The following is a 1,136,150-nucleotide window of genomic DNA, read 5'->3' as shown; positions in this document are numbered from 1 at the left end:
AGGAAGACGTGTGTGTGTCGCTCTTCCTCTCATACTAGAACTCTGGCAAATGGCGTTTCCGTGCACTGGTCTGGTTCGCCAGAAGCGGCTTAGTCATGCTGGCCACATGACCCGGAAGCTGTACGCTGGCTCCCTCGGCCAGTAAAGCAAGATGAGCGCCGCAACCCCAGAGTCGGCCACGACTGGACCTAATGGTCAGGGCTCCCTTTACCTTTATAGTGACGGCCATCAACTTAAATGAGTTTTAGGGGGGATAGGCAAATTCCTGGAGGATGAACCTACCACTGGTCACTAGCCATGATAGCTACAATGATCTTCAGCATTGAAAGTAGCATGTCCCTGAGTACCAGTAGCAGGAATCACAAGCAGGGAGAGGGCTGTTGCAATTGGGTCCTGCTTCAGGCCACTGTAAAAACACGATGCTGGACGAGATGGACCTTAGGTCTGATGCAGCAAACCTCTTCCCATGCCTAGGATGGTGAAAACCAGCTTGGGGGGGCAGCAAAGGAGAGCTGTAGTGGCTTGGGGCTGATGAGGGGTCATAGCACAACGACTTCTGGAGTTGGCAAGGGGGGGGCCCTCACAAGGGTATAGTGCCCTGAAGGGAATGAAAGAAGTCTCTGCCACAAGGAGCTTGCAAGTGGAAGTTTAAAAACGGGGAGAAAAGGCACCTTTTATTTTATATACAGTGGACACTCGGGTTGCAAACGTGATCCATGCGGGATGCATGTTTGCAACCCGCAGTGGTGTGTCTGCGCACGCGTGGGTTGCAATTCAGTGCTTCTGCGCATGTGCAAAGCGTGATTTAGCGCTTCTGTACACGCGCAACCGCCGAAACCCAAAAGTAACCTGTTCCGCTACTTCCAGGTTTCGGCGGACCATAACCTGAAAAAATGTAACCTAAAGAATCTGTAACCTGAGGTATGACTGTATCTATGATGATGATGATGATGATGAGAAGCGCCCTGAGAACTCTGGATGAAGGGCGGTATACAAATTGAGCTGCAAGGATGCCGCCTGCTCAAGGTTGGAAAGACGACAAGGTCCCTACCAGAGTGGACTGGCAGGCTAAACTATTGGATTATGCAGAGATGGCAAAAATGACTGGGAAAATCAGAAACCAGGAGGTTTAACAAAGAATGGGAGAAATTTATACTATATTTGACAGACCACTGTAAACACTTAAATAACTCTTGTAATGTTGCATAGACTTTGGATACAACGGAGGACTGAAAACTACGAGGATTTATAGTACAGTGGTACCTTGGGTAAAGTACTTAATTCGTTCCGGAGGTCCGTACTTAACCTGAAACTGTTCTTAACCTGAAGCACCACTTTAGCTAATGGGGCCTCCTGCTGCCACCGTGCCGCCGGAGCATGATTTCTGTTCTCATCCTGAAGCAAAGTTCTTAACCTGAAGCACTATTTCTGGGTTAGAGGAGTATGTAACCTGAAGCGTATGTAACCTGAGGTACCACTGTACGCAGTTGAAAAAGTTAACTGAAGAGCCCATGGAGGGAAGGGGGACAAGTCTTGAGATTCGGAAGAATCTTGTGTAATTTTTATTATTTGTGATTTTGAATATGAATGAATTTGTAAAATCAAATAAAAATCATTTCCCCAAAAAAGAAGGGTGGTACACAAATTGGACAAATAAAATAAATAAAAATAAATGTTCTAAGAACAAGAGGCTGGGTGGGGGAAAGGGAAGGCAGGTGGCTCTGGAGACTTGCCAGCAGCTCCTTGATTTTCTTCTCATCCGCCACTTCCCTCTGCTGCATTAGAGAAACCAGGCGCTCCTGCAGTTCAACCTGAAGGAGAGATCAGAAGCATCCGTGTTGCTGGCGCATTTTCTCACTGGAGCTTCTGGCTCCACTCTCACACTGGCTCCCACATGCAACTCATTCACAACCGCCAAGACCACATAACACCAGTCTTGAAAGACCTACATTGGCTCTCAGTATGTTTCCGAGCACAATTCAAAGTGCTGGTGCTGACCTTTAAAGCCCTAAATGGCCTCAGTCCAGTATACCTGAAGGCAGCTGTCTACCAGCTCCACCTGGTACGCAGGCTGAGACCCTACCTGCCTGCAGACTGTCTCACCAGAGTGGTGCATGCTCTAGTTATCTCCCGCTTGGACTACGGCAATGCGCTCTACGTGGCACTATCTTTGAAGATGACCCGGAAACTACAACTAATCCAGAATGCAGCAGCTAGACTGGTGACTGGGGGTGGCCGCTGAGACCACATAACACTGGTCTTGGAAGACCTACATTGGCTCCCAGTATGTTTCCGAGCACAATTCAAAGTGTTGGTGCTGACCTTTAAAGCCCTAAACGGCCTCGGTCTAATATACCTGAAGGAGTGTCTCCTCCCCCATCGTTCTGCCTGGACACTGAGGTCCAGCTCTGAGGGCCTTCTGGCAATTCCCTCACTGCAAGAAGCCAAGTTACAGGGAACCAGGCAGAGGCCCTTCTCGGTAGTGGCACCTGCCCTGTGGAACGCCCTCCCACCAGATGTCAAAGAGAAAAACAACTACCAGACTTTTAGAAGACATCTGAAGGCAGCCCTGTTTAGGGAAGCTTTTAATGTTTAATAGACTGTTGTATTTTAATATTCTGTTGGAAGCCACCCAGAGGGGCTGGGGAAACCCATCCAGATGGGCGGGGTATAAATAATAAATTATTATTATTTTATTATTATTATCCACTGAGGCCACATTCACAAGTCCTAGTGGGATTTAGCCACTGGTTCCACCCATTCTCAGAGAAAAGGGAGCCAGGCGAACATCATAGTTCCCTTCCCAGTCAGTAAAGCAACAGAGAGAAGGCTGCAATTTGGAGCGCGGGGCGGGGCGGGGTGGGGGGTGTTGAAGGATGCTGTCGCCAGATATTTCCATCCACTTGTATTCTTGTGTGGCTTTATGTTATTACTGTGTCTGTTTCTCATCCTGATATTTTTGCAACCCTGCTTGGAGGCCATTTGGCAAGACTGCTACGTACAAATAAGCAATAACATAACATACAAATCCCAGGTTCTGCTCACACACAACTTGGGGGCGGCAGCAGAGGGAATCTTCACTGTGTCTTTTGTGAAAATTAATCTGTGGGTTATGATGACCAGGAATGAGAACGAGGTTAAAAGCTGGGAAGAAGTTCAAAAACTTTGAGAAACCCTAGATTACAGGGAAGAACTGCTGCACCCAGAGTGAAACCGTCAGCTCAGTTTGAGAGCAGGCTGCCCCACTTACACAAGGAGGATGGGGGACCACTGGTGCTGTTGGACCCCAGTTCCCCTTAGCCAGCACAGCCAGTGGCAAGGGATGATGGGAGTTGTAGTTCAGCAACATCAAAAGGGCTCTAGAACAGGGTTTCCCAAGCTAGGCTCTCCAGCTGGTTTTGGACCACAACTCCCATCATCCCTAGCTAGCAGGACCACTGGTTCAGGGATGATGGGAAATGTAGTCCAAAACCAGCTGGAAACACAAGTTTGGGGTCGCGTTTTTTGGGGGTCCTTTCCTGACCCCTCCCTTCAGTCCTGGCTGCGTGCCCATCAATCTCTCGCTCCCCATCGATGTCTTTCCCCCAAAGTCCCCCGGGAGATCAACCCACTCTGGTGGTCCGGCCAGGATCCCGGCTGCAGCGGCGGCCATGGCTGCTGGCTCGGACGGCACACCAAAGCGCTCCGGGCAAAAGAGCGACTGGGCTCCGCCTGGCAGCTGCTCCCGCGGCGCTCCACGTCGAGGCAGAGCGGAGAAGGAGGGAAGCAGCCCGACGAGAAGCAGGTTAGAAGGCGGCGCCACGATACCTGGGTCCCCCTCGCCAGCTGCCGGCCGAGCAGCGCGACGCCTCCCGGGTCGCGGCGCCGACGTCGCATCCTTTGGCGAGGGAAACAGGAAGAGGCTGGCCGGAGCCACAGCTGGGAAGGGTGTCACCGGCAGAAGGCTGCAGGGATGGCGGAGGGGCGGGCTGCTAAAAAAAGCAAGCAAACACCGCAGTCAGGGAGGGGTAGGATTCTGCCTGCTGGGCGAAGTGGCGAGCGCTGCAGCCGCGCTGTACGAGGTGTTCCTCGGAAGGGCATGTTCATACCTAGAAGCTGAACAAGCTGTAGCTTAGGGCCCCACTCTCTTGGGGGTCCCCCCCCAAAAAAAATGTAAGGATAAAAAACGGGATGTACATTTCCAAAATACAAGATGAAAAACAAATAAAATAAAACGTACATACAGCAACAGTGTTTTGTGTTGTGTAGGCTCCTATGATGTAAGTCATGGCCCCCGCCTGCTAGCCGGCTCCCTAAAATATCACTGGTTTGCTCATTTCTATATACAGTCATAGGTAAAGGTAAAGGGACCCCTGAACATTAGGTCCAGTCGTGGCCGACTCTGGGGTTGCAGTGCTCATCTCGCTCTATAGGCTGAGGGAGCTGGCGTACAGCTTCCGGGCCTTGTGGACAGCATGACTAAGCTACTTCTGGCAAACCAGAGCAGTGCACAGAAACACCATTTACCTTCCCACCGGAGCAGTACCTATTTATCTACTTGCACTTTGATGTGCTTTCGAACTGCAAGGTTGGCAGGAGCAGGGACCGAGCAACGGGAGCTCACCCCGTCGCGGGGATTCGAACCGCCAACCTTCTGATCAGCAAGTCCTAGGCTCTGTGGTTTAACCCACAGCATCACCCGCGTCCATATACAGTCATACCTCGGGATAAATACGCTTCAGGTTGAGCACTTTCGGGTTGCGCTCCGCGGTGACCCGGAAGTAACGGAGTGCGTTACTTCTGGGTTTCGCCGCTCATGCATGCACAGACGGTCAAAAATGACATCACACGCATGCACGGAAGTGGCAAAACGTGACCCGCACACACGCAGACATGCTGTCGCTTCTTACATTCTGTTCAGGATGTGAACGGGGCTCCGGAAAGGATCCCGTTCGCATTGTTACAGGAAAGTCCGAGGGCTCTCTCTTGGACAAATGAAGACACCGACCAGAGCAATTCAGAGCAAAACAGCAGCCAGTAGGCTCGGTCTTTATTTAAGAAAAGACTGTCGCGACAGGACTCCCACCGCCCACGAAGTGAAGCAAGATGGAAGCCCCGAACAAAGGAAGACCCTAACTTTTATTAGTTGCTAATCCCCAAAGCTACACCCCCAGAATTACATCATATTTACATCATGATTACATTAAAATTAGGAGGAGTCGAGGAGGGGCTTCACTGGTAATCTGAGTGCCCTGACACCTGGCCGGAGTCTCCTCTCCCCTCCCCACATGAGTCATTTTAAAGACAAAAGAGAAGGGCGAAGTTTCCTGCCCCCTGAGGGGAATCCGGTCAGAGTCCTTTGTGAAAGTCCGTGCGGAATACACTAAAAGATGCAAGTTATTGTGTCACTGATAGCCTTCTGTCTGAGCCCATCACGATGGTAATCAAGGTTGTCACGTCCGCCGCAGAGTACGTGACCGCTCGGTCGAAGGATTATGGTTGCCATGTGTCAGGTTACCCCCCTTTGATAGTCCTTGTAATATGTAGTCAAATAAAAGTGGTCCGATGAAAATCCGATGTACGGCTGATTTTTGGTGAATTTATAAAGAGTATGGTCCTTGAAGTTCAAAGTACTTTCACTTTTCGGAAGCAACTTGCTACATTTTGATTAGATCAGTCACGGTCAATTGAACTCGGAAACATTGTATTGAGAGCTGTCAAAAGGAGAGGGAACAGACGCTTGCGGCTTGCAGTACCAGCGTGGCCGCCGCAAGGGGCGCTGTTTGATAATGGTGATTGGCTGAGGCTGCCGCTGTTTGACCTAAAGTTCAGGCGCCCGGTCTACTCACAGTAAAAATAGAGCGAAGCGGAGCGCTATGGCGAAAGACTGTCAGTCGAGCGCTTCCTTATCTACGGAAGGCTTTTAAGAGATGACCCTCTAAAGGGGCATCTCTAGGGTCAGGGAGGGGAGATGCGTGTATGTGTGTGGTGCTTGTGCAGTACACGTGTAAATGAGGGGGGGGGTGTGATTTCCGGCGACAGTTCCCCCCTTCGGAGATAAGATTGCGAAGGTAGGAAAACCGCGCAATCCTTCTCTCCGTACAATCAATAAAAGTCTGACATGTCATACCTAGAATCCAGATTTTGGAAGTTCTTCAGGGGTCCCATTTCGATGGGAGTCGCCTGGGTTCCTGGTACTGGCAGTCTGTGGGCAGTAGCTGATAGTGGGCGAAGAGTCGGAAGGCAAGAGCCGCAGGTCTGACAGCACATCGGGAAGCAGTGGATTGCGCAGCAGAAGACAGCAATGCAGATGGTCACAGTGATGAGGATCAGGAGTCCGTTCCCTAGGAGTTGTTTTATCCAACCTGACCCAGGCAGCCAGCTCCACAGCTGAGTATCTGACAGTCCTTCATGTTGGATGTCTTTAAGCTCATCCGTTAGTTTATGGATGTTGTTAAGGTGTCCAGTGATATTAAGGGTTTGATCGGACACGTGTGTGCAGCACTCGGTTCCGACGAGGGCACAAACGCCTCCGGTCGAGGCAAGAACGTAGTCCAAAGCAAGGCAGTTCTGTATCGCGGTCTGCCTGACTTCCGTCAATTCTGTCAGGATAGATTGAGTAGCCGCATTGGACTCTTCCATGAAAGTTAGTAGGATGTCCGTTAATTTAAGGATATCGACGTGATTGGAGCCGGCTCCATACGCAGGAAAGAGAGCCTGGCCATAAGTTTCACTATTGGCTGCTACGTCGGAGAGTTGCGATAAGTCCTTTGCCCTCTTATTGCGTCTTCTCCCGGGGGGTAGGTTTTGTGTGACCCGGACCCCAGGTAGGATGAGGCCAAGGTAACAAGTGCCGCGGGAGTGGGGACTGGCCCATACATAGCCGCGGTGGCCACAAACCCAGAACAGCCCTTGTAAACACGAGTCTATGCGGCCAGTGAGGAAAGCACGGAAGAAACATTGGGAGACCGGGGAAGGGCTCCAGGGGTCAGGTAAGCTCATTACGCGTTTCCATGCAGACATTAAACTGGGGTGGATAGAGGGGTTGTTCTGGTGCCATAGGGTAATCCTTCCGTTTAAAGTAATGTCAATGGTGTACTTACAAGTACTATCGCCGATAACTTTGTCATTCCCGCTGAACTTCCGGCAAAGGTCACCTGTTGTGGGCCCAGTTAGATAGATGTATTGGTAAGTCAAGTTCACGGCAGTCAGGTTCCAGGATTGTACGTCAGCGGAGAGATGTTGTTGCAGGGTGAGGGGTACTCCAAGAAATGGTATGCCGCTGTGGAGGTGTGCAGGAGCATTGGCACAAATCCAACACTCATTGGTTGTCGTCTGTTTAGCAATTTGAGAGATCAGTTTCACATAGGTGTTGGAATGCCAAGTGGACAAAAAGTCATTATTGTTGGGGTTTTCGGATATTGACAGTTCCCCCCTTTGTCGAGGTGCGGTACCGGCGGGGTGAAGGGGGTCTTGGCGGAGCAGGTATGTGAGGTTTGTGGCGAGACCCCCACATCTTTGGGGTCCAGTAGTGTCCCATTCTGCTGGAGGTGTAACGGAGTGATGCCAGCCTTCAAGGTACGCTTTCCCGTCCCAACCGGAAGCGAATCCGATGTCCCAGACGCAGCAGTACCTTCGGAGGCAAACTCCTTGCAGGATGGTTTGGCGTGGGGTGGTATCCACTCTTTGACAGTAAAACCCATGAATTAGGCGGTCTGTGGGGTGATTCCGGTCAGTATAAACTGATTCAGTACCACCGTTGTCTAGAAGTGTCCAGTTCAGAGTTTGTTTGGGTGTACCATCAGAAAAGAGTACGTAAGAACCATTGAGGCAGCGGGCTCGGTTCCAAGGGCCATCTCTGGTGAGGATGAGTTTGCCCAGTGGCATGTAAGAGGGGGAGCGAATAAAAAGTTCCCAGGTTTGGTGAACAGCGAGGGTCGGTAATATGGCATGTCGAAGGAGAACGCGGGTTTCGGGTAGGCAGAACTCAAAATCCCCCAGGCGGTCTGGTGTCCCTCTTTTCACCATGTCAACAATTCCGAAGTCCAGATATTTGTATTCCATTTGTAATCCTGGGCAGGAGCCGTGTGTGGTTATGGGGTGTTGGGAGAGAGTAGAAGTAAGAGAAAGGACGAGCAGAGTGGGTATGGTATTTGCCATTGCGAATAGAGGGTGTCGTTAGGCTGTGGAGCTGTCAAACGGAGCTGTCAGACTGCAGAGCTGTCAAATGCGGAGCTGTCAAATGGAGCTGTCAAACTGCAGAGCTGTCAAATGCGGAGCTGTCAAATGGAGCTGTCAAACTGCAGAGCTGTCAAATGCGGACGTCTGTTCTACGGAGTTTGAGGCGAATAGGGGGTCGGTTGTTCCGGTCGGCTGATGTGATTAGTTCGGAGGTCCAATGGGCTGATGTGTCAGGTCCGGTCTGTTGGGCCCGGTTCGTACCCCGATCTGGTCCGGTCTGTTGGGCTCGATTCGTGCCCCGATCTGGTCCGGTCTGTTGGGCTCGATTCGTGCCCCGATCTGGTCCGGTCTGTTGGGCTCGATTCGTGCCCCGATCTGGTCCGGTCTGTTGGTCCTCCTCGGTGCCGGTGTCGTCGTCTGTTGGGCGGGCTGGTGTGTCGTAGGGCGAGTCGTCTGCTGTGGGTTCGGGTGGTGATGCGGGTTTGCAGCGGGTGTGGTGCAACCAGGCTGTTTTTTCTGCTACCTTAACAGAAGTTGGAGTGGTTAAAAGTACCTGGTAGGGGCCCTCCCAATTGGGCTGCAAGGGTACCTTATGGTAAGTCTTCACTAGTATCCAATCCCCTGGTTGATACGAGTGAATGTTTTCATCAAGGGGAATATTTTGGCTGGAGGCAGCGTATCGGTGTAAAAGAGTGAGTTGTTTCTGGAGTTGTATTACATAGCTAGTTAACTCTGTCTCTCCAACCTCTAGTTCTGATGTTGGAAATTGGGTATTATATACTGGGGATGGTCTTCCAAATAGTAATTCATAGGGAGATAATTTGAGGTTTCCACGAGGGCATGCTCTTAAATTGTGGAGGACTAGTGGAATGGCATTAACCCATTTGATACCAGAGTCTTTACAAAGTTTTCCTAGCTGAGATTTAAGCTGTTGGTTCATTCTTTCTACTTGCCCGGAGGAGGGCGGATGGTATGGAGTATGTAGCTTCCATTTAATTCCGAGGGCGTTTGCAACCTGTTGGATTATTTCTGATGTGAAGTGGGAACCCCTGTCGCTGTCTATGTGTCGGGGAACTCCGAAGCGGGGTATGATTTCTTGTAATAGGATCTTTGCAACAATGTGGGCAGTAGCTCTGCGAGTAGGGAAGCACTCTACCCACCCAGTCAACTGGTCGATAATTACAAGAGCATGTTTGTTGCCGAGACAAGGGGGTAAGTCTATGAAATCTACCTGAAGACTTTCAAATGGGACAAAAGCCCATGGTCTTGCCCCTGGTGGATCTGGCAGTATGTTTCGGATTAAAGCTCTGGCAAGTATGGCAATTCTTTACGGCAGCTTTAGCGGCGAGAGCAAGCCCTGGGGCGTACCAACAGCGTTGTATGGTGTCTATAAGTTTGTCTCTGCCCCAGTGGGTACGTTGGTGCAGGATTCTCAAGTGTTTGGGTACCCATAGTCTGGGCATTATGAGTCTTTTATCCGGGAAATACCAAACGTCATTTTCCAAGTGGGCTCCTTGTTCTATCCATCCTTTAATCTCCTCTGGGGTCGCAGTTTTGTACATTTCTGCGAAATCCACGTCTGATAAGACTTGTGGTCCTTGGAACTCATTGTCTGCCGGGGGGGGCTGAAGGGCTGCCTCCTGGGCTGCGCTGTCAGCCCGTTGGTTCCCTCTAGAGACTGGGTCCCTGCCTTTCGTATGTGCTTTGCAATGTACCACTGCAATAGCTGCCGGAAGGTGTATTGAGTTCATGAGGCGCTGTACTAGGGAGGCGTGTGCAATTTGCGTTCCTGCTGTAGTCAAAAAACCTCTCTGTAACCAGATTTGCCCGGTAGCATGCACCAACCCGAAACAATATTTCGAATCGGTGTAGATAGTGATCCTTCGTCCTGCTCCTAATTCACAAGCTCTGATCAGGGCGATAAGTTCTGCCGCTTGTGCACTATATTTTGCATTGATCGGTCGTGCCTCCAGGGTCTCACTATCGGTGACTATGGCATATCCACTTTTCCGTACCCCTCCTATAACCTTGGAGCTCCCGTCAGTATACATGATGAGATCTGGTTCAGGTAAAGGGAGGTAATCAAGATCCTCTCGTGGTTTCTCTACATGGCGGACTATTTGAGAGCAGTCGTGATGTGGGGTGCCATCGTCAGGGAGGGGCAGAAGGGTTGCGGGGTTGAGCGAATTTACTCTTTTTATGGTGACGTTTGAAGGACTGAGAAGGATGGCCTCGTATCTGTTTAATCGTTGTATCGTAAAACGTTGGCATCCTTGTAGGCTAAGGAGAGTAGCAACAGCATGGGGGACGTTGACAGTTAGGTCGTGTCCCAGGACAGTTTCTTGTGCCTTCTCTAGGAGCAGGGCTGCGGCTGCCACGGCTCTAAGGCATCCTACATTTCCTAGTACAGTGGTGTCTAGTTGAAGGCTGTAATAAGCGACAGGCCTATTCTTCCCTTGGAAGGGTTGTGTTAGGACGCCTGAAGCTACTCCCTTATTCTCATGCACAAATAGAGAAAAAGGTAGTCTATAATCTGGGAGTCCGAGTGCAGGGGAGGACCGCAGTTCTTTCTTAATAGATTCGAAGGCTTCAAGTGCCTCTGCTGACCACTGCAGCTGGTCTGGGGCATTGTCGTGTGTCATTGCTGTAAGGGGGCGGGTGAATTCCCCGTAGCGCGGAATCCATGCTCGGCAGAATCCACTCATTCCGATGAAACCCCGGAGTTGCCTTTTAGTTTTTGGTAGGGGTAATTTGGTTATTGCCTCAATTCTGTCTGTGGTCAGCGCACGGGTGCCCTCTCCTAGCATGTGGCCAAGATATTTCACCTCTTTCTTACAATATTGTATCTTTTTCGGGGATACCTTGTGTCCCTTCTGTGCTAGTAGGTTTAGGAGAGTTATAGTGTCCTTTTTGCAGGATTCTAGATCCTTACCACAGAGTAAAATGTCATCAACGTAGAGTCTCAGGGCTGAGCCTCCTGGCAGAGTCACGTCTGATAGATCTTGGTGTAATATAGATGAGAAAATTGCTGGAGACTCTACATATCCTTGGGGCAGTCGAGTCCAGGTTAACTGCCCTGTTTGCCAGGTGAAAGCAAAGAGGAATTGGCTTTCTGGGTCTACGGGGATGCTGAAGAAGGCAGAACATAGATCTATGACAGAGTAGACCACAGTTCCTTCTGGGATGGTGCTTAGGAGGTGGTGTGGGTTGGCGACTACCGCGTGTCGGGGTATAACAAAAGAATTGACGAGCCTGAGATCCTGGACGAGGCGCCATTTGACGGGATTTGTATTGGGCTTTTTGACGGGAAGTAGAGGGGTGTTGCAGGGAGAGGCGCATGGGACTAAAACTCCCATCCTCAGGAATTCATCGATCATCGGGGCCAGTCCGTCTATTGCGTCTGGAGGAAGGGGGTATTGCTTAGTACATGGGAAGGGTAGATCCTTTCTGTAGTTAATCTTGACTGGCACCGCGGACTTTAAGAGTCCGACAGAGGTTGATTCGGTTCCCCATAAGGAGGGGGAGACACCTTCTAACAATTCGGGCGGAAGATCAATTGTGGTGGTATGGGCTTCCTGTAGGACTCCTTGGAAATTGAAGATGGATTCATTTGGCATATGTAAGAAAATGCCTTCTTGGCCACATTGTATGGTGGCGTTTAATTTACAGAGCAGATCCCTCCCCAAGAGATTGACGGGGCTAGATGTCAATAAGAAGGTATGTTTAACAGATAGCGGTCCGACAGAAACTTTTGCAGGTCTGGAGAGAGGGCAGTTCCGAGGGATTCCATCCAGTCCCATTACGGTTATGGTTTCTTCCCCGGGGGTTAAATGGCTATTGGTGAGGGTGGAGTAAGTGGCACCCGTGTCCAAAAGGCAATCGTAGGACTGTCCGTCGATTTGCATTGTGCAGATTGGGTCGGAAGAGGATAGTTGTAGAACGGGACAAAGAAAAGAGAAAGAGGCGGGATCTGCATCTAATTGTCAATGTTCTTGGTATTCCTCCATCACCATTTCATGAGTTGGGTTCGTGGGACGGTTACCGTGTTTGAAGGGATTTGTGACGTCGTGAGGTGGGTTCCGAGGCCGTGGCTGTGAGGGTGCTGAGTAGGGTTGTGTTTGCGCTTGGGGTCGGTTTGGTTCGTGTGGAGAGGAAGGCTCCCTAGGTCTGGGATAGGTGGTTTCCCTGTACTCTGACCTGTATGGCTTCGGATTTCTAAACTCTGCCCTCCTGGCTCCTATCAGAAGAGGACAGTATCTTTTTATGTGCCCTACTTCATCACAGTGGAAGCAGACACGGTCGTCAGGTAAATCTGATTTTCCTAGCTTAAATTTCTCTTTGGGTGTAGGGATCCCGGCTGCATAGGCTAACACCCGGGGAGAGTCGGATTTTAGATCCTTCTTCTTCCGTTCATCTCTTGAGTTGAATACAGACTTCGCGATGGAAAGGATTTCGTTTATGGTTTTTCCATCATACCCAAGATGAGAGTTTAATGCCTTTCGGATGTCGGCATTGGCCTGATCCTTGAAGAATCCTTTGACTATTACCTCATGCTGTGGGCTTTCTGGATCTATTCCACCCCAGGTCTTAATAGCAGAAACTAGTCTTGAGTAATAGTCGGAGGGATGTTCATCAGGTCCTTGAAGGACGGCTTGGACTTTGGTCCAATTTACGGTTCGCTGTCCCGCAGCTTTAATACCATCTAGGATGGCCTTCTTAAAAATTTTTAGACCCCATATGCCATTGTCTGTGTTATAGTCCCAGTCAGGATCATTAATTAACGTCTGAGCGGTCAGTGGGGACATCGAGGCGGGACGATTTGGTTGGTAGTCTTCTCGGGTTAAAGCTTCCCCCGCCTTTGCTAGTATTTCTCTCTTTTCTGCCTCATTGAATAGGGCCCCAAGCAACATATGCACATCTGCCCAGGTAGGGTTGTGAGTGGAGAAAATGGTGGCCACCTGGCGGTGGCATTTGTCAGGGTCGTCACGTAGGGAGGGCATCTTGTCGGACCAATTCATTAAGTCCGAAGTAAGGAAGGGCTGATGAGTAAATACCATGCGGGGTGGGTCTCCTACTCTGGCCGGGGGTATAGGTAATGCTCGCAGAGGGAAGGCACCTTCTATTTCTCCGATTTGCAAATTATCCCTGTTTCTAGTTCTACTGGAGACGGGTCCCTCTCTTCCTTCGTTTAGAAGTTGCCCATTGAGTAAGGGTCCAAGATCCAAGCTTACTTGGTCTCCTTCTAGGTTTGATGTGCTTGAAGAAGGGTGGGGCGGCGATGTATTGGATATACTTTGGGAAAGGGCAGCAGTGGTGGCGGGCTGGTTTGCTACACCTTCTCTCAGTCCTGCGCCTCCCCCACTAGCTCCTGTTCTGTCCCCTGCCCCGGGTCCTGGCGGTCGGGGGGCTCGTGGTTCCGGGTAGTAGAAAGGAACAAGGGTCCTATCCAATTGCTCCTCCTGGGCTCTAATCTCATCATATGGGGGAGGTCCGGTTGGTTTTAGAACAGGCATTTGATGGGCAACTTGAGCTTGCAGCCGTTGAAACACTACGCGGGCTTCTATGAAAATGTTTAAATAGTATAGTTGTTGGGGCCTCTCGTCAGCTAGATAGGATTTAAGAGCTTGTATCTTTACGAGATTAAAAGAGCCGTGGGGTGGCCACCTGGAGGTTGGTTCTAGGTGGTGGGTAAAAGCGACCCAGAAGATGTTGCAAAGGTCCTTTAGCTTGGACTTTGAGAGTCCCTTCCTTCCCCTCAATCCTTTCCAGTTTTGGAGGACGAATTGAAGAGGGGTATCAGAGTCCTCCCTGGAGTGGAAAGGCTCCGCGGAAGCCTTGTCACTGGGAGGAGTCCGGTCTGAATGCTTGGTAGCCTGAGCTCCCATCTCTCCTTCTTATTTATCTATTTCTGTTAACAGAGTTCGTTAAAGACAGTGGGGTTGAACACACACACACAAGGAGGACGGACAATGGGGGAAAAGAAAGAGAAAAACGGAAGAGAAGATTCCTTCAGTAACCAAAGTATCCTGAACCAACACAAATTTCTCTCATTCATAAATCACGAACTAATCCCTGAAGATCTCAAACTTGAACGGAAAACCTAAACCACGGGTCTTTCTGCCCGGAAAACCTAAACCACGGGTCTCTCTGCCCGGAAAACCTAAACCACGGGTCTCTCTGCCCGGAAAACCTAAACCACGGGTCTCTCTGCCCGGAAAACCTAAACCACGGGTCTCTCTGCCCGGAAAACCTAAACCACGGGTCTCTCTGCCCGGAAAACCTAAACCACAGCACTGTTTACAAGACTAACCCTAGTGTGGGGCCCCAATTGTGAACCTCCCCTCTACCCTCCACAACAGCCTCCTGCCTAGCCTTTGGATTAAGTTCGGATTCCTTACTGAACGCCTGCGCAGTGCAGTGCCAGATCAGGACCCGAGAAAACAAAGTTTTGAAAGGAAGCAAATGACCTTGCGTTCTCACGTACACGGGTCATCCCTAACAAAGGTCGCCGTGCAGGAGGGGCGGCTTCATTTGCATAAATAGGGACAGTAAGAAAGGGTTCGTACGGACGCCTCTAGACGACTCCGAGAGAGGACGTCAGGGAAACAATAAGTACCACGTTTTTTCCCGGCCACGCTCCGAGGGGAAAAACGGGGGAGAAAAGGATAGAGAGATTCGTAGGGGACGCCTCTGGCCGACTCCGAAAGAGGGCATCAGAAAACAATAAGCACCACGTTTTCCCTGGCCACGCTCCGAAAGGGAAAACGGAGAGAGAAAGAGAAAGAGAGATTCAAGATTTAGGTGTGACGTTGGAAATAAAGAGAAAGATTTGGCTGTTGTGGAGATGTTACCTTCCACCCTCCTCCCAATGTATCTTATTCAGAACCATACTCACGTCCGTTGATGTCCCTCGCAGATCCCGGGATCCTTTTCCTTGGCCGGCTTTACCTCGCCTTTGCTCTCTCTGGTTGGGCTTCTGGTGACGGTTGATTACCGCCCACAAAGAGGATGCAGGGAGAGGAAAAAGGATCCCCAGGCAAATGTTGCCCAGTGGCGCCCGATCCCCTCTATCTCCCCTCTCACCTTTGCAGGAGAACCAAGTGTCCCTGAGCACGGTCGCCAAAACTGTTACAGGAAAGTCCGAGGGCTCTCTCTTGGACAAATGAAGACACCGACCAGAGCAATTCAGAGCAAAACAGCAGCCAGTAGGCTCGGTCTTTATTTAAGAAAAGACTGTCGCGACAGGACTCCCACCGCCCACGAAGTGAAGCAAGATGGAAGCCCCGAACAAAGGAAGACCCTAACTTTTATTAGTTGCTAATCCCCAAAGCTACACCCCCAGAATTACATCATATTTACATCATGATTACATTAAAATTAGGAGGAGTCGAGGAGGGGCTTCACAGGTAATCTGAGTGCCCTGACACCTGGCCGGAGTCTCCTCTCCCCTCCCCACATGAGTCATTTTAAAGACAAAAGAGAAGGGCGAAGTTTCCTGCCCCCTGAGGGGAATCCGGTCAGAGTCCTTTGTGAAAGTCCGTGCGGAATACACTAAAAGATGCAAGTTATTGTGTCACTGATAGCCTTCTGTCTGAGCCCATCACGATGGTAATCAAGGTTGTCACGTCTGCCGCAGAGTACGTGACCGCTCGGTCGAAGGATTATGGTTGCCATGTGTCAGGTTACCCCCCTTTGATAGTCCTTGTAATATGTAGTCAAATAAAAGTGGTCCGATGAAAATCCGATGTACGGCTGATTTTTGGTGAATTTATAAAGAGTATGGTCCTTGAAGTTCAAAGTACTTTCACTTTTCGGAAGCAACTTGCTACATTTTGATTAGATCAGTCACGGTCAATTGAACTCGGAAACATTGTATTGAGAGCTGTCAAAAGGAGAGGGAACAGACGCTTGCGGCTTGCAGTACCAGCGTGGCCGCCGCAAGGGGCGCTGTTTGATAATGGTGATTGGCTGAGGCTGCCGCTGTTTGACCTAAAGTTCAGGCGCCCGGTCTACTCACAGTAAAAATAGAGCGAAGCGGAGCGCTATGGCGAAAGACTGTCAGTCGAGCGCTTCCTTATCTATGGAAGGCTTTTAAGAGATGACCCTCTAAAGGGGCATCTCTAGGGTCAGGGAGGGGAGATGCGTGTATGTGTGTGGTGCTTGTGCAGTACACGTGTAAATGAGGGGGGGGGTGTGATTTCCGGCGACAGCATCCCGAGGTACCACTGTATAGGGTGCCTACATTCTGCATGGACTGGGTGCATGGCAATATGTGCAAAAGGCTTTAGATACCAATCAGGTCCATAAATTACCATATAGCATATATTCAACACAAAAAATAGCGACAATTTGTTGTTGACAAAGGGCAGCTGGACATATAAAGGGCCCCATTACCTTCAGTAGCTCAGGGCTTCATCAAACCTAAATCTGGCCCTGTTCACACCCACCAGCAACCACAAAAAACTATCGCTAGTCTAGGCTGTATCAACAGAAGCCTAGTGTCCAGAATGAGGAAAGTGATAGTACTATTCTGTCTTGGTCAGAGCAGCCCTGGAATACGGAGCCCTCCAATTCTGGGCTCCACAATTTAAGAAGGATGTCAACAAGCTGGAGTGTGCCCAGAAGAGGGCAACAGATAAGATCAAGGGTCTGGAAACCAAGCCTTGTGTCGAACGGTTAAAGGAGCTGCGTATGTTTAGCTTGGAAAAGAGACTGAAAGGAGATACGATAGCCATCTTCAGATTTCTAAAGGGCTGTCACGTGGACGATGGAGCAAGCTTGTTTTCTGCTGCTCTGGAGGCTAGGACCCAAACCAAATGGGGGTAAGGGGGCAGCTGCCCCCCTCCAAATTAAGTAAATCAATACAAAAGCTGAGGTTCTGCGCCCACTAACATAAAGCCTGCCCTCCCCCATAAATTGCATGGGGTTTCTTTAGTTGAGATTCCTGCAATGCCATATGACCCGCAGGGTCCCTTCGAACTCTGCAATTCTATTCTGTGTCATTTCCTACGCCGGAACTGAAGGCAAGTGAACTGAGTTGAGTGGTTTCACTTTCTTTTGCCACCAGGGGTCCCTGGTTACAAATGATTCTATGAACTAGCAGGTCCACCCACCCTCTTTTTTTGAGATCAGGTTTTACCGTTCAAATGAAGCACAGGTAAATGCACCTGTATGGCTAATGCTCCAAAGTAGCTGCTGCTGCATTTATTTGTGGAAGTGCAATGTCCGAGTCCACATGTAAGATGACTGTTGTTTGAGGAGAATATTTTTATACTCTGCTCCAATAAGGCCTCGCAATAGAGCGGACTTCTCATGTTGTCCACTGTAATGTTAAATATGTAAGTCCACCACCACCACCATGGGAAACCTTAAGTTACAGGAAGCATGTTTTTATATTAATGGTGAAGGCATTATATAGGCACACATCATATAAGCACCTTAGATTATACTTTGGAGTGGTCCATTCAACATGAGCAGGATGTCCTGGTTCAGAATGCGGTCCATTTACTTGCTCATTTCCCCCTCTATATTTTATGTTTAAATTGTGATGGAACCAGGCCTTTTTTTCTTAGAAAAAGAGGTGTTGTTGAACTTTTTTTTTAGGGGTGGCAACCAGCCAAAGTTATAAGCTTGCCATCAGACGAATCCATTTTACAGCGTTCTCAAAATGTATGTGGTTCCGCATGTTCTTGCTTTTGGTTACACCAATAACAATAGACTCCATCTTTAAAGAAAACAACTATTAAGAGGTCTGCCTTCCCTTACTTTAATTATAGTCAGGGTTATTGTTCGGACCACTTCCCCATGCCCTTAGTCTCGTAATATCAGATACTCCAGTATCCGACTGCTAGTATTTCTCCCGGTTATACCTGGTTAACATACAAGCTGTGGTTAATGATGGAGTACCGTTTCCCTCTCTTCCGGTAAGCGTAGATCTTTTTACATAGTTGAATTTTCTCCTCTCCTAGCTAGTGACTTTCCACTTTGTAGTCCAGCAGGGCCCAGAAGGAGTGGCTGCCATTTTTTGATATCATCACTGTCACCCTAGGGCCACCTGAGGTGCTGCAGGTTCCCTCCCAGAAACCGTCTTCGCTAAGAGTCAGTCGGCGAGAATTTCCGCATTCGACAGACACCTCATCTACGCCAGGCAGTTTGAGCTTAAATGTCACATCGCGGTTGGCCGGCAAGACGCCGGCAACTGGGGCCACCAGCTCAAAGGAATCCTCCCAGTTGGTATAACTCTGTGGGAAAACCGGCCACAACACACTCTTGTTTGGGCAGGAGAGGAGGTAGCTGAGGGCGCAGTGACTGTTCCCCGGATCGGATGCTTTCTTTGCCCAGATGTGAAGAGCAAAAGTCCCTGCGTGAGGGAGCTGTATCTTCAACTCAACATGGGCATCTTGGCGAGTGGTCCAGATGTGCCGCCTCCGCAAGTCCTCCGACGTGCTGCTGGCATCAGAGTCCAGGGTGGCAAAGAGATCCAGGTCTCTACTTCGAGTGAAGGTGACAACGCAGCGTCCGTCATCAGTGTGGACAATCGGACTGGCGGGCAAGGCTCCCAGGATCCCCTTCTCCTCCGATTGCCAGCTGGGCCCCACAGGCTGGATGAGCGGTTTGGGCAAGCAAAAGTTTTTGTCCACAGATGGGCACACCAGGGAGTATTCCACCACGTGGCTGTAGTTCTCCTCCATGCTCCTGGAAGGTTTGGCGAAGATGTCCAAGCTATGAGTTCCCACCTCCTGAGGATACACTTCCAGGGTCATCCCGTTCCTCTGCAGGGTCATGAAGCAGTGTTCGTTTGCCCCGTTGAGCTTGCAGAGGAAGAGGGTTGGAGAGCGACTCTCAATGAAAACAGTTGCCTTGCCGTTTTCTGTGAAAGAAAAGCAAAGATTTTTTGATGTTGACATGTTTTTGTATGCAACAGGAATTCAGTAAAAAAATTGTAAGGAGCAAAAAATAATGGCTTTTCTGTACTTGTTAATGTTTTTATTTTAAATCCCCATGATTGGATTTCCCCCTATGGATTTTCTGCCACCTTGCTGTGAGAAATAGGGTTACACCCATATATAAGATTGAAATTAAAGGTAATTTATTGGCCGAGGGAGCCGGCGTACAGCTTCCGGGTCATGTAGCCAGCATGACTAAGCCGCTTCTGGTGAACCAGAGCAGCATACGGAAACGGCATTTACCTTCCTGCCAGAGCGGTACCTATTTATCTACTTGAATTTTGACATGCTTTTGAACTGCTAGGTTGGCAGGAGCAGGGACTGAGCAACAGGAGCTCGCCCCGTCGCGGGATTCGAACCGCCGACCTTCTGATCGGCAAGTCCTAGGCTCTGTGGTTTAACCCACAGCGCCACCCTTGTCCCATGCATTGAAATTAATGATTGGTAGATGGGAAACAGGCAGTCTGTTCTTTCCTCACTGACTCGTCCTTGAACAACCACCTGTAGGTTGTTTCTCCCCTCAGGCTTTACTTCATCTTGATTGTTAGTTTTAATTAACCTCACAACTCCACAAAGGCCACAGAATGGCCTTGTTTGCCAGGAGTAATAATCAGTGATAATCAAAATAGAGCAAGGACAATCCAGCTGCCTCACAATCATCTGTACCTAACAATTCCGAGAAAGATAACAGATTTCCTGAGCCTCCTTCACACCTTGGAAGACCCACTGAATTCTGGGTCTGCTAGATTAGGGGTGAGGAACCTGTGTGGCCCTCTTGCTGTTGTGGGACTCCCAACTAGCACGACCAATTGTCAGGGATGATGGGGGTTGTAGTCTAGCAACCTCAGGTTCCCATCCCTGCTTTACAGCGCAGTAGCATCTTAAAAGGACATGAGACTCATTGTCAGTGTAAGTGTGACAGCCAAAAGCGACAAGACAGATACTTCTGATTGGCTTTACCTGTTTCGATGATTGACGTTGCCGTGGATGTGCCTGTCAGTCCCACTGAATAAAAGGCAGACTTATACCACACATTACGTTCAAACTGCTGCAGCGATAATGTCTGTTTCAGAAGCTGCCAGCTGTGGTCTTCTGGGAAGTGATCGTTAATAAACAGAGCAGGATGTGTAAGGAAGTAAAACTCATTGTACCTGCAGAAGGAGAAGGCAGAATTGTGCAGTCTTTCATGAACTCTCAGCACCAGGGTCAAACAGAGAAAGCTATCTAGAAATGAGCGTGGAATCCTTCTAGGCCTTGTTCAGATGTCAAGTGAAACCATAGCTTAGCATGTTGGGAATGAAACATAGCAAGCCTCCTTCCCCCACAGCCACACATGTGAACAGTTTAGGAAACCAGATCCTTGATTAGATTAACCACAGCCTGTTTTCTCACCCACATCTGTGCTTAATGACAACAATGCTTTGTTTGACAAGCGCGTCCATAGTTAACACTAGCCACAGTTTAGGAACTGGGTGACCCACTCATCCAGCCTTCCCCAGTCTGATTCCCTCCAGGTTTGGCTGAACTCTATGACCCATCAACCACTGCCAATGTGGCCCAATGTCAGGGACCATGCTGAGGAGGGCTGCACTGAGAGGAATGGAGGCAGCCTCCCCCGCCCCTTGCTCCTGCTCAGGATCCTGAATCTTCCCAGGAGCAGTGGAGCAGTATAGATTTGGAACAGTGGTTTGCAGAGGGACATAGTTCAGAAGACCGAAGTTGGGAAGAACTGGGTGGTGAACAGCTAGGAGGAGGAGAATCGGGAGAGAGTGAACAGACTCCATTTCGCTGGAAAGTGTCCATCCACTCAGCCCAAGGTCAAGGAGAGCAGATAAGGTGGCAGCACGGAAAACACAGTGGTTGCGAGACCAGGTTGCAAGATGCAGAAGTGAAGTGGGTGACTAGGGAGGAAGTGGGTGGAACCCTTAACTGGGAGCACCTTCGTTCCTAGAAATGGATTCTTTGTTCTCTGGCTACAATCATTAAAAATCTGGTGAGAGACTCCTTTCGCTTTGTTTTGCTTATCTGCTGCCAAAGAGTGGGAGGGTGGGAGGAAGCTGAGTCCCTGAAGCCTGAGACCCAATAGTTAGTGATGATGGGAGTGGTAGTCTAAAACCACTGGAGGGCACCTGGTAGAGAAAGGCTGCTGTGTTGCAATGACCCAAACTCCAGGATCCCCAAATCCTACACATGTAGGATAAGCATAATACTCTAGAACAGCCTTCCTTAACCTGTGGGTCCCCAGATGTTGTTGAACTACAACTCCCATCACCCATAGCTAGCAAGGCCAGAGCTCAGGGATGATGGGAGTTGTAGTCCCACAACATCTGGGGACCCACTGGTTGAGAGGTTGAGAACTGCTGCTCTAGAACCTATTATTGTCCCACCACTACCACAACACTCCATGCTGATGCCCTGTGGCTATCAAATCACCCATTCTGACTTTTGGTCCAAGCGAACCAAACAAAAATCTGAAAACAAAGGAAGTTCACTATACCCTCGTTGTATCCCACACTCTGACTGGGCTTTCTGTCACCTAACAACATACCTGAAAGTGAACTTGCTACAAGAGTCATCCACACAACCGCTGCCCCACGTGTTGTCTAAAAGATGCCATCTTCCCTCAAGATATACAGCGTTCCAGACATGATTAGTCTTCCCCTCAAATACTTTTCCTGGTTTGTATTGGAACCCTTTGGCAAAGCCGGACAACTGCTTGCATTGTATACCTGCAAGACTGAGGGGGAAAGAAAGGGATTCAAGAACACCATTGTGAACAAGGCACTGTGGTTGCAATCAATGCTTTTTTCATTATTATTAGAATGGGCATCCTTCATTTTGTTCTGTTTTCAGGGAGAAGCCAAACCACATCTGGCATTTTAGGCTTTTCCCTATATTGTCCTATCTTGCCCCTTAAGGATGTGCAATTTGGGATTTTGATGGAGGAAACAGAAGTATGCTAAATGCCATCTGTGGACTACTACTTTATTCTGAAGAAATGCCAGGCTGCCTCATTTAACTGCATATTACAGGTTTGGGGAATCTTTGGTCCTCCAGATGTTGCTGAACTACAACTCCCATCATTCCTGGTGGTTGGCCAAGCTTGCTAAGGCTGATGGGAGATGTGGCTGAACAACATCTGGAAGGCCCAAAATCCCCCACTCCTGCATGACAGTTTTGTATGTTGCACTATTACAAAAATTGTTGTTAGGAGCCAATTGTTTTTGGGGGACAGGAGGTGGGCAGGTGTGGAGGACTCCCTGGTCCTGAATGGGGTAACTGTGCCCCTGAAGGACCAGGTGTGCAGCCTGGGAGTCATTCTGGACTCACAGCTGTCCATGGAGGCACAGGTCAATTCTATGTCCAGGGCAGCTGTTTATCAGCTCCATCTGGTACGCAGGCTGAGACTCTACCTGCCCGCAGACTGTCTTGCCAGTGCAGTGCATGCTCTAGTTATCTCCCGCTTGGACTACTGCAATGCCCTCTACCTTTGAATGTGACCCGGAAGCTACAAATAATCCAGAATGCAGGAACTAGACTGGTGACTGGGAGCGGCCGCTGAGACCACATAACACCGGTTTTGAAAGTCCTACACTGGCTCCCAGTACGTTTCCGAGCACAATTCAAAGTGTTGGTGCTAACCTTTAAAGCCCTAAACGGCCTTGGTCCAGTATACCTGAAGGAGCGTGTCCACCCCCATTGTTCTACCTGGACACTGAGGTCCAGTGCCGAGGGCCTTTTGGCGGTTCCCTCACTGCGAGAAGCCAAGTTACAGGGAAACAGGCAGATGGCCTTCTTGGTAGTGGCACCCACCCTCTGGAACAACCTCCCATCCGATGTCAAAGAGAACAACAACTACCAGACTTTTAGAAGACATCTGAAGGCAGCCCTGTTCAGGGAAGCTTTTAATGTTTAATAGACTATTGTATTTTAATATTCTGTTGGAAGCTGCCCAGAGTGGCTGGGGAAACCCAGCCAGAGGGGCGGGGTATAAATATTGATGGGCAGGGTATTATTATTGTTATTATTATTAATCGGACAGCCTGAGAATCTTAGCTTGCATGCTGAAGAGAGAGAGAGACTGGAATCTAGTACAAGCTTTCAAGGCAGCACAGAAGGGCTTTAAAAGGTACAAGAAGTGTTTGTTGAAGGAAGCATGGTGGTGAGGGGCCAAGCAGGATTTCCAGTGACTGTAGCGGGACCCAAGTTTGTCTCCATAATGATGTGTTGAAAGCCGCCTGTATAGAGCAGGTATGGCTCTCCAGCTCTCTGGGGCCCAATAGGAATTACCTGCACATTTCTTCAAAGAGGCCAGCATATCCCCCACAAGCACTTTTTCCCGACTGAAGAGCATCAGTTGCCTCAGAAGGCACCTTGTTATGGTATCCTTCCACATCGTATTCTGGAGGAATAAAGACATTTATGGACAGTCACCTCAAAGTCTGCAATGCACAACCAATAAAGGACTGCAGCAACCTCACCTACACCAGAAACTTTTAGCAGAAGATACGAGTAACTAATCAGTTCAATTAGGGGTATCTGCGGGTGGTGCTGTGGGTTAAACCACAGAGCCTAAGGCTTGCCGATCAGAAGGTCGGCGGTTCAAATCCCTGTGATGGGGTGAGCTCCCGTTGCTCCATCCCAGCTCCTGCCAACCTAGCAGTTCGAAAGCACATCAAAGTGCAAGTAGTTAAATAGGTACCGCTCTGGCGGGAAGGTCAACGGCATTTCTGTGCACTGCTCTGGTTCGTCAGAAGCGGCTTAGTCATCCTGGCCACATGACCTGGAAGCTGTACGCCGGCTCCCTCGGCCAATACAGTGGTACCTCGGGTTACACATGCTTCAGGTTACATACGCTTCAGGTTACAGACTCTGCTAACCCAGAAATATTACCTCGGGTTAAGAACTTTGCTTCAGGATGAGAACAGAAATCGTGCTCCCGCGGCACAGTGGCAGCAGGGGGGCCCATTAGCTAAAGTGGTGCTTCAGGTTAAGAACAGTTTCAGAATAAGAACAGACCTCCGAAACGAATTAAGTACTTAACCTGAGGTACCACTGTAAAGCGAGTTGAGCGCTGCAACCCCAGAGTCGGCCACGACTGGACCTAATGGCCAATAGTAAAATAACCTTTACTTTTTCGTTCACAAAACAACAGTTAATCACCTTCAAAGGCTCTGCTTTAATCCAATGCTATATAAAGGAGCTTTCCTATAACACCACTAGAAGAGTTGTTCTGTTGTCTGGAGGGATCGCCTACCTATATGATGGCACGTCCATATCCAAATGGCTCGAACTTTCTCCAGGTCACTGTGGGCTTTTTGAAGCAAGACATTCACCAGTTTTTTCACGTTGTTCTTGACATTCACCTGTTTCAGGAAAGGTAAATACTGTAGAAGATAACATGGAGGAGCAGTACCCAGTTCCTTTCTGCTGTCTAAAGAAAATTTAGGGTGCCTGCCATCCTAAAGGTAAAGGTAAAGGTACCCCTGCCCGTACGGGCCAGTCTTGACAGACTCTGGGGTTGTGCGCCCATCTCACTTAAGAGGCCAGGGGCCAGCGCTGTCCGGAGACACTTCCGGGTCACGTGGCCAGCGTGACAAAGCTGCATCTGGCGAGCCAGAGCCGCACACGGAAACGCCGTTTACCTTCCCGCTGGTAAGCGGTCCCTATTTATCTACTTGCACCCGGAGGTGCTTTCGAACTGCTAGGTTGGCAGGCGCTGGGACCGAGCAGCGGGAGCGCACCCCGCCGCAGGGATTCGAACCGCCGACCTTTCGATCGGCAAGTCCTAGGCGCTGAGGCTTTAACCCACAGCGCCACCTGCGGCCCTGCCTGCCATCCTACATGCACTAAAAAGAGTCTTGCTGAGCTCAATGGAGCTTCTGCATAGAACTGCTCAGGAATACACAGTTAGCTGAGTAAGTGTATGCATCCTAGTTGATCAATCTATCAAATTTTATCCCCAAGTGAAATTGTTCTGAAGGATGAAGCATGCTTAACCTTTCTTTTCTCTTTACACAGGCATGCTATTTCCACAATCTTCAGCTGTGATCCAAATCCCCTTTGTTTCAGGCTTGGGGTGGATTTTAAAGCATAATGTTTCCCACTGTGAACTTCCATGTGGACAGAAGGAGTTGCCTCCTATAAGGAGAGGACACTTGAAGGTACTGTCATAGAACCATAGAAATGTAGAGTTGGAATGGATCCTTGGGGTCCAATTCCAAATCCACATTAAAAAACAAAACTCTCAGCATCCTAAAATATTCTTTACAGGACTATTATTCTGTGTGGGTTATATTGCTGTAAGAGACAGTATACCGTTGATGCATGGTCATCCAGTTCCTTAAACTGCATCAAGTCCATTGGTATTGACTTCAGGCTGGATTTATCCCATGGGTAATCTAGGAACAAACATGGAAAAGTCATTCTAGAACCAGCGCAAGTCCAGCAGAAAAAGGCAAGAGGAGAAATGGAAGAGGACCTACAATGGGACTGAAATGGCCAAACTGCAGCAAATTAAAACGGCCACAGATATCAGGCATTTTCTACTCCCCAAGTAAAACCCAGGGTGGAGGTACTGCACCTACACATTTACCAATGTTTCTCTACTTACATGACCATAGAGAAAGAGAACCAGTGGGACAGCGCTGGAGCAGATTTTGATCTGCTGTCACACAAGACAATTTCAGTTGATTCTATTTCTTGGACCATAGTTGACAAATATTGTGAAGGGAATAGCAAGCTTTGCACTGTGGCGATCACACAGGGTCCCCGGACGTTTCACCGTCTATTGATACCTGTGCCACCCAGTGGCGTAGCGTGGGTTGTCAGCACCCGGGGCAAGGCAAGTAATTTGCGCCCCCTAACCCCTGGGGACGCAGGTGGCGCTGTGGGTTAAAGCCTCAGCGACTAGGACTTGCCGATCGAAAGGTCGGCGGTTCGAATCCCTGCGGTGGGGTGCGCTCCCGCTGCTCGGTCCCAGCGCCTGCCAACCTAGCAGTTCGAAAGCACCTCCGGGTGCAAGTAGATAAATAGGGACCGCTTACCAGCGGGAAGGTAAACGGCGTTTCCGTGTGCGGCTCTGGCTCGCCAGAGCAGCGATGTCACGCTGGCCACGTGACCCGGAAGTGTCTCCAGACAGCGCTGGCCCCTGGCCTCTTGAGTGAGATGGGCGCACAACCCCAGAGTCTGTCAAGACTGGCCCGCACGGGCAGGGGTACCTTTACCTTTACCTTTAACCCCTGGATTTTAGCACTCGAGTGCGAGCGCGCCCCCCCATGTTGCGGCCGCCCCCCTGCACCACACGCTACGCCACTGGGGCTGGGGGCGAGCGAAGGAGCCAAGGACCCCCCCTTAAGGCTCAGCAGGAATTTATTAAATTTAATATTTGCGGAGCCCCCGCGGGCCGAGGCAGCCGAAGCCCCCTCCCCTCGGGCGCCTCCCCGCCCCCTCCTCTCCTTGGGCTGTAGGTGGAGCCCGTGCTGCGAGGCGCTCCAGATCCGGGCTTGGCGAGCGCCTCTCCTCCCCCCGGCCTGGTCCGGGGGCTTCCAGCCGCGCTCTGTCCTTGCCCGACCCCCCCCCCCCGCGGCTGAGACTTGCGCTGAGAGCCAGAGCCAGCGGCACCCCCTTCCGCCGGGAGACCCTCGCCCGCCCGCCGGCTTCCTCTCGGAGGGTTTTGGGGAGAGCAGGGCGCGGCGAGGCCCCTCGGAGCTCTCCTCCCTCCCAGTCGGCAGAAGCAGCCGCCGCCTGCGGCGGGTGCGAAGGCTGCCCGTGCCCGGCCAGGCGTTGGTGGCGGCGTCAGCGCTGCTGCAGCGGCTGCTCCTCCTGCGAGCAGTGAGTGGAGCGCAGCCGCGGCGGCGGGGGGGGGGCGCACGCGCGCTAGGGCGCAAGGCTGGCGGTGGCGGCGGGGAGCCCGGCGGAGGAAGGAACTTGTCCCTTCCCTCTGGACTCGCGCCCCCCCAGATGTTGCGCCCGGTGCGGCCGGCACCCCTGGCACCCCCCACGCTACGCCACTGGTGCCACCACCTTATTTCTCGCTGCCACCACCCAGGCCCTACCTGGTACAATACTGAGTCCAGTCAGAGTTAAATTGGAACATAAACTTTTGTTTATTTATTGCAGTTTAACAAGCGTGTGGTTTCGTAAATGGTATCGGTCAATTACAATCATGGGGTGCCTATCCAGACCTATAACTTCCGCTACCTGCTCTCACTCATTAAACCACCTCTCAGATATTTAATTGTCTTCCTAGCTCCTAACTGTTCCTGACTCAGCTTATTTCTCTACCCTAACTCAACCTACCCACAGACTCTATCCCAATTCACTCCCACTCCAACCAACCACCCAACTCCCAACGAACTCCCCTTTCGCACCTCGCAGAGCTGGTTTTATAGTCCCTCTGACTCCACCCCCCTGGGTTCTGATTGGGTAACTTGTTTAACTATTTCACCTCCAGCACTCTCATATGTTAACGTCGCATGCACCTCCCACTGGAACAGTTGGTACCTCCTTAGGGAAGTCCTCTTTACACTGTAACCTCTGGTTTTGCACATGGGCTGGTTCAGATGATGGACAAGTGTACCGGCTGACCCACCCACACGCCACACTCTCTCTCTCTTTCTTTCTTTCTTTCTTTCTTTCTTTCTTTCTTTCTTTCTTTCTTTCTACATACCCCGCCCATCTCATTCCATTTACAGAAGCTAAACACAGGTGATGGGACACCACACCTGAGGAGAGCAGGCTGTGGGATATTACATCACTGTAGCAGTCAAGTACGACATTTCCTGTCTGCCCAGAGTGGACACACAGGGGGATGTTACTCCAGGCAGAAGAACTTCCTGTCATACTTGTCTGGAGCATCCTCCCCCTGCATGTGACCAGGTAGATGGGCTTGACCCTGGCAGACCCTTTAAATGGGCTAGTCATGCAGCCATCTTCTGTTGACTCTCTTGTTGCTCTCTTTTTGCCATTTCTTCCCTTGATGCTGTTCTCTTGATGTATTTTGCTGTCTGCTGGCTCTCAGCCAGCCGCACATGGGCTCAGTCCCCATAAAGGATGAACTCACATGCTCTTCTGTAACTACAAGCTAAAGCCTGCCTTAGGATCATACTGTGAACTGAATGTAAGTAAACTTCTTATCATTACTTTTAAAGAAGTCAGTTGTGTCCTTATTGTTTTAAGAGGGAATAAAAGGCAATTCACCAGGAACAACCCGATCTGGACAAGCCAGACTGGATTGCTTAACTCAAGAGATTCGAACAAATCTACCAACTAGCTTCCTGCAATATACAGGGGAATGTACTCTGCGACCAGCTCACTAGTGTGAGGAAGGATAATATTTACCGTACTTTTCCTTGTATAAGACTATGTTTTTTTCTTTAAAAATCATGCTAAAAATTGGGGGCCATCTTACACTTGGGTAGTGCATAGGGTGGATGTTTGATTGGTTGCTGTTGCAGCTGCCAACGGCTATTGTGCGTGTTATTGGTTGCTGCATCAATAGGTGGTGTTGATTGGCCGATGCTCTGGCAGTCAGGCGGGCAATTGGCAGCTTCTGCCGGCAATGGGACAGATGGGAGGCGGATTTTGCAATGCGATTTTTGGCAACCCCCCCCCCCCAATAAAAGCTCAACAACTCTGTGCCATCTCCCCCCCCCCATTTTCTTAAATTAGAGTCCCCCAAAATAGGGGGCGTCTAATACATGGGGACGCGGGTGGCGCTGTGGGTTAAACCACAGAGCCTAGGACTTGCCGATCAGAAGGTCGGCGGTTTGAATCCCCGCGATGGGGTGAGCTCCCATTGCTCGGTCCCTGCTCCTGCCCTCCTAGCAGTTCGAAAGCATGTCAAGTGCAAGTAGATAAATAGGTACCGCTCTGGCGGGAAGGTAGACAGCATTTCTGTGCGCTGCTCTGGTTCACCAGAAGTGGCTTAGTCATGCTGGCCACATGACCCGGAAGCTATACGCCGGCTCCCTCGGCCAATAAAGTGAGATGAGCGCCGCAACCCCAGAGTCGGTCACGACTGGACCTAATGATCAGGCATCCCTTTACCTTTAATACATGGGGGCTTCTTATAGACAGAAAAGTACGGTAATCAATATATCCTCTCATACTATCGACAACATTCCCACACAGGCCAATGCAGAAGGTGCAAAGCAGGCTGCGTAGCGTGCAGAGATCTGCCCTCTGATCCGTCACTGCCTGCCCCCCCCCCTTCTCCTGATGAGCATCCGGTGCCAGACATGCCCCCCTCCCACTCTGCCTAAATATAGGGCCAGTCCTGGAGGCGAGGGTGCAGTGCAGCTAATATTTACCATGCAAGCCTTGTTCCCAGAATATCTCATGACGTGTATGGTGGGTGCGCACATGGGTACATGCTTTCTCTACTATGATACACAGGAGGCGTGGGGATGTTTGGCACTCCAGATGTTGCTGAACTACAACTCCCATCATCCTTTGCCACCGGGCATACTTGCAGGGCCGGATGGGAGTTGTCATCCAACAACATCTGGAGGGCCAAAGGTTCCCTATGGTTGATATACAGGTCTGTAGTCATATATAACAAATAATTTGCATTTACCATACAGATCTTGTCTCTGAGACAGCGTTGATCCTTGTTCTCCGTCATCCTGATAACCTATGAAATTGGTATTGTTGGGGTGAGACAATACAGTCATACCTCACGTTACGTTTGCTTCATGTTACGTTCTTTCAGATTACGTCCCGCAGCAACCCAGAAGTACCAGAAAGGGTTACTTCCGGCTTTCGCCGCTCACACATGTGCAGAAGCGCTAAACCATGCTTTGCGCATGCGCACAAGCGCCAAATTGCACTGCGCACCTGCGCAGATACGGCACCTCAGGTTGCGCTCTTTTCATGTTGCGAACGGGCCTCTGGAACGGATCCTGTTTGCAACCAGAGGCAGTGGCGTAGCGTGGGGGGTGCAGGGGGGGCCGGCTGCACCGGGCGCAACATCTGGGGGTTAGGGTTAGAGGGGCGCAAATCCACGGGTTAGGGGGCGCAAATCCACGGGTTAGGGGGTGCAAATTACTTGCCTTGCCCCGGATGCTGACAACCCACGCTACGCCACTGACCAGAGGTACCACTCTATCGTTATGATTTGGGGGGAGCTAGATCCCCCAAAATGTGCTATGCTTTATTAAAAGCTAGAATTAATCCAGGTTTGATTAAACTTTGCCAAACATGGAACCCACCTGGATTTAGTTAGGCTAGTAAGCCAAACCACCTCTGTGTAGAGATTGCTGGATGAGCCATTAGCAGGGGACAAAGGCCAGCGATGGCCCAACTAGGAAACCATTATAGGGCAAGAGTACCAGGCCAGGGGGATTGAGTGCTAGTGGGCAGAGGCAGAGGCAAGGTTTAGGGTTACAGCTTTGAATGACGTAGGCTGGGAGGAGGTTCACAGAGAGAAGCAGAAGGAGGGGCAGAAGTCCAAGTGAGCTGGGGACGACAGGCTGAAACAAAGAGAGGCAGAGGATGGATTTTTGCTGTCCTTTAATCCAATCTTGATAGGATGAGAATGCTCCATAATCCCTCCATCTAGGTGCAAGTTGTATATAGGTGCAAATAAACCATATATCATAAAGACACCATTTATCATAAAGTTCCCAAAGGGAACACAGACTGCAACCCCTAAAATAGTGCACCACTCATGGAGATTGGAGTGGCAGGTGTCAATATGTACATTAAAAACATATATTGCAACTCCCATCATCTCTGGCCATGGGCCATGCTTGCTGAGGCTACTGGAAACTCAACAACTAAACTGAAAGCACCGCTTTCTCTCATTCTGGTGCTGGTCTTTAGGATAGCTGGTCTTCTTTTCTTTTTTTAAAAAATATTTTTTTATTAAGATTTACTTGGTTTACAAAAGTACGTGCGTTGCCGCTTTTTTCAGGTTGTAAATTCTTTTCTACAAATCAGTTACATTTGATATGAGACATTAGTGTTGTATTCAGTACAGTGGTGCCTCGCAAGATGAAATTAATCCGTTCCACGAGTCTCTTCGTCTTGCGTTTTTTTCGTCTTGCGAAGCACGGCTATTAGCGGCTTAGCGGCTTTAAGAAAAAGGAAACAAACTCGCAAGAACTCGCAAGACATTTTGTCTTGCGAAGCAAGCCCATAGGGAAATTCGTCTTGTGGAACGACTCAAAAAACGGAAAACTCTTTCGTCTTGCGCGTTTTTCGTCTTGCGAGGCATTTGTCTTGCGAAGTACCACTGTATAAGGTCGGGGAAGAAGTGGGGGCAGAGGAGGGGTGGTGTGATGAAGATTGTCAGTCTTTTATGGCTACTTTAATAATAATAATAATAATAATAATAATAATAATAATAATAATAATAAATAATAATAATTATACCCTGCCCATCTGGCTGGGTTTCCCCAGCCACTCTGGGCAGCTCTCAACAGAATATTAAAACACGGTAAAACATCAAACATTAAAAACTTCCCTAAACTTTAGATATAAAAAGAGAAATTGGGGCAATTGAGGTGAAGCAACAGACTGAGCATCATCATGTCATAGACTGATCCTCCATCCCTGAACAGTGGTACTGAAAGAGCATATTACAATATAATTGTTCTATTATTGAAGGACATGCTTAAATGTTACATTGCAAATGGGCCCCTCAGAATGTCTAGCCTGGGCAGATAGAGATAAAGAACAAGGATTTATTGTCACACCAGGATGAGGGAGGTTGCAGGAAGGAGGGAGAGAAGACCAAGACCTTATATGGTAATATAGGAACTTATTATAAGTTCTGGGAACTTATTCCCAGAAATCAGGTGACTTACAAGAAATCAGGTGACTTACAAGAGATCAGGTGGCATTCTATTTTGCAAATCTATATAATGGGGCGCACCCTGACTACTGTGTACAGGTTGCGTACTGATCACCCTGTGCCTTTGTTCTGCATATGCACTTCAAATAAAAATCTTGTTAATAACCTGCAAGAGCGTTTTGCCGCTTTGTGTGAATCTGTGCTTCAGGGACCCAAATAGCAGATATGTGTGGTCCTTCAGTACCTCGGGTTACAGGCGCTTCAGGTTACAGACTCCGCTAACCCAGAAATAGTACCTCGGGTTAAGAACTTTGCTTCAGGATGAGAACAGAAATCACGCGGAGGCAGCGGGAGGCCCCATTAGCTAAAGTGGTACCTCAGGTTAAGAATGGTTTCAGGTTAAGAACAGACCTCCGGAACGAATTAAGTTACCACTGTACTGAATTCTGTCTTTAGGGCTGTAGCTCAGTGGCAGAGCATCTGTTTTGAAAACAGAAAGTTCCTGGTTCAGTCCCCAAGATCTCTGGGGAGGACTGAGAATGCCTCCCACCTGAAACCCTGGACAGCTGTTGCCAGCCAGTGTCAACAGCACTGAGTTAGATGAATCAATGACCTGATCCAGTACAGTGGTACCTCGGGTTACAGACGCTTCAGGTTACAGACGCTTCAGGTTACAGACTCCGCTAACCCAGAAATAGTGCTTCAGGTTAAGAACTTTACCGCAGGATGAGAACAGAAATTGCACGGCTGTGGCAGCGGGAGGCCCCATTAGCTAAAGTGGTACCTCAGGTTAAGAATGGTTTCAGGTTAAGAACGGACCTCCAGAACAAATTAAATTCTTAACCCGAGGTACCACTGTATAAGGCAGCCTCCTATGTTGTTCTCGTTTGCCCACAACTCTTTAGTCCAAAATTGCGCCTTGGGCTCATCTACAACCACTGTGCCTATCCCGAATGTATGGCCATACGGAGGAGGCCTTTCTGTCAGGAGAGTGTGCAGGAGCCGGACTCTGTGACCAGTAGGGCTTCGCAGGACTGGGGCCTTCCTAAGTTCGTTCTGGAGAGGCAAGGCGTGGCCACACAGGTGAGCACGCCTCTTGGTAACTCACTGCACCTGGTGGCAAGAACCAGGAAGGGATATAAGGTCAGCATTTCCCTTTTGTTCTTTGCCACAGCAACACGTTTCCTGCCTTGCTGTGTGTGGCTTCTGGCTTCTTGATCCTCGGACCCTTGACTTCATCGCTCCTTGCTTCCTGACCCTCAGACCCCTGACTTTTGGACTCTCATTTCTGCTCCCACCCTGCCACTGGTCCCGACGTCCTCAGCCGGTACTTCGATCTCCTCTAGACCGAACCGTGACACTTACCTTCATTGTCCTGCCTCGTCCGGTGGGGAAATATCTGGAGTCCTGCAGCGCCAGGAACATACACACACAGAGAACGAGTTACTGAAGAATCCATAGGAACACAACGTCATAGGACTAGGGAGTGGGGGTAGCCTGGATGTCATATTCGGGTCATCTCCACGACTGTGGTTTTATATCTTTAAGGTGACGTTCTAAAGAAAGGGAGGCGGCTAGCAAGTCTCTTGGTCAAGCTCATGGCTGTGAAGCATTTCTGAGCATGTCTAAAAAGCACAGGTGACTACTTGCTGCAGATGCTCAGGGGACCAGCCTTCCCTCCCCCTCCCCTGGCTGGAGGTGATGTCATCAGTGAGTGTAAGAGAACAATAGACTTGGGCCAGTCTCATCTGGAGCGGGCAAAACACAGAGGCTGGACTTCCCCTCTAGGACAGTTCCAAAGCTGTAGCTTTGGGGATCCCCCTAGAAACCCAATGGGAGAACAAGACCTGTGGGAGTGTTAATGAGGTGAGCTCTTCCATCTTATACTCAATCTACATATATGTAACTAAAACCATGGGGCAGTTTCTCAGACAGGTCATGTTCCTTCTGGGGTAGTCCATCCACCTTTGGTCCCCACCCTGCACTCAGCTCTCACCTGTGGCCCCCAACATCTGCTTAAAAACTTTCAAGGAAGGAGAGTCCACCACCTTCTGAGTCTGTTCCACTGTTGAACAGCTCTTAGTGACAGAAGTTCTTCCTGATGTTTGGTTGAAATCTCCTTTATTGTAACTTGAAGCCATTGGTTTGTGTCCTACCCTCCAGAGCAGGAGAGAATGTTTGCTTCATCCTCCATGTGACATCCCTTTAGATTTTTGTCAGTCTCCTCTTTTCCAGGCTAAACATAAAGGTAAAGGTAAAGGGACCCCTGACCATTAGGTCCAGTCGTGACCGACTCTGGGGTTGCGGCGCTCATCTCGCTTTATTGGCCGAGGGAGCCGGTGTACAGCTTCCGGGTCATGTGGCCAACATGGCTAAGCCACTTCTGGCGAACCAGAGCAGTGCACGGAAATGCCATTTACCTTCCCGCCAGAGCGGTACCTATTTATCTACTTGCACTTTGACATGCTTTTGAACTGCTAGGTTGGCAGGAGCAGGGACCGAGAAACGGGCACTCACCCCATCGCGGGGATTCGAACCGCCAACCTTCTGATCAGCAAGTCCTAGGCTCTGTGGTTTAACCCACAGTGCCACCTGCGTCCCTAGGCTAAACATACCCAGCTCCAATGAGGCTTGGTTTCCCAGACCCTTGATCACCTTGGTCACCCTTCTCTGCACACATTCCAGAGTGTCAATATCCTTCTTAAATTGTGGCACCCAGAACTGGACTGAGAACTCCACGTGGGACTATTACTTCCATTGATCTAGGCACTATACTTCTTTTGAACAGAATTAGGGTTTTTGTGGGGGTTTTTGTCACTGCATCACACTGTTGACTCATGTTAAGCTTGTGGTCTACTAAGACTCCTAGATCCTTTTCACATGGCAATCCAAGTTTCCCCTATCTTATATTTGTGCATCTGACTCTTCCTGCCTAAGTGTAGACCCTTACATTTGTCCCTACTAAAATTCACCTTGTTATTTTGGGCCCAGGTCTCCAATCTGTTAAGGTCTTCTTGAATCCTCATTCTGTCTTCTGCGGCATTGACTACCCATCCCAGTTTGGTGTCATCTGCAGATCTGATAAGTACCCCCTCAATAAAAGCTGCCGTTAATAAATGTGCTGCTATTTCCTTCCCATCAAGTAAGGCTAGAACTTGTTAATGTGGCCAAACTTTATTTATTATTTATTTAGAACATTTGAAGAAGAGTTTGGATTTGATATCCCGCTTTGTCACTACCTGAAGGAGTCTCCAAGCGGCTAACATTCTCCTTTCCCTTCCTCCCCCGCAACAAACACTCTGTGAGGTGAGTGGGGCTGAGAGACTTCAGAGAAGTGTGACTAGCCCAAGGTCACCCAGCAGCTGCATGTGGAGGAGCGGGGAAGTGAACCCGGTTCACCAGATTACGAGTCCACCGCTCTTAACCACTACACTACACTGGCACACATTTCTTTCTTATTTATGGTATTTATTTATACCCTGGCCTTCTTCCCTGACTGGATTCAAGCTACTTGTACCCTGCTCTTCAATAATAATAAAAAGACTCCCAGAACAGATTACATACAATCAAAACAAGACAGTCACTACACACAGGCTTACAATCTTTTTTAAAAAATAAAAAAACCCAAGGGAAAATGGACAGTGAGGGAATATAAAAATCAAAACTTTGGTGCCAATTTGTAAATAGTTGTTCCCATAATGACCATTGAAATGTAGGTGGGTTCCACGAGGCAAGACACAGTGATAACAGCAAGAAACTTTATTGAACTACATAACTGGGAAACGGGCAAAGCAACCGCTTATATACATTCCTGAAAGCCTGGGCCACTCCCATTCCTGTGATTGGCAGTTTAAACTTCCAAGCTGCGAATCACAACTCAGAGTTCCAGGGCCAATGGCAGAGGCCCAAATCCTGAAATGTTCTGTGATTGGACATCATGTATCAAATCAGAACACAGGCGCTCAGAATCCTTAGCTCAGGGAAACACAGACCACTGAATACATTACAACCATCTGCCACAGTTCAGGGGTAGGAGGTTCCTTGAAACTTGAAACTTCCAGTGAAGCTGATGAAATGAGCCCTGCTTCCTGTCTCCCCCACTGAGGCAGCCCCAAAACGACAGTTGAAGGAGGAGGCAGCCTTGTGAAGCTTCCCTGCCAAATCAGAGTCGATGGAGCGATCTGTGGTTCACAACTCTCCCACTGAGTCTGTCTCCTAGCTAGTGACTTTCCACTTTGTACTCCAACAGGGACCAGAAGGTATTACTGCCACCTTTTGCCATTCTCACTGTCACTGTGGAGCCACCTGAGGTGCTGCAGGTTCCCTCCCAGAAACCGTCTTCACTCAGCCTCAGTGGGCGAGACTTTCCACATTCGACAGACACCTCGTCTGCACCAGGCAGCTTGAGTTTGAACGTTACATCACGGTTGGCCGGCAGGACCCCGGCGAGAGGTGCCACCAGCTCAAAGGCATCCTCCCAGTTCGTGTAGCTTTGTGGGAAAACCGGCCACGTCACCTTCTTATTTGGGCAGGAGATGAGGTAGCTGAGGGCGCAGTGACTGCTGCCCGGGTCAGATGCTTTCTTTGCCCAGATGTGAAGAGCAAAGGCCCCTGCGTGAGGGAGATGTACCTTCAACTCAACCTTAGGGCCCCAGCGAGTCGTCCAGATGTGACACCTTCGTACGTCCTCTGGCGTGTTGCTGGTATCCGAGTCCAGGGTGGCAAAGAAGTCCAGGTCACTCGTCCGAGTGAAAGTGACAACACAGCGGCCGTCGTCGGTGTGTATGATGGGGCTTTCGGGCAAAGCCTCCAGGATCCCCTTTTCCTCTGATAACCAGCTGGGCCCCACAGGATAGATGAGCACTTTGGGCAAGCGGAAGTTCTTGTCCACAGATCGGCACACCAGGGAGTAGTTTAGAACATGGCTGTAGTCCTCCTCCTTGCTCTTGGAAGGTTTGGCAAAGATGTCCAAGCTATGAGTTCCCACCTCCTGAGGATACACTTCCAGGGTCATCCCGTTCCTCTGCAGGGTCATGAAGCACTGCTCTTTTGCCCCGTTGAGGTCGCAAAGGAAGAAGGTCGGAGATCGACTCTCAATGGAAACAGTTGCCTTGCCGTTTTCTGTGAAAGAAAAGTGAAAGGTTTCGAATTGTTGTTAATACTTGTTTAAAAGAGAAATGCTCACAAGGGCTGCAGGGGAGAGGAGGGGAAAGTTCTGTTGTGCAAGTGAGAGTTTGGTTTATGTTTATTTATTCTGTCATTCAGTAGGTCCTAGCAGAGTTTTATAATAATAATAATAATATTAATAATTTTTATTCATACCCCGCCCTCTCCAGCCAAGGCCAGGCTCAGGGCGGTTAACAAGCAATAATAAAAACAAGTTGAATGAATACAACTTAAAAACAAGATTAAAATACAACATTAACATATTGAAACATTAAAATATTAAAATGCAGCCTCATCACAGGAGGAGAAAGAAAAAAGAAAGAGGGGGAGGGAATCAAATTGGCTCCAAGCCAAAGGCCAGGCGGAACAACTCTGTCTTACAGGCCCTGCGGAAAGAAATCAGATCCTGCAGGGCCCTGGTCTCATGAGGCAGAGCGTTCCACCAGGCCGGAGCCAGAGTTGAAAAGGCCCTGGCTCTGGTTGAAGCCAATCTAACTTCCTTAGGGCCGGGGACCACTAGGGTGTTGCTATTTATGGACCTTGAGGCTCTCCGTGGGGCATACCGGGAGAGGCGGTCCCGTAGGTACGAGGGTCCTAGGCTCTGCTGAAATATATATCAATATGTAATGCATGGGGATTGTCCAGACAGACCAGACACAATCCAGCTGCCTCACAATTGTTGCGTGAGGAACCTACGTGGCCCTCCAGCTGTTGTGAGACTCCAGCTCCCATCGGCCCCTGTTAGCATGACCAATCGTCAGGGATGATGGGAGTTGTAGTCCAGCGACCTCTGGAGGTTCTCCGACCCACAGGTTCCCTCATCTCTGCTTCATAATAATGCAGTAGCGACTCATGTCATGGGGCACTTCGCCTTTGAAAAAACATGAGACGGATTGTCAGCGTAACTGTCAAAAACAACAAGACGGATGCTTCTGATTGGCTTTACCTGTTTCGATGACTGACGTTGCCGTGGATGTGCCTATCAGTCCCACTGAATAAAACGCAGGCTTATACCACACATCGTGTTCAAACTGCTGCAGTGATAATGTCCGTTTCAGGAGCTGCCAGCTGTGGTCTTCTGGGAAGTGATCGTTAATAAACAGAGCCGGATGGGTAAGGAAGTAAAACTCATTGTACCTGCAGAAGGAGAAGACAGAATTGTGCAGCATTTCATAAAATTGCCTCAGTCATCACCAGAGTCAAACTGGGAAGGTTACCTAAAGCTTAGTGTGGAATAATATCGGCCCAGTTTGTATGTATAGCCAGGATTTAGATCACGGGGGCAGAACTGAGCTATCTGCGATGCAAGTGGTCAGCTAGTTAAGTATTTTGATTTATTTACTTGATGGGGGGTGCAGCTGCTCCCCCTGCCTCCCCTCCCTTGGCTATGCCCATGGCGCAGTTCCGATGTCAGGTTTAGCATGTCAAAAATGAGCCAAAGCCAGCCTCACATTCACACACTGCTGTGAAGAAACTAGATCCTGGTTCAGATAAATCAGTTTGCCTCACCCAAATCCATGCTTAATATTAACAGCGGTTTGTTTGACAAGCCATGGCTTATCCAGTTAGTTTGTTTAAACCAGCTTTCGTTAACATTGGGCACAGCTGAAGCTTTGCACACTGTGCTAAACCAGCCTTCTCCAATCTGATTCCTTCCAGATGTTGCTGAACTCTACGTCCCATCAACCCCAGCTAGCATGAAGGATGATGGGAATTGTGGTCCAAAACAGCTGGAGGGCACTGGGTTGACGGAGGCTGTTATGTTGCAACAACCTAGCTTCCATTATCCCCAGGATAAGCATAATACTCTAGAACCACTCAAGGAGATAGATAAATGAATGGTTGGTGGAGTTTCCATAATTTTCCCCATCACCATCGGCTTGGTTCTCATTGCAAATGGTCAGCCCTGTGGCCATCAAATCGCAAACAGACAAAATAAAAAGCCTTCTAAAAGCAGCAGAAGTAAACTATACCTTCACTGAGTCCCACACTGTCTTCCGGCTTTCTTTTGCCTAACAGCATACCTGAAAGTGAAGCTCTTCTTGCCATCATCCACGCAGCCACTTCCCCACGTACTGTCCAAAAGGTGCCAGCTTCCATCCAGATGGACAGCATTCCAAGCATGATTACTCACTCCCTCAAAGACTTTTCCTGGTTTGTACCCAGCCCCTTTGGCATATCCTGACAACGTCTTGCACTGTATCCCTGCAATACTGAGGAGGAAGAAAGGTACTCAGGAATGCCATTTCACTGCTCTTTTGGGCTGGAATTGTCATGCATAATTTTTGTTCTGTTTTCAGGGAGAAGCCAAACAACATTATTTCAAGCCTAATGCATTTCAGATTGCATTTCATGCATTGACATAGAAGCTGTCGTCAGAAGCAAAATCTGGCAGCCTGAGAATCTCAGCTTACATTCTGAAGACAGACAGACAGGGAAATTTAGCTTAAGCTTTTAAGGTAGCACAGAGGGGCTATAAAACATGCAGGCAGTGATTGGTGAAGGATTCTTGTTAGGGAGGGTGTGAAGTGTAGGCGGGTTCCCACGAGGCAAGACACAATGATAACAGCAAGAACCTTTATTGAATTAACAGAACTGGACAACAGGAGCAAAGCAACTGCTTATGTACATTTATGAAGGCCTTGGCCACTCCCACTCCCAACGTGATTGGCTGTCTAAACTTCCAAGCTGTAAATCATAAGTCAGAGTTTAAATGCCAATGTAAAAAGGTAAAGGACCCGTGACAGTTAAGTCCTGTCGCGAACAACTCTGGGGTTGTGGCGCTCATCTTGCTTTACTGGCCGAGGGAGCCGACGTTTGTCTGCAGACAGTTTTTCCGGGTCACGTGGCCAGCATGACTAAGCCGCTCCTGGCAAAACCAGAGCAGCGCACAGAAACACCCTTTACCTTCCTGCTGGAGTGGTACCTATTTATCTACTTGCACTTTGATGTGCTTTCAAACTGCTAGGTTGGCAGGAGCCAGGACCGAGCAATGGGAGCTCAGGGATTCGAACCGCTGACCTTCCGGTTGGCAAGCCCTAGGCTCATTGGTTTAGAAAACGGGGCCACCCGCGTCCCATAGCAGAGGCCCAAATCCTGAAATGTTCTGTGATTGGATATCATGTATCGAATCAGAACACAGGGGTCAGAATCCTTAGTCCAGACTCAAGCTCAGGCAAATACTGAGCACTGAATACAGCAGACCTGTGTTTTGGTCCTTCTTTCCATAATGGTGCATTAGAATATAAAATGCAAACTAAGAGAATATGGGCTGAATACCACTGAAAACAAATTAATCATGAATTGATTTCAATGGACCTCCCTCAATTACAATGCAAGCCTATATATCAAAATTTGCTTCAGGAGCATTCATAGTTTGGTGCTGGGGTCGGGAACCCGTGGCTCACCATACCTCCCATCATCCTTGCCTTGTCAAGTAACAACTCTTTGTCATGGAGGCTGGGGCCAATAGGAATTACCTGCACATTTCTTCAAAGAGTCCAGAATATCCAGCGCAAATGCCTTTTCCTGATCGAAGGACATCAGCTGCCTCACAAGACACCTTGTCAAGGTTATGGTAGCCTTCCACATCGTATTCTGGAGAAAAAAAGACATTTGTGAAATACCACCCCAAAGCATGAAATGCACAGTGAATAAGGGACTGCAACAGTTTCACTTGGAATGCAAACTTTGAGCAGAAGATCAGAGTGATTGATCAATTAAATGAAAATATTGTTACATGGGACATGGGTGGCGCTGTGGTTTAAACCACTGAGCCTCTTGGGCTTGCCGATTGGAACGTCGGCGGTTCAAATCCCCATAACGGGGAGAGCTCCCATCGCTCTGTCCCAACTCCTGCCAACCTAGCAGTTCGAAAGCATGCCAGTGCAAGTAGATAAATAGGTACTGCTGCGGCAGGAAGGTAAATAGTCTTTCCATGCACTCTGGTTTCCGTCACAGTGTTCCGTTGCACCAGAAGTGGTTTAGTCCTGCTGGCCACATGACCTGGAAAGCTGTCTGTGGACAAACGCTGGCTCCCTCAGCCTGAAAGTGAGATGAGCACCACAACCCCATAGTCGCCTTTGACTGGACTTAACTGTCCAGGGGTCCTTTACCTTTACCTGTTTACCTATTGTTACATGCCACCCCACCTTTAAGGCACATTCAAGGCACATTCTTTCCCTCAAATAATTCTGGACACTGTAGAATAGGCCTCACAGTTACAATTCCCAGCAACACTCAACACACCACAGTGCCGAGACTTCTTTGAGGAAAAGAATGTGCTCAGCAGTCAGTTCTAAAGAAAAGCAACAACCAGCAGCACAAAGACTTCCAGCTCCTCTCACAGCATGCCAGCATGACCAGTGCTCAGGAATGATGGGAGTTGTAGTCTAACATTATGGCCACAGGTTCCTCACCCTGTTTCATAGTTTTCTCCCTCCTGTGGGGCATCCACGCATCTATCAGCTGCAAGGCAGGCAGCACTTCCAAAGGAGAAGAGGAGGTTAAGGGGTGATATGATAGCCATGTTCAAATATATAAAAGGATGTCACAGAGGAGGGAGAAAGGTTGTTTTCTGCTGCTCCAGAGAAGCGGACACGGAGCAATGGTTCCAAACTACAAGAAAGAAGATTCCACCTAAACATTAGGAAGAACTTCCTGACGGTAAGAGCTGTTCGACAGTGGAATTTGCTGCCAAGGAGTGTGGTGGAGTCTCCTTCTTTGGAGGTCTTTAAGCAGAGGCTTGACAACCATATGTCAGGAGTGCTCTAATGGTGTTTCCTGCTTGGCAGGGGGTTGGACTCGATGCCCCTTGTGGTCTCTTCCAACTCTATGATTCTATGATTCTATGAAAATCTCACCCCAGTATGGATGGAGATGCAGGGCTAGGGGAAAGCTTTACCTGTGGAATGCCTGTCCGTTGTGATGTTGTCAGAAGCAAAGGGGCACAAGCACACAAAAAGTTGTCACCGCCACCTACCTATGTGGCGGCAAATCCACACCCAAATGGCTCGGACTTTCTCCAGGTCACTGTGGGCTTTTTGGAGCAAGGCACTCACCAGGTTTGCCACGCTATTCCTGACGTTTACCTGTTTCACAAAAGGGAATAGATTCAGTAGCTTTTGATATGGGAAAGGGGTACCCAGTTCCATTTTTCTATCTAAGGCAACCACCTGTTTAAATAAAGCCTCGGGTGCAATCCTACATGCACTGACAAGGGTGTCAGTCTTTTTTCGTTTCTTTTTTTACCTTTCCAGGTCATCCTATTTAATTTGCGCTTTCCAAAATGATAAACAAACTGAAACAGAGCAATCTTTCAAAATCTGCCCTGCTCTGGATGTTGCAGTACAGCTCTCCAGATAGGAATGTCTGCAAAAACGTATGTACATGTAATAAATATGCATGAAGTCAAGGTAATATGTGCATAAGAACACATTGTATTAGGGGAAAGGCTTTGCAAAATTCAGTGCATTAGGAGGAATTTGCATTAGAATGCTGATGAATTTTCCGAGCGGGTGTTGGTCTTTTTGAACTCAGTGGAGCTTACTTCTGAGTAAAACTGCACAGAACTGCACATTAAAAATTGTTCTGAACAGAGAAGAAGAAGAAGAAGAAGAAGAAGAAGAAGAAGAAGAAGAAGAAGAAGAGTAGTTTGGATTTGATATCCCGCCTTTCACTCCCTTTAAGGAGTCTCCAAGCGGCTAACATTCTCCTTTCCCTTCCTCCCCCACAACAAACACTCTGGGAGGTGAGTGAGGCTGAGAGACTTCAAAGAAGTGTGACTGGCCCAAGGTCACCCAGCAGCTGCATGTGGAGGAGCGGGGAATCGAACCCGGTTCCCCAGATTACGAGACTACCGCTCTTAACCACTACACCACACTGGCACACATAATCTTTTCCAGGGCACACGGGCATCCCATTCCCACAATCTTTCACTGAAATTCAAATCCCCTTTGTGCCGTGCAATCGGTGGTGGTCTTGGATTTGGCAGAAGTGCTGACTTCTACTGGTGGAGAGAGATGCCAGTCTCCATTCACCAGTACAGAGCAACCTGTTCCACCTGTGGGTGGGCGAAACCACAGCCAGCAGGGCATTCTGAGAGCCAGGGCCGTCTTACAGCCACTAGGGGTGCGGGGCACCCGGGCGCCGGGCTCTCAGGGGCACCAGGCCGAGAGTCAGGGGCCTAAGAGTTGAGTCCAGGGAAGAGCCCACCCATTGGTCAGAGCGCCTTGGTGGGCTCTTCTGCTGCGGGGGGCTCTGCACCACGAGTTTGGGGGCAACCGAGCCAGTGAGATGCTGAGGCAGCTGGCCGGCCGGCTCTGCCCTCCTGTGCTCCTGGGACTGGGCAACCAGGGGGGGCACCAGGCAGATCTTCGCACCCCGGCACCGCATATAGACAGCCCTGCTGAGAGCAGGGAGGGTGAGGGGCTGAGGCAACCCAGGATCCAGTGCAGGCCCTACTATTGTCACCGGGCAAAAGTGTGAAATCTGGGGCGGATTGCTGTGCCACCACCACCAATACATATTGATTGTACACCAGTTTAATTGTTATGAGTTCCATCAGAGATTCTTCACGTCGGTACTGATAATTGCTTGTTAGCGATTGCTAGCCAGAGTTCTCTGAGGAGAGGGAATGGCTGCTAAACTGTGGTTGTTGACTCTAATCTTATTTGACTTTTCATTTATCTCTTGAATTTTAAAAGCAAAGGAGAAGCCAAGGTAATGCCATCCCCAAATAGCTAAGTATGAAACATTTAAAGCACATCTCTCTGCCTCAAAAAAGAATCCAAGGAACAGTGGTTTGTTACGGGTTCTGGGGATTGCAGCTCTGTGGGGTTATGATAGTCTCCAGGATACTTTGGTGTATTTATATAGTGCATATAAAAGGTAAAACGTAAGGGACCCTTGGACGGTTATGTCCAGTCAAAGGTGACTATGGGATTGCAGCGCTCATCTCGCTTTCAGGCCGAGGGAGCCGGCGTTTGTTCACAGACAGCTTTCCGGGTCATGTGGTCAGCAGGACTAAACCACTTCTAGCACAACGGGACGCCATGACAGAAACCAGAGCGCACGGAAATGCCGTTTGCCTTCCCACCCCAGCGGTACCTGTTTATCTACTTGCACTGGTATGCTTTCGAACTGCTAGGTCGGCACGAGCTGGGACAGAGCAACGGGAGCTCACCCTGTTGCAGGGATTTGAACCACCGACCTTCCGATGGGTAAGCCCAAAAGGCTCAGTGGTTTAGACCACAGTGCCACATCTCCATAGTCACTTTTGACTAGACTTAACCATCCAGGGGTCCTTTACCTATGGTGCGTATGCAGTCTACATAAATTGGCGCTCTGTTGTGTCTGTCCATCATGTGGAAAACAGGAGCTGGGTCTTGCAACTCATGATATTTCCCACTGGGAACGGAGGGCTTCCTCCTATCAGGAGAGCACACTTGAAGGCACTCTCAAATTCCAAATCCACATGGAAAAGGATCTCTGCATCCCAGCAAATTCCATACTGGACTATTATTCCACCCTGTAAAAGAGATTGCATACCTTTGATGCATAGGCATCCAGTTCCTTAAACTGTGTCAAGTCGACTGGTATTGTTTTCAGACTGGATTTATCCCACGGGTAATCTAGGAACAAACATGGAAAAGCTCTACCTCTGTTTCAAATCAGAACCAGCTCCTCAAATGAAATCCAGTAACAAGGTGTTGAGGGGATTCACCTATCCTGTTACCATTATTGCTCTGATTAAACATCCATGGAGAAAGGGGAACACCCCAACAGTGCTGGACCAGATAGGATGTTGATCGGTTCTTGCGAAACATTTTTAGAGCATGGCTTTTGTTGGGCCAAAGAAGATAAATCTTGTGATAGGAGTGGCATGGTGCGCACCTCACACTGGAACAGTTGTCACCTCCTCAAAGAATCTCCCTTCACAGCAAAACCTCTGTCTTTTAACCCTAGCAGGTAGCATAACAGTGACACAAACAGGACTGCATGAAGTAATGGACAAAATGTACCCACCCACCCACATGCCACATATAATAGAAACGCCATTCCGCTTGCCGGAACCAAACACTGGTGATGAGACAGAATGCTACCTGAGGAGAGCAGGCTAACTTAGAGGATGCAGGGCAGGCTTCATCAGCATGTACAGAGATGCCCAATGACATCTCACTCATTCTTCCCATTCCCAAGCATCTGATGCCTGAGGCGGCACCTTGCTCTGTCTAATGGTAGGGTCGGCCTTGGTGGCCAAGGTACAGTGTGGTTAATATTTCCCATGCAAACCTTGTTCCTAGAAGACCTTGAGTGGTTGTGGATGGACTCAGCTAAGATATATAAGAAGTGTGGGGGAAATTTGGCCCTCCAGAAGCTGCTGAACTACAACTACCATCATTCCATGGCCACTGGACACCCTTTTTGGGGCTGATGGGAATTGTAGTCTAACAACACCTGGCGAGCTAAAGACTCCCCACACCAAATACAGTGGTACCTCGGGTTATGAACAGTCCTGCTTATGAATGCTTCTGGTTATGAACTCCACAAACCCGGAAGTAGGTGTTCCAGGTTGCAAATTTTGCCCCGGGATACGAACAATATCTGCTTCCATGGCCGCAGGAGGCCTATGTAGGGAATGCGCGCCTCGGGTTAAAAACGCTTTGGGTTAAGAACGGACTTCCGGAACGAATTACGTTCGTAACCTGAGGAATCACTGTATACAGGATCCAGGCCAGCAGGCAAATATAACAAACAACTTATAAAAGGCAAAAGATTTATGCGATCTGAAGAGGAAATTCTTACAGGAAATTCTTAGACGTTCAAACTGGAACGTGTCCAGAGGAGGGCAACCAAAATGGTCAAAGGCCTGAAAACGATGCCTTATGAAGAACGGCTAAGGGAGCTGGGCATGTTTAGCCTGGAGAAGAGGAGGTTAAGGGGTGATATGATAGCCATGTTCAAATATATAAAAGGATGTCACATAGAGGAGGAAGAAAGGTTGTTTTCTGCTGCTCCAGAGAAGCGGACACGGCGCAATGGTTCCAAACAACAAGAAAGAAGATTCCACCTAAAAATTAGGAAGAACTTCCTGACAGTAAGAGCTGTTCGACAGTGGAATTTGCTGCCAAGGAGTGTGGTGGAGTCTCCTTCTTTGGAGGTCTTTAAGCAGAGGCTTGACAACCATATGTCAGGAGTGCTCTGATGGTGTTTCCTGCTTGGCAGGGGGTTGGACTCAATGGCCCTTGTGGTCTCTTCCAACTCTATGATTCTATGATTCTATGAATTAGAAATCAGGAAGAGGAGGTGTTTAATAAAGAATGGGGAAGGTTTATAATTTATTTGAAAAACTATTGTAAACAATTACGGTACATATATTGGTAGGATTCAGAGAAAACTTGTGTAAAAATTCGAACTATGGATTGAGAAAGGATTTATAAAAATAGAGTTATGAAAGAGATAAGAGGGGAAAATCATTGCATTAAGATCCACAAGGGGGGTGGGAGGGAAGTCAAAATGGATGATATGTTTATGTATTTAATTCATTTGTTTATGTAAACTAGAAAATGCAAAAATAAAATTTATATATATAAATAAAAACAACTTATATTTACCATACAGAACTTGTCCCTTAGACGGCCTTGATCCCTTTTCTCCATCATCCTGAAACCCTGCAAAATGGTTATTGATGGGATGAGACAATATGTACATTAAAACGTATTTTGCAACATTCATCATTCCTGGCTATTAGTCATGCTGGCCGGGAAACAATGGGAGCCCAACAACATGCATATAGCCACAGATACCACAATATATTGCTCTTAGGTAAAGGTAAAGGGACCCCTGACCATTAGGTCCACTCATGGCTGACTCTGAGGTTGCAGCACTCATCTCGCTTTACTGGCCGAGGGAGCCGGTGTACAGCTTCCGGGTCATGTGGCCAGCATGACAAAGCCACTTCTGAAGAACCAGAGCAGCACACAGAAATGCCGTTTACCTTCCCGCCGGAGAGGTACCTATTTATCTACTTGCACTTGACGTGCTTTCGAACTGTTAGGTTGGCAGGAGCAGGGACCGAGCAACGGGAGCTCACCCCGTCGCGGGGATTCAAACCGCCGACCTTCTGATTGGCCAGTCCTAGGTTCTGTTGTTTAACCCACAGCGCCAACCGTTGTCAGTGTAATTTTCATAGCTGCCCATAAAGCAGGGGTCAGCAAGGTTTATCTTGCCTGGGCCGAATCGGTCTGCCAAGATCCCTTCGTGGGCTGTATATCGCGCATATGTGAGAGCGTACGCCTGTGATTTTCAGCGTCTTTGCATGCGCAGACACAATTTCCAGCATCTGCGTCTGCACAGACATGATTTCCGGCGACACGGAAGCGAGGCCCCGCACCACGCTGTGTCGGGTTAGCGCAGTGCACAAGCGGGCAACTCATTTCGGGGGCGGCTTGTGGGCCAGTCAAACGACCTCCGCAGGCTGCTTCCGGCCCATGGGCCTTAGGTTGCTGACCCCTGCCTTAAAGCAATGATGCAGAAGCTGCTGCCCCCTAGAGGCTGCTAGGTTACTAACTCCCACCAAACCCAGCCAAAATGGGGGAAGGCAGTCTTCCAGTTTGGATGCTCATGAGTTCTAGTGTTAAGGGAGATGGAGGGAAAACACAGCCACCTTTCTTCAAAGGGGACTCGCTCCACCCCTTTGATTCAGTACAATCACTGCTCCGAATTCTGCCTTTAGGGAGAGGGCCATAGCTCGCTGCTGGAGCATCTGCTTTGCAAGCAGAAAGTCCCTGGTTCAAACTCAAACATCTCCTGGAAGGGCTATGAATGTCTCCCACCTGAAGAGCCGGGAGGCTGTTTGCTGGTCACTATCAACAATACCTGGTCTAGATGAACCAATGATCTGACTGAGGGCTCATTTGCATTTCCACTTGTCCCATGGCTGTAAAGCATGGGTCTGAGCGGTCTCCCACTTTTCCATTGCTTTTGAGGCACGGCTCTGAGCAGTTTTCTGTTTGCCCTATCACTTTCCCCAGGAAAACCTGCTCTTTAGTGCTGAATCGAAGCAAACATCAATCTGTAGAAAAGCCTGTTGATGTTTGCTCCAATTCAGTGGTAAAAAATGGGTTTCCCAGGGAAAGTGGCAGGGGCAAACAGAAGTGTGAACAACCCTCGATATAAAATAGCTGCTATTATTATTATTATTATTATTTATTTTATTTTATTTTGACAAAGAAATAATCATAAATAAATAATAAAATTGTGCACCCCACCACCAAGACCATTCCATTGTAACTATCCAACCTCCCAAAATTTCATCACCTCTTGTGATGGTTTGACCCATTTCCGTTTTAACAGTCCAAATTCTACAAACACCTTCCATATTTCCTCATAATCATTTCTCCTGCATATTCCCCGTCTTACCTTAATGGCACATGTTAATTTATCATTAATAGCTATATCCCACACCTCTTTATACCATTCTTCCATTTTATATTCTGCTTGCCCCTTCCATCTCCTAGCTACCATAATTCGTGCAGCTGTCAATAAATATGTAAGCAAGTCCTTCATAGCCTGTGAACCTTCTACCCCATGGTAAACTAATAATAATGCTACCTCTGGACTTTTGGTCAGCTTTAACCCAGTGGTTTCTGTTATCTCCTTAAACACCCTTTGCCAGAAACATTGTCCATATTTACACCCCCACCACATGTGAACCTAAGTCCCATTTGGAGCCTTTACCTTCATTGTCCTTCCCTGTCCACTCAGGAAATACCTGGATTCCTGCAACACCAGGAGCACACATGCACACAAAGAATTAGTTACAAAAAAATAAATAAATCCATAGGAACACAAGGTGGAATAATACATTATAGGATTGGGGGTTATTTTGCAATTTAATCTCTATTAATTTTTCAATATTAAGTCCCTTCACTACACAGAGAACAACAAAAACAGATCCCATCAAATACAAAGAAAATGTTACATATAAAATAAAATTCTCCCATATGTTGAGACTTCCATCGTCCTTAGTATGGGTCCTTCATTTCCTTGTTGACTGCATATTTCTATACTCTTTAACTTAACACAAATTATCCATGATCTTTGTAGCATATGACATTGCAGAAGTTAATCAAAGCATGTCGAAGATTTCGTATGAGAACAATGTTCTTTTAAATATAATCTGAATAAGTCTTTGTTAAACTGTTGGTTTGTCTGGTTCCTAGTTTTTCCTGTCATCTTTCCCAATTCTACATATTCAAGTACTTTCACCTGCCCTCCATTTTAGTTGGTATTTTATCTGCCTTCCACCATTTAGCTATTAAGATTATTGCAGCGGCGGTTGCATACATGAATACGTTTCTCAGCTCTTTAGGAATATGGGGGGGGGTATTTTGGATGTCCATCTTTGGGTCCTCTGCCTGCCTGTGGTTTTATATCTTTAAAATGAGATTCTAAGGACAGGGAGGCTGCGATAAAGTCTCTTGGTTAAGCTCATAGCTCTAGCCAAAGATGTTTAGCATTCCTGTGCATGTCTAAAAAGTACAGGTCGCTTCTTGCTTCCAGAAGGTTACAGAATATGTAGCACTTACGAATATGTCATCCTCAGTGTTCTTTGATCTGCCACACTCACTACAGCATCCTTTAATTCACATTAAAGCAGCTCAGGTCGGAGGAAGCTGAAACATTTTCCATAAATAATAATAATAATAATCTGTTTTCTTATGCATTGTAACATAGAAACGGACCTACCTTTTCTGAAGGAAAACTTCTTTTTGCTCCGTGATGTGCTGTGTCTAGGATGAATTTCCACAGTGATTTGATCTGGAGAAAAGGAAACAACGAGAACTTGCAAACAGAGATATCAAGTCAACTACAGTAAAAACACGCAAAAGTGGCAGGAAAAATGAAATGTCCCTCTTGCTGCTTATAAGTGTGTGGGGGGGAAACCTGCTTTGTACGGGATGAAATGGTTTGCTCTTTCTTATGGGTTTTAAAATAATCGAATATTCATTTTTAAGAGGTAGCATGTTAAATCCTCTGGGTTTGGAATGAGGAAGCCCTTGCACAGGCTCCATATCACATATCAAAGGTAACATAAGCAAAGTAAATCCAGATCGCAGAAAAAGTAGCCCTGAAGAAGCAACAGTCAGGAAATGACGGTGCCAGAGAATACTGAAAAATCAGAAGCTGAAATATTCAATGCACACCCTTTAAAAAGGTGTCATGTACTGAGTTGAATAGGATCCAAAATGCAGCAGTCTGATTGGTCCTAGAACAATAGGGTCCAAAATGCAACAGTCCGATTGGTCCTAGAATGATAGGATTCAGAATGCAGCAGTGTGATTGGTCCTAGAACAATGCAGCAGTATGATTGGTCTGCAGGAGCCACCCAATCCAGCTCCAGATGGAAGTGAATCCACAACCTGATTGGCCTACAGGAGAATTTCGGAATTAGCCAATCATGTGTAGCTCATTGTGTAAATAATGTGTAAACTTTGGGGAAAAATTCATTCCTCCTCACCACTATGAGCTGAATAAAGAGCATGAAATCCACTCTCGACTCTGAGTATATTTCAAAAAGATTTGTTGTTGTTGTTACTACAATTGGGCTTTTCTTTCAAACCAAGCTCCTTAGCAAGATTTCCTCAGCAAGATCACTCTTACAGCCATTGCAGTTAATGTTATCAACATTCACCGGCTCACATACTTTGTTTAGGCTCATAGGTAACACCCGGCAGGTGATCCTCATTGTGCGTTTCAGCTGCCTGGCCTGTTTAAAGAACAAAGAGAGCATCTCAGAGACTGAAAAAAAATTTTTTTTTTTAAAGCATATGTTGCATAATTTATATTATAAAATTTACACACAGTTTCATTACCGCATTTACGCAAATCTAATGCACCATCAAATCTAATGCGCACCCTAATTTTCACAACAAAGTTTGGCCAAAAAACGGTGTACATTACATTTGAGTAAATACGATATAAATAAATAAAACCATTCAAAGTGGCGTATACCTGAAAAGGAACCCACAAGGGATCTCATCAAATGCTCTGAGCCTAAAGCAGATCCAAATATTCAGGAAATCTGAAAGTTAAGTGCGGCCCCGGGGTTAATAGGGCTGGATTTGCAGACTGAAATCTGCATACCTAGCTGTCAACTTTTCCCTTTTCTTGCGAGGAATCCTATTTGGAATAAGGGAATTTCCCTTAAAAAAAAGGGAAACGTTGACAGCTATGGTGGAAGATGCTCCTTCAGGTTTACTGAACACACGTAGTTGCTTCTACTTGAATCCTTAATGGTGCTCTAAGCGAGGCCTCCCCATAAGATCTCAATAAGTGAGAGGGGGCCCCTTATTTATTTATTTATTTATTTAGTACATGCATGTGCCAAATGCACATCTTTCATTCCTCCCGGAACTCAAGGCACCATACACAGGGAATTCCCAGGAAGTCTCCCATCCAGGCCTGACTGGACCCAAACCTGCTTGGCTTCAGCAAAGGTGGCTGCGTCATTCGTCTTCCCACCCTGCCCTGGCATCTGAGGGAAAGGCTCTCTGTAGAGAAACCCAGGTCATCAGACATGCAGAGCTACAACATGCACAATTTGCCCCAAAAGAAGGCTTTACAGTTGATGGTTAAACAGCAAACCACTCTCACCTGTGATTCTGGGATTCTCGCTTATTTCTTGACCCGTTCCTTCTTCGGCTCGAGCTGTTGGAAATATGACCTGCCATGATCAGTACCATACCTGAAGCATGCAACCAAGCCCATGTCCATATGTTAGCTCAGAGTACCTCACCAGCCGCAGCACTAAAGTCTGCGGAGGTTATTTTGGGGGAGATCATTTCATATGTTTATCCCACTAAGTCCAGGACGGGGAACCTGCAGCCCTCCAGATGTTGCACTGCAAATCCTATAATCTCTGACCATGCTAGCCAGAACTGATGAATACTGGACGCCCAACAACACCTGGAGGGTCACAGGTTCCTCACCCCTGCTCTTTGCTTCCCAAAAATTGTCTGCAAACACCCCCACTGGACATGGAAGAGGAGTGGCCTAGGGAGACTGCACGACCTTCTATTATTTTTAACTCCCAACAGTGCATACTGGACACTTCCTGGTCACGGTGTGAGCCCAATCATAGTCCATATACTTCTTTCACTACTTCCCACTTCCTCCGAGGGAAATTGAGAAAACCATATGCAAGTCAGCCTGCCCACTGCTTATAGTTTAGTTGGTGGTACCTCGGGTTACATACGCTTCATGTTACAGCCTCCGCTAACCCAGGATTCTTACCTCGGGTTAAGAACTTTGATTCAGGATGAGAACAGAAATTGTGCTCCGGCGGCGCAGCAGCAGCGGGAGGCCCAGTTAGCTAAAGTGGTGCTTCAGGTTAAGAACAGTTTCAGGTTAAGAACAGACCTCCAGAACGAATTAAGTACTTAACCCGAGGTACCACTGTATATTCCTGCAGATCCTGCCATCTTCCATTTTATGGACATGGTAAAGGTAAAGGACCCCTGGACAGTTAAGTCCAGTCAAAGGTGACTATCGGGCTGGAGCGCTCATCTCGCTTCAGGCTGAGGGAGCCGGCGTTTGTCCACAGACAGCTTTCTGGGTCATGTGGCCAGCAGGACTAAACTGCTTCTGGCGCAACAAGAGACCATGATGGAAGCCAGAGAGCACGGAAACGCTGTTTACCTTCCCGCCACAGTGGTACCTATTTATCTACTTGCACTGACTGCTAGGTTGGCAGGAGCTGGAACAGAGCAACGGGAACTCACCCCGTCGCGGGGATTCGAACCGCCAACCTTTCAATCGGCAAGCCCAAGAGGCTTTGTGGTTTAGACCACAGCGCCACCCGCAACCCTGGTTGTGGACATGACCAAGGCAGCATAGACGTTGCTGAGACAGGAGTGCAAACAAGCTGGGAACGTGGGTTTGGGAGAGCACAACTTTCTTGGTGACTCTCCTGCCATGGGATGCCCAAAATCTTCCTGACGCAGTGCACGAGGAGAAAAACTCTCCAGCAAGATCTAGGCCATTACACATGCACAGACATAACAAGGAACTAACTGGGGGCATCACGGGGCAAAACTGGCCAACTAAATTGACCCATTTCTCTCACCAGCTAATCTGCGCTGTCTGTTTGATTGCTGCACCGCCCCTTCTTCTACTTGATCTGTTGGAAAAATACAAAATTCATCATTACTGCTCTGGCTTGTATTGTGCCTGTCTTTCTCACATGTGTGCGGGGAGGGGGGGAGGGGAAAAGGGAAGCTTTTGTTGGGGAAATTGTTAGAATTCCTGCTCCATGATTGCAGCCATGGGATTGTTGTCTATCACATGACGGTGTATGTTTTGACTCCACAAAGTGGGAAGTGACGGAGACAGGATGTTTGTGTTACTGTGTTCCGTGAAGTGGGACTGTTGTCCTTTGTTCTTTTTCTCTTTGCTGTCTGATGCTAGAGAGAGGGGGAGCCATGTTGCAGTGCTCCGTGTGTGTTTATATGTAAATAAAGTAGATTAGCCAAAAAGCCGAGTTGCTGAGGTCTGTTACGCAACTGCGCAAACTCTGCAGATTCCTAAGTGTGCCAGTGTCGGTTGGCATCGGTCGCTGTGATGTTCGGGCTGAAGAAAGCTTTTGAAGCTCCCGAACGATCGACCAGGAGGGAGAGAACATGCCAGTCGGGCATGTGTCTCTGCCAAGGTCCTACTCGAGTGTAGGCTGAACTCCTGACAGAAATGACACCTGAATTTGGGAATAACTTATGACTGAATCCCAAAAGGTGGCATGCCCCTAGGGATCCATCCTCTCTGCCACCTCCACCACCGGTGGAGAAGCTGTAGCGGCAGCAGCTTCTGGAAAGTTCTAGCGAGATCTCGCTGGAACCTGCTGCTGCTTTGCAGCTGCTGCCATACAACCCAGGTAAGGGAGGCTTTGGTGAGGGTCTTCAGCTGCAGGGCAGTGGGACCAGATAGGCTGAGATCACTCCCTCACTCTTCAGAGATAATTGAGTAAAAACTGGTTCACACAGAGTCTGAGACCTCAGAGGTGTGTGTTCAACTTTTACATCCAGCTCCAATATTCCACCCATTCAGCTGCAACCATTAGATAGTACCTTTTACAGTGGTACCTCAGTTTTCGAACGTCTCTGTTGACGAACATTTCAGTTTACAAATGCTGTAAACCCAGAGGTAAATGCTTCGGTTTTTTAACATGCCTCGGAAGTCGAACACGCCACGCGGCTTCCACTGGGTGCAAGATCTGGAGGTCTAGCTGTTGACTGTTGAGTTTTCAGTTTTCAAACATTTCAGAACTCAAACGGTCTTCTTGAATGGATTACGTTCAAAAACCAAGGTTGTTGTTTAGTCGTTTAGTCGCGTCCGACTCTTCGTGATCCCATGGTCCAGAGCACGCCAGGCACTCCTGTCTTCCACTGCCTCCCGCAGTTTGGTCAAACTACCTGTTGGTAGCTTCGAGAACACTGTCCAACCATCTCGTCCTCTGTCGTCCCCTTCTCCTCATGTCCTCCATCTTTCCCAGCATCAGGGTCTTTTCCAGGGAGTCTTCTCTTCTCATGAGGTGGCCAAAGTACTGGAGTCTCAACTTCAGGATCTGTCCTTCCAGTGAGCACTCAGGGCTGATTTCCTTCAGAATGGATAGGTTTGATCTTCTTGCAGTCCATGGGACTCTCAAAAGTCTCCTCCAGCACCATAATTCCAAAGCATAATTCAAAAGCATAATTCAAAACCGAGGTACCACTGTACAACTTAGACCGCAGGCTGTTACCCATGTTAGTCTATGAACATCTTACATCAAATTTGGTTAACAATCAGTGAATAGAAATGAAGGCCCAAGGATGCAAGTGGTTCTCCCAGCAGCAGTGTTTACACTGATCCAAAGTACGACAAGAAATAAACGGAATAGGATTTTGATATTCACTCACCAAGGGAGTCAGGCTGCCCTTTATCCTCTTCACTCATTGCAAAGCCTACAGAAATATCATTATTACAAAAAGAAACATTGAAAACATGTCTGATGATCATTAGCTCTCTTCTTCAGGTCTTCCTTCTTCTTCTGTCCTAATTCCCTCCCAGAGGAGGGTTGGAAATGATGTTATCTGGATTGGAGTGAGTGAAAGGCAGCAATTCCAGAACAAAGGACTGGCTTTGGATTCTTGGCTATTCTTGCATAATTTGGCAGCGGTTTTACGAGGAGTGATTCTGAGGCAAAAAGTGTGTTGCAAGTCTGGAAACCAACACACAACCTAAGCACAAATTATATAAATATATAGACATATAGACAGACATTTAAGCCTATAACAAATACCGTATTTTTCACTCTATAAGACGCACCAAACCACAAGATGCACCTAGTTTTTGGAGGAGGAAAACAAGAAAAAAAATATTCTGAATCTCAGAAGACAGAACAGTAAAAGGATCGCTGTGCAGTGAAAGCAGCAATCCCTCTTGCTGTTCCGGCTTCTGGGATAGCTGCACAGCCTGCATTCGCTCCATAAGACGCACACACATTTCCCCTTACTTTTTAGGAGGGAAAAAGTGAGTCTTATAGAGCAAAAAATACGGTATATATTATCTTGCTAAATGATAAGGTTGTAAGAACATCGTCAATCTGTTTTCATCGGCTGTTTTCCAAAGCAGAGACAGGGTGAGGTTGCTCTGAGCAAACAATTTGGGAATTTTAGTTCTCTGGTGATGGGCAGGAGGGAAGGAAAAGGAATTGGGGAAAGGCAGGTGGAGCAGGCTGGGAATAAAGGGAGTATTTGGAGGAATACAGAATACATAGAGAAATATATATGCACACCACTATTCGTAAAAATTATCAGAGTGTTTACAACAATTACATGTAAATCCATACAATGAAGACCATAGAAAATGTTAAAACCAGTCACCAGCTATTATGCATTTTACTCACAGGTGAGCAGGCTCATAGAACTAAAGGTGCAATTCTTGAATTAAATCTTCATTTCCTCTTGGCTGCCCTTTAGACAGCAACTTCCTCAGAGCAGGAACTGTTTTGTTGTGCAACTCTACACGTTCAGAAGTACCGTATTTTTTGCTCTATAAGACGCACCAGACCACAATACGCACCTAGTTTTTGGAGGAGGAAAACAGGAAAAAAAAATTCTGAATCTTAGAAGCCAGAACAGCAAGAGGGATCGCTGCGCAGTGAAAGCAGCAATCCCTCTTGCTGTTCTGGCTTCTGTGATAGCTGCGCAGCCTGCATTCGCTCCATAAGATGCACACACATTTCCCCTTACTTTTTAGGAGGGGAAAAGTGAGTCTTATAGAGCAAAAAATATGGTAATTCTCACTGAGTTCACTGAGTAAGATGTGTAAGACTTTCTCCCATGCACGTGGGTTATTAACGCTCAAGTTACACTTCCTACTTACACAAGTAGCAGAGATAGAAGGGCAGCAGTGGGAAGCAGAAGATTGCCAGCAGTATCTGCTGAGTGCGAGATAAACCATCATGAAAGGCCATTTTCCCCTTGGATGTTCAGCTGAAAGAAATAGCAGTGAAATCTATTTCTTTATCAAAATATTTACAAATTGACAGTTGACATCCTGGCACTGCATACCTGATGATATTAGACTGGCGGAATACAGATGGAATACAGACTGACAGATAGACATGGTTGTTCTCTTCAAATGACATCTGAAGGGCTGCCATGCAGATTTCATGCCAAAATTATGTAATGAGTGGAAATGGCAGGGAAACAGTTTTCGGCTAAGCATCAGGAGAAGTGTCCTAATGGTAATACAGTGGTACTTTGGTTCTCAAACGCCAAAAACCTGGAAGTAAGTGTTCCGGTTTTCAAACATTTTTTGGAAGCCAAACGTCCGATGCAGTTGTCGGCTATTGTTTCAGGGGCACCTGCACCAATCAGAAGCTGCGCCTTAGTTTTCGAACATTTTGAAAGTCAAACGGATTTCCGGAACGGATTAAGTTTTTGCTATTTATTTTGTGTTTTTGAGGCTTTTTTGGTTAATTTGTTTTTGTGACAGTTTGGAACACAGTTCAGCTACTGATTGATTGATTGATTGATTGTGTGACTGTGGAAATGGATAAAAAGCCCCCCATCCAAACAATGACTATCATCAGTGCAGGTAAGAAAAATAATTAAATTAATTTTTTATCATCTACAATACCGTCTTATTTATTGTATAGTACAGTACATTGATTATTGCTTTCATTTTATGGATCAGTGGTCTCGTTAGATAGTAACATTCATGTTAAATTGCTGTCTTAGGGGTTGTTTTTAAAAGTCCGGAACAGATTAATCCATTTTGCATTACTTTCTATGGGAAAGCATGCCTTGGTTTTGGAACGCTTTGGTTTTGGAACGGACTTCCAGAACGGATTAAGTTTGAGAACTAAGGTACCACTGTAGCTGTTTGACAGTGGAACAGATGGACTTGGGAAGCTAAGCAGAAACTGAATCACAATTTGCCAGGGATGCTGTAGTTACATTCTGCCTTCCAGATCTTGCATTGAGCTGGTTTATAAGTATGCCTGGTACTCAGAGGTATTGCCCCATGCAGCTAAGGGGCCCTATGCCTGGTTTCCCCCATTTCGCCTCAGCCTGCTTGTTATGTATTCAGTGGTCAGTGCTTTCCTGAGCTTGAGTCTGGACTAAGGATTCTGAGCTCCTCTGTTCTGATTCAATACATGTTGTCCAATCACAGAACATTTCAGGATTTGGGCCTCTGCCATTGGCCCCTGAAGTCTAGAGTCACGATTCGCAGTTTGGAAATGTAGACAGCCAATCACGTTGGGAATGGGAGTGGCACAAGCCTTCAGAAATGTATATAAGTAGTTGCTTTGCCTCTGTTTCCCAGTTATGTAGTTCAAAAAAGGTTCTTTCTGTTATCACTGTGTCTTGCCTTGTGGGAACCCACCTACACTTCACTGCTGGCCGGGGCTCACATGCAAACACAATGTCCTGCAGGCTGATCATTATCACAACAGATAGCACACAGAACCTTTTCCCTAGCGTGTGCAAGCTTTCTCCCTGCGGGGAGACTGGGTCACTTTGGGGATCCCCTCCCTAGGCAAAGCAGATATGACTCGCGATTCCCACCCTGTCTGGTCTGCAGCTGTCCAGCCTCAAGCCAAAAAGGCTCCTCTGATTCTGCTGTGTTCCCTAGGAAAGGCAGACCTGCACTGAGTGAGCCCTGTCAGGCAGCAAGATTGGCACCCGGAACACATGGGGGAGGGGATGAGCCTGATAAGAGAGTTTCCCTATCACATCAGGAGACACACAGAACCAAAACCAAAACATTGTTTATTTTTCTTACAAAGGTAAGGTAAGGTAAAGCGACCCCTGACCATTAGGTCCAGTCGTGGCCGACTCTGCGGTTGAGGCGTTCATCTCGCTCTATAGGCTGAGGGAGCTGGCATTTGTCCGCAGACAGCTTCCGGGTCATGTGGCCAGCATGACTAAGCTGCTTCTGGTGAACCAGAGCAGCGCACGGAAACGCCGTTTACCTTCCCGCCGGAGCGGTACCTATTTATCTACTTGCACTTTGACGTGCTTTCGAACTGCTAGGTCGGCAGGAGCAGGGACCGAGCAACGGGAGCTCACCCCGTTGCGGGGATTCGAACCGCCATCTGATCGGCAAGCCCAAGAGGCTCAATGGTTTAGACCATAGCGCCACCCGCGTCCCCCCATAATAATGCAGTACCTTATAAAGGTACTGCATTATTATTATTATTAAATTTGTGTACCGCCATTCATCCATAGATCTCAGGCCAGTTCACAACATAAAAATACAATACAAAAAAACACAAGATACATAATAAAAACAAGAACAAAAAACCCCCCACAAACCAATAACACCCCCTCCCACAAACACTTTTAAAAGGGGTATAAGGTGTTAATCAGTCAAAGGCCTTGTTGAAGAGGAGTGTTTTTGCCTGGTGCCTAAAGGTGTATGATGAAGGTGCCAGCCAAGCATTCCACAATCAGGGAGCCACTGCAGATAAGGCCCAGTCTTGTGTTGCCACCTTTTGGCCCTCTCATGGCACACAAAGAAGGGCCTCTGATGTTTATTTCAGGATCCAGGTAGGTTCACATGGCGAGAGATCCTTCACATCTTTGCTTTAGGAAAGAGGAACAAGGAGACTCCCCTCAGCTCAGTTCTAGCAACTGGAACAATAATTCTTGATTATTGTGGTTATAGGTTTAAAAAAAAGGCCACTGTCCTGAAAATGCAGTGGAGCCTATCGTAGCTTTGCAAATCAACCCACAAGTGAGGTGGGAGGGAACTTTGATCTTTCAAATTTCAGTGGTGCCTCTGTGCAAGGTCAAAATCCAGCAGCTCCCTGCCTCACCTTCAGCTCTGCTCAATGTGCTACATCATAGTTGCGAAACCCTGCAGTGTCCCCCTTGGCTTGATGCCCAGTGTGGCAGAACTGGCTGCACTGCCCTAGATCTGCCTCTGCCAGAAGTTACTAGTCCTCAACATTTCACTTGCTCACACTGACCTCCTTTAGGTACCCATGTCCTTGTTTTATACCTATCTACCTATCTGTCTATATCTATCTATCTATTCAGTGCTTTTTTTATTTAAAAATGTTTAGGGGTACTCTCATTTCCCTACTTATATTGAAATACTGCCCCTCAATGAGGCCAAACTTAGATTCACAAAATGTTTAGGGGTATGCATCCCCCTCTGTCCCCCAAGAAAAAAAGCTCTCTCTCTCTCTCTCATCTATCTATACAGGTGAAACTCAAAAAAATTAGAATACCGTGGAATCACAATTATAACAAATAAAGGCTTGACATATCTGACTTTGCATGTCATGAGTCTATCTCATATATTAGTTTCACCTTTTAAGTTGAATTACTGAAATAAAGGAACTTTTCCACAATATTCTAATTTTTTTGAGTTTCACCTGTATCTATCTATCTGTCTGTCTGTCTGTCTGTCTGTCTGTCTAGCTATCTGTATTTCTTTCAGTAGAAGCGGAAAGTACTGTAACAGGAAAAAAGATAACCTATGTGATATATTAATTCAGCTTTTAAATCCATTGTATTTTCAGACACAGTCAGGTTTATTAAGGTGAATGAATAGGGCCTGCCAAAAGGGCCCGAGAGCATAAACTCACCGCTGCCCTTACCTGCTTTTCTTGCCATTCCCATCTATCCCTCACTGTTCATTTGTATAAAACTGGAGAGAAACACTCTGGAGAATTCACTGAACTGTTATTCTGTGACCTGAAAAGTTCCCTCCAGGGGCTGGGCCTGGAATGAGCTTCTGCTTGCTAACTCTCCTAGGATTCCGGTCTGCCAGGCTTACCAGTTCCTGCTAAATAGACACTCCATGGACCAGTCCGTTGCTTCATTTCACAAACCCTGGTTTTGTAAGAGGCCCAAACAAATCAAGACGCTCTGGTTACCTTTTTAGCATAGATGCTCAGCAGGGACGTCCAGGTAATGATTCTTCTCCCTTGGAGAAAAAGTTACTCCTGCAGGAAAGCCTGTTTGTTTCTCGGTGCACCTTGGAGAAACAGGTAAGTTGTTTCATTTCCTTGTTGGAGAAAGGCTGAACTTTGTCTCTCTCTAACAATGCAAATGCAAGCAATCATCTTATTTATAGAGGTTGCTTAGGGAAAAGACATTTATACAGCCAAGGTGTGTCACCATCACGACGGCATAGCAGTGTGAATTTGGAGAGTAACGGGGAACTCTGTATTTGTGTAATCAAGGAATAAAGTCCCAAAGGGGAGGCATGAGGGAGGAACATGGCTTGAACTCAGTCAGGAGGATAGATCACCCAGATGTGGCCTGTGTATTGTCCTACGCAGTGCTTTTTTTCTGGGGGCCCTCGAGGGGCATACACATAACCCTAAACATATTGTGAATCTATGTTTGGCCTCATTGAGAGACAGTATTTCATCATGCGTCAGAAAATGAGAGTACCCCTAAATTTTTTTTTTAAAAAAAGCACAGGCCCTACCCATGCACGATCTTTCTGTATTGTTGCCCCATAATTTTTCACAGCTTAGGACAGTGGTTCCCAGAGTGGGCACAGGCTGTGGGATTAACCAGAGGGTGCTAGGAGGTAAGAGAACAGCAGGGGCACTGGGGGTATCAGAATTTGAAAAGCTGGTATCACTTGATCAGGTTCATCGATTTTACTGAATTAATTGAACTAAATAGTTTTAACTGGATTTGGAATAAATGTGCAATTGATTGTTGCTGTTTTGAATTTTATTGTGTTGTTATCTTCCTTAGTCGGTCATGCAAACCACTATTCTGAATACCGTCGTACCTCTGCTTCTGAACGTCTTGGGAGTCGAACGTTCTTTTGGAAGCCAAACGTCCAATGGCTTCCACGGCTTCTGATTGGCTGCAGGAGCTTCCTGAGGCCAGTCAGAAGCTGCGCTTTGGTTTATGAATGTTTCAGAAGTCAAATGGACTTCTGGAATGGACTCCATTCGACTTCCAAGGTACGACTGTACAGTGGAACCTCGGTTGTCGAACATACAGTGGCGTAGCGTGGGTTGTCAGCACCCGGGACAAGGCAAGTAATTTGCACCCCCTAACCCGTGGATTTGCGCCCCCTAACCCTAACCCCCAGATATTGCGCCCGGTGTGGCCGGCCCCCTCTGCACCCCCCACGCTACGCCACTGCGAACATAATCCATTCCGGAAGACGGTTCGACTGCCGAAACGTTTGATAACCGAGGATCAATTGCCGGTCGGCAAATTCTTTTTTAAAAATGGACTTCCGTTTGACTTCCGAGGCACGTTCAAAAATGGAAGCAATTGCTTCCGGGTTGTCGGCGTTCACATTCTGAATTGTTCGGCTTCTGAAATATTCAACAACCGACGTTCCACTGTAATGCTTTTTATAGAGTGGGACTGTAGGAGGCACTGGGGGTGAGTCTATGGAACCAAGCAGGCAGCAGCCTCTGGAAGTTTGGGAACCACAGGCTTAGAAGTCCAGAGTATGGGACAGACAATCCTTGTTTCGCGTAAGGGTTTAGTTCCGGACCTCTGTGCAGGTGGGCGGACCACATGTGTTATGTATTCAGATTGGCTGCAGTTCTCACTCTGGGCCACCAGTATGCAAATGAAGGACTGAGAGTTGCTTTCACTGATTAGTTGGAATTCGGTACTGTTACAAGTTCTTGATCATTATATAAGGCAGCTTCACTGTTGTTCAGAGAGACTTAGAGCAGTGCTAACTGCTGTAATAAAGAGCTGTTGCTTAAAAGATCTGTGTCTGTCGCCCTTCTTTCCCACAATACATGTAAGCCTTTTTCACTCCTTTTTGTGATGTTTTAGGGCTATTTCTGGGTTTGGTGCCCTGCATGTGAGCAACGTGAGGAACAAAATCAGATGAGCTTACGACAATAAAACTCATGAGAGTTTAGCATATTATGCTTGTCACAAATACAAACACACACTCAGCAAATGAAAAGAAAAAGGCTTATGTTTTAACTTTATTCTCTTCTTTGAGGTTCTTAGAAATGTGTTGAGATGCTACTTGAAATGTGTTTTACATGCAGTGTTTCTTTTGATCAATATAACACCACAATGTGCAACTTACCTAGCATAAATGTGTTGTCATGTGTGTCATTTAAACCTCTTTTTAGGACTGCCATAATTAGTTCCCTGACTTTACTTCACTAGATTGCCAAAAACACAAGTTGGCCCTCGTGCGTCTGCTTTATTTGGGTTGCCAACTTACTAAAACTATGTTTAAAAAATACAGTATACATTTAAATGTGACATTCTCGCTTTTGGCTTGAGAAACTTTTGAAAAGCATCACTCACGATTACAATTAGATGGTATAGCAATAACTGCAGAAATAAGTTTCTTGCACAACAGCAATTATTATTTGCTGAAGTAATAGTTTTGTAAACTTTAGCATATAGATCCACCAACTTCATACAAGGAGAACAATGATTGTACACACTATGATTTGTCGATGCAGGGGGAAAAGAAAATACATAGCCGACTTAAAAATAAAAATCTATCATAAAGGATAACCCAGGCTTCCTCAACCTCGGCCCTCCAGATGTTTTGAAACTACAATTCCCAGCATCCTTGACCACTGGTCCCACTCTCTAGGGATCATGGGAGTTGTAGGCCAAAAACATCTGGAGGGCCGAGGTTGAGGAAGCCTGGGATAACCAGAGAGTGAGTTCAGCATTCTTTCTGCTACTAACACAAATTGAGTAATCATGAATCAATACATTAGAGAGAAGTGATTATTTTTGAAGGACATCAAATTACATACAGTGGTACTTCAGGTTACATACACTTCAGGTTACAGACTCAGCTAACCCAGTTAACAGGTTACAGACTCAGCTAACCCAGTGCTTCAGGTTAAGAACTTTGCTTCAGGATGAGAACAGAAATCGTGCTCCAGAGGCGCGGCAGCAGCAGGAAGTCCCATTAGCTAAAGTGGTGCTTCAGGTTAAGAACAGTTTCAGGTTAAGAACGGACCTCCGGAATGAATGAAGTACTTAACCCGAGGTACCACTTTACTAGGTATATTATATTCCATTTCTGCTTCAGCAGCTGCCACTCATCCTCATCAGGGAAGTGATTCTTCCTAAACAGAGCAGGACTGGTGAAGAAGTAAAACTCATTGTAACTGCAAAAGGAGAAGGTGGAATAGTGCCGTATTTCAAAACATTTCCTAAATCAGCATCAGGGTCAAAAAGGCAAAGCTATCTAAGGATGAAGCTGGAATAATTCTAGGGCCAGTCAAGCCAAATCATAGTTTAGCATGCTGAGAATGAGCCGTAGCAAGCGTCAGCTTCACACACACCCCACCGTTGTTCATCAATCAGTCATTTATTGTGTTTGACTAAAAGCCCTTACATGGGATGCGGGTGGCACTGTGGGTTAAACCACAGAGCCTAGGACTTGCCAATCAGAAGGTCGGCAGTTCGAATCTCTACGATGGGGTGAGCTCCCATTGCTCGGTCCCTGCTCCTGCCAACCTAGCAGTTTGAAAGCACACCAGTGCGAGTAGATAAATAGGTACCACTGCGGCAGGAAGGTAAACAGCATTTCTGTGCACTCTGGTTTCCATCACGGTGTCCCAATGTGCCAGAAGTGGTTTAGTCCTGCTGGCCACATGATCTGGAAAGCTGTCTGTGGACAAATGTTGGCTCCCTCGGCCTGAAAGCGAGATGAGTGCCGCAACCCCATAGTTGCCTTTGACTGGACTTAACCATCCGGGGTCCTTTACCTTTTTTTTTTTAACACATCTGTAGCCTAGGATAAGCATTATACAGTGGTACCTCCGGATGTGAACAGGATCCGTTCCGGAGCCCTGTTCGCATCCAGAAGCGAATGCAACCCGTTTCCATGCATGTGCGTGACGTCATTTTGAGCATCTGCGCAAGCGGTGAAACCCGGAAGAAACGCGCTCTGTTCCTTCCGGGTCACCGCGGAGCGCAACCCGAAAATATTCATCCCAAAGCTACTTCAACCCGAGGTATTGAGGCATCTGATCAAGGCCTGTATTTTAAAAATAAGCTTAAAAGATGTTTTAATGCCAGGCAGAAGACCAGCTGGGTTTGGAATATGTTTATCTTCCTGGACAAGGGCCCCCTGATTTATAGCAGGAGCCAAAATTCTCAAAGTTTTAAAAAGGGAATTACAGGCTGAAAGCAAAGGTTACTAGGTTACTGACCCTACAGAATACAATCAAGCTGCAAAAGCACTCATTGTTTAACAAAATATAATACCATGTGTCTTCCATTAGAGACCTGAGCCACAGGTTAAACGGCAAGAGCTAATGGGAAAAGCAGTTGGCCAGGAAAAGGGGGTTTGCTTTTGGGAAAATGTTTTTACTAAGTTCCCTTTTACTTAGAAAAGGCCTTTGCTTCTAAAATCTATATATGTTATGTATGAAATATATTGGCTTAAATGTAATTATGCAAAGGATTTAGAAAGTAAGAAATGTTAGATTCTTATGTTAGATTCTTATTTCATAGAATAGAATCATATAGTTGGAAGAGACCACAAGGGCCATCGAGTCCAACCCCCTGCCAAGCAGGGAACACCATCAGAGCACTCCTGACATATGGTTGTCAGGCCTCTGCTTAAAGACCTCCAAAGAAGGAGATCTTTCATTGATGATATGTGAGAATGTGAACCCAAGATCTCTGACATCTGTTTAAGACAAAAATTCAAAACCATTAACCATCTGTTTTGGAGGGCAAGGAGGGCAAGAGGTGAGCTGGTAATTAAGGTTCCTTGTTGAGGCAAATGTAAGATATATGACTACTTATTTGCCATTTATAGATAGAAGGAAATATAGCTCTTTGTCTCCCATAAAAGGTAATAGGAAATGGGTATATCTTTTATGATTGGTTCTAGCAAACAGCCAATAGGAATTTCAACCAGGCTGATTGGACAGAGGCAGCCAAAGGAGGAGCAAGGGGGCTGGGCTGAGGAAATATAAGTGCTGACCATCAGGGCTGGAGTGGGCAGAGCTTTGGTAATCATATACCACTGTGTCTCTCATTTATTTGTCTGACAAATAAATTATTATTTTAATTTCTCTATTGCTGCATTGAATATTTCATTCCAGCTAAGCGTTAACCACAAGCAGGGTGCTACATTATGACTGTACTCCAGAACCATTCAAAAAGATAAATAGATCGTTGGTGTTTACTTTATTTTGCTGCCCCCAAGACACTCTGATGCCAATGGCTTAATTCTTATTATCATCAGTCCCCTGGCCATCGAATAAAACATTCTAAAACATGATCGATGAAAAAACCAACCTGTGAAGGCAAGGAAAGCAAACTATACTTGTGTCCCACACTCTTGGCTGGGCCTTCTGTTGTCTAACAACATACCTGAAGGTGAACTTGCTATAGGAGTCATCCACATAACCGCTTGCCCATGTGCAGTCTAGAAGATGCCAGTTTCCATCAAGATATACAGCATTCCAGGCATGGCGGCTCTTCCCTTTAAAGTCGTCATTTCTGCAGCGGCCTACCAAATATTTGCATTGTATCCCTGCAACTCTGAGGGATAAAGAAAGACACTCAGGAACCCCATAGTTGTCATAGTTTGAAAGCGTAATGCCGGTGGTCAACAAAAGAGGTTTGAAGACTCTCTCAAGGCAAATCTAAAAAAAAATGTAGTATAAACACCGACAACTGGGGAACACTGGCCTGCGAGCGCTCCAATTGGAGAACAGCCTTTACCAAAGGTGTCATGGACTTTGAAGATACTCGAACTCAGGACGCAAGGGAGAAATGTGCTAGGAGGAAGGCACGCTTGGCAAATCCACACTGTGATCAACTCCCGCCCGGGAACCAATGTCCCCACTGTGGAAGGACATGTGGATCCAGAACTCCACAGTCACTTATGGTCTCATTGTTAAAACTGTGTTTATGGAAGACAATCTTACTCAGTTACAAGCGATCGCCGAAGAAGAAGAAAAAGAAGAAGAAGTCAAGGGATTGTGGTTGCTTTCACTACTTTTTTTGACTGAAATTATTAGTTTTAGTATTTATTAGTATTATTAGCATTAGTATTATTATCCCACTAAGTCATATGTGGAAGATACCCATTAAAATCAAGATTGTCATTCTCCATTGAATTTAATGAATCTACTCCAACTTGATACAACTGTACATATGCATTTTTACTTCAACAGCATTCACAGTATAAAATAGCGGGGATGGGGACCTATGGTTCTCTAGATCAGGCGTCCTCAAGTCTCGACCCTCCAGATGTTTTTGGCCTACAACTCCCATGATCCCTAGCTAGCAGGACCAGTGGTCAGGGATGATGGGAATTGTAGTCTCAAAACATCTGGAGGGCTGAGTTTGAGGAAGCCTACTCTAAGATCTCCCATCATCCTTGCCAAGTAAAAGCTGCTTCCCATGACGGCTGGGGTAATAGGATTTACCTGCACATTTCTTCAAAGAGTCGAGCATATCCACTACAAATAGCCTTTCCTGACTGAAGGACATCAGCTGGCTTATAAAACGCCTTATCTCTGTTATGGTAGCCTTCCACATCATATTCTGGAGAAATAAAGACAGTTGTGAAATGTCGCCTTTGAGTCTGCAATGCTCAGTGAATGAGGGGCTGCAACAGCCTCACACAAAAGGCTACAGTGGTACCTCAGGTTACATACGCTTCAGGTTACGTACGCTTCAGGTTACACACTCCGCTAACCCAGAAATGGTGCTTCAGGTTAAGAACTTTGCTTCAGGATAAGAACAGAAATTGGGCTCTGGTGGCGTGGCGGCAGCAGGAGGCCCCATTAGCTAAAGTGGTGCTTCAGGTTAAGAACAGTTTCAGGTTAAGAACGGACCTCCGGAACGAATTAAGTACTTAACCCGAGGTACCACTGTATTCCATTCCACACATCTGCTTGTCCTATCCCATACCTAGGAAGCATGGATCCGAATGGTTTTCTGTTTCCCCCGCCATTTTCCCTGGGAAAGCCCACGCTTTAACACTGAATCAGAGCAAACATCAATCCGCAGAAAACCCAATGGGTGTTTGTTCTGATTCAGCAGCAAAAATTGGGTTTTCCTGTGGGAAAGCAGCAGGACAAGTGAAAGTCTGGATGCATCTTCCTTGGTTGGCCATCAAAGCCCAGTGTGTTACTGGATATCTGCTAGAGATCTGGATTCATGGGGGCAGGACTGTGATCAGTGCTGGATTTATGTATAAGCTAAACAAGCTACAGTGGTACCTCAGGATAAGAACTTAATTCATTCTGGAGGTCTGTTCTTAACCTGAAACTGTTCTTAAGCTCCTGCTGCTGCCGCAGCGCCACCGGTGGCAGACGATTTCTGTTCTCATCCTGAAGCAAAGTTCTTAACCTGATGTACTATTTCTGGGTTAGCGGAGTCTGTAACTTGAAGCGTCTGTAACCTGAGGTACCACTGTATAGCTTAGCACCCCACTCTCTTGGGGGGCCCAAAAAAATTAAAGGAAAAACACAATTGGATGTATATTTCCAAATTATAAGATAAAAAGCAAATAAAATAAAACCTACATACAGTCACAGTGTTTTGTGTTGTGTAGGCTCCTATGATGTAAGTCATGGGCCCCGCCAGCTAGCCTGCTCCCTAAAATATCACTGGTTTGTTCATTTCTATATATAGGGTGCCTACATTCTGCTATTTATAATTATTAGATTATAAGTCTTTGTAAATTGTGTTTCTAAAGGAACTTTTGTTATTGCCAAATGCCAATGTGTTTGCATTATTAAGTTTGTTATGAATAAAAATCATTTTAAGTTAGAGCTGAATTGTATTTCAGTTCAACAATTACTTTGATAAATTACATATTTTGTTATGTGCAAATGGCTTTAGATACCTATTAGGTCCATAAATTGCCATATAGCATATATTCAACACAAAAAGCAGCAACAATTTGTTGTTGACAAAGGACAGCTGGACATATAAAGGGCCCCATTACCTTCAGTAGCTTAGGGCCTCATCAAACCTAAATCTGGCCCTGACTGTGATATAGGCTGATCTTTAAATTCTGGGAGCTGTTTAGAGACAGGGGGACCCCAACATGCAAAAGGTGGCACCCCCACCTACCAATATGATGGCAAATCCACATCCAAATTGCTCGCACTTTCTCCAGGTCACTGTGGGCTTTTTGGAGCAAGACACTCACCAGGTTTTCCACGCTATCCTTGACATTCACCTGTTTCACAAAAGGAAAATAGATTCAGGAGCTGTTGACATGAATAAGGAGTACCCAGTTCCTTTTTTCTGTCTAAGCCTGACACTTATTTAAAGAAAATGTGGGGTGCATTTTTACAGGCACTTACAAGAGGCTCAGTCTTGCTGAACTCAGTGGGGCTACTCAGTGAGTAAAACTGCACAGCTGGTCAATTAAATGTACCGTATGTGTTTTAGCTGATTGATCAATTAATTTCTTAAATTTGACAAAAACGTGCCCCTGGGTAAAAAGTATTCTGAAAGATGCTTAAGCTTTCCTTTTTCTTGGGTACACAGGTGTACACCTGAAAACAGGTGCTCTGTTGTGTTAGAACATGTGCAAGACAGGAGCACGTTCTTTCGTGACTCACAATGTTCCCCATTGCCTCCTATCAGGAGAGCACACTTGAAGGTACAGTGGAACCTTGGTTCTCGAATGGCTCAGTTGACGAACAAATCGGAACCCAAATGCCGCAAACCCAGAAGCTAAATGCTTTGGTTTGCAAACTTTCTGTGGAAGCCGAATGTCCGATGTGGCTGTCGGCTATTGTTTCTGGGGCGCCTGCACCAATTGGAAGCCGCGCCTTGGTTTTTGAACGTTTCGGAAGTCGAATGGACTTCCGGAATGGATTACGTTCAAGAACCAACGTACCACTGTACTATCAAATTCCAAATCCACATAAAAAAACCCTCAGCATTCTAGCAGATTCCTTAGGTAAAGGTAAAGGGACCCCTGACCATTACGTCCACTCATGGCCGACTCTGGGGTTGCAGCGCTCATCTCGCTTTATTGGCTGAGGAAGCCGGCGTACAGCTTCTGGGTCATGTGGCCAGCATGACTAAGCCGCTTCTGGCAAATCAGAGCAGCACACGGAAATGCCGTTTACCTTCCCACCGGAGTGGTACCTATTTATCTACTTGCACTTTGACGTGCTTTTGAACTGCTAGGTTGGCAGGAGCTGGGACCGAGCAACGGAAGCTCACCCCGTTGCGGGGATTTGAACCGCCGACCTTCTGGTCGGCAAGTCCTAGGCTCTGTGGTTTAACCCACAGCGCCACCCGTGTCCCTTTACCACCCGCGTCCCTTTAAGCAGATTCCTTAGGTAAAGGTAAAGGGACCCCTGACCATTAGGTCCACTTTGACGTGCTTTTGAACTGCTAGGTTGGCAGGAGCAGGGACTGAGCAATGGGAGCTCGCCCCGTCGCAGGGATTTGAACCGGCGACCTTCTGATTGGCAAGTCCTAGGCTCTGTGGTTTAGCCCACAGCGCCACCTGCATCCCTAAGCAGATTCCTTACAGGACTATAATTCCACACTGTATATATCACAATAAGAGACAGCATACCTTCAATGCATGGGCATCCAGTTCCTTAAACTGCATCAAGTCCATCTCTACCGATTTCCCATCAGATTGTTTCTGGGACAGAGTTGATCCTTATTCTCCTTTCATCTTGAAAGGCTACAAAATGGTTATTCTTGGGATGAGACAATATGTACATTCAAACATATATTGCAACGCCCACCATCCCTGACCCTTAGCCATGCTGGCAGAGACTGATGGGACGACAACACCATCTGTATGGCCACAGATTGCCCATCCCTGATATTTTATTTTTATGTCAGTGTGACTGCCATAGCTGCCCTTATAGCAGTGGTGGGGAACCTGGGGCCCTCCAGAGGTTGCTGGACTCCTATCAGGCCCAGCAAACTTGGCAAAGGGAGGATGGGAGTTGCAGTCCAATAACCTCTGGAGGGTGACAGATTCCCCTTCCTCATTTTAGTGAATGGTGGGAATTGCAATTTGTCAGGGGTGCTCAGATGCCTCTGTTGGAGATTCCGAGCCGCCTTCAAAGAACTACAGTGGTACCTCGGGTTACATACGCTTCAGGTTACTTATGCTTCAGGTTACAGACTCTGCTAACCCAGAAATAGTGCTTCAAGTTAAGAACTTTGCTTCAGGATGAGAACAGAAATCGTGCTCTGGCGGCGCGGCGGCAGCAGGAGGCTCCATTAGCTAAAGTGGTGCTTCAGGTTAAGAACAGTTTCAGGTTAAGTACGGACCTCCGGAACGAATGAAGTACTTAACCCGAGGTACCACTGTACAGTCTTACCTTGGGAGCCGAACACCTTGGCACTCGTCCATTTTGGCTCCCGAACGCCGCAAATGTGGAAGTGAGTGTTCTGGTTTGCGAACATTCTTTGGAAGCTGAACATCCAACGTGGCTTCTGCAGCTTCCGATTGGCTGCAGAAGCTTCCTGCAGCCAATTGGAAGCCACATCTTGGTTTCCGGACGTTTTGGAAGTCGAACAGACTTCCGGAAAGGATTCCAAGGTACGACTGTACTAAGCAATTCCTTTCTGACACAAATGACTAACCCACTTGAGTCTGTAAAGCAGGCAGGAGAGAAGGACTGGCAGGTTGGAATATTCAAGCAGGGGGCTGAAATTTCCTCCTCCTAGTTAGCACTTACAGTAGTACCTCGGGTTAAGAACTTAATTCGTCCTGGAGGTCTGTTCTTTACCTGAAACTGTTCTTAACTTGAAGCACCACTTTAGCTAATGGGGGCCTCCTGCTGCCGCTGCACCGCCGGAGCACGATTTCTGTTCTCATCCTGAAGCAAAGTTCTTAACCCAAGGTAATATTTCTGGGTTAGCAGAGTCTGTAACCTTTGCTGTTTTAAAAGAGTGACCTTAACACGCATCAATCAGATAGCAACTCTGGCTTTGATGTTCAAGCTACCAGCAAATGTTAGAGACCAACAATAGCTTTTTCCCCCCTGTGGGAATTTCTTTCCAATGTAGGGATTTAAGGAAGAGTGTCACATGATCAGAGAGGTGGAAGTACTGACATCTATCCCACTCTTTGCATTTGGTTCCTGGTTGGAAACCACAGTTGGGCCATTGGCCTGATCCTGCTGGCTCTTTTTATGTTCTTATGTTAGAGGTATGCTGCCTTTGTGCATGGCTGTTCCACTTACCTCTCATGTTCAAGCCATAATAAACGAGTGAGTGCCTGAGCATGTGCAGAGTGCCACCCTCCCTCAGTGGTGAAATAAATAATCACTGCTTTTACTTGGAGCCCTGATAGCCAGCGCCCCCAGCAGTTCTGGTATGTTTCATGCACACAATAGAGCACCCTTGATGGATCAAGACCGATGACACAATGCCACGTTCCATAGAAGTTGCTTCAACTTTCGTGCATGCAATTTCTGGTTTCGGTGGAGACCTTGGCATCATGATAAGAGTAAAAGGAACAGCACTTACGGCTCCAAAACAAAAGTGAAAGCAGAACAAGTTTGGGCAAAACAGCACGGCAGTGTGCCAAAGTTCCCTGGAGTCCCAATTGCACATTTCCTCCCCTGCCAGGTAGATTCCAGCAATTCATAGTCTATGTTTTATGTGGAACTGCCCACATGAACAGTATAATTAATGGAAAGGTCCAACTCCTGTTCCCATTGCTGATTGATATAAGAGATGTGCTCAGTTTTTTTAAGGGAATCCTTCTTTTTGCAGGGAATGGGGTATTGTATTTTTTGGTATTATTTTCTAAATAATAATAATAATAATAATAATAATAATTTATTACTTATACCCCGCCCATCTGGCTGGGTTTCCCCAGCCACTCTGGGAGGCTTCCAACAAAATATTAAAAATACAATAAAACATCAAACATTAAAAACTTCCCTAAACAGGGCTGCCTTCAGATGTCTTCTAAAAGTCTGGTAGTTGTTGTTCTCTTTTGACATCTGGTGGGAGGGCGTTCCACAGGGTGGGGGCCACTACCAAGAAGGCTTCTAAAAGTATAAGTTATATATCATTCATAATTCCACTTCATATCATTTTCATATAATTTAATAGTGATACTATGTTTTCAATACAGTGGTACCTTGGTTCTCGAACTTAATCCGTTCCGGGAGTCCGTTCGCCTCCCAAAACCATTCAAAAAGAGGGACTTCCGGTCGGCGCCAGCGTTTAATGGCGGTCCTAGCCTCGAGCTCCGAGGCAGGACGGCTCCGTAAGTTCGGGTCTTACCCGCTACGGCAAGCGGGGGACCCCTAAAATCACAGGCGCTGAAGCCTGTGAACAAGGAGATTCGGTGGGCACCTTTGCGCCCCCCGGTACTGTGAAAGAGCCTTTTTAAAGGCTCCGGAGCGGCATCGGGAGTGAGCGCGGTGCTGAGGATCGCTACCCAGCTTACGGAGTGAAGCCGCGTCGCCATTGACGGAGAGCGTCGATTCCTTCCTGAAATTAACAATTGGCAACAACACCCGTGAGTAAGAACCGGGAACTTTAAAGGAATGGGATTTTGAATTGATGAAGATTTGACCGAAAACGGGGAAGGCAAAAATTAAGGAAGTCAGCCCCCCCGAAACTGCATGATTATTGGAGCAATGAAAGACTGAGCTGCATTTGAAAGAAAAATCTTTTTGAACTTAGCGTAACCTGTCATTGAAAAGGCTCCCCCCCTCTACAGAGCAGGAGAAGGGGGGGGGAAATGAACTAAATCTAACCTGCTAAAAGGAAAAAGTTAATGAAAGGGAAACCCCCCATCGCCGACACCTCTGGCCAGACTGCCGGAGCAGCGAGCGCCTAGACAACGAACTGTCAAATGAACTGTCAAACTCTGGTTATAAAGTAAGATCTATTGGAAACATAATAACGGGACTTTAGTGGAGGAAAATTTTAACATCTTAAGTGGCTACTAAGTAAGGTTATTGGATGGACTATTGTTTTTGGGACTTTGATACTTTCTATTCTCTTTTGCTACCTATGCATGGATACAATCTCTCCCTCTAGAGGATTACAGTTGCACTACGGTAGATTCAGTGGGATTTTCCACTTGTAACTTTCCTGTGTGAATGACCTTGAGTTATGAGCACTCCACTGGATGAAATTTCAACAAGAAGCAAAACAAAGCAGGCGCAAAGGCAAACGCAAAAAAGAGGCTCTATATCAGGAGCAGCAGCTGTGCAGGAGAAAGTAACAACAGCATCAATGGATTCAATGACACAGGCTCTGCTCAGAATAAACCAATCTTTAGAAGTACTTACTAAACAGTCTGCAGACCTTACCAAGCAGTCTACGGAGAACTCTAAGAAATTGACTGAACTGACTACAAAATTAGACCTGAACACAACGACAATTTCATCTCACACTGACTCTATAAATCGCTTAATTCAAGAAAATACGGAAACAAGGAAAATAGCCGAGAGCGCCAGGAGCACCGCCGAGGAAACCAAGGGAAAATTTGTGCCCATTGCAAAGAAAGTTTATGAACATGATGCAGCTCTGGCATCTATGGAATTAGAGAGGAAAAGCAAGAATTTGAAATTGAGACTGGTACCAGAGGAGGAAGAGGACAACCTTGTGGAATTTCTCACAGATAAATTTCAAGATTTCTGGAATGATGAGCTACAAGAAGAAGAGGATGAATTTGTGATAACTACAGCCTTCAGGATTGGGAGAAAGCAAGGCAAGAAACCTAGAGACTGCTTAATCTCTCTGAGATCAAAGGAAGAAAGAGACAAAATACTGAACCTGCATTTCCAGAAGGCCTTGGTCATTAAAAATTCCCAAATACAGATCTTCAAGGACATCCCTAAGTACTTTTTGGAAGTGAGAACTCAATTTAAAACTCTAGTAGACTTACTTAAACAGAACAAAATACCATTCAGGTGGGAGTTTCCACAGGGGCTGTCCTTTAACTTCAAAGGGAAGAAAATTAAAATAAAAACTAACCAGGACAAAGACCAATTTCTGGAAAGAAACTTTGAGGACCTTCAAAAGGGAACGGCGAGTGAAAGGGAAATTCCAGACATTGCAAACTTATCTTTTGGACTCAATCCAGCACCGACTGATGAGGAGCAAGAACTTGGTGCAGTTGGTGGTAAAGTAAACTAGTAATAAAAATGTCTCTGCAACTCCTGAGCTGGAATTGTAATGGTTTGAACCACCCCCGAAAAAGGGCCCAAGTGTTTCATATATTAAAGAAAGAGCAATTAGACATAATATGTTTACAAGAAACCCACATTGCCAGGATACACAGGAAACTTTTGACAAATAAGAGACTAGGACTGGAATTTATTTCCTCAGACAAGGTTAAGAAAAGAGGGGTGGTGATTTATGTTAAAGAAAAATTGGAACCGAAAATGCTCTTTAAGGATGACCAAGGAAGATACCTGGCAGTAGAAATTCAAACTCAAGGAGAAAAAATTTTGATTGTAGGAGTTTATGCACCCAACGAGGGGAAGGCCGAATTTTTCAAGACGTTGCATGAGACTTTGATGGATTTTTTGGATTTAAAAATTATAATGATTGGCGATATGAACGGCGTGGTCTCCACAAATATGGATAAGGCCCAAAGACAAGTAATATCTAAAGATGGGAGACTACCAAAGACTTTATTTGAACTGACTGACACCATGGACTTGATTGATATTTGGAGAACAAGGAACCCTCTGGAAAGGGAGGGGACCTTCTTCTCTGAAGCAAAAATGACATGGACTAGAATCGACCAAATATGGATTACCAGTAACCTGGCACCAAGAGTTTAAAAAACAGAAATCTGCCCAAAAACCTGCTCTGATCATAATGCAGTAAAGATGGAAATGAAACTAACAACAGCTGGAACCTTCAGATGGAGAATGAATGACACCCTATTTAAAGATGACGCAATATACAAAAAGGCCCAAAAGACACTGAAAGACTACTTCGAGATTAATCTGGGAACAGATGTTGAAAAAAGAATAATTTGGGACGCAAGTAAAGCCGTGATGCGCGGCTTCCTAATTCAGCAGAACTCTATAAAGAGGAAAAAACAAAATGAGAAGAAGGAAAAAATTTGGAATCTAATGAAAGAAGGTGAGAAGAAACTTAGATCTAAACCTAAGTCCCAGGAGATTCTAAGAGAAATAAAGTTGTATCAGACACAATATATGGAACTGATGAACCAAGAAATAGAATGGAAAATAAAACAAATGAGGCAAAAAACCTTTGAATCAGCAGATAAATGTGGGAAATTGCTGTCATGGCAACTGAAAAAGAGACAAAAATTGAACACTGTAACATCTCTCGAAGTGGATGGGAAACTTATAAATAAACCAAATGAGATTAGTAACTGTTTTCAAAGTTTCTTTAAGAAACTATATGCACAAGGGCCAAAAAATGAACAAGAAATAGAAGAATTTATAAATAAATATGGACTGTCAAAGATCTCAGAAAAAAATAAGAGAATTCTGAATGAGAAAATTACTGACCAAGAACTAGAAGGTGCCATTCAGGATATGCAACTGGGAAAGTCACCAGGACCAGATGGGCTGACTGCGAGATACTATAAAGCACTGAAAGAATGGTTAATACAACCGTTGAAAGAAGTTTGTAACCAAATCCTGGAGGGGAAGAAGGCGCCAGAATCGTGGAAGGAGGCATTCATCTCACTTATACCGAAGACAGAAACTGAAAAACATCAAGTTAAGAACTACCGCCCTATATCACTTCTGAATGTGGATTATAAAATCTTTGCAAACATTTTAGCAAAAAGATTTTAAAAAGTTTTGTTAGAGGAGATTCATAAAGACCAAACAGGCTTTCTCCCAGGAAGACATATGTCAGATAACGTGAGGAACATTATAGACATTTTGGAGCTGTTGGAGACTGACATAAATAGAAAAGCTGTTTTGATTTTTGTGGATGCAGAGAAAGCCTTTGACAATATTTGTTGGAGTTTTATGAAAAAGAATCTTCAAGGGATGGGGGTAGGCCAAAGGTTTGAAAACGGTATAGGTGCAATTTATACAGAACAAAAAGCTAAGTTAATTGTGAATGGTGTGGTTATGGATGAGATTCCTATAGAAAAAGGGACACGACAGGGCTGCCCAATATCCCCTCTACTGTTTATATCGGTCCTGGAAGTTTTTCTAAATATGATCAGAAGGGACCAGCTGGTTAAAGGAATACAGGTTGGAGCTAGACAGTACAAATTAAGAGCATTCGCAGATGACTTAGTTTTGACATTGCAACAGCCAGAAGATAGTACAAAAAGGGTTTTAGAACTAATTGAAATATTTGGTCGAGTGGCAGGTTTTAAGTTAAACAAACAAAAGACAAAAGTGCTGGAAAAAAATCTAACTGAGGGGGAAAAAGAAAATTTTCAAAAGGAAACTGGCTTGGAAATAACAAAAAAAGTGAAGTATCTGGGGGTGAATTTAACATCTAAAAATGTGAATTTATTTAAAGACAACTATGAGAAATGTTGGTTGGAAGTGAAGAAGGATCTTGACATATGGTCTAGGTTAAGACTTTCCTTGTTAGGCCGAATTGCTGTTATTAAGATGAATGTACTGCCAAGATTGTTGTTTCTATTCCAGGTTTTGCAAATTTTGGACAAGATGGATTGCTTCAAGAGGTGGCAGAAAGAGATATCTAAATTTATCTGGCAGGGCAAAAAACCCAGAATAAAATTTAAGATTTTGACTGATGCAAAGGATAGAGGGGGCTTTGCTCTGCCAGATTTAAGACTCTATTATGAAGCAGCAGCGTTTTGCTGGCTGAAACAATGGCTACTTCTTGAGAACACAGACATCTTGGATTTAGAGGGGTATGATAACGATTTTGGCTGGCATGCATATTTATGGTATGACAAGGTAAAGACCCATAGAAAGTTTAAAAACCACATTGTCAGAAAAGCACTGTACAATGTATGGATTCGGTATAAAGAATTGCTGGAACCTAAAACCCCCAGGTGGTTGTCACCAATGGAAGCTAAGGCGTTAAAAAAACTCAATATGGAATCAGATTGGCCAAAATATAGTGAAATCATAGAATATGATGGTGAAAAATTGAAACTACAAAGTTTTGAGAAACTAAAACCTAAAGTTCGGGATTGGTTACACTATTACCAGATTAATGAAACCTTTAAGCAGGACAGAAAGTTAGGATTTCAGAAGGAGAGGTCAAAGTTAGAAACAGAATTGTTAGAACCCAATACTAAAAATCTATCTAGAATGTACAATTTGCTGCTGAAGTGGAATACACAGGATGAAATGGTTAAATCAGCTATGATCAAATGGGCACAAGACATCGGTCATGATATCATGTTTGCTGACTGGGAACAGTTATGGACCACAGGTATTAAATTTACGGCATGTAGTGCCTTAAAAGAAAATATAATGAAAATGATCTATAGGTGGTACATGACCCCAGTCAAGCTAGCAAAGATATATCATCTGCCCAACAACAACTGTTGGAAATGTAATGAATGCGAAGGAACATTTTATCATCTTTGGTGGACCTGTCCTAGGATTAAGGCATACTGGGAAATGATCTATAATGAAATTAAGAAAATCCTTAAGTGGACTTTTGTAAAGAAACCAGAGGCCTTTCTCCTGGGTATGGTCGGCCAAACAATTCCAAAAAGAGATAGAACATTTTTTATGTATGCAACTACAGCAGCAAGAATACTCTTGGCGAAGTATTGGAAGACCAAAGAACTACCTACTCTGGAAGAATGGCAGACCAAGGTGATTGAATTCATGGGATTGGCAGAAATGACCGGCAGGATTCGTGATCAGAGGAGAGAGACGGTGGAGGAGGACTGGAAAAAATTTAAAACTTATCTTGAAAATTGTTGTAAAATTTCGCAATGATAGATGCCAGGGGATAGGATATAGAGAATTACAGCTGTTAAAAATTAACTTTTAAGAAAAGCTCTTAAAGGACCTTAATTATAAAAAATTGGACAAAGAATTGCTAAAAAACTTTTTAAAATAAGGATGCAGTGAAGGGGAGGTCTGGGGAAGTCGTTTTGTGTTTTTATGTGTTGTGTTCTGTTTATGTTTCTTATGTTGTAAAATTAATAAAAATTATTTGGAAGAAAAAAAACCCAAAACCATTCAAAAACCAAGGCGCAGCTTCCGATTGGCTGCAGGAGCTTCCTGCACTCAAGCGGAAGTCGCATCAGACATTCAACTTCCGAAAAACATTCGCAAACTGGAACATTCACTTCCAGGTTTGCGGCGTTTGGGAGCCAATTTGTTTGGGAGCTAAGCCATTTGACTACCAAGGTACAATTGTAACTCTGACTGAATTTGGTGGGGTTTACTCTCAGGCAAGTGGGTTTAGAATTGCAGCTTAAAGCAGTTTTGGAGGCTGGCTGTGTCCACACTATGAACTTAGGACTTGCCTGCACCAGAGCAGAATTTGCAGTCTAGAGTAGGTTTGCATCACCCTGTCTCCCCATGAATATATGGGCCTTCAGATGAGATATATTACCCACCCCATTGTTCTCTTTTGCCCTTTAAATTCAGGGTTTTTCAAACCTCAGAAATCCAAAATGGGCATGATCGAGAAACTCTTTGCACATAGTACAAGAAAAATATATTAGGGCTGAGCCTCAGAATAAATTTCCCCCATCATATTTGGGAGACAGATAAAACTATAACAAAAGGTTATTATTTATTTTTCTTACAGAGGAACAGCACAATTCTATGTGTCTTTGCTTTAGGAAAGACCTCTAGGAATTTCTGGTTACAAATCAGAACTTAGCCACCATCCTGAAAATACTGAAGGGCCTACCGTAGCTTTGCAAATAAGCCCACAAGTTACTAGCCCTCAACATTTCACTTATTCGCCGTGACCTCATTAAGTAGAGAAGTGTACTGTCATTTTGTGACAGAAGTTTCCTCCAAGGCAACTGTCCTAGAATGCCATTCTGCAAAACTTGCCAATCACCATTTAGTAGATATCTCATTCGCAAAGTCAGTTGTTTCATTTCACAAATGCTGTTTTTGTAAGAGACGCAAACAAATCGGGATGCTCTGCTTACCTTTTGGCGTTGATGCTCAGTAAGGACGTCCAGGTGATGATTGTTCAGCTTCGAAGATTGGGTATTGCTGCTCTGCTTCTCTCGAGGGAAATGATTTCTTAAGCTATTACATTATTTTTAGAGGGTGGAGGAAATGCTTGTGCTTTCGATTTAGAGAATGAGGGGGAATTCCGGGTTTCCAGGAATTCAAGCAAAGAATGAAAAGAGAGATTTGTGGGTTGAGTATGACCTAATCTCAGTCCAGACAGATCAACCCAGTGGCGTAGAGTGGGGGGTGCAGGGGGGGCCGGCCGCACCGGGCGCAACATCTGGGGATTAGGTTTAGGGGGCGCAAATCCACGGGTTAGGGGGCACAAATTACTTGCCTTGCCCCGGGTGCGGACAACCCACACTACGCCACTGGATCAACCATATGTTTACAAGACCCCTTAGCCCTGGTACCCCATCTCCCTGAATTGCTGCTCCAGACCTTTTCATTGCTTAGAAATGTTGTTGTTGTTGTTTAGTCGTTTAGTCGTGTCTGACTCTTTGTGACCCAATGGACCAGAGCACGCCAGGCACTCCTGTCTTCCACTGCCTCCCGCAGTTTGGTCAGACTCATGTTGGTAGCTTTGAGAACACTGTCCAACCATCTCGTCCTCTGTCATCCCCTTCTCCTTGTGTCCTCCATCTTTCCCAACATCAGGGTCTTTTCCAGGGAGTCTTCTCTTCTCATGAGGTGGCCAAAGTATTGGCCACTAGCTTCAGGATCTGTCCTTCCAGTGAGCACTCAGGGCTCATTTTCTTCAGAATGGAGAGGTTTGATCTTCTTGCAGTCCATGGGACTCTCAAGAGTCTCCTCCAGCACCATAATTCAAAAGCATCAATTCTTTGGCTTAGAAATGTAGGACACAGTATTGGATTGTCGGAGGGGTTGGACTGCTATTGGATCGGTTAGTATAGGCTTAGCAGAGTGAGCAGGGCAGGCAGCCCCTAGTATACAAGCAGTGCCGTATTTCCATATAAGCTAAACAAGCTATCGATTAGGGCCCCACTCTCTTGGGCCCCCCCTCAAAATATTTAAATAAAAAAAACCTGGATGTACATTTCCAAAATATAAGATAAAAAACCAATAAAATAAAACCTACATCCAGCAACAGTGTTTTGTGTTGTGTAGGGACACGGGTGGTGTTGTGGTCTAAACCACAGAGCCTAGGGCTTGCTGATCAGAAGGTCGGCAGTTCGAATCCCCACGATGGGGTGAGCTCCCGTTGCTCGGTCCCTGTTCCTGCCAACCTATCAGTTTGAAAGCACGTCAAAGTGCAAGTAGATAAATAGGTACCGCTCCAGCAGGAAGGTAAAAGGCGTTTCCGTGCGCTGCTCTGGTTCGATTTACCCAGAGGCATCTGGTTGGTGGGCCACCATAGAAAAAACAATGCTAGCCCTGACAGGTTTTTGCTCTCTGACCCAGTCCGATTCTGGATGTAGGCGAAGAGACAGATGTGGGGCAATGGAAGACCGGAAAGGAAAAAAATTTAACTGTACAGTGGTACCTCGGGTTACATATGCTTCAGGTTACACACTCCACTAAGCCAGAAATAGTGCTTCAGGTTAAGAACTTTGCTTCAGGATAAGAACAGAAATCGTGCTCCGGCAGCAGCAGGAGGCCCCATTAGCTAAAGTAGTGCTTCAGGTTAAGAACAGTTTCAGGTTAAGAACGGACCTCTGGAACAAATTAAGTACTTAACCTGAGGTACCACTGTAAAGAGAAACAGAAGTTTAGGCAGTGCTGCATTATAAATGTAATAAAGGACATATTTACATTTTATTACAGTGGTACCTTGGGTTACAGACGCTTCAGGTTACAGACTTCGCTAACCCAGAAATAGTACCTCGGGCTATGAACTTTGCTTCAGGATGAGAACAGAAATTGCGCAGCGGCAGCAGGAGGCCCCATTAGCTAAAGTGGTGCTTCAGGTTAAGAACAGTTTCAGGTTAAGAACGGACATTCGGAACGAATTAAGTACTTAACCCGAGAGACGTGGTGAACATGTCTCCCGTACACTTTTCGTATGTGCACCAAAAATGGCGAGTTTGCATACATCCTCCTCCTTGGGGTTTATTTCCAAACTGTTTTGACTTCAAGGTTCAGCCCTGGAATGTGTAAACACAGGAACTGCCTTGCTGCATCAGACTAGCTCAGCGTTTTCTATCCAACAGTCCCTAGTGGTCTGCCTCTCAACTTTTGTGAGCAGAGGCTCAGAGGTCTGGCACCTATCCCACACTTTTGTGCCTGGTGTTTAAAGGTACCATGCGTGGAGCTTCCACTTAGCTCTCATGTTCCATTCATAGTAAACAAGCAAGTGCCTGAGCATGTGCAGAGTGCCACCCTCCATCAGCCGTGAAATATATATAATACGTTTAATCTGGTCCCTGCCAGGCCCACTTAGCTATCCTGTCCAAGCAGACACAGTATGTCTCATAAACACAGTAGAACAGCCTTGATGGATCAAGATAGATGACGGAAAGCGACATCTGCTTCTCTTTCGCAGAAGCTGCTTCGCCCTTCCTGCACATATTTAGATAAGGGAGACTTTGGCACTATGATAAGAGCGATGGGAAAAGTACCCAGGAGGACAAAACAAAAATGAAAGCAAAACATGTTTTGGCAAAACAGCATTGGAATGTGCAGAAGTTCAGATGTCAAAGTTTTTCTCCTCCTCTTCCAGATAGATTATAGGGTAATTGCATGAAAAAGTCAACCGACAGACTCATTTTTCATACATAGTTAACATGTTCTATATATTTTTAAAAATCTAATATCTCAAAGTTTCATTATCTGGCTACAGCTTTTCAAAATGGCATTTTACACTCGAGTAAAACAATCAGGACTGTGACGCGGGAAATGACTTGGAATTGCTCTATCCTTCCCTGCCGCCCCCCCCCCCCAATTCAGCTAAAGCCCTCCCCAAGTAAACAGAGAATAGTTTAATGACCTTTAACTGTATTCATAGTTCAGCTTTCTCATTTGGTGAGCTGACAAAGGGAATATTCTGTTAGGAACAAAATCAGATGAGCTTAGAACAATGAAACTTACGTTAACTATGTGTAACTATTAGTAGTTACATACTTTTTTTTAGGTTACTCAACCTTGGTATGGTTTAGAAAAGGGCAGAATTTATATTTCTCTGCTAGGCCTCCAAGGGACGCGAGTGGCGCTGTGGGTTAAGCCACAGAGCCTAGGTTCGAATCCCCACAACGGGGTGAGCTCCCGTTGCTCGGTCCCTGCTCCTGCCAACCTAGCAGTTCGAAAGTACGTCAAAGTGCAAGTAGATAAATAGGTACCGCTCCGGCGGGAAGGTAAACGGCATTTCCGTGCGCTGCTCTGGTTCGCCAGAAGTGCCTTAGTCCTGCTGGCCACATGACCTGGAGCTCACCACGTCGTGGGGATTCAAACCACCAGCCTTCTGTTTGGCAAGTCCTAGGCTCTGTGGTTTAACCCACAGCACCAAGCCCCACCCTCAAAGGTAAAGGGACCCCTGACCATTAGGTCTGGTTGTGACCGACTCTGGGGTTGCGGCGCTCACCCCGCTTTATTGGCCGAGGGAGCCGGTGTACAGCTTCCGGGTCATGTGGCCGGCATGACTAAGCCGCTTCTGGCGAACCAGAGCAGCACACGGAAACGCCGTTTACCTTCCTGCCAGAGCGGTACCTATTTATCTACTTGCACTTTGACGTGCTTTCGAACTGCTAGGTTGGCAGGAGCCCTTACCTACACCCAAATGGAGGGTGGATGGCTATGGCTTGTCCAAAACAGCCTCACAGACCGAACGGGAAACCCTGGGGTGGGTCCCTGATGTAGAGATACAAAAATTCACCTCTGAAGGTTGCCAGGATTTTGTAAAATCCTGTGATATGTTACTTATCAATTTGGATGGTTCTGTTTGAATTTGGACCGTTTCCTTGTGGGGTCTTTGGCAGGAGGCAGGTGAAGGCCAACTTAGGTTTGTAGGTAGATGAGGTTTCTGGGAAGTATCAGAGCTTCTGAGAATTTGTCTCATGTATTAACTGCCAGCTGCCTGGGGATTTACAGTTCCTTATCTTGAGGTTTGTACCAGAGGCTCAAGGACACCTGCCCATTGCTAATTAGGAACATCTTGCAGCTGGGCCTGCCATGGCTTCTTGTCCGCTAATTAGTTTTGGAAGATCCCAGTTTTCTTGCTTTCACAATGGTGGGAGAATGGACTTGGGCTCTCCTGGTGCAGAAGGGGTATATCACAAGTTTTATCCTATAGGTTGTTTTACCCTTTCTCTCCTGCTTCTGGTGCTGCCTGCTTTTCAGAACTGAATTGTTAAACCAAACACTTGAGGGTTGCGAGAAATAGTGCACTAACCTTCTTTTTTAAAAAATAATTTTTTTTATTAGATTTTCCACAATTGTAGCAAATATCACATAACAGAATAACAAACAAAAACAAAGACAAAAAGGTACATCAAAGAAGAAAACAATAAATGAATAAACAATAAAAACAAACTTAATTCTTTAAAAATCCAACCTTATATACATATTAATTGACTTCCTCTAGTCCCTCCCTTCTGAGTTTCCTTGTATCTGGATGTAACAGCTTTCCAATATCATTATTAGACAAAAATATTTCTAATTATAATCTAACTTATTCACTTTTCTTACCGTTCTAATAGTGCACTAACCTTAGCTAGTTTGAAACTTTATTATCTTCTCTGTATATTTGTGCTGTGAGTCAAACGTTCCTGAAATTCTGATTTGACTTATCTTTTAGAAATACACCTTTGCATTGGAGTTGCAGGATCTTCAGTGCAGCACTTTAACCATCTTAAACAAAATGTGCTACTATAAACAATGGCACGATAGTTCAGTCTGTAGAGTATGAGACTCTTAACCTGAGGGTTGTGGGTTTGAGCCCCATGTTCGGCAAAAGATTCCTGCAGTACAGGGGGTTTGATTAGTTGATCCTTCTGGTCCCCTCCAACTCTAGAGTTGTATGATTCTTGAAAAAATGTTTTTTCATATGCGGTGGACTTGTAAAAGGGTAAAAGAGTATTGGGAGATGATTTATAATGAATTGAAAAAAATGTTTAAAAGTACTTGTCAGGGGCTCAGGAGCAGAGGCACAGGGGAGAGAGGAAATGGAGAGCGAAGGGGAAGAATCGGAGGGCAGCGTAGGGGAGTATGACAGTGGCCCGAGAGATTCCATGAGCTTCTCCAGCGAATCAGAAGATTCCCAGAAGGGGGCGCCGATGGCCAGGGCAAGGGGGGTCCCAGGGGGGACGCACCAGAAGCAAGGGGCCAGCGGGGACTCCCAAAGCAGCAGCGAGAGATCAGGGCCAGCTCCCCCACCGGAGCGTAGTGGGGGGGAAGAGTCCCATGCATCAGGGCCAGCGTCTCCTCCAGCAGGGAGAGAAGATGAGTCAGGGCTGAACACGCCTCTGTTGGAGAGTGAGGGAACGGAGGGGAGGTCAGGCCCAGCTAGCCCCCCCCGAAGGGGGAAGCAGTGACAGGAGCAGTGTAACGGTCAGGAGGAAGGTTGCCGGCTGGGCGCGGGCGCCAAGTTCAAATGTACAGGCGCGCGGCACAGCAGAAAACCTGGATTGGGAACCAGGTCCTAAAGCCCGCCGGAGGCAGGGGAAAGACTCAGGGGACTCAGCGTCAGAAGAGTCCAGAAAGGGCAAGACCCAGCGGACAGGCAGACCCAGAGGAGGAAAGAGCAGAGGAAGAGGTGGAGCAGGGCTAGAGTCTTAAACTGGTGCCTGGGGGGAGGAGATTCAGACGGAGCTTCGGCGGTCTAGAGTTCAAGACGTAGAGCTGCGCACCGCGGCTTTGAAATCGGAACTGAACTTCAATAAATACTTTTGTATATAACAAGAATTGGCGTTGGTCCTTTGTGAGCTGGGACCTAGGGCAGCTCTGACAGTACTTTTCCGAAAAAAACACAACCCAGAGTCCTTTTTGTTGGGGGTAATTCAGATGGAAATTCCCAGGTGTCATAAAAGGTTATTTATGTATGCCACCACTGTGGCCTGTGTTTTGTTAGCCCCAAAATGGAAAATGAGCGAGGTCCTAACTAAAGAAGATGGAATATGCGCAGCTTGTGGACCTGACACAGAGAATAAGAGAACAAGAAGATCATACGTTTAAAGAAGATTGGAAAATATTTATGGGGGGAAATTGTGTACACTTGAAAACGTTGAGATAAATTCAGCAGTGTAAATAATTTTTGATGGATGTAATAATGGAATACTGAATGGTTTGGTTTATATAAAATATGCAGGGATTTATGTTATGCAAAATGAACCATGGAAAGAGAAGAAGGGAGGTTTTTGACATTTTAAGGTTGCTTAAATGAACGTTCTAAACTGTAAAACAGAAAATCCAATTAAAAAAATTATATACAGTATAGAGTTGTACTGTATGATACTTATTCTAAATCCAGTGCTTTAAACTACTTGGGCTACTAAGGCTACCAGATAGTTCTCCCCCTCCCTCTTATACCAAGGTGGGGGATGTTCAGGAGAGAAACAAAGTGCTGAGATATGTCTTGATCACGGAAAGACCCTGGAAGCTACATTCCTGTTGTTCCATAAATCAGCAGGTGATAGCAGTCTACATTTCAGTGCAGGATGGGACCTGAGGACTCCGCTATCATGACATGGGTCTTTTGCCTTACTGTAGGGAACAGCACACAACACTTCTGAAATGTGCCTATGAAAATAACAGTGATATAGCAAGGTCTCTCGCCATTAAAACATTTCTTAACCATCACAGCACGGGTGGCGCTGTGGGTTAAACCACAGAGCCTAGGGGTTGCTGATCAGAAGGTTGGTGGTTCGAATCCCCGTGACGCAGTGATCTCCCATTGCTCAGTCCCTGCTCCTGCTCACCTAGTAGTTTGAAAGCACATCAAAGTGCAAGTAGAACGTAAATGGCGTTTCCATGCGCTGCTCTGGTTCGCCAGAAGTACCTTAGTCATGTTGGTTTCTGCTTCCTTCACTGAGCAGCGAAGTGCTTGTCACAAGACAATGTTTACATTCCGCAGTCAAGTGCTGTTGGGTTCTCTCACGGGAAAGGAGACTGGATGTGACGTACACTGGTTTCCTGTTTTTCACTGTTCTTTGCAGTTCAGTGTGATTCTCTCCGTGCTTTAGAGGAGAGAGGATGCCTTTCTCTGCTCCGGCAGAGGGAAAATGTTTTTCTGTAAATTACCAGCTTTGAAGTGTAAATAAAGTAATATAGAGCATGTTGGCACGTACTTTTCATCATTCCGCTGTGCACTGGACACTGCTTATATCCAACATTTGGTTATGGGCCCAGAAAAACGCAGTGTTTTGAGAATGGACTCCAGAAGTCGGGCTCCTGGCAAAGGAACAAAGGAGCAAAGAATTGGAGTGCCGGCAAAGGATCGGAATGCAGAGGGCCGGATCGGACGATATCTCTGCGCGTCAAGATGATTGATGAGGTATGTGCTACAGCTCCGGGCAGCCTGCCAGCTTCTAATTAATGGCTTTATGGCTGGACTTTGAACTTTTATAGCCGGTTTTGCCGTGGCACAGGCAAAAGGCTAGAAAGATAAATTTTTCCTATGCTGGGGGAAATCGAAAGTAAAGCAGCTGCAGCAGTGTCGCAGCATGAATTTAAGACAGCAGAGAGAACTTTCACTTTTGAACTTGCCTTTGGAATGCGGTTTGAAGCAGCTGCAGATAAGCAAAGCAGTTAAGCAGAAAGGCACAGGTTCATAGGCAGAGGCTGTTTTTGAATTTGCTTTTGGATTGAAGCAGCTGTACACAGACGCAGCATGTATAAAGCAGCCTGATTTAAAGCAGCAAAGATGACGCTAAAGGCTAATGCCAAAGTCATGATGGCCCTTCAGGATGCTTGTGGGATTCCTAAGCTCAATAGGAAGAACTATGCGGACTGGTTCTCTATGCAGAGGCTATTCTGCGGAAAGAGGGTCTGTTTAAAGTTATTACAGAGACCCCCCCAGCTCCAGTTACAGATGAATGGAAAGCTATGGATTCCAAAGCAAGGGGAACTCTTACGTTGATAGTATCCCCAGAAGAGCTCTGTCTGTTGCGTGATAAGACCTCAGCCAGAGAAATTTGGGACGCTTTGAGAGAGGCTCACTTGAGGACAGAAGCTGGGTCCACAATGTTTTACTTTAACAAGCTGCATAATATGGCTCTTGCTGAAGGTGGAGATGTGCGTATACATCTGATGGAGATGCAGAATCTGAGACATGAGCTGCAACAGAGAGGACTCAACTTTCCAGAGGAAGTGTATTCCTTTATGATACTACAATCTTTGGGTTCAGGTTGGGAGTCTGTTGCGACTCAGATTGCTGTACAGCCAACTGCTCAGCTAACAGTGGACTATGTTACTGCCGTGATATTGAATGAAGCGGATCGCCGGGGTGCTAGCTGCATCAACAAGGGGGAGACTTCACAGACGTCATCCCATAGTGCAGTGGAACCACCAGATGGCGCCAAAGCTTTGAAGGCAGTGAAATGCTACTCGTGTGGACGTCTAGGCCATATGAAGAGGGAATGCAGATATCCCAGGGCCAAGACAGAGCAGCGCAGCGAAAGCTCATCGCGTGGAAAAGGCCGAGGCAAAGGCAAAGGTCCGGTGTCCAGGACAACGCAGCACAAGGCAATGGTCTCACGCTTCACTCCAAAGGTTGCAGAGGTCCAGGAGACGTCTAGATCTTTCTTCGTTGTTGATTCAGCGGCGACCCACCACATGTGCAACGATAAGCGACTGTTCGTGTCTTTTACACCGCAGGAAGGTGCGATTCACCAGGCGGATGACCACACAATTCCCAGTAAAGGCTACGGAACTGTTGTTCTTCACAGTTTGGACTTATCGATACAGGATGTGCTTTATGTGCCAGATGCCAAGCATAATCTGCTCAGCGTTGGACAGCTGAATGAGCGGAAAATTGACGTTTCCTTTAAGAACAAAAGGTGCATCATCACAAAGAAAAATGATTATGTATTGCATGCTGAATATGTTGATCGTTTGTATGTTTTGTATTTTGATGATGTTGTGCAGGATGACACTTGTTGCATTGCAGGTTCTAACAAAAGTTTGCATGCAGAATGTATTCACGATTTTCATCGAAAATTTGGTCATTTGCATTTTGAGGCAGTATCTAAAATGCCTGCCTTGGTTGAAGGTATGACTATTAAACCCTGCAGGTACCACATGAAGTGCAAGGCATGCGCAGCAAACAAGGTAAAAATGGCTGCGAAAGGTAAGGTGTCTAGTAGGCAAGCTACAGAACCATACCAGGTTGTTCATGCTGATTTGGTTGGACCACTAGCGCCCTCTTTGGGTGGAAACAGGTACTTCATGGTTCTCATTGATGCATTTTCCAGGTATATTTATGTGTACAATCTCAAGCAGAAATCAGAGGCTTTTCCAAGGTTCAAGGAATTCTGTGCTTGGTTGGGAAATGTGCATGGAAAGAAGGTAAAGACTCTTTTCAGTGATCGCGGGGGAGAATTCACTTCTCAGCAGTTTGAAGCTTTTCTGACTGAGAAAGGAATTCAACACGATTTGTCTAGTCCTCGCTCGCCATGGCAGAATGGACTTGCGGAACGAGCAAATCAGACATTGCTTCAAGGGTTAAAAACCTTGCTGCATGATGCCAATCTTCCAGAGAGTTATTGGGCCGAAGCTCTCTCATGTTTCACTTACAGTTATAATCGCAGGTTATCTTCAGCGATTGGTTGTACCCCCTATGAGAAGATGTTTGGCAAGAAGCCATACATCAAACACATGAAAATTTTTGGTTCTGACATGTGGGTTCACTCACCACAAAGCTCCAAGTTAGACAAGCGTGGATTGCATGGTATCTTTCTAGGTTATCAGAAAGGGTCTTACAGAATAATGATGACTGACTCTAAGACAATTAAGCTCACAAGAAGTGTTGAGTACAATGCCAAGTGGGGGGAGAATGTGGGAATTTTCCAATGTTATCCTGATGACAGTGATGAGACTGAGGATAGTCAAAAGCAACCACAACAACCCACACCCACTGATGAAGGTTCTGATTCTGAGTCTGAAACTGAATCGGGTGATTCAGAGGATTTCAAGAGTGCGAAAGCCTCTATGCGACCCTCTGAAAGCTCTGATCAAGAATTAGAGGAACCATTGTTCACAATAGGTCACTTTTCTCCTAAGAAGGAAGAGGAGAGTATTGAGGACTTAAGGCTAATTCGTAGGTCACAGAGAGCGACAAAAGGCAGACCTCCAAAGAGATTTGCTGATGAGTTTGCCAAGATAGCAGTAACAGCTGTTAAAAGCTCCAAGAAGGTGTTTGAACCTTCAAGTTTCCAAGAAATCCAGGATTTGGATTCAAAGGAAGCTGAGCCATGGTTAAATGCCATGAAGGCTGAGCTTGATTCCTTGGAAAGGAACAAAACATGGGACCTTGTTCCAGTAGTTCCAGGAATGAAACTGCTTGGAAGCAAATGGGTCTTCAAAGCGAAGACAGATCAAAATGGCAAGATAGTCAGACACAAAGCCAGATTGGTAGCCAGAGGTTTTGCACAGGTACCAGGTGAAGACTATCACGAGACCTACTCACCCACCGTGAGGTATGAGAGCATTAGGCTTATGCTCAAGCTAGCTGCAGAGGAGAATCTACACATTAGTCACCATGATGTGAATACAGCTTTTCTGTACGGATCTCTAGGTGAATCACTTTATATGCTTCCACCTGATGGCGTACAGGTAAAACAAGGATTTGTTTGTGCTCTGAAGAAGTCCCTTTATGGTCTCAAACAAAGTGCACGGTGTTGGCACACAAAACTCACTGAAGTATTGTTTTCTCTAGGTTTTAAGCAAGGGAAAGCTGATCCATGTGTATTTGTCAAAGAGGAGGGGCAAAAGAAACTGTATTGTTTGTTTTATGTTGATGATCTTTTATTCTTTTGGGAAGATGTCACAATGTACAATAACGCCCTAGCTCAACTGAAAGAGCACTTTGACATGAAAGATCTTGGTGAGGTAAACAACTACCTATCTCTGGAAATAGAGAGAGATCAAGATGGTAACATTCTAATACACCAGTCACGTAAAATTGCTGATGTGTTAAGCAAACTAAACCTGATGGATGCTAACCCTGTAGACACACCGATGACAACAGGTTATCAGGTAGATGACACTGGAGAAGCATTTTCTGACACTACACTGTACAGAAGTGTGCTAGGCAAGCTAAACTTCATTGCCAGATGTTCAAGACCTGACATTGCTGTTAGCTGTAATTTGCTAAGCAGACAAGTCAACAATCCTACTGTTAAGGATTGGAAAGCTCTGAAACGCATAGCGCGGTATTTGAAAGGCACTATGCATTACAGACTGAGATTTAACAATCAGAAGTCTGGTGGTCTTGAGATATTTGCAGATGCAAGTTTTGGAAGTGACACTACAGACAGGAAAAGTACGTCTGGAGTTTGCTATAAGTACAATCAGGGTCTATTTGATTGGTCATGCAAGAAGCAAACAACAGTTAGCTTAAGTACTTGTGAAGCTGAACTGAATGCACTGTCTTATTCACTTAAGGATTGTGAATGGTTGTTACAATTGTGCAAAGACATAAAAATTCCTGTCAAATGTCCAATCCAGGTTTACCAGGACAACAAAGCATGTTTGGCTTTGCTGAATTCTGAAGGTTGTAAGCAAAGCACGAAGCACTTGCAATTAAAGTTGCAACATGCTAGGGAATGTATTCAAAAGGGACTCGTAACTGTGTCCTATATGCCAGGTAATGAAATTCCTGCTGATGTATTGTCCAAGATTGTATCAAGGGATCAACACTGTACCTATGTGCAGAAGTTGGGTTTGTACTGATATTGTACGAACACGCTGCCCAGTGATGTTCACAGAAAGGGGGAGGATGTTGGTTTCTGCTTCCTTCACTGAGCAGCGAAGTGCTTGTCACAAGACAATGTTTACATTCCGCAGTCAAGTGCTGTTGGGTTTTCTCACGGGAAAGGAGACTGGATGTGATGTACACTGGTTTCCTGTTTTTCACTGTTCTTTGCAGTTCAGTGTGATTCTCTCCGTGCTTTAGAGGAGAGAGGATGCCTTTCTCTGCTCCGGCAGAGGGAAAATGTTTTTCTGTAAATTACCAGCTTTGAAGTGTAAATAAAGTAATATAGAGCATGTTGGCACGTACTTTTCATCATTCCGCTGTGCACTGGACACTGCTTATATCCAACAAGTCATGCTGTCGATATGAACCCGGAAGCTGTACGCCGGCTCCCTCGGCCAATAAAGCGAGATGAGCACCGCAACCCCAGAGTCGGCCGCAACTGGACCTAACGGTCAGGGGTCCCTTTACCTTTTAACCATCACGAATAATACTGCTTTCTGTCAAAGTTGACACCTTTCATGAAAACTGATAAGTTACCTGTTGTAGGGAATCATTTCTCCTCTTTTCTTAATCCAACTTACACTTTTAAGCCACTTACTTAAGCAAACTTAGACAAATTCTTTTCAAAGAATAACAAGGGTTGAGATGAGGGCTGGATGTTACCTGGTTTTCAAAATCGTGATAGATCACCAGCAATGTACCAATATATTACCATGTCTGAAATCAGGATGGAGCTATGTAGAGACACTAGCTGCCTTCACGGTTTTTCACGCATGGTGATTTTTGCATAGAGCACACGCACATACCGTACTTTAAGGCTGGGCAATGTTTTGGGGCTGGGGAAATAAGTTTGAAGTCCACATTGTGGAAACAGTGTCATAATATTAATCATGGTGATACATCACAATGTGTGTGCGTGCTGTGGGAAAAACCGTGATGTGGGGAAAACCGTAAAGCCAGTCATCGCTTCTCTCATGGTTCCTTCTGTCCCTGTTGCTCTGTGCTATAAAATAACAGTTGTAACAACATGTTAAAGCTAAGTAAAAATGTATCGGTTTTGGACCCTGAAATATACTCAGAGTCGAGAGTGGATTTCATGCCCTTTATTCAGCTCATAGTGGTGAGGAGGAATGGAAGTTCCCCCAGAATGTCTGCTTTATATACATTATTTACACAATGGGCCCCACGTGATTGGCTAATTCCGGGATTCACCTGTAGGCCAATGAGGTTGCGGATTCACTTCCCCTGGAGCTGGATTGGGTGGCTCCTGTGGACCAATCAAACTGCTGCATTCTGGACCCTATTGTTCTAGGACCAATCAGACTGCTGCCTTTTGGATCCCATTCAACTCAGTACATAACAGACCCCTAAGTAGCAGCAGTTTCCAGAACATTACCCCCTTCACAAATAACCCCTAGATATGCCTCTGCGCGTAAGATGTGATCATGCTGTAGGTACAGTCGTACCTCGGAAGTCGAACAGAATCCGTTCTGGAACTCCGTTCATCTTCCAAAATGTTTGGGAACCAAGGCATGGCTTCCGATTGGCTGCAGGAAGCTCCTGCAGCCAATCGGAAACTGTGTAAGTCGCGTTGGATGTTTGGGTTCCAAAGAAAGTTCGCAAACTGGAACAGTCACTTCCAGGTTTGGAAGCCAAAATGTTTGACTTGCAAGGCGTTCGGGATCCAAGTTACGACTGTAATTTTGTTAGATTGCCACATATAAAACAACTGAATTGAGCAAGAGGAACAAAACACAAGGACACATTTGCCGGAGAACAGTGAAACTTTATTGCATTTACAAACACACTGGGAAATAAATGGCAAGCCCCAAAAGTCTGCACCAATTTATGGATTGTACTCTTTTTATTTACTGTTTGCTATATATAAAAAAATCTGCTACTACTTTAAGTGAATGGATAGGACCACATTAGGGTGTCTCAAGAATATGGTGGCTAAAATGCTAATGATTTGTGTTGCTGTACTTGTAAAGGATATAAGTTCTGAAAGTCTGGGAAATTGAATGTTTTTTTGGGGGGGTGTATTTTAACACATTTTTATATGAACAAGTTTATGCCTAAACATTAATTGTACCCTTTCATTCTCTGCTTTTCAAAATCAATCTAGGGTTTCCCACTTTGCTCATTTTTTGATATGGCCTTTAAAAGGAAATCCTGGAACATCTCCCCAATTTCTTTGTTATACTGTAAATTTGTAAATAGATACTGCAATCAGTTTTAGCATATACTTCAGAGCTCATTGAAACAAGTATCATGTCATATGTATTATATATATATATTCATTTTTTAGAACTTTGTGTCAAGCTAAAAACCCTATGCATCAAAACCGTGGTCAGTTTAGCAGTGATGGCAGAGACAAGTGACTATCCTTGAAGGATATCAAATAAAACGGTAGGCGGATTACATTCAAGCTGCTGGAAGTGCAGATGTCTGCTTCAGAAGCTGCCATTTGGGATCCTCTGGGAAATTCTAATAATCAGAACAGGATGGTTGAGGACGTAAACCACATAGTACCTGAAAAAGAAAGGTCAATGGTGCAGTATTTAGCAACACTATCTAAATCAGCAGGGTCGTGGGTGGCGCTGTGGGTTAAACCACAGAGCCTAGGACTTGCCGATCAGAAGGTTGGCGGTTCGAATCCCCACAACAGGGTGAGCTCCCATTGCTCGGTCCCTGCTCCTGCCAACCTAGCAGTTTGAAAGCACACAGCGCAAGTAGATAAATAGGTACCGCTCCAGCAGGAAGGTAAACGGCGTTTCCGTGCACTGCTCTGATTTGCCAGAAGCGGCTTAGTCATGCTGGCCACATGACCTGGAAGCTGTACGCCAGCTCTCTCAGCCAATAAAGCAAGATGAGCGCCGCAACCCCAGAGTCGGTCATGACTGAACCTAATGGTCAGGGGTCCCTTTACCTTTACCTATCTAAATCAGCAACAGGGGCAAACCAAGGTATCTAAGGTTGAGCATGGAATACTTACAGACCCAGTTCAGATGTCAAGTGAAACCATGGTTTAGCAATCTGGGAATGAGCCCAAGCAAGCCTTGAGCTCACACATTCCCCACCTCCTCCCTCTACACAAGCGGTGAAGAGTTTGGAAACTACATCCTGGTTAGGCTTAACCACAGCTCGTTGCCTCACCCAAATCTGATGAACTATGCTTACTGTTAACCGTGGTTGATTGGTCTGATAAGCCATCTTTAAACCATGGCTCATCCAGCTAGCTTATTGAAACTCTTAATCTCAGGGTCATGGGTTTGAGCCTCACACGGGGCAAAAATAATAATCCTGCATTGCTGGGGGTTAGGCTAAATGAAACTTGTGGTCCCTTCCAACTCTATAATAACTCTATAACTTCATAATATTAACCACTGTTGAGAGTCTGGGGTGGTGTGTTAAACCAGCCTTTGCCAATCTGATTTCCTCCAGATGTTGCTGAATTCTTATGTCCCATCAACCACATGATAGTGAGGGTTGATGGAAGATGATGATGATGATGATGATAATAATAATAATAATAATAATAATAATAATAATTTACTACTTATACCCTGCACATCCAGCCAGGTCTCCTCAGCCATTCTGGGCGGCTTCCAACAGGAGATTAAAAATACATTAAAACATCAGTCATTAAAAAAACTTCCCTAAACAGGGCTGCCTTCAGATGTCTTTTAAATGTCAGATAGTTGTTTATTCCCTTGACGTCTGATGGGAGGGCATTCCACAGGGCGGGCGCCACTACCGAGAAGGCCCTCTGTCTGGTTCCCTGTAACTTTGCTTCTCGCAGTGAGGGAACCGCCAGAAGGCCCTCGGCACTGGACCTCAGTGTCCGGGCAGAACAATGGGGGTGGAGATGCTCCTTCAGGTATACTGGACCAAGGCCATTTAGGCGGCTTTAAAGGTCAGTACCAACACTTTGAATTGTGCTCGGAAACGTACTGGGAGCCAACGTAGGTCTTTCAAGACCAGAGTTATGTGGTCTTGGCAGCCACTCCCAGTCACCAGTCTAGCTGGATAAGTTGTAGTTGTAGTAACAGCTTGTGCTCTGTGTCATTTCCCCTTTGAAATACATGAGGCTGATTGTGAATGTAACTGTGATAATCAAAGGGAACAAGGCAGATGCTTCTAATTGACTTTACCCATTTTCAGTGGTTGGTATTCTTATGACTGCGACGGTCAGTCCTTCTGTATTTAAGTCAGGATCCTGCTGATCTTCAAATTCCTCCAGTGTCACCATTGGTTTCAGAAGCTGCCACTTGGGGTCATCAGGGAAGTGCTTCTCAATAAACAGAGCGGGGTGGGTGAGGAAGTAAAACTCATCGTAACTGCAAAAGGAGAAGGTGCAATAATGCAGTATTTCATAATAATGCCTAAATCAGCACCAGGGCCAGACAGGCAAACAGAGTGGTGATCCAGAGCAGCTGGTGGGCACCTGTTTGAGGAAGCTGCTGGGTTGCAACAATGCAGCCTCCAGAATCCCCAGATTTTACACATGTAGCCCAGAATAAGCATCACACTCCAGAACTGTTCAAAGAGGATAGATAGATGGTATCTATCCCTGCCATCAGGACACTCCATGCCCATGGCTGATGATGATGATGATGATGATAATTAGTTATACCCCGCCCATCTGGCCCGGCCTCCACAGCCACTCTGCGTGGCTTCCAACAGAACATTAAAAACAGAATAAAACTTCAAACATTAAAAACTTCCCTAAACAGGGCTGCCTTCAGATGTCTTCTAAAAGTCAGATAGTTGTATTTCCTTGACATCTGATGGAAGGGCGTTCCACAGGACGGGTGCCACTACCAAGAAGGCCCTCTGCCTGGTTCCCTGTAACCTCACTTCTCACAGTGAGGGAACTGCCAGAAGGCCCTCAGAGCTGGACCTCAGGCTGAAGGATGGGGGTGAAGACACTCCTTCAGGTATACTGGGCTGAGGCTATTTAGGGCTTTAGAGGTCAGCACCAACACTTTGAATTGTGCTTGAAAATGTACTGGGAGCCAATGTAGGTCTTTCAGGACCGGTGTTATATGGTCTTGGCAGCCGCTCCCAGTCACCAGTCTAGCTGCCTCATTCTTAAATCACTTGCTTACATTAATCAGCCCCACGGCCATCAAATCGCAAACTCTGACAAGTGGTCGAAGCAAAACAAAACCACCTGAAAGCAAATGAAGTTAACTGTGAGAGCCAGTGTGGTGTAGTGGTTAAGAGAGGTGGACTTGTAATCTGGGGAACCGGGTTTGCTTCCCCGCTCCTCCACATGCAGCTGCTGGGTGACCTTGGGCCAGTCACACTTCTCTGAAGTCTCTCAGCCCCACTCACCCCACAGAGTGTTTGTTATGGGGAAAGACGGGAAAGGAGATGGTTTGCTGCTTTGAGACTCCTTAGGGTAGTGATAAAGCGGAATATCAAATCCAAACTCCTCTTCTTCTGCTATACCCTCAGTATGTCCCACGTTCTGCCTGGTCTTTCTACTGCCCAACAACGTACCTGAAAGTGAACTCACTGAAAGCAGCATCCACAGTGCCACTTCCCCAGGTGCAGTCTAGGAGATGCCACCTTCCACCAATGCGGACAGCATTCCAGGCATGGTTGCTCTTCCCTGTTACGCTGGAGCTGCCTCTCACATACTCGCACTGTATCCCTGCAATACTGAGAGGGGAAGGAAGGTATTCAGGAACACCATTGGTATCAGGAGGACAAGTGATTGCTTTCACTGCTTTGATAGGCTGGAGTGGCCGTCCTTCATTTTGCTAGATCGGAGAAAACAGCAGTCAGGTTCTCCACAGGTTGTCATTTGCTCCAATTTGGCAGGAAAACACAAGTTTTCCTGGGATGAAACAACAACAGCAACATTTGGACATGGACCTATAAAGCACAGAGCCAAGGTAAGTGTGGATGAGGAACTAAGTCACACAGGGAAGAGACCCATTAAATTCAAGTACCGTATTTTTTGCTCTATAGGACTCACTTTTTCCCTCCTAAAAAGTAAGGGGAAATGTGTGTGCGTCTTATGGAGCAAATGCAGGCTGTGCAGCTATCACAGAAGCCAGAACAGCAAGAGGGATTGCTGCTTTCACTGTGCAGTGATCCCTCTTGCTGTTCTGGCTTCTGAGATTCAGATTTTTTTCCCCCCCTCCTCCAAAAACTAGGTGCGTCTTATGGTCTGGTGCGTCTTATAGAACGAAAAATACGGTAATTTTTTAAGTCTACTGATTCCAATGGATCTACTCAATTCAATGCAACCGTATATATGCAATTTTGCTTCAGGATCATTCACAGGGCGGGCATTCCTCCACTTACGTGGTAGGTCATGTTCCGGAACCCCATGCACATAATCAAAAATTGTGTAAGTAGGGTAAAGGTAAAGGTCCCCTGAAAGTTAAGTCCAGTCACAGACGACTCTGGGGTTGCGGTGCTCATCTCACACTTTACAGGCCAAGGGAGCCGGCATTTGTCCGCAGATAGTTTTCTGGGTCATGTGGCCAGCATGACTAAGCTGCTTCTGGTGCAACGGAACACTGAAACCAGAGCAGCGCACAGAAACGACGTTTACCTTCCCAATGCAGCTGTACCTATTTATCTACTTGCACTTTTTGGCATGCTTTTGAACTGCTAGGTTGGCAGGAGCAGGGACTGAGCAACGGGAGCTCGCCCCATCGCAGGGATTCGAACCACCGACCTTCTGATTGGCAAGCCCAAAAGGCTCAGTGGTTTAGACCACAGCGCCACCCACGTCCCTGTATAAGTAGGGAGCACACACTAAAAAAAGCTCATTATTTCCTGCTCTCCAGCTCTCTCTCCACACAACATTCTTTTCAACAAAGTTGAAGCTCTGGGGCTGGCTGCTGCTGCCACGCTGTGACATGTGTCAGCTACTAGGTGGGAGGCTGAGCAACCTAAACAAAGCCCCACTGTGCCTCCGTTCTCTTTGGGGCTTTCTCCGCTCCCACTGAAGTCCTCTTTGGGTTCTGGGGAGGGTCTCCTCATGACCCATGAGGACTCTCCAGCTCTCTCCTGCCATTTCCTGCTTAGAATCTATTGATTTACTTATTTCTTGGAGTTGTCACGTGCGAGTTGATCACACCTATGTGTGGAGATAGCTGCCTAGGGCAAGGGGTGGAGAACCTGTGGCTCTCCAGCTCTCCTATCGCTACAGCCAAGTAACAACCACTTGCCATGGTGGCTGGAGCCAATACAGTGGTACCTCAGGTTAAGTACTTAATTCGTCCCGGAGGTCCGTTCTTAACCTGAAACTGTTCTTAACCTGAAGCACCACTTTAGCTAATGGGGCCTCCTGCTGCCGCTGTGCTGCCAGAGCCCAATTTCTGTTCTTATCCTGAAGCTAAGTTCTTAACCTGAAGCACTATTTATGGGCTAGCGGAGTGTGTAACCTAAAACATATGTAACCTGAAGCATATGTAACCCGAAGTACCACTGTAGATGTTACCTGCACATTGCTTGAAAGAGTCGAGCATATCCACCGCAAATAGCCTTTCCTGAGTTAAGGATATCAGCTGGCTTAAAACAGAGCTTGTCCAAGTTATAGCAGCCTTCCACATCATATTCTGTAGAAATAAAGACAATGAGCACCCATTCTGATTTGCTTGGGGGGTGGCAACACTTTCCAGCATGTTTCTCAATCTCTTTCCTTGTTGACAAAATCTGATGGGGTAGGGTGGGGTGGCTTGTCTTGCAAGAGCTCCAAATGAACTTTTAATTGCACAACATGAATTTGCCTGTATGTGATTGAATCACACCTCAAAAGAGAAGGTATGGAAGCACTCGTAAATCTGTCAGAGAGGTGCTTTGTGTAGATCCAGGGTCTTTTTGCCAAATAAAAATGCACACTGGTGCAAGGGTTAGGAGTCTGGAGACAGGGGCCTGAACGAGAACCTCCTCTCCCCCTACCCCGTGCTGTGACCTTTATTTTATTTTGACAAAGTAATAAGAATACATAAATAAGAATAAAAATGTGCACCCCACATCTGAGACCATTCCGTTGTAACTATCCAACCTTCCAAAATTTCAACACCTCTTGCGATGGTTTGACCCCTTTCCGTTTTAACAGGACAACTTCTGCAAACACCTTCCATATCTCCTCAAAATCATTTCTCCTGCATATTCCCCGTCTTACCTTAATGGCACATGTTCATTTATCATTAATAGCTTTATCCCACACCTCTTTATACCATTTTCTCATTTTATATTCTGCTGTCCCCTTCCACTTCCTAGCTACCATAATTCATGCAGCTTTCAATATATTTGTGAGCAAGTCCTTCACAGCCTGTGGACCTTCCACCCCATCGTAAATTGATGATAATGCTACCTCGGGACTTTAAGTGACCTTTAACCCAGTGATTTCTGTTATCAATGAGCACCTCCTGATCCCTTCTGAGTTTCATGGCTGAACAGAGATCCCCAAAAAGCTCTGCGAGAGCCAAACACCAAATCACTGACCCACACAATCCAGAATCCTTTGTGCAAATGGAATTGACATGACTGGCTATGAAATGGTGAAAAGGCCCAAGTCACCTGCAAATAAGCCATGTTCAGAGTAGACCCACTGAATTTAATGTCCGTGACTTACTTACATCCATTGATTTCAGCCAGTCTACTCTGAATATAACTTGGTTTGATATGACCTTATGTGTCCATCTTCCTTGGCTGGCAATCACTGGACTGGGTGTCTGCTAAAGAACTCTGCTACAGAGCTGGATTCATGGGCGCAGGGCAGTGACAAAGGCTGGTCTTTTAATACCGGAAGTTGTCAAAGGCAAGGGGACTCAAGTATGCAGGAAGTTGGCAGTCCCACCTACCTATATGATAGCAGATCCAAATCCAAATGGCTCGCACTTTCTCCAGGTCACTGTGGGCTTTTTTGAGCAAGACTCTCACCTGGCTTTTCACACTATTCCTGAAATCCACCTGTTTCACAGAAGGTAAATGGAAGCAGTTAATATGGAGGAGGGGGTACTGGACCATTAGGTCCAGTCGTGGCCGACTCTGGGGTTGCGGCACTCATCTCGCTTTATTGGCCGAGGGAGCCGGTGTACAGCTTCTGGGTCATGTGGCCAGCATGACTAAGCCGCTTCTGGCGAACCAGAGCAGTGCACGGAAACACCGTTTACCTTCCCGCCAGAGCAGTACCTATTTATCTACTTGCACCTGACATGCTTTTGAACTGCTAGGTTGGCAGGAGCAGGGACCCAGCAACGGGAGCTCACCCCGTCATGGGGATTCGAACTGCCAACCTTCTGATCAGCAAGCCCTAGGCTCTGTGGTTTAACCCACAGCACCACCCGCGTCCCTATGGATGTATATGCATGCATTTAATTCCCACACACAGAGAGAGAAAGAGAATCCTGTAGGTTGTTAAGGGTTCTAGGATTTGTAGCTCTGTGAGGGGAAAACTACAGCTCCCATAGTTCTTTTGGGGAGTTGGTGTTCTTTAAGTGCATGGTGTGTGCAGCCCGTGTGAATAGGTGCTCCACTGTGTTGGTTTTCTGAAAAACAGGAGCAGGGTCTTGTGACTCATGATGTTCCCAGTTCGGACCTTCCATCTGAACAGAAGTAATTGCCTCCTATCAGGAAAGGACACTCGAAAGCACTCTCAAATTCCAAAAGCACATAAAAACCTCAGCATCCTAGCAAATTCCTCGCTGCCTATATCGCAATAAGAGACAGCATACCTTCTGTGCATAGGCATCCAGTTCCTTAAACTTTGCCAAGTCTATTTGTATTGATTTCTCATTGGATTTATCCCATGGATAATCTGGGAACAAAAATGGAAAAGTCATTCTAGAAACAGTGGGGAAAGGAGAGCAAAGGATGATCTATAAGGTTATTTAAAGGGTTGGAATACAGGGAACCAACAGGGAATAGAGATAGGGAGCCTTTTCTGTTTCTCCTCAAGTGAAATTCAGCAGCAGGAGTAGAGGCGCTTCAGCTGTGACCAACGTTGCTCTACTTAAAAGGTAGGATTTTGATCTGATCTTGCAAGACCATTTTGAGCACAGTACACAAGGCGTATGGCACGGTTTGCACTTCCCACGGGAACAGCTGGTACCTCCTTAGAGAAGCCCTCTTCACACCAAACATCTGACTTTGGTCAGAATACCTGGCATCCCTTAACCCCTGGCTTCAAATTTCGCTGCATCCATCTGCAATATGCATTCAACAGAACGTCAACTGCAAGCTCATTTCAGGAACTATAATAGTAGCATAACAATAACACAAACAGGGCTGCTTGAGATGAGGGAGAAAATGTACCCACCCACCCACATGCCACATACTGAAGCCCCGTTCCACTTACAGAAACCCGAACACAGGTGATGGGACAGATTTTCTCCAGCACACCTGAGTAGAACAGGCTTACTTTGAGGGTGAAGGGAAGACTGCGTAGCATGCAACGATCTGTTCTCTGACACCTCACAGATCCCTGCCCCCCCTGGAGCATCTGAGCCACCTCACTTGGCCTAACGGTAGCTCCAGCCTTAGAGGGGGGGGGGAATATAGTGCAGCCTTTTCCCCCAGCCAGAACTCACTGGAACTGAGTTATGCCACCTCTCAGGGTAGGTGCCATTGTAAAAAAACAAGGTAAGCGTTCGTGGTGAGTTCTGGCACCTCTTTGTCTAGAGAAATAACACTTTGGCCCCTCATGAGAAGAGAAGACTCCCTGGAAAAGACCCTGATGCTGGGAAAGATGGAGGGCACAAGGAGAAGGGGACGACAGAGGACAAGATGGTTGGACAGTGTTCTCGAAGCTACCAGCATGAATTTGACCACACTGTGGGAGGCAGTGGAAGACAGGAGTGCCTGGCATGCTCTGGTCCATGGGGTCATGAAGAGTCGGACACGACTAAACAACAATAACAACAAGATTCGCATCACTGCTAAGTACTAAAAGAAGTACTATAAATATATACAGCAGGTGTAGGGGACCTTTGGCCCTCCAGATGCTGGGGAACTACAACTCCCATAATCCCCGGCCACGCTTCCTGGGACTAATAGATGTTGTAATCCAACAACATCTGGAGGGCCAAAGGTTCCCTGCAGCTGACACAGAGGATCTAGATCAATAGCCATACATAAGCATAAGAAAGAACATCTCTTTACCATACAGATCTTCTTCCCGAGGCAGCATTGATGCTTGTGCTCCTCCCATCTTGAAAGCCTACAAAATGTTTGTGTTGGGATGAGACGAGATGTGCATTAAAGCATATATTGCAACTCCCATTGTCCCTGAGCACCGGCCATGCTGGCTGGGACTGGTGGGAAACAGCTCTGCTCCGCCCCAGAGAACCCATCCCCAATCTGTTGCCCTTATGTCAGCCTGACTTTCATAGCTGCCCTTAAATGTAACAACAGAACCTGTGGCTTCTCAGAGGCAGCGAGATCCACAATATGAGGGATGCGGGTGGTGCTGTGGGTTACACCACAGAGCCTAGGACTTGCTGATCAGAAGGTCGGCAGTTCAAATCCCTGCGATGGGGTGAGCTCCCGTTGTTCGGTCCCTGCTCCTGCCAACCTAGCAGTTCAAAAACACGTCAAAATGCAAGTAGATAAATAGGTACCACGCCGGTGAAAAGGTCAACGGTGTTTCCGTGCGCTGCTCTGGTTCGCCAGAAGCGGCTTAGTCATGCTGGCCACATGACCCAGAAGCTGTACGCCGACTCCCTTGGCCAATAAAGTGAGATGAGCGCCGCAACTCCAGAGTCGGCCACGACTGGACGTAATGGTCAGGGGTCCCTTTACCTTTACCTTTTAACGGAGCCAATGGTGTCGGGTGATGGGAGATGCAGGCCAGCAACTCCTGGGGGGCCTCAGGTTCCCCATCCTTTCTTGGTGAATCATGGGAATTGTGGTTTGGCATCTTGTCTCCTTCAAAGAATTACTAAGTGATTCAATGACTAAACCATCAGCAACCAACTTATATATACAGTGGTACCTCATGTTAAGTATGTAACCTGAAGCATATGTAACCTGAAGTACCACTGTAAAGTTAAAGGTAAAGTACCCCTGGATGGTTAAGTCCAGTCAAAGGTGACTCTGGGATTGAGGAGCTCATCTCAATTTCAGGCTGAGGGAGACAGCTTTCCAGGTCATGTGGCCAGCAGGACTAAACCGCTTCTGGTGCAACGGAACACTGTGATGGAAGCCAGAGCGCACGGAAATGCTGTTTACCTCCCCACTGCAGGGGTACCTGTTTATCTACTTGCACTGGAGTGCTTTTGAACTGCTAGGCTGGCAGGAGCTAGGACAGAGCAACGAGAGCTCACCCCGTCGCGGGGATTCAAACCACCGACCTTCCAATCGGCAAGCCCAAGAGGCTCAGTGGTTTAGACCACAGCGCCACCCGCGTCCATATATATACATATGCAGAAGAACTACTGACACCACTCTAAATCCACTTAATGGAATCGCAACAGTTTTACTATGGAGAACAGCCCCCCCCCCCTCGAAGGTTGAGACTGCCTTCTAAGGGTGCAATCCTAACTATGTCTATTTAGAAATAAGTCCCATTGAATTCAGTTTGGCTTACTCCCAGGCAAGTGGGGTTAGGGTTGCAGCCTAAAATAGCTTTCTCTGCTTTCCCTGATGGCAGCCTAAAGTGGCATCCACACGAGATCCCCCCCCCCCATCCCAGTGTTGTCCTGGACCTCCGCCCTTTAAATACTGGCTTTTTCAATCCATGGGAAGTCCAAAATGGACATAATGGAAAAGCTCCTTTGTGCTTGGCACAGGGCTGAGTGCCAGAGCAAAGAGCAAGGAGGGCACAAGAACAAAATCCCCAAATTTTACTTGGGACAATAATCAACAAAATATTCTTTCTTTTCTTTTTCTTTTTAAAAATTGCTTATTAAAGGGCAACACAATCACACACGTCTTTTCTTTTGGAGAGACCTCGGGGGCTACAAAAGCACCTCACAGCTCAGTTGAGCAACCAAGAGAATTCTTGCCTATTGTGTTAAAAGCCACTGTAACTTAGCAAACTTAGCAACTTACTTAGCAAATAAGCCCGCAATTTACTAGTCCACAACATTTCCACTTGCAGCCTCACACTGACCTCATGAAACGGAGGAGCGTGCTAAATTGTTACTCTGACCTGCAAAGTTCATGGAATGAGATCTTGCCTGCAAACTCTCCTAGAATTCCAGCCTGCAAGACTTCACCAGTTACTCATGAGACAGTTCCTTTACCTCTTTCTAAGAAACGCAATCAAATTAAGATTCTTTGGTTACCTTTTTTGGTGCAGGTGCTCAGCGGAGACGTCCAGGAGATTATTTTCTTCTGCTTTGGAGAATAAGTTCTGCTGCCGCAGAGACTAATTCTCGCGAGGCTCTCCTGCTTTGAGCCAGGAATGAAATGCCCAGCTGGAGGGGTGAGGGAAGAGCGTGGCTTGATCTGGGTTTATCAACCCATTGCTTGGAGACCTTGGCATTAGGATAAGAAGAGCTGGAGGAGCATCCATGAAGTCAAAACAAAAGGGAGAGCATAACATGTTTTAGCAAAGCAGCGCTGGAGTGCGTCAAAGTTCCCTGCGTGGGGAAGCGCAGATACAGATTTCCCCATTGCTCATTCCCTCTCCCCTTCTGTGGTTTCCAGCAACTGGTATTCAGAAGCATTTCTGCCTCCAGCTGCTAGTAGCCATTGATAGCCCTCTCCTCCAAGGACCTGTCTAATGCTCTTTTAAAGCCATCAAGGTTTCGAGGCCTTCACTGTCTCTTGTGGGAACAAGCTCCATAGTTTAACTATGTGCTCCATGAAAAAGTACTATCTTCTGTCTTCCTTGAACCTAGTGGGGCGGGAGCAGTGCCGGATTTACATATAAACTAAACAAGCTATAGGGACGCGGGTGGCACTGTGGGTTAAACCACAGAGCCTAGGACTTGCCGATCACAAGGTTGGCAGTTCGAATCCCCGCTATGGCTCCCGTTGCTGGGTCCCTGCTCCTGCCACCTAGCAGCTTGAAAGCACATCAAAGTGCAAGTAGATAAATAGGCACCACTCCGGCGGGAAGCTAAACGGCGTTTCCGCGCACTGCTCTGGTTCACCAGAAGCAGCTTAGTCATGCTGGCCACATGACCTGGAAGCTGTACGCCAGCTCCCTCAGCCAATAAAGTGAGATGAGCGCCGCAACCCCAGAGTTGTCCACGACTGGACCTAATGTTCAGGGGTCCCTTTACCTTTAAACAAGCTATAGCTTAGGGCCCCACTCTCTTAGGGCCCCCCCCAAAAAGGGGGGAACTGGATGTACATTTCCAAACTATAAGATAAAAAAACAAAAAAACCCTACATACAGCAACAGTGTTTTGTGTTGTGTAGGCTCCTATGATGTAAGTCATGGGCCCCGCCTGCTAGCCTGCTCCCTAAAATATCACTGGTTTGCTCATTCGACAGGGCTGCCCTTATCAAAATCCCTTTCACTACCAACAAAGAGACATCAGGCTTAAAAGTGAGGAGGGAAAGAGGACTATAAAGCCTAATATCACTTCAGTCTTGGACCTAGCTGTCAACTTTTCCCCTTTTTTAAGGGAAATTCCCTTATTCCGAATAGGATTCCTAGCAAGAAAAGGGAAAAGTTGACAGCTATGGTCTTGGAGAGTCTCCCCTGTTTATTTAGGACTGCGGTGAGATCAGGCTTAACAGGAAGGAGGGGAAGACTTTGGGAGCCCCCACCTCTCTCTTTAAGAACTCAGCAAGCTTGGGCTTCACAGGGAAGGAAAAAAACTTCTCCCTTTTTTTTTAGTGCTCAGAAGGATCGTCCCCTCTTCTGAAGGGATGGGCAATTTTACTTAGTACTGAGTTTCGGCTCGCCAAAGAGCTCTCTGCCAGGAGTGCCATGGCTCAGCCCAACTGAACGGGATGTTCTGTGTTGATATGAAGGGGGTGCTATCCTGCTTAGCAATGGGTCTCTGGTTTCTGCATTTCTTGAGAGGATCCTGACAACTAGGCCCGTGCTTTGAGGGCTGTGCAAAGCAGCTTTGGAAAGCCATGTCCTATCAGTCACGCCTCACCCCTTACCTGCATGTGAGAATGGCCTCGTGGACCAAATGGGGGAAGACTTGGGGAGGGGGCGAGATGTGCTCAGAGGTCAGACATTCCCCACCCCAAAATTTCACCTCAGGAACTGATGGACTCCTACTTTGCCTCACAATACAATGGTACCTCAGGTTAAGTACTTAATTTGTTCCGGAGGTCCGTACTTAACCTGAAACTGTTCTTAACCTGAAGCACCATGTTAGCTAATGGGGCCTCCTGCTGCTGCCGTGCCACCGGAGCACAATTTCTGTTCTCATTCTGAAGCAAAGTTCTTAACCCGAGGTAATATTTCTGGTTAGCGGAGTCTGTAACCTGAAGCGTATGTAACCCGAGGTACCACGGTAGTTTTGAAATGTGCCGGGTTTTCGACGTCCGGGAGATGAAACGTTCCAAAACGGAGGCGTTCGGGAGCTGAGGTTTGACTGTAATATATTGGCGTCCGCATGAAATCCTCCCATCCCATTGTTGTCCTGTGTCTTTACCCCTTCAAATGCAGGGTTTTTCCATCCTTTGGAAGTCCAAAAGGGGCATAATCTTTGTCCTTAGGACATGACTGAGTGCAACAGTAGGAGGAAGTGCAGGGGCTGAGCCCCAGAACAAATTCCCCCCCATCATTGATTCTTGTTTCTTTTCTTATCAAAGCAAAATCCTACATGTCTTTGCTTTTCGAAAGATCTCCAAGGGAACAAGGGGATCCCTCAGCTCAGTTCCAGCAAGCGGGACGGTTCTTGAGTTTTGTGGTTACAAATCAATAGTCAGCCAGTCTCCTGAAAATGCCATGGGGCCTGTTACGTATTCAGTGGTCTGTATTTGCCTGAGCTTGAGTCTGGACTAAGGAATCTGAGCTCCTGTGTTCTGATTTGATACATGATATCCAATCACAGAACATTTCAGGATTTGGGCTTCTGCCATTGGCCCTTAAACTCTGAGTCATGATTCGCAGCTTGGAAGTTTAGACAGCCAATCACGTTGGGAGTGGGAGTGGCCCAGGCCTTCAGAAATGTCTATAAGCAGTTGCTTTGACCCTGTTGTCCAGTTCTGTTAGTTCAGTAAAGGTTCTTGCTGCTATCGCTGTGTCTTGCCTCACAGGAACCCACCTACACTCCAGGGCCCACTGTTGCTTTGCAAATAACCCTACAAGTTATTAGCCCTCAACAATTCACTTGCTCACCCTGACCTCATTAAGCAGAGAAGTACACTGAATGGTTATTCTGTGACCTCTTCCTGCAAGGTTCTCTCCAAGAAAGAGCTTCTACCAGCTAACTTTCCTAGGATCCCAGCCCACAAAGCTCTCCCGTTATCAGTAACCAGAAGGATCCTGGACCCAGTCACTGCTTTATTTCTCACTGTTTTTTATAAGCGACCCAAATGAGTCAGCATATTTTCTGTACCCCAAGTGGATTTCATGACACCAGGATAACCAAGCAGACAAAAAATAAAAGTTCAAATCTTTATTTCCTAACCAAATGTTACACAACTTAGGATTCTTTCTTCCTTGCGAAGAGAAACCCTGAAAAAAAGGGGGAATGGAAAGGGGCAGGGGTGTACACACACAAAAGAACTGAGCTACGGATCCTTACAATATAACAAGTAAAAATTGGGAAAGGTGATGCCCTAGAGAAGGATTTCTGCTGTTTAAGTCTTCCCTGGATTGCTTCACACTGCAATCCTTCTCCAAATTGGTCTTCTCCAAATTGGTCTTCTCTTCCCATGGTCCTTCTCTTTCAAATTGCCTTCTCTTCCCCAAATTCCTTCTCCAAAAATGGGCCTTAATACGACACATGGAATGAAAAATAAAGCTCTATCACACAGGATCTTTTTTAAAAAATATGATGATGTTGATGATGATGATGCTTTCTTAACTGTAGTTACATCCGTACATCAAAGACATTTTATAGTCTGTAAGTCAAACTCATCAAAATGAAAATTCCAACAAAGAAGCATACATCTTCATAAATTTGACTTCCCGTCCTTCTCAACATCTTTTCACTCTAATAAACCTATTACCTAAATTTATCAGCAAAATCATAATAAAGTCTTAATATGAACCTATGTGTATATATATATATATCTATTTTAACCCATTTAAGCTTTATTTACAGAGCTTATTCAAAGGCTGCTACAGAATTCGGATTGCAACACTTATTTTTTAAGTAACTCTTAGAGGTTCCCAGTTACAAATGAACTCCTGTTTTTGCTTATCTTTAATCTTTTCCAAGAGATTCTCTATCACACAGGATCTTAGAACGTTGTCCCGAAACAAAGTTTGTCCTCAATACTGTCCTCTTCACATATATGGGGACATCCACCACCTGCACAGCCTCAAAGTTTCCACATATTCAAGTAGCAAAAGTCCACATCAGCGGTGAATGTGAATTGCCGAAAGCCATCTTGATTGCTTCTTAGACCTCTCTAAGCAACATACAAACACGTACACTAATGTAATTATTCTGTTCTAGTTGGCAAGCTGCTGCGAAGGTCATTTTGGTTTGACATCAAGGTTACTAATAAAGAAATAGAGATGACATATATAGAGAGCAGTGGCGTAGTGTGGGGGTGCAGGGGGGGCCGGCCGCACCGGGCGCAACATCTGGGGGTTAGGGTTAGGGGGTGCAAATCCACAGGTTAGGGGGCGCAAATCCACGGGTTAGGGGGCGCAAATTACTTGCCGTGCCCCGGGTGCTGACAACCCACGCTACGCCACTGATAGAGAGAGAGAGAGAGAGAGAGCGCAATTACCGTATGTTTTGCTCTATAAGACTCACTTTTTCCCTCCTAAAAAGTAAGGGGAAATGTGTGTGCTTCTTATGGAGCGAATGCAGGCTGCGCAGCTATCCCAGAAGCCAGAACAGCAAGAGGGATTGCTGCTTTCACTGCGCAGCGATCCCTCTTGCTGTTCTGGCTTCTGAGATTCAGAATATTTTTTTTCTTGTTTTCCTCCTCCAAAAACTAGGTGCGTCTTGTGGTCTGGTGCGTCTTATAGAGTGAAAAATACGGTATATAAATTTGTGTGTGTGTGTGTGTGTGTGTGTGTGTGTGTGTGTGTGTGATAAGCGCAATTGTCTCTAAAAACATTAACTTGCCAAATATGCAGATTTCCCTCAGTGCTTCTGCTTTGTATGGATATTGGCTTATGCGACACAGTCCTTCCCTTTTGAAAAACAAGAGACTGATTGCCAATGCAACTGTGTTCTGGATAGATGCTTCTAATCAATTTTACATGTATCAGTGAGTGATGTTTCAGTGGATCTTCCAGTCAGTCAGTCCTACAGAATAAAACTCAGGTATATTTTAGCTGTCACATCCGTCCAGATTCAGCCTTAACGTCTGTTTCAGAAGCTGCCACCTGGGGTCATCTGGGAAGTGATCCTCAATAAACAGAGCAGGATGGGTAAGGAAGTAAAACTCACTGTATCTGCAAAAGAAGACCGTGGAATCATGCAGTCTTTCATAACATTTCTGAAATCAGAACCAGGGTGAAGCAGGCAAAGCGGTAGAAGAATGAGTGTGGAATATTTACATGCCCAATTCAGATTTCAAGTAGAACTATAATTTAACATAAGGGATGCGGGTGGCACTGTGATCTAAACCGCTGAGCCTCTTGGGCTTGCCAATCAGAAGGTCGGCTGTTCGAATCCCCGCGACGGGGTAAGCTCCCATTGCTCGGTCCCTGCTCCTGCCAACCTAGCAGTTCAAAAGCATGCCAAAAAGTGCAAGTAGATAAAAAGGTACCGCTGCAGTGGGAAGGTAAACGGCGTTTCCATGCGCTGCTCTGGTTCACCAGAAGCGGCTTAGTCATGCTGGCCACATGACCCGGAAGCTGTACACCGGCTCCCTCGGCCAATAAAGCGAGATGAGCGCCGCAACCCCAGATTCGGTCACGACTGGACGTAATGGTCAGGGGTCCCTTTACCTTTACCTATAATTTAGCATGTTGAGAATGAGCCGTAGCGGGCCTCAGGCTCACCCTCTTCCCACCCCCCTCCATCCCTGCCCACCTGCAAAGGGTTTGGAAACGACCTCCTGGTTTAGATTAACCAAAGTTTGTTGTCTCACCCAAATCCGACAAACAGCACTTTATGTTAACTATGGTTTGACAAGCCATCTTCAAACTATCGTTTAGCTAGCTAGCTTGTTTAAACAAACCATGGCTAACATTAGCCACAGTTAAAGGTCTGTATGACCCTTCCTTGATCTAATTCCCTCTAGACCAGCCTTTCTCAACCTGTGGGTCCCCAGATGTTGTTGAACTACAACTCCCATCACCCCTAGCTAGCAAGGTCAGAGCTCAGGGATGATGGGAGTTGCAGTCCAACAACATCTGGGGACCCACAGGTTGAGAACCGCTGCTCTAGATGTTGCCAAACTCTAAATCCCATCAAACCCAGCTAGGGGCAGTGGGAGTTGTAGTCCAACACAGCACTAGGTTGACAAACAACAACCCAGCTTCCAGGATCACCAGGGTAAATGTAACACTCTAGAACCACTCAAGAGGATAAATGGATGGTTGGAGGAGTTTACATAATCTCCCTGCCACCGTGACACACCATGCCAATGGCTTAATTCTAGATGCATATAATAATTCATAATAATTCTAACTGGAATATAATAGTCAGCCCTGTGGCTGTCAAATCACCAACTCTGAGATGTAGTCTAAGGGGGGTGGGGAAAGTTCTCTAGAAGCAACGGAATTGAGCTATGCCTTCGTTGTGTCCCACACTGGTGAGAGCCAGTGTGCTGTAGTGGTTAAGAGCGATAGACTTATAATCTGGTGAACCGGGTTCGCGTCTCTGCTCCTCCACATGCAGCTGCTGGGTGACCTTGGGCTAGTCACACTTCTTTGAAGTCTCTCAGCCCCAATCACCTCACAGAGTGTTTGTTGTGGGGGAGGAAGGGAAAGGAGAATGGTAGCCGCTTGGAGACTCCTTAAGGGGAGTGATAAAGCGGGATATCAAATCCAAACTCTTCTTCTTCTTCTTTCTGCCTAACAACATACCTGAAAGTGAAGTTGCCCTTGTCATCCACGCAGCCACTTCCCCACGTAGTGTCCAAAAGGTGCCACCTTCCATCAAGATGAACAGTGCTCCAGACATGACTGTTATATTCCTCAATGACCTGTTCTGCTTCGTATCCATACCCTATGCAGTAGCCTGACAACGTCTTGCACTGTATCCCTGCAATACTGAGAAGGGAAGAAAGGTATTCAGGAACACCATTGTGATCAAGGGACTGCGGCTGCTTTCGCTGATTTTCTTTTTGAACAAGATCCTCCTTCATTGTGCTGTTTTCAGAAGCCAAACAACAGCCTTCCCAGCTCATTGCATTTCACACTTGTGCTTGTCCTGTCCAGTCTGCCTCATTAGGGGTGTGCATTGTGGGATTTTGATGGAGAAAATAGACACCTTTTGAGTGACACCTGGGACCACTACTTTACTTTTCAGAAAAGCCATGGCTCAGTAGTGCTAACAGACCCAACTGTGACCACAGCCAGCCGTGTTGGTCTGCCATAGTCGAAACAAAACAAAACAAATTAAATTAAATAAAAAAATAAAAAAACGCATTCCAGTAGCACCTTAGAGACCAACTACCATATTATTTGCTCTATAAGACACACCAGATCACAAGACGCACCTAGTTTTTGGAGGAGGAAAACAAGAAAAAAAATATTGTGAATCTCAGAAGCCAGAACAGCAAGAGGGATCGCTGCGCAGTGAAAGCAGCAATCCCTCTTGCTGTTCTGGCTTCTGGGATAGCTGCGCAGCCTGCATTCGCTCCATAAGACGCACACACATTTCCCCTTACTTTTAGGAGGGAAAAAGTGAGTCTTAAAGAGCAAAAAATATGGTAAGTTAGTTATTGGTATGAATTTTTGTGTGGTATCTGAAGAAGTGTGCATGCACACGAAAGCTCATACCAATAGCTAACTTAGTTGGTCTCTAAGGTGCTACTGGGGGGAATTTCTTTATTTTTTAATTTAATTTTATTTATTTTGTTTTGTTTCATATTACAGATGTAGGAAATCTTTGACCATACAGATGTTGCTGAAGTATAGCTCCTGTCATTTCTGGCCATTGGCTAAGCTTGCTTGGCCTGATGGGAGTTGCAGCTGAGCAACATCTGGAGGGGCAAAGGTTCCGCATGCCTGCTATATAAGCATGGCGGTCCTTTCTTTGCACCTGGTCGAGTTATCCCATTCAGGACCAGGGTGTCCACCACACCTGCCCGCCCCCTCTCCCAAAGAAACAGTCCATTGATTTCAGTGGATCTGCTCAAAGCTTAATTCAACACAACCCTATATATGCAAATTTGCTTCAGGAACATTCAAACCATTGAGGAGGGTTGGGGAACCTGTGGCGCCCATCATCCCTGCCACGAAACCACTGCTTGACCCGATAACTGGGGCTGAAAGAAGTCACCTGCACATTTCTTCAAAGAGTCCACAATATCCTGTACAAATTCCTTTCCCTGACTGCAGGACATCTGCTGCCTCTGAAGTCCTCTTGGCTTCGTCATAGAAGGCTTCCATATCATATTCTAGAGAAATAAACACATTTATGAAATATCACCCCAAAGCATGAAATGCATAGTGAACAAGGGTCTGCAAGAGTCACGTGTGGGTTACAAACATTCAGAAGATGCGAGTGAGCAAGCAATTCAATGAACATATATCTTTTTTCCAAAAGTTTATTGTGTGACAAGGGACGCAGGTGGCGCTGTGGGTTAAAGCCTCAGCGCCTAGGACTTGCCGATCGAAAGGTCGGCGGTTCGAATCCCTGCGGCGGGGTGCGCTCCCGCTGCTCGGTCCCAGCGCCTGCCAACCTAGCAGTTCGAAAGTACCTCCAGGTGCAAGTAGATAAATAGGGACCGCTTACCAGCGGGAAGGTAAACGGCGTTTCCGTGTGCGGCTCTGGCTCGCCAGAGCAGCGATGTCACGCTGGCCACGTGACCCGGAAGTGTCTCCGGACAGCGCTGGCCCCTGGCCTCTTAAGTGAGATGGGCGCACAACCCCAGAGTCTGGCAAGACTGGCCCGTACGGGCAGGGGTACCTTTACCTTTACCTATTGTGTGACAAATCACCTATATGATGGCAAATCCACACCCAAATGGCTCGGACTTTCTCCAGGTCACTGTGGGCTTTTTGGAGCAAGACGCTCACCAGGTTTTCCACGCTATCCTTGACATTCACCTGTTTCACAAAAGGTAAATAGATTTGGTAGCAGTTAGAATGGGTCAGCGTCGGGATGCAGTGGTGGACTAGATGGAGGACAATAAACTGTGTTTGAATCCTGGGGCAATGGAGTATTTTGGTGGGTGGTTCTCATGTTCTAGAAATTGACAGGTTTCCTGTTCTGGATGTGGTTGCACTCCCCCTGAAGGAGCCAGGTAATAGTTGGGGGTACTCCTGGGTTATTCATCATCATCATCATCATCATCATCATCATAAATTTATACGCTGTCTATCTGGCTGGGTTTCCCCAGCCATTCTGGGTGGCTCCCAACAGAATATGAATAATAATAATTAAAAAATAAAACATCAAACATTAAAACAAGGTTGCCTTCAATTGTCTTCTAAAAGTCAGAGAGTTGCTTATTTCCTTGACATCTGATGGGAGGGCGTTCCACAGGGCAGGCGCCACCACCGAGAAGGCCCTCTGCCTGGTTCCCTGGTTTTTAATGACTTGTGTTTTAATGTATTTTTAATCTTTTGTTGGAAGCCGCCCAGAGTGGCTGGGGAAACCCAGTCAGATGGGCGGAATATACATAATAAATTTATTATTATTATTATTATTATTATTATTATTATTATTATTAGTCTTCAGCCTATGTGAACAGTCCCTTTGTTGTGTTAATCATGATGCTTCCCATTGTGACCTTCAGCGTGGACATAAGAAGCTTCCTCTTCTCAGGAGAGCACACTTGAAGGTACTCTTAGAATCCAAATCCACGTTTAAAAAAACCCCTGATAGGCAGGATATTACTCCACTTGTAAATATATCACAATAAGAGACAGCATACCTTCTGTGCATAGGCATCGAGTTCCTCAAACTGCGCCAAGTCTATTTCTATCGATTTCTCATTGCATTCATCCCAAGGATAATCTAGGAAGAAACATGGAAGACGTGGATTTTGATCTGTTCTCAGACCTATCTACAGGATTCATTCACCAGGACGTTAACTGTAGGTTCATTTCGGGAACTATAATGGTGACACAAACAGGGCTGCTTGAGGTGATGGATAAAATGTACCCACCCACATGCCACATACAGAAACCCCATTCCACTTGCAAAAACCAAACGGTGGTGATGGGACAAAATCCTTCACCATACCTGAGAGCAGGCTAACCTAGTGGACGTAGGGCAAACATAATATGGAGGGATGTGTCTTCTCTTCCCTCCACCCACCCAGGAATATCTGAAGCTCGAAATTGCCCTCTCACTGCCTAATGTTAGGGCTGGCCTTGGCGTTAAATGTATGGTGTATCTAATTTTTACCATGCAAGCCTTGTTCCCAGAACATCTCAAGAGGTGTGGACGGGCTCTCATGAAAACTGCTTTCTCTGCTACTATGATATACAACTTCCATTATTCCTCGCGACTGACCATGCTTGCTGAGGCTGTTGGCAGTTGTAGTCCAACAACATCTGGAGGGCCAAACATTCCCCACAACTAAAATATAGCCATATATAGCCATAACAAAGGGACGCAGGTGGCGCTGTGGGTTAAACCTTGCTGATCAGAAGGTCGCGGTTCGAATCCCCGGCTCCCGTTGCTCAGTCCCTGCTCCTGCCAACCTAGCAGTTTGAAAGCACATCAAAATGCAAGTAGATAAATAGGTACCGCTCCGGCGGGAAGGTAAACGGCATTTCCGTGCGCTGCTCTGGTTCGCCAGAAACGGCTTAGTCATGCTGGCCACATGACCCGGAAGCTGTACGCCGGCTCCCTCGGCCAATAAAGCAAGATGAGCGCCACAACCCCAGAGTCGGCCATGACTGGACCTAATGGTCAGGGCTCCTTTATAGCCATAACAAATAAGTTATATTTACCGTACAGATCTTTTTTCTCAAGCGCCATTGATCTTCCTCCTTCTCCTGGAAAGCCTACAAAATCGCTACTGTTGGGATGAGACAAGATGCACATGAAAGCATATATCACAATTTCCATCATCCCACAGAGTCGTCATCCTGGCAGTGGAGCTGTGCATGCCCAGGTGAGACAGAGCACTGGTTTGGGAGACAGCTGATGCTTCATTGAGTTGCAAGCGCTTTCTGGGACATTGTACAGTGGTACCTCAGGTTACATACGCTTCAGGTTACATACGCTTCAGGTTACAGACTCCGCTAACCCAGAAATAGTGCTTCAGGTTAAGAACTTTGCTTCAGGATGAGAACAGAAATCGTGCTCCGGCGGCACGGTGGCAGCGGAAGGCCCCATTAGCTAAAGTGGTGCTTCAAGTTAAGAACAGTTTCAGGTTAAGAACGGACCTCCGGAGCCAATTAAGTACTTAACCTGAGGTACCACTGTATTATAAAGGCTGGCCAGGTTAAACTTGCACGAATGTTAGCTTGGGTTTTCTGCGGATTGACGTTTGCTCTGAATTAGCACCAACAAGCGGGTTTTTAAGGGAATGTTCTGGGGCAAAAAAAGAGTGCTCACAGAGCTATAAAGTACAGACCATACCTGGAAGGAGCAGAGGAAATGGAAGTGTGAATAATAATAATAATAATAATAATAATAATAATAATAATAATATCTTTATTGTCATTGCCCTCTCTCGGGGACAACGAAATTACTTGGCTGCTCCATCCACCCAGGTAGGGCACTCCACACAAAATCAAAACAACTATAGAAACACTAATTAAAACAATACAGTATAATACAGCAAGGAAGATTAGATGATAAGCCCTCGATGTTACACTGACAATCACAGAGTTGCTGATCTCACCTCCTTCCTCCTTCCCTTCCTCCTCCATGATGTGATACATAATGGGAGCACACTTTGTTTGAGTTGCAGGACCAAACATATGCTTATCGCACCTCCACCTTAGCCAGACAGATCTAGAATCTTTCCTATCACACATGTATTTTCAATAATAAATATTAGGTCTCTTATTTTCCTGGCTGTAGCCAGGGTCAAGTGCTTTCCTCCAAAAGGGATTCTGCTTCCGTTCAGCTTCTGCCAACATTCAGCTCCAAATGCTAAGAATAGGGAGATTTCTTTACCCAGTCAACCTGCAAGCTTGGTGTTTCAGCCAGGTATCTCCTCACCCTGCCCCCCCCCCCCGAGCATATCCATTTTTATTATAGTGGTACCTCAGGTTAAGTACTTAATTCATTCTGGAGGTCCGTTCTTAACCTGAAATTGTTCTTAACCTGAAGCACCACTTTAGCTAATGGGGCCTCCTGCTGCCGCCGCGCGATATCTGTCCTCATCCTGAAGCAAAGTTCTTAACCCGAGGTACTATTTCTGGGTTAGCGGAGTCTGTAACCTGAAGCGTCTGTAACCTGAAGCATCTGTAACCCGAGGTACCACTGTAATTGGGTTTATAAAGTTTATATACCACTTGACATTTACAAAAAGCCATTTAGAAAAAGGAATGAATACAGTGGTACCTTGGTTCTCAAACTTAATCCGTTACGGAAGTCTGTTCCAAAACCAAAGTGTTCCAAAACCAAGGCTTGCTTTCCCATAGAAAGTAATGCAAAATGGATTAATCCGTTCCAGACTTTTAAAAACAACCCCTAAAACAGCAATTTAACATGAATTTTACTATCTAACGAGACCATCGATCCATAAAATGAAAGCAATAAACAATGTACTGCAGTCACACAGTCAATCCATCAGTAGCTGAACTGGGTTCCGCACAGTCACAAAAACAAAAACAAAAAAGCCCCCAAAACAAAAACGTAAAATAAATAGCAAAAACAGACAGACCTAAGCGTAACACTCAAAACGGAATTGTGGCACTCAAAATGGAGCTCGTTCAGCTTCTGAAGAAAGTTTGCAAACCGGAACACTTACTTCCAGGTTTGCAGTGTTTGGGTTCCAAGTTGTTTGAGTACTAAGGTGTTTGAGAACCAAGGTACCACTGTACTTCTTTTTAAACAAAACAACACCCAAGCACCTATGTGAATTCCTATTGGCCGCAAGATGGCAATGGAAGATGGTCTGAAACCTTACGGCACGTTCCCTAGGAGTGGAAACACAAAAAAGGATGTTGCGGAGGGCAAGGCAATTGCCTGAGCATCATGTAGTCGTTTGAGCTTCAGCCACTTCACTGAATTCTGCCTTTAGGGAAAGGTTTGCAGCTTAGTGGCAGAGCAGAAGATCCCTTGTTCAGTCCCAAACAGAGAGGACAGTTATAACAGGAGGAAATCAAAAGGTGAAAAACACAACTATAAAATAGGCATGTAGAACGAGTAGTTGCACATGAGTTAAAATAACAAAGTACAAGTAAAGAGTCTCGATTTTATCAGATCATCAGGTATTAGTTCCAGATCTACTAGGCTTCTGTCTTGAAAATGATGGTTTTGCTAGTCTATGTCATGAAGAAATGCCAAATCGCCTTCGAATTTAATTCTGTGTAAGGTGCCTTACACATGAAGGGACGCGGGTGGCGCTGTGGGTAAAACCTCAGCGCCTAGGACTTGCCGATCGCATGGTCGGCGGTTCAAATCCCCGCGGCGGGGTGCGCTCCCGTCACTCGGTCCCAGCGCCTGCCAACGTAGCAGTTCAAAAGCATGTCAAAGTGCAAGTAGATAAATAGGGACCGCTTACCAGCGGGAAGGTAAACGGCGTTCCGTGTGCTGCGCTGGCTCGCCAGATGCAGCTTGTCACGCTGGCCACGTGACCCGGAAGTCTCTGCGGACAGCGCTGGCTCCCGGCCTATAGAGTGAGATGAGCGCCCAACCCTAGAGTCTGGCAAGACTGGCCCGTGCGGGCAGGGGTACCTTTACCTTTTAAGGTGCCTTAGAGGGATGCAGGTGGCGCTGTGGGTTAAACCACAGAGCCTAGGACTTGCCGATCAGAAGGTCGGCGGTTCAAATCCCCACGACAGGGTGAGCTCCCGTTGCTCGGTCTCCGCTCCTGCCAATCTAGCAGTTCAAAAGCACATCAAGTGCAAATAGATAAATAAGTACCGCTCCGGTGGGAAGGTAGACGGCATTTCTGTGCGCTGCTCTGGTTCGCCAGAAGCAGCTTAGTCATGCTGGCCACATGACCAGGAAGCTGTATGCTGGCTCCCTCGGCCAATAAAGCGAGATGAGTGCTGGAACCCCAGAGTAAGTCACGACTGGACCTAATGGTCAGGGGTCCCTTTACCTTTTAAGGTGCCTTACTTTCAAATATTTTATTTTGTATTAATTTCCGTGAATTCCATTTTCTAGATAACATGTATAAGTTCTACACCTTACACTCAAATATAATTTAATGATCATATTAAGTTTTGTACGTTAATAAGACAAGGGATTTGTTTTCTTTACAGTCGGAAGTCTGCTTTTTTATTTAACTCTGTAAGCGTCAACACCTTTTCCACTGGGTTGTTTACCCTGCAGGGACTGTGCCTTCAATCAGCTCCTGCCTAGAATCCCATCAAATTTCACTAGTTACTAGTAATTAGACAGTTCCCAACCCCAGTGAGTTGTTGAGTTTCCCAAACCCTCTTTCAAAGAAACGCAAGCAAATTAAGATGCCTTGGTTACCTTTTTAATGTAGAAGACGTCCGAGTGATTATTTTTCTTCTTTGGAGGAAAACGTATTGCTGCAGGACGAACAATTAAGCGCTTTCATCCAGGAACCAAGTGCCAAAGTGAGGGTGAAGGTGAGGGCAGAGCATGGTTTGATCTGAAGCTGCCAACACCACTCCCCTCCTTGAGACCTTGGCAATTAGGACAGAGGAGTAGCACGGATGGCACCTGTGAAGTGAAAACAAACAGAAATCATTAGATGTTTTTAGCTGGAGTGTGTCCAAGCTCCCAGCGTGGGGGAACAAAGATAGGGCAGGTGTCTCTGTTGCTCATTTCCTCTCCTCCATAAGAACAGCATCTTGTTCTCACAGTGGCCCGTGGGATAGCAGCAACTGCAAGCAGGATCCGTGCACAAGAGCCCTCTCTCCTCCTGTGATCCTCAGCAGCCGGTATTCAGAAGCCTTGCTGCCTCCTTGGCTTATAGCCACGGATATCTCTCTTCTCCATGAATTTGCCTAATCCTCTATTAAAGGTAAAGGGACCCCTGACCGTTAGGTCCAGTCGTGGCCGACTCTGGGGTTGCAGCGCTGATCTCGCTTTATTGGCCAAGTGAGCCTGCATGCAGCTTCCGGGTCATGTGGCCAGCAGGACTAAGGCACTTCTGGCGAACCAGAGCAGCGCACGGAAACGCCGTTTACCTTCCCGCCAGAGTGGTACCTATTTATCTACTTGCACTTTGACATGCTTTTGAACTGCTAGGTTGGCAGGAGCAGGGACCGAACAACGGGAGCTCACCCCGTCGCAGGGATTCGAACCGCCGACCTTCTGATCAGCAAGTCCCGGGCTCTGTGGTTTAACCCACAGGGCTACCCACGTCCCCAAACCCTCTATTAATACCATCCAAATTGGAGGCCATCACAATATGTTAGGTTAAGTTAGGTTATGAACAAACTCAGATGAGCTTCCAGGGGTCAGCAAACTTTTTCAGCAGGGGGCCAGTCCACTGTCCCTTGGAACTTATGGGGGGCCGGACTATATTTTGAACAAAAAAATGGAACAAATTTCTATGCCCCACAAATAATCCAGAGGACACATTCTACTCATGTAAAAGCACGCTGATTCCCGGACCGTCTGTGGGCCAGATTTAGAGGGCGATTGGGCCGGATCTGGCCCCCGGCCTTAGTTTGCCTGCCCATGGCTTAGGCCAATAACACTTATGATAGTTATGAGCTGATATATTTAGTAATTAGATACCTTATACAGTGGTACCTCGGGTTACCACTGTATAAGGTATCCAGTTACTAAATATAATTCGTTATATTAATTCGTTCTGGAGGTCCGTTCTTAACCTGAAACTGTTCTTAACCTGAGGTACCACTTTAGCTAATAGGGCTAATGGGGCCTCCTGTGCCGCCACCACCCAATTTCTGTTCTCATCCTGAAGCAAAGTTCTTAACCCGAGGCACTATTTCTGGGTTAGCAGAGTCTGTAACCTGAAGCGTCTGTAACCCAAGGTACCACTGTAAGCTTAATTAATCACAGCAGGGATGGGGGATCTTTTTGGTTCTATGTTCTAGATCCTTATCAGCATCTGTCTGTGGGTCAAAATCCCTTTCATTTCCATAAGGTAAAAGGTAAAGGACCCCTGGATGGTCCAGTAAAAGGCAACTATGGGGTTGCAGCGCTCATCTCACTTTCAGGCCAAGGGAGCCAACGTTTGTCCACAGACAGCTTTATGGGTTATGTGGCCAGCAGAACTAAACCACTATTGGTGCAATGGAACACCGTGACGGAAACCAGAGTGCACAGAAAAGCCGTTTACCTTCCCGCCACAGCGGTACCTATTTATCTACTTGCACTGGCGTGCTTTCGAGCTGCTGGGTTGGCAGGAGCTGGGACCGAGCAACGGGAGCTCACCAAATCGCAGGGATTCGAACTGCCGACCTTTTGATCGGCAAGCCCAAGAGGCTCAGTGGTTTACACCACAGCACCACCCGCGTTCCTTAAGACCTAAAAGGGAAGAGGGGAATGGACTATAAGGACCAGTTTTAGCATTTCAATTAGATCAGGCATAACAGGAGCGGGGAAGAAGCCTTTGGGAGTCTCCACCTCTCTCTTTAAGAGCACAGCAAGAATGAGCTTCAAGTGGAAGAGTAGCGACTTCTCTCTCCTTCCTTTTTAAGGGCTCAGTTCAGGAGTGCCTGTGAGCTCCCTGCAGGGAGCCAGGCATGCCCAATCTCTCTGCTGAACCAGCACTAAGAAGGATCTTCCCCTCTCCTAATGAGGGGTGTGGGCACAATCTTGCTTAGTGCTGAGTTTTGGCACACCAGAGAGCTCTCTGCCAGGAGCGCCATGGCTCAGCCGAACACACTAGGCTTGTTTGCCCCTTAGATATGAAGGGGGAGCAATCCTGCTTTGCAATGGGTCCCTGCTTTCTGCATTGCTTCAGAGGCCCCTAACAACCAGCAGGCTGTCAGATGTTTTGGGAGCTGCACAAAGCAGCTTTGGAAAGCCCCATCCTCTCAGTCAAGCCCCACCCACACCTGCAGGACAGCAGATGTAGAGGGGGTTGGCAGTGGTGTAGCGTGGGGGGTGCAGGGGGGCCAGCCGCACCAGGCGCAACATCTGGGGGTTAGAGTTAGGGGGTGCAAATCCACGGGTTAGGGGGTGCAAATCCATGGGTTAGGGGGCACAAATTACTTGCCTTGCCCCGGGTGCTGACAACCCACGCTACACCACTGGGGGTTGGCCATGGTTTCCCAAGAATGGTCTCATGGGCCAAAAGTGGGGGCAAGATTTGCCCAGGGGTCGGATGTTCCCCATCCCTGCTCTAAAGATACAAAATGTGACCTTAGGAGCTGAAGGTTTCTTGCCTTGCCGCAGGAAACAGGCACCCAATACTGCTGAAATGCGCCTTTGTAAACAACCGTGTTCTATCAAGGCCTCTCCACATGAGTTTGCCATTCAAGCAAAATTCAAAAACCTTCATGTGTATCTTTATTTAACAAAATGAACCTTCTTTGGGAAAATTAAAGCACTTTTATCTCTTAAAAGAATTTTTTTTTTATCTTGCTCAATTTCCTTTCGGGGGAAAAGCTCCTGAAGGTATGAAAGAGCAAAAAAATAATTATTTTTTTCAAAGGTAAGAAAATTAGCCAAATACAGAAGCCGTTTAAAAAATGTGAGGAGGGGTGGATATGCCCTGCTGACTCCTTCTTCTTCATCATCATCATCATTTATTATTTATACCCCGCCCACCTGGCTGGGTTTCCCCAGCCACTCTAGACGGCTCCCAAAGGAATATTAAAAACACAATAAAACATCAAAAATTAAAAACTTCCTTAAACAGGGCTGCCTTCAGGTGTCTTCTAAATGTCAGGTAGTTGTTTATTTCCTTGACATCTGGTGGGACGGCGTTCTACAGGGCGGGCGCCACTACCGAGAGGGCCCTCTGCCTGGTTCCCTGTAACTTCTCGTAGTGAGGGAACCACCAGAAGGCCGTCGGAGCTGGACCTCAGTGTCCGGGCTGAAGGATGGGGGTGGAGACACTCCATCAGTTATACTGTGCTGAGGCTATTTAGGGCTTTAAAGATCAGCACCAACACTTTGAATTGTGCTCGGAAACGTACCGGGAGCCAATGTAGTGCCTGGAAAATGACATGTTTTCTTCATGCAACAGAAAGCAGTTTGGGAGTGGGTCCGGTGCAGAAAATTTCACCCTCGTACTAAAAGGCTCATAATAACTTCAGGAAAACATACTGCTACGAAATGTGTGTCTGGACCTGTACGCAAGTCGATCATGCACACATATATCTATGCATACTCCCAAGAGTTTTAGGATCTTTTACTGGAGTTCAACACGTGTCTGTTATGAATTCATGCTTAATGTTATGTCTCAATAAGTTCACACACGGGAGGAAGAAAGAAAAATTGGTTTATTGCAATGAAATGAAAATGAAAGGATTATATTTTCAGACAGCAAGATTTACAAGTATAAGAGGGCAGCAAATCAGACAGTACAAACACACCTTGATTTTAAAGAGTAATAATAATAATAATAATAATGATAATAATAATAATAATAATAATAATAATAATAATAATAATAATAAATTTTAAAGAGTAAAAAGATCTCCATCAAAAGCTTAGAATGTTTCTTCTTTCACCTATTCGTTGACCTATGATCCAGCGAAGTGCAGGGCTTTCCTTCAAGAGCATCAGAAATTTACATGAGGATTTCCAACATACAGTCATACCTCAGGTTACAGGCGCTTCAGGTTGTGTTTTTTCGGTTGCGGACCGCCGAAACCCAGAAGTACCAGAACGGGTTACTTCTGGGTGTCGGCGGTCGCACATGCGCAGAAGTGCCAAATCGCGCTTTGCGCATGCGCAGAAGTGCTAAATCGCAACCCGTGCATGCGCAGAGGCGGGTTGCGAGTGATGCGGGTTGCGGACGTGCATCTCGCACAGATCACGTCCGCAACCCAAGCGTCCACTGTACTTAATTTTGCGCCTTTCTTTTGGAAATAAATGCAACTGCTGCACACATCATTATCTGTTTGAGAAGCAGCCACTTGGGGTCATCCGGGAGGTGATTCTCAACAAACAGAACAGGATGTGTAAGGAAGTAGTAGTCGTTGCATCTGCAAAAAGGACAAGGAGCAGCGTTAGAATGCTTACAGGCACAGTTGGCTAGTGAAACCGCAGTTTAGAAGGCTGAGAATGAACCAACGTGAGCCCCAGGCTCCCATTTTCCCCCACCTCCTTCCTCTCTCGGCTATGAAAGGTTTGGAAACTAGCTCCTGCTTTCAAGCACCTACAACTTCTCTTCTCGCCCACATCGGATGGACTGACAAATTCAAACCATAGTGTATCAAGCTAGCTTGTTTAAAAAAAGCCATAGTCAACATTAGCCACAGTTTAGGCTTTGGGGGAGACTCTAAACTAGCCTTCTGATTCCTTCCAGATGATACTGAACTCTGTATCCCATCAATCCCAGATAGCATGTCCAATGGTCAGGGGTGATGGCAGGGCCAGATTTAGGTTTGATAAGGCCCTAAGCTACTGAAGGTAATGGGGCCCTTTATATGTCCAGCTGTATATAGAAATGAGCAAACCAGTGGTATTTTAGGGAGCAGGCTAGCAGGCGGGGCCCGTTACTTAGATCATGGGCACCCACACAACACAAAACAAAACACTGTTGCTGTATGTAGGTTTTATTTTATTTGTTTTTTATCTTTTATCTTGGAAGTGTACGTCCAGTTTTTGTTTCCTTTACATTTTTGGGAGGCACCCAAGAGAGCGGGGCCCTAAACTATAGCTTGTTTAGCTCATATATAAATCCGGCACTGGGTGATGGGAGTTGAAAAAAGCTGCAGGGCACCAGATTGAAGACGTCTGCTGTGTTGCAATGAATGACCCACCTCCAGAACCCCCAAATCTTGCACGCATAGCCCAACATACTCAAATGAACCATTTGAGAGGATAGAGAGTGGTGGAGTTTCCTTGTTTCCCCCGCCACTGTGACGTTCCATGCCAATAGCTTACCGTATTGTTCGCTCTATAAGACACACTTTTTTCCTCCTAAAAAGTAAGGGGAAATGTGTATGCGTCTTATGGGGCGAATGCAGGCTGCGCAGCTGTCGCTGAAGCCAGCAAAGCAATAGGGAGAGCTGCACAGCGCCTCTTGCTGTGCTGCCTACCCAGCGAAGCGGGAGGAGGGACGGAAGGGAGCCCTTACGGAGCCCCTTCCGTCCCTCATTCTGCTTCGCTGGGAAGCCAGCAGACCAAGAGGCACTGCGCAGCTCTTCCTCTTGCTCTGCTGGGTTCAGCAGAGCAGCGCCTCTTCAGCGAAGCGGGAGGAGGAAAGGAAGGGTGTGCTGGTCCCGGGGGCTAACCAAGAGGTGAGGTCCGAGTCCAGTCCGAGGTCGATGGTGCGGTATGGAGGCTGTCAATCAAAGCTGTAGCTGGGTCCAAGGCGGGGAGTTGGGTGGGGTCAGGAACTCTGACAGAAGAGCAGGACAGGGTGCAGACAGGAACAGGCTACCAACAACGTTGCTCCCGCAACCTGGGACTGGGGCTGACTGGCTTTTATCTGCCCCGAGGCATAGGGCAGCCCCAGTCCACAGGTGACTCGCCTTTCCTGGCCCGGAGGCGAGCACTCCTCCTGCAGGAACTTAGCTCCCTCCGCCTCTCTGCCCTGAGCCTCTGCAGCTCAGGAGAGGCTGGAGGGTTACCGGATCCAGAGGCAACCTCAGCTTCCTCTGACGGGGCTGAGAATGGAGCACCTGAGGGCAATGGGTCCTCCATCACCTCAGGAGCCAGAGCAGACTCAGCTGGTGCCTGCACCTGAGGATCCAGCATAGGTGAGGACCCTTCGGGCTCAAGCCCCAGCCCCAGCTCAGCTGGTTCTGGAGGCGGGGACTCCTGTGCAGGCTGGGATTCCTCAGGTTCAGCCTCTGAGCCCGAATCCCAGGCCATCACAAAGGGGCTCCGTAAGGGCTCCCTTCCTTTCCTCCTCCTGCTTCGCTGAAGAGTGTCGCTTCGTCTTGCCTGCCTCCTCCGATCCTCCCAGCAGGGACAATGCTGCTAGGCAGCCAGCAGATCCAGCTTCCCCAAAGGGGTGGATGGACCAGCTGATCCTTAGCCTAATCCTCCCTCCTCCTTCCTCTTCAACAACATTTGATTCAGAATATTTTTTTTCTTGTTTTCCTCCTCTAAAAACTAGGTGCGTCTTACGGTTGGGTGTGTCTTATAGAGCGAAAAATACAGTAATTCCTATTCCACCAGCTTATAATGGTCGGCCCTTTGGCCATCCAATCACAAACCCCAAGAAGTGGACCAAGCCAAACAGAAAACCCAGGAAAACAAAGGAAGTCAACCAGGTTACATTGGTACCTCTGGTTAAGTACTTAATTTGTTCCGGAGGTCCGTTCTGAACCTGAAACTGTTCTTAACCTGAAGCACCACTTTAGCTAATGGGGCCTACCGCTGCCGCCGGAGCACAATTTCTGTTCTCATCCTGAAGCAAAGTTCTTAACCTGAAGCACTATTTCTGGGTTAGCAGAGTTTGCAACCTGAAGCGTATGTAACCCGAGGTACCACTGTACATCATGGTGCCCCACACTATGATTGGCTTTCTATTTCCCCGCAACGTACCTGCCGAGCATCCCGCATCTTCCCCATGTGCAGTCCACAAGATGCCATTTTCCATCAAGATAAACAGCATTCCAGGCGTGCCTCTTCATGTTCCTTGTTCTGCCGACCAAATACCTACACCGTATCCCTGCAAGACTGAGGGGGAAAGAAAGGTATTCAGGAACACCCTTGTTGCCAAGGGGACTGGCTCCTTTCATTGCTTTTATTTTGTTTTGTTGGACTGGAATGGCCATCCTTCATTTTGTTCCACAACAGAGATAAGGAGAGTGGGATTTTTATGGAGAAAACAGAAGTTCCGCACGAGACCACTACAGTGGTACCTCGGGTTAAGTACTTAATTCGTTCCGGAGGTCCGTACTTAACCTGAAACTGTTCTTAACCTGAAGCACCACTTTAGCTAATGGGGCCTCCTGATGCCGCTGCGCCGCCGGAGCACAATTTCTCTTCTCATCCTGAAGCTGAGTCTGTAACCTGAAGCATATGTAACCCGAGGTACCACTGTATATGCCTTCTTCTAGTCCGGGAATATGCAGTTGTCCCATGTGGTAGGGTTGTTGAGCTTTGGGGAGGGGGGGTAAAGTTGTTCTGCTTTTCTGGGAAAATCTCCAAATAATCAACACTTCCAATATGGGCTGCCATGCAATCAGGTTTCCCCAGACATTTTAAACCAACTTCCCAAAAATTCACCCGGACGCCATTTCTGATGGATGAATGTTGGCAATATCTGGGAAATTCCAAACATATGGAAGCCTACCATACAGCGATCAAGCCTGCAATCTTGGCGTTATCAACACAATGCTGTAACCAACTGAGCTATCAAGTGATACCGTATTTTTTGCTCTATAAGACTCACTTTTTCCCTCCTAAAAAGTAAGGGGAAATGTGTGTGCGTCTTATGGAGCGAATGCAGGCTGCGCAGCTATCCCAGAAGCCAGAACAGCAAGAGGTATTGCTGTTTTCACTGCGCAGCGATCCCTCTTGCTGTTCTGGCTTCTGAGATTCAGAATATATTTTTTCTTGTTTTCCTCCTCCAAAAACTAGGTGCATCTTGTGGTCTGGTGCGTCTTATAGAGCGAAAAATACGGTATATCAAAGTTTGCTTCAGGAGCATTCATAGTTTGGTGCTGGGGTGGGGAACCTGTGGCTCTGCAGATCTCCCATCGTCCCTGCCAAATAACAGCTGTTTGCCATGATGGCTGAGGCCGAAAGAGTTACCTGCACATCTTTGCAAAGAGTAGAGAATATCCAGAACAAATAGTTTTTCCTGACCGAAGGACATCGGCTGGCTTTAAAGCCAGCTTCTCTCTGTCACGGCAGCCTTCCTCATCATATTCTGGAGAAATAAAGACATTTGTGAAATGTCACCCCAAAGTTTGCAACGCACAATGAAAAAGGGGCTGCAACAGTCACAATTGGTGTGGCAGGGACACCAGGTTTTCAAAAACAGCTGAAGCAACGTAGTCCAGGCGGGGAGTTATTGAAAAGCTATTGCATTGTGTCTTCATCTATCTGCACGCAATACCTTTAAAGCACATCTGAAGCACATTCTTTCCCTCAAAGCATTCTGGGCACTATAGTTTACCCCTCACAGAGTTACAATTCCCAGCAAACCACAGTGCCCATCATTCTTTTGAGGGGAAAGAATGTGCTTTGAATGTGCTTTAAAGGCATGGTGTATACAAGCCTAACTGCAGATTATCCAAATAAAAGAAGAAGCAGCCACCAACACACAGCTTTGCTGCTTGTGTTGTAGAGCGCTGACTTTTATCTACAGTTAGGTAAAGGATGGGGACTTGTGGGCAGTTGTCCGAGGCAAAAGAACGCTAGAATGCAAAAAGCGGCACCTCCACCTACCAATATGATGGCAAATCCACACCCAAAAGGCTCGGACTTTCTCCAGGTCACTGTGGGCTTTTTGGAGCAAGACACTCACCAGGTTTCCCACAGTATCCTTGACATCCACCTGTTTCACAAAAGGGAAATAGATTTGGTAGCAGTTAATATGGAGGAGCGGTACCCAGTTCCTTCCTTCTACCTAAGGCTGCCACTTGTTTAAAGAAAATTTAGGGTGCAATTGTACAGGCACTTACAAGACGCTCGGTGCTATTGAATTCACTGGAGCTTCCTTCTGAGTCAAAATGTGCAGGATTGCACAGACGATTAAGTGTATGTGTTTGAGCTGAACAATCAATCAATCAGTTATTAAATTTGCCAAAAACTTACTCCTCGGTAAAAATAGTTCTGAAGGGAGAAGCATGATTAACCTTTCAATTTTCCAGTGTGCATACAGTGTCCACAAATTTCAGCTGTGATCCAAATCCCCTTTGTGATGTCTGGGTTGTGCATGTGTTGGATTAGCCCTGTGTATCTGAAGAAGTGTGCATGCACACGAAAGCTCATACCAAGAACTAACTTAGTTGGTCTTTAAGGTGCTACTGGAAGGAATTTTTTTTGTTTGGATTAGCCCTGTCAGCTTCCGCTGGTGGAGGGGTGCGCAACTCCCCATTCTACCTGTGGGTGGGCAATGGCATACATGGGGGGGGGGCATTTGTGGGGCAAGGAGGGTGAGAGGCTGAGGCAGACCTGGCTCAGAGCCGGATTCAGGTTTGATGAGGCCCTAAGCTACTGAAGGTAATGGGGCCCTTTATATGTCCAGCTGTCCTTTGTCAACAACAAATTGTCACTGTTTTTTGTGTTGAATATATGCTATAGGGTCATTTATGGACCTAATGGGTATCTAAAGCCATTTGCACATGTTGTCATGCAACCAGTCCATGCAGAATGTAGGTACAGTGGTACCTCGGGTTAAGTACTTAATTTGTTCCAGAGGTCCGTTCTTAACCTGAAGCACCACTTTAGCTAATGGGGCCTCCTGCTGCTGCCGCGCCGCCAGAGCACGATTTCTGTTCTCATCCTGAAGCAAAGTTCTTAACCCGAGGTACTATTTCTGGGTTAGCGGAGTCTGTAACCTGAAGTGTATGTAACCTGAAGCGTCTGTAACCCAAGGTACCACTGTACCCTATATATAGAAATGAGCAAACCAGTGATATTTGAGGAAGCGGGCTAGCAGTTGGGGCCCATTATTTGCATCATAGGAGCCTACACAACACAAAACACTGTTGCTGAATGTAGGATTTATTTTGTTTTTTTATCTTATACTTTGGAAATGTATATCCAGGTGTGTGTTTTTTTCCTTTTAATTTTTTTGGTAGCCCCTAAGAGAGTGGGGCCCTAAGCTATAGCTTGTTTAGCTTATATGTAAATCCAGCACTGCCCTGGCTACTGCTCTTGGAACCTGGCAGGATTGGGGAATCAGCACTGAGTCACAACAACGGTTGTTGATTCTCACCTGACTTTTGAGTCTTTTTTCAGCCAGAACTCACAGGAATTCAGCTCCAGCACTTCTCAAGTGGGTGCCATCAGTGGCGTAGCGTGGGGGGTGCAGGGGGGCTGGGCGCACCGGGCGCAACATCTGGGGGGGCGCACTCACAGCTCTCTGCCTCTACCTGGCTCACTCACTCTCTCTCACTGCAGTGCCCCGGGTGGTGACAACCCATGCTACGCCACTGGGTGCCATTGTCATTTTAAGAGAACAAGGAAGGTGCTCGTGGTAAATTCTGGCACCTCTTTTTCTAGAAAAATAGCACTGGTTATCACCTTAATGTTAAAAGAAAAGCAGCTGCCAAAGCAATGTTATTGCCAAATATCTAAGTACAGTGGTATCTTGGGTTAAGTACTTAATTCGTTCCGGAGGTCTGTTCTTAACCTGAAACTGTTCTTAACCTGAAGCACCATTTTAGCTAATGGGGCCTCCCGCTGCTGCTGCACTGCCAGAGCATGATTTCCGTTCTCATTCTGAGGTAAATTTCTTAACTTGATGTACTATTTCTGGGTTAGTGGAGTCTGTAACCTGAAGCGTATGAAACCTGAGCTACCACTGTATAACTGCGTACTCCACACCATATTGTACTATTAATGCACAAGCCCCACCCTCAAATAATCCTGTGAACCATAGTTAAGGGGTGCTGCGAATCTTAGCTCTATGAGGGATAAACAACAGTTGTGGTATTCGGGGGGGAGGGCAGTATTTGGAGCCTTCGTGAAGAGACACTTTTTATATTAACCATGCAGAAAATGGGAGCACCGTATTGTGACTTACGAAGTTTGTTATTCGACGTGGACAAAATAAGTTGCCTTCTATCAGGAGTGTCTACCTGAAAGTACTCTCAAATTCCAAATGCCCATTGAAAACCTGAGCATCCTAGCAGATTATTTGCTGGACTCTTATTCTACACTGAACATATCACAATAAAAGAAAGCAAACCTTCTGTGCGTAGGCATCCAGTTCCTTAAACTCTGCAAAGTCTATCGGCATTGATTTCTTATCACGTTCAACCCATGGACAAAGTATGAACAAACATGAAATATTCAGTCGAGAAAGTCCTACAAGTCCAGCAGAAAAAGGGAAGAAGTGAGAGAAGGAGACAGTGAGACAGTGCTGGAGCAAACAGGATTTTGATCTAACAAGAGTCCAATCGTACCTTGGAACCCAAACGCCTTGCGAGTCGAACATTTTGGCTCCTGAACACCACAAACCCAGAAGTGAGTGTTCTGGTTTGTGAATGTTCTTTGGAACCCGGACGTCTGAGGCGACTTCTGTGACTTCCGATTGGCTGCAGGACCTTCCTGCAGCCAATCGGAAGCCGGGCCTTTGTTTCCGAACGTTTTGGAAGTCGAACGGACTTCCGGAACGGATTCCGTTCAACTTCCAAGGTACCGCTTTACTCCTGGACACATGTAGACAGAACTTGCGGCATGGTTTTCGCATCCTCCTGCAATAGTTGCTACCTCTTTAGGGAAGCTCCACCCCAGCACCCCCCTCCAATATCCATTCATCTGAACATAAACTGTAGGCTTATTTTCAGAATGATAATGGCAACGTAACAAGTGATGGAAACTGGGCTAATAGGTGGGGGGGGGAACTGTCCCCATTCCCCTAACACCGGTGATAGGACAGAGTCCTGCAGCACACCAGAGGACAGCAGGCTAACTTTGATATACAGCAAGTTTGTGGGGTCTTTGGGCCTCCAGATGCTACTGAACCACAAGTCCCATAATCCTTTGCCCCTGGCTTTGCTTGCTGGTGCTGATGGGAATTGCCGCCCAACAATATCTGGAGGGCCCAAAGTTCCCTACATTTGAAATACAGGCCAATGGCCACATATAACCATAACAAAGGAGATTCTGACTAAACATCAGGAATAACACTCTGATGGCAATATCTGTTCAGCAGTGGAACGGACTCCCTCAGAAAGTCCTCCTTCCTCAGAGGTTTTTAAGCAGAGTTGGATGGTCCTCTGTCGTGGATGGTTTAGTTGAGATTCCTGCCGTTGCAGGGGGTTGGACTAGATGACCCTCAGGTCCCCTTCCAATTCTACAATTCTGTGGTTCTGCAAAAGAACTGATATTTACGATTCAGATTTTCTGGAGGCTGCGTTGATCCTTGTTCTTCTCCCATCTTGGAAACCTACAGAATGGGGATGAGATAATAGATGTACATTAAAGCATATATTAACAGGGACGCGGGTGGCGCTGTGGGTTAAACCACAGAGCCTAGGGCTTGCCCATCAGAAGGTCGGCGGTTCGAATCCCCGCGACGGGGTGAGCTCCCGTTGCTCGGTCCCTGCTCCTGCCAACCTAGCAGTTCGAAAGCACACCAGTGCAAGTAGATAAATAGGTACCACTCCGGCAGGAAGGTAAATGGCGTTTCTGTGCACTGCTCTGATTCGCCAGAAGCGGCTTAGTCATGCTGGCCACATGACCCGGAAGCTGTACGCCGGCTCCCTCGGCCAATAAAGCGAGATGAGCGCCGCAACCCCAGAGTCGGCCACAACTGGACCTAATGGTCAGGGGTCCCTTTACCTTACTAAAGCATATATTGGCCATGCTGACTGGGACTCACGGCGGAACAATCTCTGTATAGCTACACATTCCCCATCCCCAATATGTTGCTCTTACACCAGTGTAACATTCATAACTGCCCTTAATTTCTTTATTTTATTTATTTCATAAGACTTTTAACTGATGCTTCAGGGAAACCTTGCAGCTCAGTTGGTTAGAGCGTCGTGCTGATGGCACCAAGGTCACAGGTCCGATCCACATACGCGACAGCTGCATATTCTTGCACTGTAGAGGGTTGGACTCTGCAGTTCTATGATTCTATACATGGGCTCACATCCAGCATCCACATTCACTGAGGGGGAAACAGCGCCTCTTGAAGCACATCCCATGTATGTATCTGCGATATAGTTAGGAAAGCTGTTTGCCTGTCTGTCTGTGTGTTCTCTATGCATTCAGATGCATTCAGCCACTGTCTGGTGCAGGGTGGATAAAATTCAATGATATTTAAAAAAAATTAAATTGGGTTTTTTATTTAAATCGGATTTTTAAAATAAAATGCTTTTGGAGGAAAAATCTTTCTAAAGATAGTTTTCTATTTAAATTACATTACAGTGGTACCTTGGGTTAAGAACTTAATTCGTTCTGGAGGTCCGTTCTTTACCTGAAACTATTCTTAACCTGAGGTATCACTTTAGCTAATGGCGCCTCCTGCTGCCGCCACGATGCAACTGCACAATTTCTGTTCCCCTCCTGAAGCAAAGTTCTTAGCCCGAGGGACTATTTCTGGGTTAGCGGAGTCTGTAACCTGAAGCGTCTGTAACCCGAGGTACCACTGCATAGTCCAAAGGCTATTCATCAGGAAATAGGGATTTATTTTAAGATTTTCATGTGTGCTAAAACTCAGTCTAAGTTTTTTCTTTTTAATCGTTTAACCACATCTGTTAACAAACATAGATACATATGCTATAATGTTATTGTTTTAGTTAAATTGTTTAAATTCTTATTAAAGAAATGATTTTTTTCTCCTTCCAATAAAGTACAGCAGAAAAGTTATCCAAATATAAACAATAATTTCATAATTACCTGTCTTTGTATTTCTAATAGTACAGTAGTACCTCAGGTTAAGTACTTAATTTGTTCTGGAGGTCGGTTCTTAACCTGAAACTGTTCTTAACCTGAAGCACCACTTTAGCTAATGGGGCCTCCTGCTGCCGCCGCGCCACCAGAGCACAATTTCTATTCTTATCTTGAAGCAAAGTTCTTAACCTGAAGCACTATTTCTGGGTTAGCGGAGTCTGTAACCTGAAGCGTATATAACCTGAAGCATATGTAACCCGAGGTACCACTGTATAACCAAATCACTAATTTTTGATATAACTGTAAAAACTACTCTGGAAATTTATTACTCCAAAAATGAAACCTTCATCTGGTTGTAAATGTTAAGATTATACCAGCAAGAATGAGTCTTTCTATATATTAAAAAAATGATTTAAATCATCATCATCAATCATTATCATCATCAATCTTTATTATGGTCCAGAGACCCAACAAATCATTACAAAGCAATACACAATTCATACAGCCTACCTCCAGGCTAAACAAGCATTTTGTTTAGAATATAGGGATCTTTTGTTCTTGCAACCACCGATAAAAACTTTGCCACTGCTAATGTTCTAGCATTTGTCCGTTCTTCCAGTAGGAACCTGACATAGTGAGCCTCTGGTTTTAAATCAAGTCTTACTGACTAGTGATTTAAATCATGATTTAAATCAAATCCACCCTGGTCTGGTGTCTACTGTAGCTTAGCAAAAAAAAAAAAAAAGCCTGCAAGTTACTAGCCCTCAACATTTCACTTGCTCACGCTGACCTCATGAAATAGAGAGGTGTGCTAAATTGTTGCTCTGTGTTACCTCCAGGGATGGTTCTTGGAACGAGCTCCTGCCTGCTGACTATCTTAGAATTCCAGCCCGCAAAACTTAGCAGTTCCCAATCATAAGACAGTTCCTGGACCCAGCTGGTTCTTTCTTTTCCCAAACCCTCTTTCTAAGAAACAGGAACGAATGAAAGATGCTCTGCTTACCTCTTCGTAGTAGATGCTCAGCGGAGACGTCCAGGTGATTGTTTTTCAACTCCGGAGAAAAAGCACCAACGCAGCAGGACGAACAGTTCAGTGCTTCCAGCTGGGAATGAAGAGCGAAAGTGAAGAGAGGAGGGAGGAGCGTGGCTTGATCTCAGCTTACCATCACCACCAACCCCTCCTTGAGACCTTGGCCTTGGAGGATAAGCGTTCGCAGCAAATGCACCCATGAAGTCCAAACAGAAGGTGTTTGAGCAGAGCAGCGCTGGAGTGCGGCCAAGTTCCCTGCGGGGGGGAACCACAGATACAGCAAGTGTCTCCATCCTGGCTCAAAGCCCCCCAAAGCCCTCTCCTCCCTGAATATGTCTCATCCTCTTTTAAAGTCATCCAAATTGGTGGCTCCTGTGGGAGCAAGTTCCATAGTAAACTGTACGCTGCATAAATAAGAATTTTCTTTTATGTGTCCCAAATCTTCCAACAGAATCTTCTGTTAACTTTGAATCCTTCTTCCAGCTTTGATGGTGTTCACAAGTTGTTGTGTTATGAGAGGGGCAGAAAAGCTTTCCTCAATCCGCTTTTCTGCATTGCCAGGCATAATATTATAAGCTTCTCCCAGATCGATTGTTGTCGTTCATAGACTCCACTCACGTGTCCTTGTTTTCTTTTTACATAAGGGGGTGGGGGGTATGCAGGGCCGGATTTAGGTTTGATGAGGCCCTAAAGCTACTGAAGGAAATGGGGCCCTTTATATGTCCAGCTGTCCTTTGTCAACAACAAATTGCCGCTGTTTTTTGTGTTGAATAAATGCTATACAGTGGTACCTCGGGTTACATACGCTTCAGGTTACATACGCTTCAGGTTACACACTCCGCTAACCCAGAAATAGTGTTTCAGGTTATGAACTTTGCTTCAGGATAAGAACAGAAATCGGGCTCCGGCGGTGTGGCAGCAGCAGGAGGCCCCATTAGTTAAAGTGGTGCTTCAGGTTAAGAACAGATTCAGGTTAAGAACGGACCTCCAGAACAAATTAAGTACTTAACCTGAGGTACCACTGTATGGTAATTTATGAACCTAATAGGTATCTAAAGCCATCTGCACATAACAAATAGGAGCCTACACAACACAAAACACTGTTGCTGTCTGCTGGTTTTATTTCATTTGTTTTTTATCTTATATTTTGGAAATGTACATCCAGCTTTTTTTCCTTTAAATTTTTTTGGGGGGCCCCAAACTCTAGTTTGTTTAGCTTTGTTGTAAACAAAATCTGCCCTTCTTCCCTTATGGGGTATCCAAGAACCCATATAGAGTCCTTACGTGGGTTCCCTATCTGAGAATATTGAGAAACAAAGCAGCTAGTAAGCCTAATCTTTATTGATCTCTTCCAGCAGGGTACTCCCCTCACACACAGGAAAGGAGGAGGACCCCAAACAAAGGTGTGCCTGCCCGCTGGAGCGGTACCTATTTATCTACTTGCACTTTGACGTGCTTTCAAGCTGCTAGGTTGGCAGGAGCAACGGGAGCTCACCCTGTCGCAGGGATTTGAACCGCCAACCTTCTGATCGGCAAGTCCTAGGCTCTGTGGTTTAACCCACAGCGCCACTTGCATCCTATATACAGTGGTACCTCGGGTTAAGTACTTCATTCGTTCCGGAGGTCCGTTCTTAACCTGAAACTGTTCTTAACCTGAAGCACCACTTTAGCTAATGGGGCCTCCTGCTGCCACTGCACCACCGGAGCACGATTTCTGTTCTCATCCTAAAGCAAAGTTCTTAACCCGAGGTACTATTTCTGGGTTAGTGGAGTCTGTAACCTGAAGCGTATGTAACCTGAAGCGTCTGTAACCCGAGGTACCACTGTATATGTGTAAATAAACTATGGTTACCGGACGTCCCCGTTTCCCGGGGACGGTCCCGAGATTTACAAATCTGTCCCCGGACAAAATCCGTCCCCGGAATGTCCCCGGATTTCATTTAATGTCCCCGGATTTATATTTTAAGTGTTGTAGATTTATTAGTAGGGAATGAATGTTGCGTGATTGGTTCAACGGCACAAGACGCATCATATGGGGACTTCCGGTGAGGCGAAATGGCGGGGCACGGCAGCAGGCAGCTCCTGAAGCCAGCCAGAGCCAACTGCGCTACCAGGCTGGCTGCAGGGTGCTGAGACTGTCGCTGCCACTGCCAAGGGGGAACCGGGGACGCCCAGCGCGTCAACTGGGGGAACTGCTGACTCCCGTCCATGACCCAAATTGAGCCGGGAGCGAGAGCGCCTGGCCACCCAGCTGACTGCCACGTGGCGCTCTAGGGCCAGGAAGAACCCCGGAGCCGATGCAGGGAGAAGAAGGAGAGGAGAAGGAGAAGGAAGAGAGAGAAAGAGGAAGGAGAAAAAAGAGGGGAGCCCCGACCTTGTTGCACCGCTGCCACCGCCACTGACGAAGAGAGGTAGGAGTGCACTGGGAGGGCAAGGACACGTGGCCGAGCCCAGGCCTGACCCGAGGCTACTCCACGGTGGCTAGTGCTCCAAGAGAGCAGGCCAGGGCCCAGAGGAAGGCTGTGCGACAGAGGAGACCACAGAAGAGAAGACATTACTTCTTCTTTTCTTTTTAATAATTTTTTAATTCTTTGAAAAAAATCTGGTAACCTTAAAATAAACCATGAATCATTAAGGCACCGCACTCTTCACTGTCCCTCATTCCAAGGAAACCCAAACCCTGGATAAGCACCTGGAACCCCTGGAATTCTGTGCCGCTCAGAGATTGGGGTGCCGTGCAACAGTACTTTGGGGGACACCATGACTGTTTAAAGTGGTATAAAGGTAAAGGTAAAGGGACCCCTGACCATTAGGTCCAGTCGTGGCCGACTCTGGGGTTGCGGTGCTCGTCTCGCTTTATTGGACGAGGGAGCTGGCGTACAGCTTCCGGTTCATGTGGCCAGCATGACTAAGCCGCTTCTGGCGAACCAGAGCAGCGCACAGAAACGCCGTTTACCTTCCCACTGGAGTGGTACCTATTTATCTACTTGCACTTTGACGTGCTTTCGAACTGCTAGGTTGGCAGGAGCAGGGACTGAGCAACGGGAGCTCACCCCGTCGCGGGGATTCGAACCGCTGACCTTCTGATCAGGAAGTCCTAGGCTCTGTGGTTTAACCCACAGCGCCACCCGCGTCCCTAAAGTGGTATAACACTGCTTTAAATGTATAGTCCAGGTGGGGCCCAGCTTTTACTCAGAGCAGATCCGTTGAAATGAATGAGCATGGCTAAATAGGGTCTTACCGATTTCAACAGGTCTACTCTGAGTAAAACTTAGTTGACTACTACAGATTATCTCCAGATATTATGGGTTGGAGCCAAGACTCCACTCTTGAGCTTGTTCTTGTGGTCACCTTCATTCTTATTCATGGATGTGTGGTTAACCTGTTGTACTGAGTCTGCAAAAGAGCCTTACTGAAGAAGTTAACGAAGCCCGTTTAGCAAACATGTATGGAAACTTGTTAATCGGTTCAGCGTTCAAGTCATTAGGTTAATTAAACAAAACAGGATAATTGGGAAAGGGGGCTGTAGCTATGAATATTGGGGGTGGAAAACGGCGTAAAACTCGATGGCAGAACAAATGATGCCGTGCTTTAAAATTAGAGGGTGTTCTACTAGGGTGTCAGAAATTACAGGGTGCCCCTTCTGGGAACTGTGATGGCAATTAAGGCATCTTCTGAGAATCTGTACTAGAGGACAGAAAACAATCCCAAGGTTGCAGCATTTCGTGGAAGATAATAGCGAGCCATCTGCTGGCATCACGAACATCACAAGGACGGCCTTGTCAGCTTCTCTTCCCTGTAACTCCATGATCCTGTCCTTCTCTCACAATATCCTGCCTTTCTTTAGCTAGCATGAATGAAGGCAATGCAAATGGGCTGTAAAATGTTGGGAGGTCCACAGAATTTCCAGGTTTTGATGGCACATGTACCCACAACACAGCAGCGGGGAAAGCTATTTATTTAGAGGCCACAATTGATGGTGCGTCAGCCATAACTGGGTGGTCCTGAAAGGACCAAAGGGAAGTAACCCCTTTGGTTTTCTCCTGTTATGAGAATTATAAGGTCTAAGATATAAAATAAACGTACCAAGCAAACACATACATAAATACATAAACCGCATGTCTGAAACAGTATAGTCATACCTCAGATTGAAGTTGCTTCAGTTTGAGCGCTTTCGGGTTGCACTCCGTGGCGACCCGGAAGTAACGGAACACGTTACAGTGGTACCTTGGGTTACATACGCTTCAGGTTACAGACTCCGCTAACCCAGAAATAGTGCTTCAGGTTAAGAACTTTGCTTCAGGATGAGAAGAGAAATTGTGTTCCGGCGGCACGGCAGCAGCAGGAGGCCCCATTAGCTAAAGTGGTGCTTCAGGTTAAGAACAGTTTCAGGTTAAGAACGGACCTCCGGAACGAATTAAGTACTTAACCCGAGGTACCACTGTACTTCCGGGTTTCGCCGCTCATGCATGCACAGACGGTCAAAATGACATCATGCACATGCGCAGAAGTGGCGAATCGCGACCCGCGCACATGCAGACGTGAGTTGCGTTTACTTCAGGATGCGAACGGGCTCCGAAACGGATCCAGTTCATATCCAGAGGTACCACTGTACAGGAAAAAGTCCTGAAACCATTTTGTCTCTCCCAAATGACCTCAAATATTTCTCTGTAAGGTTTAAGGAAATGGGGAGCATCCCCATTGTCTCTTTGCTTACAAATCCTGTCTTTGGGGGAAATTTAAGATATGAATAGGGTGAGCCTGTGATCTGTGACCTGGATTCAGAAACTGAGTAGTTATCATAACAAAAGAGTGGCCAGGATGCCCAGGTAATCCAGTCAGGTAACCTGGCATATAAAAACAACGCACTCAGATTTCTGTTGTAGTCCGCCTCTTCTCTGATGTATGTATGATGTATGGAGGGGTGGTCTTGGGCTACAGGGCAGGCAGTTCAAAAGTCTATATAAGGGCATGCACACATGGTTCGGGGTCCCTCCTGCCCCCAGCGTGTGGTTTGTGAGCACCCTGTTGCAACAGTTAAGAAAGATCAGGCTTACTAGCTGTTTTGCTTCTCAATATTCTCTGGTTGGCCTCTGTTCTTTTCTCCTGCCAATAGAGAACCTACAAAAGGATTCTATATGGGCTCTTGGGTACCCCATAAGGGAAAAGGCCAGGAAGAAGGCACTTCTCGTGGGTTGTAGACAGATTTGCTCCTAGGTGATAGACAGCGGTGAAAGAGAGAGAAAGAAAAAAATGAATCTCTCTTCCAAGTGAGAGTTGGAATGCTGAAGAGAGCCTAAACGCAATTCACGAGCACGTGTCCAGAATGATTGGTGGGTATTTTGTGACTGTGCTATTTTGTATTGCCTTGAGTGATTTCTTGTATCTGTTGTACTTTTGTTGTACAGTGGTACCTCGGTTTACGAACTTAATCCATTCCAGAAGTCCGTTCTTAAACCGAAACCATTCTTAAACCAAGGCGCACTTTCCCTAATGAGGCCTCCCGTTGCCGGTGCCCTTCCACCGTTCAGATTCCGTTCTTAGACTGAGGTAAAGTTTGCAAACCGGGACACTACTTACAGTTTTGCGGAGTTCGTAAACCAAATCATTCTTGAACAAGACTGTTCTTAAACCGAGGTACCACTGTACAGTCAAACCTCAGTTCCCAAACGCCTCCATTTTGGAATGTTTCGGCTCCCGAATGCTGAAAACCCAGAAGTGTTCCAATTTCTGAACATTTTTTGGAAGCCGAACATCCGACATGGCTTCCGCTTGAGTGCATTAAGCTCCTGCAGCCAATTGGAAGCCGAGCCTCGGTTGTTGAACATTTCAGAAGCTGAACGGGCTTCTGGAATGGATTACGTTTGACAACCAAGGTTTGACTGTATACTTCTTTTCTGTTGGTATGCTCTTCACCGCTTCAGGGGACTTTGGACCTAAAAGCAATATATAAATAAACCCAAACCGCAATATGGTTATCATCTGAACAAACTCAGGCGACAGACGCTGCCTTTTTTTTCTTAATCTGCTTATCCTGAATTTTTTATTCTGCAGGGATGGGGACTATGCAGGCCTGCAGTTGTGGTTAGGTTCCAAATCCCCAGCCATAAGAGGACCATAAGATTCCCATTTCTGCTGTGTGCCAAAATCCTTCATTCAGCCAATAATGCTACCGATCTCACGAGTTACGCATGCTTTTGCGGAAAGAACAATCTCCACTGAATTCAGCCTTTACCCACATCTTCATTTCTGAGTTCACAGATTCCATTCAATGAGGAAAATTTTGAGTGACTCTACCTGACCCTAATCACATTCCTGCCCCTGTTTTATTATTATTATAATAACTGGATCAAAGGCATACATTTATTTTACTAGGGCAGGTTCTCTCGGAATATGCACACTTTCCTGTTACACAGAATTCTTCGGCACTGAGAGCAACGGGTAAAGGTTGTTCACCCATGGTTAATTTGGGGGGGTAATTAGTGTCCACGCTTAAGCCTGCTGGGAAGCGCTGCCATTCTTACATGAAGTCGCGTTTGCGGATACCCCAAGAACCATCTGTACATGCTCAGAGGCACCTATTTTCCCTTCGCAACTTGCCAGACTCAACACTGGCATAGAAAGGTAAGTTGGAGAACTTTGAGACATGGGCTAGATTAAGGCCCAGATGCCACATCTGCTTGGCCTGCTGAATAATAATATTTATTCATTCATTCATTCATTCCCCACCCACCTGGCTGGGTTGCCCCAGCCACTCTGGGCAGCTTCCAGCAAAATATTAAAATACAATAATTCATCAAATATTAAAAGCTTCCCTAAACAGGGCTGCCTTCAGATGTCTTCTATAAGTCAGATAGTTGGATCCCAGGTTGAAATCCCAATGGCATCTTCAGGTAGAGATGGAACAAACCTTGGAGGGCCACTGCCAGTCAATGTAAAAATAAAATAAAGATAAAAACTTCGTATAAGACAATCATTGGTCTATGCTGGTGGAAAGAGTTGTCTGTGATGCTGTCGGGTGGGGACAAATGGTTTTTCCCAACTGTGTGACCACTAGAGGTCTCTGGTTACTGATGATGGAAGGGAAAGGGGGGGAGACCACTCTCTATGTCCCCCGCCTCTCTCTCTTCTTTTCCCTTGACCAGGATATCCAGAATTGAACTTCCTGAGTCAAGAAGTCCCCCACCTTTCTATGTCCGCTTCAAGAAGTGACTTTTGCTGGAGAGATCCCGAAGTGGGTGTGAGGAGGGAAGTTGCAAAACTAGGGTTTCTCTCAAATGTGCTCTGAACTGCGTAGGAAAGGCTGTAAGGGATCTGGGGCTAAGCAAGCGAATGAATATCAGGGCTCTTCTCTTCTATCATACAGCTGTTTGCCCTGCCTGCTGAAATGGTCCTGGGGCTCAGAGTCTCCCTGTTTGCCGTTGCAGGTTGGGGAACAGCAGCAGAAGAAGAAGTGGCTGAGATAGCAAATGATAAAGGGGAATAAGGAGGTAAGAAGAGCAACGCTGGATCAGGCCAGTGGCTTGTCTAATCCAGCATCCTGCTCTCCCAGTGGCCAACCAGATTCCGGAGGGGATGCTGCAAGCAGGACCTGAAGGCAAGGGAACTCTCTCCTGGTGTAGCGATAAAACCACTAGCGCATTTGCAACGCTAAGCAGGGTCTGGTATGGTTTCAAACACGATGGGGGACCGCGTGTTGAGATTTCTGCATTGCCAGGGGTTAGACTGGATGACACTCAGGGTCCTTTCCAACTTCCAATTCCTGCGATATGCAGCCACCGGAATTCAGAGCTATGCTTTCGGATTAATGTAACCATTGGTAGTCTTCTCCTCCATGAGTCCTCAAGGGAAGCGACAGGAAAGGAAGCTCTCTTTAAAAAAAAAACTTACTTAGGAAGGAGAGACTGTCCCTGCTGAACCTTAGGCTAAACCCCTTATGCCTTGCAAGCCCTGTATTATGGCGGGAAAAGGGGGGGTGATTGCAGGGCCTAGTAGCAGATAGAAACAGATAGTGAGAGGCGAACGCAACTGTGATCTGTCACATCCGCCAGAGGCTTCCCTCCTGGCTGGCTTGGCAAGGAGTGGTGCCGAGGCTCCCAACAGCATCCTCTAGCTTTCCCCACCCTCAGACTGACGAGGTGCGGCGCTGGGGCTCCCAGGTATGTAACCTGAAGCATATGTAACCTGAGGTAAAGGTAAAAGGTAAAGGTACCCCTGCCCGTACGGGCCAGTCTTGACAGACTCTGGGGTTGTGCGCCCATCTCACTCAAGAGGCCAGGGGCCAGCGCTGTCCGGAGACACTTCCGGGTCACGTGGCCAGCATGACATCGCTGCTCTGGCGAGCCAGAGCCGCACACGGAAACGCCGTTTACCTTCCCGCTGGTAAGCGGTCCCTATTTATCTACTTGCACCCGGAGGTGCTTTCGAACTGCTAGGTTGGCAGGCGCTGGGACCGAGCAGCGGGAGCGCACCCCGCCGCAGGGATTCGAACCGCCGACCTTTCAATCGGCAAGTCCTAGGCGCTGAGGCTTTAACCCACAGCGCCACCTGCGTCTCTGAGGTACCACTGTACAAAAGAAAACCTGTCTAGTGTTTGGGTGGGGAAAATAAATAACTTGGACCTTAGAGCTGAGTGTGTGTACCCACATGCATGTTTTCTATTATCATTCTTTGCAGAAGGATCCATGTACAGTGGTACCTCGAGTTACAGAGGCTTCAGGTTACAGAAGCTTCAGGTTACAGACTCCGCTAACCCAGAAATAGTTCCTCAGGTTAAGAACTTTACCTCAGGATGAGAACAGAAATTGCGCGGCGCCGCCACAGCAGCAGCAGGAGGCCTCATTAGCTAAAGTGGTGTCTCAGGTTAAGAACAGTTTCAGGTTAAGAAAGGACCTCTGGAACAAATTAAGTTCTTAACCCGAGGTACCACCGTATTTCTCTCCAGTTCCAAGTGCTGTAGCCACATCCATTTCCAGCAACATTCTGGCCACAGAAAGCAAAAAGCCACGAAATCTCGCTTCTGAAGGATGTGAGCGAGAAGTGGGCTAGTATAGGCAGCTTGTTCACTCCTCCCTTTGCGTGAGCAGGTCAGCAAATCAGAAATGGATTTCTCTGTTACATCGAAACCCAGAGTTCTGGTTTCTTACTCCCAAGTGAGCCAGGATTCATAAGCCGATGGCAAAGTCCGGTCTAAATCTGGCTGATGATCCCTAAGACTGTAAGTGTGTTATATCAGGCCAGGGGCCCATCTGGCCTGCCTTTGGGAAGTGTGTAAACAGGACTTGAGAGCAACATCCCTCTTCCCTCCTGCCATTTCTAGCACCTGGTATTCAGAACAATAGTGAACGTAGACATCAGAATTCAGATTTGGATGCCAGGTGAAGTTAGGTATCCCTTGTTTGTTCACCTGTTTGCTCAAAGGGAGAAGGAAACAGGCCGCGTACACCAGCATCCACATTGTGGTTTATTAATGTCAAGGTTTATGGCTTTCCATTACATTAAAATGAAGCTCCTTTCCCCTATGTAAAGCAAGAATCAGCAAGAATTGCCCTGGGCGAAGGTGCTGGGTTTCTCTGTTATTCAGGACGATACAACTGGGGGCATCTTGCGCTTCCTTTGGGGGACTGTGAAACACTACCATTATCCCATCCTTGTTCCTGTAGTGTCACCCCTCTATTCAGGAGGAGTAGAAATTATTGCTGATATCAGTCTTAATTTGATGTTTTCTGGGAACATCATGGCATCTCATTCCTCCGGGATTTGCTTTGTTGATACCCGCATAAGTCAGGCTTATTGCTCAAACAGCAACTATACCACTATAGATGGTAAGTGCAGGAAAGTCCTGGGCGCAAGAGGTTCTGCGTTCCGTTCAAACACCAAACCATGTCCCTGGAGAAATTGGAGCCTAGGACTTGCCGATCAGAAGGTCGGTGGTTCAAATCCCCACGACGGGGTGAGCTCCCGTTGCTCGGTCCCTGCTCCTGCCAACCTAGCAGTTTAAAAGCACACCAGTGCAAGTAGATAAATAGGTACCGCTCCAGCAGGAATGTAAACAGCGTTTCCGTGCGCTGCTCTGGTTCGCCAGAAGCGGCTTAGTCACGCTGGCCACATGACCCGGAAGCTGTACGCCGGCTCCCCCGGCCAATAAAGTGAGATGAGCACCGCAACCCCAGAGTCGGTCACAACTGGACCTAATGGTCAGAGGTCCCTTTACCGCCTGGAGCCAGTGCTTGGTGGCAGAGCTAGGCAGATGCTCCTGCCCACCTGTCAAAGCTGACCATGGGGCAGGGAGTCTACTAGGACGTTCCCCAGAGAAAACACTGAGCACTTAGCAGCAATGAACTCTCCACTCACTAGCTGGTGAGGGTTCAGTTCTGCTCTCTGAAGAGGAGTGCTTTGCTAGTGTTTTCTCTGCAAAAACATGCTGGCCGAGCAGCACCCAGCAAGATTTAACTCTGTCCCACGCTCGTCAGCTAACATTCCTCAGAAACATCAGCAGATTGACCAGTGGGTTTGGTTTGGGGGAAATAGCCTCATGAACCATATTTGACCCCATCTTGGCCCATGGGCCACAGTTCCCTCACCCCTGTTCTGTATGGTTTAATACAGATGTTTTGGACTCCAGCAGGTTGGTGGGAGGCACTGAATATACTCCAGCAAGCTTCATCTCTTGTAGCATAATGACGTCCCTAAGGAGTTCCATGTGGGACACGGGTGGCGCTGTGGTCTAAACCACAGAGCCTAGGGCTTGCCAATCAGAAGGTCGGCGGTTCGAATCCCCGCAACAGGGTGAGCTCCCGTTGCTCAGTCCCTGCTCCTGCCAACCTAGCAGTTCGAAGGCACGTCAAAGTGCAAGTAGATAAATAGGTACTGCTCCAGTGGGAAGGTAAACGGCGTTTCCGTGCGCTGCTCTGGTTCGCCAGAAGCAGCTTAGTCATGCTGGCCACATGACACGGAAGCTGTACGCTGGCTCCTCTGGCCAGTAAAGCGAGATGAGCGCCGCAACCCCCGAGTCCTCTGCGACTGGACCTAACGGTCAGGGGTCCGTTCACCTTTTAAGTAGTTCCATAAACATTAGAGACACCCAGGAAGTACTCACCGTACTTACTGTAAATAAATATTATTCTGCAAAACACAGATTTGAGCACCCTATCCGGTGTGCTGCATCTTTCCATTTTTGGAGACTCTTCACTTCTTGTTCGTTTTAATTTGAAAAAGAAAGAAGATGTATGTAGCCCCTTTTAAATGGTGTTTAACTGGACACTTACCAAGGGTTACTCAACGAGACAAGCAGTAATGAATTCTACACTTTGTGTGTAGGTGAGAGCATTCTGGTAACCAGAGATTGTACCATGTATATGGGCGACAAGGTGATTATGAAAGCCAGTGTGGGGTAATGGTTAGTGTGTCGGACTAGGACCTGGGAGACTGGGGTTCAAATCCCCACTCTGCCATGAAGCTCTCAGGGTGACCTTGGACCAGTCACTGCCTCTCAGCCTAACCTACCTTACAGGGTTGTTGTGAGGATACAGTGGGGAGAAGAACTATGTCCACCGCCTTGAGCTCCTTAGCAGAAAGGTGGAATAGAAATGCAATGAACAATGACATGGATATGACCCTGCTGGTGGCAGAGGGAACCAAAGGACAACTTACGTTTCCGAGGCCCTTTCAATGTGCTCCAATGGAGAACTGGCCAGTGGCCAGGCAAATCCTACCCTAAAAACAGTAATGGCATTATAGATAGGGTTGGAAGCCAGAAACACTCCAGCGGTGGTCTCTGCTTTTGGTTTGCACTCTTTAAAAAATAATGATGATGATGCAAGTTTGTGCTCCAATAATGGAGGTAAAAATAAATAAGGAAATGTCGGATCCCAACGGGACAACAGATATTCAGATCACAATCATCTGTGGGTTTTTTTGTCAGTCTGATGTTTGCTCAGGAAATCTTAATAAAGCAGTTCTCGCTTGGGAAGGTGTGCAGCCTGAACCTTTCAGAGGGAGAATCTATCGGCCAAGCTCGTCCCTAATCCAGGAGAATTTCCATACTCATGAAACTTTGCACAAGGAAAGGTTTTTTTTATAACCTATTTCCTACCCCCTCGCCCACTCCCCGTCAGCTCACCTTATTGCTGTGGGGCATCCCTGTTGCTATAGCTGAGGAACACGGTGCTATTTCCACAATAACAAATGCTCTGCAAAGACCGGATTAGAAGGAACAAACTTTCCTCAGCAGTTTGATGGTGGCACAAAACTGAAACTATTATCCACTTTCGGTTCCACTCCAAAGTGTTCCCCCCACATGCAGCCATTTCTTCTCAATCCCTTTTGTTCCTGCGCAAGTGGTAGGTGGGGAGGGGGCTTTTTCAACCTGAGGGTAGCATTCCCCAACGGGCCATCTCCCCAGAGGCAGGAGCAGAGACAAGAGTGGGTGGGGAAGTAAACACATTTCAGCCGTGCAAACAGCAGTTTCCTACACATACACACCCCAATACATCTCTCCCTGCCCCCTCTATCCACATAAGAGCGGAACAGGGCCAAGCCTACAGTAGGCAGACGGAGGCAGCTGCCTCAGGCAGCAGCAGATATTGGAAGGCAAGAGCACCAGCTCTGGCATGTGACGCACCCTGTGTCTGCCCCACCTGCAAGACAGCCCTCAGACTGAGGCGCTTGGTTATCCCCAAGACTGGTGAGTGAGGGACTTCCCCTGCGGGCGAAGACAAGGCTCTGGCAGATTGAGCAGATGAGACCAAGAGTGGGTGCCACAGTCAAGAAGGCGGTTTCTGCACATGCTGTAAAGCGGCCTTTCTCAACCTGTGGGTCCCCAGATGTTGTTGAACTACAACTCCCATCACCCCTAGCTAGCAAGGCCAGAGCTCAGGGATGATGGGAGTTGTAGTCCAACAACATCTGGGGACCCACAGGTTGAGAACCGCTGCAAAGGGAAGTGAGGAGCACATGGGGCTCGTCAACCCAAGAAGGTAGCCCTTCTAGGGGAAGGAAAACTCTTGATCCTAAACCTCCGCTGCCTTGTGGGACATCTTCAGAAGAAGAAAAGGCTAAGGAGTAAACCCTGAACAAATCCAGAGAGACTGGATGGCGCCTTCCTTCCGGCAACTCCTGCAGCCAAGGGCAGAGGAAGGGGGGTGCGGTGGGGGCGGGCCACCCTGGGTGTCACCACTGAGGGGGGTGACAAAATGCCGGGCGGCACTCACCGTAGGGTCTTCAGCGTGCCTGAGCCACACGTCTCTCTGGGGAGTGACGCAGTGACTTGGGCGCCTGGAGGCTCTGCGCTGCCCCAAATGGTCCACCTGCCACCTCTTCCTCAGTTGTAGGGAGACTGAGCGGAAGGAGGCAGGCAGACTCCTCGGAGGCCCCACAGAACGTGCTGCCGTGGCTGGCCCCACCCCCTCGGGCGGCTGGCCCCGCCCCAGGGCATAGGACACACCCTCCACCCCAGTCCCCCAATTGGCTTGTTCCACTGCTGCCTGCGGCCAAGCTGTTTCCCAACATATTCCTCTGCTTTCCTTTGGAGAACATCAGCGGGGCCAAGAGACTGAGAATCTTGTTATCTGGGCAGCCCAGGACCTCCAGACACACTGCTCAGGCTTGCGGCTCCGGGCAGCCACTTTGGTGCTGCTAAGACAGCTGTTTGACTTCACATACACACACACACCTCGGAGGTGCACTCGATTGCTTCTCGAGACAGATGGATGCCAGCAACTCAAAGTCACTTAAGCATTAAAGCAGCAACGTTAACGCACACTTTGCGCAGAGTAAGTCGCATTGAGCTCTATTGGGGTGGGGGGGAAAGACATGCGTAAGAGGGCACTGTAAGTGAATCGCTTTGCAGAAATTCTTCATCTACTTCCTACACTCTTAATAAGCTCATCAACAAGACGCTTCTTGTTCAGAACTGTAACGCTGGTTATAAATACGAAAACCACATGCGTCGTGACTTGTTTATTACATTGCAATAATATTGCTATTAACTGAGTTTTTTATATTTAAAAAAACCTATAACCTGCACATCTTAGATGATATTAAATAAAAGAGGGTACTTTAAAGGAAGGACCCGATAGCAGGTGGTCCTTTGCGGAAGGGAAGTAGGAAAGAAAAGCCCTTATGAACGAGCTCCAATCACATCCACCAAATTACTCAAGGCAGACTTCTGAGTTGGGAGAGCTGGGGGTTCAAGTTCGCTCTCAGTTCTGCTGTGGAATGTCAGGGATCTGCTTGGGCGGCCAGGGTGGATCTGGTGATCTGCCACTGCAGGAGCAAGTGAAGGCGATAACAAAAAACAGGGAAGTGTTTGGTGCTGCAAAGTCACAGTTGGGGTGCAGCCGGGCCAGAGATCCCACCCAAAAAATCTTGTCCGCCAAACGACACGCCGGCGTGGTTAAGAGTCACCGTCAGTACATTTGGTTAGGGTAAGGCCACAGGGGCATGAAAGAGACGGGGTTCTCTCCGGCGTGAATCCGCTGGTGCCTCTTGTGATGTGAGCTGCGGCTGAAGCTTTTCCCGCAGTCGGAGCAGGTATAGGGCTTCTCGCCCGTGTGGATGCGGTTGTGCTGCGTGAGAGTGGACTTGTCGGTGAAGCTCTTCCCGCAGTCGGAGCAGGTGTAGGGCTTCTCGCCCGTGTGGATCCGCTTGTGGCGGATCAGGTTGGAGCTGACGTTGAAGCACTTCCCGCAGTGGTTGCACTCAAAGGGCTTCTCCCCGGTGTGGATGCGCATGTGCTTGACCAGGTCCGAGGTCTGGTTGAAGCTCTGCCAGCACTCCGCGCACGTGTGGGGGATTTCGAAGGGGGAGTTCTGCTTCTTCGAGGCCCTGGCCTTCTTGGCTTTGCCCGGAGGCGAGGCCTTGTCGGTGGGGGAGCTCTCCGGGTGGCTACATTTGCCCGGCTGCTTGCCCGGCGGGCTCTTCAGGTGGCGCTTGTGGTGGGAGCTGCGGCTGAAGGTCTTCCCGCAGTCGATGCACTGGTAGGGCTTCTCGCCGGTGTGCGTCCGGACATGCTGGACCAAAGTCGACTTGTCGGTGAAGCTCTTCCCGCACTCGGAGCACAGGTAGGGCTTCTCGCCCGTGTGGATCCTCTGGTGGCGGCTCAGGTTGGAGCTCACGCTGAACATCTTCCCGCACTCCAGGCACCTGAAGGGCTTCTCCCCCGTGTGGATCCTCTGGTGGTTGAGCAGGTCCGAGCTCTGCGCAAAGGTTTGCCCGCACTCGGTGCAGATGTTGGGGTTCTCTCCAGAGCAGGTCCTCTGCGGGGCAGCGAGGCCTTTGCGCTTCCTCGCCTTCTTATCAGGGGGGCCAGCCCCCTTCCCCTCCAACAGGAGGCGGCTATGCTCCTGGTCATCCGACGCCCGACGACCCTTCGGCCGCTTATTCTGACCTGAGGTCTGAGGCGTTTTCCCTTTTGATCTTTTGGGAGGCATCTCACTTAGGTTTCACTGGAACAGTCCCCCTAGAGTCCCTCTTGTAGTCCCATCACCTGTTCAGATAAACAGAGAGCGAGAGAGAGAGCTGTTCACATGTTGCCTATGGCTCGCATCAGGGATGGAGCTTTAGGGATGCTTTTAATGTTTAACAGACCACTGTATTTTAATACTTTGTTGGAAGCCACTCAGAGTGGCTGGGGAAACCCAGCCAGATGGGCGAGGTATAAATAATAAAATTATTATTATTATTATTATTATTATTATTATTATTATTATTGTGGTACCTCTGGTTACAGAAGCTTCAGGTTACATGCACTTCAGGTTACAGACTCCGCTAACCCAGAAATAGTACCTCGGGTTAAGAACTTTGCTTCAGGATGAGAACAGAAATCGTGCTCCAGTGGCGTGGCAGCAGCTGGAGGCCCCATTAGCTAAAGTGGTGCTTCAGGTTAAGAACAGTTTCAGGTTAAGAACGGACCTCCGGAGCGAATTAAGTACTTAACCAGAGGTACCACTGTATTATTATTATTATTATTATTATTATTATTATTATTATTAAGAACCTACTCCCCTCTAGATGTTCTGGGACCCCATCTCCCGTCAGCCAGCAGTTATCAATGGTGTTAGGGATGATGGGAGCTATAGGAACAGTACTACCTAAAATGTATAGAAACTTATTCACGTATGCTATTACAGCGGCAAGAATGTTACTCGCCCCAAAATGGAAAGAAGCAGAAGTCCCAGCAAAAGGAAGAATGGATACGGAAACTTATGCAATAGGCAGAAATGGTGAAACTTAACGGAAGAATAAGAAATCAAGATAACAATTTTATTCTTTTTTTGGTTTTGCAAAAGAATGGAAATGATTTATTGAAATATTTACAGATAAATTGTAAACAGATAAAAACATTGACAGGATTGTTGTAATAACCTGCCGTTTCATAAGAGTATATATTTAAGGAAGATGAATAAATGGGTGAATTAAGTTAACTTGGATAGACAGAAAATATTAAAAACAAATTTAGGGAACCGCAGAAATAGGGGGAAGGAAGTGAAGTTTTGAAATGTCAAAATGATGGTTAAATTAGTGAAATGCATAAAATTAGTGAAATGTATAAAATTAGTGAAATGTATAAACTTGAAAAGTATAAAGAAAGAAATGAAGGGGGGAAAGGAATGATGAGAGTTGAGGTCCCATAGCATTGAGCGGGCCACAATGTTCTCCATCTCAATCTCACATCTGCACCTTAAAACTGTCTTTTTCTCAGGCCCATTTCTTCAGCAAAGCCTTTCCCACTTTGACCTTACTGGACATTTATAGTAAGGTTACCCCTTTTATTTAAAAGAGCACACACACAAAATCCAGCCCCTGCGCATTCTGCAGTTGCATGTCAGGCAGGAATCCAATGGGCACCATTTTCTGCCACATAGTAGGAAACTATCTTATTCCATCGGTCCATTCTAGCTGCGTATTGTCTACTCTGACTGGCAGGTGGCTCTCCAGAGTCTCCCAGTCTTTCCCAGCCCTACCTGAAGACTGAAGCTGGGGCCATCTGCATGCAAGTATATGCTCTGAGCTATGGCCCTAGCCAGGGGACGCGGGTGGCGCTGTGGGTAAAAGCCTCAGCGCCTAGGGCTTGCCGATCGAAAGGTCGGCGGTTCGAATCCCCGCGGCGGGGTGCACTCCCGCTGCTCGGTCCCAGCGCCTGCCAACCTAGCAGTTCGAAAGCACCCCCGGGTGCAAGTAGATAAATAGGGACCGCTTACTGGCGGGAAGGTAAACGGCATTTCCGTGTGCTGCGCTGGCTCGCCAGATGCAGCTTTGTCACGCTGGCCACGTGACCCGGAAGTGTCTCCGGACAACGCTGGCCCCCGGCCTCTTGAGTGAGATGGGTGCACCAACCCCAGAGTCTGTCAAGACTGGCCCGTACGGGCAGGGGTACCTTTACCTTTACCTTTATGGCCCTAGCCACTGGCATTCATCTGCTTTGACATCTGCCCATCACAGGAACTGTGAAAGACAGAGGGGTTTTGGAAGGGACTAATAATAATAATTATAATTATAATATTTTATTTATATCCCACCCTCCCCAGCCAAAGCCGGGCTCAGAGCAGCTAACAACAGTAAAAGAATACAACATTCTAAAATCAGTTCATTATAAAATCAGTTCAAATCAAATTGATGGCAACCATTGGGCTAGAGTTATATGAGGATTACAGAAGGAGGGGGTCAGACTGTGCCTTGGCCAAAGGCCTGGTGGAACAACTCTGTCTTGCAGGCCCTGTGGAAAGATGTCAAGTCCCGCAGGGCCCCAGTCTCTTGTGGCAGAGCGTTCCACCAGATTGGAGCCACAGCCAAAAAAGCCCTGGCTCTGGTTGAGGCCAGCCTAAATAAAACTGGTGGCAGCTGTACTCCGCGATCAACCAACTCTTTCCCCTCCTTCGACCCTGACCCCAAGCCATCTGGTCCAAGCCAATGCCACTGCCAGGGCTGCCACTTCTGTGCAGGGTACCCAAGCCGGAAAAGGCTCCTGCCCCTTTAACAGCCCCGCAGAAGGGATAATTCCACCAGATGCTGCAGCTGCTCCCGCGTGCGGGGTGGGGAGAGAGCTGCACCTGACGGAATTCTGCCTTCCGTGCAACTCTTAAAGGCGCAGCGACCCTCTCAGGGCCTGAACTTGACGCTGCGCCTGGGGACAGAGCAGAGAGGTGCCCTTTCCCTCTGCATTCAGCACACTGTCGTGAATGAGACGCAGCCCAGACGGGGAGAGAGAAGCCGCGCTTACTCTGACAGCCTCCGCGAAGGGAGAGAGGGACTTGAACCGGTCGAAAGGGACAAGGCGTGGCTTTCGCTTTTCCGCGATGCCTTTCCCTTTCTCCCGTCCTGCTGTGGGCGGGCCCCTTTCGCCGGCGCCGTCAGCGGATCGGTGCCTGGAGCTCGTGGGAGGAAACCTCCGGGCGAGAGCCCTGCAGAGGCGGCAATCCTCCAGGCATCGATCCCGCAAGGGGCTGGGGTGGAAGAAGGCAGGCGATCGGGGCGGAGCCTTGCTCCTTGGCCCGGGCATCCAGGAGCGCAGCAGCGCCTCGGCGCAGCGCAGGTGCGGTGGCGGCGGCGAGATCAAGGCTTCTCCTCTCCCTCCTCTCCAGCGCGCACGGTCGCTTCCATCCGAGGCGGAGGCGCAGCCGTCGATGGGCTGCGCTGCTCGGGTTTGGGGGGCGCCGTGTGGCAGAGGAGTGGTGACAGGAAGCAGCATAATCGCCTAACCTGGGAAGCCCCACCTCAAAAGCGAGAGTGGAGAAAGCAAGGAAGGAGAGCGGGACGGCGGGCGCCTGCAATAGCGAGAGCCATCTGGTGGCCGCAGCCGTGGATACCTCGCCCCATTCATTCAGCTGCTGCGGGCGCGTCGCGACGTCTGAAGCGCCTCCTCAAGAACCCTGGGAACTGTAGTACTGGGAATTGTAGGGTTTTTTTGCGGGGAGATTGGATTTGAACGTATGGCGTGTGTATGCAGCCGCAGATGCTTCCAAACAGTGCCTGCGCACAGCCCAGTTTCTTACCCCCAAGAAGGTGGTGGTGGTTGTTTAGTCGTGTCCGACTCTTCGTGACCCCATGGGCCAGAGCACGCCAGGCACTCCTGTCTTCCACTGCCTCCCACAGTTTGGTCAAACTCATGCTGGTAGCTTTGAGAACACTGTCCAGCCATCTCGTCCTCTGTCGTCCCCTTCTCCTTGTCCCCTCCATCTTTCCCAACATCAGGGTCTTTTCCAGGGAGTCTTCTCTTCTCATGAGGTGGCCAAAGTATTGGAGCCTCAGCTTCAGGATCTGTCCTTCCAGTGAGCACTCAGGGCTGATTTCCTTCAGAATGGAGAGGTTTGATCTTCTTGCAGTCCATGGGACTCTCAAGAGTCTCCTCCAGCACCATAATTCAAAAGCATCAATTCTTCGGCGAACAGCCTTCTTTATGGTCCAGCTCTCACTTCCATACATCACTACGGGGAAAACCATAGCACCCCCAAGAAGGTAGAGTGGTGCAATCCATACCTGAGTGTCTCCCTCTCTTGAAGAGGCAGTCCTGTTGCACGTATCTTCAGCGCTTTCAGACCCACCAAACATGCATTCGGGGACCCCTTCCTTTAATCTTTTGGCGTATGTTCTGCATGCTGGATAGTGCTGCTGTTGCAAACCAGCTTGGGTAAGACCACTGCCACCCACTAGCAGGTCCCAACCCACCAGCTGAAGACTACATGATGGTAGGACTGCTGAGCTAGGTCCCCTTCCCTACGGAAATGCTGCTTGCACCCTGACCTAACCGCAAGTATTTGTTTGGTGGTGGATTACCCAGATTCTCTCGCTCAGGAATTCGTGGCTGCCTTGAGAGGTGCTCCTTGTTCCAGCTAAGGGCATACAACCACCTCCCCCACCTCCACTGTGTGTGGCTTTGATCAAGGGCCTACACTGACCCAGGAAGAAACTACTGAGGAAATAGATAGCTTGGTGCTGATAACACCAAGGTTGCTGGTTTGATCCCCATCTGGGATGGCTGCATTGCATTGGGTTGGACCAGATCAGCAAACATTTTCAGCAGGGGGCCAGTCCACTGTCCCTCAGACCTTGTGGAGGGGCGGACTATATTGGGGGGGGGGATGAACAAATTCCTATGCCCCACAAATAACCCAGCGGTGCATTTTAAATAAAAACACGATTTCTACTCATGTAAAAACACCAGGCAGGCCCCACAAATAACCCAGAGATGCATTTTAAATAAAAGGACACATTCTACTCATGTAAAAACACATTGTTTCCTGGACGTCCGCGGGCCGGATTTAGAAGGCGTTTGGTCCGGATCCGGCCCCCGGGTCTTAGTTTGCCTACCCATGGACCAGATGATCCTGCCCTTCCAACTCTACAATTCTATGATTTCGTGAAGGAAGCAGCTGCAGCAGCTTCTTCTGTCCCAGGAAGCTCAAATCTTTGAGAAGATATTAAGGGGAGAGTGAGAGAGCAAAGCCCTCCCTCAGTGATAGCCAAGGCCCTCTGGTGGCAAAGAAGGAATTATTCTCTCCCCTGCCTTTTTTGCGACCACCTCCCCCAAAGTAAATTCCACCTTGGGGGGAAAACAACAGAAGCAGAATCTCAGCTGAGCTCTGGATGGAGCCAGGAAATGCTGGGGATCTGTGGCAGAGGCTAGAAGTTACAGCAGCTTAACAGGCCCAAAGCAAGAGGCCCGAATGAGGCCTGGTTTACAACACACAACGTCAAGCACGGCCTCTCTGTGTGTTTTAAGGCACCTCTTCTGGGATCCACATGCTTCGTATCACATTTAAACAGGGTCACTGGTTTTCTGTTTGGACAGTAGTATCATGCAGGGGCCTAAATGCTGAGAATACACTATGCTGGAGGTGCAGCCATATGCGCCGATGAGAACGCAAGGAAGACGGGTTTTTTATTTCATTTGTTTATTTTAAAAAACCATGCCGGAGTTTGCACTGAAAACAGCCCTGAGCTGTGAACTGTAAGCAGCTGCGCTGTTATACAAACTCAGGCTGTTATACAAACTCAGGCTGCATACATGCCGTACTTTTAAAGCATGTCACCGCACCCCAAAAATATTCATGGGGACTATGGTTTGTTAAAGGTCCTGGGAATTATAGCTCTGTGAGGCGTGAACTACCGCTACCAGGTTTTGTGGGGTGGCTGTGTGCTTTAAATAAATGAGGTGTGTACACACAACCACTGTCTGGCTCAAAATAAATACCATCCATCTCATTTTTGTTTCCTTCAGAGGCACTTAGACTCCATCCTCAGACTCTCTCCTCTAGCCCTGTTTACTTTCCTGGCCCTCCTAAGATTAGCAGAGGTAACATTAACAGACTAAGTGGGTGTTTGTGTGTTCCACAGAAGCCCTGGATTGGCCACTGTGAAATAAAGGATTCTGGCTGAGGTGAACCTTTGGCCTGATCCAGCAATGATTTCCTTTAAGTCCTTAAGATATTCTTACTGGACCAAAACTTTAATAAGGAATGGGGGAAATTTATAGTTTACCTTAAAAACCACTGTAAACAGTTAAAATCGTTAGTGGGGTTGGAATAACACTTGTAGTGTAGCAATGAACTTTGGACATAATGAAGATATAAAAAGGTTATATTATTATAAAAGATGCAGAAGGAAAGGAATAACAGTAAGACCCCACAAAGGGGAAAAGGGAAGTCCAGGAGATTATTTGGAATCTTGCTTTTATATACAGTATATTATGTTGTTATGTGAATGTAAATTCTAATCTGGAAAAGCAATTTGTTTATAAAAATAAAATAATATATTCTGATAAAATGGGGGGCCTTAAATCCTTGCGTTGATAGGACATGTTAGCTAGATACCACCCAAACGTAGCAACTTTGTCACTCCATTAGAAATGTGCGTGATTTGGAAATCATCTCAAAACATGCGAAAAATCCCATACGTCACAGTTCTTAGATAAGCTATAGTTTTGTTGACACACTTTAGCTCTGTAGGGAACATTGCTGGACTTTAACCCCCCCATCACCACTGACCATTGGCTGTGCTGGATTTGAAGTCCCAACATCTGGAGGGCCACAAGTTACCCCACCCCACCCCTGGGCTCTACAGTACGTGGCCAAACCTGACAGATTCTGGCTCACCTAACTCAGGCAGCTGGAGTGCCAGACCTCTTTGCTCAAGACTGAAACAGCAACCCTTGGGAAAGCTTGCAAAACTTACTATGACCCACACAGCCTGCCAGCCAGCTCCCCAAGCACACGGCAGGCCACACTACACAGCTGGTGACATGCGAGACACAAGCTGCTCCCATCTGCCTTGGAGGAACAGGAGCTTGTTCCAGCCAAACACTAGCCACCTCTTGTCAAGGGTTGCATGCACAAAGGCCGTTTGCTATTGCAGGGGACCCAGGATTAAATTTTTTACTGCATGAGCCACACAACACACAGGAAGGAGCATTTGTTCAGATGCAGACGTGTGCACAAACCATTATGTCTTTGAGATGTCGGTCCTTCTGACAACAGAGGCATTGAGTGCTGGAGCCTATCTTGTTAAGGATCTTGTCAGGAAAGGGATTGGTATACCTGAAGGAGCGTCTCCACCCCCATCGTTCAGTCTAGACACTGAGGTCCAGCTCTGAGGGCCTTCTGGCGGTTCCCTCACTGCGAGAAATGAGGTGACAGGGAACCAGGCAGAGGGCCTTCTCAGTAGTGGCACCCACTCTGTGGAAAGCCCTCCCATCAGATGTCAAGGAAATAAACAACTATCTGACTTTTAGGAGATATCTGAAGGCAGCCCTGTTTAGGGAAGTTTTTAATGTTAGATGTTTTATTATGCTTTTAATATTCTGCTGGGAGCCACCCAGAGTGGCTAGGGAAACCCAGCCAGCCTGGCGGGGTATAAATAATAAATTATTATTATTATTATTATTATTATTATTATTATTCAGGCTATGTACACATAACTCTCTTATTTCCATTTAGCTTCTATTATCATGGATGGCACCCTCACGGACAAAGGCAAACAATTAAGAAATGCTCCTGCAAAAAGTTATTCAGGTGTGCTTCTACTTTATATTGTTCAGTGTACGCTTCATTTATAGGAGAAGCCTCGCCTCACATCTTGTATGAAAACATAACCCCAAACGCTCCGGCAAAAGTATCCCATCTCATCATCACGGTGGAAAGAGATGCCTTGGAAGAACTGTTGGCTTGCAAATGTGGAGGTGTTGCTATACTACAGGTGTATGGAACCTCTGGCCCTTCAGATGCAGCTGAATGACAAGCGCCATCAGCCTCAGCAAGCGTGGGATGATGGGAGTTGTAGTCCAGCAACATCTGGAGGGCCACAGGTTCCCCACACCAGGTGTAACAGATGAGGCCACCAGAACAGCCTGTTTTCTTGCTTCGTCCTGCTGCTATAGCCATCAGGGCTTCCACCATGCCCCAAAGCGGACAGGGAAAGGGAGCAAACAGAAGGACCTAGTAAGAAAGGAGGCATGGAGGCCAATCTCCCGCTGCAGCAAAATTAAATGTAAAGCTTTAAAAAAAAAACACAGACCTCCAGGGAGAAGACAAGTGATACCTACATACTCAGACGAGAAGTGGGATTTCACGTTCTTCTTTAAAAGGAAAGTTGATACTTCCTATTTCAAACAATGTTTAAAATAAATGGAGAAGTGAACCATTAACAACACAACTGACCAAGGGATTCACACACACACAAATGATAAAACGGGTACAAAAAGGCAGATTGCACAATAGCAAACCTTAGTTTGTTTATTTTTTAATGAAAATTTCATTCACCAGGGAAATGCTTAGATACTATGTCGATTAAGTTATTAGAACTCTCCACTCACTTCCAACAGCGAGGCTTGCTTTAAAATCGTTACACCACATCACCTATTTTTTTTAAAAAAGGGGGGGAGTGAATTACATATACACATTGCTGTGCTCTAAATAAAATGCTGTAACAGGGTGGGTGGAGGGTGAAATTTCACACACACACACACACCCCTAATTCAGAGCACCAGATCCTCCACAAAGCATACTTGTGAGATCCTGTCTGAGCAACATCCCAATTCATTAAGGGGGAGATTCTTGGTATGCTGAGCTGTGCCTATCATCAAAAAATGGGGAAATCCTTGCATTTAGAAACAGGGCAGAGGGTGCTCTGTCTATTGGTAGATATACTCTTGATGAAAGTGGGCAGGAACACAGGCACAGAATAGCAATGAAACATAATGGGAGCCTGGGCAACCTATATTTCGTCCATATTCATCACTAAAAGCTTTGAAAGACCAGGTCTGCACTTTGTGGGAATCTAATCCACAGTCCTCACTTGGCTGAACATAAAAGCATAAAACAGGTTTCTTCACCCTCGGCCCTCCAGCTGTTTTTGGCCTACAACTCCCATGATCCCTTGCTAGCAGGACCAGTGGTCAGGGATGATGGGAACTGTAGTCTCAAAACATCTGGAGGGCTGAGGTTGAGGAAGCCTGGCATAAAGGATTGCCTTGCTGGTTCAGACGGAAAAGCTCACCTAATCCAACACTCCTCTGCCATCATGCCCTCCCAGAGGCCCCCATTGAGTTCATTATCATAGAATTGTAGAGTTGGAAGGGACACCAAGGGTCATCTAGTCCAACCCCCCCTGCGATGCAGGGATCACAACTATAGCATCCAATAGCTATGGCCATCCTTCTGCTTGTTTGGTGCTCCAAGGTCTACAGGACCTCAGTATATGGAAGTTAGTGGCTAATAGCCCTTGACAGAACTATCTTCCATTAATTTATCTAAACCCCTTAAAAAACAGAAAGCCATCTACACTTTAGTGGCCATGATCAGCCTGAAGGAGTGACTGAATCAGGACTCTTGTACAGTTACTGTAACTTGCAAATGAACTTTTGGGTGAATGCAAGATCAAAACCTTGATAGGATTACTGTGGCCCGATTCTGAAATGTGTCGTGTACTAACACAACTCTGCAGGGATTATTTTCGAGAAATACTTTCAATAGGGGAGTTGTGCAATGGCTGGTTATAACCATACACCCAGGAAAACTGGTAGACAGTATTGTTAAAAAAACTGCCAAGAATATAGGACAAGTCTTGCTGAAGCACAACCAGCATGGCTTCTACAAGGGTTACCTGACGGACTTACATGAATTCTTTTATGGAGTCAACAAGCATATGCATAGGAGCGATCTAGTTGACATTTTGCTTTAAAAAAGTTTTTGACAAAGTACAGTGGTACCTCTAGTTACCAACTTAATTTGTTCTGGAGGTCCATTCTTAACCTGAAACTGTTCTTAACTAGAGGAGTGCTTTCGCTAATGGGGGCCTCTTGCTGCCGCTGCGCCACCAGCACACGATTTCTGTTCTCATCCTGGGGCAAAATTCTCAACTTGAGGTAACTCTTCCAGGTTAGCGGAGTTTGTAACCTGAAGCGCTTGTAACCTGAGGCGTTTGTAACTCGAGGTACCACTGAACATCACAAAAGACTCCTGGCGCCAAGTAAGCATAGCAGACTTGGGAAAGAGGATGATGACCCCCTGGTGAGATCAGTAACAGGTTGGAAAACAGGAAGCAGAGAATTGGAATAAATGCGAGTTCTCCCAGTGAAGGATGTATGTTTCCGAGCACAATTAAAAGTGTTGTGCTGACCTTTAAAGCCCTAAATGGGACGTGTATACCTGAAGGAGCGTGTCCACCCCCATCGTTGTGCCCAGACGCTGAGGTCCAGCGCCGAGGGCCTTCTGGTGGTTCCCACACTGCATGAAGCAAAGCTACAGGGAACCAGGCAGAGGGCCTTCTCGGTAGTGGTGCCTGCCCTGTGGAACATCCTCCCATCGGATGTCAAACAGATAAATGACTGACTGACTTTTAGAAGACATCTGAAGGCAGCCCTGCACAGGGAAGGTTTATTTAAATTGTGTTATCGATATTTTGTTGGGAGCCACCCAGAGTGGCTGGGGCAACACAGTCAGATGAGTGGCCTATAAAGAATTTTAAAAACATTACGTAGAAAGTCTCTCAAGGATTGGTATTGGGACCTGTGCTTTTTAACTTGTTGATAATTTAGTTAGGAATGTGGTAGCCAAGCCGGCTGATAGTATCAGATTCATGGTGAAGAGCTTTGAAAAGATCTCTCCAAGCTGACAACAAAATGACAAATGCAATTTGATGTAAACAGGTGATATACACTGGGGCAACAAGTCTAAATTAAACATAAATCCTCATAGAGTCTGAACTGCCAGTGACTGACCAAGAGTGAGACTTTGGGGTCGTAGCGGAAAGTTCAATGATGTCAATCCAGTGTGTGACAGCTGTGAAAAACATGAATTCCATGCTAGGGATCATTGCAAAAAAAAGAAAAGAAAATTGCCAATATGGTGATATGACTACAGTGGTACCTCTAGTTGCAGACTTAATGTGTTTTGGGTGCCATTCACACCCTGAAAAGTCCGCAACAAGAATGCGTCTTCTGCGCATGTGCCTGGCGCAATTGAGCACGAAGCACACAGATTGCTTCTGCGCATGCGTGGGCGACGAACCCAGAAGTAAACACTTCCGGGTTTGCCGTGTTCGTAAGCTGAAAGTCCGTAAGAAGAGCGGAACGAGGTATGACTGTACTCAACTGCACTTAGAATACTGTGTACAATTCTGGGCACCTCGGCTCAAAAAGGATTTTGTAGTGTTGGAAAAGGCTCAGAAAACGGAAGCCCAAATGATCAAGAGGATGGAGGAAAACTTAACAAAACCTAAGCCTGTTTCAGAGACGAGTAAGAGGAGCCACGAGAGAAGTTTGTAAAATGATGCACGGTGCAGATAAAGTGGATGGAGTTTCTCCTTCTCTCGTGATGCCAGAACTCACGGACATTAAATGAAGCTGATATTGGCAGATTCGGGACAGATGGAAAACACAGCACAGAGTTAACTAATGGACAAATTCATTGCTAAGGCTGCTAGTCACTGGCTCCTACCTTTTTCTCCCTGCTCTGTCAGAGGCAGTATGCTGGGAATCCCAAGTGGTGAAGAGTTATTACGCTCAGGCTCTGATTCTCATAGGCTTCTCATAGACGTCTGGGTTGGCCAGTCTGAGAACAGGATGCTGGACTAGAGAAGCCATTGGTCTGATTCAGCAGGGCTCTTCTTAGAATGGACATACACACACACACCCCGCAAAAAAAAACCCTCTACAAATAATAGTGGGAATTTTCTAAACGCCTCTATATTAACCAAGAGCTTGCCTTCTGGGATACAAAAACTCATACAGCAGAAACAAATAATGGATTCAGACAGAATGCAGCACTTACGGGTGATTGAGAAATGCTGACTTGTTTTTGTTTTTCCCTGTATTTTGGGGACACATCGACAACTGTCCCTTCTCCATCTCATTCAGGATGGCAAAAAAAAGCACCAATTGTACAAAGTGTTTAATTAACCTGTAGAATCAACTGCTACAATAGGTCAAAGGTTAGGTTTCCTATCAGACACTCGATTAAATAACAAACATTTTCACCTACAGTAAGGATAAAAGCTAACCACAAAAATTACTTGGATATAGCAAACAGTCTTCTATGGACAGCTAATTCCAAACTTTCCCCCTTGTGTTACTTTTACAGTTTCGCATCAGGCTACCTCTGTTAGATCTAGATTTGACAGCCCCACTTTCTCTTTAAAGCGCAGGGCGGATCGCGACATTTGCCTTTCTTCTCGATAGTTAGCCGTCGCAACTACCAGGTTGAAGGAGAGTCCCTAAATTCTCAACTTTTGTGTGTTTCGTTTTCCTTTCCTTTTAAAACAGAGGAGGAGCAGAGGCACAGAGCTGGCGACTCTGCCCACTTGGTCCATGGATGAGCTGGGATTCAAATAATTTCTTCTCCCACCTGGGTAGGGGGAGCGGGGGACCACTGGCTGGATCAGAACAGGCGGGAACACCGTTCGGGACATGACAAAATGGGAACATACAGGGAAACCAATGGGGTGACCACTGCAGCCGTCCTGGACCCCTCCATCTCTGTCCGTCGGGCTGCGATACACTAAAACCAAACAGGACCTGGAATCCGTCAACAAACCTGATTTGAGATTTCTCAGGGCTTGAATAAGGATTATAGGCGGCTAGCTCTCTAAGGAAGCAAGACGGCCTTCCCTTTCATTCGGTGTTGCGTTCATACCTTTCAGTGGTCCACTAATTCGAGCACGTTGCGCTACTTTCAGTCCTCTCCTTGCTTAATTTGGTTTTTCAACTTGTGTGTGCATGTGCATGTGTACCTATATAATATATATAAATATAATATATACATACACATGCAAAAAAACCACACACAGATAAACACACCACCTCCACCTTTTACAGCCCACTGTGTGAGCCTCCGATGGTGTCTGCTGCCTTAGTAGCAGGCCACAACAAACCGCTTAGTCTCTTAAAGTGCCACAGCACAAATTTGTCTTCCTATAATGTGGCTCTTCTGCCGCCAGATGTCCATTTGTCGCAGCCACACTGTGGAGAATGAGCAGCAAAGGGCAGGGGAAAACCCCCGAGGCCTGGAAAATGTGCCTTGTTACAGAGGCCTCAAGAGAACTTCAAACCTATTCAAGCTTACCAAAGAGTCAACTGTAAAATGGATCCTCTGTAGAAAGCTATGCGATTCCTACCAACTTTTGGGCCCTCCTGACTCAGTGGACAAAAATACAGTGTGATCCAGTGGCTGGGAAAGTGAAGCCCTGAAGCAAAAGGCTACTGAGGTTAATTTGCGACCAGCATTACCTTCCTAAGGGCAGATTCTCCATCACTCAAAGAGTCTTTGCATAGAGACTAGGAGTCTTCTCTTCAAAAGGACCTGCGGCCTGGTTTGTGTAGGTAGTTAGAAGAGCCGCAAAAACGAAAGTTTTCGGCCCAGTGAGCCAAAGCAACAAAACCACCTGAAGGTTCGCTCACAGTTACTGGATATCAATAAATAGTCCTTCAGTGCCTTTAATAAAACTAAAACACAGACTTTGCCAACGTGCTGGCCCTCCAGATGTTTTCGGACAGCTTCCACGCGAGTCGCTCAAAACATCTTGAAGGCACCTTAGCAAGAGCTGCAGGACCGTCACATACAATATTCCTGTTTGTTGATACTGAACGTTGACGACCCAGTGCATTTTCTGACAGCCCGACAGAACAGCCGCTAGTTACTGACAGCCACATAAATCTGCCTGCTCTTCAACGGTTTATATCCCCAAAGCGGGGATGTTTTCAGAAAAGCACAAAATTTCTCTGGGATTATCGACGTTCGCAATGGAGCCAACCAGATTTTGAGCGTTCATTGTAGCCTATAACCACATACGGGTCTTACAGAAGATCCTATAGACTAAGGCATTGATATCCAGTAGCTGCCATGAGCGGCAAACCTTGCGATGGCGTTTGAAGCCAGACTGGCGCAATCTTTTAAGACGGCTCCTGCGCTCGTTCTTCGAACGACAACAAAAACCCACTAGTTCAGCTTCCCGAGGCACAGAGTTCCCTATCTACCCGCTCCAGCTGCGAGAGCGACCCTGTTAAAAGAGCGGGATGGGGTAGGCGAACAAGGGGTTCTCTCTGTTGTGGATCTTCTCGTGTCTCTTGTGGTGGGAGCTGTGGCTGAAGCACTTGCCGCAGAAGCGGCAGGCGTAGGGCTTCTCGCCGGTGTGGATGCGGTGGTGCTGCACCAGGGTGGACTTGTCGGTGAAGCAATTCCCGCACTCGGAGCACACGTAGGGCTTCTCCCCCGTGTGGATCCGCTGGTGCCGGAAGAGGTTGGAGCTGACGTTGAAGCTCTTCTCGCAGATGTTGCACTTGTAGGGCTTCTCCCCGGTGTGGATGCGCATGTGCTTGATGAGGTCGGCGTTGTGGTTGAAGCTGCGCAGGCACTCCGTGCAGGTGTTCAGCACCTCCGGCTTCTGCTTCGCCTTGGGCTTCTCGCCGGCCGAGTCCGCGCCGTCCGCCTGAAGGGCGCAAGGCTCCTGCTGCTGCTCCTCGGCCGAGTCCCGCAAGTGCTTTTTCTTGTGGGAGCTGCGGCTGTAGCTCTTGCCGCAGTCGATGCACTCGTAGGGCTTCTCGCCCGTGTGGATCCTCTGGTGCTGCGTCAGGTTGGACTTGTCGTTGAACCGCTTGCCGCAGTCGAGGCAGATGTAGGGCTTCTCCCCCGTGTGGATCCTCTGGTGCCGGTTCAGGCTGGAGCGCACGGCGAAGCTCTTTCCACATTCGGAGCACTTGTGGGGCTTGTCGTCGGGCTGGACCGGCCAGGGATCGATCAGGCTCGAGTTCTGGATGAAGACCTTCCCGCACTCGATGCAAATGTCGGGGATCTCCTCCGTCTGGGTCCCCCGGTGCACCAGGAAGACCTTGCGTTTCTTGATGGTATGGACCGGCTTCACTGGCCACGTCATCGAAGGGATTTTCTTCTCCCGCACTTCCGTTCCACAAGCTTGGCTGCGCCCGGGGCTTAAACTCAGCATCTTAAGGAGCTTACGCTTCGTCACCAGCTGCGACCGCGCCTCCTCAGGGCTGAAGTTCTCCTCCATGTGGCTCATAGCGTCGCTTCCTCTCACCTAGCAGAAAACCAAACGTGTTGCTCTTTTAAGGACGGGAGGCAACGCTCACAGCAGCAAAGCATCAACCCTGTTAATCCCACCTCCAGTAATCCAAATGTAAACCCAGAGCAGGTGGTTCCAATATACATTATATGTATCATTTGCATTAAGGCTTGTTTCCTCCATCATTTCTTAAAATATGGCATAATCAAAGAGTAATGCAGGAACTAACTCTCAACTGCAGGTGGGCAAAAACCTACTTTGGCCAATTGCTAGTGACTTCACGGGGGGAGGCAGATCAGGAATTTAGCGAAGGAGATAAACTATAGGACCCCAAAACGGGTTCTGAAGATCATCGTATGCCAACTCCTGGTGTACAGCTACAGGACAATTGCACAGAAGTATAGAAAAGCTGCAGGTTGTGACACTGGCTTCGCTGTTCCCTTCCTTTGGAATTCTGAATTCCTTTAAAGCAAATTTCTAGTACTTAGGGCCAGGAAGGAGAGTCACACTAAATTGGAACCCTCCCCAAGTCATTTGTGCCATTGAAAAGGCTCAGAAAACTCCTGGAAGTGGCACACGAATCGGGGTGCTGTGCAAACCAAAACCATTGCATGCCAGCATCACTCGGCACTTCTGACCCAACTGCCTAGCCTAGTGGGATTACTCCATACAGTGGAGTTGACTGCAATGGCACAAAGGACTCAGGGCGCATTTCGGTGTTGCACGCTCTGCCTTGCAGATCTCTGAAGAGAGAGGGGGAAGACAGCCAGCGGAAGCAGCAGACCCTGGAGGCAGCTTGGGGAAAGAGGCAGGACACAGCTCCCAGGCTGCCAGCTTCTGAATTGGGCTTTAAGCTAAACGCCACCCTTCCAGAGCCAGCCTTATTCGTGACATTTAGATTTTGGAATCTTGGGTGGCCCTTAATAGGAGAAAAGGCTTAGCCTGCCCTTAGCTCCACAGAGCGATCTTCCACTACCAACCATCATTTGCATTATTCCTCAACCTTTTCCCAAAGCAGTTAATGTCTCAGTAATCCCAAACACAGGAGAGAGAGAGAGAGGATGCGTTACTCGGGGCCCCTCCATATGCTGCCATCTGTTATCGGGGAAGAGACACCTCAGCACAAAATAAACGCAAACAGCATCATTGTTTGTGAAAGTTGAAGCCATTTATAAACACACACACACACACTGCCCCTCGCACGTGCATGTCATCTTCCAAACTCAAACGGCAGGCAATTCCACCGTTTGCCTGTATTTTGCGCGCGGCTGAGCAGGGACCAGGGTGACCCAAGGGCCACACGACGAGCAATGCGTGGCGAAAGCGCACTCTGCACATGCTCAGGCCTACTCTTGCCCTTCGACTCCCCGCTGCCACCGCCACCCCACAGATTAGCCGCCCCCACCCCATGCGATTTCGAGCTGCAGCTCACCGTCCGTGCGCCGGTAGCCAGGCCGGAGGCGGCTGCAGGAGAGCGGGCAGTGGGGGGCTGGTTTCCAGCCCAGCGGTCCGGATCAACCCCTCTGTCCGGCCCGCAGCTGCTGCCGCCCGAGGAGGCGCGAGGCGAGAAGCAGACCCGAGCGATCCGGGGGGGCCCCCTGTACACACCACGTCGCCCTGCTTTAATTTCTGGGGTGGGGTGGCGGGTTTTACTCATCCCTACCTTGCGATCAAGGAAGCCAGAGCTCATGCTGGCGGCGGCGGTGGGGGATCGGCAAAGGTGGCGGCGACGGCGGCGGGACCCCCCACCCCCAAACCCCCTGCCCCACCTCGGCCAGAAACGGAGAGGGCGCCTTTTGTGCGGCCAATTCAATGGGCTCCCGGGCTCGGGGCGCGATGGCTGAGAGGTCTGCTCCAGATCCTGCCCGCGCCGGGTGCGCCTCGCCTCTCCCCGCTTCGCCTAAGGCGCCTGCAGGAGCATCGCGGACGGAGGGGTGCCACCCGCGCGCCCCGCCAGGAGCGGCTGCAGCCGAGCGCGGGCTCCGCGTCCACAATGGAAGAGGCGGAGAGGAGGAGGCGCGGGAGCGAGCAGGAGCAGGAGGAGGCCGCTTCCAGCAACAGCAGCAGCAGCAGCACCGCCAGCAGCTACCTCTGACCCAGGAAACTCAATGCTGGAAGGCTGACCCGACCAGACAAAGAAAGGAGCCTGGCGCCGGCGATGCCAGAGCCCCCTAGTGGGCGCAGCCTTGGCAGCGATGGTCCGTGGCGCCTTGGTTTGCTTCTCCTCCGAGGGGACTGTTGCGCCACGCTCATTTTTTCCCTGGCTCTGCGCTCCCTGCAGACATTGTCCCGCAGTAGCTGCTGGGGCGCGAGTGCCCGGCTGCTTTTTGGAAAGGTGAATGCAAGCCTTTCTTTGCGCTCAGCTGCCATCGCGTGGCTTGAGGAAGAAGGCCAAGGGCTGGCTGGGATGTGAGCATCCTGAAATGCCGGCGTCTGGATCAGGCCAGTGGTCCATCTATAGTCCGGAACCCTGGCCTCACAAAGCAGATGCCAGCAGGAAGCCAAGGAGCTGAACGTGAGCTCAAGAGCCCGGGGGTCCCTCAGGGTGCAGCAGGACTCCGGCGCCTCCCACACAACTATTAAGGGTGCCTTCTTTTTCAGCTAGTCTCCTTAGCACCAAAGATCTCCTTGCATTCCTCCTCTCCTACTTCCCACCTTCCGTTCAAGACGCCAGAGACCTTCAGCTCTGGCTGCTTTCATCACTCCTGATGCTATCCGCTCACACATGATAGAAGCTTATAAGATGACATGCGTGGCGTGGGGAAAGTGGAGAGAGAAATGTTTCTCTCCCTCTCTCATCACACTGGATCTCTTGAACATCCAGTGGCAGGATAGCTCAGCTAGTTAGTGCGTGGTGCTGATAATTCCCAGATTGCAGGTTCGATCCCAGTAAGGGACAGCTGGGGGCTGGACTAAGATGATCCTCAGGGTCCCTTCCAAGTTCTACAAGTCTGCAATGTCTATGGCTGGAAGATAAAATAAAGTCCTTCTTCACACAGTGCATAGTTAAACTGCGGAACTCATTGCCACAGGAGGCGGCAAGGGCCTCCAATTTGGATGGCTCCAAAAGAGGATTAGAAAAATTAACAGGAAAAGTGGACTATCAGTGGTCCATACTCTGCCTCAAAGGTCAGAGGCAGCAATGGTTCTGAATACCAGTTGCTGGAAAACCACAAGAAGGGAAAGTGCTCTTGAGCTAAGAACCTGTTTGATGGTTCCCCACAGGCATCTGGGGAACCACTGTGAAAACCTGATGCTGGACTAGATGGGCCACTGGGTTCTTATACATTTTTGGCACCTGCCACTCAAATGACAAATTAGCAAGAGGTTGGTTGATTCTCTCCACAGGTCAACTTCTCTTATCCCAGGTGATTAAGAAAGCCCAACAGAGACTCCATCTCCTCAGAGTATTGCAAAAGAACGATGTCAATCAACATTTGATGATCTCCTTCTATTGGTCCACAATAGAAAGTGTCCTTTCATACTGCATCACGGTGTGGTACACTGGTTTGACATCTACTGATAGGAAGTGCCTACAGAGGGTGGTGAATACAGCACAAGATATTATGGGCTGTCCTGTGAATCCGCTGGATGACATTGTGGAAGAACATTGCCTCAGGAGAGTGAGGAAAATTCTCAGGGATGATTCACACCCTGGCCGTCACTTTCTTGATCTCCTGCCCTCAGGCAGAAGATATAGAAGCATGATTAGTCGCACCAACAGGGTAAAGAACAGCTTCTATCCTTGGTCTGTTAGGCTGCTGAATGAAAAGATAACAACAGGGCAACTGACTTTCGGATTTGGTGTGTGTGTGTCAGTAAACGAGGGGAATTAAGACTAAGAGAGCTGAGTGGGGGATGCTCGTGTAATCTCACTGTATACAAGTTGTACAAGTGACAATAAAGTATTTCAGTTTCAATTCAGACTTTATGTTACTTGCAGAAACGTGTACCAGCAGATGTATGGATGGTGGATACTTGTGACAGGGCCTTTTCAGTAGTGGCACACTCAAAATCTAAACAGCATCTCAATAAAGGTGTGATTGGTTGCTTTGTCAGTGAACAGTGTGCATTTTAGTCTTTTTAAGGACTTTGCCATTTATTTATTTTCCTTTTGTATAGCTGCCAGGTGCCTTGAATACAACAGATCTGGGTTGGGGAACCTGGTAGTCCTCGAATATGGCCCAGTAGTCAGGGATGATGGGAGGTAGAGTCCAGCAACTTTCAGAGGCCACAGATTCTCCTACCCTGGTGAAGAAAGTGGGGAATGAATGAATGCCACATTGGGAGGTTTTGAATGGAAGAGCAATATTGGAACAGGCCAATTGTCCACTAAAAATTGCCTTCCCTCAGGGCCCCTTTTATTCCTCAAGAGGATTCCAAAAACAAAGGAGTGTTTACTGAATCTGTTTACTGCAAGTTTACTGTCCCAATGGGCTGCAGCTTCCACTGTAGGTTTTGAATTCTTCACAGGCCGAGAATTTCACAAGACATGTAGTTGCTGGTACCTTTTAGATGAGGCTTGTTTTGAAAATCAAACTCATAATGGCTCCCCCCCCCCACACACACACATACAAAATCATGCTCTCTCATTCCCCTGTGGGGAGAAAAGCAGCTGGATGTGGTTTTGAGTGTAAAACCCTTAAGAGCAAATTACAATTTCTAGGTTTATCCAGAAGCTTTCTGCTTTCCCCGGACCAGGCAAAATCCACTCTTGTTTGTTAGATTAAGGAAAGTTTGTCCCCCACTCTGTCCCAAGCAAGCCATGTTAGATACTTGGAGAATTTAACTATCCCCATAGTTTTCCCCTCACAAAACTACAAATCCCAGCCTTCTTAAACTATCGTTCCCAGGAACCTTTGGAGGCAAGAATGTGTATAGGGAGGAATTCAATAATAATAATAATAATAATAATAATAATAATAATAATAATTTATTACTTCTACCCCACCCATCTGGCTGGGTTTTCCAGCCACTCTGGGTGGCTTCCAACAAAAGATTTAAAATACGTTAAAACATCAGTCATTGAAAACTTCCCTAAACATTCTGATTTTCTTTTCGCCTGCACATTTCTGCTTGTCTGACAGGGGCACTCTTCATCTTGCATATAGGTCTAATGGTTATCCTGACCCCCCCAGAGCATATTTGGGGGAGGTGCAGAGATGCATGGGGGGAAGCCCCACTGTCTAATCGTGTGCCCTTGCATTGGCTTCAACTGGCACACCAAGCTAGCTGAATCCAGGCCATGGTGTGCATGCCAGCCTAGGCCTCATGACTTTGTCAACATCGTTATTCAGTCACTTCCTTCAGCAAAAACAAAAAAAAAAAAATCCTTTCAGTAGCACCTTAAAGACCAACTAAGGCTTTCGTGTGCATGCACACTTCTTCAGATACACTGAAACAGAAGTCACCAGACCCTTCTATATAGTGAGAAGGTGGGGAGGGGTATTACTCAGAAGGGTGGTGGGAATGGATGATTGGCAGATAGCTGTGATGAGCCTGTTGACGACTCTTAACGACTGCAATAGGTCTTACAGGAAAAAGCAAGGGGTGAGAAGGTGAAAAATGGCTTTGTCATGTATAATGAGATAAGAATCCAATGTCTTTGTTCAGACCAGGTCTCTCCATGGTTTTAAGTTTGGTAATAAGTTGCAATTCAGCAGCTTCTCTTTCCAGTCTATTTCTGAAATTCCTTTGTAATAGAACAGCTACTTTGAGATCTTGTATAGAATGTCCTGGGAGATTGAAGTGTTCTCCTACTGGTTTCTCTGTCTTGTGATTCCTGATGTGCTACTGGAAGGAATTTTTTTTGTTTTGACTATGGCAGACCAACACGGCTACCTATCTGTTCCTTCAGCAACTGCAACTGGGATTTCCTGGCACCCTGCCTCCTATCAGAAAGTAGCAATACACACAGTGTGTATTGCCAATGTGGTGTAGTGGTTAAGAGCAGAAGACTTGTAATCTGGTGAACCAGGTTCGCGTCTCCGCTCCTCCACATGCAGCTGCTGGGTGACCTTGGGCCAGTCACACTTCTCTGAAGTCTCTCAGCCCCACTCACCTCACAGAGTGTTTGTTGTGGAGGAGGAAGGGAAAGGAGAATGTTAGCTGCTTGGAGACTCCTTCAGGTAGTGATAAAGCGGGATATCAAATCCAAACAACAACAACAACAACAACTTTGCCTTTCTATTGTCCCCTCCCCTCAAGTGGTTCCACTCTTGTCCTCTGGCAACACAACAAGGCACAAGTCTTCTCCATCTTCTGCATATAGCACCCCCTTCAGATATTTAAAGACAACTATCAGGTATCCCCTCAATCTCCTCCAAGCTGCACATCCGCAGCTCTTTCGACCCTTTGTCATAGAACTTGGTCTCCAGACCTCTCTCCTAATTCTGGTCAACCTCTTCTGGACCACACTCTCGCTTGTCAATATCCAGAGTGAAAGATGAATGGAGTTCAACAAGTCGCAAAAAGTATGACAAGGACATTCTCCAAGGATCAAAAGATTGTTTATTTTTTAAAAAATACCTATTCGATTTATGATGAAACCTAAAGCTCCTCACCATAGTTTCTTGGAAATCTGAGCTAGATTGGAAAATAAACCAACTCCATGTATTTTATAGTTCTTGGAGGTTTTTTTTAAGTTTCCACCTTCTAATAAATAAGCATACTCATGGAGAAAACAGCTCAGAGGAAATTTGTCCGACGCATAGTGTTGGTTACCGAAAGTAAGGGGCCATTTGCACTATACATTTAAAGCATCGGCATACCATTTGCAGCAGTCATGGTTTCCTCTAAAGTTCCTGGGAGTGCTAGTTTGTTCAGGGTGCTGAGACCCCCCCATCCCCCTCACAGCGCTACAATTCCCAGAGGTTTATGGGCCAATCTCCCTTCCTAGGGAGCGTTGGGAACTGCAGCTCTGTGAAGGGAATGGGGGGGGGTCTCCTTTTTAAAAAACAGTTTCATACTTCCTTCATAATTTTAAAGAAATTATTTCATTGTGTCAAACGGCTGATTCATAGCAGTCTCTGAATCTAAAACGTACAGCTAAATTTTAAAACGCCAAAGGGCGGCGGGGGGGGTGTTGGTCTTGTCGTTGATTTTCTGACAGCTGGTCTAAAACCCAATATGCATCAGGCCATTTTTTATTTTTATTTTTTATGCTGCATGGAGAATGCCAACTGCTTGGTTGCTACATATGGGCACAAGGCATGAACCCAAAAAACGTCAAAGGTAATTTATTGGAAATTTTACGCCACAGAAGGGTCTCTTCTTATAGAAATTCCTATATGAATGCCTGAGTATAACATTCCTTCCAGTAGCACCTTAAAGACCAACTAAGTTAGTTCTTGGTATGAGCTTTCGTGTGCATGCACACTTCTTCAGATATCTGAAGAAGTGTGCATGCACACGAAAGCTCATACCAAGAACTAACTTAGTTGGTCTTTAAGGTGCTACTGGAAGGATTTTTTTTTGTTTTGACTATGGCAGACCAACACGGCTACCTATCTGTAACTGAGTATAACATATAAGCACCGGCTAATTGTGGAGGAATGAGAAATGGTTAAAAAAAACCATTGATGGCCTGGTGGAAAAAAAACCAAAAAAATACATGCCTGCCATAGAGTTTACCACGAGCGGCAACTCCAGAGGCAAAACAACAGAACTGTAGTTTCCCACACAAAAATGGTCAAGCCTCCCTCCACAGCGCCACCTTGTGGTCTCTGTGAGTATACCACTAACACCACCCACTGTTCGTTCACAGCCCTCGTACTTGATGGCAGTGTTTGCACCCAAGTGTCTATACTCCAGTACATTAAAACACAAGGTGGAATACAAGTCTTAAGAAACAAAGATTTGTAGACAGGGCAGTAGAATAGTTTAAAAAAAAAAAAAAAAACAATTCTTCAAGTTTAAAGCCTACAGACAACATTACTTTCTGGCCACTTGTCCTTTGGGGATGCTGAATTGCAAAGCACGGCTGCAGATGGAGCGTAGGGGATCTGCTTGCAAGAACCCTCCTTGCTGCAATACTTCCAGCAAGGATAAGGAAGATGTGGCTCCCCCAGATGTTGCTGGCCTCACCTCCCATCACCCCTGACACTTGGCCTTGTTGGCTGGGGCTGATGGGAGTCTGAGCCCAACAATATTGGGTGTCCCATCCATGACTCCTGCAGCTTCAGTCAGCCTAAAACAGGGGAAGTAATCCACCGTGCATTCTTCCCATTTTCACTTTTCATCAAGGCTCACTGTTTCCAGCCTCAGTTCAAAGTGCTGGTTTTGACCTCTAAAGCTCATGTCCCCTATATCTAAAGGACCTCCTTTCCTATATGAACCTGCCCAGACCCTGAGATCACAATCTGAGGTTATTCTGCACATCATTTCCAAGGGACGTCCAGAGGGTGGCGATGAGGGAACAGGCCCTCTCAGTGCCAACCTTGCCATCGTTTCAGCAGCAGGTAAGAGGATTTTTGTTTTCCCAGAAATTTGGGCCAAGCCGATGATATCATGATGCCCTATTTGTTAAATCTGCTTCTAATTACATTTATCATGTGATTTTATCGCGGCACTTTTTACTAGGTTGTAAATCACTTTACAGTGATAAAGGGACGTGGGTGGCGCAGTGGGTTAAACCACAGAGCCTAAGACTTGCCGATCGGAAGGTCGGCAGTTCGAATCCCTGCGATGGGGTGAGCTCCTGTTGCTCAGTCCCAGCTCCGGCCAACCTAGCAGTTCGAAAACACAAAGTGCAAGTAGATAGATAGGTACCGCTCCAGCATGAAGGTAAACGGTGTTTCCATGTGCTGCTCTGGTTCGCCAGAAGCAGCTTAGTCATGCTGGCCACATGACCCGGAAGCTGTCTGCGGACAAACACTGTCTCCCTCGGCCAATGAAGCGAGATGAGTGCCGCAACCCCAGAGTCGGTCACGACTGGACCTAACGGTCAGGGGTCCCTTTACCTTTACCTTAAATCACTTTGGGACTTTTTGTAAGAGGGCCACAATACGTAAAATTTAATAAACCTAACACTAAACCAAGTGGCAATGTAAAAACTGAGACCACCGCTAACTACTGATTGTCTGCAAAGAATCTCAGAGGCCCAACACCAGAAACTTAATCAGCAGCACAAGGGAAGCTAAATCTATTAATGAACATCCTCTGCTTGTTGTTTTTATGCACATTGTGTTAATTGCATGCAAATTAAATATGCAGAGAGACAAAGTTCCTCCAGCCCTATTATTCCCTGCTGGCATGTTCACTGGAGCCGGAAAAACTGTCCAACTACGCTTTTGAAGAAAGGGGGTGGCGAAATAACTGAGGTATGGTGCATATTTGTGGAAAGGACACTAATGGGAACCAGGAGACAAGATACTACTGACCCGTACACTGTAGCGCTCTATTCTGTGGAGAGCAAAAGGGTCAGCTTCACCACACCTGATAGCCTTTGAATGACAAACATTTATAAAATATGACTTACAGAAAGGTAATACAGAGCACACAATGTCCTGATATAACTAATCATATTCTCCAAAGAGAATATGATTTCCTTTTCAGGGAAGCTTTCCAGATTACGGTTTCAGTCCTCCTCATCAGGTGAGAAAGTCTTGGACTGGTGGGCCCTTACTTTGAAAACTACACAAAGTGGCAAGAAAAAACGGGTGGAGCCATTTCAAAGTCTGAAAAGCAGAATTGCAATCTCTGTGTCATTCTAAGAAGAGCTGTTCTTTTTAATGTATATAGCAGGGAGCTTTTGAGCTTAGCCAAAAGCAGCAAAGGCTTCAGGAGATGCTCACCGTAAGAGCTCTGTTTTTTAAGTGAGGCTGTTTCACCGCCAGAACCGGTTCTGGAGGAAAACGTCAAGAGAATCAGTGCCGAGAGTTGATCTATGTCCGGCAAACTCACGCCAAACAGACTGGACCACTTCAGAATGCAGGTGGTGGGGGTTTGTCACACTTTTGCATACCCTCCCACATTCCTTTGAAACCCTTCCATTTGCAGAAAACTAGCACATCAGAGGAAAAGGTTGCCGCTGATACTCTTTGGCTACTGGCCAAAATGCCCAGGCTCCACCTCCACTCTCAGAGAGGCATTGTGCCTCTGAATAATAGCTGCTGCTGGGGAACCCAGGTTGGGAGAGTGGCTGTTAATCTCAAGTCCTGTTTGCTCACAGTCATCTGGCGGACCGCAGTGAGAACAGGACACTGGACTAGATGGGCCATTGGCCTGATCCAGCAACCTCGCCTTGTGTTCCTAATGTGCTTTTTTAAATAATAAAAAATGAACAAGGCGTTTGATCAATGTGGAGGTCTTTAAAATACGAAACCCTACTCCCACCTGCATTCTGGAGCAGAGCCATCAAGAAAAATCACTGCCATGTGCTTTTGCCATTTAGCCCAGATATGTCCCCTTTGGGATGGAAGGCAGTGGTACCTCAGGTTAAGAACTTAATTCGTTCTGGAGGTCCGTTCTTAACCTGAAACTGTTCTTAACCTGAAGAACCACTTTAGCTAATGGGGCCTCCCGCTGCTGCTGCGCCGCCGGAGCACAATTTCTGTTCTCATCCTGAAGCAAAGTTCTTAACCCGAGATACTATTTCTGGGTTAACGGAGTCTGTAACCTGAAGTGTCTGTAACCCGAGGTACCACTGTATTTAGATCTCAAGACGCAGAATTGATCCGAAAATCACCAACTGATGTGCTGGTAAGCTGGCAATTGGTGAGATGTCTAGCGGGCTCCCCTCCCCTTCCGTCCCATTCCCACCCCACCAGGCTTTTTCGCCCGCTAGCTTCCAAAGGGGCTTGTGTGCTTCTGAAAAAGACTCTCCAGCAGGGAACCCCCTTTCCCCCCCTAAGACAGAGCTTTCCAAACTTTCAACGTCGGCGACACGCTTTCCAGACGGGCATCATTTCGTGACATGGCAATTCAGTCCCACTAGCAAACCGGAAGTTAAACGGAGCTGATTTCCATCCCCGGGAGGAGCGTTCACAGCGACACGCCTGGACACCATGGCTGACACACTGAATGTGCCGCGACACGCAGTTTGGAACGCTCTGCCCTCCAGCAACCTGCTAGCTCAGCGGGGCCGAGTAGGCCAGTATGGGGTAGTCCGCCTTGTGGATCTTCTCGTGTCTCTTGTGGTGGGAGCTGTGGCTGAAGCTCTTGCCGCAAAACCGGCAAGCGTACGGTTTCTCCCCGGTGTGGATCCTCTGGTGCTGGACCAAGGTCGACTTGTCGGTGAACCTCTTCCCGCAGCTGGAGCACACATAGGGCTTCTCGCCCGTGTGGATCCGCTGGTGCCGGAAGAGGTTGGAGCTGACGCTGAAGCTCTTCTCGCAGACGCTGCACTGGTAGGGCTTCTCGCCCGTGTGGATGCGCATGTGCTTGATGAGGTCGGCGTTCTGGCTGAAGCTCTGCCAGCACTCGGTGCACGTGTTCAGCACCTCCACCTTCCTCCTGGGCTTGGGCTTGGCGCTGGCTGCGCAGGCCCCGTCCGCCTGGGCGGCAGCGCCCCCCTTGCCCAGCTTCTTCCCCGGCGGGTGGCGCAAGTGGTGCTTTTTGTGGGAGCTGCGGCTGAAGCTCTTGCCGCAGTCGATGCACTTGTAGGGCTTCTCGCCCGTGTGGATGCGCTGGTGCTGTGTCAGGTTGGACTTGTCATTGAACCGCTTGCCGCACTCGCCGCACTTGTAGGGCTTCTCGCCCGTGTGGATCCTCTGGTGCCGGTTAAGGCTGGAGCTCACCCCGAAGCTTTTCCCGCAGTCGGGGCATTTGTAGGGCTTCTCGTCGGAGTGCGTGCGCCGGTGGTTGACCAGGCTCGAGTTCTGGCTGAAGGTCTTCCCGCACTCGATGCAGATGTTGGGCTTCTCCTCCGCCGGAGCGCCCTGCTGGCACACCACAAAGTCCTTGCGTTTGCGGATGCCTTGGACGGCTTTCGCGGCGGGGCGGGCACGAGGCATCGCCTCTTCCCCTACTCTAGTCTTGCTGTTGCTCTCGCGGGGCTGGCTGCACTCGGGATTGGGGGTCAGCATCTTGCAGGGCTTTCAGAGGAACGGGCTTTGCAAAATGCCTTCCATGGCACTGTATCCTCCTCTGCGCGACTCCCTGTACCTGCAGAAGCATCATAAGAAAAGATCAGTCAGAGTCACTTACGTTGAATGCTCATGTTATGCATATTTACACAAATTTGGAGACCTTCTCTACTTGTGCCCAGATCGGTATGGGAGCTGCTCCACCAAGATGTGGGAAGAGTCAAATCAGGTGGGTTTTCCCTAAACGGCCTCGGTCCTGTATACCTGAAGGAGCGTCTCCACCCCCATCGTTCAGCCCGGACACTGAGGTCCAGCTCTGAGGGCCTTCTGGTGGTTCCCTCATTGCAAGAAGGGAGGTTACATGGAACCAGGCAGAGGGCCTTCTCTGTAGTGGCACCCGCCCTGTGGAACGCTCTCCCTTCAGATGTGAAGGAAATAAGCAGCTATCTTATCTTTAAAAGACATCTGAAGGCAGCTCTGTTTAGAGAAGTTTTTAATATTTAATGCTGTATTGTTTTTAACACTTGATTGGAAGCTGCCCAGAGTGGCTGGGGAAACTCTGCCAGATGGGCGGGGTATAAAGAAATTATTATTAATAATAATAATAATAATAATAATAATAATAATAATAAATTATATACTGCCCTTCGCTTGAAAGATCTCAGGATAGTTCACAAGATAAAAATACAGGGTAAAAGCATAAAATAAAAACAAAACAGTAAAAAAAATTACATCATTCATTCATTTTTAAAAAACACATTTAAAAGGCTGTAGAATATGAATCAGCCAAAGGCCTGGTTGAAGAGGAATGTTTCCGCCAGGTACCTAAATATCTGTAATGAAGGCACCTGCCGAACCTCCCCGGGGAGAGCATTCCACAAAGTCGCTACAAAAAAGGCTTGTGTGTTGCCACCATCCAGACCTCATGTGGAGGAGGCACATAAAGAAGTTCTTCCGATGATGATCACAGAGTCCATAGCACCCCAAGGACATATTGCCCACACTGTGATGCATCTGTAACATTGAGGACCAAGTATGGTTGCGTACACACTATACCTTTAAATTACAAATGACATTTCCCCTGCCAATGAATTCTGGGCACTGTAGTTTGTTAAGGGTCACTGAGCATCGTAACTCTGCGAGGGGTAAACTACCTCACCCAGAATTCACTGAGGGAAAGAATATTCCTTACAGGTAGCATATGTGTGTGTGTGTGTGTGTGTGTGTGTGTGTGTGTGCACAGCTTCATTTCCAAGTAAAAAACACATGTTTTTAGCTTATTGTTAATTTCAATTATATTTTTAATGTTTTAAATTGTTTGTTTCTAACTGTTTCGTACTGGCAATTTTATCGTTTTGTTCTTTCTGCAAACCACGCTGAAGTTTTATTACATTCAAGTGGCAGAAAAATAAATGCTCCGATAATAAAACTAAACATACTTAGACTCGCAGCATGAAATGCATACACGAGTTCATTCATAGGAAGCCAGATGAATGACTTTTCTATTCCAGTTATTCTAAGCCAGAATACAGTAACTACTGCACCCTAGTCCTATTCCAGGAGTTATGCTCACAAATAAGTCAACAACTCAAGGAAGGTGCAGGAGTTACCCTGAGTAGCCATAGTTCTGACACTTTGCATGCTGATTAACCCCTCTCTCCCCAGCATCCATGCACACAGCACAACATCTGCAGGGCTTTGACACATGCAGATGTTTGCATACTGCGAATACCAGAAGGTGGAACGTTTTGATGTGCACAGCATCCATGGTAAGGGGGCTATTCTGTACCTAAGTAAAGGTAAAGGGACCCCTGACCATTAGGTCCAGTCGTGGCCGACTCTGGGGTTGCGGCGCTCATCTCGCTTTACTGGCCGAGGGAGCCAGCGTACAGCTTCCGGGTCATGTGGCCAGCATGACTAAGCAGCTTCTGGCAAACCAGAGCAGCGCACAGAAACGCCGTTTACCTTCCTGCCAGAGCGGTACCTATTTATCTACTTGCATTGGCATGCTTTCAAACTGCTAGGTGGGCAGGAGCTGGGACCGAGTAACGGGAGCTCACCCCGTTGCGGGGATTCGAACTGCCGACCTTCTGATCGGCAAGTCCTAGGCTCTCTGATTTAACCCACAGCGCCACCCGCGTCCCTTCATTCTGTACCTACCCGTGAGTATAATTCCTGAACACGGCTCCAGATTCCTTTGCCAATTTTTCTGTCCTTCCTTTCATCCGGTAACAATCCCAGGGTGAGTTGTGTAGAAAACCACCAAACAATACAATTCACGAAACAATGAGAGCAGGCGGAAATATCGGAACTGACACAAACGCGCCACTCAGGATTCCAAAACCGCCTTGAAAGAAGCCTGCAGGCAGTATCACAACTTAAGAATTCAGCTTATTGTTTCAGTAAGCTCCCTTACTGAACATGGGTAAAGTGGGAATGTTTTCAGGTTGGGACCACAATGCAAAGTCAGCCCAAATGTACCTGAGAGGGGCAGGCCTTCAATAAATGGAGGGGGGCACTCCTCCAGGGAAGACCACCTGAGGCATCTCCTCCCATAATGGGACTAGAAGATCACCCCTGAAGAGGGCGTGAAGAGGCAGGCTGGTATAGGAAGAGTTGTTTCTTCAAGTACTAGGATACCGACTAAACATCAGAAATAACTTTCTGACGCGACAGTGAAGCGGTCTCCCTCCCTCTCCTTCCTTGGAGGATTTTAAGCAGAGGTTGGATAGCCATCGGTCGTGGATGCTTTAGCTGAGTTTCCTGGATGGCAAGGGGTTGCAATAGATGACCGTCGGGGTCCCTTCCAACTCCACAATTCTATGAAACCATCTGGACAGCATATGTCCCAAGGGGCCACTAGGCTTATCTGCGCCACATTTGCCAAGCCTGTGCAGACAAGCAGAGAATCGCGCTCAAGCACGCTGATCTGGCCGTCGAGTCTCTTCTTTTTAACAGACGGCATGCACAAAAGCGCACTGCGATGTTGAAAGCAAGCGTTACCTGGGCGCGAGGCCCTCGGACAGAGACTTGACTTCGGAGAGGACTCCGCTTTCCAAGCTAGCCGCCCCCCTCGCTGCATCGACTCCGGCGTTTGTCCCCCTTCCTTCTCCCCCCCCCACCCGCTAACACCCCTTTTTAACCCACCCGAGCACCCACTGCCGTGGCCACTAACCTGCCAGTGGGCGATTCTCTCTCCTTGGGTGCCCAAGTCAAAGGGGGTCCGGAGTGGCAACAAACCGCGTCGCCTTCGGGGGTCACACGCGCGGGCGCCCCCTCGGAGGGAGGCTCCCCGGCTTGCCTCCACCGCACGGGTGGGGGGTCACCCCCCAGCGCCCACCAGGCGCGGCTCTGGGGGTCCCCGGGTGGCTTCTCCGGAGCGCGGCGTGCGCAAAAGGCACCTTCCCTCTCCAAAAGGCGCACCGACTTCTCCGGGCTCGCAATGGAGGAAGCAGCTGCAGACCCTGACCTAGGAAGCGCAACCCAGGCCTGAGCCGACGAGGAGAGCCGAGCAGCAGCCGCAAGAGCCCTCTGGCGGCCGCAGAGCAAGCAGCCACCTCCGCTCGTCTGTGCGTCCCCGTCGGGCCGCCACCGCCTCCGCTTCCTCCACCGCCTCCACTCCGCCCGTTCCCGGTTTAATTTCTAAAATTAGAAGCCTGGAGCTCGGGCTTTCTTAATCCCAGAGAAGAGGGCGCCTAAGGCATGCGGGGGCGGGAATGGCGCTCTTGGCATGCTCAAGGGAAACGTTTTGCAGACCCTCCAAGTGTCCCTGTTTTCCAGGGACAGTCCCGGATTTACAGAAGCCATCCTGCTTTCTGATTTGATTCTGGAACGTCCCACTTTTCCTCTGGGCGTCCCTATTTTCATCGGAGAAATGTTGGAGGGTACGGGCTCCTGGCTGGAGGAAAAAGCAGGAGCTGTCACTCAGCCCAGAATCTCATGAGAGTCTGGCCTTCAAAGAAAATGACAGAAAATTCTCTTCCCATGACATACCTTCACAGTCTCCCAATTCACGTCTTCCACTATGCTCTTGTGTACTCTGTCCTCACCATGCTGGAGAAATGGAGGATATCCTGTCCCTTTGTCCTTTCTCACTTTTGACAAAACATTTTTTTTAAATCTTTGTTCAATAATAATAATAATAATAATAATAATAATAATTTATTTGTACCCCGCCCATCTGACTGGGTTTCCCCAGCCCCTCTGGGCGGCTTCCAACAAAGATTAAAAATACATCAAAATGTCACACATTAAAAATTTCCCTGAACAGGGCTGCCTTCAGATGTTTTCTAAATTTCTACTAATTTATAGTAGTAAATGTTGGTATCAGAACTGAAAACATAAATGTTTTGAAATCCCCGCTTTCAAGCGCTTGTGCCTGAGAATACAACCCTATTCTGGAAAACAAAACAGTGCTTTACAAAACAAAAGACAGATCACAAAAAATGTAGCTGAGAAATTCTGCAGCCTTTGAAGTGGCAAGTTGCTGGTGGGGGGGGGGCAGCAAAAACAAAAAGTAGAAGAATTTGGAATAACCAGATTTCCAAATTTTTTTCCTTCACCTCTGCTGAGGCTTCTCTTAAAATGCTGAGCTAAAGCGAAATAAGGTGGCATCAATAGAATCTAATCCCCTCTTAAAGGCAGCCAGAAGGGCAAAGGGGACTTGCATTGCTCCAAATATAACCTCATCCACCCACTGCAGCCATCTCTGGCTCAATTTGGACTGTTGTGTTTTTAGCAAGAAGAGCACATATGAGAGCACTCCTGCCTCTGCTCACCCAACTGAAAACGCAGCATGCAAATCAGTCGCACACAAATTTTACCCAGTACTGGGAGAGCAAGGAAAAACAGAAAAATGGAGGCAAATAACGAGGCCACAAATGAATGAATGTTATCTTGAGGTTTAATGTTACAGGGGTGGGGGGTGGGGGGGTGGGAGAAGAGTATAGTGGTACCTTGGGTTACAGATGCTTCAGGTTACATACACTTCAGGTTACAGACTCCGCTAAACCAGAAATAGTACCTCAGGTTAAGAACTTTACCTCAGGATGAGAACAGAAATCGTGCTCTGGCGGCGCGGCAGCAGCAGCAGGAGGCCCCATTAGCTAAAGTGGTACCTCAGGTTAAGAACTGTTTCAGGTTAAGAACGGACCTCCAGAACAAATTAAGTTCTTAACCACTGTAGTGGTACCTCAGGTTAAGTACTTAATTCGTTCCGGAGGTCCGTTCTTAAGCTGAAACTGTTCTTAACCTGAAGCACCACTTTAGCTAATGGGGCATCCTGCTGCTGCTGCGCCGCTGCTGCACGATTTCTGATCTCATCCTGAAGCAAAGTTCTTAACCCGAGGTAATATTTCTGGGTTAGCGGAGTCTATAAACTGAAGCGTATGTAACCTGAGGTACCACTGTATTCTTGATGAACTTCATCTAGAAAGAAACTGACTGTCTCCCCCTTGGAATAATAAAGATCAGAATCGAAGGGTGATAGATTGGAAGTGACCCCCCAAGTCATCTAGTCCAACCCCCTGCAGAGTCCTCCCCCTATAGTCTTTTGGTTGTTACAATATGTCTGTTCTTTTGGCCCACACAGTGCAGAGATTCATTGACCGGGGGGGTGAATGAAGGAACCTGCCCAGCGCCCCCCAACTCGTGCCGTTCTCGTGCTCCAATGCTGCTGGTCCTCCCCCTCGGACCCACAGTCCCGCCCCTCCCTCTCCCTGAGCCTGGAACTTGCACTTCCTTCTAGCTTGTGGGTGCTGCTTTTGTTAGGCATGGACGTAGCCAATCGATCAAAATCAATACAAATTTTGAGGTTCTGCTCCCCCCCAAAAGCCTGCCCCCTGGCTACACCGAGAGGCATAGGAAGGGAGGGGGTCCACCTCGGGTGTCATCCCTGAGGGGGGGTGACAAAATGGCACACTGCGGGGGGGGCACTTACTGTGGGGCCTGGCCTGAAGTGTGTCCGAGCCACGTCTCTCCTGGGATGGCAGTGTGGGGCTTGCGTCTGCCAGGCGGACTCCGTGGGTGGCTTGCCGTGGCAGATCGCCCTGCCCCTGTGGGCGGATTGCCGCTCTGGGTACCAGAGCAGGTAGCTACGCCACTGCCTACGCCCATGCTGGTAGGGTTGCCGTATGTCCTGTTTTTCTAAGACATGGCGTATCAATCATAAAAAGTACAGATACAGTAGGATGAAGGGCAAAGAGCATCTAGCCTAGCTGAGCCCTTCAATATGGAGGTTTGCATGGATTTCTGGCCAGGCCAGAAGCATCAAGATCACTTGCAGAAATTTCCCTAGGAAAATTAGCACCGCTTGTACCACTGAGATGCCCTCCGATGTAGTCTTCTCCATTGATGGGAAAGACGCAGAGGTCAAACAAATGGCACGCAGCAGGGTCACGCTGAACAGATATGGGATGGTTATGCCCTCTCACAGCCTGGAGGGATTTGCTGGGACCAACGAAATACGACCTACAGCCTGGGATGGAGGGAATCCATCAGAATTATGGGGTCAGTGAGCTATGAGGCACAATTCAAGGTGCTAGTACTAGTGGAGAAAACTCTGAAGGGTTTTGGACTCAAGTACTTGAAATAGTACGCTCGAACTCAGGATGAAAGGGAGAAATGTGTTAAGAGGAAGGCACGTTTGGCAAACCCTCACCGTGATCAACTCCCGCCCGGAATCCTAAGTCCTGTGTAGAAGCATGCGTGGATCCAGAATTCGCCACCAGTCACTTTATGGACTCACTGTCAAGACTGTGTTCATGGAAGACAATCTTACTCAGCTACAAGTGATCACCAAAGAAGAGGACCTGAAATAGTGTCTCCTCTAATATCAACCATCTCAGACCCTCGATATCCGTGATGGCCAAACTTGGCCCTCCAGCTGTTTTGGGACTACAACTCCCACCATCCCTGGCTAACAGGACCAGTGGTCAGGGATGATGGGAATTGTAACCCCAAAACAGCTAGAGGGCCAAGTTTGGCCATGCCTGCTCTAAATGGTAGGGGGAGGCCCTGTTGGTGGTCCTGCCCAGTTTGCACTGATCCATGATGGAGACCTCTCTCTGAAATTCACTGGATGAAGACATCCACGGTATCACCAAGTTTTTTCTTTTTCAGGCAGCCTGCGGACCTGGATGTGAAGCCTGCAGCTTTGGTTCTCCTGCGCTTGGTCATCTTCACAGAGACTTTAGAGAGCTGGGGCTTCGCTTGATATGAAGGGCCATAGCTCAGCGTCAGTCAGGGTCAACGGTAATGAAGTAGATGGGCCAGTGGTCTCAATGAGTATAACACAACTTCCTATGTTCTTACGTTATCAGAGAAGCCAACCAGACTTGTGCAAGCTCACTCACTTCCAACAAACAGTTAAGGACCTTAATAAGGTAAAGGTAAAGGAACCCCTGACCATTAGGTCCAGTCATGACCGACTCTGGGGTTGCGGCGCTCATCTCGCTTTATTGGCCGAGGGAGCCGGCGTACAGCTTCCGGGTCATGTGGCCAGCAGGACTAAGCCGCTTCTGGCGAACCAGAACAGTGCATGGAAATGCCGTTTACCTTCCCGCCGGAGTGGTACCTATTTATCTACTTGCACTGGTGTGCTTTCGAACTGCTAGGTTGGCAGGAGCTGGGACCGAGGAACGGAAGCTCACCCCGTCACGGGGATTTGAACTGCCGACCTTCTGATCGGCAAGCCCTAGGCTCTGTGGTTTAACCCACAGCGCCACCTGCGTCCCTTAATAGATCCTCTCTTTTTATGTTTTGCCCCTTCATTAAATATCTCTTTATTCTGCTGCTCAATATAAATACTCTGCACAGTCTCTGAAGCAGAATGATGAAAGCCATAGTCCATTAATATCTGGAGGACTTCTGCCTTATCTTCTGATCACCCACCACAGGAACCAAAGGACACAAGTAAAGAAACTCAGCGGACATTAACCAAAAAAAGCGCCATTTATTTTGTTTGAACGAAATGTACAAAGGTGCTCAAATTAATGTTTCCCACAACATCAGCCTGGAAATCCATCCTAGTGCCAAGCATCCAATGAGAGTGAATGCTTTTCTTGCCATGTAGTCGCATCAAATCTGCTACTTTTTACCAGATTTCTTAATTCCACCTCCAGCTGCAAAAGGAAATACATTACTATCAGGCTTAGGAAAGAGAGTTAACATGTGGTATTAGAAGCAAAATCCAGAAGTCCATCTCTCATCCTGGACTTACTAAGGGCCACATTGGATAAATTGCTTTTCTCCTCATCCAGTGCATATACATAGAAATAAATTGTCATAAGGCAGTCTAAACTCTGAAAAATCAGGTAGCTGTCCAGTATGCATGAACTCCCAGAAGAGATTCTAGGAGCTCTGCAAGGCACTTGTCTCATTTACATTTAAATGAAGCCCTATCTATCTAACCAGGACTTGCCAACTACCATATTTTTCGCCCTATAGGACGCACCGTCCCTTAAGGCACACCTAGTTTTTTTGGGGGAAATAAAGGGGGGGAAATTATTTTCCCCCAGGCGCGGGGCTGGGGCGGGGGAGGCCCGCCCGAGCTTCTCCCGACCCCAGCCCCCAAACAGGCAGCTCTCTGCAAGCCGTGGGAGCCCAGTGCTGGCTCCCGCTGATTGCGGAGAGGTCCGCGAAGCCTGGAGAGCGAGAGGGGTCAGTGTGCACCGACCCCTCTCGCTCTCCAGGCTTCACCGAAAGCCTGTATTCGCCCCATAGGACGCACACACATTTCCCCTTCATTTTTGGAGGGGAAAAAGTGCGTCCTATAGGGCGAAAAATACGGTACTCTTCATGTCTTGGAACCAGAAGGCTAGACCTCGAGAGGTCCGGAGGGGGCAACCTGAGAACGGGGCCTTCTCTGCAGTGGCTCCCCATCTGTGGAATGCTCTCCCAGGGTTTTCCCTTTTTAACCAGGCCGTTGGTTGATTTGATTGACATCCTGTGCCCTTTTAAAATGTGGATTTGGGGGGGGGGTGTAATAAAATTAAATAGGAAACAGGCAAGTGTAAGCACAAGTTTCTAAAAGCAGTGAACAACATACCATGTTAGATCTGTTAGGCTTGGCACATTAGCCCTACTTCCCTAACCTTGAGCTCCTCCCAGTGTCTATGTCTGCCCAGCAGTCATATCGCTCAAGGTAATTCTTCATTTGCATACAGTTTTAGAGAAAACCACTTACTAAGTGGGCCCTTGCCAGCTGCTTTTGCCTTCAACTCTTCAAGTTTCTTCTGCTCTTCCTTCTGTTTTTGCTTGAACGCTTTGTCTTCCTGTTGGGACATTTGTAAGTAACAGCGTGAAACAGCAACGAACTGGAATTATAAATCCACAATGACAACCGAACGATGTCAAAATGAACTCGGACTTCTTTCCTTCCGAAAGGGAAGGGCACTGCTTTCAAAAAGCAGCTGTCGGCACAAAACACACAGTAGTCTAGCCGGCTCATTCTGGAGTGACCACGGATAACGCTATTAGGGATTGGAAGAGCAGTTATGTGGAGCCCACAATACTCATAGTAAGATGCTGCCTCACCAACCATCTCCTCTCCCCGTATTCCTAAACCACAGTTTCTCCACAGTACCACCACCCTTCCTTCACTCTGCACCCCCTTACACGTTTCTCACCTCATCCATTTCCTTTGCTTGCTTCTTGGGCTGTTTCAAAGGTTTCTTCTTGCCACCTGCGGGAGAAGGGAGAGAGAGAGAGGTGATAAGAGACAGACTCCGGGCAATGGCAGGCAATTAGGAGAGAGTCTTGTGGCGTCTTAAGAAATCAACCCGTTTCATAACCTATGCCATGCGCCCACTGTTCTTTGCTTGAGGTGAGAGGGGCCCTGGGGTTTTGAATATTAGGATTTTGGATATTGCAGGTGCCATTGTGGGGTCTCAGGAAAAGCCAGAGGCCTGTTCTTGTCCTGTTTTGTTGGTTAGCCTAACTGATGCCATTTTGCTTCTGTAAAAAACTGCCTGCTTTAGAATTTAGGAGGGTGAACCACAAATATGTCAAGACCTGATAACGTTGCTAAGTGATTTTCAGGAAAATCTCCCTCTGCCAGGCAACTCTCCCCTTCAAGATCTCCAGGCAGGGTGTCCTGTTTCGATCAGTGCAAGGAACCTCAAAGGGGAAAAGGGAGGGGCATGCCTATAAAAAGTATGAACAAAGGCTGTTTGGGGCGGCTTCACAATCACACTGCTGTGTTTTGTTGTTGTTGTTTAGTCGCTTAGTCGTGTCCGACTCTTCTTGACCCCATGGACCAGAACACGCCAGGCACTCCTGTCTTCCACTGCCTCCCGCAGTTTGGTCAAACTCATGCTGGTAGCTTCGAGAACACTATCCAACCATCTCGTCCTCTGTCGTCCCCTTCTCCTTGTGCCCTCCATCTTTCCCAACATCAGGGTCTTTTCCAGGGAGTCTTCTCTTCTCATGAAGTGGCCAAAGTATTGGAGCCTCAGCTTCAGGATCTGTCCTTCCAGTGAGCACTCAGGGCTGATTTCCCTAAGAATGGATAGGTTTGATCTTCTTGCAGCCCATGGGACTCTCAAGAGTCTCCTCCAGCACCATAATTCAAAAGCATCAATTCTTCGGCGATCAGCCTTCTTTATGGTCCAGCTCTCACTTCCATACATCACCACTGGGAAAATCATGGATTTAACTATACGGACCTTCCGCTCTGTTTTACGCTGCTGAATAAACGAGTGATGGTGGGAAATCTCCTCTGTCTATGGCATTTATTGGCTTTTCAGTGACCAAGGCAGCTTGGGCCCGATTAGCGGACCCCAACACCATCCCCTTGCCGTGTGGGTCCCTCTGCTCCCAGGAGATGTGGCTGCTGTTATTTAAGGCCGGGTTGCTGAAGAAGGCGCGCAGCTGGCAGTGGGACCCGAAGCCGCGGTCCCCCCCAGCGAGACCTTTTCCCCGCTTAGCCCCACAACCTAGGAGGCGCCCCCTCCCACCGCCTTCCCACCAGCAAATCTCTGCCAACTGCCGCCCGCAGCCTTCCCGCCATCACTGCCCCTTCACCGAGATTCATTACCGTCCCGTCCCGACATGATGATTCCTCCTCGCTTGCTGGCTCGCTTCTCCCCGATCCTCCGCTCGCTCCGACACCCGAAGGCCCTGACGCCGGGGAGGAAAGGAAAAGGAGCAGCACCAATCCGTCGCAGGTATGACGTAGAGAATCACTTCCGCCCGGCCCGGAAACACCACTTCTGCCATAGAAGCGGAAAGGTCTAGAGAGACCATGGAGATAGACGGGGAAAGGGCTAGAGCGACGCCCAGAATGCTAGCGAGACCATAGAGATATAAGGGGAAAGGGTTAGAGCGACGTGTAGAAGGATATAGTGAGAGACCATAGAGATAGAAGGGGAAAGGGCTAGAGCGACGCCTAAAAAAATAATACGGTCCGTTCGGAGAGTTGAGCGTGAATAACTGGTTCAGTTTGAAAGATGGAATTCCCCACAGAGAACACCTCTAGAAGGTTTCGGCCTCCCACAAGATCCAGTCGCCTGCTTTCCATACCTTTACCTCTCACCATAGAGATATCAAGGGGATAGAGTGGCACTGCTCTGCGTCCTGGAATCACGGCCTATGACGACTTCCGGTTACCCGTTTTTCACGATGCGTGTCACTCTATATTTTTCCTATCTCTACAGACGCGGATCTTCTACGTCTATTTCCAGCGACCCCCATACATTACATCCGCCCGGACTTTGTCATGGTGTTCTAGCTTCTCTTTGCCCGGCATTTGCAAGTCCTATGGTAGACTGTGAGCTGGAGTTGGAAGAAGAAGAGGGAAAGAAAGAGAGAGGTGCGGGGAGTTGGGGAGCGGGAGGAAAACCCTGCTCTGCTGCTGTTGCCATACAGCAAAAGTGGGGCGAGAATGGGGGGAGGGGAGAGGAGGGGAGCAGCGCCCCCAGGGAAAAGGCGGGGCAGGAGCAGAGCCCTGAACTGCTGGGGGTGCCGAGTGGGCTGGGAATCCGACCAGCACCCAAAAGTGGGAACACGGACGGCCACTTTTTAAAATGCTTTCATTAAATTTCAGTTACAGGTAGGTAGCCATGTTGGTCTGCCGTAGTTGAAACAAAATAAAATAAATAAAATAAAATAAATCCTTCCAGTAGCACCTTAGAGACCAACTAAGTTAGTTATTGGTTTGAGCTTTCGTGTGCTCATGAGTGAAGAAGAAGAGGAGGAGTTTGGATTTGATATCCCGCCTTTCACTCCCTTTAAGGAGTCTCAAAGCGGCTAACAGAGTGAATCTGAAGAAGTGTGCATGCTCATGAAAGCTCATACCAATAACTAACTAGGAGACTAACTGTCTCTAAGGTGCTACTGGAAGGAATTTTTTAATTTGTATTGTTTTGTTTCGATTAAATTTCAGGTTTCCAATGTGGCCTACAGCAGTTGTTGTTCTTGACAATGGAGTGCACCTCCAGGGTGAAGTCAAACCGCTGACTTAGCAGCACCAAAGTGACTTCCCTGGGGTACAACCTTGGGCAGTGTGTCTGGAGGTCCTGAGCTGCCCAGACGAGAAGACCACTTGGCCCTACTGATGTGGTCCAAAGGAAAGCAGGGCAATATGTTGCGCAACAGCTTGGCTGCAGGAGTTGCCGGTAGGGCAGGGCCATGTCAGGTTTTCAGCGTCGCAATCTGGTGATACATCGCAACGTTGAAAGGGAGGAACAAGCTGCCGCGTCTCTGGAGCACAAGGTGTCAGAGACAAGGCAGCTTGTTCTTGCCACAGACTCAGTTTGCAGGGCTCCCTCCGCCTTCACAGGCAGGGGATGGGATCACCTCTTTCTCCAAAAGTGTGAGCAGCTCCTTTAAACTGCTGCCCTGAGGGCCACGCGGTTGCCCGTACCTTACCGGAGCAGTTTAATGAACCCCCCACAACCAAACTGAACATATACATAAGATCTAAAACAAAGGTACAAAAAATTAATATCAATACCAGCAACAAACCCCTCACCCAACAAAAACCTCTAAACTATACCCCGTCCAATTTATTCAGCATTATTTGGCATTATTAACGAGGAATTGAAGTTTAAAACTTTAGGGCAGGGATGGGGAACCTAGTGCCCTAGAGCTATTGCTGGACTACAATCTGCTCATTCCTGATCATTGGCCCGGATGGCTGGGACTGATATGTGTTGGGAGTCCAGTAAACATCTGGAAAAGGGGAGTTTCCCCATCCTTTGTTTAGGTGATCATTTGGACAATTGCAAAAGAAAAAATTATGATGCAAGACTGTTTTTGCTTTGGTACTTTCAAAGCATGCTGTGGATCCATGTAATTCTCTGTGTTCAAGGAAAACATTTGCTGATCCTGGAAGTGAAAGTGGCAATTAAATATTGCAAAGTCAGTTTAAATACTTACCCAAATGAGCATTCTGCATAGAAGGGACATTGTTTTAAGAGGTTTGTTTATGGCTCCGAGTGATTGTTTTTCTCCTTCTTCTTTGCACCTGTATCCTTGCAGATATTTCCCACCATGACTGGAATCTATGGTCAGTTTTGATGACGTGTCATATGGTGTCTGTTGCTACCCATGAGCCAACAACATGCAACATCACAATTTGATAGCTCTGAGGAATCACAAAATGCGCCTACATATAGTGAGAGCCTACTGCTCTCCAGCTTCCAAGAGGCCTGAAGCCAACACAGCTGTGGAAGTGGCTACAAATGTTCTTCATCGCTTATCAGAAGCTGGGAAAGTTTTGGGAAGAAACACCATTCAGAGAATCTCTGCAACCTCCCAGAGCTGGTGGGACAAGTACGAAGAATTTGTCGGACTTAATGAAGTCCGAGAGGCCCAGGGAAACGTGACGGAGGTAATGACAACATCGTTGGTACATATTGGATAAAATGTATCTGAAGGTCTGCTTGCTGCTGTACAGACTTGCCTGCTTATTTAGATTTAGCAAGTTCTCTGAACTACATCTGGCTGGGACTAAGGAGAGGCCCCTCTCAGCACCTGTCCACCCTGCTTTTGCGTTCCTTTTCTAGAATAGTCATCTCGCTACCTGCTTAATGGCCTTTTGCCTTCCTTTTTAAGGCTTCTGGTTAAATTTTTAAATACTTCTGGAAGCTATTTCAGTTGTTTTATTGCAGGCATAGGCAAACTCGGCCCTCCAGATGTTTTGGGACTACAACTCCCATCATTCCTGACCACTGGTCCTGTTAGCTAGAGATGATGGGAGTTGTAGTCCCAAAACATCTGGAGGGCTGAGTTTGCCTATGCCTGTTTTATTGGGTGCCTTTTGATTCCAGTGTTAACCCTGTGCTCTTGTTTTTTCCCCTAGCTTTTTATAAACTGCATTTTTACTCTTATTCTGTTGTTTTGATTCAGGAATGGGGAGCCCATAGTCCTTGCAGATGTTGTGGGACTACAGCTCCCATTGACTCCAGCCAGCATGACCAGTGCTCAAGGATGATGGGAGTTGTAGTCCAGCAATATCTGAGAGGTTTACCCATCCCTGATTTCTTTGATTGTTGTTAGTTGACTTAAAGTATTTAGTGAGTACCTCTTTTTATTGCTGTTTAAGCCTACCGCTCTTAATCTGTCTAGTGTTAATTGATCTGATGGATTGTTAGCAGACTTTCTGAGGAAAGATGAGAAGATAATGTTTTTTGTGAGGTTTTTTGGAAATTATTTTTTATTGATTTTACAAATGTAGAATTAAAACACGCCAAATACATATTCATATATGCAGATTACTCTGAATCTCACGACTTTGCCCCACCCCCTCCCTGGGTCTTATTATCAACATTAAGAACTGCATATTATTCCATAATCTATATTTTGTATCAATCCATATTATCCATGGTATTTGTTACATTACAAGTGGGATGGCGCTGTGGGTTAAAGCCTCAGCACCTAGGACTTGCCGATCGAAAGGTCGGCGGTTCGAATCCCTGCGGCGGGGTGCGCTCCCGCTGCTCGGTCCCAGCGCCTGCCAACCTAGCAGTTCGAAAGCACCTCCGGGTGCAAGTAGATAAATAGGGACCGCTTACCAGCGGGAAGGTAAACGGCGTTTCCGTGTGCGGCTCTGGCTCGCCAGAGCAGCGATGTCACGCTGGCCACGTGACCCGGAAGTGTCTCCGGACAGCGCTGGCCCCTGGCCTCTTGAGTGAGATAGGCGCACAACCCCAGAGTCTGTCAAGACTGGCCCGTACGGGCAGGGGTACCTTTACCTTTACCTTTAATGTTTTCATCTGCTTGCAGGGGTCTCCTAAAATAGATTATAAATTTTCCCATTCTTTTTAAAAGTTTTTGTCCTCTTGGTTCCTGAGCTTTCCAATCAGCTTTGTCATTTTGGCATAGTCCATCAGCTTAGCTAGCCATTCCTTCCCGGTAGGGACTATGTCTTCTTTCCATGTCTGGGCTAATATAGCAGGGTGGATTTGGTTTAAATCAAATCAATTTAAATCACTAGTCTGTAAGACTTGATTTAAATCACTAGTCAGTAAGGCTTGATTTAAATCCTTTTTTTACAGAAAGGTTCAACCTTGCTGGCACCCTCTTAATATTTACAACCAGAGGAAGGTTTCATTTTTGGAATAATAAATTTCCAGAGCAGTTTTTTACAGTTACATCAAAAATGACTGATTTGGTTATCAGAAATACATAGGCAGATAATTATGAAATTATTGTTTATATGTGGACAACTTTTCTGCTGCACTTTATTGGAAGGAGAAAAATAATCATTTCCTTAATAACAATTTAAGCAATTTATTTAACTAAAACAATTACATTATAGCATATGTATCCATGTTTGTTAACTGATGTGGTTAAACAATTTAAAAAAACCACCTTAGACTGGGTTTTAGCACACATGAAAAACTTTAAACAAATCCTTATTTCCTGATGAATAGCCTTTGGACTATAATGTCACAAATAGAAAACTATCTTTACAAAGATTTTTCCTCCAAAAGCATTTTATTTTAAAAATATGATTTAAATTTTTAAAAGTCCATTTTTTAGTTTTTCAAAAAAAATATTGATTTTTATCCATGCTGGCTAATAGCACCCGAGCGACTGTTTTCCCATACATAACAAGTCTTTTCCTAATAATGTTTTAAATAAATAAATTTTATAGCAGTGCAGTACATACAAAAAGGGCATCAGGACAAGAAGATAAACCCAGAGGTGGGGAGCTGTACAAAACATAAAATATAAAATCAATTTGAAAAAGACTACTATAAGGGCACCAACAACTAATCCTAGTTGGACAGCAAAAAAAGAAAAGAAAAAGTCCAAAGGGCACAAGGAAGAGGAAAAGGGCCAAATAAATTGAGTAATCAGATTTGGCTGGAATGAGGCAGTCCATTGTATGAGTGTATAAATTAAAAAAAAACACAAAAAACTGCCACCATGTGGCCAGAAAAAAACTGTGTTTCATCAGAGACCTCAGAGACTTTAAATCAGTGGTTCTCAACCTGTGGGTCCCCAGATGTTGTTGGACTACAACTCCCATCATCCCTGAGCTCTGGCCTTGCTAGCTAGGGGTGATGGGAGTTGTAGTCCAACAACATCTGGGGACCCACAGGTTGAGAAAGGCTGCTTTAAATAAACACATTTTAATTAAATAAGAAAGCATGTTCTTCTTTTACCTATCGACTCCCCTCCTTTCTGTCTTTTACTTTGGCACAGAGTGGATAACGATTGTTTAATGCAAGCACTCCAGCTTCAGTGAGTTAGGCTGCCAAACTTGTAGATGGCAAGCTTATCTTTCCCTCGCCCACCCATCCTATTCTAGGCCGAAAAAAGGTTCATGGTCGCTCGTGGGATTGTACGAGAATCTCGGGAAACCTGGGAGGCCCAGCAGCTCAAACTGAAGGAAATCCGGGACCGTTTAGACAGAGTCTCGCGTGACGACATTCAGTATCTGGAACTGGCAACTCTGGAGCACAAATTACTGCAGGTAAGAGTGTCTCAGAGTCCGGGAGTGGAGTGAAAGGGTTGGGATTCCGCTTGCTCGCTTCATTTATTTATCGAAGGTACTTTTTGCCCTTCCTTTTGGAACCGCCTCAACGCAACTTGAAAATGTAAAAGCACTAAAGGTTGCTAAAACAGCAGGTGCAACGATGCTGATGGTTATTGAACTACTTTTTTGTTTTTTTTTTCAATAAGGGGCCAAAACCGTTTTCTGATGGTACTGTTTTTTGAAAGGCCTGCCAAGAGTTTGGGTGATCAGCAAATCACCATAGGCATATTAAAACTCTGCATGCAGAATGGCAGGAATCTAACAATAGGATTTTAGAAATAGGTTCCGGTGGCGTTATTTTCTTTTTATCTGTTCATTTGCAAGGAAGCGTGTTTCAGCTGAACACAGGGCATTCTGCTTTTCTGCAGATAGATTTGTTAGTTGTACATCTCCACATTCAGAAGAAGGAGAGAAGAGTTTGGATTTGATATCCCGCTTTATCCCTACTCTAAGGAGTCTCCAAGTGGCTAACATTCTCCTTTCCCTTCCTCCCCCAAAACAAACAGTCTGTGTGGTGAGTGGGGCTGAGAGACTTCAGAGAAGTGTGACTGGCCCAAGGTCACCCAGCAGCTGCATGTGGAGGAACGGAGACGCGAACCCGGTTCTCCAGATTACGAGTCTACCACTCTTAACCACTACACCACACTGCATTCCTTATCACCACATTCAAAAGGATTGGCACCATCGATCATGTGGTGCCCATCCCCCAAAAAAGTCTTAACTACTCTGGGCAATCTTCCCCCATTTTCTTAATTTTGAGCACCCCAAAATAGGGGTTGTCTTATACACAGGGCGTGTTATACATGGAAAAATACAGTCCTTTATTTCTGCATTCCAAAATCTTATTCATCTCAATTGCACTCCAGTCAAAATAACAATCCCTTATATAACAACTGCAATGTTAACGGCATCCATTTGTATTAACACATTAAATGATTTATAAACCTATAGGCCTATCGCTATTCCTTACTTCTAATCTGAGGTGGTACAATTAACAAGACAAGTGAGTCCCCTACAGCAAGAGATGGTGCTGTGGACCCCCTGGGTGCCTTCTGTGGACCCTCAGGGTGTCCCCGGACCCCTAATTGGGAACCACTGATCTAATCCAAACCCCTGCAATGCACAAATCCTGCCCACAGCTGTCCCTGGGTGGCCTTGAACCACCAACCTTCTGGTTAACAGCCAGATGCACTGTCCATTAGCGCCACTGGGGCATGGATGAGACAACAGCAAACTTCCCTTCAGTTTTGTAATCCTAGGACTGGTGTGGAGTAGGGAAGCAAGTTCCCTCAGCTGCTCCTTGCTTGGCCAGCGGATGGCGCCACAGTGGCCTTCCCCTTGCTGTGTTGTTTTTTCATGGGAGGCCGAGGATGCCACACTCTGTGGCCCTAATTTCCCTGGCCAGTGGTTGGGGCCAAAGCATGCTTTTCTTTTAATTCAGCTCTGCAGCCCCAGGACAGTGAGCCCCTTTGGTTTGCAGGATATGGAATATTTTGGCAAGGATTGGCATGATTGTTTATCACATTGTTATATATGTAGCACCAGCTGTCTGCTTTACAAAGTAGAAGAGGACATCCTTTCTGGTCAAAGAATGGCTTTGATCACCAGGAGAGCAAAAGCGTTAACCGTGCAGATCCTAGGCAGCCAATTTGGCCCATTGGAGGACAAAACCTGAGCGCTTCCTTAGAGGAGAAGCTGTGAATGTTAAGAGTGCGGAGGCTCTCTCAAGCTATTTAATGCAGAAACTAGACTGGGATAACTATGTAAACCATTTTGTAGGGATTCTGAAAGCCTATTGAGGCTCGCTGGTGTTTCATTTCCCATTCCCCTGACTACATTGTGCAAGAGCAGAAATTATGATACAATACGATAATCTTTATTGTCATTGTCCCATACAGAACAACAAAATTGAAAAAATCTACATCAGACATTCAAAAACCAACAAGCCTACTATCCAGCCTGGTTAGCCCCCTTAAAACCTAATACCTCATAATTAAATACAATATACTCCCATAGAGACTACCTTACACTGCATTTAAAACCAAAATTACATTTGGATAGAAATTGGTGAAATGGCAATCCTGAAAACCCCAGCATTCAGTTTCCAGTATGTTTCTAATCTTGAAACCAAGGGTGGGGAACCTGAGGCCAAGCAGTGGACTCGTAATCTGGGGAACCGGGTTCGCTTCCCCGCTCCTCCACATGCAGCTGCTGGGTGACCTTGGGCCAGTCACACTTCTCTGAAGTCTCTCAGCCCCACTCACCTCACAGAGTGTTTGTTGTGGGGGAGGAAGGGAAAGGAGATTGTGAGCCGCTTTGAGACTCCTTAGGGTAGTGACAAAGCGGGATATCACGTCCAAACTCCTCTTCTTCTTCAAGGGGCTAAAAGTGACCCTCCATATCTCTCCATCTGACCCAGGGGTCTCCCCGGACCCTCCCCTTCACCAGCCCTCCTTGAATGTTTTTTGCCCTGTCCTTGAACTCTGCTACTGCTTTTTTCTTGCCTGGATGGGCAGCAGATAGAGGAATGGGCAAATGTGTGAAAAAACGAGCCTCTTGTACAAAGGTAACATTTTTTTGGTCTCTGACTCCACCCACCATTCTTCTTTAAAACTTGCATTATGTCAAGCACTTTCCAGTCCTGGAGGAAGCTGGTTTTAGGGACTAGCTGCACGTTTTCCCCCTCAGGCAATGGGCCATTTCACACGTTTCTGTTAAGAGTTCTTGAGTGTATGCCATCACATGCAGCAGGCTGTTATTTTTTACCTTGCCGATTTGCCCTAGTACAGTGGTACCTCAGGTTACAGACGCTTCAGATTACAGACGCTTCAGGTTACAGACTTCCCAAACCCAGAAATATTACCTCGGGTTAAGAACTTTGCTTCAGGATGAGAACAGAAATCGTGCGGCGGCAGCAGCGGGAGGCCCCTTTAGCTAAAGTGGTACCTCAGGTTAAGGACAGTTTCAGGTTAAGAACAGACCTCCAGAACGAATTAAGTTCTTAACCCGAGGTACCACTGTACTTCATGTCTTCTCACTTCCATTTGACTTAGTCACTTAGGCTGGGCTAGTGGGATTAGGCTTCAGGGGGCGAGTATCTTTCTAGCATATTGCACAGCGACTACTGAAGGAAACGATTAAGCTTCTTCCTTTAGTACAGGCATGGGGAAACTTTTTGCAGTCCTCCAGGCAGACTCTAGCTCCCTTTAGACCCAGCCAGCCTGGCCATTGGTCAAGGATGATGGGACTTGCAGTCCAGCAACACCGGCAGGGTCCCTCATCCCAGCTCCAGCAAACCTGTTGTCATCTAATGATCTGCCTGTTTCCTTGGCTGGTTTCCTGCTTCGGATGTATTTAAAATGATTTGTTATTGGCTTGTCTTAAAATGCTAAAAATGCGGGTTCCCCCTCTCCCCTGATTCCTGTGTCCTGCCTTCCTGCCAGCTTGCCAGCCTTCGACAACAAAACTCTTCTTTTTTTGGAAGAAACGTTTTCAGTGGGCCTGACATTCCTTCCCTTCCCAGAGTCTGTTTGTTTTAGCTCTGCTGATGTGCAGGCAGAGGGGTAGTTTGAACAAGATCTTTTCATCCCTTCGTGCCCTGCAGCAAGGCGAAAAGAATGCAATACTGTTAAAAAATTCCCTTTCTTCTTTTTGTGCTCACATAATTCCAGAATGAGCCTCTCTTTACATCATAGTTGACGGCTGGCCAGGACTTGCTACACAGGTTCGGTTACATAACCCTTTTCACTATAAATACACACATGCCATAATAATGATTAGGAAATTTAATCTCTCCCTTCTGAAAGAGGATAAGCGGCCTGTCTCTTTCTGAAATAAAGCTCTGCTGGATCAGACTAAGGGCTCCGTTGACACCAGAATCCTGTTTCTTGCCATGTCCAGCTGGGTACCTCTGGGACAAGTAAGACATGAAGGCACCAGAATTCTCCCAGTTTTACCTCTGTCGGCCCAGCGATTGGTGTGTGAAGAGGTGTGTTGCTGATAGATGTGGCAATTCCGCTTGGCCATCCTGGTGAACCCTAACCACCACGAATTGGTCATCGTTCTGAGCTGCGATCCTCAGTAGGTGTTGAGTTCCTTTGCAGACTGGTCACAGTAAACACATTGAAATTAACGGACCTAACTTAGCCATCAAGCAATGACAAACCTAGACAGCATCTTAAAAAGCAGAGACATCACCTTGCCAACAAAGGTCCGCATAGTAAAAGCTATGGTTTTCCCAGTAGTGATGTATGGAACTGAAAGCTGGACCATAAAGAAGGCTGATCGCCGAAGAATTGATGCTTTTGAATGATGGTGTTGGAGGAGACTCTTGAGAGTCCCATGGACTGCAAGAAGATCAAACCTCTCCATTCTGAAGGAAATCAGCCCTGAGTGCTCACTGGAAGGACAGATCGTGAAGCTGAGGCTCCAATACTTTGGCCACCTCATGAGAAGAGAAGACTCCCTGGAAAAGACCCTGATGTTGGGAAAGATGGAGGGCACAAGGAGAAGGGGACGACAGAGGACGAGATGGTTGGATAGTCTTCTCGAAGCTACCAGCATGAGTTTGACCAAACTGCGGGAGGCAGTGGAAGACAGGAGTGCCTGGCGTGCTCTGGTCCATGGGGTCATGAAGAGTCGGACACAACTAAACAACAACAACTTAGTCATGTTAATGAATTCCATTGTGGGTCTCCTCTGAATGCCGCCCAGTGTGACTTAACTTCTAGGGAGGAATGGCCTGCCAAGTCAGAACCCTTGGTCCATCTAAGCTCAGCCCTGTGTCCACTGACTAGCAGTGGCCCTGCAGGATTTTGGGCAAATGTCTCTTCTAGCCCTGTCTGGGAATACTCGAGTTTGAACCTGTGGCCTTTAAAGCATATCCAGTAACACTTAACACTTAACCCCTCTGTAATAAACGTGAACTGGATCTCACAGTTCAAGCTGCCTGTAAACCCATTGTTCATTACCACATCATGTGGCCATGAGTTCCGCAAGCTGGTTCAGAAGAAGTGTTTCTGGAATGTGAAAGGAAAAACATTCCCCCAGGAGCAGCTTTTCTCCTTATTGTTTGCAGCATTCACCTCCTTGGCCATGTGGCTTTCATAGCCTGAGCCAGCGAGCCACCAGGCTATACGGGTTTCGGTAAATGGTTCCCTCGTGTCCTGATGTTGCCAGGGAAAACTACAGAGGAAACTGCAAGAGGGCATGGACCAGTGGTCCGCCCAGGACTGCAGCCTGCTTTGCTTCTGTGTCGTTTATGTTTGTGGTGGAGCTGTTCCAACCTCTCCTTCGCTTCCATCTGTGTGTTGAGGGTGTTCTTTAAAAAGCCCAGGGCTGTGCTGTGCTCCCTGGGGAAAAGAGTGGTCATGAGAAAAGAGGGGAGAGCTGGGATAGTCTAGTTGACATTTCTTTCTAGTCAAGCAGATGCGAGTTCCTCCCCAGCTGCGCAGATCTATTTTTTGCAGGCATTAGTCCTAAATGCAGGGTCTGAAAGTACCAACATGAAGCTGGTTTGTGAAACAGTTATCGCTATAACGGGCTAAACTCGGGGGGGGGGGGAAGGATGCACCCATTGTTTGGTAATAATTTATAGCAGAAAAACAAGGTTCCTGGGACCTTTCTCTTGGTCATTCTTATGTGTGACCAAGGCATGGGGCTACAGGGTGGGGGCTGTGCAGGTAGGGGCAGGTTTCATCAGCGGCGTAGCGTGGGTTGTCAGCACCCAGGGCAAGGCAAGTAATTTGCGCCCCCTAACCCGGGGCAAGGCAAGTAATTTGCGCCCCCTAACCCCTAACCTGCCGCCGCTGCCAGCTTCTTCTTGCTGCTGCCTGGGCTGGGGTATTTACAGTAAGGTAGCCACGGCGGCGGCGGCGGGTCCGTGTCAGGTGATCTGAGGCGAGTTGCCGCTGGCGCTGCCGCCCAAACGACGCCGCTTGCCCGGAGGAGGAGGAGGGCAGAGAGACGAGGAAAATGCAACATGGCCCAGCAGCTGCAGCGGCGGCGGGGCTGTGAGGAGGGGCTGCCTGGCGCGCCCTCCGCGGCCAGCGCTGAGAGCCGCTGCCTGCCGGACGCCTTCAGCCCGGACGCGCGCACAGCTCGTCGGTTCCGCGAGACATGGGGCTCTGCTACAGCCTGCGCCCGAGGCTCTTCGGCGACTCCGGAGGCGGTGAGCGCCCCTCCCCAGATGTTGCGCCCGGTGCGGCCGGGCCCCCCTGCACCCCCCACGCTATGCCACTGGGTTTCATTGTTAGTGGCTGCCATTGGGACCTAGTAAGAGGGAGGCCCTATCCCCACTCTTCCAGGTACTGTTACAAGGATTCCCTCAAATCTAGGCAGGTCCTTCCTCTGCCCTGCCATTACCTCTTCCTTTCATAATAACCACTTATAACACACCGCAGTTTTAGGGTATTTTTCTCAGCTCCGTGCCCTCCCTCCTTCCCTGCCTGAGCTTGCCCTCCGTGTCTTCCTCAGGTTGGGGACAGTCTGTGTTCTTTCCCCATAATCGTTGAGATTATTGTCAGGTAGGGGGGACCCGGTTTGAGAACTAAAGACGAAGCTCTCCGAAATCAACAGCACAATGCACAGTTCTATTTAAAGACTTGGACAACTTCGTAATTTCCAAGGCTGCCTTGTACGCTAGTATCACAAGTCAGAAGAGGCCTTTGGCAGGCTGGAAGAAGCGTGGCTGCAATGAGGAGAAAGGCATTCAGGGATGACATTGTGCCTTCCCATCACAGCCAGGGGTGTGTGTGTGAGAGAGAGAGAGAGAGACCGAGAGAGAGAGGGACGGAGAGCGACAGAAAGAGACAGAGCAAGGAAAAAACACCTTTGCCACGTCACTGCCATTGTCTCCTGGCCACCCACCCACCACCACATGCTTCTCTATAGCAAAAATATCCACACCCCTGGTCTAAAAAAGGGGGAAGGGAGTATAATTTATCTGGGGATTAGTTTCCTGTTTTTAATCCCACATTCTTTTTTATTTTATTTTTATTTACAGTAGTACCTCTAGTTAAGAACTTAATTCGTTCTGGAAGGTCTGTTCTTAACCTGAAACTGTTCTTAACCTGAAGCACCACTTTAACTAATGGGGCCTCCTGCTGCCACCGCGCCGCTGGAGCATGATTTCTGTTCTTATCCTGAAACAAAGTTCTTAACCTGAAGCACTATTTCTGGGTTAGCAGAGTCTGTAACCTGAAGCGTATGTAACGTGAAGTGTATGTAACCCGAGGTACCACTGTATTAAAGATTCTCCTCATTTACAAAAGCACACGCATCGTCTCTTTCACTTTCTTCAGGATGTGTTTTCTACAGATCAGTTACATTTGTCGTGAGACATTGGTGTTATATGCAGTATAGGGTTGGGGGGGAAAGAGGGGGGAGGGGAGAGAAGGGGTGGGGTGGTAAAGCTTATGTTCTTTTACTTAGTGTATGTGTGGGGTCTTTGTGTCTGCGTCACTTGGGTAGGTTTTCATTCTGTTTGCTTGTTTTTTTTCCCTTGGTGGTGAGAGAGGTGGGGCAGCCTAGGGTGATTGTCTTTGGTTGGCCACAGTGGGATTTGTTTGTGCTTGGGGTTGTTGGGTTAAGTTAGCCATATTGAATCGTATGCTGTTGGTGGGTGTCAGGAGCTCGGCCTACACATGAGTAGGACCCTGGTAGAAACACATGCCCAACTGGCATATTCTCTCCCTTCTGGTCGCTTGGGAGTTTCAAAAGCTTTCTTCTGCCCGAACATCACAGCAACTGATGCCAACCGACACCGGCACACATAGGGATCCGCAGAGTTTGCACAGTTGGGTAACAGACCTCAGCAACTCAGCATTTTGGGAAACCCAGCCAGATGGGCTGGGTATAAATAATAATAAATTATTATTTTGGCTGATCTGCTTTATTTACATATAAACATACACGGAGCCCCGCAACATGGCGCTCGCTCTCTCTCTCTCTCTCTCTCTCTCTCTCTCTCTCTAGCATCAGACAGCAAAGAGAAAAAACAAAGTACAATAGTCCCACTTCACGGAACACAGTAACACAAACATCCTGTCTCTGCACTTCCCACTCTGTAGAGTCAAAACATATACATATGTGATAGACAAAAATCCCATGACTGCAATCATGGAGCAGGAATTCTAACATCGGGTTCATGTTGTTGTCATGTTGGGCTGTGTATGTGGTAAAGGGGAGCCATACTGGAGGTAAAGCTGTCATCTTCTATTTCTCCCTATGTCAGTTTCAATCTATTGGTTAGCTTTTCTAGTAAGGCAGTTTCCCATACCGCTTGAAACCCGTGTTGCATGTTTATTCCTGACAGGTCCCTCCAGTGTCTGGCTATGATATTTCTGGCCGCTGAGAGTAGGTGGGTTATGAGCTCTTTATAGCGTGAATGGGCATTGTTATCTTGGAAGATGTTCAGTAGGGCCAGTTCTGGGGTGACCTCTAGTCCCCATTTAGTTATTTTGCTTATTTCTTGTACGACTGTTGTCCAGAAGAGTTGGGTTTTGGGGCATTCTCACCACATGTGGAGGTATGTGCCTGTGGAGGTGCACCCTTTCCAGCATTTTGGTGAGGTTTCCGGGCGCATCAGCGCCAGTTTCCATGGTGTTAGATACCATCTGTAAGTGAGTTTCAGGGGGAGTTCTGAGAGCCAGTGTGGTGTAGTGGTTAAGAGTAGTAGACTCGTAATCTGGTGAACCGGGTTTGCGTCTCCGCTCCTCCACATGCAGCTGCTGGGTGACCTTGGGCCAGTCACACTTCTCTGAAGTCTCTCAGCCCCACTCACCTCACAGAGTGTTTGTTGTGGGGGAGGAAGGGAAAGGAGAATGTTAGCCGCTTTGAGACTCCTTCGGGTAATGATAAAGCGGGATATTAAAACCAAACTCTTCTTCTTCTTCTCTTCTTTCTGCTGATATGGATTTAAAGGAAGGTTTAGACCACATTCTAGTCCATTGGGTGGGGTTAATTTCGTAGCCTGTGTCGTCCTCCGATTGTTTATTGATTGTGTCAGGTGGGTTTGTGGGGCTTTGGAGCAGTGTTTTGTATATTGTGAATCCCACATTCTTTTGATAACGGAATACTTGTTTAGTTTTTCCGTTTGCTTATTTCTTCATTTTGGAGCTTCACCCTGTTTTCGCTAACATCGCGCAGTCTAGCTTAGCCTTATCTTGAGAACATTCCCTTCGAGAATGAAACGGGTGGTGCTGAGCCATATTAATGCTTGTGCAAACAGAGCTTGTGGACTTGAGGATAAAGAGGCAGGGTACAAATGGTGCATTTTATATTGCTCCTGCCTGGGATGGCAAAGATGTCATATTCCCTTGTAATCCTCCAGTATTCACTAGAGGAGGATCTTGCTAGGCCCTTTTCTGCCAGAGATAAAAAAAGACCTAAGCCAGCTATTTCCTGAACATACACATGCGGTGGACCTCCTGTAGCCACAGCTTTGACAGCAGTCTTGATTGGGAGAAATTGACAGGCGAAACAGTTCCTGACATGAAACCAAGAACACTGTGGCGTTCTTGCACACATCAAGCTCTTGTTAAAGGCACAGAAGCAAGGAGTGGTGAAAAGCTGGCAACCTCAGCATCATCCTGGGGCAGGTTATGCCACATACGGTCTTCCTTTATTTATATATTTTGACAAAGTAATAATCATAAATGAATAAGAATAAAAACCTGCACCCCACCACCGAGGCCATTCCACTGTAACTATCCAACCTCCCAAAATTTCAACACCTCTTGCGATGGTTTGGCCCCTTTCCGTTTTAACAGTACAACTTCTGCAAACACCTTCCATATCTCCTCAAAATCATTTATCCTGCATATTCCCTGTCTTACCTCAATGGCACGTGTTAATTTATCATTAAGAGCTGTACCCCACACTTCTTTATGCCATTCTTACATTTTATATTTTGCTTGCCCCTTCCACTTCCTAGCTATAATAATTTGTCAATAAATTTATGAGCGAGTCCTTCACAGCCTGCGAACCTTCCACCCCATCGTAAATTGATAATAATGCTACCTCTGGACTTTCGGCCAGCTTTAACCCAGTGATTTCTGTTATCTCCTTAAACACCCTTTGCAAAAAAAAATAATTCTACATATTTACACCCCCACCACATGAACATAATTCCTTGTTTCCTGGCATGCCCTCCAACATAACACCGAATATTCCTTGCTTATTTGGTTTAATCTGACTGGTGTTAAATACCATCTCCAAATCAATTTATAATTATTTTATTTTATTCTTATAGACAACATTTTCCACGTACGTTTCTCCCATATTTTCCCCTAGCCTTGACTATCTATTTGCCCTGTTGCCCTGTTGTCTCCTTTTCCCACACTTCTTTAAATTGATCTAGAAAAAGATTAAATGTAAGGTATTGGTTGTGTTTAGAATAGATTTATGAAGCATTTAGAAAACTTACTGATTACAATATTTGTGTGAGATTGTATGGGAAAAATACGGAATAACAGATACAGTCTTGCTTAAAATGTATATAGGAAGTGCAGTGTAAGTGATGGAAGTCAACCAATGAAATTTTATTATTGAGATATTTGTAGAATAAATTTGAAAGAAATTCTTCCAACTTTCCTTCTTTTTCTTCTCTTTAGTTTTTCTTTTTCTTCCTTTTTTCTCATTTGTTCTTTTTATATATGTGTGTGCTTATCTGAAATATATATGTATGTATTTGCAATATTTTGCTTATATTTTGTAATAATTATGTTAAATAAATTAAATTTTAAAAAGTAAATAAATAAATTGATCTTCTTGATCCTCCGTTTCTAGTAATATTTCATAAATTTCACTGGTTTCCCCCCGCATATCGGTCTTCCGAGGTGGTTCCGGCATCTAACATGCTGTTCTTTTAACAAGGCCTGTGTGTTTTCCTTGCAGGAAGAGAAAAGGTACCGGAGCACGTACCAAACTGCGGAGGAGTCTGAGCGGGAAGCCTTCTCCCTCTTCTCTGCCGCCGTGAGGGAAAGCCACGAGAAAGAGCGGACGAGAGCAGAGAAAACCAAGAACTGGTCTATCATCGGCTCAGTGCTGGGGGCCATTATTGGGGTCCTGGGCTCTACCTACGTCAACCGAGTTAGGCTGCAGGAGCTGAAAGCCTTAGTTTTTGAGGCACAAAAGGGACCTATCAATCTCCAGGAAGCGATCAGGGAGCAGGCCTCCGCCTACAACTCCCAGCAGAGGGATCTGAGTGACCTCGTTGCCAACCTGAAGGACATCCTACAAGCGGTGGCCGTGACCTCGCAGGAAGCGACGGGGGATTCCTCGGCCAAAAGCACTCCTCTGAAAACAGACCCTCTCTTAGTTTCCGTCAGGGAGCAGCTGAGCTACTCCAAACAGATGAGCTCCTTCCTCGAGAGTTTGCAGCGGCAGCTTAGCAGCCTGGAAAAAAGTTTAGGGCAAATGGCCGCCGAGGTCCAGAACGTGAAAAGGGGACCTCAGCCCACACCTGGGAGGGAAGCACTGCTTGGGCCTTCGACGGAGGGGAGCAGCCAGACCTTTGAGGCGGAAGACGTGGTTCTGGAACTGTGCAACACGGAAAGGAGACTGGAAGCGCAAATGAAGAGGAACTCCATCTACAGCACGGCCTTCACATGTACTGTCTTTGCTATCACATTCCCCATGCTCTACGTCCTGCTCAAGGGGAATTAGCCCGCAGCCCAGCGAAGAATAATTTGTTGGAGTAATAAAGAGTCATTCCCCTTCAGTCTTGACGGTTTCTTCTTGATAATGTGTGGTTGTTTTTGAAGGCAATTTCCCGAAATTGTACCTCAGACTAGAGCTGCGTGCAAATGTATTGTGGTAAAGCGTACAATCTGTGCCTCTTTCTTGTGTTCTTTTCTGGACTGCTTATGAAGTTTGTAAGTTCCTTTTTGTGGGGAGACAGATGCAGGGTAAAACAGGTTCCATATTGTGTTATCCTAACGGGATAAGCCTTTTTAACGGCTGCTAGCAAAACCTTACTTGACGTACTTTTAAAGAACAAATTAGCAAGGATGCGGGTTTTGCAATTTCCCAGAATATGCCTTGCAGTATCTTCTGAAATCCTAACGTGGGTATCTTCTAAAATGAAATGTGCCAGCTGGTTAGTCGGATGTTTTGGGTTTTGCTAGGTGTATGATGCCTCTTTTCTTTCTAATCTTCTCTGCAGGCATCTTCTGTTACCTGCCCACACATGCTTCTTAGCTGTGCCAGCTGTGCCATAAAATACTTTTGCATACCAACCCAATCTCCAAGCGGTGCAAGATTCCAGTTGCAAGCATTTACCCAGGGTTCATGTTTCCTCTTGGAAGTGAGGGACAGCGGAAACTGTGGTGTCTTTATGATATATGGTTTATTTACACACATATAGACGGCCTGAGCCTATGATGGAGAGGTTCACAGCATTAACACCCCAAAAGGGTCTTGATTATCCCATAGCCGCAGCCCTGGGTTCAAACAAAAATCAAACACTGCCCTGACTCATTCTCTCTCCAGCTTGCTGCTGTAATTCTAGGTCACAACGCTGCAACTCTCAACTCAAGCTTTGTCCTTCTTTCTCTGAGTTGAGGGAGGTATTACAACCTTTGGAGCTCCTGCACCTTTCAAAAAAGAAGTTTCTTCCTCCCGTCCCTTCACAGCAGGCACACAATCAGGATTCTCCAGGTGCACCTTTTCCTGACATGGGAATGCAAGAGATGAAGAAAACCGCACCTGTGGGATTTATTATCACACACCTTTTGAAACCGGAGAGTCATTTGCAATCTTGCAGAAAGCCCCTTTTCCACTGTTCTCTTAATGGCCCATACTTTTTCCCTTTGGTGATCACTCATAGCCGAGTAAGATTGTCTTCCGTTAACACGGTTTTAGCAGTGACTCCATAAGTGACTGTAGAGGCCAATTCTGGATCCGCACTTCCTTCCACAGTGGGGAAATAGGTTTCCAGGCAGGAGAGAGAGTTTGCCAAGCATGCCCTCCTCTTAGCTTGTTTCTCCTTTTCATCCTGAGTTTGAGCATCTTCAAATCCCATGACACCTTTGGTAAAGGCCGTCCTCCAATTGGAGCGCTCGCAGGCCAGTGTTTCCCAGTTGCCTGTGTTTATACTACATTTTTTAAAATTTGCCTTGAGGGAGTCTTTGAAACGCTTTTGTTGACCACCGGCATTACGCTTACCATTTTTAAGTTTGGAAAAGAGTACAGTGGTACCTCTGGTTACGAACTTAATTCATTCCGGAGGTCCATTCTTAACCTGAAACCGTTCTTAACCTGAGGTACCACTTTAGCTAATGGGGCCTCCTGCTGCCGCCATGCGATTTCTGTTCTCATCATGAGGTAAAGTTCTTAACCCGAGGTACTACTTCCGGGTTAGTGGAGTCTGCAACCCGAAGTGTTTGTAATCCGAGGTGTTTGTAACCCGAGGTACCAATGTAGAGTGGTACATTGGTTCTCAAACGGCTTAGTTGTCAAACAAATCAGCTCCCGAACGCCGCAAAACTGGAAGTGAGTGTTCAGGTTTGCGAACATTTTTCGGAAGCCGAATGTCTAACACTGCTTCCGATTGAGTGCAGGAAGCTCCTGCAGCCAATCAGAAGCTGCACCTTGGTTTTTGAATAATTTTGGGAGTCGAACAGACTCCCGGATCAGATTAAGTTCAAGAACCAAGGTACCACTGTACTTGCTTTGGAAGACGAAATGGCCCATTACCCAGGTGATCACCTCAACACAGGAATCTAGCCTGGCTTATATTTTAACACTGGTTGGATCCTGGGATTAGAAGGATCCAGCATACAGCTTACATCCCCCCACCCAAACTCATAACAATGCTATTCTGAAGAGTCATCCTGCTGCTGCCTGGGATAAAGATTTTCAGAGGGCGTTAACAAGTACACTCGTGCTAGGCTGTAGTCCTGCCCTAGACACTGCTGTGGGGTTGGGCAACGTTCAGCCCTACAGCTATGAGCCCTTAAACCCCAGGGACTTTCATTAGGCAGCTCAGCCATTTTCTCCCGCGATGAGCAGAGGGCGGCCTAACACCCTGCTTCCCTTCCACCACCGCAAACAGCAGCAGAAACTTGGGATTTCCCCCCCTTATAGCAGAGACAAAGGGAGACGGGGTTGCTCAGACCATTATCAGCTCTCGCAGCTAACCGATTTTTCTTGTGGGTCAACAGACCTTCGCAGTGGGTGTGCTAAGCTCCTCCTGTGTCTTTTCCAGGAAGCTGGGTTGAGTCATTGAGGTGCAGAGAGGGCAGGACGGAGAGAATGAAAGGGCCGTTTGGCTGGGTCAGAATGAGCAACTGAGATTCAGAATGGAGGCAAGGGGAGCTTGCGCTGTTGGTACCCCGAGATGTGCTAGGATTGAAAGCCCCTTCGCCCATGTCCTGTCTCAGACACAAGTCACCTGACCTCCCCTAGCTTTTGTCAAACTCAGCTGCTACAGTTCATGGTTGACCAAGGCTTGGCTCTCTGTGTATATGTATTTGTTGTTGTTTAGTCGTTTAGTCGTGTCTGACTCTTCGTGACCCCATGGACCAGAGCACGCCAGGCATTCCTGTCTTCCACTGCCTCCTGCAGTTTGGTCAAACCCATGCTGGTAGCTTCGAGAACACTGTCCAACCATCTCGTCCTCTGTCGTCCCCTTCTCCTTGTGCCCTCCATCTTTCCCAACATCAGGGTCTTTTCCAGGGAGTCTTCTCTTCTCTTCTATTGGAGCCTCAGCTTCAGGATCTGTCCTTCCAATGAGCACTCAGGGCTGATTTCCCTAAGAATGGAGAGGTTTGATCTTCTTGCAGTCCATGGGACTCTCAAAAGTCTCCTCCAGCACCATAATTCAAAAGCATCAATTCTTCAGCGATCAGCCTTCTTTATGGTCCAGCTCTCACTTCCAGTGTATATGTATGGCTGTGTGCTAAAAGGTTAAACATCTGCACCTGATCTCTGCTAACTTTTGCCTATTTCCTCTCAATGATGATGATGATGATGATGATGATGATAATAATTTATTATTTATACCCCGCCCATCTGGCTGAGTTTCCCCAGCCACTCTGGGCGGCTCCCAATTGTGTGTTAAAAAAATACAGCATTAAATATTAAAAACTTCCCTAAACAGGGCTGCCTTCAGAGGTCTTTTAAAAATAGGATAGCTGCTTATTTCCTTCACATCTGAAGGGAGGGCGTTCCACAGAGCCGGCGCCACTACCGAGAAGGCCCTCTGCCTGGTTCCCTGTAACCTCACTTCTCACAATGAGGGAACCGCCAGAAGGCCCTTGGCGCTGGATCTCAATAGTCAATAATTGTGCCTGTATTGTTCATTCCTCGGGCTTATATGCCATCCTTCTTCAAGCCCTTGATCCCTTCAGCTGCCATTATGCTGTTCAGCTCTTTTACCCTTCATGACGGGTTGCATGGATGGCTTTATTCCCCCACCCCTTTTATTTTCAAAACCATTTTGTAGGCTAGGCTAGGCGGAGGGGCCTGGGACCAGCTCTAGCACAGTGAGGCCAGTCCATACACATTTGCAGGGGGAGCCTGTGCTGCCAGACCTCCATCCCTGCCTTGCACCCCCTCCCCCAATTTATTTTTCACTTCACATGGCACGACCTTTCCTGTGGTCCAGGGGGAGTTGTGCTTGTCTGCACCTGCCATACCCCTTGCAGGACTCTGTCTGGCTGCATGCAAGTTCAGTGGTACCTTGGTTCTCAAATGCCTTGGTACTCAAACAACTTGGAACCCAAACACTGCAAACCCGGAAGTAAGTGTTCCAGTTTGCAAACTCTTTTCGGAAGCCGAACGTGCTCCCTTTTGAGTGCCATGCTTCCGTTTTGAGTGTTACGCTGAGGTCTGTCTGTTTTTGCTATTTATTTTGCGTTTTTGTTTTTGCAGCTTTTTCGTTTTGTTCTTGTGACTGTGCGGAACCCAGTTCAGCTACTGATGGATTGATTGTGTGACTGCAGTACATTGTTTATTGCTTTCATTTTATGAATCAGTGGTCTCATTAGATAGTAAAATTCATGTTAAATTGCTGTTTTGGGGGTTGTTTTTAAAAGCCTGGAACGGATTAATCCGTTTTGCATTACTTTCTATGGGGAAAAGCATGCCTTGGTTTTGGAAGGCTTTGGTTTTGGAACGGACTTCCAGAACAGATTAAGTTTGAGAACCAAGTGCTTTATAACAACTACAGTTTTCATTTCTGCAACACTGCAAAATTAATCTATTGCAGTTTAATTGCTTTTTAACTATTATAGTTTACACGTTTTTAGCTTTATCCATTTTACCTGTACAGTATTGCTTATATGTGTAAGCCTGGGGAAGAGGTGGGATAATAATAGTTAATAGTAATAATTAGGTGTTTTGAGAGGCAATTCCAAGGGGAAAAGGGCAGCCTCTTTGCCTCATGGTGGAGCCAGTCCTACATAGGAGTCTCTATAATGCTCCACAGCAGCAGAAAAAGCTTCGGCTATGTTCTCTCCTGAAAGGCCATCCTCCCTCTTCTCCTATGATCCAAAGTAAGCAGGATTTCATTCATTCATTCATTCATTCATTCATTCATTCATTCATTCATTCTGCCGCTGCAATAGACAAGAAGGCAAGGTGACTGGACAGACCAAGGGGAGGAATGGGGCAAGAGCCACAGCAGAAGGTACAACAGTTAAGGATCCCCTGTGGCACTTTAAAAGGCTTTAACACATTTATTGCGGGTGGTGCTGTGGGTTAAACCACAAACCCTAGGACTTGCTGATCAGACGGTCGATGGTTCGAATCCCCGCAATGGGGTGAACTCTCGTTGCTAGGTCCCTGCTCCTGCCAACCTAGCAATTCGAAAGCACGCCAGTGCGAGTAGATAAATAGGTACTTCTCTGGCGGGAAGGAAAACGGCGTTTCCATGCACTGCTCTAGTTCGCCAGAAGCGGCTTAGTCATGCTGGCCACATGACCTGGAAGCTGTACGCCGGCTCCCTCGGCCAAGAAAGCAAGATGAGCGCCGCAACCCCAGGGTCGTTCACGACTGGACCTAATGGTCAGGGGTCCCTTTACCTTTAAGCTTCCATGAATTCAAGTCGACTTTGTCAGATGCATGAAGTGAAATCTTAGTTGGCAAGCATATAAAGGAGAAAACTGCAAGGTGGGAGTTGAATGGCAATGAGATGCAGAACGTTACAGTTGGTGTTCACTGAGGGGAGAGCAGGAGCTCAGTGGCACAACATTTGCCTTCCGCACAGAAGGTCAATCCCCGGTGTCCCCAGGTAGGGCTGAGAAATACTCTCTGCCACAATCCCTACGGAGCTGCTGCCAGTTAGTGTGGGCGATACCAATCTAGATGGAGGAATGTGCCTCACTCAGCTTCCTGTGTTCCTAATCTGGGCTTAAATGTACTTATTTACATCTACCCTTCCTCCCAAAGGAGCGCAGAACTGCAAAGAATAATCCCATTTAAAAGACACACACACACACACACAATGTTAAAAGCATTTTAAAACAGCCAAGTATTCTTACAGGTAATCAGTTCATGGTTGCCAGGATCAGTGGCTTGCATCCAGCGTGCCGCCAAGTTAAACACGCTTAGTGGGATACTTGAAATTTTCCGCGCCAGCTGCAGACCGTTGCTTCACAAGACAGTGCATTAAGCAGGTTGCTGGTAACTCTCAAAGAATTGTGGAATTGGAAGGGACACCAAAGGTCATCTATTCCTACCCCCTGCAATGCAGGAACCACACCTAAAGAAATCCCCAACAGTTGGCCATCAAACTTCTGTTTAAAAACCTCCAATGAAGGTTATTTTAAATGCATTGATTGTGCAAGGAGTTTCTGCTAGCGTAGCTGTTGCATCAGATTCCTCTCAGTTGCCCAGCATTAAATCTCAACCACCCATTAACTCAAGAGCCCTTGTGCTAGGCAGACAGAGAACGCAGCATGCAACCCAGTATATTTCGTGTCTTAAAATTCCTACCGAATGATTTGAGGAAATCATAGGCCTCACACCAAGTCAAGCCACTAGTCTAGCTAGCTTATTATTGTCTACACCAGCGGTTTTCAACCTGTGGCTCCCCAGGCATAGCTGTCAACCGTCCCTTATTTGGCGGGAAACTCCCTTATCCCAGCGCCGTGTCCCACTGCTGTCCCTTATCGATGATGTTCCTTAAATTTCCCAGGTTTCATGCTCGCCTGGCTCGGGAGGGAAGCGGTGGCTCGGGGTCCTTTGCCGCACGAGAGAGCGCGCGCACGAGCTGCTGCGTCTCCATCTCTCCCTTTCCCCCCTCAGGGGCGCATCGTGAGGAGATGAGTGGCGGCGGGCGGGCAGGCAGCCCCTCTCTTGTGAGACTTCCGTCGCGCTGCCAGGGGAAGCCGGAGGCGGCAGTGGCAGTGGCTGAGGAGGCAGCCTGAGGGAGGAGGAAGAGGAGGGGATGGGGAGGGACGCAGAAGGGCGGCGCTTCAGCGGCCACGGCGGCGCCACAACTGCCTCATGCCGGGCTTGCGGGCAGCGTGGGCGAGAGTCTCTCTCCCTCTCTCTCGGGCAGGGAAGGGCCGCTGGAACTCCTCGCGCCAGGACGACGGCAGCCCCGACGTGCTGCTTAGCATACGCTCCAACCAGTGCAGCATCTTAATGTAGTGATTTCCCCCTCTGCATCCCTTTCATAACTCTATTTTTATAAATCATTTGTCCATCCATAGTTCAAATTTTTACTACAAGTTTTCTGTCAATCCTACCAATGTATGTAACTCTTGACAATAGCTTTTCAACTAAATTATAAACTATCCCCATTCTTTTTTAAAGATGTCCTCTTCCTGGTTTCTAATTCTGCCTGTAAGCTGTGCCATCTCGACGTCTTTCATCAGTTTTGTCTGTCACTCTTCTTTGGTCGGAGTTGTAGACCCTTAGGATCATCTAGTCCAACCCCCTGCAAAACACAGTCAGTCGCAGCAAAAGCAGCATGGCTCCATCAGTGGCGGATTTCTGTATAAGTTAAGCAAAATCCCTTATTTTGGCTGCTGATCTCTTATTTTCAAGGCTGCTGGTCCCTTATTTTCAAATCTGTAAGTTGATAGCTATGGTTCCCAGAAGTTGTTGGACTACAACTCCCATCATCCCTGAGCTCTGGCCTTGTTGGCTAGGGGTGATGGGAGTTGTAGTTCAACATCTGGGGACCCACAGGTTGAGAAAGGCTGGTCTACATACTGACCAGCAGGAGACTTCCTCCCGCCCCCAGCCCTACTGGGAGGACGCCAAGGATTGAACCTGCGACCTTCTGCATGCAAAGCGGGTGCCCTGCCTCTGAGCTACAGCTCTTCTATATACTCCGTCCCAGGGAGGGTGTTCCATAAACGGGGAAGCTACCAAGAAGACCCTGTCACTGGCCAGCGCTTCAAGCTTGAACATAAACGAAGGGATAGCCCAGTCGGTAGAGCACGAGACTCTTAAACTCAGGGTTGTGGGTTCACGATCCACGCTGGGCAAAAGATTCCTGCATTGCAGGGGGCGAACTAGATGATCCTTGGGATCTCTCCCGACTCTACGATGCTATGAAATAAATGAGGGAGAGGGATCCTGCTGGAGTGCTCACAGGCAAAAAATGAAAAATCATATTAACACTCAGGGAACAATATTGGTATAACAGCTTATTTGTGGACCACTTTTTGGAGCTAGGCCTTGAACTGAATGTTCAGGGTGCTTCTTGTCTCACCTGACCCAGTAGCCTGGGGTAGCCCTGGGTGGCTGAGGTGGTTGTATTATTGCCTATTGTGGAGCTGGGAGCCATTCAGGAGGAACAGTTACTGATAGCACTGGCATCCCGGCATCGGTAAACTAATGTGCAGCGTAATAAAAATATCGATTACATTGTTTACTCTTAATAAATCTTTATTACGTGTAGTGCAATAACAATATTTTTAATCTCAGTTTAATTTTAAATTGTTGGCACTGAACTGCTTAGCACAGGACTCTGTGAGGACAGATTGATGCCACCCTGAGCGTTCATATACAGTGGTACCTCGGGTTAAGTACTTAATTCGTTCTGGAGGTCTCTTCTTAACCTGAAACTGTTCTTAACCTGAAGCACCACTTTAGCTAATGGGGCCTCCTGCTGCTGCTGCAGTGCCACTGGAAAACGATTTCTGTTCTCATCCTGAAGCAAAGTTCTTAGCCTGAAGCCCTATTTCTGGGTTAGCAGAGTCTGTAACCTGAAGTGTGTGTAACCTGAAGCGTATGTAACCTGAGGTACCACTGTATATCAAACTGACTTTTGCTTCTGTGCTCACGTTTAATTTCTTTTCTTTTCAGGGTTGATACTGGTTTTTTTCTATCTCCTGCAGCTTGAACCACAATCCGACAGGCAGACATTCACAAAGCGATGCTTTCCACCAGCCTTGCATTGACATGCCAGGAAAAGCTGCTCCTGGTGAATTTTCAGCCTGCCATTTACCTTCATCTCTTTCTTTTTTTAAATCCCTTGACCAGTTTGCTGTTCCCTTTTAATTATTCTATTTTTTTGGTCACCCACAAACCTTTCAAACTATCTCTCCAAAGGTTGTTTTCGGGAAACCCCTCGGTCATAACCACGGAGAAACTCGGTTGACAAAGAACCTATTTAGAAACCCAAGGCCGCTGTTACAAAGCAGGCAGGCCCACAAAAGTTTTTTAAGGGTTTGGCTTTACTAGCGCTCTGTATGCCAATTTCCTGAACGCTTCCTAGAAAGAAATTTTGACATCCCCCTCAAGGGCTCTAATTATTAATTTAATGGTGGCTTTCTTTCGACGCTTGCGACACTTTGGTCTCGGAGGAAGCTGGAAACAATCCCCTGTAAAACTCGGCCGGAATTGTGGGGGTTTATTTATAATCTCTTTTTGGGGGGTTACTGAGCTGTTTCTTTTAGGCTAGCAAAGGTCATAATTGCCTTGTGACTGAGACCGGCGTTGGCCAAGCCCAAAGAATGCTCTGCTTGTTAGCGCTCGGCTCTGCAATCGGGTCGCACTCTGGCCTCATTCTGGCCTTCCAGCAGAAACCAAAGGCCCGAAAAGAATCCCCCATCGAGCTGTGGGAGAGGGCTGTGGACTCGCCTCTTATTCAGCACAGCAGCGGCTTTGCGAGGGAAAAAGAAACTATAGAAACAATGAAAGCCCTCTCTAGTTCCCAGGTGCCTGTAATGAGGGAACTGACTAATTTCCATGTTTAATTTGGGAGAAGGCAATCTGGGGGAGGTTTTTGTGGCTGCTGGAAGGCTGCCTGGAAGATATTCAGCCGTCCTTCTCTTTACCCCCTGATAGAAACCAATCTTCCCGGGGCTCGCCAAGAGTTCCCGCTACCAGACCACATTCATCTTGCGAACCAGCAGGGGGAAGAACTCTCCAGCACAAAAAAACAAGTTCTGAAATGAGGGTACTAATTCCCCTTCCCCCAGCCTCAATATGAGTGGTTCTGCAATTCTAATACAGTGGTACCTTGGGTTACATACGCTTCAGGTTACATACGCTTCAGGTTACAGACTCCGCTAACCCAGAAATATTACCTCGGGTTAAGAACTTTGCTTCAGGTTGAGAACAGAAATCAACTTCTGGTGGTGTTTTTTTAGGTCTTTCGGTGCTTTTAGCAACCCTACCATGTCAGGAAAAGCTGCACCTGGTGAACCATGCTTGTGGGGGGACGACCCACCCAGGTTGTTATTTGCTCACAGACACACATGGACAGCTTTTAATTTATATTTCTTATTACATGCCAGAGCAGTGTACAACATTGAGAACACACTATACAGAGCACAGTAATAAAAACATAATAAAAAGCACAATAACACAACAACAGTGGGAGGTACACCATGGCTATTGTAGCAAGTAGCCAGTAGTGATATATGGAAGTGAGAGCTGGACGGACAATCAAGAAGGCTGATCGCCGAAGAATTGATGCTTTTGAATTATGGTGCTGGAGGAGACTCTTGAGAGTCCCATGGACTGCAAGAAGATCAGACCTATCCATTCTGAAGGAAATCCGCCCTGAGTGCTCACTGGAAGGACAGATCCTGAAGCTGAGGCTCCAATACTTTGGCCACCTCATGAGAAGAGAAGACTCCCTGGAAAAGACCCTGATGTTGGGAAAGATGGAGGGCACAAGGAGAAGGGGACGAGAGAGGACAAGATGGTTGGACAGTGTTCTTGAAGCTACCAGCATGAGTTTGACCAAACTGTGGGAGGCAGTGGAAGAGAGGAGTGCCTGGCGTGCTCTGGTCCATGGGGTCACGAAGAGTCGGACACGACTAAACGACTAAACAATTATTACATTTGCATTCCACCTTTCCTTCATGAGCGCAAGGTGGCACCCCACAGAGGCAGTTTTAGGGGGACTGGATGCTGCGCCGAGGGGGGCGCCACAACGATGCTGCAAAACAGTGGGAGAGGTGGGGCTGCCGGATTTTAGCGACGCCCAGAAATGTGAGAGGCCGGTGTTGGCCGCTGCTCCCCCACACCTCCATTTTGCCCTCACAACGGCCATGTGAGGTAGGCTCAGGCCTAGTGGGAGCGACAGGCACCAGACCACCCAGGGAGATTGAAGGGCCGAGTGCGGATCTGAAGCCGGTCTGAACATGACACCGGTCTGAACATGACGCCGTACCGAACCCCTTTTGGCGGTTCTTCCAAACGTGCAAGCAACACCCCATGGCCCGTCCTCCATTTTCGGCCTCTCTCTTCTCCACTCCTTTCCCCACTTGGGCTCCTTTTCTCAGCCTCTCGTGGCCGTCTCCTGAGTTAAGCTGTATTCTGAGCCCGGGCCTGGCAGGCCGTGAATGGCATGCAGTGTTTGGGAATGAATGCCCCGAGCTGTGACAGACAGGCACTCGCTCTCAGTGGAAGCCCTGTCTTTACGCTGCTCCAAAGACACAGAACATACAAACACAGTTCTCCACTCCAGACTGAGATCGGGACAGGAAGAAAAGACTACTTTTTTCCAACCTTTCCTTTTTAATGTTCTCTCTCTCCCTCCCTTTCCCTGCCCCTCCCTTCCCCGTCCTTTAAATGAAGCTTGCAAGAAAACTCTGTACCCAGCTGAATGGGCTGCAGGCAAGGATTGGCTCCGGAGGAGAGGTACAAAGGGGATTAGTGTTTAAAAGTCATGAATGGATCGTAGCAAGGCAAAAGTGTGTTTTTGGCTCCCGTCTCCTAGTTACCAGTTTGGGATTTGGGTGGGAGAAGGAAGGGGAAGGGGGAAAAAATAAATAAAAACCCTGGTTGAGTTTTAGAGCGTCTGGGGAGCAGAGAAAATGTTTGCGTGACCGGCGGGCAGGCCCAAAGGCCTTTGCTGTGAGATCAGTATGTATAACTTGGAACCCTTTGGGCTTATGAGAGTATGGAAAGCAAGCGAAGAAAAAGGGCTTGCCTTTCTCCTGCCTTGTTTCGCTGGCATCCCGGGTCGGACACTTCTGAATTAGCAGCCACTCTGACACACACCATGCAAACATGAGATGCGGCTGTGTCTAGGCTACACACACAAAATACATTTGAAGCAAACCTCTGCCCCAATCCCACCTCCACAAGAATACTAGGAACCGTAGCTACAATTCCCAGCACCCAGACTACAGTTCCCAGGATTCTCGAGGGGTGGGAATGTGTAGTAAATTTATGGTGTGTATGGGGCAGCCATTCTGCAAATTCCTGTTCCGCCCTCATATTTTCAAGGAGGACAGTCTTAGGCCTGAAGTTTTCAAACCTTCAGGGAACCCTTTTCACACACATTTACTGCTAGTGGCCCCAGGAATCTTCTCAGCCACAAAAATGATGCACCAAGGTTACAGGGACCTGCAGGTGTTACTACAACTCCCATCATCTCTGAGCACGTTGGCTGATGGGAATTGTAGTCCAACAATGTCTAGAGAGCCAAAGGGGCCCCACCCCACAAGTTAGGTCATTTTAGACTGTTGACAATGCCTTGCCCCATTTTATATAACAACACGCATTACTTCTCTTACCTCAAAATGTGGGGTAAGCCAGCCCTACTTATTGTTATGAGGTGTGGAAACCTGGACTTCTGTACCAAAGTCATGCCTTCACACCACCACTGAGCAGCTGCCAGCTGGCAGACATCACTCCACCCGAATCTCCCTCAAAATCTTCCTGGGAAGAGGGATTGGCTGTTAAACCACTCTGGGAATTATAGTTCCCTTGGCACCCTTAACAAACTACTGTTCCCAAGATTCTTGGGTTGGGGAGCCATGACTGTTCATGGCGCTTCAAGAGTATTATATGGATGTGGTCGGAGTCTGCAAACTGCAGCTTTAGGCAATTGTGTCCCAAAGGACTGAGAAGCATATCCTCAGGTTCCTGAGCACCCACCAAAGGACACCACTTCTTTCCTGCCTGGATGGAATCGGCTGCTGTGATGGTGGTAGTGATTCGATTGCAAAGAGGGATCATGGTACTTTCTATGCCCTCATTGCACTGCCTATGAACACAGTGTTAAGCATCCCGTTTCTTTAAGATAGGAGCTTTGGCGCATAAAGGGGCTGAGAGAAGAATGGAACTCCACGAAATGGGATGTTTTTGCTCTCTAAAATGCCAGCAATGTGTGTGGGAACAAGTTCCTGGCTCGAGACATTTTATTTTATCCTCACAATGCCCTCAGCATGCCACCAACATTCCTGTGTGTGAGCAGGGCATGGTCAGTCACATCAGACTGTGAGGAAGAAGCCAGACAGCATTACGTTCCCACATTACGTTTGGCTTGGTCCACAGAAGAAGGAGAGGAAGTAGATTTGCCTAGCCTTACAAGAAAGGAGATGACAACTGAACATCAGGAATAACTTTCTGAGGGTAAGGACTGTTGAACAGTGGTAGAAACACCCTCTGGAGGTGGTGGACTTTCCTTCCTTGGGGGTTTTTAAGCAGAGGTTGGATGGCCATCTGTCATGGATGCTTTAGTTGAGATTCCTGCATTGCAGGGGGTTGGACTCGATTGTGGTCCCTTCCAACTCTACAATTCTTTGAAATGTCAATATTTGAGGAAAATATTGCAGTGAAATGCTGGTGGATTTTCGTGAGGACTTTAAAAAAAAGTTATAAATCGATGTGAAAATGTGGAGAACTAAATTTTGGAAGAATTAAAAAAGTGGGGGGAGGAGCACACATTTTTGCAAACCATGGTTTCTAAGGTGCCAAGGCTACATTGTGCACCAGCCCTTATTAAAATGATTTCTTTATTTACCCTTTTGTTTCTACCCGTATGAAGCATATGGCAGTGGGCATGGTACAAATGTCTCTCTCACGCACCTTGATGCAAGACTTCTGAGTTTTGTTACACCGCAGTTACCTGTAATGCCTGAACCAGGAAACTGTGGCTTAAGTTCTTAACTACAAACTCAGGTCGCAAACCAGGATCAAACTGATTGCTGCCCCAAGAGCATGATTATGTCACAGAGGAATATTTATGGATTCTTAAAGACTATAATATGACAAAAGGTAAAGGTAAAGGGACCCCTGACCATTAGGTCCAGTCGTGGCCAACTCTGGGGTTGCGGCGCTCATCTTGCTTTATTGGCCGAGAGAGCTGGCGTACAGCTTCTGGGTCATGTGGCCAGCATGACTAAGCCGCTTCTGGCAAACCAGAGCAGTGCACGGAAACGCCGTTTACCTTCCCACCAGAGCAGTACCTATTTATCTACTTGCACTTTGACGTGCTTTTGAACTGCTAGGTGGCAGGAGCCAGCATGTAGCCAGCATGACTAAGCCGCTTCTGGCGAACCAGAGCAGCGCAAAGAAACGCCGTTTACCTTCCTGCTGAAGTGGTACCTATTTATCTACTTGCACTTTGACGTGCTTTTGAACTGCTAGGTTGGCAGGAGCAGGGACCAAGCAATGGGAACTCACCCCATCGTGGGGATTTGAACCGCCAACCTTCTGATTGGCAAGTCCTAGGCTCTGTGGTTTAATATGACAAAGGGGCCAGTTAAAACAAGGCAAATTCAAACTGGAAATAGGAGCCCATTGTTTATTAAAGAGGACGAACTAGGACAGTCTGCCAGGAGAGTGATGGATTTTCCAAAGCCTTGCGGCCTTGGAATCAAGGTTGGACATTTTAGCCAAACACAATGTAATGGGCTTGATAGAGTAAGGAGGAAATAGCAAATGTCTCACATAAGACAGAAGGTCAGGCTCAAAGTTCTTAATGTTGTTTCATTTCCAAAGCGGTATGAAGTAGGGTAAGAATCATATCTTTTATTGGATAGATAGCGGTCGCAGCAGGCACGCAGCTGAGTCCTCTAGGGCTGGTTTCTAGGTAACTCCCATCTACTAAGCTATTAACAAAGAAGCAGCTAATCCTGAAAGCACATCATTTCAAATAAAAAGATCAGGGGGCCAGATCAGATGAGGCGCAACTGACGCAGTTAGCTCCAATGGCAGCTTTTCTCCTCAATGCAAATAGAAGGAGCAAGTGGGTGGGAGACACGGGGGCAGGGAAAGGTTTCAAGTCCCCTTACGTGTCATGCCAGTAGGGGTTTGTTATTCCCTCTTGGCTCCAGGGAACGCTGGGAACTGTCAAGGTAGAGCCAGGATTTAGACAGCGGCACTTAAATCCGGACCTGGACACAATCTCCAATGAAGGTGAATGAAGCAATATGTGCCGTTCTGCAGTGATGTAGAGGAGCAGGGGCAGGCCGTGCTTGATCACATGTCACAGAAGGGATGGCAATGTATATCTCCTGGGATGCTACTGGCCTATCCTCTGCATCCTGTTTTTATCTATCGATTTGATCCCCATATGGGACAGCTGCATATTCCTTCATTGGGTATTCTCATACCCTACAACATTCCTCTGATGAAAATAGGGATGTCCTATTCTAAAAACAACATTTATATCTTGCCCATCTGACTTGGTTGCTCCAGCAACTCTGGGTGGCTTCCAACATAGACAAAAACATAATAAAACATTAAAACACTTCCTTCTACAGGGCTGCCTTCAGATGTCTTCTAAGGGTTGTATAGTTACATATCTCCTTGGCTCGGAGGGTCACATAACTCCATACCCTCCAACATTTCTCCGATGAAAATAGGGGCATCCTAAGGAAATGAGGGACGCGGGTGGCACTGTGGTTTAAACCACAGAGCCTCGGGCTTGCTGATCGGAAGGTCAGCGGTTCGAATCCCCACAACGGGGTGAGCTCCCGTTGCTCGGTCCCTGCTCCTGCCACCTAGCAGTTCAAAAGCACGTCAAAGTGCAAGTAGATGAATAGGTACCACTCCAGCGGGAAGGTAAACAGCGTTTCCTTGCGCTGCTCTGGTTCGCCAGAAGCAGCTTAGTACACCGGCTCCCTCGGCCAATAAAGCGAGATGAGCGCCGCAACCCCAGAGTCATCCGCGACTGGACTTAACGTTCAGGGGTCCCTTTACCTTTACCTTTATGGAAATGAGGGACATTCCAGGATCAAATCAGAAACCGTGAAGACTTTCTCTAAGTCCGGAACTGTCCCTGGAAAACAGGGGCACTTGGAGGGTCTGTAATCTTCCCCAATTGAAGTGCCTTTCAGATTTTTTTAGACTACAACTCCTCTCAGCCCCACTTAGCATGGGATGGGGATGATGGGAGTTGTAGTCCACCAGTGCCTGGAGGCCATCAGATTGGGGGAGGCTGGGTTACGGCTCAGAGCAGATAATTCTTAGCACTCCCCAAATTTGTTGGACGCCACAAAAGCTAAACTTGAGTTCTTGTAGTGTAGATGCTAGAACATACCTTTCCTTGATAGTGTGGTAAACCGGGAAGAAATAAGGAAACCAATTAGGCTGTGGCAAAGCAATAACATCAATATCCTAGAGAGGCCAGGAGGGGATCCTGAATGGGGTATGGACTGGTATGGTTGTTATGCTGTGGACTGGCTGATAAGATAGGACAGTTACCATGGATACTCTCAGCTGGGACCAGGAAGGGACATGCCTTGCTACTGCGTCCCTGTGTGACAGCAGCTTGCAAATATGCTCATATAAGACATAAGTGCCGGAATCATTTGTCGTAATCCCTATGTCTTTGTATGATTTGTCATCTTAATAAAAAAACAAAAACGTGTTTGCTTTATGATTATTGCTAGCTTTATGGATACTGTGATGTATTGTACTTGGAATTTTCTTCTTAAGTTGCTGAGATGGTTTATGTATTTCTGTGTTTTGATGCAAACTGTTTGAGATCTACTGACATAAATGCCTTGGGCTGCATGCGGACTGTTAGTATTTTGTGGGAGTGATACAGGCATATACCAGAATTTAGGTTTGTGCCTTTGGTGTGCATTTAAGTGATTTGTCGCCCCCAACACAACAAATAATAGAATCATAGAGTTGGAAGGGACCCCAAGGGTCATCTAGTCCAACCCCCTGCAATGCAGGAATCTCAACTTAATCAACTTAAAAAAAACCAAACCACAACACACTGATTTTTTAATGGTTTGCAAAGTGTTGGGGAAATGCTTTGAAAAGTTTAGGTTGAACAAATGATTAACAGACGTGTAAGCAAATCAGGATGAAGGCTCATTGTCAGCTAGCTATCCTCTAAACCAGGCATGGCCAAACTTGGCCCTCCAGATGTTTTGGGACTACAACTCCCATCATCAGGACCAGTGGTCAGGGATGATGGGAATTGTAGTCTCAAAACATTTGGAGGGCCAAGTTTGGCCATGCCTGCTCTAAACAGATCAGAACAAATCCTCAATAAAGGTTGAATAAACTAGCTGTCCAGAGAAATCCCCCATGATGGCAAATGTGTGCCTGTGCGTGCAGCAGCCAGGCCCTGTGACCAATAGGACTTTGCAGGACTGGGGCCTTCCTAAGTTTGTTCTGAAGAGGCAAGGCGCGGCCTCACAGGTGAGGCCGATTGGTAACTCACACAGCACCTGGTGGCAAGAGCCGGGAAGGGATTTAAGGTCAGCATTTCCCTTCAGCTCTTTGCCACAGCAACACGTTTCCTGCCTTGCTGCGTTTGGCTTCTTGCTTCCTGACCCTCGAACCCTTGGCTTCTTGACTCCCAGCTCTCTGACCCTCGTACTCTTGGCTCCTGACTCCTGGCTTCTGGACCCCTGTTCCTGCTCCCACCCCGCCATCTTGCCCCCGGTCCTGACGTCCCCTGCTGGGACTTTGATCGCCCATGAACCGGACCGTGACATGGGGCCACGTGTGGCTGAGATTTCTTTTGTGTAAAAAAAAATAATCCTTGCCCATGGAAAATTAGAATGTCTGGGACATGCCTAGGCATGCCTTGTTCCTGACAGGATAGTTTTCTGTGTACAGGGAATTCTCTTTTGAGGAGCGCTCAGTCAGCTGTCCTCCCACCCTCCATCGGAAGTGAAATAGATGGGAAATAGAATCTCCACCAGGTGGGCTACCTGCAAGAATTAGGCCAAGAATGTCTTTGGAACCAATGACAGGTACACCTACATCTAACTCTGCCACTCTGGAAGAAGGACTACCAACATTTTATTTCAAAGATATTTCCTTTCAGATTGAACCAGGAAGTAGAATTTTTGAGTTAGGGTGGAATATGGAATAATCTGGCAGGGAGTGGGGGGGTACCACAACAGAGGCCAAGTCAGGTTGAAGGTGGAAGAATTTGTTGCATTATGGGTAATAAAAAAGGTGTTTACTGGCTTTTCAGACCCCAATACAATATCAGCTCTGGGATTTTATGGGGCTATGGACAGGGCCTACTTACAGTAGGGTAGCTACTTTTGTTGTTGTTGTTGTTGTTTAGTCATTTAGTCGTGTCCGACTCTTCGTGACCCCATGGACCAGAGAACGCCAGGCACCTCTGTCCTCCACTGCCTCCCGCAGTTTGGTCAAACTCATGCTGGTAACCTCGAGAACACTATCCAACCATCTTGTCCTCTGCTGTCCCCTTCTCCTTGTGCCCTCCATCTTTCCCAACATCAGGGTCTTTTCCAGGGAGTCTTCTCTTCTCATGAGGTGGCCAAAGTATTGGAGCCTCAGCTTCAGGATCTGTCCTTCCAGTGAGCACTCAGGGCTGATTTCCTTCAGAATGGAGAGGTTTGATCTTCTTGCAGTCCATGGGACTCTCAAGAGTCTCCTCCAGCACCATAATTCAAAAGCATCAATTCTTCGGCGATCAGCCTTCTTTATGGTCCAGCTCTCACTTCCATACATCACTACTGGGAAAACCATAGCTTTAACTATACGAACCTTTGTTGGCAAGGTGATGTCTCTATTTCTCAAGATGCTGTCTAGGCCTGTCATTGCCCTTCTCCCAAGAAGCAGGCGTCTTTTAATTTCGTGGCTGCTGTCACCATCTGCAGTGATCATTGAGCCCAAGAAAGTAAAATCTCTCACTACCTCCATTTCTTCCCCTTCTATTTGCCAGGAGGTGATGGGACCAGTGGCCATGATCTTCGTTTTTTTGATGTTGAGCTTCAGACCATATTTTGCGCTCTCCTCTTTCACCCTCATTAAAAGGTTCCTCCTCACTTTCTGCCATCAAGGTTGTGTCATCTGCATATCTGAGGTTGTTGATATTTCTTCCGGCAATCTTAATTCCGGCTAGGGATTCATCCAGCCCAGCCTTTCGCATGATGAATTCTGCATATAAGTTAAATAAGCAGGGAGACAAAATACAGCCTTGTCGTACTCCTTTCCCAATTTTGAACCAATCAGTTGTTCCATATCCAGTTCTAACTGTAGCTTCTTGTCCCACATAGAGATTTCTCAGGAGACAGATGAGGTGATCTGGCACTCCCATTTCTTTAAGAACTTGCCATAGTTTGCCGTGGTCGACACAGTCAAAGGCTTTTGCATAGTCAATGAAGCAGAAGTAGATGTCTTTCTGGAACTCTCTAGCTTTCTCCATAATCCAGCGCATGTTTGCAATTTGGTCTCTGGTTCCTCTGCCTCTTCTAAATCCAGCTTGCACTTCTGGGAGTTCTCGGTCCACATACTGTTTGAGCCTTCCTTGTAGAATTTTAAGCATAACCTTGCTAGCGTGTGAAATGAGTGCAATTGTGCGGTAGTTGGAGCATTCTTTGGCACTGCCCTTCTTTGGGATTGGGATGTAGACTGATCTTCTCCAATCTTCTGGCCACTGCTGAGTTTTCCAAACTTGCTGGCATATTGAGTGTAGCACCTTAACAGCATCATCTTTTAAAATTTTAAATAGTTCAGCTGGAATACCATCACTTCCACTGGCCTTGTTATTTGCAGTGCTTTCTAAGGCCCATTTGACTTCACTTTCCAGGATGTCTGGCTCAAGGTCAGCAACCACACTACCTGGGGTATACGAGACATCCATTTCTTTCTGGTATAATTCCTCTGTGTATTCTTGCCACCTCTTCTTGATGTCTTCTGCTTCTGTTAGGTCCTTTCCACTTTTGTCCTTTATTATGGAAATCTTTGTACGAAATGTTCCTTTCATATCTCCAATTTTCTTGAACAGATCTCTGGTTCTTCCCATTCTATTGCTTTCCTCTATTTCTTTGCATTGCTCGTTTAAGAAGGTCTTCTTGTCTCTCCTTGCTATTCTTTGGAAATCTGCATTCAATTTCCTGTATCTTTCACCATCTCCCTCGCATTTTGCTTGCCTTCTCTCCCCCGCTATTTGTAAGGCCTCATTGGACAGCCACTTTGCTTTCTTGCATTTCCTTTTCATTGGGATGGTTTTCGTTGCTGCCTCCTGTATAATGTTCGAGCCTCCATCCATAGTTCTTCAGGCATTCTGTCCACCAAATCTAAATCCTTAAACCTGTTCCTCACTTCCACTGTGTATTCATAAGGGATTTGACTTAGATTGTATCTTACCGGCCCAGTGGTTTTTCCTACTTTCTTCATTTTAAGCTTGAATTTTGCTATAAGAAGCTGATGATCTGAGCCACAGTCAGCTCCAGGTCTTGTTTTTGCTGACTGTATAGAGCTTCTCCATCTTTGGCTGCAGAGAATATAATCAATCTGATTTCGATGCTGCCCATCTGGTGATGTCCATGTGTAGAGTCGTCTCTTGTGTTGTTGGAAAAGCGTGTTTGTGATGACCAGCTTGTTCTCTTGACAGAACTCTATTAGCCTTTGCCCTGCTTCGTTTTGATCTCCAAGGCCAAACTTGCCAGTTGTTCCTTTTATCTCTTGACTCCCTACTTTAGCATTCCAATCCCCTATAATGAGAAGAACATCCTTCTTTGGTGTCACTTCTATAAGGTCTTGTAAGTCTTCATAGAATTGGTCAATTTCAGTTTCTTCAGCACAAGTAGTTGGTGCATAAACTTGGATTACTGTGATGTTAAAAGGTCTGCCTTGGATTCGTATCGAGATCATTCTATCATTTTTGAGATTGCATCCCAGTACAGCTTTCGCCACTCTTTTGTTGACTATGAGGGCCACTCCATTTCTTTTACGGGTTTCTTGTCCACAGTAGTAGATATGATGGTCATCCGAACTGAATTCACCCATTCCCGTCCATTTTAGTTCACTGATGCCCAGGATGTCAATATTTATTCTTGCCATCTCACTTTTGACCACCTCCAACTTACCCAGGTTCATGGTTCTTACATTCCAGGTTCCTATGCAATATTTTTCTTTACAGCATTGGACTTTCCTTTCGCTTCCAGGCATATCCGCAACTGAGCGTCCTTTCGGCTTTGGCCCAGCCGCTTCATCAGCTCTGGATCTACTTGTACTTGCCCTCCGCTCTTCCCCAGTAGCATGTTGGACGCCTTCCGACCTGAGGGGCTCATCTTCCAGCGTCATATCTTTTATATGCCTGTTGTCTTTGTCCATGGAGTTTTCTTGGCAGGGATACTGGAGTGGCTTGCCGGTTCCTCCTCCAGGTGGATCACGTTTGGTCAAAACTCTCCACTATGACCTGTTCATCTTGGGTGCCCTGCTCGGCATAGTTCATAGCTTCTCTGAGTTCTTCAAGCCCCTTCGCCACGGCAAGGCAGTGATCCATGAAGGGGAGGGTAGCTACTTACACATTGCCAAAAGTAAGAAAATGCTTGACTGGAAAAGAGGGCATACTGAATATTTGCATAATGCTTGCATGTGCTGGTTTATATGCACATATTTACTGTCACCCTAGTATAGGAAGCTGTGACCAGGTGGCTTGTACAGTGGTGCCCCGCAAGACGAATGCCTCGCAAGACGAAAAACCCGCTAGACGAAAGGGTTTTCAGTTTTTCGATGCGCTTCGCAAGACGAATTTCTCTATGGGCTTGCTTTGCAAGACGAAAACGTCTTGCGAGTCTTGCAATTTTTTTCGCTTCCCCCCCTTTTTCTAAGCCGCTAAGCCACTAATAGCCTTTTAGCCGCTAAGCCTTTAATAGCCGCTAAACCGCTAATAGCGCTAATCCGCTAATCCGCTAATAGGGTTGCTTCGCAAGACGAAAAAACCGCTAGATGAAGAGACTCGCGGAACGGATTATTTTCGTCTTGCGAGGCACCACTATATGTGCTACCTCAGTGCGCTGGGCCCAGATGTTCCCTGTTGATGGACAGCCTCAAGGCCCTCCCTCCTTTAAAACCAAACTTGGCCCAGAGAGGCCTTCACAGAGAGAGGACTCCTTCAAACACAGGACCGTCCTTTTTGAAAGATGATGTGTGGCTATCCAATCTTCGATCTTGGGCACTCTCTGGAAGTGCAGGGCGGTGGTTAGAGTGTCGGACAAGGACCTGGAAAACCAGGGTTCGAATCCCCCACCCAGCCACAAAGCTGGGTGACCTTGGGCCAGTCACTGCCTCTCAGACTGACAGGGTTTGCTGTGTTTGGATAAAATGTGCTGGGGGGGACGGGGACAGCTACATACGCCACTATGAGCTCCATGGAAGAGAGATGGGGATAGAAATGTAATAAATAAAAGCGAAAATGGCAGAATTTATTGGGGTGTTGGGCCCTTTGCCAGTCTTGAAGCCCTGACCTCTCTCCACTACTGTCAGGAAAAAAGTTGTGCCCTGACCGCTTGGCGGCCCTGACTTGGAACTGTAATCTGATTTCTGACTCTCCTGCAACGTTTGTCCCCCCCCCCCCCCGCCTTCAGTTCTAGGCCTGCATTTGCCAAGGCTGGGGGAGCTGCCTTTGATCTCCATACTCTGAGAGGAGCCAACATTGCACTTTGACCAGGGGATGGAAGGGAGCCCCAAGTGCAGGCTTTGAACAGGCGTGGAGGTGGAGGAGCTGAGATCGAGCAGAGGAGGCTGGGTACCAGTGCACCTGAAATATACTCAGAGTCAAGAGTCGATTTTGTGCTCTTTATTCAGCTCATAGTGGTGAGGAGGAATGGAAGTTCCCTCAGAATGTCTGCTTTATATACATTATTTACACAATGGGCCCCATGTGATTGGCTAATTCCGGGATTCACCTGTGGGCCAATCATGTTGCGGATTCACTTCCACCTGGAGCTGGATTGGGTGGCTCCTGTGGACCAACCAGACTGCTGCATTCTGGATCCTATTGTTCTAGGGCCAATCAGACTGCTGCATTCTGAATCCTATTGTTCTAGGGCCAATCAGACTGCTGCATTCTGGATCCTATTGTTCTAGGGCCAATCAGACTGCTGCATTCTGGATCCTATTGTTCTAGGGCCAATCAGACTGGGCATTCTGAATCCTATTGTTCTAGGGCCAATCAGACTGCTGCATTCTGAATCCTATTGTTCTAAGGCCAATCAGACTGCTGCATTCTGAATCCTATTGTTCTAGGGCCAATCAGACTGCTGCATTCTGAATCCTATTCAACTCAGTACATAACAGCACCCCCCTCTAAGTTGCATGGTAACAGCTGCTGCTTGCATGCAACAGCCTCACAGGTTGGAGGAGAATGTCTGTGGGATAGTCGTAGGGATGCAAAGGAGGGAGGAGAAGAGGGGTTGTTTCCTGACTGAAAAGATTCTACATAAGAAGTGTCAAAATGCATATACAAGGACTGCAGGGGCTGCTGGCCTTTCCTACCAGAAAGCCAGTGGGGTCTTCTTGGCATGCAGAGGGTGACCATTCCCCTTTTTGTGTGTAATGCCTTCTGGCCACAGCCGTCGGCAGAAACGTTTGCATTGCACACTGGAAGCTGGTACCACTGCGATTCCATATTGGTGGCTTGGTTTGGAGGGATTCTGTGTACTGCTGCCAGTGGCTGCCGATTGCCTAAATCCTTGCAATCTCCTTCAGGTACAAGAAGGGAAGAACTGGCACGTTTTGGTGGCTGTTTGGTTCAGACTAATGTGAGGGTGTGCAAGGCACAGATACTGGCAGAAGGCAGCCTCTCCGGCTTGTGTGTGTTTCTGTCCCCATCCCAGAAAGTCCTTTGTACATTTGTCAGCACGAAACGGGGACGCTTGGATTATACAACTGTAATTATTCACTGCAAGGCTGACACTAAGCAGTATCACAGGACTAAAACCGCATTTCCCAGCTATACGGAAAACACATATCTGCTGTGCATGATAGGAAAACCGATCATTTATTTATTTGTTTAGAAAACTTACAAACTCTTCTGATAAAAATAAATACACTTACAGGTGGTGTGCAGATAAAATTATATGTAAGACATGGCTAAAATCATCAAGCAATTAAAAGCAGAGGCATGGTAAAAGGTAAAGGGACCCCTGACTGTGAAGTCCAGTCGTGGACAACTCTGGGGTTGCAGCGCTCATCTCGCTTTACTGGCCGAGGGAGCTGGAGTTTGTCCGCAGACAGCTTCCAGGTCATGTGGCCAGCATGACTAAGCTCTTCTGGCGAACCAGAGCAGCGCACGGAAATGCTGTTTACCTTCCCGCAGGAGCGGTACCTATTTATCTACTTGCACTTTGTGTTGGCTATTTGCAGACTAGTTGCACTGCAGAAAGCTTGCTGGGGAGACCACATATTACAAGAAAGGCAAAATGACTTTAGCTAGGTTTCAATAACAAAAACTCCTTTTACATTAATTATAATATATCAATAAGCATAACCCAACCACCAGGGTACTGAGAGCTAGGTGCTGCTCTTTATATACTATACCCAACAGCTTAATTAACATAACTTAACAGCACCTGCTATACTGCTTCTCAGCTGTAAAACTAGGTCACATTATTTGCTCTGGACCTTAAAGAAATACATATCTTGTGGAACAATAATGAACCTTCAAATTTAAAGAGTCCATTCAACACTTTGAACCACCAACCTTCTGATCAGCAAGCCCTAGGCTTTGTGGTTTAGACCACAGCGCCACCCGCATCCTCTCTAGAGTGGGTTATCAGTCCACCACCATTGCAGTCCTTCTAACACCTACGGTAAGTGAAAATGTTTTTGTTCATACAGTGCAGAGACTATTGCTGTCTGAATCTTAGGAATCATAGGAACAATATGAGTGGGTCTGCCCACATTCATTGACATTCATAACACTCTGTGCTATGTCCTTTTTTGGTGTTAGTCATTATTATTATTATTATTATTATTATTATTATTATTATTATTATTTATTCCAGGACGGCTTTGGTCCAAATCTGGCCCCGTGTCTTAAATCGATGAACAACGCAAAAATACATGTTCTAGGCAGGGCCAGTTTCAATTTCAGGGTTGCTTTTGGACTGTGTTGGGGAGGGAAAATAAAGATAAGCGCAATAAAAACTTAGCAGGGCCTATTCTTAGCAATCAGGCGCAGCCTGTTTTCTGTCTTGGGAGCTGCCAGGCCTCCTCTGGAGATAGCGCATTCATATCTCTGACAGAATCAAGTATGTCATATGCAGGGCAAGCCATTTAGATTCTGGCGCCAACTTCCCATGTCTAAGTAGATTTTGTTTCAACAGTCATTAATGTGTTCTGTTTTGGGGGTTTTTAACTCATAAAAATGCAAAATCATCTGTAATCATAAGCCAGGGCTAGTTTAAAAAGCAAATAAAGCTTGCGATAATAGAATACGTATACCTACTTTGGGCCAATCCAGACAGATGGTTTTTTCTTTGGGGGTGGGGTGTATTCTGCAACATGTCCCTGATGCAATGACAGTGCATTTTGTGGTGGGTTTATAGGGGGATGTCCACACATCAATCTGCTTTATTAGTTGTTCTGTGATGAAACCGCCAATGTTACTACATTATCACTGTCTGAAAATGCACTCTTGCACCTTAGTGCAACAAAAGTGGGAGTCACACCGTACCCCGAAACCTTTGTGGAATGAAAAGTTAAAGGATTTTGGGAGGAAGCTGTGGGACACGCACTGATTTGAAATGAACCAGTGTTTCTTTTCTTATTTATAATAATTTTTATTAATTTTAACATATAAATTGTAATATATACCACAAATCATCCTCATTTATACAGTCTTTTTGGACTTCCCTCAGCACCTCTGCTGATCCACCGTTTTAACCACATCTTATGCATTTCTTAAATTCTTATAACTTTTAATTATCATAACTAATCCTCCTCCCCTTTATCCATTTTTGCAATAATTCCAATAATGCTCCTCACAAAACTTCTTGCAAGCCTACAAACGTAGTCTGATCATCACAAATACTTTTCAAATAATCTGTAAATTTACTCCAATCTTCTGTGAATTTCTGGTCCCGCCAGTTTCGAATCCTTCCTGTTAGTTTACCCAGTTCTGCATAGTCCATTAATTTCATCCTCCATTCTTCTTTCGTCGGTAATTCTTCTTGCTTCTATTTTTGGGCCAATAACATTCTTGCTGCCGTTGTTGCATATAAAAACAGCTTACATTCCTTTCTATTTATATCATTTCCTACAATGCCCAATAAGAATGCTTCTGGTTTCTTTATAAATGTATATTTCAACATTTTTTCCATCTCATTATATATCATCTCCCAGAAGCTTTTCATGAACTAGTGTTTCTATCCCGAAAACTTTTGCCGGTGCAAACTCCTGAAAACAGGATCAATTCTCCATAGGCATTGGCGTAATGTACTCACGTGAAAATGGGTGTTCAGTATAAAATTGGCCAAAGGAAAGGCAAAACCTTTGACTTTTTGCTACCTGGGGCGCACACAGGGAATACATTAAGGACATATACGAGGGTCTTCCTTATGTTCCTCCTCCTTCACACCGCATTGGATAAAAAGGTAAAGGTAAAGGTACCCCTGCCCGTACGGGCCAGTCTTGACAGACTCTGGGGTTGTGCGCCCATCTCACTCAAGAGGCCAGGGGCCAGCGCAGTCCGGAGACACTTCCGGGTCACGTGGCCAGCGTGACATCGCTGCTCTGGCGAGCCAGAGCCGCACACGGAAACGCCGTTTACCTTCCCGCTGGTAAGCGGTCCCTATTTATCTACTTGCACCCGGAGGTGCTTTCGAACTGCTAGGTTGGCAGGCGCTGGGACCGAGCAGCGGGAGCGCACCCCGCCGCGGGGATTCGAACCGCCGACCTTTCGATCGGCAAGTCCTAGGCGCTGAGGCTTTAACCCACAGCGCCACCTGCGTCCCACCACATTGGATACAATCCTTTAACTCTGAGCCTCAAATTCTCTCTCTTTTGTATGGCTCCTTCACATGTGGTAGGTGGGGAAGATATTCTAACATAAGCTTCCCCAGAGCGCCTGCTTTCCCCATCATTCTTTAACTTTACAGACAACACTGCTCCCAGACCGTTGCATCCCAGTCTTGTCACCCTATCTCCATTTAAAAAAAATATATTATTAAAGATTTCTTGGTTTACAAAGGTATGCGCAATGTCTCTTTTTTTCAAGTTACATTTTCTATAGGTCAGTTTCATTTGTTGAGACATTAGGGTTACATTAGGAAGAAAAGGGGGGAAGAGATGGAGGGGGTCGGGTGGCGAAGTTTCTATTTTACTTAATGTACGTGTGGGGTTATGTGTCAGGGTCGTTTGTGCTATTCGCTTGTGTTCCTTTGGTGGTGAGAGAAGTTGGGGTTGGCCTAGGGTGTGGTTGCTTGTTTGTGGTTCGCTGTGGTGAACTTTGTTTTCATGTGTGAGTGAGTGGGTGGGTGTTTTTTGACACAGGATAGCCATATTGATTCGTATGCCGTTGGTGGATTCTTGTCATTGTCTTGTTGGGCTGTGTATGTGATAAAGGGGAGCCATACCACGCTTAAGGTGTCTTCTTCTATTTGCAGTGGCATAGCGTGGGGGGTGCAGGGGGGCCGGCCGCACCGGGCGCAACATCTGGGGGTTAGGGGCGCAAATCCACGGGTTAGGGGGCACAAATCCACGGGTTAGGGGGCGCAAATTACTTGCCTTGCCCTGGGTGCTGACAACCCACGCTATGCCACTGTCTATTTGTCCCCTGTCAGTTTCAGTTTATTGGTTAATTTTTCTAGTACACTCATACCTCGGGTTGAATGTGCTTCAGGTTGAGCACTTTTGGGTTGCGCTCCGCGGCAACCCAGAAGTAACAGAGCGTGTTACTTCCGGGTTTCGCCGCTCGCGCATGCACAGATGCTCAAAATGACGTCACACGCATGTGCGGAAGCGGCAAAACGTGACCCGCGCACGCACAGACACGCTGTCCCGTCTTACGTTCCATTCAGGATGCAAACTGGGCTCCGGAACGGATCCCATTCGCATCCCGAAGTATCACTGTACAGTGTACCTCGGGTTACAGACGATTCAGGTTAAAGACACTTCAGGTTACGGACTCCGCTAACCCAGAAATAGTACCTCGGGTTAAGAACTTTGCTTCAGGATGAGAACAGAAATTGCGCAGCAGCAGCGCGGCGGCAGCAGGAGGCCCCATTCGCTAAAGTGGTACCTCAGGTTAAGAACAGTTTCAGGTTAAGAACGGACCTCCGGTCAGAATTAAGTTCTTAACCCGAGGTCCCACTGTAGGGCTGTTTCCCATACTATTTGGTACCATTGGTCCATGCTTACTCCTGACAGGTCTCTCCAGTGTCTGGTTATGATGTTTCTGGCTGCTGAAAGTAGGTGTGTTATGAGTTATTTGTAATGTGACAGTGGGCATTATTGTCTTGGAAGATGTTTAGTAGGGCCAATTCTGGGGTGATTTCTAATACTTGCTGCCTTATCTCCTTTTTAGCACTGATTTGTACCTGAAATAACATCAACACTGGCCAATATTTATTTATTTTTAAAATCCAAACAGCCCTCCCACGGCAGCTGAACCCAGCCTTGCATTTTGGGAGGGATGGAGGCGAGAACAGATTGCCATTCAAAATCATCTACCTACCTAAGCAGCACTTTCTGAAACGAAACACAAACCAAAATAGGAGCCAGCCTTCAAAATTTGCACATCTCAAAATGTTGCAATTCATTTCTGCAGCCAATCCATGTGTACAAAAACGCACAACTAGGATAAATTGCACATACAAATGAATACGTCAGCAAAAATAACATTAAAAATGTGTCGTATCAGGGGGTGTTATGTATGGAAGTGAGAGCTGGACCATATAGAAAGCTGATCGCCAAAGAATTGATGCTTTTGAATTATGGTGTTGGAGGAGACTCTTGAGAGTCCCATGGACTACAAGAAGATCGAACCTATCCATTATTAAGTGCTCACTGGAAGGACAGATCCTGAAGCTGAGGCTCCAGTACTTTGGCCACCTCATGAGAAGAGAAGACTCCCTGGAATAGACCCTGATGTTGGGAAAGATGGAGGGCACAAGGAGAAGGGGATGACAGAGGACGAGATGGTTGGACAGTGTTCTTGAAGCTACCAGCATGAGTTTGACCAAACTGCAGGAGGCAGTGGAAGACAGGAGTGCCTGGCGTGCTCTGGTCCATGGGGTCACGAAGAGTCGGACACGACTAAACAACTAAACAACAACATCAGGGGGTGTTGCAAAAACATGTCTGTTAAGCAGAATGGCTTACAAGTATGGGCATTTGGGAAAAATTCACTGAATATTTTTTCCTGAGGGCTGAAGCAAAAAAATAGCAAGCCACTTCACCTCTGCTCTTCACATGGAAACCAAACAGGCTGTTAGAAGAGGTGCGAAACCACCCCCTTTTGCTCCGGCCATAGATATGCAGTGAGCTGCTTCTGGAGGAGGGCCGAAGCTCTCCATCCTTCCTCTGTCGGCCCCCAGCAGGATAGTAAAAATATTTTGCAAGCCTAGTGACGTAACTTCAGCCTCCAAATGCCATCCCCCAACAAAGGATGTTTCGGAGAGATGCTTAGATTTAGGCTTTTGGAAGGAGTGTGACATGCCCTAAGCTGTTCCCTGCCCAGAAATGTTTGTCACTTGCACTAAACTTTGGAATCACAAATAAATAGATCAATAGGAATGACCATTGTCTGTCTATGTAATGGAGTATCGGTGGAAACATATACAGTACAGTGGTTCCTCAGGTTATGAACTTAATTCGTTCCGGAGGTCCGTTCTTAACCTGAAACTGTTCTTAACCTGAGGTACCACTTTAGCTAATGGGGCCTCCCACTGCCACCGCCACTCGATTTCTGTTCTCATCCTGAAGCAAAGTTCTTAACCTGAGGTACTATTTTTGGGTTAGCAGAGTCTGTAACCTGAAGCGTCTGTAACCTGAAGCATCTGTAACCTGAGGTACCACTGTATATACTGTGTCTGTGTCATAGTTGTCAACTTACAGATTTGAAAATAAGGGACCAGCAGCCTCGAAAATAAGGGACCAGCAGCCAAAATTAGGGATTTTGCTATTGTAAAGAGTTACATACATTGGTAGGATTGACAGATGCTGTCAATCCGGCATGAGGCGGTTGCGGTGGCGCCCTTCTGCGTCCCTCCCCATCCCCTCCTCTTCCTCCTCCCTCAGGCCACCTCCTCAGTCACCGCTACCGCCTCCGGGCTCGTGGGTGGCGTGGGCGAGAGTCTCTCTCCCTCCCCCCCGGGCAAGGAAGGGCCGACGGAACTCCTTGCGCCAGGACGATGGTGCCAGCGCGCACTCTCTTTTGTGGCGGAGGACCCCAAGCCGCTGCTTCCCTCCCAAGCCGGATGAGCATGAAACCCCGGAAATTTAAGGGACATCATCAATAAGGGACAGCAGCGGGACACGGCGCTGGGATAAGGGAGTTTCCCGCCAAATAAGGGACGGTTGACAGCTATGGTCTGTGTGTGTTTGTGTGTGTGTGTGTGTGTGTGTGTGTGTGTGTGTAATAAAGCATGCTCATTCTACTTCTTTCACAGATCATTCCTGCAAAATAATATGCAGCTTGAAGCGATTCACCAGCTCACCTGTCATTTGTGGGGATGAGGGCACAGCAGCGTAGGAAGCTACTTTCTTTTTGTTTTTTTATTTGATTTTACAACTCCATTCACATTCATAATCACAAATAATAAAAACAACACAAGATTCTTTCGAATCTCCAGACTTCCCGCCTCCCCTCTGTGGGTTCTTTTTTTAAAATCTGCATATTATAAGTTCATCTAATTTACAGTCCCCCATTATATACAAAGTCTGTGCATCATTGCAAGAGTTATTTAAAACCTGCCAAATTGCTCAAGTGTTTACAGTGGTCTTTCAAATATAATATAAATTTGTCCCAATCTTTATTGAAGTTCCGATCCTCCTGGTTTCTGATCTTCCCGGTTAGTCTTGCCATCTCTGCGTAATCCAATAGTTTCATCTGCCAGTCCACCCTGCTAAGGATCTTCTCATTTTTGCAATTCTAGGCAAGAAGCATCCTTGCAGCTGTTGTAGCATATGTAAACAGTATTTTCAGTTTCTTCAGAAACTCTGCACCTACAATTCCTAACAAAAAGACTTTTTAACAGAAGTTATTTTACACATTTTTTTCAATTCATTGTATATCATTTCCCAGAATTCCATAGGAAGCTACCTTGGTCCATCCAGCTCAGTATTAATCTACAGTGGTACCTTGGTTCCCAATCTTATTCCGTTCCGGAAGTCTGTTCCAAAACCAAAGCGTTCCAAAACCAAAGCACGCTTTCCCAAAGAAAGTAATGCAAAATGGATTAATCCATTCCAGACTTTTAAAAACAGCAATTTAACATGGATTTTACTATCTAACGAGACTAATGATCCATAAAATGAAAGCAATAATCAATGTACTGTACTATAAAATAAATAAGACAGTATGGTAGATGATAAAAATAAAAATAAAAAATTTCTTACATGCACTGATAATAGTCATTGTTTGGATGGGAGGTTTTTATCCATTTCTGCAGTCATGCAATCAATCAATCAATCAATCAATCAATCAATCAATCAGTAGTTGAACTGGGTTCCACACAGTCACAAAAACAAGTCACAAAAATGAAGTCACAAGCCACAGTCACAAAAAGAATGTCACAAGCCACAGTCACAGTAAAAAAAAGAAAAAGCCACACGCACACACACACAAAACGCAAAAAATTAGCAAAAACAAAAGCTCCAAATATCACCTTTGTGTTCCATGGGTGCTCGGGACTCAACAGCCAACAAACTCAACAGGAAGCCTCTGATTTGCAGCGTGGGATTCAATTCACAAACAGAACGCACTCAGCAGGAAGCGGAACAGGTTCAGCTTCCAAGGCAAAGTTCACAAACCAGAACACCTACTTCGACGTTTGCAGCGTTCTATTTCCAAGTTGTTCATAAATTAAGCTGTTCTAAAAACCAAGTACCACTGCACTCTGATTGACAGCAGCATTTCCAGACAGGGGTCTCTCCCCTCTCTACCTGGGGATGCTGGTTATTGAACCTGCGACTTTCCGCGGGCAAAGCAGATCCCCTTTGCCCTTCCCAGGACATAGTGTTCTCCTCTTCTTTTAATGCACTTTCACCACCCGGATGTTAATAATTGAAATGCCAGGGCTTTCCAAATGCAACTGAATGATTGATGCATCTGGCGGGGTAAATCTTCTCTACTTTTCCAGTCTGTTCCCCAACTGGCCCACCATATGGTAGATAGTAGAAGGCAACGCTTTTTGCTTCTTCTTTTTTTAAACGAAAAGAGGGAGAAGATTGCCCTGCCTTGGATCTTGCAGTCAAAAGCCACATGTTTTATGCAGGGAGGGAGGCTGCTGTTCAAGGACTATTCTCTGGGCTGTGATGTTCCTCCTCGCATTCGGAATGAGCACATCCTGTCATTTTAAAGGCGTGATTTACCAGTGCGAAGTCATGGCAAGGGCACTCCTCCTGAGGCTGTTTGAACAGGTGCTCCTGCTGTCTACTAGCGCAACCAGAGATTCGCTTGAAATGCGGGAAGCCGAAGGATGCTTAGCTCACAGTGGAGGGGAGCCGAGATATAGCGCTTAGAGCAACTTTGCCTTGCCAGGAGGACCAGAGGGCCAGACTGCAGAAGCCTTCTGGGCAAAGACTTCCATGGTCTGCAATCCATGCATTATCTAGCACAGGGGTCAGCAAACTTTTTCAGCAGGGGGCCAGTCCATTGTCCCTCAGACCTTGTGGGGGGCCAGACTATATTTTGAAGGGAGGGATGAATGAATTTCTATGCCCCACAAATAACCCAGAGATGCATTTTAAATGAAAGCACACTCTAACATGTAAAACTCCTGCCAACCTAGCAGCTCGAAAGCACGTCAAAGTGCAAGTAGTTAAATAGGTACCGCTCCGGTGGGAATATAAACGGCATTTCCGTACGCTGCTCTGGTTCGCCAGAAGCGGCTTAATCATGCTGGTAACATGACCCGGAAGCTGTACGCCGGCTCCCTTGGCCAATAAGGCGAGATGAGCGCCGCAACCCCAGAGTCGTCTGCGACTGGACCTAATGGTCAGGGGTCCCTTTACCTTTACCTTTAACATGTAAAAACACCAGGCAGGCCCCACAAATAACCCAGAGATGCATTTTAAGTAAAAGGACACATTCTACTCATGTAAAAACATGCTGATTCCCACACCGTCTGTGGGCCGGATTTAGAAGACGATTGGGCCGGATCCAGCCCCCGGGCCTTAGTTTACCTACCCATGATCTAGCAGTTTCTTAACATCAAGAAACTGAGCTGAAAGTGGGTGGGTATTTCACGAATGCTTTTTGCTGCATCGAGAAGCACGCCTCCTTTCAAAGATAGTTTTGCTCATCCTTTTAACAGGTTGCTTCTGTTAACTGAGCATTCACAAAGCAAGCAGGGAGTTTAGACCCCTGCTGTTTATTATTTGTTTGTGGGGAAGTTACATGACATTGTGTCAAGCAAGCGTCATCCCACACTTTCCAGGGCGTTTTCCAAGTCCAATTAGGGGGACAGGCAGGTGAGGATGCAGGGAAGTGAATTTGTTGCACATAAGTTCCAAATCGAGTTTGATAATGCAGCCTGAATTTGGTGGTACATGATTAAATTCTGCCTGAAAATATCAGCAGTCTGAAATGCCCACGGATAGGAATCCTTTTTGTTAAGTTGTGGGTGAACATATCAGACGACACAGCGATTCTTCAAACTGCTCTTGTTTATTGACAGGCCAGAACAGAACTGAACTGAAGGGTTCAGCCAGCCTACTCATATAGAGCTCCACTACAACGCAACAGTAACCATTTTCTGTAACTATCCAATCACTGAACATCACTTTCCATCCCTTATTTGCATATGTGGACCTGAGTGAAAACTATCTACAGTATCCCCCTGCTGGCCAGGGTGAGAACTTCAGTACATAACACTTTTGATGTCATGGGATTACAACTTCCACCATTCCCTCTTGGCATTAGGCAGGTGCCCTCACTACACTTTTCTAGATACCTGCTGAAAACTTTTCAGTTTTTGGCAGCAAGAATATTATTGGCACAAAAATTGAAGCAAGAAGAATTACTGACGAAAGAAGAATGGAGGATGAAATTGATGGACTATACAGAACTTGATAAATTAACTGGAAAGATTTGAAACCTCAGAGATTCTTAGAAGACTGGAGTAGATATACTAACTATCTGGAAAGTAATTGTACTGAACAGATTACACTAGTAGGACTGCAAGAAGTTTTGTAAGGAGGATTATTCGAAATATTGCAAGGAAGACTGTGAGGAGAATTGTTAGTTAACGACAATTAAGTGTAATAGTAAAATTAAGAAATGCAGATAAAGAACAAAAAATCATCAGAGGTGATGATGGAAATCTAAAACATTGTATAAGATGAAAAGTTATGTTATATGCCTGTTGGAAATGATATGTTTAAAAAAACCAATAAAAATATATAAAAGAAAAAAAGAAAACTTTTCAGTTTTCAGGCGGGCCTATCCAGACACAAAAACTGGTGGTTTCTATTTTTCCGAATTCGTTTTAAACATTTTGTTGTGCTTGAATTGCTTTTCTGTATTTTTTAATGTTTTCAACGTGTTTTTATATTATTTTTATTTGCCTTTTCTAATCACAGAAGTGTTTGCCACCCTGGGCACCCTTGAGAGGAAGGGTGGGATATACATTTAAAATAAATCTAATAAATAAATACTTGACCATTGGCCATGGTGGCTGCAGTTGCTGGAGTCTAGCATCTGCAGGGCCACAGGTCCTCAATCTCTGTTTTGAAGTATCTATGTAAGGGCAGATGTTGGGGAAGAGGGGACAGTAATTTGCCCCTTTTGCCAAGACAAATGGGCTAATATTATCTTCCCAACGACTCTCAATACCTTGAACAAACTAGTTCCCAGGATCCTTTTGGGGGGAAAGCCACAATTGTTTAAAGTGGTATACAGTAATAGTGTTATAAACATATGAAGAGATGTGGCCATTGACAAGTGTGGCTTGAGAAATTCCACTTTGGATTTAAACCATGCCAATATTTTCTCTTCTGTATGGGCTATCTCATGCTATGTGAGAAGAAGAAGAGGAGTTTGGATTTGATATCCCGCTTTATCACTACCCGAAGGAGTCTCCAAGCGGCTAACAATCTCCTTTTCCCTTCCTCCCCCACAACAAACACTCTGTGAGGTGAGTGGGGCTGAGAGACTTCAGAGAAGTGTGACTGGCCCAAGGTCACGCAGCAGCTGCATGTGGAGGAGCGGAGACGCGAACCCGGTTCACCAGATTACGAGACTACCGCTCTTAATCACTACACCACACTGGCATGAATGGGGCATGGCAGGAGGGGCATAGCACCCTATCAAACAAAATGCTCATCGAAAATAAAAAATATGGGGCTGAGGTATTTTGAGTCTTTGATATCTGCAGTCAAAACTTCAAATGTGAAAATCTGAGGGCAAATTTCCCTCAGATTCAAAACAACAACAACAACACCCATTGATTTCAGCATCAACCAGATGTGGAAGAGCTGTTTGTGACGGCAGACCTGTACCCTGTTACTTGGGAGTAAATCCTCTTGAACTCAGTGGGACTTATTCTGAGCCGACCTATTTAAGGTTGCACCGTAACAATGTAATTCTGTATAGCAGGGTTTTGGGGCCTCCTGGTGCTGCTGCATCAAAATCCCCATTATCTCTGACCATTGGCCATGCTGACTGGGGCTGACTCCCCACCATAGCTGTCAACGTTTTCCTTTTTTTAAGGGAAATTCCCTTATTCCAAATAGGATTCCTCGCAAGAAAGGGGGAAAGTTGACAGCTATGCTCCCCACCTCCACTGCGCACACTTAGACCTGGGAGTAAGTCCCATTAGACACAGACTAGAATTGCACTTCACGTGCGGTTAGCTCAAAGTGGGAATTTAATTAAAAAGCTGGCCACCTGCTGGGATCATACATGATTCCATTTCCTTTTCCTCAAACATGTGAAGAGAATTAGGTTAATAAAGCGATTGACATAGCAATGACTAATACGATTAAAGGTACTAGAATAATTCTTCTGTGGCGGCTGCAGGCCGGTCAGTAAATTAACTCGTTAGAGTTCCTCTTTCCCCCATTTCCAGGACGGGTATCTGTGTTGCAGCAAAGGCGACACAGAGACCTTTAATGACTAACAAGTTATTACGGGGCATCAGCTTTTGCAGTCTAAAGTCAGACCATCAGATGTAATCCTTAGTTGCATATCCATTTAATAGGATATAAAAGGGAGCCCACAGTTCTTCCTTCATGACAGACAATTTCCTCCTTGATCCGTTTTTATTAGATTCCTGGTTTTGCCTTTCAGGGGGCATATTGATATTTCACAGTGTTTCATTTTTAAACTCAGCAGAGTAGGCATCATCAATCCTATATCTCTCTCTATTGTCCCTGAATCTTGAATTACGACCATAATAACCTCGATTTATTTTATTTTTATGGTAGATTTATTTGTGGTCAACCAGTGAACCCCCCCCCGGGTCTGCCCTGCCTTTAGCTCTTATTCTGGTTTGTAAAAGATACTAATTATTAATATTAATATCAATACTGTACAGTGGTACCTCGGGTTAAGAACTTAATTCTTCTTTTTTAAAAAAAAAATTATTCAAAATTAAAACAAAACATATTATCCAGAAACATATCATCCTTATTTCCCCCCCCATTTTTCCTCCCTCCCCCCACCCTCCCACACAAAAGCCACCCACTCCCACCCCCCGGCTTCCCTCAGTTTCAGTTTTTGATTTCTCTAAGAATGCTGTTTTCTGCATGTTACACAGTTGTACAGATCCTCAAATTATTTAGCTGATTATCATCAATAGAAAAGTTTGTGAATGTTTATTCAAAGCCAGCCAAGGAGTCCAGTTCGCTTTGTTGCGTCTTCAAATACTTTGTAAAGGGTTTCCATTCATCTTTAAAGTCACAGTTATCCTTGTCCCGTAGCTTATATGTCAATTTTGCCAGTTCTGCATAGTCCATCAATTTTTCTTGCCATGATTCTTTAGTTGGGATTTCTTCAGTCTTCCATCCTTGTGCTATTAGAACTCTTGCGGCTGTTGTCGCATACGTGAAAATGTTTTTCAGCTTTTTGGCAGATCTTTCCCTACAATCCCTAAGAAAAATGCTTCAGGTTTTAAAACAAATGTTAAATGAAACATTTTCTTCAATTCATTGTATATCATTTCCCAATTTTGAAAAATTACATTACAATCCCACTTAATTCTTAAACTGAGGTACCACTTTAGCTAATGGGGCCTCCAAGGCTGCCGCACAATTTCTGTTCTCATCCTGAAGCAAAGTTCTTAACCCGAGGTACTATTTCTGGGTTAGCGGAGTCTGTAACCTGAAGCGTCTGTAACCTGAAGCGTCTGTAACCCGAGGTACCACTGTATTTCCTTGGAACAGGACTGCTGAAATGTGACTTACCTCTGAGTAGGCTTCCACAGGCTTGGCAGCAAAAGTCTTTTGCAAAGCCGTTTTAACGCTGTGCGACACGTTCTTTAAAGAAAAGTTCAGTGTGGTGTGTGACCTTGGATGGCACAGATGGTTAATAAATTGTTATGTACCGGAGTCTAGCGCTGAAGTTCTGGACCTGTCAGAATTTGACAGATTGCCTCCCCCTCCTGCCCGCACCCGCCTGCTTTCCCTTCTCCCTTTGGGAAACGCTTGCCCCTGCACTGACATCTATCCTTGATTAATAGGAGAGCATCAAAATGTGAGGAAAAGATACTCTTTCAAAGAGGACAGTTCGAGAGGGTGTGCTTTTTTATGCTAAGGAGGAAATCTGTTAATTACCTTGATCAATGCTTAACATGACAGCAATAATAATAAACTATTAACTGGATTGCTGTACATGGGGCCGGCTTGAAAAACTCTCCAGAAAACTCACTTGCTACCCCAAAAGGAGAAAAAGCTGCCACCAGAATTTTGACTGGGGCTGGAAGAATGAAACATTATCACTACGCATAGTAGTACTACTGGTTACACTACCCTGCATTGTGGGGTTACGACTAGATGTCCCTTAGGATCCCTTCCAACAATTAAATTACAATATTAAAAACTGTGTTCTTGGCTTAGGGGTAGAATTAGAATAGGTGATAGTAAATATTAAGGATTAAAATATTAATAAAGGAGAGGAGGTTAGTAATTGAAAGGAGTCAATATTGTTAGAAATATGAATTTGGAGAACTTTTATATAGGTGATATAGTGAAATTCAGTTAGAGGGGATTCGAGGAAGTCGGTTATCAATGTAATGAGAATTAGGTATTTGAAGAATCCATTTTCCTTTGTGTTTAATTTATTGTAGTGTAATGTGCTTTTCTTTGTGTGTTTTGTTATGTCATTTTTGTGATAAATGTGGAAAATTAATAATCAAAACTAAAAACTGTGTTCTTATACATTTGTATTAAAACACTGTATTCTTATCTAATGCTGTATTTATTAACCTCTTAGCTCACTAACAGTACCAGCGAAATAATGAAAACGTCATAAAACCATAAACCATGTCAGTGGCTGACATATAGGATTTGCATGGGCTACCAGTTTGTTTGCAGGACCAAAATTTAAGCCAGTGTGGTGCATTTGTTTGGGTGTCAGGCTAGGAGGAGGGAGCCCTGAGTTCAAATCCCCACCTCCCGCAAATTCATTTAGGCCAGTCACCGTCTCTTAACCTGATCTACCTCCCACAAGGTTGTGAGAATAAGGGGGAGAGAAGTGAGAAGAAGTGAGGAGATTCACGTGTGGTGCCTTGTGGTCCTTGGAGGAAGGGTGGAATAAATAAGGAGCAAATACATAAATGAAAATAAGGTCCTGGGCCTGCTCTGAGTCTCTCCACTGGCTGAAATTCTTCACATGGCTAGGCAGGGCCTTTTGAATGGTGGCACCTCCAAGGAGGCTCCACCACTGTTGGGGTTTTTTTTTTATCACTTGGTCAAAACATGGCAGCTTTTGCTAGTAGGTAGTTACTGTCCTTTTATTTTTAGGCTCCTGTCATAATTAGTTAGTTTCAGCTAAGGAGGTTGAGTTTGCAGACACTTATTCCCCATTGTTAACTTTATTTCTTCTAACAAAGAGTTTCCATTTTGTTTCTTTCCAGCTCTGTGTTCTGCTGGCATCTCTGGGTTTTGCTGTTGTTATTTGTAAGCAGAGATAGATTCAAAAAAGAAAAGCATAAATAAGGAAGGGCTGCTCTGCCCTTTTTGTGGGAAAACGCAGAGTCTGCCTCAGCTCTCTTTAGGGTCCAGAGGTTGTGTGGCTGCTTTGAATTCCAACTGAGCAGACCGCACTTTGTGCTTAGTGACTGGCTGGCTGATTGACAGTGATAGATTGACTGCTCTTTCTCTCTCCCCATCCCCACCAGATCCTCCTTTGGCCTCCCTCACTGTGGAAGCTGAAGTGGAGCTATTAATGTGTACATAGATCAAGATTTGCCAACCGCAGGGAGACAGCGATGCTCTCCCTGGCATAGCTGTTAACTTTCCAGGTCAGCCTTTTTTCCTCCCTCGCTTGCTCCTGAGAATCTTCCCTCCTTGCAAAAATAAAAAATCGGTGTGGTGGCAGCAACGGGGAAGAGATGAAGGAAAGGTTGGATCTCTCCGGGCTTGCATGACTACCAGCCAGCTTAATTGCTTTTGTGTGCGCGCGAAATAAAAACTCCTTCCTCAAATGGCATGTAAAAGGTCGCCTTTGTCTCTGCCTTAAAAATTGATACCTGCCTAACCCTGGTTTCTAAAGCATGCTTGGCTCCCACGAATGTTTTCTAGCATGGCAGGAATGCTTTGAAACACCTGGAGGAAAGTTTGCCCGCGACCAAGGGGCGTGTGGGAAGGGCAGGTATGTGCTGGGGCTGCTGCTGCAGAGAGAAACTTTCAGAATTTTTATAAGCAAAGCTCTTTTCCCTTCTCCCCCTTTCCTGCAGAGGATCCTTCCGTCACATCCCAGTCTGCCTCCTGCTCCCGCCCTCCCATTGAGAGAATAGATTGCTGCCAACACGGTTGGGGAAAGAGGCAATCATGCAGTTGTCTCGCGCAGCCGTGCAGAAAACTAGGCTGTCTATTTCTCAGGCAAAGGAGCAGATGGGCAGCTGGCAATGCAGAACTTTTCCCTCACCTCGGACAGGACTTGCCCAGTTCACTGTGGAGGAAAAAGGGGATGCAACGAATCTCCATCATTTCTTGGTTTGGGAAGCAAGATGATCAAAGAGCCAGTGTGGTGGTGTGGTTAAGAGCGGTAGACTCGTAATCTGGTGAACTGGGTTCGCGTCTCCGCTCCTCCACATGCAGCTGCTGGGTGACCTTGGGCTAGTCACACTTTGAAGTCTCTCAGCACCACTCACCTCACAGAGTGTTTGTTATGGGGGAGGAAGGGAAAGGAGATTGTTAGCCGCTTTGAGACTCCTTCAGGTAGTGATAAAGTGGGATATCAAATCCAAACTCCTCTTCTTCATATCTGCCGCTCTGAATGAGCGCCCCAAAAACAGTGGCAGGTTTTTTGAAAAGTTACCATAGAACTGGCTAAAGGAACCCAACAACCTGAAGTAGCACTGGGGCCTTGCACAAGATTGTGCACACTGCACAACAGCAAACCAGCCAGTGTTTTGAATCGGGAACAAATAATGTTATGAAGGGGTGTGTGTGTCATTCTGGATAAAACTCTGGGTCCTCTTCCAGACCTGCGGCCCTGTATCTGTGAAGGTAGAATGTAACAGGGGAAACTCTCCCAGTCAGTTCCTTTGTCAAGGCTTTGGCTGGCTAGTAAGCACCACGATTTAGCATATCCAAAGAAGTTGCTCTATGCCATAGAAGCAAGCAGGGTTGGCCTTGCCCCGCTCCCATGTATGAAGGAGAACAATAGCCAGAATTGGGTGTATTGGCTGGAAACTGGAGGTGGAAAGCTAGAAACTGCATGTCTTGCTCTGTGCCGCTCTTTGGGGTTCCACTGGAAACCTAATGGAGAGGCAAGATCTGTTGGGGTGTTAATGCCACGAGTCCCTCCACCCTACGCTCGGGTTGTAAGGTAAAGGTAAAGGGACCCCTGATCATTAGGTCCAGTCGTGGCCGACTCTGGGGTAGCGACGCTCATCTCGTTTTACTGGCTGAGGGAGCTGGCGTACAGCTTCCAGGTCATGTGGCCAGCATAACTAAGCCGCTTCTGGCAAACCAGAGCAACGCACAGAAATGCTGTTTGCCTTCCCGCCAGAGTGGTACCTATTGATCCACTTGCACTTTGACATGCAGCAGCTGGGACAGAGCAACGGGGGCTCACCCCGTTGCGGGGATTCGAACCGCCGACCTTCTGATCGGCAAGTCCTAGGCTCTGTGGTTTAACCCACAGCGCCACCTGCGTCCCTATGCTCAGGTTGTAAATATGTACAAATAAAACCATATATATCCTAAAGACACCACAATCTTTGCTGGCCTTCATTCCAAGGAAACCAAACCTGGATAATCGCAGAAATTCTGGGAGCCTTTTGCTGCTCTGAGATTGGGGTGGGGCATTGCAATATCATCCCGCCCTTTAGGCTGGTTAGCGTTTGAAATGGGGAAAAAGGATTAGTAACCGCCAACCTCCTGTGCGGAAGCAAACAAGTCCGGAGTTTAAAATGGGAAGCCATGTGCATTTAGGGCTCCTCCAGACATTTGTTTCATTGTGCATTTACGATGGAATCGGGGCAATTACACATAATCATGTCTTCAATACAGTTTGCATTTGCAAAAGTTACGGGGCAGTCAAACTGCTTCATTTCCAAAATTACATAATAGAGGGGTTGCTGAATCAGGCCAGTGGCCTATCTAGTCCAGCAACCTGTTGTCCCAGTGGCCAACCACAAGCCAATCAAATTTTCTGTTTATTTATTTATTCTTGTTGCACTTTTGGCATCCTATGCTGCAAGAGTGTCCCTCTGGATGGCAATAATACAGTGGTACCTCGGGTTACATACGCTTCAGGTTACATACGCTTCAGGTTACAGACTCCGCTAACCCAGAAATAGTACCTTGGGTTAAGAACGTTACTTCAGGATGAGAACAGAAATCGTGCTCTGGCGGCGCGGCAGCAGCGGGAGGTCCCATTAGCTAAAGTGGTGCTTCAGGTTAAGAACAGTTTCAGGTTAAGAACGGACCTCCGGAACGAATTAAGTACTTAACCCGAGGTACCACTGTATAGCAGCACTGGGGAAGCATCTCAGAACAACTAATACAATGGTGTGATGTGTGGATGGGCGTGTATAAATAGACCACCAATGCGCTATTACTGTGCCAACCATGTGGTGAAGAACACAGCTGGTTTTTTTAAAAAAAAAGATGTTGGGAAAGGGGCATAAAGCTCTCCCCTCGCCACCCCCAGAACACAATGGATGTGTAACAGATACCTGTGGTTTCTCCATTTCAGGAGCAAAAAACGAAAACAAAAAACACCTTTGCAGCTGTGAATAAATAGCAAGAGATTTTCGGATCCTGGTCTAGGGTGTTGTGCAGTCAGCACAGCACCAACCCAGCTTGTGTTCTGACTAAGGAACAAAGTTCAGGAATATCACATATTAATGCAGTTAAGTTGCTCCTTTTCCCACCCCTTGGACACAGAGATAAGATGTTTGTCCTTTTTAAGGGAATGGGGAAGTCATGAGCACTAACAGTAGAATCCGAAATGGTCTGCTGTATGAAAAAGCATGCATTGCAGTCAATCGAGGGCAAGCAAGATGGCATGGCAACTCAAAACCCGGCAGGACGGGAAGTTGCCCAGTCAAATAACAACCTTCACATCTCTACTTCCACTCCTCCTCCTAACCTCCTGTTCTGAGAAAAGTGGCAGGTTCTGAAGTGGTTTTTAAGCAGTATGCTTAAGGTAATCAGAAGTTTGGTACTCGGCAGAGCACAATGTACAATGTGAAAGATTAACGTTAGTATAAGAAAGATAAGATTGTCCTTTGTTGGGGCTGCGGGGGCCAAACAAGACTCGATGCCGCCCTTGCAATTAGCAATGGTACGAAAGGCCTTTTTCAGAGTACATTGCAGGAGTAGGGACGAGTTGACTTGGATCATGGCCATTTTCCTTACATTGATCCAGAGGCCAGCGGCTGTGATGGCCTGGGATTCGGACTCGGATGCTGAACCTGAGGGATCCCAGCCTGCACTAGATTCCCCGCCTCCAGAACCAGCTGAGCTGGGGCATGAGCCCGAAGGGTCCTCACCTGTGCTGGATCCTCAGGTGGATCCTCAAGTGCAGATATCAGCTGAGTCTGCTCTGGCTCCTGAGGTTTGACTCCTGAGGTTTGGATATTTTACATGCAGAAGGCTGGAAATATATACCATCCCCTATAATGGACGAATGGTTGCTGAAATTACTATTTAATTAGAGAAAAATTGTTGATCTTTATTAATGATGGGAAAATCCTTATGAACTTTTTGCATGAAAAAGGTATCTAGATTTGAAGACTGGAGAAAATGCTGGTTTATAGAATGTAGAATTGTTGGGTGTTCCCTTGGAACGAATGTTTTGAATATTTTTTAATATATCGCTGACATAAGAAGAATTGGAAGCCCTTCCTTTTTCTCTCTCCTTTACCCTCTTTTTCTTTTCCTCTTTCCTTAATTTTTGTTTGCATTCTGACTCCTTTTTTTATCTTTTTGTATTATAAAATAAATTTTGTGGTTGATATTAATCTTTGCATTACAGTGGTACCTCGGGTTAAGAACTTAATTCGTTCCGGAGGTCTGCTCTTAACCTGAAACTGTTATTAACCTGAAGCACCACTTTAGATAATGGGGCCTCCTGCTGGGGCGCAATTTCTGTTCTCATCCTGAATCAAAGTTCTTAACCTGAAGCACTATTTCTGGGTTAGCGGAGTCTGTAACCTGAAGCGTATGTAACCTGAGGTACCACTGTATCTTCTTTTAAGCTTTAATAAAATCTATTTTTAAAAAACTCCATTTCAAACTTAGGGATAAGGGATGGTTGCGCAAGAAAGTGATGTAGGTGTCTGATGAGTACAGTAGTTCTTCAGATTACAGCTGTGGGTGGCTCCACATTTGAACACATGTTGAGGCCATGTGCCAGTTCATACACTCATCCATCTCCCAGGACTTTAGCATGGCAGAATGGGCCCCTGACACCCCTGCAATACACACACACACAGAGACTTTTTGTGGAAAATGTTAGCTGTGTACTTCCCACAGGAAAGCTCACGGTACATTTTCTTTTAATGCCGCCTTGACATATTAAACCACGCATTGCCGATTTGCTAGCCCACTCTTCCCTTTTCATCTTTCCTTTTATGGAAAATGACAACACCTGTCAACATAATGGTATGGATTTCGGTGGGGGGGGGGGCGGTAGCAAAAAATATAATAATATAAAGAGTCCTGCAGCACCTTAAAAGACTAGCCCATTTATTATGGCCTAAACTTTCGTGGACTCAAAGCCCACTTCATCAGATGCATTAAGTGAAATCTTAATTGGCAAGCGTATGAAGGAGAAAATTGTAAAATGCGGGGTGGATGGCAACGAGATGCAAATAACTGCAGCCAGGGATCATTAGAGCATTATGCTAAATGGGCACACCTTTTACAATAGCAAATTGGTGATAATTTACTCAGCGTTGCTGAGATGATTGTGGTTAATAAGTCTACATATCTTTTTATTCATATGCAACATTATGCATTTTTAAAGGTGCTCAGTTTCTCCTCAGCACCTAGCATAGGAGACTGGGCCGGCCACTGCTATGTACTTAACCTAGTATGAATTCAAGGGCTGAGGGGAGTGTGGCACACAGGGGGCAGTTTTTGGGTGCAGACATCCAGGTCCCCAGAATGCAGCTGGACTGCCTTAAAGGTAAAGGTAAAGGTACCCCTGCCCGTACGGGCCAGTCTTGACAGACTCTGGGGTTGTGCGCCCATCTCACTTAAGAGGCCAGGGGCCAGCGCTGTCCGGAGACACTTCCGGGTCACGTGGCCAGCGTGACATTGCTGCTCTGGCGAGCCAGAGCCGCACACGGAAACGCCGTTTACCTTCCCGCTGGTAAGCGGTCCCTATTTATCTACTTGCACCCGGAGGTGCTTTCGAACTGCTAGGTTGGCAGGCGCTGGGACCGAGCAGCGGGAGCGCACCCGGCCGCAGGGATTCGAACCGCCGACCTCTCGATCGGCAAGTCCTAGGCGCTGAGGCTTTAACCCACAGCGCCACCTGCGTCCCTGGACTGCCTTACCACATTTCAAAGCCTGTTTAATAATACACAGGCACACACGTAACTTGCAACTTATGCACATTTAACATTTTCACCTTTTATGTACCTGGCAATTATTATTTTTTAAAGGGGGCAGAAAGGAGCTGGCCATCGGGGGGGGGGGAGACTTTGGTAATCCCACCAACCATTGAACCCAATGTGTTTTGACTATATGCCATGTTGGTGCTTTCCTCAGAACTTAACCCTGTGTAAATTGAGTGGCCTGGGCGTCCAGTTAAGTCTGCATTATTTGCATCCGGCACTTGGGGGGGGCACCTGCCCTGATCCTATCCATTGAACGAGGGCCTCATCTTGGGTGTTGAAGGGCATCTTCCTAAACTTGTTGTTTAGGAGCCAGTGTGGTGTAGTGGTTAAGAGCGGCAGTCTCGTAATCTGGTGAACCGGGTTCGCGTCTCCGCTCCTCCACATGCAGCTGCTGGGTGACCTTGGGCCAGTCACACTTCTGTGAAGTCTCTCAGCCCCACTCACCTCACAGAGTGTTTGTTGTGGGGGAGGAAGGGAAAGGAGGTTGTTAGCCGCTTTGAGACTCCTGAAGGGGAGTGAAAGGCGGGATATCAAATCCAAACTCTTCTTCTTCTTCTTCTTCTTGTTTAGTCGTTTAGTCGTGTCCGACTCTTTGTGACCCCATGGACCAGAGCATGCCAGGCACTCCTGTCTTCCACTGCCTCCCGCAGTTTGGTCAAACTCATGCTGGTAGCTTCGAGAACACTGTCCAACCATCTCGTCCTCTGTCATCCCCTTCTCCTTGTGCCCTCCATCTTTCCCAGCATCAGGGTCTTTTCCAGGGAGTCTTCTCTTCTCATGAGGTGGCCAAAGTATTGGAGTCGCAGCTTCAGGATCTGTCCGTCCAGTGAGCACTCAGGGCTGATTTCCTTCAGAATGGAGAGGTTTGATCTTCTTGCAGTCCATGGGACTCTCAAGAGTCTCCTCCAGCACCAGAATTCAAAAGCATCTATTCTTTGGCGATCAGCCTTCTTTATGGTCCAGCTCTCACTTCCATACATCACTACTGGGAAAACCATAGCTTTAACTATACGGACCTTTGTTGGCAAGGTGATGGCTCTTCGCCACGGCAAGGCAGTGATCCATGAAGGGGCCTCTTAAACTCACCTACGAACAAAACTCCTAAGCCTGGCTTGGCTGGAGAGCGGGGCGAACCCATGCGCTCCTGTCTTACCCTTTCTATGGCCCGGGGATTACTAAAGTCCCAGGCAGCGCGGTGGTCTCCTGGGTCCGCCTTATGTTGCCAAAGGGATCTCCCCACTTGGGTTCAGCGCTGTGTACCATTCCAGGCGGAGTTGTGGGGGTTAGAGAGAAGGAGCAGCTCTGGGGGCTTGGCTTGGCTTTTGTCCGCCCTTCATTCACTCACTCTCTCTCCTCTTTTTTTCTTTGCAGTAGCCGCTCGCTCTCAGCAGGGGCTCCCTCGCCTTGCCTCCTTGTTTGCTTAGCGGCGGGCCGGCCGCAGAACTACTTTTGCGCACACAGCAGCAGCAGCAGCCGCGTCGCCCTCCCGGGTTTTTGTGCGCGTGTGAGTGTGCGCGCCGCGCTCTCTTGCAAGGAAACTCGACGGATCGATTGGGGCGCCCCGGTCCCTGGAGGAACCGTGCCTTTTCCGCGCAGCCAAGGAAGAGGAGGGATAGGCGTGGGGGCTTGTTGACACAGGCACGATCCCGGGAGTTGGAATTCCCCCCACATACACACACCACACACACCCAGCGCGAAGGTGACGGGGGACCCTGGCGGCTGCAGCTGGTGCGTAAGAGTGCTGTGCGCGGAAGAGGCTCTGCTACTTAACTGCTTTCACGTCCCTTATTATTGTCCTGGAGCAAGAAGGGAGAAGACGCCTTGATCCAGCACCCCTGCTCTCTTCCGCCTCCTCCCCGGTGCAGTTTCGCCGGAGATGGCATTTTGGGTGAGTTGCTCGCTTGTTTTTTTCCCCACCCACCCCCGGCTAAATTTGCGTTCTCTTTTGTTTGCACGCTCCCTCCAAGACCTGGTGGCTTATGCCCGGGCTGGGAGCAGCAGCAGCAAAAAAGAAAAGAAAAGAAGGGAAAGTGGGCTTTTTGTGGTATGTGTGCTTAATATTTTTTGCATTGAGAATGGTGGAAAGGGGGATCGCGCAGAACCCTCCCCCCCGTCTCTCCCCCCCCCCCCGTTCTCATTTTCTGCACCTCGTCTTCCCAAGTTTTCCCCTCCGGCGCCCATTCATTCCCCCTACCCTCCCTTCCCTTCCCTTTCCCGGCGCAATCGAGGCGGCGCACGCGGCTTTTGAATGGAACTTTTCCACGCCGCGCAAAAGGGCATCGGGTTTGGGCGGCTTCTTTGGCCGGGTCCCTTGGAACTTATTTAGGAGGCCTCCGATCTGGTTTGGGGGGTGGGATGGGAGGCCGGCATCGCCTCCCTCGCCGGGCACTGAGGAGCGCTTGTATACACATCTGTGTGTGTCTGTGTGTGAGTTGGCCGGCCGCTGCGTCCTCGGGAGAGCGAGGTGTGTTTACAAGGAGAGCCTCCGGCCTTCCAGAATGACCCTTTTATTCTTGCCTGCCCGCTTGCCTGCCTCCCCCATTTCGCTTGCAGCCCCACCCCGGCAGCCTAGCAAGAGGGGTGTGTGTGTGTGGGAATAAGGGCGCATTTCTGCCACTTTTAAGCCTTGCCAAGGGAAGATGGGTTTGGCTGGACTTTTCCCTCCAAAGAGACCAGCAGTGTTCCTTGGGAATCTCTCGGTTTCAGCCATCATAGCCCTCTAGAGTGGCCCCCATCTCCCTGTCCCATTTGTCTGGAGGAGGAGGAAGGGGGGGGGGAAGGAGAGCCATCCAGCAGTGGCAGCAGCAGAGACCCTTCCCCTCCGAGCACTGGAGGGCTGGACTTGGTCCCACCCCCCTCTGCCTCCTTTGTTCAGATGGAGGTGCTTGTTTGTCCCACTGGGAGCTCAGGAAGAAACATGAAACCTGCTTACCAGAAGGAGGGAGAAGTGGGGTGGATGTGGGGAGAGCCCCATGCTCCTCTCTGAAACCTGCCTATATTATGGGAAGTTGGGGGGCGCGCAATGGGGAGGGGGAACAGAATAGCTGATGTACTTTTTTGCCCATGTGCATGCTTAGGGGGAGAGGTTGAAGGACTTTAGGGAGGGAAAGTCCCGTTGAAGGGGAGACTGACGATATCCCTGCAAAGGTTCCAGCGATTTTTGCTCTGTGTTTGGAACAGGGAGTGTCCCTGCCTGTGTACATTATTACACACATCCTTCTTGTGATCTGTTAAGCAACAATATTCACGGAGATGTTCAGTACAAGTAAAGAAGATCTCAGTTTGCACTCTCACCTCCCAACTTTTAGGCTAAGCGTGCCCAGATTTGATGGTGTGCAAGAACTTTGTCTGCAGTTGGCGGTTTCTGAGTAAAAAAACCCCAACAACCACTTGCTTAAAATCACTTAATTGTTGGGTTTAGTTCCCCATTTGACCATCCTTTTGTGCTCACCCCAATCAAAGAGGCGAATGGGATGATTCACCCTCTCTCCCCCTCTGTGCATGTTAATGAGGTAGTAAAAAATTTATGTACAGTTTCCTGGGCAAACGGTAGTTATTACATGGCAATTAATTCAGAATCAAGCCTGTGTGTGCTTTGTGAGCATGTTAGAAGTTGTTCATTTAAGACAGATTCATTTATTAACAGAGTTTATAATTCACACAGAGGATCTCCCCTTCTGGATATTTTTTTTTGGGGGAGTGTCAGGATTGTGGCTTGGGTTAAACCCCTGACTCCTGCAGGCTGTGGTCCCAGGCTGGATCAGGTCCCCCCAGAGGCAGATATTTATGGCTAAAAATAGGGAAGGACACTTGCAGTGCCAAGCTGAGTGTTAGCATCATGTGTAGTTTGGTCCATGCAAAGCTCAAGCCATAAGGTCACAAGACAAGCCCTGTTGATTCAGGCCAGTGTGGCCCATCTAGTCCAGCATCGTGTTTTCACAGTGGCCAGCCAGATGCCTGTGGAAAACCTCCAAGCAGGACATTAGCACAGCAGCACTGCTCACCTGTGATTCCCAACAACTGGAATTCTGCATCATGCAGCCTCTGACAGAGCATAGCCTTTGTGTTCATTCATCAGATGTCAGAATAACAAAGTGACTTTATTTTTAAGTTTGTTGTTGTAGTGTTTGTTCTCTTTTGTTTATTTGTGATGTTTGTTACGCTTGCAGAAAACCCAATAAAAATATTATTTTTAAAAAAGATAAGATAGTGGTAAAAGCAGGCAGGGTCCTACTTTCCCCTGACCCCGGTTGGGTCGGAACTGAGACTGCAAGCGCCACTTAACCTGGGAGTAAACCCCACTGGAACATAGGAAGCTGCCTTCTGCTGAGTCAGTCCAGTGGCCAGTTTAGCTCAGTGTTGTCACTACACAAATGGCAGTAGCTCCCCAGCATTTTGGACGCTGGACAGTCCCACTCTGGGGATTGAACCTGCGAGTTCCTGGAGGCCGAACCTGGGACTTTCTGCTGACAGGGCAGAAGCTCTGCTACTCAGCAACAGCCCTTCCTCCCATCTGAATCCAGCAGAACTTCTGGGCTAGACGCGGTTGGGATTTCCCTGTAAAGGACATTAGTGCACCCAGTGGGGATGTAATCTGTCAATACGACATTTCGTTTGGGAACGTTTTCCTTTCAGTTTGGAATAACTGGGCTTGTTTTCAGGGTGGGGGGTTAAGAAAACCAAGTATCCCCTTGCTGGGAGAGTTAGTGAGAACAGCTAGTGGCATTTTGCCTTTCCCACAGGCCCTCTAGCTACTGAATACAGTGGTACCTCAGGTTACATACGCTTCAGGTTACATACGCTTCAGGTTACAGACTCTGCTAACCCAGAAATAGTGCCTCAGGTTAAGAACTTTGCTTCAGGATGAGAACAGAAATCGTGCTCTGGCAGCGCAGCGGCAGGCCCCATTAGCTAAAGTGGTACCTCAGGTTAAAAACAGTTTCAGGTTAAGAACGGACCTCTGGAACAAATTAAGTACGTAACCAGAGGTACCACTGTAGTACAGAAAACCTGAGATGTGAGACCCTCCCCCTTTTTTAAAAAAAACACCAATTCTTCCCCCAAAGGACCAGTCCTCCTCCTGTAGCAATGTAGACTTGGGAATCTACCCTGACAATAAATATTACTAGCTGTGGACTCATAGTACAAAATAATTGCGTTTCTTTGGAAAAGTTGCCAAACTTTGCTGTGGCTGACCCTGAGAGAGGGAATTCGTGCTTTGGGAAGGACAGCGTTATTAGCCCCAGCCTGCGCTGTGGGTGGGTTGCCAGAAGATTTCCTTTGCAAGTGTGTCAGATGCAAATCAAAAGAGAGGAGGAGGAGCCTCAAGACTCTCTTCACTAACAGCTGTGGCAGACGGCTACTTTCATCACCTTGGGCTGCCTGCAGAGGAGCAAATGTTGCACATTGTGGTGTGACTGTTTGCCAGCAGATGTCACCCCCTGCGCTGGAGAGAAATGGGAAGAGTCCCTGAAGATTTGGGGAGGAGGGGGGGAGGCCCTGGCTCCCTCTCCTCCAGGCAGAGACTGGGCTTGGTGCTTTGTTAAGCCACTGCCTTTTCTTTTAGGCCAAATCCTATTGTCGCCCCATCGTCTGTTGCGGGCCTTGGGGGCATCTGCGCCCCAAGCCACTTAGCTGCATTTCCAATCAAGCTGACAATGCTGCTGGGTCAAAAGTCCAGAAATAATGGACCACTTCCATGGGACGCTGTGCCGGGTTGACTTGGGGGAGAGGAAGGGACATTCCTTTAAATGAAGGACATCTGGCAACTCTGCTGCTGGCTGCCGGCTCTTTGATTTACTGGGGTCAAGTGGGTGGTGCCGAGATCTCGTTTCATTTGTTCAGCAGAGGCTAAGTCACCGGGTGCGTGGGTGTGAGAAGAAGAGAGCCCCAATATAACCATGTGTACAAATGAATGCTTTGGAAGACTATATTTGGTGCTGTGGTCTCCCAGCGTATGTTTGCAGTCGCAGAGGGTTGCCATGTTAGTCTCTTGCAGCAAGGAACAAGACCAGGTTTTTCTAAGCAAGAGCCTTCATAATCTGATGTGCAGCATGGACATTGAAGGTTATGGATGCCCCATGCCTCCATCTGTCCAGCTTCTCAACAGTCCTTCACTGTGACTCTGTGGTCTAAACCACTGAGCCTCTTGGGCTTTCTGATCGGTGGAAGTCGGCGGTTCGAATCCCTGCAACGGGCTGAGCTCCTGTTGCTCTATCCCAGTTCCTGCCAACCAAGCAGTTCGAAAGCACACCAGTGCAAGTAGATAAATAGGTACCGTTATGGCGGGAAGGTAAACAGTGTTTCCGTGCACTGAGGCCTTCTCGGTAGTGGCGCCCACGTTGTGGAACGCCCTCCCATCAGATGTCAAGGAAATAAACAACTGTCTGACTTTTAGAAGACATCTGAAGGCAGCCCTGTTTAGGGAGGTTTTTAATGTTTGGTGTTTTATTGTGCTTTTAATTCTGTTTGGAGCCACCCAGAGTGGCTGGGAAAACCCAGCCAGATGGGCGGGGTATAAATAGTAAATTATTATTATTATTATCCATCACGGTGTCCCGTTGCACTAGAAGCAGTTTAGTCATGCTGGCCACATGACCAGAAAGCTATCTGTGGACAAACGCCGCCTCCCTCAGCCTGAAAAGCGAGATGAGCGCCTTTGACTGGACTTAACCATCCGGGGTCCTTTTACCTTTTACTCTGTAGTGTGATCAGGGAACACCCAATTGTTGGCTTATGCATGCTTGTGATTTATTCATTTATTTAAACAATTTATACGCCACTTTAACTACAGTAGCAGTTTACAAAGACACAATACAAAAATAAAATAAAACAATCCGTTAAAACGCTTGCTGGAATAGTAATAATAATAATAATAATAATAATAATAATAATAGCCACTGGAAGTTCAGTAGGGAGGGAACCTGTCTGACCTTAGCTGGAAAGAGTTCCGTAAAGTGGGGCCCACAATACTGAGAGCACGACTCCGGTGCATCCAAGCAATGGGGGACCGTTAACAGTGTTACTCCCTTGAAGACCTCAGTGATCAGGGCAGGGATATAAAGGATCAGGCAGTCCTTGAGGTATCCCTGGCCCAAATTGTTAAGAGCCTTGTAAATTGACCCAGGAACCTTGAACCTGGCCCAGTAACGTATGGGCAGCCAGTGCAAAACTTTTGAGCACATGATGGTTCAGCATCCGTTTGAAGATTTCCAGCAAGGGAGAACACTTTCCCCTCTATTGGTTCCACTGTCAACCTGTTCTTACTGACAGGCTGAGAGGGGGACTGTGCATGTTGCTGGACTACAATTCTCATCATGCCTGACCATTGGCCATGCTGACTGGGTCTGATGGGAGTTGGAGTCCAGCGACAACAGGAGGGTCATGAGCTGTGGGGTATACAATGCATCCATAGTAGAGAGGTAGAGAGAAGAATTGTTTCCAAAGTTGAGGTTAAAAAGGTGAAAGCCGGAAGACACATGCATGATGAGCCCGCATGGGTGGTTTACTAGCGCATGAATCCACAAAGGTTTAAAGGTAAAGGGACCCCTGACTAATAGGTCCAGTCATGGCTGAGACTGGGGTTGTGGCGCTCATCTCTCTTTATTGTCCGAGGGAGCCGGTGTACAGCTTCCGGGTCATGTGGCCAGCATGACTAAGCTGCTTCTGGAGAACCAGAGCAGCGCATGGAAACGCCGTTTACCTTCCCGCCAGGGTGGTACCTATTTATCTACTTGCACTTTGACGTGCTTTCGAACTGCTAGGTTGGCAGGAGCAGGGACTGAGCAACGGGAGCTCACCCCATCACGGGGATTCGAACCGCTGACCTGATTAGCAAGTCCTAGGCTCTGTGGTTTAACCCACCAGCGCCACCCACAAAGGTTTATTCCTCCGTAAATTTGTTCCTCTTTAAGGTGCTGCAGGGGTCTTAGTTTAAACGTTTTGGGATACTTGGAGAAAAAGGGTAGCTGAGAGACTGGAGGTATTGGTGCGTGCATTCAAGGCCGACATCTCTGGTTGTCATCCTAAAAAGAAAATTATATAACATCTTTTTTTAAAAAAAGCATGGACATTAAAGATTCATGGCACTTCTGGAGCCCTGGCACTGGAAACAGCAAAGCCTTGCTTTTGCCGGAGAACTTTCACCTTCTGCAGGAAACCCAGGCCAGTTTCCCTTTGCATCATTGGGTGGCCTTGAATGCGTTTGATGCAGGCTGTAGGCTACCCAAACACACGGCAGGTACTTGCAGCAGCTATCTGTATTGTTAAAAGTTCTGCGTTGCTTTCAAGGTGTACAAATGGCCTTGCAGAAAAGTAAAGCACATGGCAAGTTTGTGTGGGAAGTTTGCAGTGGTTCTCAAAGGGTGTGGCAAGTGTCGCGGAAAGATTCATGGACAATTAAAGAAACATTTAAATATGCCAGTGCATTGTAAATAGAGTACAGCATAGTATAGTATCAAAATAATTTTTTGGGGGGAGGGATATACAACCAGAAACAGTATCCAAGCCTCTCTTCAAGAATATTGGCTATTCTGCTATGGTTCTCGACAACATATTGTTGTGAACAAAGATCAGAAAAGAGAAAGGCTTCTTTGTGTGAGAAGATGAGAGTTTGTCTCAAATTAGGCCTCACATAAATGAGATTACCCGGCAAGAGCAAACGCACACCTCTCATGGAGTTTGTATACGTGCTTCATATTTAAGAGACTCGTTTATAATTATATTTTGGGAATGATTCATGTTCTCATGTAGCTGTGTTGTTTTATACTTTTCTAGGAGTCCCATGATAATAATACAAAGTACCGGTAGTTGTGTTCTGTGTTGTAAATCAAGCACGGCTAGGAGTTGCTTCTTTGTGTTTTCCAATGTATTTCTTATCAATAACTAATTCAGCGAGCAAAGTTTTGTTCTGAAAGTGTGGCCCAGAGGAAAAATGGTTTGAGAACCACTGGTCTAAATAGAGGGGAAAGCTGAAAGTTCAGAAACACCATTGAGGAAGTTAGACCTCGACGGTGGGTTGAGGCAAATGTGATGGGGCACCCACTTGTATTTTGCTTACCTGTGTGCCTTGTTCACTCATCATAAAGCAGGCAGTGAGGTGGGGGTGTTTATTTATTTATTGTCTGAAATGGATGAGGCGAGGAAAAGCCCCCCTCAGCCCATGAATGGGCCATTTTGGCCATGAATAATTCATGGGAGGTTGATGCAGGTGGCGCTGTGGGTTAAACCACAGAACCTAGGACTTGCCAATCAGAAGTTCGGTGGTTCGAATCCCCGCGACGGGGTGAGCTCCCGTTGCTCGGTCCCAGCTCCTGCCAACCTAGCAGTTCGAAAGCACGTCAAAGTGCAAGTAGATAAATAGGTACTGCTCCGGCGGAAAGGTAAACGGTGTTTCCGTGCGCTGCTCTGGTTCGCCAGAAGCAGCTTAGTCATGCTAACCACATGACCCGGAAGCTGTCTGCAGACAAACGCCGGCTCCCTCGGCCTATAGAGCGAGATGAGCGCACAACCCCAGAGTCGTCTGCGACTGGACCTAAAGTTAGGGGTACCTTTAACTTTATCTTTAATTCATGGGAGCATTAAAATAGTTAGGGTGTGCTCCCAACTGATGCTGTGGGATAGCTCAGGCAGTAGAGCATGAGACTCTTAATCTCAGGGTTGTGAGTTCGAGCCCCGTGTTGGGGAACAGGTTCCTGCATTGCAGGGGGTTGGACTAGATGACCCTCGTGGTCCCTTCCACTTCTATGAAAAGTCCACAATACTGTGATATCTTGGGGAGGAGCTTCACATACTTTGCCTGTGGAAGACGAGTGTCTGAGACCCTAGAGGGCCACTGCCAATCAGTGTGGACAAAAACAACCTAGACGGACCAAGCATCTGACACTGACAGGTTCCTATGTTCATTCTGGTGCTTTTTAGGAAAGACTGACAATGGGACCTCTGTTCATCTCCCACCTGAAACTCACAAGATGATCTCATTATGGCCGAAATAGCTCTCTGACAGCCAGCAGTATTTCTGATTGAATGCCATTGGTATGACATTCAAATATGCCAACAATCCTCACACTGAGGGTGAAGGATTTCCAGTGGCAAGCAAGGAAGTACCTGCACATGCAGAGATTAAGGCTTGCTTAAGTTTCTGATAGGGACGCGGGTGGCGGGTGTCTAAACCACTGAGCCTCTTGGGCTTGCTGATCAGAAGGTTGGCGGTTCGAATCCCCGCGACTGGGTGAACTCCCGTTGTTCAGTCCCAGCTCCTGCCCATCTAGCAGTTCGAAAGCACTTCAAAGTGCAAGTAGATAAATAGGTACCGCTCTGGCGGGAAGGTAAACGGCGTTTCCTTGCACTGCTCTGGTTCGCCAGAAGCGGCTTAGTCATGCTGGCCACATGACTGTACGCCAGCTCCCTCGGCCAGTAAAACGAGATGAGCGCCGCAACTCCAGCATTGTCCGCGACTGGACCGAACAGTCAGGGGTCCCTTTACCTTTACCTAAGTTTCTGATGTGCCCGAATCACAGGACAGGGAAAGGAATCACAGAAGGCAGCAGATGGAAAGCACCTGCTAGTCTGCAGTAGCCAGAGACGTGATGGGAGGCGTTCTGTTGCACAGTTTGTAATATCCTTGCTAAATTCATCACTCTTATCCCGTAGCTATCATCCTTTATCTCCTTAAGCCTCTGCTCTGGCTCCCTCTCATTTTTCTACATCAGCCACAAGCTTCTGGCACAAGTGACAAAATGAATCACAGTAAGGTGTTTGTGGGAGCTGCTAGTTCCAGGTGACGGAAGTGTGTCAAAGAAGCCAAATACTTTATATTTGATCTCCAGTACAGATAATGCATGCAGAAGATCTGGGAATGTTTCCTCTTTCTCAGCTCCCGAATGCTCGCAAGGGGTCTCCCTGATGAAGGTGTGTTATCTGCATTTGCAGCAATTTCTTGTTGCCAGCGTGGACTTGATCAGTAAAATTAGTTTCTGTGTTTTGCGAGAAATCTGTATTAAGTTGTAATGCGCTGCTGCACAAACGTACGTGCGTTCTCTCTCTCCATCTGCAAATTAGCCAAACAGGTTAATAATTTACCAGTCCCCCTCTTCCTTCCCTCTACATCTGTTGTAGTTTTGTAAAATCTCATTTGGGAAACAGCTTTGTTAAAGATCGCCCTCCCCTTTTCCCCATAGCACACTGTTAATCTCCTGGGAGAATGTGCTGGCATGGAAATCTTTGCAGGGTCCTTTCTACTGCTCATTTTGGCTCTGACCAGAGTCCCCCCTTCTTTCACTCTCTTAGTTCTCTAACAATGCCCGGGGTGGCATATTCTGGAGCCAGACTAGGAGAAAGATGGAGCACAGAAAGTCCAGGTTGGAAAGATGGATGGAAGGTTTAGTTGGCCCCTGTGTGGGGGCAGGTAGGAACTAGACTGAAAAGGCAAATGAAGAAGGCATAAAGGTTATTTGTTATCTTAGGAAGATACCTTATACCTAGTCCAACTTGTTGGCATCTGTCTGTCTCAGAAGACAATGAATGAGTGTGCCTTTGATCGGGAAGTCAAACCATTGAAGGGTTACAGCGCATTCTGCGGTTGTAGAGACTGATATGGGAGAGACATACAGTGGTATCTTGGGTTACAAACACCTTGGGTTACAACCTCCGCTAACCCAGAAATAGTACCTCGGGTAAAGAACTTTGCTTCAGGATTAGAACAGAAATTGCATGGCGGTGGCAGTGGGAGGCCCCATTAGCGAAAGTGGTACCTCAGGTTAAGAACGGTTTCAGGTTAAGAATGGACCTCCGGAACAAATTAAGTTCGTTACCAGAGGTACCACTGTATTGTCCCTCACAAATCTTCACATTTCCCCAACTTCCTTTTGTCAAGGAATAACAATAAGACTTTAACGGTGGTTTAAGTTTGTAATGTTAAGTCTGCATTGAACAACAATGAGCATATGATGTTTCCTTTGGGCCTTTCAGAGTAGTACTCCTATCCGGGAGCCTTGGGGGTGGCTTACCTTTGGTCCAGGGTCATCTTTACCATAGGAGCCAGGGGTGCGGGGCACCCGGGTCCCGGGCTCTCTGGGGCGTCCGGCTGAGAGTCCGGGGCCCGAGAGTTGGAGTCTGGGGAAGAGCCCGCCTGTTGGTTGGAGCGCTTTTCTGCTGTGGTCGGCTCTGCGCCACGAGTTCGGGGGCAAGCTAGCCAGCAAGGTGATGAGGCGGCCGGCTGGCTCCACCCTCCTGCGTGCCTGGGCTCGACGCCTTGGGCTGGTTTGTTGCGTTAGGCTCCTTATGTTTCCTGTTTTCTTTTCCTGAGCTGAGATAAGCATGGTGTCAGCTCCCTAAAAAAAGGTCGACAACTCTGGGGAACCTTTCCTTTAAAAAGCTAAGCAACTTTGGGGTTCCCCCCCCTAAAAATGTCAACAACTCTGGGCAATCTGCGGGGGGGGGCCGCCGGGCAGATTTTTGCACCCCGGCGCCGCATATGCTTAAGACTGCCCTACTTTGGTCTTCTATGATGTTGGACTACAAGTCCATAACCCCCCGCTATTGACCATTGTTCATCAGCCCTGCTCCTTAACTAGAGATGGTGTTTCATGTGACACTGTTAGTGTAACCAAAAGCGGTAATTTCCAATTTACTGTGATATATTTTATTAAGGAAGTTTCAGACAAAGCAGTCACAGTGTCAGGGCTGGTCCAAGACATTTTGCTGCTTGAGGTAGAGGAGCAAATGGTCTCCCTCATCATAGTGCCCTCCCCTTTCCTCTCTTGTCATGGTGCCTAGTGCCAACGGCCCATCAAGTTGTTTCCCCCCCTTTTTGTGGCACAGTCCCACAAGTGCCTCTCCACCTCTTTACGACAATAATAAATTGGTGCCTCTTTTAATGACAGCCCAATTTCTCCCCCTGAGGCATCCGCCTCAGTTTGCATAATGATAGGGCTGGCCCTATACCCGGACAACTGTTCTCTCCTCTCCTCGACTCTGACACCTTCCTGTTCCTGCTTTTACTATGGCAGATTTTAGAGCTCAATACATACTGTTACAAATGGCTTCCCCTGGGGCTCTGGTTCCTATCGAGTTAGCAAAGTCAAATACCTCTCATCAACGATTTTCATGAGTATGCACTACAAAAAAGCTATGTTTTCTTCAACTTGGAGTTGATGTAGCCTTTAAAAAGGACCTTATTTGACACGTATACTATATGGTGTTTTGGGGTAGAGTTATTTTATTTGTTTTATTGTGTTGTATTGCATTTTTTAATATATAGATATAATTCACCCTGGTACCTTATGGTCAAGGGTGAGTAACAAATATGATGATGATCCCACAGCGCACACTTGGTAACAAGACGCAGATTTACAGACTCTCCTTTCCTCGATGGGCTTGTGTACTTAGAATTCTGTGACTTGAAAAGTTCAAGGTGTCTTTCATGCCAGAGCTGAAAGATGAGACAATTAAAAGAATAAAACACAAACTCAAGGTCAGATAAAACGTGCATTCATATTCCAATTTTAAATGTCTTGTGGAGGGGAAAGCTCTCATAGATTTTTCAGCTAGCCTAGCTAAAGCAAAGTACTTATACAGCACAACCCTGTGAATGTTTACTCAAAAGTAATTCCCACCTCTTGTTTGGCATCTGGGTAAGGGCCAGCTGAACCTCATGGGCACCAAAAGTGGTCCACCCAGAAACCTCAGTAATTTGGGTATTATGATCCCAGGTCATTTAGAGCTTTATCAGTGAGACCTGCAGCCAAATGCAGCATGGAGTTCCCTTGTTTAAGCCAGCCATGCCCTTTTGGAGGACACTCCATTCCATTCCCCCACTTTCGCCCCTATCCTTTCGCGAAGCCTGGAGTTCCTCAGGCGTGCTAATTCCTTCCTCTTGTGCCATTATCCATACAGCAGGTCAATAAGCTCTTTGAATTGTGACTAGAAAACAAACTGGAAGCCAGTCAAGAACTTTTAACACTGTTGAAAAATGTTCAGAATGGCAGGACCCAGTTAACAACCTGGCTGCTGTTCTGAAGCAGTTGTAGTTTCCAAGTAGTCTTCAAAGAGGCTCAAGTGATTCTCAAGTGTTTTCTTGTAAACCTGCCCATTTCCTCAGGCTCTGGTGGGTGAATATATATTTTGAAAGACGTAAAACCAGCACCTTAAAATGCAATAAAACAGATTTTAAAATGCAGTGCTAAAAGCTGCCCTCGACACCAAAGGGCAGCCCGTCGAAGTGCCTTAAGTTGCTTCTGCGAAAGGCTTGGGCCTTGGAAAGACTCCTGAGGAAGATCCCTCATACTTGTTGCAATGGGCCATCAAACCCAGCACTCTGCCTCTGATAGCAACCAGCCTGAAACCCCCCGTAGTTTCCTCTCAGCATCTGGTGCTCCAGGGATGAGGAACCTGTGGTCCTCCAAATGTTGTTGGACTACAACGCCCATCATCCTTGACCATTGGCCATAGTGGCTGGGGTTGATGGGAGCTCTGGTCCAATAAAAGCACAAATAAATACAGTGGAGCCTCGTTTTCGAGTGTCTCGGAAGCCAAACGTTTCGGTTTTCGAACGCCGCAAACCTGGAAGTTTTGCTTCCGTTTTCAAACGCGCTTCAGAAGTCGAACGGCTTCCGTTGTGTGTTTTTCAATTTTTCCAATTGAACTTGCAGCCAGCCCTTTGCGCCTTGGTTTTTGAACGTTTCGGAAGTCGAACAGTCTTCCTGAATGGATTACGTTTGAGAACCGAGGTACCACTGTAGTTAAAACAGAATCAGCGAAGCAATAACCCCCTCTGCCACAAACACATTTAAAAAGCTGTAGAATATTAATCAGCCAAAGGCCTGGTAGCAGAGGAACGGGGTTTTTTTGCCTGGTGCCTAAAGATATGTAAGGAAGGCGTCAGACGAACCTCCCTGTTCACACTTAAACTAAGAGACCTTGGTAGTACTGTCTTCCCTAAGGCCACATTCACAGCAAACATTTAAAGTGCTGTGATACCACTTTAAGCAATCATGGCTTTTCCCAGAGAATTATGGGAAGTGTAGTTTATTTAGGGTGCTGATTGTTGATAGGAAGGCTCTTATTCCCCTGGCAGAACTACAATTCCCAGAGTTCCCTGTGAAGAGGAATTGAGGGTTCAGTCACTCTGGGAATTGTAGCTCTGTGAGGGGTCTCCTTGCAACTCCAAGCACCCTTAACAAACAGCAGCTGAACTGAAGCCACGACTTTTTAAAAGCAGCTTCAAATGTATGGCATGAGTGTGGCCTTAATCCAAACTGTTGTTGTGGAGCATGCTTGTGTGCCAGCATTTCATTTTCCTTTAAAGCCAAATAGGAACACTTATCAGGACACGGGTGGCGCTATGGGTTAAGCCACAGAGCCTAGGACTTGCCAATCAGAAGGTCGGCGGTTCGAATCCACGCGACGGGGTGAGCTCCCGTTGCTCGGTCCCTGCTCCTGCCAACCTAGCAGTTTGAAAGCACGTCAAAGTGCAAGTAGATAAATAGGTACCACTCTGGTGGGAAGGTAAATGGTGTTTCCGTGGGCTGCTCTGGTTTTTCCAGAAGTGGCTTAGTCATGCTGGCCACATGACCCGGAAGCTGTACGCCGGCTCCCTCGGCCAATAAAGCAAGATGAGTGCCGCAACCCCAGAGTTGGTCACGACTGGCCCTAATGGTCAGGGATCCGTTTACCTTTATCGCTTCTGTGCCCCATGCTCAAATAGCAGGCAGAAATTCTGCTCGTGAGGAGGGAAAGAGGACACAGAACATAGTTTTCCCACCTGCCAGGAGCAGCGGCTCGTCATCTGATTCCGGCAATTGGAGGCATTTACAGCCACGGCCTAGTCGCTTTGGCACATGCACCCATGTTAATGTGAGAGGAGAGGTTGCTGGGGCGGAAAGCAAAATAACGCAGGATGCATCATGCGGGAGATTGGTGCCTTGGGGGCCTGGAGGAGAAAAGCTGAAGCAGGATAATGGTTTGAGGGTACTGATGCTGCTACCTTGTTAAAGCTGAGCAAGTTTTAGCTCGACCTGGATGGGAGATGGCAGCGGAGAGCCCCAGGTAAGCTTCTGTGAGCTTACTGAAGTGCCGTAAAATGTAAGTGTAACCAAGTAGATAAAAAAAAACAACAACCTTATTTCTGAGATTCTGAAATTGGGCAATCAGTCTCTAATCAGCCGTAGTTATCTGCTGCTGCTAGTAGTAGTAGTGCAATTTCGTAACCACTAGTAGATGGTGAATTTGGCCTTTTTAAAAAACATTCATGCCATATATTACCCACCCTTCCTCCAAGGAGTTTGTGGTAGCATGCAAAGTTCTTCCCTGCCTTGTTTGGCCTCACGGTAACCCTGCAATATAGGCTATGTCTAGTTAGCTTGATAGCTGAGCAGGGTTTTTGAACCCTAGGCATCTTGTATAAGCCCTGGCCAGGGGTAGGCAGCCTAAGGCCCGGGGGCTGGATGCGGCCCAATTGCCTTCTCAATCCGGCCGGCAGACGGTCCGGGAATCAGCGTGTTTTTACATGAGTAGAATGTGTCCTTTTATTTAAAATTCATCTCTGAATTATTTGTGGGGTGTGCTTGGTGTTTTTACATGAGTAGGATATGTGCTTTTATTTAAAATGCATCTCTGGGTTATTTGTGGGGCATAGGAATTCATTCATTCCCCCCCCCCATATAGTCCAGCCAACCACATGGTCTGAGGGATGATGGACCGGCCTACAGCTGAAAAAGGTTACTGACCCCTGCTCTAGACTGTAAGCTGTGCTTAGCCTCAGTTGGCTGTGTTTGGTCGTCATCTGCATGAGGGCAGGATTGTGATGGGAACAAACCTATGTGAGCCTTTGACTGGTGACTCCCCTCTCCACTGCAAAGGGAACATTGGAAGCCTTTCTATCCTTTTCACATAAATCACCGCTCACGGTGCTGTCCGAACCCTACGCTATGGTTAATCTGAAGTGTGCTTTGTTGGACGTGAGCCAGCTTCAAATTGGGTTACAGTGGTACCTCGGGTTAAGAACTTAATTCGTTCTGGAGGTCCGTTCTTAACCTGAAACCGTTCTTAACCTGAGGTACCACTTTAGCTAATGGGGCCTCCTGTCGCCGCTGCTGCATGATTTCTATTCTCATCCTGAAGCAAAGTTCTTAACCCGAGGTACTATTTCTGGGTTAGCGGAGTCTGTAACCTGAAGCGTCTGTAACCCGAGGTACCACTGTACAGTCATACCTCATGTTATGTCCACTTCGTGTTACGTTCTTTCAGGTTACGTCCCGCGGCGACCCGGAAGTACTGGAAAGGGTTACTTCCGGGTTTCACCGCTCGCGCATGCGCAGACGTGCAAAATGACTTCACACGCATGCGTAGAAGCGGCGAATCGCAACCCACGTGTGCGCAGACACACCACTGCGGGTTGCGTTCCTTTCATGTTGTGATCGGGCCTCCATAACGGATCCCTTTCGCAACCAGAGGTACCACTGTATAAAGATTGCTCGATTCAACCAACTCCAGTTAAGATTAATCGTGGTTTGGGCTATTGGCAACCGTTTGTCTCAAGAGACAATGGAGTTAGTCTCTGGAGGTGAAGTTGGACCTCTGTGTTAGCAGCACCGAAGTGACCAACCTGGGGCCAGATGACAAGACACCCACACCTCTCTCGGCCTCGCTGATGTGGTCCAAGCAGAGCAGTATCATAGAATCATAGAATCATAGAGTTGGAAGAGACCACAAGGGCCATTGAGTCCAACCCCCTGCCAAGCAGGAAACACCATCAGAGCACTCCTGACATATGGTTGTCAAGCCTCTGCTTAAAAACCTCCAAAGAAGGAGTCTCCACCACACTCCTTGGCAGCAAATTCCAGCTCTTACTGTCAGGAAGTTCTTCCTAATGTTTAGGTGGAATCTTCTTTGTTGTAGTTTGGATCCATTGCTCCGTGTCCGCTTCTCTGGAGCAGCAGAAAGCAACCTTTCTCCCTCCTCTATGTGACATCCTTTTATATATTTGAACATGGCTATCATATCACCCCTTAACCTCCTCTTCTCCAGGCTAAACATGCCCAGCTCCCTTAGCCGTTCCTCATAAGGCATCGTTTCCAGGCCTTTGCCCATTTTGGTTGCCCTCCTCTGGACACGTTCCAGTTTGTCAGTGTCCTTCTTGAACTGTGGTGCCCAGAACTGGACACAGTACTCCAGGTGAGGTCTGACCAGAGCAGAATACAGTGGCACTATTACTTCCCTTGATCTAGATGCTATACTCCTATTGATGCAGCCCAGAATTGCATTGGCTTTTTTAGCTGCCGCGTCACACTGTTGGCTCATGTCAAGTTTGTGGTCATATGTTTGACACCAGCTTAGCTGCGGGAGTTGCTCATCCAACCGTCGTACGGAGAACCACTCCAGATTCATGTAGGCTTTACTCCTTAGCCTTTTCTCCTCCCAAATATATCCCTCATGGCATCATAGGATAAGAGTTTTCCTTTTTCTAGATGGGCTACCTTCCCAGGTTGGCAAGCCCCACCTGCCCCTTACTTCCCTCTGCAGCATGCGCAGAAAATGCCTTCTTGAGCGTTCGACCCACTTTTGGTCCCGTCCGCTTAATCCCCCGGTGCCTGTCTTTGCATACAGGGGAAGTCCATTCATTGAGGGTTTGAGACCCATATTGGCTACCCTCACCGGTTGAAGCTATTACTGGGGCGCGGCCACTGTCGCATGCTGACAGCTTCTATGAGCCACAGGTGAGAGCTGAGGGGCAAGGTGTGGACAAAAGGTGAGCAAACTACCCCAGAAGGAGCACAATGTGTCTCCCACCGGAGGTACGAAACGGGCTTAGTGAAGCGCTTGGCAAAAGAAAAGGTTATGTATGAAAAAGAAGCAAAACGGCAAGAAGAGAAGATTTGAGAAAATGAAAGCTGAAGGTTCTGAAAATTATGCAATTAAAAAACAGATTGAGATCTTGCAAGAATTTCGAATGATGATTCCTGATTGCCAACGCAGATTAGAAGCTGCACGTGCAGATCTTGCCCAGCTATTAGAAAATGGAAAAGAGTTGGAAGAAGCTGAAGAATATAAAGAAGCACGTTTGGTACTTGAGTCAATAAAGTTAGAAGCCGAGATAGAGTAGTGAAAAATCAATGTACGCTTTGGGTTCAGTGTTACATTTTACTAATGTTTGACCACTTCTGTATTTTTTAAAGTAGTGTTAGGAATGATGATGTGCTCGATAATGAGCTCTCGGATTTGAGTGCTCTGTAGACTGATAGCTGTGGTACCTTGGGTTACATACGCTTCAGGTTACATACACTTCAGGTTACAGACTCTGCTAACCTGGAAATAATGCCTCGGGTTAAGAACTTTGCTTCAAGATGAGAACAGAAATCGCGCCATGGTGGTGGTGCGGTGACAGCCGAAGGCCCCATTAGCTAAAGTGGTGCTTCAGGTTAAGAATGGACCTCTGGAACGAATTAAGTACGTAACCAGAGGTACCACTGTACTAGCCTTTTGCGCTCTTTCACTCTTGTCTGATGTTCCTAACCCTTCTTTTAGACTTTCTTAGCTTCTTTTGGATTCTTATGGACTTTTTTATATATACTCTGTTTTAACTCCCTTTAGTTTTTAAAAGCAAAGCAAAGCAAAGCGTGGTTTTTGTTTTTGTTTAGATTTTAAATGGTTTTAAACGATTGTACCCCTCCCTCCTTATGCTGGTCTATGACCGTAATAAAGATTTGTTGTTGACGTGCTCAAATGATCTCTCCCCTAGCACCCCTAATTACAGTGGTACCTCGGGTTAAGTACTTAATTTGTTCCTGAGGTCAGTTCTTAACCTGAAACTGTATTTAACCTGAAGCACCACTTTAGCTAATGGGGCCTCCTGCTGCTGCCGCGCCGACGGAGCACGATTTCTGTTCTCATCCTGAAGCAAAGTTCTTAACCCGAGGTACTGTTTCTGGGTTAGCGGAGTCTGTAACCTGAAGCGTCTGTAACCTGAAGCGTATGTAACCCGAGGTACCACTGTAACTAAACTGTAGTTATCGAAAATGGTAGTGAAAGCTTCTGAACTCACGGCCATGCAGGGCGAGGAGAATGGGGATTGTGTGAGCCTGAAACATGCACAGGCTCATTCCCACTAAAATAACCCAAGAGTGGGGAACTTCAGACCTGCATCCCAGCCTAGGCCTCTCTTATCAGACTCTCCATAGGCCACACCCCTGCATCATGCCCTCCTTTTGTACTTTTTCCTGGGTCGGGACATGTCCTTGAATGATGAGAACACCCTTTTGCTTGCTTGCTTGGATGGATGGAAATGTGTGCATGTAGAAACCTCTGACTTTGGTGTGGCTGGAATGTAGCCTCCTGCGAGGTAAAATTCGCACCCATCCCTCTTTCCGCTTATGCCTATGGCCCTACCCATCACTACATCCAGACCCCAGAAGGTCCCCCAGGAAAAAGGTTCCCCAAACCGTGCAAGAAGAAAAAAACATGTTTTATTGTTCTAGTTACAGGTAGGTAGCCGTGTCATTCTGCCGTAGTCGAAACAAAATAAAAAAATTCCAGTAGCACCTTAGAGACCAACTAAGTGAGTTACTGGTATGAGCTTTCATGTGCATGCACACTTCTTCAGATATGTTTTATTGTGACGTCCAGAGGCGGCCCGAAGCTGTAATGTCTCACATCAGAAATGGCATTTCCTTTGGCTTCTTAAGGGCCCTTCACCATGCAAGGCGTTTCCATCCTTAAAACCGTCCCTGCATTGTTTCAGCTCCTGACGCCTCTTGATTTCTAACCAGAGCAGCCGGCGCCTTGTCAGCTTGGGCTGTCAGGTGGGGTTTCGCTTGAGTGCGACTTCAGAGGTATACACCGGGCACTTCCGAGGCTGGAAGGAAGCCTTAATGCATAAAATGGGCTGAATGGAAACACCTGCCTCACCCACTGATTGTAGAGATATGTTAGCAGCAAGGTCTGCTGCTGCTGCATTTAGTGTAAAAAACTAAGGGCAGGAGGGATACCTGTGACAACAGATGGTCTTCCAAGGGCCACCTGGCCAGTTCAGAGCTGCTGTCGCTATCTTATGGCCCAAGGCGATGTACAGAGTATAATAAAAAAAATAGCTAAAGAACAATCAAAAACATAAAAAGTGGCAGAAAGTGAATTTAAGAACAAAGCAAAATGACCACCCATGGAAAGCTTATGTGACCAATCCTCATTTGTGACTGATTGCGAATGCCAGATCATTTTGGGTATATACATATGCCCTGTGTTTGTGATTCTTAAAGCTCCTGTAACTATTCTTTCTAATCCCTCCTCCTTTCTTGGCTTTGCCTTTAATGTGTGCCTGTACTTGTCCAATCCTCCCTCTCTCCCTCTCTGTCGTCTTAATGCAAAATTTTGATGTTAAGAAACGCAGGGTGCAGAATTTCAAACAGCCCTCAGCCCTCAAGTTTACAGCTGCAAATCCGACTGGTGAAGTGAGCCTCCTTTGCTGGCCCATCACCCATTTCCAGATTGCTGAGGCTTTTTCGTTTTTATAATATTTAAAAATACCTTCATTGTCACTAGCACGGGATTGCTTTATTTTTAAAAAACATGCTCCTTTACGTAGCTGTCTTTTTAAATAGAAAGTTAGGAAAAGAAAAATAAGGTGCTTTGGGGGGTGGTGGTTGTTGTGTTGTTTTTTTAAAATGATGGTGGTGGTGGTTTTAAAGCATTACTTGGGCCACTGCTGAGTCGGGTTTGGTGGCGTTGCTGGTTTTAATTTAGTTCTGGGTTGTTGTTTCTTTAACGAACGAAAGGCTCCCCGGGGATGCAAAGATCCCCTCGCGATATAAGCACAATGTGCTGTTAAACATATTCTTGTTGTAACTGCAGCCATGCCAGGCTGTGGGCCTGGGACAGGTGGGGCCTGGGTAATTAAATGTCACGGCACCCCAAGGAACCTTCTTACACAGTCCTGTCTCCCGCCTTTCTCAAAAGTTTTACGTAAACAGGGCACAACCCTGCTATTAGTGGGGCTTGTTCTGAGTTGTTCCTGAGGGATGGGTAAGGTGCTCTCTTTTGCACAGGTTTGGGGACAGGGGGCGGCTTCTGGGGAAAGATGCTGACTGGAGCCAAAATGGAGTGGTATTATTATTATTATTATTATTATTCCACTTGCCGGAAGAAGGGATCTGATCTCCCTGGTGGGGAAAGATGGGGAGGGTGCCGTTTTAAGCGCAGCTGGCCCTGGGTGGGAGTTTGGCTTGCGTTCCCTGCAGTTTTCTCCCTCTCAGGCCTGGGTGCCAGGGAGTGACAGTTTACAGGCAGGCAGCCAAGCCCTGAATGGAGGAATGTGTGAGGCCTTCAGCTTTCACATGCTTTTATCAAGAGCGCAAAGAATAGCCTGGACTCAAGCTGCACCGCTCAGGTCAGAAGGAGAGAGGAATGTTCATGTTAACCCACGAAGTACCGGCCAGGAAGTGGCCAGCCAGGCCCTTGGGAACTGTGTGGGGGGCACCTTGGGCCTAAGGAGTTTGCCAGTGAGGGGCATGCATCTCTGGCGTGGCGTTCTGCATTACAGTGGCATTACAGTAATGAAGTTCAGGGCCCCATGACCACCACAGTGCTATAATACCTATTGAACAGTCATGGATTCTTCATCCCCCGCCTCCCCCAAAGAATCCTAGGAAATGTAGTTTTTTTTCTCAAGGGAGCTGAGAGCAGTTAAGAGAGCTCTATTCCCTCCTGCTCCTGCCAACCTAGCAGTTTGAAAGCACATCAAAGTGCAAGTAGATAAATAGGTACCGTTCCAGCGGGAAGGTAAACGGCGTTTCTGTGCGCTGCTCTGGTTCGCCAGAAGCGGCTTAGTCATGCTGGCACATGACCCGGAAGCTGTACGCCCGCTCCCTGGGCCAATAAAGCGAGATGAGCGCCACAACTCCAGAGTCAGCCACGGCTGGACCTAATGGCCAGAGGTCCCTTTACCTTTATTCCCTTCAGAGCTGCTCAGATGGGTTCTTGCTGCCCTCCTCTCCATCCCCCCCGCCCCCCTTGTTGCATGGTGAACCATGTTTTGTAACACTTCCCGCAAGTGTTTTTATTTTCTGCATGGCTGTTTGCTCCCCTTAAGTGCAAGGCAAAGGTTTTTTATAAGACAGATCATTGCAAACCTGCAGTCCATTAGAGTAGCTTGTGGCCTGTTTTTACAAAGATCCACAAGACCACCCAAAGATGCTTGCTTCCCAGCAAAAGGAAACTGCTCGTGTCACCCGGATTTCCTAGAGAAGGTGCAAGTTCTCCAGCACAAACAAAGCTTTGCTGCCTCTTCTGCCAGGGCTTTGACTTGCCACATATCTCCAGCAGTGCTATGAATCTTTAATATCCATGCATATATATTTTTTGGTAAAATATGTTATATAATTTTCTTTTTAGGACAAGAAACAGAGATGTTGGCCAGCCTCAAACGCACACAGCATTACCTCCGGTCTCTCAGTTATCCTTCTCTTTTTCAAATATCCTAAAATGTTTTAACTAAGACCCATGTGGCACCTTAAAGAGGAAGAAAGTTGTGGTGGAAGGAACTTTTGAGGTTTGAGGCCACAACTCATATATTTTTAATGTATGTGCAGCACTTACCAAGTTTTAGGCGTTTGTGTCAGTGTTAAATAACAGCAGCAGCATAGGAACTTTCAGAGCATTCATGTGCCAATTAATTCTGCTCCCCCGGCCATAAATTTACCCCTAACATGCAAAAATGAGAAAGGCAATTTTGCCCTCTTTTATATCCAAGCCCCTTCCTCAGTTTGACCCGAACCCTAGGATTTTTGAATGTTTACTGCAGCACAAACAAAACAGACATGGCAACAGCATGCACAATATCCCATGGAGAAAAATGTTACGTTGTGTGTGTGGATAAGATGATAGGCATCAGAAAATAACAGGTGCAAGTCAGGCGATGTGGAAAGGGGAAAAAACGACAGAATGGTGGAGAATCGATTGGGAGCATGGGATGACATGAGCACAATATATATCCCTTCTTCCAGGGAGCTCATATCCAGTTTTCCCCACCAACAGCAACCCTGTGAAGAGAGACAGTGACTGGCCCAGAACTCTATCCCTTTTATCGCAGACGCACAGTTCAAACAGTAAGAAGATCACCAAATTCCAGCTGCACATTAGAACCTGATTTGAAGCTCTCGTGAAACAAACCCCTTCTTCCCTGAAAAGAATTGACTTTGGGGGATAAGGTGGGTTGGGGGAAAAATGCATTGAAAAGTGTGGGTTGACGCTTGATGGCAAGGGGTATTAAACCCACAAACAAAAAAGGATGAATGCTCATTATATAAGCATCATCATCTAATCTCTTTGCAAAAATAAATCGGGACAAATATTTGTTGAACAGGTCATCTGGACATGGCTAACTAGCATTTCCCTGCTAGTGCCCTGCCATCTCACGTACAGGAGTGCTCATTCCTCAAAGAGTTGTTGTTTTTAAAAAAAGTCAAGCTGGTTATGTATTTTTGTTGGTGTTTAGTTGTGTCCGACTCTTCGTGACCCCATGGGCCAGAGCACGCCAGGCACTCCTGTCTTCCACTGCCTCCCACAGTTTGGTCAAACTCATGCTTGTAGCTTCGAGAACACTGTCCCACCATCTCGTCCTCTCTCGTCCCCTTCTCCTTGTGCCCTCCATCTTTCCCAACATCAGGGTCTTTTCCAGGGAGTCTTCTCTTCTCATGAGGTGGCCAAAGTACTGGAGCCTCAGCTTCACGATCTGTCCTTCCAGTGAGCACTCAGGGCTGATTTCCTTCAGAATGGAGAGGTTTGATCTTCTTGCAGTCCATGGGACTCTCAAGAGTCTCCTCCAGCACCAGAATTCAAAAGCATCAATTCTTCGGCGATCGGCCTTCTTTATGGTCCAGCTCTCACTTGCATACATCACTACTGGGAAAACCATAGCTTGAACTATATGGACCTTTTACAGATAGGTAGCTGTGTTGGGTTAGGGACGCAGGTGGCGCTGTGGGTTAAAGCCTCAGCGCCTAGGACTTGCCGATCGAAAGGTCGGCGGTTCGAATCCCTGCGGCGGGGTGCGCTCCCGCTGCTCGGTCCCAGCGCCTGCCAACCTAGCAGTTCGAAAGTACCTCCAGGTGCAAGTAGATAAATAGGGACCGCTTACCAGCGGGAAGGTAAACGGCGTTTCCGTGTGTGGCTCTGGCTCGCCAGATGCAGCTTGTCACGCTGGCCACGTGACCCGGAAGTGTCTCCGGACAGCGCTGGCCCCTGGCCTCTTAAGTGAGATGGGCGCACAACCCCTGTTCTTCAGATACCTGTTATCTGAAGAAGTGTGCATGCACACGAAAGCTCATACCAAGAACTAACTTAGTTGGTCTTTAAGGTGCTACTGGAAGGAATTTTTTTTATATGGACCTTTGTCGGCAAGGTGATGGCTCTGCTTTTTAAGATGCTGTCTAGGTTTGTCATCGCTTTTCAGGTTATGTATTACCTCAGTGTTATCTCCCTGACACTTTCCCTTCCATTCGTACAACTGGGTAAATTGAGAGAGAACAAAGTGCCTGGTGTGCTGGATCAGGCCAGTGGCCTACCTAGTCCAGCATCCTGTTCTCACAGTGGCTGACCAGTTTCCTGTGGGAAATGTACAAGCAGGGCCTGAGCACAAGAGCTCTCACTCTTCCCGCAACTGTGGAGGCAGAGCATATAAACATTATGCGTGTGTGCATGTGTTTGAATGTTGTGTGGTCTGCACGCATAGTACAGTGGTACCTCTGGTTAGTTAAGAACTTACTGTAATTTGTTCTGGAGGTCCGTTCTTAACTTGAAACTGTTCTTAACCTGAGGTACCACTTTAGCTAATCGGGCCTCCCGCTGCTGCTGCTGCTGCGCGATTTATGTTCTCATCCTGAAGTAAAGTTCTTAATCTGAGGCACTATTTCTGGGTTAGCTGAGTCTGTAACCTGAAGCGTCTGTAGCCCGAGGTACCACTGTACCTGCTTGTGCATGTGTGTTTGTGGGTGAGAGGGCACAGTTTACTTTGGCCACAACAACCTATGTCTGCTTGCCTGCCTGCCTGGATGCAACCCTTCAGCCATAAATGTTGGCCACCTCCGCCCTGCAGGCACAACTACCACCAACAGGAATCTGGTTGGCCGCTGTGTGAAGAGAATGCTGGACTAGATGGGTCTTTGGCCTCATTCTGCAGAGCTCTCCTTATGTTCTTAAAACGTTTGTCATGCTTGTGCCAGGGGAAAACTGCCCTCTTTGCCTGGACATTTTTATGTTATTACAAATCCCATCGGTGCTGCAAATGGAGAACCCAAGTTGCGGCTCGCTGGATATTTTTTAAGGCATGCTTTGTTTTGACCTCCTTTCTGTTGATTTGGTTTTATGGTGGCCTGGTATTATTATGAACTGCCTTTGGATCATGTGACAGAGGGCAGGCTAGAGCATCTCTTACGAATGAATAAAACAAAAATAGCTAGTAGTAGTGGTTGATACACTTAACCTTCCCCAAGAATTTATCTCCTTTTAAACCTGTCCGAGGCAGAGACTGCCAACACATCTTTGTGGAAGTGTATTCCGTAAATCAATGAAATGGGTGTGGCGCTACATTCAGAAGAGGCAACAGGAGGCATTTCCTCACATATTGGCCCTATCTACACTATATTTTTAAAGCAGGATCATACCACTTTAAACAGGCATGGCTTCCCCTACCCCACCTCGATAAGGTTTTTAATGTTTGATGCTTTATTGTGTTTTTATATTTTGCTGGAAGCCGCCCAGTGTGACTGGGACAATAATAATCATCATCACCACTCTTCCCAACAACACTCTGCACCCTTCACAAACCACAGGAGTCTCCGGGGGAAAGCCTTACAGTCTTCAAATAAAAACATCTTGGAGATCCCAGGCCACAGGGAGGTTAGACTGGCCTCAACCACAGCCAGAGCCTTTTCGGCCATGGCCCCGATCTGGTGGAACTCTCTGTCACAAGAGACTAGGGCCCTGCGGGACTTGACATTTTTCCGTAGGGCCTGCAAGACAGAGCTGTTCCACCAGGCCTTTGGCCAAGGCACAGTCTGACCCCCTCCTTTGGTAATCCTCACAGAACTCTAGCCCAATGGTTGCAATTAATTTGATTTTGAATTGATTTTAGAATGCATTTCAATCAATTGATTGTGATTTTATGTAAATTGTGTTACTTTTATAGTTGTTAGCTGCTCTGAGCCTGGCTTCGGCTGGGGAGGGTGGGATATAAATAAAAATTTATTATTATTATTATTATTATTAGTAGTAGTAGTAGTAGTAAAATACTGCTTTAAACATATCGTGTAGAGAGATGCAATGTTTGAAGACATGTCTGTTCCTAATCGTATGGCCAAACCCAGTGAATGGCTCTGATCTCTTAATATTATGATCAGCTGTTTCTGGTTGTGCTCTATTCTAGCCAATGCTTGGTTAGTGTATACATTTGTGTGTGTGTGTGTGTGTGTGTGTGTGTGTAAGGAGCGGAGTCATTCCCACAAATCCCCAAATTTGCAGGCAGGGTGGGCAGCAGTGCCCAGTGCTGCAGCCTCTTCAGCTTTGCTCACTGGACTGGGAGAAATTTGAGCTAATGGACACTGGGCAGAGCTTGTTAGCCAAGGTTGGTTTGCATCATTGTTCATTCAGCTGCCTCCTTCATTGAGGTGTTTTGTGAGAAGGCCCTTTGTCTCTCTGGAGGAGGGGTGTGGGGGGGGGGTATAAGCTGCAGAAGAACTTCCTACCCGGAGGCAGGCAGGCGGAGAGCAGGCTTAGATGCCAGGGTGTGAAATGCCTGCCTGGGCCTATTGGAACGCAACTCCTTCTCCGCTGGAAATAACTTGCCCATGTTGTCAGTTGGGAAGCTGGCATTTTGCGCTAATTGCTCATATCACAGATGGTTTCGAGGGCTCGTCGGCCACCTGCCAGGGAGTCGGCATTGTAAGAGGAACGGTTTTGCGAGCTAGATCTGCAAGTCACATTCTTCTGGGCATAAAAAGAAGAGGGGGAAATTCAGGTAACGGATCCTCTCCTGGCTGTTGTCTGATTTTCTTTTTTCTTTTTTGCAAAGGTGCCGAGAACACCACTTTAATTCAATCCAAAGATACTTGCAGCCTTTCTGTGCTACAGAAGAGCACGGGTTTTAATACCGTTTCCCTCTGCCAGAAGCTCCTGGGAGAACTGTTGGGAGATCCCGAACAGAATTCTCAGCACCCTTAACAAATGCCTTTTATTTTATTTTATTAACACTTTGAAATCAGGCCTTTCGGCTTGGCCCTTCATTCAAGTATGCTGGCAATCCAGGTCAGCTTTCCAAATGCTGAGCTTGCTAGATCAAAGCTGTGTGTGTGTGTGTGTGTGTGTTCCCTGCAGCTCAGTTCCCCGGAAGCTAATTTAAACAAGCTTTTGCAAAACTTGGCTTTTGAACCATGAATTTCCTTGGAAACTTATCTGAGGAGGAGGAGGAAGAAGGATTCCACAATTCGAAGGTTATTAATGGTTGATAAGTTTCGTTGAAAAGCAAGTTGCTTGGTGATTTATTTAGTTATTTCATAACATTTATACGTAGCTTGATCGTAGAAAAAAACCCTCAAGGCGGTTTACGAAAAAGATTGTGATTATGATAAAATTGCTTGCTGCTGCTGATACTTTCTCCAAAATTTGTAACTGCAATGTGGCTATCTGGAAGAGTTTTGCTTGCAGCTGCTGCTGCTGCTAAACTATTTTATTCCCCTTTCCACCTCCCTAACCTCTCCCGGCTTCCCCTACCCCATGCCAATTCTGAGCCCAACACAGATAGCAATGCAGAAGACTGTTGTGTGTATTCTAGAGTGCTCTCTCAGTTCCTGCCAGGTGGTTTAATAGGCCTGGCCACAGTGGCCTTCATGAACGCACCACGCATCCCAGAACATGCCCCCAGAATCCTTTGCAACGTGCTGGAGTCAGTGTGGTTGATGCTTCATCAGACAAAATGGTGTGAAAAGCTTTCCCTGACCTGGAAAACTGCGAACCTTGATGGTTGATCAGCCTTATCACAAATAAGAGTTGAAGAATTAACATGCTTGCTCCACCGCACCCCTTCAACCAGTTGTGTGTCTCAATTCTCCCTTGGGCACTGTGAGGAAACACCTGTCTGTTGTGGGACCCTAGCATGAAGTGGGGTGGGGCAGTGTGAGCCCCAACCTGGGTGAAACTCCCTCTTCAAGGGTATCTAGAGAGGCTCAGGAGAAAAGTGGCTGAGTGGGTCGGACTGGAAACCCCATCCCAGGCTGCCACAGCTTTCTGGGAGATTAACTCGCAGGCAGAGACGTTACTCACCAATCAGGAATGCAGCTCTCTTTTTCCTTAATGAGAACAAAACATTTTTATTCCTGTTCATTAAAAGGAAGCGAGGGCTACTGTCAGTCACCATGCCAACAGAATCTCCCACCCCCTCTGCCCCCAGGGGGTGATGGGTGTCTTCTGTCTCCATCCTTGTTTGGAAAGGTGAAGCAGACAAGCCAAAACTTGACAAACTGGCAAGGGAGGGCGGTTTCCATGCAGCGATTGTCTAGCTCTTGCATAGGCCAGCTAGGCTCACACAGTGTTACAGTGCGGCCTCCAAGCGTCCCTGCAAAGGACTTGCTCCTGGCCGGCGCTGGGATTGGTGTAAGATCACCAGCATCCTCTTCTGCTATGAGCTTTGAGCCTAAGAATTGCCTTTGCTGGGTGACATGAATGCAAGAAGAGCTCTGCTGGATCAGGTCAAAGGTCCATCTGGCCAGCATCCTGTTTCCTTCAGTGGCCAGGCAGATGTTTCTGGGAAGCTGATGGGAAGCAAAGCACAGGAACATAGGAAACTTATTCTGAGTCAGACCAACTGGTCAGTCCAACTCAGTATTATGGACACTGGCTGGCAGTGGCTCTCTGGGGTTCCAACCAAGGGACATTCATAGTCCTACCTGGGACCTTTCATCTGCAAAGCAGGGGCTGTACCACATGCTGCCAAGCCATCCAGATTTAAGCGGGACATCCCAGAATTACAGAAGTCATCCCGGCTTCTGGTTGCATCCCAGAACGTCCTGTTTTTTGGGTCTGGCACTCTGGCGTGTTGTCAGCAGAGCATCCCAATTTGGATCACCTGGATTTTGTAGGGTATGCTGTTGATGAGCTGTTGTTGTTTAGTCGTTTAGTCGTGTCTGACTCTTCGTGACCCCATGGACCAGAGCATGCCAGGCACTCCTGTCTTCCACTGCCTCCCGCAGTTTGGTCAAACTCATGCTGGTAGCTTCAAGAACACTGTCCAACCATCTCGTCCTCTGTCGTCCCCTTCTCCTTGTGCCATCTTTCCCAACATCAGGGTCTTTTCCAGGGAGTCTTCTCTTCTCATGAGGTGGCCAAAGTATTGGAGCCTCAGCTGCACCCCTATAAATACAAACGCAGCATGTCCCCTGCTGTTGGTCCCTATTATGTGCTGCTCAGAGGCATATTGTCCCTGAACTTGGAGGACCTATTGGCAATGATGAAAAAATTGAATTACTTTTTGCAGCTGTGTATTTAACAACAGGGAAACCAAGGCAACCAGGAATTCAAGGTAGTTGAGTGGGTGGTAGTGGGGGGACCAGAAAGCCTATCCTCCTCCTCCTCTATGCCAGCCACAGAGCCCATAATGACCAGCAGAACTTGTGGAGGAGGGGTGGATCACTCTTTCTCTCCTGGGTGGAATTTTCTTTATCTCCCCTGCCCCTTTCCTCTTTTACAAGTCTGCTAAGGGGCTAGCAGCCTGTATTCTTACTTTGGCTGCTACTCTTAACATGGAAATGCAGGCTAGTAAATGTCTTTGCAGGCTAGTAACTTGGGTGAACTTATTTACAAGCCACCAGCAGGCCTGTTCTGCATTACTTTGTCTGGCACATTCTAAAGCTATCTGAGTCATCGCCATAACCTGCGGCCATAAATTTTATAAGTTAGTTATATGTTGTGCTCTTCTTCTGTTTTACGGTTAATATTCATGTTCTGGGATCACAATGTTGCTCTGATGTAAGGTGTATGCATGTGTGCGCATGCATGGGGTCCTTGGTTGGCCATTCATTAATTCATTATCGCATCACCCTACTATTTGTTCCTAGCATCCAGCAATTATTAGTGCACTTCCATTAATAATTTGCAGTAGAGGACTGTGGAGTGGCGTTGTGGCGTTCACCTGACCTCTAGTTGCCTGTGTCACTGCTGTGTAACAAAACAGAGAGGGAAAGGGGTGGGGTTGGTGGAATGCAAATGCGCCAAAGGGAACATTAGATTGGTTCTGCTGGTGTGTTTGCACTGTGCCAACCTCCCATTTTCTGCCCTGGCTGCAGTGATGCAGGCAAAGGGAGGTCAGTTCAGTGCCACTGCCCCATCTGGCCATCCACTACTGTTCATTTGATTGATGATTGAGAGGTCCATCTTCTGTGAATATGGTTGATCGCTCCTGAAAGCTTATGTTCCTGTTTTGGAGTCAATATTATGCTGCAGTACTGCATTGACGGAAGGTGTGTGGTCCTTCATTTATTTATTACAGTCTCCCCCCCCCCCACCTTTCCAAGGAACTCAGGTTGTGATGAGTGTTGCCACCGCCCCATCATGCCCCAAGCACACATATGGAAAGAACAAGTTCCTACATTTAGGCTCAACGTTTTTAATTTTTTTTATCAAATTCTAAATTATATTACAAGTCAAAACTACAAAAGATAAATAATCTCTCAAAGGACCTGTTGATCGCATTTTGCCATTGTACTGTTGAGAGTGTATTAACTTATGGTCTGTGTGTGTGGTTTGGGAGCTGCACGGTCAGGGGAAAAACAATGTTATCCAGGGTTGTAAAGACTGCGGAGAGAATAATTGGGTGCACTCTTCCCACCTTGGATCAAATCTATACTTCCAGGTGTCATAAGAAAGCTGCAGAGATAGTGCAGGATAGTACACACCCTGGAACTGATCTCTTTCAGCTCCTGCCTTCTGGAAGAAGGTACAGGGTTATAAAGACTAGGACTAGCCGCCTGAGAAACAGTTTCTATCCAAATGCAATTTTGGTTTTAAACGCAGTGTAAGGTAGTCTCTGTGGGTGTATATTGTATTTAATTATGGGGTATCAGAGTTTTTAGGGGGTTAACTAGGCTGGGATAGCAGGCTTGTTGGTTTTTGAATGTATGATGTAGATTTTTTCAATTTTGTTGTTCTGTATGGGACAATGGCAATAAAGATTATCGTATAAAAAAACCAAAGCGGAAGAGAGTGCAGAATGAATTCAGGAAGAAGACAATATTGCATCATAAACAAGCATCTTCTGATGAGACATAGAGGACAAAAGAATTATTGTAAAGGGAAGGATCAGTCTGGTATTAGATCCAGCTCCAGCTGACCATTTTTTTTCTGTTTTGGCAGGGAGCGAGGCGGCTTTCTATTGACACCAGTTGTTGTCATGTGTTGAATAAAAGGATACCAATCAATAATAAAGCTGTCCGTGCTTCTCTGTCCCTGAGCTTTTTTAACACAGCTAGGCAACTGTTCAGAGAGTACAGTGGTCCAAACTCTTAAAGTCCCATGCATCTAAAGAAATATATAGGCCCAAGGTTACTTACATTTGCTTGGCTTGGGATGAAACATTCTCGTTGTGTTTTCTTTACAGCTTGAGGTGCACTGACTGAGAAGAGAAATGAAGCCCAGGCAGTCCAGATGGTAAGTAAAAGGGGTCACGATTCCATGCTGTGCTACTGAGGAGCAAGCCGTGGACCAGAGGCCAGGGAGGGCGAGACTCTGGATGATGCTCTTGGCCCAGAATGAGAATTGCCCCATTTGTAGACAATCAGAGTGAGTGTTGGGCAGGAGTGGCTTGTTCCGTTTGGTCTCCTGAGGTGAAATGAGAAGGTACCATCATCCACTGAAGCCTCACTTAGTGGAAGCCACTGAAGCCGCTTCTCTTCTTCACTTTTTGGGAGGTGGGGCACAGAGGCACCCCTGGGTTTCGGCTTCCTGAGGCGGCTTCCTCAGTCTGCCTCATGGGCGGGTTGGCCCTGGTGTGGGGCAATGTATAGTTTTGATCTATGGGCTACTTTTAAAACGAGGCTGCATTTTAAATTGCATTTTAACCTGTACAGTGGTACCTCAGGTTAAGTACTTAAGTCATTCCTGAGGTCCGTACTTAACCTGAAACTGTTCTTAACCTGAAACACCACTTTAGCTAATGGGGCCTCCTGCTGCCGCTGTGCCCCTGGAACACGATTTCTGTTCTCATCCTGAAGCAAAGTTCTTAACCTGAGGTATTATTTCTGGGTTAGCGGAGTCTGTAACCTGAAGCGTATGTAACCTGAGGTACCACTGTATTTTAAATTGTTTTTTTTTAAAAAAAATATTATGTTTTTAGTGTAATTTTAATGGTGTTAGCTGCCCTGAGCCTGGCTCTGGCCGGGGAGGGCGGGGTATAAATAAAATTTATTATTATTATTATTATTATTATTATTATTATTATTATTTGGGGTGGCAGGAGCAGCCATGACTGCATCATGCAAGCTCAGAATTTTTTACATCGCTGGAGTGCAACCTAGCAAACCTAGATACGTGTGGTTTTTGCTTTCTTCGTAGGATGGGGGTTTATGCACATTGTATACTGACCAGTAGGAGATTTAAGTTTACCAACCAACCCTCCCACCCCCTGTTTTCTTTCTTAAAGGTTGCCTGAACCCCAGGTATCTCATTCATTTCTGGCTGCATCTCTAAGCTGTTTACCAGCAGACTTTCAACTGCTGCCATTGCATCGATTGTGGACTCCTGCCAGAACTTGCCTATAGGACTCAGGTAAGTTTGCTCTGAGATGTATAACGTGCATGCAGCCCACTGTGCAAAGGAGAGCAAAAATGGCATGGCCGCATGTCGAGTTTTTGCAGGGGAAGAAAGTTTCTGCCATTTTAGAGAACAAATCACCACCCTCTCGTAATTCTTGGTGACTAATCGGGCACCCACGCTCCTCGTTGTACCTTGACTGTAGAGATCCTGGTCTTCAAAGCCTAACTGGGTGTTTCTGGTTGAACTCTACTGTCCCCTTGATGGCGACATCATCCGTATTGGAACTCTGTTTGTGACATGGTTGTGCTGCTGTTGGGTAGCAAAAGAAAAGGAATTCTGGTGGCTGCCTCCTGGTCGTGCTGTAAACCATGGTTTGGATGACTGAGAATGAACTCCATGCCTGCACCCCCTGCTTTCTTGTTTCGATCAAACCATAGTTTGCTGTTGTGTTTGACTGTTGTAAACTTTGCTTTGATCAAACCATGGTAGTTTGAGCTAAACAGGAAGTAATACATGAAGCTGTGCATGTGAGGGAGGGAGAAGGGTAATGATAATTGTTCCTGATTCTTTTAAACTATGGTGTGGAGGATCATTTGAATACCACCATTCTGTACAAGTACTGTTAAAAAGAGAAGCTGCACATAGCCTGACCGCCGTAGTTCATGTGGGGGTAACCTCAAAACTTTATTACTGCATTTCACACTATGTACCGTATTTTTTGCTCTATAAGATTCACCCGACCATAAGACGCACCTGGTTTTTAGAGGAGGAAAACATGAAACAAGAAAGCAACGCAAAGCCTCTTGAGCGAAGAGGGAAGAGAGCTCCCGCTGCGCTCAAGAGGCTTTGCGTGGCTATCCCTAAAGCCAGGAGAGCAAGAGGGATCGCCGCACACCGATTCCTCTTGCTCTTCTGGCTTCAGCGATAGCTGCGCAGCCTGCATTCACTCCATAAGACGCACACATATTTCCCCTTACTTTTTAGGAGGGGAAAAGTGCGTCTTATAGAGCGAAAAATACGGTAGGTGTGGCCTTGGGCCTGTTTTGGAAGCTCCAGCTGGTGCACAGTGCTATAGCCAGACTGCTGATGGGGGCATCTGGTCGACAATATGTGACACCATTGTTAAAAGGTCTGCACTGGCTACCCTTCTAGTACTGTAGTCTGTTAAGGGTTGTTAGGAGATATTCTCAGAGTGATTTAACCAGGCACCCCCAAACACTGCCCTCCAGATGTTTTGGGACTACAATTCCCAACATCCCTGATCTCTGGTCCTGTTAGCTAGGGATGATGAGAGCTGTAGTCAAAACATCTGGAGGGCTGAGTTTGGGGATGCCTGCATTTAACCATCATCCCCTCCTCCCAGGGAACTCTGGGAACTGCATCACTGCAAGGCAGGCACCCCCAAACTCTGCCCTCCATATGTTTTGGGACTACAACTCCCATCATCCCTAGCTAACAGGATCAGTGGTCGGGGATGATGGGAACTGTAGTCCCAAAATATCTGAAGGGCGAAGTTTGGGGATGCCTGCTGCAAGGGGAATAAGGCTCTCCTAACAACTCTCAGCACCTTTAGCAGACTTCAGCTCCCAGAATTCCTTGGGGGACACCATGACGCTTTGAAGTGGCATCACCGTGCTTAAAACGTAGGATATGAACACGGACCAAGATAAACAAAAGAGCAATTTAAGAAACAGGCAAGAACACGGAGCGGAAGCAACTGCTGACCAGCAGCCTCTTCCTACTTCCTTAAGAAGAGCTGATTGGCAGCTGCGCAGGATGCAGCTGGCCCTTAATAGCCGTGACTCGTACCCCACAGCAGGCTGCCACTTTTGTTGGAAGTGTCATTCTGGAGTCCTCAGTTGGGCAGCCTGAATAAGGGCAGAGCTCAGCCGCCCCAAGGCTATGGTCCAAGGATACCTGAGGCAGGAACCTGGATGGAGAGCCACCTGGGAGCTTCCTGTGGGCTGCTGAGAGTGCCAGTGTGGGAGAAAGGCAGGAAGTAAGTGCTTAGGGAGGCTGAAATTAATTGCCTCTATGTGAGCTATTCATTTCTTAACCTGCTTGGTTCTGATGTCGGCTATGCTATGTTTTGTATTGTTATTATAAGCTTCCTTGAATGCATTTTATGCAAGAAAGCTGCAAGTGCAATAAATGAAATAAAGGCAATTACCAGAGGTTAAAACAGGGGTTCCTAAAGTGGTCCATGGACCAGAAGTGGTCCATGAGCTTCATTCACGTGGTCTGTGGCATCCCTGCCCTTGGTGGTTTTTAATAGTATTTTTTTTTCTTCTTCTTTTCTTTACCTTGGGTTTTATTGTATCTCAGATCTGTGGAATGCAAATTGTAAGGCAATATGAAAAATTAAAAAGCAATACAAATGCAATTGCAAATCATACAGCATCTAGCACAGTGAATTAAGGTTGCTGCAACAGGAGGAAAAATCGTTAAGTGGTCTACCAAGATTAAAGCTTCTGGACCACACAACACTTACCTGGGACAAAGACCCGCTAAGCATAACAGGAACTTACTTCTGAGTAAACATGTATAGGCTTGCACTCTTTAAGTCCCACTAAAGCCAGTGGAGCTTAGTTCTTAGTACACATGCTTTAAATTGTGCTGGGTGTGAACCGTAATAGTTAAAGGTAAAGGGACCCCTGACCATTAGGTCCAGTTGTGACCGACTCTGGGGTTGCGGCGCTTATCTCCCTTTATTGGCCGAGGGAGCCGGCATACAGCTTCCAGGTCATGTGGCCAGCATGACTAAGCTGCTTCTGGCGAACCAGAGCAGCGCACGGAAACGCCGTTTACCTTCCCGCCGGAGCGGTACCTATTTATCTACTTGCACTTTGATGTGCTTTCGAACTGCTAGGTTGGCAGGAGAAGGGACCGAGCAATGGGAGCTCACCCCGTCGCAGGGATTCGAACTGGCAACCTTCTGATCGGCAAGTCCTAGGCTCTGTGGTTTAACCCACAGCGCCACCCACTTCCCTGTGAACCCTAATAGGTGATAGTAATTGCTTTGAATGCTGATTTAGTCTACTCCTTTTGCCTTGTGTTTCGCTCTTTTTGAATATCACAAATTTATTGTCATTCAACTTTAATTTGGTGCCGCTACTGATATATATGGTATTTTACTGATATATATGGTATTTGCGAGCCACATTGAACCTCATCCTGGGAAAAAGGCAGGATGCAAATACATTAAGTGATAATAATTAAAAGTAATTTGTGCTGTTAGTTTTTAGGCAGCAATGGGAGAGGGACATACCTAAGGCCCACACGTGTCAAGTGAAGTGAAGTGCATGACTTTGTCTCCTTAGTCCTTAGGACAAGATTAGGAGGCCCAGGTTCAAAACAGGAGAGGGCTGCTGCACCTTTTTTTGTTGCATGGAAATGGAAGTTTTGGCTTGTCATACATTAAATGCCGGGACCCAGCTATTAAAGGTGCAGGAGCACCTGTTGCCATGTGTCCACCTTAGTCAGGCCGCCTCCAGCTATTACCCTCTGCTATGACTGGGCTCTTGGTCAGACAGTTGAGCTTAGATAAAAGAGAGGCCTGGAAACTATGATGAAAAGCTTCTGAGTGGGTGTCTGTATAAAGGGGAAGTAGAAGCATCAAGACTGTTTAGTCTGCAGTGCAGAAGAGGATGAGATGAGGTAGCAGTGTTGCTTTAATTTTTTTTCTGTTGTCTGACTATTCACACTTTTGCAGGATACAGGATGTGTCCCTGTATCTTTTACAGATCAGCTGCAGGTTCAGGGGATGGAGGTGATAATTTTTGAGCATACTTCTGCTAGGGTTTAAGCCTCACCTTCCCCAGTCTTCTGTTCACCTCTAGCTACTTGCTTTAGGGGTGAATAGAAGGTAGATCAGTATCTTAAGTACATTGGCAAGGATTTCTTACGCCCATTTGTTCAACAGTAGCAGGAACAAAAGAGCCCCCCTAAATAAACTGGTGATTGGGGGTGGGAAAACGGGTGTGCTTTTGTTTTTGTGGAAGGACTGTGAGTGCAGTTGGGGTTTTGGTACTTGAAACAATTCCTCGGGCTCAGAATTCCTTAATTCTACCGTGTTGTCTTTGGCACCAGTTGGTGGATCTTGGCATTCTGGTAGAAAACAACAACAAAGTAGATCCCACAAGAAGTTCGCCATCTCTCGTTTCACAGGATGAAAGAGAGCCTTCCAGCAAACTCATTGCAGAACCGTGCCTTAAGTTCCACCTTTATTCAGATGGGTATTCCAGAGCACAGAGGCAAGAAAGGAATTGGAATTTGTGGGCTTTTCCAGGCAATGGTTTCCTATGGTTGTTTGGTTGTTTTGGCAGCATCTGAAACTACTACTTCTTCTTTGGTCATCACTTGTAGCCGAATAAGATTGTCTTCCATAAACACAGTTTTAACAATGAGTTGCATCATCATCATTTATTTATTTATTTATTTATTTATTTATTTATTTATACCCCGCCCATCTGGCTGGGTTTCCCCAGCTACTCTGGACGGCTTCCAACAGAATATTAAAATACAATAGTCTATTAAACATTAAAAGCTTCCCTGAACAGGGCTGCCTTCAGATGTCTTCTAAAAGTCTGCTGGTTGTTTTTCTCTTTGACATCTGGTGGGAGGGCGTTCCACAGGGTGGGTGCTACTACCGAGAAGGCCCTCTGCCTGGTTCCCTGTAACTTGGCTTCTTGCAGCGAGGGAACCGCCAGAAGGCCCTCGGCACTGGACCTCAGCATCCGGGCAAAACGATGGGGGTGGAGACGCTCCTTCAGGTATACTGGGCCGAGGCCATAAGTGACTGTGGAGGCCAATTCTGGATCCACACGTCCTTCCACAGTGGGGACATAGGTTTCCTGGTGGATCTCATTGAGGGTTTGCCACTTGTGCCTTCCTCTTAGCACGTTTCTCCCTTTTGTCCTGAGTTCGAGCCTCTTCAAATCCCATGACACATTTGGTAAAGGCTGTTCTCCAATTGGAGCACTCACAGGCCAGCGTTTCCCAGTTGTCGGTGTTTATGCTACAAGCACCTGTACTCCTGCCCTCAACTCCAGCATTCCCCAACTCCAGTTTTTAGAACCATGAATGAACTTAACTATTGTTAACACCAGAGAATGGCATCCGTAGTGATGGTGAACGATTTCTGTAATGTGATTTATACAAGTGTTGTGGAGGTCTGTCTCCACTCTTTGGAGTCTGAATACTAGGTGCTGGGATTCACAGGTGGGCAGAGTGCTGTTGTGCTCATGTCCAGCATTGCAGGTTTTCTGGCTGGGTCAGCGTTAGGAACCTAGGAAGCTGCCTTTCTACTGAGCCTGATCATTACTCCATCCAGCTGAGTATTGCGTATGCAAAACCGGTAGCGTCTCTCCAGGATTTTAGGCAGAGGTTTCTCCCAGTCGTATCTGGAATGGAACCCAGGACCTTCTGAGTGCAAAACAGATGCTCAACCATTGAGCTACATCCTTTCCCCGGTGCCATGTTGCCATGTCTGCTCTGAACCACACGAGTGGAAGGGGAAGCACAGGGCAAAAATGTCAGGCCTCTTGCAGCTCCTCTTCAAGCCAAAAATGTTCAGAGCGAAAACAGAAGAAGAAGAAGGACTGTCCCAGGTTGGGTGGGCTAATTAGTACATCAAAAGCTCAGAGACCAAAAGGAAAACACCCCAGTAAAAAGCAGTTTGATGAGAGGGTTAGAAGAAAAAAACACTTAGCCGTTTGCATTTGTTGCAGGACTATAACCCTGCTAAATTAGGCAGTTCTTCATTTCGGTTTGTTGTTCTTTTTCCTTTTCTTTTGCCCTGCCCTGTCAGAGCTCCACACAGCTCTTGTTTTAGCACAGAATTCAGGGCAGAGGTGGTGGTGGCAGAATTGCAGCAAACTGTCATTATATCCCCCAAGCACGTGTGGTTGCAAAACGTGGGGTGGCAGAGAGTTCAAGTCCAGATGAAGGGACCTTTGTGGTTGGAGGAGTTGGCTGCGCAAAAAATAAACATAAGAAGAGGCCTGCTGGATCAGACCAAAGGCTCATCTAGCCCAGTGAACCAACTTGATGCCTATGGGAAGCCAGCCAGCCAGCAGGGCCTAAATTCAGCAGCACTCTCCACGTTCTCAATTCCTAGCAACTAGCCTGCTGCCTCCGACACAGGAGGGGTAGCAAAGCCACCGTGGCTTGCAGCCATTGAGAGCCTTATCCTCCATGAATTTGTCTAGTTCCAGCTTTGTAGCTGTCTTTTGGAAGAGAGTTCCATAGTTTAAGGCACTGTGTGCCAAAGTAATGACATTGTTGTTTGTTGTGCGGGGGTGGGGGGCTGATCCACTCCCCTCAAGCCACTTTTTTTTTATTTTTATTTTTTTATAATATTTTTATTGAGTTTAAGAAATACAGAAAAAAGAATAAAGGATAGATATAAGAAAGTATAAAAAGAGAATAACAAATTTCCATGTTCTTTTTTCATCAAATCTAAAGGACTTCCCCGCAACCTCCAAACCCTGCATTCTCTGTACTATAAAACATCAGCAATTTGTTAACTTATTTCAAAGCTTATTGTATCTTGCATTTTATCGTGTTCCCTAATTTCAAATATACTATAACTCAATTTTTGTACGTTTTATATTTAAACACAATAAAGTTGTTTCATTATTTTACCTCTAAATTCTTGTGTCTTAATTTCCATTTCATTAACTTACATTTGCTGAAGCTAAAATTTCCTAAAAGGTGCATTTTTTTTTTTAACATTCATACAGCTTATAGTATTTTTTCAAATAGTCCTTAAACTTTATCCAGTCCTCCTCGATTGTTTCTTCTCCCAAGTCTCGGATTCTGCCAGTCATTTCGGCCAATTCCATGTAGTCCATCAACTGCGATTGCCATTCCTCCAGTGTGGGTAGATCTTGTGTCTTCCAATGCCTTGCAATCAAGATCCTGGCTGCCGTGGTAGCATACATAAAAAAGATTCTATCTTTCTTAAGTACTCTCTGGTCTACAATGCCCAAAAGAAAGGCCTCCGGTTTCTTAGGTAAGGTAAATCTAAGTACCTTTTTTAGTTCATTATGGATCATCTCCCAAAAGGCCTTCACTTTCGGGCAAGTCCACCAGAGGTGAAAAAATGTCCCTTCCGCCTCTCTACATTTCCAACATTTATTGTCAGACAGGTGGTATATCTTAGCTAGTTTGACTGGGGTCATGTACCACCGGTATACCATTTTCATAATGTTTTCCTTCAAGGCACTACATGCCGTAAATTTCATTCCGGTGTTCCATAACCTTTCCCAGTCTGCAAACATAATGTTGTGCCCCACATCCTGCGCCCATTTTATCATGGCGGATTTGACTATCTCATCCTGTGTATTCCACTTAAGCAGCAAGTTATACATTCTCGAAAGTAGTTTATTTTTTGGCTCTAACAATTCTGTCTCTAGTTTCGATTTTTCCACCTGGAATCCAACCTTTTTATCTATTTTAAAGACCTCCTGGATTTGGGCATAGTGCAACCAATCTCGCACCTTGGTTTTCAGTTTTTCCAAGCTCAGCAACCTCCAATTGTCTCCAATTTTCTCAATTATTTCCCAATATTTAGGCCAGTGGGCCTCCATGTTAAGTCTCTTACGTGCCTTGGCCTCCACCGGTGAGAGCCACCTCGGAGTCTTACTCTCCAATAAGTCTTTATATTTTGTCCAGACCATCAAAATTGCTCTTCTGACAATATGGTTTTTGAACAATTTGTGCACTTTAACCTTGTCATACCACAGATATGCATGCCACCCAAACGCATTATCAAACCCTTCCAGATCTAGGACATCAGTGTTCTCCAGCAAAATCCAATCTTTCAACCAGCAGAAGGCTGCAGCTTCATAATATAACCTCAAGTCTGGCAGGGCAAATCCCCCTCTTTCTTTCGCATCAGTTAATATCTTAAACTTTATTCGGGGCTTTTTGCCCTGCCAAACAAACTTAGAGATATCCTTCTGCCACTTTCCAAAACATTCCACCTTGTCCACGATCTGTAGGGCCTGAAACAAGAATAACATTTTCGGCAATACATTCATCTTTACAGCAGCTATTCGGCCTAACAAGGAAAGTTTTAATCTTGACCATATTTCCAAATCTCTTTTAATTTCTGACCAACATTTCTCATAGTTGTCTTTAAACAAATTCAAATTTTTGGAGGTCAAGTGCACCCCTAGGTATTTTACTTTTTTAACCACATTTAGTTCTGTTTCTTTAGAGAACTCATCTGTTTCTGTAACTGTCAAATTTTTTGCTAAAACTTTAGTTTTTTGCTTATTTAACTTAAATCCCGCCACCCGACCAAAGTCAGAAATTAATTCTAACACTCTTTTAGTGCTAGAGACTGGTTCCTGTAATGTTAATACCAGGTCATCTGCAAATGCTTTCAATTTATATTGTTTCACTCCGACATCAATTCCCTGAACCAACCGGTCCTTTCTAATCATGTTTAGCAACACCTCCAGAACTGAAATAAACAATAGGGGGGATAGGGGGCACCCCTGGCGTGTCCCTTTTTCAATTTTAAACTCCTCTGTCACCACATTGTTTACAATCAATTTCGCTTTTTGTTCTGAGTAGATTGCTTCTATACCATTTTCAAACCCCCGCCCCACTCCCATCCCTTCCAAATTTTTCTTCATAAACATCCAAGAAATATTATCAAAGGCCTTCTCTGCATCAATAAAAATTAAGACCGCTCTAGTGTTAAGATTTGTTTGTAGAAGCTCCAAAATATCAATAATGTTTCTTGTATTGTCAAACAAATGCCTACCAGGGAGAAAGCCAGCCTGGTCCTTATGGATCACTTCATTTAATACTTTTTTAAATCTATTTGCCAGGATATCCGCAAAAAAATTGTAATCCACATTTAGGAGTGAGATGGGGCGGTAGTTCTTAAGCTGAGTCTTTTCAGTTCCTAGTTTAGGTATCAATGTGATGAAAGCTTCTTTCCACGTTTCCGGTGCCTTCCTCCCCTCCATGATCTGGTTACAAACCTCCATCAAAGGTTGTATCAAATAATCCTTTAAAACCTTGTAGTATTTGGAGGTTAGTCCATCAGGGCCTGGAGATTTGCCCAATTGGAGATTCTGAATGGCACTTTCAATTTCTTGCTGTGTGATGTTACAATTCAGGATTGATCTCATTTCCTGGGATATTTTTTGTAATCCATTAGTTTTAAGAAATTGATCCACCTCGGAAGCTTTTTGCGGCCCTTGTGAATAAAGTTCTTTGAAATATCTCTGGAAACACTTTCTAATTTCCTCAGGTTTCTGAACCATTCTCCCTTCAATCTCTAGATTTGTAACTGTATTAAGTTTTTGTCTCTTTTTCAACTGCCATGCTAGCAGTTTCCCACACTTATTCGCCGATTCAAAGGATCTTTGTTTCATTTGTTTAATTTTCCATTCCACCTCTTGATTTATCAAATTCGAGTATTGCGCCTGGAAAAATTTCACTTCTCTTAGCACATCCTTCGACTTAGGCCTAGATCTTAATTTTTTCTCTCCTTCTCTTATTTTCTCCAATATCTTCTCCTTCTTTTCATTCCAGAGTCTTTTCTTAATCGTGTTTTGTTGTATTAGAAACCCTCTCATGACTGCTTTACTTGCGTCCCAGATTATTCTTTTATCCACAGTGGTATTCAAATTTATCTCAAAATAGTCCTTTAAAGTTTTTTGGGCCTTCTTCACAATCTCCTGGTCTCTTAATATAGTGTCATTCATTTTCCATCTAAAGGATCCGGTTGTATTTAGTCTCAATTCCACTTTCAAAGCGTTATGGTCGGAGCAAGTTTTTGGGCAGATTTCCACTTTTCTAGTCTTAGGTACCAGTCCCCTAGTTGTCCATATTTGGTCGATTCGTGTCCATGTCAGATGAGCTTCAGAAAAGAAAGTTCCTTCTTTCCCTAGAGGGTTCTTAACCCTCCATATGTCAATTAAGTCCATATTGTCAGTCATTTCAAAAAAAGTTTTAGGTAGTCTGCCATCCTTCGATATGTTGACACTTTGTGACTTATCCATGTTTACAGACACAACCCCATTCATATCACCCAACATAATGATGTTATTGTAGTCCAAGTAATCCAGCATAGTCTCATGCAGCTTCCTGAAAAATTCCGATTTTCCCTCATTTGGAGCGTATATTCCTAATATCAAAAATTTTTCTCCTTGTGTCTGTATTTCAATCGCCAGAATTCGGCCATGTTCATCTTTAAATAAGAATTTCGGTGACAGGCTCTCCTTTGCATATATCACCACTCCTCTTTTCTTAACTTTATCTGAAGAAATAAATTCTTGGCCTAGTCTTTTATTAATTAGCACTTTTCTGTGGAGCCTTGTCACATGTGTTTCTTGTAGGCAAATAACGTCCAATTGTTCCTTTTTCAAGATGTGAAAAACTTTTCTTCTTTTCTCCGGGGAGTTTCCGCCATTTATATTCCAGCTAAGAAGCTGCAGAGACATCCTGGTTCAGTTGGCGGGTCCTACAATGGGGTATCTAAGTTTCCCTCCGATCCCGGAGGTGGTAATGTTGGTCCAGATCCAGGCGGTGTAGGCTTTGGAGATGGTCCCGGTGGTGGTGGAGGCCAAGAAGCTGCAGCTCCTTTTTGCAGGTCCTCCTCGTGGTCGTATAGGAACTTCTGCTGGTCTTCAGGTGATTTAATTTTTATTTTCCTTCCTTTGTAAGTAAATGATAGTCCTTGTGGAAACTCCCACCTATAGGGAATTCCGTTGTGTCTCAACAATTTAGTCAAGTCTATATAGGCAGTCCTAAGTTCCAAGAGATATTTGGGTATATCTCTGTAAATTTCAGCCTTTTTGTCTTCTATCTCCAAATATTTCTTGAAATGTAGGCCTAATATCTTATCCCTCTCTTCTCTTGATCTCAGAATAACTAAGCAGTCTCTGGACTTGTCTTTCTTTACAGATTTTCCCAGTCTAAAGGCTGTCACAATTTTAAAGTCCTTTTCTTCCTCAATTCCCCAGAATTTGGAGAACAAAAGTGTCAGAAATCCCTCTAGGTTGTCTTTCTCCAGTTCCGGGATAGCCCTTATCCTGAGATTATTTTCTTTACTTTTCAATTCAACCAATGACAGGTAGGCTTGTTGTTCCCCTACCTGTCTTTTCAGAGGCCTTACTTCCCCTTTAATCTCATCAACCTTTATATTCGCCTGTTCTGCTTTTTGATTGGCTTCCACAGCTAATTTGTAGTTTTCTGCCGTAGCTCCTTGCAGTTTCTCAATTGCCTGGGTATGCTGCGAAACCTGTTCAGTTAATTTGCCAATAGAGGATGTGGCTTGGTCAATTTTTGATGTTTGATTATCCACTTTTTGATTTAAAACTGCCAGTTGTTCCAAAATTTGTTTCAAAACTGTTTCAGATCCTCCAGTTGCCATATCTTCTGCAGCAGGCTGTACAAATTCCACCTCCTGTGCTGTCAGCACAGTTGGGACGGATGATCTGTGATGATGAGTTAAAGTTATTTGCATGAGTTGCCCAGATTTTTTCTCTTTTTCTTTATCTTTGGCTTTAGCTGCTCTTGTTCTCCCTGAGCCGCTCATTCCACACCTGCCTCTGTTCAAGGTCAAATGATCTTTTGTCCCATGAGAAAGACAAGTCCAAAGTATAAACAATTAAACCACAAAGAATTTCAATAAAGTTCAATTCCCAGGCCACTATACTTCCACAGTCCTCTAGGGGGAGTATTTCGAAGTTTCAAAGAAGGAAGGAACTATTTTCCGCCATTGAAGTTCCTATATTCCCCATGTTAAATTTTTGTAGTTCCAAAACACAAAAGGGAGGTTTCCAAAGCTTCCAGTCTCTTAGAATCCAGCCACAAGGTGTCAAGAGAGGTCCCAGCAACAATGTTAAACATTAATGTCTCAGTCTATGCAACAGTTTAAATCTCTGCTACAATGTCGTCAATTTGACAGCAGTTTGACAGTTCTCTTCTATACACTGGCAGCCCGATGACGGGGTTACCCCTTTTAACTCCGTTTAGCTCAAAAATAGGGGGACAGTTCCAGAGGGCAAAAGTCCATAAATTTCACAATTCTTTCCCTTTTATCCTCGAAATGCAAAGTCTATCAATGCACTCTTTCTTCCACTTTTACAATCCCTTTTAAGCACTTCAGCTCGCTTCAGAGCCCTTGCTTTGATCTAATTAGCAGAGTCGGGAGGCGGACTTCCTGTTACTCGCCTCCCGTTTTCAGCCGAATTTCACCAATTTAGATTAAGAATTTAAACCCCTTACTCACGGGTATGTTGCTCCAATTTCCGATATTTTCAAGAAGAAAGGTCAGCGCTCATCAGCAGCAGCAGCGCGGCTTTGCTTCCACGAAAAGAGCGATGAACTCACAGCGCCGCTCCCCCTTTCACGTTCCGGAGCCTCTTACGAGGCTCCTTCTCCGCTTCTGGGGGGGCTCAAGGCGCCCGCCGAGTCCCACGGCCGCAGGCTCGCTCTGCCTGCGGTTTTTCTTGATGGGTCTCCGCTTTGCCGCAGCGGACGACCCTTTTTCGCGGAGCCCCTCTTCACAGCGCGAAGAGGACCGCCATTGCTGTTTCGCGCCGCCTCCGGAAGTCCGCCACTTTTTTTTTTTAAAGCTACCTTGAAACCTTGGCTCTGGACCAGGCACCCCCAAACTTAGCCCACCAGCTGTTTTGGGACTACAACTCCCATCATCCCTAGCTAACAGGATCATTGTAGTCCCAAAACAGCAGGAGGGCCAAGTGTGGGGATGCCTGCTCTGGACTCTGGGGAAGGAGGAGGGTGTGAGCACAAGGCTAACCTAAACTATGGCTTAGCGTAATGTCTGAATACGAGGGATGCGGGTGGCGCTGTGGGTTAAACCACAGAGCCTAGGACTTGCTGATCAGAAGGTTGGCGGTTTGAATCCCCGCAATTTAGTGAGCTCCCGTTGCTCGGTCCCTGCTCCTGCCATCCTAGCAGTTCGAAAGCACGTCAAAGTGCAAGTAGATAAATAGGTACCACTCCAGTGGGAAGGTAAATGGCATTTCCATTCACTGCTCTGGTTCGCCAGAAGCGGCTTAGTCATACTGGCCACATGACCCGGAAGCTGTACGTAAAGCGAGATGAGTGCCGCAACCCCAGAGTCGTCTGCGACTGGACCTAATGGTCAGGGGTCCCTTTACCTTTAGTGTCTGAACACAGGCTGTGCTTTGGGGATAAAGGAGGGCGATTAAGTATGTATGCTGCTCCGAGTTCCTTGGAGGATGAGAGAAAGGTGTGTGTTTATTATATGTGATTGATATTATATGCCACCTGTTCTCCAATGCAACCTTTTGCTTGACAATTCCTGGGCCTGAGATGTAGGCCTTTGATTTTTATACTGTACAGCCTTGGCTCATAATGCCAGCCTTCCTTCCCCTCTCTGATTTCCTTCCTTGCATAAAAGTTTCCAGTCCAAGCACCAGCAGGTGGACTGCAGGGATTGGCCAAGAAAAAGGTACATGGCCACGGGTTCAATTAAGTTCCACTTCTCCAATTTCTCCTACCCGCACCGCCCGAAATATTGTTTCCCCCCGCTTGAAGCTGAACTTTGTACGTTGGCAGGGGATTTGCCCCAGAGACAAGCAGATGCTCTGTGCTTTCTAGCCTAAATCCTTTAAGACTGGTAGAATTCAAATCCATTAAAAGTTGGGTTTTTTTTAATGCACTAGAAAGGCTTCTCTGAAGCCTGCTGAGTATAAGCTTTTGTGTGGCACCAGGCCAGAAATTCAGCCTGCTTCTCCATGTTATTGAGGTCAGGCCTTCTTTTATTTTTTATTTTATGATCCCTGTCCACAGTCTTTACCATCTCCCTCCTCAGTTTCAAGCCATTCATGAATCCAGCTAGTGTATTTACCACACAGCCCTTCAAATATCTAATTAAAATGTTGAATACTACTGGACGGCTGCCAGCTCCAGCCAGAGCCTCCTCCCAGTATGTCACTAGACAATTGATCACTGTCGTTTTCCTGTCAATTTATATCCCTCTCGCATAACAGCACTGTCTGGCCGGGAGCTTTCTGTGGTTTCATTATGGCTGTTATTGTGTGCTCGTTATAGCTGAGGATCCAGAGGTCTTGAGCGGCTGCCACTGAGATGGGCACCGCGAATCCTGCCCTGTCACCATTGGCACCTAGGTCTTCAGACTCTTGATATACATCCATTTCTCTCCCTTGTGATGGAGGGCTGTGGAGAAACATATAGAAATGCCTGACAAAAAGTACTGATTGGTGGTGTGTTTCTACAGACCAGAAAGAGAATACGGGAAAGGTTATTAGCTGCCTTATCCTAAGTCAGGCTGTTGGCTCATCTAGGCCTCTGCTGTCCAAAGTTTCCCAACTGTATCAGTGGCGCCGTTTGTCTGTGACACATGCCACTCAAATAGACATTCGCATTGTTCTCAGTTGGCTCCCAGGACAAAAGGTAAATGAAGGATAGGCCTATTATTGTTAAAATTTGTGTACTACCCTTCATCTGTAGATCTCAAGGTGGTTCACAAAATAAAAAAATGAAATAAAAGAAACACAAAATACATAATAAAAACAAAAACAGGAACAAACCAACAAACCCTCCTTCCATCCGTTCCCATTTCCCCAGACTTTGGGGTTTTATTTATGTTGCCTTTATATCCTAAGGCACACAAGATGACATATGTCAGTGATGGCCAAACTTGGCCCTCCAGCTGTTCTGAGACTAAAACTCCCATCATCCCTAGCTAACAGGACCGGTGGTCAGGGATGATGGGAGTCGTAGTCCCAAACATCTGGAGGACCAGAGTTTGCCTATGGCTGACCCAAATCTTACAGACAGCTCCTCTTTCTGGGCTCAGAGCCCAGCACCCCAAGCCCACAGATAAGGACAACATCAAAGAAAGCCAATTAGCTTAATATCAAAGCAAGTGACTATAAATATATATGAGCTCACTGCTGCAATAACTGCCCATTAATTGGGGGTTATCTTGACTACCAAGATGGCGTTTGCAGATTGCACATTGTAGTCCCAAAACAGCTGGAGGGCCAAGTTTGGCCATCACTGATGTATGTGGTTCTCCCCACCTCTTTCTATCCTCCCAACAACCCTTTGAGGTAGCTTAGGCTAAGTGTTGGGTGGGGGCGGTGGGTGAGGTTGGCCTAAATTTACCCAGTGAGCTTCATGGCTGAGTGGGGATTTTATACCCTGGTCTCTTAACTGTTACACTAAACTGGCTCATATGCTAGCCTGGCTAGATTCTGAGCAGTGATGATGCTTGGGGACTTCTCTCACCCTTGTCAACTGTAGAAGAAGAGTTTGGATTTGATATGCCGCTTTATCACTACCCTAAGGAGTCTCAAACGGCTAGCAATCTCCTTTCCCTTCCTCCCCCGCAACAAACACTCTGTGAGGTGAGTGGGGCTGAGAGACTTCAGAGAAGTGTGACTGGCCCAAGGTCACCCAGCAGCTGCATGTGGAGGAGCGGGGAAGCGAACCCGGTTCACCAGATTACAAGTCCACCGCTCTTAACCACTACACCAACTGCAGGCTGTATTCGGGAATCGCAAGGTGTTCCTCAGGATGATGCAACTGGTCATATACTGGCAGTGAGTGACTGAGTGTGGCGGGGAAAAGAGGGATTAGCATTGCATGTGGCCTGCCCACTCTTGAGGGGCAGTGAGCGTGGCCAGTGTAGTAGCTTAATTTTTCAAGGCATGCTTCAACATCTGTCATGGTGCATAATCTGCCCCAACATTCATAGTGGGAATAATTTGGGAATCCCTGGCCAACTCATCAATTTGCAGCAGCCGTCCAAGGCCTCAGTTTTTGTACTTCAGTGGACACTGTTCCATCACCCACCTGGCCTCAGTTCCTTCTCACTCGATAAATCTGTCCTGGATGCTTTAGCTGAGATTTCTGCATTTCAGGGGGTTGGACTAGATGACCATGATTCTAAATGCTGACCCCATCATCATCTTCTTAGACTAAACAAAAGCAGCAGATTGTGCAGCTTTCTGGACATCACTGTTTCAGATCTTAAGCATGGTTTGTTTGTTGTTTATTTAATTTATATACAACCTTTCTCCCAAATGTGTCTGGTGTGGCAAACACACAAGCGATAAAATGTCTAAAAGCAATTCCAGAACAGATGCTGACTGTGAAAGATTTCTGCTTTTTAAAAGGCTGGTAGAAAGAGGAAAATTTTCAGACAACAAAGGTGGAGCTTGCCTAGTATTTAACTGAGGTGAGGATCCCATGGACCACCTGATAAGATGGTGTTTTCAGGAGGCCCTCTCCTACAGAGCACAGTGATTGATTTGGTATACAGTCGTACCTCGGAAGTCGAACAGAATCCGTTCCAGAAGTCCGTCCGACTTCCAAAATGTTCGGAAACCAATGCGCGGCTTCTGATTGTCTGCAGGATGGTCCTGCAGCCAATAGGAAGCCATGTTGGACATTCAGGTTCCAAAAAAGTTCCCAAAATGGAACATTCACTTCCGGGTTTGCGGTGTTTGGGAAACAAAACATTAGACTCGCAAGGCGTTCGGGATCCAAGGTACTACTGTATACTGACTAAACAGAAAGAACAGCTTGTTGTGGGGAAGTCTGTGTTAAAATCCTTCACCCGACCATAGTTTTTTCCTTGGCCTGGCTATTTTGCTTCTTAAATATAGGGGCTTCCTCTGTCATGTGATCTCTCCCCCCCCCACCATCTGGTAGGTACAGTTCAGCAGCAGCTCTCTACCTTGAGACCTGCTGTTGGCGTAGTTTGGGCTTTAAGCGTCGCTGGGTCATGAATCGCACTCTTAATGAAAAAATAGACTCTTCTCTATATTTAGCCACTGAACGGGGCTTGGCTGTTTTTCTTTTTGGAAAGTATCTTGTAAAAACTTGGCTGCTTCTGAGTAGCCTGAGGTGTGTGTGGGGGGGAGGTGGGGGGGGGGAAATAATTTAAAGCTTTGTCTGTTATGAAAGCTGTTTAAACAATAGCTAAATTACACACACATCTCGGGAGCAGCTTACTTGAAGCTGCTTCGCTATGAACTAGTCGCCCACATCATGGAGCCCAATCCTGCTGTGTTTTGTTTATTTTCAGTGCTTATCCCGAGAGTGGGGGGTGGGATACAGGAGCACCGGCTGTTTCAGAGACCACCAAGCAGGTGGTAGCTTGAGTGCCATACCTGAGCAATTGGAGAAACTGGACAGATTGGGGAGAAAAAAGAATTCCTTTTTTTCCTAGGATAATTCCTTACACCAGACATCTTTCACCTTTGTCCATCCAGGCCAGTATTGTCTACTCTGACTGGCAACAGATCTACATCATGTCAGGCAGAGGTCCTTCCCATTACCTTCCCAGGCTATTTTAACTGGATTGAACCAGGGATCTTCTGAACACAAGAGCATGTGGCACTGCCACTGAGCTATGCTTCTTTCCCCATGACATGCATGTTTGGGTCACAGTTAAGGACTCGCCTTCCCAGTTCCCAGCTTCCCCTTACCCATCCCATTGTCAAGCTGGAATGGAGGAATCTCCAGAGCTCGAACCACAGGGACTTCACCACTTGAGGCCAAGACTTTAAAAGAGTCATGACTTCCTCCAGAGAATGCTGGGGGCTGTAGTTTGTTGAGGGAGCCGAAAGAAGTGACAGTTTCCTGGGAAGAGGGACTGATGGTTAAACCATCCTGGGAACAGTTGCTTTGTGAGGGGAATAGAAGTCTGGACAACTCTCAGCACCCATGACAAACTACAGCTCCCATGATTCTTTGGGGGAAGCTATGATAGTGCTTTAAATTGTGTTGTGTATGTGGCCATAGTCTCGTGAGCTACTGTCCACAGTATTGTCTCAATCCTATTAGAGGAGCATAAAGGAACAGAAGGGCTGTGCCATGTCAGCAGCTTCTGGATCGGCTAGGCCTGGTGTGTCTTCCAGGAATCTGGTCCTTCAGCCTTTGCCTACTCCACAGAGTATTTCCTGCAGTGCCGCACCTCAAGCCGCTGAGCTGGAGAACAGCCCCAGAGGCCCATAGCCCCGGCCTGCTCCTAATTTAGCATGCCACTATAGATGGTTTCACAATCACGTTGGTGATGCATGGTGCAGGTAAATCAGGACCTAGGAGACAGGCAGTGGTAGCAGGACTGTTTCTGGATGGGAGATGGATACCAACCGTAGGCCCTTTTCTGCTGCACCTTCTCAGGAGGCAAAAAAACTGGAGGAGGCTGTGGAGCAGGACTAGTGAGGGGGCTTTGTGGGTAGGGTAGGTGGTCAAGAGGGCTAGACAGAGAGGCCCTGAGGACCCATATTTGGCCTCTTGGTATGAAGTTGCACATCGTTGTTGGCTGTCTTGACACAGGAAAGCCAGATCATCTCCAAGAGGGGTCTGTCCAGCATCTGCTTGAGAGACCCTCCAGTAAGGGTGTGCCCACCATCCTGCTAGGTGATTTGGTTCCATTGTCAAATTGCTCTTACCGACAATCAATGGCACTCGTGATAAATGATATATAGCTCATAGTTTGTGATAGAATTATGGGCCTGGCTGCAGAATTTCGGCTTCCTTCATGTAGGCGAGCGATGGATCGCCTTGGATTATCATAGCTCCCACACCCCTCAGCACATCACTTGGCTTGGAGCAGCCGTCTGTTTCACCCGGTGAAACCAACACAATTGATTCCAAGTTCCTGTAAAAACATGTACATATACATAGCAGAGCAAGTATCAACGCAGTAAAAAAGCTTTTCTCCCCTCCAGGTAATTTTCGTTGTGTATAATCGGGTTATTTAACCACACAGAGGTCTTTCTCAGGACTGGTTATTAAGATGCTTAAAAATCCCTGCAAATATTTTAAAAACCCGTATGGGGGATCATGGTATCCAAATGACATACAAATCCAAAAAGTGTCTTTTTATAAAAATAAAGCCGCCCCTGCAATATTCCTCTATGTGATTCTTTTATTATCTCCTAGTTAAAACCAAACTGGAGCATCTGCAGTGCCATACCTCTGTTGCTTGCTTCTGCCTTTTCTATAATTAGCGATTATAATAAATATTTGCTCCGCTGAGCATTAAAAAGGTATGCGCTGCTCCGACATCTCTCAGACGTATAATGGGTAGGCACCAAACTGGCAGGAAGCACTTTATTTGCCTGCTATTAATACTCTTCAGGATTATAAATGGGAAATAGTTACTCATCTCACGAGTTGTTTTCCAAGTGGGTGAAATCTGCCATTTAAATAGATAGCTGCACATTTGGGCATTAGGAGCAGAGCAAGCAGCAGCTGGGGCCCGTCAGATGGATGGGAGTGTGCGAAGAGAGCGGTGCGTCTTCCGCCCCTGACAATGTTTTATTTGCAGTCCCTGTTAGTTATTTAATGTAAACATGCACAGTACGGCAAGATGCAGAAATGCAGAACAATCATAAAACAACAAGTAAGAGCAGGTAGTTGAAAAGCCAGCAGCCAAATGAAAATCGGCAGTCGCCTCACCCTGCCTAACGTTAGAGCCGGCCCTGAAGTCATGCCATGGCTAGGAATGGCTCAGTCTCCTTTGGCTATTCCATGCTCTGTGGAAGCACTGGATAAAACACACCCACAACCTCTCCAACACTTTCAGCCTCAGGAATGGAGACAGTTTTATAAATCCTTAAAAAAAATATCTGTTTAGCGGTTCTCCTGAAACAGGTTTGTTGGCTGCACACTAGAGAAAGCAGCATTTATTAGTGGCTGGGCAACCCCGGCTTTTGTTTACAAAACTCCATTGGGATTATTAACTAATAATGCGAAATCTAGCCTGGAAGCAGAAGGCATTATCCTCCATCACTTGACGCATCCAGGAGGGAGCGAGGAATTGTTATTGAGGTGGATAATAAAAGAGGATTGAAATCAATCTCTTGAGTGCCGATATGAGATTAAAATTTGCCACTGGGTGGGTGGAGAATTCAAAGATGTGCGATCTCGCTTACTTTTTGCCTTTGGAGGAGCTCAAAGGCCATACTCACAGCAGAGGAGGGCGGTTCAGTACCAATCAACGTGCATTTCATTAAAAAACCCAAAAAACTCCTAAAAAGTCACAGGTTTCTTTTGCAGTTCCCATGGAACAGGAGACAGAGGCTTCTCTTGCAGAAGCAATTAATCCTGTATTGCCTTCTGCTGCGCTCCAGATTAAATACGCTGGACCTGGGAGTGTTATTTCAACAGCGAGGAGTGGGAAATTTCCTTGGGGAGGTATATTAAACAATATATACAGCACTGTGACACCTTCCTGATGGAGAATCAAGAAACTACTGGAAACCCTGATTTGTGTTTTTCTAAAAAGGGGATCTCTGTGAGTAGGTAGGAGAGGAGAGGCTCGGGAGCGACGTGCCATGGCTGTACTAGTATACCGTATTTTAGCCAATTCCAACAAAACCTGCAGATGCATATGCAAATTATCCTTCTCCCTTCTGCTAAGGATTATGATGCTGGGATTACTCAAAGCAGTGCTAGGATGTTACGCAGAGCATCAGTGCAGAGCAGGCAGGGTTTTTTGTGTTGTTGTTTTTTTTGCTGCTACAGAAAGCAGGAAGGAAGGAATGTCGCGCGTATATCCTATTTTTCAGAAGCAGTTGGGGCAGAGGGAAGCAGGGAGGTCCTAGCCAAGGATGTGCAACTCGGTGTGCTTAAAAGGTTTGCCAGGAAAAGCTGGATTTTCTGATCTGTTCAAATGACACAATTTATTTCTTTGCTTTGTTTACTAGGGTTTATAGCTGCATGAGCGATGTTGCGCTTGTGCAGCGGGAGTGCCACTTCTTCTCCCTGTGCAACCCCAAATTCTGCTCCGGGGGGTGGTGGTCCCTCTTGTTGTTCTGGCTTTGGTCCCCAAACCTCTGTGTGATGCTGCTGGAGGGAAGAGGAGAGGGAAATTCTGTTGCACAAGCACAATGGCAGCCTTAGAGACGGCCACTTTTTACACAGCCATGCAGGGCGATGGGATGCTGCTTCCTGGCCCCCATAGAAAAGAGCCTAGTAGACTGGGGGTGGAGAGGAAGTTGACTTCCTGGGCTTGAGGCTCATGGGGAGACATTGTAGGGAGAGGGCAAGCTAGGGATGCCAGTAGAAGGCTGACTGGGACAAGGTAGACTGTGTGTTTTGCAAGCAGAACCTCCCGATTCAACAGTTGGAAGTCATAAAAAACATGATAGGGATGCATTTGAATTTGCAATTAGGTATAACAGGGACAATACAGATATAGCAACAGTTTAAAAAATATAAATTAAAACTTAAAGGTAAAGGTACCCCTGCCCATACCGGCCAGTCTTGACAGACTCTAGGGTTGTGCGCTCATCTCACTCTAGAGGCCAGGAGCCAGCGCTGTCCGCAGACACTTCCGGGTCCCGTGGCCAGCGTGATAAAGCTGCTCCGGCGAACCGGCACTAGAGTAGCACACGGAAACGCCGTTTACCTTCCCGCTATAAAGCGGTACCTATTTATCTACTTGCATTTAGGGGTGCTTTTGAACTGCTAGGTGGGCAGGAGCTGGGACCGAAAGACTGGAGCTCATCCCGCCGCGGGGATTCGAACCTCCGACCGTGCGATCGGCAAGTCCTAGGCGCTGAGGTTTTACCCACAGCGCCACCCGCGTCCCTAAAACTTAGTCACTAGCATATAACCTAAAATTACCATTTAATACCGTAATCATTATGATAGCACAGCTTGTTCCCTAAGTTTTATGGCAATTGCACAGTACCCTTAACATGATCTCAAGGGACGCGGGTGGCGCTGTGGGTTAAACCACAGAGCCTAGGACTTCCCGATCAGAAGGTCGGCAGTTCGAATCCCTGCGACGGGGTGAGCTCCCGTTGCTCGGTCCCTGCTCCTGTCAACCTAGCAGTTCAAAAGCATGTCAAAGTGCAAGTAGATAAATAGGTACCACTCTGGCGGGAAGGTAAATAGCGTTTCCGTGCGCTGCTCTGGTTCGCCAGAAGCGGCTTAGTCATGCTGGCCACATGACCCGGAAGCTGTACGCCAGCTCCCTCAGCCAATAAAGCGAGATGAGCTCCGCAACCCCAGAGTCTGTCATGACTGGACCTAATGGTGAGGGGTCCCTTTACCTTTACCTTTAACATGATCTCAGGATCCTTGTCCTCTACCAGGGATTTTAGACACTGAAGTTCGGATTCATTTGGAGATTTTTGCATAGGAGGGGTAATAAATACTGAGCGTATATCCCCGTAAAAACGGCAGCGTAACAAGGCATGAGAGACGGTTTCTTCCTCCCATCAAGCCGCAGGGGCAGACTCATTACCTTCAAATCTGCCCTGCAATAAGGCAGACGGCAGCACGTTGAATCTAGCGAAGGTAAATGATCGAATTCAACAGTTGGCATTTCCAGGTAGAAGAAGAGCGGTGCCAGTAGTCTCTGCAGAGCTTGGCAGGCCTATAGGCTGACTTGCCACAAGGCAACCTCGGATGTTAATTTCTAGTGCGTGAGAGAAGCCTCATAGACAGTCCACACTTAGGAGCAGTTGGAAATTTTTGCACTCTGCAAAAATGCAAAGCATGAAAGAGAATGTCTCAATACCGGGTGCTGGGAATCACAGGGGAGGAGAGCAGACCCTCAAACTGTCCCTATTTTTTAGGGTCAGTCCCAGTTTCTGATTTGATCCCTGAATGTCCCGCTTTTCCTTAGGACATCCTTATTTTCATTAGATAAATGTTGGAGGGTATGGAGTTATGGGTATGGAGTTATGTGGCCCCCGAGCCTAAGAGATAAGTAACTATGCAACCTTTAGAAGACATTCAAAGGCGGCCCTGTATAGGGAAGTGTTTTAATGTTTTATTAACTATATATTTATATATATATATATATATATATATATATATATATATATGAGATGAAAGCTGTCCAGAGTGGCTGGGGCAGGATATAAATAACACAATTGTTATTATGGAATAGGATGTCCCTGTTTTCATCAGAGAAATGTTGGAGGGTACGGTGCGAGTGCTGCTGTTGCAACCCATCTTGGAGCAGATCGTGACCCAGTCGAGGGCCAGCCCGACCTGCCAACTGAAGATCAGTGGTTTTAAGCCACCCAGATCCCCAAGCTTAGTTTTTAAAACCCTTATGCTTGTCATTGTGCTCCTAATAATCTGTGGGACGTGCCTGGAGAATGCAAGCTAAATGCCTCCCCACTACTTCCCCCTGCATTCTTATGGTACTTCCTGATACCTGATCTTAATCTCCTCGGCTGTAAATTGAACTTGATGCTTCTTGTAAGCAGTGGAGCGTTAACAACATGGCGCTACATCACCCAAAGGCAGGCGTGGGAAGGTGTCGTCTAGGCGTATCAACGTGCCCGGCTTAGTTTGTCATAGGAGCTGCGGTGTTGAGTTCTTGCCCAATACCAGACCAGTCCAGCTGTGCAGATAATAAGCCGCAAGCGGGAGAAGCAACTGTCTATGAATGAAGCAAAAGAGTTCACCAAAATATAGTATAGATATAGGCAAACTTGGCCCTACAGATGTTTTGGGACTACAACTCCCATCATCCCTAGCTAACAGGACCAGTGGTCAGGGATGATGGGAGTTGTAGTCCCAAAACATCTGGAGGGCTGAGTTTGCCTATGCCTGATACAGAAGTTCCCATGTACAGAAAACTGATGACAATGTGCCTTTCATGGGTTTTCCATCCAAATACTAAGGATTGTACCATGGGGTACCCAGACTCTGGTTTCCGGATCAACAGGAGTCCATGAACTTCATTCAGGCGGTCTGCAGCTGGTCTGTGGATTTGTGGCTGAAGAGAGGAGATAGCACATAACGTTGCATTAAATGTTCATATTAACTTCCAATTGTATTTTATTGATTTTTATTTCTTACGTTGCATTATCATTTGAATTAGGCAGCAAATGTTCTGCTCACCTGCCATGCAGTTGCACTAAACCCACTAAAGCTGCAGTCCTATACTGTATGCACTTACTTGGGAGTAAATCCCATTGAACAGTGGGCCTTCTTGCATGTAGGACTGCATTGTAAGTGTCACATAACAAGGGAGTTTTATTGGAGGGATTTCCCCTTAAAGATGACCTAAAGGCCTTTTAAATAGCAAAGCACATGGTAACACGTTCCTGGACTATATACCATCTCAGATGACAGGTGGATGGGAGAGTTAAATGCTGCAATGCTTTCCTGTAAAGATAAATAATAATAATACTTGAGCCACACACAAAACTTGTCTATTGTGGTGAAAGCCAGGAACCTCCTTCTAAGATCTAGTTTTCTGAACATAGCACAGAAATCATATCGCCCTCACCTGAAGTATCAAGTGGTCTGGTCTAGAAAAAGTACCGTATTTTTCGCTCTGTAAGACGCACCAGATCACAAGGCGCACCTAGTTTTTGGAGGAGGAAAACAAGAAAAAAATATTCTGAATCTCAGAAGCCAGAACAACAAGAGGGATCACTGCGCAGCGAAAGCAGCGATCCCTCTTGCTGTTCTGGCTTCTGGGATAGCTGCGCAGCCTGCATTCGCTCCATAAGACGCACACACATTTCCCCTTACTTTTTAGGAGGGAAAAGGTGAGTCTTACAGAGCAAAAAATACGGTATTTCCACATGATCCACGGTTTTTTAGACCCATCAGATGGTCTCATTCACTTTAAGCGCAGCTATTGTCTTTTTGTCCAGTGTCTTTTGCTGTGATAGATTCTGCAGAGCTCGTGGAAAAAAATCCAGCTTCCTGTGGGAATGAGCGCTGGCGTTTGTGACCTTTGGGGCTGTATGTCCCCCCCCTCCCCAATCCTCTTTTCTCCATTTTCCTTCCTGGTCTTTGTCTGTTTGTCTTCTCATCTTGTATTTCCTTCTTGGCAACCATTTGTACCACATGTCATTCCTTCGATTTTGTTCTGTTTTGCCCTCTGCCAAAGCAAAACATTTCAGGATCTTCTTCCATTCTGCCAAACGCTGGTGGTAGCTTTTATTTCCCTTTTGTCTTCTGTCGGTTGTGTAAACATTTGCAAACTGGTTCTTTTCAGCCTTCAGGGGCATCCCTAACTGCTGCGAAATTATAAAAGGCGATTGCTTTTTTTAAAGGTATGGCACGCTGCTCCCACTCCCCATGTCCCTGGGCTTGTTTAATGCTACTTTGAAATAATTGCTAATAATTAACCCTATTGTAATATTGTGATCCACGTTTATGGGTGCTGGTGGAGTCAAGGGTTTGAGAAAAACAAGAGTGTAAAAAAAAAAGATGGGTTGGGGAAGCTGTGCTTGCCATTACTGCCTTTAACATTTGTTACCAAAACTTTTGAAGATGAATCTAAACTGAATGATTAGATTGTAAATTACCTTCAAAACCTCAGGGACAGATGTCAAACATTTGTCCAGAGCTGGTGTGTGTGTGTGTGTGTGGGTGGGTGTGTGTGTGGGTGTGTGTGTGGGTGTGTGTATACAATGGTACCTCAGGTTAAGTACTTAATTCATTCCGGAGGTCCGTTCTTAACCTGAAACTGTTCTTAACCTGAAGCACCACTTTAGCTAATGGGGCCTCCTGAAGCACTATTTCTTAACCTGAAGCACTATTTCTGGGTTAATGGAGTCTGTAACCTGAAGCGTATGTAACCCGAGGTACCACTGTGTACACACACACACACACACACACACACACACACACACACACTTTAATTTTAGTTTCTGCACTTTATGCACAAATGTACATAACAAAACCCAGGCAGGTATTTCTCTCAAATGAAAAGTAGTCTCCAGAGGTTGCTATTTTGAGCGAAGGAGTGCTCTGTGTGTTGCTGGGGAGGGGCTGGGAAGAGCGCCTGGTAGCCATCTTAAAAGTAAAAATCACCCCCAATCTGTTCCTCTACCCAGGTTCCAGATGTGTGTGTTTTAAAAGGGCAATTATGCAGCTGGAATCCTGGCACGGGGAGTGACTGCTTTTCATTAAAACAACAACAGGGTTCCATTTTAAGCATTTCATGTAACGTGTAATTTCCCCTTCCGTTTGTACAGTCAACTTAACATTGGAAGAGGCAGCTGGATCAGGCCAGTTGCCCGGAACACCCTATTCTCACTGTGGCCAACTAGGTGCCCAGTAGAAGAAGAAGAAGAAGAAGAGTTTGGATTTGATATCCCACCTTTCACTCCCTTTAAGGAGTCTCAAAGCGGCTAACAATCTCCTTTCCCTTCCTCCCCCACAACAAACACTCTGTGAGGTGAGTGGGGCTGAGAGACTTCAAAGAAGTGTGACTGACCCAAGGTCACCCAGCAGCTGCATGTGGAGGAGCGGAGACACAAACCCGGTTTCCCAGATTATGTGACTACTGCTCTTAACCACTCCACCACACTGGCTCTCAGTAGAGGCCCCAAAGCAGGACCTGGGTGCAAGAGCTCTTGTGGTTTCCAGCAACTGGTGTTCAGAAACATTACTGCCTCTGTCTGGAGGCAGAACCGGATTTGTTACCCCAGGATTGTTAATCCTCGGATTATAATCCCAGTCTATATGACATTTGAAGGCAGGGTGGGGAGTCAGGGAAAGGTGGGTGGGTGGCCACTCTTGGCCCTCCAGGGAGTCCCATGTGGTCCACAAGGCTATTCCCCCAAACTATGCCCACCCTGTCAATCAGCTGGTGTGATTGACAGGTGGGGTTCAGTTCTGCACTGGTGTGCCTTCCAAAGCAGCAGGATGTAACCACACCTGCTCAACAGGTAATGAGCGGAGCATTCAATCCAGCTGGATGATGCTACGCCATCAGGGGCAGATTTTGGTAATCTTCCGTAATATTGCGCCAGAATTGAGCGACCCCAAATGGATCTTCTCAATTATCGATTTCCTCCTTATTTTGCCCCCCTTGGCTCAGCATCCTGTGCTGGGAAAATCTCCCACGTCACCTTAAATTCTTTGCCGACGCCAGCATGTTCCCTGCAAGAAAGGTATTGGCAAAGCAGACGCCTCCATGCAGGTTTATTTTGACAGGTAGGTGGGGTCCCACTCACCTGTCAGACACCTTAGGTCAAAGTTGACCAGTGAGCAGGAGATAAGAATCTGACCCACTGTGCCAAAAGGACTCCTGGCCCCATCTCAAGGTGTTGAACGGCTGTCTTGCACCATTCAAAGGCCGCTCTAGTCTTCTGCAGGTATGTAAGTTCCCATGTATGAAGCAGAGCTGGGATTGCACTAGCCTTTCTGTCACTGCCTCCTCCTAGTGCTTCTGCCCATGCGCCTACCAGACACTCACCGTATCCTATGCTCCAACAGGGGCACACATGCAGTCTGGATAATTGTTCTCTTGTCTCTGAACAAATGGGGGCCTATAAGTGATAAGATCAATGCATACAGGCTACTCTTCAGACATGAGACATGCACAGTACTCCATGCTCTGCTAACATCCAGATTGGATTATTGCAATTATCACACCAGGCTCCCCACACCTGGTTTAGAGCGTAGTTTGTCCTAAGAAGGAAGGAAATTGAGTCAGCGGTGTCTGCTTTTGCTCTAGATGTTGTTGAGTCTCGCCTGGATCACATCCATTTGAGATTAACATCCGTGAACATGTATGGATGTTAAGAGACTGAAATGGGGGGGGGGGCATTAACTGATCCCAGTCACATTAAAAAATGGCGTCAAATGACCAGAACCAGGCTTCAGGTGTTACAGCAAGATTTTTTTGGCAGCCTTGGCTTTCAGGTCGTGTTGCGATACTTCTAAGCCTTCATTGACGGCTATAACCATTGTAGCAGATGGTCAGGAATTCAGTATGGCTTCCATACACTTCTGAATGAGGGTGGGTCTATCCAACAGCTTTTTAGTCACAGCAGCTACATGAAACTGCCATATTCAGTGTACCTCTGAATTTGGTTGATGAGGAACAGCAGAAAGAGAGGAGAGATGCCACCATGCTGTGCTTCAGGCTTCCCCTAAGGACTTAAGAATCAGGCCAGTGGCCCATCTAGTCCAGCACCCTGTTCTTTCAAAGGCTGACCTGTGTGAAACCCGCAAGCAGGACCTGGGTGCATGAAGACTCTGCCTGGAATTTATAAGCTCTGACCTTGGAGGCAGAACATAGCCATTGTGGCCAATAGCCTTTCCGGAGGGCTTCCCAGGGGCGTCTGATTGGCTGCTGCTGTGGGAAGCAAGATGCTGTGGGACTCCACATGGGCTTGATCCAGCAGGGCTTAACATTCTTAAGTTAACCCTATTAATGCCTCTTACATGCGCCCAATTTTAATCACTCTCTTCTAGGTCCGCAGAAAAACTTCTGATAGTTTATTTGTGTGTTTGTGCGGACATCATTTATTCCCTGCCCTGTAGTGACTTGGAGGGCAGGTGTGTTAGGGGGTCCGTAACCCTTGCCCCAAGCCCCACAAAAGACCTAGTTGTACTAAATGCACCTCGATCTCTCTCTCTTTCCCATCCCTTAGAAGCCTGAAAAAGGGAGAGGAGAGTGGGAAGGGATGATCTCCGCAGCCCAATGCAGAGTTGCTTGGGAATGCAAGAGAAGCAAGTGTCTCCAGCGGCTTTGGGGGGGGGGGGGGAGGAGGGAGGGAATTCTGAGTGCCCATTATTCCCCAGGAACAAAAGCCCCTCTGTCTGTGCCACCTAAACAGCAGCCAGAGCTGGTGTGATGTGAATCGGCGTATGTGAGCTTCGAGGGCAGCGTGCCAAAGGAGCATCAGTGAGCGCGAGTGTCCCGGCCGTCTTGCTTACTTACCTAAAATAAGCATGGAGAGCTGGACTTTGGAGCTTAACAAAATGCTGGCTGTTAGAATCACAAGAGCCATTGTGCTCAATTGCCCTGGCACGAAGGTTACGCACACGGGCGCCTGTATGTGTACGGACCCCTGTGTTCCAGGTAGAGCAAACGCTGGACAGGGGACCGTCAACCCTCAAGGAAATCTGAGAGACATGGGCAGAAAGGTACCACGGGGATAACATGCAACAGGCTTTACATCCCAGAGAAAGACGATCTGCTCTCCAGACCCATCTTCCAGAGTTTTGGCCCGTTTGGCATAGAATTCCTAAACACTCTTTTAAGAATCTGTGAATGGCATTATCAGACTGAACTAACGTCATACGGTGTGCAGGATCCTGTCTTCCAACTGGCCAGGATCAAAAGGACGGTGGAACTGTTTCTGTGACAGCAGGGAGACTTTGAGAAAACTTTGTCTGAAGGACAGCCCTTTGGGCTTCTGCTCAAACTGCAGATCAACTCTTCCACCAAATAGAGCTCCAGCAGCTCTTGTTGCTTTTGCCATAGCTGTGGCAGTTTTTGGACGGCAGAAATGGCAGCCTAACAGGTCACTTACTGCTATTTCACAATATAGAATAGGAAGGGATACCAAGGGTCATTTAATTCAACCCTCTGCAATGCAGGAATCTCAGCTAAAGCGTCCATGACATACTGCAATTTATACATTTTGCTTCTTCGTCTGATCTGATACAGGGGACATGGAGAAGGTGCAAAACAGCTGCCCCGGAATGATTTTTAGGATGCTTAAGATTCTCGTCCCTTCGCTGGGGAATTAAATCAAAACAAAAGCGACACTGATTTCGAAGTGATATTGGCAGAGATCTCAAAAGACTTGAGTAGTAACATCCCTGTCAATAATTTCCCCCGCCCCATTTTCAACCACTGTCAAGAAACTGCGTTGAAAAGCTTCCGAATTGGAAGCTTTAACTTTTCTCCCCCTCCACAAGGTCAAGCAAAACTGCAGCAGCAACAAAGGGAGACTTTGGCCCAGAGGACAGCCTGTTCCTTCCCTCCAGCAGGCCCTGAAAGTCGTGGCCAGTCACACTTGGATAACACTTGTCCTGCCAGGGAATTGGAGTGTGGTGGTGCAAAAAGCACTCCCAGCGTTGGGATTTCACTGGGGAAAGTATCGCCTGGGGCTCTGCTCTCACCACCAAGGCAACTTTGACCTTTCACGCCTCCATGGGCAGTCTCCATAACAACGGATTAAGAACTGGGAGGATCTGTGGTTTTGTCAATAAGACCCGGGTGGTTTTGCACCCCTCCACCGGCCTAGCGCTGTTGTCTGCTGGGCTCTGATTTTTTTGATTTTGCAGAGTTGCACCCACAAACTTCCCTCCTTTCTGAGAATCGCCTTCTGCTCGTTGTTACAACTGCTTCTTCCATTGTATTTGCACTTCTTGGCTCTGCTGCTGCACCTTGCTTAGAGATGATCCTTTGACACGTAACATAAGACCCTGATTATAAGAGATAATTCTTCTCTAGCCCTATGGAATCCGCTTCCAGGTTGTAAACACCCTTTCAGCACCCTTGAGGTATGTACATAGTAGATGCATCTGTAAACAGCTGTTGCCATGCAGTTTATTTTTCTGATGAGATGAATCTGGTGCCCTCCCGTTTTTTCACTGGTTCTGCAGATTTATTTATTTTTATTTTTACTGGAGGGTTGGCTGTTTGCAGTGCTGATTGGTTGATGGCTGGCTGTCTACAGTACTAAGTGGCTGGTGGCTGTGAGCCTTCCTTCCTGGAGCAGTTCACGTTTTTACAGAGGAATTCTGAAAAAGCATCAGTTGCAACACGAACACTCGTGCATTTATCCTTTAATTCAGGCACAGGCACACTCAGCCCTCCAGATATTTTGGGACTACAACTCCCATCACCCCTAGCTAACAGGACCAGTGGTCAGGGATGATAGGAGTTGTAGTCCCAAAACATCTGGAGGGCTGAGTTTGCCTATGCCTGCTTTAATTCAACACCTTAAAAAACAACAACACCCTTTTTTGTGAAACTGCTCTGGAGAAGGGGGTTTAGTGACTAGATGACCCTTATGGTCCCTTCCAACTCTCTACAATTCTATGATTCTAGGCCCACAACTATTGGTGAGTTCACACTGTGTACATTGTGCAACCCAGTTGCCAGCTGATCAGTTCTGGGCAAGGAAGTCCTGCTCCAAGTACCATAGAACCAGCTTCCTTCAATCTCAGTACTGAAGGAGGATAATTATGTCCATCATAAACATTGTGAATGTATTTCCACAGTGCGGGGGATAGGGGCGGCCTCATATTACAGAGTAGACCACACCGCTTGCCTGCCTGAGATCCCATCTTCAGTCCCCAGTATCTTCATTCTAATAGATATTGGGTAGCAGAGCTGGATGAAACTTTGGAGAACTACAACCAGAGGAGGTAATACAGTGGTACCTTGGTTCTCAAACATAATCCGTTCCAGAAGACCGTTCGACTTCTGAAACATTTGAAAACCAAGATGTGAAGGGCTGGCTGTAAGTTCAGTTGGAAAAATTGAAAGACACGCAGCGGAAGCTGTTTGAATTCCAAGGCACGTTTGAAAATGGAAGCAATTACTTCCAGGTTTTTGGGGTTCAGAAACCAAAACTTTCGGCTTCCGAGATGCACGAAAACTGAGGTACCACTGTATTGGGCTAAGCCGGGGTGTCTGTGTGTGTTCCTTTTCAGTCCGCAGATCACATTTTCTTCTGGACAACCTTCCGACAGCCACTTTGCCGAGGTGGGCAGGGCCAGGGGCAAAACTAGGCAGAGGAACATATGTAAATTTTAGCTTTTGTAGAGTAGGCTATTTTCTACACACCTGCTCCTCCACCCACTCTACCCTGTAGTCAGGTTAACAAGGGCCATTCATTAGAATTCAAGGATGCATTCTTCCAGCCAGACCAGAACACCTGGGGCACAAATCAGCACCGGTGAGGGGTGTGGGCTGAGGAAAGTTCCCAAGGCCAGTCATCTAATCCAGGGGTCACTTTTTCAGCAGGGGGCTGGTCCACTGTCCCTCAGACCTTGGGGGGGGGGGTGCGGACTATATTTTGAAAAAAATAATGAACGAATTCCTATGCCCCACAAATAACCCAGAGATGCATTTTAAATAAAAGCACGCATTCTACTCATGTGAAACACCAGGCAGGCCCCACAAATTACCCAGAGATGCATTTTAAATAAACGTACACATTCTACTCATGTAAAAACACATTGTTTCCTGGACTGTCTGTGGACCAGATTTAGAAGGCGATTGGGCCGGACGCAGCCCTTAGTTTGCCTACCCATGATCTAATCCAGGCTTGTCCAAAGTCCATTTCAGGGGCCTAATCTGGACCGGTTGGTTTAATCTGGCCCCTGTGGCAGTTTACTTCCTGGGGTAAAATCCTCCAAAACCCTCAACACCTTCATTCCTAAAAAAATGGGGGTAAAATCATAAAAAAGCTCAACAACTTAAATCCTAAAAAAAAGTTAACAACTTTGGTCGGCCCTCACGGCCCTTCATTTCATCAAATCTGGCCCTCTTTGAAAAAAGTTTGGACACCTTCTAATCCAACCTCCTTCAATGCAGGAATCTTTTGCCCAATGTGAGGCTTGAACCCACAACCCTGAGATTAAAAGTCTCATGCTCTACCAGCGGAGCTATCCCAACAATCAGAGAAAGTCCTGAATGGCTTCAGTCAGACCTTGGGGGCTCTGTGTTCACAGGGGGGCTTCCTATAAACAGAAGCAGTTCGCTGGATGAAGCCAGTGAGCTAACTTCCTGGTAGGTGGGTTGCTGTTGTTTTCCAGAGAGGGCAGGGCAGAGCAAGGAGGTCAGTTCAGTGCAAACGCACCAGCAGAGGAGCGTTTGCACCACACCAACCTCCCTGCTATCTTGCCCCTCCCAGCACATTACTGTAACGCACCTGCCAGTTGACTGCTATGAGAAGCAGGATTCTGAATTAGATGAACCTTTAATTTGATACAGCAGGACTTTTTTACATACTTATGAAAAGGTATAGGCAATGTGTAATGCAATTTCTTAAACTGGAGAGGGAATTATCAGATCATTTGAATGTTTCAGATACGAGGAGCTCTTTTCCCTTCTACATTGCCAGCCGAAGCAAATGGAGAATTATGCAAATACATGCAACTTGCATTATTCAGCTTTTTTAAATGAAGAATTTGGATTTCCTTGATGTAGGCTGAGGATTTTCTTTTGCACAAAGCTTTTGCGGGGAAAGTGACATTTGCCCACCAACTCTAATTTCAGCAGAAGATATGCTAACGAGGTTAATAACATACAAATTTGTTTCAGCTCTTGTTTCTAAGACTCAGTCCTGGTTTAATACTGGACATGCATAGATGAAGAGTTGGGAATCACTGGAAGAAGTAAGCTGATCTTAGCTTTTGTGGAGGGAAATATGACTGATTTGGTTTGACAATTATTCTCTCCCACTTAATCTGTTGATTATGTTGCTCAGATATCTGCGGACGTGGTTCGATTACGAACATGATGATATTTTTTTGGAATTTAAATAGCTGCAGCAAAAAACATCAATTGTGTTGGAACCGTATGGTCATAATCCTCCAGCATTGAAAAAAATGGGTTTTGGGAACACGGAGTTTAGTTTTAATGGCGAAACTGACTGAATAAGGCCACATGAGAGCTTTTATTCATTACATCCATATCCTGCCTTTCCTCTAAGGATCTCAAGACAGATTACACGATCACCCATTTCCCCAATCCGCCTACCTTTATTAGGAGATGGCAGATAGTCATATACAGAAATTTCCTGATCGTCTTTGTTTGCTTACAAGAATGCAGAATATAATTTAGATATATGTGAGACCTTTCCAGTGCTATAACCTCTTTATACTATGTGAAATTTATTTATAATGAAGAGTAGGGGAAAGAGTTGATAACGGCTAGTGTTTTTGAGATGAATTAACTGCACTTTCTCTGTGTCTCTCCCTCAACCTTATCTCTCTTGTAGAATGAGTATGATGCCTCTGGGGGCACTCCTTCTTCCTGCTCTGTGTTTCCTGGGTGCAGTAATTCCGCCGGGACTCCAGTATGCCACCTTTTCGCACAACGCCACCAAATTCCTCCATCTGATCATGGATCCCAACTCTGGGACTCTCTACCTGGGGGCTACAAACTTCCTCTTCCAGCTGACGTCGGGCCTGGCCCTGGAGGAAGCCGTCTCTACTGGTCCCTCTTTGGACAGCAAGGATTGCCTGCCGCCTGTCACCAGGCAGGAATGCCCCCAAGCGCAGGAGACGGATAACTACAACAAGCTCTTGCTGGTCAACTCGCCCAAGGAGGAGCTCATCGTTTGCGGCAGCGTGTGGCAGGGCATCTGCGAGAAGAGGAGACTCGGCTTCATCGACCGAGTCCTCTTTCAGCCCCAGACGCCGGGGGACACCCAGTACGTGGCAGCCAACGACCCCAACATCTCCACTGTGGGGCTGATCGGATACGCCAAAGACAACATGCCGCTGCTCTTTGTGGGCCGGGGGTACACCAGCCGGGGGGTCGGGGGCAGCATCCCCCCCATTACCACTCGCAATCTCGGGACCCACCCTGGGCAAGACCCACACTCCATCTTCTCCTACGAGGAAACGGCCAAGCTGGCCGTGGGCCGCCTCTCGGAATACAACCACCACTTTGTCAAGTCGTTCACGCACGGCTCCAGCGTCTACTTCCTGTTCTACCGGCGGGACCTCAAGTCACACTCGCGTGAGTACCGCACCTACATTTCCCGCATCTGCCTGGACGACGCGCATTATTACTCCTACGTGGAGCTGCCCTTGCTCTGCCGGAGTAAAGGGAAGACGTACAGCCACCTCCAGGCCGCCTACGTCTCCCAGCCGGGCGGAGAAGGCGGCATCGGCGGCGCAGCCCGGGGAGACGTGCTTTTTGTTGCCTTTTCCGCCTGGCAGGCTTCTTCCGGGAAGCTGAGCGAGGAATCTGCGCTCTGCATTTACACGATGGACGAGGTGGACCGCCTTGCCACGCGGACCAGGGACCTTTGCTACACCAAGGATGGGAAATCGGAGGAAGGTGTCGAGGTAGCTTATATAGAGTATGACGTCAGCTCCAACTGTGTCCAGCTGTCGGCGGTAAGTGGGGTGTGCGTGTCCTGCGACGTGCATGTGGGAACCCACAGCTTGAAGAGGGCAAGATGGCATTCATTGTAAAGGGACGCGGGTGGCGTTGTGGTCTAAACCAGTGCTCCCCAACCTTTTTATCGCCGCAGACCAGTAAATGTTTGATAATTTTTCCGTGGCCCGCTTGTTTTGAGCTGAGTTCCCCCCTCCGTGCACTTACCTTACGGCAGCTTCTCTTCAGTCCCCGCGTCTCCGACCTCGAGTCCTCAGTCCTCCCGTGGGGCCTCCTCCTCGGCGAATGGCGTGAGTTTTGCCTTTCGGCCAATCAAGAAGCAGGAGGACCCACTCCCTGATTGGCCAGGAGGAGCATCAGTGTAACAATAGCAAATTTTCATACGCTATTGTCACACAATGGGCGGGCTTGAGAGGGCGCAATGCTCTGTGCCTCGGCCGCCCGCCACAGTGAAATGATTTGAAGTTACTCGGGCAGCCCGGTGCCGATTGATCCACGGACCGGCACCGGGCCGCGGCCCAGGGGTTGGGGAACACTGCTCTAAACCACTGAGTCTCTTGGGCTTGCCGATCAGAAGGTCAGCGATTTGAATCCCCGCGATGGGGTGAGCACCCATCGCTCTGTCCCAGCTCCTGCCAACCTAGCAGTTCGAAAGCATGCCAGTGTGAGTAGATAAATAGGTACCACTGTGGCAGGAAGGTAAACGTTTAGTCCTGCTGGCCACATGACCCGGAAAGCTGTCTGTGGACAAACGGCGGAAAGCAAGATGAGCGGCACAGCCCAGAGTCGCCTTTGACTGGATTTAATCGTCCAGCGCTCCTTTACTTTTTTTTTTAACCTATAGGCAGAAGGAACTCAACTTTGCAAGTTCCACAGATCAGGGGTAGGTAGAAGATGGGTGGGTGCCTTTCCTGGTTGATTTCTGCACAGTTTTAACTATTTCAGCACCAGTTTCTGAACCCCAGTTGTTAAAAAAAAACTTTGCTTTCCTCAGTGAAATTCCCTCTGTGGGTGGTGGTGGATGGGTATGTACTAGGAATGGACCTCTTTGTGGAAAGAGTACAGAAGGCATTCAACGTGGTGTTAGGCTGATGGTTTTGTCGGGATAGGCAGTTCTGATGGAATGATTCCCCCATCTCCTTCCCCCTGCATGCTGTTCTGGGGGTTCTCAAGCACTGGCAGGAAACTCCATTGTGCAGGTGGAAGTTCTTGTGCAGGGCTCACCCTATGGGTTGTAGCCAAGTGAGTTCTGCTCAAGAGTAGACCCATTGAAGTTAATGAAACCTAAGTTTGTCATGTCTGTTAACTTCAGTGGGCCTACTCTACCGTTGACTACAAGCCTCTGTTTGATGGATCTTGGGGTTCTAGTAAAAACAAAAAAAACAAACTCCAAAGTAGATCTTGCAAGCCTGCCATCGACCACTTTCCAAGAAAGTAAAAAATTGTTAAATCATCGGCCACGTACGGAGGAAAGGTTGCCGATTAACCTTTTCAGTTGACTCATGTCGATATTAGCCTCACTTCAACACCTCTTTGCATTTCGGAGAAATATGATGAAGTATAAAAGGAGTAATACTTGAAATGCATATAACAATTAAGTGTGTTATATAATGAGCACTGTAGGCATCAAAATCTCTGCAGGAGCTGTTGTCTTTTGTACTCCGGCATTGAATTTCAAATTACACCTGGTTGTTTAGAGTTCTATAAACGATGATTTATAATTCAGAAATAATAACTTCGGGGCAAGTCTTTTGAATATATGTTTGTACTGTTTGTCTCTTAGAAAAAAGATGTAGAAGTTGGAGAGGGAGTGGTCAGGGAGGCAGATTTAATCGCCCATAACTAAAACAACTCTTCTTGCTTGCAATTATTGTGGTCAGCCTTAAACCTAGTCACCTTAAACGTATATTACAGTGGAATGCCTAAGTGCCATTTCCCCCCCAGTTGTTGTTGGTGGATATTTTCATCCCTACACAGCTTTATATTTTAAAGAAAAAACTTTCAAAGCCGTTTACAGAACATTAAAACATCAAATAAAATAATCCAGAACAAAAATTCAAGCTTTAAGGAAAATATTTCAGACCCTTTTCTAAGTGACATTTTGCTTTCCCCATATATCTTTCCCTACTTAATTTATATAGCAGACCCATAGCAGAAGTACTCTAGGAAGCCAGTATGGTGTAGCAGTCAGAGTGTCGGACTCGGACCTGGGAGAGCCGGGTTCAAATCCCCATTCAGTCAGCCCCCACTGGGTGAACTTGGGCCAGTCACAGCCTCTGAACCTTACCTACTGGGTCATTGTAGCGATTAACTGGAGGAGGAAGGTGAACCATTCACTCTGCTTACCTGCTTAAGAAAGCTGGAGAGCCCAGCCAGATAACAACAACAACAACAACAACAATTTATTTATACCCTGCCCATCTGGCTGGGTTTCCCCAGCCACTCTGGGCGGCTCCCAACAGAATATTAAAAACACAATAAAACATCAAGCACTAAAAGCTTCCCCAAACAGGGCTGCCTTCAGGTATCTTCTAAAAGTCAGTTGTTTATTCCCTTGACATCTGATGGGAGGGCATTCCACAGGGCGGGTGCCACTACCGAGAAGGCCCTCTGCCTGGTTTCCTGTAACTTGGCTTCTCGCAGTGAGGTAACCACCAGAAGGCCCTCGGCACTGGACCTCGGTGTCCGGGCAGAACGATGGAGATGGAGACATCAGTTGCCAACCTTGCACCCAGAGATCTTCATGCAGTCGCAATTGGAACTGCGCCAGTCACAACAAATGGGAAATTTCTAACACCGCCTGTGTTGAGGGAGCTTATACCCATATTCAGCGAAATGTGTGAACTAGCCTAGTTCCATGGAGAGTGAGGGAGCACCTTCCCTTTGGGAAAAGGGCATTTCTTCTTCTTTTCTTCTTTTCTCGTAGCCAAGTAAGATTGTTTTCCATAAACACGGTTTTAACAGTGAGTCCGTAAGTGACTGTGGAGGCCAGTTCTGGATCCATACGTCCTTCCACAGTGGGGACATTGGTTTCCTGGCGGGAGTTGATCATGATGTGGATTTGCCAAGCGTGCCTTTCTCTTGCGTCCTGAGTTCGAGTGTCTTCAAAGCCCATGACATCTGTTCTCCAACTGGAGTGCTCCCAGGCCAATGTTTCCCAATTGTTGGCGTTTACACTACATTTTAAAAAAGATTTGCCTTGAGATAGTCTTTAAACCTCTTTTGTTGACCACCAGCATTACGATTTCCATATTTAAGTTTGGAATAGAGTACAGTGGTGCCTCAGGTTACAGACACTTCAGGTCACAGACGCTTCAGGTTACAGACTCCGCTAACCCAGAAATAGTACCTCGGGTTAAGAACTTTGCTCCAGGATGAGAACAGAAATCTCACAGCAGCGGCATGGCGGCAGCAGGAGGCCCCATTAGCTAAAGTGATGCTTCAGGTTAAGAACAGTTTCAGGTTAAGAACGGACCTCCAGAACAAATTAACCTGAGGTACCACTGTACCATAGTTGCTTTGGAAAACCATAGGACTGCTTAGAAGTTTGTCTTATAATACTTGTCCCCTGGGGTTGTCAATAGATGGGGCCTGTGGGTGGGGTGGGGCTGGGGACACAGGAGCCTGGTGCTGTGTCTGTTTCAGCGCAACACCCACCCTCATGACTCCTCTGGCACATTAAAAACTTAACCAGTCTATTTGTGGCTCTTACTCTTTAAGGGGACACAAGCCTCTCTTTGTTGTTGTGGACCTGCTCTTGTGACTCAGACAGCAGCTTTGGAATGCAGGGTTGCCAGCCAACACCTGGTGAAAGGGACAGAGATACGGGCAAGGAGATAAGCCCAGTCACCTGCTAATTGCTTCAGATCAAAGAGGCGTTAAAAGCCCGGCTCCAGGGGCCAATTTGAAAGCTGGCAAGCCTTAGATCCCTTGTTTTCAAGAGCCTTGTAATCTCTTTCCGCTGCCCAGAGGCATTGATAGGCACCCTTGTCAAAGGAAGGAAGTAAAAAAATACTTAGAGAGATAGCATGCCTGTTGACCTTGGACATTGCTGTAAGGACCCCCCCTCCCCCCCCCAAAAAAACCCCAGGGAAGTTTTAATTTGCATAGGAAGATTGGTAACAAGAACTACAAAATCTTGGGCCAGCTCTGTCTGGAGGGCAACTGGAGAGAGAAGGCCTCTGTCTGTACTTTGTGGTTTCCATTGCAAAGGCGGCACAGAATGTATTTTTATGGGAGTCTTGTAGATCATCTACTGGGGGGAAATAAAACGGGAAGTTTGTCCTGAATGGCAGCCCTGTAAAAGTGAGGAGCTTTTCAGCATGGCTTGTTTTCTCAGGGTTTGGGGGGGGTGTTAATAAGCTTTTTCTAGGAAGCTGCCTTATTATTTAGGAGGTTTGGTATACGGCAGCTTCCTTTGAATCGGACCCCAAAAGAAAGAGAATGCAGAACTGCAATACAGTGGTACCTCAGGTTACATACGCTTCAGGTTACAGACTCCGCTAACTCAGAAATAGTACCTCGGGTTAAGAACTTTGCTTCAGGATGAGAACAGAAGGTACCACTGTACTGAGGTACCACTGTATGCTTGTGACAGTCTAGTAGCCTTATTCAGGACCAGTGGCAGCTTCCAAACCATCTTCACAATGAACGTAAACACAGAAGAGGAGCCTCCTGCTCCATTGAGTGCAGCCTCCCATCCTCAGAGCAGCCAACCAGATGTCTGTGGGCAGCCTGCAAAAACGGCCAGGGAACAGCAGGGCTTTCCGCTCCCGAGGTTTCCAGAAACTGGTATTCAGAACCATTATGGCCTCTGACAGTGGAGATAGAACAGATCCATGAGGGTTAGTAGCCACTGATACAGCCTGATCCTCCAAGGATTTTTGTCTAATCCTTTAATGCCGTCCAAGTTGGTGGCCACCCCTGCTCCTTGTGGGAGTGGATTCCACAATTTAAATATACACCGTGCGAAGAAGTACAGTGATACCTCAGGTTACATACGCTTCAGGTTACAGACTCCGCTAACCCAGAAATAGTACCTCGGGTTAAGAACTTTGCTCCTTGTGGGAGTGGATTCCACAATTTAAATATACACTGTGCGAAGAAGTACAGTGGTACCTTGGGTTACATACACTTCAGGTTACAGACTCCGCTAACCCAAAAATAGTACCTCGGGTTAAGAACTTTGCTTCAGGATGAGAACAGAAATCATGTTCCGGGGGCGCGGCAGCAGCAGGAGGCCCCATTAGCTAAAGTGGTGCTTCAGGTTAAGAACGGACCTCCAGAACGAATTAAGTTCTTAACCTGAGGTACCACTGTACTTTCATTTGAATCTTCCAGCATGTAACACATGGGTAGACAAACTAAGGCCCGGGAGCCGCATCCAGCCCAGTCGCCTTCTAAATCTGGCCCACGGGTGGTCTGGGAATCAGTGTGTTTTTACATGAGTAGAATGTGTCCTTTTATTTAAAATGCACCTGGGTTATTTGTGGGGCATAGGAATTCATTCATTTCCCCTCCAAAAATATAGTTCGGGGCCCCCACAAGGTCTGAGGGACAGTGAACCAGCCCCCTGCTGAAAAAGTTTGCTGACCTCTGAATGTTGACACATAATGCATTACTCTGCTTTCCTTTGGTCCACATCACCAAGGTGCATCCATATGTACTCCTGGGAGAAGCCTAGCATGTTTTGTTTTTTTCCTGCTTGACACTGCTACATTTAAAAATGTGGTATAAACACCAACAATTGGGAAACACTGGCCTGCGAGCACTCCAGTTGGAGAACAGCCTTTACCAAAGGTGTCGTGGGCTTTGAAGACACTCGAACTCAGGACGCAAGGGAGAAATGTGCCTAGAGGAAGGCACGCTTGGCAAATCCACACTGTGATCAACTCCCACCCAGAAACCAATGTCCCCACTGTGGAAGGACGTGTGGATCCAGAATTGGCCTCCACAGTCACTTACAGACTCATTGATAAAAAGAAGAAGAGGAGGAGGAGGAGGAGAAGCGCTTTATATGTGCTTTTAACACTGTGATACCAGATGGCGCTGTGGAGTCCCGTCTTTCGCCAACATGATTTCCTGTTACGAAGTTCAACAACGTGTTTTCCTGAAATGCCTTTTTGATGTGTCTAGATCCAGCCTATAGCATTTTCATGATCTGAGTGCTACAAAATAGAGAGCCGTTGCCATCAGGGCAGTGCTGTGGGAAGTCAGGAGCCCCTATTCAGCAGAATGAGAATCAGCCGGCCTGCCACCACCAAAACACTGCAGGGTACGGTCACTCCATTTTGAAGTACAGTGGTACCTCGGGTTACATACACTTCAGGTTACATACGCTTCAGGTTACAGACTCCGCTAACCCAGAAATAGTGCTTCAGGTTAAGAACTTTGCTTCAGGATGAGAACAGAAATCGTGCTCCAGCGGCGTGGCAGCAGCAGGAGGCCCCACTAGCTAAAGTGGTGCTTCAGGTTAAGAACAGTTTCAGGTTAAGTACGGACCTCTGGAACAAATTAAGTACTTAACCCGAGGTACCACTGTAAGTGGGCAGGGGCGCCGACTTATAAAAAATATTGGGGGGGCCCATACCGGGGTCCTGCCCCGGGAAGTTTTCTAAATTTTAGATGAAAATTAGTGAGTTTTAAAGTTTTTTAAAAGTATTTTAGAGTCATATGATCAACATTAGAATCCCGAAAACTCGACTCTCTATAACTCCACACTCCGGGAAACTCGACAAGCCTGAAACACTTTTTGGCTTTGAAAAAAGAAACAAAACATAAACACGCACGGTATTTTCGTAAAAAGCTAATTTAATTTACAGTAACAATTATGCTTATAGACTATTACAGAGCAGTGAATATATAGCTCTGAAAAGACTGAAATGATATTTAAATAAATCCTAAACTATCATTAAAAGAATAAAACATAAAATTTTGCTGTCGCACAGTAATAGCACTTTGATTAATAAGTGAAATAGCTAATTTAAGCTTACTTTGAATAAGGCTGAGGGTTCATTAAATAAAAATAATATCTCAAAGTTAATGCTTTAATACAGTTAATAAAGTTAATACAGTATGCCTAATACTGTATGTAAATACTGTAATACTGTATGTAAATAACGGGCTTTAATTGGGTCTTACACCCTAAAAATATTTAAGTATTTGAAAATAACTAATACAGTACTATAGTAATATAGAAATACAGTACTAAACTAGTACTAATATTTCAAAACTGAAAATTTAACATTCTGTATGTATTTAATTCTCTATTTTATAAAGATTTTTAATATCTGACAGTGAGTTTGGAGTAGCCCAATGCAAAAATCCTGAGGATCCATATGGATCCATGCTTTGTAACCACGTTTTTGCACCACTGTGACCCTAGGCAACAGTGGGTGCGTGATTTTTTTGGTGCAAGATGTAGCCATGGACATGCTATGTGATCTGATGGTGAATTTGGGGTGACCCAATGCAAAAATCCTGAGGATCCATGTGGATCCGTGCTTTGTAACCACGTTTTTGCACCATTGTGGCCCCAGGCCACACAGTGGGTGCGTGATTTTTTTGGTGCAGGCTGTAGCCATGGACATGCTATGTTATCTGATGGTGAATTTGGGGTGACCCAGTGCAAAGATCCTGTGGATCCATGCTTTGTAACCACGTTTTTGCACCATTGCAGCCCCAGGCAACAGTGGGTGCGTGATTTTTTTGGTACAGACTGTAGCCATGGACATGTAATGTGATCTGATGGTGAATTTGGGGTGACCCAATGCAAAAATCCTGAGGATCCATGTGGATCCGTGCTTTGTCACCACGTTTTAAATGGGGAGGGAAGGAAAAACACAGAAGGGACAAGAAGCACAAGAGGGGTGTGCGGAGAAGCAGCTGGCTAAGAATGCAGGGGAGGAGTTTAACGGGGTGGGGGGGGGGAGGAAAGGAAGGCAAAAGTCCCCCCCCCCAAGCCAGCCCTCTCTCTCTCTCTCCCACCTGCATGCACGGAGAGGAGGAGGTGGTGGGCTGGAGCCTGCACGCAGTGTGACTAGGAAAGAATTAGAAGGAAGGACTCGATCCTTTCCTTAACCCTCTGCTTGCCAGGAGGGCAGGGGATTCCCTGCTCTTTGTTGAGTTTGAGCAAACGCAGCAACAGAAGCGGGTGGGCAGTAAGACCCTGAGGCAGAATGCAGGAAAGCAGCAGCTTCTGCCTTCCCTCCGCCCGCCCGCCCGATCTTATTTTTGCCTGATTTTTGCCTATTTTTGCCCCTGCGCTCCGGCGAGTCAGCTCCAGGGACCACACATTCGCTCAATAACACGCACAGACATTTCCCCTTACTTTTTAGGAGAAAAAATCTGCGTGTTATAGAGCGAAGTTTACGGTAATAATTTTCTTACATTATTGGGGGGGCTGAGCCCCCCCAAACGAATTTTTGAGGGGGCTCGGGCCCCCTCAGGCCCCATGGAGTCGGCGCCTATGTAAGTGGGGACATAGGAACGTGCTTTATATGGACTCAGATCATTGGTCCATCTCGCTCAGAGGCTGTCAAGGGTTTTGGCAAGGAATCTCCCCCAGCCCTACCAGGGATTGAACCTGTGACCTTCTGTATCCAAAGCAGATGCTCTTCCACTGAGCTAGGGCCCTTGCAGGCCAAGTAATGCACGTTATGCCCATAAGACAATAAAAGTCTAAAAGGAGCCCCCACGGCCAGTTCCTGAGGCAACAAGGATGTGTTCCTTCTCCACCATCACCCTTACTAACGTTTCCATGACTTTCAGTGCCCTCAGAAGAATCACATAAAACAGGTACCTTTTGAAGAACATGGAATGTTCCTGAAAGTCCCGATTTGTCCTATGCAACCTGTTGGCTGGGATCTTCTTCAGCTTTTTAATTTTACTCGTTTTCCTGGCCCCACAGACAAATTCAAAGCCGGTTTGTAGTAGCAACACAGTTGGTCCCATTGAAAGCATATTCAGACCTCCAAGTTGCCTACGTGAACTGTCATTTCCCAGTTCCTTCCTCTCAAACTGGAAAAAAAAGAGACAAACCAGCAGATAATCCAAACACCCCTTTTTCGTAGCTTTCCCTTCTGTGTGACCCTTGGACCTTCCTTAGCAGAAGCACAAACTCCTCATTTTTTTTTTGCAAACAGCTTAAATGTGCAACATGCCTGACTGGGAGGAGGGGTGATGGGTGAATGCCATTATAAATGGAATTTAATATCAAAATAAATAGCCGAACAAGGAGGGGAAGAAGGCCTCTGGGAATGGAGGGCAAACCATGAATCTCCAGAGTTTTCTGGCTCTGCGTTCGGTGGCTTCAGCTGCATAGTTTAGAACACAAAAGTGGCATGTGTGGAACACAGACCTTGTTTAATGGCGTGTTTATCCTGTGGCGTGTGAACGTCAACCTTGGCCATTCAGCCCTGGGAAGGGGCTTACCATTAAAAAGCTCGTATTGGGCTGTGCATGTTTTGTTGTGCCAGTTCCCAAATCACTCCGTTCAGCTTACAAAATGAAATGCCTGTCGGTTTCCCCCATATATACACACATACCTCTCCGGAGGCAGTTTGAGCTTGGCTGGTTTCTCACAGTTCTGCTTGCATTCTTCCGAGGCATATAATGCTAATTCTGTGCTCGCTTTGCAAGCGAGCCTCTCCTCCCGCACAGGTTAGCTCTGGAAACCAGCTCCCCAGCGAATTCCGCAAGCTCGCTTTTGAGTCTATTTTTGACATGCGGGGAGGGCCAGGAAATCCAGACACTAGACAGAAAGTTCAGCTCTGTCCCTTCCACTGGAAATCGTTTGGCTTGGCTCACTGTGGAGGGTTGTGGTGTGAGGTTCTGCAAACAGGAGAGAGAGAGAGAGAGAGAGAGAGAGAGAGAGAGAGAGTAATTTGGGCGACAGGGAATCCTTAATGATGCCTGTACGATACTTTCTTTTTTTAAAAAAAGCATGCATAGCTTTAAAAATCTTTCTGGAACCTGGAAACGGCTGCCATTGCTTGTCCTCACTTCTCCCACAGTGGTGGGGGCACCTGGGGCAGCACCCCTTGGATTCTGCTGCCTATGGAAGCTTCCTCAGTCTGCCTCATGGATGGGTCGGCCCGGCCCTGGATATGTGTTTCGGGGGTGGAGAAAAGTTTAACCCTGACCTCCCTGCAGTGCTTTCTGCCGAAATGTTGTCTCTGCAGCTGTTATTTGCCCCTCCCCCCCAATTCTCTGTGTTTGCAGCAAACAGCACCTCCAGGAGGGAGAGCTTAAAAGGAATAATTTGCATGGCAATTTCCCCAAGCACTAAGTGAAGTGAAACACACACATCAAAAGTCACACCTGCCTGAATGTTGCAATCCAGTTCTCCAACCAGTGTTTGCATAAAAATGCATACTTTAATGAAGTGTGCATAAAAATGAAGATTGGTTTAAGGTTTTTTTAATTATCGTATTAAGGAAAAAATTGGCTTGCCAAAATGTGTTATGCTGCATATAAAATTGTGTTCTTTAGGAGAAATTTGCACCCAAACGCTGATGAAGTTTCGTGAGGATTCTTTTTAGAAAACTTGGTTTTTTAGTGGGGGGCGGCAAATTGCTGTAAAATGTGGAGGAGTGAATTTAGGATTGGAAAGAGAAGTCGATTGAGAGGGTCCAAATTGACAGATGTGCTCGTTCTTAATCTGGAGGTCCACAGCTTGAAAACTGGTCTCTCTTATGTGCAAATGGTTGGCAATGTCCGGTTCTAAAGGTGGCTGAATTGGAGAAGAGCAGAGCAACGGTTGGGTTGGAAGGAGCTGCAAAACACTTTCCTGGATAGTATTGTTAGCATTAAAGGGTATATCAGTACAGTGTAAAGTTCTTGGGGGGGGGGACTGCAGCTCAGTGACTCGTAGTTTTGCAAGCAGAAGGTTGCAGGTTCAATTCCTGGCATCTCCCCCCCACCACCCTTTTTAAAAGATTTTCTTAGCAAGTGATGTGATAGATCTCTGCCTGAGATCCCCAGAGAACTGCCGCCAGTCATAATTGACAATGCTCAGCTAGTTGCCAAAGAGCCCCATCTGGTCTTAGGAAGCTTCCTATTAACCTTAGTGCTTGAAGCCCAGAGGTAGAATATCTGTCAGAGCAGGACATAATGTTGGGCACAAACTGTACTTCTGACATCATGTTGTTGGGTTCCTTGTGGTACAAGCTGGCTTCTCGTCAGAAGAATTAACTTCTGCCAGGTTGCAGGAGGAAACCTAATGCAGCAGCAACAAACTGAGTCCCCTTGTTGCCTGGCGACCGAGGAACAAAAACCTGAACTGGAAAGATCACTCTTTCTTTTTCTTTGCAATACAGTCATACCTCGGGTTGAAGTAGCTTCGGGTTGAGCGTAGTAACGGAGCGCATTACTTCCGGGTTTCGCCACATGCGCAGACGCTCAAAATGACGTCATGCGCGGAAGCGGTGAATCGTGACCTGCAGATGCGGGTTGCGTTCGCTTCAGGATGCGAATGGGGCTCCGGAATGGATCCTGTTCGCATCCAGAGGTACCACTGTATCTGCTTCAGTCTATTGATGTTGAAGAAGAAGAAGAGGAGGAGGAGGAGTTTGGACTTGATATCCAGCTTCATCACTGCGCATGCGCATGCGAGACCGCCGAAACCCGGAAGTAACCCGTTCCAGTACTTCCGAGTTTTGTCGGTCCGTAACCCAAAAAAAACGCAACTTGAAGCGTCTGTAACCCGAGGTATGACTCTACTCACCTGGGCTGAATCTGAAAGGACAAATCTACACCTGAGTTACTGTGCACCAGGAATTGTACTAGGCTGCTTTTGTTATTGCTTTTGTTAAACCATTGGGATTCTACTGCTTGCAAATCTAGTGCAAATCTCTCTCTCTCTCTCTCTCTCTCTCTCTCTCTCTCTCCAATTTTCTGTTTTACAATTTAAAATACTCATTTTGCATCCTTAAAATATCAATGACTTCCCTTCTTCTCTTTCCATGGTTCATTTTACATATCATAAATCTCTGCATATTTTACAAAAACTATGCCATTTCATCCTTCAAAACTTGTTCACAGTGTTTAATTTATCTTAATGCTGCCAGCGTTTTCAGCAGTACACAATTATTTCCCATACATATTAAATCAACGTTTTCCAATCTTCTCTAAACGTAGGTTCTTCTTATTCTCTTATTCTATATGTTAAGTCTGCAAGTTGTGTATAAGGTAAAGGTAAAGGGACACCTAGGGACGCGGGTGGCGCTGTGGGTAAAACCTCAGTGCCTAAGACTTGCCGATCGTATGGTTGGCGGTTCGAATCCCTGCGGCGGGGTGAGCTCCCGTCGTTCGGTCCCAGTTCCTGCCCACCTAGCAGTTCGAAAGCACCCCTAAGTGCAAGTAGATAAATAGGTACCGCTTTATAGTGGGAAGGTAAATGGCGTTTCCGTGCGCTGCGCTGGTGCTGGCTCGCCAGAGCAGCTTCGTCATGCTAGCCACGTGACCCGGAAGTGTCTTTGGACAGCGCTGGCTCCCGGCCTCTTAAGCGAGATGAGCACGCAACCCCAGAGTTGGTCACGACTGGCCCATACGGGCAGGGGTACCTTTACCTTTACCTTAAAAGGACCCCTGACCATTAGGTCCAGTCGTGGCCGACTCCGGGGTTGCGGCGCTCATCTCGCTTTACTGGCCGAGGGAGCTGGCGTACAGCTCCCTGTGGCCAGCATGACTAAGCCGCTTCTGGCGAACCAGAGCAGCGCACGGAAACGCCATTTACCTTTCCGATGAAGTAGTACCTATTTATCTACTTGCACTTTGACATGCTTTCGAACTGCTAGGTTGGCAGGAGCAGGGACCGAGCAACAGGAGCTCACCCCATCACGGGGATTCGAACCACCGACCTTCTGATCGTCAAGTCCTAGGCTCTGTGGTTTAACCCACAGCCCCACCTGCGTCCCTTGCAAGTTGTGCATATTCTAGTGCAAATCTTCAGTTGATCTACCAGTAGATCCCAGCAGACCCTCTGCTGTTCCCAAGTTCTGCTGTTCCAACACTTTACGTATTTGTGGTTTATATCAGATTATTGCAACCAACTTCCCAAATGTTGGCTGGCTTGGAATAGCTTTATTCTCATCTTCTTCTTTCTCTCCCTCTTCCCAAAAAAGGATACTTTGGATGCCTACCCTTGTGGATCAGACCACACCCCCAGTCCAATGGCCAGCCGTGTGCCGCTTGAAGCAGAGCCCATCTTGGAAAAGCCGGACGCCCGTCTGACCGCCGTGGCCGTCAGCATTGAAGATGGGCACACTGTCATCTTCCTGGGAGACAGCAAAGGCTGCCTGCACAAGGTAGGAGCGAGCTGGGCCTGGCCTGGGAAGGAGGGGTGGCGCCTCATGGGGCCGTCACTAATGCTGGGTGTCCCATTATTATTAAGCGCAGTTGTGTGGTGTGCTTGAAACAAGCAAGGCAAGGTTTACATCGCATATCTTGTCTCAACAAAGATTGATCCGCAGATCAGGAAAAGTGTTTATTAAGTAATGTGTGCATGCCGGTACAGGCAGGGCTATGAATGCTCAGATGCTCTGCAGATTGGATCGGGGCGGAGGGGAGATGAATTTTGCAACCTCTGCAAATTGTGGAAAGCGCACCAGTATGTGGGAATATTATTTGGTTCTTTTATATAGTTGATTGGATGGGTCCTAGCAGGAGGGATGCAGACTCAGGTTTTATATAGGGATGCAAGTGTTGCTGTGGTCTAAACCACTGAGCCTCTTGGGCTTGCTGATTCGGAAGGTCGGCTGTTTGAAACCCCGCGACGGAGTGAGCTTCCATTGCTCTGTCCCAGCTCCTGCCAACCTAGCAGTTTGAAAGCACACCAGTGCAAGTAGATAAATAGGTACCACTGTGGCAGGAAGGTAATCCCCATATTAACAGATTTCAGTCCTTAATTTGAAGGCTTTGGTGTCCTCTTTTTTGTGGGGTGGGACACCTAGCCCTGCCTTTTTCTTTAGCCTTTAGGTGTTTATTGTTGTTTCCCAAAGTTTTTAATTTAAGCTGCTTTGAGTTGTAAGAAAAGCAACTGAGAAATAAAGCAAACCATCACCGTCACTCCTGACCTCTGGCTGCCTGGGGCTGATGCGTGTCCTGGCTTGCCCTTCTCTTAAACCAGGGGTCAGCAAACTTTTTCAGCAGGGGGCCGGTCCACTGTCCCTCAGACCTTGTGGGGGACCGGACTATATTTGGGGGGGGGGACAGTGTCCCTCAGGTTATCTCGCTGGGTGGGATGGGAATGACCAAATTCCTATGCCTCACAAATAACCCAGAGATGCATTTTAAATAAAATAAAAGCACACGTTCTACTCATGTAAAAACACCAGGCACACCCCACAAATAACCAGAGATTCATTTGAAATAAAAGGACACTTTCTACTCATGTAAAAACACACTGATTCCCTGACTGTCCGTGGGCCGGATTTAGAAGGCGATTGGGCCAGATCCGGCCCCCGGGCCTTAGTTTGCCTACCCATGTCTTAAATCAACACTCTACCAGTCTCTTCCCCTTTTCCCACTTAGCCTGACCTATCAACCCAATGGGCATTTGGGAGCTGTCCTTCAAAAAAGGCAATGTTCGGTGCTCACAACGTTTCCATGCCAACTGTTGGGCCTCAGTGCCACCTAGTGGCCTTCTTCCAGAGTCAGCGCAGGTGGCAGCTGTCCCCACAATGTGCCCCAGCTCATTGCTGCCTTTTGCACTTTTGCTGGGTGGTGGCTCCTTGTCTTGGTTTTGTGGCAGTTGCCACAACCAGGAGCTGCTAACTTTCCAGGCAATGTTCCTTTAAAAAAAAAAAAAAATATTTATTACTTTTCCAATATTTTAAACACTACAAAAACAAACAAAACAAAACAACAACAAAATTAATACAGTACAATACAATACAAAAACACTACATAACACTAACACATTAAACTGACAAAACAAAACAAAGACAGTTTAAAACACATCAAACAATTTCAATATCTTATCTTTCATTCACTTGTTTCAACGACCTCCTCACGCCTCCCTTTTTGTATTCCACTTCTGTTAATTGTTTCAGTAATTCCTTTCCATCTTCCTCTGTTTTCTGTCCTATAATTATCTTAACATATTCTAACCTTATTTTTTCCTTTAATACACTAATAATCTATTTGTACTTAATTCCTTATAACATTTCTACTAAAGCCATATAACGTCATTCCAACATTTTTCTAACATTCATTAATTTTACAGTATTTCTGTAAATGAGGATGTGAGGGTGATATGGCTGCGACATCTGTCACCCCATTGATCGCCAGGGTTGATTCGGCTGATCTGGCTGGCTAAGCAGGTGTCCCCTTCCTCCCTCACTGCTCCATGTGCGTCCCTCCCGAAGCTGCGCGCTCGGTGGAAGAGGACGACCATCCCAGATAGAAGGAGTGTACCGTTCTTCGGCCAAGGGTATACGATAGCTGCGCTCCCCGGCTAGAACCTCCAAACAAGCTCAGGCAATGTTCCTTCCAGTGTGTGACTGAGCGAGATAACCTTAGGGACACTGTCCCCTCTTACTTCCCAACCAACCAGCAACTTCCCTGGGTTTTTCAGTTTGCATTGCCATCATATTTTGGAGACAGTTGCCCAACTCCATTGTGGAACACTCAGCCTTATTCATTTAATGCAGGGCTTCCCATAATTGGGCATCTAGCTGTTTTTGGACTACACTGGTTCTGCTATCTAGGGGTGATTGAAGTTGTAGCCCAAAGGCAGCTGGAGACCCAAGTTTGGGAAACCCTGATTTAATGCGAACGCCAGCAAGGCAATCTCTTCCCTTTTCCCTTCTCTCCTCTGATGCAATGGCCTGATACTTTAGAAGCACCCCTGTTTTCATTCCCTTTCTTTGCAAGCTGTGCACTCTCGTCTTCTGCTTGAATATGCTTTTAGAGCATTGTTGTTGTTTAGTCGTTTAGTCATGTCCGACTCTTCGTGAACCCCTGGACCAGAGCACGCCAGGCACTTCTGTCTTCCACTGCCTCCTGCAGTTTGGTCAAACTCATGCTGGTAGCTTCGAGAACACTATCCAACCATCTCGTCCTCTGTCGTCCCCTTCTCCTTGTGCCCTCCATCTTTCCCAACATCACTCTTTTCCAGGGAGTGTCTCTTCCTAATGCTTTAGAGCATTAGGAGGAGGCAAACAGTGGTCATTTCCCTCCATGCAAGATGTCAAGCTTTCTCTCTCCCTCATCCCAATACTTCATGGAGAAAATACTGTGCTTTGGGAACTTGTGGTCTTTGCTTAGAAGTAAAAATGGCGTTTGGTCCTTGGTTTGGCTTGCAATGCAGAAAGGCCTTAAGAGACAGCAAAGGCACTCAGTTTGCCTGGTTTATTCTGGACACATTAAATGAAGGTTTCTGCTCACTGAGCGCGATGAATAGATTTACCTATTACCTCAGGTTACAGACGCTTCAGGTTACAGACTCCGCTAGCCCAGAAAAAGTGCTTCAGGTTAAGAACTTTGCTTCAGGATGAGAACAGAAATCGTGCTCCGGCGGCAGCGGGAGGCCCCATTAGCTAAAGTGGTTCTTCAGGTTAAGAACAGACCTCCAGAATGAATTAAGTTCTTAACCAGAGGTACCACTGTACTACTGAAAGAGTCTTAGGCTGGCAACAATGGCGTTCTGCTCTCCCTCCCCTTGAATTTGATACCTTTCCCCATTTTCATTTGCCGCCTTGCAGGTGTACTTGGGACCAATGGGAGACGCCAACCTGTACGCTTCTCTAGTGATCCAGCCGAACAGTGCCGTGAGTGGAGACCTCCTCTTCGACCTGCCCAAGAAGCACCTGTATGTCATGACTCAGTCTATGGTGAGAGCAAGTGAAAGTCCCTGCTGTGTATGGCTGCTGTCGGCCATTTTGGACAAGGCACAGAACACCTGGGGGTGGGATTTTGTTTGTCGATTTTCTCTTCCTGAGCCAAGAGGCGGACACATATACTTTTAAAATCCTCTAATTTTTCTGATGCTGAGAATGCCCTGCGGGAAAGGCGCTGCTGTAATAATAATAATAATAATAATAATAATAATAAATTATTTGTATCCCACCCATCTGGCTGGGTTTCCCCAGCCACTCTGGGCGGCATCCAACAATGATTAATAATACATTAAAATGTCACACATTAAAACCTTCCCTGAACAGGGCTGCCTTCAGATGTCTTCTAAATGTCAGGTAGTTGTTTATCTCTTTGACATCTGATGGGAGGGCGTTCAACAGGGTGGGCGCCACTACCGAGAAGGCCCTCTGCCTGGTTCCCTGTAGCTTTGCTTCTCACAATGAGGGAACAGCAGGCCCTCGGCGCTGGACCTTGGCACTGGACCTCAGCATCTGGGCAGAACAATGGGGGTGGAGACTGGTTAGTCTGCTTGCCTCCTTCCACTCTGCCTGCCCTACAGCTGTGGGGGAGACTGCATGCAATCTGTTTTTTCTGCGCGGTGTCTTCGCACAGCTCCATTTTTGCGCAGGCTGCACAATGTTACACAGGAGGAGCACAAGGCGCAATGTTCCGCTGGTGTTAAAGGCACGGGGGGGGGGGGTATTCAGTCGCCGCGTTCCTCCTGTGTAACATTGCGCTGCCCACACACAAAGGCCCGCATGGCAAAAACGGACTGCCTACAGCCTCCCTCCCAGCTGTAGGGCGGGCAGAGTGGGAGGAGGCAAGCAGAATACGGAGACCATGTGGGAAAGGCGAAAAGTGCTAAAAGAAATTTTTTAAAAAGCTCCACTGCTTCCCCCCACCCAAAAAAGCGCAACTCTGCCCCCCCCCCCAAAGCTCAGCGATTGCCGGTGAGGGAACAGCTCATAGGTAGCCTATTAGATGCCCGCGGCTGTTGGCCTCTATGCAATCCCCCCCCCCCAAAAAAATTCAACAAGTCAGTGCAATTTCCCCCCATTTTCAATGTACCTCGGGTTGAATGTGCTTTGGGTTGAGCGTGTTTGAGTTGCGCTCCACGGCAAGTGCGTTACTTCCGGGTTTCGCCGCTTGCGCATGCGCAGACGTTCAAAATGATGGCATGCGCGGAAGTGGCAAAACGCGACCCGCGCATGCACAGACATGCCGTTGTGGCTTATGTTGCGTTCAGGATGCGAACTGGGCTCCAGAATGGATCCCGTTCGCATCTCGAGGTACCACTATATTATTCCTCCAACAAATGTATTCTTTCACCTGGAAACCTGATAATATAAACAAACAAACAAACAAATCAGTCAATCAATCAATCTCCAAACGGATTCCTTGAGAGGCTGGGTAAAAAATCGGATGGTCAAAAAAAGCATCCTGCCAAAATAATACAATCATGTAGAACAACCCTGGAATTGCTGAGATCCTCATGATACGGTAGTGGTTCTTGTTGGGCTTTCAAGCACGTTGATGGATTTCTCCCCCTTCGTCCCGCAGAGAATAATTGGGGAGAGCCTTCTGACACTCTTAGAATGTTGTGACCTCCTTTGAACTCGCAGCGCAGAGGAGGATGAAAATCCATATCTATTTATAGATAACAAAAGCTCCGGCAGTCATGCTAATATCCCAGAGGGATCATGAACATCTAAAGGCCCTTGAGTAATGGAAGAGAAAGGCCTTCATTCATTCATTAACAGTTGTAAGATGGTTATGAGGCTTGAGAAGGGGACCTGGTTCCTAAGCGTGCTATCATTTAATTTATTTTACCTTGTTTGAGCCCTACCCTATTGTACCCTGAGGGTGCAAGGTCAGTAGCAATACTTAAGCCCAATCAGGCCCATAAGATGGGTGTGTTTTTATTTATTATTTTATTATTTATAAATTAATTGGATTTATATATACCGTCCTTCATCATACAATCTCAGGGTGACTCACAGAGCGGGGTGTAGGCCAGCCTTTCCCAACCTGCTGAGCATAGATGTCAACTTACAGATTTGAAAATAAGGGACCAGCAGCCTCGGAAATAAGGGATCAGCAGCCAAAATAAGGGATTTTGCTATTGTAAAGAGTTACATACATTGGTTGGTAGGATTGACAGATGCTGTCAATCCGGCATGAGGCGGTTCTGGCGGCACCCTTCTGCGTCCCTCCCCATCCCCTCCTCTTCCTCCTCCCTCAGGCTGCCTCCTCAGCCACCGCTACCGCCTCTGGGCTCGCAGGCGGCGTGGGCGAGAGTCTCTCTCCCTCCCCCCCCCGTCTCGGGCAGGGAAGGGCCGATGGAACTCCTTGCGCCAGGACGACGGCGCTAGCGTGTGCACTCTCTCACAGCAGAGGACCCCAATCCGCTGCTTCCCTCCCGAGCCGGGTGAGCATGAAACCCGGGAAATTTAAGGGACATCATCAATAAGGGACAGCAGCGGGACATGGCGCTGGGATAAGGGAGTTTCCCGCCAGCTATGCTGCTATGCTGCTGAGTGCTCTCCAGATGTTTTGGACTACAAATCCCATCAGTACCAGGTTGGAGGAGGCCGGCGTAAGCAGCGACATTCCAAACGTTGCATCCTGCAGCGCAGGGATAGGCGACGTGGTGCCCTCAGGGTGTTGTCCGACTATGACTCCCATCAGCCCCAGCCAGCGTGGGATGATAGGAGTTGTAGTCCGGCAACACCTAGAAGGCACCTCATTTGCGAGCAGGTGAGCGCCACCAAATCAAAGCATCTCAGTTCCTTTCCTTCGTGTGCGTTTAACTCAACCGCATCTTTCCAATCGTAAAAGTGGTTTGGACAAATAAGAAGGGCTTCCTGACAAAAAGCAGACAGCGCAGCAGGGAGAAGAAAAACCCAGCAGATGGGAAGTGTCCGTTAAGACAAAGAGGCTGGGCTGGCTGCTCTGCAACCCAGGCTATCTTAAGCATCTCCCCCAGCCGGGTGTCATTTATCACTGTCTTATTCTTTATGCGCCTTCCACCAGGTTCCCGCTCACGTGACCGTGCCCTGTCCAAGTCGATTGGGAATTTCAAACCTTGAGAGGCTCCCTTGGCCGTTCCAAGCCAGAGCTGCCCGCTCCCCTCCATCTCCAACCCCAGAGGCAGCATAATCATCCCTTCCGGGCTTGTCGTCTATTAACTCCTTTGGTAATTTTGCCATCAGAGGCAGGCAGCCTTGGAGGGGCGTATGTTCCATATAATTAAAACCAGAAATGCAGTAAATGAAATTTCAGGTTATTTATTACCAATGAAACCTGAAATGCTGCTTCTGAGTTATTTTTAAAGCATCCAGTTCCAGAAATAGAAGCGTTGGCTACTTTTCCTTACCGCAGCAAAAAAAAAATGTTTTGCAAAATGAAAGGGAAACAAAAAGTATTGTTCCAACATTGCTAAGAATGGTATGGGGGTTTTTTTCTTTAATGGGATAAAGAAAAATAATGGGGTATCGTAATAATGACAAAATTAGCATACGGCATAAGATGGGAACAACCACCAGGTACGTTCTTCAAATGTTGGGCTTTATTGGTTAAGTTTCAGAACAATTTAAGTACCAAGACGCAATACGGCCCTATAGCATTTTTGCTTTTCTGTCATTCTAAAACATGGCGCACAGGAACCTTTCTAATATATTGTACTGGACAATGTTTTTAATGTAAGATGGCGACAAGCAGAATTGCAATGTTTGGGGAGTGAAAAATAATTTTTAAAAACGGCTTCCCTGGAACACATGACAATTTATGGAAGGCTGCTTCTATTTAATGCTGTTAGCGCTAGAATAATGTTCTGATTTTTTTCCCTTCAAAGAGTGTGGCTCTCTTCCTTGGTTCTTCATGTACTTTCTTGTATCTCAGTTTTATCTGGGAAAACAATGAGATGGAAACACTGAATGGCTAAAAAGGTGTTGTGTTTCTTAACAAGGCAGTGGTCTGGTGGTGGTGGTGGGGTTTAGTGGTTGTGTATGAACTTCCAATCCAAAGCCTTGTTGTATTTAGACAAGGAAGGGGGGGCTGCCTCCCCTCCCCTTTGGGGGGGTTTCCCCTTTTTTAAAAAAAATAGGGAAATCTGTATGCCAGTTTAAGAGCTCATGTACTTGCCCCCTCCATCCACAAATCTGGGAGGGTTTGGGAAGCCTCCCTGACTCAGTCCCAACCTGTTGTCTTCTCTGCTATGGGAGTACCAGCAGTGGGGAGGATGGACAGCCCCAGAGATTTACACAGCTGCAACAAAGAGGCAGACTTCCCGATCTGCAGATGCCAGTTGACAGGCTGCTCTGTGGCTCTGCCTTTTCAGGTGACCAAGATCCCCATATTTGAGTGTTCCCAGTACCCCGACTGCGAGTCGTGCTTGGCTCTGAGGGACCCTTATTGTGGCTGGTGTGTCCTCCAAGGAAGGTAAGACCTGGTTTTAGAACGCAGTGGACGCTTGCAGGCAGGATGCTTCCTGCGGCAGCAAAAGGGCTGGTGCGGTGGCAGAGGGGGAGGGCAATGGCTGATTTAGCTATTATTATTATTATTACTACTACTACTACTACTACTACTACCACCCATTTTCCTTAATAGGACTCAAGGCAGTTTACGGATAAAAATAAGAACTGCTGAAAACATGGGGTGGGGTGTCATTATAAAACAAACATGGATAGAATTAAAACTATAGACATATATAATCCCAGGGTTGTGGGTTCAAGCCGCACATCGGGTTAAGATCCCTGCATTGCAGGGGCGTGGGCAAGATGACCCTTGTGGAACCCTCCAAATCTACAATTCTATGATAAAATTGATGAAAACCTTGCAAGTAATTGCAATAAAAACAGTATGGCACCAGCCCTTTCATTAGAAGCAGTCTGTTCCTGGAAGATTGTTTCCCCCTGCAAATCATGTGTTCTCCACTCTTTCTACCGCTTTGCCTTTAAATTGTCCCAGTACTGTAATGTATATGAACGCAATCCGTTCTGGAAGTCCATTTGATTTCAGAAAACGTTCAAAAACCAAGGCACGGCTTCCGATTGGCTGCAGGAGCTTCTTGCACTCGATTGGAAACCGCGTTGGATGTTCAGCTTCCAAAAAACATTCACAAACCGGAACACTCACTTCCGGGTTTGCGGCCAAAACATTTTGTTCGGGAGCTAAAATATTTGAGTCACAAGGCGTTCCAGAACCAAGGTACGAATGTGTACACACACAAACACACGTATGTGTGTATGTTAACAGAGCTCTTTCACGTATGCAGTAATTTTGTTAGGAAATGCATTTTATTAAGAGTTTTCAACATACAGTACAATACAATACAATACAATACAATACAATACAATACAATACAATACAATACAATACAATACAATACAAGCCAACATATTTTTTTTTAAAATGTAACATTAACAAATGTCTGGCCCAAGACAGGAGAGCACACGTGATTCCTATTCTGTTCTAGCCTCTGCCTCATTGAAACACAGTGCTATACTCAGGCCTTGCTGATGGGTTTCACACAGGCCTCTAGTTCAGCCTTTCTCAAGCTGTGGGTCCCCAGATGTTGTTGAACTACAACTCCCATCACCCCTAGCTAGCAAGGCAGAGCTCAGGGATGATGGGAGTTGTAGTCCAACAACATCTGGAAACCCACAGATTGAGAACCAGTGCTCTAGCTGGTCCTCATGAGAACAGGATACTGGACTAGATGGGCCTTTGACCTGACCCAACTGGGCTCTCTTACGTTCTCAATTCGAAACTGATCACTCCATCAAGAGTTGCTCGCAGTCACTAAAAGAGGACTGCAACTTGCACAAATTCCAGGGAGAGACAAGCTTGTTTGGGGAGTTAAAAGTTTCCTTCTTTGCTTCAAACTGGCTAAACCTGCCTCCGAAACCCTAGTTTTTTATGCTTGGGGCGAAGGAGAGAGGAGTTGTTTCGGCTGGCCACAGGGGTTAAAAAGGAGGCAGGGAACACAATGACTTCTTCTGCAGGGAAGGAAGGAAATTATTTCCTGTCCCCTGGAGGAGGATCACAGCAGAAGCAGCCACCCTGGGGAGTGCAGGCCGGGGGCTCGGATTTCTGCCAGCTGGTGGCTGAGGCTGGGCCAACTGGCCAGGGGGCAGAGGGGGCACTGGAGGAGCAGAGATTGACACTTGGGATTGAACGAGATTTATTATTTAATTTTTTTAAACACATGCTAGTTGGGTGGATTATACCTTTCCGAGCCACAGGGCTGCATTTTGCCCGCTAACTTGGACAGAAAATTGCAAGAATGTCCACGCAAAGTGTGCAGTCACCCTCACAGAGCAGTCATAGGTCTGCAGTTTATGGCGAAGGAACAACAAATGAATTATGTTGGGAGCTGTCTGCAAACGCCTTAGGCCAGGGATGGGGAACCTGTGGCCCTCAAGATGCTGTTGGCCTACAGTTCCCATCAGCCCTGGCCACTGGACATGCTTGCTGGGGCTGATGGGAGTTGGAGTCCAACACCATCTGGAGAGCCACAGAGACTCCATCTAGGCTGTACTCAGAGGAGATTGGGGGGCTACCGGCCAGTTAGGGAGGGAGATAACTCTTCTGCATGACTTGTTTTGGAACAGAAGAGCTTAGTGGGAGTGGTGACAGTTGCAAGGTTTTACAATTGTAATGGACCATCCTCGCAAGGCACACACACAGTGTACCACAATTGAGGCCACCATCCATTTTGCCAGCAGTGCTTGTGGAATGACTCAGTGCCACAACATATCAGGGCATTGCCAGAAGCACAGTTAAAGCAAGCAAACAGCAAACCATGACATCACACCATGGTTTGTTATCAGGAACCAGACCATAGCTTTTTTTGTTTTTAAAGAAGAGTTTAATTGAACAAAATGAAAATGAAAAGGCCTGTTGTATAATTAAAGGTAAAGGTAAAGGGACCCCTGGCCATTAGGTCCAGTTGTGACCGACTCTGGGGTTGTGGTGTTCATCTCGCTTTATTGGCTGAGGGAGCCGGCGTACAGCTTCCAGGTCATGTGGCCAGCATGACTAAGCCGCTTCTGGCGAACCAGAGCAGCACACGGAAACGCCGTTTACCTTCCTGCCGGAGCGGTACCTATTTATCTACTTGCACTTTGATGTGCTTTCAAACTGCTATTATTATATAATTGTATAATTATATAATTGTATAATTATAAAACGTAACAAGTACATTTCCATATACAGTCGTACCTTGGTTCCCGAACGTAATCCATTCCAGAAGTCCATTCGACTTCCAAAACGTTCAAAAACCAAAGCGCAGCTTCCGATTGGCTGCAGGAACTTCCTACACTCAAGCGGAAACCGCGTCGGACATTCGGCTTCTGAAAAATGTTCGGAAACTGGAACACACACACTCAGCGTTCGGGAGCCAAAATGTACGAGTACGAAGGTGTTCGAGAACCAAGATACGACTGTATACTTATCTAACGTTTAAGTAATCTTATCCAAAAATAATAATAAAGGAACCATAGCTAGACTGCTAGACTGGGCTCGGACGTTCAAGCAAGCTACGCCTAGGCCAGGCAAACCATGGCTTAGCATTATGCGGACGTCATTTGGATCATGCTCAGCAAATTCATAACAGCTGTGTGCTTTCTGGGCAGGGGGAACCTTGCCTGACATTCTGGAAGCATCCACTTTTGTGCCAGATAATCTTCTCTGTCTGTTTGCTTATGGACAAGCGCTTGACTGAAGAGGAAAAAAGGTCTTCTCGCTTTTAGGGCAGTCTAAGGTCTCCATTCTGTTTTCCTGTATACGTATCTCTGCAGGTGCAGCCGTCGCTCTGAGTGCTCCAGGTTTAAAGTGAGTGAGCAGTGGCTGTGGGGCTTTGAGTCCACCCAGCAATGTCTCTCCGTCCAGTCTCTGAGCCCAGCCAACATTAGCAGAGAAGAACAGAAAAACGTGAGCTATTAGGATGAGTAAAATGTCTCTCTCTGCTCTAGCCCCGCCGTGCCCCCATTTTTGAAGGCTGTGAAGTCATTTGTCAAGGGGGTTGGGAAGTTGTTTGTGCTTTTCACTGCCGCCACGTGTGCAGTAGCTGTTTAATAAATATTTTGAATAAACATTCACAAACTTTTTATTCATAATAATCAGCTAAATAGTTTGAGGATCTATACAACTGTGTAGCATGCAGAAAACAGCATTTTTAGAGAAATCAAGCCTGGAACTGAGGGAAGTCGGGGGGTGGGGGGGTTCTGTGGGGGGAGGGAGGAAAAATGGGGGAAAATAAGGATGATATGTTTCTGGATAATATGTTTTGTTTTAATTTTGAATAAAAAAGTTATTTTAAAAAAATAGTCTGGGAGCCTATGTGGCTGATGCACCGTAGCATCTCGTGTACAAGAGCATGTTCATCACATTCATTTATGAGGTCCCCCAGGCAAGCGCAGAATCTGGTGTCTGGGAGAACAATGCATTCCTTTTATTTTGTATTAAACAAAGTATGTCGTCCTCACAGTTCCCGGAGACGCGCCTTGGAAAGAAAGCCTTTGGTGTTTGCGTGATACTTTAAGTTTGCATATTTTGAGGAGGATTTAAAAATAAAATAAAAATCTGCAGATAAAAAGAGTTAGTAGAAAGATGTTGCGAGCTCTTGAGAACCAGTACTTAATGTGTTCTACTCACCTACCTTTTCATGACCCTGTTCTTTCCATCACGCACCCCCCCCCATTCTCCTCCAGTTTCAGAAGGTGAGATAATGCTAATTAGAGGAGAATCTTCCTTAAGACGGCAAGGTATTGATCTGTCGGTTCTCTTGTTTGGCAGGTATTCCTCACTCTTTCGGATTTGCCAGCCCTGCGGGACGGAGAGTCCTACACGTGTTTCTTTGAAGAGTATGAGAGCCCAGCAGTGCCAATGGGGTCAGGCATCATGTGTCTTTCACCAGATCCCAGCCATGCGCCAGTTTTGAAAGCAGGGACAGGTGAGTGCCAGGATAGATAGATAGATATAAAAGCCACAGTGTGTGCATGGTGTGGGTGTTTCATGAAGGCAAGTGGGCCATTTCTCAGGGTCTGAAGCTGCCTGGAGTTGTTTATTGAATTTATATTCCTCCCCAAGGAGTCCAGGGTAACACACAGATGCACCGTTTAAAGCAAAGGCATAGCGGACATTCTAAAACAGATTAGAACATTGACACAACAGATTAAAACATTTGATTAAGCACGGCATTTTTATAGGGGGAGTCCTTTGTGAAGCGATCCGAACCTTGGTGCTCTTATCAGTTTGTTGCTTTTTCAAATGTCTTTTCCCATCTGGCCACTTGTTGCTTCGCTAGTCTTTTCCCACTTTCTTTTCCCTTCATCCACGCCGGGAGAGAGACTGCTTTTCTCTTCCCAGCCGTCTCTCCCTCTCCGTTGACCCCAGTCGCTGCTCCCTTGCCAAGATCCCATGTGATCCCTGCCAAAAAATCTCATGAGCCTTGACCTCCCCCCCACACTCCTCCTCCTCCTCCTTCTTCTCTGCCAATGCACTATTTTGCGACTGGAGTGCCTGCCCTAGCTTGAGTCGGGAATAAACACCCCCTGTGTCAGATGATGCTGAGAGACATTTGTTCCTGCAATCTGATCAATCTCGCATCCTTATTTTAGTAAGACGTGCAGGTTTTTTTCTTACGTAAAAAGAAGATCTGAAGAAAACTACAAAATTTATTCTTCAAGTGGTGGATTTGCAGAATGTGGCTTCCCTGCTTTTAAAAATATCTGTTATCAACTAGAATCTTCGACTGTTCCATTAGACACACATTTCTCTCTCTTTTCCCATTATCTGAATAGGATGCTGCCGAACTGTGTTTTGATGGATCCCTTTTTTCTTTCCATTTCCAGACCACGTAACCATCCAGCTGATGGTGCGCTTCAACGACGTCTTCATTACCTCAACGCCTTTCTCCTTCTACGACTGCAGGGCAGTGGCTCTTCTGAGGAAATCGGCACCGTGAGTCCCGCCTGTTTCCACATTATCGCAGCAGGCATCAGATTTGATGGGGCCTACTCAACCTTGTTCTTGTGTTGTCGTTTTCAGGTGCCAGGGATGTGTGAGCAGCCACTGGGGATGCAATTGGTGCGTCCACCAGCACCTCTGTACGCATAAAGATGCCTGTGAAAAAGGAACCGTTATCTACAATGAGAGGGTGTGTGTCTTTCGTAGCTCTCGTCTGCTGATTGGTCTGCTGCTAGTTCCTGTCAGATGACGTCCCGGTAGCCAGAGGGCAGCCATTTTGAAGCCCTAGTATTCAGGGCACCAAGAGAGTGGGACTCTAGAACTTTCCGTGCTCTAGAAAATGTCCTGGGCAATTTGCGGTGCTTCTGGATGTTGCTGGACTACGACTTCCATTGTCCCTGGACATTGACCGTGGTGACTGGGGCTGATGGGAGTTTAAGATCAGCGGCATCCGGAGGACCAGAGGTTCCTCACATGTGCTCTAGAGAGTATGTGGGAGGTTCCAACAGAAGGTGCTCATCTAGGATGAAAATAGCTGCCCCAGGTCCAGGAAAATGAGTAACCCAAGTTCCCTTTGCTCAAGGGAACAATTTATTCCCTGTAGACAAGGGGCAGGAAACCTGCCCTGTATAGGGAAGCTTCTTCTTCTTCTACTACTTTATTTTTTATTTTGACAAAGTAATAATAAAAATAAATAGAAATAAAAATGTGAACCCCCAACCCCTGAGACAATTCCATTGTAACTATCCAACCTCCCAAAATTGCGATGGTTTGACCCCTTTCCATTTTAACAGTACAAATTCTCCAAACAGCTTCCATATCTCCTCAAAATCATTTCTCCTGCATATTCCCCGTCTTACCTTAATGGCACATGATAGTCTTTAATAACTATATCCCACACCTCTATATACCATTCTTTCATTTTATATTCACCTTGCCCCTTCCACTTCCTAGATATAATAACTCGTGCAGCTGTCAATAAATTTCTGAGCAAGTCCTTCATAGAATACAGTGATACCTTAGGTTAAGTACTTAATTCTTTCCGGAGGTCCATTCTTAACCTGAAACTGTTCTTAACCTGAAGCACCACTTTAGCTAATGGGGCCTCCTGCTGCCGCCGCACTGCCAGAGCACGATTTCTGTTCTCATCCTGAATTAAAGTTCTTAACCTGAAGCACTATTTCTGGGTTAGCGGAGTCTGTAACCTGAAGCATATGTAACCTGAAGCGTATGTAACCCGAGGTACCACTGTATAGGAAAGCTTCTAATGTTTTATGGTGTTTTTTATATTTTGCTGGAAGCCGCCCGAGTGGCTGGGACAACCCAGTCACATGGGTGGCTAATAATAATAATAACCCCTAACCATTAGGCATGATGGCTGGGGCTGATGGTGGTTCAGCAACACTTGAGGAGCCACAAGTTCCTTGTGCCAACTACATATCCTTCGCCTTAGCTCCCGTTTTGAATTCCTCTGAAAGCAGGGCAATCTGCCAGAGATCGGGCTTTGGGAGGAAAACGTGAGTGTCTGCAGCAGGGGAAGCAGCTCTTTGTGAAAATTCAGCCTGCTGAATTAGCTGTTGGTAGCAGACCTGCTCTGAATTTAATCAGATGTGTTCTGACCCACGGAAGCTTAAGCCACAATATATTTGTTAAATCTGCAGTGTGCCTCATAGAGAGGTAGACTTGGGAGGGACCACGAGGGTCATCTAGTTGAAGCCCCCTGCAGGGCAGGAATCTTTTGCCCAACATGGGACTTGAACCCACAACCCTGGAGTTAAGAGTCTCATGTTCTACCGACTGAGCTACAGGAGACTGTCCTTCTGGAAGCTCTTGCGCGGTGGAGAAACAAGAGAAGCTTTGCAGCATAGGGATAACAAATAGACAGATACACAGTGGGGGAAAGACTGGGCTGTAGTGCGGTGGTGGAGCATGTGCTTTCGTATACAGAAGCCCCTAGGTTCAATTTTCAGCAGTTCTAGAGACACTCTGGGGAGCCTCTGCCAGCCAGTGTAGGTAGAACAGTGGTCTGACTCACCACGAGGCCTTCACTCAGACCAGGAAACTTGTGAGGCCTGTTGAGGAAAAGTTGGAAGGGATACCTGCTTGGCGAGGAGCCACTTTGTTCTCTTCCCACCCACAAGAGTCCAAAAACGGTTTCCTCCTATTGTGGTCTTCCTCTGGCCCTGACTGGCTGTCTCTTCTCTCCCCCTTTCCATCCCTCCAGGCTCTAATACCAGCCTTCACCCCATGGCCTTCTGCGGCCACCCCGGACGCAGCAGCATCCCCCTCGTCTCCTCCGACCACGGCCACCGAACCTGCCGTGGTCCCAGCCACGCCTGCAGCCACCTCCACTCCTAGTCCCACCACCATACCTTCTGTCCCCCTCACCACCCCGCCGGCAACTCCTGCCACGACCCCTCTGCCGCCAGAAACCCCCAGCCCCACGCATGCGCCAGCCCCGACCACAGACAGCCTCACTTCGCTGGGGACGGACGCTCCGACGCTGCCTCCAACCGACGTGCCTGCCACGGCCAGCCCTACCTCTGAGGCTGTCTCCAGCGCCCAGCCGGAGACCGAGGGCCCTGTGACACACTCTACCTCTGAGCCGGTCCTTGGCCCCGAAGACTGGTCCACGTCCCCTCCTGCCACTGTGGCTGACGGCACCCTGTGGCCTCATGTGGAGGCCCAGACGCCTTCTCCCGATGCCGAAAACTCAACATCAGTTCCATCGGCTGCCCCTGAGGCCCTCACCTCTCCCGTTCCAACTTCCCTCGCCCCCAACCAGACAGGAAGCGCCCCCAACTCTTCGGCTGACTTGCGTCCGGAAGATCTGGAGACGGAGCTCGCGACTTCTGAGGCGCCGCCTGCTACGGGCTTTCCCGACTGGCCTCCGGGGGACAGTTCTGAACTTGAGGACAGTGCGGAATGGGTGGATTCTCTGCCGCCCGAGAACGACACGTCCTCCTTCTCCGCCTCCATCCTCCTCTCGGGCGACGGGGACTCCTCAGAGAGCGACGTCTCTGATATCCCCAGAATCCTCAACCCGGGCCTGGACTACCAGTACGACGCGCCGGGGTTTCTCGACTTGGTGAGTCCCAAGAACCTCAGGCATGAGGACTAGGAACTTGAGAACTGGAACTTTACGAGGCAGGGAGCAACCTTTTGTTGTTGTTGAGGGGTGTGTTCCCCTGGGGGGGGGGGTCATCTGCCATGGGCCCCATGCGCAATGGTGGGCAGGCATGGTTGGAGGCAAAACCAAAGGTGCGTGAAATTAGGCCAAGGGCTGCACATGGTCTTAGGGCCACAGGTTGCCTTAAGGTATGCTGTGTTCAAACTATTTTTATTGCAGCCTTCGCCAGCCTATGGCCCTCCCCTGTTGGCTGATGGGAGCACTTGGAGGACCCCATGTTGGTGCGGGATTATTTAAGGCCCGACAGACACAACTGCAGTACACATCTGCAGTCTTCCAAGGAAACATACCGTATTTTTCGCTCCATAAGACGCACCTGGCCATAAGACGCACCTAGTTTTTAGAGGGGGAAGGCAAGGAAAAAAGTATTCTATAAAGGGAGCACTGAGCAGAGCCTGTATGCAACCCAGGCTCTGCTTGGAACTTCCTTTCACGAGCCGTGTGGAGCGTGTGTGCGGCACTTGCAGGCTTTTCCCTGAGGAGGGAGAAGGGCAGCCCGTATCTGCATTCGCTCCATAAGACGCACACACATTTCCCCTTACATTTTAGGAGGGAAAAAGTGTGTCTTATAGAGCGAAAAATACAGCATTTTAATGGTTCTCTAATCCACGGCCTTTCCAGCATGGTTGAAAGAGTCAGCCTCCTGTTTCATAGAGTCATGGAACTGTAGAATTGGAAGGGACCCAGTGGGTCATCTCATTGAAACCCCTTCAATTTTCCAACGGTGCCGTAACATTTCTGACCCGCTGTCTTTCTTTTTCGGGCCGGGTTTTTTTTGGAGCAGCAGCAACAAAGCTGTGCGGGCAAATCTCTTCCTTAGTACTTTCTGCCTCGCTTGTGTGCTTTCAGAATGAGGAGCTGAGCCAGGGACCGGAAGCCTGTCCCTGTGTGCGGGGCATTCAGGGGTCCTCGCTGATGCCCGTCAACGTGCAGAGAAAGATCACACTGATAGGGAGCAACTTCCACCTCTACCAGGTAAGCCTAGAGACTGAGCTCAGGCACGAGGGGGAGAGGCGGTGCTAAACCCTGCTTATGAAGATGCTTAGCGAAAGCTTTCAAAGGGAAGGATTGCTGTTTCGTTGCTTTTCTTATAACTATTGTGCTTTATTCTTGTGTTTTTAATCTTGTGAAGCCCTGTGATCTTTTGATGAAGGGTGGTATATAAATCCAGTAAACATTATTATTATTATTATTATTATTATTATTATTATGCCACCCTCTACACACAGGTATAATAATAATAGGTAAAGGTAAAGGGACCCCTGACCATTAGGTCCAGTCGTGGCCGACTCTTGGGTTGCGGCGTTCATCTTGCTTTATTGGCTGAGGGAGCCGGCGTACAGCTTCCGAGTCATGTGGCCAGCATGACTAAGCCGCTTCTGGCGAACCAGAGCAGCGCACGGAAACGCCATTTACCTTCCCGCTGGAGCGGTACCTATTTATCTACTTGCACTTTGATGTGCTTTCGAACTGCTAGGTGGGCAGGAGCAGGGACCGAGCAACAGGAGCTCACCCCGTTGCGGGGATTTGAACCGCCGACCTTCTGATCAGGAAGTCCTAGGCTCAGTGGTTTAACCCACAGCGCCACCCACGTCCCATAACAATAATAATATATTATTAATGTTAATAATAGGAAACACCATATCAGAACTGGCCAAGAGAAAGGCGACATCCGGGATAAGAATAGGAAGCTGTTTTTCACCAAGTCGGACTGTTGGCCCAACTCACTCAATATTGCCAACACTGACTGGCAGCAGCTCTCTAGGGTTTCCGGCAGCGGACACACAGCCAGGCTTACGTGGAGATGCCAGGAATTGAACTTGGGACCTCCTGTGTGCAAAATATTTATTTATTTATTTAATTTATATACCACCCAATACCCGGGGGTATGTCCTCTGCCACTGATCTGTCCTTAAGAGCTGATCCAATGCTGGGGCCCTGATTTTTAACCCTTGGATCCAAGGTAGAGACGCAATGGCAGCAAATCTCTCCTGTTAAATGCAACTGTGAGCTGCGTGGAGGGATATTTGATACGTTCCGTCATCGAGAGAGACATAGCCCCGCCTGCTTCTGGCTTTGGTCCCACCCACTCCTGGCATGCAGACCCCTCCCCCAACAAATTATCCTCAGCAGTAATAAAAGGAGCCCGCCTGTGCCCTGAGCACCTGTGTGGATGAGCAGGAACAGCCCATCCCATTAAAAGATGCTAGAAGTGGGCCGAGGAGTTTGCGATCTGCGAATGCCTTTCTCCCAGAAGCTGTTTGCCTCTGCCACAGGACCGTGCGTAGAGACACTGACACGGGGAATTGGCCATAGATGATGAAACTGAACAGGGGTCACCCACAGTGTTGTATGGAGCTTAGCACCGCAGCGAGGGTTTGTAGTGTTATGTACTGAAGTTCTCACCCTGGGCCAGCAGGGGGATACTGTAGATAGTTATGCAAATGAAGGACCGAAAGTGACGTTCAGTGATTGGATAGTTTTAGAAAGTTGCTACGGTAACGTTGTAAGTAAAGGTAAAGGTACCCCTGCCCGTACGGGCCAGTCTTGACAGACTCTAGGGTTGTGCGCTCATCTCACTCTAGAGGCCGGGAGCCTGCGCTGTCCGCAGACACTTCCGGGTCACGTGGCCAGCGTGACAAAGCTGCTCTGGCGAACCGGCACCAGAGCAGCACACGGAAACGCCGTTTACCTTCCCGCCAGTAAGCGGTCCCTATTTATCTACTTGCACCCGGGGGTGCTTTCGAACTGCTAGGTTGGCAGGCGCTGGGACCGAACGACGGGAGCGCACCCCGCCGTGGGGATTCAAACCGCCGACCTTTCGATCGGCAAGTCCTAGGCGCTGAGGCTTTTACCCACAGCGCCACCCGCGTCCCTGCACAGTAACGTCGTACTGGAGCTCTATATAAGCAGGCTGGCTGAGCCCTTCAGCTCACTTCTGTTCTGGCCTCTGAATAAACAAGAGCTGTTTGAAGAATCGCTGTGTCCTCTGATATGTTCACCCACAACTTAACACGTAGGATTCAGTCCCTGTGCTTCTTCCATCTTTTAAAAGGATAATCTATGGGAATATGAATGTGTGTTGGTCCTGGAAGGGAAGACCTTGAGCATGGAGGCGGATATCGAACAAGACGAAACCAATCCATCCCTTTGCTACATCACATGCCAGCTGCACCAGGTAAGGCCTTCATGGAAGAGGAGCCTGTGCTCGAGTTGCCGCGAGTGCTGACCTCAGAATCTAAATAAAGGGGAGTAGTTATCACCTCACGTACACACACACAAAAAACAAGAATAAACCCCAAATACCTGCACCTCCCCTCCTCAGAAGGAGGATGGGGAATCCCCAACATAGAACTATACTACATCGCCACATAATCCCATACATTCTAGAAAACGAGATGGAGCAATGTATACACCTAGAAATATATATATAAAAATTGTCCAGTAGACCTTAGAGACCAACTTATGTTTGTTCTTGGTATGAGCTTTTGTGTGCATGTACACTTCTTCAGATACCATGCACATGAAAGTTCATACCAAGAACAAACTTAGTTGGTCTCTAAGGTGCTACTGGAATATATATATATATATATATGCAGGTTTTGGTGTCCTCGGGTGTCTTCCCGTGTAAAAGTTGGGGTGTCTAGGCGACGTTTCGACGAGGTCTCACTCGTCATCTTCAGGCTGGTGCTTTCGGCTTCTTGTTACTGGAACAGAGCGGGATCTCAATGTTTGAGTTCCTATAAATACTGTAGAGGGGGTGTGGTGTCTAGCCTCCAATGTTCTGGGCAGAGAGGAAGTTCCCAGGCTAGTGTGCCTTTTCTTCTTTTGTTCCTTAATTACTTGAGAGATACCTTGAGTGATTTCTTGAGTGATATCCTGAGTACCACTTAGGTGGGTCATTAGGTGTGGATTAGTTGCTAAAGTCTTTGTGTCTTGACCTCTTGAACTTTGTGAAGAGTTTTCCTGAGAAGATGGCTGTATTGCACTTAGTTGTGCTTTGGCTTGGCTTCGTGTATAGGGGCGAGCTGTGGTTTTGTGGCTTGTGTCAGCTAAGTGGTACTCAGGATATCACTCAAGAAATCACTCAAGGTATCTCTCAAGTAATTAAGGAACAAAAGAAGAAAAGGCACACTAGCCTGGGAACTTCCTCTCTGCCCAGAACATTGGAGGCTAGACACCACACCCCCTCTACAGTATTTATAGGAACTCAAACATTGAGATCCCGCTCTGTTCCAGTAACAAGAAGCCGAAAGCACCAGCCTGAAGATGACGAGTGAGACCTCGTCGAAACGTCGCCTAGACACCCCAACTTTTACACGGGAAGACACCCGAGGACACCAAAACCTGCATTCCTGTACCCGTGAAAATCTACGAAAGCATATATATATATATATATATATATATATATATATATATATATATATATTTCTACTGTGTTAGACCAACACGGCTACCTACCTGAACTTGTACACCAAGAGATTCTTCATAAAAGACCATGAATGTTTAGGGACTGGGTGGAATGACCAATGGAGGAAGGATTTCTGGAGAGAGGAGGAGCCAATTCTCAGCAGGTCCCAGCCAGGCCGATGGAGTGGCCCGTCCTCTCTCCCTTTGATGCAGCTGGTTGGGATATTAAAAAGAAATCAGCAGATCAGTCTAAAGCCACATTTTTAGAAGCCCCAATTGAAACAGCAGTGGTAAAACTAGCAGGAAAGCAATTTTTAAAAAGCCCACCCGGAAAGTCATCCTCTGAAGGCCTGTTGAAATGATGATTTTATTAAACCCACCCAAAAGCAGGAAGAGGGACCACCACCAGACCTCTACAAGGAGGAGGCTCCTCATAACTGTACAAGGTCTCCCTCTGCCTGCTAATGCCGCAGCGCCTGGAGGTCCAAGAAAAATAATATTCTCTTATTAAAACCTTCTGAAGGCAAACTTACGATTTGCACAGCTGAACTATCCCCCCTTCCCTTATTTTGCTAAAGCAATCCTGCATTGCATGGAGCTGGGCTGCGGGGACTCTCCCAGCTCTGTGTAATGCCAATTTATTTGTTCATTTGCCTTTGGTCTTTCTTTCAGTACAGCTACTCAGCCCCCCAGCTGGAGTTCAGTGCTGTGATTTTTGTGCAGCGGAAGAGACGCCTGCGTGTGGACAGCGTCGATGATCTCCACGGTACAGGAAAAGGGGCACGGGGAGCATCGTGGGGGTTCTGGAGCTGGTAAAAGGGGGAGACAGGGAATCACTGCAGCTTTCGGTCAGTCTTCCCCAACCTGGTGCCCTCCAGATGTTTTGAGCTGCAGCTGCAATCATCTCCACCTTAGCACAGCAGCCGCGGCCAATGGGAGTTGCAGCCTAGTTGCAGATCCAGTTGTGTCGTGCTCCGCCGTTAGGCAAACTGGGGCGGCCGCCTCAGGTGGCAGAAAGCGCCCCTAGTGGCAGCCCTGTGTAGAAGCAGCGCCGGTATCTCATGCAATCCTGCCCCAAATTGGCACCGGTGCCAGTGCTGCTTCTGCACCAGGGGCGGAGGCTACAAGGAGCGTGGAGAAGCTGTGCCGGCAGTGATAGGTACAGCAGCAGGAGTGGATGCCGGACAAGGTGAAACAGGACATGTTTCCCCTGCCCTACAATGCAGGAATCGCAGCTAAAGCATCCCTGGCAGATGGCCATCCAACCTCTGCTTAAAAACCTCCAAGGAAGGAGAGTCCACCACCTTCCCAGGGAGTCTGTTCCACTGTCGGAAGAGTCTTCCTGGTGTTTAGCCAGAATCTCTTGTCATTTGAATCCATTGAGTCCTACCTTCTGGGGCGAGCAAAGCAGGAGCGAAGGAATGTGATACCCCTATACCTGGGCTTCTTTTATGCCCCTTTGTCTACATTGCCTAATTTCTGCATCCAGAGGACTCACCTGCATCCAGAGGACTCACCTGCATCCAGGGACTCACCTGTGCCTCTCTCTCTCATTCTCCGCAGTGACCCTGTACAATTGTTCTGTGGGGCACTTGGACTGCAGCCGCTGCCAGACGGCCGATGCCAAGTACGGCTGCGTGTGGTGCAGTGGGGAGCAGCCCAGCTGCCTGTTCCGCGACTCCTGCAAAGAAGATGTGGCGGACACATGCCCGGCTCCCCTGATTCACGCCGTGAGTAACAGTGCGGCGGGGCGGGAGCCAGGCGTTTGTCGGAGAAACCCGGGAGGGATCCAGGATGCTCCCAAGTGGCCCGACGAGGGTAGCCAAGGTTGCGATTGAAGTGGTGGGCGGCTACTTTCGACGTGGCGAATTTGATGTGCAGGAAAGCAGCTGGCTTTCTCCGCAGAGGGAGAATGGCATGAATCCCCACCCGTTTTGTGCAGCCTGGCATTTAGGAGCATAGGCGGCTGCCTCGTTTCAGCCAAACTCTGTCCCACCTTGGTGTTATGGACTGGCTCGATGCAGAGGAGAGGTGGGAGCCAACAGCTGGGGAAACCCCAAGAGAGGAAGGCTCAGAGCCAGGGGAATGTTGGTGTGACGATGATGAGTGGCCAGAGGGAGAAGAGGGAGCAGACTGGGAGGAGGAGGTGTCAGAAGCTGAAGGGGCGACAGGGTTTAGTGAGCAGGAAGAGGCTGTGGTAGAGAGCAGTTCAGGATCAGAGGCAGAAGCGGAGGCTGGGGAGGAGGAGGGCCAAGAGGCAGAGATGAGTCAGGCTGGTGAAGAAGCCAGGGTGTCCCCGCCTCCTGCTGTGACCAGCTCCCCTCCACCCGGTCCCCCAGAACCCACAGGGTTATAAAGAGAGTGGAGCAGAGACAGGCAAGGAGTCTCAGATTGCTTGGGAAGGACCTGGGGTAGGAGGCGACTTAAGAGAGCTGTGGTCCTCGCAACTGCCTCATTGGGGCATGACGTAGTGGGAAGAGCTGCTGGGCTCACTAGGCCTGAGGTGTTTAGTTTTTTTGAATAAACCTCATTGACACCTTGAGAGTTATTGCTGACCTGCCTTATAGTGTCCTGGGAATAGTGACTTTTGTGATTCCAGCCCATCAGGTATCATGGAGTGAATGAGACAACATTGCAATGGCACTACACAGATTGGGAGGCATCACTCTCACTTAGGGCTAACAAAGCTAATTATATGTGATGGTGATACTTCCTTTCAGGGGGTGATCCTAGCCAATCAGGGATCACATGCCAAATGGAATTTCATCACAATAGCCAGTCAAATTTGGCTACTACCTGATTATGTCACAAGGCGCAAAGGATGCCAAGTTAGAATGGGGGCAGTGTTGGCTGAATTAGCAAGCACTTTCAAGTCTTGCCTCATTGGTCACCAAAAGAATTGCTGCTTTAGGAAGCTGCGAAAAAAATTCACAAAAGTTCACGCTCTTTTCAGCTCAGTCCAATGCACTGTTTATGAAGGGCGGTGCTAACTCTTGGGTTCAGGAAGCTGAGTCTGGTGTACAAAGCACATGTGCAAAATATAATTTATGAAGAGCAGCCTCATAAGTATTTTTTGCCTGCAGAATGAATGTGGGGCAGGATAAGAGACCTGCTCATGTGGATTTATCACGAGAAGCATCTCTAAGACCCCGTAACCAGGGAATGGTTTCCCCAGCTCCCTGGTGTGTTTGCAAGGGATTATAGCAGAAGTAACCTTGAAGAGAGGAATCAATACCATTTAAATTTTAAAAGAAGGGCAATCTTTGCAGAGGAAGTAGGTCTTGGAAGGTGAACTTCGGCAGAGGCTTAATGAATAGAGGGCAGAGTGGAGGTGAAGGCTCCGGAGAGCAGCGCAGAGACAAAACACGGAGAGCGTGGGAGAGGAAGATGAAAGGCAGAGACGCCTGTGTTGGAGATAAGCTCATGCCGATAGCAAGAGATGAGAAGAGTAATGTAGGGCACAAAAGTGGAGAATTTTAAGCATTAATGTTTGAGTCCTGAAAAGCTGGCAATAGAAATGTTAACATGTGAGCCTTCCTGTAGGCTGGCATCATTTCTCAAGGTCTTTTTCTTTGCCGCACCACCAAAAGAGGTTTAATTAGTGGGAACGTGGGGCAGGGCCTATTGGTTTGGAAGCTCCCTAGTTTTAAGATTCCCTTCCTTATTGTAATGGTTATAGGGGTTGCTCGTGCGTAAGTTGCCGCCACTCCTGGCTAGGTTGCCTGGTTAAACCTTTTCTGTCTGGACAGCCCTTCACTTTGTGGCTGTTTCAGTCACTAGCAGAATCCGTCAGTGGGCGTTTCTTGAACCTCTTCCAGCAAAGAAGCTCTTTGACGCCAAGTCTTCGCCTACTCTCCCTGCACGGAAGTCTTCTGCACAGGGTGGGTGTGGGCAGCGGAGGACCCGTGCTCTCCCTGCTGGTCTCCGGCGAGGAGTCCTGGAGCCCCCTCGCCGATTCCCCCATCTGTCCCCCTTCTCCACTGGTGCTACACTGATTCCCTTCCCCAGCCGATGAGCTGCCTCTCTCCCTGCTGGGCCCTTCTCCAGCATCGCTTGGGAGCCTTGCCTCCGCCTCTGGCTCCGATGGCAGTTCCCTGACACCTATGGAGGTTATTATTATTTTTTAATCTGGCACCAAAAACATCTGCATTCTCCCTGGCTCTTAATTTGACATGGGTGGTTTTCACTCTGCCCTTCTCAGGTTTACCCCTTAACTGGGCTGGTTGAAGGAGGTACCAGAATCACCATCACCGGCTCAAACCTTGGTCAGAAGCACCAGGACATTGCTGGGAGAGTCACCGTGGCCGGAATCCCCTGTGAGGTCGATGCTCTGGTGTATGAGATCTCCAGCAGGTAAGTGGCTTTCCCAGGGGTTCACAGGAGGGAGCTGATACTTGGCTCTCCATCATGACCTAGGCAGCAACAGGTGGAAATTTCCATTCTCCCCCCTCTTTGAAAAAAGATAGCAGTGCTTTGGGAAAGAAAATGGTCTCTCTTCAAGCCAGATCCTTCTAATTCCACTGCGTTGACATCAAATCGTAGCTTTGGCACAAGCAGCTTTTTCCAAGGATCAGTCCCAGAGAGGAAAGACAGGCTAAAAGACTGCAGGACAAGTGTTGGTTGGGAAGGAAACAGGAACTGACAGGTTCAAGGAAGTGTAAGATATATACCGTCAAGAAACCCCAAACCCCACCTTTGGAGAAGCTTTCAGGCAGCCTTCTAATGCCTTCTGGCCAATAAGGGGGCAGAACTGCCAAATTACTCTCAGCACTCTTGGTTGGGTTGATGTAAGTTGCTTCGGGTTGCCTTGGGCGAGATAAAACGAGTAACAAATTCAATTATTATTATTAATAAGAGTAATAGTAGCGCTGCCTTGCGCCATGTTAATTGGGCAAGGTTAACACCCGATTATCCTGCGATTCACTCCCCATTGATTTGCCTGCCTCCTAATCTGTTCCTGAAGTTGCATTTCGGAAAAAGAAATCTGCAAAAAAATCTTAGCGGAGAAGCCTTCATAGTTGACACTGTTAGCTACTAAAGGGACAAAGGGGGAGGGAGGTTTAGCAGTGGTGCCCAAACTTTTCTCAAACAGGGCCAGATTTGATGAAGTGGACATCCGTGAGGGCCAACAAAAGTTGTTCAGCTTTTTTTAGGATTTCCCCCCAAAGTTGTTCACCTTTTTTTAGTATTGAAGATGTTCAGCTTTTTCTAGGGTTTAAGTTGTTGAGCATTTTATGATTTTACCCTAATAAATAAACTGCTGGGGGGGGCGAATTAGGCCCCCCAAACAGACTTTGGACATGCCTGGTTTATAGGGTTAACAAAACAACAACAACAAACAAACCTATGGTCACGTAAAGCATCCTCAATAAACACACGAGACGTAATCGGCTGTGTTCTTAGATAAATAAGGTATACTATTCATTGTATCAAATTTCAACAGAAGTGACTTATAAAGTTCAACAAACGAACAAAGCAGAAGACCCAGTGGATCAGATCATTCTCTAGTCAGTTCATGCATAAGGTCCATCTGTGTAATGGTGTCTATTCCACCTGTCTGTTCATAAAGTCCAAACAATCCACATGAAAGGTTGTTACAGTTCCACAAAATCCTTTCACAGAGTCTAACGGGACCTTTCATGTCCTTCACAACCTTTAGCCCCATTAGATAAAGTGGTGCTTCAGGTTAAGAACAGTTTCAGGTTAAGAACGGACCTCCAGAACGAATGAAGTACTTAACCTGAGGTACCACTGTGCTTCTGTTGGAATTTGATACACTGGTTTATAGGGTTGGCAGGTGCGTCTTATCGAACATTAACAGTGTGGCATGGTTCTGGTCCGTTCTGATCTTGAGGCAGTGGAGACACCAGCTCTGATCACACCCATCTGCCATGCAGAGTGCAGGGATTCTGTTCTGTGTTGACTCTGAGCTGTCTCTTAAGCTGGTGTCTGTCTGAGGGGCCCAAGAGGAAAGGGATAAAGGAACTTGTCCGAAGTGCTTCCTCTAGACCAAAAAGGAGGTTGATGAAAAGCAGTACATAGAATGACGCAACTGGTAGGTGCCCAGAGACAAGTTGCTGTGCATCACCCCCCCCACCAAAAAACCCCCCATAACCAAACAGCAACCTTGTGCGATCCATACCACCGTCTGTTAGGTAAAGGTAAAGGGACCCCTGACCATTAGGTCCAGTCGTGACTGACTCTGGGGTTGCGGCGCTCATCTCGCTTTATTGGCCAAGGGAGCTGACGTACAGCTTCCGGGTCATGTGGCCAGCATGACTAAGCCGCTTCTGGCGAACCAGAGCAGCGCACGGAAACGCCGTTTACCTTCCCGCCGGAGCGGTACCTATTTATCTACTTGCACTTTGACGTGCTTTCAAACTGCTAGGTTAGCAGGAGCAGGGACCGAGCAACGGGAGCTCACCCTGTTGCAGGGATTCGAACCGCCGTCCTTCTGATCAGCAAGTCCTAGGCTCTGTGGTTTAACCCACAGCGCCACCCACGTCCCTTACCACCGTCTGTTGGCGCTGCAGAAGAGTGCTTTGCACAGCTCACTCTCTCCCATGTGGCTCACGCGAGTGGGCCAAGCCACGTAGGGCAGAGGAAGTGGGGGAAATCGTTTGGCGCCGCGACTATTCAGGCGAGTGACGTCTCCTCCTTGGCCAGGCCGAGAGCTAAAAGTGCCCCCCCTCTCATTAACTCAGGTTTAGAGCAGCCCATGTGGTGCACCTTGGTGGGGGATTCTTCTCCATCCTCTCTTCTGCCCTTGTCCTGCAGTATCGTGTGCACCACGGGCGGAAGCGGCGTGGAGAGGTCTGGGCACGTGGTCGTGGAGGTTCCCGGAGGAGGACAGGGAGTCTCTGGACATGTGTTTACTTACCAGGTAAGGAGTCCCCCTCTCTGGACAGAAACTCCCAGGCTAAAGCTGGCTGGTTGCAAGAACTCACCTGGCCTGCCAGAAAAAAGAGGAAGTCCCTCCTCCCCATAATAGGGAAGGAATATATACCGTATTTTTCCACCTATAAGATGCTCCCATGTATAAGACGCCCCCTATTTTTTGGGGGGACTCTGATTTAAGAAAATGGGGGGAAATGTATCTGTGTATAAGACGCCACCCAAATTTTTGACATTATTTTCTTAGGGGAAAAACCTAGTCTTATACCCAGAAAAATCCAGTATGTTGTGATGCCGACATGCTGCATGTTTCCCCCGTACCGCTTGCAGGAACTGGGAAACTCAATGCAGTGAGACATCGTGGTCCTATTCATGCATGCTCCACACATACAGTAAACATGATTAGGGAGAGGGACCATGCTCTGCTAGCTCTGGCGTCAGCAACACATTGCGTGGGGCATGTAATAATAATGATAATAATAATAATTTATTTTTTATTATTTATACCCCGCCCATCTGGCTGGGTTTCCCCAGCCACTCTGGGCGGCTCCCAACAGGATATTAAAAACACAATAAAACATCAAACATTAAAAGCTTCCCTAAACAGGGCCGCCTTCAGATGTCTTCTAAAAGTCAGATAGTTGTTTATTTCCTTGACATCTGGAAGGGCATTCCACAGGGCAGGTGCCACTACTGAGAAGGCCCTCTGCCTGGTTCCCTGTAACCTCACTTCTCGCAGTGAGGGTACCTCCAGAAGGCCCTTGGCGCTGGACCTCAGTGTCCAGGCTGAACGATGGGGGTGGAGACGCTCCTTCAGGTATACTGGGCCGAGGCTGTCTTGGGCTCTAAAGGTCAGCACCAACACTTTGAATGTAAATAGGAGCGCTTTTGTGCACAGAACACCCTAGTTGCGCAGAGTAGCCACATAAGGAGCAGGTAGCATTTTTCAGCTCGAGGGCCACATTCCTTTCCAGGCCGCAACCCAGGGGCCACATGCCAGCGGTGGGTGGCGCCAGAAGCAAAAGTGAGTGCATCAGTAAATATTAGTTTACCCATATAAAGGGATCATCAAGGGCATATTTTAGGCAGGCAAGAGACTCGAGGAAGGTGCAGAGCAAAGGCTGGCTAGGCAGTTGGCCTGGGGGAGAGTCCTGAATGCTAGATAGAGAGGCCTGGAGGACCACATTAGGCCCATGGCCTGAGATTCCCCAGAGCTTCTTTTTCCCACCCGTGGCCCTTACAAATGGACGGCTTTGCCGCCAGCCCCTGAGAACCTGCTGCTCCGTATTTTCCCAGAAATGGCTGCCAGAAAAGTTTTTGTTTCCTGAGCAGCAAGTTGCATAAGCAGCTAAGGAGCTGCAAGCACAGCATATGCCCGAAGTCATCCTTTTTCAGCAGTGTTAAAAAATGCCACTGGTCTGAAGGGGACACAGCCTCATCTAGCCGGGCTCCTCTTCACATTTCTATAGGAGAAGAAGAGTTTGGATTTGATATCCCGCTTTATCACTATCCTAAGGAGTCTCAAAGCGGTTAACTATCTCCTTTCCCTTCCTCCCCCACAACAAACACTCTGTGAGGTGAGTGAGGCTGAGAGACTTCAGAGAAGTGTGATTAGCAGCTGCATGTGGAGGAGCAGGGAATTGAACCCAGTTCACCAGATTACGAGTCCACCGCTCTAACCACTACACTACACTGGCTCTCCGTGGCTATTAGAAACAATGGCTACCTTCTGCCTCCGCTGTCAGAGGCCTCTGAACACCATTTCTGGGAATCTCTGGTGGGGAGAACTGCTCTTGTGATCGGGTCTTGCTTGCTGGCTTCCCAGAGGCGCCAACGGGACGCTGGACAAGATGGGCCATTGGGCCTCCTCCTTGCGCTCTCCTGCGATGTGCAGCCCAAGCCAGGAGTGTTGTTCGCTGCCTCTTGAATTCCTTTGGCTGAATGTTCCTTCTTTCCTTCCTCTCCCTTTTGCTCAGAACCCAGAGCTGAAGTCCATTTACCCAACACGAGGCCCCAAGGCTGGAGGAACCTGCCTCACACTGACGGGATCCAAGCTGCTGACTGGCAACCCCAGCAAAATCAGCATTCTGGTCGGACGCTTCCCCTGCTATATGTAAGAAACGGCGCCAGGCAGCAGGCTGCTGCTCCAACACCCTCCCCCCAGGCTATTTGCTCAGGGTGGTCATTGATTTGGATTATTGGGACATAGCCCCCGACAGGTATTTCTAGGTTGTAGGGGCATTGTAAGCCATGGCATAGCTGTCAAGCGTCCCTTATTTGGCGGGACAGTCCCTTATCCCAGGGCTGTGTCCCGCTGCTGTCCCGGATTGATGATGTCCCTTAAATTTCCCGGGTTTCAAAGGAAGCAGCTCCTCTCCCTCCCTCCCTGCCGGCCAGGGAGGAGGGAGGCTCCAACTGTGTTGCTTGGCTGCGTTGCTTACCCAATAAGAAGTCTAAGAACGCCTGGGGGGTGGAGCTTGCATGCCTTGTGCCGATCAAATCGGCTGTGTTGCCTGGGTACTCGCCTTTGCTCAGTGCTTCCCAGCGGAGAGGTGACGGTGGTTTTCCTTGAGGCTTCAGGCTTCGTTTGGCTGCTGGCTGGGCTTTCTGCCTTTGGCCCGGAGGGGCTTGAACATACCTGTGCTTGGAAAATCCCTTATTTTGGCTGCTGATCCCTTATTTTTGAGGGTGCTGGTCCCTTATTTTCAAATCTGTAAGTTGACAGCTATGAGCCATGGGGACCCTCTGTCATAAGCCAGAGTTTGCTTTGGCTCAGCATTTTCAGAATAGTTCCAAGGTAGACTTGGGGAACCTGCGGCCTCCTTAGATGTTGGTTTCCATTGGCCGTACGGGCTGCTTCTGCTGGGAATTCCAACAGGTTCTGGAAGAGTCACAAGTTCTCCATCCCTGTTTTAAGGTAACATTGTCCTCTTAACAAGGAAAAACAGGTGTACAGTGGTACCTCAGGTTACATATGCTTCAGGTTACATACACTTCAGGTTACAGACTCCGCTAACCCAGAAATAGTGCTTCAGGTTAAGAACTTTGCTTCAGGATGAGAACAGAAATTGTTCTCCAGCGGTGCAGCAGCAGGAGGAGGCCCCATTAGCTAAAGTGGTGCTTCAGGTTAAGAACAGTTTCAGGTTAAGTACGGACCTCTGGAACGAATTAAGTACTTAACCTGAGGTACCACTGTACTTCTACCTGCTCAGGAATGAGGAAGAAAGCAGCAATTTCCCTGTCGTTACTAGCCAGATAGCAACATATTTCTGGTGAAATAAGGAAGAGGCCTTTCACCAGGTCAGATCATTGGATGCCCTTCTCACCTCCTTTGGGTGGGGCCTGATAGTTTGGAGGCTGAGGCCTAGGCAAAACCACAGCAACTAGCAAGGGACTACAACTCCCATCATCCCCAACCACAGCTTAGCCCAAGGCGGTCAGGAACAATGGCAACTGTAGTCCAACAGTTCCTGGGAACCCAAGGCTGAAGAGCACTAGTTTAGAATAGATTTTCTAGGCGAGTTTGCTGACTATATTTATACAATATTTAAATTGAAACCAGCCCCTTTTCTCTTTCTCTCTCTCGCCCCCACAAGTCATTCTGAAGTACAAGAGAAGGAGCTTCAGTGCCTGACTAGCGCCAGTAACGCATCTGTGGAACTCAACGTCACAATCAAGTACGGGGATCAGGAACGGAGTTTGGAGTACCCCCGCTTCAAGTACACCCTGGACCCCAACATCACGTATGCAGAACCAGCCAAGAGTTTCCAAAGGTAAATGACTTGTCTGTCCCCGCCCCGCCAAGACAAGTTTGTAAGGCGATTTTTAAAAAGTTATTTTTTTAAAAAAATTATTGAGTCTTTGACCGCTTGGTTTCTCGCTCCACCTACTTGGAATGGTCCTCCATCACTTCGGTATTCTCAGACCACCCTTCCTTTGCCTTCGGCAGCTACCCCCGCCTTGTGGGAATGGGGAGGAGGAAGAGGAAAATGGGACTGATAAATGCAAAAGCCATTTAATCAGTGCAATCACAGTTTGGAAATTTGTTTGCCTCTAAAGCAGTTCTCAAAGTGTGTGGTGTCCCACAGGCAGGAGAGGGAGGCAAGATTCAAGGGTGATCAAGATTATATTTTGGGCATGATTCGTGTTCTTATGGAATTGCGTTATTTTATACTTCCTGGATGCCCCGTGATCATATTATAAAGCAGTTCTGTTATACATTATAAATCAGACATGGCTAGGAGTCGTTTCTTACCAATGCATATATTCAGAGCAAATTCTTATTCAGAAAGTGTGGCCCAGAGAAAAAGGTTTGAGAACGACTGCTTAAAGGTGTCACGAGACTCTGTTGTTTTGGCTGCAGTGCAGGCTTAACATGGCTGCTGCTCTGGAGATCTGTATTTAGACAGGACAACTTACAAGGGACGTGAGTGGCGCTGTGGTCTAAACCACTAAGCCTCTTGGGCTTGCTGATCGGAAGGTTGGCGGTTCGAATACACGCGATGGGGGTGAGCTCCCGTTGCTCTGTCCCAGCTCCTGCCAACCTAGCAGTTCAAAAGCACACCAGTGCAAGTAGATAAATAGGTACCGCTGTGGTGGGAAGGTAAAAGGCGTTTCCGTGTGCTCTGGTTTCCTGTCACGGTGTCCTGCTGCACCAGAAGCGGTTTAGTCCTGCCGGCCACATGACCCAGAAAGCTGTCTGTGGACAAACACCGGAAAGTGAGATGAGCGTCGCAACCTCATAGTTGCCTTTGACTGGACTTAACCATCCAGGGGTCCTTTACCTTTTACCTTACAAAGCCTGTCAGCTTCCCAAAGTTGCCTGACGTCACACTGTGATCAGGAAAGTGATCAGCTGCAGAAAGCTGGTGGGTTTGTAGAGAGAGTTACGACCAATGGGCCATACAGCTCAGGATTGCCTTCTCTCCAGCTTTTCAGGCAGGAATCTTCCTTTGCCTACCTGGAGATGCCAAATGTTGAACTTTGGACCTTCTGAATGAAAAGCAGGGGCTTTTCCACTGAGCCTCAGCATTTGCCTCAAAGGGCAAATCCTGAAGCTGCAGGCCCTCAGATCTGCACTGGTTGTAGTCACTAACGTACATGTGTGTGTGTGTGTGTATTTCAGTGGTGGCAGAGAGATCCGAGTTCGTGGGCACAACCTTGATGTCGTGCAGTGGCCCAAAATCCGCGTCACGGTTTCTCCGCTGGAGCGCCGGCGCCGGGGCTTGGGCAGGTGGCGCAGGATTATTCCGGATACAGAATGCCCTGAGAATGCCCTCTGCAGCGTCCAGCAAGTAGGTTTACCAGTGCAATGCTTGCCAGTGTGTTGTTCTGTTCAAAGCTACAGGTGTGAGGGATCTGTGGCTGCCTCAGTTTGCAAACTAAAGGGTAACAAAAACGGGTCCATTTAGTATTACAGTGGTACCTCTGGTTGTGAACGGGATCCGTTCTGGAGGCCCGTTCGCAACATGAAAAGAATGCAACCCGCAGCGGCGCATCTGCACATGTCAGGTTGCGATTCGCTGCTTCTGCGCATGCACGTGATGTCAGTTTGCGCTTCTGCGCATGCACACGCGGCGAAACCTGGAAGTAACCCTTTCCAGTACTTCCGGGTCGCTGCAGGACGTAACCTGAAAGAACATAACATGAAGTGGACATAACATGAGGTATGACTGTATTACAATCCTCTTCTCATTACAGTCCCTAGTGGCGTTTTGGATTTCTCCCTTTTTAATACCAAAGTGTTTTGGGGACAGGCCTTATTCATTTCCTTTAGAGTCTACCCTTCTTCTAAGGACCTAGGGGTGGTGAACATGTTTTCTCCCCGCCTCCGGCAAAAAAATATTGTTTATTCTTACAACAGCCCTGTGAAGAGAGAGAACGTGACTGGCCCAAGTTCACCCAGTGAACTTGAAGGCTGAACACACACACAAAAACACCCTCTGCTGGATCCGGCCAAAGACCTGTCTAATCCCACATCCTTTTCTAAAAGTGACCAGTCAGAAGGGGGATTTGCACTTGGGTTTCCTCAAGGTAGACTGGCTTTTGGCTTTGTTCTTGAGGAATTGGACAAGGGATGCGCCCAGGGTCTTCTGCAGAGAGTCTCCTGCAGATGTTTTTTTTTAGCAAGCTCCACTCCAGGGATTCCCTGTGCTCTGGGGTGTCCTGGAGAATGGGGGAGGGGGTGTCATAGCTGTCAACCGTCCCTTATTTGGCGGGAAACTCCGTTATCCCAGCGCCGTGTCCCGCTGCTGTCCCTTATTGAGAATGTCCCTTAAATTTCCCGGGTTTCAAAGGAAGCAGCTCCTCTCCCTCCCTCCCTGCCAGCCAGGGAGGAGGGAGGCTCCAACTGTGTTGCTTGGCTGCGTTGCTCACCCAATAAGGAGTCTAAGAACGCCGGGGGGGGGTGGAGCTTGCATGCCTTGTGCCGATCAAATCGGCTGTGTTGCCTGGGTACTCGTCTTTGCTCAGCGCTTCCCAGCGGAGAAGAGACGGTCGTTTCCCTTGCCGGGTTGCTGTGCTGTGGGAACCACCGCTTGAGGCTTCGTTTGGCTGCTGGCTGGGCTTTCTGTCTTTCACTCGGAGGGGCTCAGAAGTTGCACATACCTGTGTTCGTAAAATCCCTTATTTTGGCTGCTGATCCCTTATTTTTGAGGGTGCTGGTTCCTTATTTTCAGATCTGTAAGTTGACAGCTATGGGGGGTGTCTAGGAGAGAGTGGGCCGTTCACTCCCCTTTATTTCCGATCCTAGTTTGAAGAGCCCTGCGAGGTCAACTCCTCCAGCCTCATCCTGTGCAAAACACCTGCCATTAAGCAGCTTTCTCCCTCCGTGCAAGTGAAGCTGGAGTTTGTCCTCGATAACCTCAGCTTCGACTTCAACGCCGTGCATCCGAGCGGCTTCTCCTACGAGGTGGATCCCGTCCTGCACCCCCTCAATATGGATGACCACACCAAGCCCTATCGTCACAAGCCTGGAAGCGTCATCTCTGTGGAGGTAATGGAGCAGCCCCACTATGCAGGGAGCAGATACACCTGCCCCTTGCTTGTAGATTTTGGGTACTCCATAGACCACAACTTGTCTTCCAAGGTAGCTCAGTCCCTCCTAAGAAAGGTCTCATTCTGCATCCGTCTCCGTATACAAAAACGTTGTGTACGAAACCTCATGGAATGTGCAGAAATGGGCGAAAGTTGCCGGAAGAATAAGAAATCAAGATAACAATATAAAAGAATGGAAATGGTTTATTGAATAGTTACAGATAAATTGTAAACAGATTAAAAGCATTAGCAGGATGTTTGTAATAACCTGCAGTTACACAAGAGTATATATTTGCAGTAGATAATTAAAGGAGCAAGTGAAATGAATTTGGATATGCAGAAGGTATTAAAATAAAACGTTTAAGGAACCGCAGAAAAGGGGAGAAGGAAGTCAAATTTTGAAATGCTAAATTGATTGTAAAACTAATGAAATGTATAAACATGAAAAGCATAAATATTCAGGGAGAGGGGCATTATTAGGGGGCGGCTTAGAGGGGCCAAGCCCTGGTTAGAATCATAGAACAGTAGAGTTAGAAGGGACCTTCAGGGTCATCTTGGTCCAGACCCCTGCAATGCAGGAATCTCAGCTAAAGTTTCCATGGCAGGTGGCAGGTGCCCCAACCTATGCAATCTGTCCATGACAGCAGCCGCCTCCGTGCCTTGTGGCGGTGAGTTCCATAAGTTCATTATGCATTGTGCAAAGGCAGCAAGGTAGAAAGCAACAGGTGTGGTGTATGAATTCCTTCCTCTGTAATGCGCTACCTAATGTACACTACCCAAAGCCCCGCCCCCCCCCAGTTATGCCAACAGAAGTCATAATCTCTAGACTGTTTTTGGTGGGTAAGGGTCATAGCTAGTGGTAGAGCAGTTGCTTGGCATGTAGAAGGTTTAATAATAATAATAATAATAATTTATTTATTTATTTATACCCCGCCCATCTGGCTGGGTTTCCCCAGCCACTCTGGGCAGCTTCCAACAAAAGATTAAAAATACATTAAAATGTCACACATTGAAAACTTCCCTGAACAGGGCTGCCTTCAGATGTCTTGTAAATGCCGGGTAGTTATTTTTCTCTTTGACATCTGGTCGGAGGGCGTTCCACAGGGCGGGCGCCACTACCGAGAAAGCCCTCTGCCTGGTTCCCTGTAACTTGGCTTCTCGCAGTGAGGGAACCGCCAGAAGGCCCTTGGCGCTGGACCTCAGTGTCTGGGCTGAACGATGGGGGTGGAGACGCTCCTTCAGGTATACTGGGCCAAGGCCGTTTAGGGCTTTAAAGGTTAACACCAACACTTAGAATTGTGCTCGGAAACGTACTGGGAGCCAATGTTCTAGGTTCAACCCCAGCATATAAAGGTAGGATTGTGGGAGACCCCCTGCTGGAAACCCTGGAGAACTGCTACTGGTTAGGCCAGTGTTTCCCAACCTTGGGCCTCCAGCTGTTTTTGGACTACAACTCCCATCATCCCTAGCTAGCAAGACCAGTGGCAAGGGATGATGGGAATTGTAGTTCAAAAACAGCTGGAGGCCCAAGGTTGGGAAACACTGGTGTAGGCAATACTGTGTGACCAATGGACCAGTGTCATGTCACGCAATATAAAGCACTGTCCTGTGAAAGTCACAAGACCTTTAAAGTTACATCTGTGCCTGTAACGACCCTTAACGATAGCACTATTTAATTTGGAAAGTGTTATGGGATGCATTGATATAAAATAATTTGGCTCAGTTTGCATGCAGTGCCAAAACACGTTATAACGCGATTGTGGGGGTTCCTGAGGTTGAGACTGTGGACACTTGGCTCTTCCAGCCCTGCTGTGAGCTAAACCATGGTTTGGCACAGCATGTTGTCCTAACCTGGGCTCATAGTTTGTCTCCCCTTGTAGTTAGCTGACTTCAACGTTTTCGTATAGCTTTTACCGTATGCTTTTGTGTACAATTGTTGTAAACCACTCTAGTATTTTTTTATGAATGGGGTATAGGGACGTGGGTGGTGCTGTGGGTTAAACCACAGAGCCTAGGACTTGCCGATCAGAAGGTTGGTGGTTCGAATTCCCGCAACGGAGTGAGCTCCCGTTGCTCGGTACCGCTCCGGTGGGAAGGTAAACAGCATTTCCGTGCACTGCTCTGGTCCGCCAGAAGCGGTTTAGTCATGCTGGCCACATGACCTGGAAGCTGTACGCCGCTCCCTCAGCCAATAAAGCGAGATGAGCACTGTAACCCCAGAGTCGGCCACGACTGGACCTAATGGTCAGGGGTCCCTTTACCTTTACCTTTATATAAATAATAAACAGCCACAAGCTATAAATGAAGAACAAACCTCAGTTACAGGCTATGGTTTATCTGGAGTGAGACAAACCACAAGTCTGCATTCAGACAACACGCTAAGCTAAACCATCACCTCGCTCCTCCAGTCCTTCTCCAGTCCTGCCGCTGTTGTCAGCTAAATGGCGATATATATCAACACTAAACCATGGCTTGGCTTAGCGTTCCGTGCAAACTGGGCCGCCGAGCGACAAAAACAGCTTGCCTTCACCTGACTGCCTCGGTTTCTTTCCTCCAGGGGGAAAACCTGGACCTGGCCATCTCCAAAGAGGAGGTGAAAGCCATGATCGGAGTGGGCGTCTGCTCAGTCAAGACCCTGACGAAGAACCACCTCTATTGCGAACCCCCCGCCGAGCAACCAGCCCCTCTGCACCGGGCCAAGCGGGAAGGCACAGACTCTTTGCCAGAGTTCACAGTAAGGGGTGGATATTGGCAACGGGAAGAACTCGAACCGGGATGGGGAGCGGGGTGGACCATGGAGGAAAGGGAAGATAGGGGGGCACAGGGCACCCAAATGGGCAAAGGGAGGAATGCCTGGTGGAAGAGTTGCAGGGCTAGGAACTAGAACACAATAGGCCAAGACTGACGAAAGGAAGGAAAAATAATTTTCTTCAGAGTTCCATCTGTAAGGAACTCTTTTGGGATTAAAAGAGGGTGCATTGGAAAAAAAGTTGGGGTGTTTTTTTAATGTGGTTATTAATACAGTGGTACCTCAGGTTACATACGCTTCAGGTTACAGACTCCGCTAACCCAGAAATAGTGCTTCAGGTTAAGAACTTTGCTTCAGGATGAGAACAGAAATCGTGCTCCGTTGGCGCGGCGGCAGCGGGAAGCCCCATTAGCTAAAGTGGTGCTTCAGGTTAAGAACAGTTTCAGGTTAAGAACGCGCCTCCGGAACGAATTAAGTACTTAACCCGAGGTACCACTGTAGTCAATTTTGGGGCGTTGGGGGGAATTGTTGGGGGTGGAGAAAGCGGGTATAAATGGTGCTCTTTTGTTCCCTCATGGGATTAAAAGCAGTTGAGGTGGGTGGGTGGGATTTACTTCTGACAGAGGTTGTGGGAAGGAAGGGTGAAACAGGCCCTCTGAGAACAACAGCTCCCTTATCTTCAAAGTGGGCCTTGTGGAGCCGCCAATTAGCAAAACTGGAAGGGGGAAAAAACCACAGCAGAGAGACCCTTTACGCCTGCTTCACAGCATGTAGCCAAATTTGTTTAAAACCTTTTGTTCCCTTGGATAGATAAAGTTGACATGCCTCTTAATGTGTTATTTTATTTTTTAAATGTATATCATTTTCTTTTAAATGCTGGTTTTATTTCTATGTTGCCTTTGGATTTTTTTAGGTCAGCTTGTTCTTTTTTCAAGTTTCTGGCTTTTCCATATCATTTTAATGTGTGTATTTTATGTAAACTGCTTTGAGCTGCTGCTTCTTCTTCTTCTTCTTCTTCTTCTTCTTCTTCTTCTTCTTCTTCTTCTTCTTCCTCTTCCTCTTCCTCTTCCTCTTCTTCCTCTTCCTCTTCCTCTGCCTCTCCTCCTCCTCCTCCTCCTCCTCCTTCTGTACAATTAGCGGTACACACATTCTGTAAAATCAAATCAAATCATGGTGGCAGACCCCAGCAAGTACTCTATCGCTTTGTGGGCTGCTTCTTCAATTGCAGTTGGAAGCAAAATTTGATGAAGGTTTAATACCAAGAGGTTAAAAAGCAGCACAGCTTCTGAGCAGGAACGGCTATTTTTATCCAGCTCCCCTTTGCCAGTCACTCCCCTAATATACTGTGGTGGACTGAGGATCTCGTCAGTAAAAAGCGGTTTGCAGGGATATCGCATAAAGCAGTGGTTGCCAAACATTTTTGGGTCACCGCCCCCCTTGGTTCCATAACAGGAATGGAGCTGATGGGTACCTTCTTGGGATGGTCACAAGAGAAGGTCCTCACTGACACCACTAATCATGACGATTTGTGCGGAGCCCTATCCAGCTGTTTGCTGTAGCCGCACATAAGCAATTACATGAGAGGGAGCTGGCGGGGAGCATCTTGGCAGTCCCGTCTTCTTCTGGCCCCTTAACTTCATTCTGTGTACAGCCCTCCAGGAGCTTGAGGGTCGAAGGTCTGAAGTGAGGAGCCGCCTCTCCACTTTCCTCTTGCCCTGCAGCGGGTTGGACTACATGACCCTTAGGGTCCCTTCTAAGTCTATGATTCCTGCTGCGCGGTCAGGTTTCTGTAATTGCGCAGGAATCATGGAGGCTCCCCACTTTGGACCTTTGCCCTTAAATTTGTGTGGAGGGTTCAGAACTGGGTGAAAAACGTTAATACCAGAGGGGGCAGGATTCAGCAATGCATGCTCACGTCCCCTTGCATGCTTGCTTACATGCACGGAGACTGTGCCAGAATAGGGTCAAAACTAGCAACACCACACCATGGTTTCACCGGCACTAAGTTTTGGAGATATTTGGTCTTCTGAGACACTGGGTCCATCTGGTGGGGGAAAGCTGGAAATTCTTAGAAACTGCCACTTTATAATACAGTTGTACCTCATGTTGCATTAGGTTCATGCTTCGTCTTTTCGGCTTGCAAACGCGACAAACCTGGAAGTGTATACTTCCGGGTTTCACTGTGTGTGTGTGTGTGCACATGCGCAGAAGTGTTCTGCGTGCTTCATGCATGTGCAGAAGCTCTCTATTGTGCCCTGCACTTGTGCAGAAGCGCCGCTCTAATTGCGGACTTTTCAGGGTGCGAATGGCACCCTGGATGGAACAGATCGTGTCCACAACTAGGGGTACCACTGTATTGGTATAATAGGGTCTGGGGTTGTTTTTTCCGCTCTATCTGAAAAGCTAGCCCACAAGGTACGCTTATCTGAAGGCATAACAACAAGCATTTTATTTGTCATGGGATGATTTATTTTTTTAAATGCATTAACAAAGGAACTGAGGTTTCAGAAACTGCAGCTAGGTAAAGCACAAAAAAGTAAAAATTATTATAGAAGTAATATACAGCCCATATCTTAAGCATCTCCAACAGCATCGTTTGCTGAACCCCGTGAAAAGATAAAATGGTCAGTGATGAAAAATCCTTTTGTTTAGTTTTTTCTTCCATTTGTTTTCCTTGTTCAGACTGAACTATGTGCGATATTGAAAGATCGTGTCAACCCACTATTCTAATCCTTCCCAAATTTAGTAAATATATTCGTGTAGATAGATGATAGACGATAGATAGATAGATAGATAGATAATTAGATAGATAGATGATAGATAGATAGATAGATAGATAGATAGATAGATAGATGATAGATAGATAGATAGATAGGTAATTAGATAGATAGATAGATAGATAGATAGATAGATAGATAGATAGATAAGATAATTAGATAGATAGATAGATAGATAGATAGATAGATAGATAGATAGATAGATAGATAGATATAGATAGATAATGATTGGGACATACATCATGGAAATAGTAGTAGTAATAGTAATAATAATAATAATAATAATAATAATAATAATAATAATAATGATGGAGGCTCCTCGCCTTCACATGAAATCAGTTTTCCATCCTCTTGTCCTCCTGCAGGTTCAAATGGGCAACAACCAATTCCGCCTGGGCCGCGTGCAGTATGACACAGAGAGTCAGCTGACCTTCCCGGTGGAGGCCCAGATTGGCTTGGGGGTTGTCGCCTCCTTTGTTGCTCTGATCGTCCTCATCATCGTCTTCATCTACAGGTGAGGAGGAAGGAGGAAGCTTGCCGGCCTGTCTGCAGGACCATATTCCATAGGCCTAGCCAGGCACGGCAGTCTACATGTGAGAAAAGCCAGTTAGGTTGTGTGACCTGTTCTGTTTATGGAAAAACAGCAACACAGATTTGCTTTTTGGGAACAGAGTACATTGGCACTGAAGCAGGAACTGCTCAGAGTTGCTTAGAGCAGTGGGAACTTTGTAGGTTTCTTTCTTCCTGTTTCCACACCAGAGATCATACTTGGCAGGGGCTGATGGGAGTTGTGGTCCAAAAGATCTGAAGGACACCGGGTTCAGGAAAGCTGGTGATGAATCTTTCAAAGTGCATCCCATGCATTATCTCGTTGCATCCCTTACAGCAACCCTATAAGACAGGGGCGAGGAAGCTTTTCTGTCTGCCAGATCCTTATCTCCCCGACTCCTGGCAGACAAATTTAGACAGGTGATCAGGGTCAGTTACCTGACATCACTATGACAACAGGTGATGCTGCACTTTGAAGCCTCGATTGTTGGGCCGTCAAAGTGCAGCATGGGGGTAGGGTTGCCATACATCCGAGAAAACCCAGACATGTCCTCTTTTGGGGGACCAACATGCCCATCCGAGCGGATTTTTCATTTTAAAGGAAATGTCTGGGGTTTTGGGGCTTGGGCTGCTCTGCACACTGCAACAGCTGCCAGCCTGAGCCAGGGAAAGAGGTCTTTGCGCCTTTTCCCCCGGCTCAGGCCGGCAGCAGCTCAGGCTGTCTGCTTTTTTTGCTCTTCAAGATATAGCAACCCTAGCACGGGGGATATTTGAAAGCCTTTTTGTTGCTGCGTCTGAGAATGTCCCAAAAAGGCTTGGATGAAAATATCAGCCTAGCTGTACAGCTCGCTGTTTCCTTTTTGCACGGTTAATTTGGTTTTGTGGCTGCAAAACCTGGGGTGATTCTCTTGCATAGAAATAAAGAGCTACACTGTGATTAGAAGGGATCGACTTTAGCATATGATGGTGATGGTTTTTCTTTCCAGGAGGAAGAGCAAACAGGCCCTGAGGGATTACAAAAAAGTTCAGATCCAGCTGGAAAACTTGGAGACGAGTGTCCGGGACCGGTGCAAAAAAGAATTCACTGGTAAGAGGAGAGGAAGGAGCTTCTCCCTTGATCTGTCCCTGGGAATGCAAGTTCCCTTCTTCTTCTTTCTATAATTTTTATTAAATTTTCTGTTTTACAATTTAGGACATTCATTTAAAGAACCTTAAAATATCAATGACTTCCCTTCTTCTCTTTCCAATCCTTGCATATTTTATACAAACTAAGCCATTCAGTATTCCATTATTACATCCATCAAAACTTGTTTACACTGTTGAATTTATCTTAATGCTGCCCACATTTTCAGATAAACACAATTTTCCTCCATATCTTCACTAGACATTTTCCAATGTTCTTCATGTTCTCTTATTCTATATGTTAGGTCCGCAAGCTGCGCTTATTCCATCAGTTTAAGTTGCCATTCTTCTTTAGTTGGGAATTTACTCAATTTCCATTTTTGGGCTAAGAAAACACAAGCCGCAGCAGTGGCATGCATTAATAACCTTATTTGACATTGTAATGGTTCTAGGGGTTGCTCGTGCGTAAGTTGCTGCCACTCCTGGCTAGGTTACCTGGTTGAACCCTTTCTGTCTGGACAGCCTCTCACCCGTGGCTGTCTCAGTCGCTGGCAGAATCCGTCAGTGGGCGTTTCTTGAACTTCTTCCAGCAAAGAAGTTCTTTGACGCCAAGTCTCCTCCTACTCTCCCTGCGCGGAAGTCTTCTGCGCAGGGAGGGTGTGGGCAGTGGAGTACCCGTGTTCTCCCCGCTGGTCTCCGGTGAAGAGTTCTGGAGCCTCCTCTCCGATTCCCCCATCTACCCCCCTTCTCCACTGGTGTTACACTGATTTCCTTCCCCAGCAGATGGGCTGCCTCTCTCCCTACTGGGACCCTCTCCGGCATCCCTCTGGAGCCTTCCCTCCGCCTCTGGCTCTGATGGCAGTTCCCTGACAAACACCTGTGAATTTCTGTCTAAATTATCCCCAACAAAAAGGACTCTGGGGTGGGGGTGTTTTTTTGGAAAAGTACTTTTAAACATTTTTTTCAATTCATTATGGATTATTTCCCAATGCTCTTTTATCCTTTTACAGGTCCACCACATATGATAGAACGTTCCCTCAGTCTCACAATGCAGGTTTCTTTCAAGGCCGATGCTGTGAATTGCCTCTTTTGCCACATCAGGATTGCTGATCTATTCATTATGATGCTGTTATGTTAGGCAGCCAAACCCATGAAATAGGGAAGAATCCCTTCTGCATAGGCTGCTCTCCTTTTTGAACTTTTAAGGCAGCGGGGGAATCTAACAGGGCCTTCCCAATGCGAGAAAAATAGCCGGAGCTCCATTAAAATAAAAACAAAGGGGGCATTTTTAGTAGTAGAGGAGGCTTAGTGGTAGAGCAGGGGTCCAGCCCTCTGCTGAAAAAGTTAGCTGACCCCTTACAGGGGGCTGGACTACATTTTTTGGGGGGAAATGAACAAATTCCTATGTCCCACAAATAACCCAGAGATGCATTTTTTTAAAAAAAGCACAGATTCTACTCATGTAAAAACACCAGGCAGGCCCCACAAATAACCCAGAGATGCATTTTAAATAAAAGCACGCATTCTACTCATGTAAAAACACGCCGATTCCCAGACCGTCCAGGGGCCGGATTTAGAAGGTGATTGAGCCGGATCCAGCCCCCGGGCCTTAGTTTGCCTACCCATGTGGTAGAGTCTATGCAGAATTTCCTGGCATCTCCCAGGAGGGCTTGAAAAGACTGATACCCTGGAGAGCAGCTGCCAACCAGAATAGATAATACTGGGCTGGACGGACCAATAGTCTGAGATTATATAAGAAAGCTTCCTTTCATTTCCTGTTTCCCACACTCTCGTCGTCTTCCTCATCACCCGGGGGTTTTTCTTTCATTGCAGACCTCATGACGGAGATGATGGACCTCACCAGCGACTTGGTTGGCACCGGGATCCCCTTCTTGGACTACAAGTCCTACGCAGAGCGTGTCTTCTTCCCAGGCCACCGCGAGTCGCCGCTGCAAAGGGACCTGGACGTGCCAGAATGCCGGAGGCAGACGGTCGAACAAGGCTTGGTGCAACTCTCCAACCTCCTCAACAGTAAGCTCTTTCTCACCAAGGTATGTTTTCAGGAACAGATGATTGAAGTAAAACAAAAATCACGCCTCTGTTGTTGTTGTTTTAAATCAACTCTCTATTGCTTGAATATAAAATTGATTCCATCATGATAACAGAAGTTATTGCAACTAGCATACAAGTTTAGAGAGGTAGATTGTAGGAAGTTTGACAACAGTGGCAGTTCTAAGTTGGCACATTTAACACAAAGTTTCTGTACAGGTTCCAGGTTACCTCACTTCCATATTCACCAGACTGAAAGGTTTTTAGATCACTAAAAGAGTCCATGTAGGTGACACGTTAGAGAAATGAAGAAGAAGAAGAAGGAGGAGGAGGAGGAGGAGGAGGAGGAGGAGGAGTTTGGATTTGATATCCCGCTTTATCACTACCCGAAGGAGTCTCCAAGCAGCTCACATTCTCCTTTCCCTTCCTCCCCCACAACAAACACTCTGGGAGGTGAGTGGGGCTGAGAGACTTCAGAGAAGTGTGACTAGCCCAAGGTCACCCAGCAGCTGCATGTGGAGGAGCGGAGACGCGAACCCGGTTCCCCAGATTACGAGACTACCGCTCTTAACCACTACACCACACTTTCTGCGGCCTAAAAGTATTTGTACTTGAATAAACTCCTGTTAGTAGGGGGTCATGATGTGCAAACTGCTTCAAGTCAGCTGCAGCTTGTGAAGCCTTCATGCGGCTCACGCTGGCCTCAAGGCGCAGCTGCTGCACGACCTTCTTCACGGCTGCCACATTGGAGGAGCTGGACATGGTTCCAAAAATCACGCCTCTTGTAAACATTCAAGGCAGGTCTCAGGTGGCACTAAGGAGGCTTAGTGAGAGAGCCAGTGTGGTGTAGTGGTTAAGAGCGGTGGACTCGTAATCTGGTGAACCGGGTTCGCGTCTCCGCTCCTCCACATGCAGCTGCTGGGTGACCTTGGGCCGGTCACACTTCTCTGAAGTCTCTCAGCCCCACTCACCTCACAGAGTGTTTGTTGTGGGGGAGGAAGGGAAAGGAGAATGTGAGCCGCTTTGAGACTCCTTTGGGTAGTGATAAAGCGGGGTATCAAATCCAAACTCTTCTTCTTCTCTTCTTCTAAAGCCATGCTGTGGAACACAGCGCTTGTCCTTCAAAGCAAAAGCCCGCTGTGTGCTGCTCAACCTCAAGCTCCTACTCCTCACTATTGTGGGGTAAATCTGAAAGCTCTTTGGCAGTTTCTGCTGTGGGTTTAGAAAGGGATCAGAATGTGGGACGATCATTCATTCAGGAAGAGGGGCATTGTTAGGGGGCGGCTCAGAGGGGCCAAGCCCTGGTTAGAATCATAGAACAGTAGAGTTAGAAGGGACCTTCAGGGTCATCTTAGTCCAGACCCCTGCAATGCAGGAATCTCAGCTAAAGTTTCCATGGCAGGTGGCAGGTGCCCCAACCTCTGCTTAAAAACCTCTAAGGAAGGAGAGTCCGTTCCACTGTCCCATCCGCCTGGCCTTTAATTTGAATTCAGCTTGATCTTTTATTTCCCTTCTCTTCCCTCGCCCTCCCCTTTTTATGAAGATCACCCGCTCTGAGACCCCACAGCTAATTCTCTCCTGCTCTCCTCACTGGCCCAAGTAGGACCAATTCAGCCAGCTAGCCCTGGTGATTATCTAATGCTTATTTCCCCTAAACTGACTTTCAAATTTTATTGTTATTCATGTTTTTATACTGTATTTTATGCTGCTTTTATAATTAAGTGTTTTAAATTTGTTGTTAGCCGCCCTGAGCCCAGTTTTTGAACGGTGAAGGACGGGGTATAAATAATTTATTATTATTATTATTATTATTATTATTATTATTATTATTATTATACAAGGGGCGGGCAAGGTTTACCTTGCCTGGGTGGGCTCACTCCCATGGAGATCGCTCTGTGGGCTGGATCGCGTCTGCGTAGACGCGATATCCAGCACCGCGGAAGCGAGTCCCCGCTCCACACTGTGCAGGTTTAGCACAGCGCATGGGGACTTGCCGAGTGGGCAGCTCAGTTCGGGGGCAGCTTGTGGGCCATTTAAACAACCCCATGGGCTGCTTGTGGCCCATGGGCCACAGGTTGCTAACCCCTGGCTTTTACCATCAGAAAGTTCTTCCTGACGTTTAGTCAGAATCTCATTTCTTTTAACATGAAGCCATTGGTTTGAGCCTTCCCTCTAGAGCAGGAGAAAACAAGCTTCCATGTAACAGCCCTTCAGATACAGTGGTACCTCAGGTTACAGACGCTTCAGGTTACAGACTCCACTAACCTAGAAATAGTACCTCAGGTTAAGAACTTTGCTTCAGGATGAGAACAGAAATTGTGCAGCGGCAGCGAGAGGCCCCATTAGCTAAAGTGGTACCTCAGGTTAAGAACAGTTTTAGGTTAAGAACGGACCTCCAGAACAAATTAAGTTCTTAAACCGAGGTACCACTGTATTTGAAGGTGGCTCTCATATCTCCTCTCAGGCTCCTCTTTTCCAGGCTGTTTTGTTCACTCCCCATGTGATGGAGGTGTTCATTTCAACACTTGTACGATCACTCGGTGTTGCAGGATGTCGGGCTGGACTGAGGAGGAATGGTTCCCCCCCCTTCTCCTGAACCTCCGCGAGAACAGGAGGACAGTACAGTGGTGCCTCGCAAGATGAAAAGAATCCGTTCCGCGAGTCTCTTCGTCTTGCGGTTTTTTCGTCTTGCGAAGGAAGCCCATTAGCGGATTAGCGGCTTAGCGGATCAGCTGATAAGCGGCTTAGCGGATCAGCTGATAAGCGGCTTAGCGGATCAGCTGTTAAGCGGCTTAGCGGATCAGCTGTTAAGCGGCTTAGCGGATCAGCTGATAAGCGGCTTAGCGGCTTGGGAAAAAGGGGGCGGGAAGGGAAAAACCCCCGCAGGAACTCACAAGACATTTTCGTCTTGCGAAGCAAGCCCATAGGAAATTCGTTTTGCGAAGCGCCTCCAAAACGGAAAACCCTTTCGTCTAGCGGGTTTTCTGTCTTGCGAGGCATTCGTCTTGCGGGGCACCACTGTATAGATTTAGAACAGTGGTTTGTGGAAGGACATAGTTCAGAGACTACAGAGGGTAACAGCTGGGGAATATTGGAAGAAGAAACACTGGGGTAGAGACAGCTGACAGGCTCTATGTCTTTGGAGAGCATTCCTGAGCCCCCCTCCCCAAGGACTAGGCATGCAGTGAGAGTAGCTGAACAGAAAACTCAGAGACAGAAAGTGCAGATTAGCCGGCGCAGGGATGACGTACGATAAGAGAGACGAAGGGTGTTGGGCTTTGCTTAGAGCAACGCCATCATGGCATAGAGACTACATTCCTTTGTCTCTCTGTGTGAATACAGTGGTACCTCGGGTTAAGTACTTAATTTGTTCCAGAGGTCCGTTCTTATCCTGAAACTGTTCTTAACCTGAAGCACCACTTTAGCTAATGGGGCCTTCCCGCTGCTGCCGCGCCGCCGGAGCCCGATTTCTGTTCTTATCCTGAAGCAAAGTTCTTAACCTGAAGCACTATTTCTGGGTTAGCGGAGCGTGTAACCTGAAGTGTATGTAACCTGAAGCGTATGTAACCCGAGGTACCACTGTACTGAATAACGTATTTTTCGCTCCGTAAGACACACCTGATCATAAGATGCACCTAGTTTTTAGAGGAGGAAAACAATTTTAAAAAAATTCTGTGCAGAGCGTGTAAGCGGTTCTCCCTTTGTTTGCTTTAAAGCAGGCAAAGCGAGAGCGGCTCACATGGGTCTGTCCCGCTTTGCGCAGCTCTCACTTTTTTTGCCCATCCCTCCTCCTGCCTCACTGTAAAAGAGGAGGAGGAGACACCGGGACAGGTGCTTCGCTTGGGAGGAGGGGCGGATGGGAGCCATGGCTTCCGTCCGTCCCTCCTCCCGCCTGACAGTAAAGCCAGCAGAGCAAGAGCCACTGAAATGCTCTCTGCTTTAAAGCAAGAGCTATGCAGAGCATGTCAGCAGCTCTTACTGTGCTGGTCCAGGGGGGAAGTTACCGTGGGGCGAGGTCCAGGACCTGAGTTGAGGGTCGGCAGACGGTCCTCCTCGGGCGAAGCGGGGTCCACAGAGGGAAGCCGGGCAAGGACAGGAACTCTGGGGGAAACAGGACTGGATGCTGGCCGAAACAGCTCATCAACGACGTTGCTCCCGCAACCTGGGACCGGGCTGACTGGCCTTTATCTTCTCTGAGGCCAGGGGCGGTCCCGGCCCCCAGGAGACCCGCCTCTCCTGGCCTTAAGGCAAGCACTCCTCCTGGGAGAAACCAGTTCCCTTCGCCTCTCTGCCCTGAGCCTCTGCAGTTCAGGAGAGGCTGAAGGGTTACTGGGCCCAGGGGGAGACTCACCTGCAGGCACTGAGTCCTCAACCACCTCTGGAGCCAGAGTGGATTCAGCTGGTGCCTGCTCCTGAGGATCCGGCACAGGTGCAGGTGCTTCAGATCCAAGGCCCTGCCCCAGTTCAGCCGGCCCTGGAGGCAGGGACTCCTGTGCAGGCTAGGATTCCTCCGGTTCAGCCTCTGAATCGGATTCCCAGGCCATCACACTTGCTCTGCTGGCTTCACAGCGAGCGATGGACAGGAGCCATGGCTCCGGCTGCGGAGGCATCCCTCAGTGAGCGACTGCAGTGGCAGCCAAGGGACCCCTCTGCCGTCTAGTTCATTTGCTTCATAAGACACACAGACATTTCCCCTTACTTTTTAGGAGGAAAAAAGTGCGTCTTATGGAGCGAAAAATACAGTAGATTATGTGGTAAGGACTCTTCCTGTTATCTGCCACCAGGGAAGGGATAGGATTCCCTGAGCCTTGACACAGGAGTAGGGAACTTCTGATTCAGTTCAGCTCTTGTGCGTTTCTGGCCCCTCTTGGCCTTTCTAAATTTAACCCCTTCCAGCTGCTAATCTCCATGGTTGTTGTTTTTATGGGAAAGCGACCTCTAAAGGACGACCCCTCAACCAGCTAAAATACCTCGTCCCCAACCAATCCATTGTTTCCTAACGACAGTTCTGTGTTTTTGTCCCCTCCCTCGATGTGCCCAGTTTATACACACCTTGGAGATCCAGCGCACTTTCTCCCCAAGGGACCGGGCCTACGTCGCGTCTCTTCTCACGGTCTCGCTGCACGGGAAGCTCGAGTACTTCACAGATATCCTCAAGACCCTCCTGAATGACCTGGTGGAGCAGTATGTGGCCAAGAACCCCAAACTGATGCTGCGAAGGTGGGAGAGAGAGAGAGAAAGAGAGAGAGAGAGAGAGAGAGAGAGAGAGAGAGAGAGAGAGAGAGAGAAAGCCCGCCACTTTTTCTGGTGTTGATATCCCCACCTCCCAACTTCATGATGTTTTAGAAAAAAGATGAGTGCCCAGTATATCTCTGGAGCAGACGTAGAGAAGCGTTGCTACAGGGCATGTCCAAAGTCCGTTCCAGGGGCGTAATCCGGCCCATTGGTCGATTTAATTCGGCCCCCGTGGCAGCATACCGTATTTTTCGCTCTATAAGACGCACCCAACCATAGGACGCACCTTGTTTTAGAGGTGGAGAACAAGAAAAAAATTCTCCCCCTCTCTGCTCAGCGCCCCTTCAGCGAAGCGGCAGGAGAAACGGAGTCTTGCTCTCCTGGCTTCAGCCAAAGGAACCCGAAGCCCTCGGAGCGCAGCGCAAATTCCCGCTGCATTCCGAAGGCTTCAGGCGGCTACCCCTGAAGCCTGGAGAGCGAGAGGGGTCGGTGCACACCAACGCCTCTCACTCTCCAGGCTTCAGCGAAAACAACGCGAAGCCTCCGGAGCGCGGAGAGAGCACTCCCTCTGTGCTTCGGAGGCTTCGCGTTGCTATCGCTGAAGCCAAGGAGCCTGCATTCACTCCATAGGACGCACACACATTTCCCCTTAATTTTTGGAAGGGAAAAAGTGCGTCCTATAGAGCAGAAAAAAATACAGTATGTCCTGGGGTAAAATCCTTTAAAAAGCTCAACAACTTTTGGGTAAAAGCCTTTTTAAAAAGCTCAATAACTTCTGGGTTAAATCCTAAAAAAAAAGATGAACAACTTTTGGGTAAACTTCAATCCTAAGAAAAGCTCAACAACTTTGGTCGGCCCACATGCATGTTCACTTCATCAAATCTGGCCCTCTTTTGAAAAAAGTTTGGGCACCCCTGTGTTACTGTCTCTGTTGAGCTGTGAGATAGAAGCAGGTTGGATTTGATTTAAATCAAATCCATTTAAATCACTAGTCAGTAAGGCTTGATTTAAATAATATTTTTTTACAGAAAGACTCATTCTTGTTGGTATAATCTTAATATTTACAACCAGATGAAGGTTTCGTTTTTGGAATAATGAATTTTCAGAGTAGTTTTTACAGTTCTATCAGATGTTACTGATTCGGTTGTACTATTAGAAATACATAGACAAATAATTATGAAATTATGGTGGCGTTTAATAAGTTAACTCTATATTTGGACAACTTTTCTTCTGTCCTTTATTGGAAGGAGAAAAATAATCATTTCCTCGATAACAATTTAAACAATTTATTTAACTAAAACAATAACATTGTAGCATGTTTTTTCCATGTTTGTTAACTGATGCGGTCAAACATTTTTTTTAAAAAAAAACAAAGTTAGACTTGAGTTTTAGCACACATGAAAAGCTTAAAACAAATCCTTATTTCCTGATGAATAGCCTTTGGACTATAATGTAAGTTAAATTGAAAACTATCTTTAGAAAGATTTTTTTCTCCAAAAGTATTTTATTTTAAAAATCCAATTTAAATTTAAAAAATCTGTTTTAAATTTTAAAAATCCATTTTAAAAATCACTGAGTTTTATCCACCCTGGACAGAAGCCTAACAAATTTGGGCTCTCTTTCAGGACAGAGACAGTGGTGGAGAAGCTTCTGACAAACTGGATGTCCATCTGCCTATACGCATTCGTGAGGGTAAGAAAGACATCCTCCTCCTAGTCGTCCATGGGGAGAGGAGGTCAAGGTGGAGCTTGCATGTCCTGCTGGAACAGAGCTAGCCAAAATGGCCCCCTCCAGTTGGTGTCAGACTACAGTTCCCATCAGCCCTAGCTAGCATGGCCGACAGTCGGGGGATGATAGAAATATGAGGCCAACTGCATTAGGAGAGCACTATGTTGCCAACTTCCTGTGCGTTTGGCCTGCTCTTAGAATAGAATCATAGAATCATAGAGTTGGAAGAGACCACAAGGGCCATCGAGTCCAACCCCCTGCCAAGCAGGAAACACCATCAAAGCACTCCTGACATATGGTTGTCAAGCCTCTGCTTAAAGACCTCCAAAGAAGGAGACTCCACCACACTCCTTGGCAGCAAATTCCACTGTCAAACAGCTCTCACTGTCAGGAAGTTCTCCTAACGTTTAGGTGGAATCTTCTTTCTTGTAGTTTGGAACCATTGCTCCGAGTCCGCTTCTCTGGAGCAGCAGAAAACAACCTTTCTCCCTCCTCTATGTGACATCCTTTTATATCTTGTCATCTGAGTAGCTCAATCTTGCCCATCCCTATGAGGCTGGGGACAGCTGTCAGGATCTCTTGGCCTGCAGGAAGAAGCAAGAGCTCCAAGAACCCATTCTCCTGAGATAGTTGGCAAGAGCAGGGGAACAGGAGTCAGAGGTGACCCTGGAGCAGGAACCCAACACATTATAGCCCAGGCCATGTAAAGGTTGGCCACCTTGACACACCAGGAACATTTGTTCTTCAGAACAGTGAAATGTGGATCGACACAACCCCTCCTTTGAAGGCACTAGCATCTAGTCTGAAACCAAGATGCTTCCAAGGCAGCTGCTGGCTAAATCGGCTTTAACTCAGACCTGCAAGCCCACCATGATGATTATTTATTATTATTAATTACATTTGTATAACGCCCTATACCTGCAGGTCTCAGGGCAGTGATGGCATAAAATCACAATACAGTGGTACCTTGGGTTAAGAACTTAATTCGTTCCGGAGGTCCGTTCTTAACCTGAAACTGTTCTTAACCTGAGGTACCACTTTAGCTAATGTGGCCTCCTGCTGCTGCCACGCGATTTCTGTTCTCATCCTGAAGCAAAGTTCTTAACCCGAGGTACTATTTCTGGGTTAGTGGAGTCTGTAACCTGAAGCATCTGTAACCCGAGGTCCCACTGTATAAAAAACACAAAATACATAATAAATAAGAACAAAAACCACCTCCCCAACACATTATGAAAGGACATTGGATGTCAAATAAGCCAAAGGCCTGGTTAAAGAGGAACATTTTTAACGTTTTGAAGAGGAACCATGGCTCCGTGCTAACACTAATCAACTTTTTCAGACCTATCGCCCACCTTCAGTGCAAACGTGCATTTTGGGATTAATTCCTTAATTTTTTTCACCCTGCATTTCAGCAGTGTAATGCTACTTGTGTGACCCACTTTAGGTGAAGCTGGTACCCACTGGTTGGTCTCAGCCCACCAGTTGACCCACTCAGCCTGGCTTGGTTAGATGTTTCCACCTGACCTGCTTCTGCAGTGAGATGGCCCAAATACTGTATTGTTTTAATTAGTGTTTTTATAGTTGTTCTGATTTTGTGTGGAGTGCCCTACCTGGGTGGATGGAGCAGCCAAGTAATTTTCGTTGTCCCCAAGAGGGGGCAATGACAATAAAGATATTATTATTATTATTATTATTATTATTATTATTATTATTATTATTATTATTATTAGAATGGCAGGTAGAAGCTCCCAGAGCTGCTGTGTTGTGTCTGATGAGGCCTTTCTCCATTTCTCTGCTAGGACTCTGTTGGAGAGCCTCTCTATATGCTCTTCCGGGGCATAAAGCACCAGGTGGATAAGGGGCCAGTGGACTGGGTGACGGGAAAGGCAAAGTACACCCTGAATGACAACCGCCTTCTCAGAGAAGACCTGGAATACCGCACACTGGTGAGAGCGACCAAAGTCCTGCTGGGGAGAGAGGCCCACCTAGAACCAGTCTCTCATTCAGCTAAACACTGGCTTCTCTGGCCACCCAAATGCATACCTCATCTTCTGGCCCTCTGTCCTTTTCCTTCACAGAGCTAGCAGTTCCAGCAGTTCCCTGGGAAGAGGGATGGACTGTTAAATCAATCAGCTCTGGGAGTAGAGTAGGGGGGTCTCCTTGTTAGTTTCTGTTTGCCACTGAGCAGCTTCTTAGAGTCCCAAGGCTCTGTTTACATTCCAGAGACCTTCCAGACTGTTGGAAGTCTCTCGGGAGAAGGGAGACGGATGTGACCTCCTGGTTTCTCTGTTCCTTTGTTCCATTGTTTCAGTTCCTCTCTGCTTTCATAGAGAGAGGATGTATATTTCTTTGCTCTCTGCGTAGCTTAGTAATAAAGCATAGCATGTAGCCATAAATCTCATCACTTCTGCTGCTTTGGAAACTCTGCTGAGTGGGGGAACATGCCTGAGGCCTAATCAAAGGCTCAGGTCGTTAATTATTCGTCGGGAGGGCGATTCTGAAGGACTCTGCCGGAAGATGAGCTTTATCAGCTTGGCCGAGTGGAGATTCCGACACTCCTAACAACTCTCAGCACCCTTAACGAACTACAGCTCCCAGAATTCTTTGCGGTGTGTTCCTTTGCACCACAGCAGCACCGCCACTCATCTTTATAGTGCTTAGTCAGCGTTTGGGCCTCGAGAAACAGGTGGGCGAGTGGAGTGCCGCTGAGTCATCTCATCTTTGCCCGCCTTGTTTTTCCAGACCTTGACAGCCGTGGCGCAAACTGGAAGCACGGTGGGAGGACCAGAGGGCTCCCAGGGGGTGTTGGTGAAGGGGCTGGATTGCGACACCATCACCCAAGTGAAGGAGAAGATTCTCGACCAGGTCTACAAGGGGACACCTTACTGCCACCGGCCAGACCCAGACACGCTTGACTTGGGTGAGTAGAATCCCAGGCAGTGGAGGAAAGAGCGATTATGGTGGGACTCCGCTCTGGGATATGGTGCCCCTAAGTACCAAGGAGATGGACTATCTGGCTGTAGAACCAGGGATGGAGGGAACCTGTGGCCACCCAACTGATGATGATGACATCAGTTCCCATCATCCCTGACTATTGGCCGTGCCGACTGAGGCTGATGGGAGTTGGAGTCCAGCAATCTGGAGGGCCACAGGTTTTCCTGTCCCTGCTGTGGGGAACATAATACATAGAGGAAGTGTCTCCCACCCCCTGCCCCCGTGCTCATTATGGGTTTGTAGCTGCCGCAGTGAATCTGGTCCATTAGGGCGAAGGAGGCACTGTCAGAGCAAACTTAGTCTCCCTTCTTCCAGCTTCCACCTGCTGCATTCTTACTAGGGTGGTTCAGCTTTCCAACTTCCTCCTCCTCAGTCTCAGTGTTGTTCTTGTAAAACTAAGCAGGGAAGAGAAGGTTGGGGACAAAATTGGATCGGGCTGCACCTACTGTTGATCTCCCTGCCTTCCTCGCTCCCCATCTGGGCACAAGCCACCTCTAAGCTGCTTGCCTCTGTACTGTTCTCCAACCTGGTTATTGATTTTTGTTCCCCCCTCATTTCTGATGGTGCTAGAGTGGAGATCAGGTCTGGCTGGGCACCTCATCCTCTCCGATGAGGACGTGACTTCTGTTGTCCAGGGCAACTGGAAGCGTCTCAACACACTGCAACACTACAAGGTGAGGGAGAATTATTGTTGGCCTTTGGCTTTCCTCTACAGTGGGTGGCTTGGCCCAGATCATGGATTGCCTTGAGCTGTTTTCCTCCCAAGTACCTTTTTTGGAGCGCCCTGGTTCTCCAGATTCGGCCTCTTCTTGACCTCTGGGATCTGGTGAAAGAAAGGTCCTACTCTGCAGCAGGGGGTTGGGCTTCCTGACTTTTTGGTCTTTTCCCACTTAAGATTCTGTGTTGTGCATCCTGCCATTGCTTTTGATCCCCTATCCTGACTTTATACAAATCCAAGATTGTGATGAGCCACTACAGGATCCTCCAGTAGGGGCTGCATGATGACATGATGACGTTTTTGTTATATAGAGAGAAAAGAGGAATGTGCGGTGCTTTCTAACTCAGTTTCCCCCTTCACTTTCAGGTGCCCGATGGAGCCACTGTTGCTCTTGTTCCTCGTATGACCAAGCATCTTCCCAGGGAGAATCAGGATTATATCCCTGGAGAGAGTAAGTCGCTCTAACTCTTGTTTAAATGTTGGAGGAAAATCTGGAGAAATAATCAGTGCCAGCTTGGGTGGGCAGAAGGTAAATTTCTGAATGCTTGTCAGTAGATCAGAAAATATTCTGACTGCCGGTTGTTTTAACTATAGCAACAACAGAAAGCCTCCACCTTCCCCCTGTAAATTAGGCTGAAGAAATGAAGAAAGCTTCTGGAGGAAACTAGGACTAGATTTTTGTAAGGCAGGACTGTGAGCTCAGCTCTGATAAGTGGAGTCCCTCAGAAGGTGTTTACATATTATTTATACACAAAGCAGCGTCACGTCACTTTGGATAGAACGTCCCATCACTTCGCCTGACCAGATGAAGGCATAGGCGGGAAATACCCAAATCAGGCATAGGCAAACTCTGGCCCTCCAGATGTTTGGGACTACAATCCCCATCACCCCTAGCTAACAGGACCAGTGGTCAGGGATGATGGGAATTGTAGTCCTAAACATCTGGAGCGCTGGTGTTTGCCTATGCCTGACCCAAATCTTACAGACAGCTCCTCTTTCTGGGCTCAGAGCCCAGCACCCGAAGCCCACAGATAAGGACAACATCAAAGAAAGCCAATTAGCTTAATATCAAAGCAAGTGAATATAAACATATGAGCTCACTGCTGCAATAACTGCCCATTAATTGTGGGGTTATCTTGACTACCAAGATGGTGTTTGCAGAGCTTCCTGAACGGTTCACCTTTGGTTCAACGCAGTTCTGTAAGCTTGGAAGTCTGCCTGCCGCTGGATCAGAGAGGCGAAAGAAGAAAAGGTCTGTCATTCGCTTGCAAGGATCTACAGTATGTGGTGTGGTAGTCAGCGCATTGAGCACACCTGCATTCAAATCCCTGTTTGACCATGAAGCTTTTGGGAGTAACCACCAAGACCACATAACACCAGTCTTGAAAGAACTACATTGGCTCCCAGTATGTTTCCAAGCACAATTTGTTGGTGCTGATCTTTAAAGCCCTAAACGGCCTTGGCCCAGTATACCTGAAGGAGCATCTCCACCCCCATCATTCAGCCCGGACACTGAGGTATCGCTCCGAGGGCCTTCTGGTGGTTCCCTCACTGTGAGAAGTGAGATTACAGGGAACCAGGCAGAGGGCCTTCTCAGTAGTGGCACCCACCCTGTGGAACATCCTCCCATCAGATGTCAAAGAAATAAACAACTATCTGACGTTTAGAAGACAACTGAAGGCAGCCCTCTTTAGGGAAGTTTTTAATGTCTGATGTTTTAATGTATTTTTAATCTATTGTTGGAAGCCGCCCAGAGTGCCTGGGGAAACCCAACCAGATGGTCAGGGTATAAATAAGTTGTTGTTGTCGTTGTCATTGTCGTTGTCGTTGTTGTTGTCGTCGTCAGTTTTGTCTGTCTCTCCCACACAGAGAGGGATCTACCTCACAGGACTGTTGTGGGAATGAATTGCAGGCAGACAGGAGCCATCTATGCCATCTTGGTCCCTTTGGAGAAAAGACAGAATGAAACTATTTTAAAAGACAGACAATACCCAGTTCCAAATTCTAAACATTTGTTGGTGTTTACCGCTTTGTGCATTATAGAGACCCCAATGCTGGAGGATGCTGATGAGGGTGGGATGAAGCTCTGGCACCTGGTGAAGCCAACAGAGGAGCCCGAGCTGCCTAAACATCGGCGAGGGAGCGTCCGGGAGAGAGAGAGGGCCAAGGCTATTCCTGAGATCTATCTCACCCGCCTCCTCTCCATGAAGGTAAGAAGGAGCTCTCTGCTCGCCTCCTCCCATTCCTAGTATCTTTTTGGGCTGCAACCCCAGGCACGCTTTCCTGGGCATAAGCCCAAGTGAAAAAGCAGAGAACCAGGATGCTGGAAGGTGCCTCTCCCTGGGCTTTGATCCTCTGCTTATATCCTGGCTATCTTCAGTTTCTCTTGGTATCTCCACAGGATCGATTTTAGAAATCTCTGCTTTCTTTTGTCCGTGATGTGTTTTTGATGAGGTTCACCCCACTGCCTTCGATCTCATTTTGCCAATATAATGTAGGAAATGTTTCTCCTTTGCCCCACCCCCAAAATGTGTCACTTAAACCAATGTGTAACAAGGCCTTTTGATGTTCTTGGGAGATCTTTGAATGCTGCACACATACATTGTCACTTGCGTTTATAGCTCTCTGTTGACAAGGGGCTGTGGTTTATGCTTTGACTCTATTCTCGTTCTTTGAATTAAAAGCTTAGAATTGAAAAAGAAAAGAAAAGCAGAGAAACTTACCTCTGAGTACGTATGCAGTGCCAAGCCTGTGCATTGCGACTTTGCATCACTGACACTGTTGCATCCTGGGACCTTGTCCCACGATGCCCTTGCTGAACCTACCTGGGGGAAAGGCAGTAATCTGGAAATGAGAAGCACTACTTTTCATACACATCTTACATGGCTGCATCTGTCAGTTCTGCTGCATTTCACAATTTAGCGTTTGTTTTTCCATGATGCGTTGCTAATTTATGTATTATATATATTATTTATCAGTAATTGCTATTACAGTGGTGCCTCGCAAGACGAAAAGAATCCGTTCCGCGAGTCTCTTCGTCTTGCGGTTTTTTCGTCTTGCAAAGCAAGCCCATTAGCGGCTTAGCGCTATTAGCGGCTTAGCGGGCTTAGTGGATCAGCTGATAAGCGGCTTAGCGGATCAGCTGTTTAGCGGCTTAGCGGCTTGGGAAAAAGGGGGGGGAGGAAAAAACCCCGCAGGAACTCGCAAGACATTTTCGTCTTGCGACGCAAACCCATAGGAAATTCGTTTTGCGAAGCACCTCCAAAACGGAAAACCCTTTCGTCTAGCGGGTTTTCCGTCTTGCGAGGCATTCGTCTTGCGGGGCACCACTGTATTTATTGATAATTGCTACTGTCGTCGCATATGGCATGTACATAAAAACTCTGTTGCTCATAAGCAAAGGATTGGAGGAGGGGTACATTTTCCACAGAGGGTGCAAGAGGGAATGGTTGAAATAATAATAATAATTTATTATTTGTACCCCGCCTATCTGGCTGGGTTTCCCCAGCCACTCTGGGCGGCTTCCACAGAAACCAAAAATACACTAAAATCACACATTAAAAACTTCCCTGAACAGGGCTGCCTTCAGATGTCTTCTAAATGTCAGGTTGTTGTTGATCGCTTTGACATCTGATGGGAGGGCGTTCCACAGGGCGGGGCCCTTAACCCCCACTCCAGCGGTCTTCAGTTTCCGATTACAGTGGTACCTTGGTTCTCAAATACCTTGGTACTCAAACAACTTGGAACCCAAACACTGCAAACCCAGAAGTAAGTGTTCTGGTTTGCGAACCTTTTTCAGAAGCCGAATGTGCTCCATTTTGAGTGTTATGCTTCCAATTTGAGTGCCACACTTCTGTTTCGAGTGTTATGCTGAGGTCTGTCTGTTTTTGCTATTTATTTTGTGTTTTTGTTTTTGTGTCTCTTTTTGTTTTGTTTTTGTGACTGTGTGGAACCCAGTTCAGCTACTGATGGATTGATTGTGTGACTGCAGTACATTGCTTATTGCTTTCGTTTTATGGATTGGTGGTCTCATTAGATGGTAAAATTCAAGTTAAATTGCTGTTTTAAGGGTTGTTTTTAAAAGTCTTAACAGAGTAATCCATTTTGCATTACTTTCTATGGGAAAGCATGCCTCGGTTTTGGAACACTTTGGTTTTGGAACGGACTTCCGGAACGGATTAAGTTTGAGAACCAAGGTTCCACTGTACAGTCTCAGCAGCCTTTTATTTAAAGAAAAGAAGACCAAAGTACCCCACCCCAAACAATGATGGAAATCCATGTAGCTTGGCAGTTCTTCCTCACTGGCTCCGTGCTGGAAAAACACCACTGTAGCTGTTTCTTGATGGCTTGTCTCTTTCTACCTGGGTTGTTTGCCTGCAGGGGACGATGCAGAAGTTTGTAGACGACCTGTTCCAGGTGATCCTCAGTACCTCCCGCCCCGTCCCGCTGGCTGTGAAGTACTTCTTTGACCTGTTGGATGATCAAGCGCTGAGCCATGGGATCACGGACCCAGAGACCATCCACATCTGGAAGACAAACAGGTGTGCAGCCCAAGCCGCTGCCTATAGTGGAATATCCCACTGGGATATTGCCATGGTCTCCACTTCCCTGTGACGGAGAATACTCTAGCCCATGTTAAAAATTAGAAATTACTTGAAAGTACCAAAATAAGGCCTAGGATTAAATTAAGAGTTAATTAAATAAATAAGATCTAGAACTTTAAGGAAAGTTAAGAAATTTTATTTTAATTGGAATATTGTGTTTTTAAAAAATGATATCAGAAAACTGCTACATTTTAATTACAAGGAAATTCAGGTGGGAGGGCTCAGAGGAAGCCCAAAATATGTTTATAAGGTTAGAAGTTTAAATGATTTGTGGTGTTTAGGTGTTTACCGGTATTTTGTTTTTACTCTCTTTTTGGTTTATATTTGTGATCTTGTCTTCTTTCTTTTTGTCGTCCCCCCCCCCCCCCCGTTTTTCTTTTGTTGTGATATGTGTTACATCTGTAAGAAACTTAATATTTTTTTTTTTTTTTTTTTTTAAAGAGAATACTCTAGCACAGGGGTCATCAAACCTTTTCAGCAGGGGGCCGGTCCACTGTCCCTCAGACCTTGTGGGAGGCCGGACTATATTTTTGGGGGGAAAATGAACAAATTCCTATGCCCCACAAGTAACCCAGAGATTTTAAATTTTAAATAAGAGGACACATTCTACTCATGTAAAAACACACTAATTCCCGGACTGTCTGTGGGTCAGATTTAGAAGGCGATTGGGCCGGATCCAGCCCTTGGGCCTTAGTTTGCCTACCCATGCTCTAGCAGAACTTTGACAGCACCCATCTCTGCTGCCCCTAATGGGGTGTGGGGTTGTCGCTTTGTGCCAGGATTGCAATTGGATTGTGGGTTTTGGCCCCTGTTCACTGGGCTACCCTAGTTCAGCTCCTGAAGCACTTCCCATCGCATGCCAGTGTGTTGACCGTTTCCTCTTCTCTCCGCAGCCTTCCCCTGAGGTTCTGGATCAACATAATCAAGAACCCCCAGTTCGTATTTGATGTGCAGACGTCGGACAATGTGGATGCTGTGCTCCTGGTCATTGCTCAGACCTTCATGGACTCCTGCACTCTCGCTGACCACAAGCTGGGTCGGGTGAGTTTGGAGAAGGCATGGGTGGGTCCCTTGAGTTTATGCTTTGACGTCAGTTGGGAAAAATAAGGTAGCCGTATGCTTTCCACGCCATCTTTTCCTGACGCAAGTCAAGTGGGGCTGTTGTCTTTGGCTGCAGAGGATCCAGGCATTCCTCTGCTGTGGGCATGTTGCCTTTCTCCTGAGCACAACCCACAGTGCTTTCTTGCTCAGAAAATGAGCTTCTCTCCAGCACTGATGCAACCTGTCAGAGAATCGTGGGGAAAGGTCCCAAAGGGACCCATCTCCCCTGCAAATGCAGGAATCATACAGTTGCACGACTCTTGGCTGGTACCTGCCATGTGAAAGACGCCGAAGAACACGACTCCAACCCATTTTTGTTGTTGCTGCTGCAATGTCTCTTTTGTCATTCATTGTAATGTGAGGGCAGAGCTCCTGCCCGCAATTACTATTTTTAAAAATGGGTGACAGAAGAAGAGTTTGGATTTGATATCTCGCTTTATCACTACCCTTCAGGAGTCTCAAAGCGGCTAACATTCTCCTTTCCCTTCCTCCCCCACAACAAACACTCTGTGAAGTGAGTGGGGCTGAGAGACTTCAGAGAAGTGTGACTGGCCCAAGGCAGCTGCATGTGGAGGAGCGGGGAAGCGAACCTGGTTCACCAGATTACGAGTCTACCTCTCTTAACCACTACACCACACTGGCTCTCAGTAGAATGCAAGGCTTCCTCTCTACAGCCAGAGTGGCTGCCCAAACCAATTTTTTTGCTTTCCATTCAGCAGGGCGGTTGTCAGTCACTGTGTGCACCTTAGGGTGCTCAGAGCAGACCTTCCGAATCTGGTGCACTCCAGAACCTCTGGGCTATGATTTCCGTCATTCCTGAGCATTTGGCTTTGCTGGCAGAGACGGAAGGGAGTTGGGAGTGCTAACAACATCCTAAATTTACCCAGCTCTTTCAAAATTTCCCTCTTTCAAATTTTCTTTGTCCTATTCATCACTGCCACCATTTGGATAACCGTTATCATGACACCTAAAAATTTTGCTGGGCATCGTTCCTAATGTCTTGCTCCCTTTGTGGCATTTCCAGGATTCTCCGATTAACAAGCTTCTCTACGCCCGCGACATTCCACGTTACAAGCAGATGGTGGAAAGGTAAGGAGGAGGGCCAGGGAGCCGGCTGGATGTGCCTAGAAAGAAAAGGAAGGAAACAGGGTAAATAAATGAAGGGTTATCGTTCTTTATCTCCTGCAGGTACTATGCAGATATCCGCCAAACCATCTCTGCAAGTGACCAGGAAATGAATTCTGCCCTGGCTGAACTCTCACGAGTAAGTAGGCTGCGAGCTACATCACAGTCTTTTTTCCTTTCTCTGGTTTCCTCCTGCTGAGCCAAGACCTCTGTTGTTGTTGTTTAGTCTTTAGTCTTGCCCAACTCTTCGTGACCCCATGGACCAGAGCACGCCAGGCACTCCTGTCTTCCACTGCCTCCCGCAGTTTGGTCAAACTCATGTTGGTAGCTTCGAGAACACTGTCCAACCATCTCATCCTCTGTCATCCCCTTCTCCTTGTGCCCTCCATCTTTCCCAACATCAGGGTCTTTTCCAGGGAGTCTTCTCTTCTCATGAGGTGGCCAAAGTATTGGAGCCTCAGCTTCACGATCTGTCCTTCCAGTGAGCATTCAGGCCTGATTTCCTTAAGCATGGATACGTTTGATCTTCTTGCAGTCCATGGGACTCTCAAGAGTCTCCTCCAGCACCATAATTCAAAAGCATCAATTCTCCGGCGATCAGCCTTCTTTATGGTCCAGCTCTCACTTCCATACATCACTACTGGGAAAACTTTAGGAGCCTTCTTTTGGAACGGAAGAAGAGTCATGCTGGATCAAAGCAATCATAGAATTGTGGAGTTGGAAGGGACCATGAGGGCCGTGTAGTCAAGCCACCCTGCAATGCAGAAATCTTGTGCCCAATGTGGGGCTCAAACCCGCGACCCTGAGATTAAGAATCTCATGCTCTTCTTACCAGCTGAGCTATCCCAGGGGAGAGGATGCTGGCCCATCTGATACAGCATCCTATTCTCACAGAGGTCACCCAAGATACCTGTAGGCCTCTCCCTTCCTGCAGTTTCCAGCAACTAGTATTCAGAAGCATTGCTGCCTCTGAGCATAGCCCAGGCTTCCTCAGCCTCAGCCCTGCAGATGTTTTTGGCCTACAACTCCCATGATCCCTAGCTAGCAGGACCAGTGGTCCTGGATGATGGGAATTGTAGTCTCGAAACATCTGGAGGGGCCGAGGTTGAGGAAGGCTGGCATAGCCCTTGTGACTGGTAGCCACATGAATTTGTCCGCTCCTCTAGAGTAACTAGGTCACAGTGCCCATAATGGGCCCATAATGGGCACAAAAGCAGCATTGGCATTGGCATTGCTCTCTGCTACCCTTGTCTTCCATTGCAGAGATGCATACCTGACATAATTGTACTTGTATACCACCTTTCTGTAGTTGAAACCATGCTCAAGGTGGCTGGCAATGCAAAAAACAAAAAAAAACCCCAAAACCCCACGTAATTACAACATAACAAAAGCAGTCATAAACAATAAATGAAGCATCAAAAAATACGCATAAGATCCAAAATAAAGTTGCAAAAAAAAGTAACATTGATAACAGGAAACTCTCTCCCACCCCAAACAATACCCCCGGACCAAGGGTCTGTTCAGCAGCTTCTGCTTTTGTAGCTGAAGTCGGTAAGGGCCCTGCCCTCCCAGGCCGGGTGGGAAAGGTCTGCAAAGGCAGGGAGCAGGTCTCACAGACAAGATGGAGCTGAGATAACATCATGACCCTCCACACCAACTTCCTTGCAGCTGGGGCTTCCAACTCCACTGAAGCAACTTGGTTAGAGCAGAGGTTATTGCAAGGAAAATAAGTCTTAGCTTGTGGATGGTGGCTGTGTGCCTTAATGACAGAGCACAAGTTTAATAATAATAATAATAATAATAATAATAATAATAATAATAATAATAATTGATACCCTGCTCTGCCTGACCAAGACGGGGCTCAGGGCGGCTAACACCGAATATACAGTAAAAACATTAAAAACAAAACACACACACACACACACACACAAAAACAACAACAACAACCCCGAAACAATATGTATGCAACAACAGCAGCAAGAATACTCATCGCAAAGTATTGGAAGACACAAGATCTACCCACCTTGGAAGAATGGCAGATGAAAGTGATAGACTATATGGAATTGGCGGAAATGACTGGCAGAATCCGAGACTAGGGAGAAGAGTTGGTGGAAGAAGATTGGAAGAAATTTAAAGACTATTTGCAGAAACATTGTAAAATTAATGAATGTTAAAATGATGTAGGATTGAAATGAGACGGCTTTAGCAACAAAGTTAAAAGAATATGTAAAAATGGATTGATAATTAGATGAAAATATGAAGCTCAATATGTTAAGATATAAAATTAAGATAAAAACAAAGAGGGTAAGGATTTGCTGAATTAACCATGTGAACTGGAATACAAAAAAGGGAGGCATGAGGAGGTCAGGAAAATAAGTAAATGAAATATAAGACATGAAAAGATTGATTTGTTTTTAGTTGTTTTCTATTTTTCATCTATTTTTTATGTATTTTGTACTTTTCATTTGTATTTTTGTATCTTTTTTTTCTTTTTATTTCTATTTTTTCTCTTTTTTATTCTGTAACCTTTTTCTGTCTATAAAATCTTAATAAATATCTTTTTTAAAAAAACAAACAAACAAAAACCCCGAAACAAACAGTTGATTAGAATATAAGTTAGACTACAGTTTAAAATGCAGCTTAAAATGCAGCCTCGTTTTAGTGGTAGCCTATAGATCAAAGCCATAAGGGGAGAAAACATCAAATACTAACCGGGGCCAACTATCCATGCTGGTCCTACATGGCCCAGCAAAAAGAGCCGAGGGAAAATTTATATACAAAATCCCATATAAGGGGTTCCATCAAAAAATAAACAAATGAGAGGGGGGTTTAGATTGAGTCCAGCCCAAAGGCCAGGCGGAAGTTTGGGTGCATTAGGTTCCCAGGTTCAGACCCCGGCATCTTCCAGTTAAAAATACCAAGATAACAGGTGATGGTGGGAAGGACCTCTGTGCGAGGTCTTGGAGAGCCGTTTCCCATCAGAGCAGACAGAACTGGGCTATAGTCCTATTTAAGGCATGTTCCACAGATCCATTGAGAGTTTCCCACCATGAAGTGACTTCACCATATCGACAGTCCTGTTTGCAACTTGGGCCACCACAAAACTATTGAAAGTGACTCAGTAGGGGGAGGGGGACAGCATGTTACTCTCTTGGTGACTATTAACCTGTCATTTCTCGGTTACAGAACTACTCAGGTGACCTCAATTCCTTGGTGGCTCTGCATGAGCTCTACAAGTACATCAACAAGTACTATGACCAGGTAAATGTGGCTCATATTTTAATGCGGTCCCAAAAACTTCCTTGTAGGGGAAAGGAAAAAATTTTCAGGCTGGGGGGGCCACATGTCCCTGGTGGGTGGGGCCAGAGGCAAAAGTGAGCGGAGCAGTGGGTGCAAATTTCATCTTTGTACCACATTTAGCCCACAGGTGTTAATTGTTCATAAGACTCTGTTTCTCAGTTGGTTTTGCTGCTGCCGTTACTACTAACTCAGTGGCACAATGAACAGGCAACGGGGAAAATTGCAGACTGGGTATAAATGAGCCCACTGCCTCCACAGAAACTCTGTGGCTCTCCTGGAACTCGAAACGGCTCCCTCCATCAAATGATTTGTTTTGGTGCTTGTACCTTGGCCACTGAGAGAAGGTGGAAGTGGGGAGATAATTCAGAGCAGGAGGGTGAATGAATCAAGCTGACCCCAGACCTCAAAGAGGAAAGCATTCCTTAATCGGCGTGCCTTTACCAAAAAGGCCCTGCTCTTCCTGGATGTCAGCAAGGAAGGCACCTAGAGCAGGGGCCCTCCTAAAGATCATCATCATCATCCAGTGGTACCTCAGGTTACATACGCTTCAGGTTACAGACTCCGCTAACCCAGAAATAGTACCTCAGGTAAAGAACTTTGCTTCAGGATGAGAACAGAAATCGCGTGGCACAGCAGCAGCAGCGGGAGGCCCCATTAGCTAAAGTGGTGCTTCAGGTTAAGAACAGTTTCAGGTTAAGAACGGACCTCCGGAACGAACTAAGTACGTAACGAGAGGTACTACTGTATATTATTTATACCCCGCCCATCTGGCTGGGTTTCCCCAGCCACTCTGGGCAGCTTCCAGCAGAAGTTTGTTTCCTGCTTGGCAGGGGGTTGGACTCGATGGCCCTTGTGGTCTCTTCCAACTCTATGATTCTATGAATATTAAAATACAACGTAGGTTCGCATTGTAGTTTATTGATGGAGATTCTGGCCTCTAGAAATCCATTCACCAAGCCTCAGAGGCCTCCCTAGGATGCAGAGCATCCGCTGCCCCCCCACCAAACAAAACCAAAAATCTGGCTCTAGAGGCGAAGGCTATGACTACCAGATAACAGCTCCAGGTTTCCTCTCCCCGCAGATCATCACCGCCTTGGAGGAGGACCCGACGGCGCAGAAGATGCAGCTGGGCTACCGCCTGCAGCAGATTGCCGCCGCCGTAGAGAACAAAGTCACGGACTTGTGATGTGCACAAGGGGACAGTCAGCCAGGCGGGGGGAGGGGGCAGAGGGCACCTGCTGCAGCCGGGACCAGGCACGCCACACCGACGACGTGGAAGGAGGGAGGAGCAGCAGCAGACCAGGAAATGCCAAGTGCCGTGGAGGGCCAGGGGTGCCAGAGAACTTTATTCTCCTTTTTTCCTTTGGTTTTTTTTTTTTTTTGTTTTGTTTTTTTTGCAACAATAATGACGATGATAATGGACTTTAGGGGAGCGTCTCCCTCCTCAGAAGCTGTGGGCTCCTCCCAATCAGCTTGAGCCAGGAGGCTGGGAGTTACGAATGTGCCAAGAGGGTTAGAGACTAGTGTAGCCACGCAGGCGGCAATTTTTTTGCCTCGATGCCTGAAGCCTCTGTATTTGGGCGGCCTCCCTTTCGCCCTGAGAAGAGAAAGTATCCCACTGCCTAAGCAATCAGAGAAGGAAGGGAGCATCTCTTCGGCAGTGCCCTCCCCTGGCGCATCAAAACAGACTGGGACCAAGCGAAAGGGAAGAGGCTGAGGATGGAGGACAGAGGAGCCACCGCCAGGCTGGGAAAGGTCTGCCACTAGCTGGGACCCCGCCGAGATTCCTGGAACAGCACAGAGGAGCCTGCGCCTGCCTTGCCTCACCCCCACCTGGTTCGGAGGCCCTTGCCCCCCACAACCCAGCCTGCCTTTCTGCAGCTGCTACTCCAAGCACAGAGCCCGCCCCCAAAAAGCACAAAGGAGACCTTGCTCCCCTCCGACTGCCTCGCCCCCTCCTGTTTGCTGCTGTTTGGGGGAAAACGGACCTCTGGATCTCACTGTGGAGAGGGAAAGCCTTTCCTCCCCTCTCCCGCTCCTCTTTTGAGTTAGCACTTCTCCTCAAGCAAACACCCTCTTTCCTCGTGTTCCTGTCTCTCACACTGTGGCTTTGCTCTGTCCAACGCCACCCCGCTTCCCCACGGGGGTCTTTCCTGGGTCTGGCAAAGGCAACTCAGAATTTTTGCAGAACCAATTGGCCGTGCCTCTGGCTTCCTCCAAAGCCCATTCTGGCGGCTTTTGCTGTTTCTCTTCCTGCAGTTCAGTTGCCAATATTTCACCGGCTTCTCATTCTGTGTCTTTGAGAGCTGCTTGATCTACAACAGAAATGGCTACCCCTTCGCCCCTCCAAAAGTTGCTAGACGACAACTCCTGTCATTGTCCCTGACCGCTGGCTCGTGCTGATGGGAGTTGGGTCACTTCCAGACGTTCTGTTTATTGACTTGGGATTTGTTTGCACAAAAATTGTGGGGAAGCTAGACAACCTCAGCTGTTTATTTAATATTCGGGTTTTTATTCTACTTCGCTATATTATACCACACTTCCCAGTGTGTTTTCCTGTCACTTCCCCTATTACAAAAAAATAAGATTTGGGGGTGGGAATGAGGTTCTCCAGCAAGAGCTCCAAATCAGATTTATTTACCCAACATGAATTTGTCCATATGTGATTGAATCTCACCCAGAGGTGTTAGCAGTCTGGGATGGTGTGTGGAGACAAAGGCCTCTTACGATTTCTGCAGCAGGGTCTCTGTCTCCAGGGTCCTGAAGCCACAGGAAAGGGAAGCCTTTTAGGTACTTGGAAGAGGTCTTCTCATCCTTCATGCTGATTGGAGCAAATCAGAGGGAAAGGAAGTGAGCCTGCCATGGAGGATTGGCTCCCGGGGTCGTTCTACAGAAGGCACACGGGAAGATCTCAGAGGAGCTGTTCTGTATGCTCCAAAGCTAAGCCTTTTAGGAGCACTGAAAACACAAGCTGCTTCGGTTTCGGGAGAATTGCGTGCATGTTCTGTAACGTACAAATACAACTTAAGTCGCTCCAGATATTGGAGCACTCCAAATGATTTGCCCGTGTACGAGCACAGTAAAAAGTAGATCTAGCTCAAAGGAAACACATGGAGATCTGCACTTATCGTTGCAATGCATCCCTGATTACTAGTAGTATTGTATAATTATAAGGTTATGCAGCCTTCTTAAAGGGGGCGTGGCAGTGCCTCTGGTGAAGGGGCCCTACACTTCTGAATTTGCCACTGCTCTGCTTATCCCATCCCAAAATAGCAGCAGTCTGGAAGCACCCTTGAACTCCAGCAACATCTGGAAGGTCGCAGGTACCCATCCCAAACCCACAGGCAGGAGGCAATATTTATCCCTTGCTGATTTAATCTGTTTTAACAGACATGGGTGCAAGCCCAGCTGGGGAGTTATTTTCTGTCAATTGACAACTCTACCTTACTTAGGTTATCTGAAAAGGAACTATCACTTGGAAGTGCTGTTGAATCATTCCATGTCATTCCTTACAGGGGGGAAAGAAACCCTTGTGATTCTTTTCTTTTTTTCCCTGCACCTTATTGCCTCTGCAGTTTTAGTTCTGCTTCTCCTTGTATGTTTGCAGCCCATGTAAAACAGCACTAATGCCACAGTTTCAGGCGAGATCCAACCACAGCAAACCGTTCCAATCTGCCACTTTGCATCGTAGGCTCTGGCCCACTTCCTTGCAAGCCGTGGGGTAAGGATTTCTCTCTCTTTATTTTGGCAGGCCTCCTGCTCCTTCAACAGCTGCACAGTCAGGCAACAAAACAGAAGAGGTGGCATGTTTTCCCTGGATTAGGCTCTGTTGCAGATAGATGCCCAGCTTTTTTTAGTCCGGCTTCCTAGAACACTCCAGTGAGCTTTTACGGAGAGTTCTGTGCAATTTTAAAAGAATGCCTGTGCCAGCATCAAAGTAGGTCAACAAGAGCCATATGAGGATTGTTGTGGGACATCCGTGAATTGCATATATCTCCAACCCTTGTAATTTAAAAGCAGGCGCAGAGTGGGAGGAGGATTCAGCTTAGAGTCGCAGCGCTTGTTTGCCTTTCTCAACTGTGCCATTTTCCTGATTTTAAACCCCCCCCCTCCCCCAAAGCTGCTACTTGCCCTGTGGCAGGTAGACTTCCAGGTACCATACACGTGGCTTGCATATTTTAAACTGCAGGACAAATCGAACACCAGCCTCGGAGAGGGGGATTTGAATTGAGGAAATGGCACAAGCACAAAAGGGCTAGCTCCCTCCCATCTGTTAGTACCAGGGTCTGAATTTTTCTCCTCCCTGGCTTTTTAAAATGCAGGTGAGTCTGTTCACGGATCTCCTTGCATCATGCCTTAAGAGATTCAAAGGCTGGTGCCGCCTTGGTAGCACAGATTTTAGGAAGATCACCTGTTGCCAGCTCTGGCACCGCTGGTTCAAATCACAGCCTGGCCATAACTCTCCCCAGGTGCCTTAAGCCAGCCACATGAACTCCAGCCCTCCGCCTCCTGTTTACAATATGAGGAATGCCGATAATTACACTGGTATGCCTTGCATAGTTGTTGTAAGGAGTACTGAGATTACGTGTGTCACACATTTCGGGAAAAGGCCGCATCGGCCTTCTCCAGTCTGATGCCCTCCAGATCCAGCCAACATGGCCGTCCAGCCATACATATTCCCACCTGTTATCTCAGTCTACTTATTAATACCTCAGGTGAAAGCACAACCCTGCTTGGAAGCTGTGCCCTTTGACCTGGAACAACCTCCCCCCAAATTTCAGGTAGCTCAGAGCGGGCTGGTTTTAGTTGAGGGTAGGGAGCACTTCGTACATGCTCAGCAGGCCTCTTGCTCCTTTTATTATTCCCCTGTCCCATAGTTAAAACCAGGCTGTGAGACAAAACTCGTAACTTGGAGCCTTAGTCTTGAGCTCCAAATTTGTCCCGTAAAGATTTGTACCACGAAAAGGGTATATTGTGCACGGACAGATATTGGACACCCATTTCCTTTCCCAGAATGGGGTGGCCTCTTGTCGCCGCATTACGAGACAAAATTGCAGTTACCTTCCAGTCGACTCAGCAACTTACCTCTTTAGCCCCGCTGCCAAGGATAAGAATGTAAGGAAGAGCCAAAGGTTTGTTTACTCCCATATACTTCTCTCCCCCCCCCAGCCCCAAAGTGCCCCGCCAGGTGTCTCTGGAAGGCCACAAGCAAGACGCAAAGGGCAATATCCATTTCCCATTGTTGCTCCCTAGCAGTTGCTACTGAGACGCCGCTGAATCCGTAAGCTCCGTATTGTAATCCCTCCTAGTGGTGCCCCAATAAAACTGCAAAGCTAAGCAGGGTCTGGTATGGTTTCAAATTGAATGAGGGGACGACCACCCAATTGAGATTCTTGCATTGCAGGGAGTTGAAATGAAGGACCCTTCCCAACCCTATAATCATGCCTAGGAGCTTGAAGTTCTTGAGAGAGGTTCTGGGATGCAGGGCTTGAGACTCTGCCTTGCTTTGTGGGGATATGTTCTTAAAAGCATCAGAAGAAAGCTCCTGGTCCCATCTAGTCTGTTCTCTGAGTGCCTACGGGCATGAATACACAAGCATTCTTCATGCACGGTATCCCAAGCGTGAAGAAGTACCTCATTCTGTCCTCGATTGTCCAGGTTCTAGTCCTGCAACGCTCCCTTTTCCAGGCTCTAGTATTAAGAGATGCTTTTCCCCACACCCTGCACCCTCTTGTGTACCTCAATCCTTTCTTCGCCTCTGGACGCCTCCGATCCTGGGGGGGTGCTCTGTGCAAAATGAAAGGGGAGCATTGTTTGAGGTGGTGAGCCCTCTGGCGGGGTCCCAGCACCCACTGCCTTCTGCGGGTGCTAAAAAGGCATTTGGGTGCAGCAGTGGTACATCTGGTGCTTACTCAAACCCCAGGGTTCCTCCTCTAGTGGCAATGGCCATTCAGAGACTGAAAAGCGGCAGCTGTGCATTTTAGAAAGTGGTCCCTGCACAATTCGGCTTGCCCAGAGGACTATGTTGTATCTTTAGCGCTACCTTAAGAAAAGTGGAGCTCCTCTGCCTTGGTTCCTTGACACGTCTCATGTCCTGTAGCCCACCCTTCCTGTCCCGCGCACCAGAGTCACCTGTGCTCTTGCAACAAGCAGAAGGAGAACAGAAGGACAACATCTTCCTTTTTTAACTTGTCTCTGTTGTGGTGTGTTTTTTACACCAGCCCAGTCTGCAAGCACCAGTAGGTGACCAAGCTTCTTGGAAAAGCAGAAAGAGAGAGGGTTATATGTCTTGGCAGCTCAGTCCCCCAACAGAGTTCCATTGCAGCGTAAATGGCGGCAGGAACTTCTACAATGGGGGAATAAATTCTGTAGGAAGAAACTGCTCTTAGCTCATGCCACAGCTCAGTGACGGAGCACCTGCTTTGCATGCAGAAGGGGGGTTTGATCCCCAGCATCTCCAGGTAGGCCTGAGAAAATGCCTGCCTGAAATCCTGGACAACCACTGCCAGTCAGTGTAGAGTCTATTGCCTGCACTGTAGACAATACTGAGCTAGATGGAGCAATGGCCTGACTCACTGTAAGGTAGCATCTCATTTTGGGGAGAGGGCTGCCTGAGGTGGGTGGGTGGGTTGGACTCTGCCTGTGTTTCTTTTCTAGTTTCTTGCATCCCTGGTGCTCAGCATCTCACTTTCCCTTTTTTTCCATTCTGGCCCAGCTCCGTAAATGCACTCTCTCAACTGATTAATAATAATAATAATAAATTCTCCAATCTGGAAAGCTTGATGGACAAACCAGCCAGCCTGATTTTGTTGTTGTTCCATAGTATAATAATGTTATTGTAGATACTGTTCTGAGCAAAGTAGGAGTTTTATCATCAAATGAGAAGTTTTGTCTGTAAATAATCAGTTTAGATCCCAGATGACTTTATTACAGAGCAAAATTCTTACACGGTAATTCAATAAACTTTAATATACAACACAGAAGAAGGCTCAAGCTTCCAGTTCCTTAATGATGTGGGAGGTCTGATTGCCTTTAAAAAAAACAACAACTGGCTCTGCTCCTGTGCTTTTAACAGGATACATAAATTTAGAAACTGCAATTTTCCTAGCCTGTGTATTCTGCTGTGGAAAACCTCACCAGCTTAATTTCTGTGCCACAATGCTGTTAAAAAGCAGAGGATCAAAGCTAGTTTTTGTGTGTGTGTGTTTGTGTGTGTGTGTACCTTATTGTGGGAGGAAAAACTCTTGCTTTCACTTAACTGGTACTATTAAGAACAGAAGAGCCCTGCTTAGCCTCCTGTTCTCTTAGCAGCTAACCGGATGCCTGTGAGAAGCCAGCAAGCAGGACTCGAACTCACAACAACCACTCTTCCCACCTGCGATTCCCAGCAATTGGTATTGAGAGGACGACCATCTCCCGGCAGTGTCAACATGGCCAACTTGGATGGCTTTTAAGAGCGGGTTAGACACAAGTATTGAGGATAAGGCTATCAAGGACTACTAGCCATGTAATTACTACCTACACTGGTGAAAGCAGATGAACTCAGCTGCTGGGAATCACAAGTGGAGAAGGTTGTGTTGTGTTGAGGTCCTCCTAGGTATCTGGCAGGCCTATGTGAGAAGAGGCTGCTGGACTTTAGAAGGGCCATTGGGCTAATCCAGTAGGGCTTTTATGATGTTCTCACATGCGCCGACGTGGTCACTGGGTTGGCCAAGGGGCTGGGAGAGACCAGGGTTCAAATCCCCACTCAGCCATGAGACGCACTGGGTGACCTTGGGCCTGTCGTCGCCTCACAGGGTGGTTGTGGGGGATTAAATAAGAAGTCTGTAAAACCACATTGGGCTCCTTGGAGAAACAACAGGATAAGAATTAAATAAATTTTAGCCTCCTCCACAAATTTGGCTAATCCTCTTTTAAAGCCATTCTGCTAGATCGACCAATGGTCTGACTTGATATTAAGGCAGCTTCCTGTGTAACCTCTGATGTGACCATCTACTACTACTATTATTATTATTATTACATCTATTATTACCATCCAAACCACTGTCCTGTGTGGTTTCTAGTCAGGCGTCTGAGAGGGGTTTTTTCTTTTACGCTTTCCCTGGGATAACCCACTGTTTACTGCTCAACTGGAACCAAGATCAATAGGGTTTTCAGCAAACTGACGTTTGTTCCGATTCAACAGTAAACCGCGGATTTTCCCGAGAAAAGCAGGGGGTCCAAAAAGCCCAAACAAACCTCTCCAACCCCTGACTAGAAATCATGGGACAAAGTGAAGTGCGGATGGTCCCTTAGGTCCCAGGGCAGGGTCCAGAAAATGGAAACACGACCTGAACACCATGGGCATAGCTTTTTCTGGGAGATAACCCCCCCCCCCCAGGTTGTGGAGCTCACATCACGGGTCAAATTCCCCCCAGAAAAGAGGACATCACGAGGGACAGGCTTTTGTCATACTCAGTTAATTGAGTATTTATTTATTTATTATTATTATTTAATAAACTTTATTACATTTTCAGAATTTACAAAGAATAGAATAATTTGTTCCTCAACTACATATTCTAAGGTAAAAACAGGTGTTACAAAATACATGGTAGATGTAAGATAAACAGAGTAACATTAAAAAAGAAAAAAGGAAGGGGGGAAAAACCAAACCAAACCAATAGTTGGATATTCTGTACACAAAGTCCTTCCAACTGGTTTGAGTCCCTCATGAGTTGGTTGACTTCCATCCATCTCTTCGCGGTTTCGATTCCGACTATTACAATTAAATAATCTGTGTTTTATTGTTTATCCAAACAATAGGAAGAATTCCCCCCCCCCCGCTTTTCAATGAAATTAATCTAAACACAGCCAAGTGTTATTGGAACCGTATTTATTCAGATAATTTGGGAAGCATTCCCATTCCTTTTTGACCTTATGTACCGAGTGGTAATTGAGTACTTTTAATGGTTTTCAATGATTTTGGAGGGGGCAGCTGCCCACCCCCCCTTGACTACGCCCATGATTAACACGGTGTTACACGGCATTAAAAACGAATTTAAAATGAAGGCGTGTGGATTGAAGAGTCCGCTTCCCGCGCCCCGACACACCCCGGGGTTTCCCGCGTGTTTTATTAAAGGCTCCTCGAGGCCCCGCTCGGCTCTGGCTGCGGCTTCGCACTGCAGAGAAACCGGCGCCCGGGAGGGCGGCTCCCTTCTCGCCGCGCGGCAGCCATTGCAGGCGGCGCCTCCTCCCTCGGGGCGAGACGGGGCGGAGGAAGGAGGCTCGGCCGCCTTTCCCCCGGGGCCTTGAGGAAAGCCCTGGGAAGCGGCCTCCCCGGGGCGGAGCGGCGCCGCCGACGAGACTCGCAACGCCCGCCTCTCGCTCCGAGATGGCCGGCCGCGTCTCTCCCAGCCGGTGCCGGGCGTAGCGCGGGCGGGTAAGCGGCCCAAACGGGGAAGGAGGGAGGGTATTTGGGGAGATGCCGGGCGGCCACGACCCATCTTGGCGTTCAAAGGAGCAATGCATGGCGCAGGGGAGGGGTCGAAGCGGGTTTTAATCCGGATCCGCTCGCCGCGCCGGATGCAGCGGGGAGGGAATGTTGCAGCTGCGAATCGGTGCAGGCGTCGGTGCAGCGGGAGCCTCTCGTTCTGCATCGCGGACAGAGGCGTCTCTTGCCGGCCCAGATCAGCTTCCCCCTCTCCCTCCTGCGAAAGTTTGGGGTGAATCCATTTCGAAGGTCCTTCCCCTGAGCTCCGATGGGTGCGTGGTCTGGTAGTAGTACTGGGCCGGTTAGGGCCGCTGCACTCTGCACATGTTCAGAAGTGCGCTCGACACCCAGGGCTGAGCGCGGGTCTTGAGCTCCAGCACCCCTGAGCTTGTTTCACTGACTCTTTAGAGCCCTGTGCTTCTGGTGCAGGAGGCTTGAGCTGAATTAAGGTATAGGGGCCAACTCCCTGGGTACCGGATTTAAGTATAAGCTAAACAAGCTATAGCTTAGGACCCCACTCTCTTGCCCCCCCCCAAAAAAAATTCACTATTAATATACTGCTTAATTGTATTTCAGTTCAACAATTACTTTGATAAAATACATATTTTGTTAAGTGCAAATGGCTTTAGATACCTATTAGGTCGATAAATTACCATATAGCATATATTCAACACAAGAAACAGCAACAATTTGTTGTTGACAAAGTACAGCTGGACATATAAAGGGCCCCATTACCTTCAGTAGCTTCGGGCCTCATCAAACCTAAATCCGGCCTTGCCAAGCACCCACAAAATTTCCCATCAAGGGGCCAGGCACCCACAAATTTTGGCGCCAGGGCCATGCATACTGCATGGCACCCATGGTTGTGGGGCCAAGCTGGCCCTCTTGGGTATGGGGCAGGGCTGTGTTCCTAGTGGTAGTGGGATTGACAGATGACCACAGGGGTGCCAACTTGAATAAAATATGGGGGGGGGGAGGGAAGCCCCACCCTGCATAATCAACCACATGATGGGGCACATCCACACTATTTGAACAGCAATGCCCATCAACTTGGGGGAGGCAAATTTTATTGGGGTGGGAAGAAGAATGGTGATTTGTCAGGGATGCTTTAGCTGAGATTCCTGCATTGCAGGGGGTTGGACTAGATGATTCTTGGGGTCCCTTCAAACTCTTATGATTCTATGAAGGGACCGTGTCTGACCCCCTCCGTCCCTGAGAAGCCGTGGTATGGCTGAAGCGGGGAAAGAGAGAGATGGGGGAACATAGCAGGGAGGAACTCTGTACATGGCTAGGAGCACTTTGGCCAGTTGCTCCAACGGGCAGAAAAATCATAAAGTGGTCCGCCAAGACCCTCAGCAGTTTTAAAGTAGTCCTGGGAAACCACTGTGGTAGAGAGAATCTGACCAGTGGGTCTCATGCGGCACGTAAGGGTGCTTAACTTCTCCCCTGTTCTCTTATCACCAATCTGAAGCTCAGTGCACCCCCCCCCCCAGTCCATACAGGGGATGCGGGTGCTGTTGTGGTTTAAACCACTGCCGATCGGAAGGTTGGCGGTTCGAATCCCCTCAACGGGGTGAGCTCCCGTTGCTCTGTCCCAGCTTCTGCCAACCTAGCAGTTCGAAAGCACACCAGTGCAAGTAGATAAATAGGTACCACTGTGACGGGAAGATAAACAGCGTTTCTGTGTGCTCTGGCGCTCGTCATTGTGTCCCGTTGCGCCAGAAGCGGTTTAGTCCTGCTGGCCACGTGACCCGGAAAGCTGTCTGTGGACAAACACCGGAAAGCGAGCTGAGCGCCGCAACCCCAGAGTCACCTTTGACTGGACTTAACCGTCCAGGGGTCCTTTACCTTTACCTTACCATACAGGGGAAGCCTTTGCATGTGGACAGAGGGAGGACGGACGGAGATGGGCTTCTACATCAGCTCCCTCTCCCGAGCGCCCTACGGCAATGGGGCACCGCCAGAGTCCTCGCGCCCCGCTGCCAAGCGCTACCAGGCGGCGCCCAGCTACAACTACAGGTGGACGGAGCTGCACTACGAGGCCAGCCGTGGCAACGTGGAGAAGCTGAAACAACTCCTGCTGACCTCAAGTGTGTGTCCTATATAATGTTTCCAGGTTGCACTTAGGGCTAAAAAGGGAGCAAACCAGACTTTGGGAAGGAGAGGGGCCTGGGCAGTGTTTATTCCCCGCACTCAAAACTCCATAACAATATTGTGCGCAGGCAATACAAATGGTGTACTATACCAAAAAAGAGGGACCGTGGGCAAGGGGTGACTGTCGTCCACTCCTAATCCAGGCCATTATGTATGGCATAGAGAAAGCCAGAGAAAAGTTGTCCTTCTTTCTAACCCTGGGAACTCGTGAAGCTGAATGTTGGAAGATTTGGGATGAATGAAAGAATGCCCTTCCACACTGCCCCAGGAGGCAGCAATGGCCACCGACTTGGATGGCTTTAAAAGAGTAATGGAGGAGAGGGCTATCGAGGGCAACTGGCTAGACCAGGGGTCAGCAACCTTTTTCAGCCGTGGGCCGGTCTACCATCCCTCAGACCATGTGGTGGGCCGGATTTTTTTTGGGGGGGGGGGAATGAACGAATTCCTTTGCCCCACAAATAACCCAGAGATGCATTTTAAATAAAAGGGACACATCCTACTCATGTAAAAACACAGTGATTCCTGGACTGTCCGCAGGCCGGATTGAGAAGGCGATTGGGCTGCATCCAGCCCACGAGCCTAATAATAATAATAATAATAATAATAATAATAATAATAATTTATTATTTGTACCCTGCCCATTTGGCTGAGTTTCCCCAGCCACTCTGGACGGCTTCCAACAAAACACTCAAATAGTGGGCTAGGCTCTCCCTCCCCAGCGATGCTTCCGGGTACCACTTGCTGGAAACCACAGGTGGTGGGATGGATGCTCTTGTGCTTGGGTCCTGCTGGGGGGCATCTGTGAGAACAAGATGCTGGACTAGTTGGGCCACTGGCCCGATCCGGCCGGCTTCTCTTAAGTCCTCAGTTTGTTTCCATGCTGCACTGTTTTTCTGGAAGGTGCTCATCTCCCCTTTGGTTTCAGGCAGGGAGCTGGTGGACAGGAAAGATTATTACGGCAAGACAGCCCTCTACTGGGCGGCCTACAAGGGGCAGAGGCATTCGGTGGAGCTGCTCTTGCAGCACGGCGCCAACGTCAACACCTGCTGCAAACACGGGGGGACCCCTCTCCACGCGGCCGTCGGCCTCTTCCCCGACTGCACCCTGCTGCTGATCCAGGTAACGTCGTCAAAGGTGCTGCTCCTTATCATTCCGTCCCGCAGCAAGTGGTGTTTGCTTCCCTCCATGGAAGCCTTAGGGAAAGGGCCATCGTCCAGGGGTTAAGCCCCTGTCTTGCATGCAGAAGGCCCCAGGTTCAATCCTGGCATCTCTTAAGGCAAGACGGGAGAACCTCCTTATTTGGAAAGCTGCTGCTGCCAGCCAGTGCTGGTGACGCTGAGGTAGGTGGGCCAATGGTGTAAGGCAGATTTCTCTGCTGCTAATCCGCATCCCTGCTGCTAGGATCCAGAGGGGCATGGTGGCCTGTTGACAGGAATAATAATAATAATAATAATAATAATAATAATAATAATAATAATAATAATATAGTTAATTATCTGTGTATTTATTGTGGTCTGACTTCATTTACTTATTCAGAGGTTTGTCTGCACAAGGCATTTCATTATTTTGTTTAAAAAAAATATTAGTTTTACATTTTAATTTTACATTCAAACATAAAATACCACCACAAAATAAATAATTCTCTGACTTCCTTCCTCCCCTCCGTGGAGTCCGCAGATAGTCACTTTCCACTGTGTATCATATCGTCATCTGTTTCTCCAATATACCCAATATTAACTGAAGTTCTTTTTCACATTGCAAGTCTTATTGCAGTCCTAATATTTTTAACTGTTTACAGTGTTCTCTCAGATAAGCTACAAGTTTCCCGCAGTCTTTATTGACATTTTTATCATCCTGGTTTCTGATTTCCCCAGTCGTTTTAACCATTTCGGCATAGTCCATCAGTTTTGTTATCCATTCCTCTCTTGTATAGGGATCTTCTCTTCCTAAGAGTATCCAGGCTGCCGTTGTTGCGTACATAAACAGCTTTTTTTTTTTGCTCCCTTGGTATTTTTTGCTCCACGAGGCATTTTAAGGCAGCTTCCTCCATTCCTAGCTGCCATTCCTGAGAGTGGCAGGAGGAAGGGAGGGCAAATTCAATCACTGCAGGAAATTATTTACACAGAAGCCGTTCTGTTTGGCCTGTGGTGGGTGGAGGGGGAATCAGGTACCTGTTGCATCCGATTCGGCCCTAAAGATGCCCAGAATGGACTTCTGGACTGTGCTCACACCATATGGCTTCAGCAAGCCAGGACATGGTGGGGGGTGAGGTCTGTGGTGCTAATGACTTGTTGTTTCTCCTCAGCATGGCGCAGATGTGAATCTGAAGGACAACTGGGGGGTGACCCCCATGTACCTGGCTGCATGCAGTGGACAGACAGAGTGCATCCGGTTGCTGGTGCAGGCTGGGGCCTGCATCTGCTACAGAAACAAGGTAGCCCATTACTAAAGACCAGGGGTCAGCCAACTTTTTTTTTTTAAAGAAATATTTATTAAAGTTTTAAAGGTTACAAAAAGAAAAAGTAAAAACACCATATTAAACAAAAACAAAACAACACATCAAAATAAGGAATAAAGAAAGAAAAAGAAAAAAGAAAAAACAGAAAAATAAAATCCATTAAAAAACACAGCGAATCTTCCCATAACTGGAAGAAATTTAAAGATTATCTACAGAAACATTGTAAAATTAATGAATGTTAGAAGGATGTTGGAATGAAGTTATGTGGTTTTAGCAGAAATGTTATGAAGGTTTAGGAAAAAACAGACTGTTAATTGGTGAAAGGAGGGAAAGTAAAGTTACATTATATTAAGATAAATTACAGGACAAAATTTGGAAAAGATGGAAAGGATTTGCTGAAATAGTTAACCAAACTAGAATACAAAAAAAAGGGAGGTGTGAGGAGGTCAATGAAACAAGCAAATGAAAGATAAGTTATGGGTCAGCAAACTTTTTCAGCAGGGGGCCAGTCCACTGTTCCTCAGACCTTGTGGGGGACCGGACTATATTTTGGAAGAAAAAAACTTGAATTCCTATGCCCCACAAATAACCCAGAGATGCATTTTAAATAAAAGCACACATTCTACTCATGTAAAAACACGCTGATTCCCGGACCATCCGTGGGCCGGATTTAGAAGGCGATTGGGCCCCCGGGCCTTAGTTTGCCTACCCATGCTAAAGACTGTGGGAATGTCCAGGGAGGCAGGAGAGGATATATTGTTTATTACTATCCTTCCTAACGTGCGCTAGCAAGTTCCTTTACTTAGCAGAGTTTCACATTGCCCTTTTAAACACACAGCGGGTAGCTGGTTGCAGGCTTGTGTAAGCCTCTCACTACAGTGGTACCTCTGCATACGAACAGGATCCGTTCCGGAGCCCCGTTCGCATCCTGAAACAAAAGCAACCCGCGTGATTCGCCTCTTCTGCACAAGTGCGAGCGGCGAAACCCAGAAGTAACGCATTCTGTTACTTCCTGGTCGCTGCGGAGCGCAACCGGAAAACGATCAGCCTGAAGCAACTTCAGCCCGAGGTATGACTGTATTGGGTTACTGGTAAGTTCCCTTATATCCCTCTTAAAAGAATGAACATGCCACAATCTTGTGTAAAGTATATAAACGTAGTTTACTCACATTCTGTTCACAGTTGGATCCCTGAAGGGCAGACTTAGTTACAAAGTATATACATATGGAGCTATCCCATATGGGGATAATTCCAGTGTTCTCTGTTGGCTGGAAGCTTCAGGATGAGAACAGAAATTGTGCGGCGGCGGCAGGAGCCCCCATTAGCTAAAGTGGTACCTCAGGTTAAGAACAGTTTCAGGTTAAGAACGGACCTCCAAACAAATTAAGTACGTAACCCGAACTTCCCAGCAACAATAAATATTACAATTATAATAGATGTTAGCAAATAATAATAATAAGTAATAATAATAATATCTAATTCCAAGGTGGCAAAGTTCTTCTGTGTCCCAGGTTAGCTTCACTGCTACTCTGCCATTCTTCTACCTGATCTCTTGCCACCCAAACCAAAGAATTGCCTCGAGTGCCAGCCCAACTCAGAGTAGACCCTTTGGCGTTAAGGAACAGGGCTAACTCACATACAGTGGTGCCCCGCAAGATGAATGCCTCGCAAGACGGAAAACCCGCTAGACAAAAAGGTTTTCCGTTTTGGAGGTGCTTCGCAAAACGAATTTCCTATGGCTTGCTTCGCAAGACGAAAATGTCTTGCGAGTTCCTGCGGGTTTTTTTCCCTTTCCCCCCCTTCCCCCCCTTTTCCCCAAGCCGCTAAGCCACTTATCAGCTGATCCGCTAAGCCGCTAATAGCGCTAAGCCGCTAATGGGCTTGCTTTGCAAGACGAAAAAACCGCAAGACGAAGAGACTCGCGGAACGGATTCTTTTCGTCTTGCGAGGCACCACTGTACACTAATTTCAGTGCGCCTCCTCCAAGTAGGCCTTTGGGAACGCAACCCGAAATGCTGTTTTTTCTCTTTTCCTGCTGCAGAAAACAGGAGCCCCTCCCAAGCGCCTCGTCTCGCAGCCGGCGTTGATGTCCTGGATGGATTCCTGCCGCCAGCAGCCCCTTTCCCTCAAGCACCTCAGCCGCCTCTCCATCCGGACTGCCCTGGGTCACAGGAGACTCCAAGCCATCAGGGACTTCAACCTCCCTCCGCTGCTGAAGCAATACCTTATGTTTGAAGACCTGGCTCTGCTCGACGGGTTGTAGCCTCACGAATCGGCGCCTCCCGGCTGGTGCTGTTTCTCCGCCACGGGAGGGCCTGCCGGCGCCTTTTCCTTGCCCGGCGTACGTCACCTTTGTCTTTTGACTGGGGTGCTGGTGTCGCCATCACACACGGAAGTCGGGCTTTCCAAGAAGGAGACGAGGGGCCGAGATTACAACTTTTATTAGTTTAGGAGGAAAAGGCGAGCAAAGGGAACATGCTGGAAAGGTGCATAAAGCGATGTGTAGCGCAAATAAAGAGAACAAAGACGTTTTTTCTCCCACAAGGACCCGGTCGTACAAGGAAGCTCAATGCTGGGAGACTCCTTACATTGTTAAAACGATGGGGCTTGCTGCCAGAAGATGCTGCGACGATCACTAAGCTGGGTGGCTATGAGAGGGGTTTAGATCACTTCGCGGGGAGGGTAAGGTTGTCAATGATCACGTGGGATCAGAGGCACGATTCCTCCGAATAGTGGGAGGATGTGTGTTGCGTTCATGTCCTACTTTCAGACTTCCCTTGGGCAACTAGTTGGTCACTTTCTGAAAGCGGTTGTTAGCCTAGATGGGTTTGATCTGGGGTGGGGGGGTGGGGGTGTCTTATGGTCTTTCGAGTCACTTCCTTCCTTATTGGCACCCCTTCATCTCTTCTGCTTGTCACCTGGATGTCTTGCCATTTGGATGGCTGAATTGCCTTCCTGGATCAGACCTCTTGTTCCTGACAAAACCTGATATTGCTGGGAAGCTTGTAAACTGGGGGCAGGGTTGGAGCCTTTTTTGGCACAGTAAGTAGGCCAGATCTTTCCTCTCTCCGCATTCCGACGTTGACAGGTGGACGAGGTCAGCTGCCTGTTCAACCATCTGACATCGTGATGACTGATAGGGGGTTGGTCCCACCCACCTGTCAAATGTTGACCTACCTGCGGTGGTGATGGAGTAGTCTGATTCAAAGCGGCACCAAGCAGGATTGAACTCTCTGCTCAACAGCTGATGAGCAGCGGGTCCAATCCTGCACTCTAGTGAAGTGGCACCCAGCAGGACTCAACCCTACTCCCCTGCCTATCAGGTGGTGTCATCCGGTGACATCAGCTGATGGACAGGTGGACATGGTTGTGGGGAAATGGCCTTGTGGGACTACTTGAACCCTTGGCTGGTTGTCCGGGGGGGGTGGAGGTTCCTCACCCCTTTTGTAAGCAGAGCATGAAGGTGATGCCTTACCTTCTCCTGCTGCTTGCCCCTATTATCTCTAGCTGACTCCACGTGCATTTTAGATCAAGGGAAAAGGAGGCTTCAAGCATGCAGGCCCTACTTTAAGAACAAAACAAACCAGATCCACAAACCAGAGCCAGGTGCGAAGAGACACACTGTTAGTATTAGAGAATTCCGAGCCCAGGAATTTGTTTCAAGTACCACAGAACTGAACTGGGCTCAGTCCTTCCATACAAAAAAACAACACAAATAAATCTACTCCTTTGCCTCCTTCCTTAATCAGCGGGGAGTAAGAAATTCTTGTAAGAAATCACCCAGAGATCTTCTGGTCCAGGATAGTAAGAAGTGTTAGCCTGGAAATTTCCCAGCCATTTCCATAGGATAACTTAATCCAATAAACTACCGTCATCCTATTATTTACTAAAATCTAACATGGGTGGATTGGGACGCGGGTGGCGCTGTGGGTAAAAGCCTCTGCGCCTAGGACTTGCCAATCGAAAGGTTGGCAGTTCGAATCCCCGCGGCGGGGTGCGCTCCCGTCGCTCGGTCCCAGCGCCTGCCAACCTAGCAGTTCGAAAGCACCCCTGGGTGCAAGTAGATAAATAGGGACCGCTTACCAGCAGGAAGGTAAACGGCGTTCCGTGTGCTGCGCTGGCTCGCCAGATGCAGCTTGTCACGCTGGCCACGTGACCTGGAAGTGTCTGCGGACAGTGCTGGCTCCCGGCCTCTAGAGTGAGATGAGCGCACAACCCTAGAGTCTAGCAAGACTGGCCCGTACGGGCAGGGGTACCTTTACCTTTTAACATGGGTGGATTAGCTTTGGCTCGTAACCAAGAGGAAGGCATACCATATGGTATCTGTAATGTCCTCAGATCTGTACATGAATTTAGACACTACTTCTCTATTACCCCTAAGATGAGAAGGTATACATTGATGGGCTTTCTTCAGTTCATCTCCAGTGTGCAGTTTTTGGAAGAAAGGTTGGTGGTCACGTCCCAGTTCTGGAAGAACTTGAGAAACTCTTCCACTTACACCACCAAAGTGGAGAAGCAGCCATATAATCCATTACATTTGCTCCTTTGTAAGAAAAGTGAATTCTCCCTTCTCATCCCCTCTTGCACAACCATTCAACAATGATTAGCTTTGACTAATAAACCGACCAGAACCTCTCAGGACTTGATTTGGGAGTTTCTGGAATTCCTGATCACTCCACTTTAAATGTTCACTTCTTTCCCCACCAATTCTGGCATTAAAATCCTCTGCAAAGCACTAGGGTTTCTAGGAACTTCTTGCCCCAATTGCGACAAAAAATTCTCCACGTTCGGCCATATGTCCCAGTCGGCAAAGGGTGATGAAGTTAGGTTGGATATGCTCCTTGATTACAAGAAAAGCTATCATTTGATACCTTAACTGTCCGAACTACTGCATAACTATCCACTTTCTCAATCTGCAAGATTCTTGTTCTAATTGATGTTGAGATTAATAAAGCTAATTCAGCACTGGGATGACCTCTCTCCTTTTTCTTTCTTGACCCTGCCAGCACTAAAACGGTCTTGTATCTGGAGAAATCAGTTTGTATCTCAGCAGATTGGACCTCCTCTTTCTCTTCACCTTTTCCTTTTGCTTGTATGTCCACATCCGTCTGTCTCGGGAGACAATGGAGGAATGCGTCTTTGGGGGTGAGGTCAAGCTGTTGGAAAGTTGAAGCACCTGTTGTGGCTTTAGAGACCGAAGTGGGAGAGACATGTTTTGTTTCAGCTGGGGCAGATGAAGGTGTCCACTTCCTGTTGTTACAGGGACACCATGGCCTTTCTTCTCTGTGTGCTCCTCCCAGAGGTCATTTCTCTTCCGGTCACTGCTATGGATATACAACTTAACTGTCTGTCTCCATGATAATACCTTAATTTGATCTTCTCTTAGCCTCATCTGCTGCCAAAGGTGTGTATGTAATGCACATTGCAGTTTAAAAAACTTTTATATCAAAGGCTTACTACAACTGTTGTTGGGGGTTTTTTGTGTTTGCTTTTCCCTGGGTTATTATTGTGTGCGCAGAATTTTAGATTTTGCTACCTTGCTGCTTTTATGTTCACTTCATCTGCTCTTCTTCTTTGGTGATCACTCGTAGCCGAGTAAGATTGTCTTCCATAAACAACAAAAACAAACAAAAAATTTCCTTCCAGTAGCACCTTAGAGACCACCTGAAGAAGTGTGCATGCACACGAAAGCTCATACAAATAACAAACTTAGTTGGACAGTTTTAACAATGAGTCCGTGACTGTGGAGGCCAATTCTTCCTTCCACAGCGGGGACATTGGTTTCCAGGCGGGAGTTGATCACGGTGTGGATTTGCAAAGTGTTCCTTCCTCTTAGCACGTTTCTCCCTGGCGTCCTGAGTTCGAGTGTCTTCAAAGCCCATGACACCTTTGGTAAAGGCTGTTCTTCAATTGGAGCGCTCGCAGGCCTGTGTTTCCCAGTTGTCAATGTTTATGCTACATTTTTTTAGATTTGCCCGGGAGAGTCTTTAAACCTCTTTTGTTGACCACCAGCATTACGGCACTACTATCAAGCTACAATAACCAAAGCTTTGGGGGCTATTAACCTTTAAACTAGCCTGGGAAAATGAAAAGGTCAGAAAGGCCACAATGTGATGGATTGGCAGGTGAGCCTCTCTCTAGAATGCATTCCACAAGCAGGGGACCACAATGAAATCTAGTGGCTAAGAGACTGAACTACAAATCAGGAAAACTCTGCATTTGAACCGTGCCTTTTCCATGCTAGGTGGGCTTAGACGATCTGTCACAGAAGACAAGCATGCTACCGCTTCCCTTGTCTGGAGCAAGGTTTCATTAAGCAGCACAATGGAGTGGCCATTTTTTTGATGGTGCGGGGGATTAGTAATCATTTGACTAGATTGGGGTGGGGAATTATTTTCAGTCTCAGGGCCATGTTCCTACTTCTGAACTTGATGAACATGCTAACCACCTGAATTTTTTTAAGATTTTTTTTTTATAATGAAAATCAGCATTGGATTTTAAGCCAGGTTTTGGGTGTTGTCATTAGAAGAATGAAAATAAGAGGAAGCAAGAGTTCTCGCTGCAGCAGTAAAAACATGGAGCGGCTTCTTTTAGTAGGCATGCCTGAATGCACCCTGAGAGTTCACAAGCGCAGTTGCTGAGGCCATTTCTTTAAAAAAACAACACTGCCTTGACATCACTGTTTTGCCATCAGAGTTAATGGTTGTTTTGGTTCTTAATTTTCAAGGCAGAAGCGTCCTGGGTTTGTCTTCCTTTGGCACAATGTAGGAGCCTTTGCTAGAGGACGGTCTGTATGTCTATTTCAAACAATGGAGAGTCTTGTGAAGAGTTTTGATTTGATATCCCGCTTTCTCACTACCCGAAGGAGTCTCAAAGCGGCTAACATTCTCCTTTCCCTTCCTCCCCCACAACAAACACTCTGTGAGGTGAGTGGGGCTGAGAGACTTCACAGAAGTGTGACTGGCCCAAGGTCACCCAGCAGCTGCATGTGGAGGAGCGGGGAATCGAACCCGGTTCACCAGATTACAAGTCCACCACTCTTAACCACTACACCACACTGGCAAATGTATTATTGTGCGATCATCAGATGCAGCAGGCATGTATACACATAGATTGGGAACGGGCTGGAGTAAAGTGAAGCTGGAGGGAAACAAAATGCAAAAAGGACAGTGGCAATTGCATAAAAGCAACGGCAAGTGACGAGGCCGTGTTGGTGACAGCACAAGTATCATGGCATTGGCAAGCCTAGGAATTCAGGCGCAAGTTCTTCTGAGTTCATGAGGGCTTACTCCCAAGGTTGATCTTGGCTTAATTTGCTGAGATCATCCGCAGGAGCCTTGTTTTTCATTCCCCGAGTTGGCGAGGCTCATTTAATGACAACAAGAAACTGAGCCTTCCGTGGCATTGGCCCAGTCCTGTGGAACACCCTGCCAATTGAGATTCAGCAGGTTCATCTGTGCTAACTTCTAAGTGCCTCCTGGAAACATTTCTGTTCTGCCAGGCCTAGGCAGGCAATTAAGAACACATCTTTCCATAACAGCTGATTTCTGTTTTTAAATGGTATTTTCTTATATGGTTTCTGTTGCTGTAAGCCTTTGTGTGTGTGTGACAGCGGTATATGAATACTCTTATAAATAAACAAGGTAGCATGTATCGGTAATCTATAATTTCATTCATATACAGTGGTACCTCGGGTTACATACGCTTCAATTTACAGACTCCGCTAACTCAGAAATAGTACCTTGGGTTAAGAACTTTGCTTCAGGATGAGAACAGAAAACGTGCTATGGCGGCAGCAGGAGGCCCCATTAGCTAAAGTAATGCTTCAGGTTAAGAACAGACCTCCAGAGTGAATTAAGTTCTTAACCTGAGGTACGTGTGTGTGTGTGTGTGTGTGTGTGTGTGTGTGTATGAATGATTGGTATGCTTATTAACACACAGCCAAAGTGATGTTTCAGGTTAAGAACAGACCTCCAGAGTGAATTAAGTTCTTAACCCGAGGTACCACTGTGTGTGTGTGTGTGTGTGTGTGTGTGTGTGTGTGTGTGTGTGTATGAGAATGATTGGTATGCTTATTAACACACAGCCCTCTGCCTGTCTGCTCAGGCTAAAGTCTTTCTGAGTTCAGCGGGACTTACTCTTCTAGGTATAAATCTGTGTTTTGCACAATGCAAAAGTTTGCATTTCCATCTCTGCAATCGGTTGCTGCTGATCTATAAATATACACCCTGGAGATTCCGGGTTTTGCTGGGCAGAGATGGAGCCAGGAAAGTATTAGAGAGCATAGCAGGAAGCTATTCCAACAGGTGTAGGGTTGAAAAGGGATGGTAAAATGAGACCCTCCCAGCTGTCCCGGGGCCCGTGAACTGTTTCGAAGCACCGTGTGTTTCCACAGACTTCAGTGCGATCCAATCCCGACCCTCTATCCTCACCACAGCTATGCTGGGGGACTTGGGACGCCCCCTCCCCCCGCCTCCTTTCCAGCAACAGGGACTAAAAAGGGAAGCAGCGGGAGCTGGTTGGTCGAGTCTCCCCAGAGCTCAGAAGCCTGCAAGCTGCCTTTCCCCGGGCGAGTCCAGACTGATCTGGGCTGCTTAAGTCCTGAACCACAACGAAGGTAAGTTTCATGCATTTTTAGGTAGGGATTGAATACGCAGGTCACTGTTATTTGGCTCTGTAATTTTGCGAAGGGCACAGAAAGTAGGGTGAGGAGGTCCTGTGAGTGTTCAGAAACTCCAAGCTTGGGCACTGCTCTTGATCTCCAGACTCTTATATCGCTAGCCAGTAAAATTTTTAGATTGAATTGTAGAGTTGAAAGGGACCCTGAGAGTCATCTAGTCCAACCCCTGGGGATGCAGGAATCACAGCTAAAGCATCCACGACGGCCACCCAACCACTGCATAAAAACCTCCAAGGAAGCAGAGTCCACAGATCTCCTACTGTCGAACAGCTCTTACTGTCAGAAAGGTCTTCCTGATGTTTGAATACAGTGGTACCTTGGGTTACAGACGCTTCAGGTTACAGACTCCGCTAACCCAGAAACAGTACCTCGGGTTAAGAACTTTGCTTCAGGATGAGAACAGAAATCGTGCGGTGGCGGTGCGGCAGCAGCGGGAGGCTCCATTAGCTAAAGTGGTGCTTCAGGTTAAGAACAGTTTCAGTTTAAGAACAGACCTCTGGAACGAATTAAGTACTTAACCCAAGGTACCACTGTACTAGGGACACTGGTGGCGCTGTGGGTTAAACCACAGAGCCTAGGACTTGCCGATCAAAAGATCAGCGGTTTGAATCTCCGCAACGGGGTGAGCTCCCATTGCTCGGTCTCAGCTCCTGCCAACCTAGCAGTTTGAAATCACGTCAAAGTGCAGTAGATAAATAGGTTAGGTGGGAAGGTAAACAGTGTTTCCGTGCGCTGCTCTGGTTCGCCAGAAGTGGCTTAGTCATGCTGGCCACATGACCTGGAAGCTGGACGCCAGCTCCCTCGGCCAATAAAGTGAGATGAGCGCCGCAACCCCAGAGTCGGCCACGACTGGACCTAATGGTCAGGGGTCCCTTTACCTTTACCTAAGGAGTCTCAAAGCGGCTAACATTCTCCTTTCCCTTCCCACTGTACTTGTCTTGAAAGAAAGGAGCATCCACAAACAAGCAGTGTTGGAAGGGTCAACACTTCCAACAGGTTGGTTTTTTGCTGTGAGGAAAAATGCCCACATGACCATTAATGGGCAAGCTTTTTAGTTCTGCAGAACTCTTCGTCAGGCTAGATGGTAAGTAAAGCAGGGAAGGGGAGGAGAGGAGGAAGAAAGCTGACTGGTGGTGTCGTCCGTTTTGTCCCTCATGAACACGAGGTTGATTTGATTGCTGTGCCTACCAGACAGCCTGAACTGGAATAATTCTAACATTCACCTTGGACCAGATCTGTGCTCACATTGCAACTGCTAAAAAGGGTTTTCTACATGACGGGCGCGCAGGGCTCCATCTTCCCAAAGCATTTGAACTGTGCAACTTGAACGTGCAAAACTGTGAACGTGCGAGAACAGCCTCTCCTTTCTGCTCGCCTGCAGAAGGTGATCTGAGAGCTCTCAGCAGAAGGCCAGCCCAGCCTTTCAGCAGGGAAGCCTCTCTGGGCCTTTCCTTCCAATCCTCACTAATCCCATCTGAAAATCCAAGGAAGGGCAGCCAGGAAGCTGAGCTCTCAGCCTGGCCTTGGTCCAGCTCAGTGGAGTGCGGAAAGCAGAACGGGCATAGCTGCCAGTGCAGCCCCCCTGAAATAATCTCTGCCACGGCCCTATCAGAAATGCCAGGAATTCTCCTGCCAGGCCAACTCTCAGAATTCCAGGAGGCAGGAGCCCAGGAGGATTGGGAAGTCGTAACAGCTGGGGAAGAGAGAAAAGGAAGGAGGAGGCTCAGGACTCGGGGACTGCGGAGAGCCACTGCCAGTCAGTGTTGGTAGCAGCTCTGGGCTAGATGGGCCAATGGTATAAGGTGGCCGATACTCCCTTCTCCTGCCTTCCTTCCACTTCCAGGTTCTAAACCAGCAAGCTCCTGCTCAGAGCCAACCGAATATTCCTCCTCCTCTTGTCCAATACAACCAGTGTTTCTGTTACGATAACCTAACAGGCTTGCGTTATTTCTGCCAAATCGTTTTTATGGATTTTTCCTAATGTTAATGAATCAACCGCAAATTGAAACAAATTTAATACCATTTCCTCAAAAATCGGCTTCCCGCACTCTGGTCTCGATGTGCCCATAATTTACTCTTCTTGCTGCATTGTTTTCCCAGTTATTCCTAATTCTCATTCCATTCCCTATAATTAACCTTGTATTACATTTTTTTGGGGGGGGTTATTTTTAAATTATTATCCTTAAGCATCAGCTCTCATTATAATTTATTTCATTTCTGTACCGTTTTATATTTTAAAGAAAAAACTCAAAGCGGTTTACCACATATTAAAACATCAATAAAACAATCCAGAATCAAACATTTCTGAAGAAAGTCAAATATAGCGTATACAGTCAAAGCAACATAATTAACAGAAAACTAAAATATCTTAAAGATTTCAAAATAAAACATTACAGAGAAGGTCAACTACAGAATACATATTTAACATAAACAAAGTTAACCCAAAAAAATCTTAAACATTTCCCCCCCAAAAAAATGCTAAGTGAAGTCAAATATAGAATGCACATTTAAAACAGTGTAATTAACGAGAATAAAAGATTATCATAAGCATGACACGGCTGTTTGGCAGGCACAAAAAGATGGGGCAAAAGAATCCAAGAGTTAGGGTTTGTTGTCAGGCATAGCAATGTCCCTCCAGTCTCACCAGCCGCCTCTTTCCACTTTCCAATTCTTGCACGTACAATATTTTAACATTTCCAGTATCTACTCATCAAGTTGTCAATCTACAATAAACCAATAATTATTATTTCTAAAGTCAATTTCCTTTCTTTCCTTCTGGTGTGTATGGAAACCTAATACAGTGGTACCTCAGGTTACATACGCTTCAGGTTACATACGCTTCAGGTTACAGACTCCGCTAACCCAGAAATAGTACCTCGGATTAAGAACTTTGCTTCAGGGTGAGAACCGAAATCGTGCTCCGGCGGTGCAGTGACAGTGGGAGGCCCCATTAGCTAAAGTGGTGCTTCAGGTTAAGAACACCGGAATGAATTAAGTACTTAACCCGAGGTACCACTGTAGTTCACTTTCACTAACGTTATATCTGGGCCAGAACATACCTAGGAAGCTGACTTTTGCCTCTCAAGCCCAATGTTGTCTCCTCTTGATGGCCATGGCTCTCTAGAGCCTTAGGCAAAGACTGTCCTATCACCTGCTCTCTGGTCCTTTTAACTAGCGGTATTGGGGATCTTTGCATGCCTGCAACACATCCTCTCTACCAGTGCTTTTTTCCTACAAAGAGGTGCAAGAACGCCCACTTTTTTTTTGATGGATAACCGTCAAAGCTTTTTTTTAGGGGGGAGCCTTTTTTTAGGGGGTATGCAGCCCAAAGCTTTCGACACACAGTTCTGGGCACTGTGCCACTATATAGCTGCCAATGCACTACAAAGAAGTGCCGGAACACACCAAAGAGGTGGGGGAACTGATTTCTGGTGAGTTCCAGCTGAAAAAAAAAACCCGTTCTCTAGAAGAAGAGTTTGGATTTGATATCCCGCTTTATCACTACCCTAAGGAGTCTCCAAGGGACGTGGTTGGCGCTGTGGGTTAAACCACAGAGCCTAGGGCTTGCCAATCAGAAGGTCGGCGGTTTGAATCCCTGCGACGGGGTGAGCTCCCATTGCTCGGTCCCTGCTCCTGCCAAGCTAGCAGTTCCAAAGCACGTCTATGTGCAAGTAGATAAATAGGTACCGCTCCGGCGGGAAGGTAAACGGTGTTTCCGCGCGCTGCTCTGGTTCGCCAGAAGTGGCTTAGTCATGCTGGCCACATGACCCGGAAGCTGTACGCCGGCTCCCTCGGCCAATAAAGTGAGATGAGCGCCGCAACCCCAGAGTTGGCCATGACTGGACCTAATGGTCAGGGGTCCCTTTACCTTTACCTAAGGAGTCTCAGAGCGGCTAACATTCTCCTTTCCCTTCCTCCCCCTCAACAAACACTCTGTGAGGCGAGTGAGGCTGAGAAACCTCAGAGAAGTGTGACTAGCCGAAGGTCACCCAGCAGCTGCATGTGGAGGAGCGGGGAAGTGAACCCGGTTCACCAGATTACGAGTCCGTTGCTCCTAACCACTACACCACACTGGCTCTCTTCCCCAAATGCACTGTTTAATCAGATGAGCTGCAGCAACAATGCAGGCCAAGTTAATTGTGTGGGTTCTTTCAGGTCTCTTCTAAACAGATCAAAACTGGCACATGCATCTCTCAAGACTGAACACATCTATTGACTTCAGGTTTTCCTCATGCAATTGGTCCTGATCTTTAAAGCGGTGACAGGGAATCTGTGGTCCACCAGATGTTCTTGGGCTCCAGTTCCTATCATCCTTGATCGTTGGCCTTGTTGGGCATCAGAGTCCTACGACTTCTGCAGATTCCCCCTCTCTGTGCTGTAGAACTGCAGAATTCCTCTAATTCTTCTCACCTGACAAAGTGGTCTTTGCAGTGATGGCTTAAGGCAGAGTTCTGTTCAGTGAGCTTGCAGCTTGAGGAGTAACAGTTGACTCCGGAATAAAAATGTTTCTGCCCTTAGATGTGAAGCCTCCTCAACCCTGGAGAATTCTGAGCATCCTTGAGAGAGCTGCACATCTGCTATGGATGGGTGTGAGTGGCAGGAGGAGGCCTTGGCCTCCTGCGCAGGTGAGTTGGGGGGCAGGCACACGTCTTGCACCAAGCTGCCTCATTTGCTCTGCCCAGACACTGAGGTCCAGCGCCGAGAGCCTTCTGGCGGTTCCCTCGCTGCGAGAAGCCAAGTTGCAGGGAACCAGGCAGAGGGCCTTCTTGGTAGTGGCACCCGGTCTGTGGAACACCCTCCCACCAGATGTCAAAGAGAAAAACAACTACCAAACTTTTAGAAGACATCTGAAGGCAGCCCTGTTTAGGGAAGCTTTTAATGTTTAATGTTTAATAGCTTATTGTATTTTAGTGTTTTGTTGGAAGCCGCCCAGAGTGGCTGGGGAAACCCAGCCAGATGGGCGGGGTATGATGATGATGATGATGATGATGATTAATAATAAATTTCTTTGTGACATTTAGCAACCCTCAACGGAGGCTGTGGTCCCCACCCTCAAGATACAGCATCCAGTAAAAGGTTATCCAGAAAGCTTTATAGATGAGGGAAGATTTCGGGCTGCTAGTAAGATAGGCAAATGGATCCAGAAAAGTCAGGGAACATAGACTGCGTGGAAGGGACCCCAATGGTCATCCAGTCCACCCCCCTCTGAATTGCAGCTGAAGAATGCAGGTTGGTCTCCTTTGGGGGTAGCTGGCGCTGTGGGTTAAAGCCTCAGCGCCTAGGACTTGCCGATTGAAAGGTCGGCGGTTCGAATCCCTGCAGCGGGGTGCGCTCCCGTTGCTCGGTCCCAGCGCCTGCCAACCTAGCAGTTCGAAAGCACCTCCGGGTGCAAGTAGATAAATAGGGACCGCTTACTGGCGGGAAGGTAAACGGCGTTTCCGTGTGCGGCTCTGGCTCGCCCGAGCAGCGATGTCACGCTGGCCACGTGACCCGGAAGTGTCTCCGGACAGCGCTGGCCCCTGGCCTCTTAAGTGAGATGGGCGCACAACCCCAGAGTCTGGCAAGACTGGCCCGTACAGGCAGGGGTACCTTTACCTTTACCTTTTATCCTGTGGCCCTCCCAGATGTTGTTGGACTCCAACCCCATCATCCCTTGGCACTGGCCGGGCTGGCTGTGGCTGACGGGAGAGGAAGTCCAGCAATAACAAGAGGGCCACAGGTGAGCCACTCCACAATGTCCAAATTGGCCTTCCCCAAGATGGACACTGTCCACAGCTCCTATCAGTCCCAGATACATGACTGCACACCAGCTATTGCCATAGCTGTCAACTTTCAGATTTTTCTTTAGGGGGGTGGAATACAGAAATAGCTGTTTCTTTGTCTTTCCATAAGTCATATCCGGCTTACTGGAATGGGAGAATACAGGTGTAATATATAAGATAGGGGTGTTTTCGCCAGATTGCATAGTCCGCTATGCCTTTATGAATAGAATTGCAGGGAATCTCTCAAATTCTTACCGTCAGAGGCTTCACACCTTCTACTGTGCAGCCTTGGAAAGTTCATACTATTGGCATGACCTGCAAAGCCTAAGTCTCTTGGTGTCTTTCATTAACGCCTGTTCATGCTCCCTCCCTTTGTGCAGAAGGTTACTATCCCGTGAGGAAAGGAGAGGTATTCAATGGAAGGTACCACGTAGCACAGAATCTCGGGTGCGGCTACTTCTCAACAGTCTGGCTTTGCCAAGACTTGGGGTGAGTAAACAAAAACAGCCTGCTCCTAAGTGCAGAGGCAGTGGTAGGAACACATTCTGTTGGCCGAGGAAGGGCTGTATTTTCATCTGGCCTTTCCTGAAAGGAGCTCAGGGCAGCGAACATGAGGCCCCTCCTGTCATTTGCTCCTCACAACAACCTTGCAAAGTAGGCTGCTATATCGTGGGGGGTGGGGAAAGGAGTGCCTGGTCAACGATCTTCTGCCGACTGGGTGGAGAGGTTTGAACCCATCTTTGAAACAGCTGGAAGAGGGCTGCAAAACAGTTCCGAGCCCAGATATAGGTTCTCGCTCTCAATCTATGCATCTTCTTTCAGGAAGAAGAGGTGCGTGGCTGTCAAAGTGCCCAAGGGCGGGGAGGATTTTGCTGAGGCAGCCTTGGATGAAGTCATGCTCCTTCGCTGCGTAGGTAACAAACCACCAGTTGGGGGACTGGTGGCCCATTGGGACCAGTAGGGTGTAAGGCAGGAGGCCAACAGTAGGTGGCGACAGAGCCGACGGCAGACAGAGCCAACAGAACCAGCTGTGTTTCATCCTCTCCCCTGCTGAGTGCTACAAGGGGTAACACTGAGATGAGAGAGAGGAAAGCTGTTAGCTGGTACCATCCTCTGGACTGATAAACTAAGAAGGCTGATAGGTAGAGGCTGGAAGAGGACTGAGCTTAGTGGGACAAGTGCCCTGTTCACCCTCCTGGACCAGCCCCCACTGCAAATCACCTCTTTTCTTCGAAAGGCCCTGAAGGTTATGACCCTTGAGATGCATATTTTTAGGGCACACCTAAAAAAATATTGCAAGCTGTATTAAACTGTTTTTAACACTGTGTTTTTAATCATGGTAACCAGCCCTGGGAGCTTAAGATGAAAGGTGTATAATTAATACTAGTACTACTAATGATGCCATTCCTACGTTAATGGCCCATTTCAAACACAGTTGGTACCTCCCCTAATCGCAAACCATCCGGAGACTGTCAAAGGCCTCATGAAAGTTGTTAAGTTGTGGGTTGACATAGCAGACGACACAGCAATTTCTCCAAAGCAGCTCTTTATTTTGTAAGCTGGAACAGAAAACTGAACAGCAAACAGCTCAGCCGGCCTGCTTTTATAGGCAGCCGGCTGTCAAGATTGTAGCAACAACAACCCAGAGTTTCCCGCCTAAAATAACTGACGTGGACCTGAGTGAAAACTATCTACAGACCTGAGTGAAAACTATCTACAGTATCCCCCTGCTGGCCCAGGGTGAAACTTCACTACATAACAAAAGTAATTTGTGCACGTTTTTTATTTATTTATATTTCTGCAGGTGAACAGCAAGAGGAGGAAAGGCCAAGCCAGCGACCGTGTCATCCACTTCCTGGACGATTTCAAAATGATTGGAGACAATGGCTTCCATATCCTTTGGCTGGTAGATAACGCACCACAAGGGCACAAAAAGGTGGACAGGGCAATGCTATTAAATATTGGACATTTCCACTGATATTGTACTAACCTGCTGTCCTAACACACCCAGCTGTCCTTAACGGAATTCGCTATAATCATCATCATCATTACAGTCAAACTTCGGTTCCCAAACGCCTCCGTTTTGGAACGTTCTGGCTCCCAAATGCCGAAAACCCAGAAGTAAGTGTTCCGGTTTTCAAACATTTTTAGGAAGCCAAACATCCGACATGGCTTCCGCTTGAGTACAGGAAGCTCCTGCAGCCAATAGGAAGCCGTGCCTCGGTTGTCAAACATTTCGGAAGCCGAACAGCCTTCCGGAATAGATTACGTTCAACAACCAAGGTTTGACTGTATTTTACTTTACTGTATATGCTGCCCATCTGACTGGGTTGCCCCAGCCACTCTGGGTGGCTTCCAACAAATTAAAAACATTAAGCACAGTGAAGCATCAAACATTCAAATTTCCTATACAGAGCTGCCTTCAGTTGTCTTCTAAAAGTCAGGTAGTTGTTTATTTCCTTGACATCTGGTGGGAGGGCGTTCCACAGGGCGGGCGCCACTACCAAGAAGGCCCTCTGCCTGGTTCCCTGAAACCTCATTTCTCGCAGTGAGGGAACCGCCAGAAGGCCCTCGGCGCTGGACCTCAGTGTTCGGGCAGAACGATGGGGGTGGAGACGCTCCTTCAGGTATACTGGGCTGAAGCCGTTTAGGGCTCTAGGTCAGCACCAACACTTTGATTTGTGCTCGGAAACATACTGGGAGCTAATGAAGATCTTTTAGGACCAGTTTTATATAGTCCTTGGCAGCCGCTTCTGGATTAGTTGTAGTTTCTGAGTCACCTTCAAAGGTGGCCCCACATAAAGCGCATTGCAGTAGTCCAAGCAGGCGATAACCAGAGCATGTACCACTTTGGCAAGACAGTTCGCAGGCAGGTAGTGTCTCAGCCTGCATACCAGATGGAGCTGGTAGACAACTGTCCTGGACACAGAATTGACCTGTGACTCCATGGATAGTCCAAAATGAGTCCCAGGCAGCGTACCTGGTCCTTCAGGGGCACAATTACCCCTTCAGGACTAGGGAGAGTCCCTCACACCCAACCATCTCCTGTCCCTCAAAAACAGTACTTCTGTCTTGTCAGGATTCAACCTCAGTTTGATATCTGCCATCCATCTTCTAACCACCTCCAGACACTCACACAGGACCTTCACCACCATCACTGGTTCCAATTTAAAGGAGAGGTAGAGCTGGGCATCATCTGCATACTGGTGAACACCCAGCCCAAACCCCCTGATGATCTCTCCCAGTTAACTTTCCTTGTGGGACACAGTTCTCAGGAAGCTGTTTCTCACATCCTCCACTCTGTCTGCATGAGACTTTGGGGAGCTGCCACTGGAGTGAACCGAATTCCAGCAGTTTCCCAGTTACTGGATCCCTGACAATATCTCCTCCCACATGTGTGCTTAGTGTTTGAGCTGCTGGGGCCTTCTCTGCAGTCTCTGCTGAGCAGCCAAGGAGTCCAGGGCCTCCCGTTACCCTTTGTGAAGAAAGCAACACAACAGGTAAGTACAGGATTACCTGGAGAGCTGAGCCAGGCAGAATCAGGGCTTGCCAAGATGCACCAAGGCAGTTGCTGTGGGGAGATTTCTCAGGCGGCAGTTGCAGCAAAGGATGCATTGGGTGGGTGGAGGGGAGAACACTTTGTGGCCCTGGCCTCACCGAAATCCATGCACTCAATATAAATTCATGCATCTTCCCATTCAGATGTATGGGCAGCGTTGGCTGGTTCTCATTGGGATTGGTAGGGCAGAAAGCAGGGAGTCTGACAGCAGGTGGCGCCACAGCCAACAACAGCTCCAGTCATAAAAAGGTAAAGGTAAAGGACATTACGGAGTTTGCACAGCATTCCCTTGAAACGGAAGTCCCTTGTGTTCCTAAGTGTTCCTAAATGCTTAGTTTTGGAGCATACAAAGCAACTCCACTCCATGTTCTTCCCACATGCCTTCTCCAGAGTGACCCCAGGAGCCAATCCTCTTTGGCTGACTCACCTGCCCTTTGACCCTGATGAGCCCCAGTCAGCCCAAAGGATGAGCAGTGTTAAGTTGTGGGTGAACATATCAGACGACACAGCGATTCTTCAAACAGCTCTTGTTTATTCAGAGGCCAGAACAGAAGTGAGCTGAAGGGTGCAGCCAGCCTGCTTATATAGAGCTCCAGTACCACGTTACTGTAGCAACTTTCTAAAACTATCCAATCACTGAACGTCACTTTCGATCCTTCATTTGCATAACTATCTACAGTATCCCCCTGCTGGCCCAGGGTGAGAACTTCAGTACATAACAAGCAGACTTCTTCTCAGCTCCCCTTTCATGCTGATCAGACGGCTCTAGGGTGCTGGAGACAGGGACCCATCTGCAGAAATAGATAGGGGTCTTCAATCTCCATACCCCCATGCCTCTGAGCCCCGCTCCCAACTCTGGAGTTTCTCCTTTATGCTCTTCAGTACCGCAAATATATCAATGCAGTACACACTGAACAGCTTTGGGCCACTGATTGCCTCTGCTTCGCGGCAGGTTCTCCAGGGCTTGCATTTCTTGCACAAGGAGTGTCGCATCATCCATGCAGACATCAAACCGGAGAACATCCTGCTCTGCGTGGCGGAAGGGAGCCTGCAGGCGCTTCTTCACAAGGTGGCTTTCCAGGAACACGGCGCAGGAGCCGAGCCCAAGAGGCCAGGTACGCCGCGCAGGAGAAAAGGCCGCAGAGTTTGTTTGGAAGGGGAGAGAACGTCCACCCAGGAACTTGGAGGAATCCCTCTTTGGTCCCTTCAGGACAGGGGTGGGGAACAATTTTTCTTAGATCAAGGGCTGCAGCCCCTTGTGAGTTAACTTCTGGAGCCGCATGCTGGCGGTGGGCAGGGCCTAGGGTTGCCAACTCAGGAGACGGAGGTTAATTGGGAGAGGGTGGCAATGCCTATGCCATACCCTCCAGCATTTCTCTAATGAAACTAGGGACATCCTATTCAATAATAATAATAATAATAATAATACTTATACAGTGGTACCTTGGGTTACATACGCTTCAGGTTACAGACTCCGCTAACCCAGAAATAGTGCCTCAGGTTAAGAACTTTGCTTCAGGATGAGAACAGAAATTGTGCTCCGGTGGCGCGGCGGCAGCGGGAGGCCCCATTAGCTAAAGTGGTGCTTCAGGTTAAGAACAGTTTCAGGTTAAGAATGGACCTCCGGAACGAATTAAGTACGTAATCAGAGGTACCACTGTACCCTGTCCATCTGATTGGGTTGCCTCAGCCACTCTGGGCAGCTTCAAACCTATACAGAAACATAGCAAAATATTAAACATTAAAAATAAAAAAACTTCCCTGCCTTTTAAAGGTTGTTATAGCTACTTATCTCCTTGGCTCAGGGGGTCGCATGACTCCATACCCTCCAATGTTTCTCTGATGAAAACAGGGACATCCTAAGGAAAAGCAAGACTTTCTGGGATCAAATCAGAAACCGGGATGGCTTCTGTAAATCCGGGACTGTCTCTGGAAAATAGGGACACTTGGAGGGTCTGCTGTGCTATAATTTGCAGCCGACTCCTGCCGGGCTGAAGTGTGCAAGATACATTTACAGTCTTCTTTCGGATTTGTTTTCTGTTGGGATTAGATCTCACACTGCTGCTGTTGGATCAGGGCTGGTGTGAAGTACAGGTGCCATAAGGGATATATAACCTATGGTTTTCTATCGCCTCCGGAGATTATTTCCTTGTGCTTGTTCCATCCAGAGGAGGACGTGGCTGCTGTCCTGGATTGCTGCAACCTCATGAAATTGGGAGTGAAAATTGCGGACCTGGGAAGCGCATGCTGGACGGTGAGTCTATGACAGCACACCCTCCCATCCCTTTTCCACCATCGTTGCTTGTTAGTACATTGCTCTCCCTTGAAGTTCACCAGGGAGGTCATCACCCCATGGCTGGCTAGTTAATCTTTTTGACAAGGCTGCCACAGGTTGTAGGGATGGAGGGGAAATCCATCAGTTCGCAGTTAAAGGTGAACACACCCAATTTGCACATTCTGTAACAGCGCTCAAACTGAAGCGGAGCCTTGCTTCAAAATTTGCGCTTCTCCGAATCTTGTGCAGTTTTCCAGCCAAGTCATGTGTACCCCCGCCAAAAAAAAAAAAAAAAAAAGCATATATTAGTGTCAAGCGTGCATAAAAGTTCATAATGTACAAAACTGCATTATATTTCAGGAAATTGCTTGCAAAAAAAAAGTATATCGGGGAATAACTTCACAGAAATGTGTGTGTAGGAGAAACGCGTATAAAAATGCTGATGACTTTTTAACGAGGAGCTTCCTTTAAAAAAAAAATCACAAACTACTAGGGAAGCTGGAAAAAAACAATACATTTTTATTCGATCTTCAATTTAAAAATGCAATTACAATTGGAAAAATTAGAAACTCAAATTTGGCAGAGGCACCTGTCCCCTTGCCACAAGCCACAAGAACAAAACACAAGAGCTTTATGCCCTAGGCTGTGCTGCAGGTGGTTTTGCCACTGGTCTGTTAAGCTGGGGAAAAGGCAGCAGTGAAGATCGGGACAGGTGTGAATATGTAATAAAAGCCCTGCTGGCTCTGTCTAAATACCCCTCCAGTCCAGCATTCCCTTTCCCCCAGTGGACTATCAGATGCCACCAAGTTGAGCAGGAAGGCAGTGTCATAGCTCAGTCAGTAGAGCATAAAACTCTTAATCTCTAGGCCGTGGGTTTGAGTCCCACATGGGGCCAAAGATTCCTACATCGCAGGGGGTTGGACGAGATGACCCCCATGGGTCCCCACAATTCCAACCCCACAATTCTATTATTATGATTCTAAGCAGTGCTTTTTTCTGGGGGATGCAGGGAGGGTACCCATACCCCCCTAAACATTTTGTGAATCTAAGTTTGGCCTCATTGAGGGACAGTACAGTGGTACCTCGGGTTACAGACGCTTCAGGTTACAGACTCCGCTAACCCAGAAATAGTACCTCAGGTTAAGAACAGAAATCCTGCTCCAGCGGCGCAGCAGCAGCAGGAGGCCCCATTAGCTAAAGTGTTACCTCAGGTTAAGAACAGTTTCAGGTTAAGAACGGACCTCCAGAACGAATAAGGTTCTTAACCCGAGGTACCACTGTATTTCAATATGAGTAGGAAAATGAGAGTACCCTTAAATATTTTTTTTTAAGAAAAAAAGCACTGATTCTAAGGCAAAAGACTTCTCCACCTGTTGTTGCCCCCCAAACTGCTGTATATGGAGGTATACCTCCTCTGAACAGTACAAACCTAACCATGTCCTATTGATTGCAGTGGGGCTTACTCCCAGTTCTGCATCCTTAATAATAATAAAAATTCTCTTAAACCAAAAAGGCCCAAACACTTCCACTTTTCAAAGCCTTGCAGGGAAGATTCTTTGAGCCCCTGATAATGACAGTTTCCCTTATGCGCCCGCTTGACTGCTTCGATTGGTGGAAATGGCACTGCCGCAGCTGCCGCAGAATACCCATCCCACATTTATAAGAACCCATTAGTTTAGTGTGGCCCTTTGGAACTCCCTGTCTGTTGATAGTCAAGCAGGCACCTTCGCTGGATTATTTCCGGCACCTGCTAAAAACGTTCTTCTTTTGGTGCTTAGAAAAGCTGGTGTGAATTTTAATCTGCTTTAGTCTTTTAACCTCTTGTGTCTTTTAACACATTACAATCCTTTCCTGGTCTTACGGTTTTATCTGTTTGTAAATCAAGGGTGGTTTTGTTTTTCCTTTTTTGCTATCAAGCAGTGTTTAAATCTTATGAAATGAATCAACAAATAAAATAATCCTGCCCAGTGTTATTCCCTTAAGGATCTGCCGCTGTTTTACGCCACCTGCCTACCCAAAAGTGCATTTGGGCCATCCACTCTCACTCAGCCCGTTGTCCCTTCTGTTCCAGTACAAGCCCTTTTCCAAGAAGATCCAGACCCAGCCCTACAGAGCCCTGGAGGTCCTCCTCGGATTAGATTACGGCACCCCAGCGGATATCTGGAGCACAGCGTGCCTGGTATGGAATTGTTATGTACTGAAGTTCTCACCTTGGGCCAGTAGGGGAATACTGTAGATAGTTTTCACTCAGGTCCACGTATGCAAATAAGGGATCGAAAGTGACGTTCAGTGATTGGATAGTTAGAGAAAGTGGTTACTGTTGCCTTGTAGTGGAGCTCTATATAAGCAGGCTGGCTGAACCCTTCAGTTCAGTTCTGTTCTGGCCTGTGAATAAACAAGAGCTGTTTGAAGAATTGCTGTGCCGTCTTATATGTTCACCCACAACTTAACAGGAATGTTCCTTCAGCAATGGCACTGCTGCTGCTGCTGCTTCTTGCCTTGAGAATCGCAACCATCTCTTCATATGAACTGATAGCCTTGGGGTTCCTCCCAATGCCCTTTTCGCTCAGGGTTCACCCTAATCTGTTTGCACAAATCTTAAACAGTGTTTACGATTATGTCCACCCTTTACTGAGCATTTGTTCCGGTTTGTTTCTGGAGTGGTTATATGACAATGAGCAGTCATTCTGCCTTCACCCTGATTTGCTTGCGGGGTGTTTACATGTCTTCCCGTTCACCATTCATTCACCCCACACTTTGCAATGCATTTCTTAATCGCTCCGCAAGCTGCAAAAAAGGTGCGCTTTATCTGTGGATTTGTTGTGCTGAGGCGACGGAGCGCTTCAATCCACTTTAAATGTGCAACCCTAAATTTGTGGCATGCGCTGGAATCCCTCCTGTAAAATAGTCTGGAGGCACCTTTGGGATTGAGCATAGCTGGATTTCACCCTAAACCCCTGTGTGTCTCACTCTTTTGTCTCTATTCTTGTGAAAATGTTTCAGAGACGTAAGATGGATATTTTAATATTTATAGTCCTTCGTATCAAACTGCTAGGTAAAGGTAAAGGTACCCCTGCCCGTACGGGCCAGTCTTGCCAGACTCTGGGGTTGTGCGCCCATCTCACTCAAGAGGCCAGGGGCCAGCGCTGTCCGGAGACACTTCCGGGTCACGTGGCCAGCGTGACAAAGCTGCATCTGGCCAGAGCCAGAGCCAGAGCCAGAGCCGCACACGGAAACGCCGTTTACCTTCCCGCTAGTAAGCGGTCCCTATTTATCTACTTGCACCCGGAGGTGCTTTCGAACTGCTAGGTTGGCAGGCGCTGGGACCGAGCAGCGGGAGCGCACCCCGCCGCAGGGATTCGAACCGCCGACCTTTCGATCGGCAAGCCCTAGGCGCTGAGGCTTTTACCCACAGTGCCACCTGCTAAGTGTATGTAAAAACAAAAATATTTACAGTGGTACCTCGGGTTACATACACTTCAGGTTACATATGCTTCAGGTTACAGACTCCGCTAACCCAGAAATAGTGCTTCAGGTTAAGAACTTTGCTTCAGGATGAGAACAGAAATTGTGCTCCGGTGGCGTAGCAGCAGCAGGAGGCCCCATTAGCTAAAGTGGTGCTTCAGGTTAAAAACAGTTTCAGATTAAAAACAGACCTCCGGAACAAATTAAGTACTTAACCCGAGGTACCACTGTATTGACTATACAAATTGGCTCGCAATTGACTTACATGGAGTGTGTGTGCGTTTCATCCTTCAGGCTTTTGAACTGGCCACTGGAGACCGTCTCTTTGATCCCCAGGCTGGGCAGTATTTTTCCAGAGATGATGGTAGGTCAGAGCCCAGCCTGTCTTCTTATACTCCATTTGATAGGAGAAACCGTACAGTAAAGCATCTAACTTTGCTTCTCTCCCCCCCAATTTCAGATCACGTGGTTCGGATCATTGAACTCCTGGGCCGAATCCCACCTAAAGTTGCTTTGTTCTGGAAGCGGGCGACAACATTCTTCAGCAGGCAAGGTGAGACTGCAGGAGTTGGAGAGAAGAGCAGAGGTCCAGTGGGAGGGGTTGGTGGGGAGTCAAAAGGCCTGTTACTATTTCTGTGGGGAGCTTTTCAGAAGTCTCACCTTTAGTGCTGATTGAGCCAATCAGAGTGAAAAGGGGTAAGTCAGTCACAGAGGATTGGCTCCTAGAGTCGTTTTGGAAGAACACGAAGGAGTATAGGTAGTTAGATAATTAGATACAGTGGTACCTCAGGTTAAGTACTTAATTCGTTCTGGAGGTCCGTACTTAACCTGAAACTGTTCTTAACCTGAAGCACCACTTTAGCTAATGGGGCCTCCTGCTGCCGCCATGCCTCCAGAGCACGATTTCTGTTCTCATTTTGAAGCAAAGTTCTTAACCTGAAGCACTATTTCTGGGTTAGCGGAATCTTTAACCTGAAGAGTATGTAACCTGAAGCGTATGTACCACTGTAATTTATTACGGTCAAAGACCAGCTCACATAACACAATAAAAACAGCGTTCATAAAGATAAAATATACAATTGGAACAGATTGCAGCAATAGCTCATGAGTTAAAATTGAGATATATACATACACCCGTACAACTGAGATTTGGGCTACCATAAAAAATTGCCCCTGAGGCGCCCCAAAGGGCAACTTCAGCATTTCCCTAGTAAGCTATTTTATTCTAGAGGATGATCTGTGCCTACAAATGTGGGCTCAGAATCTGGCTACTAGTCAGGTGGTCTTATGATCTTTGCCTAAGAGGAGAGAATTAAGCTTAGACTTGTCTGAAAGATCGGCGAGCCTCTTCAGCAAAGGATCGATGGTGTCTCTACGAATCTCAACATAAAAAGGACATATAAAAATGGCTTCCTATTTCCCCTAATGGGCAGGCGCAAAGTCTCGAAGCAGTAGTTATTTATCCTCCAATGCTAGGAATTTAGAAGCACTCAAAACACAAGGTGCTTCAATTTTCAAGTGAAAAAATGTGGAAGTTAATGCTAAGTACAGTGGAACTTCCAAGTAAAAAACCAACCTAAGCAACTCCAAAAGAAGATACTGCAGCACTCCATATCATTTGCCCATGGATGGGCAAAGTGTTGGTGCCAATCTCTAAAGCCCTAAACGGCCTCGGCCCAGTATACCTGAAGGAGCATCTCCACCCCCATTGTTCAGCCCGGACACTGAGGTCCAGCTCTGTGGGCCTTCTGGCAGTTCCCTCACTGGGAGAAGTGAGGTTCTCGGTAGTGGCACCCACCCTGTGGAACACCTCCTATCAGATGTCAAGGAAATAAACAACTATCTGACTTTTAGAAGACATCTGAAGGCAGCCCTGTTTAGGGAAGTTTTTAATGTTTGATGTTTTATTCTGCTTTTAATGTTCTGTTGGGAGCTGCCCAAAGAGGCTAGGGAAACCCAGCCAGATGGGCGGGGTAGAAATGATAAAATTATATTATTATCATTATCATTATTATGCACAGAAAATAGTAGATCTAGCTGAAAGGCAACATCTGGCGATCTGCAGTGATGTTTGCAATGCGTGCCTAATTTTAAGATGGTTGTATTATCCTTGAAGGTTGTATCATTTTAGAAGGGGTTGTGGCTGTCACGAAGGGACTTTTCGCTTCTGAATTTGGCCCTACGCTATTGCATAGGAAGCAGTGCAAATGCAGAGGATTGCCTTTGCACAGCCAGGCCCAAGTCTTTTGTGAAATTCTGCACTTGCCTGGTGCAGTTGCAAAAGATAAGTTTGTAAAGGAAAAATGCAACAGCCTCATCCACAGGTGCCAGTTCCAGGGCACCCACAACGCAGGAGTCCAATGCAACTTCCGGTTTCTCACGAGGCCCTGGAGGCGGCGCTGCACCGCTGATGCAACATGACGTCATGGCAACCCATAATCTTGGCCCAAGTCAGTGTCCCTTTGTGGCGATCGCACAGGGTCCCCGGACGTTTGACGGTCTCTTGATCCCTGTGCCACCACTGTGATTGCCTCTTCGCTGCCACCAACCCGTTTCCCTCGGGTACACACAGACTCCAGGCAGTTGTTAACATTAACAAATAATCAAGTTTATTTTATAGGCATGAACAAGCTTATGGTTTCAGTTAATTTTTCTTGGCAGTTTCTTAGTCTTAGTTCCTTTACTGTCTTATTCGTTCCTAACAACTTCAAACTGATTATCCCAACTATCTATCTGACTCCACCTAACAGTTCCTCTCACTCTCTCACCACACAACTCGACCAACCCACAGACTTATATCCTCCCTCTTCTTTCTTCAACTCCCAACTCTCAACTGACTTCCAAAAAACACCCACTCTAACTCTCCTCCTATCAGTTTCCACTGGCCAATCACATCACACTCATTTAACCCTTTCCTTATGACCCACCTAGGAGGCAAACGCCACACCCTGCCCTTGTCCCCAGGAGGAATCTAACAGGTTTCCAGAACATGACTGCAGCTACTTTTTTCCTCTCTCCTTTGGCAGGTGCTCTCCTGAGAATGTCCTGGCTGTCTCCCTATGACCTCTACCATATCCTCACGGATAAATACAGCTGGCCCAAGCATCAGGCATCTTCCCTTACCAGTTTTCTCCTACCTATGCTGGAATATGCCCCAGAAAGGAGGGCAGCAGCTGACAAATGCCTTCAGCATCCTTGGCTCAATACCTAGTGCAGGCTTGGTCTGTTCCTGCTGCTCTCTCCGCCAGGATGGTTTAGAAGCAGGGCATGCTCACAAAGGAATCTTAGGGGCAGACTAGGCATGAATTAAATTAAAGTGCATGGGTTTTTCTGTTAGGTAAGCAAGCAGGGGTCTGGCGGACAAGGGAACACCGGGGAGTACAGCTCTGGGATTTTTCTCGGAGTGGGAGCGATGGCCTCATCTACAAGAGAGGTAGGGTAATTGACAGGCTCTCCTTGCTCCGGAAAGTGAATGAGGTGACAACAAGGCTTTCAAGTTTCACTAGAGCACAGAGGAAGTCAGAAGTTGAGAGCAGCTTATGTAATAGATTGACACCTGCTTAAAACAACAACAACTCCTTGGGGGTGTGGCTATCTAGGGGCTGTCACTATGAGCTACTGAACTTCAACAGCCCCGGCCTCAAAGAAGCCTAAGAAGCCCGGGACCGTACAGGGTGCAGAGGGGTAGTTCAACTATTTCACTTCCTGCCAATTGAACACAAAACAACTCTCCAAGGCTGCTATTTGCATCCCTTGGAATGCAAGTGGATCCTCTGGAGGGGCAAATTTAGCTGGGAGGGAGAATTTAATTCTTCCCACCCTCACGAGTCCCAGATCTGCTTATGTAACAAAACACATGCACATTAATTATATTGATTAAGTCAACATCATGCCTAGTCTGGCTGCCCTTCGTCTTGGATGGATGAGGCTCTTGAAGCCCGTCTCACAAGAGCAAATGGTCATGGTTTAACTCTGGACATGTCTCCTCTTAATCCACCTTGGCAAACCAGTTATACAGGGTGAAGACCAGCCTAACGTAAGACAAAAGGCAGGTCCCTCCTCTGTCATGGGGTGAGCCTGGCTTCCTTCTGGCTTCACAATGGAAATGACAGGTGTCTATGCCTGGATATTGGCCACACGCATTTCAGGCAAGCCGCTCCCCTTAATTTCTCCACGTTTGCATTTATGCATTCGTGACTTTTGCTGCCGTGGTTTTGGAAGAGCAGATTTTTCTCTGGGGACTGGGATCCGGCTTCGGAGTGACATCATGGATGGGCAAGCCAATCAGCATCAGGTACAGGTTAGGAGACCTTCTGCTTCAAACTTGCAGTATACTGTATTTTTCGTCCCATAGGACGCGCCAGCCCTTAGGACGCACCTAGTTTTTTTGGGGGGAAATAAAGGAAAAAATTATTTCCTTTATTTCCCCCCCAAAACCAGGTTGGGGAATCCAAACCAGGTCGGGGAACAGCGGGATAGCGGTGCTGCGCCTCCCCGCTGTCCCCCGAGCTTGTGGGTCTGCCCGATGTCTGCCCGAAGCGCGGGGCACTCTGCTTAAGGGCGCCTCTCGCACCGGGAAGCAGGCTGCTATCTGCAGCGTGGGGAGCCCTGCGGTGCGCACCCACCCCTCTCGCTCTCCAAGCTTCAGCAAAAGCCTGTATTCGCCCCATAGGACGCACACAGATTTTCCCTTCATTTTTGGAGGGGAAAAATTGCATCCTATAGGGCGAAAAATACGGCATATGTATAATTGCAGAGCTGCACCACAGAGAGGAAGGAGATGCTTGCAAGGAACACAGTGAGGATGCTTTCTAGGGTGGCCAGATATACATCACCCAAAAAGAGACAGCAGAGATTTGCATTAGATTGGCATGTGCCAATTCATATGTATAGGTGCACGTTTAGAAAATAATTATAATCATTTAAATAGAACTGCAATACACCTCCCCAGCAGAGGAAAAGACTGTGACCAGGTTACCTGTGTACCTGCTCAGTCTGTTACCTAGTTGGTGGAGAAACGCCAGGGCCTTTGCTCTCTTTTCTTACGGTTCTTTATCACTGAGCCAGACCTGGACTAGATAGACCTTCATTTAGAAGACTCCTTCAAATAGAGGATTGTCCCCTGTAAAGTAGGAGACACAGTTGCCACCGGAGTGCTTTGGAAACAAAGGTTTCTCTGCTTTAGAAACATTGTGTGGGTTCACCCAGTCCTTTCTGCGCCCGATGATTTTGCAGGATTTTAAGCAGAAATCTTGAGAGTCTCGCACATTTCATACCTCATCCTGAGTTGGTTGGTGCGCCAATTCCACCCTCTTAATGTGAAATTGAGTGTCTAATAAGAACAAGCAGTAGTAACCTTTTCATGATGTTCCATCTATTTATCTAGATGAATGTTTCAGCCCATCCATTTCCCCATGTTACAAAATTCAAAGCTGTTTTCTCCTCACCCACTTTTAAGAATCTTGTGAGCATGTGCACACCCGTTCATCACCCCACCCCCTCCACTAGACACCTTTGTTGGTTTTTGACTTTTGAGGGATCTGTACCGCTTAATCTCACAGAGATGTCTTAAGGTCCCCCTACGCCACCTTTGATGTTGACACACCTCGTCGGCAAAATTATTGTTTGCCTGTGTTCGTAGGGGCCCATGTATAACTTGATTTTTCATTAAAATGCAATTTTAAAATTTTAACAATTTTTTTTAAAACTTTAAAAATACTGCAACCACAATGAATGGCCTGCTAATCTGAAGAAGATGGAACTGTGTGTATTCATGCAGGAAACAAGCAACGAACAGAATGCAATCATACAGAAAATATCATGACTGGTTTAAACAAAATAAAATTTAATGGAATTGTAGGAAAGGATGCATTGGTGTAAATATATGTAACTCTGGTTCCATACTTTCATTTTTTGCAAAATTGGCCAAAATTCTTAAACCGAACGGTTACATGCAGAAAACTCCTCATGGTGGAAAGTCAAGAGTCCTCCTTATTGAGCCAGTGTGGTGTAGTGGTTAAGAGTGGTGGACTTGTAATCTGGTGAACTGGGTTCGATTCCCCGCTCCTCCACATGCAGCTGCTGGGTGACCTTGGGCCAGTCACACTTCTCTTAAGTCTCTCAGCCCCACTCACCTCACAGAGTGTTTGTTGTGAGGGAGGAAGGGAAAGGAGAATGTTAGCCGCTTTGAGACTCCTCCGGGTAGTGATAAAGCGGGATATCAAATCCAAACTCCTCTTCTTCTTCTTCTTCCTTGTTGCTGCTGCTGCAGCAGCAAGTGAAATTGAGCCTAGGAAGCTGACTTCTACTGAGAGCCATCTTGCCATCCAGCTCAGGACTGTTGACACCAGTGTTCTTCAGCCTCATGTCTCCATATGTGGTTGGACTCCAACTCCCATCATTCCTGGTTAGTTTGGGAATGATGGGAGTTGTAGTCCTACAACATTTGGAGACATGAGGTTGAAGAACACTGGTCTACGCTACTAGACTCTCTCCAGGATCTGAGACATGAGTATTTCTTAGTATCTTCCTTGAAAAGCCAGGGATTCAACCTGAGATCTTCTACATGAAAGGCAGATGCTCTGCCATTGAGCTACCACAGACCCCTCCCTTCCCACCTCAACAATTCTCCCTAGCTCCAAGCATAAGCACTTCTCTCTACCCACAAACTCCATAATGGTGTCTCCCTATCCTTCAATGGCATGGCCTTCCTCCTTCTCCACCCCCAATCACCCCTTGACTGCTAGTGGAAATTCTAGACCAGGCTTTCTCAACCTTGCGTCTCCAGGCATTGGACTATAACTCCCTTGATCCCTAGCTAGCAGGACCAAAGGTGGCCAGGGACTGCAGAGCTTTCCAAACTTTTCATGTTGGTGGCACGCTTTTTAGACATGCATCATTTTGTGACACAGGAATTCAGCTTTACTAGCAAACGAGGTTAAACAAACCGCTTTCCAACCCCGGGAGGAGCACAGGGAGCGTTAATGCAACACACCTACACTGCAGCCGACACACTAACGTGTCTGGACACAGTTTGGAACGCTCTGCACTACTGCCTCATAATGCTGAGCAGGGGGACGCGGGTGGCGCTGTGGTCTAAACCGCTGAGCCTCTTGGACTTGCTGATCAGAAGGTCGGCGGTTCGAATCCCCGCGAAGGGGTGAGCTCCCGTTGCTCCATCCCAGCTCCTGCCAACCTTGCAGTTCGAAAGCACGCCAGTGCTAGTAGATAGTTACCACTGTGGCGAGAAGGTAAACGGCGTTTCTGTGCGCTCTGGTTTCTGTCACGGTGTCCTGTTGCGCCAGAAGCGGTTTAGTCATGCTGGCCACACAACCCAGAAAGCTGTCTGTGGACAAACACCAGCTCCCTTGGCCTGAAAGCTAGATGAGCGCCGCACCTCAGTCGCCTTTGACTGGACTTAACCGTCCAGGCGTCTTTTATACACATGGGTGTAAAAGAAGCATGTAATGTAAAGAGTGGGGTTTAAACAGTAATGCAAAAAGCACAGTCTGTCATAATTTAATTCAGGGTTTTCAGGCAATCCTATATTTGCCCACCCAGAAGTAAGTCTTCTCTCTTTGGAGATCACTCATAGCCAAGTAAGATTGTCCTCCATAAACACGGTCTTAACAGTGAGTCTGTAAGTGACTGTGGAGGCCAGTTCTGGATCCGCACATCCTTCCATAGTGGGGACATTGGTTTGATCACAGTGTGGGTTTGCCAAGCGTGCCTGCCTCTTAGCACGTTTCTCCCTTGTGTCCTGAGTTTGAGCCTCTTCAAAGCCTATGACACCTTTGGTAAAGGCTGTTCTCCAACTGGAGTGCTCGCAGGCCAGTGTTTCCCAGTTGTCAGTGTCCAGAAGTAAGTCCCACTGTGTTGAATCCGGACCCTAAGTGTGTAAACTGGTACCTCAGGTTAAGTACTTAATTCGTTCCGGAGTTCCATTCTTAACCTGGAACTGTTCTTACCCTGAGGAACTACTTTAGCTAATGGGGTCTCCCGCTGCCGCCATGCGATTTGTGTTCTCATCCTGAAGCAAAGTTCTTAACCTGAGGTACTATTTCTGGGTTAGCGGAGTCTGTAACCTGAAGCGTATGTAACCTGAAGTGTATGTAACCCGAGGTACCACTGTATAGGATTGTGGCCTGAATGTGTGCAAGGCCAAGGGGACCCTCCGCTCCACAAAATCGCTCTCTCTTCACTGTGCACTGCCAACATTCATAGGTGAGGTTTTGGACCTCTCCCCCCCCCCCCATTGGCGGTTTGTTTGTTTGTTTTTTGTGTGACCTTGTTCATTCAAATACCCATTCTGAGCATTGAAATCATACTGGGGCGCAGATTTTTATTCTTATTTACGGTATGTGTGATTATAAATAAATTAAAATAAAATAAATATTTTATAAATAATTATTTCTAAAATAATTATAATAATTAAAATAATTATTTCTAAAATAATTATAAATAAAATTATATATATATATATATATATAACATATGCAAGGCCATCTTTTGCGGCTGCTCCTGCAAGGGAAAGCCCGCCTCCTCCCGCGCCTGCCCACCTCGCAGGGAGGCTGGAACGCGGCCGCGTCACGTGCGGAAGAAGCGACCAAAGGCGCGCGCAAGTTCACGAACCTGGACGGGCCGCGGCGGTCACGAGGGGGGAAAGCGGCGCTCGACGGGCGCCGGCCACTGGCCGCAGCCTCGGGGAGCCGGCTCGGCGATTGGCCGAGAGGCGGCGGCGGCGGCGGTGGGCGGCTCCTATTGGCCGGGAGGCGGCAGGGGAGGCCAATCGGAGGGCAGAGCGCCGGCAGCAGCAGCTGTAAAAGAATGGAGTCGCAAGCGCTAGACTCGGACTCGGGCGTGGACGAGTCTCTCGTCGCGCCGCTGCTGGAGCTCGGCATCCCCGAGGTGGCGGCGCGGCGGGTGGGTCGGCCGGTGGATCTCTTTCTCTTGGGGGTGGGGAGGGGGTGGGGGCCGCTTGCTCCTTGTGGCGCCGGCGGCGCCGGGTGTGGGCCGGGATCCACCCCCTGCAGCCGATCCTCACGGCCGTCTCCCTTTCCCTTCCCGCAGGCGCTAGCGCTCACCGGGGGCCGCTCGGCCGAGGCGGCGGCGCAGCTCTACTTCAGCAGCGGCCTCGATTCCCAGGTAATCCCGTCCCGATCTCCCCCGCCCGATCCCGTTTTCCTGCCTCCTGATCCCGCCGGGGATCATTTTCCGGCCTAACCCAACGCAGTCCTCTCTCTTTGTTTCATCGACCCTGCCCTACGCTTTTTTTCAGTCCTTGACCCGCAAACCTTTCTTTTTGCTGACGCGGTTTCTGAGCATGTGAAGAGCGCCTCGGGTACCGGGGACTCTCGCTCGGAGGGTGTTGCGCCCCGAGGTGATATTCAAGAGGCGACTGAGGAGCTCTCTGAGATTTTTTTGACCCCGTGCTGCGACGGTACACACGTTCCCAGCAACCGCGTGCACGCATTCTTACTCCCCATCCCTTGAAAGACGGGTTTTTGCTTCCTCCCCGCACCCACTCGCCAGTCTGCGCGCGTGTGGTTTTCCTGGAAAGCGCAGATGAGGATTAACCTCCCCAAGCCTAATTTTAGTGGAAATACGTAATAGGAACCTGTGAGTGTCAGGGAAGGCCTCTTTCGTGTCTATGTATGTCTGTGGGTTCCACATTGGTGACCTGTGACATTGGTGACCTGTGGGTTCCACATTGGTGACCTGTGCTTGAGGATTGCCTTCCTCTGTACAGCCCAAATCAATAACTCAGACAATCCTGGGGGAACGCTGTTAGCTGTTCCCTATGGGCCAGTAGCACAACTGGCTTTAAGAAACTAAGCCAATTGTTGCCCCAACTGAGACAATGATCTTCTCTTGGCAAGGGGAAGCAGAAAGCTTATAGATGCCCTGCTCTGAAAGCAATGTTAGATCAGGAAAATACCTTTCTTCTTACCCCAGCCTTGTGCTGATTAAAACTCCTTGGGGAAGAATCTGTCCTTTTAATTAAAAATACTGGAAAAAGGAAAAACCTGTCCTTTATCTTAGTGGCAGGAAATTATTCTTATTAGTAATAGTAGTAAAAAAAAATCAAATTAAAAAAATAGTAATATATCGCCCTTTATCCGAAGATCACAGGGCAGTTCACAACCTAAAACATAACCTTGGTCTTTCGGAGTCCATGCATTCAGAATAATCATATAGTTCATTCAGCTCTGCTGCAGGAGGAAGGTTGAAGCAGGCCCGCCAAAGGGCTGTCATGTGTAAATAACATAGCTGAGATTTGTGGTTCTGCAACTGTCTCACCCTGCTATTCTGATGAAGTGATAGCAGTACACTAGACCCTCATAAACGCTTCCTTAGCAGCTCTTTCCATGGTGAAGTAGAACGGACCTAATTCCACAGGTACTAAACAGCTGTATTTGAGTGTGGGCTGGACCTGGGTGTCAGACCAGGCTTGTGGGAAATGGCGAAGGGCTGTAGGAGAGATTCAATCTCCAGAGACAAGCCTAGGATAGACCTCTGGCTGAAACTCTGGAGGACCATTGCTGGCCAAGTGTAGACAATAGGGAGATGGCTGGACCAGTGGCCTAACTCAGTATAACACAACTATCTGTGATCCTGGGCTGTAAACAGGAGAGGCAGGTGACTACGCTGTGACGAAAGGGACTTGATCATCACCATCTCATTTCAGGAAGAAGAGGATGCACAAGGCAGCGGTTACTATAAGATGGTCTTTGTGGTGAACATGGAGCTCTCCATGGGGACTGGAAAGGTAAAGCTACTCATGGGCTGTGTTCCGGCCCTTTTAAGTGGCCTTTGGCTTTGCTTGCTGTTTTGCTTACATGCGGGCAGGATGCCTGCAGTGCAGAGGGCTGGACTAGATGTCCTCAGGTTCTCCATCCTTGGCTTACACCATCGAGAGCATTTATCCAAGGCTGAAAAGTGAAAGCGAGCAAGAGCCCTTGAGTAACGAGGGGCTTTTGCAATACATTTGTGGATGGAGGCCCAGTAACAATACTGCTGCAGCTGCTACTGAAATAAGTCAACCTGCTATTGCTCAGCTCTGTCTAGAAGATGATTTGGGTTATGATGCCTAACGTTGCCAGCCTGCGCCTTGCAGGCGATGGCAAGGTATCTCTGCAGCAGGCTGTCTTCTTCTGCCTTTGTAGCTATGCTTTGGCGCAAGCCGTGCAGGGAAGTGGGTTTCTTGTTTCTCTCCCCCCCCCCCAATTTTGAATTCGTTTTTATTTGATTTTACAAATATAAAGTTATAAAAATCCAAATCCATGTGCAGAGGTAACTTCAAATCTCACAAATTCCCCCCACCCCCTCCACGGGGTCCCATTTTGAACATTTACAACTGCATATTATTCCATGCGCTAACTTTTATATAAATCCGTATTGTCCATGCGATTTGTTAGACTACAAGTGATATCAAAATCCTGCCAATAATATATATATATATATATATATATATATGCAGGTTTTGGTGTCCTCGGGTGTCTTCCCGTGTAAAAGTTGGGGTGTCTAGGCGACGTTTCGACGAGGTCTCACTCGTCATCTTCAGGTTGGTGCTTTCGGCTTCTTGTTACTGGAACAAGAACAAGAACAGTTACAGCTCTGTTCCAGTAACAAGAAGCCGAAAGCACCAACCTGAAGATGACGAGTGAGACCATTCCTGTACCCGTGAAAATCTACGAAAGCATATATATATATATATATATATATGCAGGTTTTGGTGTCCTCGGGTGTCTTCCCGTGTAAAAGTTGGGGTGTCTAGGCGACGTTTCGACGAGGTCTCACTCGTCATCTTCAGGCTGGTGCTTTCGGCTTCTTGTTACTGGAACAGAGCGGGATCTCAATGTTTGAGTTCCTATAAATACTGTAGAGGGGGTGTGGTGTCTAGCCTCCAATGTTCTGGGCAGAGAGGAAGTTCCCAGGCTAGTGTGCCTTTTCTTCTTTTGTTCCTTAATTACTTGAGAGATACCTTGAGTGATTTCTTGAGTGATATCCTGAGTACCACTTAGGTGGGTCATTAGGTGTGGACACCACACCCCCTCTACAGTATTTATAGGAACTCAAACATTGAGATCCCGCTCTGTTCCAGTAACAAGAAGCCGAAAGCACCAGCCTGAAGATGACGAGTGAGACCTCGTCGAAACGTCGCCTAGACACCCCAACTTTTACACGGGAAGACACCCGAGGACACCAAAACCTGCATTCCTGTACCCGTGAAAATCTACGAAAGCATATATATATATATATATATATATATATATATATATATATCCCGCCCATCTGGCTGGGTTTCCCCAGCCACTCTGGGCAGCTTCCAACAAAATATTAAAATACAATAGTCCTTCAGATACTAAAGCTTCCCTAAACAGGGCTGCCTTCAGATGTCTTCTAAAAGCCTGGTAGTTGGTTTTTTCCTTTGACATCGGCTGGGAGGGCGTTCCACAGGGCGGGTGCCACCACCAAGAAGGCCCTCTGCCTGGTTCCCTGTAACTTCACTTCTCACAGTGAGGGAATCACCAGAAGGCCCTCGGCACTGGACCTCAGTGTTCGGGCAAAACGATGGGGGTGGAGACGCTCCTTCAGGTATGTTTCCATCTCTTCTTGTTGTTGTTGTTAGTCATGTCCGACTCTTCATGACCCCATGGACCAGAGCATGCCAGGCACTCCTGTCTTCCACTGCCTCCTGCAGTTTGGTCATTTACAACTGCGTATTATTCCATACTGCTGACTTCTATATCAGTCCATATTGTCCATGGTATTTGTTAAACTACAAGTGAAATCAAAATCCATTTCATTACAGTGGTCTCCTAAATAACTTATAATTTTCTTCCATTCTTTCATGAAGTTTTTGTCCTCTTGGTTTCTGAGTTTCCCAGTTGGTTTTGCCATTTTGGCTTGGTTTGCCGTTCCTCTCTGGTAGGGACCTTTGTCTTCTTTCCCTTTCTTGATTCTTGGTGCTTATTGTTGCAGATCGCCGCTCAAGTGGGGCATGCTGCAGTTGGCCTGTTCCAGTTGTTGCAGGAGAAGTCGTCTCACAGGGACATCATCAACCAATGGGATGAACAAGGGTAAGGAAGCAAAAGGGGAATCAGGCCTGCAGAGGGCACCATCCTCTTAAGACAGAGGTCAGCAAACCTTTTCAGCAGGGGGTCGGTCCACTGTCCCTCAGACCTTGTGGGGGGGTCGGACTATATTTTGAAAAAATATATATGAATGAATTCCTATGCCCCACAAATAACCCAGAGATGCATTTTAAATAAAAGGACACATTCTACTCATGTAAAAACACACTGATTCCCGGACCGTCTGCAGGCTGGATTTAGAAGGCGATTGGGCCGGATCTCGCCCCCGGCCTTAGTTTGCCTACCCATGTCCTAAGGCGTTGCAGAAGGGGCACCGTGTGTCTGTGTTGAAGCTTATTCAGCTTCTGGCTGAGCCAGAGCAAACTCCTCCCAAGTCTCTCCCAGATGAACTGAGAAGGTGCATCAAAGACGCTGGCTTGGGTTCAAAGTCAGTTCCCAACTTAGCATGCTGGCATTGGTGAGATGAAGGAGCGCTCCTCTTGAGGAGCTTAAAGGCGGTTGCTTATAGCCTGTTGATCCAGGCCTGAAGCCTTGATCGTAGTACTTTCTGGTTTCCTCTTGAGTCCAGCAGATGACATGGCCCAGGGGCTTTTTGATATTTTAACCAGCTTGCTGAGCACCTTATGAATCCAGCACGCCTAGCTTGGTACCCTGCAGAGCATATTTCAGTGTCATGTGTGCTGATTTTTTATGGGGGGTGAGGTGGTCACACAGACAGTGCTGGGGGCATGGCTGTGGATCCCTCCACATCAGTTGGGGAAAGGGTTTTAAGTCCTTTAAACAAAATACATCTGATCTTTGTGCCAGTCCTGCACAGAGGTCTGAGAGCTTTCCAGGTATGCAGGTTGGCATGTGCCGGATCCCCAGCACACAATGCTGCTCTGTTTGTAGTCTCTGAAATAGGCTTGTAGGTCCTAATTCCTGGGCTGCTGGTCCCTGTAGCTGCCTTAGGGCAGACTCTTGGGCTGGAGGTGCAAGATTCTGCGCCGGGGTGGAGTGGGAGCTGGTATTACACTCAAGATTGCTTTGCCTTTCTCTCAGCGCAAAGAAAGTCGTACTGCAGGGTTCCAACACTGACCAGTTGCTGGAGCTGCACGCCTTGGCCCTGAGCCTGGAACTGCCAACATACCTAGTGCAAGATGCAGGGAGGACCCAGGTAATTGGCCAAAGAAAGTCGGTTTGCGCTTCCTAGATATGTTGCCTTGAACAAAGCGAATGTACCTGGTTCTTGTGTTTTGCAGGGATGCTAGCTGGTAGGTGTGTAAGAAAAGAGGACTTTAATTCCTGCAGATGGGGGGCTGACTTCTTTGTTGGGCAGATTGGGTATGTTTGCAAATACCTAATTCTGGTTTCAGAACTTGAAGGGGAGCAAAAGGATGTTTTTATTTTCTAGTTAGGGCTCTCTTTTTATAGGGCAGGGTCATTAAGGGCAGTAGGTTTTGAAATTATGAAAGTTTCTACTGAATACTGGAGAACCTTGGTTATGGGAAGACTTAGAAATAAAATAAACAAAGCTTCTGCCTTTTCAGCGCTGGAATACTGTTTCTAAGCCCGTAGTTGAAACTGGTGTCTATTAAGGTTTCCCCCCTACAATATTGAGCAGAGTTGCAAACTTACGCAACTTTTATTTCTGAAAGGTTCCTTCCAGGTGATAACAAAAGCTGTGTTCTGTGGCTAGCTGTACAGTTGCTACTTTGAAAGATCCTTTGCTGTCAAGGGGCAAGCTACAAACCTGAAAAATTCAGCCTGACATTCAAAATTCACATCCACTTAAAAAAACACACACACATTGCCAATTTAGATGAGGCTATCTTGCTGGCCTCAACTGTTTCCTCTTTAGAATCCCCACCCCTACCCCTCCCAAAAAACCCGCCTATGTTCAACAGCACATACAGTAAGAATGTCATTTATTTACAAAGATCTGGTTTAAACTACTCTAGTAGCCCAGCAAAATAATCTCCCGATACCTTGAGTGGGGGAATGTTGAGGATAGAAGGAGAGGATATATTGATTAAATAATATCTTTCCTCACTCATGCTAATGAGCTAGTAGCAGAGCACATTCCCTTGTACATTACAGGAAACTTGTTGATAGATTCGTTAGAACCATTTGAGTTAAGCAATCCAGTCTGGCTTGTCCAGATCGGGTTGTTCCTGGTAAATCCCCTTTAGTTACCTCTTAAAAACAATAATGACACAACAGTCTTCTTTTAAAAGTAATGGTAAGGTTTACTTACATTCAGTTCACAGTATGGTCCTGAAAGCAGGCTTTAGCGTGTAGTAAATCAGTGCCGGATTTACGTATAAACTAAAGAAGCTATAGCTTAGGGCCCCACTTTCTTGGGGCCCCCAAAAAAAATTAAAGGGGAAAAAACCTGGATGTACATTTCCAAAATATAAGATAAAAACAAATAAAATAAAATCTACATACAGCAAATGGCTTTAGAGGCGTATTAGGTCCATAAATTACCATATAGCATATATTCAACACAAAAAAACCTGACAATTTGTTGTTGACAAAGGACAGCTGGACACATAAAGGGCCCCATTACCTTCAGTAGCTTAGAGCCTCGTCAAACCTAAATCCAGCTCTGGTTACAGTTACAGAGAAATGTGTGGGCTCGTTCTCTGTGAGGGATGAGTCCATGTGCTGCTGGCTGAGAACCAGCAGAGAGCAAAGGGCATAATGGAGAGAAGGGATCAAGAGAGTAAGAGGAAGATGAGAATGAAAAAAACCCCGACAAAAGAACAGGGCCAAGAGAAATTGACAAACTGGCCAAATTGACATACAAATTGTGAGACAAGGACAACTGTGACTTCAAGGAGGAATGGGAACTTTATACAAATTATTTAAAAACACAACAAAATGAAGAAAAGGGGGAATTATGTAGGTGATTATGTGGTTTGATAATTTGTTATGTGGAAATTGAGCAATAATTTTATTTTATTTTTTTAAAGAGAGAGTAAGAGAAAGATTGGACGCAGGTGGTGCTGTGGGTTAAACCACAGAGCCTAGGGCTTGCCAATCAGAAGGTTGGCGGTTTGAATCCCCGCGATGGGGTGCACTCCCGTTGTGCAGTCCCTGCTCCTGCCCACCTAGCAGTTTGAAAGCACGTCAAAGTGCAAGTAGATAAATAGGTACCGCTCCGGTGGGAAGGTCAACGGCGTTTCCGTGCGCTGCTCTGGTTCGCCAGAAGCAGCTTAGTCATGCTGGCCACATGGCCCGGAAGCTGTACGCCGGCTCCCTCGGCCAATAAAGCGAGATGAGCACCAAACCCCAGAGTCGGCCACGACTGGACCTAATGGTCAGGGGTCACTTTACCTTTAAGAGAAAGATGGCTGCATGACTAGCCGCTTTATAGGGTCTACCAGGGTCACGCCCATCTACCTGGTCTCACGCAGGGGAAGGATGTTCCAGACCAGGTGTGACAGGAAGTCCTCCTGGCTGGAGCAACGTCCCCTGTGTGTCCACTCTGGGCAAACAGGAAATGCTGTACTTGACTGCTTCGGTGATGTTGCATCCCACATTGAGAGCTATCGAAAGTATACAGCAGGGGTGAGAGCACGGTAGATCAAGGTGCGGCCCCAGCGCTCTGGCCGCTCTCTCCTCAGGGCTTTGCTTGCCGCAGCTGTGGAGTGTCCTCTCTGTGTTCCAGGTTCCGACGGGCTCCCACACAGTCCTCGCCATCATGGGGGAGGAAGAGATGGTGAACCAGGTGACCGGGCAGCTGAAACTGCTGAACTGAGAAGTGCTTCAGAGCATGGCTCTGTCCGCCCCACGTGGAGTCTGCGGGGCCGCCGCCCCTGTGTGCGCGCACACGCTTTTCTCGTGGGAAGAGGAAGCTCTTGCCGACAGCAGCTCTCGAAGGCCCGTCAGGGCAGCATGCCGAACGAAGGGGTGGCTCTCCTTTACGATAAGAGGAGCACACCTTTTCTCTCCCCCCCTTTTCTTTTTCTTTCCAGTCAGGCGGAGGCTTTAAAGCTCTCTCCCCCCCCCCCAGTTGGATTTTTAGGGTTCTCTCCCCAGTGGCTCTGTCATGGATATAGGTCTGCATTTCCCATACCGCCCTCAAACCAGGTGAGATGATGTACAGGTGTGGCCCGAGCTTCCGTGCGGAGGGAAACCATGAAAGGAATGCTGGGGTCACCTGGCAACGGGAAGGCTGACCTTGTACCTAGCGCATCGCCGCCTCTTGTCAGTCTTGTTCGGGGCATTATTATTATTATTACTATTACTGAAGGAATGAAGATGCCGCAACCCCTCTGGACCGCTTATTCTGTCGCTCAACTGCTCTTAGGAAGCTGTCGTTATCTCTGTTTTAGCCAAAAGTAGTTGGAATCCCTTGTCTTTGTATTCCTGCTTGTGGACTGTTTCCCCATCTTTGTGGCATCCTTCCTGTTACCCTTTTCAGATGACTTCAAGGCGGGTGGGGGGTGGAAAAGGATTTTGAAAATAGAGTTCGCAACGTACTATCACGTCTCCTTCCAACGGATGGGGGATAAGGAATGGCTGTGCTGGGCACATCCAGAAATAGGCCATAGCTGACACAGGAGGGTTAAATCAGACATGGAGAACTTTTTTTTTCCTGCTGGGGGGGCTGTATTCCTGGGTGGGTGGGGGTAATCATTAGGGCTGCATGCTAGCAGTGGGTAGGATCCGAGTCCAAAGTGGGTGGGATGCCGTCCTTTTCTCCCCTGCCTTTTCATCTCCAAACCCCCCCCCCCCATTTTGCTCCTTTCCCAGCCACCCACATGAAAGTAGGCTGTGACGTTTGTTTGCCCACCCTTGGTTTCAAGCAGCAGAGAGAGGCAGCCAAAGCAGGGGTAGTCAACACGGTGCCCTCCGGACGTTGTCAGACTCTCATTGGCCTCTGCCAGCATGACCAATAATCTGGGGTGTTTTGGGAAGTTGGCAGTTCAGCAAAAACCTGGAAGGCCCAATGTTTGCTACCTAGCCCAGAGCTAAGGACCAATGTAGAAGAGAATGCAGCTTTGCTGGTGTTCGGCATTCCTTTCCTTCCCCTCCTGTCCGATTAAAAACCCAATGTGAGTGTTACTGTTTCGGTAGAACAACAGTATTCAATGAATAAATGAAAAATGCGCCTCTTGAGAAGGGATTCATAAGAAGGGAAGGGGGGGCGGGACTTGAGAGCTCTGCTGCGCAGGTACTTGTCAAGTGGCAGGGCATTTTCCCAAGTGGCAAAACAGATGTCGGCTCATCTTGGTGTCGTTCCCAGAACATCTCCCTAAGGCATGTTTTAGTGTTTGTTCCAGATTCTCAGACATTCAGAACAAGAGTCCCACACACCAGGTCTGTGACGGAGGCTTGGTGTGAACGTGGGTCTCTTCTTGTAGCGGTTTTTCTACCTGCTAGACATTTATATTTCCAGGACTCTCCCCTATACCAAACTGCAACCTGCAGTCCATTTTTGGACTTTGCGTCCTTTCCCACCGGTGTCTTCTGCTGTGAAAGGAATGGGTGGCGGCCATTTTGAATTTTTATGATAGCAGAAACTTGGGGGTACAGTCTATAGAGGAGCCTGGGATTGCATGGCTTGGCTTAGCTTTTATATAGGGTTGTATTCACTCAAGTCTTGGGTCATAAAATTGGGGTCAGTGGCTCTGGGCGTAGCCAAGATTTTTTTGGGGGGCAGGTCTTTTTGGGGGGGGCAGGACCTCAGTTAGCTATGTGTTTTTATTGATTTTTTTGGGGGAGTTGCCCCCTTGGCTACACCCATGTCAGTGGCCCTGCCAGTTGAAGGCCAAAACTGTTAGCTTGTCTAGATGAAAGAAGGTAAACTTGGTGTGTGGTTTGCTCGACCAAAGTTACCAGCTGTTTTCCGACAGGGCTCTCTGCCTGTTGAAACAGATATTCCCTAGGTGTCATTTATCCCAGCATGCAGATGACGTGATGAGAAAAGCTGTCTGCTTTAATTTTTTAAGCGTTTTTTTTTTAAATACATAGGTAACTCTAGATGCCACCTATAACACCTGTATTGCTGCTTGTCCAGTTCAGTTTTCAGTACACATTGACAGCTGTGGAAATGGCTGCCAATTCTATGTCAAAAGTTGGAACAGAAGATGTAATATCATCCCCACCCCCTAATTTTGTTTTCAGGTGGAACTCTAGTTGAAGGTCTTTTTCTAGCTGTAGCTTCAATTAATATAAAAAAAACTCTCTGCTGGTTGGTTGCATAGCTCTATGTCCATGGGAATTACGATGGTTCTGTTATAGTAAATTTGGAAAAGAAAAAGCTTATGAGTGTTGCAAATAGGCCATTTACCCAGAGGCCTGGGATATTGCAGTCCGGATAAGATTTGCCGTCAAACTCCCCTCCTTTAAAACGTGGCACAGTATTGTGGTGTGGCCCAATATTTGACTTCAAAAGAGGAAACTTTCCCCAAGTGAGGAGACTTATAAAAAAGGAAGTTGAAAGGTGAAGCCCAGAGGATTGAGTCACTCCAAAATGCTTAGGAGTTGTTTAAAAATGCAATATCGGAAGCTCAGCAGGAATGTTTGTGGCAGACCTAGAACGATGTCATGTGGGCCAATAGGATGCCAGAGTCAAGGAAGTTATTAAGGAGGCCCTTTTCAAAATACGGAAGCCTTATCTAAATGAAAAGGACAAGAAGGAAGCAAAAGTTTTGGTGGATATACACAGTAAGGGGTGCGTAAAGGAATTTGAGGTGCACATTGCTAAAAGCCTTAAGACTAACAACAAATAAGTTATTTAAATACATTAGTAGCAGGAGACCATCTAGGGATGTGGTTGGACCTTTATGACCAGGTCGTCAAAGGAGGATGAGGAGATGGAGAAGCTGAATGAATTATTTGCATCTGTCTTCACAGTGGAAGTTATAGGGCAGATTGCAGTGCCTGAAATACTTTTTTGCAGGATGGAGCCTGAGGAACTGAGGCAGTTAGTGGTGTTTAGAGACGAAAGTCTAGGTCTAACAGACAAAATGAAAACTGACAACTTGCCAGGTCTGGATGGCATCCACCTGAAAAGCTCTCAAAGAACTCAAATGTGAAACTGCAGAACTTCTCACAAAAATAAGTGACTCAGATCAGCCTCTATAGCCAAGGACTGGAAAGTAACCTCTATGTAACATCAAAAAGGGATCCTGGAAATCACTGGCCGGTTAGCTTAACGCCTGTCCTGGGAAAACTGGTGGAAAGTATTGTTAAAGATAAAATAACCAAGCATATAGAAGAACAAGTCTTGCTGGAGCAGAGGCGAGCATGGCTTCTGTAAGGGCAAGTCTTGTCTCACGGACCTATTGAGGTATTTGAGAGTGTTAACAAGCATATAGATAGAGGTGATCCAGTTGACATAGTGGACTTGTGACTTTTCAAAAAGCTTTTGACAAGGTAGCCCACTACAGACTCCGGAGTAAGCTTAGCAGTCCTGGAATAAGGATCAGGGATTGCTTGGGTTGGAGGCCCCAGAGTCTGAATAAATGGTCAATTCTCAGAATAGAGATGTAAAAAGTGGAGTGCCGCCAAGGATTGGTATTGAGACCTGCACTTTTTAACTTGTTATATTCAGGATCTAGAGTTAGAAGTAGGCAACAAGGTGGCCCAAGGTTTGCTGACGATACTAAATGGTTCAGTGTCGTTAAAACAAAAAGAGCTCCGAAAGGATCTCTCCGGTGGGTGGCAAAATGGCAAATGCAATTCAATGTAAACAAGTGTTGGGGCAAGAAAAATCTTAAGTTTCACATATAACCCCATGGAATATGAAGTGGTGGTGACTGACCAGGACCAAAACCTTGAGGTCATGGTCTATAGCTCCATGAAGATGTTGGCAGCAGCGGCAGCAGCTGTGAAAAAGGCAAATCCCCTGCCTTTAATGTCATTATTAAAGGCGCTGAATATAATCTCATCATGCCATTATATGAACCTATGGTGCGACTGCATTTGGAATACTAGAACGTCCAGTTCTGGTTGCCTCGCCTCAAAAAGGATATTGCAGAGTTTGAGAAGGTTCAGAGGAGGACAACCGAAGGGGGTGGAGGAAAAGTTGCAGCATTGAGGACTTTTTAGTTTGGAGGAGAGGTGCCCTGATAGAGCAGCGGTTCTCAACCTGTGGGTCCCCAGATGTTGTTGGACTACAACTCCCATCATCCGTGAGATCTGGCCTTGCTAGCTAGGGGTGATAGGAGTTGTAGTTCAACAACATCCAGGGACTCACAGGTGGAGAAAGGCTATGATAGAGGATTATGGCATGGCCTAGAGGAGGTGGGTAGAGAAGCCCCCCCCCCTTGTGACACTAGAACTCTTGGTCCTCCAACGAAGCTGAATGTTGGAAGATTCAGGACAGATGAAGAACGGCACTTCACACATTGTTTAGTTAAGCTACTGCACTCGCTCCAACGGCCACCAACTTGGATAGCTTTAAAAGAGAATTAGGCAAAGTCATGAAGGATAAGCCTAGCTGGTGCTACCAGCCATGGTGGCGAAGCTTGTGAGAGCCAGTGTGGTGTAGTGGTTAAGAGCGGTAGTCTCGTAATCTGGGGAACCGGGTTCGCTTCCCCGCTCCTCCACATGCAGCTGCTGGGTGACCTTGGGCCAATCACACTTCTCTGAAGTCTCTCAGCCCCACTCACCTCACAGAGTGTTTGTTGTGGAGGAGGAAGGGAAAGGAGAATGTTAGCCGCTTTGAGACTCCTTAAAGGGAGTGAAAGGCGGGATATCAACTCCAAACTCTTCTTCTTCTTGTGTACACTTGGAGGCTTCTGAATCTCGGTTGCTGGATTCCACCGGAGAGGGAAAGGGCTCTTGTGCTGGGATCTTGCTCGAGGGTTTCCCACGGCCATCCAGTTGGCCACTGTGAGAACAGGATGCTGGACTAGACGGGCCATACTGGCCTGATCCTGCAGGCTCATCTTACGTGCTTAAAAGGCGAGTTCAGCACGAACCAGCAGGTTTAATAGCCTGGCCCCGTTTTAACAGGTCACAAGGAGCGTTTCTGGGTAAGGAGGGTTGAGTGGGGGGGGGGTCCTTTTTTGTGTGTGTCATCCAATAAAAGCATTTTGTTAGCCTGCCTCTCCCACCCTGCCATTTAGGTCAAGTATTTTGCCACACAATGAGACAAATTGCTGGCAGAAGCCCATGTTGCAGGCGGAGAGGGGGGGGGCTGGGGGTAGGAGAAGACAAAAAAGCTTGCAACTAGGTTAAGAGCCTCTTGGAATAAAGACAACGTGATGTTTACAGCCGAGTCATAAACCCCCCGATGGTTTGGAGTGACTCGTAATACAGGGTCCTGCTGGTAGGTGTGCAATTTGCTAAGTTTATGTACCGGCAAAGTAAAGAAACAAATTGCCTGGCGTATTTAGCGCTGGCAAGCCTGGAGGGTTGGAACAGGGGCAGAGAGAGCCAGCTGCCTCCCATCTCCTCGCTCCTCCGTGGCGGAAAGCACAGAGGGTTTAGAAAAGTGAAAGCAGGCAGGCAAAAAGAGGGTGGGAAAGAGTCATGTTTGGGAGCTGCCTGGTATTCCCATCTGTGCTACGGGTTCCACTTAGGAGCTGGGTTAAAGCAGTGCGCAGCCTGATCCCTGTTCTCAAGGCTCGAAGGCCCATCCCCGCTTCTTGCAAGAGAACCCGTTCCCATATATGTGCGTTCGTCGGGCGGTTGCTTTAACCGGTTGCCTGTGGCTGTGTGCTTTTGCACTTGTTGCTGCAGGAGGTGTTCAGCTAGCTAGTTTTGCCTCGCCCCCCTTCTAGGGTAGCTCCTGTGCCTTTTTTTAAACACCTGTATGGTAAGTAAAAATTGGGGCATTCCTGCTGCTGCTGCTGCTGCACCACCGGTTCCTCCCGTTTCCCATCTTGGCTCCAGATTTGGGGAGCAGATTTGGCCCCTTGGTCTCCCCTTCGCTACGACTAAGGGAGACTGTGCTATGGTAAGCAGGGCTTTGTGTGGCAGTGCAGGCACCACCCTGTGGCCACAGCTCTCTGCAATGCAGGTGGGTGGCACTGCAATCCATTGGTCTGGTTTATACATCAGTGTGAATGTGAACCGACCGTGTTTTCTATCATTTGCTGGGTTTTTCTCGTCGAAGCCTTTGGCCATGTCCTATCATTACTAGCCACGTGGATGAGGACTAAAAGACTCCTCTAAGTATATTTAACGGCATTTGCTCACATTCCTCTCCTCTCCCTCTTTCTATCTAATACTGTCAAAATTTAGATTGCTGCTTCATGGGGGCAGGGACCTGCCTCCTTTTTTCCTCCTTAAATCAGCGCCGTAAGGGTTCCATGTACAATGATAGTGCTGTATAAATGATTAAAAATGTATGCAAGCTTCCAAGCGTATCGTGTTTTTAATTAAACGTTAAATTTGCATATACCTGACATCCTACATCGCATTTAAATGACTTGCATTATAGTAATATACTAGTCCGGGTAAATCTTACTTTGCATCGTCAGATTGCAGATGTTATTCAGCTCAGTTTTACTCATGGTAGACCCACTGAAATTAATGAGCATGACTAGGTTAGGTCCGTTAATGTCAGTAGGTCTACTCTGACTAAAGTTTGTTTGAATACCACTCAATATCAGTATTTACAAGTACTGTGTATCAACAAACATGAAAAAGGGAATTTTTGCCTTAGTAGCAATATAAAAGTGCTGCGTTGAGGCATAGCTTCCAGCAAGCTCCAACACCAACTTGGGATCCTAAGCATACAGTGGTACCTCAGGTTAAGAACTTAATTCGTTCTGGAGTTCCATTCTTAACCTGGAACTGTTCTTAACCTGAGGTACTACTTTAGCTAATGGGGTCTCCTGCTGCTGCTGCCAAACCATTTCTGTTCTCATCCTGAAGCAAAATTCTTAACCCGAGGTACTGTTTCTGGGTTAGCAGTGTCTGTAACCCGAGGTACCACTGTACAAATCTGCCCTGAGGTTCCATGTTTTGAGCACGAGGCTGTTTGTGAGAAGAGAAACCCTTGAGATAAGCAAGGCCAAAAAAGTACACGAGTCTGGTTCATAGTAGGAATGAGAACCAATAGACTCTTAACCACAGATGTCCAGGGAGAAGGATTGTTCCTCTGTCGTGTGGGAGGTCAAAATTCTATTGAATACATTTATATTTATTTCCGCCACAGCACATCCTTTGCCTGCAGAAGGTTCCAGTTCCAGTCTCTGGCATCTGAAAAAAAAGCAGGGAACATTAGATAGTGAAGACCTCAGCCTGAGACCCTCAAGGACCACTGCCAGTCAGGGCACATGGTGACTTGACTTGGATACTTGAGATTCCTGCATTGCAGGGGGTTGGACTAGATGACCTTGGGTCCCCTTCCAACACTTTATCATTTTGTGAAATAACAGCAGAGGGCTACAGCATTGGGGTCCTAAGTGGCCTTGGGTTTGCTGCTGCCGGCGGGTACAGGATGGTGGAGACGATGAGTTTTAGTCTGATTTGGTGGGACCTGGGGAACCTGGTGTCGGTGGCTCATCCTATACTTGAGTAGGACCCTTGCAGAGACACATGCCCAACTGGCATGTTCTCTCCCTCCTGGTCGATCCTTCGGGAGCTTCATTAGCTTTCTTCAGCCCAAACATCACAGCAACCAATGCCAACAGACACTGGCACACTTCGGGATCCGCAGAGTCTTCACAGCTTGTGTAACAGACCTCAGCATTTTGGCTAATCTACTTTATTTACATAGAAACACACACGGAGCACTGCAACATGGCTCCCTCTCTAGCATTGGACAGCAAAGAGGGAAAAAACAAAGGTCAATAGTCCCACTTCATGGAACACAGTAACACAAACATCCTGTCTCCGTCACTTCCCGCTCTGTGGAGTCGTAACATACACCATCATACAACTCCCATGACTGCAATCACGGAGCAGGAATTCTAACACCTGGATGGTGGGCCCCAGCCCCCTTCAGACCCACCCAGCAGTCTGGGATAAAGGCAGTTGTAGTCCAGAAACATTTCGTAGGCCTCCGGTGTTCCCATCCACCCCACCCCAGACTTTGGCAATAGCGGACTAGGAAGACCAATACTTTGTAAGACAATTTTCTGGGTTCATATGACCAGGCGGTGAAGACTGCTGTCTATCACCTCCCCACCCCCCAATATGAATTTAAGTTGTTGATGGAAGACCCAACGTGCCTGATGACAGTGAGCAAGGGTATTTTTCACAGCAGCCAGCCCAGCGCTCTCGAAATAACCTAATCGTCCAGCGTGTACAATGCCTTTTCGGCCACCAGGTGCCGCTGTCTGTCCCCTGCTTTGCCACAGACATGGGGAGCAGCTGTGCCAGTTTCCTGTTCTCCACATCCTGGCGGAGGAGGGAGGCTGGACTGTTGCATTATGGGGCCTGATATAGAAACAGGGTTGTGGCGGCTGCTTCTCCTTTTTTTTCTTTTTAAAGTGGGGGATGGGACTTCCAAAATCTCAGCCTACCGGAAGGCAGCCTCATGTCCCATTGCGCCGATGTTAAGTGTTACTACATCCTGCAAACGCAGACGGGGAATACCGAGATGCGAAGGGAGTTTTGGAGGGCCTAAGAACTAACAATACAAGACTCTGGATTTGTGGATCTTGAGTTTAGAGGTAATGCAGCCACTGAGTGACAAAGCAGATATTTAGTAGGTAAAGTTACACACACACACACATGCAGATAAGAGTCATGGAGAAAGTCATCTGCTGGTTTTCTGTGAGTCACGTAGCTCTGAAAAACAGCAGCCCTGCTAGAAAACAAAAAGGTGGATTGCTCTATCGTGTGCGTGCAATATGGAACACCATATATGTGCATCTACACACCCTACTGGCAAACTGGAGTTCTCCACATTGCAACATATCCCTGCAGTTCCCACTTTTTTCTCCCTGTCCTTGACTGTTACAGGATCTCCTTTCCTTAGTGGCAGCAACTGCAGAGGGAAGGCTGAGGCCCTCTCTCAGTGCCCGCCAAAACCCAGAGCTGCCGGATAGGTACGCCACCTCTGTCCCAGCATAATATACAGCAAAAGGGAATCGGCCTCGGCTAGAGCCACACGGCATTGCCAAACAGATCTCTCTCCTCCCCTGCCACCAGCACCTTTCGCATACGTGCCTTTTAATTTGCGAGCCTCTACCATTTCTGTTTGGCACCCACCGCTGGCGTTGTGTACTGAGTTTTAATTGCTCTGACCCATTTTGGGGAAGCAATCCCGGTCTGAAAAGAGGGATGAAAATATAACTATGCAGCCAGGGGCATGCTCATTAATTTTGCCAGGCTTAGGTGCACGCAGCTCGGCTGTGCAGCTTCCTGCTCTGCAGCACACAGGTCTGTGTTTAGCTAGTTCCCATAGTGGGGGGAGGTGGGAGGGGGGTGGCAGACAAATCTACGCAGACACAGGAGAGACGGTGGCTAAGAAAAGACTTCCTGGAACTGCAAATATATGTAAAAGACACTTCAGATGACCAGAGGGCCACACCTGGCTTCTCTTTAAATGCAAGCAGGCTAAGCAGCCCATCTGGATCAAGAATAGATATCAGAGTATGACCCACATAAGGTACAGAGTCTCTAGGGTACCAGACTCTGTGCCACTGTATTCTGTTCTGGTCAGACCTCACCTGGAGTACTGTGTCCAGTTCTGGGCACCACAGTTCAAGAAGGACACTGACAAACTGGAACATGTCCAGAGGAGGGCAACCAAAATGGTCAAAGGCCTGGAAACGATGCCTTATGAGGAACGGCTAAGGGAGCTGGGCATGTTTAGCCTGGAGAAGAGGAGGTTAAGGGGTGATATGATAGCCATGTTCAAATATATAAAAGGATGTCACATAGAGGAGGGAGAAAGGTTGTTTTCTGCTGCTCCAGAGAAGCGGACACTGAGCAATGGTTCCAAACTACAAGAAAGAAGATTCCACCTAAACATTAGGAGGAACTTCCTGACAGTAAGAGCTGTTCGACAGTGGAATTTGCTGCCAAGGAGTGTGGTGGAGACTCCTTCTTTGGAGGTTTTTAAGCAGAGGCTTGACAACCATATGTCAGGAGTGCTCTGATGGTGTTTCCTGCTTGGCAGGGGGTTGGACTCAATGGCCCTTGTGGTCTCTTCCAACTCTATGATTCTATGACCAGGACTCCTCACGGACAGAGATGGGTGCTGCTTATGTTAACACACCTGTGGCCTTGCAGATGTAGGCAGGATTCTCTTCAGCCTCACCCAGGTCATAGACCAGGTGAGCTGTTGTCCCACAGCACCTGAAAGTCCACAGATTCTCCATCTCTGCCCATGTGGAGTCTTGGTCTTGTACCCCAGCCTCTAAACCTTGTACCTCTATATCACTCCAATCGATGTTGTTTCTTAGTGGCTGGCAAAGCTATCCAGAGCTGCCAAAGCTATCTTGACTTTCCAGAGGCGTAGCCCTTTTAGGCTATTGCGGTGAAAACAATGGAGACTTGTGTGGGACTTTAATGATTAACACACATTGACTGCAGCATATGCTTTAATGCACTGCAAAATTTGATACTGGGCTTTCTCTGAATTCTGCGATAACATATCGTCAACAGGCAAAAGGGCCTATTTGTGAGGGAGCACTTGCAATGAGCACCTCAGGCCATCGCGACACAACAGGAAGGGAGCTCCTCCGACCATCACTTTTTACTCCATTGTTGGTACAGAACTGGTCTCGATCTCTCCCCAGACGCGTTCCCTCCCTTCTTTAAAAAGTGCTGCTCCTCATTTTTAACACGACGCTTTGTGAGAAAGGGCGGACGGGCGTTAGAAAAGGATGTACGCCCAAATTCAGGCTGCGCAAGGAGAGCGGCAAGATGAAATTACAGTGTGCACAGCACCGCCAATGTTTATAAGAGAAGAAAACCGGCCCTTCCCTCAGAGGCTCTACTCTCAGGGAAGGCAACCTGTGCAAAGGGGGTGTGTGTATTTTTTTGGGTGTGCGTGGACAGGGTAAGCTACAAATTATTAGGGCCGCCGGATCTTGTGCACGCTCACTTGGGAACAAATCCCGGCTAATTCAGCAGGGCCCCGTGTAAATACGAGCATTATAGGCTTGGGATACAAGATCACGAGGGGGAGGGAGCGTGAGGCGATGCAGAGCAGGCAAAGTCAGTCGATCCTGGCATGGGGAGGGCAGCAGGCGGACGGTGGAAAGACGAGAGGGCCGCCGCCACAATAGGGCTTATTGGCAAAGACCGCATTACATCCTGCAGCAGTGCGAGCCCTAACCTGTCCTAAGTAACGAGAGCGCTTCCAGCCTAGCACACACCCCCTTTCCTGGCGCGAATCTCCCCTGCAGTCACCCCCGCCCGCCTGCAGCCCAGCCACCCAGGAGGAGGGTGCATGCGCCGTGTTGCAGCCAGCTCTTCCTCCCAGACCGGTTCTTCGACGCGCATGCACAGAAGCGCCCTCCGGAGCGAGCGCTGAGACCGGCCCCTCCCTCCCCACCCCGCTCCCATGCCACGTGTCCCCAAGCAGCACTTAACCCCACGTGGGACTGGCTAAAGACGAGCCAATCGGAAGATTGCCTCGCCCTTAAGCACGTAGAGCAGCAGACCCACGTGCGCAGAGGCGCGGGCAGCAGCCAAACTGCCCTGAGCAGCTTCTCTCGCTCTCTCCTCCCTATTATAGAACCCATCCATCCACCCACCGCACCCGCACTGCTCTGAGCCGGGGAAAGCTGCCGCGCTTGCTTTTATAGCCTTTGCTGAGGCTGACGCGAAGCTGAGTGGCGTTTCCAACAACCAATAGGGCAGCGCCTCTGGGAAGCTGGCGGCGGCTGGGGCCGCGGGGGCTTACAGGGGGACGGGATGGGGGCGACCGCCTGCCCTAAGAGAAGGGGCCCAATAGGAGTCGGGAGAGGCGGGGGCGGGAGGGAGAGCGGAGGGGGTGGAGATCGCGCGGAAACGCCAGCCAATGAGTGGAGCCGGTGGGCGTGGCTGGGGCGCCCCTGGCGCCAGCGCTGGGAATCCCCGTGCGCTCAGTGCCGTTTCCGCCCGGCCTGCTGAGGAGGAGCTGTTGGCTGTTCGCTGGTGCCGCGGAGGGGGAGGGGCCGCGGCCGCTGCTCTGTGGAGCTTGAGCTCTCGGTCCCGCCTGCCGCCTAGGAAACACCGTGGCGCCCAGCAGGGCCTAGTGCCGGGGGCCCGGGCAACGGGCCGGACAGGTCAGCCAAGGCAAATGAAGAGCAGGAAAAAGGGGGCGTGTGGGGTGAAGAGGGGACACCCGTTCCAAAGGCGGGTGGGAAAGAGACCCATGGAGGGGGAGGGGCGGGAAACTTATGGAGGTGGCGGTGGTGGTGAGGGCTTGTTTCTCGGGGGTCCTTCCTCTGCTCCAGCCCCTTCTCTCACCGCCTCCTTTCAAGCTCCCGCATCTTTCCAGCTGCCCCGGAACTCTCTCCATGCATTCTCTGCCCTGCTGTGGGGGGTTTAGGGATGTGGGGGGCGGGGAGGGCGAGAAGTACCTCAGCCTGGCTCTTCCAGGGGAAGTGGAGCCTCTCCCGCCTGTCGGAGGGGAAAGAAAGAGGTCGCACTCCCTGGCCTGCGTTGGACACCCCGGTTTCCCTGCACCTTTGGAGGCACCTGGATGCGAAGAGAGGGGTGCGTGTGAATGTGTATACATATACGGGTGTGCATATATATCTATATATCTACATACATTCACACGCACTCCTGTCTTTACATCCTGATACCTCCAAAGGTGCATAGGTGTGTGTATATATATATTTCTATATGCCTCCCTCTTGTGTGTGTGTGTGTGTGTGATTGGGGGTGCGTCCATGAGTGGGAATCCCCGCCGAGGTCTTCCCGCAGGGAGGGAAGGTGGTGGGACTGTTTTCCATTTCGCTCCCACCCATCCCCCACCTTCCTCGCCGTGGGGGGTGCGGGTGAGCTTGCCTGATGCCAGGCGCTGGAGGAGAGCGGGGGCGTCATGGCGAACCTGCGTGTCTGGTCCTGGAGGAGGTGGGAGGGAGAGTGGCCTGTGTGTGTGTGTGGTGAGAGGGAGAGAATGGGTGGTGGGGGAGGGGTGGTGGTTTGAAGGAACCTCTGAATTCATTCCTGTTTCGGGTTCCCAGGCAGGATTCTCTCGGTGCAGTTTGTATGTGTGCGCGTGTGGAGCAGGGTCGTGCTGGAGGTGGGGAAGTAGCCGGTCCAAATCTTCTGTGGAAAGCCTACTGTGAGAATGTGGGAAAATCCCTTTCTGGGACGATGGCTTCCACTTCAAAGCAGCTGTTTGCCAGGAAAGGGTGTGTGTATATGTGTGTGTGTGTGTGCGCGTGCGACCGCCCGTCTGTGCTCCTCTGTGAGTTCACCATTGCCTCCCCTCTGCTTCCACCCCTCCTCCTCCATGTGCTGAAGCAGCTTCCCCTGAGCTGCTGCTGCTGCTCCTTCCCTTCCCGCCCCCTCCCTTTCCTCGGCTGTCTGCTTCTGACTTGCTCGCTCCTTCAGGCAACGGGGGAGGAGGTGTTTGACCTGCATTTTCTGCTTTCTCATGGTGCTTGTGTGGCGATGGTGGTGCACTTTAATAATCCTCTTCTCCTTTTCCCTTGCCTGCTGCTGGAGGCTGCAGTATGGACCCCCTCCCCCAACTTTTTCATTGTCTGACGTTTGTGCTCTATCAGGGCACTTTTTTCGGTTTTCTTGCATTGATCTCTGCGTCTTAATTGGTAACACAGCCCCTGGTAAACACAATAATAGTGCTGTGGGCAAGGTCGTCACAGTCTCCCCCCACTCTTGTCTTTAGCAGCTTGTCCTTGGGGTGCCAGTGGCCTGCTACTTGAAACAGCTGCCTTGAACTGAGACAAAATTCCTTTTTACAGTTTTGGGGAATGGTTTGTTTAGTAATCTGGGAAGTGGTTGGTGAGGTTAGAGAATGTCAGGAGCTTCTTCCTTGTGAACTACCTAGCTGAGAGAGGTTTTGGTCTCTGCAATTAACCAGTGGGGTCTCCTGTACTTCAGGCAGCAGCCCCCTATGCTCAGGGAGATTTTTGCAGAATGGAACAAAATATGCTACTGGGATTCCTTTTGCTGAGGTTGGTGTTACTTTAAGGAGATAATGGCCCTTGCAGTGTGGCCTCCTGCAGTTTCTCTCCCTGGCCCATTATGTAATTGGAGTATTTAAGGCTCACTCAGGCAGAGGCTGTGGGCAGCACAATGAATTGGTTTTGTATTGTAGGGGGATGGGGCCATGGCCTCAAAACCCATGATTTTTGGCAGTGAAGACATAGGCCTGATTGCAAAAACGTTTTCCAAATGAGCTGTCGACACTTGAGGATATGGGTTACAGACTAGACAAAGACGGACTACTTCCTTAATGGCGTTCAGGACTCTCCTTTTTCACCTATGAAGGTGACATCAGGCAGTCTGCCCCCTCCCCCCTCCAGCTGGCCCAGGAAGTCGGTTTTGCTAGCTATGTCTTGCAGCGCAGAGGTGACCGAGGTTGTTGCTTTGGATCCTGTGGGTGAACGTTCAGAGCGTTGACAAGCAGCTAATGTTGGCTCTGGAGCTCTGGTTGCTACGTGAGAAGCTTCAGTAGTGTTGGCTGCTGTCTCCAGGGAAGGACAGCAGCACAACCTCCATTAGTGCTGCACTTAGGAGATGGCTGGTTCATGCACTGAGAGGGGACTCTTCTTTCTGGGGCATGCAAGCTTTCAACTAGGATGATGCAAATTGAGTTTTCACCCATCACTGTCACAGTCTTTGGGACTGCTTTTAGGATTTGGCCTGGATATCCAGGGATGTCTGTCTCCTTTACAGCCTTTGCAATTGCAATAATTGATCTGATCTTTCTGAAGTGGGAGGTGCAGTACTGTGGTTACAGTTTGTCTGACTTTAGCTTCCCTTCCAGTAAATCAGAGAGCCAGATGCTTTGCTTATTGTTTGTAGGTCTATTTCCTCCCCTTACATTGCCTGGGCCCCATTTGCCTTATTGACAGGAATTTCTGCTTTGTGCAATGGGTGTGTACAGCAGACACTAGCCTCCTAGCGCTGAGAGGATTTTCCATTCAGAGAGTGCAGTCAAAATATGACACATTTTGCAAGTGGCAGCAGAGCCTATTTGAAAGAATGGCCCCTTCCAGCTAGGTACCTGGGCAAAGCATACATGGAACTGCTTGAGGCAGGTTTACAACAAGTACACTGTTCCCCATCTAATACAACAGTGGTCTATTTCTGGTGCTTATAAATATCTGCTCCTGCTCAAGTATTGTGGTGCTTTAATATTCTTGCTTCTTGAAGTCTTACAGTCACCATAGTCTAATCCGATGGTTAAACACTGTGATGCAGTCTTTCTTAAGGAGACACTGGCAGTTGTAAGGGGAAGACAGAGCTCCTCCTTGACATTGTCTTGTGTGCTGGATCTGTCAGGGAGCAGAGTGTTGAGGTGCCCTCCTCTGGTTGGTAAGACATGGGCAGTTGCCTAATATCCATAACTGACAATATGGAGGAGGGGAGCTTTCCTTGCAAGTGCTATTATATGTTTACATATAATGTGTGCCCCTCAACCATGATTTGATCCGTTTGTCTAGGACTTAAGTGATTATGCTTGCTAAATCTCTGATTTGGTTGGTTTTGGTGGAGGCTGTTAAGATTGTGGTTTTGAGAACCCCTGGAATAGATGTTCAACACCCTTGAAAATGTTCTTTGAACACCAGAAGAATCTGGCATGATTTGCCTACATTAAAGGGTGGCATTTGTGATGGTTTATACTGAAAACGATGACACTTTAAAATTGCATCCTGGTTTCATAATATGACATTAATGCAAAAACAAGCTGCAGGGTCTTTCATATTAAAAAAGTGTTTTTTAAAACCTGCAGAGCTGCTTTAACACATAAGTCTAGGCTGCAACTCATTTTGGCAGATTTCTGTTATGAAGAAAGATATTTGTATTGCTGTGCTAGGCAGTGTTATCCTACAGTGACTGAGTACAAATGATTCTCATATTGAAAATGATCCTGAACAGTATGGTATATTTGAAATATTTCTAATTTCAAATATACCATACTGTTCAAGATCATTTTCAATATGGGAATTTGTAAAACTGAAAAAATAACTCATATTCCTGAGACCCAAAATGTTAGGAGCCCTAATAACCATACATGCTGGTTTTCTCCCCTCACACAGTTGGAGGAATCCTGATAAAATTCTTGATGTTTCTGCACCTTGAGTGTCAAGGGTATTAGCTGGTTCTAGGAAAATGAATGTTTTTGCTAGAAAATGCTTGACTCAGATGCTACAATTTTTAAAAAACAAGAACTTTACAGTGCTTTTCTATTAATTTTAGCTGCGATACTGAAGACCACTGTGAACCTTGAAGTGGCTTTTAGAGTGATTCTGTTGAGCTCATTTGGAAATAATACTTCAGAGTAAGCAGTTTGATGATAGCTTCCTAACTGGTTGTAAAAACAGAAGTAAAGCAATACAAAGAACAGCAGATAAAGGCAAAAATGTGTGCCACCTGTTCCCTGCTCCAAAGCAACTGCAGTAGACCCTTGAGCTTGTCAGTGAGCAGTGCCCTAAGATCTTTAGTATTCACTTGAATTTCATTTCTGAATGCCACTGAAATGGAGCTAATGGCTGCATGTTCCATTCAGGACACAAACAGAATTAATTGTAGTGAGCTCCTTCATTGGTCTTCAGCATGGCCTGGAGCTCCTCTTCTGTATTCCACAGAAAATACTAAGCTGTTTTCAAGGCTGGGATACCCTGTTATCAGTCAACTCTGTGCTCCCTTCCCTCTAGTATATTAAGGAACATGCCAGGGAGCATGTGGCTTCTGAGTATCCGCTGGGCCTTTCAACCTACTTGTGTTTGAGGCCCCTTTCGTAGGGCCATTCCTTTTCTCATTCAGAACATTATTTTGTCACATCAGAATTGTTGTTAGAAACTCAGATTTATAAGCAAGGGGGCAAATGGCTCATTAAACCAATGTTGCAGTCGCCAAAACGGAATGTCTAGTTGCTATTTTGGGATAAGATGGCTCTAAAGTCTTGTTTTTCAAATGATGGACTGACCGTGATTGATTATTAGTTAAATATCTGGCTTGTACAGATTACAACCTTAAGCTAGGTTAAGAACTTTGAGAACTTTATCCAGGAACAGTCCACATAGATATTAACCTATTTCTACTTCTTTTTCTTAATGGTGACATGGACCATTCATGATGTAAGAATACTGTAGTTTTCACAACTGTGAGCGGGGACGGGGGTGGGGGTGGGGTAGGTGAAAAAAAACATTTTGGTTCCTGAAATTCGTTATGATTGTGCAGTCAAAATATAACTGATAGAATTCTACAGGATGTGGTATTAGTGTGTGAAAACAGTCAAGATCCATGGAATTGCACTTTTGTGCACCTTTTATCAAATGGAATTTCAGTTTGTAAGTCACACCGGTGTGGTTGCCTACATTAAGATGCTTTGTGCCCTTTGTACGTTAGGTAGCACACATTTTGGTCCCTTAAGCCAGACTGCAAAAATACTACAACAATGCAGTTTTGTGGGGATGTTGACTTGTAGAAAACATAAGGGCAATAGAAACTGGTATTGAACAAATGGCTTTAATTGGAATGGTGTTAGCAAAGAGCTTATCCTGTAAGGTGGAGGAACTAAATGAAATTGATAAAGGTTGGCTACTCAGGTTGAATAATGGCTAACAGATAAGGAACTGGCTTTCAAGTATTGACAATTGAAAATAAATACATCGGGTTTGAGAAATTGAAAAGTTAGTCATTGCCCTGGCAGATTTTACTCATATTAGGGGCAATTATGGAGCAGTTTTCTCTCATGGACAGTGGGACTACATTAGTGTAGAAGAGGCGCTTGAATGGATTCCTTGAGCAGAAGTTCTGGAATTCATTTATTTTGGGGGCATTCCTGCTGAAGACAAAAACAGTCGCTTATAGTCTCACTTCCTGTACATCTAATTTGTGTGACTTTTAAAAATAGAAAGTTAGGCAATGTAAGTTTTTACAGTCTTGCTATGTTCTTCACTCTTCTTTGTGGGCCTGGATTATCAGGGTTCTTGCTGCACTGATGTCTTATCCCAGATAAATGAAAAGGGGTAGCCTAAATGTTGTGCTTGAATCTTTTAACATTAAGAACCCAGTGTTGAATACATTAATTAGCAAATATTAGGCTTTTCAGTTATTCTAACAGCTGGTTTAACAAATCTCTTTCAGAGAACAAAATGGGACTTATGTGGCGGTAGTGCATTTTCAAAGAAGAATATTTTTCATCTGTCCATCTACATCTCCTTCTGCTTGTTCATTAGAATCATAGTAGGGTAGGGATTTCTCTGTTTCTCAGGTATTTCAGTATCCCAAAGGAATGGCAGTCTCCGGCAGTTGCTTCTAGCATATGGATTGCAAACGGTTAGTGAGTGCTTACAAACCATCATAGCAGAGGAAAATTTGGAAAAAAAACTTTAATGGCATTTCACTAGGCCTGATCCTTTTTATCTGGAAGAACTGAGAAAAGTGTACTTCTGTACATACAGATGGATTGAAAACCACATCTCGTGTGTATGAGTGTGATGTATTGAAAATTAATAAAAATTATATATAAAAAAACAACAACAACAAAACCCCACATCTCTTTCTTTTTTACCTTCTGGCTAAACAAAAACCAGGGGTGGAAGTTTGACACTAGTCTAACTATGGAGGATTCCTTCCCTTTTCCACACTGACAATATTCAACAGTTACTTTTGTCCTACTGGACTCTGCTTAGGGGATAGGACTTGAGTACGTTGCTAGGAATCTTAGTGCTTTTATAGCATGCTCAATCAGTTTATAATGCTCAGATTAACTTGTTTACCACTAAAAGAGTTTCTTTTGGCATGTATTATATAGTGGAGGCTTTTGTGCATTCATACTATAGCCCCAGATATGAAATTTGCTGAAGAGCATGGGAAGCCATGTGAAATCTGCGGAAGCATTTCTTTTTTCTTTTTTTTAAATATTTATTAAAGATTTTCTTAGTACAATAAAGAAGAAAAAACAAAAGAACAACAAAAAAGATAAAAAGAAAAAGCACTTACATCTTATACAAAAAGCATACCACAACCGAAACCGAAACAATTAGATAATACTTATTCTGAAATGTTTTAAAAATCTTAATGCCTTTCTCACTCTGGATCGAAAGAGTGAAACGAAGCACTGACAAGTTGCTAGTTGAATGCAACTTTAGGAAATTATGCAAGTGTGACTAAAAGCAACACCTCATGTTTAAAGCTGTAGTTGCTGTTGTTGTTTGATGCAGACAAGTTTACTCTTGTTAGTCCTTCAGGGCCCATAGACCTCAAGGTGTGTCAGTTAGATTCTGTTGCATCCTATGCCATGACAAAATTGTCAGCTAAACCTGGGCTAGAAAATGGATGTTTCGAGCCATATAACACAGAAAGTGTGGCATGAAGAGTGCTTCTAGCCATGTAGACCACTCCTGAGATGGAGATCACAAGAACGTTTCTGAAATTTCACAGCATGAGTTCCTCATTACTGGGAAACAAAATTCATTTCTAGGTTACCTAATCTGATAACATTTGGAAAGTCATATGTTATCTAGATTTGTGTCCTATGCTGTAGACCTATGGCAGGCTATAAGATTGTCCGGAAAGTTGGTTGTTTTTAGAGGGGCGAGAAGGAAACTACAGCTTTAAACCTCCATTGTCAGTTTTATTCTTGTTTATACCTCCTGCAAACTATAGTCCAGGACTAATTTACTAATACTATTAGTACTGTTGCTGATTAGTACTAGTAATACTAGTGCTATAGACCTGTGTATAACTTCCTTTACTATGTATAAATCAAGTGTGGAGAAGGGGCGGAGTCAAGAGAATATACGTACCTGCACCAGGTATTAAATTATTGTTTTTGAGACGCAAGTGGATGAGTGGTATCACATTTCAGTTAGTTTCACTTTGTTCCTTGTCACAAATTGTCACATCTGTGTTACTTCTGCTCTTCCCCTAGAATCTAGATGCCTGATGTACTTGAATGATCCCTATCATCATTGCTTTGTTTTACATAGCCCTTCAACCCTGTGGCATAGTTCATGAATCTCACGTTGTTGGGATATAAAGTAGAGAGAGGTTGTGGCTTACTGAAGGTTACTGGGGTTGAACTGCAATGTATATTGCTGTAGGCACTTGCTTTTAATAAGTGCTGTAGAACAGGCATAGGCAAACACAGCCCTCCAGATGTTTTCGGACTACAATTCCCATCACCCCTGACCATCGGTCCTGTTAGCTAGGGATGATGGGAGTTGTAGTCCCAAAACATCTGGAGAGCGGAGTTTGCCTATGCCTGCTGTAGAATAACTGCTGCTCCCCCTGATTGCTTGTGGGCTAAAGTACATAGATAGTTTTGAAACATTTTCATGGAGTGAAGTGGAGAGTTGTGAGAACCCTCCAGTAGTTTGAATGTATCTTCCATTTTTAAAAATATATTTTTTGGGACTCCTAGGGTGCCCTGTGACCTGTCTGTTGTTGTGTGTTACAGCCTAGGTCAGGCTTGCATTTGGAGATAAACTTGAGTTGTGTTCCCAAGTCTGCTTGAATGCATGTTGAAAGTCTGTAAACTGTGTCGTCATGGGAGTTGCCATATACCTTCCTGATATTTTCACATCAAATGTGTTTCAGCGGCAATTATGATTGTTAAGAGGACAGTTGGAGATGGGGCAGCAGTGATGGGCCTCATTTCTTGATAGTGTACTTAGTACCTTACAGCACAATTCTAACTATATCTACTCAGAAGTAAATCCTATTGAGTTCAAGGAGCTTATTCCCACCCAGGTAAGTTGGGTTGGAATTGAAACCTAAAATTCATCATATTACTTGTACTGGTTTTAAGTGATGCCAACCTTGACTGGACACTTACTTTGGTGTTAATAGCTTATTTCGGATTAGCTTCAATCTGTTCTTAATTGACTTAACCTATGACTGAAATAGGTTTGATAAAATAGAAATAATCTTTTGTGCACAGACTTGTACTAGTTGAACTACATCAGTTGATAGTAGTTTTAAAAACTAGAATTTCTCGTGTGCTGAAAACTTCTGTTGTTTTTTTAGGTAGGTTTTTCTGTTGATCTTTAAGTAAATTTGGGTCACTTCCCAGCTTTGTTAGCTTCACCTTTCTGGAAAAGTCTTATTTCTGTGAAATGGGGATAGTATTTTCCTCCTTTTGCGATTTTGTGGTGTCAGACCTTACTTTGGGTGGGCTCAGTGTCTCATGCTATGTGTGTCCTATACTACTAAAGTGAAAGTAAAATACTGTTTGGAATTTGTTTACCACAAAACTGCCTCTTACTCTAATTAAATACGGACTATGAATAGTATTTTTGTGGTGTATTCTTTCAGTGGCTTGCTAACAAATTCTGAAGATAAGTCACTCTTCAATGACTTGCTATTGGTGATCTGACTGTACATCTCTATATGTGGGGGGAAATCTGTGAAACTGCAGAGAACTTGAGGCTAGAACATCTGTCCTATATCAAGAATGGGGAATCTTCCACATGTTGGACATGAGCCAGAATGGCTAATGGTCAGGAATTATGAGACCTGTAGTCCCTAAAACAGCTGGAGGGCCATAGGTTTCCCACGTAGAATTAAAAAGATAATGTAATATATCTATAGCCTAGTAAATTTTATCAAGTCCAGTCAGAGGGGTGGTTGCACTGAAAACTTGTCAGAGGCGGATCTGCAGTAGCTTGTTTTAAGTATGCATTGCTGGCTAGTGCACACTACAAATCCCAACATGCTGCACTCCACCTTAACGCTTATAGCATGCTGGGGCACGAAGGTTTCTCCAGTAAAGTCAGGCGTTTTTCAATCCATCCCTAGTCTTCAGTTATAACCTGTAATATCTTAAAAGTGCTTTCCCTCCTTTTAAATGCTAGTTGAACGGTTAACCAGACTGCATCTTTCAGAATAGTAGTTCATAACAGAAAAGAAGATAGTCCTCTGGCACCTTTATTGCAATATGGGAATTTGGACACAGGGGTCTATTTCCCTGGGGACATTGGCTTTTGAAGGATAGTTATATCTATCTACACGCATTCAGAGGGAGGAAAACCCTATTTTGCAGTCCTATTACTTTTATATTTAATTAGTGTCTGTTCTGCTTAACTCCTAATTTCTTAAAATTAGTTTTCTTGGTTCACTGACGCATGTCGGCAGCAAGAACCCATAAGGACCAGGCCTTAGGACTGGAAGATATTGCACATTCAGTACAGACTTGTTAGGGTGAATCTGATCTACATCTATCGTCCATTTACTTTCAGGAATGGGATTTTGAAGTGTTGCATTTACTAGCTTGCTTTATATCTCTTGGGTTTGTTTCCTTTCACCCCATAAATGCTGGAATCCTGCTCTTGGTCAAAAGTCACTCTTAAAAGTTTTCTGAGCATTTTGAAAGGGCCTCTGCACTGATATGGTTGTAAGTGAGCCAGCTTGCTAATTGTGTTGATGTTGCAGATCACTAGAATGAACAGTTGCGAGTTCCAGACAGGGCAGGTAGTTTGTAGCACAAAACTACAGGAATATCTGTAAGAGCTTCATAATTTCCCACAACATGATCGTTGAAAACCTGTCTGACTCTCCCAACATTGTGTAAACCCTTGCTCCAGGAAAAATCGTGTGAGCTTAGGTGTTAAGAATCCTTTAGTTTTCTGCAATGGCTAAGCTGAAGTGGGACATTTGACTTCCATGTAAGCTAAAGATGTTGCTTATTGCAGATTGGAGATCCTCTTGCATATTGCGACTGGCTGAGGAAACAGTTAATGAAACTATGTCTGAGAATGTAGGGAAGTAGATTAGTAGTAGAATCTGCTGGTTTTGGAGGCATGAGAGGAAATCCGTAGCCTTTTCTACAAGTAGCAGCTGCGTTGCAGCAGCTGAACTCTGTCTACCAGTGTTGCAGCTCCCTTTCTCCCCTGGAAGAGAGCACTGATTCTAGGCAGCAAAATGTCTCCCTTTAGAATACAGCAAAGAACTGTGGTAAAATCTGCTTACCTGAAACTCTAGAAAGTTAGGTTTCCTTCTTAGGTCTTTACTTGCTTGCTTGCTTGCTTTAGCCTTAAAGAGAAAGAGGGAAGCAGATGAGTCAGAGCTTTAAAAACTGACAGAGCAGATGACTCTTGTTTTAATGTAGGGATTTTGCTGTGTTGGGGATGTGTGTGCTAGGTATGGAACATGTCAGCGGAGGCAGTGTGTTTGGGGCCCCAGTTGCAGGAGTTGCAGAATGGAAGCAGTTCCTGATGCGATGGAAGCAGCTTCCTAATACCAAATATAGTTAAGAATGAATGTTGGATAGCCGGCAGGTCTTCATTAGAAGCAAGTTCAGAAACCTTTTCTCTGGCTTAGCTTTTCCTCAGTACATTTGTTTCTATATTTATATATATAGCTCCTTGAACCATATATATGAATACGTTGACACTAAACTAGTAAAATTCAGAGATGCAGTATGTGAAAACTCCCAGATTTGGGAGTTGCTTTGGAATGATTTGCATAAGGATGAAGAGTTGTGAAGAATAAGCCTTTGGTCAAGATATTCAGAAATCAATAACTGGGGAGTGTAAATGAAGAATCTGTCCTTTTTTGGTGGGAGTCTCCAGGAAGGGGCAGCAGCACTGCCCTAGCCCTTCATTATGATATGGTCACCATGGTTGAAGATGATAAAAAGCAGTGGGTCATTACTATGATTAACACAGAGTGCAACGGTTAGCATGCAGAACAAGTACTTCAGTCAGTGTTATTATATAACATAATTATATAAAATAATTTTTATACCCTACCCATCTGGCTGGGTTTCCCCAGCCACGTTGGGTGGCTCCCAAGCGAATGTTAAAAACACAATACAGCATTAAACCTTAAAAACTTCCCTAAACAGGGCTGCCTTGTTTATTGCCTTGACATCTGCTGGGAGGGCGCTCCACAGGGCAGGTGCCACTACCAAGAAGGCCCTCTGCCTGGTACTCTGTAACCTCACTTCTCGCAGTGAGGGAATCACCAGAAGGCCCTCGGCGCTGGGCCTCAGTGTCTGGCAGAATGATGGGGGAGGAGACACTCCTTCAGGTATACAGAACCTCAGATATATAAGCTAGGCACCAAATGGCTCCTTAAAACAGGGTTACAGTAACCAAAACAGAAAACCTAGTTGCCATTTTGGGGCCAGACAACTTGAAAGTTGTATATTTCAATACAACTTTTATTTCCTGAAATTCATTCTGGTTGTGCAGATAAAATACAGTGGATAGAATTCATTGTTGACATCTGAAGACAGCCCTGTATCAGGAAATTTTTAATGTCTGATGTTTTAAAAAAATTATATATGCTGTAAGCTGCCCAGAGTGGCTGGGGAAATTGTGAGAACAGTCAAGATCCAAGGATCCCCAGGCATATACCTCAGATGGTGGCGACATCAGTTGCCATCCTGGTGCCAGGGCTTCTTCACTTGGTCGCAAGTGGCTGATAGCCAGGTGCAAAATATGCCTGGCGATTTTCAAATTCTGACTGCAGTCTGTCGTGCCCACGGCCTGTGAAGCACATGCTACTTTAACGAGGGAGTGTTGTTAATGTTGCTGTGAATTTCGGAAAGCCTCTCTTAAGATAGGATAATTATGCTGAAATCAGCAGCAGCATAAAATGTAGATTCTGGGTGTCTGAAAGCCTTGATCTTCAGTGTTGAATAAGGGGTACATCCCAAAATTATGCTTCCTAAAAAAGTTTGAAGAGCGGGAAGTATCAACATTATATTTCTGCGCTATAAATTTAGAGCTTTTAAGTTAAGCTCTCTGCTCAGACCACTGTTGAGGTGAGAGGTGGTAGTACACCAGTCGAGAACAGTCCCTTTAGCAGTTGTTGTCTGTGCACTTCTCCTGCAGTGCAAGTTAATAGTCATAGGTGTTCCCTTATTCCACAGTGCAAACTGAGACAGAGAAATAGTAAACTGCCATATCTTTGCAGTACTGAATTAAAAATGATTGCCTTGGGTTCCCTTATTTGTTTGGATTAAGGCTGTTGCCACTTGTTCATTAGGGTCGTCCGTGGAGCTTAATCCCTAGTAGACGTGAATCTGCTGCACTTCTCTCAGGCCACTGGTGAACAAACAGGTAGCCATGCTCAGATCACCACAGAATGGGCAGAAAGGCACTTCTTGTCATGCCACAATGTCTGCTAGAACCAGCCTTTTTAGGGGTACACGCAAACTCCCAACTCACACATTTTCTTTGCTTTCTACTCTCATCATCTAGTGATAGTTCTGATAGACCTGCAATCTGCTCTGTATTCCTTCTCCTTGTTCACAGGATTGACTGGTCACACTTGCATGTGATCTGTCATTGCTGGCAAATCTCTTCAGACAAATCACCTGCCTCTCTCTTGCTATCCAGATCACATATCCCCTTTCTTGAAACGTGCCAGTTTATGCAGTGTCTGCTGTGACCTTAAGAATGTAGTTCCTTACATGTAAGAATAGACTTGGCTTCACTTGGTTGATAGATGGAAGCCAAAAGTCCTTTTGTTCATTGTTCCTTTAACCTCCCTTGAATGGTTGTTGCTGTGTCCCCAAAGTCGTCATAGAATTCTCAAGCAAGCTATGTTGCAATTAAGGAACTTCACAAATTAAGTATCACATGCAACCAGGCCTATCCCTCTCCCTCTTTTTTTACATTATAGTTCAGATATTGGTCTCTGCTCAGTTGCTTTGTTTAGCTTCTCTATGCTTCCTCAGAAGTCAGCAAATGCTAAAAAACCGTAATCAGATCTCATGTTCGTGGGCCTTGCTTTTCTCTGTTTTAACCACTGAGTGTTTTTTCCTGTTCTGTAGTGATATGTTTTGTGCAGCTCCTGTACTAGTAAGCAGAATAAAGAGGTAATTCAGACATTCTTTTGAAGGCATAGCTATTTTTAAAAATGCTTACAGTTCCAGCCTTGCAGTTGCAAGTATATAATAGCTAAACGCAGAGCCTTTGCTCTGATCATAGAAGTCTGAGCCTCGGAACGTTTTTAGAAATTAGGAGAAATAACAAAAGTGACGTTGGTGATCCTAGTGTTAGTGGAAATTTCCAGGGTCATGGGATGTAGATAATGCTGTTTACTAACTTTGTATTTGCCTATCTTTAGTTGTATGCATGTACAGAAATATGATTGACAAGGAGGAAAATGTCTAAAGTGGGTGTGTGGACTAGAGGGAGTGGTGTAGAATGTTGCCTTTTAACCTAAGACTGGGCAGAGGTGATTATTTTTGTGTAGCAATATCTGCTCTCCCCCCCGAACTGCTACTCCCTTAATACAGCATTTGGCCTAGTCACTTTCATTCCAGGGCGGAAGGGTATCTTCTTGGGTGACGGGGCTGCTGAGAGGAGCAGGAAGCTTTGCATTTTTAAGAAACATTTTTTCTCATATGAATATCTGGCTGGGTGTTTATCCTTTCATGATCTCCAAAGCTTTTTTAAAAAGGTTCCTGAATTGTTCTAGCCATGGCAGTGGTGTTGTGTGGGGATGGTTTTTTACACTATACAATTGTGTACTTGCAACAGTTGCACCACCCTTATACTGTATACAGTGAATACCTCCGGTTACGAACTTAATTCATTCCGGAGGTCCGTTCTTAACCCGAAACCCTTCTTAACTTGAGGCGCACTTTCGTTAATGGGGACTCCCGCTGCCACTGCACCGCCGGTGCACAACTTCCGCATCCTGGGGCAAAGTTCGCTACCGGGGCATCTACTTCCGGGTTAGTGGAGCTCGTTACCCGAAACGTTCGTAAGGAGGATGGTACGTCACCCGAGGTTTCCACTGTATGCCTATTTCAGCTTCTCTGGTTCAGCTTAGGAAAGTTAGTTCTGGCTTTTTCAGGGCACATCTCATTGAAAATACCAAATCAGATTTTAGTGAAGCCTGTAGGCAGTGACTCTTCTTGACCATATAGCCTCCGGCTCTGTGAAAAACTGACACTAATAAACACCTGAAGAGGCCAATGGCACCTGGCACCATAGGAATCGCTTTTGTGGCCAGCAGCTCATAGGCGTGTTTGTTACTCGTGGAACACACACTGCGCTTTCAAGGAGGCTTTCACATCATCTCCTTTTGGTGCCCACTGCAGCTTTGGCTTGTAAAGTTTTTGTTGGCATGATTTTGAGCCTACTAAATGGCCAAAAAGACTTCAGTGCTTCTTTGGCCTTGGAAACGTTCAGTAGTCTGCATAGTGCTGCTACACTGGAGGTCTATGTCTGACTCCAGAGACGTAATTTTTGGGCAGGTCTCTGCTTGTTACTGCTTTACATTAAACCAGTTTAAGGACCCAGCCTTTTGCATTCCCACACACGGCTTGTACCACTCCCTGGAGTTCCTTACCTGTATATGCATGGCCTTGTTGATCAGTAGTGGGTGGATTTTATCCTTGTTATTTTTACAAGAACCCCAGGATCTACCAGCCAGAGCCAGGTGCAAAAGACATAGAATTAGAAGTAGAAAACAGACAGCCTGTGAGCATATTTTGAGTCTAGGAATTGATTTTCTGTACCAGAGCTGAACTGACTTCACAATCCTTTCACACAAAAGCCCTGCTTAGCTTTCTTCATTTTAGCAGCCTAATTTATGTGGGAACAGTTTTGTTCTTTAAGAACAAAAATTGGGAGTCATTTTAAATCTATGATCCACTGGTAGATTCTGATCTATCTTCTGCCCACTCACATTGTATGTAGATTGTGTGAGAAACCTGGGTTCCAATTAAGGAGGATTTGGAATACTTGGACTTCAGTGCCTCTTAGCATTCGTGTGTGGGAGGGGCTAAGCAACTTTAAAATGGAGCCTCATTTAGGCTTAATTTGACCCCAGAAACAGTTAATTTCTCCCAAAGATACTGCAGCAAGCTGGGTGCTAGGCCTATACAGATGTGCACACGCCATTAACATAGCTTTACAGCAGAGTAACTCACCAACATGCAGTCCTAACTTGTCTGTAGTGAATATGGCTACCCATTCACCTCCCAGTTGTGCTGTTGCATGGTACTTACTGTGTTGATGGTTCTTAGAACGTTGACCCCCCAAATCATGTGAGTGATAATGTAAACCTGTTTAAGAGTGCCCAGAAAAGGCTTAAGTGTCCATTTGGCAGCCTATGGACTGATTCTGTGGCTCCTGAATCATACCAGCACCATCAAGCTTAAATTTGGTTATGAGTGCTTCTAACAACATGTCAGACACTGCAAGACGACGAGAGAGAGTGCAGGAGGGAGAGGGAGTTTGTGTTAAGTAGCTGATCCCACTTCTCTGTACTGAAATTTTCCAAACAGTTTCTGGTTTACTGTTCCACCCTCCCTGCCCTCTCCCCACCCCCATGGCAGCAGGCTGCAAAACATATGCGATCAGTTTGATCGGTCTGAAGGATCATTTGCTGGTAACTTTTAAGGGGAGGGAGGAATAAAATCAGGTTTATAATGGAGGTAGGGGCTGAACCTTAAGTATAGAGTAGCTGCCACGGCTCCATAATTGCTGCACTGTGTCGTGTTGCCATGGTTCCCAGTGCTGTGTCTCTGCATGGTTTCTGAGAGTAGGGCCAAGGCAGCCAGTCACAGCAGAGCTGCTGTGTACGTGTTTGGGGAGTTTAGACTTGTACTGACAAGGAAGTGATTGGAGAGAGCCCTGCGCTTATAGTTAGGGTGTTAGGAAAGGATCTGGGTATTTCCCACCCCATATTGCGTGCGTTTTTATTCCTTCCCTTCCTCCACCTCAGACAGACTGAGGTGGGAAACATTCTAAGGCAGCATAAATGCTTAGTTCCTCCCTCCATCGGTCTTCAGTCACGGGGGCAATGACATGAAACGTGGGATTCCTTCCTCTACCAAATGGTGGGGTGGGGTAGCTGTGGGGAAGGGAGGCTGCTGCTTTTGGATTGGCTCGGGCGTGTTTTCATCAGAAATCCCTTGGCTGACTTGCCATCTGCATAGGCTGTGAATACTTCTCTCTGGCGCAGACCTTGTTCCTTGGGATTGCATCATCTCTGGGAGAGCAGCCAGGTCCGGAGCACTAGTACAAAGACTTTGTGAAGCAGATGCGGCCTGTTCTGTCTCTGAAGCGTTTCTCCTCCTTCCTGCTCATCCTTCCCACAGGATTCCAGAAAGAGAGCTCGCTCTGAGAGCCTCTCAGTAGGTCAGCTGCCCTTTGGACTCTGAATCCCAGCTGCTTCCTGTACACCTGGCTGATGCAATGTCTGCCTTTGAAATCCCTGCTGGAATTCACTCTGGAGTGGTTTTGTTTGCCTTTTCTGGGCGTGGCCAAGCAGGCAGAGTAGGCCTGTCACATGACGTCCTTGAATATAAGAAGCCTGTCGCCAGATTTGCAGATGCAGAGCTCTCTCCTTTCCAATCTAGCAACCGGTTCCTGGCAAATTTTGTCAGGCATTGCCTTCTCTTGGTGGCAGATATATATCATGTGCACATTACAGTTGCTGGCATTGTAATCCGTAATTTGCTGCGGCTTCTGTGATTGTCCTGGGAATTCTGAAGGGGTTGATCTGAATTTGAGTTCCAGTCCAGCTGAGTCTGTTTACTGCACCGTTTTCTTATGATTCAGCTGTTTGCATTATTTTTCTCCCAAATGCCATCTATGTAAAATAATTTAGGGAGTGATACTTTACTGACAGGTTTGTAAGGATTCATATTTTTAAAAGCAAAGGCCTGCTTTAACTATTTCCAATAAGGTATTTTGCTTTCACATATCCCCCATCACCACCTCCCACACACTTTGGATTGAAAAGCAAGGTATTTATGAGTTCTCATCTTGATGCTTTGGCCCCCTTTAACTGTGAATCTCAGAAGACACATGGTGTCACCACCTTTTCATGTGGTGTTTATGATAGAGCATGGACCTTCCTTGTGGTCATCCCAGGTTTTTTCACTGTTATATCCTGAATTAGAATTCTAATATCAAGGCTTCCAGACAGTTTGGAGTGATAAATTGTGGCCGGATGCTAATTGGGGTTGACTGCTAGACTAGATGATCCATTAGTCTGACTCACTATGAAAGTATTTCATATTGGTCCCTGAACCATCCTTTTGTGTCAGAGAAAGACTGGGGAAAGCTTTCCCAATTTAGAGAACCCTCGTTTTCATTTGGTAAATGTAGCTTTTTGTCCTGTGGCTGAAAAATCGTGCAGTGACAACATTTGAATAATAGAAATAGGAAGCAAAGCAGCAAAAAATTGATTCCCCAACTAACAAATATCAATCTGGATGTTGAATTTATAATTTAAGGGATAACTCAGGTTTTTCACATCTGAGACAATTGATCACAGTGCTGAGGATCCAGTGTAGAGTAAATGCAGTATGCCTGGCAACATGCAACTAAAATATGTAAATCAACTGCAGCCCTCTAGCTTGTAATCTATTTCCAGCTCAGCCTTCAGTGCTGAAATGGCTCACCCCCCCTCCTGCTTTTTCATATGCTTCATCTACCAGCTTCTGTTTTATTCAGGCCTTATACCCTGTGTCCTATGATTTACAAATAGAAAGCTATTAAGCACAACCCCGCCTTATCCACCAACGAGGCAACTAGCATAAAAACAAAATTAAAGTGGCTACACTCTGTGGAATGGCTGTCTAATATGAAAAGTGTAGAACAAGCTGAATGCCCAAATGAGAACAAAAATGAGCAGTAATTTGAGCAAAAGAAATGCAAGCTGATAACAAGGGATGCAAAAGAAGAATGAGACAGTGCATCAGTAAAAACACTTAAGTCAACTTTTTTAAGGACCCTCTTCAAAATACATTAGAGGCAGCAAACCAGCTGGGGAGATGGCTGGATTTTTGGATGATGAAGGAGTTAAATGTGAGCAATTGGAATAAAAGAGTGAGTGCAGAGAAGCTGAATGAATTCTTTGCATCTATCCTCAATGCAGAAGGTGTAGTTCAGATTGCTGTGCCTGTACCAACTTTCTTAGGAGGAATCTAAGGTATAGAAACTTTCCTGGGTGACATGCTCAAGGAATTGTGCCAGGAGAGAGATTTTGGTGCTTTTCAGTAGTATTTCCTGTAGCATCTTCATGGAGAGATTGCCTGAGTTGGGGAGGCGTATACTGCTTTACAGTGGTTCCAGGCTATTACTCTACTCCCACACATTTAATGGGATGTGATTGGCTGATTTTTAAATATCAGCATAATGTTAATTAACTATTCCTGATTATTTTTCATTCTTGGAGGGAGAGAGGGTTGTCTCATTTTATTATACACATTTATGTTACAGGTTTTTTAAAAAAATATTTTGTATATTTTAATTGCTGTAAGATGCCAAGTTTTTTTTAATAAAGCTTTTCTAATAAATTTAATAAACTTACAATTTAAATAGTGGTTGGAGACAAATTCTAGGCCTTGTCAAAAGCTTAACAAATCCCTGGATCCAGATGGCACCCACCCAAATGTGAAATTGCTGTTCTTGTAATAAAATTATGTAACTTGTCCCTAATAACAGTCTCCATACCTGGGGATTGTGAAGTGGCCAGTGCAATACCATTTTTTTAAAAAAATCAGGGGAGTAGGGAGAGATTCAGGAAATTACAGACCACTTAGCTGTTCTGGAAAACGAATATGAAAAGCATTATTAAACACAAAATCATCAAGCACTGTTGTTCTTGTTTGTGCCTGTCTTTCTCAAGAGGCAATGGAGTGACTCTCCGGGGGTGAGGTCAAACCACTGTGTTAGCCGCACTGAAGTGACCTTGCCAGGACGCAAGCCTGGGCAGTGTGTCTGGAGGTCCTGGGCTGCCCAGACGACAAGACCCTGCTCTCAGCCTCGCTGGTGTGGTCTAAAGCAGTGTTTCCCAACCTTGGGCCTTCAGCTGTTTTTGAACTACAACTCCCATCATCCCTGACTAGCAAGACCAGTGGCAAGGGATGATGGGAATTGTAGTCCAAAAACAGCTGGAGGCCCAAGGTTGGGGAACACTGGTCTAAAGGACAGCAGAGCAATACATTTGGCACCAGCTTGGCTGCAAGAGTTGCCAGAAGGAGGTGTACAAGGTGCCATCCAACCGCCTTAGGGACTCCACTCTGGATTTGTCCCTGACTTTCCTCTACACCACAAGCAGAAAACGCTTTCTTGACCCCTGGACCCACGGTTGGTCTCATCTGTTCAATCCGCCAAAGCCTGTCTTTGCATTCAGGTGAAGTCCCTAACTCACTGAGAGTTTGAGACCCATTGGCTTACCCTCATCTGGTTTAGCCAGCCAGTCGAAGCCATAACTGGGGTGTGGCCACTGTTGCATGCTGGCAGCTTCTAGGAGCCACAGTTGAGAGCTCAGCTCTCATTATCAAGCATATTGAAGAACAAATAGTGCTGAAGAAGAATCAGCATGTCTCCTGCAAATATAAGTGCTGCCTGACTAACCTATTGGAGTTCTTTGAGAGTATCAATATGAATAGAGTTGAATCCAGTAGATGTGTACTTGGACTTGCAAAAAACTTTTTGATGTGTTAGGAGTGAGTAGTGGTGTGTGACCAAGTTTACTCATCCCACCAAATTGTTCAGGGAAGCTACCAAAAAATCAGGGGATGCAACTGCAGCATTTGATACTAGGCCCCTTCCTCTCGTTTGCTTTGTCAGATGCACTATTCCATATGCTATAAGTGAATGTAGGGGCCTCTTCTGTGACATAATGCCTGTCTTTGTGCTGTTCCAAAACCACCCCAGCTGCTTCGTTCCTATAGTTGATATCAAACTAAGATCTAATGTGCCTTGTGCTGGCCTCCTCCTTAGCTGTTTCCCCTCCCTCTGAATGTGGTCTGGGGAAAATGAATCCAGAAGAGTTGGCTTGCATTTTTGTTGTTTGGTGTGTTTCTGAAGTTGCTTGTTCCTCTGATTTTCATTCTCATTAATTCTACTTTAGTATCAGTTGCACGTGTGTTTCTCTTCTAGATCATTGACTCAATAATGCTAGTTTTTCCTGATTTTCACTGTTTGACTCTTTCTTAGTTTCTGTTCATATTTGTGTGCTTTCAGCCAGTTTTCAGGACCATCTCAAAACGACATTTTCAGGGCTGGCGTGACAAAGAATGACAATCCTTTAAAATGGTGTGTAGTTGCTACTTTGCTGATTTTGCAGAGCTATCAGCATGGCTGAAGAACTCAGTGTATTTGGAAACAAGAATATGAAGGGAAAGCATATGCGGAGGATGCACAGATCTGAGGGGGAAAGAAATTGAGGAAGAAGTGTTGGGAGAAATGGTTACACAAGGCCTAGAGACTTGGGCAGATAAGGAAGGTTTGAAATATGGAGGCCGTGACCCAGAAACCAAGAAGGCAGTGGCCCAGTTTGCAAACAATATTAAGACATAGTTTTAACACATGCAGGTGTTTTGCTCCTCGCTCAGCTCTTTCCTGTGCTTTGTGGTCAGAGGAAACAAGCTAGTGTTGGGCCTCATGTGCAAACCCAAGCTTTTGTGGGCTCGGGGTTTGTTTCTCTCCAAACAACGATAGTCTGGCCAAGAACAAACCTTGGCCCCTCTTTGTGGTTTGTTTGGAGAGAAACAAAACCAGGGGCCTGCTCCTCATGACATGGCCCACCAGACTCTGCCTTCTTTGTGGTTTTGTTTCTGCCACGCAGTGCATCCAGGAACTGGAGAGGAGCAAAGAATTTGCACATGTTAAACACAAGTTCACAGAATCATAGATTTGTAGAGTTGGAAGGGACCACGAGGGTCATCTAGTTCGACCGTCTGCAATGCAGAAATCTCTCAACCAACTTGGGACTCAAACCCACAACTCTGAGATTAAGAGTCTCATGCTCTACCAAACTGAGCTATCACTCAACCTGGTCGGTTTAATGTTATGTGTCAACCATCTTGATCACTCTGTTAGTATGTTAACAGTGAAAACTGTGACTGCAGTTTTCTTGCTAGCATAATTCTCCCAACGTTTTTTGTTAAGATGACAGTGTATTTTGTGAATATGTGGTAGTTTATAACTGTATCCAAATGTGAAGAAACTTGGAAAAATATAATTAAGGCAGGTTTTTTCTTCTTCACCTTTGCTATTATATATGCTAGGAACACCCACCCACACCTACACCCACACCCCTGAATAATGCAAACTGCTACAGGCCTTAAAGCAATGTTTCAGGTTTAACATCTAACACAGACTCTGTCACTACCCCTATTTTATGCATTATTGCACTTGACTTTTACACCCAACCAGGTATACAGGGCCTGAATACAGTACTATGCTTCCTTGATAATTTTCAGAATGTGACACCCAGATTGAAGGGTGACCAGCAGATCACTGCTGATCACATCACATCATTGTTTTGGATAGATACACAGAGCTCCAAGTTTTGATATTCACCAAATATTCACCAGTTTTGATATTGGATGTTATGTGGCTCTGTCTAGGATACAAGTTAATGCTGTATCATAACTTGTCTCAAATCTTCAGAGGCCATTGGCCATTGAAATTGGTTGATTGACATTTTAAGCTTGCAATTAATCAATTGACTATTTTATTTGTAGGCTGCTTTGAATTTGATTTCATCATAGGGTGGAATATGAATACCTTAATAAATAAAGACTTGTCTGTAGCTTCACAAGTTACCATCAAACACGTGATTACAGCTGCAAATCTATGTGTTTGTTTGTTTGTTTGGAACCATATTCGCAGTATAGGGGCTATTTATTCTCTCCTGCCAACCGAGCAGTTTGAAAGCACATCAAAGTGCAAGTAGATAAATAGGTACTGCTCCGGCGGGAAGGTAAACGGCGTTTCCATGCACTGCTCTGGTTCCCCAGAAGCGGCTTAGTCATGCTGGCCACGTGACCCGGAAGCTGTACGCTGGCTCCCTCGGCCAATAAAGCGAGATGAGCGCTGCGACCCCAGAGTCGGTCACAACTGGACCTAATGGTCAGGGGTCCCTTTACTTTACCTTTAAGAACTGTGTGTTGAGGATGGCAGTAAAAGTTGCACATGGATCACTCAGAGTTTCTCTCCCCAATCTCACTAGTGGTATAGCTTTTTCTTCACTGTCATATGAGTCTTGAAGTCACCTGAATCTACCCTATGCCATGTAGAAAGTAAGAACAGTGTGGGAGACTTGTATAGACTGATGAAACCTTTCAGGAGAGTTCTAATTCTGATTCCTGTCCAGCTCCCCCTCTCTTGATTTACAATGCGGTTTTCAAAAGATGCACGCCCTTTTTGGTCTTTAGAAGAAAGGTGGACATCATCACCATTATTGGGTGCTAGAAATGTTTACGATTGTTTGGTGCTTTGTATTGGCTGCATTATGTCGGCCAGAGAGAATTCTAATGACTGGGCATCCTTCTGCCCTGTCTGGGGCTCAAACTAGACTGGGAGCCCTGCCCCCTTCTTTTTCAGAATTCAGAGACACAGTTCATGAGATTCAGCAGAAAAGGATTAAGCCCCCACAGAGCAGCCCCTTTGGTTTGAACCCAGCCTAGTCCAGAGGAGGGGGCACTGAGCTTCATTGTCTTATTGTCTTTATAGACAAAACGTTCCAGCCGGCTCTTCATCTTGCCTCCAAAGTCTCAGCCACATCGGTCAGATGGGAGTGAAGGATAAAGGGAGATGGTTGAAACAAAGATTGCACTATTCTGTTGCTCTTGCATCCTGAATGTTGAGGCAGTTTCAGATTTGATAGTCATGGAGTTGATTTATAGATGGCATATTTAGTCTATTCTGGCCATTTCCATATAACACTACCAGGAAAAAATTGATACTGCCCTCTCTCCCTTGAACAGATCCCCAGATCAAGGCATCAAGTAATTTCAGTTCCTGTACAACGACAGCCTGGTTGTACACCTGCCCTGGTGTTGTTGTTACTAGCGAACCTCGTTGTGTTGTATGGGTGAGACCTTCTCCTTAATGTTTGTAGGGCTGCATGAGTCAGCCTAGTGGCTGCTTCCAGACTCTGCATAAGATCTTGTAAGATCCAAAACATGTCCCTGCTCTTCCATTTATCAAGCCTTGTTGGCTCCCATTTTCTTTGTTATTTCTGTTGTACTTAGTTTTGTGAGCTCTTTGTTCAGGGGTCATATTGCGTTGGTATTGGGTTCCATGTCTAGCACATTGTTAGTGCTCCACTATTAAGTAGCGATAGTCTTGTGGGTGAAAGCAACTAAATTCTCCTGTGCTTTTCCATTACTGAAGTTCCTCCTACAAGATACTGTCCATAATTAAGCTGTTGTTGTTTTTTCTTAATTAAGGATGAGTCTTGATGTTCTTCCTAATTCCTTGTGAATCTGGCTTAGGGCTGTTGGACTAGAAACAGCAGCAGGCCTTCTTTCATTGCGTGGCCAGCTCTCAGAAGGAACCAGAATGGTGCTTGCCATTCTGCGTGGCAGCGTTTCTGAACTGCCATTCAGTGCAAGCAAACCCATATTTGGACTGTTTGGCAAACCTTAAAGGAACCCCTGGGACTCCCATGCTCTTGCCTGTGAATAAGTGGGGCAAAACCTTGTTTGAGTACCAGTGCAGCTCACATTCACTGCTTCACACAGTAGTGAGCATTCCTGGACAGAATGGAAGACTCCAAAGACAATCTGCAATTGCATATTCTCTTACCTCATGTGTGTGTATATGTATATTCAGGCATCCCTTCACACACAGGTTCTAATGTGCCAGGTAAATACTTCCTCTGTAGAAATGTGCATGTGATGTAGCTCCTTTTATGGCTGCAGATAATGCTATTAACTGCAGAAACATTCTGAAGAAATTTTCCAGCTCCTCCTAGCAAGATGTGATCCATATTTCTACACCCTCTTTCAGAAGGGAACGATTACTAGCCTTTTCTAAGCTTGCCTATCGGTGAAGTGATTTGATACCTGATGGTGCCTGGGAGCGATGCATGTTAAGTTCTGTGCCTTCTGCATTTAGCCCAACCTGTACTAGTAATTATTACAAAGCTTGAATGCTTGTTTCCCACGCAAAGAGCTGCCCTGATGGCATGGCTAACCCTGAAGAATGGGAAGAAAGTGCAAAGGAACTAGGTCAGAAAGAAAGTGCAACATTTATTTGCTTCTCCCACATTCCACCATGATCACATCACAGACCTCATCCTTGCATATGGGTAATTTGTGCAGGTAGGAAAGTTCTTGAAATGCTACAGTAGGCAGCAGCTGTTCCAAGTTCTCTGTAGTAGGAATGAACAGATTGTTAATTAGTAATATGTCTACCACGGGCAAAGAACCATTGGTTCCACAAAAGCAGTTTGTGGCAAGGCAAGGTGGATAGTCGACCATTGAACCCTTTAGAACCAGCAGCACCTACTGGTGAGCTTTCCCCACCTGCTTTAACCCACAAGCTCCTGCTGCCCTCCAAGAGCTTGGGAGTAAACGCCTCCCACAAGCGATCAGTTCTGCAGGTACAAATCTATTCCCAAAGGATAGAGCCCCCCTGCACAGCCCCGGATACACCCACAAGGCACAAACTAGATATCCTCTCACTTACTGGAAGGCCTTGAGCTCTGTTGAGGCAGGCACAGACAGGTTGCATGCAGGCCGAACCATCCATTGCAACTCTCACTTCATGCTCCCTTCCTTACTTAAGTCCTCCCCCCTCCCTCAAGTTGGCCTTTGTATCAGGGCTGCTTCTCATTCTGTACTTAGTTGCAGTTGAGTGTAGATGCCGGATTACATAGCATACCAAATCTGAATGGTGGATCTGTGTGTGTTTAGTTACTCGTCTCTGCAAAATATATGAAAGAGTAGGGCCCATTCCTTTCCTGGTAGCTGTATATTTCCAAGTAACACAGTGGTTTAAATGTCCACGTTGTGTTCAGGTCTGAAGAGAGGCACATGTACTGTATCTTGTACTTTAGTATCAGAGTACAAAACAGAGAGAGGCACGGCCTTGGGGCTCATTACTTTCTTCATTGTGCAGCCATCTGCCTTCGACTGTTCCCCCTTTCACCACCATTTCAGATATGCCCCTTTCCCCCCCTGTTCCTCTTGTGTTAAACCTTGTCCCAAGTGAGCGTGAGGGATTTGGGAGATGACTTTGCATCTCATGCACATCTGTGAAGCTCAGGAACTGGATTTTGGCACTAGGGTTCTCATGAGGAGGATCATTCTGAAATAAATCATTTCAGAAATGAATAAATGCCTTCCGTGCTGCTTTCTTTTCTCATTGACTGCTCTGGGATTCTATCTCAACACACACACACACGTTGTGCTCTGCCTCCCCTCCTGGCAGTTTTACCCATGTGACCGTCTTTTGCAAGACAGGCCTGCGGGCCTCTTGCCTGTGCTTGGCATTCTCTTTTATGGCACGAGGAAATATCTGCATGTGAACCAGGTGGCCATATTTGAGAGGAGATTATGTAAAAGTAATGCGGAGGCAAGAGACAACACGCATCCTCTGAAGTTACTCATTCCTTCCTTCAGCCGGCACTGTCCTCAACTTTAGGATGGTTTTGCAGGCAGGGTGAACCATATGTCTGTGGCAATGATACACAAAAATGCAGTGCATTGTTTCTTTTCCCCTTGGCAGGTTTCCCCATGTCCGTGACGTGTTGGCCGAGGCTCTGCGGCTGCTCCCCGCCCTTGGAGCCGCCAGTCGCTACCCTTTGGACTCCGTGATCCCTGACAAACGTCATGAGCATTGCAATCCCTCTGGGAGTCACCACACCAGATACATCTTATTCAGATATGGCTGCTGGATCTGAGTAAGTTCTGCCTTGCCTGCTAGCGTGTGAAGGGCATGGACTCAGGCCTCGGTGTTCAGACCTGAGCTGTCCTGCTGAGCCCGGGATAGCAGGGAGTAAGCTAGCTTTGCAACAGATAAACCAGAAATCTGAGGTGGTATCTGGTGCACACATTTGATCGCGACGGAACACCAAACAGAAGCACTTCCCCCTTTCCCTCAAATTGCGTCCAAGAAGAGGCACTGTCTAGAATACTGCTTTCCCAGTGATCTTTAATTCACACCTGTTGTATCATACCTTGGTTGATAGGTATCTTGCAAGACATGAGCCCTGACGGTACTCTTCTTTTCCTCTCCTGTAGCCTAAGTTGCATGGTGCTGCTGATACAGATGGCTGTGTGATGTGGGTAAGGAGGATCTTTCAGGCATCGGGCCTCTTGCCTATCTCAAACTGTTAAGTAGATTTTCACCCCTTTAGTGTGGCTCTTTTCCCGAGGGAGGCTTGTAAGGTAGCTTGTGGGAAACTTCCTGCGCCAAAACCCAAATGAAGCGTCTACACTACAGGAAGGAAGATGCCTGGAGTTGAATTGATCGTTGAGCTTAGTCAGGCACGGAAAGAGGGCCATGCCTTGCTGATGCTGTTCTGTGCTCCTGCACTTGTCTTCAGCAATTTCTTCCAAGAATGGAGCACTGTGAAGGGCCAGACACACTGTTTGAACCACCTGCTTGACAGACTGTACTCAGGAGACACTGAAAGCTCTGTGTATCTGGCCTCTGTTTGGTGGGCTTTTGTGAGGCGCTAGCATTCATGAAACACTCCTTTTTCCTGCATCTTTTTGTGTATCTGGGTACACGGTGTAGTATATCGTGTCTGGTTTTGTTTCATACCACGGACCTGATCAGGCTTTGTTGAGCACCTGTCCAGCTCAGCTTCAATCATACTGCATCTGGAGTATTCTCAGCAAATAAGCTCACTACAAAATAAATGTCCTTTACTTTGTTTCCTGTCTAATGTTAGGTTTGTTCTGAATATACGTCTCACTTCATAGCTATTTCTGTCAGGTCTTCTTGTTTTGATGACAGTTTTTTGTGTTTTGTTTTACTGGGAATGTTTAGGATCACATTCCATGATACTGTCAGGATGCAGTGGCCTTGCGATCTGTCTTCTTATATATAGAGCCCTGAAAAGGCTGTAGCTGTTACCCGTCCTGTCCTTGCCCTCCTTGGGAGCGTGGAGGTAGAAGCAGCTATGTTAAGATTGTTTCATAGCACTAGACTTCAGATGCATGTAGGTAAAGGGTCTGCCAGTCAACGTTTGCTCTGCTATCATGTGCCACCAAGCCTTCATGGCCAAGGAGTAGCCACAATTTGAAGAAGGGTCTCTGCTTGAGTTGTATTAATTTTCAAGAGCAAGCTCCAGGGACTTGGGATGCAAAAGTAGAAATGGGCATGGAAAGGCTACTTTTATTAGTAGGGTATCAAGAAAGGAACACATTGATTCAAGATTAAGCTTCTATAGGTAGAGGAGTTGCTGGTTTTACCAGTCCCACTGTTTTGAAGATATCTGTAATTTAATTTAGCACAACAAAGCAGTAGTTAGGAATGAGGAGTTTGCGGTCATCTTGGAGAGACAGGAGTTCAAATAAGCAAGTACCGTGTGGCCACCCGTCCTCTTCCTGGCTGTAGCTTTTGAAAGTTGACTGCAGTTGCAGAAAGGACATTTCCTGAACCATATTCCTAATGCGTGCTTGCAGCGGCAGCTCCTCCTCCTCTTAGTCCTCCCCCCTCCTTCCAAAGAGAGCAATTTCTCCTTCTGGCATCAAGGCTTTGGCTTCATCACCTACGCTTTTCCTGTTTCCTTTTCTATAACAAGGACTCCCACAGCCTTTCACTAATTGCCCATTTTGTACAGTACCATATTCTGAGTTGATTTTTTCCTGCCACCTTGTGGTGGAAAATTGCAATTTTCGGTCAGTAATTAGTTGGGAATTCACCGCATCATCCTATAAGAAAGCAGGGTATCCTGAATATTTTAGTTTGTCCGGAGTTCCTTCCGATCCAGGTCATAGATATTCCTGTAGCTCTTGGCCTATTTTTGTCGAGTACTCTCAAGAGCTTCCATCACTAGAAAATTGTGTCTCGGGTCCTATCTGTATTGAGTAACTCATTGCATTTGAAGCAGCAGTATGTAGACGTTGTGGCCTGAAAGGTATTGCCATTTAAAGTTTGAGGCTGTGATCTCAAATTGCATAGAGTTGAGTGGGGATCAGGAGGAGGAGCAAATCCACGAAGGGTTTAAACTGAAATGAACAGCTAGCAGAATAATCCAGCGAGCAGCATTGTCAGCAGCTTTTTCCTTCCTGTTGCCTCTTGCTGAAGCAGGGTTGCTCATATTGCTTATCCGGGATGCCTCATTTTGAGGCAGCTGCCAGTCACTCGCCCTTCCCTAGCCCCTGCTTTATGCAGAATCCGGCCTTCATGGATTCCATACCTCACTTGCCCCTCAGAAAAGGTATGTCCATTCTCGGCCGGATATCAGTGTGGCATGAGAGAAACTGCTAAGACCTGGCTAATTTTTTTCTTCAAAGAACCACTTCCTCTACTGATTGGTTCTGCTCTTGGCCCTTTCTGCAGCCCAGAGTCTGTGGAAGCTAGCCCAGCTGTTGGTGAGAAAAATGTGTATGCAAGTCATGGCTACGGGGCCTCCCAGAGGCACAGCTACCGAGGGCTGCCTTATGCAGTGAGTACCGTCTCTCTTATCTGCAGCCGTCTCATCTATTTTACCCATCCCCTCTCCCTGGCTTGTGCATGATTGAGCTGTATATCTTCTTTGAGGACGGCAGCATTGCCAAGTGACACATGGGTACTGAATTTCTAGCCCCGCGTTTGTGTTTGTTTAGTGCTTGCAGACAACTTACTGTGAAAGGGAAGTATGGGACTAGAACAGCCTAGTAAAGAAGCCCACAAAGTTACTGCATTTCCAGAAAATCAGCCGGCATGAGAACATAGGCTACCCGCCTCTTAGCAAGACAGTGTTAAAAGAAAGCCTTCTGCCGAGGGAGCTGGCAAGAGGAGGAGTGGTCTACCGCTCTTCCGCCGTGTGCCAGTCACAGAGGAAGGGCCGCCTTTCCACTGTGACCAGCACAGAAGGCAAACTGGCTGGTGGAGGAGGAGGAGGACAGAGTGATGGGCCTGTTTGTTCACCTGCATTGAATACCTGGCCTCCTTTGCCTGTTAAATGCAAGCTTGGACTAGAAGGTGAGGGGGGCATCTTTTCCCCCCTTTTTGGTCTTTAGCGCTGACTGCTCATAGAAACTACTACCTAGGGTAGACCTACCCATTGCAGGTATATATTTCTAACGAAGTTCCCCTTGCCCCTCCCCCAAAAGTATATTGATAAGCCCCAGTATTTTGAAAATTGAAAGCATAGGTTTCAGAATCAAGCCAGTTTGAAAGACAGCTTGCAGTTTTTCTGTGCTTAACAGTGCAGAATGCTTGCATGCACATGCAGGTCTCTGCCTTAAGAAAAGCAAGAGGGACCTGCAAGGAAATGTTATGGTGTGGAGCGTGCTGACTCAGGTTTTCAGCTATCCCATTCCATCGTTTTTCATTCTCCATCACTGCCACCCTGTCTACACCTGTCAGCCAGCCCGTATTTCATGCCCATTGAGAATGCTCAGTCCTCACTGGATGGTTTGGGGGCATTTTTTCCATTTGGGGGGTTTGAGGAGGTAGAGTGGGTATACTTATGCTGAACCCCAAACGCATTAAATTATTGAATTTCTCTATCAATATCTGTGAGCAGCTCTCATTCCAAACTTGGGGACAGTTTAAAATAACTTCTCAGTTTGAACCAGAAAATGACGTATCCAGACATTGAGATGCTTATTTCTACCTTATACATATGCATACATGTTTCTCTGTCTTCTGGTTCCAGACACTCCATTTTCCCCCTGCATCCCACCCGGTTGCCATTTTCTCCCCTTAGTCTCCACATTTTGTGCCTTGAAGAGATAGCACAGAGCTGTTTGAGGCGTTTTCCCTGCAGATTTTTTTGGTACTTGTTGCAGGTCCCTGATTTCCTCTGAGACTGCTGGTACTTCTTTCTTGTGTGTGGGTAGTGTGGTTTTGTTTCCATTAGCACAAGCATAGGTAGTTCAAATCAGTGTTAGTAAATTTTGCTAAGACGCCTGGATATCAGGGCTTTCTTTATCTGTGGTTGGACTGAGAAAACAATTGCTCCGCCCAGTTCTAGAGAGAGTCCAAAGTTGTAGGTCCTTGCTCTGTTAGCCAGAGTTCCTGTCGCTCCTCAAATCTGTGCATGTGGTGGTGGGTAGGTTTTGGTAGTGTGTTAGGGCTCACATGTTGTGTAAAGTTGTGCCTCTTGCTCTCCTCCCCCGCATTCAAAATAGAACTGATGCAAATGTTTGTTTTCAGGATCATAATTACGGAGCCCCTCCTCCTCCGACCCCTCCTGCTTCTCCCCCTGTCCAGACCATCATCCCTCGTGCAGAACTGAATGGCCTACACTCTCACGATGAGGAGAATTCTGGGGACACAGAGAGTTCTTCAGAAGCAGAGTCTATTCCTAGCTGGTGTCACTGTAGTCTCTCCCAAGATGGTTTCCTCATCAAATGTGAGAAGTGCAGGTAAGTTCTTGACTGTAGGCAGCCTCATACATGGGAAAACGAGGGGTGGGGTGGGGAGAATGTTTAAAGAGGCTTCCTGGTTGCTCAGTGGACCATTTTCTTTACCTTCAATTGGTCCAGCCTTCGCTGCAGCAAAGGAGCTGACCTACACAAAACCACAACACGCACATTTTCACGATGCAGGAGCCAAATCCTGCAAGTTCATCAGATCAGATAAATAGTACCAGTGTCAGATTGTCTAAAAGTGATTTGTTTGAGCTGACCAAATGCAGATGGTTAAATAATCATACCTTGTGCTCAGTGGAGTGTGTCTGAAACTCTCCATGAAGTTAGGTACTTCTAATGCAGTGGTGAAAGAGTAATAGCGAAGGAGAGATGGAACTTCTTCAGAGATTGGCAAGCGGCAGAAGGGGGCTTGGGGGTCATAAGGAACATGAGATCTGATGTCTTTTCCCCTTTCCTGTCCTTCCAGGCCATCACTGGTCCAGAGCATTTCAGTGGCTCTTCTTTCACACACTGTAGCCTTATTTCCACACTTATGAGGGCTAAGAATGTGGTCTTTCTGAAACTTGAAAGATGGGGCTCTTGAGAACATGCACTGGGCGCACAGCCCATTATTTGCTGAAGCGATGGCCTTGGATGTGAATGTGTGAAGCCGAGATGTGGCCATTAAATTCATTTTAACTTTATATAACACTTAGATGTCAGGTGAATCTGGTGTTCCGCTGAAGACTCGAAGTTTATTTATTTTAAGCAATATAACCCTTAATAATGCCAACTTTGGGTTTCTGTTGTCCTTTTGCAGGGGGCTTAGCCGAGGGAAAGTGATCAGACTTCGTCGGAGGAAGCAAGACAACGTGTCAGGTGAGTTAGTGCCCCCCAGGCTTGCGGGATTTGGATGAGCGGGTGCCCTGATGCAGCGAGAGTGCTCTGTGTCTCATTGCCTCTCTTTGTCATCTTTCCCAGTTTACCTGAGATCTCAAGAGTATAGGGTAGGTACATTGGAAGAGCTGAAAGGGGCAAGCGCAAAGCAAGTTGCCACTGTGAGTGGAAGATGATGGTTCCTTGCAGCCTTTTGGGGAGAAGAGTGCAATGTTAACTCACCGGGGTGGGACGGGACAGGTACAAGTTTTTTCAGAACAAAGGGGAAGTTGCCAACAAGACATTTTTCACGGCAGGCGGGGACAGCAGTGCAACTGAGAGCTGGGACGAGGAGCTCTCTCCCTCCACAGTGTTGTACACTGCTACACAACACACCCCTACGAGCATCACTCTGACCGTCAATCGGGTCTGCAGAACCAAACCCAAAAAGAGGAAAAGAAATACAGAGAGAACTCGTACGGCACCAAAAGCCAAAAAAATCAAGGTATGTCAATAGATATGGTTGTTGGCGACTCCAGCCAGTTAACTAAGTAATAGTTGGGGAGGATGTCTGGCCGTTTCCCTCTAATCTCCTCCTTATTGGTATGCAGCCTTCCATATCATGATGATGATCTCCTTCTGGGTTTTTTTGTGGAGTGGGGTGGGGGGTGGGGACAGATGCCGTGGACAAAACGAACAAGAACAGTGACAATGTGTTCCACCGATGCCTGAAGTGGAATTGTGCCACCTTGCCCACAGCTCAGGCAGGGCTGCAACTGTGGGGGAAGGGAGGGCTTTCCTGACTGCTTAAGCATTCGTTTGAACAACAACAACAAAACCACACCACCAACCCCAAAAGACTCTACATGCATCTTACTTACAGAGATACAAACCTAGTATTATTGAATTAGTAAGAACTAAACTGACTTTGACTTCCAGCATTCTAGACAAATCAGCATCAAGTAAAAAAATGAATGCTAAGCACCTGCCATTAAATAAGAACAACAATAGTATTTTAATCATACAACATCAAAAAATACCTTGCATTTATTTTTTTCCATTTCAAATTGACCCCCCCCCCCCAATGCATATATGATCTTCGGTTCCTTTACCACACAATGTTCAGACTTCAGATATAGAGACCCATGGGTGGAAAACTGGGGGTTTGGATGCAGCAAAATTTGGCTGATAAATATTGTGCATATACAGAAGAATTGTTCCTACAAAGCAAATTTGTTTATAAAAGTTACTTTTTGGTTAATATTCTACACATTTTACATGATTCTCTTCTGTATAAGCTAACAAAAATAATGCATATTAAAGTAATTCTTAAGCAGCAGCTCTCTTCTTACTTAGAAGGGACTTTGGATACTTGGAAGAGTTTTTATTTGGGAATTACGTTTTGCTGTTTGATACCCACAGAAAGATTTTAGGGTGGCATAACTGTGTATATTCTGCTGTGGTTCCTTTGCTTTTCTTTCAGAGCCTGTTCTTTGCTTTGTGGAAGTGCTATTTGGCCAAAGCTGCAACAATCCGTGCTTGTCACCTAGAAAAGGCAGCCAACCCTTTAGGGAGGTGGGGGAGTCTACCATTGAAAGTACACTAGGATCAGTTTTTCTTCTAAACCTTGTTGCAGTTTTGCAGCTGTGCCTCCTATTTAGCATGAATGAGCACAGATTTATGGGGCAAAAATACTGATGGTCATTTGTCTTACTCTTTCAACAGGCTTTTAGAGAAGGTTCACGGAAGTCTTTGCGGATGAAGGTGAGTTAAGCCACATACCTGATCCCAGAATATAGTTTCATGCCTGTAACGCAATTAATGACTCCTGGTTTTGTTCTCAAGGACTACTGAGCCCAGCTTATTGGTCATCAGCATGTATGAAACTTCATGGTTATCCTTTGACCCGGTCCAAGATGCTTGTGGCATTATTGTTGAGAGAGGTGCACATTTAAAGGACTTTGGTGTGCAAGGCAGGGATGTTGAAGAGCAGAGACGTTGAAGGGATCATTAGTTTTCTAAGCGATGTGGTTGGAATGGGCTCAAGTACTGTTGTGCTGGTTACCTGAGGCTACTTGAGTAGAGACCAGGATGGGGAGAACTTTGAAAATGCCACAAAAAAGCTGGCTGAGAACAAGGACCACACAGAGTTAGGTGGTTATTTTCCTAGTTATAGGCTGCTCTGTAACCACAAGCAGCCCCAGTGCTTTTCACAGAGCCCTTATGCCGTATAGACATTGAACTGACTCCCTTTTGGTGCAGAACTCTCCTTCAGAAGCCCATGCCCTGGATGAGAATACGGCAGAGGGGTGGGAAAACCGCATAAGGCTCTGGACCGATCAGTATGAAGAAGCCTTCACTAACCAATACAGCGCGGATGTACAGAACCTCCTGGAGCACCATCTAAATGCCAACAAAGAGTTTGTGGGCAAGGCGGCTGTGCTGGACACAATCAATAAGACAGAGCTGTTCTGTAACAACACTGTCATTGGCTCTCAGATGCAGGTAAACAAGTAGACCCCAAAGTGGCGGTAGGCCAGTTGGCTGCATGCCAGGGTGGTGGGTCATTGATAAGGCCCAGGTTTGAAAGATGCTCTTTTGCCTCTAGATGCAAGCAAGCTTATACATAGGGGAGAGCAGATAAGGTGAAGCTCGGGGAGGTATGAAACGACAGTCCTTCTCTCCCCGTCCTCCTTTCCTGGCTCATTAGATAAGATTTTTTTCAGGTATAAAATATTCCTGGTCTGGCCAGCAATGCTACCTTAAGCATGTCTGCTACTTCAGTTCATGCATTCTGGTAGACAATTAAATATGGCCAGTGATCTCAGACCCTGGTTGCTCAGCTGCTTTTAACAAATGCAGCCATACACATGGACCTTCCCTCTGCGGTGTGGGTCCTAAATTCTCTCTCTTAACTTGGCAGCTGCAGCTAGGGAGAGTGACGCGGGTTCAGAAGCACCGGAAGATCCTGAGGGCGGCCAGAGATCTGGCTGTGGACACTCTTATAATTGAGTATCGTGGGAAAGTGATGCTGCGGCAACAGTTCGAGGTCAATGGGCACTTCTTCAAAAAGTAAGAATGCTGAGCGGTCTGAAAAGTGGAACCGTTTGGGGGGCTGGTGCGGGTGGGAGGTTCCCCACAATCGATTGGTTTTAGAAATGAATATGCGTTATGCGGTGGTACGTCCAGTGCTCCACAGATGCCTTGTAGGCTTGGCTGTGTTTGCCATTAAGCTTACAAGTGCTGTTCTTTCTTTTTTAGGCCGTATCCCTTTGTGCTGTTCTACTCCAAGTTTAACAGTGTTGAGATGTGTGTGGATGCTCGGACTTTTGGTAATGACGCTAGATTCATCAGGCGCTCCTGTACACCAAATGCAGAGGTAAGTGGTTGCTGTGGTGTTTGGCATTTTGATAGGTGTGAAAATTTGGCTCGTATTGGTTGAGTTTGTGGTTGGCCACGACTTCAAACAAAGATCACCCCACCAGACCAAAAGAGCTGGATCCTCAGATGAAGTCCCTTTATACAATATTGATCCTGCAGAATATTTTACCAGGAGCCCCAAAAGGACAAACACTTGGACATTGTGGTCTTCAGCAGGTGGAATTATGGTCCATCTGTCCTGCATTCTCCATCAAGTATCCCAGGCGTTGACAGAATTCAGAATTCCCTACCTAGCAAAGCAAATGCTTCCAGTCTCAAATGTATACATCACGTTTCACAACTTGGTTGTTCTAAACTAACAGTTGCTTAAAGAGACTGGCTTTGCTGCTACTTCGTTGAAACTCAGCTTTTGCAATGTGGCACATGCCTGATTTTTGGGATTGTAACGTTTCTGTTTGTGTGTTGAAGGTTCGCCATGTGATAGCAGGTGGGATGATTCACTTGTGCATATATGCTGTTACGTCCATTGCCAAGGATGCAGAGGTCACCATTGCCTTTGACTATGAGTACAATAACTGGTGAGCGTTCTTGTTACTTGCTTATTGGAGACTTGCCCTTCTTCCCTCAGTACTGACCTTTTCATTTGTGCCCCTGCTTTTTGGCTTTTGTTGTCAAATTACATTCTCAGCCTCTCGGGTGGTAAAGGTCATAATGGGAGCAGTTCCCCCATCTCTTTCCTAGACATTTAGCTCAAAGGTATACTTACATATTGTTTCTCAAGACATTGTGAAGTGATACTAATACATTCTGTGTCTTTTGTGATGGGGCAGCAACTATAAAGTGGATTGTGCCTGTCACAAGGGAAACCGGAGTTGCCCTGTGCAGAAACGGAGCCCAAACACTGTAGAACAGCTGCCTCCACCTGTTCTAGACACTCTGATTGGAGCAGAGACCAGGCGTCGGAAAGCTCGTCGGAAGGAGCTGGAGCAGCGGGAAGCTGCATCAGATGAGAACAGCAACCCACAGCCAGAGGAAGTCCCTGAGGGACTTGCTGCAGCCAGTGATAATGAGGTAAAGTCTCCACCATCCTATAGCATTGAGTGTTGGTCACTAACTTTGGAGGAACTTGTTCCCAGAGGGAGTGACTTCCCTGGGCATAGAGCAGCCCCAGCCCCAGTGAAATGCTGGACGTTCACGGTAATTGTCCCATATCTTTTTGCAGCTGTGACTGCTGCTGAGGTCCATTCTCTCACATTTCAGGTTGCAGACAAAGAAGAGAAGCAAGAAGAGGAGAAAGAAGCCACTGCGGATGAGCAGGGAGGTCTCACTCAGAACAGACGGGCAAGTATCTTTTCCTTTCTCTTTTTTGTAATGGGTACAGCCCCTCCCATAGGTAGTGAGTTTTGATGCTGCCTTCTCACACAGTGTTGTCTAGTTAGCTAGTCTGATCTGCCTTGCTCATGTCAGCATTGTTATTCTGCTCCTGTTCTTCAGGGTTGCTGCTGTTTTCACTAGCCCAGGTGCCATGTTGGCTATGGATTCTGGTTTAAAATAGTGGTTTTCAAAGTGTCTGCATTCAGGGAATCTTTTCCATGTTGGCTTGTCTGCAGCATAGCTGTCAACTTTTCCCTTTTCTTGCAAGGAATCCTATTTGGAATAAGGGAATTTCCCTTAAAAAAAGGGGAACGTTGACAGCTATGGTCTGCAGCAGAACTCTGCATGCTGCAAAGGATTCTGGGACATAGTGTCCATGTTCTGTTCAAGCTGGAAACTGGCCAGATCTGTTGGGCCTCACCAGTGCCCTGTTTGAACTAAGTCTATGCCTGTGGCTTTGCATTTGTAGGGAAGAACAGGAGTAGTGGCCGTGCTGTCTTCCATGACGCTTGCCCACTACAGGTCTATCTTCTTACTAAGGAAAGCTTTGTTAAGCTTCTGAGAAACAGCAGGATGCCCTGCAAAACAAAGATGCAAAAGGAAGATTACTTGTGGAAGGGAGTCAGAATTAGGGGCTCAGCAGGCTTGATTCAGGAACCTGTTAAGAAATCTTAACAACCACCTAGGCCTCCCCATGGCAGTGTTAGAAACAGATATAAAAGCTAGGAGCCAAATGGCACCTTATAACCTAGGCTTCAGTTGCCAGTATGGAATGCCTCAGCGCCCTGCAGATCAGCTGATCTATGCAGCAGCATAACACCAAAAGATGTGCCTCTTTTGGTGCTGTGCTGCTCTGCGAATCAGCTGCTCTGCGGGGCAGCGCAGCACCAAAAGAGGCATTTATTTTGCTGCCGTGCTGCCCCACCAGCCAGCTGACTGGCCCAGCATGGCAGCAGTGCCAGCCAGCCAGATGGATATGTTATTCAGCAAACCTGGCGACCAGGTGTCTCCACTTCCTCACAAAAGGCTGGTGGCCTATTGTGAAATGCGGCTGGTGCCCTGATAGTTTCAAGCACTACCCCATGGCTGTTGAAAGTGAAGTAAAATGGCAGCAGCTCAGATAACAGCAGTTCCTTTTCATCCTTGAACCTAAGAATAGACAGGCAAGAAAAGAAGAGAGGTTAGTCAACATGAGGAAGCTTCAAAGGAAGCCTACAGACATAGGAAATGGAAGGTAAATGACAATAGTCCCCCCTCTTGAATCTTAGCACTGCCTATCAGTGCCAAACAAAAAAATATAACTTGGTCCAGTTAGCCTTACCAGTGTATGTATATGAGGGATAGGATTGAATAGGGTGGGAGGTGATGAAGAGCTGGCATTTTCCCTAGCAGCAACACTAGCTTGTTGCTTGTATTGCTGTTTTGAATCCCCTGGAGCGTATATTGTCTGAACAGCCATCTTTTTATGTTCTTCTAATGGCTGCTACTATTGCTTCTTTCTTATTTCCTGCTAAAACTGATATGAGCAGCACACACTTTCATCGGCTGGGCTTCTGTAGCCTTGGAAACAAGGTGCTTTCTTGTCACGGCCTTTAAAAACAAAACAGTGTCCTTTAAATGGTTATACAGAGAAGTGGAATATTCATTATCGATTAAAAAACAGCAACAACCAAACTTTCATTCAAAAGGTATAATCCAAAGCACAGAATATCCTGAGAGGAAGGTACAGTTGAGGAAGACCTAAAGTTGGGGGGGTGGGGGATTTAGGAAGAAGCAAGTGAGAGATGACCTAGCAAGCAGTTTAATGACTTTAAGTATAAATGGGGGGGGGGGGGAGACAGGGGTAACACGCATTTTAATCCTAGGCACCTAATATTTTCACATGACCATGCTGTTCTGAATTGCAATTGCTTTTCTGAGTTGACAGAACTAGCATCCCATGTTCTGTGTGGTCAGTACTCAGGCAAGTTGATCCACGAGGAATGGAGAGCAGGACATTATTGGGATGTCTAGTAGTTTGCCACTGTTGATCCTGTTGTGTTTCCCCTTCTTCCCTTGTTGTCTGGTCTGCCGTTTTGTTTTGTTTTTTTTTACCCATTTGTACCTGTTCTGCTGACTTTGATTTGTGCTTCGGTTGGGCTAGACCCGAGAAGATCGGAAGGTAGAAGCCATCATGCACGTGTTTGAGAACCTGGAAAAAAGAAAGAGGCGGCGAGATCTCCCATCGGATCGGAGCAGCACAGACGCAGAAGTGGTGGTCACGGCAGAGACTCCAGAACCGGAGGAAGTAAAAGCTGAGCCAAATGAAACTGAGGAGAGCAGTTTGGCTTCAAGTGTTTCTGTGCCAAGTGCCCCTTCCAGTGCCAGCAGCGTTGGAGTGAACACACGGAGGTCTTCACAGGCCGGGGTAAGAAGAAGGGTAGAACTGCCAAGGGTTTGGCCCAAGTAACTTTGGGAATTACAGTGGAATTGCTGTGTGCAACTCCCATGTTCAGAAAGGATATCCTTCCAGCTGCCAGATGCTGGAAGTGTAATTCAACCTTCCTGTTGTATTAAAACGTCCACTGGAATGTAATTATATATTATATAATTAGACCATTGGCTTGATCCAACATGACAATTGGTTGTGAGCCCCTGACTGGTAGCATTTTCAGTGTTACCAGACATGTGCTGGATTTGAAAGAAGTCACGTTTCATTGGGCGTGCTGAGAGCACAAGGGAAGGCGGGGGCCATATTTTGGCATGGAATTGCTGTCCACAAATCAGCACAGTTACTTTCACAGACCATGTTGTAGTGGCACCCTTGGGCACTTCTTATTGGACTCAAAATATGCCAGCTGGCACCTGTTTGGCAAATGCTTCAAGGGGTGAAAACAGTATTCTAGATGCAAGTAAAACTCTCCCACCCCCCTAAAGAATACTAGTGTCCCAGATTCTCCCTTGACTCTCCCTTTACACTCCAGGAATTAAACCTTTACAAATATATTTCACCAGGCTGCTCCTGTTTGAGAGCAGATGTGTAGAGGCGCAGGTTCTCAATAATTGCATAGCTTACACTGGGCTTTGCTCTGCAGGAAACGGCAGCAGAGAAACCAGTCTCTAAAACAGCACCGTCAAAACCAGCTAGGCCGCGACCGAAAAGCCGGTTTTCCCGTTATCGGAGTAGTTCTGCACAGCGACTGAGAAGGCAAAAGCAAGCCAGCTCTCAACAGGCTGAGCTCTCTCAAGCAGCTCCAGAGGAGGGAAACGTCGTGAGCACAGTAATGGCGCCGGAAGTCAGCAGCGTGGAGGGTCCAGGAGAAGGGAAGCAGTTGATGGGTTCTGACCCAGCTGTGGCTGCAGTTGCAGGAACACAGGCCAGCCGGGCTGCACTCAAGTATCCCAAAACGAAAAAGGTAAATCAACTGAGGGATGGGCAGGATGTATCTTAAAGGTAAAGGTACCCCCAACCAATAGGTCCAGTTGCGGACGACTCTGGGGTTGCGGCGCTCATCTCGCTCTATAGGCCGAGGGAGCCGACGTTTGTCCGCAGACAGCTTCCGGGTCATGTGACCAGCATGACTAAGCCGCTTCTGGCGAACCAGAGCAGCGCACGGAAACGCCGTTTACCTTCCCGCCGGAGCGGTACCTCTTTATCTACTTGCACTTGATGTGCTTTCGAACTGCTAGGTGGGCAGGAGCTGGGACCGAACAACAGGAGCTCACCCCGTCACGGGGATTCGAACCGCCGACCTTCTGATCGGCAAGCCCTAGGCTCTGTGGCTTAGACAAACCTAAGCATACTGCAGGATGTATCTTAGGACCTGCAATATGCTTATGTTTGGGTAACAAACACTGTGTGTGGCAGGTTTATAAATTACAACCGGAGCTGTCCAGAGACTTCAGTGGTGCTATCTGAGTCAAGAAGACAAGATTTGACAATCCTGATTTTCCAAACCCTCCTCCACTGGTTTCCCAACCCTATCAACATTCTCCAGTGAATTACTATCCATTTTCAAAAGGGTCAAAATAATTTTAGCCTAATGAAAATTGTAAAGAACTGGAGGAAAATAAATGGAGGAAAACTGCTTTTTATAAGATTCCAGTGAGACAGAAATTCTCAAACTGTGAGCTCCAGGCAGGTTGACTGTGGAAAGGTTGCAGAACATTTGAGAATATCTGTGCTTGGACCTGCACTTGTCTTATTTTTTTTTAATCTGAGTAATGGAGATGGGAGGCCATTTTGACCAAGGGGCAGATTTATCGAACAGACAAACAAGTCATTTCCTAGGGCCTGTGATTTTCGTAATAGTGCACTGATTTTGATAATGGTGCCAGAACCAACAAAAAGGTTTATTAAGTGAACTGCTAAGACCTCCGGCAATTTACAAGTGGTCTGCCAAGAAAATAAATAAAATAAAAATTGAAAACAGCTGCAGTAGAAGCTTAACATTCACTTAGAACCATTTGAGGAAAAGCAATCAAGCTGAACTTAATTTTCTGTGGTGTAACCCATCTTAAGCCAAGATCTGTTTTTTAATGGACACTTCTTCAACTCAGTTTTTAATAAGAGGTTCAGAACATGATTTCTAGACCTTTAAAATAATACAAGTGGCACTCTTGCAACCCAACAATGGGGCAGGTTTTGGCACCTTCCAGATCACAGGGATTTCTTCCAGGAGGAGGTGATTGATGAGAACAGCAGTTCTCTTTGTAAGACCTTATTAATTACACCAAAGAGACCTTTCCAAAGATGTCATTGCCAGGCCACTTGTATATATCGTACGCACCAGATTTAAGAGTGCATTTGAGGGTTTTCATGGGGGGGGGGTTGTTGGGCCATAACCCAATGGTAGGGCATACACTCTGCCTCAGGTTTCATCTCTGCTACTTAAGAGATGTTTGGTAGCAGGGCTGGGGAAGTTCCCTGCTTGAAACCATGGACAACCAGGGCCCAGGCAGAAAAGACAGTTCTGGGCCAACCCATTCCCACCTCTCCCTATTGACACTTTATTTTGTCTTATCTTTACAAGTTCCTTGCATAGTAAGACATACAGTGGTACCTCGGGTTAAGAACTTAATTTGTTCTGGAGGTCTGTTCTTAACCTGAAACTGTTCTTAACCTGAAGCACCACTTTAGCTAATGGGGCCTCCTGCTGCCGCCACGCCACCGTCGTGCGATTTCTGTTCTCATTCTGAGGCTAAGTTCTTAACCCGAGGTACTATTTCTGGGTTAGGAGAGTCTGTAACCTGAAGTGTATGTAACCTGAAGCGTATGTAACCCGAGATACCACTGTTTTTCTGTTATTTCTGCTTTCAGTATCTAGTTACAGAATGGCTGAATGACAAGGCAGAGAAACAGGAGTGCCCCATTGAGTGCCCTTTACGTATCACCACTGACCCAACCGTGCTGGCTACCACCCTCAATATGTTGCCAGGCCTTGTCCACTCCCCACTCATTTGCACCACGCCCAAACACTACATCCGTTTTGGTTCTCCCTTCACCCCAGAAAGGCGAAGGCGGCCGGTTCAGCTGGATGGGAACTACAGCTCATGCAAAAAGGTATGTCTGCTTTTGGTTGTGGTCTGTGCGCTTGGCCCAATATTTCTTGGGGGCGGGGTGGAATTTGAGAGTCTAATGAATGTGCATGACTTTCTTCAAAGCACCCCAAAATATGCTTGCCCAGGTTTGGTTTACTGAAACTCTTCCTGGAAAAGAAACATACCACTAAAATTGTTTTAGTTGGTTCTCGTATTTTCAGTGGATGTAGGGAACAGTTTCTCCCTGCTTGCAACACTGCTCCATGACACTTTTACAGAAAAGGCACGGTCTTCTTCCATAGGCTCACTAGCTATTCCTAGATGTGAATAGACTATGCACTGCATGTATTGTTAGAAAGACAAGACTGTGGTGTGCTTGAACTCCTCTACAGTGGTACCTCAGGTTAAGAACTTAATTCGTTCTGGAGGTCCGTTCTTAACCTGAAACTGTTTCTTAACCTGAGGTACCACTAATGGGGCCTCCCGCCACACGATTTCTGTTCTCATCCTGAAGCAAAGTTCTTATCCCGAGGTTCTATTTCTGGGTTAGCGGAGTCTGTAACCTGAAGCGTCTGTAACCCAAGATGCCACTGTATTTAAATACAGGCTCTTGCAGGATTTCTTAAAACGCTTTATTGTATGGGTTTAAAAAACTGCAATCGCTGAAACATCTAGGTAGTAATTGATGCACCTTGCCTATTGGGACTAAGATTCTAAATTAGGTGCACTGTACACATCTCAAATTTTGTGGTTGCCAAGATATTGCTGATTGAGATCTCTTGAATAGAGATAACCTGTGATGATTCTTGTTTAGGTGAGCAGAAAGGAAAGTGCATTTCACACCTGTTTTCTCTCTGCACCCCAAGCTGTAGCTAGACTAGGGAGTCTAGGAAAGTCAAGAGTATCTGTTTCAAGAAGGGCTTTGCATAGCCCAGGACTGGGTGTGAGACATTCACCATGATGCACACATTGTGATGCCAGCTCTAGATTTTCCATAGACCTTAGCAAAGTCAAGTTTTCATTTTAATCTTTTGCTTGATTTTTCTAGACTACTAGTTACGTTGTGTGTCTAATGCTTTCTTTAAATGTATTTTTTGCCTTGAGAGGCAATACCTACTCAGAGTCTGCCTAAAGCAGCTTGTTTTTCATGCCTTACAAAGGCAGGATTAATAGCCGGGTTTCCAGAGGGCTCTAAGCTGCAAAGGAATGGCCCATGGACACAGGAATGCCCTGTATGCAGTTTCCTGGGCCTCACGAGCTACCTGGTATAAAACAACAAAACAATCCCGCCACCCACAAAATTGTGTCAACATAACCCCTCAGGCAGATAAGCAGCTTGGGAGTCTATTCTGGTTTAGGCTGCTTAAGTAATGAAAGTAGTTCTCATAATACATGACAGCTTTTTAATAAAGCTAATATTTGGGTATCTTGCTTGTATTTTGGCAAGTTGCCTGTCAAGGGCAAGGTGGAAGAAAAGGGATAGCCAGCAACAGGGCTATGAGGAAGTGGCTTCTGTCTACTGGAATTTGACTTTTCAGTCTTGAGTGGGCTAGTGCATTTTCACAACTATCTTGAACATCCACAAGGGCTTTGAAACTTTGTTTTCCAACAAAATTGTGGGATGGTCTATGTGCACATTTGTGTGGTGAGTCTAGAGCAGCATAGGATGGCCATACTACTGGTCATCTCTATTTCTTCACCTGCTTTGGTTGAATGTATATTCTATGCTGCAACCAGGCCAGAAATGGGCTCCTGACATTTCCTTTTAGAATGGTAAGCATATCTCTGTCATATATTGCTCTGACACAGCGGTATAAGACATATTAAGATTACACCTTCTGCTAATTGGGTCCTGAATCTGGTTCATTTCTCTATGTGAATGTCCTGGCCAGCTAACCCCAGTGTGCTTTTGGGCAAAAGCAAAAAAATCAATTTTGCTTTCCTAAGTTAAGTTTGGAGCATTAATAACATAATCCTGTGTGCTTAATTAGAATTGGTAATTTCCAGATCTGGTTTTACCGTGTGCATGTTCAACATATGAGAGTCTTGGACTAGGTAGGAATGGCAAGCTGTTGTTTTTATGTTTCCATATGCTAAAATAGTGGTACCTCCCTAGTAAAAAAAAAAGCAAAGCAAAAAAGCCGGATGCTGGCGTTCAAATCTTTTCATATAAATATATTGTTCTAGTTCTCATGGCTATGGAGATGCATTTGAAAATGGGCTATAATAGGTGAATGGCTCAGAGTTCAAGGGGATGAAACTTTAGGCCTGCACTGGCTCCCTCTCCTTGAAGGCGCCTAGCTAAGTTTCCCTAGACACAAGCCTCTGCTGCCCCACCCCCACCCCCGCCTTATGCCATTTCCTTCTCCTACTGCATCATCATTTGCCAGTTAAAAATATGAGCTCAGCCTAAAACATGCATATTGAGTGACCTCGTGGAAAATGCATAGAGGCATCACTTATTTTCAGTAAAAACAACAACTTTGAGTTGGGGTACAAGGGTGTAAACGGCCCCACCCATAAAGCGATTGAGGTGAAAACAGTTCCTCCCCATCCCCTGGGGCGCTAACCTATAACAAATGGAAATTGCTGAAAGTGGTCTGTTGCAAGTCGGGGGGACGGACACTTTAAGTGGGAGCCTGTGCATTATTGAGCAAGGTTTGTTTTTGCAGCGTTGGATGAAGCAGGCTCTGGAAGAAGGGATGACTCAGACCTCAGCTGCTTCCCAGGAGAACAGAACTCAGTGTCTATACCAAAGCAACGAGAGCAGTAGCACTTCTGGCATCTGCAAGGAAAACGCAGGTTGGTTGAGAGGCCTCCATGTTTCAGGGGTGCACTGTGGATGTTGTTTCAGTTGAAGGGCCAGTTAGAAAGCAAGCAAGCATAATTGCAGTCAATAACTCTACATAACTCCAGCCTCCGTGTACTAACCAGTTTATTTATTCGTTTGTTTACTGCATTTGTATCTCACCTCGTTCTCCAAGGAACTCGAGGTGGAGTGCATAGTTATTCTCCTCCTCATTTAGTCTTCAGAACAACCTCATGAGGTAGGTTAGGCTGAGAAGCTGTGACTGGTCCAAGGTCACTCAGTGAGCTAGGGAGCAATAATAGGTACAGTGCACATAGAGTTGCGTAGTGTGTTGCTACCTGTTGATACAGGCTCCTCCTCCTCTTCCTCCTCCTCCTCCTCCTCCTCCTCCTCCTCCTCCTCCTCCTCCTCCTTCTTCTTCTTCTTCTTCTTCTTCTTCTTCTTCTTCTTCATTCCTTCTTGTTATTTCCCAACAACTCAGGAGCTACAGTCTTTGGCCCAGGATTTGTGATGGACTAGAGCTCAGAAGTTCCACTCTCCTCATTGTATAACATCGATGTCCTTCACAGCTCCTCAGGTCGCTACGGTGGTTACAACGTGGGGCTAACCCCAAGGTTGTGGGTTCGAACCCCTTATGGGCCACTTCCATATTTCTGCATTGCAGGGGGTTGGACTATGAACCTTGGGGTCCCTTCCAGTTCTACAATTCTGTGACTATGGCATGGGTCTCTTGCCATTCTGCAGATATCAACCCACCTGTTAGCAGGCTCTTGAGGGGAATCCAAGGGGGAACAAGCAGAAAAAGCGTACAAGCTGCATGAATGGTCTTTCTTTTGCCAGGTGACTACTCATTCTGACATTTCCCTTGCGGAGGGGGGCAGGGAGGAGAGTAAGAAGGGGATCCTCCTTTTCCAAGATCAAGAGAACCCATTCCTCTTTGGGTTTCATCTAGAAACAGAGACATTATTCCGAGGGAGGAAGTGCACTGCACCAAACCCAGTGCCGCCGCCTTCCCCCACTTACTGGGAAAATAACTGGTTAAAGAGTAGGCACCTGGTTGCAGAACAGCCACTCTCCAGCATCGGAGCATATATCTGTGAGGAAAGCAAAAAGACAAGTTTTAAAAACAGTAACTTTGCATCTGTCTTTGCAGAGGAAGAGGGTGGCGATCTATCCAAGTCAGGGATCAGTTTTCCAAGGACGCGAGACGAGGCCCTAGGCAGTGTACAGATAACTGTGTGTTACACAAAGGTTAGAGGCATCGAAAGCAGAAAAAGCACTAGTTATGGGCAAATTGCAATTTTAAGCGAGAGGTGGGTGGGGGAGCAGAAAAGGCTCTCTGGTGATCTTTCTAAGAGGCTTCTATGGGTTGGATTCTTTGAATTAAAAGTTGTGGCATTTCTTAGGACCACGAAATCATTTGGCTTTTGAGGGTTTCTTGCAAGTCAGATTAAGTTCTGTCACAGGACGTAAAGAAGTGCTGGGAAGGGCAGGCCTATGCAACTATGCAGGCCTATTAACTATGTTAATAGGGTGGCGGGAGAGAAGAGAGGTGCTGTCGTGGCTTGACAAGGAAGGGAAATTGGGGGGAGGGCCGTGTACAAGATTCTTATGCAAGGGACAGCTCACATATGCAAGTCAGCATCTTGGGGGAACAACGCAAGAGTGCTTGCAGCAGCTAGTGAAATCAATAGTTGTGGGGTTGGGGATCCAATCTACCAGCAAAAACTTGGCAAATGATCTCCCACTATCCACTTACAACTATCCTGGGGCTGCTGTTAGGCAAAGGTTTGCATTGTGTGTTGAAAGGTAGAGCATAATCTTATCAGTAGATGGATGGAAACACTGTAGCAACCCTACTTCCCTTGGAATAGTTGACTGTCACTGGTTAGAATGCAACTGTGGTTTTTTGGCCAACAGGATTGATGTCTGTCGATGGAATATGGGCTAATAGAGGTTCCCTTTGGGATGCAGGTGGGCAGCCTGCAGCTCTGAGCCAGATTCCATGTGGCCTGATTCCTTTTGTGTGGCAAGGAAGGAAAGAGGAGCAGAGTGGACACCTTGACCTCTGACCCCACTCTCACTTTTGGCTCAGGCTCCACCCACCACCAATACAGTGGTACCTCGGGTTAAGAACTTAATTAGTTCTGGAGGTCCATTCTTAACCTGAAACTGTTCTTAAACTGAGGTACCACTTTAGCTAATGGGGCCTCCCACTGCCGCCATGCTGCTGGAGCACGATTTCTGTTCTCATCCTGAAGCAAAGTTCTTAACCCAAGGTACTGTTTCTGGGTTAGGGGAGTCTGTAACCTGAAGAATTTGTAACCTGAAGCGTCTGTAACCCGAGGTACCACTGTATGTGACTCCAGCAGATTACCCTCCGGGGCATGTGACCCCCAGCAAAAAAAAAAAAAAAAAAAAAGGCTGCCCACCCTGCTTTAGACGTTCTACTGATAGTGTGAGGGATGGCTTACTGTTGAGCAGCTACTTTGCAGCTGGGAAATGTGTTTTAAGTTATCCAACTGTATGAGTGGGCGAAAGAAGCCTTGGTCTATTGAGAAAGAGAGATTAGCTTGTGTGTGCAGATGCAAAACACTCCAGTTGAAGGAAAGTGGGGGCTTCAAAGTTCTCTTTTGGTCTTGCCATCAGTAGCTGGTCTCTACCCTAGCAGGAGACTTGCTGCTGCAAGGGTAGTGGAATTTGACAAAATAAAATTAACAAGGACTCATCGATGAAGATTGCTTGGTGTCTGAGGATAGAGATAATAGAGCAGAATAACCCTTTTACTGTACTTTGAGGATTGATTTGAAAACATTGGGGACAGTAAAGAGTGCAGAGAGGGAGGCCTGGATGTTGTCAACAGGAAACTTAATAGGGGGACTTGTGGGCATTACTGGATGTTTCCTGCAAGGACTAGTTCTTGTTCCGACTTGTTTTGAATCCTTGCCAGATTACCCATCAGCCTAATGAGCGCTAGGAAGATGCACCATTCCTAGCTCAGGAAGACTGCAGGTAAATGAAAGCAAGCTTCACAAGTGATGCGGCCGAGTGGCAGAGGGAGAGGCTGGGGTTATCACTTTCTGGGCCACGACCCTGTCTTTTGGCAAGGTGCATACTGCTGTGTTGGTGGAGCTATATGGAGGTGATGTTAGAGAGGCTTAGATTTTGGACAACCTAGACCTTAACAGGTGTTTTTATTAGCTTGTCGGATGCTTTTGATTTGGACCCTTTTTTTATCTCAGCGAGTTCCTTTGAGCCCTGAAATTGCCTCCCTTTCTTACCTTCCCCTGTTCTGGTAGTGCTCCTCTTTGGAGAAAAGAAGGGTTCTTTTTTATAGAGAAAGAGCTGAAGAGTTGTCAGTATAGCAAGAACCAGTCAAAAATTTAAAGATTCGTGTAGGGGGAGTAGATGATGAGCGTAGATTGGGGCTTTGTAATGGTAGGGTCACTACCTGGATTCTGTGTTGCCTTTCAGATTTCCTGAGCCCCCTGAAGAAGTGGAAGTCTCGCTATCTAATGGAGCAAAGTGTTACCAAGTTGTTGAGACCGCTTTCTCCAGTCACCCCCCCACTTCCTGACCCCTCCGTTCCAGATGCGCTGAGCCCACACCTCACCACGTCCTCCTCATCTATGCCAGGAGAGGAGGAATGTCGAAGTAGCTGCGGTGTGATCTTCTCACCAATTCCCTCCTTGGCTGCTAGTCGTTGTAATACTCCACTACAGTTTGAGGTAAGTTGGGGGGCAGGATGGCAGCTTTCCCTGCAGACCTAGGATGTATGCATCAAAACTCCTTGGAAAGACACAGGTAGACCTAAGAAATGAGCAGATAGGTTTTTAAAAGAATCCTGTGTATTCCGAGAATCTGGCACCTGCAGATTATAAAGTCCCTATTCTCCTTTATTGTTACGCACAGTAGATGGATACTAGAGTGTGCAAAGGGTTACAGGTTACCAGAAACACTACTCCCTGCCCTCTGATTCACTTAATCTCAGCTTCCCCACCCCAGTAGCATCCAGGGATGCTGTCAGCTTCTGGGCTGCTGCTCTCCTGCATTCACCTCTTAGCAAGCTCTAAGCTTTGGAGAACATTAGCTGTTTTGCATCCCCAGAATTTCCCATCTGCATGATGTGTTTCCTGTTCTTCTTACAGCCATTTGCCTCCCCCTTTCAAAACTTCTGTAAATCTTTGTAGTGCAATGCAGGTGTGAGTCATGCAGGTAGCCTCAGTTTTGCAGTTTCCCTCATGACAAGCACATGCCAGTGCTTTCATTCTGAAGCATCCCGTTTTCTTACTTTTTATTGTGTCCCATATTTGTGCTTGGGGTGGAGTTGGAGCTTCCCATTCCCATTTTTCAATATTGGGCCACTAAACTCTTTAGGTCTGCTGCTGCCCCTTAGCAAATCTCCCTGGAAATGTCTGTTCTTATGAAAGTTGAGATGACCACAATTAGGGATTCTGGACTCTCGATCTTCTGCTGTTCTCAGCTTTCTGCATAATTGTATGGGCTTTGAGTCTGGGCTGTGCATTTCTGTACACGTAAGAAAACGCTATTGCACCGAGACAACCCAGACTGTTGGAATCCAGATTCTGCAGCTTCTAAAATGGTGCAAATCGGAAGCCTTTGCATGATTTCTCGTTCTTTGCAGAATCCTACTTCTGTTTATTTTTTATTTAACGAAATGTATGTACCGCTTGATTGTAACATAACCTCTAAGTGGTTTACAAGGAGGATTTATTCCGCTGACTTAAGCCGCTTTAAATCCTGCTCACCAGCAGCCCTGACTCCTAAGATTCCATCAGGCATTGCCCACATATTCTCAAGGGTAGCTTCGCAACCATAGTTGCTCCTTTGAAAAAAAGAAAAAAGAAGAAGAAGAAAAGATTCTTAAGCTGAATTCTATGGCTGGTGTCCTGTGGCTTTTCTATACTTCCATATAATTGTAGCATTTCCACCACCACGATTATGGCCCTGCTGCTTGAGCGCAAGTGGGTTGGTCATTGTACGGTGCCTGATCATTAATTTTGCTTACTGTCCAAATGGCAAGATCCCCAGTCACTTTCCCAGTGCCTTTGGATTCAGGTCTCGTGGGCTCTTGCACGGTTAGGCCACTTCCAGTTCTGCACGGAAACAGAGACAGGACTCATTGGGCTGGGGGGAAATGCAGAATCGTGGTGTTGCCAGAAGCCACAGAAACTTGAGTGGCCTTAGCTGCACCAGTCTTAGTGAGACAGTGGCATGAGATGTCACTAGGACTTTGTATCTTGAGACTGGACATTGGTCCCCATTTGCACTCCTGATTTGAAGCGGCACATAAGGAGTGTTGGTCATAGCAAACTTCAGTCAGACTTCAAAGGTTTCTTCTGCCCCGTGTAAGAAAGTGAGCGGCTTCTGCCGCTGTATGGCTGAGTTTTCTGCCCACCTGCTCCTCTCGTTCTGTGTGTTGTAGGGAAGGAGCCTTGCAATGTGTTAAAGTTTCTACCACCCATTCTCCCCAGTTCCCCTGTGTTGAGGCTTCCCCTTTTCACACCATTCCACTCATTCATGACACGTTATTTATGTTTCCTTTAAATTATTTCCTGCTGCATTTCTGCCCAATCCATCTTTTTAAAAAAGGAAGAAGCAAGTTAAATAATAGTGCATTGTTAAACAGCAGATAGAAATAGTTCAAAGCAGTTTGAGCAGCCATCAAGTTGAGCCTACCTCCTAGAAAATCAATGGTGAAGCTATAAAAAGTTACAAAAAAACCTCAAACCACACAAAAACAAACACAATAAAAAATAGCCCAAAGCGCCGAGGGCCTTCTGGAGGTTCCCTCACTGCGAGAAGTGAGGTTACAGGGAACCAGGCAGAGGGCCTTCTCGGTAGTGGCACCTGCCCTATGGAACGCCCTCCCAGCAGATGTCGAGGAAATAAGCAACTAACTTACTTTTAAAGGACATCTGAAGGGAGCCCTGTTTAGGGAAGTTTTTAATGTTTAATGCTGTATTGTGTTTTTAACATTCGCTTGGGAGCCTCCCAGAGTGGCTGGGGAAACCCAGCCAGATGGGCAGGGTATTAATAATAACATTATTATTATTATTATTATTATTATTATTATTATTATTAATTGCAGTGGTGCCCCGCAAGACGAACGCCTCGCAAGACAGAAAACCCGCTAGATGAAAGGGTTTTCCATTTTGGAGGCGCTTCGCAAAACGAATTTCCCTATGGGCTTGCTTTGCAAGACGAAAACGTCTTGCGAGTTCCTTCGGGTTTTTTCCCCTCCCCCCCCTTTTCCTAAGCCGCTTATCAGATGATCCGCTGATAAGCCGCTTAACAGCTGATAGCTAAAAGCCGCTAAACCGCTAATCCGCTAAGCTGTCAATGGGCTTGCTTCGCAAGACAAAAAAACCACTATACGAAGAGCCTCACGGAAAGAATTAATTTCGTCTTGCGAGGCACCACTGTATTTCCCAAGCTTGGGAATTCAGCTGTTGTTGAACTGCAACTCCCAACATCCCTAGCTAGCAGGACCATTGGTCAGGGATGATGGGAACTGTAGTCCAAAAACAGCTGGAGACCCAAGTTTGGGAACCCCTGCTCAAGAACATATTTCACTGTGCTTATGTGGTTTAGAGTTAAACCAGTCTTTCTCAATTCCATGTGCTCTCGATGTTTGAACTACATATGCCATCAGCCTAGGAATTGTAGTCCAAAGCATTTGAGGAGCCCCGGGGTGGGGAAGGGTAGTTTAGGTAAAAGTGGGTCTGTGTCTCATGGGCTTCTGCGCTTAGGGATCTGAAGCTGTCTTACCTTGGAAGTATTCAGAAGCTCAATATTTAATCAGTTTTTGGTGGGGGGGTTTTGAGAGAGAGAGAGACCCAAAGTTACTTTCTTGGTAAAAGGATTTATGGCATGGCGACATCAGCTTAATAAAGGGGTTCCGCCATGTGTCGCTGCTCTTTTTGCCCCAACCAAATGTGGCTCTCTGGCCAGCATAACCCAGCAGATTCTGAGGGGGGCGGGTCTCCTCCTGCAGCTCATGCTTTCCAGCACTGCATACCTCCAGAAGGACCCTAGGTTTACGGAGGAAGAGATAGATGCTTTCATGCAACGTTTCAGTTCCAGGTATGGAAGCATCTCCCATGCTTCATGCCCACCTTCCCTCAAGGAGCTAGTACCATAATTTCATATCCACTGTATCTCAAGGAGCAGCCAGCTGAGGATTTTCTACATGATGCCTTCACCTTTTAGTCCAGTCTGAAAGCAAGGCATTGTGGGTAGAGAGTGACACGCCAGCTCTCATCCGAGCGATGGGGTTTGTGAGGTGTTGCTGGTTGGCCAGGCATCCTCAGAACACAAGGCAACGGAATGATCTCCGGTTTCTGCGCTGTCCTTTCATCCGGATACTAAAGTTGTAGCATGAGACACAGTAACTCCATCCTGTTTTTCCCTCTACTCTAAAATCCATGTAATGTGTTCACTTCCCCCCCAAGTGATGAGGCCACCCCTTTGATAGTCTCTTATCCTGCCCCCCACCCCCCGCAAATAGTTGTGGCTAACCTCTATGCTTGTTTCTTTTTTTTCTTTTCTTTTTTTACTTCATTTTATTTTGCTTCTTGACTTGTAAAATTAGATGAATAACAAGATGCTTTTCCCTCCTAGAACGTATCCTCCCCTGAGAGTTCCCCTGCGCATAGGCCCGAGTCCCTGTCGCCCGAGGTAGTTATCACACCATCTCAATTGGAGGCGGAGAGGGTGTGTAGTTTGCGTGGTGAGCGTGTGTGTGTGTGTGTGTGTGTGTGTGTGTGTGTGTGTGTACACTTGGAGGGAGGAGGGATAGGGGAAGCAGTGGGTGGGGAAGAAGGGGCTAGTCAAGTCAGATTCCTTTGTTGTTGAAGTTGAGAATTGAGTGGTGAACGAAGGGAAAATGCCAACCACTTTCCAGTTAATTCTTCTGAAGTAGCATTTCCTGGGGAGTGGGGGGGGGGGAGAGAGAGAGAGAGAGAGAGAGAGAGAGAGAGAGAGAGAAGGGAAGGGAGAGGAGAAAATGAATCAGACTCTTTTAATTTTTGGTGGCTGGCCCTGGGCCTTGCAACCACTGTGCTGTATGTTTTATTGAACCCATCTTCTTAATCCATTGCAGCATAGACAGTCCTGCTCCTGCTTTGTGCCAAAAGTCCACATTCTTCAAGATACAAACTCTGCGGTCAGATTCAATTGTGCAACTCGATAAGCATAATGCAAAGTTAATTGTTTTGTCTGGTGGAGTTTGGAGTCTGAGGCCAGGGAGCGATATGGCTCGTAAGAGGGCAAGGATGGCTATGTGGTTGTACAGGCCTAGAGATCATTTTTCTGGCAGGATTTGTTCCTTTTTTGTTTTCAAGCCATGATTGTTTTATAACAAACTGTTTTGATGCATGGCTTCCACCGAAAAGCAATGTAACACTTTTATAAAAACAAATGCATGAGTAGCGGAACATAGAGCCCAAGAGGAGAAGGGAGGGACAGATTCTGAAAGAGGACTGGAAACTTAGGTCCAGCTTCCCAGAAATCTAGTTAAAACAGTGTGCCAGGCGCCAAAGCCAGTCTGGAACTGCAAAAGGCCAACAGCCCTCAACCTGAATGTCTCAAACAAGTACCAAACTGGGGAGTTGCTCACTGACGGCTGCCCTCCTGGATAGCCAAAAAGTGCCTGGACTTTCCAAAGCATTAGACACAACAGTCTGTCCTCCATCGTGAAGAGCAAAATGGATTGAAGACTGCAGGTCATAGGATTCCGGCAGAGGCTTATGGGTGCCTTCTTGCCTTTATGCATTTGTGCCCTAAATCTGCCACGCACATCTTGTCTGATGTATGTATTTGCACCCACACAGTGTATTGTGTATACATTACAGTATACACAAGCAAGCACACCTTTCCTTGCCTAGAGATTGATCTTTGTGAAGGAAAGGGGTGCGACGCAGCTCTTAGGTTTGTCTGCTTTCACTCCAAGGCAGTGGGACAAGAGAGCTTTGTTTTGTAACCCTCCTACCTCCAGCCTATCAAACGGAGAAGCAGCACTTTGTAGAGTGGGGTTATACCCCCATTTCAGTTTAGGTGGTCAGCCTGCAAGCATAATGTTGGGATGCTGTATCTAAACACTACCATGGCAAAAATTCAAGATAACATAAAAGGGATAGAAGCTAATAATGGACATATCTGCAAAGCTTGAGGTAGGCAGTGCACTGTCAACAGTTTTCTAAGTTGCAGAGCAGGAATGAGCTATGCAGTATGGTTTATGTTCATTGGTCTTATTTTGATCAGAGTACCGAGGCTTTTGTAAATCCTTGACAGCTTGGACAGGGATGGGAGTTATTGGGGGCAGAGGAAAGTTTGGGAGCAGTGCAGGATGCTAAAGATTCATCCCCATTGAATGGGCAGCTCCTCTCCCAATTGCTTTTTGATGTAGCCACCACCCACACTTTTTTAAGGGCCTTGTAATAATTGGAAACCTGTTAACCCAGGATTCTGCCCGTGGCTTGCATGCCATCCTGCGAAGCTTAGATTCTGTCACGTGTGCTTGTCAGTTCTCTTCTTCAGAGATTTCTGAATGCCGTGAAGCGTGCTTGCAAAGTGTGCTTGTGACTAGCTTTACAACAAAGAGGTTGGTGGATAAGAGTACCTGGTGTGTGGTGCCTTGGAAGTTTTCCTTGATTCTTCACCTTTTATTGAAATGGTTGTGACGTTATATGTTAAATAGTGACCTTGAAAACACACCGAGGCTCATTTGAGCCGCCAACATCACCATCCACGAGGGGGAGGGACCCTGCAAATTTAATTTGCCTCCAGAAATTCCGCAGAGGAAGAGAGCGACTATGCAGCTAGGGGGGAGAAAAAACCCAGGCAGAGCGGAGAGCAAAAGACTGGGAACAAAGAGTGAGAAAGCCGTATATGTGCTGTCCGTGGGAAAGGGGGTCTTTCCTGAATTAAAAGTGTTTTTCTCTTGTCTGCCCCTTTCACCTGCTTCTCTACCCTGTCTGATATCCTCTCCCTCACCCGCCCCCACACCCCCTTTGTTGGTCCTTCCAGTTCTGCCTTAGGACGGACCTTGACCTACAGAAGGCAGGATTCCTGGATGCCGGCACTAACAGCTGTCCAGAGAAACCCTCCTTGCTCACTCCGGGGCATTCTGACCTGGCATCCCAGCCCTTGGAGACCAGCTTCCCAGGAAAGAGTGGAGAAGCCCAGGCGATGCTTCGAAGTTCCGACCAGGCTTTTCGGACAGAGTTTAACTTGATGTATGCCTTCTCCCCTCTGAATGCTATGCCTCGGGCAGACGGATTGTTACGAGAGTCTCCGCAGATGGCCGACGGGAAGCTTCTGAATCCAGACAGGGGCTGCTGCAGTTCCCCTGCGGAGGGATACTTTGGCAGGCACGAGCAGGCGCTTCTGAAAGAAGCCGTGCACGGACCCTTGCCCCCCTGCGGCGAGAAAACCTGCGAAGGCGTTAAATCCACACCCCAGAACCCTCCGCAGAGGAAAAAGGCAAGTATCCGACATGAGTAACACGAGCACAGTCGCTCCAGGGAGAAAGGAAGGCCTGCCCGGGGTGTGTGTGTGCACGCGCTGGGAAATCGTACAAGAGGAGGCAGCCTGGAGCCTGCTGAGAGACATGCAGACTCTCCATTACTTGGTAGCAGGAGCAGCTGAGGCATCTTTCTTTGGTGGGAACAGGATGAAAGCACACATCACGTTCCCTGGAGGCTCAGAAGTCCATGCAACAGGGTGCGGAGTCTGTTCTTAGAGGGTGGTTCTTATCTCCGCTTTGCGTCTGTGTGACCCGGAGGTCTGACTTTAGGTTTCCTGCTGACCATAGGCTGGAGAGCAGCTTCCTTGCACCAGCACAAAAATGTAGCCCACAGTGCATTGCAGCAGGTGCGTTTTAAGCGCATGCGCACGCACACGCATGAGTGTTGAGTCACCTCACCTGCCTGAAGCTGATGATAGCCATTTCTCTCTTAGGTATCCCTTCTGGAATACCGCAAACGAAAGCAAGAAGCCAAGGAGGGAGGGGATTCCTCTCGATGCACAGGGACACCCACCCGGCTGAGTGTCAGCTGCTCGGGGGCAGATGTGGATGCTGCTGGCCTCGTGCAGGGCTCAGGGGCCCACACCCTGTCTTCTCCACAGCATGGCTTCTCCCCCTCTCACTCTTCTTCGTCTCACCTGGAGGAAGTCAGCCCACCAGAACCACGGGGGACCACGCACAGCAAATCCCAGGACAGCATTAGCAGTAGATGGTGAGTCTCAGGAAGCAAACTATGGCACAGACACGTTCTGGTTCTAGGAGTTCCTCCCTGACAAGAGGAGAAGAGATAAAAATGTTTATGCCCTGTGCCGTGTCTTGCCTCACTTTGGTCTTAAAGGGCAGGATGATAACCTCGATAGCGAACTTTTGAGCACAGAGAGAGCAATTTTCACAGCTCTCCCTTACTGTGGGCTGCAGTCTGCAAAGAGCCACCCTGCTGGATTCGACCAAAGGCCTGTCCAGCATTGTTTCCAGCAAGGTAATTTCAGGAAACTTACAAGGAGATCAGAAAACAACAGCCCTTTTCTCTTACTCGTCCCAAGCTTCTGGTATTCAGAGTCCAGTTGCCTCTGAACGCAGAGGTTCTGTTAAGTTATCATAGCTAATTGCCATTATTCTGCTGTCAGTGAACTTACAGAACTTGGCTTCCCAAATTTTTGTTTTTACCTTGCCACATACTGATACTGCTTCTATAAGCAAGTTGCAGCACTACAGTGGTACCTCTGGTTACGTACTTAATTCGCTCCGGAGGTCCGTTCTTAACCTGAAACTGTTCTTAACCTGAAGCAGCACTTTAGTTAATGGGGCCTCCCGCTGCCACCGCGCCATTTCTGTTCTCATCCTGAAGCAAACTTCTTAACCCGAGGTAATATTTCTGGGTTAGCGGTGTCTGTAACCTGAAGCATATGTAACCCGAGGTACCACTGTAGTAGCACCTGAGTTCAGTGGTTCCAAAGACTGTGGTCTTTGTTAGATCTGCAGTGCTACATGCGCTCAGGAGTTCCAACTTTTCTGCCCTTCGCAACTAGCAGGCAGTGGTGGGGCAGAGCTGTTTCAGGGGGGGGGGGCGAGGTTAGAGTCCTGTACACTCAAGCTTGTTACATTTCCTCCTGAGGACCTTCCTCTACCTTTGCGTACAGATAACTGACCTTTTCTGCTGCATCAGCTATACTGGGGACAGGCGGTGACTTCGAATCACAAGCCATATTTACACAAGAGCCTCCACAGATTTGCTGTGCTTTGCAATATCGGCACACAGGTTTCATTTTAAAAGAAATGAAGTTTCCATCTCTCTCAGTTGCCAAGGAACTGCTTTTGCAATCTAAATGGATGGGCTCCTCCTCCTATTAACCCTGCCCTGCAGGAAGCTCTTGCTAGCCAAAAAAAAAGCAGCAGTAAATATGTACATTCCTTCCACATCCCCACCCATATATATATATATATCCTCATTGAAATGTGACCACCTGTCTAGCTCATTTTTGCAAATTAACTATAAAGACATAAAATATGCAGATTCAATGGGAGGGAGGGATCTAGTGCGTAGGCTTTTTGATTTCAATACTTGAAATACAGTGGTACCTCAGGTTACATATGCTTCAGGTTACATACGCTTCAGGTTACATACTCCCCTGAAATAGTGCTTCAGGTTAAGAACTTTGCTTCAGGATGAGAAAAGAAATCGTGCTCTGGCGGCACGGCGGCAGCGGGAGGCCCCATTAGCTAAAGTGGTGCTTCAGGTTAAGAACAGTTTCAGGTTAAGAACGGACCTCTGGAAAGGATTAAGTACTTAACCCGAGGTACCACTGTACCAGCATTGATTGTACTGTAAAAGTTGGAGCGGAAGTACCCATTGGAGTTAAGCCAGGAATGGGGGGGGGGATTTTAAAAAATGGGTTGCAAGCATAATTATGAAACTCAAAAGGGTTTTCCAAAAGGGTAAAATTCTGGCTGCTGTGCTTCAGCGTAGAACATGCTGTACATGCCTTCTTTCTCACTCCTTGCAACTGCCTTGTGAAGGAGGCTGGGCACCATTGTTCCAATTTTACTTATAGTAAAAAGTTGAGAGTCGAATGACCTACCCAGAGCCACTTCAGCGAGTCCACTTCTCACTAAAATGGTCCTAAGCAGAGGAAAATCCATACCAGCTGTGTAAAATGAGCATTTTAACATTTCAAATTACCTTTGCGAGCAGAGCATAGTGAAATAGAGCTTTGTTTTATGCATTACAACTATATTTGTGTATTGACTGGAGATCTCTCTTTGCATGATCCTAAAGCACAAAGTAAAATCTCGGGCTATATTTTTACTGCCCCAGAGCAAACCATCCTAATAAACACTGCAGCCGTGGCAGCATTCCAGCAGTGGTTGGGTTGCTCGTACAATATCCTGTGTATGCCTCGGACTCTTATCCCAGGGTAACTGCCTTCTGTTTCCCCCAACGGAACTATAGAAATAGGCTGCAGTGTTACCATTTGATTAAAATGGTTATTTGTCTCTAATGAATATTTTCTAGCCATCATTGTGAGGCAAGCTCCACTCTGCCCTAGAATTAAACAGCATTTGCCTCAACAACTAAGGTGCACAAGCCTTAAGTTGCAGGTTGCGCTTAATGTAGAAATACACATGAACACAACCCTTCCAGACCTCAGGGGAACCTTTCAACATAATAAACTACAGTTGTTGTTGTTGTTGTTGTTGTTGTTGAAAAATATTGTCACGAGATGTTTGAAATTGTTTAGACCTCTTGGAGGATCCAGAGGTGTCATTCCCATTCACGCTCTTTTGTGCCCTGCTATAGGATGGTTCCCACCTCGGTGGAGCGGCTGCGAGAAGGCCGTGGGATTCTGGAGAAGGTTTTACGCAGCAGCGCCAAGTTGTGTCAGAGAGGAGAGCCCTCACCCACTCGGGAGAGCCTAGGGGAGAGAGAAGCAGGTAAATGGGAATGCACTGGGAGGGGGGGAGCTGCCTTTGGAGCTTGAGCAGGTGGGGCTGAATCTACAGGCAGGGCTCTGATATTGTGGAATGACGGAGTCCAAGACCGTCTGTGACTTACAGGACTTCTGCTCCACGTGGCGCAGGCTCACATCACTCCAAACAAAGCAGTTCAGATTCATTCGCTAGCTTTGTCTTGGGGATGCAGATATAAGTCTATCTCTCTCTCTACTGATTGACTTACACAAGTGTTTACAATTCTACAGTGAGGTATTCAAGAAGAGGTTAGGCGGGCATAGAATTGAAGAGTTCAAAGAGACCCCAAGGGCCTTCTAGTCCAGCCCCCTGCAATGCAGGAATCTCAGCTGAAGCATCCATGACAGATGGCCATCCAGCCTCTGCTTAAAAACCTCCAAGGAAGGAGAGTCCATCACCTCCTGCATGAGTCTGTAGATCCACTGTCAAACAGCTCTTACCACCAGAAATTTCTTCCCGATGTTTAGTTGAAATCTCCTTTCTTTGTAATTTGAATCCCTTGGTTTGGGTCCTAGCCCTCCAGAGCAGAAGAAAACAAGCCTGCTCTGTCCTCCATGTGGAAGCCCTGGAGATATTTGAAGGCGGCTATCGTATCTCCTCTCAGTCTCCTCTTTATCTCAACTGTTCCTCGTAAGGCTTGGTTTCCAACCCTTGATCAGCTTGGTTGCCTTCCTCTGCACACATTCCAGCTTGTCAGTATCCTTCTTAAATTGGGACACCCAGAACTGGATACAGTACTCTAGGTGTTGCCTGACCAAGGCAGAAGAGAGGAAAGGGGATTGACTAGATAAGGCCATGATTCTGTGAAAAAGAGTCTTTCTCTCCCCCTCTGCCTTCAGTGTTGCTCCTCTAGCTATTGAGGTTTTATTAGTTTTATTCTAATCCTTGCCTACATTTCAGTTTTTCTAGAGCTGGGGCTCTTCAGGGGGTCTCTCTCACACCTGTCCCTGCTACAGGGGCTCACCTGTAGCTGGTTCCTCCTAATCCAGCAACCTGTATTTCTGCTGCTAGACCCTCTCTGCTCTGCCTTCCAGATGCTGCGGAAGGAGATTCGACAGACCCCCTCAACCCTTCCCTCAAGGGACCAGCCGTTTATAGTCCTTCACGTTACAGTTACCAGGTAAGTGTGGCAGTACCCGCCTCGTGCCGTTCACGGTTCCCGTGCAGTTGGCTCTCGGGTGCATTCCAGCCTCTCTTTCCGGGGTCGCTGAGCTGCAGAGCCGGATGCTGAACGGCGGTTTTGTGATGCCTGCTTCTTTCCCTTGCAGCTCCTGCAGTCGGACAGCCCGCGGGCGGATTCGCAGACCGTCCTCCAGAGCGCCTCCCCGTACCGAGGACACCCCATGCCATCCCCTGGCTACAGCTACAGGTCCCAGTCCCAGAGAGCAGGGCACCTTCCGCCCCTCGGCTCCTCAGAACCCTCCCTTTCCTCTGCCCCCCCGGTCGCCACAGACTCCTCGGCTCTGTTTGCAGGGAACTCTGGGTATTATAGCAGCCAGCAGCCGTCTGGCAGCGGTGTCTTGAAGAAGAGCTGCCCTGTAGCCACTGCTCCCAGCCCTGCCCAAACGGCGGCAGCCGTAGACTGTTTGCCCCCCTCAGAAACAGGGTCTCATCCCTGCGTGGGAACCGCCGGCTGCCCTCCTTCCTCCTCCTCCTCCTCCTCCTCCTCCTCCTCCACCTCCACCTCCACCACTTCCTCGTCGTCTTCTTCCTCGTCGTCGTCCAGGCCTTCGCAGTCAGACTTGCGGACTATCAACCCTCCCGCCTCTGGGCAGCCTGCTCTGTACCAGAGCTCCAGAGCCGCAGCACTTTCCAGCTCGCAGCAGCACTACTCTCACCGAGGGGGAGGAGGCGGCATCAATCAATACAGACTGCAGCAGCTTGCAGGCTCAGGCGTAAAGACTCAGACCGGCCTTTCTTAGGGCAGGACAGACTAGAGCCCACCGTTCCTTCTGGCAGTGGCTGGCGGGGGAGCCATGCCGGGACAGCAAAGGGCCCAGATTCTGGGGCTCTGGGGTGTCCTGGGCAAGAGAGAGCACTGCCGGCCAGCCCCTGGCTTTGGAAGGAGGAGAAGGCAGTGGCGGCGGCGGCAAAATGGGCAGAAAAGCATCTCCCTGGTGTCCGGGTACGTTGTAGAAAGCAAACGGTGCTGAGTGGCATAGCCTCTGTCTCCTACCGGTGCCCTTAGCTGTAGCCACCTGGGCAGGTAGGGAAAGCTTGAATATGAAACCAGTGCAAATCAGAAAAATAAATAAATAGGGGAGATGGGGATATGTGGGGGGAGGGGGGCGTTAATCTAAATCCCAAAGTGCTCTCTGCAAGGTTGGGTTCCCAGAGTATTCTGGTCGGGGAGGGTTGGGGGCTTAGTCCATTCTGATCATTCCAGTTGCAAATAAAGAGCATTTGTGGGAGAGATGCAAGAGCCGTGGGGTGGGGCTGGTAGCAGTGTGACTGCGTGTGTGTGTGTGTGTGAGAGAGAGAGAGAGAGAGAGAGAGAGAGAAAGAGAGAGAGAGAGAGAGGGCAGGGTGTGCATGCAGGCATTGCTGCAAAAAGTCACTCTAGTAAGTCCATACTATGGCTCTGAAGTTGGCATCTCGCTGCCAGTGAGGGGGTGGCCTAGGGGTGTGGTCAGTTCGTTCCAAGAGGCCAGTGCTGTGGCAGTGGGAATATGGACGGTGGCTTGCTTTAGGCGCCTGCCCTAATTCTAGGTGGGGGTGATGAGCGAGGTGCCCAGTCTGGTGGCATTGCTGCTGCTGTGGTCAAAGAGTATCATGGAGTGCATGAGAAACACGCCAGCTACCTCCCCCTGAGGCCCAAGAGCAACAACACCAGGCCCGCCAAATGCTCTGTCAAATTCCATACAGTTGCCAGCTTTTCTCACTTGTTTACCTGTCAAGCGTGCGTTTTTATTTATCTAATTTTATATTCAGTTATAACCATAGTAGGTTAGCAAAAATATCAGGCAGGTCTAACCCTGGTCCTGCCAAGGACCCTCTCGTTTCCTCTCGGACAAGATATTGCTGTGAGCATGTCTTCCCTCATTTCTCAGATGCACAGTCTCCCCCCCCCCCCATTTCTTTCTTTTTTAAAAAATAATAATAATAATAATAATTAGGACTGTTAGAAGTTTCTCTAATCCACAACTGAAATCAGGTGTTCATTCGACTTAGAGGAAACTTTTAAAATTGATCAGAGCAGAGCAGAAGAAATAAACGAACCCTTTCCTTCAAAAGTGTCTGGCTGTTAGCGTGTTGGGGATAGAACTTGTCACCCACAAGACAAGTCCTATATACTGTATAAAAAAAGGGTGTCAGCTTCACTGGGCTTTGCAGCCTCCCTTTCCGACATGCTGAGCATGCCTCGTGGGGGTGAGCATTGCAAGCGATGATTCTGGAGATCAGGCAAAAGGCGATGCGCCTGTTCTATGTGCAGTCGCTGGGAAGGAGCCACCAGGAAGTTTGGGGGGCAGGCGGGCGAGCTGTAGCGCTGCCCTCAAGTGGAGTTGTACACTGTGCTGTAACATTTGAACTTTCACAAGAGATGTAATAATTTTGATAATAAAATACTTAACTTGAAAACCAGCCTGTTACGCTCTCTCACTGGGTTCTTGAGCGATGAAGTGTGGTTTTGTTTGCGCAAAATCCAGGTGAAGCCGAAGGGACAGGGTGCCTTGTTGCACACAGCCCAAGATTTCAGCCCTCCTTTCAACATACAGCCCTCAAGATCTGGAGGTCGTTCAGGGAAAAAGAACCCCAAAATTAAGGGGCAGTTGCTGAGAGTGCCCCTTTTCTCATCATTGTGGACCTGGTTTGCTGCTGTACATGGTATTCCTTATCTATATTAAATGATAAAACAGAGTGATGAGTAAAAGTAGAATCATAGAGTTGGAAGAGACCACAAGGGCCATCGAGTCCAACCCCCTGCCAAGCAGGAAACACCATCAGAGCACTCCTGACATATGGTTGTCAAGCCTCTGCTTAAAGACCTCCAAAGAAGGAGACTCCACCACACTCCTTGGCAGCAAATTCCACTGTCAAACAGCTCTTACTGTCAGGAAGTTCTTCCTAATCTTTAGGTGGAATCTTCTTTCTTGTAGTTTGGATCCATTGCTCCGTGTCCGCTTCTCTGGAACAGCAGAAAACAACCTTTCTCACTCCTCTATGTGACATCCTTTTATATATTTGAACATGGCTATCATATCACCCCTTAACCTCCTCTTCTCCAGGCTAAACATGCCCAGCTCCCTTAGCCGTTCCTCATAAGGCATCGTTTTCAGGCCTTTGACTATTTTGGTTGCCCTCCTCTGGACACGTTCCAGTTTGTCAGTGTCCTTCTTGAACTGTGGTGCCCAGAACTGGACACAGTACTCCAGGTGAGGTCTGACCAGAGCAGAATACAGTGGCACTATTACTTCCCTTGATCTAGATGCTATACTCCTACTGATGCAGCCCAGAATTGCATTGGCTTTTTTAGCTGCCGCGTCACACTGTTGGCTCATGTCAAGTTTGTGGTCAACCAAGACTCCTAGATCCTTTTCACATGTACCTTAAAGATTGGAAGGCTATTGGAGCTATTTCTGGCACTGGTGTAATTTGGTCCTGATTACCTTGCACAAGACAAGCCACAGCATTTTGTACCAGTTTAAAGCATCTGAACTGTTATCAAGGGCAGCCCTGCGTGAAGTGCATTACTGTAGTCAAGGCTCAGCGTTCTGAATGCATGAATGCTGCCATATCTGCTGCTGTTGCTGTTACAAAGAATCACAGCCTTCTCTCCAAGTACAGCCTGAAAGAGCACATCCCAGATCCCTAGTGTAACCTGTCCATCCTGGCTTGGACATGAATACAAGAGTAGCCCTGGGTCTGTGCCTGAACAGCCAGAGACTGCTCCACATCGTTAACTTCTCCAGAGATGCTGAACGCAACGTCATGGTGAGTTATCCTGCCCTCTTCCTGCCAAAGACTGGAAAGGCAGAGTGGTCTTTGTACGTCAGGTATGCCCCCATCAACCCAGTCACCTTGAATGGCAAGCTGCGGAAACAGGCTAATACAAATCTGAACTTGTATGAGGAAATCATGCTTGTAAACAGTAAGAACCACCAACCAACTACAGTGGTACCTCGGGTTAAGTACTTAATTCGTTCTGGAGGTCCGTTCTTAACCTGAAACTGTTCTTAACCTGAAGCACCACTTTAGCTAATGGGCCTCCAGAGCACAATTTCTCTTCTCATCCTGAAACACAGTTCTTAACCCGAGGTACTATTTCTGGGTTAGCAGAGTCTGTAACCTGAAGCGTATGTAACCTGAAGCGTCTGTAACCCGAGGTACCACTGTATTCAGGTAAGAACCATCAGATCCTTCTCTAGAGGTGCTCAGTCATTGTGGGTTGTACTAACTAAAGCTATTTAAAAATCCTATCAGGTGGGGAAAGTTGTCTGCCAGTGAATAACTTGTTGTCCAAAGGCTGCCTCTGCTGAGGTGTATCGATTTTATAAGCATATTTTTATTAGGGAATGCTCTCCCCCACCCAAGAGATTCACCTGTCGCCTACCTTAACTGTCTCAAGCTTTTTCACATAACCATTTTAATCTTGCTGACTCCTGTGTTGTTTTTATGATTGTGTAGCTTTTAGTTCATTATGTTTTCCATATTTTTGTTCTTTTTGCTGGGGCTTTGGTTGAAGTGTGGTATGAAAATACTCGCAGCCAAATAAATATGGCCTCCACCATGCTTCGACACGGGGAGAGCACTGACTTAGACACTGCTAAGATGCAGGTGGCGCTGTGGTCTAAACCACTGAGCCTCTTGCCAATCAGAAGGTCGGCGGTTCAAATCCCGACGATGGAGTGAGCTCCCATTGCTCTGTCCCAGCTTCTGCTAACCTAGCTGTTGGAAAGCATGCCAGTGCAAGTAGATAAATAGGTACCGCGGCAGCAGGAAGGTAAATGGCGTTTCTGTGCGCTCTGGTTTCCATCACTGTGTTCCGTTGCACCAGAAGTCCTGCTGGCCACATGACCCAGAAAGCTGTCTGTGGACAAACGCCGCCTCCCTCAGCCTGAAAGCAAGATGAGCACCACAACTCCATAGTCACCTTTGGCTGGACTTAACTGTCCAGGGGTCTTTTACCTTTAGCTTTTTTACTGAAACCAAATGAGAAGGGGGTGTCTCGGAACTTACTGATGAACAGGTGTGGAGGCAGAGTGGCAACCTGTGAAATCTCTTGGGGAAACATTTTGTGGTATTGACAAGCAACTGACATCATCCTCTGGGACTTGTGAGTGCTGAGAAGATGGCAAAAGGGTTTGTAAAATTCACATTAGGTTTGCCACTGCTTTGATTGGAACTCAGAACAATACCAGAACAGTAGATTTTTGTTTTTCAAATGCCCAGAGTTGACACTTGACCTAAAGAATATTTAAATTAAACTGAAGATCCAATACACAAAACTTGAAATGCTTTACACATACAGGGCTATACTGAACTTTTTGTTCTAGCTGAGAAGCCAATTTTACCACACCTAATGGTCCCAAGGGACGCGAGTGGCGCTGTGGTCTAAACCACTGAGCCTAGGGCTTGCCAATCGGAAGGTCAGCGGTTCGAATCCCCGCGATGGGATGAGCTCCCGTTGCTTGGTTCCAGCTCCTGCCAACCTAGCAGTTTGAAAGCACACCAGTGCAAGTAGATAAATAGGTACCACTCTGGTGGGAAGGTAAACGGTGTTTCCATGCGCTGCTCTTGTTCGCCAGAAGCAGCTTAGTCATGCTGGCCACATGACCTGGAAGCTGTCTGCTGGCTCCCTTGGCCAATAAAGCAAGATGAGTGCCGCAACCCCAGAGTCGTCCGCGACTGGGCTTAACAGTCAGGGGTTCCTTTACCTAACAGTCCCAAAGATTGGACTTCAAAGCTGTTTGTCTCACATAACCTTTGTGATAGGATGGAATACCAAGCATGGTGGAATACAGTAGACTGAATATCCATCATTGGGAAATGGTATATGTCCCACTTTACCTGCAATGAGCTCAGTGTTATGTATATGGTCCTCTTCCTCCATTCATATTTTTATCCTCAACAACTCTCTGAGGTTAGGCTGACAGTGAGCGGCTGACCCAAGGGCACCCAGTGAGTGTCAGGGCTGAGTGGGAGATTTGATCTCCCAGGTCCTCGTGCAGTACTCTAACCACTACACCACACTGGCCCCCTTTTCACATGTTCTACCAGGACAATGGCTGATTGGACTAATGATATGAATGGGTAGATCCACAGTCTTTAAAGTATTGTCCTGAACAATAAGGTGTTGTGGTTGATGGTTGGGCTATATTCCCACTAACTAAGGTCCAATTCTCTCTGCACATGGGCAGGCACCCTCTTTGTAGCTGCAGGGTAACCCAGTTAAAAATTGGTTGCCTCCTGGAATCCGGACCTCCCCTTTGCCTCATTGCTCAGGGCTCAAAGGTGGGAATCACTTTTTTCTGGGCTACCCTTTTTTTGCTGCTGCATCACATGGCTGTCTCATGTTAAGCTTGTGGGGCTACTAAGACCCCTAGGTCCTTTTTCTATGGACTACTTGCAAGTCAGCCCCCCCCCCCCCCCATATTTGTGCTGCTGGTTCTTTCTGCCTAAGTGCAGGACTGTACATTTGTCCCTACTGAAATTCATTTTGTTAGTTTGGGCCAATCTTATGGTCATCTTGAATCCCGATTCATACTGGGTCTTAGTAACCACAGCATCCTTTTCTAAGTGCTCACAGACTGACTGTTCTAGGACCTTTCCTGGTATCAATGTCAAGCTCACCGGTCAGTAGGTACCTTAGGTGCAGCTCATCAGACCCTGGAAATTTGAGTTTGTTTAAAGTAGCTATGTGTTCCCTTACCACCTGTTTCGCCATCTTGGACTGCAGCATCCTTGCATCATTTATTCTGTTATCACCAGATGGGTGATAGCTTTCCCTTTGGATGAAGACAGAGGCAAAGTAGGTGTTGAGTATTTCCGCCTTTTCTCTGTCACCCAATAGCATTTCTCCATCCTCTACATGCAAGGGACCTACTACTCTTGCTTTTAAACATAGCCAAAGAAACCTTTTAAAATTATTTTTAACCTCTTGCAAGCCTGAGCTCATTCTGAGATATGGCCCACATGGCCTCCTCCCTGCTTGTGTATGCTCTTCCTTTGTGATTCCCCATTTTCCCATTTCTTATACACCTCAGCGCATCTGCAAGCTCCTTATGCAACCACACCAGTTTCTTCAGGTTTCTTTCTTGTTGGAATTGTCTGCTTTTATGCCTTCAGTATTTCCCCTTTAAGAAACTTGCATCCATCTTGGTCTCCTTCCCCCCAGGATGATGAGGACAAGAGGGGAAATAATTAATTCTAGGCAGGGTCTCCGTCTCCTTGCTCTGCGTGCAGAGTGGTGGGTTGCGTTGAACGTGCGGCAGCTTCATTGCGCAGTATAGAAACCATTGGGGCTAGAAGTTTTGTTTTTTTAGCACATCAGAAGGGGGAGGGGTGCAGCACCTACTGATACAGCAGTCGTGATATAAGCACAATAAAATTTGGTATAAGCCCATAATTCTCTACAGGCACTACTGCTGAGATACGACCTTTCCCCATGTCTTGCAGGACTAGCGGAATTATTATTAAAAGTTATTTGCTGCCCTTCTTTAAGAGATCATGGGGCGCTTTACAACAAAATGCACAAAATACACAATATAATAACATGGCAACCATACCCTGAAATAAACCTAGACAACTTAGCTGCGTATGATCACTGCATGGTTAGCATTCTGTTGCAGACGTGCATTCCAACCTTGCGGCTATAGCTCAGCTGAGTGCCTTTGCTGCAGCTTCATAATCCACAGGCCCACTGACTCCCTCTCACAGTGAACTCAGGTGGTCGAGCCCCAACAGAACTGGAACCAAAACTGAGCTGCTGAGAAACTGGGAGGAGCTACTGGCATCCTTGGGGGTAAGCCTCAGGTTTGCAGAAAAGAAACCTGGGTGAGGAACGGAATGGAGTATTCCTAAAGAATACTCTGGCCTGCTGACTGGAACTCAAAACCAGGAGCTCTCCTGTTAGGAGGGGATGGTGCACTGCAACATTTTGTAGTGGAGCCTGCTTGCTCAGTCCTGGAGCTGAGCTCTTAACGTGCACACCTGCCAGGCTACATGCAGCCTCTCTGGTCCTTGCTGCCACTGCTGTTTAAGTGGATCCTCTCCCTTGATTCGGGAGCGCATAAACACCTTAATTTTTACCCATTTGCCCCACAGCGAGGGAGCCAAGAGCCTGATCACACAGCCATGCCCGGAATATTCTCCTACCTACACCTGCTGCCCCAGCGCTTGCCACCAGTGTGCCCTTGGCACCGGCAGCATCGTGATCAACAGTCTCCATAGTTACGCAGGCCAGGTTGCCATGGAGACGACTGGAGAAAGGCAGGAAGGCACCAGCTCAAGGTGTAGCAATGAGTCACTGTGGGGAGCAGAGGCGGGACAACAGGACGTGTGTTCAGTAGATGAACCGGGCGAATTATTGATGCTGATTTGAAAAACTAAAATAAACATAGGGTTTCCCCCTTCACCTTCTTAGAGCAGAAGGGGATACAGTGGTACCTCGGGTTAAGTATTTAATTTGTTCCAGAGGTCTGTTCTTAACCTGAAACTGTTCTTAACCTGAGGTAACACTGTAGCTAATGGGGCCTCCTGCTGCTGCAGCCACACCATTTCTGTTCTCATCCTGAAGCAAAGTTCTTAACCCGAGGTACTATTTCTGGGTTAGCAGAGTCTGTAACCTGAAGCGTATGTAACCCGAGGTACCACTGTATATCCAAGGAACTGCATTCTGTGATCAGATCACATTGTAAAGATAAGACCAGAGGGAAATCTCTCATGGGAGCTTCTGGTAATCAAGTGGGTTCTCCTTTTCTCTCTGCCCTGGCCCTTTTCCTTCCAGGGACTGCAGACAAGGCAGCTCCCCTGTGGATACTATACAGGAAGAAATAAAAAAGATGTTAAGGAGTCCCATAGAAAATAAACCCAAGGCCTACCCATTGGGTCTTTTGGGAAAATATATTCCACAAGAAAAGAAAATAATCTTCCTATATGCTACAGCAGCGGCCAGAACAGTACTAGCTAGCAAATGGAAAAGTGAAATGTTTCCCTCCAAAGAGGAGTGGATATGTAAAATGAGTGACTATATACATTTGGCAAAATTAACAGCACCCATAAGGTCACAGTCAAATCAAAAGTTTAAGATTACAATGGAAATGCTTTGAAGATTATATAAACACTGTTCACAAAATAATATGTTGATATGTATAGATTAAGACTGTAGAATACCGGTATATAAGAAGAATGATCTTTAAATGAGATATGAAATTCAGATGAGAAATGCAATGTAAGAAATCAGGGTGTGATGGAGGGGAGCCAAGGGTGGGTGGGAACAGTGGCGTAGCGTGGGTTGTCAGCACCCGGGGCAAGGCAAGTAATTTGCGCCCCCTAACCCCTGGATTTTAGCACTCGAGTGCGAGCGCGCCCCCCCATGTTGCGGCCGCCCCCCTGCACCACACGCTACGCCACTGGCCCTGGGGGCGAGCGAAGGAGCCAAGGACCCCCCCTTAAGGCTCAGCAGGAATTTATTAAATTTATTATTTGCGGAGCCCCCGCGGGCCGAGGCAGCCGAAGCCCCCTCCCCTCGGGCGCCTCCCCGCCCCCTCCTCTCCTTGGGCTGTAGGTGGAGCCCGTGCTGCGAGGCGCTCCAGATCCGGGCTTGGCGAGCGCCTCTCCTCCCCCCGGCCTGGTCCGGGGGCTTCCAGCCGCGCTCCGTCCTTGCCCGACCCCCCCCCCCCGCGGCTGAGACTTGCGCTGAGAGCCAGAGCCAGCGGCACCCCCTTCCGCCGGGAGACCCTCGCCCGCCCGCCGGCTTCCTCTCGGAGGGTTTTGGGGAGAGCAGGGTGCGGCGAGGCCCCTCGGAGCTCTCCTCCCTCCCAGTCGGCAGAAGCAGCCGCCGCCTGTGGCTGGGCCGAGGGGATGGCGGCGGCGGCGGGTGCGAAGGCTGCCCGTGCCCGGCCAGGCGTTGGTGGCGGCGTCAGCGCTGCTGCAGCGGCTGCTCCTCCTGCGAGCAGTGAGTGGAGCGCAGCCGCGGCGGCGGCGGGGGGGGCGCACGCGCGCTAGGGCGCAAGGCTGGCGGTGGCGGCGGGGAGCCCGGCGGAGGAAGGAACTTGTCCCTTCCCTCTGGACCCGCGCCCCCCCAGATGTTGCGCCCGGTGCGGCCGGCACCCCTGGCACCCCCCACGCTACGCCACTGGGTGGGGATGTACAGTAATTTTATCTATAGCATTTTTTGTGGTTTTCTTTTGTCAAGTGTCTCTTTTATATCTTTGTACAGTGGTACCTCGGGTTAAGTACTTAATTAGTTCTGGAGGTCTGTTCTTAACCTGAAACTGTTCTTAACCTGAAGCACCACTTTAGCTGATGGGGCCTCCTGCTGCCACCGTGCCAACGGAGCACGATTTCTGTTCTCATCCTGAAGCAAAGTTCTTAACCTGAAGCACTATTTCTGGGTTAGCGGAGGATGCAACCTGGAGCGTATGTAACCTGAGGTACCACTGTTTTTGTATTTTTGTATTGTGTGTATCAGATACGAAAAATAAAAATTTAATTTAAAAAAAAAGGCAGCTTGCCTATGCTGGCCCAGTTCAAGAGCCAGAAGCACAGTGAATATATTTTCCAGAAATGGCTTCTGAGCTGCAACACTTCAGACTACAGCTGGAGAAAGCGACAGTGTGTGTGCGCGCTATTTTGAAGGCAAGTAGAGGCTGATGTCCATTGGGACTGGTAGGGCGTAAGGCAGGAGGCCAACAGCAGGTGGAGCCAGAGGCAATGACTGGCAGAGCCCACTAATTCTAGTGTCCTCACGCTCTGCCCTGCAGAGTTCGACAAGGGGCAACGCTGAGACCAGGGAGGATGAACCTGGCAGCTAGTGACAACCCTCCTGGACTGGTTGTAAGTAAGAAGGCAGAGGAGGTGAGGGCTTGATGAGGTCATTTATTTCATGTATGGTGGAACAGCGCTCCATTTGCTCCAATAGACCAGCCTCTACTGGATATGTATACATGAAATAGTCCTCTCTACACCTAGGAAAGTACCACATCAAGGAGCAAGTACTATGTTTAAGCTTTCTCCCTGGTGTGCTAGTTCACTGCATATAGGGAGTGTGCTTTTTTCTTTTCGGGTCCCGAAAGAACTACATTGGCTCCCAGTACGTTTCCAAGCACAATTCAAAGTGTTGGTGCTGACCTTTAAAGCCCTAAATGGCTTCGGCCCAGTATACCTGAAGAAGCGTCTCCACCCCCATAGTTCAGCCCAGACACTGAGGTCCAGCTCTGAGGGCCTTCTGGCGGTTCCCTCACTGTGAGAAGTGAAGCTACAGGGAACCAGGCAGAGGGCCTTCTTGGTGGTGGCGCCCACCCTGTGGAACGCCCTCCCATCAGATGTCAAGGGAATAAACAACTATCTGACTTTTAGAAGACATCTGAAGGCAGCCCTGTTTAGGGAAGTTTTTAATGTTTGACGTTTTATCGTGTTTTTAATATTCTGTTGGGAGCCGCCCAGAGTGGCTGGGGAAACCCAGCCAGATGGATGGGGTATAAATAAATTATTACAGTGGTACTTTGGGTTAAGTACTTAATTCGTTCCGGAGGTCCGTTCTTAACCTGAAACTGTTCTTAACCTGAAGCACCGCTTTAGCTAATGGGGCCTCCTTCTCCTGCTGCTGCTGCTGTGCCGCCGGAGCACAATTTCTGTTCTCATCCTGAAGCAAAGTTCTTAACCCGAGGTACTATTTCGGGGTTAGCGGAGTCTGTAAACTGAAGCATATGTAACCCGAGGTACCACTGTGTTATTATTAAAGCAGGATTAAAAAAAAAAATTAAATAATGATGCATCCCTCTGCAATCTGAAGTGGCCCAGAATTCTTTCTCCCCTCAGTCTCTCATCTAACTCTGCTGAATGAGTTAAACGGGCTTTGAGGCTGACACTTCAGCTGTGTGTGTGCGTGTGTCTGTTGGCTATCACACTCAACTCTTCACCCCCAGGATCCTCTTAAGAACATAAGAAGAGCCTGTTGGATCAGGCCAGTCGCATCCTGTTCTCACAGCGCTAACCAGATGCCTGTGGGAAACCAGAAAGCAGGATTCGAACACAAGAGGTCTCTCCCTTCCTGCTGCAGTTTCCAGCAACTGGTATTCAGAAGCACTGCTGCCTCCAACTGAGCACAGAGCACAGCCATCGTGGCTATAGTAGCCCTCAACAGCCGCCCTCCTCCTCCATGAATTTGTCTAATCCTTTTTTAAAGCCGTCCAACTCGGCTGCCCTCACTGCCTCCTGTGCAAGGGAGTTCCATAGTTTAATTATCTGCAGCCAGTGTGGTGTAGTGGTTAAGAGCGGTGGACTCGTAATCTGGTGAACCGGGTTCACTTCCCCGCTCCTCCACATGCAGCTGCCGGGTGACCTTGGGCTAGTCACACTTCTCTGAAGTCTCTCAGCCCCACTCACCTCACAGAGTATTTGTTGTGGGGGAGAAAGGGAAAGGAGATTGTTGGCGGCTTTGAGACTCCTTAAAGGTAAAGGTAAAGGGACCCCTGACCATTAGGTCCAGTCACGAACAACTTTGGGGTTGCGGTGCTCATCTCGCTTTATTGGCTGAGGGTGGCCAGCGTGACTAAGCCGCTTCTGGCGAACCAGAGCAGCGCACGGAAACGCCGTTTACCTTCCCGCCGGAGCGGTACCTATTTATCTACTTGGCACTTTGACATGCTTTCGAACTGCTAGGTTGACAGGAGCAGGGACCGAGCAATGGGAGCTCACCCCATCGCGGGGATTCGAACCACCAACCTTCTGATCGGCAAGTCCTAGGCTATGTGGTTTAATCCACAGCGCCACCCTTGTCCCTTGAGACTCCTTAGGGTAGTGATAAAGCGGGATATCAAATCCAAACTCTTCTTCTTCAACTATCCCTGAGGGCAGCAGGGGAGCAGTGCTCTGTTCTTCCCCCAACAAGGTGCTTGCTGGGCCTGCCCCCCCCCCCCCGCACTTGCCATTCGAAGCCAAACACTCCCAAGTCCCTCCCATTGGTCTCAGCAGGCACGGCCAGGTGCCAAGGATGATGGGGGGGATTAGAATTATAGGGTTAGAAGGGACCCCAAGGACTATCTGATCCAGCCCCTCATCAATGCAGGAATCTTTAGTTCAGCAACAATCTGGGAAGGGGCCAAAAGTCCCCCAGACCTCTACTAAAGCATGCAGTGGCAGTGATTCCACTTCCCCACCCGTTCTTCCCTTATTCACATTAACCATTCTCTCCATGTGCGCTCACTAAAGTTTATCAGAAGAGGCGTTGCTCTGTCCATTTATGCAGCTGGAAAAAGACAGCGACAGCGCTTGAGGTTGTGATGGACCCCAGAGTTCTTGAAAGAGTCTTGTCTCTGTAGTAGGGCTTTCAATAATATTCCTGGTTTGTTATATTGTGTGGTTTGGGATACTAAAGGTTTGCTGCTTGCTTTTGTGCTGCTTGCTTACGATTGTATTTTTAAAAAAATAAAATTTACATTTTCCGTTTCCTCACTTAACACCAAATGGGGGAATCTCAGGATAGGTTTGCGTTGTATGGAACCAGGTCAATGAGAGTGAAAGATGTATAAATAAATGTGTGCTGTTTCAATGACAAGGCTTACAACTGTGTGTCCATTCTTCTTTGCAATGCCTTCTCAGTCACTCTTGCGACAACTCCATAAGGTATGTATTATACCCATTTTGCAGTTAGGAGCTGAGGTCTGCCTGAGTCCAACTAGTTTGTTCACGGCTGATGGGACAATTTGAACCAAAGGCTCAACTTGCTTTCCGCATTTAACTGCAAGAGCAGAACTGGAATGCCATTATGGCAATTGTGTGAATTTAATGGCGATTGATAAATGTGAAATAAAAATCCTTGAGGGATTGCAACTGCACAGTGGTGAGCTTTCCAGATTTCCTCCCAAGACAGCAGATAACTGGCCATTTGCTGGCATTCACCAAGAACCTACCTGGGTGTGGAAGGTGTAGCTCAAATTCTGCTCCGAGCCAAGTGAAGCAAACATTTATGGTTTCATCTGATTTTTCAGTCTGAAGTTTCTGTCAAAGGTTCAGTGCAATGAGAGCCCTTTGGTTTAACATGCCTGTTTGGCGTTCTTTGTCACATCGTGACGCCTCCCTTAAAGCCTGAGATACAGGAATGAAATTTAGTATGCATTTTTCAGGGCACAAATCTTTCCTTCAGGTTCTGAACAGCTATTTTCAACCAAAGAGGAAGAGAGAGGAGAGGTGCAAAATACCTCGTAAGTAATGTCTTCTTGAGCAAGGACTAATCTCAGTGGCACTCTTAAGAATTCTCCAAACTGCAGCTCAACCTTTTGTTGTTGTTGTTAAGGGGCAAGGCAAGGTAAGAGACAAAATACACTGAATTGTGATACCTGAAGTGGCACTTCTACAATGCTGATCTGTGTTTCCCATGCCATTTCTCTCTCACGTGCACCTACCTACTACCTTCCTTCAGGAAAATAAAAATCTATAAGCAAGTCTACCCATCCAGACCATCAGCCTCCCCGAATCAGTAGCATGCATATCCAATCTCCTTGCCTAGCCCTGTGTGGCTTTGTCCAGCACTTGGGACAAACTAATTCAGATTAACTAATTTACCGAATAAATTCAAAAATTCATGAATTAAACCCGAAAAGAGTTTCTATAATTTCTGGGTGAGCTTTATATTGATTCGTGTTGTGCCGTTTTATCGCCTGGCCACCCAGATCTTCTGGGAGCTTTTAGCAAGTTGCCTTCACCATCCTGAATAATTTGTCGGTACCTGCAAACTTGACTGCCTCTCTGTTTGCCTGTAACTTCAGATCATTTATGAACAATGTAAATAAATTGTAAGCCTCAATACACATGGGGGGGGGGGCAGGTCTGACTCCTCTGGGCTGGGTGAGGAGTTCCCAGCAGAAGCTGAGCTAAGCCCAACTCTCTTACTACAGACTGGCCAATGGAGCCTATGCCTGCACTGGAAAAGATTTCCTTACAATGTGACTTCTGTGTTTTAAAGTTACTGATCCGTAAGAGGGCCTGGCCTCTTATTCTACAGTGACAAAGCGTGCTCCAGGAACCTTTGCTGAGGGCCTTTGTCAAAAACATTTTGGGAGTCCAAATATACAATGTTAACATCGGCCCAGATGTTTGGACACATAAACACTATTTTAGTGCCAGATTAAACATGCCTTTTCTCCTAGGGCATTTGAGGGAATGTGATCACCATGCTTATTGCTGTGTCAGATGTATGTGTGTCGTATTTTACTGTGAAACCTGATGGCTGTTTTTAGTTGTATGTGGAAGCAGCCTAGAGATGTTCTGTATTAGCAATAAATAAATCAAATTATTATTATAATCAATATAACAATAGACAATTCTAAAAGGTTGATGATGCAGAAACTTCCCTCTGCAGAAGCCATGCCTATTCTTCATAAGCAAGGCTTATTCTTCCATAATATCCTTGATCATTTTATCTTTAAAAACTACAGTGTGTGGCATGTGGGCAGATGTACTGCACCTCCAGGATTCCCTTCAATGTACAGCTTTCCCTTATTCACTCATCATGATGATTTTGTTAGGATCTTAACACCTACAGATGCAAAGAAAACCCTTAGGTATACTTTTTCTTGCAGTCCCTGCCTCAGTGCCAAGTCGTACAATCTGCCATGACAAGAAAGGCTGAGTGGATCCATGCAGAATTCTGTGCATGGTGAAGAAGCCAGTTCGTTAAGTGGCTAATTGATTCCCATTGAGCGTGTTGCTGCTGAAATCTGGCTGAGTGGCGACAGCTGGTAAATGTAAATTAAAAATGGTGAACTGGGAGCTATGCTGAATCACATTACCTTCCCATGCACCAATTGTTTCACCCTTGTATAATGCCCGATTGGTGATGGTGAGATTTTCTCAGCTAGCCTCTTTCAAAGACATTACAAGACTGCCTCTGATCACCCATTCCTACACATTCCTAAGTGTTTCCTTGCAAATCCGTAGTCTGCGACTGGTAAAGGCCAGATCCCCCTCCTCCCCACCTCCAAATCCCAAGGCAAAAAAAAGAATAAATCTGTTGCTCCCCAGTGACGTGACAGGGTTCTGATCCGATCCAATCCATCTTGAATTTTTATGTTTTCCGGTTAAGGTTTTGTGAAACACTGTATCAAACTTTTTTTTTGTACTAAAATACAGATATATATTACAGCTACTGTATTCCCTTCTCCACCAATCTTGCCATTTCCGTCGATCCCATTCCTCCCGCGCATGTCACGTAACGGGTGCAAGGGCACAACTCGCCCTCCCTGCCGCCCCCCAACGTAGGGGAAACGTCCTCTGGTGGCTGACCGTATGCTCACGGACCCTAGTGGCTTGGGGAGTAGCAGGCTAATGCTGCTCCTTCGGTCCAAGCTACCAGATAACCTTTACCGGTTATATTTTGGACTTTCCTAGAATGACTGATGGGAAAGTTGGGCTGAGAATATTAAGGGTGTATGTGCCTGGGCCTACATGGCCGGGCAAGCCTTTAATCTAGTTTGTCTCTGTCCCTCTCTCTCGCTGAGATTCCCTAATGTTGCGGAGAGCTGAGATTTAAAGGCCGATCGTGTCAGTGGATACTCAGAAGTTAGTTCCACGGAGCTCGGTGAAGTTTACTCCCCAATACATTGAGGCCTGTCACTTTAAAGAGTGGCTTCTGAAGGGCTAACCTCACATATATATATATTTATGTCATTCCTCCCCTCACTTCTGCATAAACCGCGATACTTGATGGCTGGTTATCGTTGCACAACCCTTTTGGTTCCTGTGTTGGCAATGTTTGAGTGGCCTCTGAAGTGTTAATTATTTGGCAAACATAGTGACATGGCCATGCTACGTCGTGCGCTACGTCTCCCACACTGGTGAATCTTCCCTCAGTTTCTTACCTTGTTTCCCACAGTGATTTGTTTAAAACTCCTTGTTTTAATTTTAATTTTTAGCGGCTGGGTGGAGCGCATCCAGTTGGGCTCATGGGTGCTGGGGTGATTAGCCCTTTCCTCCGGTGACGTTTTTTCTGATGAATATCAACACACACACCCCCCACACACAAAAGCTGCAATTTACCTATAGGAAAGGTAAATTTCCCTCAGCGGGACCAAAAACACCTTTGGAGGGAGGAATTGTCACCATGAAAATAGTATTGGGAAAAGAGTTAGCCGTCCACTAGAGCCACAGTCCCAACTGGTTTCCATCCTGGGTGCTATTAAATAGCTGGATATCCATTCACAGGCCTCCTGCTGTCCTTTCCTCACCCTCACCCCCAATCCTTGGCCCTTCATGGCCCACCAGCTTTTTGAGCCCATGCACTCCTTTCCCACATGCTCTTTTCGCTTGTTTCCAACCGGGTCCTTCATGCCACTAATTCAGGCCCGGCCCTGCCATTAGGCAAGGTGATGCAGCCTTCCCCAAGCAACAGATCTTGGGAGCACCGTTACAGGGCAGGCAAATAGTCAATTGTTTTATCTTTTTTTTTACTACTATGCAGGATGCCGTTTGGATTTTCTTAGGCCCTCCCTCTAGGTTTTTTCTCTGATTTTTAAAAAAATCCAGCCCTCTTTTCCTCTCGCCTTCCTCTTGACCCAATCTGGCTCTGCCCAGAGCAGATTCTTTCTGCTTTTTCAGGCCCTTGGTTCTTTGTGAAGCTGCTCTAAGCTTGCTTCACGGTCCTACTGGCTCCTTATAATGTCAATAGCTGCTGCTGGTGGGCTGTGTGAAAGGAAGGGGGGGGGCTTTTGCACAGGCTGAAATGGCGCGTCCGTCCGTGTCGCCACCCAGGGACCCCTCTTTGGTGCGAGGCAAGGTTTCGCTTTGCCCTGCTCTCTGCAGGTCCCTCTTCCTGGTAGGTTTGAGGCCTAGCTCTGCCCTGAAGCCTGCTTCCGCTTCAGCTAGCGAGAGGCATGGAGGTGTGTTTTATAGTTCTTCAATGGCTACGCTGGACAGGGCAAAAATAGCTGCACCGGTGGAACTACCTCTCTATTCAGCTCAAACCGCCGGGACTGGGTTAGCTGCTACACTGCTGTCTGGATGGTGGGGGCGGCAGGTGGGGGCACAGTTGTCTGAACGTCTAAGAAGACCCATTTCTGTCCTAGTTTTCAGCTGCCACCGAGAGCAGGGGGGATCGTGAATGGAGGATCACAGTTCTGGTGGGGAGGGCGTCGTGAAGTTGTTTGCTGACATTTGCCTCTCGCAATTACAACGCAGAATACCATGCCAGAGCAGGGTGGGGTGGGGGGTTTGGTCACAAATTCCTGCAGCCAGAAATTCCTCCTGCCTATGGGATTATAATATCTCAAGTTAGGGGATCTGGAATTCTGCTCTGACCCACTTCCTGCTTTGCCTCGCCCTCCTCCCGAGTTGTAATACTGCTTCCAGGCAGGGAAGCAAAGCATTGCCCCCACCCCAAGCAGACACCAGGTTCGAGGAAAATGCTATTTGGCACGAACCCCAGTTTTGCTTCTCACCTTTGCTTCTCTCCCACCGCTCGCTCTCCAGGCCCAAGGGTTACATTCAGTGTTAAGAGGAGTCACCCTACAGGCGGAGATGTTGTCGCACCCCACAGCAGCGGCTGGAGACAGAAGCCAGCTAGCCAACTCCAATCCTCCCACCCCACCCCAGTCCCCCCTTCGGCGGCACCCTTCGTGGTACAGCTGCATTACCTGGGCAGGATGAGTGGAGAATGCAAAAGTTTTCTGGTGGCTGAAATCCCCAAAGGGAACGGGGGTGGGGATTCGGGCACACCTTACCCTGTTCAGAGACAATTTAAATTTACATGTAAAAGTATCAAATGGGCCAGTCTCAGGCCGAAGGGCGGGCAAAGTTGCTGAAAGGTTAAAAATGGAGAAAGACTTGGCAAGGAGGTGGCCCTGGCAGAGTCTGTTGCAGCGGTAGCGTCTTGGCACCAGTTCTTGGTTGGTTCTTGGGAAGGAGGGTACTGGGGAACGCCCTGGAAGCTTTTCCCGGAAAGGCCGGGAAATCCCTTTGAAAAGAACGTGTTAAAAAGTCCCAGGGGCGTCACATCTTTGAAACACCAGGTTGGAGTGTGCGCATCGCCTCGTCCCCCAATGTGGTAGGTTTGGGGTAAGGGTAGGGGTACCGGTGTCACACTCTCCTCCATCGGCAGCCAATCAGCAGAGGGGGCCGAGGCCAAAGCTGGCAAATCATGAGGGATGGACGTGTCTCCGGAAGTGGCACGCAGGTGAGGTCTGCAGATTCTGAGGCTTCGAGTTGGACGTTTCCCCCCCATTGGCAGCAGCGAAGGAAAGGCAGTGAGGGAGGTGGGGAGGGAGGAGGAAGGATGAGAGAGTTCAATCCAGATACCAAGGAGAGAAGGGCCCTCCTGCCTCTTCTACATTATATCCTCTGCGGAGGAGAAAACACAAGAGCGTCACCAATATAAACAAGACTGCACAGAAGCTGGCAATAGGAGTGCTGTATGTACTCTTGCTTGGGGTGGGCGGTGGTGGCAGCGGTGGAGAGAACAGCTAAAATTCTGCATCCAACATAAGCCCAAATCCTGCCTCGAGGAATGCTGAATTCTGTGGATAGTACCCTGTGCGAATTGACAACTGCTAGATTTCCTGCCATTTGCATGGAGGGGTTAGGAGGTATGTGTGACCCTGGCTGTTGTTCTTGGACGCCCTCCCCACTTCAAAATCTTCTAAGATGTCAGTTTCACTAGGCACTTTCAAGCTTATCTTCGCAGCCATAGTGGCTAGAGCAGGCTTCCTCAAACTCAGCCCTCCAGATATTTTTGAGACTACAATTCCCATCATCCCTGACCACTGGTCCTGCTAGCTAGGGATCATGGGAGTTGTAGGCCAAAAAACATCTGGAGGGCTGAGTTTGAGGAAGCTTGGTCTAGAATCTTAGTGGTGATGTTTTAAAAAAAGAAACAAGAAAAGGAAAGGAAATTGAGAATGTTTAGTTCTGTGCCCCAATACTCAGTTCAATTGTTATACAGAATTGTGATGTAGCATTTAACAAAGGAGATACGTTGATCCCCACCAAGCCCTCAGCTCAAGTTGCTATGCTTCGTCTTAACCCGAGGCTGATGGACCATTCTAGGCCCTGATAAAGGTGCCAATTTAGCCCCACTTCCTAAATTAAAGTCACTCTGAACTGTTCTCTAACACAGTGATGTCGTTGAAGGAACAAGAAACATTTGCCTGTGTGCAAGACTGCATGTGTGCACCCAATCTGCATCCGAATCTAATTTCTGTTTGTGTATGAGACTGGGCAAATGATCTGATGACCATTTTTTTTTTTAATGGCACCAACTTCCTTATATATTAGTAGCAGATATGCCTTGCAGGTCTGTGCTTCAGAGCCTGCCTTAGTTAAAGGACGGGCTCTGCTCTGTGAGGCAGGATTGACACCAAAGGGCGTTTTCCCTTTAGGTTGTTCCTAAAGGGACCCCGCCAAGGCACCCCGCCAAGTCAGGAGACCGAATTGTCGGCCCAGCACTGTAGGCGACAGGCCTGTGACCAGGGTGATAGCCTGGAAGAGGGGAAGTTTGGTTTGGTGGTGTTTCCCCTGAGTGAGAGACGACGGGGAGGGTTGTTGAAGTGGCATCACGATCTTCCACCTGCCCATGTGGGGGTGTGCCTAGATCCTAACCTCACAGCTGTATATAGTGAGACCAGATGTGGGTGCTGCAATGACTGGAGATGTCTGAGTTTGAAGTGTTGGGAACTATGCACTGCAGTGATGCAGCGCCATGACCCCCCTGGGCTGGTTCACATCCTGAGCACTGTATGTGCACAGAAAGTCAGGGGGACAGGGGTTTGCCACAACAAAAAGAGCCCGCAAATCTGCCTACTTGTAGCTCCCATTTCCCCAGACAAAGAGGAGAGGGGTAGACGGGTGAGACAGCATGGAACATAAATGTGTGTCCGTACACTCAACTCTCGCACTCTCACTCTCATTCTCTTAAGACAAAAAGTGGGGTAGTCTCCTCCTAACACAGTACAGATATGTGGACAGGGACACGACAGAACTAGGCTAGGTCTCCACTAACAGGTGTAGCACAGACCCGGCCGCGAGGCCACACCAACACAAAGAACTTACCGCAGTGCCAACAAAATCTGTTGAAAATATAAAAAGAAAAGGTTAGGGTTGAGTTCTGGCTTCCAGGGGTTCCCTAACAGACTTATTTCCTCACTCAAAAGCTTTCTTGGCTGTTCTGATTGCCTCATGGGGTGTGATGCCACAAGATGGATGCTCTGCGACTTTCAGCCTAATCACGGGCTATAAATGTTCAGAAACGGGCACCATTAAGCTACTACCACTCTGTTTTAAACAATTCTGCAGTTTGTGTTTTAGTGTTGCAGCTTTCTGTTTTTGTTTTATTAGGTAAAGGTACCCCTGCCTGTTCGGCCCAGTCTTGCCAGACTCTAGGGTTGTACGCTCATCTCACTCTATAGGCCGGGAGCCAGCGCTGCAGACACTTCCGGGTCACGTGGCCAGCGTGACAAGCTGCATCTGGCGAGCCAGCGCAGCACACGGAACGCCGTTTACCTTCCCTTTGGTAAGCGGTCCCTATTTATCTACTTGCACCCGGAGGTGCTTTCGAACTGCTAGGTTGGCAGGCGCTGGGACCGAACGACGGGAGCGCACCCCGTCGCGGGGATTCGAACCCCCGACCATGCGATCGGCAAGTCCTAGGCGCTGAGGTTTTACCACAGCGCCACCCGCGTCCCTTTTTGTTTTATTACTTAAGATTAATTTCATTTTTCATTTGGGAATACTTTTCTGGTAGAGACTTTATTTTGCTCTACAACTCCAGCACGGAAGTGTGCAGCTATTCCTTAAAAAAACACACAAAAAAGCAGAGGGACAGCAGACAGGACATCAGCTGTCTTCCTGCTGCTGCTGTTGCTGCTGCAGCAGCAATATTTATTTTTCTTTTCTCCCTTGCCCCATGGCATGTGAAGTTGGACAAAGTCTGCCAACTCTTCCAACCAGCTCTTGCAAGCTCTGCCTTTAAAATCCACCTGATCTGCAGGAGAAGCAGCTCTGCAAATTATCGCTGACTTATTGCTGATAAATGCTCGGGAATAAGGAGTCGCTGCAAAGTTAGCAAACAAAGGAAAGGATACACGGCTGCTTAATTTGGGTTGGGGAAGGGTTAATGTGACTATAATGTGGCTTATTCATCCCTTGTTTGAAAAAGACCTGGGGAAGGTAATTTTTTTCCAGGAGCCGTCACTGTAGGGTCCGCAGAGGAGTGGGTTGCTGCAGGATCTACTGACCTCAGGACAAGTGTGCACAAGGAATATTTTGTTTTTTCTCTCTGTGCATCAACAAAAAGCAGGGATTTGCTTGGCTCGCGGTTCCCTCCCAGCAGCAGCTCAAGTACTTGGGTTCCGGCTGGCGAGACTGCCTTGTCTTGATTCGAGCAGATGGACCAAGCCCGGAGGCCAGGAGATTTATTATGATTAATTACATTTCCAATTAGGCACCTTCGGTTTCCCTGGCTCCCACCCAAGCCTCGGCAAGGCCAGGGGAAGCAGAAGCAGAAACAGAAGGTGGCCGCTGTTTTCCCTCCATGGCCTAAAGGACTCAGAGTGACAGCAGCAGAACCCTGGAGTTTGAATGCACCTTGGTCCAAAAGTGGAGGGCTGGGAGGCTGATTTAAAGAGCACAAATGGTCTCTGTGTGAGGGGATGGGGATGGGAAAGTCCGTCGATTTCAATGTTAGAATGATGTCGGATAGAAATTAAGTGGTTTCCAGCTGTAATGCTTTAAGAGAATATGGAAAAAAAGGTTTAGAAATAGGTTAAAATTTATTGATAAGGATTTGCTGAACTAACAATTTGAATTGGAATACAAAAAAGGGAGGTACGAGGAGGTCTGGGAAATAAGTTAATGGAAAATAAGTAATGGAAATTCTGTGTGTTTTTAATTATTTTCATTTTTGTATTTTTGTTATTTTTTCTTTTGATTTTTATTGTATTACTATTGAAAACTTTAATAAATATTCTTTAAAAAAAGAAAAGAAAGTCCGTCGATTTCAGTTTCTCTCTGTTTCTCAATTTTCTCTAGTCTTAATTCAGATCTCACATTTCCACATCAGTTTGTTATCCATATAAATTTAGGTTTGATGAGGCCCCAAGCTACTGAAGGTAATGGGGCCCTTTATATGTCCAGCTGTCCTTTGTCAACAACAAATTGTCGCTGGTTTTTTTTGAGTTGAATATATGCTATATGGTAATTTATGGACCTAATAGGTACCTAAAGCCATTTGCCACCGTTGCTGTATGTAGGTTTTATTTTATTTGTTTTTTATCTTATATTTTGGAAATGTACATCCAGTTTTTCCCCCCTTTAATTTTTTTGGGGGGCCCCCAAGAGAGTGGGGCCCTAAGCTATAGTTTGTTTAGCATATATGTAAATCCGGCACTGATAAAAATACAGTTGTACCTTGGATCCCAAACGCCTTCTGACTTGAACGTTTTGGCTCCCGAACGCCGCAAACCCGGAACTGAGTGTTCCGGTTTGCGAACATTCTTTGAAGCCAAACGTCCGATGCAGCTTCCGATTGAGTGCAAGAAGCTCCTGCAGCCGATCGGAAGCCACACGCCTTGGTTGTCGAACCATTTTTGGAAGTTGAACGGACTTCCGGAACGGATCCCGTTCAGCAACCAAGGTAGGACTGCAATGAAAACTCAAAAGCATTTTGGCAGGGGTTTCTCCTAATACAGATGTTTGTATACCATTTTACAACCGTGCACACCTTTTTGCAAAGTGCTTTCGCCTCGTAATGCATTTCTAAAAGGTTATTTTCAGGAATATGTGCATTTTATGCATGCTTCACATTTTTGTAAACGTAATGGTGCAACTTCTCTTGCCGTTGCAGCAACTACTTCCTTGGGTGGGAGCAGTATTGGATGAAAATCCAAGTTAGTCTGGCCTTCATCATGAAGGGGTGTGTGTGTGTGTGTGTATCAAGCACAGGCAAACTCTGCCCTCCAGATGTTTTGGGACTACAACTCCCATCATCCCTAGCTAACAGGACCAGTGGTCAGGGGTGATGGGAGTTGTAGTCCCAAAACATCTGGAGGGTCGAGTTTGCCTATCCCTGGTGTATATAATCATGTGGGGAGCCTTTGATGCTCCACATGTCGCTGAACTACAGCTCCCACCATCCCTGAACACTGGCCATATTTGCTGCGGCTCAGCAACATTTGGAGGGCCAAAGGTTTCCCTAAATCTGATATATATAATGAACTGCTTCTGTTTTGTGTAACAGGTATTTCACTTATTGAAGGCACAGCTTCAATCTGCTATATGCATGCACGCTGCACCCAATAAAAACCTGCAACACAGTTCTACAGATCGCACATACTAAACAAACACGCCTCTGGTTTCCTTCGTGCAGGTCTCCTTCTGCTTATGGGGAGAGGCAATGAGGGGTGAAACACCTGAAGCCCACCCCCTTGCTAGTGTGTATTGGGCGGGTTCTCTTCAGACACCCCGCTGGCTTTTGACATTCCGCAAACTACCCCTGGCTGTCTTTAAAATTATCTATAGCCATGGGAGGCAGGAAAATTAGCAAAATTTTCGGCATGCTGAATTCCGTGCTAGATATCAATTTGCAAACTTGCAAAGAAAACGACACGTGACAACTTCTGCCAACCTGTTTAGGTGGGTAGGGAACCCTAGCAAGCACTGGGTTTTTGTGAAATTGGTCATGTGGCAGGGTGAGGATGATGCCCTTCTTGGACCAGGGATGGAGAAGGTTTGTGCCCTTCCTCACCTTTTTGGACTGTGCTTCACCACAGCATAAAGGTGAACCTAGAGAAGTTATTTCTCAGGAAAGGTAAAGGTAAGGGTACCCCTGACCATTAGATCCAGTCGCGAACGACTCTGGGGTTGTGGCGCTCATCTTGCTCTATAGGCCAAGGAGCTGGCGTTTGTCCGCAGACAGTTTTTCCGGGTCATGTGGCTAGCATGACTAAGCCGCTTCTGGCGAACCATAGCAGCGCACGGAAACACCGTTTACCTTCCCGCTGCAGTGGTACCTATTTATCTACTTGCACTTTGACGTGCTTTCAAACTGCTAGGTTGGCAGGAGCAGGGACAAGCAACGGGAGCTCACCTCGTCACGGGGATTCGAACCGCCGACCTTCTGATCGGCAAGTCCTAAGCTCTGTGGTTTAACCCACAGCACCAGGAAAGGTAGGCTCCCTCTATCTAAGGGCAGCCCAACTGTTCACAGCAAGTGGGCCACAAGAGTTTTTCTACACACAACTCGTGGGCCGCACCCTGGATTGTCACCCTCCCACCTCCTCCTAAAAGCTGGGTAAGTGCTAACCATGCTTTGGGAAGGAGGCAGGAGGACTCTGGTACCCTATCAGAGCCCTCACACTTCCTTTCCAAAGCTCTACCTTCTGCACTCCCGATATCTGCTTCAGGGCTTGAGGAAGCTCTGCTGCATCACAGAGGGGCACAGGGAGGGCAGCGACACTCACCTTTGTTCTCTGTTTTGAGCTCCTCATGAAGCAGGTCGTTCTGCCGGTTGCCGAGGACAAAGGCCAGGAAGGAGAGGATGAGGGCATTCAAGATGCCAATGATGGCTAGGATGTAAGCCCAGCGCACGGAGCAGTCGCCCAGCGAGTACTTGCCCGTCTTCTCCCCACACATGTCCCTGACGGTCTCTGAATCCCAGCCATCTGGGAATATCATGCAGCCCAGCACCAGGCAGAGAGCTGGATGGAACAAAGAAATAAACAGGGGTGGGGGAGGCATGTGGTTAACGCAACAGGGCTGAAATCAATTGCTCTGCTTTGCAGTCTGGAAAGGAGTAGGGACCTCTGCAAGACGTATAGCGAGCACCGTATTTTTCGCTCTATAAGCCGCACCAGACCACAAGACACACCTAGTTTTTGGAGGAGGAAAACAAGAAAAAAAATATTCTGAATCTCAGAAGTCAGAACAGTAAGAAGGATCGCTGCGCAGCGAAAGAAGCAATCCCTCTTGCTGTTCTGGCTTCTGGGATAGCTGTGCAGCCTGCATTCGCTCCATAAGACGCACACACATTTCCCCTTACTTTTTAGGAGGGAAAAAGTGAGTCTTATAGAGCAAAAAATACGGTATATACTGGTAGGCTTCCCCCACAAACCATGTGCCAAAGGGTTCGGCTCTTACCCAGGTTTGGTTCCCTTGATACAAGGAGGTTGCTAGAGGCTTTTTCAGCATTTTGCGACATATGTGTTTGTTTGCAAATATACAGGCTGCACATAGATGGAGGTGCAGCTGAAACACTCCTGACAGGCAGCTGCAGTTCACTGCTTCCACATCCGTTCTCCGAGCAGGAGGGCGACATAGCGTCCTAAGATACTCACAGAGCCCAGAGGCAGATCTCTGCTCCTCTCTTTCTCAAAATCATCCCTTGCCCTTGGTTTCCAATGTAGGTGCAAGGAAGTCACCCTCCTCAGTTCTAAGGGTTGCACAGATAGAGGCCTTTTGGACCATTTACCTGTTGTTTTCACGACGAAGGAGGGACCTGGCAGTTTTGCCAAGGGACTATTAAGACAGGCTCTAGTCCAGCACTTCAGCCTCCGACTCTCACAACAATACTTTATTCTATGCAAATTCTCAAGCTCGCTTACATAACCCAAATTCTTCACCAAACAGAATTTGCACTACTTGCACTACTATATTATGCACTTTTAAGTTTGTCGTGCATGCATGCATCTATTCTGCCCAATGCTGGGGGGCGGTGCCAGGAGCTTGGCAAAGAATTCACATCCTGCCCTCTGACCCCTGAAAGCCTTACTCAGCTGCTATCCGAGGGCTCAGGTACTGCTCACATGTTTTCAGGTTCTATCCTTACATCCATAAGGTCTAGAAACCTTTTTTTAAGACAGAGGCTAAGCTTCTCAGGATGTCGTCGTGCCGTAGGATATACATAAAAGCCTTAGCTTTGGTGGAAAAATGTATGACGGAAGACTAAAATAGGTGCGTTGAGCTATTTAACAGGAGATATTGAAAGGAGATAGGACAACAGTCTCCTAATATTTTAAAGGGTCCCGGAAATGAGATGTGGCTTTGACCTTGGTCTTCCACCAAGACCAGCCCAAGAGGAAAATCCTTTTTAACTATAGGAAGGCATGTTTAGACTAAACACCAGGGGAAAGGGGCTGTTGACAAAATAGATTCTCCTCCCTTGGATTGCTGCTTCATTTCTGAAGAACGAGGAGCCGGAGCTGAACCTACGCTCAAAGCAGACCCCACTTTCCCCATAGAAACCCTCTTGTACGGCGATGAACCACAGTTACTCATTTGCAAAGGAAATGCGCTCTCTGTGTGCTTAGGGGCGCTTAGTTTTTAATTACTTCTGCAGATTGCTACCAGCAGCCCCGATCTTGGTGGATTGCAAGAGAAAAGGTGGGCTGATTTGCATAGGCATCCGTCAAGAGATGCCGCAGGTATAGAATATTCTGTCTCCTGGACCACGCTTTTGTCTGCATAATCTGCTTTGCCTGTTTCCGCTGTGTGGGATCCTACAGCCAGAGGCTTTTTTCCCCTGCATGACAGCAGCCAAAGAGTTCCTTTTTGTTCATTCATATTGAGGTGCTTGATTGACTCCAACTCATTTTCAGCAGTCGGTCAGACTGCGTCACGGGGTTGAGGATAAAGAAGAGAGGAGGCTGCAGCTTCCCCATCGCCACCCCACTCCGCCAGAGGCCCAGGCCTCGTTCACCAGATTGTGTGCTGCTGATACAGTGTGGGGTGTTGTGTTTACACCCTCCCCTGTAGACCACCCTCTGCTTTTGTAGCACAACCTCAGTTGTGGGACCTCTGCCTGGGCTGAATGTGGAGGGAGGAACAAGCCTGGTTGGAGACATATGAAACCTGCACTGGGTGTGCGGAAGGATGCTCATTAGCTAGAACCAGACAGGAATGTGAGTCATCATCCCAGCTATTCTTACCTTGACAAGATGCTTATACACACACACACACACACACACACACACACACACACACACACTCAGGTACAACACAGAGCAAGGGGAGGAGGGGAATTCTTTTAAAATCTCAGCTAAGGAGGTTCGGGCAGAGGCTGGGGTGGGAGAGGATGGGAGAGGTTTAAAAACCTATAACTAAAGAAGACACTGTATTTTCCACCTTTTAAAATAATTAAGTCGACCTAAATGGCTCTATCCTGCCCACCTGGCTGGGTTTCCCCAGCCACTCTGGGCGGCTTACAGCACATATAAAAACACAACTACTGTACTCTATTCCGAACTTAAAAATGCTAAGTGTAATGCTGGTGGTCAACAAAAGAGGTTCAAGGACTCTCTCAAGGTAAATCTAAAAAAATGTAGTATAAACACTGACAAGTGGGAAACAATGGCCTGCGAGTGCACCAATTGGAGAACAGCCTTTACCAATGGTGTCATGGGCTTTGAAGACACTCAAACTCAGGACGAAAGGGAGAAACATGCTAAGAGGAAACCACACTTGGCAAACCCTCACCATGATCAACTTCCAGAAAGCTATGTCCCCACTGTGGAAGGACGTGTGGAACCAGAATTGGCCTCCACAGTCACTTACGGACTCACTGTTAAGGCCATGTTCATGGAAGACAATCTTACTCGGCTACGAGTGATTGCCAAAGAAGAAGAATATAAAAACACAACAAAACATCAGACATTAAGAATATCCTTTTTAGGCAACAAACCAACCAATAAAACAATAGAAATAATAATAATAATAATAATAATAATAATAACAACAACAATAACAACAACAACAACAACAATAATTTAAACAAACAAACAAACCAATATGAATGTTAGATTGTTTTAGGGCACTTCCAGAGTGCTGCTATTTTGGGGTGTGATTCCACTGCATCCTGGCAAATTCAGGTTGCGCAATGGTAGCTGACTTGAGAGGTCTAGTGTAACAAAACCTCTTTCTCAAAGGTTGGACATTTTGCAAGAAGGGAAGTGAGAGGAATACACACTAAAAAGTGTGGAAAGGCACTTGCTGTGACTTAGCATCGCTTGAATTTTCCACAAACCCATTGGAATGGATGCTCAACAAACAGGTTGTCCACTGTTGTACAGCATCCACTGTTGTGAAATAAATGTGTATGTTCAAAGCAGGAGACAGCACGTTCAGATTTTTGTAAGGACATTTTGGTTAGGAGAAGGGAAGAGAGCGTTTCCTTCTCTTCTATTAACTTAGCTGTTCTCCGACAGATTGCTACATTTTACAGATGCGGATGACTCTGAAATCCAGCCGCAACTACATGCCTATCCTAAGTCCAACCGCTAAGAGCGAACCAACCCAACCTACAGCCAGACCGCCAACCCACCCACCCACCCCCTGACGAAAATCCAGCCTCTGCCCTTTCATTTCTCATTTCTCACATCCCTGCAGGTGCCGAGATCTTGTTGGGACCAACCGCCCGAGTTCATCTCCTTAATCGTATTATGTGCAGCTCAGCTGAGCCATAATATCAATCTCAGGGCTTATCCGGAGAGAGGCTCTTAGAGTCCTCCTATTCCGCCCTGACGGTATGTTCCAGGCCTGTGCTGCTACAGCTGAACATTACATGCTGGCCTCGAGGTGACACCAGGACTTATAAATCAACAAGATTTATGAACGCTCAAGATCTGAAAATAAAAAGAAACAACGGAAAGGGAAACAACTAAAACAAGCCACCTGCTTATCACCCGCTATTATATGTGTGTAGGGTTGTCGTCACCTTTCCAGGTCCCCATCCTGCACCTTTAAAATCGGTGGGACATGTAGAAACCCAGCCAGTGACCTGTGGTGATTGGAGAAGCTCACTAGGTGAATTACTGTTGTTGGGGAACAGGGGGCGGGTGGATGTGGCGGTCTTCCTGGTCCTGAACGGGGTAACCATGCCCCTAAAAGACCAGATGGGAGTCATTTTGGACTCACAGCTGTCCATGGAGGCGCAGGTCAATTCTGTGTCCAGGGCAGCTGTTTACCAGCTCCATCTGGTACGCAGGCTGAGACCCTACAGACTGTCTCGTGCAGACTGTCTCGCCAGAGTGGTGCATGCCCTGGTTATCTCCCGCTTGGACCACTACAATGTGCTCTACGTGGGGCTACCTTTGAAGGTGACTCAGAAACTATAATTACGGTAATATAGAATGCGGTAGCTAGACAGGTGACCAGGAGTGGCTGCTGGGACCATATAACAACGGTCCTAAAGGATCTCTACTGGCTCCCAGTATGTTTCCGAGCACAATTCAACGTGTTGGTGCTGACTTTTAAAGCCCTAAACGGCCTCGGCCCAGTATACCTGAAAAAGCATCTCCACCCCCATCGTTCAGCCAGGACACTGAGGTCCAACTCCAAGGGCCTTATGGCGGTTCCCTCACTGCCAGAAGTGAAGTTACAGGGAACTAATCGCCCTTCCTGTGGTACGCCTTCCCTTCAGATGTCAAGGAAATAAACGACTATCTGACTTTTGGAAGACATCTGTAGGCAGCCCTGTTTAGGGAAGTTTTTAAGGATTGGTGTTTTTATTACCGGTATGTTTTTAGATACAGTGGTACATCGGGTTAAGTACTTAATTCATTCTGGAGGTCCGTTCTTAACCTGAAACTGTTCTTAACCTGAAGCACCACTTTAGCTAATGGGGCCTCCTGCTGCTGCAGCGTTGCCGAAGCATGATTTCTGTTCTCATCCCGAAGCAAAGTTCTTAATCCAAGGTACTATTTCTAGGTTAGCGGAGTCTGTAACCTGAAGCGTATGTAACCTGAAGCATATGTAACCTGAGGTACCACTGTATGTTGTAAGCTGCCCAGAGTGGCTGGGGAAACCCAGCCAGATGGGAGGGTTATAAATAATAAAATTATGGTGATGTTGATGGCTATATTGCAAGCAGGGATCTTCTCCTGCTCTCCTGCTACCAGGGGCTCCTGTCGTATATTATCAGCCATCTCTTCAAGCGAAGCGGGCAAACCGAGAACATTTGAGCAAAACAAAAATGTGAGTTCTTTTCACGGGCAAAGCTTCCCCTCCTCCTCCTCCTCCTCCCCTTCAAGAGAAAGGGACTGAACAGATACCGCAGCCGCCTGTTCGTCTGTCTAAGGTGTCCTTCCACCAGGCCTCCTCTCTGCGAGGTGTTGTGAGAGATGCAGCGACACCTTTGGCTCGACTTCTTGATGATTCAGCACATTCCGCGGCGCGCAAATGACTAAATAGTTCTCCCCCTCCTCTTTCTCTCTCCTTTTCAGTGGCAGCAGCCAATTTAGAATCCAGAGCTGTGTGCAAGCGTCACGGGGGGTTCGTTTCCCCACCCGCATCCATCCTTTCCAGTTCCCTATATTCCACCCATCCACCCCCACTTCTTTCTCAAGCTTGGTTTTCTCACTGGGGAGAATTGAGAGAGATGCGCTGGGGCAGAGGGAGATTGAACGTTGAGGTCTCTGGTTGGCTGTAGCCAGCACTGTGTCCTGGAAAACACTCTCCCAGCTCCCTGCAGGAAGGAGTGACATTTACACAAACGCAGAGCAGAAGCGATGTGGAACTCTTGCCTGGTCTTGGCCTAGGTGGCAGAGAGAGGGAGGCAGCAGCTGGGCTCAAACAGGAGGGGAGCATGGAGATGGAGGGAGGTTGTGCCTGGAGGCCTCAAGGCTCTCCCTGCCCCCCCTCACCTCCTTCCACTCTTTCAATGAGCATATGGGTGGCTAAAAATTCACCAACAGCATCCACAGAGCCTGCCACTATGAACACAAACCAGCATCCGGCAATTGAGGATCTGGGGTTTGAATCCTAACGCAGAAAGATTGCCAGGTTAAGAAGAGCAAAGCTCTCTCTCCCTTTTTCTTTTAAAGAGCCATTTCAAATGTTCAACCTGTAAAATGACAAGCTATTCCTGTCCCATCCTGGTACTCTGTCCCTGCCCTATCATCATCATCATCATCATTATTGCTACTACTACTACTAATTTATTTATATGCCACCCATAATGACTGGGTTGCCCCAGCCACTCTGGGCAGCTTGGAACAAATTATAAAACTGTAGTAGTAGTAGTAGTAGTAGTAGTAGTAGTAGTAGTAATAATAATAATAAATAATAATAATACCTTGCCCACCTGGGCGGCTCCCAACAGAATATTAAAAACACAATAAAACATCAAACATTTAAAACTTCCCTAAACAGGTCTGCTTTCAGATGTCTTCTAAAAGTCAGATAGTTGTTGATTTCCTTGACATCTGATGGGAGAGCATTCCACAGGGCGGGTGCCACCACCGAGAAGGCCCTCTGCCTGGTTCCCTGTAACGTTTTGCAGTGAGGAAACTGCCAGAAGACTCTCAGAGCTGGACCTCAGTGTCCAGGCTGAACGATGGAGACGCTATTTCAGGTATACTGGGCCGAAGTCGTTTAGAGCTTTAAAGGTCAGCACTAACACTTTGAATCGTGCTCAAAATCGTACTGGCCCTCCCAGAACTCTCCTTCTCTGCCTGCCTTATTTAGGTTGCGTATGCCTGTGGGCAGGAATTGTCTTCTGTTTTATTTTTGTACACTAGCAAGTAGATTTTAGGTGTTGTAGAACGGAAATAGGAACCCTGCCTCCCCAGGTGTTTGAAACTCACATTGTACAGCTCCAGGCAGAATTGCCAATGGTTAGGGATGATGGGAGTCCAATGGCATCTGGGAGGTCCAGTGCTTGCCCATCTAGAATTATAGTATGAAAGGGTGATAAATTAATTGATTTAAACTAGTGAAAAGGCTCCTTAATGAAAAAAGTGGGCCTTGAGGCAGGATTCTGTGTTGATAGACATGGTGCATCTGTGTTCAAGACCACCGAGGGGTCAGGGCCTTCAGCGTGGTGGCCCCTGCCTTTTGGAATTAGCCCCAATGAACATCCGTGCACTATTGGCAAAGAACCAGGCCGGCCTGTACATGAGGCAATGTAAGGCCTTGGGTGGCAGGATTCCTAGGGGCGGCAGATCCTGAAGCAGATTTTTATCCCTCCCTGTGTTCCTGATGTAGATCTTCACTCACCCCTTCTTCCCTGCTGGGGAGGGGGGGCGCCATTTTGGGTCACCTTAGGCACCAAAATGTCTTTATTTCCTCCCCTCCCAGAGGTATCATTCCTGGAGCTCCTGAGATTGACTGTTAAGCCGCTTTGAGAACTGTAGCTCTGTGAGGGGAATGGGGTGGGTGGGTCCTTGCCTCTCAGCACCCTTAACAAACTGCAGCTCCCAGGATTCTCGGCTGCAAGAGTACACTTCCCTCCTGTTGCCTCCAGCAACTGGTATTCAGAAGCAGGGACGCGGGTGGCGCTGTAGTCTAAACCAGTGTTTCCCAACCTTGGGCCTCCAGCTGTTTTTGGACTACAACTCCCATCATCCCTAGCTAGCAAGACCAGTGGTCAGGGATGATGGGAATTGTAGTTCAAAAACAGCTGGAGGGCCAAGGTTGGGAAACACTGGTCTAAACCACTGAGCCTCTTGGGCTTGCCAATCGGAAGGTCGGCGGTTCAAATTCCCGCAGCGGGGTGAGCTCCTGTTGCTCTGTCCCAGCTCCTGTCACCCTAGCACATGGGTAGGCAAACTAAGGCCCGGGGGCCAGATCCGGCCCAATCACCTTCTAAATCCAGTCCGTGGATGGTCCGGCAATCAGCGTGTTTTTACATGAGTAGAATGTGTCCTTTTATTTAAAATGCATCTTTGGGTTATTTGTGGGGCCTGCCTGGTGTTTTTACATGAGTAGAATGTGTGCTTTTATTTAAAATGCATCTCTGGGTTATTTGTGGGGCATAGGAATTCATTCCCCCCCCCCACAAAAAAATATAGTCCGGCCCCCCCAAGGTCTGAGGGACAGTGGACTGGCCCCCTGCTGAAAAAGTTTGCTGACCCCTGCCCTAGCAGTTTGAAAGCATGCCAGTACAAGTAGATAATTAGGTACCTCTGCAGTGGGAAGGTAAACGGCATTTCCATGCGCTCTGGTTTCTGTCACAGTGTCCCATTGTGCCAGAAGCGGTTTAGTCCTACTGGCCACATGACCCAGAAAACTCTCTGTGGACAAACGCCGGCTCCCTCGGCCTCAAAGCGAGATGAGCGCTGCACCCCATAGTCGCCTTTGACTGGACTTAACCGCCCAGGGGTCCTTTACCTTCTACCTATTCAGAAGCATTGTTGCCTTCAACTTTAGAGTCAGAGCGTACATATCATGGCTGGCGACCATCATACAGTCTCTCTCTCCCTCCTCAGACTTAGGGAGGCTTGAAATGGTTCCCGAGCCCTATGCTACAACCTGAAACGGCATGAAGTCCAGCTGAGGTTTTATGTAAGCAAATCACATGCTCCATGACTGAGCTATTATGCCCTTCCTGCCCCAAACCAAAAAAACACACCCCTGCTCCTCTCTATAAAGCAGAGCTGCTGAGCAAAGGCAGGCTATTGGGATACTCTGCACGGCTGCTCTTATTCTGGAACATATTGTCAACCTCCTCTCTCTCTCTCTCTCTCTCTCTCTCTCTCTCTCTCTCTCTCCCCCCCCCCCCCCCCCGTACAGATGCAGGATCGCCTTCAGGAAGAGATCCGTAGCAAAAGAGAGAAGGATCACAACACAACCCGCTTCTTTAGTTAATCTCCACTGCCTGGTCATTCCTAACTCATTCCTAATCCCCTACAAAGGCACACACCTTTCTTCCACCCTTTATCAGTCTCTCTCAGGATTCTGTTCTGCTCTTGAAGCTGCCCCCCCCCACCAAAAGACCAAAGTCATTTGCATTCAAATTGCCTGATACACCAAGGTTGAGGTGTCCCTGTTGCAGGTGGAGACCTCTCTGCTCAGGAATGTCTGGAATGGTTAATGATATGATATGGAGAGCGGGAAGGCGTGAGATGAAAGGTCTTCTTTTTCATTCTCTCCCCAGTTCTCTCTCTCTCTCTCTCTCTCTCTCTCTCTCTCTCTCTCACACACACACACACACACACACATATACACACAATTCCTTTCTCCAAAACAAACCAGAACGGAGATAAAATATAATTGACTGTGCTCCAGAAGCAAAAAACGTAGACCACAAAGGTCAAGGTAAAAAAAAAAAAGGGGGGGGGAGCTTAGATGAAAAATATATTGCATTTTTCACCATCTTATAAAGTCAACTTAACAGCTGCATTGCAAAAGAAGAAGAAATGCATTTTGCAATGTTTATATAAGCATGTGACGAGAGCGGAATTTAAATTGCTCATAAATGCAAGACTTAAAAACGAGGCTAAATTCAACTAACGGGTCCTGCCAGGAGAAGCCCACACGGGGATTTCTGCTAGCACCATGGAGCTTTCTCTCTCATCACATTGGCTTGGGGAGGGGGTTCAGGAGAACCCCAGAACAGTGCATGGTGGGGAGCGCATCAATGTACAGTGGTACCTCAAGTTAAGTACTTAATTTGTTCTGGAGGTCTGTTCTTAACCTGAAACTGTTCTTAACCTGAAGCACCACTTTAGCTAATGGGGCCTCCTGCTGCTGCCGCGCCGCCGGAGCACAATTCCTGTTCTCATCCTGAAGCAAAGTTCTTAACCTGAAGCACTACTTTTGGCTCAGGCTCCACCCACCACCAATACAGTGGTACCTCGGGTTAAGAACTTAATTCGTTCTGGAGGTCCATTCTTAACCTGAAACTTTTCTTAAACTGAGGTACCACTTTAGCTAATGAGGCCTCCCGCTGCCGCCGTGCTGCCGGAGCACGATTTCTGTTCTCATCCTGAAGCAAAGTTCTTAACCCAAGGTACTGTTTCTGGGTTAGGGGAGTCTGTAACCTGAAGCATATGTAACCTGAAGCGTTTGTAACCCGAGGTACCACTGTATGTGGAACTAAGCAAGAGGGTCAGGAGAATAACTAGGCTGCTGATCTATGCTGTAGTATTATCTACTTGGGGCAATTATGCCTTTTGCTTGTAGAGCTTTGGTTGGAAGCCACCCAGAGTGGCTGGGGTATAAATAATATATTATTATTATTATTATTATTAGACTAGCCAGTGCCAGCTTCAGTGGTTCTCCCAGGCTATTGGTGCCCATCTTTTGGGAGTTCTCGCCAGATCCATATTGGAATCTATCTCAAATTTCAATTTAATGACACAGGGAGGGAAGACACAGGTTAAGGGAACAGCTACCAAGAAGTCATGTGGCCCAGAAAGTATACAGACAAAGAGCAGGAGGATCAGAGAGAGTTAGGCATTGAAGAAAGCTTGTTTAAATAAAGTTATTGGTTTTAGAATACTCCTGCCTGACCCTTAATCATAATTAACACCACCTGAAACAGGGAGGAGAGGGGAGATTGGTCTGTTTGCACCGACAACATGTTGAGTTCCTCCCTTAGGTACAAAAATCTAAAACTTAGAAGATACAACCTTGCACAAAACCAGCACAGTTCAGAAACTTCGGCTTGTTGAATCCAGGAACAGAAAGATTGTCATAATAGCCATGTATCAACAACATGTATACAAACATGAAGAAAGTGAAGTCAAATATAATCCAGGTTCTTCAGTGAAGGTCTATGAACCTCTCACATGCCAGATGTAGAATGGTAATCTTTCCTCATTGGTCATCCCTTCTTCTGCAGAATTCTCTGATTCATGAGTTCTAAATGCCCAAAATTTCAAAAATAGTTCTAAGCAGGTGATTTTGCAACCCTCGGAAGATGGACTACATTGCTCTTTCACCTTGCTTTCAGCAAGAGCAATAGTTTGGGACATTGCCTGATGAGCATAATATCATTTGAAGTCACAGAAACAGAAGATGCATCAATGATTAAAACTTTTGTTTAGAAAAGAACATTGATGAATACTGACATGGTACGCTACCCTGAACTCCTTGGTGGAATGAAAGTGAAATCACAGGTTACATGTAAGACTCCAAAACACACTTAGTTCAAAGTATGGTTGGAAGAAGAGAACAGCTGAATGTCCTTTTTGTGCAAATTTACTTAGGAGTGGGACAGAGCAACCAGGCATTTCTGAGATTGTAATGTGCACAAGCAGTGTGCCTCAAGAGCCGGTTACAAGACCTTGGAATATGGTTCTGGAAATAAAGCAATTAGGGGGAGTGCTTGATTTGCATATGTTAAATCATTTGTATAGATTGCCCTGCTGCTGAGCTAAATACGCATAAACCCAAAAGTCAGGTTTAAAACAACACACACACATACAGAAACAAGGGCGGCCAAAACCTAATAATAATAATAATATTGTTTCCAAGCATAATTCAAAGTGTTGGTGCTGACCTTTAAAGCCCTAAATGGCCTCGGTCCTGTATACGTGAAGGAGCGTCTCCACCCCCATCGTTCAGCCCGGACACTGAGATCCAGCGCCGAGGGCCTTCCGGCGGTTCCCTCATTGCGAGAAGTGAGGTTACAGGGAACCAGACAGAGGGCCTTCTCGGTAGTGGCGCCTGCCCTGTGGAACACCCTCCTTTCAGATGTGAAGGAAATAAGCAGCTCTCCTATCTTTAAAACACATCTGAAGGCAGTCCTGTTTAGGGAAGTTTTTAATATTTAATGCTGTATTGTTTTTAACACTCGATTGGAAGCTGCCCAGAGTGGCTGGGGAAACTCAGCCAGATGGGCGGGGTATAAAGAATAAATTATTATTATTATATTTATACCCCGCCTATCTGGCTGGGTATAAAAACACAATAAAACATCAAACATTAAAAACTTCCCTAAACAGGGCTGCTTTCAGGTGTCTTCTAAAATTCAGATAGTTGTTTATTTCCTTGACATCTGATAGGAGGGCGTTCCACAGGGCGGGTGCCACCACCACAAAGGCCCTCTGCCTGGCTCCCTGCAACCTCACTTCTTGTAGGGAGGGAACTGGCAGAAGACCCTCCGAGCTGGACCTCAGTGTCTGGGCTGAACGATGGGGGTGGAGACGCTCCTTCAGGTATACAAGCCTGAGGCCGTTTAGGGCTTTAAGGGTCAGCACCAACACTATGAATTCTGCTCAGAAATGTACTGGGAACCAATGTAGGTAACCTTTCTCCACAATCTGTTCTCTTTCCCTGTGCAAAAGGTGGGGTTGCTTTCCCGATTCCAAAAGGAAAAGAGAGTGAGTTTGGGTCACAGGGAAAAAGGCCTCTTAATCCCCTTCTCCATGGCAACAGCATGCAGGCAACATGGCCACTTTCACAAGAAGCAGGTAGCAGGTGTTTCTGCCCGCAATTGCGCTCCAGTCTCCTGGCCTCATGGTCAGTGCTGGCATGGGAATCCGGAAACATCTGGGAGGACCACAGGCTCATCACCAATGCCACAAGGAGAGTCTTACTGGATCAGGCTAATGGGCCTTCAGAATCCAGAATCCAAGAGAAGAGTTGGTGGAAGAAGATTGGAAGAAATTTAAAGTTTATCTACAGAAACATTGTAAAATTAAGGAATGTTAGAAGGATGTTGGAATGAAGTAAGGTGGTTTTAGCAGAAATGATATAGAGGATTAAGTAAAAATGGATTGTTAATTGGTGAAAGAACAGAATGTAAAATTATAGTATATTAAGATAAATCATCAGGATAGAAATAAAGATGGAAAGGATTTGCTGAAATATCTAATTGAATTAGAATACAAAAAAGGGAGGTGTGAGGAGGTCAAGGAAATAAGCAAAGGAAAGAAAGTTATGTAAAGGATTGATTTGTTGTTGTTTTTTCTTTAATTATCTGCATCTTTTTTGTTTTTTCCCCTTTGTTTTTGTATTGTTCTGTATTTTTATTTTCTTTTTTCTGTTTAAATATGTTCTTTATTTTTTTCTTTTTGTAACCTTTAAAATCTCAATAAAAATCTATTGGGGGGGAAAAAACAACAGAATCCAGTATCCAATATCAGTGGCCAACCAGATGCCTGTGAGAAGCCCACAAACAGATGCCACAGCACCCTCCCAGTCACAAATATTCAGAGGTATACACGTAGGGTTGCCACTTGTCCTGTATAATACGGGATCGTCCCGTATTTCAGTGTGGAATGCTACACCCTGCATTGATTCAATACAGGATGCAGAGTGCCAGGCTCAGTCCTTCAAAAAGCAACAGGTTTGGGGACTCTATGAACAAGGGGGCTTGTGTCAGTGTGGCCTAGAAGTTCTGAACATAGTTACCTGCATGGTATTTGAGAGATTAGGGTAGGGGAGAAGTAGCTCCCCACAAGGCTTGCCCTACCCCATTGTTTCCTCTACCTTTCAAACATCTAACATGCGGAACAGGCATAGGCAAACTCCGGCCCTGTGGATGTTTGGGACTACAATTCCCATCATCCCTGACCACTGGTCCTGTTAGCTAGGGATGATGGGAATTGTAGTCTCAAACATCTGAAGGGCCAGAGTTTGCCTATGCCTGATGTGGAATAAAGCCCCTCATTGGAATAAGACCCCCTATTTACAGTCATACCTCAGGTTACAGACGCTCCAGGTTGCTTTTTTTGGGTTACAGACCTGCCGAAACCCGGAAGAACCAGAATGGGTTACTTCCGGGTTTCGGCGGTCGTGCATGCGCAGAAGCGCTGAACGGCAACCCGCATGTGCGCAGACACACCACTGCGGGTTGCGAACGCTGCGGGTTGCAAACATGCATCCCGCACGGATCACGTTCGCAACCTGAGCATCCACTGTATTTATTTTTTGCCCTGTCCTGTATGTATTGCATATGTGTGAAATGTCGTACATTTGAGCTCTGGGTAACAAAGTACAGACAGATTTACAAGTGTGTGTGTGTGTGTGTGTGTGTGTGTGTGTGTGTGTGTGTGTGTGAATCAGCGCTGAGTACTCACTAGAAGGACAGATCGTGAAGCTGAGGCTCCAATAATTTGGCCACCTCATGAGAAGAGAAGACTCCCTGGAAAAGACCCTGATGTTGGGAAAGATGGAGGGCACAAGGAGAAGGGGACGACAGAGGACGAGATGGTTAGACAGTGTTCTCGAAACTACCAGCATGAGTCTGACCAAACTGCGGGAGGCAGTGGAAGACAGGAGTGCCTGGCATGCTCTCCTCTTGGGGCCACGAAGAGTTGGACATGACTGGATGACTAAACAACAACAATGTGACTAAGCCGCTTGGAAATGCCGTTTACCTTCCTGCTGGAGTGGTACCTATTTATCTACTTGCACTTTGACGTGCTTTCAAACTGCTAGGTTGGCAGGAGCAGGGACTGAGCAACAGGAGCTCACCCCGTCGCGGGGATTCGAACCGCCGACCCTCAGATCGGCAAGTCCTAGGCTCTGTGGTTTAACCCACAGCGCCATCCGCATCCCTCCTGAACAGCCATAGCTTCCCCCTGATAACTAAGGTAACTGGCTTCCGAAGGGTGCTGAGAGTTGTGATGAGACCCTCTGGCTCCCCTTGCAGAGTTACAATTCTGGAACCCCCTTCATAGGGAACTCCGGGAATTGTGGCTCCCAAAATCATAATAGCAGAGGTGGGCATAGGGGCCAATGGGGTGATTACCTAGTAAGTGCTGGGCTTTGGGAAGGAGGTGTGAGGGCTCCAACAGGGTCCTAGAGCCCTCCTTCTTGTTTCCCAAAGCCTAGCTAGCAGTTGCCCAGTTTGGGAAGGCTGGAGGGAGTGGGGCAGCGTCAAATTTTGGCCTTGCACAGGGCACATGACAAAAGTCTGCCCTTGGTAATAGGGGGCCTCCTAACAACTCACAGCACACTTGCAGTTCTCAGGATTCTTTGGGGGAAGCCATGACTGTTTAAAGTGGTCACGGAATCACAGTACAGTGGTGCCTTGGTTCTCAAACGCCTTGGTACTCAAACAACTTTGAACCCAAACACTGCAAACCCTGAAGTTAAGTGTTCCGGTTTGTGAAGAAGAAGAGAAGAAGAGTTTGGATTTGATATCCCACTTTGTCACTACCCAAAGGAGTGTCAAAGCAGCTAACAATCTCCTTTCCCTTCCTCCCCCACAACAAACACTCTGTGAGGTGAGTGGGGCTGAGAGACTTCAGAGAAGTGTGACTAGCCCAAGGTCACCCACCAGCTGCATGTGGAGGAGTGGGGAAGCGAACCCGGTTCACCAGATTACGAGTCCACTGCTCTTAACCACTACACCACACTGGCTCTTTTTCGGAAGCCAAACATGCTCCGTTTTGAGTGCCACGCTTCCGTTTTGAATGCCACACTTCCGTTTTGAATGTTATGTTGCCAATTTGAGTGCCACACTTCAGTTTTGAGCTATACTCAGGTCTGTCTGTTTTGACTATTTTTGTTTTTGCAGCTTTTTTGTTTTGTTTTGGTGACTGTGTGGAACCCGGTTCTGCTACTGATGGATTGTGTGACTGCAGCACATTGTTTATTGCTTTCATTTTATGGATCAATGGTCTCGTTAGATAGTAAAATTCCTGTTAACTTGCTGATTTAGGGGTTGTTTTTAAAAGTCTGGAATGGATTAATCCATTTCGCATTACAGTGGTACCTCGGGTTAAGTACTGTATTTTTTGCTCTATAGGACTCACTTTTTCCCTCCCAAAAAGTAAGGGGAAATGTGTGTGCGTCTTATGGAGTGAATATAGGCTGCACAGCTATCCCAGAAGCCAAAACAGCAAGAGGGATCATTGCGCAGTGATCCTTCTTGCTGTTCTGGCTTCTGAGATTCAGAATATTATTTTTTTCTTGTTTTCATCCTCCAAAAACTAGGCGTGTCTTATGGTCTGGTGCGTCTTATAGAGCGAAAAGTACGTTACTTAATTCTTTCTGGAGGTCCGTTCTTAACCTGAAACGGTTCTTAACCTGAAGCACCACTTTAGCTAATGGGGCCTCCCGCTGCCACTGCGCCGCCAGAGCACGATTTCTGTTCTCAACCTGAAGCAAAGTTCTTAACCCGAGGTTCTGGGTTAGTGGAGTCTGTAACCTGAAGCATCTATAACCTGAAGCATCTGTAACCTGAGGTACCAGTGTACTTTCTATGGGAAAGCACGCCTTGGTTTTAGAACACTTTGGTTTTGGAACGGACTGAGAACCAAGGTTATCATAGAATCATAGAGTTGGAAGGGATTCCGAGGCTCATCTAGCCCAACCCGCTGCAATGCAGGAACCCTGCCCAAAGCCATCCCTGGGTGGGCTTGAACCACCAACCTTCTGGCTAACATCCAGACACACTGATCCATCGCTCCACAGGAGGGCTGATAAGATTTTGCTTCGAATGCAGATGGGGCCAGAATCCGACTGTGCTGGGATGAGAGATATCAAAGCCAAGGTATCTCTGTCTGTTCCAAGAATTGAGGAAAGCCAGCTGAGCCATGACAGGGTGAAAATTCGCAGCCTGAACCCCCCCTCCCCCTTCATCCCTTTAGGGCTCTTTTCTTTGATGCACCATTGCTCAGCCCACAATCGGATCTCTCCGATGTCCCTTCTGTGACACAGGGCGGCAGCTGCCTCTTAATGAACGCAGGGTTAACCATGCGGTTGGCTTTGGGCAGCTGTGGGCAATGGCCGGGAAAACACAGAGTCCTCATCTGCACCTGGCCACCTAACAGAGACAGCAGCCATGTGAAATTCTCCCTGTGAAAACGAAGAGGGCCTTAGCCAAACCCGAAAGCTTGCTCATGGTTTGGCGATGCTTCCCCCACCTCCCAGTTGGTCCTAAGGAAAGTGTTGCTTTGATGTGCATTTTGAAATAAACAAATAATAATAATCTGTACAGTGTGGAACATGCAGCAAGAATCCTTTTTTTTAAAAGCCCCAAAACTAGATGTATTATTATTATTATTTATTGTCAAGCCAATTTGAAGCTTTTCCTTTTGTATAAAGCTGGGTTTCCCAAAGACGGGTCTCCAGCTGTTTTGGGACTACAACTCCCATCATCCCTAGCTGGCAGGACCAGTGGTCAGGGATGATGGGAGTTGTAGTCCAAAAACAGCTGGAGACCCAAACAGTGGTATAAAGCAACCAATAAATGACATTGATTAATAATTATTATTGAAGTGTGTGTGTGCGTGTGTGTGTGTGCGCGTGTGTGTGTGCGTGTGTTTGTGTGTGTAATATTTATTTATTGATCTATTTAAATTTGTATACCACCCTTCATCCAAAGATCACAGGGTGGTTCACAACATAAACATACAAAATGAACACACATTTACATTCTCATAGTTTATGCTGTGAACTGCCCTGAGGTCTGCGGTGTGTGTTTGTATGCAAATTAATTAAATAAATAAACAATAGTGGCTAACAATCGCGTAAAACAGCCAATAACAAGGAACCTTGAAAAGGATGGCATAAGAAGAAGCGGACTTTTTCTGTTTAAACGATACGCACCCAAAGCCGGCAAAATTAAAAATGAACCTGTTGTAACAGCTCAAAGGACAGAGCAGATAAAAGATCTTCACCCGGCACCACAAAGGTAACAGGTAGGGTGGACAGAGGGGGGAAAGAGAAAGGGGCTTCTGCAACTCGAACAGGTATATAAAAGAGAGAATTTCAGCAGGTGTAGCTTGTCATGTGTTCAATGCATGCAAAAAACATATGCTTCTTCTCTGGCGATCACTCGTAGCCGAGTAAGATTGTCTTCCATAAACACGGTCTTAACAGTGAGTCCGTAAGTGACTGCACAGGCCAATTCTGGATCGAAACATCCTTCCACAGCAGGGACATTGGTTTCCGGGTGGGAGTTGATCACGGTGTGGATTTGCCAAGCGTGCCTTCCTCTTAGCACGTTTCTCCCATGCGTCCTGAGTTCGAGTGTCTTCAAAGCCCATGACACCTTTGGTAAAGGCTGTTCTCCAATTGGAGCGCTCGCAGGCCAGTGTTTCCCAGTTGTCAGTGTTTATACTACATTTCTTTAGATTTGCCTTGAGACAGTCTTTAAACCTCTTTTGTTGACCACCAGCATTAAGCTTTCCATTTTTAAGTTCGGAATAGAGTAGTTGCTTTGGAAGATGATAATCAGGCATCCGGACAACATGACCAGTCCAACGAAGTTGATGTTGAAGAATTATTGCTTCAACACTGGTGATCTTTGCTTCTTCTAGTACACTGATATTAGTTCGCCTGTCTTCCCAAGTGATGTGTAAAGTTTTTCGGAGACACCGTTGATGGAATCTTTTGAGGAGCTGGAGATGGTGTTTATAAGTGGTCCATGTTTCACAAGCATACAGTAAGGTTGGCAGAACAATAGCTTTGTAAACAAGCATTTGGTTTCACTGCTTGGAGGGCTGGGGGGCAGGTGGGACAGGGTTCCTAGGCAGACATCCATGATGGGCCCTGATCAATCGTTGCTGGAGCTGTCCAAGAATGCTGGGTGCTGACGCCAGCCCTGATCACTTGCCCGCTTCAATCCCCTTTCAATGCAAGCGAAAACCAAGCGTGCCACTCCTATAGCATTGACTTCTATATATTGGGAACGTACAGTCAGCATATGGTCCAGTATACCTGAAGGAGTTACTCCACCCCCATCATCCAGCCCAGACACTGAGGTCCTTCTCCGAGGGCCTTCTGGCGGTTCCCTCACTGCGAGAAGCCAAGTTACAGGGAACCAGGCAGAGGGCCTTCTCGGTAGTGGCACCAGCCCTGTGGAGCACCTTCCCAGCAGGGCAATAAACAACTACAGTGTTACCTCAGGTTACATATGCTTCAGGTTACATACGCTTCAGGTTACAGACTCCGCTAACCCAGAAATAGTGCTTCAGGTTAAGAACTTTGCTTTAGGATGAGAACAGAAATCGTGCTCCGGTGGCGCAGCGGCAGCAGGAGGCCCCATTAGCTAAAGTGGTGCTTCAGGTTAAGAACAGTTTCAGGTTAAGAATTGACCTTTAGAATGAATTAAGTACTTAACCCGAGGTACCACTGTATTTTATTTTTGAAAGACAACTGAAGGCGGCCCTGTTTAGGGAAGTTTTTAATGTCTGACGCTGTATTGTTTTTGATATTCGGTTGGAAGCCGCCCAGAGTGGCTGGGGAAACCCAGCCAGACGGGCGGGGTATCAATAATAAATTATTATTATTATGTGAGCCTGGCTTTCCTACCTCCAAAACCTGAATCTACATCCCTGCTCTTGAGCTGAAAGGTGCTCTCCCATAGGAAGCTTGCGGAAATCCCTAGTAAGACCATCTCCGCCCTGCGGCGGACAATCACGCAGGAGGAAGAAGGGAAGGGGAGGGAGGAGGAAGAAAGCAAGCTCAACTACGTAAGGTGACTGTCCTTGTCATGCAGTCGTGTAGCCCCATCCACGCAGATTCACCCACCAGCTCCCACACCAAGCAGCAGAGAGGTGGCCAGCAAAAGGCAAAGGTTGTCCCAGAAAGGTTTTGAAGGAGGCAGTGGGCTTTAAGGCCCGGGAGGCAAAGGCAGGGACAGGATTATCTGTGTCAGGCCCCGTGTGCTGCGGCTTTTCCTGCCGGAGTTTCTCAAGGCTGCTTTGGTGTGGGAAGAAGCTCAGTCTTGGCTGTCTTCCCTGCCCCTCACACCACCGCCTTTCCCTCGCCACCTTCTCAGAGTCCCCTCGGCAAGGAGGCCAGCGCACCTCCCTCGAGGGCTTATCTTTTCCTCCCTCGGCAAAAACAAATTAATAGGAGGGGGTTGCGTCGTATGAGTCAGGCACAAACAATGGGGGACCACAAATTAGAAGCAGGGAGGTTCTCTGCGACAAGGCACCAATCCCCCATGATGGAAGGGGTACTTTGCTAATTTGGAGCATCTGAGAAGCTTTAGGAGCAACGCAGCAGGAGGCCAGAGATGAGGAGGAGCAGCTGCACAGAGTGCAGGGAATGAAGGAAGATTCCCTGCCTTGAGACAGAGGACACAAGGGGATAAGGAAAGCCCTGCTGGATCAGGCTGAAGTCCAGCATCCTGTTCTGACAGCGGCCGATAAGGTGGCTGCATGGGAAGTCCGCAAGCAGGGGAACCAGGCGCAACAGCCACTCTCCCCACCTGTGATTCCCGACGACTGGTGCGCAGAGACATGCTCCCACCGACATCATGGCTAGCAGCAAGGACCCGATAGCCTGGTCCTCTCTGAATGTGGCGCTAAGGTTGGCAGAACAATAGCTTTGTAAACAAGCATTTTGGTTTCACTGCTTGGAGGGCTGGGGGGCAGGTGGGACAGGGTTCCTAGGCAGACATCCATGATGGGCCCTGATCAATCGTTGCTGGAGCTGTCCAAGAATGCTGGGTGCTGACGCCAGCCCTGATCACTTGCCCGCTTCAATCCCCTTTCAATGCAAGCGAAAACCAAGCGTGCCACTCCTATAGCATTGACTTCTATATATTGGGAACGTACAGTCAGCATATGGTCCAGTATACCTGAAGGAGTTACTCCACCCCCATTATCCAGCCCAGACACTGAGGTCCTTCTCCGAGGGCCTTCTGGCGGTTCCCTCACTGCGAGAAGCCAAGTTACAGGGAACCAGGCAGAGGGCCTTCTCGGTAGTGGCACCAGCCCTGTGGAACACCTTCCCAGCAGGGCAATAAACAACTACAGTGTTACCTCAGGTTACATATGCTTCAGGTTACATACGCTTCAGGTTACAGACTCCGCTAACCCAGAAATAGTGCTTCAGGTTAAGAACTTTGCTTTAGGATGAGAACAGAAATCGTGCTCCGGTGGCGCAGCGGCAGCAGGAGGCCCCATTAGCTAAAGTGGTGCTTCAGGTTAAGAACAGTTTCAGGTTAAGAATTGACCTTTAGAATGAATTAAGTACTTAACCTGAGGTACCACTGTATTTTATTTTTGAAAGACAACTGAAGGCGGCCCTGTTTAGGGAAGTTTTTAATGTCTGACGCTGTATTGTTTTTAATATTCGGTTGGAAGCCGCCCAGAGTGGCTGGGGAAACCCAGCCAGACGGGCGGGGTATCAATAATAAATTATTATTATTATGTGAGCCTGGCTTTCCTACCTCCAAAACCTGAATCTACATCCCTGCTCTTGAGCTGAAAGGTGCTCTCCCATAGGAAGCTTGCGGAAATCCCTAGTAAGACCATCTCCGCCCTGCGGCGGACAATCACGCAGGAGGAAGAAGGGAAGGGGAGGGAGGAGGAAGAAAGCAAGCTCAACTACGTAAGGTGACTGTCCTTGTCATGCAGTCGTGTAGCCCCATCCACGCAGATTCACCCACCAGCTCCCACACCAAGCAGCAGAGAGGTGGCCAGCAAAAGGCAAAGGTTGTCCCAGAAAGGTTTTGAAGGAGGCAGTGGGCTTTAAGGCCCGGGAGGCAAAGGCAGGGACAGGATTATCTGTGTCAGGCCCCGTGTGCTGCGGCTTTTCCTGCCGGAGTTTCTCAAGGCTGCTTTGGTGTGGGAAGAAGCTCAGTCTTGGCTGTCTTCCCTGCCCCTCACACCACCGCCTTTCCCTCGCCACCTTCTCAGAGTCCCCTCGGCAAGGAGGCCAGCGCACCTCCCTCGAGGGCTTATCTTTTCCTCCCTCGGCAAAAACAAATTAATAGGAGGGGGTTGCGTCGTATGAGTCAGGCACAAACAATGGGGGACCACAAATTAGAAGCAGGGAGGTTCTCCACGACAAGGCACCAATCCCCGTGATGGAAGGGGTACTTTGCTAATTTGGAGCATCTGAGAAGCTTTAGGAGCAACGCAGCAGGAGGCCAGAGATGAGGAGGAGCAGCTGCACAGAGTGCAGGGAATGAAGGAAGATTCCCTGCCTTGAGACAGAGGACACAAGGGGATAAGGAAAGCCCTGCTGGATCAGGCTGAAGTCCAGCATCCTGTTCTGACAGCGGCCGATAAGGTGGCTGCATGGGAAGTCCGCAAGCAGGGGAACCAGGCGCAACAGCCACTCTCCCCACCTGTGATTCCCGACGACTGGTGCGCAGAGACATGCTCCCACCGACATCATGGCTAGCAGCAAGGACCCGATAGCCTGGTCCTCTCTGAATGTGGCGCTAAGGATGGTCTACACAAGATCCCCTGAAATCCTACGAAACCATCGCAGAGTAGCACACCTGCCTTCAAATGCCCCATCTGCATTCAAAGCAGGATCATAGCTCTTTAAAACAATCATGGCTTCCCCAGGGAGAATCCAGGGAGCTGCAGTCTGTTATGGGTTTGCTGAGAGACCTCACTACAGTGGTACCTCGGGTTACAGACGCTTCAGGTTACAGATTCCGCTAACCCAGAAATAGTACCTCAGGTTAAGAACTTTGCTTCAGGATGAAAACGTGGCGGCAGCGGGAGGCCCCATTAGCTAAAGTGGTCCCTCAGGTTAAGAAACAGTTTCAGGTTAAAAACGGACCTCCAGGACGAATTAAGTTCTTAACCCAAGGTACCACTGTATCCCCCTCAAAGAACTACAATTCCCTGGACTGGTTTAACAATCAAACCCTCTTCCCAGTGATCCCCGGGAGTTGTAGCTCAGTGAGGGCAATATTTATTAATTGCTTTATTTATTAAATTTATATACCGTCGTTTCGTCAAAAGATCGCAGGGCAGTCATTCCCAAGATAAAAAACACAAGATAAAAACCACAAATAAATAGTTAAAAGAAAAACAACAAAACAATAGCTCTCCCCCCCCCCCTTCACAAACACACTTAAAAGGCCATAGAACGTTAATCAGACAAAGCGAATGATTGAAGAAGAACGTTTTTCGCCTGGTGCCTAAACATATAAAAGCAAGATGCCAGCTGAACCTCCCGGGGCAGAGGATTCCACAAATGGGGAGCCACCACAGAAAAGGCCCTGCTCTCATAGAATCATAGAATCATAGAGTTGGAAGAGACCACAAGGGCCATCGAGTCCAACCCCCTGCCAAGCAGGAAACACCATCAGAGCACTCCTGACATATGGTTGTCAAGCCTCTGCTTAAAGACCTCCAAAGAAGGAGACTCCACCACACTCCTTGGCAGCAAATTCCACTGTCAAACAGCTCTTACTGTCAGGAAGTTCTTCCTAATCTTTAGGTGGAATCTTCTTTCTTGTAGTTTGGAACCATTGCTCCGTGTCCGCTTCTCTGGAGCAGCAGAAAACAACCTTTCTCCCTCCTCTATGTGACATCCTTTTATATATTTGAACATGGCTATCATATCACCCCTTAACCTCCTCTTCTCCAGGCTAAACATGCCCAGCTCCCTTAGCCGTTCCTCATAAGGCATCGTTTCCAGGCCTTTGACCATTTTGGTTGCCCTCCTCTGGACACGTTCCAGTTTGTCAGTGTCCTTCTTGAACTGTGGTGCCCAGAACTGGACACAGTACTCCAGGTGAGGTCTGACCAGAGCAGAATACAGTGGCACTATTACTTCCCTTGATCTAGATGCTATACTCCTATTGATGCAGCCCAGAATTGCATTGGCTTTTTTAGCTGCCGCGTCACACTGTTGGCTCATGTCAAGTTTGTGGTCAACCAAGACTCCTAGATCCTTTTCACATGTACTGCTCTCAAGCCAGGTGTCACCCATCTTGTATTTGTGCCTCTCATTTTTTTTGCCCAAGTGCAATTCTTTACATTTCTCCCTGTTAAAATTCATCTTGTTTGTTTTGGCCCAGTTCTCTAATCTGTCAAGGTCGTTTTGAAGTGTGATCCTGTCCTCTGGGGTGTTAGCCACCCCTCCCAGTTTGGTGTCATCTGCAAATTTGATCAGGATGCCCTTGAGTCCATCATCCAAGTCGTTGATAAAGATGTTGAATAAGACCGGGCTCTCGTATTGCTAGATTCCAGACCTCTTGTGGAGGAGGCATACGAAGAAGGGCTTCAGATTATGAGCCCAGAGCCCAGATTGGTTCATATGGGGAGAAGCAGACCTTGAGGTGTTAGGGGTCTCCTAACAATTCTTAACACCCTTAACAAACTACAGTTCCTAGGAATTTTTTTTTGGGGGGGGGTGGAGCCACAACTTTAAAAGTGGTATGATACTCTTTAAAATGTTTAGCGCAGATGGGACCGAAATACCTGAAACTGACTTGGGAGTCGGTTTACGTATTCAACACGGGAGTAAGTCCCATGAAAACGTGACAGGATTTACTTCTGAGTAGGCATGCATAGAATTATACTGCTAGCCTCAGTCTGGAGTGTAAGGAGAGCTAACTCCTAGCAATAATAATAATTACCATCATTAGCAGGGTTATCTGAAGATTTGTAGGATGAAATTGCGACGTATTTAGGTTGAGTAATATAATATTTTAGGTAATGTTATAACAAGGACAGGAAACGAAGCTAATTGTAAAGATGTAAAGTTTAATTTTGTAAACCATCAGATGGGAGGAAGGGAAGTCATTAGGCTTTGTTGAGCCAATGAGTTAAAAAATAAGAGGGTACGATGTTACGTAATGTGATTATACGTAAAACCAATAAAAATCACACACACACACACATATATATATATGAGAATAGTAATGCTAATAATTTTATTACTTATACCCCGCCCATTTAGCTGGATTTCCCCAGCCACTCTGGGCAGCTTCCAGCAAAAAATAAAAAAGTAATAAAACATCAAACATTAAAAACTTCCTGAGAGTAGCCTGTATTTGTTTGGGATCAGAACTGTTTTGGATAAGGATTGTGCTGTAAACCCAGTACAGCTTCGGCCAGCTTCATGCTCTCCCCAAATGTTTTGAACGACAAGTCCCATCAACCCAAGCTGACTGGCCCCCAGTTGCAACAGCTGGAGGATGATGGGAGTTGTAGTCCACAAACACCTGAAGAGAGCATGAAGTTGTTGAAGGCAGGTCCAGTATGCTACGTGTGCTTATTTCTGCACCTCCATCATCTCTGCTCCAGCTGAACATTTGTGAAGGGGCAGATTATCACAACGACACCGCAGATATTTGTTCTCTGAAGAAACCTTCTCTTGAACTCTCCACGAACCTTTCCCTTGGCGAAAGAGAGAGCAGAAAACAGCAAACGGGATACGGCTGTTTTTTCGCCTGGGGGCATGAGTGTCATTTTTTTGGGGGGGGGAGACAACCCCACACACAAGCACAAATGTGCCTTTCCCTGCATGTTCAGACCACATGCCCTTATACCTCAGGAGAACCCATGTCTCTGTTGGTTAGGCATCCTGAAACGTTTACATTTCATTGCGAAATTTATTGCAAAGAGGTTTTTGAACCTGCGCTGTCAATCTTCTCTCCCGCCCCCCCCCCCTCCAAGAAATCTCTTTTTCACCGGAATGACAATCCTGGCAAAAGGGCCAGCCATCTCCTGAGGTAAAAGAAGGGAAGGGAGAGTTCTGTGTGTGGGCGACAGGAGCTCAGCGAGAGGGACTAAGCTGTAGGGAAATGACATTCCGTGGGAGAAAGTGACATTAGGTTCCAGATGTTGCCAGGCTGCTGAATTAACAGATGTGTCATTAAAAAGGACTAAAGCCTCTGTGTGACGCATTTTAACCCCATCCTAATAGGGCGAGGATTAAAAGCCCAGTTTGGCAGAAAGGGCAGAGGAAAGGCGGCGGGGGGGGGGGGAGAGACAATATGGGAAGTGAAAGGGAGGAAGAGCACAGCTCACTAAGACTTGGGGGGGGGGGTACTTGGATTGGAGAGTGCCCTGATGTGACCTTCCTTCAGTAATAATCACAGCGTCTTTCTTGACTAGTTTGAGCCCAGCACTGCCAAGGAGGACACAGATCAGCTGGGAAGAGCGTGGTGCTGATTGTGCCAAGTCCGCAGGTTCGATCCCCCTATGGGACATTCCTGCATTGCAAGGGGGGTTGGACTAGATGATCCTCAGGGTCCCTTCCAACTCTACAATTCTATGAACTCCATCAAAAACAGTGCTTATTTAATAGCAGTGGTATCTTCTCTCCCCACCCCTTTCGTTTTATTTGTGCACAGGCTGTTGATCTTAGAATCACGGAATTATACAATTGGAAGGGACCCTGAGATTCATTTAGTCCAACAGTCTGCAATGCAGGAATAATAATAATAGTAGTAATAGTAATAATTTATACCCCACCCATCTGGCTGGGTTTCCCCAGCCACTCTGGGCAGCTCCCAACACAATATTAAAAACACAATAAAACATCAAACATTAAAAACTTCCCTAAAGAGGGCTGCCTTCAGGTGTCTTCTAAAAGTCAGATAGTTGTTTATTTCCTTGACATCTGATGGGAGGGAGTTCCACAGGGCGGGCGACACTACCAAGAAGGCCCTCTGCCTGGTTCCCTGTACTTCTCACAGTGAAGGAACCTTCCGAAGGCCCTCAGGGCTGGACCTCAGTGTCTGGGCTGAACGATGGGGGTGGAGAAGCTCCTTCAGGTATACTGGGCTGAGGCTGTTTAGGGCTTTAAAGGTCAGCACCAAGACGTTGAATTGTGCTTGGAAACATACTGGGAGCCAGTAAAGATCCCTTAGGACATACTGGGAAACATACTGGGAGCCAATGTATGCAGCTGTACCTTACAGGGATCGATCCTGCAACCTTGGCGTTATCAGCACCACGCTCTAACCAACTGAGCTATCTGGCTGATGAAGCATAGGATTCCTGTGAAGCATACTGGGCGACCTCCAAGCCAGCCCCAACCTCACAGGGTTGTTGTGAGTGTAAGCGCAGGGTGCGTGAGAACCATTTGCATTGCATTGCGTGAGAACTTTGCATTCCTTATAGGAAAGTTCTTAACAGAGGAAGCGGCTTTATCCTGAATCAAACCACCAATCCATTTCATATAATCATAGAGTTGGAAGGGACCACGAGTGGCAGAGGCTATCCAGGATTTCAGAAAGGTGGGGAGGCATTTCCAAGCTTACCCGGAGATGCCAGGGATTAAACCTGGAACCTTTGGCATGCAAAGCATATGCCCTACCACTGACCTATGGCCCTTTCCCAGAAATAAATAAGACAACAAATGGGGGCTGGATAACAAATCCCTGTCAAGCGGCAGGGATACAGGAGCCTGGAATCTCTCCTGATGTTTATCGCTGGACTCTAACCCCCATCTGTGGGGAAGAGGGACCACTCAGAAGAATATCTCACACCCCTTTGTTGCCCAACTGCTGTACAACAGCCCTGCAGTGCTGCCAGCTGAGTCCTACCATGTGGCAGCGGGGAAACTGGGGACATCCAAAGAATTGGTAAATCCTGGGATCCCAGATGAGCACACCTCCTGCTTCCGGTCAACCCCTTGCAATTGACACAGAGCCCTCTGCTTCTCCCCTAGGACAGGCTAATTCCTGGCTTTACCTACCATAGCCGTGGTCTTAAGACCCCCCAAAGTGATGTGGACACCTAGGGATTCTCGAATCCCGAGGGTGGAAATCACACACACCTATTCCACAAGTCTAATTGGAAAACTTTACTAGGGATATGTTAGGAAGAGGGCAATTGGTTGGAAGAATGGCAGATGAAGGTGATGGACTATATGGAATTGGCGGAAATGACCCGCAGGATTCGAGACCAGGGAGAAGAGTCAGTGGAGGAAGATTGGAAGAAATTTAAAGACTATTTACAGAGATATTGTAAAATTAAGGGATTTTAGAATAATGTTGGATTGGAACTAAGTGGTTTCTAGCTGTGATGGGTTAAAAGAATATGAAAAAAATGGGTTTATATAAGTAAAAATCTAAGATTGTAATAATTTAAGAATAAGATCTGGGTAGTAAAAAGAGGGAAATAAATTGTTGAATTAATAATCTGATTTGGAATACAAAAAAGGGTGGTATGAGGAGGTCCGAGAAACAAGCAAATGAAAAATAAGGAGATGGAAAGATTGATTGTTTTTAACAATTTTTGTTTGATATTTTTTCTTTTTTCTGTTTTTTCCCCCATTTTTTGTAATGTAAAATCCTTAATAAAAATTATTATTAAAAAAAAGGAAGAGGGCAATTGGGTCCAACGTAAACTTTCAAAGCAAAAAGAGCCCAGTGACTCCAAAACCTGACTACTTAGAATCGTAAAATTGTAGGGATGCTGAGGGTCACCTGGTCCAACCCCTGGAAATGCAGGAATCTCAACTAGATCATCCATGACAGGTGGCCAAACAAAGCCACTTCTGCCTAAGGAGGCGGGTGGAGGCCAGTCCCATGCAATTGGGGGATTCCCGGCCGCGTCACTCCCTAGCCGGCCAATTGGCTGGCTCGGGGGCGTGGCCTGCCCTCTTTGCCGCCCACCAGCTGTTCCTGGTTCTCGCCTACCTCGTAGCAAATCGTCACAACTTTCTGGGTATTGGCGGTTAGGCACTGGTATTGTTCTGTAGATGGAAGAGGGGAGGTAGCGCCATCACCTTCCCCACATATGGAAGGGTAGTCCGATAAAGGATTCCGGGGGCGTGGCCCTGTCCGAAGCCTAAGGAGGTGAGGGCCTAAGGCGCGCCCCCTATCGTTGACCCCGGGGGAGTTCCTAGTTGATGTGCATCAGCAGGACTCCCCCTACTGGTGGTTAACCCTTCCGGGACTTCAAGCAGATGGGCTGGAGTCGGATCTAGTCGGTTAGGACCCCTGCCTAAGCCAATACCGCTCATCACCTGTAACCAATAATGCTGTGGCCTTTTTTAGCCCATTAACCTTAATAATTGTGTCATGTGCCATTATTTCCACCTGGGGGGGGGTCGGGAACTCGCCACGCAACCTCTGCCTAAAAAACCCCCAAAGAAGAATAATCCACCCCCTCTCGTGGGAGTCTGTTCTACTGTCCAGCATCTTCCTGGCGGTTAGTGTGAACCTCCTTTCTTGTAACTTGAAGCCATTGGTTTTGGGTTTCTGGAGGAAAAAACAAGCTTGCTTCATCCTCCATGAGACAGCCCTTCAGATACTTGACAATGGCCATTGTATCTCCTCCCAGTCTCTAGCCTACTCACTTCTAGGCTAGTAAAGTAAAGGTAAAGGTACCCCTGCCCGTACGGGCCAGTCTTGACAGACTCTGGGGTTGTGCGCCCATCTCACTTAAGAGGCCAGGGGCCAGCGCTGTCCGGAGACACTTCCGGGTCACGTGGCCAGCGTGACAAAGCTGCATCTGGCGAGCCAGAGCCGCACACGGAAACGCCGTTTACCTTCCCGCTGGTAAGCGGTCCCTATTTATCTACTTGCACCCGGAGGTGCTTTCGAACTGCTAGGTTGGCAGGCGCTGGGACCGAGCAGCGGGAGCGCACCCCGCCGCAGGGATTCGAACCGCCGACCTTTCGATCGGCAAGTCCTAGGCGCTGAGGCTTTAACCCACAGCGCCACCTGCGTCCCCACTTCTAGGCTACTTACTAGCAACACAATGGTCTATGTCTACTTGTGAGTAGGCAGCAAAAGTGGCCAGCCTCTGTCCAGTTGGTCTAGAAGATCTGACCCAGGTCCCTGATGATGATTTTATTTTATTTATTCAATTTGTGACGTGGGTGGCACTGTGGGTTAAACCACAGAGCCTAGGACTTGTCAATCAGAAGGTCGGTGGCTCGAATCCCCGCGACGGGGTGAGCTCCCGTTGCTCGTTCCCTGCTCCTGCCAACCTAGCAGTTTTAAAGCACATTAAAGTGCAAGTAGATAAATAGGTACCACTCCGGCGGGAAGGTAAACGGCGTTTCTGTGCGCTGCTCTGGTTCGCCAGAAGCGGCTTAGTCATGCTGGCCACATGGCCCGGAAGCTGTACGCCAGCTCCCTCGGCTAATAAAGCAAGATGAGCGCCGCAACCCCAGAGTCGGTCACGACTGGACCTAATGATCAGGGGTCCCTTTACCTTTACCTATACCGTCCTATACCCATAGATCTCAGGGCAGACACAACATTCATGATGACAGAGAGAGTGAAAGCTTCAAGAGCATCACACCTTTTAAAGGCTGTCTCCCCTTTCCTAGAGCGGGAGACCCATGGCTCTTTCTGACCAATGAGAGCCATGGTCTGGGCGCCAGGTAGCATCTCAGGTGGGAACTTAAATACCCCTTTCACATTTTAATAGAACAGGAAGGAGATATGTGACAGTCCAGCCCAGCATGCATCACCAGCTGCAAGGGATTATGGGAGCTGTAGTCCAGCCACATCTGGAGGGGCACACACATTTCCCACTGGGGATGAGTAAAGGCAGTGTGATTGACCCAGGGAGCGGCAGCTTAAAGGCAAAGAGAGAAGCAAGCAGCACGGTTCCTAGAAGTGAATCTGTGCGTCAGCTGCAGCGCCAGGACATGAAGGGAGCAATTAAGGGGAGAGGCAGACTTATTTGGAGAATGATTGCTTTGCCTTGAGCCACCAAGGACTCAGGAGCAAAATGCTGTGCTTTTGTTTTCATTCTCTCCCTGCTTCTCTTCTCACCGTGCTGTCATAGAACGAAGCGTCAAAGCTGATGCTGAACAAATGAGGAATAAGCAAGCAATAAGCCACAAGGGCCGGGGTGGAGGGGAAGCACAAAAGCAGTGCAGTCTGGAGGAATGCAAGAACGTGGCAGGCAGCCATGCTGCTGGCAGCCGAGTGCGGCCTTCTGATGACTGTTCCTGGCTGCTGATACCCTAAAAAGGCTCCTGTGGCGTTAGTGGCCACATGACAGGATGAGGTTCAGCAGGTAAGGCCTGGCTTCTACTGCCCTGGTGCAATACCAAGAGGGGAAAGCAGTTATCACCATTCAAGCTTCCTCAACCTTCCTGATTAGGAGCTCCCTTGGAGGCCAAGCAGTGCCCATCGCCCAGGATGTTCCACCTCCTCTATCAGAGGAAGGAGGCCTCTGAACGCCCGTTGCTGGGGGAATCACAAACAAGGAGAGTGGCTGCTGCACCCTGGTCCTTCCGGCGGCTTCCCATTGGCCTCTGGCTGGCCACTGTAATGTCAGGGACTGGTTGGACGTAGAGGAATGGTCCAGCTAGGGAACCCCCAAGGGAAGAAGGAGACTGGTGGAGACTGGTTGGGGGATAGGGATGAGGGGTCAGGGGGAGAAGACTGGGAGGAGGAGGAGGTGTCAAAAGATGAGAGATAACAGGGCTTTGTGAGCAGGGGGAGTCTGTGGCAGAGAGGAGTCCAGAACCAGAGGCAGAAGCAGGAGAGGAGGGAGATTGCCAAGAGGCAAGAGATGAGTCTGGCTAGTGAAGAGTCACAGGTATCTGTCTCCCTATCCTGCTGCAACAAGCTCCCCTCCCCGCCTCATCTCCCAGAACCAGGAGAGGCATGAAGAGGGCAGAGGAGAAACTAACGTCATGCAGGCGCAGTCTCAGATTGCTTGGGGAAAACACTGGATTGGAGGGGACAGGCAATTGTGGGGAGGAGGGGACCTTCAGTCTCAGCATGGGGGCAAAATCTGCCAGAGATGAGTTGTTGTGCTCATTAGGCCCAACAATCCTGTGCAGATCCTATGGTGGTACAGTCCACTCTGACACCTCAGGACTATACCAGCTCATTTCTGCTGCATGTGGGAACCAGGGCTTGCAGTCAAAACTTTTTCACAGAGGAGTCCTATTAAAATTAATGGCTCTGACTAACTTGGCCATTTTAGTGGGCCCACCCTGAGTAAAAGTTTGCTGAATACCACCCCAAGTCTTATGTTCCCCAACTAAAAGGATGAGATTAGATGGAAAGGAAGACAGAGAACCTGGGGAAGAGGTGACTACAGCATAGGTTACAGTTTTTCTCACTAAAGGTGCCAACTGATTTGGGGGCGCATGACCAGCCTAGACTGCTCCCAGAGGCTTCAGCCTGATGCGCAGACAGCAGTAGTGCAACATGGGGATAAATGCCACTGCCCCCTAGGAGGAGGAGGAGGAGGAGAAGAAGAAGAAGAAGAAGAAGAAGAAGAAGAAGAAGAAGAAGAAGAAGAAGAAGAAGAGGAGGAGTTTGGATTTGATATCTCACTTTATCACAACCCGAAGGAGTCTCCAAGCGGCTAACATTCTCCTTTCCCTTCTTTCCCCACAACAAATACTCTGTGAGGTGAGTGGGGCTGAGAGACTTCAGAGAAGTGTGACTGGCCCAAGGTCACCCAGCAGCTGCATGTGGAGGAGCGGGGAAGCGAACCCGGTTCCCCAGATTACGAGTCCACCGCTCTTAACCATTACACCACACTGGCTCCTAAAATCTGCACGCACCTCTGATGGCTATTGGTGGCACAGCTGCAGAGGCTGCCGGGAAAGCTGGCAGCCCTGTAATGTTCCCCAGAGACACACGATGAGCTGCACCTGTTGAAACGGCTGCTTTTGCACAACTACGAAGAAAAAGAGCTTTGTCCTCTTTTGTATCAGGTCATCCAGTCCGGCCGTCCTTGCTAGGACATTTCCCTCCCGAAAGCAAAACCTCCAAATAACATACTGTAGGGCAGTATAAATGACGGCTATTAAGGTATTCCAAGCGTAGACCTCGGCTTTTCCCAACATGCAGAATATAGATCCACCCACCCGCAAGGCTACCTGGCAGGCGAGCACAGTATATACAGCAGCAATGTGTAATGATCTGGAGCCCCTCCAGGGTAGAATAACCTAGAAGCAAGGGAATGCTGCCTTGCAACCAAGTCAGGCTGCTCTAAATCAGTTCCTGACTCTCCGTCCTGCACACCTGATAATCTTCCTCTGGTTGTGCTCAGCCCAGCTTTCCCCATAACCAACAGGCATCAACGACTATGTGGGAGTGTGTTTGCGCATGCTAGGAACCTTTAATACTTGGGACTCTCACCAAACAGCAATTCCCAGGATTCTTTGGGGCAAGCCGTGATAAGTTAAAACGTGGAACTGAAAGCAAAAATACATTTATTATGAAGATATGCCCTCCCTTGGGGCCAAACTAAGAGACTGGCAGGGCACGTGGCCCTGAGATGTCACTTCAGTGCTGCTAACACAGTGGTCTGACTTCACCCCTGAAGGCGCACTCCATTGTCTCTTGAGACAGACAGATGCCAACAATTATAACAGTGACTTAATGTTCACAAAGGTAACCCAGAGATGGGGAACCTTTTTGAGCCTTCTGAGCAACTTTCCAGGGGCCACATGCCAGCGGTGGGCGGGGCCAGAGGCCAGGAAAATTAGGAAGTAAAGAGACTGAAGGTACATTCTTTCACCTTTGGTGGACATGCCCATGGATTAAGACTTTCTGGGAGATGATCTATAATTAAATGAAAAAGGTATTTAAATATACCTTCCTGAAGAAACCAGAGGCCTTTTCTCCTGGGCATGGTCGGCCAATTGGTGCCAAAGAAGGATAGAACTTTCTTTATGTATGCTACAACAGCAGCAAGAATACTTATTGCAAAGTACTGGAAGACACAAGATCTACCCACCAGGGAAGAATGGCAGATGAAGGTGATGGACTACACGGAACTGGCGGAAATGACTGGCAGAATCCGAGACAAGGGAGAAGAGTCGGTGGAGGAAGATTGGAAGAAATTTAAAGACTATTTACAGGAACATTGTAAAATTAATGAATGTTAGAAGGATGTTGGATTGAAGTTATGTGGTTTTAGCAGAAATGTTATAAAGGAGAAAAACAGACTGTTAATTGGTGAAAGGAGGGAAAGTAAAGTTACATTATATTAAGATAAATTACAGGACAAAAATTGGAAAAGATGGAAAGGATTTGCTGAAATAGTTAACTGAACTAGAATACAAAAAAGGGAGGTGTGAGGAGGTCAAGGAAACAAGCAAATGAATGATAAGTTATGGGAAGATTCGCTGTGTTTTTTAATGGATTTTATTTTTCTGTTTTCTTCTTTTTCTTCTTTTTCTTTTTTCTTTTCCTTATTGTGATGTGTTGTTTTGTTTTTGTTTAATATGGTGTTTTTACTTTTTCTTTTTGTAACCTTTAAAACTTTAATAAATATTATTTTTTTAAAAAAAGGAAAATTAGGAAGGTGTGAAGCAAGGCTGCTGAGTGGCTATAGCCAGGTAGGGGGGTGTGGCAGGGGGAGAGACCTCAGGGTCCAGACAGAGAGGCCTGGAGGGATGCGTTTTGTCCCAAGTTCTCCCTGCCTATGTCACTGGTGCACTGGATAGAGCAGGCCTGTACAATCCATGACCTGTTAAGGCAGGCATGGCCAAACTTGGCCCTCCAGCTGTTTTGGGACTACAGTTCCCATCATCCCTGACCACTGGTCCTGTTAGCTAAGGGTGATGGGAGTTGTAGTCCCAAAACAACTGGTGGCCCAAGTTTGGCCATGCTTGTGCTAAGGTAACTGCAACTCACAAGCCACAAACGGGGGTCCACCCAGGGCTTGAGGAGTTCCCTGTTTTCGTCACCCATCTGGAACTGCCAAAGAAACCAAATAAACCAAGGGGAAGTGGAGAGTTATTAAGCATCTGGCGGGGAAACCTGCATGGCTGGTGGGGCTGCATTCAGCTCGGTGGATCACCAGCTATGTCAGCCGAAGATGCCCAGGTTTCAAATGAAAAACTGGGTAGAGATGTTGCCTCGCTTGCATTTTTCTGGATGCACCTGGTGTTTTATTCTTAGGATGTGTTCAAGGTTTCGTTAGAAGGGAAGATCATGACCTTGGTTCAATTTATTCAGTGGCTTCGAAAATATCCACAGCAAATATTTGAAAGGACACAAATCTACCTAATGTGATGGAGTGGATGCATAGATTTGAGTAATGTAGCTGCAATGGACGAAATATCTAGTTATGTGAAGGGAAGCTAATATACCTTAGAAGCAGTCATTTTGGAAGTAAATGCATTTATTTATGGGTTGAATTTTTTAAAATGGAAAATTCAGAGCAAGTATATATTGCATCTTAACAACGCACCTGCTGCTGTTGAGAAAACACTTGCTTTGTTGTAATTATGATGAATGGTTTATGTAGTCTTTGGGTCATTTTGGCTTTGGCTTTTTTTATAATGCTGTTTCGTTTTTTTACCTAACAAGAGCCATCGCCAATAAAAATGACATCAGAAATAAAAAGGGATGGGGTTTGGCATTGGGAAGCAATAGTGATGGGTGGAAAGCCTGGAGGCCAACAGTAGGTGGCACTAGATAGGCAGATTCAACTAATGTTGTCCCTGCCGGCTTCTACCAGGGGCAACACGATGACAAAGGAAGAGGAAGCTGACATCCAGTGCCACCTTCTGGGCTGGATGCAAGTAAGAAGGCAAGCAAATAGAGGCTGGCCGAGGGCAGACTTGGTGAGCCATTCCCCCAATGGAATATCCACCACCAGGAAGAAGTGTTTTTATACCATCTTCTGCCACAGGCCCATTAAGTGAGCTCGGCTGTCAACAAGGATAAAGCACAATGCACATTGAAAAGCACTTTGGGTGCGGGTGTGTGGCCGGGGAAGACAATCTAAAACGCTATATAAAAAAGCTGTATCAGTGCAATTTGTTGTATACCAGCCCTGTATACCTGAAGGAGCATCTCCACCTCCAGCCCGGACACGGAAGTCCACCTCTGAGGGCCTTCTGGCAGTTCCCTCATTGTGAGAAGTGAGTTTACAAGGGAACCAGGCAAAGGGCCTTCTCGATAGTGGCGCCCGCCCTGTGGAACGCTCTTCCATCCGATGTCAAGGAAATAGACAACTATCTGACTTTTAGAAGACATCTGAAGGCAGGCCTGTATAGGAAATTTTTAACAGTTGATGTTTTACTGTTTGATGTATGAATTTGTTGGAAGTGGCCCAAAGTGACTGAGGCAACCCAGTCAGATGGGAGGCAGATAAATATAAATTATTGTTAGTAGCAGTACAGTGGTACCTCAGGTTAAGAACTTAATTCATTCTGGAGGTCCATTCTTAACCTGAAACTGTTCTTAACCTGAGGTACCACTTTAGCTAATGGGGCCTCCCACTGCCGCCGCGCGATTTCTGGTCTCATCCTGAAGCAAAGTTCTTAACCCGAGGTACTATTTCTGGGTTAGCGGAGTCTGTAACCTGAAGAGTCTGTAACCTGAAGGGTCTGTAACCCGAGGTTCCGCTGTACTGCTATAACTGCCACCAGAAAGGTAGCCGTGTTGGTCTGCCATAGTCAAAAAAAAAAAAAAATCCTTCCAGTAGCACCTTAAAGACCAACTAAGTCAGTTCTTGGTATGAGCTTTCGTGTGCATGCACACTGAAGAAGTATCTGAAGAAGTGTGCATGCACACGAAAGCTCATACCAAGAACTGACTTAGTTGGTCTTTAAGGTGCTACTGGAAGGATTTTTTTTTGTTTGTTTTGCCACCAGAAAGCCAGTCGCTGTCGACAAAACCTGAGCTGAGCTCTGAACAGAAATCTGGAACTCCTTGCTTTACGGGGGAGACTTATCTATCTCTTTGTTGGTTGAGACACCTTCCTGGAAGAAGTATTGGTTTTAACTCAGGGGAGGTGGAGGGGTTGGGACCGCGGAATCTGCAACACAGCAATTCCAGGCAATAATCTCTCTCCCCCCCCCAAACACTCCTCCTCCTTCTCTCTCCCCTCCTGTTCTTGCTGCAGCTGCCCTGCTCTGCCAGCTTCCCTGCTGGATCCCCAGGGAGAATCTACATCTTTTGCCCCCCCCTTCCCACATCCGCCACCAACCTTCTTGTCAGGCCTGCTACTGAGAAGAAAATACAGGAAAGGGGCTCCTGGAGGCTTTGTTTTGTTTTGCTTTTTTTGCTAAGCCAGTGTTCCTGCGTTGGGCTGTGGTGCCAGTTCCTGTAAGCTGCCGATTCCCCTTCCCAGATCCCTTCTCCAAAAGGTATGATCGACCACCGCCTGCCTAAAGGTAAAGTGCACAGAAACGCCATTTACCTTCCCACCGGAGCGGTACCTATTTATCTACTTGCACTTTGAGGTGCTTTCGAACTGCTAGGTTGGCAGGAGCAGGGACTGAGCAACGGGAGCTCACCCCGTCGCAGGGATTCAAACCGCTGACCTTTGATTGGCAAGTCCTAGGCTCTGTGGTTTAACCCACAGCGCCACCCGCGTCCTACCACCGCCTGCCTACCTGACTGAAATTGGGCATGCAGCGCTCTGACACAGGGGCCAGTGAAACAGTGCCCGCCTGAGCACAGCGTTGCAAAACCAAAGCCAACCACCAGAAAGCTACGCTAGAAGAGCTTTGCTCAGGCTCTCATCCCTCTCTCTTCCACCCGTCCTCTGAGGTCCACCTGCCGGCTGTGTTCATCTAAGTCTTTCAAGGCTTCTGCTGCAGAGGAGGCTGCCTGACCTCCCTACATACCTGCAATGAAACAGTCCTCTTAGGAAAAAATGCAACAAAGGAAACCCCTTTGCTGATATGACTCACCGGCTGCTCCTAATCTGCTCTGAAGCAGCACACTCCTTTGATTACCAAGTGCTGGGAACAAGGGACTGAGGCCGAGACAGAGCAGGTGCTTGGCATGTAGAAGGCCCCCACTTTGAGCCCTAGCATTTCTAGGGAAAGGCCTGTGTCTGAAACTCTTTGCTTTCAGTGTGTAGAAGTGTGGTGTAGTGGTTAAGAGTGGTAGTCTTGTAATCTGGTGAACCGGGTTCGCGTCTCCGCTCCTCCACATGCAGCTGCTGGGTGACCTTGGGCCGGTCACACTTCTCTGAAGTCTCTCAGCCCCACTCACCTCACAGTGCTTGTTGTGGGGGAGGAAGGGAAAGGAGAATGTTAGCCGCTTGGAGACTCCTTCGGGTAATGAGAAAGCGGGATATCAAATCCAAATTCTTCTTCTTCTTCAGTCTACTCAGATGAAAGAGCTTTCCATCTATTCGATATATGATTTCTACCCCAGTGGGGAGTTTCCCTTCGACAATCTTCACAGAAGCTTACGGAAAACGTGGCCTATGGCTCCATATCCAAAAAACCAAAGTGCTGCACCAACAAGCACAAAACAACCCTTCTGTGGCGCCACAAATCCAACTTAATGGTGTAAAGCTGGAAAGTGTTGATCAGTTTTCCTACCTGGGCAGTTATCTTTCCACAAGGGCCAACGTCCACCATGGCCTGAGCTCTGCAAGTGCAGCTTTCTCCTGATTGAAGTGCTGAGTGTTTGAGAACTGGGACATTCAAAGGGGAACCAAAATGCTTGTTTACAAAGCTATTGCACCACCAACTTTACTCTACGCTTGTGAATCATGGACCACTTATAAACGCCATCTCCAACTCCTTGAAAGATTCCATCAATGGTGTCTCTGAAAAATGTTACACATCATTTGGGAAGACAGGCAAATGAATGCCAGTGTACTGGAAGAAGGACAGATCACCAGAGTCAAAGCAATGGTTCTTCAACATCAATTCATTGGACTGGTCATGTTGTTCAGATGCCTGATTATTGTCTTCCAAAGCAACTACTCTATTCCAAACATAAAAATGGAAAGCGTATTATTGCTGGTGGTCAACAAAAAAGGTTTAAAGATTGTCTCAAGGCAAATCTTTTAAAAAAGACTCCCTTAATGAAAATCTAAAAAATGTAGTATAAACACTGACAGCTGGGAAACAGTGGCCTGCGAGTGCCCCAGTTGGAGAACAGCCTTTACCAAAGGTGTCATGGGCTTTGAAGACACTCGAACTCAGGATGCAAGGGAGAAATGTGCTAAGAGGAAGGCACACTTGGCAAATCCACACTATGAGCAACTCTCGCCTGGAAACCTATGTCCCCACTGTAGAAGGATGTGTGGATCCAGAATTGGCCTGCATAATCACTCACAGACTGACTGTTAAGACTGTGTTCATGGTAGACGATCTTACTCAGCTACGAGTGATCGTCAAAGAAGAAGAAGAAGAAGAAGAAGAAGAAGAAGAAGAAGAAGAAGAAGAAGAAGAAGAAGAAGAGGCAAAAGGCTTCCCAAATGACAGGGTTGCTGTATGTTTATTGCATTTATACCCTACCTTGTCTTCCAAGGAGCTCAAGGTGCCATACATGGTTCGCTCCCTCATCATTCAACCCCTACAACAACCTTGTGAGGTAGGTTAAGCTGAGAGGCAGTGACTGGCCCAAGGTCACCTAGAGAGCTCATGAGCAATAACAGGTCACCCAGCGAGCTTCATGGCCGAGCGGGGATTTGAACCCTGGTCTCCCAGGTCCTAGCCCAACACTCTAACCCAGTGTTTCCCAACCTTGTGCCTCCAGATGTTTTTGGCCTACAACTCCCATCATCCCTAGCTAGCAAGACCAGTGGTCAGGGATGATGGGAGTTGTAGGCCAAAAACATCTGGAGGCACAAGGTTGGGAAACACTGCTCTAACCAATACACCACACTGGCTCTGAACAAGCTGGAGCCCCAGCACCTGAGTAGCTTCCCAGCTATCTAAATGCATCAGCCACATTTCCCCCTGCCAAGGTGTATGATGGTGTGAATTTGCCTGCGGTTAACACCCAGCTCCTCCTTCAGCCCCTCTGGCTGCTTCCTCTGCCAACACCTGCTACGCCGATGCATTTGTCCCAAATGGCTCACAATTAAAGATGACAAGCACCATCTGCGGAGGAAGAGGCAAGGGGAAGGAAGATTCAAGCGTGCACAGCCTCCTTGAAGACTCTCGCCTTGGGTTCCCTGACTGATTACTCTGGGGAGACTCAGACAGTAGAGGCTGGTTCCTCCTGGGGCTGATAGGGCGGGAGGCCGGGAGGCCAACAGTAGGGGGAGCCATAGCCAATTACTACTACTGAGGCTGGGCGTGAGTCTCCAAAGAATAACACTGAAGGCCAGCCCATGCAAACTGGAGTCCTCATAAGGGAGCTGGTCCTAAAGGAAGAACTGTGAGGGGAGAGACTTCATCAGGCTAGGCCTCCTTCCACCTGCCTTGCCCACCCTCTAGTCTCTGCTTCTCATTTTGTATTGCATTATTTTATGTACTGTGGCTTGCTGTTGTTTTATTGACTATAGTTTAGAAATCATTTATTGTAACTGTTGAGTGGATTTCTGTTTAACTTTTATATGTTACAGTGGTACCTCGGGTTACAGACGCTTCAGGTTACAGACTCCACTAACCCAGAAATAGTACCTTGGGTTAAGAACTTTGCTTCTGGATGAGAATGGAAATCGCGCGACGGCAGTGCAGTGGTAGCAAGAGGCCCCATTAGCTAAAGTGGTGCTTCAGGTTAAGAACAGTTTCAGGTTAAGAACAGACCTCCAGAATGAATTAAGTTCTTAACCCAAGGTATGACTGTATTATTATTATTTAATACTATTCTAAAGATTGTTGAATGTTACTTTTTTGATGTAGGTTGCCTATTTTAAAGTTACGTTTAATTATCACATTTTTGTATTGCATTAGATTGTTTATAAGATGTACATTTTTTGTTTCTTCAGCTTGTAAACAGTAGAAAGACGGTATACAAATTAAAAATGGTGATGGTGGTGATGAACTAATCCTGCTTCTGACTCCATTTCCCTCCTTGCCGAGTTCTACAAAGGCAAGACCAAAGAGGAGGTTGACAGCCCATGCCACCCACAAAGTTAGTCATCTGTAAGGAGGGCTAGTCAGGGGCAGATGGAGCTTATTGCCCCACTTGCCCTAATGGACCAGCCAGCACTGGACTCAAAACTTTGGGGTGAGCTTGGAGCACAGTCATCCATCCACCTGATTATTATGATTATTTTTCCTCCTTCCTGGAACACGTCACGGTGGCTGGTTTTAGAATAGGGAGAATTTTGTAAAGAAGAAGAAGGGAAAAACCCACATTCTGTGGTTCTGAGTTACTGGGGTTTCCAGCAGGGCAGATGGCTGGTCTTTTTCGGTTTGGAATAACAGGAGCATGTTCTCTCCTAATTAGATCCCACTTCCTGGGGGGTGCGGGGGGGGGAGGCAGTGCCTCTTAAGCTGGAGTTTTCTGGGAAGCCCTAATTAGAGCCTTCGCTGATTTGTTAGCCCCTAATTAGACGGCGAAGACTTAAAGTGTTTCCAAACAGAGACGTTGTCTTCTCGGGTTGAGACTGCACTCAACCCTGAGATGCCTGTTCTTCGGCTCTAGTGTGAATGGCCTTGAACTCGCTCGAAACTGCTTCTAGCTCCCCTTTGCTAGAACTAGGCTTCGAAGCAGACTCCTTTATTTCTCGTTTCCATCTAAGGACAGGCACTGTTTACAACACAAACCCTCTTGCCTATCCTAGGAAAGGAAGGGGAGAAATGCAAGCCTTACTTTAACCTAAATACGCCAACTCTTTGCGCTCTCCATATTCACAGTGCCCAGATCTCTCTTAGAGGGTGGTGCCCCTTTGTTTTCAACCCCCTGCAAGGCAGGAGTCACTGCTAAAGTATCCATGACAGATAGCCATCCAACCTCTGTTTAAAAAATGAAGGAGAGTCCACCACCTTCCGAGGGAGTCTGTTCCACTGCCAAACAGCTTGTAGCATCAGAAAGGCCTTCCTGGTGTTTAGTCAGAATCTCTTGTCTGCAATTTGAATCCATTGGTTCGGGTCCTACCCTCCAGAGCAGGTGAAAACAAGCTTGTTCCACCTTCCATGCAACAGCCCTTTAGACATTTGAAGATGGCTAAAAAGCAGAGACATCACCTTGCCAACAAAGGTCTGTATAGTTCAAGCTATGGTTTTCCCAGGAGTGATGTATGGAAGTGAGAGCTGGACCATAAAGAAGGCTGATAGCCGAAGAATCGATGCTTTTGAATTATGGTGCTGGAGGAGACTCTTGAGAGTCCCATGGACTGCAAGAAGATCAAACCTATCCATTCTTAAGGAAATCAGCCCTGAGTGCTCACTGGAAGGACAGATCCTAAAACTGAGGCTCCAATACTTTGGCCACCTCATGAGAAGAGAAGACTCCCTGGAAAAGACCCTGATGTTGGGAAAGATGGAGGGCATAAGGAGAAGGGGACGACAGAGGACGAGATGGCTGGACAGTGTTCTCGAAGCTACCAGCATGAGCCTGACCAAATTGTGGGAGGCAGTGGAAGACAGGAGCGCCTGGTGTGCTCTGGTCCATGGGGTCACAGAGAGTCAGACATGACTAAATGACTCAACAACAAAAATCATATCTCCTCTGGCTGTGCACAGCTAGCCAAAGTGGCTACTAATCACTGATAGCCTTGTTCTTTGTGAATTTGTCTGGTTGTGTGTTTTTTTTTAAGCCATCCAAGTTGGTGGCCATCACTACATCATCAGGGAGCAGATTCCATACTTCAACTATGCACTGTGTGATAGCTCAGTCCGTAGAGCATGAGGCTTTTGATCGTGGGTCGTGGGTTTGAGCCCCACGTTGGACAAAAGGAATCCTGCATTGCAGGGAGTTGGACTAAATGACCCTCGCGGTTCCTTCCAACTCCACAATTCTTTGAAGAAGTGCTTTCTTTTGTCTGTCTTGACTTTTCCAACATTCAGCTTCATTGTAGAAAGCCTTTCTCACTGGGCTGGGACACTGCAGGGCCCAGCAGCCACTAGTGACTGGGAAGCCGGGGAGCGGGTGAGATAGGAGACTTAATATCTAAGACCATCCCTTTGCCCCCCACCATCTCTCATGCAGCCAACACACTCAGTTTCCAGACCCCAACTGATGCTGAGCTATATGGTTAGAAGTCCTTTCATCGTGGAGAAGAAAACAGAGCTGACCATCTCTCTGCCTCTCTCAATATACTGACCGCAGAGCTTTTGTGTTGTGAAGGTTCAGCGGTTGGATTTGGTTACAATGCAGGAAGGAACTAGCCAGGAGAGGCTGTGGCAAGAACAACACAACAAAGGAACAGAGAAGAACGCAAAGGCAGAATAGTAAAGGTAAAGGGACCCCTGACTGATAAGTCCAGTCGCGAACGACTCTGGGGTTGCGGCGCTCATCTCGCTCTATAGGCCGAGGAGCTGGTGTTTGTCCACGGACAGTTTTTTCTGGGTCATGTGGCCAGCATGACTAAGGAGCTTCTGGGGAGCCAGAACAGCGCATTGAATGCCATTTACCTTCCCGCCAGAGTGGTACCTATTTATCTACTTGCACTTTGACATGCTTTCAAACTGCTAGGTGGGCAGGAGCTGGGACTCAACAACAGGAGCTCACCCAGTCGCAGGGATTCGAACCGCCGACCTTCTGATCGGCAAGTCCTAGGCTCTGTGGTTTAACCCACAGCGCCATCCGCGTCCAAAAGCCAGAATAGTGAGCTGCAAACCTCACGCTTCCTTGTCCCTCACTATGAACGAAGGCAAATGTTTCCTTAAATTGCATCTTGTGATGGGATTTTAAATGTAAGCTGCTTTGGGAGCCAATGTTGGAAAACAAGGGGAGTATAACTATAGCAAATATAATAAATAAATAATCTGGCAGAGCAGAATGAGGATCCTCTAGCTTGGCTGGCCTCAAGCCATTCCCTCTTTCTTTCTCTCTATAGCGCAGTGACCCCTGCAAATGCAATTGGCAGGGACCATCACCTCCCACAGTTCCTAGTTTTCTTCCTTTGAAGAGGGGGAAGTTTCCAGACCTCATGATACACCTGGAACATGCAGAAAAGGTACATCTAGGAAACACCTAGGAAAGGTACTAGCTATGATTAGTTAGTTGTTCCTCAGTTGCAGCCTCCAAACTGGTTCCTTTATTTGTCTGCTAATTCTCATTTACCAATACAGGCCTGATAATTAAGTCCAGTCACAAATGACTCTGGGGTTGCGGCGCTCATCTCACTTTACAGGCTGAGGAAGCCGGCATTTGTCCATAGACAGTTTTTCTGGGTCATGTGGCCAGCATGATTAAGCCGCTTCTGGAGAAACCAGAGCAGTGCACGAAAATGCTGTTTACCTTCCCGCCGGAGAGGTATCTATTTATCTACTCGCACTGGCGTGATTTCGAACTGCTAGGTTGGCAGGGACCAAGCAACGGGAGCTCACCCCGTTGTGGGGATTCGAACCATCAACCTACCTTCTGATCGGCAAGCCCTAGGCTCAGTGGTTTAGACCACAGTGCTACCTGCATCCCTACTAATACAGTCAGCTACCCATTTATGCAGGGCTTACGTTCCAAGGCACCAGGCGCATATGTGGAATTGTGTATCATTGAAGCACCCATTGGAAAATCCTGCAGACACCCTTTAAACCTCTGGTAAACCTTTAAAAAACCACCAGCACTTACCTGATGCCCAACTCTCTCGCACAACCTCCTTCCTCAAACTCCAACACACCACGGGCCTCAAAGGCTCTTGGGATTGCAATGGCAAAGGCTATGGCAGGGGTAGGCAAACTAAGGCCCGGGGACCGGATGTGGCCCAATCACCTTCTCAATCCGGCCTGTGGACGTTCCGGGAATCAGTGTGTTTTTACACGAGTAGAATGTGTCCTTTTACTTAAACTGCATCTCTGGGTTATTTGTGGGACCTGCCTGGTGTTTTTACATGAGTGGAATGTGTCCTTTTATTTATTTGTGAGGCACAGGAATTCGTTCATATTTTTTTTCAAAATACAGTCCGGCCCACCACATGGTCTGAGGAAGGTGGACCGGCCCATGGCTGGAAAAGCTTGCTGACTCCTGGGCTATGGAATTGCTAGGCACTGTTTTCATGCCTTTTCAGACTTTTCTGTGCTCTTCTGAGGATGTTTCGGCAATTTTTAAATTTTTTAAAATTTTAAGATTTTTTAAATTTTAAAAATTTTAAAAACACCAGGCTTGGTGTGATGCACATTTACAAGTTGTGCGCATATTGAATATGTGTACATGGGCTGTTGCCTGTATACCTCTCCTCCTATTATTTGTTGGATGGGGTGGGTGGGTGGGGGGAGGAATCATTCCAGTTTCTGTAGTTTCTCAAATACTGATCTCGGAATAAAAATAAACACAACTCTCTGGTGAGCCACTTTTCTTGAAGGTCTGCTTTTAGAATAAAGCAAGCGGTCGGGCAGGCAAAATCTTCAACCCCATCTGTCCATTTTCCCCCTGGGTAACCAGAGGGCAGGGGGCAACTGGGGGGGGGGGAAATCATTAATTTTATTTTGGGGAAAACTTTATTTTTTCACAAACAAACCGGTTTTTCTTGAAGGTTCACCCACATATATTACAATGGTACTTAATTAAGTACTTAATTCGTTCCGGAGGTCTGTTCTTAACCTGAAACTGTACTTAACCTGAAGCACCACTTTAGCTAATGGGGCCTCCTGCTGTCGCCGCGCCACCAAAGCACAATTTCTGTTCTCATCCTGAAGCAAAGTTCTTAACCTGAAGCACTATTTCTGGGTTAGCGGAGTCTGTAACCTGAAGCGTATGTAACCTGTAGCGTATGAAACCTGAGGTACCACTGTACTTTGTTTAAGACACCTGAGCAGCCTTATACTGGAATGCATATAATTGGTGCAGAATGTGAAAAGGATCAACATTTTGTCTCCGCTGTCCACCAACTTGAACTGTCCCATTCCTTAACCTGATGTGCGCTGATGTTTGTGCTTTGTGTGGTCATTTCCACAGCCAGATTACCCTGCCCCGGCCGTGTCTCCATTTATGCATCCTCTTGAATGGGCTACACAAATTCTCAACCTCCACTATGCTAAGGCTGTGCTTGCTTCCTGATTTAGCTAGATGATGAACTGATAAATCAATTAAATCAGCCCTGTTTAGTTGATTAATTCATTGTAAATAGAACAGAGCTTTGCGAAACGGTTGTTTGGAGCCTCTGGCATTATTGCAAACAATCTGGGCTCCAGCGTTTCCCAGTTCAGATTAAGGCACTCGGGTCAGGTAACGCGCTCAAGAGAAGAACATCCCGCCACCTTTCCGTTCACAAATAAATAAATAAATTGACTGTGTTACCTAGCCAAGAAAAAATGCTACCTTTGATAAATAAAGCCTCCGTTGTAAAACTGTTTTATGAACCACCACTGGCTCATTAGTCCATCAGTTAGCTAGAACAAGACTGTTAATGGGCCAAACACAGCTTTTATCTGCTGAAAATTCCACTCCTGCCACTGCCATCCTTATACCACCTCCGTGGCTCTCCAAGCTGCAGCCTTTTCTGCTCCTTCTGTGCTCTGCTAATTCTTTGGCAGCTGAATCAAGCCGTTTCCACTCAGTAGTGTCTTATTCTTGACTCTCCACTACAATGGTTAGGGAACGGTGCTGTTGGTTTGTGGGTAGAATCGACTGAAGGAATCTGGCAAGGATCCATGGAGGTGGGGAAGGGTTACATACTATCTGCTATGCCAAGTGCTGCTTGGGAGTAGAATGCCCTTATCTGGAAACTTGGCCGTGCTGTAACCCTTTCCTGCCCACCAAGGACAAGGCATCTAGGTTTGCCATGTTGAGAGCACCAACCTGGGGTCACCTCTCTTCTCGGGGCCTCCAGTCTCATTGCCAGACCAAGCCTCTCATTGCATGATCACAGAATAGCAGAGTTGGAAGGGTCCCCCAAGAGTCATCTAGTCCAACCCCCCGACAGTGCAGGACAATTGTGATACTGCCTTAAGAAGGGTTTGCAGGGACTGCAGTGTGGGATTTCCACTACATCAGGGATGGAGAACGTGGACAGCCCTCCAGATGCTGCTGACTTCCAATCCCCTCTTAGCCCCAGACAGCACAGCCAGTGGTCAGGCCTGATGGGAGTTGTAGTCCGAAAACATCTGGAGGGCCACAGAGCTTCCCCCATATCTGAGCTATACAAAACAGCAGCCAAGGGAGGAGACAGGGAGGGACACTGTTCTAGAACCTTTGATATCCATGGAAGTGGTGGATATGTTCCATCAATACCCTTAGATACTTTTATTTATTCATATTTATAAGAATATTTATGAACCACCAGCTCATTAAATAAAATATCAAGATAAATACATTAAAACCATCTAAACATAATAATGCCATGCCTTCAAACATTGTCCGTCCCCCCCCCCCGGCCATATCTAGTACAAAGGGAAAAGCAGCTGGTCAACTGCTTCCCCGCCTGCGTACAAATTGAGGAGTCTTCTCCAACCTGGTGCCCTCCAGATGTTGTGGACTACATCTCCCATCATCCCCAGCCAGAAAGGCAAGTGGTCAGGGATGATGGGAGTTGTAGTCCAGCAACATCCGGGGGAGGGGGCATTGGGTTGGGAAAGCCTGAAGCAGAGCAGAGAGTGGATTGTATAGACCTCTATGGGTCTCTAGTAGCCCACCTGATTGACCCATAACCACCTTTGCTTCTCTGCCAAACCACACCTCCTTCATAGCAGTGCAACTGAAACTTTGCTGGGATCTCTGTGCTTTGCTGGGGAGGCTACAGCATATCCTGACCCCCATCATTTAAAATGTGGTCTATCATGAGGAAGAGGCACCCTGACCACCTTTGCCCCCCCACTCCCATCCTTAACAAAAAACGACAACCTTATTACTGACCCAACCAGGCCTAGTTGCACTTTTTAGACGGACATCCTTCCTGCTAATCAGACATTCACTCATCACGTCTTCCTTCAGTGCTGAGCTAGGCATCTTGGCTCATTTAAAATTCAGGTCTTCCAGCCTTAGGCTGGTCCCTGCAACTTAGTCCAGAGCTTAAACTTTAAAATGCTTTTACAATGGAAGGGGCAGCCTTCTTGCACCTATTTGTAAAAGAGATGTCCACCCTTCTTGACCCTTTTTGTTATACATCTGCCGAGATCCCCCCCCCCTTAATTCAGGATAGTGACTTTCAGATCCTACTCAATCAGCCCTTACATGTTCATTTACACCTGTCTCCAGGTCTGCATTATCTGACCTAAACTGCAGAAATCTGGGCCTATGCCTTTTGGTTATGATCCTAGTCTCCTAGCCTTCCTGGCCATTGCAACCAAACGAACAATATTCTGCACAGTGCAGTCAGTTCCTCTTGATGCCTTCAGCACCCTGGACAGAGCAACGGAGGCAGCAAGATGCTTGACCAATCCTCAGGATTATTTCTCCAGCTCCCTGTGGTGAGGATTTAGTCTCTGAGCTGGTTTTAAATCAATACATCTTTGGATACATTTAAAATTAAAGATGAAGGAATTTCCTGTTTAAGCTTTAAAAGAGCTCCCAGTAATTTATCTGAACGCTGAGAAAAGGGAAAGGCATGTCAGAGCGTTGTCCTTTATTTCAGCCTAACCCCAGAGGAAATTACACCAAGATTCACATATCACACTTCGTTGAGAAGCACCGACAGGCAGATTACTATACATACTGTGGTGTGTATACACACACACACACATACACACAACCTCACATGAGCCAGAGACATTCCACAAGCTTAGTGAAACACTTATGTTCCAGTACTTACCAGGGCACTCTGGAGCCTAGGCTAGCAAGTCTTTCTAGGCCCTAGAGTTTCCATTCCAATATGGCACTCTGCAAAGGTTGTTGGACTACAACTCTCACTCATGCCTGACCCAACCGCCATACCGACTGGGACTGATGGGAGTCCCAAAATGTGTGGAGGTCACCACATTGGCTTAAAGTGGGTCTCATCAAACCTTCAGTCTCATCAAACCAGTGGAAAGGAGCTTTCAAGCCTGGTTCTGTTGGCCTCCTCCTGCCCCGGAAAAACGGGTACCCCTTTACAGCACAAGACTGCAACAACCAAATGTTCCAAAATAGCTTAACTCGCTGTGTGTCTTCCTCCCATGCAGCCCACTTAAAATCAGGTTCATCCCCATTTAGCAAAACGACCCAGACACAGAAACTTCTGGTTATCCCAATTCTGCCCACTGTTCCATCCTAGTTGGGGGGCAAGCGCCCCACTCTTACCCATCTTGACACCTTCCCCTCCCTCCTTTGGAATTTGGGTTGGTTTGAGTGGGGGGCGAGGAAGGTCCTTTGGGGAGGGGGGTGTGCGGTGGGGGCAGAGAGAGTTGTGTATGGGTGGGGAGGGGTCCCCCGAGGCCCCGCTTCCCCCCTTACCTGCCAGCAGCTGCATCCAGGCGCAGATCTTGTAGACCGTGGCCGTGTTGCAGAAGAAGAAGAGCGAGAAGCAGGTGATGCAGCCCAGGATCAGCACCATGGAGAGCAGCACGAAGAAGGAGGCGGCCTTGAAGGCGCGCGAGGGGATGCTGCGGAAGTCGGCGAAGGAGCCGTGGCAGGTGAGCTCGCGGTTGTTGCCCTCGTTGCCCACGCAGTAGTGGAAGAGGCCGAAGTAGCCCGGCTTGGGCGTGCTGACGCTGTCGCCGATCCAGTAGGGCTGGATGAAGACCACCACGTTGATGATGGCGAAGCAGATGGTGAAGATGGCCCACAGCACGCCGATGGCCCGCGAGTTCCGCATGTAGTTGTCATGGTACAGCTTCGAGGCCTCCTGCGACGGCAGCATCCTGCGGCCGGGAGGCTCAGAGCGCGGGGCCCCGGCGGCGGCGGCGGCGACACGCGGGGACGGCGAGGAGGAAGAGGAGGAGGAGGAGAGGGGCGCACCGGCGCGCGCGCGCGGACGGCGGCACCAGCAGCAGCAGCACCACCTCACTGGCCGAGGCGGAGTGGCCCCGGGAGCCCCGCCGAGGGGAGACCCGAGGGGGCGCCGGAGGGAGGCCAGGCCATGGGGCGGCAGGAAGGGCTCGCGAGGCTGCGGCAGGCAGGCAGGGAGGGAGCCCTAGGCGCGCCCGCTCGCTCCCTGCAGCGCCAGCCGCGCCAGCCGCGACTCCATCTTGGCTGCGGCGGCGGCGGCGCCGGCTGGGTCGTTGCTCCTGCTCGGTCGCTCGCCTGCCTGCTCGCCTCCCTCCCTCCCTCCCTCCTCGCCTGCCTGCCTGCCCGCCCGCCTGCCTGCCTGCTCGCTTGCTTGCTTACTTGCCCGGCCGGAGCTTGCCCGCGCGCGCGCGCACGAGCCCGGTGGCGCGAGCGCGAGGGGAGGGCAGAGCGGGAGGAAATCAGGTAGAGAGAAGGAAGCGCCCAGGCAGCTTCCTAAAAAGGGGAGGGGGAGGGAGAGAAGGAGGAGGAGGAGAAGGGATCGCAGCGCACATGCGCCCAGGCAAGCAGGTCAAGGGAGGAGCTGAGTGGACGGCATCCATTTCTACGCATGCGCCGGGGGGATTGGAACCCGGAGCCGGGCTGCGGGCACGTGGGCTGTGGAGCAGGAGGCCGGAGTCTAGGCGCGCTGTAGCCAAGTCGGCGTAATATCATAGCCATATAACGCAGCCTCCTGTGGACTAGCGGCTTGGAAGACTCCATTCCGTTTTGCGGTGCTGAGGTTTCCTCTTTCTCACCTCTCAGAAAAGAGCAGCAGAGCCCTTTCCTACAGTGGAGCTCAGCTCTAGTGTTATGCTATATAATTTAAGGTGCTTTTAAGCCGCCCTTGTCTATATTGCAGTACAGTGGTTCCTCAGGTTACATACGCTTCAGGTTACAGACTCCGCTAACCCAGAAATAGTACCTCGGGTTAAGAACTTTGCTTCAGGATGAGAACAGAAATTGTGTTCTGGCTGCGCGGCCGCAGCTGGAGGCCCCATTAGCTAAAGTGGTGCTTCACGTTAAGAACAGTTTCAGTTTAAGAACGGACCTCGGGAACGAATTAAGTACGTAACCAGAGGTACCACTGTACAAGATGCAGAGGTACTGGGGTCAAGTCTACAACAGTAAACCTAAGTGGGGGGAAATCAGCTGATCTTCAGTCTAGGCCAGGGCAGGTCCAACTTTTCATGCCAAGTGGGCCACAAATGTACTTTGACACAGAACCCGCAGGCTGCACACTACCTTGTCATGCAGGTGGGTGGGGAGTGAGGCCAAAATCTGGTGCCCCCACAGCCCTCATGTTGCTTTCCCAAAGCCTGCTATGCCAGGCAGGGCTTTGGGAAGGAGGTGTGAGGCTCTGGCAGGGTCATGGAGTCACCCCATCTCCTTCCCAAAGCTGAGAAAGCAACAACTAGGCTTTGGGAAGGAGAAAGGAGGACTCTAGGACTCTGCCAGACCCCTCACTCTTCCTCCCCAAAGCCCAGCAATTCGCTTACATGGCTTTGGGAAGCCAGCCTGATGGCTGAACTGTGTGTGTGTGTTTAATGTTGCTGAGGGCCACCAAAAATGCCTCAAGGGCTGCATGCAGCCCACGGACCACATGTCAGACCGCCCTAGTCCATGCCTTTATGTTGTTGATCTAGCCCATTAGGTCCAGTTGCGGACGACTCTGGGGTTGCAGCGCTCATCTCGCTTTACTGGCTGAGGGAGCCGGCGTTTGTCCGCAGACAGTTTTTCCAGGTCATGTGGCCAGCATGACTAAGCTGCTTCTGGCGAACCAGAGCAGCGCACAGAAACGCTGTTTACCTTCCCGCTGGAGTGGTACCTATTTATCTATTTGCACTTTGACATGCTTTCGAAGTGGGGATTTGAACCGCCGACCTTCTGATCGGCTTGGATCAGGTTTAGATCACAGTGCCACCCAGGCTGTGAATCATTAGAATCATATAATTGCAGGGTTGGAAGGGACCACGAGGGTCAACTTGATCCAAACCACCCCACCCCCCGCACGACAACCCGGAGATTTAAGAGTCTCATGCTCTACCGACTGAGCTATCTCATTACTCTAAAGCAGGGACGTTCAACTCCCAAGAGACAATGATCTACTCAGAATGAAAAACTGACGGTGATCAGTTTTTTGGGGGTTCAGGTCAAAGTTGTCGACCCTTTTTTAGGGGGGGCACGGGCAGCTGTGGGAACAGGATGATGGACTTAGATGAGTCTTCGGCCTGATCCAGCATACTCTATGTTCTTATGAAAGTTTGTAGCACAAGTGTGTATTCAGTCCCTGGCATCTCTAGGCAGGGCTGGGAGAGAATCCTGTCCAAAACCCTCGATAGCCACTGCCAGTCAGTGTAGACAACAACTGAGCTCTGTATACGGCAGCTTCCTATGTTTGGTAGATCTTGCTAAGAATGGAAACCAAGGAGTTATTTCAGGAATCCTCCTCCTTTTGATTCTCTCTTTTTCTCTTAACTCCAACCGCCTCCTCTCTGCAAAGGAAGCCTGAAAGAAATTGTAGTTTGTTTAATTTTTATGAAGAATTTTCAACAAACATAGACTACATACTGAGTAGTCCCCATGGCCCACCACCACCCATATTTTTTTTTAAGCATTTCACCACGCTTGTTGTGCATTGCCCCGACCATGAGCCCGTGGTGTTGTGGTGGTGGTGGTGGTGTTTTCAAGTCACAGCCATTTCCATGTGTTGAAGTGACAATAACGATTGGAAGAATGGATGTCTTCACCAAGTTCAAGCTAAACTCAATGGACCCAACTCACTTCTCATTTCTGGGGCTTCGGGGCAGGATTCCAATATGAGAGGGCTCTTTTCCCGGCTAGGGAGCAGATGCTGGGAATAAACAATGGGGTGTTTTTCTCCATCATGTATTTTGTCTAGCCAGGGTCAGGAATTGGGTGATGGACTTGAGGTTGGAATGCTGCGGACAGACACCTGGAAGTAAATCACATAGGAAGCTAATTGCCTTGTACAGTGGTACCTCGGGTTAAGAACTTTGTTTGTTCTGGAGGTCCGTTCTTAACCTGAAGTCTTAACCTGAAGTCTTAACTTGAAGTTAACTGTTCTTAACCTGTTCTGGAGGTCCGTTCTTAACCTTAACCTGAGGTACCACTTTAGCTAATGGGGCTTCCCGCTGCCGCCGCACAATTTCTGTTCTCATCCTGAAGCAAAGTTCTTAACCCAAGGTACTATTTCTGGGTTAGCAGAGTCTGTAACCTGAAGCGTATGTAACCCGAGGTACCACTGTATTAGGCAAGACCATTGGTCCATTTAGCCCGGTATAGTCTACTCCATGGGTAGGCAAACTAAGGCCCAGGGGCCGGATACGACCCAATCGTCTTCTAAATCCGGCCTACGGACGGTCCGGGAATCAGTGTGTTTTTACATGAGTAGAATGTGTGCTTTTATTTAAAATGCATTTCTGGGTTATTTGTGGGGCATAGGAATTCGTTCATATTTCCCCCCAAAAAATATAGTCCAGCCCCCCACATGGTCTGAGGGACAGTAGGCCGGTCCACTCCTGAAAAAGTTTGCTGACCCCTGGTCTATTCCATTGGCCCCAACTGTTGGGTTGGGGCTAGATTTAAGTCTGTTTCTCTCTATTGGAATAATTTTTAGGTGCTTTAATTCACAGAATCAAAGAATTGCAAAGTTGGAAGGAATCCCCGGGGTCATCTAGTCCAGTGTTTCCCAAACTTGGGTCTTCTTTTGGACTACAATTCCCATCATGCCTGACCGCTGGTCCTACTAGCTAGGGATGATGGGAGTTGTAGTCCAAAAACAGCTGGAGACACAGGTTTGGGAAACGCTGATGTATTCCAGTGCCCTGCAATGCAGGAATCGCGAACATGTCAGATGGCCACCTGACCTCTTCTTAAAAACCTGCAGTTGTTGTATTGCTTGTGTGTTTGCTGCCCTGGGCTCTTTTTGGGGATGGAGGGCGGGGTATAAATAAAATAAATAGACAGCAACACGCAAATACCTTGTTTTAAGAAAAGGAAAATAAGCGAGTCCCCAAATGCACGGTTGGGTTAAAGGTGGGTCCCATATCTGACAAAACTGAAGGAGGTCTGCCGTGACTAGCAGTAGCTTTCTGGAGTCATTTTGCATTCATGCTAGTGGCTCTTTTTAATTGAGAGATACTGGGGATTGGACTTCTCTATGCCAAGGAAACATTCCTCCAGTGAGCTGCCGTCCCTGCTCTAAGCTTCAGTGCACATAACTTTGATGATTTCTGCAAAGTGAACACGCACAGGTTGCATTGTCAGCAGACCCTGGGCCAGACTCCACAAAAGCAGTTCATGTTCTTGAGCCCTAAAATATATCCTTTGGGGGGGCGAGGAGGAGTGGAGGAGGGAGACCAATTTTAAATTAGCCATTTCCTCCTCCTTTTTTGTTTGTTAAAGATTTTATTGATTTTCCATTTTCAAAACAAATATCCAATATCAATACAGTGGTACCTTGGGTTACATACACTTCAGGTTACAGACTCCGCTAACCCAGAAATAGTGCTTCAGGTTAAGAACTTTGCTTCAGGGTGAGAACAGAAATCGTGCTCTGGCGGCGCGGTGGCAGCGGGAGGCTCCAGTAGCTAAAGTGGTGCTTCAGCTTAAGAACAGTTTCAGGTTAAGTACGGACCTCTGTAACGAATTAAGTACTTAACCCGCGGTACCACTGTACTGAACAGTTTTTCATTCCACCCCCCCACCCCCCGTTGACTTCCCTCAGCTTCCATTTCTGGTTTATTACATCAAATGATATGTTCTGCTGTTTAGCCATTTCCATCTTCTATTCTGAATGAAAAAGGTAAGATGGGTCAGGATTATTATTTATTAAATTTGTATAGCGTCATTCCCCTTCATGGATCGCTGCCATGTTGTGGCGAAGGGGCTTGAATAACTCCCAAGAAGCTATGAGCTATGCTGTGCAGGGCCACCCAAAATGGAACAGGTCATAGCCGAGAGTTTAGACTAAATGTGATCCACCTGGAGAAGGAACTGGCGATCCACTCCAGTATTTTGCCAAGAAAACTCCATGGACATAAAAAAGGAGGAGAAGCTTTGAGAAGAAAGAGATTTTCCAAGGCATGCTCTGGTTCACCGAGAGTCGAACACGACCAAGACGACTAAACAACAACATACCGCCCTTCGTTTGAAGACCACAGGGCAGTTCACAGCATAAAAATACAAACTGAGAACACAAAATGCACTATAAAGCAAAACAAACTGGTAACAGCCCACCAAAGACATTTACAAGGCCATAGAATGTTAATCAGCCAAAGGCCTGGTCACAAAGAAATGCTTTTACCTGGTGCCTAAAGACAGGTAATGAAGGTGTCCAGTGAGCCTCCCTGGGGAGAGCGTTCCACAAGCAGGGAGCCACCAAAGAAAAGGCCTGTTCTCGTGTTGCTGCCCTCCTGGACTCCCATGGAAGAGGCACGTGAAGGATGACGATCACAGGGTCCGGGTCAGTTCATATGGGAAGAGGCGGTCTCCCCATAGGAAAGTGTGTACATAGGAAAGGAACGAAAGGCTATTTCATTTATTGATCTATTAATGTTTTTCATCCTGCTTTCTAGAGGAAATCAGAATGCCTCCCAAAGTAGCTTACAGCAATTAAAATTCAGGATGCAGTGCTTGCGGCAGACACTGCCTGTAATTGAAAATGAGACACAGGCGCTGCCCTCAGGCTTACAGAATAAATGACAAGGCATACAAGGGAAGAGGAGTGGTGGGTAAAAGGCAGAAGGAGGGAGATCAGTCCGACAAAGCTAGAGGTGGGTGGTTAACAGATATTTATGACATTTCCTCCCTCTCCCATCTTCCCTCTAAGGATCTCGGGTGGTTTAAAGCAGTGATGGCCAAACTCGGCCCTCCAGCTGTTTTGGGACTACAATTCCCATCATCCCTTGCTAACAGGACCAGTGGTCAGGGATGATGGGAATTGTAGTCCCAAAACAGCTGGAGGGCCAAGTTTGGCCTTCGCTGGTTTAAAGCGTTCTCCTGCACCATTTCACCAGTGTGCCAGTGTGGTGTAGTGGTTAAGAGCGGTAGACTCGTAATCTGGGGAACCGGGTTTGCATCTCCGCTCCTCCACATGCAGCTGCTGGGTGACCTTGGGCCAGTCACACTTCTCTGAAGTCTCTCAGCCCCACTCACCTCCCAGAGTGTTTGTTGTGGGGGAGGAAGGGAAAGGAGAATGTTAGCGGCTTGGAGACTCCTGAAGGAGAGTGAAAGGCGGGATATCAAATCCAAACTCTTCTTCTTCTTCTTCTTCTTCACCTTCACAACCAACCTGTGTAGTAGGTTAGGCTAAGCCCACATTTGCACCATACATTTAAAGCGCCATGATACTGCTTGAAACTGTCATGGCTCCCCCCAAAGAATTCTGGGAGCAGTGTTAGAAACTGGGCTATGAAAGCTAGGAGCTAAATGGCACCTTAAACCTAGGTTATAGGTGCGGCAATGTCTAGGGGTGTTTTTATAATAAGAATACAAAGCTGAAAGTGAATAAACAGCAGCTAAGATACTATGTTCATTTTTCACATGGTCTAGTCCTTCCTCTGCCCACCCCACCCCCTAATATTCTTAAGAGGGTCTCTTCTCCAGTCTTCAGAGAGTAGCTAGAAGCAGGGAGGCAGAAAAAGGTCCTCCTTTCCTTCCCCTCTGCAGTTTTAATCTGAAATCTTAGGCGCGGCACTGCGCCCAGAGCTCAGAAACCGCCCGTGCTAAATGAAATTCCCAAATGTGCCTGGAACAATGGGAGTTCCCAACACTGTCTGGAAGCTGTAGTTTGTTGAGGGTGCTGTGGTTTGTTAGGAGACCCCTATTCCCTTCCCAGAGCTACAATTCCCAGAGTGGTTTAACTGGTCCTTTACAGTTCCCTAGGACAGGCAACCAGATATTTGGGTGTCCTGCATCGGTATTTGGGTGTCCGAAGTGGAGCTTTTGCATAAGGTTAGGCGATCAGCATGCTTTGCCAGAAACTGTCCACACACACACACAAACATTCTCTTCCCTTCTCCCCTTCATAATCGCATGACCCTGTAATTACAGTGTTATTATTGTCTAATTGTCCCTGGTTTGTTTATTTAGCTCCTCTTGTAATCTTCTAAAATGAAAATCAATTTTAAAAAGTATGCCTTTATGCAGATATGCAGGTGGGAGTTCTTGATCAAGGGCTTTGGAAACCACAGATAACTTCTGAAAGGATCAACAAGGTGAGCGCAACCCCTATCAGTCTGTAAACAGAGATAAGTCCCAGGTGTGATTTCAGTGCTCTGAAAACCAAAACTGGCATGGTTCCAGAAACAGGATGGATGGTCAGGTGTACCTGAAGCTTGTGTATGCCTGATCACAAATCCTGTTCTCCCTAAAAGTAGCAATGGATATACCCCGTAGCCCTCAATATGTTGTTGACACCATCTCCCATCAACCCAGCCAGGTCGGCTGAAATATACTCGGAGTCAAGTGTGGATTTCATGCTCTTTATTCAGCTCATAGTAGTGAGGAATGAAAGTTCCCCCCAAATATCCGCTTTATATACATTATTTACACAATGGGCCGCACATGATTGGCTAATTCCGGGATTCTCTCGTGGGCCAATCAGGTTGCGGATTCACTTCCACCTGGAGCTGGATTGGGTGGCTCCTGCGGACCAATCATACTGCTGCATTCTGAATCCTATTGTTTTAGGACCAATCAGACTGCTGCATTTTGGATCCTATTGTTCTAGGACCATTCAGACTGCTGCATTTTGGATCCTATTCAACTCAGTACATAACACCAGCCAATGGTCAAGGTAGATGGAAGTGGTAGTTCAATAGCTCCTGGATGGGCACAGATTCCCCAGAAAAAGGTAAGGAATAGCTAGGGAATCGGCATCCAGGTTGATTTTACTTTTCCCTTTTCTTTTTTGGCGGGAGCTGAATGACTACTGATTTAAACCCATCAGGCACTCCTCCACCCTGGAGTGTTGGGTAATAACCCCAGCTATTGAAATGCTCAGACCCTCCCAATTCATTTTTATCAGCCCAGATGTGCACAGATGTTTGGTCACAAGGGAGCTGCCTCCCTAGCGCCAGCAAGCATACTCACTGCATTGGGGGACAATAATAATCCTGGATCTCCTGTGCTGTTGTCTGAAGGCACATTATGCATACAGAACTCTTGCTGAAGCTAAGGAGGTCTGGATTTTTGTCTCTGCCTGGGTGGTAGACCTTCTAGGACCCCTGTGTAAAATGATAACGGTAAAAGGTAAAGGACCCGTGGACGGTTAAGTTCAGTCAAAGGCGACTCTGGGGTTGTGGCGCTCATCTCGCTTTCAGGCCAAGGGAGCCAGCATTTGTCTGCAGACAGCTTTCCGCGTCATGTGGCCAGGAGGACTAAACCGCTTCTGGTGCAACGGGACACTGTGACGAGTGCCAGAGCGCACGGAAATGCCATTTACCTTCCTGCCACAGTGGTATCTATTTATCTACTTGCACTGGTGTGCTATTGAACTGCTAGGTTGGCAGGAGCTGGGACAGAGCAACGGGACCTCCCCCCTTCGCAGGGATTCGAACCACCGACCTTCTGATCGGCAAGCCAAAGAGGCTCAGTGGCTTAGACCACAGCGCCACCCGCTCACAGGATCCCTGTGTACCCCAGGTTCAGTGGTTGAAATGTAATTGATCAATCATAGAATCACAGAATTGAAGAGTTGGAAGGGATCACGAGGGTCATCTAGTCCAGCAGGAATCTTTTGCCCAACACGGGACTTGAACCCACAACCCTGAAATTAACAGTCTCATGTTCTACTGACTGAGCTATCCCAGGAAGCTTCAGGCTCTCACAGAATAAGCAGCCCTGTAATTTGATCTATAGATTTCGGAGCACCCACATTTTTTGAAACGGGAAATTTTGTTCCTTTTCAGATTGATCTAGGTGTTAATACCATGCTACACTTCGCCTCCCAAGTGCTGGCCCACCCATGAGGTGGGCTGAAGTATCTGCTGGTGGGGTCACATGATGGCAACAGCGGCTTCCAACAAGATCTCGCGAGAGTTTCATGAGATCTCACTGGAAGCCACCCCACCACTGCAGCTGTGTGACCCCGGTAAGGGCGGCGTTGCTAAGGGGAGGGTGCAATTTCTCTTTTTGCCTCAGATGGCAAAACAGAATAGATTAGCATGCCAGTACAAAGTAAGTCCATTCTTAAGGAAATCGGCTATTCTTAAGGAAATCAGCCCTGAGTGCTTACTGGAAGGACAGATCCTGGAGCTGAGGCTCCAATACTTTGGTCACCTCATGAGAAGAGAAGACTCCCTGGAAAAGACCCTGATGTTGAGAAAGATGGAAGGCACAAGGAGAAGGGGACGACAGAGGACGAGATGGTTGGACAGTGTTCTCGAAGCTACCAGCATGAGTTTAACCAAACTGCGGGAGGCAGTGGAAGACAGGAGTGCCTGGCGTGCTCTGGTCCATGGGGTCATGAAGAGTCGGACATGACTAAACAACAACAAAGTAAGTGCAGTGTATATTGTAAGTGCTCAGACCCTCATAGAACTGACAGGGGTCGGGGTGGGGTAGTGAAATCACCACTTAGGAGCATATTAGGGTCAACAGCTTTCACTGGTTTTTTATTATTATTATTTTATATACCACTTAATGCTCAAATAGGCTCCCCAGCAGTTTGTCAGTGTGAAAACCAACTAACTACACAAGCAGTAAAATAGAAACATCCATAATTAGAATATGCAATGAAACCATCCCATTAAAACAACACGGTAATTAAAACGGGAGACTTGGGCTGAGAGATCAAGGGAATGCTTGCACTAACAGGTGCATCTTCAAAAGCTGGTGGGATGCCAGTAAAGATCCCATCAACCAATTTTTTATGTCCATTAATTAGTAGGCACCAATTTTAATCAGTGTGATTATGACTGAAGAGCATATTTGTTTATTTTTCAGACTGCGCTGGTCCTGATGTAAAGGTGGCCTTTTCTTCTAACAGCGAATACAGGTACAGTGGTACCTCGGGTTAAGTACTTAATTCGTTCCGGATGTCCATTCTTAACCTGAAACGGTTCTTAACCTGAAGCACCACTTTAGCTAATGGGGCCTCCTGCTGCCACCGCGCCGCCAGAGCATAATTTCTGTTCTCATCCTGAAGCAAAGTTCTTAACCCGAGGTACTATTTCTGGGTTAGCGGAGTCTGTAACCTGAAGCGTATGTAACCCAAGGTGCCGCTGTAGCTGCTCTTGCTTACTGTCATGGTACAGTTCTTTCCGTATCTCGGAAAGGCACCAGCCCTGAGGCTTGGGTAACAGCAGATTTCTTTGGAGTGATCATTTTGTGATATTATGGCTGTGAACAAAGCTGTATTGTAACTTCTGAATAAATGGAGTTTTTTTGGGGGGGGAATATTTGTTTTAAATTTAATTAACATCAATTCATCCATTTCAAAAGTAGGATTGCAATGTTTGATCTGCTAGATTATAAAATGCTTTGAATCTATAATCAAACAGTGGTAGTTTTATTTTTTCAAACCAACCAACCATGCATTATCTTTCCTGCAAGTTCTTATACAAGTTGCAGATAGCAAGCACCATCTTAAAGAGGTATTCTCCTTTTTTTCTCACGAAGAAAAGAAGGCCTTACTTAAGATGCTACCAGCTGCAGCACATGTAAGGTAAAGGTAAAGGGACCCCAGACCATTAGGTCCAGTCATGGCCGACTCTGGGGTTGCGGCGCTCATCTCGCTTTATTGGCTGAGGGAGCCGGCGTACAGCTTCCGGGTCATGTGGCCAGCATGACTAAGCCGCTTCTGGCAAACCAGAGCAGCGCATGGAAACACCGTTTACCTACCCGCCGGAGAGGTACCTGTTTATCTACTTGCACTTTGATGTGCTTTCGAGCTGCTAGGTTGGCAGGAGCAGGGACCGAGCGACGGGAGCTCACCCCGTCGCAGGGATTCGAACCGCTGACCTTCTGATTGGCAAGTCTTAGGCTCTGTGGTTTAACTGCAGCACATGTACACATGAAAGGGGGAAATCATGATGCTTCATTTGTATTGTTTGTATCAATATACAAATCTGTGCACATGTAATAAATTCATTAAGAAAAAAATAAACCATTGGTTAGCTTTTAAAATATATATATATATCAGGTGATAGGCCTAGTTGAAAGGCCTTTGGCATCTCAAGCTGAAAATCCCAGGTATCAGGTGGTATGAAAAATATCTGGCAGAGATTCTAGACAGTCTGACTGCCTGTCAGAATAGACAACAGTGAATGGACAAATGGTCTGATTCAGTATCACTGCATGTATTCATCTTCATGAGAGTCAGGCAATTAGTCAAGTCAGATTTATTTATGTATCCACTTCCTGCAATTAGTGCACTCCAAGTAGGCTTGCACCAGATATAAATGCATCATCATTCATTCTCTCTAACAGAGAACTCAGGTGGTGAGGGCTGACAGTTTTGCAACCAAAATGGGGCCAAGTGAGAAACGAGAGAGAGAGAGAGAGAGAGAGAGAGAGAGAGAGAGAGAGAAATTGGCATCCTTGGAGTATCTACAAGGTTTTTAGTACACTTTTTAAAACATCATTATCATCATATATTATTTACTTTGTTGAGCAGTGGTTTCCCCAGCCACTCTGGGCAGCTCCCAACAGAATATTAAAAACACGACAAAACATCAAACATTAAAAACTTCCCTAAACAGGGCTGCCTTCAGATGTCTTCTAAAAGTCAGATAGTTACTTATCTCCTTGACATCTGATGAGAGGCATTCCACAGGGTGGGTGCCACCACCGAGAAGGCCCTCTGCCTGGTTCCCTGTAACCTCACTTATCACAATGAGGGAACTGCCAGAAGGCCCTCAGAGCTGGACCTCAGCGTCTGGGCAGAACAATGGGGGTGGAGACGCTCCTTCAGGTATACAGGGCTGGTATACAATGAATTGCACTGATAATAGCTGTTTTTTTATATATAGCATTTTAGATCATCTCCCCCTGCCACACACCCACACCCTGGCTTTAACTGGTAGTGTGATAAGTAGGGAGACAAACAGTAGGTGGCGCTACAGCCAATGACAGACGGAGTCAATTGATTCCAAATTTGCCCCCATCCTTCTCCCTGCTGAGTTCTATAAGGACAACACTGAAGCTAAAGAGGAAGATTATTTCAGGCAGTGTCACCTCCTGGACTGTTGTAAGTAAAAAGTCAAGGGTTTGCCTGAGGTTGGTGGAGCTGTGACCCATATACCCTGTTAGACCAGCCTCCACTGACTAAATCCCAACAGACCAACGAGAACAGAATAAGGGCGAGAGATGGAATATGGAAGGCCATAGCTAGCTAGTTGGCTGAAACCATATCAAACTATCTCTAGCATTTTCTTTCTGGCCCCACTCGTTTCCTCTAATAGCAAACTCAGGTAGTTGAATGCCGATAGAATTGGAGCCCAAAACTGGGCCACTGAGAAACAAGAAGAAGGCATGTTTGGATGAGCACAGATGGAAATATCAATGCTATTGTTTTGAAGGCAACCCAAAAAGAGAAACCCCTAATGACGCCTGAGCATGTTCAGTTGCTTCAGAAGGTTGAGTGTCATTTGGAAAACCAGGGTGTGGGAGAGCGAATTTGTGTGTTTGAATGCCTTGCAACCTAACAGCATCCTAGAGGAGGGTAAGATGAGGCAGCTTGAATCCTGACCAGGAACACTCCTGTTGGGTATGAGGCATGGGCGTAGCCAGGATTTATGTTACAGCAGTGCCGAATTTATGTATAAGCTAAACAAACTATAGCTTAGGGCCCCACTCTCTTGGGGGCCCCCAAAAAAATTCAAGGGAAAAAACCTGGATGTACATTTCCAAAATATAAGATAAAAAACAAATAAAATAAAACCTACATACAGCAACAGTATTTTGTGTTGTGTAGGCTCCTATGGTGTAAGTAATAGGACCTATTAGGTCCATAAATTACCATATAGCATATATTCAACACAAAAAGAGCGACAATTCGTTGTTGACAAAGAACTGCTGGGCATATATAGGGCCCCATTACCTTCAGTAGCTTAGGACCTCATCAAACCTAAATCCAGCCCTGTGTTAGAGGGGCAGGCTTCATTAAATAGTTTTACTGATTTACTTGATTGGGGGGCAGCTGCCCCACCGGCTACGCCCATGGTGTGAGCCTGCAAACCTACCACACTCACATTCCATAATAATAAAATTTCCTTCAAAACACGACTAACCAAAAAAACACAGAACAAGCAATGCTAGTAATCAATACAGTCACAGTACATTTGCCCAAACTAGCATTTTAAACGTTATTTAATTGACTTGACACATTCAAAATCCCTTTGTAAGTATTAGTAGCTGCTTAATGCTTGAAACACTCTCCTACAGAATGAGGTTTGGAGCATCGTTCAACATTAAGAGTTCACGAGCTACAATAATCCAACACTATTTTGGCCCCAGCAAGCATTCGGATCTAACGAGCGCCTGTTCAAATTGCAAGCAAAATATGTTGGCTACTGGGATGCACATGAATGCCTCAAAAAGAGTCACCTGGGATATGTGGTTGTGATGGGGGAACCTAAACAGCTCTGCGAATCCACTCTCAGTAATATTCACGGGTGAATTTTCCTTAACTGTTTGCTGAACTTAGCAGTTGCAGGTATCTCTCTCTTGCTTCAAACAGAATATTCCAAGGCGATGCCAAAGGTGTCTTAAGATGCACGAAAATAGAACATGATGGGGCTAACACATTTATTCCTGACTGAGAGGTGCGTAGGACAAAGCACTGGAGGAAAGTCTGGAGGCTACATACTTTTGCAGGGAATCAAAGTGTATTTTACTCCTTCCCACGCAAATCAAACTTTATTTTTAGTTCAATCAGCGTTTTATTAATCGCTGCAGCAAAATTAATTGCTACTACTCAGTTTTAAGGTGGTGGGATGCAGTTTTAATTAGCGCCCCCCCCCCCCCGGTTTTTATGTTTTTGGTGGAATTTTGTACATCACTTGGAATGGTAGTTGTGCCTGAACTCATGATTTATTTACAGTAACAACTAAGTATTGCATTTTCTTGGGTGGGTAACAATTCCTCAGCAGTGATCTCTGCTGTCTGGTTTTTAAAAGGCAAGGTTTCTAGTCCTTAAAGCTGTGTTTGAAAGTATAATTGCAACACACTGTGAAATCTTGGGAACTCAAAGAGAGAGCCAAGTAGGATTTTTGGAAGTCAGTGGGTAGAACCTCAGATAAAACTCTGAAAATTTGAAAATATAGACAGATTTTCTTAAGGGGCATGGTTTAGGCTTTTGTCCCTCCCCATGTCCTAATTCTGGGCTTCCCGGGGACACCAGGTTGGCCACTGCCTAGGAAAGAGAATGCCAGACTAAATCAACTCTGTGCTCTGATGGTGCAGAGAGGGCCCTGCTCATGTTCTCTTTCAACTGTGCAGCTCAAAGCCAAACGTGCCGAAGATGCTGCTGATGCAGAAAGATACAATATGGCCTGGGATTGTCGTGATCCCCTGGACTGAACCATCTGCAGATGGCAGATCTCTTGCCTGTGCACAGTGGCGTAGCGTGGGTTGTCAGACCCGGGGCAAGGCAAGTAATTTGCGCCCCCTAACCCGTGGATTTTAGTAGGGGCAGAGAGCTGCGAGTGTGAGCGCGCCCCCCCCCCCAGATGTTGCGCCCGGTGCAGCCGGCCCCCCTGCACCCCTCACGCTACGCCACTGCCTGTGCAAGATGCCTGGACCCCTCCATCAGATGCATCACAACCCAAGTCATGATATGCCACAGGTAGACCTGTATGTCTGAACTAAAGCCTGCCCTGCTTCCGTTTTCACCAAGGCTATTGGAAATCACAATTCCCTATGCAGGTCTAATCAGAAGAAGGCCTCCTTATATTCTCAAATAAGTATACAGTGGTACCTCGGGTTACAGACGCTTCAGGTTACAGACTCTGCTAACCCAGAAATAGTACCTGGGGTTCAGAACTTTGCTTCAGGATAAGAACAGAAATCGTGCTCCGGCAGCAGCAGGAGGCCCCATTAGCTAAAGTGGTGCTTCAGGTTAAGAACAGTTTCAGGTTAAGAACAGACCTCCAGAACGAATTAAGTTCTTAACCCGAGGTACCACTGTACAGAATATTTTTTTTTTTAATTTTTAAAAGTACAATGGACCAATACCGTTACAGTTCTGGAAAGCAAGTGAAAGCAATTGTAATAAAAAGTTAAAATTTGTTTCTGATTTTTGTGTGTGTGTGTGTGTGAACACTCCCCCCTCTCCAACCACACATATACACAAAGAAAGACTATGGCGGAAGACTACTAATTTGTACTCAGATAGCTGGTGTGTGTGTGTGTGTCTTATTTTCCAGCAACTCATACAGCGGAAGATGGGGGTGGAGTGGAAGAATCAAATTTTAAAAATCAATTCATTAAGATGGCCCCTTGCCATTTCCACACGCTACACAACTACATAGACTCAGGACAAATTGCAAGAAGCAGTATTTAATCAGTGAGAGAAAGACAAGGAGGGAATCAAGGAGGGTAACAAACTGGAAGGCACTGTTGTGAGATGGAAGAATGTGTTTGGGGAATGCTTTGGGAAGCATCTGAGGCTGCATCCGACAAAGGATCGTGTGGGGGTGGTGGTTTAAGCCCAAATTACCTCCTCCAAGCCCCCCTAAGACGCTGCGTTGGCCACCTTTTGAGCAATTCAGAAACCCGGCGCGTTCTCCTAGCCTGTTGGAAACGAATTAATGCGCCTTGCATTGCTCATTGGCTCTGGCAAGGCCCCAGGCAAGCGAGGAGGCCTTTTACTCCTCGCTTGCGGGAAAGTCGCTCTGTAACAGGGAATCCGCATCGCGTGCACGGTTCCCAGGCGGGCGGCGGCGCCCTTCCTCCCATCCTCCTTGCGCAGGGATGCCAAAAAAAGCAGCAGCCCGGGTCCTCCCTAGCATATTAACCAATCGCCGCAGCAGAGGCGTCTCGGAGGATGCTCTGCAGCCAATCCGGCTGCGTCATGATGCTTCTGGTACCTGCGGTGCTCGGGGAGGGAGAAGGGAGGGAGCCCACCTCGGCTGTGCCAAAAGCTGGTGATGGAAGCTGCAGGCAGGCAGGGAGAAGGCAAAGCGGAGCAGTGGTGGGAAGAGGAGCGGCTGCCCTGCTTCCCGGGCTCCCTTTCACACCGTTTGGCTCAGATACTCCTGCAGCCAAGCTGGTGCCAATTAATTGCTCTGTTGTCCTTTGGGCACAGGACTGCCATACACAAGGCCTTGCAGAGCCAGGCAGAGGCCCAGGCCAGGTAGATAATGTGGCCCTCCCCCTTTTTTAAGCCATGGGATAACTGAAGCCTTATAAATAAGTAAGTAAAGGTAAAGGGACCCCTGACCATTAGGTCCAGTCGTGACTGACTCTGGGGTTGCGCGCTCATCTCGCTCTATAGGCCGAGGGAGCCGATGTACAGCTTCCGGGCCATGTGGCCAGCATGACTAAGCCGCTTCTGGCGAACCAGAGCAGCGCACGGAAACGCCGTTTAACTTCCCACTGGAGCGGTATCTATTTATCTACTTGCACTTTGACGTGCTTTCGAACTGCTAGGTTGGCAGGAACAGGGACCGAGCAACGGGAGCTCACCCCGTCGCAGGGATTCGAACCGCCGACCTTCTGATCAGCAAGTCCTAGGCTCTGTGGTTTAACCCACAGTGCCACCCGCGTCCCTATTCCAGTGGCAGTACCATGGTTTTTCTCTCACCCTCCTTTATCCAAGGCTGTAAGTAAGAGCAGCAGTAACTGTGTTGAAGCTTAGGGAAATGGGTGGTGCTGTGGTCTAAACCACTGAGCCTCTTGAGCTTGCCAATCAGAAGGTCGGCGGTTCGAATCCCTGCAATTGGGTGAACTCCCATTGCTTTGTCCCAGCTCCTGCCAACCTAGCAGTTAGAAAGCACTCCAGTGCAAGTAAATAAATAGGTACCACTGCGGCATAAATGGCGTTTCCGTGTGCTCTCGTTTCCATCATGGTGTTCTGTTGTGCCAGAAGCGATTTAGTCATGCTGGCCACATGACTCGGAAAGCTGTCTGTGGACAAACGCTGGCTCCCTCGGCCTAAAAGCGAGATGAGTGCTGCAACCCCATAGTAGCCTTTGACTGGACTTAACCATCCAGGGGTCCTTTACCTTCACCTTTTACCTTATTCAGAGGCTTGACGCTTCTGGCGGTGAAGGTAGAACAGTGGCTAGTACACTCATCATACAATCAAGTGTCTCGTGATAAACAGCTTACACAAGAATTTTTTTTTATAATGGCGTTTTCCAAAACCTGCCAAACCTATTTCCAAATTTCAGGTTTATATATGCCAATTTTCAGTGAACAGAAGCTCACAAGGGGCAGTTTACAAAGTGAAAACGATGCCAAACCCCATTTGTAGTCCCCACCCCAATAAAACTATAGTGGCCAGAAATGGCAGAAAGCAGGAGAAAAGAAATGCAGACATACCCCAAAGGGATGGTGTGGGTATCCTACAACACTCTACCTCTAGCTATATGGGTCGTGGGTGGCGCTGTGGGTTAAACCACAGACCCTAGGACTTGCCGATCAGAAGGTCGGCGGTTCAAATCCCCGCAACGGGGTGAGCTCTCGTTGCTCTGTCCCTGCTCCTGCCAACCTAGCAGTTCAAAAGCACATAAAAGTGCAAGTAGATCAATAGGCACTGCTCTGGCAGGAAGGTAAATGGCGTTTCTGTGCACTGCTCTGGTTCGCCAGAAGCAGCTTATTCATGCTGGCCAATAAAGCAAGATGAGCGCCCCAACCCCAGTCGGCCATGACTGGACCTAATGGTCAGGGGTCCCTTTACCATTACCTTTAACTCTAACTATAGCAGGGGTCAGCAAACTTTTTCAGCAGAGGGCCAGTCCACTGTCCCTCAGACCTTGTGGTGGGCTGGACTATATTTTGAAAAAAGAAGAAGAACGAATTCCTATGCCCCACAAATAACCCAGAGATGCATTTTAAATAAAAGCACACATTCTACTCATGTAAAAACACCAGGCAGACCCCACAAATAACCCAGAGCTGCATTTTAAATAAAAGGACATTCTACTCATGTAAAAACACAGATTCCCGAACCGTCCCCCGGCCGGATTTAGAAGGCGATTGGGCCGGACACGGCCCCGAGGCCTTAGTGTGCCTACCCATGAGCTAGATTTATGAATAGCAGGAGTCTCATTGCAATCAAAGCAGAGACATCACCTTGCCAACAAGGTCCATATAGTTAAAGCTATGGTTTTCCCAGTAGTGATGTATGGAAGTGAGAGCTGGACCATAAAGAAGGCTGATCGCCGAAGAATGGATGCTTTTGAATTATGGTGCTGGAGGAGACTCTTGAGAGCCCCATGGACTGCAAGAAGATCAAACCTATCCGTTCTTAAGGAAATCAGCCCTGAGTGCTCACTGGAAGGACAGATCCTGAAGCTGAGGCTCCAATGCTTTGGCCACCTCATGAGAAGAGAAGACTCCTTGGAAAAGACCCTGATGTTGGGAAAGATGGAGGGCACAAGGAGAACGGGACGACAGAGGACGAGATGGTTGGACAGTGTTCTCGAAGCTACCAGCATGAGTTTGACCAAACTGCGGGAGGCAGTGGAGGACAGAAGTGCCTGGTGTGCTCTGGTCCATGGGGTCACAAAGAATCGGACACGACTAAACGACTAAACAACAACAACAACAACATTGCAATCAGGTGGCTCCGGGAGCCCTCTCTAAATGCAAACACTTCATTTTTGGTGGGCGACAGAGGTGGTAATAATACTATCTCTGGGCATTTAAGTAGCATATTTCCAGTGTTCAGGGCACTTCCTATAAATTGCATTGATGCTCCTCACGACGGCCTTGCAAGGCAGACCAGTGTCACCATTCTCCCTGTTGCGGGTGAGGGCTAACAGAATCTGAGCAAATAGTGGCTTCCCCAGTGAGGCTGAGCCCAGGGATTCCCCAACTCGCACTGTATGTGCTGTGTCAGCTCTTCTGCAGCTGCTGCTCCATGGAAATCTATTAGTAGCAAGGGGGACTACAGAGAGAGTTGCATCTGGTAATAATGCAAGCTGTGCTTTCCAAAAGTGGCAAAGGGAGACAGGAAAACAGAGCGAGAAGAAAACAGAGCTCTAGCACCACCTGGCGGTTGCAATCCAAAGCTGGCCATGTCTTAAAAAATAATACATTTTTTTGGCCTTGTTTTCCTTGGGGCTAGTTAACAAACCTACTTTCGGCTTGGTTCATTTCCACAACAGGGTCCTGTTATCCAGAATTGCAACCTAATTATTACATCACTATGTCACATGGAAACCCAACCTCCATTCCCTCTGCTACCCTGATCAGTCTACCCAGAGCCGGCCCTATCCCTAGACAGAGTGAGGCCATCGCCTCGGCTGGTGGATGCAGGAGGGGAGCAGCAACAGCCTCCTGTTTCTCTTCAGTCCCCTGGTTTGCGCCTTGTGGCCTGATCTGCCCCTCAGAACTACCTTGCTGCCGTTGGGTAAGATGGAAGACACTGCCCCATTGCCAGTATAGGAATAGGTAGAGGTAAAGGGACCCCTGAACATTAGGTCCAGTCGTGGCCGACTCTGGGGTTGTGGCGCTCATCTCGCTTTACTGGCCGAGGGAGCTGGCGTGCAGCTTCCGGGTCATATGGCCAGCATGACTAAGCTGCTTCTGGTGAACCAGAGCAGCGCACGGAAACGCCGTTTACCTTCCCGCCGGAGTGGTACCTATTTATCTACTTGCACTGGTGTGCTTTCGAACTGCTAGGTTGGCAGGAGCAGGGACTGAGCAACGAGAGCTCACCCCGTCACAGGGATTCAAACCTCTGACCTTCTGATCGGCAAACCCTAGGCTCTGTGGTTTAACCCACAGCGCCACCCACATCTCGGTATAGGAATAATAAGATTTAATTGCCCGCCCGGTTGGCTTCTGTATGTGTCCTGTTGTGAGGCAGCAAAATATATTGGGCTGGCCCTTGTCAGTCAGCCGTTGTTCTGAAGGGCCACTTCAAGAAAGGAGTGATGCGAGATGGGCTTCAACTTTTATCTCCTAAGCCTAACGTTTAAAAAACATGTTGCCACAAATTTCTGCTTTTTATGGTTGGCAATTGGGGAAAGAGGAGGTATGGTCTTTCTGGAGAGCCAGATTTGGTCATGAGATGCTCTTTTTTATGCCTATTGTGCTGCATAAGTCCTTGATGGGAAGGATTAGAGTGGTATCTCGGGTTACATACGCTTCAGGTTACAGACGCTTCAGGTTACAGACTCCACTAACCCAGAAATAATACCTCGGGTTAAGAACTTTGCTTCAGGATGAGAACAGAAATTGTGCGGCGGCGGCAGCACAACGGCAGCAGCAGGAGGCCCCATTAGCTAAAGTGGTGCTTCAGGTTAAGAACAGTTTCAGGTTAAGTACAGACCTCTGGAACAAATTAAGTACTTAACCTGAGGTACCACTGTATTGTCTGAAACTCTGGATAGCTGTCAGTGCTAACAGCCCTGAAATAGATGGACCCATGGTCTGACTCAGTATAAGGCCTCTTGGAAGGCCTCTTCCAACATAAAATTACAGGCCTCCATTTCAGCCTTTTGAGGGCTGTTTGTGGATATAGCCCTGTTTGTTTGACATGAATTATTTTTTTCTGAGTGTGAGATCTGAATCTTCTCGGATCACAATTTGAATTATTTCAGCACACTGGGGACATGTACACGCCATACATTTAAAGCAAAATACTTTCACCGAAGAATCCTGGGGTCTTTACTTTGTTAAAAGTGCTGGGAATTGTAGTTCTGGGAGGGGTAAGCGACAGTTCCCAGCATTCTTGGGGGCTTTTGCTTTAAATGCATGGTGTGCACCATGCTCTAAATGCATGGTGTCTGCTCAGTGCTGGCCCTACCATTGGGTAGCAAACGGTTCATATTGTTTTTTCGTTATTAAATTTTATTTATACCTTTCAGATATATATATTTCACTGATTTTGCAATCATATTGACATTTTAAAACTCGAATTCCTTCCCCCTCTTTCTGCGGTTCCTTAAATTTATTTTGAATATCTTCTGCATATCCAAATTAACACAACTTACTCATTTATTTATCATACTCTCTCTCTCTCTCTCTCTCTCTCTCTCTCTTACGTAGCTGCAGGTTATTACAATAATCCTGCCAGTGTTTTAATCTGTTTACAATTTATCTGTAAATATTCAATAAACCATTTCCATTCTTTTACAAAAAGTTTGTTATCGTGATTTCTTATTCGTCCGGTAAGTTTCGCCATGTCTTCCTTTGCTGGGACTTCTTTCCATTTGGGGGCAAGTAACGTTCTTGCTCAGAAGATCAAACTGATCCATTCTTAAGGAAATCAGCCCTGAGGACGAGATGGTTGGACAGTGTTCTCGAAGCTACCAGCATGAGTCTGACCAAACTGCGGGAGGCAGTGGAAGACAGAAGTGCCTGGCGTGCTCTGGTCCATGGGGTCACGAAGAGTCGGACACGACTAAATGACTAAACAACAACAATAACAACAACAACATTCTTGTTCAGACGGTTCATAGTTCAATGTATTTTTATTTATTTTTACAGCAGGGAGGTGGGGGAAAAGAGAGTTAAGGGTGAAATTTTCCTGCTTCAGGTGTGACAATAACTTGGCTGGCTTTGGATACGAGGCACTTTGACTTACTGGGCATGTGTGTGGCATTTGCTTCTCCACCTCAGAAAATATCTTACACCTGCTGAAGGCTATGGAAAGGAGAAATGGGGAAGAGTTCGCAGAGATCTTGTTATTTCCTTGCAGAGACTGAACTCCACCTCCGTTGTGAGCCCGCTTGCTGGAACTGGAAGCCTGCTGAGGCATGAAAAGGCCTGGCAAAACGGCCTGTCTGGTTTCCACCACCCTGCGGGACCCTCTGCTGAGCCTTGTTACTGGCTAGCACGTAGCTCAGAGGGGAAACAGCTGACCCTGTCAGGTCTCTGAAAGGGAAGCTGCTCCACAATGCAATGTGACAAAAGCGGGTGGCAGCCGCTAGGATAGCCCCGAAAGCAGCAGTGGTGGTGGCGGCAGCAGCGGCTGCAGCAGCAGCGTAAGTTCCAGAGATCAGGAAGAGGGGTTGCTTGCAAGCACTGCCCTTGCTGACCAGCCTTTCATGTATAAACCAGCACTGTATTAAAGGATGGGGAGAGCCTAGGCGAAGCTACATTCCTTCGCCATTTCCCAGAAAAAGCAGGATGATCAGTTACTGCAGGTCAGCTTCCTAAGGAGAATTCAGGGAACGTAAGAAGAGAGATGGTGTTGGAGGAGACTCTTGAGAGTCCCATGGACTGCAAGAAGATCAAACCTCTCCATTCTGAAGGAAATCAGCCCTGTGTGCTCACTGGAAGGACAGATCCTGAAGCTGAGACTCCAGTACTTTGGCCACCTCATGAGAAGAGAAGACTCCCTGGAGAAGACCCTGATGTTGGGAAAGATGGAGGGCACAAGGAGAAGGGGACGACAGAGGACGAGATGGTTGGACAGTGTTCTCAAAGCTACCAGCATGAGTCTGACCAAACTGCAGGAGGCAGTGGAAGACAGGAGTGCCTGGCATGCTCTGCTCCATGGGGTCACGAAGAGTCGGACATGACTAAACGACTAAACAACAACAGCAAGAAGAGAGAGAGAGAGACCTGCTGGATTGGGCAGTGGTCCATCTAGTCCAGAATCTATTTCTCACAGCAGCAGCCAACTAGATGCCTATGGGAAACCCATAAGCAGAAACCGAGCTCAGCAGCGCTCTCCCCTGCTTGCAACTGGTATTCAGAGACATATAGCCTGCGGCAGTGGAGTCTCTCCTAGCCCTGTCTGAAAACGCTGCCTGCAGCTTTCTGTGTGCACAGCAGATGAACTATTGCTGAACTCGGGCCCTGCTCCTGTTATTTAGAGGTATACTACATGCGAACGCAGATGACCATGCGCAGAAACTGCAGCTCTTGATCAGACCCTGAACAGCTGGACCCCTGCACCAGTTCCTCAGTTTCTGATCCTGTAAATGCAGACCACCAGAGGGCTCAATAAATACTATTATTTGCTGTCTGCCATGGACAGCAGGTAGGGGGACGTGGGTGGTGCTGTGGGTTAAACCACAGAGCCTAGGACTTGCCGATCAGAAGGTCGGCAGTTTGAATCCCCACATTGCTCGGTCCCTGCTCCTGCCAACCTAGTAGTTCGAAAGCACGGCAAAATGCAAGTAGATAAATAGGTACCGTGCGCTGCTCTGGTTCACCAGAAGCGGCTTAGTCATGCTGCCCACATGACCCGGAAGCTGTACGCTGGCTCCCTCGGCCAATAAAGCGAGATGAACGCTGCAACCCGAGTCGGCCATGACTGGACCTAATGGTCAGGGGTCCCTTTACCTTTACGGACAGCAGGAATTGTCAAGCATAAACAGTAGTTAGGCTATGTTCAGTTTGGCACATCACAGCACCCCAATCCATGGTACATCCAACTTTAAAACTAGCCAAATGTGCAGGCATTCGGAGGTTCTCTCTCCATGTTACTAAACAGTTTCAGCTGCTGATTTCTGCAGCTTGAGGTGCAATTAAAGACACAGAAGCTGGTCAGTTGGCAATCTTGGCACTTGATATCATGGACTCGTTTCTCCGTCACTATAGAGCTATGCTGATTAAGATTTATTCCCCCCTCCCCAACACCTGTGTATTTGTAAGTTGTGGTCAGAGTGCCTGGGAGTAAAGGTAAAGGGACCCCTGATCATTAGGTCCAGTCATGGCCGACTCTGGGGTTGCGGCGCTCATCACGCTTTATTGGCCGAGGGAGCCAGCGTACAGCTTCCAGGTCATGTGGCCAGCATGACTAAGCCGCTTCTGGCGAACCAGAGCAGTGCACGGAAATGCCGTTGACCTTCCCGCCGGAGCGGTACCTATTTATCTACTTACACTTTGACGTGCTTTCGAACTGCTAGGTTGGCAGGAGCAGGGACCGAGCAACGGGAGCTCACCCCGTCGCAGGGATTCGAACTGCCGACCTTCTGACTGGCAAGTCCTCGGCTCTTTGGTTTAACCCATAGTGCCACGCGTGTATTTTTAGGTTGTGGTCAGAGTGCCTGGGAGACCAGCATTCAAATCCCCACTCAGCCAGGAAGCCCACTGGGTGACACACACATACAACACTCACATCATGAATCTGATTAAGACAAAGGCGGGGAACCTTTTTCAACCCACATTACCCTCCAAGTGTAACTGAAAGTGGAGAATCACCACCGCCTTCTCCAAACATCCTCAAAGGGGATTCTCACTACTGGGCAATCCAGGGAGGTCTTGTTAAAGAGGCTTGCACCATGGCCTCCTTCAAGGCAGATGGTACTTTCCCTCTTCCTTGGACCCATCCAGTCAGTTTCCTACAGCCAGGCCTAAGGAACCACACTGCTTCAAGCAGCTTATCTGAGAGCCAGTGCGGTGTAGTGGTTAAGAGCTACAAGCACTGGAACGGATCCAGCATGGATGGAACAGGGAACAGGCAGTGTTCTGCATGCCTCCATCAGACTTGCTCTAGGCGTGGCATCCAACACTATCCAAACCTGTAGCCTAGGGAAGGGGCATGCATTGGGGAGAATCGCCAAGCATGGGTAGAGAGAAGCACACTCATTCCCCTGGGCCTGAAATCCTGGTCCTTAAGTTGACTCCTGCTCACGTGAGAAATCTCTTAAGTCCATAAGGTGTTGCATGTTTCTTTCTCTCGTTTTTGCTGCAAGAGACCAAGGTGTTAGCCGGTTGCATAAACTGGTGGTAAGCCAGGGCTACAACCGAATTACCTGAAATCCAATCTTTGTATTGTTGTTTTTTATGGTAATAATCAGTGCTTTTTTTCTGTATAAAAAAATGTTTAGGGGTACTCTCATTTTGACTTGAGAAAATCACCATTTTATAGTTCAAATTGGAAAATAAATACAGTAAGTGGGACAGAAGTACAAAGATTCAATACATGTTTAGGGGTATGCATCCCCCCCCCAGAAAAAAAAGCACTGGTAATACGCAGGTGGCGCTGTGGGTTAAAGCCTCAGCGCCTAGGACTTGCCGATCGAAAGGTCGGCGGTTCGAATCCCTGCGGCGGGGTGCGCTCCCGCTGCTTGGTCCCAGCGCCTGCCAACCTAGCAGTTCGAAAGCACCTCCGGGTGCAAGTAGATAAATAGGGACCGCTTTCTAGCGGGAAGGTAAACGGCGTTTCCGTGTGCAGCTCTGGCTTGCCAGATGCAGCTTTGTCACGCTGGCCACGTGACCCGGAAGTGTCTCCGGACAGCGCTGGCCCCTGGCCTCTTGAGTGAGATGGGCGCACAACCCCAGAGTCTGTCAAGACTGGCCCGTACGGGCAGGGGTACCTTTACCTTTACCTTAATAATATACACCAGAGTGCAGAAACTGATATTCTTCTTGGCAAAGCATTACTGGGTATTAATAATATTGTTTGTTGTTGTCTAGTTGTTTAGTCGTGTCCGACTCTTTGTGACCCCATGGACCAGAGCACGCCAGGCGCTCCTGTCTTCCACTGCCTCCCGCGGTTTCAAACTCATGCTGGTAGCTTCAAGAACACTGTCCAACCATCTTGTCCTCTGTCGTCCCCTTCTACTTGTGCCCTCCATCTTTCCCAACATCAGGGTCTTTTCCAGGGAGTCTTCTCTTCTCATGAGGTGGCCAAAGTATTGGAGCCTCAGCTTCAGGATCTGTCCTTCCAGTGAGCACTCAGGGCTGATTTCTTTAAGAACGGATAGGTTTGATCTTCTTGCAGTCCATGGGACTCTCAAGAGTCTCCTCCAGGACCATAATTCAAAAGCATCCATTCTTCGGCGATCAGCCTTCTTTACGGTCCAGCTCTCACTTCCATACATCCCTCAATATTGTTAGTAGTATCAATAATAACTGATCCACTTGCACGTGCACGCGGGCGGCCAGAGCTTCCATCCTGCAGCCTCTTTTCACTTTGGGCGCGCGTGCGCGCGACAGCCAACACACAAAAAAAACCCTCGCCGCTGCCACCAAAGTTCCACACGCAGGCATTGGTTCGCAGCCCCGCAATTCCCAGAGCCGGAGTCCGGCCCCGCCCACACAGCCCCGCCTGCGGACACGCCCCCTCCTCCTCCTTAAGCCCCGCCCTTCCGCTTCTTCCTTTTCTTCCCCTGGAAGAGACAGAGAGGGAGGGGGGGGGTGTTTTTGCGCTCTCTTCGGGCCAATAGGGAAGGGGTATCCTTTCCGGGCGGCCGGTGGTGGTGGTGGTGGTGTTCGCTCTCGTGTCGCGCTGTAATGACGGCATCGCTCTCCTTTCCCGGAAGCGGAAGGCGGTTGGGATGGAGAAGGCGCTGGCGCTGCAGGGGCGGCGAGTCCGGGGCTCGGGCCCGTGAGTGCGGGGCGGGGATGGCAGGAGCCCCGGGCGACCCCACCTCCTCCCTTCAGGGGCCCGGCGCCGGGGAGCGCGCTTTGGCGGAGCTGCTGCTGGAGTTCTCGAGGGCGCAGTACCGGGCCCGGGATGGAGGGGGCGGTAGCGGGGGAGGCGGAGGAGGAGGAGGCACCTCGGCAGGTGGAGGCAGCGGCAGCGGCGGGGCCGGCAGCAACGCCAAGGTGAGCCTGAGGGGTGGGCTGGGCCCGCCTCGTTCAGCCCCGCTCTGCACGGCCCTTGCCTTAAACCACCCCCCCAGGTTGCTACTGATCCCTCTCCTCTGATAAGTGCATGACTGGCACAAAAACAAAAAAAATACACTCCCACTGGTGAACAATTTCTTCCAGCTTGGGGATGCCTTTTCATTATTATTATTACTCACCGACCATTAAAGGCATAAGCAGGACGGCAGCCGGACATTCCTCTGCCGTGCCTGCAACCCGGACGCAGCTGAGAATTGTTGTTTTGTTTTATTATTATTATAAAACCACCCTGGGTTTTATACTCTTGCCTTTCCTCCACCCAGCAGGTTCAAGGCACTCGCTCACAGATAAAAATAAGAACTGCTAAAAGCATTGGGGGGAAACCACAACAAAAAGAAAGATAAAAAAATCTGAGAAGTGTTTTTGTGTTGTATTTTAATTGCCGGACAGAGAGGAGGCCGTATTAGCAGCAAAAGAGGGCATATTTATAAAGATGTGTCAAATCCATTACGGGGTAAGCTTCTGTTGCAGTACAGTCCACTCTGTCTGATACGTGAAGTGTTACCTGTAGTTGGGTCAATTTGTAATTTACTGTGAACCAATTTTGGAGCCATGCTTTGGCTGAAAAGAGTGGATAGGTGAATCAACATCTGTTCTCTGCAGTGTAAAATCCCTGTCCATTAAAAGAGATCCCTACACGATCCCTGTTAATACTGCAAAGCTTCTCCCTTAGTGCAGTTGTTTTAAAACGAATCTTTATATGGGAATTTTCTGGGTTTCTTGTATGGTGCTTCATTGCAAAATAAGCCATGGGAAAACAGAATAGGAAAGGAAGGTGGGGTGGAGAGAGAAGGTACTGTGTTGCATGAAGTCATAACTTCCCTAACACAAGTAGACAATACCAGCATCCCTGGTTACTCCATGTATATACTCCCAAGTGTACAATCGGATTCTGCATGGCCTTTGTGGGTTTGATGTACTTCATTGGTGCACCTTGTCCTTGTTTATAGAGTAACCTAATGCTCATGTGGTGAACATTGCAAGTTAAGTGTTTCCCCTGTCCAAAGGTTGCCAGATAACCGGAATTCTAATGATAAGAATTTCAAATGCTGCAAGTCCATTGGGATAGATGCCAGCTATACAGAGGGTCTCATTATTGGATTTTTGAGGCAGCAAACTTTTCCTTAAGATCAAATGTTTTGCTCCACACTTGCATTTACAGTGGTACCTCAGGTTACATACGCTTCAGGTTACATACGCTTCAGGTTACAGACTCTGCTAACCCAGAAATATTACCTCGGGTTAAGAACTTTGCTTCAGGATGAGAACAGAAATCGTGCAGCGCAGCAGCAGCAGCAGGCCCCATTAGCTAAAGTGGTGCTTCAGGTTAAGAACGGAACTCCAGAATGAATTAAGTGCTTAACCTGAGGTACCACTGTATTTAACTCATATATACAGTGTTTGTGCAATGTACCAGGCTTTTGGTTTGGATCACAGTACAGGCAACTCCCCACTTGTGCGCAATCAGCACATTTGCAGCTGCTGACGTGTGCTTTTAGAAGAGAAGAAGAAGAAGAAGAGTTTGGATTTGATATCCCGCTTTATCACTCCCCTTCAGGAGTCTCCAAGCGGCTCACATTCTCCTTTCCCTTCCTCCCCCACAACAAACACTCTGTGAGGTGAGTGGGGCTGAGAGACTTCAGAGAAGTGTGACTGGCCCAAGGTCACCCAGCAGCTGCATGTGGAGGAGCGGGGAAGCGAACCCGGTTCACCAGATTACGAGTCCACCGCTCTTAACCACACCACCACACTGGCTCTTTTAGGGGGTGGGGCAGGGGCAGAACGGACGGGAAGGGACCTAGACTTGTCCTGATGTGCATGGTGGCCGAGAACGTTACCCCCTTGTATAAATAACAATGATTCAGTAATAACTGCTGGTTTGTTCTTTGACTTGACTAGATAGAGCGCATTGAGAAATGCTGTCTTGAGTTGTTCGGCAAGGACTACTGCTTCAGCGTGATCCACAATGGGAATGGTGAAATCTGCAGCCATTACCCCCGCCTGATTGTCTTCTTGGAATATGAGAGCACAGATCAAGAGAGACACACGTAAGTCGTGACTGCTTTCGGGAGGACTGTGTCTTACCGAAATTAACCTGAGCACGTTTGTGACCTGCAGAGTGCGTCACTGTTTTTTTGGGAGATGTACTACAGTACTAGCAAGTTACTAATCAGTCTTTTCGTTCCATTTACTTGGCTCTAAAATTGGTTGTTCACTTAAATGTGCAGAATTATTGGGTGCTGCCCTGGTGTTTTTTCTTATGAATGAGAGGCTACTGTGGTGTGTGATTTAAGTAGCAACCAGTGAATATAAAAAACCCTCCTGGATTAGACCCATCTAGTTTGACATCCTGTTATCACAGTGGCTAACCAGATGCTTGTGGACAGCCTGCAAGGCAGGACCTGATTGTAACAACACCCTCCCCTCTTGTGGTTTCCAGAAAATGGTATTTAAAATGGTACCACCTCCGACAGTGGAGGTAGAACAAAGCCATCAGAGTTAGAAGCCATCGATAGCCTTATCCTCTGTGAATTTGTCTAATCCTCTTTTAAACTTCCATGCTGGTGCAACAAGATGGCCTAGATTGGTGCTGTTGCCATCACAAGTGACATTGGGGCTGGCTCAGGATTTAGCAGATCCTACAGTGGGCCCTCCTGATGCTGTTTCAGGGGTTTCCGCTGATGGGAATGCCACTGTAGGTAACTTCTGTCTACCTGCTGTTCAGGCAGTGCATTGAGGTGCCCCTTGCCAGTGGGATTCCTGTACCCCCGCAGCGTTGGGCAGAGGGACACATCTGTGCTATTCAAACCCTCTGCAGCACAGTGCATCAGTGGCTTGAATTGTTCTGCCTCTTAGATACATGTTGCATGTCATGGGGTCCATGCAGTGATAGCCGAGTAGAAATTCAAGCATATGACAGATCTGCACAGTTGGAGAAGGGTGGGGTGGACTTCCTCTTTGGTTTTCACTTTTTTCACTGCTGTGCTTTGAAACACTTTAGAGTTGCTTCATACAGAACTCAATTCCCATGCAGAACTTGAATCTGCATGCAGATTTTGTCGTATGTTGCATGTTCCTTGATAAATTTACCACTATTTTTTTATAATTGTGAGCTCTGTGAGCTTGTTTATAATCCTTTTTCTTGCAGTGAGGCCTAACTGCACTTCTTGTTGTTGTTGTTTAGTCATTTAATCGTGTCCGACTCTTTGTAACCCCATGGACCAAAGCACGCCAGGCACTCCTGTCTTCCACTGCCTCCCGCAGTTTGGTCAGACTCATGTTGGTAGCTTCGAGAACACTGTCCAACCATCTTGTCCTCTGTTGTCCCCATCTCCTTGTGACCTCAATCTTTCCCAACATCAGGGTATTTTCCAGGGAGTTTTCTCTTCTCATGAGGTGGCCAAAGTATTGGAGCCTCAGCTTCAGGATCTGTCCTTCCAGTGAGCACTCAGGGCTGATTTCCTTCAGAATGGATAGGCTTGATCTTGTTGCAGTCCATGGGACTATCAAGAGTCTCCTCCAGCACCATAATTCAAAAGCATTAATTCTTTGGCGATCAGCCTTCTATATGGTCCAGTTCTCACTTCCATACATCTCTACTGGGAGAACCATAGCTTTAACTATGTGGACCTTTGTCAGCAATGTGATGTCTCTGCTTTTTAAACTGTGCATACCTTCTAACAACCCTCAGTGTAACCATAACCATGAGGTAGGTTGCTGATATTTCCAAGGTATGTTGATATCACTAGATGTCACAAACCACCTCTCCCCAGATAAACCAACCCGGACTTTGCAATCATCATCCCAGGCCCTTCTCTTTGTGTGCCTCTTCATGTGAGGTCCAGAGAGTGGCAACTTGGGGACGGGCCTTTTCAGCAGTGGCTCCCCATCTGTGGAATGCTCACCCCAGGGAGTTTCACATGGTGCCTTCATTATAAACTTTTAGGCGCTAGGCAAAAACGTTCACCTTTAACCATGCCTTTGGCTGACTGATATCCAATGTTCTTTTAAAATGGGTGGGTAGGAGTTATTACCATTTGCAAATTTGACTAATGCACAGCAATGCTTAGCTGTGCTGCTTCTTAATGTGCCCACCAGCTGCAGGGTGTACCCATGTGATGTTTTTCATGCCTGAGTAGTTTTCGTCGCCCTTTTGGTTCCTCTTAATTTTTTTCACTTCAGCTTTCTTGCTTCTTGGAAAACCAAAACGATGACTTGGATGTAAGCTGTACAATGTGATAATAATGTCTAGATCAGAAGGTAGAAAGCGGCTTCTGACCCTGAAGATGGAATCTGAGGATCTTGCAAAAGCAGTTGAAAAATTCCCAGTTTCGTTTCAGTCCCCTCATATCCGTAGTGAGAACTCAGAAAGATGTGGGGAGTTGCAAAATTCAGTGAGTTGGAAAGGAAGTCTGTCTTGTCCAGGAGTTGACAAAAGTATTGGTTCTTGGACTGAATCAATGCACCATCTTGTTCCTTCAGCTACCAAACCTTTGCCTGCTCTTTCTGAGATTGCACTGAGAGAGGAGAGGTGGAGACTGCAGCAGCGTCAATTGAATGACGCTTCATTTTTATCCGAACTTCCCATTGGAGATTTAATTCAAGTTTGGAATGGTGTTTCATGAGGTTGCCAAACCATGATGCATCCTGCCTGGTTAACCAAACCACTAAAACACGCTGCTCTGCAAGTATTCGGGGAGGGAATACTACTTTTCTGTATTTCAGCTTTGTGCTTCGCTTCTCCTCCTGTGTTACACACCTCTCCTGCTTTGCCCCAACACCAACTCCAGTATCATAAAGGAGCTAACATGTTTCCCAGCATTGCTTATTGCACTCCATTTGCCCTTGTCTGTTTGACAGCTAAGGGCGCAGAGCTTACTAACGGTGAAGTGGCTTTTCCAGAAAATTATTGTTGGAAGATCTTCCTATGCATCAGATACTGTTTCTCTATATATCCTAGAGTTGTGCTTGAGAATCTCTAGCCCACGGGCCCAATTAGTCCTGCCAGACTTCCGAGGCTGGCCTGCCAAGCCATTTTTGGCAGGCCAGGCTCCGTAGGGAATATGGCAAAATGCTGTTGATATGATCTTCAGACATTAGCATTTTCATCCACAGCATTGAGTTCTTGGCACGTTTCCAGGGCTTAGATCAGTGCAACCGTGGAGCTCTTTGTTGCCTGATATCTCTCGGGGCCATTCTTGCACTTGGTGGTTGCTTGTTTTCTGTATAGTGCAGTATCTGCCCTCTTTGGTTTTACTCTTGGAGCCTTTCCCCCCACTTTGCAGTCATAAAACATTGAGGCCTTTTACACGAGAGGAGCCTAGTGATGATGGTAGGCCACTGGGCACCACAGCTCCCACTTCTTGCGCCTCCAGTCTAATTAGGTGTCCAGGGTCAGTCTTTCCTTCACACAAAGCCCACCTCTTCCTCCTAGTATGCAACACGCAACTTTAGAAGAAAAAGTGGCTGATGGAAATTACCAGGGCGGTGACTGACCTCAGCTGGAAGGATTTGTGCAAGATTCTGTACTGCATAGGGAACCAGCCACGCTGCCTTCTCCTGTTGGAATGAGCAAGCTTTCAACCTACAAAAACATTACTTATGTGGTGCAATAGGAAAGTAACCAAGTATGAGCTGCACAATGTAAGGGTGGTGTGGGGTAGTGTGCCCCCTCCCATGTGTATACCCATTTCCTCCTGAAGGGTGCATCATTCTGAATCTGTTCAATTCCGTCTTTGAGACTGGAAAAGGATTTCCCTTCCAAGTTCATGAACACTCATGAGTGGGATTTGCCTCCCTGCTATGGCTCGCTTGAAATGTTTGGTATTATTTACTATAAACTCAGGATCTACGAAGCGCCTCCTGGGTGCTTGTGGGATACTGAGATAGCATGCACAGTTTTATCTGTGCAGAGATAATTCCGTGGAAGTCAGCCCTGTTTGGAATGATTTTGGTCCTTCCACAACTTTTTAAGCAACCACTTTGCAATAGGTAGGCCCCCAGTCGCAAAAGTACCGTATTTTTCGCTCTATAAGACACACCAGACCAAAAGACGCACCTAGTTTTTGGAGGAGGAAAATAAGAAGAAAAAAATCTAAATCCCAGAAGCCAGAACAGCAAGAGGGATCACTGCGCAGCGAAAGCAGTGATCCCTCTTGCTGTTCCTGGCTTCTGGGATAGCTGCGCAGCCTGCATTCGCTCCATAAGACGCACACACATTTCCTCTTACTTTTTAGGAGGGAAAAAGTGAGTCTTATAGAGCAAAAAAACCCAGTATTTTATGTTCCTGGTGTGCCGGCTTCAAGTCATCTCATTTGCTACCCACAACCAGGATGAGTAAACTTCCGCTTTTCTTCTGAGTGCTGACAAGCTGACAACCGGCACTGGAAAACATGAGCAAACCTCTGGCTTTACTCCCGAGGAACTGCATCCACGCCTTCCTTGAACCCAGTGGCATTCAAGATGTGTGAAAGAAAAGTCAGTTGCCCACTCCTAAGGTTGTTTTTTAATACTGTATACATTTTTATTAGTTTTTACATTTATTTTCCAAACATATGTTTGCCCACTCCTAAGTTGACGACTTCAGTGTCCTGTGTTTCTGTGTTAATATATTGAAAGTTGTTTTCAGATTATTTTTATGTTTTGAAAAGTGCCCAGTAAGTGCAGTTAGCAATTGTAATGGTGACATGCTTGCTTACTTCACCAAACCTTTATTAGGCATTATAAATATAAAAAGGTAAAGGGACCCCTGACCATTAGGTCCAGTTGTGGCCGACTCTGGGGTTGCAGCGCTCATCTCACTTTATTTGCCGAGGGAGCCGGCATACAGCTTCCGGGTCATGTAGCCAGCATGACTAAGCCGCTTCTGGCAAACCAGAGCAGCACACGGAAACGGCGTTTACCTTCCTGCTGGAGTGGTACCTATTTATCTACTTGCACTTTGACGTGCTTTCGAACTGCTAGGTTGGCAGGAGCAGGGACTGAGCAACGGGAGCTCACCCTGTTGTGGGGATTTGAACCACCAACCTTCTGATCGCTAAGTCCTAGGCTCTGTGGTTTAACCCACAGCGCCCCCCACGCCCCCCATTACAAATATAGGCCATCATAAAACATCCATATATATAATTTTTAAAATATATACAAATAAACAGCCATCTAAAAATATGTAATAATGATGATTTTCATTGGACTTTCTTCCTGTTAATTAGTGCCATTCACCACTCTGAGAGGTACTAATGATAAAAAACTCAGCAATCCTTGCAGTTACTTCCGGGTTAATGTCAGACAGATAGAATCTGATATTTTCATTGTGCCTTGATGTTAGACTACTCAAAAAAGGGGATAACACGTTTGCGTAGCTGGTTGTACAATGGAGAGTAGAAAGAATATGTTCTACTGTGTCTGGCACATTCAAAAAGCATTTGCAATATCTATTGTTTCTGGGGATGTTTAAATATCTGCCCTTGACAAAAGCTGAGGGGAAAAGGTTCAGTCAGGCTAACATAAAGGCCCTGCGTTGGATTGGAATTATCAGTTTTGAAATATAAGTAACCTTGTTACCTGTTGTATTTAAACCATAAAACTTGGGGGGAGCAAATTTTATTTATAGTTGACTCAATGTTTTGTTTTTCAATGTCCCTTAATCTGATTGGAAGATGATGATGATGATAATTTATTATTTATACCCCGCCCATCTGGCTGGGTTTCCCCAGCAACTCTGGGCGGCTTCCAACAGAATATTAAAATACAATAGTCTATTAAACATTAAAAGCTTCCCTAAACAGGGCTGCCTTCAGATGTCTTCTAAAAGTCTGGTAGTTGTTTTTCTCTTTGACATTTGGTGGGAGGGTGTTCCACAGGGCGGGTGTCACTACTGAGAAGGCCCTCTGCCTGGTTCCCTGTAACTTGGCTTCTCACAGTGAGGAAACCTCCAGAAGGCCCTCGGCGCTGGACCTCAGTCCAGAAAGATGGGGGTGGAGATGCTCCTTCAGGTATACTGGACCAAGGCCGTTTATATTGCTCACTTGAATTATACAAGTGTTCCAAGTCAATACCAATAGATCTGATTTTGCTATGTAAGTGTTGGAACCATCTGGATTTATAAGAGTCCTTAAGTAAGTCAGAAAGCAGACTTGAAGGCTGGCAACGGAAATGGCAACACAACCAGTATTTTATAGTGCTTGCCCTCACCCAGTATTCCATCGTATACCTAGTTCTGCACACATAATTTCATACTTGATTGAACTTGGGAGCCCCAGGATACATCTCAAGAAACTTGAGTGTATCTTATCTAAATCTCTATTATATGCTTGTATCCATATTGGGATCCCAAAAAGTAGCTGGGACGACACTTTCATCTTGAAAAAAATTGAATAGCAGCTGGTATAAATCGGTTACCTTTCTGAAAATAAAAGCAAACTGCTTCTGACGAGGTACACTTGGCCTGCTTTATAGCACTTCTGAAATGGTTTGACCAACCTGAGTTGCTCTGGAATAAAATTCCGATATATTTGTGCATCTTTACTTGCTGGATTTCTTGCCCTCTTATTTACCATTTCTCTAATTTCCGGAAGTTAGAGAAGACCAGAATGTTTTGTCTTCCCATCATTTATTGAGAGCTTATTGGTTTCACAATAGGAAATCCAGGCGAGTAAAAGACGTTGCAAACCTCTCCTCATCGGTGATAATAAGGCCCCATCATCTGCATGCCGAAACAGTGGGACCGGGTTTTGATTGATGGCGGGGGGGGGGCACGTGAATCTATTTTTTGAATGTGCTCTGGAAGATCTGATAAAAATGAATTAACAAGAAAAGGGGCGAGAATACACCCTTGTTTCTGACATGCATAAATCTGGCCAGTTATAGTTAACCGCTCCTGAAGACAGGAGGACCAGCGGAATATGGAATAGGTTACACAGCAAATCAAAACTACAGTGGTACAGACACTTCAGGTTACAGACGCTTCAGGTTACAGACTCTGCTAACCCAGAAATAGTACCTCGGGTTAAGAACTTTGCTTCAGGATTGTTAGAATTCCTGATACATGCTTGCAGTCATGGTGTTGTTGTCTTTCACATGATGGTATATGTTTTGACTCCACAGAGTGGGAAGTGACGGAGACAGGATGTTTGTGTTACTGTGTTCTGTGATGTGGGACTATTGTCCTTTGCCCCCCCCTTTTTTTGCTGTCTGATGCTGGAGAAAGAGGGAGCCATGTTGCAACGCTCCGTGTGTTTTTATATGTAAATAAAGTAGATTAGCCAAAATGCTGAGTTGCTGAGGCCTGTCACGCGTGTGGTACGCAAACTCTGCAGATCCCTAAGTGTGCCAGTGTCAGTTGGCATCGGTTGCTGTGATGTTCGGACTGAAGGCAGCTTATGAAGCTCCCGAATGATCGACCAGAGGGAGGGAACATGCCATGTGTCTCTGCCAGGGTACTACTCGAGTGTAGGATGAGCTCCTGACAAGGATGAGAACAGAAATCGCGCGGCGGCAGTGGGAGGCCCCATTAGCTAAAGTGGTATCTCGGGTTAAGAACAGTTTCAGGTTAAGAATGGACCTCCGGAATGAATTAAGTTCTTAACCCGAGGTACCACTGTACAGCTGCCACTTCTATTTTTTTTTAATGATATTTATTAGAAATTTCAAAAATTACAGAAAAATGAAAAGAAGAAAACAACAAAAGATTTAACAAAACATACATAACAATACATCAAAAAAGGGGGAAAAACATAAAAGCCAATACAACAATAACAATAAAAAAAACAAAAAAACACATCCAATATTCCATAACTGTATCTTTCATTTACTTGTTTCATCGACCTCCTCACACCTCCCTTTTTGTATTCTAGTTTAATTATTTGTTTCAGCAAATTCTTTCCATCTTTCTCAATTTTTATTGAGTAATTTGTCTTAACAGTCTAACCTATTAATTAACTCAACAAATCCTTTCCATCTTTCACTATATTCTGTCATTCAATTTACCTTAATTTATTTTAACCTTATCTTACCATAAAATACCTTAAAGCTTAAAACTTAATATTTATTTGTATGTAATTCCTTATATCATTTCTACTAAAGCCAAATATTTTCATTCCAACATTCTTCCTAATGCTCATTAATTTTACACTAATTCCCAAAATAATGTTTTAATTTTTTTTTCTTCCAATCTTCCTCCAACGTCTCTTCTTCCTGGTCTCGGGTTATGTCAGTCCTTACTGTCCATTCCATCTAGTCCATCAACCTGGTAATCTTATGTCCGAGGCTCTTAAGTCTTTTCCATGTCCCTTCTGCAGATCTTCTTCTTGTTTGTACCTGCACTTTACCTTGTCTTTTATTGATCTCTTTCTTAATTTCTTTTCTTTCTCGTTGAGGAGTAGGTCTCGGGGATACTCCAACTCAAAATGATCTCCGTCTCTCCTCAGCGGATCAGCCCATTCCCCACAGTCGGCAGTGTAGTCCAGAAAATATTTAAAAGCATGTTTCAAAGTCCCTCCAAAATTAAGGGCCCCCACATCTCCAGACCCCCCCTGGCTACAGCTGCCACTTCTAATTTACACTCGATTCCGGGTTTTAAATGCATGGTGTGTGCCCTCTCCTTCTGTGTTTACAGCAACCCTGTGAGGCAGGTAAGGATGAAGGCGTTTGTGAATGACCCGTGGTCACTCAGAGGCAATTTGAACCTGCATCTCCTTGGCCTTAAGCATCATATCCTAGCCACTGTGCCATACTGGCTGCTGCTTGTCCTTCCATTTTCCTGTGAGCAGCTCTTAAGAGTTGATGTCTAACCCTGCCCAGTTCCTCTTCCGACGCCAGTGAGGGATTACTAGCTCTGTTCAGAAACTTTGCACAAGCCAGTAAGCTGTTCGCCAACGAAGGCTTGCAAGGTTCTCTGCAAGCAGAACATGAGTGCTCGTTTTGTGGTGGGGGAGGCAGAAGGCTCCTTTAAAAGCACTCCCTTCTTCCTCATCCAAAATACCTGAGAACTGATTCAGCCCTTCATTCTGTGACCAAATCATACAAGTCCTTTCCCTCCTTGCTTGGGAAATTCTGCTGCTGCAATCCAGACTCCACTTCATTTGCAGATTACTTAGCTAGCAGAAGAACTGAATCATCCCAGCTGCTAGTGGGCTGGGTGTGGTGTGTGTGTGTGTGTGTGTGAGAGAGAGAGAGAGAGAGAGAGAGAATCTATTGCTGATAAATATCTTGGAGGGACCAAACAGCTCATGTAGAGCCAGATCTGTAGTGCAGATACTCATGAAGGAGCGTCTCCACCCCCATCGTTCAGCCCAGACACTGAGGTCCAGCTCCGAGAGCCCTTGGTTACCTCCATGAGAGAAGCCCTGTTACAGGGAACCAGGCAGAGGGCCTTCTCGGTAGTGGCACCCGCCCTGTCGAACACCCTCCCACCAGATGTCAAAGAGAACAACAACTACCAGACTTTTAGAAGACGTCTGAAGGCAGCCCTGTTTAGGGAAGCTTGTAATGTTTAACAGACTATTGTATTTTAATATTCTTTTGAAAGCCGCCCAGAGTGGTAGTTGTTGTTCTCTTTGACATCTGGTGGGAGGGCGTTCCACAGGGCGGGCGCCACTACCGAGAAGGCCCTCTGCCTGGTTCCCTGTAACTTGGCTTCTCGCAGGGAGGGAACCGCCAGAAGGCCCTTGGCGCTGGACCTCAGTGTCTGGGCAGAACGATGGGGGTGGAGGCGCTCCTTCAAGGGTTCCCCACCTCTGATCTGTCCCTCTGTTTTGAACAGGATGGATAAAATAAATGATTGCCGGGGGAGGGGGGAATCTGATTCTTTTAAAATTTAAATCATTTTAATCATATGTGCAAAGGAATAGTAGAATGCTCAAAACCAGGGTGGATCTGATTTAAATCCAATCAATTTAAATCACAATTTAAGTCACTAGTCAGTAAGACATGATTTAAATCATTATTTTTTTACAGAAAGACTCATTCTTGCTGGTATAATCTTAATATTTACAACCAGATGAAGGTTTCATTTTTGGAATAATAAATTTTCAGAGTAGTTTTTACAGTTACATCAAAAATTACTGCTCTGGTTATATTATTAGAAATACATAGACAGATAATTACAAAATTATTGTGAGGTTTAATAACTGTTTATACTTGGACAACTGTACTTTTCTGTCGTACTTTATCGGAAGGAGAAAAATTATCATTTCCTTAATAAGAATTTAAACAATTTATTTAACTAAAACAGTAGCATTATAGCATATGTATCCATGTTTGTTAACTGATGTGGTTAAACAATTTAAAAACAAAACACACTTAGACTGAGTTTTAGCACACATGAAAAACTGAAAACAAATCCTTATTTCCTGATGAATAGCCATAGACCATAATGTAACTTAAATGAATAGCCATAGACCATAATGTAACTTAAATAGAAAATTATCTTTAGAAAGATTTTTCCTCCAAAAGCATCCACCCTGGTTTTGAGCATTCTGCTGTTCCTTTGCACATACATGCCCCCTGTGTTCAGGGAATCGGCCACCATTGCCCTCTTTGCCTGTCCAACTGAATGGGGCAGGGCGGGGTAATTCTGTGAACCCCGCTAGAGGAGTTACTGCTTTGCCCCTTACACCTTAATGGCAGGGAATGGTGCAGCAGCAGCAACAACAGCAGCTACGTGACCAATAAAGCAGACTGTTTTAGGGGCTGTATGTGTGAACTGCACAGGGTAATAGAATATTCTATGGGACTTTAAGCTGGCAGTACTTGCTTCCTCGCTCGTCCTTAAAAGAGTTTTTTTTTTAAAAAAACACAACTGGAAATGTTGTACTTTATGTATTTTTCATAAGCAGGGGTCTGGGTTGCCATAGCAACCCCTTTGGCTTACAGAGGCTTTTAAGAGGGCTTGGGAACTTTAATGGAGTTGGCATGAAATCATTGCGCTTTGGGCACGGTTCTCGGCTGGGCACCGGCTCCTGCCTGGCATAACCGCAGCGTTCTCCTGTGTGTCGGAGGGAACTGCAGCCGCGAGTTCAAAAGCGTCCAGTTCCCTGGCACCAATGGGTGGCCGGGTGTGTGTTCCTGGCACCCTCGGGCTGGGCAGGTGGCAGGGCTTTTCTCCTGTCCCCGAGGTTGGCACACATAGACAAGGTGCCCAAACGGCAGCTGTGCCGTGCAAAATGTTCCCTCCTCTTCCTCCTCCTCCTTCTTCTTCTTCTTCTTCTCCTCCTCCTCCTCCTTTTTTACTAACGCTACGCCGAGAAAGGCACTTGCTCACGCCTAATAAGCGAGAGCTACAGTTCAGGGATCATATGTAATGGGGTCATATTATACAACTCATTGGCTGCTGGTGCAAAATAGAAGGATTCTTTCCAGGCGCGATTCAAAGTCCTGGTTATTTCGTTTTGGGAAGCCCCAAAGCAGCTTGGGATCAGGGTACTTGAAGGAGGATGGGGCAGTTGGATGCCCACCAACTGGGATGGCTTTGAAAGAGGATCATCAGTCAGATTCATGGAAGATAAGACTAGCAGTGGCTGGTAGCCCAATGGTTGTGCTCTGCCTCCATGTTCAGGGACAGCAAAACGTCTGCATACCAGTTGCTGTAAAACCTGCTTTGATCCTTAATATTGTCAACTTCCCCCATCCTGCTAAAAACAAGAACAGTTCTCATATTGTTACGTCCCTTATTGCATGCACACAGCCGAGTTTTCTAAAGTGCCAAGCAGCAATTATAAGTTTATGTTATAATGCATAAAATATGTTATAACACTGAAGAAAAATACCTACAGTGGTACCTCGGGTTACATACGCTTCAGGTTACAGACTCTGCTAATCCAGAAATAGTACCTCTGGCTAAGAACTTTGCTTCAGGATGAGAACAGAAATCGTGCTCCGGCGGTGCAGCGGCAGCAAGAGGCCCCATTAGCTAAAGTGGTGCTTCAGGTTAAGAACAGACCTCCGGAACGAACTAAGTACTTAACTCAAGGTACCACTGTACGCGAAACTGTACGCAAAATTAGATGGAAAAAATCATCTTACACAATACATATAATATGCTGGTTTTTTTTTGGGCAAAAACAGCAATGCAAAAGGGGCTTATAATCAGGCGCCTGATGCAAGAGGTGGTCCAGTGTGAGTAAAGCAACACACCTGATATTTCTAGTGTTTGGTCTAACTTGTAGATGAGTTCCTCTCTCCTCCCCCCCCCGGCACTTTTTTGGGGTAGCAAAACATTGAGAGGTGGATTGTTAAAGGTGATCGTTTCAAGGAAGACACTGGCAGTCTGGTGCCCTCTAGACGTTGTGGACTACAAGTCTCAAACATCTGGAGGGCACCAGGTTGGCAAAGGAGCTATCTGGAATATTGTGGAGTTGCAGTGTATCTGTCAGAAAGCTTCGTTTTGCCGCTGTGAGGCATTCGAGCGAACCAGAGTAGCTCTTGAGAGACAAGTTTATTGGAGAGTGCTTGGCACTAAGGCGAAGCTTTGAGACAGATGCTGTACCAGGGAACCTCATCCAATGCAGTGTCTCAGTGATGGAAGGGGTGTGTGTGGTTTGGGGTGGATCACAGCTTAATTTGTGGCGCTTCATATATCCCAGTTGCTTACCCAGGCTGAACCTTTGAATTAAATACAGAGGGACCAGGAGCCAACTTAAGCCTCATTAAGGTAATAGAAAGAGTGAGGGGCCAGATCTTTTGATCTGACCACTGGAATAAATTTGAAACCATCAAGTGCTAATTGGCATCCCTTGGGACCTGGCTGCAGTTGACCCTGCCTCTCACATGCTCCTTCCCCGGACCTTGGGAGAGTCTCTCAATCAAGCCACTGTTTCTCCAATGTCTCTCAAGCATCGTGTAGTCAGCAAAGCCTTTCCTGGGCAAAACTACCTTATTTCTCCTCAACTGCTTCTCTTTCACTCTTCTTTTCATCTCTCATCTTTGAATTCATTTAGCAAATACAGTCCTCTCTGTGGGGAGAAAGACATTTTTAGCCCTTGTGTTCTCTTATGCAGGCTATATTCAGGTGATCACGCCACAGCTTATTACTCACCATCTGACTGTATGTGCCGCTCCTTTCCTCCTTGGTGTGCCAGAATGAAACCTGGAATTCTTCAACTAACCACAGTTTCCCATTTCATTTGGACCAGGAAACGATGGTCATCAGATTGGAGCAAGCTAGGATCTTAAACCTCAGGCCTAAATAGGTTTAACATCCTGGCTTGTGAAAGATTTCACTGAAATGGGAAACTAGGCTTAATTTGAAGACTTACTGTCTTATTGCGGTGCATTATGGGGTGGGGAAGAGGTGATATGAGACTGGAGCAGTTAGGCAAGAGGTTTAGGCATATCTCTGTTTATGAAGCCAAGATATGATGATTCAGAGGTGGCCAATTGGTGCCTATTAAATGCTGGATTTGTTTTATCCAGAAATAAAGCAGAGGGTACTCAGACCAAAGTGAAAATAATAAGTGGCATGGAGGTGTGTTAGATCCCTTCCCATGATTTTTGGTAATCCCCTGATCCTGCCTCATCCCCCCCCTCCCCATTAAATACCAGGCTCACTCGTTTTCCATTCTTGGGCAATGTGCTTGAGCTCCAGATGTTACTGGATTGTCAAAAAAGATGGTATTCAAAGCCTGGTTGTGGGGCAGACGACTTTGGTAGATCCATGTTGGGAAGGTGCAGTATGTCCTAGTTGGTTCTGCTGGACCTCTTGGAAGCTTTCAGTACTATTAACCATTTATTCTGGACCACCTGACTGGGGTGGAACTTTTATCATTTTTTTCATGGTGGCTCCAGTTCTTCTTTGAGGGACAGTTCGAGAATGTGGCACTGGGAGGCTTCTAGGGTGTCCTCCCATCTTGTCTCCCATGCTGTTCAACATCTACATGAAAACACCAGGGATTTGAAGTTCAGTCTCATCAGTATGGTGACACCCTCTGTCTCCTTTCCATCCAACTCCGAGGAATCCATTATCAGTTCTGAATCGGTGTCTGATATTAGTGCTGGTGAACAATTGGAAACCTGATTATTCTAGACTGTGGAGATCTGCGTTTGGGTCTCTCCTTGGTGATGACCACCAGCCTTGTAGCCATTGCCATCTCTCTGCTTACTTACGTACGCTATGCTGGTGGGGAGAGCAGGGTTAACATTTCCTTCTATTTGTTAGCTAATCTGAGTCTGGATCCAGGATCTGTTAAATTTGTGGCCACTGAGCCTTTTAAACAAGAAGACAGTGAACAGGGCGGTGCACATTCTTGGTGGCTGTGGAGTCTCTCCCCCCCCCCCCATTCCCCCTGATCTGTTGGCTTCAAAACAAGATGACAGAAGCTACCGGGCTTTACACTGAATGTATGCCAAGATGAGATTTTGCAGTCACTTGTAGCTTGAGAAGCACATCCAGGCAACACCTGTCCCCTCCAATCTGCAGTTGGTGCCTGTGCGGGTAATAGCCTGTTTTGCCTCCAATAGATTTGAGAGCACCGTCCAAGTTGGCAAGCTGCAAGACCTCATCCACCGCAGTAAAATGGCCAGGTGTAGAGGGCGGTTTGTCTGCCCCGTCATCCTCTACAAGGGCAAGGTAAAGCTCTATCTCTGTGTGCGTGTGTGTCTTGTGACTTTCATGGTTTTCTTTTCTTACGCGGATGTCTCATTGTAGCTTTTGCACGATTTACTGGAGGGTGCCTTCAGCCATGAGCAGAAGGCGCTAGAAAGCGGGTGCAGCAATCTCTTGACAACCTTTCTTCGATGCTCCCAGGTCAAGCGGGCATGCACCTGTGCAGACTGAGGCCGGGCTGGCGCCTTTTCCATAACTTGCAGATTTGTTTCAGCTCTGCTACCGATAGGTGAACTTAAAGAGGATCCTGCGGGGACCAGCCTAATCCCGTTCATTAACGGTTTGAGGCAGAGACGGTTCAAAGAGCATGTTAATGAAGCGCACAAGGCTGATATTAGTTAAAAAGGAATTGCAAATAGTGGTGCAAAGTAGAATCATGGGGAAATGTAGCTTAGCAGAGGGTTGGGAAGTAATTAAGCCTGACCTGCGAGCCATGCAGACCTCCATCTGGAAGGCGCAGTGCAGGCCATGAGTGCAAAGCCAGACTCTCTCGAATTGGGAATGGGAAAAGGCTGGGAGAGGAGGAGGAGGAGGGTCCGTTGCTTCTCTGTGCTTTGATGGCCATTTGTTGCATCTCTCTCTTTCCTCAGCATATATGCCGATCGGCCACCCTGGCGGGGTGGGGGGAACTTTATGGGCGCACAGGATACAACTACATTTTCTCAGGTAAGGGAGGTGTAGGTTTGGTAACAGTTGCCGTGTGTTATCTCTGTTTTATAACGCTAGTTGGGGGAGCATCCTTGAAAATTGGTGTGAGCAGCAGGCTTGAGCTGCCATTGAGGACAGTGGCTTAGTTCAAAACGGAAACCAAACTCATGTTCCCTAGAAAGCCAAAGCTGGTAAGTTCTGCAAGGAGAGGAATATGCAAAGGGTACTGTCAGGTGGTGGTAACCATTTGTGGCCTTATCTTGTGGGTCTGCAAGTTCCGCCGTAAGCTTCCTATTTCAGTACTGGAGTCTGCTCCCAAGGGCATCTTTGTGGCATGTCTTCAGTGATGAAGTAATTGCAGGAATCCCTGGTCATACAGGAGAACTGTGACCAGGGTGACTTTTTTCATTCTTCAGACACTGCTGCATAGATTCTGCATTTCAGAAACGAAGCAAAACCTCTGGGCCAAGGAAGCTACCTGTTGCACAAAGAAAATCTGATTTCCAACGTCCAAGTTATGCAAAATATGACATTTAGACAATTGTCCTCTTAATTATGGGGACGCGGGTGGCGCTGTGGGTTAAACCACAGAGCCTAGGACTTGCCGATCAGAAGGTCAGCGGTTTGAATCCCTGCGACGGGGTGAGCTCCCGTTGCTCAGTCCCAGCTCCTGCCAACCTAGCAGTTCGAAAGCATGTCAAAGTGCAAGTAGATAAATAGGTATTGCTCCGGCGGGAAGGTAAACGGCGTTTCTGTGCGCTGCTCTGGTTCACCAGAAGCGACTTAGTCATGCTGGCCACATGACCTGTATGCCGGCTCCCTCGGCCAGTAAAGTGAGATGAGCGCCGCAATCCCAGTGTCGGTCACGACTGGACCTAATGGTTAGGGGTCCCTTTACCTTTACCTCTTAATTATGGGGAGCTGCACTCAATGCTAAGATTCCCCTCCCCTATTTTCTGATTGGCTGTACACCTTCAGGAGGTCATCGCAGCATTAAGGTCTTTAACTTGGGTGGGGAACCTCTGGCCATATTTGGTCCAGCACAGGTCTCAATCTGGCTGGTGAGGCTGTTTCCCCCAAACCACACCCAGCTGCTCCATAGCTGACATCACATATGAGAAGTCAAGTGTAGGGCAGGTACAGGTGCAACTGGATTGGCTGCATGACAGACTTACTTGTGGGGCAGCCTGATCACACAGCCTATTGCTGCAGAAAGCAGTATTGAAGTCCCCACCCATCAGCTAAATGGGCGGTGAGGTCACGCCTGTTGTGATCGGCTATGTGCCCAAGTTGTGCTGATGGCCGGTGACTGCAGCCCTGCTTTCTGCAAAGGATCCGCTGCATGACTCAGTTTCCTGAAGGCATCTCTGTTGCATTGCTGATCTCTGCAGAAAACGGCTGAGCCACAGCCCTGTCCCTGATGTCTGGGAAGCGCTGAGCAGGATACTTGAGCAGGTGAGCTGGACAGGCCACATGTCAACCATCTGACATCACTGTGATGTCAGGTGGTTGTCAGGTAAGCTGTCCCATTGGGCGGAGGCAGATAAGGATCTGGTCCACTGGGCCAAAAAAGTTCCCCAAACCTTTTTTTTTGTTTTGTTTTGCTGAAACTGTTAGTTTTACTGCATGCATCAATTTCTTCAGCTAGACTAAATGAACAGTCTTGATTTATTGCCAGCACCATTTGCTTTACCATGCAGGAAGCAGGCACCCGTTCCTTATCCACTCGATAAGTTTCACGTCAGAAAACACTTTAAATATAATATTTAATGTTATGCATAGCACTGAAAAGGGAAAGGATAGGTGTAGTGTCAAATATACCTGGGTGGTCCAGGAGAATATACGAGCGTGGGACTCTGATCTCTTCAGAGCCATGAAGTCATTGAGTGCCAGTATGGTGTAATCTGTGTCATCTTAGCTGCTATATCTCAGCCTAGCCTACCTCGCAGGGTCGTTTTCAGGGTCTACATCACCTTGGAGCAATTCCCCATCAATGAAACAAGGGGTGGGACTGAAGGGGAAAAGCTCTGTAATATAACTGGTCCCGTTGATAGTATCCTTCCAGTTTGTGAGGCGGCAAGCAAGTCGCTTACGTGAGACGAGCCTGATGATTTGATAGGACTCACTCATCATCACAAACGACATCTTACATTATTGGAACACGTGGGAAGTCCAAAACCATGCTTTGTGGGAGAAATGCTGAGATTCTTATGCCAGCTGATCCAATCTGTTTAGGGCAGAGGTTGTGGCTACTAATATATTGAACTTCTCTCGGTATCTTCTCTGTAGGGGGCACAGACGATGCCTGGGCAGATACAGAGGACATGTCAGAAGAGGACTCTGCTTTCAGGTCTGTTTGACCCAACCACCTCCTACAAATATGTCAGACAAAGTTCTGACTCCTTTTCCTACATTGATCTGCTTTATGCTGCCATGGCAGGGAGAAAATGTAAGAGGGCCCTTTTCTGCCACCATGGAGCTGCAGTAACGGAAAAACTTGCACTTCCATAATTTCATCTCTCCCAAAGCAGGGAAGTACTTGGCTGTTGTGGGTCGCAAAGCAATGGCTGGTGTTCTGTGAGAACAGGCCAGTCCAATGATGCTTTTTCTGGGCTGCAGTAGAGTTCATGGGGGGAGTAAGGATTGTATGGGAGGTGGACTACACACTTGCTGCCAATATTTCTTCTTGGGTTTGTTTGTTTTTTTAATTCCACGAACCTATAGCCTGCTGTACTATATTAAGGCACTTGGAAGTGCTTCACAGTAGAATTTAAAACAAAACTGGAGAACAACTCATAAAAAGCAGTCCTAAAATCTCAGCATAGAAATATCAATAATAAAATACTTCGGCGAGATCAAAAGAACAGTTTGAAGCAAAACTTTAAAAGCTCATCGGCAGAATGGGCTCCATTGTTAATGCATAGATTGCCATTTTAAGATTATTCCTTCTGGTAATTTTAGGCCAATTAAAATCCTCTCTCAAGGACTTGCTTGTTTGCCACTCGCAGGGCAGTGTTGGACGTGTGTGACTTCTAAATTTGATTGCTTAACTGGTTTGGCTTAGCTCCCCCCCTCCTCCCGAACTTAATTCTGGAGGCCTTAATTCTGGAAGTTGTTGGGGACCTCTTTGGAGTTCTCAGCAACCCCTACAGAACCACCCCCAGAATATGGGGTGAGGTCAGGACACCTAAATCATTGTACATTTTCATAGTAGATGTGCTCCTTTACAAGAACCTCCAGAGATTTGGATAAATAATGTAACCCTTTTTCCTAAAGAGGTTCTTCAGATGCTTTTACTACTGAGCTGGGGCACCATCCATCAGGGAAGCTCTCCTGCAAAAGCCACGTTGAAATCAACGGGTCTTGCACAGGAGAATCGCCCGGCTTATCATGTCCTCGGTCTTGGCCATTGTAGAGCATTAGGACTGCTGTGTGAAGCGTTTTGTGTTGGCTTGTCGGACTTGCTTATGCCTCGATTGTGCTAATCTGAGCCTTCTGCATTTCCTCCTCCGGGCGGAAAACCTCATCCCCTTGTCCTGTATTTCAGAAATGCAGACTCGCAGCTGTTCGACAAGGTCCGAGGTCATGACATCAAGCTCTTGAGGTACCTGTCGGTTGCGTACATCTGTGACTTGATGGTGGAGAACAAGAAAGTGAAGTTTGGCTTGAAGTAAGTACGGGTGCCATTTGTGTGTTGTGTGTCCCAATTGGCTGCCGGCAACTTTTGAGAAGGATGCTCCTGAGAGCAGGTGTAGGACAGCGGTCAGATTTAGATCAGGGATGTTCCACAATGGTTCTCACTGTTGCCTAAAGGTTCCTGAATAACTAACCTTGAGCAGGTCCTATCACTCGGCCTCAGCTGCCTTCAAGGAGGTATTGTGAGGATAAAAGGCAGAAAGGTAGAGTTGGGATGGGGAAGCACTCCAGATATTGAACTGCATCTCCCATCATCCCTGGCTATTGGCCATGCTGGCTGGGGCTGATGGGAGTTGGAGTTCAGTAACATATCAAGGTTTCCCCATCCCTGCTGCAAAGAAAACGGTGGGATAAAAATATATTGAAATGAGTTTTAAAAAGGAAGCCAAGTTATTGCTGCTATCTGGATATAGCAACCAGGTTTCATTTTCAGCAGACATTCCTAGGGTCATTCTCTCTCTTTTGACTTCTCTTTGCCTGCCCTGCTGGAAAGAGCCCCCAAATGGAGGAATGTGCCGAGTGCATCTCTGTGTTTTTGGCCTAGGTTTGTTTTTCCTTGAGCGTAGAGCATCCTGAAGTGTGGTTGCAGATAGTTGTTCTGCACGTAATGCAAGGATAGAATGCTAGGTAGCAGCACTTCAGAATGCAAGTGGGTGAGGAACTTCATTTTTTTTAATGCTCATTGCATGTACTACACTGAACTTTTCTCTTATGAGTTTGCTCACTATGTGCAGGAATAATGTTTTATAGTGCGTTGATCAGCTCAAAGTCTCTGCCATGAAATGCTTGCTTAATTAGGCAGGGTGTTTTTGTTTTTGTTGTTGTTGTTGTTGCAGGGAGCTTTTCCAGGTCTTGGCAGGATGCCTGCCACTTGGTAGCCATGAGCTTAAAGAACTTGGCTTGCTTCATAAATGAAATTGGTTTGTGGCATTCTGCATTCAGCGTGATGCCATTTCTAATTCCCCACCCCAGACTCATCAAAATTAAAAACAAACAAGCTTCTGTTGGAGAGTAGGCGTGAAGGGTAATCCGGCCAGGTACTTCTTTGTAATCTTCAAGAAAAGGAAAAGAAAAAAGAATGCCAGATGGGATAATTTAAGCACAAAGACTAGCTCATGCCTTAATTGGAAAGAGATCCTGAATGTGCAGTTATTCTCTGTAAACTTTTGTTGGTGAAAAGCTGAGATTATTTGGGGTGGGGGTGGGGAGCAGCAGGGGAAACTGGGCTGACTTTGTTGAGGTTGGCCCACAATTGCCACGCCATGCCAGCCAGCTTCACACACGTGTAGTGTGTTTCTCTGTTTTCCTTCCCTAGCGTGACGTCTTCCGAGAAGGTGGATAAAGCACAGCGCTATGCAGACTTCACCCTCCTCTCCATCCCGTACCCAGGTAGGAAGGAAGCGTTCTGAGGGACGAGCAGCAATTCCGCACAGCTGTCTAGTGCAGCCTTCCTCAGCCCGGTTCCTTCGAGATGTTTCGGCCTACAACTCTCAACAGCCTCAGCCAGTGCAGTACAGTGGTACCTCGGGTTACAAACACCTCGGGTACCTTGGGTTAAGAACTTTACCTCAGGATGAGAACAGAAATTGCGCACCAACAGGAGGCCCCATTAGCTAAAGTGGTACCTCAGGTTAAGAACGGTTTTAGGTTAATAACGGACCTCCGGAACGAATTAAGTACGTAACCAGAGGTACCACTGTATGTCTAGCCCTGGGGCTGATGGGAGTTGTGGTTCAAAACACCCTGAGGACCATTAGGTTGGGGAAAGCTTTCCTTCTGGGAAGAGGGCAGAATGGCTATGAGTGGTTTCTCCCACAGTAAAATAGGAGCACCTCCAAGGAGACAAAACTCTTAAGGGGTGCGGAATAAAACCACTTATTTCATTTACAAAATTGTTCCAGTTTCTTTATCGCACCCAACGTATTTCAAGAATTGCACGGTCTCTTATCAGAGTCCCTGCTTGTCTCTGGATGGAGGAGTTCCTTTGTCTTTTGGGAGAAAACTCTGGAAATATAAGGCTCCTCGGTCAGAGTCTAGCAGTCTCTGCCCATGGCTTTTAGACCGGGTCTGTGTTGCCCTTCCATGCTCCCACTGCCACAAACCCCCACGGGAACATAGCCAGTAGCACATCAAAAGTGGATGTTGCTGCAAATGGATGTCGCGTGCCGGGATAATGGGGGGCTGCAGGAAGGATGCGTCCTTGAATTTGGCATCGCCGCTCACCCGCCATGCTGGAACTCGGGGTTTCCCCTCCCCTCCCTGCTATTTCCAAGCCTGGGATTCTGCTGCTAGGAAACAGCGAGGAAACTCACGGCAAGCAGGTGCTGACCTGGAAACTCTACAAAGTCTTGAAATGCTGTGGGATGTTCCTCGAGAGGCATTACGTGGGGGAAATGAGCACATGCTTAGGTGCTCAACATCTTCTAATGGATGGGAGAACCACACTGGGAGTGTTCCAATTAAGGTTGCATCAAGCCATGGGTGAATTGTCACCACCAGAACATGGCTCTGTAATTGCCAAGGTTGTTTTTTTTATTAAAGTTTTTGAAGGCTTTTCAAACCAATCTAGGAAGTGCCTTTGTGTGTGTGTGTACATATTTATTTATATATACGAGAATCCATTTTGAATTCAAGCGGCATGATGCTCTAATCGCAACTGGCCCAAACCTTGTCCCAGTTTGGCATGACCACTATGCTTCATGTAGCCTAGCTTAAGGTCGCATCCGCTCCAAACATTTAAAGCACTATTAAACCACTTTCAGCAGCCCTGGAGGATCTCGGGCACTGCAGTTTATTCAAGAGTGTCGGGAACTGTAACCCTGCAAAGTTAGCACCCTTAGGAACCTACAGTTCCCAGGGTTCTTTGGAGGAAGACATGACTGTTAAAGTGGGAAATAATTCTTTAAATGTATGGCCTGGGTGGAGAGGACCTGCACTCTCATTCTGAGAGACTGTTTTAAAAATCAACCAGCCAGTGTGGTGTTGTGGTTAAGAACCCGCGTTCAGAGGCCCACTGGTCATGAAACTCACTGGGTGACCTACTGCTCAGCCTAAGCTACCTGAACCTACCTCGCAGGATTGTTGTAGGAATTAAATGGAGGGGAGAACCCTGTACACCACCTTCAGCTCCTTAGGAGAAAAAGGTGGGGCATAAGTCAAACAAACAAACAAATTTGTGTATCTCGGCCTCGGTCCTTTATACCTGAAGGAGCGTCTCCACCCCCATCGTTCAGCCCGGACACTGAGATACAGCTCCGAGGGCCTTCTGGCGGTTCCGTCATTGCGAGAAGTGAGATTACAGGGAACCAGACAGAGGGCCTTCTCAGTAGTGGCGCCCGCCCTGTGGAACGCCCTCCCTTCAGATGTGAAGGAAATAAGCAGCTATCTTCTTTTTTAAAAGACATCTGAAGGTAGCCCTGTTTAGGGAAGTTTTTAATATTTAATGCTGCATTGTTTTTAACACTTGATTGGAAGCCGCCCAGAGTGGCTGGGGAAACTCAGCCAGATGGGCGGGGTATAAATAATAAATTATTATTATTATTATTATTTATCATTATATGAAGAAGTGTGCATGCACACGAAAGCTCATACCAATAACAAACTTAGTTGGTCTCTAAGGTGCTACTGGAAGGAATTTCTAAATTTATTACGATGATGATTATTAAAAATAGACACCTGGTCCTTCTTCCCAAAGGAACCCGGAGACATTTTCATATGGCTATGTACAAATAACCTCTGAGCATGCATATCGCTTTGCAGGCACGAATATTTCTATTGTGGAATAAAACTGTTAAGGAGCAAACGCTTTAAAACATGGTTCGAAGAACCAATGTGTCGCCAACTGTTTTCCCCGCCCTGTGGCCTCTTCTACCCTGCCAGCTATTCCAAGCAAGGGGATTTCAGGCTTCTCCCCTGCCAGCAAACACCATTTCAAGAACCTTTTCCAAACCAGCTTTGGGGTGGGGGGGGGGAGCGGGTAGCTGAGAGCCATGTGCTGTTGCATGAAATGCACTCGCTGGGGCAGAGTTTGAGAGCGCGGTCCCTTGGCTGGTTTCAGCTTCTGCCGACAAGCCTTGCCTGCTTCCTGGTGAGGGCTGCCAGTCCCTGCTTCCTTGCTTGCCACTGAACCTCCTGTGACCCCTTGGTGCCGGGCTGGTGGTGGTGATGACAGTGGTTTGCAGCCTTAACACACTGTTTGTCCTGGACTCTTGATTCTGGAGGGCAGACATGGAGGGTATTCTCCGTCTACCTCAGAAGCAGCTGAGTGGCAGGGTGGATAAAAATCAATGGTTTTTAAAAAATAAAAAAATTGGATTTTTAAAATTTAAATCAGATTTTTATTATTTAAATTGGGTTTTTAAAATAAAATGTTTCTGGAGGAAAAATCTTTTTAAAGATAGTTTTCTATTTAGGGTTACATAGTCCAAAGGCTATTTATCAGGAAATAAGGATTTGTTTTCAGTTTTTCATGTGTGCTAAAACTGAGTCTGTTGTGTTTTTTTTTTTAAAAAAAGTTTAACCACGCCAGTTAACAAACATGGATACATATGCTATGATGTTATTGCTTTAGTTAAATAAATTGTTATTAAGAAAATGATTGTTTTTCTCCTTCCAATAAAGTACAGCAGAAAAGTTGTCCAAATATAAACAGTTAACTTATTAAACCTCACAATCATTTCATCATTATCTGTCTGTGTGTTTTAAATAGTATAACCAAATCAGTAATTTTTGATATAACTGTAAAAACTACTCTGAAAATTTATTATTCCAAAAATGAAACCTTCATCTGGTTGTAAATATTAAGATTATACCATCAAGAATGAGCCTTTCTGTAAAAAAATGATTTAAATCAAGTCTTACTGACTAGTGATTTAAGTCGGGATTTAAATCGATTTGATTTAAATCCACCCTGCTGAGTGGGAAGTCAAGTCTGGATACTACCCTGTGCATGTTCATTCACGGATTCCCTCTCACCCTCTCGTTCTTCTCTTCATGCAGGCTGTGAATTTTTCAAGGAGTACAAAGAGCGGGGCTACCGGGCGGAAGGGCTTGTTTTTAACTGGAAGCAGGTACGGGGGCGGCTGTGAAGCAGAGTTGCCGCGAAGCTGTTCCAAGATAAACTTTCTTGTTTTTGCCGATGGCACAAGCTGTTTGTGAACCAACTCTGGGAGCAGAGACCTGGCGTTTGCTTCTCCGTAGTCACCGGAATCTCTTCACGGGCTTAATTTTGCGCCAGAGTCCAGCCCAGACATCTGTTCCCAGCGCTAGGACTCAACCCTGGAATGTGAAATAAGTGGGGTTTACGGCCAGCCAGCTGTGTCCTTTCCCAGGCTCCTCTTTTTTTTCTGCCTGTGCTTTTCCACTTCTGAGGGCCCCAAATACTTGGTTTCTCTGGCCACTAAGCAGTGGGTTCTTTTGGGGTCTTCTTTTTGGGAGTGGGGCTCAGTTTTTTGCACACATATGCAATGCCCAGGGTCCCCCCCCCCAAGGCCTCTTGTGTGTTGATAGTTATACTTTGGCATAGCTATCAACATACAACTATTACAACTATTAAGGATTGTAACTTGGCGAAGGAGTTTCCCATTAGTATGTACAAGTAGGGGTCACTGCAACATTGACTTGTTTCTCTTCAGGTTTCCATCTTCCCTATTCCATCCCTTCTTTCCCTTGGTCCTCTGCTCAACAAGCAGATAATTCAACAGATCACCGTATTTTTCGCTCTATAGGACACACCTGACCATAGGACGCACCTAGTTTTTAGAGGGGGAGAACGAGGGAAAAAAATTCTCTCCCTCTCTGTGCAGCGCCCCTTCAGCGAAGCGGCAGGAAAAATGGAGCCCCTTCCATTTCTCCTCCCGCTTCGCTGAAGGGGCGCTGCGCAGAGAGGGAAAGCTGCGCAGTGCCTCTCCAGCGAAGTGAAGCCAGGAGAGCAAGAGGGATTGGTGTGCACCGATCCCTCTTCCTCTTCAGGCGTCAACAGCTATCCCTGAAGCCAGGAGAGTCTTCAGGCGGCTATCCCTGAAGCCTGGAGAGCGGTCGGTGCGCACCTACCCCTCTCGCTCTCCAGGCTTCAGCGAAAGCAACGCAAAGCCTCCGGATCGCGGCGGGAGTGCTCCCGCTGCGTTTCGGAGACTTCGTGTTGCTTTCACTGAAGCTATGGAGCCTGCATTCGCTCCGTAAGATGCACACACATTTCCCCTTAATTTTTGGAGGGGGAAAAGTGCGTCTTATAGAGCGAAAAATACGGTAATCAGCATTCTGTGCCTGTTGAACATGCTCAGTGGGCTGTTTTGTGCCCCTTTTCCTTAAAAATAAAATGGTGAGGGGTAGTCCATTGTGAATCTATCCAGACAGCAAGATGGTTCATCTGACCCTTTGCATATGTCTTTGTTTCTAGGTCCTCCTGTTGGCTATTCCAGTGTGTTCTCCCCCTTCTAGTTATCACCTCCCACCTCAACATTCCACGCTACTTGAGCTATTAAGGGATTATTGGGGTTTTTAGGATTTTCCTTGCTGATTTTGTGCGTCTGTTTTGGCTACACAAACCTGAGAAGGCTCAGATTAGTGTACAGATTGCCCCTGAGCAGTTAAAATGTTTCATTTCATTCACCAGGAAATGGGCGGAAGGAGCTGTCGGGTCGGAGGGCGGTGTTCTGGGGCAGATGAACCTTATAGTGCTATTTTCCTGAAAGTCAGAGAGTGTCTGTTTAGGTGTTGGCCGGTCTTGGCAGCACCGTCACAGACAGCCCCACCTTCGCATTTGCAGCCACAAGAGGGCCTAGAATCTGCAGCAGTTTGGGGATTTGCTGCTTCTGTCCTTCCCCTTCCCCACTGCTGCTCAGGCGGTTCTCTCTGAGAAATCCTTTTGAAAGCATTCAGAAGCTTGTTCCTCCCATAGAAAAGGACGCCACAGTAACGCGCTTCGCAACGGGGAGACGTAACACAGGTGAAATACGGTTGCTGTGAAATCTAGCAGGAGTGCAATGCCACACTCCACGGTGTCTTCCTCAGCACTTATGAACCACCGTAAATCAGGATTCGGAGCTCAGGAAGAAGGCTTTGAAAGCCACTTAATTGTGGAGAAACGGGGCCATTCATTTAGGCAGGGATTGCCAGCTTCTGTATTCCAGGCAGCCAGTGATGTTTCGCTCCCAGGCTGGTATTGGGAGGGGCAGAAAGGCGTATTTTGCTACACAAACTGGCTTTTTCAAAGATGTGTGGAGCTGAGAGGGACCTTGGGAGTCGTCTCATTCATATATGGGTGGGTGTGGCTGTGTGTGTACACACACACACACACCGTATTTTTCGCTCTATAAGACGCACCAGACCACAAGACGCACCTAGTTTTTGAAGGAGGAAAACAAGAAAAAAAATATTCTGAATCTCAGAAGCCAGAACAGCAAGAGGGATCGCTGTGCAGTGAAAGCAGCAATCCCTCTTGCTGTTCTGGCTTCTGGGATAGCTGCGCAGCCTGCATTCGCTCCATAAGACGCACACACATTTCCCATTACTTTTTAGGAGGGAAAATGTGCGTCTTATAGAGCAAAAATATGGTGTGTGTGTGTGGAGCAAAAATATGGTGTGTGTGTGTGGAGCAAAAATATGGTGTGTGTGTGTGTGTAGAGAGAGAGTCTGTTGAAGGAAAAGCTAGACACTTCCTAAGCCAGCCTCTGTTTCACTTTTACCAGGGGGAAGCTTCTAGCGCTTAGCCGAAATCTCCTTCCCTGCAGACTCCACCCATTTGTTCTAGCCCTGCTCTCTGGAGCAACGGGAAAACCAATTTGCACCATCTTCTGGGGACTGAGCATGCTCAGTGGACACAGAATGCTGAGTGGGGCAGAGACCCAGAAAAAGACAGAATGAAATAGAAATGATGGAAGCCTGAAGCCAGCCCTTTGGATATTTGAAGAACATGTCTCCCTTTAATCTTTGCTCCTCCAGGCTAAACATACCCAGATCTTTCAAATGCTTCTTATAAGACCTTGTTTCTAGACATCTTGGTCTCCCTTCTCTGGGCATGTTTCAGTTTGTCAGTGTCTTCCTTAAAATGTGCCCATAACAGGATAGATTACTGCCGACAATTAGACAGAATAGTGCAGTACAGAGCAGAACTCCTGCTTCTCATGATCAGAGCACTATATGTCTATTAATGCACAAGTAGTGCAGGCGCCATAATAAAGCCTGTGTCATCTAGTCATTGGTGCTTCTCAGGAATAAAACACATGTTGTTAGGCTTGGCATTGTACAGTTAAAAATGTTTCTCGCCTGTAAACAAACGAGGGACATGAAGGCTATGTTAACGTGTGGAATATTTTTTAAAATCTGAAAACACTGACTTCGTATATGTGGAACCAAGTTGAACTTTTGACCCTACCTCATTTTAAATTTGGTAGGACTGTCAAAACGGGATGGGGGGGGCAACTGGTCGTTCCCAATTTAGGCGATGAGAAAATTCAGTGCCTGGGAAAGTTGTTCAGATGCGTAGAGAAGTCATTGGGGGAAATGGCTTACAATGACAACTGGCGTGAGACAGCCAGCATATTGTATTGACTGTAACGTCATACTAGGACTGGGAAGACCTGAGTTCAAATCCTACCCAGGTATGAATCTTCAGGAGGTACCTGGAGCCACCCACTGTCTCTCAACCTCACCTTATCTTAACAGGGTTTTTCTGAAGATAAAATGGGAAGTCCCGTTTGTATCAGGCAAGAGATATAAATGAAATAAGTAAATAATACACCAGGATACAACTAAGGCTGCAAGTGGCCTTGGGAGCAAACCCCCCCTGAATTCATAGGGACCTAATCACGAGCAAATCTGCATGGGCTTGGGCTGAAAGTCTTGGACCCAAAGCTAAGCTTTAGATGAGAGGAATAGTGGAGTAAAATACACAGACCTGTTTGTAGTACAGGATTTCTAGTACAGTGGTACCTCAGGTTACATACGCTTCAGGTTACATACGCTTCAGGTTACAGACTCCGCTAACCCAGAAATAGTGCTACAGGTTAAGAACTTTGCTTCAGGATGATAACAGAAATCGGGCTCCGGTGGCACAGTAGCAGCGGGAGGCCCCATTAGCTAAAGTGGTGCTTCAGGTTAAGAACAGTTTCAGGTTAAGTACGGACCTCCGGAATGAATTAAGTACTTAACCTGAGGTACCACTGCACTTCCTTCATCACATCATCCTACCCCTGATGGACCTTGTGCCTCTTTCTTTGCAGGATTATGTTGATGCTCCTCTCAGCATCCCAGTCTCTCTCACCGAGCGGTTGAACATTGACTGGAGCGAGTATCAGGTAAGATGGTAGGTCGCAAGGACCAAGTTTTCCCCTGACCCCGGATGGTAGATGGGGCATAATGTAGATGGTAGATGGGGCATAACCAGTGTTTCTCAAACTTGAACCCCCAGCTGTGTTGGACTACAGCTCCCATCATCCCTGACCACTGGTCCTGCTAGCTAGGGATGATTGGATTTGTAGTCCAGCAACAGCTGGGGACCCAAGTTTGAGGAATACTACCATAAACTCATGCGGATGTTTGGTATGGCTAATGTTCTACATTTGTGTTGATGTGATTCTCTCTCCTGTTTACTGAAAGCTGCTTAATTCAGTTAGTTTATTTCTAGTATTTTATACAAAGTTGTACTGATTCTTTTTTTTGCTACTGGTGTTAACGATGAACACTAGTAACGTCTTTGAATTGCAATTGTCGTTCATGTGATATGTTGAGAACCATTTTGGGCACAATTTTGTGGGAAGGTTCTACAGAAATCAACAAAGAAATGATGCTCCAGTAATTGTTCCACATAAGAGTTTCCAGAGGCGATCTGTGGACTCCTGGGGGGAAAAGTTGGTGACGGTGGTAAACAGTATGCACATTTAAAAAGTGCTTTTATGGTCTTTATCTGAGCTGAGCCCCCCGCCCCCAATAACCTTATGAGCCTACCATCAGAATTTCACCTTACCCACTTTTTCTCTCTGGAGCTGAGAGCAGTTTAATTCTTGGTTCTCGGGCAGCCTCCCCCCCCAGGTAGCTAGCCCTGCTTGGCTTCCTTCAGTTGCAAAATTTCATTGTGTCCTTTCTAGCCATTTTCTGAGCCGATTGGGGTAGGAACAGCAGTGAGTCCACTTAAGAAGGAGCCCTGCTGGACCAGAGAGAGGCTACTTCCAGTGTAGCACTCTGTTTGCAATAGTGACCCGCCAGAAAACTACACACAAGGCACAAAGGGAATAGCTCTTCTCTTGGCCTGTCCCAAGCCCATGTTATTCAGAGGTACGCAGGTGTACTCTTTTAAGCCAGGACGAACATTTCCGAGGTAAATTTGCAGCCTACATTTCTGACAAGCAGTTTATATCCAAAATGCTTACAGTACGTCTTAAAAATGTATGAATGGCATGTAGTAATAATAATATAGCTGTCAACTTTTCCCTTTTCTTGCGAGGAATCCTATTCTTTTTTCTTTTTCCTTTCTCCTGTGATGAGGCTGCATTTTAATACTTTAATGTTTCAATATTTTAATTGTTGTATTTTAATCTTGTTTTTAAGTTATATTCATTCAACTTGTTTTTATTATTGCTTGTTAGCCGCCCTGTGCCCGGCCTTGGCTGTGGAGGGCGGGGTATAAATAAAAATTATTATTATTATTCGGAATAAGGGAATTTCCCTTTAAAAAAAGGGAAAAATTGACAGCTATTATTATTAATAATAATATTAATTATTATTAATTATTAATTAATAAATAATAATAATAATAATAGTGTTTAAACAATTTATGTGTTACCTTTAATTCTGAGAAGAAAGACCGAGGCACTTCTCAAACAAACAAAAGCCGACAACAGAAAAACCGATACAAAACAGGACTCTAAATCAGGAATGTAAAAATAACGCCATTAAAAAGTTTCACGTGCCTCGAAACACAAAGCGGCACCTCTTTAATTGCAAAACACGGCGAAAACATGCTCACAATGGAAGGGCATGTTATCAAAGAGCAGCAATCCATTAAAAGCCTGCATAAATAAGTGGGTTTTTTTCAATTCCCTTGTGTGGATTAAGCTGAAGCCATTCCATGTATGTATATAACGGGTGTGTAGGTCAGAGGAGGAAGCGCACTTGAGAAGCTTTCTTAGATGTGGCCTGAAACTTGGGTTTGTGTGGAGAGGAAACGGTTCTGCTCCACCTAAAGAGATGGAGATCTGGCAGGACCCCACAATTTGCTTGCTATCATCTGGACAGCGTTGGGAGAATGCCTTCCAGAGTATGCCTGTGCTTGTGAGTAGTTTGTTAGACGATAGAGCAGGGTGGTCTGGGCCTTGGGTTGCACATGAACCGCCTTGCCCGTTTTGGCAGCCCTCGGCAACATTCAAGAAAAAATAGATTTTAAAGCCTTAAAAAGGTATTTTTTTGGTGTCAGGTGTGGTTAACGAAAGTGCATACGCCCTTGTATTAGCTTTGTTTTATAATTAAGTCTATTATTTGTGTATTTAATATTATATTTAAATAAATTAATTGTGCTTATTAAATGTTATTAAACATATTGTGAACACTTTAATTTACGATATGGGAATTGAGTTAAGTGTGTGGCGGCTTCTGTGTCGAAGTACAGTGGTACCTCGGGTTACATATGCTTCAGGTTACATATGCTTCAGGTTACAGACTCCGCTAACCCAGAAATAGTACCTTGGGTTAAGAACTTTGCTTCAGGATGAGAACAGAAATCATGTTCCAGCGGTGCAGCAGCAGCGGGAGGCCCCATTAGCTAAAGTGGTGCTTCAGGTTAAGAACAGTTTCAGGTTTGTGTAATTAAAGCAACAGCAAGAGTGATGTTTGGATCCCTTTCGGAGCTTGAAGTATGAGTACCCCCAATAAAATTTTAAAAATCTGGCTGTATAATTTGGAATTAATGTGATTTGGAATTAATGTGATTTGATTGGCCTGTTAATAAAAATATATGTTTTTTAAAAAGAACAGTTTCAGGTTAAGAACAGACCTCCGGAACGAATTAAGTACTTAACCCGAGCTACCACTGTATAGTACTCTTGTGGCCCACTTGGTATGAAAGGTTGGACCGCTCTGTTACAGAGCAATAAATGTGCCCGAATAGTTGTGATTCCATCCTGCACTGCCTTCTATGAAACAGGCTTGAGAAAACTTTTTGGAGGATCCTGTCTGTCTTGTCTGTCTCTCACAAACACAATTTCCGCATGTGTTGTTCTGAAACAGGCTTGAAGTACCAGGGCATTTTTGTTACTCGCTTACACCCTTTTGCCTGTCTTCAAAGATCTCATTCCACATTCCCTCCCATGCCTAAACCAAGTACAGTGGTACGACGGGTTACATACTCTTCAGGTTACATACACTTCAGGTTACAGACTCTGCTAACCCAGAAATATTACCTCAGGTTAAGAACTTTGCTTCAGGATGAGAACAGAAATCGTGCTCCGGCGGTGCAGTGACAGTGGGAGGCCTCATTAGCTAAAGTAGTGCTTCAGGTTCAGAACAGTTTCAGGTTAAGAACGGACCTCCGGAATGAATTAAGTACTTAACCTGAGGTACCACTGTATTTCTCACCAGCCCTTTCCCCCCCTTTCCCTTTGACACACACAGCATTTAAGGTTGGAATCAAGGTTCCCTTTATTTCTGTCCTAGTCCTTTCTTTTGAAGCAAGACTTGCTTAGCTTTAGAGTTTTCAAGATACAGTGGTGCCCCGCAAGACGAATGCCTCGCTAAACGAAAAACCCGCAAGACGAAAGGGTTTTCCGATTTTTTAGTGGCTTCGCAAGACGAATTTCCCTATGGGCTTGCTTCGCAAGATGAAAGCCCATAGGGAAATCTCCGGGGACAGCGGGGAAGCGCAGCGCGCCTTCTACTCTGTTCCCGGACCTGTCCTAAGGCTTGCGGTGGGAGGTCCGGGAACAGAGGGGAAGGTGCGCAGCGCTTCTCCTCTGTTCCTGGGGCTTGCGGTGGGAGGAGGGTTTTTCCTCCCCACCGCCAACATTCAGAACAGCCTTCTGAATGTTGGCGGTGGGGAGGAAAGCCCTCCTCCCACCGCAAGCCTTCAGGACAGGTCCGGGAACAGAGGACAAGGCGCGAAGGGCTTCTCCTCTGTTCCCGGGGCTTGCGGTGGGAGGAGGGTTTTTCCTCCCCACCGCCAACATTCAGAACAGCCTTCCGAATGTTGGCGGTGGGGAGGAAAGCCCTCCTCCCACCGCAAACCTTCAGGACAGGTCTGGGAAGGTGCGCAGCGCTTCTCCTCTGTTCCTGGACCTGTCTTGAAGACTTGCGGTGGGAGGAAGGTTTTCCTCCCCACCGCCAACATTCAGAAGGCTGTTCTGAAGGCTGGCGGTGGGAAGAAAAGCCCTTCTCCCCCGCCAGCCTTCAGAAGAGTTCCCGCCTAGGCTGCGGATAGCAGCCCGCTGCCCCGCGCGAGGGGCGCTCTTAAGCAGAGCGCCCCTCGCACGGGGCAGCAGGCTGCTATCCGCAGCTTGGAGAGCCCTCTGGACCTCTTCTGAAGGCTGGCGGGGGGCAAAAGTCTTTGTCCCCCCCTGCCTGCCTTCCCGGGGGCTTTTAAATCACCCCAGTACAGCGGAGAATTCATCCGCTGTCCCGGGGCGATTTTAAAATGCTGGCGGGCTTTTAAAATGCTGGGGGACGGCAGTGAAGGGTTCGCTGCCGCCCGCCAGCATTTTAAAATCGCCCTGGGACAGCGGAGAAGTCTCCGCTGTCCCGGGAAGGCAGGCGGGGGGAAGCAAAGACTTTCGCCCCCCCACCGGCCTTCAGAAGAGGTCGGGGGACAGATTGTCCCCGGACCTGGTCTGAAGGCGGTTTCCATAGGAACGCATTGATTGATTTTCAATGCATTCCTATGGGAAACCGTGCTTCGCAAGACGAAAAACTCGCGAGACGAAAAGACTTGCGGAACGAATTAATTTCGTCTTGCGAGGCACCACTGTAAGTGCTTCCGCCCAAAGACAACGTGCTAAAGCAGGTGTGAGCACTGCCATTTCCCAGAACAGGAACAGCATGCGTCTTCTATGAAGCGAAACAAGGGAGGGCCTGGAACTGGCTAGGCCGCTAAAAGACTAGGTGGACTGTCTCCCTCACCTCTTGTAGGTGACTTCCTAAAAGAAAAAACATTCGCTGTAACATTCAACACATGCAGGGTAGTGTCTCCTCACTGTGCTGAAAATCTGCTGACAACAAAGCAATGGCCTGTAGCGTTCTGCTGGTGCCCTGCAATTTCACCTCAATTCTGCCAAGCGTGGCTTGCCGTTAATTGCATTTTTGAGCACATCCTTGCCGGAGAGAGCTTCGCGGCGGAATGTCAGTCATTTTCTTTTGATTCCTCGGCAGCCAGTTGGCGCTTGCAAGCGTGAGAGGAGATAACCCACCTGTTCCTGTGGCAGGTTTGGCCTTCAGTCCCCACCCACCAGCCTAAGATACTCTGGATTGGCAGCTGCAGGTCCTTAAAAACAAAATGAAACCCTGCTATGCAGAACGTGCAAAGGTCCGTATAGTTAAAGCTATGGTTTTCCCAGTAGTGATGTATGGAAGTGAGAGCTGGACCATAAAGAAGGCTGATTGCCAAAGAATTGATGCTTTTGAATTATGGTGCTGGAGGAGACTCTTGAGAGTCCCATGGACTGCAAGAAGATCAAACGTATCCATTCTTAAGGAAATCAGCCCTGAGTGCTCACTGGAAGGACAGATCCTGAAGCTGAGGCTCCAATACTTTGGCCACCTCATGAGAAGAGAAGACTCCCTGGAAAAGACCCTGGTGCTGGGAAAGATGGAGGCCACAAGGAGAAGGGGACAAGAGAGGACGAGATGGTTGGACAGTGTTCTCGAAGCTACAAACATGAGTCTAACCAAACTGCGGGGGGCAGTGGAAAACAGGAGTGCCTGGCGTGCTCTGGTCCATGGGGTCACGAAGAGTCGGACACGACTAAACGACTAAACAACAACATGCAGAACGTGAATTTGTTTAGAGCTGAATCGTGGAGAAGATAAGAGAATTTGTGGGTAATGAATGGCCAAGTATATAGATGGCCAGTCATATGTCTTACGTGGCGCTCTAGGGTGACTTCTGGGGAATCACTTGTCATGGGCCCCATTTTTCTAGAGCATTGATCAGTGCTTTAAAGCTTCCACCATTCAAATTCCCAACAGCACCCATAAAATAGCATTACTCTGGGGGAATTGTGGGAAACTTCTCCCCCTATTTTTTTTGCCAAAGTGATAATCATAAATAAATAAGAATAAAAATGTGCACCCCACCACCGAGACCATTCCATTGTAACTATCCAACCTCCCAAAATTTCAACACCTCTAGCGATGGTTTGACCCCTTTCCGTTTTAACAGTACGGATTCTGCAAACGCCTTCCTAATAATAATTGGCCGGCTTCCAATCAAGTGTTAAAAACAATACAGCATTAAATATTAAAAACCTCTCTAAACAGGGCTGCCTTCAGATGTCTTTTAAAAAGAAGATAGCTGCTTATTTCCTTCACATCTGAAGGGAGGGCGTTCCACAGGGCGGGCGCCACTACCGAGAAGGCCCTCTGTCTGGTTCCCTGTAACCTCACTTCTCGCAATGAGGGAACCGCCAGAAGGCCCTCGATGCTGGATCCCAGTGTCCGGGCTGAATGTTGGGGGTGGAGATGCTCCTTCACGTATACAGGTATATCTCCTCAAAATCATTTCTCCTGCGGATTCCCTGTCTTACCTTAATGGCACATGTTAATTTATCATTAAAGGCTGGAATTGTGGGAAACTTAAATGGCAGAAGTTGCCCGAGTCTGATCAGAGTGCTACAGGTGCCAATTGCCAGTGCCTGTATTATTACTGTTACTATTTATTAAGATTTATAATACCGCCTTTCATCACAAGATCTCAGGGCAGTTCTCAATTAAGCCCAAGGAAGCCTATTAGTGTAAGAGGCACTTTTGCTTAAAGGCTTGGTCAAACCTGAAGCAATAGCACAACGGGGGCCTATATTAGTGGGGCAAGGAAGCAGGCTGTAAAGAGATTTCTGCCTTAGGTACCTGGTTGGAGCAACTGTGCTGCCCCCATTCCACCGCCCTTTCTGCCGTAGCCATGACCGCTCTTGTTAACATTCATTTAATTTATAAACTGCTTCCCAAAGTGATTTGCAATAGAACAGAAGCCTGTATAAGTAAGTTTCTTATAGAAAAACAGTTAATAGCAACAGCACATACATAAATTCAATTCAGGTGCAGTATAGAGACCAAGTGAGATAAAAGATCTCCATTTAGAAGGCTACAATCGTACCTTGGTTGCCGAACGCCTTGCGAGACAAACGTTCCGGCTCCCAAACGCCGCAAACCTGGAAGTGAGTGTTCTGGTTTTTGAATGTTTTTCAGAAGCTGAACGTCTGATGCGGCTTCCGCAGCTTCCGATTTAGTACAGGAAGCTCCTGCAGCCAATCAGAAGCCTTGGTTGTCAAACGTTTTCGGAAGTCAAATGGACTTCCGGATCAGATTCCATCCGACAACCAAGGTACGGCTGTATTTGAAAAAGGAGGAATGTCTTTAGCAGGCGCTGAAAAGGCAGCACTGAAGGTGCCAATCTTGCTATTTGTTGGGAGTGGGGGAGTTTCAAAGGGTATCTGCCACTATGATTGGTTGGGTATATAAAAGCCAAAAATACCTTTTGAGTCTCATCATCGTACATAACACCACACTCAAGGCAGCTTTCAACATGATTGCATCATTGCCAGCAACAAAAATAAGGTAAAGGTAAAGGGACCCCGTTAAGTCCAGTCACGGACGACTCTGGGGTTGCAGCACTCATCTTGCTTTACTGGCCGAGGGAGCCGACATTTGTCCGCAGACAGTTTTTTTGGGTCATGTGGCCAGCATGACTAAGCCGCTTTTGGTGATACCAGAACAATGCACGGAAATGCCGTTTACCTTCCCGCCAGAGTGGTACCTATTTATCTACTTGCACTTTGACGTGCTTTCGAACTGCTAGGTTGGCAGGAGCAAGGACCGAGCAATGGGAGTTCACCCTGTCACGGAGATTCGAACCGCCGACCTTCTGATCGGCAAGCCCTAGGCTCTGTGGTTTAGACCACAGCGCCACCTGCGTCCCTTACAACAAAAGTAGTCCTAGGCAATAAGAAAAACACATCAAAAGCTATACTGTACCAGCAAATTGAACAGTTTCCACATAAGTCATAATAAGATCTAGGAATAAAGGTAAAATGAATTAACACCAATAGCAGCAGCAGCAACAACAACAAAAACCCAACGGAAACTCCTAAACAATACCCTAGCCCAAGAAATCTTTTCAGCGGGCTCAGCTTTTGTAGCTGGAGTCAGTCCAGGGCTCCAGGGGGTGGGGGGGGGGAGGCTAACCTGGTCCCAAGCCACCAAAAGGCTTTATGCACCAAAACTAGCACCTTGAACTTAACCTGGTAGCTGATTGGCAACCTGTGGAATTATTCCAGCAGAGGGGTAATGTGGGAACGCTGTTCCCAATGAGCAGATGAGCCGCTGCATTTTGCGTCAGCTCCAGCTTCCATGTCCGTGTCCAGCCCCACATATAGTGCATTGCCGTAACCCAACCACTAGAAACTTGCAGTGGAAAGTTTCCCCAAAGCTCTGACCTTCAGGATATAAACTTGTATGGTGGATGCCGAGTTCTGCCATTCTTTACCAGCCCAGCCCATCACCACTACAATCTGTGTGTCTCTGTTCCTCTTCACCGACAAAGTGTGATGCAACTTGGGTGAGAGGGGATACCCTTCCCAGTCTTTGACCAGAGCAGCCATTCTTCATTCCCAAAGTTTGATGGATCCCTGTTGTGTTTGTCTTCTAGCTCTCTTGAGTCACCTCATAATAATAAATGGGGTGGGGGGACAGACACTGCTTGGTAAACATCCGTGGGGGCTTGAAGACTCCTCTCCCTCCTGACTTGCTGTCCCTGGGATCTTGTCGAGCCAGCCAATCCCATGCCAGTTGCCGAAAGTGGGTTAGGACTCTGCAGGCAGCTTGGTGGGGTCATTCCGAGACCAGCACAATGTGAAATTTCTGGCCCAGCCACCCCAATTACTGGGGGAGGCTGCTGTTCCTAGGAGGGTAGCGGTTTTCCCTTCCCCTGCCCATTCCCAGGCCCTCCTGTTACTCACGCACTGTATCTGTTTTCCGCTGTGAAGAGCTCACGGACTGAGCTTCCCCATTTTGGGGGGGGGGGCACTTGGTGAAGTGGGTCGGGACGCAGCAGGGCATTCATAGACTCTAATCAATGTTTCAGAATGCGCTCCGCCGCTGGGCTGTAACAGTTCTTTACTTTAGGGGGTCCTGGACGCACTGTGTCATTCTGTAGGAACCAAATTCTCCTGAACAATTGAGTAATGAGACAGAAATTAGAGCCCTGTTTCCTTCTCCTCCCACTGCATTCTGAAGTTTCCTTCCAAATTTCTTTTTGGGTAAAACACTTACGCAAGCGTTCCATGCTTTGCTTCAGATCCAAACGTCACAACTAAGAAACTTAACTGATGTTGCAGCTGGACCAAGAGTTGCAGCGTTGTGCGGCAAAGTAGAATCTACTAAGTAGATTATCGAACTTGCAGGATAAGTCCCTGCTCAGATATAGGATCATCCGAGTCAGAAGGGACCCTGAGGATCATCTCGTCCAGTCCCCTTGCACTGCAAGAAGATTCAGCTGTCCCATATGGGGATCGAACCTGCAACCTTGGCATCATCAGTACCACACTCTAACCAGCTGAGCTATCCAGGCTTGGGCACATCGCTGTACTTCAGCCCAGCTTAATAGAACCTTAAATACAAAATCCGCTACCGCCACTACTTAACTCTTTGATTACTTTTCTCTGCTTCCCTTTTCTTGAATGTACTTAAGCCCAGCCTCCCTCCACCCTGGGGCTCTCCAAATGGTGTTGGACTCCAGTTCCCATCATTCCTCACTTTTTGGCCGTGTTTAGAGCCGATGGGAGCTCTAATCTGAAATATTTTTAGAGTTACAGTCATGCAAGCCTGACTAAAGGTGCAAAATGCAGGGCTCTACGTGGTTTTGGACAAGGAAAAGGGTGGTGCAGCATATTCTTTTAGAGGGAGCATAGGGAAGACAAGCCAGTAGTGATGTATGGAAGTGAGAGCTGGACCATAAAGAAGGCTGATCGCCAAAGAATTGATGCTTTTAAATTATGGTGCTAGAGGAGACTCTTGAGAGTCCCATGGACTGCAAGAAGATCAAACCTCTCCATTCTGAAGGAAATCAGCCCTGAGTGCTCACTGGAAGGACAGATCCTGAAGCTGAGGCTCCAATACTTTGGCCACCTCATGAGAAGACAAGACTCCCTGGAAAAGACCCTGGTGTTGGGAAAGATGGAGGGCAGAAGGAGAAGGGGCGAGAGAGGACAAGATGGTTGGATAGTGTTGTCGAAGCTACCAGCATGAGTTTGACCAAACTGCGGGAGGCAGTGGAAAACAGGAGTGCCTGGCATGCTTTGGTCCATGGGGTCACAAAGAATCGGAGACGGCTAAACAACAAAGGGAAGACAAGAGAAGGCCTGCTTGTGTACCTTCTAGTTCCTGAGCCTCCTGCAGAAACCAGTTGCCTTCGCTACCACGGAGACCAGAAACTTTTCCATCATTCTTTCAAAATGAAAACCCTTTTCTAGGTCTTGCAGATGCATGTGCCCATCAGAGCCTCTGCCTTGCCCCAAAGTAGCCTTTCCCCCTTAACGTTTGTGTTGTGACCTAGAGAGCCTGCAGCCCTCTTTCCCTTGTGATCCCACAGATGAAGATGGTGGTTGTCAATCTCGTTTGGGGTACTTGGCAAGTGGAGAGGCTTAAGCGTCTGCCCCTAAGAACAGAGAGCTTAAGATGCTCCAACAATACAGGAGGGCTCTATGTTAGCCGCCGCAGAGACGTGGTTTCCTGCAAATTAAAGGCGGCTCTGCATTCTCCCACTTCTTGCTTGCATGCCAGTCCTCCCTAACTTGCCTCTTCGTGGGGGAACAAAATGTAGACACGAAGCAGGTAATAAAATGCGGGTTAAGTGTTTCAGGCAACGAGTGTTGAGCAGGATTGCAAAGATGCTCCAATACGCATCACTTTATCTGTTCTCTTTTTCTCTCTTCCCTCTCTTTCTCATCTATTGCCCTCCCCTCCCCTGCAGAGCTGGGACCTGGTGCAACAGACACAGAACTACCTGAAGCTCCTGATCTCCATTGTTAATGGTGACGGTGAGGTTTTCTTCTTGTTATGGAGAAGGTGGGAAATGGTGGGAGGGTACCTTTTTGGGATGGCTTATTTGACTACTTTAGAAAACTGGGGGGGGTTCTCTCTCTCTCTCTCTCTCTCTCTCTCTCTCTCTCTCTCTGTGTGTGTGTGTGTGTGTGTGAGAGAGAGAGAGAGAGAGAGAGAGAGAGAGAGAGAGTTTTGAAGAAAACTCCATGGCAAAGAAACCTCATGGCTAAAAGCAGGGGAATTGAGGGTTGGGCTTCTAGACTTAAATTCAGTGGTACCTCGGATTACAGACACTTCAGGTTACAGATTCCCCTAACCCAGAAATAGTACTTCGGGTTAAGAACTCTGCTTCAGGATGAAAACAGAAATCGCGCCACCGTGGCGTGGCAGCAGCGGTAGGCCCCATTAGCTAAAGTGGTGCTTCAGGTTAAGAACAGTTTCAGGTTAAGAACGGACCTCCGGAACGAATTAAGTATGTAACCAGAGGTACTACTGTATTGGCATCCCCTTCAATAATCTGAGCTGAGCTGCAGAGTGCTGCTCCCTATGCATTTGACCTTATGAAGGGCCTGTTGCCTCTGGTCTCCTTTGCACAGTGCACCCTGCATGTCTCCCAAGAAAGCTCTCGTGAAACTTCTGTGGCTGAGACTTTTGGACGCAGCCACTCCATATACCCTGCTTTTCAGAGGCCTCTCATTTTGCTTCGCTCGGTGAGCTTTGAGGCGCTTATTGTGAGCTCTGCCCCTGTAGCCGACTGGCCTCCCGATCTGCCCCCTCTGATTCGCTCATCGGGGCTGAATATAAAAAGGTAAAGGGACCCCTGACCATTAGGTCCAGTCGTGGCCGACTCTGGGGTTGCGGTGCTCATCTTGCTTTATTGGCTGAGGGAGCTGGCGTACAGCTTCCGGGTCATGTGGCCAGCATGACTAAGCCGCTTCTGGCGAACCAGAGCAGTGCACGGAAACGCCGTTTACCTTCCTGCTGGAGCGGTATCTATTTATCTACTTGCACTTTGAGGTGCTTTCAAACTGCTAGGTTGGCAGGAGCAGGGACCGAGCAATGGGAGCTCACCCCGTCGCGGGGATTCGAACCGCTGACCTTCTGATCGGCAAATCCTAGGCTCTGTGGTTTAACCTGCAACGCCACCCGCGTCCCTGGGGCTGAATATACAGGGCAGTTATTTGGCTGGATTTTACTCACAGTGGACCCATTTAAATCCACAGGCCTAACTCAGTAATTTTCAGTGGGTGCTTCTGTTGTTTCCTTTCTCCCGTCCCCCAGGCTTCATATAGTCCCTTGTTGCCTGCCTTGCGGAGCCTGTCCCCGGAGAACGCTGTGCCTTGTGCATCTGGCCTGGCATATGCCACCGCATCTCCTGGGGGGCTAGCGGAGCCCTCTGTGCCCCAGGGGGCTTTTCATCCTGAATGCCATGCAAGTAACACAGCCTTTTCCCCTCCCGCCTTTTGCTTTGCCTTCCTGCTGGCTCAGCGCAGATGACAGTGGGCTCCTGATACACTGTATATCCGGCTGGGACAGGACGCCTCTCTTCATCTCCCTCCTGCGCCTCTCCCTGTGGGCTGTGAGTACCAATGGGCATGTTTCCGCAGGCGAGGCAGTCGCCAAGGGGTGCAGCCGGGAAGGGGGCGGGTTGGGTGGAGAGGGAGCGGTCGCTTTTCTTTCGTAGCTTGATTGGCAACAGGGGGACCTCTGTGGTTCTTGCGGCGATGCTTCCCCCCACTTTCTTCTTCAAATGCGCGAATCTTGTTAGTAGAAAACACAATGTTCGGCATGCTAAATTACACGGGGCACCTTTTGCATTGCTGGTACAGTTGGAAGAGGCAGCAGCTTTCAGAACTGAGGACACCTTGCCCCACTATTTGCTTGGGGAAGGAGGTGGGGGTTTGTGGAACAATTAGGGCTGCCTTTGGGGACAGAGAGGGCTGGAGGATATGGGACAACTTGAGTTGCACCGAATTAAAATCTTGCACTCCTTGTCTGCTAGAGCCTCCGTACAGAGCTAATTCCAGAGGGGCAGGGAAGCAAGTGAGGTCAAGTATTTTCTGGTACCTCCAGACTGGCAAAGGAATCACTGCCAGGGCAGAGCAAGAAGGCTTGGTTTGTGTGTGACCTTTATTTTCAGGTGAAGTGCCCCCCGCCGTGGACCCCCGAAATCCTTCAACTTAATATTCTCTCCCATTTTGGTTTCTAGGCTGTGTATAGCTGAAACTTTTACTCCTCCCTTCCCTGTGACCTTAGAGGCCAGAGTCACACACACTCTCTCTTAACAAAAACTGAATTCCTTGATGTCCTCTGATCCACATCCCTTATTGTTCCTTACCGTTTCTTGTTCCGCAGCAGGAGCAAATTGTGTGCGCTCAAGCAAAAGCGCATTGAGTCTATTGCATTTGCATAATTTTCATTTGCTGATAAAACTGGGATGTTGGGAAATGCAGGGAAAAAAAATCTCTGGAATGAGAGGCGACAGGAAGGGTGGAGAAGCAGCAAAAAAAAGGGGGGAGGTGCCTCTTAAGAACTGTGGGTGTCAAATTTGTCCCACGGTGTTTGTAAAATGTCATGCCTTTTTTTCTCCTATAACACTGAGGACGAGAAGCTTGCTTTTTGAAAACAGCTTTCATTCTGAAGCTCCCCTGTGTCTAGATTGCATATGGCATAGCTTTGGAGAGAATTGCTGGCATAGCTTCATTGCATTGACAAGAAACCATTTTTCAGTCATTGGCTTTGGCTTATAACCTGTTTGGGTCTCTCTTCCACACAGCTGCAGGGGGAAATGCAGGGCAGCTGAATGTCATTGTCATTTGTGATGTATTGTCAGTTTTTCGTTCCTTAGGATGGGCTGATCCATGCATCCCTGGAACCTGCGGAGATCCTTTATCTGACCGTGGCCTATGACTGGTTCCTCTTTGGGTAAGTATCCTGCCTTGGCCAAAACCAGGGAGGGAACAGTAGGACCAGCTGCAGATTGGATTAATGCAGTTTCCCCTAACGCATTTGAATTTGAGGGTGGGGGCTCCCTACGCCGCACCAGCCATTTGTTTTGCAGGTGAGCGTATAGAGACCCTCGCACACAGTTGCACCCGTGCTCCCAGCCTACAGCTGTGAGTGATAATCTGTGTACTGGGGCACTGATCATAGAAGGGCATCTCTGATTTTAATAATAATAATAATAATAATAATAATAATAATAATAATAATAATAATAATAATAATAATATATTCATACCCTGCCCATCTGGCTGGGCTTCCCCAGTCACTCTGGGCGGCTTCCAAAAAAATACTAAAATACCATAATACAACTTAAAGCTGCCATTGAAGGCTCTGTCCTTCCCAGATTAGCTGGTGATTGTGCGACCAGCAAATCTAGCATTGGCAAATCGGAACCTGTTTGCCAGGAGACCTTCAGTCCAACCTGCTTCACAGCTAGCAGGGGAAGGAAAGCTCCAAGCTAAGCCTATCTCAAGATCCTCCTCTCTTGTGTGAATTCTGGTCATAGTCTGAAAAAAAACATTGGGTGGGCAATGGAGAAACAGACTTCCAGCCTCTGTTTCCTTGCTTGCTCTTGAGTTTGAACGCTACTCGGTTTCCCTCTTTCTCTCGCAGGCACATGCTAGTGGATCGACTCAGCAAAGGGGAGGAGGTGAGTGTCGCTGGCGGGGGGGGGGGGCGTCAAAAGAGCGGCAGTGATGTCAGCGTCCCATGGTGGACTCCACCCTGGCAGGGAGGGGGTGGCGTGAGGGAACGGTAGCCAGAGGTGTGCAGGTATTATCTGCGCCCGAAATTTTAGCAGGATAAGCTTAAAAATTTGCATCCTGTGCCACGGGAAGCCAAAGAGCTTCCCATAATGGCCCAGAGCAGAAACCTCCAGCAAGCCTGTAGGCAGTAGACGTCAAACGGTGCAGCGATCAGGGTGTCTCAGTTTAGAGAAAAAAGGCAAGTAAATTAGACATGATAGCAGCGTAGAGAAAGTGGATAGAGGGTTTTTCTCCTTCTGCAATGTAGAGAAAGTGGATAAAAGCTTTTCTCCCTCTCGCACAATCAGTCGAAGTCAGAATTAGCCCCTGAAGCTGGATGGTGGTGATTCAGCGCAGAAAATAAAGGAAGCACTGCTTTGCCCTGTGCCTTAGTTAAACTGGGGGTTGGACCCCCCCCCCCCCGTGATTTAACAATGTCTGCCAGCTTGGATGGCTCTGAAAAAGGAGTGTTGGGCAAACTAGCGGTGGATAAGGTTGGGTCGTAATGAGTACTGGTTGCTAGAGATCACAAACAGGAAAATGCTTGTGGCATTCATGTTTTTCTTACGGGATTCCCACAGATACCTGGTTGGTAGGATGCTTGACTGAAATTTGGCTGCATTGGCCACTGAGTTTAAGTGTGGCTGCCTAATCATCCTTGATTGGGTCTTCCTCTTCAAATAAAACCCCTGCGCCATGATTTGTTCTTTTAAATTCCAGGATGCCAAAGTGATTTGTAACTCGGCGGGTTCCTAGACCCTCCGGTCATCTTGACTTGGGCTTGTGCAACACCTTTCCATAGCCATATCTCCTCTTTAATAATGTCAGCTCTGTGCGTTTGTGTTGTTTTGCCTTCTCACAAGCAGCGCTCAGGCCTGGCCAGCAGGAGACCCCTGGAAAAGTGTTGGCTTACGAGGGGGCCTTGCTAGGCTTGTGTGGTGGCGACGTCTCCCTTCCTGCAGAGATGAGGAAGGCGTACAGTGTGACAGCTGTCATTTACCAAGTGCTGTCGCCCCTTGCTCTCTCTTACGCTTTCTCCTCTCTCTCTCTCTCTTGGCTCCAGATTTTCTTTTTCTGCTTCGATTTTCTGAAGCACATCACCTCCGAGGAGTTCTCGGCTGCTAAGCCGCCAAGGTATGGAGAGCCCACAGTAGGAGCTTCCTGCTACCAAAGGCAGCCTAAAAGAACGGAGAATCTTGTTAGCGCACGCTCTTTCTACTGGGAGATGGGAGACCCAGGTGCCTTGGCCCAATTTGCTTTAATTTATTCTGCACTCGGAAAGCAGCGAAAACGGGGCCACAGCACTTTCTCTGAAGAGGTTTGGGCTGCAAAGTCCTACATAAGAAAAAAAAAGTGGCCGTGAGTTTGGTCGGCGCATGGGGTGGATTAACGGGCAAAAGGGCCTCTCGCCTTGTACCAGTTGCTGTTGAAACAGCACTGCAGCTGTGGCAGTAGCATCACACGAGGGCCACCCCTTGAAGATGGTCCAGCAAGCAGTGCAGAATTTGGCAGCCAGGTGTCCCAAATCAGAATTGTGTTACCGATCCTTAAAGAGCTGCCCTGGCTGTCTGTTCTTACCGGGCACAATTTAAGGTGTTTACCATAGAGCCCTATACAGCAGGGGACCCAAGTCCATTGCATGCCAGCCCATGCCTTAGGGTCTGAAAGGAGATATCCTGCTTGCAGTTCCATCAGCAGTTGTGGTTTGCTGTGTGACAGGACAGCGCAGGGCCTTCCTTCTCTGTTAAAGACCTCTGGGATGTGGAACTCTCTCCAACTAGAGAGAACAGATGTCCCCCAGATTACCGTATTTTTTGCTCTATAAGACTCACTTTTTCCCTCCTAAAAAGTAAGGGGAAATGTGTGTGCATGGAGCAAATGCAGGCTGCGCAGCTATCCCAGAAGCCAGAACAGTAAGAGGGATCGCTGCTTTCGCTGCACAGCGATCCCTCTTGTTGTTCTGGCTTCTGAGATTCAGAATTTTTCCCCCCTTGTTTTCCTCCTCCAAAAACTAGGTGCGTCTTGTGGTCTGGTGCGTCTTATAGAGCGAAAAATACGGTGCCTGGTTTTTTGGATTTTAAATGAAAGACTTTCCCCCCCTGAAATGGCTGGTTTTAAGAATTGTTTTCTTCGGCTCTAAGATTGCTTGTTTTTTGTTCTTAAAAAAATTAATGGTATGGATAGTGTTCAGCCTTCTCCAAATGGTGGCTAGCAAGAGACTTCTGGGCAGAGCCCAGTCAGGACAAACTCCTATTGTTTACCGGCCAAACTATGAGGCAGGGTGAGGCCGCCACCTCAGGCGGCAGAGACCCCCAATGCCACGCTGGCAGTGGAGAAACAGCACCAGCGCCAGTTTCCAGTGAGCTTTCGCAAGACCTTGTCAAAATCTCGCAAGTTATTGTGGAGATCACTTTCCCCTTGTATTTGTATATTTTAAAGCCAATTACTTCCAAAAATTGCTTTCTTCTGTGGCAGGGCTAAATTCCCTCCTGGCCAGTAGCTGTTTAACCAGTCAAGACCTGGAGGGATACTGTTTCCAAGTCCGTTTTCCATTGGTGGTTCAGTGGCATTTGATGACTGTCATGTTTTGTCTCTCCTAGAAGGAAGAGCCTGCCACCCGGTTTTACTTTGGAAGAGATCTGTATGCTGAGTGAGTGTCTCTTGGCGCCTCCTAACCAGTCCCCCCTCTGGCCTCAGCTGAGTCTGCTTTGTGATGGCGAGTGGGACAGCAAGGTTTCGCTCACTAGGGGAATTTGGGAAAAGCCTTTGAGAGCCGTAGCTCATTGCAGTTTCACAGGAAGGTGACCAGGTCGCTGGATTCAGATTCCAGAAAAGATGGGTGTCTCTAGTTCACACAACTGCAACAGAAATCTACTCCAGCTGCTGATTGAAAATGAGGATAACAAATGGGGCCTGCAACAAAATGTTGCAGTGTAGAGCACTCCTCACTTGCAGGCTATCTCCCCCTTCTGCCTGGCCGTCACAAGTTTTCTGTTTCCTCGCAAACAGTCAACCAGCCCCCCCCCCCCCAGCACGCTCAGTCATCGCTGGGCTGCTTGGGAGTTCCTTCCCATTTCAAGTTTCCCCCTCCATAAAGATTTTTGTACTATTGCAATGCCGTCCTGTTAGCAGAAAGACTTCTGTTAGTGCAATGGAACTTTCCCCCTTTCCCTGCATGCCCCCTTCCCTCCCCAAATCTGCTCCCAAGGGACCCTCAGAACATTTTTCTTTTTTGGGGTAGAGAAATTTGATTCCACAAACGGTGCACATGGGATGACTTTGCTGGACACAACCATGCATGTTACATAAGGGCCTGTGGGATAAATCCTTGAAACCGCTGAGGGACAAGTGTGTGTTCTGAGATAAGCAGACAGCTGTAATTGGTGTGCATGTGCTGCCGCAGAATGTGGCAATAATTCGATTTCCTGAGAACTTATCACCCTGGTCAAAGCACACATACACAAACTGCCCAGTCCTCTAGGATTGGGAGACCCAAGAGTATGTGTGCAGTGCCTGCTGAAATTTCAGGATCTAGAGAGGGGGCAGAGTCAGGCCCCATCTACCCTAGGTGTTTAAAGTACAGTGGTGCCCCGCAAGACGAATGCCTCGCAAGACGGAAAACCCGCTAGACGAAAGGGTTTTCCGTTTTGGAGGTGCTTCGCAAAACTAATTTCCTATGGGCTTGCTTTGCAAGACGAAAATGTCTTGTGAGTTCCTGCGGTTTTTTCCCCCTTTTTCCCAAGCCGCTAAGCCGCTTATCAGCTGATCCGCTAAGCCGCTAATAGCACTAATCTGCTAAGTCGCTAATGGGCTTGCTTCGCAAGACGAAAAAACCGCAAGACGAAGAGACTCACGGAACGGATTCTTTTTGTCTTGTATCACTTTATAAACAGTCGTGGCTTCTCCCAAAGAACCCTGGGAACTCTCACTGAAATACAGCTAACCTCAGAAGAGGGATTGATTGTTAAACCACTGTGGGAATTGCAGCTCCTAACAACTCTCATGACCCTCAGCAAAGTACAGCTCACAGGATTTTTAAAGAAAAGCCACGACTGTTTCAAGCGGTCTGGTACTGTGCAGATCCTGCATAAGATTTCCAGTGATGGTGGCGGGAACTGACTTTCCTGCATAAGTCTTCCTTCCCCTTGACACTCTCAGCAGCAGTTTTTAAAGTTACGCAAAATCAAAGCAGTCATGCAGATGTGCTTAATACGCCTAATCCACTGGGCTGCAGCATTTTCTGGTCAGAGAACTTGGCACTAAATTCTGTGCCCAGAGTATATACATGTCCCTGGTTCTTACGGGGGGGGGGGGGAATCTCCCATCACGGGTGAAAAACGTAAGATGCTGTTCCCTCCGATTTTGCAGGTGGGGAGCTGTGCTTGGAAAGGTGGGGGGTTGCCTTAGGGAACCCCCAGCAACCCCCAGCTGAGATCTGAAAGCAGGTCTGAGTCCGCAATGCTCTCACATGGGGCTTTGCTGATGGTGGGCAAAGGACTGCTTGCTTTTGACTAGGATTGTAAAAGACTGCCTGTTTGTCTTTAAAAAGAAAAGCTCTGGTGCCCCAAGAGGATATAGCCGCTGTGACTCCTGCCTCACTATTGGCCCATTTATGACTTAATAATAATAATAATAATAAAAATTTTTATTTATATCCCGCCCTCCCCAGCCGAAGCCGGGCTCAGGGCTCAGGACTTGTAACCCATGCAGTGGGTAGGAGAGGAGAGTGGGCAAATTGGGTCTGTGTCTTCTTAGCCCAGAGTAGTGAACCTGTGGGCCTTCAGATGTCGGACTACAACTCCCATCAGCCCCCTCTTTGGGGAGAGGCTGTGGCTCAGTGGCAGAGCACATGTTCAACCCCTGGCAGGCACCAGGCAGCTCCCTGTGGTCCCGATTCCTGGCTTTGCTGCCCTGGGGCTGCTACGCATTTGGGAGTTTGGTAGCATCTGGCATGGCCGCATCTTCCCCACCTTTTCCTTGCCCCTCCTGAGCTCTTAAATAAACAGGTGTTGCCTCTGAACGAGAGCCTGGCAACTCTTGCGCTCACCACTGCGGGTGGTAATGCTCAGCCTTGTGACAGATCACTGAACTGTCATCTTTGCTAATAATTAAAACAAAACAAACAAACAAAAACCAGCCGCCCCTCTTAAGTTCTGCCATAGTTTTCTCAGCTGCAGCTTGGAAACGGTTTGGCTGTTTCTGAGATCTTGAGTATAAAATCAAGGACAACATAAATGCACGCACACACTTAAAATACACAAGGAAACAGTTCCATAATAATAATAATAATAATAATAATAATAATAATAATAATATACATTTTATTTATACCCCGCCCTCCCTGGCCAGAGCCAGGCTCAGGGCGGCTAACAACAGTGAAATTACAGTAAAGACATAATGGGGGGGACATAATTTAAAATACAGGTTAAAATGCAATTTAAAATGCAGCCTCATCAAAACCATAAGGGGAGGGAAACATAAGGGTCAGACTGAGTCCGAACTGAAGGCCAAGCGGAACAGCTCTGTCTTGCAGGCCCTTCGGAAAGATGTCATGTCCCGCAGGGCCCTAGTCTCTTGTGACAGAGCGTTCCACCAATTCGGGGCCAGTACTGAAAAGGCACTGGCCCTAGTTACGACCAATCTAACCACCTTGTGTCCTGGGACCTCCAAAATGTTGTCATTTGTGGACCTTAAGGTCCTCCGCGGGGCATACCAGGAGAGGTGGTCCCGTAGGTACGTGGGCCCTAGGCCGCAAATATTAAAACGAACTGTTGCGTGAGTTCATGTGTGGTGGGGATCTCCGTGTGAGGTTTGTTTGTGAGGATGCTGGGTTTGCTACTTTATAGAAGAAAGGTAGTCCGACGTTGCTTTCTTTGTGTTCCAGAGCAGAGGGACCGGGGCAGCCCTACTAGTCTCAGCAGCGACTTCTCTCTCGTGATGGAGAACTCACCTGGGGCGGCAGGGAGCTTCACCTACGAAGCAGTGGAGCTGATGCCAGCAGGGTCCCAAACACAGGCTGCTTGGTAAGACCGTGTGTGCGTGTATGCATGTGCCTTCAACCATGGGGCAGGTGTATGTGGGGCGGCGGGTGCATGGCTTTCGTAAACGTGTGCCACAAAAGCAGTCCATTACAATAGCTTAGACAGGGCCTAAGGTAGCAGCAGCTACATCCAGGCCTCTCACCCTTCCCAATTTTTGAAGTAGTGACCCCGATGGTACCTTGAGCCAACCTCACCCTCGGTGTGTTGCTGGTCTGACTGAGGTTTCAACACACCTCACACTACATCCAGGTGCAAAATTAGACACGCACATTAACCCAATATTATTGCAGAGGCCCTGGGGAACCCCTTCATTTGGCAAAGAGCACCTGTCAAGTCAGAAATGGCCTGTCTAGTACCCCATACACACACACTGCATTCCTCTCACCTCACTGGTTCCTCTCCCAGTACTGAATTAGAAAGCCTCTGGGACATTATACAGTGGTACCTCGGGTTAAGTACTTAATTGGTTCTGGAAGTCCGTTCTTAACCTGAAGCGGACTTTCCCATTGAAAGTAATGGAAAGTGGATTGATCCGTTCCAGACGATGAAAAACACCCACTAAAACAGCAATTTAACACAAATTTTACTGTTTCACGAGACCATTGATCCATAAAATGAAGGCAATAATCAATGTACTGTACCATAAAATAAATAAGATAGTATTTTAGATGAAAAAAATTAACATTTATTTATTTTCTTATGTTCCAGTTACAGATAGGTAGCTGTGTTGGTCTGCCATAGTCAAAACAAAAAAAATCCTTCCAGTAGCACCTTCTTCAGGTATCTGAAGAAGTGTGCATGCACACGAAAGCTCATACCAAGAACTAACTTAGTTGGTCTTTAAGGTGCTACTGGAAGGATTTTTTTTGTTTTTATTTTCTTATGTGCACTCATTGTTTGGATGGGGGCTCAGGGTCCTCTTCCACAATCACAGTCGGCTTGGCTCCTGGCATTCGCAGAGGCCTCAGAGAGCTCCAGTCGCTCTCCAGTCGCTCTCCAGGTCTCTGCAGACGTCAGGGCTTGGCTCTCGGCCTCTGCAGGCCCCACGGATGTTGGGGCTTGGTTCCCGGCATTCGCGGAGGCCTCAGAGAGCTCCGTAGGCCCCGCGGATATCTGGGTTTGCCTTCAGACAGCAGCAAGGCCTCCGAGGGCTCGGACAACTTACTTCCAGGTTACAATTGTTCGTAACCCGAAAAAACGTAAGTTGAAGCGTTCGTAATCCGAGGTACCACTGTACAGTCATAGAGTTGGAAGGGTCCTGCAGGGGTCATCCATTCCAACCGCCTGCGATGCAAGAATCTCAGCACAAACATCCATGACAGATAGCAACCCTCTCACTTATAACTAGGAATGTTCTTCAGCCTGGGCACGGGGGGCCCTTCTAAGCCAAGGGGCGGGAGTCAGGCAGGAGTGACTCAATGGATATACGGTTCTACCCCCCCTCCACCATCTTGAATGCATAAAATCCACCTCCTAGGGCTAAAGTTGGCCGTCCTACATTCCGGAATGCCGCTCTGTGATCTGCTGGTAGTAGGGCTTGCGAAGGCTCCTTTCTAGGAAACTGGAGAGCAGCTGCCTGTCACCGTAGACGACGCTGAGCTTGATGGTCCAGATGATTAAGCAGATGGACTAGATGATTAGGAATAAGGCAGCTTCCTCTGTAGAAAAGGCTCTCAAATCCAGGGGGGAAGCCAGCCCACCAATTTCGTCCAAGCATGACATACAACTTGGCCCTAGGATAGGCAGATCCTTGACAGTGAAGGTCGTTCCACTGGGGCGGGGGGGGGGGCTTGTTCTTCCCTCCCCTCCGTTGGCCTGGACCTTGATGTCTATGCAGGAGAGGAGCTAGCGGGAGAAGAGGAGAAGCTCTCCCACATGACGGGAGGGTAGGGAGCCAAAGGCTGGGGATTTCGGAGCCTTGCCCGCAGGCCTGCCCTGCTCAGTTTAATTTTTCTTTCTCCTCCCCAAGCACGTGTGCTAATGATATTTTACAGTGCAATTATTCTGAGCTAAATCAGGGCTGTGCTGAGAGGCAGCTGGAATTCCTCTGGGCAACAGTGAACCCTCAGCTTGCTGTTGCATGCCTGGCTTCTTGAAGTGCAAGAGAGAGAGAGAGAGAGAGAGAGAGAGAGAGAGAGAGAGAGATATCTGTTCAGAGCATGGGCAGCCCTCGAAATGGTGGTCCTGCCAAGTCTGCTCAGCACCCTGGTCAAATTGCAGGCGGCACACAGTAGCTGACAGTGAAAACCTTGCAGGGAAAGAAGGGCTGGCAGATGCTTCCGCAGGAGCTGGAAGCTGTCCTGGGTTGCCTGAGTATTGTGCAGGGCTGTCTGGAATTCTGAGCTGAAAGGCAGATTCTGTAGCCAGAGGACTTCTTTGTGTGTGCGCACCATCCCTGTATTTCTCAATTTGCAGCATGTGCAAGGATAATCCCGGTCCCTTGAGGGCTGTTGTATGTGTTGGAAGGGAAACTTGGAGGAGTGTCGGGAGGCACCAGCTGGGGAACCCCCAGAGAGGAAGGCTGAGAACCAGGGGGTTGGTGGTGGTGGTGGGACGACGAGTGGCCAGAGGGAGAAGAGGAGCAGACTTGGGAGGAGGAGGCGTCGGAAGCTGAAGAGGCAACAGGGTTTAGTGAGCAGGAGGAAGCTGGGTCAGAGAGCAGTCCTGATTCAGAAGCTGGAGAGGAGGGAGGCCAGGAGAGAGAGGAGGCCGGCTGCAGAAGAATACAGGGAGTCTCCTCCTGCTGCTGCAACCAGCTCCCCCCCCCTCCAGGTCTCCCAGAACAGAGAGAGAAATGAAAAGAGCAGAGGACAGGCGCAGTCTCCGATTGTTTGGCAGAAACCCTGGAGAGGAGGAGACTTAGGCAGCCGTGGAAAGGCAGGGACTTTGAGTCCTTGCAACTGCCTCATTGGGGCAAGACCTACGGGGAAGAGTTGCTGGGATCACTTGGCCTGCGCTGTTTTGGTTTCTTCGAATAAAGAGTTAACTTCATTGACATTGTGGGTTTTTATCACTGACCTACACCTGACTCCGGGACGTGGGTGGTGCTGTGGGTTAAACCACAGAGCCTAGGACTTGCCGATCAGAAGGTCAGCGGTTCAAATCCCCGCGACGGGGGAGAGCTCCCGTTGCTCGGTCCCTGCTCCTGCCAACCTAGCAGTTTGAAAGCACGACAAAGTGCAAGTAGATAAATAGGTACCACTCTGGCGGGAAGGTAAACGGCGTTTCTGTGCGCTGCTCTGGTTCGCCAGAAGCGGCCTAGTCAGGCTGGCCACATGACCCGGAAGCTGTACGCTGGCTCCCTCGGCCAGTAAAGCGAGATGAACGCCACAACCCCAGAGTCGGTCACGACTGGACCTAACGGTCAGGGGTCCCTCTACCCTTACCTTTACACCTGACTCCAACTGCTGACAAGGAGGAAGTTGGTACTCAGCCCAGGAATCGTAGAGTTGAAAGGGACCTTGGCTTATTCAGTCTCCTCTGACCTGAGGCCCACCTTTAACCCAGATGTGCATTTGTGAAAAGGGCCGTGGCTCTTTGGGTCGCTGTCTCCAACATGGTTTCCCCCGGTGTGTTGGGACTACAAGTCCCATCATCCCTTGCAGCAGCATTGGCCACGCTGGCTTGGAACTCAACATCATCTGGAGGGTGCCTGGTTGCAGAAGTTTGGCATAAGACATCGGCCGTGTAGGCGGTTTGGCGCAAACCATGGTACGCTCTGTCTCCACAATCAGAGGCACCGGTCCTCCTGGATGTCAGTTGCTGGAAACCGCAGGATGCGGGGAGAGTGCCTTTGTGCTTGCATCCTGCTTGCAGGTTTCCCACAGGCTGGCCACTGCTAGAACAGGATGCTGGGCGAGATGGCCGGATCCTGCAGGGCTCTTCTTGCCTGCAAGGGAGAAAATCAAATCTCTTCCATGCAAGGAAACCCATTTTTAGCTGCCAGTTCTGGGCCTCTCTCTCTCTCCCCCCCCCCCCGCATGCTCCCCACCCCCCTCACAAAAGCTGGGACGGTTGCGGAAGCTGCGGGGTGCTCTGTCCTGTTTTTAAAAGCCTCTCTCTTTTTTTAATTGCCTCTCTTCTCTGCCTGCCTGCTTGAGTGCCTGTGGCTGTGTTATTAGGCACTTCATTAAGTCGCAGCCTTGTGCCCGCGCACAATGCAGCAATCACAAGGCAAGGGAGCGCATAAAGGCTCTCCAAAGCCTGGCCCTGCTGCCTTGCCGCTCTGGAGAGTGAGTTGCTGAGGGTCTTGCGAGGAAATCCTGGGGTTTCAGGAGAGCCCTTATTAACGTGCGCAGCAAGGGGTAATAAGCCAGGCCTCTGATAATCGCTCAGCGGGCAGCTAGGGAAACAGAAAGCATTGGGGCAGCAGGGAGGGGGAATGGCTGTGGAAGGTTCAGGTCTCCCAGCTGCTAAGGGCTGGCTTGCACCAAACCTCCCCTTGAACACGAGCAGCCCTATAGCTCTTCCAGGGCTATGTGTGTCTGCAATTGAGAGGGGTGGTTTTTTAATTATTATTTGTGCAAATCTGGCCGTAGCTAAAGGCAGCCTGCAGGTGTTCCTGTGATCACAGCAGCTGGGGAGGAGGTGCCGCTGTGCAATGGCAGCAGCCCACCTTCCGGATTCACCTAAATTCTATCCTTCTTAATCCTAGCAACGTCTACATTAGACATAGGAAACCCTTTGTGAATGCACCCTTTGGGGCAAAGAATTCCTGGCAGCTCTCCTTGGCAGTGGGGAGATGGCTCCCAAGGCTGTATGCTAACACTTGGGAAAGCAGAATGAGATGGAAGAGAGAGCAAATTTGTCACAATTCTGCTCTTAAGTCTGTGTCTGTCCCCCTCCCCCCCCCCAATCTTTTTTCTCTGCTGAGAATCAGTTCTGCAAAGATTTGTATTTGCTGCATGCTCTTTAGCTTGCTTCCAAAATGTAGCCTGTCTTCAGAATTTCAGTACAGTGGTACCTCGGGTTACAGACACTTCAGGCTACAGACGCTTCAGGTTACAGACTCCGCTAACCCAGAAATATTACCTCAGGATAAGAACTTTACCTCAGGATGAGAACAGAAATCGCTCAGAGGCAACGGGAGGCCCCATTAGCTAAAGTGGTGCCTCAGGTTAAGAACAGTTTCAGGTTAAGAACAGACCTTGGGAACAAATTAAGTTCTTAACACAAGGTACCACTGTATTTTTGGAAAGGCTTGAATGATAGAAGGTGAGGGAACGATGAATATGAGGAGGGGGGAGAGGTTAAAGTCCTGAGGTTTTTAGGTCGTGCGGGTGATAAACGTCATGGAAATGTTCAGAGTGCAGAAATGGCACCTGTCACTCAGTGCAAGCTTATCCCAGTCAAGTTTGGGTCTATCTCGCCCTTCTCAGCGCAGGATCCAAGCTTTGCTTCACAATAGCAGGTGCTTGGAAATCAAAAGAGTGAATCTCCATAGCAGCAGCAGCAGCAGCAGCAGCAAAGCCCCATTGTCTTGGGAACCTGAATTAAGAACTGCAGAATAGGCAGCTGCTGGCAGTGCCAGGGGTCTGGCCCCGAGAGAGCTGCTGTAGTAGCAGAGAGATTCAGAGCAGGGGAGGTGAGCTGGAAAGTTTCCTGCTTCAGATCTTGCCCCAACAATAAACTCGCTGTGCTGACTTTAGGCTTCTTATTGTTCTCTTGGGCGTAGCCTTCCCATCTGCGAAATGGGAATAATAGTGACTTTATAGGCTGCAGAGCGCTATGTAAATGCCCTCTCCAGCAGTCTTTCACCTGACGGCTAAAAATCTTCTAATAAGGCTTTTAGGGTATGAATAGCTTTCAGCTCCTGTTCTGATTGTGATTTGCTGTGTTGCTGGAGGGTGATTGTCCCTTTGTATTCTGGGCTTTCTATATTTTTTTTTACGACAGTGTAACTCCAAAAGTTCAGTAGATTAACCTATTGTTAGCTACCGTGAGCCATTTCTAACAGAGAGGTGGAATAGAAGTGTTATATATATATATATATATATATATATATATATATATATAATCTCTTTTTCTTGTTGTATAGATTATTATTTTTAAAAAAGGGGGAAAAGATCCACGATTATGGGAATGGGCGACCCCCCTGTCTTCTGTTCTCTTTGGAGAGGATGCTGAGCTCCAGTTAATGGTCTGAGCATTTTGAGAGTCCAGGGGAGTACCTTGTAAACCTTTGGCCTGACCTCCCTGGGAGCCTTTTTGGTGGAGAGGGAGTGGAGCAGTTAGGAGGCAAGGAGGAACCTGCCTTGAGGCGGCCTAGACTTCCAGTGTGGTGTAGTGGTTAAGAGCGGTAGTCTCATAATCTGGGGAACCAGGTTCGATTCCCCGCTCCTCCACATGCAGCTGCTGGGTGACCTTGGGCCAGTCACACTTCTCTGAAGTCTCTCAGCCCCACTCACCTCACAGAGTGTTTGTTGTGGGGGAGGAAGGGAAAGGAGAATGTTAGCCGCTTGGAGACTCCTTCGGGTAGTGATAAAGCGGGATATTAAATCCAAACTCTTCTTCTTCTTCTTCCCCACTTGGCTTGGCACTCGCAGCCCAAGTAGGTGCTTCTGTACTACTATTTTAATTTTAATTTTTTGCAGGAGGAAAAACTGTGCCTCCTCCCCACAGACAGTCCTGTGGGGTCGGCCGCAACCGTCCGAGGAACGGCTGCCCGTCCAGGGCATGCTCGAAGCCAAGTCCTCCAGCTCCTCCTCTTCCAACCACTCGGAGAACTTCTCAAGGCTGGGCAGCAGTCCTCTGGAAGTGCCCAAAGGCAGGTGAGAGACGGAGTGAGGCTTGTATCACTTTGGAGCCTGGGGGGGGGGGGAGAGGGGAGCAGGTTGCCAAGCAGCGCAAGGCAAGGGCGATGGTCTGCAGGAAAAGCAATGGCGGCAGCATTCAAGCAGCTGCACACGAAGGAAACCCTCCTTTCCCCCTTTTAGAAAAACCAGGCGTTAGGAAGGAACCGATCATGCAAATGTACACAAATTTCCTTCTCAGGAGGCTGCTTGGGAACTTTTCGCCAAGTGCGACCGCAAGGAAAAAGCATCCGCTGCCCAAAAATATAATTAAAGGGGCAATTTGCTGCTCTTTAGTTCCACCCGGATTCAGCCACCTGAGATGTCTGCTCCTGCTGCCTCAGTTCTGGGCCCGGTGCCGACTTAGCAGAATGAGGAGAGGAAGAAAAGAACTGAGTTTGGGGGATGGCAGCCCTTTGAGGACGGAGGGGGTCAAGAAACTTCACTGGGTTGTACTGGCTGCACAAGAAGCAGTACAGTGGTACCTCGGGTTACAGACGCCTCAGGTTACAGACGCTTCAGGTTACAGACTCCGCTAACCCAGAAATAGTACCCCAGGTTAAGAACTTTACCTCAGGATGAGAACAGAAATCGCGCGGAGGCAGCGGGAGGCCCCATTAGCTAAAGTGGTACCTCAGGTTAAGAACAGTTTCAGGTTAAGAACAGACCTCCGGAACAAATTAAGTTCTTAACCAGAGGTACCACTGTACTAGGTCGAGCCAGACATCCCAAAAAATTCCTACCTTAGCCCTTTTATGGCTTTAGGGATTTCCCACTGCCCACAGTTTTCAGTTTGTCCATGAGCTCTAGAATCTTTAATTCTGAAAAAGGAGAGTGGGTTGACATTTTTGGCGGTGCCAGAAGTTTTGCTTCCAGGCTTCAGATCATTCGTGTGGCCCAGCTAATCCAGGGACACCTAGCAAAGTGTCCTGTTTATGTCTGTTTGTAAAGCACCCAGAGGCACTTTCTCTGCACCTTGCTTTGGAATGCTAGAGGACTGTGTTAAAACGTAGGCATGGCTACCAGGGGGCTGTGCCCATGAATGCTGGAATTGGGGGCTTGGGGAAGAAGGTGCCATGCCATCTGTGGGCATGAGACGTTGGGCCACCTGAAGGAAGCTTTCGGTATGATGCAGGTATGGCTCGATGGAATATTATTGAACAACTACTCCAAATTCGACTCTGTAAATTGTGTCTCTCTTCTTCCTCTCCTGCGGTGTTGAACAAACCCGTCGTAAAGATTTGTTTTAAGTGCTTGAGCACGTTTGGGTGGGTAGGGAGTCTGGGAAGAAGGCAACAATTGGTTAGTGCCACGTGAAAGCGTTTCGGGACCAGGATCTGCAGTGTTTTAAGAACTACATGGTCTCACTGTTGCTCTGTTGAACTTGAAAAGATGTACAGGTTACCAGCTGCCTTATGCTGGAGATGTGGTCGGCGTTATGTCAGATTTAGTTGTATTTAGAGGAAAGGCAAACGAAAAGATTTTGGGGTGCTAAATTGCAAAGGAAATCGATCAAATTGTCATTTATGAGTCAATGATGGGCGCCGTGATTTTTTCTTTTAAAGTACATACTTCCAACGAAAGAGGATGAATTTGGTGGTGCATTCATTAGCCTTGATGTATGTATTAATAGCAAAATATTGGGGGGAAACTGCAGATCCCGTCAGTGAATGGGGAAAAGCAGTGTGCTTATTTTAAACATATGAAAGACTCTCTCTTGTGGCTTGAAGCCCTGGAGTGTTGCTTCCAACCCTTAAGCCAACCAGAGGCCTCTTGAGTCATTAACCAGGCAAGTCTTGAACTATCTGAAGTGCTTTTCTAAAAATGTCAAGGTATTGATTGCAATAAGAAACTAAAACTGGCTCGAATCAAATGCAGTTCTTGTCAAGGAACATGAGTTAGGAAAGGCAGAGAGATGAAAAACCTAGAAGATTTAAGAACTATAGGTCTGAACCAAAACAGATCGCACACACACCCTCAATCTGTAGCAAGTAAGGAATTGGTTATACGAACCGAAAGCGCATAGCAAAGAAAATCACAAAGCTGAAATCTAGATAGCATACAAGTGAGATAGTGCTAAATGTTTCGGAAGAGTGTTTCAAATTTCGGGAATGCGCTCTGCTCGTTTTCTCCCCTACCCCACCCTCGGCTGCAGCCAGAGTGCCTTTAGTCTGTTGTTCTGTCCATTGGTGTAAGAGGAGAGACTTTGCTCGTGCCCCTTCCATTTGAAGAGGAAGGTCGCTTGTGCCCGCAGGCAGGTGATATCTTTTCGCGATGGCTCCCAATTCAGGAAATTAATGTACTTACAGAAATTTATCTCAAACTATCTTTGGCAGCGCTGTAAAACCTCCCCCCCCCCTTAATTCAGGTGTTCGGTTGGCTGATCTTCCTCCAGCACTGTTTGCGCTTTGTCACTTGTGCAATTGTCTGACTTCGAGATTTTTACCCTTAGGTCTAATTGTATGTTGTATTTCAAATGAGATGGTGCCTCCAAAACTTGCCCTCCCATATCCACTCTGCCTCGGAGACAATAGCTTGGTTTTGTATCTTCCCTGAACAAAATAAAAAAAAAAATCCTTCCCGTAGCACCTTAGAGACCAACTAAGTTTGTTCTTGGTATGAGCTTTCGTGTGCATGCACACTTGGTATCTGAAGAAGTGTGCATGCACACAAAAGCTCATACCAAAAACAAACTTAGCTGGTCTCTAAGGTGCTGTTGTTGTTTAGTCATTTAGTCTCGTCCAACTCTTTGTGACCCCCTGGACCAGAGCACGCCAGGCACTCCTGCCTTCCACTGCCTCCCGCAGTTTGGCCAGACTCATATTGGTAGCTTCGAGAACACTGTCCCACCATCTCGTCCTCTGTCGTCCCCTTCTCCTTGTGCCCTCCATCTTCCCCAACATCAGGGTCTTTTCCATGGAGTCTTCTCTTCTCATGAGGTGGCCAAAGTATTGGAGCCTCAGCTTCACGATCTGTCCTTCCAATGAGCATTCAGGCCTGATTTCCTTAAGCATGGATACGTTTGATCTTCTTGCAGTCCATGGGACTCTCAAGAGTCTCCTCCAGCACCGTAATTCAAAAGCATCAATTCTTCGGCGATCAGACTTCTTTATGGTCCAGCTCTCACTTCCATACATCACAAGTGGGAAAACCATGGCTTTAACTATACGGACCTTTGTTGGCAAAGTGATGTCTCTGCTTTTTAAGATCCCCTTCATGGACCACTGCCTTGCCGTGGTGAAGGGGCTTGAATAACTCAGAGAAGCTATGAGCTATGCCGTGCAGGGCCACCCAAGATGGACAGGTCATAGTGGAGAGTTTTGACCAAACGTGATCCACCTGGAGCAGGAACCAGCAAGCCACTCCAGTATCCCTGCCAAGAAAACTCCATGGACAAAGGCAACAGGCATATAAAGGTGCTACTGGAAGGAATTCTTTTATTTTGTTTTAACTACGGCAGACCAACACGGCTGCCTACCTGTAACTATCTTCCCTGAGTACAGGATGTTTTTGTTTCCCCCTGCCATCCTGTCCATTGTGTGACCTGGCTGTTGCATTTGTTCCCTCTGCATATTTTAAATTGGGGTGGTATTTGCAGAGGTCACTCTGTTGCCAGCATCGTAGTTTGGGCCGTGCACTCCATCGCCTCTCGAGACAGGCAGATCCCAACAACAACTAAGGCTACAACTGCCAGGGAATAAACCTGGGGGCCCCTCTGTATGCAAAACATGCACTGTGCCTCTGAGCTGTGGTCTCCTTCTCCTTTTGCTCTGGAACAGGCATGTTCCAGTGTCTTCTGCTTTGGGGGCTGCTTGCCAGGGAGGCTCCAGCCCCTTTATCCCAAAGGGTGATGACATTGGTGTGTGTGTGTGTGTGTGTGTGTGTGTGTGTGTTTGGCGTTACAAGTGTCTTATCCCGAGAGCGTGTGGCTCCTCAGGCCCAGCAGCTCTGCCGTTGCCGATTTTTTTGGGGGGGGAGCTGCGGGCAAGGTAGCCATGCTCTTGAAAGTTCCATGGCAGCACTTGGGGGCCCTGCCACGCTGGCAGGCTCAGCTGTGCCCCTCGTATATCTCGGCTCGGGGGAGCCTTGCCAACCCGGAGGAAGGAGATGGCTGCGCGTGGCTTTCAGATCTTCTGGACCCGTGGCCATGGCAACAAAGCACTTAGCGTTTGCCGCAGCGGAGGAAGCGGGGCATTCCGGTGGGCCAGCAGCTACTACAATAGGTAACTTAATTGGCTACCTGCCACTTCCCGAGCGCACTGACAGGCAGGAGGCACGCAGGGCAAGTCACGCTGAGGCCGCTGGGAGTAGGAGGAGGGCGTGAGAGGAGCGCAGCGCATGCTAGCTTGGGAGAAGGAAGGGAAGCCGGGGGGGGGGGGTTGTTTCTCTTCCCCTCCCTTCCCCAAGAGAGGGAGAGGGGAGCCTGCCAGTGCCTGGGCAAACTGGCAGGCCAGGCAGAAGGAAACCCCTGCGGTTGTCTGTCTCCGCAGACTGGATCAGGGAAGCTTAATTGAAGCCAAATAGGCATATTGGTAGTTAAGCTGGCAAGCGCACATATCCCTGCACTCCTGATTGCCTGAAGCTGTGACTGAGCGGAAGGAAAGGGCATCGCTCAGTATTGCCCTGTGGGGGTTTGTCTGCTTTCTTAACAACAGGGCCGAGGAAGCTTCAAACGCCTAGAGGATCCGATCAGGCCTTTCCCACCTGTCCCGTGCGAGTGCAGCCAAGCAGCTTGCCTGCTAGACCACCCGCTCGAGCGACCGCCCCCTGTCGTCTCAATCTAATCAGCATGTGCCCCATTAACAAACGAAATGCGCCGCAGCAATGTATTTACTGGCCTGTGCCACATTTTAATGGGGGAAGCTATATGTGTGTGTCCCCCCCCCCCCACATGGATACTTATCTCTGTTGTGTTAATATTGCACATGAAGGTAGCTAATCTCAAAACGTTCTGCAGAAAAGCTGGGGTAGTCTGGCACCGTGAGGAAAGAATCTTGGGAGCTTCAGGCAAACACTTGAAGGCAGGATTGCACCTTCTTATTATGATTGGCTAGGCTGCGCAAAATGGGCCCTGGGGTGCAGAGTCTGTTCCACTGTTGCCGTTTGCCTTGGGAGCGAGGTGTGGCCCCCTCCGCTGCGGAAGCGTTCCTGGGTGTCCGCAGGCGGCAGGATTAATGCCGTGTAAGATGCGCGCAGGACAGTAATGTGGCTTAGCAAACTGGCTAAGCTGTGCCTGAATGCGCTTTTGCTAAACCCATTAAACAAAGCTGGCACAATGCGTTCAGATCCGCCGAGCAGCTCTGGGTCTGGAGACAGCTTTGTCGAAATGCGTAAAGCACAGCGGCAACTGCTCCCGGTCGGCAAGCGAGCACGGGAAGAGCCGTCGGGGTGGGGTTGGAGCTTCCCACAGAGCTCCGAGATGCTGTGGTTTCTGTACTTCCTCGTTCCCGTTGTATGTGTGCGAGGTGGTTCTTTAGGCACTGAACCTGCGGTGGAATGATACCAGGGAATGAGGGAGCTAGTCCTCTAGGTCTGCCTTTTGGCAGCTGAACCCGGCCTCTGTTCCCGTGCATCTATTTCACAGAGTTAACTAGACCGTTGGAAGGTTTGGGACACCTGAAAACAAGAGCTTCTTTATGCAGTGCTGTGGAACTCCCTCCCACCAGAGGCAGCGATGGGCCCCCAACTGGGGTGGCTTTCAAAGAGGATTAGACTCATTCAGGGAGGAGAGGGCTGTCGAGGGCTGCTGGCTGTGCTCTGTTTCCACAGTTGGAGGCGTCAATGCTTGCTGGAAACCACAGAAGGAGTTCTTGTGCTTGAATCCTACTTCCTTGTTTCCCTCGGGCATCTGACTGGCCACTGTGAGAACAGGACGCTGGACTGGATGGGCCACTGGTCTGGCCCCATGAGTTCTTCTATCCCAGCACTTCTCTATGATCAGGGGAAGCCCATGATGTCATCCCGATGATCTGCTGGTTTCCACTGCTTGAGGTTGTGGAGGAAGCTGCTGCTGCTGCTGCTGTGTGCTGTGAGCAAATACCCTTCTCCTTGCAGGCAAGCTTCCTGGCTCTTGGCCTTAATGGCCCTGTAATTATTACCCTGGGTCAGGCCGGTAAATGCTCTAATGTGACAGCAAACAGGCATGGCTGAAGCAGAGTGCTGCCGGCTGCCAAGTGCGTCGCTCACTTGCCGGCTGTGCTTCTGGGCCCTGCACAAAGATCTCCTGCCATCCAGCTGCTGTTAATAGAGTAATTATTAGCTTTCTGGTCTTTATGGTTAAATATTTATGTCCTGGGAGCGCTCCTTAACGCCATGTCTGCTTTTTGCAGGCATCTGATTAAAGCAGGCAGGCGCAAACGGGCAACCACCGGCCCAAAGGTGGCAGCAGTCGGTGTGGGAAGCGCGGTACTAAGCAAGTGAGCAAAGGTTCTGTGCCTGGACGATCCAGATTTCCCCACCACTACCACCACCAAAGGGACGCAGGTGGTGCTGTGGGTTAAAACACAGCGCGTAGGGCTTGCCGATCAGAAGGTCGGCGGTTCGAATCCCCATGACGGAGTGAGCTCCTGTTGCTCGGTCCCTGCTCCTGCCAAACTAGCAGTTCAAAAGCACATCAAAGTGCAAGTAGATAAATAGGTACTGCTCCGGCGGGAAGGTAAACGGCGTTTCCGTGCACTGCTCTGCTTCTCCAGAAGCGGCTTAGTCATGCCGGTCACATGACCCGGAAGCTGTACACCGGCTCCCTCGGCCAATAAAGCGAGATGAGCGCCGCAACCCCAGAGTTGGCCACGACTGGACCTAATGGTCAGGGGTCCCTTTACCTTTACCTTTATCACCACCAAGGAAAGCTGGAATTTTCAGTCTGTACAACTGCATGGAGGACTGTGTGAATTGCACCAAGGGGATTTTTTTTGCAAATTTATTCGGCTTATTTTTAATGCAGAATTTAATTCCGTGTTTGTACTGTAAACCACCCTGCGATCCTCAGATGAAGGGCAGCACATAAAGTTAATACATAACAACAATAATTTAAAAATCTGCTAGGAGCTGGGGTTGCACAGTGCAAACCACTGAGAACCTCAGAGGGAGCTTTTGAGTTCATAAATTTTGGGCAGTGTTGCTTGCCCACTTTTTTCCAAGTGCACTTTTGCCAGTCCTAAGAATTTAGTCCCCCCCCCCCCAATGAAAGCGGAGATTCTTTGGAAATGTAAATCTGCCCCTGTTGCCACATTCTCCTTTTCTGCATTGGGGGTAGTATTATGGTATGGATATGCATATAGCTGAGGCTGCTGGTTATATTGGCTGCTTCTACATTGGACAGCTAATGTAAGGAAGAGAAGAGGAGAGTGACTAACAAGCTCATTACTGTAAAGAGGTCCACCAACAGGGCAATGAGGACCTTTCGGTATCAAGGATCTAATTAGTGGGTAAATTTTCCCCAACCTGGTGCCCTCTGGCCATTGTTGGACTACAAATCCCAGCAGGTACACAGGTGCCACTGTGGTCTAAACCACTGAGCCTCTTGGGCTTGCTGATCAGAAGGTCAGCGGTTCGAATCCCCATGATAGGGTGAGCTCCCATTGCTCTATGCTAGCTCCTGCCAACCTTGCAGTTCGAAACCACGCCAGTGCAAGTAGATAAATAGGTACTGCTGCAGCAGGAAGGTAAACGGTGTTTCTGTGTGCTCTGGCTTCCGTCACAGTGTCCCATTGCACCAGAAGCGGTTTAGTCCTGCTGGCCACATGACCCAGAAACCTGTCTGTGGACAAATGCTGGCTCCCTTGGCCTGAAAGCAAGATGAGCACCACAACCCCATAGGGGGGTTGTGGACTTAACCGTCCAGGGGTTAACCGTCCGACTTAACCGTCCAGGGGTCCTTTACCTTTACCTTTTTTTACAGATCCCAGCACCCACAATCAGCATGCTCAGTAGTGAGGGAATTGCAGGCCAACAACCCCTGGAGGGTACCAGGCTGGGGGAGGCTGTTTTAAGCAATGGGGCTGGCCTCAAGCCAGGGCTCAACTCTGGAAGAGAAGGCCCAAGCTGTGAAGCATGAAGTTTAGAGCTTTTGAACATCCCTTGTGGGGTGAAATCCTGGAAAGCTGCTGCCGTGGAGTGTAGATAGAACTGCGCTTCTTAGGAACCCTCTACCTGAGAGCTTGCTGAGCTGCTGCCAATTGTCGTTGTTGTTTAGTTGTTTAGTCGTGTCTGACTCTTCGTGACCCCATGGACCAGAGCACGCCAGGCACTTCTGTATTCCACTGCCTCCTGCAGTTTAGTCAAACCCATGCTGGTAGCTTCGAGAACACTATCCAACCATCTTGTCCCCTGTCATCCCCTTCTCCTTGTGCCCTCCATCTTTCTCAGCATCAGGGTCTTTTCTAGGGAGTCTTCTCTTCTCATGAGGTAGCCAAAGTATTGGAGCCTCAGCTTCAGGATCTGTCCTTCCAGTGAGCACTCAGGGCTGATTTCCTTAAGAATGGATACGGTTGTTCTTCTTGCAGTCCACGGGACTCTCAAGAGTCTCCTCCAGCACCATAATTCAAAAGCATCAATTCTTCGGCGACCAGCCTTCTTTATGGTCCAGCTCTCACTTCCATACATCACAAGTGGGAAAACCATAGCTTTAACTATATGGACCTTTGTTGGCAAGGTGATGTCTCTGCTTTTTAAGATTCTGTCTAGGTTTGTCATTGCTTTTCACCCAAGAAGCAGGCATCTTTTAATTTCATGGCTGCTGTCACCATCTGCAGTGATCATGGAGCCCAAGAAAGTAAAATCTCTCACTGACTCCATTTCTTCCCCTTCTATTTGCTAGGAGGTGATGGGACCAGTGGCCATGATCTCTGCTGCCGGTTAGAGCAGACAATATAGGGTAGAGAGGGGTAAGGCATAGTCATAGCATCACATGCAGAGCTGATTCAAAAATTAAGCCCAAACTGAACCCTGCACCAAAGCCAGAATTCCATTCTTAGGCCACCACAGGTTGGTGGTATTTGTGGATTTTAGGTTCTCTCCCACCCCCGTTCCTAGCTGGCTTGAGTGACGGATGTGAAGAAAGAGAAGCCAGAGCTGTCAGAAACCTATATAGCTCTTCCTGGGAGGGAAGGGTGGTGCAGTGGAGAGGAGTGACCTAATTAAACGAAGCCCTTTCTCCTGAGCTGGAGCTTGAAAGAATCTGGGCTGCTCGAAGACCCAGCAGATCTGAACGTTCTTCCTGCTAGAGGAATGGGCAGCAGCAAGACTCTCCCTGTCTGTTTTGCCTCGCCGTGATCCTGCTTTTTCTTCCAAGGGGCTGACTTCCAAGGAAGCTGCCTTATACAGAAGCCCATCTGGCTTGTTATTGTCCACATGGACAGCTCTCCAGGGTTTCAGATGCAGGGTATTCCCAGCCCAACCCATTTACTGGGGAGGTCCCAGTAAATATTTCTCGGCTTGATGGATTTCTGGAGTTTGGTTCCCTGTGCTTTCTACCTGTGCTGCTCACGAAGCATGGCCGACTCTGCTTTTTATATATAATTTTTATTAGATTTTCTGTTTTACAATTTAAAGTACTCATTTTAACATCCTTAAAATATCAGTGACTTCCCTTCTTCTCTTTCCATGGTTTATTTCACATATCTCACATCCCTGCATCTTTTACAAAACCTAAACCATTCAGTATTCCATTACTGCATCCATCAAAATTTATTTACACTGTTGAATTTATCTTAATGCTGCCAATGTTTTCATGTCTACACAGGTTTCCCCCCATAGAGTCAATAAACATTTTCCAGTCTTCTCTAAATGTATGTTCTTCTTGTTCTCTTATTCTATATGTTAAGTCTGCAAGCCGAGCATATTCTGCCAACTTAAGTTGCCATTCTTCTTTGGTTGGGACCTCGCTCGTTTTCCATTTTTGGGCTAACAAAACACAGGTTGCAGTAAGGTAAAGGTGAAGGGACCCCTGACCATTAGGTCCAGTCGTGGCCGACTCTGGGGTTGCGGCGCTCATCTCACTTTATTGGCTGAGGGAGCCGGCGTACAGCTTCCGGGTCATGTGGCCAGCATGACTAAGCCGCTTCTGGCAAACCAGAGCAGGTTTACCTTCCGTTTACCTTCCCGCCGGAGCATTTATCTACTTGCACTTTGATGTGTTTTTGAATTGCTAGGTTGGCAGGAGCTGGGACCGAGCAACGGGAACTCACCCTGTTGTGGGGATTCAAACCGCTGACCTTCTGATCGACAAGTCCTAGGCTCTGTGGTTTAACCCACAGCGCCACCCGCATCATAAAAACCGTTTTTGACACCTGGGAATTTCAGTCTGAATTATCCCCAACAGAAAGGACTCTGGTTTTGGGGGGGAAAGTACGTTTAAACATTTTCTTCAATTCATTATGGATTATTTCCCAACACTCTTTTACCCTTTTACAAGTCCACCACATGTGAAAGAACATTCCCTCCATCTCCAGCACTTATCTGATTCAGTCAACAACCCTGTTCTGATTCAGCATCAAAGTAGTTGAGTTCTACTTGACTCCATCACCCCAGGAAAAGGCAGCGATTTTTCACCTGTGTGAGTAGGAGAGCGTAGGTGAATCAGGGAAGCAAGGGCGTCTGGGAAGGTTTACGTATGGGATGCCGCCTGGCGACATGAGAAGGTTGCAGGGGCAGTAGGAGCAAACAAGTCATTCTGTTTCCTGAGCTCAGGGATAGTCAACATGTTCCGATCCAATTGCTATTGGACTCCAGCTCCCATGAACCCCAGCCAATGCGGCCGAGGATAATGGGAGTTGGAGTCCAGCCAGAACATCCAGGGGTGCAACACCGCATTGGCCACTCCTGCTTTAGTTAACAGAAACACTAGCAGAAATACCATAATTCTGACACAGCTTGTGAGGTTGACTGTAGAGCAGGGGTCAGCAAAATTTTTCAGCAGGGGGCCGGTCCCTCAGACCTTGTGGGGGGCCGGACTATATTTTTGGGGGGGGGGGGGATGAATGAATTCTTATGCCCCACAAATAACCCAGAGATGCGTTTTAAATAAAAGCACACATTCTACTCGTGTAAAAACACCAGGCAGGCCCCACAGATAACCCAGAGATGCATTTTAAATAAAAGGACACATTCTACTCATGTAAAGACACGCTGATTCCCAGGCTGTCCGCCGGCCAGATTTAGAAGGCGACTGGGCCAGATTCGGCCCCGGGCTTTAGTTTACCTACCCATTCTGTAAAGCCACAGCAGCACATACATTTCAGAGAGACGGCACTACTTGCTAGAACAATTTTTTTGAAAAAGATTTCGCCACCAATTGGGTCCATGGTATTAAAAGGTACTCATTGCCCTGCCAGTGGGCCTCTTTGCAGTTAATTGGCTTGTTAGTCACTCTGCTGTTCTCTTCCTCAGATCCGCTGTACTCGAGCACATCACTGAGGTCTTTTTTGTCCAGCATGAGTCTGGAGTAGAAAGGGAAGATGAATCCATGGTTTGAAGTGCTGGCTAGTCTTGCCATCTCGCCTCCCACCCCTCCCTTTATTGTTGTTCTCCTGGCTTTCTGCTTTGTCCAAAGATCATAAGCCAAATTAATCCTCTGTATCGGCGCTCTAGTGTCTGTTCTTGGCGGAAGGCTGGACTTGAAACTCTAATAAGGTCGTGTGGGATGAAGGCTGGAGAGCTCCGCTTTCCAGGGTGAAAGGATTAGAGCTGGAGAGTTTCCGGAACATTCTCCCCAGCAGAAGAGGATGAGTTACTCTTCAGCTAGATAAAGCTACTTTTGTGTTGACAACACCGTTGGCGTTGTCTGCTGCAGGCTTCCCCAACCTGGTGCCCTCTAGCTGATGTCAGACTACAATTCCCATTTGCCCTCTGGCTGAGGCTGATGGGTATTGTAGTTCCACAGCAGCTGGAAAGGGTACCTCGTAGGTTGCCCTGGTCTACCGTGATGGGCAGTGGCTTTCCAGTGCCTTGGATAGAAGTAGCTCCTCCTGAATTTGTGTCATGGGCTGGCTGGATACAGAGGAGCTGGATACAGAGGCACCAGCTGGAGAACCCCCAGGGGAAGAAGGCTCAGAGCCAGGCGATTGGTGGTGGGATGATGATGATGATGCGTGCTCAGAGGGAGAAGAGGAGGAGGCGTTGGAAGCTGAAGAGGCAACAGGGCTTAGTGATCAGGAGGAGTCTGGGGCAGAGAGCAGTCCAGAATCGGAGACAGAAGCAGAGGCTGGAGAGGAGGGGGCCAAGAGGCAGAAGAGGAGGCCTCACTGGGGTCAAGACCTCCTGGGAGCAGTTGCTGGCTTCACTAGGCCTCCTGCGCTGTTTTGGTTTCTCTGAATAAAGATATTGCTAACCTGCTCCTGACTCCAGCTCCTGACACTTTTGCAGTCCTTCAACCTGAGACCTCCTTCATGCAATCCATGCAAGAAGGGCCTTTCTCACAAAAGTTTCAGGCACTCTGGCATGCTGACATCTGAGGGATTTAATATTCTTCACAGGGCTTGACTCTAGGCTCTGCTGGTGCTGCCACGACTGTTTTATCCTCTGCTCCCAGATAATGTCACTAGTTCCTGCCTCTTTTCCTTCCTTCCTTCCTTCCTTCCTTCCTTCCTTCCTTCCTTCCTCCCTTCCCTTCCCTTCCCTTCCCTTCCCTTCCCTTCCCTTCTCTCTCTCTCTCAGTTTGTCACAAACAAAATATCTTTCCTAAAATCGCCGGATTTATGGAGGTTCTCTCTGCATTTAAAATGTAACATATTCAGTGACCCAATGTGACTACAGCACTATGCTTGCATCAGTCGTGTCAATCATGTACACTTGGAAAAATTGGTTAATTTTCACAGTGGAAGTTTGCAGGAGATGGGCTTTTGTGCAGCTTTGAAGAAAGAGGTAGCAAGAGAGCAAGGTGGGGGGGGCATGTATTTCATGGAGTAGGCACAGAAACTGATGGGCACCCTGCCCAAATCCCTTTTTTCCTCAATTTTTCTCTGATGCACTGAGGGGCTGGAAACTTGCTTTTTAAAAAACGGAAGCAGAAAATGGACTCTAAATCAACTAGTAGAGTCTATCATCTGGACCCCACAGGTGGTTGAAATCGCAGAGTTATTGGGTAAACCCTTGGCTTTGAATCCTTTCTGGCTGTGTCTGCAAACTTTGGGGCTGGCTTTGTGCTTCTGTGGCCATTCCAGATCTCTCTCTATTTCTGGCTTCCCTCTTTCCCTTCTGCTTTGCTGACCAAGCAACCGGCGTTTCTCTCCTTCCTGCACTCGGCTCTTGGCAGCTGGCTTCCTACCGATTTCCAATCCCTGGTCCGGCCGCTTCATTGGCGAGCCGAGTTGCGTGAGCTTTGCCAGAGTATACAAGAAGGCCAGACTCCCCAAATCTCTGGAAACATGATCCACCTAGAGCAGTATGTGTTGAGGTTAATTTAGACTCGAGGCCAAGAGTTCCTGAGTCACATTCTCTCTACCTGACATTATAATAAGTCTTGCTGCCGCTGCTGCTCTGCCTTGAGTCTCCTCCTTTCACCGCACTAAGACAGGCACCTCACATTCTCTTGTTACAGGGCAATTCCTCTTTGCTAGAACAGTCTTTCCTGCCAGCTAGCCCTGTGTAAGGTCTCCCTACCTTCTCCACTCCACTGTGGAGATCTGTGTCCTCTCAACTTTGTCTCTCCCCAGTCCCTTATCTCCACATTCACAACGTGAATACCAACGTCCTACCAGTCATGAAGAATATTCTTTTTCTCCCCTTCTTCGGCCATTTGCTCTAAGCCCTTTCTTCTGTTCACACGAAGGCTTTAATAGACGACGATAGATTTTTATATATTGTAAAGCGCCCCGTGATCCTCGGATGAAGCGTGGTATGGAAATTATATAACAAAGAATTAAAAAACCAATAGAATTGTAGAGTTTGAAGGGACTCCAAAGGGTTGTCTAGTCCAGGCACGTCCAATTCCCAAGAGACTGCGATCTACTCCCAGTATAAGAAAACTGGCAGTGATATACCCAATGTCATTGCCAAGAGTTGTTGAGCTGTTTTTAGGGGAGAGTGACCAGAAATGTTGAGCTTCTTTTGGGAAGGATGACCCAGAGTTGTTGAGCTTTTTTGGGGGGGTGAGGGGGAGTGCCCACAGTTGTTTACCATTTGGGGGGGATCGGTAAAGAGCACAACAACAGCGATCACTTAAAATAATACTGTGATCGACCAGGAGATAGCGATCGACCTGTTGGACATGCCTGGTCTAGTTCAACCCACTGCAAAGCAGGAATAGCAGCTGAGGAACGCCGACAGATGAGCGCAGCCATGTTGCCCTCCAGACATCCATCGTCAAAGGTGGGGAAACAATGGCTGTGACCGCGGTGAAGGAAGTCTCTGTGGGAGTTGCTTCAAGGAATCACCAATGCTTGATCCTAACAGATTCAATGGTACCTCGGGTTACATACGCTTCAGGTTACAGACTCCGCTAACCCAGAAATAGTGCTTCAGGTTAAGAACTTTGCTTCAGGATGAGAACAGAAATCGTGCTCTGGTGGCGCGGCGGCAGCAGGAGGCCCCATTAGCTAAAGTGGTGCTACAGGTTAAGAACAGTTTCAGGTTAAGAATGGACCTCCGGAATGAATTAAGTACTTAACCCGAGGTACCACTGTACTACTAATTCCCCCACATCAATGCTTCTCCTTGCTTCCTCATCCTTGTAAGCGAAACTTGCCGGCTGCCTCCCTTTTCAAGTCCTGTCCTGCTTTTTGGAACTCTTGCTATAAATGACTTCAAAGTTAAGAGCCAGTAGGCGTCTGGGTATTCGTCCTTTTCTCCACCCCCACCCAAAAAAACCCTATTTGCTTCAGAATGCTATGAGCGCACCTGCAGATCCCTCTGCAGTAAGACAGCCGGGGATTGCAATGAAGGAGTCCGTTTTGTCTTTATTTCTGACGCGTTTCTCTGATGGGAATCTGCTTCGCCGCCAAAGTTGTCGGGAGAAGGGAAAGAGGAGCCAGCGAGTCTCTTTGCTTGGCATGTACAGGCGTTTGGAATGGGAGCCGCCAGCAGTTGATTGACGGCCACCGTCTAGTCAGGGTGGCTGTCTAGAACTTCCACGTTCAGAGTATTTTGTACGTCCCTGGGCACCAGAAGGAGGAGGGAGTGATTGTCTTCATGTCCTGCTTCTGATTGGCCACTGTGGGAAGAGTGATACAGTGGTACCTCGGGTAACATACACTTCAGGTTGCAGACGCTTCAGGTTACGGACTCTGCTAACCCAGAAATAGTACCTCGGGTTAAGAACTTTACCTCAGGATGAGAACAGAAATCGTGTGGTGGCAGCAGCAGGAGGCCCCATTAGCTAAAGTGGTGCTTCAGGTTAAGAAGAGTTTCAGGTTAAGAACGGACCTCCGGAACAAATTAAGTACGTAACCAGAGGTACCACTGTACTAGCATAGTTGATGCTTTGGCATGACCCAGCACAGCTGCTTTTCACCTTTCCTAAACTCATGAGAGACGGCATTATCCCACAATCCTTGCACAAGCCTAGACGGTTGGTCATAAAAACTGAGATTTGGTTTCTTTAAAAGATGATGGATTATAAGACGCTTTGGAGACTTTGTGGCTGAAAAGGGCAGGGTGTAAGTAAATTTAAGGTGTGGAAGAGCATCCTCTTTTGCCGAGAGCCCAGTGACCTGTTGTGCCCAGTCAGCTGATGAGCCCGTTCTTGCAAGAAACCAGAAAGCAAATCCCCTTTTGTTTGCCAAAGTAGCAGTGAGTTTTGGGGACAGAGAGAGGGGTGGTGATAGGGAACGGCGCCAAAAGTGGAAGTCTGTTTTACCCTACAGCATTGTGTCTTTCCCCCAAAACTGGAAATCTGGATTATTCCCTGTACATTGAAATGACCTTTTCAGGTAAGAGGGGACCTAACGCTTCTGCAAAATGCCAGCAGCTGCTGGTGCTCCGACTGAAAGCGGTTTGCCTGAAGGGCCTCTTAATAAAAATAAAAATAAAGGGCTTCCTTGTGAGATGGGCTTGCCACCTCGCAGCTGATGCTTCTCTGCTCCCATCGGATTCATTTCTTCCAAATCGGCCGGCTTGTCGTATTGCTTAACGCTTAGCGCTGCGTGTCACTCCTGAGCCTCCAGCTAAGCATTCTGGGACCGTGGAGGAAGGACGTGGCCAGGGGCTGAAAGGCTTGCCTTGGAAGGAGGACGAGAACGGGACTGCCGCATGGTTTCTGCTCTGCAATCCGCTGGGGATCTCCTCTCTGTCTTTCCGCTCTGCTGTCCTATGGGCTGTTTTCTTCGATTAAGTGCTACTGCTGCTTTCTTGCTTTCTACCAACTCACGGCCGTTGTGGTCCCACGCTGCCTCTCACATTCCAGGAAAAGAAAACCGGGGATGTCGTGTCAGGATCTGAGCACTCCACTGGCTGGAAGGGCCGGGGGACAAGTAGAAGTTCCTCCCAGAAGCACAAATCTCATAGGAACCTTAGGAAGTTGCCTCGTTCTGAGTCAGATCCCCCATCCATCCTTCTTGGTACTTCCTGCACCCACCAGCAGCAGCTCTCCAAGGTTTCAGGCGGGGGTCTCTCCCAGCCCTCCCCAGAGATGCCGTTGGGGGATCAAACCAGGGACCATCTGCATGCAAATAGGATGCTCTGCCACCCTTCCCTCTTGTGTCGCTCCATGCCCTCCGCAAACCTCCATTGGGCCCCAGCTGGCCTGCATGACGACCGCACCTGTGGGAGCAGCGTCGGGGTTTTGGGCTCTCTTGGCAAGACGGTTCTTGGCTTTTGCAGCTCCTGCATGACATTAACCGCTGGTTTGCCCGCCACAGCATCTTCTTCCTTCTCACTTTAGAAAGGCCTGCCGTAAGCCGTACACCCTCAATGCCATTCTTGAGATGATGGTGCCAGTGTAAACTCAGAGGGGCAGGAGACCAACGAGGGCTTGAGCAAAAGGGACGTTCTGCTGAACAAAGCCACTGACTTGCATCGTCTCCTCTTTCTCTTTCTTTCTTTCTCTCTCTCTTTCTCCCTCTCTCTGCCCCAGATCTGCAGACCATTCTCTGCCTGGATCCTCCATCTCTACAGACTTTGGCAGCTGGCAGCTGGTAACGGGGAATGGCAGTATACAGGAGCAAGCAGACTCCTCCCTCCCTTTCAGCTTCCCGGATGAGCTCCCTAACAGTTCCCTGTAAGTGTGCTGAGAACGACGCGTTGGGAGGGGCTACGCTGTGCATAATAACCCTCCGGATCGGACTTCCGGCATCCTGAAACGATAGTCACTGGCCTGGGCAAGGCTTCTCTCCCAGAAGACCCACAAGGACCATTACTGATTTGATCGTACCAGGCTAGCTAGGTCCAGCGGTCTAACTCAGTGTGACAGTTCCTTATAGGCCTTCTCCCTAGTGAGAACATGCTGGTGGCTGGCAGTGCAAGCTGACTCTTCCCACCCAAACACCCCCAGAGCACATGGGATGCAGATATGTCTTTCACAACGCACAGGGATGTCTGCGGATTTTCCCGTTTGCAGCCATCACAGGTGCTTCCATGCAGATGCATGTCTTGTCTTGATATCAGTCCTTTTGCTAAAAGGCAAATGCTCCGTAGATGTGAGCTGGGCCCCTCTGGGGAAGCACAACCAGTTCTGAATCTTGATTTCAATGTGCTCTCTCGTCGGGCTGGTCCTTTTCCTTTCTCGTCCTCTTCAGCACTGCAGCACATGGAGCTGTGGAACTTGGCCTTCCTTGATTCAGTTCGTTGACGCAGAGGTTTTCGAGACGACTTTTGCGCATTGTTGTTTTTTCAACTCAGCCGAACCTTTTATTTACCAGGACACTTTTATTTATTTACCAGGCAGAGACCATGGCACTGTCATTTGATCCTTCTTTCCTCTGCTCCAACAGACCAATCCTAGGAGTTCCTGCCAAGGGGCTACTGTTGCATCCACTGAACCAAGGACAGATCAGAGTGGTCAACAGCCTCTTCATTTTCTCTTCCTCATTTCGGAAGTTTTCATTTTAATAACGATAATAGTAATCTTAATATTTGTGCCCCGCCCATCGGACTGGGTTTCTGTGTGGATTGGGGAGATGCACTGCTGTTGCAATTCTGTGGGGCCGGCCCTATATTCTTGGCACTTGTTGCCCTACAAATACTCATGTCTAGCTGTGTCCCTCAAAGTGTGTTGGGACTTGAACTCATTGACTGCACCAGAACGCATTGATAGACCTCGTCCTCTTCCTTGCTGGCATCTTGTGGCTTCTTTGGTCAGTGGTCTATAACCCTTTATGTTAGTTTTACGTTCAGACCAGTGCCAGCTGAATCCTTGGTGGTCTTGCTATAAGAGGACTGTGCTCGCGTTGCCCCTCGATAGATGCTCTCTCATTTGCCCCTAGCCCTTCTCACCAGGCTCGGGCAGAACCTCGCACCACGAAGTTGCTCAGTTTAAAATGCCACACTAACGGCAGCATCCTTGGCACGATAGTTCCCTGGGGTATTGGCGCTTCTCCTCCTAGCATTGGAGTGAGGATGGTCTGCTGTACAGCTGGCAATAGAGTAGAAGGTTTGGGACATATTTGGAATGGCTAAAGCAGTGTCTCAGTGAACTATCCTGGAGGCACAGAAACGAGAAGAAGAAAGCTAATGAGCAGTAGTCCTGTTGGTTTAGTATGGATTCATTACTTCCAGAAAAGCTAAGTCCATAAGTTGGCCAGGGCCACAGTGTAGGTCTGTAGATAAAAGATATTATACCTCCAACAGATGGCTGTTGTTGAGTAGAACTGATCTGGCTTCTGGCACTGAAACCTGGGTGGAATTGATCTCGGCTACATCCACCCAAGTACTCAATTCAGCGCCAGCAAGGACTAGAGAGATGATGTTGCCATGATCTATGAGAATTGCATCTCTTTCTCTCTCTCTCTCTCTCTCTCTCTCTCTCTCTCTCTCTCTCTCTCTCTCCAGGCTTCCTGTCTGGGTTGTGGTACTCTTGAGTATTGAGTTTTCTTGATTATCCTTGTGTTGCACAATCAGGGCCGACTAGGGATTGTGCTGTTTACTACCCAACCTGCTGCCCATGGGGAAGGACTGGTTAAGAGCCAGGCTCAGTCCAGACAATATGGAAGTGCTGTGGGCAAGCGGGCCATCTGTCCAAGGAAATGGCTAAAATAGTGTTCAACCTGAAGAAACAGGTTTTCAGCTTAGGGCTTGCCTTGCCCGATGTTCTTCGCTTGCGGCACAAGTTGCTTCTGTGGTATAGAGTGCCTTTTAGCGACTTAGCCTGGTGAACCACTTGTGGCCCACCCTACCTGGACGGGAAAAAACCTAGCCTTGCTTGCTTTCGACAGACCTCCAAGGTTGTTGTTGTTGTTGTTTAGTCATTTAGTTGTGTCCGACTCTTCGTGACCCCATGGACCAGAGCACCCCAGGCACTCCTGTCTTCCACTGCCTCCCGCAGCTTGGTCAAACTCATGCTGGTAACCTCGAAAACACTATCCAACCATCTCGTCCTCTGTCGCCCCCTTCTCCTTGTGCCCTCCATCTTTCCCAGCATCAGGGTCTTTTCCAGGGAGTCTTCTCTTCTCATGAGGTGGCCAAAGTACTGGAGCCTCAGCTTCAGGATCTGTCCTTCCAGTGAGCACTCAGGGCTGATTTCCTTCAGAATGGAAAGGTTTGATCTTCTTGCAGTCCATGGGACTCTCAAGAGTCTCCTCCAACACCATAATTCAAAAGCCTCAATTCTTCAGTGATCAGCCTTCTTTATGGTCCAGCTTTCACTTCCATACATCACTACTGGGAAAACCATAGCTTTAACTATACGAACCTAGATGGCTGTAATGTGCGTTATACATGGTGCTGCCTTTGAAAATTGTTCTGAAACTGCAATTAAGACAGAAAGCGGATGCGGCCGTTGAATTACTCCCTGCGACTGGATGTTGTGGTCGTAATGTACCTGTCAGTGTCGGCTGCTGTGGCTTCCACATTGTTTCCAGGCACGTTTCAAAATGCCTTTCACAGCTTAGAACCCAGGTTACTTGAAGGTCTGCCTGTCTCTATATGTACCTACCCATACATTAAGATCTTCAGTGGGGAGCCTCCTAAGGGTGCCATCCCTGTTCGAGGTGAAGCGAATTCCCTGGGGTGAAACACTCCACAGAGGTTTCCTGTTTGTTTCTTGCTTTCTTGCCCTTTTTCTCATCGGGCAAAACCTCTTTTAGCTCCCCAGAGTTTTTCGGTGCTCTTTTAATCCTGCTGACTCTGTTGCACTGCTTGGTATAATCGTGCGTTTTGGCTTTATATTTACATTTTAAGTGTGTTCTTTCGGTGAACTGCTGTGGGAATAATTGAAGGGCAGTTTTTTTGTTGTTGTTTTTTTGTTTTAGTGCTTCAAATAAATGTGTTGCCTAGGAGGATGACAATAGTGGTACTTTTTAAGTTCGTTCCAGGTTGCATGTATTCCCTCCCCCCCCCCCCCCCCGAATACAGAAATGGAGTGCAATAGCAAACAGGATCTGCACAAGGTGGAGGTGCAAGGTGTTAGTCTGCTAAGTTTCACTCAGAGTAGACCTACTGAAATTAATGGGCTTACCTTGGTCAGTGTGGTCATTAATTTCAATGGGACAATCGAATAGGGCTTGTGAGGTGAAGCCCGTCCAATGGGTCGAAACTTAATTGAATAACACCCATAGTATATATCAGGCATTTCCAACTGGTTGATTGTGATCTACCTATTAATCGCTGAGTGTCCCTGGGTGATCCTGGTCGGTCGCGTGATCCTGATGGATCACCCAAGGAAAAATAAAAGCTCAATAACTCTGGTCAATCCAATGGGTAGATCACTGCCAGTTTATTTATAGTGGGAGTAGATCGCAGTCTCTTGGAAGTTGGACGCGCCTGGTATTATATACATTGAGACTTAACAGAAACCATACAGGATACTTCCAGTGTTTTGCTTTAACAACCACATATTAATAAATGCTCATAATTTTTCATTATAAGTGCAGGCCTAGCACTCACAAACAAAAAATTGAATCTTAGCCTTTTTTAAAAAAATTATTCTAAAAGATATCAGTTCAGCCCTTACTGCGACGTCCCACAATTTATCCATTCATTTATATCTGGTAATTTCCAGTATTTAGAATGGATTATCACAGCAGGTGCTGTCATACAGCTAGTCAGTTCACGATGTTCTTTTTGTATTAGATCTTAAGTTTAAACGAGCAAGTAAAGGAGTCCAATATCTTATCCGTTAAAAGCTTTCATTTTCTCCTGGTATTTAGTGTGAGGGCATGTTCACCGCATGTGGCAGAAGCCCCTTTGCTTTTTTTCCTCTGTTTTTAGACATTTACAACAGCAGATATTGCAAATGCTTATTTTATTTACCATGCCATCTTGTAGCAGCACAGGGAAAAATCATTTCTGTTCTATAAGCTGCAGCCCTCCAGTTGTTAGAGACTTGTACCAACTTCTCCATGTGCAGCAGACTAAATTATGCTAAGTACTTTGAAATACGTTTAACTTGCGTTAGGCAGGCAAGATTAAACTTTTCCCAGCACAGAACTCTTGACTGGAGCGTTTTTGTTTAAGTAATGACCTATCTTGACTCATGAGTTTCCCAAAAGGCAGACATATGGGTGAGACTTGCAGGGGTGCAAAATCAGCGAGTGATGGTTAACCCTGACCTGCCTGCCCAGTTCTCCCCTGCAAAATGCCCCATAGGCCATGCCTTGCCCTCCAGCTAGATGCCCAAACCAGCTTGGTGGAGAAACTGCCCATAGTGGGGCACATTTGCAGAGAAGAATTGGCAGGCATGGGGTTACTCTTGTCTCCTGCTGACCCAGGAATGGGAGCATGCATGTGCTCCCAGATTGTGTAGGGGTGGTTTTGTGTGTGTGTGTGTGTTGTTTTGAAGATAACAGATGCCTCTGGTGTGAGTGAATTCCTTTAGAGGACATCGAATCCTCACCCTGAGCCATATCCCGGGGTTCTTCCTCTCCCACCGCTGCCATGTCTGCACAGAGGCAGCATGCTTCTGTCCCTCCTTTTTTCCCCTTCCCAGCCTCCCCCCACTTCCATGTCTTTGGTAGCTTTTCAGGCTGCCAGGATCTGAATTCTCCTACAGCTGGGCAAATGGCCACAGCCTGGGCCTTGCAACGAAGGAAGCACAGCTGCTGCGTTCCGAGTGGCAAGGAATTTTTAAAGGAGCCGGAGCTGTATCTCTGGAGGAAGTCGCATGGGGGCGGCGGGGGAGACAGCTTTCCTACGCGATTAATCCAGGCCTCTTTCTCCGGCTGACCCGTAATTGGAATTATGTAGGCCAGTCTGTAATGAGGTCGGTGTGGTTTTGTCCATTGAGAATCCTGCCTTTATAAGGAGTGGGGGGGGGGAGATTCTCCTATAAGTAGGCGTGGCTAACCTGTGGCTCACCAGATGTGGCTGAACTACAGCTCCCATCATCCCTGCCTGTTGGGCATGCAGGCTGGGGCTGATGGGAGATGGAGTTCAACACTGCCTTGAGCCCATAGGTTAGTCACCCCTGCTCTGCAGCTTCAGACACATTGCAGCCCTTTGACTTCTCCTAGAATTGGGGTGGGTGGGAAGAATCATGCAAGTGCGTTCTGCTCATGGTGGCCACAGTCAAATGCAGAATGTGTTTTTATTTTTGATGTTATTTATTTGTTGCATTAAGGGACGCAGGTGGCGCTGTGGGTTAAACCACTGAGCCTAGGGCTTGCCGATCAGAAGGTCAGCGGTTTGAATCCCCACGACGGGGTGAGCTCTCGTTGCTCAGTCCCAGCTCCTGCCAGCCTAGCAGTTCGAAAGCACGTTAAAATGCAAGTAGATAAATAGGTACCACTCCAGCGGGAAGGTAAACGGCGTTTCCGTGCGCTGCTCTGGTTCTCCAGAAGCGGCTTAGTCATGCTGGCCACGTGACCCAGAAGCTGTACGCCTGTTCCCTCGGCCAATAAAGCGAGATGAGCGCTGCAACCCCAGAGTCAGCCACGACTGGACCTAATGGTCAGGGGCCCCTTTACCTTTATTTGTCTCATTTATATCCCACCTTTCTCTCCAAGGAGCTGGAGGTGGCACACGTGGTTCTCCCCCTCCTCATCTAATCCCCCACAACAACCCTGTGAGGTAGATTAGGCTGAGAGGCAGTGAGGCAGTGACTGGCCTCCAAGGCCACCCACTGAGCTCCATGGCAGAGTGGGGATTTGAACCCTGGTCTCCCAGGTCCTAGTCTGACACACTACCCACTATGCTACACTGGCTCCCTTGTTGGTGAGAAGGGGTATCTATGTACATGCACCTACACAGCACCAGGTGCAGATCAAGGAAGCCGGAAACTAAGAAACACCGAGCACAAAGTTAGATATGTGTACAGTTTTCTTTTAAGCCTCCTGCAAACCCATCTTCAATAGATGCTTTGAGTTCCAGGAAATGCATTTTCATGGCAGCCCTTAGCTTAAATCTGGGAGATATTACGAATGAGCTTAATGACTTCCTGCAGCAGAAGGAAGAACCAGAGTAAGTGAAGCTAGCTTACAACTCCTGCGAGCCAGTCTCTCATACAAGGAAATGGGGGATTCTAAAAGCCGACCCTCTCTGCCAGCCCGGTGGGCTTGTTTCCAAATACCTAGCAAGGAGCTGCTTTTGCTACAGACTTTTCTCCCCTGCCCTCCCCATCCAATTTGGAGAGCTGCAGTGTCACTAAACGGGTAATTTCACCGAGGAAGCAGCATGTGGCCAAAGCCAGGGCTTATGCCAAAGTCTTGTGTAATCTCCTGATAGCGCTGTTTGTGCCTTGGGAGTTTCTTGGGGGAGAGCCACTAGCTTATTTGTAGTGGGGCAAATAAGCAGGGATCTCTCCTTCCTCACCGAGCCATGTGTGTGTAGGTTTTTAGAGCTTGGGATTAGGTGGGTTATAATAAGGTGGTGGGGAGAAGAGCGTAAGTTCCTTCTCTCTCTGCAGTTGTTCTAGTTTGTCCAGCCTCTCACACATTCCCTGGCCTGGGGGAGCCCTGCTGCAACATGCAAACTCTGCCGTTTTGTATCAGGAGGGGAGAAGGGGAGATGGTAGAGTGGGGTGCATAGCTTGAAGGCCATGAGCCCATGTGGGAGCCATACCCTAAGCAGGGGGTGGAGAACCTGCAGACTCCACCTCTCATCAGCTTCAGGTGAAGGACGATGGGCATTGTAGTCCAGACCCATTTAAATAATCATTACTCTGAGATTCTTGGGGGGTCCACATTTGGCGGTGAATCCGACGAGGCTTCCTGGATCAGACCAAATCTGCGCCTGATCCTGGGTTCGGGTTCTGTCGGGAGCCTGCCAGGTTGAACCACAGGAGAGGGGCAGGAACATCCCTGGATGTGAAGAGGAAGAAGCCTGATGTCTCAAGAGAAGCCAAGGACATACCCCTGCAGCCCATTCCTACACGTGCTTCTTCAGAATCTAGGGTACACAGCCCTGGGCCCACTTAACCTGGGAATAAGTCTTGCTTCTTAGCCAGAAAGATAGCCTTGGGGCCAGATTCAGTGGCTTGGTTCCATTAGCAGAAGAAGCCAAGCCCAAGACTCCTCTGCTGGTGCAATGGTGCGATTTCCTCTCCTCTCCTCCCCCGGATACGGAGGGTCGGGAGGACTCCCAGAATAGCATGTCGGGGAAGGAAAGACAGAGAGGGGTCACTCCAGCAGACAAGCATAAATGCTTGCACTGGTGGAACAATCTCCTTCGCGTTGTGTCGAATTCCACTGTTCAACAGGGCTTACTCCCAGAGGAAATACAGATAGGATTGAAGCTTTTGCTGTAGCTCTCTGCTTCAGATCCTGCGATCCACCAGCCCCTTTGGGACTGGTGCGGAAGTTTTCTTTGCGAACTTCCCAATGCCGCTTAGTCCTGGACCTTTAAAAAGCATTTGGAGGAAGACTCAACAAACTTGTGCTTCCTTGCTTCGGTTTCTGAGTCTCTCGCCCCTATTCAGGCGAAACAGCAACATTTATCTGCTTTTGTGCAGTTTCATCTTCAAATGTGCATTCCCTTCTTTGACTAGTCCTGTGACATGGAGTTCCATAGGCTAGTTGTGGGGTCGTCTGAAAGGCCCTTTCCCCTTTCTGCCACTCTCTCCCAAACAGTTCACTCTGCGAGCCAGGCAGGCTGAATAGACCGGCTGCCTCACTCCCTGGGCTCTTGTGTTTTTTGTATTATTATTATTTTTTTCTAATCCAAGCCTTTCCGCCATGTCCCCTCGCTGCTCTTTCCGGACTCGAAGCTGGTGGCAGTGGGTGGCTTTCTCCTGCTTTCCATTCAAATTGACGGTGCCAGTTCCTAAGCCGGTGAAAACACTGGGGAGATGAAAGGGAATGCTTGATGGGCAGGTTTGTGCCATGCCCTTGGGATGACCTTTTTTAAAGGGATGTCTTATTCTCTTTGAGAGAAAATGGTGAGAGAGAGAAAGTGTGTGTGTGTGTGTGTGTGTGTGTGTGTGTGTGTGTGTGTGTGTGTTTGAGAGAGAGAGATGCATGTATGCACGACGACAAAGATTGTTTTTCTTAAGACAGCTCTGAACAGATGCCTTTGAACAGTAATCTCCCTTTGCGCAGCTCTCATCTGGAATGTCTTGTTTGCTTCTTTCTCTCCCCCCCCCCCGCCACCTTGGCTTCCTCCCCACCGTACCATAGATCAGATGGAGTGGAGGCTGGTCACAGGGGGACGCCTTGCCCTACTCTACAGGATGCATCGCTCTCTTGCACCTCTTTTTCACGGAATGGGAGGGTGGGGAGTGGCAGTGATGTGGGGGGTGGAGAGAATAGCTTCCTGCTAGCAGGCACAGCCAGAAGCTCTTGGTTTCTATTCTCCCCCAGCTCCCTTTCTCTCCATCTCTGGAGATTACACTCTCAACTTGGACCCTGTGGAAGGAGGGGAGAGTTGGAGGAGGAGAAGTGGACGAGGAGGCCAGCAAGCGTGGGGTAATGGAGCCGGAGGAGCGTTACTAATACAGAAGCTCTTGGCCAGAAGGCTTTATCCCAAAAGCACTTTGAGGAACGGCTGGCAGAATGCAGCACACACTTCCTTCTCTCCCTCTCTCTCTCTCTCTCTCTCTCTCTCTCTCTCTCTCTCTCCTCCCTGCAGTGGGCTTTAGGGATGGGGAGGGAAGCGTAGAAGATAAAGTTCAAGGAGAGAAGGTGGAGATCATGGCCTTTTTCTTTGCTCGAATGTTGGCTTTGAGGTTCCTCCTCAGCGCAGCAGCAAGTGGGGCGGGCGCTCTAATTGGGGCTGGTGCAGCAAGCCGAGAGGGGGGAGGAGCGGAGGATAGGAATTCTTTTCGGCGGAATAATGATCTGGCCCTATGGGCGGTGGAGATGGAGGTGTGGGTTCTGACATTCCAAAGAGTTTGGCCTTCATGGCTTCCTGAGCCTCTCCCATGGCTGTGATTCTCCCCACCCACCTACCCACACAAACAAACACAAAAATTCTGGGTCCTAATTATAACCGTGTGGCCAGTTTCCCCTCGTTGCCTCTCCTTTTGCCTTCTCCTCACTCTCCAGCCAAGGCAGCCCAGAAATTCTTCGGTGCATAGGAAGCTGCCTTACGCAATCAGACGCAGCTCAGTATTGCTGACACGGACTGGCAGCACCTCTCCAGGGCTACAGGCAGGGCTCTCCGCCAGTCTAACCTGGAGATGCTGGGGATTTAACTTGAATTCTTCTGCACGCAGAGCAGGGGCTCTCCTGCTGAGCTTTGCCCCTTCCCCAAACTGGCGTGGCGTGCCAGAGTTCAGGCAGCCCCAGAAGCAGCTGCCTTGAGCAGACGCTGCTTCTGTTCTGTTCCGAAGCCCTGTCAGGGACCGGGGGAGTGTTTGCCTCTGATTTGGAAGGCCCTGAGCAGCTTTCTGCCGCAGCCGACCGGGTTCCGGGACTCGTGCTTCGGTCACAGTCTCCTCGCTTGCATGGCGAGATGCAGGCGGCGAAAAGGTGCAGAAGCTTTCTGCGTCGGATCCAGTGGGCGTCTGTTTTCCTTTCCCCCTCCGTGCCACCAGAGGAAAGGGAAGCCAGCTGGCTTTGAAGTGTCAATCACTCTCGGAGCTGTGCGAAATGAAGTCGCGCATTTCACCGGCATCTTGAGAGAGCTGGTGGCCAAAAGGCCAAGCTGTGAAGTATGAAGTTTAGAACTTGTGAACTTCCCCTATGGAGGAAGACCTATAGATCAGCAGTAGGACATCTGTTTTGCATGCAGAAGGTCCCGGGATCAATCCCTGCAGTCTCTAGGTAGGGCTAGGAAGAGGTTCCCCGTCTGAAATCCTGGAGAGCCACTGCTATGGAGTGCAGACGATATTGAGCTAGGCGGACAAGTGGTCTGGCTCTTGTTTTACCAGCTTCCTGTATTGCCAAAGAAAAAGAATGGCATTTCAGGGGGTGATGGAAAAGGTTGTTTAGCATTCCTCTCTGCCTTGCAGGAATATCTCCTTGGGACCAAATCCTAGCTGGTTCTCGCAAGTTTCAAATCTGGCTTCTGCTGTGGACTGGGCAAGATACTCTCCCCACCCGTCTGCAATATAGGACACTGACACAGTTCTGCAGAGGATACGGATTTCATAGAGTCGTAGAAATGGAAGGGACCCCACAGGACAGCCAGCCCTGCAGTGCAGGAATCTCCACTAAAGCATCCATGAGAGATGGATGCTAGCCAATGGGATTTTAAGGGGGAGCCCTTTGAACAGTTCCAAAAATTGCCGTTTCCTTCCTTGTCCTTACAGCCTGGTGACACTGACGGAGAGGGAGACCCGGCTGGAGGACGTGCGCTCGGCGTTTCTGGCAGCATACAACAGCACGGTGGGTCTGAAGCCTGTGATGCCCAGCCCATCGGGAGCCATCGGTGGCCTTCTCGAGCAGTTTGCCCGTGGCGTTGGACTAAGAGGAAGCAGCGTTCTTTGAGACCCCCTCCCACCACCACCACCCACCACTACCAACAACAGCAACGCTGCCCTGACTGGGTTGCTTTCTAGTCCGGAAGGTGAAGGAACCTCATAAGCCATGAGAGCCCAGTGGCCAGCTTCTGGCTTGGGCCAGAGCATCAGGCTACGCTCTCCTCTGTACGCTACCTGACTGCCAGCCCTTCTGGGTCCATCACTGACTGACAAACTGACTGGTCACAGCTTTCAGCTGCCTTGGGCTGGGCTGGTTTCCACTAGAATGATGAGCTGGGGGAATGGTTCTCCACCCCCACCCCAACTCATACAGGATTTGGCTAGCTCTGACAAAGCACCACATTAAAATGTGTCAAACACCCCGTCTTCTGGTTCTGTCTTTGGGTTTTCTTTGCGTTTGGCTGCGAGTTCTGCACAAAGCCTTTAGATTGGGGGGGGGGGGCTTCTACCTTTCGCCACCCCAGGCAATCTAGAGCTGAGGAGGAGGAGTCCAACCACATCTGGAAGGCTACTGGTTCCCCCACCTTTTCTTTTACATAGAGGTCTGGTTCCCAAAGTGGGAGGAGCCTTTAAGGGAGGTTGAATCTCTACACTCAGCTCCATCAGATCTTGGGCAAAACTCCTGCAGCCCTCGTTGGGCTGTGAGCTTAACATTAAGGTTCTTGTCCTCCATCGATCTGAATTGAGCTTCTGCATTCTTCCTGTTTGCATAATTCTGTACCTTTTCATATTTTTGCTGGACACGGGCTCGTCTGTCATCTGAAGGAGCTCCATGCCAGCTCAGTCTAGCTGGCTTTCGCGGTGTCTCAGCAGACAGTCCCCAGGCAAACTTTCCAACAATGCTCCTTTACTTAAACGAAATCAGATTGTCAGGAAGCAAGTTCTCTCTTCACCCTTACTCTGCTTTAGAAGTGCAGGCAAGGGCAGCCATGGACTCCACTTGAGGCATTGGGGACCTCTCCCCACTAGGGTTTGCCTTTGCTTCTGAGTGCTGTGTGCCAGCAAATGGGTGGAGCCAAAGCCCTGAAGGTACAACTCGCGAGGGATGGGTGATTTGTACTGCAACAAACGCATACCTGCACACCTCTCCATCCAGGATACAAAGAACTGCCATTATAGTCCCAGGAACCCACCCCTCTCTTATCAAAAGCATTGAGGAGCTAAGACACAACTCTGGGGAAATCCCAAAGGCTGCTGGGTGGGTCACATTGGAGGTCGCATTCTGCAAATTGCCCACCCCTGGACTGGATGATCCATGAGTGTCTTCCAGTAGGCATGGTTGGTGCAGGATATTGGCTGTTTCTCCACTAAAGCATACCAGTGTTTTCCTTCCACTATTCTTAGGAATCTTCTTTATGCTGCATCAAACCATCAGCCCAGGGCTCATCAATGCGCTTACACCTGTTCTCTATCTCTTTCAGTCCTCTTTCTCCTCTTACTGTTACTGATACAGTTTTCCCAAAACTTGTGTTAGGGATGGATGCGCCAAAATGGCAAACTGTGTGTTTTTATTGGGGAGGGGGGAGAGAAGACTTCCAAAACAACGCTGCTTTCCCCTGTAATCTACTTGTAAGCATGACTGGCTGAGCTCATTTCTGTCCTATGGGTGAGGGTGGAAGTGCTCAAAAGAACGAGAAATCAACTTGTAGGTCTGCCTGCCTCCTCCCAGCAATCTAAGAAAGCTTCAGAAAACGGTGGATAAATAAAATAGGGGGATATAAAGTCGCCTTTCCTATGTTTGGGGCTTGGGTTTTGAAATCTGCAGTAACGAAGCTAGGGGACGTATTAACACTTTAAAGCACTAGCCCCCACCCCCCCACCCCACAAGCCCTTCAAACAAACTCTGGATCTTGGGCGTATCAGGCTTCGGATTTCAATCAGTTTGTACATCCTGGAAATTAACCCCTCTGAACTCAGTGAAACTTGGCTCCTGAGTAAACCAGAATGGGATGTTTTGCACCCCGTTGCCAGACCGGTTCCGCGAAAAGGCGCCTCCGCTCCGCCTAGGAAAAAAAAAAAACATCAACTCACTCCGATTAGCTTGGAGCTGCGCAACCTCTCTCCAGCTTGGTCGCAGAGGCGAACAAGTTTCAACTTCCCCTTATAAAATCGTTCTCGTATTTTTATTTTAACTTTTCTTTTTTTTTGCGGAGATCACGCCTGATGGTGCCCCAATCCCCGCCACCCCCTCGCGGCGCTGGGCGAGCGCTTCAAGGCAGGACCCGGGGTGGCGCCGCGCCGCTCCTCCGCCTTCCTCTCCCGGTCTATAAATAGCCCAACCCACGCATCGGAACAGCGGCGGAGCTTTCAAACTGGCCCGCTTTACTGAGAGCCGGGAGAGAGATCCAGAGAGATCTGTCCCGGTCCCATCTCCTCTCTGGCTCCCATCTAGGGCGGAGCCGCAAGAAAAAGGGCGCCGAGGGAGGGTGCGAGGGGCGACCTGCTGAAAAGCCGACAAGGAAACGACGATCGCCTTGGACAGCCCTGCGCGCCTTCGTAAAGGCAGCCGCGGTCGGGTTGGATTTCAGCACCTGGGACAGCTCCCCGCGCCTCTCCGACGGGCGCCGGCACCTGAACGCGAAGGGCGCCCCCTGGGGGCGGGCAAAGGCGGGAAGCAGGAAGGGCGGGAGAGTGGGGAGCCCGCCCTGCCCTACAGCGGTCCCTCCCCACCCCACCCCCCAACATACACACGTGCTGCCACCTGGAGCGGGAGCGGACGCGGCTAGACGGAGTGAGCCAGAGAGGCGATCGAAGGAGCCTCCTGCGCTCCGGTGCTTCCGGCTGCCCGCCCCATGGAGCGCGCCCCGCTTCGCCCCTAGCGCGACTGGAGCCCGGCGGGGATGGCGTCTCCCGGAGATCTGGAGTCCGCGCCCTCCAGGGTGCCGGCCACCAAGGTGGAGCTCACCGTCTCCTGCAGGTGAGAGGGGTGGGCGGCGGGGAAGGCGGGCAGGGAGGGAGGCAAGGAAGGAGGAAGCGCCCCCGAAAACCCGCTCCTCTCGCCCCGTTATTACACCCCGCGCGTGGATCGGGTGCATCGCTTCTTGTCTCAGGGCTTACAGTACTTCAGGGAGGGAAACCTGACGGAGAGAGAAACGCCTCCCCGCTTGCGAGCCCTGCAGGATGCGCGTGGATTTGTCCCGATGTAAACAGTGCCCGGGAAGCGCCCGGGGTGGGCGCACGCTTGTGCAAAAAAGTGCATCACGATTGTCCAACAGTGTGTGAGGGGGTGGGGGGTAACTAGGAGCCTAGCGTGCAAGTCATGTTGCTATACAATTTGTACATCTCACCAGCCCAGTGAATTGGTGCCTCCGAGAGGTGTGGGTGTGTGTACAGTTTTGTGCATGCCACCCTGGGCACAGCGAGGGCGCATGAATTTGTTTGTGTGTATATATGTATGTGCATGCCGTAGTCAAGTGTTACGCATGTCATTTACCTGTGTGTATGTGTATGTGCGTGTGTGCATGCAACACTTAGGCTCAGCATGTGTGGTTCTCTCTGTTTGCAGCCTTCACAGATTTCCCCCTGCTGTATGTGCTCTTTCAGGTCAGCAATCCTGTTCCATTCACATATTGCAGTGAGCGTGGAGGTGCCCATATGCATTTGGTACATTCAGCATGTCAGCAGCCGGCGTGTGTTTGTATCACCCTTAGAGTGTGCTTTTCAAACATGATGTTCTTCCTCCTTCCTTTGCAATATCGTTCGTGTTTCGTCTTGGTGCTTGAATGGACCCAATCTCCATATAAGTTTAATCGGCATCTAAATGTGCGTAGACCTGCTTTGCACTGGTGTCATTGTGTAAGAGCAGTGTGCTTGAATCACAGGTTTGGAAGATGCCTGGAGTTTCTATTGCGTCCAGCTGCTTGCCCTAACAAAATACCTGGAAAGGGAGGGTGTTCATTACTGGACAATTACTCACCTTTTAGGACTTCTTAATCACCTTATTTTTTCCCCTGGCCAGTTTGTTTCTGGTTAAGCTTAGCTTGATATTACCACGTACAGGTTCCTCAAAACTCATCCTCACAGCAAAACTCTGGATTTGGTCGCAACATGAAATCCAGTACTTTGGGCAGAATCCTAACATCGTCTTAGCAAAAGAAGGAGGTTTCTAGTCCTTGTGAAAGATGCGCAAAGCTGTTGCTGGTTGCTCCTGCAAGCCCAGAACATAGAGAGATACGAAGTGGGGCTTCTGATGGTCTGGAGATAAGAGTTTGTTCCTCCTTAAAGCTCTACTGGTTAAGAAGATAGGAGTGGAGTTCACCCCTGGCACTCTGCTCTTAAATATCTAATTCTCTTTTCTCCCTTCATTTTAAATTTCTGTTTCCCTTGCCCTTATTTCGATACCCAACACAGAAACTCCAAACCACAAATCTGGGCCGAAAACATGTTCAGAAAGATTCAAGCCTACTTATTAATGGTGCTTGTTTTGGGTAAACTTGCCCGATTTATTCTGATGATCGGAATGCAAGTTTTGCTTCTGGTTGCAGAATTTTGAAACCTGTGTAATAAATACAGTGCTGTGTTTTAGATCTATGGAGTGTATGCAGATAAGGTGTCTGGGAAACACGGTTCCTCCTCCCTCCCTTTCCTGTGGGCAGAGTGTTGGGAGGATGGGTGCGAGGGTAGCTAGAAGGATGGAGGGGAACCTGGGCTGCAGGGAGAAGGCCTGCGCACCGCAGCAATGCCTGTAAGCCAATCAATCCAAGCCCCTGGAGGCTGTGTTTAAAAATAGACCTGAATGGACAGAGAAAATAAGCCTTCCTCCTGTCAGGCAGAGGAGAGTGGTTACCACAGGCGATAAGCATCACCCACTTCACTTGGAGAAGAGCAGAAATCTATGTCCCACGGTGAACAGAAGGGATGTCTCTCTCCGCAGCGAGACGCTGGGCTGTGTTGCTGAGAAAGACGCCAAGTCTGCTCGGGGGCCAAGGCATGAAGCCGAGGGGGCCGTGCCAAGGAGGGTAGCTCCTCCGAAATCCTAGCCGCGATGGTGGAATGGAGCCTCCACATTCAGCAGCAGTAGGCTGCTGAGCCCAGTAGTGATGTATGGAAGTGAGAGCTGGACCATAAAGAAGGCCGATTGCCGAAGAATTGAGGCTTTTGAATTATGGTGCTGGAGGAGACGCTTGAGAGTCCCATGGACTGCAAGAAGATCAAACCTCTCCATTCTTAAGGAGATCAGCCCTGAGTGCTCACTGGAAGGACAGATCCTGAAGCTGAGGCTCCAATACTTTGGCCACCTCATGAGAAGAGAAGACTCCCTGGAAACGACCCTGATGTTGGGAAAGATGGAGGGCACAAGGAGAAGGGGACGACAGAGGACGAGATGGTTGGTCAGTGTTCTCGAAGCTACCAGCATGAGTTTGACCAAACTGTGGGAGGCAGTTGAAGACAGGAGTGCCTGGCGCGCTCTGGTCCATGGGGTCACGACTAAATGACTAAACAACAACAGGCTGCTGAGCCCCAGAGGCTGGAGATGAAGTACAGATATGGGCTCTTGCTTTCGTGCCCTGCTGGCATCCAGGTGGTCACAGAATGCAGGACTTGACAGGCTTTTCGACCCATCTAGCCAGGCTCCTTTAACACAAAACCAGAAAGACCTAGTCCCCCAGGGGGAAATGTCTTTAAATGATCTGTTCCTTGGCCCAGTCTTGCTACCTGTGACTACAGGACTGGGGGTGATGTGGTCTCCAAAAGTTGATGGACGACAACACTCATCCTTCCCTGCCCGTTGGCTTTGCTGCAAGTCGAATCTCAACAACTCCTGGAGGGCCACAGTTCCCCAAGACTAATCTGATTTTTTTGCCCTCAAAATATGTTTTCCTTCATGGTTCGTTTGTGACGCTTGGGAGTTTGCATGCACCTTCTTGCTTCCCTCCCCCCACTGCCCCTTTCAGATTTCACCAGTTTTGGGTCAACGTGCATCTTCCTAGTTATGGATTTGTTAAGCTTCAGGTGTGCTGTGCCACAATCAGCACCACATTCTACCCAGCTGAGCCTGGACTTTTGCTTCAGTCCTGGGAAGCAGTTAATGAAAAAGTCTGCTCACAAGAGCCAGTGTGGTGTAGTGGTTAAGAGCGGTGGACTCGTAATCTGGTGAACTGGGTTCGATTCCCTGCTCCTCCACATGCAGCTGCTGGGTGACCTTGGGCCAGTCACACTTCTCCGAAGTCTCTCAGCCCCACTCACCTCCCAGAGTGTTTGTTTTGGGGGAGGAAGGGAAAGGAGAATGTTAGCTGCTTTGAGACTCCTTCGGGTAGTGATAAAGCGGGATATCAAATTCAAACTCCTCCTCCTCCTCTTCTTCTTCTTCTTCTTCTTCTTCTTCTTCTTCTTCTTCTTCTTCTCCATCTCCATCTCCATCTCCATCTCCTACCTATCATATGTTTTTCTGTCGTGGTCAGTAGACCAGGGGTGTAGATGGACCCCCCCATGTCCAAGGCGAAACCTCTGTCTGTGGCTGTCACCAAATTCTCTCCCCTTAGGACTTCCTGCACAGGATAGAGTTATTTGGTCCTGACTGTAGGAGTTGTGGGTGGGTGTGGACCATGGGAGAATGCCCGTTGGTCCAGGTCTCACAGAGTGGTCAAACTACACAGGAAGGCAGGAAGCTGCTCCACACTGTGTGATCCAGTATGTTTCCAAGCACAGTTCAAAGTGTTGGTGCTGACCTTTAAAGCCCTAAACGGCCTTGGTCCTGTATACCTGAAGGAGCGTCTCCACCTCCATCGTTCTGCCCAGACACTGAGGTCCAGCGCCGAGGGCCTTCTGGTGGTTCCCTCACTGTGAGAAGCAAAGCTACAGGGAACCAGGCAGAGGGCCTTCTTGGTAGTGGCGCCCGCTCTGTGGAACGCCCTCCGACCAGATGTCAAAGAGATAAACAACTACCTGACATTTAGAAGACATCTGAGGGCAGCCCTGTTCAGGGAAGTTTTTAATGTGTGACATTTTAATGTATTTTTAATATTTGTTGGAAGCTGCCCAGAGCGGCTGGGGAGTCCCAGCCAGATGGGCAGGGTACAAATAATAAATTATTATTATTATTATTATTATTATTATTATTATTATTATTATTATTATTATTATCCACCACCCAGCTCAGTATCTTCTACACTGGCAGGCAGTAGCTCCTCCATCATTTCAGGAAGGAGGAATGGGATGGAACTGGGCACTTTTTTCCTGCATGCAAAACTGATTCTCTTCCACTGAGCTGCAGCTCTAATCTGGCTTCTGTGGGTTTATTTGTTTCATTTTGTGAAGACTTAGAACCATAGAGTTAGAAGGGACCCCAAGGGGCATCTAGTCCAACCCCCTGTAATGCAGGAATATTTTGGGACTTGAACCCAGGACCCTGAGATTTAGAGCCTCGTGCTCCACCAACTGAACCATCCCAGCTGAAGCTTATACATGAGCTATTGTGCTTTTCAGACTAGGACCTGTGAGGTCCGGGTTCAAATCCTGCCAGCACATTTCCAGACCCTTCTGAAGAGAGGGGTCCTGCCTATTACCTACTGTTGCCTGGTATTTATTTATTTTTAACATTGAGATCCTGCCATTCCTCCATGAAGCTCAGTCTGGTGTGCCTGGTTCTACTGCTCCCCATTTTATCCCCAAGCGAAGTCGATACAAGGGGAGGCGGAATTAATATCAGTGATAACTGGGGTACCTATAATGATTTGTGAGATTTTTCAGAAGGAGAGCCAAAAATGAGAAAAAATTGAAAAGATTAAAGAATATACATCGGACTGGCTAAACCAGGCATAGGCAAACTCCGGCCCTCCAGATGTTTGGGACTACAATTCCCATCATCCCTGACCGCTGGTCCTGTTAGCTAGGGGTGATGGGAATTGTAGTCCCGAACATCTGGAGAGCTGGAGTTTGCCTATGCCTGGGCTAAACTATCATCAGGCTGAGAAAGTCTTCCTGACCCAAAGTCACACAGTGAGCCTCATGAATGAGTGAGGATTTGAACCCAGGTCTTCCAGGCCCATATGCAACAGTCTAAACTTCTGCTCTGGAAAGTGCATGAGGTGATAACAAGGCTTTCAAGTTGGTAGGTAGTTTGGTTTGACAGATATTGAGAAAAGTAATCCAGAAGAAGATGGAAACTTGTTTCCTTTTCTTTGGTGGCATTCCTGAGTCATGTACTGTTGTTGTTTGTTGTGCAGCTTACCTGCATTGTCGGATATTTCTTGTGGGTTTGGCAGTTCCTACCCCTAGAAATGTTTCCCGACGTTACTGCCTGGGAACCCTTGAATTTATTTATTTTATTGATCTCAATTTTTAGTAGGCATCCAATGGATCGCATATAGGGTTCGAATGATTTTTTTTTAAAATGACAAGATCAGCAAAAATACAAAAATTCAGAGCAGTTCCAAAACAATTTTACAATGAAAGGAAGCCGAAGACAACATACACTAATCAGCAAATGATGCGAACTTTAAAAATTCAGAGCGCAAAGCAGACGCGTTATGTAAAACACATGCGCTCTGCCCCTGAGAGCTATGGTCCCCCCATTACAACCAAAGCAGAAATTGCAACTGAGCATCATAGGAACATACACAGGATACAGAGAACTGTGTTAAAAGAAGGGGAAGCAGGAAACAGGAAGAAATCCCAACGAAAGAAGAATGGAGAATGAAGTTGATGGAATACGCAGAATTAGGCAAGCTAACGGGCAGAATTCGGAACCGGCGAGACCAGAGATTTACCGAGGACTGGGATAAATTTACAGAGTATATTAAGAATATATGTGAAGGTCAGTTAACGTTTGTAGGTTTTCAAGAAGCTCTGGGATAATAATGGAAAGAAATATTGTTTTATAATAATTGTTAAGATTAATTTGGTTAAAAAAACAAAACAATATAGATGTAAGAAATGTGAATAATTGTGAAAACATGAAAATTTCCAGATAGACTGAAGGAAGTCTGAAAGTGGAAAGATTAGATTTGGATGTATAATTCAAATGGAATGTTTTTTTTCCTCCTTTATTATTTATTGTTAAATTTGAAAATTTTATAAATAAATTTAAAAAAAAAAATAAATAAAAGAAGGGGAAGCCAGCCCGTTACGATGCCAAGGAGGCAATAAAAGGTTTATTCAAAATTAAAATTAAAATTAAAAATTTATAGTTTGGTTTTATGTTGCAGTTCTCTCCTCCTGCCCACTTGTCGGTTATTAAACTATTGAGTTAGACACACTATTAATTGCAACCATTTAGGACAGACTCCTTCCCTGGGGGCTCTTTCCTTTGCAGAATTGACACAGAGGTAGATGGAGGCAGCCTCTTAAATGGCACCAAAAAGAAGAGCGCAGAATTGGACACGGACCTGCATACAATGCTGCTGGTAACTTTACCCGCAGGTGCAAATTCAGAAATAATGAGTATAATTCAAATTAGGAGTACGATACATCTCGCAGAAGCCAGCAGGGCAACTTGTCGTTCTCTAAGAAAGAAAGAAAGAAAGAAAGAAAGAAAGAAAGAAAGAAAGAAAGAAAGAAAGATATCTGGACTGGATAGCTCTTTAAAAATATATATATATTGAATCAATTTTTCGATACAAACATCAACCGCAAAAGACACATACAACGAAAACCATAATAACAGTAATGACACAATTTGACGATTCAGATTTGGATACGCTGATATACCTATGACTACACCTTTTTTAACAATATTTTCCCACCTCTTTCTCCTCCCTCTACTTCCCACCACTTATCGCTTAAATATTCCTTCCAGATTTCTTCATATTTATCCATTCTTATTTTGCGTCAACATGCAATTCGTTCGTATGTAGCTAATCTGTCCATGTTACCAATCCATGTGCTTAATGGACTCTCTCCCAATTCATCAAAACAAGGGTTTTTTTGCTTCTAATAGCTCTGGATAGCTCTTGAAACAAAGGATTCTTTCAAATCGAGGGCTGGCCCCTGTAAAGTAGGGCACATAGAATTGTAGACTAGGAAGGGAGGATCATCTAGTCCAATGTTTCCCAAACTTTGGTCTCCAACTGTTTTTGGACTACAGTTCCCATCATCCCTGACCACTGGTCCTGCTAGCTAGGGATGTTGGGAGTTGTAGTCCAAAACCACCTGGAGACACTGATCTAGTTCCAACTCTCTGCATTGCAGGAATATGCCGCTGCCCCATATGGGGATCAAACCTGTGACCTTGGCGTTATCAGCACCGTGCTCTAACCAACTGAGCTATCCAGTTCTTAGTCGCCAAGTAGAAACCTACCACATAGTCCTTCTAGGACAAGCTTCCCGAACTTGCCCTCCAGCTGTTGTTGGACTGCATCATCTCCAACCATCATCCCTGACCATTGGCTATGCAGGTTGAGACTCATGGGCGCTGGAGTCTCACAACATTTGGAGGATCGCAGGTTAGGAAAGGCTGTTGTAAGGCCCTGCAAGTACAGAGGTACCCCGGGTTAAGAACTTAATTCATTCTGGAGGTCCGTTCTTAACCTGAAATTGTTCTTAACCTGAGGTACCACTTTAGCTAATGGGGCCTTCCGTTGCCACCGCACGATTTCTGTTCTCAACCTGAGGTAAAGTTCTTACCCTGAGGTTTTATTTCTGGGTTAGCGGAATCTGTAACCTGAAGCGTCTGTAACCTGAAGCGTCTGTAACCCGAGGTACCACTGTAGTAAACAATGCCTCCGAATTTCAGCCACTTGCCATTTTCCGTCTTCTTCCTCTGTGAGCAAAAAGGAGGAGGAACATCACATATTCCCAAAAATCTATTGGTTTTTGTTTCATTTTGTTTTTTGCCACTGGGCTGTTGTTTTTTTGTCCTAATGAACGTAAAGTGTTAGGGTGAAAAATGTCCTGGCTGGGTTGGAATGAGGGGAATCGAACAAAAGCTGATCTGGAAAAGCAGACGACATGATGTATAGCTCAGTCGGCAGAAGCATGAGACTGTTAATCTCAGGGTTGTGGATTCGAGTCCCACGTTGATCCAAAGGTTCCTGCATTGCAGGGGGTTGGACTAGATTACCCTGGTGGTCCCGTCCAACTCTACGACTCTGTAATTCGACAATTAGGACCATGGCTCAGCGGTACAGCATCTCAGTTAGGACTCAGAGAAAGAGAGAGAGAGACCCCTGGCTGAAGCCCCAGAGAAACACCTCCCATCAGACAATATTCAGCTATATGGACCAACAGTGTGTCTCAGTGTGTTCCTATACAGTGGTGCCTCGCTAGACGAAATTAATCCGTTCCGCGATTCTCTTCGTCTAGCGGTTTTTTCATCTTGCGAAGCAAGCCCATTGACAGCTTAGCGGATTAGTGCTAGAGCTGTCAAGCGGCTTCCAGCGATCAGCTGTTAAGCGGCTTATCAGCGGAACAGCTGATAAGCGGCTTAGCGGCTTAGGAAAAGGGCAAAAAAAGCAAAAAAAAACCGCTGGGGGACGCAAGATTTTTTCGTCTTGTGAAGCAACCCCATAGGGAAATTCGTTTTGTGAAGCGCCTCCAAAACAGAAAAACCCTTTCGTCTAGCGGGTTTTTCGTCTTGCGAGGCGTTCGTCTTGCGGGGCACCACTGTACAGCAGAATTTGACTTGGGGTGGTAAAACCATCTGTGCTGAGCTAGTTTTGTTGTTACGTTGTGGCTGTGCAGGACAGCTATGCTGAGGACAACCTTGGCTTGTCGACGGCTGCTGTGCCTCAGGTATTGGACCTGTCCTGTGCAGAAATGTGTACTGTCATCAAAAGCTTCTTATTTGATTCTGTAATAGCAACATATATAAAAAAGGAAAAGAGCCTGATTTCTGCCTGGCGCAGCCCATAATGAGAGAATTTGTGTTTCTGCTTCGTTTAGCAGCAGACGAAACTCCTTTGACAGCCCCGTGTCTACAGGCAGAAGCTGTTTTGGGTAAAGCGCCCGTAGATTAACTTGATCTGGGCTGCTGTTAAGGAGCACACAGGGGCCAGGGAGGGCAGTCAGGGTGGCCACGAAGCAGGCTTGAGCTGCACGTAATCGGACTGGAAGCGATGCTTGCAATCTCCAGAGGATTCCCCCTCGCCTTGCTTCATGCTACCCATCTTCTGTATCTTGGGCCCAAAGTGCAGAATGCTGTAGAAGATGAAGCAACAGCAGCAGCAGCACAGATGCAGAGCAGCAAGAAAGCAAAATCCAGCAAAGAGGCTGATGTCACAAATTATTATGATCAATTTTTTTATTATCATTTTGATTTATTAACCACCTTTCGCCATAAGGTCCCAGGGCGGGTCGCAGCAGTTTTTGCAGCGCAAGCTTCCTTAAACCCTGTGAAAGCTTATTCCACCATAAGCTTGCTAGTCCTTTTTTGCAGGTGGGATTCAAGCGCGCGCCGAGAAATTTAGGTCTGTGCAACTAAAGTGAATTATAGCACCCTGTCACACAAGAAAATAACTTAAAGCAACCAGACTTTTTGCCATTTAGAAAGTGACTGGAAGTCCGCTGAAAAGTGTTGGAACGAACGAATGAATTCATGAGGAGAGAGGTATAATTCCCCCGGATGAATGCAGAATGAATATTCACCGTCGTGTAACTTCCCCGCATACCAATTGGAACAAATACTCAGTAAAGACTGGATCTAACCTCTGTGGATGTTTTGTACAAGCAAATAAGGAAGAATGACAACCTGGAGGAGCCTTTAAGGGGATGCAACTCTCCAGTTATTTCGATGGAGGAGCCCCTCATTTTGTGCAGGGCTTCTTTAGACCAAAATAGACATAATACTAGGTTATCGGAAGTTTTAGTCTCTTACAGGGATAAGGAAGGAGTGCTGTGACACATTAACAAATTTGTTGAGGCATCATAAGGTTTTACGGATCGCGCTCTGTTTCATCAGCTGCATGTAGCATTATACGGTGTTGTGCGGTGTTGTAAACAGTGAGGTCAGGAGGGAAAGACATGCAGTAAAGTACCGACTGTGATCATTGGATCATTAGCAGTGGCCATTGACACCCCCACAAAAGATACACAGATGTCGTATTGTTGGGAAGCCAATTATAGGCAACTCCCCCTTTGACTGGGCTTAACCATCCAGGGGTCCTTTAAATTTACCTTTACATTCTGAAGCTCCGTGCATTTAAGTGAAATCACGTATACTGGGAACACGGTTGAAAAAGCTTCCAAACAGCCTCCAAACTCCTTTCTCAAACTCCAACTCTCCAGAGACCTCAAAGGTCAGTGCAAAGGCTACTAAGGACTGCACTTGCAAAGAATTGCTAGAGACTGTTTTCGCACTTCTGGATTTATGGTGATGGTCGTGTGCATGTTCATATGTGCCTTGAATGTGCATAAATAGGGAGTTGCCTGCAGTACATTTTTTTTTTATTAATCATCTGTTGTGCCAATTCAGTCCACACACGACAGCACTGAACCTCTTTGATGAAGAGTGATCAGTTTCCCTCTTCTATACAACCCCTAAAGATGTGGGAGGGCTGTCTCCCCCCCCCCCCCCGTGTGGACCACCAGGGGTGCATCTCCCCAGAAAAGGGGTGGTCTGCGTGCAGCCTGCAAGGGATGAACTACAACTCCCATGATCCATGACGGTTGGCCATGCTGGCTGGGATGAACGACAGCTGCTGCCCGGCCACATTTGCAGGGCGAGGGGCCACAGGTTTCTCAACCCTTCCCTTGAGGGTTCCTCTCACACAGCCCTGGCTCTTGACTTTACCCAGGAAGGGCTAAAAATGCTTCCTGTTCAGGCTGGGCCTGGGGTGCGAGAGATGTCCTCCCCAACCGAGTTTCACCTGATGGCTACCTATTGCCTAGCTATGAGAAAATGACGAATCAAGCGTGATGCATTTAAAGCAGTATCACGCCCCTTTAAACAGTCATGGCCTCCCACAAAGAATCCTGGGGCATGTAGTTTGTTCAGTAGGCTGAGAGTTGTTAAGAGGCCCCTGTTCCCCTCCCAGAGCCACAATTCCCAGAATCCCCTGGGTTAAAAAAAAAAGGTAAAGGACCCCTGGACGGTTAAGTCCAGTCAAAGGCGACTGGGGTTGCGGCGCTCATCTCACTTCCAGGCCGAGGGAGCTGGTGTTTATCCACAGACAGCTTTCCAGGTCATGTGGCCAGCAGAACTAAACCACTTCTGGCACAACAGAACCGTTTCCCTTCCCACCGCAGTGGTACCTATTTATCTACTTGCACTGGTATGCTTTCGAACTGCTGGGTTGGCAGAAGCTGGGACAGAGCAATGGGAACTCACCCCGTCGCAGGGATTTGAACCGCTGACCTTCCGATCAGCAAGTCCAAGAGGCTCAGTGGTTTAGACCACAGCGCCACCTGCTCCCAGTAATTCCCTGGGAAGAGGGATTGACTGCTAAGCCACCCTAGTGCAGATGGTGCCTCCCACAGCTGCCCCACTGGAATGATTGAAATGAATGGGGGCTGCTGCTCAGTGCAGCGTTGCCAGCGCTAGTCCAGCTTCTTGGGCTGTCCTTCTGTGGGAGGCCAAAGCATCTGCCCTAACGCTCCGTAACAGCATGCCAATTTAGTAACCGTTGGGGGCTGAGGGGGAGACGAATGTTGCCCTGAGAGTAAGCAGGACGCACTCAGCATTGAAAGTCTCCCGACTTCTGTTCCATGGAAACCTCAGATCTGTACTCAGAATGAATTATGCAACTCGGGTACATCTGCATATATCCAGTTTGGCTACATAATTCATTCGGTTTCTAAGATTAACAGTTTCAAAGAATGGGAAAGTGTTCGGCAAGGGCAGGGGTGGCAGAGAGAGCAAGGAGATGAGAGGATCGCTGGTGGGGGAAAGGCATGAAAGAGAGATGTACTCCCTGCCCCACTGCGATTGTTTTGGCCTCGCTGCCTCCCCCCGGCGCACATCTGGTTTGTCAAACTGCACCACAACACAGCCAAGGGTTTCCAAGCTTTTCTAACCCACCAGGATGGCTAGCAACTTGCTTTTTTAAATAAAAAAAAAATGAACAAGTTTCCAAGTGTTTCTAATCAACCATAAGGGCTAGAAACTTGCTTTTTAAAAAAATGGGTTTCCAATCTTTTCTAACCAACCATAGGCACTAGCATCCTGCTTCTTCTTCTTCTTTTAAAATGAAAGAGTTCACAAGCTCCGTATTAAATGTGTGATTCTGTGTAAGTAAGCCCACAATTTACACAGGGGTTACGTTCCGGGGATCATGCCTAAAGCAAAAATCACATATAATCACTTTGAGTTCAGTGGTGGGTGGGATTGCCAAAGCCTTTTTCCCCCTGGACGTCCACCCCTTTCCTGCCCCCGTATTATTTCTTTCTGGGATGCGGGTGGCGCTGTGGTTTAAGCCACTGAGCCTCTTGGGCTTGCTGATCGGAAGGTCGACAGTCCGAATCCGCATGATGGGGTGAGCTCCCATTGCCCTGTCACAGTTCCTGCTAACCTAGCAGTTCGAAAGTACGCCAATGCAAGTAGATAAATAGGTACCACTGCAGCGGGAAGGTAAATGGCATTTCCGTGTGCTCTGGTTTCCATCACTGTGTTCCATTGCACCAGAATCGGTTTAGTCCTGCTGGCCACATGACCTGGAAGCTGTCTGTGGACAAACGCCGGCTCCCTCAGCCTGATAGCGAGTTGTGCGCCGCAACCCCATTGCCGCCTTTGACTGGACTTAACCGTCCAGTGGTCCTTTACCTTTTACCTATTATTTCTTTCTACATTTTTTGCCAAGCACGCAAAGCTGTATGCACACAAGTTAAATGTGCATAAGATGTAGGCTTAGTGTAGTGGGAAAAAAGGATTTGCCTAGCTCAGAGGGGGAGCATGACCAGTTCTGCTGACCCACAGACAGGGAAACCAGGCTTGAACGTTCCTATTTGTCCATCACCTCAGAGATTGGAGTGGTCTATGCATAATTACCTAAAATTCTGCCATCAGATCTCTTGGTTTGCATTGATTTTGATTGATTTAGGGGGGCAGCTGTCCCCTGCCTCCCCTCTTGACTACATCTATGTCCTAAGACCCCTGCACGTCTTCAAATTAATCTTCCTTCTTGACTAGAAACTTAAGGAAGCTTTGCTTATATTATTTTCAGGGGGAATATTAAAAAACCCCTGAATAATTACAATAATGAAGAAGATAATCGATTAACTGGAAGCTTGCCAAACATAGGGAGTTGCCTTCGATTGGGACAAGTCACTTGTCATCTAGCTCAGTCAGCATTGCCAACACTGGCTGGCAGCCGCAGCAGCCTCTCAAATGGTATACTTCTGTGACCAAGGGAGAGATTAAAATGTCAGTTGCTTATTCAAGTTGTTTGCAGAGTTCTGGGCTGAATACAGAACTGCTGGGTTTTCTCACCCAGTTGGAGTCAGATCTGTGACAATAGCCTGGCAATCATGACTGTTAATTGTACTTAAACCTCAGTTGAAGTGTCCTAGCAACAGAGGGGAAGGGATTCTGTATCCAATAAGGGCACAAGGTCTCGCCATGAGGGGGGCCTGTAAGTAGACTCACCTTGCCCCCTCATCTTCCTTGTTTTCATTCTCAGGTCTACTGCTCGGAAATTCCTCCCCGATGATTTTCTTGGGGGCAGAGGGGGCTGTGAATTGGCTCTTTCCTCCTCTCTTCAGCACGAAGCTGCGACTGACTACAGATTTGATTGCCTCTTTTAATGATCTTAATTCAGATGCATTAGTAAAGCTAACAACACAAGAGAAGGGAAGCAGCTGAGAATGGTCAAGGTGACTTTGCTGTCGGGGGAAACGGAAGGGAAGGGAACAAATCCTAGGCTTATAACTTTGATCCTTAAGCCCTGCCTGCACCATTGCATATTGGAAGCCGTATTATGAACAGTCGCAGCTTCCCCCAAAGAATCCTGGGAGCTGTAGTTTGGTTAGGGTGCTGAGAATTCTTGGGAGACCTGTCTCCTCACAGAACTACGATCGCCAGGGTCCCTTGCAGAGAATTGAGAGGAATAGGGATCTCTTAGCAACTCTCTGCTCCCTTAACATGCCACATTTCCCATGATTCCTTGTGGGGGAGCCATGATTGTTTAAAGTGGTATGATACTGTTTTAGAAGCATAATGTAGATGGGACCTCTCTCTCTCTCTCTCTCTCTCTCACACACACACACACACACACACACACACACACCACTTCACTTCACTTCACTTCACTTCTTAACTTCACTTCACTTCACTTTCCGGCCTTTCTCACATTCTTATCTTTCTTTCTACCCCTTTGCTTATCGATCTCCCCAGGAACCTGTTGGACATGGATACTTTCTCCAAGTCTGATCCTGGTAAGTGTGCCAAGCTGTTGATATTTGGTGAGGAGGTGGGGGGTGGGGCAGGCAGCATGTCACTGTCCTTGGTGGGAGGTGACGAATCTGGTCGAAAAGCCAAAAGAAGATTTGTCAAGTAGGTTGGCTGCTATACAGTAATACCATCTGCTTCACCACCTGGGCAGCATGGAGGGACAGAAAGATCTCCTGGCCCACCTCAAAGCGCTACTGAAGTGAAGTCAAATAATGGCAGTGCTTACAAAACAATTAAAGCATTTGCAATAGCCATAAAATCTTACTTGTTTATCATAGTATGAGAAAGCAGAAAATTAGCTTGAACCTTAGAAATGGCCGCCATGAGGGCGGAAGGGGCACTGACCCACCAACCTTCAGCCTGCCCTCAACCAACCCCACCCGCCTGCTTTCATATTCACAGCCAATCAAGGGTGTGCCTGCCATTGCCTCTGGCTCCCCCTACTGGTGGCCTCCCTGCCTTCCGCCCAACCAGCCCCCACTGGTCCCCAGTGACCAATAGATGCTGCCCGATTAAATCTCGCCGCTGCTGAAAATGGATTCTAACGCCTTCACATCTGTCATGGAGCTTTTTCCTAATATAGCTAATGGGGGAAACCTCGTTCTGATCAGAATTAATCCTCCTCTAATGGACAATGGGTAGACAGGCAGACAGCTCATTATGCCTGCAAGCCTGGAACATTCCTCATGCCGTGAGGTTTCCCCCATTGCTTAAATGCCAACTTCTCATCTCATAGGCTGCTTTTTCTCCCGTCTCTTGTCTACAAGACCTGAGCCTGCAGTCTTTCATGGCACTCACCTGGGAACGGGTTCCATGGAACTCAGTGGGGATTACTCCTGAGCAGACATATAGCAGATGTGTCCTATAAAATAGGAAACCTTTCTTAATACTTGAAGTCACTGGTTAGAGTTCTAGCCTCTGGAGCAGGAAAAAACAAGCACGCTCCATCTTCCATCTGACAGCCCTTGAGATGTTTGAAGATGGCTATCACGTCTCCTCTTTTCCAGGCTAAACATACCCAGCTCCTTCAACTGTTCCTCACAAGGCTTGGTTTCCAGACCCTCCCTTGATAATCTGGATTGCCCTCCTCTGCACATGGTCCAGCTTGTCAACATCCTTCTTAAATTGTGGTACCAGAACTGGACAAAGTCTTCCAAGTGTGGTCTGACCAAGGCAGAATAGAGTGGTACTAATATTTCCCTTGATCTGGACACTGGGCTTCTGTTGATGTAGCCTAGAATAGCATTAGCCTTTTCTGTCATTGCATCACACTGTTGACTCATCTTAAGCCTGTGGTCCACCAAGACCCCTGGGACCTTTTCACATGTACTACTAGTAAGCTATGCGACGCGAGTGGCACTGTGGGTTAAACCACAGAGCCTAGGACTTGCCGATCAGAAGGTCGGCAGTTCGAATCCCCACGATGGGGTGAGCTGCCATTGCTCGGTCCCAGCTCCTCCAACCTAGCAGTTCGAAAGCACATCAAAGTGCAAGTAGATAAATAGGGACCGCTGCAGCGGGAAGGTAAACGGTGTTTCCGTGCGCTGCTCTGGTTCGCCAGAAGCGGCTTAGTCATGCTGGCCACGTGACCCGGAAGCTGTACACCGGCTCCCTCGGCCAATAAAGCGAGATGAGTGCTGCAACCCCAGAGTCAGCCATGACTGGACCTAATGGTCAGGGGTTCCTTTACCTTTACTTACTAGTAAGCCAGGCATCCCTCATCTTATATTTGTGCTGCAGGTTTTTTCTGCCTTAGTGCAGAACCTTACATTTGTCCCATGGAGACCTTGGGGTCTAAACCTAGGACGTCCTAGGTTCAGATGTTCTGCCGCTGAGCTAAGAGGCCTACCCCTTTGGGTTTCTAGTGCAAATAGATGGTAGCCCTGGAGGAATTTTATGCCCCTTCCCGTAGACAAGCACTCAATGTGAAGGGCGTTTTACAAAACAGAGAAGGACAGCTGCCTGCCCTGAGGAGCTTGCTTGCTATAATTTAAAAGTGGGGAGGCAAGAGAGAAAGGAGAGAGAAATGGAGGAAGGGGGAAAGTTGCCATTTATTTCACTTGCACAAACGGAGGGCTCAGAGCCTAGGACCTGCCGATCAGAAGGTCGGCGGTTCGAATCCCCACAACGGGGTGAGCTCCCGTTGCTCAGTCCCTGCTCCTGCCAACATAGCAGTTCGAAAGCACGTCAAAGTACAAGTAGATAAATAGGTACCGCTCCGGCGGGAAGGTAAATGGCATTTCCGTGCGCTGCTCTGGTTCGCCAGAAGCGGCTTAGTCATGCTGGCCACATGACCCGGAAGCTGTACGCCGGCTCCCTCGGCCTATAGAGTGAGATGAGCGCCGCAACCCCAGAGTTGGGCACGACTGGACCTAATGGTCAGGGGTCCCTTTACCTGCGCCTAGGAAGCACGGGTCCAATCGGTTTCCCACTTGTCTCGTGCTTTCTAGGTCGTGCTTTTGTTCAGCTGGGGTGCCCCAGAGTGCTGTGTGGTGTAGTGGTTAAGAGCGGTAGTCTTGTAATCTGGGGAACCGGGTTCGAGTCTCCGCTCCTCCACATGCAGCTGCTGGGTGGCCTTGGGCCAGTCACACTTCTCTGAAGTCTCTCAGCCCCACTCACCTCACAGAGTGTTTGTTGTGGGGGAGGAAGGGAAAGGAGAATGTTAGCCGCTTTGAGACTCCTGAAGGGGAGTGAAAGGCGGGATATCAAATCCAAACTCTTCTTCTTCTGTTCCGGCACCTCTCACATGTGCGTCATAGCAGGCCGGTATCACGGTGCTTTAAATGTATGGCATGAATATGTAGCCTGGGTTTCCTTGAACTGAGTCAGGCTTAGTTCTGGGACACAATGTAGAAACATATCCTGAAGAAATGTGGGAAGGAACTCAACGGAAAGATGGGAGGAAGCAAGTGAGAAGCTGCAGTTTGTTTAACGTGGAATTATCCAGCTGTAGAGACCAGCTCATGTACCTGCTTCTGCGGCAACAGCGGCCTATATAATCTCTCAGCAGATTTGAGGCCCCAGAGACGGGATTCAGACATACACAGACACATACACACACAGAGAGAGAGAGGCTGTCTCAGAGGAGACATTCTGGTGAATGTCTAAAAGGGGCATCCAATTACAGAGAGTCTCTCTCTGCTGGTGGCTGAACCACAGAAAGCCCAGGTGTCCCTTTTAAGTGGGATCAGCCTCATAATGACTGCGAGGCGAGCAGAGACTTTTTGCAAGGGCTTCTTTCGAAGGGCACTTCCAGAACCGTCACGTGGGATTCAGTCACATGGCAGCGGATTCAGGCTGTGCAGTTAGTTGACTGGGTCGCCTTGCAAAACAAAGCCGCTTCCTCAAAATGGCGGCCTTTTTTTTTTTGCGATAAGGAGTGTGACGGGAAAATGCACTGGGAAAGTGTGTGGTGAAGCTCACTTTGCCACAACATCATCAAACCTCCCTGCAAGCAAATCAGAAACAAATGTTCAGTAAACAGGTCACCTAGAAACGCCCAATATTTTAAAACATTAGGGGTTCAAGGAGGGATGGCTCCAGGCATTGTGGGACGCTACAGTTGTGGTGAAGTTAACAACACTGACACATATCTAAAAAAGACTTTTTAAATAGACTCCTTTTTTTTTTTTAAGGCTTCTAGTTAATTACATGGGGAGGAATAACCGATTCAATAGCTAGAATGTGAATTTTCTGCATTCACTGTGTGGACAATGTGTTCCTGAAATGACCTAGTTACATTTTATTTTATCAGCTGTTGTACATGAATATAAAATCAACAATGCTTACATAAAATCCTTTCTACGAACGTGTGCCTTCTTAATGATCTTCCTAAGTCGTTCTGGGAGCCTTTTTGGCTGAAGACCGAGTTTAAAAGGCTTTAATGTTTTTTAATGTAAATATTCTTGCTAAATATTTGGCTGCTTAACTTTGAATCAACGTGAAATAATCAGTCTGCCTGGTTTTTTGTTTTTTGTTTTACTCCCCTCATTTTGTGCCTCTTTTCTTTTCAACGGGGTCATCTCACTTCCTCCCCAGCCAGCTAGATGGCCCTGTGACCCCCCCCCATACCTCACAGCCCTTGAAGAGGTTTACTCCCAGCCAAAATGCCCACTTCCCCCACAACAGCTATATTGATTGTAAACATTCCGTGACCTCAGAATGTTTGTGAACGTCCCATTGCATCAACAGCAAGGGAACTCCTTTTGGCCAGTGAACCAGATCCAGTTGTGGGCTACATTTGGCAAGGGGGCTGGGCTGGGCTTGGCACTTGGCAATCGCCTGCTGTAGTAAAACGTTCAGTGAATCCAGCCCCTAGACGTAGCGGTGCAGCTTGCATTAAACACAGCTTCAGTTTGGTGCCAAAGGCAAGTCGCGCTGGCAAAGGCAAGCCGCTCTGCTGTGGTCGGATACACTAGGGAGCTCCTCTTTGCAGGAGTTCCTGGCTGGATCGGATGTTTGCTAAAAGCAGCGCTGCTTTTAGCAGACTTCCAATGCCGTCGGAAGCTCCCAAGTGCATCCGATCCCAGCAGAGCGGTTTGCCAAGTTTAAATTTTATTTATTTATTTCATAAAAGGTATGCCCTGCTTGATTGCAAACACACACACACACACACCATGCCTTAGAGCATCAAAAGTCAGCTGCGCTCGCAAAGGACTGGCCTGGAATGTACTCTTTAGTCTCCCCGATCTTCCTTCGCAGGTGAGTGGCAGGTGTGTGTGGCTGGGAGGAAACAGCCCCAGGGACCTCTGGCAGGCTTCTTTGGGCCTGGAGGTCAGAGGTTCCCTGTGACTGCATCACATCATTGCAGCCTGAGCATGTCGATGTGGAACATAGCACAACATTCACTGAAATAAGACAGCTTTCCTGGACGCATGCTGCAGTACATGGCAATCTTTCTGTTGTCCAGACTGACAGGTGGCCCTGCCATTATCTAAAGCGAAGTGGCCGCGTCAGATGCTGGGTTGTTCCTAGCCAGCCCTGCAAAAACCTCAGGCACAATAGAGAATGTTGTCTTGTGGCCAGTACCGAAGTAAGTTTACACTACCATTCCAGAAAGTGATGGGCTATTTCCTTTGCTGGAGGTTTCCAAACAGATGTTGGATCTGTCAGGGATTCTCTAGCTGTGATTCCACCACAGCAGAACAACATGGCCCGTGGGATCCCTTCCATCTCTACAGTTCTAGGATTCTGTTATTCTGTGTATATGGACCAGGAGAAGGCCCCATCTTGTATTTTGCCTCAGGAAGTCAGTTTTGCAACCATAAAACCATTGACTTGCCAGGGACCTTGAGGTCCTCCAGTTCAACTACAACCCCATAGTAGTACTGTTTTAAGGTTTTTATACAGTGGCATTTGACAACCATGGTAACTTGACAAAATCAACCTGATATGTTCCATTTGTTGGTGATGCAGTCATGTAAAGATTGACTTGATACATACATGAGTACAGATGTTTTGGTCACAAATAACTGATTGGAAAATATTGCAGATGTGGTCTGGATCCAAGGAGAGTATTGTTAGGCTATTTTAAAATGCTGGATTCGGAGCAGGAAGCTGAATACATTTGCTATCCATTAATGACTGCAAAAATCTAAAAGTCTGACATTCAGCAGGAATTGAGATAACTTAAGTTATGCACTGAGGCTGATACCCAGCTAAGATGCTCATTTACAAAAGTCAGTTGATTTCAATGGGTTTACTCTGCATACGACTAATATCAGATATAACTCTGAGAAATTCTGTTGATCAGTGATCTGGCATTTAAAACTGTCCTTTTAAAAGTTCAGAAATGGCAAAACCATTTAGAGAAGATGGGTATGATAGCATTCAGCATTTGAGCTGAAATATTAATCTCGCTGAATTTAATTGTGTTGACATATTGGATCAGGTGATGGTAATGGATTGCCCAAGATGGATAAACGTTAAGGCAGGATATGGCACTGTAATATTAAATCTTTGCCTTGATATTAATTGTGATTGCTATACATATAATATTTATCGTATGATTCATTAGGCTGCTTTTGTCATAACCCATGTGTAGTTTTGATACATTTCCCAATAAAGCAATGGTGACAAGATGCGTAGACACATTATTAAAAGAATGCTGTCACCGCTTTGTCTAATTCATGATATCGCAGAGCGGTTTCGGGCTAAATTGCAAAAGCAGCTCATGGAGAGTTTGCTTCGCCTGATCTTAAATGCCAATCTCATTGTTTAGGAAATTTCTGTGATGAAGGTGTAAGCTAGGACCATCAACAGATTAAAAGATATTGTACCTGATGGATGATCAATAACGTATAAACAGACATCACAGCAGGTTCTGCTCCTGCAGTAGAAACCTGGCTTCCTCTCAACATCACAAATTAAAGGAGAGTTGCACAACAGACGGGTAACTCAAAGGCTGCCTTGTCCATCACTCTTCCTCCTTGCCTCATGCTTCAAACAGGCTGCTGACATTTTTTTTTAAGTGCCATGCACACCTTTACCTAGCTATAGTTAATGCTTGCCTTGTTTTTAATTACTGAAACTATTTTAAAAGAACTGCAAACTGCTTCAGAAAGAGAGGGTTTGTGGCATCACCAGTGCCAGCCAGTTAGTACTCAGTACAGTGGTACCTTGGTTCTCAAACTTAATCCGTTCCGGAAGTCCGTTCCAAAACCAAAGTGTTCTAAAACGAATGCGTGCTTTCCCGTAGAAAGTAATGAAAATGGATTAATCCGTTCCAGACTTTTAAAAACAACCACTAAAACAATAATATAATGTGAATTTTACTAACTAACGAGACTGTTGATCCATAAAATGAAGGCAATAAACAATGTACTGCAGTCACGCAATCAATCACTGAACTGGGTTCCACACAGTCACAAAAACAACAAAAAAGAGCCGCAAAAAAACAGACAGACCTAAGCGCAAGTGTGGCACTCAAAACGGAAGCATAACACTCAAGACGGAGCATGTTCAGCTTCCAAAAAAAGTTTGCAAACCGGAACACTTACTTCTGGGTTTGCAGCATTTGGGTTCCAAGTTGTTTGAGAACCAAGGTACCACTGTACTCAGGGAACATAGGAAAAGTTGCTGTATCCCGGGTCAGACTATCTCTCTTGAGTGTCTTTTCCGGGTTCACTTGCAAATGCTAGAGTGTGAATCTGAGAGCTTTGCATGTGACCAAGTCAGATCTGCCACTGAACTACGGACATTGATGTTGGAGCATTAAAACTCCAATATTGCCTAGTATTGTATTTGCAGCTGGCACCCATTGTCTGTTCTTAATTTAGCTTATAAAACAGAAAACCTCCTGCAGAACAGTGGGAAATTATTATTAATTAATTTACATATAGCTTAATGCCACGACAGGCATCTAAGCAGTTTACAAATATAAAAAACAACAACTTACACTGGCACTAAAATATAAACACCCATCATTAAAATACATAATGAAACATGATAATAATTACAACAAACCTAGCAATTGTGTAATCAAAACTTAAGCTGCGTGCACGCCAGCTTTTTAAAGCGCATGCCTGCCCAAATAGAATCCTACACCTACAATTCCCAGCACCCTTAACAAACTACAGTTCCTGTGATTCTTTGAAGGGAAAGTGTGCTTTAAATATAAGGTGCCTACAACCTTTGGCTGCAAAAGGTGCATTGGGAGTATGACATGGAAAACACAAGTGCACGTGTAAAAAATGCAATTGTATGGAAGAAGATTTCTTTTTCTTTTTCTGCGCTGAATGTCTTCTTCTGACATCTCTCCTTGCAGTTGTGATTCTTTTCATCCAAGGAACGGCGGACAAGGAATGGAGAGAGGTGAGCAGCTGCAGGCACACACACACACACACACACACACACACACCCTTCTCCTTCCAACGCACCTGTTACATCAAACTGGGAAAGGACTCTTCTTGCAGGATATGGGCCCTGCCGCAATTTACCAGCACAGACCCTCATTGGTCAAACCTGCTGGGCGGTCAGCCAATGAGCTGCCTGCTGCCTTGTTTAGGGAAGCTTTTAATGTTTGATGTATTACAGTATTTTAATATATATTTTTTGGAAGCCGCCCAGAGTGGCTGGGGAGGCCCAGCCAGATGGGCGGGGTATAAATAATAAATTATTATAATATTGTTATTATTCCCTTCCTCTGTCAGGTCCAATCCACATGGTCACCATCAGCTGTACTTGGCAGGTACTAGGGTTGTATCCAGGAGATACGAACTCTGACTCTGAAGTCCCCCTGTGCAGTGGGTGGCGTGGTGAATGCAGTCTGTGCTTGCTGCTAGATTTATTTTAGAGTCTAGACTTGATGGGTCTTCCTTTTTTTTTAAAAAAAATTTTTTTTATTATTTTCCAACACAAATATACAATTATGTCAAATTTTCACAAATTTGATTCTTTTTAGACTTCCTTTGGCTTCTCTGACAATCATCCATAATTACTTCTCCGTTTACGCATTCCGTCTGTTTACTTGATGGGTCTTCCATCCCCCTGCCCTGTTTAGAATGAGAACATCCCACTTGCTTCAAAATGTGGTAGCTGGTAGGCCAGCCCTGCTGAGTTTCTCCCCCTGGGGCCTGGTCCTCCAACCCAAATCCTGCCCAGGAAACAACCACTGGGTGTAGCTTTCTTGGCGCTCGGGGGGCAAATTGCTCCCCAGCAGCTGCCGCTTCCACCGAACCTCGACTTTTTGTGGAGGGACAGCCTTGCTTTGGCCAGAGGTATGTGGCTCTTCTAGGCTGGGGTGGGAAACCTGTTGCCCTTTAGATCACTGGTGAGTCAGGACCCATCATTGGGTCATGTATAGACCGAAGTTAGTGAAGTGTAGGTGGGTTCCCATGAGGCAAGACACAGTGATAACAGCAAGAACCTTTATTGAACTACGTAACTGGGAAAGAGAGGCAAAACAACAGCTCATATACATTTCTGAAAGGTTGGGCCACTCCCACTCCCAACGTGATTGGCTGTCTAAACTTCCAAACTGCGAATCACGACTCAGAGTTCAAGAGCCAGTGGCAGAGGCCCAAATCCTGAAATGTTCTGTGATTGGACAACATATATCGAATCAGGAGCTCAGAATCCTTAGTCCAGACTCAAGCTCAGACCACCGAATACGTAACAGTTGGGGCTTGGCAAATGGGTGTTCGGGTTAAAGGCAGTTCCCAGATCTGAAAATGAAAGTCTGTTTCTATTCCTGGACTACAACTCCCATCATCCCTGACCACTGGTCATGCTGGCTGGGGCTGACCAACACCACCTGGCAAGACCATAGACTCGTCACCCTTGATCTAAGCTTTGGATTGGGAGGGTTAGTAAGTCAACAACCCAAGAGCCCTGGCAGTCCTGTCCTCCATTCAAACATACAAGGATTGAGTATACAGTGGTACCTCGGGTTAAGTACTTAATTCGTTCCGGAGGTCCGTTCTTAACCTGAAACTGTTCTTAATCTGAAGCACCACTTTAACTAATGGGGCCTCCTGCTGCCGCCACGCCGCCGGAGCACAATTTCTGTTCTCATCCTGAAGCAAAGTTCTTAACCTGAAGCACTATTTCTAGGTTAGCCGAGTCTGTAGCCTGAAGCGTATGTAACCTGAAGCGTATGTAACCCGAGGTACCACTGTACACCAAACATGCAAAGTGCATGGCTTCCCCCAAGGAATCCTGGAAACTTCAGTTTACCCCACCACCACAATGCTACAATTCCCAGCACCTGTAACAAACCACAGTTTCCAGGATTATTCCACCCCCCCCCCAAAGGAGGGTGCTTTAAAGGTATGGTGTGTTCGCAGTCCATATATGCAACACGGGGTTGCTACTGCCACCTGTTTAACCTTCTGCATTTCCCCTTCTGTTTTTTCTTACCTCCCTGTCCCAGTTTGGTCGCACAGAGGTGATCGACAACACGCTGAACCCAGAGTTTGTCCGAAAATTTGTGCTGGACTATTACTTTGAGGAGAAGCAGAACCTTCGTTTTGATGTGTGAGTCGCTTCTGGTCCTCTCCCCAACTTTGTGCCCCTGTCCTGACCCCCTTTTCTCTTACCACCCCTCTGCTTGCTTGTTTCCTGATTCTCTTTTCATAGAACCATAGAGCCTGGGGGTCATCTAGTCCAACCCCCCTAAATTAAGGCTTGAACCCAAAACCCTGAGATTAAGAGGCTCGTAGTCAGGGGCATCGCTGGATCCTTAAAAGACTTTTGGCACAAGCCCATAACAACTGGGGCTCCATCCCTGGCACAGCTGAAATTTTAGATTCACTTTCAAAGGGAAAGCCATCTTGTAATCCAAACCTTTTTTAAAAATTAGGTTTTAAGAGGGGAGGAAGGAAGAAGATCCGGGGTTCGATGCAAAAGGGTAGGGCTCAGCTCCCATGGTCTACATCTGGCAATGCCCCTGGCTTCTACATTCCTGTCTCAGATTGCAGTGCTGAGGCCTGCTTTCAAACACTATTCCAAATCAGACCTTGAATATGTTCCAGGGCCGTATTTAGGTTTGATGAGGCCCTAAGCTACTGAAGGTAATGGGGCCCTTTATATGTCCAGCTGCCCATCCAGTTGTTTTTTCCGTTAATTTTTTTGGGGGCCCCCAAGAGAGTGGAACCCTAAGCTATAGCATGTTTAGCTTATACGTAAATCTGGCACTGATATGTTCTAACACCAAGGCAGTAATGCACTTTCTCTGTGCTTTTCCCAGCTACAATGTGGACTCCAAGACTAGCAACCTTCCCAAAAGCGTGAGTACATACTTCCCTAAATACATCTGCAAAGGGGTTTGCTGCAGAGATGGGACCTAGAAAATGCAGTTGGTTGAGGTCCTGGAAAGTCTGTTGCAAGTTGAAGGAAGGAAGGAAGTGCTGTGTTTTCCAAAAAAAGAACACAAAATGTTGAGCAGAAAAATAACCATCTGCCTTGGGCAATGAGCATTAATATCTGGAGAGCCCAGGATATCTTAGAATTGTAGAATTGTAGAGCTGGAAGGGCCCACAAGAGCCATCTAGTCCAACCCCCTGAAAATGTAGGAATCTCAACTGAAGCATCCAACCTCTGCTTAACAACCTCCAAGGAAGTAGAGTCCACCACCTTCCAAGGGAAACTGTTCCACTGTCAAGCAGCTGAAATATACTCGGAGTCAAGAGTGGATTTCGTGCTCTTTATTCAGCTCATAGCGGTGAGGAGGAATGGAAGTTCCCCCAGAATGTCTGCTTTATATACATTATTTACACAATGGGCCCCGCCTGATTGGCTAATTCCGGGATTCACCTGTAGGCCAATCAGGTTGCAGATTCACTTCCACCTGGAGCTTGATTGCATGGCTCTTGTGGACCAATCAGACTGCTGCATTCTGGATCCTATTGTTCTAGGACCATTCCGAGTGCTGCCTTTTGGATCCTATTCAACTCAGTACATAACAACAGCTCTTACTGTCAAAAAGTTCCTCCCGGTCATAGAACCGTAGATTTGGAACCGCAAGAGTCATCTAGTCCAACCCATCGCAATACAGGAACCTTCTTGCCCAACGTCGGACTCGAACCCACAGCCCCAAGATGAAAAGTCTCGCTCTCTACAACTGAGCTGTCTGTTTAGTCGGGATCACATTTTATGCCATTTGCTCACATGGCATGATTTACAGTGGGTTTGGGGTCTCTCCAGGACAGATTTTTGGGGGCCGCTTTGAGCCAAGCCCAAAGTGGAAATTTGGGGTAAGGTGGGGGAGCTCTGTGGGGATTCCTGAATAGTAGCAGGGATGGTGCCTCTAACTCCTGTATCTTGAATTTTATTTCCATGCTGCATTTCCCATTATGACCTGCGTAGAAGGTAAGCTACCTCCACCCCTTGAAGCGGCCACGCTGCCCTCTGCTGGTGGAGCCGGTAGAGTGTGGTTGGGCTGGACCAAGCCAGGTTAGCAACATAGGAAATTGCCTTACAACAAGGCAGAGGGTCGCATACCCTCCAACATACTGCGGAGGAAAATTGGGGCGCGCGTCTTTGGGAGCCACGCTCCTGCGTGAGACATGTGGCTCGCGAGAGAGCACAGGCCCCCAATTTTTGAGGAGGTTGTGACCTTGCGGGAGCCAAAATGGGACTTTCCAGGATCCAGTCTGTATTTCTGAGATGCCCTGTGATCGGCCCATTGAACACAGAGCATTGTTGACATGCAGCCTGGCAGCAGCTCTCTGGCATTCCCAGGTGCAAGTCTGTCCCAAGCTCTACCTGGAGACACCAGCAATTGCAAGTGGGACTTTTTGCATGCAGTGCTCCTGCTGCGGCCCTTGCCACGGGTTGGGGGGGGGGTCAGCGGTGGGAGAGAGCACCCATCTCAGCCAGCTTTTGTGTGCATAGACCACGCCTGGTGTAAAAACTGTCATCACCCTGGCTCCATGCCTGAGCACAGCAACTCCAGGGCATGGGCAAAAAATAGCAGAGCACTGGACTGCCTTAAGCGCAGCTCTCATGTTGCTGAGCCCAAAGAAACACGCACAGGGAGCAGAATTCAGCAGCAATGGTTTAAAAGAGTAAAATGGTTGCAAAGTCCAAGTTCTGACAGGATCCCCAGTAAGGCTCAAAAATACTTCTTCAACTCATGAGAGAGCCTCCAGTTACAGAAAGAAAAGAACAGACAGGATAGATAAACTGTACAGTGGTACCTCGGGTTGCATGTGCTTCAGGTTACATACGCTTCAGGTTACAGACTCCGCTAACCCAGAAATAGTACCTCGGGTTAAGAACTTTGCTTCAGGATGAGAACAGAAATCGTGCTCCGGCGGCACGGCAGCAGCAGGAGGCCCCATTAGCTAAAGTGGTGCTTCAGGTTAAGAACAGTTTCAGGTTAAGAATGGACCTCTGAAATGAATTAAGTACTTAACCCGAGGTACCACTGTACAAGAAAGAGATATAGAACTGCTCTGCAGTCAGAAGATATAGACTCACCTCTGAGCAGGGGTCTCACAGACTCCCCTGATAAAACAACAGCTTCAGGCTTGTCTGTTGAGAAAGTGTGAGGAAGTTTTGCACCCATAAAACTCACAATCCCTGACATATTCAGAGTTGGGCCATTTTAAGGCCATGTTTATGACCTTGTGGGGGGGCGGACTATATTTTGGAGGGGGGAAATGAACGAATTCCTATGTCCCACAAATAACCCAGAGATGCATTTTAAATAAAAGCACACATTCTATTGATATAAAAACACCAGACAGGCCCCCACAAATAACCCAGAGATGCATTTTAAATAAAAGGACACTTTCTACTCATGTAAAAAACTCACTGATTTGTGGACCGTCCGCGGGCCAGATTTAGAAGGCGATTGGGCCGGATCTGGCCCTCAGCCCTTAGTTTGCCTACCCATGTTCAAGTCCTTGCAATGCAGCTGGGATGAGAGGGTGTTTGGCGCTGAGTGGGAAAGTACCCGCTAGATTTCTCAGTTGCTGCAGAAAGCTGGCGATGCAAGAGGGCAGAAATGGGCATTAAATTACAAATTTGTTGGCTCTGTAATGAAGGGGTGGTGTCTCCCTGCCCATCCTCTCCTACCCCCGCAAATCATCTGTGATCTCTCTCTCTCTCTCTCTCTCTCTCTCTCTCTCTCTCTCTCTCTTTTCCTGGCAGGGCTTCCTAGGACAGGCGTACATGGCCCTGGGTGAGGTCATCGGCTCCCAAAGAGGTCGCCTGGAGCGGCCCCTCACGTGAGTCACCATCATCGTTTATGCTTTTAATTATTTCATAAAACTCGTACACCGCTTGATTGGTTTTTTGTTTTTTTAAAAAGCACCACAAAGCGATTTACAAAAAGATGAAAGGAGATAATCAAGGGGAGGTGGAATACAACAATGCTTTAAAAGCATACAAAAAATTAAAGTACTAAAAGGGGGGGGGGATTTGAATGCTACCTTTCCATGGTAAACTGCCCTCAAGACCACTCCCTCCCGGCTGGGAAGCGAGACTTCCCTCCAGAGTGAATAACAGTTTGTTTGCTTCTAGGATGAAGAACCAGAGGTGATTTGTTTTATTTAGTTCGTTTTGCCAATATGTCTTTAAAATGGGGGTGGAGAATTTGTGTTGGACTCCAGGTCCCACTAGCCCAGGCCAGCATGGCCGATGATGGTCAAGGATAATGGGATTTGTGGTCCTCTTTAAAACATGGAGCAGTTTTAATCATGGTGGTCCTTGAACGTGCTCAGGGGTTTTTATGCCCATTTTAGCTCCAGTTTGTAAATGTTTGATACCCCCAAAGATATTGAGAAAGAAAATATTAATAAAGGCCTTTCAGTGCTGTAGCTTTCGTTTGTTAAATTCTAAGTGCAGGGAGACTTTTCAGCATCCTTCGCGTGTTTTAATTTTTCTTAAAAGTGAAGTAATTGACTAATCAGTTCAAAGCATCCTCGTTAATTGATTTATTAAGTCGTTTAATTGATTGGCAGCCTAGTGAAAAGCAAAATCCAGCTCCCTAGAGGGGCATGCCAGCCAAATGGACAGAAAGGGGTGCTTATTTCAACTCTCCAAACCTGGAGCTGCATTCTGCTGACCACGTGACCTGCAGGGTCTGAGTAGCCAGTTTGAAGATTTGAGTGAGAAGCGTTAAGGTTGGGGACGTTCCCAAAATGAAGCCCGTTGGCTTGAAACACCTTGCGCCGAATGCCTCCTGCTGTGACTCAAAGGCCCCGCCAGAACCACCCGTGTCCCTGCTTTGGGGCTTTTTAGCTAGAAGCAAGGGCAAAATGGAGGCTATCAGGACCTGTCGCTCCTTCCATCACTAATTATTTTTGACAGGGCGTCCTTCTCACCACAGCCTGTCTCCCAAATACACGAAGTCAGAATGGATTGGCGGCTGCCACACTGATTAAAGTCAATTTGCCATGTTGCAAAGGGGGAAACAGGCATGTCACTGCCACGCTACCCAGCCTCTGCATTACTCCCATCTCTCTCTATGTCTCCTCCACGCAAGGGGTCTTGATCCCGCTAATAAGGCTCATGCCAGAGATGGGGGAAGCTACGGCCCTCCAGATTTTGGGGGACTCCTACTCCCAACTGATGGGACGCGGGTGGCGCTGTGGGTTAAACCACAGAGCCTAGGACTTGCCGATCAGAAGGTTGGCAGTTTGGATCCCCGCGACGGGGTGAACTCCCGTTGCTCGGTCCCTGCTCCTGCCAACCTAGCAGTTCAAAAGCATGTCAAAAGTGCAAGTAGATAAATAGGTACCGCTCTGGCGGGAAGGTAAACGGCGTTTCCGTGCGCTGCTCTGGTTTGCCGGAAGCGGCTTAGTCATGCTGGCCACATGACCAGCTGCACGCCGGCTCCTTCGGCCAATAAAGCAAGATGAGTGCCGCAACCCCAGAGTCGGCCACGACTGGACCTAATGATCAGGGGTCCCTTTACCTTTACCTTACTCCCAACATGTCCAGCCAGATGGTCAGTGGTCAAGGATGATGGAAGTCAGACTCAAACAACTAGGGATGTGGGGTGGTGGTAATTTAAGTGACTTTCCATATCATGCTACCCAAATGGCAGATTTCAGGTAGGTCCTGGGGGTTCTTTGTCAGTCTAATCTCCCTTTACCGCTTTTGTTTTCTAGTCCAGGGGAACTTTGACTTGAATGTTCAGAAACAACCATGGTGGGCTCCTTGTTGTTCTGAAGCAATGCATTCTGGGAATTCTCTGGCACCGAGTGCGGAGGAGTTTTTTATCTTGTGTTTTGCCAGCCACACACACAGAAAGTCACTTTATGAGGATTAGTTACATCTTAGCACCTTGTTAAGAGCCTGTTATTCCTTTTAGTTAAGGTGATTACAGAGGGATTAAAATACGGGAATTAGCGGCAAGGTAGAAGGCTGGGCCAAAAAGAGCTGGCTTTCACTTTGTTGCTGTATTTCAGGGGTATTTCAGCGATGAGGAACCTGAGGCCCTTTAGACAGGACCAGGCTCCAACTTCCATCAGCCGCAGCCAGCATAGCCATTGGTCAAGGACAATGGGTGTTGTAGTACAACATCTGGGAGGGCTGCCGGTTTCCCATCCTTCTTGCAGCGCCAAAAAGAGGCAGCCAAATTCTTGGCTGACAAGGCCTTGCACTTCAGAGTAATATTTGAACTTTCTCCCCTGAGTTCTGCCCAGTTACTCCAGTAACGTTACCACACAAGTGTCAGCAAAGCCAGCACGAATGAAGCCTTTCTGTGTGCAGCCATGGGGTGTAGAGAACTTTCGAACTAAACCTGTGTGTGTCTCTCTCTTTCTTTCCTTTTAGGGGCGTTCCAGGGAAGAAGTGCGGCACAATTGTGCTGTTCGCTGAGGAGCTCAGCAATTGTCGGGTGAGTTGCCTCCCAAGGTTGCTGGGAACCGTAGTTTCTGCCTCACGAAGCTACCCTTCCTAGCGCCTGTAGCAAACTACACTTCCCAGAATTCTTTGAGGGGAAAGTCATGTGCTTTAAATGTACGTTGAATGCGGTTTAAATGTATAGCATGCATCTGCACTCATTGAACGCAGCAGGGCTTTCTTCGGAAATGTATAGGATCGCACAAATATGGCAGTGATGCATTTAGATGGATTTTTGAATGCCTGCTACATCTCGGTCAGGGCGAGCCAATGCAGTGCCCTCCAGATGTTGTGGACTACAACTCCCATTATCCCAAATCACCGGCTATGTCAGCTGGCTCCAGCAACATCTGGAGAGCCACAGGTTCCTTGTCTCTGTTTAAAAGGATGCTTTCTTCACTGGGCATAGATGACCAGTGAAGTGGCAGTTGAGGGGAAGGCCTGAGCACAACCCAAAATAAACCCTCTGCGTGGATATAACCTTATTGTTGTCCCCGACCAGCGATTTCGCCAACAACTGGTGACCAAGTGGTTCTCTGGGCTCAGGGCCACAGAGTGGGGTGAAGTAAGGCCTCCATCTTGGGGCAACAACTGTCCAAAAAGGAAACGAGTCCAGGATTTTGCAGGCCTCTGATGACTGACCTGCCTCACATTTGTTGTACCCATCCACCATTTCCCTCCCTCTTGTGCTTAGCCCATGGGTAGGAAAACTAAGGCCCAATCGCCTTCTAAATCCGGCCCACAGACTCCTGTGGTCCGGGAATCAGCGTGTTTTTACATGAGTAACAGGGGTTACGTTCCGGGGATCACACCTAAAGCCGAAATAGGCAGTGGCTGTTTTGCACACATCCAATTGACACGCGACTACTGACGCATGGGTCCTTTGGGACCTGGAGGAGGGCACAAAGGGGGCGGAACTAGGTGGGTTGGGCTTATGCCCTTTTAAAACGGCACATCCTATGCCCCTTTTAAAATGTGGGGTATTTTTGAGGAGTGGTTATTGGGTTGTTGCTTTTGACAATATATCTTGTGGTTTTATATTTTGATTTTGTTTTGTGAACTGACCGCCCTGAGACCTCTGGGTATAGGGCGGTATATAAATTCAATAAAAAATAATTATTATGTGCCCTGCGCCGACATACACAGGGACCAGGAACAAACCCCCCCCCCCCCCATGCAGAGTGGTCACCACCTGTATGGTTCAATGGGTTCAATGGTGAGTGGGTTCAATGGTGAGTGGGATTGGCAAAGTCAGTTCCCTGGAAACCCCGGGAAACTTCCTCCTCCTTGGTCTCAGTGTTGCCCTTGTAAGGAAGAGGAGGGCGGGGACAAAACAATAATTAGTTGGCCCTGCCTACGATTGGCTGCGGCTGTGCCTCTCATGGGCTCTGGCGCCACCTGCTGTTGTCCTCCTGCCTTACACTCTGCCAGTCCCATGGGCTATGCATATATTAGTCTTGAGGATGTCCCCACCTCAATCTGATCCAGCTTTTCCCTTCCAGGACATTATCACCATGCAGCTGTGTGCGAACAAGCTGGACAAGAAGGATTTCTTTGGCAAATCCGACCCCTTCCTTGTTTTCTACCGCAGCAACGAGGATGGCACGTACGCAAGAAATACCTGACACCCGCCTTAACTGTAATGTTTGTGGCAGAGCCATTCCTTGATCCAGAACACGAATTCCGGAACACTCCGGGCTTGCAGTAGGCAGAGGGAGAGGGAGAGGAGAGTTCTGGAAGGAAGAAGGTCTAGCCTGCATGTAGCTGTAAGCAAGGAAGGATCTCTAAAATATACCTCCTGCCTAATAAGAGTGGTCTGAGTCCAGGTTCTTATTTCCCAGGTCTCTGAACACAACACATGTAGAATTGTAGCACTGGAGGGAACCCCAAAAGTCATCCAGTCCAACCCCCCTGCAATGCAGCAAACTAAAACATCCGTTTCTGCGCTTTACTCATATTCCATTTGACATTGTGGCTCCATGTGCACTACATATTTAAAGCAGCATCATACCACTTCAAACAGTCAGGGCTCTCCCCACCCCGCCCCAATGAATCCTGGGAACTGTAGTTTGTTAAGGGTGCTGAGAGTTGTCAAGAGGACCCCCCAATGGTCCTCACAGAGCTACAGTTCCCTGAGTTATTCAAGAGCCAATCCCTCTCCCTAGTGAACTCTGAGAATTGTGGCTCTGTGAAGGGAAATGGAGGTCTCCTCACAATTCTTAGCACCCTTAGCAAACTACAGTTCCCAGGATTCTCTGGGGGAAGCAGGGCGCTTTTAGGAGCAAGTTATGGGCAGACACTCAGGCCATACCAAAACATATGCTTTTTAATGCGTGTGTAGTAGAAAGGAAAATATTTAGATTTGCAGCTAAACTTGGCGTGCTGAGGTTTATGGTTTCTGCTTAGATATACCGTATTTTTCGCTCTATAGGACGCACCAGACCACAAGAGGCATCTAGTTTTTGGAGGAGGAAAACAAGAAAAAATATATTCTGAATCTCAGAAGCCAGAACAGCAAGAGGGATCGCTGCGCAGTGAAAGCAGCAATCCCTCTTGCTGTTCTGGCTTCTGGGATAGCTGCGCAGCCTGCATTCGCTCCATAAGACGCACACACACATTTCCCCTTACTTTTTAGGAGGGAAAAAGTGAGTCTTGTAGAGCAAAAAATACTGTAGCTAAAAGTACAGGACCCTTATGCTCATGAGATGAATCCCTAATGTATCGTACGGCCTGCCCAAGTCATAACCCTTAACCATCCATATTTCCCGCCATGCCTATATTGCCTTTTCGTTTCTGCTGCCATGCCCACAAACACGCACAGCAGCGCTTCCTGTTCTCCTGTGCCCATTGCCATGACCCTTTTCCTGGTTCCAGGTTCACCATCTGCCACAAGACAGAAGTCGTGAAGAACAACCTGAATCCCGTGTGGCAGCCATTTTCCATCCCTGTGCGGGCCCTGTGCAATGGGGATTATGACAGGTCAGAGTTTATAAACTGTTCTGATAATTGTAAGGTTCTCACACATGTTGCGGGCCACACTACAAAAAATCTTCCTTCAAAATTGGGAAGCACAGTGCTACCTCGGTTTTCGAGCGTTTTAGAAGCCGAACATTTCAGTTTTTTCTAACACCAAAAACCTGGAAGTAATTGCTTCCATTTTTGAACACTTTTTGGAAGTCGAACGACTTCCGCTGCATTTTTTATAAAAAATTCAATTGACTTTGCTGACCAACCTTTGCACCTCGGCTGTTGAACGTTTCGGAAGTCAAACAGTCTTCCGGACAACCGAAGTACCACTGTATTCCCTGGAAATAATAAGGCACTTTGTTTTAGCACACAGAAAAATCCTGAAGCCATCTTGGCTGTCTTAGTGACCCCAGATATTTCCTCTGAGGTAGAAGGATGTGTCTTGAGGGGCGGGGGGGGGGGGAGGACCCTTTTCCAACTTTTCTTTTCGCTTTCAAATCCTGTTGAAAGAGCATATTTTGTGTATGAATAGCAGGGGCGGGTGGGTCTGTGACAATGGTTTCAGAAACTAGGGTATTTTTACCATTTCAAAAGAATGGCCCTGCAATCAGCAACCATTATCAGGTATCTTGACAAACAGGCCACACTTCAGAATCTCCACATAGGGAAGGCAGAGACATGGCCTGTAATTCTAAAGAGAGATTCTGTCCACTACTGTAGACAATACTAAGCTACATGCAGTATTGTTGGCTTAAGGCAGCGGTCTATGTTCCTGTGTATGGCATCAGGTCTAGCTCCAAGGGTTGAGCATTTCTGACAAAGGTCCTCACAGAGCACCCAAACAGATCAGAGGTTGTGGGACCATCTCAGCACCGTAATATTTCTTTCAGCCTTGGTTTGTCACTTGCATTCCAGGACGGTGAAGATTGACGTCTTTGACTGGGACCGGGATGGCAGGTGAGGAGGTGGTGGGGTCTGCATAGTTTCTAGAACATTCTCTAGTTCTGTGGGAGAACCAACCTATGGGTCACTTTGAGGATCAGTCACTCAAATCAGGATATAAATCACATACATGTGTGATTTTGTAGTGCAGTCCTGTGCACATTTACTTGGAAATATTTTCTTTCTTCTTTGGCGATCACTCATAGTCGAGTAAGATTGTCTTAACAGTGAGTAACACGGTCTTAACAATGAGTCCGTAAGTAACTGTGGAGGCCAATTCTGGATCCACACGTCCTTCCACAGTGGGGACACAGGTTTCCAGGTGGGAGTTTATCATGGTGAGGGTTTGCCAAGTGTGCCTTCCCTCTTTCATCCTGAGTTTGAGTGTCTTCAAAGTCCATGACACATTTGGTAAAGGCTGTTCTCCAGTTGGAGCACTCGCAGACAAGTGTTTCCCAGTTGTCAGTGTTTATACTACTTTTTTTTTTTGGATTTGCCTTGAGTCTTTAAACTTCTTTTGTTGACCACCAGCATCACACTTTCCATTTTTAAGTTCGGAATAGAGTCATTGTTTGGAAGACAATAATCAGGCATCCAAACAACATGACCAGTCCAACAAAGTTGATGTTGCAGAATCATTTGCCCGGAAATATATCATGTTGAAATCGCAGGGTTTACCCCTGAGTTACGTGTGTATAGGACTGCAGCTATTTAGGCTTGAATTAGCCTCTGCCAACTCAGTGCCCTCCGGATATTTGGGGCTATAATTCTCATCAGCCCTACATGCTGTCTGGGGGGTTAAGAGAGTCACAGTCCAGGCTGATGAACTCTGACTTTAATAATAAAAGTAAAGAAGCAGGAGAAGAAAAATCCCAAACAAGACCATTTTCAAAGTAATCGAGTTGTTCTCTGTTGAACTGAGGCTGAAAGTAGCAAAGAAGACTTGGCCAGGGCTAAGGGAGAACCATCCCAGGACATCTAATGTAGCAAATACGACATTATTAGCAAATAGGCACATAGGCCTAAAAGGTTTACAAGCTAGTGAGGAAAGCACTGTGCAAATAGAATAAAGGAACAGAGCACTAGGGCCAGAAAAGCAGACTTGCCCTGAAGCAACAGAGGGATCTGCCTCTGCGTTAGGTCTCCCTGAGAGCATCCTCTCTGCTCCTGTTGGCAGAAATATTTCCGCTCTTCCCCTTCCCGGCTTCCAAGGCCCTTTCAAAAACATTCGACCCGAAAGTGCTTTCAGCGCTCCCGTTTTGTGCAGTTCTTTACAAAAATAAAATAAAATCACAGCCTCTGTTTTCTTTCTGAATAGGGCCAGGATCCATGCATGAGAAAGGTGGCAGAGTGAACTGTAGCACTTCTGGCTGCAGGTGGGAGATACCATTTCTAATGTTCCCCTGAAAGGAACCTGCAGTTTGTGGGAAGAGAGAGAGAGAGAGAGAAAGGAGAGAGAGATTGGTTTTAGCTCAGCACACTCCCTGCTGTGATTAATTCCCTGCTTGCAGGTTTCTGTTTCTGAATGTAGGAGAGCATTCAGAAACAGTTATCTCCTTCCCCGCCTGCTTTCTGGACTGGTACATTTTACCATCTCAATCTGCTGCAGCCTGGAGGGCACTAAGTTGGCCAAGGTTGTTCTGGTGTATATGTAGATCTATGACGCAGGGGTGCAGAACCTGTGGCCTGCTGCTGCTGCTAGACTTCCAGATCTCATCAACTCCAGCTAACATGGCCGTTTTGTCTGGGCCTGAGACGGCAGCTGAAGTCTAGCAGCCTTTCACAGAATCATAGCGCTGGAAGGGACCACACGGGTCATCTAGTCCAACCCCTGCAATGCAGGAATCTTTTTGCCCAACACAGGGCTCGAACCCACAACCCTAAGATTCAAGGCCCATAGGTATACCACTCTTCTAGAAGAGCAAAGAGGATCTGGTGAGACCTGGAATGAGTGAAGTAGCTGAGATTGTCTTGGGGAATAGGAGCTCGATGCTTGGTGTTCTGGAATTATTATTATTATTATTATTATTATTATTATTATTATTATTACCCATCCTTCAGCCTAAGGTCCTAGGGCACATTTCAGCATTGAAACTCAACAGCTTCCGGGTCATGTGGCCAGCATGACCAAGCTGTTTCTGGCGAACCAGAGCAGCGCACAGAAACGCCGTTTACCTTCCCACCGGAGTGGTACCTATTTATCTACTTGCACTTTGACGTGCTTTCGAACTGCTAGGTTGGCAGGAGCAGGGACTGAGCAACGGGAGCTCAGCCCGTCACGGGGATTCAAACCACCGACCTTCTGATCGGCAAATCCTAGGCTCTGTGGTTTAACGCACAGCGCCACCCGCGTCCCGAAACACAATATAGAAACAATTTAAAACAACTTTCAGTTGCAGTTTTTAGGTGGCTCCCCAAAATATGCACTTCATGGGTCAAAAGCCAGGGCAAAGAGATGCATATTCAGCAATCACAGGAGAAGCTGTATAATAAAGATGCCAGGATGTCGCATCTGTGGGATGGGAGTTCCACCACTTAGGGGCTGCTACAGAGAATGCCCTCTCTAAGGACGCCCCACCTCAAGCTTCTGAAAGTGGAGGAACTACCAATAGGACTCCCTCTGCCCATTTTGGCACCCAAGAGGGTCTGTAGGAGAGGAGACAGACTTCCAGGTATTTGGTGCCCGGGTCATTTAGGGCTTTGCACTAACTTGAGCACCTCGAATGGGGTGCTTGAATTGACAGCCAGCGCAGCTGTTTTAACACGGGGGTGCCTTTAAGCAGGTATGCTTAAATAGCTGAGCTCTGACATGAGTGTAAGATTGCGCCAGAACCAATCGGCTGAACTGCTTCTTCTTCGGCCCAACAGCCATGATTTTATCGGGGAGTTTGCCACAAGCTACAGAGAGCTCTCTCGGGCCCAGAACCAGTTCACCGTCTATGAGGTAAGCTTCTTTCAATTTAAATACTTAACAGTGAGCAACGCTAGTTTTTGTGGGTTGTTGTTTTTTTGCATAGCTAGAGTTGTAACTTGAACCAACAGATTGTGTTTCTAGAGTGGAATCCTGTGAATGTACCAGACTTGTAAGAGCTGTGAATGGTGTTGTTGTTGTTTTTTTGTTAAAACTTCATGTTTCTAGTCCTGATTGGTATGGGGGGAAAGCTCAAAAGAATGAAGGCCATGGTCTGGATTCGGTTTCCACTGTGGACTGTGGACTTTTTCAGGCTGTGTACACACTATACCTTTAAAACACACTCTTTCCCTCAAAGAATTCTGGGCACTGTAGTTTGCTAAGGATTGCTGGGAATTGTAACTCTGTGAGGAGTAAACTACAGGGCCCAGAATTCTTTGAGGGGGGAAACATACTCTGAATGTGTTTTAAAGGAATAGGTGGTGCACAGCCTTAGTTGCCAGTTTTTGAACTGGCCCCTGTCAATGTCCCTTTAATGGTGATTTGATCCACAGCAATTAATAGGTGATAAGCTTTGGCCAGGGGTGAGCAAACTTTTTCAGCAGGGGGCCGGTCCACTGTCCCTCAGACCTTTTGGGGGGCTGGACTATATTTTGGAGGGGGGAAATGAATGAATTCCTGTGCCCCACAAATAACCCAGCAATGCATTTTAAATAAAAGCACACGTTCTATTGATGTAAAAACACTAGGCAGGCCCCACAAATAACCCAGAGATGCATTTTAAATAAAAGGACACATTCTACTCATGTAAAAACACGCTGATTCCCGGACTGTCCGTGGACCGGATTTAGAAGGCGAATGGGCCGGATCCGGCCCCTGGGCCTTAGGTTGCCTACCCATGGCTACGGCTCTTTCCATGCTGCAATAAGCTTCAGCACTTGATCTCTGCTGATCAGACTGATCAGTTGAAGGCAGAAGAGGGGCCGCAGCTGAGAGTCAGAGCACATACTTTTCATGCATAAGGCGCCAGGTTTAATCCTTGGCAACTACAGCAGGCAATAGGAAAGAACTCTGGAGAGCTGCTGCCATCCAAGTAGACAGTATTGGGCTAGGTAGACAAATAGTCTGACTCAGTACAAAGCACATTCTTAGAAGCAGACTGGACCGCATTTGGAAGCTGACTTGTATTGAGTCAGACCGTTGGTCCATCAATCTAACTCAATATTGTCTACACTGGCTGGCAGCAGCTCTCCGGTGTTAAAGGTGCAGACACTCCCAGCCATGCCTGGAGATGACGGAAATCAAACCCGGGACGTTCTGTGTGCAACGCAGGTGCTTTACCCCTGAGCTCATAGATGTTTCTTTTCTTTTCTGGCCAGTTGGCAACCCAGTCATTACTCCCCAGCCACTGCTTAATGGTTTCCAATATCTCAATTCTCATTGTATTCCTCCCCCACCCTAACTGTTTTGTATTGAGAACAAACCATGTACATACCCACCCTAGATGATGCTGTCTCAATAAGCATTATTACCACTTTGGGTGATGTTGCACAGTTTGCGCCTGCAGTTTAATAAAATCCAGCATCTCTGATCTGTCAGAGGGAATAAATAATCATCCTGAATCTGCTCACAGCGAACTTCAACTTGCGGCGTTATGAGAAATAGGGGGAGCATTAGGGGCTGGCGGGAGGTGGGATACCAAACAAGAATTCTTTGGGATGCCTTGGCAGGCAGACTCTGCTCATACTCAGAGTTGCTTTGGATAATATATTTAGCACGCAGCCATATCGCACGGTATATGCTAAAAAAGTTACCATTGTGTTCAATAATATACAGTGGTACCTCAGGTTAAGTACTTAATTCGTTCTGGAGGTCCATACTTAACCTGAAACTGTTCTTAACCTGAGGTACCACTTTAGCTAATCGTGCCATGCCGCCGGACCACGATTTCTGTTCTTATCCTGAAGCAAAGTTCTTAACCTGAAGCACTATTTCTGGGTTAGCGGAGTCTGTAACCTGAAGCGTATGTAACCTGAGGTACCACTGTACAGTCGCACCTTGGAAGTCGAACGGAATCCGTTCCGGAAGTCCGTTCGGCTTCCAAAACGTTCGGAAACCAAAGTATGGCTTCTGATTGGCTGCAGGAAGGTCCTGCAGCCAATCGAAAGCCGCGGAAGTCCCATCGGACATTCAGGTTCCAAAGAACATTTGTAAACACTCACTTCCAGGTTTGCAGCATTCGGAAGCCAAAACATCCGAGTACCAAGGTGTTAGGGATCCAAAGTCTGACTGTATATGGATGTGTGAAGGTAAGAATTTCCCCCACAGCTGCTGCTCCCCACCCCAAAATGCTGCTTGCCCATCCCAATCCCTGGCACTCTCCCAATTTTGTTGGGCTCCATCTCCCATCAGCCCCAGCCAGAATGGTCAGGGATGATGGGAACTGTAGTCCAAAACATCTGGAGGGCACCAGGTTGGGGGAAAGCCATAGCTCAGCTGGCAGAGCATCAGGTTTGAATGCAAAAGGTTCCAGGTTCAGTCTCTGGCTGAGAAAAACTTCTCTGGAGAGCAACTGGCCGTCAGTGTGTTCTGTTTATTTATTTCCTATCCCACCCTTCCTCTATAAGGAGCTCAAGATGATCTACACGGTTCCCTTTCTTATTTTATCCTCGCAACAACCCTGTGAGGTAGGTTAGGATGAGAAACGGTAGCTGGCTCAAGCTCACAGGGAGCGTTGTGGCTGAGCGGGGATTCGAATCCTGCTCTCCCAGGTCTTAGTCCAACACTCTAACCACTGCACCATGCTGGTTCTCACCACTGAACTGCTGTAGATCAGGGGTCAGCAACCTAAGGCCCGTGGGCCGGAAGCAGCCAGCGGAGGTCATTTGACTGGCCCATGAGCCCCAAACTGAGCTGCCTGCTCTCGCGCTGTGCTGAACCGGCGCATTGTGGCGCGGGGACTCACTTCCGTGGCACCAGAAATCACATCTGCGCATGCGCAGACGCTGGAAATCACAGGCATGGGCGCTCATGCACTCGCACAATCCTGCCCACAGAGGGATCTCTGTGGGACCGTTCTGGCCCAGGCAAGATAAACCTTGCCGAGCCCCGAACTAGATAGTCGCAGGGTCTGTAAGGCGGCAGCTAAGAAGGTGGGTTGGCTAGTGACTGTGGGGGAGCCATGCTGGAATGTGTCTTTCCTTGAATCAGGGTCCCAGCATCTGGAACTATTTCCGCATATCAACTATTTGCAGGGCGGCAGCTCTCCCCTTGTGGCAATCTGAAATGGCCAACGGATATATGTGTGGTACCCACTCCGTTACTGAGGCAAAAAGTATGGGCACAGGGGGCACAGAGGAGACCCTTCATGAACTCCACAAGGCCCGCCCCTGACTCTCGCCAGATTTAGCCCAATCATCCTGCCTCATGTAGCGTTCTTAAAATGGTGGCTGAGTGGGGCGTCTGCCTGTATTCCTAGCCCTGGTCTGGGGTCACACGGTGTATTTTGCCACACAAACAGAAGAGGGTTGGGATGTTCGAAGAAGCTGCCAGCCGGCCCCCCAGAAGGAAATGCATTACAATCAGTATTGCGCTGCAATCTGGATAATTGCCCTAGACGGGAATTTAAAGCAAAAAATGGTTGCGGCAGAAAAGTGACTGGATCTGAGAGGATGTGCTGGTCTCATCTCTCTCTCTTTTTCTTTTGCTGGCAAACCAGACCCACAGGATCACTTCTGATTTCTAGTAGTGGCTTTGTCTATTAAAAAGGAATGAGACAAATCCCCTATGATTGATTGCCAGCATGATTTAGAATAATGAAGGTGGATGAAGGATGTCAGGCAGGAAGGAGACTGCCGACTCTGTTGCTAAAGTGTTGGGTCGAATTGTAAATGAGCAGGAGCCTTTTTTATTTTATTTTTTTGGTAGTGAGAGTTACAGCAAAAGTTCTGCAGTTATTCTCCTTGCAAAAGATACAGGATACTGCATAGGATCAGATGCTGCAACAGACACTGCACTCTTCTTACTCTGTTTTCATTGTATTTTGAGTGATGTTATTATTATTATTATTATTATTATTATTATTATTATTATTTGATTTGTCAATAGCTCTTGGATAAGCAATAAACGTTTGATTTGATTTTGAGTTATAGATCGCTTTACATACAAGATCCCCAAAGAGATGTGATGTTCAGAACCTCTCGGGCAACCCGGAAAAACACGTTTGCTTTCCCTTAAGTCAGGCATAGGCAACCTCAGCACTTCAGGTGTTTTGGGACTACAACTCCCATGATCCCTAGCTAACAGGACCAGTGGTCAGGGATGATGGGAATTGTAGTCCCAAAAACATCTGGAGGGCTGAGGTTGCCTATGCCTGACTTAAGTGAAACTACAAGCAAACTTTAGGCCATACCCCAGTTGCTTCTGTCCCAGCTATCTAGTTTGGAACTGATATCCTTCCTTTGGGCCTCATCATTCCCTCTCTCCATCCCTCAAAGAAGCCATTGTAACACCCATCATCTGCCCTGCTTCTTACTAAAGTTTCCTGTTGCTAGACAGGACTAATTTTTAATAGAAATTATGGAAAAATATTGATCATGGGAACAGATCTTCTTCCATACTACTTTATATTTTTAAGGGGAGAAAATCTCAAAGCAGTTTACAACCTACATTAAAACAGCAAATAAAACAATCCAGAATAAAACCTTACTGAAGAAAGCCGAATACAAAGTATACATTAAATACAATTAACATTCATTCAAACATTATTAACAGGAAACTAAAATATTATCCTAAACGTTTTTTTTTAAAAAAACACTACTGCAGAACGCATGTTTAGCAGAGCAAAGTTAACAAAAGAATTATCTTAAACAGTTCCAAAATAAAGCATCACTAAGTGAAGTCAAATATAAAACAGCATAACTAGTAAAAGAATAAAATATTCTCATAAGCACACAACATATCTGCACCAAAAGGCAACCAAGAGAGTCTCTGTCCTCTTCAGCAGTCTCAGCTTTTGTGTTGTTGTTTAGTCGTTTAGTCGTGTCCAACTCTTTGTGACCCCATGGACCAGACCATGCCAGGCACTTCTGTCTTCCACTGCCTCCCGCAGTTTGGTCAAACTCATGCTGGTAGCTTCGAGAACACTATCCAACCATCTCATCCTCTGCCGTCCCCTTCTCCATCTTTCCCAACATCAGGGTCTTTCCCAGGGAGTCTTCTCTTCTCATGAGGTGGCCAAAGTATTGGAGCCTCAGCTTCAGGATCTGTCCTTCCAGTGAGCACTCAGGGCTGATTTCCTTCAGAATGGAGAGGTTTGATCTTCTTGCAGTCCATGGGACTCTCAAGAGTCTCCTCCAGCACCATAATTCAAGAAGGCGATCAGCCTTCTTTATGGTCCGACTCTCACTTCCATACATCACTACTGGGAAAACCATAGCTTTTACGATACAGACCTTTGTTGGCAAGGTGATGTCTCTACTTTTTACGATGCTGTCTAGGTTTGTCATTGCTTTTCTCCCAAGAAGTAGGCGTCTTTTAATTTTGTGGCTGCTGTCACCATCTGCAGTGATCATGGAGCCCAAGAAAGTAAAACCTCTCACTCCCTCCATTTCTTCCCCTTCTATTTACCAGGAGGTGATGGGGCCAGTGGCCATGATCTTCGTTTTTTTTTATGTTGAGCTAAAATGGAGCAGCAATATTCTGAAACCGCTAAAAGCAATTTGCAGTTAAAAATATCTAAAAGCCGTTTCAGTTAAAAGCATTCTGAAAGCAACTGCACTTATAAACACCATTCTATCCAACGATCACGGGGGAAACAGGAATACTTTCAAGTTCTTCATGCAAGTTAATAATGATGGAGACAGGTACACCTCACTAGGGAGGGCATTCCACAATTGGGGAGCCACCACTAAAAAGGCTCTGTCGCAGTTAATCATCAACCAGGCAGCCCCCAGTGACAGGACCATCCAAAAGACCTCACCTGGTGATTATAGTGTCCAAGATGGTTGGTAAAAGAAAAGATGGATAACTTTTTACTTTGTATAAGGGACTGGATTTGGCTTTCCGGACTGGTTTTTTGTTTGTTTGATTGATTGATCCTTAAAATTCCACAGTCTGTGTAGCTGCTCAGTTGAGGTTATGATAATGGCCACAAATATGAAGTATAATGGTTGCAAAGGATACAACTTTGGTGACGGTTGTTGGGGGACAAAATGGTGGCTGGAGGGGTGACAACAGAGTCGCATTTCCTTGTTCTTCTGTTTCAACCCCAGGTTTCTAATCCTAGGAAGAAATGCAAGAAAAAGAAGTACATTAACTCCGGGACAGTAAGTATAGGGAATGTTCTGTTCTTCTCCTCTCCCTTCACTTTCCCTATCACAAATACCCTCAATCTTTTAGGGGGGAAGCAAACTTGTTGTGCAGGGTCAACCGTAATTCTGCAAGCTGAACTTGCCAGCATGTGATCATATCCCACTCCTAAAGTAGCAACAGTCTAGAAGCACCTTTAGCCCTCAAGTTGACTCACTGACTACATGTGTTTCACATGTTGTTTTTTCTGTCTGTCTCTCTGTTTCCGGTAGGTAACGCTGCTCTCCTTCGCAGTGCAGTCGGAATACACCTTTGTCGACTACATTCGAGGCGGGTGCGTTGGTTGAAAAGCTGGGGTGCCTCCTAGGGCCCTGACTCTGGAGGGCCAGGGGCTGGCTGCCCTGTTATTGATGGATGGAATGCCCATCTTTCACCCTAAGGTCCCAGGGTGGGTTACAACACTGAATTGCCACTTTGCAATACGATATTAATTCCTGAAAGACCTACATTGGCTCCCAGTACGTTTCCAAGCACAATTCAAAGTGTTGGTGCTGACCTTTAAAGCCCTAAACAGCCTCAGCCCAGTATACCTGAAGGAGCATCTCCACACCTATCATTCGGCCCGGACACTGAGGTCCAGCTCTGAGGACCTTCTGGTGGTTCCCTCACTGCGAGAAGCGAAGTTACAGGGAACCAGGTAGAGGGCCTTCTCGGTAGTGGCACCCACCCTGTGGAACACCCTCCCATCTGATGTCAAGAAATAAACAACTATCTGACTTTTAGAAGACATCTAAAGGCAGCCCTGTTTAGGGAAGTTTTTAATGTTTGATGTTTTATCACTTCTTCTTCTTCTTCTTCTTCTTCTTCTTCTTCTTCTTCTTCTTCTTCTTCTTCTTCTGTTGGGAGCCACCCAGAGTGGCTGGGGAAACCCAGCCAGATGGGCAGGGTATAAATAATGAAATTATTATTATTATTATTATTATTATTATTACTAGTCATTTAAAACAACTTACCATTGCAGAAATATATATCCTAAAAATATATCCAAAAATATATTCCAAAATTATACACCTCAAGTTTCAAAAGCCAGGGTAAAGAGGTTCGTCTTCAGCATTCTCCGAAAGTTGTACAAAGAAGGTGCAGACACACTTCTGCGGGGAGTTCCACAGCTTAGGGGCCATCATGGAGAAGGCCCTCTCGCAGGTCACCACTCCCACGCCCAAGCCTCTGATGGTAGAGGAACTACCTGAGAGGATCTGTAGGGAAGGAGGCTGTGCTTCAGATATTTGGTCTCTGAGTTGTTTAGAGCTTGAAGCACCAATGCCAACCTTCACAGCTTCTCGGGTATTGCCCAGGAGGAGACTAGGCAGGAAGGCAGAACAAGACAAGTGTGTGAAGCATTGAGAGGATGACATGCCTGAGGTCTGGCAAAGACCTTTGAGGTTGGGGCTCTGCTTTTGAGGTACCGGCAGGAGACCGAAGGGTTCTGGTGGGATTAACCTATGAGGAAGAACACAGCTAAGGGTGTTTTGGGGGGCTCACAAGAATGGCAGCATCCATTTCTCTCTCTCCTCCATCCCACCCCTTAGGACACAGCTGAATTTCACCGTCGCCATTGATTTCACCGCCTCCAACGGTGAGTGCAGCACAGCCGTGAGTCGCTATGGGAACAGAGGGAGAGTTTAGCTGCCGGTAACCAGGCAGCCAAGGACCCTTGGGCTAAAGGCAGATCTTTAACCTTCCACCTCTGTGGGGTTGCCTGCCCCCGCTCTCAAATGTGGGGCTGTGGGAATCCTCCCGCAAAGAACTTCCACACTTCCATACCAGAATTGGTCTCAGGACAGGGTGAGGGGAAAGAAATGCCATTGTCCCAGTGTCTGAGGAGTCACGGAAGAGGGGAATTCACCTGTGGGAGAATGAAGTGGAAATATTAGACCAAGTATTGGGACGCAGGTGGCGCTGTGGGTTAAACCACAGAGCCTAGGACTTGCTGATCAGAAGGTCGGCGGTTCAAATCCCCACGAGGGGTGAGCTCCCGTTGCTCGGTCCCTGCTCCTGCCAACCTAGCAGTTCGAAAGGACAAAGTGGAAGTAGATAAATAGGTACCGCTCCGGCAGGAAGGTAAACGGCGTTTCCGTGTGCTGCTCTGGTTTGCCAGAAGCGGCTTAGTCATGCTGGCCACATGACCCGGAAGCTGTACGCCGGCTCCCTCGGCCAATAAAGCAAGATGAGCGCCGCAACCCCAGAGTCGGTCACGACTGGACCTAATGGTCAGGGTCCCTTTACCTTTACCTTATTAGGCCAATCAAGGTGCCATTGAGGAGAAGAAGGAAAGTATGAAGAGCTACCCAATGTTCTGTGCATTCCCAGAGGAGGGAGAGAGCCAAGTCAAGCCAAGATGGCGGAGGGTTGCTGGCTTATTGATATGGGTTTCCGAATGCTGTGTGTACGGCCTGTGGGAAGCCATGGGGCTGAATTGCTGGGGGAATGGGGTTGTGTGGGATTCTGGAGGCTGACCAAATGCCTTTTCACAGGGATTCCCTCCCAGCCCACCTCCCTCCATTACATGAGCCCCTACCAGCTCAGCTCCTACGCCATGGCTCTGAAGGCCGTTGGAGAAATCATCCAGGACTACGACAGCGACAAGCTTTTCCCTGCCTACGGCTTCGGAGCCAAAGTCCCGCCGGACGGCAAGGTGTCCCACCAGTTCCCTTTGGTAGGTGGGAACCCCCCCCCCCATTGCAATGATGGGAGGGGCCTGCTGTGCGTGTGGCCCCAGATTCAATCCCTGGTGTCTCCATTTGCATGCATTTGGAGTAGCAAACATACTGCCAAGTCAGGAAGGGCAAAACTGAGCTAGAGGGATCATTGTCCTGACTTATGAGGCAGTTTTTTTGCATACCTGTGGAGTCGGGTTTTAGGGAAATCTCTGTGGGTTAAACCACAGAGCCTAGGACTTGTCAATCAGAAGGTTGGCGGTTCGAATCCCTGTGATGGGGTGAGCTCCTGTTGTTTGGTCCCAGCTCCTGCCAATCTAGCAGTTCAAAAGCACATCCAAGTGCAAGTAGATACATAGGTACCGCTCCGGCGGGAAGGTAAATGGCGTTTCCATGCGCTGCTCTGATTCGCCAGAAGCAGCTTAGTCATGCTGCCCACATGACCCGGAAGCTGTACGCTGGCTCCCTCGGCCAATAAAGCAAGATGAGCACCGCAACCCCAGAGTCGGTCACAACTGGACCTAATGGTCAGGGGTCCCTTTACCTTTACCTTACCTGGATCATTGTATACCCCAGAGGTTCACAAGCTGAGCTCCATGGACCATTAATGGTCAGTGAGCTCTGTTGAGGTGATTTGTGGAAAGGCTTTGGAACAGTCAAGTCATTTGTACCTAGTTTTGTGCTTCGTTTTCTTTTCCCCCTGACAACGGAGATCAAGACTGTCTTAACCAGAGCCAGATTTACCAGCCTGAGACTCTGGATTTTCATAATATATAGTTTTCCCTTTAAAATATGCTAGTCAAAGAGGCCCTTCTCAGCACAGCTTGTCCTAAAGCCTCTGACTTTCCTAATATGCTACTGGTTTTGAGAACGAACCTCCATTGTCACCCAAGATGGATGCGATCAACCACAGCAACAACAAATTTGTATGGATCATTTTGATGTTTTATTTCATATTGTTGAAAACCACTTAGAAGTGTTTGGATTTTGGTGCTGTTTTTCCCCCTTGCTTTTTTTGTACATTCAAACAGTATATAAATCTTATCAAATAATTTCATAAATCAGTGATGGTGGCACCATGGTTAAATACATGGTTTGCCAAGACATCTCACCCTAGGAACTTTGCAGTGGGGCAGGGGGAATTAGCGAACTACCATTACATAGACCCCAAAAAGAAATTCAGAGTGTGTAGTCAAGTCTTGCTGCTTGCTCTCTGTAATGACACCCGGTGGATCTGCAAGAGCAAAAAGATTCAAGGTTGTTGCCAATAACTACGTTCGCTGCAACACACAACACACTCCGCTTCTGAGCCACTGCAGAAGCCTTGGCCCTGCTGTAAGTACCAAGCATCTTACAACTCAACAACAAACCGGCAGGCAGCCTTATAAGGGACGTTGATATCCATCAAACCAGCTTTTTAAAAAACCCACTCTGTATCTCCCTTTGTATTATGACTTGAATTGCCTAACCTGCATCCATAGTTACCCAACTGTTCATATCCAACTCTTGGTTTCGTTTTCCTTCTCCTTTGCTCCAGTTACTGGTCAGTGCTGCATTCCTTTTCAAGACTAGCACAGATGATGGGATGCAGCAATGAGTTTGTGCCTGAACTCCAGGGCTCAGGCCTCTACCCTGTTTCCAACACCAAGTTTTATCTCTGGATTGTGCAGAATAGACGCATGTCCCTCTCCACCAAAAAAATGAAGCCCCTTGCTCACTGTTCTGTGGTTAGTGGGGCAGGTCTTCCAGCTCAGGGTTTGTCTTCCAACAGAGGTTCCTCAATCCCCCTCTTTCTAAAAGTTTAGTAGCAGTGGAAGGATCCTTAATATTGTTTTAATATTCTCTATGCTCTCTATGGCTTTTAGTGCTTACAGTACGAAACATGCCACAGGTATCTACAAATGCGTGCGACTGAGCTTCCGCTGAACAGCACAAAAACCGGATTGTGGGGAGGGAGGGAAGGAAGCTTTAATTTTTTACACACACACAAAGTCTCCATTCCTCATGCCTCCGAATACTTCCTAAATGCGCAAGGACAGGCGTAGCTACAGGCGAGCTAGCCGGGTATTTTGCCCTGAGTGAAGGCTCCAGAGGGGCACCATTGAGACTCCCAGCCTGTGTGTGGCAGGGGCTCCAAACTGGGTCTTTAACCCTGGTGAAAGAAAGCCTAATTTCACACCTGGCAAGGAATTATCTGCCAAGGACTGAGGCAGGGGCGGGGGGCGAGAATCACACATCCTAAATAGGGAAGTGAGCCCAATTTGCACTGCCTTCAATAAAGCACACCCAATCCAAACTCTGGAGCTGGGATTGCTGCCGGCTGAGCTGTCCTAAGCCCGATAGAGGGAAAGCAAGCCTTTGAAATAAGAGTTTTGAATGCCATCCTTTTGGCAAGCATTAGTTCCATTAGGTTAGTTTCCAAGCTGAAAAGGGGCACGTCCACACCTCCCTTTGCCCTGACGCTCTCTCCTTGGGAAAACCAGTGGTTTGCCATTTGTTCTGATTCAGCGGTAAATAGAGTGTTCTCCCAGGGGAAAGCTGCAGGGCAAATTCAAATCCACTCAGACTCGTGCCCAGAAGGCACTTTCTAGGCACGGAACCAGTGGAAGTGTGGAAAAGCTCAGAGTTAGGGTTCAGCATAAGTCCCCCTTGCCTGGTCCAATCCCTGCCACTCCCTGCTTTTCAGGGCTTATGCTGGCGTAAGGCCCACTGGTCTTTATATATATTAATTTTTTAACATATCATTTTCAACAATTATTAAACATACTTTTATATCTTATACAATTTTTTTAACTTCCATCAATCACATATGAAAATTTTCCAATCTCTTCACTTAATTTACATATCTTACTTTCACTATTACATTTAAATATCATAACTAATGTCTCTCTTCTTTCTCTTCTTTGCAATGTTTCGTATATTTCTCCTTACAAAACTTATTGTAGTCCTACTAGCGTAATTTGTTGATTACAGATGCTCTTCAAATAATTCGTATATTTCTTCCAATCTTCTGTAAATCTCTGGTCCCACAGGTTTCGAATTCTTCCTGTCATTTTATCCAATTCTGCGTAGTCCATTAATTTCGTCTGCCCTTCTTCTTTCGTCGGTATTTCTTCTTGCTTCCATTTCTGGGCCAACAATACTCTTGCCGCTGTTGCTGCATATAAAAACAATTTAACATCTTGTCTATTAATATCCTCCCTTAAGGTCCACTGGGCTTAGCTCTACCTAAGCCAGGATTAGGGAGCCACACTGATATAGCCCGGCGGTGGTAGGAACTGGGTGGCTGAGCCAGAGATCCACCAGATCCTATCTTGCAGATCTTGGCTTTGGGTTCACCTGTTACTGGCTGTTGTTGTTGTTGGGGTTATCTTGGCAAAAAATATCCATATACCTCCCTTCCTATAAGATCTGTCGTGTTTGCTAAACGGCACTGTTCTTTCCTTAGAATCACAACCCGGACAACCCCAGCTGCGAGGGCATTGAGGGAGTGCTGGAATCTTATTTCCACAGCTTACGCACAGTGCAGCTATACGGACCCACCAACTTTGCGCCAGTCATCAACCAGGTGGCACGGTAAGTGGGGACTGGAAAAGAATCGCATGCCAAACAAGGTCCTGCCCTCCTTCCTCTCGGGAGCCTTGCGTTGGGCTGGAGGCAGAACATCTCTGAGTTGGTCTTTCCAAGAGGCATTTGTTGCAACACCCAGACCAAAGTCACCTCTGCCATCAAAGGAACCCAGTCTGGCTCCAGGGCTTGCATGTTTTCAGTGGCACCTTAGGGAACATCCCCCATTGCCCGGCCGATCCGAGCAGCGCGATTTGAACCAGTGAGGACAGCGGTAGAGAAAGGTGGAGGAACCACCAACCCAAACCTTCTTGTTAGTGGCGCCCTCCCTGTGGAACACCCTCGCTTCAGATGTCAGGGAGATAAGGAATCACACAACTTTTAGAAGACATCTAAAGGCAGCCCTGTATCGGGAGGTTTATAATGTTTGATGTTTTTAATTATGTTTTTAGATATGCTGCAAGCTGACCAGAGTAGTTGGAGAAACCCAGCCAGATGGATACAGTGGTACCTCGGGTTAAGTACTTAATTCGTTCCGGAGGTCCATATTTAACCTGAAACTGTTCTTAACCTGAAGCACCACTTTAGCTAATGGGGCCTCCTGCTGCTGTCGCGCTGCCACAGCACAATTTCTGTTCTCATCCTGAAGCAAAGTTCTTAACCTGAAGCACTATTTCTGGGTTAGCGGAGTCTGTAACCTGAAGCGTATGTAACCTGAAGCATATGTAACCCGAGGTACCACTGTAATAATAATAATAATAATAATAATAATAATACAGTGGTACCTCGGGTTAAGAACTTAATTCGTTCTGGAGGTCCGTTCTTAACCTGAAACTGTTCTTAACCTGAAGCACCATTTTAGCTAATGGGACCTCCTGCTGCTGCTGTGCAGCCGGAGCACGATTTCTGTTCTCATCCTGAAGCAAAGTTCTTAACCCGAGGTACTATTTCTGGGTTAGTGGAGTCTGTAGCCTGAAGCGTCTGTAACCTGAAGTACCACTGTAATAATAATGCCCTCTCTTTCAACTCTCCGGCTGAGAGCTCTGTTTGTTTGGCGGGCAGAGCTCCATAGTGTAGTGGGAAGCGGTGAAGAAGCAAGGCATGTCTGGGTCCTCTCGACTCTCCCTCTTCCCCAGGTTGGCGGCCCAGGAGACCGACGGGTCCCAATATTACGTCCTGCTCATCATTACGGACGGAGTCATCTCTGACATGCTGCAAACCAAGGAAGCCATTGTCAGCGTGAGTCCAAACTCTCCCTTTCCATGCTGGGAGAGGGGTGGGGAAGAAAAGGAACACCCTCAAGACTTAAGGAGAGGCATGAAAGCTGGTCACCAACAGCTCCCAATGTCACCTCAAGTGCCTTCTTGAAGAAACCGGTGGTCTCCACCTGCCCTCACCGCCTTCTCGATTGAATTTGCAATAAAGCGGTCAACACAGGCTTCCTCACTGCCCACCCCCCCAAACCCCATAAAAAGGCCTTCTTTACATAAACGATGGTGTGGACATTAACCACCGGCAGAATGAGGCTGAGAGGTCCCAGCATGGCCCTGCTGTGCTGAGGGGTAAACAGCTTTGCAGCCAAGATATGTAGCAATGTCCACTGTGCATTGCTGTTGTACATAACATGTTTTTGCATGTGTGCATAAAGGTAAAGGTAAAGGACCATTAGGTCCAATCGTGACCGACTCTGGGGTTGTGGCGCTCATCTCACTTTATTGGCCAAGGGAGCCGGCGTACAGCTTCTGGGTCATGTGGCCAGCATGACTAAGCCACTTCTGGCGAACCAGAGCAGCGCACGGAAACGCCGTTTACCTTCCCGCCGGAGCGGTATCTATTTATCTACTTGCACTTTGACGTGCTTTCGAACTGCTAGGTTGGCAGGAGCAGGGACCGAACGACGGGAGCTCACCCCGTCGTGAGGATTTGAACCGCCAACCTTCTGATCGGCAAGTCCTAGGCTCTGTGGTTTAACCCACAGCGCCACCTGCGTGTGCATACACAGCTGCAAATGTGTGGATTTAGATTAGCCCAGGGCTCCTTGTGGCCTTCATCTCGATCTGCAAGGCTGTGGGTATAATTGTCAATGTTTCCCTTTTTTAAAGGGAAATTCCCTTATTCTGAATAGGGTTTCCCTTTTAAAAAGGGGAAAGTTGACAGCTATGCATGTCAGACAATGCGGTTCTCCCCACAGGCCTCGTCTTTGCCAATGTCTATCATCATCGTGGGAGTAGGGCCGGCTGATTTTCTGGGTAAGTGTTGCCCTGATCCAAGATGTGTTATGGGACAACGATGGGAATTGTGTTGGGTGGACCTGGACCAACCTGGTCCGACAGGGTGACATGACGACAAAGTGCTTCAGCACTTTGCACAAATCACAAAGCGGTGAGAGGGCCACCACGGAAGGCCATGCTGCGAGGCCGATGAGTAGGCCTCATGGATCTGGGTTGCATGCAGGGAAGAAGTGCTTTCGTAGGTATCCTGTACTGTAGTTGGGCAGCAACCCAAGGAGGATGGCAACGAACCTTAGCAATAATTCATTCTTGTGTGATCCTCAGCTATGGAAGAGCTGGACGGAGATGAAGTGCGAGTCTCCTCCAGGGGGCGCTATGCTGAGAGAGACATTGTGCAGGTAACTCTTTTCCAGAGAGCATGGATGGATCAGCGATGCCAAAGGGTGGTGGTGGTGGGTTTTGGGGGGGCGGGATCTGGCCAAGCACCTACCCCCTTCTCTCTCTTTCTGCCCAGTTTGTGCCATTCCGGGATTACGTGGACCATTCTGGGAACCACGTGTTGAGCATGGCACGCCTGGCAAAGGACGTCCTGGCTGAAATCCCCGAGCAGCTCCTCTCCTACATGAAGACCCGTGACATCAAGCCCCTTTCTGCTAGTCCGCAGTAGCTCCGCCCTCTGCCATAGCCTGAGCCAATGAGGGCGTTCACTCCGGCTTGGACTGAGACGACTCCTACCAATTGGGCAACGTTGGCTGTCCCCAATGGGCCGGGTGGCTGGGACAGCTCTCTCTGTGGAGGGTGGGCCGGGGCGTGACCTCCCTGCCTGGCACAGGTGCCCTCGGAGATGCCAGCACAAAAGCATGAACCCACCCAGAATCTCCCAAGGGATGGCACCAGAGTTCACAAACCAGCCCTTGGCAAGGGGCACGGACCAGGAAGGAGTTTGGAAGGAAGACTGCATTTCGCTGAGGGCAGCCAGAGACGATGTTTTTCTTCAGGTTCGCTAAGTAAGGCGCCACCAAGTTCTGTTTCTGCCTGGTTATTGACAATAAACCATCCTTGGTCCCAGGTTCTCTTCCGTGCGTGTGTTGTTGTTGTTGTTGTTGTGTCGATGAGGGATTGTGGAAACCATGCCTTGTGAGGAACGGTTGAGGCAGTTGGGTATGATTAGCCCGGATAAGAGACGATCGAGAGATGTTATGATAGCCATCTTCAAATATCTGAAGGGCTGGCAAATGGGAGATGGAGCGTGCTTGTTTTCTGCTGCTCTGGAAGGTAGGACCCGAACTGATGGGTTCAGATGACAAGGAAGGAGATTCCGACTAAACATCAGGAAGAACTTTCTGGCAGCAAGAGCTGTTTGAAAGTGGAATGGACTACCGTATTTTTCGCTCTATAGGGCACACCAGACCATAGGACGCACTGGACCATAGGAGGGGGAGAACAGGGGGAAAAAATTCTCCCCCTCTCTGCTCAGCACCCCTTCAGCGGAGCGGCAGGAGAAACAGAGCCCCTTCCATTTCTCCTCCCGCTTGGCTGAAGGGGCGCTGCGCAGTTCTCCCTCTGATGAAGCCGGGAGAGTCTTGCTCTCCCAGCTTCAGCAAAAGGAACCCGAAGCCTTCAGAGCGCAGCGCGACTTCCCACTGCACTCCAAAGGCTTCAGGTGGCTATCCCTGAAGCCTGGAGAGCGAGAGGGGTCGATGCGCACTGACCCCTCTCGCTCTCCAGGCTTCAGCGAAAGCAACGCGAAGCCTCCAGAGCCCGGAGAGAGCGCTCCCTCTGCGCTTTGGAAGCTTCGCATTGCTATCGCTGAAGCCAAGGAGCCTGCATTCACTCCATAGGACACACACACATTTCCCTTTAATTTTTGGAGGGGGAAAAGTGCGTCCTACAGAGCGAAAAATACGGTACCTTGGAAGGTGGCGGACTCTCCTTTGTTGGAGGGTTTTAAAACAGAGGTTGGGTGGCCATCTGTCAGGGATTCGTTAGCTGTGATTCCTGCACTGCTGGGGGTTTTCTAGCCATACAGGCACCTGCATTTCCAAGCCCTTTGAAACAGAAGCTTCTTCCATGGCCAGAGCCCAGGCCAAATATCCCATTTGCCCAATGGCACCTCGAGAACAGCAACTGAACACTGCCGGGTTCTCCTTTTGCAGCCTAAGGATATATACACCATACCATGAAAGCACATGAAACGCATATGGCTTTCACACACAAACAACATTGGGAACTATAGTTTGCCCCTCAGCAGTGCTAAAATTTCCAGCACTGTTAACAAACCTCAGTTCCTAGGATTCCTTGGTGGGGGTGGAGATCCCATGTGCTTGAAATGTTTGGTGTGGCTCTGACCTAAGTTTTAGGACAAATCTTTCATTTCCCTGACAGATGGGGAAACCCTGATATTGTAAGCCTATAGGCTAGGAGCTTCTTTCCACCGATGCAGCAATTCTCCAGCTCCCTAAGACTCCCTCTGCAGACTCTCCAGGAGGGATATTTCAGTGCACAGCAGCGGCAGCGGCCCAGCCTGGTGAGGTTCAATTGTTTGAAGCCAGCAAGCAGATGGGAAGGGAGTATTCCCGCGGCAGGGCGTTTGGCCTACTTTATCTCTGCTCTCAGGAAGCGAAAGCGCAGCCCAGGGCTGAGCCTGCCTGAATAAAACATGGAACAGCAGAAGCTGGCAGGATGCCTCCGCTCATCTGATGCAGCAGGAAGGCCACCCTTCAAAAGCTTCCCATCATCGCCATCACCCCCCACTCCTCCTGCATCCCTGGCTGGGGGTCCACCTTTTGTCTTTGGCCAAGAAGGTGCAGGTAACTAGGAGAGGGGCTCGATTGCTGGGCAGTTTCTCGTGGCAGGCAGACAGTATGCTTAGCAAACGGCCTTGGCGGTGTGCAAACTCTTAACTGCGTAAGAAGCAATGATGGCAGGTGATGTGATAGGGTGGAAAGCAAGGAGGCCAACAGCAGGGGGCACCGCAGAGCCAATGACAGGCACTGCCAACCAAGGGTGTGTTCACACTACCACTGACCCTGTTAAGTTGTGGGTGAACATATCAGACGACACAGCGATTCTTCAAACAGCTCTTGTTTACTCACAGGCCAGAACAGAACTGAACTGAAGGGTTCAGCCAGCCTGCTTATATAGAGCTCAACTACAAAGCAACAGTAACCACTTTCTGTAACTATCCAATCAGTGAACGTCACTTTCAATCCCTTATTTGCATATGTGGACCTGAGTGAAAACTATCTACAGTATCCCCCTGCTGGCCCAGGATGAGGACTTCAGTACATAACAGCCCCCCCACCCAGTGTGCTCCCACGGCTTGTTTTTCAAGCCACATTCACACGGTGTTTGCCACAGTCCACATAGCTCCTGTACTTTCTGGACAAATACTGTTGTCGGATGTGTGTGTTTTCCCGTCAGACCAGCTTCAATCCAGCTGGAAAATTTAAGCCCCACTTACTTTGGGCTTCCTCACAGTGTGAAAGTTTATTTGCGATGGCCGTTGTGCGTGCACAGACGACAGCTTCCTTTGTGCTGTGCATCCCAAACACCCGAAAGCCAGCCTGGTGGGCATAGTTTGGAGTAAGTGGCCAAACTGGGACCCATGCTGGGCCAAATTTGGCCCATGGGCTTGGGGGTCCCACCCTAGGTTGACCCAATGGCCTGACTGTAAAAGACAGCATCTTATGTTCTAATTACTATAAATAGGAGCTAAGAACAGGCTAGAGTGACAAAGAGCTGTCTCTTCTTGTTCTAGAAAAACCTCAGTTTGTGGGGAAGGATGATTCATATAGAGAAAGACAGTCTGATCCTACATTTGCCTGGCATTAGTCACCACCACCACCAAAATGGCCACTTTCAGTTAGAAACAGGACATTCCGCCTTAGCGTCATTGTGTGACGAGAGTACCTTGGCTCCATGGCAACTGGTGTAAGCAGAAAATGAAGACCTCTGGGCAAATATAGGAAGCGGCCAAACGCTCAAACACAAATGTTAAGAATGGTCAGCAAGGCTGCTTTTAGGAACTAATAAGTAATTTCTAGATCTGCCTAGCTACAGCTGCCTAGAAAAGTGTTCCTTAAAGAGATACCCAAGAAGAAAGAGTGTTCATACATTTCTCCCAGGTCAGTCCTGAGTTTGTCTAAATTCCTGGATTTCCCAACAAAATAAGTTTGTTTCTCTGCTCTTTTTTGACCCTAGCCATGGTGGAAATTCAGGACAGCCTTTAGGCGGCAATCCTACACATTCACCTTGGAGCAAGTAGCCTTTAACTACTGTATTTTTTGCACCATAACACTCACTTTTTTCCTCCTAGAAAGTCAGGGGAAATGTCTGTGCGAGTTGTGGAGCGAATGACTACGGATGGCGGGGGGATCCGCTGCAGTCGTGAGCAGAGGATCCATGGTTCCCCTTCCTTCCCTCCTCCGTGGCATACTTTGAAACAGCAAAGCGGAAGAAGAGCCACTGAGTGGGGAGGAAAGGACAGAGAGCCTGCTTGCTTTAAGCTCCTCTTATACCCCTCTTCTGCATTATTAACAGCATCCTTCTCCACCCACCCCACGCGTGTTCCTTGTCCCTTGAGTGCTTTTCCTTCCCTCCCCACTTAAAACATGGTTACAAAGCACGGATCGACATGCATCCTCAGGATTTTTGCACTGGGTCACCCCAAATTCACCATCAGATCACATAGCATGTCCATGGCTACAACTTGCACCCCAAAAATCACGCACCCACTGTTGCCTGGGGGCGTAGTGGTGCAAAAACGTGGTTACAAAGCATGGATCCACATGGATCTTCTGGATTTTTGCAATGGGCTACCCCAAACTCACCGTCAGATCACATAGCATGTCCATGGCTACAACGTGCACCCCAAAAATCACGCACCCACTGTTGCCTGGGGGCGTAGTGGTGCAAAAACGTGGTTACAAAGCATGGATCCACATGGATCTTCTGGATTTTTGCAATGGGCTACCCCAAACTCACCGTCAGATCACATGTCTGTGGCCACAGCATGAACCACAAAAATCATACATCCGCTGTTTCGTTTAGAATATTTTTTTTTTCTTGTTTTCCTCCTCTAAAAACTATGTGCGTGTTATGGTCGGGTGTATGTTATAGAGCGAAAAATACGGTAAATAGGACTAACTTCTGAGTAGGCCTTCATAGGATTGTGCTATTAGTATATTTGTAATAAATAATCGGCAACATCTCCTAAATCTTCGCGTACGTAAATAAACAGGAGTGCACAGCTATACACACATAGGCTGGCGGTCGGCTTATATCTAATCTAGGTTGACTGGGGCTCACCTCTTAGCAACTACGACCTGGTTTGCACGTAACATTAAACCCTGGTTTAAATCAACCTTAGTGAATGAGTTAGTCTTACATGCGAATCCAGGAGAGTACCTCAACTATGGTTTATTAATTATAGTTTGTTAAGGAAAATAAGAATCAAAGAAATGTAGATTTGGAGGGACCACTAAGATCATTTAATCCACCCCCTGCAATGCAAATTTTTTTTCCCCCAGCATGGGTTTGAACTCACAACCCTGGAATCCAGAGTCTCGAGCTCTACCAATTGAGCTATCCCAGGAGCTTGTTGTTGGCTTACTTGATCTTAGCTATGGGTTTATATGTGAACCTGGACTATGCCACACCAGGCAAATATGGTTTTAGGCTTCCTGTGACACAGCAGGACAACTCACATTTCAGATTCTCAGGATGGCCCTGTTCCGTGGACGTTGTTCCTTAACCATGATCATTCCTAAGAACAGATCCCAGAAGCAAAAACAGTCCTACAGCAACATCAAGAGTGACAAAACAAACGTGGGCTTCCTGCTTGCTTGCTAGCTCCCTGAAGCCATCTGGCTGAGCTCTGAAGAAACAGGAAACTGGAGTAGATGGGCCTTTTGCTCTGATCCAGCAGGGCTGTTCTTATGTTCCTACATAATGGTGGCGTAAGCATTTGTCAAAAGAATGAATTGACCATTGAAGACGAACTCTAGGGGGAGAGAGCCATCCCTTTCTCAAGCGAAATACTCCCCTCTGAAGAGTATTTTCAATGACCAATCTCAAGTCCTCAGCCTTTGGGTCAAGATATGCTCGAAATGGTAAATAAACAGCTTGCCTCAGCTCACAGCCTCCACCATGGCTTTATTCAAAACATCATGTAATAATTATAGATTCTTTCCTTAAGGTTCTGTGATTAATGGGAGTAATTGACTCACTAAGAGGCCCCTGATGTAACAGCAGGCTCCAAGACTAGGCAGCTCAAATGAAGCTTGTTTTTCCTACTTTTGCTGACATGGAAATAGGAAGATTATTATTATTATTATTTTTTTGCAGCACTTGAGTGACGATACAAGATTTTATTACTTATTTTTTTTCTCAGGAACATAGGAAGCTGCTTTATTCTGAGTCAGGTCACCATTGGTCCAACAATTACCTATGTGGCTTGGCTCCAGGTCTCCGAGATTTCAGACAGCGGAATGCCAATCACTGAACCTGGAGCCCGCTCCCCCCCCCCCCATGTATGTTGTTGTTGTTTAGTCGTTTAGTCGTGTCCGACTCTTCGTGACCCCATGGACCAGAGCACGCCAGGCACTCCTCTCTTCCACTGCCTCCCACAGTTTGGTCAAACTCATGCTGGTAGCTTCGAGAACACTGTCCAACCATCTTGTCCTCTGTCGTCCCCTTCTCCTTGTGCCCTCCATCTTTCCCAACATCAGGGTCTTTTCCAGGGAGTCTTCTCTTCTCACGAGGTGGCCAAAGTACTGGAGCCTCAGCTTCAGGATCTGTCCTTCCAGTGAGCACTCAGGGCTGATTTCCTTAAGAATGGAGAGGTTTGATCTTCTTGCAGTCCATGGGACTCTCCACATGTATACAAAACATGAAATCACCACCCATTATGAGATCCCCAATTAACACACTGTCAGGAAACAACAATAGACTCTGCTGCAAACAAAACAGGAGGCTGCTCGATTGGGCCAATGGCCCATCTTAGTACAGCATCCTATTGTCACGGTGGTCACCCAGGTCCCTGTAGGAAACCCACACGACCCAAGCACAAGAACCCTTTCCAGTCCTGTGGTTTCCAGCAACTGACATTCAGAAGCATTGCAGCCCAAGACCAATGAGGCTGAGCATAGTCATCACGGCTAGTAGCCATTGATAGCTTCCCACCCCCGAATTTGTCCATTCCTCTCTTAAAGGTAAAGGGGACCCCTGACCATTAGGTCCAGTCATGGCCGACTCTGGGGTTGCGGCGCTCATCTCGCTTTACTGGCCGAGGGAGCCGGCGTACAGCTTCCGGGTCATGTGGCCAGCATGACTAAGCCGCTTCTGGCAAACCAGAGCAGCGCACGAAAACTCCGTTTACCTTCCCGCCGGAGTGGTACCTATTTATCTACTTGCACTTTGACGTGCTTTCAAACTGCTAGGTTGGCAGGAGCAGGGACCAAGCAACGGGAGCTCAGCCCGTCACGGGGATTCAAACCACCGACCTTCTGATCGGCAAGTCCTAGGCTCTGTGGTTTAACCCACAGTGCCACCTGCGTCCCTCTCTTAGTCACTGCCTCCTGTGGGAGCAGGTCCCGTGGTTCAGTTACGCGCTGCTGAAATGTAAACGAAATATAAAGTTTTCCCCAAGGCCAAAGATGCTTCGTGTCAATATCAGTAATTTTATTATTATTATTATTATTATTATTGTTGTTGTTGTTGTTGTTGTTGTTGTTTTTATTTATTTATTTATTTATTATTTATGCCCCGCTCATCCTGCTGGGTTTCTCCAGCTACTCTGGGTGGCTGCCAACCAAATATTAAAAACAATACAGCATCAGACATTAAAAACTTACCTAAGCAGGGCTTCAGCTGTCTTTTAAAAGTAAAATAGTTGTTTATTGCCTTGACATCTGCTGGGCAGGCGCCACTATTGAGAAGGCCCTCTGCCTGGTTCCCTGTAACCTCACTTCTCACAGCAAGGGAACCACCAGAAGAAGGCCCTTGGCACTGGACCTCAGTGCTGGATGATGGGGGTGGAGATGCTCCTTCAGGTATACTGGACTTCAGGTATACTGGACCGAGGCTGTTTAGAGCTTTAAAGGTTAGCACCAACACTTTGAATTGTGCTTGGAAACGTACTGGGAGCCAATGAAGATCCAGTTATATGGTCTTGGCGGCCACTCCCAGTCACCAGTCTAGCTGCCGCATTCTGGAAGCCGCCTAAGCAAACAGAAATTATTTATTGGACAGTAGACAGCCCATGAATTTATTTGAATTATATGGATTTGTATAAAAGTGTACAAAAGAGATAAAGGAACAAAACTGGGTTTCTTCCTAGTGATTTTTTTATTGGCTAGTTTCTTTGTGGCGTGTTGATTGCCTGACCTTTAAATATTTTGGTTGGACTTTGCAGGGTGTGTTCTGCTTGGTTTAGCCATGTTTTGGCTGGAGATAGTTCTTTATCATTTTAATTAATTTGTTTGTTTTATAATTTAGAATACTCATTTAAACATCCTTAAAATATCAGTGACTTCCCTTCTTCTCTTTCCATGGTTCATTTTGCATATCATAAATCCCTGCATATTTTACATAAACTACAGTTCTTACCCGATACGGGTAGTTTGGACTAAATGAGCCCAAAATATTTAGAATACCCTCTAACAGAAGTGGCTTTAGAAAAGAGTAGGTACGTTCATGTCCCGCACTGAAGCAGCAAGGCTGAATGACAAGGCCTCATCCAACACCATGATTCTATAAAGGACAGGTCTATCGATGACCACTACCCATGAGAATAATATTGTTTCTCCTGTGTCGGTTTTTAGACTGCAAGCTCCTCAGGGCAGGGACCCTGGCAAGTGAATGGACACCAATACCACTATATACAGCGCCAGAAATGGAGTATCAGAGGTAAGCTGCCTCTGATTTCAAGATACTAGGGACTAACGCCTGAGGGTTAGCTGGTTTCATCAGCCTCAGTGGTGATGAGAGCAAGCCCTGAGCTCAGTGGACTTTGATGCTAAGCTCCTTCCAGATTCCATGGTTATTCATATTTTCTTTATCCCCTGGATTTTGTTCACTCAACAGCTTGAGGCAGGCAGAGAAAGATCCTGTGGTTCCTGGCTACCAATTTTTATTTTTATTTTGTTTATTGCATCCTGTATCTCAGAGGAATAGTCTTCCACCCTCATTACATCACTTGTGTCAAAGGGTTGTTTCTTTTGAAGTTGCTGTTTTAAATCTCAGATGTGCAGCTTCTTTCGCTTGCGGTCTCTCTCTAGAGAAAGACAAGAGTATAATGAAAAGCTGGCAGCTGGCAACAGAGGTACATCTGCTACCTTTTCCATCTCGGGGAGGCCCGCTTGGGGCCCTAGCAGCAAATGCACCCAGGGTTAGCTGATGTCACAGCGCCACCTCTCGGCCATTTTACTTTCGGCGGTTCCTTGGGTTTTAAAATCAGAATCTGTTTTTTATTTTTTAAGGAATACATGTTCCTGTTTTTATGGGCCTGGGGATAGTTTAATGCCTTTAAATTGGCCCCTTAAAAGCTCTTAATTGCCATTTCATGTTCACAGGGATTGAATAGTAGTGAAAGGTCAGCTCACTGCCTCTCCCGGTATGCCCCACGGAGGACCTTAAGGTCCATAAATAGCAACACCCTAGAGGTCCCGGACCCTAAGGAAGTCAGATTAGCCTCAATCAGAGTCATGGCCTTCTCAACACTGGCTCCGGCATGGTGGAACGCTCTGCCTCATGAGACCAGGGCCCTGCAGGATCTGATTTCTTTCCATAGGGCCTGTAAGACAGAGTTGTTCCGCCTAGCCTTTGGCTTGGAATCAACTTGATCCCCTTGCCCTCTTTACTTTTTCCTTTCTCTTTCTGTGATGGAACTCCTATTTGGGGACTTCCCTGGCTTTTTTCTGGCCCACGTAGGACCAGTCCGGATAGTTGGCCTTGGCGAAGATTTGACGTTTTCATCCCCAAAAAGTTTTCGATTTCAGTTTCTACTGAAATGAGGCTGCATTTTAATGTTGTTTTTAAGTTGTATTTTAATCGTTTATATACCTGGTGTTAGCCACCCTGAGCCCGGTCTTGGCTGGGGAGGGCGGGGTATAAATAAAAATTATTATTATTATTATTATTATTATTATTATTATTATTATATACCCAATGGTTGACTACACTCTGCAGGCAAGCGCCTTGTCAGAAGGCCCAGCCTGCAAAATGTGGGAATGAGGCCTTTAGTGTTGCTGCACAGCAGCCTTTGGAATCCCCTTCTCCTGATTCATAGGCAGCAGTGGCGTAGCGTGGGTTGTCAGCACCCGGGGCAAGGCAAGTAATTTGCGCCCCCTAACCCGTGGATTTGCGCCCCCTAACCCCCAGATGTTGCGCCCAGTGCGGCCGGCCTCCCCTGCACCCCCCACGCTATGCCACTGATAGGCAGGCCTAGTCTCTGCTATCTTTTCAGCACTTCCACTTTCAAACAGGCTTTCAAGTTGGGAATAGTGGAAGTCTGATTTTACAAACCTTTCGATTAGTTGAAGGGGCTGTCTATTTAAAGTTCCAGAAATGAGATGCTAGCCGCTGCTTGTAAACTGTTAACGACTGGGGGGGACGGGACAATCTACTTTGTTAAGAGGAACTGAAAAGAAATAGGTTACTTTGGGGGGGGGCGTTATATAAAAAAAATATAATAAATTTAAGGGAGGAAGCAGAACTCAAAGACGCTTTTTGGAATGCTGGTATAATTACATACAATATTGGAATGAAAAGGTTGAAAACAATGTTATGTTGAAATAAATGAGGGATTCTTCTAAAATTATTTTGAAAAAGCTGATGTTTTACCTTCCCTGCCTCCTCTTAACTCCCCCTGACTGCACGTATTTTAATTAACAATGGCAATAAAAGCAGCAGCAATGTGCACGTGGAACTTAAAATCCTGCACACCAAGGGTGAGGCCTGGAGGCTGAATGTGGCTCTCAAGGCCTCTCTCTCTAGCCCTCAAAGGTCTCCCCACATCACACTCCTCACTGGCTTTCCTCCCTACCCAGACAGTGCACTGAGCTTCTGCTGGATGGAAATGGGTGTATAAACTTGAAGCTTTTGCATGGCTGGAATGTAGCCCACTGTACAGAGGCAACAGTCAATTACATTTCCCCACTCACTTTTCACCTTTAAACCTGCCAGTGGCATGTCCTTCCCCACCCAGAAGGTTGCCTTTGTTATGAGAAAAAACTGCTCCTTTTCCTTTTATGGGAATAGAGTCCTTTTGTAGGTTCTCTATCCATAGGAGAAAAATAACAGAGACCAACCAGAGAATATTGAGAAGCAAAGCAGCTAGTAAGCCTGATCTTTGTTAACTGTTGCAACAGGGTGCTCCCCTCACATGCAGGAAAGGAGGAGGACCCAGAACAAAGGTGTGCTCACCCTTATATTGTTGTTGTTGTTTAGTCATGTCCGACTCTTCATGACCCCATGGACCAGAGCACGCCAGGCACTCCTGTCTTCCACTGCCTCCCACAGTTTGGTCAAACTCATACTGGTAGCTTCGAGAACACTGTCCCACCATCTCGTCCTCTGTCGTCCCCTTCTCCTTGTGCCCTCCATCTTTCCCAACATCAGGGTCTTTTCCAGGGAGTCTTCTCTTCTCATGAGGTGGCCAAAGTATTGGAGCCTCAGCTTCAGGATCTGCCCTTATATAGACTTTTTAAATTGCCCACCCTCAAACTCCAGACCACCCCCAGAAACATCATAAATACATCACAGAAGGGGTGTATTCCAGGACCAGCTCCCCCAATACATCATACATACATCACAGGGGGCGGTCTAAAACAGAATCCTGAATGTGTTGTTTATCTCCTGTCTGCCATTTACCTGATTGCATTATCTGGGTTTTGGCCATTCTTGTTATTATAACTACTTAATTCCTGAATCCAGGTCACAGGTCACAGGTTCACCCTATTCACACCTTAAATGTGCTCTTAAGGCAGGATTTGTGAGCACAGAGACAATGGGGAGATTTCCCATTTCCTTTAACCTTGCAGAGAAATATTTGAGGTCATTTTGGAAGAGAGAAAATGGTTTCAGGACTTTTCTATCACACAAGGCAAAGTGAAAGTATGGACCCACAGAATGCAGTGATGGCCACCCATTTGGATGGCTTTAAAAGAGGAATAGATAAGTTCATGGCGACCAGGCTCTCAGTGGCCACGGAAGCATTTCTGGGTACCAGTTACAGATAGGTAGCCGTGTTGGTCTGCCATAGTCAAAACAAAAAAAATTCCTTCCAGTAGCACCTTAAAGACAAACTAAGTTAGTTCTTGGTATGAGTACCAGTTGTTAGAAACTGCAGGAGGGACATATGTTTTTGTGCTCAGGTCCTGCTTGCAGGTTTTCACAGGCATTTGGGTGCAGGCCTTTTGTTGAAGGGGCAGGCCTTTTTATGGTGGGGGGAGAACCTCAGTTTGCTATGTATTTTATTGATTTGGGGGCTGCTCCTCTCTGCACCAGGGACGCGGGTGGCGCTGTGGGTTAAACCACAGAGCCTAGGACTTGCCGATCAGAAGGTTTGAATCTCCGCAATGGGGTGAGCTCCCGTTGTTCGGTCCCAGCTCCTGCCAACCTAGCAGTCCGAAAGCACGCCAGTGCAAGTACATAAATAGGTACCACTCCGGTGGGAAGGTAAACGGAGTTTCCGTGCGCTGTTCTGGTTTGCCAGAAGCGGCTTAGTCATGCTGGCCACATGACCCGGAAGCTATACGCCAGCTCCCTCGGCCTATAGAGCGAGATGAGCGCCACAACCCCAGAGTCGGCCACGACTGGACCTAATGGTCAGAGGTCCCTCTCTGCACCTCCTTGGCTACACCCATGTCTGGGTGGCCATGGTGAGAACAGGATGCTAGACTACATATGGACCGCAGGCCTGATCCAGGAAGCCTTTCTTATGTTCTTATGATCCGGACTAAGAAAAAGAACGACCTGGCTGCATTTTAAGCTAGCGATAGGGCCTACTTCTGCACTCTATGAGAACTGAGCCTAGGTTCATATGTTGCCTCTGCCAGCCCCTGCATGAATACCTGCGTAACAGTCACCTTTCTTGCAAAGCAGCGCTCGGGAACTTATGGTCTTCCCATGACAGCAGGCTGGGGCAACTGCGGTCCCCTAGATGTTGCTGGATTTCAGCTCCAGCCTGCATTGCCAGTGACAGAAGTTGCAGCTCAGCAACCCGTTTCCCTATCCCTGCTCAAAAGCAAAAGCACCAGCAATATTATTGTCGTCGAAAGCGACATTTGCTATTGTTACACATCCCTGAATGAATGGCCAACACCTAGAAGGTCTTCCAGGCCGGAAGCTTTGCGCCTCTCGTTTTAAAATTTCCCTTTGGAGCCTCAGCAGCAACCTCTCCTCTCTTTCCCTGGGGAAAGCTGTGAAGAGAGAGAGAGGGGTCCACTCCCCAGCCCCCTACTCCTGCCTGGATGCCCTGGGAGTTGGGGTGTGGTGTGGTGGGGGGTGTAAGAAAGTCCCAGTCCAAACCCCCGTGGCACGGAAACGGGGCTCCCCCTCCTCCTCCTCCCGGAGCTGGACCGGAGAGGGACCCAGGAGTCCTGAGCGGGAGACCCCTCAACGCTCCCCCCCTTCACTCTCGACTACAGCACAGCCTTGACATTGGCGGCAGCAGATTCGCCCACGGCCGCCGGCCGGGAAGTCTGACCTTGCAAATTGGAAGACGACGGTGGGGGGGGGGGAAACACCGGGGTGCGTGTGTGGCGAGGCGGGGGGGTTCGGCAGGTGCCCCCTACATACACAAACACGGCGGGCGAGCTGGGTGGCGAAAGTGCGGTTGCCAAGGAGCGGCTTTACCCAGCGGGGCCTCCCCGCGCAGGAGCTGCTGCTGCCGCCGCCGCCGCCGGAGCCTCCTCCTCCTTCTCCATTGTCCGGGCCGGGCCGGGCTGGGCCCATGGGCCCTGCCGCCACGAGAGCCGCCCAGCAGCCGCCCAGCCGCGGGCGGGGGGCCTGAGGCCGAGCGCGGTGAGAGAGCCTGCGGGCGGGCGGGGAGGAGGAGGGGAGCGGGGAGCGGCGAGGGGAAGGCGCCCGGCGGGCGGGCGAGCGGGCGAGCGGGCTGGTTTCTCCCGCGGAAACAGCGAGGAAACGGGGGCAGCTGCTTCTGCGTGGGTCTGTGTATGCCTTGCAAAGGGGGGAGAAGGTGGCGGGCAAAGCATTGCCGGGCAGGCTGGCATTTCCTCCGATATCCCCCCCCCACCGCTCCTGCCCCGCCAACCCACAAGCTGCCTTCTTCTCCTGCCCCACATCCGACCCACACGTTCCCCCCCCCACACCTCCGATGCATGCAGGAAGTGCGCGCGCGTGGGAATGAGAGAGAGAGAGCGCTTGACAGCCCCTCTCCCTACCATTGCAGCAGGTATCCGTGCCCCCCCCCCAGGGGTGATGGGTTTGCTGTGAGCCGCCCTGAGATCTACGGGCGAAGGGCGGTCTACAAATCCAGCACATCAGAATAATAATAATAATAATAATAATAATAATAATAATAGGAGCAGCGTTGTTGTCCAGCAACATCTAGGGAGGGCAGCAGCTCTCCCTTTCTTTAGTGCCCACTGGGACAATGTGCCCAACAGCAGGGGATGTGGCGTGCAGATTCTCTGGGTCCCCCCCCCCCCCACCAGCACTATGAAAATAGAGAGAGAGAACCGCCTTGGAGGTGGCTTGACAGCTGCTTTGCCCAGGTTGCCCCCTCCCATGACAGCTGCTGCCCTGCTGTCGGGGGAGGTGGCGTGGGGTTTGCATGAACCACGGGCACGAGTCTGCTCTTTTGCCCTGCCCACCTGTGCTGGAAGATGCCACAAAGGTAAAGAAGGTCCGGGGAGCGAAAGGTGGGTAGCCTGATGGCCGCCACCCGTTGCCCTCCTGGTACACCACAGGGTTACTTGGACAAAGGTGGTGGCATACTGGGTTGGTGTCTTTCTCTGCCTTCTCTGCCACCCACTCATTCTCCCATGATCTCTCTGTGGCAGAGGGTGCCTTGGAGATAGGGAAGGTGGTGTGTGATGGGAGCAGCTTCACGGCCACCTGCCCTCCCTCGTTCTTCTCCCTTAGTTATCGTTCTCCTTATAGCTGCTGGCACAGCGTGGGATGAGAGAGGTAATGTAAGGTTTGCAGTGTGTAAAGCAGGGTGAAGCCTCTCTATCTGCTTTCCTATCCTTTCTGTGCTAATTCTTCTTCCTTGCTCCAAGCAGAGGATGCCGCAGGTGAGAAAGGCAAAGTGGGAGTTATCAGGGCCAAAAGGTGTGGTGGGCTGATTGGTGTCCTTCAGTGTTCTCTTTCAGCCCTTTTCTGTTTATTCCTGGTGCTACAACAACAGCACATGCACAAACAAACACAGAGTGTACTACTAAAGGGAAAGAGCAGTTGGGGGATATTGTTTTTGTTTGCACATTTTTGTGTTTTTATATTGTAAATTGTGATCCTTTGGATGGAGGGCGGTATAGAAATGTAGTAAACAACAACAGGTGCAAAGAGTGGTTGGAGGCACACACAGGCAAAGCTTGGGATTTTCATTCCTAGTACTGTCTGATTCCTGTTGTAGAAAGGAAGTAGGTGCAACTTGGGTTGCCTGACACCTTTCCCATTAATTTTCATCTCCTCTCCAGCTAGGGGACAGCATGGCATGACAGAGGCAATGTGTGAAACAGAGCCTGAGCAAGAAGTGGCAAGTGACAGGCATTCTTTCACTTCCCTTTTTGATGTTGCTCTCAGTTGCACAACTGTGGGTAGTATTAAGTCGAGGCCCATTCCATGTTGCTAGCCAGGCTTTCCTTGTCTTAGTTGTCATTCTCTGCAGCTAAGGTAAAGGTAAAGGGACCCCTGACTATTAGGTCCAGTCGTGGCCGACTCTGGGGTTGCGGCACTCATCTCGCTTTATTGGCCAAGGGAGCCGGCGTACAGCTTCCGGGTCATGTGGCCAGCATGACTAAGCCGCTTCTGGCAAACCAGAGCAGCACACGGAAACGCCGGTATCTTCCCGCCAGAGCGGTACCTATTTATCTACTTGCACTTTGACGTGCTTTCGAACTGCTAGGTTGGCAGGAGCAGGGACCGAGCAACGGGAGCTCACCCCGTTGCAGGGATTCGAACTGCCGACCTTCTGATTGGCAAAAGTCCTAGGCTCTGTGGTTTAACCCACAGCGCCACCCGCGTCCCTGCAGCTAGTTTACATTAAAAGCCAGGGTGAACAAAAGCCTTCTGCTGGTGCTGAAAAGGAAGAGCATTCTACATTGTGGTGCTTTGCCATCTACCTCACTTCAGAGTGGGCCTTGGAAGGGGGATATGTTCATGGGGAGAAAAAGGTAGCCCTTTAGATACCTGGCTATTCAGAGCTTTAAAGCTGAGAACTAGAAATAGATTGGGGCTGGTCGAGTTGTTTCAGAACTTCAGATACATGTTTCATTCTGCCAGTTGCTGTTAACATTCTAAGCCACTGTATTTCATCCCAGCTGAAATTCCAGAGTAGTCTTCAAGGGCAGTCCAGCATGTAACACATTTCAGTAGCCCACATGGCATGTTACCAGAGCCTGGATAACTGTGGCCCAGCTTGTCTCTTACACAGCTGGGGGGTAGTGGGAGGATACCATGAGTAGTTTGGTTAATGCTAATACTCTCAAACTCTTTCCCTTCCCCGCCACTGCCAGACTCCTGCTGCTTTAAAATTTAGTGGTAGCAGCGTGCCTAGCAGAGAACAGAAAATACAACTGAGAAGGATCCCTGTCTAGAGGGCTTACGGCCTGCCTTGGATGGAGTGGAGAGAAAAGACGGGAACAGATAATGGGGTAAAAATGGCTTTGAATGTTGCAGGACATCACAGACGTGAAGGTCACAAAAAGCAAAATACCAAGGGAAGGAAACTGGCCCCATGCCTTAGAAATAGAAGTGGATACAACAGAGACTTGCTACATGATTGTGGCTTATTGGTGCAGCCAATTGGTGGTATTTTTGGAGCTCTGTGCCTTACCTTTGCAGTTTGTGTGTTTACCATGCCAAGCACTATTAGAAGTCCCCTGCCGACAATGCTATATTAGTTGACTCTGTGAGGCTGCAATACAGGGAAGTCAGCTGGCAAGAAAGTGAAGAGGTTCAGGAAAAGCTTTGCTGAAAAAGTGGGCTTTGAGGAGTAATTTGTAGGAGGAGTGGAGAACAGCTAGACCAGGGATGAGAACCTAAAGGCTCTCCAAATGTTCGATTGCAGCTCCCTTCAGCCGCAGCCAGCATGGCCGTCTGTCAGGGGATGATGGGAGTTGTAGTCCGGCAACACCTTGAGGGCCACAGGTTTCCTGTCCCTGAGCTAGACAGACAGGAAACCAGAACCTGTTCTGCTCCATGCACAACCAGCAGAAATTCCTTAGATGGGCAGCATCAGGCAGGGTGAGTAGAATAACATCCCACGTCCCTAGTGCCCAGATGGCTGCTGCCCACATTTTTCCTTGGGTGATTTGGCAATAACCCCGGGGAAAGAGGATGAGGTGTAATACCTGGTTAGGGAAAAGAAGCAGTACAGTTCTGTGCAAAACTTTGCACAACAGTCTCTGATGTGGTTGTCACGTTCGTGCCAGTCTGCCTCTGGGAATTGGCCTGGTCCCCGTGTGCATTTTGTGCTAGATCAGTCTGGGAGTGGAGCAGGTCCTGTTACGACGTGCTAGAAGCCTGTTTGCGAAGCTCCTGGCTCCTCCCGGCACAGGCGTTTTGGGTCGGGGAGGGGGAACAAACCGTTGATAGGTATCCTGGTGGTGCGCCAGCCCTGACCTCTCCGCTCTTGGTTCCCCCTTCCCTACAGAGCTAGCAGGCGCCATGGGGGTGGACTTTGACGTGAAGACGTTCTGCCACAACCTGCGGGCCACCAAGCCGCCGTACGAGTGCCCCGTGGACACCTGCCGCAAGATCTACAAGAGCTACAGCGGCATCGAGTACCACCTCTACCACTACGACCATGACAACCCCCCGCCCCCGCAGAGCGCCCCTCTGCGCAAGCACAAGAAGAAGGGCCGGCACGGCCGGGCGGCCAACAAGCAGTCGCCCAGCCCCTCCGAGACCTCGCAGTCGCCGGGCCGAGAGGTCATGACCTACGCGCAGGCCCAGCGCATGGTGGAAGTGGACCTGCACGGCCGCGTGCACCGCATCAGCATCTTCGACAACCTGGACGTGGTGTCCGAGGACGACGAGGCGCCCGAGGAGGTCCCGGAAAACAACAGCAACAAGGAGAACACGGAGACGCCGTCTGTGGCCCCCAAAGCCGGCAAGCATAAGAATAAGGAGAAGCGTAAGGACTCCAACCATCACCACCACAGTGCCTCGGCGGGCAACATGCCCAAGCTCCCAGAGGCCGTGTACCGGGAGCTGGACCAGGACACGCCTGACGCCCCTCCTCGCCCCTCCTCGTATTACAGGTACCACCTGTGGGTTGGGGCACCCTGTGGAGCTGTGGTTCGGAGGGCTTTGCGGGGTCGTGTTTGGGTTTTGATTGTGTCCTATGTAAGCAACTTCAGAGATCCTTCTTCTTATATTACGTGGTATGTTGTTAGCATCCATCTGTCTCGAGAGACAATGGAGTTCGCCTCCTGGGGTGAAGTCAAATCACTGGATTATAGGGCTGGGCGATACCTGGTTTTTCAGAATCACGATATATCACCAGCTAAACATCGTGATATACTGACCTATCACAATGTCTGAAATAAGGATGGAGCTATGTACAGGTATTGTCCGGCTTCACCGTTTCCCCTACATTGTGTTTTTTTCATAGTACACAGGCACACACATCATGATTTGCAATATATTGTTCCAGGTTAAAAAAAACTATGGAACTGATATCACGATATGAACTTCAAACTTGTTTTGGGCAGTGTATCGATATATCACCCAGCCCTGCTGGAGAATCACAGCGCCTGCTGTGACTGCGGAGAGTGGTAACTCGTAGCTGCTACCTCCCGTGTTGTTTTTGCTACATTAACAGCACGGAAGTGACCTCCCTGGGGCACCAGCCTGGGCAGTGTGTGGGGAGGTCCTGGGCTGCCCAGCCTCGCTGATCTGGTCCAAAGGAAAGCAGAGCAGTACGTTTGGCACCAGCGTGGCTGTAGGAGTTGCAGTAAGGAGGTGTACAAGGTGCCATCCAACCGCTTTAGGGACCCCACTCAGGATTTGTGTGGGTTTACTCCATGGGTAGGCAAACTAAGGCCCGGGGGCTGGATCCAGCCCAATCGCCTTCTCAGTCCGGCCCGCAGACAGTCCGGCAATCAGCATGTTTTTACATGAGTAGAATGTGACCTTTTATTCAAAATGCATCTCTGGGTTATTTGTGGGGCATAGGAATTCATTCATTCCTCCCCCCCCCTTCAAAATAGAGTCTGGCCCCCTACGAGGTCTGAGGCACAGTGGACTGACCCCCTGCTGAAAACGTTTGCTGACCCCTGGTTTACTCCTTAGCCTTTTCTTCTCCTGATGGTATCCTGCAAAGCATTGGTTGTTTAGGATCAGAGTTTTCCTTCTGCTAGATGGGCTAGGTGCCCCCTTAAGTGGTATACAATATTATTAATCCTCTCCATCCAAGCTAAGGTTCTCAAATGGGGAGGAGAGCACTTTAAGGAGGTGCTGCTGAGCATTTCTCTGGGGGCCTCTGCACTTCCCTCTCGGAGGGCATCTCCTGGCTGCGCCTTGTTGCAGCTTGGAGACCGAGGCAGCCTGTGTCCCTTGAGCAAAGGAAGAGTTCTTCCCTTCCTAACAGGAGGGGGGTGGGGTTTGCACCTCGGGAGGAGAATCTGGAACAGCAGTATTCCTACTGGCATCAGAATTCCCTGGCATCAGGGGGCAGGGTAGAAAGAAGGTGCTCTTGCCTGGAGAGATGCTTTAACTCCCCAACACCACCTCCCTACCCCTGGCTTTTGAGAGGTACATTATGCTGAAGTTGGAAGACTTTGTCTGATTGCAGCGGTGTTTCGCCCAGTCTGGTTCACTCACCTGTAAGTAGTGCGGCGGCTTGCATGAAAGGATTTTCACAGAGTGACGTGGTAGGTTTCTCTCCCGCCCCGCCCCCCCCACACCCCAGGTCAAAGAAAAAAGGGCTTGGATGGGTGTGACCAGAATTCTCAGCATAGAGGAAGAGGGATGGCAAGCAGAGCTCATGCTGGTACTCAGCTGATTCTGCCAGGAAGAGAGCACTGAAGCAGCAGTCGTGGCTCAGTCAGTCGAGCACGAGACTCTTAATCTCAGGGTTGTGATTTCGAGGCATTGAGGAAAAGATTCCTGCATTGCAAGGGGCTGACCTAGATGACCCTCGTGGTCCCTTCCAACCCCAGAATTCTCTACATAAAATTGTGCAAGTGAACAAATGACAAGTGACTCTCAAGGTGGAACAAACTGGCAACACTTAGTATTAGGCTGCCAGTCAAAACCTGTCCTGTTGTGCTCCTGCTTTCAGGCCTAGGGGTAACAGGTCTCCCTCTGTAGGTCAAAGCAACCAAACCTTAATGTTTTTTAAACAGACTATGTAGCTTCACAACTGGGCCAGATGCAGGTCAACACCATAGCTGTCAACCTTCCCTTTTTTTGCGGGAAATTCCCTTATTTCCAGCACCGTTTCCTGATGCTTCCCGCTGCTATCCCGGATTGTTAGATATCCCATAGACTGTCCCCAGGACAGGTGAGGCTGCTGATCCCTTATTTTCGAGGCTGCTGATCCCTTATTTTCAAATCTGAAAGTTGACAGCTATGGTCAACACACAAGTTGCAGAGTTAGGCAGTGTAGTTAGTTCTTGATTCGAGAAAACTGCACACAGCTCAGCAATACATCCCGACAGGACTTGCCCCTACAGAGCAGTTGCCAGGACAGATGGTCAACTTCTTTACCCTGTCTAAGTCTCCTCCCTCTGCCTTTCCCAAGCAGCCTCAAACTACGTTGGGGCACCTGCAATCTCTGTTCTGCCCTATGCATCGCCCTGTGTGTCCTTGGAGACAACGAGGGAGAGGAGCTCGTTGCAGCAGGAGAGGCAGATTCCTGGGATTCTCCTGCAGCCTCTTGTTCCCTCTGTGCTTCAGCCTCTGAGTCTGAGCTGCTCCCTGTCACAGGCTCTCCTTGCTCACTAAAGCCTGTTGCTTCTTCAGCATCCAACCATTCCTCCCTCCCATTCTCCCTCGGACCTCTCCTCAGTGTGCCACTACTAATCCCCAGACTCGGAGCCTTCCTCCTCTGGGGCTTCCCTTGGGGGGTAGGTCTCCCAGCTGGTGCCTCCCACCTCTCCTCATCATCTAGCCAGTCCCTGACATCTGGCACTTAAAGGGAAAGCCCGGGTGGAAAGATGCAAGTCATAGCCAACAACCCTATAGTCGCTTTTCTCAGTTGTAAAGGCGCTCAGTCGCTCCCGGTCACCGAGCCATGTGCTTTTGTCCCTTCCCTTCCCCGCTCGCCCCAGATACATTGAGAAGTCGGCCGAGGAGCTGGACGAGGAGGTCGAGTACGACATGGACGAGGAGGATTACATCTGGCTGGACATTATGAACGAGCGCCGGAAGACGGAGGGCGTGAGCCCCATCCCCCAGGAGATCTTTGAGTACCTGATGGACCGGCTGGAGAAGGAGTCCTACTTTGAGAGCCACAACAAGGGGGACCCCAACGCCTTGGTGGACGAGGACGCCGTCTGCTGCATCTGCAACGACGGCGAGTGCCAGAACAGCAACGTCATCCTCTTCTGCGACATGTGCAACCTGGCCGTGCACCAGGAGTGCTACGGCGTCCCCTACATCCCCGAAGGCCAGTGGCTGTGCCGCCGCTGCCTGCAGTCCCCCTCGCGGGCCGTGGACTGCGCCCTGTGCCCCAACAAAGGGGGCGCTTTCAAGCAGACGGACGACGGGCGCTGGGCCCACGTGGTGTGCGCCCTCTGGATCCCGGAGGTGTGCTTCGCCAACACGGTCTTCCTGGAGCCCATCGACAGCATCGAGCACATCCCGCCCGCCCGCTGGAAGCTGACCTGCTACATCTGCAAGCAGCGAGGCTCGGGCGCCTGCATCCAGTGCCACAAAGCCAACTGCTACACCGCCTTCCACGTCACCTGCGCCCAGCAGGCCGGGCTCTACATGAAAATGGAGCCTGTCCGCGAGACGGGGGCCAACGGGACCTCCTTCAGCGTCCGCAAGACGGCCTACTGTGACATCCACACGCCGCCCGGCTCCATGCGGCGCCTGCCCGCCCTCTCGCACAGCGAGGGGGAGGAAGAAGAAGAGGAGGAGGAGGACGGGAAAGGCTGGAGCTCAGAGAAAGTGAAGAAGGCCAAGGCCAAGTCCCGGATTAAGATGAAGAAGGCGAGGAAGATCCTGGCCGAGAAGAGAGCGGCTGCGCCGGTGGTTTCGGTGCCCTGCATTCCTCCCCACAGGTAGGGCGCCCTCTCTTCCCCCCACCCCAGCCGCTCGTTCCACAACCTTAATAAGATGGAACCACGAAGCGGCGAAGTTGTTGTCTGGGTTACTTGGGGCTTTGCAGGCTGGTCTGTACAGCGCAGGCAAAAAATAATCCCTGGGTTTTTATTGTTTATTCTTATTTATATATTTGCCCTAAACGTGTAGATCTCAGGGCGGTTCACGGCATAAAAGTACAATATCAAAAAACACAAAATACGTAATAAAATAAGAAGAGGAGCAAACCGATCATACCCCACCCATTGAAAGGGGCATCGGATGTCAATCAGTATTTGGGGCGCCTAATCTAGAGGCGTGCTATGTACAAAGTGTCTTGGGCCGCATCCGCTTGAGGCAAAAACATATTGGGTGCTTGTGAAAGGGCTGCTTTTTTATTTACTATGTTTGCAGTTCGTCTACATTCAAGGGAACGTTTTAGCCTCAGAAGAACCAGTGGGATAATCTCCAGAGAGGCTGGCCTGTCCAAGGTTGCTGTGCAAGCTCCACAGCTGATATGGGGCTTAAACTGGGCTTTTCTGAGACCCTGCATACATTGCTGGACTCCGGCTCCCATCGTCCCTGACCATTGGCCATGCCGGCTGATGGGAATTGGAGTCCAGCTTTATCTGGAAGGCCACAGATTCCCCATTCGCTTCTCAAGCTACTGTGCACCTGTCTCTGCACGAGGGTGCAAGTTATTTTATTTTTTACCATCATGGGAGTTATGTTAAGTAAGTTTGCATGCGACTGTTCAAGATTTAATTTTTCAAAATAATTTAATATATATTTTTCTGCTAAAGCAGAAGCACTTTGGGAATAAGTGGAGATGGACTACTGCTAATGTTTCCATGGACAAACATTTCAGGAGTTAGGGGGTGTCCCTTTTTCTGGGGATACTCAAGGGTACCTTATGTTTCTTTAAAAAACAACAACACTGTTTAGGGGGGTGTATTTATTTTATCCATTTTACAAAAATTCATATACCGCTCCGCTGTCATGAAACCCCTGAGCGGATTAGTATCAATAAAACAACAATTTAAAAACATTTTAGAAACTGTCCATAAACAGCACCCCTTTTTTTAAGCAGTAAGGTGGTGCTCCTGTTTCTTCCTTCCTTTTCAACTCCTCTCTCTGTAAGTACATTATAATAATAATAAAATAAAATATAATAATAATAATAATAATAATAATAATAATAATAATAATAATAATAATAATTTGTTATTTATACCCTGCCCATCTGGCTGAGTTTCCCCAGCCACTCTGGGCGGCTTCCAATCAAGTGTTAAAAGCAATACAGCATCAAGTATTAAAAACTTCCCTAAACAGGGCTGCCTTCAGATGTCTTTTAAAGAGAAGATAGCTGCTTATTTCCTTCACATCTGATGGGAGGGCGTTCCACAGGGCCCTCTGTCTGGTTCCCTGTAACCTCACTTCTTTCAATGAGGGCAACACCAGAAGGCCCTCAGAGCTGGACCTCAGTGTCCAGGCAGAACGATGGAGGTGGAGATGCTCCTTCAGGTATACCAGGCTGAGGCCGTTTAGCACCAACACTTTGAATTGTGTGTGGAAACGTACAGAAGATTGTTCACCCAACGGTTTGACAACAAGGTCGGGCAGGACTCCATTCTGTGTTCCCTCGGAACCCCGCTTTTGAATTTGTCTCACCTCTGCGGGCAAAACAGCAAGGCAGCAAATTGCGCCAGGCTGAACGTTGCTTTTGCTGCATGGTGAAAAATGCTCTCCTGCTGGACGGCGGTTCTGCGATCCTGTCCGTTGGGAGCAGGAAACAAGCCCGGCAGCGGTGGGTGTTTCCTCCACTGTGTGTCACCACATCCCCATGGGGAAGGCCTTCCCCTTGTTGCTTTGCTTGTAGGTTTCTCAAGAGTTATGAGGCCGGCTGCGGCTGTTAACAGAACGCTGGTCTCGATGGATGCCTGTCTGTTTTGCCGACAAGGCAAATCTTTAATTTGTCGCTGCATACTTCTTGAGCACCTTTTCCAGTGTACAAAATGCTTTAAAAAATGCAGAATTCCATCCCACCACAGCTAATGAAACCAGCCTTGTAGCAAAGGCAAATTGCCCACAGATCTGTACCTTAAGGTCCTTGGAGGATAAGGCTGTCAGTAGCTACAAATCTTACTGGCTAGATTCTCCCTTCAGGTTCAGAAGCAACACGCTTCTGCGTCCCAGTTGCACCAGCAGCTAAGAAAGCTGTTGCCCTCATGTTCTGCTTTGCAGGCTTCCTGTAAGAGAGCCAAATGTGGTATCGTGGCTGGGGTGTTTGACTAGGAGCTGGGAGGTAAAGGTAAAGGGACCCCTGACCATTAGGTCCAGTTGCGGACGACTCTGGGGTTGTGGCGCTCATCTTGCATAGGCTGAGGGAGCTGACGTACAGCTTCCGGGTCATGTGGCCAGCATGACTAAGCCGCTTCTGGCGAACCAGAGCAGCGCATGGAAACGCTGTTTACCTACCCGCCGGAGTGGTACCTATTTATCTACTTGTACTTTGACGTACCTTCGAACTGCTAGGTTCGCAGGAGCAGGGACCGAGCAACGGGAGCTCACCCCGTCGCGGGGATTCGAACCGCCGACCTTCTGATCGGCAAGCCCTAGGCTCTGTGGTTTAACCCACAGCGCCACCCACGTCCCTAGGAGCTGGGAGACCAGGGTTCAAATCCCTACTTGGCCATGAAGTCCGCTGGGTGGCCTTGGGCCAATCACAGCCTCTCAGCCTAACTTAACTCATTGGGTTGATGCGAGGATAAAATGGGGAGGCAGAGAACACCTGTGCCCCCTTGAGCTCTGCGGAGAGGAAAGGTGAGATATAAATGTCACAATCAATCAATCAATAGAATAACATTACTATTTTCCAGGGCAGGGGCTCCCAGCGGTTCTGTTGCTGCAGCCACCAGCCACTCGTCCTCCTGACTGCAGAGAAGTGCTCTTGTCCCATGCAGGGGCGAAGAGGCAAGTGGCAACTGTGGCTCGGGGTTAAGCAGAGAGACAGTGAATTGGTGGCTTAGGAGAGATTTGAGGCCAGGTCAGATCTAAAAAGTTGTCCATTAAACCTCAATCATCCCAGGTGCATCCTGGTGCTTTAGTTGGCGGTGTGATGTATTTAGGAAAAGGCGTTCCACCCCACCAGATTCTTGATTTTTTCACTCTCAGACTTCGGAGGCCAACGATGGGATGCCAAGCGGGCTATTTTAGCCAAGGAAATTCCATGGAGAAAGTTGGTGGGTGGATATTGCCTGTTCAGGATCTAACCGGGTGCCACATCCATTTCACAGGCTGTCACTGGCTTGGGCAAACCAAATTTAACCTCATCCTTCACCTAGCTCAGGGGTGCGGAACCTTTGGCTGTCCAGATATTTTGCAGGACTACAACTCCCATCAGCCCCAGCCATCATAGTTGATGGCGACAGATGATGGGAACTTGTAGTCCAGCAGCATCAGGAATACCAAGGTTTCCCTGCTCGTGACCTCGCTCTTTGGCGGCCCTTCCTCTGGTCTCCTAGCAGCGCACAGATGGACGACTTATGAAGCAGGGCAGAGTGAAAAGGCCACTGTAGAACTCTCATTCACCAGCAACGCAGCAATAATAACATTAGCGCCACGTCTCTGACGTTTGTGGTTGATGAAAGTGGTGGAAAAGACTGAGAGCTAGCAACACGGCCGAGGCTGCTCCACGACCTTCCAGTTGCGTAGGAGATTTGAACCCAGGTTTTCTTTTTCCCCCGTCTCCAAACCCCGCTGTTGGTGTGTTCTGCAATACAGTAGCGCCGCTTAACCATTTTCCTTAGGCCTGTGGTACAGGCGGAACCGCTGTGCCTCCCTGGCCTTGCGACGTGACTGCTTGACCCTCCCCGCTCCACCCCTTCTCCCCCTGCAGGCTCAGTAAGATCACCAACCGCTTGACCCTCCAGAGGAAGAGCCAGTTCATGCAGAGATTGCACAGCTACTGGACCCTGAAGAGGCAGTCCCGCAACGGAGTGCCCTTGCTGCGCCGGCTCCAAACACACCTGCAGTCACATAGGAACTGCGAGCCCGGGAGGCCGGCCCCTCCTCCTCCCGTCTCCAAGGCTGAGCAGGTATGTCTTTGTTTGAGGTTTGGGGCCAGGGCAAACGTGTGGGGAGGGGGAAGAGTGGGGCGTGACTGCCAGGTGCCTGCAGGGCCAAGAGCAAGGCCTCTGGTGCCTGGCCACCCGCTTGCCATCGTTTGTTGGACTTGAAGGAGCATGGGGTTGTGCGGGAGAAGCTTAGGCTGATTTCGCGGCAAGGCCGGGCAATGCGCTCCCCAGTTTGCATGCAGGAAGGAAGGCCTCGGCTGCCGCGGCAAGACATGGTGGGTGCAGGGACCTATGGATTTCCTCTGGCCAAGGCTGAAGCCAGCATGAGCTTAACCCATGGGTAAGCAAACTAAGAACCGGGGGCCGGATCCGGTCCAAATGCCTTCTCAATCCGGCCTGCGGACAGTCGAGGAATCAGCGTGTTTTTACATGCGTAGAATGTGTCCTTTTATTTAAAATGCATTTCTGGGTTATTTGTGGGGCATAGGAATTCATTCAATTTCCTCCCCAAAATATAGTCCGGCCCCCCACAAGGTCTGAGGGACAGTGGACCGGCCCCCTACTGAAAAAGTTTGCTGACCCCTGGCTTAACCCAAAAGGACCAGCTTTGCAGGCTCACTCTCGGTGGGCGGGAGGGTGGAAAGCCCTCTTCCATGACCATAGAGTTGCTGCCATTCAGGGTAGACAGTCCATGCAGGGCACTCTGACTCTGTGCAAGGCAGCTCCGTGCATCTTCCTTCCTTCTGCCAGGAGGGAGAGGGAAGGCACCGGGCCTCCTCTTGTGACCCCGCCAAAGGGGTCTCTGCCCTCACCGTGCCCCGTTCCGCCCTGGCGTTTGCCACTGCCCCCCTCCCCTCAGCTCCTGGCAGCAACCCTGGGCGGAGCCAGTTGCCGCTCTTCTTTCGAGAGCCGTGGAAACCTGGCAGGGGGCAGGGATGCCCCTTCCTCTCATAGACTCTGATGTTCCTGCAGCGAGATAACACAGAGGATAAGAACTGGGCCCTGAAAGAGCAGCTGAAATCCTGGCAGCGCCTCCGCCACGACCTGGAACGAGCGCGCTTGCTGGTGGAGTTAATACGCAAGCGGGAGAAGCTCAAGAGAGAGACGGTAACCGCGGCGGGAAAGGGAGATCGGGGCGTCCTCTCCTGGGGAGGGGAGGGAGGGAGACACGCTTGGCGCGGACTGGCGAGAGGGAAGCGTTGGACCTCTGCAGCGTAGCCAAGTGGCATGATAGGAGGGGAGCACAGGGCTTTCCTAGGGGAGTTATGGGATGGGGTGGTAGAACCTTCCTGAAAGGGTTGTCTGAGGGGTGTTTGGGGAGGGGCCAAGCTTCTCCAGATAATAATAATTTTATTATTTATACGCCACTCATCTGGCTGGGTTGCTCCAGGCACTCTGAGCGGCTCCCAACGAAATATTTAAAAATGCAACAAAACATCAGCCGTTAAAAACTTCCCTGTGCAGATGTGACTTGTTGGCTCTAGTGCGAATTCTGCTCCCCTCTTGTTCGTGCCTAGTTCCCCTTGTCCCCAGAGCTCGCTCCCAGGCCGTGTTCCGACATGGCAGGAGCAAAGCAGCGCCAGGATTGCCCATGAGGCACCTCTGCATTCCCTGGGAGGAGTGTGTGTGTGTGTGTGTGTGTGTGTGTGTGTGTGTGTAAGGATGTATTACAGCATGCGTATTAGGGGGTTCCACAAGATCCACAATGGCAGGCCAGCTGCCCCAAAGACGGCTCGGTCTCCCCGTAAGTGAAATTCTCTTACAGCGCAGAGTTTCAGGAGGACTCGCAACTTCCAGCAAGCCCCAGCCAGTGGTCATGGACTTGGTGGGGTGGGTGGGGAGTTGTAGCACCTGGAGGTTCACCGGTTGCCCCTCCCCCCAGCCCCTCTGCCCTGGTGCTTTCTAACCCCATGCTACTTCAGAGGTCCCCGGCTGAGGCGCAGCGGACTGTCCCAGGGACCCGAGAGCTCAGTGTCTCCTCCCGCTCTGTGTTTCAGATCAAAATGCAGCAGGTGGCCCTGGAGATGCAGCTGACCCCTTTCCTCATCCTCCTGCGCCGGACGCTGGAGCAGCTCCAGGAGAAGGACACGGGCAACATCTTCAGCCAGCCGGTCCCGCTGTCTGAGGTAACAGAACTCTACGAAGTAAGAACCCCTCCACCCCCAATTTATACTTTGCTCTGTTCCCATCCAGCCCTGGCGCTGGGCCTGTCCTGTCCTGTGCCCCCAACAACCCCGGACCCTTCCTTCGCACGCCCACAGGGTTGGGCCGTTGTGTGTGCGAAAGGCACCAGAGGCCCCGCTGGCTGGGCAAGTAGCTCGAATGTACTATGGTCCAAAGCTAGGGTTAGACGCCGTTTCCAGGCCTGGCGTCAGTAGATGGTCTCCTTGCTCTTCCGTGCCCTGGGACGGCCCACTGCTGACACCTGACCTGGGCCCTCTTTTTCAAAACAAAACAAAACCACCCCCGCCCACTCCAGTTGGCCGCCATCTTTGGTTTTGGTAACGAATGAGAAGGTAAATTTTAACGCCACCGTGAGAGGGGTGGATTGTGGTCAGTGTCACCACGAAAAAATTGCTTCGGGAATTGTCCGTTTTGCAGGGTGAGGAGAGGAGGGAGGCCAATGTGTTGAGTCACCCAGGTCACCAAGATAAAAGCCCCGAGGGTTTCCCATGAAGGTGCAGGGAGGGGTGTACAGGTTGGCAATTTGACAAGGGCCGTCTAAACTCAAGCTGGACTGTTCTATTCCTTTTGATTTTGTATGGGGTTATGTGACGTCTCTTATAGAAGAGGATCTGTTTGCCCTACAGGCTGGTCACCACCAGGGGAAATAATGACACCATTGCCCAGCCAGACCGCTTTTAGAGCTTCTGCACACACTCAAACTGGAGATAGAGGTTCTCAAAGTCCTCGTTCTGGTCATGCAGAAGGCAGTGAACGAGTCCAAGTCTCACTGTTGCTTGTTTATGTAGGACCAAGTCAGGGTTTAGTGTTACATTCCCAACGTGGCCGGTCCTTCATACTCTTCCTCTGAAAGCCGTGCTGCTATTTAAGGTCAATGTGTCATTCGTATTAAGGAACTAAGAAGATCGGAGTACATATCTTTGCTGTTTTTAATTTCAATAAATACAGAAAGTAGAAAAGCTACGAAGGAGCAAAACTCAGCTTTCAAGGGATACCTTGTCTTCATCAGAAAGAGGGTACAATTCAGTCCAGATTTAGATTCTGCTTCTAGGTTGGGCAGTTGGGAAGGGAAAAATACACAAAATCAGCACCACTTCATCAAAGTGAATTGTCTACTCTAAAGCCAAAGTGTTTGTTGTTGTTGTTGTTTTTAAAGGTTCATTTTACATTTCCCTCCTGACTGTTGATGAAAAACAAATTGTTTGAGTAGATGATTGCAGGCCGGGGCAAATAGTTTACTGAGAATGTCTGGTTATCAGCCCCGTTTTTGTGTGGACACTCTCTTATTTTATTTTTTTGCTGACCCACTTCTTAGCAGTACAAACTTACCATCAGATCAGGCTTGCTCTATTCCGTCCAGTACAGCATAATTATATTAAAAAAAAACCTGTTTTTCTGTCACACAGCTTTGTCATATATGGGAGGAGGATGCAGGAACTGTCTTTGCCTAGGAGGAGGAAGAGGTTTGTCCTCAGCCCTTAGTCAGGGTGGTGCAGGACCTGGCAAGAGGGGTTTTGGAGAACCTCCTGTGACGCAGAGAGAGTTGTGTGTTGAGATTGAGGCCTATTGAGAAAGGAAATTGAGAGGTAATAGGTGGGGGAGCCAGGTATGGCGAGGAAGACTGCAGGCAGACATTTTTAGGGGACTTGCAGCACATGTAGATGAGCAGAGGTTGGGAGCAAGGTCCCAAACCTCTTCACGAGCAGCCTGCCAGCTTTGCTTTTTGCATCCCCTTGCAAGCCACCCGCCTTTCTAAATGTTCGCTCTTCTTTTTTTGGAAGGTGGGGGTGGGAGAACGCCGTTCACGGACCCTTGGGGGAGGGTGCCCGACTTTGTGTGCCCGCGCTGAATGGCAGTGCCCCTTTCTCCGTGGGGAAATTGCTCCAGATTGGGCGAGAGGCTTTCGGGACTGCTTCTAACTTTTGTTTCGTCTTCTCTTGGAGCAGGGATTCCCCACCCCGGGGCGGCGATCTCCCCCATCTCTTAGCCGTTCTGCTCTCTCTCTCTCTGCCCTCTGCAGGTCCCAGACTATCTGGACCACATCAAGAAGCCGATGGACTTCTACACCATGAAGCAGAAGCTGGAGGGCTATCGCTACCTGAACCTGGACGAGTTCGAAGAGGACTTCAACCTGATCGTCAGCAACTGCTTGAAGTACAACGCCAAAGACACCATCTTCTACCGGGCAGCCGTCCGCTTGCGGGAGCAAGGGGACGTCGTGCTGCGGCAGGCGCGCCGGCAAGCGGAGAAGATGGGCATCGACTTCGAGACGGGCATGCACTTCCCCATGGCTGCGGACGAGGTGCCTCTGCGAAGCACCGAGAACGGTCAGTATAAGAAATGTCCTCGGCTAATGCCCAGAGATTAGGATAGTGGCTGCCTGGGTAAGGGCAGGAGTGCCAGAGCTGAAAGCTGCCCCAGGTTGCCTGGGAAGAAGCTGGCATTCACTCGGATTGGATCCACTGGGAAGAAAGGGGTGTCTGAAGAGAAAGCCCCTGCCTTCTCTCCCCAGTGAGATTGCATCCGTTGCCGAGATGCCTTTATCGCAAAGCACAAAAAGGGTTTTGTGGGAGGGCTGGAGCTTCTGGCAGTGTTGGCTGCCTGCCCTAAGGGCACGTAGAGGGAGGGACCCGGCTGGCACCATCTGAGCTGCTGCGATTTTAGAAAGAGGCAGGCCTCCTGGGGAAAGAAGTGTGGCGAAAGGAGGGGCTGGGCAAAGAGAGCCTCATGGAGGAAGATGGAAGTGGTCCGAGAGGAGGAGGTCACAGGGGTGAATTTGGAAAAGAGGAAGGCTAACTAAAGGAGACTTTTCCAGAGCTGCAGGGGCTAAGAAAGTGGGAGCTTGGGCAAAAACTTCCCCGTTGCAGCAGCCCACCAGCTTTCAAAAAATGCAGTTTGGTATATTGACAAGCTGCCAGAGGTGGCTTGCAGAATTTCAACTACTAGAATCCCTCTTGGCAACTTTCCCCTTCCTCTCCCGTGCAGGAAAAGTCCCAAGACAAGAGGTTGCCTAGTGGCATTTGGCTCACTTCTTTCTTCCGCTTACGGGGCACAAGCATTACACAATGCTCCAATGTGTATCTAGGCCAACAAACAAGGGGGTGGGGGGTGGGATTCATTTTCCTCCAGGAAGGAAAACGTTGTGATGTGCTTTCTTTAAACAAACCATCCTCCAGCGGTCTCTCCTCTCTCCCGTCTATCCTCTCACCCAGCAACTTACAATTACCCTGAGCCTCTACGGTTGCTTGTTTGCTACCTTGGCTTTTAGCAAAAAGGACCCTATGTTGTCTTGAATCCTTTTAGCACTGAGCCCTTTGTATTATAGGTTAGACTCAAGAAACTGCCCTCCTCTTTGCTTTGTGACAAAGAGGATGCAAAGATGATTATGATGATAATTTATTTATACCCCACCCATCCGGCTAGGTTTCCCCAGCCACTCTGTGTGGCTCCCATCAGATTAAAAACTGAATAAAACATCAAACTTTAAAAATTTCCCTAAACAGGGCTGCCTTCAGATGTCTTCTAAAAGTCAGATAGTTGTTTATCTCCTTGAAATCTGAGGGCTTTTTTTAAGAGCTGTTGGTACTGGTCTTGTCTTTCGGTCTTTAACACCCCTGTCTGAAAGATCTCTTTGGTCTGCCCCCTAAAGGAAGTATGCAGACGACCGTGTTTTTCATAAATATCTTCATGGTTTGTTTGCTTTTAAATGGCAATATTTAAATTATTCATTTTTCCAAGAATTACGGACCAGTCTATTTCCAGTCCATATCAGTTTCAGCCTTTCCTAACACCCCAGATGTTGATGGACTACAACTCCCATCATCCCTGGCCATTGGCCATGCATGCTGGGACTGTTGGGACTTGGAGCCCAAAACATCTGAAAGGCACCGGGCTGAGGAAGGCTGGTTTGCATGTGTTCAGCAATAAATTCCTTCCTTCCCATCTCCATACAGATCTGCATATTTTTTTTAAAAAAAACCCTATCAACACGTGTACTTCAGATGTAGCTTTGAATGCTTTTTCTCACACACTGTTCTAAACATATTTTGTCTCAAAGGGACATATTTCTACATGTATTTTTTTTAAAGCACTTTTATCTGTATCTTGGTACTTTTTCAAGTCGAGAACTGTGCTGCAAAATTCATAAAAGTGCAAAATCTGAAGGATCTAGTCAGATCTGCACATCAGAGAGGTTAACCACCAAAGTCTGGTATATCTGTTCCTTACAACTTCATATGTTCCTCGCTTTTCCACATCATTGAAACTATTGGTGAGGCTTTCACCATGCCTTAAGATATTGGCAGCCAGGAGCCAGATAATAATTATGTATGGGGCAGTGGTGGGTAGCTACAGTCCACAGCGACCATCCTTATAGCTAGGCTGTTAAAAGTTGGACTCGCTCATGCCAGAGTGCCCCAGAGACAGATGGTCCAACAAGCTACTTTTCCATGTGCTTGGCTGCTGGAGAGGAGGAGGAAACCGAACACATCTTAAGATTTATAATCAGAAATCTGGAACCTAACAAACTTTCAACAAAAGGAGGCAGGGATAGAAGCTACTTGAATTCCCAAGGATTTGAAATGCACTTAAAACTGCATGCATATGGAATTGTGGAAAGCAACCGCCCTTATCCATTATACTTTCCTGCTCTCCGTTTTGCCCCCTTTTAGGGACTGAGATGCTGCATAACAATGTCAGGCCTGGAGAACCTGTGGTCCTCCAGCTGTTGTCCCATCCCAATTCCCAATATCCCTGACCGCAGGGGCTGATGGGAGTTGTAGTCCTGTAATGCCCAGAGAACTACAGGTTCCCCCATCCCTGCCTCCTTTCTTTGCCTTCCGGGTTCTGGTCTCTCCTGGGTCCATCGGCGGAAGCCTCCTTCTTATACTGGGCTTTGTTTCCTTGTTGGCGCAGACGAGGAGCGGATGCTGCTGTCTGAGAACCAGAAACACCTGCCCCTGGAAGACCAGCTGGGCCTGCTGGTGGAACGCCTGGCCGAGGTGAGCGCCGGGAAGCAGAGCGTGGGCCGCTGTCGGCGGGCCAAGATGATCAAGAAGGAGATTACGGCCTTGCGGCGCAAACTGGCGCACCAGCGGGAGTCGGGGAGGGATGGGCACGGCCCCCTGACCCGCATCATCCTGCCAGCCCATAACCCCTGCGAGAAGGACACGCAAACCGACAGTGCCGCCGAGGAGAGCAGCAGCCAGGAGACCGGCAAAGGTGGGTGGCGGGGCCTGGGACCGCATGGAGCAGCCAGTTCCCAGCCAGGGTCCTCCACGAGTGGGAGGGGCTTGGCCAGGGGAGCAGTGCAGCACCTCCTCCTCGGGAGGATCCCCAGAAAATATTGCACTTCAGTTGATGATCCAGGCTGAGGTTCAAGGTATAACACCCAGGGCTGGGCGATAATCTGGTTTTCAGCATCATGATATTGGGCTTGCCAATCAGAAGGTTGGTGGTTTGAATCTATGGGCTGAGCTCCCATTGCTCTGTCCCAGCTCCTGCCAACCCGGCAGTTGGAAAGCACGCCAGTGCAAGTAGATAAATAGGTATTGCTGTGGCAGGAAAGTAAATGGCGTTTCCGTGCACCGCTCTGGTTTCCGTCACGGTGTTCCGTTGCGCCGGAAGCGGTTTATTCCTGCTGGCCACATGATCCAGAAAGCTGTTTGTGGACAGACGACGGCTCCCTTGGCCTGAAAAGCGAGATGAGCGCTGCAACCCCATAGTTGCCTTTGACTGGACTTAAGTGTCCAGGGATCGTTTACCTTCCTTGTGATATATCACCAGCTAAACATTGTGCTATACTGATATATCACAACGTCTACAATAAGGATGGAGCCATGTAGAGGCATTGGCTGGCTTTGCGGTTTTTCCCACATTGTGATTTTTGCATAGCACACACACACACCATGGTTCATGATTTATTGCCAGGTCAAATAACTATTAAACCAAGATCACAGTATGGTCTTCGAACCAGTTTTGGAAGATATATCGCCCAGCCCTAACAGACTTCATGGTATATTGCCAGGTCAAAGATTATGAAACCGATATAACGATAGGGTTTTCAAACCGGCTTTGGATGATATATCGACATATCACCCAGGCCTAGTAACATCTTCCTTGGCATCAGCCCTAATAGATTCCCAGTGTTTACCCAGCGGCTCATAGAGTGGGATCTGCCACTTCCTATTAGCGTTATCCCCTACTCTGGAGCTCCTGAGTGAATTAATTTTATTATTTCGGTCACAGACCAGTTCCAGCCCACATACAGTATCAAGGAAGTCATAAAACACGATAGGGATGTATTTGAATTTGCATTTAGGTATAACAGGGACAATACAGATATAGCAACAGTTTAAAAATATATAAATTAAAACTTTGTCACTAACATATAACCTAAAATTATCATTTAAGGCCTTAATCATTATAATAGCACAGCTTGTTCCCTAAGTTTTATGGCAATCGTACAGAATTTGGTCACCCTTAACGTGATCTCAGGATCCTTGCCCTCTACCAGGGATTTTAGACATTGAAGTTAGGATTCAGAACTCCTGAGATCTGTTCAGCAGCTGCTTTGGGTGACTCCCATCACAGGAGAGGGGGCTGCTCAGCGTATAGGGGGAGCAATCCCTTTGAATGAACCCATTCAGCTTCCAAGGACGGGCGGTGGGGATACTGAAGGGAAGTGCTCATGTTCATCCTCTGAGCAATGTCACTGCTTGCCCTTCCAGGCCTTGGCCCCAACTCATCCTCCACGCCTGCACACGAAGTCGGCAGGAGAACGTCGGTGCTTTTCTCCAAGAAGAACCCCAAAACGGCCGGGCCCCCCAAGCGCCCGGGGCGCCCGCCCAAGAACCGCGACAGCCAGCTGGCTCCGGGTCACGGGAACAGCCCCGTGGGCCCCCCTCAGCTGCCAATCATGGTGTCCCGGCGGCCGCGCAAGAGGAGCCCGCGGCCCAGCTCCACCTCGGACAGCGACAGCGACAAATCGGCAGATGACGCTCCAATTGGTGAGTGAGGAATGGGGCCAAGCTGAGATAGTGTGTGGTGTTGGGATGCGTCCGGGGAGATGGGGGCATTTAGCAGGCCCCCAGCTGACTCCAGCCACAGGCCGGCAGCCGGTCGAACTCTGGTCTCCCTTGGAACAGCATCAAACAGCGACACAAGCCTCAGAAACCTTTAGAGACTTGAGCACGCTCTAATCAGCAGAGTGAATAACTCTTCACAATGGAAGTGGCGGACAGAAGCATATGCAAGCATTTATTCAGCATTAGAACAGGACAAAGAAAACATGTCTGCTCTCTTTCGTGTCCAAGCAAAAAAGCAGCACAGGCAAAAGCTATATACAACGGAAGTTCCCAGCAGACTGTGCTGGAAGTAAACAGACATGTGACATACAACAACTCCACATGCCTGTTCTAAAGGTGGAATGGAACTATATCCTAACACATGGACGGTCTTCTTTCCACAAGTCCACTGTTACAAGTGTAGATACTTAGATTGGAAGGGAGGTGGGATTTGCCTCAAACTCAGCATATGTACAAGGAAGGAATTAAATAACGCAAGCCGTTTTTGTTAGATTGCGCCCTGCAGGTTTCGTTCAGTGCCACATAAAGTGGCCACAGTTTAATACGAGAGTATTGCCTGTGTCAGGTTAAGCATCTTGTCCGGGTTAACAAAGTGGTAAAAGTAACGTCAGCGGTGAAAAGAGAGGGGCTGGGTCTTCTGGGAAGCCGATGGGGCACAGAGGCTGAAAGTATATGCACAGAAAGATGTAAAAAGCATGACGGAGGAACAGGGGAGGGGGCAGAATAGATAAAAAGAAAAGCTTGTAATGCAGTGTTTCCAAACTTGGGTCTCCAGCTGTTTTTCGGACTACAGTTCCCATCATCCCTGACCAATGAGCTTGCTATGTAGGGATGATGGGAGTTGTAGTCCAAAAACAGCTGGAGACCCAAGTTTGGGAAACGCTGTTGTAACGAATCCAGCTTTCACAATTTGTACTGTAACGGTTGGCCAGGTAGAAAGCCATTGCATTTGTCAGCTGGAGAATTCAGTTATAGGCATTATATCGGAGCCTGTTGTGATTTGCCCTCCCCTTCCCACCCTCTGCAGACCTGCCAGCCAACGGCTTCAGCAGCGGCAATCAGCCAGTCAAGAAGAGCTTCCTAGTTTATCGCAACGACTACAACCTTCCACGCAGCAGCTCTGAATCTGAGTCCAGCAGCACAACCAGCAGCAGCGCCGCCTCGGACCGTACCAGGTACCAGGAGATCCTTCCCAGCGCGTGGAGCTGTGGAGCCGGGCCTCTTTCCCCCTTACCCTAGGTGCACAGTTCAGAGTAATGGATAGTCCCAGGTCAGGCAATTTCCCAGGTGGCAAGTGTGAAGTCTGTAAACTACCCTTCCAGTTTCGAAGGGAATCTTGTCAGACACATGCACCACCATGCCACAAGATCTTAGCACAACCGCTCGCCAGGTATACATTGATATGTTCCGGATAATGGTGGGCCAAAAGCAGAAGAACTGTGCCACAAGAAAATGGCTGATTTAGCAAAAGTAGTGGCTTTGACAAGGTTCTAGGCACTAGTCATTGTGGTGTAGTGGTTAAGACAGTGTGGTGTAGTGGTTAAGAGCAGTGGTCTCGTAATCTGGGGAACCGGGTTCGCATCTCCACTCCTCCACATGCAGCTTCTGGGTGACCTTGGGCCAGTCACACTTCTCTGAAGTCTCTCAGCCCCACTCACCTCACAGAGTGTTTGTTGTGGGGGAGGAAGGGAAAGGAGAATGTTAGCCGCTTTGAGACTCCTTCGGGTAGTGATAAAGCGGGATATCAAATCCAAACTCTTCTTCTTCTTCTTCTTCTTCATGGCCATGCATCAGGCACTGTTTCAAATGAAGCAGTGTACACAACACACCTTTCAATGCTGCTTGCGTTGTATGCCTCTATAAAAAGAAATTTACGCACATTTCAAAGCTATGAGCGACTAGTAGTCAAGTTGCCTGCATGCTGTTTCCAGTATCTGGATGGCCGCGGCAAGAAACCGGATGTGGGATTAGGTAGGCATGTGGTCTGCTCCATGAGGGCTTCTCTGACGTATGCCGCAATGAGAGGCTGAGGACATTTTCCTCACTTGCCATGCTTGCCCAAAGTTCTAGTGGCGAGATCAATCCTGGCATCGAACACAAGAGGTTCCTGCAGTACAGTCATATCTTGGGTTGAAGTAGCTTCGGGATGAATATTTTCGAGTTGCTCTCTGCAGCGACCCAGAAGTAATGGAGCGTGTTACGTTTGGGTTTCGCCGCTCGCGCATGCGCAGACGCTCAAAATGACGTCATGCGCAGAGGCACAGACATGGGTTGCGTTCGCTTCAGGATGTGAACGGGGCTCCGGAACGGATCCCGTTTGCACCAGAGGTACCACTGTACATCCTTCTTGGACTTCCCAGGGAACGGGTCTCATTCCTTTCCCCCTTCCGCATTTAATGCGGAGGTAGCAGTCTCCCAGGCTGCTGCAGAACATGGAAAGTTATCGCTGCTTCTGCTTCCTCCCATTTAGCACAACTCCTTCCAAACAAGGCAGAGGGAAGCCCTCTTTCTCCCGCGTCAATTTCCCGGAGGACAGCAGCGAAGACACGTCGGGAACAGAAAACGAGTCCTACTCGGTGGGAACCGGCCGAGGGGTGGGCCATGGCAGTGAGTATTTGGGGCAGCGTTTCCTCTGCTTTCCTCTCTGGAGATGGGGCTGGTGAGAAGGATGGCAATTACACCCTCTCCCCTCTCGTTCTGTCTTTGTGCAGTGGTGCGGAAGAGCATCAGCCGATCGGCTGGCTGGCTCTCCGAGGATGAAGACTCCCCTCTGGATGCCCTGGACCTGGTGTGGGCCAAGTGCAGGGGTTACCCCTCTTATCCAGCACTGGTGGGTTTGATGAGCACGCCTACATACGCACTGAGGAGGGTTAAGGCCACTGGAAACCTGAGTAGGGGTGATGCACCTTTTGAAACAATAGTAGAAAATGAGGTTATGAACAAGGACAGGTCTTGTGAAACAGGAAGGTTTATGCAGAATAGAAAATGCTACTTAGTGTAGAAACCAACAGAAACACAAGATTCGGTTGTTGTTTTTTAATGAACTTTTCTAATTCTTGTGGAGAAAAACGAGGGTAACTTTGTGTGTGTAAGAGAGAGAGAAAACTCCGACTCCCATCAGCCCCAGCCGACATGGCCAATAGTCAAGGGTGATGGGAGTTGTAGTCCAGCAACATCTGGGTGAGCAAGGGTCCCCAGCTTCTGCCTTACTACCTTCTGTCAGTGCTTTTCTTGTTGAAATTTGAACTCAAGATTTCAGCCTCCACATCCTTAAACCCTAAGCTGTGCTACCATACAACCAGTTTGTTTCAATGATATAGATGGACTACTTGCCTAATTAGTACCTTTTAGCATAAGCCTGGTGTTAACGGAGACATTAAATGGTTGTTGCGTTAGTAATTTATTCTAAATGCAACAGTTAAGTTTTAAGATTGCGCACTTCTCTAATGTCTCATCACGTTACTACGCAGAGCCTTTGAAATGTTTCTTCAACACCCATAAAAGACAGATACCTGTATTAAGGGGAGAAGGGGCAGGAAGAATTGCGGACAGCAAAGGTTTTGGGGGAATCCCAATTCTGTGACCGCCAGCAGCATACGTGTGCAATTGCAAGCGGTGAACAACTCAGGCTGTTTAACGTGTAAAGGCCATATTGGTCCTTAAAGCCTCAATGCTGAGTTGCCCAATCTGTTCCAAGCATCTCCTCCAAGCAGCTCAGGGCAGTCAATTTGCATGCTGTGCGGGTTAGGCTGAAATATACAGACTTCCACAAGGCCAGCTGGTGAGTTTCACAGTTAAACTGGGGCTTGAACCTGGGAGTTTCCCCACTCTACATATGACTGCAGCCTTTCCTTGTCTAGTGTGTGTGTGTTCACGCTCAACAATTTCTCTATTGCATAGCTGTCAACTTACAGATTTGAAAATAAGGGACCAGCAGCCAAAATAAGGGACCTGCAGCCTCACCTGTTCCAGGCACTCCAGTCTTCCTGTCCTTCTGCAGTCTGGTCAAACTCATGCTGGGTAGCTTCGAGAACACTGTCCAACCAACTTTGTAACCAGAGGTTCAACTGAATAGAATCTGAATCATATGCACCACAAGGCCTATGCAGCCTGAACTTAAGATGGCTCCCCGGCCTGGCTTTGCACTGCAAGGTTTGCAGCAGCACGTGCAACAAAATGGCATCCAGCATTCAAAACCCCCCTCAGCTTACATTAACTAGCCACACACAAGGCATGCAAGCTCCACCCTCCAGTGGTTCTTAGACTTCTTATTGGGTGAGCAACACAGTTGGAGCCTCCATCCTCCCTGGCCGGCAGGGAGGGAGGGAGAGGAGCTGGTTCCTTTGAAATTTAAGGGACATCATTCCAGGGACATCCATCAATAAGGGACAGCAGCGAGACATGGTGCTGGAATAAGGGACTGTCCCTTCAAATAAGGGACACTTGACAGCTATGCTCTATTGCAACATCTGTGTAGTTGCCCTTCTCTGATGTCCAATCTTCCCCTGTTGGCAGATCATTGACCCTAAGATGCCACGGGAAGGGATGTTCCACCATGGCGTCCCCATCCCCGTACCCCCCTTGGAGGTGCTGAAGCTGGGAGAGCAGATGACTCAGGAAGCCCGGGAGCATCTCTACCTGGTCCTCTTCTTCGACAACAAGCGTACCTGGTAAGGGCGTACGACCGAAGTTTGCAGAGATGGGGGCTGCCATGTCTGGGCAGAGCCAAACCGAAACCTGGTGGATAAAGTTGGGGGTGGAGCTACCCCATACCGAGAAAGGATGAGGGGGGCGAGACTTGGGAGAACGCGGAAGCCCTCTCCTTTCAGGGGAGGCAAGCACCCCTAGTGAGTTTGGGTCTCTCCGTTTCCTTTGCAGGCAGTGGTTGCCCCGCACCAAACTCGTGCCCCTGGGTGTGAACCAGGACCTGGACAAGGAGAAGATGCTGGAGGGGCGCAAGTCCAACATCCGCAAGTCTGTCCAGATCGCCTACCACCGGGCCATGCAGCACCGCAACAAGGTGCAAGGGGAGCAGAGCAGCGACTCCAGCGAGAGCGACTGACCCTCACCGGGGCTCCCGCCGAGGCTGCTCGCTCGGTGCAGCTGGACTGTACGGGAGAGGGGAGCGGGGAGCTCCAGCCTCGAGAAGCCCGGGCCCTTGGTGGCCAGGCTGCGGGAGCTTGCCTAGAGCACCCAACGGCCCCTCCAGTGTGCTGAGCACACCCACAGAGCACTGTGCCCTCCGTGTGGGCAAGCCTACCTCTTGTGCCAGCCTGCCGTTCCTTCTTCCATGCCTGGAATTGCCCTGACCAGCTGCGTGAGCGACACCCAGCTGCCTGTATAGCTCCCAAGGACAATACCCCACTGTCTGGGTCCTGAGGTCCCCTGGGCCTTTGTAAAATACTGTACAATAGTGGGAGAATGTAAATTATTTGGGCTGCTCCATAAACACTCACCAACACACAGACCCCGGCCCCCTCCTTTCCCTGCATCATAGTACCTGCCCTGATCCATTAGCCTTTCCTCGGCCCAGTCCTTCCGACACTCTGCAGAGCAGGGCCGCTGTCTTCTCACTCGCACATTTTGATACTATAGCTTTTTGGAACCTGGCTCTGCCTGATCCCACCCCCCCTTGCCCTGTAGGCCCCCGGCTCTTCTTTCTGCTGCAGCCGGGTGGGCATTTGTACTTGTATTTATTTTGGAGGAAGAAGATCTCTATCAATTCTTAGAAAATAAAATGGCTCTTTTGGAACCAATGGTGTCTGTTTTCTCTTTCTTTCTTTCTTTCTTACCAGAAGAGATGAGGGAAAGAGTTTTGCTTTTTCATGTTCTCCTGCCTTTTCTATACTTTTGTCCATTCTTGGTCTGAAAGCATGGAGTTGTGTAGCTGCAGATTCAACTCTACTGCCAGGGTAAAAACACCACTGCTGCCATTATTTTCTGTTCATTTAGCACTAACAATATGAGCCCAAGTGCTGATGTGATTTTGGTAACCTCATTTGCTTTTTAAAAAGTGATTTTGGTAACCTCATTTGCTTTTTGAGAGCCAGTGTGGTGGTTAAGAGCGGTAGTCTTGCAATCTGGGGAACCGGGTTTGCGTCTCTGCTCCTCCACATGCAGCTGCTGGGTGACCTTCGCCTAGTCACACTTCTCTGAAGTCTCTCAGCCTCACTCACTTCACAGAGTGTTTGTTGTGGGGGAGGAAGGGAAAAGGAGATTGTTTGCCGCTTTGAGACTCTTTAGGGTAGTGATAAAGCGGGATATCAAATCCAAACTATTCTTATTCTGTTTTGAATATTGTGTTGTGGAAACCAAGCCAGATGGGCGAAGTATAAATAACAAATTATTATTATGGTCTCCACTGCGGGACTTTAATATAATGTATTGAATGGGGTAAGCAGAGAGAAAGGACTTCCCCAATCATCTGTCCATCTTGTGGCCATATGGATAAAATATATAGAAAGCATTATCTCAAAATACAGATAAATACATATAGTGTAACAGGCAGAGTGTAATGTCTATAGATATTACTAGATATATAGTGTTGAACTGGGCGGGGAGGAGGGAGAAAGAAAGCAACCTCCCCTCCCTTCCATTTTGTGGCCGTTTCTCCTGAGAGGCCTAGCTCGCGGCGCCCGCCCAACTCCCAGGCGCAGGAACGGGGCGCCTCCCGGGCCAGTACTTCCGCCCACTCGAGCCACAGAGTATACCCCAGCGGCCTAGAGCGGGCAGCGCCGGAGCTCCGTCTACCCCTGCGCGATCCCTCCTCCAAACTTGGCGGAGCGCGGGGGGGGAGGGGAGGGAAACCAACAGCAACTCTATGGTGATTTTGCGGGCTTCTTCGGAGCTGCTCTGGTCTGGCGCTCGGCTGCAGCTGCAACAACGGCGGCGGCAGGAGCGGCATCCCCGCGTCCACCCCGAAGGCGGCGGCAGCTGCAGCAGAAGAAGGAACGGCATGGACTCCCGCCCGGCCCCGCTGCCTCGCGCTACCCCCTGGCGCTCCCTGCCTTGCCCGCGCGCCCAACTCCGCCTCGACCTGGTGCTCTGTGGCGGGCAGACCTTCCGGTTAGTGCGCCCCCTGGCGGCTCCCGAGCGCGGAATGGCAGCCTGCTAAGAAAGGGGGTCCCGCCCCACCCCCCCCGCCGCCAATGTCTTGCTCCCTCCCTTGTATTATTATCTCCAAGGTGCCGCTTTCTCGCTGCCCCCCCCCCTTGCCTGTTCTCCCTCTCTCGGGTTGCCACCTTCTCTCTCTCTCCTCTTTCTGCAAGGCTCTTGTGCAGTGCAGTTCCCCCCCCCCCCCTCGTTGGCATGGAGATGGAGATGAAGCTGCGCGTCCGAAAGGCACAAAAAGATCCTCCATATATGTATAAATATGGCCAGCTCTGCCCTCTTGCCGATGGCTCTGCATTGCGCTTTCAGCAAAGCAGCATTGTGTCTCCTCCACGGAACCTCACCTGCAAATTCTATGCATCCTGGCCACAGGCTTGCAAAGGATGGGTTGCTTACTTATTATGGCAGCTGCTCTTTTTTTAATAATTCGGAAGGTGAGAGACAATCCGCTTTGGAAAAAGGGACACTTTTTTAGACTGGCGGGCTACAGCACAATTCTAACCAGGGCTGTTTTTTTCTAGAAAAGGGTGCTGGAAGTCACCATGAACGGCAACGAATGGCGCCCACCTGAGAGGTGCCAGAACTGAGCTCCTGTGAGTTCTCTCTGGGGAAAAAGCCTTGATTCCAACAGTGTCTACTCAGAAGTACGACCTATTGAATTCAGTGGGGCTTACTCCCGGGTAGGTGAGGTTAGGATTGCAACTTTAACTCCACTTCTCTCCTGCTCTCCACAACCATCTGTGGAAAGCAGCTGTGATGAGCGTTAAAATGGCCGTACCTTGGTTTTTGAACAGAATGTGTTCACAAAGTCCGTTCGATTGACTTCCAATTGCGCAGGTGCCCAGAAACAATAGTGGAAGCCATACCAGATGTTCGGCTTCCATAAAAATGTTCAGAAACCGGAACACTCACTTCCGGTTTTCAGTCGTTTCGGAGCCGAAACGTATGAGTACCAAGGTGTCCGACAACCAAGGTACGACTATACAATATATAAAAACTAGGCACCAGGGTTAAACCAGGTTAAACCAGGGTTGCAGTCGCTGAAACGGAATGCCTAGCTGCCCTTTGGGGGCCAGACGGCTTGAAAGCTGTATTTTTCAATACGACTTTTTGCTTCCTGACATTCATCTATCTGACTGCACAGATAGAATTCTACAGGATGTGTTGCTAGTGTGTGAAAACCATCAAGATCCAAGGATCCCCAGGGAAGCATCTTCAGGGGGTGGAAACATCAGGCACCATCCCAGCACCTGAGCGTCTTTGCTTGGTTGTGAGTGGCTGATAGCCAAATGCAAAATGTGCCTGGTGAATTTCGAATGCTGGCTGTGATATGTCAGAGGGGTATATCTGTCTGTGTGGCAGAGTGCATGCATTGCTTGAGGAAGGTTGCAAGTTCAAATCTTGCTAACCGTGATGGCTCTGCTCTCCCTCCACTGTGGGAGGCAGTAAGTCACCAAATACTAGTTGTTGGGAATCACAAGTAGGAACAGTGCTATGGGCTAGGGACCTGCTTGTGGGCTTCCAGTGGACATCTGGCTGTTAGTGGCAGCCCCCAACTTGGATGACTGTGAAAAAGGATTAGAGGAGAGGGCTATCAGCAGCTACTAGCCACAGTGGAAATGTTCTACCTCCATTGTTGGGCAGTGATGCTTCTGAATATCAGTTGGTGGAAAGCACAGGAGGGGAGAGTGCTTCTGGTTGGCCACAGTGTGAACAGGATGCTGGACTAGATGGGCCTTTGGCCTGATCCAATAGACCTCTTGTTGTGTTTTTATCCTCCAGCATCTCCAGGTAGGGAAACCGTGAACCGTTTGTGAAACTGTGGGAAGCTACTTCCTACCACTACAGAGCCAGATGGTCTCATTACGCAGCTTCCAAAAGTCTGCATTATTGATCAATAGTGTTTTCATTCAGTTCTTTTAAAAAACCGCAGACATCCTGCTTCTAATCAAATGCACGACTTCATAAAGTAGAATAAGCAAATCTTTCTCAGTTCTTTAAATTCCTTTGTGAAGGATCACAGGAGCCCAGAACATCACCCATCTAGGATGTTTTTATCCCTTTGGGCTGCTACAACTGGGAGGATACAATGCTGAATAGAAAGTTAATAAGGGAGCCATTTTTTTGCAGTTTGGGGGACGCATTTGATGTCAGAAGAGCGTGCGTGTGAGACAAGGTGTCATGTACAGTGGTACCTCGGGTTACAGACGCTTCAGGTTACATACGCTTCAGGTTATAGGCTCCGCTAACCCAGAAATAGTACCTCGGGTTAAGAACTTTGCTTCAGGATGAGAACAGAAATCGCGCAGCAGCGGGAGGCCCCATTAGCTAAAGTGGTGCTTCAGGTTAAGAACAGTTTCAGCTTAAGAACGGACCTCCGGAACGAATTAAGTACGTAACCAGAGGTACCACTGTACATTGGATTGTATCCATCACTAGTCCTGCCCAGAGGAGACACCTTGGAGTTAACAGACATACCGTATCTTTTGCTCTATAAGACTCATTTTTCCCCTCCTAAAAAGTAAGGGGAAATGTGTGTGCGTCTTATGGAGCGAATGCAGGCTGCGCCGCTATCCCAGAAGCCAGAACAGCAAGAGGGATTACTGCTTTCACTGCACAGCGATTCCTTTTGCTGTTCTGGCTTCTGAGATTCAGAATATTTTTTTTCTTGTTTTCCTCCTCCAAAAACTAGGTGCGTCTTGTGGTCTGGCGCGTCTTATAGAGCAAGAAGGTAAGTTCTTAACCTGAGGTACCACCATAGCTGGTGGAAGTGTACTGTAGGATAATGAAGCATGGCTCTATGGTTCTGTGGCTGTGAGGTTGTGACGGGACTTGTGACTCCAAAGATACAGGTCTTGCCACCTTCTGGAGCATAAGGGGAAAGGCAGAGGAAGGCCTAGGTTAGCTTCTCCAAACCAGTCGGTCTGTCCCTGCTGCTAATTAGCCTTGCGTTTCTCTCAGGTGGTCCGAAACCAGCCCTGGCTACTGGACTGGTGTGTTGGCAGGCCGTGTCTGGACCCTCACCCAGTCAGAAGAACAGCTCTGGTACACGCTTCATGAAGAGGAGAAGGAGGATGGCAGCAGAGAAGAAGACGGCCTCTCTGAGCCACCGCTGAAGAAAGGCAGGAAGCAGGCACAGCCCGAAGCCATCCGGGCTGGTACCAGCGAGCGCCCAGGTGGGCATTTGTCAGGAGAGCTGGTCCGGGGGACGGATGGGCTGACTCCCTCGCAGATCCTCCAGGATTATTTCCAGCTGCACGTCAACTTGTCTGCGTTGTACCAGGGCTGGTCCTATGTGGACTCTCACTTCCGAGAAGTGGCCATCAAGTTCCCAGGTAGGTGAGGTTCAGGGTGGCATTTCAACTCGATTAACTGTGGTGGCACGAGCGAAGGATAACTTATGTGATGGAAGAGAGAGAGGAGAGGGGGCAGTTTTCCCAGTTCACCCACACATAAAATACAGTTTAAAACATCAATAATAAATTCAGAATTCAAAAATCAATTTAGGGGGGGAAATCCATCCAATAAACATTAGATAATCACCAGGGCTAGCTGGCTAAATTAGTCCTATTTGGGCCAGTGAGGAGACCAGGGGAGAATTAGCTGTGGGATCCCAGAGCAGGTAATCTTCATAAAAGGGGAGGGGAAGGGAAGGAAGGGGAATAAAAGATCAGGCTAAGTTCAAATTGAAAGCCAGGCGGAATAGCTCTGTCTTACAGGCCCTGCGGAAGGAAGTTAAATCCTGCAGGGCCCTGGTCTCATGGGACAGAGCATTCCACCAGGTCGGAGCCATCACTGAGAAGGCCCTGGCCCTGGTGGAGGTTAATCTGACTTCCTTAGGACCCAGGACCTCTAAACTATGATTATTCATGGACCTTACGGTCCTCTGCGGGGCATACCAGGAGAGGTGGTCCCATAAATACGACCTTGCCTCCCTCCCACCCTCTTTTCTTCTCAGGGGTGCGGGTGCTGCGACAGGACCCCGTAGAATGCCTCTTCTCCTTCATCTGCACCTCCAACAACCACTTGTCGCGCATCACCAACATGATCCAGCATCTGTGCCAGGTCTTTGGGCGCCGCCTCTGTCAGCTGGACACCAAGACGTACCACGCCTTCCCCTCACTGCAGGCAATGGCAGGTAAGGATGCTCTGTCCCTTAACAACTGAGCATGGAATATGGTGAAATGCTATGAAAACTTAGCCTCAAGTAGCTTTTACCCGCTTCCTTTGTTGGTGCTGCTTCTTGAGTATCTGGAACAATGAAAGACGGCAAATTTATTGACCGCCTCAGAAACTGAGATCGCTAATGTATGGAATTATCCAAAGGGGCCTTCTGTGGAGGATTGGCTGACATTCTTTTGAGAGACTAAAAAGGGAGCAGGTGGCGCTGTGGTCTAAACCACTGAGTCTCTTGGGCTTGCCAATCGGAAGGTCAGCAGTTCGAATCCCCGCAACCGGGTGAGCTCCCGTTGCTCTGTCCCAGCTCCTGCCAACCTAGCAGTTTGAAAGCACACCAGTGCAATTAGATAAATAGGTACCGCTGTGGCGGGAAGGTAAATAGCATTTCTGTGCACTCTGGCTTCCGTCACGGTGTTTCGTTACACCAGAAGTGGTTTAGGGAAGCTTTTAATGTTTGATGTATTACAGTATTTTAATATATTTTTTTGAAGCCGCCCAGAGTGGCTGGGGAAGCCCAGCCAGATGGGCGGGGTATAAATAAAAAATTATTATTATTATTATTATTATTATTATTATTATTATTAATTTATTTATTTATTTATTTATTTATTTATTTATTTATTTATTTATGTATTTAGTCAGTCCTGCTGGCCACATGACCCAGAAAGCTGTCTGCGGACAAACATCTGCTCCCTCGGCCTGAAAGGCGAGACAAGCACCACACTCCTAGTCGCCTTTGACTGGACGTAACCGTCCAGGGGCCCTTTGCCTTTTTGCCTTAATGTTGATTTAAGCAGGATAAATCTCCTGAGGGTTAGGAAAGGATAGCCTATAAAAAATTCCAGCTGGATACACAGAATTAATTTTGTTTGCTTATTTGTGTTTTATTGAGAGTATTTCAGTGAGTTAAAGTAAATAAGAAAGAGAAGAGAAGAGAAAAAGAAAAAAATACATTAAAAGCATTAGAAAAACAGGAAAACAACAATATCAAAATAATAAAAATATATAATTAAGGTTGCAGACCTATGTAGTATATATATAAATAGATAAACTTATTGTTTCCCTCAAGCATACGTTGGTTCATTACGGTGTCGATAAATAGGTTCCATAAATACAAGGGATTAATATACAGTGGTACCTCGGGTTACATACGCTTCAGGTTACTTACGCTTCAGGTTACGGTCTCTGCTAACCCAGAAATAGTGCTTCAGGTTAAGAACTTTGCTTCAGGTTGAGAACAGAAATCGTGCTCTGGCGGTGCAGCAGCAGCAGCGGGAGGCCCCATTCCCCATTAGCTAAAGTGGTGCTTCAGGTTAAGAACAGTTTCAGGTTAAGTACGGACCTCCGGAACGAATTAAGTACTTAACCCGAGGTACCACTGTATTTGTTTTTGGGATGTGGAGCATGCATGTTACAGTGGCATTGCTTCGTAGCTGACCTGTAAGCTGTGTGCTCATCTTTTCTTTTAGAGGACTGGTTAATTGACCAATGTTGTGTTAGCCATTTCTTCTAGGAAATAATAATGGCTGCCGGACATGCGTCTTTCTCTAGACGACCGTAACAGTTTCTTCAAAAGGCTGCCATCCTTCTTTGGGTGTCCTGTTGCAGGAGCAGACACAGAAGCCCGGCTGCGGGACCTTGGTTTCGGATATCGGGCGAGGTTTGTTAGCGAGAGTGCCCGCGCTGTTCTGAAGACGCTTGGTGGGGCTGCCGGCTTGCAGCAGTTGAGAGCCGTTCCTTATGAACAGGCTCGACACGCCTTGTGTACGCTGCCTGGAGTGGGAGCCAAGGTGAGTACAAATTAGGCACCTTATCCCTCTGTTGTTATTGCCCACCTAGCGCCTCCGTTAACATCTTTTGGGTGCCAGGTAAAGACTTGGGGTTTCCCATGCAATATGATGTTGTTTAGCTACTAAGCGTGCTACCAAAGGTTCCCGTGGCTTTTACAGGGTTTGTTTCATTCCGCTTTTATGGCGTATTGTATTTTTATGTTTTCAGTGCGTTGTAAGTCAATTGGAGTCAATTGGAAACTAACAAGTTTAAAGATGGTGTTGATAATGTTAACAGTAGTTGTATTTTATTTTATTGATCTTTCTGAATGTTGTTCCTGTTTGTGTTACAGTAGGGTAGGAGAGCTGGGGGCGGAACCACACATCTGGCAACCAATATGCCCCTTTGGTTTCATATAATACATGGGTAGACGAGTCTAAAAAGCCCAGAATGCAAATTTTCACAGCCCTCTAGCAGCTATGGTGGCTCATTTACCAGAAGTAATATACAGTATTTTTATATACAGTATTTTTGGGACGCAGGTGGCGCTGTGGGTTAAAGCCTCAGCACCTAGGACTTGCCGTTCGAAAGGTCGGCGGTTCGAATCCCTGCGGCGGGGTGCGCTCCCGCTGCTCGGTCCCAGCGCCTGCCAACCTAGCAGTTCAAAAAGCACCTCCGGGTGCAAGTAGATAAATAGGGACCGCTTACCAGCGGGAAGGTAAACGGCGTTTCTGTGTGCGGCTCTGGCTCGCCAGAGCAGCGATGTCACGCTGGCCACGTGACCCAGAAGTGTCTCCGGACAGCGCTGGCCCCTGGCCTCTTGAGTGAGATGGGCGCACAACCCCAGAGTCTGGCAAGACTGGCCCGTACGGGCAGGGGTACCTTTACCTTTTAATATACAGTATTTAGCATTAATTCTGGAAGTGTATAAATTATTGTTTGTTTGTTTGTTTGTTTGTTTGTTTGTTTGTTTATACCCCACCCATCTGGCTGGGCTTCCCCAGCCACTCTGGGCGGCTTCCAACAAAATATTAAAATACAGTAATGCATCAAGCATTAAAAGTTTCCCTAAACAGAGCTGCCTTCAGATGTCTTCTGAAAGTCTGGTAGTTGTTGTTCTTTTTGACATCTGGATGCCACTACCCAGAAGGCCCTCTGCCTGCTTCCCTGTAACTTCTCGCAGTGAGGGAACCGCCAGAAGGCCCACGGCACTCAATCTCAGTGTCCAGGCCGAATGATGGGGGTGGAGACGCTCCTTCAAATATACTGGCTTCTGACCAAACTAAGCCTCCCAGAGTTGAATATTAATGTATTTGAAATTTGCTTCTCATTCATGTACTGATAGGCCTTAAGGATGCCTCATTTTGCTGATTAAAGGGGAAGAGAATTAAGGTTTTATGGCCATATTGGGGGGAGTCGTACTGATGTATATCTTGGCATTGGTTGCCAGCTGTGAAATATATTGGTATTTTCAAGCTCTCCTACCCCACTTATTACTGCTGGTTCTTGCTGTGTGCTAATGTTGTGACGTGGTTTACAATTTATTATGAATTTATTACTGTGAATTTATACGCTGGGGAACACCTTAGACGGGTTTGATCCTAAAAGGTAGCTTACAACATTTTGAAGGGAGTGAACAAATGAATACATAACTATAGGTTATAGAAGAAGAAGAGGAGTTTGGATTTGATGTCCCACTTTATCACTACCCTAAGGAGTCTCAAAGTGGCTAACATTCTCCTTTCCCTTCCTCCTCCACAACAAACACTCTGTGAGGTGAGTGGGGCTGAGAGACTTCACAGAAGTGTGACTGGCCCAAGGTCACCCAGCAGCTGCATGTGGAGGAGTGGGGAAGCGAACCCGGTTCACCAGATTACGAGTCTACCACTCTTAACCACTACACCACACTGATAATTTAATAATTATTAGGGGAGCAATCCTATGCACAAGAAACTGGTGTAAAGCAAGCCAGTGTAAATTAAGAGTCAAGTTATAGCATGCAGATCCAAAAAGAAATTAAAGCCCTACAGGTTCAATATTCGCAGTTAGTAAATCAAGAAATTGAATGGAAGATAAGAAGGATGAGACAAAGAAACTTTGAATCTGCAAATAAATGTGGGAAATTACTAGCCTGGCAACTAAAAAAGAGACAAAAACAAAGTACTATTACAAACATTGTTACAGAAGGAAAATCGGTAGAGAAACCTGCAGACATTAGAAAATGTTTTTATAAATATTATAAGCAACTGTATAGATAGATGATAGATAGATAGATAGATAGATAGATAGATAGATAGATAGATGAAGAAGTTTGGATTTGATATCCCGCTTTATCACTACCCTAAGCGGCGAACAATCTCCTTTCCCTTCCTCCCCCACAACAAACACTCTGTGAGGTGAGTGGGGCTGAGAGACTTCAAAGAAGTGTGACTAGCCCAAGGTCACCCAGCAGCTGCATGTGGAGGAGCGGAGACGCGAACCCGGTTCCCCAGATTAAAAGTCTACCGCTCTTAACCACTACACCACACTGGCTCTCTTACAACATTTTGAAGGGAGTGAACGAATGAATACATAACTATGGCACAAGGGCTGGAGTGTGGTAGGGCAGGGGACTGCTTGAACTTTGACACCCGGCTGCCTGTTTGTAGCTGTGTGTCCTCCAGCAACGGCAAACAAGGGCCGCTATCGTGGTGCAATTTTCTTCGCTTCCCTTTGCAGGTGGCCGACTGCGTGTGTCTCATGTCTCTGGACAAGGCGGAGGCCGTGCCGGTGGACACCCATATATGGCAGGTTGCCAAGCGCTACTACGGCCAAGAGCTCGGCATGGGAGCCCGCAGTGTGACTGAGCGGGTGCACCGAGAGATCGGTGAGGGCCAGTGGGGTCAGGTGCCTGCCTCTTGTGAACCCTTCCTGGATTTCGGTTCAGAATGCAACCTCAGACTTGCATTCCACATTGGGACCCTTGCCACAGCAGGTGGCGCTGTGGTCTAAACCACTGAGCCTCTTGGGCTTGCTGATTGGAAGGTCGGCAGTTCGAATCCCCACAACAGAGTGAGCTCCCGTTGTTCTGTCTCAGCTCCTGCCAACCTAGCAGTTCGAAAGCCCACCAGTGCAAGTAGATAAATAGGTACCGCTGCGGCGGGAAGGTAAACGGAGTTTCTGTGTGCTCTGGCTTCCGTCACAGAGTCTCATTGAGCCGGAAGCTGTTTAGTTCTGCTGGCCACATGACCCGGAATGCTGTCTGTGGACAAACGCCAGCTCCCTTGGCCTGAAAGTGAGATGAGCACAGCAACCTCATAGTCTCCTTTGACTGGACTTAACTGTCCAGGGGTCCTTTACCTTTACCTTTAGGTCCCACTGCTTGCTGCTGTATACTGCCGGCATAACTTTAAAACAAGGTGACGATGACAAAGTGGGCAGCAATGCCCACTACTTCAAAAAAGCGCCAGAAAATACACAATTCGCTTGCTCGAGGCCCAGAGGCTTGCGGATGCTCCATCAAATAGAGGGGTTAATGGTTTGCTGAGATGCCACTCAACTGTGGCTGCTCAGTTGCAACTTCTCAAACTCACTCTCGCCTTCCTCCCAAAAAGCAGTGGGCAGCAGAGCCCTTTCAGTTATGGAACAAGTTAGAACCAATCATTGCCAATTGCTGCAAGTGCTCACTATGGTCTGTCAGGGAACTCCTCTCCTAATAATAATAATAATAATAATAATAATAATAATAATAAAATTTTATTTATATCCCGCCCTCCCCAGCCGAAGCGGGGCTCAGAGCAGCTAACAACAATAAAAGTAACACAGCATTCTAAAATTAATTCATTTTGAAATCAATTCAAAATCAAATTAATGGCAACCATTGGGCTAGAGTTCTGTGAGGATTACCAAAGGAGGGGGTCAGACTGTGCCCTGGCCAAAGGCCTGGTGGAACAGCTGTGTCTTGCAGGCCCTGCGGAAAGATGTCAAGTCCCGCAGGGCCCTAGTCTCTTGTGACAGAGTGTTCCACCAGATCGGGGCCACAGCCGAAAAAGCCCTGGCTCTGGTTGAGGCCAGCCTAACCTCCCTGTGGCCTGGGACCTCCAAGATATTTTTGTTTGAAGACTGTAAGGTCCTCCGTGGGACATACCAGGAGAGGCAGTAAAGAGATTAGGGCTCTAATCTTCAGAATGGGGGTGGGAACATCCGTGTAGATAGGAAGCATTCTGGCCAATGCGAGCCAAGGGAGAGACATCACCATGTTTTGGCGGTAAAACACCTGCTTTGAGTGCAGAAAGTCACATGTTTTATCCAATCCTGGAGAGGCAAGGAAGACAGTACGCAGCTAGATGGACCCAATGGGTCTTGCTTGGTATAAGGGAGCTTCCTTTGAAGAATTGGTTGTGTGAATCCACTCCCTTGTCAAGGCAGCTTGTTGCCTTCCAACTCACTAAGGCTGCCCTCTTGACTGCTCTGCCTTCAGGGAATTTCTTCCGGAGCCTGTGGGGACCATATGCTGGATGGGCACAAGCGGTGAGTAAATGAGTGGAAAATCCTCTTCTTTTTCTTCTGCGGCTTTGTGCAAGGCCATGCATGAGAAGGGAACACACAAGAACAGCTAGATCGTCCAACTGCAGGAATCGGCTTGAGGGTAAAGTAATTCAGAATTGTAAGAATCCTAGCTTTCGTTGATTTTTTTTTTAAGGGCATCAGAGTGAATGGTCAATGTCTGGGGATTATCTCAGAAGCAGAAACAGTTAAGTAAATCTGATCCAGCTTTTCTTGCCACAGCGACTTGTAGGGGAATATTTACTTCATCTAGGCCAGGGGTCAGCAAACTTACCGCGCCTCGGGCCGGTGTCTCCAGTGCCGATCACACAGCAGGCCGGAGGGCGGGGGAGTGCGTGCCCATATGCATGTGCATATGCTATTTCCGGCGCATTTCCAGGTCGGAGGAGCACCAGAAATAGCTTGTGCACATGTGAACGGGCCTCCTCCGACCTGGATGTGCACCGGAAATAATGCTTGCGCATGTGCAAATAATGCTTGCGCATGCGCACAAGCTATTGCCGATGCTCCTCTAGCCCAGAAGTGGGCAGCTGCACAGCGCCGGTAGGAGCAGGTGGTGGCAGTGGGTGGCAGGGGTTGCTGCGGGCCAGATAAACAAGTCCCTCGGGCCTTATTCTGGGCTATGTTAAAATAATAATAATAATAATAATAATAATAATAATAATAATAATAATAATATTATTATTATTTATATCTCGCCCTCCCCATCCGAAGCCGGGCTCAGAGCGGCTAACAACAGTAAAATAATACAACATACTAAAATCATTTCATTATAAAAATAATTCCAATCAGATTAATGGCAACCTTTGGGCTAGAGTTCTGTGCGGATTGCCAGAGGAGGGAGTCAGGATGCGCCCTGGCCAAAGGCCTGGTGGAACAGCTCTGTCTTGCAGGCCCTGTGGAAAGATGTCAAGTCCTGCAGGGCCCTAGTCTCTTGTGACAGAGCGTTCCACCAGATTGGAGCCACATAAGAAGAGAGCTGCTGGACCAGACCCAATGTCCACCTGGTTTAGCATCTTCCTTCCCATAATGGCCAGCCAGGTGGTCCTAGGAAGCTCGCAAGCAGGGCTTGGAGGTGATAGCTCTCCCCACTCCTCCCCAGCACTGGTGGAGGAAGAGGGGTGTGGAGAGAGCACACCGCCCCCGGCAGCGTGATCCCGGTGGGGTACCATCACGGCTACCCCCCCACCCGCACTGGGTGCCATGCCCCCGCAGGTGGCGTGCCACACCCCAGGGATGCGCGCCAGCCCCTTCCCTTCCTGCTCTCCCCTCCTCCCCCCCCCCCCGGTGCCGGAGCACGAAGCTCTGCCACTGCTCCCCAGTCATTGCAATTTTTGTGGAATACTTCCTCTGAACGTTAGCTAACATGGAGAACAGCCATTGACAACTGGGACCAGCATGTTTTTGTCCCGTGTTTTCGCTGTTCCAGGTCCCTCTGCCTGCATGTCACCTTCTACCCAACTCTTCTCTGCCTCCTCTATTCCTCGCTTTCCCCGCCTCCTCCAAGTTGTCTTTCCCCTTTTATCCATGCGTGCGGGAGAGATGTGGTGGCTGTCTCTTTTCCCTGTGTGCCTCTGCAAGTCCAAGGATTCTCTGGGGCCTGCAGTGGACCTCCCTCTTGCTTCCGAGTCGTAGCGATCAGAACATCTTGCTTGAATTGGCCATTAGAAGGAATAATAGACCCACCGTCCCAAATTACCCGTTTCCCTTTTAAAGCTTTCTGACTCAGGTGGCCACCCCTCGGTTTTGTGGCAGTATGTTCTCCAAATTAATCAAAATGTTGCGTGAAGACGTTTCTTCTTTCAGTCTGTATATACAGACAAAATAATACACAGCCCAGTAGATGCTAATCTAAGGTATGCTTACCTGTCCTGTTTTAAACTGGTCTGAATGGTGCATTTGTGCACACAGCCTTTTTGCCTCTAGGCCTGTTTTTGTTTTGTCTTGGCCTCAGTGTAAAATTGCCAATTTGTGTATACCGTATTTTTTGCTCTGTAAGACTCACTTTTTCCCTCCTAAAAAGTAAGGGGAAATGTGTGTGCGTCTTATGGAGCGAATGTAGGCTGCGCAGCTATCCCAGAAGCCAAAACAGCAAGAGGGATTGCTGCTTTCACTGCGCAGTGATCCCTCTTGCTGTTCTGGCTTCTGAGATTCAGAATATTTTTTTTCTTGTTTTCCTCCTCCAAAAACTTGTGGTCTGGTGCGTCTTGTGGTCTGGTGCGTCTTATAGAGCAAAAAATATGGTAATTGACATTTGCTTCTTCTGACACAGCTGGCAAAACTCTTACCTGGCTCACACAGAAACCGGCTTCCTCCTCTCTTGGGGGGCCTATTTCCAAACCACCTTTCGTAAACATTTGTTTCCCCCCACAATTCTGACTCTCTGCCCTCCCTCGCCAGGTTCTTTTTTGCGCCGATCTACGAAAGTACCAGGAATCTTCTGATCCGGATGCCAAGCACCGCTGTGTCAAAGTTGCCAGGAGCACCCTTCCCACCTTGACGTCGTAACCTCTCCCACAGCCTCCTGTTTTGTGTGCCTGGCTTGGGCAAGTAAGAAAAACCATGTCCCCTACAGGGCTGGAGAGGCACAGGAACATCCACACCAAGAACAGGGGCTGCCAGAAAGAGAGGCAGGCTGGTGTGCTGTGGGGCTCTCCTCTTAGTTAAACTGCTGTTGTCTTTTTTCCACCAGGGGTCTCTTGTGGTGGTTGTAAGCTTGATGTGTAACCGCAATGTATTATAGAATAGAATCTCCTTTTTTTTCGTTTTGTTTTGTTCCTGTGGCTTTGGTCATTTGCTTTGGCTTTGGGGTACAGTATTAAGTGTGGCGTAGGCCGGTTTCTCAGTTCAGGCCTTTGGGTTTCCCAATTCAGAGTCCCTACTTACCAGAACCAGGGTCTTGGTTCTATAGACCTAGACCTAGGAGTTACCTCACTTCAAAAAGTATTTCTCCACATAATGGATGTGTGACAGGTAGACTTCAAGGCCAGCTGCTGAGGGCTGGAGTCTCATCGATATCTGTGATCTTGTTGACACATTGGGTGGGGAAGTGGGGAACTAGCTGGTGGCGGTTTTCCCAGATCCCACCATGCTTAGCAACTTCAGTGGGCCCTATTAAACTTTAATCTAGGTGTGGTTTAAAAGTTAGGCTAGAGTGTCCTTTGAAATGAGATTTTAAGTTGTGTGCGCGTGCGAAAGGGAGCTCCACGGCGCTCTCATTTTGTACGTAACTTGTAAATGTACATGTTTGTATATACATAGATACAACGGTGTCTTTGTGCATGTGCTCTGCGATGGCAAAACCCTCGCTGCTGGTTGGATTAAGGAATTCCCACTGCCTGCCAGACATCAGTTTGTGCAGCAAAATACACTCTGCTGGGCCTGAGGAACAAGTTTGTAATGAACTCAAGTCCCCTTGCTTCCAGAGGGACCAAGGCTGAAATTGCAGGCATGCTTACCCAGGAGTAAGCCCCATTGAACCCAGTGGGATTTATTTCTGAGTAGAGACAGTTGTGCGACTTATCAGGACCAGTTTTAGTTGAACTGGGGTTATTGTGTTTTGCTGGTGATCAGCTTTCTAGGGAGAGGACTAGCCACCCGCTGTCAAGGTGGGGATAGCAGAGAACGCCAGGTTGTTTGCTGGTATTCCAGACACTAAAAATGGCTGCCATTTGGGCCGAAGCCCAGCCCAAGAAGCTCCCCTCTTGCCTCCCTTCTGGCTTCATATTATATTCCAACCGCGGAAGAAGTACCTTCTGGCCTTGAAAAGCAGGCCGTCTTCCCCCTCCCAAACTATATGCATCCATAAACATCTACCAACACATTCACCCCTCTGGCTTTTGCATCAACATAGACTTCATCTGAAGGAACGTTCGTCTTGTTTATTTAACAGGCCTAAGTTGAGTTTTCTTCCTTTATTCTAGTCTGGGCTTTTAATTCACCTCATATTTTTTTCTGCTCGAACCTAAAACCTAAAACCTCTTGTTGTATTAAATATTATTATCCCTTTTCTCTTCCTCCCACTAATATGGAATGTTTCTGAATACATTCACTGTAGCTCAATATATCTCTTTGTTTTTCATTCTGAAGTGTCCTTTTCCGTCAATTTTTGTTTGTTTGTTTGTTTTGGTAAAACATCCTCCATTTCTATAGTGGAGTTTAAAATCATATTTTGTAACCTGTACCGTGAGAATGCTCTATGGCCAGAGCTAAGCCCTTTAAAATCCTGCTGATTTCACTGGGAGAGACTTAAGCGTGCTTGTTTCTTCCCCATCAAAATCCATAGGATTTGAAAAGCTGGCTCACGGGCCTGTTTTGGTTTTTTTTTTAATCATCCAGCGATTTGACCTACAGTTCCCTATACCCGCCCCTGCCTTTTTCGCCCCTGCCTATTTATTTCTACCCTTTTATAAAGTGCTTAGCTGACTTCGAGGTGCTGTAACGATAACAATAAACAAGTTGTGTCCTCCTAAAACTCTCCGCTTCTAGCCTTCTTTCACTTTTAGAAACAGATCTAGACACTACCAGGTGTGTGCAGACCCCCCGCCCTTGGTTGGTTGCTGGGTCAGGGGGCATCAGCGGCCACTCCCTTCTTTTCCCCCACCCCTTTGCCCGCAGATAGGGTAGATGAAGACTTGTGCGCTTTCTTCCTTTTTAATACAAGAACAAGCAACAAAATAGAAACTTCGAGTTAGAAAGTCCTCTTGAACCAAGAGAGTGCAGAGACAGAGAGAACATGGGCGCAAAATGTGGAGCTGTGAGCGTCAAGAGCAGGCAGGAGAGCAAGAGGGGAAGGGGACTAAGCCAGTCTTTTCCAACTTGGTGCTTCTCCAAACGTTGTTGGAGAACGTTGACTACAGAACTCCCACGACCCTCTAGACATTGGCTGTGTTGGATGGGAGTTGTCGTCCAAAACATCTAGAAGGCACCAGGTTGGGCAAGCCTGGACTCTATACACAGTGGGAAGAATCCTGGTTCTGCCAGTTGGGTGGTGCAAAGGCCAGCTTGGATGAAGACAGACCCAGCGCTTCAAGCGCTGCCTCAGTGGGAGCATCGTCTACGGTGTGAGCTTCCCTTTTTGGCAACTGGCGTTGCAAACGGCCCAACAAGCCGAATCCTGCATCGGCGTGTTGCTTCCCGTGCCGAAACGGTGTTTCAACAACTGTTCAACCTTGCCTTCCCCCTTCTACTCCAGACAGGCTGCCCCAAGGTTCAGCGTTGTTTTAGAAAAACAAGAGGCATACGTGTATCTCTGCAAGCGCGCTCCTTCTTCCCTGACCCCCCCCCCCGCAAAAAGAAAAATACAAAACACAAAGCATTTTAAAAACAGCTGCAGGGTTGCTCTGGAGGCCAATGGTACGGTATGGGCCATGGGCAGTAGCTGACAAGGTACCCAAACACAGTTCCCTTTTCCCCATAGTTCAACCGGAACCATACGGAAAGTCAGCTAAACTGTTTCTCTCCCATCTATACCTGGATATATATATATATATATATATATATATATATATATATATATAACGTACATCTGTGTCAAGGGTAGCTGTGGTTCTATCAAACCACCACTCTTAAAAAATAACGTGTCCTCGCCCACAGACAGCCAAATGACACCAGAAGATTGAAACGGCCTTTCAATCTAGCTTCACGTTTCTCAACAGCGGAAATGCACATATCGGGAGGCGCGCCTCAAGATCAAATTGTGAAGGTTCCACAAGCAGCTTTTGTTTTCCTTCGTGACATGATTAGGGTGATCTAGAGTTATAAGCGCTGCAGGCTCGCGCTTTGTGAACCTGCTTGTTGGCTGGAGGTGATATGATTTGAGTAGGGGACTTGGTTAGGGTTTTTATGGGGGGCGGTGAGGCATCCTCAAGCTCCACCTTGACAGCTGCTGCAGAGAGCCTGAGCAGACCACTGTGTGGTCTTTCCTAGACAACACCACATGATTGGGCAAGGAGGAGGACGACATTGTCAGCTTGGGTAGGGGGTCAGCATAGGGCACAGACAGAGCTGGCTGGCTGCGGCCAGCATTTGGCTTCTCTGTGTTAGAGAGAGAAGAAGAAGGAAAAGAAGAAGAAGAAGCATCTTCAGAGAAGTGTGTGGCTTATGAAGGATCAGGCCCCATGTCCAGGTTCAGGAGGGCGTGGCTTAGCAAGGGAAGCTTTCCCTGCGGTGGGGCTCAGCCACACTTAATTGGGAGGGGTGTGGGGCAGTCCCAGACCCTTCCCTGGCTCCACGTAGCACAGCAGAGTGGGGCTTTGGCCACCCGCCCCACAGTGGGTTGATCCTGGCACCGCTATCTGTGTCCTCTGTCCGCTGGGGAACGTTCAGTCCCGCATCTGACGGTGAGAACCATTCCCCAAGGATTCCTCGCTGCTACTGGAAGCTGAGCCTGCCGAAGAGAAAAGGGACTGTCAGGACTGGGCTAACTGGTACTACAAGCACAACACAACAACACAACAAACACAGCACAAAGCCAGCGAGGCAAAGCTGCCTAGCAGCTATCTTCTGGTCAGCATACTACAAAGGATAGGCTTTTGCACTAGGTTATATATAGCACCTTAATACTTTTGTGTTTACAGGGAATCCCAGCTGTGAGCAAAGCCTTATTTTTCAGCAGTCGTAAAGGGAATCCCTAACAGACCATGCCTAAGTTGCTACTGCCATGCCACCCAAATGGCTTCTCATTGATTCTGGCCAAACTGTAAGGTGAAGCGAGGGAGGGGGAACTGCCCCCAAAGGTTAATCAATATACCCAATTTAGGTGTGTTCATATTGTGTTCAAAGCATGTAAACTATTTTTTTTAATAAAAAGAAGTGTGGAAAGCAGTTAACGTGTTTAATTTTGATATAAAGCGCGCGCACACGCACACACACACGGGAAAATACAGTTTAGTTTCAAAACAAGCTGTAACATCCTCCTTCACCCACATCCTACTCCCAAATCCTCCCATTCCTTCTCCACAAGCCCACCCATCCTTCCCAGACAAATACTAAATTTGCTGAATTTCGGACAACAGTAATTGGTGGAGCAACAAAACATTTTCCTTATTTTCTAGCTCAGGAAAGGCCAGGCAGTGGCTCCCTGGACAAAGCAAACAGGAGTGAGTTTTCAGGGGCACTAGGAAGGAAATGGGAGTTGCCTTTTCCCGTTTTCTGACATTGCCATCACTAGATGGCAGAAGCTATAAATGGCGGGAAAAGAGGGAGTTACAAAGACAGGGAACTTGTGGCCTTTCAGGTGCTGGACTGCAACTTCCATCGGCCCCGGCCAGTAGCTAGGGATGATGGGAGTTGTAGTCTGGAAAAACGTCCAAAGGGTGTCCAAAGGATCCCCCACACTGGAATAAAACCTTACAAAGGGTGAGGGAGGGAACATTAAGTCAAGTGTGAGGGTATCACAGAGAAGCAACTGAGGAAAGCTGTTGATGCATAGCCAGTTCATGAGGCCACAGAACAGCATATGCCTGAATACAGGTCATGCGCCTTTGAAACTGCTAGCCCTTACAACCATTTATACCAATTTACTGCCATTCTGTCCCAAATAATAAATGGAAAAAGAGGAGAGGAAATCCTCAAGTTTTGGAGAAAGTGTGTTTGTTAACAGGAAGGCGGGGATGAGATTGGAGTCAAAGGGATACAAGCTTTCATGTGTATTTAACTTGACATCACTCACTGCTTTCAATTTAGCCATTCGAGTTCCAAATGCAGAATGTCAACACTGAGGCGAAATTTTACCTCAGAATTCAAACGCCTAGGATTTGTCAGTGTATCTGGGGCGGCGGGGGCAGAGGCGGGATATCAAATAGTAAGATCAAACCTTGGCAAATACCAAACACAAATATAACCACCAGCCAATAGTGAATATCAAGATTCACCAACGAAGGTCTTGAGGAGAAAATCTGTTTCGGCTCTATACTGGTGTCACCACAGTACATGGAGGGGAATACCCTGCAGCACCAAAGGCCATTCCCAGCCTCTCACCATTGCTCTCCTGCATGGCTTGACCAGGCCCATCTTGGCTGGTCCCAAGCTGTAGCTTCCTCATATGCCTGACCACAGCAGTTGCGTTGAAGGCTTGCTGTGTAGGACAAAAAAGAAAAGCAGATTGCTGTCAAAGATGGGAGAGATGTACACCCCATTCCCTTAAAGCACATCATTTCCCCCCAAAGAATCCTGGGAACTGTAGTTTACGGCTGCTGGGATTTGTAGCTCTGTGTGGGGTTAAACTGCACTTCCCAGAATTATTGGGGTGGGGGGAGTCACGTCTTTAAATGTATGGTTTGTATGCAGCCTGTGTGGCAAATGAGACAAACAGAAAATGAAAGCCTTTCTTCTTTTCCCCTAACTGTTGGCACGAAGGAAACTCGAGACTGCAAATATCTATTCTCAGCTGTGTTTACTATAAAAGTATATCTGCACTACGGACCTAAACTAGATCAATAAGTTGCTTCCTTTCTCCAGGGCATTCCTGGGATGGGGATAGATAGGAATCTCAAAACAAAATTCTAAACAGCTTCAACAAATTGGAGTTCCTAGGAGATTTTGAGGGAGGTTACTATCCCCATCTGCTTAATTTGTATGCCACCGTTCCACAAAATTGCGCCAAAGTTCACAACATAGCAAATGAACAGTAAGTGTAATGATTCCCCCCCCCCATAAAAAAACTTAGCAGGAACAGTTAGAAATAATCATAAAATCAATAATACAAAAAACCCTATCCATACAGGTAAAAGGTAAAGGGACCGAACAACGTGAGCTCACCCCGTCATGGGGATTCGAACTGCCAACCTTCTGATCGGCAAGCCCTAGGCTCCGTGGTTTAACCCACAGCGCCACCTGCGTCCCTTATGTATCTATCCATACAGCTGTATATTAAATACTAAAAATATGCAAGAGACTCTCACATGCTACAAGTGAATATCCTTGGTAAAGGTTATACTAAGGCAAAGAACAAACATATATTCTGGCGGACAAAGGCTTTGCATTCACATTGCAGGGACACATTTGAGCAGCGACAGATTTAAGGTTTGTGGGTAAAAGCACCCACCGACTGCTTCTCTGCAGGCCATGCCCTTACCTTCCACTTGCTCTTGGCAAAATTCTTTTTGATCTGCTCACTGACTGACTGGTGGATGTTCTTATCTAGTGCAGTGTCTCCAGCAATCCTGGAAGGAAGATTGGTTCTTATTAACACGCCCCATAGGAATGCCTTTGGCCTTTAAAGCCTTCCATGGTCCGGGACCCCTATACTTTAAAAGGACCATATTTCACCATGTCAACCCACCAGGATCCCAAGATCAACATCTATACAAGGCATCTATACAAAGCATTGAAATACCAGTACAGTGGTGCCCCGCAAGACAAACGCCTCGCAAGACGAAAACCCGCTAGGCGAAAGGGTTTTCCGTTTTGGAGGCGCTTCGCAAAACGAATTTCCCTATGGGCTTCCTTCGCAAGACGAAAGCCCATAGGGAAATCTCCGGGACAGCGGGGAAGCGCAGCGCGTCTTCCCCACTGTCCTCGGACCTCCTCCGAAGGCTGGCGGTGGGGTGGAGAGACCTCCCCCCCCGCCAGGCTTCGGAAGGCTGCTCCGAAGGCTGGCGGTGGGGCGGAGAGACCTCCTCCCCCCGCCAGGCTTCGGAAGGCTGCTCCGAAGGCTGGCGGTGGGGCGGAGAGACCTCCTCCCCCCGCCAGGCTTCGGAAGGCTGCTCCGAAGGCTGGCGGTGGGGCGGAGAGACCTCCTCCCCCCGCCAGGCTTCGGAAGGCTGCTCCGAAGGCTGGCGGTGGGGCGGAGAGACCTCCTCCCCCCGCCAGGCTTCGGAAGGCTGCTCCGAAGGCTGGCGGTGGGGCGGAGAGACTTTCTCCCTGCGCCAGCCTTCGGAAGGCTGTCCTGAAGACTTGCGGTGGGAGGAGGGTTTTTCTTCCCACCGCCAACTTTCAGAATGCTGTTCTGAATGTTGGCGTGGGGAGGAAAAACCCTCCTTCCACCGCAAGCCCCGGGAACAGAGGAGAAGCGCTGCACGCCTTCCCCTCTGTTCCCGTACCTGTCCTGAAGGCTTGTGGTGGGGAGAAAAGCCCTTCTCCGCACCGCCAGCCTGGCAAGCGGTCTCCATAGGAACGCATTGATTGATTTTCAATGCATTCCTATGGGAAACTGTGCTTCGCAAGACGAAAAACTTGCAAGAAGAAAAAACGTGCGGAACGAATTAATTTCGTCTTGCGAGGCACCACTGTAGATGCCTCCACCATTCCCGGCGATGTGAGTTCCCAATAAGAACAGGACCTAAGGGAATTCCTGTTCCAATCAGTTCACCTGGTGCCAAGCCTGCAGGTCAGCCTTCTCCAAACCAATGCCATCCAGATATTTGGGGCTACAACTCTCATCAGGTACGATGGGAGTACAGTGGTACTTTGGTTTACAAACTTAATCCATTCCGGAAGTCCCTTCTTAAACCAAGGCATACTTTCCCACAGCAGCGGGGGACTCAATTTACAAATGGAACACACTCAACAGGAAGCGGAACATGTTCTTATTCCAAGGCAAAGTTCACAAAGCAAAACACCTTCCGGGTTTGCAGCGTTCTTAATCCAAGTTGTTCTTAAACCAAGGTACCACAGTACAATGAGAGGCTTACTCTCAAGTGGGCGCAAGATCGCAGCATTATATTCCCTATTTCTTCCATTGTATTTTTTTTGAACGCCAATGACAAAGACAATGATCGTCTCCCATCAATTTAGGAGGGAGGGAGAGAGGTCCTACCATCAGGCTTGCAAACTGAAAATAAATGACACCCAAGGAAAGGCAAGTGGAGGGAAAAGGCAGAGGGGAGAGATCGGTTCTCCAACGCTGGAATAAAATGGTGAGCTATAAAAGGGCTTTTACATCCAGTTCAGCCCAGGCTCATTTTCTTGGCTGGTATTCCTGCTCAAATTGCAATTGGCACCCCTTGTTCCTTTGGCCAATGAATGGTAGCCAACGTGCCCTTTCTTCTTGCTTCCGCAGTCCCAGGGCACCGGACAGCTGGAGCTTAATGATCTTTCGGACAGGGAGGAGGAAGGAAAAATCAAACTTCCTGCAGCTGCTCCTTCTTTGGCCAGGCTGGTCTCCCCCTTACTTGCCTTTTACAACTGGACAACAGGAGCCAAGAGACCCCCGGCTTGCTGAAAGCCAGCCAAATGGATGATGGGGTGTGAATTCCTCCTTACCACGGGTGTTGTAGTGCCTGCTCACAGGTGAAGCGTTTCTTAGGGTCTCTCTCCATTAAATGCTGGATGAAATCTTTGGCTGAGAGGAGAAAGGAAGTGAATGAGGGCCTGAGTTAGCAAGCAAGCCAGTGAGCGGTGCCAATGCCCTCCTCCCACAGCACAGATCCACTTGATTCCATTTATTATTATTTTTAATTAATGAGAGTTATCTACCAATTTATTAATTTTTTTAAAAGCCCACTAAGCTGTTTAGATAAAGCGATCTAAAATACCTGCAAGAAAATACTGATTAAAATCAAGCAATAGATTTGATCAAATCAGCAGTTAAAAAAACACAACAAATATGCACAATATGTGCCTTGGTTCTAGCACTGGCATTCAGACGGCCACCATTTCCTTTCCCTCACCTGATTCTGATATGTCGTCCCAGTAGGGGGAGTCAAATTCATATTCGGCCTTCAGGATCTGCTCAAAGAGCTTTGTGTCGTTCTCATCGTAGAAGGGGGGATAGCCACACAGTCTGAGGGGAGAAAGTGGGGACAGGGCATGTGTGACACTCAGAAGGCATGGCAATATACAACGGGGAGAGTTGGAAATAAATATATAGGCTGTGAAGGAGCAAAAGAATGTGGGGAACTGAGATAAATGGACTGGAAAGTGAGGGGAGAGAAGAAGAAAAAAGACAGGTTAACTTCCTGACCAGGGGATTAGAGGGGTAGAATCACTGTTGGGGCCGGCCCACCTATGAGGCAAGGTGAGGCAACCACCTCAGGTGGCAAGGTTCACTTGGGCTGCAGAGTCCAAAATTGATCTTTCCTTCCCCTCCATTTTCCTGAAGTTAATCTCCCCTGACCCCTTGTTCCCTGGTGGTGAGAGAGGGAGCCATTTCTGGGTCCACTGGCAGAGAGAGGGGAAGCCCTTTCTGGGTCCGCCTCAGGTGCCAAAATGTCTTTGCCTGGCCCTGATAACAGCAGTTGCACCGTTTTTGTTTGTTTTGTGATGGCATCTCTCTTTTTTTTTGCTTTTGTAGCCGGAATGAAGTACTGTACTTTTCCATGTATAAGTCAAGGGTTTCTTCTGATAAAACAGTGTCAAAAATTTGGGGTCATCTTATACACGGGTAGTGCAGAGTGGTGACCAGGGATTTGTCGCTTCTGCGAGTAGGAGATTGTGAGTGGTGATGATGCGGGTGATTGGTAGGTGCGGCAAGGGCTGCTGTTGATTGGGCGGGCAAATGGCGGCTGCTTGCGGCAATCGGGCAGGCGATTGTTGGGTTATGCGACGTGTGCGCGTTGCAGCGTTGGACAGTCTGGCAAGCGATTTTCAGCTAACCCCCCCCCCCCCCAAAAAAGCTCCAAAACTCTGGGCATTCCCCCCTATCAAAAGCTCAACAACTCTGGACAATCACACCCCCCTCCATTTTCTAAATTTCGAGTCCCCCAAAATACACAGGGGCGTGTTATACACAGAAAAATACAGTAATAATCCCCAATAGGGGATGTACCCTCTGTGGGGGTAAAGGGTTAGAGGTGGGTCTGATGGTTGAGTTGTAGGCCTTCGTGGGGGACAATATTATGAAACTTCAAGCTGTCCGTAAAGGAGAAATGAAAGGCCCAAAAATGAACGTGCAAAAGTAGCTTTGTGGTGCCAGAAGCACCGTGGAAGGAGAAGAGTGGAAGGGAGTGTCCAGTGTTTAGCTGGCTAGGACTCCCTTTGCATATGTGAATTCAGGAGCAATAGGAGGCAGGTCATCTGGCTCCAGGCCCACCGCCATCTCAATTCAACTCAGTACGTACAAGATGTAAGCGATGACTCCAATAGACCAGCAATCCACCGCTTTGCTATAAGGCTTCTGTGCCAACACCTCAGGAGCTGGACCAGACCCAAGGGGAAAAAGAAGAAGAAAGTGACCATTAGAGATGGGAATTCCCTGTTGCCCAAATGTCATTTGTGGACAGATGGGGAAATGCAACCCTTGTACTAGGGATTTCTTTCTAAAGGCTTGCTCTCCCAGGAACACACACACACACACACACACACACACACTCGCCATGCCAGCAATCTCTGCCTTGTAAAGATTTCCACCTTCCACAACCCCAACTTGTAAGTCTTCTCCAAACTTATTTCATCCCTAAGTGACATTCTCACCAAAGTACAGTGGTACCTCAGGTTAAGTACTTAATTCGTTCCGGAGGTCCGTACTTAACCTGAAACTGTTCTTAACCTGAAGCACCTCTTTAGCTAATGGGGCCTCCTGCTGCTGCCGCGCCACCGGAACCCGATTTCTGTTCTCATCCTGAAGCAAAGTTCTTAACCTGAAGCACTATTTCTGGGTTAGCGGAGTCTGTAACCTGAAGCGTATGTAACCTGAAGCGTATGTAACCTGAGGTACCACTGTACACTGGATTTACATGCTTTTTCCTACACTGAAGTGCTATCCATATTTAGAAAGGCACTCAATACGCCTCTCCTGTCCGGCAAGCTGGAGGCAAACTGTAGCCCCACCTCCTCATAAAAACCCCCTCAGGGCATGCAGTGATTTTCTTTGTCAACCAGATCCACTCTTCTCAATTGGGGCGGGGGGGGGGGTGAAATAAGAAACCTCTTTAGCTCACCCACATATCCTGGAGTCCCACATGCCGTAGACATGACACTTCCTGAGCCTTCTATCTTTGACAGCCCAAAGTCGCTAATCATGATCTTGGAATCTTCATCCAGACTGTAATAGAGCAGGTTTTCGGGCTAACAAGGGCGGAGAGCAGGGAGGAAAGAGGGAGATAAATATTGTCAGATTAGAGCTCCAAGTAACAATTTATTTAAAGCATTTTTTTTAATCCCATACTTCAGCCCCCCCCCCAAAGGTCCTAGTGTGGCTTACAGAACAGTAAAAAAACAAGACAGTTCCTGCCCTCTATGCTTACAGTCTAAAAAACATGACACAAAAGGGGAAAAGGATGAGGAGGGTAGAGGAAAACAACCAAACTCAGCTGTTAAAGTGCAGTTCTTATAACGACCAGTTGGGGCAGTTCAGGTAGCATGGTGGAATGCAGAAAGAAATTATCCAGGCAGTAGGGAGAAAAGACCATTCTAAGCATCTTAAGAAAGAACCCCACACAAAACCAAATAATCAAGACAAGCTTGGTCCAAAAAAGAACACGGAACTGTCCTCCATTGGAGGTTTTTAAGCAGTGGTTGGATGGCCTTCTGTCATGGATGTTTTAGTTGAGATTCCTGCATTGCAGGGGGTTGGGCTAGATGACCGTCAGGGTCCCTTCCAACTCTACAGTTCTATTCTATGGACATAAGTAAATCAAATGTGCATACGAAATGCATGGATTGATCTGTTAAACTTATTTCTAAAAGCTGATTAAAGGTAGACTTATCACAATAAGGTAAACATAATTTTTTTGGGGGGGGAGACATTACACAATACATTATTTAAGATACTAATTCTTTTTCTCCTGGAGCTCATTAGCCCCTCACAGAACTAAATTTCCCAGAGGGAAGGGGAAGAGGTCAAGCTGCAATAGTTAAATTGTAAGTGTGTAATGTTAAATGCCTGCCAATTGCTACAACCACGAGACTTGAGATTCTTGAAATCTTATGGCTCAAAGTGGAATTAGCAATTATGATGTAAAGCAAAGCTGGAGGGGAAACCTCAGAGGTTAGACCAAGCAACAAAAACAACTAAATGCCAAAGCTAGATGTTTCTACTTTATTGCCTGAAAGCTTTTATCACTCAAAAAGAAGCAGCTAAGAAAACATCGTTTCTAGAAGATAGAGCTGGAACAGTCCAGGCCATCAAGTTATGTAAAATAATTCCAGACTAAGTGCTCTGACCTAAAATGAGGCTGTATTTCAAATTGTATTTTAACCTATATTTTAACCCATATTTTATCCCGTATTTTAATTAACTTTTTTTCCTTTTTCTATTACGTTTTATTGTAATTTTATTGGTGTTAGCCGCCCTGAGCTAATAAAAAAAATATTATTACTTATTATTATTATTTATTTAGTACAGAGCAGCATATGAGAAGCCACTTCATAGAGACAGATTTGAGTGTGAAACGGTGCCAAGTTGCCATCTGAGAAAATTTGTCTTTTAGCAGAATACCACCCTTATTATAAATACCCTCCTTATCTGTTTCCTTTGGGCATTTGGACCTGTTTTGCAGGTTGAAAAAATCTCAGCCTGTTTTGGTTCTGTGAGCTAATTCTTATCTAATCCTTTGTGGTTACATCCTTGTAGTTGTGCCAGCCATTGATATTTAAGTGCTGTACAGGGATAGGGTTTGAAGGCCAAAAAACGTCATCCGTTTTGTAATCTCCCGTTCAAAGCATCTGCTACATAGCAAAGCCAGCCTTGCCCTGTGGCAAACAGTCATCTGAGCTCTGTGCTATCATTGGGTTTTTAAGTTAGTACACCTTCTGTACTTCATTAGAACTCAGCGGCTGCTCAAGTGGTTGTTTTGATTTGTCCAATATGTAGGACATCAGGTTTGGGGATGTTGTCGTTTAGTCGTGTCCGACTCTTCGTGACCCCCTGGACCAGAGCACGCCAGGCACTCCTGTCTTCCACTGCCTCCCACAGTTTGGTCAAACTCATGCTGGTAGCTTTGAGAACACTGTCCAACCATCTTGTCCTCCTCTGTCGTCCCCTTCTCCTTGTGCCCTCCATCTTTCCCAACATCAGGGTCTTTTCCAGGGAGTCTTCTCTTCTCATGAGGTGGCCAAAGTATTGGAGCCTCAGCTTCAGGATCTGTCCTTCCAGTGAGCACTCAGGGCGGATTTCCTTAAGAATGAATAGATTTGTTCTTCTTGCAGTTTCCCCCAAAATCTTGATTGGCCTAGAACACAGAGTTCATGATGCATAGATGCTAAAATGGAAGCCCAAACCAAAATAGAAAGCTGAGAAGATGATGGCTGGAGGCAGTAATGCTTCTGAATAGCAGTTGCTGGAAACTGCAGAAAAAAGCAGTGCCTTTGTTAGTCCAACTTATGGGTTTGCCACAGATATCTGGTTGGCCATGGTGAAGACAAGATGGTGGACAAGATGGGCCATTGGCCTGATGCAGCAGGTTCTTCCTAAGCTCTTATGAGACATCTAAGTTTCAGTTCCAAAACCCATGCGCTAATCCAAGCAGGCAAGCAATGGGAGAAGCAAATGTTCACTTAGAGACATGTGAGGATGTGGTTGTGTCCATGGCCGAAAGAACACAGATGCATTGAATTCATCACCCAACAGGGGGAAAAATGGTTCTCAGTAGATCCGTACTAAGGCAGTAGAGGCCAACCAAATGTGACAAAGCAGTGTGCAAGCTTTCCAAGTTCTATCATCAATAGAATGCACACTCTATTAAATAATAAATAAATAAATAAATAAATAAATAAATAAATAAATAATTTATACCCCGCCCTCCCCGGCCAGAGCCGGGCTCAGGGTGGCCAACACCAGTAAAATTACAGTAAAAACATAATAGGGGAAAAACCACAATTTAAAATACAGGTTAAAATGCAATTTAAAATGCAGCCTCATTTTAAAAGTAGCCCATAAATCAAAACCATAAGGGAAGGGAAACATAAGGGTCAGACTGAGTCCAAACCAAAGGCCAGGCGGAACAGCTCCGTCTTACTACAGGAAAAAAGCAGCCCATCCATTTCCCCAAGACACAGAAACGTGCAAAACTAGAAAGTTTGTAATAAAGCAATTGGTCAAAATCTGCTGCAGAGACTGGCAGAGGACTAGGAGAGGTTACTAAATGAGATCAGTAATGGCAAAGCAGCTTCCATGAAAGTTGGCTTGTTTGGCACTGCCATCCTTCTCTTGTGACACCATGCAGCCATTGGGCAGTACAGATGGTGTTCTAGGGTGCACTCTTAGTTTATTTGGGGCTTCAATGAGGCCCAGACAGGCGTATTGCAAGAAATGAGCACACACCCTAGAATTCTGCACAGGGCCTGCCCTCCCATTAGGCGTAGTGTAGGACAGAGTACAGCAAGGTGCTGGAGCACAGAGATGAACAGCCACCAAACTTGTTGCTCTTCCCTCATTTGCTGAATGATCCAAGGAGTGCTATACTGGGAAGAATTGTTCTCTCTTTGTCCTGAGCCAGCCGAGGGGAAAAGAGCCATTCTCTCCTCCCCGCTCCCTAGCGGCAACAACATCTCAATTTGTATTTTTCATAGCTGGAGCTAGCAACAACATATGGTGGTTCAGCCTCAAAAGGCCAAAGAGCAAGTAAAGTCAGGAAGGAGACTTCCTCAATTGAGCCACGAACCGTGTTTGTGACCCCACTTCTGGAAGAAAACATGAAGTGAAACTGTGTCGTCCATTCCGTAAAATAAAATTAGGCGAACAGCTGTATGTTATGTACATATGTAAGCACACAGTTGCCAAGCTCACAGGGAAATCAAAACACATCAAAAAGAGCAATCAACTTGTAAAGTTGTGGGTTGACATAGCAGACGACATAGCGATTTCTCCAAAGCAGCTCTTTATTTTGTAAGCTGGAACAGAACTAAACTGAGGAGCTCAGTCAGCCTGCTTATATAGAGCTCCAGAACAATGTAACTGTTGCCATTTCCTAAAACTATCCAATCACTGAATGTCACTTTTCGATCCTTCATTTGCATACAAAACTATCCAATCGCTGAACGTCACTTTTCGATCCTTCATTTGCATAACTATCTACAGTATCCCCCTGCTGGCCCAGGGTGAGAACTTCAGTACATAACACAACTATTGGCAGAGTTTCGCTCAAAACAGTGCCAGCCAAAATCATTGGGCTGCAATAGATGCCCAGGCCCAAAATTAAATGTGCCTGTGTTGCATTTTCTAGGCAATTTCCCACCCATATATTGAATTTGATGGTGTTGTGGCCACTGCTCCCAAGACGGTCCTCCTTTGACTTGGAAAACCATCACACCCTGCACTCCCTTCCCATAGTATTCTTTCTACAGATTTAACATCCATGGGTTATAAGTATCCAATTGTTTCTAATATTCCCACTGTGTCCTGTTCTCTTTTTAATACGGCACACTCTTAATTCACCCACCTTCAATCTGAGGCATTCAAAATTGGCCTAAAGAATAATTCCCTTTTTTATGTAAGTCTTTCTTTTTCCTTTGGGATTGTTCCTATGCTATTTTTGACTACTTGAACGGATCTCCATTGTCTCTGCATGTTGATTATCAACTTGTATCCTGTCCTCAACTTTAAGGGCATAGAACCATTTCCACCACGACCACGGGACCAGTTATTCCAGAATCAGAACTTCTTTAAGGGACAAAATCAACATGTTGTGAGAGTAGTGGACTCTCCTAATGTTTTTCTCAGCAGAGATTGGGAGTTTAACCCCACATTCCTACACCAATTCTCTGATACAAAATCACTCTTTCCACATAGCTTCCTGTAGTTGCTCTTGAACACAGGGCCCAGACTGTGTGTGTGTGTGTGTGTGTGTTGTGGGGTGTTGTACTCTGAAATATGTCACTGACAAAATAACAGTGGATTCATACCCAACCATCCATACATCATCCTGCTTTGTAAATTGTTATGCAACGCTTCCCTGGCGTTGCCACGCTATTGCCATCTGGAGGGGCAATCCTGTGCTATGGGGCAAGAAAAGAGGGAAAGAATAAAGCCCAGGAAATTTCTGGCATAAGAAGTTACAGGATATCAGCAGGACGTTACGGGACACACAACGACAGGAAATGAAGTGTTATGTCTGCCCCAAAACGTTTACAGGCAGGTAATAACAGTATTGAAAGCAGGATCATGTATAACTGCCCCCAAATCTGCAGAATAAGAAGAGGCTTACAGGGTGAAATGCAGACAAGCACAACAAATGAACATCCACTTGCTCCTCTGTTATATACTGAGAACAATAGGATTCAGAATGCAGCAGTCTGATTGGTCCTAGAACAATGCAGCAGTATGATTGGTCCGCAGGAGCCACCCAATCCAGCTCCAGATGGAAGTGAATCCACAACCTGATTGGCCTACAGGAGAATCCCGGAATTAGCCAATCATGTGCAGGCCATTGTGTAAATAATGTATATAAAACAGATATTTTGGGGGAACTTTCATTCCTCCTCACCACTATGAGCTGAATAAAAAGCATGAAATCCACTCTCGACTCCGAGTATATTTCACCCTCCACAGCTATGAGAACTTTGTGGGGAGAAGGAATGATTTGCATCAATGAATGGCGGTGGGGAAGAAGGCTATAATCTCCCTCCCATTCACTGCAGCCCCAATTCAGTTTTCCCCCCTTGCCTCCAAGGCTGCTTTCAAGGGACAGGAAAGAGATCTAATCAAAAACTATTGGTGTCACATGTTGCTTAGGTCTTAAACCACAAGACAATGGAGGAAGTAAGCTCTTAATACTTGACTGGTAAATACAAAAGCCGTATTTCTAGTTTAAGGTACCAATAGCAGATTAGGGACCAGACTAGTCAAGATGCTATTCACCCCAACTAGCAAATGAATAGCAGGTATGGGGTGCCTCCTATCTTGGGCTGAGGCTTTGGGATGCGGGTGGCGCTGTGGGTTAAACCACAGAGCCTAGGACTTGCCGATCAGAAGGTTGGCGGTTCGAATCCCCGCGACGGGGTGAGCTCCCGTTGCTTGGTCCCTGCTCCTGCCAACCTAGCAGTTCGAAAGCACGTCAAAGTGCAAGTAGATAAATAGATACTGCTCTAGCGGGAAGGTAAACGGCCTTTCCGTGCACTGCTCTGGTTCGCCAGAAGCGGCTTAGTCATGCTGGTCACATGACCCGGAAGCTGTACGCCGGCTCCCTCGGCCAGTAAAGCGAGATGAGCGCCGCAACCCCAGAGTCGGCCACGACTGGACCTAATGGTCAGGGGTCCCTTTACCTTTACCTTTAAGGGGGCCTTTGACTCCTGCTGTGGTCCCAGTCCAGAGTGGGCATGGGATGGGAGGAGGCAAACAGAAGCTTTCCTTCCAACTCGTGGAGAGGGGGACATGGGGCCCCCAATCTGAATTGGAGCAGCAGCAAGAGACAAAGGATTAAAGCGCCCCAAACTATGCCATGCCAAGGTCCTAGTCCAGACTGCAGCAGAGGGAAAGTGCCAGCTATTTTTATTTTGGAAAGGCCACCCAAGCAACTGCTAATAGGATGAATTGCCTAGTCCAGCCTTCAGCAAACAGACAGTTGTGCAAACGCACATCTTAACCCCGAGGCGGCTACGACAGAAATCCCCACACAGGTACATGCCCCTACCTTGAGGTCGCGGTGTACGATGCCCATGTCATGCAGGTATTTGACAGCGTCAAGGATCTGCCGGATGAGCTGGCTGGCATCTCGCTCCGTGTAAAACCCCTTCTCTACAATCCTGTCAAAGAGCTCCCCGCCTGAGACTCTACATTGAGGAGGCAAAACACAGGTGAGGCCTGCTTTCCTCAAGAGACCCCTTCAGGAAGAGGGTGGTCAGGGTAAGCTCTGCCCACAAGCTCCACCAATGCTGCCAGGCTCTGCCAAGAGGCTCACCCCCCCCCCCCGGCCGCCCATAGCTGGGACTCTTCTAATTCCCAGCCTTCAACTCACAGCTGCATGATGAGGTAGAGGTGTCCTCCGCTCTCATAGATGTCGTCCAGAGCCACAATATTGGGGTGCTTGATCCTGCAAGAGAAAGAGGAGCTCCTTCAGCAAGAGGTCTGTGGGTTATCATCACTCTGTCTTGTTTAGCCTGAAAGACTTGCTTCCCAGCTTCTCTGTCGGGCAAGGCTATTTTCACAGACCCCAATGGCAGAGGCAACTTATGCGGGGGTTACTTTCCGCCCTGCCCCGCCCATAAGCGATATGAGCATGTGGGGAGCACCCTCTAAACCAGGCACAGGCAAACTCGGCCCTCCAGATGTTTTGGGACTACAACTCCCGTCATCCTTAGCTAACAGGATGGGTGGTCAGGGATGATGGGAATTGTAGTCCCAATATTTCTGGAGGGCCGAGTTTGCCTGTGCCTCCTCTAAACACCTGTTTTTACATGCTTTTTCTTTTATTCAGTCCCTTTGCCTCCAGATTGCCAGAAAGGGGAAAGGAACAGCACATCCGAGCCCACTGCAATACAGCTTCCTGCCCAGCAGCTGTTGAGCAGGGTAGTGAGGTAGCAGCCAGTGAAATACACTCAGAGTCGAGTGTGGATTTCATGCTCTTTATTCAGCTCATAGTGGTGAGGAATGGAAGTTCCCCCAAAATATCTGCTTTATATACATTATTTACACAATGGGCCACCCGTGATTGGCTAACTCCTGGATTCTACTGTAGGCCAATCAGGTTGCGGATTCACTTCCACCTGGAGCTGGATTGGGTGGCTCCTGCTGCATTGTTCTAGGACCAATCAGACTGCTGCATTCTGAATCCTATTGTTCTAGGACCTATCAGACTGCTGCATTTGGATCCTATTCAACTCAGTACATAACAGTTCCCTGCACCATTTTGGAGCCCATAAGTGTGTGTGTGTGTGTGTGTGTGTGTGTGTGTGTGTGAGAGAGAGAGAGAGAGAGAGAGAGAGAGAGAGAGAGAGAGCGAGAGAGATTGATTGTAAACATTTATTTCTGGCCTTTGGCTCACTGACATCCTCTTCAGGCTCTGGGGAGGGTCTTCTCGCGAGCCACAAGAACTTTCCAGCTCTCTCCTGCCACTTCCAAGTTTGAGACGGATTATTTATTTATTTCGCGGCGGTGTACCCAGTCGCACACAAATAAATCATAGGCAAGGGGGTGGGGTCCAGGTGGCAACTCCCACCCATTTTATTTCTAGCGTTGGCCAGAACCAGCACCGGCTGTGCAATATCCTTTCTCCCGAGGGTCTCCACTGTACAACTTGGATGGGGCACTTTTGGCCCTCCGTATGTTGCTGGACTCCAACTTCCACCAGTCCCAGAGGGCACAGACAATGGTCAGGGATGATAGGAGTTGTAGTCCAACAATATTGGGAGGCCAAACAGAGGTTTCCTCATGCTGCCTGAGAGGAACAGGCTGACAAGCTACTTTAAAAGAGAGAGAAACAGAGAGATAACGTCCCCGTGATAAGCTAGTTGCTGTGCGACGGAGCTATGAAACAAACAGTCCCCAGAATCAAATCTTTCCTCTGCTGTGAACTCAGCAGGTGCCCTTAAGCAAACTACTGCTCTCAGCCTCAGGCCACTGCCCTACAAATACACACACACATACACACACACACACACATAATAACAATATAGTGGTACCTCAGGTTAAGTACTTAATTCGTTCCAGAGCTCTGTTCTTAACCTGAAACTGTTCTTAACCTGAAGACCACTTTAGTTAATGGGGCCGCCCGCTGCTGCCGCGCCACCAGAGCACGATTTCTGTTCTCATCCTGAAGCAAAGTTCTTAACCCGAGGTAATATTTCTGGGTTAGCGGAGTCTTTAACCTGAAGCGTATGTAACCCGAGGTACCACTGTAATAGCAGAATAATAGCAAAATCTACATTGCAGGGTTGCTGTAAGGATTCCCAAGCTAATGTATGAGAAGTACTTGACTGAAGGGAATGACGTATGGGAAGGGTTAAATAAATGCTATACAGTATATGTATATATATTACATACTGGGAAGAATGAGAACACAAGGCAGAAACAGCTATTTAAATATAAAAAGAGAGAGAGAGAGAGAGAGAGAGAGAGAGAGAGAAAGAAAGAAAGAAAGAAAGAAAGAAAGAAAGAAAGAAAGAAAGAAAGAAAGAAAGAAGCATTTATGTTTTAAAGAAATGCAGGGTGTTCCACGCAGGCCAGTTTGCAGGCATTAGGTGGAGCTTTGTTTTTAAGAGGGCTTAAAATGAATGGGTCGGCTTCAAAAGATTTAAAAAACAAATAATTTTGTAAAGGTACCTATCTGTGTCACTCACTTGTGATGTCACTGGTAGTAGTCAAGAAGAACCTATAGGAGGGGAGACTCATGAAAATTCATAGGGGACTGTGGGTGAGCTGCACATTTAAATGTGCAGCCATTGTTTTTGGTGACAAAGGAAAGCCACGTCCTCCTTCACCGTTGAAATAATAATGTATAGCAATTTGGTATAAAAGAAAGAAAGAGGAGGTGGAATTCAACATAGCGGTAAGTGGGGTTTACATGGATAGAACAAGGTCTATTAGTGCAATGAGAATTCCCTCCATTCCAAGCAATCCCTAAACCTACTCAGGGGTTCTCCCCACAGAGCAGCTTTAGGGAGGGTGGGCACAAAGGGTGAGGAGAGGCAGGGATTCCTGTTGTGCAAGCAGACCTCTTTCTTACACACAACAGCTTGGATGAATCCCACCCAGGGGGAAATAATTAAAGGAAACCAGTAATTGAAGCCTCCCAACATCACACACACAGGGGCAGTAGCCAACATTAAGGCAGCAATTAAAGGAAAGGGACGCGGGTGGAGCTGTGGGTTAAACCACAGAGCCTAGGACTTGCCGATTAGAAGGTCGGTGGTTCAAATCCCCGCGACGGGGTGAGCTGCCCACCTAGCAGTTCGAAAGCATGCCAAAGTGCAAGTAGATAAATAGGTACCACTTTGGCGGGAAGGTAAACAACGTTTCTGTGCGCTGCTCTGGTTCACCAGAAGCGGCTGAGTCATGCTGGCCACATGACCCGGAATCTGTACACCGGCTCCCTCGGCCAATAAAGCGAGATGAGCGCCGCAACCCCAGAGTCGGTCACGACTGGACCTAATGGTCAAGGGTCCCTTTACCTTTACCTTTAAAGGACAAGGGAAAGTCATCAGTGATCCCACTGCCATGCTCAAGAGGAAGTAGCGAACATAGTAGCAGAAGCGATCAGCAGAAAGCTTTCAATTAAAGTCACCCCGAAAAGGCTCAACAGCACTGGACAGGCTGTTGCTCGGGTTTTTGCTCTATATATACACTTTATTTGTGCTAGTATTTAAAAACAAAACAACTCTGAAAAAAAGAAAGAAAGAAAGCCATGGGACTGCAATAATTGGGGAATGATGTCATCTGGATCCTCCATAAAAAGCGAATGAACAAAGGGTAGCAATTCCAGGCTAACTCTGGAAGCAACCTTAACACCCAGATCATATTCTAGAGCTGATGTTCATTAGTAGGAGACAGACGGTCACTTTTTATGTATACAGAAGCTCTTTCCTTTAACCTCACCTCTTCCCTACCCTTCTGCCTTAAGCAGAAGAGTCACTATTGAAACGGGTTCCTTGAGAAATCACTCACTAGTTCCTGAAAAATACAGTGGTACCTCGGGTTAAGTACTTAATTCGTTCCGGAGGTCCGTTCTTAACCTGAAACTGTTCTTAACCTGAAGACCACTTTAGCTAATGGGGCCTCCTGCTGCCGCCGCGCCACCGGAGCACAATTTCTGTTCTCATCCTGAAGCAACGTTCTTAACCCGAGGTAATTGTTGTGTATTGAGTCAAAGGATTTTATATCTGCATTATTATTGTCTGTATTTGCATTAGGGTAAAGTAACTGCCTTTTGGTTCCAGAGGGTACAGCTACTATTGGTTCATTTAAGCTGCTGTATTTGGATCCTCTGTCTTATTGGTTGCCTCCAAAAGGCAGGACTGTGATTGCCTGATATTGTTCCCTCCAAAATGTATCCTTTCTAGCTAGTTCCCTGTCCCTATAAATGTAGCTCTCCCCTCCTCAGTCTTCAGTCTTGTTGCTTTAATAAAGAAGTGTTACTAGAGAACCGTCTCCAGCATATTATGTCAAGAGAGCTGAAATCACAAACCCCACGTCACAACAGTAATATTTCTGGGTTAGTGGAGTCTTTAACCTGAAGCGTATGTAACCGGAGGGACCACTGTACTTCCTTTGAGTGGGCGTCCCACTTCCCAGTTTCAATGGTCCACATTATGGTCATTGTTGTTGGGCTGGTTGGGAAAACCTGCCTTCGTTTTGTTAGACCTGACACCCCAGAACTCATAGCTTTGGACCCAGAATCCCTGTGGCCCAGGGTTGTTGCTAAGGCACAAATTTGCATATAATTTGTATGTGCTCATGTATATGTATAATATAATAATAGAATGGCAGATAGCTAGGGGGTCTCATGAGCATCGTGCCCTGCATTATATGCCCATCAACTCCAACCAGCATGGCAAATGGTCAAGGATGATGGCCGTCAGAGTTCAGCCACGTGTGGAGGGTACAGTGGTACCTCGGGTTACGTACGCTTCAGGTTACAGACTCCGCTAACCCAGAAATAGTATCTCGGGTTAAGAACTTTGCTTCAGGATGAGAACAGAAATCGAGCAGCAACGGCGTGGCTGCAGTGGGAGGCCCCATTAACTAAAGTGGTGTTTCAGGTTCAGAACAGTTTAAGGTTAAGAATGGACCTCCAGAACAAATTAAGTTCTTAACCAGAGGTACCACTGTACTTGGTTCTCCACCCCTGTACTCAGAGGATGGGAAGTGCAGGTTCCAACTCTGTAATGGAGACTCCAGATGTGGCAGCCACTTCTCCAGAATTTCCCTCTCCAGTGCTCGTGACAGAGGTCATAGATTAGTTGCCCTCGCTGGACATGAGAGAGTCACAGGAACGAAAACGTGGCATGCTCTGGGCACAAGGAGACACTGTTCAGTGCCAACCAGCACTATTTTCAGAAAGGCTGATATCCCAGGCACAGATATCAGTTGTAGGAAATTATGCGCCCATGGAGATGATGCAAAGAGCTGTTGACACGTGATCAGGCTGGCAGGCCAGATGTATGAGGGGAGAGATTCCCTGCACTTAGGGCGCACTCATGCGCAGACCTCTCTGCAGCTGAACTCACACAACCAAGGCACGCAACATTAACTACTCTCATTGAGGTCACATTCAGATGAGCACTCACCTTATTTTTTGCCAACAAACTTGGCTCACAGTCTCACTGGGCTTCTTTATTTTCAGCAGGCAGCAACTATACCTTTTCAACCCTACCTATGCAGCCAGAACAGCTGGAAACTTGCTTACTTTTTTTTTAATGGAAAAATTTGGGATCCTGAATTCCAAGCCCAATACCAACATTCATTGCTTTTGCAGAACATACAGTGGTAGCTCGGTTTCGAATCTCTCCGGTGATGAACGTTTCGCTTTTCGAATGCCGTAAACGCCGGAAGGAAATGCTTCGGGTTTCAAACAAGCCTCGGAAGTCGAACATGCCACATGCTTTCTGTATTGAGTTTTCCGAATTGAGGCTTTCGTATTGAGTTTTCAGACGTTTCAGAATTCGAACTGTCTTCCAGAATGGATTACGTTCAAAAACTCAGGTACCACTGTATATACATTTTGCAAGAGCAAAGCAAATGTGCATGGCTGCGCATGACATCCAGAACAAAGCCATTCTAAGCATAGGTGTTACACGTGGCCGAGCTGCAAACAAGAAGGTAACACCAACCCTGTTATGTATTGAAGTTCTCACCCTGGCCACCAGGGGTATTGTGTATATAGTTTTCACTCAAGTCCACGTCAGTTAATTTAGGCAGGAAACCCTGGGTTGTTGTTGTTACAATGCTGACAGCTGGCTGCCTATAAAAGCAGGCCGGCTGAGCTGTTTGCTGTTCAGCTCAGTTCCAGCTTACAGTAGTACCTCGGGTTAAGTACTTAATTCATTCCGGAGCTCCGTTCTTAACCTGAAACTGTTCTTAACCTGAAGCACCACTTTAGCTAATGGGGCCTCCTGCTGCCGCCGGAGCCCAATTTCTGTTCTCATCCTGAAGCAAAGTTCTTAACCTGAAGCACTATTTCTGGGTTAGCAGAGTCTGTAACCTGAAGAGTATGTAACCTGAACCGTATGTAACCCGAGGTACCACTGTACTTATAAAGAACTACTTGGAGAAATCTCTGTGTCGTCTGCTATGTCCACCCACTATTTAATAAGCCCTTGCTAGCTCATACTGGTATTGACACTTGGAGAAGGAGCAGGAAGGAAGCAGAGCCTGCGAGGAAGTCATGTGGTCTACCAACATGTAGCTACTAAAAGAACAGGAAGAAGGAAGAAGGAAGAAGAAGTTGCCTTTCTGTCTATCACCCCACCCCACTGGTTCAGGTAGCTTACTGCAAGCGCCACTGCTTTGATCTCAGTGCCACGCAAACATGCCCTGGGGATGTGGGGGTAAGCAGGGATGGGATGGCTGTTTCCACCTTGCTCCGCTTTCCAGGGACTGTTGGACGGGGTCACTGGACCAGAGTGGAGGACTTTTGGTTTGATCCAGCAGTGGCTGTTCTCAAAGGGAGGGATGGGGGACGAGAGGGAGCACCACTCACTTGTGTAGCACAGCTATCTCATTCTCGATGCTGCTCTCCTTCCCTTCCAACACCTTCTTTGCGATGCACTTGATGGCTACCAGCTTCTGAGTCGACTTCTCTTCGGCCAGGACCACCTCGGAGAAGGCACCTCTGCAAAACAGAAGGGGAGGGCAGGGAAATGAGATGGTGGAGCAGGCCAGCCCAGCCCAGCAGGTGTGTCCCATTCTTAGCCAGGTATGCAGGTCCCCTAGTTCAGAGGGCCTGGGGGTTTCAAGGCCATTTCATAGAAGACACTCTCCAGTAGATGCAGGTGTCTATCAACAGGGGTGGCCCAAAGGTGATTATTGGGGTACACATGCCCACTTCCTTATTTATCATTTTCATCCGGGCTTTATGCTGCGTACCACCCAGAGATCTTCGGGTGAACGGTACAGTCATACCTCATGTTACATCCGCTTCATGTTACGTTCTTTCAGGTTATGTCCCGCGGCGACCCGGAAGTACTGGCAAGGGTTACTTCCGGGTTTCACTACTCGCGCATGCGCAGAAGCGCAAAAATGACATCACACACATGCACAGAAGTAGCAAATTGCAACCCGCGCATGCGCAGAGGGACCGCTGCATGTTGCACTCTTTTCATGTTGCGAACAGGCCTCCGCAACGGATCCCGTTTGCAACCAGAGGTACCACTGTAGTATACAAATTTTATAATTAAAAAAAATAAAGTCTTTTGGCTGGGGGAAATGACTGCGGATCTTCAAGAGTCACCCCCCCCCCTCACGATGCAGCAGACCCAAGCTTATTTCGAAATTCAGGGTGTGCCGTTTGCCTCCTAGGTGGGTCATAAGGAAAGGGTTAAAATGAGTGTGATGTGATTGGCCAGTGGAAGCTGATAGGAGTTAGGGTTAGAGGGGGAGTTGTGTGAAAGTCAGTTGAGCGTTGGGAGTTGGAGAAGGAAGAGGGAGGAATAGTCTGTGGGTTGGTCTAGTTGTGTGTGAGAGAGTGAGAGGAATTGTTAGGTGGAGTCAGATAGATAGATAGTTGGGATAATCAGTTTGAAGTTGTTAGGAATGAATAAGACAGTTAAGGAACTAATATTAAGAAACTGCCAAGGAAAATTAACTGAAACCATAAGCTTGTTCATGCCTATAAAATAAACTTGATTATTTATTAACGCTACCAACTGACTGGACTCCGTGTGTCCCCGTGAGAAATGGGTTGGTGGCAGCGAAGAACGCAATTACAGTGGTGGCACAGGGTCAATAGACCGTCAAACATCTGGGGGCCCTGTGTGATTGCCACACAGGAGCATCTAGTTCCTTACATTTTCTGACCGAGATGTGTTTTAAAGCCACACGCAAAATAAGGAACTTTAAGCAACTTCAATGTCGTGCACAGGAATACGGCATGGATGGAGCTCCAAACAGCGAAAGCTATGGGGTGAAGCCAACCCATAAACACAGAGGGGGCGTGGGTGTGTGCAGGCAAGGCCCCTGTCATCTTCTGACCTGACATCCTGCGAGCACCGGGCCCTCCCCATCACACCCAGCTGGATCTCTCACCCAGCCGCTGTCACCACAGCAACCTGCAGAATTTCAGCTATTTATAGGAGAGCATGTGAGAGATGGGACCGGGCTGGCAGGAGAGAATGTGCCAGGAAGAAAGGGGTGAGAGGAGGAAGGGCGGACACGCTGGGTAAAGAATTTGGGAGGAAGCGCCAGGTAGGAAGAAGACAGAGACTGGGCACACTGTGTTCCAGCAAGGGAGGAGGTGAGTTTAAAAGCAGAACCACGCAGGTTGCACCCGTGTAAAAGCAAATCTAGCCAAGTTTTCCAGGATCTACAGATGGATTAGAAAGGGAAAGGGATTCATAGCTTGGCACCCTGGACGCTGTCCATGCTGCCTGGGAGTCGTAGTTCAGTGAAATCTGGGCAGCAGGAGGGTGAGGATTGGGCTATAATAGGAGGAATTGCCACAGATTCCTGGTAAGGAGTGATACAGGATCTGGAGACAAGAGGCATGTTCCCTTCTACCTGAGCAGAGAGTTTCTAAAACCTGTATCTCTGTGGTGGTGTCCCACTGCACAGGTGTGTATGAACACCCACACCCACCATACTGGTTTCTTGGCTGGCCTTGGCTGTGCCACCTTCAGAATAAGAACACAAGTTGGCAAACAAAGGGCACTATCTATATTCCCCTCCCTGCTTATCGCCGGTTCTTGCGATTAGAGCCCTTTGGCTTTTCAGCCCCATCTAGGGCAGGGGATAAAAGAGGGCAGGGAAATAGCACAGTTTCAGAGCCGAATGGGCTCCGTCTCTGGCCAGGAAGGAAAGGGTTTGTTATCTGTACAAAGCGGCACTCGGGGCCTGAGCCAAGGAGAGATAGGTTCTGAGGAATCCGCTACTGCGAGGACAGAGCTCACAACCTGCAGCCCCCGTCCCCTCCATGGCACCATATGCCACTTGGCATATGCCAGTGAGCCCTGTTGCCCCGCCAGAGAATCTCCACCTGCCAGCTGCTTTTTATGGTCCAGGAAAATTCGTAGGAGGATAAGGCTATCGGTGGGTACACATGATAGGTACCTACTGTCTCCACACAATCAGAGGAGGACCTGGATACCAGTTACGTACATATTTGCCCATCCAACTCAACACAAAGACTGACAGCAGCTCCTCACCGCTTCAAACGAAAGTCTCTCACAGCCCTACCTGGATTGGCCTGGGGTTGAATTTGGGACCTTCTGTGGACTATGCAGAATTAGATAAATTAACAGGAAGGATTCAAAACCCGCGTGACCAGAGATTCTTAGAAGACTGGAGTAAATATACAAGCTATTTGAAAAGTAATAGTAATGAACAGATTACACTAGAAGGATTGCAAGAAGTTTTGTAAGGAGGACTATTTGAAATGTTGCAAGACTATGAGGAGAATGATTAGTTAATGTTAATTAAGAGTAACAGAGAAATTAAGAAATGCAGAATAAGCGATAAAGAATGAAAAATCATCAGAGGTGTTGACGGAAGTCCAAAACATTGTATAAGATAAGACGTTATGTTATATGACTGTTGGAAATATGTTAAAAAAACTAATAAAAATGTTATATATGTATATAAAAATTGGGACCTTCTGCATACAAGCAAATGCCCCACCCCCTGAACTATGGCCCTTCCTCAAGTTGCTAGAGGAGCATCTTCAAGAGCAGGCTATTGCCCTCGCAGTATGCTTGTGAGGTTCCCAGGCACCTCTGACCGGCCACTGTGGGAAACGGGATGCTAGACCAGACCCTTCCTATATTCTCGTGAAAAACAAAGTTACACCACTTCATATGATGGCTTACGAAACCTGCTGTCCAATCTGGCTACTCCCACTTCCTCCTGACTCTACTAGCATAAGTCAACACCCTTCCCCCCCCCCCCGCCCCCTGCAGCTTGGCTAATTTAACAAACATAACAAAAATCTGATGCCGCTGTTTTGCTTGCCATTATTCGGCATTATCATTTCTCCCTAAGAATGCATTTTACCACTTTTTTAATCATCCTGGCTGAGAGTACCCCCTGCACACACACACCCCAAAAAAGGGTTGCTAAAATATATTCAGGAGCTGACTAATCTGATTTAGGGATAAGTACATAAAAGGACATGGGTGGCGCTGTGGGTTAAACCACAGAGCCTAGGACTTGCCAATCAGAAGGCCGGTGGTTCGAATCCCCGCGACGGGGTGAGCTCCCATTGCTCGGTCCCTACTCCTGCCAACCTAGCAGTTCGAAAGCACGTCAAAGTGCAAGTAGATAAGTAGGTACCGCTCCGGCAGGAAGGTAAACGGCGTTTCTGTGCACTGCTCTGATTCACCAGAAGTGGCTTAGTCATGCTGTCCACATGACCTGGAAGCTGTACTCCAGCTCCGCCGGCCAATAAAGCAAGATGAGCGCCGCAACCCCAGAGTCGGTCACGACTGGACCTAATGGTCAGGGGTCCCTTTACCTTTACCTTACATAAAAGGAGGTTGTGACCCTGAAGCATTTGTTGTACTAGCGCCCATTGCAGCAAAAGCAACTCAGGAGTTTTGTGGCACCTGAAAGATTAGCAAGTTTAGGATGGTAGAAGCTTTCCTGGACTAAATCCCACCATCAGATGTAGTGGGAAGGGCTGACCTCAGCTGGCAAGTGTGGGTGCTTAGGAGTGCAGATCAGGGGTAGAGCATGCGATGCTTTGCATGCAATATTTCCCGGGATCAGCCCCTAGTGTCTCTAGGTAAGGGCTGGGAGAGACCCCTGCCTGAAACCCTGAAGAGCTGCTGCCGGTCAGTGCTGCCAATATGGTGCTAGATGGTCTAGACTTTGTATGAAGGAGGTTCCTCTGTGTTTATGTATGTGTATACAGAGGGGGTGGTAGGTGATACATTAGAGTCAAACAGCCTTGAAATGCACGAGGCAGAATCACAGAATTGTACAGTTAGAAGGGACCACGAGAGTCATCTAGTCTAACCTAAATGGCCTCGGCCCAGCATACCTGAAGGAGCATCTCCACCCCCATCGTTGTGCCCGGACACTGAGGTCCAGCGCCGAGGGCCTTCTGGCAGTTCCCTCATTGCAAGAAGCAAAGCTACAGGGAACCAGGCAGAGGGCCTTCTCGGTAGTGGCGCCCGCCCTGTGGAACGCCCTCCCATCAGATGTCAAAGAGATAAACAACTACCTGACATTTAGAAGACATCTGAAGGCAGCCCTGTTCAGGGAAGTTTTTAATGTGTGACATTTTAATGTTTTTTTAATCTTTGTTTGAAGCCGCCCAGAGTGGCTGAGGAAACCCAGCCAGATGGGCAGGGTACAAATAAATAATAATAATAATAATTATTATTATTATTATTATTATTATTATTATTATTATTATTACCCACTGCAATACAGGAATATTTTGTCCAAGAACCCACAACTCTGAGATTAAGAGTCTCGTGCTCTATTGACTGGGCTGACAGAGCAGAAAGGGCAGTCTGTGCCAATTCCATATAAAATAATAATAAAAAATAATAAAATAATAATAATAATAATAATAATAATAATAATAATAATAATAATTTATTATTTATACCCGCCCATCTAGCTGAGTTTCCCCAGCCACTCTGGGCGGCTTCCAATCAAGTGTTAAAAACAATACAGCATTAAATATTAAAAACTTCCCTAAACATAAGGGCCTAAATATAAGGGCCAAACCACACTTTTTTAAAAGGATGTTTAAGATGGCCTCTTAAGGAGAGGTTTGATGGGGAACTGGAATGGAAACCCCATCTGGACCGAGAGCACATTCTGCTTCGGGTCCCTGCATGGCTACTTTTCCTTCAAAACACAAGTGACCAGACTGAGCCTCCTCTTAAAGACAGCTGGCCCTAAAATGGACGCAAGATAAAACACGGTGCCCGTCTGCGGCAGCAGTAATCTAAACAGGTAACTTAGGGAGGGTGGTATGACTTGTCACACGGAGGCCTGCAGGAGAAGAACCCCACATGGATTGTGAGGAACCAGAGAAGTTTTCCTCCAGAGATTGGACGATGGTGACCTCTGCGAGAGCTCTCACCTTCTAATCCTTTCTGTAATTAACACATTAATCCCGCTTAGGTGTCTTAGCCAGTCTCGGGTGCTGGCCTCCTTTTACTTTGCAAGCCAGCCAGTCTGAGCTCCTTTGCTGACAGGCAGCTCCACCTGAGGTGCCAAACACAGTCCTTGACCACAGGGCTAAGGTTCATTGCCCTTTATGAAACGGGGAAGTTGTGGAGAGAGAGAGGGTGAAAGGGCTGAGATCTGCCTGCAGACTGTCTTGCCAGAGTGGTGCATGCTCTAGTTATCTCTCGCTTGGACTACTGCAATGCGCTCTATGTGGGGCTACCTTTGAAGGTGACCCAGAAACTACAACTAATCCAGAATGCGGCAGCTAGACTGGTGACTGGGGGCAGCCGCTGAGACCACATAACACCGGTCTTGAAAGACCTACACTGGCTCCTAGTACATTTCCGAGCACAATTCAAAGTGTTGGTGCTGACCTTTAAATCCTTAAACGGCCTCGGCCCAGTATACCTGAAGGAGCGTGTCCACCCCCATCGTTGTGCCCAGACGCTGAGGTCCAGCGCCGAGGGCCTTCTGGTGGTTCCCACACTGCAAGAAGCAAAGCTACAGGGAACCAGGCAGAGGACCTTCTCGGTAGTGGTGACTGCCTTGGGGAACGCCCTCCCATCAGATGTCAAAGAGATAAACAACTACCTGACATTTAGAAGAGATCTGAAGGTTCAGGGAAGTTTTTAATGTGTGACATTTTAATGTATTTTTAATCTTGGAAGCCACCCAGAGTGGCTGGGGAAGGCCAGCCAGATGGGCGGGGTACAAATAATTAATTAATTAATAATAATAACAATAACAACAACAACAACAACAACAATAATAATAATAGAATTGTAGAGCTGGAAGAGACTCTGAGTCTCACCTAGTCCAACTGCCTGCAGTGCTGGAATACGTAGCAGTCCCATACGGGGACCAAACCTGTTCCTTGGTGTTATCAACACCACGCTCTAACCAACTGAGCTACGCAGGGATATCAGTTCTGGTCCTGACAGCCAATTCCTGAACCAAGCGTGTGCTCTGTGGCACCTTAAATCTTGATTCGAAGATGCCCTGTGCCATCATCTTACATCCGCCCCTGGTTTGTAGATCTTGAAGTTCTTCCCTCTGTCCTACGTGAACCACCACCACCAGTTGCCTTGAACATTTTATAAAAGGGCTTACCTTTTTGCCCAGGGTTTCCCCCGACCCATAAGATTGGAACCTGATTTTTGTGCACAAATCTCTGTTTTACTTGTTTTTATTCTTTTGCACTCTTTCGTTGAGATTATGCTGCATTGCTGTTTTAATGGATATTGCTGTCATATTGAGAATATAAAATAGACTACCAGATCAGGCTAATATGGCCCATCTAGCACACCATCCTCATAGTGGCCGACCAGGTGCCTATGGGAAGATTGCAAGCTGCAAATGAAGGTATCTGGCCACCCACAATTCCTAAGCAACTGGTATTCAAAGGTGTAATGCCTCTGACAGTGGAAGTACTGTAGAAGATTGTGCCTAGTAGCTGTTGATAGTCTTGGGCTTCAGTGAATTTGTCTACTCTTTTAAAGCCATTCAAATTGCATGTGTCTACTGCATACTGCATACCTTGCCAACAAAGGTCCATATAGTTAAAGCTATGGTTTTCCCAGAAGTGATGTATGAAAGTGAGAGCTGGACCATAAAGAAGGCTGATCTCCGAAGAATTGATGCTTTTGAATTATGGTGCTGGAGGAGACTCTTGAGAGTCCCATGGACTGCAAGAAGATCAAACCTCTCCATTCTTAAGGAAATCAGCCCTGAGTGCTCACTGGAAGGACAGATCGTGAAGCTGAGGCTCCAATACTTTGGCCACCTCATGAGAAGAGAAGACTCCCTGGAAAAGACCCTGATGTTGGGAAAGATGGAGGGCACAAGGAGAAGGGGACGACAGAGGACAAGGTGGTTGGTCAGTGTTCTCAAAGCTATCAACATGAGTTTGACCAAACTGCAGGAGGCAGTGGAAGACAGGCGTGCCTGGAGTGCTCTGGTCCATGGGGTCACGAAGAGTCGGACACAACTAAACGACTAAACAACAACAACAACTGCATACACAGCACACGCCATATATCTATCTATCTATCTATCATCTATCTATCCATCTATCTATCCATATATATAGATATAGATAATGTAATATATAAAGTAAAGCAATTTAAAAAGGCTTTTAAATAAATAAAACACACCCACACACAATTAGATTTCTCAAGCACGAAGTCTTTCTATCCTTGCCTTATATCACAGCCATGTTGGAAGAAAATATGGACACATATAAGGAAGTGGGGGACAGGGTGGGGAGAGCAAAAGGCTTTCGCTTTGTTTCCTGCCCAACAGAAAAGTTCATTCATTTCTTCTTCTGTTGCTCATGAAGACCCACACAGATAGCTGAGTTGTTTTGCATCCAATGGTGCAGGAGAAAGGAGAGGCTGAAAATAGCTACCTAGATAACAGAGAGCCCTTGCCACTTGCCAGACCTGAGCCTCGAAAACCTTAAGGTAGTACCTGTGAGCATGTGCTACCTGAGGTAAAAACCACTCCTTGCAAAAAAATAAAAGAATAGGGTACTATTGACTGGCCACATACTTCAGCAGCAGCCCAGGTCTCCTGTCAATATTGACGGAGCCCTGTGCTAATATTTGAGGCCACAGGTTTCCAAAGCGCATTCGCCACCTGTTGGCCCAGCCTTGGTACAAATTCAAGGTGGAGTGTGCCCAGCAGTTTAGGGTGGGGCAGGGGAGAAGACGCTTGCCACTAATGGAGCCTGGACCCTGCATCTCACCCTACACCTGGCTCCTACATTTTAGACAGTCTCCTACTTGGGCATGAAAAGTTAAGAACCGAAGAGGAGCCCCTGCTGGTGTGGTATCCTGTTCTCATGGCAGGAAGTCACCAAACAGGAAATGAGCTATCAGCCAGCTTCCCCTGTTCAAGTGGAACACAAGGCAGAAATCAATAAGCAGCAGCAGCCTCATGGACTCTTAACACATTTTTCAAAAACTGATCAGATAAACAATACTAGGGATATTATCTCTGATGGGTGTAGCACAAAATATAAGGAAGTGGTTGTGTTTAGATATCATTATAAGCCATGGTTTATCTCGACAAGAACGAGCCTAACACTCCCTGTTCTCTTCATGTGCTCTCTTCCTCATCCAGCATAGCCAAGAGAAGACTAATGGAGGCCTCTAATTTCAATTAACCGCAGTCACTGTTATGCTCGAACCCTAAACTGTGGCTAATCTTAACAATGGCTTGGTGAAACGAGACAGCTTCGTAAGCTATTGCTTGAAGTTGGCTGCTTTCAAACAAACCATAGTTAAGGTTAAGCACAAGATGTGGTTAATAAAATTTAAAAAGCAGACACAAAATATTCCAAGCCCCTTCTTGCAGCTGTTTCAGAGGAGAAGCATGAGGCCCCAGGGGAGGGTAAACTCACTCCCACCACAGTAAACCATGGCAACCAGTGTGGCTCTGAAGCATTTTTTAATTCCTGTTTCATGTAGACAAGGTCAATTAGCTTAGGCTAACAGCCTTGGAATCTTGATGATAGAAAACAAGCTCTTAGAACATCAGCTGGCAGCATCTACTGCTAGGAGATTTGCAGAAGGTGTACAAGGGTCCTTCCAATTGTTTAGTAACAGAAAGAACAACAAAGGCACCCTTTTCCCGAAAATGAAGAAAACGAAAATGAAGAAAACAAGCTGCTATTTTGAACTTGGCTCAAGTTGGTGGGCCTTGAGGTTTTCATGAAAATAAAGTACTGTAAATCCCCTGCCTTAGAGGAGCAGCCCTCACCAAGATATCCCTAAGAACCACATGGCTGTGTGGTGTAGTGGTTAGGGTGCCAGCCTAGGACCTGGGAGACCAAGAATCAAATCCCCACTCATTGCTGAAGATGGTGACCTTGGGACAGCCACTGCTTATCAACCTAACCTACCTCACAGGGTTGTCGTGGTGATTAAATGGGGGGGGGGGGGAGAACCACGATCACCAGTTTAAGCTCTTTGGAGAAAAAGGTGGGATGTAAATGCAATAAACCAACGAACAACGACTCACGTGCCCAGCACCTCCCGGAATTCATAGATCTCCCGGATATCTTCCGCTCGTTTCTTCCAACTGGGCTCCTCCTCTTCCAAGGGCATGGCTCTTATCAGGCTGAACCTCTGGGCTGCCCTATGCCCAGCTGTCCCAGAGCAGAGGGGCAGGCAGGTGGAGCAAACTCAGGGCCTAGAGAGGAAGAACAGGGATATTGGCATTAGAACAGGACCGCAAATTAGTACAGTCATACCTCGGGTTGAAGACGCTTTGAGTTGAGCGCGTTCGAGTTGCACGGAGTGCTTTACTTCCGGGTTTCGCCACTTGCGCATGCGCAGACGCTCAAAATGACGTCACACGCATGCGCAGAAGCAGCGAAAAGGGACACGTGCGTGCACAGACACGCCGTCGCTAGTTACGTTTACTTCTAGATATGAACGGGGCTCTGGAACGGATCCTGTTCATATCTAGAGGTACCACTATAGTAGCTACTACTATGCCATAAGATCCACTGTCCTGTAATATCACATATGAACTTTAACTACTGATGAAGCCCGGGACGGCGAAACAAGGCCAATATTCCAGAAATCCTTGTCTTAGACTCTGTGAAAGGATTCTGTGGAACTGCTACAACCTTTCATGTGTATTGTTTGGACCTTATGAACACACAGGTGGAATAGACACTACAGTGGTACCTCAGGTTAAGTACTTAATTCATTCCGGAGGTCTGTTCTTAACCTGAAACTGCTCTTAACCTGAAGCACCACTTTAGCTAATGGGGCCTCCTGCTGCCGCCACGCCGCCGGAGCATGATTTCTGTTCTCATCCTGAAGCAAAGTTCTTAACCCGAGGTACTATTTCTGGTTTAGCGGAGTCTGTAACCTGAAGCATATGTAACCCGAGGTACCACTGTATTACACGGATAGACCTTATGCATGAACTGACTAGAGAATGATCTGATCCACTGGGTCTTCTGCTTTGTTCGTTTGTTGAACTTTATGAGTTACTTCCGTTGAAATATATGATTTGATACATGAATAGTATACCTTATTTATCTAAGAACACAGCCAGTTACGTCTCATGTGTTTATTGAATCTTCCTGGAGCTAAGCACTGCCTAGGAGGAGAGCAAACAGGGGCCAACCTGAGTGTTGCAGGAGTGTTACATATTCAGTTTGGTTCTGCACATCCCATGCATATGAAGGAAGAGAATTCACCTGCCTCCCTCTGGCAGAAGGCTCTCACACTGTTCAGCTGCTCAGCAACAACAAAGCTGGGATCCGGAACCCAAGTTGTGCCACAGCCTTCCCCAGCCAGATATTTCGGCCTACCGCTTTCCGTCAGCCCCAGAAACCATTGCTGGTGCTCAGGACTGATACAGTCTAAAACATCTGGAGGTCACCAATGTCCAGGAAGGCTGCTATATCATCTTTGGTGAAGCAGCTCATTTTAAAATTAGCTGGTTTACAGAGGGACCTCAGAATTCAGATTATAGAGTCATCCCCCCAAGGCTTAGCCCAAGGGTCTGCAACGTAGTACCCTCCCTCTAGATGTCTCTGGACTCCAGTTCTCATCATCACTGACCATGGGCCTTTCTGGGTCTAGGGCTGATGGGAGTTGATAATCCAGCAACACCTTGAGAGAGGCACCATATTCGCTCCCCCTGGCAAAGTCTTTCAAGGAGGGGGCAGTGGGGTGGGGTGGGGTGCAGTGGCCAGACACAAGGGTTTCTTTCGCTTCAGCTCATCTCGCCCTCCCTCTTCCCAGTTCCTCTTCACTTTTGTGCCCTTCAGCATATTGCTCAGGCTTTTAAGCCTGTTTGGTAACATTGCAGCTGTCGCCATGACAACAGCTGTAGCTCCTGCAGCACCGAAAACACAGCTCCTTCCTCTGCCTCAACCTCCATCTCCCAAGGAGCCAGGCTTGCCCCTACTTTTGCACACTCATGCGCAACACACAAACACACACACCCTCAAAGCAGCCTTCTCCAACTTGATGCCCTCTAGATACAATTTGGAGTGCAACTTCTCCTCAGCCAACATCTAAGTTGGCAAAGGCTGACTTACGGCCTAGCCTTCGTGCTGCGACGTGAGTTACCGTGTTCAAATGAACTTTAAAGTGAGCAGCATTTGGGGATTTCCAGAAAGGTTAAGCAGGAGGGTGTCCATTTGCCTTGAAAGATTTCATAGAATCATAGAGTTGGAAGAGACCACAAGGGCCATCGAGTCCAACCCCTGCCAAGCAGGAAACACCATCAGAGCACTCCTGACATATGGTTGTCAAGCCTCTGCTTAAAGACCTCCAAAGAAGGAGACTCCACCACACTCCTTGGCAGCAAATTCCACTGTCGAATAGCTCTTACTGTCAGGAAGTTCTTCCTAATGCTTAGGTGGAATCTTCTTTCTTGTAGTTTGGAACCATTGCTCCGTGTCCGCTTCTCTGGAGCAGCAGAAAACAACCTGTCTCCCTCCTCTATGTGACATCCTTTTATATATTTGAACATGGCTATCATATCACCCCTTAACCTCCTCTTCTCCAGGCTAAACATGCCCAGCTCCCTTAGCCGTTCCTCATAAGGCATCGTTTCCAGGCCTTTGACCATTTTGGTTGCCCTCCTCTGGATTTGTTCTGGGCTCATCCACATTCCCATTTGCCCTGTGCCCTGAGTGGTTTTCCGCTTCCGTCTGTTCCTTTCCCACAGAAAACCCATCATTTAGTGCTAAATTGGAGAAAACATCAATCCGGAGAAAACCCGAATTGCCGTTTGCTCTGAATGAGTGCTAAAGAGCAGCTTTCTATGAGGGAAAGCGGTGGGAGCAGAGGAGAAAGTGTGGACAAGGCCTCTGGTTTACTTCTGCTCCTTATGCCTGATGCCGAAGACAAGGGCTGCCTCCAGAATATCAGTCTTTTCAAGGAGGCATTTCCATTGCATAGCAGACACTTGGGTTTGCGCACTTGAAACGGACTAAAACGTTCCACGACTCTGGCGCAATAAGCTCACTTGTTAAAGATTGGCCTTTTTTGCTGTTAGGAAAGTGATGGGAAAGACATTAAAGGGAAGCTGAACAAGCAATTCAAGGTGAAAATGGCTCCCTGCAAACAAATCAGATCAATAAAGACTGGGCATTTTCTAACGTCTGCTTCGCACAAGCAAATCAGGATTAATGCTCAGCAAACATGTTGCCTGGAGGAGCTCTAGGTTATCAGTCAAAACACAATAAAATCTACTGGGTTGCAGCCAACTGAGGCTGTGTACACACTAATACCTTAAAAGCACATTTAAGGTACAGTCTTTACCTCAGAGAATTCTGGGCACTGTCATTTACCCCTCACAGGGTTACAATTCCCAGCTGCCCTTAACAAACTACAGTACCCATAATTCTCCGAGGGGAAAGAATGTGCTTTGAATGTGCTCTAAAAAATATAGTGGATAATACAGCCTACGTTGTACTCGGAGGAAACCTACTGAAATTAATGGACCTAAATTAGTCATACCCACTCATTCCCAAGCGCCTACTCAAAGTATGATTTAACGCTGGATGTGATCTACCGTTCGCAAACATTTTGAGAAGAGAATTACGTAATGCTGTTCCCTTCCTCCAAAGGAAGGCCACATTCACCTGAGTCATGTGAGGCCACCTGAAGTTCCTCTTGGCTCTGTTTTCTGAAGTGAAAACAGCTCTGCTCACTGTAGCAGAAGCACATCGGGGGGAGGAAGTCAAATCTTATTTCTGTAGCATTCACCCAGTCAAATGGGGTTAGGATGTTCGTCCTCTATTTTTTTAAGAGAAGATTTGTACCTCTGTTCTCTTCCCGGTTTAGGTCGTATCTTCTCGCCCTCCCTGGGAAAGTCGACATGTTAGGGATCAAGAGGGAAGGTGATGCTACTTTATCCTTCTCCAATTGTCAGAGTCTCTGAATATCAGTTGCTGAAAACAGTAAGAGGGGAGGGGGCTCTTGTGTGCAGGTCTTGCTTGTTGGCTTCCCAGCGGCATCTGGTTGTGAAAACAGGATACTGGAATAGATGGGCCACTTGGCCTGATACCAGCAGGCCTGTTCTTGGGCCACTCTTGTCATATAATGCTGGGGTTGATGCGAGTGGTAGTCCAAAACATCTGTCTGGAAGGCACTAGATTGGTGAAGGCTGTGCTATGTTATCTTTCCATGAGGGGGGCAGAAAGGTTTGTTAAAAGCACAGGGAAGCATTCAAAACATGCAATTCTGAACTGGTACAGTGGAACCTCGGTTTTCAAGTGTCTCAGAAGCCAAACATTTCAGTTTTCGAACGCCAAAAACCTGAAAGTACAGTGGTACCTCGGGTTAAGAACTTAATTTGTTCCGGAGGTCCGTTCTTAACCTGAAACTGTTTTAACCTGAGACACCACTTTAGCTAACGGGGCCTGCCGCTGTGCTGCCGCCGTGCGATTTCTGTTGTCATCCTGAAGCAAAGTTCTTAACCCAAGGTACAGTGGTACCTCGGGTTACATACGCTTCAGGTTACAGACTCCGCTAACCCAGAAATAGTGCTTCAGGTTAAGAACTTTGCTTCAGGATGAGAACAGAAATTGTGCTCCAGCGGCACAGAAGCAGCAGGAGGCCCATTAGCTAAAGTGGTGCTTCAGGTTAAGAACAGTTTCAGGTTAAGTACGGACCTCCGGAACGAATTAAATACTTAACCTGAGGTACCACTGTACTATTTCTGGGTTAGTGGAGTCTGTAACCTGAAGCATCTGTAACCCGAGGTACCACTGTAATTGCTTCTGTTTTCAAACGCACCTCAGAAGTCGAACGGCTTCCGAGGCACGTTTCTCAATTTTCTCAACTGAATTTTCCGACCACCCATTGTCGAACGTTTCAGAAGTCGAACGGTCTTCCGGAATGGAATACATTCGACAACCAAGGTTCCACTGTACCACTTCAGGGGGTCTGTACCATGAGTCTTTCTTTAATATGTTGTCTGGCTCCAGGTGGACAACACAGGTGTTAAGAGGCAAGAGGACCCGAGACAGCTCACGAAATAAATGAAAACAGATATAACTAAGAACATATAAAAGAAATATGAATACTAGGAAGCAATTGAATAAGTAACTCTATTTAAAAGCACTGAGAACACTTATAACTTAATAAAAATAAAAGTATAACACTGAAGACACTTCCACCACAGACAATTAGTGGCCAAAAGGACTGTCAGAACAAGGGGGCGGGGAGAGTATTTTCCTGCCAGCAAAAGGAAAGCAGAGAGAGAGAGGGCCCAGGGTATCCTGTCACAGAAGGGCATTGCACAATCGGAAAGCAGTTGCCAAGAAGGCCCTCTCTTGTGTCATAAATCCAAAGAGGGTGTAACTGTCACCCTGGCCAGAGCAGACATCTCCAGGAACAGGCGGAGCTGGCGCACTAGTTTTAAATGTGCCCACATGCTCCTGGTAGTTGGCAAAACTGATATAACTGCCTGCAAACTTCAAGGATTGGAGTCACTGCCTTTCCACACTACCTACAATCAGGTCAGCTGTTCATTGATGGAGCTGCATCCATTATGTTCGTTGATGGAAGTGCTAAGGAATGCTAACAAACAAACAACAAAACCAGTGAAGTTTTGAAATCAATTGTTAAAAGCAGTGCAGTTTTTGAAAAGTTCAGTCTGCCATCTTGGGACAAAATGGTATCCAACTGTATCCAATTCCAGACCAAAAAACTGCTCCTTGATCCCAGGAACCACCGTGGAAAATTTGATTAAGATACCCTTTGTTATTTGAAAATTTAACAAACTGGGGGGGGGGGGGCAGAGAGAGAGAGAGAAGCAGAAGAAATAAATAAATAAATGCGAGAAAGAAAAATAAATAATATATGAACAACAAAAAACCATCAGCTCACATTAAGCATGCAATAACCGTAAGTGCGGCCATCCTTAGTTAAACATATAGGTTAATATAAGCCCTCCAAAGGTTCAAATAGGTATCTACATGAAACCGATGTGTACAATAAATACGTTCAAATGTAGCCACAATATCTTAAGAGGTGTGCAAATGCACAGAGAAACAACTTTCCAAAATATATTGTTAGGAGTTTTTGAGTGCTGGACACCCTAAATTCCTGGATTCAGTAAATGTTAGAATTTAATCAATGCTTGGAGTGTTAAAACTGGATGCCAGACACTGGATTTAGCAAGTATTACAATATGAGCCAGGACAGCTTCCCGTGGCAGGAAATTGCCTGGGAGACGAGCCATTAAGAAGAACAAAGGAAAGGTAACGAGCCATTCGGAAAGCCAAAGCAGAGTTCAAAGTAAAGTTTCAGAACTGACTGTGAGGTGCCTTAGGGGGGAAAGGTTGCACTCTGTAAAAGTCAGCAAGCTGCCGAGAACCACAGCTGGTGTCTTTTTGAATCCAAGGCCACCACTAGGGGAGAAGCAAGACTCTCTTGGAGCGTCGATGCTGGGAGGCCCTGCGTTGTAGGATCAGGTTGCATCATATCATAAAGACACTGTAGACGCCGCTGTGCCCCGTTCCCAAAAAGAAACACGGACCTTGAGTAAGCTGGCCCGGAACCCCGGGAATCTCGCACCACTCAGAGATAGGTCCAGTCGCGGACGACTCTGGTGTTGTGCACTCATCTCGCTTTACTGGCCGAGGGAGCCGATGTTTGTCCGCAGACAGTTTTTCCACGTCATGTGGCCAGCATGACTAAGGCGCTTCTGGTGAACCAGAGCAGTGCACGGGAACGCCGTTTACCTTCCCGCCAGAGTGGTAGCTATTTATCTACTTACACTTTGACGTGCTTTCGAACTGCTAGGTGGGCAGGAGCAGGGACCGAGCAACGGGAGCTCACCCCGTCACGGGGATTTGAACCGCCGACCTTCTGATCGGCAAGCCCTCTGTGGGTTAAACCACAGAGCCACCTGCTATGTTGGAGGCAAAATGCCTCTGAACAACAAATATGGGGTTCACAAGTGGGGAGAATGTTGTTGCACGCCTGTCCTGCACGGGGGCTTCACAAGGGCACCTAGTTGTCTACTGTGACAACAGAATGCTGAGCTACATGGGACATTGGTCTGATCCAGCAATTCTAACTGCTTCCCAGCCAGAGCCAGATCCAGACCCACACCAATGCTGTCCAAACTGCAGAGGGACACTCTGCCCTCTAATAACAGGGATACAGAACTTTTTTCCACACGTTCTTGTTGGACTACAACTCCCAACCAGGTCTAGCTAGCATGGTCAATAGTCAGGGGTGATTTTAGTGAGTCGTTCCTCATCTCTTTCTTCATCATATAGCCAGGCTTCTCCCACCTGGGAAGAAATATTTGCGTCAGGGGGCGTTAAAAACGGCAACATTAACAGCCCATTTTACATCAGCCTGCATTTAGATGAATTGACACATGATGCCATCGAATGACACTTCCTCCTACCAGGAGAAACAGCAGCACTATGCCCCAGGCAACCTAAGTGCGGAATCATCCAGCCGAGATAGCTAAGTGCCAAAATGCAACTCTGAAACGCAAGCCAAGCGCAGCACCCACAGAGCTTAACATGGAAGGGCCGGGTCTGGTGTTCATGAGTCAGTGTTGTATAATTGCAGATTCCTCTTCACAAAACTGCCTGGAGTTGAAGCCTACATCCGTGGTCAGAATATTATTATTATTATTATTATTATTAGTCCCATGTTGACTTGAGCAAGTGCTGAAGGACCAACATACTGGTTCCACTCCCATTGCACAGCGGAAATGTCTCAGTCTCTCCCAACGTGTGCTTGTGTCCATGTGCAAAAAGTCTGGGGGAAATGGATTTGTTGTACTAGGGTGAAACAGTGGTTTACTTTGCTTTAACTGCACAAACCTAAGTTTTGGGTATGAGTTCGAATCCCTCCTGCAAAACAGAAACAGCTTGAAGGCAGCCTGCATAGGATGCAGGCAAATCCAGGATGCTCTCGTAGGGTGAAGGATATGTAATGTGTTAAATCACCTGGTTCCTGCCATGCCAAGGCACCGGCAAAGGCAAGAGAGTTCTCCCCTTCTGCGCGATAGTTAATTACAGTGGTACCTCAGGTTACATTCGCTTCAGGTTACACATGCTTCAGGTTACAGACTCCGCTAACCCAGAAATAGTGCTTCTTAACCTGAATAATAAGGATAAGAACAGAAATCGTGCGGCGGCAGCAGGAGGCCCCATTAGCTAAAGTGGTGCTTCAGGTTAAGAACAGTTTCAGGTTAAGAACGGACCTCCGGAACGAATTAAGTACTTAACCCAAGGTACCACCGTACAACTGTTTTGCACGCTTCTTGGCTTTCACATAACAGAGAGCAGTTGAGGTGCATAAGAAGGGGATAACCCTGCAACTCTCTGGATCAAACCTCTGTGTGTGTGTGGGTGCATGTGTGCGTATGTGTGTGTGTGTGTGAGAGAGAGAGAGAGAGAGAGAGAGAGAGAGGGGGAGGGAGGGAGGGAGGGAGCGCTTTTCAATTTTGCTGTTGATCACTCTGGGGAGGAAGAGGTTAAGGAGAAAACAGTACACATGCCCAGGGAATGCAAAGAGACACCACTGGGTCAGAGATCTTGCTGCAGGGGGCCGGAGGGGACAAACTGGGATCTCAGGCTGCCAGTTGACCAACCGCTACCTTTAAGCAAGAGTATTGTAGCACTTTAAAGACTAACAAGCTTTATTATGGTATAAACGACCATGGAGTAAAGTCCGCTTCATCAGGCTTTACATTAGGTAAAGTAAGAAAGACAAAGCAAGCCAGACAACCAGGGCTTCTTTCCCCCCCAGCCAGAACTCACCGGAACTCAATTCTGGCACATCTCAGGTGGTGAGAGGTTGTCACTATAAGAGAACAAGAGAGGAGTTTGTGGTGAGTTCCGGCACCTCTTTTCCTAGCAAAACAGCACTGCAGGCAACTAAATACAGCTTTGCATGTGAAGAACTGGCAGGTGGGCAGCGACATCTGATGGAAAAGGTGCCAGTCTTGAAGGTGTCACAGGACTCTGTGTTTGGCTTTGCTCCAACAGACTAACACGGCTGCTGCCTGCCTGGAAATTCATACCATACAAGCTGCTACAAGGTTAAGAGACAAGGACCTGACTTCTCTGAATGGCAGCCGCTCTGTAAGGTCTCAGGCGGAACCAGTGGCGGAGCGTGGGTTGTCAGCACCCGGGGGAAGGCAAGTAATTTGCGCCCCCTAACCCATGGATTTGTGCCCCCTAACCCTAACCCCCAGATGTTGCGGCCGGTGCGGCCAGCCCCCCCCCCTGCACTTCCCACGCTACGCCACTGGGCAGAACCCTACTGCCTGACATTTTAAAAAAAGAAAGAAACTGGAGTTGCAGGGGATTGAAGAACGCAAGGACTTTAATATGGAACTACAGACTCAGCTTCCCTTGTAGCTACTCTACTGCATCCCCATCCCAGGGAAACCTGTGGCCCACCAGATGATGTCGCACTTCCATGAGCCACAGTAAACATGGACAACGGGGTGAAAACGGAGTTGTAATTCAACAACGTCTTGGGCTTCCCATCAGATCCCCCTGTATTTTCAGACCAAGCCACAGGGGAAGGCCAGAGACGTCAATAAACTCTCCATCGAAACCTTTGTATCTGGTAAATGGAGCACTGAGTACACAGAAGAGGCAGGCAGGAAGAGACTCAGTGCTACCCAAGGCAAATGCCATCATCGCAGGGATGTAAACAGATAGGCACACACCCCTCTACAGAACCAGGCATAGGGGTCATCTACACAGATACACACAGAGCCAGTGATAATGCAATATTCTAGACCAACACACACACACACACACCCCTCACGTGCCCCATTTGCCCACCAATTGCAGCATTCGTGCTAATTGTTTGCAGCAGAAATTGCTGACGGCATGTTCCCCTTTAGGGGTAGGAGTGTGGTGGATAGGGGTGACTGCAGGGAGGTACAATGCAAAAGTGTCATCCTGCTGTTTGCCTGTATCTGGAGGAAGCAGAAAGGGAGGTTGCTGCAGTGGCGAACAGGCTGCCCATGAATGGAAGCACCGAATGGAATGGAGCAACTGGAAATCTGCCTGATTCTTATTATTTTTTAATCACGCTGGATGAATCATCTGTGCTGGTATTAAAAAAAACTCAGGTACGCAATTATTATTTCCCCCCAGAAAAGGAAGGTGAGAGGAGTTTTTTAAATGGTATATGGTGGGGGAGTGTGTGTGTGTATAAGGAGAAAACACGACATCAGCACAGTCCAATCAGTGCCCATGAGGAGTGTGCAATTACAACAGATTATCCATAATAATGCTACAAAGTGGAAGAATCCTGTTTTCACCAAACACCCAAAGTAGTGTGATTTGAATTTTGAGGAAATGAGTAAAAAAAGAAGCAATACTTGGATAGAAAAGGCTGGCTTGCCCAAGGAGACTAAATGGGCTCCCCTCCCTTATTATTGGTAGCATGTGTCCTTTTTATATATTCATTTAAAAAATTTCCACTTTCTCAGCTCTCCCTTTTACAAGTGTCACCCCCACTTGTTCCACAACACCGTTCCACAACAGGTATTAAAAGGATATATGTATGTCCATATGCATGGGTTAGAGCTTTGCAAAGGTAGAGCGTTAAAGAATCATTTGGAAAGATCCTAAATTCAACCATATGAGGACAACCGCTACATGGAAACAGGCACCAACAGAAACAAATATGTTCAACAAGTAGGCAAAGAGACAGCCACACGGGTAGTTTCACATATGCACTTGTACCTTCACATGGAAGAACTACAATAGACCTACCGATAGAGACAGGTTCATGCCTACAAAACAATTGCATAACATCACAGACAGATGCAGGCAGGTGACAGTGATAACCACACGCTTAGCATCATCATGGCTTGACACATGTACATTTGCTTGGAGATAAGCGCACATCAATGCACAGGGAAGAGCAAGATCTATGCCCATTTCTTCACTCAGACATGCATCGTTTATCTTTTATCTTTTTTTAAGATTGTGCAGACGGAGAGCCGGGGCAGGGGCAGGCATATTTGGCAACGTGTCTTTCCTCGCCAGCTGCAGAGAGGCAAAGAAAGGCATGTGCCACTTTTTACGCAGCGGTTCCAGACATGGCATCCTGCTCCAAGGCGTGCACAGTGCGCAAGTATGTGCATGGGTCAGATACAATCACACGCAGGCAGTTGCGCAGACAATGGCCGCGGCGACTCAGGCACACCTGTGCACCTATTCATACAGGTTCGAGCCATTCATACACCCTCTCCACGCACCGGACACACATTCGCACAGGCGATTATGCAGATCCCTTTTGGAGAGAGAGAGAGAGGGGAAGGATTGCACAACGCTGATCCTGCTATGCATGTTTACACTCCTCCCCCTCGGGCCAGCATGCCGAAGACTGGGAGCCTCAGGCAGGTGCAGAGAAACGGCCAAGTGCCGAGATGATGTGCTGCGGAGTGAGTGAGCGGTAGGCAAGGCACACGCGCAACGCCAGCTCCCCGTCGGAGGAAGGAAAAGGAGAAGAAGTAAATCGCACGGGCAAATGCAGGCAGCCAAGGCTCACACAGCGCAGATCTGACGGGGTGCAGGTCGAGATCCACGCCGACCTCCCTACCCGCACCCGGGCGAGCATGCATGCTCAGCAGCGGTAGAGGCGCGCGGGCGCAGCAGGCAGAGAAAGGCGCACGGCTGCAGCCAGGGAGACAGACAACGCCGCCACCCGCCCATTCATCCGTCTCCAATCTGTCCCCGGCCGGCGCAGTCCCGAGACGCCCTCCTTACTTACATGGAGGGGTCTGCGGTGGCGGTTCCGCCGGGGCTGTCCCGCTTTCGCGAGCTGAGTGCGCGGCAGCGGCTCCCTCGGGTCCTCCGCGCCCCGACGCCGCCGACGCCGCCAGCCGAGATGGGGGAAAGGCGTCCGTCGTCGCGCCCCTCTCCGCCTTCTCCTCCCCTGCTCTGTGCGCGCTCGCCCTCCAGCCAGCGGCGATGTCACCGCGAGAGGGCGGAGCTGGAGCCCGCACGAAGCCAATCCGAGGCTCGGGAGGCGGGAGCTGCCTGGCGACGGGATTAAACCGAAGTGAAACGGGGCTGGATGGAGGAGAAGGCAGCGCCGCCGCTCCATTCATAAATACGCAGCGCAAGAGCGCGCACGCTCACACACCGCGGCGCTCTGGGCTACCTGATTTAGGGATGGAACTGGCAGGGCCTCGGAGAGGAATTTTATCGCGGGGGGGTTTAAAAAGTTAGGGGGGTCCCTTTCTCCAGGAGTCATTTAGTTTTTATCCGCTACGGTTTGTAACGCCATGAGCTGCAGCCTGTTAAGGTCGACATTAGGGTACTATGGAAGGCGGGACGGGGTGGAGTGGAGCGCTCTGTTAATTGTCTACTCTTATTCTCCCTCCACGATAAATAAAAGTATATGAGATAAGGAAGCACATTTGATTTAAACAGCTTCATTTATGCTACAATGCACGCAAGAAGAAATTAGCATCGGAACATCCTTTCCTATTGCAACGCAGATGAGATCCTCAGAATATGTTCGAAACAAACACATAATTGATTTTTACTCTTTTATAGAGAGCTTTTCTGCACTTGCTTGAGGCTCCCAATCCTCTGCATGCTGACCCGAGTGGGGTGGACTTCTGAGTAAAAACATGCATAGCAGGAAACCTGACGAAGTGCAGGTCGAGATCCCAGCATCTAAGGAAAGCTGTGTGATCAAATTGCTATTCCAGATGTTTTTCTCTGTTTTCCACCAAAACACCTCTGTACCTTCATCACACCGAGATCCAGTTTTGCCCATTAAGACATCAGAGAACAAGTCTTTGACCTTATCTATGCGACAGCACTTCAAATACAGTGGTACCTCGGGTTACATACACTTCAGGTTACAGACTCCGCCAACCCAGAAATATTACATACACTTCAGGTTACAGACTCCGCCAACCCAGAAATATTACCTTGGGTTAAGAACTTTGCTTCAGGATGAGAACAGAAATTGTGAGGCGGTGGCGCAGGAGGCCCCATTAGCTAAAGTGGTACCTCAGGTTAAGAACAGTTTCAGGTAAAGAACAGACCTCTAGAATGAATTAAGTTCTTAACCAGAGGTATCACTGTATTTGAAGAATGCTGTAGTGTCCGCCAGTCTCCTGTATGCTAAATATACCCAGCTCTTCCAACCTTGTCTCAGAGGACGTTCTCGAAGCAAGCTACCCCGAAAGGACTAGTATACTGGAGGAATTTTAAACATTTGCCAGGATATCAAAGGCACAGAGGGACTCTGCATGTACAATGTGTACAACCCTCCCAAACACCTTAGGATAAACACCCACCCACACCTTAGTTCAGAGGAGACTTGAAACCTGCTCTGTCAGATCGGGGACAAGAAGACCGTCACATACATAGGCCGCACAAAATTCTAACACAAACTTTTAACAAAACAAAACAAAAAGGTGCTATAAAAATCTTATCTAATTTATCTAAACTCTGTAACAATTTTATTAACAATTTTATAAAAATGCAGGACTTCCAATGAAAAGAGAACAGGGTTACCTGCCACTGTTTTTTCCCCCTCTGGCATAAATTATTACATCTTCTCTTTAAGATTAGACAGAGGTTCCCTTAAGGGAGATGACAGGGAAAACAGTTCACATTTCACCATCCATACTGAGCAGCAGGAATTGAACCATCGCTCCAAATGCACATGAAAACAGCCCTTTTCCATTGCTCTTCCCATTGTTTACCAGTCTCTGCTAGTTCTGAGCTTTCAGCTTTCCTGACACTGGCCCTACAGGCCAGGCTTTTCACCTGGTTACTTGGTTACCTATCGTTCCTTACACTTCTCAAACATGTGCTCTCTATTTCCAGCTCCTCATTAAGCTGCGGGGGCTACCCTGGCTTTCTTAGATGTCTCGCCATTCTCGCTCATTGGAATGGTTTGAGGGGAATGGTGCCTTTAGTAACTGCTCCTCCAGAAGATGCTGCCCAAATTTGACTCCTTTCCCTCTCAGTATATCTAGCTGTGGAATTTATTGATTGCATTTATATTCGCCTTTTTCCTCTAAGGAGCTCAAGGTGGTGAACAACCCTGTTCTTACAACCCTGTGAAGTAGGCCCAAGGTTTCCCAGTGAGCTCCATGGCCAAGTGGGGATTTGAACCCTTGTCTCCCAGGTCCTAGTCTGACACTCTGACCACTACACCACATTGGCACTCAACTCCTATTTAGTATTTTCCTTAACTTGCTAAAAAACCCAAAAAAAACCACTTTCCCGAAATCCAAGGTACACATAGCTTTGGTTTTAAACAAAATGACAAGTTCCATCATTACTTGCGGCCAATTTCCCCCCAAATTTCCTGCCACTCGCATCTCGTTGACTAACTCTTCCCTATTAAGTCAAACCCCCCCCCCCAATTCATTCCTCCACCTTCTGGAAGAGGTTTTTGTCAGCAAGGTCTGGCAGGAATTTGTTGGGTGATTCCCTGATTAGTAGAGCTTGAAGCCTAGCAGATATCGGAGCAGTTGAAGTCAATTAAAGTCTTGCTTCCTTGAAACGTTTCCTTGTAATTTGTTTCACCATCCCCATCCTTTCCTTGGTTCAGTGGGCTGTGAAAGCCACAATGTGGCTTTTAGTTCTTTCTCTCGATTTTTTTTTTACCAGTTCCTCTTTACAGGCTACCCTGCTCATCTTTCCTTGCAGGTGGTACACTTAAAAAAACCAGCATACCTCCCCCTCTTTTCTGCTACATCAATACTTTTTGAATTAGTTATATCCTCCAGCTGATCTAATCTGATCAGGGAGTTGTCTCCACCAAGCTTCAGTTATACAGTGGTTACATACGCTTCAGGTTACATACACTTCAGGTTACAGACTCCGCTAACCCAGAAATAGTGCTTCAGGTTAAGAACTTTGCTTCAGAAATAGTGCTTCAGGTTAAGAACTTTGCTTCAGGATGAGAACAGAAATCGTGCTCCGGCGGCGCAGCAGCAGGAGGCCCCATTAGCTAAAGTGGTGCTTCAGGTTAAGAACAGTTTCAGGTTAAGTACAGACCTCCGGAACGAATTAAGTACTTAACCTGAGGTACCACAGTACCTTCCCAGTAGTATTGACCTTTCCGTCCTAGGAACCCGGGCTCACCTGCTTGTATTTCAAGAATACATCCAGAGCCTTGGCTAGCCTGCTCCAAAGTCTCCCGTGCTATTTTAGGGTGGGGTTTTCTAGATCCCCTTCAGCTTCTGTCAATTTCTCCTACAGCACTCAAATTTATCAGTAACATCCTCTTGGGTCCTATCCAAACCCTCCGATCCTTGACAAAGTTTACACCCAAACACACCAGCTGCTCTCGTAGTCATGGGTTTATTGACACTCTGGAAGAATTTCTAGTGAGGCACCATGTTGACACAGACTGGAAGAGACCGCAGCGTGTGAAGAACTCATTCGATCCTTTCCCAAATGCCAGACCTTCCTCCGGGCTTCTCCGCCACTGCCCTTTCCAGCCCCCAATACCATCTGTTCCCAGAGTCGCCTCACGTCAGGGACCGATGAGGCAAGAAACCTCCTTTAGGCAGGCACAGCAGGAAGTGTTTGAAAGTTGCTGGTACGTGAAAGGAGTGGGGTGGGGTGGGGTGGGGGGAGAAAACAGGCCCCAAGTGTGTTTTTAAATACAGGCATTGTATGCTTAATTAAGACAGCTGTCAGCTGCCCATCAAACTTTCAGGAGGTAAAGTCAGCGGAGGTGGAAGAAGTCTTCAGATGCAGCTGGTGAGGTGTGTCCAAGAGGAAGCCCAAAGCCTTGCTTCAATCTCCTCCTACTGCTGTGTTGGAATTGTGCTATGATGCCAGCCGGAGTTTGAGGCTCCCTTGCGCAGCGCTGCAATATGGCATGACTACAGCAAGGGTAAACACACACTTACAGCCAGTTGAGTAAAGCTGGGAGCAGGGCGCTGGGTCCTCAGCTTCCTGGCCCCCTCCCCTCCAGGCCAGTGGGGCCTGTCAATCACCTGACACCCCAATGCCATATAAAGGGAGCTAGAAGAAGGTGAAACTTAGGCTCTTAGCAGGCAACAGCGGAAGAAAAGGCAGTGCTGGCCTTGCCTGATCTGTATGCCCTCCGAAGCCTGGCTAGATATTATGCAGTTGGCAGGGTTGAGAATCCTCTACATGGGCTCAGCCAGGTGATCTCTGCTCTGCCCCCTCCCTTTCCCCCTCCCCGTGGATCTGAGAAGTCTGCCCTTAAGGCAGCTCCTGCTTGTTTCTCTTTCCTACAGGATATGGGGAAAGAGAACCTGATGTTTTACTTCTTCCCTACTCGCTTTCTTAGGTTCTGGGCCTTTCCCCAGGATGTTGCCAGGGGAGCCAACACACAGGTCCGGAGAGAATGGAAGATGGCTCTCTATACCCTGCGGCTTTCCACAGTGGGTTCTAGCTGCTATTCCCATTAGTGATTTTCTTGTGCAGGCCCAGCCAAGGCCACTCCAGACCCTCCTTTCTGCCTAAATGCCAAATCTCACCAGCCTCGCTCTGCCCCGCAGGGAACGTACTGCCCTAGGACCTCTTCCAATCAGCCCTTGCATCGTAGAACCCAGGGGACCCCTTTACTCGATTCCCACACCAAGGCCAACCCCTCGGTAGGTACTTTAGACATTCAGAGAAAGGGGAAGCAGGGGGAGAAGGCATCACACCACCAGAGGAAGCGGCTGAGCAGGACAGAGAGCAGAGGAAAGCCGTCAGGGCTGCCTCTCAGGCTCACAAACACCCACAATCCGCCACAGCGCAGGGACCTTCACTATTTGTCACAGGCCAACGGGGAACAGTCTGGCTGAGACCCTACGGGAGTCAAGCAGCTCCCTCTACTGCACAACGCCACGCACTTCAGGCACCTATTTACACCGCCTAGGGGTCAGGTATTCCAGTTTCTGAGCTTCACTGGCCACTTTAACTTGGGTCTGTCCCAGATTAGGGCACTGGAGTGTTGTGGCAAATTGTTCCCAGCTGAATGCCACTCAGGCGCTTGGGGAATTCTGGCCGCTGCCTACGAGGTTTCGCCGTCTCTGCAGCCTCCGAAGGTTCGTATGCAGCGTGGCGAAAGTGGGGCAGAAAATATGAAACAGAATCCGAAGCCATCCGCCTCCACAAGTTTAAACGCTGCAGACAAGAGTCCCGGAAGCGTCTGTGCAATGCTCAGACCCGACTCGTGGGTTCTGTCCCGTTCCCCGTCTCCAATGCCGCAAGCCAGCCCTGCCGATGTCCGAGGAGGAACTGCCAACTTTAGCAGCAATCGAGGCTCCCCCTGCCCCAGCTCACATGCAGCGAGTGCTCCTAGCCACACGCAGGAAGGAAGGGTGGCACGCAGGCCAAGTCCAGCCTGCCCAGGTCCCTGGCTGCAACAGGATGCTGGTAAGCTGAATGGAGGGAGCTGCTGCAGTCCATATTTGTCGCCTCCCTTAAAGCTGGGGCCTACACCGCGGTTCAAAATGGAGGCGCTTGGGCCCAGGGGCTCCCGGTTAACACTCCCCCGGGATGCGAGGGCTTAGCCATCAAGCAGTTTCAGGATGCTCTCGCGCTCCTTGAGGCTCTTCCAGGCCTGGTCTTTCTCCTTCTTTGTCGGGGTCCGCTTCTTCTGGCGGGCGGCCATGATCTTGCGGAAGGCGTCCATCACCTCGTTGTCAGCCATGCGCACACGGTGGCGCAGCTCCTGTCTGTGCAGCTCCTCCTTGGCCAGCCTGCAAAAGGTTGCAAGGGGTTAGGGGGTTTGTGGGATCTGCTGGTTGCTTTTCAGCAACGGGAAGCAGATTTGCAACAGGAATATAACATGGTAATTAAAGAAAAAACTTATTGATATTTGACACACAGCAGTATTTAAATACAGTCATACCTCATGTTACGTTTGCTTCAGATTAAGCATTTTCAGGTTGCGTCCCGTGGCGACCCGGAAATACCGGAAAGGGTTACTTCCAGGTTTCGCCGCTCACGCATGCGCAGACGTTCAAAATGACGTCACACGCATGCGCAGAAGTGGTGAATCGTGACCCGTGCAGATGCGGGTCGCGTTCTGCTCACATTGCGAACGGGGCTCCAGAACGGATCCCGTTCGCAACCAGACGTATCACTGTAATCTGGTCACTGCTGCCATTCACATGCCCAGGAAAACAAAACCATGTTCGCCTGGGGTTGAAATGAGGGTAAATTTAATAAATAATAATAATAATAATAATAACAATACAAGTTGCCACCAGGGAGGCCTTCCTGAGGAGATCATCCCACAGACAGGAGGCTAAGGCAGGAAAGGCCTCTTTCTGACACCCTCCAGGTCTCCCTGGAAGGTGGCATGTAGAGAACGGTCTCTGATGATGATCTGAGGGTCCGGACAAGCTCCTATGGGGAAAGGTGTCCTTAATGTAAAGGGGCCTCAAACTGGATAAAACATGGGGAGGTTTCAACCACACCATGGAAACCCTAAGTCTGCGCTTCCATCTCTATCCAGCTCTGGTCCAGAACACCAACCCCCCAGGAGGAGGAGGGCAATAAAAATGAAGCAAAACACATCTCCATGGCCAAGGAGGCAAAGGGATGAGGCCATTAGATTCTCCACCCACATCTGGTTTTTTTAAAACGGTAAATTATTCTAACCGGTTTCAACCTTGCATTCTTACAACGTTGCCACCCACCCTGGGGGCTAGGGGTGAAGGATGGGCAAGAAATCATTATCCTCCTCTTCCCACCTGAGCAGCTCGACTTTCTTGGCTCGGTTGTGCGCGCTCAGGGCTTTGAGTTCAGCCTGCCTCTTCCGCAGCTCGGCCAGCACCTCGTCCTCCGAGTCCTCAGCAGGCCGGTCCTCCGACTCCAGCAGGCCTTGAGCAATCAGCTCTTCTTTGATGCGGCCTTCCAGAGACTTGGTGTGGGGCACGCTGCGAGAGGACACAAGAAGCGGTGCCACGGTGAGGGAAACCTCGGCACTCAGAGAGGTCTGGTGGCGGGGAGCAGAGCATAAGGTCCAGACCAGTGTTTCCCAACATCTGGTCTCCAGCTTTTTCCAGACTACAATTCCCATCATCCATGGCCACTAGTCTTCCTACTTAGGGGTGATGGGAGTTGTAGTCCAAAAACAGCTGGAGACCCAAGGTTGGGAAACACTGGTCTAGACCTAGGTGAGGAGCCTTCCCGTAAACTGGAACACCTGGCAAGCTTTGGCTGAGTCATTCGTTCTCAGCCTCGGTTTCCCAAGAGCCGTTTCAGCCTTCCGTATAGTCGGAACTGATTGCCATCTTTGGCAATTTAGCGGTATGCAAAATTAGCATCGTTTTGTAGTTTACGTTTTCACTGGGTTCCACTCATGCAGCAGATTTCCTCTTTGTCTCCTCTCCCCAATTCTGCTCCAGAGGGGCCCCAACCCCCAGTTTTTGAGAGCATGCTGTGTGTGTGTGTGTGTGTGTTTGTGTGTGTGTGTGCGCGCACACACAGGGAAGAGGAGGGGGAAGAGACAGTGTTGGATAAAGCCCATTGTGTTTCAAGGTTTGCATTGATATCATCATTTGTAAGCCGTCTCAAGGTCACCTGTGACAGAAAAGGCTATACAAAAGTTGTAAGGAAAGGTGACACCAGTGGCTAGTCCTGGGCTGCTTTTGGGGGGGGGGGAATGGCACCAATAGCTTACCCAGAGTTACCCCACCACCTGGCAGTGCCACCTCTCCCACGAAGCTGTCACCAACATAGCTACTTTTGAGCTGAAAGGTTAATCTTTTTCTCTGTTTTTAAGTCCTGTTTTTTTACAAGCCTCTGAAGGCAAATAACTTGGACTGCTTGTGAGTTTTCACAGCTGCCCTTTTACGCAGCTAAGATTTGGAACCCATTTTTAGAGTTTGGTTGCTGTGATGGTATACAGTCACGATTTACAGTTTGATTTAGTCAAACCTTGATTGTCAAACGTAATCTGTTCCAGAAGACCATTCACCTTCCGAAGCGCTCAACAACCGAGGATCAAAGGGCGGTCAGCAAAGTCAATGCAGATAAAAGGGAAAAACTCCCTAGAAGCAATTTCCAAAAATAGTTTGAAAACCAGAGCAGTTACTTCCGAGTTTTCGGTGCTTGGGAGCCGAAATGTACAATAACGGAGGAATTTGGGATCCGAGGTTTGACTATATTAGGAGCTCCCCCAGCCTCCACCCCAAAAAGAGCCAATGAGGGAAAAGAAAGGGCAGATTTCTAGAAGGCTGATTTAAAAGGAACAAGAATCTACTGCAATGCGCTCTACGTGGAGCTACCTTTGAAGGTGACTTGGAAACTGTAATTAATCCAGAATACGGCAGCTAGACTGGCAACTGGGAGTGGCCGCCGAGACCATATAACACCAGTCCTGAGAGACCTGCATTGGCTCCCAGTATGTTTCCAAGCACAATTCAAAGTGTTAGTGCTGACGTTTAAGGCCCTAAACGGCCTCAGTCATGTATATCTGAAGCATCTCCACCCCCATCATTCAGCCCGGACACTGAGGTCCAGCTCCGAGGGCCTTCTGGCGGTTCCCTCCCTGTGGGAGGTGAGGTTACAGGGAACCAGGCAGAGGGCCTTTTTTAGTAGTGGCACCTGCCCTATAGAAGGCCCTCCCATCAGATGTCAAGGAAATAAGCAACTACAGTGGTACCTTGGGTTACAGATGATTCAGGTTACAGACTCCGCTAACCCAGAAATAGTACCTCAGGTTAAGAACAGATTCAGGTTAAGAACGGACTTCCGGAACGAATTACCGTAAGTTCTTAACCGGAGGTACCACTGTATCTGACTTTTAAAATACATCTGAAGGCAGCCCTGTTTAGGGAAGCTTTTAATGTTTAATGCTGTATTGTGTTTTTAACATTTGATTGGGAGCCACCCAGAGTGCCTGGGGAAACCCAGCCAGCTAGGGGGGATATAAATAATAAATTGTTATTACTTATTAATGATAATTATTATTATCCTACAAAGCGCTTACCTGAAGGGCTTGTTTTGGCTGCGGGGGGAAGTGCTGGCCCCATCAGCTGCAGAGTCCTTGCCTGCTATCTCAGGAATAGGCGAGTCTTCGATGGGGGAGATTATGTTCTCCTACACAGAGAGAGGGAAGATGGGAGAGGTGAGGCTTACAGGGTCTTGGGCCTTCTGATGCCACCACCTCCTCAGGGCCTGCTGAAGCCAAAGGAGGACCCAGTCTGGATTTTGTCCACTTACTTCTACTAATGCCTGCAGAAGCCGCTGGGTCAGAGGTCCAAAGGGGCAGCCGTCCTCAGGCTGTTCGTGCTGAGACTCGGACTTCTTCAGCAAAGCGTCGACATCTGGAAAGGGTGGGAACAAAGGAGCAGTTGAGTAGCAGGATGGGCCGGTTGGCTTGAGACCTTAGGCAAAAGCGGGAACCACTAGGCAGACGCCCAACCGTGTAGGAATGTTCTGTAGTGGGAAGAGTTTGGGCTTTCCCATAATAACCACACGGCCATAAGGGAAACCAAACCCTTGGGTGCACCACAAGTCAATGAGAAGAACCTTATACCAACCTAGATGAGCAGTCCATCAAGCCAAGGGCCATCAAACCTTAAAGGCACTGCCAGCCTAGGGGAATAGCTCAGTTGGCTAGAGCGTGGTGCTGTTAATGCCAAGGTTGCAGGTTCAACCCCCGTATGGGCCAGCACCTATTCCTGCATTGCAGGGGATTGGACTAGATCAGGGTTTCCCAAACTTGGGTCTCCAGCTGTTTTCAAACTACAGTTCCCATCATCCCTAGCTAGCAGAACCAGCGGTCAGGGATGATGGGAACTGCAGTCCAAAAGCAGCTGGTGGCCCAAGTTTGGAAAACTCTGGTCCCTTCAAACTCTACAGTTCTATGATTCTATCAGAAGACTTCCGCCCGAGAATCCTTAGTTAACCGGGAGTCACACCCGGGTGGGGAAGATTTCAAGTGCTACATACAACGGTGGATCAAAGGCCACATGGAGGGGTCAGGCCTGGCAGTAGGTGTGGTCAGGGCCTGGGTCCTCCCCTTCTCTCTCTCTCTCTCTCTCTCTCTCTCTTGCCCTCTCTCACTCACTCCTTGCCTCCCTGCCCACCAATATCCTGCCAACTTCCCCCTCCATCTATGACAGCAATCAACTGCACATTGCTTGCCTCTCCAACTGATTAGTGCTGGGAACAGTTGAGTGGTGCTACCGTGCCAACTGCAGCAGGAAGCGGGAGGCAAACGACGGGATCTCAGTGATCCTGCCATGTGCCTCCCACCTATCTGGCTGTCCGGGAACGGCGAAGAAGCACCCCCATGGGAGCCCTTCTCAGCTATTCCTAGGGCTAAACAGCTCAGGTGTGGCGGGGAAAGAGACCTGCAGGGCAACACAAAGTTTGACTCAGGGCTGCATGTTGACACATAAAGGCTGTGCCGTCTTGGTGACATATAAAGCGTGGCCCGTATTTGTGAGCTGCAAACTCCCCCAGAAAAGATGGCACAAGATTCCGCAGAAGGCTCTCGGGTACCTTTAGTGTCCAGCTCTGTCAGGGGCCCCAAAATGCCTTTCTTCTTGTCAGCAGTAACGGCGGCTCGAGCCCCGTCCTTCTGCTCCTCCAGCATGTCTTCTTGGGCCCAGCGCTGGGAGTAATGCTTCCCCAGAGGTGGGATCTATAGGGGCAGGAAAACCGTGCATTCACATTGTGCAATAACAGGGTGGAACGGCGAGTCTAACTCTGCCTCTGCTCATCAATGTCCAGATGTTTTGCTCCCTCCCTCCCCGGATGTAGCTCCACACAAATCCCACTGCCCTGCCCTCTACCGTTTCCTCTTCCGGCCTGCTGGTAAAGGTAAAGGGACCCCTGACTGTTAGGACCAGTCACGGATGACTCTGGGGTTGCGGCGCTCATCTCGCCTTAGTGGCCGAGGGAGCCAGCGTACAGCTTCCAGGTCATGTGGCCAGCATGACTAAGCCGCTTCTGGCGAACCAGAGCAGCGCACGGAAACGCCCTTTACCTTCCTGCCACAGTGGTACCTATTTATCTACTTGCACTTTGAGGTGCTTTCGAACTGCTAGGTTGGCAGGAGCAGGGACCGAGCAACGGGAGCTCACCCCGTCACGGGGATTCGAACCGCCGACCTTCTGATAGGCAAGCCCCAGGCGCTGTGGTTTAACCCACAGCGCCACCCACATCCCCGGATGTAGCTCCACACAAATCCCATTGCCCTACCCTCTGCCCTTTCCTCCTCCCGCTAGTCCTTGCCTCCATTTCACCATGTGCACTACCCTATTCCCCCCCCCAACAAACCTGCTCCATGCTGAACTCCATTGCGCCCCTCAATGTATCAGGCACCCTCCCTTTTGTTGCTTTTAGTGATATCCCCATCACCTTTCGCTAGGCAACTGAAACAGGCATTGTAGCTAAATGCAGCGGTCAACAGGCAAAGAAGGGAAGAGGAGCACACAAATTGTCTGCTTGCCACCTAGGACAGTTATCCAGCACGCCCAATGGCAGGTGCAGCCCGCTGAGCAGGCAAAACCACGAAGGAGAACCACGTTAAGCAGGGACAGAAGTAACACTGCCCATGCTCAGATGAAATATTGATGCAAGATGGATGCAGAGGAGAGCTCTTTCATCTTGCCAACACCAGGTGTTACTGAGGGTATGTGTGAAGTTTTATCTCCATTTAGTAAGAGCTGCATGACCGTCTCCCTCAGGAAGTTGTGGGTTCTCCTTCAGTGGAGGTTTTTAAGCAGAGGTTGGAGGGTCATCTGTCTTGGATGCTTTAGCTGAGATTTCTGCACTGCAGAGGGTTGGACTAGGATGACCCTTGAGGTCCCTTCCACCTCTACAATTCTGCGATTCTGTGACTCTCTGATGTTCATTATACACATTTAGGCACCAGGCAAAAACGTGCCTTTTTAACCAGGCCGTTGGTTGATCCGATTTACCTCCTATGCCCTTTTAAAATGTTTTTTTTGAGGGGGGTTGGGGGGGGCTATTAGGTTGTTGTTTTTATTTTTATTAGGTATTTTGTGGTTTTATATCTTGATTTTATTCTGTGAACTCCCTTTAGACCCCCAGGTATAGGGCAGTAGACAAATTCAATAAATAATAATAATGATGATGGTGTGACAGCTGTTGTTTAAGCTGGCTTTGGTATTTTATATAATCCCAGCTGTTGCATCTTTTATTCTTCCAATCTTATGGCAGCGGGCCATGTTGAATTCTTGGGTACAAAGGACAGATAAAAGCTTTTCAAGGTAAAATATATAAATGACAAGAGAGGTGTTTCATGAAGCCGGGGAATGTCCAAGGTCAAGAGAGGGAATGTGAACAAGAGGCTGGTTGTGTTATCTGGGAAGCATCATCATGTGACCTTGCCACTAAAGATAACCAAGGTGGCTCATGTGGGGAGGCTCCCTTCACTTTGGCACCCGCTGTCTCACATATCTGGCTGGTGTTAAGGCTATAAAAGTTCCACATCCAGCAATAGCCAAGTCTCAAAGATAAGAAGAGAGTTGCAGCAACTTCTCTCAATGAGAAAGCCAGCGTGGTACAATAGTTAGAGGGTCCTGCTACAATCTGGGAGACCACGGTTCAAATCCCCACTCAGCCATAACAGATAATAGGTAAAGGGAGCCCTGACCCATTAGGTCCAGTCGTGGCCGACTCTGGGGTTGCGGTGCTCATCTCTTTATTTGCCGAGGGAGCTGGCATACAGCTTCCGGGTCATGTGGCCAGCATGACTAAGCCGCTTCTGGCGAACCAGAGCAGTGCACAGAAACACCGTTGACCTTCCTGCCAGAGTGGTACCTATTTATCTACTTGCACTGACTTGCTTTCAAACTGCTAGGTTGACAGGAGCAGGGACCAAGCAATGGGAGCTCACCCCGTCGCGGGGATTCAAACCGCCGACCTTCTGATTGGCAAGCCCTAGGCTCTGTGGTTTATCCCACAGCGCCACCTATATAACAGATAATAGAAAAGCTTAAAATGGGGCTGGCAGAGCTGGAGAAGACGCAGAACTGGACAGCTAAAAACAAGCAGGAAGTCAGAGCCGCTTTCCTCTGCTAGAAGAGCTTAAAAGATCAGAGCAGCAAGAATGCTGGGTCACAACGCAAAGAACGATCCTCTTTAACAGCCTCTCAGCAGCAAAGGTGGACAGAACCACAATTTCTCCTGCTTTACTAACCTCACAGCCCCCAATTTTAATCTCTTGCCTCCATCCAGCTGGAGCAAACAGGATTCTGTTGTCCCACAGCAGAGAGGAGATCGCTGGTGGGACTTGCAGGGAGGTGAGGTGGGAGAAACCACAGTTTCTCCCAGCTTTCGAAACTAACTGAGGGGCATCTCTCAGCTGGGAAGGTTCCCTATCTGAAATCCTGGAGAACCACTACCAGCTAGTATAGACAATTCTGAAATTGACAGGCCAGTGATCTGACTCTATATAAGGCAGCTTCTCCTACTTCAGTTCCTCTGAGGGACTGTTAAAGAAATAAGTTGCACAGAAAGAAATAAGTTGTGTCAGGGAACTGCCATCAGCTCAGAGGCGAGAGGTGGAAGGGCAGTTGTGTTACAGGGAGCCTCCGAAGATCTTGCGAAGCAGCTCTTCCTCCGGCGAGGAGGGAAGCCCTGCCTCCAGTGGGGAACGGATGCAGGGATCAGAAGATGCTAGAGAGAGCCACAACACCAAGCCTGAGCAAAGCGGAGGGGATGCAATTCCAGTGGCGTAGCGTGAGTTGTCAGCACCCAGGGCAAGGCAAGTAATTTGCGCCCCCTAACCCGTGGATTTGCGCCCCCGAACCCGTGGATTTGCGCCCCCTAACCCTAACCCCCAGATGTTGCGTCCGGTGCGGCCGCCCCCCCGCCCCCCCACGCTACGCCACTGGGCAAGTCCCCCTTTGCCAACGCCCTCTCTGCGCAGTCGGTTTGCGTGCAGAGAGGGGGGGAGAAGGATGGGGGTCAAAAGACTGTTATGCTGGGGAAGGTTTAAGGACCGCCCACTCCCAGATTCTGCTAGCGACTGAGCAGACATGGACTTGAGACGCTCTGCACTGTAAATGTTTTTGGACAGATAATAAAGCCTGGAAAAGACCGGTGGGAGTCTTGCCTGTTCGCTCTCGAGCAACCACGCCGGCACATAACAAGTTGGTTCCTTAGGTTGCGGCCTGGCAACAATACTTAAAACATTCCCTCCATAGTGCACACAGCTACCACCATGTGCTGAGCTGTGGGAAATGTTATGAGAAGCCAGCAGGAAAGATGGTCCTGACATTTACATTATAAGAGGGGTTAGCCTGCAAGTACTGCTTTACAACAAACCCAGTAGTTAATAGGAAGGAATCATTCAATCACACGTTACCCAGTGCACCCTGGGTTTGTCCCTGGCTCAACACTACAGCTCAATAAAAAGGGCTACTTAAAGAGAATTTTATGAAAATGACGTATAGATGGTATTTAACACCAGTTAGCTAATTTTGACAAAGGTCCGTATAGTAAAAGCGAGGGTTTTCCCAGTAGTGATGTATGGAAGTGAGAGCTGGACCATAAAGAAGGCTGATCACTGAAGTATTGATGCTTTTGAATTATGGTGCTGGAGGAGACTCTTGAGAGTCCAATGGACTGCAAGAAGATCAAACCTATCTATTCTGGAGGAAATCAGCCCTGAGTGCTCACTGGAAGGACAGATCGTTAAGCTGAGGCTCCAATACTTTGGCCACCTCATGAGAAGAGAAGACTCCCTGGAAAAGACCCTGATGTTGGGAAAGATGGAGGGCACAAGGAGAAGGGGACGACAGAGGACAAGATGGTTGGACGGTGTTCTCGAAGCTACAAACATGAGTCTGACCAAACTGCGGGAGGCAGTGGCCTGGCGTGCTCTGGTCCATGGGGTCACAAAGAGTTGGACACGACTAAACGACCAAACAACAAACAACAACAAAATTGGCTAAAATGTACAAGACAAGAGCTAATGAGTGTTGGAAATGTAAAGAAAGGGAAGGTATTATCTTCTACCATATGTGGTGGATATGTAAAGAAGTAATAATAATAATTTATTATTTATACCCTGCCCATCTGGCTGGGTTTCCCCAGCCACTTTGGGCGGCTTCCAACAAAATATTAAATACAATAGTCTGTTAAACATTAAAAGCTTCCCTAAATAGGCTTTCTGGGAAATGGTATATAATGAGTTAAAGGAAATGTTTAAAAATACTTTTGTTAAAAAACCCAGAAGCCTTTTCACTGGGTATTGTGGGTAAAGAGATACCAAGGGAAGAAATCCGAAACCAGCACAATCAAGTATTCCAAAAGGACTGGAGTAAATTTATACGATATCTGAAAGACTATTGTAAGCAACTAACATCACTAGTAGGATTGTCTGATGACTTGTAATGAGAAACTTTCCACCTCTTTATGTTTATTTATATTTTGAACCATTATGTAATGAGTGCAATTAGAATTGGAAAACGCAATGATATAAAGGTTAATTTTGAAAGCCATGTGGCGGGAGGGAAGGAAATCGATAGGCTTTAAAGAGCCTGTGCGGTAAAGTAGATAATGATAATGTGAATGTATATGATTAAATGGAAAATAAACTTTAAAATTATTTTTATAAATAAATAAATAAAAAGGGCTACTTGGTGGACGCAAGAAAACTTGGCTGCGAAGGGGCAGGCAGGCTGAATGAAGTGTCTCCATTTTTACCTTGTAGTGTTCTGCTTCGTCTTCAGGCGGCTTGAGGAGTTCTTCTAAGGTACGCACCTCCTCACTGGTGAGGTCAGCACAGTAGGGCTCCACCGAGGCCCAGAACCTGCAAACAAGACAAACATACACACATGTAGCTTAGGTACTGTGGCCGGCAGACAAGAGGAAAAGGCAACCTGAATTTCTTAGTGGAGTATACTAAAGTACAGTGGTACCTTGGTTTGCAACCGTTTTGGATTACAACCGTTTTGGATTATAACCACGTCAAACCAGGAAGTGCGTGTCCCTTGGGTTACAACCAGTTTTGGTTTACAACCAGACTTCCGGAACAGATTACGGTTGTAAACCAAGGTACCACTGCAAAATAAAACTGATTATCCAGCAATATTCCAACCATATCTTGTGGGGTTTTGTACGGAGAGATGTAACGCAACTCGTTTCCTTTGATCTGCATACAGCGGGCAAAACAATGGGTTACATCTTCAAATCGACCGCTTTCAAAAATACATTTTCATTGCTGCAGAGGTATATCTGTTTCAAGGAGGTGCCTTCGCTGTATTCTTTTGGGCGCCTGCTAAAAACAGTCTTGTTTAAACAAGCCTACTCAGATGCTTATAAAGCTCATACAAAATTTTAATTGGTTGTAGTATCTTAACTTTTTGTACGTTTTAAAGTATTATTGTAAACTTTTCTTGATTTTCTTGTTTCCTTTTTGTAAACCACTTTGAGTGCTTTGGGTTTCTTTGCAGTCCAGCAGGGTAACAAAGAGTTTGTTTGTTTGTTTAGATAGACAGATCGATAAATTCTCCCTTCAAGATATGCAGATTATATGTAACAAAGCATTTTTCATTATTACTGCTGCAGTGGAAATCCCTCTCCCACATACCTATTAGGTGCATCATTTTTGGGGATACGGGGCACATCAATTGGGTCATCTGGGAATTCGTACTCCTGGATTTTGGGCTGTAAGTTCTTGGATTTGGGCCGACCGGGACCCTGCCCTGTGCTGTGACCTCCTTTCCCTTCCAGCTTCTGTTTCTTGGGTTTGCCATGTTTGACAGGAGTGCCCAACTCATGCTCTTTTTTTTCCAGCTTCAGAAACCTCCTGTCTCCTTTCTTGTCTTGCCAATCTGTCAGGATCTGAAAAAAACCAAAACAGCTGCTTTGTTAGTCCCTGTTAGAGAAAAAGGTGATATAGTCATTCATTCAAAGGCTGCTAGGTCACTGCCCCAAACTGCTCCCATCCCCTTGGCCCCAGTGACTCCTGCACTGCATACTTCTTTTCATAGCACACCTGAGTTGGGGAGGGGGGAATTCAGGGGCTGGAAGAGGTTTCACCAGAAAAAGGCGGCTCCATCACTGGCAACGCCATATGCTAGACAACATTTAGAGGGTAACAAGCACTTTCTTCTTGAAATGCACTGTGCTAGAGCAAGATATAAATATATATAAATCCGTATTTAGAATCAGGGAGTGTAGCAGGCATGTGAAAAAGACCTTCTAGATGATGTCCAGCTTCTTTGCACCCATCTCTCACTTCTGCACATCTAGGAGTTGAATTGAGCAAACTAACTGTGCAAGTGGAAGAACTTCTGGTTGCACAACAGAACCTGCCCTCCCTCTGCAGGCTTTCCTGGGCAGATTTTGGGGGGGTTGCAGTGTACATCTGGGGATAATGTATGGGGCGAATTCTATTGCAGGAGCAGAAGTCATACCACTTTCTTGGACACAGCACTAGGACTCTTGCAAGGCCTTGCCCAATTTAGCTCCATCAATTGCTACTGGTGGAAAGGGTGGAAGAGCCCACAAACAAAACCTGAGTACAAAATGTCCTCAACACTGTCAGGAGCTCGGCCTACACTCATGCAGGACCCTGGCAGAGACACATGCCTGACTGGCATGTTCTCTCCCTCCTGGTTGATCGTTTGGGAGCCTCAAAAGCTTTCCACGTGGGGAAGAAGTTTGGGAACCACTGAAATAAAGCATCTCCATTCTATGGAGCAGCTTGATTTCCATCTGACCTGGGTCTCAGTCTCCAGCACCCGAAGCCGGCGGCTGGCAGAAGACAGCAGTGTTTCGAGCTCCAGCTGCAGGGTGTCGAGTTCTTCAATGCCAATGCCATCATCTTCTGAACGGGCCAGCACAGCTGTGTAGCGAGGGCACACCTTCAGGTGGTCCACGGACTTGAAATCGTGGAACTGAAGGGGACAGTCCTTTAGCTCAGACATGGTGCGGCTAGCTGGGTCTGCGAGAAGAGAAAGCGACATGAAGGAACGGAACAGCGACAAATGCAGGTGCCAAGAGGGAGGATCAAAACAACAGGGAGTAAAAGCAAAGCAAAATACAGTGGTACCTCGGGTTAAGTACTTAATTCGTTCCGGAGGTCCGTACTTAACCTGAAACTGTTCTTAACCTGAAGCAGCACTTTAGCTAATGGGGCCTCCTGCTGCCGGAGCACAATTTCTGTTCTCATCCTGAAGCAAAGTTCTTAACCCAAGGTACTATTTCTGGGTTAGCGGAGTCTGTAACGTGAAGCGTATGTAACCCGAGGTACCACTGTACAAAAACCGATAACGGTTAACTGGCCAAGTGACACAGGTTAGCACTGAGAACTCTTACCCTATGGATAACTGGAGACAGGAAGGCGGCTCACAACCAGGAAACCTGCATTGATGGAGACATGGTGACAGGATAATCAGCCGGAAGGCAAGGCGCCACAGTGAGGGGCAAGTGTTGAAGGGATGGGAGCAAGCAGGTTGCAGGTGGAGGAAAAAGAGGAGAAGGAAAAAAAGAACGAGAAGGCAAGGCTAGTCTACAGAACATCAGCAGGTGGGAAAGGGACCGCAGGATGGGCAGCGGGAGGGGAGACCCTCTGCAGGGTTAAGGCACAAACGTGCAAGGGAAGAAAAAGTACAAAGCAATGAGGGTTTGGAAGGTGGGATGAGCAGCATTGGAAAAACGGACCCAATGTGCAGGATGAAGAAACAGGTGATGAATGAGCGGGGGGGGGGGAGGCCAGGAGGGGGCGCTGGAGGAAGGAGGGGGGAGATTGCTGGGGTAGCTTCCGGTTTCAGGGGCTCCTTCCGGGTTACACTCACCCAAGGCCCGCGCATGCGCACAGGGAAGGGGAGAAGCCGCGCCGCGGGCGGGGCGCCTTCGCGGCTGCAAGGCGGGGGAAGGCAAAGGCTATACTGTATAGATAGAGACCGAGCTCTCCCCCGCAGGACTGCTTCCTCCTCCTCAGCTCCGCTCACTTCCTTCCTGGCCCCTCCTGCGGCGCCTCCTGTTGGCTGGACGCTCCCTCGGCCGCCCCGCCCCTATTGGCCGAGAGTCAAGTTCTACGGGGCTTTCATTTTTTTTCTTCCTTCCCCTCAGCCTCCTGCTATTGGCCCGTGTCCCCTCCGGCCACGCCCACACCTCTCTCGTTCCCAAATATGGAGACGGGGAGGCTTCGGTCGTACCAACTGAGGAATAGGGGTGGATCAGGAGGGACAGAGCGAAGAAAGCAAAGGATAAAAGACAAACAGCGTCGGAAAAGAACGCAACCGGCACTTTATTAGAAACACCGACCTCACCTAACTCCAGAAACTCGGCGGGGGCGAAAGGAGCCGGTACTGAGCGCGCGCATACACCTACCCCCCCCTCCGCGAAAGATTTTGGAGCGATCCAGAAACGAGGATCTCTCTCTCTCTCTCTCTCTCCCCCTCACCCCACCCCACCCCACCCCACCGCGCGCGCCGCCTCCGCGTCTTGGCGGGGGCCACTTCCGCTTCCGTTCCTGGGACCAAGACCCTCGGCTGTTGCCGCCGCCGCCGCCGCCTTTGCTGCCATGGTGAGGGAGTTGGAGAGGGAGGTGGGCGGGCGAGGGGGTGACAAGGTGGGTCTGGCTGACAGGGCCAGCGCGAGGCCCTCCGAAAGGGGAAGGGGAGGAGGGTTGTCCGTTGGCGGTAACCGGTCAGGGCAGGCGCTCCCGGGGCCGTGGAGGGAGTTAAGGGGGCTCCGAAGGTAAGCTTGGCGCTGAGGGGAGACGCCTCGCCCAGGCCCGGCTGACAGGCCTCTTGCTGCCCGGAGGAGGCGGCGGAGGGTGCGCGGTGACGTCACGGGCGGCGGTTTTAAAGGTGCGACGTTTATTTTGACGGGGGGGAACCTGTCGAATCTCTTTCCTTTCAGACTGCCACCCTTCGCCCTTATCTCAATGCTGTGCGCGCTACCCTGCAGGCCGCCCTGTGCCTGGAGAACTTCTCGTCCCAGGTGGTGGAGCGGCACAACAAGCCGGAGGTGGAAGTCAGGTGGGTGTCTGTGGTGGTGGGCATTGGGGGCGGGGATGGGGCTGCATAATAAATAATAATAATAATAATGTGCTTTATTTGGAGGGAGGGGAAAAGGTCTCCTTCGGCCCTGTCGGTGCTCCCTGCTTTTTCTTTTCAGATGGCCATGAATTGGTGTCGATTGATGAATGGGTGTTGTTGTTTTTTTAAACCTATAAATACCGGGGATTAAAGCAATGTGCGCGAAGCGAAAGGGCGGCTGATGGAAACGGTCCTTCAAGGGCTCATTGCGGGAAGCAGAGGCAACAGATGCAGGCAAAAGGCTGGGGGATAAAAGCCGCATACGGAAGTGCGGAAACCGAGGAGGTGGAGTCGAGAATGAATGGAAGGGCCTGAAGGTTGCCATGGGGACTGAAAAGTTTCCACATTGCAATGCACTCCAAAGTGAAATGATAGCTGTCAGGGTAGGTTGCTGGTGGAGAGATGGTGTGCATCTTAATTCTGCTACCTTTCTCTCGCCACCCATTATTCAAGGTTTCCCATACCCTAAATACTTTTTTTTTTAAGTGTGGTCTACGTTGTGGTAATCTGTTTTGTCTGTGGTTACTTGAAATCCTAGCGTTTCAGTGTGTTTTGCTGACTTGTAAGCCACCTTCTGAAGGGTATAGACCCTAAAAGATGGGGGGGGGTCAAATAAATTAAAAAGGCTGCAATCCCGTTTTTAAAAAATAACTTTTATTTGTGGAACATTTAAGGCTGCAGTCCTAACCTCATTTACTAGGGAGTAAGCACTACTGAATTAAGTAGAACTTATTTATGAGTAGTCCTCGTGTGCACTGTTAATTGGTCAGCACAAAAGCTCTTCTTGGTTTTCCAGGGGCTTGCAATTTTAGATTCATTTTTTTGCTGTTTGTATTTTCTCCCAGCTGTCATGGCACTAGTGCCCTCTACCTTCTCATTTCTCCCCTTCATCATATCATATTTTTGTGACTACAGTAACCTTCTTCCTAATTTCTGTGGCCCAAGTATCTGACCATCCTGCTATGGATAGTGTTGATCAGTTGGTGATATTATATATTTTGTTTTATTTTTGTCTTGTTCCTATTCTGCTGGTTAACTGTCATTCCACTGCTTCATTCCATTCCACTGCTTCATTCCATGGTGACTGCAGTTACATAAATTCAATCTTCCATATCTACTGTTCCTCATACTTTTTGAAATTGTGTATGGCCCATTTTTAATGTTCTCTAATTTCAGCACAGGGTTTGATTCAAAGAACTATGCATGGACTGCAGCATTCAGATATCTCCATTCCTTCTGCATCCTCTTGGGTGCTCTAACCAAGACTTCCTTAACCTCCTGGGTTATCTCTGAATAAGTAGCCACAGGCTTGTCTTGACTTCCTTTTTGTACTGTCTTGGGCGGGGAGCAAAAGAAAGATGGCCGTATGAAGAGCAGTAGCAAGGAAAGGAACATTTTGCCATCTCCCTGTAGTTCCTCAGCTGGAAAGTCTGGTTAGCAGCTGAGGGGAAACTGCAGCTGCTTAGATACTCATGGTAAACAGACAGTCCTTCCTGCGCTCTCACTTGAGGGTTTTCCTTGGCTAAGAGGGGGCCTCGCCCAGGAATCATTCTGGTAGAAATCAGTGGAGTAAATGCCACTCTACTGACTTGTATTAAGTATGAGAAAGAGATGGCATGGCCACCAACGAGTGAGGCCTATGCTTGCTCTCTGCTTGCCTCCTCCTGCTGTTTATTCCCTCCCCACTGCCATAAAATCTATGTGAAAGTGTGTAAAGGGAGCCATCTAATTCTGAGCATTAAGAGTCCCTGCAGATATTTCCCTAGTCAAAATGTTACTGAATTATGTGAGTACAGTAATCAGTTTAGAGAAATATTTGAACAAGGTCTTAGCTGTGAAACAAATGGATAATCTTAGATTTGCTCACAAGGCAAATATGACTAATGCATCATGGTTCATATGGGTGCATTAGTTGGCCTGAAATGTACAGGTGTAAAATCAATACATTTTATTGTGCCTGTCTTGCAAGCTCCTGGTCCTCATTCTTATGTCCCTATGTTTAGAACAATTGTATTCTGTGTGTTGTATGTATAGTAGTTTACATCAGTACTCTGCAGAAAGGTACTGCGGTGGTGTTAGACATCTGGCTGAACCTCACCTTGCAGAAAGGGGTTTGCATGGACTTGGTACAGATAGAGTAAGGAACCTCCACATTCCTAGACTATCTCTATGTCTTTGACTTCTAAGTTGACCTCTCTATCCTTTGAAGTCTAGACTGCTTAGACTGCATTCTCTTCAACTTCCATCTCATATTCCCCATTCAAGATGAGAGGTCATCTTGGATCTATCCTCTGAGAACAAAAGAGCAAGCATGGCTGCCTTTGTGTTCTCTACAGTCTAGAATGATCACTTAACCTGGATAGAAGAGTTTCTCTTTCTAAGTTATGTGACTCCTGTAATAAATTATTTTATTGTTTTTACTCTACAAATACTTCTTGCCTGTGTGGGATTGCAACAAGTAAGATCTACTTTCTAACTAGAATCACAAACTACACTCCACATACCAAATTTCAATAGGTGGGCTCTGGCAGTGAGTCTGTACTGGATAAACAGGATTGATATGTGGTGACCCCTGTCCCAACGCTCTTGTCTGCTGGACTGCCCTTTTGCACTCTGAGTTAATGGATTTTTTGTCCCTTTTAGAAATATTGGGATGGCAGTTGAGTTTAGGTACATGGTTCTACTCTCCCACTGCTTCTTACTGAATCCAATATCTTCTGTGTGAGCTAAAGTGCAGTTACACAAGAGGAAGTGTTTGTGGTCTGACTAATGCCAGAAAGGCATTTGCCCACAACTGCCAGACTTGGACCTTCTTCGGTCTTCTGGCAGACTAGCTGCAGGAGCAAATTCTAGAGCTGCCTGGCTCATAGACATTGGATTGCTCACAAAATGAACAAGATGGTTTACTAGGTCAAAAGTCTCCCCAAAAGTTGGAAAGTGAATATTATGGAACTTGGAGAGGCACTTCTAATGATTTTTTTGTGTAAAGAGTCTTAGCAACTCTCTCTGATTGTGCTCATTTGCATGTTCTACCTCAATTCCTCTGGTCAAGTAGTTGAATGAATCCCTTGTACAGGGTCCTCAGGACAGTGATTGTCAGTGTACAGCCCCGTTCTGTATCTGGGATGTACCTTACCCAGAACAGCTATCGCATGGCTGAGTTATCATATATCAGCTGCTGGTGGGACAGGCATCAGAGGGCAGATTGCAGCCAGCAGGCCATATGTTATCTACATCTACCAGGCAAAGGTATAAGCACTGGAAGCTAACTTAACACTGTTGTCTTGGTCCAAAGAAGAATTGTTTATATGATTTCTTACTCACCATGAAGTCCCAGGGCAGGTTACAACAGATTAAAGAGACAATGTTAAACATATTGAAAACAACTAACAATCATTACAATAGCGTGGACACTAAAAAATGTGTCTCAGATGTCAAATGGCTTAGGGTAAAGAGGTGTGCTATCAGCATATGATGATAACAGTACAATTAGGGTGCCAGATGCACCTCTGTGGAGAAGGAATTCCACAACTTTAGGGCACCACCTCCTGAATTTTAAAAAGTGGTGAAAGCTTGCAGAGCTTGTATTTAGGAATACAAGTTCAATGGTTGGGGAGAGAAGAGAACATTGGATTGTGCTGTGGCTGGAATCCTTCCGAAGGAGAGAGAAAATATGCCTCTCCGTGGTCCCTGACATAGATTTGTCTCTGTGGGTTTGCAGAAGCAGCAAGGAGTTACTGCTGCAGCCAGTGATCATCAGCAGGAATGAGAAAGAAAAAGTCCTAATTGAAGGGTCAATCAACTCTGTGCGAGTCAGCATTGCAGTGAAGCAGGTAAGCCAAGCATGGATGGGAGATGAGGGGTGGGGTGGTCATTGCAACCCAACCTGAAAAACGCTAATGGCTGTCCCTTTTCCCTTCCACAGGCTGATGAGATTGAGAAGATCCTGTGTCACAAATTTATGCGCTTCATGATGATGAGAGCAGAGAACTTCTTTATTTTGCGTCGGAAACCAGTTGAGGTAAGGAGACCTGACCCAGGGTCAATGGCATGGTACAAAGGGCTTTTTCTGTTGTCTCTTAGCCAAAGCAACAGCATGTGACACAGGCCATTTCTTTGACAGCTGTTGTAGCATATCCCACACCTCACTGCTCTCAGTAATGTGAAGCTCTCTCAGGAGATAAGATGTCTGACTGAGTGGCTTTTATTTTCAAGATGTTGCTTGACTGCCAACATCTTCCACAGTAGTATTAGCAGTGACAATGGCTAACAGTGAGCTTGCCCCTTGCAGCATTGGTGTGACTGAAAAAAGGGTGTGGTTTCAGCTCTGTGTTGAGCTTGGTCACTAGAGTCCAAATGACTGAGTTGATGTGAATACCAAAGCCTTGATTTGCATTTTCTTACAGAAGATATGCATGTGTGTGCTGCTATACACTGATGGATGTTAAAATGGCTGTCTCCATAACTGGTGCTGCAGTATCGGCAGACAACAGGGGTTAGGTCCATTACTCCAGTGTTGTCTGTGTGTTCTCCTGATTCTTCTCAGCTGTTCGATTTATTATCATAGAATCTCAGAATTGTAGAGTAGGAAGGGACCCCTCTGCAATGCAAGAATCTCAACTGAAACATCCATGACAGATGACTATCCAACTTCTGCTTAAAACCATCTAATGAAGAAGAGTCCACCACCTTCCAAGAGTGTCCATTCCACTGTTGAATAGCTCTTAACTTCAGAAAGTTCTTCCTAATGTTTAGTTGGATTGTCCTTTCTTGTAATTTGAATCCATTGGCTTGAGTCCTACCCTCCAGAGCAGGAGAAAACAAGCTTGTTCCATCTTCCAGGTGACAGCCGTTTAGATATTTGAAGATGGCTATCATATCTCCCTTCAGTCTCCTCTTGTTCATGCTAAACATATGTAACTCCTTCAACTGTTCCTCATAAGGCTTGGCTTTATTGACTGGGTGGTTAGTATAGATAGTTCTCACTGTTACATGTAGCCAAGCCCAATACATATATCTGCAAACTGTTTATGGAAGGGAGAAAAAACAGGATAATTCCGTTCTCCCCATGCCGAGTTGGTGTCAGAGTGAGTAGGAGGTGTGATTGTTGAGTCTTTGCTTAATAGATGCTAATTACATGCTGCTTTCCTTTTATCCCAGGGCTATGACATTAGCTTCCTGATTACAAACTTCCATACAGAGCAGATGTACAAGCACAAGCTGGTGGACTTTGTCATTCATTTCATGGAGGAAATTGACAAGGAAATCAGCGAGATGAAGCTGTCCGTCAATGCCAGAGCTCGCATTGTGGCAGAGGAGTTCCTGAAGAATGTAAGGGTCTGTTAGGCAGAAGTGAAACAAAAATGGTATGCCAAAATTCACCAGTGGTTTGTGGGAGCTTGGGTGGTAAGTCATGTGACTGCCAGCGCCATCTGTAGAAGAGCAATGCCTTCTAAACAAAAAACAAAATCATGTACATTTTTTCATGTTGCAAGCCACCTTGAGGATGGTTTTAACTATGGAAAGCCGGCATTTGAATAAAATGATGTATGCATGTAAAATTGTTTAGAGATGAAAATGAAGAACTTTATCACAAGTGTTTATGAAATGTTTTTAGAAACAGCGGGAGGCCTATTGGATACAAAATTGTCTGTGGGCATAGAAGCCCTAGGTTTAGATATCTTCTTGACTATAAAGAGTTCATCACATAGCCTTGAGTAGTAGTACCATATTTTTTGCCCTATAGGACGCACCGTCCCATAAGGCGCACCTAGTTTTTTCGGCGGGAAATAAAGGGGGAAAAATTATTTCCCCCCCAGCCCCCAGAACAGGCAACTCTCTGCAAGCCGTGGGAGCCCAGCGCCGGGCTCACGCGCCTTGCGGAGAGCTGCGCAAAGTCTGGGCGCGCTGAGCTCAGCGCGCCCAGGCTTCAACATGCAGGCAACTCTCCACTAGGCTCCCGCGCTTTGCGGAGAGCTGTGCGAAGCCTGGAGAGCGAGAGGGCTCTCCAGGCCTCAGCGAAAGCCTGCATTCGCCCCATAGGACGCACACACATTTCCCCTTCATTTTTGGAGGGGGGGAAGTGCATCCTATAGGGCGAAAAATACGGTAATCGCTCCTTACATTTGTTTGGTACTCAGGAGCACAAAACCCTTGGTATGGACTGTTCCAATGGGAATCAAATAGGAGCTTGTTTGGATTCCAAGTTCCAAGAGAAGTGATCTGAATTACTTGTTACATGCTGCTAATAACAATGAAAATGCAAACAAGCCCTTGGAGGTGATAGCAAAAAGGTTGGTAGCAACCTCTTCCAGGTGTCTTCCCTTGTAAAGTTCTCGCTAGAGAAGTGAACTGCTCCAGGGTGTTGCAGTGTTTGTGTCATTTTGGTTCATTTAATATTTGTGACACTTCTGTATCTACAAAGTTGATGCCAGTATGCCACGAGACAAGGCTTAAGGTTTAGTATTAGTGTACAGAGCCCTTAACACTGCCTTCCCTAACCTATGGCCCTCCAGATGGTGTTGGACTACAACTCCCTTCATCCTTAAACATTGATCATGTCGTCTGGGCTGATGGCAGTTGGAGTCCTAAACATCTGGAGGGCACCAGGTTGGGAAAGGCTGCCTTAACGTCTTAGGATACCTGAGAACAAGAGTGTCTTGTCTTCTATATAATAGTGGTCACCTCAGTCATCGGAGAAGGTGCTTCTTACAGGGCCACATGACCCTGAGGTGACCTGGGGCCACTGGTTATTAATATATTTTGTTTCTTTTTTGTATGTTGCTTTGAGATTTTTTTCGAATATAAAGAGATTTAAGAAATTTTCTAAATACAGTAAGTTTTCTCAGTAGTTCACAAACTTAAAATTAGAATGTTGTCAAAATTCTAAAATATCTGTACAATATGACATTGAAACCAGCTAAAATGCACTAACGGGCCCAGGGACATAAAGACCTCCCTTAGCCCTGAAAACACCATAATTTAGGCACAAGGCGAGCCTTTTTGGGATAGGTATTCCACAGTAAGGGCACCAACACTGAAAAGGCCCTTTTCTAGCCCGTGTATGTGAGTGTTAATAGTGTGTGCCTCTGAGAAGCGGTATTAATCAATTTGAGTAATGCAACTTTGAATTAATTGACTTCTCTTTCTCTCTTTCCCCCCACAGTTCTAGACTAAGGGCTGGAATCCACAGCTTGGCTTTCTCATTCTCTCTGCACAGCCACCTTGCTGCGGCTTCAGAGAGGGCCACAGTTTGGGAGCGAGATGAGAAGCAGCCAGACCTGCGGGGGCTGTCCCAGCTAAATGTACACCATGCTCGCCAGCGTGCCCAGGGGAGGGGAGGGTGCTTTTTAAAATAATTTTGGAACAAAACTGTGCTTGTTTAAGACTGTGTCAACTTGATATCCTTTTCTTTTTTTTAAATGACTGATACTTGCTGTTATTTGTCTACTTGAGTCTCTTAGCGGCCAAGGCCTTGTGGGGGGAAGGATCGACTGTTCCAGCAGCCCTCAGAAAGAGTTGTTGCGGGAGTTCATCTCAGTGCTGTGCATGCAAAAAAACACCTCTGACAGATAACACACAAAAGCTGCCTTTCTCTATAAGGTTTGGGCCCAGTAAATGAGGCCTGAAGCATCTCTTTGGACAAACTGGCAGCCTGACTTGGAACGTACTAGGGTACAAGGTGTGACTACCTTGGTCCACCTCCCAAACGGAATCATGAGTTTGCAGGCAAGCCAGGCGCTGAAAAGGGCAGTCCTCCCCTGTGCCAAGTCATTCCCATTCTCTAGAGAGATCGCCCTCCCTGCAGCCCACTTTCCCGTACTCCCACAGCAATCAGAGCATTCTGAGCATAGCACTGCCTCCTGTTCATTCCCTTTCTATTCCCTTCCACATCTGTGCCAGAGGGAGCTGTGATGGGAGGGGCCAGGCCATGCGTCAGCAAAACACGACGGAGCTGGAATCTGTAACTCTTGGTTCTTTTTGCTATGGCACTTGCTGTAACTTTCTTACTCTGGGACCTTCCCTATTAAAGCCTTTTTTTTCCTTCTTGCCTCCTGAAGTTAAGCGGTGGTTGCATGGTTTCTCTGTGGTGTGCTGAGCCTGGTTATGCTGCCTGGGAAGTACATGGAATTTCTTGTCATGTCCCAGCAACTAGGATTGACCAATGTTCTGTGTTTGCCCTAAAGCAGGCATAGGCAAACTCGGCCCTCCAGATGTTTTGGGACTACAACTCCCATGATCCCTAGCCAACAGGACCAGTGGCCAGGGATGATGGGAATTGTAGTCCCAAAACATCTGGGGGGCCAGGTTTGCCTGTGCCTGCCCTAAAGGATGTTTTCAGAGTAGGTGCTCTTTCCTCACCTTAGTAGACTGTAGGCTGCATTCTCCTAAGCCCAAGGCAAACCAAATTACCATGCTCCCTACAAAGAACATGTTCTATTACGTTATGAGGGTATCTCATTGCTTTGTAAAGAACAGCTAATCCTTCCTGAAGTGAAGATAATATTCTTGCTGGGTAGATTTGCTCCACCTTTTCTAAAGTTCACATGCATCTATTTTGAAAGGTTTTTATTTATTAGGTGTGTATATTGTAGGATGTGCACCCATGGTAGAGGTGGCTAACATATGGCCCTCCATACATTCTACTTACATTGAGCCGGACCATTGGTCCATCTACCACACTGCTGTCTATCTACACTGACTGGCGCCTGCTCTCCAAGGTTGGGGGCACAAGTCTCTCCCAGCCTTCCCTGGAGATGCCAGTGTTGAAGCTGGGACCTTCTGTATACGAAGTGTGTGCTCCATCACTGAGCTATGGCCCTTCCCCAGAGGTCCAGTCATTCCTAACATTGGTGCTGATGGGAGTTGGTTAGCTATTCCTTTCCTAAGCCACTGAGACAGTGTAGTGGGTATTGAAGGTTTTATAAAAGGAAGCAACAGTTTGCTGAAATATGACATTAAATCCTGCACTCAACACTGCCTATTCCTCTAGTAAAAGTTGGCAAAATATTCTCTGCCTCAAATCGAAACATTAATGCCACTTCATTAATTGGCGAAAGGAGAAGAATAAATTTCACAGTTTCTCCTGTCCTTCCCCCTGCACCACCGCAATGTCTCTGCTTTCTTTTTTTAGAAGTTGTAAAGGGCTGTTTTAAGCATTTCCCTTTTTCTTAAGGAGAACAACCATTGCTGGTTCCTCAAGCTCAGCTTCTGCCATTGTGGGCAAGAGCACTGTAGCCTATAAATGGATTTGTGGGCTGCTTCCTGTAGTGTGATTTGACGTTCTTGTGCAGCATAGCAAATCTTCATACTCTTTATGCAGTCACGCACACACATTTGTCTACACCAAGACTCGGGGGGGGGGGGGGAGTTGAAATGGTCCTGAAGCCGAGCAGCAAGAGAAGTAAAGCATCTGCTAACAGTGGCGAAGACTTGCAAGGCAAAAGGCGATCCAGCAGCTTGGCTATTGCACAGCAAGCACAAACTGCGGAACGATATGAATGTGGGGAAGCAATAAATGACACTAGATTTCAGAAGACTGCATGGTTCTGAGGACAAAATGTACCGTATTTTTCGCTCTATAAGACGCACCAGACCACAAGACGCAGCTAGTTTTTGGAGGAGGAAAACAAGAAAAAAAATGTTCTGAATCTCAGAAGCCAGAACAGCAAGAGGGAACGCTGCGCAGTGAAAGCAGCAATCCCTCTTGCTGTTCTGGCTTCTGGGATAGCTGCGCAGCCTGCATTCGCTCCATAAGACGCACACACATTTCCCCTTACTTTTTAGGAGGGAAAAAGTGAGTCTTACAGAGCAAAAAATACGGTATTTGCGGTGAGGGCTGTTGGTTGTTACCTACTGGACCTGAAACCTAGATAAACCTGACTTGCTAAATCCAGTTTGTCATGTCAAAGAGACCTAAAGAGGCAGGTTTGTTGTCCCTTCTGAACATTGTAGCCAATGAACATGAAACCCCTTACCTCATGCACCTGCCAAACTCAAGTGTTGCTCATCTGTTCATGTGTTGATAATAGCACTCCACTGCTGAAGAATTCCTAGTTTAGCTAGCTTATCTTTCAGAGAGTAGTGGAAGGTTTTTCTTTCCTGCAGGTGATCCCCCTGGGATGGACAAAAAACAATTCAGATAGCATACACACCTCCGTACAGTCTGTTTTAGAGAAAGGCAATGAAAGAGAGGCAATTACCCCCATCCGCTGTCTCACCATCCTCAGCCAGGAGTGGTTGGTGTGTGATCCTTAAGAAGCCAAGCCAATGGGAAGAAGGAACAGAATCCTGGAATACGATGGCAGTTCCACTGCCCTTTGATGTCATAGGTGAGCCATCCTGAGCATTCTCTGCAGGTCTCGAGCAGGTGATATAATACAATGCCATTGGCCCTCTCTTGCAAGGTAGGCCTCAAGCCTAGGGAGGTTGTTTGCTTCTGAGCCACAAACCCTCCCACTGTGCCCAGTCTGGGCTTCGTATACCTGCAGCCGGAAGTAGGCTTTTGCCCACACGTGAATTTTACAGGGTCAAGTGGACACCAAGCCCGGGGGTTCAGCCACAAATGTGCATGAGTCATCAGAGGTAGCAGGGAGACAGTATGAGTCGCAACTAAGGTAAATTAGGAATAGTATGTCCCTTTTGGATAGAGCCCGTGTAGATGTGTGCCCCTAAGGCCAGCTAAGGATACTTGCACCTACAACAGTCTGATTTGTGTTGTTCTTTGCTCAATATATTGGTCCTTGAACTCTGCTGCCAAAACCTTACTCCTCCCCCTCTGGAGTCTTATCCTTGATATAATTTCCCCCATTTTCAGATGTGGCTGAACCTACAACATCCACCATCCCTGGCCATTGGCCATGCTTGCTAGGGCTGATGGGAGTTGTAGTTGTAGTTTGGCAATCTTTGGGAGGCCAAAAGTTCCCCACACCTGATTTTGAGGGGCACGGGAAATATCCTTAAGGCAAGGGCAGCTGAACAGCTTCCCCCAAGATGCATGTTGGACTACAGTTCCCATCCTCCATGACCATTGGCCCTGCTGGCTGAGGCTAATGGGAGCTCAGGAACTGGTTAGTAGCTTCTACCTTAAGCAGTGCACTGATGAGAGTGCCCTATCAACCACAAGAAAGAGAGAGAAGGATATACAGTGGTACCTCGGCTTAAGTACTTAATTCGTTCCAGAGGTCCGTTCTTAACCTGAAACTGTTCTTAACCTGAAGCACCACTTTAGCTAATGGGGCCTCCTGCTGCTGCCACGCTGCTGGAGCACGATTTCTGTTCTCATCCTGAAGCAAAGTTCTTAACCTGAAGCACTATTTCTGGGTTAGCGGAGTCTGTAACCTGAAGCGTATGTAACCTGAGGTACCACTGTAGTAGGCAAGGAGGGTTTGGCAAACCACCTCTGCTGATCAGTTAACATCCCTGTTTTGATTCAGGAAGAAGGTCCTGGAAAGCAGCTTAAAATAGAGGAGGTGCATGGCTTTTGAGATCTCCTTTCTAATTATCCTTATTTTGGCCATTATCTAGTTAGCAAGCTTCAGTTGCTCTGGAACAGAACGAATTCTCCTCAAAATACCTTTTGCAAAAGATCTTTCTGAAAGGCCCGGGGTGGGGGGGAGGGGCACGTGTTTTAACAAAGCAAAACGTAAAGGCCTCTCCTGGAGCACCTGCCGCTCTGCCTGGTTTCCATAGAAACGCCAAACAGCCGCATGGGAGTCTTGCGGAGGAGCTGGGCCCTCGCCGGCGGCGGGAGCGGGAGCCTCGGCTTTTCGGGGGGCGGGGAAGGGACTCGGAAACTGCCCGTAGGTGGGGGAGGATGCTGGTTGGGGCAGCCGGCCGTGGAGACAAGGCTGTGGGGTAGTAACTTTGTGGGTGGGGAGAGAAGAAGAGGTCCCCGTGCAAGAGGAGGAATGGGGTTCGTCTGCCGCGGCTCCTGATGGCCTCGTTACCGCTCGGTGAGAGGAATGCCCTTTGCACATGCACAGAGGTGCTCTCGTTTCCGTTGCGGTGCAATAGCGCCAACTTGGCCCCGCGACCGTGGGTGCCCCGGGGACGTGGGTGCCATGCAGCGTGCAATGACCCTGTGGGTGCCCGGCACCTTCATGGGGAATTTTGTGGGTGCTCAGGGAGTTGGCACCTATGTTGCGGTGCCAGCTTTTTCGGAGCTCAAAGACCTGTTTCTTACACGGTTATGTTTACCTGGGAATGCTGTGCTTGGTTGGAGGGTGGATAGCGAGGGGAAGCAGCTGGGGGGTATGGGAACTGTTGGTTTAGATTTTGGAAGGGGAAGGGTGCCCAATAGCTTGAATGTGTGTGTGTGTTTGTGTATTGATGTGATCAAGCAGTGCTTCCCTGTCTAATGACCTGAGCTGCTTTGTGCCTGGCAGTGAAGGAAAAAGCACTTTAAAAAATGATTTCCAAAATGAAAAGCCCATTTTAAGTTTGCAAAAAGAGCATAAACAGTGCAGGGGCACCTTTGGGTCAGCTCAGCTGTTAGTGGTCTGTCTGAACCCAAGTGAGCATCTCTGAAAAGCTTCTGGGAAAAGCTAGGTTTATCAACGGACTCCAACAAAAATAAGCAGTATTGGGTGCAGATCCATCCTGCCCTGCCAAATAAAAATGCATAGCTAACTGAGGTTCTGCCCCCTAACAAAAGCCCTGCCCCCCCCCAAAAAAAAAATCCTGGCTAGATTTTTTAATAGAATAGAATAGAATAGAATAGAATAGAATAGAATAGAATAGAATGTGGACAGCTGCCATAGGTTGTATGATGCGGGTGTCTGCGGATTATATTCTGTCATAAGCTCCTATGTGGGATATTGATGTGGAGAGGAGGGATCTCTAGCTTAGCTGCAACAGTGAGCTTGTCACCTTGTCCCTGCAGGTGGCTGTGCGGTGCGCCATGACTGACATACCTGTTCACTGTGAGTTGCTGGACAGGCAGTGGAGCTGGCACCAAGAATATGCAGGTGATTGACCGTGGAGCTGCTTATTGGGACAACCAGGATCCAGATTCTCTGGGAATGTACTGCTTTGCCCAAATATATTGTTTCAGCGATCAATATTTTGAAAGGATTTGGAATTCATGTCCCTGACTTGAGGGAATTAAAAGAGGGCAATATCTGAGGGGTAGACTAAATTGTAGGGTACTATAAAAAGCTAACTAAAGTCGTAATACCTTGCCTCTCTGTTTGTAAACTCTGCTCACTTCCTCACCAGACTCTGGTAACCACACATGTGCAAGGTTTTTTTCCCCAGAGCTATATGGGCTGGGTTTCGAGAAATGGAAGCTGAGTTTGCCAGGATGCCAAATATTCTTCTCAGCGTACAATGCTTGTATAGCAACCCCCCCCCCGAAATACATGGGATATGTGTTCAGTTCAGTTTTGAAGAGGCTGTCGTGACCCATAAATGGTGGGCATGTTTACTCCAAATTCTCAACTGGTTGCAGGCACCACACAGTGGGCAAAGGCTACAGTGACCCCTAAAGGGTGTTTGGGGTAGGGTGGCAGTCAAAGGAATGCAAGTGTTTTGTGGTAGTCTCTGCAGAGCTGATGCTCTCTCACTTCACTACAAGCTCACACCTCTCCTGTCCAAAACATAAATCCAGTATTAAAGAAGAGCAAGACCTAGAACAGGAGTGGGGAATCTCATTTTGCCCATTCTATGATGCCCTCCCTATTTGGCCGGCCAGACCACACCCACTGCTCTACAACACCTGATGTCATATACGGAGTCACTTTTGAGGTATGTAAAGTTGAGGCTTTGTCAAAAGGGTGTTTGCTGGCCTGCAAAGCCCTTTTCAAAGTGCAAGCCAAGATAGTGCTTTGAGTGGGGCTTCTGAAAACACACTGTTTTCTGCAGCTCTTTGAACAGAGCTTCTGAAGATCCAAGAACAAGCCGATTGTCCTAGAAGAAACAGTGGTCATGGGAGTTGCAGATTTGTCAGTGTTAATAATAATAATAATAATAATAATAATAATAATATATTATTTATACCCTGCCCATCTGGCTGAGTTCCCCTAGCCACTCTGGGCAGCTCCCAACAGAATATTAAAAACATGATAAAACATCAAACATTAAAAACTTCCCTAAACAGGGCTGCCTTCAGATGTCTTCTAAAAGTCAGATAGTTGTTTGTTTCCTTGACATCTGATGGGAGGGCATTCCACAGGGCAGGCGCCACTACCAAGAAGGCCCTCTGCCTGGTTTCCTGTAACCTCACTCCTCACTCAGAGGAGGACCGATGGAGGTGGAGACGCTTCTTCAGGTATACAGGACTGAGGCCGTTTAGGGCTTTAAAGGTCAGCACCAACACTTTGAATTGTGTTTGGAAACGTACTGGGAGCCAATGTAGGTCTTTCAGGACCAGTGTTATATGGTCTTAGCAGCCACTCCTGGTCACCAGTCTAGCTGCAGCATTCCGTTGGACCTTTATTGTGTCATTTTTGCTGCATTTGCCTTTGGAGTAGGGCAATCCCCTGGAAGTCTTGTGGGGCTGCATTCCTTTTGGAGTCATAGGATCTTTTAACAACCTCAGTGTTTCTTTTGGTCTCTCACAGTTGGGCCCAAAGTGTAAAGCAGGAGGGGACAGTGACGCTGGAGGGGGCAGAAGGACCAGCAGAGGAGGTAAGGTAGCAGCTACTCCAAGATTTCTACTCCATGCTTCCTAGGTCAAAGAGGTGCCTTCAGGACAAAAGGCTGCCTGCAGCATCCTTTCCCAACCTCGTGCCCTTCTTCGCACAGTTTACAATTGAACTATGGAACTCCTTCCCACAGGAAGCAGTGATGGCCACCAATGGATTTAAGAGACAATTGGGCAAATTCATGGAGGATAAGGCTCCCAATGGCTGCTGGCCATGATGACTTTGCTCTACCTTCATGGTGGTTGTTGTTGTTTAGTCGTTTAGTTGTGTCCTACTCTTCATGCCCCATGGACCAGAGCACGCCAGGCACTCCTGTCTTCCACTGCCTCCTGCAGTTTAGTCAAACTCATGCTGGTAGCTTCAAGAACACTGTCCAACCATCTCATCCTCTGTTCCCCCCTTCTCCTTGTGCCCTCAATCTTTCCCAACATCAGGGTCTTTTCCAGGGAGTCTTCTCTTCTCATGAGGTGGCCAAAGTATTGGAGCCTCAGCTTCAGGATCTGTCCTTCCAGTGAGCACTCAGGGCTGATTTCCTTAAGAATGGAGAGGTTTGATCTTCTTGCAGTCCATGGGACTCTCAAGAGTCTCCTCCAGCACCATAATTCAAAAGCATCCATTCTTAGTACATACTGACAAATATTGTATCCAGTGTTGCACCAGCAGGGTTCCACTGACACAATGGGGACTTTGGCTTCCTTTCCTCCTCCTCCATGCCCCAAAATCTGCTCTGGAGGCTCCTCCAACACTCTGGAACTAATTTTGAGGGTGCACCAGAGGTGCAGGGGACAAACGAAAAAGAGGAGGCTCTAGATCAGGGGTCAGCGAGCTTTTTCAGCCATGGGTCGGTCCTCCATCCTTCAGACCTTGTGGGTGGCTGGACTATATTTTGAAAAAAATAATAATGAACGAATTCCTATGCCCCACAATAACCCAGAGATGCATTTTAAATAAAAGCACGCGTTCTACTCATGTAAAAACACAAGGCAGGCCCCACAAATAACCCAGAGATGCAGTTTAAATAAAAGGACACATTCGACTCATGTAAAAACACGCTGATTCCTGGACCGTCCAAGGGCCAGATTGAGTAGGTGATTGGGCCGCATCCGGCCCTGGGCTTTAGGTTGCCTACCCCTGCTCTAGATCATGTACAGAAATCTGTTGCACCAACAAACTGCTGTGTTGGATACGGCCCTAAGGTAGAGGTCCATTATCTCCTGCCTCTTCCATTCTTAAGTCATAGCAGGAACGAGTCCTGCTTCTTCAGGTGTGCTTTTCTGTATCATAATATGTCTTAGACTAGCCATGTAGTCCCCTAATGTGCCATTTGAACCATTGTTCTTTTAAATGTTCCTCATCCAACTGTGCTCAGTTGGCAGATTGAAGCCTGACGGAGATGCCCCCTCCAACATCGAACGTACACAGCTGCACCCCACTCACCGCCACCCATCCACCGCTCCCAATACCAGCAGGTATAGACAAGAAGGTGAGTTGCCAAGATACTGCCAGGGGTTCTGTGCCGTGGGTTAATGTTCATGTCATTTGCTATCCCCTCTAGATTTGCTTTATTGTTTTATTTTGTTTATTGATCCTCTTTGTGTTATTTCCCCTTCTTATTTTTGCAGTTTCTAAGCAGTGCACATAATTTTTTTGGAAACGTATACAATGGGCAAGTTCAATTAAAATTAAACATGAAAACAAAACTTCCTTAAAATGGTTGCTGAAGTAGAAAGGTCTTTGTTACATGCCTGCCCTTCAACAGGGAGAAGGCCTGTCTGATTTCAGCTGGGAGGGAATTCTACAGAATCAGGCCAACGACACCAAATTCATAACTCCTGGTGGATATGAGTTGTGCATCTAAGGCATGTTCCCTTCAGGCTCCTACAGATTCTTTACCGTTGATAATGTGTGCTGGCTGTTAATCCTTGCTTAATTGGACTTCCTGGTTGCCAGGTGATACAAAGGTGGTGGCACACTGGATATAGGACACAACACAGTGGTACCTCGGTTTAGGAACAGTGCTGTTTATGAATGATTCGGTTTACGAACTCCGCAAAACCAGAAGTAGTGCTCCGGTTTGTGAACTTTATCTCAATCTAAGAATGGAATCCGAATGGTGGAAGGGCACTGGCGGCGGGAAGCCTCATTAGGGAAAGCGTGTCTTGGTTTAAGAACGGTTTCAGTTTAAGAACGAACTTCTGGAACAGTTTAAGTTTGTAAACTGAGGTACCACTAAACAGTGCTACCTTGGTTGTTGAACTTAATCCATTCCAGGGGTCTGTTCAACTCCTGGAACCATTCAAAAACCAAGGCGCGGCTTCTGATTGGCTGCAGTCAATCAGAAGCCGTGTGTGGAAGCCGCATCGGACATTTGGCTTCCCAAAAACGTTCACAAACCGGAACACTCAGTTCCGGGTTTGTGGTGTTAGGGAGCCAATTTGTTCAGGAGCCAAGACTTTTGACAACCAAGGTACCACTGTTTAGATTTTAACCTCTGGGAGAAACTTTGGAAAAGCGACTTGAAATTTACAGCATGCTATTCTTTGAAAGAGAATTACCTGAAAATGATTCACGGATGGTATTTAACTCGATGTGGGCTTGCTAAGATTTCTAAGACAGAATCAGTTAAGTGCTGGAAATGTAAAGAGGTGGACGGAACATTCTTTCATATGTGGTGGATTTGTAAAAGGATAAAAGAATATTGGGAAATGATTTATAATGAATTGAAAAAAAATGTTTAAGATAACTTTCCCGCAGAAAACCAGAGTCCTTTCTGTTGGGGATAATTCAGACTGAAATTCCCAGGTGTCAGAAAAGGTTATTTATGTATGCAACAACAATTGCGGCCTATGTTTTGTTAGCCCAAAAATGGAAAATGAGTGAGGTCCCAACCAAAGAAGATTGGCAACTTAAGTTGACAGAATATGCACAACTTGCAGTCTTAACATACAGAAGAAGAGAACAAGAAGAACATACATTTAAAGAAGATTGGAAAACGTTTTATTGAACATATGGAAAATAATTGTACGCAGCTGAAAACACTGGCAGTGTTAAGATAAATTCACAGTGTAAATAAGTTTTGATGGATGTAATGATGGAAAACCAATTGGTATAGAACAATGGGAAGAGAAGAATGGAAGTCATTGATATCTTAAGTGCGTAAAAGATTTATCTGAAATTGTAAAATGGCAAATTTAATAAAAATCATATTTTTTTTAAAAAAAGTTTCACAATGTCTCACTATGTGAGGTAGGTGCTAGAGGTCACAAAGGTTGGAAAGCCTAGCTAGGCTCCCCCCTTCTTCTTTTTCGTCCCAGGAGATGCAGCCTCTTTGATAGAGGGACGCTCACCTCGCAGCATCAACTTCAACTCTTCCTTCAACCCAGAGCGCCTCAAGCAAGCCAGGCAGTTTGTGGAGAGAGCCATCAAGGTGAGTGGCTTTGGTTCACATGGTCTCTGCCTTTTTAGCCTTCACCCTGCCTGTTTCCCCCTCTTCTGTAGCCTTGGTTGGATGGGTCAACCTAGCCCAACGGGGAGGATATTATTATTATTATTATTATTATTATTATTATTATTATTATTATCACTGAGGGGAGAGTCTCTGCCTCACCTCCCCACTGCAGGGCAAAGTTGATAAGCCTCTCCTGTTGCCCCATAGCAAAGGAAGATCTTCATGGTGAACGGCCCTTACCCCGTGATTCGGAGACGGCTGCTTGGCAGGGGTTGGGTGGAGAGGAAGTTTCCCAAGGTGGCTAAAGTAGTGAATAAGCGAGAACGTCCGCCTGATGGGGAGCAGGATGAAGATGGTGATGACAGTGATGGGCCTGAGGACGGTAAGGCCACCAGCCTCTTGCAACTTCTCTTTTAATTGTATTGAACAAAATTTATATGCCGCCTGACTGTATATTTACAAAAGAGGAAACCCTCTAGGCGATTTACAAAAACGTAAAATGAAACATTGAGATTCTCAATTAGAACCACTTAAAAAGAGGTATTTCATAGAATCATATCACTGTAGCATTGGAAGGGACCTCAAGGAGCATCTAGCCCAACCCTCTGCAATGGTATTTAAAAACATTCGAAAGTTTGTTTTGAATTTTTGGAAGAATCTCAGATGTACAAGCACCAGATATGTTCATCTGTTCCTGCTCCAAATAAATCCATGCACACTATAAAAACAGGTGCAAAGCTACTAATAGACTTAGGTTTGACATGGCAGAGGCGCTAGCCAAACAGTGCCCATCACAACTGGCTTTCATTTGTTCAGTGTGAAACACTGAAAAGCCAAGCTATATTTTGTCCTAGGATTGGAAATATGTGTGTTGAGGGCACCAATAGTACTTTCAAACTACCTCCACCTCTCTTAAAACGTCACCTCTGACTTTACACTGTTTCCCATGGGTTACTTAACCTTCTCAAATGGCCATTGATTGGACCTTAAAGAGCTTGCAGTGAACTGTGTAAAAGTGCTACAAGGAAGCACAGGATGGTATTACTATGTTTTCCTAAGCATGAGGTTTGTGTTGGCAACACAGCAAGGGAAAGCACAGCAAAATAGCTGTTTGAAAAGACTGAAAAAAATAATGTAAAACTTGCAATAAAAATGGACTATATTAGGTTGGGTGGAAAAAAACACTCTTAGATTTCACTTGGCATTTTTGTAACAAGAAAAAGATGTAACTGATGTAAATATTGCTCCAGGTTTTGGAAGGAAACCACTGGCAACCCACGATCTGTATACATTTGCTAATAAAATAGCACTCTGCGCTATTTTCCTAATTTAGCCTCTTCAGAGAGTGCATTCTACAACTTAAATTTAAGTGTGACCCCAGAGTCGGTCACAACTGGACCTAATGGTCAGAGGTCCCTTTACCTTTACCTTTAAGTATCATTAGGTGTGTGTCTGCGATTCTGCATTTAACATTTATGTGTGTGTATAGATCTATAAAATTAAAACCCATGCTGCCTTTCTATCAATGATTTGAAGATCGTTATCAATTTCAAAGTGGTTTACAAAAACAACAAAATAATTAAATATAATAATAATTAAATATAAATATATGAGCACCCATCTTTTTATGGACTTAAGGTAAAGGTACCCCTGCCCGTATGGGCCAGTCTTGACAGACTCTGGGGTTGTGCGCCCATCTCACTTAAGAGGCCAGGGGCCAGCGCTGTCCGGAGACACTTCCGGGTCACGTGGCCAGCGTGACAAAGCTGCATCTGGCGAGCCAGAGCTGCACACGGAAACGCCGTTTACCTTCCCGCTGGTAAGCGGTCCCTATTTATCTACTTGCACCTGGAGGTGCTTTCGAACTGCTAGGTTGGCAGGCGCTGGGACCGAGCAGCGGGAGCGCACCCCACCGCAGGGATTCGAACCGCCGACCTTTCGATCGGCAAGTCCTAGGCGCTGAGGCTTTAACCCACAGCGCCACCTCCAACTCCCTTTTATGGACTTACCCACAGTAATAAGCACAGTTTCAGTGTGCCCAAGAAGGAGACTGCTCCCTAGTAATGACTGTGAGTGACCCTTGACTCCGCTGTTTTCCATTTCCTTCACAGATGAGGAGGAAGAAGGGGAAGATGAACAGGATGATTCCATTGATAGTACCTATAGCCTTATGGTTAGTTTGATGTGATGGTGAACTTACCCCTAAATGCTTCCTTCAAGCAGCTAAACCTTTCCCTCCACAATTCTGGTTCCTGCAAAAGCCCGTTGAGGGCTGTACAAGCACACAGGGCAGTTTAAAGTGGATTTGATGCATCCCAGGCTTGCATGCTTTTCATGCCTTCCGCACCATCTTGTCCTCATCCGGGTTGCAGCCCACAGTCCCCTCACCTCCTTCTAATTCAGATTTCCCCAATATCAGTAGATCCATACTAAGGCAATAGAGGCCAACCAAATGTGACAAGGCAGTGTGCAAGCTTTCCATGTTCTATTGTTAATAGCATGCACACTATTCTGTGACGTTTTGGTTGGCCTTATACAGTAGTACCTCAGTTTTTGAGCATCTCGGAAACCGAACAATTTGGAACCCAGACACCAAAAACCCGGAAGTAATTGCTTCCATTTTCAAACACGCCTCGGAAGTCGAACGTCTTTCTCCATTTATTCAATGGATTTTGCCGGCTGCCCATTGATCCTCGGCTTTCGAACATTTCAGAAGTCGAACGGTCTTCCAGAACGGATTACGTTCAAAATCCGAGGTTCCACTGTATACAGTTCGATTTAAAACACTCATGTTGTTGTTCATGGACTAAACACACATGGAAAAATCGGATATGTGTCCACCGAAAGAAGAGTGGCTAGAAAAACTGATGAGCTACAGTGGTACCCCGCAAGATGAACGCCTCGGAAGACGAAAAACTCGCTAGACGAAGGAATTTTTCATTTTCTTAGCTGCTTCGCAAGACACATTTCCCTATGGGCTTGCTTCGCAAAACAAAGCTTGCCCCGCAAGCTTCGGGGATAGCGGAGAAGCGCAGCGCGCCTTCCCCTCTGTCCCCGGACCCCTTTTGAACCAAGGGGCGGCAACGGGGAGAAGCAATCTTCTCCCCGCCGCCCCTTGCTTTAAACAGGTCCGGGGACAGAGGGGAAGGCGCTTCCCCTCTGTCCCCGGACGGTCTCCATAGGAACGCATTGATTGATTTTCAATGCATTCCTATGGGAAACCGTGCTTCGCAAGATGAAAAACTCGCAAGAAGAAAAAACTTGCGGAACGAATTAATTTCGTCTTGCGAGGCACCACTGTATGCGGAATTGGCCAAGTTGACATATAAACGGCATGACAAGGACAATCATGACTTCAAGGAAGAATGAGAGCTTTTTACAAAATATCTAAAAAGACAACAAAATGATCTGGACTCCTTGGCAGGTCTTGAATAAACATCCACAAATTTATTAGTTGAATATATGATAGATAAGGCAATGATACGTACAATTTTACAATATGTAGAGAACAATATGTGCAAAGAAACCAGAGAGAGGAGCTGAGGGAAGTCCGGGGGGGGAGGGAGGGGGGGAGGGAAAAATAGTAGCTAGTGACTGGACCAAGGTGACCCAGTGAGCTATATGGCTTTGTAGAGATGTGAATTTGGGTCTCCTCAATCCTAATCAGACTTTCTAACCACTGCAATACACATGCTGCCTGTTTGATCATCATAGACCCCCTCCTTGTGTTCTTCAGCATCACCTAAATTTATTCAGGATTTGGGTTCTTTCCATTTATACATCACTTCTCAAATAGACAAAGATCCTTAAGTGATTTACATGAAAACAAAAAATAAAAACAGTAATATGAACATTGTTTTAAAAATATTTAACGGTGCAACACCATATTGTTAGGCTGCCCAAATGTTCTGGGGGGAAATGTCTTCACCTGGTGCCAAAAAAGATGACAAGGTTAATGCCAGGTGAGCCTCCCTAAAGAGAACATTCCATAAATGGGAGCTACTACAGAAAAGACTTGTCTGGCCATTGGCACCCTCCAGACTTCCCCTGGAGGTGGCATGCAGAGAAGGGCTTCAGATGATGATCTCAGGGTATCAGTTTTTAGGTATAATGGTCCTGAACCATATAAGGTCATATAACGGTCAAAACCAGCACTTTGAATTGGGTCTGGACACCTTTCCCAACAACAGATCTGTCACCTGCACCCAGTTCCCCACCACCACCTACCTTGTTGTTGTTGTTGTTGTTGTTTTAACCAGCTTCTGTACTGTTTCACTAGGCTTCCATGTTTACTTTTCACCCTTCCTCTTTCCCTGGCAGTCAAGGTTGGTTCGCAATCAGATCCCCTATTTCATCTGGACCAACCGGCGTGATGTCATTGACTGCCGCCTCCTGCGCAAAGATCAGATGATGAACCACTATGCCAAGGCGGGCACCTTCACCACCAAGGTGGGCAGAGTTTTTGCTTCTTGAACGTCTGGGCCACACTAGCAGAGTGCGAATGGCGCTCCGAGTTGGGAAAAGGAATCTGCAGGATCTGGGCCCAACCAGCTTGTGTGTGTGTGCTTTGGAGTCTTGGGAAATTCAGCCGCTGCAAAGGCATCCATCCCTTCTTTCTCAGGTAGGGCTGTGTCTGAACCTGCGAAACCTGCCGTGGTTTGACCAGGCTGATGCCGATACCTTTTTCCCACGTTGTTACCGCCTTGGAGCTGAAGATGAAAAGCATGCCTTTATTGGTGAGAACTGATCACAATGTTCTCCTTTGGTGGGGTGGGGAAGAGAAGGAAACTCCATGACTCTAGCACAATGGGCTCCTTGCTTTCCCTGCTCTCGGGATGAGAGATGCCTTATCCCAGAGTAAAGGACCACCACGTTTTGGGATATACTTTCTACTTCGATGGTATGTCTTAGTGCGGTAGGAAGTCTGTTTTGATTGTATGTAAGCTGCTTCAATCAAAACAGAACAGTCCCTACCTGCAGGCTTAATTAAAAAAAAAAAACACAGTTTGAAAGCACATCAAAGTGCAAGTAGATAAATAGGTACCTCTCGGGCAGGAAGGTAAACAACACAGTTTTTTTAAAAAAAACACAGTTTGAAAGCACATCAAAGTGCAAGTAGATAAATAGGTACCTCTCGGGCAGGAAGGTAAACAACACAGTTTTTTTAAAAAAACACAGTTTGAAAGCACATCAAAGTGCAAGTAGATAAATAGGTACCTCTCGGGCAGGAAGGTAAACAACACAGTTTTTAAAAAACAACACAGTTTGAAAGCACGTCAAAGTGCAAGTAGATAAATAGGTACCGCTCCGACGAGAAGGTAAACGGTGTTTCCGTGCCCTGCTCTGGTTCACCATGGCCACGTGACCCGGAAGCTGTACGCCGGCTCCCTCAGCCAATAAAGCGAGATGAGCGCCGCAACCCCAGAGTCGGCCACGACTGGACCTAATGGTCAGGGGTCCCTTTACCTTTACCTAAGCTGCTTCAATCAAAACAGAACAGTCCCTACCTACAGGCTTATATATATATATTTTAAACAACACAACACACAAGGACAAGAGGGAGGGAAGAGGGAAATAAAAATCCAGGCATCAATTTCTAAATATGATGACCAGCTGGCACAAATCAGGGGCAGGAGACACCTGATGGAACTGGGCCTCCAGCAAAGCTATTGAAACAAGCCCTGCTTCCCATCTCCTCCACTGAGGCAGCTGGATGGAATTGGTGCCCTCAAATGTCAGTTGAGGAGGGAGGATAGTTTAGGCGTTCCTTTCTTCCCCGCTCTGGATTCTCACCAGAGATTTATGTGTCCTTCCTCCCTTTTATGGTAGAGGATTTCCAGCTGACTGCAGCCAGGAGCCTTCTCAAAGTGGTGGTGAAACGATACTGGAATGAACCCAACATGACAAGACTGGATGCTAATCAGAATGAGCCTCCAAATTTCCCAGAGACTCCAGGTAAGCGGTAGGAGCTGTGTGTTCAAAAAAGGAACAGCCACAGAGATTTCTCTACTGCCGTCTCCAGTGAGTACCTGGAAAAGGTCCTGGATGGGAGAGCAGAACGTGTGATAAATTGCCTTTCTCTGTAAATTTTTGCTAATGCCATCAGTTGTGTTCTAGGGAAGACTATTGATCAGGGGCTATGGGCTACCTCCAAAATTAGCCCTGTGGCTTTTTCTCTAAGGTATTTTTCACAGCGGAGTGATCCTTCTCTTGTCTATGTTTGGGCTGGTCTCCTCTGTGTAAGAAGAGAGAATGGAGTAGAGGTGTTTGACACGCAAATGAACTTTCTTTCCAATGGAGATTAGATCAGAAACTAATTGAAGCATGAGCTTGCTTCAAGTCTTCCATGTGAAAATGTCCTAAGAAAGAAGTGCTATGGAGTTTCTTTATCTGAAGTGAGCTGGGTGTAGCTTTTAGGCTCCCCCAGATCACTGATCACTTTCTCCAAGTCAGTTTCCAACCACCACTCCTCAGTGTCCAGCCAGGCCGTGACAACTGGGAATCTGTTTGTAAAAAAGACCTACCGTAGGTCTCTGTTTGTGACTGTTTGTGTGTGTGTGTGTTGCTTTGATTTCAGACACTCCACTAGTGTCCCTATTTTTCAGGGACAGTCCTGGATTTATGGAAACCATCCTGGTTTCTGATTTGATCCTGAAATGTCCCACTTTTCTTTAGGACATCCCTATTTTCTTTGGAGAAATGTTGGCGGATATGGAGTTATGTGACTCCTGAGCTATCTGACAGCAGCCCTGTATAGGCAAGGGGGGTGTGTGTGTGTGTGTATATATATAAAGGTTGGAAGCCACCCAGAGTGGCATGGGCAACCCAGTCAGATGGGTGGGGTGTAAATAGTAAAATTAGTATTATAATTGAATAGAATGTCCCTATTTTCATGGGAGAAATGTTGGAAGGTCTGTGATTTACAGGGAGCAGCAGAAACAGTATCTCAGGCAGTCTTGCTTTGTGTGCCTTGCATAACTGGCTCAACAACCCTTCGTTTTCCAAAGTCAAGCAGTACACCAGCCGGAAGAAAGGGGTCCTGCTCTCATCCCAGCTGATTGAGACTGCGATACATGCCTGCGAGGAACACATGAGCAGCTTGAGGCACCAGGACATTGACAGAGAATCCGGTTCTCCTTTGCTAATGAAAAAGTCACACTGGGAAAAGTTTCTACATGGCTACTACCAGCTAGCCCAGTAAGTATAGGAGATCCTGGAATATACCACACAGCAAAACCATCTGTTTTTGAACCTGGAAAGCCCCAATTTCAGAACTGGATCTTTGGGCAAATTTGTGTCCATTTGCATAGAGTGGACTCCACCAAGTTGACTTTAACTTGGGCAAGGAGACTGCGTCTTCCTCTCGTCTCTCCACCCCGCTCTCAAAGCTCCCCCCTAAAACTTTATTTGAGGGTATTCAGAAGGCTGGAGGTAGGCAGTGGAAGCTGAAAAAAATGTTTCACAAGTGGAAGTCCATTCTGTTTATGCATGGACAGCACCTGCGTGCAACCTGTTGTGTGTGTATGTGCTCATTTCGGTTTAGCAAGCTTTGTCACCCCACTTTATTTTTTTGCAGAATCATTTTAGGAAAGAAGGTTTTTGACGCAGATTTTGCATTTAGGGCGCTTGGTTTTGTAGCTTGCCCCTGACAAAAGATGACACACCGGGCAGGACTGAACCACAAACTTTGTATCGTTATCTTCTCTGCAGCCCCTGCCTTTCTCCTTCCTCCTTGCTCTCTTCCTGCCCTTCCTCCCCCCTCTGAGCATCCTTGGGAATTGGGTTCATGTGATTACAATGGCACGAGGGCAGCCTACATAAACTCTGAAGGGACAATCTTCTAACACAAACAGGGGAATAAACTACACCTATCAGGATTACAGCAACTGGGTATGTAGAGGAAGATACAGGGACTTAATGGGGAATTTGAGGGAAGGACTGGGGTTTGTATTGTGTAAAGAAATTATTATCCCCTGACTACTGGGAGGTCCTGCCAGATTAAACCTGGATTTTTTTCTTTGAGCAGAAACTCCTTGAACACCTTTCATTTCCTTCACAATTGTGAGAGCTGGAAATGTTGCTCTATTTTCAAACGAAATTTTGCAGGAATCAGCAGACTGAGAAGTGTCCATGCAGAAATTTGTTATGTAGGTTATGTGAATTGTGTTACGTGAATTAGGCAGTTTTGCTCATCTTTACATGCTTATGCTCTTAATCTCTCTCTCTCTCTTTGTTTTTGCTTTGTTTTTAATCATCACAATAAATGATTAAATGACGATAAATTTGGGGGCTGTGTCTGAAAGAGTGAAGGGAAATGACTGTCGGACCTGAGTATGAAGGCCCTAGGCATGGGAAACAATGGAGAGAGGAAGCTCACGTATCCCAAGCCCAGGCATTGGGAACCTACAGCCTACTCTGTGTTGTTGGGCTAAACGCCTATAGGGTGGTATCCCATTGAAGTAGTTCCATCAGCACAAGGACCTTCTCTCCTCTCCTGCTTCTACACTCTCTCCAAATATCCTCCGGAGGGTTGGGAGAACCCCAAGAACAGATTTAGGGGGTGCATAGGGGAAGGGGGGGAGTTCGTGATGCAGCCAGAAGTCCTTACGCAAATGGAACTATGTTGTCGGATACTGCCCACAATCCCTTGACATGTTGGCCATGCTGGTTGTGGCTGATAGGCGTTAAAAGGTAAAGGTAAAGGGACCCCTGACCATTAGGTCTAGTCGTAGTTGACTCTGGGGTTGCGGCGCTCATCTCACTTTATTGGCCGAGGGAGCCGGTGTACAGCTTCCGGGTCATGTGGCCAAGCATGACTAAGCCGCTTCTGGCGAATCAGAGCAGTGCACGGAAACGCTGTTTACCTTCCCGCCGGAGTGGTTCCTATTTATCTACTTGCACTTTGACGTGCTTTCAAACTGCTAGGTGGGCAGGAGCAGGGACCGAGCAACGGGAGCTCACCCTGTTGCGGGGATTCGAACCGCCGACCTTCTGATCGGCAAGCCCTAGGCTCTGTGGTTTAACGCACAGCTCCACCCCATTAGAGTCTAATAATATCTAGAGAGCCATGAGTTCCCTCTGCGACTGTAAGGGCTGTAAATCTGTTAATGGTGAAATGGTCCATTAGGAGGCCATATTCTGAGATTCACCACTTGGTCATAACAGTGCCAATTTCTAGATAAAGCTGCGGTTGAGTCCGATACAACAGCTCGTTTCTAGAATAGCTGCCTGTCCGAACCAAGCAGATTGTGCTGGCAGGAGAATGGGTGGGGTCCTTGCTCTGAGTCTTTGTGTTTGCAGTGAGGGGGCACAGATGGTGCAGACGGGTGCCCACGTCGAGCGGTGCGAAGATGTCCTTCAGCGACTGTCCAAGGTCGTCCCGCAGCTGGACATGGAAGGGGACAGGAACATATGGATTGTGAAGCCAGGAGCCAAGTCCCGGGGCAGAGGTGAGAGGAGTGGTGCTTTGATGATCCAAAAGAGCATATAAGGGGGAGACTGGGGAAAAATGGACTTGGCAAAGGCCTTGTTCACGCTGGGCTTCTTCCTGAGCAGTGGTACTCTGACCACATCCCTATTGTGCCCTTCTTGAGTTTGCTGTTATTAAAAAATCTTGGTTGCTAAGGCACTGTGCACAACTGGTGCAGCCCTCACCCAGCAGGCTTGGAGAGGAGAGGGTGTGCTGTCTTGACACCCAGCAGTTGAAACGTGAGGTTTTTTTCAGCCTCTATTGAGTTCACACAATCAAATGAGACAGTGAAGGCCGACTGAGAAGGGACTTGCTTACTGCAGTGAATGCAGCCTGTCCTAGTGGCAGATTGAGGTTGCTCAGAGTTAACCCTCTAGAGAGCCAGTGTGGTGTAGTGGTTAAGAGCGGCAGACTCGTAATCTGGTGAACCGGGTTCGCATCTCCGCTCCTCCACATGCAGCTGCTGGGTGACCTTGGGCCAGTCACACTTCTTTGAAGTCTCTCAGCCCCACTCACCTCACAGAGTGTTTGTTGTGGGGGAGGAAGGGAAAGGAGAATGTTAGCCGCTTTGAGACTCCTGAAGGGGAGTGAAAGGCGGGATATCAAATCCAAACTCTTCTTCTTCTATGAACCAGCCTTGTAGGGTGAGAGCCAAAGGGTTTGTCCCCCCCCCTTTTCTCTCCAAAACACTTTTCATTTTTGTGTTGTGACTTTCAGATCGTAAGCCCAAAGGCAGATCCTTTCCTATCATTGACATTTGTTAGCTTTTCTTAGGGTTGCCATACATCCAGAATTTCCTGGACATAGCCAATTTCAGCCCTCGAGCTGAAATGGCAGCCCATGTCAGTAGTGTAGATTTTGGTGATTTTCACCGGTGTGGTGTAGTGGTTAAGAACGGTAGACTTGTAATCTGGGGAACCGGGTTCGCGTCTCCGCTCCTCCACATGCAGCTGCTGGGTGACCTTGGGCCAGTCACCCTTCTCTGAAGTCTCTCAGCCCCACTCACCTCCCAGAGTGTTTGTTGTGGGGGAGGAAGGGAAAGGAGAATGTGAGCCGCTTGGAGACTCCTTTGGGTAGTGATAGAGTGGGATATCAAATCCAGACTCCTCCTCCTGCTCCTCCTCTTCTTCTTCATTAAACTGTCGTGTCCAGATTTTCACTTTTTTAAACATGGCAACCCTAGGCCCTTTCTGGAACCGTTTTTCGTTGTTGCTGCCAAAGATAAAAATGCATTATGTTAGTCCTGCCACGACAACCTGATGACCACCTGGTTATGCAGGGCTCCTGATCCTGGTGTGATATGACTGCCACCTTTGTGAGTTTCACAGCCACCCTAGAAGTTTTCTTTGTTGAGTGGAGGTTGGACACCAGTAACCCAAAACATGCCCTTTGTGTCTCTTGCCATCTCCGCTGCATCGGCTGTGGAAAGAGTGTTGTCTACCTAGCCTGGCTTCTGCAGAAAGGGTGCCTGAGCTCTTTGCTCTGAACTGCTCTGATGGCAAGGATGTGGGGATGGAACAGACGTGGATCTGTCATGACCGTGAGGGCTTTTGTTTCCCAACAGGCATCATGTGCATGGACCGCTTGGAGGAGATAGTGAAGCTAGTGGACTGCGACCCCATGATCGTAAAGGATGGCAAGTGGGTGGTGCAGAAATACATTGAGACCCCCCTGCTCATCTTTGGCACCAAGTTTGATCTGCGCCAGTGGTTCCTGGTGACCGACTGGAACCCACTGACCATCTGGTTCTACCAGCATAGCTATATCCGCTTTTCCACGCAGCCCTTTTCCCTACACAAACTGGACACGTGAGTGTTGCATTGCTTATCTTCTCCAGGGCTGGATACAGCTTTATGTGTGTGGTTGATGAATGTGTGTGTGTGAGAGAGAGAGAGAAAGAGTGAGAGAGAAAGAGGGATGCTGCTACTTTGTTCTGTGCATGCCACTCACAGTCTTAAATAGTCTCGTTGATGCCCCATGAGGACCGCAGAGCCACAGAAGAGCATCTGTCTTGCATGCAGAATGGTCTCAGGCTTTTGCATTGGCATCTCCAGGTGGGATTGAGAATCTCTCCAGCCTGAATCCATGGAGAGCTGCTGCCAGTCTGTGCTGACAATACAGAGCTAGGTGGACCATTGGCCTGACAGTATAAGGCAGCTTTCTGCGCTCTTCTTAATTCTGCAGGATCATTCCAGTTACAGTGGTACCTCAGGTTACATATGCTTCAGGTTACATACGCTTCAGGTTACAGACTCCACTAACCCAGAAATAGTGCTTCAGGTTAACAACTTTGCTTCAGGATGAGAACAGAAATTGTGCTCCAGCGGCGCGGCAGCAGCTGGAGGCCCCATTAGCTAAAGTGGTGCTTCAGGTTAAGAACAGTTTCAGGTTACGTACGGACCTCTGGAACGAATTAAGTACTTAACCTGAGGTACCACTGTATTATTCCCGGGTAAATAGTTTGTGAACTACAGCTCTGACCATTTAAACAGATTGCAGACCTGCTTGAAACCCTGGGAAGCTCCATATATGTTTTTGTGTGTGTATGTTTTAAATCTCTCTTGGTAAGGCACCTTGTGAGTGCAATGTGCCCTGACGAGCAGGTGAGAAATCTGTTGCATGAAATTAAATAAATCAGCGCTCTCGTGGAGACCAGCGTGCTCTGTAAACATTGCCAAAACAACTTGACCAGCATAATGTAACCGGGGAAAGGCATGTGATGGTAACTGGCGACACTGAATATCTTGGAGAGCTCCAAGAGAGGGCAGCTGAGGGTGGAGAAGAAATGGAGGGTGGGAGAAAGGAAAAAAGAAGTGGTGGTGGAGGAGTGAATATCTAGTATGAGCATGAAAAAGGAGTTGGGAGCCTGGGTGTGGTTGCAGTAATAAGGAGAGAGTACTTTGGGGAGGAATGGAGATAGGGCTTGTTCAGAGAAGCACGAGGGCGCTGTGGTGCTAAAGTAGAGGGAGATGAGGTTTTTGGGGAAGGGAGAATGCAGAGCAATGCAAAGCAGTCATGCCTTGTGCTTTGCTGGAGCCCAGCAGGGGAGAAATGCCCAAGAAGTACTGTAGTTACCACGCTGATAAGGGGCAGAGCTGTTGTGAACAGGGCTTCTTTAGAATGCAGAACGAGGCTTCTTTGACAGCAGCACGTACAGAGAAGAAGTATCTGAAATATACTCGGAGTCGAGAGTGGATTTCATTCTCTTTATTCAGCTCATGGTGGGAGGAGGAATGAAAGTTCCCCCAAAGTATCTGCTTTATATACATTATTTACACAATGGGCTGCACGTGATTGGCTAATTCCGGAATTCTCCTGTAGGCCAATCAGGTTGTGTATTCACTTCCATCTGGAGCCGGATTGGATGGCTCCTGCAGACCAATCAGACTGCTGCATTCTGAATTCTATTTTTCTAGGACCAATCAGACTGCAGCATTTTGGATCCTATTGTTCTAGGACCAATCAGACTGCTGCATTTTGGATCCTATTCAACTCAGTACATAACAGTATCCCTGATCACCATAGATGGGAAGGAGTTGAGAATGGGGAGCAGCTCAGTGGGCGAGCCTCTGTTTTGCATGAAGGAGGTGCCATGTTCAGTCCCCAGAATCTCCTGGTAAGGCTGGGAAAGCCTCCTTTCCAAAATCCTTGAGTGCTGCTGCACTCTTGCCCCTATAGATGACGCTGAGCCAGTGGCGTAGCGTGGGTTGTCAGCACCCGGGGCAAGGCAAGTAATTTGCGCCCCCTAACCCGTGGATTTGCTAACCCTAACCCCCAGATGTTGCTGCCGGTGCGGCCGGCCCCCCCTGCACCCCCCCACGCTATGCCACTGCGCTGAGCAAGATGGGCTGATTTTCTGTGTTCCTATTGTGGCTTAGCAGGGATGGAACACACACCTCCCGGGTCCCAATCCTGTATTGTTGCCCGATGCACCTGCCCCCTGCCCCTTGTGGACTGATCTTACCCTCCTCCCCAACCCAGCTCCATCCACCTGTGCAACAACTCCATCCAGAAGCACTACGAGAACTCGCTGAACCGCCACTCTGAGCTCCCCCGCGACAACATGTGGTCGTCGGAGCAGTTCCAGGCCCACCTGCGACAGATGGGGGCCCCCGAGGCGTGGTCCACGGTGATTGTGCCCGGCATGAAGGCTGCCATCATTCACGCCATGCAGACCTCGCAGGACTTGGTGGAATTCCGCAAGAACAGCTTTGAGCTCTACGGCGCAGACTTCCTCTTTGGAGAAGATTACCAGCCGTGGCTGATTGAGATCAATGCCAGCCCCACCATGGCAGCCTCCACTGCCATCACTACCCGCCTTTGCGCCAGCGTGCAGGAGGACACCTTGCGTGTGGTCATTGATCGCAAGTACGATCGCAACTGCAACACGGGAGACTTTGAGCTCATCTACAAACAGGTTAGTGCACAGGGCCCAGCTGCCTTAGTCTCAAGGACTGGGATTAGCTGCTTGGATCAAGCATCTCCCCAATCTGCCTTATTTGCCCTGCACTGGCTCTGCCTCCCTTTCCTTTGGGTTCTTGCTCTGCCACCATCTGGTAGCCTTCAATGCAGATGGCTCATCCTTTCTGCACTGAGGGTTTGCAGGCTGATTAGGTGCCTGAGGAGCCAGCTGGCAGGAATGGCCAACAGAAAGCTAAGGGAGCTCATTCAGAGCTGTCTCCAGTGCCTCATGGAATGGGACAGGACCTCAAAGCAGGCCTGAGTTTCTCCTCTATGGAGTGTGCCTTGATTGGTTGGGAGGCGGCACACACAGACTTCCCCTTTCTTCCTATATATATAGAAACCTAAGGCTGTTGTCGTGCTTTGCAGTTCACGCGGCCACCAGTAGGTGACCATGCCAGCTCCAGTGTGACAAACACAGGCAGGAGAGCAAGGAAGCACTGCTGGTGGCAGGCAGCCCAGGAAGGAAGGAGAGGCACTTCACAGAGCGGTTTAGCAAACCGTTATGAAGCATCCCTTGCCCTCTGTTAAAAGGCGGTTGGGGTTGGGATGCACTGTGAGGGGAGGAGCAGTGTAAAGAGAGTGGGGTTTGGTCAGGTGTAGGAGAAGGGCAGCTGGCAAAGGGGTTGGTGGACAGGCTGGATCAGTGGAGCGAGCAAGCTCGGCAACCTCTAGTTGCTAGTCCAACCCTGTGCAGTGCAGAAATCTCATGCTCTTCCTACTGAGCCTTCCAGATTGGAAGCAAACACTGTTCAGAATGTACTGTACCTCCTGCAGAACTGCAGTGGATGGCCTCCTCCTCATTCCTTCACTCTGATGCAGAGATGCTCCAGAATTACCTGTTCTTGGAGGGGGCTTATGGGAAGGAGCATCACAGGACCCTTTTTAACAATTTGGTTTTTTGCAAGCACCCTAGTGGTTCTCTCAAGACACGTTGTAGCATGTATGTGGGCGCAGTATGGGAACAGCTTTTTGGGGCCTGCTCTGTACCAGACACAGATGCATCCCGGGAACCATTTCTGCTTGATGACAACAACAACAACAACAGTTTATTATTTATACCCTGCCCATCTGGCTGAGTTTCCCTAGCCACTCTGGGCAGCTCCCAACAGAATATTAAAAACACAATAAAACATCAAACATTAAAAACTTCCCTAAACAGGGCTGCCCTCAGATGTCTTCTAAAAGTCAGATAGCTGTTGATTTCCTTGACATCTGATGGGAGGGCATTCCACAGGATGGGCGCCACCACCAAGAAGGCCCTCTGCCTGATTCCCTGTAACCTCTCTTCTCGCAGAGAGGGAGCCACCAGAAGGCCTCTCAGCCTTGTGGCAGCTTTGCAAGCCAGGGCCAACGAGAATCCCTGCTGCCCTGCCCCTTTGAGCTCGAGGGGTGCTTGGCAGCCTCACCCTGTTTCCCTCATCTTCCCACAGGCAGCTGTGGAAATCCCTCAGTACGTTGGCACTAGCCTTTTGGTAGAAGGCTCCACTGTCAAGAGGCCTCCGCTCCAGAGAAGCCCCGTGCCTAGCGACACCAAGAACAACAGTGGGCCGCAGCCGCCCAAGCCCAAGCTGATCTACCGGCGCAGTAACCAGGATACTCCACGAGCCCCCACCCCGTGCTGGGCGTCCGCCAACGGCAAGGCGACCGAGCCTGCGGCTCCTGGGAAGGAGAACAAAGCCCGGGAGAAGGCGCCCGGCAGCAAGGTCCCCAATTCGACATCCGCAAGGTTCAAGCTGCCCAGCAAGCTCAACGCAGACCCCCGCAACCGGAAGGTGCTGATGGCCCATAGCATGGCTACCACCACGGTCGTCCCGGGGGGCAAGTTGTCCGGCCCGGCTCAGCTCTGTGCCACGTCCAGCTCCCAGAGCCTAGCCCCCCAGGAGCCCGCCCTCCACCAGGCCAAGGATCCCAAAGGCGCCAGCGCGGTGGCTCCGGTGCCCAGCAAGGCAGCCCCGATGCCAGGTAGGGAGCTGTGGCTGAAGATGCGGTCGCAGGAAATGGGTTCTCTCCCCCTCTCTCCTGACCTGGCGGCCTCTCGCGCTCCCTTCTCTGCCGCCTACCCCGTGAGGCTCAGGGTGCAGCAGCACCTGCGGAACTTGATGCACAGCATACCTGTGCCCCCAAATCCCCCGTCCCCCCCGGGCATGGATTTAGCTTCGGCCACCGAACTCACTGCCATCAGAGCGTCTATGATCAGAAGGCGGCAGCAGAGGGAGGGCAGGAGCCCCCATTGACCCAGGAGCAGCCCTCGTTCGGGGCTTGTCGCCGCAGGCAGGAATCATGCTACATATATATAAATAGATATATATATTTATAGGGTCTGGGCAGCACTTCTTAACGTGGGGTTGTATGGAGAGGGAATCATGTTTTCTTAAGAGCTAGACACTCCATCCCAATAAAGGACTTTGAAGGAACATTGGCCACAGTGTGTGATGGCAGGGAGTGGAACAGAGGAGGAGGTCGGATGAACCGCCTTTGGCATTTGTGTGGAGGGCGAAACTAAGGCTCTGTTTGCTAGGGGCAAGGCGGGCAGGGAAGTGCTAGGAGTCAAGAGCAACACAGGGACTAAGGGAGGTGGAGAGAAACCATGATATGAAGGGAATAACTTTGATTCCAAGGACACCTGGGAGGCAGAGAAGGTTCTCAGAACCCAGGATAGAAACAGTTTCCCATGAGCGTACAGTGGTACCTCGGAAGTCGAACAGAATCCGTTCTGGAAATCCATTCGACTTCCAAAACATTCAGTAACCAAAGCGTGGCTTCTGATTGGCTGCAGGAAGCTCCTGCAGCCAATCAGAAGCCCCACTGGATATTCAGGTTCCAAAGAACGTTTGCAAACCGGAACACTCACTTCTGGGTTTGTGGTGTTTGGGAGCCATAATGTCCGAGAACCAAGGCGTTTGGGATCTAAGGTACGACTGTATTTAGGATCATTGACCTTCTTTGAAATGGATGTTTTGGGACGGGCCACACCCACAATGGCAGCCATTTTGTGAATGGGTCCTCCCCTTACCCCCCTGTCGGCAGCCATTTTGTTTCTTTCTCTGTACATTCCCAATGTGCCCACCAGAACCCAAAAGTTGGTGACTCCTGATGTAGAGATTGCTTGGTTCCAAGCCCACTGGAACAGAGCGGACTGAATTTCAGACAGAGGAAATTATGTGACCTTGGGCCAGTCACACCTCTGTGAAGTCTCTCAGCCCCACTCACCTCACAGAGTGTTTGTTGTGGGGGAGGAAGGGAAAGGAGGTTGTTAGCCGCTTTGAGACTCCTGAAGGGGAGAGAAAGGCGGGATATCAAATCCAAACTCTTCTTCTTCTTCTTCTTCAGAAGCACGTGGGATTTAGGCAAAGAGGTTGAACAACCCTGCCTTGCGACCCACAGCCAAGCTCTGCAGTACACGACATTTACCACCATCCTCCCGAGTCTCTGCCTGGCTAGCCATCCTCCCTACCTTGCTACTGATTTGTCTGCTACGGTGCTGTTGTTTTTGTCCCTCCATTTGGGTGGCATTGTGAAACAACGGAGCAGGAGGGGTGGTACTTGACCTCCCCTCCTCCCTGTGGTTCTTCATCTCCATTCTTAATGCATCAGCACACTTCTTGCCCTTCTGTCAAACTTCTGTGGTCGAGGAACCACCTATTTGGTTGAATTAAGTAGGAAGGTACAACAGTATATACCAAATATTTCTTCAAGGACTGAAGCAGAATGCACGAATAAGCCACTGACTAGCAAAATTCAGGTGACCAAGCTGAGGTGGTATGAGAACAGAATGCTGAACTTAGACGGGCCCCGATCCAGCAGGCTCCTCTTGTGTTCATAAGCTAAGCACGGGTGCAAGGTATTCCATTAACATGATCCTAAATATCATTCATGGGTAGGGGTGCTCTTTAATGCAAAAAAAAAAAAAAAAGTTTTTAAAGCTGGCCCTTTTCACTCTAATGAAATTCCTTATCATCACAATGGACTCCTGCTTATCCCTCTTGAGGCATTCATTGTTTTTGTGTGTTACAATCATGAAAGATACATGCAAGCCCTTCTCCCTGCCAGAAGTCGCAGTCCTCTTATCGATAGCCCTCCATGAGTTAAAGGACATTTTCCAGAAGCAGGCAGTTCGCCATATAAATACTGGGGGTTGTATTAAACTTTTACTTAAAAGTTGGGCTGGCTCCAACTAAGTAGCTCTGCTATTGATAGCCAGTGCGAGGACTCCTGCTGGCACATAGGGACACCCAGCCCCGGCAAAATCAGCTTGGGGTGTGTGTGGTTGGGACCACCCCAGAACAGCAGAGGGGGGGGAGTCATTCTGTCAAGCAAACAGAAATGTTTGCACTGCCAAAAGGTTTGTTTTAGCATGATGTTGAATTCCTCCCATTGAAATTAATGGCCATTGCTAATGTAGGTCCGTTAATTTCAATGGATCCACTCTGAGTATAATTGAGTATAACGCACGGAACCGTAATGTACTGGTAAGGGTAGAACAAAAAAAAATTCCTTCCAGTAGCACCTTAAAGACCAACTAAGTCAGTTCTTGGTATGAGCTTTCGTGTGCATGCACACTTCTTCAGATACTGGTAAGGGTAGAGTTTGCCATTGGGCCTTCGTAGCCTCTTAAAATAATCGGTCAAATAGGGTTTGTGCCTCCGAGGCCATTGTAGGCTTGCCAGTCTTCTTTAAAAATACCCTTTGCCTTTAACACTTGTGTGATGGACTGAACCCAACAGGTGAAACTTGCCTTGTCACTGAATTTCCATTCCAAGGGAATGTCTTTAATGCCTGTGTCTTTAACAGTTGCATGACAGGCCAGAACTGCACTGGTGTGTACAAAGTACACACCCACTATTCTTCATGTGCACAACAGAGAGGTATCAGCAAACTTGGAACACAGGGGAATGTTAATGTTTGCAAACATGCAAATATATATATATGTAGCTTTGCTCAGCCCATAAAACACCATGGAGACAGTTGGACTGCCTTGTTTTATCAGACACCAGCCTCCTCCAAAGCTCTTCCCAAAAGTATCGCTTCCTTTCACCGTGTGTTGTGCATTTAAGCTCATAGTGGCCTACAGCCGAGGCATTTCATCCCTGAGGAGGGCTCAGGTTGAGATGAGTGTGTCTTTCAGCCCACAGGTTCTCAGTCAGGTGCCTGTGCACTGTGGTGGGCCTCTTCAGTGGTGTATATGGTATGTTGTGGCATAGCCATGCTTCCCTGCATTGACCGCTGCTTCTTGAGCCTCTGCTTTGGGGCCTGCGAGTGGCTGTTGGGGTTAAGTGCTGTGAGTTTTGCATGGGCTCGTTTCTTCCCTTCCTTTCCCCCGCTGTTGCAAAAGGAGCTGGGCCAGGGCTTTCCTCTCGTTTTGGAGGCTCGTTTTGGTTGCACAATTCTGTTTTGGGTTGTTGTTGTTTTTGCCTTCTGCCAATGGCTAAAAAGCTGTCCCTCCGTCTGCGCAGAAGGGACGCTCTTTTTAGAAAGTTTTAGAGCTTTTCCGGGGGTCTCTCAGCATCAAGGCAACGTGCTCTATTATTGGTTCCTCCCCAGGCCTGGCTGCAATTCACAAGCTCCCCCGCCTCTTCTGCAACGGAAAAGCCATGGCAAGTTGGCAAGTGCTGTGCGGCTCCAGAGCTGGGCCTCGGCGGCGGCTTCCCAGAACTCCCAAATTCTTCTACCGCAAGGTGGTCATCTCGTGCCAGGCTCAGGTATACACCGAGTCCCTGAGTGCTCACGGGACCACACTCCTGCCCCGAGAAGCCCCACTGACCAGCATTGCCCCTCTCTGCCTGCCTCCTTCTGCATCTCCGCCCTCGGAGGCTGTCGAAAGCTGCTTCCCTCTGTAGAACACATCTTGCAGCTTCGAGCAGGAGCCGAGAGGTCACCACAAACACCCCACACCCCCTCTTTGGACATGCTTCCCCCCTCCCAGTCCAGTAACCACTGATCCTTCCCTCACCCGCATGTCTAGGATGTGCAACACCTGCCACCCCTGGTACCAGCTTTTGAAAATCAGATGTCTGTCTTGCCTCCAGTGGGGGAAAAAGGAGACTATGAAACCACATGCAATAACTCCGCCGCGGCAGGCGACTCGATGCCGTCGGGCTTGGTAAAAATTTGAGAAGGAACTCCGGGAGAGTTGCACGTAGAAATCCACTCTGGCTTGGAACTTTGAGAAGACCTCTAGTGGGTCGTGCAGTGCCTGAATCAATTGTTTGTAGATTCTAAAGACGACCGGGTCTCTCTTCTGCTTCCCCGAAACAACTGCCAGGCTGCAGAATTAGCTTGCTCCTAGGCTCTTCCCCATCACACGATTGATAACTTTTGGAAGTCTTTCAACCATCAATGTGAAAAATGGGGCACCCTGGGAGACCCAGCAGAAGGCGAGAGTTGCAAAGCCATGGAGAAAGAAGATCAAAACTGCTGAGAGCGAAAGAGACCCGTTAGGTCATAACAGGGCTCTATCTCACATGCTAAAACAAAAAACCATGCTTGCTGCCCTCTGCCTTTGTCAGTCCTTAACCCAGGGATCAGCATCCGGTGTGTTCGGAGCGCAACAGGGCTCCCCGAATCTGACCACTAACCAGCGCCCGCGGCTGCCAACTCGGAGGCAAGAGTATATGTGCAGAGGAATTGAAGGTTCATGAAGCAGGGGACAGCTTGATACCATCTATCATGTCCTCAAAATAGCTTCCCAGTAAATACTAATTGCTAACCAGGGCATTAAACATGGGTGATAACCTGGCCAGCTTTTAAGTAACCAGCCTGTAAATACACAATTGTCTCTGACAGTGAGAGATGCAGTGTAAAAATAGTTGGTGGACAAACAAGAGAAATATTGGCTTTAATACCAGTAGTCGTACCTTGGAAGTTGAACGGAATCCGTTCCGGAAGTCCGTTCCAAAGCACGGCTTCTGATTGGCTGCAGGAGCGTCCTGTAGAAAATCAGAAGCCGCGCCAGATGTTCAGCTTCTGGAAATCGTTTGAAAACCGGAACAATCACTTCCGGGTTTTTGATTGTTCGGGAGCTGAAACGTTCGAGTTCAAAGACGTTCAGCTTCCGAGGTTCCACTGTACAGGAATTTCCAGTGCTATTTTTCTAGAAAAAAGAGGTGCCAGAACTTACCATGAATGCCTCCATTGTTCTCTTAGAAAGGCAATGGTGAGAGGTGCCAGAACCAGGGTCCAGCGTGTTCATGCTGAAAAAAAAGCCCTGGAAATTTCTTTGAAAAAGGCTTCTAGGAACAGATGCTGGGTTATGTTTTTAGCATTTAAATATGTACATTTTGTGTGAAATTACTGATCTAGGGCACAGGTCCCCATAGGCCCCATTATAAAAGTAATAGTCTTGCAGTAGGTTTCAGGTAAGATTGTCACTCTTCCCACACCCCATCCCACCTCAGTGGTGCTCCTGTGATTTTTACAGCTGCCAGACCATCAAATTCAGCAGATGGCACTCCCCCTCCATCAGTGAAATTTAAAAAACAAAAAAAGAGCTCTGCTGGATCATACCAAAGGCTTGTCTAGTCCAGCATGCTGTTCTCACTGTGGCAAACCAGTTGCCACCAACCCAAACAAGACATGAAGCCCATCTCCAGCTTTCAGTCAGGGGCAACTGGTACTCAGAGACACAGAGCTAGCGAGACCCTCCATCAATTTGTCTCATCGCATTAATCCAGAGAAACTTTCACCTCTTGAATTCTTGCTAGTCAGACGGGGTGGGGGGGAGGCAAACCCAACCTTTGGCTAAAAGATGCTCTGTTTAACATACCTGGTTTCGGAAATTCTTCCCTGACAGAAGGCAGAAACAATATAGTCATAATTTATGTGTGGAAGCAAACTCACCGCAGTTCAGACAAATGTACAAGCCTCTTTTGTTTCTTACGCTTGCACTAGGCGTTGGATCGGTACAGCGCCGCCTGGTTGGTTCTTGTGTAGATAAACAAAACTGCCACCCTACGTTTTTAGAGCAACCAAACTGCTGCATTAGCCACACCAAAGTGGCCTCCCTGGGGTACAAGCCTGGGCAGTGACTATGGAGGTTCTGGGCTGCCAGACGAACAGGACTCCACCCTCGGCCACGCTGATGCGTTCCAAAGGAAAGCAGAGCCCGTACATTGGCACCAGCTTGGCTGCAGGAGTTACCAGAAGGTGTTGTACAAGGCACCACCCAACCCAATAAGGGGCTCCACTCTGGATTTGTGTAGGGTTTACTCCTTAGCCTTTTCTTCTCCCGAAGATATCCCCCCAGGCAGCGGAGGTTTAGGATCAGTGTTCAGGGTTCAAGAATAACCCCACCCAAGAGAATAGAGGCTCTTCTGGGCTGCCAATACTAGCCCGAATCTTAAAAAAATATATTAAAAAAATCCTGGCTGTAGAAAAAGGAAATAGCTACCGTATTTTTCGCTCTATAAGATGCACCAGACCACAAGACGCACCTAGTTTTTGGAGGAGGAAAACAAGGGGAAAAAAATTCTGAATCTTAGAAGCCAGAACAGCAAGAGGGATCGCTGCGCAGTGAAAGCAGCAATCCCTCTTGCTGTTCTGGCTTCTGGGATAGCTGCGCAGCCTGCATTCGCTCCATAAGATGCACACACACATTTCCCCTTACTTTTTAGGAGGGAAAAAGTGAGTCTTATACAGCAAAAAATATGGTATTTTACTGGATTAGGAGGCATTTCATACTTGGCTTGTGGGTGCAGAGAGGGCAATATGCTTCTCTACTGATGCCCTGCCTTCTTTCCCCTCCACTCATAAAATTCTCTGGCCAGTCTATGCTTCACTTCCTGAAAGTCAGTTCCCCGCGTGATATTTTTGAGTCACACTGGAGCATTAACAATGCTTGGGTATGAGAGGCAAAATTCAGGACTGTTATCTTGATATATAAAAATCATGGTAAGCGTACTGCTAACAAAATTGGAGGTGTGGATTTGGGACTGGGTCCAGCCTTTGTTCTTCCGGTGCACCCCACCTGAACTTACCGTAGCTCCTGCTTTTGTTCCCTCCTTCCTCCTTGTATAACATTGCTGCCACCTCCACAATCTCCTTATCCTACCAGGCTTAAGGAGCAACAAAATGGTGCCTGGCAGCTGGAGGATTCACATTTGTTTCTTCAGAGGGGATAAAACTGTTGGTGCCACTGTGACTCTTCTGTTCCGGAAAACGGGGAGTTAACCCCTCTTCCACTCCTGGAATTCCCAATGTCTGTTTTTACCCAGTTAACTGTGTTCCAGGTTGCAGCCCAGTTACCTTCATCATATAGAACTGGGAAAATTCAAAGCCTTTCCACGCTGGGTTCTGCTAAATACAGTGCGACACAATTATGGGAACTGACCTGCAGAGGGGAGGAAAAGGCAAGAGCGGCACTTCAGCCTATCACTCCCATGGCCAATGCAAAGCACCTGGAAGCTCATTAATTTACCACTTTGTTAAATGCCTGCCTTTGAGGAGGGGGGGAATAGGTATGTTAGATGGCTCATGGATTCTGGGTGTATGTGCAAATGGAAATGTTTTAATAACCACACATTATGGTCTCATAGATCCCATAGCCTTCTAGCAGGACTCTCCCATGGTTTCGGCTCAAAGTGGTGCTACAAATGAAGACATTACCGGTAGTTCCTTGTTGTAGGAAAGAGGCGACTGATTCCAGTGGCTGCAGTCCATCAATTCACATCACGGTGACCATGCCAGCTAAGCTTGATGGGAGCTGGACTCCAACATCGGGAGAGCCACAGATTCCCTGTTCTAGGACGTGGCTTGGCTCCTTGTGGCCTCTCCTCTGTGCTGAGGTTCCATCCTCCTGTATGAAGCTCTGCACAACAGCCCACCTCTGCTCATGCCATGATGGTCTCCGTGAGCAGGTTTGGAGCAGCTGCTGGCTAGCATTGTTCTTGTATTAAAAGGAGATGGAAGAGAAAGGGAAGGAGACCGCAGCTTAGTGGCAGAACATATGCTTGACATGCAGAACGCCCCATGTTCAATCCCTAGCATTGCTAGTTAAGGGATTTCAAGTAGAAAGGTTGGAGTCAGATTTTTCTTAAGACCTTGAAGAGTCATTGACGGTCACCATAGTCAGTATTGGGCTAGATGAACAGATTTAGTTTGACTTCGAAATAAAGGCATCTTTATTTCAGGATTCTGGGTGGCTCTCCTCTGGAAGTCCACCTGAATCTTACCACCTTCTGGAAGATTTTTTTTAAGAATTACTTTTATTATTCCATATATTTATCTAGGTTGTGGTTATATAGTTGCGCCATCTCTTTTCGTTACTGTCAGGGGTTCAGAAGGAGAGACACAGGAGGGGGAGCAAATGGAGAGTGAGGAGGAGGAGTACGAGGGGGGCGCAGGCAGTGACAGTGGCCAGAGTTATTCCACAAGCCTCTCTAGCGAATCGGAGGACTCACAGAAGGGAGCGCCGGTGGCCAGAGCAAGGGAGATTCCAAGGGAGAAACCTCAAGAGGGAGGGGCCAGCGGGGAGTCTCTGAACAGCAGCTGGAGATCAGGGCCAGCGTCTCCACCAGAGCGCAGTGGGGAGGGGGAGTCCCAGGAGTCGGGACCAGTGTCCTCACCACCAGAGGGAGGAGAGGAGTCAGGTTTGGCAACACCCACATCAGGAAGCGGGGAAACGGTCAGAAGGAAAGTCACCGGCTGGGCGCGCGCACCAAGTTCAAATGTACAGGAGCGCGGCACAGCGGGGAGCCCGGGAAGGGAGCCAGGTCCTAAAGCCCGCCGGAGGGAGGGGCAAGACTCAGGAGGCTCCGCGTCAGAGGAGTCCAGGAAGGAGGGAACCCCAGAGGGCAGAAGGACCCAACGCAGGAAAGAGCAGCGCAAGAGGTGGAGCCAGGCTAGAATCTTAAACTGGTGTGGGTGGAGCAGTGAGTCAGAGGGGACTTAGCCGGTCTAGCGTTAAGACGTGGGCCTGCGCGCCCAGAGCTTGGAAATGGAAACTAAACTTCAATAAAGACTTTTGTATATAATATCCACTGGGCGTTGGTCCTCTGTGAGCTGGGACCTAGCGGCAGTCCTGACAGTAAGTCCCCTCTCCATTTTCACCAATTTTGCAACCTCGTGGAGTGCGGGAAAGCAGCGAGGGGTGAAGATTGGTGCTTCGCGAGCTCACGAAAAACAGGGAAATGACTACCGAAGAGAGGATAGCGAGTTTGCAAAACGCAGTGACGCAGTTGACTGCAGAAATTGCGGCTTCCAGAAAGAAAGAACAGGAAGCAGCTGCTGCCTGCCAGGATCTGCGAACCAGGTTAGAAGTGCTAAGTACACAGAGGCTCCCAGCCACCAGACCAGAAGGGATTGGGCTGGGAAACAGAGGAGGGAGCCTGGTATCTCACTTCAGTGGGGACCTGCAGGAGTATCCTAACTTCCGAGCAGATGTGATTTATACATTGCAGCTGCTTGACAAAGACTTTAAAAATGAGGGAGAGAAAGTGGGATTTATTATTTCGCATTTGCGGGGGGAGGCAAAATCGTGGCTGCGCAATCTATGGAGAGACAAGGATCCAGCCCTCCAAAATGCGGCTGCCTTCATTAAAGTGATGGATGCGTGTTTTTTATCTGAGATTGATGTGGATATCGCTAGGAGGGAGATTCACGGACTAAGACAAGGTAAAGCCACTGTGAGGCAATATCATGCACGTTTTTTCGGATTGGTGAATGTACTAGCCTGGGAGAAAGAATCGCCTGCCGTCAGAGACCTGTTCTGGGAGGGGTTGAGCGGAGCTGTGAAAGATGAGATCGCAAGGGGGGGAAGACCCCAAACCACCAAGGAAGTGGTGGAACGGGCACTCTCCATTGGGGTTCGGTTGGAAGGACGCCCTTGGGGCAGGGAGGAAGGGCATTTGGGACGCACGCCAGCGAAAGGACTGCCTCCCTTCCCCAAGGAGGCGGCGCGCGCTCGATCCATGCCTCCGCTGGGAGGGGGAGAGGAGCCGATGGAGATAGGTGGTGCTAAGGCTCACTCCACAGTCGGAGCCCTAACTCCGGGAGCAGTCAAGATGAAGCCTCCTAGAGGAACCAGGAAGTGCTACATCTGCGACAGTGCTCAGCATATGGCAAAAGAGTGTCCCCAGCGGTTTCACAAGCATACTGCAGCCGCAGCGACAGTAACAGACGCAATTCAGCAGAGGGAGTCGCAGCAGGAAAACTCCACTGTCTGGCTGGAGATGGCATCTCTGGGGACCAGCCAGACAAGTCAGTGAAGCAATCCCCAGGGATCTTACAGCCCACCGACCCCCTCCCACCCAAACCAGTAGTGCAGCTCACCGCATCCCTTCAGCTCCCCAATGGGCTACTGGTGGAAATTCCCATCACCGTAGACTCGGGGAGCAATGCAGATTTTATAGACATGCAGTTCCTCCAGCAACATGGCATAGCCCTTCTGCCAGCGGCGGTACCTCTGAAAGTCGTCACAGTGGACGGCAGGGAGCTACTGGGAGGGCAAGTGCTACAGCAGACGCCGCCAATGGTGATGCGCATTGGAAACCACCGTGAGGTCATCAGCTTCAACGTCACCCGCCTGTCAGACACGCCCATAGTGTTGGGAATGAGTTGGCTGGATAGGCACAGCCCGGCATTAGCTTGGTACCAGCGGCAACTGACCTTCGGCTCCTCTTACTGCGCAGAACACTGCATCCTGGCGGACTTGGAAGATGAGGGGCACGAGGATGGACCACAGCTGAACTTGGGCATGTTGCAAGCGGTGCCTAACAAATACAAGGAGTTTTTGGAGGTCTTCTGCGAGAAAGAGGCGGATAAGCTGCCACCCCACAGACCCTACGACTGCAAGATCGACCTCCTGCCCGGGGCGACGCTCCCGACGGGGAAACTGTACTCCATGTCTGAGGATGAATTGCAAGAGCTCAGGGAGTTCATAGATCACAACCTGAAGCGGGGATTCATCCGGGAGTCCAAGGCGGCAGGAGGCAGTCCCGTGTTCTTTGTAAAGAAGCGGGACACGCCCCAAAAGAGGCTGGTCGTTGATTTCCGCTTCTTGAACCTCAAGACCAAGCCCTCAGCATTCCCTATGCCCAAGATCGATGACCTGCTGGCGACGGTGAGGAAGGGTCGCATCTTTACCAAGTTGGATCTGCGCGGAGCGTACAATCTCATTCGCGTACGGGAAGGCGACGAGTGGAAAACAACCATGTTTACGCCGCTGGGCACTTATGAATACAGAGTTATGCCTTTTGGATTAAAAAATGGTTCCCACTGCTTTCAAGCCTTCATGCATCATGTCTTGGCGGGTCTCCTCTACAAGAAGTGCGTCTGCTTCCTGGATGACATCCTAATCTTCTCGGAATCGCCGGAGGCTCACGAGAGAGATGTTAGGGAAGTTCTGCAGAGGCTGCGGGAGCACAGGCTGTACGCCAAGCTGGAGAAGTGCCAGTTCGACAAGACGGAGGTGGATTTCTTGGGCTACAAACTGTCCGACAAGGGACTGGCTATGGACGGTGCCAAGGTACGTGCAGTACTGGATTGGAAGAGCCCACGCAATAGGAAGGAAGTACAGAGGTTTGTCGGTTTTGCCAACTTTTATCGCAAGTTCATCAAGGGTTTCGCCATGCAGACAGCGGCCATCACCGACACCCTCAGTTCCAAGAAGAAGAGGTTCATCTGGACGGAGCAGGCAGAGCAGTCCTTTCAGAAGCTCAAGCAGCTCTTCGCTTCCGAAGAGAACCTACTGCACGTAAATCCCAGCAGGCCCATGAGAGTGGAGACGGACGCCTCAGACAGGGCCGTGGGAGCCGTTCTGTTGCAGCAAGACCACCAGGGGGACTGGAGGCCGTGCGCTTTCTACTCCAGAAAACTCAGCAAAGCGGAGCAGAACTACACCATTTGGGACAGGGAGTTGCTGGCCATACATGCAGCCTTCAAGGCGTGGCGGCACTTCCTCGTCGGAGCCAAGCACACGGTGCAGGTCCGCACAGACCATAAGAGCTTGGAGTACTGGCGCACGGCGAGGTTCCTGAACCAGCGACACATCCGCTGGGCGGAGTTCTTTGCAGATTTCGACTTCAGAATTGAGTACATCCCAGGAAACAGCAACGTCTTGGCGGACGCGCTGTCCAGAAAACCGCAGTATCTGGAGGCAGAGGCACCGGCGGCGGCCAAGCACATTTTCACACCACAGGCGTGGGCATGCGCGTCAGCCACGGTGGACCTGGACGCGGTGCGCCGCGCGCTGCGAACAGACTCGTTCGCCCGAGCCAAGATGGAGGAGGTGTGCAGTGGCAAGGCGAGGGGCGACGAATTCCAAGTGCGAGACGGCCTGCTCCTACGCAAGGGAGTCCTCTACGTACCAGGAGACAGCCTCCGCGCGAAGGTCCTGCAACAGCTGCACGACGCGCCCAGCGCGGGGCACTTCGGCAAGGAGAAGACGGTGGACTTAGTAGCCAGAGACTTTTGGTGGCCTAAGATGCGGGGGGATGTCGCGGACTATGTCAATAGGTGCGACACCTGCCAAAGGGCTAAGCCTGTGCACCAGCCGCCGGCGGGCCTGTTGGAACCGCTACAGACACCGTTCGTACCGTGGGAGAGGGTAGCCCTGGACTTTGTCACAGATCTACCCAGCTCAAGGGGCAAGACGGCAGTGCTCGTGGTAGTGGACCTGTTCACCAAGATGGCCCACTTCATTCCGTGCGCGAAGGTGGCCACGGCCGAGCAGACCGCTAAGATGTTCATAGACCACGTGTTCAAGGTGCACGGCCTACCACGGTCTATTTTGTCCGACCGGGGGCGCCAGTTCATCTCCAACTTCTGGCAAAAGCTGATGGGATTCCTGAACGTCAAGGTCAGCCTGGCGTCGGCGAGACACCCGCAAACTAACGGGCAGGCGGAAAGGGTCAACGCCATCATGCAGCAGTACCTGAGATGCTACGCGAACCAGCAGCCATCGACCTGGGTGGACTATCTACCGTTGGCCGAGTTTGCCTACAACAACACGAAGCACGGGTCCACGGGGGTGACCCCATTTTTTGCCAACTACGGGAGGCATCCCAGAACCTTCCCGGGTCTGGACACAGTGCGGGAGGGGGAGCCACAGGGAGCAGAGGAAGTGGCAGCGGAGTTGCAGGAGATCCACGAGCAGCTCAGGAGGCAGTTAGAGTTGGCAAAACAGGCTTACAAAGTGCAGGCAGATCGACACAGGAGGGTTGGGGAGGACATCCAGGTGGGAGACTGGGTCTGGTTGGCAGCACAAGCAGTTCCAGCCAGATCGTTAGCCAAGAAGAAACTAGGGCACAAGCAGCTAGGGCCTTACCAAGTAGAGGCGCAGATCAACCCAGTGGCCTTCCGGTTGACACTCCCGGAGGGTTCCAGAATGCACCCGGTCTTTCATAGATCAGTGCTCACGCCCTACAGAGAGCCCCACAGGTTTCAAGCACCGGGGAAGGCGCCAGACCCGCTCAGAGAAGCGCCCAAAAAAGGGGGGTCGCCGAAAGGGGAGCCACTTAATGAAGCCACTGAGATTTTAGACTCAAGGTGGGGGGAGGACGGGATTGAATATCTTCTCGCCACGGAGGACACCCCGGCCAGCGCCAACAGGTGGGTGCCGGATTACGCAGTGGAAGAGCAGTTGCTCAAGGAAGAATTCCACACACTTTTCCCGCACAAGCCTATGCCGGCGGGCTTTTTCGAGGATTGTTTGTTCACACCCACACTCTCGGCCAGCACTTTCCGGGGTTTCTCGTCAGCTGAGGACTCGGCTCCGGGAGGCAGCTCTCCGGAGGGATCACTTTCAGGTTTTAGCACGGGGGGATCTTATTGGTGGGAGGACCAACCCGAGGTGGGCTGGCGCAGAGACATGCCGAAGGGGCCCTGGGAGGTGGACCCCCATCAAACAACAGGGGGAGGAGGGCTCTTGGGTGATTTGGGGTCGAGCGCAGATTTCGAGCACACCGCGCAGGAGATGGAAGCGGAGGAGGTCGTCGTCGACGAGCCCATGGGGGACTTCCCGGACTTATCTCGATGGTTGCAAGCCTCAGGGGACGAGCTGTATCCTGGACTCACCCCTACAACAATGGAGCACCCGGAACCCGCACCGGAAGAGGGGGAGGGGGGAAGGGGGGGCTTCGAGGGGGGGATGGATGTCAGGGGTTCAGAAGGAGAGACACAGGAGGGGGAGCAAATGGAGAGTGAGGAGGAGGAGTACGAGGGGGGCGCAGGCAGTGACAGTGGCCAGAGTTATTCCACAAGCCTCTCTAGCGAATCGGAGGACTCACAGAAGGGAGCGCCGGTGGCCAGAGCAAGGGAGATTCCAAGGGAGAAACCTCAAGAGGGAGGGGCCAGCGGGGAGTCTCTGAACAGCAGCTGGAGATCAGGGCCAGCGTCTCCACCAGAGCGCAGTGGGGAGGGGGAGTCCCAGGAGTCGGGACCAGTGTCCTCACCACCAGAGGGAGGAGAGGAGTCAGGTTTGGCAACACCCACATCAGGAAGCGGGGAAACGGTCAGAAGGAAAGTCACCGGCTGGGCGCGCGCACCAAGTTCAAATGTACAGGAGCGCGGCACAGCGGGGAGCCCGGGAAGGGAGCCAGGTCCTAAAGCCCGCCGGAGGGAGGGGCAAGACTCAGGAGGCTCCGCGTCAGAGGAGTCCAGGAAGGAGGGAACCCCAGAGGGCAGAAGGACCCAACGCAGGAAAGAGCAGCGCAAGAGGTGGAGCCAGGCTAGAATCTTAAACTGGTGTGGGTGGAGCAGTGAGTCAGAGGGGACTTAGCCGGTCTAGCGTTAAGACGTGGGCCTGCGCGCCCAGAGCTTGGAAATGGAAACTAAACTTCAATAAAGACTTTTGTATATAATATCCACTGGGCGTTGGTCCTCTGTGAGCTGGGACCTAGCGGCAGTCCTGACAGTTACAATACAAAAGCATGCTATAATTTGTTTTTACCTTGTTCGTACTCAAGGCTTAAGGTTTTCACTTACACAAACAAAAACACAGCCCTGTTCCCATACTTGCCAGCAGCCTGAGAGTCATGTAGCAGGCAAACCTTTTTCTCATATACAGAGGGGCAGGAAAAGCTCCACCTGTTATATTTCAATATGTCAGACAGCCATTAAAGCAAGGATGGGGAAATATGTGGTCCTCCAAATGTTGTTATGACTTCAGCTCCCATAAGCCCCAGCCATAGTAGGCAATGGTTGAGGGTGGTGGGAGCTGGAGTCTACCAAATTCTGGGGGGCCACAGATTCCTTCTCTACCCCACCACTACTCCTGCCATTAAGGGGCACTGACAGTAAAAAAGCGAGTGGCAATTCCATCCAATCTGCAACGCAATGATTAAAGGTGGGAAGTGGAAGCTTTGACGCATCTCTTTTGTTGCTCATTGTTCCTGAACCACTGAAGAGAACCAAGAATACAAGTTTTGTGCAGTTGTGTTTGACATTTGTACAGCTTTCCTTGGCGAGTCTGTTTTTTTAAAAAAATATTCTTTACATCGTTGGTATCTTGCTGGTGGAGTGGTTTTGTGGATTGCAGTTTGTGAAAGAGAAATAAACTTCTACCTTTGCAGTCTGATCTTTGTAGAATTCAGTTTTTCACGTTCTGATCAAAGGAGCTGGGGATTGATTTGTTTTCTTTGAAATGGAGGGCGTTGAGAAGTCTGTCGTTTATACGGAATGGTAAAATCTGAAACTTGACGATGTTACAAAGAAACCACCAAACAGTCTTGGCAGGCTTTGCTTGTGCTAGTCTGAGATTTTAGTGGAATGGGAGTAAGGCTCATTTATGGCACCAGTGGCGCTCAGGGCCGTAGTGTAAGAGAAGAGCACATGCTCTGCATGCAGTAGAGACCAGGTTCAGCCTCTGACAACTCCAGGCTGAGCCCAGGAACACTTCTATCTGAAACCCTGCAAAGGCTCTGCCAGCCTCTGGGCACAATACTCAACTAGATGGACCAAAGCTTTCTGACTCTGTATAAAGGAGCTTCTTAGATTCCAGTCTCTCCCTACTGCTGGCACCATTCCCTTCTTCAAAGAGAATCACTTTGCTAATTTGTATTATTATTATTATTGGGCTCTTCAAAAAGGATTTAAGGGTGATGTCATAATGCAAATGCGATAAAAAGGATGATCAAAGTCCAACTGGAGGCTTTTCAGGCCATGATTTTCTAACAAGGGCTGATAAACTCCTCACTGGTTAAATGTACAATGCCCTTACCCAGGCCAAATACCAAAACCTTTAACATCACTTTGTAGTACCTGGAGTTTCCTCTCCCAACCCTTTAAAAAAATATATTTTGCAGGAAAACCCTTGTGTCACGTTTGAAAATATTCTTTAATGCCTTAACGTATTGAAATGGCCCCTCCTGCTTTCCACTCCATGCATTAAGATTCTTCCATTCTGGCCTCTCTAGCTGACCAAAGACCTGTAAACTTATTCCAGCGGTAGGATTTGTTTTATAGCTACATAGTGGACAACAGGGGAGATCACAGCATGCTGCAGCCCTCTAGGACGAGACACAATAATGCACACAGCTAAGAAGTCTCTTTCCACTTCTCACACACTCTTTGGTGAGGCTCTGCTGCAGCCTGGCTCCAGATGGCAGCAAGAGCCAAAATGCAAGCAAGGCTGTGCACACATTTTCCAGTTGCTTCTTTGTTCTTTCCAAAGCAGCATAACTGCAGGTAGCACTGACACTTACATGCTGCACAACAAACCATAAACTGCATTCTTTTAATACGATTGGTGGGGATGGGTGGAACGAGGGGAGAGAGAGGAGGAGGAAAGGAGGAAAATTATGTAGTTCTTGATTTTGTTTGGGGCAAAGCTGGCCTTTCCATCCTTTAAAGAAGAATAAGCTGTAGGTTTTTAAACAGCAATTCTCATTCTGAAGGAAGCAAACAATGCTTGTTTCCTATTATTAGTGTGTGTGTATGTTTGCCAACGGGACGCAGGTGGCGCTGTGGGTTAAACCACAGAGCCTAGGAGTTGCCGATCAGAAGGCCGGCAGTTCAAATCCCTGTGACGGGGTGAGCTCCCGTTGCTCGGTCCCTGCTCCTGCCAACCTAGCAGTTTAAAAGCACAAAGTGCAAGTAGATAAATAGGTACTGCTCCAGTGGGAAGGTAAACGGCGTTTCCGTGTGCTGCTCTGGTTTCACCAGATTAGCGGCTTAGTCATGCTGGCCACATGACCCAGAAGCTGTCTGCGGGAAAACGCCAGCTCCCTCGGCCAATAAAGCGAGATGAGCGCCGCAACCCCAGAGTCGGTCACGAGTGGACCTAATGGTCAGGGGTCCCTTTACCTTTATGTTTGCAAACAAGAGCCCTGATTCTGCCTCTCGTAAGTTTCACTTGCTGCTGCTGCTGCTAGAAAGCAGGAATCTCTGGCCCTCGGCCCTTGCAGGAGACTGCTCCAGACCCCTCTGCAGCCACCTTCTTTAGAAGAAAAGGAAAAAGTGGCCAAGTAATATGGTTGTGCCCAGGTCTGCAAACTCTCTCAAGTGGCCTGGACCTATGTGTATAGCACAAAACTAGATTCCCCCTACCCCATAAACATTCCTCTAGTCTGAACTCAACTTGCACCTCTGCACCATAATACAGCCTGAAAACAGGATGAACTTGATGCCTGCAATCTTATGCCAGTTATCTCACTGCAGTAACTCAACAAGGCTCTCTGGTTACCCTGTTGACAGAAAGCCATTGTAAAGATAACCATCTGCCACTACTAAGAGCGCTTGTTCCAACTCTGCGCCTCTTGCCGTAAGCTAAACGACACCAGTCCAGCGGTTATCAAATCAATCTTACTACTAAATTACTAGGCATGAAAACAAGGAAGGTACACCTTTATCGGATCAATTCGTATCAGCAGAGAAGAGGACAAGCTTTCAGATCACACAAAGCCGCTTCAGATAAGATGGGAGGAGGAGCTGGCTGCCGGCTGTAGACAACATTTTAAACCAGCATTCCAACTAAAACCTTGCACACTCATGCCCCCACATCCTGGCATCATGGATAATGCCAGCTGATGACTGGGGTGGGGGTGGCACCTTGCTTATGGGACCTTATGTCCAGGGACGCCTGCCCTTCAGTATGCTCATCACTCGGGGAAGGCCTTTTGTCTTTTCCCAAGGTTTTCGTTAAAACAGATTTTTATAAATTGCTGCCACTTCTGAAGCTGCATTTTCATCTTACTGCCATTTATTTAATCACGTAAAAGTTACCCTGAGAATATTTATATGGAAGGGTGGCCTGGACGGTTTTAAAAATTACTCTCAGTTCAATAGAAGACACAGAATAAGCAAAGGGATCCTTATCTGAAACCCATTCAGCAACAGCTCTTTATGCTTAAAGGTTCTGATTTTATATATATACAGTGGTACCTCGGTTTACGAACTTAATCCGTTCCAGAAGTCCGTTCTTAAACCAAAACCGTTCTTAAACCGAGGCACACTTTCCCTAATGAAGCCTCCCGTCGCCGGTGCCCTTCCACTGTTCGGCTTCCGTTCTTAGACCGAGGTAAAGTTCACACCCCAGGACACTACTTTCAGTTTTGTGGAGTACGTAAACCGAATAGTTCGTAAACAGGGCTGTTCTTAAACCGAGGTACCACTATATATATATATATATATGTAGAAAAGCAGTAGTGAAAAGCCAAAGCACATTTTTTTCATTAGTCATTTGTGTTTCATAAAGGAGAGAAGCCTACGCTGCTTTGCCCCCAGAAGAGTGTCATTATCTTGAATGCCAGAGGCAACCATTGGCAGGCAATTGCCTCTTCTGGAAAGATAAATGCCGAGCACAGTGGCTTAGTGCTGTAAGGAACGTAAACCACACAGCATGAGGAGCGCATGCATCCCATCAGAGTTAATGGGAGTGCAGCACTCCCACCGATTTCAGTAGGAGTTGGGTGTGCCTAAGATTTTTCCAGCCTGGACCGCAAGCCAGCCACTGACTCGCGTTGCCGTGGCACAACCATGTGTACGCAATTGGCCTGCTGGTTCACAGGCTGCTTTTATCAGGGCAAACATAAACTCTAGAACCCAGGTTTCCCTCACTGCTGCCTTCATTGCTGCACGGCACAATTGCTTCTGCTGCCCTGTTAAGACCGCAGGAGGTGTAAAAGAAGCCTCTCCCTTTCACGTCCTTCATCCGGCCAGTAGGAGACGAGATGCTTCTTTCTGCAGCAAGAACCTGGCAGAGACCTGCTTCTGGCTGTCAAAAGCCATCACTTCCACTTGACCGGGGCAGGCGGTACCTGCTGAGCTGAGGCAAATGCTTCGGATGCCTTGTCATTGCTTGTTTTTGTCCTGTGGCAAGGCGAGGCCCAGAAGACAAAGGGTCTTCAGGAAAAAAGGTGGCGGAGGAGCTGTGAGCACAGTGCGGGAGGAAGGGGAGCCGGCGGCCGGGAGGAGGAGCTGGTGCAGGTGCAGGTGGAGAGGCAATCGGTGTGCCAGTTGCTGCCGCAGGCGCAGCTTCTTCAGCAGAACATCTTCTAGGACCTGTCAAGAGGGTTGAGGGGAAGGCATCATCATTACAACTTTTTACAGGAAAGTGCATAACAGTCCTTATTATACTTTGGGGGCGGGGAGCTTTTTGTCTAGCCCAGGCTTCCTCCAACTCGGCCCACCGTATCTTTTTGGCCTACAACTCCCATGATCCCTAGCTAGCAGGACCAGTGGTCAGGGACAATGGGAATTGTAGTCTCAAAACATCTGGAGTGCCAAGGTTGAGGAAGCCTGCTCTAGCCCAAGAGAGGGCGCCAAGTCTCATTTTTATCCTTGCCAAGCTTGGACGGTTCATTACAGAATAGTGACTTCTTCGCCGAACAGGATCTGGAGCTTGGAAGGTTCTCATGTCCCAGCACAGGAAGAAGATCAACTGAGCTCCAAATCAGATGTGATGTGGAAGATCTTACAGTCTGGTTCTCTCTTTGATTTTTTTTTTTAAATACCTTTACACCACCCCCATTCAGTTGCTTTGAAGATCATTTTATTCTGTGAACCGCCCTGAGATCTTATGTAGGGCAGTATATAAATCAAATAAATAAATAAATAAGGAATTAGACCTGTATGGTACCCGTCTGCCCCCGTTAAGTTAGTAGCTGCAAGGTCTGGGGGGAAAGAGTGGAAGCAAAGTGTTTTATTTAATAGATTTTTATACCGCTCTTCAAGGATCACAGGGTGGTTTACAACAACAACAACCACCAGAAGTTAGGAGGGAGCCGGCACAATGGAGCAGTTAGAGTGTTTGACTAGGATTGGGGAGATACAGATTCATTTCCATTGGGCCCCATTTTACAAGGAAAGGCTCCTGGAGCACAAAGAAGTTGGAAGGCTGTAGCCAGGAATATCAGCTACTTGTATGGCCGTATAATAATAATAATAATAATAATAATAATAATAATAATAATAGAAAATTATTATTTATTATTTATTCCCCTCCCATCTGGCTGGGTCCCCCCAGCCACGCTGGGCGGCTTCCAACAGAACACTAAAACACAATAACCTATTAAACATTAAAAGCTTCCCTAAACAGAGATGAGGAGCCTGTGACCCTTCACATGTTGTTGGACTCCCATCAGCCCCAGTCAGCACAGTCAATGGTCAGGGATGTTGGGAGCTGTACATCTGCAGGGCAAAAGGTTCCCCAATGGATGTAAAACTTGATTGCTGCTGCTATCTCCCAAGTGATATAGCCTTGGGTTGCGGAGACATAGATTTGACTGTGCCAAGGCACTGCTCAGTCAAGTTCCTTCCTTCTATCCTGCTACATCGCTCTGTAGATCCCCGACACCAAGATAGGAGGCAGCATCAGAGCAGTTTGGTACCTGTGTGCGAGGCAGGGTACTCTCAGCTGGCAAGAGGAAGGGCTCCCCCAGGACAGACCCCACACGGGAGGAATACACGTGGTCCCCTAGCGCCGGGCTCAGCAGCAGGATCAGGCTAACCAGGAGTTGGTTAGTAAAGGCTGCCAAAAGGACAAAGGAGAGATGAAGATGAAAATATAGACTTCCCCAACAATGCTTCAAACTGTGACCCTCGCAATCCAAGCTCTTTTTAAAACCCGAGTAAGACAAATGGACAGCGTCAAAAAACAAGAACTATGACAGCCTGATCTTGTACCCAAGTATGGCGTTTGCCATCCCAGGTGACATCATGCTGGGACATAAGGAAAGGGTTAAATGAGTGTGAAGTGATTGGCCAGTGGGAACCCAAGGGGAGGAGTTAAGAGTTTGAGTTAGTGTTGTTAAGAGTCAGTTGGGTGTTAAAGAAGAGAGAGGGAGGATAATTCTGTGGGTTGGGATAGTTTGATGTGAGAGAGTGAGAGAATCTGTTAGGAGTCAGTTAAACAGTTGGTATAATCAGTTAGAAGTTATTCGGAAGGTATAGGCCAGTAAAGAAACTAAGATTAAGAAACTGACAAGAAAAATTATCTGAAACCATAAACTTGTTAATGCTTATAAAATAAACTTGTTCAATGTTAACAACTGTCTGGACTCTGTGTACCCGAGAGAAACGGGTTGGTGGCAGCGAAGAGGCAATCACAGTGGTGGCACAAGGATCAATAGACCGTCAAACATCCGGGGACTAAGGAACCCAGATTCTGCAGTCCAAAATAAGGAAAGGAGGCAAAAGGACAGAAGCCTAGACTGCAGAGGTTTGCTCCGTATTCATTTGCAAAACGAAACACTTTAAATGTGCAAAAATGGCAAAAACGGCCAGGCAAGCATTTCTGGGATGCAAGGCTAAGATAGTAAGAGGAAAGAAAGAGAAAGAGGCTTAAAATAAGAGAAGGAAAGGGGAAGGCAGAGAGGGACAGGGAAATCAACTGGTCATGAACACCCCATCGCTTAATTATAAAAAGACCTAGCCCAGTTCCATTTGGCTTCCTGCCCGTCAAGTAAACAACTACACAGTTATGTACAGGAAAGGTTTCTCTACAGTCATGAGAGCTAGAAACTTGATCAACTGTAAAAAGAAGAGGTGGCTAAGGGTTTGCTATCTCAGGTTCCAAAGTGTATACTGGGCTACCTGGAGAGCTTTTTGATCAAAAAGTTTATACATTCTATAAATGGAAAAAATATTGGGAGAGTAGCTATAACTGAGGGAACTCGTGTCAGCTTCTCAGCTTGCTTTCCATATCACAGCACCCCTTTCCAGTTATTCCTGTGACTGTCTCTGTGCCACGGGGGCTCCATCACGCACCTGTCAGTGGCTGTAGCTGCACCAAGGCGCAGCCTTCGCGGGAGTCCAGCACCTTATAGAGTGTCTGTGTTTTTCTAACCTCCTTCCTCTGAAGGCTGCCACGAGAAGGGGAAGCCACTGGCACCACCTGCAACCCACAGAGAAGCCCCGAGTCAGTGTGTTTCATGAGGGCCAATGGTAACTTCAGCAGCTAAAGTAATCTCTGCGCCCAGTCCAGGCAACTGGATCCCAAACCAAACTTCTCAGGCCCTGCAAGGACTCCACTGAACGAGTTGCCTGCAGCAGCAGCAGGCAAATTCTCTAGAGTCAAATCCTCTCCACCCTCTCTGTTAAAAACCTATCCTCACCAGCTTATGGTCTTCGACCTGTATCAGTTTGAGACCTGTACGAATTTCCCCTTCCGAGGCTGCAGGGATCCTGGTAGTGACAGCACTGCAAAGAGAAGGTTTTCTGTCAGGCCACATGCACACCAAACTGGGCCTACAACGCTTTGAAGGAAATGGGGAAGGCAGAATGGGAACCTAAAGTCTTTTTGCTGAGGGATCCCCCCACCCTACCATGGAAACGGGAAGCGATTAGGAAGTCTTCATCTCACCAGTAAGTAGCAGCTGGATCTCCTGCTCTCCTACATCGGGCATAGAAATCCTGGAGGCGCTGGGTTGTGCTCGGGCAACCTGAGAGCAGAACAAGTCCAGAACTCTCCCTAGGGAGAGGCAAAATCCTTTACAGCGGTACCTCGGGTTACATACGCTTCAGGTTACATACACTTCAGGTTATATTCTCCGCTAACCCAGAAATAGTACCTCGGGTTAAGAACTTTGCTTCAGGATGAAAACAGAAATCGTGCAGCGGCAGCGGAAGGCCCCATTAGCTAAAGTGGTGCTTTAGGTTAAGAACAGTTTCAGGTTAAGAACGGACCTCCAGAACGAATTAAGTACTTAACCCAAGGTACCACTGTATTATCTTTAATTCTCTGACACAGGCCATGAGTAAGTAATCCTGTGGAAAGAATAGCGCCTTGCTTAAAACCACGCAAGGTGGCATCAATGGCCAAAGGTCACAACAGCTACAAGTTCCCGCCAGTATCTGAGGCTATTTTATATACCTCTGTCATGTCTCCCCACCCTGTTGTCCCTTTTTCTAAGCGAATAATCTCGCAAGCGTTATATAACTTCCCTTATAGGGAGTTGCTCCAGCCGCACAGTCTTTAGATTCACAAGAGCCAACCACAAATCTTTCCACTAGCCCTTGGCAACCGTTTTTATTTTATTTTTTGCATACAGAAGTTCTGAAGTGAATTCGGAGCACATGATCATATCTGGAAAACTGGAGCTGTAGTACAGATCAGCTGTCTAACTTCTGTGCTAGGGGTTCTCTTGCAATACAGCAGTTTAATCGGATTTTACTGAATGCCCTCTTGCTGATTATGTCAGGGCATGGTCTGGAGGTGCTGAAGCAAAGTAGTATCCGGATGGGAGCACATGCGTGCTGCCTTGAGTTCTATGGTGGAAGAAAGGTGGGATTTAAATAAATAAGACCCATCCTGTACACAGCCTGTTGTCATTCTCTCCAAAACCTTGTCTCCGTTTACTTACTTTACTGCAGCTTTTATCACATCGAGATTCTTTGGGAAGCCAAGCTTCTGGCTTAGATCCGGTAAAAGGGACAGCAAAGTCAGCTCCCCCGGTTTGCCTGTTGTTGGCAGAGAAGGAGGGGAAAATCACTGATGCCACACAGAAGCTAGCCATTACTCATGGCTGCAAAGAAGAGGCTTGTTCTGGCAAAGGCTTGCCAGCCCTTCCCACCCTGGTCCAGCTTTACTTTGGGAGCTCAGTTATTTACTTATTATTTCACAAAATGTATATACCACTTGATTGTAGAAAAAACCCTCAAAGCAGTTTGCAAAAAAAGATTTTAAAAATTGTCACTAAAAAAAAATTACAACGGTAATTTAAAACATACAGAAAGTTAAAACCATAATAGAATAAACTAAAACAAATTAAAACTCATACAAACTTTCTGAACATCTGGATAAAGGTAAAGGTAAAGGGACCCCTAACCATTAGGTCCAGTCGTGGCCGACTCTGGGGTTGCGGCGCTCATCTTGCTTTATTGGCTGAGGGAGCCGGTGTACAGCTTCCGGGTCATGTGGCCAGCATGACTAAGCCGCTTCTGGCGAACCAGAGCAGCGCACGGAAACACCGTTTACCTTCCCACCAGAGTGGTACCTATTTATCTACTTGCACTTTGACGTGCTTTCGAACTGCTAGGTTGGCAGGAGCAGGGACCGAGCAACGGGAGCTCACCCCGTCGTGGGGATTCAAACCGCTGACCTTCTGATCGGCAAGTCCTAGGCTCTGTGGTTTAACCCACAGCGCAACATCTGGATAGGCTTGTCTAAATAAGAATGCTTCCAGCAAAATAGAGTGAAGGTGTCTGACTGATATCAACAGGCAGGGAGTTCCCAAGTGTCGGTGCCGCCACACGAAACGATCAAGTTCTTACAGATGCAGTGTGAATATTATGTGGCACCTGTAAAAGTTCCAATTCTGCCAATCAAAGCAGTTCAGTGGGCACATGTGGGGCAAGGCAATCTTGCAGGTAAACTAGTCAAGAGTTGGTAAGGGCTTTATATACTAATAGTAACATCTTATACTCAGCCCAGTAGTGGATCAGCAACCAGTGCAGACCTCTGGGTACAGGTGTTATATGCTGATAAGGCCTCCCTCCTGTCACTAATCATGCTGCAGCATTCTGCACTAACTGCCAAGTGCAAGGGGAGGCCACATACAACACATATTTCATCTGTACAGTACAGGCATATCTGTATGTATTTCTAAAGGCATTTCTATAATCCTGCATTTCCACTTTAAAAGGAAATGCCCAAGGCACGCAACCCCACAGGATCCAAACACATCAAAATGTAACGCCACATACCTGTCACAGGTAAGCCAGGGGGTTTGCTGATGGCCACCAGTGAATCTGAAATACAAAAGAACCAGGAGCCTCAAGGACAAGTGGTGATTGTTGGAGTCTTCAAACCAACTCCAAAACATGTCAACAACCTCTGCCACAATGCAGAATTGAAAGGAGGCTCTGGGTGGAATTTTCCATGCTTGGGGAAAGGGGCTTCTTGTATAAGCAGAAATCCCTGTTCCTCTCCACCGTCTCTATATTTCCTTTCCCTTTCAAATGTATGCCCCCTTCTCCCCAACATATTTTTTTTGACAGCAGCGTTCTAAACAAAAGACCAAATTCAGAGGGATTGGGACAGGGCTGTGGGGAGAGAGAATACATAAACACACAAAGGTGTGCTGTGCAATTATACCACTAATGCAAACCACGCAAGCTACATTCTGCACACTTTCTGCATAAGGAGAGTGGGGATCTACTGCAAGTTTCACAATCCTCCGATAGAGCAGCCAAGGCTAATAGGCCAGTTTTTACTCTCAATGTTTTTTTTTCCATTCGCTAATACCAAGTCTATACAATTAGGAAGAATGCAGCTCACTAACCATGTATGGCAGACCAACAGAGGATCTATACACCTCCTATTTTTACTGCCTGTACCTTGCTTGGGCTGAAAACCCAGCATAAGTTGTCAAGTGCAGTATCTGGAAAGCCATCATACATGGCTTGAGAGTTGCATTGAGCTTGGTGAGCACAAGTTGTGCAGGCAGGTCTGATTTATAACACTCCAGGGCTAGGCAATGTGAAACTGCGCCTTCACCCACCCCACTAGAATACTAAATCTGCCCCAATTTGTCTACATCCTTCTTAAAATGCAGCACCCCAAACCAGACACAGTACAGTCGTCCCTTGGAAGTCAAACAGAATCCGTTCCGGAAGTCTGTTCAATTTCCAAAACCAAACTGTGGCTTCTGATTGGCTGCAGGACATTTGGGTTCCAAAAGAACGTTCACAAACCAGAACAATCACTTCTGGGTTTGCAATGTTTGGGAGCCAAAACATCTGAGCTCCAGGGTGTTCAGGATCCAAGGTATGACTGTATTCCAGTTGAGGTCTGATTTGGGTAGAATGAACGGGAACAATTACTTCCAGCCAGTTAGAAATTATGGTTCTGTTAATGCATCCTCAAATCTTATTAGCCTTCCTTGCAGCTGCATCACACTTACTTGTGGTACTTGTGGTAATAATGATAATAATTTATTATTTATACCCTGCCCATCTGGCTGAGTCTCCCCAGCCACTCTGGGTGGCTCCCAATAAATGTTAAAAACAGTACAGCATTAAATATTAAATACTTCCCTAAACAGGGCTGCCTTCAGATGTTTTTTAAAGATAGGATAACTGCTTATTTCCTTCACATCTGAAGGGAGGGTGTTCCACAGGATGGGCGCCACTATCAAGAAGGCCCTCTGCCTGGTTCCCTGTAACCTCACTTCTCGCAATGAGGGAACCGCCAGAAGGCCCTCGGCGCTGGATCTCAGTGTCCGGGCTGAACGATGGGGGTAGAGACGCTCCTTCAGGTATGCAGGACCGAGGCCGTTCAGGGCTTTAAAGGTCAGCACCAACACTTTGAATTGTGCTCGGAAACGTACTGGGAGCCAATGCAGATCTCTCAGGACCAGTGTTATATGGTCCTGGCAGCCACTCCCAGTCACCAATCTAGCTGCCACATTCTGGATTAAGGCTACAATCCCAAGATTCTTTTCACATGTCGTTCTAGTGTTATGAGAAATGACAGACATACCATCTGCATGCACTACTGATGCTTCCAGCAGGTTCAACGTTTCCTCAGGGCTGAGTGATCTTGTGGGACTCAAGATGCTTACTTCACTGGAGTTGTCTGTGACTGGCTTCCGTGAGCCTCTTTGCTTCTGCAGCAACTGATACCTACAAAATAAGAAACTGTAAATAATCACCAATATATAGCCAGCTGGCCTTAAGCTCCATACTTTCGTCTCCCATTCTGACACTGGCTCCTTCTACACACAGCTTGCCTGCCACTCTTAACTTCCTCTAACAATACATAAATATTGATCAGGATTCATATCTTGCATCTATGAGAGAAGCTGCTAACAACAGCTCTGGATTATATAATGGGTCTGTGCCCATCAAGGGGCTCAGAATACAGAGTGTAAGCAGAGGGAGAAAAGCAAAATTCAAATATGTATGTAGAGAATTGGTTTTTCTGATTATGGGCAATAGCCAGCAGAAGGGACCCTAGGGAGCCAGTTTTAAAACAGATGCCTCCATCTCCATCTCTCTCACAGGGTAGTTGTAACATTAGCCAATGTCAGAAAGGAGACACACTAGCTCTCTAAGTCTAACTGAAATCAGTAAGACACGTGAATGAGCACATTTAGGGCCAGTGGGGAGAGAGGACTTATCTACCACACAACACTTTTCACAAACTCGACCCCTATCCAACCAGATCTCAAACACCTTCCGATTCCCTCCCCCCCCACCCTTCTCAAATATCTCCCTTCACTCGCACCCAGTGCCATCCAATATTCTCTCCACCACCTCAACCGACAGCCTCTCCCCATATTCCCAACTCGTCAGTCAAACCACCCGCAGGGTTTTTGTGGGGCGAAAGTGTCTCAATGTTGCATTTACAAAAATCAAAAACCCATTACCTACTTTAGATCTCCTGCCTCCTAATACCAGGTTGCACTTACTGATTAAAGCAAAAGGCACTCTGCATATGCTTGGAGGTGTTTTTTTCCTTTATCCATACTTTTCAGAATTAGGCCTTAACACTATAAATAGGTTCTTGGGGCTAAGCCCCAAAGGAACCCTGGCTCAACCCTGTACACCTCTGTCCAGTTAACAGGACGCTGGTACGTCAAGGAAGAGTCAGGAGCTTCCTTCCAGTAACTTAAATCTGTATCCAGAAGAAACGTCTGGGCCTCATTATCATTGCAGCCACCTTTTGTTTCTAGCTTTGGAAGCTCAACAGGTGATACCTCCCTCCTATCACTTACATCCCCTGTGTTGGGGGGGGGGGGGACCAAACCACACCTGTTGAATTTCTGCCTGGCACAGGCTGAGAGGTGGCTGGCCAAAAAGAGTGGGATACACAGTGGGGGGGGGGGATACAAACCGACTCCCTGCCCAGTTTCCTCACGAGCCTCTTACCAGGCGCGGGAGCTAAACGGCCTTCCGCACCCGCAGAGGAGGCACCAACGGCTCGAGCGGAACATCGCGATCCTGAGGAGAGCAGAAGGCTCCATTCAGACCCGCGCGCGCGCAAAACGGCGAAGGATAAACCAGAAAGGGCTCGCTAGGCCCGCTGGGAAATGTAGTTTCGCATTGGCGCGGCTCCCCCACCCCTTTCCTTCTCCGACTAACTAGGGGATTGGTCAGCGTCACACGAGAGACGGCGAGAGCTACCAATCAGAGAGGCGCGGGCGAGCAAACATCCGCCTCCCCCTCTCTTCCAACATTATAGCCACCGACGCGAAAGGAACGGGAACGGCCTTGGATTGACGCATGCGCACTTGGGTTCCCTAACCCTCCTGGTGAAAGATGGCGTCCCGCGCGGGACCTCGAGCCGCTGGAACCGACGGCAGCGATTTCCGGCACCGGGAGCGCGTGGCACAGCACTACCAAATGAGGTGCCTCGCGGGGTGGGGGGTGGGGCCAGCAAGCCGCGCGCCCAGCGGGGGAAACCAGGCTGCTTCCCCCGCCTCCGCAGCAGTGCACGTTGCCGGAGCTTCCCGCTGTCATCCCTCCTTAGTCATTCGCCACCCTGGGGTCCCCCCCCGTTCGCTTATCGGGCAGCGTCGTTGCGTTTTAGCCGCCGCCCTCTTGCTCAAAAGTGTGGGTGGGGGAAAGCTAAATGCATGTAACGTCGTTGTGCAGATCGCCCGGTAAATCACTATGCAGTAAGATGGGGGGGAGACCAGGTGTTGTGAGAAGAGGTTGGCCACCTACTAATGAGGTTTGGCTTTGTTTTTCCTCTGCCTGTGTCTTTCACACAGCTGGAGATTCAGCTAGCCAGGCCTTCTCCATCACAGTATCCGCACTAGGAAAAGTTTTCCTCTCCTGAATTTTGATTTCTTGTGCGGCTGCTAAAGGCACAGGAAATTTGTTCTTTAAAAAAAAAGGTGGCAGCTGGATTGCAGCTCCACTTTCCTTGCAGAATATTAGAATGAAATTATCAGCAGCACCCCCATAAAATATTTGATTCTCTGTTCTTTAAAATAGGATCATCCCAATCGCCACAGATCAGTACAGTCAGAATTCTTTAGCTCAGTTGGTCGAGAGCAGCCTGTGTTGGACTCCAAATCCTTTCAACCTTTGTCATCATGGCCTGTGGTCACAGATGATGGGAGTTGTAGTCCAACAGCACTTGAGGCCCCATGGTTGAGGATGTAGAGCAGCGTCCGTCAACGCTGGGTCCCTCTTGCTGGATGTTATCCGCAGCCAGCTCAGCCAGCAGACAGGGATGATGGCAGTTGCATCGCAACAATGTCTGGGAATCTGAGATGAGAATAAGTGACACAAAAATGAAACTTTGTGCTACATTGGATTGTTGTCTGTGCTAAAAAATGGGGTCAAAAAGAGAGAGTAAGCTTTGCTTAGAAGCTTATTTTGGCATTAAGTGGTACATATCTTTATAAATAGCAATAGTATAATAATTATGCAGTCTGAGATGGTAGGGGTTAACATCCAGAAAATCAACTCCCTGCTTTGGGTTTGGGTTTGTTGGGTTTTTGTAGCTTATAGCCTATGTCATTCTGCCTAGTTCTTCACCCGTTTGTCTTGGGGTTGACTATCTCACCACCATATTTGAAATTACCTTTTAGTGCTGGCTCTTGCTCACCCTTGCCGCCCCCGCCCTCCCTCTGCTTCCCATAGTGTGTCCCTCAAGTCGGAGATTAAGAAGTTGATCTACATGCAGATAGCGCTGTGGCTTCTGGTGGCAGTGCAGATGTGTGTCGCTCACTTCAAGCTGCTGCCCCACGACCAGGTGGCCATGCCTTACCAGTGGGAGTACCCGTACCTGCTCAGCATCATCCCTTCGCTCTTCGGCCTCTTCTCCTTCCCGCGAAACAACATCAGCTACCTGGTCATCTCCATGATCAGCACGGGCCTTTTCTCAGTGGCGCCTCTCATCTATGGCAGCATGGAGATGTTCCCGATGGCGCAGCAGCTCTACCGCCACGGCAAGGCCTATCGCTTCATCTTTGGCTTCTCCGCCGTCTCTGTCATGTACTTGCTGGTGGTGGTCGCCGTGCAGGTTCACGGCTGGCAGCTGTATTACAGCAAGAAGCTGCTGGACTCCTGGTTTACCAGCACACAGGAGAAAAAGAAGAAATGAACAGGCGGCCAGGAGTTCACCTGCATGCAGCGATGTCTGGGGGCTTGGGGTGGGGGCTCAGGGGTGCCCTGCTCAAGCAGAGGCAGATGGCGCTCTTTGGGATTCTCTGCCCTCCCTACCATGCCAAGCTGATGGGAGATGGCAAGGGCTCCATTTGAGCAGGGTGAAAGCCTCTGTGGGTGCCTTCCGACCCTCTGCTGGCAACCACAGGGACTAGGAGCTGCAGACTTGGGCAACCCTCCTTTTGGGAGAGATTTACGGAAGAGGCAACTGGTGCCTTTCAGAAAGACCTTTCCTAGCTTGCTCAGACTGAGAGATGCAGGGCGGTCCTGCTGATTTGAATGAACGCTGAATCGTGACCAGGCAGACTGACTCCATCTTCTTGAGTTGGTTAGATGTGAGTTGGGTAAGAGAACTGCTCATGGTGAGACTTGGGGTCCCATCACGTTCCACCCATCTTAAGAGTTCCCAATCAAGCCCTTTTGTGAGATTATGCTATGTGTACTTACCGTATTTTTCTGTGTATAACGACCCCTATTTTTTGGGACCGCAACAAAATAATTTGGGGGGGGGGATTGCTCAGAGTTCTTGCACTTTTTTGTGGGGAGATTGCCCAGAGTTGTTGAGCTTTTTTGGGGGGGGCACCACTGCAAAACGCTTGACAACCTACCCCCCACACATCACTACAGACATCAATCGTCTACATACTGCTGCTACTACTACTACTACTAATAATAATAATAATAATAATTTATTTATACCCTGCCCATCTGGCTGAGTTTCCCCAGCCACTCTGGGCGGCTCCCAATCAAGTGTTAAAAACAGTACAGCGTTAAATATTAAAAACTTCCCTGAACAGGGCTGCCTTAAGATGTCTTCTGAATGTTAGGTAGTTGTTTATCTCTTTGACATCTGACGGGAGGGCATTCCACAGGGCGGGCGCCACTACCGAGAAGGCCCTCTGTCTGGTTCCCTGTAGCCTCACTGCCCAAAGCCCAACTGCCCAATCGACGCAACCACAGCCTGCTGTCCCTTGCTTATTTAGTCACGTAGATGGGTTTCCATCCTTGCTCATAACCCCCCCCCCTTGCCTTTTCCTATATCTGCCTGGGTGCCCCAGAGACTGCTGCCGCCACCCCATTCCCAGCTAATGAGTTTCAGCACACACACACCCCATGTACTTGGGTACCAAATAAAGAAAAATATTGCAGAACGTTGCACCTGGGTTTTGTTTTTAATTATCAGGGGGTGGGTGTGATGGTGGCAGTTGGCTCAAGCTGCTAGAGGTGAAACCACCCTCAATCATGCATTGTCCTGTCTTCAGGAGGCGCTGAGGGCCTCGCATTGCCAGATAACAGTGTGGTGTGCTAAGAGTGCCCACCAGTACCTCCAGTGTCCGTGAAAGGTCTCAGTAAATATCCTCTCCAAAATCCACAGTGCAAATGAGAGGATGTTTGCGCCGTCTGCTCAGTTCCTGTTCACATTGTAACATGCCCCATTAAGCTTGGACACATTTCATTGGATGTTGCAGTTGGATAGCCACCTTCCTATCCATTCTGAACAGAGGAGAGACGCAAAGAGCTCTCACTGAGCAAGCGCAGCAGTGGCGTAGATGTCATTTCCCCCTACATTTTTCTGTTCTTTGAGAGGTGGCAGCCATTTTGTGTTGCTCCATTCCCTACAGCAGCCATCTTGTGATGGGTGCCCTTTCTCAAGATTCCAAGGATGCCCACTGGCCTAAGGAATGCCACTGTCAATAGGAAAGAAAGTGGAGGTTTGTGGGGTGAGTAGATCTCTTGCCTACATAGAAAGCTTCCTTGAGGTAGTCACAAGTGGTGTAGACATTTGCTCCCCTGTGCAAAAAGAAGCTGAAGAACAGAACAAGATTGGTTCCAGAAAAGACTTAATACAGATCTACACCATACATTTAAATCTGGTCAAAAGCACATGAGTTCCCACAAAGAATTCTGGGTACCGTAGTTTGCTAAGAGGGCTGAGGATAGTAGCTCTGTGAGGATTTTGAGACAGATCTCCCCAATCTATGTCTGATACTCTAATCAAGCTTAACATGCTGATTCTCTAATAGCTACTTACAATTGCTTCCATACCACAATATTATTATTTTATTCTGATATATTTCAAGCAGTAGGAAATCAGGACAAAATTTAATAATACTTTGGATCTTATGCTTGTTGAATGGTGGTTATTCTGATTTTCTGGTTACCTTACATGTGCCCTATTGGTCAGAAAAATGTGGTACAGCCAACTCATTCAGCTGCAGATGGTCAAGAAAGCTGGTAAATTGGAGGGGGGGAAGAGAAGTTGCGATGTCATCATTCAAGATGGCAGGTGAGCCAACTGCCACACTCACAGTTGCATTATTTCTTTTAAATAATTGTATAAGGTGACAAAACCGCCAGGTAAGCAGGTGGGTCAGGTGGGCAATGATCCAAGAATCTCGGGGTGATATGCATCCTCAGTTAAAACCATGCACTGAGTAAGAACATTTCTGACCACTTTGAAAGGGAAGCAAGCCCTACCACAGCACGAATAATAGCACATGTTACTGAGGGAGGACTGGGAGCCCATGAGAGCTACAACCAGGGCCATTTTTTCTGGCATCTTTTAGGTGGGTGCAATTGCCATGACGAGAGAACAAGGGAGACATTCATGATGAGTTCTGGTACCTCTTTTTCAAGAAAAATAGCACTGTCTACAACAGTTCTAAAAGGATACCTCTGAAAAGACTGCAGAGTCTACAATAGGAATAGGACTGAGGCACAACACTTCCATTGAGACCTTTACTAAAGTCACTGCGAATCTGCTGCCTACGGTGGAAGAACATAAATAACACAAGTAATCTGAGACTGAGAGGCGTCCTTGAAGATATGGGGAAGGCAGGATTTACCGTATTTTTTGCTCTATAAGACTCACTTTTTCCCTCCTAAAAAGTAAGGGGAAATGTGTGTGCGTCTTATGGAGCGAATGCAGGCTGCGCAGCTATCCCAGAAGCCAGAACAGCAAGAGGGATTGCTGCTTTCACTGTGCAGCGATCCCTCTTGCTGTTCTGGCTTCTGGGATTCAGAATATTTTGTTTGTTTGTTTTCCTCCTCCAAAAACTAGGTGCGTCTTGTGGTCTGGTGCATCTTATAGAGCGAAAAATACTGTAATTACCACCTCGGTGGCTTGGTTTAAAGAGATTTCCCCAGACATTTCCGATACTAGCAACATCCCAGAGGCTAATATTCTTCAGGTGTGCTCCGTAAAAAATGCAAAACGCCCAAGCAGTGCCCAAAACAGAAATGGGAAGGAGCGAAAGTACTAACTTTCCAGGATCTCGGTGCAGGTACATTGCAAAAAAAAAAAAAAAAAAAAAGGACTTTAAGCAAGTTGCAGGAAAGTTACGCTCTGCAGGGGTGAGAAATGACTGGGAATTTTCCATTCCAGCTTGATAGCATCCCATGATTCCAAGGTGCTGACAGCAACCACACAGGCAGATGCACACAGCAGTTTGGTGGCAGTTTTAGAGGATGACACAGGCAGCTCCAAGGGCAGCGAGGAGGATAGGAGGCTGGCAGCAAACAACAGAAAAAAACCCAAAGGTCCTCAGGGACAGAGACACTTGAGATAACCAGTACCATCCCCTTCATAGAGCATGAAGTTCATAAAAGTTTTCTGAAATAAGAATTTTATTAAGGGGGAGGAGATTTGAATTGGATTTGGAATATGCAAAAGGATAAGGGGAGATAGGAAATTCCAGATGTCCTGAGGGTGCAAATCTGGATATCCTCTCCCTGACACATGGACTGCCAATCCAGCAGGCATAATGCTCGCATCTCTATTACTTAGGGAATTGCCCACTCACTGCAGCAAAGTAACAAACTACAGTGGTACCTTGAGTTACAAACACTTCAGGTTACAAACGCTTCAGGTTACAGACTCTGCTAACCCGGCAGTAGTACCTCAGGTTAAGAACTTTACCTCAGGATGAGAACAGAAATTGTGCAGCTGTGGCATGGTGGCAGCAGGAGGCCCCATTAGCTAAAGTGGTACCTCAGGTTAAGAACGGTTTCAGGTTAAGAACGGACCTCCGGAACGAAATAAGTTCGTACCACTGTACAGTGGTACCTCAAGTTACAAACACCTCAGGTTACAAATGCTTCAGGTTACAAACTCCGCTAACCTGGAAGAGTTACCTCAAGTGGAGAACTTTGCCCCAGGATGAGAATGGAAATTGTGTGCTGGCGGCGCAGCGGCAGCAAGAGGCCCCATTAGCAAAATAACACCTCAGGTTAAGAACAGACCTCCGGAACGAATTAAGTTCGTAAGACATGAAGTCATCATTGTCACTGTGTGCAGACTGTACAACCTGGAAAATAAATGTGACAAGAGGAAGTTACTGAGGCTAGAGGTACAACTATTCACAATACAGTGGTACCTTGGGTTACAGACGCTGCAGGTTACAGACCCTGCTAACCCAGAAATAGTACTTCGGGTTAAGAACTTTGCTTCAGGATGAGAACAGAAATTGTGCTCCGGCGGCACAGCAGCAGTAGGAGGCCCCATTAGCTAAAGTGGTACCTCAGGTTAAGAACGGTTTCAGGTTAAGAAAGGACCTCCAGAACGAATTAAGTTCCTAACCCGAGGTACCACTGTATGGCTGTTTGGTGTCTCTGACCCAAGTCCTGACTTGCAAATGTTTGCAGCACAGGCTGCAACAGGGGTCTGGTGCTTGAATCTCAATTCTGATTCATTCAGTGGAAATCCACAGTAGATAAAACCAAGGAGAGGGCTTTCCCCTCCACTGAATGATTCTTTTCTTAACTTCATTTTTCAGTGACTGAAAAGACTTATATAACAAGCAATCCCCATATATCCCCCCACCTCCAATAAAAATTCCATGCATATTCAATGGTAAACAATACATTTAAATATTGAGCTGGTTTGTACAATATCTTAAGAGTTATCAGTGAAGTGTCTTCTAATCTCCGCCTTAACAGATTGCTCCATAGCGAGCTGTGGGTGGGGAAGAGATAGCACGGTCCTTTCCAGTGTTATTAATAAACATGCGCTATACTGTTCCAAGGGGACGCGGGTGGCGCTGTGGGTAAAAGCCTCAGCGCCTAGGGCTTGCCGATCGAAAGGTCGGCGGTTCGAATCCCCGCGGCGGGGTGCGCTCCCGCTGCTCGGTCCCAGCGCCTGCCAACCTAGCAGTTCGAAAGCACCCCCGGGTGCAAGTAGATAAATAGGGACCGCTTACTGGCGGGAAGGTAAACGGCGTTTCCGTGTGCTGCGCTGGCTCGCCAGATGCAGCTTTGTCACGCTGGCCACGTGACCCGGAAGTGTCTCCGGACAGCGCTGGCCCCTGGCCTCTTGAGTGAGATGGGCGCACCAACCCCAGAGTCTGGCAAGACTGGCCCGTACGGGCAGGGGTACCTTTACCTTTACCTTTATACTGTTCCAAAATCATTTTCAGCCTTTGTGCTTCTTAAGGCCCTAATATACTTTGTTAGTTTCTCCATAAGAGTTGTGATCTGTGGTCTGCCTTACCATACCTCTAGAGTTAAGTTTGCAGCTGTTTTCCAATATTGTGCTAACAGGTATCTTGTTGCAGACATGAGAAAGATTAGTAGGTAAACAGTAAATTATTATTGGTATCTATAGACAGATTTAGTAAAGTTACAGGTAGGTAGCCGTGTTGGCCTGCCATAGTCAAAACAAAATAAAATAATTCCTTCCAGTAGCACCTTAGAGACCAACTAAGTAAGATTTCCCCTTCATGGATCACTGCCTTGCCGTGGAGAAGGGGCTTGAAGAACTCAGAGAAGCTATGAACTATGCCGAGCAGGGCACCCAAGATGAACAGGTCATAGTGGAGAGTTTTGACCAAACGTGATCCACCTGGAGGAGGAACCGGCAAGCCACTCCAGTATCCCTGCCAAGAAAACTCCATGGACAAAGACAACAGGCATATAAAAGATATGACGCTGGAAGATGAGCCCCTCAGGTCGGAAGGCGTCCAACATGCTACTGGGGAAGAGCGGAGGGCAAGTACAAGTAGATCCAGAGCTGATGAAGCGGCTGGGCCAAAGCCGAAAGGACGCTCAGTTGCGGATATGCGTGGAAGCGAAAGGAAAGTCCAATGCTGTAAAGAAAAATATTGCATAGGAACCTGGAATGTAAGAACCATGAACCTGGGTAAGTTGGAGGTGGTCAAAAATGAGATGGCAAGAATAAATATTGACATCCTGGGCATCAGTGAACTAAAATGGACGGGAATGGGTGAATTCAGTTCGGATGACCATCATATCTACTACTGTGGGCAAGAAACCCGTAAAAGAAATGGAGTGGCCCTCATAGTCAACAAAAGAGTGGCGAAAGCTGTACTGGGATGCAATCTCAAAAATGATAGAATGATCTCGATACGAATCCAAGGCAGACCTTTTAACATCACAGTAATCCAAGTTTATGCACCAACTACTTGTGCTGAAGAAACTGAAATTGACCAATTCTATGAAGACTTACAAGACCTTATAGAAGTGACACCAAAGAAGGATGTTCTTCTCATTATAGGGGATTGGAATGCTAAAGTAGGGAGTCAAGAGATAAAAGGAACAACTGGCAAGTTTGGCCTTGGAGATCAAAACAAAGCAGGGCAAAGGCTAATAGAGTTCTGTCAAGAGAACAAGCTGGTCATCACAAACACGCTTTTCCAACAACACAAGAGACGACTCTACACATGGACATCACCAGATGGGCAGCATCGAAATCAGATTGATTATATTCTCTGCAGCCAAAGATGGAGAAGCTCTATACAGTCAGCAAAAACAAGACCTGGAGCTGACTGTGGCTCAGATCATCAGCTTCTTATAGCAAAATTCAAGCTTAAACTGAAGAAAGTAGGAAAAACCACTGGGCCGGTAAGATACAATCTAAGTCAAATCCCTTATGAATACACAGTGGAAGTGAGGAACAGGTTTAAGGATTTAGATTTGGTGGACAGAATGCCTGAAGAACTATGGATGGAGGCTCGTAACATTATACAGGAGGCAGCAACGAAAACCATCCCAATGAAAAGGAAATGCAAGAAAGCAAAGTGGCTGTCCAATGAGGCCTTACAAATAGCGGGGGAGAGAAGGCAAGCAAAATGTGAGGGAGATGGTGAAAGATACAGGAAATTGAATGCAGATTTCCAAAGAATAGCAAGGAGAGACAAGAAGACCTTCTTAAACGAGCAATGCAAAGAAATAGAGGAAAGCAATAGAATGGGAAGAACCAGAGATCTGTTCAAGAAAATTGGAGATATGAAAGGAACATTTCATACAAAGATTTCCATAATAAAGGACAAAAGTGGAAAGGACCTAACAGAAGCAGAAGACATCAAGAAGAGGTGGCAAGAATACACAGAGGAATTATACCAGAAAGAAATGGATGTCTCGTATACCCCAGGTAGTGTGGTTGCTGACCTTGAGCCAGACATCCTGGAAAGTGAAGTCAAATGGGCCTTAGAAAGCACTGCAAATAACAAGGCCAGTGGAAGTGATGGTATTCCAGCTGAACTATTTAAAATTTTAAAAGATGATGCTGTTAAGGTGCTACACTCAATATGCCAGCAAGTTTGGAAAACTCAGCAGTGGCCAGAAGATTGGAGAAGATCAGTCTACATCCCAATCCCAAAGAAGGGCAGTGCCAAAGAATGCTCCAACTACCGCACAATTGCACTCATTTCACACGCTAGCAAGGTTATGCTTCAAATTCTACAAGGAAGGCTCAAGCAGTATGTGGACCGAGAACTCCCAGAAGTGCAAGCTGGATTTAGAAGAGGCAGAGGAACCAGAGACCAAATTGCAAACATGCGCTGGATTATGGAGAAAGCTAGAGAGTTCCAGAAAGACATCTACTTCTGCTTCATTGACTATGCAAAAGCCTTTGACTGTGTCGACCATGGCAAACTATGGCAAGTTCTTAAAGAAATGGGAGTGCCAGATCACCTCATCTGTCTCCTGAGAAATCTCTATGTGGGACAAGAAGCTACAGTTAGAACTGGATATGGAACAACTGATTGGTTCAAAATTGGGAAAGGAGTACGACAAGGCTGTATTTTGTCTCCCTGCTTATTTAACTTATATGCAGAATTCATCATGCGAAAGGCTGGGCTGGATGAATCCCTAGCCGGAATTAAGATTGCCGGAAGAAATATCAACAACCTCAGATATGCAGATGACACAACCTTGATGGCAGAAAGTGAGGAGGAGTTAAAGAACCTTTTAATGAGGGTGAAAGAGGAGAGCGCAAAATATGGTCTGAAGCTCAACATCAAAAAAACGAAGACCATGGCCACTGGTCCCATCACCTCCTGGCAAATAGAAGGGGAAGAAATGGAGGTAGTGAGAGATTTTACTTTCTTGGGCTCAATGATCACTGCAGATGGTGACAGCAGCCACGAAATTAAAAGACGCCTGCTTCTTGGGAGAAGGGCAATGACAGGCCTAGACAGCATCTTGAGAAGTAGAGACATCACCTTGCCAACAAAGGTTCGTATAGTTCAGGGGTCTGCAACCTGCGGCTCCGGAGCCGCATGTGGCTCTTTTACACCTTTGCTGCGGCTCCGGGGCAGATACTAGCGAAGGGAGGAGGCGCATTGTGCGCCCCGACACTCCCCACTGTGGCGGGCGCTGTACTGGCTGTGACGTCGCATGTGGGCGGTGTGTGTGTTAGTTTTGCGGCTCCCAGGTTTTTTTTTTCTTCGGAAACGGGTCCAAGTGGCTCTTTTTGTCTTAAAGGTTGCAGACCCCTGGTATAGTTAAAGCTATGGTTTTCCCAGTAGTGATGTATGGAAGTGAGAGCTGGACCATAAAGAAGGCTGATCGCCGAAGAATTGATGCTTTTGAATTATGGTGCTGGAGGAGACTCTTGAGAGTCCCATGGACTGCAAGAAGATCAAACCTCTCCATACTGAAGGAAATCAACCCTGAGTGCTCACTGGAAGGACAGATTGTGAAGCTGAGGCTCCAGTACTTTGGCCACCTCATGAGAAGAGAAGACTCCCTGGAGAAGACCCTGATGTTGGGAAAGATGGAGGGCACAAGGAGAAGGGGACGGCAGAGGACGAGATGGTTGGATAGTGTTTTCGAGGTTACCAGCATGAGTTTGACCAAACTGCGGGAGGCAGTGGAGGACAGAGGTGCCTGGCGTTCTCTGGTCCATGGGGTCACGAAGAGTCGGACACGACTAAACGACTAAACAACAACAACAAAAAAGTAAGATTTAGTAAAGTTATCCTTGGATCAGCTTGTGCTATGTGTCCCCTAATAAGAAAAAAAAAACGTATTCAAATACCATTTACCAAAATAATTGCAAAGGCTTGTTGCCTGTTTGTGTTATCAGTTTCACAGTGCAAATCCATTTCCCACATCGATTTTAATGAGATTGGATCCCTTCTCATCACATTGCAGATAATATTGTAGGCATCTGAGAGTAATTTTCTGATGGGTAAGTAGAATTTAAAATTGGTTCCAATATGTTTTACTTTTCTAAGTAGAAGTGGAAAAAGTTGCTTGAAAACAAGCTAAGGGGATTTTTCAATTAGTTTAACACACAGTTTTTTATAGAGTCTGGGATGAAGCCAGCATCATCTAATCGACAGTTACATGCTTTGATGTTTCTTAGACCAAATTACTTTTCCCCACCCACTCTTTTTAAAAGGTAGATTTTATCGCTTTTCTCCCCACACACGTCTTTTGTTTTTCTAGTTATATCTGTTCCTTGCTGCTTTTGCTGTACTCAAATGATAATTCTTTCTATTCCTCCTCTAGTTGCTTTTGCACTCAATTCTTTATATGCACAGAATTATTTCTCTTTAATTTTTTATGGGTTTTAATTTCCCCCACGCCCCCCCCAGTTTTAAACTGCTTTTATGGGTCCTAGTTTAACCTGTCTAGCTGTTTTACTTTTTATTGTGCAAGGCAATTGATAAATGCCATTAACTGAATAAAATCAGGAATAAAAACGCTAAAGGAAACCTTCTTGCTTCTAATAGCTTTTTTGGCCCTCCTTGTCAACCATGCTGAAATCCCCTTGGCCTAGGAGCTACCCTTTCCCGAACTGCGGTATAAATTACAGTGGTACCTTGGGTTACATACGCTTCAGGTTACACACTCCGCTAACCCAGAAATAGTGCTTCAGGTTAAGAACTTTGCTTCAGGATAAGTACAGAAATCGGGCTCTGGCAGCGAGGCAGCAGCGGGAGGCCCCATTAGCTAAAGTGGTGCTTCAGGTTAAGAACGGACCTCCAGAACAAATTAAGTACTTAACCCGAGGTACCACTATATAGCTGAACTTCGCTTATTGTGGTTTGGAACAGCCCCCAGGCGTTCTGGAAAGATTTGAGCCTCTTCTTTGCCTTCCAACCTCCTTTTGCCAATCCCCTTGCTTCTTTCGAAGATTCCTCATTCGAAGTCAAACGCAACAGTGTTTGGTTTTCTCCATTTGCAGATCTAATATTTGCTAAATCTGATAGCGCTACAGTCACTGTTCCCAGTTGCATACATACGATTAAGTCCAGGGTTAGCAAACAAAGAAAGCAGTATGACTCATGCAAGTTGCAGAAAAATAAAGTAGTATTGCTAATGCAAATTAGAAAGTATTACTAAGGCAAGATCTCTTTGTGGCCGAGATTAAATCTCTGTGATAGCGTAATAACATAGAGCCAGCATGTGGCGTATTGAATCTCCAAGGACATCCTGTCACGGGAGGGATGTGTGTAAAAAAGGGCAGGTTATGAAGGCCAGAAAGAGCCTGGAGGTTTGGGTGTGTATGGAAAGGGGGTGGAAATGGGAGGAGAAATCTTCAGGAGGGCCGTGAGAAGAGTTATAAAAGGTGATGCTTGCTGTTAGATGATCGGCAAATAAAGCTCCTGTTGCCTTCATAAAACGAGTCAAGGTCCTGTCTGAGAAACAACCCCCTAATTCTGGCCTGAATCCATGGAAACGAGAGACACAACTAAACAGAACCTGGTAAAATGCTCTTTTATCTTTTCGATGTATGTTTTAAACATTGCATTATGTGTGCTTTTATGATTGCGAATCGCTTTAGGACATGTTATATGGGGTAGTGGCAATTAACATACGCTCATAGTAATTACCAGTGCCTTTTTGGGGGGGGGGGACGCAGGGGGACGCATAGCCCTAAACATGTTGTGAATCTAAGACTGGCCTCATTGAGGGGCAGTATTTCAATATGAGTAGGAAAATGAGAGTACCCCTAAACATTTAGAAAAAAGAGCACTGGTGATGATATTCCTATTTTAAAAGCATTCTTTGATATACAGTGGTACCTCGGGTTACATACGCTTCAGGTTACAGATTCCACTAACCCAGAAATAGTGCTTCAGGTTAAGAACTTTGCTTCAGGATGAGAACAGAAATCGTGCGGCGGCGGTGCGGTGGCAGCGGGAGGCCCCATTAGCTAAAGTGGTGCTTCGGGTTAAGAACAGTTTCAGGTTAAGTACGGGCCTCCAGAACGAATTAAGTACTTAACCCGAGGTACCACTGTATGTGATAGTCCCGTGTAGGGAACCGCCAGCCAGGAGCGTTAATTTGAAATTCACCTGCCCACAGAGAATTTTAAATCAATATGCAGAGAGGCAAGGAAAGGTATGAACATCTAGTTAGGGCAATGCTTCCCAGTTCCCAGGAACTGCTTGATTATTTCACATCCGGGAGGAGACGCCTCATTAAAAAAAGGAAAGCGTAAAATGGTTTGAATCTTTACGTCAGAGGGTGCGCATGGACTCTCAGCCAAATACAAGTTGAGCAACCAATATGAAACTTGCAGCCAAGATGGTTAACACGTTGGTTTTATGAATCCTCTTCCTCCTCCTCTGTCTTCTCTCTCTCTCATAGAGGCATATTTCCACATCAATTTGCATAGAAATTAAAACCAACATATATACAGTTCATCAGGTTGTGCTGGAGGCGGGTGAAGCTGCCTCAAATTATTATTATTTTAAATAACTTTATTAATTAAAAAGGACATACAGTGGTACCTCGGGTTAAGTACTTAATTCGTTCCTGAGGTCCGTTCTTAACCTGAAACTGTTCTTAACCTGAGGACCACTTTAGCTAATGGGGCCTCCTGCTGCTGCTGCGCCGCCGGAGCACAATTTCTGTTCTCATCCTGAAGCAAAGTTCTTAACCTGAAGCACTATTTATGGGTTAGTGGAGTCTGTAACCTGAAGCGTATGTAACCTGAAGCGTATGTAACCCGAGGTACCACTTAAAGGGAAGTTTTCCTTCTGCACATATGTTTTCCCTCTGCACATAACTTGCATTATAGGGAAGCATTGCATCTCTTTCTACACATAACTGTGGCCTTATGGGAAGTCTTGCTATGGGAAGTATTGCTTCTTTTCTCTTGCATTCTGGGAAGTCTCGCTTATAATCTTCTCTCTGTTTCTGCACACACTGTACGAACCTGCTCCAAACACCAAGACATTCCCTCATCGCTCCGTTCACCTAAAGTTCATGGTGACTTGTACTCCATGCATAGCTGACCACATCTATAGAACTTGATTATTGTATTCTTTCATGTTATGATCAATCATTAGTAATTGTTTCACGCCATATTAATCTTTAGTTAGGAGGTTTCATGCTTGTCTAGTCCCAACCTCGTTTCCCAGCCTTTAATCTACCAGTGATTAATGTTCACATGTAATTCCCACCCCTCACATGTAATTCCCGCCTTGCATTTGCATTAACCAATAGGCAATGAGTTTCTTTGTGTTTGTATCAACCAATCAGCCACAACCACACCTGTGGCAATGTTTGTAATATTCAATAAAAGAGAGTTCCCGGGGCTTCCCCGGCAGACGCCTCTCACATGACACCTACTACTCGTCTCCCGTGATTTTCATTCCTACATCTGGTGACCCCGGACGTGCCAGATCCCTTACGCAGCCTAGCCCCTGTACTTCACTCGACTGGAAAAGTCTCGGCGCGCTTACTTCGTGAGTATGGGGAACGATTTGACGAAATCGCAGAGAGAACATGCCAGGGAATTGTTTTCTCTAGTTAGGCAGCGGGTTGTGGATGTTCATGTTTCCTTAAAAGAAATTGAACAACTACTAGGTGAAATCAATTGCCAATATCCGTCCTACCCAGAGACTGGCTCTCTGGAGGTTGAGACTTGGCAAAAGATCGGGAAGACCCTCTTTGCAGAACCGAGGGCTCCAATTCATTGTCTGCTCACCTGGCAGAAATGTGCAGAGGCCGTTGCAAAGTTTGGACCCCAGGTCCCCCAGGCGTCTCCTTCGGCCCCTGCTCTCCTGCCTGCAGCAGACAATCCCCCCCCTTATCCACAACTTCTGTCTCCTTCTCCTTCACAGCCCGGGCAAACCCCCCCCCCCCCCGCTTCTCATCCATCTCGACCTGCTTCCTACAACCACTGTACACACAATAACTCAATTTGAAACCTACCAACCAGCCAGCTTTCAAAGATTAACTCACACCCCTGTATTTTAGTCCAAGAAATCTTTGCACATGTTGCCATGAGATTTCGGTGGATTGCACTTAGTGTCTCATGTATTCCAGAAGCGGTTGCCATGTGGTATAAAAAAAGTGAGGATTTCCTTTCCCTTTGCCATGTGCCTCAAATCAGGCCCATGCAGAGCTTGTCTGAGGCCCAAGGCAGAAGTTTTGTCCGTAAGATGTGCCACGGCCGTGCCACTGCCTAATCTGATCTGACACTACACACTAGTACGTAATAATGCAGATCCAGATTTTAATATCAAAGCCATACAGTGCATACAGACAGCATGGCCGATTTGCCCAATAAGACCCTGGTTGGCTGGGAGGAATGGGGCATCCTTGGCATGGCAGCCTGGTGGAGACCCCCAGCCAACTTAGCCCTCTGAGTGTACCCTCTGCCCCCTGCCCTGCATGGGACTGTCTCGAATTATTTTTATGTTGCGTAGTTTGCTGGGTAAAGGTTAAAGGGACCCCTGACCATTAGGTCCAGTTGTAGCTGACTCTGGAGTTGCGGCACTCATCTCGCTTTATTGGCCGAGAGAGCCGGTGTACAGATTCCGGGTCATGTGGCCAGCATGACTAAGCCGCTTCTGGCGAACCAGAGCAGCGCACGGAAACGCCGTTTACCTTCCCGCCGGAGTAGTACCTATTTATCTACTTGCACTTTGATGTGCTTTCGAACTCCTAGGAGGGCAGGAGCAGGGACCGAGCAACGGGAGCTCACCCTGTTGCACAGATTTGAACCGCTGACCTTCTGAGTGGCAAGTCCTAGTCTCTGTGGTTTAACCCACAGCGCCACCCGCGTCCCTTAGTTTGCTGGGTAACCTTGGGCAAAAGACTGCCTCGGTTTAGCCTTCTTCCTTGTCCGTTGCGGGAGATAAAAGCTAAGGATTGTGAAGCTCTTTGAAGATGTAAAAGTGTTCTAGAAAAGGTGATATGTTGTATGCTGAATTATTTACACTGGGACGGGCGGCGGGAAACGACTGTAGATCAGCTGTAGAGCAGATGCTTTGGATACAGAAAGTCCCAAGCTGAGATCTCAAGCTAAAAGGATCAGGGAGATCAGGAGAGCTTCTGCCAGCCAAAGCAGACAATATTGAGCAAGATGGATAAAATAGTCCAACCTGGTACAAAAGCAGTTTTCTATGTAGTACTTAAACTTTGAGCGGGGAGGGTGTTAGAATAAAAATGATGACATATATTTTCAAATATGCAAGGAGTGCCTGGAAACATTTTTGCTGGGACATTGCTGCAACTCCCAGCAAAGTGTAGTGGCTACACTGATTTTATGTGGCAGCTGCTACATACATTGCTATGGTGTGCACAAGAGGGAGCCCTTACCAGATTTATTTATTTACTTTTGTTTAGTCATTTAGTCGTGTCCGACTCTTCGTGACCCCATGGACCAGAGCACGCCAGGCACTCCTGTCTTCCATTGCCTCCCGCATTTTGGTCAAAATTTATTTACTTTACAGATTGCAAATTAAAGGTAAAGGAACCCCTGACCGTTAGGTCCGGTTGCGGATAACTCTGGGGCTCATCTCGTTTTACTGGCCAAGGGAGCCAGCGTACAGCTTCCGGGTCATGTGGCCAGCATGACTAAGCTGCTTCTGGCGAACCAGAGCAGCGCACGGAAACGCCGTTTATCTTCCCACCGGAGTGGTACCAATTTATCTAATTGCACTTTGACGTGCTTTTGAACTTCTAGGTTGGCAGGAGCTGGGACCGAACAACAGGAGCTCACCCCATCGCGGGGATTCGAACCGCCGACCTTCTGATCGGATTAGGTAGTGCTAATACAGCCACTCAACATGTAGGGATTTTTTTTAAAGCAGGAACTCACTGGAACTCGGTTCTGGTACCTCTCAGGTGGGCACTGTTGCCATTACAGTGGAACCTCGTGTTATGTACCGTCCTCTTTCTGAACGCTGCGGGTTATGAGCTCCACTAAGCTGGAAGTAGATGCCCCTTTGTTGCGACCTTTGCCCCGGGATGCGAGTAGAAGTTGCGCGCTAGCAGCATGGCTGCAGCAGGAGGCGCCATTAGCGAGCGGTTTTGGGTTACAAACGGACCTCCGAAACGGATTAAGTTTGTAACCGGAGGTACCACTGTACAGTTATACCTTGAATCTCGAACACCTTGGAGTTCGAACGCCTTGGCTCCCAAACAAATTGGTTCTCGAACAATTGAAAGGAAGTGAGTGCTCCGGTTTTTGAATGATTTTCGGAAGCCGAACGTCCGACAGGGCTTCCATGGTTTCTGACTGGTGGCAGGCAGGAGCTTCCTGCAGCCAATCAGAAGCCACACTTTGTTTTCTGAACGTTTTGGAAGTCGAACGGACTTCTGGAACAGATTCCGTTCGACTTCCAAGGTACAACTTTATAAGATAACAAGCGAGGTGTTTATGGTGAATTCCAACAGTGGCACCTCTTTTTCTAGAAAAATAGCACTGCCAACATGTTGTACATAAATACATTATTAACCACATGGCCTATCTTCTGCTGGAAAAACTGCTGAGGACTGGCTGAGTGAGAACAAGAGAGGAAGGTTGGAATGCTTAAGCCTTTCCCCACTGCAAGTTTTGGGCAGTGGCTTTTCCTTTGCTGATTTCAGTGATGTGTTTGGCACTGCAAACAATCATTTGAAACCCTGCGGGGAAGAGAGCACATTTCCATCTATTTAAAAGCACATCTGAAGCACAAAGAATCCTAGGAGCTGTAGTTTGTTAAGAGTGCTGGGAATGGAAGCACTGCAGAGGGTAAAACTACAGTTCCCAGGATTCTTTGAGGGAAGGAATATGCTTAAAATGTGCTGCAGATGTATGGTGGGGATGTGGCCTTTTCAGAAGAGGATTGGGAGGAAGCAGGTTGGTGGGGAAAGGGTTAAGCACTCTGACTCTTGTTGCTGCATTCAGAAGAGCTTTTCTAGGAGGGAAAAGGATCATCAGGCTACCATTTCATAAATTTTAGTTGTTAAGTTGTGGGTGAACATATCAGACGACACAACGATTCTTCAAACAGCTCTTGTTTATTCACAGGCCAGAACAGAACTGAACTGAAGGGTTCAGCCAGCCTGCTTATATAGAGCTCCACTAGAACGCAACAGTAACCACTTTCTGTAACTATCCAATCACTGAACATCACTTTCAATCCCTTATTTGCATATGTGGACCTGAGTGAAAACTATCTACAGTATCCCCCTGCTGGCCCAGGGTGAGAACTTCAATACATAACACCAGTGGCCAACAGAAGCTAAACTATTTCGAACCAAGAAATTAATGGTTCAGATATGCCTTTGCCACCAACGGTGCGGTACTCAAGGGTACGCAACAATGGCACCACATGTCTGAAATAGTACAGGAGAACAATCCTGAAGCCATTTTGACTCTTCCAGCCACCTCAAAAATTCTCTGCAGTGAGGAAGGAAATGGGAAAACCTCACCATTGCCTCTTTGCTCACAAATCCTATCTTAAGGGCGTATTGTGTATGAACAGGGTGAGCCTGTGACCTGGATTCCGGAACTAAGTATTTAGCGTCTCAGAAGAAATGGCCAGGCTGCCTAGGTAAAGCAATCAAGTGACCATTATCAGTATGCTGCCAGACAGGATTTCTGCTGTAGCCCGCCCCCTTATGTGATGTATGTATGATGTTTTGGGGGGTGGTCTTTGGCTACAGGGTGGGCAGCTTCAAAAGTCTATATAAGGGCTTGCGCACCATTGTTCTGGGTCCCTCCTGCCTGCATGTAGTTGTGAGCACCCTGTTGCAACAGTTAATAAAGATCAGGCTTACTAGCTGCCTTGCTTCTCAATATTCTCTGGTTGGCCTCTGTTATTTTCTCCTTTTTTGTTATTTTGTTCTTTTTTGTCAATAATTAACCTCCTTTACAGAAAGGCCTCTTTGACTGCAAATGCGCTAGTATATTTAAAGCAGACACGTATTCCTAAATCTTGGGAAACTGTAGTTTGTTAAGGGTGCTGAGAACTGTAGCTCTGCCAGGATTAAACTACAGTTCTAATGTTTCTTTAGAGGGAGTATTGTGCTTTAAATGTATGGTGTGTATGCATAGTCTGTTTGTTTTGCTGTGGTCAAATGTTGCAATCTTTTTACTACAGAGTAAACCACTGAACAAAAAACTTTCAGATGGAAATGATCTTTCTTTCTTTCTTTCTTTCTTTCTTTCTTTCTTTCTTTCTTTCTTTCCAACCTGTCCTTCACTGCTAGGTCCCTGGGCTGGTTACAGCAATTTAAAAATACAATTTTAAAATGAGTTTAAAACAAATTAGCGGGGGCGGGTTCCTAAAATATAAATATTCTGTTTTCATATCCTCAGTTTCTCATGCAAGTGACCAACAATTCTGGTCTGGCCAACTCAAATTCTGCTTAAATTCTGGGAACACAGACAAGTTCTCAAGGTGAGTTTATTAGTAAGTACAGTCTGATTGTTTTATATACATCTGACTATAGGCTAAGATGGCTGTATGTAAAGGGAGGCACAGAGCAATAATAGTACATGCCTACATCATGGTTTCATCATGGCTTCCTGACCCATGTCTAGGGAGGCCTGAACCCAGGACGTTTTCATTTTAGAAACGAAGCGCTGCCCAGGTTAATAGGGGAAAGACACTCTCCAGAAGAACACATGATTATACTTAATTACATACTGCCTACAATCACCATGGAGATTCAGGAGCTGCTCCTTAGTGTGATGCTTTTTAAGCTTCCTTTCATTATGAAACTTGAACATTATTATATAAATAGCTGTTATCTGCCCCGATAAGACCTGGCAGGTTCTCACTATTACTGTGCTTAATATAATTGTGGCTCCACGTGTTCCTCGACTGCAAATCAACCCTTCACCTTATTCCAATAAGTTTAATGCCAGCTCCCCACTCATTGAAAATAAACTGGGAAAGAGGGGAAATGTTTATCAGGATAGTGACAAGGGGTTTGAAGGGTTAAAAAAACCCTCCATCCTATACTGTGATCTTCATCATGATTGCCCCACCAGCAGCAGCTGCTATTTAAAGTTTTAAAAAGAATCATGCAGACCAAACCATGTGAAATGTACCTTTATTCTTATCAGTCAATGTATCTTGCCATTAAGTTAGACTGCAGTCCTATGTATACTTATCTGAAAGTGTGCCCCACTGGAAACAGTGGCCCTTACTTCTGAGTAAGCGTACACAAGACCAGGTTTTGCATATGCGTATGGACTTAAAGGAGGGACTCTGGTGGCGCTGTGGGTTAAACCACAGAGCCTAGGACTTGCCGATCAGAAGGTTGGCGATTCGAATCCCCACGATGGGGTGAGCTCCCGTTGCTCGGTCCCTGCTCCTGCCAACCTAGCAATTTGAAAGCACATCAAAGTGCAAGTAGATAATAGGTACCGCTCCGGCAGGAAGGTAAACGGCGTTTCTGTGTGCTGCTCTGGTTCTCCAGAAGTGGCTGAGTCATGCTGGCCACATGACCTAGAAGCTGTACGCCGGCTCCCTCAGCCAATAAAGCAAGATGAGCGCCGCAACTCCAGAGTCGGCCACGACTGGGCCTAATGGTCAGGGGTCCCTTTACCTTTATCTTTATGGACTTAAGTAGGGACTCAGGTGACGCTGTGGTCTAAACCACTGAACCTCTGGGGCTTGCAGATCAGACGTTCAGTGGTTTGAATCCCCACGACGGGGTGAGCTCCTGTTGCTCGGTCCCAGCTCCTCCCAACCTAGCAGTTTGAAAGCACACAAAAAAGTGCAAGTAGATAAATAGGTACCGCTCCGGCGGGAAGGTAAACGGCATTTCCATGCTGGCCACATGACCAGGAAAAACTGTCTGCGGACAAACACTGGCTCCCTCAGCCTGTACAGCGAGATGAGCACCGCAACCCCAGAGTCGTCTGCGACTGGACTTAACTGTCAGGGCTCCTTTACCTTTACCTTTATGGACTTCAGGGCAGGGCTTTTTTCCCCAACTGGAACTTGCAGAAACTGGCACCTCTCAGTTGGGCGCCTTTGCCATTCTAAGAGAACAAAGGAGGCGTTCATGGTGAGTTCCGGCACCTCCTTTTCTGGAAAAACAGCACCGCTTCTGGGTATTGAAACAATGAATTCATTTATAATTACACTAATGAGATTAGGGGCGAAGGTGTCTGTGACATGAGAAAATGGCTCCTGGAACAGAGATCAGGGTTCAAAACCACAACATGAAGAGTTGGTTCTATATTATCAGAGGCGTACTTGGGGTCCCTTGCGCCCTTGGCAAGGAGCTGCAGTGGTTTCCCTCCCCAGCGCCAAAAAGAGAGGGAAAATGTCTCTGTGCTGTGGTGCAAGAAGGACAGTTTGACCAACCATTCCATTCCACCGACAAACAGCTTTCCCCTCCTTATTTCCACCCCTATAAACAGGGCAAGGAGACAAGGTGTCTATGTGTGAAAAGGACAACAAGCAACAGCTTTGGAGAGGCAAAAAATGCCACAGACATTAAAGTAATGAGCATTTATCCTACAACCCTCCTGGAATCATGTGAGGTGTTTGCACATCTTTCCTAGGGTTGCCAAAAAGTAGGGTTTCACAAAGTAGAATTCCTGAAACCCGCAAAGTTGTTGAGGTTTTTTAAGGAAACAACCAAAATTTTGGGGGGGAGAACAAACCCCAATTCTTGAGCTTTTGGAGGAAAACCTAGCCCCAAAATAGTGATTTTAAAGGTTTTGAGCTGTTTCCACTGCTTTTTCCATCGCGTTGCCATACATCCGGGCTTTCCCTGACCCTTTGCCGTTTCGGCAAAATTCCCCCAGACGCCATTTTTACACCCGAAAACCAGGACATGTCAGGAAATTCCCTAACGTTTGGCAAGCCTACATCTCTCCATTCTACATCTTCCCATTAGAAGGGACCACGAGGGTCATGCAGTCCAACCTCCTGCAGGAATCTTTTGCCCAACCTGGGGCGCAGATCCAGTTTCTAGTACAGTGGTACCTCGGATTACGAACAGCCTACTTAATGAACTTTTTGGATTACGAGCACTTCAATCCTGGAAATGAGTGTTCCGGGTTGCGTATTTTTTTTTGTACACGAACGTACTCCGTTTGGGGGTGCACTTCCGTTTTGAGTGCCACACTTCTGTTGTCCAGAAGCGGCAAAGGGGGTCATCATGGCATTTCCCGCAGCCACGAGGGAGGGAAGTTGCACGCGCGCCAGCCTTCTGGTGTGCAGGCGTGCAACTCTCCCCCATACTGCTGTGGGAGGAGAGCATTTCCCACAGAGGCTTGGGAGGGAAGCTGCGCATCAGCCAGCTGGTTTGCGGGCACACAACTCCCATGCTGCTGTAGGAGGCGCACACTCTAGGGAGCATTTCCCACAGCAGTGGGGGGGGGGTCTGTGTGGATCCCAGTTCAGCTATTGATTGTGTGACTGTAGAAATGGATAAAAGCCCCCCATCCAAACAATGACAGGTAAGATTTTTTTTTTAATTTTAATAATCTACAATACTGGTTTTTTATAGTATAGTACATTGATTATTGCTTTCATTTTATGGATCAGTGGTCTTGTTAGATAGTAAAATTCATGTTAAATTGCTGGTTTAGGGGTTATTTTGAAAAGTCTGGAACGGATCAATCCGTTTTGCATTACTTTCTATGGGAAAGCACGCCTTGGTTTAAGAACGCTTTGGTTTAAGAACAGACTCCGAAACGGATTAAGTTCATAAACCAAAGTACCACTGTATTAAAGAATTAGGTCTCTTTGCTGATCAGTCTTGTCACAGCAGCCTGAACCACATTGAAGGAAAATGCCCTCCAACATACAGCGAGAAGAGGAAAAAAATGTTGATTTGATACCAACCTAGAAAGTGAATCCAAGGGTATCTGTTTCGACAGGAGTGTTGGCTAACTCCAAGCTACCTGGCTTGTAGCATGAAGGATGTTTTCGCATGATTCATAGGTGGGCGGTGGTGAAAGGTCCTGGCTGTATATAGTAAACAGGAGTCGTATTGGTACCACCGAATGAGATGCACAGAAATAGCTGCAGTGTTATCTTTTCTGATGGGACAAACACCTGACAGGCTGCCCCCTTCCCCCCAGACCCCTCAGGTGTGAAGATCGGCAGAGGCCATTCTCTGTGGCAGCCCCTAAATTGTGGAACTCCCTCCCCACAGAGGTGTTTCTTGGCATTTTTGTTATACAGTGGTGCCCCGCAAGACGAATGCCTCGCAAGACGAAAAGCTCGCTAGACGAAAGAGTTTTCCGTTTTTGAGATGCTTCGCAAGACAAATTTGCCTATGGGCTTGCTTCACAAGACGAAAACGTCTTGCGAGTTCTTGCGAGTTTTTCCCCTTTCCCCCCCTTTTTCTAAGCCACTAAGCCGCTAATAGCCGCTAAGCCACTAATAGCCGCTAAGCTGCTAAGCTGCTAATAGCGCTAAGCTGCTAAGCCGCTAATAGCCGTGCTTCGCAAGACGAAAAAACCGCAAGACGAAGAGACTCACGGAACGAATTAATTTCGTCTTGCGAGGCACCACTGTATGCAGCTTTCAGCAAATGCTGAAGACGCCCCTCTTTACCCTGGCTTTTGGCACCCGAGTTGTACGTCTTTAGCACCTGCCTTATCTCTTGTGATGGTAAGTTGTTTTGAAATGTTTTTAACACTGTGTTTTAATTGCTGCAACTGCCTCGGGACCTTAGGGTGAAGGGTGGGCCGTTCATAACAGAGATATCAAGAATAAGAATAACAACTGAAATGCTAAGACTGCTATGAGTTTTCATTCCTCAGAAGGGAGGAGCTCCTTTTTTGGGCACTGGTATTTGGAGCAAAAGCGAAATCAAGCTAGATGTAGTAACAACTGCCACCCAAGAAGTCTTGTTCCGCCATTTTTTTTTAATTGCACATTTTAGTTGCACGTTTTTTCATGGACATGAGCCCTCTGCAAGGTATCGTGTTGGTTTTGCTGCAGCTGACTGAAGATTAAGTCAGTCCTTGAACATTTCGAGGGCTGCAGTATGCACACTAACTTAAAATCATAGAATTGTAGAGTTGGAAGGGACCCTGAGAATACAGTGGTACCTCAGATTAAGAACTTAATTCGTTCCAGAGGTCCGTTCTTAACCTGAAACTGTTCTTAACCTGAAGCACCACTTTAGCTAATGGGGCCTCCTGCTGCTGCCGCGCCACTGGAACACAATTTCTGTTCTCATCCTGAAGCAAAGTTCTTAACCCGAGGTACTACAGTGGTACCTCGGGTTACATACACTTCAGGTTACAGACGCTTCAGGTTACAGACTCCGCTAACCCAGAAATAGTACCTCACGTTAAGAATTTTATCTCAGGATGAGAACAGAAATCACATGGCGGCAGCGTGGCAGCAGCGGGAGGCCCCATTAGCTAAAGTGGTACCTCAGGTTAAGAACAGTTTCAGGTTAAGAACGGACCTCCAGAATGAATTAAGTTCTTAACCTGAGGTACCACTGTATCAGCATTACGCTCTAACCAACTGAGCTATCATCTGTGTTTAACTTGGAAATAAGTGCTGTGGAACTCAGCGGTGCAGTTACTGTATTTTCCGTTCTATAAGACGCATCCAACCATAAGATACACCTAGTTTTTAGAGGAGGAAAACAAGAAAAAAAAATATTCTGAATCAAATGCTGTTCTGGCTTCAGGGATAGCTGCGCAGCCTGCATTCGCTCCATAAGACGCACACACTTTCCCCCTTACTCTTCAGGAGGGAAAAAGTGTGTCTTATAGAGCAAAAAATACGGTAGATATTTTTAGATTCTGAACTTGATGGTGTTAACCAGGGTAGTGAGGGGGTTATTCTTTCAGATGGTAGCGTGTATCACTTCACATTTCAAAATATGGCAAGGCAGCCTTCCTGCATTTGGGGTGGGGGGTGCTGCGTCTTAAGCCGAGTGGGACCCTGGACTTCAAAGTCTTGCCCAGTGGCCACTCCTGGTGGAATTTGTTTCACTGGGGATCCTGGTTGCCAACTTCTTTACTTGCTCCTGAACCTTATACTTATCCCCAGGTTGCAAAAGGTCTTCTACCCTGATGTCTGCTATTAAAGGCACAGAGCAGAATACCAAGGCAGGTTTTCCACCCCTGGCCAGGTGGACATCCGATATGAAATATACTGTTCTGCCATCTGAATAGGAATGTCACAGCAGGATGTAAAAAGGAAAGTTAGGAACCAGTGGAGTCCAGTGGCCCAGTTGCAAAGCCGCAGATCTGGAATTCATGCTTTGAATATTGTGCCTGCCATGAATTCACCTAGATCCTTAGACAAGCTGCTGTCTCCCAAGCTCAGTCTCTCCCATCTGCAGTATGGGAATAACCATACTGAACTACTTACAGTATTGCCGCAAGATAATATATGTGAAGCACTCTGAATGCTGTCAAGCATTATGTAAGCAATGTTATTAACTTACACAACTATTACCCAAGGCGAGGAAAGCTGAGAGATACAAATTTAGGATGCCACCTTAATATTGGTCCATCTAATCTTGTCAGCCCTGACTGCAAGCAGGTCTTTTAAGGTTTTAGACAGAGATCTTTCCCATCACATGTACTCCACGCAAACCATGTATGGCCTTTCCTTTTGGAAATATGCATGTCAATCAGGTTTTGAAAGGGTGACCCTCCAATCCCCAGGTAATACATTGAAACTGTAGTAGTAGTAGTAGTAGTAGTAGTATACCCTGCCCATTTGGCTGGGTCTCCCCAGCCACTCTGGGTGGCACCCAACATATGGTTACCAGATGTCCCCGTTTCCCCGGGACAGTCCCCAGATTTACAAATCTGTCCCCGGAATGTCCTCGGATTTCATTTAATGTCCCTGGATTTATATTTTAAGTGTTGTAGATTTATTAGTAGGGAATGAATGTTGCGTGATTAGTTCAACGGCACAAGACACATTATACGGGGACTTCCGGTGATGCAAAATGGCGGGCGCCACGGCAGCGAGCAGCTCCTGAAGCCAGCCGTAGCCAACTGCACTACCAGGCTGGCTCCGGGCTGCTGAAACTGCCACCGCCACTGCCAAGGGGGAACTGGGGACGCCCGGCGCATCAACTGGGGTAACTGCTGATCCCCCCCCCCCCCGTGACCCAAATCGAGCCGGGAGCCAGGAGAGCGGGCTGGGGCCCAGAGGAAGACCGTGTGACAGAGGAAACCACAGAAGAGAAGATATTATTTTTTTAAAAAATAAGTTTTTAAAATAACTTTGTTTTGTCTTTTCCAAAAAAAAGGGTCCCCAGATTCTTTGAAAAAAATCTGGTGGCCTTATCCCAAGAGAATATTAAAAATACAATAAAACATCAAACATTTAAAACTTCCCTAAACAGGGCTGCCTTCAGATGTCTTCTAAACGTCAGATAGTTGTTTATTTCCTCGACATCTGGTGGGAGGGCGTTCCTTAGGGCGGGCACCACTACCGAGAAGGCCCTCTGCCTTCAAAACTGTAATTGACAACTTTTGGGTCATAAACTGAACCCAGGTTTACCTTATCCCATTCCAGTTTGCAAGAGCCATGTAATCTGATATAATCCCCTACGCTGCCTCCTTTGAACCAGGGTAGGTGAGCCTTCATTTAAATAAAGCGTTCTGTGCAAGCATTCACAGTGACGACAACTCGCTTAGCAGGGTCATGTAAAAAACAAATGGCTTAGTGGTGCTTTATAGTCTAGCCAACATAGTATGGCATAGGATCTTGCTGATCTGGGTCAGGCGAACGAATCTGCCGTTTTAAGATCATGCGTCTGATATAGTTGACTTTGATCCATGAAATCTTGTGCCGTAATAAATTGGCTAGCCTTTAAGGTGCTGCTAGCTTGGGACGGTGGAGAAATCTTACTCACTTCATATTTAAAGGTGTATCTGCCGGACTTGGGCTTTCTTAAACAATATGCAAACTGAATTTTGCAATGAATTTCTCAACCACTGTTTACAAAAATGCATATATATTATAAGGGAGAAATGCAATTCTTCTTCTAAGCTACTAGTGTGTAATGTATTTCTTGCTATAAAAACGCATTGTACAGTCATACTTCAGGTTGAATGTACAGTCATACTTCAGGTTGAGCGCTTTCGGGTTGCACTCTGCAGCAACCCGGAAGTAACAGAGCGCGTTACTTCCGGGTTTCGCGCTCCCGCATGCGCAGACACTCAAAATGATGTCACACTCATGCGCGGAAGTGGCAAAACACGATCCGTGCATGCGCAGACATGCCGTTGCATCTTACGGATCCTGTTGCATCCTGAGGTACCACTGTATTTGGGGAAATTGCTTTGCAGAAAAGTGTACGTTATTCAAAACTGCGTACAAAAATGTGTTTATTAGGAGAAATATTTGCCAAGATGCTGATGAACATTCCTGAGGATTACAAAAGAACCCACAAATTGCCGTGGAAATGTGCAGAAGTCAATTTAAGTTTGGGAAAATAAGAAACTGCGAGAATTGTAATTGACAGATCCCTCCATCCCTTACCGCTAGCCCGTTTGTCATTTTGGCCAGAGCAGGCTGACATGGGGGCCCCCCCTCTGGAAATGGTCATATAAGTATCATTTCAACCAGTTTTGTTATTTTACCCCAAACACCCTTTCCTGAAGTAACCACCTTGCTGGAGCAAAGCAGGTCTGGGGGGGGGGGGGACACTGCCTGGGAACCTCCTGTAAGCCTAGACAGCTCAGTTGGTGAGAGTGTGGTGCTGATAATACCAAGGTTTCCAGTTCCAAGGAGCCAGTGTGGTGTAGTGGTTAAGAGCGGTAATCTGGGGAACCGGGTTCGATTCCCTGCTCCTCCACATGCAGCTGCTGGGTGACCTTGGGCCAGTCACACTTCTCTGAAGTCTCTCAGCCCCACTCACCTCACAGAGTGTTTGTTGTGGGGGAGAAAGGGAAAGGAGAATGTTAGCTGATTTGAGACTTCTTAAAGGGAGTGAAAGACAGGATATCAAATCCAAACTCTTCTTCTTCTTCGATCCCTGTCTGGGACAGCTGCATCTTCCTGCATCACAGTGGGTTGGACTAGATGATCCTCAGGGTCCCTTCCAACTCTACAATTCTATGATCTCTAAGCCACCCTGAGTTCCATCATGGAAAGCTAAAGGTAAAGGTACCCCTTTACGTGACGAAGCTGCAGCTGGCGAGCCAGCACCAGCGCAGCACACGGAAACGCTGTTTACCTTCCCGCTAGAAAGCGGTCCCTATTTATCTACTTGCACTTAAGAGTGCTTTCGAACTGCTAGGTGGGCAGGAGCTGGGACCGGACGACGGGAGCTCACCCCGCCGCGGGGATTCGAACCACCGACCATACAATCAGCAAGTCCTAGGCACTGAGGTTTTACCCCCAGCGCCACCCGCGTTCCCCCATCATGGAAAAGAGGCAGGTTATTAATGCAACACATATAAATAATGCTGCCCTACCTCCCAGGTCTGCTGTGAATCTCTTGAGATCATTGTAGGCGTTTTGAATACTATGCATGCAAAGTGTTATCATGTGGGACAGACAGGCATCCGAGGTAATGGAGAAAGTTCAGACTGTTCTGAAGTCTCTTGTTTCTGAAATGTAAACACTAGTGTTTTGGGCCGATGGGACCTTGCCCAAGCTAGGTGAAAAAACCCCAGATTTCCTGGCCTGATCTACGTAACCTACAGGGCTTCCTGCTACTCATTCTAATCAATGTGTATTTGTGCCCTTGGGAGGTAGCCAAGATCCACAAGTGGATGTTTGATGAGAGTATCACGGGTGTGGCATTGCCAGGCCAGAATGGCTGGCTGCTTGACATGCCCTCGATGGAAGAAGCTCCTCTCTCTCTCTCTCTCTCTCTCTCTCTCTCTCTCTCTCTCTCTCTGCCTCTCCCCACCCTCTCTCTCACCCAGTGCTTCTGCTCGTGCTTCCTTTCACCACATCGGCTGATGAGTTGCTGTTGAGCGTCCTCATTACCTGTACAGTCAGCCCAACAGGAAACCTCAGCTAAACCAGGTCACCCTGTAGCATGTCCCCATTTCCCAACTTCAGTTCTGCATTTAGAATTTTTTTTTAAACCCCACACACAAAATAAAAAACCTGTAGGTGGGGACGGGGCAGAGAAGCAAGGAAGAGATGACTGTGCAGTAGCTGTCTGAAAGAGATGCAAGGAGGGGAATTCGCTCTGGTGGGGAGTCGGCCGAGGTAGGTAAGTTCAAGCCACTTTGGTGGTGGTGGGGACATTGTATGTTCTAAGGTGGCTAGGACTAAGCAGAAAGGCCTTCAAACTTGCTCCCCTGAAAAGCTCTCCCTTTCGTTTGAGCTTACTTCCACCTACTGGAAGACTGCCACCCTTCTCCCCCAGGAAGATGCAACTCTGTGACACCTAGAATCCAGGATGCAGTCAGATGCCTTCACTCTCTTTGCAGCGTTGCACTTGTGGTAGTCGGCGTGGAAACCCTCAGATGCTGTGGGTTCCCGGCTCCCATCAGTCCCAGCCAGCATGGCCAGTGGTCAATAACATGGATCGGCAAACTAAGGCCCCGGGGCCAGATCCAGCCCAATTGGCTTCTAAATCTGGCCTGCAGACAGTCCAGGAATCAGCATGTTTTTACATGAGTAGAATGTGTGCTTTTATTTAAAATGCATCTCTGGGTTATTTGTGGGGCATAGGAATTCGTTCATCCCCCCCCCAAAAAAATAGTCCGTCCCCCTACAAGGTCTGAGGGACAATGGACTGGCCCCCCGGTGAATAAGTTTGCTGACCCCTGGTCAATAATATTGGGGGTTGTAGTTGGAGGTCACCCTGTGGAGCTCTCCTTGGTATATAGTGCTGGTCAGTCTTGTGGTGGTGCTACGGGAGAGCAGTATTCCACACATGTGCCTGCCTGTGCACATTGACCCAGGCAGGGCCAAGTTTAGGTTTGATGAAGTCCTAAGCTACTGAAGGTAATGGGACCCTTTATATGTCCAGATGTCCTTTGTCAACAACAAATTGTTGCTGTTTTTTGTGTTGAATATATGCTATATGTTAATTTTTGGACCTAATAGATATCTAAAGCCATTTGCACATGTTGCCGTGCGACCAGTCCATGCAGAATGTCGGCACCCTATATCTAGAAATGAGCAAACCAGTGATATTTTAGGGAGCAGGCCCATTACTTACATCCTAGGAGCCTACACATTGTTGCTGTATGTAGGTTTTATTTTATTTGTTTTTTATCTTATATATTTTGGAAATGTACATCCAGTTTTCTTTTCCTTTTAAATTTTTTGGGGGGCCTCAAGAGAGTGGGGCCCTAAGCTATAGCTTGTTTAGCTTACACATAAATCTGGCACTGGACACAGGCGTGCATTTTTTGGAAACTCTGCTCTGTTTCGCTTCTGGGCGAAACTCAACTTCGAATGTTAGTTGAATACATTGATGATTCAGCCTGTGGCAGGAATCCACTCGTGGGAAAATGTGCTGTGACCTTAGAGTAATCCAGTGACACTTCATTGCAGAGCATGACAAAAGTCTGTCATTTAATCGGGGCGGGTTATTTGTTGCTTACTGTCGTAACAATTGCTTTCTCAATCTGTATCTTCCGTACCGTGAAAATTAAATGAAAGCATTATTTAAAAAGAGAGAGAGAGAGAAAGGGAGCAGTGCTGACCTTGAAGCCTTAAAAAAAGGATCTCTGGTGACTAGGGAGGTATGCCTTGATAGGTTTGCAACCAGGGAAGGATAAACTCTGCAACACCACCCACACCATACATATAAAGTTCAGAGCTTTCCTCCAAGAATCCCGGGAACTGTAGCTTGTAATGGGCGCTGGGAATTGTAGCTCTGTGAGGGTTAAACCACGCTCCCCCCGGAATTTTTGTGGGGGGTATATTGTGCTTTAAATGTACAGTTTGGATGTGACAGGAGTCTCTCTGGCAGGAAAGCTCAACAAACGAGGTGTGTGAATTGCAAAGGGAGCTTCGCGGTGGCTCCCACATAAATTTTTTTGTGTTTCTGTTGATGCTTTTCTTTTGAGAATGGGCTTTAGGAGGAGGTAGTCAGGGAGGGGAGAATGGGGGGGGCAGTTATCTAAGAAGGATGATAGCTGACAAGAGGAACAAAGGTTGGAGAAGATCTGAGTGGTAGTTTGCAGGCTAGCTCCAAGCTTTCACAGGGAGAATAAAGAAATGTGACTTTGAAGGAATATCTGCAGGAAGAATTCCCATTCAAAGCAAGCTGCTCCAGTATCTGGAGAGAGAGAGAGAAAGAGCTGATCTGAAATGAAGCCCTCTCCCCTCTTTCCTCATCTCCCTTCCTTCTTTGCCGTCACCTCTCTTATCTTGACAGCATATCTTCCCCCCTTCATCCTCCCTGTTTTCAGCTTCAATTTCAGTTTGTATTAGCAATTTTTCACTCCAGTTAAATACTGTTTGTACACTATGCCTTTAAAGCACATTTGAAGCACATTCTCTCCCTCAAAGAATTCTGGGCACTGTAGTTTACCTTTCACAGAGTTAGAATCCCTGCAACCCTTAAGAAACTACAGTGCCCAGAATTCTTTGAGGGGAAATGTGTTTTGAATATACTTTAAAGGTACAGTTTGCATGCAGCCTTTGTTTCTAACGTACAAAAAGCAGTATACTCTTCATCCTAACCACTGGTAATGAATTGCTTTGTGAAGTACAGGCAGTGATCATTTTGTGTGTGTCCAATTTTGTGTGACCACCAAAGTGTGGGTTATTTTGGACCCAGAAGAGGGCATAAATGGGCTGGGCTGAGCTTATGAGACATCTGCAGGGGCCAGGAACAGAACCCCCCACAATATGGTCACTCCCTATTACAGTGCCAATTTTCTGGTGGTTGACCGAAAAATGCATTCCCCCAAAAGCATCTTTAGCTCACTTTATTTGTAAGAGCGCTAAAGTTGGTTACTAGTTCCAAATTTCCAGTCCCTTATTTGCACAAAAACATGAAATATAGCACAATAAAAAACAGTAAAGTTTTTATGTCCCTGAATTCCTGCAGTAAACATTGGGCGCCTGTCCTTCAATACAGTGGTACCTTGGGTTACATACACTTCAGGTTACATACGCTTCAGGTTACACACTCCGCTAACCCAGAAATAGTGCTTCAGGTTAAGAACTTTGCTCGGGTTAAGAACTTTTGCGCGGCGGCAGCGGGAGGCCCCATTAGCTAAAGTGGTGCTTCAGGTTAAGAACAGTTTACTTAACCCGAGGAACCACTGTATAAGCAATGTTCCCTTCGAGAACAACAGTAACTTCCTCCAGTCAAAACTTTTCATATGTGTGCGATGCTGATGGCTCTCTGATTGATCTGTCTTTCAAACCTCCATGCAGATAAGAAAACTGGGAACTACCAACGAATTTCAGGACCTGTTCACAATCGCAGAAGAAGAAAGGCAACACAAGCAGCCCAACTGTTCCTGATCTTGCAGGGTCCTTGCATTGCATAGGCAACCAGGTGACACTCTTTATCTTTTTAATAGCTCACGTCACAGAGATCGAAGCATTAGGCAGGGACATTCAGACCCCACATGACACTTTACCATGAAACTCCCCAAACTCTGTGCCGTGACACATTAGTGTGTTGTGTGTGCAGGCGTGTTGTGTGAACACTCCCCACGCTCCTCACAGGGCTAGAAAGGGGTTAGTTTATACCTCTGGTTTGTCAGTAAAACTGAATTATTGTGTCGTGCAATGCTGCACGTCTAAAAAGTGTGTCACCAACATGGAAAGTTTGGAAAGCTCTACTTTATGATCAGCTGCATTCCCTCATCTTCAGTTCCATAAAACAAGGAGTGGTAGTGGCATACTCTGCAGGGTTGTTGTAAGGAATGAATGAAGCTTTGCTTCTAGGCAAAGCATAGGATGGGCTTTAGCACTGTAAGAGTTGACATGGGGAGAGTCCTCTCAGTGGATTCATAGGTCCTGGCTCACTGGCGTAGACAGGATTTTTGTTAGGGTGTGTGTGTGGCCTTTTGTTGTGGGGCTGGGGCAGAACCTCGGTTTACTATGCACCATATTTTTCGCTCTATAAGACGCACCAGACCACAAGACGCACCAAGTTTTTGGAGGAGGAAAACAAGAAAAAAAATATTCTGAATCTCAGTAGCCAGAACAGCAAGAGGGATCTCTGCACAATGAAAGCAGCAATCCCTCTTGCTGTTCTGGTTTCTGGGATAGCTGTGCAGCCTGCATTCGCTCCATAAGATGCACACACATTTCCCCTTACTTTTTAGGAGGGAAAAAGTGAGTCTTATAGAGCAAAAAATACAGTATTTTTATTGCCTGGAGAGCAGCTGCCCCTCCCTGCTCCCCAGTGGCGTAGCGTGGGGGTGCAGGGGGCCCCGGCCGCACCGGGCGCAACATCTGGGGCTTAGGGGGCGCAAATCCATGGGTTAGGGGGCGCAAATTACTTGCCTTGCCCCGGGTGCTGACAAACCATGCTACGCCACTGCTGCTCCCCCCTTGTTTACACCCATGTCCTGGTTGCCCTTTAACCCCTTACCCAGGGCTAGAAATGATTAAGCCAAGCTGGGCTGGGTGCCGCCTCTCAGAGAACCCTGCAATGACATGGGGGCAGAAGGGGAAACGGAACCCTTCTGAGTTGTGGTGTTTTGCAGGCTGTCCCAGCAACAACACCCAGCTGGAACAGCTGCTGCAGCAGCCGCCACCAAGGAATGCAGGCAGGCCAGACTGGCTAGGTAGGAGCAAGGCAGAGCAGGGAACGGAGAGACTGAGGGGTGGAGACTTGCCTGCGGCTGCCTGGCCTAGGAGTGCTGAGATCTGACTCTTCGACTGTTTAACAACAGCCATGTTCCGGCCTAGCTGAGCTCCAGCCCGGCACTCCATGGGGAGGCCCACAACGAGTGCTCTGCTGCTGCCCATTGCCTTCTTCCTGAGCCTTTTGCATGCTGCACCCCGAACTTACCTGCCTCTTGCCCGCCGGCAGCTCCTCACCAACTTCGTAAGCATGTTTTTACTGTTACGGGTGCAACGATATTGTTTATGGGGCAAGGGGCGGGCAGTGGATGTTGCAGACCTCATACAGTGCAGACGCAGGGCAACCCCAAAATTTGAGCGCCGGTCCTTTATTGGTTGATGGGAAAGAGGGACATGAGTGCCTGGCTGTTCCTTGCGCTCCCTGAAGCCAAGAGTTCCCCAGGCTGCTTTCTTGTTTGTTGTTTTAATGCGGGTGACAGGAGAATGTCCTTCTAACTTCCTCTCCTTCTTTATATGGATGTTTTTGGGGTTTGGGGGAAGTGTGAGGAGAGAGAATGCTGTGGTACGATGTATCTGCAAATGTTGATCACAGTCCGGGAACTGGAAAAGAGGCAGCGTGCTTAGTATTGTCAGGAATGTGGTTCATAGTCCGTTAACGATTGTGACAGCAAGGCAGGGTTGCAGTGCCCCGCAGAGCAACTGAAGCGAGGGCTGTCCGTGGTGGAAGTGCAGGATAGGGACCCTACAGCGGAGGTCTCTCAGAAGAATCTGACAGTCGCCCTGCTCTTTGGTTGGTTTTTTTCTCTCCCCCGCCCCCCGTTGTACACACAACAGGGAGTATTCAGCTAAGTTTACCTCACAGTTCAGATCCATGGATGTAATATAAGTCAAGCTGGTTTCTTTCTTTCCTTTCCTTTCCTTTTTCAAATTTATGTAATCATCCGACATTCGTTCAGGAAAATCAACAAATCTGCTCTAAGAAATAAAATGGCTCCGGATCATAATATTCTGCAAGAAAATACGCCTTAACATAAAATTCTCCTCTAAGAAACCCTCCAGACACCCTTGAATTTTCTTTCATGGGATGTAGTTATTTTATTGGGGACGGGGAGGGGATTGTATAAGGAACAACCAGTTTCCTTATAATTTATTTCTACATTCACTTGTCATTCTTGCTCTTTGTTGCTTTTGCCATTATAGCCAAATCCCAAACTTGTAAAGCCGTTCCTTTCCACTTTTGAGCCATTAACATCCTTGCAGCTGTTAACAATTCTTTATGATAGGTGTTAACTAATGCCAGTGGGTCTACTTTTGGCCTGACACTTTCCCCTGAGAAAACCCTCAGTTTATTGCTGAATCGGTCCAAACTCCAATGGGGCTTTCTATGGATTGCTGTTTGTTCCAGTTCAGCAGTAAAGAGCGTGTTTTCCTGGGGGAAACTGCATGGCAAACAAAAATCTGCCTAGAAAGCACAGAACAAGCAGAAAACCTCTCAGACCCGTGATTTCTGGATGTGGGACAAGCAAAGTGTGGATGAGCCATTAGTTGGCTACCACCCCTTATATTTCACAGAATCACAGAATTGTACAGTTGGAAGGGACTGCGAGGGGAATTTAGTCCAATCCCCTGCAATGCAGGTTTTTTTGCCCAATGTGGGGCTCAAACTCACAACGCTGTGATTAAGAGCTTCATGCTCTACCGACCGAGCTATGAAGTGCATTGCTTCCCCTCCCCTCCATAAATAATTGCGGAAACTGTAGTTTACCCCTCAAAGAGCTACAGTTAGCAGCACCTTTCACAAACTACAGTTCCTAGGATTCTTTAGGGGAAGTCATGAGCTTTAAATGTGTGTAGTGCGGCCTTAGCGATTACCATCTTGTTAAGATAAATGTGTGCAGCTGGTGCGAAAAAAGCGAATGCTGTGCTAAGGGTTGTTTAGGAAAGGGACTGAAAATAAAACTGCCAGTATCGTAATGCTGCCAACTCGTGTACTGTTCTGGTTGCCTCACCTCAAAAAGGATATTGTAACAGTGAAGACATTTCAGAAAAGGAAGATTCGGAAGAGACGAAAGGATGTGTTTCTTCACCCGGCACATGGTAAAGCTACGAAACTCCTTCCTACGAGATGTGAAGAGCTGATAGCCACCAACTTAGATGGCTTTAAGGGAAAATTAAACGCATATCAATCAGAGTAGAGCCATTAAAATGGACGGACCTTACTTAGTTACATTCATTAATTTCAGTGGGTCTGAGTAAAACTTAGTTGAATACCACCCACAAACCCCATGCCTTAATAAAAAAAATGGGGGGAAAACCCACCTACTAAAACATTCTTTAAATGTCTTAACGCACGCACGCACTCACTCACTCACTCACTGACTCGAATTATTAGCGTTTCACATTATGGTAGACTAGTGATTATTCAGATCTTGAATATATGCCTCCCTCCTTCTCACAAACATTTGCACGAAGGAACTGGCTCATTCCTTATGTTTCCCTTTCCAGTGATACAGAGCCCTTAACATACGACAGCCTTCAATTCTAATTGGGGATGTTTTAAGCCATCATTTCATACCAGTTATACATCTCTTTGAGATGGTTTGTCTCCCCTTGTATCCCTGTAGTTAACAGTGGCCTCTTGGTTTGGGCCTGCCTGCTACAGGACTAAATAGCAGTCTCACAGAGGTTTCAGGAAGAGGGGGGTATACAGTGCTATTTTTCTAGAAAAAGAGGTGCCAGAACTCACCACAAACACTTCCATTGTTTTCTTACAATGGCAACGGCACCCACCTGAGAGGTGCTGGAACGGTGTTCTGAGTACATTTCAATTTAAACTCCCGGCACCCCACTCTCATCTGCAGGGGCATATATCTGATTGAGTAACATTTCAGCGGTAGCGCATGGCACTATTTGCCAGTGATTTATTATCGCTGAGGTGTGAGGTGTTACACAATCAGAGCTCCCTCTCTTCCTCTTCCTCCCCCCCCCCCAACATTGTGTGTGTGTGTGGTGTGTGGATGGATAGATGATAGATAGATAGATGATAGATAGATGATAGATATAGATAGATGATAGATAGATAGATAGATAGATAGATAGATTAATAGAGATCTAGTGTGAGAGAGATCACCCTCATACACATGGAGAAAACCACATTGAGAATCGAATACGTGAGGATCGAAGCGGAAGCAGCTTGTAAATTGTCACTTTCCTGTGATAACGATCACTTGTGGGTGACTAGACAGAGAAGTGTTAAAATTTGTGGCTTACTCCACCCCGCCTTCCAAGCCACAAGTGACTTTGGATTGGATTGGGTGGGTGGGTGGGTGAACTAGTAGCTTCCGTGGACTCATTGTTTTTTTCAAGGCCGGCTCTGCCGTTAAGCAGAGTGAGGCAACTGCCTCAGGCAGCGGCTTTTGAAGATCACAAAAGGCAGTAAATTATGAGAGGCGTTGGGTTGGTTTTTTTAATGCTCACTTTTGCCTCACGTGCCAAAATACCTTGGGTATCTTGACTTTCGCGGGAGGAGGGGACCATTTGCTGTTCCAGTTCAGGCAGTAATATGTTTTTGCTAGGCAGAGCTTTAGCCAGGCATTGAAACACATAGGCCTGGGCTGCGCGCACATTTAAAACATGCCTTCCCACAAATGCTGGGAACTGTAGCTCCGTGAGAAGAAAACTACAGTTCCCAGATTTTTTTGGGGGGGGGGTGAAGTGTCTTGGCTTCGTTGCTGAACTAAAGCACCTGGGGAGCTTAGGAGCCAAGGTCCCTTTGCTCCCCCCCAATAAAATATTTGAGAGGCCCACCCCCAAGTTGATGGGCATTGCCATTCAAATGGTGTGTGTGCCGCATATTGTGATCAGTTATGCAGGGTAGGATTTATCTGCCCCCCCATTTTATTCAAGTTGGTAGCCCTACTAGGAAATAGCAGTAGCAAAGTGAGTTTTGTTTTGTTTATTGAATTTTATACTGCCGTGCATCTCAGGGTGGTTCACAGCATAAAAATAGAAAATAAAACCACAAAGTACATAATAACAAAAAACCGCAAATAAAACAATACCCACCTTCCCACAAATACATTTCAAAGGACATATTGTTTCATTAATCAAAGTGCTATCTCACCCGGGTGCCAGCACATTCGCAAGGTTACTGAAAGCCATATACAGTGGTACCTTGGGTTAAGTACTTAATTCGTTCCGGAGGTCCGTTCTTAACCTGAAACTGTTCTTAACCTGAAGCACCACTTTAGTTAATGGGGCCTCCTGCTGCCGCCGCGCCGCCAGAGCCCGATTTCTGTTCTTATCCTGAAGCAAAGTTCTTAACCTGAAGCACTATTTCTGGGTTAGCGGAGTCTGTAACCTGAAGCGTATGTAACCTGAAGCGTATGTAACCCGAGGTACCACTGTATTCATTATATTGTGGCTTAGTGTGATGCATGAAGCAGACCAGTGAGATCTTCATAAATGAAATGCATGTTGTGTGAAGAACTACAGTGGAACCTTGGTTGCCAAATGTAATCCGTTCTGGAAGACCGTTCAACTTTCGAAACGTTTGACAACTGAGGCGCAAAGCGCTGTCATCAATTTCAATTGAGAAAACTGAGAAACGTGCCTCGGAAGCCGTTCGATTTCTGAGGCGCGTTCGAAAACAGAAGCAATTACTTCCGAGTTTTCGGCATTCGGGTTCCGAAACGTTCTGCTTCCGAGACGCTCGAAAACCGAGGTTCCACTGTACTTTCTTTACCTCTCAGCTTCCTTGGACAAGCAAACATTTGTGGACCCTGCCTGTATGTTTTGCTTCCGGCAAATATGCTCCTGCCTTAGGACTGCAGGGAGATATATTGATTCAACTTTATCCCACTGAACTTTTCTATCTCTCTTATTTCTTTTTTCTAGGAATGCTGGAATGCTACTGGTGAGTAAGAAAATAAGCGCCCCTGTACTGCTGCTTGTGCGGTGACTCTGATTGCAGCAAGGAACCATGGGCATTTTGGGCTGGAAATTGAAGAGAAAAGATTTTGGAACTCCTAAACTCTAGGATGTTGCTTGGCCTGGAGTGCAGGAAGGGTTATTGTGTTGCAGAATATAACCAAGGGTCCCTCCGGGCAATGTGTTTATTGAGCATTTATTGTGATTTGTTTGCACAGGGGTTAGATTACATCCTGTCTTTGCTGAGAATTCATTCTGATATGTTTGCATGCTGGTTATATGACAATGAGGGACATGGGTGGCGGTGTGGGTTAAAGCACAGAGCCTAGGACTTGCCGATCAGAAGGTCGGCGGTTCGAATCCCCGCAACGGGGTGAGCTCCCGTTGCTCCGTCCCTGCTCCTGCCAACCTATCAGTTCAAAAGCACGTCAAAGTGCAAGTAGGTAAATAGGTACCGCTCCGGCGGGAAGGTAAATGGTGTTTCCGTGCGCTGCTCTGGTTTGCCAGAAGCGGCTTAGTCATGCTGGCCACCATGACCCAGAAGCTGTACGCCGGCTCCCTCGGCCAATAAAACGAGATGAGCGCCGCAACCCCAAAGTCGGTCATGACTGGACCTAACTGTCAGCGGTCCCTTTACCTTTACCTTTATATGACAATGAGCATTTGATTGATTAATCAATCTTGTAAAAGTGATATACCGCTTGATTGTTGGAAAGAAAACAAACCTTAAAGTGGTTTACCAAAAAGGTAAAGCAATAAAATTATCTCTGAAAAGTTTGCAACCGCAATTTAAAACATACAGAAAGTTGAAGCCGTGGTGGTTGAAGCAAATTAAGACTTCTGCAAGCGTTCTAAACATCTGTGTAGGCTGCATTAGTCCTGTGTTCTTCCTGAATTGTTTGTGTGGTACTTAGATGTCTTCCCACCAGTCATTTTTTCATCCCACACTTTTCAATACTGACAGTCTGGAGGTTCCCAAAGGCTCAGTGCAGGCCAGTTTATTAAAAGTGTCACAGAGGTGTGAAGGTACATGCTTGAATGTTCCTCTGTTGAGTGGGGTGGGGGTGGGGTGGAAAGCTGTGCACATAGGAAAATAGTGTGTCAAGGAGAAGGCTCAACTGAATCCTCCACCCTGACATGCTAGCTTTCTAGGTGTATGGAATTCTTTGCAGGAACCCTACAGAGGGGTAAGGGAAGGAGAGACAGGCTAATGGCTTTTGAGTTGGAGAAGATGGAAAGTACTGGCAAGTGTGCTTATAGTTGGCTGGAGTACTGGGACTATAATTCAGATTTCAGGAGAAGACCCATGTTAAATCTATGGCAACAAAAATGAAAGAAATTCATAGCACTCCAGACGGGTGTTTTTTTTGCAGGTGTGTAACAGCTGTGCAGAGGGACGCGGGTGGTGCTGTGGGTTAAACCACAGAGCCTAGGACTTGCCGATCAGAAGGTCGGTGGTTCGAATCCCCGCGACGGGGTGAGCTCCCGTTGCTCGGTCCCTGCTCCTGCCAACCTAGCAGTTCGAAAGCACGTGAAAGTGCAAGTAGATAAATAGGTACCACTCCGGTGGGAAGGTAAATGGTGTTTCTGTGCGCTGCTCTGGTTTGCCAGAAGTGGCTTAGTGATGCTGGCCACATGACCCGGAAGCTGTACGCCGGCTCCCTCAGCCAATAAAGCGAGATGAGCGCCGCAACCCCAGAGTCGCTCACGACTGGACCTAATGGTCAGGGGTCCCTTTACCTTTACCTAACAGCTGTGCATTCTGCAATATGTCATGGATAGAATAATGGTGCATTAATGGTGGATTTATACTGCGCTGCCCACACATCATTCCTCTTGGCTGGTTGTTCCAAGATGCTTCTCCAGCGTTATCCCATAATTGCATTATTGTTCTTTTCTACAGCGTACGGTGCCCTGCCTCGGTCCAGATTCCGATGCCAGCGGAAGCTGCAGGAAGACCTATTCCTGCGTGCACCCAGCCTTAGCCTAAGCCCAGTTCAGCTGTTCCGCAAGCGCCAGACCTGTGTGCGTGTTCGTGTGGCTTTGAACGCTACAGGTAGGGTGTGGGAGCAGGTGGGGTGGGCCAAGGCCTGATCCAGCCAGGGTTCTTACAACAGGTGTGGCGAGGAAGGAGATTACAGTTAATATTTTTATTGAAGTGTTCTCATGATGCAATGAGATACAGAAAACGAATGTAAATGGGATGTCGTTTGGAAGGGTTAGGAGCGTGTCCAATTCTGGGCACCACAATTTAAGAAGGATGTTGACAAGCTGGAACTTGGGCAACCAAGACGATCAAGGGTCTGGAAACCAAGCCTTACGAGGAACGGTTGAAGGAGCCGGGTATGTTTAGCCTGGAAAAGAGGAGGCTGAGAGGAGATATGATTGTCAGGAGCTCGTCCTACTCTCGAGTAGGATCCTGACAGAGACACATGGCATGTTCTCTCCCTCCTGGTCGTTCGTTCGGGAGCTTCAAAAGCTTTCTTCAGCCCGAACATCACAGCGACTGATGCCAACAGATATCGTCACACTTAAGGATCCGCAGAGTCTTCGCAGTTTGCGTAGCAGACCTCAGCAGCTCAGCATTTTGGCTAATCTACTTTATTTACATATAAAAACACATGGAGCACTTCAACATGGCTCCCTCTCTCTCTAGCATCAGATAGCAAAGAGAAAGAACAAAGGACAATAGTCCCACTTCACAGAACACAGTAACACAAACATCCTGTCTCTGTCACTTCCCACTCTGTGGAGTCAAAACATACACCATCATGTGATAGACAACAATCCCATGACTGCAATCATGGAGCAGGAATTCTAACAATGACAGCCACCTTCAAATATCTCAAGGGCTGTCACATGGAGGAGGGAACAAGTTTGCTTTCTCCTTCTCTGCAGTTTAGGATTCAAACCAATGTCTTCAAATTATAAGAAAGGAGATTCCAACTAAACTTCGGGGGGGGGGACGGGGACGGTAAGATCTGTACGAGGGTGGTACAGTCTCCCTCTGGAGGTTGTGTTCTCTCCTTCCTTGGAGGTTTTTAAGCAGAGGCTGGATGGCCATCAGTCATGGATGATCTAGTTAAGATTCCTGCATAGCTGGGGTTTGAACCAGATGACCGTTTTCAGCTCTAGGGTTCTGTGATTCTAGCTCCCAAGCTTTGATTAAATTCTAGCACCTATTGGGCCCAGGAATTTAGGGGACCCTGGCACCCACAAACTCATAACAATATGATGCACTTGTTCAGGAAACCCGCAAATGCACAGCACGCACACTGCCTTGTAAACACCAGGAGAGGTAGACTGCTTCCACTGCTTAGAAACTGCGGTATTAAGTGGGATACAAATTACTCAGTTCAAGTGATAAATAATACCAGGATTCAGTGAAGATTTGTGTTGCCTTGGACTGCCTGTCTCTCTCCTTGGCACTACAGTGGTACCTCAGGTTAAGTACTTATTTCGTTCCGGAGGTCCATACATAACCTGAAACTGTTCTTAACCTGAAGCACCACTTTAGCTAATGGGGCCTCCTGCTGCTGCCGCGCCGCTGGAGCACGATTTCTGTTCTCCTCTTAACCTGAAGCACTATTTCTGGGTTAGCGGAGTCTGTAACCTGAAGCGTATGTAACCTGAGGCACCACTGTATTCTCTCTCTCTCTTTTTCCTGACCTCAGGCATTGAAGGACTGGAGCTGCATTTCCTGGTTATAAGTTCCAAACGCTCTGGCTGGCTTCAGATCTTCAGAAGAGCAGGCGCTGGAACCTTGGTTAGTTATCACCATTCCTATGGACGTGTTGGACTGTGAGGACCCCAGAGGACAGGATCACACTTCAAAACGACCTTGACAGATTAGAGAACTGGGCCAAAACAAACAAGATGAATTTTAACAGGGAGAAATGCAAAGTATTGCACTTGGGCAAAAAAAATGAGAGGCACAAATACAAGATGGGGGACACCTGGCTTGAGAGCAGTACATGTGAAAAGGATGTAGGAGTCTTGGTTGACCACAAACTTGACATGAGCCAACAGTGTGACGTGGCAGCTAAAAAAGCCAATGCAATTCTGGGCTGCATCAATAGGAGTATAGCATCTAGATCAAGGGAAGTAATAGTGCCACTGTACTCTGCTCTGGTCAGACCTCACCTGGAGTACTGTGTCCAGTTCTGGGCACCACAGTTCAAGAAGGACACTGACAAACTGGAACGTGTCCAGAGGAGGGCAACCAAAATGGTCAAAGGCCTGGAAACGATGCCTTATGAGAAACAGCTAAGGGAGCTGGGCATGTTTAGCCTGGAGAAGAGGAGGTTAAGGGGTGATATGATAGCCATGTTCAAATATATAAAAGGATGTCACATAGAGGAGGGAGAAAGCGAACACGGAGCAATGGATCCAAACTACAAGAAAGAAGATTCCACCTAAACATTAGGAAGAACTTCCTGACAGTAAGAGTTGTTCGACAGTGGAATTTGCTGCCAAGGAGTGTGGTGGAGTCTCCTTCTTTGGAGGTCTTTAAGCAGAGGCTTGACAACCATATGTCAGGAGTGCTCTGATGGTGTTTCCTGCTTGGCAGGGGGTTGGACTCGATGGCCCTTGTGGTCTCTTCCAACTCTATGATTCTATGATTCTCTCCCGCCACTCAACAGGATGTCGCTGCCTTCTCTTTATTAGCTGTACGAAAGGCCAAAATTCAGCTGATTAAGTTCTCCTTTATCTCCATGTTGGGAAAAGCTTCAGAACGTCTGCCTGCCAGCACAGGAGTTCTGTGCCAGGAAAGAAAGGTGGAAACATATACGCCACAACCTCCTTTTTGACCATTGCGTTGGGAAACAACCAATCTTTGTACATTCCTCATTCAAACCTAAATTCTCGGGGTGGTTGGGAGTTGTAGTATGGTAACCTCTGGAAGGTCACAGATTCCTCAGCCTTGGCCCTTGGTTTTAGAAACTTTGCTGTGCTTCCCAGTCCCCCATTTTTGATGCTCCTAGCAATGTACCAGACACCGAGTTTATTTTGTGTTCTAAGGGATGTCTGTCCTGAAGTAGAAAAGGTACAGAGGACAGGACTGAACCCTAAAAAACTTGCTTTCAGTGGTCAACTCAACTCCTTGTAAATTCATAATGAATGGGGATTTCCTTGAGCTTGTGCAGAGTGAGGACGTGTTGGGTGACTGCAACAAGCATGCATGCTCTTCTAGGCCTAGGGATCATTGTGACGTTGAGTTTCAGGCAGACTTGAGGAATGGCACCCCATCTCTTACGAACGAGGCTTGTGGGAAAATACTGTGTGGAAGTACAGTGGTACCTTGCTTTAAGAACAGCTTAGCTTACAAACAACTTGGATTAAGAACGCTGCAAACCCAGAAGTAGGTGTTTTGGTTTGTGAACTTTGCCTTGGAAGCAGAACATGTTCTGCTTCCTGTTGAGTGTGTTCCTTTTGTAAATTGAGTCCCCCCGCTTTGGTTTAAGAACAAACTTCCAGAACGGATTAAGTTCGTAAACCAAGGTTCCACTGTACTCCCTTTCTAGAATTAACAGATGGAGAAGATTTGGGAATTAACATAATTTGCTTCAACCTTTTAAGGTTAAATTAATGAGGGCTAGAAATGTGTGGGGTTTTTTACAAATTGAACGCTGGTATGTTCAAGACCCTCCACAAGTCATTGGATTCAGGGGTTTGGTTCAGGGGTTTGAATGGATATGAGCAGAGCTTTCTTTGTGGCGGTAGTGACTGATACGGAATACCATCACCTCTCCTTTTTTTTTTTTTTTGCTGTGCACGGCAGCCATTTTGTACTCACAACTGCCGCTCCATTGCCAAGATATGTGCGGTGACACCTCATACCCTCCAAAAGCACTGGATGTGATGATGCCGTGGTGTGTGAAGTCTGGCTTGTACGTTTTGTGGACTCCTGCTGTTTAAGAGATTCACCAGATAATCGCTTACAGGGCAATAGCATTGCAGCCACTAGTTAGGGGGTTACTCCAGCTTGGGACAGGCCAAGATTCCAGCATGATTTACAAGCAGGAGATCTGGGTGAGCACCATTCTCACTGTGGCATTTCCTTCTCCAGTGGCAGGTGCTGTTTGACTGTTTCCCAGCAGAGAGCGGCCGCCGGGTGCTTGTTTCGCTGGAAACCATTCCTGGCGGGGTGCTGAGCATCAACGAAACCCTTTTAATCCCTAACAACCAATTAGGTAAGACAAGGCTAGAATACATATAGGCCTGGCCTACTGTCATTGCTGAGGGGTCTGGAATTCTGTGCCTGGAAAATCTTCAAATTCTGTGCGGGGGGAAAACGGTGTTCAGGAAACACTGGTCATAGATGGTATTCAAAGTGCCTTCCTTGGCATTCCAGAATTATCTTGTGACCAATGCAGAGGGGAGAGAGGCCAAGGTCTTAGATGAGCATAATATATTTCTGTAACTTGCACATGCAAGAATTTAATCCTATATCAAAGTACACACAATGGCAGATAGCCAATAGAATATGCAGTAATAGCAGGATAATCCTGTGTGGCTTTGCAACATTTCCACACCAACGTCATGTGTTACCTCACATACACGAAGCCTTGAAACACATCAGTGTGGTGAGTGTGGAGAGCCAGTGTGGTGTAGTGGTTAAGAGCGGTAGACTCGTAATCTGGTGAACCCGGGTTCGTGTCTCCGGTCCTCCACATGCAGCTGCTGGGTGACCTTGGACTAGTCACACTTCTCTGAAGTCTCCCAGCTTCACTCACCTCACAGAGTGTTGTTGTGGGGGAGGAAGGGAAAAGGAGATGGTTAGCCGCTTTGAGATTCCTTCGGGTAGTGATAAAGCGGGATATCAAATCCAAAACTCCTCATCAGTTGCCGCAGCAGCGTTCCAAATGTCCTGCTCCAGATTGGGTTTTCTCCTCTGCCACAGCCTGCTTTTCCTTCCCCAGAAGTTCCAGAGTTCCACCACAGATGGGTGCCAGCAGAACAGGCTATTGAGGTGTCTGTCACCGAGGGCCCTGACATCACAGTACGCCTCTGCCACCAGCTGGCTCTGGAGTGCGAGCAACTCGGCCAGCCTTTCCACCAGCAGGTGAGACCTTGGAGGGGAAGGATGCAGAGGAGGAACAGAAATGGACCCATCTAAAAGAAGATAAAAGTCCCTACCAGAGAAGAATGGCAGATCTTGTTGATGGATTATGCCAAAATGGCTCAAATGACTGGAAGAAGCCGAAATCAGGAAGACCAAAATTTTAATAAGGAATGGGGGGAAATTATAACTTAAAGACCATTGTAGACAGTTAAAATCGTTAGAAGGATTGAAATATCACTTGTAGTTTAAGGGTGAATTTTGGACACAATCGAGATGTAAAAGATTTGGCTCATCATAAAAGATGCAGGAAGAAATGATTAACAACAGGACCCACAAAGGGAAGGAGGGACGTCCAAGAGATTCCTCGGAATCTAGTGTTTATGTTTGGTCTATGTTTGATATATGACTGTAAAATTTTAATCCGAAAAACCAAATAAATTTAGAAAGAAGGGAGGAAAGAAAAGAAGTGGACCCATCTAGTAGGAAGGATGGGATGCGGGTGGCGCTGTGGGTTAAATCACTGACCCTAGGGTTTGCCGATCAGAAGGTCGGCGGTTTGAATCCCCGCGACGGGGTGAGCTCCCGTTGTTCGGTCCCTGCTCCTGCCAACCTAGCAGTTCGAAAGCACGTCAAAGTGCAAGTAGATAAATAGGTACCGCTCCGGCAGGAAGTAAACGGCGTTTCTGTGCGCTGCTCTGGTTCGCCAGAAGCAGCTTAGTCATGCTGGCCACATGACCCGGAAGCTGTACTTGGCCAATAAAGCGAGATGAGCGCTGCAACCCAGAGTCGGTCACGACTGGACCTAATGGTCAGGGGTCCCTTTACCTTTAGTAGGAAGGAAGAGCAAGGAGGCTTCTGCTTCCTGTACAAACAATAAAATAATGGGGGGTGGGGGAGGAAAAGGCAGGACAAACAGGCTGGAGGGATATGAAGGGGAATGCGTGGGTTGAGTAAGAAGAATTACAAACTTATATTCTGTGCCAGAGCCTCAATGTTATGGCCCTGTTCTCCTCTTCCTAGATTCTGGTCTCCAAGCATCACCCTGCTCTGCTGTCGTATGAGCGCCTGCTCCCATGCTTATGCATCGAGGTGCGTGCACATCATGTTGAGGGGCCCACCATTCCAACACTTTGCAGCGGGAGGAGAAAAGAGAGATACTGTCTCTCTTGTGGGTGGGCGGGGAGATGCACAAACAGAACCGGGAAGGGGAAGAAGGATTGAAATAGCCTTCTGCAACCTGATTCCCTCTGACTGCTTTGGACTCCCACCAGCTGTTGAAGTCCAAAGCAACTGGAGAGCACCAAGTTGGGGAAGGCTGGAGGAGAGGAACCTGAGCTGAGGCTTACTTCTGTGGCTCAATCTTGTAGCAGATTTTGCTTAGGTTTGTGGGTGGCTGTGTCTTTAAGATTCTGAGAGCCCCTCCCACCCATGCCAGGCCCTCTACAGAAAGTGGCCATGTGGCCAGGGCTGGGCAGGGGGCAGAACATCCAAAAATGTTTCCAGATGGGTGTTGATTGTGGGATGGTTGCTCCTTATGCCTGCAATTTTGGCAGCTTTGTTGGCATCAGATTCCAGTCCATCGTTCCCCACCACCACCAATTTAATCCAGATTTGACTTGTTTGTGAACGACCCATTTACAGTGTTAAGCCTCCCGCGCCCCTTACCCCAAGCCCACAATCTGGAAGCAACCCAGGACAGAATGGTCTCGCCTGTCATTTTTCCTTGGGTGCCTCTTAGCACATGGGTGGGAGCCCTCTGGGGACCGTAGAGGCTGGGAAGCAGCCAACTTGGACCTAACTTTCCTCCCTTCTGTTCTAGGCATTGTATCATGAGCACCACGACAGCTTGCGCAAAAAAGTGTGCCCTTTCTGGGATCAGCCAGAGGCCTGTGAGTCTTGCTTTATTCTGACAGCAGGGCTCTGCCAATGCTGTCTAGCTCTGTTGCTGTTAGGGCTGCATGGCTATTATGGCAATAGTGTTTATTTTAGGTAGGTAAGGTCTGCTGTGGAGGACAGGCATGCCAAATTTATTTGCTAGCCTCTGCTCCTGTGCCTTTGACGGGACCTTGGTATGCAGGTGTTAGCAAGTATGCATAGCTTCTTGCCGTGAAATGTTCATCTGCTGCAGGGCCATCTGAAGCATATCTGGTGCCAAGGTGCAAAGATCCCTCTGGCACCCCCCCCCAGCAACTCCCAAACAAGGGAGGAGGTGCAGCTCCCCCACTTGCTGGGGCGCCCCTGAGAGGCCGGTGCCCTGGCGCAACGAACCACTAACACCAATGGGAAAGGTGGCTCTGATCTACTGTTTTCTGCACATTGAGCTGTTGTTAAAGGTGCAGAAGCAGAGCAGACTGCTTTGTCTCTTGTTAGTTAGCCCTAATGAAAGAATGCAGCCCTCTTTTCAATTAGAACTAAATTGATCTCTGGCTCTGCCCATTAATTAATGCATTTACTTGGGTGTAAAAATGAGGTGGTATTGGTGTCCCCCCCCCCATTGTTTTTTGTTTTGCTGGAGGTACCTACTTGATTCAATAAAGAGTCCAGCAGACAAAGAGAGAGCCAATGTGATGTAGTGGTTAAAGGGCACTACTTGAACTAGGTAGTTCTGGGTAATAATAATAATAATAATAATAATAATAATAATAATTTATGCCCCGCCCATCTGGCTGGGTTTCCCCAGCCACTCTGGGCCGCTTCCAACAAAATATTAAAAATACAATAAAACATCCAACATTAAAAACTTCCCTAAACAGGGCTGCCTTCAGATGTCTTCTAAAAGTCAGGTAGATGTTTATTTCCTTGAGATCTGATGGGAGGGCATTCCACAGGGCGGGCGCCACCACCGAGAAGGCCCTCTGCCTGGTTCCAACAGCATACACTGGGCCACAGGTTCCTCATCCCTGTTATAAGGTATCAGTGTCTACTGGGGACTCAACAGTCTAATCATATTTCCGCCCCCTGCTGCTGCCTCTCTTCTAGATGGTCCAGATCTGTGGTCCTCGGTGGAGTTTCGCGACTACAGCAACAGCGGCAAGGCTGAAATGGCTATGTCTCTGAGCGGCCGCTGCCTGCTTCATCCCACTGCTTCTCTGTGCTGGAAAGAAAGCGCCACTCCGGGTGCGGCCTGTCAAGACATCCCCAATTCCACAGTCACAGGATTACGCCAGGTGAAAGGCTGGGGCGGTCATTCTAGGAGCTCGGTGGGGTGGTAACGGGTAAAGATCCAAGGATGCTCTTATGGTGTCGTTCGCTTGGAACTGATCCCTGCCTTCCCTGCCTGCTTGTGATAGAGCTCGGTTTTGCCACAGCAGGTAGAGAAAGGGAGCAGTAGAGGCACGTGGAGGGATATTTAGCTGCAGAATCATTGCTTGATGCCTTTGAGCCACCAAAGACTGGCAAGCCTGTTTGCCCAAACAAGTGGTTCAGGCTTAGCAGTATGTCCTCATTAAGGGTAAATACGTATTGGTGTTCCTTGCCCACTGTAAAGGGGGGAGATTGGGGTGTTTAAAGGATGGCTGAACTGGAGGAAGCATTAGAGCTTGTCAACGCGTCCACTTGTTTTGTGCCTTGAAAGCACAGGTCCAAGCAGTTTCCCACTTGTCCTGTGCTTTTTTTGTGCTGGGAGCCAGCGTGGCGTAGTGGTTAAGAGCGGTGGACTCGTAATCTGGTGAACTTGGTTTGATTCCCTGCTCCTCCACATGCAGCTGCTGGGTGTCCTTGGGCCAGTCACACTTCTCTGAAGTCTCTCAGCCTCACTCACCTCACAGAGTGTTTGTTGTGGGGGAGGAAGGAAAAAGGAGATTGTTAGCCGCTTGGAGACTCCTTAGGGTAGTGATAAAGCGGGATATCAAGTCCAAACTCCTCCTCCTCCTCCTCCTCCTCTTCTTCTCCTTCTTCTTTTCCCAAGGAATAATAATAATAATAATAATTTTTATTATTTGAACCCTGCCCATCTGACTGGGTTGCCCCAGCCACTCTGGGCGGCTTCCAACATATATAAAAACATAATAAAACATTACTCATTAGAAAGCTCCCCTTCAATGCTGAATTGCAGCAACATCAATCTGTTGGCCCTGCTCGCTGGAGTGGGTGTGAGTTGGATGCCAACAACATCTGAAAAGTCACAGATTCCCTCACCCTCGCCATGTTGAGTTGTGGAAATTGATATAGGAGAGAAGATAACGGAGTGCTTTTGAAATGATCTTATTGTGCCTTATTGCTTAGAGGTCTTGCATGCTAAGCAATAGATGGATGTTGCAAATAAACAATCAAGATTATCCTTGTGTGTTTTTTCCTTTCTCTAGGAGTACATCCTTGAGGAGGTGGACGTTCACCCTCGGCTCTGCTTCAAGGTGAGGCCTACTTCCCAGTCGCTACTCGCACCAGACACTGGCAAGTCAGTTTGTTGTTTAGTCGTTTAGTCGTGTCCGACTCTTCATGACCCCATGGACCAGAGCACGCCAGGCACTTCTGTCTTCCACTGCCTCCCGCAGTTTGGTCAGAGGCAAGTCAGTTATCTAGTGCCAAATCTTTTCTGCCCAAAACTGTTGCTACTTGCAGCCGTCTGGACTCTGCACAGTCTCAGGAGAGCGACGGAAAGCTTGGGAGTTGCATTATCATCATAGGATTGAGCAGATAGCATTGGGGTGTAGATGTTTGTGTGCATTTTAAAAAAGTGAACTTCACTTCTGTTCTTGCGGAAGGATATGACTTGGCCTGCCCTGATCTGGACAAGGTGGTCCTCAACCAAGGGATGTCCTCTCAAGACTCATCTAGGATTGTCCCATGTCTAGAAAGCCCAAGCCCAGGGTACAGATGAGCTCTCAGTCCCTGCTGAGTTTTTCCAGCAGTGAGAGCCAGTGTGGTGTAGTGGTTAAGAGCAGTGGACTCGTAATCTGGTGAACAGGGTTCGATTCCCCGCTCCTCCACATGCAGCTGCTGGGTGACCTTGGGCCAGTCACACTTCTCTGAAGTCTCTCAGCCCCACTCACCTCACAGAGTGTTTGTTGGGGGAGGAAGGGAAAGGAGATTGTTGGCAGCTTTGAGACTCCTTAGGGTAGTGATAAAGCGGGATATCAAATCCAAACTCTTCTTCTTCTTTCCATACGTCACAGAGTATGAAAAGGGTTGCACTTGATAAGCCTTCGAAAGCATAAAGCTTTTGTCCAAAGGAAAACAGACCCTGTGATGTGCAGTGCAGTCATATGAAGGTGGACTCAGGAGGAAGTTACACAGAGTCCTATGGGGCTGGCTCTCTTACAAATCTTTTTTTTAATTGAGTTTTACATTGCAAATTCAAATTCAAACAATAAACAACATCATCCTCATTGAGGATTCCCTGAATCCTCTGACTCCCCTCCACGCTTCCATGGTTACCATTTTCAATCTATTCCCACTGCTTCACTTATTTCCCCTATTTTTCTTATATAATCCAATTTTACCTTAGTTTTTAGCACATTACAAACGTTATTCAAATCCTGCTGAAGTTTTTAGTTGTTTACAGTGTACATGGGGCTGATTCTCAAGTCTGCAGTCTTAGGGGCTCCAGATGAGCCATAGTCGTGGGCTTAAAACTGCAAGCACAAAAATTGAGTTAGGACATTGGGAAGAACTTAGGCACATAGGAAGCTGCCTTACACTGAGTCATCACGCCATAGGTCCTTCTACCTCCACATTGTCTGTACTGACTGGTAGCGTCTCTCCAGGGTTTCAGACAGAGGATATTCTCACCCTAATCTGTAGACCTGGTACCTTCTGCGTGCAAGGTGGACAATCTGCCGCTGAGCTACAGCCATGCTGTCCTAGCGACTGGCTAACTGTCTGGGTGTTGGTGCACTGGGACAGGTTGCTTTCAGGGGTGCTGCGGACTCTTCACTGCTGGAGGTCAGGGATGTGGCTCAGCGGTACAGCACCTGCTGCTTTGTAGGTTTGATCCCCAGTATCTCCAGGTACGCGTATCCAAGTATCCAAGGGACGCGGGTGGTGCTGTGGGTTAAACCACAGAGCCTAGGACTTGCCGATCAGAAGGTCAGCGGTTTGAATCCCTGCGATGGGGTGAGCTCCTGTTGCTTGGTCCCTGCTCCTGCCAACCTAGCAGTTCAAAAGCACCCCAAAAAAGTGCAAGTAGATAAATAGATACCACTCTGGCGGGAAGGTAAACAGTGTTTCCGTGTGCTGCTCCGGTTCGCCAGAAGCGGCTTAGTCATGCTGGCCACATGACCCGGAAGCTGTATGCCGGCTCCCTCGGCCAATAAAGCAAGCTGAGCGCCGCAAACCCAGAGTCGGCCACAACTGGACCTAATGGTCAGGGGTCCTTTTACCTTTACCTTACCTCCAGGTAGGGCTGGAAGAGGTCTGAAATCCCAGAAGGCCATTTCCCAGCCATTGTAGACAGTAGTGAGCAAGATGGATCAATGGTTAGACTCATTAAAAAGCAGCTCCCCATGTCTTTTATAAGAGCAGGTTTGGACAAATACTTGATGGTTTTAGTTTTAAGTTGGCTTGATCGATGAGATCAGTTCAGGTCCTATAGAGTGGTATCTCGGAAGTCGAACAGAATCCGTTCTGGAAGTCCGTTCAACTTCAGAATGTTTGGAAATCAAGGCGCGGCTTCTGATTGGCTGCAGGAAGCTCCTACAGCCAATTGGAAGCTGCATTGGATGTTTGGCTTCCAAAGAAGGTTTGCAAACCAGAACAATCACTTCCAGGTTTGCAGCATTCGGGAGCCAAAACATTTGACCCGCAAGGCATTTGGGATCTATGGTATGACTGCATTCAAGGTTGTCCGTCACTGGAGGAATGGGGGTGTGGGATTTCTTTACCACTAAAGATATTTGTTGTATCCCCTCCTGAAGGAAGGCAGGGGGCTAGAATTGAGGACTCCTGCTGCTTTTGCTGTTCTTTCATTCTGTGAATGTGAGTTGCTGGTTTGGTTTCACCAGCCCCAGCTCTTCCAGTGATCCAGTGTCTTTGCTGTCTGTCTTTTCTAGTTTTTCTACAAAAACAGCAGCCACATTCAGTGCCCACTCCGGACAGGTGAGTCTGCAGCTCAAACCTGCTGGTTTGGTATCGTAGGATGACGGGGAGGTGGTGATTGGGGCAAGGGAAGCGATTCCTTCTCACTGAACCAGAGATCATGCTCATTAGGGTTGCAAGCACGGACCCAAAGCAGTTTTCTCTGCCTGTGTCTGTACATTCCTTGCCCATCATGACAGTACACAGACACAGGTCGTCTCATTGCTGTTCAGCTGTCAGTGGAGGCTGGTGCTCATTGGGACTGGTAGTGTGGAAGGCAAGGGGGCCGACAGTAGATGGAGCCAGAGAAAATGACAGGCAGAGCCAACTGATTCTGGTTTTGTTTCCATTCCCTGCCATGCTAAGTCCTGTAAAGGGAACAGTAAGGAAGAGGATGGGACACGGGTGGCGCTGTGGGTTAAACTACAGAGCCTAGGGCTTGCTGATCAGAAGGTCGGCAGTTCAAATCCCTGCGATGGGGTGAGCTCCCATTGCTTGGTCCCTGCTCCTGCCAACCTGGCAGTTCGAAAGCATGTCAAAGTGCCAAGTAGATAAATAGGTACCGCTCTGGCGGGAAGGTAAATGGCATTTCCGTACGCTGCTCTGGTTTGCCAGAAGCAGCTTAGTCATGCTGGCCACATGACCCGGAAGCTGTATGCCGGCTCCCTTGGCCAATAAAGCAAGATGAGCGCTGCAACCCCAGAGTCAGCCACGACTGGACCTAATGGTCAGGGGTCCCTTTACCTTTACCTTAAGGAAGAGGATAGAGGCTATCAGCCACTGCTTTCTCTGGATTGGCTGTAAGTAAGAAGGCAGGCTTGTAAGGGCAGTCTGGGTTCAGCTGTTAATGGCACGATAGCCTGCTTTGAGATTAGTCACCTGCAACCCTAATTCTCAGAAAGAGTCTCCATCTTTGCCTCCCTGAAACATAATGTTGCACACCACCCCACTCTCATGAGCAGTGAGAGATTTCAGGGGTTGCAGACGCTTGCCCAGAGTCGAGAGCCCACCCTGCTACCTGTGATTTTTCCACCCCCTTTCAAGATGCTAGGAATCTACCAGGCACTTTTACAAACAAATCACAGCTTTTGCACATTGCCGCTCAAGCTATCCGTCCAGGAAACCTGGCACTTAACCAAAGGGACAATTGCTGTGCAGAAAAACTGACCTGTAGTATTTTTGTTGTGGGGGTACAGGCCTCTGTTAGGGAGGAGAGAATCCTGATCAGCTGATGTTGTTTTCCAGCATTTTTTGTGACTGTTAGCTGCCCAGCTGTTAGTGTAAATCAGGGGTCAGCAAACTTTTTCAGCAGGGGGCTGGCCCACCGTCCCTCAGACCTTCTGGGGGGCTGGACTATATTTTGGGAAAAAAAATTGAACGAATTCCTATGCCCCACAAATAACCCATTTTAAATAAAAGGGCACCTTCTACTCATGTAAAAACATCAGGCAGGCCCCGCAAATAACCCGGAGATGCATTTTAAATAAAAGCACACATTCTACTCATGTAAAAACACCAGGCAGGCCCCACAAATAACCCAGAGCTGCATTTTAAATAAAAGGACACATTCTACTCATGTAAAAACATGCTGATTCCTGAACCGTCCATGGGCCGGATTTAGAAGGCGATTGGGTACGATCCGGCCCCCGGGCCTTAGTTTGCCTACCCATGGTGTAAATGCACGGTCCTCTTAACTGGCAGAAAACATGTTGACCATAAACAATGAACGGTTGAAACAAAAGACTTCCTTTGTGTTTGTAGTCAGTCTAAAGCAACGTGAAGATTCTCGCCCCAACATTGTTTTGTGAAAACAGAATGGCTTGTTATGTGGATTTTAAAGTTGAATGTTCCTGCTTAGTTTTGAGCCGTCTTGTCACTTGTTTCCTTTAATCTGGAAGAGCTGTGTTTGCATTGTTAACACTGAAACGCAATTGCGCCCTCAGCTGGCAAAGTAGTGGAAATACAGAATACTCACAGCCTACAGTTACGCTGTAGGCAGCACTGAACCGCAAGGATGGCATGATACCTATCTAGGGTTTGTTCCTTTGCCCCGCTTTAGTTATCTGAAGACCCGTGTTGATTTGGATGCGTTGCCTAAACTCCACCTTCTGGGATATATTTTATGTGTGTATGAAGTTGCTATACAGGCAACCCCCGACTTATGCGCGGGTTACGTTCCAAGGCCCCGTGCGTTTAAGTGAAATCGCGTATATTCAAAACACCATTGGAAGAGCCTTGAAACACCCCATTTCACTTCCACCCTGTTCTGCCCTATTCTGTGCAGTTATTGTGACGTTTCCAGGTCACTTCCGGGTTCAGCGCGATGCACGGTCACACATATATCAGATGCGCCTAAGATTTTGTAAGAATTAATTTTTTGTTTAAAGTGCAAACATATGCCTAAAAAGGTCTGAGACATTAGAACAACTTGGTGCCGGTCTTTCTTCCTTAGACACTGCCTGGAATGTATCTATGAGTGTCAAACCTTGGCAGCTCCACTTGCATTTTCATTCTCGCGCACCAGCATCCTTCAGCTCGGCCTTATGTCAGAAGCAATCTCCGCACCAGTGTGAGCCTGAGCCACCTGTCTATACCATCACCCATGTAAGTGACTTTTGGAGCCGGAGAGGAGGAGGGTTAACTTGGGTTGGGATCCACCCGGACTGGCCCAAACCAACAAAATTAATTTCAGAAGGGACAAATGTAAGGTTCTGCATTTAGGGAGGAAGAACCAGCTACACAAATGTAAGATGGGGGACACCTGGCTTGCCAGTAGTGCATGTGAAAAGGATCTAGGGGGTCTTAGTGGACCGCAAGCTGAACATGAGTCAACACTGTGATGCAGCAGCAAAAAAAGCTAATTAGGCTGCATCATTTATTTATTTATTTATTTATTTATTTATTTACACATACCCCACCCATCTGGCTGGGTTTCCCCAACCACTCTGGGTGGCTTCCAACCAAATATTTAAAACAATACAGCCTCAGACATTAAAAACGTTCCTAAACAGGGCCACCTTCAGTTGTCTTTTAAAAGTAAAATAGTTGTTTATTTCCTTGACATCTGCTGGGAGGGCTTTCCTCAGGGCAGGCGCCACTATCAAGAAGGCCCTCTGCCTGGTTCCCTGTAACCTCACTTCTTGCAGTGAGGGAACTGCCAGAAGACCCTCGGCACTGGACCTCAGTGTACAGACTGGATGATGGGGGTGGAGACGCTCCTTCCAGTATACAGGACTGAGGCCATTTAGGGCTTTAAAGGTCAGCACCAACACTTTGAATTGTCCTTGGAAACATACTGGGAGCCAATGAAGATCTTTCAGGACCGGTGTTATATGGTCCCGGCGGCCACTCCCAGTCACCAGTCTAGCTGCCGCATTCTGGATTAATTGCAGTTTCCGAGTCACCTTCAAAGGTAGCCCCACGTAGAGCGCATTGCAGTAGTCCAAGCGGGAGGTAACCAGAGCATGCACCACTCTGGCAACAGAAGCATAGAGTCCAGATCAAGGGAAGTAATAGTACTGCTCTATTCTGCCTTGGTCAGACTGCACCTGGAGTACTGTGTCCAGTTCTGGGTACCACAATTTAAGAAGGATATTGGCAAGCTGGAACATGTGCAGAGGAAGGCAACCAACATGATCAGGGGTCTGGAAACCAAGACTTGTGAGGAACAGCTGAAGGAGCTGGGTATGTTCAGCCAGGAAAAGAGAACACCGAGAGGAGATATGATAGCCATCTTCAGATATCTGAAGGGCTGTCCCGTGGAAAACGGAGCATGCTTGTTTTCCCCTGCTCTGGAGGGTAGAACTCGAACCAATGGCTTCAGGTTACAAGAAAGGAGATTCCGGCTAAACACCGGGAAGATCTTTCTGATGGCACAAGCTGTTCGACAGTGGAATGAAGTCCCTCGGGAGGTGATAGGCTCTCCTCCTTTGGAGGTTTTTAAGCAGAGGTTGGGTGGCCATCTGTCGTGGATGCTTTAGTTGAGATTCCTGCATTGCTGGGAGGTTGGACTAGATGATCCTTGGGTGCCTTCCAACTCTACAATTCTATGGTGGGTGAGGGAAGGTTCGGTAAATGGGCAGAGGACTGGGCCTCATGTCCTACTCACCCTTATGTTTTGCAGCTGGAGAGATCAAGCCTGGGAGACCTGGATCTCATCCTTCCTTGGCGGGCCTTGACAAGCTGTGTACTGGTAAGGACCAACCTAAGCCCCACCCCACCCTGTATTGTAATATACAGTGGTACCTCGGGTAACAGACGCTTCAGGTTACAGACTACGCTAACCCAAAAATAGTACCTTGGGTTAAGAACTTTGCTTCAGGATGAGAACAGAAATCGTGCGGTGGCAGCGGGAGACCCCATTAGCTAAAGTGGTGCTTCAGGTTAAGAACAGTTTCAAGTTAAGTACGGGCCTCCGGAACGAATTAAGTACGTAACCAGAGGTACCACTGTACATTGGATTGTATCCATCACTAGTCCTGCCCAGAGGAGACACCTTGGAGTTAACAGACATACCGTATCTTTTGCTCTATAAGACTCACTTTTTCCCTCCTAAAAAGTAAGGGGAAATGTGTGTGCGTCTTATGGAGCGAATGCAGGCTGCACAGCTATCCCAGGAGCCAGAACAGGAAGAGGGATTGCTGCTTTCGCTCTGCAGCAATCCCTCTTGCTGTTCTGGCTTCTGAGATTCAGAATTTTTCTTTCTTGTTTTCCTCCTAGGAAAACTAGAAAACAAACTAGGTGCGTCTTATGGTCTGGTGCGTCTTATAGAGCGAAAAATATGGTGGTTAGCTTAAGTTAATTAACTCCAGTGGGTCTACTTTGAGTCTTCTTCTTCTTTGGCGATCACTCGTAGCCGAGTAAGATTGTCTTCCATAAACACAGTTTAAACAGCGAGTCCATAAGTGACTGTGGGGGCCAATTCTGGATCCACACGTCCACGGGTCATAGGTTTCTGGATGGGAGTTAATCACGGTGAGGGTTTGCCAAGCGTGCCTTCCTCTTAGCACATTTCTCCCTTTCATCCTGAGTTTGAGCATCTTCAAAGCCCATGACACCTTCGATAAATGCTGATCTCCAACTGGAGCGCTCGCAGGCCAGTGTTTATACTACATTTTAAAAGATTTGCCTTGGGACAGTCTTTAAACCTCTTTTGTTGACTTTGAGTAGAACCTGGCTCAGTAGAGAACAGTTTAGGCAGTAGGTGGGGCTTGATCCTGGAGAAAGGCACCACTGGCCGACCGCTTGACAGCTGCAAAACGTGCGAGCTACTGAATTGAAATTGAAATACTTTATTGTCACTTGTACAACTTGTATACAGTGCAGTCTTGTGTCACTAAAACCAGTTTCAAGTGTTCTGCCTTCTCTCTGCTTCTGGTTTGTCAGGTCTGGCGTTCTGATGTGCGCTTCGCTGGCAAACAGCTTCTGTGCCCAGATGGTAAGTTGCCATCCCATATTAGGTTGGGAGTGGGAGGGATTTAAGGAACAGCACCTTGCCCCATTGTGGGGCGTGGCTGCATGTGTCATCCCTTGCGTGAGGTTGCCTGGTTGTTATTCTGAGGGAGCAGTGCTGGGTCCCAGCCATGGGCGTAGCCATGATTTTTGTTAGGAGGGGCAGAACTTCAGTTAGCTATGTACTTTTATTAATTTGGGGGGGGGAGCAGCTGCCCCTCCCTGCCTGCACCCCCTCCCTTGGCTAGGCCCATGGCCCCAGCTAAATGTGGAACAGTGAAAAGTCTTCTTGGAAAGAGTATTGAGTCAGAACTAGATGTTCTAGATCTTGTTGTACACGGAGGCGGGTTGTAGTGCACAAAGCACTTGTTCTTTGGTGCAGGCAGAGATGGGGAACCTGTTTTGTCAGCCAGCGAATGGGGAAAATATCAGTACCCTCTGGGAGAACATAGAATCAAAGAGTTGGAAGGGACGCCAACAAGGGTCCAACCCAACCCCCTGCAATGCAGGAATCTCAAATGAAGCATCCAAGACCGATGACCATCCAGCCTCTGCTTAAAACTCTCCAATGAAGGAGAGTCCTCAATGAAGACTCTCCACTGAAGGATGGAGTCCTCAAGGCTTGTTGCTGCAATGCTAAGGCTCTCTAGTAGGGTTAGTCATAAGAGGATTAGTAGCACATATATACCATGGAGAGAAGGGACGGTGAAATATACTCGGAGTCGAGAGTGGATTTCAAGCTCTTTATTCAGCTCATAGTGGTGAGGAGGAATGGAAGTTCCCCCGGAATGTCTGCTTTATATACATTATTTACACAATGGGCCCCACGTGATTGGCTAATGCCGGGATTCTCCTGCAGGCCAATCAGGTTGCGGATTCACTTCCACCTGGAGCTGGATTGGGTGGCTCCTGTGGACCAATCAGACTGCTGCATTCTGGACCCTATTGTTCTAGGACCAATCAGACTGCTGCATTCTGGACCCTATTGTTCTAGGACCAATCAGACTGTTGCAGACTGAATCCTATTGTTCTAGGACCAATCAGACTGCTGCCTTTTGGATCCTATTCAACTCAGTACATAACAGACGGCATCAAAACTTTATATTTTAGGGTGGGCAAGTGGGTCCTGCAACAAAAGGTTGCAGTGGTGAGTGCTCCCATTCAGGTTGATACTGTTATTATTTATGGCACTCCAAGCAAAAGGACCCAAAAAGAAAGCTTGGTTGAAAAGAAAAAAGGGGTTGCCTGGTGCCTACATGTAGTCAGTGATGGTGTCAGGCAGTGCCTCCCTAGGGAGAGCATTCCCTAAGTGCGGAGCCACCACTGAAAAGGCCCGTTCTCACATTGCCACCCTCCACACCTGTCTTGGAGAGTTCACAACACGAAGAAGGAACTCCGATGATGAATGTGGGATCTGGGTTGGTTCATGCGAGGTTCCTGTCAGTCCTGCTATCTTCCATAATGCTCCATTCCACCCCCACCCTTCAAGAGGCATTCAGCATTTTGTGGCCACTGAGTATGTTCAGTTCTCATTGGTCTGTTTTGGTTGTCTTTGACACACACACACACACACACACACAGAGAGAGAGAGAGAGAGAGAGAGAGAGAGAGAGAGAGAGAGAGAGAGTCCTTAGATTTATGTATTTACTGGTATTTTAAAGTGCTCCCATATACCTCAAGGTTTCCCCAGAGCCTCCCCCTCTTGTGCATGAATGGATGGTGCATATTTTGGCTCCATGAAGATCCACACTCAGAGAATGAGTTTGCCAGGAGTGTTTCAGATGGAAAGAGAAATAATGTACATAGATCCCTGAGTAGATGGAAAGGTAGTGCAGGTTGTTGTTAATTTGTGTTAATTTCTCACCTCCTTTCCCCCCCCTACTAGTGACTCACAGGCACTGGGGGCTGCTGGCCTTTGGAGTGAGTCTAGGACTACTGTTGCTGCTGGTCGCAGCCGTTCTGCTAATTCGCTGTGTTCTGCGCAGGCTTCATAGAGGTAAGATGCATTGGAGTGATAAGAAGAACTATCACTGTGTGTTTGTGAAAGGGCGGGAAATGTCTTTGAAATAATAATAATAATAATAATAATAATAATAATAATAATAATAATTTATTTGTACCCCACCCATCTGGCTGGGTTTCCCCAGCCACTGTTGGGCGGCTCCCAAAAGAATACAGTGGTACCTTGGTTTGCAACCACTTTGGATTACAAACCCGGAAGTGCGTGTCCCTTTTTTTGGATTACATCTCAGCATCCAGCTTTTACTTTCACTTCTGCTCTAGTCAGGAGCTTATCATTGCCAGAGCCTCCATTTGCTCTCCATTGAAGTATTATGATTTCATGGTGCAACCAGGAGCGGACTGCATTCTGAGCAGGACCCTTGTCTCAGCTAAAGCAGGATGATGGAAACAGAATAAACACCAGACATTATCATTCCCATGATCTGGGAAGGGATATTTCATAGTTGCTGATGGTTCGTGCTGCTACATCCAGCCTCATTTGGCGATCGGTTGTAGCTCATGGTTGGCAAGGCCCCTTTTGGGAGGAACCAAAAACCTTTATTATTTATGTTTTAATGTAATTTTAATCTCCTGTTGGGAAACCCAGCCAGATGGGCAGGATGTAAGTAAATAACAACAACAACAACAACAACAACAACAACAACAACAACAACAACAACAACAACAATAATTTTATTGGATTCATGCCACACCAGTGTGGTGTAGTGGTTAAGAGCGGTAGTCTTGTAATTTGGTGAACCGGGTTCGCTTCCCCGCTCCTCCACATGCAGCTGCTGGGTGACCTTGGGCTAGTCACACTTCTGTGAAGTCTCTCAGCCCCACTCACCTCACAGAGTGTTTGTTGTGAGGGAGGAAGGGAAAGGAGAATGTTAGCCGCTTTGAGACTCCTGAAGGGGAGTGAAAGGCGGGGTATCAAATCCAAATCCAAAAATCCAAACCCTTCCTCCCCAAGGAGCCCATGGTGGCAAAGAGATAAGACAACTTTACAAATAAAGTAAAAACATTCTAAAGCAGTCAAAAACATTTTAAAACCAATTGTGACTCAACTAAAAAGTCGTTAACAGAATCATAGAGTTGGAAGGGACCCTGAGGGTCATCTAGTCCAACCCCATTTGGCGTGCGGGAATCGAAACTAAAGCAATCCATGACAGGTGGCCACCCAACCTCTGCTTAAAATATTCTAAAATCAATTAAAGCCCTGTTTTTGTTCAATGATCTTGAAGGTTGACCAGGAACAGTATCCTTCAGCCACTACAGGAACGCTTTCAAATTCCTCCTGAAAAATTAATGATGATGGAGAGACATTGCACCTCACTAGGGAGGGCATTCCACAGCTGGGGAGCCATCACTCGAAGGTCCCTGTCAAGGGTCAGCACCTTCTTATGAGAAGCATTCCTGATTCCGCTTTCTCCCTTCTCTCCCCAGACGTACCGGGCAAGGGACATTCTCGCCCCATCCTGCTCATCTATTCCCCCGACTCGGAGGAGCACAAGCAGTTGGTGTGTGCTTTTGCGGCGCTGCTGCGCTCGGCCCTGGGCTGCCCCGTGCTTTTAGACCTCTGGGAGCTGGGCCACGTGGGGCGGCTGGGCATCTTGCCCTGGGTGTACGCCCGGCGAGAGCAAGTCAGCCGGGAGCAGGGCCAGGTCCTGCTGCTGTGGAGCGTCGGCAGCGCCCGCGCCTACGGGCTGTGGCAAGGGAAGGCCTCCAGGCGCGGCGGCGTGAAGGCACCGGAGCCCCACGACCTGTTTGGGGCGGCCATGGCCTGCTTGAAGGGCGAACTGCAGGGGGCGCCCGGGGCCGTGCGAGGAAAGGGCGACTGGGTCATCGCCTACTTCAGCAAACTGTGCGGCCGGCGCAACATCCCCCGAGCCTTGCACTTCCTTCCTCGATACCGTCTGCCTCAGGAACTGCCAGGTCTGGTCAGGGTGCTTCAGGGCCCTTCCAGCTCGGCCCCAAGATGGCTCCGCACCAGCGCTAAGGCCCTGGTGTGCCGTCTGCTCAAGGCTGAGAGGAAGAAAGCTGTGCGGAGCCAGAGGCCTTGGAGGTCAGCCACGGAGAAGTTTGCCAGCTCCCTGCTCCCTTTCGCTCCTCATCCCAAACTGCGCAGGCCAAGCTGTGCTTGAGGAGAGACGCGCATCCCGGTGGAGAACGTGTGGGGTTGTGAAATGGAGCTCTCCCTCGGTTACAGAACCTAGGAAGCCAGGCGTTTGCAGCCTGTTAGGTCTGCGGATGGGACGCGGGTGGCGCTGTGGGTTAAACCACTGAGCCTAGGGCTTGCCGATCAGAAGGTCGGCGGTTCGAATCCCTGCGATGGGGTGAGCTCCCCTTGCTCTGTCCCTGCTCCTGCCAACCTAGCAGTTCAAAAGCACATCAAAGTGCAAGTAGATAAATAGGTACTGCTCTGGTGGGAAGGTAAACGGTGTTTCCTTGTGCTGCTTTCGTTCGCCAGAAGCGGCTTAGTCATGCTGGCCACATGACCCGGAAGCTGTACGCCGGCTCCCTTGGCCAATAAAGCAAGATGAGTGCTGCAACCCCAGAGTCGGCCACGACTGGACCTAATGGTCAGGGGTCCCTTTACCTTTTTAGGTTTGCAGATGCGAAAAGGAAGGTCCAAACTCAGTGTCCTAAGCTAAAGGAGAGGCTGCTCTGCTTGCTAAGGAAGTCCGGGGCCTTTTGAGTCCCAACGCCACGAAAAAGAGCGGCCAAACTCGGCCGGGTTGGAGGCTGCTCCACCGGCTAGGCCTCGCCTTGCACAGCGGTTATGGAAACGGTTGCCGTGGAAATGATAGTGCGGTGCAAGTTAATGCCGCTCATGGCACAGGAAAGGTCAGGAGGCCGCTGTGTGGCGTTGGCGCCAGAGGAGGGGCTGTGCAATATTGGAGCTGTGTCTTGCCATGTGTAATTTATGTGACGCTGCAATCACCCCAAAAGAGGTGCTCTGGAGGACAGTCATATAGGCCCTACTGCAAATGAATTGGGTAGCAGGAAATCTTAAACTGCTCACCGGCAGGTCATTTCAGGGCTGTAGCCGCAGCATTAATCTTCCCCCCTCCACTCTTTGCATTTTCTGCTTTCATTTTAAAAGCGGGTTTCTCTAGCAATTTAACTTGTGAATATATGAGGGGAAATATGGAGGCAGCTATTAAGGAATATACAATTAAATAACTACAAATCTACCAAGCTATCTGTTCTGGTCACCAGCCTGCCTCTTGTTCAAATTACAAACCAAGCATGTCACTTAAGGATTACGTTGAGGGAACGCTTTTTTTGTTTCATCGTGTGTTTGTTGAATGCGTTGGGGGGTGTCTTTTATATGAGTCCTTATGTTTTTGTTTTTCCTGTTTGGAATACGATAATAAAAATTACTTTAAAAACGAGCACCCATCTTTGATATATAGATCACTTCTGTGCTTGGTGTGTACATACAATACCATTCCACCTTGAAAAGGCAGGTCGAGACTTGCCCTGTTGCAATGCACACATAACTTATGTATTACAGAACTTGAGGTGCTTCTAAGACGTGAGCTTATTAAGCTTGCAGACATGTCATCGAGGTATTGCAAACAAGTCTTCACAATGAACATTAAATTATAGCTTTTGATGGTGATACCAGCCACGGCCAGGGGGTGGGGCAGGGTGTTAGCACCTGTTTTCAATTGATAGTAAAATGTATGTGCTTGCTTTCTGAATTATTGGCTTCTCCTCTAAGCCCTTGTAGATGTAGATTGCAGATGTAAACAGAATAAGATATATGGTTGCTATGTGACACACACTAGGCAGTGCTGCCCGTAGCTCAAAGGACCTTTGTTTGCCGCTGGTGACTGAGGGTGTGGTGGCACCAGGCGCCAGTCTGTCCTGATTGCCTCTCTTGGTTTTGGCCAAACAGAAGCACGCAGGTGGGAAAGAATAACCTTTTAAACCAAGCGCTCTCCCCTCTAGTACAGAGGTTGCGAAATGGGGGCCCTCCAGATGTTTGCTGAACTACAACTCCCATCAGCCTCGGGCAGAATGGGATGATGGGAGTTGTAGTCCATTGGCCTCTGGAGAGCCAGAAGTTTTCCATCCCTTCTGTAGTATAAATGTGAACTGTGAACCCAGGGTGTCAGTGGGCCCCTTGATTTCTTCCTCAAGCCACACTCACCCCTCACTCTTTCGAAGTACAGTGGTACCTTGGTTTACAACCATAATCCGTTCCAGAGGTCCGGTTGTAAACCAAAACAGGTTGTAATCCAAGGCGTGCTTTTGCCAATGGGGCCTCCCTCCCAAAAATGGGTTGTAATAATAAAAAATGGGTTGTAATCCAAAAAAGGGACACACACTTCCGGGTTTGATGTGGTTGTAATCCAAAATGGTTGCAAACCAAGGTACCACTGTAAAATGGATCTCAAGTTATCTTGCCAAAAAGAAAACAATGTGAAATGTCAAACTTTCGAAATGATACTTGTCATTTCCTCGTTCTTCAGTAGATACTCCACTCCCATACATCTAAAAATAACCCTTGTGTCTCTCTGCTGTTCTGTCACTTTACACTTTCTTCTTTGGAGAGAACATTTTTGTACAGGCAAAGTATGAAAATAAAAGTTTGTTTCTTTGTTTAGGAGTATTTATACTCCTATCCTGGTGAACCACCCAGTGATCTTTGGGTAAAGGGCTGTATAAAAAAATTAATTAAGCAATAAATAAATTATACCCTGCCTACTGACCAAAGTCCTCAAGGCAGTTTAGAATATAGTACGCATCTTGCACACATTTAACTTGTGTGCATTCAGCTTTACGTTTGTGGCAAAAAAGAGAGATGGAAAACTACATTCCCACTCACCATAAATAGATAGATAGATAGATAGGATATGTGATTTTGGCTTTAGGCGCGATCCCTGGAACATTAACCCCCGCATAAATTACAGGTGTGAAAAAAGGAAAAGGTAAAGGACCCCTGGACAGTTAAGTCCAGTCAAAGGCGACTATGGGGTGCAGCGCTCATCTTGCTCTTCAGGCCGAAGGAGCCGGTGTTTGTCCACAAACAGCTTTTCAGGTCATGTGGCCACTGGCAGAGGAAGAAGGGGTGTGTGGGGAGCGCACCACCCCAGCAGCACGATCCCAGTGGGGTTCCATCGCGGCTGCCGTCCCGCTCATGCTGGGCGCCCTGCCCCTGCAGGCAGTGTGCCTGCCCCTGCGGGCGGCGCGCCACGCCCCCAAGACGCACACCAGCCCCGGCCCCACCTGCTCTCTGCCCCCGGTGCTGGAGCATGAAGCTCTGCCACTGCATGCGGCCAGCATGACTAAACCACTTACGATGCAGTGGAACACTGTGATGGAAGCCAGAGCACACGGAAACGCCGTTTACCTTCCCGTCACAGCAGTACCTATTTATCGACTTGCACTGGTGTGCTTTCTTTTTTTTAAAAAATGATATTTTATTAAATTTTTAACAAGAAGAAAGTTACAAAACGATAAACAAAAAACACAAGAAAAATACAAAAACCAAAATTTAACATAGAAATAAAAATAAACAATAAAAATCCCTCTTTTGAATTTCTTACCATTCATTAACTTATTTTCCTGACTTCCTCACACCTCCCTTTTTTGTATTCCATTTAAAAATTGGTTCAGCAAATTCATATCCTCTTAATTTACTCTTAATTATTTATCCTCACATGTTATAGCTTCAAATTTTCATCTAATATCAATCCAAATTCTTATTTTACCTTATTACTAGAACCACTTCATTTCATTTCAACATCATTAACATTCAAAAATTTTACAGTTCAATTTACCATTAATTTCTTTAACCTTATCTTACCTTCAAAGCAATAAAATTTCAAAATTTAAACCATATTTAAACTTAACTCCTTCAAACCTTTCTGCTAAAGCCAATTAGATCCTTTCCAGCACATTCTAGTATTTCATTAGTATTACACTAATTCCAAAAAATAAAAAGATATATAAAAAGAGATTCTCATTCTAGTTTTATCCAACGTCCCTTCTTCCTGGTTTCGGGTAGTGTCAGTCCTTTCACCATTATATCCTGTCCATCAATCTGGTGTTCTAATATCTGAGGCTCTCAGGTCCCTTCTATGCCCCCTCTGCAGGTTTTCTTGTTCCTGTTTGTACTTGCACACATCCTTATCCCTTGTTGGGTTCTTACGTAGTTTCTTCCCTTTGTCCTTGGGGAGTGAGTCTCCGGGGAATTCCATACAGTAGTATTCTCCATTTTCTTTCATCAGGTTGTCCCATTCCCCGCTAATCCACTCCCCTATGTTTAATTTATAATCCAAAAGGTGTTTGTTTCAGAAATAATCATCAACTTGTTTCACAGTCCCACCAGAGCTAAGAACTTCCTTAACTCCAGAGTCTTGCAAATATTCTCCAAGTTCAATCTTCCAATGTTGCAACTTTTGGTTGTGCGGTGCACTGGTGTGCTTTCAAACTGCTAGGTTGGCAGGAGCTGGGGCAGAGCAACGGGAGCTCACCCCATCATGGGGATTAGAACCACTAACCTTCCGATCGGCAAGTCCAAGAGGCTCAATGATTTAGACCCCAGTGCCACCCACATCCCTTGTATTATGGGTGTACTGTACATATAAAATCCAATAAAGTAGATACAGAAGTCGCTACAGCAGGACAAAGGTATATATGAGAAGGCCCTCCCCTTGTTCTCCAATGTTCCAACAAATGCCATTCTCATGGATACTGAAGCAGCCACATATTAGGCCCCCACAGACCAGGATGTCCTCCCTGGGTGGCTGCTGCTGGTTTCTCCCACAGCCGATGTGGCAGATATTTGAAAAAACAACATCCATAACATAAAAAGACCTATCTACTGCCACATCCTGTTTCCAAGGTGGGCCAATCGCATGATCTAACAGGAAACTTAGTGGGACGCGGGTGACGCTGTGGTTTAAACCACAGAGCCTAGGACTTGCCGATCAGAAGGTTGGTGGTTTGAATCCCCACGATGGGGTGAGCTCCCGTTGCTCGGTTCCTGCTCCTGCCAACCTAGCAGTTCGAAAGCATGTCAAAGTGCAAGTAGATAAATAGGTACCGCTCCGGCGGGAAGGTAAACGGCATTAAAGAAAGCGAGATGAGCGCGCAACCCCAGAGTCATCCGCGACTGGACCTAACGGTCAGGGGTCCCTTTACCTTTTGCGCTGTTAACAGCCCCAGTGTTGCTGCTGCTACCTAGAAGCTGGCAATCTCTGAGAACATGCCAATGGATAATGCAATAACTTACCCCTCAGTAACTATATTCTGCAATGTAACTTTGTTGTAGCCTAGCATGTATTTGTTTATATTACAACCAGAGCATTTCATGTTTGAAAAGATTGGGGTTGGGGGAAAGATCCGCAGCAAGTTCACACGTCCAAATACACACTATATGTTCTTTCATCTACAATGTTCTTTGTGCTAAGGAGGCATTTATGCAGAATATTATTATATTATATTATATTATATTTATTATATTATATTATATTATATTATATTATATTATATTATATTATATTATATTATATTATATTATATTATATTATATTATATTATATTATATTATATTATATTATATTATATTATATTATATTATATTATATTATATTATATTATATTATATTATATTATATATAAGTATACTTATACATATACTTTACAGAAATAGCCATAATGCAAGGCTTGCTTTGCAACATTCTCCCCCCCCACCCCCCACCCCGTTTAAGCTGAAATCCTCATCCCATTTACCTGGGATCAGTGCCACTGAATTCAACATGACTTGCTTGTGAGAAGACGTGGTTAGCATTGCACTTTTATGCATCTTCCTTCGTGGAAAAACCAATTGGTTTTGCATATGCCTTCATTCACATAGCAGGCAGGTGGAGCATGAATAATTCTAGATATAAAATTGTAGTCTCTTAAGAACCTGTGCAGTATTCGGCTCATATGTGTGTACATTTTATATATGCATTTGTGGTTTGAAATGATATAGGATCCTGTTTTGTTAAAGAAATAAGGCTTTCAGAGGCTACAAGCCAGAATGGCTATGCTCCACCATTGGAAGGAAAATGCCTCTGTTTATCACCAGTGCGAATCACCAGGCAAAGAGCACAGTTGCACTTGGTGCCTGCGTGCAAGTTTCCTGTTAGGTAAAGGTAAAGGGACCCCTGACCATTAGGTCCAGTCGTGACTGACTCTGGGGTTGCGGCGCTCATCTCGCTTTATTGGCTGAGGGAGCCAGTGTACAGCTTCTGGGTCATGTGGCCAGCATGACTAAGCCGCTTGTGGCAAACCAGAGCAATGCACGGAAACGCCATTTACCTTCCCGCCAGAGTGGTACCTATTTATCTACTTGCACTTTGACATGCTTTTGAACTGCTAGGTGGGCGGCAGCTGGGACAGAGCAACAGGAGCTCACCCTGTCATGTGGATTTGAACCGCCGACCTTCCAATCGGCAAGCCCTAGGCTCTGTGGTTTAGACCACAGCGTCACCCGTGCCCCACTGTTAACAGCATAGAGTCCCCTAAAACACGGGGTCCAGGCTGTCACACTGATTGGCAAACCCTTGAAAGATCTACTGGTGAGGTTGTGCTGGAGCCAGGATGGGGCCTATTTGAACTCCTGGGCCCTCAGCCAGTGCCCCGCTTGGCCCACTGCTGGACCCAGCCCTGGAAACTGGTTTTAAATTAAACTCCTTAATGAGTGTGGCTTAATCAATAGTCTGATGTGGATGATGCCCAGAGCAGATGGCTCATAGGGCCATCATACAGGCCGACTCTTTCTTCCTCGTCCAGCATGTTGTGGTCACATCCAGTGTTTGGATTTATGCTGTCTATTTATTGCTGCTGTTTAATTAGGGCGAATAGCACACTGCATGCTAAGAACAGCTTTATTGTTTGAAAAACGGACGAATGTTTATCTTGAACCTCCTAGTGACCTTGTGCGATAAGTCATAACGAATCCAATTTTACGAATGATTAACCCGGACTAAAATAAGCAGGCTAGCCAGCATTGCTGAGTGACTCTGTAGACTGCTGATATGAAGCCATATGTCTTGCAATCAAATCCACTCATAGCTATCAACGTTTCCCTTTTTTAAAGGGAAATTCCCTTATTCCGAATAGGATTCCTCGTAAGAAAAGGGAAAAGCGGGCAGCTATGAGTCCACTGTCCACTGAACTAAACTAGTTCTTAGAGCCATTGGGATCAATGGTTCTGGACCGAGCAATACAAACTACAGGATACTGTGAGGGGGCATGGCTGCCAATGATCCACAAGTGCAAAGTGCAAAGTGCAGCCCGGGAGAGGCTGCGTGGGGCTTAAGAATCCATAGCCCCGTGCAGTCTCTCCCTGCCGGAGGGGTTGCACACGGCTATGGCAGAAGCCTGCATTCGCTCCATAGGACGCACACACATTTCCCCTCAATTTTTGGAGGGGGAAAACTGCGTCCAATAGAGTGAAAAATACGGTAACTGTTATGTACTGAAGTTCTCACCCTGGGCCAGCAGGGGGATACTGTAGATAGTTATGCAAATGAAGGATCGAAAGTGACATTCAGTGATTGGATAGTTTGTATGCAAATGAAGGATCGAAAGTGACGTTCAGTGACTGGCTAGTTACAGAAAATGTTGCATTCTAGTGGAGCTCTATATAAGCAGGCTGACTGAGCTCCTCAGTTCAGTTCTGTTCCAGCTTACAAATAAAGAGCTGCTTTGGAAGAATCGCTGTGTCGTCTGATATGTTCGCCCACAACTTAACAGTAACTAAAGTTCTGGATTGGAGCCGGAGCCAAGAAAAGGAACACTAACATCAAGATGGCCAAGAAAAGGAACAAGAGTTCCCTGGATCATCTTGTTATAAGAATCCTAAGGTCTCAAATATAAATTAAATTAAGGTTACCAGATTTTTTTCAATGAATCTGGGGACACTTTTCAACTTTGATTGATTTTGTATGGGGACTGACTTGTAAATCCGGGGACTGTACCCGGGAAAAGGGGACGTCTGGTAACCTTAAGTTAAATGTTCATAAATGTACAAGGCAAACACATACCGTATTTTTCGCTCTATAACACGCACCTGACCATAACACGCACATCGTTTTTAGAGGAGGAAAACAAGGGAAAAAACATTCTGAATGAAACAGTGGATGTATCATTTTTGTGCTTCATGCTGTGGCCACAGACATGTGATCTGATGGTGAATTTGGGCTGACCCAATGCAAAAATCCTGAGAATCCCTGTGCATCCATGGTTTGCAACCACGTTTTTGCACCATTGCAGCCCCAGGCAACAGTGGGTGTGTGATTTTTGGGGGGCAGGCTGTAGCCATGGACATGCTATGTGCTCTGATGGTGAATTTGGGGTGACCCAATGCCAAAATCCTGAGAATTCCTGTGGATCCATGGTTTGTAACCACGTTTTTGCACCATTGCAGCCCCAGGCAACAGTGGGTGCGTGATTTTGGGGGGGCAGGCTGTAGCCATGGACATGCTATGTGCTCTGATGGTGAATTTGGGCTGACCCAATGCAAAGATCCTGAGGATCCATGTGGATCCATGGTTTGTAACCACGTTTTTGCACCATTGCAGCCCCAGGCAACAGTGGGTATGTGATTTGGGGGGGGCAGGCTGTAGCCATGGACATGCTATGTGATCTGATGGTGAATTTGGGGTGACCCAATGCCAAAATCCTGAGAATCCCTGTGGATCCATGCTTTTTAACCACATTTTTGCACCATTGCAGCCCCAGGCAACAGTGGGTGCGTGATTTTTTTGGTGCAGGCTGTAGCCATGGACATGCTATGTGATCTGATGGTGAATTTGGGGTGACCCAATGCAAGGATCCTGAGAATCCCTGTGGATCCATGCTTTTTAACCACATTTTTGCACCACTGCAGCCCCAGGCAACAGTGGGTGCGTGATTTTTTTGGTGCAGGCTGTAGCCATGGACATGCTATGTGATCTGATGGTGAATTTGGGGTGACCCAATGCAAAGATCCTGAGGATCCATGCTTTGTAACCACATTTTAAGTGGGGAGCGAAGGAAAAACAAAGAAGGGGCATTAGAGGGGTGTGCAGAGAAGCAGCTGGCTAAGAATGCAGGAGAGGGATTTAACGGGAGGGAGGAAAGAAAGGCAAAAGTTTCCCCCCACCCAAGCCAGCCATATCTATCTCTCTCTCTCTCTCTCTCTCTCTCTCTCTCTCTCTCTCTCTCTCCCTCCCTCCCTCCCCCTCTCTCTCTCCCTCCCCCCTCTCTCTCTCCCTCCCCCTCCCCCCCTCTCTCTCCCTTCCCCCCTCTCTCTCCCTCTCCCGCAGCAGCACCGGAGCTTGCCTGGAGGGGAGGGGCTTTCCCTGCTCTTTGTTCCGTTTCAGCAAACACAGCAAGGAAACAGAGGTGGGTGGGCAGTAAGACCCTGAGGCAGAATGCAGGAAAGCAGCCGCTTCCTCTTTTCAGGTTTCGATTCTCCGTGCAGCGTGCAGCCCCGCGATTTGATTTTTGCATGCTTTTTCGGCTCCAGGGACCACACATTCGCTCTATAACACGCACAGACATTTCCCCTTCCTTTTTAGAAGAAAAAATCTGCGTGTTATAGAAGGAAAAATACGGTACATTACATAAACCACATGTATGAAATAGTACAGGAGAGCCATTTTGACTCTCTCGATGACCTCAAATATTCCTCTGCAGTAAGAGAGGCAAATGGGGAAAGCCTTCCTATGGTCTTTTTGCTTGCAAATCCTGCCTTAAGGCAATGTTTCTGTATGAATAGGGTGACCTGGATTCAGGAACTAAAGTATGAACATCACAAAAGAATAGCCAGGCTGCCCAGGTAATGCAAACAGTGACCATCATCAGGTATCCTGGCAGGCAAGATTTCTGCTGAAGACCGCCTCCTTCTGTGATGTATGACTTTTTAGGGGGTGGTCTTGGGCGGTGGTGGGCACTTTCAAAAGTCTATACAGTGGTACCTCGGGTTACATACGCTTCAGGTTACAGACTCTGCTAACCCAGAAAAAGTGCTTCAGGTTAAGAACTTTGCTTCAGGATGAGAACAGAAATCGTGCTCCGGCGGCGCAGCAGCAGCAGGAGGCCCCATTAGCTAAAGTGGTGCTTCAGGTTAAGAACAGTTTCAGGTTAAGTACGGACCTTCGGAACGAATTAAGTACTTAACCCGAGGTACCACTGTATAAGGGTTTGCACATCATTGTTCTGGGTTCCTCTCCTCCCTCCCTGCATGGGCGGAGTGGGGGACCCTGTTGCAACAGGTAATAAAGATCAGGCTTACTAGCCGCTTTGCTTCTCAATATTCTCTGGTTGGCCTCTGTCATTTTCTCCTACTGATAGGGAACCCGCTTAAGGACTCTATACGGGCTCTTGGATACCCCATAAGGGAAAAGGAGCAGTTTTTTCCCCTTATAACAATCTTTTGGTGTATGGGTATGAGTGAAGTGAAACATGGGTTGTAGCTGAAGAGCGAAAGGATTTCAGTGCTTGTATACACACTGGAAGTGGACACCTATTCTGACTGAGAACATGTCAGGACATGTGTGTGTCTCCGAACCATGAACAGGTCAAAGTGTGTTCATGTCTGTGTGTACCGGTAAGTCTTGTTCTATCGTTGTTGCATTTTTGGGGAAACTTTAATGGGCTCATTAAGGCACCAACATCCAGCCTGATGCTGCTTGAAAGAGAGGAAATTGGGGTATGTTAGATATCTTTGTTTCCCTAGGAGTGAGTAAGTTTTGTACTTAAGGTTTAAAAATGTTAATAAAACGAATAAAACGTTTCTCCCCCGTGTTTAAATTGGTCTTAAAGGGAACATTTGGCGGCTGTGTATCCTAAATGTGTAGTTTAAATGCAAGCTTGCTTCAAAATCTTTGTGTGAGGGAGACATGCTGGGCCTGATCCACCCAAAAACATGGCAGATATTGAGAAAAGCGGGGGAGGTGAGGTGAGGTGGGCTGATGTTTGTTGTTTGAAAGAGGCTGTAATAAGGACAATCTTTCTCCAAACAGTAACATGAAAATGTGTGTGTATACTTGCTCTTGTACCTTGGGAAAGAGAGTGGGCTCCCCTTTCTCTACAGTAAAAGGGGGCAGGGGGAGGGAAAAAGGAGATTTGTAACTTTGAAAATGTTTTGCTTGAAACTTGGAGTTTGTAAACTCCATCAAAAGGGAGACACTACTTAATCTCAGTCTCTTTTACTCTGAAGTTAGCCTCTTGGTATACTTAATTTTTCCTTCTGCAAATAGCCTAGTTTGAGCCCAAAATCCTCTTACAAGCCAAGATGCAGCGTCGGCTTTCATTTAGCCGAGCGCCTGGCATGCTCTGGTCCATGGGGTCACGAAGAGTCAGACATGCTTAGTCAACAACAACAATAGTTCTCCTCAGAGAGTAAAAGGTATTTTGAGGAATCCTAGGAAATATTATGACTGTATAACTATGGGGAAAATTAGTTTCCCTTCTAGAAAAGAAAAGAAAAATGTTAAAAGGTAGAGCTTCCATGTGCAGTAATTGTCTATCTGAGTTTGGGCTTTGATGTGGATTTGTTTGGCTAAATAGGTCATTGGAAGACTGATGTCTCCATGGGATTAACCCAGACCCTCAGGCTTGTCTTTTAAAATGTGTTTGTTTGTTTTTTGTCTCTGAATTTTTCTTCCCCCCATCTTCTTACTTCTGTAACTCCCGAGTAAGCTTCCTTTAATGAGGAAACTGCAAGGTGGGAAGCCACTTTCCTGTGTGTTGTTATTTTAACTCCCATTCTTTATACTAGGCTTTCTCTTCCTATGTAAGTTCAGGAAATTGTTCACTTTTATCTTCCTTTTAAATCGCTTCTCTAGAAAACTTTCCCAACCTGGGTATTTTATGTGCTTTAGTTTCAGGAAGTAAATGATAACTGTAGTTGATTTCACTGGTTCATGCATTTATTTACAGTGGTGCCTCGCAAGACAAAAAGAATCCGTTCCGCGATTCTCTTCGTCTAGCGGTTTTTTCGTCTTGCGAAGCAAGCCCATTGACAGCTTAGCGGATTAGCGCTATTAGCGGTCTAGCGGCTTTTAGCGATCAGCTGTTAAGCGGCTTAGCGGCTTAGGAAAGGGGGGGAGCGAAAAAAACCCGCGGGAACTCGCAATATTTTTTCATCTTGCCAAGCAACCCCATAGAGAAATTCGTTTAGTGAAGCGCCTCCAAAACGGAAAACTCTTTCGTCTAGCGGGTTTTCCATCTTGCGAGGCGTTCGTCTTGCGGGGCACCACTGTATTTTTCTAACTGGAGTTAATTTTCTAACCCAAACGGGAGGCTGAAATATGGATTAAAATGTCGGCAGCAGAAATCTTGGATTCCAGTATGGCAGCTACACATGTACTTCTTGGCAGATTGGCAAGACAACTTTTGCGGCATGGGTTGACAACCAATTTCTGCTTATGGCAATGAGTTTTTCCCCACCCTGCTACAAGCAGATCCCATCTTGCACGGTGGTGGGGTCTTGGGTCTTAAAAGGCCAAAGGCTGTTGACTTAAGTTGTTGGCATCCATCTGCCTCACCAGACAATGGAAAGAAGAAGAAGAGTTTGGATTTGATATCCCGCTTTATCACTACCCTAAGGAGTCTCAAAGCGGCTAACATTCTCCTTTCCCTTCCTCCCCCACAACAAACACTCTGTGAGGTGAGTGGGGCTGAGAGACTTCAGAGAAGTGTGACTGGCCCAAGGTCACCCAGCAGCTGCATGTGGAGGAGCAGGGAATCGAACCTGGTTCACCAGATTACGAGTCTACCGCTCTTAACCACTACACCACACTGGCTCTGAAACCTGCAAAGACAGGTTGTAGCAGATTGAGCAGACAAGGCCAAGCCTGGTTCCAATGGTCAAGAAGGCAGATTCTGCACTTGCTGTAGAGGGACGTGAGGGGCAGATGGAGCTTGTCAACCTGAGAAGGTAGCCCATCTAAGAGAAGGAAAACTCTGGTCCTAAACCTCTGCTGCCTTGTGGGATATCTTTGGGTGAAGAAAAAGCTAAGGAGCCAGATGTATTGCTCTGCTTTCCTTTGGACCACATCAGCGAGGCCAAGAGTGGGGTCTTGTTGTCTGGGCAGCCCAGGAAAACACAGCCAAAACTTGCTCCCTAGAGAGGTCACTTCAGTGCTGATAATGTACTGTATTTTTTGCTCTGTAAGACGCACTTTTCCCCTCCCAAAAAGTAAGGGGAAATGTGTGTGCGTCTTATGGAGCGAATGCAGGCTGCGCAGCTATCCCAGAGCCAGAACAGCAAGAGGGATCGCTGCGCAACAATCCCTCTTGCTCTCCTGGCTTCGCTTCGCTGGAGAGGTGCTGCGCAGCTTTCCCTCTCTGCACAGCGCCCCTTCAGCTAAGTGGGAGGAGAAATGGAGCCCCTTCCATTTCCCTTCCCGCTTTGCTGGAGAGGCGCTGAGTAGAGAAGGAGAGGATATTTTTTTTCTTGTTCTCCTCCTCTAAAACTAGATGTGTCTTATGGTCGGGTGCGTCGTATAGAGTGAAAAATACAGTAACAAAAAATATTCTGGAGGCAGCAGTTACAAGTTACTGGTCTCTACAGCCACAGCAGGTGCAGCGATTCTCCAGTGTTTGACTTCACCCCCGCAGGAGCTCTCCATTGGAGCCAGTGTGGTGTAGTGGTTCAGAGCGGTGGACTCGTAATCTGGTGAACCGGGTTCGCTTCCCCACTCTGCTTCTTCCTCTTCTTTGCATGCAGAGGAAGCCCCTAACTCACTGAGGGTTCGAGATCCATAGCATACATAGTACGCTGGCAAAATGCAAGCCAGCAAAATGACATGCCCTTCTAAAAAATAAAATAAAAAATGAGGTATCTGAAGAAGTGTGCATGCACACGAAAGCTTACACCCAGAACAAACTTAGTTGGTCTCTAAGGTGCTACTGGACAATTTTTTAATTTTTAAAATTTATTCCATCTGCGTCAGACCAACACGGCTACCTACCTGATTCTAAAAATTAAGTTAGACCCAACAAGTTCCTTTGCCAGCTTTGACGGAAAACCTCTGCTAAAAAAAATAAACAAATCAGGTTTGCTGTGCTGCCATTCAGGAAATCTGACAGCTCTGAACTTGGCTGTGAATGCTTCTTCCTGCATTTAATCCTTGTACCCTTTGGGGCTTCTCTTAAACTAGGTTGCTGGCGCTGTGCCCAGGCTATCCTGTCCTTCGCCCTCAGTTTCTGCAACGCCCTCTCCACCTTTACTCCCCTTTGACGCAATTTCTCTGGTAGTAGCAAAAAGGGAGTGAGATTGACTAACCTGGGCCCTGTCAAACAAGTTGCGGAGTGTCGGTTCCTTGGATCCTCAAGTCTTCTTTCGGATAGGAAACGTTTCCCGATCTTTCAGCTTGGATCTTTTGCCCTGGCGTAGGACCTGTTTGCCAGCACCTGCGCCAGCTCCTTAGACATAAAACGCTGGAAAGAAACCAGCTCCCAGGAGGTGGAAACGGGGAAATATTTATCAAGCTGCGTGCCAACTGTGCTATTCAGGCACGGTCTAATTTGTCCTGTGCAAAGGCAGATTCTGCGATGAAAGGAGCAGCGCCGTCGTCATCCCCACAATGACTTGTGGGGTACGACAGATGGCGGAGATGTGGCTTTGGGTCCTGCCACTCGTCCTAGTGTGCCTGCCTTCTGCCTGCCTTCAGCCTGCAAATATTCTGGAGTCTGTCCACTGCTCTCAGGTAGGTACAAGCCTTCTGAAGAATTGGGGTCGGGGAGGGTCAGCGAACGGAGTATCTAGAAGAAGGGCACGGCTGGCCGGCCAGCTGGCATCATTGACAGGGCCATGCCTCACACCACACGATGTGCTTGGAAATTCAACTTATTCTAAATGAGCTATCGTGGTTGTTCAAATGGGGGAAGTGGTTTCGTTTGTGGCATAGGCTGTATTCCCAGAGAAGGCATGCGTGTCCAGACCTCTTTGAAGAAAGGGTCTTGAGTAAGACTACACTCACAGGCTGTTTACGTCCACCTCTCTCATACCGCTCAACCGTCCTGATCTAAGCGGGACATCCTGGAATTCTAGAAGCCATTCCCTGCTTCTGACTGGATCCTGGAACATCCCAATTTTTTTGGTCCCAGCGCTCTGGCTTTTGGCTCTCGTGTGCTGGCACAAATCAGCTGGTTCCCTCGAAAGCAAAATAACGAGAGTCCCAATTTGGAGTGTTTTTCATAGCTGTCAACTTTCCCCCCCTTTTTTTAAGGGAAATTCCCTTATTCCGAATAGGATTCCTCGCAAGAAAAGGGAAAAGTTGACAGCTATGGCATTTTTCCGCCTCAGGTCCCAAGCCAAGCTGCCATGATTCCCACTGCCACCATCCTCTATAGTTCTCTCAGCTGTAACAAAATCCCACAACCTTTTTTAAATGGGGGGGGGGGGTTTCCTTAAAAAAACATGCCTGGTTTCAAATTTAAGCTGGGGTTGTGTACACACCATACATTTATAGCACACACCACAAGAATCCTGGGAACTGTAGTTTGTTAAGGGTGCCTGGAATTGTCAGCAGTCAGCTACAGCTCCCAGGATTCTGTGTATGCAGTCCCTGTTAATATTGAGCTCTTTGCACCCTGAACATCCTGGGTGGGCCTTGGGGAGAGGGGCAAGTCTCTCCATCTCCCCTGCACTGCCTTTGACCCTTTCAGCCCTGAGGCTTCCTCTCCCCTGCCCATCATGGCCTCTCTACCTAATTTTGGCGACTGCTATGTAGAAGGGAAGGAGCGCTGTGGTTGCTAGGAGAGACTGAGGAGGAACTACCTGCTCTACCTGGTACTGTGACAAGGCCTCTTAGATTGCTGTTTACTCAGCAAATGCCACAGCCCGGCGGCTGAGGCTTCCTCGAGCTTGTGGCCATGGAGACAGCATGGCAGGAACAAAAGGTTTTGGCATCTGTGTACCGAGGCTATGGCACTGCAGTGCTTCCCCCTCCTTTCCTGGCTCTGCTTCTGTGCCCTTTAACAGCAAGCCTGGCATCGCAAGAACTAAACAGGCCGCTCTTTTGTTGCCACCTGTACACCTGCCATGAGAAGAGTCACCTGCTCTGGTGACTGCAGTTGTCAAGGCTCAGGAAACAAGGCCGCAAGCCTTTGTACCAAGCCATGATAGCGACGTCCCTCGCCAGGACATTGCAAAAGTTGAAAAGTCCACCACACAGATACTGCCACATAGTAGTAGTAGTACTGCTACTCTCCCTGAGTGATAGACAGGGGAAAGTGTTTGCAACCACTTTGGGTGGTTTCTGGCTGAGGTGGTTTGATCTGCCTTTTTTTGTTTGTGTTCTGCCACTGTGAGTCGAGCGGGGTTAATTGCACGTTCTTTTGTAATTCAAGAAAATCTTTAGTACTGTACTGTTATTTAGATGACTCGGGTGGGGGTTTGTTCCTTCCTTCTCCTTCCTCTGTTGCCATTGCCACTATCAAAAGTTAGATCGTATGTTTCATGGCGGCAGCAACCTGTTATGTTTTTTCCATTGGAATCATACATGTATATAGATATTGTTGGGTGCAGCCCATTTTCTTATTGATGAAGTTCTTTAGGGACACCTACCAGAGTTCAGTTTTTTTGGAATGAAGGTCAGTGGAGACTCTGGTGTCTTTACGAAACGTGGTTTTCTTTTTTTTTTTTTTTAATAAAATTTTTATTAGGGGTTTTTACATAATAAAGTACAAAGATAAACAACCTTTCTTTTATCTCAACAGAGTTTCATAACTTCTTTGGACTTCCTCACATCTCCCGCTGCCATTTTCATCATCATAGATTTTTTCCATGCAATTTATCATCTAATTTGCAAATTTTATAACCACTTATTTAAATATAATCCTCTGTAAATTAATTTCTCTTAATCTCACTTTACATCCCATTCCGATCCGTTTTTGTGGTGGCCAATTATTTATGATCAAACATCCTACTTAACTTTCCACCAAATCACAATATTTTTGTAAATAAGTCTTAAATTTCCTCCAATCTTCTTCAACCCTCTCTTCTCCCAGGTCTCGAATTCTGCCAGTCATTTCAGCCAGTTGCATATAGTCCATCAGCTGCATCTGCCATTCTTCCAGAGTGGGTAGATCTTGAGTTTTCCACTTCTTGGCGATGAGTATCCTTGCTGCTGCTGTTGCGTACAAAAAGAATGTTCGGTCCTTCTTTGGCACCATCTGGCCGACAATGCCCAGGAGGAAGGCCTCTGGTTTCTTAAGGAAGGTATACTTAAATACCTTTTTCAGCTCATTATATATCATTTCCCAGAAGACCTTCACCCTGGGACAAGTCCACCAGAGGTGAAAGAATGTTCCTTCATTTTCCTTACATTTCCAACATTTATTGTCTGGCACATGGCATATTTTGGCAAGTTTAACTGGGGTCATGTACCACCTATATATCATTTTCATTACATTTTCCTTCAGAGCATTACATGCCGTGAAGTTCATCCCCGTGGTCCACAACCTTTCCCAATCCTCAAACATAATATTATGCCCAATATCCTGTGCCCACTTTATCATGGCTGACTTAACCATTTCATCTTGTGTATTCCATTTCAACAGCAAGTTATACATTCTTGAGAGTACTTTAGTCTTAGGTTCTAACAATTCTGTTTCCAACTTCGATTTCTCCACCTGGAATCCTAACTTTTTATCCTTTTTAAAAATTTCTTGAATCTGAGCGTAATGTAACCAGTCTCGCACTTTGTCTTTCATTTTTTCCAAACTCTGCAATTTCCAATTATTGCCCTCTTTCTCTATTATTTCCCAATATTTCGGCCATTTGGCCTCCATATTGGGTCTTTTTCGGGCCTTAGCCTCCAAAGGTGATAGCCATCTTGGAGTTTTATTTTCCAATAGGTCTTTGTATTTTGTCCAGACATTAAACACTGCTTTCCTGACAATATGGTTCTTAAAGGCCTTATTGATCTTAACTTTGTCATACCATAAGTATGCATGCCAACCAAATGCATTGTTAAAACCTTCTAAATCTAACACATCAGTGTCCTCTAGAAGTAGCCAGTCTTTTAGCCAGCAGAAAGCTGCGGCTTCATAGTACAACCTTAAGTCTGGCAGGGCAAAGCCCCCTCTTTCTTTCGCATCAGTTAATATCTTAAACTTAATTCTGGGCTTTTTGCCCTGCCAGACAAATTTAGAGATATCTCTCTGCCACTTCCTGAAGCACTCCGTCTTATCCACAATTTGCAATGTTTGAAATAAAAACAACATCTTAGGCAATACATTCATCTTAATAGCAGCAATTCGGCCTAACAAAGAAAGCTTCAATTTTGACCAACTGTCCAAGTCTCTCTTAATTTCAGACCAACATTTTTCATAATTATCCTTAAATAGACTCAGATTTTTTGCTGTTATGTTTACCCCTAGGTACTTTACTTTTTTAACCACAGTTAGTTCTGTTTCTCTCTGAAACCGTTCTGACTCTGCATCTGTCAAGTTTTTTCCCAACACCTTAGTTTTCTGTTTGTTTAGTTTAAAGCCCGCTACCCGACCAAAGTCCTGAATCAATTGTAACACTCTTTTTGTGCTAGATTCTGGCTCTTGCAATGTCAAAACAAGGTCATCTGCAAAAGCTTTAAGTTTATATTGTTTCGCTCCGATCTGAATCCCTTGCACCAACCGGTCCCCTCTAATCAAGTTCAAGAGCACCTCCAGGACAGAAATAAACAGCAAGGGGGAAATCGGGCAGCCTTGTCGTGTCCCTTTTTCAATCTTAAACTCTTCTGTAACCACATTGTTGACTATCAGTTTTGCCTTTTGTTCTGAGTAAATCGCGTCAATCCCATTTTCAAAACCCCGCCCCACTCCCATTTCTTTTAAATTCCCCTTCATAAATTTCCAAGAAATGTTATCAAAGGCCTTCTCCGCATCTATAAAAATTAGAACTGCTTTAGTGTTAATATTTGTTTGCAAAAGTTCCAAAATGTCAATAATCGAAACGTGGTTTTCTTTACACATATATACAACCTGAACATAGCGCGGAGAGGCTCGTAGCATTAACATTTCAGCAGACCTTGCCTCCTCATTAGGTTCCCAGGGAGATCTCCGAACCATAGCTTTGGGTCCAGCACAGAGCAAGACAGGTCTCCCTGCCTCCTGCTTCTAGCATCAGCCAAAACTCACACAGCAAAACTAGGTGTGTGGTGATGTTGCAGGTAGCCTGGTGACGCTGGTAGGGAACGGCCTATATCCTTTCCTGGAAGTAACTTCAGTTGTCACTATGGCAACGTATTTATTCTTAGCTAACTCTTTAAGATGCTGGTGAGTCTGGCGAAAGTCATGACCCTAACTGTCAGGTCTGCCTCTAGATCCCAGCTCACAGAGGACCAACGCCCGGTGGATATAATGTACAAAAGTCTTTATTGAAGTTTAGTTTCCATTTCAAAGCTCTGGGCGCGCAGACCCACGTCTTGACGCTAGACCGGCTAAGTCCCCTCTGACTCACTGCTCCACCCACACCAGTTTAAGATTCTAGCCCGGCTCCACCTCTTACGCTGTTCTTTCCTTCGCTGGGTCCTTCTGCCCTCTGGGGTTTCCTCCTTCCTGGACTCCTCTGACGCTGAGCCCCCTGAGTCTTGTCCCTCCCTCCGGCGGGCTTTAGGACCTGGCTCCCTTCCCGGGCTCTCCGCTGTGCCGCGCTCCTGTACATTTGAACTTGGCGCGCGCGCCCAGCCGGTGACTTTCCTTCTGACCGTTTCCCCGCTTCCTGATGTGGGCGTTGCCAAACCTGACTCCTCTCCTCCCTCTGGTGGTGAGGACATTGGTCCCGACTCCTGGGACTCCCCCTCCCCACTGCGCTCTGGTGGAGACGCTGGTCCTGATCTCCAGCTGCTGCTCAGGGACTCCCCGCTGGCCCCTTCCTCCTGGGGCTTCCCCCCTGGAACCCCCCTCGCTCTGGCCACCGGCGCTCCCTTCTGTGAGTCCTCCGATTCGCTAGAGAGGCTTGTGGAATAACTCTGGCCACTGTCACTGCCTGCGCCCCCCTCGTACTCCTCCTCCTCACTCTCCATTTGCTCCCCCTCCTGTGTCTCTCCTTCTGAACCCCTGACACTAACAATGGAGCTGGTTGGACCAGTTTACCACTTCTCCTTTTGTAGATTTTAACCTTACAGATACAGAATCACAGGTTTGGAAGAGACCCACAGATATCACCCAGACTGATTTCCCTGCAAATCTATAATAATATAGTCCTAAACCAGATGTAAGGGACGCGGGTGGCGCTGTAGGTTAAACCACAGAGCCTAGGGCTTGCTGATCAAAAGGTCGGCAGTTCGAATCCCCGCGACAGGGTGAGCTCCCGTTGCTCGGCCCCTGCTCCTGCTAACCTAGCAGTTCAAAAGCACGTCAAAGTGCAAGTAGATAAATAGGTACCGCTCCAGCAGGAAGGTAAACAGCGTTTCCATGCGCTGCTCTGGTTCGCCAGAAGCGGCTTAGTCATGCTGGCCACATGACCAGGAAGCTGTACGCCGGCTCCCTCGGCCAATAAAGCGAGATGAGTGCCGCAACCCCAGAGTTGGCCATGACTGGACCTAATGGTCAGGGGTCCCTTTACCTTTAAACCAGATGTGCAGGTGGAAAGGAGGTTCCTGGTTGACTTCTCGGAGCAAAAGATATAGCAGAATACCCGGAGTAGCTTACAGTAAGGGAAAAGCAGAACAATGCTCTTTAAAACAGTCAGTACAAACAGGTGAGTTGTAGTCCAACAATTCCTGGAGGGCTACAGGTTCCCCACTTTATTAAGCCAATATGTCCAAGAAACTGGTCCTCACAATGAAATAACAGTTGGATGGCATGTTGTTTTAGACTCAGCCTGGCAGGGTGAGTTGTAGGGTGGGAGAAAAGTAGCTCAACTTGCGATAGTCTCTTTACTAGCTCTTGAAACTGTCCCTTTTGTGTCCTTCTATAGGGTCTTGGCTGCCAGCTATTGGGTAAGTGTTTGTACCAAAAAAATTAATAATTCTCATCCCTGTTCTTTATTTTGATAAATCTATGGGCTTATCAACACCTACTTTTTGCCCAGACACAGATCCACATGTGAGGGCTCTGTGTCAGAGCAATTTTTTAATCTTTAGTGCTAAATCGTTTAGAGAACTTAGGTTTTCTGAGGATTGCCGTATGCTCCGATTGTGCTTTAAAGAGCGGGTTTTCGTGGGGAAATCTCCAGAGGGGAAAAAAAGTGTGCTCAGACATGTAGCTTTAAAACACGGATGATCTTGCCTGGAAAGAGTGGAGGAAAGGTAAGCATGACTAAATCCAAGTGTGAAGACTGCCATTGACTTGACTTGTCCTAAAGCCCGATGCGTGGGATTCTTTTGTTACAGGGTTTGTTTGTTTAAAAGCATTCTTGTCATCATTTGGCCACAATTCACATTGCACGACCCAAAACGTGCCAAATATTTCTACTGCAGTGTTCCTGGGAAAGAGGGGAGAGTTTCGGGTGGGGATGGACGTCACCCAAGAAAACCAACTTTAGGCGGCCTTAGTCTTGCGGCCCCTGGATTCAACACAAGCTTCTTCTCATCCTCTGTTCTAGGGATGGAAGGCTGTGTGGATATTGGTTCAGGGCTGAATGGCGCCCTTCTTTCACAGGGTAATGCTTTCTTTCTTTCTTTCTTTCTTTCTTTCTTTCTTTCTTTCTTTCTTTCTTTCGCCTACTTTCAGAAAAAGGTGTGCTGTGCATCCCTGGGGATGCCCTGCCAGCCCCAGGGCAAGACCCAGTCCTGGTGCTGACCCAGATGGAGACGAGGAACGGACTTCGGTGTCGGAAGCAGCGAGACTGCATCCCCTGTGTGCAGGTGATCCTACGCCTTGGCCTGCTGGGTGAGAAAGGTGGCTCAGGGCTCTGTACCTGAACGTTGACCCTGGCCTGCTGCTGTTGCTGCAGTCGGCCTTGTACCTTGGCTTTCAGTCCTAGCTGGACCATGCTGCCACTTCAGGGCAGGCTTGTTTGTCTAGTGCTAGCAGGACGTGATTCTCACGTTGGGTTTGAGAGGTCGTAGAGTTCAGTTCCTAGACATGCCCCACGAAGGACCAAACCATACAGAAGGGAGAAAGGCCAGAATTCAACTGAAGGACATGTACTCTGAAAGTCCCAGGCTCTGTCATAAGAACATAAAAAAGAGCCCGCTGGATCAGGCCCAAGGCCCATCTAGACCAGCGTCCTGTTCTCACAGTGGCCAGCCAGATGTCTGCTGGGAAAGCAGCAAGCAGGATTTGAACACGAGACCTCTCTGCTCTCCTGTGGCTTCCAGCATCTGGTATTCATTTTTTTTATTATTATTATTATTATTATTATTATTATTATTATTATTATTATTATTTGTACCCTGCCCATCTAGCTGGGTTTCCCTAGCCACTCTGGGTGGCTTCCAACAAAGATTAAAAATATATTAAAATGTCACACATTAAAAGCTTCCCTAAACAGGGCTGCCTTCGGATGTCTTCTAAATGTCTGGTAGTTGTTTTTCTCTTTGACATCCGAAGGAAGGGTGTTCCACAGGGTGGGCGCCACTGCTGAGAAGGCCCTCTGCCTGGTTCCCTGTAGCTTTGCTTCTCACAATGAGGGAACCACCAGAAGGCCCTCGGCGCTGGACCTCAGTGTCTAGGCAGAATGATGGGGGTGGAGACACTCCTTCAGGTATACTGGGCCGAGGCCGTTTAGCGCTTTAAAGGTCAACACCAACACTTTGAATTGTGCTCAGAAACATATTCAGAAGTGTTGCTGTCTCCATCTGTGGATGTAGATAGAGCCCAGCCATCAAATTTCCTCCGTGAATTTATCCAATCCTCTCATTAAAAAAAAAAAAAAAAAAGGTTTTCAAATAAATATTTTTTCTTGTGTTACAAAACAGACAAATAAGTGGAGAAAAGTACAATTGGTGGACAATTGCTGCACTGCACTGTGCTGAACTGCATTATTATTATTATTGTTATTATTTGGGGTACACAGTCATTTTATTTCCTTGTAGAATCACCTGCCTTGGGTTCAAAACAAGACGAGGGAGCTGACAGGACCAGCCCAGAGCACAGAAGACATCATGGCAACACTGAAGGTGAGCCAGAAAGGAGACTTTGTCTACAGCAGTCTCTGTTGTTGTTGTTGTTGTTGTTGTTGTTGTTGTTGTTGTTGTTGTTTTGAAATATTGCACAGTTATATAGAAGTCAAAGAGGAGGAACAGGAAAGTTGGTATCGATGTTAACAATAGCAATTGCTGCACAGAGAATAACCACCTTGGATAGTTCAGTTGGCTAGAGCGTGGTGCTGATAATGCCAAGGTCGCAGGTTCAAGCCCCATAAACAGTGCCTTTTTTCCCCTTAAAAAAATGTTTAGGGGTATTCGCCTTTTCCTACTCATATTGAAATACTGCCCCTCAGTGAGGCCAAGCTTAGATTCACAAAATGTTTAGGGGTCTGCGTACCCCTGCGTCCCCCCCAGAAAAAAAGACGGCTGCATATTCCTGCATTGCAGGGGGTTGGGCTAGATCAGTGTTTCCCAACCGGTGTTCCGCGGCACACTAGTGTGCCGCGAGATGTTGCCTGGTGTGCCGTGGGAGGGAGGTGGGCGAGTCGGGCGGCGAGAGGCGGGGCGGCGGCGGCGAGCACACGCGGGGCGGCAAGCGAGCTCCCTCCCACATCCCATCGCCGCTCGCTTCGGCCGGCCTACTGGGCTGTCGCAGGCGGAAGGCCTGCGCATGCGCGAGGTTTTCGCGCCTTCGGGATTCCCTTCACGCCTTCCTCCTCCCGGGTCCTTGAGAGCGCGGGAAGCAGCAGCGCGAGACCGGCGTTGAGACAAAAACGCAAAGTCCCATTCAGGGCTCCCCTTTTGCCTCGTTGTCTCACAGTTTGGAAGATAGCAGCTCTCCAAATTAATAGTCCTCTTTGAATAGGCGGGGCCTGAGCGTTCCACCAATTTAGGCCTCCTGCCGGGATGTGATATGGCTCCACCTTCCTCAAGGTGGTTCTGCTTTTAAATATTTTCCACCCTGTCACCATGAGGACTAGTGACTTCTTTTCGTAAAATATAAAATCGCTGCTCCTTGCTCTCGTGAGACTGTGTGTTTTAATTCGAAAAGGGTGTTCCGTGTACATTTGTGCGAGCTGTGCTGTAAAAAAAAGGGGTCTGTATCCGTTTGTCAGTGGCAATTGGATGGCCGGATACTGCAGTGATGGAAAAGTTTTTGGAAAGAAAAGAACTGGACTCTGAACAAAATTTGGAGCCAGATGAGAGCCCAAGTATATAGGCACAGAGTTAATTTTTTAAACATTTTCTAATGGTGGTGTGCCTCGAGATTTTTTTCATGAAACAAGTGTGCCTTTGCCCCAAAAAGGTTGGGAAACACTGGGCTAGATGATCCTCAGGGTCCCTTCCAGCTCTTGTGAGTCTATGAGCCTAATTAATTCTCGATGGCATATTATAGGAATGTGAGGAATGACTCAAACAGCCTCGTGAAGTATATTGATGGCCGCACCAGTCCTCCAGTTCAAGAGTCCATATCTGCATTTATTTCCATTCCTCTTCTGACACCCTGCACTCCCTCCCTTCCTCTTTTGCCAGGATTCCTGCAGGCGCACGTGCTGCTCTCAGCTGAGACATACGCTTCCTCCCACTGCGCCAATATGAAGGTTTCGCTCCCCCTTGGTGGTTACTGGCACAACAGAAGTGATTTGGTAAGTGATTTGGGCCCATTGAATGTCCATTGGTGAAATCCAAAATTTGTAAGCATGGAGAACAAGTGGGCAGATCCACACCGTATGTGTCAAAGCACTCAAAATCCTGGGAACTGTAGTTTGTGATGGGTGTTGGGAGTTGAAGCTCTGTGAGGGGAAACTACCATTACCAATAATTTTGGGGGTGGGTGGGGAGGGAATCAAGCTCCTTAAAATGTGTGTTGGATGTGCTTTAAAAGTATGGTTTACTGTGTATGTGAATGGGCCTCCTTTTTTGAGGCGCTGTCCGTCTGACGGAGCCTTCAATCAGTGCCCATCTCATTTCTTTTTAGCAGTGAATTCAGATTTCCTGTATCCTGGGATAATCTGAAAATTAGAATTAACCCTACTCCAAACTGCTGTTAATCTGTTACTGGATCCATTGCTGCCGTTCTTTTCCTTGGGGGCACGTCTGAATGTTCTCTTCTCCCACTCAGTTTTGCATGCCCCCAGCATCCATTGTTGCTTCTCATTTGTTTTCTGGTACCCATACTTCTATGGGACGTGGGTGGCACTGTGGGTTAAACCACAGAGCCTAGGACTTGCCGATCAGAAGGTCGGCGGTTTGAATCCCCAGGACGGGGTGACCTCCCGTTGTTCGGTCCCTGCTCCTGCCAACCTAGCAGTTTGAAAGCATGTCAAAGTGCAAGTAGATAAATAGGTACCGCTCCGGTGGGAAGGTAAACGGCATTTCCGTGCACTGCTCTGGTTCGCCAGAAGCAGCTTTGTCATGCTGGCCACATGACCCGGAAGCTGTATGCTGGCTCCCTCAGCCAGTAAAGCGAGATGAGCGCTGCAACCCCAGAGTCGGTCATGACTGGACCTAATGGTCAGGGGTCCCCTTACCTTTACCTTTACCTACCCATACTTCTGGCATGTGGTGAAAACATAAACACCGTTTGAAACTTTATTCTTGTACCCTCTGGTTTGCGCACACACAGAATTTCATACGACTGAGTTTCAAGCAAGTGTCTGGGAAGGTGACTTAAAAATAAATAAATCATAGGACTGTGGAGTTGGAAGGGACCCTGAAAGTCATCTAATCCGACCCCTGCAATGCAGGGATCCTTGCTAAACAATCTTACTCACCCTCCTTCACTTTTTAAGCCTCAGATGTGTGCAGCGAAGGTCAACTAAGCAAGCAAACGACATGAGATGTAGACTCAAGCCAACCTATAATCAGATCTCTGCTTCAGTGCTTATCTGAAGGAGGAAATTTAAAACAAGACCCATGCACATAAATAAATAGGTACCTGCACATACTCACTGGGGGTTTGGTCAGTGAAACAGAAGAATCTTTTATTTTAAAAAAGGGAAAAAATGTGCCGGTAAACAGAAAGCTGTGCGTGTGCCCCTTTTGTACTGCCATGGTTCGGCGAGTGGAATGAACAAGTCAGTGAGTGTGAAAAACAGACACAGGGTTAAAAAAAACACCTACTTGTATGCCAGGACAAGAAACAATGGATTGGGTCAAATCCAAATATGCACATGTGGAAACTACTGAGATTGCTTTCGAACCGCAGGAATCTGGATTAGCAGTGAGGTAGGGCTCCGTGATGAACTAGCCCATAATGAAACTGGTGTTTGTCTAGTGAAATAGATGAGAAGGAGGGAGGGATTGAGGGAGGAATGCAGGCTCTGTTTTGCTCCCTGGGACTTGACTTGCAGAGCCGGTTTTAGCTGCAGACAGGCAGAGAACCCTAATCTACCACTAAATCAGTCTGACCACAAGTTCAGTTCCTCCACTTTGCCCTACCCGTATGCAGAGATGGGTATTCCATAAAGTGTATAAATGGAAATCCTTGACCCTCCCCCACCTTTCATAATAGGTTCTGCATTATTACTGCATTTTCATCCTTCCTTTCCTTCAAGGAGGCATATGTGGTTCTTTTCTTTTTATCCTAATATGAACCCCAGGAGAAAAAGTGCAAAGGTCAGCCTGTGAGCTCCATGGTGCCGTGGAAATTTGAACCTGGATCTTCTTGGCCTTAGTTTGAAACCCTAACCATTATTCCATGCTAACTCCATCTGCTAGTTTTCAGTAGCTATGCAGAGCACTGGGGCAGCTCACGCATGGCAAACCTGCTGCGAATCATCCTCAAACACCATACATTTAAAGAATGTGACGGCCCCCGGAGAATCCTGGGAAATATAGTTTGCTAAGGGTGCTGGGAATTGTAGTTCTGTGAAGGGCAAACTGCAATTCCTGTGTTTCTTTTTTTTTCTTTTCAGGAGGGGGGATGCTCTTTCAACGTGGAATTGCCCACACTCCAGAAAGCAGCTTATCTTTGACGGCTAGATGCTTGCCTTTTGATAAAGGACAACTGGGTTCCTTGACAATGCTAAATTCTGCAGAGTGTGGTTGCAAAAATGGCAAGATATATTAAGCCCCACTGATATACAAACGTATTTTAGATGCCGTTTTAGCTGACCTCAATTGGTGGGCCATAGAGCTGCAATTTCTGCCAATAATAATAATAATAATAATAATAATAATAATAATAAATAATTTATACCCCGCCCATCCAGCTGGGTTTCCCCAGCCACTCTGGGCGGCTCCCAACAGATTAAAAACAGAATAAAACATCAAACATTAAAAACTTCCCCATACAGGCTGCCTTCGGATGTCTTCTAAAAGTCAGATAGTTGTTTATTTCCTTGACATCTGACGGAAAGGCGTTCCACAGGACGGGCGCCACCACCGAGAAGGCCCTCTGCCTGGTTCCCTGTAACCTCACATCTCGCAGTGAGGGAACCTCCAGAAGCCCCTTGGAGCCTTCTGTGGCTAACTGGCAGCCTGCATGCCCTCCAAACAATTTCAAGAGCCCCTCCACGTCAAAAGATCATCGCCAATATGGTGTCTGGAGCAGCAGCATACACAAAACGTTTAATGATCCACAGCCACAGAGCTTCTCTCCCTCTGAGCTCTGCGCTAAGCTGCTCTATCCAGCCTCTCTTGCACTGTCAGGGCGCTAAGCAACCAGTGTTTGGGGAGACCATTGAAGCAGTAGCCCCAGATAAGCAGCAGGACTGCAGGTAGGTCCAACCTCCCACCCTAGTGGTGATGGTGGGAGGTAACACTTTGAGGAGGACATGGTGGTTCCCAAAGACATCCCTCGCCTTTCCCAATGGGAAAGGTGAAGTGCGACAGATGGCAGCCCCATTGGGTTCCTCTGTGTGTGTGTTCCTGTCTGTGGGCGTGATAGTGTGTGAGAGAGAAAGAGAGGGGTGTGTGTGCTCCTTTCACCTTTGACACTCCTGCCCCCTTCCTTCCCAGGGCTCTCTCCAGTTCGACTGCTTCCCTGTGGCTCTCAGCGGGGAGTTGCATATCACGGCATTCACTCATCCCCATTATCAGTTTGCACAACCCTTGCGGAAGACGCACTCTGGGCCAGGTGAGTGCCTTTCAGGCCTGCTCCGAAAGCGAGCAGCTGAGGAAATGGAGCAGAGCAACCAACCAACCTCCAGGCCTGCCTTCTGTGTTTTCTTCCCACAGACTGCACCTGGCACAGAGCAAAAGATGCCATCCGCCTCTGCCAAGGTATGTAGCAATGCCACCGACTTCTTATCAGTGCCGCTGCCCTGACGCAGGTACCAGCCAGAGCCAACCAAACCCCCTGCGGCTCGTTTGATAGGGATCTGAGCTTCGTTGAAAACATTCCCACAGTGGCAACCTTTCCTAAGGCTAAAACCGCCTCTTTTCTGGGTCGAAACCAAAGGTCCAACAAGGACAGGGGTGAGGAACATTCCAGCCCTCAGGACAAATTTGGCCCAACCTGAGTCACAGTTAGGCCCGGAGACCACTTCCTGCAAACAGTGCCAGTCTGCTCCAAATCTGACATCCTTTGTCACATTGGGAGCAGGTCGGCTACACAACCAGGTTCCCTGTGCAGTCGATCTCTGCATATAGCAGGTGTATACCTGAAGGAGCGTCTCCACCCTCATTGTTCAGCCCGGACACTGAAATCCAGCGCCAAGGGCCTTTGGCGGTTCCCTTATTGCAAGAAGGGAGGTTACATGGAACCAGGCAGAGGGCCTTCTCTGTAGTGGCACCCGCCCTGTGGAACGCCCTCCCTTCAGATGTGAAGGAAATAAGCAGCTATCTTATCTTTAAAAGACATCTGAAGGCAGCCCTGTTTAGGGAAGTTTTTAATATTTAATGCTGTATTGTTTCAATACTCGGTTGGGAGCCGCCCAGAGTGGCTGGGGAAACTCATAATAAATTATTGTTGTTGTTGTTGTTGTTATTTTAAAGCCAGGTGAGTTCAAGCTTATCAACTGCGCAAATGAGTTTCCCGTGGGGAACTTGACCACACTTCCAATCCCTGTAAGAACCAGGTTTACCAGTCCAATGCTGGCAAAGCCCCTGGTTGGTTCCTAGGCAACCAACAACCAGCTTGGGAGGCACTTTGTCAGGGACGTTGGCAGGCGATTGGGATAACTCACCTGTCCATCGTCTGATGTCATAGGGGCATCAGGTGGTGGACAAGAGGGTTGTCCCAGCCACCTGTTGTATCCAAGTAAATTCTACTCGCAGTTGGCCCAAATGGAGCTAACCTAGTCACATCCATTAATTTCATTGCTTCTACTCTGAGTAAAAGTGGAACAACACCTTGGATGAGGTCCAAAGTTTGTGGAGTCCAGCTTTCTGTTTTTCCGCATATTAAGGACTCATGTCCTAACCCTGATACGTTAACCTTCATACAGGCAAAGCAGTACCACGTAATTCAAATTTTATTAGTCAGGGGAAAGATGACTGTGCAAGAGTGGAATTTGGTGCGTATCCAGTGCGGGCTCTGGCACCCTGCTTTCTGAGAACCCCAGCTTTTTATTCTTAAATAGCACATTCTTATTACTCACAATTGCAGACTCTGTGACATAAGAGTCCACACAGAGAGAAGTTTGAAAATGCCATGTCTGTGCTTGATGAATACTTGGAAACGAATGTCCGTTTTGTAAAATGTGTCCTGTTTGCGTAATTTGGGAGTAACCTGCATGGAGCAGATGAACTCTGTGAACTGGGACAGAGGTGCTTACAGGCACAATTCCAGTGACTAAAGAAACAAACTGATATCTGTAAAATTTGTAACAGGGGAAGACGCTGATCCAGTTTGCGGCAGCTGTGAAAAAGGCAAATCATTCTTATTATTGTTTATTGAATTTATATACTGCCCTATACCTGGAGGTTTCAGGGTTGTTCACAGAATAAAATCAAAATATAAAACCACAAAATACATATTCAAAATAAAAACAACATCCCAATACCCCCCCCCCAAAAAAAACTCCCACCACATTTAAAAAGGGCCTAGAATGTCAATCAAATCAACCACAGGCCCGGTTTAAAAGGAACATTTTTGCCTGGCGCCTAAAGGTGTATAATGAAGGCGCCAGGGAACTTCCCTGGGGAGAGCATTCCACAGACGGGGAGCCACTGCAGAGAAGGCCCTGTTCTCGTGTTGCCACCCTCCGGACCTTTTGAGGAGGAGGCACACAAAGAAGGGTTTCGGAAGATGATCTCAGGGTCCAGGTAGGTTCATATGGAAAGAAGCGGTCCTTGAGGTACAGTGGTACCTCGGGTTACAAACACCTCAGATTACAAACACTTCAGGTTACAGACTCCGCTAAGCTGGAAGTAGTACCTCGGGTTAAGAACTTTACCTCAGGATGAAAACAGAAATTGTGCGCCAGTGGCATGGTGGCAGCGGGAGGCCCCATTAGCTAAAGTGGTACCTTAGGTTAAGAACAGTTTCAGGTTAAGAATGGACCTCTGGAAGGAATTAAGTTCGTAACCAGAGGTACCACTGTATTGTGATCCTGAGCCGTTTGAGGCTTTATAGGTCAAAACCAGCACTTTGAATTGGGCCCAGAAACTAATTGGTAGCCAGGGCAGTCGGACCAGGATCAGTGTAATATGCTCAAATCGTCTTGCTCCAGGTGAGCAACTTGCCACTGAATTCTGCACTAGCTGAAGTTTCCGAACCGTCTTCGGAGGCAGCCCTACGTATAACGCATTGCAGTTATCTAACCTTGGGGTTATCAGAGCATAGACAACGGTAGTTAGGCTATCCCTGTCATGAAGCTCCACCGCTGGGCGTAGCTGGGCCACCAGCCGAAGCGGATGGAAGGCACTCCATTGACACATTAAATAAAACAACCCAGAATAAAACATTGCTGAATGAATTTAATATATATATTCAAAGCAACATAATTAAACTAAAATATTATCTTAAAGATTTCAAAATAAAATGTTACGAAGGAGTTCAAGTAGAGAATGCACATTTAACGCGGAAATGTTAATGAAAAGAAATCTTAAACATTTCCAAATAAAACATGACTAAAGGAAGTCAAGTATAACATGTGCATTTAAAACAGCGCAATTAACAAGAGAACAAGATATTATCACAAGCATATCAGCTGCCAGTCCTCGTTATTAAATACTGTATACCAAGAAAAAAAGCACACCAAGAACTCAGGCCAATGTAAGTTTCAATAGTGGGAGTGGTCCCTACTCACAATTCAATAGTCAATAATAACAAAAACTAATCCATTCAAAAGTATGTATTCTAATGAAGATTACAAACTCAAATAGAGATTACAAACTCAAACTCAAAGAGATATGTATAACACAATAATTCGTTACAAAGATTTTCTCTTTTTCACTCGACAGTAATGTCTCTTTTTCACTCGACAGTAATGTTGATCTCCTTACAGATGGAGACTCAGTTTCAACCAGGACAGGGCCCTGTTTCGATGTTATTCACCTTCATCAGCTACTGTAGATTCCGGCATATAAAGCGACTTTTTAACCCCGGAAAAGAGGTTAAAAAGTCGGAGGTCGTCTTATACACTGGGTATGGGTGGCGCAGAGCAGAGCCCGCCCCCCCCGGTAACTGGGCTTATAAAACAAATCCCCAAATTGCAGCTGCTAATTTGGGGGGGTGTCCAATACGCCCAGTTGCCTAACATGCCGGAATCTACGGTAATTTTGAAGTTTGAAGTTTGTAAGTTTGAAGACTTTCGGATAAATATATGCACAGAAAAGCTCAAGATACACGTTGATCTACCCACACGTAGTTGTTATCCTTGAGAAACGTAGAAAATGGATAACAACTATGTGTAATCTCTGTTAGAGTTTGTAATCTCTATTTGATCTTGTAACCTTTATTAGAATACATACTTTTGAATGGATTACTTTTTGTTACTATTGACTATTGAATTGGCCTGAGTGCTTGGTGTGCTTTTTGCTTGGTTGCTGCCAATCGTGCCATTGGTGGTTTATGGCGGGTGGCAGCCGTGGACTCTCAGATTCGATCTCCTGGGACCACACTAAGAGACAACCAAGATGACGGAGATGAAGCGACTCCTCTGGGGGGAAAGGTTACAGAATTTGGGACTTCTTAGTTTAGAGAAAACTAAACTAGCTTCACTGGATGTCCACAATTTTTAGTGTTCTGCGAGAGGGATTAAGAAACAAATAAACCTCTATCTGCTTTCTCCATGTCACGAATAATTTTATAAATTTGTATCATGTCGCCACTTAGCTTGCTGTTTTCTCTAAAGTGTGAATTCATGTAGCGTATTCATAGCCGCCTCATCTCTCCTGCAGTGCCCAGACTGGAGGTCTCCATGAAGTTAGACAAGGCAGTGCTGCATGTGTTGGACATCCCTGAGGGACAGCACTTTTCCATGTGGCTGTATCTGAATCAGACGAATGCATTCAAAGAGCTGGGCGAGGACGCACCTAAATTGCTGGTGAGCAGAAGAAGACTCCGCCGAGAAGCTGAGCTGAATGCTCTTCCTCCTCCTCCTCCTCATAAGAAACCCCAGAAAAGCAGGAGAAGAGATGGGGGGTGGGATTCTGTCTGGGAAGCCTAAATACTTACCTTGAGGGAACAATTGCCTTGGCTTGATGTTGAATTCCTTCCCACTGTTTCAAACCCAAAAAGAGATGTGCAGTCAGTCATTGCTGTTGCTGTTTAGTTTAGTCATTTAGTCGTGTCCGACTCTTTGTGACCCTGTGGACCAGAGCACACCAGGCACTCCTGTTTTCCACTGCCCCCCGCAGTTTGGTCAAACTCATGCTGGTAGCTTCGAGAACACTGTCCAACCATCTCGTCCTCTGTCGTCCCCTTCTCCTTGTGCCCTCCATCTTTCCCAGCATCAGGGTCTTTTCCAGGGAGTCTTCTCTTCTCATGAGGTGGCCAAAGTATTGGAGCCTCAGCTTCAGGATCTGTCCTTCCTGTGAGCACTCAGGGCTGGTTTCCTTAAGAATGGAGAGGTTTGATCTTCTTGCAGTCCATGGGACTCTCAAGAGTCTCCTCCAGCACCATAATTCAAAAGCATCAATTCTTCAGCGATCAGCCTTCTTTATGGTCCAGCTCTCACTTCCATACATCACCACTGGGAAAACCATAGCTTTAACTATACGCACCTTTGCTGGCAAGGTGATGTCTTTGCTTTTTAAGATGCTGTCAGTCATACATTTCAGTCATATGCAGTCAGTCATACATTTCACTAATTTTCTTATCCTAATTATGTTGTTATAAGAAAAAACTTCTCCTTTCCCCTTACGGGGTATCCAAGGATCCTTAAGTGAGTTATTGGTAGGAGAAAATAACAGAGGCCAACCAGAGAAAATTGAGGCACATAGCAGCTAGTAAGCCTGTCTCCACTCACCACACGCAGGAGGGAGGAGAGAACCCTGAACGATGGTGCACAAGCCTTTATATAGACTTTTGAAATTGTCCACCCTGTAGCCCAAGACCAACCCCACAAAACATCATACATACATCACAGAAGGAGGCAGTCTGTTGCAGAAATCCTGTCTGCCAGGATCTGATAATCGTACCTGTTTGCATTACCTGGGCAGTCTGGCCATTCATTTGTGATGGTTAATACTTTAATTCCTGAATCCAGGTCACAGGCTCATCCTATTCATACACAAATACGCCCTTAAGACAGGTAAGCAAAAGGCAATGGAGAGGTTTTCCCATTTCCTTCTTCCTTGCAGGGAAATATTTGAGGGCAAAATGGTTTGGGAGAGTCAAAATGGCTTCGGGATTGCTCTTCTGTACTATTTCAGACACGTGGTTTATATACCTATGTATGTGTTTGCCTTGTACATTTATGAATGCTTATTTTATATTTGGGACCTTAGAATTCTTATAACAGTGTCTAGGGGCAGGAAGAATTTGAGACCAGGCAAGCTTTTTCTTGCTAAGCTGCTTTCACTCACATCACTTCCCTGTTTTGTATTTAGACCGGAAACGAGAATGTGAGCTTGCCTATCGACCAGGTGTTACCCTGTCTCTGCGTGGAGGTAAGGATTTTTACACACACCACAAAATTTCCTCCCTTGCCATACACCTGATGCACATTTAACTTTAAATAAGTGTATGCCTTCCCCCAGAGAATCCTGGGAACGGTAGTTTATCCTTGCAGAGCCACAACACCCAGCATTCCTAGCTTAACTACAGTTCCCAGGATTCTTTGCAGGAAGCCAGGTGCTTTCAGCATGCATTAAATGTGTGATGCAGTTGCAGTGTTCTAAGCCATACTCTTCCTCACATTATGACAACAGTGGGAAACTTGTGGTCCTCCAGGTATTGTTGAACTACAGCTCCCATCACCCCTGATCCTTGACCATGCTTTCTGGGGCTGATGGGAGAGCCACCAGCTTGTCACCTGCGACAAGTTTGATTTGACTATGGCCCAGCTGCTAATGTCCTAAAATAGTGGGTTAAGGTTTAAGTCTGACTAGAACCCTGATTTTTTAAACAGAATTTTAATCCCAGTTTTCATACATGAATCATTTCACATAGCAATTTATCGGAGTAAGTCCTGGGTCTTACTGGATCCCCGGACGTTTGACGGTCAACTGATCCCTGTGCCACCACTGTGATTGCCTCTTCGCTGCCGCCAACCCATTTCTCTCAGGCACACACAGAGTCCAGACAGTTGTTAACATTAAACCAAATAAACAAGTTTATTTTATAAGCATTAACAAGTTTATGGTTTCAGATAATTTTTCTTGTCAGTTTCTTTATCTTAGTTTCATTACCGGCCTGTACCTTCCTAATTCCTAACAGATTATCCCAACTGTCTATCTGACTCCTCTTAACAGATTCTCTCACTCTCTCACATCAAACTATCCCAACCCACAGACTTATCCTCCCTCTCTCTTCTGTAACACCCGACTGACTCCTTAACAACACTAACTCTAACTCCTCCCCTTGGGTTCCCACTTGCCAATCACTTTGCACTCACTTAACCCTCTCCTTATGACCCTGCATGATGTCACCTAGGAGGGCAAGCGTCACCGTCCTTATACTTTTTTTTTTGCAATTTCTTCATGAGTAAGAGCGTGATGCAAGTCCCTAAATGGTGCTCTGGTTTGAGCCGTGGTTATTTCCAGGACTTAAGGGCTGGTTTACAAGTTACAGTCTTACCTTGGTTGGCAAATGGAATCTGTTCCAGAAGTCCATTTGACTTCCCAAAAACGTTCGAAAACCAAGGCGCGGCTTCCGATTGGCTGCAGGACCTTCCTGCACTCAATCAGAAGCTGTGGAAGTCGCGTCGGACGTTCGGCTTCCAAAAAAAGTTATCAAACCTGAACACTCGCTTCCGGGTTTGCGGCATTCAGGAGCTAAAATGTTTGAGTCACAAGGCATTCAAAAACCAAGGTACGACTGTACTTTCACCCAGATGGCCTTGAGAACGGCCATACAAGCGTAATGGCTGAGGACACCATGTCGTAAGTTGCATGTGCGCAGCCCATTCACCAAGTGATTTCTCTCCCCCCCCCCCATTACACTCACGACTGCACATCTTCCTCACATTTGGCCTCTTATTCTATTGGGTATTGTGTTCATAGGTCTGGCCCAACGTCGGAAGCCAAGAAGATTCGCCCCGAACTCACCTGTGCCCCTTTTCAAGCGGTATGCGTTTTTTTAAAAAATCCAGTCCACATCGGACCCAGAATTTCAAAAAGTGAAAATGTTTGCATTAACTTGGGGTGTGTTCTTCTGGGCCAGTCATACCATTAGGCAGAAGGGAACATCTACCTCAGGCGGCAGGAAGCCACTGAAGTGCAGGGAGTCTCAAGGTGGTGTCGAAGGTCAGGTGTGTGTGTCTCAGGTAGGCTTCTTTGTGTCGCCTGCCCTAGGCCAACCTCTTACCATCAGGTGTGGTGAGGGATGCTGGCCAAAGCAGGATTTAGCAGGCATCTTTTTGTGTGGGGAGAAGGGGGTGGTTTTGACATCTTGTTCTTCACCTCAGGCAGCAAACTGTCCTAGGCCAGCCCTGAACATGTTGACAGAGGAGGACTTGCCATGGTTACAGTGGCGTAGCGTGGGGGGTGCAGGGGGGGCCGGCCGCACCGGGCGCAACATCTGGGGGGGGCCCGCTTGCACTCGCAGCTCTCTGCCGCCTGCTAAAATCCACAGGTTAGGGGGCGCAAATTACTTGCCTTGCCCCGGGTGCTGACAACCCACGCTACGCCACTGCATGGTTATGTGTACTTTGGGAGGGAGAACAGACGGTGTGTATGAAGGACATTCTCGCCTGTTATTATAAAGACTTGGCTTCCTGTTCCAGATGCTGAGGCCTTGTCCAGGGCCTGGGAACAGAGCCATCTGAAAATTAAAGCCTTTGAGGGGACGCTGACCTGCTCTCTCTCTGCACCGTGCGACCTCCCAGGGGAGCTGGTTCCCTGCTGGAGGGGGGCACCCCAAGCCTCTTGCCACCCACTGCACCCCCAGCTGCACCTGGCCCTCACCCCACAAGTGAGTAGAGCAAGGAGCAAGTGGGGCGGGGAAAGGAGATGTGGGCGAGATGGCAAGTGTGGATTGTGTGGAGTCCAGTAAGTCTCCAGACCCTCCAACATTCTTCCAATGAAAATAGGTGTTGTGACGTGGGGTTTGTGATTTCAGCTCTCTTGACATAATATGCTGGAGACAGTTCTCTAGTAACACTTCTTTATTAAAGCAACAAGACTGAGACTTGAAGAGGGGAGAGCTACATTTATAGGGACAGGGAACAAGCTAGAAAGGATACATTTTGGAGGGAACAATATCAGGCAATCACAGTCCTGCCTTTTGGAGGCAACCAATAAGACAGAGGATCCAAATACAGCAGCTTAAATGAACCAATAGTAGCTGTACCCTCTGGAACCAAAAGGCAGTTACTTTACCCTAATGCAATTACAGACAATAATCATACAGATATAAAATCCTTTGACTCAATACACAACACCCCTCCCCCCCTAGTGAGCACAGCAGACGTAATCTCTCAGGTACTGTGGGGTCCTACAACTTCTACTTGATCTCCTGACAACAGGTGTTGCCGGTTCTGGATTGGGTGTCACCTGTGGTAGGGGGGCTGCTATAGGGGTTTCCTCAGGAACAGATGGAGTCCCAGAAATCTCAGGGTCCCCTACCTGTACCTCGTCATCCTGAGGACTAGCAGACCCTGGTTCATTTGCTGAAGCCCCTGGTGACTGCACCTCTGGGCCATTTTCACTCTGGTCTTGCAGCTCTGCGTCGTTAGCCAGGGATGAATTATCAGACTCCTCCCTGCTGAGCGCCCGGCGCCTCAGCTGATCTATATGTCTCTTCCAAACTTGCCCATTTTCCAAGGTCACATAATAGGACACAGGTCCACTAGCCCGGGTGACCACACCAGCCACCCACCGCGAACCTCGTGAACCTCACCCAGACCAAATCTTCAGGGGCGAAATACCTTGTTGTGTCAGTCTCAGCCTGGGGGTTTGCTCTTGAATTACGGTTTGGCATTTTATCCGGGTGGACATAATCCAGCACCGTTACCAATCTTCTACCCAAGAGCAGCTCAGCTGGCGACTTGCCCGTCGCAGTACACGGCGTCGCATGCTGCAAAAATAACATTCACGCGATGCGAGCTGACCAGTTACCCTCCATTAAGCGCGCAATGGATTCTTTGGCTGTTCTTACCATGCGCTCCGCCTGCCCATTGGAGGATGGGTGAAAGGGCGCGGATGTGACCCCTCTTATGAAGTTATCAGCCAAGAATGCCCTGAATTCATGGGATACAAAAGCTGCCCCATTATCTGATACAATGGTCTCAGGTAACCCGTGGGTTGCAAACAGCTGCCTCAACACCTTGATTACGGCAGCTGATGCCATGCTAGGGACCATCGCCACTTCTAACCATTTGGAATATGCATCAACGATAACCAAAAAGACCTTCCCCTGGAATGGCCCAGCAAAATCTAAGTGCAGCCGGCTCCAGGGAGATCTGGACTGCTCCCACCAGTGAACTGGTGCTCTGGCCACTTCTGGCCGCACCTCTTGGCATGCCTTGCATGTTCGTACCCATTGTTCTATGTTCTGGTCCATTCCAGGCCACCACACATAACATCGGGCTAGCAACTTCATCCTGACCATTCCCGGGTGTCCCATGTGAAGCGTCTCAAGAACCCTGTTTCTCAGTGGTGCTGGGATGATCACCCTATCTCCCCACAGGAGACAACCCTTATGCATGGATAACTCGTGCTGCCTTGTTGCATAAGGCCTGAATTTGTCTTCATGCGGACCACCTGGCCACCCCCTCCCCACCCAAGTGAGCACACGGGAGAGAACAGCATCTTTCCTCGTTTTCTCAGCAATATCAGTAGCCGTTACAGGAGCCCACAGAAGTGTTTCCAGCATCATTATGTGCTCCGCTGGAGCAGGATCCTCATTGCTCCCGCCAGGAAGGGGCAATCGACTCAGCGCATCAGCGTGGCACAACCGTTTCCCCGGCACATGGGTCAAGGTGTACTGGAACCCGTTCAGGAATATAGACCAACGCAACATTCTGGGGGAGAGAATTTGTGGCGTTTGTTTGTTCGGGTTGAACAACCCCAACAGTGGTTTGTGGTCCGTTTCAATGGAGAAATGACGACCGTACACATAATCATGGAACTTTTTGATTCCTGCCACAATTGCAAGCGCCTCTTTGTCAATTTGAGCATAGTTGCGCTCCGTGGGCGACAACGTACGGGAATAGAAAGAGATGGGCTTTTCCGACCCATCCGGTTCCCTATGACTCAGCACCGCCCCCAGGCCGTATTGAGAGGCATCACATGCCAGGACCAGCGGCTTCGATTCATCATAATGAGCCAGGACGCTCTTGCTACTCAGCATTCCTCACAAGGAGTCAAAAGCCTTCTGCTGCTCCTGCCCCCATCGCCACACATTCTTTTTCTGCAACAGTCTATGTAATGGTTCAGCTACTGAAGCTTTCTGGGGTAAGAATGAATGATAAAAGTTAATAAGTCCCAGGAATGACTGCAACTTCGTCTTGTTCTGTGGTCGTGGTGCCTCGATGATGGCCTTAACCTTAGCATCTGTGGGGTGGATGCCTGATGCATCAATTTTAAACCCCAAGAATTCCACAGTTGGCACCCCAAAACTGCATTTTTCCTTTTTTAGTTGCAACCCCGCCTCCTTGAACTTGAGCAACACTGCACGGACACGCGCAACCAGTTCCTGTGGGTCTTTTCCAGCAATCAAAACGTCATCAAAAAATGGCAAGACCCCCGGCAGACCTCTTAACAGGCGTTCCATGAGCCCTTGAAAAATCCCTGGGGCCACACAAACTCCAAATTGTAATCTGTTAACTCTGAACGCCCCTTTATGTGTGACAATAGTCTGTGCTTCTGCTGATTGTGGGGTTACTGGCAGCTGTTGGTAAGCTTGTGCCAGGTCAATTTTGGCGAACACCTTGCCCCCAGCCAGTTTAGCCAACAGATGTGATACGACTGGAATGGGGTATGAGTTTCCCCTGAGTGCCTTATTGATAGTACATTTGTAATCAGCACAGATCCTGACTTCCCCATTTGCTTTAAGGGGCGTGACGATTGGAGTCTCCCACTTAGCGGAGTCCACGGGTGAGAGAACTCCCTGCTTGACCAATTTATCCAGCTCTGCTTCGATCTTGGGTTGCAGTGCAAATGGCACTCGCCTTGGTTTGAGTCGGATTGGGGCCACCCCAGGGTCCAATTCGAAGTCAACTGGGGGCCCTTTATAACAACCCAGTTTTCCATTAAAGAGACCAGCAAATTCTTTGCATAATGCCTCGCTCATCTCAGGGCAGGTTTGGATTGAATTAAGCCCTGATATACTTGGTCCCAGGGCGGGGAACCAGTCAGTGCCCAGGAGACTGGGGCGACTGCCCTTCGCAACCACCAGTTTGAGTACCGCCTGTTTGTCCCGGAACTGTACTCTCACGGCACACATTTCCATGACATGGATGCGGCCCACTGAGTATGACTGCAAAGTTGCCGGGAAGGGCTCCAGAGGGGGCAACTTACCCCTGGGGAAGAATGTCCTCGCGGTCTGGTCCGACACGATAGTGAATCCAGATCCGGAGTCCACCTCCATGTCGCACAGCTGACCCTCAATCTTCACCTTGACATGTGCCTTGCCTTGCGCTGGAAACTGCACGACCCTCCCGTTGATCTCCGTTAAGTAGTGGCAGTCCTTTAGAACATGGTTTGCTGTGGGCGATCTGCGATGCTCCAGTCTAGGTGCTCCTGTCGCTCCCAACGCCGCCGATCTACAGACCCTGGCGATGTGACCTGTCTTTCCGCACGTCCGGCACATAGCATCCCGGAAACAACAACTCTTCCGCTCATGGTTTCCGCCACAACCAGGGCACCTGCCTCAGTGATCTTTGTGCACTGTGCAGGCCTGACGCATTGACTCGACCCCACGGACTGGGCTCTGGCTCGGAGTAGCCTCTAGCTCGTCCATGGCATGCGCAACTTCTATCTGTGGCTTAGGGGCCCTGCGACTGGCATCCTCTCTTTCATAATTCTCCGTGGCGGTGGCCTCCTTCAAGGCTGAAGCAAGGGTAACCTCTTCTTTAGCCACGATGCGTCTTCTGGCTTTCTTGCTGCTCAGACCACCGACAAACCGATCCAGGAGAGTCTCTTCCAGATCTTGGAAGTCGCAGTGCTGAGTGAGCTTCCACAGTTCAGCTAGAAATGCAGATACAGACTCCCCAGCACGCTGCTGCCTCTTATGAAACTCCATCCGCCGCCGGGCCATCTTGGTCTCAGTAGGCGCTAAATGGCTTGTTAGGCAGGCAAGAATATCTTTGAGAGATGTCTCACTTAGCTTCGCTGGGGCAAGCAATGCCTTGGCCAGCTTGAAGGTCTCAGGCCCACAGTAGCTCAGGAATGTGGCCCTTCTTTTGCTGGCATCGGTGATCCCTTGAGCCACTGCGAAGAACTCGAAGCGTTCGACGTAGTCTTCCCACGTGTGGGGCTCTGATGGCTGGAAGGGCTCCAATACCCTTGGACTCTCCATTGTCCTGTGGGCAGGGTCGTCTTCTCAGCTGGCCAGTGAGTCTTGTTCTTAGCTACATTCCGGACTCTGAGGCAGGGCTGCGTTTAACCGCTCCTCAGCATTCCGGATCCCACCTTTGTCGCCAGTTGTTGTGACGTGGGGTTTGTGATTTCAGCTCTCTTGACATAATATGCTGGAGACAGTTCTCTAGTAACACTTCTTTATTAAAGCAACAAGACTGACACCTGAGGAGGGGAGAGCTACATTTATAGGGACAGGGAACAAGCTAGAAAGGATACATTTTGGAGGGAACAATATCAGGCAATCACAGTCCTGCCTTTTGGAGGCAACCAATAAGACAGAGGATCCAAATACAGCAGCTTAAATGAACCAATAGTAGCTGTACCCTCTGGAACCAAAAGGCAGTTACTTTACCCTAATGCAAATACAGACAATAATCATATAGATATAAAATCCTTTGACTCAATACACAACAATAGGGACATCCTATTCAATAATAATAATAATAATAATAATACCCCACCAATCTGACTGGGTTGCCCCAGCCACTCTGGGCAGCTTCCAACATATGTAAAAACACAATAAAACATAAAACATTTCTTTAAAAAACTTCCCTATACAGGACTGCTTGCAGATGTATTCTAAAGGCTGGATAGTTACTTATCTGCCTGGCTCACAGGGGTCCATACACTCCGATGGAAATTCAGTGGTACCTCGGGTTAAGAACTTAATTCGTTCTGGAGGTCCGTTCTTAACCTGAAACTGTTCTTAACCTGAGGTACCACTTTAAGCTAATGGGGCCTCCCGCTGCTGCTGTGCCGCCGCCGTGCTATTTCTGTTCTCATCCTGAAGCAAAGTTATTAACCCAAGGTACCATTTCTGGGTTAGCTGAGTCCGTAACCTGAAGCGTCTGTAACTTGAGATACCACTGTAGGGACATCCAAGATGAGCGCCACAACCCCAGAGTCATCCATGACTGGACCTAACGGTCAGGGGTCCCTTTACCTTTACCCTTTTAACACCTTTACCTTTACCTTTAAGGCAAAGCAGGACATTCTGGGATCAAATCAGAAACTGGGATGGCTTCTGTAAAACCCTGGAAAATAAGGGGACACTTGGAGGGTCTAAGGATTCAGGCTGCTTATGTGATGTAGACACGATCAGTTAAACATCCGGCAAATGGCCCCTTTCAGTGAAAAGGTGGTGGTGATCCAGGAGGCCAGTTTTTGGAGAGTTAACTCGGAGGTATGGCCTGGATGGGAAGGTTGGAGTTACTCCTTTGTACAGGCTCTTGGGCCTCAGAAAGAAAGAAGAGTGTTTGATTGCCATTAACTTGGCTTGCAGTGAGCTCCTAGTGAGAAGTCTTGTCCCTTGCAGAGGGCTTTCGAGGTCAGGCTGAGGACCACATCAGCTCCAGAGCTGCAGATCGCCCACCTGCATTCTGTGGAAATGTGGACATTATGGGACAGCGACGTGTTACAGCTGGGATGGGAGAGCCTGGCGCCCTCCAGTTGTCCTGGGACAACCCCCCCCCCCCGACTATTAGCCCTGTCGGTTGGGGCTGATGGGAGCTGGAGTCCAGCAATATTTATAGGGTCCCTGGTTCCTCATTCCTGTGTGTGTGCTGGGATAAGAAGCAGCCCTTCAAACCAAGAGCATCTGACAGCAGGCCTAAAGCGTGAGGGGTTTGAGGCATTTGCACCAGGAGTTACCTTCCGATGGGTAGTGGCTGGGTTGGTGGTGAAGACATTTGCACGGATGGATGTGCAAGTGAGCTGTGAGTCTTGTGACTGTAACAAACTCTTCCCAAACCTCTTAGGTGCCGCAGGAGTTCCCAGGACTGACACCACACCCCAACCTCTGTGTGCAGGTAGGACCCACGTAATTAACAATCCACGTAATTACAATCCATTCAAGAACAATGACTAAGCCTCTATTGTCCAGCTTCCTGTGGTCCTGCATAATGTTGGCCTGCTGTCTTAAGGCATTTTGAAAGTCAGAATTGGGCTCCTCTTTCACTGTTCTTATCTGGAGCTCATTCTTTTTAGTGACCCGCAGAGAAAGAGACCAAAGAGAATTTCCTTACTAGAGTAATTCCTTACTAGAGTGGCAAAGGTGTAGTGGTGGTTGGTCAGCCATGGGGACTGGTAGGGGGGCAGAAGGCAGGGAGACCAATAGGAGGTGATGCCAAAGAGCCAGTGACAGGCAGAGTCACCTGCTTCTAGTTTTGCCCCCAATCTCCTCCCTGCTTGGGTCTACAAGGACAGAACTGAACCGAGGTGGAGGAGGAGGAGGAGGAGGAGGAGGAGGAGGAAGCTGCTAGCCCCCTGGACTATTTCTAAGCAGGCAGGTCTGCAGATCAGGAGGCTGACTGGGGCAGATTGAGTTTGATGGGGCAGTGTCCTGTTCACTCTGATTGCCAACCTCTGCTGTAAAGGTGGCCTGATCTCTCCACCTCCTGTCTTCAATTTCCTTATCACAAAATGTCCAGTCAGGGTATGGGGGGGGGGGGGCGGGAAGGGTTTGCTGCGCTGCTCCCCGACCTGGACGCACAGAACACACAGAACGCACCTTGTTTTAGAGGGGGAGGACAAGAAAAAAAAATTCTCCCCCTCTTTGCGCAGTGCCCCTTCAGCCAAGCGGCAGGAGACATGGAAGGGGCTCCGTTTCTCCTGCCGCTTTGCTGAAGGGGCGCTGAGCAGAGAGGGGGAGAATTTTTTTTTCTTGTTTTCCCCCTCTAAAACAAGGTGCGTCCTATGGTCCGGTGCATCCTATAGAGCGAAAAATATGGTAAGCCGATGTCTTTCAAATCTGCCTTAGCCTTCCATTTCTGGCCAGGTGCCTCCAGGAAAAACTCAAGGGCATGACAGGACCTCCTACTGACCCATGCTTTCCCTTTGTGCAGGTCAGGAGCAACGGAAACACCTACCTCCAAAGCTGCCTGCAGGAAGGTGAGTGCCACAGTGGTCTCTGAGCGCCAGACTAGACTAGACTAGAGGTATTTAACCTAACTCTGAATGGCAGTGGCTGGGAATGGCAGCCTTCTTGTGCTCATGTCCAGTTTGCAGGCTTCTCACAAGCATCTAGTCGGCCACACAATACCGGACTAGATGGGCCTTGGGCCTGATCCAGCAGGCTCTTCTTATATTCTCTCTCTCCCCCTCCCATAATTTTTATTGACTTTCATACAATTAACAAAATTCAGTTCTATTTCAATACAATATTCCCTTAACGTTTTGACTTCGCGTCCTTACTTCCATGACGTTTCTGTTCAAATCCTTTATCAGCTGCCTTAAATGTACTACTTATTTCTATAACCTATATCCTACATTAACATTCCTTTTATCATTCTCATTCCTCTGCTTATACAGTGGACACTCGGGTTGCGAACGTGATCCGTGCGGGAAGCACCTTCGCAACCTGCAGCGTTCGCAACCCGCAGCGCTGTATCTGCGCACGCGCGGGTTGCGATTCAGTGCTTCTGCGCATGCACAAAGTGCGATTTAGCACTTCTGCGCATGCGCCGAAACCCAGAAGTAACCTGTTCCGGTACTTCCGGGTTCGGCGCAGTGCACAACCCGAAATCGCGCAGTCTGAAGCGTCTGTAACCCGAGGTATAACTGTATTTCAAGTCCTGCCTGCAATTTCCATTTGACTATCAGAGCTCTTCTCATATATTCCCAAGAACGGAGATGAGATCCGTGGACTGATCCTGCGGCCAAGCTTTTCATTGAAGCTTTCTTTTCTCTTCCCCTAGATACCGCAGAAAGCCCTTGGGAAACCAAGCAACGTTTGCTGCTTCGGAAGACTGAGCATTCCCAAGGGAGCTCTTCTACACATGTCTTTGAGGAGGGTACCTGGGTACCCATCGCTCAAGCTGCCAGCACAGTAAGTCCTGGACTGCCACTCTTTTTTCCCTTCTGCTATGGTTCAGATGCTGTTCTATAGGGTGGAGGCGGGGGGTGTAGCTGTGCAGCACTCACTGCCTTTTCTTTTCCCTGTTCTCCACAGGGAAATGGGAATCTGGAGGTTGCCCTGCAGAGGGACTTGCAGTCAGGAGAGTGCACGAAGGTGAGAGCGGGGACGAGTGTCAGGAAGAGGGAGGGCATGCCTTTAGGAATTGCCACATGTTGTATGGTGTTGAGCTTGTTAGAATTCCTGCTCCGTGATTGCAGTTATGGGATTTTTGTCTATCACATGATGGTGTATGTTTTGACTCTCACAGAATGCTGAGAGTCTGGAGGCTCTTTGTAATTAGTTTTGCAGTTTTCTTCTCCCGTGATGGAGTCACTGGAAACAATGTTCTGCTACTCTTGTTAGTCATTGGCTATTGGCTAATTACTCCAGCTGTATCATTCTTTATAAAAAAAAACCTTGTTCCTTTTAGGTATTTTAATGCATACTTTGGCGCTCTTTAGAAACGTTTGGTTTGTGAGGTTATCTTAAACACACATTGGTTTAATGGTTGATCATATGACAAAGGCTTTGGGACGTGTACACAGCTTGGGACATGGCTGTAGGTGTGCAGAAACCTGTTTACCATCTTATCAGGGACAGAGATTCCCTGGCCTTAAACTGGTGCAGTAGTCGCCGAATCCTATGCCCACTTTGTTCAGTACAACAGTGGGGAATTGCACTGCTCCAAAAACCACCACCCCACCATAGAGGTGTGCTCTTAGCAGAGAGGCAACCTTGCATCGAGCAGCCTCTTGCTAAGAAAGGGGAACTCTGAAGGCATGGAACAAGCTGGCTGGCGGTCAACTCAATCCACACCTTCAAGAGCTTCCAAGCAGAAGGGCTGTTCAGAGCTGTGCAGCCTCGCTGAGAAAGGAGAGCATTGGAAGGCAGAGGTTGGGCTAGCCCTGTTAGAATTCCTGCTCCGTGATTGCAGTCATGGGATTGTTGTTTATCACATGACGGTATATGTTTTGACTCCACAAAGTGGGAAGTGACGGAGACAGGATGTTTGTGTTACTGTGTTCCGTGAAGTGGGACTGTTGTCATTTGGTTTTTTTCTCTTTGCTGTCTGATGCTAGAGAGAGAGGGAGCCATGCTGCAGTGCTCCGTGTGTGTATATACGTAAATAAAGTAGATTAGCCAAAATGCTGAGTTGCTGAGGTCTGTCACGCAAGCAGCGAAGACTCTGCGGATCCCTAAGTGTGCCAGTGTCTTGTGGCATCGGTCGCTGTGATGTTCGGGTTGAAGAAAGCTTTTGAAGCTCCCGAACGATCCACCAGGAGGGAGGGAACATGCCAGTTGGGCATGTGTCTCTGCCGGGGTCCTACTCGAGTGTAGGACAAGCTCCTGACAGAGCTGACGCCTCCAGAAGACCTATTGAATGAGCACACATCATGATTTGCTTGCACAGAGACTGTCCTGGATGCTTTAGCTGAGATTCGTGTGTGGCAGGGGTTAGACTAGATCACCCTTGGGCTCCTTTCCAACTGTACAGTTCTATGATTCTATGACCCTTCGGACCAGTGGTTCTTTTTGTGAGTATGTTCTGCAACATGTCATGGACTCCATCCTAATGCATTCATGATGGATTTATAGTGCACCTTCCACGGAGCATTGGCTGGTGCTTCTTTCCCAGTGTTATCACATTACAGTGGTACCTCGGGTTACATACGTTTCAGGTTACAGACTCCGCTAACCCAGAAATAGTGCTTCAGGTTAAGAACTTTGCTTCAGGATGAGAACAGAAATCGTGCCCCGGCGTCGTGGCAGCAGCAGGAGGCCCCATTAGCTAAAGTGGTGCTTCAGGTTAAGAACAGTTTCAGGTTAAGTACGGACCTCTAGAACGAATTCAGTACTTAACCTGAGGTACCACTGTACTGCCGCCAGGAGGGTTGCTCTTGCACTAGGTAAAGGTAAAGGGACCCCTAACCATTAGGTCCAGTCACGGACAACTCTGGGGTTTCGGTGCTCATCTCGCTCTATAGGCCGAGGGAGCCGGCGTTTGTCCGCAGACAGCTTCCGGGTCATGTGGCCAGCATGACTAAGTCGCTTCTGGCGAACCAGAGCAGCACACAGAAACGCCATTTACCTTCCCACCGGAGCAGTACCTATTTATCTACTTGCACCTTGATGTGCTTTCAAACTGCTAGGTTGGCAGGAGCTGGGACCGAGCAACGGGAGCTCACCCCATCGCGGGGATTTGAACCGCCAACCTTCTGATCGGCAAGCCCTAGGCTCTGTGGCTTAGACCACAGCGCCACCCGTGTCACTGTGTAACTCTTGAACTAGAGTGTAACAAAAATGGGACACGCCCATGTCAGACATTTCTGGTATAAAAAGTTACAGCAGAAAATTACGGGATGTGCACTGATTGGAAACCGTATGCCTGCCCTGAAACTTCTGCAGGCTAAAAAGAGTGTTGAAAGCAGGATTGCACATAAACCACCATGAATGCATAATAATCAGGGTGCCTGGAGGGATCCTCTGTCTGGTCTTGATTAAGCATTTGTTCATATTTGTCTTGGGGCGGTCTTATGACAGCGAGCATTCGTTTGGATTGACACGTCTTCCCACAAGTCATTCGTTCACCCCCCACTTTTCAGTGCATCTCCCCATCACTTTTCAAACCACAGAAAACCTGTTTGTTTTTTAAGTGGATTCGCAGCACAAGAGAGGCAGAGTGCTTTAATCCACATTTAATTGTGCAAACTGAAATTTCCCAGCGTGTGCTTGAAGCCCTCTCACAGAATGCTGAGATTCTGGAGGCTCTTTGTAGTTAGTTTTGCAATTTTCTTCTCCCGTGATGGAGTCACTGGAAACATTGTTCTGCTACTCTTGTTAGTCATTGGCTATTGGCTAATTGCTCCAGCTGTATCATTCTTTATAAAAAACACCTTGTTCCTTCTAGGTATTTAATGCATACTTTGACGCTCTTTAGAAATTTTTGGTTTGTGAGGTTATCTTAAACACACACTGGTTTAATGGTTGATCATATGACAAAGGCTTTGGGACGTGTACACAGCTTGGGACATGGCTGTAGGTGTGCAGAAACCTGTTTACCATCTTATCTACATCAGGGACAGAGATTCCCTGGCTTTATACTGGTGCAGTAGCCGCCGAATCCTATGCCCACTTTGTTCAGTACAACAGTGGGGAATTGCACTGCTCCAAAAACCACCACCCCACCATAGAGGTGTGCTCTTAGCAGAGAGGCAGCCTTGCATTGAGCAGCCTCTTGCTAAGAAAGGGTTCCGTGTTCCGTGAAGTGGGACTATTGTCCTTTGTTCTTTTTCTCTTTGCTGTCTGATGCTAGAGAGAGAGGGAGCCATGTTGCAGTGCTCTGTGTGTGTTTATATGTAAATAAAGTAGATTAGCCAAAATGCTGAGGTCTGTCACGCAAGCAGCGAAGACTCTGCGGATACCTAAGTGTGCCGATGTCTGTTGGCAACCGTCACTGTGATGTTCAGGCTGAAGAAAGCTTTTGAAGCTCCTGAACAATTGACCAGGAGGGAAGGAACATGCCAGTCGGGCATGTGTCTCTACCAGGGTCCTACTTGAGTGTAGGACGAGCTCCTGACAAGCCCAGGCATAGGCAAACTCGGCCCTCCAGATGTTTTGGGACTACAACTCCCATGATCTAACAGGACCAGTGGTCAAGGATGATGGGAACTGTAGTGACAAAACATCTGGAGAGCCGAGTTTGCCTATGCCTGGGCTAGCTCCTGCCAACCGACCCAGTTTGTGTCTTTAAAATCCTCAGTTGGGGAGGCTTTTACACTCTGGGCATCTTCCCAGCCCGAGAAGAGGGAGGTTTGAAGGCCACACACCCCACTCCCACAAGCCAAAGTTTATTTGCCGGTCCCAACTTATATCATCTATTCCAATACGTCCCTTGTGGAGGCTGTATCTCCTAAACATACTCATGAAGAAAGAGGAAGCAGAAATATTTCTTGCTATCTATTCATGGCTGCTGGTGGCAGTGGCACGCAGTGACATTTTTCTTAGCAGAACGAGGCCAGAGGCGCCAGCTTGCAAGGGTGATTGTGAGTGTCACACTTCCCTCCCTACACCAGGCAGAAGCTGCCCGGGCTTTGGGAAGGAGGCACAGGATACTGGAGCCCTGCTGCATCCTTCCAAAGATGGGAGGGCTTTGGGGAAGTGGTGGGAGGGCTCTCGGAGCCTTTAGGGGGCTAGCCTGGTCCCCCTACTCCACTGACCACATGCTGCTGCTGGTGGTTGAAGTAACGGGACTCAGCCATGGGACACAATCCGAGGTGAGCCGGGAGCTGTGCAGGGAAGTCACAACTGAAGGACTAGCAGGATCAGGATGCAAGCCAGAAGTCAGGACTAAAGGGATACAGGAACAGGCCAGAAGATCCAGTTGGTCAAGGAAGGCTTATCTGGAACAGGAAGCCCTCTTATGCTGCTTCCTGCTGAGGGAATCCAATCGTCATCCTGGGTGTGGTCAAGCCTGGGCTTGAAGATAATAAGCTCAGAGGCTGTGATGTGTAGTTTGCTGGTTCATAATAATAATAATAATAATAATAATAATAGTAATATTTTTTTTATTTATACCCCGCACTCCCCAGCCAAGGCCGGGCTCAGAGCGGCTTACAAGCAATAATAAAAACAAGTTGAATGATTACAACTTAAAAACAAAATTAAAATACAACATTAAAATGTTTAAACATTAAAATATTAAAGTATAGCCTCATCGCAGGAGGAGAAGGAAAGGAAAAAAGAAAAAAGAGGGAGGGAATCAAATTGGCTCCAAGCCAAAGACCAGGCAGAACAACTCTGTCTTACAGGCCCTGCAGAAAGAAATCAGATCCTGCAGGGCCCTGGTCTCATGAGGCAGAGCGTTCCACCAGGCTGGAGCCAGAGTTGAAAAGGCCCTGGCTCTGGTTGAAGCCAATCTAACTTCCTTAGGCCCTGGGACCACTAGGGTGTTGCTATTTATGGACCTTGAGGCTCTCCGTGGGGCATACTGGGAGAGGCGGTCTCGTAGGTACGAGGGACCTAGGCCATGAAGGGCTTTAAAGGTCAAAAGCAGCACCTTAAATCTGACCCTGTACTCCACCGGGAGCCAGTGCAGCTTGAAAAGCACTGGGTGAATATGCTCCCATGGCAGAGACCCCATGAGGAGCCTCGCTGCAGCATTCTGCACCCGCTGGAGTTTCTGGGACAGCTTCAAGGGCAGCCCCGCGTAGAGCGAATTACAGTAGTCAAGCCTGGAGGTGACCGTCGCATGGATCACTGTGGCCAAGTCAGGGCGGGAAAGGTAAGGGACCAACTGCTTGATGCGGCGAAGGTGGAAAAATGTCGCCTTGGCTGTTGCTGTAACTTGCACCTCCATGGAAAGGGAGGCATCAAGGATTACACCCAAACTCTTAACGGAAGGCAATGGCACTAATTGGGCCCCAGCAAGAGAAGGGAGTTGGTCCCTCATCCCCATGCCATCCCGTCCCAGCCATAGGACCTCTGTCTTTGAAGGATTTAGTTTCAATTGGCTCCCACAAAACCATCCAGCCACAGCTTCCAAGCATCTGGTCAGTGTGTTCGGGGCCAAGTCGGTGTGGCCATCCATCAGCAGGTAGAGCTGAGTGTCATCAGCATATTGGTGACAGCCCAGCCCAAAGCTCCGGATAATCTGGGCAAGGGGGCGCATAAAGATGTTAAAAAGCATTGGGGAGAGAATTGCGCCCTGCGGCACTCCACACACCAAGGAATGGCGCGACGACATTTCCCTCCCTAGTGCCACCCTCTGTCCCCGACCAGAAATAAAAGAGCACAGCCAGTTATGGGCTATGCCCTGTATCCCCACGTCTGTGAGGCGGTGGTCCAGAAGATCATGATCGACCATGTCAAAGGCTGCTGACAAATCTAAAAGGATCAGCAGTCCTGACCTGCCTCGATCCAGTTGTCTACGGAGATCATCTGTTAGGGCAACCAGAGCCGTCTCGGTCCCAAAACCAGGACGGAAACCGGACTGAAATGGATCTAAAGCTAATGTTTCCTCCAGAAACCTACCAAGCTGCTCAGCAACCGCTCTCTCAATTACCTTACCCAGATATGGAAGATTTGAAACTGGGCGGTAATTGGATAGGTCTAATGGATCTAATGAAGATTTCTTTAAGAGTGGACACACTACTGCTTCCTTCAGTTCCCCTGGGAATGTCCCCGTGTTAAGGGACAAATTGATACAGGTATCTTTGTACTCCAAAGCTCCCAGTTCAAGGGCATCCTAAGGTTTATGATGGATGGCTGTCCTAGGCATCTTGGTGAATTGCATTTGATGTACAGTCATACCTTGGAAGTCAAACGGAATCCATTTCGGAAGTCCATTCGACTTCCAAAATGTTCAGAAACCAAAGTGGATGGATGCCATGGAAGCTCCATCGGACATTCGGCTTCCGGGTTTCGATTGTTCGGGAGCCAAGTTGTTTGAGACCCAAGGTATGGCTGTATTTAATTTATAACCAGTGCTGGAACAATCTCCTTAGAGATGTAACCTCCTCCTTTAAGCATTGTTCAGTAAAAGGTTGGGAGCTCCTATAGTGTGGTAGCCAATAGATTTCCTCGCCTATTAACAGGCTCAGTAAGTGGCCTTGAGCTAGCCACAACTCGTTTGCAGCATGTTGCAATTATAATGCAGTGCCTTGCAGAGGTTGCTGTAAGCATTGCTGATGTGTGAAGTGCTATAATGATAATAATAATAATAATAATAATAATAATAATAATAATAATAATTTATTTATATCCCGCCCTCCCCAGCCGAAGCCGGGCTCAGTGCGGCTAACAACAATAATGCTCCAGACCTGGGGTGGCTAACCTGTGGCCCTCTGGCTGGACTACAACTCCCATCAACCCCAGCCAACATGGTCCAGGATGATGGGAGTTGTAGTTCAGCAACATCTGGAAGGCCACGTGCATAACTTCCACACAAACCAATGAGGACACACTCTCAATAAACAGAGGTTGTTATATGTTACCTCCCCGCAAACAAGACAGAGCTTCCGCTCAATAAAGAGCGGATGTTGTATATTACCTCCAAGACTTTGTGCAAACAAATCGGGATGAATGCTTAATAAACATTCATTTCCAGAAGTGGAAATGGCCTAAGATAGTTGCCAGGCGCTAGCTGTGTGACTTTGTGTTCCCAGGCAAACAAGACCACGAGCCAGCTGTTCTTTTATCATTGTTTATAGGTATGGCGTTCAGAGGATGGTGAGAACCACGAGCTTTGGGCCTGTTCACTGGAGAAGTGTGAGTGCACCTGTGTCTGGGGCAACAGGGATGCCTCCTTGGAGGAGAGGTGGACTTGAATTCCTCCAAGGGCAACTGGGGAATAGAGGTTGCACAGGGGTTTATTTATTTATTTAGACCATTTCTATACCACTTCGCATCTAAAAATCAGTTTTAGTGGGGTACAGAAAGCTAATGGTAATAATGATAATAATGATAATAATGATAATAATAATAATAATAATAATAATAATAATAATAATAATAATAATAAATAAAATAAATTTATTATTTATACCCCACCCATCTGGCTGAGTTTCCCCAGCCGCTCTGGGCGATTTACAGCATATCTAAAAAACATAATAAAAACATCTAGCATTAAAGACCTCCCGATACAGGGCTGTCTTCAGATGTCTTCTAAAAGCTGTGTAATTCTTTATCTCCTTGACATCTGAAGGGAGCGCGTTCCGCGGGGAGGGTGCCAATACCTAGAAGGCCCTCCTCTGCTTGATTGCTAAAGCAACAGCTGTCACAAAAACACACGGCAAAACCATTAACACAAATTACTAACAGATGTAAACAGAGAGCAATCCCTTCTCCTTCTGACACACCCTCCTACTCAATTTTTTTCTGCTTTCTGGCTCTCGCCCAGAGCTCCACCTGGGCTGTTGCCCTGGGCTCAAACACCCCCCCCCCCCCAATGTCACAACAAAGAGGATTCCTGGAACCTGCTGGCAACATCCAGACTCACTTTTACAGGCAGGCATGAATCAGGATGCACCATACAGAACCAGTTCTAGGCCATATCAGCTTTGGCTGGATGACTTTCCCAGGAGCTTCCAAAGCATGACAACTGGGACACCTTTCCACTCAGAGTTCTTTCTCTGCCCTCTGCCACCCCCCACCCTGCTCCTCTTCCAGCTGCTTTGCATAGCTTGAAGAACACAAACCCCAGTTTGTGGGAGGGGGAGGGGGATGTAGCCATTGGATATTCACTAAACAAACCACACGACTAAGGGCTCATCCACACTTGTCCTGTGCCTTGAAAGCATGTGTCCAAATGGTTTCCGCTCCTTGAAAAAAACCTGCTCTTTAGTGCTAAATTGGAGCAAACGTCCATCCAGAGAAAACCCTGATCGCTGTTTGCTCCGACTGAGGACTGAAGAGCAGCTTTCCCCAGGAGAAAGCAGCAGGGCAAGGAGAAGTGTGGATAAACTCTCTCTCTCTCTTCAAGCCTGATAGGGTTGTTGACTTGGTCCCCAATTCCAGCGAGACAAGCACAGTACTTAAAGACATCTGGACTGGGAGGCTGCATTCTTCAGTCTTAAAACCATTGGGTGCGGCGGAAATTGCCAGCCACTGAGCAGAGGGTGAAAGGGTCACACGTTGCATGAATGGGAACCAAAGATCACCCAATGATTCCGTCTCCCTTCCATGCTTGTCATGCAGATTTCCGAAGACGCTGGGCACTGGCCTGGATGATGGCTCTCCTAGGCAGCTGCTCTATCCTGCTCGTGCTGCTGCTCAAGAAAGAAGCACTGAAAGGTACGAGGCAGACTTTCTGTGGCTCCCAATGTGCTACCCACAATGGTTGCTTATCCCTTTCGATCTATCTCCTGTATTCCCCCCAGTCATCCCAGCTTCTGCTTCACCCGCTGTGATATTATGAGCCTGCCTCACCTCTCCAACAGGGATGGATGAATCTTTTATCAGTTCCTCTCCAGCTCCTTGTTTTTCTAGTATTAATTCCCTTGCACCATATTTCCACATCACAGAAATTCAACAGCATTTCCGTGTGTATTTCTCCTACTGCACACATCTTTGTATGCAGTTTGGCCTAAAATATGTATGATTGCAAGCCCTAATTGCCAGTGTGGTGTAGTGGTTAAGAGCGGTAGACTCGTAATTTGGTGAACCGGGTTCGCTTCCCTGCTCCTCCACATGCAGCTCCTGGGTGACCTTGGGCTAGTCACACTTCTGTGAAGTCTCTCAGCCTCACTCACCTCACAGAGTGTTTGTTGTGAGGGAGGAAGGGAAAGGAGAATGTTAGCCGCTTTCAGACTCCTTAAAGGTAAAGGGACCCCTGACCATTAGGTCCAGTCGTGACCGACTCTGGGGTTGCGGCACTCATCTCACTTTACTGGCCGAGGGAGCCGGAGTACAGCTTCCGGGTCATGTGGCCAGCATGACTAAGCCGCTTCTGGCGAATCAGAGCAGCGCATGGAAATGCTGTTTACCTTCCCGCCAGAGCGGTACCTATTTATCTACTTGCACTTTGACGTGCTTTCGAACTGCTAGGTTGGCAGGAGCAGGGACTGAGCAACGGGAGCTCACCTCGTTGCGGGGATTTGAACCGTCGACCTTCTGATCGGCAAGCCCTAGGCTCAGTGGTTTAACCCACAGCGCCACCCGCGCTGTGATAAAGGGTAGTGATAAAGCAGAATATCAAATCCAAACTCCTCTTCTTCTCTACTAGAATGAACCATAAAATTCAGAGAAGTGTGAGTTTTGAAGAATAGCGATGTTTTGGTTCTCATGCGAATGGAGCCAAATTTCTCCCCCACCCCTGATTTCTCCAACCTTCTAAGGCTGTGCTTTCTTCAGCACTTCCCTGCTGCCTTGCGATCAGCTGGGGAGAGAGCGCCCTCTTCTGACCCCTCCTGTAGCATAGCAGTGTCATTTATGGAAGAAAGCATTCAAAAGCTAAGACAACCTAAGGGTGGTCTTACGCATTCTTACAGCGTAAAATGCTACCAGTTTATGTCGCCCCTTCACTCTGTTTCTTTCTGTGGCATGTCATGACTCAGAGTTGCCTTCCAGCAGGGTGTTTTCTTTTCATGCCTCCCTGTCCTCTTGATTAAAGAGCTCTCTCTGACATCCCTCCCCTCCCCCCCACAGGATGGCTCAGGATCCTGAAAGAAGATTACAGTTCTGGAGGTAAGACAACAAAGGGTTTCGTAGCATGTAAAGACTAGCAAATACAGTTTGGCGTCAGCTTTCATGGATTAGAGTCCACTTTGTCAGATGCACAAAGTGTTATTCTCAGCTGGTGTTATCACATATGGGTAGAGAAGGAAAGAAACAATAGTTCAAAGTTTTGTTGAATGGTAATTAAATGCGAAAGGTGCAGCCTGCAACAATTCACCTAGAGCTGTTATGTTTGCAGAGTCAGCCCAGTGACCCTTCACGAGAGCAGTGATAAGTGGTTGTGCAATTTACTAAGTACAGTGGTATCTCGGGTTAAGTACTTAATTCGTTCCGGAGGTCCAAATTTCTGGGTTAGCGGAGTATGTAACCCGAAGCATATGTAACCTGAAGAGTATGTAACCCGATGCACCACTGTTAATTAATATTTGTAGTGGGAACACCCAATAGAATTCCAGGAAGGCTCATGGTAGGGCCAGAGAGAGGAGAGTCCCGAGGGCCATAGATAAGAGTTCTGGAGAGCCGCATTCTCCAATAGAAAAAGAGAGCGTTTGACGATTGCTTGAGAGTTAGGATGAGAAGTTTGGCCTTGGACATACTGAGCTTTGGAATGGCAAGGTGCACGAGTGGCTGATCATTATCTACAGAACACCAAGCCATGGACAAACGCCCTCTCTCTTTCTTCTCTGCCAGGAGCGCTTCGGGGACAGCACATCCTCGTTCTCTACTCTCCCGACCACGCCAGCTTTGAGCGCCTGGTGGGCACCCTGGCTGGCGCACTGGCCCGGCTGCAGCTGACTGTATCCCTGGAGCTGTGGAGCCGTGGGGAGCTGAGATCCCTGGGGCCCATGCAGTGGCTCCATGCTCAGCGGCACCGGGTCCTGCAAGATGGCGGAGCCGTGGTGCTGCTTTTTTCCCGCGGCGCCAGAGCTGCTTGCTCAGAGTGGCTGGGTTGGGAGCATCAAGACAGGCTGCCGGCCGCCAAGCCTGACAGCACTTTTTTGGCCTCTCTGAACTGCATCCTGCCAGACTTCCTGGCTGGGAAATCCAGGGACCGGTATATGGTCGCCTGCTTTGAGGAGCTCTTCCCTGCAGACCAGATCCCCGTGCTTTTCCGTTCGGCGCCTGTCTACTCTCTGCCGTCGCAGCTCTTCAGCTTCCTGCTAGCGCTGGCTGGCCCCGGTGTGGGCCAGGAGAAGAGGAACAGCCTCAGGAGACACGCGGTGTGGATCAGCAAGAGTCTGGAGGATGCGGTGCGGGACTGCCGGGAAAAGGAGCCAAGCTGGCGTTATCCACCACTGCTGCCTCCCCAGTCTGACGACACACAGCTGATGGGGGCCAGCATTCACCCTTCCGTAGAGTCCTGAGAGGAAAAGCTTTCAGAAGTTGGCTACGTTGGGGGCCCTGTGTGGTTCCAGGAAGTTAAGCGGAATGCATGGACATGAAGGCTCCGTGTTGATCCATCACTGGCCAGCCTGCTCCCAGTAGCCGTGATGGCACAGGATAGCTGGACCATGTGAACGGATGCATTTGGGCACAGCAGTGAAGTGGATAGGTGTATCCCTGTGGAGTGCAAGATGTGTGTGTATTAGCTTGTTTGGAAAGATCCTGACATTTTGCTACCAAGTGTGCAACTACTGAATATTTACCATGCTTTCAAGAACAGAGGAATCCCATCTACACGGGCAGGGAGCAGTATACCATCAAGTACCGTATACGAAGGGCAACCAACATGGGTGCCTGTTGCTTTCATGCTCTGGTTAGGAACCCATAGAGTAGGGGGAGCTGGGAGCCTCCAGGTGTTGTTAGCCTCCCATCTTCTCTGACCATTGGCCAATCTGGCTGAGGCTGATGGAAGTCAAAGTCTAACATTCCCCATTCTTGCTTGAGAGGCATCTGATTGGCTGGTTGCTTCTGGAAACAGAAGATTTTTATATTTATTATTTATTAGATTTGTGCATCACCCTTCACCCCAGGGCAGTTCACAACAGAGAAATGCAAAATAAGAAAACAAAACCCATATTTGGCCCCTAGCCCAATTCAGCATGACTTGTCCTTAAGATTCCTAACTGGACTTAATGGTGAGATAGCTGCTGAGCTTTACTCAATACGATGAGAAGGATGTTTTTTTTAAAAGTGGGAGGGTCTTTTTTAGGGAACAGCATCTAGAAAAACCCTAAGCTTTTCTCTAATCCCTACCAGTATGCATTTTATCTGAGCCAAGGAGTGGAACGTAAACACGTTAAGGCAAGACTTTCCACTGCAGTTTCTCAGTTGTGGGATATCTATTTAAGCAATATTATCTTCTTTTTTGGGGGGGGAGGGGGAAGTATATTTCATTCTCTAGGGTAGCTTTCCTCAACCTGCTACCCTCCAGATGTTGGAATCCAACTCCCATAATCCCTGACCACTGGCCATGCTGGCTAGAGCTGATAGGAGTTGTAGTCCATATAAAATTACATTTGCAATTATTTTTGAAAGGCAATTGCATCAAAATACTGGACCACCTCTCTTCATATGAACCAATCCAGCCCCAGCGATTATAATCTGAGGCCCTTCTTTGGTCTGGAAGGTGGCAACACGAGAAGAGGCCTTTTCCGTGATGGCTCCTCGTTTGTGGAATGCTTTCCCCAGGGAGATTCGCCAGGAGCCTTCACTACATATCTTTAGGCACCAGGCGAGAACATTTCTCCATAACCAGGCCTTGGGCTGATTAACAATCTATGACTTTTTAAATGTCTTGGTGAGGTGGTTTGCTTTTGTTTTAGTATGTATTTTGTGTTCTCATTTGTATTTTTCTGTTGTGAACCGCCCCAGGATCTTTGGATGAAAGGTGGCATACAAATTCAAATTCAAATTCAAATAATAATAGCCCTCAAATATATATCAGGCACCAAGCTGGGGCTTTGTCCTTCAGGAAACAGACCATGTTTGAACTGTGGGGTTGTTTTTGTGGTTGTTTTTTATTGTTGTTGTTGTTTTTAAAAAAGCCACCTTGATCTTCTGAAAAATAGGTTGGATATTACTTTTTAAACTAAATAAATAAATGGCCTATCATCCATGTCTTCTTCCACTTCTGGTCACACGTCTCTGAAGTCTCTCGGCCTCACTCACCTCACAGAGTGTTTGTTGTGGGGGAGGAAGGGAAAGGAGAATGTTAGCCGCTCTGAGACTCCTTCGGGTAGTGATAAAGCGGGATATCAAATCCAAACTACTCTCCTTCTCCTTCTCCTATCTTCCTCTATTTCTTTTGAGCAGCTGCTGGCACAGTGAGCAAATTAATCACAAGGAAACATGCTATATGTTGTAGTCATAATTGCATGCAAATATCTTTTTGACCTGCTTCCAAACTAGAGTGGAAGTAGCAGGCAGCTTCCGGGCTCAGGTTACTGGAAGGGCTAGAGCATGCAAACTGGATCTTGCCAGTTCTTTTGGGGGGTGGCCGGCACTATGGGACTCTTCTGGGCTCCCCCACATCTGGCGTTGTTGAGTCAATAAACTGGTGATTTAATAATGCAGCTTCAGAATTCTATGTTCTCCAGAGCCCTGTCTAGCATCCCATCTGAACCTTGTCCAATTTGCATTGTTTCACACCCCGGTTAGGCCTTGCCTTGCTGCCCTGCAGAACACAACACCTGTTTGACAAGACAACAGGTCCACCTAGTTTAGTGTCCTCTTCCCCACAGTGGCTGACCGGGGGGTGCTTTCAGGTTGCGTAATTATAGTTTACTGGGTGGCACAACAAACTCACTTCCCTAAAATACCCATCACACTGTAACAAAGTGTTTTCCAGCACTGAAACTTAAATTCTGATTTCACAAGGAAACTCATCTCCCCTCCATCCTGCCTTGACCTGTCTATGTTTTCACAGTTGCAAGATTTGGCAATATCACAAAGCACTGTTGGCTGTACAGTGGTACCTTGGGTTAAGTACTTAATTCGTTCCGGAGGTCCGTTCTTAACCTGAAACTGTTCTTAACCTGAAGCACCACTTTAGCTAATGGGGCCTCCTGCTGCTGCCACGTCACCAGAGCACAATTTCTGTTCTAATCCTGAAGCAAAAGTTCTTAACCTGAGGTAATATTTCTGGGTTAGCGGAGTCTGTAACCTGAAGCGTATGTAACCCAAGGTACCACTGTATATAAAATATTATAGAAACACCTGTCGTTAAATGCGGCAAAGGTCTATTGAGGAATGTGTTTAGGGGAATTCCCTAGTGGTCTTTGGGGCTCAAAATACTAAGGCTGCATACACTGTGCGTGTACCCCCCAAAACCCAGGAACCTTAGTATACGCCTCTTGGTGCTACAATTCGCAGCACCTTTAAGCTACACTTCCCAGGATTCTCTGGGGTGGGGGAATATGCTTTCAATATGCTCTCTCGCCCTGACCTAGCCACTGTGATCCACGCGACGGTCACCTCCAGACTGGATTATTGTAACTTGCTCTACGTGGGGCTGCCCTTGAAACTGACCCAGAAACTCCAGCGGGTGCAGAATGCTGCGGCGAGACTCCTTACGGGGTCTTCGCTGCGAGATCACATTCATCCGGCGCTATACCAGCTGCACTGGCTCCCGGTGGAGTACAGGATCAGGTTTAAGGTGCTGGTTTTAACCTTCAAAGCCCTATACGGCCTAGGACCCTTGTACCTACGGGACCGCCTCTCCTGGTATGCCCCACAGAGGAACTTACGGTCTTCAAATAAAAACATCTTGAAGGTCCCAGGCCACAGAGAGGTTAGGCTGGCCTCAACTAGAGCCAGGGCTTTTTCGGTTGTGGCTCCAACCTAGTGGAACGCTCTGTCACAAGAGACAAGGGCCCTGCAGGACTTGACATCTTTCCGCAGGGCCTGCAAGACAGAGCTGTTCCACCAGGCCTTTGGTCAGGGCGCAGCCTGACTCCCTCCTTTGGCAATCTTTACAGAACCTTAGTATGGTTGCCATCAATTTTGATTTTAATTAATTTTTATAATGTTCTTAGAATGTTGCACTATTTTAGTGTTGTTAGCTGCCCTGAGCCCGGCTTCGGCTAGGGAGGGCGGGATATAAATTAAATTTATTATTATTATTATTATTATTATTATTATTATTATTATTATTATTATGGTGTGCACGAAGTCACGGGTTTTATCAGAAAACTCGTCTCCCCGCACACACACACACACACACACCCGCCACGGATATCCCGTCCGTTTGTCAGACATTTTACGCCGGAGGTTAGACAGAGGATGGGATCTGGTCTCGTCCAGGACCGCCTGAGATCTGCTGTGGAGAAACAACAACTGGGCCACGCTGCGCAGCAGCAGCACCTTCCCTTCTGCTATTCTGCTGCAGAGGCGCAGCGCTCCGCCGTTTGCAGCCCAGCCTCTCGCCCCTCCTCGGAGCCGCATCCTGGGGCCGAGCTGCGCCTTTACGCGCCCTGACAGGTGCTCCTCGGCGGGGCGGCGGAGACGGAGCTCGCCGATTGGCAACTCGCGAGGAGATCGGGATGATGTAACCGCACACGTCCCGATGCCATTGGCGGAGAGGCGGTCCCGGCCAGCTGACCGAGGTCCATTGGGCAGGCGGAGGTGTACTTCCCCGCTCCTAGCCTCGGTTGCAGCAAGCAGCCCCGTGCGCAAAAGTGGGCGCTGCTCCCCGCCGGCCTCGCCCCTGCCGGCCCGCGCAGGCTCCCCAGGAGGGCGAGCGGGGGCGAGGGAAGGTAGGTGCCCCGGACGCGGGTGGGGGAGATCGGAACAAACAGGTCCTTTCCCCCCCGCGGGGAGTGGAGAATGGGTGGGCATCGCGCGCTTCCCCCACCCTCCGGTCCGTCTGCAGCCTCTCCTCTCCGCCTTAGGGCGCACCGTCGCCTGCAGGAGAGGTCAGAGCCATCGTCTCTCTCTCCAGGGCCTTCGTGGGTGGGTCCGGCCCACAGGCCTAGCCAGGGTCCCATGCTGCTCCCTCCATAAATTGCGATCCCCGGTTAGGTGCGGCCGGTGCTTGTTTTTGCAAATAAATCCCATTTATTGCGGACTTGCTCCCCAGCAAGCGCGCGACAGATTGCCCTGCGTGCAGAAGTGCCGCACGCGATGAATGGCAGGATTTTGCTAAATTCAAACCAGGCGTTGGGCATTCAGTCAGGATGGCGGAAATCGGGTGCCAGGGGTGCCAACTTGGAAAAATAAATAAATTGTGGGGGGCCAGGTAAACCCCTCCCTGCATAATCGATCACATGATACAGTACACAGACACATAGACACCCACCCACTATTTGAATGGGAATGCCCACCAACTTTGTGGGGGGCCCGGCCCCTAGGAGTTGGCTCCTATGTCAGGTGAATGGCTGTTCTAACTCGCTTCTGTAAACTGCGAAGCCTAGCGGGTTATGGTTTTCATTCTGCATAAATTAATCCCAAATAATGGTTGTGCAGTGTGAGGATTAGCAGGCTGCAAGATGGAGTTCACTCTTAATAGGTTGCTCCACCCAGGATCTATGGGTCGCCAGACTGGGGCTGATTTCTCCATCAAATGTGGTCTGGGCACTCCTGGGTTTTCCCTTCTGTTCTATAGCAATGTGATGCCCTCCAGTTGCGGCTAGACTACAGCTCCCATCATCCTTCACCATTAGCCATGCTGGCCTATTTGTTGTATACCCCAGGAGGTAGGTTAGGTTGAGAGTGAGCCCAAGGTCACCCAGTGAGCTTCATGGCCAAGTGGAGATTTGAATCCTGGTTTCCCAGGTCCTAGACTTAACCACAACGCCTCTCTGACTCATGGGAACTGTAGTCCCAACAGCATCCAGAGGGCACCACGTTGATTACCCCTGCTCTATAGATAGGAAGTTGATGGGCAGAGGCTTGAAGGCTTCTGTGTGTGGGTGTGTTTTAAAATGCTATGTGAATTGGTTCTTTTATTTCAGGCTTCCTCAAACTCGGCCCTCCAGATGTTTTGAGACTACAATTCCCATCATCCCTGACCACTGGTCCTGCTAGGGATCATGAGAGTTGTAGGCCAAAAATATCTGGAGGGCTGAGTTTTGTATGCTAATAACTGTATAGTTATGCAGAACTACCTGCCCTGGGACCTTAGGGTGGGTAATAATAATAATAATAATAATAATAATAATAATAATAATAATAATAATAATACATTTCTATCTTCCCTGAGAGGGCTTGAGATGATGCACATGTAGCAAGGGATAACAAAACTCCTGATCTAGCTCCCACCGCAGGAATGCTCAGATTCCCAAAAAACAGGGTTGAAGCACAATCCACAGTTTTGCTCCTTGTTATTAGCTTGGAATTCAAATGATGCTTGGGGAGAAGCAGTTAACAGTGGCCTGTTGCCCAGGATTTATTTCATTTAGAAAATCTTTACTATTGATCACCATCTGAGGCCCCTTTTCATGTGCCTGGAGGGTGGCAACATGAGAACAGGCCTTTTCAGTGGTGGCTCCCTGATTGCAGAATGCTCTCCCCAGGGTGGCTCATCTGGCACCCTCATTACATAGTGCCAGCTGCCAGGTAAAAAAAATAATCATTTTTTGCCAGGCTCTTAATCTTATCTGCGGCCACCTAAAATAGGATTGTCTTTTTTTATTTCTCTCCCATTTTCGCTTTTATGCCAGTTTCAATGTGTGTAATTGTTTGATTATTTATGGTAAGTCACTTTGAGTTACCTTGGTTTTTAAAATAGTGACCAATAAATTTAATAAATAAAAATAAATGTAGAGCGGACCATTTGTTCCTCTAAGAGCATCAGGTTCTGTACCGTGAAACTCCCTGAGGTAAAAATGTTCAGGCCCCTGGCCAGAGTAAGGCTCTTGAAAGCAGATAAAATGTTATTTCGTGATTTCAAGCCTACATATGTTTTGGATTCCAACTTCCACCAGTCCAGGCTTCATGGCCAGCTGTCAGGGTAGATGAGATTTGGAGTCCAAGCGCACGTGGAAAGCATCATATTGGGAAAGGCCTAACCCTGATTCTTCTCTCCTGCCTAGAGCAATTTAACAATGAAGGACCATTGTCCTCCATATGTGCACCCTGGGCCCACTATTTTGTATCTCGTTCCAATTCATAGAAATCATAGAATTGTAGAGTTGGGACTCTAAGCACCATCTAGTCCAACCCCTTGCAATGCAGGGAAATGCAGCTGTCCTATTCGAACCTGCAACCTGGCATTATCAGCACCACGCTTTAACCAACTGTTGACATCATAAGGGCTGTAATGAATGAACCTAAGTTCGCTGTGCCCATTAACTTCAGTGGCTGTATTCCGAGTTGGCATAGCATTGAATCCCATAATTCCAGGGGGCAGAGAGTAGATCCCACAAGCCTGTAGCTTGCCATTTTTCGTATCCTGAGCTCTAGGCTGGGATCTACCAGCGCTGCAGGGGGGAATAATCGCACCCTCCTCCTCCTGGCTTTATTTAGCAGTGAGAGCACTTTGACAGCTACGAGGATCCATTTCAGGCCTTTATTTTTAGGCAGAGATTCCTTCGCTCGCATCCTGGAAACAGCTTTGGAAGCTGGCGTCAGTCCCTGGGATCTGAATTTGCAATATCCGGTGCTGGCTGGGGGCCTGCTCTCCTCTGCAACAACTAGCCTGGAGAGGCGCTTTTTCCTCACTACACAACATGCCTGCTCAGCTTGCGAGACGGCAAGATGGCTGCCACGTACGGTGGTCTTCCTGGTGCTTGACAGCCCCTCTCCTCCCCTCCCAGCCCCCAATTTTGTGAAGGCCTCTCAGACAGGTGGCAAAGACAGGTTTCTGCAACTAGTGGACTGCGCTGGCTGCTACAGAGAAAGGCCTAGCCAGGCAGCCCAGATGCATTGTGTGCCATTCGGCAAGCTTCCTGAATCGTAACGCAGTTTCTGGGTAGGCCTCAACCCATAAAATCCTGAGAGTTGGAGGGGATCTTGTGGCTCGTCTTGTCCTGGCCCCAATGAAGGGGATCCAAAGCTAGGGCACTCCAAAGTCTAGCTGAAGGCTTCCAGGAACCAAGAGCCAGCAAGCAACCCATCTAATGGCATGCACGCCATTCATTTAAAGCAGATGACTTCATGAGCGTAGCCAGGATTAATGGTGGGAGGGCAGGCTTTATGTTGGGGGAGGTAGAACCTCAGTTAGTTAAGTATTTGTATGCATGACTTTCCCCCTAGAGCCTTGGGAACTGTAGTTTACCCCCCTCATGGCACTATGGTTCCCAGCGCCCTTAAACTATTCCCAGGATTCTTGGGCGAGTTTAAATGTATGGTGCTTTTGCAGCTCAACTCCACCGCTGAAGAAAAAGCAACGAATGTTCAGTGTTAGTAATTCACTGCAGAGGGTAAATATTGAAAAAGAAATAAAAAATCAGAATAATCAGCTTCTATCGCAGGAAGGGGGCGGGTGGAGATTTCACATCCTGGCATTGCCGGTGAGATTTGCAAGCTTTTCCAACAGGACCACCCACTTGAAGGCTCCTCCTTCTTTCTTGCAGCCTGGTCCCTGCCCTCCTGAAGATGGCTTTGCCCTGGAAGAAGATGGCGTCTGCTTGGCTCCCGCTTCTCTTGCTGCTCCTCAGGGTTCGAAGTGGGAGCCCTTCTCAGCAAGAGCCCTGCAAGACATGCCGCGACCTGGCCAGCAACTTCAATAAGGTGGGAGGCTTGAAAGAGCATTTCGGTTTGGTGTGTGACGGCTCTTGCACAAAGTAGGGACTTGCAAGCATTTTGAGATGGGATGCTACGCGGTCTCTAGCCCAGCCCCTGGGCTCCTGTCTCCTAGGAGGGCTAGGACTGGAGCAAGAAAAAAAGACAGACAGACAGAGATAGGGGGTGGGGGTTCAAGCAGAGGGATTTGGTGAGCCTGTGTTTTAAAGATCGAGGATTTGTGGGTTGCTGCATGCAGGTTGTGGGGTGAAAGGGTTTCTGCGCTCAGGGTTGCTGGGGGAAGGGGAGACAAGAAAATTAGTTTTGGGATTGCTGTGAGCCTTCTGCTTTCCCAGGGTCTGGAGCGGACACAGCGAGAGAACTTCGGGGGCGGGAACACAGCCTGGGAAGAAGAGAAGCTTGCAAAATATGCAAACAGGTGACCTGAGGTCTGGGCTGGGCCAGGCCCTTGGTGAGATGCTGCTGCCTTGATGGGAGGGGTGGGGTGGGGATGGCAAACCTTCACTAATAATCCTGATCATGAAAGAGCTCCGAAAAATCAGCATGGCCAAGATGGCGCCATTAAATGTAGTCTGCGACCTCTGCTGCAGAATTGAGCGGAGGACGGAAAACTCCGGCTGAAACTGATGTTCTTGATTGTTAAAAGCAAGTTACTAGCCCTCAGGATTATACAGATTAGAGAAGGAAATGTTGTCAGCCCTGACAAACATCTTGCCTGTTTATTCCATGATAGCGCAGCTGTCGCCCCCGAGCTCCCCAGGGTGGCTTGTCGGCCATATTGCCACCTCCTGACTTTACTCAGGGGGGCAAAAGGGAACTCCTTAGGGACTGGCTGCTTGAGGAGAGTAAACGCAAGCTCTCCTGGTGGAGTTTTGAGAAGAAGATAGGGCCAGCCAGACTTTGCTGGTCAAAAGAGGGACAGAGGTTTACAAATGGTTGATTGGGCAGTAGACTGGTTAGCAGGGAAGCAGAGAGGGCAGACTTTGTAACGCTGGTGGAGGGACTGCTTAGGTTTTCCCAGCTGCCTTGATGTTCACCCGGCCTCTTTCCCTCCTTTCAGTGAGACCCGCCTGCTGGAAGTCTTGGAGGGTGTGTGCGCCACATCAGACTTTGCATGCCACCAGCTGTTGGAGCAGGGAGAAGACCATGTGGAGCGTTGGTGGTTCCATGAGTGAGTGGGAAAGAGCAAGAGTTTCCATCATGGAATGCTTCCTTACGCATCCCAGGACCTGCTTCTGGTTCCGTGCTCAGTATGTTTGTAGCTATAGGCCAGGGATGGGGAATGTGTGGCCCCCCAGCTGTGGTTGAACTACAGCTCCCATCATCCCTCCCTGTTGACTGGGCCTGATGGGAGTTGGAGTCCAGCAACAACAGGAAGGCCACAGGTGTCTCTATCCTTGCCTGATAGAACATCTCTTCCGAGGGGGTCTTTCCTGCCTATTTCTGGCTGCTCCATTCGCGAGCGCAATGGAAGAGCTGTGCAGGGCCTGTGGTATAAATAAGTCCCAGCATGGGACCGGGGCAGTAACAGAGGCTCTCTTTTCCCCAGGCAGCGACAGCACCCTGACTTTTTCCAGTGGCTCTGCATGGATGCGCTGAAACTCTGCTGCCCTCCCGGCACTTACGGCCCTGACTGCCACAGTAAGTGGTGCTGTGTGGCTTCCTGTGTTGTTGCGATGATGAGTGATCAGTGCCCTGTACCTCAAACTCACTCTGATACCACTTTTGCAGTCATTTACAATCAGTCTTTTTACGCGGTTGGCGCTGTGGGTAAAACCTCAGCGCCTAGGACTTGCCGATCGTATGGTCGGCGGTTCGAATCCCCGCGGTGGGGTGAGCTCCCGTCGTTCGGTCCCAGCTCCTACCCACCTAGCAGTTCGAAAGCACCCTTAAGTGCAAGTAGATAAATAGGTACCGCTTTATAGCGGGAAGGTAAACGGCATTTCCATGCGCTGCGCTGGTGCTGGCTCGCCACAGCAGCTTTGTCACGCTGGCCACGTGACCCGGAAGTGTCTTCGGACAGCGCTGGCCCCCGGCCTCTCAAGCGAGATGGGCGCGCAACCCTAGAGTCGGTCACGACTGGCCCGTACGGGCAGGGGTACCTTTACCTTTACCTTACAATTAGTCTTTTTACAGCCCTGGGAACTGTAGTTTGGTCCAGGTGCTGATATCACAGAGCTACGACTCCCAGCACCGTTAACAAACTACAGTTCCCAGGATTCTCCATCAAGTGGTGCAATAGTGCTTTCAATGTATGGAGTAGGTGTGACCTCTGAGTTTATATGCTGGATGCCTCAGTTCCCTATTGGGGGTCCCTCAAAGACACTCGTTTGCGCTGTGGGATATTTCTTTGGCTGGTTTGCTGGGAGTGGCTTCTTTCCAAATCAGCCCTCCATAGCCAAAGAGGACTTGTCCCGAGGTACTTTATTGTGAAAGACTGATGGATGGGAAAGCGGGGAGGGAGAGACTTGTTTTTCCTAAAAAGCTAGGTCAGTGGTGGCGAACCTGTGGCACGCATGCCAGAGAAGGCACTCAGTGTTAGGAGCTCATCCTACACTCGAGTAGGACCCTGGTAGAGACACATGCCCGACAGGCATGTTCTCTCCCTCCTGGTCGTTCGTTAGGGAGCTTCAAAAGCTTTCTTCAGCCCAAACATCACAGCGACCAATGCCAATAGACATCAGCACACTTAGGGATCCGCAGAGTCTTCGCAGCTTGCGTGACAGACCTCAGCATTTTGGCTGATCTACTTTATTTACATATAAACACACACGGAGCACTGCAACATGGCTCCCCCTCTCTCTAGCATCAGACAGCAAAGAGAAAAAAAGAACAAAGGACAACAGTCCCACTTCATGGAACACAGTAACACAAACATCCTGCCTTCATCACTTCCCACTTTGTGGAGTCAAAACATATACCGTCATGTGATAGACAACAATCCCATGACTGCAATCATGGAGCAGGAATTCTAACACTCAGAACCCTCTCTGTGGGCACATGCCGTCGCCCCAGCAGGGCCATAGCTTCTGTGCTGGGGGTGGGAGAGGAGGAGGAAGAAGGCTCACACACATCCAAAGCCTGCAGCCCTGGTACCGTAGCGAGCAGGCAAGGGATGTCACTCCCCCCCCCAGCCTGCTCCACTTCTGAGAGATCCCCGCCTCCACTCCTGCTTGCAGGCAAGTAGGAGTAGGATTGGGTAGCTCCGCTAGGCAGCATTGCTGCTTGCACACAAACAGGAGCTGGATCAGGGCTGCTCAGCTGGGGAAGTGCAGGCTCCGTCACACTTTCCATTGAGGGGGTCGTGGCTGCAGTCCCCTCAAGGGAGAAGTTTAAAGGGGCCCCCACCTCTGCATCAGATCCCCTGCAACCCCATGAAGGCAGCCAGGCTGAATAGTTGCTGGGGTTGGGGAAGGTGGAGGCAACCCGGAAGCTGCATCTGAGAGCCTCTGCACCACCTGAAGGCAGCCAGGCACTCCACTCCTACTTGCACGCAAGTAGGAGCGGGATCAGGCAGCTCAGCTGAGTTATGCCGTAAAATTATATATCAATGGAAATATACATTGGTACCTTGGGTTAAGTACTTAATTCGTTCCAGAGGTCCGTTCTTAACCTGAAACTGTTCTTAACCTGAAGCACCACTTTAGCTAATGGGGCCTCCCGCTGCCACCGCGCCACCAGAGCACGATTTCTGTTCTCATCCTGAAGCAAAATTCTTAACCCGAGGTACTATTTCTGGGTTAGCAGAGTCTGTAACCTAAAGTGTTTGTAACCTGAGGTCCCACTGTAATTTGATGAAGAATGTAGTGCAATAACTTTTATGAAGGATTATTTATTACAACAGCAGTCACGAAGAAGAAACGTGAAACACACAGGAAAAATGAAATATACAGGTTAAATTGCCGTCTTGGCACTTTGCAATAAATAAGTGGCTTTTGGGTTGCAGTTTGGGCACTCTGTCTCGAAAAGGTTTGCCATCACTGAACTAGGTGCATTTAGGATTATCAGCCCCCCAGAAAGTGTGGCTGGTTGATGGAATCCAGCGATTGTTAATCATGTTGTCCACGTCTTGGGACTGAGGGATAGCTCAGTTGGTAGAGCACGAGACTCAATCTCAGGGCTGTGGGTTCAAGTCCCCCATTGGGCAAAGGATTCCTTCACTGTACTTAATGACCCTAATGGTCCTTTCTGACTCTACAGTTCCAAGATTCTAAGGGAAATTGGCCAAATTGAAGTGGTGGAGTATGTGGGCAGCTGGGGCCTTTGAACAGAGTGAGACAGATACAGAATTGTTACTGTTCCAGAGTAAATGCATATCGAATGGGGTCGTGTGTTGAATCGGGTGGTCTGTGCATTGCCATTTAAGGTCAAGCGACTGCTGAACCCCAGCATTTACTCACATCTCTCCACAGCTTGCCCTGGGGGTGCCCAGAAGCCTTGCAGCGGGTATGGGCAGTGCGACGGTGATGGCACACGCAGGGGCACCGGCCTGTGCATGTGCCAGATGGGTTACGGTGGCCCCTTCTGTTCCGAATGTGGAGATGGCTACTACGAAGCTTCTCGCAATGACAGCCACCTGGTATGTGCGGGTATGTAGAGTGCCCATGCTTTGCTAGACTGGGGGCAGGGTCTGGAGATGTAAGCTCTGCTGCCCGTGCTGGCTAGTGCTGGTTAGTGACTTCCCTTCCTGCCATCCCCTTTCTTTCTTGTTTCCCTTGAATACTGACAACCACACTGTTCCTGAGCTTTCCCCTGTCTGTGGTGCAATGGGGTTCTGGAAATCTCCACAATATTCCATCAAATGAAACGTATAAACCTCATTGTATCAGGGACGTATAAACCTCCATCTATCAGGGACGCGGGTGGCGCTGTGGGTTAAACCACAGAGCCTAGGACTTGCCAATCAGAAGGTCGGCGGTTCGAATCCCAGCAACGGGGTGAGCTCCTGTTGCTCGGTCCCTGCTCCTGCCAACCTAGCAGTTCGAAAGCACGTCAAAGTGCAAGTAGATAAATAGGTACCACTCCAGCGGGAAGGTAAACGGCGTTTCCGTGCGCTGCTCTGGTTCGCCAGAAGTGGCTTAGTCATGCTGGCCGCATGACCCGGAAGCTGTACGCCGGCTCCCTCGGCCAATAAAGCGTGTAATAATAGTTATATTTATTGCTTAGCGTCACTATTAGCATGTATTACTAAAAGAATATTTAGGAACACAGGAGTCTGCTTCATTCCAGGTCAGACTGTCCGTTTATCTAGCCCAGGGGTAGCCAACGTGGCATCCTCCAGATGTTGCCGAACTACAACTCCCATCAGCCTTAGCCAGCAACAATCAATAGTCAAGAATCATGGGAGTTGTAGTCCAACATCTGGGGTACTGTCTAATCTGTCTGGCAGGACTCTCCAGAGCTTGAGGCAGAGAGGTATCTTTCCCCCATTTGATCTTTTTAGGTGAATGAGCCAGATGTTAAACCTGAGCCCTTGAGGCTGGGGCTGAATCCTTGTTACCACCGTACCACCTGGCCTCCTTGAGCCCTGTTTCCTAAAACTGGTTTTAATCGGCTAAACACTGGCTCTGTCTGTAGGTACGGTCGACACTCTTACCGATGGAATATTTTCAACCTGGGCTGAATTAAGTGAAACACATAGCAAGCTGCCTTTATACAAAGTCAGACCAATGGACCATGTGCCTCAGTATTGTCTACACTGGTTGGCAGCAGCTCCCTGAGGTTGCAGGTAGACAACCATGCCTGGGATGGAACCTGGGGCCTTCTGCATCGCAGGCAGATGGCTTTACCACTGAGCTACTGCCCTTCCTCAAAAGCGGAAGTGTCACAGACATGATTTTACGTTCCTTTTTTTTAATATATAGAATATTTATTAAAGTTTTCAGAAATAATACAATGAAAAAACCAAAAAGAAAAAACAACAAAAATACAAAAATAAAGACAACCAAAAAAAAAAGAGAGAAAAACACATAGAATTTCTGTTACTTATTTTCTTTTAACTTATTTTCCAGACCTCCTCATACCGCCCTTTCTTGTATTCCAATTGAAAATGTTCGTTCAGCAAATCCTCGCCATTAGTTTTTACTTATTTCTAACCTTATTTTTCATATCTCTGAAACGTTACAGCTGGGAACCATTTAATTTCTGTCCAACATCATTCTAACATTCATTAATTTTACAATATTTCTGCAAATAGTTTTTAAACTTCTTCCAATCTTCTTCCGCCGACTCTTTTCCCTGGTCTCGGATTCTGCCAGTCATTTCTGCCAGTCCCATATAGTCCATCATCTTCATCTGCCATTCTTCCAGAGTGGGTAGATCTTGTGTCTTCCAATATTTTGCGATAAGTATTCTTGCTGCTGTTGTCGCATACATAAAAAAAGTTCTGTCCTTCTTTGACACCAATTGGCCAACCATGCCTAGGAGAAAGGCCTCTGGTTTCTTCAAGAAGGTATATTTAAATACCTTTTTCATTTCATTATAAATCATTTCCCAGAAAGCCTTAATCCTTGGGCATGTCCACCAAAGGTGAAAGAATGTACCTTCAGTCTCTTTACATTTCCAACATGATTTTACGTTCCTCACCACTGTATCGGGTTGAGTGGTGCCTGCGTTTCCTGTTTACCTCCTCCTCTTCTTCCTTCCCTTATCACCTTAGGCCTGAGGGTGTTGAAGTGCTGTGTAGGTCCCCTATGCTGGGGAGCAATGTCTCCCTTCCTTACGTATCCCTCCCTCCCTTCCGTAGTTTGTATCAGTCCTTTGTGAGCTATTACTCTAGCCTGGGCTTGGAAAGATGGGGAGCTTTTTGCTCTTCCCCCCTACACACTAGGCTCTCTTCCCCTCTCAGAGTGCTACCGGGCCTGCGGACGCTGTTCAGGCCCCGAAGATTCAAGCTGCCTGCGCTGCAAGAGGGGCTGGATGCTTCATGACCGAAGGTGCATTGGTGAGTTTGTGGGACTAGGCCAGAAAGAATCCATGGTTGCTTAGCAACCGGTGAAAAAGGATTTGAGGTACTGTGTATTTTGGATATAGGTACCTTGCAGGGACACGGGTGGCGCTGTGGGTTAAACCACAGTGCCTAGGACTCGCCGATCGGAAGGTTGGCGGTTCGAATCCCTGCGACAGGGTGAGCTCCTGTTGCTCAGTCCCTGCTCCTGCCCACCTAGCAGTTCGAAAGCACATCAAAGTGCAAGTAGATAAATAGGTACCGCTCCGGCGGGAAGGTAAACGGCGTTTCTGTGCACTGCTCTGGTTCGCCACATGACCTGGAAGCTGTTCACTGGCTCCCTCGGCCAATAAAGCGAGATGTACGCCACAACCCCAGAGTCGTCCGCAACTGGACCTAACGGTCAGGGGTCCCTTTACCTTTACCTTGCAGGGTGGTGCTGATTATTGGGGGGGGCAAAGGAAGATGATTCCCACATGGGGAGAGAACAGGAACTGCTCTGCGTGAGCCCAGGGTTGACAGGTCTCTCTTTGTCCCACACAGACATAGATGAATGTGGCACAGACATGGCGCACTGCCGGGCCAACCAGTTTTGCGTCAACACCGAGGGGTCCTACGAGTGCCGAGGTAAGAGCCCCCGAGCCTTAAAAGTGTGCAGCCCTTAGACAAGTGACTCGGCTCTGCATAATAATTTATAGCACAGGTGGCGCTGTGGGTTAAAGCCTCAGCGCCTAGGACTTGCCGATCGAAAGGTCGGCGGTTCGAATCCCTGCGGCGGGGTGCGCTCCCGCTGCTCGGTCCCAGCACCTGCCAACCTAGCAGTTCGAAAGCACCTCCGGGTGCAAGTAGATAAATAGGGACCGCTTACCAGCGGGAAGGTAAACGGCGTTTCCGTGTGTGGCTCTGGCTCGCCAGAGCAGCGATGTCACGCTGGCCACGTGACCCGGAAGTGTCTCTGGACAGCGCTGGCCCCTGGCCTCTTAAGTGAGATGGGCGCACAACCCCAGAGTCTGTCAAGACTGGCCCGTACGGGCAGGGGTACCTTTACCTTTACCTTTACCCTGTTCCTCCACCACAACCCCCTTCCTGGACAAAATAAAAATATATATTCCAGGTTGGACCGATCACTCTTTTGCTGGGGTGGAAGAGGAGGAGAAATATAAGCAGCAAGGGCTTGAGAACAAAGCCCATTTGGAAACCTTCACCAACAGAACTTTAGCGTTCCTTGTCTGCATCCAGTTTCCAGACCTGCCTCTTTAATCCTGCCTTTCCCTTTCTGTTCAGATTGTGCCAAGGCCTGCATCGGCTGCATGGGTGCCGGGCCTTCCCGCTGCAAGAAATGCAACAAGGGTTATCGGCGCGATGGTGTCAAGTGCCTTGGTGAGCCCTCTCAAGCGGTTATCTCACAGCTAACCCTTCCCTGCGTGACAAAGCTAGTAGACAAAGCTCTGCCTTTTGTTTGGCCTATCAGTGAAGCATCATTTAAGGCTGCTGTTCTATTCCTGCCAGTCATCTGACTGTCCGTTGTCGCTGTAACTTTGGGAGCTCCCCCCCCAATTTTCTGTTTCCTTTCTGGAATCCTGGGTCCCTTTTATCGCTGTGCATCTTTCAGCAATCAGTTTCTTTGTACACTTAGGAACTCACTGGCTAGTGATGCCAGGCAGGCACCCGCTTAAAACATTTCTGTTCAGGGAAGCGGATCTAGACACATGGATGTGAATGTGCTGTAATCTTATTTATTTATTTATTTATTTTGTTTTACTGTTATTTATTAAATTTGTATGCTCGTAGATGTCAGGGTGGCTCACTACATAAAATTACAATATAAAAAACACAAAATACAGTGCTACCTCAGGTTACATATGCTTCAAGTTACATACGCTTCAGGTTACAGACTCCGCTAACCCAGAAATAGTGCTTCAGGTTAAGAACTTTGCTTCAGGATGAGAACAGAAATCGTGCTCCGGCGGCATGGCAGCAGCAGGAGGCCCCATTAGCTAAAGTGGTGCTTCAGGTTAAGAACAGTTTCAGGTTAAGTACTGACCTCTGGAACAAATTAAGTACCACTGTACATAATAAAGGGACCACTGTACATAATAAAAATAAAAGCAAAGATGACTCAGTAATCCCCCCCTTCCACATTTAAAAGGGCATTGAACGTCAGTCAGCGAAAGACCTGGTTGTTTTTGCCTGGTTGTCTAAATTAATGACGGCGCTAGCCGAATCTCCCTGGGGAGAGCATTCCACAAATGGGGAGCCTGCAGAAAAGGCCCATTTACTCTTAATTTTCTTTTACTCCTTTAATTTTCATTATTTTAAATGTATTTATTTTTAATTGATGATTTTTATTGTTTCTTGGGAAATCACTGGAAGGTTTTGCTACAGTCAAGTGATAGAATGTTCTCTATCTGTATATAAGGTGGGAGGGTTGGGGCCTAGAAAGGTTATTCCACCCTCTGTGGGGAAATGGTTCCTAACCACCTAGTGTGACTCCCATGCCCCCTTCTCCCAGATGTGGATGAATGTGCTGGGGACATGGAAGAACCCGTATGCACAGGCGCCAACGAGGCCTGTGAGAACACGGACGGCAGCTACCGGTGTGTCTGTGCAGAGGGACATGTTCGCAAGGAGGGGATCTGTGTGGAAGACAAACCCCCAGGTAAACCTCAGCAGCAGCAGCGCTCTTTACAGCACATGTTCTCTAGCTGGGGAATTGGAGGAGGCAATGGTGCCCTGTGGGGGTCAGTCTCTAGGGCTTGCCTTCTACCCCGAAAGCAGTTTTGTCGGCCATTTTGTAGGTTGCTGGGAACCAGTGTTGGTTTGCCCAGAAGATGACTTTTGCATAACAATCCAAGTCTCTCATGAGTGATCTGGCTCCACAGAAATGTTAACGCTACCTATCAGACAAGCCTTCCTTCTTAGGAGACAGGCATTCAAGATACAGCATTACATGCAAATAAAAACACTTTAATACGAGTTTTCAGAACGATGGCGAGAGTCTGCTTCACAAGTGAGGAGGGCCAGGACAGCTGGTGCCATCAGCTCCTGAAGTTCGCCTGAGGATATTTTTGTCGCATTGCTTATTCTAATATTTTAAATCGCACGCTATCTTTACAGAAAGGCGGCACATAATAAATGCAATTAGTAATAAATAAACCGCCTGTTGTAGCAAAACCATCAAAGAGGCCAGGACATTTATTATGCCATGAGTCATAGGGCTGTGGCCACGAAGACTTGTGACATGAAAAATTTGTCCGTCCTTTCAGTCTCTCTCGTTTCTATTTAATGCTAAGTGTGGAGGTAAAATGCAAAATCAGAACAAAGTTGTGGCTTTTATTAAAACTTGGTGCCACCACTAGGAGGCTCTAGGTGACAAAAGCTGATGGTTTCCCTTTTCTTACGACTTGTTCCTTCTCCCATAGATGCTCCCGAGAAAGGATTCTTTGACGACATCACGGACGACGAGGTGGTTGTGCTGCAGCAGATGTTCTTCGGTGCCATCATCTGCGCCCTGGCCACCCTAGCTGCAAAAGGAGACATGGTCTTCACCGCCATTTTCATTGGTGCCGTGGCTGCTATGGCCGGCTACTGGCTGTCTGAGCGCAGTGACCGCGTGCTGGACGGCTTTATCAAAGGCAGATAGTGCACAGGCGAAGTGAACGTCTCCTTCTGCGTCCTGCCTCAGAGAGCCAGCTGGTGGGCAGGAATCCCTTGACCTCACCCCTTTAAAAATCCAGATTCAAGAGGCAGAAAGACCAGGCCATATCCCACTCTGGGCTGTTGGTAGCCTTGGCCTAGCATGCTATGAAGGTAGAAGGGGGACGCAAGAGGAAATGAGCTCTGCAGTTTGGCTTGAGAGGAGGGGCTGTTGGCGTGGCTTCAGATGGAGGGGGAAGGACCCCTTAATGGTGCAAGAGGTCTGATCTGGGTCACCATCAGTGGGGCCTGAAAAAAACAGGTCCCCGTTACTCTCTGACTGGCCTGGCCCTCGCTGCATGTGGGATGATCTCAAGTGTGTTCCTACCTGTGAATTCCAGTCTCCCCCACACTGGTCAACTCAGATGGACCAGGAAAAGGGTTGTCTCACTGTGGAAAGAAACACAGGGTGGGTGAGCTTGGAATTGCTCCCTGCTGGCTCTTGGAGGGGCTGCCTCTATGGCTGGGAGCTGATCTACACGTTATGCTGGAGGAAATGGCAAAAATTGAGGCAGTACCATTCTGGATGGTTAGCACTTTGAATGCTTCTCCCACCTAAAAAAAAAAAATCTCCCTGCATTCAGTGAGCCAGCACCATCATTGAGAATCATAACTGTCAACTTTCCCCTTTTTAAAAGGGAAATTCCCTTATACCGAATAGGAAGACAAGGGAAAAGTTGACAGCTATGGTGAGAATGGTTTAAGGCATGGCTAGGGAACCTGAAGTCTCCTAGTTATTGGTGAACCCCCATCATTCCTGATCACACTGTACAGGCTGGGGTTGATGGGTGTCCCACAATATCTGGAGGACCACATGTTCCTATCTCTGATTTAGGGCATAACCTTCTCCCTGATAGGCTAGCTTACTTAATGCAGGGAGTTTTATTGGGAGGGAGCATTCAGAGGTAAGGTCCCACTCACCCCTGCCGTCTGAAGTGGTACAGTCCAGAATTCTATTTTCCCCGCCAGTCTCTCCTTGCCTCCTTCTGCATAATGTGTGAAACAGCTCTGGTGCTGCCAAGGGGCAGCGCGTGAGGCAGAGGAAAGCTTGACTGGCACGCATGCCCATCCTTGCCCCTTTACATCTGCCCACTCAACCATTTGTCCGTCCATCTCTCAGGAAATTAAAGGTCTCTCTGTCCACATCCCACGTGGTTCTGGCTCTCTCTCTCCTGCGCTAATTCCAATTCTAGTGCAGGGTGTGTGTCAAAGCTTGGGACGAGGCCTGCTATCTCAGCCACTCTTAGATTTAAGGCATTTGTTCTAAAAATAAACACTGAAAAATCTCGCCGGTTACTTCGCACACACGTGACACACAAACAACTGCATACTCTCAGAAGCGGCTCTCGGAATATCCTCCTCTTCCTCCCTTCGCTACCCTCCCCCCCCCCCCCCGCAAACTCCTTGTGGGTGTCCTCTCATGTTGTGCAGATAAACTCCTGGCATTTCCAGCAGGGGCAAAACAGGGTGACAAGGGAGTATTTCCCTCCGCAGGCCTTTGGAGAGCTCAACACTTACTGTGCTTGTCAGAGGAGGCCCTTCTCTGTGTTCCACATTTTGGAGAAGTACGTAGGGTTGCCATACTCCCAAAAGTGAAAATCAGGACAAAGTTGTTTAATAGTGGGATTTTTTGGTCCATGTTGTTGTCCCTCCCAAAAATACGTTTTTGAGCTTTTCTTGGATTTTTAAAGCATATATATTATTTTCAATTTTCAATAATTTAACAATTTAACATCCATATTACTTACTTATTCATCCCTTCTAGACTTCCCCCCACCCCACTCCTAGTTTCCAATTTCTCCCCTTTATTACCTTACACATCTTTAGTTTCCCATTCAGTTGCAAGTCCGTTGATAATCCTAATTCACATGACTTCATAGATGCTATGTCAATCCTGCTAATGTTTTCAAGTCTTTACAGTGGAGCTTAAGATAGTGTATATATTTAATCCAGTCTCGTATAAACTTTTTTTCATCTTGGCCCTGGATTTTCACGGCCCTCTTTGCCATTTCGGCATAGTCTGTCGTCTTAGTTATCCATTCCTCCTTCGTTGGTACTTCCTCTTCTTGCCATACGTCCAGGTTTCCCCGGACATTTTGCCAATTCAGCAAAAATCTGCTCAGATGCCATTTTGCAGCCCAATTCCTGGACGTATGACAGCCCTATGTGCAAAAGAGAGGGACTTTGCTGTGGAGGTGTCATCCTGACTATGGAATGAACGCTCCCTGTGGGAGATATGTCTGGCAACCACCAGTGCATTCATTTCGACACCAAGTTAAAACCTTTTTATTTCTCCAGGTGTCTTGCACCACAATTATTCTTTTTTTTTAGCTAGCTGGATTGTGTTATTTCTCTTTACGTTTGCTTCATTGTTTGTCAGCCTAAAAAGCTGCCTTTAGACTGAGCCAGACTCTAGATCAGTATTTCCTACACGGATTGGCAGCAGCTCTTTGGGGCCTGGCGTTCGAACAGGACTCTCTTCCACTGCTACCTGGACACTGAATGTGAGGCCTACTGTGTGTGAGGTAGACTGCCACTCAGCTAGGACCCTTCCCATTCTTTATTTTTGCAATTTCACATTTCTTTGTATGCTGGTGGGAAATCCCTTTGATGGAGGCGAACTTTCGCCCTTTTATAAAAACAAAACACAAGTAAGATAAGCATTTGGGAAATGGTCGCTGAAGTGAAGCCTCCTGCTCCCTCCCCGCACTTCACAATATCATTATTTATTAAATTTATATCCCACCCTTCCTCCCAAAGGAGTCCAGGGTGTGCCTTCTGGAAGGGGAAGGGCGAGTAAATGAGATTTTCCTGCAGTTTAAGGGGTGGCAGATGATGCCCAGCTGTTTTGAAGCAAGTAAATGACCGAACCTTCTCGGATCCCACCCCACAAACCTTTGCTCCCTTATCCCTCTTTTCCCACAGTTATTCCAGTTGCTCAAAACAGCGCAGTCAGAGATTTAGCCCCCGACTTTCGACCAGATTAGTCTGGGTAGCTGCTGCCTCTCTCTCCCTTTATCAGTCCATTCATAGCTGTTGAGCTCTTCAGAGGTTCGGCCCTCCATCACACCTTTGGTGTCAGTTTCCAATAGCTCTGCAATGTTTCAAAGGACGCCTCACGCAGACAACCACCCATGGTTCCAAGGGAAGGCCGGTTGATCGCTGTAATCTTTGCTGCCCCGGGTTACAGCAGCCATTCCCAAAATTCATTGCTTCTGAGGCTAAGTGCCTGAAAGCATAAATAACATTTTTTGCCCCTAACTAATCAAGCCAATGAGCCTCTGAATAAGTTTGTGAGTTAAATGCCTTTGCACACGAGAGAGAACCTCTTGTAGCTTCTACTAAAGACATGAGAGGTTTTCTGTCGCCCGCCCACCCAAATGTGAATATGATAATCTCCTGAACCACCCCCACGGTACTCTCTTAGTCAGATTTAGTTGTCTCACGGCATGCAGTCGCCAGTCTCAGTTATTAGAACCCTGCTTTCATCCATAAACAGTGAAAGGGTATGAAAATTCATTCTGATCGTATTCCTGCAAGGCTGCGGGGGAGAATGACTAAGAAATGGAAGCACTTTTGTCAAGCTGAAAATGCTTTGCGTGACTGTAAACGCCTTCATAATAAATGGCTTCTCTTCATAATAACAGCTTGGTTTTCTGAAAAGGGTGACAGCAATATCTTCCAAGGGAACAAGGCAAGCTGGCAGGTGATGTAGCGTCATGCCTGATAAGCTGGCCTTTGAATTGCAAATCGGGAGCAAGCCTGGCGGGTTGCTGGCAGGGAGTGCATAGCTCATCTCAAACTGCAGCTGCGCAGGTGCGCCACTGCAGCTGGAAGTTGGGCCTTGAGACGATACACCCCACATTTCTGCCTTTACTGTTAGCATATGCAGTCAGTACAGTATGTATTGTCTTTCATGCAGGCCTCTGTGGTGCTCCGATCTTCAGAAATAAGCAAGGAAATAAAAGATTCTGCCCTGACAAGCTGGATTCTGTGGTCTTTAAATCGTACCTGTCTGCATTACAGTGGTACGATTACCTCAGGTTACAGACACTTCAGGTTACAGACTCCGCTAACCCAGAAACAGTACCTCAGGTTCAGAACTTTACTTCAGGATGAGAACAGAAATTGTGCGGCGGCAGCGGGAGGCCCCATTAGCTAAAGAGGTACCTCAGGTTAAGAACAGTTTCAGGTTAAGAATGGATCTCCAGAACGAATTAAGTTCTTAACCTGAGGTACCACTGTATATGGCTTTCCTCTGCATACTTTTATTATTCTGCATTTTTGCTAGTCATAGTGGGGAGCTGCGCTGGACACCAAAATCTTACGCAGACCGTCCCTCTCTCTTTCCAAAAAGTGTTACTGGGATCTTTTAAAGAAAAAGGGAAATTACGCCGGGTCTCACATGCAGACAGCCAGTCAATTCCAACAAAAGTTGTGTACACGTTACCAGTTTAAATCGCAGCTAGGATGTTCTTTTTTCCTAATTCAGATCAAAAAAGGTTTTGAGGGGGAAACACATTTAAATGCAGAATTTTATAAGGAACGACAGGACAGATATGGATCAGGGCTAACGTTGCTTCCCAAACACATGGTGTAAGCTCACTGCATGCAGATAATGATGATGATTAATTTGTACCCTGCTTTTCTCCCTGAGGAGACTCAAGGCAGCTTTAAGATAAAAATAAAAGCTGCAATTCTGTATGTATCTACTCAAAAATGACCCCCCATGGAGTTCAATCAGACTTAATCAGATTGCAGTCTCAGTTGGTCTTAAAGGCCCCTATATTTTAAAACCTATCTTCATGAGGGTTGGGACGCAGGTGGCGCTGTGGGTTAAAGCCTCAGCACCTAGGACTTGCCGATCGAAAGGTTGGCGGTTCGAATCCCTGCGGCGGGGTGCGCTCCCGCTGCTCGGTCCCAGCGCCTGCCAACCTAGCAGTTCGAAAGCACCTCCGGGTGCAAGTAGATAAATAGGGACCGCTTACCAGCGGGAAGGTAAACGGCGTTTCCGTGTGCAGCTCTGGCTCACCAGATGCAGCTTTGTCACGCTGGCCACGTGGCCCGGAAGTGTCTCCGGACAGCGCTGGCCCCTGGCCTCTTGAGTGAGATGGGCGCACAACCCCAGAGTCTGTCAAGACTGGCCCGTACGGGCAGGGGTACCTTTACCTTTACCTCATGAGGGTTAGAAACATGCCTTAAAAAAGAAACACACACACACAGGCTGATATTTCAATTTCCACTAGTCTAAAAGTCTACAGTTACAAGCGAGTTGCAAGGCTTTCATGCCTGAATGGCTGTAGGATGCCTTGTATGACCACCCAGCTACCAAATTGTAGGGTGGTGGGGAGAAAGGTTAGCCATAGACCACATATGTTATATGCAGAGATCCTGGGTTCATGGCGTAGCCAAGGTCTGCTCATTGCAAGAGTAGAAAGTGGTTGGTTGCTGTGTGCAGCTGGCTGAATGGGATAAAAAAGTTTTAACAAGCTATATTCGTAACACTATACTGCTGCTTCATTTGTGAATTTAATATCTGCTGCTGGGGATCTCTCCCAGCAGGAGAATATGCAAAGCTCCACATTTTGAATCCAGTTACCCAGCCATTTTCTTTTGTCGTTCACAGGGATTCATAATATTTCCCTCCCCGCAAGAGGCTGCAGGTGTTGCCTCTTTGCTGAAATGCCGGGAGATGCTTCTACGATAGGGCTGCCACACGTCCGGGAATTGGGCCGGAAAATGGCGTCCGGGAGGATTTTCGGCAAAATGTCCGGGGAAACCTGGACATACGGCAAGTTGGGTTCAGTAACTTCCAACACCCCCCTCAACAAAACCCCACACCTCTGTCTGGATTTTCACTTTGGGGAATATGGGAACCCTAGCTTAAGGCCTGTGTGGCTAAGTCTGCGCCACAGCCAATGTTGTCCTTCATGTGAGGGTGCTGTTCCAGTCCAAAGAATTGTAACACAGCAGCTCCTGTTCCCTCAAGCCTCCCAGGCCTCCCATAGCCTCACATCCTGCCACTGCAATTCAATCAGCTGGGGAAGGGAAGGCAGGCAAACGTGTCTGAGAGAAGCTGGAGTGCTATTTTGGATTTCAGCTGGGAGCATAATTCATCACGTTTCAAAGATGTTCGTTGCCACCGCTTTTTTTTTATTTATTTTTGCTCATAACCGTAGCCGTAGGAATAGCTTAGGCCACATGTGCAGAGACACGCACGCCAATTTCTGCTTTTTGAAATCAAGGGCTTTTGTGCTATTGAATAGCTGGCATGTATAACCCGTGGTTACACAAGCCTGCTTATGTGCATTAACAGATGGAGGTGGCGAAGTTCTGAGGTGGCAGAATGGACCGAAGGCAGGACGTCACATTTCTTAAATATTTCCTCACGTGAAAATATTCCTCCCTGCGTGTAGTGAGCCAGCACGTTATGGATTATGGGCCATGCATAAGCAGAAGCAGGCTTGAAAGAACATATTCGGCAACTCACTTAGTGCGACGGTCCTTCAAATACGAAGGCCATCTTCAAATATCTGAAAGGCTGTGTCACACAGATGATGGAGCAAACTGTTTTGTGTTGCTCCACACAGATGGCAAGACCTGAGCCAACAGATTCAAAATCCAAGAAAGGAGATATCGACTAAACACTAGGAAGAATTTCCTGATGACACAAGCAGCTTAACAGTAGAATAGAGAGTGTTGGAAGATCGTACATACAATCGTAGAGTTGGAAGACACAGTTCTGATCTAGTCCACCACCCCCCCTGCAATATCTCAGTGTTAGATGGAGGATTCTGGCCCCATCTGCACTATATCTTTAAAGCAGGGTGATACCACTTTAAACAGTCACGGCTTCCCCCCAAAGAATCCTGGGAACTGTAGTTTGTTAAGGGTGTTTAAAGTTGTGAGGAGGTCCATAGCCCTCTCAGAGTTACGTTTTCAGAGTGGCCCGACAGCCAGTCCCTCTTCCCAGAGAACTCTGGAAACTGAGGCTCTGTGAGGGGGGATAGGGATCTCCTAACAACTGTCAGCACCCTTCTGAAACTACAATTCCCAGGATTGGTGTGTGTGTGTGTGTGTGTGTACTATTTAAAGTGGTACGAGCCTGCTTTGAATGTATACTGCAGATGAGACCTAAATGACCTTGTGCCCAACCACAACCAACAGAATTTTGCAATGTATTTCAGTTTGGATAATTTTGACAGGCTGAAGCTGAATCCAGCTTCTCTTGGTTCAGAGTGTGGGCTGCTTTTGCACAGAATTTAGGTATTATTTCACACAGTCCTGACCACCACAGCCCTCCCTGCCCGCCCCCTTCCCAGCAGCTCTCTGTTGTTTCACAGACACTCACACAAACACCCCATCGCTAGACTGCAGTCCTTAGCAGGTGCCCATCTTGACCTCTGGTATTACTACTAGCCATGGCAACATTTGCACTGTGTCTGCCCTCTTCCCGCATTGGCTGTTTGCAGTGTCATAACATTGTTTTATACTCTGTGTAACCAGCAAGAGATGGCAGACATGCAGCAGCAGCCCCCCCCCCCCCCCAATCTCTCTCCAGTTCTGCCTTAAGTGGCTTGGCCTATTTATAGCTTAGGCTGTGCTAACCTTATCCACAAAGAAGAGAACCGATGCAGGAGCTACGGCCAGGAGGGAGGCCAAATTGGGGCTGACTTCTGGATCTCCTCTGGGGAGGAATGGGGTGGGGTTTCTTGAAGCCCAATCTTAAAAAGAAACAGGATTCGGAGCAGCTGGTCTGCAAGATCACATAAGTAACGGACATGAAATAAATCTTTTGTCAAGACTCTTAAAATCTTCCTCTTTCCCCCTGCCTCTTTCTTGGTTTGTAGTTTTTCTCAGCTGGGAGTGGGGGTTCAAACACACACAGGTGTACATAAAACAAATAAAATCAAATTAAAAAAATCCTTCCAGTAGTACCTTAGAGACCAACTAAGTTAGTTATTGGTATGAGCTTTCATGTGCATGCACACTTCTTCAGATATCACACAAAAGGTCATACCAATAACTAACTTAGTTGGTCTCTAAGGTGCTACTGGAAGGATTTTCCAAATTTTATTTTATTTTGTTTCGATTAGGGCAGACCAACACGGCTACCTACCTGTAACTAGGTGTATATAAGTATTTGAGCAGTGGTGTTGAGGAGTGGTTACGCGGGACCAGAAACTAGGGAGACCTGGGTTCAAATCCATGCCACTCAGCCATGAAGCTCACTGGATGACTTTGAGCCAGTCATTATTGCTCAGCATGACTTACCTCTCAGGGTTGTTCAGAGGCTCCAATGCATGCAGGGAGAGATATGACTGCTGCTCTCAGCTCCTTTGTGGCAAGGGATTAAATATATTTAAGGTAGATAGGTGGCTGTCAACTTAAAGTTTCACCCAAGAGCGCACTCACTGCAATCAATGAACATAACCAAGTTAGGCGGGCTCTGAATAAAACTTAGTTGAATACCACCCTCCGTGTTTAATAGACTGTGCACCAGGGATCAGATTTTAGGGGACGATTGCCCTCATGTCCTGCATGGGGGGGGGGGGACGCAGGTGGCACTGTGGTCTAAACCACTGAGCCTCTTGGGCTTGCCGATCGGAAGGTCGGCAGTTCGAATCCCCGCAACGGGGTGAGCTCCCGTTGCTCGATCCCTGCTCCTGCCAACCTAGCAGTTTGAAAGCACATCAAACTGCAAGTAGATAAATAGGCGGGAAGGTAAATGGCATTTTCATGCACTGCTCTGGTTCGCCAGAAGCGGCTTAGTCATGCTGGCCAAATGATCCGGAAGCTGTACGCCGGCTCCCTCAGCCAATAAAGCGAGATGAGCGCCACAAGCCCCGAGTCGTCTGCAGCTGGACCTAATGGTCAGGGGTCCCTTTACCTTTACCTGCATTTGGGCTTCCTGAAGGCATCTGGATGAGGCCACTATGAGAACAGGATGTTGGTCTAGATGGGCCTTTGGCCTGATCCACCAGGGCTCTTCTAATATTCCCATGTGTGGCTTTCAAATTCAAAGACTATGATAGGGCTGTTATGGCTGGAGCCCATTGGGGTTGTTGGGGCAGAAGGTGGGAAGCCCAACATTTGGTGGCACCAGAGATGTAATTCTGAAACCCTTAACTTGGAGGAAATATTGTTTTAACAGAAAGTGGAGTAGATAGACGTTCGCATCGACTGAAGGTTTTAAATACAGTGGTACCTCAGGTTACAGACACTTCAGGTAACAGACTCTGCCAACCCAGAAATAGTACCTCAGGTTAAGAACTTTGCTTCAGGATCAGAACGGAAATCGCACAATGGCGATGCAGCGGCAACTGCTAAAGTGGTATCTCAGGTTAAGAATGGTTTCAGGTTAAGAATGGACCTCCAGAACGAATTAACCCGAGGTACCACTGTAAAAATATATATATAATGTAACCGGCAGATGGGAAAATGGAAGTTCATCTTCTGTAATTTTTGCTAATGTTTATTTTCTTATGCCTTCTTTATTTTTCTCTTTTTCTCTCTCACTTCTATCTCAGTTGTCCCTTTCTTTCCTTTTTCTTCTCTGTTTTGTATCTTTCGTAACTGCAGCTTTGTTGTTTTATGGAAAATATTAATTAAAAAACATTTTTTTAAAAAATAGGTGGCGCCAGAACCAATGGCGGGCTGAGTTCTACAAGGGGAACACTGAGGCTAAGGAGGAAGATGCTGACAGGCAACTCCACCTCATGAAGGAGACACACAGGTTGTTAAGGAGACACACCGGAGCGGTTACTCGCCCTAGTGGACCAGCTTCCACTGTCTGCATGCGCGTTCCCTCAGAGCTCCATCCTCACAGGCCTTCTTCGCTCTTCCCTCACAAAGGAGGTGTGTTTTGTAACCCCTCCAAGTCCCACAGAACTGGGCAAGAAACTATATCCGAAGCCAGGGTTAACATTCTCCGACAGCTTTATTTATTCATTTTTTTCTTTTTGGCACAAACAGACCACATGGACATTCGACAGTACCCCCGTCCAACTGCAGATCCGGACAGTTCCATCTTTTCATTCCCCTCTCAGGGGGAGAGGTAAGCTGCCAGGCAAGTTGCAAAATTGTGCTATTAGCTCCAATCTGACAAAGCAGCATTCCCGTGTGAATTTCAAGCTCGTCCTGCAACATCTTTTCTCCCGTTTCCACCCCCCGCACAACTCCAGGCCAAGTTCTGAGTTTCAGTCAAACTCTGGCAAATTTTCATTATTATTATTTTTTATATATAAAAAAGACACAAGGGATGGAGAGCACGGGCGCATGTAGACTACATCAGAGACGGGCAGAGGGTCATGGAAGAAGATGGGGGGCTCAAAAAAGCTAAGAATAAAAGCCCCCGCCCCCAGTCTAGCATATTGAAGCATAACCCAGCCATGTGCCTTGTGGGAGATAGATGGGAGATGTTGTTCTTCTCTGGTTTTGCTAACGGGAAAGAAACCAGCTGCATGGATCTCCACCTTTTCCACAGCAGCCATGAGACCTAGATTAAGGCTGCAATCCTATGCACACTTACCTGGGAGCAATTCTAACGAGACTCAGTAGGTGGGTGATTACTTCTGAGTAGACCTGCACAGGATTGCACTGTACATTTCCCAACATCTACGAATCAGTCACTGTGGCTTGGGCGAAGGATGTTGAGCCAGAAAAAACCAGCTCACGGAATGATTTATAGCATAAGCCGCTGCCGTGCAGATATACAGACTCAGAATATTGCTGTACTGAGCTCATTCGTATCTGCTACAACTGGCAGGCCCCCGGCAGAAATCCTTTCCCAGCTCTTTTTAGTGCAAGAGACCTAGCAAATGAATTTGGGACCGTTCGCATGCAGAAGGTAGACCAGGCACCCCCAAACTCAGCCCTTCAGCTGTTTTGTGACTACAACTCCCATCATCCCTAGCTACCAGGACCAGTGGCCAGGGATGATGGGAATTGTAGTCCCCAAATAGCTGGAGGGCCGAGTTTGGGGGAGCCTGGGGTGGACTCTACCACTGAGCTCCGGCCTGCAGCACTGCTTTGCTCTGAGATTGCTGAAAATACTTGGGGGCCCATCATGGCGGGCCCTCATCCTGTCGCTCCTCAGCCTCACCTCCAAGGGTTACTTCTATGGCACAATGTGGGCACTGCCACAAACAGTAACGGCAAGCTGAGCCTTTCCGGATTGGAGAGAGTGCCATCTGAGCTGCCAGGCTGGCAGTGCCCTCCCGCCCTGCTCTCTCCCCACACGGCATCCTTCTTGCAGCCGGAAGAGTTCCTGGTGCCCGCCTGCCTCCCATTCCCATATGCTACACGTGGAAAACAGAGGTGGCTACAGAAAATGGCGAGCGGGCGCTTGGGTGTTCCTGGCACTACAGAACATGGGAACGGATGACTGGCTTGTGCTACGTTTGTGGTTGTCACAGAGTGGATGGCTGGCTGGCGGTACTATTTATCATGTGGCTGACACTAGAGGAGTGGGGCCACTAGGTGAGTGGCACGTACTAGGCCGAGTTGGGGCAAAAGGTGCCCCATGGCTTTTTTGAAAGGAAAATGGGAGTCTTCCTGGGGAGAGCCGCCTTCTCCCACCTCCTCCGCGAAGAACCAGGCCGGTGCGCCTCAGGCAGGGCGGGATCCCAAGCCGTTTTCACAGTTCAATGGTGTCGCTCGAGAGGCTGCGAGAATCCACCTGTTTGCTGAGGGCCAGGAAGCTCTTCCGAGCCTCGCGCTCTGAGTTTGGAGCGCTGCTGGAAGGGGCAGGGGGCAGTTCGTCTGGCAGCAGCTGGGCCTGGTTGGGCAGCTCCTCAGGGGGCAGGCTTTCTGGCGAGGACAGGCCGTGGCGCCAGGGGTTCCAGCTGAACTTGAGGGAGGCCCGGGAGAAGGAGGTGCGGGAGAAGCTGTCGAAGGAGGTGTCTGTCGGGGGTTCGCTGGCCAGGCCGCGGCTCTGAGTGGTGAGTTCGCCCATGGAACTGGCCCGGGCCAAGCTGTAGAGGCAGTCAGGATCGCTGCTGCGGCGCGGACGCGACAGCAGGGGCTGGGCGGTGTGGGAGAGCGTGGAGCAGTCGCCGCGCAAGGAAGAGCAGGAGTCCTGGCGGGCCAGGCGTGAAGGGAAGTGGAGGCTGGAGCGAAGGAAGATGGAGTCGCGCACCAGGTGCTCGCGGAAAAGCGCCTCGTCGATGCTGCGGCTCAGGTTGATGGGCGACGGGGGCCGGAACTCCAGCTCCGCCAGGGAGAGGACCGAATCCCGCTCAAAGCAGATGCTGGTGTAGGAGCGGCCCATGATGGCTGCGGCGGCGTTGGGGCACTTGGGGCTGTAGACGGGGCGTGCGGGTGACGGACTGGAGCCCTGGACGCCCGCTGCCCGCAGCTCATTGCTGTCCTTGAGTGCCCAGAGGCGCCCGCTGCCACCCCCGGGAGGGTTCCGGATCAGGTTCTTGCTGATGTCGTTGTTGGGGACCTTTTCCAGGATGCCTCCGGCCCAGTCGTAGCAGTTGTTGGGGTACTCGGGCACTTCGGCCTTGCGGTAAGCGCAGAAGTAGCGCAGGAGCTTGGCCCAGCAGGAGTGCTCGGCCGAGCCGTAGCGCCAGCAGAGGGCCTGCCAGGTGAGCGAGACGAGGACGAAAGACAGCACCAGCTCCACAATCCGGAACCAGAACTGCACGAACCACCAGCCCCAGCTGAAGAGGTCGACCTGGCCCAGGAGGCCCGAGAACCACAGCACCCCGTAGAACTGCAGCCCGCAGCACGGCAGGGCCAGCCCGCTGCTTGCCAGCAGCAGCCACGCCCCGCTCCAGACGCCCGGCTCCGGGGTGCCCTCGGCCGTCTCGGCCACGCTGCGCCGCAGCAGCCAGTAAACGAAGGCCGTGAAGGGCAGGAGGCAGATGCCAAGAGCGCAGGACAGGGTGTGCAGCCCCACTGGCACGGCCGGGTGCAACGGAGGGGAGAACACGTCGGCGGCCAGCAGGGCGGCGCTCTGCACGGACCCCAGCGCAGCCCAGAGCGGCAGGCTCTGCCATTTGGCCGGCAGGACTTCCAGGCGGGCCTGGCGGAAGAGGCGGAGGAGGAGCACAGCAAAGGTGGTGAGCAGCATGGGGAAGGGCGCCGTGTAGAGGACCCTCACCGCGGCGGCCGGGAGACGGCCCCTCGCGCCGTACGGGTCGGCCAGGAAGAAGGTGGTGCGCAGCAGCCCGAAGACCAGCAGCAGGGCGCTGGCAGCCGCGACGTGCGGGAAGTGAGCCACCCGCAAGGCGAGGGAGCCCCCCAGGCATGCCAGACTCAGCAGGCTCAGCAGCAGGAAGAGCACGCCAGAGCCGTAGACGTGCAGCGCCCAGGCAAAGCTCAGGGTGCGCTCGAGGTCCCCCCAGCGGATCAAGGTCTGGTTAGGCAGCAGCTGGCTGCAGGCGCTGCCAGGGCTCGGGCAAGGAGGGCTGGAGGCAGTGAGGACAGTGGGCAGGCTGGGCTGGGGGCGCGCCAGCTGGCGGTGCAGCACGACTCTCTGGGTGGTGACCCGGATCAGGCCACGGCGGGGGGTGTCCAGGAGGCGGGCAGACGTGGTGGTGGTGGTGCTGCTGCTCCGCTTAGCGGGACGGGTCCCAGCTGCGTCTGTAAATGATAATGAAGAAAAGCATGATGGGTTCAGGGTCAGGAAGGAAGCCCCCGAAAAGACCATTTTTGCAGAAATATATGCAGTGGAAAACCTGCACTTTTGTTCCATTGTTAAATTATTATTATGACACGCATACATCCAGCTCTGTCCAGAACCGACATTTTCATCAAGGAGAGAAAAAAAGGAGCATCAAGCACGAGGTTCCCTCTTCCCAGTACGGTTGGAAGCATGTGGGCAAAGGATGCATTGTGAAATCTAAGAAGCCGGAGGGGAGGATCAAATCAGATTTCAAGTCTTGGAAAGGCTCTGATGCTGCGCATAGTTCTGCCTCTGTCTCTCCGCAGGACTAATAAAAGCAGATTATAGGATGTAAAAATAGCCAAAGATTGCAACTCTGCTTCATTTGCATGCTGTGTGCATAATGTGCGGAACCTGGCTGCCGATTTTGACGTAGTTCTTGGGGTTTTTTAAAGCACAGAGGAGCACATACTGAGTCGGACGTCCGGTCCATCTACTTCAGTATTGTTTGCACTGACCGGCAGCAGCTCTCCAGGATTTCGGGCAGGAGTCTCTCCAAGCCCTGCTGGAGATGCCAGGATTATTCACTACTCTTGCTACTCCAGACCCCTTCCCTACTCAATGACACACACACACACCCCGCCGGTTGCAATGCTATTAAATCCCACTTTGTGCCCCAGGAGCATTTAATTGATTGGTTTACTGTAGCAAAATGAGCAGTTCTCTCAAACGACACACAGTTTTGGACCGACTGGCCTTGCTATCCCCACTGACTGCTCTCCCCCAGGTCTCAGTCCGAGAGAGATATCTTTCCCGAAATGCTTTAACTACTAGACATGCCAGGGATTGCAAGCTTTGCCCTTCGGCATGCCTGGCATGCGCTCTGCTACTGAGTCATCTGTGCTGGAGGGGGAACAAGAGATGACTATTTATTCCTCTCCCAAACTGGAGGCGACAGCAGCCAAATTAAGGAGCAGCTTCCTCTGCCATCTGCTCCAGGGGGCCTTCCCGACAGCAGGTGGGCGGCCCCGGACCATTCATTACCCCCCTCCCGCCTCACCACCCTGCCACCTGGCAAGATTCAGCAGGGTGAGCGAGAGACGAGCAACGCTGGCATGCAGGAAGCAGGGCAACCATAACCGGCAATCATTTATGCTCATGGCCGACCGACACAGCTCTCCAAGCGCGGGTCCTTTTGTAGCCAAAATGACACACCATCCACACACAATGGGGAGATGTCAAGCCTGACAGGGGGACCCTGAGGTTTGCAAATGTGCACAAAAAGGTACAGTGGTACCTCGGGTTACATATGCTTCAGGTTACAGACTCCGCTAACCCAGAAATAGTGTTTCAAGTTAAGAACTTTGCTTCAGGATAAGAACAGAAATCGGGCTCCAGCGGCGCGGCAGCAGCAGGAGGCTCCATTAGCTAAAGTGGTGCTTCAGGTTAAGAACAGTTTCAGGTTAAGAACGGACCTCTGGAATGAATGAAGTACTTAACCCGAGGTACCACTGTATTTAGGAGAAATAACCCTAAGCAGTGGTGATTGGTGGTAAACTCCAAAACCGGCCCAATGGGGACCGAACACACTCATTGATTGAAAATGCTAACTGTTGGGAATGAGGAACTGAAAACTGGGATGGAGTACAGTCATGCCTCAGGTTATGAACGCTGCAGGTTGTGCGTTTTCGGGTTGCATACCAAACCCAGAAGTACCGGAACGGGTTACTTCCGGGTTTTGGCGCTCATGCATGCGCAGAATGACATCACGCACATGCGCAGAAGTGCCAAATCACATGCGTGCGCAGACGCAGCACTTCAGCTGCGGGTTGCGAACGTGCCTCCTGCACGGATCACGTTCACAACCCGAGGTATGACTGTATCCTAGAAAATAGCTCGGCCGGGGCTGGCATACCACACACTGCACCTCTCCCCATAGTAATAACTGGTAATTTTTTAGCCTGAAGATGAGCCCAGAGGAGGGGAGGGGAGGGGGTGATTAAGGAAGACTCAGTAGATTGTTCAGAACTGGTAAGGCAAGCTAAGAGGCCACCGCTGAGATAAGCCTGGAGGATATGCACTAGGGATCCAGGAATGACAGTGGAGGGACTTTGTTTTTTGAGCTACACGGGAGGAAAGTGAAGAAGCTTCAGGCCAGGCCACATGCAGAGAAGCCTATAGTTGTAAACAACTGACAAGCTATATGGGCTACGTGGAGAAAGGCTCAGCAGCAGAGCATCCTCTCATCCTGCCAAACGCTCCCAGATTCAATCCCTGGCGTCCCCAGGAAGGGCTGAGAATATCCCCTGCCTGAAACCCAGTCGGCGTAGAAAATGCTGAGCTAGATGGAGCAAACGGTCTGACTCAGTAGGTAGCTTCCTCCTCCGTCCCTAAGGTGCATCTGTTTTACAGGGATTATGCTGAGCATGGTGGAAATTCTGAAACAAGAAGCACTAAAGAAAACTTAGTATGGAGGGAGCAAACAAAAGGATCCAGAAATTGCAAATGCAACAGTTCCCCAATAATAATAATAATAATAATAATAATAATAATAATAATAATAATAATTTATTTGTACCCCGCCCATCTGGGCGGCTTCCAAAAAAGATCAAAAATACATTAAAATATCACACATTAAAAACTTCCCTGAACAGGGCTGCCTTCAGATGTCTTCTAAATGTCAGGTAGTTGTTTATCTCTTTGACATCTGATGGGAGGGCGTTCCACAGGGCGGGTGCCACTACCTAGAAGGCCCTCTGCATGGTTCCCTGTAGCTTTGCTTCTCACAGTGAGGGAACTGCCAGAAGGACGACGTAGGGTTTTTTTTTAAATTAAAATTTAATTTATTTTATTGCATTTATATGCCCACAGGTCTCAGTTTCACCCTATTTCTGAAGTCAATGAGTCTGAATGTGAACCACCTAATGGCAGATTTTTTCAAGGGGGTGGAATCTGCTGGGTTGCAATCTGGAGAACATCCATGCACCTTTAAATCTTCTGCTGCAAGTGAGAGACAAGGCAACCAGAGATTCTTCACTGTCTTTTGCCTGCCATCCACTCCCCAATTTGCTGGAACTGATCTAGGCATGAGTGGATCAGCAAAGCAGAGAACTGGGGAGTGGGGGGTGAGATCAGGGGATAGGGAGGCAAAAACTGTGCCAAAGACAAAAACTGCCCAGCAGGAAAGAGGGAAAAGGGTGTCTGCATGGGAAGGTGCCAAATCACTATTTGTCACAAAAAATGACGGGGGCAGTGGTGCTGGATCACCTTGGCTTCAGGAGAAAAGTGTGGCCTACTATTGCACTCTTCTGCTGAGCCCAAGGCAAGGGAAGGAAAGAAAATGGGTGAGCAAGGGGGAGGTGGGAACTTCCTGAGTCTGGCCCTTCTACATCAGTAGGGACGCGGGTGGCACTGTGGTCTAACCACTGAGCCTCTTGGGCTTGCCAATCGGAAGGTCGGTGGTTCGAATCCCCGCGACGGGGTGAGCTCCCATTGCTCTGTTCCAGCTCTTGCCAACCTTTTGAAAGCACGCCAGTGCAAGTAGATAAATAGGTACCACTGCGGCAGGAAGGTAAACCAAATTTCTGTGTGCTCTGGTTCTCGTCACGGTGTCCCATTACGCCAGAAGCGGTTTAGTCCTGCTGGCCGCATAACCCAGAAAGCTGTCTGTAGACAAACACCGGCTCCCTTGGCCTGAAAGCGAGATGAGTGCCGCAACCCCAGAGTTGCCTTTGACTGGACTTAACCGTCCACAGGTCCTTTACCTTTCCCCCCCCTCTACATCAGTATTGTCTACACTGACTGGCAGTGGCTACCCAGACTTTCTCCCAGCTTTGCTGGGGATCAAACCTGGGGCCAAGTTATGGTCCTGCCCTAGGAGAAAGTGGCAACTTTGGACTCGCACGATCCTCTCTGATAACGTGTTGTGGGCTCAGGGATCCGAGGCCTAGCGGAGGGAACGAAATAGCTCAGGGGCAAGAGGTCCTCTCTGGACCGGCACCCATCCTGCCTCGTCTTCACAGAGATATGCCCTGGGAAGGAGCAGCTAGCGAGGAGGACAGACAAGCTTGCGTAGTTAGCGCTAATCGGGTCCGGAGATTATCCTGATTAGAAATGGCACCGAGCTCAGATATAACCAGCACCCCCCGCTGCCTATGGAACAATCCATTTACGGCAGAACTAGGTCCCTCACACGGCAGCCTTGCTTCTTCCCGGTCCACTCAAATCCTTCCTGGGCATCTGGGGAAGAATTCCAAATAGAGGCTCTAAACGGGTATCAGCCTTTGTCCCTGGGTATGGAGGGGATTCCAAGTATCTGCCCAGAACGGGGGAGGGGGGGATGTGTGCCTTGCTACTCTGCCTGTGTGTCTGGATAGGTTCCAGCACCCTGCATCCTGCACTCCTAAGCACCCTGTACTTTTCCGAGCACGGTTCAAAGTGTTGGTGCTGACCTTTAAAGCACTAAACAGCCTCGGTCCAGTATACCCGAAGGAGCGTCACCACCCCCATCGTTCAAACCGGATGCTGAGGTCCAGCTCCGAGGTCCTTCTGGTGGCTCCCTCACTGCGAGAAGCCAAGTTACAGGGAACCAGGGCCTTCTCGGTAGTGGTGCCCACCCTGTGGAACGCCCTCCCACCAGATGTCAAAGAGAAAAATAACTACCAAATTTTTAGAAGACATCTAAAGGCAGCCCTGTTTAGGGAAGCTTTTAATGTTTAATAGGTTATTGTATTTTAGTGTTTTGTTGGAAGCCGCCCAGAGTGGCTGGGGAAACCCAGCCAGATGGGCGGGTTATAAATATTAAATAATTATTATTATTATTATTATTATTATTATTATTATTATTATTATTATTATTATCATCATCTCTTCCAAGCACCTTCGTTCTGGAGGGACTGGTGACCATGAACACGAACCCACATCTGTCTAAGTATGGTGCTGAAAGGTCACGTGGGCCAATTTTACTGCCCAAAGCGAAGACCATTCCCATTCCACAGGGGAGAGACTGCTGGAAATAATTGAGAGCAAGTATTTCCACCTGCCTCGTGCCCCCTTCCTCCCCACCCAGGCTGGAGCCCTTAATAAGGCGGAGCTGCTGGTTAAGTATTTGCTTCTGTCCTTACACACCACTGCGTGCCATTATCGGAAGACAAATGCACTTACACACAAAAAGGAGTTTGCGAAGCAAATCGTCTGAGATGGCTCGAGCAAGCAAGCCAAGTTACACAGGGTAAGCAGGGTTGTGGGTTTGATTGCCACCGTTTTGCCAAGCTCGTGAAAGGCTGCGGAAGGGGGCACCGGCTGCAGAATCTCCCCCCTTTTTTAAAGTTTTTGGCTGCAAATATATTGCTAGGAGTGTGTTTGGGCAGTGCCAAGCGAGAGCGCAAATAAATGCCAGAGAACTTGCTGAATGGGCAGAAGGCAGAACAGAGAATGGAGAAGGAATGCTGCTTCAGACATTCAAAGCTACCTTATACTGAGATAGGCCTACTTGGGCCAGGACTGTCCACTTTGAGGATGAGGAACCTGTGGACTTCCAGGTTTTGCTGAACTACACATCCCTGACCATTAACTGTGCCAGCTGGGTTGTGTTTAGAGCTGGACAGCCACCTTAGCCTAAACCCAAAGCCTTGAGTCTTAAGGCTGCTCGGCCATCCAGACACTCGCTGAGTGCCCTGTATAACTCACTGTCCCCCCCGCCCACAGTCTAGGAGAAGCAGAATGAATTATGCAACGCAATAATAAATTTAATGCTAGTCAATTCAGCATATTTGCAACAGTGGCGGATTTAAAATCTGAAACGAAAGCCCAGCAGTAAGGCAATCCTCCTCCTTCAATAACACATCCAATCTATTACTGCAATGTATTATGTATGGAGCACCGGCAAGATGCACAGCACTTTGCGGAGCGAGATAAGCAAAAGAGAGAGGGCAGGGCAGGTCTTTACGCCAACAAGATTACACTGAGACGGTGCAACCCTATGCATGTCTGCTTAAAGCAAATCTCACCGAGATCAACAGGGCATACTCCCAAGTAAGTTTGCAGCCTAAGTGTGGCATCCAAGCCATACTCAGATTGGACCTGTTGAAATCAGTTAACCACAACTAACTTGTGGGTTCTGTTCCGAGTGTGACTTTATCAGCTACGAACCCCAAAAGTGGAGGGAGATTATGGAGGGAGGGGGAGAAAGGAAGGGAAGAGCAAAAGGGCTAGGGGACAAATAGGTGAGTAAATGAAGTTATATGTAAAGGTAAAGGTAAAGGGACCCCTGACCATTAGGTCCAGTCGCAGATGACTCTGAGGTTGCGGCGCTCATCTCGTTTTATTGGCTGAGGGAGCCGGCGTACAGCTTCCGGGTCATGTGGCCAGCATGACTAAGCCGCTTCTGGCGAACCAGAGCAGCGCACGGAAACGCTGTTTACCTTACTGCTGGAGCGGTACCTATTTATCTACTTGCATTTTGACGTGCTTTTGAACTGCTAGGTTGGCAGGAGCTGGGACCGAGCAACGGGAGCTCACCCCGTTGCGGGGATTCGAACCACCGACCTTCTGATCGGCAAGTCCTAGGCTCTGTGGTTTAACCCACAGCGCCACCCGCGTCCCCCCAAAGTTATATGTACTTAGGGCCAAACTGTGTATTATGTTGTTCATGCTTTTTTCTTTTTAAGAAAAGCAAATAGCAGCTGCAGGAGGGATATTCTGAAGGATTCCAGGGACACCCGGGCATCTCCATACCTGAATTCAGAGCCACGGGATATGCCGATCGTGGAGGGATGATTTGCGGAGCCCTCTTAGCAAACTCCATGTTCAGAAGCAGCGTAACTCAAAAACAAAAGCCTTGCCAGGGAATCATAGTGCCTTCAAGCCCTGTTTGTGGCTTCTTGTTGGACCACGTTGGCTGGGACTGATGAGAGTTGGAATCCATATATGGAGTCTACTGCCTTGGCTACGCAGGCATAGCCCACTGGATTGCAGCCTAGATGGTCTGATCTAACAGGCCTCTTCTCACGGTCTTAGTAAACATCCTCGCTGTCCTGTTCTCACTCACCTGGGTGCTTGGTTTCCGGGCTGGTCCTCACCACAGAGGTGTCCTGTCCAGGAGTAGAGGACCCAACGTACGTGACAGGGACCTTTGGCATCACAGCTCCCCGGACTCGTTGGGGGTTAATATCAATCGCTCCCAAAATCCCTGGGGAGAAAAAGAGAGGAATAGGCTTTGGATGGATCCAGCAACTACACAGGTAGCTCTAGCTCAGGCGAAAGGGAAACCCCACCATGTCAAACTGCTGCCTTGTTTTCTTTTTTCTTTTTATAAAATATTTATTAAAATTTTTAGAGGTACAAAAAGAAAAAACATAATTTTAAACAAAAAAAAGATAAAATACAAAAAAGAAAAAGAAAAAAGAAAGAGCAGAGAGTTAAAATCCAAAAAGAAAAAACAAGGAAAAATACAACAAATTTTCACATTACTTATCTTTCATTAGCTTATTTCCCTGACCTCCTCACACCTCCCTTTTTTGTATTCTAGGTCAATTATCCATTTCAGCAAATCCTTTCCCTCTTTTCAAATTTCTGTCCTGTAATTTATCTTGATATTAATATAACTTTACTTTCCCTCCTTTCACCAATTAACAGTCTGTTTTTTCCTAAATCTTTGTAACAAAACTGCTGCCTTGTTTTCTCCCAGAAGCATTGCTTTTATTATTACTGTATACCTGAAGGAGCATCTCCATCCCCATCGTTCTGCCCAGACACTGAGGTCCAGCGCCGAGGGCCTTCTGCCAGTTCCCTCATTGCGAGAAGTGAGGTTACAGGGAACCAGACAGAGGGCCTTCTTGGTAGTGACACCCACCCTGTGGAATGCCCTCCCTTCAGATGTGAAGGAAATAAGCAGCTATCTTATCTTTACAAGACATCTGAAGGCAGCCCTGTTTAGGGAAGTTTTTAATATTTAATGCTGTATTGTTTTAACACTCGGTTGGGAGCCACCCAGAATGGCTGGGGAAACTCAGCCAGATGGGTGGGGTATAAATAATAAATTATTATTATTATTATTATTATTATTATTATTATTATTATTATTATTATTATTATTATTAAATTCATATCCTGCCATTCCTCTCAAAGGAGCTCAGGGCAGCAAACGTAAAATAGTCAAAACCATTTGATTAAAAAAATGTTTAAAGTCTAAAAACAATCACATTCCCTCATAGTTAATAATTTCAAGGTTGTCATCTAATGTCTGGGTAACCTTTAAAAATTAAATCCCTCCTCGATGTTAATAATGTTCCCTTTGTAGCTAAAGAGATTATGAGGTGAGGAAAGTTATCCAACCCGAAGAGGACTGATTCCAATAGGGGTTTCAGGTAGCAGAAGAACCAGGAGACGCCTTACTGAGTAGCTAAGGGTTCTTAGCCATGCTCAAGAGTAGACCCATTGAAATTGATGGGCATGGCTAAGTTGGGTCCATTAATTCCAGTGGGTCTGCTCTGAGTACAGCATTGCTGGCTACAACCGTTTTGTTACTTTTCTGCTTGCGGTGAGCATCCGAAGTGGCTTACAATAGCAATATTTTTTAATTTATGCTAGCTATTTAACAACAAAATGTATAGACCACTTAGTAAAGTACCGTATTTTTCGCTCTATAAGATGCACCAGACCACAAGACGCACCTAGTTTTTGGAGGAGGAAAACAAGAAGAAAAAAATTCTGAATCTCAGAAGCCAGAACAGCAAAAGGGATCGCTGCGCAATGAAAGCAGCAATCCCTCTTGCTGTTCTGGCTTCTGCGATAGCTGCGCAGCCTGCATTCGCTCCATAAAACGCACACACATTTCCCTTTACTTTTTAGGAGGGAAAAAGTAAGTCTTATAGAGCAAAAAATACGGTAAATAAACCTCTCAATGGTTCACGTAACGATATATACCCAGTACTCAAATTAAAATCATATTAAACAATGTTAGGCTACTTTCAGCCACTGTTGCTGCTTCACAAAACACCCTAGAGCGTTAAACCCCATCCCAACCGTAGCAAAGCTGCAATATCCCGGCCACCTCCTCCTTGTCGCTGCCAGCCTCTTTGCTACTTCATATATCCTCCCTCACTAAATGTCTTCCCCCATCGCTGCACTAATAAAACAATTCACTCGATTCCACCCATAGTATGCCAGCCACTGTACAGAGCCCAGCTTACTTCTGCCACATTACATCCCAGCCCCCACTGCAGTTATTATGGGCATAACCCTCCCCAGTATGGTAATTCCTTTTCACTCTCATGGGGACACCCTAAAGCAAGTGGCAAACGATAGCAAGTTTCAGGAAAAACCCGGATGTATGGCAATGAATGGGAAAAGCTGTGAAACAGCTCCAAAAACTTAAAATCACTGTTGTTGTTTTTTGGTGGGGAAGGTTTCTCCCAAAAAGCTCAACAATTTGGATTTATTCCAAAAGCAAAACAAAACAACAACAAAAACCCTCAACAACTTTGCATGTGTCAAGAAGTTAACTTTTTGTTAAAAAATCCCCGTTTTTCAAAAGCCAAGCCATGGACCCCCTACTTTTGAAAATTTTGATATCGCTATGTTAATCTTTGTTATGTGAATGGTGTGATGAACCCCCTGGCTGTGTTACATGGACCCCACCCCCCACAGACCACCAATTGAGAACCGCTTGGCTATTAGTTTGACCAGAATTGGGGGTGGGGAGGGGCGTTTATTGCTAGTAAGACCGTAACCCAAAGTAGAAACAACCTAAAACCTACCTGGGGTCGCTGACCTGCCAAGAGAATGAGTCTTTTCCGTTCCGGCCACTTCCCAAAGTCCTGTCTGCTGCGTTGTGTGGACAATCAGGCTCCAATGGGTGCTTCCTTGGTGCGTAACTGGTCCCTGGGGGGTCCCTGCCATGTCCCCTGCCGGTGAAGAGGTGGAAGGGCTCAGGAAGACCTCTGAGGCTGGCTGAGGGGGGCTTGTGGAGACCAGGGTCCCATCCAGTGGCATGGCTGTACCAGCCCGGGAGAAAGAAGCCACAACCACAGTGTCCCTCTCTGGCCCAAGCGGCCTCTGGGTGTATCCAGCCGCCTGTGTGGGTCTAAAAGGAGTGGTGGAGAGCTCCTCCCGTCCCTGTGGGCCCCCATAAGTCTGTGTGCTCCTGTAGGAAGCCATATATTTGACGGTGGTCTGGTTTGGGCCCACCAGCTCCTGCTGCGAACCCCCGCTTCCCAGCTGCCCCATGGCACTATCGCCCCTTGGGCCGGTGCGTTCGGTCGCCATCCACTTTACGTGGGACCCGTCAGCAGGTAACGTCAGCAAGGGGATGGTGGAAACAGTAGGCTTGGGGCCTAGTGTGGTTGCCATGGAGATATCTTTGAGCACCGCCTGGTGGCGGCTGTGTGTGGTCTCATCCTGGGAGGCAGGTAAATCCGAGGCCTCGACCCCGGATGAGGTTGGCAGGGAGGCCATTCCAGGAGTGGCCATGCTTGCAGCACCAGGGACTGAGAGAGAAGTCCCATTATTTCCCTGCTCTGGGCTTATTTCCACAGGTGCATGGCCAGTGGTTGCCTCAGGCTCTGTTTGAACGCTAGAAAGCCCCACTGTTGACAGAGTGAAGCCCCCCATCTGAGGAAGACCCTGCACGGTGAGGTGGGGAGCCGAGCTTACTTCAGAAGCCCTAGAGGGTGTCCCCAAACCAGGATGGGTCACCGGAGGGAGGTCAAAGGGCACCCGGGGTATTGGAGTCCCGGGATGGCTTGTGGGATTCGCCCCGTCCCAAATCTCACTGCCTGGCTCCCCATCGCCACTGGAGATCTCGTGGGCAAAGGGGTCTGAACGGGTTGGAGTTATGCTTGGGAGACGCTCTTGGGAGGGTCCATTCAGCGGAGGCAGCCGTGGGGCAGAGCTCAAGGGAGGGTCCCAGGTGGGGTTGTTTGGGGTGGGGAGGCGGGATGCCTGTTGCACGGCCGGCAGCAGCAGGCTCCAGGCCAGGAAGAGTCCCACGGAGGCCATCGCTGCGATGTGAGGGGGCCCGCATCCAGCGTCGTCACAGCTTCTCAGGCTTCACCCTGCGGGACAGCGACACAGGTGAGGAAGGCGGCTGGCTGTCGCAAGCGGGGAACGGGAACAAAAAATGACAGCAAGGGAAGCAAGCGGGTGAGTTTGGTGACAAACGGCTGCGATGGGTAAAGCGGGGTTAAGCCAGGAGACTGCCTCCACGAGAAACAAAAGCAGCAACATGAGCGGAACGCCAAGCTGGGTGGACGGAGAGCTGCAGGCGAGCATAAGTGAGCAGCTGTGCATGGCACATGGATGCAAACATGAAGCTGAAGTCACATGTATAGGCAACTTGTCTCCCCCTTCTCCGGCATACAGCTGCAGTGTGTATCGCCTTCTCCCCTCCCACTGCCGGTTTTGGAGGGACCTCAGATGGCAGCAGCCAACCCCCCCTTCCCAACTCTGGGCTTTGCCACTGCATCTTGAGCCAGAGGAGGCATGGCAATTCAGCTGCCCCATCTGAAAAGACAATAATGGTGGTATCATTCTGGGGGTTCTGGTGGGGTTCTAAGGCAAGGGGCACACAGGGTGGCTCTTATGCCCTTATAGGATTACGGCCATCTTCTATCTCTCTTGTGGCCATTTGGGCACAATAGCAAAACCTTAGGGAGTGAGAGGGCTTACGTAAGCAGCTGCCTGGTCCATGCAACCCAATATTGCGCACCCCAGCAGGCAGCAGCTCCCCAAGGCTACCAAGGCCTTTCCTGCTCTTGTTAAGATCCTTTAACTGGAAATGCCAGGAACTGAACCTGGGACCATCTGCAAGGCATACCTCTCGGAAAATGCAGATGATCAGCTGGCCTACAAAAAGCAAACCACATCCCAGGAGCTGTGTGACTCAATACCTAAGCCCTGCAGAGCACCTACTCCCTGCAGCTCATGCAAGTTCACCTTGGGCGCCTGGCTCCCGGTCTATTGCAGCTTGAGGATGGGGATGCTCAGACCAAGCTAGCAGATCCCTGCACCCCTGATTGGAGCCAGGAATCCTGCAGCACTTTAACCCTTCCCAGGCCTGGCAGCAAAGAGCTGCATGATTTGGAATGCCTTGCATTCATGTCCCACCTGAGGCAACCCAAACCACCATACCTTGGTAAAAGGCACTTGACTATCCCCAAACAGTTTTTCACCACACTGCAGCACCCTATCTACTAGCTATCCCAAGCCATTGATATATAACAGAGGCAGCATGGCCCAATGGGCAGAGAAAGGAACCTGACTTCCAAATTCCCACTTTTAAATCAAAGGCTCACTGCGCATACCCTGAGCAAGTTTCTGCCTCTCTGCCTCAATTATTCCTCGCTGTGAAATGGGAGCAATAAATGCCCACTGCATTGATTTGCTGCAAGGCAAGTGCTATAACCACTATGCTGATAAAAACACCAGGCTGCACATCTCCCAACAATTCACCCGCTTCCTTGTCAGATGCTGCCATCCCATTAACATCCTACCAAGCAGCGGAGGGATCCAGCCTCTCAGAATAGGCATTCCCCCCCTCCCCATGAGCTCAAGAACGCAGGAATGCTGCACAAGGGAACACAAGACACACACCTCAGCCTGGGGTTCTTCATGCAAATCTGCCCCCAGTCTGGGTGCTCTTGGGGAAGGGCCCAGGCTCAGTGGTGGAGCATTTGCTTTGCATGCCAAAGTTTCCAGCTTTAATCCTCGGCATCTCCAGGTAAAGGCTGCAAAGGGGTGCCTGCAAAGTGGCTGCCAGCCAGTATGGACAATACTGAGCTAGATGCAACACCGGATCCAGAATTGGCCTCCACAGTCACTTGTTAAAACTGTGTTTATAGAAGACAATCTTACTCGGCTACGAGTGATCGCCAAAGCAGCAGAAGATGCAACACCGGTCTGATTCAGTATAAGGCAGCTTCCCAGGTCCCATTGCTGAGATCCTCAATGGCCACCGATTCTTCTGGCAGGGCAGTCACACTTACCATAAGCCTGGAGGCGGGTGCGTGGTCTTTGCAAAAGGTGCCGTGGGGGGGGGGGGGGAAGCACCGGGCAGTGCAAAGGCTTCTTGCTCACACAGCATCCAAGCCGGGGAGTTGCCAGGCTGTCTCGGCGTCCAAGGTCAGTAATGCGCAGGGTGTGCCAGGCGTCCAAACTTAATGATCCTCCATTAAACGCCTTGCCAGGTGCCAGGAAGAGTGCCCTCCCGGGTGTCTGTGGGTGTCTATTGAGGACGAGGTCTCTTTCCCTCCAACGCCCCCCCCCGCCCCGCCTTCCACCAAGCCTGGATGGAAATGCACAAAACACAACACGCAGAGAGAGAGAGACACGGACATTCGTGCACAAACGCGCGCAGGTTTCTCACCTCGGGCTCCTCCTGGCGCCGCTGCCCCGCGCTGCCCCGCATCGCTTGGGCAGGAGCCGAGGCTGGGGTGTCCTAGATGTGCCCAAAGCTCCTCCTCCTCCTCGTCTCTTCTCCTCTGCTCAGGTGGCCCCCGCGGCCAGCTCCGCTCTTGCCGGCATTGTCGCGGGGAGCAACGAAACCACCCTGCAAAAAAAGCCCAGCAAGCAACAAGGCGCGCTCCAGCAGCGTCCCCGCGCGGGGAGCAGCAGAGCCTCTTCCCTCCCCTTACCCCGCAAGCCCCAAATAGCCACAGCATCGAGCTCGGCCAGCATGCATTAGGAAGGGGGCGCAGCAGGAGGAGGAGGAACCGCCGCTGCCCCGTCCTTCGCCCTCCCTCCCCGCTCCTTGTGGCAGGATTAGCACTCGGTGCCAAGGGATCCGTGCACCCGGGATGGAGAAGGCCGGCGGGTTGGCTCGTGTCCCGACCTGCTTGCCGGTTTCTTCCACTTTGCCCAGCCAAAGGTGCTGCAGGCGGTGAGCAGGGCGCCCCACAAAAGGCCAAGGTGCTGCGGCGCACAGTCACGTGCAGCGGCAGCAGCAAACCCGGGACGCAGCCAGCGCAGCTTCTGCCGGCCCGGGCAAGCGACGCTGAGCTAATGGGGCTCGAGGATCGCGGAGCGGGAGCAGGGAGAGAGAGGCCCGCTCCGCCTCCCCTCTCCCCCCCACCCACCAAACTCTTCCCGCCCCACTGCGCCCTTGCCCCCCACCACGTGGGTGCGCCCTCCTTGCAGACCCCCGCCGTGATGATCCATATTGTTAGTTCCTAAGATGTGATAGGTTCCGAGGAAGATCACCTCCCTCTCTCCCTCCCTCCCAGGTGAGTCATTCTGCACTCTGCACATGCACTGGCACACTGCTCCGCGTTTCCTTTCCCGGAGGATCTGGCTCCAACGAAGCCCCGGAAAGTCTGCCGGCCAGAATAGGCTGACAGGGAGGTCTGTGCAAAGGAAACCTGTGGCAGAGGACGAGAGGAGTTTTGCATATGGGACAAGGAGACTATGATTATGATTATGATTATTAAAAAACACTATAGATAAGCATTCCGCCTCAGGGAACTTTCCTGTTAAGGCCTTAACAAGTGTTGGTATGTTGCAAACCGCCCTGTGATCTTCGGATGAAGGGTGGTATTACAGTGGTACCTCAGGTTACATACGCTTCAGGTTACAGACTCCGCTAACCCAGAAATATTACCTCGGGTTAAGAACTTTGCTTCAGGATGAGAAGAGAAATCGTGCTCTGGTGGCGCGGCAGCAGCAGGAGGCCCCATTAGCTAAAGTGGTGCTTCAGGTTAAGAACAGTTTCAGGGTAAGGACGGACCTCCGGAACGAATTAAGTACTTAACCCGAGGTACCACTGTATATAAATTTAATAAATAGAATAAATAAGTAAATAAACAACAGAAAGGGCCCTTTTTGGAAGCCCGGTTCCAGGTGGCTACATGGGCAAGGTCACTTTGAACATGCTCCGAAGTCCTCATCTCCACATTTTGACAATGCTTTGTCAGGTCAAGACAGCCAAAGCCCCATCAGCAGTGAGCCAGATGCCCTCAAGAAGCTCACATGCTCATTTCCTCCCCAAGGGGTGCGTTAATCAAGACACATCAACTCCTGCAGCCAAGCTGGTGCCAAACATTGCTCTGCTTTCCTTTGGGCCACAATAGTGAGGCCAAGGGTGGGGTGGGTAGCCCAGGACGACCATACACACTGCCTAGGCTTGCGCCCCTGGGAAGTCACTTCGGTGCTGCTAATGTAGTAAAAACAATGTGGGAGGCTGGATTCTCCAGTGGTTTGACCGCATTTAGTCAGGTATACTCTCTCTAAGCATGGAAGTTCCATTTCGCCATCGTGCCTAGTACCGTATTTTCTGCTCTATAAGACGCACTTTCCCCCTCCTAAAAAGTAACGGGAAGTGTGTGTGCGTCTTATGGAGCGAATGCAGGCTGCACAGCTGTTGCTGAAGCCAGACGAGCAAGAGGGATCGGTGTGCGGCGATCCCTCTTGCTCTGCTGGCTTCGGGGATAGCCGTGCAAAGCCTCTTGATCGCAGCGGGAGCTCTCTTCCCTCTTCGCTCAGGAGGCTTTGCGTTGCTTTCTTGCTTCTTGTTTTCCTCCTCTAAAAACTAGGTGCGTCTTATGGTCGGGTGTGTCTTATGGAGTGAAAAATATGGTAAGCCATCGACAGTCCTGCGCTCCACAAATCCAATAATTTGCCTGTTTCTTTTAAGCCATCTAACTCAGCAACCGGTTTCTGTATTTCTCATATATATACAGTGGTACCTCGGGTTACATACGCTTCAGGTTACATACACTTCAGGTTACAGACTCTGCTAACCCAGAAATAGTACCTCGGGTTAAGAACTTTGCTTCACGATGAGAACAGAAATCATGCAGCAGTGGCGCAGTGGAAGTAGGAGGTCCCATTAGCTAAAGTCGGGCTTCAGGTTAAGAAAAGTTTCAGGTTAAAAACAGACCTCCAGAACGAATTAAGTTCTTAACCTGAGGTACCACTGTGTATTTCAAAGCAGTTTACAAAAGAGAGAGAGGGAGAGTAGGAATATTCCCCACAATGGAAACCAGTACCCGCAATGACTGAAAGACCATGTAGGTGCAGTTTCAAGGTCAGCGGTGGGGATTCTGTGGGTGCGAAGAAGTAAAAGGTAGAGTGTCGGCGTCTGTGCAAATTTCCTGGTTCAGTCCTGAGAGTGTGCAGGAAGGAATGGGGAGAGACACCCGCCTGAAACTCTGAAGAGCTGCTGCTGCTGCCAGCCAGTGTTGACAATCCTGAGCTAGATGGACTTCCTGTGTTCCCAAGAGTGGCTTCGCCCTGGTGCTTAATAATTATATATTCCATATGCCAGGGCTGCCTGTGCTCCATAGAAGAAACACATTCCCCTTTCCTCCCTGCTGCAACGCAGTTTTCCTGTGCCCCCCCCCCAATCGATATCACCCATTTAGTTATTAAAAGTATTTATTTCAAAGCCATCTTTCACCTCCACAGATACCCAGACCAGCAGACAGAAAGCATGGCTTAGATCACTAATGTTAAAAAAAAAAAGAGTGAAGAAGAAGAAGAAGAGTTTGGATTTGATATCCCGCCTTTCACTCCCCTTCAGGAGTCTCAAAGTGGCTAACATTCTCCTTTCCCTTCCTCCCCCACAACAAACACTCTGGGAGGTGAGCGAGGCTGAGAGACTTCAGAGAAGTGTGACTGGCCCAAGGTCACCCAGCAGCTGCATGTGGAGGACCGGGGACACGAACCCGGTTCCCCAGATTACGAATCTACCACTCTTAACCACTACACCACTGTGAACACTGATAATCAGACAAAAACAAAAAAAACACAGGCGCCATCATAAACAAATAGGAACAAATTTTCTAGTTGCTGCAACCTGCCTAAGGAGGCATTGCTCTCCCCAAAAAGATGCACCGGCGAAAGAGGTTCTTATTTACCCAGACACTTTGCTCTTTATTCGTGTTCATCTTTTTAGCTGGGTGTGGTAGGGTGTGTTCCTTTTACTTTATTGCAAGATGAGCAATTATAGTTAACCTATTTTTAAATCTTTTGATGTATTCTAATTTGAAATTAATATGCTTTTTCTCTTTTTTAAAAAACAAGGAGGCAACTTTTGAGGCAATTTCTTGAAGCAACAAATAAGGATTAATAATAATAGCTAAGTTGACTAACTCCTGTAATTTCAACAACAGTGCACTGAACTGACTGCCTACACTTTTAAAAATGTCACCCATGAAGTAAACATGCCCATTGCCTGATATCCCTCTCACACTAACACACTCTCTCTCTCTCTCTCTCTCTCTCACACACACACACACACACACACACACACAAACAGACATATGTGGCCTGCTATTTCCACTTGGAAAAGATTTGCATTAGTTTCACTGCGTCACATCCACACCGTCCCTAAAAAACACATTTTCCCCACTTTAATAGTCATTGCTTCCCCCCAAAGATTCCTGGGAACTGTGGTCCATGCCTCACAGAGATAACCTTTAACTTACTGTTAAAAGTGCTTTAAAGGTAAAGGGACCCCTGACCATTAGGTCCAGTCGTGGCCGACTCTGGGGTTGCGGTGCTCATCTCGCTTTATTAGCCGAGGGAGCCGGCGTACAGCTTCCGGGTCATGTGGCCAGCATGACTAAGCCGCTTCTGGCGAACCAGAGCAGCGCACAGAAACGCCGTTTATCTTCCCACTGGAGCGGTACCTGTTTATCTACCTGCACTACGTTTTTTCGAACTGCTTGGTTGGCAGGAGCTGGGACTGAGTAACGGGAGCTCACCCCGTCGCGGGGATTCGAACCGCCGACCTTCTGATCAGCAAGTCCTAGGCTCTGTGGTTTAGACCACAGCGCCACCCGCTTTAGTATGTTTTAAATGTATGGGTGGGTGGGTGGGTGGTTTGGCCCGCTAAAGGGAATAGTACAGAGGGCCGGTGTTTCAGCAGGAGAACCAGTGCAATGTAGGAGTTATAGTGTCTGACAAGGACCTGGGAGACCAGGGTTCAAATCCCTACTCAGCTAGGGAAACACTGGTGGCTCCGTAGTCATCATTCTGGTGCAAAGTGGAGGAGAGCAGTAGGGGGCGATGCTTCTCCATAAACAGAGCTTCCTGGTAAGTGGCTCTGCAAGCAGGAAGTGGCGTGCCCTGGCTCGAAGCAGGACTGCTGTAGCCACACTGAGACCTGGGGCTAAGTCAGAACAGTGCCGGCCCTATCATTAGGCAACGTCGGGCAGCCACCTTAGGCAGGTGCTGTGGGGGTGTATGGAGGGAGGGCAGCAGCACCATAGGACTATTCTTTGCGAGCACATTCCCCTCTGTTGGACAACAGAGGAGTGCGTGCCCTGCACCCTTTGAACCAGCCTGCTACCCACAGATGTGATGGAGGGTGTTGTTCTGCTGCCTCCAGCGCTGAAGTGAGTTTCAGCCAGAACGTAAAAAGCTGCCTAAAACCGAGGCAAGCCCCTTGATCTGTCTAGTGCAGCACTGCCGGCACTGAGGCCTCATCCAGGCTTGTGCTTGTCCTGTCCGCGGGTCTGAGATGTTTTTCCTTTGTCCTGCCATTTCCCCCAGAAAACCCATTCTTTAGTGCTAAATCAAAACGAGTCAATCCAGAGAAAACATGATTGACATTTGCACCAATTCAGCAGTAAATATCAGTTTTGTGGGATGTGATTCATGAGAATGCTGGAATGCTGGAGAAGACAAGCGAGGAAATGTTTGGTCCGGCCAGTCAAAACTTCCTGTTCTGCCTGGCTGGAGCATCCTTCCTTTTGCATCTGATAGAAGGTGGGTGTGACCTAACCTGTCCAGGTAATAAAAGACGAGTCATACAGCACCCTTTCCTTCTTTTCGAGTTCCTTCTTCGTTTGACCAGCTTTTAGCTAGGACTGCTCTGCTAGCTCTCAGCCAACAGAAGCACTGGGATTATTTCCCCATGTGGGATAGCTCCACACGTACATATTAGTAACTAAGTCTGCCTTCAGGAATCCAACTGTGAACTGATGTGAGTAAAAAAAAATCCTTCCAGTAGCACCTTAAAGACCAACTAAGTCAGTTCTTGGTATGAGCTTTCGTGTGCATGCACACTTCTTCAGATACACAGTTAAGGTGCTACTGGAAGGAATTTTTTTTTGTTTTGACTATGGCAGACCAACACGGCTACCTATCTGTAACTGATGTGAGTAAACTTCTTTTATTGACTTTGAATAAGATTGTGGCGTATTTGTTCTTTTAAGAGGGATTCAAGGGAACTTACCAGGAACGTACAATTCAATCTGAGACAGATTGAATTTTATAATAGTGAGAGGCTCACACGAGCCTGCAACCAGCTATCTGCTGTGCATGTAAAAGAGGAATGTAACTCTGCTACATAAAGGAACTTGCTAGCTCAAGTTAGGAAGGATATTAATAAACAATCCTCTCCTGCCACCCCGAACATTCCCACAAGGTTTACTTGCAAGGGCAAGTTCGGATGAGCTGAGACCTGCATTTGAGGCAGATGCTGTATGGCTAAGCTACAGCCCTCTCCCCAAGCGGCAGCTCATCCCATACATTGGCTTACGTGGGCTTTTACTTAAATTGGTCTGTAAGTAATGGAAAGGTGAAGCCTGCAGCAGGGTGAATGCTCGCTTGTCGGATTGCAGCTCTGCAGTCCGTCCTGCGTTAGCAGGCACCGGGACATGGTGGCACAAAGATGGCTGGGCCTCGTTCACACAAACAGCCTGATAAAATTGCTCCTGGACCAGACACCCCCTCGGACTGCAGGTGGGGGAAATTGCATTACAGTGGTACCTTGGGTTACAGACGCTTCAGGTTACAGACACTTCAGGTTACAGACTCCGCTAACACAGAAATAGTACCTCGGGTTAAGAACTTTGCTTCAGGATGAGAACAGAAATGGTGCTCTGGTGGTACGGCAGCAGCAGGAGGCCCCATTAGCTAAAGTGGTGCTTCAGGTTAAGAACAGTTTCAGGTTAAGAACGGACCTCTGGATTACAGTACCTCGGGTTACAGACGTTTCAGGTTACAGACTCCGCTAACCTAGAAATAGCACCTCGGGTTAAGAACTTTACCTCAGGATGAGAACAGAAATTGCGTGGTGGTGGCACGGCAGCAGCGGGAGGCCCCATTAGCTAAAAGTGGTAACTCAGGTTAAGAACCATTTCAGGTTAAGAACGGACCTCCAGAATGAATTAAGTTCTTAACCTGAGGTACCACTGTATTGTGAACACTCCTCCATGTTTAAAGCACATAACAAAACTGCCGGATTTGGGAGAAGGCCGCTTAGTGGTGCCCGGGAACAGTTTCAGTAGGTCATCTATTATTTGTCACACGGTCTAAGCCCCAGAGGTGCTTGGTCAGGGGAAAAGCCAGCGATGCCGCCGAGACAGGACTTTGGGGCAGAAATCCGGGACCACAAACAGCACAATGAACAGGAGAAAGGCCTCCATCAATGCAGCAGGGCTTTCTTTGACCACATATTGAAGCAAATGACATAATACACATCACTATGTAAAAGCAGAGGGATGCCAGACCATTGAAATTAGAGCCTAGAGTTACTGAAATGCACCCAAAAACCCACAAAAAAACCATTTGGGGTATTAAAGCCGCAATCTTGGGGAGGAGAAGGATTTGACCTCTTGCCCTCCGTAATCCATCTACTCCTGTTTCTGCTGTCTAGGACCACTGTAATAAGAATTCTCTCAAAATGTCCGCCCAACTCTTTTGCAGGGGACGGGGGTCCGTTCTGCAACTAGATCTGAACAGGCACTGGATCCCAAATTCCCCATCCTGGAGTACCTCCAGACAACCTGTTTGCTGAGCATTTGTCCTGACTTGTTTGAAGGGCAATTAGGTGAGAGGTTGGCTATTTAATGAGCATTCGTTCTGATTTGTTTGCAAGGACGGCATTGCACCGAAAGCAAGTGTTGTTGTTCCCCATGCTTTCTCCCATGGTCTGGTGTGGGCCTCATTGCTTGGATGGGAAGAGACAGGATCCTTCAAGGAGCGCTAAGGCCCATGGATGCCAATGGATGCGTCTTTCTTCCATTGTTTCATGACACAGCAGTTTCCTCCAGCTCCTCTGATCCTTTCCCCAGTGCGGCTTCGCCTCCTCCTCCTCCTCCAATTTTATTCATGCGCCGCTGATTAAAACGGCAGCGGCTAAATATAACCCGTTCCCAGGCTATGGGTGCTTAATCCAGGAGGATTAGAGGGGGAGGGAGCTGGCTGCCAATAGGAGGTCAGGTTGTGTGTGAATGGGCTGAAGAAAATCAAAACAGCGGTTTGAAACTGGTGTGTGGGATGATGGAAGAGAAGCAGGAAAACTCCCAACGCAATCTCCTTGCAAACGCTGTGAACATATAATGATTAAAAAAAGTGGATTGCATTGCAAACATTGCTTTCTTGCAGGAAATCTTTAGAAAGACAGGGAGGTCACATCATACTTCCAAAGCATACTTATATCTCTAAGAGCCATGGCTTCCCCCCAGAGAACCCTGGGAAATGGAGTTTGTTAAGGGATCTGAGAGTTGTTCGGAGACCCCCCCCCCGACAGATCTAGACCCTTAACAAACTACAGCTTGGGTACTTTGCACCTGGACTTGTGGGGGGTGGCAGGGGGTGAAGGGCATAATCTGCTGTGCCTCAGGCAGCAAAATGGAAGCAGGCACCTAAAATGGTGGAAGGAATAAGCTCCATGGGGGGGGGGTAGTAGAGTGTCTCTGGCCACATCCTGAGGGCTGCCGTCCCTTCATTTTGAAGCAGGCAGAAACTGGCAGCTGTAAAAGCTTTAAAGAAAGACATCCAGCCTGGTATAGTGATTAGAGTGTCGGACTAGGACCTGGGAGGCAAGGGTGCAAATTTCCACTCAGCCTCACCAGTGGACCTGGGTTAGTCACTTCCTCTCAGCCTAACCTGGTTTGAAACCTTATTTCATCTTTATTTTACTGCCAACAGATGGGTGTAACTTCAAGAAACCCTGCGGGTAAAATCTTCACTTATTTGCAAAGCTAAGTGTCTGTGATTTATTCTAGCCTAAGTAGTTTTGCGGGGTCACAGGGTGACCTCAGGCCAGTCACTGCCTTTCAGCCTAATCTACCTCACAGGGTTGTTGTGAGGATTAAATGAGAACGACGTAGGCTAGCTTGAGCTCCTTGGAATAAAAAGCTGGGATATAAATGCAAAATAATTACATTAATCTTATTAGTCGCTTGTCACTTCACAGTTCTCCAGGCGACTTGCAATGAAGTGCATATACATAACATAGAAAAGAAAATCATAGCAAACATTAAGAGACTTCCCCCAGTGGCACAATGGGTCCGTGTGTCTGGCTGTTAACCAGAAGGTTGGTGGTTCGAACCCTCCTAGAGACAGCTGTGGGCAGAATTCCTGCATTGCAGGGGGTTGGACTAGATGACCCCTGGGGTCCCTTCCAACTGCACAATTCTATGATTCCATATATAACAACGCACCCTCTGCATATCAGCCATAACAGCAATAGCAGCACAATGCATGTCTAAAACCCAAAGCCACCGCGATATAAACGGAGGACATTAAGGAACTTTTTTTTAATGGAAAAACGACTGTGTTTATTATACTGGGTGAAGCTTTGCTTACTTTTTTTTTTCAAGCAGCCATCACAAACAGGAGTAGCTCTGCATGTTGCAAACTTATCATTAGAGGAGAGGCGGCTTTCTCAAGGTCACTGCTATGCATAATCCGAGCAAGAATGCTGGTAAACAAACTTCCCTCAAAGAGATGCATGAAATGGGCAGCAGAAGAACACACACGGACCCTCCCTCCGCCGATAGATACATTTGCACCTGCAGGGTCAACTGCCAACTGGTATTTCCCTTTGCAGGAAAGCAGATGGCATAACTCGGAAGCCAAGAATCCTCTACGCCTTTTTCGGAGCGCTGAATGTTGCAATACAAACAGAAATAATTCACATAGCAATATCCCACCTTTCTTCTGCCATAGGGCAAACATGCCTTCCAGCTCTGCTTGCGGCTGCTTGGAGGCATCTGGTAGCTAACATGGTGAACTCTCCAGTTTTGCTAACCTATAACTCCCACCATCCCTAACCACTAGCCATGCTGGCTGGGGCGGAGGGGAACTGGATCCCAAAACTTTGGGAGGGCACCTTGTTGGCTGCCCTGGGGATCAGAGATGGTCAGAGGGGGAGCTGTGCTGGCAAGGGAGCCTCCAGTCTGCTTTCCACTCAACCGCTGAAACTTAATAGTTCAAACAGCTCCTCTTTACTCGCAAAGCCAGCCTCAGTGACCCACGGGGCCAGTGTCGTGTTACAATTCCGATTTTCTAAAATGGTTTATTGGCAGGAGGGTTTCTAGTGTCAACAAACAGGGCGTGTGGTTGAGGGTGATGCTGTCAGCATCCATGCATGTCGATTTATCATTTCATATGCATGCAAAATGCGCATCGAAATTGTGATGTGAAATGTGTGTGTGTTTTCAAAAGTTTAATAATAATAATAATAATAATAATAATAATAATAATAATAATAATTTATTATTTATACCCTGCCCATCTGGCTGGGTTTCCCCAGCCACTCTGGGTGGCTTCCAACAAAATATTAAAATACAATTATCCTTCAGATATTAAAAGCTTCCCTAAACAGGTCTGCCTTCAGATGTCTTCTAAAAGTCTGGTAGTTGTTTTTCTCTTTGACATCTGGTGGGAGGGCGTTCCACAGGGCGGGCGCCACTACCGAGAAGGCCCTCTGCCTGCTTCCCTGTAACTTCACTTTTTGCAATGGGGGAACCACCAGAAGGCCCTCGGAGCTGGACCTTGGTGTCTGGGCTGAATGATGGGGGTGGAGACGCTCCTTCAGGTATACTGGGCTGATGCCATTTAGGGCTTTAAAGATCAGCACCAACACTCTGAATTGTGCTTGGAAACATACTGGGAGAAGTGAGGACTGCTAGGGGTGTCTTGGTAACAGAGGTGCAACTGAATGTAAACCAGGAAAGTTCACCTGAACGAGCTTTTTCTCTCACAACAGCACCCATGGCCCACTTCCGGTCCCTATTGAGCTTCAGTCTGCATCCCTGTTGCTTTTGCACAGACAGGATACAGCCTCTGTTGCCTAATGAAGGGGTTGGGCCCATAGAGCCCCAATAGATCTAACGCCACATTGTTAGAGGGATCTGCACTGCAGTTCAATGGGTCTGGGGCAGCAGCCTTTAAACCCACAGAATTCGGGGAATGTAGGCAGGGTGATTTGGGCATGAAAGCACTGTCGGGCTTGCAGGGCGTAGAGCAGCTGTGGATTTGTGCAGGGGACGCTGGGAGGCCAGAGAGATATACACACAGACGCAGCTTCAGGTACAGATAAATCAGCAAAACAGCAAGATCCCTGTAGTCCGAACTGGGACAAGCACTCTCTCTTTAAACTAGGGTTGCCCATGGACCAGGAAAACATGAACAACTACTTCCTGACCTGCTGTTGTGGAAATCAGCACAGAAATGAGCTGGTCAAGTTTTCCAGTGCATGCAGATGAGCACTATCACCTGCAAATGCCTGCAGATCAAACTATTGTGAAAGGCACAGGAGCATGGGCTGCTAAAGGCGTTTGCGGCTCTATCCAGACTTTTGCCCTACTGTCAACTTTGGCAGGGTCATTGAAAGCCTTTTGGGGTTCATCCACACTTCCGCTTGTGCCATGCATAGAAAGCAGGGGTCCGAGTTGTTTCCCCTTTGCCCCATTCCTTTCTAAGGGGAAAACCCGCTCTTTAGCGATAGATCGGAAGAAATGGCAATCCGGAGAAAACTCGAATTGCTGTTTGCTCCGACTGAGCACTGAAGAGCAGGCGGGGATGCAGCAGGAAGAGAGTAAGGACTTATCCATACTTAACTTTTGCCTGCTCTTTCCAGGAATAGTCTGCAATTTAAAGCTCTTTGTCCGAGCACCCTACTTTTTTCTTTTTTCATTTTTGCTCTGGAGCTTTCCCTGCAGATACCCAATCCAACTAGAGCAAACATCAACCTGTGGAAAAACCAAACTGACATTTGCTCCAATTCTGCTTTAAAGAGCAGGTTTTTGTGGGAAAAATTTGGGGCAAGAAAACCAAACAACCAGGCTCAGACACAGAGCAATAAAGCATAGACCTCTGCCTGGAAGGAGCAGGGCAAAAGGTAACAACAACAATAATTTTGTTATTTATACCCCACCCATCTGGCTGGGTTGTCCAGCCTACTCCGGGTGGTTTCCAACACATATAAAAACATAAAACACCAAGTGTTAAAATCTTCCCAATACAGGGGTGCCTTCAGATGTCTTCTAAAAGTTGCGTAGTTCTTTATCTCTTTGAGATCTGATGGGAAGGAGGGAGCCACTGCTGAGAAGGCTCTTTGCCTGTTAAGTGCGGATAAACCTGAAGTGTGGCTAAGTCTTCTATAGAGGGGAAAGAATAGGGTCAAGGTAGAGCCTCTCTTAGCACTCGTTGGCCCTAGGCTGCTGCTGCTGCTGCTGGGGGCAGCAGTTTCTTCTTCCTGCCAGGACGTAGCCTTAAAAACACAAGACAGTCAAAAGCACTGATTTCCTGAGTCACGACAGCAGTCAAGGGCAGGGAAGAAGCTGCCTTATACGGAATAAAAACCACTCTTCCCTCTCTGTATGGTCTCCGAGAATAATAATAAGAAGAAGAAGAATTTGGATTTGATATCCCGCTTTATCACTCCCCTTCAGGAGTCTCAAAGCGGCTAACAATCTCCTTTCCCTTCCTCTCCCACAACAAACACTCTGGGAGGTGAGTGGGGCTGAGAGACTTCAGAGAAGTGTGACTAGCCCAAGGTCACCCAGCAGCTGCATGTGGAGGAGCGGGGAAGCGAACCCGGTTCACCAGAGTCCACCACTCTTAACCACTACACCACACTGGCTCTCATAAATAAAACTGTCTGTCACGAGCTGTCTGTTACAGTGGCATAGCAGGGGTTGCCAGTGCCCAGGCTGCACCGAGGTGGGTGGGAGGGAAACAGACGGAATACGTATGCACGTTCAACTGCTTAACGGCACCTGTGTAACATAGGACTTTGCAGCCACATGAGCACGAGCAGCACCCATATTGACTGTGCGTGCCCTTGGCCGCTCTACAGCTGGGGGAGGCAGGGGCCATCTTGTCACCCCTCCAGAGTGGCACCCGGGTTGACCCGCCCTCTCCACCCTCCACTTCATACGACCCTGCTTGGTATGCAGCAGATCTCTGGTCCTCCACCTTGGCTCAGCTGCAGATACACCGGCATAACTTGCTCAGCCAGGGCTCAGCTAGCTGAGCCAGGGTTGGTTTAAGTCCCCAGAATGGGGTATTCCAGGGTGTGGCCAGGGCGGGACCAGAGAAGGGGGTCTTAGACTGGATCCTAAGCCCATTCAGTTCTGTCACTTGAGCTGGCAACCTGACTCTAAATCATAGAATATTAGAGTTGGAAGGGGAATCTAATCCAACGTCTTGCGATGCAGGAATCCCAGCTAAAGTGCTGTTTTAGAGGCTTGTTTTCTCTCTGCCAGGCTTAGGCATAGTATATAAGGGAAGTTAGGCCTCTCAAGTAGAAGAGCAGTAATTACCTGTCTGTTTCACAGTCTCTGTGCACCACCTAGAGGCAAAAGCCCTGCAAGGCAACTTCCTGAGCTAAACTTCCACTAATCCGTCTATTATCCACCTCAACTGTCGAGAAGGCGGTTTCTGCTGTAGAGGGAAATGAGGGGCAGATGAGGCTCATCAACCTGGGACGGTAGCCCTTGAAGAAGGACCACTGGTCAGGAATGTTGGGAGTTGTAGTCCAACCACAGTTTGAGATGCACCGAGTTACGTAATTTCACCACAGCAGGCAGTGAGACAAATGATGTAGTTTTTGGCACAAAACGAACTGCAGCGGAACGGAAAAGGAGCTGCACGGAAAGGGTGGCATGGAAAGCGATGTCTCCTTCCATCCCTGTGGCCCTCAGCATCTGCCGCCTGAGGCAGTCACCTCGCCTTGCCTCTTGATAGGGCCGGTCCTCACACAGCAACTGATTCCCTCAGGCCTTCGCTCCTGAGTGGTTTATTCAGGGAATCCAAGCCAGCTGAGGGGAAACAGGGAAGAGAGTAGGTGGGACTGCTGGCCAAGGGGAAGAGTTGTGGAGGAGAATGACCAGAAGGGGGATTTGTTAAGTGCTATTTCCTGTCTCTTGCCCCTCTGTTTCTGAGTCTGTGGGTGTCTGACGCTGCCCACAGCGACTCAGCAGAGAGTGCTTTCCCCCCCTTCTCCCTCACGTATGTCTGAAGCCTCTGGATGCTCTCTGTTTGGTTCACCTAGCTTCACCTCCTGATTCTCAGCTGAAATTTGCCATTTGGAATGTGACAGCTGCCCCCATTGCAGCCGGCGTCACAACCATGTGCTCACTGCATACATTTTGCGCTGCGGGAAGGTGTTCAAAGGGGAGGGGGGCAAGGCAGATGGTTATTGGTGCATTCGCTGCACAACAGTCCGGTGAAGTGGAACCGGACAGAAATCGCTGCGAGCCACAGGAGCACGCTAAAAATATCCGCTGCCCGCGAAGCACAGCAACTCTCAGCCGTTGTGGGCTGCAGCCTGTGTTGAGAGCCAGTGTGGTGTAGTGGTTAAGAGCAGTAGTCTCGTAATCTGGGGAACCGGGTTCGCATCTCCGCTCCTCCACATGCAGCTGCTGGGTGACCTTGGGCCAGTCACACTTCTCTGAAGTCTGTCAGCCCCACTCACCTCACAGAGTGTTTGTTGTGGGGGAGGAAGGGAAAGGAGAATGTTAGCCGCTTTGAGACTCCTTAAAGGGAGTGAAAGGCAGGATATCAAATCCAAACTCTTCTTCTTCTTGATGTCTTGGGACTATGTCTGCTCTGCGTCCATAGAGAGAATGGCTTGTGGAACAAGTGAAAACAGCCTGACTCTGGTAAATGATCTGGGGGTATTTTCTGGGGGTACTAAAGGATATGCAGTACCGGCACCTTAAAAAAAAAAGTTAAAAGTGTGGCACTTGCTGTAACAACTTCATAGTGAGTACCGGCACTTTTTTCCCCCTAGAAAGAAAGAAAGAAAGAAGGAAAGAAGGAAAGAAGGAAAGAAAGAAAGAAAGAAAGAAAGAAAGAAAGAAAGAAAGAAAGAAAGAAAGAGCATGGGTAAATCCAAAAGCTTTTTCTAAGGAAAGGCCACCAACTTAGTTTTGGATGGGCAACATAAATCATTTGTACTTCCATATAGGAAGTAGCACACATTCCAAAACCCTTTTTGCCTTGTTGTTGTTTAGCTGTTTTGTCGTGTCCGACTCTTCGTGACCCCATGGACCAGAGCACGCCAGGCACTCCTGTCTTTCACTGCCTCCCGCAGTTTGGTCAAACTCATGCTGGTAGCTTCGAGAACACTGTCCTACCATCTCGTCCTCTGTCGTCCCCTTCTCCTTGTGCCCTCCATCTTTCCCAACATCAGGGTCTTTTCCAGGGAGTCTTCTCTTCTCATGAGGTGGCCAAAGTATTGGAGCCTCAGCTTCACAATCTGTCCTTCCAGTGAGCACTCAGGGCTGATTTCCTTGAGAATGGATAGGTTTGATCTTCTTGCAGTCCATGGCACTCTCAAGAGTCTCCTCCAGCACCATAATTCAAAAGCATCAATTCTTTGGCGAACAGCCTTCTTTATGGTCCAGCTCTCACTTCCATACATCACTACTGGGAAAACCATAGCTTTAACTATACGGACCTTTGCTGGCAAGGTGATGTCTTTGCTTTGCCTTAAAATCACAGTATCACAGAGTTGGAAGAGTCTTCGAACACAATCCAGTCCCAAGCCCTGCAGGGAATCTTCCACTGCAGCATCCTTGATGGCTCACTATTCAGCCTTTGCCTTGAAAAATACGGCTGAACCCTCCATTTCCCAGAGGTCACATCCAAACCACACTTTTAAAGGACACAGCTTCTCTCCGCACCCCACACCCCGCCAAGGATCCTGGAAACTGCAGGTTGTTGTGAGTGCTCTGTGACAGGTGAACTGCAGTTCTTGCGATTCTTTGGGGAAGCCTTTTTGGCTGAAGAGTGGAGTAATTTTTTTAAAAAAAAACACCCCCTATCCATGCAACCAACTGGTTGTACTCAACTCATAGAGAGCTAAGAGTATTGGGTGGGAGATAGGAACCTGGTTGAGTGCCAGGTTGCTGTCTAGGATATGAGAACATATGTGTGATGGATGGGTGCCAATTTGTTTTGATATTTTATATGATTCTCTCTGTGAATGGTTTCGTTGTCTCCTGGTAATTTTGAAGTGCATTTTTAGTAGAACCGTAGGAGTGACTGGCAATAATGGTTTAGTAACTGAGTAGGAGATCAATTGAGTGATTGAATGGGTGATGTGCCTATTGGATGAATTGTGGGTGCCGCATGATTCGTGTTGATGCAAGACAGAATTTGGGAATGGTGCATATGCGTTAATCGGGTGGACGTTGCAAAAGGTGAGTCAAGGTGCGTCTTGCTAAGAAGGAGGGTGAAAAGGGAGAGGACCATTGACTGGAGTATCAGGGCAGGTTTAAGGTGCTGGTTTTGACCTTTAAAGCCCTTCGTGGCTTAGGGCCCTCGTATTTACGGAACTGCCTCTCCTGATATGCCTAGCAGAGGACCTTAAGGTCCATGAATAATCATAGTTTAGAGGTCCCAGGCCCTAAAGTCAGATTATCCTCCACCAGGGCCAGGGTCTTCTCAGTGATGGCTTCGACCTGGTGGAATGCTCTGTCCCATGAGACCAGGGCCCTGCAGGATTTAACTTTTCCGCAGGGCCTATAAGACAGAGCTATTCCGCCTGGCTTTCAGTTTGAACTTAGCCTGATCTTTTATTCCTCTTCCTTCCCTCCCTCCCCTTCCCCTTTTTATGAAGATTACCCGCTCTGGGATCCCACAGCTAATTCTCCCCTGGTCTCCTCGCTGGCCCAAATAGGACTAATTTAGCCAGCTAGCCCTGGTGATCATCTAATGTTTATTGGATGGATTTCCCCCCTAAACTGATTTTTGAATTAGAATTTATTGTTATTCACATTTTATACTGTATTTTATGCTGTTTTTTGTTGCATCAATTAAGTGTTTTAAATTTGTTGTTAGCCACCCTGAACCTGGTTTACTGAACCGGGAAGTACGGGGTATAAATAAATTATTATTATTATTATTATTATTATTATTATTATTATTATTATTATTATTATTAAAGGGGCTTCCAGGCTGTGGCTATTTTGGGGCAGGATTTAATCTCATGATGGGAAATTCAGGCCATGCAATTAAGAGTTGACTGGGAGGGTCTTGCCCAAGAAACCTGCTACCCCAAATGATCAGACTTTCTGAGATGGGGAAAGTGCACCAGAAAGTATGGGATAGCACTTGCTTTTCCACAACGTCTAATCTCCCAGAAAACAATTCAGAAGGAACGCACATTGAAACAGCCAGCTTCCTGTGTTGCTTTCTGGTTAAAATCTCTCTTTTTTGAAACAAAACCCATCAAGTAGCTATTAATGTTATCTCCAGTGTATTGTCTAGTTTGGTACTAGTACTCTATGAATAAGACACTTTGTAAGATTTATAAACCTTTGTCCTTTGGCTTGTACAATTAGGCACAGTCCATTAGATGGGTGAAATCCACATGCAGATCTTTTAGTCAGCGTAGCAGCTGTAAAGAGGAAGATTGGGGTAAATTATAGCCTTGGGTTCTTAAAATGAGAAAATTGATCATTGTCTCTGTAGCATCTGGTGGTTGGGAGAGGGGAGAGCCAAAATGTTGTTTTCTCGCTAATTGAAATGTTCTTTGCTTGCTTCTCTTTCAACCACAAGACTAAATTAACATATCTTACATAAAGAAGGAACTGGAACATCGCACATCTGAATTCCAGAGAAACTTGAAAACTGCCTTTGTTGTAGAATCGTCAACAGCTCCCGCTTTCTTAAAGTAATAATAACAATTAAAATGGCTACTCCAATACATAAAAGAAAAGAAATTAAGCAAAAGAATGAAGTAAGAACAAGCTACATGGAACAGGTGAGATGCCGTAGCAATATCATAAACACTATTTATCTGTCTATGCACCTGCCTGAGGTTACAAAGTAAAGTACAGTGGTACCTCTGGTTACGTACTTAATTCTTTCCGGAGGTCTGTTCTTAACCTGAAACTGTACTTAACCTGAAGCACCACTTTAGCTAATGGGGCCTCCTGCTGCTGCCACGCCGCCGGAGCACAATTTCTGTTCTCATCCGGAAGCAAAGTTCTTAACCCGAAGTACTATTTCTGGGTTAGCGGAGTCTGTAACCTGAAGCGTATTTAACCTGAAGTGTATGTAACCTGAGGTACCACTGTAAAGAAAATAAATGATGGAGCTTGTCTTAAGGACTGAGGGTCGATTCTGAGGAACCCGCCATTGTGAGACAGCCATTTTAAATTCCACATGGCAAGTAAGGGTTGTAGACAGTGCTAGTCCTACTAGTATGTTCCAGCAGGACTATCATTAAATGGGATATTAATTCTAGTTTACTTATCCAAAATCACACACTCTCTTAGTCTAGTTACAGATAGGTAGCCGTGTTGGTCTGCCATAGACAAAACAAAAAAAATTCCTTCCAGTAGCACCTTAAAGACCAACTAATTTAGTTCTTGGTATGAGCTTTCGTGTGCATGCACACTTCTTCAGATTCTTCTTCTCTTAGTCTAGTAATCAGGGGTCTGCAACCTTTCAGACAAAAAGAGCCACTTGGACCCGTTTCCGAAGAAAAAAAAAACTGGGAGCCGCAAAACTCGTCATTATAAAAATAGCTTTTTTGTCACTTTTTTATTATTACTTTGTTTGACCCCTCAGAATTACTCCTCCTCATAGAAATAAACGTTAAATTAACAAGTTACCTTTTTGTGTGTGTGTGTGTGTGTGTGTGTGTGTGTGTTCTTCACTCCCCTTCAAAACAGTGACCAGCGTACATGCCCCTTACAATGTAGCGGGCGGGCGGGAAGGTGACGTCGGGACGGTGCGTGACTAACGCCCCCACTGCCCCCATGCGACGTCACAGCCAGT

At 47.6% G+C, this 1,136,150-nt stretch overlaps 29 protein-coding genes, 2 long non-coding RNA genes and 1 pseudogene across 95 annotated transcripts; 17 read left to right on the top strand and 15 right to left on the bottom strand.

Moving 5' to 3' along the window:
- Positions 1-17,912: 17,912 nt before the first annotated feature.
- LOC310837535 (kyphoscoliosis peptidase-like) lies at positions 17,913-33,583 on the bottom strand. The gene is made up of 8 exons (XM_083724253.1): positions 33,271-33,583; positions 29,686-29,742; positions 25,425-25,507; positions 24,364-24,472; positions 23,397-23,508; positions 21,655-21,843; positions 20,067-20,257; positions 17,913-19,030 (listed from the first exon to the last, which is right to left on the bottom strand). The coding sequence occupies exons 1-8, from the start codon at positions 33,362-33,364 to the stop codon at positions 18,129-18,131; spliced, it is 1,737 nt and encodes a 578-aa protein (XP_083580379.1). The 5' UTR covers positions 33,365-33,583; the 3' UTR covers positions 17,913-18,128.
- An 87-nt stretch (positions 33,584-33,670) lies between these two features.
- On the top strand, positions 33,671-35,047 carry LOC310838167. Its single transcript, XR_014560755.1, has 2 exons — positions 33,671-33,771; positions 34,897-35,047. It is a non-coding gene; the product is annotated as an uncharacterized lncRNA (long non-coding RNA).
- Positions 35,048-35,649: 602 nt separating this feature from the next.
- Positions 35,650-60,624, bottom strand: LOC310837383 (kyphoscoliosis peptidase-like). 2 transcript variants are annotated; one of them, XM_083723913.1, is made up of 15 exons: positions 60,503-60,624; positions 56,491-56,600; positions 55,023-55,067; positions 53,201-53,254; positions 51,730-51,783; positions 50,780-50,842; positions 49,822-49,893; positions 48,811-48,852; positions 46,686-46,742; positions 44,620-44,702; positions 42,053-42,161; positions 40,551-40,668; positions 39,096-39,284; positions 38,018-38,208; positions 35,650-37,026 (listed from the first exon to the last, which is right to left on the bottom strand). In XM_083723913.1, the coding sequence occupies exons 2-15, from the start codon at positions 56,579-56,581 to the stop codon at positions 36,125-36,127; spliced, it is 2,070 nt and encodes a 689-aa protein (XP_083580039.1). In that variant the 5' UTR covers positions 56,582-56,600; positions 60,503-60,624; the 3' UTR covers positions 35,650-36,124. The 2 variants fall into 2 exon arrangements, with proteins under 2 accessions (XP_083580039.1, XP_083580038.1); XM_083723912.1 differs by lacking the exon at positions 60,503-60,624 and adding an exon at positions 60,224-60,395.
- A 2,878-nt stretch (positions 60,625-63,502) lies between these two features.
- LOC310838016 (kyphoscoliosis peptidase-like) lies at positions 63,503-79,689 on the bottom strand. Its single transcript, XM_083725338.1, has 6 exons — positions 79,609-79,689; positions 70,132-70,245; positions 68,661-68,769; positions 67,004-67,121; positions 65,940-66,110; positions 63,503-63,715 (listed from the first exon to the last, which is right to left on the bottom strand). The coding sequence occupies exons 2-6, from the start codon at positions 70,174-70,176 to the stop codon at positions 63,553-63,555; spliced, it is 606 nt and encodes a 201-aa protein (XP_083581464.1). The 5' UTR covers positions 70,177-70,245; positions 79,609-79,689; the 3' UTR covers positions 63,503-63,552.
- Positions 79,690-93,285: 13,596 nt separating this feature from the next.
- On the bottom strand, positions 93,286-102,664 carry LOC310838060 (kyphoscoliosis peptidase-like). Its single transcript, XM_083725451.1, has 7 exons — positions 102,639-102,664; positions 101,213-101,295; positions 100,340-100,448; positions 98,971-99,088; positions 97,011-97,172; positions 95,657-95,842; positions 93,286-94,034 (listed from the first exon to the last, which is right to left on the bottom strand). Exons 4-7 carry the CDS (start codon positions 98,976-98,978, stop codon positions 93,956-93,958), a joined length of 435 nt encoding a protein of 144 aa, XP_083581577.1. The 5' UTR covers positions 98,979-99,088; positions 100,340-100,448; positions 101,213-101,295; positions 102,639-102,664; the 3' UTR covers positions 93,286-93,955.
- Positions 102,665-129,001: 26,337 nt separating this feature from the next.
- Positions 129,002-180,765, bottom strand: LOC310837890 (uncharacterized protein). 4 transcript variants are annotated; one of them, XR_014560640.1, is made up of 3 exons: positions 180,123-180,765; positions 175,540-177,026; positions 129,002-129,391 (listed from the first exon to the last, which is right to left on the bottom strand). XR_014560640.1 is itself a non-coding variant. In XM_083725106.1 (2 exons), exon 2 carries the CDS (start codon positions 176,945-176,947, stop codon positions 175,991-175,993), a length of 957 nt encoding a protein of 318 aa, XP_083581232.1. In that variant the 5' UTR covers positions 176,948-177,026; positions 180,123-180,765; the 3' UTR covers positions 172,814-175,990. The 4 variants fall into 4 exon arrangements, 2 of the variants coding, with proteins under 2 accessions (XP_083581232.1, XP_083581233.1); XR_014560641.1 differs by lacking the exon at positions 129,002-129,391 and adding an exon at positions 172,814-173,497 and having other exon boundaries at positions 173,882-177,026; XM_083725106.1 differs by lacking the exon at positions 129,002-129,391 and having other exon boundaries at positions 172,814-177,026.
- On the bottom strand, positions 148,359-153,120 carry LOC310837862 (uncharacterized protein). Its single transcript, XM_083725055.1, has 2 exons — positions 152,635-153,120; positions 148,359-149,901 (listed from the first exon to the last, which is right to left on the bottom strand). The coding sequence occupies exon 2, from the start codon at positions 149,843-149,845 to the stop codon at positions 148,823-148,825; it is 1,023 nt and encodes a 340-aa protein (XP_083581181.1). The 5' UTR covers positions 149,846-149,901; positions 152,635-153,120; the 3' UTR covers positions 148,359-148,822.
- On the bottom strand, positions 158,115-167,009 carry LOC310837767 (uncharacterized protein). 2 transcript variants are annotated; one of them, XM_083724845.1, is made up of 3 exons: positions 166,585-167,009; positions 159,857-164,936; positions 158,115-159,617 (listed from the first exon to the last, which is right to left on the bottom strand). In XM_083724845.1, exons 1-2 carry the CDS (start codon positions 166,609-166,611, stop codon positions 163,905-163,907), a joined length of 1,059 nt encoding a protein of 352 aa, XP_083580971.1. In that variant the 5' UTR covers positions 166,612-167,009; the 3' UTR covers positions 158,115-159,617; positions 159,857-163,904. The 2 variants fall into 2 exon arrangements, with proteins under 2 accessions (XP_083580971.1, XP_083580970.1); XM_083724844.1 differs by having other exon boundaries at positions 166,354-166,995.
- Positions 180,766-184,875: 4,110 nt separating the features above from the next.
- TMA7 (translation machinery associated 7 homolog) lies at positions 184,876-188,135 on the bottom strand. The gene is made up of 4 exons (XM_083725483.1): positions 187,983-188,135; positions 186,574-186,629; positions 186,132-186,219; positions 184,876-185,067 (listed from the first exon to the last, which is right to left on the bottom strand). The coding sequence occupies exons 1-4, from the start codon at positions 187,996-187,998 to the stop codon at positions 185,033-185,035; spliced, it is 195 nt and encodes a 64-aa protein (XP_083581609.1). The 5' UTR covers positions 187,999-188,135; the 3' UTR covers positions 184,876-185,032.
- A 436-nt stretch (positions 188,136-188,571) lies between these two features.
- CCDC51 (coiled-coil domain containing 51) lies at positions 188,572-205,656 on the top strand. Of its 3 annotated transcripts, none has more exons than XM_083724931.1 (4): positions 188,572-188,765; positions 190,427-190,778; positions 193,707-193,871; positions 204,831-205,656. In XM_083724931.1, the coding sequence occupies exons 2-4, from the start codon at positions 190,509-190,511 to the stop codon at positions 205,599-205,601; spliced, it is 1,206 nt and encodes a 401-aa protein (XP_083581057.1). In that variant the 5' UTR covers positions 188,572-188,765; positions 190,427-190,508; the 3' UTR covers positions 205,602-205,656. The 3 variants fall into 3 exon arrangements, with proteins under 3 accessions (XP_083581057.1, XP_083581055.1, XP_083581056.1); XM_083724929.1 differs by lacking the exon at positions 188,572-188,765 and adding an exon at positions 188,951-188,996; XM_083724930.1 differs by lacking the exon at positions 188,572-188,765 and adding an exon at positions 189,408-189,432.
- A 46,440-nt stretch (positions 205,657-252,096) lies between these two features.
- PLXNB1 (plexin B1) lies at positions 252,097-404,738 on the top strand. Its single transcript, XM_083722203.1, has 39 exons — positions 252,097-252,617; positions 283,359-283,408; positions 284,400-284,524; positions 318,211-319,339; positions 332,465-332,647; positions 336,047-336,175; positions 340,540-340,640; positions 344,003-344,135; positions 345,000-345,156; positions 346,058-346,166; positions 346,254-346,362; positions 348,397-349,260; positions 350,212-350,337; positions 352,418-352,540; positions 354,445-354,538; positions 355,336-355,502; positions 357,974-358,125; positions 360,550-360,655; positions 362,643-362,779; positions 364,263-364,439; positions 365,792-365,960; positions 367,418-367,660; positions 370,259-370,435; positions 373,593-373,741; positions 374,763-374,863; positions 376,732-376,949; positions 381,989-382,167; positions 383,808-383,874; positions 385,710-385,856; positions 386,653-386,830; positions 387,475-387,578; positions 387,989-388,073; positions 389,666-389,832; positions 392,003-392,163; positions 393,120-393,267; positions 394,352-394,416; positions 394,516-394,591; positions 397,639-397,713; positions 398,834-404,738. Exons 4-39 carry the CDS (start codon positions 318,212-318,214, stop codon positions 398,936-398,938), a joined length of 6,609 nt encoding a protein of 2,202 aa, XP_083578329.1. The 5' UTR covers positions 252,097-252,617; positions 283,359-283,408; positions 284,400-284,524; position 318,211; the 3' UTR covers positions 398,939-404,738.
- LOC310838088 (guanine nucleotide-binding protein G(I)/G(S)/G(O) subunit gamma-5 pseudogene) lies at positions 377,321-378,030 on the bottom strand (annotated as a pseudogene). The gene has a single exon. The product of its transcript is annotated as a guanine nucleotide-binding protein G(I)/G(S)/G(O) subunit gamma-5 pseudogene (transcript).
- Positions 404,739-406,872: 2,134 nt separating the features above from the next.
- Positions 406,873-414,882, top strand: LOC310838049 (ankyrin repeat and SOCS box protein 5-like). The gene is made up of 5 exons (XM_083725431.1): positions 406,873-407,170; positions 409,088-409,311; positions 410,301-410,494; positions 411,681-411,809; positions 413,875-414,882. Exons 2-5 carry the CDS (start codon positions 409,101-409,103, stop codon positions 414,094-414,096), a joined length of 756 nt encoding a protein of 251 aa, XP_083581557.1. The 5' UTR covers positions 406,873-407,170; positions 409,088-409,100; the 3' UTR covers positions 414,097-414,882.
- A 4,998-nt stretch (positions 414,883-419,880) lies between these two features.
- LOC310837819 (SRSF protein kinase 3-like) lies at positions 419,881-441,438 on the top strand. The gene is made up of 13 exons (XM_083724976.1): positions 419,881-420,450; positions 425,032-425,138; positions 426,656-426,764; positions 427,098-427,185; positions 428,080-428,169; positions 429,671-429,775; positions 430,787-430,949; positions 432,003-432,088; positions 434,181-434,288; positions 435,869-435,938; positions 436,035-436,127; positions 438,601-439,903; positions 440,300-441,438. Exons 2-12 carry the CDS (start codon positions 425,093-425,095, stop codon positions 438,783-438,785), a joined length of 1,143 nt encoding a protein of 380 aa, XP_083581102.1. The 5' UTR covers positions 419,881-420,450; positions 425,032-425,092; the 3' UTR covers positions 438,786-439,903; positions 440,300-441,438.
- Positions 441,439-444,275: 2,837 nt separating this feature from the next.
- Positions 444,276-458,979, top strand: LOC310838024 (putative peptidyl-tRNA hydrolase 2). 2 transcript variants are annotated; one of them, XM_083725355.1, is made up of 6 exons: positions 444,276-444,496; positions 444,644-444,718; positions 446,262-446,342; positions 448,559-448,656; positions 449,713-449,827; positions 452,327-458,979. In XM_083725355.1, the coding sequence occupies exons 1-6, from the start codon at positions 444,401-444,403 to the stop codon at positions 452,414-452,416; spliced, it is 555 nt and encodes a 184-aa protein (XP_083581481.1). In that variant the 5' UTR covers positions 444,276-444,400; the 3' UTR covers positions 452,417-458,979. The 2 variants fall into 2 exon arrangements, with proteins under 2 accessions (XP_083581481.1, XP_083581480.1); XM_083725354.1 differs by having other exon boundaries at positions 444,328-444,496; positions 452,300-458,979.
- Positions 458,980-464,610: 5,631 nt separating this feature from the next.
- Positions 464,611-527,454, top strand: SETD5 (SET domain containing 5). 8 transcript variants are annotated; one of them, XM_083722495.1, is made up of 24 exons: positions 464,617-464,792; positions 491,112-491,286; positions 493,899-494,004; positions 495,702-495,913; positions 496,719-496,777; positions 497,092-497,279; positions 498,500-498,538; positions 499,037-499,279; positions 499,698-499,846; positions 500,036-500,153; positions 500,624-500,733; positions 500,986-501,226; positions 501,416-501,496; positions 503,673-503,936; positions 504,604-504,924; positions 506,829-507,071; positions 509,722-509,851; positions 513,333-513,586; positions 517,503-517,559; positions 519,909-520,364; positions 520,842-521,119; positions 523,706-523,839; positions 524,910-524,995; positions 525,144-527,454. In XM_083722495.1, exons 2-24 carry the CDS (start codon positions 491,216-491,218, stop codon positions 525,795-525,797), a joined length of 4,494 nt encoding a protein of 1,497 aa, XP_083578621.1. In that variant the 5' UTR covers positions 464,617-464,792; positions 491,112-491,215; the 3' UTR covers positions 525,798-527,454. The 8 variants fall into 8 exon arrangements, with proteins under 8 accessions (XP_083578622.1, XP_083578625.1, XP_083578621.1 ...); XM_083722501.1 differs by lacking the exon at positions 517,503-517,559 and adding an exon at positions 491,627-491,671 and having other exon boundaries at positions 464,619-464,792; XM_083722497.1 differs by lacking the exon at positions 464,617-464,792 and adding an exon at positions 491,627-491,671 and having other exon boundaries at positions 491,129-491,286.
- A 15,098-nt stretch (positions 527,455-542,552) lies between these two features.
- Positions 542,553-600,448, bottom strand: LHFPL4 (LHFPL tetraspan subfamily member 4). 2 transcript variants are annotated; one of them, XM_083725316.1, is made up of 4 exons: positions 599,420-600,445; positions 550,482-550,718; positions 546,076-546,092; positions 543,487-544,368 (listed from the first exon to the last, which is right to left on the bottom strand). In XM_083725316.1, exons 1-4 carry the CDS (start codon positions 599,823-599,825, stop codon positions 544,360-544,362), a joined length of 669 nt encoding a protein of 222 aa, XP_083581442.1. In that variant the 5' UTR covers positions 599,826-600,445; the 3' UTR covers positions 543,487-544,359. The 2 variants fall into 2 exon arrangements, with proteins under 2 accessions (XP_083581443.1, XP_083581442.1); XM_083725317.1 differs by lacking the exon at positions 546,076-546,092 and having other exon boundaries at positions 542,553-544,368; positions 599,420-600,448.
- On the bottom strand, positions 580,104-869,974 carry CAMK1 (calcium/calmodulin dependent protein kinase I). Of its 4 annotated transcripts, none has more exons than XM_083725013.1 (13): positions 869,762-869,930; positions 858,027-858,197; positions 848,365-848,496; positions 841,687-841,761; positions 841,363-841,501; positions 834,733-834,859; positions 833,914-833,989; positions 832,525-832,637; positions 832,118-832,196; positions 829,989-830,076; positions 828,893-828,989; positions 827,225-827,300; positions 580,104-580,113 (listed from the first exon to the last, which is right to left on the bottom strand). In XM_083725013.1, the coding sequence occupies exons 2-12, from the start codon at positions 858,110-858,112 to the stop codon at positions 827,236-827,238; spliced, it is 1,077 nt and encodes a 358-aa protein (XP_083581139.1). In that variant the 5' UTR covers positions 858,113-858,197; positions 869,762-869,930; the 3' UTR covers positions 580,104-580,113; positions 827,225-827,235. The 4 variants fall into 4 exon arrangements, with proteins under 4 accessions (XP_083581139.1, XP_083581137.1, XP_083581138.1 ...); XM_083725011.1 differs by lacking the exon at positions 580,104-580,113 and adding an exon at positions 866,779-866,821 and having other exon boundaries at positions 825,547-827,300; positions 869,762-869,974; XM_083725012.1 differs by lacking the exons at positions 580,104-580,113; positions 869,762-869,930 and adding exons at positions 859,052-859,121; positions 861,625-862,253 and having other exon boundaries at positions 825,547-827,300.
- On the top strand, positions 626,225-712,682 carry MTMR14 (myotubularin related protein 14). Of its 5 annotated transcripts, none has more exons than XM_083723897.1 (19): positions 626,226-626,602; positions 628,583-628,731; positions 643,136-643,244; positions 643,871-643,946; positions 646,218-646,278; positions 647,476-647,598; positions 648,940-649,013; positions 652,623-652,693; positions 656,846-656,920; positions 667,786-667,852; positions 669,350-669,435; positions 670,705-670,781; positions 671,475-671,511; positions 672,669-672,739; positions 674,206-674,255; positions 677,490-677,628; positions 684,240-684,416; positions 701,446-701,589; positions 712,150-712,682. In XM_083723897.1, exons 1-19 carry the CDS (start codon positions 626,288-626,290, stop codon positions 712,325-712,327), a joined length of 2,079 nt encoding a protein of 692 aa, XP_083580023.1. In that variant the 5' UTR covers positions 626,226-626,287; the 3' UTR covers positions 712,328-712,682. The 5 variants fall into 5 exon arrangements, with proteins under 5 accessions (XP_083580024.1, XP_083580023.1, XP_083580025.1 ...); XM_083723899.1 differs by having other exon boundaries at positions 626,230-626,381; positions 628,587-628,731; XM_083723901.1 differs by having other exon boundaries at positions 626,362-626,381.
- CPNE9 (copine family member 9) lies at positions 714,631-768,589 on the top strand. Of its 5 annotated transcripts, none has more exons than XM_083724418.1 (20): positions 714,631-715,237; positions 729,524-729,564; positions 737,346-737,392; positions 739,452-739,555; positions 740,268-740,307; positions 743,177-743,253; positions 745,808-745,871; positions 747,379-747,482; positions 748,751-748,855; positions 749,759-749,800; positions 752,654-752,729; positions 758,969-759,022; positions 759,278-759,339; positions 760,595-760,641; positions 761,540-761,721; positions 765,171-765,298; positions 766,426-766,528; positions 767,481-767,538; positions 767,845-767,918; positions 768,035-768,589. In XM_083724418.1, the coding sequence occupies exons 1-20, from the start codon at positions 715,161-715,163 to the stop codon at positions 768,185-768,187; spliced, it is 1,638 nt and encodes a 545-aa protein (XP_083580544.1). In that variant the 5' UTR covers positions 714,631-715,160; the 3' UTR covers positions 768,188-768,589. The 5 variants fall into 5 exon arrangements, with proteins under 5 accessions (XP_083580544.1, XP_083580545.1, XP_083580547.1 ...); XM_083724419.1 differs by lacking the exon at positions 714,631-715,237 and adding an exon at positions 729,310-729,322; XM_083724421.1 differs by lacking the exons at positions 714,631-715,237; positions 729,524-729,564; positions 737,346-737,392; ... (1 more) ...; positions 740,268-740,307; positions 743,177-743,253 and adding an exon at positions 745,025-745,348.
- BRPF1 (bromodomain and PHD finger containing 1) lies at positions 771,456-809,060 on the top strand. 10 transcript variants are annotated; one of them, XM_083723176.1, is made up of 15 exons: positions 771,456-771,647; positions 776,346-776,430; positions 785,363-785,972; positions 788,988-789,944; positions 793,862-794,060; positions 795,012-795,146; positions 796,037-796,165; positions 798,244-798,550; positions 801,138-801,443; positions 802,952-803,230; positions 804,336-804,483; positions 805,779-805,915; positions 806,020-806,138; positions 807,824-807,978; positions 808,187-809,060. In XM_083723176.1, exons 3-15 carry the CDS (start codon positions 785,377-785,379, stop codon positions 808,368-808,370), a joined length of 3,651 nt encoding a protein of 1,216 aa, XP_083579302.1. In that variant the 5' UTR covers positions 771,456-771,647; positions 776,346-776,430; positions 785,363-785,376; the 3' UTR covers positions 808,371-809,060. The 10 variants fall into 10 exon arrangements, with proteins under 10 accessions (XP_083579302.1, XP_083579300.1, XP_083579295.1 ...); XM_083723174.1 differs by having other exon boundaries at positions 796,037-796,183; XM_083723175.1 differs by lacking the exons at positions 771,456-771,647; positions 776,346-776,430 and adding exons at positions 781,402-781,548; positions 783,186-784,361 and having other exon boundaries at positions 796,037-796,183.
- On the top strand, positions 810,088-825,386 carry OGG1 (8-oxoguanine DNA glycosylase). The gene is made up of 7 exons (XM_083724855.1): positions 810,088-810,373; positions 813,380-813,753; positions 814,377-814,556; positions 816,206-816,387; positions 819,086-819,233; positions 820,827-820,876; positions 823,313-825,386. The coding sequence occupies exons 1-7, from the start codon at positions 810,129-810,131 to the stop codon at positions 823,418-823,420; spliced, it is 1,287 nt and encodes a 428-aa protein (XP_083580981.1). The 5' UTR covers positions 810,088-810,128; the 3' UTR covers positions 823,421-825,386.
- Positions 869,975-873,311: 3,337 nt separating the features above from the next.
- On the bottom strand, positions 873,312-900,274 carry TADA3 (transcriptional adaptor 3). Of its 10 annotated transcripts, none has more exons than XR_014560611.1 (11): positions 900,191-900,274; positions 899,966-900,104; positions 887,661-887,884; positions 886,526-886,779; positions 885,640-885,745; positions 880,459-880,600; positions 879,172-879,275; positions 878,939-879,048; positions 876,696-876,881; positions 874,540-875,696; positions 873,312-874,235 (listed from the first exon to the last, which is right to left on the bottom strand). XR_014560611.1 is itself a non-coding variant. In XM_083724828.1 (10 exons), the coding sequence occupies exons 3-10, from the start codon at positions 887,865-887,867 to the stop codon at positions 875,504-875,506; spliced, it is 1,302 nt and encodes a 433-aa protein (XP_083580954.1). In that variant the 5' UTR covers positions 887,868-887,884; positions 899,966-900,104; positions 900,191-900,274; the 3' UTR covers positions 873,312-875,503. The 10 variants fall into 10 exon arrangements, 8 of the variants coding, with proteins under 8 accessions (XP_083580954.1, XP_083580955.1, XP_083580956.1 ...); XR_014560612.1 differs by lacking the exons at positions 899,966-900,104; positions 900,191-900,274 and adding exons at positions 888,259-888,303; positions 888,738-888,935; XM_083724828.1 differs by having other exon boundaries at positions 873,312-875,696.
- ARPC4 (actin related protein 2/3 complex subunit 4) lies at positions 889,076-898,047 on the top strand. The gene is made up of 6 exons (XM_083725424.1): positions 889,076-889,471; positions 889,810-889,928; positions 893,710-893,821; positions 893,914-894,009; positions 895,149-895,319; positions 897,154-898,047. Exons 1-6 carry the CDS (start codon positions 889,469-889,471, stop codon positions 897,157-897,159), a joined length of 507 nt encoding a protein of 168 aa, XP_083581550.1. The 5' UTR covers positions 889,076-889,468; the 3' UTR covers positions 897,160-898,047.
- A 57-nt stretch (positions 900,275-900,331) lies between the features above and the next one.
- On the top strand, positions 900,332-928,762 carry TTLL3 (tubulin tyrosine ligase like 3). 3 transcript variants are annotated; one of them, XM_083723481.1, is made up of 17 exons: positions 900,332-900,394; positions 902,872-902,956; positions 904,550-904,616; positions 906,003-906,116; positions 907,948-908,060; positions 908,289-908,463; positions 910,193-910,254; positions 912,402-912,530; positions 912,703-912,817; positions 913,911-914,036; positions 915,089-915,278; positions 917,382-917,530; positions 919,115-919,358; positions 921,532-921,967; positions 923,445-923,976; positions 927,556-927,713; positions 927,977-928,762. In XM_083723481.1, exons 2-17 carry the CDS (start codon positions 902,951-902,953, stop codon positions 928,124-928,126), a joined length of 2,766 nt encoding a protein of 921 aa, XP_083579607.1. In that variant the 5' UTR covers positions 900,332-900,394; positions 902,872-902,950; the 3' UTR covers positions 928,127-928,762. The 3 variants fall into 3 exon arrangements, with proteins under 3 accessions (XP_083579607.1, XP_083579605.1, XP_083579606.1); XM_083723479.1 differs by having other exon boundaries at positions 900,339-900,604; XM_083723480.1 differs by lacking the exon at positions 900,332-900,394 and adding an exon at positions 901,367-901,942.
- A 2,107-nt stretch (positions 928,763-930,869) lies between these two features.
- Positions 930,870-964,828, bottom strand: LOC310838220. Its single transcript, XR_014560820.1, has 3 exons — positions 964,566-964,828; positions 938,866-940,160; positions 930,870-932,273 (listed from the first exon to the last, which is right to left on the bottom strand). It is a non-coding gene; the product is annotated as an uncharacterized lncRNA (long non-coding RNA).
- Positions 938,861-952,458, bottom strand: RPUSD3 (RNA pseudouridine synthase D3). 3 transcript variants are annotated; one of them, XM_083725059.1, is made up of 9 exons: positions 952,258-952,458; positions 950,867-951,009; positions 949,090-949,134; positions 947,748-947,844; positions 946,748-946,855; positions 946,500-946,584; positions 946,153-946,279; positions 944,775-944,914; positions 938,861-943,446 (listed from the first exon to the last, which is right to left on the bottom strand). In XM_083725059.1, exons 1-9 carry the CDS (start codon positions 952,350-952,352, stop codon positions 943,237-943,239), a joined length of 1,050 nt encoding a protein of 349 aa, XP_083581185.1. In that variant the 5' UTR covers positions 952,353-952,458; the 3' UTR covers positions 938,861-943,236. The 3 variants fall into 3 exon arrangements, with proteins under 3 accessions (XP_083581185.1, XP_083581187.1, XP_083581186.1); XM_083725061.1 differs by lacking the exon at positions 952,258-952,458 and adding an exon at positions 952,104-952,202 and having other exon boundaries at positions 942,144-943,446; XM_083725060.1 differs by lacking the exon at positions 944,775-944,914 and having other exon boundaries at positions 942,144-943,446; positions 952,258-952,412.
- JAGN1 (jagunal homolog 1) lies at positions 952,569-955,662 on the top strand. The gene is made up of 2 exons (XM_083725362.1): positions 952,569-952,736; positions 953,983-955,662. The coding sequence occupies exons 1-2, from the start codon at positions 952,648-952,650 to the stop codon at positions 954,443-954,445; spliced, it is 552 nt and encodes a 183-aa protein (XP_083581488.1). The 5' UTR covers positions 952,569-952,647; the 3' UTR covers positions 954,446-955,662.
- A 444-nt stretch (positions 964,829-965,272) lies between the features above and the next one.
- On the top strand, positions 965,273-1,016,501 carry IL17RE (interleukin 17 receptor E). 6 transcript variants are annotated; one of them, XM_083723796.1, is made up of 20 exons: positions 965,273-965,460; positions 976,037-976,141; positions 976,482-976,571; positions 985,257-985,380; positions 986,732-986,886; positions 991,539-991,557; positions 993,475-993,627; positions 995,246-995,337; positions 997,642-997,765; positions 998,495-998,637; positions 999,658-999,726; positions 1,000,457-1,000,526; positions 1,001,617-1,001,804; positions 1,002,942-1,002,989; positions 1,005,627-1,005,672; positions 1,008,104-1,008,255; positions 1,009,775-1,009,843; positions 1,011,037-1,011,088; positions 1,012,988-1,013,098; positions 1,014,550-1,016,501. In XM_083723796.1, exons 5-20 carry the CDS (start codon positions 986,770-986,772, stop codon positions 1,015,245-1,015,247), a joined length of 2,151 nt encoding a protein of 716 aa, XP_083579922.1. In that variant the 5' UTR covers positions 965,273-965,460; positions 976,037-976,141; positions 976,482-976,571; positions 985,257-985,380; positions 986,732-986,769; the 3' UTR covers positions 1,015,248-1,016,501. The 6 variants fall into 6 exon arrangements, 5 of the variants coding, with proteins under 5 accessions (XP_083579922.1, XP_083579923.1, XP_083579921.1 ...); XR_014560507.1 differs by lacking the exon at positions 965,273-965,460 and having other exon boundaries at positions 975,920-976,141; positions 1,014,550-1,015,785; positions 1,015,824-1,016,501; XM_083723795.1 differs by lacking the exon at positions 965,273-965,460 and having other exon boundaries at positions 975,920-976,138; positions 976,489-976,571.
- Positions 1,016,502-1,029,272: 12,771 nt separating this feature from the next.
- Positions 1,029,273-1,073,353, top strand: IL17RC (interleukin 17 receptor C). 3 transcript variants are annotated; one of them, XM_083723718.1, is made up of 19 exons: positions 1,029,273-1,029,815; positions 1,036,034-1,036,055; positions 1,036,789-1,036,947; positions 1,038,096-1,038,179; positions 1,039,683-1,039,795; positions 1,043,112-1,043,229; positions 1,043,331-1,043,375; positions 1,047,441-1,047,586; positions 1,049,094-1,049,153; positions 1,050,708-1,050,771; positions 1,051,430-1,051,617; positions 1,057,985-1,058,035; positions 1,059,071-1,059,116; positions 1,059,923-1,060,053; positions 1,060,177-1,060,236; positions 1,067,331-1,067,388; positions 1,068,817-1,068,912; positions 1,070,266-1,070,304; positions 1,070,986-1,073,353. In XM_083723718.1, exons 1-19 carry the CDS (start codon positions 1,029,693-1,029,695, stop codon positions 1,071,657-1,071,659), a joined length of 2,277 nt encoding a protein of 758 aa, XP_083579844.1. In that variant the 5' UTR covers positions 1,029,273-1,029,692; the 3' UTR covers positions 1,071,660-1,073,353. The 3 variants fall into 3 exon arrangements, with proteins under 3 accessions (XP_083579844.1, XP_083579845.1, XP_083579846.1); XM_083723719.1 differs by having other exon boundaries at positions 1,029,300-1,029,815; positions 1,059,932-1,060,053; XM_083723720.1 differs by having other exon boundaries at positions 1,029,308-1,029,815; positions 1,036,789-1,036,922.
- Positions 1,073,354-1,075,759: 2,406 nt separating this feature from the next.
- On the top strand, positions 1,075,760-1,094,202 carry CRELD1 (cysteine rich with EGF like domains 1). 4 transcript variants are annotated; one of them, XM_083724641.1, is made up of 11 exons: positions 1,075,760-1,075,995; positions 1,079,751-1,079,907; positions 1,080,255-1,080,337; positions 1,080,980-1,081,090; positions 1,081,469-1,081,560; positions 1,084,332-1,084,508; positions 1,086,767-1,086,862; positions 1,087,409-1,087,492; positions 1,088,150-1,088,245; positions 1,089,378-1,089,524; positions 1,090,288-1,094,202. In XM_083724641.1, the coding sequence occupies exons 1-11, from the start codon at positions 1,075,802-1,075,804 to the stop codon at positions 1,090,506-1,090,508; spliced, it is 1,458 nt and encodes a 485-aa protein (XP_083580767.1). In that variant the 5' UTR covers positions 1,075,760-1,075,801; the 3' UTR covers positions 1,090,509-1,094,202. The 4 variants fall into 4 exon arrangements, with proteins under 4 accessions (XP_083580767.1, XP_083580769.1, XP_083580770.1 ...); XM_083724643.1 differs by having other exon boundaries at positions 1,075,810-1,075,991; XM_083724644.1 differs by having other exon boundaries at positions 1,075,858-1,075,991; positions 1,079,714-1,079,907.
- Positions 1,094,203-1,100,482: 6,280 nt separating this feature from the next.
- PRRT3 (proline rich transmembrane protein 3) lies at positions 1,100,483-1,118,244 on the bottom strand. 5 transcript variants are annotated; one of them, XM_083723321.1, is made up of 5 exons: positions 1,117,942-1,118,244; positions 1,117,540-1,117,722; positions 1,113,935-1,115,230; positions 1,111,225-1,111,365; positions 1,100,483-1,104,154 (listed from the first exon to the last, which is right to left on the bottom strand). In XM_083723321.1, the coding sequence occupies exons 3-5, from the start codon at positions 1,115,172-1,115,174 to the stop codon at positions 1,102,200-1,102,202; spliced, it is 3,336 nt and encodes a 1,111-aa protein (XP_083579447.1). In that variant the 5' UTR covers positions 1,115,175-1,115,230; positions 1,117,540-1,117,722; positions 1,117,942-1,118,244; the 3' UTR covers positions 1,100,483-1,102,199. The 5 variants fall into 5 exon arrangements, with proteins under 5 accessions (XP_083579447.1, XP_083579446.1, XP_083579445.1 ...); XM_083723320.1 differs by having other exon boundaries at positions 1,118,005-1,118,244; XM_083723319.1 differs by having other exon boundaries at positions 1,113,935-1,115,266; positions 1,117,540-1,118,244.
- Positions 1,118,245-1,136,150: the final 17,906 nt, after the last annotated feature.

The sequence above is a fragment of the Podarcis gaigeae genome (genome assembly GCF_964106915.1).
Source record: "Podarcis gaigeae genome assembly, chromosome: 2".
NCBI classification, from domain to species: Eukaryota; Metazoa; Chordata; class Lepidosauria; order Squamata; family Lacertidae; genus Podarcis; species Podarcis gaigeae.
The sequence above is the reverse complement of the archived record's forward strand: the minus strand, read 5'-3'. Positions and strand labels throughout refer to the sequence as shown.

Coding starts and splice junctions, on each gene's coding strand:
- JAGN1 (XM_083725362.1), top strand. CDS start 952,648: ATGGCGTCCCGCGCGGGACCTCGAGCCGCTGGAACCGACGGCAGCGAT. Junction 952,737..953,982: donor GCACAGCACTACCAAATGAG/GTGCCTCGCGGG, acceptor TGCTTCCCATAG/TGTGTCCCTCAAGTCGGAGA.
- IL17RC (XM_083723718.1), top strand. CDS start 1,029,693: ATGACTTGTGGGGTACGACAGATGGCGGAGATGTGGCTTTGGGTCCTG. Junction 1,036,056..1,036,788: donor TCTTGGCTGCCAGCTATTGG/GTAAGTGTTTGT, acceptor GCCTACTTTCAG/AAAAAGGTGTGCTGTGCATC. Junction 1,060,054..1,060,176: donor TCGCTCAAGCTGCCAGCACA/GTAAGTCCTGGA, acceptor TGTTCTCCACAG/GGAAATGGGAATCTGGAGGT.
- SETD5 (XM_083722495.1), top strand. CDS start 491,216: ATGAGCATTGCAATCCCTCTGGGAGTCACCACACCAGATACATCTTAT. Junction 499,280..499,697: donor TCATTGGCTCTCAGATGCAG/GTAAACAAGTAG, acceptor TTAACTTGGCAG/CTGCAGCTAGGGAGAGTGAC. Junction 521,120..523,705: donor GACAGCATTAGCAGTAGATG/GTGAGTCTCAGG, acceptor GCCCTGCTATAG/GATGGTTCCCACCTCGGTGG.
- LOC310838049 (XM_083725431.1), top strand. CDS start 409,101: ATGTGGACAGAGGGAGGACGGACGGAGATGGGCTTCTACATCAGCTCC. Junction 409,312..410,300: donor ACAACTCCTGCTGACCTCAA/GTGTGTGTCCTA, acceptor CTTTGGTTTCAG/GCAGGGAGCTGGTGGACAGG. Junction 411,810..413,874: donor GCATCTGCTACAGAAACAAG/GTAGCCCATTAC, acceptor TTCCTGCTGCAG/AAAACAGGAGCCCCTCCCAA.
- LOC310837862 (XM_083725055.1), bottom strand. CDS start 149,845: ATGCCTCCCAAAAGATCAAAAGGGAAAACGCCTCAGACCTCAGGTCAG.
- LOC310838060 (XM_083725451.1), bottom strand. Junction 95,843..97,010: donor TTCAGTGAGTTCACTTTCAG/GTACGTTGTTGG, acceptor CTCCTTTTGCAG/TTACGATGAGTTTTACTTCC. Junction 94,035..95,656: donor ATACCAACCACTGAAAATGG/GTAAAGTCAATT, acceptor TTTCTTTTTCAG/GTACTATGTGGTTTACGTCC.
- TADA3 (XM_083724828.1), bottom strand. CDS start 887,867: ATGTCTGAGCTAAAGGACTGTCCCCTTCAGTTCCACGATTTCAAGTCC. Junction 885,746..886,525: donor AAAAATGATGCACCTAATAG/GTATGTGGGAGA, acceptor TCTTGTTTGCAG/GTTCTGGGCCTCGGTGGAGC. Junction 880,601..885,639: donor ACGAAGCAGAACACTACAAG/GTAAAAATGGAG, acceptor CTGCCCCTATAG/ATCCCACCTCTGGGGAAGCA.
- PRRT3 (XM_083723319.1), bottom strand. CDS start 1,115,174: ATGGCCTCCGTGGGACTCTTCCTGGCCTGGAGCCTGCTGCTGCCGGCC. Junction 1,111,366..1,113,934: donor TGGCAGGTCAGCGACCCCAG/GTAGGTTTTAGG, acceptor TTTTCTCCCCAG/GGATTTTGGGAGCGATTGAT. Junction 1,104,155..1,111,224: donor CCCGGAAACCAAGCACCCAG/GTGAGTGAGAAC, acceptor TATCATTTACAG/ACGCAGCTGGGACCCGTCCC.
- CAMK1 (XM_083725011.1), bottom strand. CDS start 858,112: ATGCCCTTGGAAGAGGAGGAGCCCAGTTGGAAGAAACGAGCGGAAGAT. Junction 832,197..832,524: donor GGACGACATATCAGAATCAG/GTGAGGGAAAGG, acceptor TTCTCCTCTCAG/CCAAAGATTTCATCCAGCAT. Junction 830,077..832,117: donor CAGGCACTACAACACCCGTG/GTAAGGAGGAAT, acceptor TCTTCCTTCCAG/GATTGCTGGAGACACTGCAC.
- LHFPL4 (XM_083725316.1), bottom strand. CDS start 599,825: ATGCTGCCGTCGCAGGAGGCCTCGAAGCTGTACCATGACAACTACATG. Junction 550,719..599,419: donor CTGGATGCAGCTGCTGGCAG/GTAAGGGGGGAA, acceptor TGTTCCATCCAG/CTCTCTGCCTGGTGCTGGGC.
- CCDC51 (XM_083724931.1), top strand. CDS start 190,509: ATGCAACATCACAATTTGATAGCTCTGAGGAATCACAAAATGCGCCTA. Junction 190,779..193,706: donor CCCAGGGAAACGTGACGGAG/GTAATGACAACA, acceptor ATCCTATTCTAG/GCCGAAAAAAGGTTCATGGT. Junction 193,872..204,830: donor TGGAGCACAAATTACTGCAG/GTAAGAGTGTCT, acceptor TTTTCCTTGCAG/GAAGAGAAAAGGTACCGGAG.
- LOC310837819 (XM_083724976.1), top strand. CDS start 425,093: ATGGATGGGTGTGAGTGGCAGGAGGAGGCCTTGGCCTCCTGCGCAG. Junction 427,186..428,079: donor AAGTCATGCTCCTTCGCTGC/GTAGGTAACAAA, acceptor ATATTTCTGCAG/GTGAACAGCAAGAGGAGGAA. Junction 428,170..429,670: donor TTGGAGACAATGGCTTCCAT/ATCCTTTGGCTG, acceptor CTCCTCCCACAT/GTGTGCTTAGTGTTTGAGCT.
- CRELD1 (XM_083724641.1), top strand. CDS start 1,075,802: ATGCCATTGGCGGAGAGGCGGTCCCGGCCAGCTGACCGAGGTCCATTG. Junction 1,079,908..1,080,254: donor TGGCCAGCAACTTCAATAAG/GTGGGAGGCTTG, acceptor CTGCTTTCCCAG/GGTCTGGAGCGGACACAGCG. Junction 1,084,509..1,086,766: donor CAGCCACCTGGTATGTGCGG/GTATGTAGAGTG, acceptor TTCCCCTCTCAG/AGTGCTACCGGGCCTGCGGA.
- BRPF1 (XM_083723168.1), top strand. CDS start 785,377: ATGGGGGTGGACTTTGACGTGAAGACGTTCTGCCACAACCTGCGGGCC. Junction 804,484..805,778: donor GCCGCCTCGGACCGTACCAG/GTACCAGGAGAT, acceptor CCTCCCATTTAG/CACAACTCCTTCCAAACAAG. Junction 807,979..808,186: donor TTCGACAACAAGCGTACCTG/GTAAGGGCGTAC, acceptor TTTCCTTTGCAG/GCAGTGGTTGCCCCGCACCA.
- CPNE9 (XM_083724418.1), top strand. CDS start 715,161: ATGGCGTCTCCCGGAGATCTGGAGTCCGCGCCCTCCAGGGTGCCGGCC. Junction 759,340..760,594: donor GTCGACTACATTCGAGGCGG/GTGCGTTGGTTG, acceptor CCCACCCCTTAG/GACACAGCTGAATTTCACCG. Junction 767,539..767,844: donor AGGGCCGGCTGATTTTCTGG/GTAAGTGTTGCC, acceptor TGTGATCCTCAG/CTATGGAAGAGCTGGACGGA.
- LOC310837383 (XM_083723913.1), bottom strand. CDS start 56,581: ATGGCCTTTCATGATGGTTTATCTCGCACTCAGCAGATACTGCTGGCA. Junction 50,843..51,729: donor CGAGAATCCCAGAATCACAG/GTGAGAGTGGTT, acceptor TTCTTTAAACAG/GCCAGGCAGCTGAAACGCAC. Junction 49,894..50,779: donor TACCTATGAGCCTAAACAAA/GTATGTGAGCCG, acceptor CCTTTTCTCCAG/ATCAAATCACTGTGGAAATT.
- OGG1 (XM_083724855.1), top strand. CDS start 810,129: ATGGTGATTTTGCGGGCTTCTTCGGAGCTGCTCTGGTCTGGCGCTCGG. Junction 810,374..813,379: donor TGTGGCGGGCAGACCTTCCG/GTTAGTGCGCCC, acceptor CGTTTCTCTCAG/GTGGTCCGAAACCAGCCCTG. Junction 816,388..819,085: donor TGCCTGGAGTGGGAGCCAAG/GTGAGTACAAAT, acceptor TTCCCTTTGCAG/GTGGCCGACTGCGTGTGTCT.
- LOC310838016 (XM_083725338.1), bottom strand. CDS start 70,176: ATGGACTTGATGCAGTTTAAGGAACTGGATGCCCATGCATTGAAG. Junction 68,770..70,131: donor TGGATGCCCATGCATTGAAG/GTATGCTGTCTC, acceptor TTTGTGAAACAG/GTGAATGTCAAGGATAGCGT. Junction 67,122..68,660: donor GTGGATTTGCCATCATATTG/GTAGGTGGGGGT, acceptor TTATTTCTCCAG/AATATGATGTGGAAGGCTAC.
- LOC310837767 (XM_083724844.1), bottom strand. CDS start 166,611: ATGAGCTCTGGCTTCCTTGATCGCAAGGTAGGGATGAGTAAAACCCGC. Junction 164,937..166,353: donor TGGCTACCGGCGCACGGACG/GTGAGCTGCAGC, acceptor GTTTTCTGCTAG/GTGAGAGGAAGCGACGCTAT.
- IL17RE (XM_083723797.1), top strand. CDS start 986,770: ATGGGGAGGCCCACAACGAGTGCTCTGCTGCTGCCCATTGCCTTCTTC. Junction 993,628..995,245: donor TGTGGCTTTGAACGCTACAG/GTAGGGTGTGGG, acceptor TCCTGACCTCAG/GCATTGAAGGACTGGAGCTG. Junction 1,002,990..1,005,626: donor ACCCTCGGCTCTGCTTCAAG/GTGAGGCCTACT, acceptor TGTCTTTTCTAG/TTTTTCTACAAAAACAGCAG.
- TMA7 (XM_083725483.1), bottom strand. Junction 186,220..186,573: donor AAGCAAAGGAAATGGATGAG/GTGAGAAACGTG, acceptor ATGTCCCAACAG/GAAGACAAAGCGTTCAAGCA. Junction 185,068..186,131: donor AGCTGGCAAGGGCCCACTTA/GTAAGTGGTTTT, acceptor TTCCTTTTGCAG/CTGGAGGTGGAATTAAGAAA.
- LOC310837890 (XM_083725106.1), bottom strand. CDS start 176,947: ATGCTGACCCCCAATCCCGAGTGCAGCCAGCCCCGCGAGAGCAACAGC.
- PLXNB1 (XM_083722203.1), top strand. CDS start 318,212: ATGAGTATGATGCCTCTGGGGGCACTCCTTCTTCCTGCTCTGTGTTTC. Junction 352,541..354,444: donor TCACATGCCAGCTGCACCAG/GTAAGGCCTTCA, acceptor TCTTTCTTTCAG/TACAGCTACTCAGCCCCCCA. Junction 358,126..360,549: donor GTGTATGAGATCTCCAGCAG/GTAAGTGGCTTT, acceptor CTTGTCCTGCAG/TATCGTGTGCACCACGGGCG.
- RPUSD3 (XM_083725059.1), bottom strand. CDS start 952,352: ATGGAGCCTTCTGCTCTCCTCAGGATCGCGATGTTCCGCTCGAGCCGT. Junction 946,856..947,747: donor GTGATAAAAGCTGCAGTAAA/GTAAGTAAACGG, acceptor GCCTCTCCCTAG/GGAGAGTTCTGGACTTGTTC. Junction 943,447..944,774: donor GTACCCTGCCTCGCACACAG/GTACCAAACTGC, acceptor CCCTCTTGACAG/GTCCTAGAAGATGTTCTGCT.
- LOC310838024 (XM_083725354.1), top strand. CDS start 444,401: ATGGAGTCGCAAGCGCTAGACTCGGACTCGGGCGTGGACGAGTCTCTC. Junction 446,343..448,558: donor TCTCCATGGGGACTGGAAAG/GTAAAGCTACTC, acceptor TTATTGTTGCAG/ATCGCCGCTCAAGTGGGGCA. Junction 449,828..452,299: donor AAGATGCAGGGAGGACCCAG/GTAATTGGCCAA, acceptor TGCTTGCCGCAG/CTGTGGAGTGTCCTCTCTGT.
- MTMR14 (XM_083723897.1), top strand. CDS start 626,288: ATGACGGCATCGCTCTCCTTTCCCGGAAGCGGAAGGCGGTTGGGATGG. Junction 649,014..652,622: donor CCTCTCCATCCCGTACCCAG/GTAGGAAGGAAG, acceptor CTCTTCATGCAG/GCTGTGAATTTTTCAAGGAG. Junction 667,853..669,349: donor CTCCATTGTTAATGGTGACG/GTGAGGTTTTCT, acceptor GGCTCAGCGCAG/ATGACAGTGGGCTCCTGATA.
- ARPC4 (XM_083725424.1), top strand. Junction 889,929..893,709: donor AAGCCGGAGGTGGAAGTCAG/GTGGGTGTCTGT, acceptor GTGGGTTTGCAG/AAGCAGCAAGGAGTTACTGC. Junction 894,010..895,148: donor TGCGTCGGAAACCAGTTGAG/GTAAGGAGACCT, acceptor CTTTTATCCCAG/GGCTATGACATTAGCTTCCT.
- TTLL3 (XM_083723481.1), top strand. Junction 919,359..921,531: donor TCCCTACACAAACTGGACAC/GTGAGTGTTGCA, acceptor TCCCCAACCCAG/CTCCATCCACCTGTGCAACA. Junction 927,714..927,976: donor TCATCTCGTGCCAGGCTCAG/GTATACACCGAG, acceptor CCGCATGTCTAG/GATGTGCAACACCTGCCACC.
- LOC310837535 (XM_083724253.1), bottom strand. CDS start 33,364: ATGGATTCTTCAGTAACTCGTTCTCTGTGTGTGTATGTTCCTGGCGCT. Junction 25,508..29,685: donor TCAGAGACAAGATCTGTATG/GTAAATGCAAAT, acceptor GTTTGTTCCTAG/ATTACCCATGGGATAAATCC. Junction 19,031..20,066: donor AACGTCAATCATCGAAACAG/GTAAAGCCAATC, acceptor TTTCTTTCACAG/AAAACGGCAAGGCAACTGTT.